At 43.5% G+C, this 974,127-nt stretch overlaps 2 protein-coding genes across 6 annotated transcripts in view; one reads left to right on the top strand and one right to left on the bottom strand.

Moving 5' to 3' along the window:
- Positions 1–43,337: 43,337 nt before the first annotated feature.
- Positions 43,338–827,268, bottom strand: LOC137370623 (protein unc-13 homolog B-like). Its single transcript, XM_068032730.1, has 38 exons — positions 827,068–827,268; positions 738,949–738,978; positions 615,361–615,460; positions 501,837–501,954; positions 453,664–453,787; positions 400,939–401,012; positions 389,562–389,619; positions 351,851–352,073; positions 331,873–332,205; positions 320,294–320,384; positions 274,290–274,342; positions 261,825–261,903; positions 257,719–257,793; positions 255,932–256,151; positions 253,781–254,008; positions 243,677–243,818; positions 239,885–240,054; positions 229,824–229,939; positions 221,889–222,052; positions 219,709–219,859; positions 218,743–218,811; positions 216,435–216,524; positions 211,982–212,116; positions 208,155–208,288; positions 187,091–187,176; positions 167,228–167,354; positions 166,909–167,005; positions 156,192–156,335; positions 154,715–154,792; positions 151,174–151,251; positions 134,523–134,611; positions 129,781–129,933; positions 128,657–128,780; positions 82,726–82,806; positions 78,152–78,299; positions 64,133–64,225; positions 51,824–51,983; positions 43,338–45,056 (listed from the first exon to the last, which is right to left on the bottom strand). Exons 1-38 carry the CDS (start codon positions 827,087–827,089, stop codon positions 44,771–44,773), a joined length of 4,743 nt encoding a protein of 1,580 aa, XP_067888831.1. The 5' UTR covers positions 827,090–827,268; the 3' UTR covers positions 43,338–44,770.
- Positions 827,269–929,823: 102,555 nt separating this feature from the next.
- Positions 929,824–974,127, top strand: part of LOC137370556 (atos homolog protein B) — a 172,057-nt gene continuing 127,753 nt past the window's right edge. For 2 of the 5 annotated variants that reach the window (XM_068032728.1, XM_068032724.1), the window contains exon 1: positions 929,827–929,934. The gene's annotated coding sequence lies outside the window, so the exon portion shown is untranslated. Of the gene's footprint in view, positions 929,935–930,002; positions 930,129–947,295; positions 947,349–974,127 lie in introns of those variants that run through there. The other 3 variants (XM_068032729.1, XM_068032725.1, XM_068032726.1) reach the window with 3 other exon arrangements.

The following is a 974,127-nucleotide window of genomic DNA, read 5'->3' as shown; positions in this document are numbered from 1 at the left end:
GGAATCTCTATGGGTGGAGCTAAGAAACACCAAGGGGCAGAAAACGTTGGTGGGAGTTGTCTATAGGCCCCCAAACAGTAGTGGATATGTAAGGGATGGCATTAAACAGGAAATTAGAGATGCATGCAATAAGGGAACAACTGTAATCATGGGTGACTTTAATTTACAGATAGATTGGTCAAACCAAATTAGCAATAATACCGTGGAGGAGGATTTCCTGGAATGTGTACGTGACGGTATTTTAGACCAATAGGTTGAGGAACCAATCAGAACAGGCTATCAGAGACTGGGTATTGTGCAATGAGAAAGGATTAATTAACAATCTTGTTGTGCTGATCGCTTGGGGAGGAGCGACCATAACATGATAGAATTCTTCATTAAGACGGAGAGTGAAGTAGTTGAATCAGAAACTAGGGTCCTGAATCTAAATAAAGAAAACTATGAAGGTATGAGGCACAAGTTGGCCATGGTAGATTGGGGAATTTTAAAACATAAACATAGAAACATAGAAAACAGGAGCAGGAGTAGGCCATTTGGCCCTTTGAGCCTGCTCCACCATTCATTATGATCATGGCTGATCATCCAACTCAGTAACCTGTTCCCGCTTTCGCCCCATACCCTTTGATCCCTTTAGGCCCAAGAGCTATATCTAACTTCTTCTTGAAAACATACAATGTTTTGGCCTCAACTGCTTTCTGTGGTAGCGAATTCCACAGGCTCACCACTCTCTGGGTGAAGTAATTTCTCCTCATCTCAGTCCTGAAAGGTTTACCCCGTATTCTTAGACCAGTTCTGGACTCCCCCACAATCAGGAACATCCTTCCTGCATCTACCCTGTCAAGGCCTGTTAGAATTTTATAACTTTCTATTAGATCCCCCCCTCACTCTTCTGAACTCCAGCAAATATAATCTTAACCGACTCAATCTCTCTTCATACGTCAGTCCCGCCATCCCAGGAATCAGTCTAGTAAACCTTTGCTGCACTCCCTCTATAGCAAGTACATCCTTCCTCAGATAAGGAGACCAAAACTGCACAAAACAATATTCTAGGTGTGGCCTCACCAAGGCCCTGTATAATTGCAGCAAGACATTCCTACCCCTGTACTCTAATCCTCTCGCTATGAAGGCCAACATACCATTTGCCTTTTTTACCGCCTGTTGGATCTGCATGCTTACCTTCAGCGACTGGTGTACGAGAACACCCAGGTCTCGCTGCATACTCTCCTCTCTCAATTTATAGCCAGATAATAATCTGCCTTCCTGTTTTTGCTACCAAAGTGCTTAACCTCACATTTATCCACATTATACTGCATCTGCCTTGCATTTGCCCACTCCCTTGACTTGTCCAAATCACCCTGAAGCCTCTCTGTATCCTCCTCACAACTCACCTTCCCACCCAGTTTTGTGTCATCTGCAAATCCGGAGATATTACATTTAGTTCCCTCATCTAAATCATTGATATATATTGTGAATAGCTGGGGTCCTAGCACTGATCCCTGCGGTACCCCACTAGTCACTGCCTGCCATTTGGAAAAAGACCCATTTAACTCTACTCTTTGTTTCCTGTCTACCAACCAATTTTCTATCCATTGCAATACACTACCCCCAATCCCATGAGCATTAATTTTACATGCTAATCTCTTATGTGGGACTTTGTCGAAAGCCTTCTGAAAACCAAAAAAATCACATCCACTGGCTCCTCCTCATCAACTCTACTGGTTACATCCTCTAAGAATTCTCGTAGGTTTGTCAAGCATGATTTCCCTTTCATAAATCCATGTTGACTCTGCCCGATTCTACCACTGTTCTCCAAGTGCTGTGCTATAAAATCTTTGATAATGGACTCTAGAATTTTCCCCACTACCGATGTCAGGCTGACTGGTCTATAATTCCCTGCTTTCTCTCTACCTCCCTTTTTAAATAGTGGGGTTACATTAGCTGCCCTCCAATCTGTAGGAACTGTTCCAGAGTCCATAGAATCTTGGAAGATGACCACCAATGCATCCACTATTTCTAGGGCCACTTCCTTCAGTACTCTGGGATGCATACCATCAGGCCCTAGGGATTTATCGACCTTCAATCCCATCAATTTCCCCAACACCATTTCTCTACTGATTTCTTTCAATTCCTCTCTCTCACTAAGCCCTGTGTTCCCCAACATTTCTGATATTTGTGTCCTCCTTTGTGAAGACAGAACCAAAGTATGCATTTAGTTGGTCAGCCATTTCTTTGTTCCCCATAATAAATTCCCCTGTTTCTGATTGTAAGGGACCTACATTTGTCTTCACCAATCCTTTGCTCTTCACATTCCTATAGAAACTTTTAGTCAGTATTTATGTTCCCCGCAAGCTTGCTCTCATACTCTATTTTCCCCTTCTTAATCAATCCCTTGGTCCTTCTTTGCTGAATTCTAAACACTCCCAATCCTCAGGTCTGTTGTTTTTTCTGGCAAACTTGTATGCCTCTTCCTTGGATCTAATGCTATCTCTAATTTCCCTTGTAAGCCAGGGTTTGGCTACCTTTCCCGTCAGACAGGAATAAACAATTGTTGCAGTTCATCCATGTGCTCTTTAAATGTTTGCCATTGCCCATCTACCCTCATCCCTTTAAGTAACGTTTCCCAATCCGTCATAGCCAACTCATGCCTCATACCTTCGTAGTTTCCTGTACTAAGATTCAGGACCCTAGTCTCAGATTCAACTACGTCACTCTCCAACTTGATGAAGAATTCTCTCATATTATGGTCACTCATCCCCAAGGGGTCTTGCACCACTAGATTGTCAATTATTCTTCTCTCATTACACAATACCCAGTTTAGGATGGCCTGCTCTCTAGTTGGTTCCTCAATGTATTGGTGCAGAAAACCATTGTATATATGCTCCAAGAGTTCCTCCTCTACGGTATTATGACCAATTTGATTTGCCCAATCTATATGCAGATTAAAGTCACCCATAATTAGATGTTCCTTTATCGCATGCATCTCTAATTTCCTGTTTAATGCCATTCCCATCACCACTACATTTTGGGGGTCTATATACAACCCCCACGAATGTTTTTTTTCCCCTTAATGTTTCTCAGCTCTACCCATACAGATTCCACATTGTCAGAGCTAATATCTTTCCTCACTATTGCGTTAGTTTCCTCTTTAGCAATGCAACTCCACCGCCTTTTGCTTTTTGTCTGTCCTTCCTAAATACTGAATACCCCTGGATGTTCATTTCCCATCCCTGGACACCTTGCAGCCATGTCTCCCTAATCCCGACTAGATCATACCCGTTTACACCTATTTGCGCGATTAATTCATCCACTTTATTGAGAATGCACCGCGCATTAAGGCACAAAGCCTTAAGGCTTGTCTCTTCAACATTACTTGTCCCCATCCCACTATTTTTCAATGTGGCCCTGTTTGATTCTGGCCCTTGATTTCTCTGCCTATCACTTTTCTTGTTCCCCTTGCTGTCTTTTGTTCTGGTCTTTGATCCCCCCTCCTCTGACTCATAGAGTCAGTGAGATACAGCACCGAAACAGGCCCTTCGGCCCAACAAGTCCGCACCAAACATCAACCACCTATTTATACTAATCCGACATTAATCCCATTTTTTTTAGCCTCTCACATCGCCACCTTCCCTCAATTCCCCTACCACCTACCTACACTAGGGGCAAGTCTTTGGCATGTGGGAGGAAACTGGAGCACCTGGAGGAAACCCACGCAGAGACTTGCAAACTCTGCGCAAGCAGTACCCAGAACCGAACCCGGGTCGCTGGAGCTGTGAGGCTGCGGTGCTAGTCACTGCGCCGCCCAAAAAGCAGCAAGTCTGAGGATTGGGAGCAATTCAGAATTCAGCAAAGGAGGCCAAAGAGGTTGATTAAGCGGGGGAAAATAGAGTATGAGAGTCAACTTGCAGGGAACATAAAAACTGACTGTAAAAGCTTCCATAAATATGTGAAGAGAAAAAGATTAGTGAATACAAATGTAGGTCTCTTACAGTCAGAAACAGGGGGAAATTATAATGGGGAACAAAGTAATGGCAGAACAACTAAACATATACCTTGGTTCTGTCTTCACAAGGGAGGACACAAATAACCTCCCAGAAATGTTAGGGAACCAAGGGTCTCATGAGAGGGAGGAACTGAAGGAAAAAAATAGTGCTTGGGAAATTAATGGGGTTAAAGGCTGACAAATCCCCAGGGCCTGATAATCTACATCCCAGAGTACTAAAGGAAGAGGCCCTGGAAATAGTGGATGCATTAGTGGTCATCTTCCAAAATTCTATAGACTCTGGAGGAGTTCCTACAGATTGGAGGGTGGCAAATGTAACCCCACTATTAAAAAAAGGAGGGAGAGAAAAAACAGGGAACTACAAACCAGTTAGCCTTACATCAGTAGTGGGGAAAATTCTAGAGTCTGTTATAAAGAATGTGATAGCAGAACACCTGGAAAGCATAAACAGGATTGGGCAAAGTCAGCATGGGTTTACGAAAGGGAAATCATGCTTAACAAATCTACTGGAGTTTTTTGAGGATGTAACTAGTAGAATAGATAAGGGAGAACCAGTGGATGTGGTGTATTTGGATTTTCAGAAAGCTTTTGATAAGGTCCCACATAAGAGGTTAGTGCGCAAAATTAAAGCACATGGGATTGGGGGTAATATACTGGCATGGATTGAGAATTGGCTGACAGGAAACAGAGTAGGCAGTGACTAGTGGGGTACAGCAGGGATCAGTGCTTGGGCCCCAGTTATTCACAATATATATTAATGACTTGGGTGAGGGAACGAAATGTAATATTTCCAAGTTTGCAGACGACACAAAGCTGGGGGGGGTGGGGGGAAGTGAGGAGGATGCAAAGAGGCTCCAATGTGATTTGGACAAGTTGGGTGAGTGGGCAAATGCATGGCAGATGCAGTATAATGTGGATAAATGCGAGGTTATCCACTTTGGTTGTAAAAACAGAAAGGCAAATTATTTTCTGAATGGTGATAGATTGGGAAAGGGGAGGTGCAGCGAGACCTGGGTGTCTTTGTCCACCAGTCAATGAAAGCAAGCATTCAGGTACAGCAAGCAATTAGGAAGTTAGGAAGGCAAATGGAATGTTGGCCTTCATTGCAGGAGGATTTGAGTGCAGGAGCCAGGATGTCTTACTGCATTTATACAGGGCCTTGGTGAGACCACATCTGGAATATTGTGTGCAGATTTGGTCTCCTTATCTGAGGAAGGATGTTCTTGCCATGGAGGGAGTGCAAAGATGATTTACTAGGCTGATTCCTGGGATGGTAGGATTGACGTATGAGGAGAAATTGGGTCGACTAGGCTTATATTCACTAGAGTTTAGAAGAATGAGAGGGGATCTTATAGAAACGTATAAAATTCTAACACGACTAGACAGGCTAGATGCAGGAAGGATGTTCCCGATGGCTGGGGAATACAGAACCAGGGGTCACAGTCTCACCATACGGGGTATGCCATTTAGAATCGTGATGAGGAGAAATTTCTTCACTGAGAGGGTGGTGAACCTGTGGAATTCTCTACCTCAGAAAGCAGTGGAGACCAAATCATTAAATATATTCAAGAAGGAGATAGATATATTTCTTAATGCCAAAGGGATCAAGGGATATGGGGAAAAAGCAGGAACAGGGTACTGAATTGACAATCAGCTAAGATCTTTTTTGAATAACGGAGCAGACATAAATGGCCTACTCCTGTTCCTATTTTCTATGTTTCTAAAGTGGGACCATCTACACCTGAACCGTGCTGGGACCAGTGTTCTGGCGAGTCATATAACTAGGGCAGTAGAGAGGGCTTTAAACTAAACAGTGGTGGCGAGGGATCAAGTGAGGGAAGATGTGATAGTTTAAATAGAGAGAAGGCAAAAGAGCAAGATAGCAGTAAGGGTGTAACAGGAAGGGACAGTGCGCAGAAACTCAAGAGTGAGCCAGCAGATAAGATTAGAGGTTGTGAATTAACAGAATGGAGGGAGGGTTCGGGAGAGGTGAGATTTAGAAATCCAAAGAGAATGGCCAAGGCATCAGAACGGTATAGCGTTGTGAGTAAAGACAAGCAGAATGGGACAGGAAAGGACAGAGAATTTAACAGAAATTGTAAATCAGAAAATAAGGTCATTGAAGGGAATAGAAGCAAAAAAAATGAAATTAAAGGTTTGATATCTGAATGCGTGAAATGTCTGCAGTAAGGTAAATGAACTACTGGCACAAATAGAGGTGCATGATTTAGATCTAATCACCATCACAGAGACATGGTGATCAAGGTTAGGAAATAAATATTCCTGGATACACAATATTTCAGAAAGACAGACAGAATAACAAAGGAAGAAGGGTAGCACTGATGGTAAAGGATGACATAAGGGCATTAGTGAGAAAGGATCTGGCCTCAGAAGATCATGAAATAGAATCAGTATGGGTGGAAATAAGGAATAGCAAGAATCAAGAAAACACTGGTGGGACTAGTTTATAGGCCCCCTAACAGTAGTTATACCGTTGGACAGAGCATTAAAGAAGAAATTTTTGGAGCTTGTAACAAGAGCAATGTAATAATTGTGGTAGACTTTAATCTTCATATAGATTGGGACAGTGAAATTGGCAGGAGTGATCTAGAAGGTGAGTTTGTAGAATGTTTTCAGGACAGTTTCTTAGAGCAATATGTTGTGGAGCCAACTAGGGATAAAGCTATCATAGATCTAGTATTGTGTAATGAAGCAGGCTCAATAAGCAATGTCATAGTAAAAGATCCACTGGGAAACAGTGAACATAACACCATTGAATTGCATGTTAAGTTGGAAAGTGATATGCTCCAAACACAAACAAGAATCTTAAACTTAACAAAGCCAATTACGTAGGCATGAGGAGAGAACTGGCTAAGGCAAATTGGGTAAATAGACTAAAAAGTATGGTGGTAAATGAATAGTGGTGAACCTTTAAATAAACAATTCAAAATGTTCAACTAAAATACATTCCTTCGAAAAACAAAAATTCAGCCAGGAAGACCCATCCATGGCTCACTCAGGAAGTTAACGATAATATTAGATTAAAAGAAAAGGCTTACAATGTGCAAAAAAGTGTACCAAGTCTGAGGATTGCGAGTGGTTTAGCAACCAAAGGGCCACCAAAAACTTGATAAAGGAAAAAAATAGAATGAGAGTAAACTAGCCAATAACATAAAAACAGATTGTAAGATCTTCTACAGGTATATCAAAAGAAAGAGATGAGCTAAAGTAAACACTGGTCCCTTGGAAGCAGAGACAGGAGAAATTATCATTGGGAATGAGGAAACGGCAGAGATATTGAACAAATATTTTGTGTTTGTTGTGTCTATTATCACAGTGGAAGACACAAGTTTAACACCAGAAATAGGCAGTAACCTAGGGGCTAAAAAGAGTGAGAAAGTTAAGGAAATCTGAATCAGCATACAAAAAAAATATTGGGACTTAAGGGACTTAAATCAGACAAATCTCCAGGACCCGATGGCCTACATCCTAGGGTTCTTAAAGAGATAACTGCAGATATAGTGGATGCGCTACCCACGATTTTCCAAAATTCCTCAGATTTGGGAACGGTCCCATCAGATTGGAAGTTGGCAAATGTTACATTACTTTTCAAAAAAGGAGGGAGAGAGAAACCAGGGAACTACAGACCAGTTAGCCTAAAATCAGTCATTGGGAAAATGCTTGAATCTATTATTAAGGAAGTTTTAATAATGCACTGAGAAAAACACAGTATGATTAGAACAAGTCAACATGGTTTTACTAAAGGGAAATCCTGTTTGACAAATTTATTAGAGTTTTTGAGAATACAACTAGTAGGGTAGATAAAGGAGATGTAGTATACCTGGATTTCTGAAAGGCATTTGATAAGGTACCACACAAAAGGTTAATTGGCAAGATAAGGGCTCATGGAATGCTGCAAGGATCAGTGCTGGGGCCTCAGTTATTTACAATCTATATTAATGGCTTAGATGATGAGACAGAGAGTAAAATATGTAAGTTTGGTCATGATACAAAGATAGATGGAAAGGTAAGCTGTGGGAAGGACACAGAGAGGCTGCAAAGAGATATAGACAGGTTAAGCGAGTGGGCAACAAGATGGCAAATGAAGTATATTGTAGGGAAGTGTGAAGTTACACACTTTGGTCTTAAGAATAGAAAAGCAGAAATTTATTAGAGTTTTTGAGAATACTTGTAAATGTTGATGTTCAAAGAGACATGGGTATGCTTGTACAAGGAATGCAGAAAGTTAACATGTAGGTACAACAAGCAATTAGGAAGGCAAATGGCAAGAGGATTGGAATATTGCTACAAATGTACAGGGTTTTGGTGAGACCACATCTGGGATACTGTGTGCAGTTTTGGTCTCCACATTTAAGAAAGGATATACTTGCATTGGAGGCAGTGCAGCGAAGGTTCACTAGATTGGCCCCTGGAATGAGGGGGTTATCCTATGATGAGCGACTAAGTAAATTGGGCCTGTATTCTCTTGAGTTTAGGAGGATGAGGGATGTTCTCATTGAAACATATAATATTCTAAAGGGGCCAGATAGGGTAGACACAGAGATTATTTCTGCTGAGCAAGGAATCTAAAACATGTCTCAGGATAAGGGGCTGATCATTTAGGACTGAGATGAGCAGAAATTACTCCACTCAAAGGGTTGTGAATCTTCGGAATTCTCTACCCCAGAGGGTTGTGGATGCTCCATCGTTGAATATATTTTAGGCTGGGATAGGCAGGTTTTTGGTCACTCAGGGAATCAAGGGGTATGACAAGTGGGCGGGAAAGTGGAGTTGAATCCTAAGATCAGCCATGATCATATTGAATGGCAGAGCAGGCTTGATGGGCCATATGGTCCACTCCTGCTCCTATTTCTTGTGTTCTTGCATTCCATGTTAATTTTAGCAGCCCGTTTCTCCATTTTGTTGACTTGGTATATTTTTAAAGTTTAAATGTCACTAGTGTTATTTTGTGCATCAACACACTGTACAGGTTTGTACTTCCGATAACATCTTATCTAATAACAACTTTATGCCATACCTGCCAGGAGATTTAAAAGAATGGTTGAGATGTCATGTCTGCGTCAATCGCAGTATATCCAACACCATGCGGAAAGAGAAAAAGCTTCAGTTTTTCACTTCTGACTATGTTTATACTTTTGGCATAAGCCGAAGCTTCAGTTGCACAACTTACGCCTGACAGTCTCACAGCCAACGTCGTCCCTCACAGACACACCTTTCAGCTCACAACCATGTTTTCTTGGGATGATGCCGTGCAAAAGCCAGATTTCCAATCTCTCTCTCTCTCTCACCCGTGTCAGGAAATCAATGGGACTCAAGGAGAAGCTCCCCGCCCCCTTTTATCTTTGCGATTCTAAATGATTAAGTCTAACACTCTCACCAGGTGGCAGGAATGTCAATGTCCACACTAGCCTTTGGTCCTCGCGTGGCCTCAGCAAACCGACTCCCGGGACCCAAAGTTTGAAAACCTGGCCCCGCCCCTTCACCTGCCTGCTCGCGCCTGGCCCCGCCCCTTCACCCACCCACTGGCGCCTGGCCCCGCCCCTTCCCACGCGGAACCCGCGCGAGGGCCGGCACGTGTTCTCCGCTTCATTGGTCACAAATATCGACTAGCGCCAAGCGTAACCAAGACGCAGGAAGTGATACTGTTGCGAACTAGTTTGACAAAAAGTTTGCATTTATTTTGGGTAAAGTTTGTGAAATCGAAAAACCACCCAAATTAAAATGTTGAACGGGGGGGTTATTGTTCAAAATGTACACCGTTTTTGCTTGGGAAATAAGTCCTTAATCCAACCAGCCGGGACCTTGCTTCAAAAATTAGGAATTTGAAGCGATTGTTGCAGCAGAAATAGGAGTGACATTTTATGTATTCTCAATCGGAATTTATCAATTTGAGGATTAGAATCCTTGCTGTGAGCGTGTATTGGTGGTAAATCACTCATGAGACATATACGTGACCCTGTTCTCATTGGCTATGAACAGATATCCTAAACCCCCTAATATAAAAGCAAAATACTGCGGATGCTGGAAATCTGAAACAAAAACAAGAAATGCTGGATTCACTCAGCAGGTTTGGCAGCATCTGTGGAAAGAGAAGCAGAGTTAACGTTTCGGGTCAGTAACCCTATCCTAAACCCCCTTATTGAAAACCATTTCAAGTAAAATATTAACTGCATTTATGATATAACACACCGAGTGAGCAATACAGCCAATGTTCAGGATACAAGCTATATTCAGTTTAATAGTTTTTAGTCGGCAAGGAACGGCCTGCAAGAATTGGCCATGAGATATTTGCAACGTATGAAACTTACATTTCCTCTGTAAAAATTGTGTTAAAGAAACAAACGAAACAGTGCATGTTGTGAAGTATAATGATTACCAGCAGGGTAAAATAAGTGGAAGAAACCAAAGTAACAATTGATTTTTTGTTTCAGTTCAAAAAAGCACTACACAATTATTAGTATCTCTCGAAGCTATTTGTCACAGGAAATAATCATTCTGAAAAAAATACAGCACAATTTTACACAGTTGATTATACACAAAATACAGCATAACTCTTGATTTAGTTTCGTATTAGTGCGTTCAAGTCTTCAGAAGAAGGAATTTTCCTCCACACAAGATCAGGGGGCAGGTTGTTCAACCTTGCCCGTCTAAGAGCGAAGTCCAAAGTAATGAAAATCCTCATCAGGGAACTCCTCTTTGCTGCCGATGCTGCTGTAACATCTCACACTGAAGAGTGTCTGCAGAGTCTCATCGACAGGTTTGCGGCTGCCTGCAACGAATTTGGCCTAACCATCAGCCTCAAGAAAACGAACATCATGGGGCAGGATGTCAGAAATGCTCCATCCATCAATATTGGCGACCACGCTCTGGAAGTGGTTCAAGAGTTCACCTACCTAGGCACAACTATCACCAGCAACCTGTCTCTCGATGCAGAAATCAACAAGCACATGGGAAAGGCTTCCACTGCTATGTCCAGACTGGCCAAGAGAGTGTGGGAAAATGGCGTACTGACACGGAACACAAAAGTCCGAGTGTATCAAGCCTGTGTCCTCAGTACCTTGCTCTATGGCAGCGAGGCCTGGACAACATATGTCAGCCAAGAGCGACGTCTCAATTTATTCCATCTTCGCTGCCTCTGGAGAATACTTGGCATCAGGTGGCAGGACCGTATCTCCAACACAGAAGTCCTCGAGGCGGCCAACATCCCCAGCTTATACACACTACTGAGTCAACGGCGCTTGAGATGGCTTGGCCATGTGAGCCACATGGAAGATGGCAGGATCCCCAAAGACACATTGTACAGCGAGCTCGCTGTATCAGACCCACCGGCCGTCCATGTCTCCGCTTTAAAGACGTCTGCAAACGCGACGTGAAGTCCTGTGACATTGATCACAAGTCGTGGGAGTCAGTTGCCAGCGTTCGCCAGAGCTGGCGGGCAGCCATAAAGGCGGGGCTAAAGTGTGGCGAGTCGAAGAGACTTAGCAGTTGGCAGGAAAAAAGACAAGCGCAAGGGGAGAGCCAACTGTGTAACAGCCCCGACAAACAAATTGTTCTGCAGCACCTGTGGAAGAGCCTGTCACTCTAGAATTGGCCTTTATAGCCACTCCAGGCGCTGCTCCACACACCACTGACCACCTCCAGGCGCTTACCCATTGTCTCTCGAGACAAGGAGGCCAAAGAAGTGCCTCTAGAAATTCCTAAAGCAAATTGTGATTTCAAGAAAAGTGGTAATCCTACAGTAGCTGTATGAGTACAATTTACTTACGTAACAAAGACAGAAATATATTTTTCACAACATTCAAATCTACATTTAACATTTTCCACAGGATTTAGATGTAACTATTACCGATCATGCCATTGGATGAAAAAGATGACAGAGGGCCAGAAACACTAGGTGGAGGCCACTCATGAATCACAGAATTGTTTTGGTGCAGAAGGAGGCCGTTCAGCCCATCCTATCCGCACTAGCTCTCCGAAAGAGCAATTTACTCAGTTCCATTCCCCCGCCTTCTCTCCGTAACCCTGCACATGCTTTTTCTCATATAACAGTCTAATTCCCTTTTGAATGCTTCAATTGAACCTGCCTCCACCACACTGTCAGGCAGTGCATTCCAGAGCTTAACCACTCGCTGTGTAAAAAATTTTTTACTCGTGTCACTTTTGTTTCTTTTACCAATTACTTAAAATCTGTGCCCTCTTGTTCTCAATCCTTTCCCTCTATCTACTTTGTCCAGACCCCTCATGTTTTTGAATACCTCTATCAAAACAACTCCTCTAAGGAAAACAGTCCTAACTTCTCCAATCTGTCTGCATAACTGAAGTGCCCCATCCCTGGAACCATTCATGTGAACCTTTTCTGTACTCTCTCCAAGGCCCTCACATTTTTCCTAAAGAACTGGACGCAATACTCCAGCTGAGGCCAAACTAGTGTCTTATACAACTTCAACAAAACCTCCTTGCTCTTGTACTCTATTAATAAAGCCCAGGATACTGTCTGCTTTATTAACTGCTGTCTCAACCTGTCATGCCACCTTCAATGACTTATGCCCATATACACCCAGGTCCCCCTGCTCCTGCATCCCCTTTAGAATTGTACCCTTTATTTTATATGGTCTCTCGATGTTCTCCCTACCAAAATGAATTACTTCACATTTCTCTGCATTGAACTTCATTTGCCACCTATCCACCCATTCTATGTCCTTTTGAAGTTCTACACCATTCTCACAGTTCACAATGCTTCCAAATTTAGTATCATCTGTAGACTTTGAAATTGTGCCCTGTACACCAAGGTCTAGATCATTAATATATATCAGGAAAAGCAAGGGTCCCAACACTGACCCCTGGGGAACTCCAATACAAACCTTCCTCCAGCCCGAAAAACATCCACTACTCTTTGTTTCCTGTCGCTCAGCCAATTCCGTATCCATGTTGCTACTGTTCCTTTTATTCCATGAGTTATAACTTTGCTCACATGTCTGTTGTGTGGCACTGTATCAAACGCCTTTTGAAAGTCCATGTACTTCACATCAACAGCATTGCCCTCATCAACCCTCTCTGTTAGCTCCTCAAAAAACTCCAGCAAGTTATTTAAACATGATTTTTCCTTAAGAAATCCATGCTGGTTGTCTTTAATTAACCCGCATTTGTCCATGTGACTCTTCATTTTGTCCTGAATTATTCTTTCTCGAAATTTCGCCACCACCAAAGTTAAACTGACTGGCCTGTAGTTTCTGGGCTTATCTTTACACCCTTTTATTAACAAGGGTGTAATTTTTGCAATTCTCTAGTCCTCTAGCACCACCCCCGAGTCTAAAGAAGACTGAAAAATTATGGCCAGTGCCTCCGCGATTTTCACCCTCACTTCCCTCAGTATCCTTGGATGCATCTCATCTAGCCCTGGTGTTTTATCCACCTTAAGTACAGACAACCTATCTAATACATCCTCTTTATCTATTTTAAACCCTTCTTGTGTCTGAATTACCTCCTCTTTCACCATTGCTTGGTTTGCATCTCCTTCCTTGGTAAAGAATAAGTCCAGTGGCACATGCAATGGTGTATCAACAGGCCGCAGAATGGCAGAAGGTGGGTTTAAGACTGTGGTTCTTCGTGTTTGGGGGAGTGAGAATGGAACAGGGCTGAGGACAGAGCACAAGGGGAGACCTGGTCTGTGGGACGAGCAGCAGAGAGGGTAGCTGGCATGCGAGTGAAAGTAGTGATGAGCCCAGTTGGTGTCGGGTGGTGGGCCCTGCTATCTCCAGGGAATTGGCGGCAGTGGTGAGTTCTCAACCCCAGAGAGGGAAGGGTGTTCTTGATGGTGCACCTCATGGGTGGGAAAGGGGAGCTGCTGGAAGCAGGTATGGGGGGATCTGCAGGGGGAGGAGGGCTGGAGAGTAAAGGGGATGGCAGCTGGGGCCTCTCTTGAGAGCATAGGACTCAGGTGGCAAAAATTCAGGGGAGGGAAAGGGCGAGGACTAAGGTCCTGTTTTAAGAAGTCTAGAGGAGGCTTGGAGGATGGGTGGGGGCGGGTTAGGTTGGGTACATGTAGACGGAGGGTACTGCAGGGGGGAGGGAAACGTGGGGAGACATAAATAACCTTTGTCATCATGAACACATGTGCACTTGCGTATGACCATGCACAGACTGTGTTAATGTCTCACAGCAGAGCCTGGCCGCCAATCATCTTGGTACCCCCTTGCCATTGGACTGAGACCCCGATCTGCCAAGGCCTTGTGGTGGCCAGCCTGCAATGACCACCCCACGTTAAAAAATCCATGGACAGGCGACTTCCAATCACCAAAATAATGTTTTGGACCTGGTATGTGAGAGCCCTCATGGACAACCCCAACAGCGACAGACCTGAGTGCCACACTGCATCTTAGCTCAGGAACCCAGGCGCCTTGACATTGACATTGCTACCTGAAGTGAGACACGATGTGCCAGAGAGGGACAACTAAAGGAGCAAAGCACAGATACACCTTTTTCTGGAAGGGTCTCCCGGAAGAGGAATGACGCCTCCAAAGGGTGGGCTTTGCCATCAAAAACAAGCTTGTCTGGCGCCTCAGCGACTCCCCCTGTGGAATAAGCGATCCCTCATGACTGCCCGGCTCATCCTAACAAGAAACCGGCATGTCACTGTCATCAGTGCATACGCTCCTACTCTTGAAGCAACAGATGAGGTAAAGGATGGATTCTACACCGACCTTGAGCAATCCCTAGCCCGAGTCCCAGTAGACGACAAACTGATCCTCCTCGAAGACTTCAACGCTAGAGTCGGGAAGGACAGGAATCTCTGGAAGGGAGTGATTGGCAAGGAAGGAGTTGGAAAAGCAAACTCCAATGGAGTCCTCCTCCTGATGAAGTGCCTTAAGCATGACCTCCTCATAACTAACACCCTGTTCCACCAGTGAGACAAACTCAAGATCTCATGGCAGTACCAGCGGTCCAAACACTGGCACCTACTCGACTACTTCATTGCTCGAGCAAGGGACCACAGAGATGTCCACATCACCGAGACAGATACCGACTACTGTTGGACCGACCACCATATCATCCAATCTACTATCTCCATCAGTCTAGCCCCTAAGCAGCAGAAGCAACAAAAACAGTGCTGCCAGAAAATTAACATTGAAGGCCTCAAAGATCCCACTAAAGCGGTCCTTCTCAGGCAACGCCTTACCACCAACCTCCAACCAGCAGGAGCTGCTGTATGCCATTAGAGCCTGGTCAACCCTAAAGGCTACCATAACATGCACCTGTAAAGAGGTCCTTGGCTTCTCCACCAGGAAACATTATGACTGGTTTGATGAGAACAACCAAGAAATCCAGGACCTAATCGAGCAGAAATGCAAAGCCTTAGCAAACTGGAAACTTCACCACACATCCAAGGTAATGCAGCAATCCTACAGGCTCCTGAAGGCAGTAGTGCAGCATAAACCCAAGACATTAAAAACAAATGGTGGGCAGAAAGAGCGCGAGAGATTCAGCAACTTGTGGACACCAGCAACACGCGTGGTTTCTTCAGCACTGTCATGGCAATCTATAGCCCAAGCACTGAAGGGCCCACCCTGCAGAGAGCTAAGCATGGAGGAAAACTCATCAAGGAAAGGGAGGCAGTCAGTGCTTGCTGGAGGGAACATTTTGACAAACTCCTCAACCGAGACACTGTCTTTGACTTGAATGTCCTCAACTCCATCCCTCAACTCCCTGTCCAGCTCAGTCTCAGTGCTACCCCAGTCCAGAGTGAGGTTGAAAAAGCCATTCAAGAACTGTAGAACAACAAGGCCTCTGGAGCAGACGGAAACCCTGCCAAAATCCTGAAGCATGGCAGATGTACACTCCTGGCACGACTGCACAACCTCATATCCATCATCTGAGATGAAGAGTGTTTGCCAAGGGACTTTAGGGAAACTGTGATCGTGACTGTATTCAAGAAGGGAGACAAGACCGAAGACCGATTGCAGCAACATCCGAGGAATCTCCTTGCTGTCTGCCACAGGGAAGATTATTGCAAGGATCTTCCTCAATTGTCTCCTCCCAGTGGCTGAAGATCTCCTTCCGGAGTCAGAGTGTATCTTTCGCCAATTGAGAGGCACCACAGACATGATCTTCCCTGCACGGTAAATCAAAAAAAAATGCAGGGACCAATGCCAACCGCTGTACATGGCTTTTTTCAACTTCAAAAAGCCTTTGACTCTGTCAACTGCGAAGGCTTATGGAGCATCCTGCTCAAATTTGGCTGCCCCCAGAGGTTTGTCAAAATCCTTCATCTACTCCACAATGACGTGCAAGCCATGACCCTCACCAACGAAACCACCACAGACCCTATCTCAGTCAAGACCAGAGTTAAGGAAGGCTGTGTCATCACATCTACCCTCTTCTCTATTTTCCTCACTACAATGCTACACCTCACCTCCAGCAAACTACCTGCAGGTGTGGAGATAATCTACAGGCCAGACAGAAAACTGTTCAACTTATGCTGCCTTCAATCCAAAACCAAAATCACTCCAACTTCAATCGTCAAGCTTCTGTATGCAGATGATGCTTGTGTGTGTGCTCACTCTGAAACTGAGCTCCAGTTCATAGTCGACTCCTTCTTCGAAGCATATGAGAAAATGGGTCTTTCACTAAACACTCAGAAAATGAAAGTCTTCTTCCAACCAGCTCCCACAGTACAACGTCTGCTCCCATCAATCAAGATCAGTGGCGAGATCCTGGAAAAAGTGGACAATTTTCCATATCTTGGGAGCCTCTTCTCAGCGATGGCAGTCATAGACAATGAGGTTCAGCATCATGTCCAATGTGCCAGCTGAGGAAGAGAGTATTTGAGGATCAGGATTTTTTAAAAATTCTTTCATGGAATGTCAGTGCTGCTGGCAAAGCCAGCGTTTGTTGCCAATCCCTAATTGCCCTTGACAACTGAGTGGCTTACTAGGCCATTGCAGAGGGCAGTTAAGAGTCAACCACATTGCTGTAGGTCTGGAGTCACATGTAGGCCAGACCAGGTAAGGACAGCAGATTTCCTTCCCTAAAGGACAGCAGTGAACCAGATGGGTTTTAACAACAATCAATGATTGTTTCATGGCACCATTACTGAGACTAACTTTCAATTGTAGACTTGTATTAATCAATTGAATTTATTAACTAAATGAACTTAAACTCCAGCAGCTGCTCTAATGGGATGATGGGATATGATTTGAATTCGTCCTTGGGGCATTAGCCTGGACCTCTGGATTACTAGTCCAGTGACACTACCACTAGGCTACTATCTCCCCTTTTTTTCTGTGGTTAGGGAGGGATTTCCAGTATTTTGATATAGCGACAGTGAACAAACGGAGATATATTTCCAAGTCAGGATGGTGTGTGGCTTGGAGGGGAACTTTCAGATGGTGATGTTCCCATGCATCTGTTGCCCTTGTCCTTCCAGGTGGAACAGGTCGCGGGTTTGGAAAGTGCTGTCGAAGGAGGCGTGGTGAGTTGCTGCAGTGCATCTTGATTGATGGTACATGCAACTACCACTGTGCATTGGTGGTGGAGGGACTGAATGTCGAAGGTGATAGATGGGGTGCTGATCAAGTGGTCAGCTTTGTCCTGGATGGTGTCATGCTTCCTGAGTGGAGCCGCACTCATCCAGGCATTCTGAGAGTAGGATCATGGTTTACTGGGCAGCATTGATCTCTGTGGTCCTATATGCATCAGAAACTTGGACAACCTATAGCAGGTACCTCAAAAACACTGGAGAAGAACCATCAGAGCTGCCTCCACAAGATCCTCCAGATCCGGTGGCAAGAAAGGCTGTCCAACAGCAGCACTCTCCCCCAAGCCACCCTACCCAGTGACGGGGCACTAATCACCCAAAACCAGCTCCGCTGGGTGGGACATGTCGTTCGCATGCCTGACACCAAATCCCAAATCAGCTGTTCTACTCAGAACTTGGTTACAGCAAGAGACTCCAAGGAGGACAGTGGAAACGCTTTAGAGATGTCCTCAAAGGATCCTTAAGAGATCAAACATCCCCGTCTACTTGGAGTCCCTGGCTAGTGACTATCCTAGATGGAGAAAGCACATTCGGGAAGGCATTGTACACTTCAAGGGACTTGGTTGGGAATGTGCGGAGGCGAAGTCAAGGTGTTAGAGGGAGCGCATAAACCTCCAAACTACTCATCTACCTGACCCTTCAAGCACTACTTGCCCCTCGTGTGGCAGAGTCTGCAGATCATGCATTGGACTTAACAGTTTCTCTTGCTGCCTCTCTTGTTGGCACTGCTGAGGCTGCAGAGCTGCTGGTCCTCCGATTGGGCCGGCAGCATGGCAAACCTATCTGCCTTCCTTAATTGGCCACCTTCCTCTCCTGCCGGCTCTTGATTACCTCCTGGCAATATTACGGGCAGGTCCCTCCTCCCACTCAAGTGTGCTGGAAAACCCCTCGACGTTGGGACCTCCACCCTTTTGGGAAGATTCCATCCAGCTTCTTGCCTAATCCTAATTGGAGTTCACTTTAAAAAAAATTAACTTTGCAAACTGAAAGCCTTTATTTTGTTGACAGAAAATGTAAACATTATAATTACTGACATCTCTGAAGTAGAGATAGAGACTACAGATAAAGGGATAGACCAAATGCCTTTCCTCATCCTAGTTTGAGTAGTTCTTCATTTTAAAATGGTTGAATTTTGAAAGTGAACAAACTATCTTTGAGAGAAACAGTAAGGGGAAACAGGTTGAGGGTGTCTCTGGCTTCTGTCCACCCCATTTGGCAGGGAACAAGAAGTAGGGGAGGAGTGGATGGAGAGGGGTTTAACACTCAGGTAAGTGACAGGGGAGCAAAAGGAAGCAGAGGATACAAGAATTGAGTAAGTATTTCAAAGGGAAGAGGTATGAGAAACTATTAGACTTGAGTATAGAATTCCATGGAATATACAGCACAAAAATAACCCATTCATCCCAAACAGTCCATGCCAGGTAATGCTGCACTCGAGCCTGCTCCCTTCATTCCTCATTTAACTCTACAACAGTAACCTTATATTCCTTTGTCCTTCATATGGTTATCCAGCTTCCCTGCAATTCATCGATACGATTTGCCTTAACTACTCTGTGGTATTTTCTTCTGCATTCCCTATTTGATTTCTTGGTGACTGTCTAAAATTGATGGCCTCTAGTTTTTGCTCTTCCTTAAAAATGGAAACACTCTCTCTCTGTCTACTCCATCAAAACGTTTCATAATTTTAAAGACCTCTATTAGAACTCCTCAGTGTAATTTTTTCAAGAGAAATGAGACCCTCTTTACAAATCCTTGTAAATCTTTTGTGCACTCTCTCCAATGCCTCTGTATCGTTTTTAGAATAATGTGACCAGAACTGTGCACAGTACTCTTAAGGGTGGTTTAACCAAAGTTTGATACAAATTTAGCATAACTTCTCTGCTTTTCAAGTCTACCCCTTTGAAATAAACTCGAGTGCATGGTCTGATCTTGTTATGGCCTTATTGACCTGTATCACAACTTTTAGTGATTTGTGTATTTGTACTTCCAGATCCCTTGCTCCTCTCATAGAGTCATAGAGCTATACAGCACAGAAACAGGCCCTTCAGCCCATCGTGTCTGTGCCGGCCATCAAGCACCTAACTATCCCAATCCCATTTCCAGCACTTGGCTCGTAGCTTTGTATGCTATGGCCTTTCAAGTGCTCATCTAAATACCTCTTAAATGTTGTGAGGGTTCCTGCCCCTACCACCTCTTCAGGCAGTGCGTTCCAGATTCCAACCACCCTCTGGGTGAAATTTTTTCCCCTCAAATCCCTTCTAAACCTCCTGCACCTTACCTTAAATCTATGCCCCCTGGTTATTGACCCCTCTGCTAAGGGAAAAAGTTTCTTCCTATCTAACCTATCAATGCCCCTCATAATTTTGTATACCTCAATCATATCTCCCCTCAGCCTTCTCTGTTCTAAGGAAAACAACCCCAGCCTTTTCAGTTTCTCTTCGTAGCTGAAATGCTCCAGCCCAGGCAACGTCCTGGTGAATCTTCTCTGCACCCTCTCCGGTGCAATCACATCTTCCTATAGTGTGGTGCCCAGAACGGCACACAGTACTCCAGCTGTGGCCGAACTAGCATTTTATACAGCTCCATCATAACTTCCCTGCTTTTATATTCTGTGCCTCGGCTAATAAGGGCAAGTATCCCATATGCTTTCCTAACCACCTTCTCTACCTGTGCTGCTGCCTTCAGTGATCTGTGGACAAGTACACCAAGGTCCCTCTGACCTGTACTTCCTAGGGTCCTACTATCTATTGTATATTCTCTTGCCTTGTTAGTCGTCACAAAATACACCACCTCACACTTCTTAGGATTAAATTCCATTTGCCACAGCTCCACCCGTCTTACCAGCCCATCCATATCGTCTTGTAATCTAAGGCTTTCCTCCTCACTATTTACGACACCACCAATTTTCATGTCATCTGCGAACTTACTGATCATACCTCCTATATTCACGTCTAAATCATTAATGTACACTACAAACAGCAAGGGTCCCAGCACTGATCCCTACGTTACATCACCGGTCACAGACTTCCTCTCGCAAAGACAACCCTCGACCATTACCCTCTGCCTCTTACCACTAAGCCGATTTTGGATCCAATTTGCCAAATTGCCCTGGATCCCATGGACTTTTACCTTCTTAACCAATCTCCCATGCGTAACCTTATCAAAAGCCTTACTGAAGTCCAAATAGACTACATCAACTGCTTTACCCTCATCCACACATTTCGTCACCGCCTCTAAAATTTCAATCTAGTCAGACATGATCTCCCCCTGACAAAGCCATGCTGACTATCCATGATTAATCCCTGCCTCTCCAAGTGGAGATTAATCCTGTCCCTCCAGAATTCTTTCCAATATTTTCCTTACCACTGATGTTAGACTCACGGGCCTGTAATTACCTGGTTTATCCCTGCTCCCTTCTTAAATAATGGTACCACATTCGCTGTCCTCCAATTCTCTGGTACCTCTCCTGTGGCCAAAGAGGATTTGAAAATTTGTGTCAGAGGCCCTGCAATCTCCTCCCTTGCCTCACATAACAGCCTGGGATACATCTCATCCGGGCCTGGGGATTTATCCACTTTTAAACCCGCTAAAACAGATAATACTTCCTCCCTTTCACTGCTGATATGTTCAAGTATATCACAATCCCCCTCCCTGATCTCTACCTACATTGTCCTTCTCCATAGTGAACACAGATGAAAAGTAATCATTTAAAACCTCACCTATGTCCTCTGGCTCCACACACAGATTGCCACTTTGGTCCCCAATGGGCCCTACTCTTTCCCTGGTTATCCTCTTGCCCTTAATATACTTATAAAACGCCTTAGAATTCCTTTATCTTGCCCACCAGTGTTTTTCATGTCCCCTCTTTGCTCTCCTAATTACTTTTTTAAGTACCCCCCTACACTTTCTATACTCCTCCAGTGCCACCACTGTTTTCAGCACTCTGTATCTGTCATAAGCCTCGTTTTTTTTACTGATCCAATCCTCTATATCCCTTGACATCCAGGGTTCCCTGGACCTGTTGGTCCTACCCTCTGCTCCATTTACATTTAGATTTTTCAAGTAAAATGTAACTTGCTTAATTTTTCTTACCTAAATGTATGATCTCACACTTATCTACGTTGAAATTAATTTGCAAATTATATGCCCATTCTGCAAGTATATTAAGGTGGTCTTGTAATTTTTTGCAGTCCTCCTCAGTGTTGACGAATGCTCCCAATTTGGTATTGTTCGCAAATTTGGAAATTGTGTTTTTGATTCCAAAGTCTAAATCATTAATATAAATTGTGAACAGTGGTTCCAGTGCTGATCCTTGTGGGATCCCTCGTCCCACCTTCTGCCACTCTGAATAGTTACCCTTTCCCCCTACTCTCTGCTTTCTGCCTTGCAGTCACCATTCTCTGCTTGTGCCCTGATTCTGCATACTCTGACGTTATTCATTAGTCTATTATTTGGTACTTTATCAAAGACCTTTTGGAACTCTAGGGCTGGATTTTGTCCTCCCCCAGGCATTGGGGTCCATGGCGGTAGGGTCAGGGGGGCCTGAAGATGCCTCTGGGACAGGGCCGCCACGCACAATGCGCTGTGAGGGATCGGCCCGATATTACCGGCAGCAGCAAGGCCTCAAGGTGGCCCCCCGCCGCTCGGTGACATGACTCCCATTTGAATATGTAAATAAATTAAATGAATGAATAAATGATACTTACGCGGCCACCTTCTGTCTCGCTGCGATCTTCAGGCCACTGGCCAGCACTCTCGCTCCTTTGGATCCCCGTCCAGGGAAATGAGGTGCCACACTGGTGAGGAGGGGGGAGAAGCTAAGTTTATCAGTGGGAGAGGGGGGGAATGGGGTCAAAGTAACATCATACGTGTAGGGGATGGTGGGAAGGGTTGGAGGCTAAAGTGTATGCAGTTTGGGGGGCGGGGGGAAGGTCAGATGGACAAGGTAAGTATTTTGAGGGGGGAAGGCCAAATAATTAATTTAATTTTTATTGGGGGTTGGGATAGGGGCAGAAGAAATGTTAAAGATTTAAAGACTTTAACTTTAAATATTTAAATTTCCCGGTCAGTCTGAAAGCCTGTTAAAAATGGCGTCAGCGCCTGCGCACAGGCAGCTGATGCCATTGCCGTAAATGGACAGCCAGCCCTTTTTATGTGCCTGGGTGTTTAAATGAGCCGCTTCACGAAAGATTGTGGCTGCGGGCCGCCATTTTTTCGCCCACCACTGACATCAGCAGGATCACACAGGAGATTCAGCCCCTAGATATATTACATCATCTGCATTACCCATGTTTACTCTCTCTTCAATGAATTCAATGAGGTTGGTCAAGCAAGATTTTCCCTTTTGAAATCCATGTTGACTATTTATTATCGTATTTTTGGTTTCTAGCTGTTTTTCTATTTTCTTTGTTGGTAAGAATAACATTATTTTTCCTACTACCATTGTTAAGCTGATTGGTCTATAGTTTCCTGAACATATTCTGCCTCCATTCGTAAATATAGGATTAACATTAGCTATCTACCTCTAATGAATTATTAAATATGTGTAAAAGTGCCTCTGATTTCTCTAGGCTTTTTAAAATGCACTGAAGAAATCGCTCCAGACCAAAGGCTGTTTGAGCTTGATTATTCTATTTAATATTTCTCATCTTTTTATTTCAAAAGTGGTTATATCATTTCTAATCTCGTCTTCCAATGTCATGCCCACCTGATCTGTCTCCCTGCTAAAACAGAAGCAAAATAACTATCTAATATTTCTGCCATTTTGCTATTGTTGCCTGTAATTTTTGATTAACTCTCTCTTATTTCTATCCCAACTTTCATTTTTTAAGTTTATTTTAGGATCCTTGATAATTTAATTTCATTGTTTCACTTTGACTTTCTAACTTTATTTTTGACTTCTCTCCTAGTCTGTTCATATTCTTCCTTGTCATGCTCTCCCCTGCTGTCCATGTACTTAATGCATATCTCTTACCCTTCATTTTTCCCTTATGTCTTTATTCATGGTATCTCATTAGTGATAAGTTTGTTCTTGTTTATTGTTGAATTAATTTTTTGTGGACATCATTGAACCCTGTTTGAAATGCTTCCCAATGCTATTCTACATCATTGTTTGCCAATATCGTCCATTTTATTTTCCCAAGTTCTGTTCTAAGCCCCTCAAAATCAGCTTTTCTCAAATCTATTAGCCTGGTCTTTGCCATGTTTTTGCCCTTCTCAATTATTTTCCTAAATTATTATCCTAAACTGTATTATGGTATGGTCACTGTTATCTAGATGTACCCCTACTTTTACTTCTCTAATCAACTCTGGTTCATTCTCCATTACTAGATCCAGAAGCGAATCCTCCCTTGTTGGGTGTCTTACAAACTGTGGAAGCAGCGATCTCTCTCCATTGTGGGTGAGATCCTGGTCATCAGGTGCGAGACGCTCGCGTTGTTGCTGTATGTGGCGCAGGTCTGGCCCATACCCCACTCCTGCGCCTTGGTGGTTACCCGAGCCATTTTCCGCTTCATCTGGGGATCCAAAATGGACTGGGTCTGGAGGGACACGATGTTGAAACCTCTGGATAAGGGCGGGAAAAATATACCTAATGTCGCCCTCATCCTGATGACCACCATCGTGTGTGGCTGCATCAAGCTGTGCGTAGAGCTCCAGTACGCAAACAGCAAGTGTCACTACGTGCTGAGGTTCTATCTGTCCCCGGTATTGCGAAGGATGGGTCTGGTCACATTGCCGTGGAACGCTCCATCCAGTTGGACTGTGCCGTACCACCTATCCTTCGTGGAAAAGTTTCTGCGGAAAAACACCTTTGACCACCAATCCATCAGGTCTGCATGGTATGTCCTCAAGGCCCTACGGGAAAAGGAGATGGTGGATCCTGTCGGATGGTTCCCCGAGCAGACTGCCAAAGTCATTTGACAGAATGCCTCATCACCAGAACTTTCAAACAAGCACCAAGATGTAGCTTGGCTGGTGGTGAGAACAGCCCTCCCCGTCAAATCCTTCCTGAACGCCCGGAGTCTCACCCCCTCTGCACACTGCCCTCGAGGTGGCTGTGGTGGGCAAGAGACTGTTGCCCACCTCCTTCTGGAATATGTCTTTGCAAAGCAGGTGTGGAAAGAGATGCAGTGGTTTTTGTCGAGGTTCATCCCAAGCAGCTCTGTAACACAGGAGTCTGTGCTCTACGGGCTGTTCCCAGGGACGCACACCGAGATAAACATCAACTGCTGCTGGAGGACCATCAATTCGGTGAAAGACGCTCTTTGGTCTGCCCAAAACCTGCTGGTCTTCCAGCGCAAAGAGTTGTCCACGACCGAGTGTTGCAGACTTGCACATTCCAATGTCCAGGACTATGTGCTGAGGGACGCACTAAAGCTTGGGGCAGCTGTGGCAAAGGCTCAATGGGGAAAGATCACTGTGTAAAGTCCCCCCACCAAAGTGAACTGAGGGGCTGGATCCATGGGAAACCCCTCGGGCTGTATCCAGAAAATATGGGTTTGCTGCAAAATGCACATGGCATGTAAAATGAAATGGAAGGGTTGTGAGGCAACTCACTCCTGTATTGAAGGAAACTGATCTCCTGTGCACTGTTTGTATTGTCAACTTGGTGCTGTTTTGAACTGTTTTGTAATATATTTTTTACAGATTTTTATGAATAAAGTGTATTTTGGAAAAAAAGTGCCTTACAAACTGGGTTAGAAAAGAGTCCTGTGAGCATTGAGCGAACTCCATTCCCTTATTCCCTTTTTTCTGGCCAATTAATTTCTGGGTAGTTGAAATTCCCTATTTTTATTATTCTATGTTTTTAATTCATTTCCCTAATTTGTTTGCATTTTTCTTCCTCCATCTCCCTTCCACGATTAGGTGGTCGTTAGACTACCCCTATTAGTGTGATTGATCCCTTTTTTAATCATTTATCTGTATCCACATGGATCTTATTCCTGTCTAACTGATGGCTGTATTACTTTATTCTACTGCCAATATGTTATTTCTAGTAAGTACATTTTTTCTATCTTGCAATGTTTAATTCTCACTGCTGACTTTTCTAAAAGCATTTCTCAGTAATCCTTATAACTGGTTTCTCACAATGTATTATTGCCTCCAGTTCCCTTGTTTTATTACGGACACTATGCGCATTGCTGTACAGACAATTTAACTCAGTTTTTTAATAGCAGTTTTCATTTTATTTTTAGACATCTTTTTACGTTCATGTTCTATAAATCTATTTATTCCCTGGCCATTTATGTCCTCCTCTAGTTTATTCTGTTCCATGCTCTCCTGTTTCGTTTATATTTAAGTTTGTTTAATTTCATGTAGTTGCCTTTCTCCCCCCGCCCTCATCCCCAGCACCATCTTACAAGTTTAAAGCCTCTGCCACCTCCCTATTTACCTTTTCGGCTAGTAAACTGCTTACATTCTGGTTCAGGTGAAGCCTGTCCATCTGTACAGCTTTTTCTGTTACAAGTCTGATACCAGTGCCCCATGAAAAGGGATCCCTAGTAAGAGTAGTAATGGGTATGAGATGGTGCTAGAAAAAGAAGGGTTAGTGAGAAGCCAAAGGGGAAGAGCACAATGGGAGTCAGGGATGTTGGAGAAGTGAGTCATAAATGATGATGGGAGGTAATGGGAAAAAGCCATGTCGGGCTACAGGCCACATTTTCTGTGCACACGCCCCTGAAAAATGGCATCTGCAGTTGTCAGTGGTTTCTTTCCCTGCCAAACAATCTCGCTGTCCAAAAGGGAAACAGAAAAGAAGGAAAAGACAGAATTGAAAAAGAAGTATTATAGATAGAGAAGCAGAAGCAAAAGAAGGCAGAAGCAGAGAGGAGAGAAGAGTGAAAAACAGCAACATAAAGACAACAGAGCTACTGAATTACCCTACGCAATAGCATGGAAGCTCTAGCAGTAGTATAGTAAATTCCTTGCATATAGCATGCACTTTCTGTTACACTTAGCTCTCATAATGCCTACCTGTTATAACACATTGGGGACAAATTGTGATCCAGGTTTCAAAATGAGGCAGCAGAGTTGAATATCACAACCCTTTTGGGGAGGCAGTGGCAGAGTGGTAATGTCACTGGACTAGTAATCCAGTGCCCAGGCTAATGCTCAGGGGACAAGAGTTCAGATCCCACCACAGCAGATGGTGAAATTTGAATTCAATTAATAAATATTGAATTAAAAGCTAGTCTAATGGTGACCATGAAACCATTGTCGATTGTTGTAAAAAACCCAACTGGTTCTAATGTCCATTAGGGAAGGAAATCTACTGTCCTTACCTGCTCTGGCCTGCGTGTGACTCCAGACCCATAGCGATGTTACTGACTCTTAAATGTCCTCTGAAATGGCCTAGCTAGCCATTCAGTTCAAGGGCAATTAGGGATGGGCAATAAATGCTGGCCTAGCCAGCGACGCCGACATCCCACAAACGAATAAAAAAAAAATCCCTGTGCCGAAAGTGTGCTTGACACCAGATTGGTGCAGGAGCTCGATAGGTGTCTACACCTGTTGCCTGCAACAAGTGCAGACCTCATGTAAATATGATAATTAGGGTGCTGTGCCTAAATCATGGACCTTTTGCTAAACTGGTATCCATACAGTTCTAAAACATCACTTCCTTAACATGCCCAGCAAGCGTTTTTCTGTTTAATACTTTTGCATTTGTGAATGGCAATAACTGTTTCCCAGAATTTGCTTGTTCCAAATTATTTAACATGGGCTTACTGTTAAGGCTCCCAAATCAGCAGATGAGCAGTAAAGAAGATAGCAAGACCTCCATAGGCTGCAAGAAGAGGAAGAAGGAGGCAAGGTCACAGGAGGCAAGACAGCCTGCAGGTATTCAGAAACAGAACATTATACTTGAACAGAGCAGTAAGACAGAGTAAGTAGAGTAAGTTTTGAACAGGAGGCAGTCACACACCTGTGACTTGTTGCAGCAAGAAAGAAAGAAAAAAAGACTTGCATTTGGATAATAAAGTATTTTGGTATTCATGATTTGAATACCTGTGATCTTCTGCCACACATCAAGTGGCAGATGAATTTTCTTAAAAATAAATTACAAGACAAAGATATCAGCAAAAGTTTAGAACCTGCCATGGTAAATTTGGCCATAGTACACTTGCTGGTGCAAGTCAGAAGGAGCTGCCTGATTAGATTACTGATAGGTATTGCAAAATGTTTAGGATTGTGTTGCTTAAAAAATGCGTTGAGATTAATACAGAAATCAAGATGGAAATACAACATATACAATGTGTTCACATCGTACAGTTTGAAATTAACAAATGTTAGATGTGAAAATGTAGATAAATCTGTTTGGCATGGCATAGTAGTATACTGGACTAGTTATATATGGGTCTGGAATAATAGTCCAGAGAATGTAAGTAAAATGCCCCATGGAGTGTAATCAGACAGAAATTAACACTGAGCCATAGAGGAAGATATTAGCATGTGTGACTAAAAGCTTGGTGAAAGAGGTAGGTTTTACGAGTGTTTAAAGGAGGGGACAGAGCTGTAGACGATATGGCAGGAAATTCCAGAGTTTAGGACCTAAATGGCTGAAAACATGGTCACCAGTGGTGGGTGAAGGGAATGAGGGATGCCCAAGGCCAGAATTGGAGGAATGCAGAGTTCTTCATGGGTTGTAGGGCTGGAAGAATTTACAGAGTTAGAGAGCATTGAGGCCATTGAACATGAGCATGAGAGTGAGAGATTTAAAATCCAGCTGTTGGTGAACCGAGAGCCAATGTTGTTCAGAGAACACAGAGGTGATGAGTAAACGAGTAAAGTCCTGCAGCCTCGCAGCAAGAAACATTGATTAGTTTCCCATCGCTTGTCCTACCAGGACCACATCACTTATTAGGCTATTGGATTGCAGAATTATTTGGAGCAGAATGGGAAGTATCCAACCCAAGTGACAAATTTACCTATCTATGTTCCACTAGTGAGGCAGGTTTGATGGCTACTCATTAACAGTGGTCTGGAGTACTGCAGACCTGTCTGGCTCTGACATTGGATTACTTAATCTGACATGGAAAGTTGATTTAGTTCTGAACTTTCATCATCAGATGTGTTACCTTGCAGCCAACTTGGCCTCAAAAATCTCCTATTCACTACACATCCAGGATAATCAGTAATTGATCGGCCACAACAAGGGCAGATGAGCACTCAATAGATGAACACGAGCTACCAAAATTCCCTCACTAGGGCATGACGAGCAACATGGTTCATGAAAAAGGTATGCATATGCATTGCTATCATCCTGGACAAAATACAATGGCTTCAACTATTGGAGGTGCATCAGCAATCCCATTATGGTGTGCACTTGGATGTGTGAGAATGGTTGGGAATTTCCTTGGAGTTGCTCTCACTCTACTGCCGTAAATTCACCAGGGTTTCCAACACACTTATGGCAGAGTTACAGTAGCGGAGAGGTGGAGTGGAAGCAGCACTGGGGATATTTTCAGCTAACGCGTTCTCACATATGACCTTCAGTAACACTATTGAAGTCAGAGTTTCCACATTTGTTTTATGATGCCTTCAGTGTGTTGGAATGTCCTACACAGGACAGCTTGCAACATGCCAGCCCTCTGAATGCTCAAGATGTCCAACTGTAATGCTGCATAGCAGGCTTGCTAGTCACTGACTGCTTAATCTAGGTCCTGCTTTGTAGGGCTTTGACAAAGAGGCGTACCTTCAGCACATGCAGTGACACAGGCCAGGCCTCTTCCTCCCTATGACCATTTCAAACTTTTGTCACAAATCCACCTCATATCTTAGTCCTGGACCTTGTATATGGACTGGAGGAAGCCCATCTTTGCATGCCAAAGAGATCTTGATGGTCTTCTATAATAGAAAATTTGCAATGTTTAACTCAAGTTGGGAATTTAATGTCGTTGAAGAAGAACTTAAAGGCTGTGTCTAGGCTGAAGTTGGAATCCATCAGGTCCCCAAACTACTGGCATGAATCAACAATTGGGCAGATGGCCTAATATCTTCCAATCAATACCTTTAAACCATGCATTTGGAGACACCCAACAGCGTGTTCCATCGGTAGTTGAAAGGGATCCAAACCTTTTTGTTTCAGGGCAACATTGGTTATACAATGGGGCCCCTTTAACAAATATCCATGTTCCATTTGCATTAAGTTGCTGATACTAACACATCTTTATGTTCTAATTTAGGAATTACCCATCAATAACGCAACAGTGCTTAGAACATACCCTCCCACACCTGCAAACTCACAAAATTCAAAAAGGACAAAACAGTGAATAGAAAATATTAGTGCTAATAGGGCTGATTTGGCTGCCTTTTGAGGGCCAGAATCCCATGGTGTGGTGAAGTATGATGCATGACCGTGGATTTGAGGTGACTTGTGAATTCAATGCGTATGCTTTTATTGTCTGTCACTCAATGCAAATATGCCATTTAGCTGCTTTTGTGTGAAGAGTAGAAAATTAAGGTTAGTGCTTTTTAACAATATATATATATATCTGGAATGTACTGCCTGAGAGTGTACTGGAGGCAGTTTCAGTCGAGGCATTCAAGAGGGAATTGGATGTATTTGGAAAGGAAGAAGCAAGACTACCGGGAGAAGGCAGAGGAGTGACACTAGGTAAATTGCTCCTTCGGAGAGCCAGCACAGACATGATGGGCCAAATGGCCTCCTTCTGTGCTGTAACAATTCTGTGATCTGCGAATCTGTGATATATCTATTGTTAAAACCAGGTGAGAAAGGGTCCCTTTAAGCCTTCACTTGGTCTTACTGTAACAGGATTTAATTTTTAACACATTGTATTTTGAACTCCCCCTTGGTGAATCCATGTTCACCGCTTTCCAATTATAAGGCAAAGAAATTAGCACAAACAGGCTTTCTTAGGTTTAAAGAAGAAAAGTGAAATTTATGAAAAACTTAAACTCTAATTCGGTAAATGCCTACAGATACATGCCGCGCCCCACGCTAGCATGCAAACGCAATACGCACAGGCAAATAGAGACAGAAAAGAGCAGAAGAAAAATAAAGTAGAGAGGTTTAAGGCAATATCTGAAGAGTTTCTTGTTACTGTGCTTTGAGCTCACTGTAGAATCCTTGCTTGTAGGTAATTCTTGCTTTTCGTTGGGGCCCAGTATTCTTCTTAAACCTTGTTCACTGTAGAAGACTTTTCTCTCTTCGGGTTCATGTGTCTTCAATGAATTCCAAAGCTGGTGAGACGAGATGAAAGCAGACAGGAGAGAGATGTTCTCAGTCCAAGAGCCAGGAGCTTTTTCATTTCAAATTCTCTGTGGCCAATTTAAAACTCTCAGTTCAAAACTTTGCAACAGCCAGTTAGTCATGTGACTAAACTGGTCTGACGACGTCTTCTGTGTATTGGGGAACAGGGACTGGTTCCTCTGTTCCAACACTGTCTGCTAGTATGCAAAAATGTTTTTCGGGCGAGGGGCCTGGCAATTCCTTATGATAGGCCCTCTTTTCTTCCCAGCAACAATTTTAACTTTAATATCCATGTGGAGAAACTAATGTGCCTCACTGTTGGCAGGTGGGGGCCTGCATGACATCTCCACACCCAAGGGAATGAAATGCAATTTGAAAAAAACAGGCGCATTTCATTAAAAGGTTTGAGAGAAATATAACATACAGAAAGAAAAAACATGCATTTCTCTCGTTCATTTCCATTCATTCATAAATCTTAAAGCCTATTAAAATTGTTTTTTCTGGGTGCCAGTGCTGCTTTAATTTCCGCTTTTTGGCATCCCAGTAACCATGTGGTTCTTTGGGGAAGCTTTTCTTCAGTTTGCCCATTGCCATGACTGCCTAGAGTCTGGGTTCCTGCTGGGGTAATTTTTTTTCAGGAGGGTTAGTAGTAGGTGGGTCTATCTTGAACTCTCAGTGCTTTGCTGAGTCATGCAAAGGCTTTTGACTTCAGCGGATGGGTGGTTCCCTTTTTCTCTGATTGTGTGGGAGGATTCTTTGTTAATCTCCGCTTTGTTCCCTACCTGTAGGTATTTGCGCAGACTAGACTGCATGCTCCTGTGGCACTTCGCCTAGGTGAGGCATCACCCTCACGGTTTCTGTGCCCCCTAGAGGGTCTCTCTTTGCCTCTGCAGGTTCCTGTAAATGCTATTGGCAACTCTGGTGAGGTGCTTTTAGAGCCTGCATTTACGTAGGGGGATGTGGGGTCTAACTTTTCAAATTTTTTGGCATTGGCTGACTGGAGGGTTTTCATCCAGGATTCCTCCTGGACTTCCTTTAACCTGCCTTCTTGGTCATTTTTTCCCCTTCTCTTTCTAAACTTTTGCCAGCCGTGTGCCTGCTTGTCCCCTTTTTGTTCTTGGCAGCAGTCCTTTACAGTTCACCAACCCTCTGCTGGAGGGTGCATCCGAACACGGGTACAGGACTTAGGGGTGCAGGTTTCACTGTAGGTTGGGGTTTCCCCTCAACCTGGCACATGTGGCAACTCTTGCAGTACTCCACCACATCTTTGTGGAGGTTTGGCCAGTCAAACTGCTGTCTTATGCGGGCTTTGGTCTTTCACATACCGGCATGTACAGCTACTGTAGTTTCGTGAGCCCTTCATAATATTTTTCCCCGGTACCTCTGCGGCACCACTAACTGGTGAACAACTGTCCACTCCTTGCTGTCAGGTCTGTGAGGAGAAATCCATTTCCTCACCAGTACCTCATTCTTTAAATAGTTAGCAGTCAGGGACTCCCTCTGCTTCACTTTCAGACTGGGCAGCCTATGCTAACTCTCGCAATACTGGGTCGGCTCGCTAGGTAAAATCCATTTAATTCATTCCCTGAGTCTCCTAATTTTCCAAAGAAAGTCTCAGACAGGCAGACTTCATGGTCATCTACCTGCAATGCCAATTCAGTCTCCTCTGAGGAACTGGTTTGATGGCCTGATCCACTACACATTCAGGGAAACTGCAGGGGACCATCTCCTGCCACTGCCTTGTCGCTCTGACCTCCTGTGGTCTCTCTTTCACTACTTGGGGGGCTACCACCTTCACCCCTGCTAGATTATTACCCAGGAGCAGGTCAACCCCGTCCACAGGCAAACTAGGGACAATCCCGACGATCACTGGTCCCGAAACAAGGTTGCATTCCAGATGCACACGGTGTACAGGTACAGGCATACACTACCCTCCAATATCATTCACCACCATTTTAGTGTTCACTGCACTGTCTAGGGAAAAGGTCAGGCCTTTTCCCAGTAAAAGGGATCTAGTGGCCCCTGTGTCCCTGAGAATCACTATGGGCTTGCTTGCCTCACTCGAGGGATATGGGGTTACTTTCCCTTCAAAAACAAAACCCTGATAACCTTCAGGAATCTCATTACATTTTCCAGCCCTTGCAGGCGTAAGCTTCCTGGGTCTCATTCTTACTGCAGTTAAAGCCACAGCTTGTTCTGCTGGGCTTTCCATCAGGTCCCCATCTTCACTGAGCGGGTGTGCCCTGATTAACCCTACCAGTTTTCCCTTTAGTTTCCAGCAGTCAGCTCTTAAATGTCCTGCTTCATTACAATGGAAACACACAGGTCTCCGGGTCTCAATCTTGCTCACAGCACCTTCCTTTTTGGCTGGAGGAGAGCCCCCTGTGTCTCCTGCTTTCCTTTTTCTCCCAGGACTGTGTCAGTGGAGATCACCTTCCCACCCTTTGTCTTTTTCAGATTTGTGGGGGTGATTAGGAAAAGATCTCCCCTGGCAAACCAACTTATAAATTAAAGCTAACTCATCGGCCAGAATGGCCGCTTGCTGGGCTCTCTGACCCTGATGCTCCTCTCCAGCGGGAGGTAGAGGAGCAGCTATGTAGACAGATTTTGGAAAGATGTAAAGGTAACAGGGTTGTAGTGGTGGGTGATTTTAACTTCCCCAATATTGACTGGGACTCACTTAGTGCTAGGGGCATGGATGGGGCAGAATTAGCTATGAGGAGAGGTTGGATAAACTTGGATTGTTTTCACTGGAACGACGGAGGTGGAGGGGCAACATGATAGAGGTTTACAAAGTTATGAGCGGCATGGACTGAGTGGATAGTCAGAAGCTTTTTCCCAGGGTGGAAGAGTCAGTTACTAGGGGACATAGGTTTAAGGTGTGAGGGGCAAAGTTTAGAGGGGATGTGCAAGGCAAGTTTTTTTACAGAGGGTGGTGAGTGCCTGGAACTTGCTGCCGGGGGAGGTGGTGGAAGCAGATATGATAGCGACGTTTAAGAGACATCTTGACAAATATATGAATATGAAGGGAATAGAGGGATATGGGCCCCGGAAGTGCAGAAGGTGTTAGTTTAGGCAGGCATCAAGATCGGCGCAGGCTTGGAGGGCCGAATGGCCTGTTCCTGTGCTGTACTGTTCTTTGTTCTTTGTTCTATGTGGGTCTTTATTAAGAGTGGGAGAGAGTTTTTAAATTCCTCTAACAGAACTACTTCCCTGAAATTCTCATAGATGAGCTGCATTTTAGAGCCCTCAGTCACTGGTCAAAAGACAGCTGCTTACTTCTTTCAACCTCCAGATAAGTTTGATTAGCTTGTTTTTTGAGGGTTCTAAACCTTTGGCGACAGGCTTCAAGTACTAATTCATATGCCCCGAGGATAGCATTTTTTTGTCATTTCATAACTTGATGAACTCTCACCTGGCAACAGGGGATAAATCTCATGGGCTTTTCCAGTGAGCTTGCTTTGAAGTAAAAGAGACCAGGTCTAAGATGGCCATTTTAGCTGCCTTGCCAGTTTCTCAAAAGACACAAAAAATACTTCCACATCTTCCTCATTGAATTTTGGAATTAATTGAACAAGTTTTAGCAATTTTATACCCAGCCCTGAATTATATTCCTCCATATTGGCTATGCTTTCACAGGGGTTACTCTGTCAACACCCACGCCCCCCCTCCCCCCCCCCCCCCCACCAGTTAACTCAAGCCCCTTCAACTGTTTCTTTGGATTCTTTCTAGAATATTCTTTCTCTCTCTCTCTCTCTCTCCATGTGCCTTCTAGAAGGTTGTCTCTTTCTGCCTGTCCTCTCTCTCTCTTTCCCTGTCTTCTAATTCAAGTTTCCTTTTTCCCAGTTGTATCTTTGCTAGCAGTACCCTGTCTTTGTCTACTTCTAACACTGCTTCTGCTTCTTGACATTCAAGAGAAAAATGGTTGGCCACTAGCCTTAGGAGTTCAGACTTCCTAGCCTTGCCACGTACAGTAATCCCACACTGCTCAGCCATTTTCCTCAACTCCTCCATAGACAGTGCTTTTAACTTATCCCAGGTTACTTCAGCCTGGCTTGGAGAGCTACTTGCTTCAGTTGCAGACATGTTAGTATTCAATCACACACAACCACAAGAAAACCTGTATTAATCTTACTCTTTTTTGATAGGGAACAATTTGGCTTCCCACTTCCAATTCCTCTCGTTTGTGGGTAAAATTCCAGATGTTAGCACCCAAATTTCTTACAACCAGGTGAGAAAGGTGTCTATGGAGTCCCTTTCAGCCTTCACCTGTCTTACTGTAACAGGGTTTTATTTTTAAACACATTGTATTTTGAGCTCCCCCTTGGTGAATTCTTGTTCACCGCTTTCCAATTATAAGGCAAAGAAATGAGCACAAACAGGCTTTCTTCGGTTTAAAGAAGAAAAGTTAAATTTATTAAAAGCTAAACTGAACTCTAATTTGGTTAACGCCGACGGATACATGCCGCACTCCAAGCTAGCATAGTGATATGTACATGCAAATAGAGGCAGAAAAGAGAAGAAAAATGAAGTTTAAAAAAAATTTATTCAGGGATGTGGGCATCGCTGGCCAGGCCAGCATTTATTGCCCATCCCTAATTGCCCTTGAGAAGGTGGTGGTGAGCTGCCTTCTTGAACCGCTGCAGTCCATTTGGGGTAGGTATACCCACAGTGCTGTTAGGAAGGGAGTTCCAGGATTTTGACCCAGCGACAGTGAAGGAACGGTGATATAGTTCCAAGTCAGGATGGTGTGTGACTTGGAGGGGAACTTGCAGGTGGTGGTGTTCCCATACATTTGCTGCCCTTGTCCTTCTATTTGGTAGAAGTCGTGGGTTTGGAAGGTGCTGTCTAAGGAACCTTGGTGCATTGCTGCAGTGCATCTTGTAGATGGTACACACTACTGCCACTGTGCATCGGTGGTCGAGGGAGTGAATGTTTGTAGATGGAGTGCCAATCAAGCGGCCTGCTTTGTCCTGGATGGTGTCGAGCTTCTTGATTATTGTTGGAGCTGCATCCATCCAGGCAAGTGGACAGTATTCCATCACACTCCTGACTTGTGCCTTGTAGATGGTGGACAGGCTTTGGGGAGTCAGGAAGTGAGTTACTCGCCTCAGGATTCCTAGCCTCTGACCTGCTTTTGTAGCCACGGTATTTATATGGCTACTGCAGTTCAGTTTCTGGTCAATGGTAGCTCCTAGGATGTTGATAGTGGGGGATTCAGCGATGGTAATGCCGTTGAATGTCAAGGGGAGATGGTTAAATTCTCTCTTGTTGGAGATGGTCATTGCCTGGCACTTGTGTGGCGTGAATGTTACTTGCCACTTATCAGCCCAAGCCTGGATATTGTGGAGAGATTTGAGACAATATCGAAAGAGTTTCTTGTTTCTGTGCTTCGAGCTCACTGTAGAGTCCTTGCTTGTAGGTAATTCACGCTTTTCGTTGGGGCCCAGTATTCTTCTTAAACCTTGTTCACTGTAGGAGACTTTTCTCTCTTGGGGTTCATGTGTCTTCAATGGATTCCAAAGCTGGTGAGAACGAGATGAAAGCAGACAGGAGAGAGATTTTCTCAATCAGGAGCCAGGAGCTTTTTCAGTTCAAATTCTCTGTGGCCAATTTAAAACTCTCAGTTCAAAATTTTGCAACAGCCAGTTAGTCATGTGACTAAACAGGTCTGACCATGTCTTCCGTGATTGAGGAGCAGGGAGTGGTTCCTTTGTTGCAACCATGTCTGCTAGTATGCAAAAAATGTCTTTCCGGTGAGGGGCCTGGCAATTACTTGTGATAGGGCCTCTTTTCTTCCCAGCAACAATTTTAACTTTAATGTCCATGTGGCAAAATTAATGTGCCTCATTCTTGGCAGGTGGGGGCCTGCATGACACTATACAATTAATTAATTACCAAAAATTAGGAGCACTGTGAATCGGTTATGCTGATCTCAATGTACAATTCCCCAATTTCAATTTTGTTGAATAAAACCCTGCTCTGGAAGCTCACGTCACGACACAAACCTTCCCAATATTGCAAACATCTATCACAAACAAAACGGGGAAAATTGAATTGAGCATACTTTGGTCAAATCAGCACCCTGATCCTGAAAATTGATCCCCAGTAATTGGCTTTTGCCATCATGATCTGGCTAATTGCAACCGAGTATTATTCAATCTGGAAATTATAGATCTACGGTCATTATCCCGATTGTCACTTCATTCCCAGTGAAAATATGCCAGTGTAAACATAACATTGCTGCCCACAGGAAATTCCAACAGATATAAAGAATCAGAGAAATTTTGTATCAACAATACCTATTGGCACATCATGCCTGTGCTGGTACTAACTCTCCCATCAGATGTTGGATGCATACAGGTCTTCTGGCAAATATCCACCTCCGTTGGGAATAATTTTTCTCAGGTAACATTCTGATAAATATTAGGGTCTGTGACCCTTCATCAGAAACCTGAAACGTTAACTCTGTTTCTGCACGGACATTGCCAGATCTCCTGAGTATTTCCGGCACTCCTGTTCTTAGTTCAGAGTTCCAGCATCCCCAGTATTTTGCTCTTATCATTCTAATACTTTATCATCTATCTTATGCAACATGTGAATCAGTATGTTGTGTGGAACTCTGTCAAAAAGCTTCCTGAAACCTAACTAAACATCGACTGCCTCAGATCTCTAGGAACAAGAAATAGTAAGGTATTAGGTGGGGTCAGAGTAAGAGGGCATGCAATAAGGTCTAAAATCAGTTGAGAGTGCATGTATGTAAATACACAAAGCATGGTAAATAAGGTTACTGAGTTGCAGGTGCAGATAGCCACATAAGAATATGATGTTGTGGCAATAATGGAGACCCGGATCAAAAAAGGGCAGGACTGGGTACTAAATATTTCTGGATACAAGGTGTTCAGGAAAGGTAGAAAAGGAAATAAAGGAGGAGGGGTGGCAGTATTGATTAAAGAAACTATTACAGTGCTGGAGAGAGATGTCCTAGAGGGTCAATGACAGAATCTATTACACTATTGGGTGTATTTTCTAGGCTACCAACTAGTGAGAAAGATGTAGAGCAGCAAATTTTCAGGGCAATTACAGAGAGGTACAGAAACTATAGAGTAGTGAGAATGGGGGACTTTAATTAATCTAACATAGACTGGGATGGTAATAGTGGAAGGGACAGAAAGGGGGAAGAGTTTCTGAAGTGTGTTTAGGAGAATTTTCTTGATCAGTATGTTTCCAGCCCAATGAGGAAGGAGGCATTGCTGAATCTGGTTCTGGGGAATAAGGTGGGTCAAGTAGATCAAGTGTAAGTAGGGGAGCATTTAGGGACAGTGATCATTGTATCATAAGGTTTAGGTTAGTTATGGAAAAGGACAAGGAGCAATCCATTGTAAAAATTCTTAATTGGAGGAGGAACAATATCTGAGGGGTGAGAACGGATCTGGCCCAGGTAAATTGGAATCAAAGATTGGCAGGCAAAATGTTCATGGAATAATGGGCTGCCTTTAAAGATGAGATAGTGCAGGTACAATTGAGGTACATTCCCACAAGGGGGGGAAGGTAGGACAACCAAAACTGGAGCTCCCTGGATGATGAAAAAGTTATAGAATAAGATGAAGCAGAAAAAGGTTGTGTATGACAGACATCAGGTTCATAATACAAGTGAGAACCAGGCTGAATATAGAAAGTTCAGAGGGGAAGTGAAAAAGGAAATAAGAGAGGCAAAGAGAGACTATGAGAAGTGACTGGCATCCAACATAAAAAGGAATCCAAATGTCTTCTCTAGGCATACAAATAGTAAAACAGTACTAATTGGAGGAGTGAGGCTTTAAAAAAAATATTTCATGGGATATAGGCGTCACTGGCAAGGCTGGCGTTCGTTGCTCATCCCTAATTGCCCTTGACAACTGAGTGGCTTGCTCGGTCATTTTAGAGGGCAGTTAAGAGCTATTGCTATGAGTCTGGAGTCACATGTAGGTCAAACCAGGTAAGGATGACAGATTTTCTTCCCCAAATGACATTAGTGAACCAGATGATAATCAATGATTGCTTCATGGCTTCATTACTGAGACTAGCTTTCAATTCCAGATTTTAAAAAAAATTAATTGAATATAAATTCCATGAGCTGCCATAGTGGGATTTGAACCCATGTCCCCGGGGCATTAGTCTGGGCCACTGGATTACCAGTTCAGTGGCATTATCACCACACAATCGCCTCTCTCTATATAACTGATTAGGGACCAAAAAAAGGAATCTCGGTATGGAGACAGAGGGCTTGGCTGAGGTATTAAATGAATACTTCGCATCTGTCTTTAACAAGGAAAAAGATGCTGATGAAGTCATCGTGAAAGAGGAGGTAGTTGACTTACTGGATGGGCTAAAATTTGATAAAGAGAAGATATTAGAAAGGCTGACTTCCCTCAGTATACTTGAATGCAGCCTATCCAGGCCTGGTGACGGACCAACTTGTCAGAAATACCAAAGGTAGTGAGGAAACTGATGTTTAGCTAAAAAGAAAAAAAAAGACTTGTATTTATATAGCGCTTTTCATGACCACCAGACATCTCAACGTGCTTTACAGCCAATGAAGTACTTTTGAAGCGTAGTCACTGTGGTAATATAGGAAACACGGCAGCCAATATGTGCACAGCAAGCTCCCACAAACAGCAATGTGATAATTACCAGATAATCTTTTTGTGATGTTGATTGAGGGATAAGTATTGGCCAGGACACCAGGGATAACTGCCCTGCTCTTCTTTGAAACAGTGCTATGGGATCTTTTACATCCACCCAAGCAGGTAAATGAGGCCTCGGTTTAATGTCTCATCCGTAAGACGGCACTTCCGACAGTGCAGCACTCCCTCATAACTGCACTGGAGTATCAGTGTAGTTTTTTTGTGCTCAAGCAGTGTGCAGTAATGACGTAAAAGCTAAAGACAGTGAGGAAGTTCATTGCCAAAGGGTCTGTTTATGGTCATCTGAACCAGGGATCCATAAAGGAAACACACCTCAATCACTAAAATTAGTTCAATTAAAGCTTTGATTATATTTTCACCTCCACAAAGGTTATGCTGAGTTTGGAACAAAAACAGAAAATGCTGGAATACTCAGCAGGTCAGGCAGCATCTATGGAGAGAAAAGCAGAGTTAATGGCCAGAATTTTACGCTGGGCGGACGGGAGCTGGACTCCAACGTAAATGTTGGTGCCGATCCCACTCCCGCCAGCCTGGGGATCCGTCCCGTATTTTACGGATCCCCAGGCTTTAATTGGCCCGAGACGGGACTTCCACCCACTTGAGGGAGGAGGTCCCGCCTCAGTGAGCTGCCGGCCAATCAGCGGGCCGGAACCTCTTAGTCTCAGCAGCGCCACCGGGAGCGGTGGCCACTGCTGAGACTGCAGCCCAGCCAACCGAGGAGGACGCAATGGAACTGGGACAGAAGGTAAGTTCGGGCAGCCTCACCAGAGGAATCGGTCGTGCCCTGGTGAGGCTAGGGTGGTCGTTTGGGGGGCATCTTGAATCCCGGTGTTGGGTTGGGGGGCGGGGGCAGCCCTCAATCGGGCACCCCACCGCCCCCCCCCCCCCCCCCCGGTGCGGAAAGGCCGGCAGCTATAGCTGGGCGGCCTTTCACGTCCCCGGCACACCCGTTTGCCATGGGTAAAATACCCGTGGAGGCGGGCGAGGGCCCTCAAGTGTCCGTTGAGTGGCCACTTAAGGGTCTTGATTGGCCTCTGGCGGGTGGGCCGCTTCTTACCCCCCTGCCCCCCCGACGAACCTCCGTAAACATGGTTGGAGGCGGAATCGGGGCGGTTACGCCTCCCGGAGTCTGCCGCTCAATTTTACGCCACCCCCCACGCCACCATCCGACACGCTGGGGCAGCATAAAATTCCGGCCAATGTTTCAGGTCGTTGATCTTTCATCAGATGTATGTAATCTTATCTAATTTATATCAAAGACTGCCTAGTGTCAGTTCAATTACTTGAGCATGTAACATATGCAGCATTTTTACTCAGGTTTCATTTACAGCTCAAAAACCGAAGAATGGATTTTACCAACAAATGGACCTCCTTCCTCACAATCAAATCCCTCTAGCAGATACGTATTAACAATCTGTATACCTATATCTTTTTATGTCAGTTTTTGTCTGATAAAGCTTCTGTGAAGCCTTTGGATGTGTTACTATATTAAATGCACTATATAAATGCAAGTTGTTATTACAAGTATTACAGTTGTGCATATTTCCTGGCTGCGCACTTGATTTCTTCTTGTCACATTTTTGTTCGACTTTTTGTGCCAACTTTTTTGCATCATAAATTCCTATGTTGACATTTATAATGGGTTTCATCTGTGTAAAGCAATCAGTGCCCGCATTCAGCAAGACCCAGACAACATTCAGGCTTGGGCTGATAGGTGGCAAGTAACAATTGTGCCACACAAGTATCAGGTAATAATCACCTCCAACAAGAAAGATTCTAAGCACCTCCCCTTGAGATTCAATGGAATTGCAATTGCTGAGTTCACCACCATCAACATCCTGGGGGCTGACCATTAAAGAAAGAAAAAAAAGCTTGCATTTATATAGCGCCTTTCACGACTACCGAATGCCTCAAAGCGCTTTACAGCCAATCAAGTACTTTTGGAAGTGTAGTCGCTGATGTAATGCAGGAAATGCAGCAGCCAGTATGCGCACAGAAAACTCCCACAGACTGCAATGTAAGAATGACCAGATAATCTGTTTTTGTGATGTTGATTGAGGGATAAACATTGGCCAGGATACTGGGGATAACTGCCCTGCTCTTCTTTGAAATAGTGCCATGGGATCTTGTACATCCACCCAAGCAAGCAGATGGAGCCTTGGTTTAACGTCTCATCCGAAAGACGGCACACCTCAATAGTGCAGTACTCCCTCAGTACTGCACTTGGAGTGTCAGCCTTGATTGACCAGAAACTTAACTGAATGAGCCACATAAATACTGTGGCTACAAGAGTATCTCAGAGTCTGGGTATTGTGCAGCGAGAAACTCACTTCCTGATTCCCCAAAGTCTGTCCACCACAAGTCAGGAGTGTGATGGAATATTCCTCACTTGCCTGGATGGGTGCAGCTCCAACACCACTCAAGAAGCTCGACACCAACCAGGACAAAGCAGCCTGCTTGATCAGCACCCCATCCACCATCATAAGCATTCAGTCCTTCCACCACTGGCACAACCTGGCTGCAGTGTGTACCACGTACAAGATGCACTGCAACAACTTACCTATGTTCCTTCAGCACCTTCTAAACCCCTGACCTCTACCACTTAGAAGAACAAGGGAAGTAGGCACAGGAACATCACCACCTCCAAATTCCCCTCCAAGTCACACACCATCCTGACTTGAAAATATATCGCCATTCCTTCACAGTTGCTGGGTCAAAATCCTGGAACTCACGCCCTAACACTATGATGGGTGTACCTACACCACAGGGACAGCAGCGGTTCAAGGCGGTGGTTCACCACCACCCTCTCAAGGGCAATAAATACTAGCCTTGCCAGCAAAGCTGACATACCATGAACAACTTAAAAAAAAAATTACTCTGATTGCACAATTTGGTCAATGGGTTTCAACAACTTGCACAGAATGTCTTCTGAAAATCTTAAAACTGCAATTTTTTTTCCTCTAACTGAATTTTCTTATATTCAAAGTAAGGCTTATCACCGCCTTCTCAAGGGCAATTAGGGATGGGCAAACAAACACTGTCCTTGCCAGCAACAGCCACACCCCACAACCAAATTAAAAATTCCCTATTTTACAATGACATCATGGACGGGATCTTCAGTTGGTCATGGGATTGGGATCAGAGGCGGGTGGGCCTGCAATCTCACACCACCAGCTGTCATGCTGGTTCAGCACCACAATTCCGACCCTGAGCCATTTTTGGAGAGGTGGGTAGTCAATTGTTGGCATTTAAAGGGCCTTACCCCTTTCTCACACTGACTGGGATTTCCAATCGGCATGTGGGCTTTGCAAACGAGGCTGAAACGCAGCTAGTGCATGAAGGTGGCCATACGGCAGGAAAAGGGAGGCCGCGATTTATCCTAAGGGACCAGCCCCACTTGCACCTGTCATGGCTGCTGGGCACAGCTGCGGCTGCTGGCCATCCAGTGCAGGAGTTTCCCCTTCACAATCATGGCCAGACAGCTGTGGCCATTTTAAAGTTTAAAAAATCTGACCTTTTCTTCAGAGGGCACCTCTATGTTGAGCCACCCTCTCTCTCGCTCTCCATTATGAATTGGCAGCTCCCATCTCGGCCAGATGTGTCAGTGCTGGAGGGCCTCCCATTGGCCCTCCAGTCTCAGGAGCCCATCCGGAATCCTTAACTGGACAGAGAGCCTGCTTCCTGGCCATTAATTAGCTGACACTAAAAATTGAGATGTGCATGTCAGGAACACACTATGCAGTGTCAGGACCCGCAACTGGTCCCCATATCAGGTTTCTGACAACAGAAAGGAAATCTTGCCCCATAAAATTTATTCATTAAATTATATTTTTTGTCTTAAAGGACTGCTAGGTAACCTATAGTAACAAACATTTCTGTGCTTTGTCACGGGACTTTATTGTTTTAATTACAATACCTTGTTTTGTAGAAATGGCATGTTACATGGCTATGTCAAAATGGCATAAATGGTTTCCAAAGTGAGCAATGCACAGGTTTCAGATCCAAGACATTAAAGTGTGGAATTTCCTTGTTGGGGGAGGGGTGGGGTTGGGGGGTTCTCTCGATTGTCTGCTATAACTTTGGTGAAATATCCTCACAGACCCCGGAGAAACAGCGTAACATTTACGCAGATTTTCCAGAGTTTCTGTGGATCCTATGTCAAAGTTACAATGGATGATTGGGTGAACTCTGAGAAATTCAATGCCTTGATATATATTGATTTTACCATATGAAACAATACTAGATACATGGATGTGAATTACAGAGATCATTTTGTACAGAAGTTGTTTAAAATATTATTAGAAATGCAAGCAAAGCATTTCACACACTTCTGAATGGAGCTCAACAAATATCACCAGTGCACAGTCATTTGTAATAATTTTCAAAATGTTCAGTATCTAAGGATCAAATCTTCAGATTGCTAAGAAATTACAGAAATAAAAATAAATTCAGGGTAACTTTCACACAATTTATCAAAAACCTAATCAAGAAAAAAATAGTGGAATAAACATTTGGTCAACCTTTCTTCCACAACATTATTCACTTATTGCAGGATTAAATTGTTTTATTCTTCCTAAAAACTATTGCATATTATAACAAAGTGACACTTGTTTTAAAAAAAATCAAAAATGTAACTTTCATAGTTAAACTACACTGATTTGTTTCACAAAGCATCAATGCAACTATTGGAAGTTTCAAGCTTGACATCAGTGTGGCCAAAAGACTGTAAAGCACAAATTATTCCTGTACAGGAATCTTGCTGCACACAGCACTGCATTTTCATGGAAATAGCTTAAGTGTCTTAGAATCTATAGTCCTATAAATGGAATGTATGATTTTTATCTACAACAGTGTAAAGACATCCTTTGGCAATCCTATGGGAGGGAGACAAAAAACTGAGGCACTAGGCATGAGCATAGGATATTTTTACCATTTCTCAGTTGTACATCTCACTCTGAAGGATGGTATCACAGTGCTCAATTAAAGTGAAAAAATATTCTGGGACTCTCAGCCTCAAGTCCAGTTCATAAAATTATTTACATAAATGTAAGCATCCTATTTTTTAAGCAATAACCTTTTATTCTAAACATGATTTAAATTTCTGATTACTGTAAATAAATAAAATTCACAAAGATCTATACTTTGATTGGTATACAACACATGCTTATTAACAAAGACAAAGTAGTGCACAGGGTCCCATTTACAAAAGAGAATTTGTTGAACACTTGCACATATTGGCACAAGGTATAAATTAGAAACAAAAACTGCAGTGACCAATGCCACTGAAATAAAGAAACAACGCTCGAATAATCCAAGATTCAACTGCCTTCTTCAGCAGACCGTGATTCAGATTTCAGTTTGACAAATTCTTTTGCTACTTCATCATTGGTTCTTTGTGACAGTATACGAAGGACAGTTAGTCCTGTCTCATCCATGTGAATTCTGCGGCCTAGTGGACACCAGCAAGCACAGCTGCCTTTATCTGCAATATCTCCAAGCTGCATTAAAGCAATCCCAATAATACGATCTTCTCTGGCAAAGCAGTAATCCTTCACACAGACTTGAAGTTCATATGAATCTGGACCATCTTCATTACCCAATATACTGTAAAAGGAGGAAAAGAAAAAAGCTTTATTTCTCATTGAGAACAGTTTACTGATTTTGACGTGAGGTTATTGACTCAACATTGTTTTAAAGCATCAAAAATATTTGAAAACAATCAATGCATGGCGTATCAGATTTATGTCCTATTCTTAAACATTGCATACTACAGGTCCTGAAATTTCTTGGGGGCTCCACAACAATCTCACTGTAACTGGGGTGGAACATATCAAGAAATGACAGGTACCCAGCTGTGCTGAGTCTGCCATTTCCATATTTTCTGGGCAGCCTTCAAAGGGACAGAAATTCTGCCTGCCCATTAAAGGGGAAATATGATCAAGGGGCAGTCCTGTTGATAAGAATTCCCTACACAGGGTATTTCTGCTTCTCAGGCACTGATGGGATCCCGGTGCACTGAATGAGATAAGGTATAGTGGCATCCGACTGAGTGGAAGTGGGCCCTACCAGGGAAGTCTGAATCAGATCTGCACACCTTAAAATGGAGATATTTAACCAAAAATAATATTGACCACATGGAGTAGTTGATGCAAATAGCACAGATGAATTTCAAGAAACTGGATAAGTACATAAGGGAGAAAGGAATAGAAGGATATACAGATAGGGTTAGATAAAGTAGGGTGGGAGGAGGTTTCAGTGGAACATAAACAGCAGCATAGGCCAGTTGGGCCAAATGGCTTGGTTCTGTGCTGTAACTTTTACATAATCTAACACAGTAAGCTGGCAGTACACTGTACGGGGTCTGGGGCCTCGGCAAAACCCTTCAAAAAACTGCATGGTTAGGTGTGGCGTGAGTGCCTGCTGGCCCTATACAAGTTAGATCTCCTCCCACTGACCCTGCAAACTCTGCAGGGGTCAGTGCCGATGATACTGGTAAGTCCAATTCTTTGTATTTCCATTTCTCTTCTCAGTCTTTGAGGTTTTCTTCATATCTCCAAAGTACCTAACCTTGTAGCTTTTTCTATTACAAAATAGCATAGGAATTTTCATATATCAATGGAGGTCTCCCATTTCCTGCCAGCATAATGATGGGGGCTTTGGGATAAATTTTTGCTTTGTGGGTGGGAAACATGACCGAGGGCTGTTTCTGAGTTCTGAACCCACACCCAGGGGGAAACAGCCACTCGTTGGGATTTTGACTGGGACACCCTCTTAATTGGCATGGAGACAGATTCCCTGTCCAGTTAAGGGCTACGGCAGGCTTTCAAAGCTGGAGGGCCAATCAGAGCCCTTCCATCTTCAGAGGAGCAGATGGCTGCAGTAAAGGTTAAGTAACTGAGAGGGCGCTTCAACATGAAGGTGCCCTCTCACCAAATCTTTAAAAGTTTAATTATAAAACAGAAAAAGCAGTCAGGCCACCACTTTTGGGGGAGGGGGGGGGGAGGGTGGGTGTGGTTAGAATCCCTCTAAGGGTGGCCTGTGCCTGCACATGCACCCAGGGAGGCATGGAGGGCCTGTAGGCCTGCTTGGAGCCACTGGCACCCTAGCCTGCCACTGGGTTCCCGCCTCCAGGCAGTTGAACTATCCCCCCTCACATCGGGAAACTGGAGGCTGAGTGGAAAATCCCAGTCAGCCTCCTTTAACTATTAACAAGGCTCTTAATGAGCCTAATTGGTTGCCTGCCTCGTGGGGCAGGCGGCCTTGCTGGGCCCTAAAGCACCTCCCCCAAAGTGCCAAAGCCAGGAACGATGTTGGAAAACTGGCATGCCAGCCAGCACTGGTATTTTTAGGCCCCATCTGCCTCTGTTCCTGACTTTCCTGGGCCAGAAAATCCTGCCCTTTGTTTTCACACAGAAATTCTTGTGGATAAAAGTATCAGTAACTTGTCCACACCCTCAGCTGACACGTAATGGAAAGCGTGCAGAAAGCCTCAATGGGAAGAGAAAATAACAAAGGAAGAAGATAATTTGAATATATGGCAATTTATTTAGAACATTTATTTTTTTAATAAATATTATGCTTTGTATATTCCTGTGACAGTTTTCTTGCATATTGCACCAGGAAGGTATTTTCTCTCCAGTAAGACACCAATGAAAGAAAGAACTCATAACATACCTTTCATGTTCTCATGGTATCTTTTGAAGTGTTTCAAAGCTAATTGAGTATTTTTGAAGTGCAGTCACATGTTATGAGGCAAACATCGCATGCAATTTGTGCACAAAATGATCCCATAAATAACAAATGAGATGAATGAGTAGTTAATCTACATTTGGTCATGTTGCTTGAGGGAGGCATGTTAGCCAGAACATCAGGGAAACTTCCTGTCCTTGTTTGAATAATGCCACCTGACAAGCAGACGTAGCCTCTATGTAATGTCTCAACCAAAAGGCAACACCTCTGACAATTCAGAATACCCTCAGTATTTAACTGAACTGTCAGCCTAGATTATATGCTCAAGTCTTAGAAGGTGGCTTAAACACACAACCTTCTACTCAGAGGCCAAATTGAGTGAAGCTGTGCTAACCACTTTTACTGACGCTTGTTTAATTCATATTCCAGATGATCAGTGCCCATGTATGCAATATCCTTGCATTTAAAGTACTAAATCAGGCCCCTTAATCTTGGTAACATAATTGTAAATACAGCATTTTTAAAAGTGGAATGAGAAGTGGAGAGCAGGGCCGACTCAACCAATTCACCATATATACATGAAGGGTGGGTTCAGCATACCAGTGGCAAAGGGTGCAAAAGCTATACCGCCTTGAAACTAAGCAAAAAAGGTGTATCCTGCCAGTGGCTTTGCCTCCAGTAACACAGGTAAAATCAACCACCTTAGTGCAGGTCTGCATGCTATCAGGAGACACGATAACTTTCACAGTTAAGAATAACAGCACTGCTATGAGATAAAAAGTGTGTAATAAGGAGCAACATGAGGAAAAATTGCAAACAGTGGTACAAAGGAATAGGTGAAGCAAATAGCTGAAGTAGAACTGAAAAGTAAGATCTATATAATCAATTTTCTAAAAGAGTTTTTATTAAAATAAATACCAAGGATTCCTTACAAATTCAGCACTGATTTGAACAGAGAGGTAGCTGATAAAGACTAATATCAGATTGTCAAAATTAACTGGCACACTGGTGATTTACTAATGAAACAATATTTTTGAGGAATATAAAAGACAACTACAGCTGGAATATCAAGAATATTCACTGAAAAACCATTGCGATCAAGAAAATTTCATGTCAGGCCAATGTTTAATTTATATTTAACTTGCTGCTTTGTGGTGATGGGTATTAAATTGCTAAGGGATCTGAAAAGGGTGAAGCCAAATGAATTCGTAGAAGAGTAGAATTTGCACAAAGCTTCTATATCATATTCTTCGGCTGTATCTGAATCTTCTAATGAGCTGTGCTGCTTCTTAATTATTTGTTTCCTTTATTACCCATTTTCAATTAGAGATGTTTGCTTCAATCAATTCCCAGTCACTGATCAAAGCTTTATTTGACTATTTAAAAATGGACTGCAATGGGAACCATTTTGTTGTAAAGTTCAATACTGATCCTTACATAACTCCACAATGTGTGCTAGAGTAAACACAAGAGATTTAATGAACAAAGTCAGGACTGGGCTATGCTGTTTGGGATACAAAGCCCAGAAATATCCAGGTAGACACAAGCCGGGGATGGGCCTGTTTCCAGGTTTCAAACTTGGCCCTGGAAAGGAAACAGTTACTTACCGGGATTTTCTTGGAGGCGCCCCCTTAATTGGCATGGAGACAGGTTCCCAATCCAATTAAGAGGGTGGGCAGGCTCTCAATGCTGGAGGGACAATTAGAGGCCTTTCAGCTTGAGAGGAGCAGCAGGCTGTGATAGCAGGTAAGTAACAGAGAGGGTGCTTCAACATGGAGGCGCCATTCACCAACTTTTTAAAAACTAATTAAAAAACGGTTCTTGCAGCCAGGCTAAAACTGTGGGGTGGGGGGGGGGGGTGGGGAGGGGAAACTCCCTCTACAGGGTGACCTATGGCTGTTCTTGCACCCAGGCTGGCAGGGAGATCACTAATAGGCTTGCCCAGAACGCTGGTCCCCCATAGCCTGCCACCGGATGCCCTCCTCGAGTCACCTAAACTGCCCCCCATCATTATGGGAAATAGGAGGCTGACTGGAAAATCTGTCAGCCTCCTTTAATTGGCTTTAATGAAGGCCTTAATGAGCCTAACTGGCTACTGGCAAGTTGCCCTGTCAGCCCCAAACCCGTCTCCGTATAAATTGCCGCACTTGAAACAATGTCATAAAACTGCACGCCAGCCAGTGCCAATATTTCCGGGCCCTGTCCACCTCCATTCCCGTCCCTAGTGTGGCCCGAAAATTTAGCCCATAGACTATTTGAGCTGATCTTTGTCCCACTACCAACCATGACTCATTTTCTCAGCTGTCAACACTAGAAAAATGTTACTAGTATTTATGATCAAACAGTAGGCCCAATTGGGAGCCCAGTTAAACAATTGAACTGTCTGGATTGGATTTTTCTCCAACACTGCCATAACCCCAATCCATTTTCCGGGATCACCATTATTACCCATGCATGCAGGCTCCCAGTGGAATTCTCACCACAGGGGATGCTGTTGCAGCAGCACAAGAGGCAGCAGGGGACAATGAAGAGGCAGTAGAGCCCTGAAACCAACAGAACCTGCAGCCTTGTAGGCCTTGGCAACAACTGTTTAAGTGATTAGAGGCCAAATTGGAAGAAGAGGCCTCTGCTAGGTCCTCTCTTGCCACTGCTGCAATTCTGTGGCAACTCCAGCTGAGCCTACTGCCAGCTTTCACTAGGTAGCCTGGAGTGGATGGGAGAGAAATGAGTTGGAAGGCTGTGCTCCACTGTGGAGCATGGTGGACGAGGAAAGGGAAATTAGTAGCGGTCCGAGCAGGAGCAGGAGAGAAATATTGAGATTGGAGTATGAAGGGAGTAGTAGGTCTCAATACTCCATTTTATCACCACTTCTGCCCTGGATGGGATAGCAGAGGAAAACTTAGCCCTTTAACTTTAGAATTAAATAGGTCAAAATAGGCCACTGTTTTAAATGAGCAATAGTGAATCTCTCAAACAAGTGACCCTCAACACCTCACCTCACATCTTGCTTCTATGGGACCAGCCTAGACTGATTTGTTCAGTTAGCGTATGGTGAACGGATTGGTAACACTAGAAGACTCATATTCCTGGTGTGAATATGCATTTACTTGCATGTACACACAAATTAATGTTAGAGAAATCCTAATACACACAAGCTTTGCTACTCCAACTAATACGCTGTCAGAACCAGAAATTGAAAGAGATTAATTTATTTTTCAACAAATACTTCATTTGATTTAGATTATCTTCATATTTATAGATGGTTGGATTAAACAAACTGTCAAAATCGTCCTATAGAATCATAGAATGCTTACGGCACAGAAAGAGGCCACTTGACCCATCGTGTCTGTGCCGGTAGATTTAAAAAACTCAATTCACTTGCCATATGAATCCACGCAAAGTTTGAAGTTACCACTAAGACAGGAACTGTGCAACTTTGTGAGAATGTATCACACAGGTGGCTAGTACCAGTTTGAAGTCAGGAATCTGGTTCTTTGGACAATGGGCTTCAAGTCTGAGTAGCACCAAATGCTTGCAGATATTTGGAATGTTAGTATTGATTCCACTGTGCCTGATTAACTTGCCTCTCTAAATTACATTAATTTCACCCCATGTTATGGAATTTAGAATACATACAACTGAATTTATCTAACTTGCCTATAATCTTACAGCTTACTCTTTTCCCCTTGCTTGAATAGGTATGTAACTTCTGCCATCCTTTCATACAATTCCAGTTTCCAAAGAATATTTAAAAATGATGGACAGTTTTCCTGTTATCTTTTCCTCAATTCTTTCAGCATCTGGGCCTGGTGAACTTTCAAAATTTTTCTCTCAATTTTTTAAATACACAGTGTTCTTTCGAATATTTGGAGGAACAAAGGAAGAGGAGTAGCCATTCAGTTCATCAAGCCAATTCAGCTATTCAATTAGATCATGGCTGATCTATACCTCAACACCATTCCAGCCAAATCACCCTCAATCTGCTCATGGACATCCATGTCCAAGACAAGGTCACTTCATTTGATTAAGGCCGGTGGAGGGCTGATAGAACACAAGCTGCCAGTTTCTACTGCGAATCCAGGCCAGGATCTTCAGGTGGGTCCCAGTTTTGCTGCTCAACCGATTTAAATGCTATGCTCATCCCAGCATCCAAATTGCTTGGTGGTACAACGGCTAGCGCTGGGGTAATTCCCAGCATAGGAATTCTCTCTTGGCCCCATCCTTTTGCAATCAGGGGCCATGTTTGGGGTGGATGGATGTTCTGCCCACCCCAGGCTCCTGTGCAAATTGCAACCTGGTTGGATTCTAAGGGGAGACCCAATAGTCCTGGGTCCTTGCTTCTGTAGGTTTTCCTGTGCCTAAATTCTGCCACAGGAGCAAGTTAATTAGAAGAAATTTAGCCCCTATATCTTCAGTAGTAGGTTATTTCACCCTTCTCTGTAAAAATGAGCCAAAGTGTTCTCTGTCATTCCCACACTTTCAAGTATAGCATGGCCTCTTTTGTCTTTAAAATGATTCCAACCCTTCTAGGACTACCCTTTTATTCTTCAAGCACTTATTTTTTTAAAAGTTGCTATTTCCACAAGTTTATGTTTCTCCCTGTTTGTATCATATTTTGTACAAATTTTGATAATGCTTATCTAAAAATACAATTATTGCATCTAAAACAAACATTTACTCACAAGTGAAATGTCTCGTTGTATTTTGGAGCCCAGTTGTTGCTCTTTGATTTTGTGGTAAATTTTCTTTTCTTGTCACTAAGATGTGGTCCAATCATAGTGACCTCAACAAATGGCCGAAACATACCATTTGTCTGCCATTTTAGATCATTAGCCGCTACCACTGTAAAATATAAATCATGTCAAACTGAATCAACTGTTTCAACAAACCTCTAACCAAATTCCAGAAAAAGTGTTGAGCTCTTTGTAAAATCATACCATTTACTACTTGCAGACTGAATAATTTTTAAAACCAAAGTAGACACCTATTTCTTGAAGTTTGAATCTGTCCACCCAAAAGCACCAAAAAGAAAAACAAAATGAACACAAAATTTGACGGTAATTACCAGCAATGAAATATTCCTATGTTTACCTTAACTGCAATATGCAAAATCACCAAAGAATTCTGCCAACCACAATTAATAGCCTGTGAGAAATGAAAAGAGCTTTTGAATTTAACTAAAAGGGCCTGACAAAATAATTATTTTCTAAAGAAATGTTAGATTTGTTTAACTGTAGATTCATGGTGAAATAATGGGTAAAGGGTAATGGTCAATGGGCGTTTTTATGACTGGAAGGCTGTTTCCAGTGGGATTCCACAGCAGTCAATACTGCGCCCCTTGCTTTTCGTGATTTAGACTTAAAAGTACAGGTTATGATTAGAATTCTGCAGATGATACAAAAATTAGCCATGTTGTTGATAGTGTGAAAGAAAGCTGTAGACTGCAGGAAGATATCGATGGACTGGTCAGGTGGGCAGAAAAGTGCAAATGGAATTCAATCCAGAGAAGTGTCAGGTAATGCATTTGAGGAGGAAAAACAAGGCAAGGGAATACACAATGTGTAGAAGAACGGAGGAACACTGGAGTGCACAGTGAGACTACTTTGTACAGTTCTGGTCACTGCATTACAGGAAGGATGTGATCACACTAGAGAGGCTACAGTGGAGATTTACAAGGATAAAAACAAGAAATGCTGGAAATACTCAGCAGGTCTGGCAGCATCTGTGAAGAGAGAAGCAGAGTTAACGTTTCAGGTCAGTGACCCTTCTTCAGTTCTGTGTTTAGTTTATTTCTACTGTGCTTACCCACTGAATCTGTTTTTTTTAATGTTTGTGCTTGGAGTGCTTTGTGCTTTATAGTCTATTCACAACCTCTCTACACTAATGCTTTGTCTTTCAGCACATCATTAACATACCGTTTGCCTTTGTTCCATGACCTTCTGGTCAGTTATTCTCTGTGACCCTCTTTCCTATCAACACCTTCTCTTTTCTTATCTCTTGCCCCACCCCCCGCTTTACTTGCATAAAACCTTTTACATTTCTAATATCTGCCAGTTCTGATGAAGGGTCACTGACCTGAAACGTTAACTCTGCTTCTCTCTCCACAAATGCTGCCAGACCTGCTGAGTATTTCCAGCATTTCTTGTTTTTATTTCAGAAAATCACTCGCCTGTGGTGTGTTTACTCCTAAGTGACCTACAGTCATCTCAGACTGACCCCCTGAGGGTGTAGTAGCTGGAGGGTTCAGAGGATAGAGGTAGCAACCTGGAGGTGGGGAGCAGCGATCTGTAGCTGCTCCCTTCGCACACCAGGAGAACAAGATCACCCCTATTTTTGTGCCGATCTTGGGCCCTGCCGGTTGGTGCTTTCAACATTAACAACAACATCAACAGCTAAGGGAGTAAACCCGACAAAACCTGGAGTGGAGTCCCAGTATGCGGTTGGTGTTTCCCTCAAGTTAGTACCTTTTGGCAACTTCTGCAGGCATGTAGGCTTTTGTCTTTCCTCTGGACACCAGCCTATGAGGCCAAGAGCGGGGTGCAGATGCTGGGCAAGTCTGCACCTCCGAAAACCATGCCTAGGCTACGCAGCAAACAAAGAAAAGTAACCTTTCAGCTTGGAAGCTGGAATGTGAGGACTATGTGCCCTGGAATGAACAGCGAGGCACATTCCACAGCAAGTGTATGCAAGGCAGCCTTGATTGACCATGGGCTACACAAGCTTGGTGTTGACATTGCTGCTCTACAAGAAACCAGATTAGCTGACACAGGCTGTATTCAAGAGACTAATTACACCTTCTCTGGCATGGAAAGAGCACTGAAGATTGCCATGAGCATAGTGTAAGCTTTGCAGTGAGAAATAGTCTGACAGTCAATTGAGCCACCAGTAGCAACCTCAGAGCGCCTCATCTTCCTGCGGTTATCATCCAACGGAGGCACAGTCAACATCATAACTCTGAAGGCCAGCATTTCAGATAAAGAACATTTCTATGATTCCTAGGTGATGTTCCGAGGAACATTCCAAGTGGCGAGAAGCGATTCATCCTGGGTGATTTCAGTGCATGTGTTGGGGCAGACAGTGATTCATGGCCAACATACCTTGGTTGTCATGGGGTGGGCAAGATCAATGATAATGGACAATGCCTTCTTGAGCTTTGTGCTCTGAATGAACTCTGCATCACCAACAACTTCTTCCAGGGCAGACATCGCCACAAGGTATCATGGTCACCCAAGGTCTGGACATTGGCATTACGCAGGCCTTGAGGTCTGCATTGTCTCTGACTGGTGCACAAATGGCATCCTCCATTGAGAGATTAGTGGCTCTAATGGAGCGCCACATTCAGCAGACCACTCAGTGACTGCAGGACATTCGTGCATACCTGCATACCCTCATCCTGACCATGGGCGCAAAGCACCAATGGCAATGCGAGAGGGGGACAGGGGACCTGTTTGTGCTTGGAGTGCTTTGTGCTTTACAGTCTATTCACACCCTCTCTGCACTAATGCTTTGTCTTTCAGCACAACCTTGATGGCCGCATGCGTACAGTCAATGACATCCTGCACCTGGGGGAATCCAGCGATGGCCCGAATCCGATGGACTGCTCAGCTTGAGAGTTGCGTACGTAGTTACCAGCCCTCCTGAAAAGGGCGCTGATGCCCTCCTTGATGTACTGAAGGAATGATCCAGTAACGTAGAGGTTCAGTGCCACGGTGACCTTCAGCGCCACTGGCATTGGATTTCCACCAAGTCCCTTGGGGTACAGCTCATCCTGCATCACAGTGCAGAAGTCAGTGACGGCCTCCATGGAGAGGTGGAGTCTTTGCTGGAACTGCCTCTTGAACATCAGTAGGTAGTTGAGCCTCGATCTGTAGACCCTTTCTGGAGGCTACTTTCTTCGTGTGTGGGGGAGATCCCTCTCTTCTCTGCGCCCTTCTCCACTGTCTGGAGGCCAGTGCTGACCCTCCTGGTGCGGTGCAGCTGCAGGTACCTGGCCCTCCCTCCCACTCTGCTACACCTCCTCTTCAATGTGTTCCTGAAGCCTAGAGGAATGAGGCCCATGATAGGTTGCCCATCCCTAAATGCTAGTCCTTCACTGCAACCGGATCGCCCCTCTTCCCCCCAACTTGTGAGCTTTGCTGAACTGGCATGCCCATTGCCCTCTTGCAATGGTCACCCCACCCTGCAGTTCGGATACTCTTTCCCTCACTCCTGACACAATGCGCGATGCCCTCCCTTTGCCACCTGCCTGGCAATCGATGATTGCCATCCCAATGGTCTCCCCGAGCAGCCAGCCATGCTCTCCCGCCTCTATGCCCCATGAAACCCGTGCGCCATTTATAAAATTCAATCCCGACCATATAATTGCTTTCAACTTGCCTCTTAACTATCTTAATTATCTGCTCGCCATGTCGCCATTAGAACTCTGTGCTCCATGTTTTCATCATCGATCGGGATGGGACATCTATTACGACGTTGGACTTCCTGTCCAGTGTCCCATCCGATTTTATGGCCCCATCCCCAATCCCGCCTCCATTCCCGTCCCCTAGGTCCACTTAAAATTCGACCCACTTTTTAGCTCCACTCATTCCTCTCTCTCTAGGCACCTCCTCACATCCCCATCCAAACAGCCAACACTCACACTCACTGTCATCTTTCTGCCATCTCACATCCATGCCTCACGGTCACCCTTCACACATATGTCCTTCGCTCCTCTCCACACTCATAATTCTGTTTCCTCACCTTACAGAAGACAGCACAGAACTCCAGGGAGAGGCAGAGAAACAGAGAACTGGAGTGGGTGGTGGGGGGGCGAGCCTTGAGTGATAGCCACCTTGATAACCACTGCAATGAGTGCTCACCAGGACCACTGCAAAGGAGTTCCAGGAGGCTGTAGATGTCAGCAATCACCTGCCATGAAAGCCTGAGCCTCATGGGGCACTGGTGTTCACACGTGTCAAGAGAACTGATCCTCTGCCTGTAGATGAGGTCTTGTCTCTTTTGAGCTGGATCTCCATATCCATCCTATCTGGCCTGTGGAGCGGCATGGGGCTGATGAGAAGGCAGCTGGTGCTGGTGTTGCTGCTGCTGCTCCTGGTGCTATTGGTGCTGCTTTTGCTGAAATTGTTTCTCAACAGGGGTCCAAGGTACAGCCGCATAAGCTCAAGGGTAATCTGTGGATTACCACCTGAGCCACATGGAAATTGGCATAGGGTCATGCGGATTAGAGAATTAAATGCGTCATTCAAAGCGTGGTGGGGGAAGAAGTGGTTTCGATTTATAGGGGCACTGGCACCACTACTGGGGAAAGAGGGAGCTGTTCCGTTGGAATGGGGTCCACTAAAACTGAATAGGGGGCAGCGTCCTGGCGAATCAAATACCTAGGGCTGTGAAATGGCTCTAAAACTAAAAGGTGGGAGAAAAATTTAGAAATCTAAAGAGAAAAGTTGAGGCAATAGAGCAGTGTAATGATTTGGGTAAAGACAAGCAGAGTGGGACAGGAAGGGATAGAGAGCTTAATGGTAATTGTGCATCAGTGAATAAGGTTTATGCAAAGAATAGTGGTTAAAAAAGAAAATTAAATGCATGAAGCATTCATAATAAGACACATGAACTAGCGGCACACAGAGAAAAATGGTTTAGATCTAATCACCATTACACACAGACAAGGTGACCAGGGTTGGGAAATAAATATTCCAGAATAACCTTTCAAAAAGACAGGCAGAATTGACAAGTAGCATGAGTAGCCCTGATAGTAAAGGATGACATAAGGATAGTAGCAAGAAAGAGCCTTGTCTCAGAAGATCAGGAAGTTGAATCAGTATCGGTGGAGATTAGGAATAACAAGGGTCAGAAGGTGCTGGTGGGAGTAGTTTATAAGCCCCATAACAGTAGTTGTAGCATTTGACATAGCATTAAGCAAGAAATAGTTGGAGGTTGTAACAAAGGCAATGTAATAATCATGGGGGAAACCTTAATCTTACATAGACTGGACAAATCAAATTGGCAAAGGTAGTCTGGAAGATGAGTTTGTAGAATGATTTTATGACAGTTTCCTGGAACAATACATTGTAGAACCAACCAGGGATAAAGCTATTTTGGATCTTGTATAGTGAAGCAGAGTTAATTAGTAATCTCATAGCAAAATATCCTCTGGGAAAAAGTGATCACAATAAAATTGAATTTCATATGAACTTTGTGAGCAACATATTCAATTCCAAAACAAGAATCTAAAACTCAAACAAAGCCAATTGCATATATATGAGGGGAAAGCTGGCTAAGGTTGAATGGGGTAACTGGACTAAAAGGTAGGGCAGTAAACAAACAGGGGGAAACATTTAAAGAAATTATATAAAATGCTCACAAAAATATATTTTATTACAAAACAAAAATACGGTGAGAAAGATCCACCCATGGCTTACTAGGGAGGTTAAGGATAGCATCAGATTAAAAGAAAAGGTTTATAATGATGTGAAGAATAGTTGTTTAGAAACCAGAAAAGGGCCACCGAAAACTTGATAAAAAGGGGAGAAATAGAGCGAGAGTAAACTATTCAGGAACATAAAAATGGATTGTAAGAGCATTTATAAGGAGGAGCATACCTAAAGTAAATGTTGGTCACTTAGAAGCAGAGGCAGGAGAAATATCATGGGGAATGAGGAAATGGCAGATGTTGAATGAATGTTTTGTGTTTGTCTTCACAATAGAAGAGACAAATTACATACCAGTAATAGAGGTTACGAAGGGGCAAATAAGAGTGAAGAATTTATAGTAATTAATATCAGCAGAGAAAAAGTACAAGAGAAACATAAGACTAAAAGCCAACAAATCCCCAGGACCTGATGGCCTATATCCTCGGGTGCTAAAAGAGGTAGCTGCAGAGATAGTGGATGCACTGGTTATAATTTTCCAAAATTCCCTAGATTCTAGAACAGTACTAATGGATTTGAAGTTTGAATGGATAATACCGCTATTCAAGAAAGGAGGGAGAGAGAAAACAGGAAACTACAGTCCAATTAGCTTGATATCAGGAGTCAGGAAAATGCTTGGATCTATTATTAAGGAAATCTTAACAATGCACTTAGAAAATCACAGTATGATCAAACAAAGTCAACATGGTTTTACAAAAGGGAAATTGTGTTTGACAAATTTATTAGAGTTTTTTGAGGATGTAACAAGTAGGGCACACTACCACCTGCACGTTCCCCTTCAAGCCACACACCATCCTGACTTGGAACTAGATCACTGTTCCTTCTGTCGCTGGGTCAAAAACCTGGAAATCCCTTCCTGACAGCATTGTGGGTGTACCTACACCACATGGACTGCAGTGCTTCAAGAAGGCAGCTCACCACCACCTTCTCAAGGCCATTAGGGATAAGCAATAAATACTGGCCTTATCAGCGATACTCACATTCCATGAGCAAATAGAAAAAAGATAAAGTGGAGCCAGTAGGCGTAGTATATTTGGATTTCCAAAAGGCTTTCGATAAGGTGCCACACAAAAGGTTAATAGAGCAAATAAGGGCTCATAGAATTGGGGGTAATGTAATAACATGGATAGAGGATTGGTTAACAGACAGGAAGCAGAGGGCAGGGATAAACAGGGCATTTTCAAGTTGGCAGGCTGTAAATAATGGAGTGCCATAAGGATCAGCACTAGGGCCTCAGCTATTTATAATCTATATTAATAACTTTGTCAAAGACTGAGAGTAATGTATCCAATTTTGTTGACAATACAAAGCTAGGTGGGAATATAAGCTGTGAGTAGGACACAAAGAGGCTGCAAAGAGATATAGATAGGTGAAGTGAGTGGGCAACAAGGTGGCAGATGGAGTATAATGCTGGGACTGTGTGAAGTTATTCACTTTGGTTGTAAGAATAGAAAAGCAGAACACTTTTTTTAAAAAAAGGTATGAAACTCAAATGTCGATGTTCAGAGAGACATGGGTGTACTCATACAATGAAGAAAGTTAGTTAGCATGCAGGTACAGCAAGCAATTAGGAAGGCAAATGGCATGTTACTCTTCATTGCAAGGGGTTTGGAGTACATGAATAAAGAAGGCTTGCTACAATTATATAGGGCTTTGGTGAGACTACACCTGGAGTACTGTGTGCATTTTGGTCTCCATTTCTAAGGGAGTATATACTTGCATTGGCAGCAGTACAGTGAAGGTTCACTAGATTGGTTCATGGGTTGATGTTACGACCAGGTGAGAAAGCTGTCTGGGGTCCCTTTCAGCCTTCACCTGGTCTTACTGTAACAGGATTTAATTTTAAACATACAAAATTTTTAATTTTGAGCTCCCCCTTGGTGAATCCTTGTTCACTGCTTTCCAATTATAAGGCAAAGAGATGAGCACAAACAGGCTTTCTTAGGTTTAAAGAAAATAGGTGAAATTTATTAAAACTTAAACTCTGATTCAGTTAACACTGACGGATACACGCCGCGCCCCATGCTAGCATGCGTACGTGATACGCACATGCAAATAGAAACAGAAAAGAGAAGAAAAATAAAGTGGAGAGATTTGAGGCAATATCTGAAGAGTTTCTTGTTACTGTGCTTCGAGCTCACTGTAGAGTCCTTGCTTGTAGGTAATTCTTGCTTTTTGTTGGGGCCCAGTACCTTGTTCACTGTAGGAGACTTTTTTCTCTTGGGGTCCATGTGTTTTCAATGGATTCCAAAGCTGGTGAGAAAGAGATCAGAGCAGACAGGAGAGGCTGTGGCATGCCAGCCACGAGAGGTCTTTTCAGTCCAGGAGCAAACAACTTTCTGTCAGTTCAAAATTCTGTGGCAAGTTCAAATTCCTGCAATAGCCAGTTAGTCATGTGACTAAACTGGTCTGACCATGTCTTCTGTGTGTTCGGCCATCTTAGCAGTTAACCCGGAATGTGAGCTCCTCCACCCTCAATGTCTGGTAATCAAAAGTGCAGTGTGGATTAAATTGGAGAAGGGAGTATCCCCTTTGTCCTTTCCAAGTACTGTCTATTAATATGCAAAAATTTCTCTCCAGCCAAGGATCCATTGTGGTTTTTTTTAACCAGTTCTTTCTTCACTCCAGTGACAGTTTAAAATTAATGTTCATGTGGCGAAATTAATATTCCTCATTCTTGGCAGGTGGGGACCTGCATGACAGTTGATCTATGACGAGGGGCTGAGTAAACTGGGTCTGTACTCTCTGGAGTTTAGAAGAATGAGAGGTGATCTCATTGAAACTTAGAAGATTCTGAAGGGGCTTGACAGGATAGACAGTGCGAGGTTGTTTCCCTTGGCTGGGGAATCGAGAACATGGGGGCACAGTCTCAGGGATAAGGAGTTGATCATTTAGGATGTTGGTGGAGAGACTTTTTCACTCAAAGGGTTGTGAATCTTTGGAATTCTCTACTCCAGATGCTCCATCATTGAATATATTTAAGGCTGAGACAGAAGATTAACCAAGTTTGTAATGAATGGTGGAGCAAGCTTGAGGGTTTGAATGCTCTACACCTGTTCCTATTCTTTTATGTTCATCTGTTCTTAAGCTACTCCCATGCTGCAGTGAAGGCTGACAACAGCGAAGTTCAGATCAAGGTGAGCGAAGTTCCAGACAGGTGAACTTACTTCCAAGAAGTTGGACAGCATCTGTCCAGCAGAAAGAGCACAGTCTCAGAAGAAGTGCTGTGAAAAGCAGCCTTTTAGATGGGCACACTGCAGCTAGTCAGTTTCACTGTTTGAAGGCTTCCCAGCCTGTCAGTTTCACTGAAGCACTCTTCACTGTACCCTCACCTAGTTGACGTTGATGAGTTGCAGACAGCTCCAATAACCCGTGCACTGGCTGTTAAAGCCAGAATGCCGGGTTAAATCTTGAGATAATTGACTCTTTGAATATTTTAATTACTTAACATGGAGGTTCCCACTCCCCTGCAAACCCGCTCGGGTTAATCCCGGAAATGGGGAGGGGGGTGGGTGGTGGGATGGGAATCATGTCAGATTCCCGATCCAACGTAATTTTTCGTGACTTTAACCCCCAGTCTACATCTGAACCTTCCACCCCATGGCAATTAAAATTCTGCCTGATGGGTCGAATTGCCTCCTTCTTGTCATAAATTTGTATGATTCTATGATTACCTTTCACGAGAAACTCAAGTATTGTTCACTTGAAAAAGTGGCGTTCTACCAATTATTCACTGTAATTCTGATGCAAGATCCACAGAGATCTGAGAGAAACAACTCACCTGACTCTGGCCTTTGAAAAAAATGTGGTCACTACCAAATACCTTCTACTGATTTAGTTCTTGTAATTAATTTGGACTATTTAAGATGTTGCACTCATGCAGTAAATGCTTAAGTAGACTGATACATACTTTGCATTATCATCTTGCTTCAAAACTGTGCTTCAGTCAATGTCTTACATCAGAATTTTATTATAAATGCTCAATGCACTTTATTCTAAATTGTGCTTTTAGGATTCTCAGTTTATAGCACTGAGCAGTAGCTGGATGATGCATTAACCTCTTATGACACAACATTAGCCTTTTTGTTGCCTTTATACTTGAAAAGTCAAGCAGCAGTTATGACAAATTACTTTTGCTCCTGAGCAGCAGGGTCATTAACATGACCACTCAGATACGTTCACCTACCACCTAAAGGACTGCCCTAGGTGGGAAACAGAGACAAGAATGAAAACATTAAAAAAATGAAAAAGACAAATGTAGAAGAAAAAATAAATTTCTGTAAAGTTTTGTGCCTAGAACATATATTTCATAGTTCAGATATAACATGATTACAGATGCAAAATAATCTACAATACATCAAAAATGCTGCATGGGGGCAACTTTCCAAAGGTACTACATCATAGACAGCACTGTCAGCATAACAATTAACTGCCAGGGCACTTAAAGACAAAAATTGGAAATGGACTGGTCTGTAATTGATCCTGTCTATTTACAGCAATTAGATCTTTTGGCATTAAAAGGGCACACACGTCATATACATCCACCTTAGCAGCAGTATAATACATTGGCCAGGATTTCACAGTCAGCAGCAAAGCAACTATGCTTGCCATTGACCTCCCATTTCCCAAAATCATTTTGAATCTGGTGCCAAGACAAGGCGATTTCCAGAGTTCCAGCAACACAATTGATGTCATCAAGCAGGGTAAGCAGGCAATCATCAAGCAGGGTAAGCTGGCAATCACACTGAAGTATTCCCACAGACAGCAAAACAGGAAGCAAAATGCACTGAATTTTTCACTTTTAATTACATTTTACAGAATGTGTAATAAATGATTGGGACATAGACATCGGATGATGGTAGAAGCTGAACTATCAAATAAACCTTTTAAAAAGAAATTCAAAAATGTGATTTTTTAAAATCATAATGGGGAAATGTGACATTCCACAAATATAAAATTATTTTTTCAGGGGCAGTGAGGCTGTTCAACATTAATTACAGACTTAGTATGCCTTTAAAAACCTAGTCACACCTCATTCAACAAGTTGCAACTTTTTCAAGGGTTTTTACAGTGAGACTAATAATGTAAAGGCTGTGTTTGCTGACAACGCAACCACTAGGTGGCGCAGTGCTTGCACATGCGCAAATGCAAGCTCTTCAACTGGAACGTCAGTGTCTACGACGTTCAGGCAGCTGCAAGGATTAAAAATGGCGCTGCTCAATTTATCACAGGAAATGCTTATGGCTAGATCATTCCAGCAAACTAACCTTACATTAAGTTGGGTGGAAGCCCAGTAATATGCTACTATGTAGTTATAGGATACTAACTGTAATCCTCAGATGCATTTAGTATTCCAGTAATCCTATTAAATACAAAAGGAATTTCCATTGGAAGATAGTGAATTAGCACCACGATAGATGGAAAAGAAAATCGGGCAGAGTATAAAATGTGCTGCCAATTCGTTATTGTGATTCGTTTATATGACTGATTTCAGCCAGACACAGCTACTAGCTCCCGCTCCACTGGCCGCTCTACCCCCTCGCCAACTCGCTTTCTTCCCCTCCTCCCCACCGGCTGCTTTCTACCCCCAGCCACTCGCTCCAGACCTCGCTGCTTCCCCCTCGCCACTTCCCTTCCTGATTTTTCCCCACTCATGCCACACTGCTCTCCAGCAGCTCACACACCTGGCCCCACCCGTCCCCGAGCTTTGGGCAGCGCTGCATCCCTCCTGTCGGCCATTCGCTCCCATGTTTCATCAGCCTCCAGGCGCTGCCTGAACAAGCAAGGGGTGACAGGTCGATGTCATCCCGCGCATGCGCCACTAAGTCCTGGCAAGATGTAGCTGCGCATGTGCGCAGCTTGGCGCACTCTGATGACATCAGTGGGCCACTGTGTTGTCAGGAATCACTTGGTAATGTAAAAAGGCAAGTTCACATCAGTTTTGTGATTTCTACATGACTTCAACAGAGCACTCTGTGAGGTTGCGTAGAATGACCGACAGCAACGTCTGGACTTTTGCGTTTAACTGTGCCTGTGTGGACTTCAGAAGTTGCTGTCAGTTTCAAAGGAGTAATGACAACAGTGACAGTTTCCTGGCATTACTACCACAAAATCCAGGTCAAAGTGCATTACATGGTCTAATATTCCTGCTCTTAAAAAAAAAGTATTCTCCAGTTTATTATGAGCAATGCCACAGGAGATGCACTAGTTTTTTTTAAATCCCACAAATTGGAAAGTTAAAAACGGATACTAAGAAAATAAATAAAAACAAGAATTAGACAGATTAGAAAGAAATGAACCACTAATTAATTTAAACTGTAAAATTGCAAGATCAACAAATGACAACAAAAGTAGAAAACTGAGATGTATTTCATAATTTCCCATTTTTGAATATGAATTTAGTGGGAGACAGCTTCTTTGAAGTTTAAAGGGCAGAAAAATTGTGACCTCAAACTATGTAGATCGGTGTGGTTTTCCAGATTGCTGTGTTGGAGTTTGGATTCTTGTATTTTGGGGACCTAATGCCCTTTCTATTTGAATATCTGTTGATGATACTATTCTTACCTTTCACTGTTATTTTGTGTTCTCCTGTTCCTGGATGGGTGAAAAGATCTATTTGTATGGAGACTTCACCCACTGGGTCATCCACACCAGAGCCTGATTAACAATTAAAACAAAAAGGTAAACAATAGAAATTACAGGCTCATCCTCTAAATGCAACACGTTAAGTGCAGGCATGTCACTGCCACATCCATATCAGACTACTGTGTAACATATTTAAAAGGAGTGTGACATTAAAATACATGGCTTTCATGCTTAAAATCATTCTGATGTGATGTCATCCATGCATAACATTTCCACATATCATTCATGCATACATACTGATCAGAACTAAGAATTAAAGATTGTCTCAAGGACAGGAGGAAAGAAGCCACTGGCAGAGGAAGCTATTGCTTCAGTTGAGTTTGTGTGACTTTCAACAATGTGTAGTTAGCATCTAATGATGTATGTATTCCCTCTTTAAACTGTTAGATTCAGTAGGTTCCCACTTCAAAGACTTTTGCACGGGGTTGTGCTTTAATTTTATTTTAGAGATACAGCACTGAAACAGGCCCTTCGGCCCACCAAGTCTGTGCCGACCAACAACCACCCATTTATACTAACCCTACAGTAATCCCATATTCCCTACCACCTACCTACACTAGGGGCAATTTACAACGGCCAATTTACCTATCACCTGCAAGAAGGCATGAAAAAAATTGTTAAATGTGAAGACTGGCGATAACTAAAAAAAGTCAAGTGCTAAGACTCGCTGCTACTGGAGATCTAAATTACAAATGCAGACCATCCTGCACATACAGGTGTAGACTCCAGGTAGTGCAACACTGGCCAGAATTTAATGCCTCCTCCCACCCCCGGAAGCAGGCTGGGGGTGGGGGTGCGTAAAATCGTGTGGGAGGCTGTTACCTACCCGTCCCCTTTGCTATTTTACCAGTGGCAGGAGAGGTGGCAAACAGCCCACCCTGCACGCCCATTGAGACCCTTAAGTGGATAATTAATTGCCACTTAAGAGCCTCTTCACGCTGCCATTTGTATTTTACCAGAGGTGGATGGGCACTTCAACACCTGAGGTGGCTGCCCAGTAACAGCTGGCAGTCTCCTTGCATGCGGGGAGCGGCTCTCCTGATCAGGAACCCTGTGCCCCCATGGAGGGCCCCACAGCGGCAGCCCCCTGCCCTGCCCTCTGACCCACCATCCTATGAATTCTTGAGCGAGGCCAATTAAGAGTTTGGGCCACGCAAAAATAGCAGCATGGCTGCCAGGCCGAGGCAGAAGTGGGCTCTCCCTCAAATTTCCAGTTGGGGGGTGGGGCCATTGCCTCAACGTTAAATTCTGGCCATTGACATTGTTTTCATTACTACAGTAATGTAGAAATGTCTGCTTTTCCATTTAGCAAATACTATATTTGCACTTCAGTGGCAACAGACCCAAAACTAATTACTTTAGAGTGTCAGGTTACATTATTAAAGTTGATGGGCATTTCTTAAAATAGAACTGATAACTCTGCTAACTGGAGATCGGTGGTGTAGTGGTAATGCCACAGAACTAGTAATCCAGAGGCCCAAGCTAATGGGACCATGGCATCTGTTGGAATTTAAATTCAACTAATTAATAAAAATCTGGAATTGAAAGACAGTTGCATGACACCATTACTGAGACTAGCATTGATTGTTGTAAAAACTCATCTGGATCACTAATGTCCTTTAGGGAAGGAAATCTGCCGTCCTTACCTGGTCTGGCCTACATTTGACTCCAGACCCACAGCAATGTGGCTGACTCTTAACTACCCTCTGAAATGGCCTAGCAAGCCACTCAGTTGTCGAAGGCGATTAGGGAAGGGCAACAAATGCTGGCTTTGCCAGCGACGCCCACATCCATGAAAGAATAAACAAAAAATGCCATTATTCACTGTATGCTGGTTACAGTCAGCTCTATACAGGCGTAATCCTCCTGTCACTGCTAGAAATGACATGGAGTTGTTTTTGCCAGTCAGTAGCTACTCCATTATGACTCCTGTAAACTGTCAGCCAGAAGTTTTAGCTCTTCACAGAAACATAGAAAATAGGAGCAGGAATAGGCCATTCGGCCCTTCGGGCCTGCTCCGCCATTCAAAAAAGATCAAGGCTGATCGTCTAATTCAGTACCCTGTTCCCGCTTTCTCCCCATATCCCTTGATCCCTTTGGCATTGATATATCTATCTCTTTCTTGAATATATTTACTGACGGCCTCCACTACCTTCTGCGGTAGAGAATTCAACAGGTTCACCGCCTTTGAGTGAAGAAATTTCTCCTCATCTCAGTTCTAAATTGCACACCCCATTTCCTGAGACTGTAACCCCTGGTTCGGGACTCCCCAGCCAGTGTGAACATCCTCCCTGCATCTAGCCTGTCTAGTCCTGCTAGAATTTTATAGGTTTCTATGAGATCCCCTCTCATTCTTCTAAACTCTAGTGAATATAGGCCTAGTCGATCCAATCTCTCCTCATACGTCAATCCTGCCATCCCAGGAATCAGCCTAGTAAATCTTCTTTACACTCCCTCCACAGGCCAAATCATGAAATAAACTCTGTGGGTGTTCTGTTTGCAGGAACAACCTGTACCAGTTTGAGAAACTTAAGATTGGAATGCATAATTTGACCACATTGGATTCAATAAATGTGGGAAAGTAACAAAATCCAGCCAAATCTAACTGTTTTTTCTTTCCATTTTCAGTGTTAAATATTAAAGGATACAATGATGATGCCAATTGCAATTTGCACAGCTGCCACGACTTCTTTCTGAATTAGTTATATTACAAAATGTAAGGAAAGGAAATTCAGACAGGGAAAATTTGCATCAGATTAATAATTGTAACAGATTTGCAAATGAAATTACTCTATTTGCCATATATGGCATTATATTGCATGACAACAATGACTATGTATTTTTCTTTCCCCTCTCCCCACTCTCTATTTATTCCTCTTCTCTTACTGAGGGTGAGAAAATGACCTAATCTAGACAAATCTTTTGGCAATCATTGGGAGTGTATATAAATATCACAGGTAATTTCTGTGGCAGCTTGCTCCCTTACGGTGACTCATTTCTCAAATTGACCCTCCTTCCTTACAGGAACACGTAGTTAAAAAGTTCAGGCCAGAACTTTCAAACAAGCACCAAGATGTTGCTTGGCTGGTGGTGAGAAGGGCCCTCCCCATCAGATCCTTCCTGCACGCCCAGAGTCTCAACCCCTCCGCACGCTGCCCTCGAGGTGGCTGTGGTGGGGAAGATACTATTGCCCACCTCCTTCTAGAATGTGCCTTTGCAAAGCAGGTGTGCAAAGAGACACAGTGGTTTTTGTTGAGGTTCATCCCGAGCAGCTCTGTAACACAGGACTCTGTGCTCCACAGGCTGTTCCCAGGGACGTACACCAAGATAAACACCAACTGTTACTGGAGAACCATCAACTCAGTGAAGGATGCACTTTGGTCTGCCCGAAACCTGCTGGACTTCCAGAGCAAAGAGCTGTCCATGACCAAGTGCTGCAGACTGGCGCATTCCAAGGTCCACAACTATGTGCTGAGGGACGCACTAAAGCTTGGGGCAGCCGCTGTAAAGTCCCAATGGGAAAAGACCATTGTGTAAGGTCCTCCTGCCATAGTATACTGAGGGTCTAGAACCCATGTAAAACCCCATGGGCTGTATGTACCAAAATGTTTTTTGCTATGTAATGCCAATGTACATTGCATTTAAAATAGAATGGAAAGAACTGTGAGGCACTTAAGTTTTCTGTACCAAAGAAATCTGATCTCCATTGTACTTCCCAAAATGGGATTTTTTTTAAATTCATTCATGGGATGTAGGCGTCACTGGCCAGGCCAGCATTTATTGCCCATCCCAAATTGCCCTTGAGAAGGTGGCGGTGAGCTGCCTTCTTGAACCGCTGCAGTCCATGTGGGGTAGGTACACCCACAGTGCTGTTAGGAAGGGAGTTCCAGGATTTTGACCCAGCGACAGTGAAGGAACGGCGATATAGTTCCAAGTCAGGATGGTGTGTGAATTGGAGGGGAACTTGCAGGTGGTGGTGTTCCCATGTATTTGCTGCCCTTGTCCTTCTAGTTGGTAGAGGTCGCGGGTTTGGAAGTTGCTGTCTAAGGAGCCTTGGTGCATTGCTGCAATGCATCTTGTAGATGGTACACACTGCTGCCACTGTGCGTTGGTGGTGGAGGGAGTGAATGTTTGCGGATGGGGTGCCAATCAAGCGGGCTGCTTTGTCCTGGATGGTGTTGAGCTTCTTGAGTGTTGTTGGAGCTGCACCCATCCAGGCAAGTGGAGCGAATTCCATCACACTCCTGACTTGTGCCTTGTAGAAGGTGGACAGGCTTTGGGGAGTCAGGAGGTGAGCTACTCGCCACAGGATTCCTATCCTCTGACCTGCTCTTGTAGCCACGGTATTTATATGGCTACTCCAGTTCAGTTTCTGGTCAATGGTAGCCCCTAGGATGTTGATAGTGGGGGATTCAGCGATGGTAATGCCGTTGAATGTCAAGGGGAGATAGTTAGATTCTCTCTTGTTGGAGATGGTCATTGCCTGGCACTTGTGTGGCTCGAATGTTACTTGCCACTTAGCCCAAGCCTGGATATTGTCCAGATCTTGCTGCATTGCTACACGGACTGCTTCAGTATCTGAGGAGTCACAAATGGTGCTGAATATTGTGCAATCATCAGCGAACATCCCCACTTCTGACCTAATGATTGAAAGGTCATTGATGAAGCAGCTGAAGATGGTTGGGCCTAGGACACTACCCTGAGGAACTCCTGCAGTGATGTCCTGGAGCTCAGATGATTGACCTCCAACAACCACAACCATCTTTCTTTGTGCTAGGTATGACTCCAGCCAGCGGAGGGTTTTCCCCGATTCCCATTGACCTCAGTTTTGCTAGGGCTCTTTGATGCCATACTCGGTCAAATGCTGCCTTGATGTCAAGGGCAGTCACTCTCACCTCACCTCTTGAGTTCAGCTCTTTTGTCCAATATTGAACCAAGGCTGTAATGAGGTCAGGAGCTGCGTGGCCCTGGCGGAACCCAAACTGAGCGTCACTGAGCAGGTTATTGCTAAGCAAGTGCTGCTTGATGGCACTGTTGATGACACCTTCCATCACTTTACTGATGATTGAGAGTAGGCTGATGGGGTGGTAATTGGCCTGGTTGGACTTGTCCTGCTTTTTGTGTACAGGACATACCTGGGCAATTTTCCATATTGCAGGGTAGATGCCAGTGTTGTAGCTGTACTGGAACAGCTTGGCCAGGGGCGCAGCAAATTCTGCAGCATAGGACTTCAGTTCTATTGCCTGAATATTGTCAGGGCCCATAGCCTTTGCAGTATCCAGTGCCTTCAGTCGTTTCTTGATATCACGTGGAGTGAATCGAATTGGCTGAAGTCTGGCATCTGTGATGCTGGGAACTTCAGGAGGAGGCCGAGAAGGATCATCAACTCGGCACTTCTGGCTGAAGATTGTTGCAAATGCTTCAGCCTTGTCTTTCGCACTGATGTGCTGGGCTCCCCCATCATTGAGGATGGGGATATTTGTGGAGCCACCTCCTCCAGTTAGTTGTTTAATTGTCCACCACCATTCACGGCTGGATGTGGCAGGACTGCAGAGCGTAGATCTGATCCGTTGGTTATGGGATCGCTTAGCTCTGTCTAACGCATGCTGCTTACGCAGTTTGGCATGCAAGTAGTCCTGGGTTGTAGCTTCACCAGGTTGACACCTCATTTTGAGGTATGCCTGGTGCTGCTCCTGGCATGCCACCCTGCACTCTTCATTGAACCAGGGTTGGTCTCCTGGCTTGATGGTAATGGTAGAGTGGGGGATATGCTGGGCCATGAGGTTACAGATTGTGGTTGAATACAATTCTGCTGCTGCTGATGGCCCACAGCGCCTCATGGATGCCCAGTTTTGCATTGCTAGATCTGTTCGAAATCTATCCCATTTAGCACGGTGATCGTGCCACACAACACGATGGACGGTATCCTCAATGTGAAGTTGGGACTTCGTCTCCACAGAGCTAAGCGATCCCATAACCAACGGATCAGATCTACGCTCTGCAGTCCTGCCACATCCAGCCATGAATGGCGGTGGTCACTCCTACCAATACAGTCATGGACACAGAAGCATCTGCGGCAGGCAGATTGGTGAGGATGAGGTCAAGTATGTTTTTCCCTCGTGTTGGTTCCCCCATCACCTGCCGCAGACCCAGTCTAGCAGCTATGTCCTTTAGGACTCGGCCAGCTCGGTCAGTAGTGGTGCTACCGAGCCACTCTTGGTGATGGACATTGAAGTCCCCCACCCAGAGTACATTTTGTGCCCTTGCCACCCTCAGTGCTTCCTCCAAGTGGTGTTCAACATGGAGTACTGAGTCATCAGCTGAGGGAGGGCGGTAGGTGATAATCAGTAGGAAGTTACCTTGCCCATGTTTGACCTGATGACATGAGAATTCATGGGGTCCAGAGTCGATGTTAAGGACTCCCAGGGCAACTCCCTCCCTACTGAAGACCACTGTGCCACCACCTCTGGTGGGTCTGTCCTGCCAGTGGGACAGGACATACCCGGGGATGGTGATGGCAGTGTCTGGGACATTGTCTGTAAGGTACGATTCCGTGAGTATGACTATGTCAGGCTGTTGCTTGACTAGTCTGTGGGACAGCTCTCCCAACTTTGGCACAAGCCCCCAGATGTTTGTAAGGAGGACTTTGCAGGGTCGACAGGGCTGGGTTTGCCGTTGTAGTTTCCGGTGCCTAGGTCGATGCCGGGTGGTCCGTCCGGTTTCCTTCCTTTTTATTGACTTTGTAGCGGTTAGGTACAACTGAGTGGCTTGCTAGGCCATTTCAGAGGGCCTGTAAGAGTTAACCACATTGCTGTGGGTCTGGAGTCACATGTAGGCCAGACCAGGTAAGGACAGCAGATTTCCTTCCCTAAAGGACATCAGTGAACCAGATGGGTTTTTGCAACAATCGACAATGGTTTCATGGCCATCATTAGACTAGCTTTTAATTCCGGATTTATTAATTAAATTCAAATTCCACCTTCTGCTGTGGTGGGATTCGAACCCATGTCCCCAGAGAAATAAAAGCAAAATACTGCAGATGCTGGAAATCTGAAATAAAAACAAGAAATGCTGGAACCACTCAGCAGGTCTGGCAGCATCTGTGGAAAGAGAAGCAGAGTTAACGTTTCGGGTCAGTGACCCTTCTTCGGAAGGGAAGAAGGGTCACTGACCCGAAACGTTAACTCTGTTTCTCTTTCCACAGATGCTGCCAGACCAGCTGAGTGGTTCCAGCATTTTTTGTTTTTATCCCCAGAGAAATACCATGGTCTCTGGGTTACTAGTCCAGTGATAATACCACTACGCCACCGCCTACCCCAATTTGAACTGTTTTGTAATGTATTGTTGCAAATCTTTATGAATAAAGTATATTTTGGGGAAAAAAAGTTAAAGTTCAGGCACTCCATCAGGGGCAGAACTTAGATTGGAGCTGCAATGCATTGAAACTTTGGTGAGGAACAGTCTTGTCCTCCAAAAAATAATCTCTCAATTTATGTTATAGTACTGAACCAGGCAAGGTGCAAATCTAGTGCTAAGCAGTAAAAGTCAGGTCAACAAGACTTCCCTATGTAAAGTCAGATTAGTTCATAATAAAGGCTTCAGAAGCTGTTGGCAAGGCTCAAGTGAAAGTTCATGAATGTAATAATATCTGAAAAACATTCCAATGGGGAGTTCAAATTAGATTGTCTTTTCTTGTCTTTCACGGCAGAGGCCTGTGCTAGCAATTGTTACGTAATGACTTTGCTCACATCGCCATTTTTCATGTTAGTCTGCTGTTTGATGAAGAGAACATCACATTCCTGTCCTTCCCTCGAAACCACACATTATTTTCCTCCGAGGATGCTGAAACCTGTCTGATTTTTCCCTTCCCAGCCCAGAGATACTGAGACCAACTGTACATCCCTGACTCCCACCTTGCAGATCCACCCATCTTGGATTGGCTAGTTTAGCAGACAAGGGATTGAACCTTCCTGGATTATATAACTCAATATTATTCTTTGAGGTGCATTTAAAAATAGCCCTTCATAGGTTTACAGTTTAATTCAGGAATTTGAAACACAATAGGATAAATATGTAGGTTGTCAATGATCTCACAGCATATCAAGAAATAGAAATGATCATCACACAATAAGTGTGCGTGAGTTTCAAATCTCAATGCTCAGTGGCATGTTTGCTGACAATGTTGAGTGCTGAGAAATAACAAATGAGGTGGTTAGATCATTTGTTTAATAAAGACTTTTGTATAAAGCCCCTTCTCAGAACAGCATAAACCAGTCAGTTCTTTGTTGCTAGTGCTTTCCAATTTTGTATAGTTTGATATAGCCTGTAAACCTAGGTTTTAAGTTGCAGTGATCTTAACAAGCTGACGGGCTACATGCATTAACTCATAAAAGCCATGCAAGCAGCATATCAAATGAGAATTGTATTTATGGTATTACAGAGAGTGTAGAAATAGGCAATCTTCAATCAAAAATGCAGGCATTTAAATCCAGGACATTATCTGATACTCAATAAGGCTCAGTTGGTCAGGAGTCAAGAGGCTTTGAGGTTTACCTTGAGCAGTTATTGTTTTAATAGGTTTTCACATTTCCCCTCAAATCCCTCCCTACACCCACCTGCCTCTCTACCTCACTTTCTCCTTTTTAAGACACCTCTTTGACCAAACTTTTGGTCATCTGACTGAATATCCCCTTAAGTGGCTCGGTGTCATATTTTGTTTCATAATGCTCCTGTGAGGCGCCTTGGGTCATTTTATTACATTAAAAGGCACTACTTCAATATAAGCTGTTAAGATGCCTTACTTAAAAAAAAAGTTAATATGAAACTATTAACAGCACAAAAGCAAAACTACAGATCTGAGGTTTGCCTAATATAATGAACAAATGGCCAAATTCAAATTACTTTCTGGTAATTTGTTATATAGAGTTACAATAATTACACTGAGTTGTAGAAAAATTAAGCGGATAATCAATTCAAATTGAAAGAACCTGTCCAGTTATCTTTTACTGAATGGAGTTCCAGTTCACTTAGCACAGTAAGCACTGGAAGTGGAATACTCTTTAATGTGTTATGAAACCTTTAATATCCACCTGAACCACAAAAACATGCAGCTTGGCTTCATGCCTTAACTGAAGGAGGCATGACACGATAACTTGATATCAATATTACTGAGGCTCATGGCCAATCGAACCAATGAAAACAGACAAAGTATCTTTAGGGAAAACACAAAATGGGTACAACACAAGTACAGCTGTGCTACCACATCACCAGTTGTTTGTTTTTACAGAGACTCGGCCTTTGGAACAATAAATCATGTGACTTGTACGTCAACATATCATAAACCTGCTGGGTATGCTATAACTGAAAAATATTATACCCAACTGGACTCAGTAGGGTTTTTTTATAGCACGCAGTATGAACAAATAAAGTTATACTGGGAAGAAAAGATTACAGATATTAAATAAAAGTGAACAGAATAACTCTGAAAGTGATGTGAAATATATCTCAAGGTATCATAAAAGACATTAATACAAAAGCAAAATACTGCGGATGCTGGAACTCTGAAACAAAAACAGAAAATACTGGTAATACTCAGCAGGTCAAACATCATCTGTGGAGAGATAAACAGGGCTGGATTTTGTTTCCAGCCCAACGTTCGGTGCTGTGGCATGCAGAGCTGGAGAATCAGAGCAGCAGCGACCGCCACAGAAAGCAATGGGATTGCTGGGCCCGATTTCCTGGCGACGGGGAGGCTCCGTGGTGGACCCTCTGCCACTTGACGACGGGACCAGAGTTAGCATATTTAAATTACATATGTGCATGAATCAAAGTGCAAACCACAGCGATTTTACCTTCAGTTCCCAATCCAAGGCGTGATGAGCAGCACCCACGCCTTCACTTTCCTGTGCAGAGAAAGCTGGTGCCACCGAGGTGGGGAAGGGATGAGCTCTGCATTTGGATGGGTGGGGGGAGGGAAAGGAGTGAAGTCTGCACTCTGATGAGTATGGGGTAAAGCTTGGCTACCCAACCCGAACCCGACTACATGTGTGGGGTTTGGGTCGGATCGGTTCGAAATTCCGACTCCAGCATTCGGGCTCGGATCGGTTTGGGCTGGACAGTACTGCTTCCGGGAACTCATGGGATCAAGCTTACCCATGCAGGAATAGCCTGCCGCCGGAACAGATGAAGGAGATTCATGTTGGGTCGAGCGCGAAAAAAATTAAAGGGCTCTGGCTCAGGTCGGGTTCAGGTTGTGCTTTAATTTTATACCTGAGCTAGGCTTTAGTTTTGGGGGGGGGGGGCGGTGCAGGGATGAACTCTGCACTCTGGTGGTTGGGTGGGGTGAACTCTGCACTCTGATGGGTACGGGAGGGGGGAAGGGGTGAACTCTGCACTCTGATGGGTGGAGGGGGGGGGAAGGGGTGAACTCCGCACTCTGATGGGTGGAGGGGGGGGGGAAGGGGTGAACTCCGCACTCTGATGGGTTGGGGGGGGGGGAGTGGCAAGGGGTGAACTCTGCACTCTGATGGGTGCGGGGGTGGGAAGGGGTGAACTCTGCACTCTGATGGGTGGGGGTGGGGGTGGAAGGGGTGAACTCTGCACTCTGATGGGTGGGGGGGAGGAAGGGGTGAACTCTGCACTCTGATGGGTGGGGGGGAGGAAGGGGTAAACTCTGCACTCTGATGGGTGGGGGGTTGGCAAGGGGTGAACTCTGCACTCTGATGGGTCGGGTGGGGGGGAAGGGGTGAACTCCGCACTCTGATGGGTGGGGGGGGTAAGGGGTGAACTCCGCACTCTGATGGGTGAGGGGGGGAGGGGGAAGGTGTGAACTCCGCACTCTGATGGGTGGGGGGGGGGGAGGGGGAAGGTGTGAACTCCGCACTCTGATGGGTGGGGGGGGGGTGGTGAATGGGTGAACTCCCCACTGATGGGTTGGGGGGGTGGGGGAAGGTGTGAACTCCGCACTCTGATGGGTGGGGGGGGGTGGGGTGGTGAAAGGGTGAACTCCCCACTGATGGGTTGGGGGGGTGGGGGAAGGTGTGAACTCCCCACTCTGATGGGTGGGGGGAGGGAAGGTGTGAGCTCCGCACTCTGATGGGTGGGGGGGGGGTGAATGGGTGAACTCTGCACACTGATGGGTGGGGGGGGGGGGTGAATGGGTGAACTCCCCACTCTGATGGGTTTGGGGGGGGGTGGAAAGGCGTGAACTCTGCACTATGATGGGTGTGGGGGGGGGAGGGGTGAACTCTGCACTCTGATGGGTGGGGGATGGAAGGGGTGAACTCTGCACTCTGATGGGTGGGAGAAGGGGTGAACTCCGTACTCTGATGGGTGGGGGGGGGCGTGGGGGAAGGGGTGAACTCCGCACTCTGATGGATGGGGGGAAGGGGAGATCTCTGCGTTATGGTGTGTTGTTTGCAGGGCTGGCGGCCTTTTAAAAATGGTGGCAGCACCTGCTCCTTCAACAGGTGACGTTGTGAATGGCGTTGTGAGGCCGCCTCCGCCACGTGATCAGTGGGGGTTGGGGGTGTGGGTGCTGGCTGTCATTAATATGCAATGTGGCCGCCCGCCGCATAATCATGGCACGCGGGTCCCACGGGGGACGTCCGCCAATATCCGGGCCCCTGGAGCGGCAAGACTACAAGCCCACAGAGCCGACAAATCCTGATGAAAGGTCACAGACCTGAAACGTTAACTCTGTCTCTCTCTCCACAGATGCTGCCTGACCTGCTGAGTATTTCCAGCACTTTGTTTTTATTTTATCTTATTACTATTGTTCTTCTCCTATAGCACTGCCTGTTACAGCTCCAGATGTTTGAAATGTATTGTTAACATTTAAATAGTTCTGTGAAAAATGTACCTTGTGGACTTAGGGCAATGGTATAAAATGTATATTGAGTACTGAGCTGTATATCAGCTCGGCATCATTCTGGTTACATGGACAGATAATCTGGAGCTAGAAGTTGTTTTTGAATACAAAGTCCAATTAATTTTGCCGAAGTATACTTTCTCCTGATAAACTGAACCTCATGCATCCAGTGCCCTTTGTACATAAGCACAATTAATTGGTTTATGACATTGCAATTTTAGTTTAACAAAAGAACACATGTATTAATGCAAAATGTCCCAACTATTTTTAAAAACAGTAAAGCAAAGGCAAATCAAATTTGCACTTTTTAACCTTTACTTTCTACATCGCACCCATTTCTTTAACTACTTCAACCTACTCAATATCTAAAGTAAACATACTTTGTGTCATTGTGCATATCAGTACAAGTAATTGCTTTAGATTTACTTTCTGAATCTATAAAACTTTTGCAAGCTATAAAAAAAATGTTACTCTATTATGAGGCTAGTTTTCTATGTTACAATCGTCAGCAGCATTAACAAGGACTGATATTACAACAAGGAACCACAGCTCTCTGAAGCATTCCAGTGATAATGGGAATATGTTTTGTTTTATCAAGCCTCTATTTGGCTAATGTTGTCACAGTTGGGCAACATTAGGTTCAGACATACCCTTGTCAGGAAGAGTGTCTTCATTAGCGGTAACCCTAATACCCTTTCCACCATGCACTGATTCATGTTATCAAAGCCAGCAAGCAGGACAAAAAGGAGAAAAAAAATGGAGTGAGATTATAGTTACACCATCAAATTCTGTAGCAGTGGAAGATGAGAAAACCATAAATCAATTGTCAGGGCAACATGCCTCTTTGGCTGAATGTTTCTGAACAAGTACATATTTTTAAATGTATATTGTGGAAGCTATCCATATCTGGCTGTTTTTGGGCAATTAAATCTTCATTAATTGTCCATGCATGAAGCAATAAACAACACCAGCTCTTCTGGACACACCAGATCTCGGCCTTCCTCAGGAGCTGATATCTGATTTTTACGGAGCAGAGTATCTGTTCACTCCAAAGGGGATGTGGCTGAGGGCAGTTTGTGACTATGGAAAAGTATTGGGCCGGGGCACTAGATTGGGCCAGGGCACTAGATGGGACCTGGTTCACCAGCCCGTCCAATAGCAGAAGTGGGGAACAGGCCCGGATCCTTGAAGTTCTCTACAACTTGTCTTTTTAGGCCCCCCTTAGAAAGTGGGCCAAGGGGAACCTTCTGTTTTCTTCTTGGGAAGATGGGACTAGTGTCTCAGCCGTTCCCCCCCGCCCCCGCCGCCACCTTCTGTAGGACTACAATCAGGAATTATTACCTGTCCAAATAAAACAGCTAAATACACAAAATAAAAATTAATTTTTCAATTCTTTTGTTACTTAAATGCTGTTTTCAATTGTTTATACTTTGCATATTCAAGCTACCCACCTCCACATCCTTTCTTCTGGAAAAGCAGGCACACAGGCTGCTAATTTCTCTTTCATTTCACGATCCAGTTCAATCCCATAGCTTAGTTGACAGAAATCCTACTGCAGCTGGGTCGTAATCATCATCTTCCTCTTAGTGTGGTACTCCTCCTACTGGCCTGGCTGATAACTAACAAATTCCCTCCCAACAGATTGAGATCATGGTGCAACTTATTTGGTCACAAACTATTTTTCAAAATCACCTTTGAGAATTGATTCAATTATGACAAAACTGAACCCTCAAAGCTGCTGATCATAATCCTTTGAATGGACCAGTACAATTTTCTTCTTGGAGTCCACAGTTGACAGAAAAATAAAACAAAAATAAAATTTAAGTCCTGTTCTCATTTTTCAGTAGTTCCATAGCATGATCATGGAGCTTTCCAGAAAGCCTCAATCATTTAGAGTTGAAGATGACTAACTGTTATGCAAACAAAAACATCTGCATCTGACAGCCATTTAACAGATGGGGAACCTTGAATAAGATACAGTGTCTTTTTTCGCTACTCTAAATAGGAGTGCATAGATTGCAGTAACTACGATAGCTAGGTGCTGAAGAAGTGTCCTTTGAAAAACTTACCCTGAGTGGTTTGAGATTGGACAAATGTTTTGATGAGGGTATCTGTGGTCTGAGTGTAGAGCGAGAGTGCATAACGCAAGGACTGAAGGTCTGGACTCTTCTCCAGGAAAGTTTTTTTCAGACCATTTCCACCAGCATGGAAGTATTGCTGTAATGTCAAAGTTTGAACATAAACGCTCAGCTCATGAATCACAAACACATATGTACCTATGGTTCGGTTTTCAGTTATTATTTCAGATATCTTTCTATCAATGCTATCGAAGAAATTATCACTGAAGTTTAGTTTGTAAAAATATCTCTTATGGTAAACACAAAATCTAATGATGCAAAAGATATCTAAAAACATTGTTCAGTTGGGAAATCATGCATTTACATTGTTTGCTATTTGTCAATGTGGGGGGGAGGTGGGGTCCCTTTTAACAGTACTTACTTGTAGATATAACTTTTCCTTTAACAATTACCCTTCAAAAATGCAATCAAATCACTAAGTTTAAAAACTATTTTCTGAATTTTGATCCAGAAGGAAACGTCATTGATTTTTTTATATGCTGAGTTACACATCATTGTTTGCCAGCACAGGAAATGACATTTTAAAGGATGTAAATGAGAAACTAAATAACAGCAGCACATGTGCTTGTTTGATTCTAGTGAGTAGACGGAAAATGTGCAACTATATTTTAACCCATTTAAAATGTCCACTGATTAAAACATTCTCCATTCAAGTAATTGCCCTATAATGGTTATTGCAGCTATGGTGTAATTCAATTGTATTACATGCAAAAAACAAGCTAGAAGAGCAACTGATCTGCACTAACCAGGTTGGAACCCTCATCCTAGCATTAATGGCTGGATAGGCTCACAGTTTCTTGACTGGATTATCACAACTACAGTGATGACAGTTTTTGCTTTAAGTTTGAAACAAACTGCTGAACTTTCCAAATTGTTAAAGAACATGACTCGAGTTTATTTAGTGGCATTTTCAGCCCAATGCTGTTCTGCCTAGCAAGCTAAAAATAAATTATCCATTAAGGATTACAGATATTTTAAATATGAATAAATGTAGCCACAGAGAGTTCAATACATGTTTATAGCACTCAGTTACTTATAACTGAAATTTTCTCAGATACCATTCTGTTTCTTACTGAATTGAAACTGGTTACAACATGCACCTTCAATAATCCGAAATGGTATAGCATTTTACATTTGTAAGACAAAATTTATTCACAACCTAGCACATCAGTACCTGATTCAAATGCCATGGTAGCAAAAGGCAAATTATGCAAATTTTTATTTTAGGTAACTTCAATAAAGATAGGAACAGGTCTATAACATTAAAACAAAACCTTAGTTCTGATGAGGGTCACACCCAAACATTAGTCAATCTTTCTTTTAGATTGAATTGATGTGCATTTCAAACAATTTTTGTATTTTGCGATTGGAAGCCTGTGACCCGTGGTATACCGCAGGGATCGGTGCTGGGACCCTTGCTGTTTGTAGTGTACATTAATGATTTAGATGTGCATATAGAAGGTATGATCAGTAAGTTCACAGATGACACGAAAATTGATGGTGTCGTAAATAGCGAGGAGGAAAGCCTTAGATTACAGGACGATATAGATGGGCTGGTAAGATGGGCGGAGCTGTGGCAAATAGAATTTAATCCTGAGAAGTGTGAGGTGATGTATTTTGGGAGGACTAACAAGGCAAAGGAATATACAATGGATGGTAGGACCCTAGAAGTACAGAGGGTCAGAGGGACCTTGGTGTACTTGTCCATAGATCACTGAAGGCAGCAGCACAGGTAGAGAAGGTGGTTAGGAAGGCATATGGGATGTTTGCCTTTATTAGCCGAGGCACAGAATATAAGAGCAGAGAGGTTATGATGGAGCTGTATAAAACGCTAGTTAGGCCACAGCTGGAGTACTGTGTCCAGTTCTGGGCACCACATTATAGAAAGGATGTGATTGCACTGGAGAGGGTGCAGAGGAGATTCACCAGGATGTTGCCTGGGCTGGAGCATTTCAGCTATGAAGAGAGACTGGATAGGCTAGGGTTGTTTTCCTTCAAGCAGAGAAGGCTGAGGGCGGACCTGATTGAGGTGTACAAGATTATGAGGGGCATAGATAGGGTAGATAGGAAGAAACTTTTTCCCTTAGTGGAGGTGTCAATAACCATAGATTTAAGGTAAAGGGCAGGAGATTTCGAGGGGATTTGAGGAAAAACCTTTTCACCCAGAGGGTGGTTGGAATCTGGAACACACTGCTTGGGGCGGAGGGGGTGGGGGGTGGGTGGTGTTGTTAGAGGCAGCAACCCTCACAACATTTCAGAAGTATTTAGATGAGCCCTTGAAACACCAAAGCATCCCAGGCTGTGGGCCAAGGCCTGGAAAATAGGATTAGAATAGATAGGTGCTTGATGGCTGGCACGGACACAATGGGCCCGAAGGGTCCTGTTTCTGTGCTGTATAACTTTCTGACTCTATCACTCTAAAACCTCAAAATACATGAGGCTAGAAATTACAGTGGCAATAATAGCAGACAAATGCTTTCATATGACAACTCCTTATTTTCCAGAACTGTTAATGGATGTAAAAGAGAAGAAACACTTCTACTAAAACAGAGGATTGTCATACAATGTACTAAATAGCCATTTACTATTGCACTGTGATTCCTGACAATGCAGAGCACACACAGAGCGATCGCGGACGTCATCAGTGCATGTGAACATTTGCCAGCTTGCCAGTAAGAATGCACACATGCGTGTGCTGACGTCACCACTCAATGACCCTTCAATAGCTGTGATCGCTACCTCCATCCGGTACACCGCTCCCTCCCACCATATCTGCTTCAATCGCTGCTGCACCACCCAGCTGCTAGCTCCACCTCACCGCTTCCCCCCCTCAGTCACTCGCTTCCCCCAGTCAGTCATTCGCTTCTGCCCTCGCCGCTTCCCCCCTTGGCCGCTTGCTCCAGGCCTCACCGCTTCCCTCCTTCGGCGGGGAGCGAGTGGCTGAGGGAAGGCAGCGGCAAGGCGGGGAGCAAACAGGCATGGGAGGGAGTGGCAAAGAAAAGCGCGATGGCAGGGGGAAGCGGGGTTCTGTTGGGGGTGGGATGGAGGTGGCTATCACGGCCATTGAGGGGATTTGGGTTTAATTTGTTTTTTGTGATAAATTGAGCAGCACCATATTTATTACTGGCAGCTGCCTTGACGTCGCAGACAGCGAGTGTATTTGCGCATGTGCCAGTACTGCGCCACCTAGTGGGTGCGTTGTCAGCAAATGCAGCCTATTATTGGCAATGGTAATTCCTAACTTATATTTCTTCTTTTCTTCCCAGTCAAAAAGTTTCTTTTTTAAATTAGAAATAAAAATCATACACTGCAACCCTTAAAAAACATGCATAAAACTGTGCTTTGCAGCAATTCTTTTGGCCAATGGGTAGACCTAACCACTGCCTCCAGCCTGGGATTTACAATCTACCGGCAACAAATTAACATCCACCACATAAACAAATTGAAAATAGCATTCAAAATTACAGAACAGAACTACAACTCACCCACAGAAAGGCAAAAACCTATATCACACATCACAGTAGTAAAATTCAAGTGCTGGCAATTCTGCAGTGTAACCTTTGGTATGCTCAAATCAAGGAAGTAAATACACCAATACTAGGAAACATACATCCTATCTCAAAAAAGCAGCCTGAGCCAGTCTTGAAGAAAATAAATGCAAAATACTATGGATGCTCGAATCTGAAATAAGAACAGAAAGTGCTGGAAATACTCAGCAGGTCTGGCAGCATCTGTGGAGAGAGAAACAGAGTTAACATTTCAGTCTGTGACTTTTCATCAGAAACGTTAAGTCTGTTTCTCTCTCCACAGATGCTGCCAGACCTGCTGAGTATTTCCAGCACTTTCTGTTTTTATTATTGAAGAAAATAAACTTTTACGTAAACCAACAGCTGGGCATGTCCCATAAAGCTGAATTTTAGCAGCTTATTTGTTTTATGTATATTGGGGACAAATGCTTGACAAACATGCCTGTAACTGTGACACTCAGAAACCATCAACTCATTTTAAAACTTTACTACCTGAAATTTGGATGTAAACATATTGAGAGAAAGTAGCGTCTGATTGATTACTTTGACAAGCTCCATTACCAACTTCCAACCAACGAGATCAGTTCTGACATCTTTGTGTCTGATCCTTCAATCAATCGGAATGCTCTGACAAATTCTAATTGGGCCATTCAATTGATCTGATAGGTTAATATTCTCAATTCTAGTGAATAAGATGATTTTTTCTTCTGAAATGGGAACAAGCTGGCTATGTGTTGAAATACAAACAGTTTAAGAAAGCTGGTGGTTGACACTTATGCAGTCAGAATAATATCGACAGATATGTAAAAAAAAACTTTGTGGGAAAAGCATGATCATACATATCCAAATCACCAGAAGTCCCTAGTAATTGTTTGTCTTCAGGCTTGGTCGTTTACAAAAGATAGGAATGATTCAGAATTTTTCTTATCGCAGCTAAATAGATTAATTTATAAATTAAGCTGCATTTCTCTCCCTTACCTTAATTGTGTCCAGTGCCAAATCCATAATCGCACATTGTTTTGGTGTAAGGCTTCTGGCTTCTTCCCGAACCATATGATCCTGGAAAATCAAACCTTGCACAGTCAGAAATTTCATAACGATGAGAATAATGCTTATTCGTACACACTGCATGAAAAGGTGAATTTTTCTGCTTGTTTTGACAAAGAGACCAAAACATCAAAATGAACTTTTTTTTATCTACTGGTAAATAAGTTGCTAGAAGTCGAATGACTTCCTCAAATTTTTATGTGGAGAACCTTGTGACGGCTTGAGAGCTGGCAACATAACCCAAACGCTTGCCATGCAGCAAGAGAGTACCTTTATCATAATTGTACTCAAATAACACAAGAGTTTTTTGCTTCAGCAAGAAAAAGACTATGGCTGATGAAATCTGTTAATAGAGATGTGTTGGGTACTTACTTGGCTGCTTATTTTGTTTTAGAAGAGCCAATGTTACTGGAAATGTAATAATTATAACAGTTTAAATGCAGTTGAAACAATGCTTATGGGTATTATCCCCATTTTAGTTTGCTTCCTTCTCATGTTACTTTGAAATGGATATTTTTCCTCCAGTTCCATTCCAGAGAAAAGAAGAATGTGTTTTAATTATGCTTTTCAAATTTACAATGTTAAGTACAGAAGGCAGAAAATGCACCTGAGTGTACATTTTTGCTTTACTGAGCCATTCTATCTGAGCTCAAGTTTACTTACAACCATTGGTATTAGTGACAAAAACAAGAATTTTTATGTTTTGATTTCTCATCTTTCTGTTGCTACAATTGGCTTCAAGGCAATATCACACAGCACACACTGGAAAAGCACTTTTTTTGGAAAGAGAACCAAAAATCATTTATTGCTTTTTAATTGCTTACAGAAAAGAAATAAATTTTTAAAAAACACACCAAGTTTTCTTTCTTTTGAACACAAGGCATGCATTTTTCTATATAGCACGCAAATTTACTGCTCATGCGACAAAATGCAATGATACCTTCAGCTTTGATAACTGCCCCAGTTCTTTAGCAGCAGTAAAAATCAGCTGTGTACCCTGTGATTGCATGCATTAAAAGGAAGAAAAACAATTAAAAGTTGAAAATTGTACAATATCTTGAAAAGCAATTTAATAAATTAAGTGGACTGCAAGTTGTATACACATACACACATACATTTTATGGTCCGGATTTCATGGTCAGCGGCAGTGCAACAGCATTCACCGCTGACCTCAAAGCAAGCTGCCCACAAAGATCTAGCAATCTCTGTGGTGTGGGTTTTGCCTTTTCCAATATTTGTTTGATTCTGGTGCCAAGTCCAGGGGATCTCCAGGCATTCAGCAACAGTGATGTCATCAAGCAGGCTAAGCAGCCAATCACACTGAAGGAGTCTCACAGACAGCAAACTGCACAGATTATTCAATTTTTATAAATCTTACAGAGAGTGAAATAAAGATTGGGAGCTACAGATGGAAATAAGATAGAAGTTGAAATATCATAAGCAAATGTTTTTAAAAAAGATAATTTTTCTTATATTAAAAACCTATAGAATTATTATAGTGTAGAAATACAAATATAAAATTAGTCTTTGAGGGCTAGAGAGGTTGTTCAGCAGCAGTTATGACTTACTACGCAGTTAAAAACCCAGTCACACTTCACTAACGAGACGTAACTTCCTTGTTTTTTTTAACAGCAATATTACAGTGTAAAAAGGAAAGTTCTTGTAGTTCAATGATTTCTAATGATTGCCGTCTGCATGGACTTCAACAACGCACCCTGTGGAGGAGCAGGGGATAATCAACGACAAATTCTGGATTTCTATGTTTAACGGTACATGTGCAGATTCCAGAGGTTGCTATCAGTTTCACAGCTGTAATGATGGGGAACACTGACAGTTTTGCTGCCACAACTACCACAAAATCTGGACCTAAATATCTCACACAGTCAAGGCATACAGAACTTCAAATCAGAAAACATCTAATTATATCAATTAAATTATTGTATGAATTAGGTCATTATCTTTCAAATGAGGCAATCTCCAGTGCCTCTTAGATTATCTTACTTATGAATTAATCTGCTACATAATGCTTGAGGTAATAATTCATCCATCAGTGAGCCAGTATGTTCCCAGGGTTAAAAGAAACTGCCATGACTGAATCAAAGATTTTTATAATTCACATCCATTAGATAATTAAATGTCTTGCACTTCATTATAGCTTCGCACCTCTCAAAGGCATCATGCCTCTACGGAGCTAAAATAATCATGATGGGTTCAAAAGAACCCTACCTGTTAACTTAATCTGTTGATAAGCCGTATATCCCGTTGACTGAATGGAAATCATTTAGTAGACAGTTTGGAAAAGTACCAATCAAAACCAGCAATCACCATAAAATACGGCAAAGGAGAAGGGGGCCTTTTTGCCTTGGTGCAATAATGCAAGACAGGCTGCCGATTTACAAACGCCCGTTTTACACTATCGCATAAAGTCAAAGTTACCTTCAAGGACTACAGGGTACCCATGGGAGGAACCTCAGTAAAATGTCTTGAGTCTCATGTGGACCAAAGTGGCTGTAGCAACCTCTCATACCCAGAATTACAGACCAGTGCTGAGAAAAGGGGAACGGTAGCATTGTGGTTATTATGGACAAGTAATTCTATGGCTTGGACTGATGATCCAGAGACAATGGGCTGGATTTTCCTTCTGGGGTCAGGAAACTGACTGGGAATCATTTCCAGGTCCCGAAGTAGTCACAGCCCACGATATTTGGGGAGGCGGGCTGCTAATTAGATGGATGGCAGGTTGGATGGCCAATTAGTGGCCACGGGGGTAGAAATCGAGATGGAACTGAGGAAATGTGGGCCCGATTTAAACACACCATGCAGCCATTACTCTGGCTGCCGTTTGACTGAAAGAATGGGTGAACTGGGAACAGAGGCAGAGGGCTGGTACATAGGGCAAGGCCTCCCCTCGATTCTCTGACACCGACCTGGGAGGTTCTCCCTGGAGGCAGTGAGGGAGAGGAGGAAGGTCCTCTTTCCGGAGGGTGGAAGGAGAAGGTGTGAATGTATCCCTGCACACTTTCTGCAAGAGCAACTCATCTATGCCCACTCCCCTGTAGCCTTGAAAATTCTTCTTCAGATAAATATCCAATTCTCTTTTGAAAATTTCAATCGAATCTGCCTCCACCGCACTCTCAGGCAGTGCATTCCAGATCCTAACCACTTGCTGCGTAAAAAAGTTCTTCCTCATGTTTGCCATTGCTTCTTTTGCCAATCACCTAAAATTGATATCCTCTGGTTCTTTACCCTTCTGCCAAAAGGAACAGTTTCTATCCACTTTGCCCAGATCCCTCATGATTTTGAATACCTTCATTAAATTTCCTCTTAAATTTTTCTTCTCCAAGGAGAGCAGCCTCAGTTTTTCCAATCTATCCATGTAATTGAAGTTCTCATTCCTGGAACCATTCTCGTGAATCTTTTCTGCACCCTCTCTAATGCCTTCACATCCTTCCTAAAGTGTGGTGCCCAGAATTGGACACAATACTCCAGTTGAGGGTGAACCAGTGTTTTATACAGGTTCATCATAACTTCCTTGTTTTTGTACTCTATGACCCTATTTATAAAGCCCAGGATCCATCCAAGTTTCATCTGTCATTTTTCCACCCATTCCACCGGCCTATGTCTTCTTGAAGTTTATCACATCTTCTTCACAGTTCACAATACTTCCAAGTTTTGTGTCATCCGCAAATTTTGAAATTGCGTCCTGTACACTCAAGTCTAAGTCATTAACAAATATCACGAAAAGCAGTGGTCCTAACACTGACACCTGTGAACACCTTCCTCCAGTCTGAAAAACAACCGTTCACCACTGCTCTCAGTTTCCTGACACTCAGCCAACTTCGTATCCGTGCTACTACTGTACCTTTTATTCCATGGGCTTTGACTTTGTTGACAAGCCTATGATGTGGCACTTTATCAAATGCCTTTTGGAAGGTAACATACACCACATCAAATGTATTACCCTCATTAACCCTCCTATTACTTAATCAAAAAATGAACCAAGTAAGTTAATCACAAATTATCCTTAACAAATTCATGCTGGTTTTCCTTAATTACTAATCCAAGTGATTGTTAATTTTGTCCCGAATTATCATTTCTAAAAGGTTTCCCACCACCGAGGTTATACTGACGCCTGAAGTTGCTGGGCTTATCCTTGTACCCTTTTTGAACAAGGGTGTAACATTTCCAATTCTCTAGTCCTCTGGCATCACCCCTGTATCGAAGGAGGATTGGAAGATTATAGCCAGTGCTTCCTCAATTTCTACAATTACTTCCCTCAGTATCCTCGGACGTACTTCATCAGGGTCTAGTGATTTAGCAACTTTAAGTACAGCCAGCCGTTCCAGTACCTCCTCTTTATTAATTTTTAGCCCATCCAGTGTTTCAATTACTTCCTCTTTCATTGGATTTGTTTGTCCTACCTTTCCCTCTCGTGGGAATGTACCTCAACTGTACCCAAACTATCTCCTCTTTAAAAGCAGCCCATTGTTCCATTACAGTTTGGCCTATCAATCTCTGTTTCAATCTACCTGGGCCAGATCTGTTCTTACCCCATTGAAGTCGGCTCCACCCAAATTAATTATCTTTACTCGGGATTGCTCCTTGTACTTTTCCATAACCAATCTAAATCTTATGATCCAATGATCACTGTCCCCTAAATATTTCCCTACTGACACTCGATCCACTTGACCCACCTCAATTGCCCAGAACCAGATCCAGCACTGCCTTCTTCCTCGTTTGGCCAGAAACATACTGTTCCAGAAAATTCTCCTGAAAACACACCATAATCTCTACCCTCGCTCTGTCCTTTATACTATTACTATTCCAGTCTATATTAAGATAATTAAAGTCCCCCCACGGAGTAGTTTCTATAATTCTTGCACCTCTCTGTAATTTCCTTGCAAATTTGTTCCGCTATATCTTTCCCACTAGTTGGTAGCCTATTGAATACACCCAGTAGTGTAATGGCACCTCTACTGTTTCTTAGCGCTAACCAAATAAGTTCTGTCCTTGACCCCTCAAGGACATCCTCTCCCTCCAGCACTGTAATGTTCTCCTTAATCAATACTATTACCCCTCCTCTTTTCTTTCCTTCCCTATCTTTGCTGAACACTTTGCATCCAGGAATATTTAGCACCCAGTCCTGTCCTTTTTTTAAGCTAGGTCTCCGTTATCGCCACATCATCACATTCCCCCATGTCTATCTGCGCCTGCAGCTCACCAACCTTTTTTTTAACCACATTCTGTGCATTCACATAAATGCACAGTAAACCTAATTCAGACCTTATTATTCCCTCTTACTCTGACCCCACCTAATATCTTACTATTTCTTACTCTAGTGTTACCTGTTTCTCCCAATTCTTTGTGCATCTTGTTTTTCCTCTCTAATGTCATCTCCTGGTTCCCACACCCATGCCAAGTTAGTTTAAACCCTCCCCAAAAGCACTAGCAAATCGCCCCGCAAGGTCATTGGTCCCAGCTTTGTTCAGGTGTACAGGTCCCATCTCCCCCAGAACTGGTCCCAATATCCCAGGAATCTAAAGCCTTCCCTCCTGCACCATCTCTCCAGCCACGCACTCATCTGCTCTGGGTGTCCTAGTGCATGAATCACAAAAGGTTAGTATGCAGGTATAGCACATAATTAGGAAAGCTAACAGAATGTTATCATTTATCACGAGGGGAATTGAATACAAAAGTAGGGAGGTTATGCTTCAACTTTACAGGGCATTGGTGAGACCATATCTGGAGTACTGTGTACAGTACTGGTCTCCTTATTTAAGGAAGGATGTAAATGTGTTGCAGGCAGTACAGAGAAGGTTTACTAGACTAATACCTGGAATGGGTGGGCTGTCTTATGAGGAAAGATTGGACAGGCTAGGCTTGTATCCACTGGAATTTAGAAGAGTAAGAGGCGACTTGATTGAAACAAATAAGATCATGAGGGGTCGTGACAAAGTGGATGTGGAAAGGATGTTTCCCCTTGTGGGAGAATCTAGAACTAGGAGGTCACTATTTAAAAATAAGGAGTCGCCCATTTAAGACAGAGATGAGGAGAAATTTTTTTTCTGAGGGTCGTGCGTCATGGAACTCTCTTCCTCAAAACGGCACAGTGGCGCAGTGGTTAGCACCGCAGCCTCACAGCTCCAGGGACCCGGGTTCGATTCCGGGTACTGCCTGTGTGGAGTTTGCAAGTTCTCCCTGTGTCTGCGTGGGTTTTCTCCGGGTGCTCCGGTTTCCTCCCACAAGCCAAAAAAAAGACTTGCAGGTTGATAGGTAAATTGGCCATTATAAATTGTCACTAGTATAGGTAGGTGGTAGGGAAATAGAGGGACAGGTGGGGATGTTTGGTAGGAATATGGGATTAGTGTAGGATTAGTATAAATGGGTGGTTGATGTTCGGCACAGACTCGGTGGGCCGAAGGGCCTGTTTCAGTGCTGTATCTCTAATCTAATCTAAAAGGCGGTGGAAGTTTGTTGGATCCCATTAGTTGCACAAAGAGAGACGAAGTCCGACTGTAGCTTTAAGAAACTTTATTGCAGTACTTAATTGTTACATCTTCAGAAGTCTTAACAATGAACTGAACTAAAACTAAAAGCAACACACACACTGAACTAACACTGAACTAACCCCCCCCCCCCCCCGAACTAACTCTTCACGCCAAATCAAGCCTTATTATAGTTATTCATACAAATCAGTAACACCTACTCTTTGTTCCCAATTGGTCTATAAACTTCTGCAGTTTCTTGGTGTCGGGGCCTGATTGGGGTACTGCCTTGTCACCTTCTCCTCAAGCAGTTTCTCATCCCCCTATCTCCTTGGAACGTTGGGCTGATTGTTGTACAATAGGCTACTATTCGGCAAGCTGCAGCTGTCCTGTTAGTTTTTGCTTGTTAGTCTATTTCTACTGATAAGCTGCCTTTGCAGCCCTGAAGTTATGAAGTCATTTCTGATAAGCTGTCTCTGCAGCTCCGAGGTTATTTTGTTAGTAGGCTATACTTAATTGATTAGTTCACTTTAAATGTCCCCAATAGTTCTGTTCCCACAAAGTCTTTGAATATGTTAAGGCAGAGGTAGATAGATTCTTCATAAGCAAGGGGGTGAAAGGTTATCAGAGGGAGATGGAAATGTTGAGTAATCAGTTCAGCCATGAACTTATTGAATGGCGGAGCAGGCTCGAAGGGCCGAGTGGCCTACTCCAGCTCCTAATTCGTATGTTCCAATGTACTCACCAAACAGCTGCTTCTCCTATGCTGATGCCACTTTATTTTATAGGGAAGTTAATTAAAATGTTTTTATTTAACTCTTATTATCTAAAACCCTTCCTTTTTACATTACTGGAAAATTTTAATTCATTTAATGTTATCCCATGTTTAATTCCAACTTTATTCCCTAGATCTGATTGATTAATTGAGCTCAGATTTTAATTACATAATAAATCAAACTGGCTTCAGCTTTTGTACTAATTAATTACTCAAGTCTTACTCTATAGTTGACTAATTTAAATTAAAGTAAAAGCTTACCAGTGTACTCACCCCACATAAAATAAAAGCAAAATACTGCAGATGCTGGAAATCTGAAATAAAAACAAGAAATGCTGGAAACACTCAGCAGGTATGGCAGCATCTGTTCCGAAGAAGGGTCACTGACCCGAAACGTTAACTCTGCTTCTCTTTCCACAGATGCTGCCAGACCTGCTGAGTGGTTCCAGCATTTCTTGTTTTTATTACTCATGCCACATGACTACTTGTCCTGTGAGGTCATTGTGTGATTTTTTTTCCCCTCCCATTTGTTTCAGACTTACAGCCCGATCCACTCCTGGCCTGCTTGACACTGCTCTGCTCCCGGCCTGCTTCACACTGTTCTGCTCTGCTCCCAGCCTGCTTCACACTGCTCTGCTCTGCTCCCAGCCTGCTTCACACTGCTCTGCTCTGCTCCCAGCCTGCTTCACACTGCTCTGCTCTGCTCCCAGCCTGCTTCACACTGCTCTGCTCCCAGCCTGCTTCACACTGCTGCACACCGCTCCGCTCCCGGCCTGCTGCACACTGCTCTGCTCCTGGCCTGATGCACACTGCTCCGCTCCCGGCCTGATGCACACTGCTACGCACATGAACACAAAAAATAGGAACACAAGTAGACCAGATGGCCCATCGAGCCTGCTCCGCCATTCAATACGATCATGGCTGATCTTGGGCTTCAATTCCACTTTCCTTCCCGTTCCCCATATCCCTTGATTCCCTGCAAGACCAAAAATTTATCTTTCCCAGCCTTAAATGTATTCAATGATGGAGCATCTACAACCCTCTGAGGTAGAAAATTCCAAAGATTCACAACCCTTTGAGTGAAATAATTTCTTCTCAGCTCAGTCCTGAATGATTGACCCTTTATCCTGAGACTGTGTCCCTGTGTTATAGATTCCCTGACCAGTGGGAACAATCTCTCAGATTCTACCCTATCATGCCCTTTCAGAATCTTGTATGTCTCAATTCGATCGCCTCTCATTCTTCTAAATTCCAGAGAATATAGGCCCAATTTATTCAGCCTCTCATCATAGGACAACCCCATCATCCCAGGGACCAATTTAGTAAACCTTCGCTGCACTGCCTCCAGTGAAAGTATACCCTTTCTCAAATGTGGAGACCAAAACTGCACACAGTATTCCAGCGCGGTCTCACCAGAGCCCTGTACAATTTTAGTAAGACTTCTTTATTCCTATACTCCAATCCCCTTGCAATAAAGGCCAACATGTCATTTGTCTTCCTAACAGCCTGCTGCACCTGCATGTTCCTTGTACGAGTACCCCCAAGTCTCTCTGAACATCAACACTTACCAGTTTTACACCTTTTAAAAGATATTCTGCTTTTCTATTTTTAGGACCAAAGTGAACAACTTCACACTTCCCTACATGATATTCCATTTGCCATCTTGTTGCCGACTCACTTACCCTGTCGATAACTCTTTGCAACCTCTCAACATCCTCCCCGCAGTTTACCTTTCCACCGAGCTTTGTATCATCAGCAAACCTAGATACATTACTCTCTGTCTCTTCATCCAAGTCATTAATATAGAGTGTAAATAGCTGAGGCCCCAGCTACTGATCCTTGCAGCACCCCACTATTCACTGCCTGCCAACTTGAAAATGCCCCATTTATGCCCACTCTCTGCTTCCTGTATGTTGACCAATCCTCTATCCATGCGAATATATTACCCCCAACACCATGAGCCCTTATCTTGCCCATTAATCTTTTATGTGGTACCTTATCGAATGCCTTTTGAAAATCCAAGTTTACTACATCTACTGGTTCCCCTTTATCTACCCTACTAGTTACATCCTCAAAAAACTCTAATAAATTTGTCCAACAGGATCTCCCTTTAGTAAAACCATGCTGACTTGTTCTAATCATACTATGCTTTTCCAAGTGCAATGTTTAGTAATAGTTTTCAGCATCTTCTTTAGTAATAGTTTTCAGCATCTTCCCAATGACTGATGTTAGGCTAACTGGCCTGTAGTTCCCTGTTTTCTCTTTACCTCCTTTCTTGAAAAGCGGTCTAACATTTGCCAACTTGCAATCTGACGGGACCATTCATGAATCTAAGGAATTCTGGAAAATCATAGCCAGTGCATCCATTATCTCTGCAGCTATCTCTTTTACAACCCGAGGATGTAGGCCATCTGGTCCCAGGGACTTGTCAGATTTTAGTCCCTCAAGTTTCTCCAATACTTTTTCTTGGCTGATATCAATATCCTTAATTTCCTCACTCTTTTTAGCCTTTAGGTTACTGCCTATTTCTGGTATGGAACTTGTGTCTTCTACTGTGAAGACAGACACAAAATATTTGTTCAATGCCTCTGCCATTTCCTCATTCCCCATGATGATTTCTCCTGTCTCTACCTCCAAGGGACCAATGTCTACTTTAGCTACTCTCTTTCTTTTTATGTATTTATAAAAGCTCTTACAGTCTGTTTTTATATTGCTGGCTAGTTTACTCTCATATTCTATTTTTTCCCCTATCAACTTTTTGGTGGCCCTTTGCTGGCTCTAAAACACTCCCAATCCTCAGATTTGCTACTATTTTTTGCAACATTGTAAGCCTCCTCTTTTAATCTAATACTCTCCTTAACTTTCTGAGTGAGCCGCAGATGGATCTTTCTTGACGCGTTTTTGTTTTTGAATGGAATGCACTTCTGTTGAAACCATTGAATTGTTTCTTTAAATGTTTCCCACTGTTCATTTACCGCCATACCTTCCAGTCTATTTACCCAATTAACCTTAGCCAGTTCTCCCACTTCGTAATTGGCTTTGTTTAAGATTCTTGTTTGTGATTGAAATGTGTCACTTTCAAACTTAACATGAAATTCAAAGTATTAGGATCACTATTTCCCAGTGAATCTTTTACTATGACATTGCTCATTAACCCTGCTTCAGTACACAATACGAGATCTAAGATAGCTTTATCCCTAGTCGGTTCTGCAACATATTGCTCCAAGAAACTATCACAAAAGCATTCTACAAATTCATCTTCTAGACCACTGTTGCCAATTTGATTGTCCCAGTCTATATGCAGATTAAAATCCCCCACAATTAATACATTACCTTTTTTACATGCCCCAATAATTTCCTGTTTAATGTTCTGTCCAATAATATAACTACTGTTAGGGGGCCTGTAAACTACTCACACCAGTGTTTTCTGACTCCTGCTATTCCCAGTTTCCACTCAAATTGATTCTACTTCATGATCTTCTGAGGCCAGATCCCTTCTCATTAATGTTCTTATGCCATCCTTTACTGTCAGGGCTACCCCTCCTCCTTTGCCATTCTGTCTGTCTGTCCGAAATAATGTGTACCCTGGAATATTTATTTCCCAATCTTGATCTCCTTGTAACCATGTCTTGGTAATGGCAATTAGATCTAAATCATTTACCTCTATTTGTGCCACTAGTTCATCTAGCTTATTACAGATGCTTCATGCATTCAAATAAAGGAACTTTAATTTATTTATTTTTACCTCTATTCCCTGCAATGACCTTATTTGCCAATGTACAATTTTTGTTAAACTCTCTGTCCCATCCTGTCCAATTCTGTTAGGAGTTACCCACATTACTATCTTGCTCCGATGCCCTGACCTCTCTCTTTGGATTTCTAAATTTCCCTTTACCCAAACCCTCCCCCGCCGTTAGTTTAAAGCCCTGTCCACAGTTATGCGATTAGTCAGGACAGCAGTCCCAGCCCAGTTCAAGTGAAGCCCATCCCAATGGAATTGCTCCCTCTTCCCTTATTATTGATGCCAGTTCCCCACTTCCCACACCATTCTTTGAGCCAAGCATTTAGTTCTCTAATCTACTTGACCCTGTGCCAATTTGCACATTGCTCAGGTAACAATCCGGAGATGATTACCTTTGATGTTCTGCGTTTTAATTTGGACTCAAACTCCTCAAATTCTCTAAGCAGAACATCATTTCTGGTTTACCTATGTCATTGGTTCCCACATGGACCATGACTACTGGATCCTCCCCCTCCCACTCCAGGTTCCTCTCCAGCTGCGAGGAGATGTCCTTAACCCTGGCAACGGGCAGCAACGCAGCCAGTCGCGGCTGCAGAGAACAGTATCTATCCCCCTGACCATACTGTCTCCTATTACCACTACAATCCTCTTCACTCCCCCGACTGAAATGACATCTTTCACCATGGTGCCATGGTCAGTCCACTCATCCACCTTGCAGTCCTTCTCTTCATCCACACAAGTAGCAAGGACCTCGTACCTGTTGGACAAGGTCAGGGGCTGAGGTTCCTCAATCACTAGATGCTGATTCCCTCTACTTGCCTGCACTGCTTCAATCCTGGCCTGCTTCACACTGCTCCAATCCTGACCTGCTTCACACTGCTCTGCACTGCTCCAATCCCGGCCTGCTTCACACTGCTCTGAACAGCTCCAATTCAGGCCTGCTGCACACTGCTCTGAACAGCTCCAATTCAGGCCTGCTTCACACTGCTCTGCACTGCTCCAATCCCGGCTTGCTTCACACTGCTCTGAACAGCTCCAATTCAGGCCTGCTGCACACTGCTCTGCACTGCTCCCAACCTCCCAAAGGTTCAGTTGCATTGGAAAGGCTCAGCACCTTTAAAGGGTGACATGTCTTTCTATTAAGAAAGTTAAGGAAGTTCACATAACTCCAGAAGGCTATGTGTGCGCCATTTGCTGTGCCCTGCAATTTGGTGAACCCAGCAACATGATGAAACTGTATGACATATTCATGCCTTACTGTCCTGTCAAACTGGATCAATTTCCCAGTTCTTAAAAATTGTGTTATCTGATGAATACTTGTCCAAATTTAAAACCCAGCTGTTTCACTAATGTCCCTTATGAAAGGAAACCTGCTGCCTTAACCTGGTCTGGCCAGTAATTCCAGTTGACTCTCAACTGCTCTCTGAAGTGGCCTTACAAGTCATTCAGGTGCACCAGGGCAATTAAGGATGGGCAATAAATGTTGGCCTTCTCGGCATTACCCACATCGAGATCAAATTTTTAAAACAATTACACGTTATGCCTTGCTGCTTGAAAGGAGCCTGTAGCATAAAAGTTGATTGCAGCCATCATGCACAGCTCCTCATGCAAGATCGGGGAGTCCTACAAATTCTTTGGGTGGTACTATTTTACAATGTGCATTCTGTTCAAATACTGCCTCATTCCCCTTTCCTCCATCCTGTACTTCTCCTCTGTTAAATAGAGACTGAGGAAAATGCCCATTGGGTTTACATGACATTAACTCAGAGCCTCTTACTGTGAGTGGGGCTATAAATTTCATGTCATCTCACTGGCCTTTTGGATGCCAGAGGTAAGTACAACTTAATCCAGGTGTAAGTAACCACCTAGCTGCAAGTTACAAAGTAAACAACTTGCACAGTACCAGCTGAGGACTCTGTGCACAGCTCTCCTTATAAAGGTTGAGGACAGATTTGATAGAGGTATTGACTGGAATTTTACCAGCCCTTTGGAGACTGGCTGGGAGGGGGAGGATTCATAAAAAATGGCATCTAGCTAAATTGTGAATGTGGGTCTAGCTAAATTGCTCTTGCAGAGAGCCGGCATGGACTTGAAGGCTGAATGGCCTCCTTCTGTGCTGTAGCCATTCTATGATTGCAACAGGTTTGTCTCATTTGTTTTGTTACCCATTGTGCACTGGCATCACACATTTGAGAGCTCCAATTCTGCCACTCTTTGTTTCAAATAAATGATAATGTGCTGCCTGCAGCATTGAGTGGACACACAAAAGCAGCCAGATCCTGATGGAAACTACAGGTCAGTCATTACAGGGCAGACACCTGGTATATGAGTCCTATCCCAGAATCCATTTCTAAAAGTGCTGTGTTGTTCATTTTCAGCTACAAACTTGCCAAAAATGGTGAGTAAATTCAAGGCAATAATATATTTGCTTCTGTAAACTTGCAGCAATTTTATCTTCAATCACCAGAGGGAGATGTACACCACAACTAGCAATTCATTGTTTTAGTTTCACTTATTAAATTATTTCACCTTTTTAACAACTCATATGAGTAAAGTTATAAGTTCCTATAATAGTAACTGATCAAAAATAACAGCCAAACAACATAAAATCCAATTTTGATATTTCAGATACATTCTTCTTTGGCCTCCTTATCTCGAGAGACAATGGGTAAGCATCCTGGAGGTGGTCAGTGGTGTGTGGAGCAGCGCCTGGAGTGGCTATAAAGGCCAATTCTAGAGTGACAGGCTCTTCCACAGGTGCTGCAGAAAAATTTGATTGTCGGGGCTGTTACACAGTTGGCTCTTCCCTTGCGCCTCTGTCTTTTTTCCTGCCAACTGCTAAGTCTCTTCAACTCGCCACACTTTAGCCCCGCCTTTATGGCTGTCCGCCAGCTCTGGTGAATGCTGGCAACTGACTCCCACGACTTGTGATCAATGTCAAAGGATTTCATGTCGTGTTTGCAGACGTCTTTAAAGCGGAGACATGGACAGCCGATGGGTCTGATACCAGTGGCGAGCTCGCTGTACAATGTGTCTTTGCGGATCCTGCCATCTTCCATGCGGCTCACATGGCCAAGCCATCTCAAGCACCGCTGGCTCAGTAGGGTGTATAAGCTGGGGATGTTGGCCGCCTTGAGGACTTCTGTGTTGGAGATATGGTCCTGCCACCTGATGCCAAGTATTTTCCGGAGGCAGCGAAGATGGAAATAATTGAGACGTCGCTCTTGGCTGACATACGTTGTCCAGGCCTCGCTTCCATAGAGCAAGGTACTGAGGACACAGGCTTGATACACTCGGACTTTTGTGTTCCGTGTCAGTGCGCCATTTTCCCACACTCTCTTAGCCAGTCTGGACATAGCAGTGGAAGCCTTTCCCATGCGTTTGGTCCCGATATTTACCAGGTGGCGGGGAGGGATTGGGGGTGCCCGTTTAAATATTCCTTTCAGTGTTCGTTGTTTATATTTATATCATTCCAGTTTCTGATCTCAAAGTGGAGAGATGCTAAGCACAGACATGTATACCACAGGGTAGGGAAGGTAATTCGGAAGGATAGTCGACCAAAGTCATACTTTATGTACAAAAATTAAATAAAATTGGTGGAGGATCACCATGAACTTTGTGCTGCCTGCTCATTTCAATGATTTCAGCATCTAGTCAGCACTACCTGCACTGTTCATTGGCTGAATGCAACAGCAGGGGTCAAATACTGTGAATGGTTAGCACCAATGTCCCCTAATATATTTTTGTTTTGTGCGATGTCTGAGGCTCATGGTGCAGTTGGTAGGATATGGGATTTGAAGGTGCATTCACTGACTGATCACTCATAACTCATCCACCAACAATCTACAACAATCAGGACTCATACCTGACATTCATGTGCTTCACCACACCCTCATACACTTAGCACTGCTGCAACCCTCACACTCACATCTCACAGGCTGCCCACACTGCCAACTTTTCAAGCATGACAGCCACAACACCAAACAGATTATGACACTCACGGACACACTTCCCTCTATCTTGCAGGATGAGGTAGTGCACAACTAGCTGCAACTTACCATAGCTTCTTCAACAGCACCTTCTAAACCCGCAACCTCTACCACCTAGAAGGACAAGGGCAGCAGATGCATGTTACACCGCCACCTGCAAGTTCCTCTCCAAACCACACACCATTCTGTCTTGGAACTATATTGCCATTTCTTCACTGTCGCTAGGTCAAAATCATGGAACTCCCTAACAGCCCTGTGGATGTAACTACACCCCAAGGACTGCAGCAGTTCAAGAAGGCACACCTTCTCAAGGGCAATTAGGGATTGGCAATAAATGCTGGCATTGCCAGCAATGCCCACATCCTCCAAACAAATGAAAAAAAAGCAGTATCTAACCGGAGGGGTCAAGTGTGTCTGCATGTCCTAACCCCCATGGAGGAGATGGTGCTGGCCATTATTGGGAGGCCATGGCCAGTGGTGTGGCTGAAACTAAAGATGACATAATTCTCATACCTAAACCTACTCCTCACATCCCACCTCCTCTCTTCTGATTTACAAACTACAGATGGTGTAAGCATGCACCTCATACTGCCCCCCGGCCCCACTGCCTTCCTGCAGCCAACCTTACCCTTGTGCTTTTCTTCTTTCAAACATCCAACAAGTGCAATATGGCCTGGCAGTGAAAGAACAGGAACAAGACAATGATAAGGAAGACACACTGTCACTCGATTGCACACTCACCAGCTCAGATACTGACACTGCGTGTAATTTAGTGGATAGCATAGAGGTCTGCATGTGGTGAGGCATCAGGCATGAGTGGCCTGCAACCAGGGCAGGGGTCAAGGACAGCACAGGTACCAGCTCAATGGAAAGTGAGGTCACATACGAGTTCTGCTGCAGGAGACTCAGGTGAGCACTTTGATGGGACAGAATACAACACTGGTGGATATGCACAATGAAATTGTTGGTGTATTGGAAAGACTGCCAGAAAGCTTGCAGTCAATGGCAAGGAGCATAGATGAGTCAGGCACCAAATTGGCAGAGGAATTTGTGCACAGCTTAGTGCCTATCCTTGTGGATGCAGCATCTGATGGCTGATATCACAGCTTCCATTACAGCACAAGCAGAAGCCACCCAATATCTTTTTAACTCCACAGTGTGGGTGTGATATAATCAATTGGTTCCCTGTCTGGAAGCCAAACTGATCAACAGACTAATATTTAAATGCACCAACCTGCCTCCTTGGAGCGTGTTAGCTACGCACCGACCTTTCAGATTCAGGTAAAGCTGGAAGTGAGCAGATTGGAGGGAAAGAGGGAATCTGATTTTTTTAGACCTTAACCCACACTCGACGCAAACCTGCCCTTTTGTTTTAGGTTAAAATTCCCCCCATGATGTTTTAATGTGAATTCAAACACATTCACAAGGTTTAACCGCTCTGAAAAAGTACACTAATGTAAACCTTGCTCATAAACGGACAATTTTATTTGGTTGCAAATGTAGGGCTCAATCTTGTGCAGGTGGTGAGGTCCAGATAGGTGAGGGGAACCCCTCCTTAACCTTTCTGTGGGACCCCGGCTGCATTTTAGGGCACTCAGGTAGTTAACTGCCCAGCGCCAGAGACCTCGTCCCTTTAAAGGACAGGGATCCCACTTCCAAGAGCTGCTGGCCAATCAGAGGGCCAGCAACTTGGCAGTGCCGAGAATGCTGGCGACTGCTGGTACTTTGGTAGGCCCAGGACCAAGAGCAGTGCTGGAGGTCTGGAGTGAAGGTAAGTGGGGCGAGCCTGCTGGGGGGCCAGTTAGGCAGGCCCCGGCGAGGGGCGGAGAAGGTGGTGGTTTTTGACGGTAGGGATTGTTGGCGCCGGGGTGGCCTTTGCTGTGGGGGGCCCTCCATGGGCCACAAATTGCCCAAGCAGCGGAGCCCACCCCTAGCCCGTAGGAGGGCTGCCTGGTTCCGCTGGGCAGTCTCCCCTCTTGGCGTGGCACCCACCGGTTAAATACCAGTGGGGGCAGGAAGAAACCCTTAAGTAGGCATTAATTGACCACTTAAGGGCCTCAACTGGCCGTTGGGCAGAAAGGTCTCCTCAGCATTCCCTGCCCCTGACACAATTGAATGACGTCGGAAAGACAACCAGCACTCCACGCCTCTCTGTCTTTCCCTCGAGGGCTGATAAAAATCAGCCCTTAGCTGCCATTGAGTATTTAGGAATAAAGTAACACTAAGGGAGTATTCTAAATGCTATTGGACACTTCTTTTGGGCCTCCTTATCTCGAGAGACAATGGATACTACATAAGTAAATAAATGCTCATGCTGCTACAGACAGAATAACTCAAAAATTTGCGCATTTGCAGCTCTAATAAAGGAAAACACCCATCACAAAGAAACACAGGCTAGTTACAAAATTCTGTGACGCCGCAACTGAGCCTTAATTAGTTTTGGGTGATTTCATTTATTTTTGCCCTTCATGCCTATTTTAATAACAATTGCTTTTCTACATTTAGAAGCAACATAACTGACATTCGAACACCACAAATTTACTGAGATTTTAAAAATGAGCCTAGCTTTTACAATTTAATAACAAAATGTTAACACTTATCTTTACATGAAGAATGTTTTTCTGAAACCCACTCTCCATGCTTTAGAATTGCAATATATTCAGGTATTTGGAAGGAAATTGAGGAGGCACATCCCTCAGGCAGAGTTAAGGTCGACTCAGTGCTACTGTAACTTATTTTTCAAATTGATCTGGAATGGAAGGAGGTGGACCAAGGGAACTGAACACTGTCTAATTAAATGGAAAAGCACATCTCTTCATTAAGTATATCCTCAGAGGTAGAGCAGGCACAACTACTCAAAGATTACACAGGGAATTATTTTATACATAGTCAATCATTTATATATTTAAGATCAATATATGGAATTGTATAAAAGTGTAAGTTTTAACTTTTAGGAAAAAATTTAAAAGCTATTTGAATCTCCTTTCTCGCTCCTTCTTTGTCTCAAATCTGCCAGGAGTATGGGCAGGCGATCTAAGCGTCTGCCACTGCTAATCTTTAATTAGCTGTTAGGCGGTACATCTTCATAATGTCTTGGCTAGGATCAGTAACACACTAAGATAGCCCTGAATGCACATCACATCATACGGTGATGCATCATATTGGACTCCATGCATGCACTGCCAAAGTATTATTGAAAGGTATTATTTACAATCCATAAACAGAAATAACTTTTATTGACAATTAAATCATAGAGTATGTGGTAAGCAAATGCCACTCCAAGCATTTATATGCAGATCAGCAGTCTAATTAAGAAACAGCTATTAAATCGCAGACCGAAAATTATTCCAATATAATTTCTTTAGTAAACAGTAACAATTTGTTCATACAATATTTTATTCCGCTAAATCAATACTTCAAATATATTCAGAGTGGCAGCACTCAACACCACTGCTCATTAACACCATATCGGCTTGCATTGTTAATGTTATGTTACAGCATCATATTAAGGATGCATGATAAATGTGTCAAAGGATAGTATTAACAGTGCTAAGACATTTTCATTTAAAAAAAGTCTTCATTAGCACAAGCTTTAAGCTTCAATTGTGGAGGGTTAAAAGGAGGTAACACAAAACTGAGCTTGCGCTAACCATCACAGTGGACAATCTGTTCTATTGAAAGTTGCCTCATTCTTCCTGCCTAAATTGTGTGGCTGCTTGACAGCTAAAGTAATAAACAGCTGGTTATAGTGCCATGCACGGAAATTAATCTTTCAGCATGAACAAGTCTCATAATCAGGAGATCATGATAACAATGTGAAATTGTGAAAGCATGTGTGATAGTTGTCAGCTTTCTGTTGCACGCATTTATGGTACACAGATTGGAAAATATTTCATAGATTTAAACATATGGAGGTGAATAAACAATAAAATCAATCTTCATTAGCACAGTATTATGACTTGCATAACAGTTAACAAAAGCACTGGCTATACCATTGGAACAGATAGATTTATAGTTGATGCATTTACAAGTATCCTGTCTTAACAGTACATCAGTATAGTTCATAACTTTTCTATAGATACTAATCTGAAATAATTGTTTTTCATTTTGTTTGACCACTTTTGTTTATTAATGACAAAAATAACAGATGGGAAAAGAGGTTAAGTGACTACAAAACTGAAACCATCCTCTCCGGCTCCTGCAAACACACACTTGGCTCTATTCTTAACATCACCAACATCCTTACCTCCAGCTCAGGTTAAGGCAAGAGGCGTGCAACCTTGATGTTCTGCCCAACCTTGAGCTCAGCTTCCTCCTCCAATATGACACGTAACAAAGACTGCTTCTTTCACCTTTGAAACATTGTCCATTTCTGCCACTAACTCTCCTCCTCTGGTGCCTAAACACTAATCCATGTCTTTGTCCCAGAGGATTAATTTATCTTTATATTTATTCTCAGGATGTGGGTGTTGCTGTACTCAACATGTATTGCTGATCCCTAGTTTACATTAGTTTAGTTTAGTTTAGAGATACAGCACTGAAACAGGCCCTTCGGCCCACCGAGTCTGTGCCGACCATCAACCACCCATTTATACTAATCCTACACTTATCCCATATTCCTACCACATCCCCACCTGTCCCTATATTTCCCTACCACCTACCTATACTAGGGGCAATTTATAATGGCCAATTAACCTATCAACCTGCAAGTCTTTGGCATGTGGGAGGAAACCGGAGCACCCGGAGGAAACCCACGCAGACACAGGGAGAACTTGCAAACTCCACACAGGCAGTAGCCAGAATTGAACCCGGGTCGCTGGAGCTGTGAGACTGCGGTGCTAACCACTGCGCCGCCCCTAAATTCAAATTCCACCTTCTGCTCTGGTGGGATTCGAACCCATGTCCACAGAGAAATACCCTGGGTCTCTGGGTTACTAATCCAGTGATAATACCACTACACCACCGCCTACCCCTTGTTTCCATACTTTTCTTGGTTTTACTTTCATGGACTCAAAATGAAGAGTTTGGCAGATCCATTGACAAACTACAGAAAATTGCATAATAACTGGAAAGGTCTGAATCCGGGAACTCACACAAAAAAAACTGCAATGTGTTATTTCAATGCAGGAATCAGAAAATTAAAGAAATGGCATCAAAATCAATGTTGTAACATTCTGTTACGACCAGGTGAGAAAGGTGTCTAGAGGTCGTTTTTAGCCTTCGCCTGGTCTTACTATAACAGGATTTTGTGTTAAACACACTGTGTTTTAGCTCCTCGGTGAATCCTTGTTCACCGCTTTCCAATTATAAGGCAAAGAAATGAGCACAAACAGACTTTCTTAGGTTTAAAGAAGAAAAGTGAAATTTATTAAAACTTAAACTCTAATTCGGTTACCGCCTATGGATACACACCACGCCCCACTCTAGCATGCATATGCGATACGCACATGCAAATAGAGACAGATAGAAGAAAAATAAAGTAGAGAGGTTTGAGGCAATCTCTGAAGAGGGGTTTTTGTTACTGTGCTTCGAGCTCACTGTAGAGTCCTTGCTTGTAGGTAGATCTTGCTTTTCGTTGGGGCCCAGTATTCTTCTTAAACCTTGTTCACTGTAGGAGACTTTTCTCTCTTGGGGTTCATGTGTCTTCAATGGTTTCCGAAACTGGTGAGAACAAGATGAGAGCAGACAGAAGAGGCGGCAGCAAGCTAGCCACGAGAGGTCTTGTCGGTTCAGGAACAAGCAGCTTTCTCTCCAAACACTCTGTGACAAGTTCAAATTCAAAAAACTCAGGTTGCCCAGCAAGTTAGTCATGTGACTAGGGGTGTGTGACCACATCCGTTTGTGTATTCGGCCATCTTAGCAGTCAACCTGGAATGCGAGCTCCTCCACCCTCAACGTCTGGTAATCAAAAGGCCATTGTGGATTGAATGTGTCAGGAAATGGTCTTTTGTCTCCTTTAAGCACTGTCTGTAAATATGCAAATGTCTTTCCAGTCAAGGGCCTGGTGTTGCTTTCTTTTAAAATGCAAGTTCTTTTTTTACTCCAGTAACAGTTTAAAAATCAATGTTCATGTGGTGAAATTAATGTGCCTCATTCTTGGTAGGTGGGGGCCTGCATGACAATTCATAAATATTATGAAGCAGTTTTGAATAACTGCTTTGTAATTCCGTGATTAAGAAGTAGGGAGAACAAGAAAATAAAATCTAAGGTCAGGCTTTCATAAAAGAAAATATCAGTTGTGGAGAAGTCAAAGTTGACCACAAAGGATATGAAAAAAGTTGAAAAGAGAGAGGGGGTACTTTTTATATATATTGTACATATTTATTCTGTCAAACTTATAAAGGTCATTATCATGCTAGGCCCCCATATGCCAAGAATGAGGCACATTAATTTTTTCATGAACGTTGATTTTAAACTGTTGCTGGAGCGAGGAAATGACTTGTTAAACAGATCAGCCATGGCTAGAAAGGTAATTTGCATATTAATAGATGGTGATTAGAAGGACAAAGGACCATTCCCTGACACATTCAACCCACAATGGTCCTTGATCACCAGGTATTGTGTGTAAGAGGAGCATTCCAGAGACTGCGAAGGTGATACAATCCAGGAATGGTTAGACCAGCTGGTCATATGACTAACTGGCCATTCCAGGTTTTTTTTGAACTAACTACAAAGAGTTTGACCTCAGAAAGACTGTTTGCTCCTGGACTGAGAAGATCTCTCCTGCCTGCTCCGATCCCTTTCTCATAAGTCTAAATCCACTGAAGACACATGAACCCCAAGAGAGAAAAGTCTCTTACAGTGAACAAGTTTTAAGAAAAATACTGGACCCCAATGAAAATCAAGATCTACCTACAATCAAGGACTCTACAGTGAGCCCGAAGAACCGTAACAGAAACGCTTCAGATATTGCCTCAAACTTTTCCACTTTATTTTTCTTCTGCTCTTTTCTGTCTCAATCTGCATGTGTGTATTGCGTATGCATGCTAGCATGGGCATTTTGTTTATCCATAGGCATTAACTGAATTAGAAATTAAGTTTAATAAATTTCAACCTTTCTTCTTTAAACCCAAGACAACCTGTTTGTGCTGGTTTCTTTGCCTTATAATTGGAAAGCAGTGAACAAGGATTCACTAAGGGGGAGCTAAACAAACAGTGTGTTTAAAATTAAACCCTGTTACTGTAAGACCAGGTGAAGACTAAGAGGGAACCCTAGACCCCTTTCTCACCAGGTCGTAACAGTCATCTACAACATTCCACCAAGGTAGTTCATTAAACAATACCGTTTTTCGGAAACTCCCAACTCTTTCTCTAAAATAGAAATGTCACAGAAACTGAATTTGATCTATTTTCAAAACTTCTTTCAGTAATTTACTGGAGGGTACATTTTAAGAATGTGTCATTTCTTCCACAGCAAAGTTGCACAGCTAATGGCACTTGTCACTGAGAAAGTGTTTAATTTTCCTCAGTGTAGAAATTGGAGGCCATTCCAATACTTAACTACCGTGCTGCCAAATCTCTTGTGGTTTTTACATTGATCACGTAGTCAAGACACAAAGGTTAAATGATGCTGTGATCAAATAATTTGGTGAATCAAAAGTACATACTCCAACACAGATAACAACATATTTGGTTGTAGGAAGCTTATGAGAACAACTTTATTCATTGAAGGTGGGTAATATATTAAAAAGTTGTTTTTCACACTTCCTTTTCCTAGTCAAGACATTTAGAAATGTTCACAAATGTTAGTGTTGTTCATCACTGAATCCTGGGAGCTCTTTTTTAACAGTTAACATGCAGCAGTGATAGTTTGCACTACCAAAATAAAAGCAAAATACTGTGGATGTTGGAAATCTAAAATAAAAACGGAAAGTGCTGGAAATACTCACTAGCTCTGGCAGCATCTGTGGAGAAATGATAAAAGGTCACAGACCTGACACATTAACATTGCTTCTCTCTTCACGTATGCTGCCAGACCTGCTGAGTATTTCCAGCACTCTGCTTTTATTATAGTTTATAGCACATCTGATAACAGTGGTAAGTGGTTTAGTTTCAGTGCTTAGTTTCTAGCATAAGTTATTCCCAGGATTATTTTCAGATATTCACATGTTCATCTTAATTTTCCACTTTAAAAAAAAACAGTGCTCGAGTTACTGCCAAGCAATCTTTTATTGCAGGCATGGTGGAGCAATAGGAGCAGTCTAATTGCAGGTGCCACTGAAGACATGTACAAGAGCATGTCAATTACCTTAACCTTTTCTTTCTTTTAGTGAAGTCTGTACAGGGATAGAAATATTAGGTATGCCGATAGAAACAAAAGCTTCTATTCTGTTCACAACCTATTTCTTTGCTTTTCATTCTCAAATCTTAATTTTTCTATTTTACTCCTTCTCCTACTCATCAAGCAACAATGCTCAAGTGAAGGCTAATCTTCTGCACAAAGCTATCTGACCTCCATCTCACATTTCATTTTCTTACTATATGCCTAATCCTATTTCTATTTAGATTTACTCAAAATAATAATGTTCCAATTGGAAACTAAACTTTCTTGCAGTTGAACAACAGCACAGTAGGTAGAACATATTTAAGTGCAGATTTAATCCAATTATAGTGACAATCTATACAACCTGCTTACCTTTCTGGGTGAATATGGTGTAACAAGTCTTTGTTGTTTTGTCCTACAGGTTCATTTAAGTATATAAATGTTGTGATACAATACACAATGATCATTGAGAAGAATAGCTGTAAGTATCATGCTAAACATCCAAGCAGCAATTTCTTCGGATACAGTTAAGCACAGACAATGCAAAAGTGAAAATAGTAGACAACTTCACGTACACTCCGCAAACCAATGAAATCCATCATCTTTTACCAACAAGGAAGACAATTCATTTTTTTGCAAGTAGCGTGCCATCTAGTGCTACTGCAGTGACAGGCTGCGGAACTTCATGTGAATAAACACAAATCACAAGGCAGAACATGTAAAATAGGACAAACACTACAACACTAGATGAACACCAAGTAATGAAACTAGCTGCACTTCAAAATGACAACTCCGTTAACAGGTAGAGAGTGCTAACAAACACCTAGACACGGACACATTAGCAACATCATACTTACAATCATCTGTAAAAACCGGCATGCACAGCAATTAAAGAAACAGTCATCAGTCAATGTAACACCATGTTCTAGTATTTTCTAATTATACACCATAACAGACAAGGTCGACAGCATTTACATTAAAAATTCATTTTAAAACATCCTTATTTTGTCTTGCTACCCCATGGAAAGACCTAGTTCAATCACTGCTCTGTGCTGAATAAGCAGCAGCAGTAGGGAAGATATAACTTGTCTCATAGGGTTCCTGCCTGATACAGGGAAGACCCTGTTGGAGGATTTCCATAGTGGCAATAAAATTAATGCTTCTAAAAACAAAATGTCAAGTGCACATGGTGGCGGGGGAAGACCAAGATAAGGCTTGTCTGTGGTTAGATAGCCACTTGATACTCATATAAGGCTCACACATAAATAATGGCCAGTTTATTGAGGTGCTGCAAGGGACAACTGGCAACAAAGAACTCATTCCCCTGTGATGAGTCAATGGCTTCAGAGCAGGAGGGGAAAAAATTAAGAAAAGAGAAAGAAATATAATTATTTGAATATGTTTTTAAATATCTTTAGAAAAGTGTACATTCTTTGAAAGAACAGCGAAAAACATTGAGTGGTTGCAAGAAAGAAGTTAGACATAGCTTTAAAAATCGCAATTCATTAATTATGGCACAAAACAATGCTCACTTATTCAGTGAACGATGAACTTATTTCAGGAAAGAACAAAGTGAAATCAGGTTTCTTGGAAGCTGTAGAAAACTGCAATCAAATAATGAGTCACAGTTGTTCCAAGTGTAAGAAAACAGGGCATCAGTTAGTACTGTATCAGTAACACACCAATACATTGTGGCAGCGACTGAGCTTTAGCAAACATGATGTTAGTGCTAACAGTCCTCTAAGCACTGTTACGACCGAGGTGGGAGGAGTGCACTGTCTTTTCTAATTCTACTTCTCCACAGGTCACAACATATATTTAGATATTTACCCAGTTACTGATGCGGTCAATCATATACTCTACTCTTTATCCCAGAATAAAATACACCAACCAGGTTTCTTCAATGAACAACAAAACTATCAGTTTATTATAAAACAAGACTTATCCAGTAATGAAGCAAAGCATCAACACATAGATTGAAATATGAAAATTCCCTTTTTAAATACCCCCCCCTCCCCCACTCGACACACACTGAAAAAATACAGAAATTCTCACTGCAGAGGTCTGTTAGAAAAAAAAGAATACTTTGGCCAAATAGCTGCTAATATTTGAAGAATAAAAGATGATATGGAAGGAAGTCAGTTGTCCCTTTTGGTCTGGTGTCTGGGTGTATGGAGATGGGTCACTGGGACCCCCTCTAAAGCAGTTCCTTTAAGGCGGCATTGAGAATTAATCTGGCAGGTTTTCCCAGCTTCTCAGGACAGATGCAACGCCAGGGATTTTAGCTCCCCCACATTGATCTTTACAGGGTTTCTTCAAAGAGGTAGAGAAAGAGGGGAGCTGGGTGATTTTTCCTTGGCAAGTTGATCTCCAACTGTCTTCAAAACAGTTCACACCCCAACTGAACTGAAAACAATATCCAAACCCCAAACAGAAAGTCAACGTCTTGACCTCCATAAACCTTGACATGTTGTTTCTCTGTAAACATCTTCCCCAGGTCACCAAGATTTCTGTTGTTTATTGAGCTTAAAGCACATGATTTCCAGCAGAGGTTGTTTTCAAACAACATCTCAGTGTACTTTCAGTGAACTGTCAACAACAAAGCAAAATCCAGCATTTATGAAATCTTCAACCTTCCAATGAATCCAACTCCATAATTTAAATATGAGTCTTCAAAAAAATACTTCAAAATATGGAAGCAACTTCATAATTCCTCTATCTTTGGAGGAATGAAATGCCATTTTAAAATACATTTCATTACAAAGTGAAAAAGAACAGAAGATGAAAAATATTAAAACACATTTACACATTCATTCTCATTCACTCTTTACCTGTAGCTAATACAGTTCTGCTTTGTACCATCTTTGCACTCAGATAACTCAAAGCAATGTTAGATCCGAGACAAAGCATCTGCAATTACATTATTTTTTCTCGCAATGTGGATAATTTTTAAGTGATAAAGTTGCAACAGTAAACTCCAGCTGAATAGTCTGGCATTCTAGTTTTAAGATTTTCCACAAAGGGCTAGGGGGTTATGGACCAGTATATACCAGTGTCTCTAGTTGTGGTAGACATAGACTTCAAATGCTTAACAGCCAGTAATAAGCCCAGGGTTTCTTTTCCCACTGTTGAACATCATTTTTGGTGTCGATTTAGCTTTTTGGAAAAGTATCCCACTAGCCTTTCTATGCCTGATTCATCATCTTGTAACATGACTGCACCGACCCCCAGGTCACTAGCAGCAATTGCTACCTTGAAGGGCTGAGTGAATTTTGGAGCAGCCAACACTAGTTCATTAATCAAAATGGCTTTCAGCCTCTAAAATGATGCTTGGCACTCCCCTGACCACACTACCTTGTTTTTTTTTGAAGTAAATCTGTCAGTGGAGCAGCTATAGTACTAAAGTTTGGTACAAACTTGCAGTAGAAACCGCACATCCCCAAAAAACCTCCTGATTTCTCGCTAAGTCTGAGGGGTGGGGAACTTCACCAATACTTGTACTTTTGCTGTTCTTGGCAACACTTGACCCTACTATATGCCCGAGGTAGATCACTCTTGCTTCTGCAAATTCACTTTTGGCAAGGTTCATCACTAAATCAGCCGATTGTAATTTTCTAAACAGAGCTTCTAGTTGTTCCAAGTGTCATGGTATACCAGCACACGATAAACCACATAGTTATGAACACTGGCTACCACTTGGTTCATTAGTCTCTGAAAAGTGGCTGAGGCATTTTTTTTTAGACCGAATAGAATCACTTGGCATTGGAAAAGACCGTCTGGTGTGACAAAGGCCAATATTTCTTTAGCTTGGGGCATTAAAGGAACCTGCCAGTATCCCTTTAACAAATCTATTTTTGTAAAAAGCGTGGCACTGCCTACTCTGTCAATACAGTCTTCCAAGTGAGGTATTGGGTAGGAATCTGCCTTTATTACTGCATTAACCTTTCTGTAGTCTATGCAGAACCTAGTTGACCAGTCAGGTTTCGGCTTTAATACCACTGGGGAACTCGAGCTGCTTTGACTGGGTTCAATGAGGTGGTTTTCCAGCATGTATTGGATTTCTGCTTTTACCTGGGCCTGTTTCTCTGGACTTAAGCAACAAGGATCCTGTTTTATAGGAAAGGATTCCCCTACTTCCACATCATGTGTGGCTAAGGTTGTACATCCTGGCTTGTCCCTACAGACTCCTTTAAATGCTGTGAGTAGCCTTATTAGGTCTTCTCGTTGTTCTGCATCTAAATATGAAAGCAGAGTGTCCAATCTCCCTAACAATTCAGTATTAGCTAACCAGATAGTAGGAGGTTCAATTTGAGAATTGTCTAGGTCTCCTTCTGCCTCATCCTCACTATCCCTTTCATCCTTCACTGTCCCTACTACCCGACATACCTGTGCTGGCTTATCCTCCACTTGGTGATGATATTGTTTCAACATATTGATATGACACAGCTGTTTCTTTTTCTGGCGATCTGGGGTGTCAAATAATTTAATTCAATTCTTTTGACCACTTTATATGAACCACTGTCAGCGGTTCACCCTGCAAAGGCAGTAATACTAACTCCTCATCCCCTTGTTGAAATGTTCGGATCTTAGCATGCTTGTCTGCCCATTTCTTCGAGGTTGTTTGGGAAGCTTTAATGTGTTCCTGAGGCACTTTGCAGGCTCTCGTGAGCCGCATCCAGAACACGGATACATAATCTAGTACAGAACATTTGTCTCTCAGTTCTAAAAACTTTTCTTTGATTAGTTTTATAGGACCTCTTATCTCATGTCCATAAACTAATTCAATAGGACTAAAACCGGTAGAATTATTAGGTGAATCCCTAGTTGCAAACAAAAGCAATTTTAGCCCTTTATCCCAATTATGTGGATATTCATGACAGTATGTCCTGATCATCGTTTTGAGGGACTGATGGTACCGTTCTAAAGCCCCTTGTTTCTGTGGGTGGTATGCTAAAGATGTTAACTGTGAGATACCCAAATTACCTATAACTCCCTGGAAAATTTTAGACATAAAATGGGAACCTTGAGCCAACTGAATCTCAATCGGTAATCCATATCCAGTGAAGAACTGGGTTAATTTGTCTACCACTACCTTAGCAGAAATTGTTCTCAAGGGAATGGCCTCTGGGAACCAAGTAGCCATAGCCATGATAGTGAGTATATATTAGTGTCCCGCTTATGTATTTGGTAGGAGGTCCTACACAGTCTACCAACACCCTACTAAATGGTTCGCAAAAACTGGTATGGGAATTAGAGGTGCCAGTTTTATGGCAGGTTGCAGTTTCCCATAATCTGGCATGTCTTACAAAACTGCACCACGTCCTTGGAAAGACCTGGCCGGTAAAAATGTCACCCTATATGTGATTGGGTCTTACACATCCCCACATAGCCCATCCTTAATATTTCCTGGCAATACTTTGACAGTACCACTATCTGATGAACAACCGTCCATTCTTTGTCCACAGGTCATAGAGTCAGAGTTATACAGCGCAGAAACAGACCCTTCAGCCCATCGTGTCTGTGCCGGCCATCAAAGCACCTAATTCTAATCCCATTTTCCAGCACTTGGCCCGTAGCCTTATATGCTATGGCATTTCATTTGCTCATCCAAATACTTCCTAAATGTTGTGAGGTTTCCTGCCGCTACCACCTCTTCAGGCAGTGCATTCCAGATTCCAACCACCCTCTGGGTGAAAACATTTTTCCTCAAATCCCCTCTAAACCTCCTGCACCTTACCTTATATCTATGCCCCCTGGTTAGTGACACCTCCATTAAGGGGAAAAATTTCTTCCTAACCTATCAATGCCCCTCATAATTTTGTATACCTCAATCATATCTCCCCTCAGCCTTCTCTGCTCGAAGAAAAACAACCCCAGCCTTTTCAGTCTCTCTTCATAGCTGAAATGCTCCAGCCCAGGCAACATCCTGGTGAATCTCCTCTGCACCCTCTCCAGTGCAATCACATCCTTCCCATAGTGTGGTGCCCAGAACTGTATACAGTACTCCAGCTGTGGCCTAACTAGCGTTTAATACAGCTCCATCATAACCTACCTGCTCTTATATTCTATGCTCGGCTAATAAAGGCAAGTATCCCATATGCCTTCCTAACCACCTTATCTACCTGTGCTGCTGCCTTCAGTGATCTATGGACAGGTACACCAAGGTCCCTCTGACCCTCTGTACTTCCTAGGGTCCTATCATCCATTTTATATTCCCTTGCCTTTTTAGTCCTCCCAAAATGCATCACCTCACACTTCTCAGGATTAAATTCCATTTGCCACAGCTCCGCCCAATTGACCAGCCCATCACGACACCAATTTTCATGTCATCTGCGAACCTACTGATCATTCCTCCTATATTCACGTCTAGATCATTAATGTACACTACAAACAGCAAGGGTCCCAGCACCGACCCCTGTGGTACACCACTGGTCACAGGCTTCCACTCGCAAAAACAACTCTCGAGCATTACCCTCTGCCTCCTGCCACTAAGCCAATTTTGGATCCAATTTGCCAAATTGCCCTGGATCCCATGGACTTTTACCTTCTTAACTAATCTCCCATGTAGGACCTTATTAGAAGCCTTACTGAAGTCCACATAGACTACATCAACTGCTTTACCCTCATCTATACATTTCGTCACCGCCTCAAAAAATTCAATCAAGTTAGTCAGACATGATCTCACCCTGACAAAGCCATGCTGACTATCCCTGATTAATCCCTGCCTCTCCAAGTGGAGATTAATCCTGTCCCTCAGAATTTTTTCCAATAGTTTCCCTACCACTGATGTTAGACTCACCGGCCTGTAATTACCTGGTTTATCCCTGCAACCCTTCTGAAATAATGGTACCACATTCACTGTCCTTCAGTCCTCTGGTACCTCACCTGTGGCCAGAGAGGATTTAAAAATTTGTGTCAGAGGCCCCGCAATCTCCTCCCTTGCCTCACATTACAGCCTGGGATACATCTCATCTGGGCTGGGGATTTATCCACTTTTAAGCCCGCTAAAACAGATAATACTCCCTTTCATTGCTAATATGTTCAAGTATATCACAATCCCCCTCCCTGATCTCTACACCTACATCGTCCTTCTCCATTGTGAACACAAATGAAAAGTAATCATTTAAAACCTCACCTATGTCCTCCGGCTCCACACACAGATTGCCACTTTGGTCCCTTATGAGCCCGACTCTTTCCCTGGTTATCCTCTTGCCCTTAATATACTTAGGATAATAGGCCTTAGGATTTACCTTTATCTTGCCTGCCTGTGTTTTTTCATGTCCCCTCTTCGCTCTCCTAATTACTTTTTTAAGTGCCCCCCTACACTTTTTCAGCACTCTGAATCTGCCATAAGCCCATTTTTTTCCTGATCCAATCCTCTATATCCCTTGACATCCAGGGTTCCTTGGACTTGTTGGTCCTACCCTTCACCTTAATGGGTACATGTTGGCTCTGAACTCTCTCAATTTCCTCTTTGTATGACTCCTACTGATCTGATGTCAACTTTCCTACAAGTAGCTGCGCCCAGTCCACTTTGGCCAGATCCTGTTTTATCATTTTGAAATCAGCCTTCCCCCAATTCAGTACTTTTATTTTTGGTCCATCTTTGTCCTTTTCAATAGCTAGGGTGGCACAGTGGCGCAGTGGTTAGCACTGCAGCCTCACAGCTCCAGGGACCCGGGTTCGATTCCGGGTACTGCCTGTGTGGAGTTTGCAAGTTCTCCTTGTGTCTGCGTGGGTTTTCTCCGGGTGCTCCGGTTTCCTCCCACAAGCCAAAAGACTTGCAGGATGGTAGGTAAATTGGCCATTATAAATTGTCACTAGTATAGGTAGGTGGTAGGGAAATATAGGGACAGGTGGGGATGTTTGGTAGGAATATGGGATTAGTGTAGGATTAGTATAAATGGGTGGTTGATGGTCGGCACAGACTCGGTGGGCTGAAGGGCCTGTTTCAGTGCTGTATCTCTAATCTAATCTAATTCTTAGAGTTATGGTCACTATCCCAGCAATGTTCCCCCACTGACACTTCTGCCACTTGTCCGGCTTCATTCCCTCGGATTAGGTCCAGTACTGCCCCTTCTCTTTTAGGATTATCTACGTACTGGCTCAAAAAGCTCTCCTGTATGCATTTTAAGAATTCCGCCCCCTTTAAGCCTTTTGCACTAAGACTATCACAGTTGATATTAGGGAAGTTGAAATCCCCTACTATTATTACCCTATTATTTTTACATCTCTCTGAGATTTGCCTACATATCTGCTCCTCTATCTCTCCCTGACTGTTTGGCAGCCTGTAGTACATTCCCAGCCAAGTGATTACCTCCTTTTTGTTTTTAAGTTCTACCCATATGGCCTCATTTGAGGAACCTTCTAAGATATAATTCCTCCTTATTGCAGTAATTGACTCCTTGATCAACAGTGCAATGCCACCTCCTCTTTTACCCCCTCCCCTGTCATGCCTGAAGACTCTATACCCTGGAATACTGAGCTGCCAGTCCTGCCCTTGCCTCAACCATGTCTCTGTGATAGCAATAATATCATAATGCCATGTGCTAATCAATGCCCTCAATTCATCTGTCTTACGAGTAAGACTCCTTGCATTAAAATAGATGCAATCCAGCATTGTATTTTTCACTTGTGCCTTAACAGGTTTGCTCTGCCTTTCAGACTGACTCATTTTCTCTTCTATATTTGACTGCGCATCACCCCCTACTGTACCTCCACTCTGTATCCCATCCCCCTGCCAAATTAGTTTAAACCCCCTGCAACAGCACCAGCAACTCTCCCAGCAAGGATGTTGGTCCCATTCCAGTTCAGGTGAAATCCATCCAACTTGTACAGGTCCCACCTTTGCCAGAAACAGACCCAGTGATCCAGGAAACTAAAGCCTTCCCTCCTGTACCATCTCCTCTGCCATGCATTCATCTGCTCTATCCTCCTATTCCTATACTCACTAGCACGTGGCACTGGGACTAATCCAGAGATTACAACCTTTGAGGTCCTGCTTTTTAATCTGCTACCTAGCTCCCTAAGTTCTTGTTGCAGGACCTCATCCCTCTTTCTACCTATGTTGTTGCTACCAATGTGTACCATGACCTCTGACTGTTCACCCTCTCCCTTCAGAATGTCCTGCAGCCACTCCAAGACATCCTTGACCCTAGCACCAGGGAGGCAACATACCATCCTGGAGTCTCGTTTGTGGCCACAGAAACGCCTGTCTGTTCCCCTTACGATTGAATCCCCCATCAGTATGGCTCTCCCACTCTTTTTTACCCCCTCCTGAGCAGCAGAACCATCCGTGATGCCACGAACTTGGCTGTTGCTGCTTTCCCCCCCACAGTATCCAAAGCTGTATACCTGTTTGAGAGAGGGATGGTCACAGGGGACCCCTGCACTACCTTTCTGTGCCTACAACTCCTCCTGGTGGTCACCCATCCCTTTTCTATCTCTGCAGCCATTACCTGTGGTGTGACCACCTCACTAAACGTATTATTCACGATGTCCTCAGCATCGCGGATGCTCCACAGTGAGTCCATCCACAGCTCCAGCTGCGCAATGCGGTCAGCTAGTAGCTGCAGCTGGACATACTTACTGCACATATGTTCGCCAGGGACACTGGAAGTGTCCCTGATTTCCCACATAGCACAGGAGGAGCATGCCACCGGGCTGAGCTCTCCTGCCATGACCTAGCCTTAGATTAAGCTCCTTAGTTACTCCCTTTAATTTAGAGTACTAATTACGATAGGGACCTTATTCTACTCCAAACATCACAATCTAAATTCCCTACCTTTACTTTTACTTCAGCTATTGAGAGTAGTAAAAAAGGGTAGAAATACTCATCTGTTCCTACTCACGGATCAGCTGCCTCCCCTTGCAACGCGTCACTTTCTGAACTGTGACGTCAGTCCTGAAGCTCTCTCGCTGTCCCTGTGAGAATCTGAGAGAGAGTGCCTCTTTTAAACTGCTGGAACTCCCGCTCGCTGGTGCCTGTCTCCTCGCAGGTCCGCTAGGTCTGTGCGTAGGTCTCCACTTCCTCATCAGAAGCTCATTTTTAATATAGACGACTTCTGGAACTCCTTTTACCTCAGCTTCAGTTAGAACAGATCGTGCCACTTTACTTCACTCTGGATTGGTTTGCTGATCCTTGATCAGAGAAGACTTACTGAGCATTTCCTTCAGATTATCCAAATCCCCAAAGATAATTTCAGATATTCGGCTATCTGTCTGAGGTGCTAATCTGACCTCTGACAATGAAACTTGTTTAGCCATTGCTCGGGTCACTACACATGAAGGAAAAATTCCTGGAAACTTTTCCTGCAATTGTTCTGTCTCTTTGACTTCACTTGGTGTTTCTGTGACTACTGGAGAAGCTACTAACTTTGCTCCGGCCAAATCATTGCGCAGGAGTAGGTCAACTCCATCTACAGGCAAACTATGGACAACTCTAACAGTTACCGTTTCAGACATTAGGTCACACTCTAGGTGCATCTGATACAATGGTATAGGTATATACTCCCTGCTGATGGCATTCAGTGCGCTCTCTGGCAGAAAAATTATGCCTTTCCCATCTAAACATTGTTACGATCGAGGTGGGAGGAATGCCTTGTCTTTTCTAGTTCCACTTCTCCACAGGTCACAACATATATTTAAATGTTTACTCAGTTACCCTTGTGGTCAATCATATATTCTACTATTTATCCCAGAATAAAATACATCAACCAGGTTTCTTTAATAAACAACAAAATTATCAGTTTATCAAACAAGACTTATCCAGTAATGAAGCAAAGCATTAACACAGATTGAAATATGAAAGCTCCCTTTTAAAATTCCCCACACATACTGAAAAATACAGGAATTTTCTCTGCTGAGGTCTGTTACAAAAAAAAATACTTTGGCCAAATACTTGCTAATTCTTAAAGAATAAAAGAGAAGATATGGAAGGAAGTCAGTTGTCCCTTTTGGTCTGGTGTCTGGGTATATGGAGACGGGTCACTGGGACTCCCCTCTAATGCAGCTCCTTTCAGGCAGCGTTGAAAATTAACCTGGCAGGTTTTCCCAGCTTCTCAGGAGATGCAGCACCAGGGACTTTAGCTCTCCCATATGGGAACTTTGTAGGGCTTCTTCAAAGAGGTAGAGAAAGAGGGGAGCTGGGTGGTTTTTTCTTGGCAAGTTGATCTCCAACTGTCTTCAAAACAGTTCACACCCCAACTGAACTGAAAACAATATCCAAACCCCAAACAGAAAGTCAACCTCTTGACCTCCATAAACCTTGGCATGTTGCTTCTCTGTAAACAACTTCCCCAGGTCACCAAGATTTCTGTTGTTTATTGAGCTTAAAGCATACGATTTCTAGCAGAGGTTGTTTTCAAACAACATCTCAGTGTCCTTTCAGTAAACTGTCAACAAGGCAAAGTCCAGCATTTATGAAATCTTCAGTCTTCCAATGAACTTTAAAAATATAAAAGCATCTTCATAACAGCACCCATCTGAGATTACATTAAGTATCAACAAAAAATGGTTATAGAAGTATATAAATCTAGGTGCTGTGCACAGGTTTAAAGAGATGGCATGCATCATTTGCTAAGGCTAATCCAACACTACTGAATTTGGGACATTTTCTGGAGTATCAAGCACCCTGCAATTGCTCCTCGTGATTGTCACACAATGTAAAACTCAATTTTCTTTTGTAAAACTGTGCTAAGCTGTGCAAACATAGAATGGAATTTAATATTACTGTCTTCTTTTTTCAAAATAAGGTATTTATCAAATTTACTTGAGTCTTCTCTCAGAGTCTATTTCAGACCTACCCAACAGTTGACCCATGGTTTATCTCTCCTCCCTGACAGTAGTTGCCTCCCTACAGTTGTAGAACCGAGATAAGAAATTCATGTAATGGGGAACCTTGGGTGCAAAACCACATCCTGCCCACTCTGTGCAACAGCATGGTGGAACTCCAAGGGGTAATCCAGCCTATATAGTACAATTTATAAAAGACACTTCAGATTTCTCTTGAACTGAATGCTGCAGAATAATTTATTTGCAGTCCGATTAAAGTATAAGGTCATTTTTGATGTATTATCACCTTTGTTTACTAAATTCCATTAAGTAACATCTTTTAAAAATATTTATTAAAAATCGCATGCAACTGCTCTGATTTTAAGGCTGTAAAATTAAACTTGTTGGGGTACTGGGGCCATTTTCGGGCCTGAATTCGATACTATGGAAGTAGCGGTGCCCAAACCGAGAGACCCAAGGATCCTCAGACTTCATCTACTCGCTCAGGATAAGACATCGGTGCAGTTGGGTCTCTAGAGGCAGCTTGCCCTATAAGAAAAATCAATTAGAGACCAACTGCCTCTTTTTTTGTTTGCACTGGAGTGCTGACTTGGATTGCAATAGAGTGCTACAGTGGAAGTTTGGTAAGTGAGGATAATTAAGGGTTAATTTTATCTTAAATCTAATCTGTCTTTTATTTAGCAGATCAACTTAACAGTTGCTGTTAGGGTTGGGGAAGGTGAGTTTAGACCAGCTTTAAACAGGGTTCACTCAGGCTCTGCTTGCAGCTGCACCTTGTTAATTAGAGAATTGGTTTAAACCAGTTTTCAGGGGGCTAGAGTGAGTCAGTATAAAAGTGAGCCATCTTACAATGCTGACTTGGGTTGCAATAGAGTACTACAGTGGAAGTTTGGTAAGTGAGGAAGTTTGGGAGTGAGGAGCTCCTTTCATTTCCTACCTGTCCTCAGTGAGGGGAGCCCAGAGCTTCCAAAGAGCACAGCTGACTGGGAGAAGATTTGGAGGGCAAAGTTCTGGACTGGTAAGTATAAAAAAAAACTTACCTCTGGTTAAAAAAAAACTGAAAGTGATGTCACAGGAAAGCTGTGACCTACCTGGCTGGGAGGGAATTTTTTTTAACTGATTTTGAAAATAAAACATTGATAAAAATTGATTAAAACCCTAATTAATAAGTAGAGTAACTAAACCAGAGGGAGGAGATTACTGTATTTAGTTAGCATTCAATATTTATAGTAGGAATCTAGCACTAGGGACCATTTAGTTAGAACAATTTAGTAAGGATTTAATAAGTATTTATTTATCTTAAATTAATTTATTAATTAGTGCTAGAAATGACAGAGGGGTGAAGTGCTTCACCTGTGAGATGTGGGAAGTCTGTGACGCTTCCAGTGTTCCGGATGACTACACCTGCAGGAAGTGTACCCAGTTGTAGCTCCTCACAGACCGCATGGATCGGTTGGAGTAGCAACTGGATGCACTTAGGAGCATGCAGGTGGCAGAGAGCGTCATAGACAGGAGTTTTAGAGAAGTGGTTACACCCAAGGTACAGGCAAATAGATGGGTGACTGCTAGAAGGGGCAGGCTGTCAGTGCAGGAATCCCCTGTGGCTATCCCCCTCTAACAAGTATACCGTTTTGGATACTGTTGGCTTATCAGGGGAAAACAGCAGCAGCCAGAACAGTGGCACTGTTGTTCAGCAGGGAGGGACAAAGCGCAGAAGACCAATAGTTATAGGGGGACTCTATAGTCAGGGGCACAGATAGGCGCTTCTGTGGATGTGAAAGAGACTCCAGGATGGTATGTTGCCTTCCTGGTGCCAGGGTCAAGGATGTCTCTGAATGGACAGGGGGAATTCTGAAGGGGGAGGGTGAACAGCCAGACGCTGTGGTACACATCGGTACCAATGACATAGGCAGGAAGAGTGACGAGGTCCTGCAGGGGGTTAGGTAGTAAGTTAAAAGACACGACCTCTAGGGTTGTAATCTCGGGATTACTCCCTGTGCCATGTGCCAGTGAGGCTAGAAATGGGAAGATAGTGCAGCTGAACACGTGGCTGAACAGCTGGTGTAGAAGGGAGGGTTTCAGATATCTGGACCATTGGGATCTCTTCAGGGACAGATGGGACCTGTACAAGAAGGTCGGGTTGCATCTAAATTGGAGGGACACTAATATCCTGGCTGCGAGGTTTGCTAGCGTCACTCGGGAGGGTTTAAACTAGTGTGGCAGGGGGGTGGGAACCAGAGCAGTAGGACAGCAAGTGAAATAAATGAGGGGGAACTAGTAAATAAGGCCAGTAAGACGAAGACGAAGAGGAAGAGCAGGCAGGGAGATGTTGCGGAGCACAGCGAGACTGGTGGTCTGTTTCAATGCGAGAAGTATAACCGGTAAGGCAGATGAACTTAGAGCTTGGATTAGTACTTGGAACTATGATGTTGCTATTACAGAGACTTGGTTGAGGGAAGGACAGGATTGGCAGCCAAATGTTCCAGGATTTAGAAGCTTCAGGCGGGATAGAGGGGGCTGTAAAAGGGGTGGGGGAGTTGCATTACTTGTTAAGGAGAATATCACAGCTGTACTGTGGGAGGACACCTCGGAGGGGTCGTGCAGTGAGGCAATATGGGTGGAGCTCAGGAATAGGAAGGATGCAGTCACGATGTTGGGGGTTTTCTACAGGCCTCCCAACAGCCAGCAGGAGGTAGAGGAGCAGATATGTGGACAGATTTTGGAAAGATGTAAAGGTAACAGGGTTGTAGTGGTGGGTGATTTTAACTTCCCCTATATTGACTGGGACTCACTTAGTGCTAGGGGCTTGGATGGGGCAGAATTTGTAAGGAGCAACCAGAAGGGCTTCTTGAAACAATATGTTGATAGTCCAACTAGGGATGGGGCTGGTATTGGGGAATGAGCCCGGCCAGGTGGTCGAAGTTTCAGTAGGGGAGCATTTCAGGAACAGTGACCATAATTCCATAAGTTTTAAGGTACTTGGGGATAAGGATAAGAGTAGTCCTCAGGTGAAGGTGCTAAATTGGGGGAAGGCTAATTATAACAATATTAGGCAGGAACTGAAGAATTTAGATTGGGGGCGGCTGTTTGAGGGTAAATCAACATCTGACATGTGGGAGTCTTTCAAATGTCAGTTGATTAGAATCCAGGACCAGCACGTTCCTGTGAGGAAGAAGGATAAGTTTGGCAAGTTTTGGGAACCTTGGATAATGCGGAATATTGTGAGCCTAGTCAAAAAGAAAAAGGAAGCCTTCGTAAGGGCTGGAAGGCTAGGAACAGACGAATCCCTTGAGGAATATAAACACAGTAGAAAGGAACTTGAGCAAGGAGTCAGGAGGGCTAAAAGGGGTCATGAAAAGTCATTGGAAAACAGGATTAAGGATAATCCCAAGGCTTTTTATGCATATATAAAGAGCAAGAGGGTAACTAGGGAAAGGGCTGGCCCGCTCAAGGACAGAGAAGGGAATCTATGTGTGGAGCCAGAGGAAATGGACGAGGTACTAAATGAGTACTTTGCATCAGTATTCACCAACGAGGAGGACTTGGTGGATGATGAGCCTAGGGAAGGGAGTGCAGATAGTCTCAGTTTGTTTATTATCAAAAAGGAGGTGGTGTTGGGTGTCCTGCAAAGCATTAAAGTAGATAAGTCCCCAGGGCCTAACGGGATCTACCCCAGAATACTGAGGGAGGCAAGGGAAGAAATCGCTGGGGCCTTGACAGAAATCTTTGCATCCTCATTGGCTACAGGTGAGGTCCCAGAGGACTGGAGAATAGCCAACGTTGTTCCTTTGTTTAAGAAGGGTAGCAAGGATAATCCAGGAAATTATAGGCCGGTGAGCCTTACATCAGTGGTAGGGAAATTATTAGAGAGGATTCTTCGGAACAGGATTTACTCCCATTTGGAAACAAACAAACTTATTAGCGAGAGGCAGCATGGTTTTGTGAAGGGGAGGTAGTGTATCACTAATTTGAGTTTTTTGAGGAAGTGACAAAGATGATTGATGAAGGAAGGGCAGTGGATGTTATTTATATGGACTTCAGTAAAGCCTTTGACAAGGTCCCTCATGGCAGACTGGTACAAAAGGTGAAGTCACATGGGATCAGAGGTGAGCTGGCAAGATGGATACAGAACTGGCTCTGTCATAGAAGACAGAGGGTAGTAGTGGAAGGGTGTTTTTCTGAATGGAGGGATGCGACTAGTGGTGTTCCGCAGGGATCAGTGCTGGGACCTTTGCTTTTTGTAGTATATATAAATGATTTGGAGGAAAATGTAGCTGGTCTGATTAGTAAGTTTGCGGACGACACAAAGGCTGGTGGAGTTGCGGATAGTGATGAGGATTGTCAGAGGATACAGCAGGATATAGATCGGTTGGAGACTTGGGCGGAGAAATGGCAGATGGAGTTTAATCCAGACAAATGTGAGGTAATGCATTTTGGAAGATCTAATACAGGTGGGAAGTATACAGTAAATGGCAGAACCCTTAGGAGTATTGACAGGCAGAGAGATCTGGGCGTACAGGTCCACAGGTTCACTTGAAGTGGCAACGCAGGTGGATAAGGTAGTCAAGAAGGCATACGGCATGCTTGCCTTCATCGGTCGGGGCATAGAGTATAAAAATTGGCAAGTCATGCTGCAGCTGTCCAGAACTTTAGTTAGGCCATACTTAGAATATTGCATGCAATTCTGGTCGCCACAATACCAGAAGGACGTGGAGGCTTTGGAGAGGGTTTAGAAGAGGTTTACCAGGATGTTGCCTGGTCTGGAGGGTATTAACTATGAGGAGAGGTTGGATAAACCCGGATTGTTTTCACTGGAACGACGGAGGTGGAGGGGCGACATGATAGAGGTTTACAAAGTTATGAGTGACATGGACAGAGTGGATAGTCAGAAGCTTTTTCCCAGGGTGGAAGAGTCAGTTACCAGGGGACATAGATTTAAGGTGCGAGGAGTAAAGTTTAGAGGGGATGTGCGAGGCAAGTTCTTTACACAGAGGGTGGTGAGTGCCTGGAACTTGCTGCCGGGGGAGGTGGTGGAAGCAGGTACGATAGCGACGTTTAAGAGGCATCTTGACAAATACATGAATAGGATGGGAATAGAGGGATACGGTCCCCGGAAGTGCAGAAGGTTTTATTTTAGGCAGGCATCAAGATCGGCGCAGGCTTGGAGGGCCGAATAGCCTGTTCCTGTGCTGTACTGTTCTTTGTCCTTTGTTCACCAGCAGCCCTCAGATAAGTTCCAAAATGTAGTTGCAGCAGGCAACAGTGGGGAGAGCAGGGGTGGGGGATGGTCGTGTTTGAGGGGTTGTCAAGGCTGTGGAACATTCCAGAGAAATGTATTTTGTTTAAAAAAGAAAAAAAAACATATGTTTTGTTGGTGGCTGAAGGGACTTTGAAGGATCCTGAGCAATGTGGGCCTGATGCCTGCCCTGTTCATCGATGGCTAATTTTATACAAGGGTCCTTTCAACAAGCATTAGGCCCCTAATTAACATATGCAAGGGTCCAATGCCAGTTTCAGATAGCTGTTTTGGACCCACCTAAAATATGGACAGATGAATTTAGCAGAGGGTCCAAGACCTGCGCAGGCAGGCTGCAGGCTGTCCCATTGTTAAATTGGTATGCTTTGCACTGGTTTTGCATCTGAAAAACAGACACAAAGCATATCATTTCCAACGTCCTGTACTTAAATCTTAAATAATTTTGAAATGATAGCACTCGGCCTTTTAAATTATTACCAATTTGTTACGAATGGATTCTTGGGTTGAGATTTTAAGATGTTACTAGATAATGTGAATTCTAAACATTGAATTCCTGTCTACCAATTAATTGCCACCATGGGGACAATATTTCAATAAACCTCATTTGCAATTCCGTTCATCCCAAAGATGTTATAGCTACAGAGGGACCATTTCTTGATTGATAGGAGAGCAGATAAAGGAAGAATGTGCACAAGAGCAATCACCATTTTTTTCTGAATGATGCCTTCTCGGTATCTACTCACTGGAGTATACCAGATCAGTGAGAAACTGAACAGCAGTTCAAACAGTCTAATGCAGGGGTCAGCAACCTTTTTTTTTAACCTAAAATAAATACTATTGGGAAGTACAAGATGAGAAAAATTCAAGCATGGAGTACAGGCATAAGCATATCTTTAAGAGGAAGAAATTGTTTCAGCATCTCAGGAACATTATGCACTTATTTGATGCTGTAAAAAGTAATTTGCTTCAACTTCTCTGTAATGCTTGAAAGCATAACTGCAGTTACCACTGAATTTCATGTAATTTCAATCTTGTATGTAGATCGCGCAAAAATCCAATTTCTACATCCCAGGAATAGATGAAGTTGAATCTTGATGCTATCCACATCTTAAATTTACCTTCGGTTTTATCAACGTTTTCCTGGAGAATCATAACTGCACATTTTCTTTCACTTCTAGCTATTGTTTATCAAAGGTTTTGAGCTTCGCTAACAAATCCTCTGTGCGTGACATTTCTCTTAATTTCATCTATATAATTTAGTAAATTCTAGCAGTAAATAATTGTGAATGCTAAATTCTTTAACATCTATGAATTGAATCATGAAATAAACTGTCAATGACTAGGCACTGTTAAGGGCAGTTCGAACTTTTAATTTATCTTATAGACCAAAATTACCATTTATTTTCTGAAATAATTCTGAAAGATGCTATATTGAAGCTCGAGATCATAGAAATTAAATTACTGATTCCGTAAATGAATAACTCAATGAGGAAAATTGTGTTGTCTAGTTCTTCTGATTTGTCATTTTCTTGACTGAATTTTTTTAGACTTTTTTCGTGAATATGCGATCCAACTGGAAAAGTTTGGGAGCCGCAAATGAAAAGTTAGAGCTGCATACGGCTTTGGCGCAGCAGGTTGCGGACCCCTGGTCCAGTGTATGACATTAAACAATGTACAAAGTACTAATAGGTGAAATGGTGATGAAGCAAGTTGATATTGTAATAGTCTTCTTCACAGACTAGTAGAGTGCAAGTTTTCTTCTCAAAATTCCACCTGTTTATACTGAGGGAATAGGTTAGAAACAAACTAAAGTTATTTTTAGAATAATGTTTCCTGTGTTCGAAATAATCTCCAGTCTGACTGGCTTCCACATTCCTCTAACTGAATCTATTTCCCATTGTGTTAGGGTTTCAAATTGATAAGTTATCTCCCATTTCTGTCAATTGAGAACAGATACTGATCCCATCTCCTATCTTAACCCATGATTAAGCTGTAGGCACCATTCTCCATTGGAGCTCAGCACCAGGTGGTGGCCACCTACAATCTCATACTGCAGGTGATGATTGGGAAGGGGCAGCTGAGGGTCTAACCCCGGAGCCAATGTAGGTCAGCAAGCACTGGAGTGATTGGTGAATGGGACTTGGTGCAAGTTAAGACAGGGGCAGCGAAGTTTGTTATGACCTCAAGTTTACAGAGTAGAATGTGGGAGATCAGCCAGGAGTGTGTTGGAATAATCAAGTCTAGAGTTAACATAGGCATGAATGAAGGTTTCAACAGCAGATGAGCTGAGACTGGCCGAAGTTGGGCATGTTACGGAGGTGGAAATAAGTGATCTTAGCGATGGCATGAAGATGTGGTCGGAAGCTCAACCTGGGCTCAAAACACCAAGGTTGTGAATTGAATGGTTTAAACTCAGACTGTTGCCAGAGAGAGGGGTAGAGTTGGTAGCTAGGAACGGAGTTTGGTGCAGGGACCGAATGACTTCAGTCTTTCCAATATTTAATTGGAGGAAATTTCTGCTATCCAGTACTTGATGTCGGATGAGCAGTCTGATAATTCAGCAACAGTGGAGTCGTCGAGAGCGGTGGTGGTGAGGTAGAGCTAGGGGGTGGTGGAAATGTGGAGTAATCAGTTTAGCCATGAACTTATTGAATGGCGGAGCAGGCTAGAAGGGCTAAGTGGCCTACTCCTGCTCCTTGTTTGTATGTTTTTTCATATAAGCTGGGTGTTGTCAGTATACGTGTGAAAATTAACACTGCTTTCGGATGATGTCACCGAGGGGCAGCATGTAGATGAGAAGTAGGAGGGGGACAAGGATAGATTCTTGGGGGACACCAGAATAACAGTGTAGGTGTGGGAAGATAAGCCATTGCAAGTGATACTCTGGATACAACTAAGACAGATAAGAATGGAATCAGGTGAGAGCAGTCCCACCCAGCTGCACGACAGTGGAGGGGCGTTGAAGGAGAATGGTGTCAATGGCTGAAGACGGGTGGAGTAGGATGAGGACGGAAAGTTCACCCTTGTCACAGTCACATAGGACGTGATTTGTGATTTTAATAAGGGCTTTCTCGGCACTGTGGAAACTTGATTGGAGGGATTCAAACATGGAGGTCCAGGAAAGATGGGCACAGATTTGGGAGGCGACAACATGTTCAAGGACTTTGGAAAGGAAAGAGGTTGGAGATGGGGCAGTAGTTTGCAAGGATGGTGGGGTCAAGGGTTGATTTTTTTTTTTTGAGGAGAGGGGTGATGGCGGTAAATTTAAAGGAGTGGGACAACACATGAAAAGAGAGAACCGTTAACAATATCGCCAACAGACACCAGCAGGGGAAGTTGGGTGGTCAGCAGGTTAGTGGGAATAGGGTTGAGGGAGCAGCAGGTAGATCTCATTGTCAAGATGAGCTCAGATAGGGCAGCGGGGAGCTTTAGAGTAAGTTTGGCCAGGTGGTCTAGTGGAAGGGAGGAAAGTAGCAGAAGCAGCTGATCAGTTAGTGACAAAGCAGTCCATGAGCTCCTCACACTTATTGTTGGAGATGAGGGTGGAGGGGACATGGAAGATGGTTTGAAGTACAGAAAAGAAGGCAAAGATTATCTTTGCAATCCAAAATGATCCTGGAATAGTGAGCAGTTTAGCAGATGAGAGCAGGACCTGATAGTGTTTTATGTGGTCCAGCCAGATCTGGCGATGAATAGCTAAAACAGTTGTCCGCCAGATCCTTTCAAGTCTGCGTCCCATGGACTTAAGGGAGCAGAGATGGTGGCCATACTAGGGGAAACAGCCAGGGTGAGAGAAAGTAATGGTTTTATTGGGGACTAGGGCATCAAAGGTGATAGGTAAATTTGCAAACAGGGATATTACATTAGGCCCAGTCAGTAAAATACAAAGCATGAAAAGAGTGCATATTACTGAAATGTTTTGACTTATACTCCACTAACTATTTATTTATGCAAGGAGGGTTCCATGGTTTGACTATACAGGCTACACACATACATGTACATAATTAAGAACTAGAACTATATGTATAGTCTTGCACACTGCTTAATAAACTATAAATATTAAACATGATCAGGCTCTAATCCAGCACTGTTCCCTATTTAGCAAATGGAAGCAGTTGCCAAGAGTATTGTCATATAACACATACTGTGATGAATATGATATTCTCAGCCTTTAGGAACTTCAGTGCATTATTAATAAACAAATTCATTAAAAATAGATTGATTGGACCTGTCAAAGCTCTGAGTTAGCAGATATAAACAGTGCAAAGGCTGGTATGGCATTGACTTAAACTGCTCAACACCTCTGTTATCTATTTTAGAGTTATAGGGTGGAATTTTCTGCTCTCCCCTGCGTAAGGTTTGGAGGCATGGCGGGCATAAAATCGGGTGGGATGTAGGCTGCGGGTGCGGGATCCCACATGCTTTGCTAACCACTCTCTCAATATGTCCTGCCAACTTCAAAGACGGTGCACATGCACCCAAGGTTCCTCTATTCCTGCACACTCTTTAGAACTGTGCCATTCAGTATATATTGCCTCTCTATTTGTTCTGCCAAAATGTATCACCTCATACTTGTCAGTATTAAATTCCATCTACAACCTCTCTGCCCAATCTGCTAGCCTATCTATGTCCTGTTTCAGGCGATTCATATCCTCACCGTTTGCCACACCTCCAAGTTTGATGTCATCAGCAAATTCTGGGATTCTACTCCATATTACAAGATCTGTCATTTATATACAGCAACAAAAGCAGTGGTCCCAGCACAGACCCTTGGGGAACACCACTGTCCACCATCCTCCAAGCAGTCCCAATGGTTGTTGTTCCATTGCCCAGGACCAAAATACCAGCATGAACCACACTGGCTACACTCTATATAATATTCTTGTATTCAAAACTGTACCAACTAACACAAGTTTGTAAATTATTCAATCAAGCATTAGATGCGAGAATGTGGAACTCTCTACCACACGGAGTGGTTGAGGCGAATAATATAGCAATGCACCAAGGCTCCTTTGACAGCACCTTCCAAACCCGTGATTCTACCACCTAGAAGGACAAGGGCAGCAGATGCATGGAAACACCACCACCAAGATCCCCTCAAGCCACACACCATCCTGACTTGGAACTATATCGCCGTTCCTTCAAATGTCACCGGGTCAAAATCCTGGAGCTCCCTTCCTAACAGCACTGTTGGTGTACCTATATCCCAAGGACTGCAGTTCACCACCTTCTTAAGGGCAATTAGAGATGGGCGATAAATGCTGGCCTAGCCAGTGATGACCACATCCCACGAACGAATAAAAAAAAATATATAAGGGCAGGCTAGATAGGCATGAGAGTGAAGGGAATAGAGGGTTATGTTGATAACGTTAAATGAGGAAGGATGGGAGTAGGCTTGAGTGGGGCATAATCGCTAGCATGGACTGGTTGGGCCAAATGACCTGTTTATGTGCAGTATATTTTATGTAATTCTATGTCATCCTAAATGTGTATAATGCAGATATTTCAAATTGAATGTATTATGACTGTGAAAAATCACCAGTACATTAGCTACTCACCGACTGATCAGTTAGGGGAGGCAGCACAATAGTCCTTTCTATTGTGTTTACTACAATTTTCCACAGTTCCTTGAGAACTCGTTTCAGCACTGTCTTTTCACAGACTTTGGCAAACAATGTTAGACTGCAAAAAAAAAAAGATACTTTATTTAATAAAGCAAAATAACCTAATTTCAGTTGGTTACTTCTTGCAGACTGAAATGTTGTTCAAATCAGGCAGCTTACCATAGCTGAAGATGAAATATCTATTGAAAGATTGTTACTTTTCATATTATTCCTTTTTATTGGCTTCCCACCAGAATGATTAGGTGGCACTGTCTACAGTTTGTCAACTACAACAATCCTACTCTACATAAGGCTATGGCCGGCATGTCTTGTGGTGCAGCATAATTCTTCCTGCTGTCTTTCCATCCCAGATATGAAACAAATGGCCAATATTTTTTGTGGCTACTTTGTGAAAAGGAAGTGGATAAGTATCTGTCTGAAAATGGGACTGAGGTTTATAAGGATACACATAGATGCAAGTGAACAAATATACAAGATATTATCGTTTCAGCCCTTTTTGGTTATGGGTACACTATCTTTGCAAAGCACAAGTTGAATAATCTTAAATCGGTATTGTGACATATCTTTGTTCAAATACCTTTAGAAATCAGGGGCAATTTATTTTGAAAAATTATTTTGAAGGTTTTGTGGTTAATCAGTTCCCAAGAGATTAAATAAGTTGAGCAGTGTCCACGCAAAACAATATTAACAATTGTCTTTTGGAACCAGCAAAAATCAGTGGACAGAACGGTCAGTTCTTATTCTATATTTATGTCTTAAGATAGAAATGCATTGCATGTAGTGGTACAACAAGCAGCAAACAAAAACTTGATAAGGAAGAACAACTGAGTTTAAATAACAGGGAGCAGAGCTGGTGGAGGGGATTTACTATTACATCAGGTTAATTTTCCACCAATAGCGAGGGAATAACATCTGTAGAAATTAATAGCTACAACAACCATTTCCTAAGATCACAATCAGGAATTTGCAATGTGCACTTAAGGAGATATGTCGTCACTGTTCTGAATTGCCTCATACATTCTATTATATCTCACCAGCTTTTCTTCCTTATTACTCACTTGCCATCCAAGAAGTCCATTAACGGCCCAAGCACATTATCTGCGTCCTGTGCCACACTATTGCGAGCAGTAGCAGGCACGTTCCCAGTCCCTTTGACCTGGCTTAGGATATCTCCCATCTGTTTTACGCATTCGTCAAGACGAGGCTGGAAACTACATCGTAGCATAGGTTAAAATTAGCACAATCTCACAACAAAGTCTACATGTAACATAAGTAAAAGTTTTAAAAGGATGGTGTTTCAGATTAAAAGATGCTTTAATGGAGTCCTTAAAGCCATTGTTCACTGTACATTAGCTTCAAGGGTATCTTAACAATTATGAACAAACTTTATATATTTTTCTCTATGTATAAATGTTGCACAAAAGATGAACATTGAAATTCATTTCACATGTAAAGTGAAATAAAGTATGCATTGTGAATTTGAAAAAAAATTGCTCTATAAAGTATGCTGGAACTCGGCCATATCTTACAAACTAAAAAATAACATAGATAAATTGTTGATGCTCACAGCCGCTGCTGCCTCTGTCATTTCCACTCCTTCAAATTCAACTTCTCCATCCTACTCTCCACCCAAAGCACCCTCCTAAATCCTGTTGTGGCGTTTACCCCCTGTTCTCCTTCATCCATCTCATATATGAAACTACTGACCTGCTCCCTTGACCCTTTTCTGCCCTACCTCCAGACCATCCATCAGAATCCATCCTTAGCTTCTACAATCTACCATGCTATCTCCAACCTTTCTTATCTCCACAAAGTCCTGGAATATGTGGTGCCTCGCCATTGCACTCCCATCACCCCATGGTAGGTTGATGGAGAAAGTGAAGTCGCATGGGGTCCAGGGTGTACTAGCTAGATGGATAAAGAACTGGCTGGGCAACAGGAGACAGAGAGTAGCAGTGGAAGGGAGTTTCTCAAAATGGAGACGTGTGACCAGTGGTGTTCCACAGGGATCCGTGCTGGGACCACTGTTGTTTGTGATATACATAAATGATTTGGAGGAAAGTATAGGTGGTCTGATTAGCAAGTTTGCAGATGACACGAAGATTGGTGGAGTAGCAGATAGTGAAGGGGACTGTCAGAGAATACAGCAGAATATAGATAGATTGGAGAGTTGGGCAGAGAAATGGCAGATGGAGTTCAATCTGGGCAAATGCGAGGTGATGCATTTTGGAAGATCCAATTCAAGAGTGGACTATACAGTAAATGGAAAAGTCCTGGGGAAAATTGATGTACAGAGAGATTTGGGTGTTCAGGTCCATTGTTCCCTGAAGGTGGCAACGCAGGTCAATAGAGTGGTCAAGAAGGCATACGGCATGCTTTCCTTCATCGGACGGGGTATTGAGTACAAGAGTTGGCAGGTCATGTTACAGTTGTATAAGACTTTGGTTCGGCCACATTTGGAATACTGCGTGCAGTTCTGGTCGCCACATTACCAAAAGGATGTGGATGCTTTGGAGAGGGTGCAGAGGAGGTTCACCAGGATGTTGCCTGGTATGGAGGGCGCTAGCTATGAAGAGAGGTTGAGTAGATTAGGATTATTTTCATTAGAAAGACGGAGGTTGAGGGGGGACCTGATTGAGGTGTACAAAATCATGAGAGGTATAGACAGGGTGGATAGCAAGAAGCTTTTTCCCCAGAGTGGGGGATTCAATTACAAGGGGTCACGAGTTCAAAGTGAGAGGGGAAAAGTTTAGGGGGGATATGCGTGGAAAGTTCTTTACGCAGAGGGTGGTGGGTGCCTGGAATGCGTTGCCAGCGGAGGTGGTAGACGCGGGCACGATGGCGTCTTTTAAGATGTATCTAGACAGATACATGAATGGGCAGGAAGCAAAGAGATACAGACCCTTAGAAAATAGGCGACAGGTGTAGAGGATCTGGATCGGCGCAGGCTTGGAGGGCCGAAGGGCCTGTTCCTGTGCTGTAATTTTCTTTGTTCAAATCTGTGCTTCCGTCCTGTACATGGTACTGAGGCTGCATTAATCAAAATTACAAATGGCATCTTACTTGACAAACTGTGGTTTTTGGTCTCTCCTCACCCCCTCATTATCAGTTGACCATTCTATTCTGATTTCACTCATAACTGTCACAACACAAGCACTATATTGTTTTCAATGTCTTGTCTTGCTCTAAAGACATGGTTACCTGCAATATACTCTGGAACTCCATTCTTGGTCTTCTTCCTCTTCACCCAGCTAGAACCAGCTCTAGCACTTTAACTAATCAGAAGACTATTGCTGCAGTCTCCAACTACCTGGTCGACATTAATACCTGGATGATTGAAAATTTCCTCCGACTCAATGTCAACCAAAGGCATATTTTTTCACTTCCACCAGAATCCACTTGCCTCTTCCCTTTATTCAGTCAACTTCCTTGGCTGCCAACTCAGATTGAGTCAAGAGGTATCTTGATGTACTGCTTGATCCTGAGCCTAGTTTTCTTCCACGTATCCATTCTGTTACCAAGACTGCTTACACCCACCTCCGCAACATTTCCTGCCTCTCTCAACTCATTCATCTTCTCCTTTTCTCCCACCTTCTAACACACAGAACCCTAGTTCAGCTCAAGGCTCGATTTCTCTAAAACTCTCCTAGATGGCCTTTCTGCTTCAAAGCCACAAGCCTCAGCTCATTCAAAACAATAGAACTGGTCTTTGTTTGACAAAATCCCACACTTTCATTATTTCCATCTTCTCCAAAAACCTTTGACACCATTGCCCAGCTGAATTCAGAATTTGTATTTTGATGTTCACATCATTCTATGGCTCACTTCACCTGGCCCAACTTAGTGATTTCCTTCTGCCTTACTTCCCAATATAGCCTTTTGAGCACTGGGCTTCTCTTTATTCCCTGCTGGAAGCTCATTCAGCCAATTGCTATGAAAGTGTTTTTAAAAAATATTTGAGAATTATAGACATTGGTTTATTTCGGAAAACTGAAAAGACTCCATGGATTTTCTTTTTTTACAAGGGTCACTGAGAGGTCTTGTTTGAAAACAAACCTTTACTGGCTGTCACAGGCCTTCAGCTCAATGAACAGAAACCTTGGTGACCTGGGGGAGATGTTTACAGAGAAGTGACAAATCACAATTTATGATGGTCAGGAGGTCACTTTTGAGATATTTTGGTTCAGGTGGGGTGTGGACTGTGTTGAAAAGCAGTTGGAGATCAACCTACTGAAGGAGAAACACCCAGCTCATCTTTCTTGCACCTCTCTAAGAGACCCAGAGAAATCCAGTGTGTCAGCTCCTCTTTCTCTATGAAAAACCTGCGAATCCAGAGTGGGATAACTGAAACCCTGATGCCACATTTCTCCTAGAAAGCCTACCAGACTACTTCAACATCTCTAGAATGAACTGCTCCAGAAAAGGTCCCACTGACCCATCTATGTGTTCTCAAACGCCAGACCAAAAGGGGCAACTGACATCCTTCCATATCTTTCCTTTTTTCTTCAAGAGTTAACATGTATTTAGCCAAAGTATTCCTTTTTTTGTTTGTGAAAGAGCTCTGCAAAGAAAATCTCTTTTTCAGTTACCTTGTGTGTGTGGGGGGGGGGGGGTATTTAAAAAGGGAATTTTCATATGTCAATCTGTGTGTTGATGCTTTGCTTCATTACTGGATAAGTCTTGTTTTATAATAAACTGATAGTTCTGTTGCTCATTGAACAAACCTGGTTGGTGTATTTTATTCTGGGATAAAGAGTGAGTATATGATTGACTGTTTCGGTAACTGGGTAAACATTTAAATATGTGTTGTGATCTGTGGAGAAGTGGAACTAGAAAACATAGTGCACTTCTCCTGCCTCGGTCATAACATACTGACCTTTGGAACTCTGGCCAGTTTGCTCTGCCTTGCCAACTCTGCCTCTGCTTTTAAAACAACCTCCTCAAATCTTCCCTTTTCACCTCCTCCTTGGTATCTAATGTTCTCTCCTCTTAATCTTAAGTGCTTTGAAATGTCTTGCAGCACATGATGAGCAACACAGAAATGCAAGTTGATGTTGTGGTTGTAATAGACTTATGTCCTGCAAATTTTGATGTGCATTTGAAACATGACATTTATTCTATCGCTAATCTGTTTAATTGAATCTGTTGATGAATAATATTCTTATCAAAAAGGTATTAAGACTTGCAATTTGTAACTTGTTCCTCCCATCTGAACAAAACTACATACAATTAAAAATGTAAAAAAAGGTGAAAATCCATATTTTTTGTTAGTAATTTAAAATAATTTACCATTTTATTTGCTTTCTCTTTCCTTTTTCCTAATTGTTTATTTTCTCCCCTATTGAAGCCATTGACTTCTTGCCAGGTTGCAATCCAAGAGTTTTAATCATTAGCACGCTAAAGCTCAAGTAGAAACCTTATCAGTGAGTGGTGCTGGGCTATTTTATTGCACAGCTCGGTCTGATCCTGTCCTCACCTGAGGTTGACATTTCCAGTGAGGATTGTACAATCAAGAGCAAGAAGCAAACTTGATTTTCCCCTTGCTAATGTGGATTGCTGAGGCCATTTGTAATGCCCAGTTGCAGGCAGATAATTGAATAGAATCTCGAGATTGGACCTGAGACCTGCAAGTTGTGTAGCAGTCAGACACTCAATTATTTTAAGAAGCCCCTCCCAAGTCATCAGGGAGTTCTGTTTTTCAATTTGAGCTAAAATCTGTTCAGTTAACTTTTGCAATTGTCATAATGTGAAGGACTTTATTTTATAAAACAAATAAAGGTAAAAGGTTTTAATTACTTACCTAACACCAAACACATCACTGAGATCATCTAGAACATTGTTTAGTTTCACCTGTAGATCCTTCAAACAGTCACTTGCCTCAGAATCCAGCTGTGATTAAAGATACATCTTGCATCAGTTTCAACAGTTCTAACAATACGTTCCTAAATATTCCACAGTGTTTCCATCTAAATCAGGGGTGTAGAACCTTTTCGTGTGAGGGGCCACATTATAACTTTTGTCCTACATAGAGGGCCGGTGAGCAAATTTCGGAAAGGTGCGGTATTACAAACTTATTTTACTATTAATCAGAACAACAAAAAATGTGCATTTTTGTGAACAAGCTTTAAATGAGAAGACTAATTTATGAACTTACTTTCTCATCACTATGTTGAACACTGATTCAGTGAGATACCTGGCATTGTTTTTGCTTGCAGAAGTAGACAATGTCTGCCCGCGCGCTTGATGTAGCGATCTGGAGTATACGGGTAGATGTCCGTCTGTCAGGAATGATTTTGATCGCTCTCTCTCTCCCACTCTGCCTCTTTTTCTGTGTGTGTTTTTCACTGTGTCTTTGTCTCTTCCTTCCCTCTGTGACCGCTTCCCCCACCCCGCACCCCCCACTCCCCACTCTCAAGGCCCGGTTACCCCAGCACTCTGTCCCAGGTCCTGGGCCTGGGATCTGCCGCCTCTTCAGGTGGTTCCTCCTTGGTGACGGCGGCAGGGATGAAGAGCCCGGGACCCGAGGTCCAGGCCGGGTCTGAACGCAGGCACAGCCAGTGCTGGGCCTGGGGCCTGACTCAAGGCTGGGAAGGCCGCATGGAGAATGAGGGTTGGGCGGGAAGCTCTGGCAGACAGGCAGCTCAGCCTGGGCAATGCTATGTTAAAGGAGCCAGAAAAGCATCTGCCATCTTGTAAAGGACATGCATAGTGAGGTGTCTCCACCATGTCAGTAAAGGAGTTGCAGCCGTTGTCAGTCACAGAAGGTTTTGGCGGGCCAGAAGAAGCCAATAGCAGATTTCAGCAGAAGTTTTTCATTCATGGTGGGCCAGATTCTGGCCTGCTGGTTGTATATTCAGATCAGGCTTGTCAAATGATATCAACCATAGATCCCAAATGTGGAGAAGGGGCAAGTAGCATATTACAATGGATAAGGAAGAGGAAAATGAGAGAGGGAGAAAATATGAGAGTGAGAGAGAAAATTAGAGAGTAAGTGAAAGGGTGAGGGTGAGCATGAGGGCAGGAGAGTGATGTTCTCCTTACAGCCTGTGGACTTCCAGAACTTGCCTCAGACCCTGGACAGACCATTGCATTGGTTACTTCCACTCATCAGCTCTTATGATGCCTAAATCTCCACCTCTTGTACATGAAATCAAATGTTTTTCCATGTCTGAGAAATAACTCCATGGCCTTCGCCCAGACTCACACTTTCCCATCACATTCTTCACAGCCATGTGCAACTTTCTTCCTATCACACATAAGAACAGAAGAAATAGGAGGAGTAGGCCATTTGGTCCCTCAAGCCAGCTCATGGCGGATCTGATCATGGCCTCAACTCCAATTTCCTGCTTGCCCCCATAATCCTTTACTCCCTTGTAGAACAAAAATCTGTCTAAGTCAGCCTTAAATATATTCAATGACCCAGCCTCCACTGCTCTCTAGGGCAGAGAATTCTAAAGATTAATCACCCTCAGAGAAGAAATTCCTCCATCTCCGTCTTAAACGAGAGACCCCTTATTGTGAAACTGTGCCCCCTAGTTCTAGATGACCCCTTGGGAGGAAACATTCTCTCAGCATCTGTCAAGCCCCCTCAATATGTATCAATAAGATTACCTCTTAATCTTCTCAACTCCAATGAGTATAGGCCCAACCTGCTCAGCCTTTCCTCATAAGACAACCCCTTCAGCCCAAGAATCGACCTAGTGAACCTTTACTGAACAGCCTCCAATGCAGTTCTCTCCCTCCTTAAAAAACGAGACCAAAACTGTTCGCAGTATTCTAGGCGTGGTCTCTCCAATGTCCTGGGGAAGGCCCACCGCTGTCCACTTGCGTGCCTAATTGGCACTTGATCCAGCGGCCCTTCCCCAGAGGAGGCAATGTGGGGCTCTGCCAAATTTTTGTCCACTCACTTAACCTACCTATAGCCCTTTGCAGACTCTCTGACTGGGACTTTATCCGGGCGATGGTAATCTCGACCACCGGCAAAGGTGCCAGCGAGACCCCCACGTTGCCTCCTCTGGGGAAGGGCCGCTGGATCAAGTGCCAATTAGGCATGCAAGTGGACAGCGGTGGGCCTTCCCCAGGATCAAGGACCCTGGTGGCGGGAGTCCTGCTCGCTGAGGCTGGCAGCTCTTTAACTGAGCAGAACCATGGAGGCGGTGGCTGCTGCCGGTAATGGACCCACCGGTATCTGTGGAACGCTGAGGGACCCAAGCCACAGGTATGTCAGGGTGGGAGGGGTTTCGCAGAGTGTGGATCACAGGGGAGGTGGGTGTTGGGATGTTGGCAGCAATGGCAGGGGGATGGCTCTGTGGACCCCCCCTTCACGACGACGGGTCCCTCGTTCACACACTAGGTGCCTTTTAACGAGGGATCCCACCGCGCCCCCACCCCCCCCAACTCCCAGAGACGGCAAGCAACCCGCAAGGGTTTGCTTGGCATGCTCCCTATGCGGCGACAGGCCCACCCGCCACTGGGCTAATTTCAGCAGCAGCGGTTGGAAGAGGCCCTTAATTGGCCACTTAAGGGCCTCCGATTGGCAGCAGGGCAGGAAGCCGTTCACAGGCCTTCCCACCACGGACTTAATTTGGGTGGAGGCAGGAAGGTCCCCCCTCCATCACCATCCCATCCGATTATATACTTTCCCCGCCTCTAAACCGAACGCAGGGAAGAGCATAAAATTACCCCCTATGTGTCCTCCTTACAACTTGTTTTCTCACCTTTGTATTGTCAGAAAATTTGGCTACAATACACTCGGTCCCTTCAGCCAAGTCATTAATCTTGATTGTAAATAATTGAGGCTCCAGCACTGATCCCTGTGGTACTCCACAAGTTACAGTTTGCCAACCTGAAAACAACCCATTCATCCCAACTCTGTTTCCTGTTAGTTAGCCAATCCATGCTAATATATTACCCCCAACACCATGAGCTCTTATTCTGTGCAGTATCCTTTCACGTGGCACCTTATCGAATGTCTTCCGGAAATCCAAATACACTACATCTACTGTTCCCCTTTATCCACCTGGCTTGATACATTGTCAAAAAACTCTAATAAATTTGTCAAACACAATTTTCCTTTCATAAAACTATGTTGACGCCACTAGATTGTATTATGATTTTTTTTTTAAATGTCCTGCTACAGCTTCTTTAATGACGGATTCCAGCATTTTCCCAATGACAGATATTCGGCTAAATGGCCCAGAGTTTCCTGCTTTCTGTCTCCCTCCTTTCTTGAATAGAGGTGTTATATTTGCGGTTTTCCAATCTACTGGGATCTTTCCAGAACCTGGGGAATTTTGGAAGGTTACAATCAATGTATTTACTATCTCTGCAGCCACGTCTTTTAAGACCCTAGGATGCAGGCCATCAGGTCCAGGGGACCTGTCAACCTTTAGACCCATTAGTTTTCCTTGTATTTTTTCTCTAGTGATAGGAATTGTTTTAAGTCCCTCCCTCCCTTTTGCCACTTGATTTTGTACTATTATTGGGATGCTTTCAGTGTCTTCTAAAGTGAAGACAAATACAAAATATTTGACATCCTCGCGCCTCTATCTTATGCTACCCTTTTCATTTTCTCTTTTCTTTTCTCTCTAGCTTCTTATCCATCTCCTCCATTCCCCAATACCCTCTGCAAGCTTATCTGAAACAAACCTCCTATCTACTTTGTTATGACCCCACCTAACCCCTGACCACTTAACTACCTTTGCTGGCTCTAATCCTTGCCAACATTGTTAATTAATTCCCTGCTCAGTTCAGCTTTCATCTCTCACCCCTTCAAAATTACCATCATCACTCCTGCTCAAAAAGCCTTGACCTATCCATCCTCTCTTATGATCACCGCCTCTCTACCTCTCCTTGTCATCTGATATCCCTGAACATGTCATTTCTCAGCACACATACAACTCTCAGTCTGAATTGCTTCAGTGCCATTTAATCACTTCACTGCTGTCCCACAATGCACGGTTGACTTTTACCATCACTCTTGAAGTAGCCTTGCAAGCAATATAATTGTAAAAGATAATAATTACAAGGTGGCCCAACCACCACTTCCTCAGGTAAACTAAGGATCAACAATAAATGTAGGTCTGGATTTTACATTCAGCAGTGGCCATAAATTATGGCACCCTGCACGTGCAGGCTTTATTCCATGGAGTCGCCTCGATATTAAACATGGCAGCTCATTTAAATGGCCAGGGCAGACTGATCCCCCCAATGACATGGAGGGGGTGGGCGCTCCGTCCCCGGCAATGGCGTCTGGCGCCACTGTGCAGCTGCCGACACCATTTTTAAAGAGCTTCCAGCCCTTACATTTAATTTAAAATTTTAAAGGAATAGGCACTTTATATTTAATTAAAAAAATTAAAGAAATGTTTCTATCCCCTCTCCCACCCCCCCCCATATCCATTTAGTTCACTGAAATACTTACTTGCTCCACTCTCCCCACCAGTGTCCCACAGCGGATCTACAAATGGAGATCCGAAGGTGCGGGAGTGCCAGCCACCGACTACAATATCGGAGCAGTGCGGATGGTGGGAGCAGTTAAGTATTTTATTTATTTTAATAAATGTAAATATTTAGATTGGCCTCCCGTCGGCAAGCAGCAGGAGGGCGACCACAAGGCCTTGCCGCTACCAGTAATATGGGGCCGGGGCCCCCGCCACGACCCCCAACGTAAAATCCAGCCTGTAGACTTGTCTTCATTACCACTCCCAAAACAAAAAATGGAATACTGTTGATAATAAACATCAAACATTATAATCTTTTCTGCATATGACTGAAAATACACCAAGAAAACTACTGTTATATTGATTTAATTATTTACACATTTCTCTGGTATGCTCACATTCAGATGTATACAAGAAAATGAGCAAGAAAAAACAGTGCAAATAAATCACGGAAGGAAAAGTCTGATCATGATAATACTGATAATACAATGAACAAAATTCAGGAGCTTCTTTCACATTACATATAGTAGCAATCAGTCAGTTTGAATGAAACAAGGAAACGCTTGCTTATTGATCATACTGAGAGCAAGAGCAGAAGCAGCAGTTTTTACTGTGGAGGCAGACAGTGAAAAGCAAAACCTCTGCATGATATGTAACAGGAGGTTGTTTTCATATACGAGCATTTATTTAATAGGGACGTTGACAATGGTGTTAATTCAACATAAACTTGATCAAGTAAAAGAGGCATATGGCCTTGTAATAGCTTAGCCGAGTAATATACGCAAAGAAGGTTATCAGCGTTCGTATATACATTAATCCTATTTTCACCATGTCTGTGCACCATGGTGTGGAATAAAATGTCACATAAATGGTGGCTGTGGACCAAATGAGACAGTTTTCAAGTATGTGATCCCTGAAATTTAAAGAGAAAAGCGTACGGAGACATGAACATGTCGGGGAGCCAGCCCGAGGTGAATCGATCATATTTTTCCTACCCCACCAACCTTCAACTCCAAGGGGCTGGGAAAATTCAGCCCAATGAGTTTATTACCAACACCACTGGCAACAACACCTTCCAATGATATAGAATACAGAAAAACATCCCATGGTGCTTCACAGAGACATAATCATATAAAAATGGATGCCCAACCAAAGAATGAGATAGTAGGAGGGGTGACCGAAAGCTTGGTCAGAGGTAGGATTTAAGGAGAGTGTTAAAAGGGGAGGGGTGGAGGGAGTGTAGGTTTTATGAAAAGGAAATCATGTTTGACTAATTTATTGGAGTTCTTTGAGGAGGTAACAAACAATCTGGATAAAGGGGAACCCGTGGCTGCGTTGTATTTAGATTTCCATAAGGCATTTGACAAGGCGCCACAAAGGTTCCCAAGCAAATTAAGAGCTACTGGTGTTAGGAGTAACATTAGCATGGACAGAGGATTGGTTAGCTAACAGGAAACAGAAAGTAGGCATAAATGGGTCATTTTCAGGTTGGCAAGATGTAACGAGTGGAGTGCCACAGGGATCAGTGCTGGGACCGCAACTATTTACAGTTTATATCAATGACTTAGATGAAGGGACCGAATATATGGTTGCTAAATTTTCTGATGACACAAAGATAGGTATGAAAGTAAGTTCTAAATAGGACATAAGGAGTCTGCAAAGGAATATAGGTAAGTTAAGTGAGTGGGCAAAAATTTGGCGAATGGAGTATAATGTGGAAAAATGTGAACTTATCCACTTTGCCAGGAAGAATAGTAAAGCAGTATATCACAGAATAATACAGTGCAGAAGAGGCCCTTCGGCCCATCGAGTCTGCACCGATGCATTAAAACACTTGACCTGTCTACCTAATACCATTTGCCAGCACTTGCCCCATAGCCTTGAATGTTATGACGTGCCAAGTGCTCATCCAGGTACTTTTTAAAGGATGTGAGACAACCTGCATCTACCACCCTCCCAGGCAGGGCATTCTAGAGCATCACCACCCTCTGGGTAAAAAAGTTCTTCCTCAAATCCCCCTTAAACCTCCCGCCCCTCACCTTAAACTTGTGACCCCTCATAACTGACCCTTCAACTAAGGGGAACAGCTGCTCCCTATCCACCCTGTCCATGCCCCTCATAATCTTGTACACCTCGATCAGGTCACCCCTCAGTCTTCTCTGCTCCAGCGAAAACAACCCAAGCCTATCCAACCTCTCTTCATAGCTTAAATGTTCCATCCCAGGCAACATCCTGGTGAATCGCCTCTGCACCCCCTCCAATGCAATCACATCCTTCCTATAATGTGGCGACCAGAATTGCACACAGTACTCCAGCTGTGGCCTTACCAAAGTTCTGTACAACTCCAACATGACCTCCCTGCTTTTGTAATCTATGCCTCGATTGGTAAAGGCAAGTGTCCCATATGCCTTTTTCACCACCCTATTAACCTGCCCTTCTGCCTTCAAAGATCTATGGACAAACACGCCAAGGACCCTTTGTTCCTCGGAACTTCCCAGTGTCAGGCCATTCATTGAATACTCCCGTCTCACATTACTCCTTCCAAAGTGTATCACCTCACACTTTTCAGGGTTAAATTCCATCTGCCACTTTTCTGCCCATTTGACCATCCCGTCTATATCTTCCTGTAACCTAAGACACTCCACCTCACTGTTAACCACTCGGCCAATCTTTGTGTCATCCGCGAACTTACTGATCCTACCCCCCACATAGTCATCTATGTCGTTTATATAAATGACAAACAATAGGGGACCCAGCACAGATCCCTGTGGTACGCCACTGGACACTGGCTTCCAGTCACTAAAACAGCCATCTGTCATCACTCTCTGTCTCCTACAGCTAAGCCAATTTTGAATCCACCTTATCAAGTTACCTTGTATCCCATGTGCATTTGCTTTCTTGAGAAGTCTCCCATATGGGACCTTGTCAAAGGCTTTGCTGAAATCCATGTGAACTACATCAACTGCACTACCCTCATCTACACACCTGTCACATGCTCAAAAAGTTCAATCAAATTTGTTAGGCATGACCTCCCTCTGACAAAGCCATGCTGACTATTCCTAATCAAATTTCTCCAAGTGGTGATAGATTCTCTCCTTCAGAATTTTCTCCAATAGTTTCCCTACCACTGACATGAAACTCACTGGTCTGTAGTTCCCTGGCTTATCTCTACAACCTTTCTTAAATAGTGGGACCACATTAGCTGTTCTCCAGTCCTCTGGCACCTCCCCCGTGGCCAGAGAGGAATTAGAAATTTGGGTCAGAGCCCCTGCAATCTCCACCCTCGTCTCCCACAGCATCCTGGGACACAAATCATCTGGACCTGGAGATTTGTCCACTTTTAAGCCTTCCAAAACCTCCAATACCTTGTCACTCCCTATGACAATTTGCTCAAGAACCTCACAGTCTCTCTCTCTAAGTTCCATATCTACATCCTCATTCTCTTGGGTGAAGACAGATGTGAAGTATTCATTCAACACCCTACCAATGTCCTCTGGCTCCACCCACAAATTTCCCCCTTGGTCCCTAATGGGTCCTACTCTTTCCCTGGTTATCCTCTTCCCATTGATATACTTAGACAATATCTTGGGATTTTCCCTACTTTTACCAGCCAGAGCTTTCTCATATACCCTCTTTGCTCTCCTAATTGCTTTCTTGAGCTCCATCCTACACTTTGTATTCCACTAATGCTTCCATTGATTTGCTCTGCTTGTATTTGCTAAAAACCTCTCTTTTCCTTCTCATCATACCCTGAATGTTTCTGGTCATCCATGGTTCTTTGGGCTTGTTGCTCCTACCTATTACCCTCGAGGGAACATGTTGGGCCTGTACCCTCCCCATTTCCTTTTTGAATGCCCCCCACTGCTCTTCTGTAGATTTCCCAACAAGTAACTCTTTCCAGTCTACCTTGGCCAGATCCTGCCTTATTTTACTAAAATTCGCTCTCCCCCAATCCAAAACCTTTTTTTCCAACTTGTCTATTTCTTTCTCCATAATAAGATTAAATTGTACCATGTTGTGGTCGCTATCCCCAAAACGCTCCCCCACCAACACATCAACCACCTGTCCGGCTTCATTCCCCAGAATTAGGTCCAGCACTGCACCTTCCCTTGTTGGATCCTCTACATATTGAGCTAAAAAGTTCTCCTGTATACATTTTAAGAACTCCACTCCATCTAAGCCCTTAACACGATGACTATCCCAATTAATGTTGGAAAAGTTGAAATCATCTAATATAATTACCCTATTATTTTGACACACCTCTGCAAATTGCGCACATATTTGCTCCTCAATTTCCTGCTGACTATCTGGAGGTCTATAATAAACACCTGGCAATGTGGCTGTCCCTTTTTTATTCCTAAACTCTACCCGTAAAGCTTCATTTGATGCCCCCTCCAAGAAATCATCTCTCCTTACTGCAGTAACTGACTCCTTAACTAATATTGCAATGCCCCCTCCTCTTTTATCCCCTCCTCTGTCTCGCCTGAAGATTCTATATCCCGGGATATTGAGCTGCCAATCCTGCCCCTCCCTCAACCATGTCTCTGTGATGGCTACTATATCACAATTCCACGTGTCAATCATTGCCCTTAACTCATCCGTTTTACCTGCAATACTCCTGGCATTAAAGTAGAGGCCTTCCATCCTGGTCTTAACTCCCTTGAAACATACCTCCGCTGTACTCCCTCTGACTTGTTCGCTTTCCTGTGTTTAGCTGTGTCCCTATTCTGCCAGGAGTCTGCATCCCCTTCCCCTGCCAAATTAGTTTAAACTCCTCCCAACAGCACTGGCAAACCCGCCAGCAAGGATGTTAGTCCCCCTCTGGTTCAGATGTAGACCGTCCCGCTTGTACAGGTCCCACCTTCCCCAGAAACGGTCCCAGTGGTCCAGGAATCTAAAACCCTCCCTCCTGCCCCAACTCTTAAGCCACGCATTCATCTGTGCTATTCTCCTATTTCTATACTCGCTAGCTCGTGGCACTGGGAGTAATCCGGAGATTACAACCCGAGAGGTCCTGCTTTTTAGTCTACTGCCTAACTCCCTGAATTCTTGATGCAAGACCTCATCCCTCTTTCTACCTTTGTCATTGGTACCAACATGTACCATGACCTCTGCCTTATCACCCTCCCCCTTCAGGATGCACTGCAGCCGTTCAGTGACATCCTGGACCCTGGCACCAGGGATGCAACACACCATCCTGGAGTCACGTTGACGGCCACAGTAGCGCCTATCTGTTCCCCTGACTATAGAATCCCTTATTACTATTGCTCTTCCTCTCTTTCCCCCTTCCTGTGCAGACAGGCTGCTAGCGGTGCCAGAAGCTTGGCTCTGTCTGCACTCCCTGGAAGAACCAGCCTCATCAGCCTCCAAAATGGATTACCGATTTGCAAGCGGGACCCGAGGGGACTCCTGAACTACCTGCCTGATTCTCTTGGACTGCCTGGTGGTACCCATTCCCTTCCTTCCTCAAGTCCCTTCAGCTACGGTGTGACCACCTCTCTATACGTGCTATCCACAATGCTCTCAGAATCGCGGATGCTCCACAGTGTTTCCAGCCGCCGTTCCAGCTCTGAAACCCGAGCTGCCAGGAGCTGCAGCTGGACACACTTCCTGCACACATGCTGGTCCCAGGGACTGGAAATGTTCCCGGATTCCCACATGCAGCAAGAGGAACAAACCACGGCTTTAAGCTCTCCTGCCATGAATAAACCCTTTAAATTTAAAATTTTAGAAGATTATAATTTAAAAAAAACAACTAAGTCTTGCTAAAACAATGACTTACAATTCAATTCACTTTGAAAAATACCCATCAGGACTTACTCAGCAGGCAGCTGTGCTCTTTGGAAACTCTCGGTTCCCCTCACTCTGAGGACAGGTAGGAAATGAAAGGAGCTCCTCACCGAACTTCCTCAGTCACCAAACTTCCACTTTAACACTCTAATGCAACCCAAGTCAGCACTCCAGTGCAAAATATTATTTAAATGGAGAGAGATTGCAAGGCTCTGAGATACAGAGGGATCTGGGTGTCCTGGCACATGAATCACAAAAGGTTAGTATGCAGGTACAGCAAGTGATTAGGAAGGCAAATGGAATGTTGTCGTTTATTGCAAGAGGAATGGAATATAAAAGTTGGGATGATTGGCTACAGTTGTATAGGGTATTGGTGAGGCTACATCTGGAGTACTGTGTACAATTCTGGTCTCAATTTTAGAAAGGATATAAATGCGTTAGAGGCAGTTCAGAGAAAGTTCACTCGACTGATATCTGGGATGGGGGGTTTATCTTATGAAGAAAGGTTGGACAGGTTGGGTCTGTATCCATTTGAGTTTAGAAGAATGAGAGATGATCTTATTGAAACATGTAAGATCCTGAGGGGACTTGACAGGGTGGATGTTGAAAGGATGACTCCCCTTGTGGGAGAGACTAGAACTAGGGGACACAGTTATAAAATAAAGGATTGCCCATTTAAGATGGAGATGAAGATAAATTTTTTCTCTTAGAGGGTTATGAGTCCTTGGAACTTTCTTCCACAGAGACCAGTGGAGGCAGGGTCATTGAATATTAGATAAATTTTTGACTAACAAGGGAGTCAAAGGGTATTGGCAGAAGATGGGAAAGTGGAGTTGAGGCCACAATCTTATCAGCCATGATCTTATTAAATGGCGGAATAGGCTTAAAGGGGCCAAATGGCCTACTCCTGCTCCTAATTCATATGTTTGTATGTTGGAAGGGAATTCTGGAGCATAGGGTCTAGACAGCTGAAGGTATGCTTACCAATAACAGAGAGAAGGATGCACAAGGCTAGAGTCAGAGGAAGCTCTGGGGAGGTTATTGGAAGGTGGTGGTAACAGAGATCGGAGGGGCGAGGTCATGAACGGATTTAAACAAGAGGGAGAAAATTTTAAATTGGAGGCATTGGAGGATCGGCAGCCATTGTAACTCAGTAAAGACAGGAGTAATGGGTGAGAAGGACTTGGCATGGGATCGGTTGAGGGAGCAATGTTTTGGATGAGCTGAATTACAGGGCATGTAAGAAAGGAAGCTGACCAGAAGTGCACTGGAATAACTGAGTCTGGAAGTGACAAAAGGCATGGATGAAAATTTCAGCTGTAGGAAGGGCTGAGATAGGGCAATGCAAAACATTTCATCATTGTGTGTGATACTACCCTTTTGACAAACTAATGCTGGCACAAAAGCCTTAAATTTTTTTCAGGGTTGCATTTTAACTGGCCAATTAGAACTACAGTTACTTCTACTATGATGGCTAAATATATGTCATATTGACCTAATTAAATCTCCAGCATCACCAAAGCTGTGCAAAGTTGCAGATTAATAGCCAAATGCAACATTACAAATCTAAGTCATTGATAGCAGGCTGGGGATTAACAGTGACTGAAGCTTAACAACCTGCTGCTAATCTCAGCTAAATATGACAAGCATAGTTCCCCTGTACAGAGTTACTCAGCACAGCTTCAAGTATACAAATTTCACTTGAATTTTACTTTAACAAAAATGACATGGAAATCTAAGTACAATACATCCACCGGTTCCCCTTTATCCACAACACATGTCACTTCTTCAAAGAACTCCATTTCATAATTTCCCTTTCACAAAACCATGTTGACTCTGCCTGATTACCTTGAATTTTTCTAAATGCCCTGCTTTCACATCTTTAATAATAGCTTCTAACATTTTCCCTAAGACAGATGTTAAGCTAACTGACCTGTAGTTTCTTGCTTCCTGTCTCCCTCCCTTTTTGAATAAAGGAGTTACATTTTCTATTTTCCAATCTAATGGAACCTTCCACAAATCTAGAGAATTTTGGAAAATTATAACCAATGCATCAACTATCTCACTAGCCACTTCTTTTAAGACTCTAGGATGAAGTCCATCGGGACCCAGGGACTGGTCAGCCCACAGCTCCAACAATTTGCTCAGTACCACTTCCCTGGTGATTGTAATTTTCTTGAGTTACTCCATCCCTTCCTTTTCCTGATTTACAACATTTCTGGGATGTTACTTGTATCCTCTGTAGTGAAGACTAATGCAAAATACCTGTTCAATTCATCTGCCATCTCCTTATTTTCCATTATTAATTTCCGGGACTCACTTTCTCTCAGACCAAGGTTCACTTTGTTAACTCTTTTCTGCTGTCTTTACTTGTGTGGCCTACGTGTGACTTCAGACCCACAGCAATGTGGTTGACTCTTAACTGCCCTCTGAAATGGCCTAGTAAGCCATTCAGTTCAAGGGCAATTGGAGATGCGTAAGAAATGCTAGCCTTACCAGTGATGCCCACATCCCATGAAAGAATCAAAAAAAAATATTAAGGCTTGTAAATGGTGCAGAGGATGGTCACTTGAGTAATTCCAAATTTAAAGCATCTTATTTATCAAGATAGGCTAAAAATGCTGGGACGCTACACTTTAGAAAAGAGTAGACATATTGGTGATCTGATTGAAGGTTGTAAGATATAATGATTGCGATAATTAAATAGATTAGGGTGAACCAGGGGGTCACAATTTGAAGCTGTATCAGGACAGATCCGATATTAGATAAATAAATGAGTTCTGATGAAATGTCACAGACTTGAATCATTAACTGTTTCTCTCTCCACAGATGCTGCCAGATCTGCTGAGTATTTCCAGCACTTTCTGTTTTTGTTTCAGATTTCCTGCATCTGCAGTATTTTGCGTTTATCCTATATTAGATGTCTTCCTTTGCCAGAGAATAGTGAAACTCTGGAATAAACTGCTCATGTGATGGATGCTGATTTGCTGAAATCCTTCAAGCAAGAGCTGGACCTGTTTCTGGCTGGGGTACAGATCACCTTTTACCAAAAGTAGCTACGACAAGGAATTTAGGGCCAGAGAGACCTCCTGGACTGGTTTTGATTGCCTTGGTGGTCAGAGAGGAATTTCTCAGATTTTCATTCCCCAAATTGGCCTGGTTTTTATCTGTCTTTCACCACACCCAGGAGATCACATGGAATTTGGGTAGGGTGGAGAGTGTATATATTGTGATATTTATAAATGGAGGTTTAGTGGTAAAATTGCTGAGCTAGTAATCCAGTAGGCGTTGGCTTAATGCCCTGGCGACATGGGTTCAAATCCCACCATGGTAGCTGGTGGAATTTAAATTCAGTAAATTAATTAAAATCTGGAATTGAAAGCTATTCTCAGTGATAGTGCTACAAAAGTATCATTAATTGTTGTAAAAAACAATCTTTGTGGGTGGCACAGTGACGAAGTGGTTACCACCACAGCCTCACAGCTCCAGCGACCCAGATTCGGTTCTGGGTACTGCTTGTGAGAGTTTGCAAGTTCTCCCTGTGACCGCGTGGGTTTCTGCCGGGTGCTCCAGTTTCCTCCCACAGCCAAAGTCTTGCAGGTTGATAGGTAAATTGACCATTGTAAATTGCCCCGAGTGTAGGTAGGTGGTAGGAGAATTGAGGGAAGGTGGGAATATGGGATTAATGTAGGATTAGTATAAATGGGTGGTTGATGGTTGGCACAGACTCGGTGGGCCGAAGGGCCTGTTTCAGTGCTGCATCTTTCTCTATGACATAGCTTCAGCCACACAAATTAGCTACAAACCCACAGTAATCATATATTTACTTCATAAAATATCGGCAGATATATTTATGTTTGCAATACATTTGCTATAAATATCAACTCAAGATATGAAGTACACATTTCCAATTTTAAAGAATGAGCAGCTTGACATCTGTAGTGGTCTGGATGAGGTAGTGTCAGGGCTGTATGTTGTCTGCAACAAAACTACAGCCAACTTCCAAAACAAAGTTCAAAAAGAACTTCGGCAGGTGCTATATGGATTTTAAATTTCTGACATATGAGAAAGCTTGGTCTTACAGAAGTTTAACTGTGGATTAAAGGCTGGTGAGCAGCAGACAATGCATGCACTGAAGTACACAGGTATAGAAATATGCACATGTGGGAAGGAGGTGGCATAGTGGTAATGTCACTGAACTAGTAATCCAGAGGCCCAGGCTAATGCCATGGGCACATGGGTTCAAATCCGACCGCTGCAGCTTGCTGAATTTAAAGTCAATTAATAAAAATCTGGAATTTTAAGCTAGTCTCAGTAATGGTGCCATGAATATATCATTGATTGACACAAAAAACCATCTGGTTCGCTAATGTCCTTTAGGAAATCTGTTGTCTTTACCTGGTCTGGTCTACATGTGACTCCTAGGCCTAAACATCTTCAGCTGCTTCATCACTGACTTTCCCTCCATCATCACAAGAGGGGATGTTTGCTGATGATTGCACAATGTTCAGCAACATTTGCCACTCCTCAGATACTGAAGCAGCCCACGTCCAGATGCATCAAGACCTGGACAACATGCAGGCTTGGGCTGATAAGTGGCAAGTAACATTTGTGCCACACAAGTGCCAGGCATTGACCATCTCAAACAAAAGAGAATCTAACCATCTCTCCTTGATGTTCAATGGCATTACCATTGCTGAATCCCCCATTATCAACTTCTTGGGGGTCACCATTGACCAGAAACTGAACTGGACCAGCCACATAAATACTGTGGCTACAAGAGCAGGTCAGAGGCTCGGAATTCTATGGAAAATGGGCGGCGCAGTGGCTAGCACCGCAGCCTCACAGCTCCAGCGACCTGGGTTCGATTCTGGGTACTGCCTGTGTGGAGTTTGCAAGTTCTCCCTGTGACCACGTGGGTTTCCGCCAGGTGCTCAGGTTTCCTCCCACAGCCAAAGACTTGCAGGTTGATAGGTAAATTGGCCATTGTAAATTGCCCCTAGTGTAGGTAGGTGGTAGGAGAATTGTGGGGATGTGGTAGGGAATATGGGATTAGTGCAGGATTAGTATAAAATGGGTGGTTGATGGTCGGCACAGACTTGATGTGCCGAAGGGCCTGTTTCAGTGCTGTATCTCTAAATAAATAAGTAACTCACCTCCTGACTCCCAATGCCTGTCCACCATCTACAAGTCAGGAGTGTGATGGAATACTCTCCACCTGCCTAGATGAGTGGAGCTCCAACTACACTCAAGAAGCTTGACACCATCCAGGACAAAGCAGCCCACTTGATTGCTACCCCATTCACTCCCTTCATCACTGATGCACAGTGGCAGCAAGATGCACTGTATCACCTCACCAAGGCTCCTTCGACAGCACCTTCCAAACCCACAACTACTACCACCTACAAGGACGAGGGCAGCAGATGCATGGCAACACCACCACCTGCAAGTTCCCTCCAAGCCACAGACCATCCTGACTTGGAACTATATCACCGTTCCTTCACTGTTGCTGGGTCGAAATCCTGGAACTCCCTTCCTAACAGCACTGTGGGTGTACCTACACCCCAAGGACTGCAGCAGTTCAAGAAGGTGGCTCACCACCACCTTCTCAAGGGCAATTAGGGATGGGCAATAAATGCTGGCGTTGCCAGCAACACCCACATCCCATGAAAGAATATTTTTAAAAATCTGTTCCCTAGTTCAAGTATAAGTGAGCTTTGGAACTGCAGTTTACTTATTCTTCGTTTTGAAATGCTCCCACTCTCCATTGCTTCATGCAGTCCAACTAGGGTTAAAATTTCAGTAGACAATGTCATACTTGGCAATGAAATCATATTGAAAACTTGCCATTCTAAATTTATTGCAATTTCAGAAGATCTACTGATATTGGAGACAGAATGGATAGAGATTTCGCAATGTGTTAACAGGAAAAGAATTTCTTGAAAGTAGTTTTCAAAGTATTTTAAAACGGGCTACCTGTACATGATACGGAAATATATTTATGGTTCAGTATTTGAACTCCCATACATTAGCTAAGCTAATTTGTCTCTATTTGATGGACGAGTGTTGATTTGAAATCTTGCCACTTGTGTTACAGCAAAGCGGTATGTGCTTTTATTTGTGAGCTCTGAAATGATGCTGTGTGATTCAGAGGCAACTCTTTGCTACATTATTAAAACTCTGCCTGTACAGAATGGATCTGCAGGTTCAGTCTCTTACCTCTTTTCCACCCATAGCTTCAAACATCTTTTCCAGCTGAACTCTCAGTTGTTGTACATTGTTCATCAGAATGCAAGGCTGGCAGATAGAAATGTAAAATTGTTCAATTAAATAACTTTATTTTTTAAGGTCAACTCTGCATTCACTTTTATGCAATAGCACGAGATAGCTGGGCTTGGATTTTCGCTTTGGGGGTGGGAAACAGGAGCCGGGACTGTCACTGGGTCCCGAACCCCCTCCCACAGAGGGGGAAATAGTCACTCATTGGAATTTTGACTGGAGCCCTCCCTGAACTGGCATTGAGACTGGTTCCCTGTCGGTGAGTGGACGAGCCCTTGAAGCTTCAGAGCCAATCAGAGGCCTTCCAGCTTCAGAGGAGCACCTGGCTGCAATGAATGGTAAATAACAGAGGGCACTTCAACATGAAGGTGACCTCTCAGCCAATTTTTTAAGACTTTAATTAAAAAATGCAAAAAGCAGCCAAGCCACCACTGTGGGGGGTGGGATAAATCCCTTTACAGGGTAGCCTTTGGCTGCATTCTCACCCAGGCAAGCAGGCAGGTGGGGGGGCCTGTAGGCCTGCCTGGAGCGTTGGCACCTGGGCCTGCTGCTGTGTGCCCACCTCCAGGCAGTCGATCTTTCACCCATTGTGTCTGGACACTGGCGGCCCATTGGGATTTTCCAGTTGGCCTCCTTATCTTACCTTTAACAAGGTTTTTAAATGAGCCTAATTGGCTGCCTGCCAAAATGGCTGACGTCAGGGACGGGGGTGGGGAAGCCGGCACGCCAGCTGGTTCAGCTATTTTCTGGCCCAGTCCACCTCCGTTCACTAACTCGGTGGGGCCGAATAATCTTGCCCCTATATTCAGTTTCAGTAATGAGGAGGAAACTGTTCAACTTTGCAAATCTCTGAGTTAACTAATATTTTCCTCAGTTCTGTTCAGGGAATGCAACAGCATGGAGAAGTTGATAAAAGACAGAAAACCAAGAATCATGGTTAATAGATACTTTTCAGACTGGAGAAATGTAAAGTGTAAAATTCCATGAGTCAGATTGGGACTATTGCTCTTCTCAATATCTGTATATGCGATTTGAACTTGGGTAGATGTAGGAGAGTAAATTGCAGGGATATGGTGAGGAATCGGGGAGTGAGACTAATTGGATGGCTCTTCAAAAGACTGGATAGGCTGAATAGCTCCTTCTGTGCTGTTCTATTCTATGATTCTGTAGCCCTGATCTTATCTTTGAGGCATGTTGTGTGTGGAGGCAGGGGTGGTGAAGTTAGGAGCAGGGAACCCAGAAGTACAGAATTCATGAATGTCCTGCAGTTTTTAACATTTGTTTTTTCTGCAGGTTTCCCACCCACAGCCAGCCTGACTGATAGGCCGGTTGCCTGTTGGGTGCGAAGGCCTACAGTACAAGGTAGCAGCCAAGCTGAAAATAGGTAGGAGGAGTGGGGGGGGGGGGGGGGGGGGAAGGGGGTGGCGGAGTGGGGGGGGGGTGGTCAGGGGAGCAGATGGTGGCTGTGGGGAGTCTCTGATCGCAGGGAAGGTGTGTCCAATCACTGGGGTTGGGGGGTGGGCAGGCAGTGAACAGATTGCAGGTGGAGGAGTTTTACTGGTAAGCTTTTTGGGCCTGAAGGAAACACTCCTGCTCCTCCTGACCCATAAGCAGTGCTGTAAAGGCACTTACCTCACAGATTCAGCCCTTCACGCCTCCTTTCACCTGTCATGTTTCCCTAAGTCAGGGAAACCCACCCAACTGCAGTTAAACATAGATTCATTGTTCCTCAAAATGCAGATTCAAAATTTTTAAATAACTGACCCACCTCCAGTGAGTAGACTGGTTGTTCACCTTTTGTCCTGCCTCCTTTAAAACCATAGGTGGGCAGGTTGGGTTCCTGTTTGATTTTTAGCTTTTACACCTCCCACCTCAAACCCACCAGTTTTTGGGAGTTAATATTACCCCCAATGGTTCTACTACACGATATCAGAATTAGCAGATATCACCAAAATGGGAATTTGTGTAACTGCAAAGATGTCTAAGCAACTTCAACAATATCATCTTATATCTACATTGTGCATTTTAATGCAGTAAAACGTGAAAAGGCACTTAAGAGTAATATCAACAAAAACATTTTTGACATTTTTTCAACAGAAGAAGAAATCAGGAAAGATTACGAAAAGCATGGTAAAAGAGGTAGGTTTTTATGCAGTATCTCAAAAGAGGAGAAATAGAAAGGAGGAGAGGTTTAGGTACAGAATTCCAGAGCTTAGAGCCAAGGCAGCTGAAAGACGGCTGCCCATGGTGGAGCAATTAAAATCACAAATGTGCAGGAGAATAGAGGAACTCAAGAGATCTCGAAGGCTTGTAGGGTTGGAGGAGGCTACACACATAGGGCAGGGAGAGGCCATGGAGAGATTTTGAAATCAAGGACAAGGATTTTAAAATTGAGCAATTGTCAGATGGATAGCTAGTCAGGGTCAGCAAGCACAGGGGTGATGGATGAAAGAGATTTGGGCAGCGGAGTTTTGGACGAACACAAGTTTATATAGGGTGGAAGATGGGAGTCTGGCCATGACAGCATTGAAAGAGTCAAGTTTACAGGTAACAAAGGCATGGATGAGGGTTTCAGCAGCAGATCAGCTGAGGGAGGATCAGAGTTGAGCAATGTTATGGAGGTGGAAACAGGCAGTCTTAGTGATGATACGGATATGTGGTCGGATTCTCAATTCGAGGTCAAACACAACACCAAAGTTGTGAATGATCTTGCTCATCTTAAAACAGTTATCACAGATGGAAATGGTGGCCAGGGAACAGAGTTTGTGGCGTGGACCAAAGAGAATGATTAGATTAGATTAGAGATACAGCACTGAAACAGGCCCTTCGGCCCACCGAGTCTGTGCCGAACATCAACCACCCATTTATACTAATCCTACACTAATCCCATATTCCTACCAAACATCCCCACCTGTCCCTATATTTCCCTACCTATACTAGTGACAATTTATAATGGCCAATTTACCTATCAACCTGCAAGTCTTTTGGCTTGTGGGAGGAAACCGGAGCACCCGGAGAAAACCCACGCAGACACAGGGAGAACTTGCAAACTCCACACAGGCAGTACCCGGAATCGAACCCGGGTCCCTGGAGCTGTGAGGCTGTGGTGCTAACCACTGCACCACTGTGCCGCCCTAATAATTAGTTGGTGGAAATTTCTCCTCATCCAATATTGGATGTTGGACAACTTTAAGAAGACAGTGATTAATAGATCAGAAAGAATGATGCCAGATCAAATTCTTGCAGAGAAATATGATTTCATACATTTGGGAAGAATAATGATTGGCCAAACATATTAAACGGTGGTTCAAATACACAATTTGTTAAAAATGGGAGGGCATTGATAATAGTGTACAAAATCATGGGATCCCAGAGTTTATAAATAGAAACATAGATATCTTCCTTCTCCCTCCTGTAAAAAGAAAATGTTAAATCTGAAACTATACTGACATAACAATTAGAATTCAGAAAATACACTTACTAATGTCTCCTTGGAACAGTAGGACTTAAAGTTCTTCAGAAGAATATCTGCATACTGTAGCAGCACTTTGCTGATTGTCTGGCAAAGAGAAAGAAAACACACTCATGAACTCATTTTTTCCACGACTGTTCACGAGCAATATACAACCTGCTAATGATTACTAGCAAGAAACAGAGATGGTACAAATTCTAAACAAAAGTTTGATTTTTCACCTTGCAAGGACAAAACTGCAAAATAGAGTTTATCAGAAAGAATTATGTAGCACTTGCCACGCTTACTCCAAAACTGGTCTCAGAAAATGTCATTACTTTGCAATATACGTAGGTACTAAGCATCACCAAATAGCATCATTTGAACTATGAATTGCAGCACAGTCAGAGACAACAGCAAAACTTAACTATTGGCTTAACAAGAAAAATACAGAAAACATTTAAGCCCTGCTATTAATTCCCTGGCTGGAGTTGTGCAGTTGAGGTCCTGAGGTGGCTGTAATGTCATCTAGCTCTCCACAGCATGAGGTATGGGAGATTTTAACTCCCAGATCTCACCAGTGTAGGCCTACCAGTATCTTGCCTGAACCCGGTGGGAAATTATGTTTGATTTCAGGCAGCAGGAGGACACCTGAAGGAACGGTCCCTGGATACTCAAGTAAGTGGTAGGCAGAGGGGATCAGGAGGACATTATGGTCTGAGGCAGGAAATCCTCATAGGGATGAGAGGAGGACTCTTGCCCCTCCTAGACCACAGGGAAACAATTTTTTTTATATTAATCTACCTTTTCTGGGCCACCTCCAGCCCTGCTCCTCTTGCCATCAGGTTAGCCTGGTGAGGAAGCCACAATAGCATCTCCACACAGACATCAGGTTAAAATTTCGGTCAGGCCCCAATGATATCTTTGGAGCATATTTAAAGGAGGACCCTGCTGTCCTCGGATGGGTGTTGCTTTCACCTGCTCTCAACCAACTGGAAGGCAGCGGGATTGAAGGGAGTATGTCAATGTGACCATTTTAACTGACAGCCTGCCCGATTTCCACTGGGTGGGAAGGGTTAAAATCAACCCTTTGGTCACAAAGCATTCAGACTAGCTGGGAATCATTGGTTTACTCAAGAGCACTCCATGATAATATATTTAAGTGTTAACGTGTCTGAACTGAAATTCTACTGAATGAAAATAAGCTTGTTTCAGACAGGCTCCTGGACACAAAAAGGGAGGAGTTCTGTACACTTAAAATTCTCAGACAACATATCCCAGTCACCCTCCCTTTTCACCATAATAAGTATCTGTAAAAACACTTTTCCTATCATGTGCTTTTCAGCTCCCCTGCATTCATACCTTAAAAGAATGTGCTCTATGAAATACTCATTGAAAAAAAATGTGATTATAGTTGTCGGTAACAAAATACAACAGGAGTCACCACCAAAGTTCAAATATTTTAGTCAAATCTTTTCAGCTGATATCTTGAAAAAAAAGTCCTTACTTTTGCAAATCTCCTCATGTAATGAGCAACAATCACTGGATCAGGACACTCGAGTTTCTTGATAATCTCAAAGCTCTGATTTAATTGTGTGAACACATCCACCACCGAGCAGGAGAACAAAGCATGTTCAGATGTTTGCTGGAACTGATGTACAACATATAAATTCAGTTTTGAAATCAAAGCATTTCGCACCTGCTACAATAAGACAATACAAACTACGAGAACACATTTAATTTTTCTAACCCAAAAAATACACATTTTTCCCTTGGAATCACTTGGCATTCCCTTGATTAAAATTGGATTCATGTTTATAGTTCAGGAGATTCAGGAATGCTTACTTTCCTTTTACTTTTCTCTTTACTTTTTAAGGTTGTGTCATAGTTAAGGTAATGGCAATGGTAACACTTTTCTACTTTCATTTACACAAAAGGGACCAGAACACCACTAATCTCAAAACGCATTTGAGACTCGTTATAATTTTCACAAGAATACCATTTGTGAAAGGGAATAAATGCAGTTTGTGTCTTAGTGATTGATTTTCAAGATTTTGATTATCACTATTTGCTGGTCCCCAGAAACAAGCAAAATACCATGTGAAAATTAATAGAATTTACAGCACAGAAACAGGTTATTTGGCTCAACAGGTCTATGGCAGTGTTTCTACGCCATATGAGCCTCCTCCTGCCTTACTTTATCTTACCTTATTAACATATCTTTCGATCTATTAATTTTTCTCCTGCTGGGATTACATTCCCAAAAAAGATATTCCTGTAGGGGGAATTCCTGAGTGAGATATTCCAGAACTCATTGTTGAGATCACAACTATTTCTAATCTAATGATTTGGATTCAGAAACTCAAATGAAGGTTGGTCAGATTTGCAGATGATACCAAACTAGGAAGGGCTTGAAAAGGAAGGGCATGAAAATCAGCCCAGAATTTACAGAATCAGTTGGATAAAATATATATATGGGTAGAACAATGACGGGCATAATTAGTAAATATGGGCAATTCACATGCTTCATAAATGGTATTGAAATACTCAAGGATGAATTTGAAAGAAACCAAGGCGTCTTAGGCTTGACATTCAATACTAATGTGGAACAATCAAAGTCAATCGAGTATTGAAATATAAATGCTGAACAAACAGAATTATACTCTGAATCAGAGGAAGTAATAATCCATCAGCACAGGGCTGTGGCTGAATCAGACCTTGAGGACTGTGTCTTGATCTGGTCACCGAAATATTTCAACACTGAAGGCAGGGTAGAGAAAAGTCACAATATTGATCACTATTGCCAAAGATTTGAATTATGAGAAAGACTGGAAGAACTGGGATTTAAAGCCTAGAACATTGATCTCAGGAGGTATATAAAGTTACAACTCCAGAAAGTTTGTTACGGAAGGATAATGCTGGAGCCTATCTTTAATCAGTTTCACATTTATTACACAGAGTAAAAGGATTACAAACATGTAGCTCCGCACTCAAACCTTCCACCAGTCTCAGTAAGTGTCTGCTTATAAGTGCTCAAGTAAGACCCCAATTAACACTCTCCACCTGCATGTAATCAAACAATTGATATACAATTAACAGATTCCCTTCTTTCTTTTATAATATGACATGGATTAACATGCTGAAACAACAATTCAAAATAAATTCCAGATTGGGTACAAAGTATTACATTGTGAAATGCCCCTCCTCTAGCACTGCTAACAATTTCTTTGCACTAGCATTTGTTTTAGGGATACAATCGGATAGCTGATGACATGCATCTACCCGCTTAAGTTTTGAGATTTCCTTTCTCTTCCGCATTTGTTTCACTCCAGCAAGGTCAATACGTAGTCTTTTATCACTCAGTATTTGTAGAGTATACATTGAATCTTATATGGATAATTGTTCTTTGTGGGAACATGGGTATCCTATCTTCAATATGCTCCTTGGTCAGAATTTCACCCAAAATATTTGACAAATAGAACCCCATATCCACTGCCTCCACAAGATCCAGTGTTTCTGCAGCTAATGTGCTTTTAACGACCTGTTTTATTTTCTTAGCTTCCTAAAGGACATTTCCCATTTTTACCCATCAGAAATATTATGAAACTAGCTGCACTCGAATACCCATCAGCAAGGTTAGTGTGTGAAGCATCACTATAAATTAGCAGCTTTGTGTTCTTTGGGTCACCTAAGGATGGGAACATCAGTATACATTTCTCCAGATTTATTTTTTTTAATGTTTTATTCGCCCTGAAAACATTCTCAACTTTCAGATGTTTCATTGTCATGCTTAACTGCAGCACATCAAACTAGCATCAGGCCTAGCCTGAGAGCACCACCAGTTTAATTGACCAATCAAACTTTGCAATTTCTCAGTCTCTGCTTTAGATATATCATCATCTTTCTGTAATGACCTAACACGATTAACCGGGATGGGAGTAACACTCTCTAAATGGGATTGTTGATGTAAAGTTATTCCAGACTTAGTCTGCTTAATATCAAAACCAATATATTTAAAGGCCTCACAAGTCTGACTCCCAATCTTAAATTCTGCCCTAATCTTAATAACATATTTCTCAAAATCCGCAGTACCACCCCATAAGAAATCATCAATGTGCACCATGAAGATGCCTGAAAAAGTTTCCCTTTATGATACCAACGGCAGGATCTGCTTTTAGTTGAGCACAACCAATTTTCAACAGAACAGATCTCACCGAGAAACACCACATCCTGGAAGCATCATTAAAGCCATAGATGCATTTGTGCAGTTTCCATAGTTTTCCTTCTGCATCTGCTGCCTCTTTGGGTGGTTTCAGAAACACTTCTCTCTGAAAGGTATCACCCTGCAGAAATGCAGCTTTTATGTCAGAACACTCCCATGAATATGTGGCCAAATGAGTTAAAAAGATTTTCAAGATTACTTTTCCAGCTGTAGGAGAGTCCACTCTAACATCGATATCACCCAGTCGCTCTTCAAAACTGCTTGCAACTAGCCTTGCTTTAGCCTCATAAAGTTTCATCGGGAAGGAAGTTTTTTTAGTACAAATCCATTTATGTGACAAGGCTGGCTGTCCCCTATCTGGTACCTCAGAATAAACTCCAAACTCTCTGCAACTCTCTAATTCCTTACGTTTTGCTTCTCTTATTAGTTTATCCTCAAGTTTATTGGCGGCCACTAAAACTACACGGTCATGAGGACTTCTGCTTCTAGTTCTATTCCGAGACTGCTCTCTAGCCTTCATTTCATTGTGGAATCTGCTCAAACCACAGCCTCTATCAGCACTTTGATGTCTTTAGGGCCTGTTGCTAGACGATCTCCCTCACAAATTAGTGGAGGCTCTTTCCCCAGTACGTGATCACTTCCTTACACAAGAGTCACTTCCAGACCGACTATTAGGACTTGCACTGCACTGTCTTACCCTCCACTCTTTCATCCCATTCTGCCTATCCATGGACCTTGCTTCTTGGCCATCATCTTGAACATTTAACCAATATTTAAACTTGCGTGTAGATTTTCCTGCACATCCCACAATTGTTGCATCCCTCCATCTATTAGACCCCTCTGGAATATATGTTACCCAAGTACCTACTCGGGGCAATTGTCCTTTAGATGCGATAGCTCTTTCTTGAGCGTCATGATCCCTGACAGTACTATACAACCCTTGATCTACCTCAATCTGTTCCTCAGGACCTTCATCACAAAACACATGAGTATTTGAGGTACAAGGTGCATCGTGTCCCTCTATCAACTGCTCAGATTCTGAGATTTTGTAATCAACCCCGATCAATTGCGAGGAATGAACCTTAACAGTTTGATTTCCATGCTTGATAACTACAGTCTTACCAACATGACTGATTACCTTACCATGGCCCTTCCATTTACTATGACCCTCTCTTTTATAATAGACCAACTCTCCTGAATTAAATTCTGCCTCAGATGGCCTTATACAATGTCTTAGAGCTTTCCGAATTTTCTCAGAGCTCAATCTTCATAAAAGCCTTCATATAAAGCATTCAAATACGCAGAAAAAAATGGAACTAACTGTAGTACTTTCTAGAGCAGGAGGAACGTCGCACAGTACAGAAGGCAATTTGGGATTCCACCCATAGACCAATTGATAGAGGCTATATCCTCCAACCATCTGAAGCGAATTCTTTACATGAACTGCCCAATCCAGGGCAGTAGTCAACTTGCAGCTGGTCAGCTAAGATTTTATGCAGCATTTCATCAGCCACTGTGTGATTCCTTTTACAAAGCCCACTGTTGAAAGGACTTTCAGCTGCAGTATTCATAACCATAATGTTCATGTTTTCACACTGTCTCTGAACTGGTCACTGGCAAATTCCCCTCCGTTATCAGTCAGAAACTTAGCTGCTGCCCCAAGTCCAGTCCCTATCCATTTCTCCATAATTGTTTATAATCACCCTATTGTCCTTGGTATTTATTATTGTAGAAAGACTAAATCTAGTTGCTAGGTCTATAAAATGTAGAATGAAAATATTCTTGTCTTTGTCCCACACCTTTAAATCCATGGCAACTACCTCATTATAGTCACGTGCCAATGGAAGACTGACAATGTAGTGGTGTCCTCTGATACTTTTTACAGATGTCACACTTTTCACTAATCTCTTCTATTATCCTCATATACTCATCAATCACACGGTCATCCTTTAGCAGGGTTTTAAATCTCTGACAAGGGTGAGCAAATTGTCTGCATAACTTTAAGAAAATTTCCTTTTTATCTTTGATTTTAAACACCTGATGCCATTAATACTTCTCTAACATTCTGACGAGAAACATCAGGTTTTGTTAAGGGTATACAATAATGCCCTGACTAGCAAATTCACTGACTTTTCAAAAACAATTGCCTTATCATGCTCAAGTTTAATTTGTGCTTTTTTCATTGAAGGCTTATTCAACAGTAAAGGTATCTCACCAGAGACTACATCAGTACTGATAAAGTGGCTTACTCCAGCTATTTTACATAGAATTACTACGCTCTTCAGTAACTTCAATGTGTTGTCATCACCAAACCTAAAGCTGGTAGTACGTTTATACTCCTTAACCTTGCATCGATCCTCACTACAAAGTGAATCCAGATAACACTGTAACCAATCAGTTCCACATACTGTTGACGTGCAAGCATAATCCAATACAGCACAGTTGAATGAATCCGCAACTAACACATTCAGCACAGGACTAAAGAGCCTTGTGACTAGTACAATTCGTTCAGCTTCATCAATATCTTCCTCTTCTGCCTCAGAATTCTCCGCGTCGTGTGTTATTTCGAGGACTCTGCCCCTCGGCTTAGGGCAGTTCATTGCATAATGATACTTTTAGTCACATCTGAAGTACCTATTAACTGTTCCTTGGGCATTCATGAGATTCATTCGCCTATGATTGCTGTTCCAATTCTGTCTTCTCCTGTAATAGTCAGACTTGCTCAAAGTGCTTTCGTCCTCATTCCTCCTGTCTTTAACTCTTTCATTGTACTTATGCCTGCTGTCTTTAACTCTTTCATTGTACTTATGCCTGCTTCCAGAATCTGGACCATTTCGAAATCTAGTAAATATTGAGTCCTCCATTCTTTGTGTCACTGCAGAATGCCCAGTTTGTTCTACCAGGGCTGCTGGAAATGACTGATTCCCCAGGAATTTCTTTAACGTTGCAGGCATTTAATCCGACAGGGAGTCTTTGTCCTAGAACCGAACCCCAGATAGAACCAGGAGCCTGTCCATGAGCGACACCCGAACACAATCTAGCAATTTAAATGCTAGCACTGAATCAGAGATCTCTAAATTGAATTTCCTCAATCTTCTGTACAGTCTGTTAAATCCCAAGATATATTCCTCCATTGAATAACCATCTGCTTTCTGAATTCTATCCAAGTCTGACCACGCCTCATACGCATTCAATAGGTCATCTTTTTTATAAATTTCATCCAAGAATTCGAACAGAAGATCAGTACCCAACTGCCGAGCCATCCAGTTCACAAAACACTTCACTTCTGATTTTACTTTTGGTAGGAAGTGACAACACCAAGGCCATACCCTGTTTCGTCTTTGGAAGAGTTGTAACCCGTGTCCACATATCCACTTCATTCTTCCACTGGTCATATGGTTCAGACTCAGAGAACATCAGAGGGTAATCATACCCTGACAACTGACACTTGCTTTCTGCCATATTTTCCTCAATAGCCCTTGAGATTTTAGGTTTCTATGTAAAAAGAATTTCCTAGTTTCCAACCTTCAGCTTTTGGCGACCATCCTCTGCCACCATGTTAAACTCCAGAAAGCTTGTTATGGAAGGATAATGCTGGAGTCTATCTTTACTCAGTTTTATATTTATTGTACAGAGTAAAAGGATTACAAACATGTTGCTCCTCACTCAAACCCTCCACCACTTGCAGTACGTATCTGCTTATAAGTGGTCAAGTAAGACCCCCAATTAAAACCCTCCACCTGCATGTAATCCAACAATTGATACACAATTAGCAGATTAACATACAAGATAGATGATAGTGTAGAAAAGGTAAATCTGGATAATTACTTAAGAACAAATTGTGAGAGTGGAACAGTAGAAACGAGTAAAAGGCAAAAAGAATCTTCACAAAGAGTGATCAATGCATGAAATGAACCTCCAGGTAGAGTAGTGGAGACAATACTCCTGGAATACTTTAATAAACACTTGGATGATGCAATGGGATGACTTTAGGGTCTTTAAAATTGGACAAATGGCTCTCCTCATTTGCAATAACTTGTGATTATTTTCTTTTTAAAATGCTTTTAAACTCAATAATTCTTCAACTGGTTCCCACACTGTGCCCAAAGACAGCTGTGTAAAGTGCAAACTGACTGTAGATAGGTAGCAGCTTTCTTTGCTAGTTGGCTAAAAAAACACTCAGTTTAAGTGGGTGAGTTTTCTAAACCAGCAGAGACATGCTGCATGTTATTATGGCGATGGGGGTCCCAGTGGCAGGCCGCAAGGTGGAGCAGACCACACCTCAGCCCTCCAACAGACCCCCGATGCTATTTAACGGCAGGCAGGCAATTAACTGTCCACTATCGGGACGCCATCCCTTTAAGGGACAAGTTCCTGCCTCCAGACCTGCCAGCCAATCGGAAGGCCAGCAGCTGTGCAGTGGCCACTGCCAGTACAGTAGGAAACCCTGCAGTCCGAAGATGTCCAAAGACCCCAGGACAGACATGTGGGGTCGGAGCCACCGGCAGGCCCCGGCGAGAGGTTGAGGGGGTGGGGTTGGTGAGGGTGGGGGAGGTGTCTTCCTGGTAGCGCGGTGATCACCAAAACGGGGGCTCTCCACGGCCATGGATTTCCCAAGAGGAGGGACTCCCCCCTGCCCCCTGAATCTGCTAGGAGGCCGCCAGGCTTTACCTGTCGCCATCTCCCCGCTGTGACGGTGGAGGCAGGAGGAGGCGGAGGCGGGAGGAGCACACTTAGGGGCCTCGATTGGCCTGGGGCAGGAAGGCCTTCCCCATCACGGACAAAATGACAGGGGACCTGGGCAACATCGGGAACAGCGAAAATAGATTCAACTAAACAATTTACATTTAACTACTGCACATATAGTAACATGGTAATTTAGGTTTTAAATATCATTGGTTCATCTAGTTTACCCTTTTGAACCATTAGTTTCATTGCAGATTCTAGATCTAATATCCCTGTATTGCCTTTCCTGATGCGTCCTTTTTCAAATCTTGCCATTGTTTGCAGTTCGATCATCGTCGCTGGTGATGTTGCACAGTTCTATCACTTTACTAAAAAAAAGTGTTGCCTATATTTCTCATTTCCCTTTGATGCTCTTAGATTTTAAACTCTACACCTTAATCTTCAACTTCTGTGCTTGACAAAAGACCTTCCCTGGATCTAGTTTTCCCATACCGGTAAACATCTTAAAGACTTACATTAGGCCCTGCTATTCCCCTTTTCTCAAGTGAGTAAAGCCCCAGGATAAATAATATTTCCTCCAAACTCATCTCCTTAGTTCATAAATCCATCTCATTATCTAATGAGGAGATTAAGCTGAGCACAGTATTCCAAATGCTGGCTTAGCAAGGCCAGATATAACTTTAACATTGCTTCCTTGGACTTACACCCACCAGAGAGTTGGACCCTGATGTCAACTGACTTTCAGATATGACATTCACACCCTAGCTACACATTGCAATGTTTTATTTGCTTCCTGGACTATCTACTGTCTTTGAATCAATGGATTTTAAAACTTATCCACAAAACACCCACATTCTTTTCTCAACCTTTTATGTCAAGCATATTACCATATAGTATGTACTCTACTTGCTTCTTTGCCATAATCCCATCACTTTACACTTATCTGTCTGGAATCCCAGCTGCCTTCTGTCCGCCAATTAATCTGGGCTGTCTGGGTGGGCTGTATTTTACCTCCCCCTCTGGGGACAGGCTGGGATGCTGGAGGGGGGTGGGGCGTAAATGGCTAAGGAAGGTGGGGCTGGAATGCCTGTTGTCCTCCCACCTCCATGCCATTTTACTAGCAGGGGGGGAAGGTGGAGAACAGCCCTCCCACCCAGAGGCAAATTGAGCCACTTAAGTGACCAATTAAGTGCCTCTTTTCATCACGGTTGGCATTTTACCAGCAGTGGATGGTCCCTCTGCCATGTGAAGAGACTGCCCGATGAACCCTGGTGGCCTCCCTGTGAGCTTGGGGTGGGGGTTGGCCCTCCCATTCGGGCACCCTGTGATCATCAGTGCTCAACTGTGATACTTTCATTCTTCCTCCTGCAATGTTCAAACAGCCTGATGGCATTCACCATCTGTGCTCCTAAGTGAAGAAATAGCTGCTTGGACAAAATACTGATGCAACTCATGAACAGTAACCCACCTAAGACACCATATTCAGAAGAGGCTAAATGAGGAGAAAATTGGGGGGGGGGCGGTGTCAGAAGAGGAAAAAAATAATGCTGCTTTTCAACCAACCAGCAGAAGATGCATAAGAGTGCCTGGAAAAACTTTCTCTTTGCTTTTGCTAATCATTTAGAACTGAGATGAGGAGAAATTTCTTCACTCAAAGAGTTGAATATATTTAAGGCCAAAATAGACAGACTTTTGGTCACTCAGGGAATCAAGGGATATGGGAGCAAGCGGAAAAGTGGAGTTGAAGCAGATGATCACCCATGATAGTATTAAATGGTGGATCAGGCTTGGGGAGCTGTATGGTCTACTCCTGCCCCTATGTCAGATGTTCATATGAGTCTTCAATTTGCTTCCATGCACAAGAAAAATTGTGCATCATCTGTCAAAGGCCATCCACTAGTGATGGACAGAAATGTGCACAGAAAGGAAAGACGACACGTTTGGTTAAATTACCAGGCTGCACCAACATTAGGAATTCATTCCTTATTCTACTCTGGTCCCACTGGCATGAAATACATGCATCCATGTGTGGGTGAGTGTTTGTAAATTGCATGCAAATCAAGCAGATACAACCTCCACCATTTACATTGTTCAAACGCTGGATGCAAGAGATGCCTGTTTGACCCAGGCACCCAGTGCTCAATGGTCGACAAAGCGAGAGGAACAATGGGCTGGATTTTCCCAGCTGGGTAACAATCCGGACATCGGCCTCAATTCTGAGTCGAGAACTTGGAAGTGGCCATGGTGGGATCTCAGTCATGGTCCTCCTGGAGGCTGTCAGTTAAGAAGCCGTCTCTGGCAGCCCCACCCAATTAAGCACTGCGGGCAGACAGGTGAAGCGGGAGGCCAAATCAGAGGGCCCATTGCGGTGTCCACCTGGTCTCTCACGTCTTTTGCCAATGTCATATTGAAAAGGCCTACAGCAAATAGGCCATCGGCGTGGAGGGGGAACCGCTTCACAGGATGGATTTTGTCTGCAGCGGCGGCCTTTTGTCTTGGGGGTGTCTTTATTGAGGCATGGAGCCTCTGGCTCCAATAGCGTCCTCGGCCTGCTGCTGGGAGACCACCTCTAGAAAGTTGGTGGGCTCTGCACACAGTGGTGGGCTTCTCCAATGATGGGAAGATCCCATCTCCATCGGAAAATGGCCCCAATTGGGCCATTAAGGAGCCGAATTAGCTGCTTGCCCCATTGGAACGGACTGCTGACTTTCTTTCCCTTCCACCCTGGGAAATTCACCAGGAGGTGGGAATGCTTTGGGGAGCTGTCCCGACATAACTCTCCCCTAATTTCCTGGTCCACCCGCCTCCAACCCCGTCTCCATGGGGCTGGGAAAAATTCAGCTCAATCTTTCTTGCAGCCAAGACTGATGCAAATGCACAGACGCAACAAGGGAAATCAAAGTAGTTTTCAAAGTGATTTTGTTTTTTAGGCAACATGGAGACTGCCTGCACTCTGATGAAATGGCAGGCTCCTTAGGTCTGCCATGTCAGAAATATATCTCCTTTCTAAGGAACTTCCTGACAGAGGCTTGGAAGCAGTATGCAACTGACTCTAAAGCTGAAAGGTCAGCTGAGGTCAAGATAGCATCCGTCTGGTGGGTCTAAGCTCTGCACCCCATACCAAACATGCAGCACAAACAATTAGTCAGGGGGTGGGGGAGGACAGTAGAAGACAGACCGGTTTACAACAGCTGAAACAAATATCTGCAGTGTACTTGAGGTTTCTGTGTATTTAAGTCAGGTTCCTCATCAAATGCTTAACTCTCTATTTTCCAAATAGGCATAATTTAAAAATGTATAGCTCCTGGATACATACCCCATCCTTTTTATCTCTCTCAAGAGCACCATGTAGGAATTCCAATGAAACTTCCTCATTCTCATCCAACCACTGCATTGCAAATTGTTCAAACCACCTACAGTATGCAAGACCACAGGTGTCAAGATGCAAATAAACTTCTAATAAAGTCATAAATGAGTCAGCGTTAGAACTCTTTTGATGACATGCATTATGAATTCAGATTTAATATACAGATACATATTTCTATTATATATTATACAGCCTTCAAATCAATTTGTCAGTGGAGTATGTTTCAACCCTTGTAATGATAGCGGTCTTAATGACTCTACAGACTCACGCTGGATATTCAGGTACAGTCCCTTTGATAGCTGGAAGATCTCGGACATATTCATTATACAGCCATTTCACTTTGAAGTGCAAATTCATGTAGTCTGCACTTTTACAGAGCCTGTGCTTCTCATGCTCTGAAGAATAAAAGCATTAAAATTGTATTAATAGTAAGTACATAATATAAAAACTGTCCCTTAATCTGTTTAATTCTTCATATAACATTATTCAATATCAAAACCAAGGGAGGACATCTTTTATCATTATAGTTAAACCCATACTGACAATGAATCTTCATACCATGTTGTTCAATGTCAAAATCATGACAGAATATGACACAACAATCTGAGGCTCATTCAAAAGTTTGAAAAGCAAGTAAAAGATCTCAATTCATTGCTTTTTATAAAGATCAACCAACGTGATGATAGCAGCAAGTAAAGGCGAGGATACCAGAGCAGCAATTATGAAATATTATCCAGGGGAATAATTTTCCAAAAAAGACTATTTGAAAAATATTTCCTTATTTTGTTTATTTACTTCTGAAAATATTTTCCATTTACGGTGTCAAGATGCGCCATATATAGCATTCAATGCAAAAATAGCTTAATACTGTACATGTATTTCATAAAACCCAGGAATTTGCCTTAAGTAGTAACTTAAAAAAAGCTTCAATTTGCAAGTCAAACACAATAAGACAATACGACTTAAATAACTGATTATACTTCTTAAGCAACTACACTTTTAACAAATCCCTGCAAAATCAGCTATCCTTATTGGAGTCAGCCTCTAAAGATCATTGCACCATGAAATGGTTAAACAATCTTAGGACTTTAGACATAAATTGTAATGGAATAAGGAAAACTGTTACTATCATTAATCAATGACCTGGTAAATGATTTGGTCTCACTTTTTGAATTGTATTGAATTATATCATTTTAGCAACAGAAACTAGGGCAAACAGTAGATCTGCTGAAATATTTAATGTCAGCTTACCCTCTTATATTTCAAACATAATACAGTTACTGTCATGATGCTGGTCATCTATAGGAGCTGCTTATATCCACAATAAAACTAATTGTAGCCAAAGAATCGACAGTGTCACTTCATTAAGTCATAGCCATTATAAACACCGAACGTGATTTTTAAAATTAGGCAAAGTAATGCTGTAAAGTAGTAAATGCTGATCTGCATGTCATGTTATGATGATTATGTATTTTGTCTAATGCATGTACATACATATTCAGAGTTCAACAATTCTAAACAAACAAATGAATTACAATCCTTCTTGTTTTGCTATAGAAGAGAAAAACCATTATTGAATTAGGTGAAAACAGACCAATGGAACTGTCAGTATTCAAAGTGCAGCTTGGAATTCCTATTGATGTAGAGTATTTGTTGAGATTTTCACCTGTGCCAACATATGTAAGAAGCTCATAGAAACAATGAGAACAGTTGCCTCTGCCGTATCTCCCCTCCCCTTTACCCAGCATGTTAAACAACCCCCAAGGCTCCTGCTCTAGCCCAGAACCCATATCTTTCTACAGATTCTTTTATCCTTCCCTGCCTTGTTCAAGCTCATCTTTTCTATGAAATTCACCCTGTGCTTCCTTGACCCCATTGCTACTAAACTGCTGACCACCCACCTAACCGTCATGGTCCTTAGGTTAACTGACATTGTAAATGGTTCTCTCTACTCATCACCCCAATCACTCTTCAAAAGCCCGCCTCTGTTCTTGCAAGCTTCTGCCCCATCTCCAACTTACCTTTCATCTCTAAAGTTCTTAAACCCGTTTTATTGCCTCCCAAATCCATAACAGTCTTTGCCACAACTCCAAGTTTGAATCTCTCCAATCAGCTTTCCACCACTGCCACAGTATTGAAACAGCCCTAATCAAAGTCACAAATGACATCTTCTGCAACTGTGACCATAGTGCACTATCCCCCTTGTCCTTTTCAACCTCTGCAGCCTTTGATGTGGTCAATGATGCTATTCTCCTCCAATGCCTCTCCTCCACTGTCCCGTTCAGTGGGGCTTCCCTAGTCTAATTCCAATCCATTGAACTGTAACCAGAGCATCTCCAGAAATGGTTTATCTTCCCATTATTACATTGCAACCTCTGGAGTCCCAAATGATCTATCCTCGGCCCCCTCCTCTTAGTGATTCTTTCCAAAGGCCATGCAGATGTGTGCTGGCAAAACCTAGCTACACCTCTCTCTCGACCTCCCCCTTCAGACTACTTGTCAGACAGCTAATCCATTTTATCCAGTTAAACATTAAGATGCAAGCCATTATCTTCAGCCCTTGCCCCAAGCTCCGCACACTCGCCACCAATTCCATCCCCCTTTACAGTCACTTCATTTACCCAGAATTGAGATTCTGACCCCATGTCCTCTCCATTATAAAGACTTTCACCCATTACATCACACACTCCTGTACACCTCAGCCTATCAGCTTTTGAAAGCGGCATCAATGCTTTAATCACCTCTAGACTTGACTATTCCAATGATCTCTTGGCTGACCTCCCACCTTTCACCATCCATAAACTTCAACAAGTCTAAAACCCTTCCGCCCATATCCTAACTCACTCCACATTCTGTTCATCCTTCACACTTGTGCTCACTGACCTGCATTGGATCCTGGTCCACCAATGCCTTAAAATGCTTTTCTACATTAAAGGCACTATGAAAATGTAAATTTTTGCTGAGAAAAAAATGACTGTGCACACTGTATCACAATCAAGATTTCCCCATGCATTTATTTAGCCTGTTTCTTAATGAATTTATTTTTGCAGTTTTCTGTCAGTTACTTTTATGAAAATTTATCTTTGGCAACTGTATGCTGAATCAGAACATGCAAATTATTTTTCTTAATTTAGCACCTATGTTAAACACCTAACAAGGAGTTACAAACACTACACTATACACCCACACAGTCCCACACCTTTTCTCTCTGTCAACTTCTTCCCTTATTCTTCATCTGTTCAAGGTATGATTCACACTGGAATAAAGTTGCACGGACATTAGCAGTCATGTAGCACTTTGCGCGACTGTTCATTTTTCAAGTGTGAACCTTACTTCTGCTTTGCTAATTTTTCCTTTCTAGAAAGTACTGACTTCTTGGCGGGATAGATATTGGGTGCCCTCTAATACCTTGCCATTAATCATGTGTGAGTTTAGGCATTAACCCCTACAAGATGTGTATGAAAGGGTTGGGTGAGGGGTTAAAGACTTAATTAAAAAGTATTGGAAATATGTCCCCAATACGCCACGCAATCGTGGTGGCGGAGTGTCCTACCATCCCAATAATGATAGTCTATTCTGAGTTAGTTTGCAGTTCTTCCTGGTTTATCTACGCAGTAGATACACTCACTGAGCCATCAGAGAAATACTTCCAATATCAGGCTTGCCACTCGGAGCAGGACAATTGCTGTGTCTCTACCTAGTCCTGGATGACAATACAAACCTTTCAACCCCACAGTACATATGGCTCAAAAGGTACACAGTATACATATTGTGTAAGTTAATTTATATAAAATAATAACACTTTGGTAGGTTTTGGAGATGTATGTGCTCAACTTGGGAAACATATGCATCTGTAGTCTGCTCCTGTCACCTACTGCAGTTATTTAATGAGTGTGTGTATATTCAATACTTGCATTCTGTTCTCTTATCTGTAGTTTTGAGCTAAACAGATATTTTGGAAGTTGCACTGCATTCTGCTATATTACAGCTTAACAAGATGAATTTTACAACATTTGTTTGGTTTGAGAGTACTGCATACTGTGGGTGACAAGGATTGTACGTGTTTACTAAAAGATGCGATAAGGTTCTTTGCATTTAAGTGGTCATTGGATAGACATATGGATGAAAATGGAATAGTGTAGGTCAGATGGTCGGCGCAACATCGAGGGCCGAAGGGCCTGTACTGCACTGTAATGTTCTAATTCTAATTCTAATTAATTTAATGGGTAAAATGTGGCGTTTTTATTTTTACATAAAAGCAAGAAAAGTTTAAAAAGGTATAATTTTGTTGCTTCCTCTCTTATTTTCTACATTATTACACTTCATAGCTAAGTATTCTTGGGCAGCAGAGTTTTGGATGACTTCAAGTTTACAGAGGGTAGAACATGGGAGGCTGGCAAGGAGTGCATTGGAATATTTAAGTCTAGAGGTAACAAAGACATGGATGAGGGTTTCAATAGCAGATCGGCTGAGGTATGGACAGAGTTGGGTAATGTTACGGAGGTGGAAATAGGTGGTCTTAACGATGGTATGGATATATGGTCAGAAGCTCATGGGGTCAAATATGACACCAAGGTTGTGAACAGTCTGCTTCACCCTCATTCAGTTGCCAGGGGAGGGATGGAGTCAGTAGCTAGGGAACGGAGTTTGTAATGGGAACCAAGGGCTATGGCTTTAATCTTCCAAATATTTAATTAGAGGAAATTTCTGCTGATCAAATACTGGATGTTGGACAAGCAGTCTGACAATTTAGAGACAGTGGAGCCACAGGCAACAATCATATTCGACGAGTCTGATCTTGACTCCTCTTTTGGTACATTATATTTGTAGAATTATGCATATCTGAACAGTATTCAAGTAATAACATTAGAACAAACAATAACCTATAGGAGTGCAGTCAGTCCCAGGCACATCACTCAAGGACCTAAAGCACCTTCTGCACAGATAGTTCGACGTTTGCAATTAGAGTCTTTCACTGGTTTTAGTACATTACTTGATTCATACGGTTCACAGTTGTGCACACATCATCTATAAATGTTTCCTGTTTGGTTTTAAAAAGCAGTGATGCCCAGGAACTAGCATGATGCCCTATATCCGCTAACAGCCGAGGTGCACTCTTCAATGCCATTAATTTTCAAATTTAGAAAATAACTGCTGGAGAATAGCTATTCTGGAGACGTAGTGCTGAATATAGATGGGCTAAAACAATCAGTAGCAACAAGATACCAGATAATTAGTAGGCTACAAGAAGATTTGGGCATCCTGATTTCAGTTTTTTATTGGCTAAATTTAATTTGATTTCTGCACTAGATGAGTTTTGATTTCCTTTGTGATCAGGTCCATTGTAGCTCTGATGTTAAAGCAGCATCTGACGCTGCTCAATTATTTCTCTGTAGAGATGCACTAAACCATTGTCTTCTGTACTTAACTTCACACTAAAATTTTATTTGAGGTGGGAATTATGAAAGTAGCAATAATGGATTAATTAAAACACTAATCAGTGGAGATGCATTCCTTTTGTTCCAATGCCAATGTACCAGACCAGACTCCCAATAGGAAGCCAAAGTTTCAATCCCAGTCCTGTCTGACAATCATTTCTGAGAGTCCCCTGAGACTGAGTTTTACTTCTCTAATGGCTTATCAATAACAACCAAAAGAAATGGTCCATTGCCCTTTCCCATTCATGTTACTTTCTGACAGATATGGAAATGTCCATAACTTGGACCATGCTCCCACTCAAAGATGCCATAAATATAGTGACAATATTAAGTTAGAAAAAATAAGGATTAAAAAAACAAACAACTGGTTTTGCTGTGCTTTTTGACAGATTAGATTAGCTGAAAGTCACACCTCTGAACCTGAAAGCTATGGATTTAGCCTGGCCCAGAGAACTAAACTTATTCTCAACAGATATAAAAGCAAAATACTGCGGATGCTGGAAATCTGAAACAAAAACAAGAAATGCTGGAATCACTCAGCAGGTCTGGCAGCATCTGTGGAAAGAGAAGCAGAGTTAACGTTTCGGGTCAGTGACCATTCTTTGGAACCGAAGAAGGGTCACTGACCCGAAACGTTAACTCTGCTTCTCTTTCCACAGATGCTGCCAGACCTGCTCAGTGATTCCAGCATTTCTTGTGTTTATTCTCAACAGACACAGGTTAAGTAGGCTTGCACGGGATCGGGGGGGTTTGTGTTTCTGACGTCCGGGTTTCCCAGCAGGCCATGGAGTTTTACGCTTTACAGGTTGCCCGCCTGGAAGTCAACCTTATTGACAGGTTTGGCTTCCAGTTGGGCAGGGAGCACTCTGGACCAGACCGCAGGCGCAGTTAAATCCGATCCCTGATCCTGGGGTGACTGAGCAGGGGGTGTCTGATTATCTGCTCCCCAACACCGGAGTGGGTGGTTACTGACCCCTGCAGCGCAGTGGGGTGATGTCCAATTCCAGGGGGCAGGAGCCCCTCCTGACCTGGGGCACTTTGTGTAGGGGAGTAGTCTGAGAGGGGGAGCTTGGGGGCGGCAGGGGGGAGCATTTCTGCTCCTCTTGATCCACAAGGAGTGCTGAAAAGGCACTTAATTTCTCCCCAAAGCTATCCTCACCTCCTTGAACTTCTGGGTTTCCCCAGGTCTATAAAAACCAGCAAGCCACAGTTACTCCTGTAAAACAGGTTAAATCAGAGGTTGCTCGCATCATTAGAAAATTTAAATTGTCAACCTGCCTCCTGGAAGTGGTTTGGCTGTCTGACCTTTAAACCCATAAGTGGCCAGGTTGGAGGTGGGTTAAGGTAGAGCTTGAGATTTTAAACATTGTATACTATGGACATAAGAAATAGCAGCTGGAGAAGGCCATATGGCCCTTCAAGCCTGCTCTGCCATTCAACAAGATCATGGTTGATCTTCTACATCAATTCCACCTTCCGCCTCCATCTCCATATCCCATAATTCACGTAGCACCCAAAAATCTATCAACCTCTGTCTTGAATATACTCAATGACTGAACATCCACAGCTCTCTGTGATAGAGAATTCCAAGGATTCACAACCCTTGAATTAAGAAATTTCTCCTCATTTCATTTCTAAATGGCTGACCCCTTATTCTGAGACTGAGACCCCGTGTTCGAGATTCCCCATCCAGGGGAAACATTTTCTCAGTATCTACCCTGTCAAGCCCCTTAAGAATTTTATATGTTTCAATTAGATCAACTCTCATTCTTCAAAACTCCAGGAAAATAGGCCCAGTTTACTCAATCTCTCCTGATAGGACAGTCCCCTCTTTGTTGCACTCCCTCTCGGGCAAGTCTGTCCTTCCTTAGGTAAGGAGACCAAAACTGCACACAGTACTCCAGATGTGGCCTCACCAATGTCCTGTATAGCTGGAGCAAGACTTCTTTACTCTTATACTCCAATCCTTTGTAACAAATTCTAACATACCATTTGCCTTCCTAATTGCTTGTTCCACCGATATGTTAACTTTCTGTGATTCATGATCAAGGACACCCAGGTCCTTCTGAATGCAAACATTTCCCAGTCTATCCCCGTTAAAAAATATTCTGCTTTTTATTTTTCCTTCAAAAGTGAATAACTTCACACTTCGCCATATTGTATTCCATCTGCCATGTTCTTGACCATTCACCCAACCTGTACATATCCCTCTTCAGCCTCTTTGCATCCTTCTTACTGCATAATTTCCCACCTAACTTTACATTTTGATAAATTGCACTCAGTCCTATCATCTAATCATTAACACAGGTTCTAAATAGCTGAAGCCTAAGTACTGATGCTTACGATACCCCGCTAGTTCTCATTTATTCCTAGTCTCGGTTTTCTATCCATAAACCAATACTCAATCCATACAATTATATTACTCCCAATCCCATAACATCTTGTGTGGTACCTTATCGAATGCTTTTTGAATATCCAAATGCACTACTTCCACTGGTCCCTCCTTATCCATTCTACTAGTTACATCTTCAAAAAACTCAACAGATTTGTCAAACATGATTTCCCTTTCATAAATTTGCGCTGATTCTGCTTTATCATAATATGATTTTCTAAGTGCTCTGTTACCATGTCGCTAATAATGGATTCCAGCATTTTGCCTACTACTGATGTTAGGTGATTGTTCCATATTTTCTCTCTCCCTCCTTTCTTAAATAGTGTGGTTATGTTTGCTACCTTCCAATCCTTGGGGACTGTTCTAAAATTTGAGGAATTGTAGAAGATCAAAATCAATGCATTTACTATCTCTGCAGGTACCTCTTTAAAAATTCAAGGATGCTGATCGTCAGGTCATGTATTTGTTTAATGTCTCAGCCATTTCCTTACTCCCCATTATAATTTCACCTGTCTCTGTCTCTAATGGGACCAAGTTTACTTTCACTAATCGATTCCTATTTACATACATATAGGGTAGAATTTTATGCTGTTCCCCGTGGTGGGTTTGGAAGTGAAGACAGCATAAAATTGGGAGGGTTGGTGGTGGGGTTCCCCCACCATCCTGCCTCTGCCTAAATTTAGTCCAGGGCAAGATGACCTGTGAATGGCCTTCCCGCCCTGCCACCCATTGAGGCCCTTAACTGGGTAGTTAACCCCAATTAATGGTGTCTTTCTGTCGCAACGCACTTAACCGTGCGGCAGGCAGCCCTGTTGCCACATGGGAAGCATGGCATGGAAAACCATGTGGGCTGCTTCCCGGCTCTTGGGGGGGTGGGGTGGGGTCCTTGTTAAAAGGCACTTAGTACCTGAATGAGGGACCCAGCATTGGGAAGGGGGGCTCTGTGATACCCCTCCCGCCCTGACCTACCTGAAGCCTGGGTCTAGCGACAATCCTCGGCTTCCAGGACGGTCATCTCCAGCAGCAGCCACGACCTCCACAGTGGCACTGCAGCTGCCAGCCTCTGATTGGCAGGCAGCTCTCCAAGGACGGGACTTCCAGTGACGGGGTCCTAAATCCTATAGAAGGCCCGCCGCTGTCTACTTAAGTCCTAATTGGCACTGAATTCGGCGGGTCTTCTGAAAAAGTGGCGACGCTGGGCTCTTGGCGTAGTTTCCCCTGACGTTGAGACCTCCACCGCGAGCATAAATTCCTCCCATTGAAGCATTTACAATCTACTTTTATGTCTATTGCTGGTCTACTCTCATATTCAAGCACAACCCACCCATTTTTGGGTGTGAAAGTCAAGCCAATTGAATGTAGTACAACAGTAAAATTGGATGGTATACCAAATATTCTCTATTTGTCCTGCTGAATTATAGAGGGAGAGAAAGAAAGAAGGAAAGGGAGATATAGACAATAAAAAAGAAAGAAAAAGAGAATTAATATAGTGGGTCATTCCCCTCATTCTCCCCAATGCACCAGCAATACCATCCCAGGAATACTCCAAAGCATCAGCATGTTCTCCGTTTAAAGTAAGTAGCTATCAAACTGGGCTTTCCTGTTACAATGCCTTTGAATTAAATCAATTTAATCTTAAATTATTCGACAAGCTGAAATTTAAGCACCCTGAATTCCATACAGACCATTGTACTCTGTGATCCAATATATATTACTAATTTCTATTATCCTACAAGCTCACTAGATGGTCAAGAAGTCACATTATATCTTCCAATTAAGATCACTAATTAAAGGAGATTATGACTGTAGCACTTTAGTTGTTAACTTCTCTTTTTACAAGTAGCTAAGCGGACTGCAACACCACAACAAACAGCATGACAAAAAAAGGAAAGAAGGTACCAGCCCTTCGTTTTGCAAGCTGGAACGTCAGAACTATGTGTCCTGGCCTGTCGGATGACCTTACACAAACCAACGACTCTGAGAAGACCGCCATCATTAACAACGAGCTCAGTAGACTCAATGTGGACACTGCAGCACTTCAGGAAACACGTCTCCCTGCGAGCGGATCTCTAAGAGAGCAAGACTACACCTTCTTCTGGCAGGGTAGGGATCCTGAAGAACCAAGACAGCATGCAGTGGGCTTTGCCAACAGAAACTCTTTGCTCAGCATGAAAGAGCCACCTTCAAATGGCTCAGAACGTATACTGTCCATCCGACTGCTCACCGCCTCTGGTCCAGTATATCTACTCAACATCAATGCTCCAACACTCTGCTCCCCACCTGAAGCTAAAGACCAGTTTTACGAGGAACTCCATAATATCATTAGTAGCATCCCCAATATCGAACACCTGTTCCTGCTGAGGGACTTTAATGCCAGGGTTGGGGCCGACCATGACTCATGGCCCTCCTGCCTTGGGCGCTATGGCATTGGAAGGATGAATGAGAATGGACAGAGACTGCTTGAGTTGTGTACCTATCATAACCTCTGCATCACCAACTCGTTCTTTCACACTAAACCCTGTCACCAGGTTTCTTGGAGGCACCCAAGATCACGTCATTGGCACCAGCTGGACCTCATCGTCACAAGGCGAGCCTCCTTAAACAGCGTTCAAATCACACGCAGCTTCCACAGTGCAGACTGCGACACCGACCAATCCCTGGTGTGCAGCAAGGTTAGACTCAAACCAAAGAAGCTGCATCACTCCAAGCAGAAGGGCCACCCGCGCATCAACACGAGCAGAATTTCTTATCCACAGCTGTTAAATAAATTTCTAAATTCACTTGAAAAAGCCCTTCAAAATACTCCCACAGGGAATGCAGAGACCAAGTGGGCCCACATCAGAGATGCCATCTATGACTCAGCAATGACCACCTATGGCAAATGTGAGAAGTAGAATGCAGACTGCTTTCAATCTCACTTTGAAGAGCTGGAACCTGTCATAGCCGCTAAGCGCATTGCACTGTTGAACAAGAAAGCCCCCAGCGAGTTAACATCCGTAGCACTTAAAGCAGCCAGAAGCGCTGCACAAAGAACAGCCAGTTACTGCGCAAATGACTACTGGCAACACCTATGCAGCCATATTCAGCTGGCCTCAGACACCGGAAACATCAGAGGAATGCATGATGGCATTAAGAGAGCTTTTGGGCCAACCATCTAGAAGATCGCCCCCCTCAAATCTAAATCAGGGGACACAATCACTGACCAACGCAAACAAATGGACCGCTGGGTGGAGCACGACTTAGAACAGTCCTCCAGGGAAAATGTTGTCACTGAGACCGCCCTCAATGCAGCCCAGTCTCTGCCAGTCATGGATGAGCTGGACGTACAGCCAACAAAATCGGAACTCAGTAATGCCATTGATTCTCTAGCCAGCGGAAAAGCCCCTGGGAAGGACGGCATTACCCCTGAAATAATCAACAGTGGTAAGCCTGCTGTACTCTCAGCACTCTACGAACTGCTTTGCCTGTGCTGGGATGAGGGAGCAGTACCACAGGACATGCGCGATGCCAGTATCATCACCCTCTATAAGAACAAAGATGACCGCGGTGACTGCAAAAACTACCGTGGAATCTCCCTGCTCAGCATATTGGGGAAAGTATTCGCTTGAGTCGCTTTCAACAGGCTCCAGAAGCTGGCCGAGCGTGTCTACCCTGAGGCACAGTGTGGCTTTCGTGCAGAGAGATCGACCGTTGACATGCTGTTCTCCCTTCGTCAGCTACAGGAGAAATGCCGCAAACAACAGATGCCCCTCGACATTGCTTTCATTGACCTCAACAAAGCCTATGACCTCGTCAGCAGACGTGGTCTCTTCAGACTACTAGAAAAGATCGGATGTCCACCAAAGCTACTAAGTATCATCACCTCATTCCATGACAATATGAAAGGCACAATTCAGCATAGTCTCCTCAGACTCCTTTCCTATCCTGAGCGGCGTGAAACAGGGCAGTGTTCTCGCACCCACACTGTTTGGGATCTTCTTCTCCCTGCTGCACTCACATGCGTTCAAGTCTTCAGAAGAAGGAATTTTCCTCCACACAAGATCAGGTGGCAGGTTGTTCAACCATGCCTGTCTAAGAGCGAAGACCAAAGTACGGAAAGTCCTCATCAGGGAACTCCTCTTTGCTGACGATGCTGCTTTAACATCTCACACTGAAGAGTGCCTGCAGAGTCTCATTGACAGGTTTGCGGCTGCCAGCAATGAATTTGGCCTAACCATCAGCCTCAAGAAAACGAACATCATGGGACAGGACGTCAGAAATGCTCCATCCATCAATATTGGTGACCATGCTCTGGAAGTGGTTCAAGAGTTCACCTACCTAGGCTCAACTATCACCAGTAACCTGTCTCTCGATGCAGAAATCAACAAGCGCATGGGAAAGGCTTCCATTGCTATGTCCAGACTGGCCAAGAGAGTGTGGGAAAATGGCACACTGACACGGAACACAAAAATCCGAGCGTATCAAGCCTGTGTCCTCAGTACCTTGCTCTACGGGAGCGAGGCCTGGACAACGTATGTCAGCCAAGAGCGACATCTCAAATCATTCCAGCTTCGCTGCCTCCGGAGAATCCTTGGCATCAGGTGGCAGGACCATATCTCCAACACAGAAGTCCTCGAGACGGCCAACATCCCCAGCTTATACACCCTACTGAACCAGCGGCGCTGGCTTGGCCATGTGAGCCGCATGGAAGATGGCAGGATCCCCAAGGACACATTTTACAGCAAGCTCGCCACTGGTATCAGACCCACCGGCCGTCCATTTCTCCGCTTTAAAGACGTCTGCAAACGCGACATGAAGTCCTGTGACATTGATCACAAGTCGTGGGAGTCAGTTGCCAGTGATCGTCAGAGCTGGCGGGCAGCCATAAAGGCGGGGCTAAAGTGTGGCGAGTCGAAGAGACTTAGCAGTTAGCAGGAAAAAAGACAGAAGAGCAAGGGGAGAGCCAACTGTGTAACAGCCCCGACAACCAATTTTATCTGCAGCACCTGTGGAAGAGTCTGTCACTCTAGAATTGGCCTTTATAGCCACTCCAGGCGCTGCTTCACAACCACTGACCACCTCCAGGCACTTACCCATCGTCTCTCGAGACAAGGAGGCCAAAGAAGAAGTACAAATTATAGATCGATTATGAAATGTATAAGCAACATCTATAAACTGTTCAGAAAAATGTACACATCTTACCACCATGGGTGGAATTTTGAGAATGTGAAGTACACCTGAGGTTTAAAGATTGAATGGAGACATATCCATGGAACAGAATTTTGAATATGAATAAAGATAAATATGCAAGAACAGAAGAATACAATATGCGCAGCAAGAATCTTCAGGTGTCATATTAAAATTTTAAAAGGCTGAAACTTGTTCAGATCAATGACGATACATATTCACATCTAGAATTTCTGTGGGGGCTCTTCCAATCTCCCACCATAACTTTGGTGAAAAATCAGAGAAAACCCCAGTAAAATTCTCCATGGTTTCTGCCGATCTTCCACTGAAGTTACAAGGAGATCAGAGAACCCTTGCAGCAATTCTACTCCCAAAAGTCAATACTTCAGAGAATTTCTATTCTGTTTTTAACAACTTAAATATTTTGAAAAGATTCTAGTTGCGCAGGGTATATTCCCTGCCTGAAAATAGTGAGGTCTGAGGCTTCTCAGATATTGGGCCTCAGGCCTCATTATAATGGAGCTGCTGTGGTGAACAGTTGTGAAAAATCAGGCTTCAGCTAAGCACCTCAGTGGTGAGTAGGTTGGTTCGCGGATTGGCCAGAAGATGTGGAGCTAGTGGTTTCAGAATCGCGGGTAGGGTTGTTGGGAGTGGAGTGGTGAGTGAGCGGAGGGGTTCGGGTCAGGGAATCAGAGCCTGGGTCAAAGATCGGGATAGGGACACATGTCGGGGGTTAGGGAATGGACCAGGAACAGAGGGAAGATTTGGGCCATGGTGGTAATGTGATATGGGGCTGGGGGTGGGGGGGTAGGGGGAGGGTTGGAAAGATGGCTTTGGGGATTTGGAGGAGCACTCCCACTCCTCCTCACTTCATATTCAGGTAAGTTACTTACCTTCTTAGTTGCAGGTGATCCCTTGGGCTGCTTTCCCCAAATACAGCATGTCGTGGTGCTGGTTACCTCAGGGTAAACCAATCTCAGAGAGTGGCCTTGGACATTGTTAGGCCCCGTAGTTGCACATAAAAGGAGCCTAATGGCTGCTCCAGGATACCTCCCGTTTGTTGTTACCCAATATGAGTGGAGCTCTGGCTGCAAAAACGGGCTGAGCAGACTAATTTCTAGGCTATAGTCTCTAGTTCAGCCCAGTTAAGCTCACAATGAGGTATAATTTGACAGACTTCAGCCAAATACTGAAAAATTCTACACCCTGTAATGAAAGCGCTTTTTAAAAATTTATTTTGAGGATCATATTTTCAAATTATGGATATTGGTTCATTTGGAAAGCTGAAAAGATTCCGTGGATGTGTTTTTTTTTACAAGAGTCACTGAAAGGTCTTGTTTGAAAACAAATCTTTACTAGATGTCACATGCCTTAAGCTCAATAAACAAGAGAAACGTTGGTGACTTGGGGGAGCTGTTTACAGAGAAGTGTCACGAATAGATGGGAACCAACTGTAAATTGTGTTTTGTGCATTTGAGTATTAATGTCAACCGCCATTTTATCCATCATGTTTAAGTTTTTACTTCTATGCTACAATTGTTAAAATGGAGGAGAGAGGTCAGGTGGGACAGCAACTTGATGGGGCCCAAGTCACAGGACCTCAGCTGCATACACTTCTCCCTGAGACCTCCCTGCAAGAGGCCACAGCTGCCTGGAGCTGTTCTCCACACTACTCTCTAAGACACAGTCTGCAAGAATCAGAACTGTCTTCAATCTGCATTGATTCTCTCTAAGGCCTTTTCAACAAGAAAATTAAAAAGAAGCCACACTTTGAAAAATCAAGCAAGAAAAATCAAGAAGACGACAAGTTGCAAAAACAGCGGCAAAGTCTGATTTCTACCAGTTTCCTCTCTGTCTAAAAGAAGGTGACTTCAGCTATTAAGCTGCCTCCATTTATATCCGAGAGTGCCAGAAGAAGAAGAAATTGTAAGAGAAGAGGTATTCTCAGTGACTCTTTCCCCTACCCAGCATTTCTAGTCGGTGTTCTCCATTTTGGACTATTTTTGATATTTTTAGAGAACTCTAGTTTTAACTGAAATCCATGTTAGCTAGTAGTTACGATAACTTTCTATTTAGTAAATGTCCTTGCCTTTTTTATGCCTTTAACCTTTCCTTGTATGTTTGTATGCATGCCTTGCGAAGTTAATCCCCTTCCTGAGTTTATGAGTGTATGTTAATAAACCCTACTTCTTTGTTTTAACTTTAACAACTGCGTTGTTGTTGCCGTCATTTACTATTCAAGGTTTAAGGGTCGAAAAAATTCAATCACTAATCTTGTTTACGGACAGTTGGTTAAAAAAAAGAGAAATTGTTTTTTTAGAAAAAAAGATCTACTACTTGATCATAACACAGAAATGACATGTCAAGATTTATGGTGGTCAGGAGGTTTTGCTTTTGGGATATTGTTTTGGTTCAGCTGGGGTGTGAACTGTGTTGAAGGCAGTTGGGTTTGTAGCCTGATGAAAAACACCCATCTCCTCTTTCTCTACCTCTTTGAAAAAAACCTGTGAATCCAGTGTGTGAGAGCTAAAACCCCTGATGCCGCATTTCTCCTGAGATGCTCCTGGAACTCTTGCCAGATTAATTCTTAATGCCGCCTGAGAAGAACTGCTCCAGAAAAGATCCCAGTGACCCGTTTAAATGTACTTGGACGCCAGACTGTATACCATTTGGGAACACAACATATCTCATCCGTTTTCTTCAAGAATTAACAAGTATTTGACCAAAGTATTCTTTTTGTCTTTTTTTTGTAAAAGACCTCTGCAGAGAAAATATCTTTATTTCTTTTCCTTTAATCAGTGTGTATATATGTTTGTGTGTGTGTTGGGTATTTCAAAAGGGAACTTTCACATTTCAATTTGTGTGTGAATGCTTTGTTTCTTTACTGGATAAGTCTTGTTTCAGAATAAACTGAGAATTTTGTTGTTTATTAAAGAAACCTGGTTGGTGTATTTTATTCTGTATTTTTATATAAAGAGTAGGGTATATGATTGACCGTATTGGTAACTGGGTAAACATTTAAATATATGTTGTGATCTGTGGAGAAGTGGAACTAGAAAAGACAGTGCATTCCTCCCACTTCGGTTGTAACAACCCACAGCTTATTGCTATTCCAAAGTAGAACAAAATAAATTAATTAAACTAGTCTTGTAAAGGTGTGAGGTTTAATCCTTGCACAATTGTTTGGTAAGATTCCAGAATACATTCATAATTAATAAGAAATCATTCAAAACTATGTTCTTGATTACACCAAATTTAAAGAAAAATATGATAAAACTATTTTTTGAATTTTAGACAGCCTTTTAACTCATCACATTGCTTATTGCAAAAACTAAACGGAAAAGGAAAATACAATGGTTGCAACTTAAGATGACAATTTTGATGCCCACTGACGCAGCAGGAAAAGCAAATTGCCAATTATCTAACAGCTCAGCTACCGCTAATTTTTTTTTCTTCTCCATTCAGCATTCCCAAATAGTTGTTCATATTTTTGTACTGCTTTTTAAATAGCATTGTGGATTCCAGAGATAATATTATTGGTTCATAGAACTATTTTATTCCCTTCAAAGCTGCATAAGTTAGTCAATTTAAGAAACTGAACAAAAATCTTACATATTTAATCTTGTTTGCTAACTTTACTAAGTAAGCCTTATTATACACTTTAATAAATTAGGAACCACTAAATAATCAAAGTCTGTGATATAAAGGCTGAAAGTGAATGACTTTTTGAGACTAAATCACATACTTCAGTGTGTTCACTAAGAAGCACTTTAACAGTCAAATACCCTGCAGTTCTAGTGTCCTATCCAAAATTCTGTCATCTGTTCATAAATTAAAAATATGCTCAGTTTTATTCATCCAATTCACAAGGTCTTTGATCACATTGGTCCGCATTTTGTGGTCAGCGGCAAAAGAACAGCACTTGCTGTTCACCTTGCTGACTGCTGCCCACAAAGTTTTACCCTGTTTCAAAGCGGAGACTTCCAGATATCAGGTGTCTGTTCCAGCGCGGCACCCTCGATAGGGGATTTGTGGTGTCAGGGGACAGGGCAGAAAACAGCAAGTTTCTTCAATCAATCAGATTAAAGAATCCTTGCTGAGATACGCAGAGTCCAAAACAGGAAGTATAAAGCAGGGAATATAAATTAGGTTTAACTCATGTAGAGAAAGCAAAATAAAGATTGGGAAATATAGATGGAATTAAGGGGGAGAGAGATGAAAGGGACAAACAGAAAAAGTAAAAAAGTTTCAAAATATGCAAGATTAATTTTCTTCTGAGTGAATGAAACTGCACATTTGTAAAATAATTATTTTCAAGGACAGAGAGGTTGTTCAGCAGTAATTATCACTTAATATGCTCTTAAAAACGAATTCACTCCTGAACGTACCAGCCTTAACCTTTTCAGCTATCTGAGTGGGTAAGTGCCCCAGGTTTGCTCCATTACTGTGAATTCAATGTCAAGTCGATCAGCGAGGATGGTTACAGCGCATCCTGTGGAGGAGCAGGGTAACTCTGACAGCAACTTCTAGATTTCAGCATTTAGCTGTGTATGGGTGCATGCCAAAAGTTGCTGTCAAATTTACCCTGTAATAACAGCGAGCACTGATAGACAATATATTTGAAATTTCACCAAAAATTAAAAATGGTGTAAAATGTAGATCAGTGCATAATAAAACCCGTTGACTACTATACTGACAATTAAACTGCAACGTGGAATTCTTTGGAGTAAAGCATGCTTATGAGCAAACAAGCTGATTTCAGTAAAAAGGAAAAATAATGGAAGTTCCAGTAGGGAAAGAAACTTACAGCAGTGCAGAGACATGAGAATGGCACTATTCTGTAAAAACTAAAAACACTGAGGTCGATTTTTAATTTGCTACATGGAAATAAATTTGGTGTAAATCAATGGAAATGAAATTCAGACTGTTTCTATAGCAGCTGACTGATTTGCTTCGGACTGTTCCAAAGAAGGGTCACTCACCTGAAACGTTAACTCTGCTTCTCTTTCCACAGATGCAGCCAGACCTGCTGAGTGGTTCCAGCATTTCTTGTTTTTATTATGACTGATTCGCTATGCTGGCTTTATGCTCTGACAACAATCTACTCCAGGCATTAGATTGTGTCAACTGTACATGTGCTTAAGTCCATCTTGAGTTAATCACATCAACATCTTGCACATTAATTAAACATCATTGAGTTTCCCTGCTTCAGGTAATTACAATATAGGTGAATTACCTTCAAGAAGCAAGAAGTCCCATGTTGTCACAAATGGAGCCATAAGCATTTTAACTGTTTTTGTTTTTAAGAGCCACTAATCAGAAATTAGCTTCAAACATTACTACCAAAATTCTATTAAGACCACTCAAGAAGTTTTATTAAATCTAATTACTGGTAAAAGACACCATTATTTCTGAAAATGCAGAATGTGAATTAAATTTTACATCATACTATCTAAAGTAGGGAGCAAGAAAACAAGCTTTTGTCAAAGAAATATAAAGAAAATATACTAACTTATGCAGGGATGATAAACATTATACCCCAGCGTTTTTTAAAAATGACTTAAAATGACTTAGAATTTTATTTATACAATAATTTTCTTGTCAGATTAGCAATGGTTATGGCTAACACGTTCTGAATACGCTTAAAAATACTCATGGACAAAATGAATATAAATTATGTATCAGTCTTAAACGAGTTAATAAAACAGTACACATTATCACACAGTAAAATAACATTAAAAGCTTCAAATCCTTCCACCTATCTTGGCTTTATTTAAATACAGTGAAGCAGAAAAATTAATTACAAGAACACAAACTAGTTGCCTAGCAGCTGAGTAATTAGGTGACCCAAATTCAAATCCCAGTCTTGAATAGAATTTACACTATCTATTGCCTGCAGGGATATGTTTGCCAGACTTGGCTCAGTTGCCTGAAAGACCAAGGGCACAATTTTCCACTTCAGAACCATGCCATCGGGCTAAAATGGGGGTCAGAAGCCTGCACTGTGTGGGGAACAGTCACTCATCTGTGGTTTGCCCCAAATTGGCCAATTGGTAGCTAGAGGGTGGGTTCACCCTCCAATTAAGGACGGCGGGCGGGCTCTTGAAGCTGGAGGGCCATTAAGGGGCCCTCCAGCTCCGAAGCAGCAGCAGAATGCCTTTCAAGGTAAATACATCTTGGGGCACCCTCTCCCTAACTTTTTTAACTTTTGCATCCGGGCACCACTGTGGAGTTGGAGGGGGGGTCCCCTTCCCAGGGTGGCCTGTGGCTGCAGCTGAAGCCAGGCAGGCAGGGAATACCTCAGCCTGCTTGGAGCACTGATCCCCTGTTCAGCCACTAGGGACCTAGAGGCTGACTGGAAAATTGCAGTCAGCTTCTGATAATAGGCCTTAATAGGCCATGAATTAGGTGAATCGGCTACCCGCTGCTTGTTGGCGGGTAGCCCTGCCGCCCTGCTACACCTCCCATCCCTCCTCCCAGACAATTGCCTGGGGTCAGGATGATGCCGTGCAATTGGCATGCTGGCCGGCAGCTCAAAATTCCGTGCCTGCCCGCCTCTGTGCCCGCCCCTATCAGGGCCTAAAAATTCAGTTCCAAGAGTGAGCATAGAACGAGATCCTTTCCTGCACTGCTGTAGCAGGTTGAACACGCTGTATCGATGGCTTTCTGGAGATGTTTGCAGGCTAGGTTTTTTTATCCTAAGCTAAGGATAGAATGGATGTAAGTAGAGGAGTTGGACGAGGGAAACAGACAATTGGAAATGTCATAAATTTGAAAAGAAAATTAGTAGAAAATAACCTGAAAAACTATTAAGATTTTATTTTTTCACTGTACCATATCATGGAACCACCCACGATTTGTCAGTTGCATATTTTTTCAAAAATGAGAAACTCACATACAGAAAATGTGGATATGGTGACAATATAATTGCCAAACTTTATCAATTAGAACTAGCACAACAGTGACATGACGTACATTCCATGCTCCAGATATCCCAGCATAGTTATCGCAGAGGCTAACTAATGCAGACTGAATAATTCTGACTGTTGCTCCTTTATAAAATTGAAAAAGTAGAAAAAGTGGTTCCTTACTGTATCGCTGATCTAATAAAATGAGAGTTTCACTTAACATGTACCTTCCATGGCATATTTCATGTCCTGTGCAAAGAGGTTCCACATTACTTCTGCACTTATCTTTCCAACATTTAGCTCCTGAGGAAATCTGAAATTAAAGAAATATAACTTGAGAGAAATAGAATGTGGGGACAAAACTGGTCAGGTGCAGAAATCAGTTCCATAGCCAATACATCTATGGGGAATAACTGGATAAGTCCCGAAAACAGGCGCAGGGATCACAATGCACGATTAACCCACGCCTATTCATTCAGATGCAGGCAGCACGCAAACTTCATACTGCCTGCTAATTTAAATGATAGCAGCGTGCAGCCGAGTATTAAACGTACTGCTGAGTGGCTGCATGCTGAGCAGGGGTCCCATGTGCATGCAAGACTAGCACCACTTAAAGCTAGCCTGCACATCTTAAAGCCAGCCTGTACCTCTTAAAGGGGAGGTGCCTTCTGGCTGCAGCAGGTGCTGGAACCGGTTGCAGAAGACATTCAGAGAAGGAAGAAGAGTGAAAATGGTGCAAAAGGGAGAAAACATGCTCCAAGGTTCTCTGGTGCAGGAGGTGGGTAGGAAGAGAAAGGTCTTCTACCCACAGCAGGCCAGGAGGCCCTCCAGAAAAACACTGAGAAGACAGTGGGATCAGGTAGTCATCCCGGTCAATGCAAGTAGTCTAGTCCACAGAACCTGGATACAGTGCAGGAAAAAGTTTAATGGCCACATGAGTGGCCAAGGTCAGTGAATACATCATCAAATGCCACATTCTTACAAATGAACCACTAGCCTCAAACACTGCTCAATTCATAACACATCCTTCTCTATCAAGCACGATTCACACCTACCACTGATAGCTTCACCTCACCCTCATACACTGAGCACTGCTGCAAGCCTCATACCCACATCTCTCAGCTGGCACACACTGTCAGCTACTAAACTATAACAGGTACATTACCCAAAGACAGTGCACCACACTCACTAACACACTTCCCTCTCTCTTGCAAAACAAAGTGGCACATAACCACAGGCAGCAACATCTATCAATGGGGGAAAGACAAGGCTACATGCCCTCACCTCCGTGGAGGAGACAGTGCTGGCCATCATTGGTGCAGCTCTGACTAAGGCTGTGTCCAGCAGTGGAAATAAAAACATACAAGATGACAGCTGGGATTGTATGCTGGCGACGGGGGTCTCGGGTTTCGGAAAAAGCAATGCCGTTAATCAGGTGTTGCTTCTTCTGTGGGAGGCCCGCTGAATCCAGTGGCAATTAGGGTACTTAAGTGGACAACAGCAGGCCTTTCACGGAAGTCCCGCCTTTGGAGAGCTGCTGGCCACTCAGAGGCTGGCAGCTCTTTCACTGAGCAGTGCCACCACAGAAGGGGTGGCTGCTGCCAGTGGAGCCCCTATCTGAAGCCCAGGAGCATCGCTGGATCCAGGCTACAGGTAGGTTAGGGCGGCAGGGATCTCGCAGGGGAGGGTGGATGGTAGCAAGGGCAGGGGGGGGGGGTGGCTCTCAGCTGGCGCCCCCTTCTCGATGCCAGGTCCCTTCTTCAGACACTGTCCTCCCACCACCCACCCCCACCCCAGAGCCGGGAAACAGCCCGCACGGTTTTTCATGCTGTGCTTCCCTTGCGGCGACAGGGCTGCCTGCCACATGACTAATTGTGGCAGTGGCGGGATGATGCCCTTAATTGGGCATTAATTGCCAACTTAAGGGCCTCAATTGGCAGTGTGGCGGGAATGCCGTTCACAGTCAACCCCTCCCTGGACTTAATTTTGGCAGAGGCAGTAAGGTGGCGGGGCTCCCCCCCCTCCATCTCCAACCACCATCCACCTGATTTTATGCTCTCCCTGCCTCCAAACCTGCTGCGGGGGAGAGCATAACATTACTCCCCGGTATGTTCCCACCTAATTTTCCTTCTCACATCCTACTTCCCCCTCATCCCACAATCTCTTCTGATTTACAAGCTGCAGGTCCTCAAAGCATGCACCTCTTGCTTTCTTCACCTTCCCTCCCCTCAACTCCACCCTTGTGCCTTTCTCCTTTCAGATACCCAACAATTGCCACCTGGTTAGGCAGTGACCCGGTAATGTGAAGTCTGACAGGAGGAGACTGATGTTGATAAAACACCATCACTCAATCGCACAATCACATTCATTAGCTCAGCTGATGTCACGACATGTTTTTTTTTAGAGGGTAGCATAGCTGCAGAACCTGCATATAGTGGGCTGAATTTTACTTAGGTGGACAGGAATTCGCTACCCACGTGAAAGTCTCCGTGAGATGCCGGCCAATCAGCAGGCCGGCAGCTCTTAGTCCCAGCAGCGCCACTGGGAGCTGTGGCCACTGCTGGGACTGCAGCCCAGCTGACGCCAAGGAGCCTGGAAGGAAGGTAAGTTAAGGTAGCCTCACCAGGAGGATCGGCCCTTCGCTGGTGAGGCTGGAGTGGTCGTTTGGGGGAAGGGGGGGGCTTCGGGTTGGGAGGCGGGTGCGGCCCTCAATCGGGCACCCTATGCCTGACTGCCATGGCAGCCCCCGGGGCGCGGAAAGGCCGGCAGCTATTGCACGCCCACTTAAGGGCCTTTACTGGCCTCGGGCGGGCCGTTTCCCAACCCCGCCCGACGCCGTAAACTTGGTCGAAGGCGGAAGCGGAGCGAGTAGGCCTCCCAGAGCCTCCTGCTCAATTTTACGCCACCCCCACGCCACCATCCGACCTGCTGGGGCAGCGTAAAATTCAGCCCAGTGAGTCACTAGGCACGAGAGGCCTGTAGCCATAGCTAGGGAAAGGGTCGGCAGGTGTCAGGTCCCAGGGCATACAACTTATGTTGCAGAGGAGTTAGATTAGAACTTCGATGTGGCAGTGTACAGAAAAAAGACTGATGGGCATGCACAATTAAATGTTGGGTGCATTATCAGGCTTGTCAGAAAGGTTGCTATCGCTTTCAAGGAGACTGGAGGTGTCTGGCACCAATCTGGCACAGGGATTTGCGCAATTGTTGAGTCGATCCTTTCCAGAATGAACGTGGTGGCCATCTCCAGGAGCAGACCCAACCAGAATCAGAATCACAGAATAATACAGTGCAGAAGAGGCCCTTTGGCCCATCGAGTCTGCACCGATGCTTTAAAACACCTGACCTGTCTACCTAATACCATTTGCCAGCACTTGGCCCATAGCCTTGAATGTTATGACATGCCAAGTGCTCATCCAGGTACTTTTTAAAGGATGTGATACAACCTGCCTCTACCACCCTCCCAAGCAGGGCATTCCAGACCGTCACCACCCTCTGGGTAAAAAAGTTCTTCCTCAAATCCCCCTTAAACCTCCCGCCCCACACCTTAAACTTGTGACCCCTCGTAACTGACCCTTCAACTAAAGGGAATAGCTGCTCCCTATCCATCCTGTCCATGCCCCTCATAATCTTGTACACCTCGATCAGATCACCCCTTAGTCTTCTCTGCTCCAGTGAAAACAACCCAAGTCTATCCAATCTCTCTTCATAGCTTAAATGTTCCATCCCAGGCAACATCCTGGTGAATCACCTCTGAACCCTCTCCAGTGCAATCACATCCTTCCTATAATGTGGCGACCAGAATTGCACACAGTACTTCAGCTGTGGCCTTACCAAAGTTCTGTACAACTCCAACATGACCTCCCTGCTTTTGTAATCTATGTCTCGATTGATAAAGGCAAGTGTTCCATATGCCTTTTTCACCACCCTATTAACCTGCCCTTCTGCCTTCAGAGATCTGTGGACAAACACGCCAAGGTCCCTTTGTTCCTCGGAACTTCCCCATGTCAGGCCATTCATTGAATACTTCCATCTCACATTACTCCTTCCAAAGTGACAGCCGTCTGTCATCACTCTCTGTCTCCTACAGCTAAGCCAATTTTGAATCCACCTGATCAAGTTACCTTGTATTCCATGTGCATTTGCTTTCTTGATAAGTCTCCCATGTGGGACCTTGTCAAAGGCTTTGCTGAAATCCATGTAAACTACATAAACTGCACTACCCTCATCTACAGCTAATGCGTGTCCTTGATAAGTATGTACCTGTCAGGCAGGGAGGAAGTTGTCGAGCAAGGGAGCCGTGGTTTACTCAAGAAGTTGAAGCGCTTGTCAAGAGGAAGAGGGCGGCTTATGTTAGGATGAGACGTGAAGGCTCAGTTAGGGCGCTTGAGAGTTACAAGCTAGCCAGGAAGGATCTAAAGGGAGGGCTAAGAAGAGCAAGGAGAGGACACGAGAAGTCATTGGCGGATAGGATCAAAGAAAACCTTTCTATAGGTATATCAGGAATAAACGAATGATAAGAGTTAGAACAGGGCCAATCAAGGATAGTAGTGGGAAGTTGTGTGCGGAATCAGAGGAGATAGGGGAAGCGTTAAATGAATATTTTTCGTCAGTATTTACAGTAGAGAAAGAAAATGTTGCCGAGGAGATTACTGAGATACAGCCTACTAGGCTAGATGGGATTGAGATTCACAAGGAGGAGGTGTTAGCAATTTTGGAAAGAGTGAAAATAGATAAGTCCCCTGGGCCAGATGGGATTTATCCTAGGATTCTCTGGGAAGCCAGGGAGGAGATTGCAGAGCCGTTGTTGTTGATCTTTAAGTCGTCATTGTCGACAGGAGTAGTGCCGGAGGACTGGAGGATAGCAAATGTTGTCCCCTTGTTCAAGAAGGGGAGTAGAGACAGCCCTGGTAATTATAGACCTGTGAGCCTTACTTCGGTTGTGGGTAAAATGTTGGAAAAGGTTATAAGAGACAGGATTTATAATCATCTTGAAAAGAATAAGTTCATTTGCGATAGTCAGCACGGTTTTGTGAAAGGTAGGTCGTGCCTCACAAACCTTATTGAGTTTTTCGAGAAGGTGACCAAACAGGTGGATGAGGGTAAAGCCGTGGATGTGGTGTATATGGATTTCAGTAAGGCGTTTGATAAGGTTCCCCACGGTAGGCTATTGCAGAAAATACGCAAGTATGGGGTTGAAGGTGATTTAGAGCTTTGGATCAGAAATTGGCTAGCTGAAAGAAGACAGAGGGTGGTGGTTGATGGCAAATGTTCATCCTGGAGTTTAGTTACTAGTGGTGTACCGCAAGGTTCTGTTTTGGGGCCACTGCTGTTTGTCATTTTTATAAACGACCTGGATGAGGGTGTAGAAGGGTGGGTTAGTAAATTTGCGGATGACACGAAGGTCGGTGGAGTTGTGGATAGTGTCGAAGGGTGTTGTAGGGTACAGAGGGACATAGATAGGCTGCAGAGCTGGGCTGAGAGATGGCAAATGGAGTTTAATGCGGAGAAGTGTGAGGTGATTCACTTTGGAAGGAGTAACAGCAATGCAGAGTACTGGGCTAATGGGAAGATTCTTGGTAGTGTAGATGAGCAGAGAGATCTTGGTATCCAGGTACATAAATCCCTGAAAGTTGCTACCCAGGTTAATAGGGCTGTTAAGAAGGCATATGGTGTGTTAGCCTTTATTAGTAGGGGGATCGAGTTTCAGAGCCACGGGGTCATGATGCAGCTGTACAAAACTCTGGTGAGGCCGCACCTGGAGTATTGCGTGCAGTTCTGGTCACCGCATTATAGGAAGGATGTCGAAGCTTTGGAAAGGGTGCAGAGGAGATTTACTAGGATGTTGCCTGGTATGGAAGGAAGGTCTTACGAGGAAAGGCTGAGGGACTTGGGGTTGTTTTCGTTAGAGAGAAGGAGGAGGAGAGGTGACTTAATAGAGACATACAAGATAATCAGAGGGTTAGATAGGGTGGATAGTGAGAGTCTTTTTCCTCGGATGAGGATGGCAAACACGAGGGGACATAGCTTTAAGTTGAGGGGTGAAAGATATAGGACAGATGTCAGAGGTAGTTTCTTTACGCAGAGAGTAGTAGGGGCGTGGAACGCCCTGCCTGCAACAGTAGTAGACTCGCCAACTTTAAGGGCATTTAAGTGGTCATTGGATAGACATATGGATGTAAATGGAATAGTGTAGGTCAGATGATCGGCGCAACATCGAGGGCCGAAGGGCCTGTACTGCGCTGTAATATTCTAATTCTAATTCTAATTCTTACACACCTGGTCACATGCTCAAAAAATTCAATCAAATTTGTTCGGCATGACCTCCCTCTGACAAAGCCATGCTGACTATTCCTAATCAAATTTTGCCTCTCCAAGTGGTGATAGATTCTCTCCAATAGTTTCCCTACCACTGACGTGAGACTCACTGGTCTGTAGTTCCCTGGCTTATCTCTACAACATGAAGAAAAACAGTGGGTAAGCAAACTGAACAAACTCAGATGAAATTAAATAAAACAAACACAAAAAAAATAGAAAAAAGGAAAAAGAAAAAAATAACTAAAATTAAAGTAAAATGGGGGGGCCATTTCTTTTTTATATTTTTTTGTGTTTGTTTTATTTTATTTCATCCTAGTTTGTTCAGTTTGCTAACCCACTGTTTTCATGTTTGTACTTGCGGCTGTTCAATTTTCAGTCCGTTAACACCCTATCTGTACTAATGCTTTATCTTTCAACACACCATTAACACATTGTTTGCCTTTGCTCCATGACCTTCTGGTCAGCTATTCTGTGACCTTGTCCTATCTATACCTTCTCCTTTGTTATCTCTTGCCCCACCCCCGCTTTACTTGCTTATAACCTTTTACATTTCTAATATTTGCCAGTTCTGAAGAAGGGTCACTGACCTGAAACATTAACTCTGCTTCTCTCTCCACAGATGCTGCCAGACCTGCTGAGTATTTCCCACATTTCTTATGTGTTGATTACCTACTTTCTTCCTCCTGCTCTTCTTCCTCCTCAGCTGCTCACTGTATCCGTGATGGCAAGGGCTGTGCCCTCATGATGGTGAGGTTATGCAGCACACAGCAGACCATGCCGAACTGATGATGTTTCATGTGGTAGCATGGGTCTCATTATACACATGCTGACCAGATGAGGTTGGGTTACACACTGGAGTCATGAGCCAGATGGTCAGCGGGTAGCCCTTGTCACCCAGCAGCCACCCTCAGGTTTGATGTGTTGTCCCAAATACCAAATAAAGGCAGATTAAAGGCATCATTGCTGCATTCACCTGCATGATGTGCTGAGCATGGTTGCACACCAAATGCACATTCCGGGAGTGGAGCCCTTTGCGGTTGCAGTATGTCTCTGCATTTAGATGCAGCATCAGCAAAGCCACACGCGTGTAGTTGACGGCTCCCTGCACTCTGAGGCTATCCTGGCATTCTCCGCCTACTTCCCTCTGGTCAGAGAGAGCACACTTTACTCTTCTCTCCTGGCAGAAAGAGTATCTATCACTTCCCTTACGCAGCAGCGGTCGGTGAACTGTGAGATAAGAACGTAAAAAATAGAAGCAGCAGTGGACTATACAGCCCCTTGAGATTGCTCCAACATTCAATATGCTCATGGCTGATCTTCTGCCTCACTTTCCCACCCACTCCCCATATGCCTTGATTCCCTGAGAGACCAAAAGTCTGTCTATCTCAGACTTAAATATACTCAATGATGGAGCATCCACAATCCTCTGGGGTAGACAATTCCAAAGATTCACAACCCCTGAGTGAAGACATTTCTCCTAAATGATCGACCCCTTATTCTGAGACTGTGCCCCCATGTTCTAGATTCCCCAGCCAGGGGAAACAACCTCTCAGTGTCTACCCTGTCAAGCCTCGTCAGAATCTTGTGTTTCAATGAGATCACCTCTCATTCTGCTAAACTCTAGAGAGTATAGGCCCAATTTACTCAGCCTCTCATTATCGGGCCACCCTCTCATCTCAGGAATCAATGCAGTGAACCTTTGCTGTACTGCCTACAATGCAAGTATATCCTGTCTGAACATTAACATTTCGAAGTTTCACACCTTTTAAAAAATATATTGCTTTTCTATCCTTAAGACCAAAGCAAGTAACCTCACACTTCCCTGCATTATACTCCATCTGCCATCTTGGTGCCCACTCACTTAACCTGTCTGTACCTTTTTGCAGCCTCTTTGTGTCTTCCTCACAACTCACATTCCCACCTAGCTTTGTATCATTAAAAAATTTGGATACACTAGTCTTGGTCTCTTAATCTAAATCATTAATATAGATTGTAAATAGCTGAGGCTTCAACACTGATCCTTGCGGCACTCCACTAGTTACAGCCTGCCAACTTGAAAATGTCCTATTTATCCCGACTCTCTCTGCTTCCTGTCTGCTAATCAATGCTCCATCCATGTTAATATATTACCCCAAACTCCATGAGCACATTTTGTGTGGCATCTTACTGAATGCCTTCTGGAAATCCAAGTATACTACATTTACTGATTCCTCTTTATTGACCCTACTAGTTACATCCTCAAAGAACGCTAATAAATTTATCAAATACAATTTCCCTTTCATAAAACCATGTTGACTCTGTCTGATCATACTATGATTTTCTAAGTACATTGTTAAGACTTCCTTAATAATAGATTCCAGCATTTTTTTGATGACTGATATCAGGCTAACTGGCCTGTTGTTCCCTGGTTTGTCTCTCCCTTCTTTCTTGAATAGCAGTGTTACTTTCTTTATTTTTATTTATTTATTTAGAGATACAGCACTGAAACAGGCCCTTCGGCCCACTGAGTCTGTGCCGACCATCAACCACCCATTTATACTAATCCCATATTTCTACCACATCCCCACCTGTCCCTATATTCCCCTACCACCTACCTATACTAGGGGCAATTTACAATGGCCAATTTACCTATCAACCTGCAAGTCTTTGGTTGTGGGAGGAAACCGGAGCACCCGGTGAAAACCCACGCGGTCACAGGGAGAACTTGCAAACTCCACACAGGCAGTACCCAGAATTGAACCCGGGTCCCTGGAGCTTAATTACTTTAAGTTCCGCACTCATATTAGCCCCTTGGTTACCCTCTATTTCTGCTCTGTAATTTGTGTCTTCTGTGAAAACAGTCATAAAATATTTGTTCAATGTCTCTACCATCTCCTCAAGCCCTGTAATTTCTCCTGTCTCTGCCTTTAAGACACCAATGCTTAGTCCAGCTACTCTTTTTTTATACACTTGTAAAATCTCTTACAACTTGTTTTTATATTCCTGGCAAGTTTACTGTCATTCTATTTTTTTTTTCCTTTTTTAATCAATATTTTAGTCTCCCAATCCCCGGGATTACTACTATTCTTCACAACATTATAAACCTCATCTTTTAAACTAATACTATCCTTAACTTCCCAAGTAAGCCTCAGATGGATCTTTCTTGCTGAGTTTTTGTTTCTTTCATGGAATCTTTTTGGAACATTTGGAATTGTTTCTTTAAAAGTTTCCCATTGGTTATTTACCATCATACCTTTTAGTCTATTTACTCAATTGCCCTTAGCCAGCTCTCCCCTCATACCTATATAATTGGCTTTATTCATGTTTTAAGATTCCGGTTTGGAACTCGAGTATGTCGCTCTCAAACTTAATAAGGAATTCAATTGTATTACGATCAACTTACCCAGAGAATTTTCGACTATGAAGTTACTAATTAAACCTGCCTCATTACACAATACTAGATCTTAACTAGCTTTATCCTTAGTTAATTCCACAATATCATTGGAAATGTTGAGCCATGATCAATGATGTGAGCTTTCATTCTTTAATAGAAAGACTGGAAAAGAGAGACGACATGGTGAAGGAAAGCAATGGTCTTTGAACAGGAACACTGAGACCCCTGGAAAGATGTGTTCTATGCATTGTCTGTAAGAATGGAACTATTTAAGGTTGTGTGTTTAATGCATTTGTTCTCACAGGCAGACTGAAGTGAGTGCCAAAGCACGCACTCCTGTTGGTGAATAGTGCTCAGGTGTAGCGTGTCTGATCAGCTATGCCCTGGCGTTCACTCCATCCTGATGAGAGCTTTGAGTCCTAAGATGGCCCCGCCACCTTCCTGCACAGCATAGGCACCGTTTTGATCTGCATCTTCCTCCTCCCTCCCCCTGCTCTTCCAATGAACTGTCAATCTAGCACTTCACCCTCTTCAAGGTCCACAAAGTTCTGCAGAGACATGTTATGGAGGGCAAAACAGACCATCCAATGCACAAGACCCTTGCAGGAGTATACTGCAGTACACCACCAACTCAGTTCAGGCACAGGAACTGCATCTTCAGAAGCTCGATGGCCTACTCAATGGTGGTCCTTATGAGCAGATAGTTTCGGTTATAGCGCCTCTGTACCTCTGTTTCAAGGTCACATAAAGGGGTGAGTTGCTATCTCTTCAAGGGATTTCCCTTGTCCCCATTGAGTTTCAGCAGTGACATGAATAGCTACGGTACCTTGGACTGCCAGAGGATCAAGGCGTCAAGGCAGCACCAGGATAGTAAACGCACAGATGCATAAAACTCCTGTAGTGGTTGCATACCAGCTGAACGTTTAGGAAGTGGAAGTCCTTAGTGTTGATCAATCTCACTGGCTGCTCACTCGGCACCTTGATGGCCACATGGGTGCAATCAATGATGTCCAGTATCTGCAAGAATCCAGTGATGGAGGCAAAACTCTCTGCCCTTTGTGCCTGAAAGGCCCCATCTGTTTTAAATTGTATGTGCTGCCCATCTTTAGCAAAAAGGGTATCATTAACCTGTGAGATGCAATGGCATCACCAAGGTACGCAGCTGATCCTTTAAAGGACCCAGAAGTTCAAGGCCACAGCAACTTAAACAGCTACTGGAAGAGCATGGCGAGCAGTATTGTGAGGTCTGAGGTCTTCCTCAATGAGGGCAAAAATCTCAGTTACCATCTGCCTAGACAGGCACAGTTTTCTGCAGCACTGATTTGCTGACGTCACTTAGTAGCTTCTTGGTGGGCAATGCACTTGATGCTGGCCCTCGTTGCCATCCTGTTCGGTGTTCTTCTCTTCTGTCCTCCTCATGCCCAGGGCTCTGCATCGACTCCTGAGGATACTGCTCCTCATCACTACTCATCCCTGTCACTGAGTACCTTCATCCCATGTTCAGCTGTTACCTTGCTTGCAGTCAGCTGCACGCACAATGCTTTCCGGACCTCTCTCCACCCCCCCTCCCTTATGATCCCATGATTCCAGAAGGCTCATGACCCCTTCCACTAACCGAGCATGCACAGACCACTTGCTCCACTAACTCTGCTCATCCGACGGCAACTGTGAGCCAATGGATGAGTGCCCCCTCACCCTTTTATTAGCCCACCTAATTGAATAGCAGAGCTATGACTGGATTCCTGATGTGTTGCCACCCCCGACTGTTCCAGATCCATCGTATAATCTGTGCCTTCCCACAAAAAATGCAAACTGGCCCTTAACAAGCTTACAAGTCCATTAACAAGCTGAATTAGCCATTGCTCTGAATTGGATGGGTTGTTAGGTCCCACTTTACATCCTCCTTAGCAAAGTCACTGACCGTCAGAATGGTGTCAAGAAACTGGCACGATATTGGGGGAAAATCCTGTCTCTGGCAATTAGATCGAAACCATTTATCTCTATTTGTGCCGCTAGTTCATCTATCTTAATGGGAATACTTTGCGCATTCAGATAGAGACTTTTTTTTTACTACTATTCTTTCATGGACCTTATTCGCTGATGCACCATTAATGTTAAACTCTTTGTCCCTTCTTGTCCCGCTCTGCTTGTCTTTACCCAAATCACTACACTGATCTGGCTTTGAACAAGAATTTTGTATCTGTCTTCAAGGTGGAAGACACTTAAGGCACCCCAAGAATAGGAGAAAGTCAAGCGGAAAAAGGGAGGGAGGGAATTAAAACAATTCCTATCACTAGAGAAAAAGTACTAGGAAAACTAATGGGGCTAAAGGCAGACAAGTCCCCTGGACCTGATGGCCTGAATCCTAGGGTCTTAAAAGAACTGGCTGCAGAGATAGTGGATGTATTGGTTCTAACTTTCCAAAATTCCCTCGATTCTGGAAAGGTCCCAACGGATTGGAAAACCACAAATGTAATGTGCTGATTCAAGAAATGAGGGAGACAGAAAGCAGAAAACGACAGGCCAGTTAACCTAACGTCTGTCATTGCAAAAATAATGGAACCCATTATGAAGGAAATAGCAGAAAGAAATTTAGAAAATTATAATACATTCAAGCAGAGTCCATCTGGTTTTATGAAAGGGAAATCTTGTTTTACAAATTTATTAGAGTTCTTTGAGGGTGTAACAAGCAAGGTGGATAAAGGGGAACCAGTAGTTGTAGTGTATTTGGATTTCCAAAAAGGATTCGATAAGGTGCCATATAAAAGGTTACTGCACAAAATATGAGCTCATGGTGTTGGGGATAATATATTAACATGGATAGAGAATTAGCTAACTAACAGGAAACAGAGAGTTGGTATAAATGTCGAATTTTAAGGTTGGCAAACTGTAACTAGTGAGGTGCCACAGCGATCAATGCTGGGGCCCCAACTGTTTACAATCTATATTAATGACTTGGATGAAGGGACAGAATGTATTGTTGCCAAATTTGTTGACGATACAAAGATAGGTGAGAAAGCAATTTGTGAGGAGGACACAAAGAATTTTCCAAGGGATGCGATAGGTTGAGTGCATAGGCAAAAATTTGGCAGATGGAGTATAATGTGGGAAAATGTGAGGTTAACCACTTTTCTAGGAAGAATAGAAAAGCAGAATTTTTTGAATGCTTTCTTTGATGTGAGCATTGCTGGTAAGGCCAGCATTTGTTACCCATCCCTAATTACCTTTGAGAAGGTGATGGTGAGCAACTTTTATGAACTGCTGCAGTTCATGTGGTGTAGGTACACCCGCAGTGCTGTTAGGAAGGGAGTTTGAGGTTTTTGACCCAGCGACAGTGAAGGAACAGCAATATAGCTCCAAGTCAGGATGGCACCTGGCTTGGAGGGGAACGTGCAGGTGGTGGTGTTTACATGCATCTGCTGCCCTTGTCCTTCTAGGTGGTAGAGGTCGTGGGTTTGGAAGGTACAGTCGAAGCAGGCTTGGCGATTGCTGTAGTGCATCTTGAAAATGGTACACACTGCTGCCACTGTACACTGGTGGTGGAGAGAGTGAGCATTTAAGTCGGTGGAAGGGTGCCGATCAAATGGGCTGCTTTGTCCTGGGTGGTGTCGAGCCTCTTGAGTGTTGTTGGAGCTGCACTCATCCAGGCAAGTGGAGAGTATTCCATCACACTCCTGACTTGTGCCTTTTTGTGCCTTGTAGGTGGTGGACACGTTTTGGGGAGTCAGGAGGTGAGTTACTCACTGCAAAATTCCTAGCCTCTGAACCACTCTTGTATTTATGTGGCTGCTCCAGTTAAGTTTCTGGTCACTGGTAACCCCCAGGATGTTGATGGTGGTGGATTCAGCGATGGTAATGCCAAGGGGAGATGGTTAGATTCTGTCTTGTTGGAGATGGTCATTGCCTGACACTTGTGTGGTGTAAGTGTTACTTGCTACTTATCAGCCGAAGTCTGAATGTTGTCCAGGTCTTGCGGCATATGGACACGGGCTGCTTCAGTATCTGAGGAGTCTGCAATGGTACTGAACACTGTCAATCATCAGCAAATATCCCCTCTTCTGCCCTTATGTTGGAGGGAAGGCAACTGATGAAGCAGCTGAAGATGGTTGGGCCTAGGACACTACCCTGAGTTAGAACCATAGAAAAATTACAGCACAGAAGCAGGTCATTCAGCCCATCATGTCTGTGCCAGCCGAGAAAGGTAGCCTCCCAATCTAATCCCATCTTGCGGCACCTAAAAAGTGAGAGACTCGTAAATGTTGGTTTCAGAGGGATTTAGAGGACCTTGTACATGAATTACAGAAGGTTAACATGCAGGTACAGAAAGCAAATCACAAGGCAAATGGTATGTTAGGGTTTACTGCAGGGGGGTTTCAGTATAAGAGTAGGAAGTCTTGCTGCATTTATACACTGCTTTGCTGAGACCACATCTGGCATACTGTGTACATTTTTTTTCTCCTTATCTAAGGAAGGATACAATTGCCCTAGAGAAAGTGCAACATATGTTTACTACAACAACAACTTACATTTATGCAGCACCTTTAATGTAATAAAACTTCTAAGAATCACAGAATTGTTACAGTGCAGAAGGAGGCCATTCGACCCATCATTTCCACACTAGCCCTCAGTTCCATTCCCCTGTCTTCTCCCTGCACATTCTTCCTTTTCAAATACCTGTCTAATTCCCTTTTGAATGCTTCAATTGAACCTACCTCCACCATGTTCTCAGGCAACGCATTCCAGACCTCAACCACTCGCTGTGTAAAAAATGTTTTCTTCATGTCACTTTTGCTTCTCTTACCAAATACTTTAAATCTGTGCCCTCGCTCTCAATCCTTTCATGAGTGGGAACAGTTTCTCTCTATCTACTCTGTCCAGACCCCTCATGATTTTGAATACCTCTATCAAATCACCTCTCAGCCTTCTCTTCTCAAAGGAAAACAGTCCTAACTTCTCCAATCTATCTTCATAACTGAAATTCCTCATCCCTGGAATCATTCTCGTGAATCTTTTCTGTACTCTCTCTAATGCCCTCACGTCTTTCTTCAAGTGCAGTGCCCAGAATTGGACGCAATATTCCAGCTGAGGCCGAACTAGTGTCTTATACAAGTTCAACATAACTTCCTTGCTCTTGTACTGTATGCCCGTATTAATAAAGCCCAGGATACTGTATGCTTTATTAACCGCTCTCTCAACATGTCTGACCACCTTCAATGACTTATGCACATATACACCTTGGTCCCTCTGCTCCTGCACCCCCTTTAGAATTGTACCCTTTATTCTATATTGTCTCTCCATGCTCTTGCTACCAAAATGAATCACTTCACAGTTCTCTGCATTGAACATCATCTGCCACCTGTCTGCCCATTCCACCAACTTGTCCATGTCCTTTTGAAGTTCTACACTATCCTCCTCACAGTTCACAATGTTTCCAAGTTTTGTATATCTGCAAACTTTGTGCCCTGTACACCAAGGTCTAGGTCATTAAAATATATCAGGAACAGCAAGGGTCCCAACACTGACCCAAAGAACAAAGAACAAAGAACAAAGATAATTACAGCACAGGAACAGGCCCTTTGGCCCTCCAAGCCTGCGCCGATCCAGATCCTCTCTCTAAACATGTCGCCTATTTTCTAAGGTTCTGTATCTCTTTTCTTCCTGCCCATTCATGTATCTGTCTAGATACATCTTAAAAGACTCCATCGTGCCCGCATCTACCACCTCCGCTGGCAATGCGTTCCAGGTGCCCACCACCCTCTGCGTAAAGAACTTTCCACGCATATCCCCCCTAAACTTTTCCCCTTTCACTTTGAACTCGTGTCCTCTAGTAATTGAAACCCCCACTCTGGGAAAAAGCCTCTTGCTATCCACCCTGTCTATACCTCTCATGATTTTGTACACCTCAATCAGGTCCCCCCTCAACATCCGTCTTTCTAATGAAAATAATCCTAATCTGCTCAACCTCTCTTCATAGCTAGCGCCCTCCATACCAGGCAACATCCTGGTGAACCTCCTCTGCACCCTCTCCAAAGCATCCACATCCTTTTGATAATGTGGCGACCAGAACTGTACGCAGTATTCCAAATGTGGCCGAACCAAAGTCCTATACAACTGTAACATGACCTGCCAACTCTTGTACTCAATGCCCCGTCCGATGAAGGAAAGCATGCCGTATGCCTTCTTGACCACTCTATTTACCTGCGTTGCCACCTTCAGGGAACAGTGGACCTGAACACCCAAATCTCTCTGGACATCAATTTTCCCCAGGACTTTTCCATTTACCCCATGGGGAACTCCACTACAAACCTTTCTCCAGCCCGACAAACATTCATTAACCCCTACTCTTTGTTTCCTGTCACTCATCCAATTTCATATCCATGTTGCTACCATCCCTTTTATTCCATGAGCTACAAGATTGCTCACAAGTCTGTTGTGTGGCACTGTATCAAATGCCTTTGAAAGTCCATGTACACCACATCAACTGCATTGCCCTCATCAACCCTCTCTGTTAGCTCCTCAAAAAAACTCCAGCAAGTTAGTTAAACATGATTTTCCCTTAAGAAATCCATGCTGGCTTTCCTTAATTAACTCACATTTGTCCATGTGACTGTTGATTTTGTCCCGAATTATTTTTTCTAGAAGTCATGGGGATTAGATGTTTGGCCTCAAACAACTTCCTTTGTGCTAGGTATGTCTCCAACCAGTGGAGAGTTTTCCCCGATTCCCATTGACTTCAATTTTTCTAGGGCTCCTTGATGCCACACTCGGTCAAATACTGCCTAGATGTCAGGGACAGTTACTCTCACCTCACCTCTGGAATTCAGCTCTTTTGTCCATATTTGGACCAAGACTGTAATGAGGTCAGGAGCTGAGTGGCTCTGGCGGAACCCAAACTGAGCGTCAGTGAGCAAGTTATTGCTGTGTGAGTACTGTCGACGACACTTTCCATCACTTTGCTGATGATCGAGAGTTGACTGATAGGGCGGTAATTGCCCGCATTGGATTTGTCCTGCGTTTTATGGACAGGACATAGCTGGGTAATTATCCACACATTGTCGGGTATGTGCCAGTGTTGTGGCAGTACTGGAACAGCATGGCTAGTTCTGGAGCACAAGTCTTCAATCCTACTGCCGAGATGTTGCCAGGGCCCAGCCTCTTTGCTGTATCCAGTGCCTTGATCCATTTCTCGCTATTTCGTGGATGAATCAAATTGGTTGAAGACTGGCATCTGTGATGCTGGGGACCTCAGGAGGAGGCCAAAATGGATCATCCACTTGGGACTTCTAGCTGAAGGTGGTTGCAAATGTCTTAGTCTTGTCTTTTGCACGGACGTTCTGGACTCCCCTATCATCGAGGATGGGGATGTTTTTGCAGCCTCCACCTCCCCTTAGTTATCTAGTTGTCCACCACCATTCGTGACTGGATATGGTAGGGCTGCAGAGATTTGATCTGATCCATTGGTTCTGGGACTGCTTAGCTCTATCGCATGATGCTTCCGCTGTTAAGCATGCATGTAGTTCTGTGCTGTAGCTTCACCAGGTTGGCACCTCATTTTTAGGTATGCCTGGTGCTGCTCCTGGCATGTTCTCCTGCACTCTTCATGGAACCAGGGTTGCTCCCCTGGCTTGATGATAATAGCAGAGTGAGGGGTATAAGGTTACTGATTGTGGTTGAATATAATTCTGCTACTGCTAATGGTCACAGCACCTCATGGATGCCCAGTTTTGAGCTGTTAGATCTGTTCTGAATCTATCCTATTTAGCACTGTGGTAGTGCTAACACGATGGATGGTATCCGCAGTGTCAAATCGGACTTCATCTCCACAAGGACTGTGCGCAGGTCACTCCTATCGATAGTGGCATGGACAGATGCATCTGTGGCAGGTAGATTGGTGAGGGTGAGGCCAAGTAGATTTTTTCCTCATGTTGGTTCCCTCACCATCTGCCACATGCCCGGTCTGCCAGATATGTCCTTCAGGTCTCGGCAAGCTCGGTCAGTCACGGTGCTACCAAGCCACTCTGGGCGATGGGCACTGAAGTCCCCACCCAGAGTACATTCTGTGCCCTTGCTACCCTCAGTGCTTGTTCCAAGTGGTGTTCAACATGGAGGAGTACTGATTCATCAGCTGAGGGAGAGGAGTCGGTGGTAATTAGTAGGTGGTTTCCTTGCCCATGTTTGACCTGATTCCATGAGACTTCATGGGGTCCAGATTCAATGTTAAGGACTCCCAGGGCAACTCCCTCCCAACTGTATATCGCTGTGTCGCCATCTCTCGTGCCAGCAGGACAGATGCAGGGATGGTGATGGAGGAGTCGGGGACATTGACCGTAAAGTATGATTCAGTGAGTATGACTATGTCAGGATGTTGCTTGACTAATATGTGGGACAGCTCTCCTAATTTTGGCACAAGTCCCCAGATGTTGGGCGGCACAGTGGTGCAGTGGCTAGCACTGCAGCCGCATAGCTTCAGTGACCCGGGTTCAGTTCTGGGTACTGCCTGTGTGGAGTTTGCAGGTTCTCCCTGTAACCGCGTAGGTTTCCACCGGGTGCTCCGGTTTCCTCCCACAGCCAAAGATTTGCAGGTTGACAGGCAAATTGGCCATTGTAAATTGCCCCTAGTGTAGGAAGGTGGTAGGAGAATTGAGGGAAGGTGGGGATGTGGTAGGGAATATGGGATTAATGTAGGATGAGTTTAAATGGGTGGTTGATGGTCGGCACAGACTCGGTGGGCTGAAGGGGCTGTTTCAGTGCTGTATCACTCTATGTTAGTAAGGAGGACTTTGCAGGGTCAAGTGCGCATGGTGTGCCATTGTTATTTCCGGTGCCAGCTGGTCTGTCAGTTTTATTCTTTTTTGACTTTTCTGTCGTGATTTGGTACAGCTGAGTGGTTCGCTAGGCTATTCCAGGGGGCAATTAAAAGTCAACCACATTGCTTTAGGTCTGGAGTCACATATAGGCCAAACCAGATAAGGACAGCAGATTTCCTTCCCTAAAGGGCATTAGTGCACCAGATGAGATTTTACGACAATCCAACAGTTTCATGGTCACCATTACTGTAGCTTTTTATTCTAGATTTATTAAATAATTGAATTTAAAATCCACCAGCAGCCATGGTGGGATTTGAACTCGTGCCCCCACAGCATTAATCAGGGCCCAGTATCATCAGCCCAGTTACATTACCACTATGCCACCATCCCCTTCCTCCTGTAAATGGAGACTACAGAATGCTGCCGTAAAGAGGGATCTGGGTGTTCTCGTACATGAATCACAAGAAGTTGGAATGCAGGTACAGCAAGTAATTAGGAAGGCAAATGGAATGTTGGCCTTTATTGCAAGGGGGATGGAGTATAAAAGTAGGAAAGTCTTGCTACAATTGTACAGGGTGTTGGTGAGACCACACCTAGAGAGAGGACTGCATATAGTTTTGGTCTCCTTATTTAAGGAGGGATATACTTGCATTGGAAGCAGTTCAGAGAAGGTTCACTAGGCTGATTCCTGGGATGAAGGGGTTGTCTTATGAGGAAAGGTTGAGCAGGTTGGGCCTATACTCTTGGAGTTTAGAAGAATGAGAGGTAATGTTATTGAAATATTTAAGATTTTGATGGGGCTTGACAGGGTAGATGCTGAGAGGATGTTTCCCCTCTTGGGGGAAATCTAGAACTAGGGGGCACAGTTTCAGAATAAGGGATCTCCCATTTAAGACGGAGATGAGGAGGAATTTCCTCTTTCAGAGGGTGGTTAATCTTTGGGATCTCTACCTCAGAAAGCAGTGAAGGCTGGGACATTGAATATATTCAAAGCTGAGTCAGACAAATTTATGGTCTACAAGAAAGTCAGGGTTAATGGGGGAGGCAGGAAAGTGGAGTTGAGACCACAACAGATCAGCCATGATCTTACTGAATGGCAGAGCAGGTTTGAGGGGCCGATTAGCCTACTCCTGCTTCTATTTCTTATGTTTGCCTATTCACCCTGTAGCCCTTGTTCTCATCCACACGGCTAGCAAGTACCTTATATCTGTTGGTCAAAGTCAAGGGCTGAGGCACACCACAATATTTTAAAAACAAAATGGCACCCGACTATCAAAACTATGGGCGCTACAGAGCCGAATTTTGCGACCCTAGTATGTACAACACATCTAGTACTTTATGAGCTGATACCAAAAAGATAACCAGGAAAGCTGTCAGATTTGCATAAAAACTTGATTCAGCAATGTCCTTCAGCAAAGGGAGCTTTCCATCTCTGCCTACACATGACTTCAATCTGACAAACACTATGTGCTCGATTCTTCATGTCTTCTGAAGTGGGCTAATAAGCTACTCCACTGTAAAAAAAACCTACAAAGTTCAAAAATAGGAAAAATAAATTAGACAACGCTAATGATCACGAGCAAAAAGACTTCCATTCATTCAGCACCTTTCAAGACCTCAGGACGTTCAAAAGTACTTCATTGGCTGTAAATCGCTTTGGAAGTGTAGTCACTATTGTAAAGTGGGAATAATCTTATCGGGGCATGATTTAAGCAATCTCAACCCAGCTGACCCTACAAAGTCCTGATACATCGCGCAAGCTTGTTAACCTCCTCAGCAATTGGACCGCTCATGCCTTCCTGATGTCATTCACAGCCCCCTCTGGGCCCCCTCCCATTTAGGGTCCCCCCTCTGATCTCTCCGGGCCCCCTATCAATGCCCTCCCAATCCACAATTTCTGTGGGACCCCACTGGTGTCCCAATCCCTGATCTCTCTGGCCTCACCATGGATGCTTCCCCCGATCCATGATCTCTCTCTCTCCATCTTCTCTGCTTTCAGCTATGGCCAGGTGCTGCAGGCTAACTGCCAACCAGCCAGGCAGCCTGTCAATCTGGCTAGCTGCAGCTGAGAAATGGAGTCAAAAAATGGTAAACAGATCCTGGCGTTAAATTCGGCAGAACCTGAAGGGAAACTGTTCTTCTGGGTTTCCTGACTGCAAAACTGCACCCCACCCACCCCATTTCCTCCCCATTAATATCGGGGTCAAAGTTTCCACAGATTAGTCTTTAATTTTCCTTCCTTCAAGCTCAGGTTCATTTAGTTCTACTGTTCTGGACAAGATGAAACAGCTTGTCATTGTCCACAATATTTAATTCTTAAATTCTTAATTCTTAAAATAGCAATCATATCACTTCTCGGCCTTCTCTTTTCCAGTGAGAACATGCCCAAGCTCCATTATCTTTCCTCACAATACAATCCCTAATTCAATTATTTTGCTTGCTCGCTTCTGTACTATTTCAATAGCTACCATATCCTTGAACTATACTGACCAGAACTGAATCCTAATTCTGCATTCTAAGAGTGGTCACACCAATGATTTACAATGTGACAGGATTACCCCAGTATTTCATCTCAATATTGACCTTTTAATATATCTCAACATCTAATTTGCTTTACTCACTGTCACTGTGCATTGTTGCGATAGCTTCAATTTATTGTCAATTTGGATCCCCAGATCTCTTTAATTTTTCATGCAATGCTCAAAATGTACTTGATCCATTAGTGTGCCAGCTCAGGAGATTAAACTGTTTTCATTGTACGGTACAGGAATTATTATGGCGAGTCCTGCTTACTGATTAAGGACTGGAGTGTATGAATTCTTATCCTCTTCAATAATGGAGACTATAAGAGTGATGAGTTTAGGCCAGAAATCCAAATTCTTTATACTGGGTCCCTGCTCCTCAGGAGGCAGTTCTTGCTTTTTGTTCTATGAAAGAAGAAACATGCACAGTATTTAAAACATTGAAAACCTGGCAAAAAGATGGAGCTGAAGAAATGCATAGCTGAAACTTGCCAACTCATCAGTTGTACTTTGGCATCCTATTACCCAGTACCAACATCCTGCACCTTGACGAGCACAGAAGTTTTTTGTTACATACTACCAATTTTCTGCCCTTTACCCCTACTCGGTGAAGTACAGTTCCCCAGGTGTTCACTACATAAATGGCCATTCTACATATGCAAACCAAGACGCTATTGATAGTCCACTCCACTACAACTAATCCTGTCATAACTTGGGCTTTTCTATTGAGGGTGGTTACCAGGAACATGAGCACTGGGTGACTTTCTGTTTCCAAATGCCAGTGAGCTGAGGCCAACTTCCACATCCCTTTTACCATTCTGACTAAATTGAACAACTTGCACAGAGCAGGCATTGCACCAGGACTTAAAAAAAATTCTTGCAATGTGTACAACATTGGCATCTACCTAACTGTGGAAAATTGCCCAAATATGTCCTGTACACAAAAAGCATGACAAATCCAACCTGGCCAATTACCGCCTTATCAGTCTACTCTCAATTATCAGCAGAGTGATGGAAGGGGTCGTTGACAGTGCTAAAGTGGCAGTTGCTCAGCAATAACCTGCTCAGTGATGCTCAGTTTGGGTTCCACCAGGGCCACTCCGCTCCTGACCTCATTACAAACAAACATGTCCAAACATGGACAAAAGAGCTGAACTCGAGGTCAGGCGAGAGGGACTGTCCTTGACATCAAGGCAGCATTTGATCGAGTATGGCATCAAGGAGCCCTAACAAAACTGGAGTCAATGGGAATCGGGGGGAAAACTCTCCACTGGTTGGAGTCATACCCAGCACAAAGGTTGTGGTTGTTGAAGGTCAATCATCTCAGTCCCAGGACATCACTGCAGGAGTTCCTCAGGGTAGTGTCCTAGGCCCAACCATCTTCAGCTGATTCATCAATGACCTTCCCTCCATCAGAAGGTCAGGAGTGGGGATGTTCGCTGATGATTGCACAATGCTCAGCACCATTTGCGATTCCTCAGATAATGAAGCAGCCCGTGTCCAGATGCAGCAAGAACTGGACAACATCCAGGCTTGGGCTGATAAGTGGCAAGTAACATTCGCGTTACACAAGTGCCAGGCAACGACCATCTCAAACAAGAGAAAATCTAACCATCTCCCTGGATGCTCAATGGCATTACCATCACTGAATCCCCCAATATCAACATCCTGGGGGTTACCATCGACCAGGAACTGAACAGGACTGGACAAGCCACATAAATACTGTGGCTATGAGAGCAGGTCAGAGGCTGGGAATTCTGCGGCGAGTAACTCACCTCCCGTCTCCCCAAAGCCTGTCCATCATCTACAAGGCACAAGCTAGGAGTGTGATAGAATACTCTCCACTTGCCTGGATGGATGCAGTTCCAACAACACTCAAGAAGCACAACACCATCCAGGACAAAGCAACCTGCTTGATTGGCGCCCCATCCACCACTTTCAACATTCACTCCCTTCACCACCGACACACAGTGGCAGCAGTGTGTACCATCTACAAGATGCACTGCAGCAACTCATCAAGATTCCTTTGACAGCACCTTCCAAACACGCAACCTCTATCACCTAGAAGGACAAGGGCAGCAGATGCATGGGAACACCACAACCTGCAATATTCCCTCCAAACCACACACCATCCTGACTTGGAACTATATCGCCGTTCCTTCACTGTCGCTGGGTTGAAATGCTGGAACTCCCTTCTTAACAGCACTATTGGTGTACCTACCCCATATGGAATTGCAATGATTCCAGAGGGCAGCTCATCACCACCTTCTCAAAGACAATCAGGGATGAGCAATAAATGCTGGCCTTGCTAGCGATGCCCACATCCCATGAACAAATAAAAATGAAACTTAGTTATTACTCTGTGCAACATTTCCCTAATAATATGGTCAAGAGAATTAAATACCAGCAAATCACAATTATACCATATTGTTTCTCTATTTTATTTGGTCAGAAAAGTTTGGTAAGATCAAAGAAAATAAATGAATTTCACAGTTACATGTTATATATATTTGCACTCCTGCTTGCCGACCATTTCTCCTCTGTGAAGCACCTTGGAATGTTTAATATATTAAAGGACTATATAATAAAAGTGGTTGTTCTTCCTATTGTGGCCAAATTGAGGCAATGCTGGGATTTTAAGTCCCATTGTCGGGACCAAATACGGGTGGGCAGCGGGACCGCGGCAGCAATTATCCCACCGGCGGCCTCAATTGGCTGCTGCTGGGCCCGCCATCCAATTAAGGATGGCAGGCCAACTCTCTACACTGCTGGCCCAATCAGAGGACTAGCAGCTCTGCAGACTTGGCAGCGCCAACAAGAGAATAGCCGCTGCTGAGTCTGCAAGGAAAACGGGAGGGCACCTCCAGTTTGAGGCTCCCTCACAGGGAAGAAAGACAAATCACTTCTCTGCCACCAGGCATGTAGGCCCCGGCACCAGGGGGACAGGGGGAGGTGGTGGCGTAGTGATAATGTCACTGGACTAGTAATCCAGAGCCCAGGCTAATGCTCTGGGTACATTGGTTCGAATCCAACCATGGCAAATGATGAAATTTGAATTCAATTAATAAATCTGGAATTAAAAAGCTCGTCTAATGATGACCATGAAACCAAAACCATTGTCGATTATTGTAAAAACCCATCTGGTTGAGTAATGTCCTTTAGGAAAGGAAATCTGCAGTTCTTACCTGGTCTGGCCAACATGTGACTCCAGACTCACAGCAATGTGGTAGACTCTTAACTGCCCTCTGAAATGGCCTAGCAAGCCATTCAGTTCTAGGGCAATTATGGATGGGCAATAAATGCTGGTCTAGCTAGCAATGCCCACATCCCACAAACAAATAAAAATGATCAGAGGGGTAATGCTGTGGGGGGGCGGGGGGGGGGGGTGCCTTGATTGGGCCTTTGATTATTCAAAATTGGCCACGTGCCTTCGGTCGGCCGAGCCGCAGCTGTTCTCACCACTGATAAATGCCCTGGCAGCAGGACTGCGTCAGGGAGCCCTCCCAACGCAACTCCCAGCATTTTACCAGCCCCCCACCTCCCAGCCCACCACTCAGGGGCCAGTATAAGCTCACCCAATATGTCATTGAGGAGCCTCATTAATAGAAGGATCAGTTTGGGTTCTGTGGAATTTAACAGGAAATTTGTCTGGTTTAAGGGCTCTACTTGATTACAAGTTTTTGATACTTCGAATTTTACTTGATCGATTGGGGCGTCACGTCCCTGTGAGCTTTTCTTCGGAAGGAAATGAGCAGCTAGCTGGTAATCATTTTGTTTTCAGCCCTAATCTCCAAGCTATAGAGGGAGGTATCGTAGCTGACAAATTCTCTATTACTTCCAGCTGGGCCACTGGTATTTTGCCATCTGTTTTGCAAGCTCAAGGAATGGCTTCACTCTGCTTGTTAATGCATGATGTACATATTAAAAAATCCCCAACTTTCCTCCACTGCCACAATGCCTTGGTGCAGCAGCATATCCTCTATCAGTGCTGTGAGGTTAGAATTGTAGCCTAAATAATGAATGCTTCACACATCCTTAAACTTTAAAACTTGAAATATTTTGTGAGCTTGCAAAGTGATTATTAAATTTGTCACTTACTGGATCAGTCTGATATTCTCGACTGTACAGTTCATGACAATTGTTGAAAATATATTCATAGGTGGAATTGAGGCAAGCTTTCACACAGTCCTTCACCACTTGACTGGCTCGAGGTGGGCTCTGCAATTCTTGCACCTAAACAAAAAAAAATTATGGATGTTTCACTTTTTTTTTATGTGTTCTAGTACTTAACACTGGAAATGAATATCTGTAAAAGGTTCAAACAAAATTAGAGGGAAAAGCAAATAAAAGACATTGATATTTTAATATTTTTAATTAAATTCAGTTCAACTAAAAAAACAGCAGCAATGTTATAACAAAATATAAATCAAATGACTACAGGGATCACTCCAAGTGGTGCAGGGCACAGTTGTAGCTGTCACATTACTGTACTATAAAGTCATACTTGTCAAAATACTCATATTGTGACATTAAAAACTGGCTGAGTACACCCTGCAGTGAGGACCAATAAAGACTTCTTTCTCAAAAAAAATAGTCCATAGGTGGTTTGATGTGTTGTCAACTGGAAATTAGACAGGATGCTATCATACAGCTCTCCACAGCACACAATAAATCTGCCAAGAAGCAGAAAGAAACAGCCTTAGTTACATACTGTTATATATCTGAGCCCTGAAATTCCTTATTGTGCACAACTCAGATCAGGATGATGAACATTGGGTGAGACCCAGATCAGGCGAGCATTGTCCCTTTTAGTGGTCACAGTGTGGCTCTCAAAGGAGGAGAAGGTGCCAGAGGAGTAAGGAGAAAGACAAAGGTGAGATTTGGTGAGAACAGCCACTGCAGCAGTGGCTTAGCTGGGATAGATGGTGGAAAATATAGCCAGACAGGGAAGCTCAGTGAAGGGCAAGGTTTTGCCACCTGTGAGACAAGATTCAGTCAAAACCATAATGCCATAGCAATTGTCCACAATAAGCTGGCAGATGGCAAAGACCTTGCTCGAGAATGAATGGAATTCTTGAGAGAAATGTGGTAAGAGGCGGTTTTGTTGACCTAAAAGCAGAGTCTGAAGAGGGGGTGGGTGAATGGGATAGGAAGGTTGGTGACACGTGTCCCGAGTGGGTATGCTGGGTGGGAAGATCAGCAAGACAGAATGGGGCAATCAGGATTGCTGTTCATAAAGAAATAGCCATAAATGCTTTGAAGCACCCTTTGAAGAATACGAAGAGGCACAGAGGATAGCTATGAGCTTATCCAGGGGGATTTAAGCCTGAAAAAGCAGCAGAAGTGTAGTTATTAGCAGAATTGGGGATTAGGAGAGTGGAAAGTACCTTACAGGAGAGAAATTGAAGGTGAATTGGCTGGGAGACAGAAAAGAGCCTCAGTCAGGCCAAAAGAAAAAAAGGGGAGCTACAAGTAATGGGCTTGGAAGCAGAGCAGCAGCCATAATACGTACAAAAATAAATACGAAGGGAATTCAAGTTGCAGAGGCATGGCAAGGGTTAGGACAGACTTGTCTTGGTCATAATAAAAACAAGAAATGCTGGAAATACTCAGCAGGTCTAGCAGCATCTGTGGAGACAGAAGCAGAGTTAAAGTTTCAGGTCAGTGACCCTTCTTCAGAACTGGCAAATATTAGAAATGCCAAAGGTTATAAGCAAGTAAAGCGGGGGTGGGGCAAGAGATAACAAAGGAGAAGGTGTAGATAGGACAAGGTCACAGAATAGCTGACCAGAAGGTCGTGGAGCAAAGGCAAACAATATGTTAATGGTGTGTTGAAAGACAAAGCATTAGTACAGAGAGAGTGTTAACGGACTGAAAATTGAACAGCCGCAAGTACAAACATCAACAAAAACAGTGGGTAAGCAAATTGAACAAATTAAGATGAAATAAAATAAACACAAAAAATACATATATGAAAAAAAGGAAAAAGAAAAAAATAACTAAAAATAAAGGTAAAATGGGAGACCCATCATGCTCTGAAATTATTGAACTCAATGTTCAGTCCGGCAGGCTGTAGTGTGCCTAATCGGTAAATCTTGGTCATAAACTGGGGACAGGGAGAAAATTATATGAGAGAATCCACAGTTAAAGTCTGAGATCTAGTGTTGTGATGAAGTTTGACTTGTAGACAGCAGTCAGCTTGGAGCATTGATGGCCCAATGCCCAAGGTTTGCGTCATAGGGCTGAACTTTATTTGCGCGTCGCACCTCGCGGTGGCGCGCTTTGAAGTCAGCGGCCTTCTGACACAGAAGCGCTGCCACTGAGCCCCCACGATATTCTGTGCGGCGGCTCATTTAAATTGAGGGGACAGAACGGCTGCCCCCGATGACGTAGAGGGGGTGACCGCTGCGTCCCTGGCAATGGCATCTGGTGCCACCGTGCAGGTGCCAGCGCCATTTTTAAAGGGTTTCAAGCCCTTAGATGAAATTGTCATAATTAAAGGGAAATTTGTGTCCATTTGTTATTAAAATGTTATTACAACCTGGAGGCCCTTTCAACCCCCCTCCCCATCTCTGTTCTAAGGCCACCGACACTGAATAAACTCTATTGCCATCGCGACCTTCCCCCCCCCCCACCTTAACCTCGTAACATTTGCTCCTCAACCCCTTCCCACCATACCCACAACCAATAGAAAGCGTTTTCTCCGCTCCCCCACCTCTTCTGCCAAGAAATCTGCACACCTCCCTGCTCCCCACCAGTGTCTTGCCTCGTAACTCCATTTGGAGTGCCGCAGGCGTGCGAGTTGCGGCCGGCACCCATAATATCGCTGTGAGATGGCCGCCAGGTCCAGGTAAGTTCGTTAACATTTATTTAATGTATTTCAATATTGAAATGAAGGCCGCGCCGCTTGGCGATGGGGGGCCGCACTGAGGCCGCGCCGCCACCGGTAATATGCAGCAGGGCTGTCTCAGTGCGCGAGTCGTGATGGGCCACTCCCGCAAGTATTTTACGGCCACCTCCCCCTCCCCCGCTACAACCCCCGTTGTCGAGGGGACACACCTCCAAGTTTGGTGTCATTGGCAAATTTTGAGATTCTACTCTGTATTCCAAGACCTAAGTCATTTATTTATAGCAAAAAAAGCAGTGGTCCCAGCACTGACCCTTGGGGAACACCACTGTCTACCATCCTCCAGTCTGAAAAAATAACCATTTACTATGACTCGCTGTTTTCTGTCCTTAAGCCAATTTTTTTATCCAATTGGATACTGACCCTCCTCTTCCATGAGCTTCCATTTTTGTAACCAGCCTTTTATGTGATACCTTATCAAACGCTTTCTTAAAATCTATATAAACCACATCCACTGCATTTCCTTCATCAGCCTTCTCTGTTACTTAATCAAAAATTTCAATTAGATTGGTCAAGCATGATCTGCCTTTTACAAATCCATGCTGGCTATCCTTAATTAACTCTCCAAGTACCTGCTGATTTTTTCTCTGATTATTGTTTCTAAAACCTTACCCACCATTGATGTTAAACTAACTGGCCTGTAGAAGGTGAGAAGGGACAAGAGGATGGAGGGAACAAGAAGTGGAAGAGGAGGCAGAGGAAGGGGAAAGCGTCATTATTGTAATAAACACATTATATACAAAAATAAAATTACAAAATCAGCTCCAGCTCAATCTGAAAAAATAGTGCAGTGTACTTTTAAAATTCTGCTGTGTTGTCTAGCTCCTGTGTCAGATTAACTATCCTTGGGAGCAAAGTTCTGCACATTCTCTGGTGATTTTAATTTCAAGTGTGCCAGAGTGCCAGTCCACATTGGGGTGGCTGACTGAAGGCAAAGGCATGGGGGAGAGAGTGAGGGGGAAAGCAGTCACACATTCAGCTAGCAGGGGCAGGGAGAATGGGTCTGGAGACAAACAACACTGTGAAGCAGTGCTGGATCTGAATTGGCAGTTAGAAACCTTCGAGCAGCAACGGAGAACCAGACTGTGGCGGCTGGTTGGCAGTATGAGAAGCCAAGTCGGCCCAGAACTGGAGGCAACATATATGAGGAGGAAAGCCACAGTAAGTAGTGGGTTTAAGGAAGAGGGCAGTATCCTGGGGCTCTCTTAGGTATAACTGGGATGGTTGGAGGCACAGAGTGAGGCAGGTGGCCAGGCCCAGTGGTAGGCAATAATGAGGAGATAGGTAGAGATGGGAAAAGGTAGGAGGGAAACAAAACACTGATCTTTTACAGCAAAGCATTGGAGCAGGAATCCCACAAAGATATCTCAAAAAATTACACAGAGATGGGGCCAGAGGGGTTGGTAACATTTTTTTAATATCTAAATTTTGGGTGGCCGAGTTGGCAGGTGATAAGAAAACTGCAGAAGGAAGGCCTAAAAGGGGAGATAAATGTAAAAAAATGAAACCTCTTAGTAAAAACAGAGAGAACCTTACCTTCAAGCAGACTTATTTTCCTCCTTTATGAATTTGAAACTATTGCACTTTGTTAATTGTTTAAATTTTACAAAAATGCAGAATATAATGACAGTAGAAAGAGATTACCTTCATTCTAAAGAAGGTTATACTGGTCAGGAGATCAACTGTCGATTTCAGATCTTGCAATCGTTCAGGGCTACTTGCCGGGAAATTGTTCTGTTAAATAAAACAGGCTTTAAAATTCTTCAGATTATCATTTTTCTTTGACATCAGATTGAAGCTAATAAAACATGAATTTGAAATTATACTTTTTAAAATGCTTGTTAAATCTTTGGGTAACTATATTCTTTTCAGCTTTAAACACACAAACCAGGACTCATTCTAGCATGTTTCATCTTCTGCTGAACAATTTACTATAAATACATCTTCAGACTGAACAAAATAAAATGTCCAATTTTATATCAGTAATAATGATTCCAAGTATACTGGGGCTGAATAAGGAATAAATGATAGAAAAACCATTGCATCACATTGAAATCAACTGCTGAACCTTAATATGTTATGAGTAAGAGCTCAAGATGACATGCAATAGAGTTCTTGTATTAGTGTTTAACTGACATGCAATAAGAGTTCTGATCCAAAACAGTCCAAAGAAAATTAAACCACATTATCCTATCTAATATTTAATTTTCTTCTAAAATCTACTCCATTAACTTCTTTTGGGCCTCCTTATCTCGAGAGACAATGGATACGCGCCAGGAGGTGGTCAGTGGTTTGTGAAGCAGCGCCTGGAGTGGCTAAAGAGGTAGGAACTACCACATTAAAAATATTTTTTGTCTTCGTACCACTTGACTGAAAATAAATCACTAGTACTCATTTAAATTTCACCATAATATTACATAACACTAAGCTAATTCAAAGCAACATAGGGCTGGATTTTCTTCCCCAAATTGGCCGGGGTAGCCGTGGAAACAGCAAGATGATGGGCCGATGAGGTCTGTTGCTGCCTCTCTGGATTTTCTTCTCCCAATGCTAGGACTGCCACTGGCCGGCCCTTCCCCGGCCACTGCACGTAAATTTAGGTCAGAAGGCGGATTCTGCCATTTGGGCCCATTTTCCTCTTGCCTGCTCTTCTTACTGGTGTTCCCCTGGATTGCTTGGTGGAAGGCAGGGAAGACACAATACTGGCAATAATGGCCCCAAAGGCTACTGATGGACAGAGTGGCTTAGACGAAGCCTTCTCTCCCTTCATTTCAGTCACAAAGATACATGCTCTTAGGCCTTTTCCACTTAGGGGGCTCTTCTATCTCTTTAAATACCCGACTGTTTCTTCAAATGCTACGGTCACAGGGCAGCAACTCCACAATTTTGCTGATTGCCAATGGCAAGTTCCACCTTGGTGCCAGGGATCCTGCTAGGAGCCTGACCTACATGGCAAATGACCCCTGACCTAGGAAAATCGATCGGAGTCATGGCAAGGGCAGAATGTAAGTCAGAAAGCAATCAAAGACATGTTTCCAACAAATTAAACTTTCTATATGGAAGAACCACAGTGAACAGACCTTAACCAAACTTAACTACTCTGCCTCGACAGATCTAAATTGACAGCCCACACTGGGAAATACAATGACAGTAACCTGGAATGGTAGTGAACATTAATAAATACAACTAAGTGCAATCTTCAATAATGCAAATTAATGAATACCTCTAGATAAATTGTTCCCCACTACCATGTTTTCTCCCTGTGTATTCAATAATGCTAGCTTTCCTAATATTAGCAGCTTTTTGCACATTTTGCCTTACTACAACTTACAATATTCCAGAGTAATTGAGAAAAGTTGTATAAATGACAGTCAATTACCCACTTTCCAACCTGTTAATGATGCAGGCACCAAAAGTCTCTTTTTAAATCTAATTATTTTCCACTTAATGGTGTAGCTCTGCTGCATTTCCATTTAATCCATCCGGTGATAGCTGAGCTGACCCATTGGTAGGAAATAACTATATGTTAAAAAAACTTTTCATGAATGTGAAATGTGAGTGTCTCTTAAATAGAATAAAGAGAAGCAAGCAATGACAGTAACTCAAGAAGAGGTTCCGATGGCATTAGAAATCATAACTGTACAGCTTGAATGGTTGGCGAACACAAGCAGGATCACAACATAAATACTCCTGTGAATCATGCTTCCATTTTCTTTTACTATTACTATAAACTATAAATTGCATGATCAATTCAACGTAAGTGTTATGATCAATAATGACGTAGGCAATGATGGTATGCAGTATCACGCTATGTCTCATGCTTTGCGGTCCTCTGTCACAATTTAGAATTGCAGTGGATTACTGAGAAAAGGTACAGGATTTATGGAGAAAAATATTATCCAGTATTTTACAGTTTTATATAAATTAGACAGGTAACACAATTTATACTCACCCTATACATGGACAGGTCAATGCGAAGTGAATTGTGTAGTTGATCAAGCAGTTTCACAAACCTTTCTTTCTAATTTGTTAAAATAAAATGAAATAATTAGAATCACCACTGTACAAAAACGAAAAGTTTTCCTATTAATAGCCATCATCTGCAATAGGCAGAGCATGTTGGAAGTATTCTTAAGTTATTGTGTGGCAACATATTTTGGAATCCAATGAGTTTTTAATTACTTTACTTATCTTCTTTACACTTTTTAAAAGTACTATTTCCTGTTTTTCCTTTCAAACACAAGAGCCAGTAGGTAAATGTTTTCCACTTTCTTTGATTTGCTTTACACCTATTTTGAGCAAATATATAAAACTTAGGTTGTGTTTCAGTCCTTCTCAGCACTTGGTTATTGTTAAAGTTTTTAATAATATGAATTAGTGTATCTAACAGTTGCTAAATGGCAGTTAATGAATCATTAGCATAATATAAAATACACCGTTTTATGCAGCATTGCAACATAATGCAGCCTACAGCAGCAAAAACAAATAATGTTCTAAAAATAACTTTGATATCAAGTTATACAACATACACAAGCTGCTGAGTTATTCTTAAAGTTAAAACATATATATTTATTTAGTACACAGATAGCAAACTAAGGCACAAGTGGCAGATAATGATACTCCATGATGCCACACACGGTAGGTTCTCAATCTCACCCAGACTGTTTCAGAGAAGCTCTGTGTGGAAATCAGGAGAGGAACAAATAGCAAAAGGCAAGTCACCTTATACTGCTCTCACAGACCTGTAACTGGCCAACTCTAAGAGCATCTTGGAGCAAGTTGCCTGCATGATCGCCCTCCTGATTATTAAACCATGTACAACATGGGAGAGAGAACATAGACTGGGAGGAAAACAGCTTATGAAAATGTAAATAAAAACAAACACAAACATCTAAGGCAACTGTATGCAAGAACATACCCCAAAATTTGAAGCAGCGAAGCGATCAGAGGCAGATACATTGGTAGAGGCAGTGGTGTGTGCATAGTATGCATTGATATTAGCTAACAAGGTACTCATTACTGCTGGTACTCCAGGGCACATGTATTTAGAAGACAGACAAGCAAAATGCCTGCAATGGCAGAAGCATAGAATTAGGTATTTATTTTATAGTACTCACTTAAAATGGAAAAGGGTTTTGAGTTTACTGGTACATCTTTCAAATATTTCTAGCAAAGCCTAATTTTGCAACAGAACCCGTGGTAATAAAAGAAATCCCATATTGAGTTTTAATATAAAACAAAATGATATTGTAAATAACACAAGGTCAGCTGGCATCTCAGAAAACAGGTTAACATTTCGGGTAAAGACACTTCTTCAGAACATCAGTTCTGATGGAAGATGTCTATGTGACACATTAATGTATCTTCTCTCTTTACGCACGTTTTTATTTCAGATTACCAATATTTGCAGTTTTTTTTCCATCTCACTGCTCACTCTGATGTTTGTAGCCTTCTTTCAGCTATTTCAATTTGAAGTATCTGCTTTGTATATCTTTTCTGTGTTTTTAGTCAATTAACAAGTCCTTGATATTAACTTCACTCCCACCCACAAAAAACTTGAACATTACAAAAAAAAATTCAATTAATTATATTTGTTGTTTTTTCATCTTTATTAAGCCAAAATATTAAGGATCGTTTTAACCCTGTCAACCTGGTGAAAACCAGGTGGGCGGGCAGATACAATTGCCTGAAAGACTTACCTGCTGACATCACATGCCTTTCTGCAGTCTTCCATTTTAAACTGCTCTCCTGAGCAGGTGGAAGGCCACCCACTGGAAACCAGTAGAGTCCTTCTTTAAATGTGCAGATTATCATTAGATTTCAACTGCTATCCTTATTAGTGGCTTGGATGCAGAAGCGTTTAAGGCCTGCCAGGTTAAACTAGTGGGAAGAAGAGATGGGGCCAGAAGGGGACCAAGTAGATGTCTTCTAACTTTCCTTTCCTTCTGGGTCAAGGAGGAGCAGGAATGCTTCTTTGTGTCCACAAGGAATGTTTAGTCCTCCTTGTCTCAAGCTCTTGAAGTGGGACCATTGGTGAATGGAGGATGTCGGGAATGTCCCGCCTGGGTCAGATGGTGCGCCTGACCAGGGGTCCAAAAGGAGGGACTGAAGTGGGAGCAGTAGGGCAACATTAGTAGATTATTTAGCATTAGGTTACCTTAACAATCTTAGAGGGAATATGAATACACTGTAGTTGTGGGGAACCAGGGCATGATGGGATACATGGCCATGGTTCTGGAAAAGCTGTACAACCCAGTGCCTAATTGCCTCAACCTCTGTGTAAACATGCTGTCCTTGCTTCACTAATCAAAGAGATAAGGGTGCGATTGAAGATGGGACAGGATGCCATCAACTATGGGAACTGCCAGCTTCAAGGCTGGGGAGGGGAAGGCAGGAGTCTGTTAGTGGGGCAATACAATCCAGTTTATTGATCAAGCTGCAGACCTGGAATATGTCGGGGTAGCGTGAACAAACGAGTAATGGTGATTGTATCCTATAGATGTGTGTTTCAAATTCTGTTTCACTGAGAAAACCTCTGGATGAACACCAGATATTTCTCCCTTGCACTATGCTTGATTAAAACCTTTATTTACTTTAATCCCATGGACTCGAGAGTGGCTATTTGCTCCACAATAATTTGACATAGTAACACTCTTCACCACCCATTAGTAAGGCCCTCCCAATTGCCCTCCCTATGTCTTTGATCCCTAGAACCAGCCCCCAGCCACACATTCTATTCATTGGCCAGCTGCCATTTCCTGCTGCTTTCAGGCACACTACTAACTTGGCACTTGCTTATAGGGCTTGAGATTTCAGACTGCCTGGCCTCATGCTGCTGAGTCCAGGATAATTTGCCTCATCACCTGGCTGCCTGATTGCTGCCCTGCGGAAAGTTTGGGACTAATCTCAGTTCTGAGGCTATAGTGCTTATGAAGAGACACACCATAACATGATTGACAAACCACTAGATCTCATTTGAACTGTATTACATTGTAATCCTATTCCAATTATTGCACTGTTTACTCATAAGCAGAAATGCACAGGTTTTATTTCTCCTATAAGTTGTCACTAGCCTTCCTAAAAATGTTTGAAACTTACGTCATCGCCTGGTAAATGGATTCAATTCCATAACGCATTGCAAACTCATCTACTATTTCTTGTGCAGTCTCATCAAAGTAAACCTTCCATGCATCATCACCTTTTGCATCTGGTATTTTGACAACACCACTACTCTGAAGGTCTGTGAGAGAGTGGAAAAGGTTCTGCAAAAGAGTAATGATTAGAGGCTTAGCATTAAGCAACATTCAATACCACTGCAAGTAACCTAGAGCACCATACCTTCTCCATTTATACCCAACTGATGAGAAGCGCAGTGTTTAAAAAAAAGTAGCTGCAGCACCCATGACATTTAGTGAAGTTCTGTGAAGCCATTCTCGAGTTGTTATGGTTACATTAGTTTGCCACAAATAGTTGAAGTGGATACCACAATATTCCCGTCTATGGAGGCGGATAAAAAAGAAATGGCTCAGTGCTATGTAAAATATTTGTCACAATCTTAGCAACTGGATTCTTACACATTCTGAATCTCATCGCCAGCAGCCAACTGCATGAGATAAAGTGTAACTGGTTTTAAAAGAAATGTTTGCCTGGTAGCTTATTGATCTGCATCACTGTCTGCCTCTGCTCTTCTGCTGCAGAAGGTCTCATCCATTACTTCATCAAATCAAGATTTACCTTTGCTAATATAATATATTCGGTCTGCTGCCAGACCTGCTGAGTATTTCCAGCATTTCATGTTTTTATTTCAGATTTCCAGCAACTGCAGTATTTTGCTTTTAACTTATCTTCTCTAATGCCTTTCCAGCAAGTGTCACACATAAACTCTTCTGAAGTGCCAAAGATCAAGTCCCCATAGATACTTTGTTCCACATTCTTATCATCCCCATCCTTTCAAAACTCTTCTGGTCCTCTGTCACCCATGATTTCAAAGTTCTTGTCCTGGTGTTTGAATCTCTCCATGGCCTTGCCTTACTTTACCTCCTCCTGCCTTACATTTCTGCATGGAACCTACACTGTTCTAAAACTGGACTTCTCCTCTCTCCTTGCTCCTTCTGCTTTACCATCAGTGGCTATGCATTATACCATTATGCTCCTGCCCTGTGAAATTCTCCATGTAGCTCCCTCCACCTTGCCATCTCTCTCACACAAACAAAAGCAAAATACTTTGGATGCTGGGAATCTGAAATAAAAATAGAAAACATTCAAAAACATTCAGCAGGTCAGGCAGCATCTCTGGCGAGGGAAACAGAGTTAATGATTCAGGTCGATGACCTGTAATCAGAACAACTCTCTCACTACTTTCAAAGACATCATCTTAAACCACAGAGTTGAATCCTCATTTTAACATCTTTATTCTCCTCCCATTTCCCCATGCTGCTGTCTGCTGTACTTTCATTCTTATTGTTAAGTGCACCAAGATGTTTTCCTGCACAAGAGAAGCCCTTTAAAAATGCAAGTTGTTTTAATTTGTTTGTGTTCCTTAATAGAATGTGCTTTTGTCACTACCTAGTTCTTCGACAGGCATATAAATATTAAAGGGGTGGTAAGAGGAGGAGTGGGGCTAATTAGGGACCTAAAAGTGGATTTATGCATGGAGGCAGAGGGCATGGCTGAAGTACTAAATGAGTACTTTGCATCTGTCTTTATCAAGGAAGAAGATTCTGCCCAAGTCATGGTGAAAGAAGAGGTAATTCAGACACTGGATAGGATAAAAATTGATAAAGAGGAAGTATTAAATAGGCTAGCTGTACTTAAAGTAGATAAGTTACCAGGATCGGATAGGCTGCAGCTGAGGATACTGAAGGAAGTAAGTGTGCAAATTGTTGAGACACTGGCCATAATCTTGCAATCCTGCTTAGATGCAATGGTGGTGCCAGAGATCTGGAGAATTGCAAATGTTATACACTTGTTCAAAAAAGGGTGTAAGGATAAGCTCAGCAACCTATCAGTTTAACCTTGGTGGTGGGAAAGCTTTTAGAAACAATAATTTAGGACAAAATTAACAGTCACTTGGACAAATGTAGATTAATTAAGGAAAGCCAGCAAGGATTTCTTAAGGGCAAATCATGTTTAACTAACTTGCTGAAATTTGTTGAAGAGGTAACAGAGAGGGTTGATGAGGGTCATGTGGTTAATATGGCATACATGGACTTCCAAAAGGCATTTGATAAAAGTATCACGTAACAGGCTTGCCAGAAAAGTTAGAGCCCATGGAAGAAACAGGATAGTAGCAACATGGATACGAAATTGGCTGAATGACAGGAAACAGAGAGTAGTTGCGAATGGTTGTTTTTCAGACTTTAGCAAGGCATAAAGTGGGGTTCCCCAGGGGTCAGTGTTGGGACCCCTGCTTTTCTTGATATATATGAATCACATAGACTTGAATGTATAGGGCACAATTTTGAAATTTGCAGATGACACAAAACTTGGAAGAATTGTGAACTGTGAGGAGGATACTGATAAACTTCAAGAGGACATAGACAGACTGGTGGAATGGGCAGACAACTGGCAGATGAAATTTAATGAAGAAGAGTATGAAGTGATTCATTTTAGTAGGAAGACCAAGAAGAGGAAATATAAAATTAAAGGGTACAATTCTAAAGGGGATACACAAGCAGAGGGACCTGGGAGTATATGTGCACAAAGAATTGAAGGTTGCAGTGCAGGTTGAAAAAACAGTTAATGAAGCATATGGGATCCTGGGCGATAGGGGCAAAGAGTACAAGAACAAGGAAGCTTTAAAACCTCTATAAAACACTGGTTCGGTCTCAACTAGCGTATTATGTCCAATTCTGGGCACCACACAATAGGAAGGATGCGAAGGCATTAAAGAGGGTGCAGAAAAGATTCAGGAGAATGGTTCGAGGGATGAGGAACTTCAGTTACAGGGATAGGTTGGAGAAGCTGGGGCTGTTCTCCCTGGAGAAGAGAAGGTTAAGAGGAGATTTGATAGAAGTTTTCAAAATGATGAGGGGTCTGGACAAAGTAGATAGGGAGAAATTGTTCCCATTGTTAGAATGATCCAGAACCAGAGGACACCAATTTAAGGTGATTGGCAAAAGAAGCAACAGTGACATGAGGAAAAGCATTTTTACGCAGCATGTGGTTAGGAACTAGAAAGCACTGCCTGAGGGGGTGGAGGAGGCAGGGTCAATTGAGGCTTTTAAAAGAGATTTGGATCATAATTTGTTCAGAAAAAAATTGCAGGGTTATGGGGAAAAGACATGGGAGTGGCACTGGGTGAGTTGCTCTTGCAGGACAGACCCAGCAGAGGTGGTGGCACAGTGGTATACAGTCAGGAGGGAGTTGCCCTGGGAGTCCTCAACATCAACTCTGGACCCCATGAAGTCTCATGGCATCAGGTCAAACATGGGCAAGGTAACCTCCTACTGATTACCACCTACTGCCCTCCCTCAGCTGCTGAGTCAGTACTCCACCATGTTGAACACCACTTGGAGTAAGCACTGAGGGTGGCAAGCGCACATACTGTACTCTGGGTGGGGGACTTAAATGTCCATCACCAAGAGTGGCTCGGTAGCATCACTACTGACCGAGCTGGCCGAGTCCTAAAGGACATAGCTGCTAGACTGGGTCTGCGGCAGGTGGTGGGGGAACCAACACGAGGGAAAAACATACTTGACCTCGTCCTCACCAATCTGCCTGCTGCAGATGCTTCTGTCCATGACTATTGGTAGGAGTGACCACTACACAGTCCTTGTGGAGACGAAGTCCCACCTTCACATTGAGGATACCGTCCATCGTGTTGTGTGGCACTATCACCGTGCTAAATGGGATAGATTTCGAACAGATCTAGCAATGCAAAAATGGGCATCCATGAGGCGCTGTGGGCTATCAGCAGTAGCAGAATTGTACTCAACCACAATCTGTAACTTCATGGCCCGGCATATCCCCCACTCTACCATTACCATCAAGCCAGGAGACCAACCCTGGTTCAATGAAGAGTGCAGGAGGGCATGCCAGGAGCAGCACCAGGCATACCTCAAAATGAGGTGTCAACCTGGTGAAGCTACAACACAGGACTATCTGCATGCCAAACTGCGTAAGCAGCACGCGATAGACAGAGCTAAGCGATCCCATAACCAACGGATCAGATCTAAGCTCTGCAGTCCTGCCACATTCAGCTGTGAATGGTGGTGGACAATTAAACAACTAACTGGAGGAGGTGGCTCCACAAATATCCCCATCCTCAATGATGGGGGAGCCCAGCACATCAGTGCGAAAGATAAGGCTGAAGCATTTGCAATAATCTTCAGCCAGAAGTGCCGGGTTAATGATCCATCTCGGCCTCCTCCTGAAGTCCCCAACATCACAGATGCCAGACTTCAGCCAATCCGATTCACTCCGCGTGATATCAACAAACGACTGAAGGCACTGGATACTGCAAAAGCTATGGGCCCTGACAATATTCCGGCAATAGTACTGAAGACCTGTGCTCCAGAGCTTGCCTCGCCCCTAGCCAAGCTGTTCCAGTACAGCTACAACACTGGCATCTACCCTGCAATGTGGAAAATTGCCCAGGTATGTCCTGTACAAAAAAAGCAGGACAAATCCAACTCGGCCAATTACCGTCCCATCAGCCTACTCTCTATCATCAGTAAAGTGATGGAAGGTGTCATCAACAGTGCCATCAAACAGCACTTGCTTAGCAATAACCTGCTCAGTGACACTCAGTTTGGGTTCCGCCAGGGCCACTCAGCACCTGACCTCATTACAGCCTTGGTTCAAACATGGACAAAAGAGCTGAACTCAAGAGGTGACGTGAGAGTGACTGCCCTTGACATCAAGGCAGCATTTGACCGAGTATGGCATCAAGGAGCCCTCGCAAAACTGAGGTCAATGGGAATCAGGGGGAAAACCCTCTGCTGGCTGGAGTCATACCTAGCGCAGAGGAAGATGGTTGTGGTTGTTGGAGGTCAATCATCTGAGCTCCAGGACATCACTGCAGGAGTTCGTCAGGGTAGTTTGCTAGGCCCATCCATCTTCAGCTGCTTCATCAATGACCTTCCTTCAATCATAAGGTCAGAAGTTGGGATGTTTGCTGATGATTGCACAATGTTCAGCACCATGTGTGACTCCTCAGATACTGAAGCAATCTGTGTAGAAATGCAGCAAGACCTGGACAATATCCAGGCTTGGGCTGATAAGTGGCAAGTAACATTCATGCCACACAAGTGCCAGGCAATGACCATCTCCGACAAGAGAGAATCTAACCACCTCCCCATGACATTCAACGACATTACCATCGCTGAATCCCCCACTATCAACATCCTAGGGACTACCATTGACCAGAAACTGAACTGGAGTAGCCATATAAATACCGTGGCTACAAGAGCAGGTCAGAGGTTAGGAATCCTGAGGTGAGTAACTCACCTCCTGACTCCCCAAAACCTGTCCACCATCTACAAGGCACAAGTCAGGAGTGTGATGGAATACTCTCCACTTGCCTGGATGGGTGCAGCTCCAACAACACTCAAGAAGTTCGACACCATCCAGGACAAAGCAGCCCGCTTGATTGGCACCCCATCTACAAACATTCACTCCCTCCACCACCGACGCACAGTGGCAGCAGTGTGTACTATCTACAAGATGCACTGCAGCAATGCACCAAGGCTCCTTAGACAGCACCTTCCAAACCCACGACCTCTACGAACTAGAAGGACAAGGGCAGCAAATACATGGGAACACCACCACCTGCAAGTTCCCCTCCAAGTCACACACCATCCTGACTTGGAACTATATCGCCGTTCCTTCACTGTCGCTGGGTCAAAATCCTGGAACTCCCTTCCGAACAGCACTGTGGGTATACCTACCCCAAATGGACTGCAGCGGTTCAAGGCGGCAGCTCACCACCACCTTCTCAAGGGCAATTAGCGATGGGCAATAAATGCTGGCCTGGCCAGCGTCGCCCACATCCCATGAATGAATAAAAAGAGAGCTGGCACAAACACAAAGGGCCGAATGGCCTCTTTCTGTGTTGTAACCATTCTATGATTCTTCTTTTCAGGGGGGCTATATCTTATCTTCAAACTGACATTGTGCTTGAGACACAAGGACTGACCAGTCATGTAAAAGAGACAATTGAAAACTGTGTCTGAACCTGCCAGCTCTCATTTTGCTATCTATGTCACATCATTGCTGAGACAAACATGGAAAACTGATATACTGCCAGGAAAGGTATCTCCAAAATCCTCCACTGAGTACAGTTTGGAATACTGTGATGATGCTGATGAATTTCAGACGTTATGGTAGATTCAGCCAGACCATCAGGGGTAGGATTGCATTGACAGTCAAGATCTAGTCACTTTAAAAAGATAATACATGTTATCGACATTCACTGAATCACGGAATCACTGAAAGATGTAAAAACTGGGTGTCAGCACTTTTCCTTGATAAATCTCAATTTAATGGTCTTTACCTAAAATGCTATAAATGCAACTTGTTGTTGTAGGGGCACTGATGTTGGTTGTACTACCCCCTCCTGCCCACACAACTACAATCAGCTAACTGAACACAGGCAGGGGATTCAACCTGCAAATTTCTGATCCATAGGACTCCATCACTCCCATGATAAAGTGACTGAGCCAGTGGGGCAACTGCTAATTTTACTTCTAATCCACTAAACATTATTTGGAAAATCAAAGGAGTTTCAAATAAGAACAATAGCAGGGAGTACCTGCCACCTCATGTTTATATATATTGCATAAGAACACCATCTGCCAAATGAATTAATATAATTTTGCTACAAGGTTTCAAATATGAAAGCATTTTTTGAAAAATCTAATCCCTATGTGCCAGCCATTGTTCTCATATTCCTTTATTCTTTCCTTCAACCTCAATTACTAACTCCACAGCCTCACAATTCTTAACACAAAGGTTTTCCTCAAATGTTGGGCTGAAAGTCTGAGGAAGTTAAACTCACCATTCACCATACAGCAAAATTCAAACAGAAAAAAGGATATCATAGAAAGAAACAATTCCAATAAAACCAGTGTACAGTTCTATGTTTGGAAAAGCTTAAATATTGCTTTAGGTGCACCACATCACAGAGGGATTCAATCAATCTTTTAAGTCAGTTCAGTGTTCTCACTGAATTTATACTGTTTGATGAATTGTGTGCTCATTGAAGTAAAGAAGACCATGAGAACATGTTTCCAATTTGGGCATCTGGTGTCAGGAACTAACAGTCCCACATCAGGTACAACATGGCCCAATGCAGAATAAAGCTTTCCTTCTTTGTTCCTTAACACCAAATAAAACCTGTGTGCATCTGGTATTACATTTCTCATTTCCCACACTAGCTCTGTTTATGGTTTCTCTGCGTGAGAATGGCAAATTAGGAGCAGATATGAGCTGTGAACCTACAGGCATTGGGGGAAGGGGAGAGACAGACAGAGAAGCACACACATACTTTCTATCCCATCAATCCAGGCTGGATGTGAATTCAGATCCCAGATATAGAAGAACAATGTTCTAATGCACTTTTTTGCTCATGTTTTGACTTGGAGAATTAGACATGACCTTCAAAATAACTTGCTGACCGGCCTTCAATTACACATGTCACAACACAATGACATTAGGCACATTATTGTGTCGTTTTCTTTAATTCGCTATTAAAAAATAACCCGGTATCCTGTGATTATAAATAACATGGAACACAATCAATACAACATTAAACTTACAGTTGTTTCCAAAAAAATTACCAACCTTCACATTTTATAAACAATATTATAGGTCCAATTGATAATCAAATTGGTTGTGCTTGACTCTTTCAGTTAATTAAACCTTAAGCTCTGGACTGGACTATTGCCGTTTAATATGCTAACAAGCATCCAGTACTCACTAACACACGTTCATATGGACACAAATCATTAATCGTTTCCCAAAATTAGCATTTGGTAACAGTTTGTTTCTATTATCATTCAATCACCCATACTTCTTATGTTCTGCACTTACTTCATGCAGACAGGTATACTGGATGTGATAGGGAGCGACTTTTTCTTCACCTTTGATTTCAACACTGATCTGCAGCCGAATAGCACCTGACACTGCAGATTTATCTGTTCTTTTCTCTGGAAAAAGAAACAATTTAACTCAGGATATCCGTTTCTCACAGACCGTCGCACTAATGGATATCTCAGCAACAATGCACAGTTCAACTGGAAAAGATAATAACCCTCAAATCCTCCAAACTGTGAAAAAAACTAAAATATCAAACGACAACTAGATTTTGGCCATATATAGTACAAAACTAAATGGATTATAGATTGCAGCTTGCAAGGGATTTAAATCCTGTTTGATCTGAGGCTCTAACTGCTTAACAGCAAGTAGATGTTGTGAACTTAAAGGCACACAGCCCAATTTAACAGCAGAATAATACATTATGCATAATACAATTATACATAACACTTCCCGTCTTCATAATTGATGGATTGAAAATTGGGCAGACTGCATCATGGGTGTATTATCCTCTGCACCTAGTTTTCCCCTATTCACTCTGACCAGACGATTATTTAAATTGAATTGCAAGACAGGAAAATCTGCCCTGTCATTTTCAGACTGGCTCTGCTGGAGCTCATTAAAATTTGCAACATAACTTCAATGTGCTCACCAAATAGTTCATTCATCTGCCAGGGTAATTTTAAGACCATATCAAAGAGGTCTGCAAAAAAAAAACCCTGAAACTCTCGACCATATACATTCACAGACAATGGCTATAACAACCTAGCTGTCTGACTAATGTTATCCATGGATGTGCAATCGCAGAACCTGTCCAAATAATTTGTTTGTCTGTAAAAATTTAATGAGACTATCATCATCCAAATGACAAAGTACAATTTCTTCCACAGACATGCAGACTGGAATTTTCATGGTGGGGTCAGGGACTTAGAACATTTTTAATGGCACAGAAGGAGACCCTTCGGCCCATCATGTCCATGCCGGCTGAAAAAGAGCTATCCAGCCTAATCCTACCTACCAGCTCTTGGTCCTTAACTCTGTAGGTTTGACACTCCAAGTGCATATCCAAATGTTTTTTAAATGCGATGAGTGTTTCTCTCTCTACCACCCTTTTAGGCAGTGAGTCCCAGACCCCTACCACTCTGGGTGAAAAGATTACTCCTCAACTCCCCTCTAATCCTTCTACCAATTACTTTAAATTTATGCCCCTGGTTATTGACCTCTGCCAAGGGAAATAGGTCCTTTCTATCCACTCTATCCAGGCCACTCATAATTTTATACACTTCAATTAAGTCTCCCCTCAGCCGCCTCTGTGCTAAAGAAAACAATTCCTTATAGCAAAAATTCTCCATTCCTGGAAACATCTTCATAAATCTCTTTTGAAATCTCTCTCGTGCAATCACATCCTTCCTGTAATGTGGACTAGTGTTTTATACAGTTCTTACATAACCTCCCTACATTTATACTCTAGGCCTCAGCCAATAAAGGAAAGTATCCCCTATGCCTGACACCTGCTCAGCATCTCTATGGAATCACTGCTTAGAAAAAGAATTAAGCATGTGGAATATCACAATAAAAAACCATGTTTTGCGATGCCATGAATGGAATATTGTGGTTACAATAAACTAACACAAAGCACTGAACTATTGCACTGGCTCTTCCACATATATTCTTCTGTCATCATATTTCATTACAATAGTTATGTTTGCTTTGTCTGGATCAGGGACAGAAATAACACTTGAATGAGTGATCTGACGATTCTGTAGGTTAAAATCATGATCTCACTTAGATGTATCATCAGGGTATCACCTAGTGACACAATATCAGATTCTCTTATTGGCTAATAATGCACTAATATAAAGCTGTAAGCATGTACAGTTGAATAAATTAGAGATTTATCTTGTGCAATTACTGACAGTGAAATACACTGATAAAATAACATGAAAGCAATGAACAATTAAACCTTTCCACCACTAGAGTCAGTTTTTGGATATTTATAAACATCATTTACCCTTTTCTATTCATTCTCCATTAATACACACACAAGAGTAAACCTCCGTCCAAGTACTGTGTCACCGTTTGACACAAAACATGCTACTTTGGCATAACAATTATTTTAGGTAGTAATAATGATTCAAAAATGGCACATGTGATGCATTCTTGTAGAGACACTCAATGTTAAATTAAACCTACTATACATATTTAAAATACATTTAAAAAAGAAAGAGAAAATAGATGGATAAATTGTTAGGAATGTGGCTCAATTAGACAGGATGCAAAAATGAGGGGCAGTAGGGAATTGCAGACTAACATTCTACAATGTTTGGATTCTTTACATGCTATATCACACGTCACGTATGTGTTTATGTACATGAGGTGGTTCTGCATGTTTTGCAGGAACCCTGTGTATATGGCCCATATAACGTGGCTGCATATTATAACTAACTACCGACGCACTTTCTCCTGCTTGAGGCATGAGACATATGCCAAGTAGGCTCCAATGCACACTATGACATCTCACACTTGTAGCAATGGTATTCTTAATCCGACTGAAGCAGCTGGGATAGCAGCACGGGTGACTTTCCTGTTTTTCTTCCCTTCTGCTCCTGCAGGAAGAACATCGCTTTTGATGGTCATCAATTACATTATTTACAGACTGTTCTTGTGACTAGAATGAGAATCTTCGTTAATTTTCTATTGTCCATGCACAAGTGTATGGAAGAACATTAAAAGAAAATTAGTACCTCATATGGATTGTATTTGAAATTGTTGTGAGCAAGTACCATAACAGTTAAGTTTGCAACCAAAATAAGGGAATTCATGGAGCACTAGATTTCAACATGTTAAATAATGGGCTGAATTTTCTCGGTGATGGTGAAGTTCCACTGCCGGGGCTGAAGGCAGCAGCAGACTCCACTTTGGCGGGCAGCAGGACCCTGGAGTGGCATATTGCCAGTGGCGGCCAATTAAGAGGCCGCAATCCAATAGAGGTTGGTGGCCCCCCTCCCTCCACCCACCCTGGAGCTGCCAGCCAGCCCAATCAGAGGGTGCATCAACAGCGAGAGGGCATCTCAATGGCGGGGTGCCCTCAAAGAGAGGTGAGTTAGGTTGGGGGAAGTCAGGGCCAGGCAAGCCCTGGAGATCGGGGATGTGGAGGGGTTGTGGTGCACCAATGGCGTTGTTGCAGCAGGATGGGCATTGCCACCGGGGACTCCTCCATGGGCCATGGATTGTCTATCAAGGAGGGACCCCCTACCCCAGAACTCACTGGGAGGTCGCTAGGGTTTACCTGACTGTCTCCTTATGCAGTGGTGGGCCCTCCTGATGCAGCGTGACCGTTAACTGGCCACTTAAGTGGCTCAGTTGGCCGTCCAATGGGTGACCGTGTTGTAAAGGTTCCCGCTGCTGGCAATATGCTATGGCGGCGGGAAGACTTCTTCGGGCTTCTGTCCTGACACCTTCCCCTGCCATATTGTCGGCCCTCCCACCTCCCAGCCCGTCTTGAATGGGCCAGGAAAATTCAGCCCAATGTTTTCACTTACCTTCGCGATGAGAATAAGGTAAGATAGAATGAACTTTCATTTATATAGCGCCTTTCACAACCTCAGAACATCCCAAAGTGCTTCACAGTCAATTAATTACTCTTGAAATGTGGTTACTGGTGTAATGTAGGGAAGCACGAGAATGGTTCCAGGGATGAGGAATTTCAGTTATGAAGAGAGATTGGAGAAGTTAGGACTGTGTTCCTTGGAGAACAGACGGCTACGAGGTGATTTGATAGAGGTATTCAAAATCATGAGGGGTCTGGACAGAGTAGACAGAGAGAAACTGTTCCCACTTGTGAAAGGATCGAGAATGAGAGGGCACAGATTTAAAGCAATGGGTAAGAGAAGCAAAAGCGACATGAGGAAAAACATTTTCATGTAGAGTGGTTAAGGTCTGGAACGTGCTGCCTGCGAGTGCAGTAGAGGCAGATTCAATTGAAGCATTCAAAACTGTTATATGGAAAGGAAAAATGTGCAGAGTTATGGGACGAAGGCGGGGCACGAAGCCAATTGCTCTTTCAGAGAGCCAGTGCAGACGCAATGAGCCTAATGGCCTCCTTCTGCACTGTAACAACTCTGTGATTCTGTGAGGTGGAATTATAATGGGGAGTAAGGAAATGGAAGGGTCAATAAATAAATACTTTGTAGCTGCCTTCACTGTAGAAGACACAAAAAGCATTCTGGAAATAACTGGGAACAAAGGGGCTAGTGAGAATGAGGAACTTAAAGAAATCCATATAAATAAATAAACAGTACTGGAAAAATTAATGCGATTAATTGGTGACAAATCCCCTGGAACTCATAAACTGCACCCTAGGGTTTTAAAAGAGGTTGATGCAAAGATAGTGGGCGGAATTTTCTGCCGATGGCGGGGCTCCTGACACCGGGCTGAAAAAGGCCGGGGGGAACCCTGCCTTGGCCAGCTGGAGCACCCCCAGGACTGATTTTACGGCGTCTGGCCAATTAACAGCCCGGAGACGGGATTCTCTTCCCTTTAAAGACGGGATCCCGCCTGTAAGAGCTGCCGGCCAATTACAGGGCCACTGCCAGTACTGCCGAGGCGTTGCACCCAGGCCCAGCGCTGGAGACCCGGATCTCAGGTAAGTGAGGCGGGATTGCCAGGGCCAGTCTGGAAGACCCCAGCTATTGGAAGGGGGGTGGGGAGAATGGGCATTGAGTACAGTGGGAGGAGTGGGGATACAGCGAAGTGGTTTGCTTACTGGCGGGGGCCATCCGTGGGCCACAGATTGCCCACAGAAGAGGGAACCACCCCCCACTTCAAGACCACAGGGACATCGCCTTGTTTTACTGGCCTAATGCCAGCACCAGGGGGGGAAGAGGCCCTTAAGTGACTGTTAATAGGCCTCTTAGGGGCCTTAATTGGCCTCTGGGTGGGAAGGCTGTCGTTGGGGCATTGTGACAGGGAGGCAATGGGCCCTCAAGGGAGGGCACATAAAATTCAGCCCAGTGGATGCATTGATTTTGATCTTTCACAATTCCTTCGATTCTAGAACAGTTCCCAAGGATTGGAAGGCAGCAAACATAACCGTTCTATTTGAGAAAGGAACAAGAAAGAAAATGGCGAATTATAGATCAGTTAGCCTAGCATCAGTAGTAGGCAAAATGCTAGAATCTATGATTAGGGACATGGTAACAGGGTACTTAGAAAATCATAACGTGATTAAGTAGAGTCAACGTGGATTTATGAAAGGGAAATTGTGTTTGACAAATCTGTTTGCAATTTTTGAGGATGTATCTAGCAAGATGGATAAGGGACGAAACCAGTGGATGTAGTGTATTTGGATTTTCAAAAAGCATTTGCTAAGGTGCCACACAAGAGGTTATTACACAAAAGTAGGACACATGGGATTGGGAGTAATATATTAGTATGGATTGAGCATTGGCTAATGGACAGAAAACAGAATAGGAATAGATGGGACATTTCCAGTTCGTAAGCTGTAACTAGTTGGGGACCACAACTATCAGAACTTGAGCCTCAGCTATTTACAATCTATATTCATGACTTAGATTACGGGTTTAAGCGTAATGCATCCAAGTTTGCTGATGATACAAAGTTAGGCGGGAAAGTAAGGTGAGGAGGATGCAAAGAGGCTGCAGAAGGATATAGACAGGTTGGGTGATTGGGCAAGAACATGGCAGACAGAATACAATGAGGTGAAGTGTGAAGTTATTCACTTTGGTAGAATTTTTTTTTTTAAAGAATATTTTCTAATGGTGAGAGACTGGGAAATGTTTGCATTCAGAAAGACCTGGGTGTTCTTGTACATGAATCACAGAAAGTTAACATGTAGGTACAGCAAGCAATTAGGAAAGCAAATGATGTGTTAGCTTTTGTTACAAAGGGATTGGAGTATAAGAGTAAAGAAGTCTTACTGGAAATATTCAAGGCATTGGTGAGGCCATACCTGGAATACTGTGTGCAGAAGGACATATTTGCTCTCGGCAGAGTGCGAGGAAGGTTCACTAAACTTGTTCCTGGGATGAGGGGATTGTCCTCTGAGGAGAAATTGAGTGGACTAGGCCTATATTCTCTGGAGTTCAGAAGAACGAGAGGTCATCCCATTCCAAATGTATAACATTCTTAAGGGGCTTGACAGGGTAGATGCTGAGAAAATGTTTCCTCTGGGTGAGGAATCAAGAACACGGGGCCACAGCCTCAGAATAAGGAGTCAGCCGTTTAGGACTGAGGTGAGGAGAAATTTCTTCCCTCAAAGGTCTATGATACCTTGGAATTCTCTACCCCAGAGAGCTGTGGATGCTCAGTCGATGAGTATATTCAAGCCTGTCCCACATAATTGTGACATCTTGTGTGTCGCAATATATACACTCCTCCACCCCACCCAGAATATACTTGGAGGCACAATGTGATTACACAGCAGGCAGATCCACAGTAGACATGATTTTCTCCCTACAGCAGCTTCAAGAGAAGTGCAGACACCAGCAAACACCACTCTACCTTGCTTTTGTGGATCTTACAAAAGCATTTGACACCATAAGCAGGACGGGCCTCTAGCAGATACTAGAGAAAATTGGCTGTTGTTACAGCCAGGTGAGAAAGAGGTCTAGGGTTCCTTTTCAGCCTTCACCTGGTCTTAACGTAAAACGGTTTAATTTTAAACACACCATGTTTTTAGCTCCCCCTTGATGGATCCTTGTTCACCGCTTTCCAATTATAAGGCAAAGAAACAATCACAAACAGGCTTTCTTAGGTTTAAAGAAGAAAAGTTGACATTTATTAAACTTAAACTCTAATTCGGTTAACGCCTACGGATACACAATGCACCCATGCTGGCATGCATACGCGATGCATGCAAATAGAGACAGAAAAGAGCAGAAGAAAAATAAAGTGGAAAAGTTTGAGACAATATCTGAAGAGTTTTTGTTACAGTTCTTCGAGCTCACTGTAGAGACCTTGATTGTAAGTAGATCTCACTTTTCTATGGAGCCCAGTATTCTTCTTAAACCTTGTTGGCTGTAGGAGACTTTTCTCTCTTCATGTGTCTTCAGTGGATTCAGAGGCTTGTGAAAAAGAGATGGGAGCAGACAGGAGAGAGATCTTCTCAGTCCAGGAGCAAAAAATCTCTCTGTGGCCAGTTCAAAAGAAAACCCTGGAACAGCCAGGTAGTCACCACCAGCTCTAACCAGTCCTGACCCTTGTGGATTGTATCCTCCTTAGCAGGCCCTGGATTGCGCTTCCTCACCTTCGATGTCTGTTAGTATGCAAATGTTTGTTTTCAAGCCATGGCTGATCTTTTTAACAAGTCATTTCCTCGCTCTAACAACAGTTAAAAATCAATGCTAATAACAAAATTGATGTGCCTCATTCTTGGCAGGTAGGGGCTTACCATGACACTGTCCTCCCAAACTGCTCAGTCTCATACGGCTCTTCCATAATAACATGCACAGCAACTTTCAGTTCAACAGCTCCACCTCTGACAGTTTTGAGATCAGTAATGGGGTGAAACAGGGCTGCGTCTTAGCCCCTACTCTGTTTTGTATCTTTTTCTCTGTCCTCCTGACCTATGCTCTCCCTGCCGACATGGAAGGAGTTTACCTCCACACACAATCAGATGGGAAACCCCTCAACCTATCAACCCTGAAAATCAAGCCAAAAGTGTGGCATGTTCTGATCGGAGAAGTTCTATAAGTTGATGATGCTGCACTAGTTGCCCAGACAGAAGACGAGCTCCAAAGGCTCATGGATTGTATGTCCCGTGTCTGTGTCATGTTCCCCCTCACCATCAGCGTCAAGAAAACTGGAGTTATGGGCCAGGGTGTTGTGTCTTTGCCTGTGATAAAACTCAATCACACACCACTGGAAGCAGTCAGCCAATTCTGCTACCTTGGATCTAGAGTGACAGACAACCTGTCTCTTGATGAAGAGCTCTGCACATGTATTGGAAAGGCAGCGACCAACACTGGCTGACTAACAAAACACATGGAAAAACAATAACGTGACCCACAGGACCCAGATGCTTATCACGAGGCCTGTATTCTCAGCACATTGCTGTATGGCAGCAAAGCCTGGACAACTTACACTTCCCAAGCAGAAAGGCTCAATAACTTCCATGTGCTGTGTCTACAATGCATCCTTGGCATCACATGGAAAGACAAAGTCACCAATGAAGCAGTCCTTTCTAGGGCAAACATGCCAAGCATGTTCGCTCTAATCAAGCAAAGAAAGCTTTGCTGGCTTGGGCATGTGCGCAGGATGGAAGATGGCCACATCCCCAAGGATATGCTGAATTGGGAGGTAGCCTGTCCCAAGAGACCAGCAGGGTGCCCAAAACACCAATTCAAGGACGCTGTCAAAAGAGACATGAAAACCCTCAACATCAATCACGACAACTGGGAAACTCTAGCTGACGACTGATGCAAATGGCGACACCAGCTATGGGATGGAATTCACTACCACGATGACATGTGGTTTCAGAAGCTCCAAAGTAGACACCAGCCCTGCAAACAATGTGTCAGCAGAGATTATCCGCACCACCGGCAAGGGACAACTTCATGTGTGGCACTTGTAGCAGACTTTGCCTTTCCAGAATTGGCTTGTTCAGCCATCAAGAGGTGCAGAAAATAATGTCATCTGACTTCACCAAACCTTTGAGGCTGGATTCACATCATCTTTCGCAGAGAGAAGGTCAATCACCCCACCCAAAACCATATGATCTCCTAGGAGAGGCAAAAAATACAGATAAAAATACAGATAAAAACCCAGAACAATTTGGCAAATAAAAATCTTGGAATTTATCTCTGACCCATCTAGGTGATCAAAAGTAGTCCAGTAAATCACTCTGGCCCTCAATTCTCTGAAGTAACTATTTTTTGTAAGAGGTGATGTCCATGCACCAGCCTCTCCCCCTGCCCCCACACAAACCAGAAATGGGTCCAGTTGTTGCTGGAAGGAACTCTAGCGAATCAGGGTCCATTACACTAGCCAGCAGCCTGTTTCAGAGGTCCACTATTCTCTGGGAAAATAACCACCTCCTGACATCTAACCTTGATCTGGCCTTATACAATTTAAAATTGTGACCCCTGGTCCTCTCTAACCTATTTAACTGGAACAAACTGTCAACCGAAACAAAATCTATCCCCTTCATTATCTTCTAAACCTCCATCAGATTACCCCAAGTCTACACTTCTCCAAAATGTACAGTCCCAACTCTGTCTTGATAATTAACATGCTTTCTATTGAGAATCAGTCTAGGGGTCCACCTCTGCACCCTTTCCAAAGCCTCAGTATCACCAGCCTTTGAGGAGACAGTATTTCAAGTGAGGCCTGATCAAGGTCTTAAAGCATGTTATTTTGTCCTTGTTTGTCTTATACTTAATTGTCCTATGAATGCATCCCAACACCTTATTCGCTCTAGCTATCACTTCACAACATTTCTCATGTACCTTTAAAGATGTCTGTAGAAATCGCTCTTTCTCCACCTTCTTTAATGCTTTTCCCTGAAGGGTGTATGAATGTTGTACATTCACATGCATAACAGTGTATTTATCCAGGTTATATATACATCATTTGCCCAATCTCTCAACACATCAGATAGTTTCATTTTCCAACTGGGCCGTATGCCACCTATGTCAACAAGGGCAGGCAGGTAACCTGATCCCTGGCCTCTGACAATTTTTCTCTAAGCAGACATGTGACAGCAGCCTAATGATTCCCCTGGCTTATGCTTCCGCCATGAGCAGCACTGAGTTTCCACTTAACACCTCTCTACAGCAGTTCAGTGGCACGGGTTTTATTTCCGTTTCTCTCATTCCTGCAGCATTCTAATTGGTACTTCATGCCGCTGCATCACTTTGTCATCCTGTTCACATTGTTCCAATATTTCTATGTGGCATCAAGATACTGGGAGGTGGTATTAAAATTCCCATGCCAACTGCAAATATTTAGCATTTTGATAGGGTGATTGAAATTTTGGGAGTTGGTGTGCGAAAATTAGTACCATTTCTGAAATTGACCAAAACTCTTCTTTCACTCACCTAGATTATACCAGACATCCATTTCACCACTTAGTGTCCGGACCTCAATAATAGTTTGTCCCAAGAAATCATCAGATTCTCGTTTCAGCCTCTGTTTAACACGTGATTTAATGTCATCATCCTCATCCCACACTCTTACTTTGATTCGATCAGAGGAATTGTGACATTCACTGTGGGGAAAAAAAAACAGATTTACATTTGTGATTCATTTGCAGTGAGGCCAAAAGACGGTGCAAAAAAATCTTTCTGGCTCTTCAGTGACTCAGTGAGTTTATTCCGTGGACAGCTAAGATATACAGCCAACAGAAGTCCCATGTTTCATACCCAGTCAGAGCTGACTGAGCTGATGTCAACTAAGATTCTGCTATAATTGGCGAAAACCTCTTGGATAACGAAAGAGAAAATCAAACCCAATCGCTAACCAGTTGCCCCTGCTGGAAATGCATGTGAATGTCAGGAAAGAGAGAATTGGGCTTTTTTGTAATGTCTTCCATGGCCATTTATAGTAATATAGAATCATAGCGTGGTAACAGCACAGAAGGCCATTCGGCCCGTTGTGTCCGTGCCAGCTCTCTGCATGAACAACTCACCTGGTCCCACTCTCTCGTCTTTTCCCTGTAGCCCTGCAAAATTTTTCTCTTCAGCTAATTATTCAGTTCTCTTTTGAAGGCCATGATTGAATCTGCCTCCACCACACTCTCAATCGGTGTATTCCAAATCCTAAACACTCACTGCGTAAAAAGGTTTTTCCTCATGTCGTCTTTGCTTCTTTTGTCAATCACTTTAAATCGGTATCCTCGAGTTCTGGATCTTTCTGCCAATGGGAACAGTTTCTCCCTATCTGATCTGTACAGATCCCTCATGATTTTGAACAGCTCTATCAAATCTCCTCTTAATCTTCTCTTCTCCAAGGAGAACAGATGCAGCTTCTCCAACCTAAAATCCCTGAAAGCATTTTTGTTAATCTTTTCTGCACCCTCCCCAATGCCTTTGTATCCTTCCTAAAGTGTGGTGCCCAGAATTGGACACAATACTCCAGATGAGGCCGAACCATGTTTTATACAGATTCATCATAAGTTCCTTGCTATTGTACTCTATGACCCTATTTATAAAGCCAGGATCCCATACGCTTTATTAACCGCTTTCTCACCTTCAATGATTTGTACACATATACCCTCCGGTCCCTTGGCTCTTGCACCCCCTTTAGAATTGTAGCCCTTAATTTGTATTGCCTCTCCTCATTCTTCCTACCAAAATGAATCACTTCACACTTTTCTGAATTAAATTTCATCTGCTACTTGTCCGCCCATTCCACCATCCTATGTCCTCTTGAAGTGCATCACTATCCTCCTCAAAGTTCTAAATATTTCCAAGTTTTGTGTCATCCGTAAATTTTGCAATTATGCCCTGCACACCCAAGTCTAAGTCATTAATATATATATCAAGAAAAGCAGTGGTCATAACACTGATCCCTGGGAAACCCCAATACATATCTTCCCCCAGTCCAAAAAACATTCACCACTACTCTCTGTTTCCTGTCACTCAGCCAATTTTGTATCCATGCTGCTACTGTCCAGTTTATTCCATGGGCTCTGACTTTGCTTAAAAGCCTGTTATGCGGCACTTTATCAAATGCATTTTTGAAATCTATGTACACCACATCAACCACGTTACCCTCATCAGTCCTCTCTGCTTCCTCAGCAAAAAACTCAAGCAAATTAGTTGAATATCATTTACCCTTAACAAATCCGTGCTGGCTTTTCTTAATTAATCCATTTGGGGGGAAATAGAGGTGCGTTCAAGAGAATAGGTGAAGGTAGAAAGCTGGTGAGGAAAAAGTGATCAAAACTTAAAATGTCCCCTATGTTTGACAGAGAATTGTCACAACTTTTGATGAGATGTAAAAAAAAAGCTCTAAATTTGAAGCGTTAAAACAGATTTATGGGAAAAAGTAGTTAGCTATATTAAAATTGACTTGACTGAAGATTATTGGATATTTACTTGAAAAGGAAAAAAATTGCAGGGCTATGGGGAAAGAGTTGGGGAGTGGAGCTAATTGGATAGCTCTTTCAAAGAGTCAGCACAGGTACGATGGGCTAAATGGCCACCTTCTGTATCTATCATTGTATGGTTCTAATTAGTGCCATATTATATTTGGTTGAGAGACCTGGAAGAGCAACAAGGAGGCACAGCCGTGCAAGTAACCCAGGATTTGCAACATTATTGAGATTTTAGCATTATAACAGCTGCGAGAGTCAAACCATAGATAATTAAAGGAAAAGAACATCATTCATCATTGTGTTTGTGCACCTCTGAGCAGCTAGTTACAAAACAGTATTGACAGAGGCTTCTATATTGGCTCTGACAATGTGATGTGAAAAATAATTTAAAAAGTAGAAAAATTACACTAAAGTATTTTTAAAAATTAAATTGTGTATGATATGAGGCAACCAGTTTGACCAAAGAACGCCAAGGTGTTTGGAGTTGGAATTATACTGCTCCCTCAGACTTTGGTATCTTCGCACTAGACTCAGGACATCCAAATGATTATAACTTTGATCTTAAATCAGAGTGCTTTTAATAAGTCCAAGGGTAAATGTGCAATTTAGTGAGAAAGCTAATCACATTTCTCCCAAAAGAAAGAACAGCATTAATATTAGAGTGCATGATCTAACAGTGACTATCAACATGATGCCACACAATGTGACAATTATTACAGAGTGAAAACAGGCTGAATGAATCATGCAAATTAAATGCATTATACCAGGCTATTTTTAAGTGCAAGATTATCAAAACACGAACAGTCTTCTTTGTAGCAAGCTGCAAGCATCAAACTAAATGGGAGCTGACAAATAATATAGCTGTGCAGAAATAGAGAGAACAGAAAGTGAAAGCCTAATGTGAATGATACAATTTGCAGAGTCAGAATTCAAAAACTACTTTCAAACCCACAGAAAATGTAGGTGTTATCACTGTGGTTCAATAATATGTTCATTTGCCAGTTTCCAAAGCTTCAGGGCTTGGTATAACATATTCAGAGCTGAAAATAGAGACATGTTGTCGATACTTTTCATCTTGCACTCATCAGGACAATCACAGAGCCTTTATATGAACTGCAAATTTATTTTCAAATCTCTTCAATTTTATTTCCTTACTTTTTAATTCTTCGGTTAAGAAACCTAAACTAGGTTGAGATGAGGATGATCAGTTAAAAGACCCGGATTGAGAGGTTAACTGAAATTCAGAACGAGTGGGTTCTGGGATCAGAAACAAAAACAAAATTGGACCAGGAAGAATGTCCAAGTTCTGAAGATTTATTGCACAGCACTGTAAATGCATATCCTGTAATATCAAGCAATTTTCTATACTTTTATAAGATGACATCAAATCATGGAGGTAATTTTAACTTTCAACAATGGTGTAGAAAAGTCGATATTGAATTGGCTGACCGTTATACACCCTGTCCAATTTTCCTTTCCAATCGGGGCTTATAATGAATGACCAATCTGATATTATGGAATTAAGATACAGATCACTAATCTCGAATATGGGCACTGACTGCCAAAATCTTCCATGAAAGCCCATAGCAACCCCGATAATTATGGAATTGGTGTGTGTCGAGGAAACAAATGTAAAAAAACAAAGTTATGTCACATATATTACTTCTTACTTACACATTCCAAAGCCTGAAGTGTAGACTTATTTAAATTTAGATATAAACTCAAATTATAATGAACAAAAACAATCTTGACTTCCAATTTATTTTTAAAAATTCTAAAGCAGAAAACTTACAAATAAAACTTCTCCTCCCATACAGGATTCAGATTTCCATAGATAGTCTTTGTTCTCTTCTTGGTTTTGCCAACCTGAACAGTGACATATGGGTCACTAGAGCCAGTTTTATCCTTTGCTTGAAGTCCCTGAGCACACACCACTGCAAAGAGTTGGAAATCAAGCTTTAGTACTGTCTACATAGATTTGTGAGTCCTTTTTAATGTTCTTAAAATTAAGAAATAAAGGACCAGACTGCAGGGACCGCCAAGGTTACAGGAGTTCTCAATGATTTCTATTACACCACATTTGTATCAGCTGCCTATTGTAAGCAGAATAATACATCTTAACCACATAAATCAAAAGTCAGACTAGTAAATGCTGAAAAATGAATTAAAATGAAATAATTAGTTTTGTCATTTGATGGATTTTAGAGGAAAATGAAAACTGTCAACCAGCTTAAGTACACCAGAGTTGTAACGAATGATATCTGAACTTCTAAATAATTAAGAAAATAGAGACATTCTATTTAGTGTGAAAAATATTGATTCAAAAACTTATCTGCTTTTCAACAACTGAATCAGTACTATGGGCCTTTTGCCAAGCATATCATGCTCAGAACCCTTGGGAGAATCATTGGGAAATCTCCACCATTGGGTCCTGGATTAATCCCATGAAACAAGAGTACATCGTAGAAAAACACATTAAAAATAATTGATTTGAGAAGGTATTGCAATGACTGTATTTAGAAAGAAAAAAGGTTGAACAAATGAAGGAACTTAAAGTGTCTTATTTAAGTCCTCGGGACATTTTAAAGTGCCTTACAGGAAAATAATAATTATTTTGGAAGTACATCGCTGTTGTTATTTAGAGAAATAAGGAAATATTTATGAAATAAATAGGAAATAAGGAAATATGCTCAGCAAGATCCCACAAACAGCAAATGAATGAATTATGAATTATCTACTTTTAGTGCTAGTGGATGACAAAAGACTAAACGCAAATATGAAAAAGGCCAGCTGATGCATGAAGCCTATCCCATATTCATAATACAACTAAACATTGGGGAGGCGGTGGAGTAATGGTATTGTCACTGGACTAGTAACCCAGACGCCCAAAGTATTCCTTTGGGGACATGGATTCAAATCCCACCCTGGCAGAAAGTAGAATTTGAATTCAATTAATAAAAATCTGAAATTAAAAGCTAGTCGAATGATGGCCATGAAACCATTGTCGATTGTAAAAACTCATCTCATTCACTAATGTCCTGTAGGGAAGGAAATCTTCTGGTCTGGCCTACATGTGACTCCAGACCCACAACAATGTGGTTGACTCTTACGTGCCCTCTGAAATAGCCTAGCAAGCCACTCAATTATAGCTAGCTGCTCCGAAGTCAATTAAAAAGAATGAAACCGAAAGGACCACTTGGCATTGACCTAGGCAAAAGGAACAAATATGGCAAACCCTGCAAAGTCCTCCTTACTAATATTTGGGGGCTTTTGCCAAAGTTGGGAGAGCTTTCCCACAGACTAGTCAAGCAACAGCCTGACACAGTCATACTCAAAGAATCATACCTTACAAAGTCCCAGACACTGCCATCACCATCCCCGGGTACGTCCTTCCCAACGGCAGGACATACCCAGCAAAGGTAGCAGCACAGTGGGAGACATTTAGGAGGGAGTTGCCCTGGGAGTCCGCAACGACGACTCCAGAACCCATTAAATCTCACGGCATCAAGTCAAACATGGGCAAGGAATAAAAACAGGAAATGCTGGAACCAGTCAGCAGGTCTGGCAGCATCTGTGGAAAGAGAAGCAGAGTTAATGTTTTGGGTCAGTGACCCTTCTTCAGCACTAGCAAATATTAGAAATGTCAAAGGTTATAAGCAAGTGAGGCGGGGGTGGGGCACGAGATAACAAAGGAGAAGGTGTAGAAGGAGAACAAGGCCACATAGCTGACCAAAAGGTCATGGAGCATGTCATGGTCATGGGCAAGGAATCCTCCTGTTGATTACCACCAACTGCCCTCCCTCAGCTGATGAGTCAATACTCCTCCATGATGAACACCACTTGGAGGAAGCACTGAGGGTGGCAAGGGTGCAGAATGTACTCTGGGTGAGGGACTTAAATGTCCATCACCAAGAGTGGCTCAGTAGGACCACTACTGGCTGAGTTGGTCGTGTCCTAAAGGACATAGCTGCAAGACTGGGTATGTGGCAGGTGGTGAGGGAAAAACATACTTGACCACATCCTCACCAATCTGCCTGCCGCTGATGCATCTGTCCATGACAGTAGTGGTAGGAGTGACCATTGCACAGTCCTTGTGGAGACAAAGTCCCACCTTCACATTGAGGATATCCTCCATCATGTTGTGTGGCACTACCATTGTGCTAAATGGGATAGATTTTGAACAGATCTAGCAATGCAAAACTGGGCATCCATGAGGCGCTGTGGGCCATCAGCAGCAGCAGAATTGTACTCAACCACAATCTGTAACCGCATGACCCGGCATATCTCCCACTCTACCATTACCAACTGCCAGCAGACCAACCCTAGTTCAATGAAGAGTGCAGGAGGGCATGCCAGGAGCAGCACCAGGCATACTTCAAAATGAGGTGTCAGCCTGGTGAAGCTACAACACAGGACTACTTGCGTTCCAAGCTGCATAAGCAGCATGCGATAGACAGAGCTAAGCGACCCTATAACCAACAGATCCGATCTAAGCTCTGCAGTCCTGCCACATTCAGCCGTGAATGATGGTGGATAATTAAACAACTAACTGGAGGAGGTGGCTCCACAAATATCCCCATCCTCAATGATGGGGGAGCCCAGCACATCACTGGGGCGGCACAGTGGCACAGTGGTTAGCACTGCAGCCTCACAGCTCCAGGGACCCGGGTTCGATTCTGGGTACTGCCTGTGTGGAGTTTGCAAGTTCTCCCTGTATCTGCGTGGGTTTTCTCCGGGTGCTCCGGTTTCCTCCCACAAGCCAAAAGACTTGCAGGTTGGTAGGTAAATTGGCCATTATAAATTGTCACTAGTATAGGTAGGTGGTAGGGAAATACAGGTGGGGATGTTTGGTAGGAATATGGGATTAGTGTAGGATTAGTATAAATGGGTGGTTGATGGTCGGCACTGACTCGGTGGGCCGAAGGGCCTGTTTCAGTGCTGTATCTCTAATCTAATCTAAATCTAAAATCTAATCAGTGCGAAAGATAAGGCTGAAGCATTTGCAATATTCTTCAGCCAGAAGCGCTGAGTTGATGATCCATCTCGGCCTCCTCCTGAAGTCCCCAACATCACAGATGCCAGACTTCAGCCAATTCGATTCACTCCGCGTGATATCAACAAACGACTGAAGGCACAGGATACTGCAAAGGCTGTGGGTCCTGACAATATTCCGGCAATAGTACTGAAGACCTGTGCTCCAGAACTTGCCGCGCCCCGAGCCAAGCTTTTCCAATACAGCTACAACACTGGCATCTATCCGGCAATGTGGAAAATTGCCCAGGTACAACCTGTACACACAAAGCAGAAAAAGTCCAACCCATCCAAATACCGTCCCATCAGTCAACTCTCAATCATCAGTAAAGTGATGGAAGGTGTCATCAACAGTGCCATCAACTGGCACTTGCTCAGCAATAACCTGTTCAGTGACGCACAATTTGGGTTCCGCCAGGGTTACTCAGCTCCTGACCTCATTACAGCCTTGGCTCAAACATGGACAAAGGAGCTGAACTCAAGAGGTGAGGTGAGAGTGACTGCCCTTGACATCAAGGCAGCATTTGACCGAGTATGACATCAAGGAGCCCTAGCAAAACTGGTGTCAATGTGAATCAGGAAGAAAACTCTCCGCGGGTTGGAATTGTGCCTAGTGCAAAGGAAGATGGTTGTGGTTGTTAGAAGTCAATTATCGCAGCTCCAGGACATCACTGCAGGAGTTCCTCAGGATAGTGTCCTAAGCCCAACCACATTCAGCTGCTTCATCAATGACCTTCCTTCAATCATAAGATCAGAAGTGGGGATGTTCTCTGATGATTGCACAATGTTCAGCACCATTCGCGACTCCTCAGATACTGAAGCAGTCCATGCAGAAATGCAGCAAGACCTGGACAATTTCCAGGCTGGGGCTGATAAGTGGCAAGTAACATTTGTGCCACACAGGTGCCAGGCAATGACCATCACCAACAAGAGAGAATTTAACAATCTCCCCTTGACATTCAATGGCATTACGACTGCTGTATCCCCTACTATCAACATCCTGGGGGTTACCATTGACCAGAAACTGAACTGGACTAGCCATATAAATACCATGGCAGGTCAGAGGTTAGGAATCCTGCGGCGAGTAACTCACATCCTGACTCCCAAAGCCTGTCCACCATCTACAAGGCACAAGTCAGTAGTGTGATGGAATACTCTCCACTTGCCTGGATGGGTGCAGCTCCAACAACACTCAAGAAGCTCGACACCATCCAGCACAAAACAGCCCACTTGATTGGCAGCCCATTCACAAACATTCAATCCCTCCACCATGACACACAGTGGCAGCAGTGTGTAACATCTACAAGATGCACTTCAGCAACGCACCAAGGTTACTCAGGCAGCACCTTCCAAACCAGCAACCTGTACCACCTAGAAGGACAAGGGCAGCGGATGCATGGGAACACCACCACCTGCAAGTTCCCCTCCAAGCCACACACAATCCTGACTTGGCACTATATCACCGTTCCTTCACTGTCACTGGGTAAAAATCCTGGAACTCCCTTCCCGCATACCTACCCACATGGACTGCAGCGGTTCAGGAAGGCAGCTCACCACCACCTTCTCTTGGGCAATTAGGGATGAGCAATAATGCTGGCCTGGCTAGTGACACCCACATCCCATGAAAACAAATAAATTAAAAAAAAAATCACCACTGCCCCCTCACCCAACCACAGTCACGTAATATCCTGGGAGAGACAGAAAAAAGGATGAAAAACCTTGGGCCAATTCAGGGGGAAAAACTGGGAAATTCCTCTCTGACCCTTAAATGCAATAAAAACAAGTTCCAAAAGACCACACTAACAATGAGGCACATGATGCAACACCTCATCTACCTTTTTATACAGAATCAGCCACATCCAGAAATTCATCTACTTCCTTTTTGAAGACTTGCAGCAAATCTGCACTTATTGCACAAGCTGGCACTTGTTTCAAAGGTCGATGACCCTTTGCAGAAAACAAAATTCTAACATCTAACATAGTTCTATGCTTCTACAATTTATACTTATAGAGTCATCATCATAGAATCATAGAGTTATACAGCACAGAAACAGACCCTTCGGCCCATTGTGTCTGTGCCGGCCATCAAGCACCTAACTAATCCCATTTTCTCACACTTGACCTTGTATGTTATGGCTTTTCAAGTGCTCATCTAAACACTTCTTAAATGTTGTGAGTGTTCCTGCCTCTACCACCTCTTCAGGCAGTGCATTCCAGATTCCAACCTCTGGGTGAAAAAAAGTTTTCCTCAAATCCCCTCTAAACCTCCTGCACCTTACCTTAATTCTATGTCCCTGGTTATTGACCCCTCCGCTAAGGGAAAAAGTTTCTTCCCATCTAACCTATCAATGCCCCTCATAATTTGTATACCTCAATCATATCTCCCCTCAGCCTTCTCTGTTCTAAGGAAAACAACCCTAGCCTTTTCAGTCTCTCTTCATAGCTGAAATGCTCCAGCCCAGGCAACATCCGGGTGAAACTCCTCTGCACCCTCTTCAGTGCAATTCCCTGGTCCTTCCTAACCAATCTAATTCAACTAGTATATCCACATGGGCACAGAGTAGTCCATTCATTATTTTACAGACCTGAATCAAATCTCCCTGAAGGCTCTGTTTGCCAAGAGTAAAATGATCCAGCTGTCAAAACCCATCACGATGACCGTGGACTTTTAATCTGGTTATCAATCCATCAAGCCTCCTCTGAACCTCCATATCACCCATCATGTGAGAAGATCAAAACTAGAATTTTACAAGGACTATATATGCTTTTTAGTTTATGTTGGATTGTCTGAGCAATACGCCCTAATAATCTATTTAATTTTGCTATATCCTCATGCCACTGGTCATGAACCTTCAGAGACTAATGCATTATAACACCTCTGTCTCTTTCCTTCTCTTTCCCTTTAAGACCTCTGCATGGTATACACATGGTTGGCACTGACCTTTCCCACATGCAAAACATTACATTTAGGCTGCATTTGCTGACAGTGCAACCACATGGTGGCGCTGTACTGGAACATGCACAAATGCAGAGAGCGGGCGGGGGAGGGAAGAGAGCTGGTCAGGGAGGGAAGAGAGCGGGCGGGGGGAGGGAAGAGAGCGGGCGGGGGGAGGGAAGAGAGCGGGCGGGGGGCGGGAAGAGAGCGGGCGGGGGGCGGGAAGAGAGCGGGCGGGGGGCGGGAAGAGAGCGGGCGGGGGGCGGGAAGAGAGCGGGCGGGGGGCGGGAAGAGAGCGGGCGGGGGGCGGGGTGGGGGAAGAGAGCGGGCGGGGGGGCGGGGTGGGGGAAGAGAGCGGGCGGGGGGCGGGGTGGGGGAAGAGAGCGGGCGGGGGGCGGGGTGGGGGAAGAGAGCGGGCGGGGGGCGGGGTGGGGGAAGAGAGCGGGCGGGGGGCGGGGTGGGGGAAGAGAGCGGGCGGGGGGCGGGGTGGGGGAAGAGAGCGGGCGGGGGGGCGGGGTGGGGGAAGAGAGCGGGCGGGGGGGCGGGGTGGGGGAAGAGAGCGGGCGGGGGGGCGGGGTGGGGGAAGAGAGCGGGCGGGGGGGCGGGGTGGGGGAAGAGAGCGGGCGGGGGGGCGGGGTGGGGGAAGAGAGCGGGCGGGGTGGGGGGGGGGAAAGTGAGTGGCCAGAGAGAGTGGGTGGGGGGTGTGGAGACAGCAGGCGGGGTGGGGGGGGGCGGGGAGAACGGGCGTGGGGGAGAAAGCGGGTGGGGGGGTGTGAGTGGGACGGGGGGGGTGGGGAGAAGAGAGCAGGTGGGGGGGAAGCGAGTGGCTGGAGAGAGCGGGTGGGTGGCTGGAGAGAGCGGGTGGGGTTCAGGGAAGCGAGTGGCCAGAGAGAACGGGCGGGGGGGAGAGAATGGACGGGGGGCGGGGGAGAAAGCGGGCGGGGGGGAGAAAGCGGGCGGGGGGAAGAGAGCGAGCTGGGTGGGGAAGAGAATGCAAGCGGGGGGGGGGGGGAAGAGAGCTGGGGGGGTGAAAGCGGGGAGTCAGTGGGCGGGGGGCGGGGAGGAGGAGAGCACAACTGCCGTCACCAAAGTCTTTGGCCGCTCTCTCCTCAGCTCCTTGTTAAAAGCTTTTTGAGAATCCAAGGATGTTATGTCAATCGAGCTACCGTCATCCACCAACCTGGAAACCTGCTTAAAAAAGCCAACCAGATTGGTACAACATGACCTTTTCCACAATTCATGTTGAGAGACTCGAATAACCCCTTCTCTGTCTAGGTTCCTCCTAGCAACATGCCTAGAACAGAAGCCAAGCAAATGAGGTTTCCTCCAGTCCACGGGAGCATTCCCTGACTCTTATGAGTTGTTCAGTATATAAGCAAGGGGCTCAGTGTGCACAGTTCCCAATTTCTTTTTAAAGACTACCTTGGGTGATTTATGTTGTAACCTCTTATTCTTTCCAGGTTATATCTGCAACCACTTGACACTTTCTACATTACTTTCAACTATACACTGCATCAGTGGTAACTGAACATCGTCTACCAGAGGGAAGATTAATGCAAATTAGTCATGTAAAGCCTCAACTAACTAGCAGACTGGGAGGATTCCCTTGCTCTTCAAATAGTGGCATGTGGTCTTTTAAGGTCATTTGAGCAGGCAGAAGGAGCCTTTTTTGGTCGAAAAATTGGAGGGGATATGAGGAAAAGCTTTTTCACCCAGAGGGTGTTGGGGGTCTGGAACTCACTGCCTGAAAGGGTAGTCGAGGCAGAAACCCTCAACTCAATTAAAAGGAATCTGGATATGCACCTCAAGTGCCGTAATGTGCAGGGCTACGGACCAAATGCTGGAAGGTGAGATTAGTATAGTGGATCGTTTTTCGGCCGGCACAGACACGATGGGCCATGTGGCTTCTTTCTGTGCCTTAAACTTTCTGCAATTCCATATCTCACCTGAAAAGTCTAACAATGCAGCACGTCCTCAGTACTGCACTAAAGTGTCAGCATTGATTATGGGCTCAAGTCTGTAGTGGGGGTTGAACAATGAAAATCAAAATCCAATCTGAATGACAAAAGTGTAAGTGAACTACTTTCAGCATTTGATGAGGATGAGGCAGGTTCCTCTTCTATGTTTATGCATTAAATAATAGTTTGATGCATAAAGGAAGTGCAAGGATAAAAATGAGATAGAAAGTAATGAAGACCATCTGATTTTTCATCCACTAATTTAAATGGATGGAAAATAAAATGTGCTCACTATGGGCTTCTGATCATCCACATTAGATTTTCTTCTATGTATTTGCTTAAGTAATTTAATGGCCAAGAGCAAAAAGGGCTTTCTGCCCCTTCAGAAAAGAACAAATAACAACTACAATCTTATCAGAAACAGAGCCAATGATCTACAGTTGAGATCCCAGTGAGCAGGTTGGGAGAGTAACAAAATTAACAGTCACTTGGACAAATGTGGATTAATTAAGGAAAGCCAGCATTGATTTGTTAATGGCAAATTGTGTTTAACTAGTTTGATTGAGATTTTTGATGAGGTAACAGATAGGGCTAATGAGGGTAATGCAGTTGATGTGGTGTACATGATCTTCCAAAAGGCATTTGATAAAGTGCCTCATAACAGAGTTGTAAGCAAAGTTGAAGCCCGTGGAATAAAAGGGACAGGAGCAGCATGGATACAAAGTTGGCTGAGTGATAGGAAACAGACAGTTGTGGTGAACAGTTGTTTTTTGGACTGGAGGAAGGTTTATAGTGGGGTTTCCCGGGGTCGGTGTTAGGACCATTGCTCTTCTTGATCTATATTAATGACCTTGACTTGGGTTTTCTGGGCACAATTTCAAAATTTGCAGACGACATAAAACTTGGAAGTACTGTGAACTGTGTGGAGGAGAGTGATAGGCGGTTGGAATGGCGGACATGTGACAGATAAAATTTGATGCAGAGAAGTGTGAAGTGATTCATTTTGGTAGGAAGAACAAGGAGAGCCAATACAAAATAAAAGATGCAAATTCTAGAGGGGTGCAGGACCTGGGGTACATGCGCACAGATCGCTGAAGGTGGCAGGGAAGATTGAGAATGTGGTTAATAAGATATATGGGATCCTGAACTTTATAAATAGAGGCACAATAAATAAAAGCAAAGAGGCTATAGTGAACCTTTATAAACACTGGTTTGGCCTTAACTGGAGTATTGTGTCCAATTCTGGGCATCACACTTTAGGAAGGATGTGAAGGCATTGGAGAGGGTACAGAAAAGATTTAAGAGAATGATTCCAGGGATGAGGGACTTCAGTTACATGGACAGACTGGAGAAGCTGAGACTGTTCTTAGAGAAAAGTTGACAGGAAATTGATAGAGGTGTTCAAAATCATGAGGGGTCTGGACAGAGTAGATGGGGAGAAACTGTTCCCAATGGTGGAAAGGTCGAGAATCAGAGGGCACCGATTTAAGATGGAATTATAAAAAACCAAAGGCAACATGTGGAAAAAACGTTTTTATGTAGCAAGTGGTTAGGATCTGGAATGCACTGCCTGAGAGTGAGGTGGAGGCAAATTCAACGGTGGCTTTCAGAAGAGAATTGGAAAACTGAGCTTTAAAGGAAAAGGCAGGGGAGTGGGACTAGTTGAGTTGCTCTTGCAGAGAGCCGGCATTCATACAATGGGCTGAATGACCTCCTTCTGTGCTGTAACCGTTCTACGATTTTATGAAGTGAGAGCTAGTTACTGTCACTGGCATGTAGCCATTGTGGGAAATTTCTGTCCACATTATTGCTGGGAATCTTGGCAGTGGAGATTCAAACCTAAATCTCCAGAATCTTTTGGAACTTCTAGCCTTTATTTGAAATCACTGGAAAAATGCATCATGGATAACATATTTATGTTTACAGATCCTGGTCCATCAAGTATAAGGTATTGATAACTTTGACACTGTACCGGTTATAGTAATCTTTGCTGACCACTTAGATGTTCCATCAAGTACACTTTGTTTGATAGTTTTCATTTGCTGTGCATGTGCAACTTTTATCACTCCGAAGACATCTCGAATCAGCTCAAAGATTTCTGGCTTGTTCCGCTCTCGGATCTTCATCCTGTCTTTCATTGCCATGATAATATTTTGTGTTCTGTCTTCCGCGCCATGTTTGGAGCTTTTCTCAGCTGCACCTGTTTATAGGAAGCATTTAAACACCGTTTAAATTAATACGGTAAAATGGCTGTGAAAAAATTTTACTAAATTTCCTATACTGTGACGATTGACCAGCTGGAAAAGCTTGATGCATTGTATATGCTAAGCTAGGATAACCACGTTAGAGTAGTTTCTTTTTATAGATTTCACACTATTGTATCAGAAAGTAACTCAATTCTCATATCTTTCCCCTGTGTATCAAAGATTTCCCTTTCTACCTCTATTTTCTTTTTCCTTTTGTTGTTCTTTTAGAACATTAGTCCAAGTGCTTTTGGCTGGTACATACAAGGACAGATTGAACTGAGAACAGCAATATGCTTCTAACTAGTACCTTTAACAAAGGAAAATGTCTCAAATTGCATTGTAGAGGTGTAATCAGCAATAGATCGTAAAGCAAAGGATGAGCTATTATGTGAGACTAATAATTTGGTTAGAAGTGGACTCTGAGGAGTGTCTTGGAGGAGCAGAGGGAGGTGGAAGCCAAGGAGTTCAGGGAGGGAATTATACACACAACACATACACACACTTGATCTTAGCCAAAAGGGCGAGAAGTGACGCTGAGCAATTGCAGAGGTGGCCTGGCAGCTAAAGACACAGCCATTCATGGTGGGTGTAGGGGCAGTAGGGATGCACAAGAGGCCAATGTCAGAGAAGTAGACAGTTTGAGTTGGGGTGGGGGTGGAGATTGTAGGGCTGGGGAAAGTGACAAAAGGGAAAAGCCATAAGGAAATTTAAATACAAGCAGGAGAATCTTAAATTTGGAGGCATTGGGGGATCAAGAGCCAATGTTGGTCTAGGCCAGTATGGACAGGAATGATGGATGAATGGGGGATCAAGAGCCAATGTTGGTCTAGGTCAGGATGGACAGGCATGATGGGCGAGTGAGGAATCAAGAGCCAATGTAGGTTTAGGTTAGTATGGACAGGCATGATGGGCGAATGGGGGATCAGGAGCCAATGTAGGTTTAGGTTAGTATGGACAGGAATGATGGGCGAGTGAGACTTGGTTGGATGAGCTGAAGTTTACAGAATGTACACTATATATCAAGTTGGCCAGGAGAGCATTAGAATTGTCTAGTCTGGAGTGACAGACGCATGAATTGGAGTTTCAGCAGCAGATGGCTGAGGAAGGAATGGAGGCACACAATCTTACTGAGGTGAAAGTAGGAAGTTTTTGAATGAAGATGGTTTGGGCTCAGAAGCTGAGCTCAGCATCAAATAGGATGCCGAGGTTGTGAACTGTCTGGCTCAGCCTGAGACAGTGGCTAGGGAGGAGGGTGAAATCAGTGGCAAGGTTAGGAAATTTGTGGTTGGTGAAGACGATGGTTTTGGTCTTTCCAATGGTTAAATGGAAGAAATTGCAGCTCATCTAAGACCAGATATTGGACAAACAGTCTGACAACACAGATGCAGTAAAGGGGTAGAAATGAATAGTGGAGAGGTTGAGCTGGGTGTCATCAGCTCCCAAGTTGACCCCAGGTTCTTTGAATGATGTTGCTAAGGGGCAACATGTAGCTGATGAAGGGGAGAGGGCAAAGGATAGATACCTGGGGAACTTCGGAGAGAATGGTATGAGGGCAGAAAAAGAAACCAATGCAGCAGGTGTTTTGGCTAGAATCAGTTAGGTAAATTGCAGCACCAAGCAAGGACAATTCCACCAAGCTGAACAATGGAAGAGGGATGTGGTGTGGTCAACTAAAGGCTGCAGGGATGTCAAGAAGGACAAGGGGATAATGTGTCATGGTCACAGTCACAGAGAACTGTCAAAAGAAGATTTATAGATTCAGCAGAGGTCTGATTGTGGATAGTGCTTGACTGCAAATGAAAGGTTAACATTTGAAGTGAATGAAAATGAATGGAAACATGTTACAAAATAAGTAAACACACAGCGGACAGACTTACGTTGTAAACAGTCTGCATTTAGTAAGTCTTGGCACTTTTCATGACATTTCACACCGCACTCAGTGCACCGCATTCCCTGACGAGCAATGCCCCATAGTAAGCCCTCACATTCATAGCAGTATGTAGGCGTTGTGGCGGTCCAGACCTCAAAATTGTGGGGTGTGGTACACGAGATAGGGTAGATTAAGGCTTGGAGGGTCTTTTTATAAACATGATTTTTCTGCAGAGACAAATGTAAACATTACTAAAAATCTGCATGATATATTACAAATCTGCATGATCCTCCCAGCAGGTTTCTCAGTTATTCCGATACCCAGATTTGTAATGCAAACTGTTTATGCGTACTTGTCATGTTGTAATTGTACTCTCGCTCTATTGAAAGTGCTGCAGAGGCATCACTGGTAATAGGGTGTTTGTCCTCTAAAGGAACAATGCCAGGAAATACTCTTTGGTTGAATGGCAGCAATAATACATTTATGTTGTATAAATCTGTAAAAAAAAAAATTCTTTTATTTTTAAATCATATCCATCTTTTACCTTCCCCATTCCCATTTAAGTTATTTTACTCCACTGTATTCCCAGGAATTTGACATGTGGTGCATGCAAACAAGAAGCTATGGAGACATAACGGCACAGGTGGAGGCCATTCGGCCCATTGCGTCCATGCCACATTCACTTGACAAATCACAGAGTCAGAGAAAACAAATAACCGCCAGGGTACACAACCTTTGGCAGGTAGCCAGCAAGTGTTCTATTTTTTCCTTCCTATGCATAGTACTTTACACTTGTCTGGAATATATTTCTCCTGCAAGAAACCTGCATGTGGGGGATAGGATCACTCCTCGTCATTCCAGAGGGGAATGGGTTTTCTGACTTGCCACACCACCACATTTATTTTTAACAGCGAACAAAACAGCAAGCAATGTTTTAAAAATTAAATACCTAAACTATGTGATCTACTGATGAATTTTACATTATTAAAGCATAAAATGTGCGCAGCCGTGTAGAAATACTGGCTGCGATATTCTTCCTAAGTCACGTTTGGTGTGAGTGGAGTTTTGGATGGGAAACCCAGAAATATGTGTTTCCCATATGTCCTGGCAGTGGGGAGTGGGGGGAGAGCAGATGGTAGTAGGAGGGAGCAGATGTTGGGGGGAGCATAAAAGATTACGCAGGGGGAATGCAGATGGTGGCTAGAGGCTGGGGGAGCAGATAGATCATGGGGGTGGGGGGGACAGTGCTTATAGGTAAGCTTGCCGGGCCTGGAGGAAACACTCCTGCTCCTCATGACTCACAAGCAGTGTCGTGAAGGCACTTATCCTATGGATCCTGCTCTTCTTTCTTCCTTTTACCTGCATGTTTCCCGAAACCTGGCTGACTCTGGTTAAAAGTAGGAACACAGTTAAAATGGAGGCACACAGCCTCCTTAAAAGGTTTCAATACCTCACCCACCTCCTGTGTGTGGACTGGTCGCCCGAACCTTATCCCACCTCCATTAAAACTGCAATTGGGCAGATTTGAGGTGAGCGGGTTCCTGTTTCAGATTTTTAAGCACACACCCAAACAATAACCACCTGTTTTTGGAAGGTAAAATTACCCCCACTGTGTTCAAACAGATAACAAAGTGAAAGTAGAAATGAAAATGGTTCTGGTGAAAGGTCAAAGACCTGAAATGTTAACTCTATTTCTCTCTCCACAGGTGCTGCCAGACCTGCTGAGTATTTCCAGCATTTTCTGTTTTTATTAATGAAAAATACTAACATATTTTTCGCCTACACCGTTCTTACCAGCTCTTCGTCTTTTAGGGAGGTGCGAGTAGCCATTGCAGAGGTAATGCCAGCTTTCCTTGACTGCACAAGTGACTGTAATATGAAACCAGGTATAATATTATAGATTTAAGTTTAATGCAGCTCTTCAACATAGTAAAAAACATGAAGCAGAAGGAACTCACTAAATTAAATGTGGATTTGCATAATATAAACCAATAACCACATACATGTAAAGTAAAAATAGTGAATTTGTTTAAGGTAAAATAAAATCCACAGACATGTTTGACCTGTACTATTAAAAGAGTGAACCTTATAGTTGCATGATTATTGTAAAGGATATTCTTTGAATACAAAAGTGCCTGAGAAAATAATAGTATTATTGGTGTAATTAAGGACATTATCTCTTTTTTGGTTGGTAAATTCCCTTTAAGTGTTTGCTCTAAGTCACAGAATCGACAATGTTTGCTGATCCCAGCTAATGTGTAGAAGGGTGCTACGCCTGGCTTTGATGCTAAGTGGTGGGAAAAATATCACAGCGTAGGTTCTCACTCCTGAATGCTACCCAGTAGCTACTGCTAGAAACTGCTCATGAAGAAGTCACGGGAGCTCAGTAGAAATTCTCTCCCACTCCAGCTCCCTTGTTGCATAAAAAAGAAAAAGTTGGTACCCCCAATTTTAAATCTCCAATGCCTTGAATTTGCTTCATGGGCACATCTTTGAAGTTAGTCCTAAAAATGCAGCCATTCCCACGACCATTTTCCCAATCTCAAATTATGCCATAATGCTCTGCCACTGTAATTAGAATATGCCCAAACGTAAAATGTAAAAATGGGGGTACCTCAGTGGGGTCCAAGGAAAGGGCCAAACTCACTCTTCCTTCTTTAAGTATAAAAATTAAAGTTTTAACTAATTCAACCATCAATCATACACATTAGCCAACCATGGTCAAGAATCTGCAAGTGGGGAAGTTTTTCAATTTTTATGGTGATTTATACTTATGCCAGAAAAATGGATTAAGAGAAACAGAAAATACAGTGCAGGTCTCATTGAAGAAAAGTTTTAAACATAGCAATACAACTAGAAAAATGAGTTTTCTACTGCACCTGTAATATTAAGAGTCTCTGAGCTAGCGCAATTGTAGGAAATTGAAAATGAGGCTCTGTAATTTGGGACTGTGACCAGTTTTATCAGCAGAGATGCGTTCCAGTCGAAAGATCAATAGATGGCCATAAAAGATTGTGGAGGTTTGGGCATTTTGTAGTTACATGTGAACTCATTTATACTCAAAATTCCGTGATCTTTTAAGCTACATAATTGAATTTACCCATGCTCCATGCATCGGAGTGTAAATATGGTAATTCATGGCCCACATGGTAAACATACAGCTTTGCTAATGAAGGATGGGATGAAACTACTGCTTTGTTGAAGAAGAACTAGCAGTACATATACTGACACTATGATTTATCACCAGCAATAAAATTCTACTCCATGAATCCTTTACAGAAATCAGCTTTGTATATAAGGTTCAATTGTCTTAAATGTTTTAAAATAATCATTTGCAGGAGCGGAAGCTATCATGGAAATGCTGTAAAGTATGATGAAACAAAGAAGTGGAAGGTTGAGAGTCAACAAGCATAAAGCTCCTTTTTTGTTTATTGGGGAGATTATAGTACCACTTACCATGGCCTGGACAAAAGGAATGTTTGCATACAAAAAAATTACAATATGTTATTGCAGAGTTCAGCTCTTCTAATGCTAACAGCAATCATGTTATATTTTTACCACTTCAATACTAGAATGTACCCATTTCAGAAACTATAGCCCCGATTTTAACCTGATCCGCTCTGACAGAACGGGTGGGTTTGGGTTGGATGCTTGATTTACGACCTGCTCAATTTTACAATCTATTAAATCATGTTCCTAATTTAGGTGAATATTTCTTATTGAATTAGAATCATTCCTTTTTAAAAAAAATCACCTTCACAAGAAACTGAAAAGGTCAAATAATTGACTTTTATATTTCTGAAATCACAAGATGGAAAAACTATTTCTTCTTGCGACCAGCAACATTTCAATTCTTTAACTGGCAAAAACTTCTTGCAAAGGTTTAAAAAAATACAGAATCAACAGAACAAAGTATGAATTATTAAATCAATATAATCTGTTAAACAGTTTCAGACTATTAGGAGTCTGCTTTAAAAATGCAAGTAAGCAATATTCAGCTCAGCATAACATTGCTTTTTTATTCATTCATGGAATGTGGGCGTCACTAGCAAGGGCAGCCTTTATAGCCCATCCCTAATTGCCCTTGAGAAGGTGGTAGTGAGCCCTTTTTTTTTAATACAACTGAGTGGCTTTCTGGGCCATTTCAGAAAACAGTTAAGCGTCAACCACAGTGCTGTAGGTCTGGAGTCACATGTAGGTCAGACTGGGTAAAGGCAGCAGATTTCCTTCCCTAAAGAAGATTAGTAAACCAGATGGGTTTTTACAACAATCCGGTAACCATTACTGATGCTAGCTTTTTATTCCAGAGTTATTTAACTAAATTTAAATTCCCCAGTTGCCATGGTGTGATTTGAACTCATGTCTCTTGATCATTAATCCAGGCCTCTGGATTATTAGTCCAGTAACATAACTGCTACGCTACTATACCGCCTTAATGTTTCAAGTGTCCGACCTAAAAAGTTAATCTAATTTTGTCTTGGATGTTGCTTGATCTACTGTGAACTTCCAGCATTTTTACCTTTCATTTCAGATTTTTAGCATTCACAATGTTTCTTTTTGTATCAGCCTTTTACTTCTTTGCTTTTTAAAAAGTTAGCAGTTTCTTTTTATAGTTTTTAAAATATTCTTTTGTTTAACCCACTTCCTTTTAAATCTTGGCCTTTATTCCCTCTAATTTTTATACTGGAAGAAAGCAGTAAATTAGAATTAGACAAGTGACAATCTTTACAATTAACATTTTGGGATCCAAAAGATAAAATTCTTCATCCGTTTTATTAGATAAGGACGTTCTTCAGTAAGCAAGTGTACTTGTCATCTTCCTGTTATATAGTTATGTCACTGCAGTTATTTGCAATATATCCTTCTGCGAACTGTTTGTGCACTTGATATTAGCCAATTTCCCTAACAAGTTAAACTTATGAGGCTTTGGAATAGAATCTGCAACATGCATATATTTATTTTTCTACCAATCATCAGAACATGTTCCAAAGTTACAGAAAAAATTATTATTTAATCTTTATTGAGGGGAAAGATATTAAAATTGTGACTAAGCACAACTAACTTGGGTATTGGACATTCCATTGCAGATCCATGGAAACACAATGATAGTTTGTTAGTATTTTCACATCAATTTTGTCCTCATTGTTTTCCTAAAATTACCTGAAATCACCTAGTTTTTTCTCATTACTGATACTATTAATTTGAAGATTAAAACTATATATATTAATTTGAAAACAGTTTTAAAGCCTGTAGTACTAGCTACAGAGCTGTATGAGCAGTCGTACACAAATCATTGTGTGGGACTATAGCAAACTAAACAAGTTGATTTTTATTTATTTGACAGATTTTGTAAATAAGTGTGGTAATAAGTACAAGGACATATATTAAAATAGGCCACAAAGAAAGGACACCAAGCCCACAGGTACTGAAGAGGATGCCAAATCTAGACTTTTGTACCAGAGCTGGTGTACAGACATAAACAAAACAGCTTCAGGTAGCTGAAAGAATAATAAATGATTCTGTCACAAAAAAGGGAAAGAAGTCACTGCTGTAAAATTACAGCAGTGTTAAACAAGTGACATCATGAACAGAAACCGGTAAGGTACTGCCAGATACTCAAGCACACTATCTACCTATGTAGCAATTCCTGCACAAGCAATCTCCTGTCAGGTACAAGGTGTCCCTTAAGCTGCCCACAAGCGCATAGAGAAAAATCTTAGCTTAATGTCAAGCAAATTATTCCTGTTATCTCAGAATCCTGACCCCACCTACAGTTAAGCAACAAAGAAAAACAAAGCAGAGAGTATCAGCAATGGCAGTAAAAAAAAATCTAACAAAAGTGCACCTAACACATCCTGCAACATATTGACGATTATCTGGGAGAGAAAAAAGTGACTTACCAGATCGCTAACAAGGGGGATGGGTTTTTTCTTTCGCAGGTCTGGCATACTGTCAATACCGTACAGCCCGCCTCCAGTTCTAGAAAAGACACCAACAGGATACAGACTTATAACTTTGGTTCTGGAAAGTCAGTTATGAATATGTGATAATGTAGTTAAGTGGCTATGTTACTGGACTAATAATTAGGAGACCTGAACTAATAATATCGAGAAAGAGAGTTCAAATCCTACCACATAGCTTGGGAATTAGATTGAATTACATGTAATTTACAGCACAGAGTCATGGGGGGCATTTTATGCACTCTTATGCGGTGGGTTTGGAGGTGGGGAGAGCATGAAAATCGGGTGGGATGGTGATGGGGGGACACCGCCACCTTCCTGCTTCTGCTGAAATTAGGTCCGCTGAAATTGGCCTCGCCAATTGAGGCCCTTAAGTGGGTAATAATGCCCAATTAAGAGCCTCATGCTGCCACTGTCACAATTAGCCAAGCAGTGGGCAGGCCTGTCACCACATGGGGAGTATAGCAAGAAAGAAAGTAAAGGTTGCTTGCTAGCTCCAGGTGGGGTGGGAGGGGGGTGCTATCATTAAAAGGCATGAATGAGGGACTTGGCAGCGGGAAGGAGCGCCACCCCTTGTCCTCCTCGCCCGCAACCCACACCCCGCAAGACCCCTCCTGCCTTGACCTACCTGTGGCCTGGGTCCAGTGCCACTCCTCAGCCTCGGGTGGGTGCACTGGTAGCAGCCATCACCTCCACAGTGGTGCTGCTTATTAAAAGAGCTGCCGGCCTCTGATTGACTGGCAGCTGTCAAAGGGCGGGACTTCTGTCACCAGGTCCTTGATCCTGTGGAAGGCCTGTCGTTGGCCAGTTAATTGCTTAATTGGCACTTGATTTGGCAGGCCTCCCACAGAAGGGGCGTTCTTAGCGACGCTTTTGCCAAGCTCAAGACCCTGTCTCCCAGATAAAATTCCGGCCATTCAGTCATAACGACACAGAAGGAGACCATTTGGCATATCAAGTCTATGCTGGCTCTTTGTAGAGCAGCAATTCAATCAGTCCCATTCCGCCGCTCAATCCCCTCAGGTGCCCATCCCTTTGAAATCATTCATCGTCTGCTTCCACGACCCTCATAGGCAGTGAGTTCCAGGTCATCACCATTCGCTATGTAAAAAGTTCTTCCTCACATCCCCCCTGTATTTTTTGCCCAAAACCTTAAATCTGTGTCCCCTCCTCCTTTTACCATCAGCTAATGGAAACAACTTTTATTTGCCTACCTTATCTAAACTTGTCATAATCCTGTACACTATCAAATCTCCCCTCAATCCCCTTTGCTCCAGGGAGAAAACCCCCAGCTTCTCCAACCTAAACTTGTAGCTATTCCTGTAGTTACTCATTCCTGGAGCCAAATATCCTCTGCACCCTCTCAAAGACCCGCAGCCCTAACAGGTCTCTGAGGGTATTTATGCTCCACATGAGCCTCCTTACCTTACTTCATCTCACTCTATCAATAGATCCTTCTATTCCTTTTTCCGTCATATTGTTATAAAGGCTGGACCTTATAACATGATTATGTCTTAAAAATTATGATTTTTAATAGTTCAAGATGGAGTCCAGGAGGTCAGCTGGCCTCAACTCCACTCTGCAGAAGATTACCAGGGCAACAGAGGGAACAGAACAAAGGCTGTTTTCTAAATAACAGAGACTATAGCACTAATACCTGAAGAACAATGGGCTTCATCCTCCCAAATGTTTGGGTTGTAAAACAAGGAGTCAGCCACTGAGAACATACAAATGGACCCAGCAGGTGGTAAGACCTGGGGACAATGGAAAGGCCAAGTAGCTTTGGGAAACCAGACTTCTGGTCTTTGCCATTTGGAGAAGGACAATAAAGTATTGAATTTTAGGACCAAATACATTTACCACACTTTCTGGAGGAAAACAGGCTGTAAGGAATGAACCATCACATTGTAGCCTCTAGGAGGCTGTGAAAAGAGAACCCATCAGGCTGAGGCTGTAAAGAAGGTTCCCAGCAAGGGCAGCTGGAGAGAGAAAGGGAGTGTGAATGCCTGCTGTCTGAAGAAATACAGCGAAAGGCTGTGGAGATATGAACCTGTTTTGAGATTCGAAACCTGCGGAGGAGCGAAAGGGCCACAGAATCACCAGAAATCACATTACCTATGGACATCCAGGGTGAAAGGGACCGAAGAAATATTGATTTTTGAAAAGTCTGGGAGATCCAACCTATTGCAACTGGCAGAAGTTTGGGACTTTTAACTGCAAAAGATTTCATCATCAGAAAGTATTTTCAAATTGTAGTGTTAAGTTAGTCGTGTTTTGCTTTGTTTAACTCTTGTACAGTAAAGTTTTTTTTGTTTAAAACATGGAATCTTGTGATGTAATTCTTTCAGTAATAACTGGGAATTCGACTTTTTTTTAAAACAAGGTCCCTAACGGGATCGTAACAATATACATATCTAGCTTCCCTGTAATACATCTATGCTAGTTGCCTCAACCACTCCTTGTAGGTTTTTTTTATTTGTTCACAGGGTGTGAGCATTGCTGGGAAGGCCCCCATTGTTATACATCCCTAATGGTCCTCGAGAAGGTGATAGCAAGTTCCACATTTTCACCACACTCAACTGAATTGCAATTAAATAAATCTGGAAATATAAAGTTAGTATCAATATAAATGTGACCATGAAGCTACTGCTTTGTCTTAAAAATTCAAATGGTTCTTTAGGAAAGGAAACCTGGCCTCTTAACCAGTCTGGCCTATCTAGTCCCATACATCTGGTTCACTCTTTACTGCCCTATGAAGTGGGCTAACAAAGCCATTCAGGTGTATCCAGGTACAAGTAGGAATGGGCAATAAATGCTAGGGACACCCACATTGTGAGAATGAATAAAAAATTATAGGGTTGCATTTCCAGCACATATAAATGCAAATGTATCCTACAAAAGAGGTCAGATTCTGACGCTGAATCTTAGGATTCAAATAAAAAAGTTACTTACATATTCAGAACAGTGCACTATTTGCATTTATTAATGATATGTGTATTCTAACCAAAAAAATTAAGGTGAAAAATCCTTTTTTTTTACCAACAGGCCTAGAACTCTAGCTGAGAGAGTAGAATAATTTGGAGAGTAAAGTTATCCATGCTTCATGAGAAAGATAATGTAGTGTCAGCAACACTGGTGTCAGGGGCTGGATCATCTGGTAAGAGCAACTCTAAATGTCACCCTTAAAGCTGTCCTTAACTGCAAGGGAACAAAGGCTGGGAGCAGACTAGAGGCGAGAACTACCCTTTCAATGCCACTGCTTTGAAGGTACTGCTAAAGGAGGTTCTGCAGAAAAAGACAGGGCAGTGGGACTAGCTGAGTTGCTCTTGCAGAGAACCAGCATGGACAGGATGGGCCAAATGGCCTCTTTCTGTGCTGTAATCATTCTGCTGGTTTTTTTTTTAATGCGATGCCTGAGGAAACATGGATAGAGGTTACACAGCATTTATGCACAGCCCAGCAAATTTCGTCCTCACATGGGAACAGATCTTGGCTGGGTGGTATTGAAGCATCTCCCTCATTTTGCCCAAGTATCTGAATTACTTCTTCCTGTGAATCCAATGGTGTATTTGAGTCACACCTTTCCCCAGCATGTGGCACATTGTATTTCTCCTCAGGTTTTGCCTTTCCATTAAAAAGTGGTGTCATCAACCATGGTTGCATTGCATATCTTTGGTCCCACAGCTGCTGTCCCTCCAGTCTCTGTGTCTCTGCAAATAATTCTGACACTACTGGCTGCCATAAGATGAAGGAATGACGGGAACTTCAAATGGGAATTCTGCTCCTGTACTCACAGACCTATAGATTACCTCACAGAGCTATATAGTCATGGAGTGGTAGGATTTTCTGTTCACAAATGCATTGGAAATAGGGGCACATATGACCATGTGAAACAATACTCTGGGGGATACTGCCCCGTGGTAGAGGTGGAGTGCTCTTTTATGATGCTGGCTCCTTTCCAAAGGGAAACTAATGAATTCACTGGCCTTGGGAAAGAATGCCTCGATGACATGGACATCTCAGAGGAGAGCCGACTTCAATGCTTCTGTTTCACAAGACGGGCAACATAAACCCCTGAATGTAATATCTGGATCAGGGATGGTTTTCCATAGAAGTGCAGATTACCAAAACATCAACATTTCTTGCTATTGGATGTTTCCACCCCAAGAAAAAAACCCTTCCTGGCTGACAAGTGGCAGATGGAATTTAATACAGAGAAGGGTGAAGTGATGCACCTTAGCAGAAGGGATAGAGAGAGGCAATAAAAACAGAAAGTGCTGGAAATACTCAGCAGGTCTGGCAGCATCAGTGGAGGGAGAAACAGAGTTAACAGTCTGGATTTTCTTCTCCCGGCGGCGGGCGAAAAGAATGGCAGCCTACATATGCGGGCCGTGTGCTTCGTGATGGCCCAGGATAATGAGCCAGTTGGGCTGCCCACCCACCCCCGCCACTCCAAATCATGTGGAGGGAGTGGGCTCTCCGACGTCAGTAATGGCATCAGCTGCCTGTGCACAAGCGCCAGTGCAGCCAGACCTACTGGGTCATTTAAATTATTAAAGGGCTACCCTCCATAACGTACAGCTGATAATTCTATCGCCCCATCTCCCCCAATAACAATTAAATTCAACATCCCCCCCCACAGAACATTTACCTTCAATACTTGACCATTCCCCCTGAAAACTGATCAAAGTGCAGAAGTCTGCCCTTCCCACCCTCCCCTCCACTCCACTAGTAATTTGCATTAGAGCCCTCTCCCTCCTCACCACTACACTAAAACTCATAAGTACCCCCCTTCTCCACCATGGTCGCAACTGCTTTCCCTGGACGGGAACGTGAAGACGCCTGAGTGCCAGCCACCACTTGGAAGATCGCGGCCCGAAAGTAAGATTGCTGATGATTTGATTTAATGTATTCATTTCATTAATTTAAATACATTAATCCGGGTTCTGTTGCCTAGCGGTGGGTGGGTGTGGCTGCCACAGTGTCTCACCGCCGCCAGGTAGATTGGGCCCAGCACTCTTGGAGTCGGGCTCCGTGACGGGCCGGGGCCAGAACGATCTTCCAGCACGCCCCCCGCGCCATGGAGCCCGATGTCGGGAGCTCGGTAAAATCCCGGCTACGTTTCAGGTCCGTAACCTGTTGATGATGTTTCATGGCACCATTACTGAGACTAGCTTTCAATTCCAGATTTTTATTAATTAATTAAATTTAAATTCCACCAGCTGCTATTTGAACCCATTAGCTTCGGGATTACTAGTTCGGTGATGTTACCATTACGCCACCATCTCCTCTGAAGTAAACTACAGTATTGCATCCAGTTCTGGTCACCACACTTTAGGAAGGATGCATGGGCCCTTGAGAGGGTGCAGCGGAGATTCACCAGAATGGTTCCAGGGATGAGGAATTTTAGTTCCAAGGTTGGGTTGTAGAAGCTGGGGTTCTTCTCGTTGGAGCAAAGTTGATTGTGGGGAGATTTAACAGAGGTACAAGATTATGAAAGGTTTAGAAAAGGTAGACAAAGAAAAGCTGTTCCCATTAGCTGATCACACAAAGACAGGGGGATGTGAGGAAGAACTGTTTAATGCAACGATTGGTAATGTCCTGGAACTTGCTGCCTACAAGGGTGATGGAAGTGGAGATGATGAATGATTTCAAAAGGAAACTAGATGGGCATTTGATGAAAATAAATTTGCAAGACTACAGGGATAAAGCGGTCAATGGGACTGACTGGATTGCTTTAGAGTGCCTGCATTAACTTGATGGGCTGAATGGCCTCCTTCTGTGCCAGAATGACTCTATGACATTTCCTGTAGAAAGGAAAAATTGCCTGCATCAGGTTTGCAAATTCCACCAGGTGCCAGGGTTCATTTGAGTGCAGGAAGTTACACATGGGACCCATATTGTCATCAAGACTCTTCATATCAAAGCTATGACCTTCATGAAGATAAAAGGACTGTGCTCAGTTTGTGTTCAGATGTTATCTTGCCATAAAAAGGTCATTGGCTATTATCGAGGAAGTAGACGTGATGCTTTCACTGTACAGCATTTCATTGTACCCGCATTATTGTAGGGCATACAGCACTGCGTGGATGATTTATGGGAGAACAGAGCTGTCTCTGTAACCGTGGCTGTTATCCCCACTAATTCACTAAGTGCAACTTACGGGAGTCATATTGGAATACACTGCATATCTAATGAATGTGATTATTCTGGTTTAAAAAGATTGTGTCAATTTATTAATTTTCAGAAATTCAGTCAGTAGTGAGAGCAAGTATTCACAGTCATTAGATCTTCTTCCATTAATAAATTTTCATTAGTCTAAACCAAACGGCAATATTGAGGACTCAATGTAAAATGCCAATCTCTCTGTATCTCTTCATATAGAAATTACACCAATAATAAACTTTAAACAGGCAAAACAGGAACAGTAGCCAAGTGGAAATTAAGGAAAACACTACTGTAATATCAACAGGTGATCTGAAATGAAGTTTAAATTAAATTTTTATATTTTAGTAATACTGAGGAAACCTGAAATAGCAAATGAAATAATTTAAAAGAGTGGTTGGGTGATACTGTAGGTGATGTCAGCAAGTTAGGAGTAGTGTCGCTTGTGAGGTTGCAGCACATATAACTTTAGCTCTGATTTTGTGATCCCAGTTAAACCAGTGCTGCCCACTACCCTTTCCTCCCACCACTGATATGGTATAATGGCAGCTATAATGCAGAGATGGGGTGGGGAAGGCTGTAGAAGAAACAATAAAGCTCCTTTTAAAGTTGAAAAATGTTTCACTGAAAGCACAAATGTCAGCTAAATGGAAGTAAGTTCACAGCTGAGTGAATATGAGGAGGTGGTGGAGGCAGGAACAGTAACGACATTTAAGAGGCATCTGGACAGGTACTTGAATGAGCAAGGCATAGAGGGATATGGAATTAATGCAGGCAGGTGGGATTAGTATAGATAGGCATTATGGTCAGCATGGACGCGCTGTACGACTCTATGACTCTAATATAGTTACCCAGCTCCCTTATTCTGAGTCAAAAATGAGAAAAAAGTGTGTTGGTAGCAGGAAAACGACAAAGATGAATCTGCCCATTCCTTATGAGACCCATCAAGTGTGTCACAAACCTGTGCCACATCTTCCTGGACATGCTATTTCAAGTTCTTTGCACAACCCATAGTCTCTTCCTTTCATACAAAGTGCTACTGCAGAAACAGGTCATTCGGCCCAACAGGTCCATGCTGGTGTTTATGCTTCACACAAGCCTCCTCCCACCTGTCTTCAGTTAACATATTGCTTTCTCCCTCAGGTGTTTATCTTTTTTATATCTTTCACAGGACATGGGCATCACTGGCAAAGCAATTTATTGCCCATCCCTAACTGCCTTTCAGAATGTGATGGTGAGCACCTACTTGAACCGCTGCAGTCTGTGTGGTGTAGGTACACCCACAGTGCTGTTATGTAGGGATTTTCAGGATTTTGACTCAGTGACAGTGAAGGAATGGTGATACATTTCCAACTCAGGATGACGTGTAACTTGGAGGAGAACTTTCATCTATCTTCGCCTTGAATGCATCAATGCTTTTCGCTTCAAATAGTCCCTATGGTAGAGAGTTCCAGTTTCTAACAACTTACTGGGTAAAGAGGTTTCACCTAAATTCTCTACTGGATTTATTAGTGGCTAACTTGTAATTATGGCTCTTAGTTTTGGTCTCATTTGCAAATGGAAACATCGGGATGGATCTTGTTCTCCCACTGCCGGGAGCGGTGGCAGGTGAAGAAAATGGCGGCCACCATGCACAGGCCCCGCGCTGATGCACCACCGCAAGCTTGCGTCCGGTGGCTTCTTAGCATATGCACGGCGGCCGCTACCCCTAATCACGTGGTGGGGCGGTCTTGGCAACGCCATTCACGGCGTCACCTGATGAAGAAGCAGCTGCTGGCACCATTTTTAAAAGCTACCAGCCCTGCAAACAGCACAACATAGTGCAGAGTTGACCCCTTACCCCGCCACCACCATATGCAACAGAATGCAGAGTTGATCCTTTCCCCCCCAAACGCAACAGAATGCAGAGTTGATCCTTCCCCCCGCAAATGCAACAGAATGCAGAATTGATCCTTCCCCCCCAAACGCAACAGAATGCAGAGTTGATCCTTCCCCCCCCAAACCCAACAGAATGCAGAGTTGATCCTTCCCCCCCCAAATGCAACAGAATGCAGAGTTGATCCTTCCCCCCCCAAATGCAACAGAATGCAGAATTGGTCCTTCCCCCCCCCAAACGCAACAGAATGCAGAGTTGTTCCCTTCCCCTCCATGTGCAACATAATGCAGAGTTGACCCCTTCCCCCCCCATAAACAATAGAATTCAGAGTTGACCCCTTCCCCACCTTGGTGGTGCCAGCTTTCCCTGGACTGGAAACTGAAGGCGCATGAGTGACGCACGTTGCGTTGAAGATCGGGAACTGAAGGTAAGATCGCTGCGGATTACATCTTAATTAAAGCAAAGATGTAATTTAAATATGCAAACTCGGGTCCCGTCGCACAGCAGCGGAGGGGCCGCCACGGAGCTTCCCTATTGCCAGGACGATTAGGCCTGGCAATGCCAGCGTCAGGTTCCATGAATGGCTCCTGCCGCCTCCATTTTCCAGCTCCCACCTCCCCCACCTCTTTGCCACAGAACCCTTCATGGTTCTGCTTTTTAAGTTAGCCCTGAGCTGCTCATAGTCACTCAGCAGAACCTCTTTCTTAGTCCTACCTATGTCGTTGGTACCTACGTGGACCACAGCAACTGGATCCTTTCCCTCCCACTCCAAGTTCCTCTCCAGCCCAGAAGAGATGTCCTTAACCTTGACACCAGGTATGCAACACAGCCTTCAGGACTCTCTAACTTTGCTGCAGAGAACAGTATTTATTCCCCTAACAATGCTATCCCCTATTACTACTACATTTCTCTTTTCTCCCCCCACTTCAATGGTTTATATCCTCAATATATTTGGTTAGCTTATCAGTTATCTCCTCTCTGTCTCTCCTAAGTGCTTTTATATCTTTTTTGACCTCTTCTTCTAATGTCATGTCCAACATATTAGTTTCCCTGATCACTGTCATTTCTTGTGAGTTTATCGTGTGTATTCCATCGTGGGCCAATTCTTATTCTGATTTTTCTTTGTTATTTAAGTGCCTGTACTATCCTATACTATTCCTTTTTATATTCCTTGATAATTTAATTTTATAATTTCGCTTTGCCTTTATTTTCTTTCCTACCCTTTTTATATTCCCTTTTGTTATCCTCTCCTTTGTTGTTTTAGTGTATGCCTATTTCTTTAGTGTCAATTTTGCCCTTATTTCTTCATTCTTCTATGGTGTGGCATTACTTCCTCCTGTTCTTACTTTCAAGTGGAATATATTTGTTCTAGACTCTACTGATCACTGTTTTAAATGTTTCCCAATGTTGCGACAGTAGTTTATTTGTCAGCAAATGTTTCCAGTTTATTTTCCCTAGTTCCATTCGCATCCCCTTAAAATCAGCCTTTTTTCTAATTTAATGCAACATGGTTTTGTGCAGGGAAGGTCATGTCTTACCAACTTAATAGAATTCTTTGAGGAAGTGACAAAGTTGATTGATGAGGGAAGGGCTGTCGATGTCATATACATGGACTTCAGTAAGGCGTTTGATAAGGTTCCCCATGGTAGGCTGATGGAGAAAGTGAAGGCGCATGGGGTCCAAGGTGTACTAGCTAGATGGATAAAGAACTGGCTGGGCAACAGGAGACAGAGAGTAGCAGTGGAAGGGAGTTTCTCAAAATGGAGTCGTGTGACCAGTGGTGTTCCACAGGGATCCGTACTGGGACCACTGTTGTTTGTGTTAAACATAAATGATTTGGAGGAAAGTATAGGTGGTCTGATTAGCAAATTTGCAGACGACACTAAGATTGGTGGAGTAGCAGATACTGAAGGGGACTGTCAGAGAATACAGCAGAATATAGATAGATTGGAGAGTTGGGCAGAGAAATGGCAGATGGAGTTCAATCAGGGTAAATGCGAGGTGATGCATTTTGGAAGATCCAATTCAAGAGTGAACTATACAGTAAATGGAAAAGTCCTGTGGAAAATTGATGTACAGAGAGATTTGGGTGTTCAGGTCCATTGTTCCCTGAAGGTGGCAACGCAGGTCAATAGAGTGGTCAAGAAGGCATACGGCATGCTTTCCTTCATCGGACGGGGTATTGAGTACAAGAGTTGGCAGGTCATGCTACAGTTGTATAGGACTTTGGTTCGGCCACATTTGGAATACTGCGTGCAGTTCTGGTCGCCACATTACCAAAAGGATGTGGATGCTTTGGAGAGGGTGCAGAGGAGGTTCACCAGGATGTTGCCTGGTATGGAGGGCGCTAGCTATGAAGAGAGGTTGAGTAGATTAGGATTATTTTCATTAGAAAGACGGAGGTTGAGGGGGGACCTGATTGAGGTGTACAAAATCATGAGAGGTATAGACAGGTTGGATAGCAAGAAGCTTTTTCCCAGAGTGGGGGATTCAATTACTAGGGGTCACGAGTTCAAAGTGAGAGGGGAAAAGTTTCGGGGGGATATGCGTGGAAAATTCTTTACACAGAGGGTGGTGGGTGCCTGGAACGCGTTGCCAGTGGAGGTGGTAGACGCGGGCACGATAGCGCCTTTTAAGATGTATCTAGACAGATACATGAATGGGCAGGAAGCAAAGAGATACAGACCCTTAGAAAATAGGCGACATGTTTAGATAGAGGATCTGGATCGGCGCAGGCTTGGAGGGCCGAAGGGCCTGTTCCTGTGCTGTAATTTTCTTTGTTCTTTTGTTCTTAATATTTTGGTCTTTGTCATCTTTGTTCCTCCTGAATCTTCATCTGAAACGTTATTACAGTGTAATTGCCATTGCCTCGATGTTTCCCTACACTTACTTCTCTTATCTTGTCAGGTTCAATTCCCATTATTAGCTCTAGTACTGCTCTCTTTCTTGTTGGATTTTTTACATACAGGGTAAGAAAGGAATCCTGTACTTATTATAAAATCTTCATTCCTCGTACCCCTTTTGTTGACTCTTTTTGCCAGTTTATATGGGGGTAGTTAAAATTTCCCATGATTATTAATCTGTTATTTATTCATGTCACATATTTGCTTACAAATTTCATTCACCACCTCCTTTCTGGCATTAGGTTGTCCATATGTATGTCCTTATTAATGTGATCGATCCCTGCTTGTCTTTTATACCAATTCTGTTTCTAAACTTCTTTTAGTTATGTCCCTTTTTCGTATTGTTCTTACGTTAGTTCTACTTAGTAAAGCTACTCCATCCCGCCCCCTTCTCCTTTCCCGACCCTTTTTGATTATGTTATAATCTGTAATATTTAGATGCCCATCCTGTTCTTTGTTTCGGTTATTCCTACTCCATCTGGTTCCACACTATCAATTCTTGCTTCCAATTCCCCTATATTATTTTGGATGTTGTTGTGCAGGCAGTTTAATTCGTCTTTAGTAGTTGTTCATTTTTAAAAGTCCTTTTATACTTCTGTTTTCTAACTGTATTTGATCCTTGACCGTTTATGCTACTCTTGCTATTTTTCACCCGATGCCTCCCCCTGCTTACCTGTCCTATCAGCAGCCCTATTTAACCTTTCCGCCAAGATACTGTCGCGTTCAGGTGGAGCCCTTCCCAGCGCTACAACTCCTTTCTGTCCCAGTACTGGTGCCAAGTACTATGTCTTTCAGCAACGCATTCACCTTCCTGATTTACTTATCCCTCTGCCAATTAACATGTGGCTCGGGTAGTAATCTTGAAAAGACCACCCATGAGGTTCTGCTTTGTTAATTTATTTCATAACTTTTATTATTCCCTTAGCAAAACCTTCTCTCTTATCTTCTCTATGCCACTGGTCACAACATGGACCATGACAACTGGATCTTGCCCCTCCCTCTCCAAGTTCCTCTCCAGTTGTTCCCAGACATTCCTTCATTGTGCTTAAGGGGGCTTGGGAGGATCTGATAGCATGAAAGTTCCATGCTGTGGTAACCTACATTTCTATGGAAAATCATACCTATTCTATGTGTTATATGTAACTCATTATAAAGTATTAAGCATTGAAGAAAGCTCTCCTCTGACATGTACAAGTACAGTTCACAAGATGTGGCCATTGATGTGGGATCATTCATTTGTGAAAGGTCATTTCTAAATTTTAGAAACTTTATTGCATACTATGAGTTAGCAAAATGTGTTTATAATTATATTTCAGTAGATCTTGAATTTTATCTGGAAAGAATCAATAATAGGACTAGAGAACCATAAAGGATCACTTCAACAGCTTTGACATTTTTCTATTGGTTAACAGATGCTTCCATACTACATTACTTACTGTGGACAACAGAGGAATTACTTACCCTCCTTTAAACCAAGGCGGCTTTGATGGATCGCCATCACCTCCGAGTTGCGTCTAGTGTTTGTTTGTTAGAGAGGAACAAACATTTAAGAAATGCATATTAGGTCACAAATTATTCAGACAAATATATTTACTAAACAGATCAGCTCATGTTACTATTGTACCGTCCTGTTTCCAAATGCACAAAAATACAAATGTCTGTGATGAAACAAAAATAATCAAAAAAGACAAGAGAATGGTAGTAAAGTTTCCTTAGTACACTGGAAATTAAAGGATCTGTTCAATGAAGATTGAACATGTTTCAACAAGATATACTTTTATCAAACACAAAACCTCAATAATATTCCAAATCTAGATAGTTACATGACAGAAAGTAAATTGTAAAGAACAAAGTGTTCAATTTTTTGTATGTCCAGTATGAGATTAGTAAAGGATGAACAGCCTGACTGTATAAACAGGTTATGGCCGTTCCCAACTGCTCTGCAGCTCAAAGGGTTAATTTTATTAATTGCTGCATTGTGATCAAAAAGTGCAGTTGTGCACATGTAAATTGAGGTTTGCATGCACCCTCAGCAAGCATACACACTGGCATCCCCATTCTCTGTCTGGGTCACTGGGTAGAACCAAAACCGTTTGGACTAGTTCGACTGTTCTCCCTTTGATTCCCAGAAATTGTAAGCTATTTATTTTAAAAAAAGATTCCATTTTAAATAGGTATGATTTTGAAGCTCAATCCGTTACGTAAAGCACAAATTAGCAATCTCTGCGCCATGCCTTCTTTTCACAGAATCATGGAATGGTTACACACAGGAGGCTATTCGGCCTGTCGTGTCTGTGCCAGCTCTCTGCAAAAGCAACTCAGCTAGTCCCACTCCTTCGCCTTTTCCCCAGCCCTGCAAATTTTTTCTCTTCAGATAATTATCCAATTCCCTTTTGAATGCCACGATTGAATCTGCTGCCACCACACTCTCAGGCAGTGCATTCCAGATCCTAACCATTGAATGTGGAAAAAGTATTTTCCTCATGTCGCCTTTGTTCTTTTGCCACACACCTTATATCAGTGTCCACTGGTTCTCGACCCTTTCGCCAATGGGAACAGTTTCTCCCTAGCTACTTCGTCCAGACCCCTCATGATTTTGAACATCTCTAGTTAGGCCACACGTAGAATATTGTGTGCAATTCTGGTCGCCACACTACCAGAAGGACGTGGAGGCTTTGGAGAGGGCACAGAAGAGGTTTACCAGGAGGTTGCCTGGTCTGGAGGGCATTAGCTATGAGGAGAGATTGGATAAACTCGGATTGTTTTCACTGGAACGACGGAGGTGGAGGGGCGACATGATAGAGGTTTACAAAGTTATGAGCGGCATGGACAGAGTGGATATTCAGAAGCTTTTTCCCAGGGTGGAAGAGTCAGTTATTAGGGGACATAGGTTTAAGGTGAGAGGGGCAAAGTTTAGAGTGGATGTGCGAGGCAAGTTCTTTACACAGAGGGTGGTGAGTGCCTGGAACTTGCTGCCGGGGGAGGTGGTGGAAGCAGGTACGATAGCGTCATTTAAGAGGCATCTTGACAAATACATGAATAGGATGGGAATAGAGGGGTACGGTCCCCGGAAGTGCAGAAGGTTTTAGTTTAGGCAGGCATCGAGATTGGCGCAGGCTTGGAGGGCCGAATGGCCTGTTGCTGTACTGTTCTTTGTTCTATCAAATCTCCTCTCAACCTTCTCTTCTATTCTCTAAGCAGAATAGCCTCAGCTTCTCCAATCCATCCATGTAACTGAAGTTTCTGATCGCTGGAACCATTCTCATAAATCTTTTCTGCACCCTGCAAAATTGGACACAATACTCTAGTTGAGGCTGAACCAGTGTTATAAAGGTTCACCATAAACTCCTTATTTTTGTACTCTATGCCTCTATTTATAAAGTCAGGATTCCGTATGCCTTATTAACCGTTTTCTCAACCTGGCCTGCCACCTTTAATGATTTGCGCATATATACCCCAGGTCCCTCTGCCCCTGCACCCGCTTTAGAACAGATTTTCAGACTCATCTGCACCAAAAGACTGAGATGCCATTTGTGGGTCCAGATTTTGTGATTGTAAACTGTTGTTCCTATCCCCCTTGTATAACACTTAAATTCTTCTGTAATAACTGGTGCAGAGAGAACACATTTTTCTGGCTGATGGAAGTAAAGAATTCTCACGACATACCATGCGTGACGAACACATTGAGCTTCATCAGTAAAATTAGGTAGTGGCTTATATGAAAAACAGTTTTAACTTAGAGTGTTCATAGGTATTACTCACTTACCTAAGTGTTTGCAGAATGAACAAAACCAGCATTTTCTAAGAGTTCAATCAGCATTGAGTGGACTTTTCATAACTCTGAATTATGCAATTTTAAAAAAACCTACTTTTCCATGTTTTGAAGTGATGTTAACTAGTAATGCGGTGACAAAAAACATGCAGTTGTAGTCAGAACAAAATAATTATGTAGAATATATAAATGTTATGTTATGTTAGATATATTATGTATAATATATCAATATCCTTGTTGCGATATTGCTTTAATTCTGATTAACATACTACTGAATATGTAAATAGCTCAGTATACATCATCACAGGAAGTGATGCAAGTTAATATGTGATACAGTAGTTGGAGTGGTGTTAGTTAGCAGGTAGCACGTGTATTGAGGAGCTCTCCTAGAATCCTGTTAATCTTCAATAAAGAACCCTTCGTTTAGTTTACCAATCATTGTTATAGTATTTGGTACGTTTGTGTTTAGAGCCAATAACACAACAATTCATTCTATAGATATTATGTATAATATCTGGATCCTTAGTTGCAGAAATTCAATAATTAGAAATATTTTAACCTGCAGCACTGCTGTACACCCTTCTGCAAAATAAAAACAAGGAAAATATTGTTAGTGTGCACAGACAAAATGGTGAAAAATTCAGAAAATTGCTATGCAAGAAACATTTTATCCTTTTTTTTGGATTTGTTTTGTCCTGTCTTTCTTTCACACAGCAAGACAAACCAGTTTGACGTTTCTGCTATCAATGCTGGCCTGAATTCAGCCAGTCTGATGTGTAACCTGGTATGACTCACCTTTCGAACTTCTCATCCTCTCAGTAAGTAACAGCCCACTTTATTGGCTCAGGCCTCCCTCTTAAAAGACTATCCACTACGGGAGGAATAAGGAATCAAAACGCATGTTGACCTGCTCCATGACAGAGCATTGGAACATTGGAAAATATATGTATTTTCAAAGCTTTTGTTAGGAATGAAGTATTGATATTTATGTTAATTGCTCCATTGAATTAATTGAAGCTTTTTTTCTAGTTTTGACCAGTAGGAAATAATAGCACTATTTTAAAATACATTTACCAGCTTGCTATTACCCTATCACATGGTACTGAGAATGCTGTTTAGCCTGACACAGCAAGATAAGATCTGTTATATTAAATCAAAATACGATTGTCTGTCCTCACATTCCAAAACTTGACAAAGCTAAAGCTCAAATATTAGGTGGCAAATTGAGGAAACATGTGTGCTGCCATTCTATGCTCACTCGTGACGATATTAGTTCAATATTCAATCTCTTTAGTCATTCATAGGAGAAGTTTAATTTGTTTTCCCACATCCCACATTTACAATCCAAAGTGTTGCTTCCTTTGTTCTGAATAACTGGACAGAATGGCTGTGATGATTGGATTATCAAATCAGCAATTTTTCAATCGAAGTAGGGAAATGCGCAATTATGTAGTTAAATTGCTTTGAAGACTAATCGAGCAACATAGGAATTGAGAGATGAGAAAAGGCATAGGTCCATTTAGTTCACCTTCAACCATCATGGTTGTTGCATGAAACAACAATAATGGAATCGTTGGCTAATCATGGCAATCATTCTCTATCGATTAGTCTACAACAAAAACAAAGTGAGGAAAACTCCCCAGTGGTGGAAGCTTTAGGTCCAAAGTCACATGTTCTATCCAAGCATGCTACATTTGCCATGTCATTTTTCAAATTATTCATATACTTTATCCCAAAATGTTATTTTTATGAAAGAAATCTACTTAATTTGCTTTTGAATGAATTAATACTATCTGCTTCCACTGTCTCCCCAGGGATCCTATTCCATAAATTTACCACTCCCCGACTGCAGATTAGTTTGAATTTATTTCCCTTCAAGTGAAGGCCAGGTTCTCTGGTTCTACTATTCTGGACAAGGTGAAAACGCTCGTGATGGTCTACATTATCTAGTCCTTTTAGAATCCTAAATATAGCAACAGCACCTCTGAACTTTCTCTTTTTCTACTGAGAATATACCCAATTTATGTACTTGCTGATCATAATCCAATCCCTTCATACATAGAATCATAGAATTCAGCACAAAAGGGGGCCATTTGGCCCATCATGCCTGTGACAGCTCTTTCAAAGAGCTAGCCAATTATTCCCATTCCTCTCAATCTTTCTGGAAATAGACTTGCAAAAAGATTTCTGCATCTTCACAGGGTTTTCCTTCGTAACAAAAAACTTAACAAGGAACCACTGCAAATGGCAATTTGCTACAAGCAATAAAAAATTATGTTAATGAAAGCTCTTTCAGCTGGACAAATTTTATAACCAATATATGCCAATGAGTGCCGAAGTTAACATGCGCACACTGCTTCACAATCGTAGTCAGTGATACAACCATTCATACCATTGATAGATTTAGAATGGCACAACATGTTGGGAGTTTCAATAATCTGTGACAAGACATGAAGCAAAAGGCTACAGATTTACAACCACAAGGTTCCGATTTCATCAATGCCATAATACGGAGCTAGAAGAACGCAAAGTACTTCCGCAGAAGTAGAAAAGGAAATAAAATGCCTATTATGCAGCTGCTAACCTGCAGTCATGGACCAGCAAAGAACTGGAAATAAATCGCGTGGGCTGCTGTTTTGCCAGAGATAGCATAGTGAAGCTACAACCCAGGACTACTTGCATGCCAAACTGCGTAAGCAGCATGCGATAGACAGAGCTAAGCGATCCCATAACGAATGGATCAAATCTAAGCTCTGCAGTCCTGCCACATCCAGCCGAGAATGGTGGTGGATAATTAAACAACTAACTGGAGGAGGTGGCTCCACAAATATCCCCATCCTCAATGATGGGGGAGCCCAGCACATCAGTGCGAAAGATAAGGCTGAAGCATTTGCAACAATCTTCAGCCAGAAGTGCCGAGTTGATGATCCATCTCGGCCTCCTCCTGAAGTCCCCAGCATCACAGATACCAGACTTCAGCCATTTCGATTCACTCCACGTGATATCAAGATACGACTGAAGACACTGGATACTGCAAAAGCTATGGGCCCTGACAATATTCCGGCAATAGTACTGAAGACCTGTGCTCCAGAACTTGCCGCGCCCCTAGCCCATTTGTTCCAGTACAGCTACAACACTGGCATCTACCCTGCAATGTGGAAAATTGCTCAGGTATGTCCTGTACACAAAAAGCAGGACAAATCCAACCCGGCCAACGACCGCCCCATTAGCCTACTCTCAATCATCACTAAAGTGATGGAAGGTGTCATCAACAGTGCCATCAAGCGGCACTTGCTTAGCAACAACCTGCTCAGTGACGCTCAGTTTGGGTTCCGCCAGGGCCACTCAGCTCCTGACCTCATTACAGCCTTGGTTCAAACATGGACAAAAGAGCTGAACTCAAGAGGTGAGGTAAGAGTGACTACCCTTGACATCAAGGCAGCATTTGACCGAGTATGGCATCAAGGAGCCCTAGAAAAACTGAGGTCAATGGAAATCAGGGGGAAAACCCTCCGCTGGCTGGAGTCATACCGAGCACAAAGAAAGATGGTTGTGGTTGTTGGAGGTCAATCATCTGAGCTCCAGGACATCACTGCAGGAGTTCCTCAGGGTAGTGTCCTAGGCCCAACCATCTTCAGCTGCTTCATCAATGACCTTCTTTCAATCATAAGGTCAGAAGTGGGGATGTTCGCTGATGATTGCACAATGTTCAGCACCATTCGAGGCTCCTCAGATACTGAACCAGTCCATGTAGAAATGCTGCAAGGCCTGGACAATATCCAGGCCTGGGCTGATAAGTGGCAAGTAACATTCGCGCCACACAAGTGCCAGGCAATGACCATCTCCAACAAGAGAGAATCCAACCATCTCCCCTTGACATTCAAAGAACAAAGAACAAAGAAAATTACAGCACAGGAACAGGCCCTTCGGCCCTCCAAGCCTACGCCGATCCAAATCCTCTATCTAAACATGTCGCCTATTTTCTAAGGGTCTGTATCTCTTTACTTCCTGCCCATTCATGTATCTGTCTAGATACATCTTAAAAGGCGCTATCGTGCCCGCTTCTACCACCTCCGCTGGCAAAGCGTTCCATGCACCCACCACCCTCTGCGTAAAGAAATTTCCACGCATATCCCCCCTAAACTTTTCCCCTCTCACTTTGAACTCGTGTCCCCTTGTAATTGAATCCCCCACTCTGGGAAAACGCTTCTTGCTATCCACCCTGTCTATACCTCTCATGATTTTGTACACCTCAATCAGGTCCCCCCTCAACCTCCGTCTTTCTAATGAAAATAATCCTAATCTACTCAACCTCTCTTCATAGCTAGCGCCCTCCATTCCAGGCAACATCCTGGTGAACCTCCTCTGCACCCTCTCCAAAGCATCCACATCCTTTTGGTAATGTGGCGACCAGAACTGCACGCAGTATTCCAAATGTGGCTGAACCAAAGTCCTATACAACTGTAACATGACCTGCCAACTCTTGTACTCAATACCCCGTCCGATGAAGGAAAGCATGCCGTATGCCTTCTTGACCACTTTATTGACCTGCGTTGCCACCTTCAGGGAACAATGGACCTGAACACCCAAATCTCTCTGTACATCAATTTTCCCCAGGACTTTTCCATTTACTGCATAGTTCACTCTTGAATTGGATCTTCCAAAATGCATCACCTCGCATTTGCCCGGATTGAACTCCATCTGCCATTTCTCTGCCCAAATCTCCAGTCTATCTATATTCTGCTGTATTCTCTGACAGTCCCCTTCACTATCTGCTACTCCACCAATCTTAGTGTCGTCTGCAAACTTGCTAATCAGACCACCTATACTTTCCTCCAAATCATTTATGTATATCACAAACAACAGTGGTCCCAGCACGGATCCCTGTGGAACACCACTGGTCACACGTCTCCATTTTGAGAAACTCCCTTCCACTGCTACTCTCTGTCTCCTGTTGCCCAGCCAGTTCTTTATCCATCTAGCTAGTACACCTTGGACTCCATGCGCCTTCACTTTCTCCATCAGCCTACCATGGGGAACCTTATCAAACGCCTTACTGAAGTCCATGTATATGACATCTACAGCCCTTCCCTCATCAATCAACTTTGTCACTTCCTCAAAGAATTCTATTAAGTTGGTAAGACATGACCTTCCCTGCACAAAACCATGTTGTCTATCACTGATAAGCCCATTTTCTTCCAGATGGGAATAGATCCTATCCCTCAGTATCTTCTCCAGCAGCTTCCCTACCACTGACGTCAGGCTCACCGGTCTATAATTACCTGGATTATCCCTGCTACCCTTCTTAAACAAGGGGACAACATTAGCAATTCTCCAGCCCTCCGGGACCTCACCCGTGTTTAAGGATGTTGCAAAGATATCTGTTAAGGCCCCAACTATTTCCTCTCTCGCTTCCCACAGTAACCTGGGATAGATTCCATCCGGACCTGGGGACTTGTCCACCTTAATGCCCTTTAGAATACCCAACACTTCCTCCCTCCTTATGCCGACTTGACCTAGAGTAATCAAACATCTGTCCCTAACCTCAACATCCATCATGTCCCTCTCCTCGGTGAATACCAATGCAAAGTACTCGTTTAGAATCTCACCCATTTTCTCTGACTCCACGCATAACTTTCCTCCTTTGTCCTTGAGTGGGCCAATCCTTTCTCTAGTTACCCTCTTGCTCCTTATATATGAATAAAAGGCTTTGGGATTTTCCTTAACCCTGTTTGCTAAAGATATTTCATGACCCCTTTTAGCCCTCTTAATTCCTCGTTTCAGATTGTGCCTACAATCCCGATATTCTTTCAAAGCTTCGTCTTTCTTCAGCCGCCTAGACCTTATGTATGCTTCCTTTTTCCTCTTAGCTAGTCTCACAATTTCACCTGTCATCCATGGTTCCCTAATCTTGCCATTTCTACCCCTCATTTTCACAGGAACATGTCTCTCCTGCACGCTAATCAACCTCTCTTTAAAGGCCTCCCACATATCAAATGTGGATTTACCTTCAAACAGCTGCTCCCAATCTACATTCCCCAGCTCCTGCCGAATTTTGGTATAGTTGGCCTTCCCCCAATTTAGCACTCTTCCTTTAGGACCACTCTCGTCTTTGTCCATGAGTATTCTAAAACTTACGGAATTGTGATCACTATTCCCAAAGTAGTCCCCTCCTGAAACGTCAACCACCTGGCCCGGCTCATTTCCCAACACCAGGTCCAGTATGGCCCCTTCCCAAGTTGGACTATTTACATACTGCTCTAGAAAACCCTCCTGGATGCTCCTTACAAATTCTGCTCCATCTAGACCTCTAACATTAAGTGAATCCCAATCAATGTTGGGAAAATTAAAATCTCCTATCACACCACCCTGTTGCTCCTACAGCTTTCCATAATCTGTTTACATATTTGTACCTCTATCTCACGCTCGCTGTTGGGAGGCCTGTCGTACAGCCCCAACATTGTTACCGCACCCTTCCTATTTCTGAGTTCTGCACATATTGCCTCACAGCTCGAGTCCTCCATAGTGCCTTCCTTCAGCACAGCTGTGATATCCTCTTTGACCAGTTATGCAACTCCTCCACCCCTTTTACCTCCCTCTCTATCCCGCCTGAAGCATCGGTATCCTGGGATATTTAGTTGCCAATCATGCCCTTCCCTTAACCAAGTCTCAGTAATAGCAATAACATCATACTCCCAGGTACTAATCCAAGCCCTAAGTTCATCTGCCTTACCTACTACACTTCTTGCATTAAAACAAATACACCTCAGACCACCAGTCCCTTTGCTTTCATCATCTGCTCCCTGCCTACTCTTTCCCTTAGTCACGCTGACTTCATTATCTAGTTCCTTACAGGCTTTCGTTACTACATCCTTACTCTCTACTGACCTCATTTGGTTCCCATCCCCCTGCCACATCAGTTTAAACCCTCCCCAACAGCGGTAGCAAAAGCACCCCCAAGGTCATTGGTTCCAGTCCGGCCCAGGTATAGACTGTCCAATTTGTAATAGTCCCACCTCCCCCAGAACCGGTCCCAATGTCCCAAAAATCTGAACCCCTCCCTCCTGCACCATCTCTCAACCCACGCATTCATCCTGACTATTCTTTCATTTCTACTCTGACTATCACGTGGCACTGGCAGCAATCCGGAGATTACTACCTCTGAGGTCCTACTTTTTAACTTGGCTCCTAACTCCCTAAATTCTGCTTGTAGGACCTCATCCCGTTTTTTACCTATATCATTGGTGCCTATGTGCACAACGACAACTGGCTGTTCACCCTCCCCCTTCAGAATGTTCTGCAGCCGATCTGAGACATCCCTGACCCGTGCACCTGGGAGGCAACATACCATTCGGGAGTCTCGCTTTCGACCACAGAACCGCCTATCTACTCCCCTTACAATCGAATCCCCTATGACTATAGCCCTTCCACTCTTTTTCCCGCCCTTCTGAACAGCAGAGCCAGCCACGGTGCCATGAACCTGGCTACTGCTGCCTTCCCCTGGTGAGCCATCTCCCTCAACAGTATCCAAAACGGTATACCTGTTGTGGAGGGAGATGACCGCAGGGGACACCTGCGCTGCCTTCCTGCTCTTTAGCATTCAGCATTACCATCGCTGAATCCCCCACTATCAACATCCTAGGGGCTACCATTGACCAGAAACTGAACTGGAGTAGCCATATAAATACCGTGGCTACAAGAGCAGGTCAGAGGCTTGGAATCCTGCGGCGAGTAACTCACCTCCTGACTCCCCAAAGCCTGTCCACCATCTACAAGGCACAAGTCAGGAGTGTGATGGAATACTCTCCACTTGCCTGGATGGGTGCAGCTCCAACAACACTCAAGAAGCTCGACACCATCCAGGACAAAGCAGCCTGCTTGATTGGCACCCCATCTACAAATATTCACTCCCTCCACACCGACGCACTGTGGCAGCAGTGTGCATCATCTACAAAATCCACTGCAGCAATGCACCAAGGCTCCTTAGACAGCACCTTCCAAATCCGCGACCTCTACCAACTAGAAGGACAGGGGCAGCACATACATGGGAACACCACCACCTGCAAGTTCCCCCCCAAGTCACACACCATCCTGACTTGGAACTATATCGCCGTTCCTTCACTGTCGCTGGGTCAAAATCCCAGAACTCCCTCCCTAACAGCACTGTGGGTGTACCTACCCCACATGGACTGCAGCGGTTCAAGAAGGCAGCTCACCACCACCTTCTCAAGGGCAATTAGGGATGGGCAATAAATGCTGGCCTGGCCAGTGACACCCACATCCCATGAATGAATAAAAAAAAACATGTGGCACCAAGGAGTACTGTAGCATAGTGGTTATATTACTGGACTAGTAATCCAGAGGTCTGGACTAATGATCTGGATACAGTTATGTGACTGTTCCTATTTTTCTTTGCAAAAAGTGCTCTAAGAGCCAATATTTGAATTGTGGACCGAGTAAAGTGTGCACCGACTGCGAGGCACCTGTTTCCAAGCAGCTCAACAGGGAAATGACAAGAAGATTTATGACTGTCACATGACTTGATTGTGGGTTTTAGTTTCATTTTGCATTGTGAAAGAAGTGTGGGCTGGACCAGCAGTAAGCTGGCTGGGACCTGTTTGCAGACTAGAGAAAAAGGCCTACTCTCTGATAAAGAATAGGTGCCTCTCTTGGGAAAATAAAATCTACATTTGAGGTGGTCTGCCTGGAGAGAGGAAAAGACCCCCAGAGAGAGGAAAAAACTCCACGAAAAGAGGAGTCACAACTCTGTGAAGGAAAACTGCTTTGCAGAGAGAAATCCCCTGCAATTTGAAAGGTAACAAACTCCTACTCCTCCAGTCTCTGACAAATCCCTGCCTCAAGAGTGATTCCTGTTGCCCCTTGTGTTTTGGTCGATCCTGAAAGTTCAAGAAAGCTTCTGTTGGTAGACTGCTACTTCAAAATCCAAGTAGACCTGTTGCTGCACCTTTTAGTGAAAGATCTGTGCAACGCCTGCCGCAGATGAATTGCCTTGAACGCCTACCCATCACAGGCTGTTCATCAACCTCACCTGGAGAGACATCGAGTGGCATCCGACTCTGGGAAACCTCACCTACCCGGAAATATCCTACCAGAAAGTGACAACCTAATTACTTTATTATTCCTAAGAAACAGTTGTAAACTGAAAAAGCCTTTTTCTCCGGTTAACTTTATTTTTTAGTATTTGTGTGTGTGTGTGTGTATGAGGGTTAGGAAGACTAAGAAGTTTAAAAAGAATCTTATTTCACAAATAGAGTTGTCTGACTATTGTTTTAAGACTTAGTTTATTAATAAATATTTGATTTTGTTGTTGTTTAAAGAAACCTGGTTTGGGGGACAAATAGTGTGTTTAATTTGGCTACTTTCCGGTAGGTGGGAAAGTTTACTAATATGCTATGACCTGTGGAGTAATGGGACTGAATTAACAGTGCATTACTCCCGCCTAGGTCGTAACAATACATGAGTTTAAATCCGACCATGGCAGCTGGGGAATGTAAATTAAATAGATTTGGTATAAAAAATGTGCATCAATAATGGTGAATATTAAACCACAAGATTGTTGTTAAAACCCATATGATTTACTGATGTCCTTTACCTGGTCTGGCTATCCTCAACATTGAAGTCTTGTGGCATCAAGTTAAACATAGGAAAGAAAATCTCCTGCTCATTACCCACCTACTCTCCCTCAGCTGATTAATCAGTACTCCTCCATGTTGAAGCACTGAGAGCAGCAAAGACACAGAATGGACTGTGGGTGGAGGCCTTCAATGTCCATCACTAAGAATAGCTCACTAGGACCGATACTGACCAAGCTGGGCAAGTCCTGAAGGACATAACTACCAGACTGAGCCTGTGGCAAGTGATGAGAGAACCAACATGAGAGAAAAACCCATTTGACCTTGTCCTTAATGATCTAACTACTGGAGATGCATCTATCCATGACAGTATTGGTAGGAGTGACCACTGCAGACACGAAGTTCTGTCTTCACACTGAGGACTCCCATCGTGTTATGTGGCATTACCACTGTAAAAATAGGACCGATTCAGAACAGATCTAGCAGCTCAAAACTGACATCCATGAGATGCTATGGGCCATCAGCAGCAGCAGAATTGTTTTCCATCACAATCTGGATTCTGATGGCATGGCATATCCCTCACTTCACCATCATCATCAAGCCAGGAAACAGAAGAAGGTGATTCCATCAACATCCTCATTCTCAATGATGGGGGAGCCCAGCACTTGACTGTAAAAGAAAAGGCTGAGGCAAGTGCGACCATCTTCAGCCAGAAGTGCTGAGTGCATAATCCATCTCAGCCTCCTCCAGAGGTCCCCAGCATCACAGATGCCAATCTTCAGCCAATTTGATTCATTCCATTTGATATTAAGAAATGGATGAGTGCACTGGATGCAGCAAAGGGTCTGGGCCCCAACAGCAAAGAATCACAGGTATAATCAAGAGGTACAGCTATTGCTGAAGCTGTAAATTTTGGATAATTAATACAAGGAGATGAACCTATAGCACAGGAGGCGGCCATTTGGCCCATCGAGTCTGCACTGACTCATAAAGCAATCCAGTTAGTTCCACTACCCTGCTCTTTCCCCTACATTTCCACAGTGGCGCAGTAGTTAGCACCGCAGCCTCACAGCTCCAGCGACCCGGGTTCAATTCTGGATACTGCCTGTGTGGAGTTTGCAAGTTCTCCCTGTGTCTGCGTGGGTTTCTTCCGGGTGCTCCAGTTTCCTCCCACAGCCAAAAGACTTTCAGGTTGATAGGTAAATTGGCCATTATAAATTGCCCCTAGTATAGGTAGGTGGTAGGGGAATGTAGGGACAGGTGAGGATGTGGTAGGGATATGGGATTAGGATTAGTATAAATGGGTGGTTAATGATCGGCACAGACTCGGTGGGCCGAAGGGCTTGTTTCAGTGCTGTATCTCTAAATCAAAATCTAAAAATTTTTTTTGACTCTTTTAAGTATTACCCTGCATGTAGTGCTAAAGACTTGTGCTCCAGAACTAGTTGTGCCTCTATTCAAGCTAACCAGTACAGTTACAACACAGACATTTAACTGACAAAGGGAAATTTTTCCCAAGTGTGCCCTGTCCACAAGAAGCAGAACTAATCTAATCCATCCAATTACTACCCCATCGATCTACACTCAATCATCAGCAAAGTGTTGGAAGGTGTTATCTAACCACCTCCCCTTGCCATTCAATGGCATTACTGTCACTGCATTTCCCCAGCATCAGCATCCTGGGAGTCATCATTGACCAGGAACTTAATTGGACCAGCCACATTAATACTGTGGCTACAAGAGCAGGTCAGAGGCTGGGAATTCTGCAGTGAGCAACTCAAATCCTGACTCCCCAAAGCCATTCCACCATCTACAAGGCACAAGCCAGAAGTATGATAGAATACTCCCCACTTGCCTGGGTGAGTGCAGCTCCAGCAACATTCAAGAAACTCAACATATTCCAAGACAAAGAAGCCCACTTGATTGGCACCCCATTCATACTGAAACATTCACTCCCTCCTCCACCAGTGCAGTGTGATAGCAGTGTGTACCATTTACAAGATGCACTGCAGCAACTCATCAAGGCTTCTACGACAGCACCTTTCAAACCTGCAACCTCTACCACCTTGAAGAACAACGGCATCAGGCAAATGGGAACACCATCACCTGCAAGTTCCCTTCCAAGTCACACACTATCCTAACTCCGTTCCTTCATTGTTGCTGGGTCAATATCCTGAAACTCCCTACCTAACAGCACTGTGGGAGTACCTACACCACACAGACAGCAGTAGTTCAAGAAGGTGGCAAATAGGGACAGACAACAAATGCTGGCCTTGTCAGCAATGCCCACATTCCAAGGACAAATAAAAACAAATCAAAGAGAAAAAATATATAGTCTTTTAAACTATTAAGAATTAAGAATATTTTCAGTTAGGTGATTCGTGTGATACCAACTTCACTCATTCTTTGACAAAAACTTTAACAGAAAGAAAAGTAAAATTTTGTTTGTGCAGGTTTTGTTGGAAATCCAGAGCTGTTGACTTGCTTAGTATTTCAGGTACCAATACATTGGAGGTAAATGTTACAATGAAGCCAGTGTTTTGCAGTTGTGCATTACACTCCATTACATTCCATATGTTAATTCATTCCTTCAGTTACCCCAACCACCCCAAATCTTCACGCTAGTGTTATATAGCTCAAAATGTTCTATTCAAATAAAACCCAAGTCTGGACAGGCAAAATATATGATGTGCTCAAGTAGATATGGTGCAACAATGTCACCTGCCGACCATTATATTATGTTGAAATTTTAGTGATAAACACTGCAATGATAAAGAAGATGATTCACCTTTTTAGATAATAAAAAAATTACACTCTCCATACTAGTTACTAGCATTGTAAAATTGCTGAAATGAAATGGATTTTGTACAAATCTTGGAGCAAATATTTATTAATCAATGATGCCTGGAGTAAAGATGCCATAACTATTGGCCATCTTTACCTGAGTCTTAAAGACATTTTAGTTAATACTTTGTAAAACATTAATTTAGGTCTCTAAGATCCATCCCTTTTGACAATAAATCCTTTCATCATCCTTATGTCAGAATCATTACAGAACAGTCGCCAACAAAAACTACCATTTTAACTCAGTAGTGTGAAACTGATTGGCTGAGTTATGGTCAATGAACAAATTTAGCTATTCTCTTATTTGCATATCAAAACCACTTAATATTTTCTGAATTACACATGTTGCATTTATATGAAATGGCTCCAGCTAGTCCGTATCCTGTTCACACTAACTAATTGCAGCTTTAGTGCCCAACAGATAACTTCAAGCATCTATAGTTACAGGCATGTGCAGTTTCTCCATAAACAGTGCACTGGTGGGAGTGTCTGCAATTTGTAAATAATTTTGTAACTTCAGCCAGGTTTAAAGAATGCCCAGAGTGTCGAGTGGTCACCCTGTGCACTTTTTGAACCTGACTTGATGCTACATTGAAGTTAACAAAAATATAAGTCTGCTTCCTCTGAGGAATTTTGCAATGCCTGTTGCCAGTCAGATTAGATCGTGGCTCTGGAAAGCATTTTGCAGTGTTTCTAAAGTTGTAGTGGGAGGAGAAAGATCCAGTTGTCATGGTCCATGTGGTTTCCAACCACATAGGTAGGACTAAGAAAGAGGATCTGCTGAGGGATTATGAGCAGCTAGGGGCTAAATTAAAAAGCAGAAGCGCAAAGGTCATAAACTCTGGATTACCAGCTGAGCCTTAAGCAAATTGACGTAGGGTAAATAAGATCAGAGAGTTTAATGCGTGGGTCAAAGATCGGTGTGGAAGAAATGGGTTCAATTCAAAGGGCATTGGCACCAGTACCAGGGAAAGAGGGAGCTGTATTGTTGCGATAGCCTTCACCTGAACCGTGCTAGGACCAGTGTCCTGGCAAATCGTAAGACTAAGGCTGCAAAGAGGGCCTATTTTTATTCGTTCATGGGATCTGGGCGTCGCTGGCTAGGCCAGCATTTATTGCCCATCCCTAATTGCCCTTGAGGAGGTGGTGGTGAGCTGCCTCTTGAACCGCTGCAGTTCATGTGGGGTAGGTACACCCAGAGTGCTTTTTGGAATGCTGTTTGAGGTTTTTGACCCAGCGACAGTGAAGGAACAGCGATATATTTCCAACTCAGGATGGTGTGTGGCTTGGAGGGGAACGTGCAGATGGTGGTATTCCCATGCATCTGCTGCCCTCATCCTTCTAGGTGGTGGAGGTCACAGGTTTGGAAGGTGCTGTCAAAGGAGCCTTTGTGAGTTGCTGTAGTGCATCTTGTAGACTGTACACACTGTAGCCATTGTGCATCAGTGGTGGAGGGAGTGAATGTTGAAGGTGGTGGATGGTGCCAATCAGTTTGCTTCATCCTGGATGGTGTCGAGCCTCTTGAGTGTTGTTGGAGCTGCACTTATCCAGGCAAGTGGAGAGTATTCCATCACAATCCTGACTTGTGCCTTGTAGATGGTGGACAGACATTGAGGAGTCAGGAGGTGAGTTACTCACCACAGAATTCCTAGCCTCTGACCTGCTCTTGTAGCTCCGGTCCAGTTCGGTTTTCTGGTCAATGGTAACCCTCAGGATGTTGATGGGGGTGGGAGAGGGGGCGGAATTCAGCGATGGAAATGCCATTGAAAATCAAGGGAGATGGTTAGATTCTATCTTGTTTGAGATTGTCATTACCTGGCACTTGTGTGATGCGAATGTTACTTGCCACTTATTAGCCCAAGCCTGGATGTTGTACTGGTCTTGCTGCATGTGGACATGGGCTGCTTCAGTATCTGAGGGGTCGCGAATTGTGCTGAACATTGTGCAATCATCAGTGAACATCTCACTTCTGTCTTTGTGATTGAGGGAAGGTCATTGATGAAGCCACAGTGGCGCAGTGGTTAGCACCGCAGCCTCACAGCTCCAGCGACCCGGGTTCAATTCTGGGTACTGCCTGTGTGGAGTTTGTAAGTTCTCCCTGTGTCTGCGTGGGTTTCCTCCGGGTGCTCCGGTTTCCTCCCACATGCTAAAGACTTGCTGGTTGATAGGTTAATTGGCCATTATAAATTGCCACTAGTATAGGTAGGTGGTAGGGAAATATAGGGACAGGTGGGGATGTGGTAGAAATATGGGATTAGTGTAGGATTAGTATAAATGGGTGGTTGATGGTCGGCACAGACTCGGTGGGCCAAAGGGCCTGTTTCAGTGCTGCATCTCTAGACTAAACTAAACTAAAAAACTGATGATGGTTGGGCCGAGGACACTACCCTGTGGAACTCCTGCAGTGATGTCCTGTGACTGAGATGATTGACCTCCAACAACCACAACTATCTTCCTTTGAGCTAGGTTTGACTCCATCAAGTGGAGAGTATCCTGACTCCCTGTTTTGCTGGGGCTCCTTGATGCCATACTCAGTCAAATGCTGCCTTGATGTCAAGGGCAGTCACTCTCACCTCACCTCTGAAGTTCAGCTCTTTTGTCCATGTTTGGACCAAGGCTGTAATGAGGTCAGGAGCTAAGTGGCCCTGGTGGAACCCAAACTGAGCATCAGTAAGCAGGTTATTGCTGAGCAAGTGCCACTTGGTAGCACTGTTGACGACTCCTTCCATCACTTTGTTGATGAAACTAAACTGCTGAGGACATCGTGGATAGCATGTTTAGTGAGGTGGTCACATCACAGGTTATAGCTCCAGAGGCAGTAAAGGGATGGGTAACCACCAGGAGGAATAGTAGGCACAGGCAGGTAGTGCAGGAGTCCCCTGTGGCCATCCCCCTCTCAAACAGATGTATCACTTTGAATACTGTTGGGGGGGGGGGGAATGGCCTCCCAGGGGAAAGCAGCAACAGCCAAGCTTGTGGCACCACGGATGGCTCTGCTGCACAGGAGGGGATGAAAAAGAGTGGGAGAGCCATACTGATAGAAGATTTAATTGTAAGGGAAACAGACAGGTGTTTGAGACTCCAGGATGGTATGTTGTCTCCCTGGTGCTAGGGTCAAGGATGTCTTGGAGTGGCTGCAGGACATTCTAAAGGGGGAGAGTGAACAGTCAGAGGTCGTGGTACACATTGGTACCAACAACATAGATAGAAAGAAGGATGAGGTCCTGCAACAAGAATTTAGGGAGCTAGGTAGCAGATTAAAAAGCAAGACCTCAAAGGTTGTAATCTCTGGATTACTCCTGGTGCCACGTGCTAGTAAGTATAGGAATAGGAGGATAGAGCAGATGAATGTGTGGCTGAGGAGGTGGTGCAGGAGGGAGGGATTTAGTTTCCTGGGTCACTGGGTCTGTTTCTTGCAAAGATGGGACCTGTACGAGTTGATCGGTTGCGCCTGAACTGGAGCGGGACCAACATCCTTGCTGAGAGGTTTGCTAGTGCTGTTGCAGGGGGTTAAAACGAATTTGTCAGGGGGATGGGATACAGAGTGGAGGTACAGTAGCGAGTGATGCACAGTCAAATATAGAAGAGAAATTGAGTCAGTCTGAAAGGCAGAGCAAATATAGACCTGTTAAGACACAAGTGAAAAATGCAAGGCTGGATTGCATCTATTTTAATGCAAGGAGTCTTACTAGTAAGAATTGAGGGTGTTGATTAGCACATGGCATTATGATATTATTGCGATCATAGAGACATGGTTGAGGGAGGGGCAGGACTGGCAGCTCAATATTCTAGGGTATAGAATCTTCAGGCGTGACAGGGGAGGGGGTAAAAGAGGAGGTGGCATTGCACTGTTGATCAAGGAGTCAATTACTGCAGTAAGGAGAAATTATATCTCAGAAGATTCCTCAAATAAAGCCATACGGGTAGAACTTAAAAACAAAAAGGGGTTAATCATTTGGCTGGGAGTGTACTACAGACCTCCAAACAGTCAGGGAGAGATAGAGGAGCAGATATGTAGGCAAATCTCAGAGAGGTTTAAAAATAATAGGGTAATAATAGTAGGGGATTTCAACTTCCCCAATATCAACTGGGATCGTCTTAGTGCAAAAGGGTTAAAGCAGGCAGAATTCTTAAAATGCATACAGGAGAGCTTTTTGAGTCAGTATGTAGAAAGTCCTACAAGAGAAGGGGCAGTACTGGACCTAATCCTAGGGAATGAAGCCGGACAAGTGGTAGAAGTGTCAGTGGGGGAGCATTTCGGGGATAGTGACCATAACTCTAAGATTTAAGGTAGTTATGGAAAAGGACAGAGATGGACCGGAAATAAAGGTACTGAATTGGGCAAAGGCCGATTTTAAGATGATAAAACAGGATCTGGCCAAAGTGGACTGGGAGCAGCTACTTCTCAGAAAGTCGACATCAGACCAGTGGGAGTCATTCAAAGAGGAAATAGTGAGAGTTCAGAGCCAACATGTACCCATTAAGGTGAAGGGTAGGACCAACAAGTCCAGTGAACCCTGGATGTCAAGGGATATATAGGATTGGATCAGGAAAAAAAAGGAGGCTTATGGCAGATTCAGAGTGCTGAAAACAGTGGAGACACTAGAGAAGTATAGAATGTGCAGGGGAGGGTACTTAAAAAAGTAATTAGGAGAGCAAAGAGGGGACATGAAAAAACACTGGTGGGCCTGATGAAGGAAAATCCTAAGGCGTTTTAAGTATATTAAGGGCAAGAGGATAACCAGGGAAAGAGTAGGGCCCATGAGGGACCAAAGTGGCAATCTGTGTGTGGAGCCGGAGGACATATGTGAGTTTTTAAATGATTACTTTTCATTTGTGTTCACTATGGAGAAGGACGATGTAGGTGTAGAGATTAGGGAGGGGGATTGTGATATACTCGAACATATTAGCATTGAAAGGGTGGAAGTATGAGCTGTTTTAGCGGGCTTAAAAGTGGATAAATCCCCAGGCCCAGATGAGAGGCATCCCAGGCTATTATGTGAGGCAAGGGAGGAGATTGCAGGGCCTCTGACACAAAGTTTCAAATCCTCTCTGGCCACAGGAGAGGTACCAGAGGACTGAAGGACAGCGAATGTGGTGCCATTATTCATGAAGGGTAGCAGGTATAAACCAAGTAATTACAGGCCAGTGATTCTAACATCAGTAGCTGGGAAACTATTGGAAAAAATTCTGAGGGACAGGATTAATCTCCACTTGGAGAGGCAGGGATTAATCAAGGATAGTCAGCATGGCTTTGTCAGGGGGAGTTCGTGTCTAACTAACGATTGAATTTTTCAAGGAGGCAACCAGATGTGTAGATGAGGGCAAAGCAGTTGATGTAGTCTACATGGACTTCAGTAAGGTTTTTGATAAGGTCCCACATGGGAGATTGGTTAAGAAGGTAAGAGCCCATAGGAGCCAGGGCAATTTGGCAAATTGGATCCAAAATTGGCTTCGTGGCAGGAGGCAGAGGGTTGTTTTTGCAAGTGGAAGCCTGTGACCAGTGGTGTACCACAGGGATCGGTGCTGAGACCCTTGCTGTTTGTAGTGTACATTAATGATTTAGACATGAATACAAAGAACAAAGAACAGTACAGCACAGGAACAGGCCATTCGGCCCTCCAAGCCTGCGCCGATCTTGATGCCTGCCTAAACTAACACCTTCTGCACTTCCGGGGCCCATATCCCTCTATTCCCTTCCTATTCATATATTTGTCAAGATGTCTCTTAAACGTCGCTATCGTATCTGCTTCCACCACCTCCCCTGGCAGCAAGTTCCAGGCACTCACCACCCTCTGTGTAAAAAACGTGCCTCGCACATCTCCTCTAAACTTTGCCCCTCGCACCTTAAACCTATGTCCCCTAGTAACTGACTCTTCCACCCTGGGAAAAAGCTTCTGACGATCCACTCTGTCCATGCCGCTCATAACTTTGTAAACCTCTATCATGTTGCCCCTCCACCTCGGTCGTTCCAGTGAAAACAATCCGAGTTTTTCCAACCTCTCCTCATAGCTAATGCCCTCCAGACCAGACAACATGCTGGTAAACCTCCTCTGTACCCTCTCCAAAGCCTCCACATCCTTCTGGTAGTGTGGCGACCAGAATTGCACGCAATATTCTAAGTGTGGCCTAACTAAGGTTCTGTACAGCTGCAACATGACTTGCCAATTTTTATACTCTATGCCCTGACCGATGAAGGCAAGCATGCCGTATGCCTTCTTGACTAACTTATCCACCTGCATTGCCACTTTCAGTGACCTGTGGACCTGTACGCCCAGATCTCTCTGCCTGTCAATACTCCTAAGGGTTCTGCCATTTACTGTATACCTCCCACCTGCATTAGACCTTCCAAAATGCTTTACCTCACATTTGTCCGGATTAAACTCCATCTGCCATTTCTCCGCCCAAGTCTCCAACCGATCTATATCCTGCTGTATCCTCTGACAATCCTCATCATTATCCGCAACTCCACCAACCTTTGTGTCGTCTGCAAACTTACTAATCAGACCAGCTACATTTTCCTCCAAATCATTTATATATATTACAAACAGCAAAGGTCCCAGCACTGATCCCTGCGGAACACCACTAGTCACATCCGTCCATTCAGAAAAACACCCATCCACTGTTACCCTCTGTCTTCTGTGACTGAGCCAGTTCTGTATCCATCTTGCCAGCTCACCTCTGATCCCGTGTGACTTCACCTTTTGCACCAGTCTGTCATGCGGGACCTTGTCAAAGGCTTTACTAAAGTCCATATAGACAACATCCACTGCCCTTCCTTCATCAATCATCTTCGTCACTTCCTCAAAAAACTCAATCAAATTAGTAAGACATGACCTCCCCTTCACAAAACCATGCTGTCTCTCGCTAATAAACAGGAGGTATGATCAGTCAGTTCGCTGATGACACGAAAATTGGTGGTGTCATAAATAGTGAGGAGGAAAGCCTTAGATTACAGGACGATATAGATGGGCTGGTAAGATGGGCGGAGCAGTGGCAAATGGAATTTAATCCTGAGAAGTGTGAGGTGATGCATTTTGGGAGGACTAACAAGGCAAGGGAATATACAATGGATGGTAGGACCCTAGAAAGTACAGAGGGTCAAAAGGACCTTGGTGTACTTGTCCATAAATCACTGAAGGCAGCACAGGTAGATAAGGTGGTTAGGAAGGCATATGGGATACTTGCCTTTATTAGCCGAGGCATAGAATATAAGAGTAGGGAAGTTATGATGGAGCTGTATAAAACGCTAGTTAGGCCACAGCTGGAGTACTGCGTACTCCACACTATAGGAAGGATGTGATTGCACTGGAGAGGGTGCAGAGGAGATTCACCAGGATGTTGCCTGGGCTGGAGCATCTCAGCTATGAAGAGAGACTGAAAAGGCAAGGGTTGTTTTCCATAAAGCAGAGAAGGCGGAGGCAAGATATGATTGAGGTATATAAAATTATGAGGGGCACTGATAGGTTCGATAGGAAGAAACCTTTTTCCTTAGCGGAGGGGTCAGGGGCAAGAGGTTTAGAGGGGATTTCAGGAAAAAGAATTTCACCCAGAGGGTGGCTGGAATCTGGAACGCAGTGCCTGAAGAGGTGGTGGAAGGAGGAATCCTCACAACATTTAAGAAGTATTTAGATGAGCACTTGAAATTTCATAGCATACAAGGCTACAGGCCAAGTGCTGGAAAATGGAATTAGAATAATTAGGTGCTTGATGGCTGGCACAGACATGATGGGCTGAAAGGCCTGTTTCTGTACTGTATAACTCTATGACTCTACAAGTCTAAACTAAATAGTTGGGGGGAGGGTTCACTTGAGGGGAAATTTAGAAAGTTAACGAGAAAGAGCATATGATAACCATTACAGGGACGTAGTTGCAAGGTGACCAAGGTGGGAACTATATCTTCAAGGCGATTTGACATTTTGGAAGCATAGGAGGAAAGGAAAAGGTGGGTAGCTCTGTTAATAAAGGATAAAATTAGTACAATAGTGAGAAATGACTTGACTCAGAAGATCAAGATGTAGAATCAGTTTTGCTGGAGATAAGAAATAGCAAAGGAAAGAAGTCACTGCTGGGTGTAGTTTCTAGGCCCCCTAACAGGAACTATTCTGTAGGACAGAATATAAATCAAGAAATAATGGGAGCTTGGAGGAAAGGTACTGCAATAATCGTGGGCAATTTTAATCTTCATATAGATTGGACTAATCAAATTGGCAAAGGTACATACGAACATATGAAATAGGAGCAGGAGTAGGCCACTTGGGCCCTCGAGCCTGCTCCGCCATGCAATATGTTCATGGCTGAACTGATTTCTCCACATTACCACCTAACCCCAATAACTTTTCACCCCCTTGCTTATCAAGAATCTATCAACCTCTGCCTTAAACATATTCAAAGACTCTGCTTCACCGCCTTTTGAGGGAGAGAGTCCCAAAGACTCACGACCCTCAGAGGAAATATTTCTCCTCATCTCTGTCTTAAATGGGCGACCCCTTATTTTTAAACAGTGACCTCTAGTTCTAGATTCTCCGACAAAGGGAAACATCCTTTCCACATCCACCCTGTCAAGACCCCTCAGGATCTTATATGTTTCAATCAAGTTGCCTCTTACTCTTCTAAATTCCAGTCGATATAAGCCGAGCCTGTCCAATCTTTCCTCTTAAGATAGCTCGCCCATTCCAGGTATCAGTCTAGTAAACGTTCTTTGAACAGCTTCCAAAGCATTTACATCCTTCCTTAAATAAGGAGACCAATACTGTACAGAGTGCTCCAGATGTGGTCTCACCAATGCCCTGTATTGCTGAAGCATAACCTCCCTACTTTTGTATTCAATTCCCCTGGCGTTAAACAATAACATTCTATTAGCTTTCCTAATTACATGCTGTACCTGCATACTAACCTTTTGCAATTCAAGCACTAGGACACCCAGATCCCTCGGCATCTCAGAGCTCCGCAATCTCACACCATTTAGATAATATGCTTCTTTGTTACTCTTTCTGCCAAAATGGACAACTTTGCATTTTCCCACACTATACTCCCATCTGCCAGATTTTTGCCCAGTCATTGAACCTATCTATATCCCTTTTGTAGCCTCATGTCCTCTTCACAACTTACTTTCCTACCTATCTTTGTGTCATCAGCAAATTTAGTAACCATATCTTTGGTCCTTTCATCTAAGTCATTTATATAAATTGTAAAATGTTGAGGCCCCAGCACAGATCCCTGTGGCATACCACTCATTACATCTTGCCGACTGGAAAATGACCCAGTTATGCCTACTCTCTGTTTCCTGTTCGCTAGCCAATCTTCTATCCATGCCAATATGTTACCCCCTACACCATGAGCTTTTATTTTTTGCAATAACCTTTGATGTGGCACCTTATCAAATGCCTTCTGGAAATCTAAGTACAATTCATCCACCAGTTCCCCTTCATCCACAGCACATGTAACTCCCTCAAACAACTCCAATAAATTGGTTAAACATGATTTCCCTTTAGAGTCATAGAGTTATAGAGCACAGAAACGGGCCCTTCAGCCCATTGTGCCGACCTATCTATTCTAAACCCATTTTCCAGCACTTGGCCTGTAGCCTTGTATGCTATGGCGTTTCAAGTGCTCATCTAAATACTTCTTCGATGTTGTGAGGGTACCTGCCTCTACCACCCCTTCAGGTAGTGTGTTCCAGATTCCAACCACCCTCTGGATGAAAACATGTTTCCTCAAATCCCCTCTAAACATCCTTCCCCTTACTTTAAATCTATGCCCTATGTTCAGCTAACTGGCCTGTAGTTTCCTGCTTTCTGTCTCCCTCCTTTTTTGAATAAAGGAGTTACATTCACTATTTTCCAGTCTAGTGGAATCTTCACAGAATCTAGGGAATTTTGGAAAATTAAAACTAATGCATCAACTATCTCACTAGCCATTTCTTTTAAGACCCTAGGATGAAGTCTATCAAGACCCGGGCCCTTGTCAGCCTAGAGTGTATTCGAGACAGTTTCTTAGAACAATACATTCCAGAAGCAATATGGTAACGTGCAATGAGACAGGATGAATAAATGACCTCATAGTAAAGGATCCTCTCGGCAAGAGTGATCATAACATGATAGAATTTCACATTCAGTCTGAGGGTCAGAAGTTTGGGTCTGAAACTAGCATCAAATTTAAATAAAGGCAATTACAAGGGTATGAAGATAGAGTTGGCTAAAGTGGAATGGGAAAATAAGTTAAAAGGTAAGACAGTAGAGAAAGAGTGGCAGACATTTCAGGAGCTATTTTATAACTCTCAACAAAGATATATTCAATTGAGAAAGGAGAACTCTCTGAGAAGGTTGCAACATTTGTGGTTAACTAAGGAAGTTAAGGATAGTGTCAAATTGAAAGAAAAGGCATACAATGCTGCAAAAATTAGTGGTAGGCCAGAAGATTGGGAAAATTTTAGAAACCAGCAGATGACTAAAAAAAGGGAGAAATTACAGTATGAGAGTAAACTAGCAAGAAAGATAAAAACAGACAGTAAAAGCTCCTACAAATATATAAAAAGGAAGAATGTAGCTAATTATTAAGGAAGTAGCAGCAGGACATTTAGAAAATCATAATGCAATCCGGCAGAGTCACATTGTTTTATGAAAGGGAAATCATGTTTGACAAATTTATTAGAGCTCTTTGAGGATGTAACAAGCAGAGTGGATAAAGGGGAACCAGTAGATGTAGTGTATTTGCATTTCCAAAAGGTATTCGATTAGGTGCCACATAAAAGGTTACTACACAAGATAAGAGCTCATGGTGTTGGGAGTGATGTATTAGCATGGATAGAGGATTGGCTAACAGGAAACAGAGAGTCGGGATAAATGGGGCATTTCAGGTTGGCAAACTGTAACTAGTGCAGTAGGTAATCAGTGCTGGAACCTCAACTATTTCTGATTTATATTAATGACTTGGATGAAGGGGCCGAGTGCATTGTAGCCAAATTTGTGGATGATACAATGATAGGTCAGAAAGCAAGCTGTGAGGACACAAGGTGTCTGCAAAGAGATAGATAGGTTAAGTGATTGGGCAGAAATTTGGCAGATGAAGTATAATGTGGGAAAATGTGAGGTTGCCATTTTGACAGGGAGACTACAAAAGCAGAATATTATTTAGGTGGAGAGAGACTGCAGAATGCTGTGGTGCAGAGGGATCTGCGTGTACTTGTACATGAATCACAAAAAGTTAGCATGCAGGTACAGCAAAAAATCAGGAAGGCAAATGGAATGTTGGCACTTATTGCAAAGGGGATGGAGTATAAAAGTAGGGAAGTCTTGCTACAACTGTACAGGGCACTGGTGAAACAACACCTTGAGTACTGTGTACAGTTTTGGTTTCCTTACTTAAGGAGGATTTACTTGCATTGGAAGCAGTTGAGAGAAGGTTCACTAGGCTGATTCCTGGGATGAGGGGTTTGTCATATGAGGAAAGGTTGAGCAGGTTGGGCCTATAACTCACTGGAGTTTAGAAGAATGAAAGATTCTGAAGGGGCTGATAGTGTAGATGCTGAGAAGATGTTTCCCCTCGTGGGGGAATCTCGAAGTAGAGGGCAGTTTCAAAATAAGGGGTCTCCCTTTTAAGACGACAATGAGGAGGAACTTCTTCTCTCAGTGGTTCGTTAGTCTTGGAATTCTCTTCCCTAGAGAGCAGTGGAGGCTGGGTCATTGAATATATTCAAGGTTGAGTTAGACATATTTTTTATCTACAAAGGAGTCAGAGGTTATGAGGGCAGCACGAAAGTGGAGTTAAGGCCACAATCAGATCAGCCATGAACTTATTAAATGGCAAAGCAAGCTCAATGGACAATATGGCCTACCCCTGCTCCTATATGGTAAGATAAGGTCAGAAGTGGGGATGTTCGCTGACGATTGCACAATGTTCAGCACCATTCGTGACTCCTCAGATACTGAAGCAGTCTGTGTAGAAATGCTGCAAGACCTGGACAATATCCAGGCTTGGGCTGATAAGTGGCAAGTAACATTCACGCCATACAAGTGACAGGCAATGACCATCTCCAACAAAAGAGAATCTAACCATCTCCCCATGACATTCAATGGCATTACGATTGCTGAAACCCCTACTATCAACATCCTGGGGGTCACCATTGACCTGAAACTGAACTGGAGTAGCCATATAAATACTGTGGCTAAAAGAGCTGGTCAGAGGCTAGGAATCCTGTGGCAAATAACTCATTTCCTGACTCCCCAAAGCCTGTCCATAATCTACAAGGCACAAGTCAGGAGTGTGGTGGAATACTCTCCACTTTCCTGGATGGGTGCAGCTCCAACAACACTCAAGAAGCTTGACACCATCCAGGACAAAACAGCCTGCTTGATTGGCACCCCATCTACAAACATTCATCCCTCCACCACCAATGTACAGTGGCAGCAGTGTGTACCATCTACAAGATGCACTGCAGCAATGCATCAAGGCTCCTTAGACAGCACCTTCCAAACCCGCAACCTCTACCACCTAGAAGGACAAGAGCGGTAGATGCATGGGAACACCACCACCTGCGTTCCACTCCAAGCCACACACCATCCCAACTTGGAAATATATCGCCGTTCCTTCATTGTTGCTGGGGCAAAATCCTGGAACGCCCTTCCTAACAGCACTGTGGGTGTACCTACCCCACATGGACTGCAGCGGTTCAAGAAGGCAGCTCACCACCACTTTCGCAAGAACAATTAGGATGGGCAATAAATGCTGGCCTAGTCAGTGATGCCCACATCCCATGAAATTAAAAAAAATTGATTGTGTAGGTGTAAATTAGTGTATTTTTAGCCACTGGTCTCAGCTATACATCAATTAAAATCTCTAATTAGTAATCCCTTCATATTTATTTGTAAAGTTCCAACTGCTAGCTAAAAAACTCATCAAATTAAGTATCATACTGAACACAAATTGATAATATTCGGTGCTGGTATGTACATTCTTAACATATACCTGGTTCTCGAGCTTTTTGTTGATCAGCATACCTCTGGTTGGCATTATGTTCCATCGTTTTTAAGGCTCTTTGTTGTCTCTCCTCAAGAACACTTCTGAAATTATGCAGGCATTTATTCAAGTGTTTTTCATCCCTGCACACTGTCTGCTGCACACTGGTTCTGCCTTCAAAAGTATGTGCTGGTAAAACTATCTTCTCTTGGTTGCCGTTTATTTCTGCTGCTCCACAAAATGACAGCAGCACTTGATCTTCAGAAAAATTTCTAGTCTTACAAGTTAACAAGTTCTGTGGTGAACAGTTGAGTACTTCAGGTTGGTTACAAGTAAAGGAACAAAGTAAAGGTAACTTTAGATCCGCACTGGCCTCATCAATCAATCTGTTAGGTTCTTCTTCTGCAGAGTCCTTGAGTGGATCTTTACTGTCATTTCCATTTTCTCTTTCCATACTTTTCTTTCTGTAGGATATTATGCTATTATTATTTTCTGCTGGATTCCAATTGTTAAAACCAGGTAAGTTGAAATCCAGCAAATCCTCACGATTCTGTAAATTTGTATTGTCTAATCCTGTAAACGCTTCCTTCAGGACAGATTTAAAATCCAAAATTCTTCTCCCTAACCTCTTCCAGTTAAAACTCACATCTGTTGAATTCGTGTTTTCTTGGTCATGATCTCCAACTGTCCCTATGTTATCAAAACTTTGCTCTGAAAAATCACTCCATTCCTGATAACCAATGTTCTGATCATTTTCAAACATCCTGTCATTCAAGCTGCTCACCAAATCAATCCCTCCACCAAATGACAATGGTATGATATTACTCAAGTTTTTCTCTTTCATATACACTGTGCACGATAAATTTATATCTGCATCACTTTGCGAAGTTTCAATGTAGCTATTCCCCTCACCATCGGGCAATTCTGGTATTTGGTTGGTAGATACAAGAAATGTATCCAAGAAAGATGCCATTGTTTGATTTTCAGGGCTCATTTTAAAATAATGTTCTTTCTTCTGACATATGTAATAGTCCTGCTCTGTGCAATGTTGGCACTTAAAAGGACAGCTTTGCTCTAAGAGAGCCAAATCTTCTGAAGATATTTCATCATATTCTATAAAGTCAGCAAAGCATCCAGATGTCCCTGATGCATCTATCCCAGGTATGTTGTTCGTATCTACAATCTGATCTGTCACACAAGTATCAGAAAACCTATCAACTTCTGCTGCGAGTCTCAAATCATATTCTTCAACTGGCTTGCCAGGATAATTTTTTTCTCCATTGGCCAAGTTTTTTATCGTTGTAACTTCTTCAGCTTTTCTAAGTGAGAAAGATAACTCAACTTCTGAGCTACTTTCTATTCCATTAAGTGCATCTTCACAAATGCAGGTTTCGCTCACATATTCTTTCAAATCTGTCTCTTCTGAAAGTTTCATTGAAGTCAGTGAATTAGGACAATATTTTGTAGAAGGTGCGTAAGTAGAAATTTCAATCCCCATGCTTTGCAACTGATGACATTTTGCACAGATAATATCCCAGTATTCAGGGCTAGCACAAGCTACCACGATAGGTCTTGGCTCTCCTCTCACATTTCTCATTAGATCTAATCGATAAACCTTCTTGATATGCAGCAGCTGTTTAATACCATCAAAATAATAATTATTTAATAGATGACTATTAATTGTATCTTCTGGGTTTTCATCTGCTTCTTCAGGGATATTATAGAAGTACAACAGCAAGTCATCTTGGATGTTTGTGTTTCTGTCTAGTTCACACAAACCACTTGATGTCTGCAATCCATTCCTCAGCCACTCTATTTTATTGAATACTGCATCTAAACAACTGTACACTTCATCTACAGATCCTTTTAATGAAGTCAAATGTCTCTGTAAATCTGCAATTTCTTCTTGTATTTGATTAATTCCCTGTAACTCCTTAAATATAAGTTCAACAATACCCTCTGGTTGGTGTGAAGCATATTCGTTCTGTAAGGGACAGCTATAAGCAGCACCAGGTTTATATTCACTTTCATGAACCATAACACAAGTTAACATATTGTCATTCCTTAGACTTTCAACCAGATCTTTATTGCAAAGACTTTGAAAACTATTCACCCATGAGAGATCATCTGTCAATTCATTCTTCTGAAGGTCAGTCCCATTTTGTTTGCCTGTATCTTGGTCTTTCGGACAATCATTTCCATTCATTGTCTGCTCCTTCCTGCACCAATCTATTGCAGTCACATCACTTTCTCTGGGAAGTAAATTGGAATCAGCTCTTTCACAGGTGGAATCCATAGCATTTGGATTGTCTGACTTGAGGCGACACATAAACATATCTGTTTCAATTTCAACAGAATGAGGTTGGCAGTTTCTGGACAGATGAAAAACTCTACCATAAAGTAACATTTTCAGCTATTGTCTCTCAGATCAAATAAGTGGATGTTTTTGGGTTTTTTTCTTTTTTGGGGGCCATAGTCTTACATTTGTATTTAATAGCAATCACAACATACTTTTCTCCTGATAATCTTTATATTTCTTTTCCAGAAAATACTGTACACTATGTTGATAAGTAGAATGTGGTGTCCATTATTCCATAATGTGTCTGGTTACCAATTACAGTTACCAATAAATGTGGATTGGTTTCAAGTGAATTGTACTCATTTAGGACGCGAAATTCAATCACCCCGATTTTTGGTGCAGGGTCGCGTGTCCAGGCCAGTCGGAAATGAGTTGGGTAAGACATAAAATTCATCTACCCACCTCACTTCCATGACCGTGGTGTGAAAAGGTATGGCCCATGTGCAGCCCCGTCTCCATTTCTGTGCGAGCGCCCTCTACACACCCAGGGAGCTGAGTAGCATTCTGAAGGAAGTATTCCCTTCCCAATTTAAAGGGACAGTCCCTATAAAAGGGAAGTTGCATTGATGCACTGCAATTTGCTGGATTTAGCCACTGACAGAGAAGCCATTTCACAGCAAGGGAAGGAGAGAGGTCCCAGAATTAGTGACACCGCTCTGGACGCAGTCTACCAAGATGTTGAAGGAGACAATCCTTCCAGCAGGAGGCAAGAAGTCCTCAACGTAACCCTGAGAAGGGCATGGGAGCATCTAAAAGATGCATTGTAGCAACTCGCCAAGGCTCCTTCGACAGCATCTTCCAAACTAGCCAACTCTACCACCTCGAGGGACAAGGGCAGCAGATGAATGGGAACACCAAGTTCCCCTACCTTTGAAGCTAGTTTAGAATCGGGATCTGCACATGGTGAGTCACCAGGCAGCAGCCACAACAGGGGGAAAGGTCAGCTCATGTGCAAACTCCCCAAATGGCGAGTTCACAAACCATTTCTGCTGCAGGAGACTCAAATGAGGACCTCATTGGGGCAGATTACATACAGGAAAACAGTGATGAACATGAACACTGGTGCACTGACAGGCCTGCCAGATAGCCTCCAGTCACATGCTAAGGGCACAGCTCCAACATAAGAACATAAGAAAAAGGAGCAGGAGTAAGCCATTTGGCCCCTCAAGCCTGTTCCGCCATTCAATAAGATCATGGTTGCTCTGATTGTAGCCTCAACTCCAATTTCCTGTCTATCCTCATAACCCTTTACTCCCTTGTAGATCAAAAATCTGTCGAACTCAGCCTTGAATATATTCAATGACCCAGCCTCCACTGCTCTCTGGGGTAGAGAATTCCAAAAATTAACGACCCTCTGATTGAGAAAAGAAATCCCCCATCATCTCCATCTTAAATGGAAGATGCCTTATTTTGAAACTGTGTCCCCTGATTCCAGGTTCTCCAATGAGGGGAAACATCCTCTCAGCATCTACCCTGTCAAACCCCCTCAGAGTCAATAACATCACCTCTCATTCTTCTAAATTCCATGAGTACAGGCCCAGGGCACCAGGCATCGCACAAAGCTTGGGGCTCATCATTTCCACCAGGGAAATGGTGCACACCTTCATGGTCACAGTAGCATTGCCAGACCAACCCATGATGGAGCGTCTGCTGGGCGCTGTCTCAGCTTCCACTGCAACACAGGAGGAGTCTTGCTGATTTATCAGTGTTGCAATGGAAGTTCCAACAAAGATCATGAGATCCCCAGCTGCTGGCATGCAAGCTGTCGCCATCCAGTCTGTGACTGCTGTCATTCAGGCAGCCATAATGGATGTGGGTGTATGTGCTGTATAGGGCATGGAGGCTCTCACAGCAGTCCAGCGATCTGTGCTCTAGCTGATTACAAGGATTGCTGAGGTGCTGGAGTGGTAGTGAAACCATGGAGCATGAACCTGCTGTCCTCTTTCAGGATGACAGTGTTCGTGCTTTCACTGCTGCCACCTCACCAGTGCCCTTGCTGTTGTCTCTCAGCCAGCTAGCCAGGACTGTTGCCACTTATGCAAAGTCCAAAGCAAGGCCCAGAGCTACTCAAGCCCATCCTCCAAGGACATCTGCACTTTCCAACAGCCATGTTACAGCAACTGGGGTAGCACTGCATTGGAGTTCTAGGCCTGGCAAAGGCACCTGCAAGACAGACACTATAGGGATGTATAAGGGTGATTATTTCTGGGTTTGTTTTGTATTATTGCTATATTGGGCAGCACAGTGCCACAGTGGTTAGCACCACAGCCTCACAGCTCCAGCGACCCCGGTTCAGTTCTGGGTATTGCCTGTGCGGAGTTTGCAAGTTCTCCCTGTGTCTGCGTGGTGCTCCAGTTTCCTCCCACAGCCAAAGACTTGCAGGTTGATAGGTAAATTTGTCATTGTAAATTGCCCCCAGTATAGGTAGGTGGTAGGAGAATGGTGGGGATGTAGTAGGGAATATGAGGTTAATGAAGGATTAGTATAAATGGGTGGTTGTTGGTCGGCACAGACTCGGTGGGCCGAAGGGCCTGTTTCAGTGCTGTATCTCTAAATAAATAAGTAAATTGCTGGATAAAGTTGTCTGAAGGTTATTGCTATTTGCCTTTACTGAGTGATGTAGGCCGAGGGAACTTTGTCATGGGGAGTCTGAAATGGATGTATTTTAAGGGGATGGTCAGTCCATGTTGGGGGTGGGGAAGTTCCTTTCAACTGGTGAAGCCTCATTCTGCTGTCCCTCTCACTCTGTCTAGTTGCAGTTGATGCATGTGATCGCCTCCTTCTCCAAGGTAGCCTCTGGATCCCAGGAGAGAATGGCTGGGGCCCTCATAACTGCAAGGTTGTGGAGGATGCAGTGCACTACCAGAAACATGGAGATCCTTTTGGGTGCTTACTGCAGAGATTCCCCCAGCATGAGTTAGGCAACGAAATCCTAGCAGACCGATGGCTTGCTCCACAGCATTATATGTGGCTCCATGGCTCTTGTTGATGGCCTTCTGACCTCACATGGTGGGATGGTGGAAGGGGGTCATGAGTCACATAGGGGTATCCCTTCTCTCCCAGGCTATCCTGTTGTCTGTCTTCGAAGCCCGGAATGGTGGGTATTGCAGACAATAAAAGGATGAAAGCATCGTGGGTGCATTCACCGGGTGAATTTCTTAGTGTGGTCGCAGACCCAACTGCACATTGACTAAGCGGTAGCCCTTGCAGTTGTAGTATTGCTCCCCATTGACACTGGTGGCCCACAGAGCCACATTGTGCAGTTGATAGTGTCCTGCACCATCAGGAAACCCGCTATCCTGCTTGCTGATGCTTGGTGTTTCAGGAATGAATAAGGAAGGCATTTCCTGCACATTCCTTAGAGAATGTTAGTATTCGTGCATTGCATCAGCCCGTTGGCTTCTGTGACATCATGAACTCACCCTTAAATTCATTTTGGGTGCATGCGGGAGACACAATGCATGCGGTATTCCATTCGCCTGATGCTGTACAGAAAGCGGCCAGCGACACCTGCCCCAGTTCTACGTTGGAGGTATGTCTGCATAGCGCTGCTAGAAGTGGCGCTATGCAATTGAATTTTGTGCCCTTAACATCCCCAACCTTTTCCTTTAATTGCATCTGTTGGAGAATGGTTGAAAATACAATGTACACTTCCACATTGGCATAAAGCAACACTATAGAAACAGCAAAGTCATATATTAAACAACTGATAGAAGATGGAGACAAAATTATAAACAAGTTGAGTACATTGTGTCCTGGCTTATAAACAAGTATCTTATAGACTTGCCAACTTCCTGAAATGTAAATATATTTACTATTCCTTAGAGGAACTAATTCTGCTGACAAAAGCACAATTAAAGAAAACTTGCCATTTGGGGAAGAGTGTGCAAAATGGGTGTAATTCTAAATACAGCAATATTCTTGCTACCCTGCCATATTGTAAAATGGGCAAAGTGAGCCAAGTCAAATTGGAGCCTGATCCCACTCCTTAAATAACAACTGGGACCACAACTGATGTGTTTGTGTCTGTCACTGCAATTAAGTGGAATCAGCTAATTTAGGGTTGTGATGGTACAGCAGTTACCCAAACGGTTTTAAAAGTGGAGTAATGAGAGGGAAATAATTTTTAAAAGGAATACCATTTTGTTGATTTGGGATATTTCCACTAAAAAGTACACATTTATACAGTTAGATTATAGAAGGGAATACATTCTCATCCAAAGTAATGCTGCTTCATTCTTACAAGTTTATTCAGTCTGATTTAATGCACAATTTCTGTCTGCCTGCACTTTTCTGATTCGTCGATGGGTTGATTTGCTGAGTGGAGCCACCACCCAGCACACAGCAGGAGGTTTATTGGCCAAATTTTACATTGCAAGGGAAGTGAGTTGTGTAAATGAAAATTTGGTTTGGCGTTTAGATTTGGCTCCGAATGAGAGATCACGTTGACAGTGGATGTGCTCAAGATGTTGACACAAAGTGAAAAGTGAGGTTAGCGCGTGCTCGTGAGACTATAATTTAAAACTGAGAGACTGAGGTAAAATTTAATCAATGTAATATCAAAGAGAGACTGAGGTTAAATATAGCTAATATAATATAGAAGAGAGACACTGCGGTAAAATATAATACAACATCGAGATTGAGGTAAAGGGTAATCGATGTAATATAGGGATCACAGAGGGAGACCTATTTTTAAAATAGGCCAATTTCTGTTGGGTTTGTAGGTCTTGGTTTGTGGAGTGTTTTGTAAGGTCCAGTGAAGTTTTGCATCTTTGGGTTGACAGTTGATTAGGATATTGCAATATTTTGTTGTAACATTAAAGTACAGTGTGTGTTGTGTGACAGTTTTTTGATCTTTCCAACACTAGATACCTGGTGAATGGGAAGACATAACTTTGGTGGATGGTGCCTCATGCACACAGGTGCATGGGGAGGAGACTATGGCAAATGGTACTGGAAAGATCTGAAGGCAGTTTGGGATAAAAGAGTTTTGATATCGCAGAATTTAAAGAAGGAATAGGGAGAGACTGAGGTAAAATATAATCAATATGACATGAACTTGAGATAAAATCTTTTATAATAGTACACAGTTTCTGACTGTTTGCATTTTCTGATTGGCTGGTGGGTTGAATTGGTGGGCGGAGCCTGATGCACTCATCTTGTTTTCTATCCCCCGGTTCTCATTGCTCCCCAGCCTCGGTTACTGGGCTGACACCCTAAGAGGAAGGTTGAAGGAATGAACCTCAGAGGCATATAAAGTATAAAATGGCATAGGTAAGGGCAGCCCAGAATGCTAATCTAATGTTAGTAAGACAGAAGACAAGGATGCAAATTTTGGCCTTGGTTACTGGGCTCCAGCCCCCAGTTTTCACCAATCTCCGGCCCCAGTTACTGGCCCCCGGCGCCCACTGCTCCATGGCTTCACTTAATTGCCCCTGACCATGCTGCTCCCCAGCCTCACTTACTGGCCGCCAGTTCTCCCTGCTTCTTGGCCTTGCTTACTGGACCCCAGCCCTCGCCATTCCCTGGCCTTGCTTACAGGCTCCACGGTCCCATTACTCTTCAACCTCCCTGACTGGCTCTCACCGCTCTCTGGCCTCGCTTACTGGTCTATGGCCCCCCTGCTCTCGCCGCTGCCTGGCATTGCTTAATGGCTTCCTGCTCTCGCCATGCCCCAGCCTCACTGGGCTCTGGCCCCTGCTCTCACCGCTCCCCAGCCTCGCTTACTGGCCCCCGGCCCTCGCCACTCCCAACCCTCACTTAATGACTCCCAGTTCTCGCTACTCCCTGGCCTCAGTTACCGGGCTCTGGCCCCCCCTGCTCTCACCATTCCCTTGCCTTGCTTAATGGCTCCCAGCCCTCGTCATACCCTGGCCTTGATTACTGGGCTCTCGGCGAAGACTGGGAGAATGAATGTCATGGGAGAGGGTGCGACATGGGGGAGGGGGAAAACATGGAGGGATCACGCAGGACAGCATGGCAGGTGGGGGGCAGCATCGGGGGCGTGGTGGGGATGAAATTGGAGGGGGGGCAGTATTTGGGAGGGGGAAAATGGCATGGAAGGGAGAGGGTGCAGACGGCATGGGATGGAGGGACGGAGGGAGGGAGGGGTGGAATGGGGACAGAATGGGAAGGGAGGGGGAACAGCATGGGAGGGGAGAGGGGGATGGTATGGGAGGGAGGAGGTGGAAGAGGACATGGAAGGGAGGAGGGGAAGATGCCATGGGAGGGTGGGGGGGAGGAGTGCTGACATGGGAGGGGAAGGGGTAGGGAGGATGGCATGGGGGAGGTGTGAAAAGGGGGGATGGGATGACATGGGAGGAATGGAAAGGGGGCTGGAGATGGCATAGGATGAAGGGGTGGGATAGGGGATGGGATTCGGGTGCTATGAGAGGGACGAAAGGAATCGGATGGGTATGGCACGAGAGGGATCACATTGGAAGGATGAAAAGGCATAGGAAGGGGATCGTTGCAATAAAGATACTAATTTCACTGTAAATGTTTTGCGGGTTTCTACTAGTTCCGTCATAATACAGCACTAAACATTAACTCAGTTTCCTTCAAATAATCCTATTCATAATCATTTAATTGAAAAATGTTAAACAATGTACTAATAAGTAAACAGATGCCATCCACAGAAAAAATCTATTCATTTATTTTAAACACATTAAATATAGCTTCTGGTAAACAAGGATGATGGGTGTTAAAGTGCATTGAGCATTTATTATGGCTGATTGTTGGAAAAATCAGAAGAAATTTACCTTCCAAGTCCTTATTTCTAATTCGCACAGTCTAAGTCTCTATTAATGACCTAGGTTACCAACTTTCAAAGGAGAAATGATTTCGACTCCAAGCGTGTACTGATGAAGCACCAGCAGCGCAGACTAATACTGAATCGAGCCATGTGTCTGACTAGCAGCCAGCTCTCTGCCTTTCTCACATCATATTAAAAACAAATATTCAAAATGTTAATTTTGTCGACCATCTGTTCTCCTGTAGCACACCAAATTTCTCGCTTTTTGAATTTAATTTCATTTAGAAGATCCTGTGGAGATCAAGTGCACACAATATATAGAACTTGCACACTACTTAGGAAATCAGAAAAATAGATCAAATATATAAATTAAATATTTTTAAAATTCATTTTTAAATATTTTGTGACAGGTGATTACATTAGTTGTGGATTCAAAATGTTATTTTAATTTATACTTAAATTTATAAACTGTCTAAAGTCTGAATATATTCTACAGTATAAATCAAATTTGTGTGTTTTGAAGCATTTACATGGAGTTTGCAGAAGATAATATAGAGCACAAATACTGGGAGTGGTAAATATTTAGATCCTTAAACACGGTCCAGTGTATGATTCATTTTACAATATAATTATGAAGTAAAGTAGCATAGGCTAGTGGTATTTATACTATGGCCAACCTCCCCTTACTGTTGTCTTGAGCAGATATATTGTTCCTAAGCCACTAGTCATAGTCAGCAACTGCAGAAATAAATTTTATGATGGATTGGTGGGGTTGGATATCATAAGCTCACTCTAGGAGAAATCTTAATGAGTAAATCTGATTGACCAAAAAAATTTCCTCTGTGTATTGCTGGAAATATGATTGGTCTGTAACAGATCAATCACAGGCCATCAGTCCCCAGCCTATGTATTTCCCAAAACTGATTAAATCCTGGCAGTGCTCCATAATTCTGTATAGTTGCTTCTTTGATGGTAACAATTCTATAAGCTAAAATTACTAAGAGCATCTGGTATATCCGCAGTGAAATAATGAAGGAGAGAGAATAATAGAGACAGATGAAAGAGAGCAAGAAAAGAAAGAGGTGGAGGGAGAATACTGACAAAGAAGGCAAAAGAAGAGAGAAAGGAGGAAAGACGGGGAGAAGACGTAAGGAGTGCCTACGCAAGAGAAGAGAGCATGCAGGCAGGTGAGTGAGTGGAGGGAATGGGGAGCGGAGGTGAAGGGGAAGAGAAAGAAAAAGGTGGTATGAGAAAGAAATGGAAGAAAGAGAAAAGGCCAGGAGGGGAAAAGAAGGGAAGCGAAGAGAGTGGGGAAGGAAGAGAGAAAAGAAAGGGAAAAGGCAGGAAGGAGTGAAAGAGAGAATAAAAAGAAATTAAGCAGTAATGCAATAATTTTGAATGTAGCAAACAAAATCATTTGTTATTATGAATTTCCACCTGCAACCAACATGGTTCGGTAGGCTATTAAACTTAGCCTGCTTTGAAACTAACAATATTACAACTCCTTCTGTGGTTAGTTACCTTGCACTAAATTATACAGTGTAGTGATTTTGGGAGTAGACTAGTAACTTAAGTAGCAAATTCAAACTTCACCAATAATTTAATAATTGTTATCATTTGTGGGCTAGTGCCAGAAAAAAAAATTATATCCATCACTGTTTTAAAAAATCCAACAGGTTCACTATGTCATTCAATGCCCTTTGAGGTGACCTGCCAATTGCTAAGAAGGTGGCAATAATAACTTTTCAGGGCAACTAAGTTTGGGCAATAAACAAAGGATGGCCTTGCCAGCATGTTAATTATATATTAATTGTGTTCAATTATAGGCAGGTGGCAGGCATTAACTGGGGATTTAGTTGTGCCACTAGAAATAAACACAGCCTGAAACTGTGGTTGTTGGATTAGGAGGTGCTTGCTTGTATTCTGTAACTGTATAAATAACTGCTTATAAAGATTGTCTCCAGTTATATCCTTCACCTACTGGCTTTCTGGATTTTAATGCAGCATCCCCCAAATTCTGAAAACAATTTTTTTCAATAATATTAAGAGCCATTTTAAATATCGAGCTTCGTCGTTTAAACTTTTGTCCCTCTTTTAAGCACCCTATACCACAACAACAACTTGCATTTATATAGCACCTTTAACATAGTAAAATGCCCCAAGGTGCTTCACAGGAGTGTTATCAATTGACACTGAGCCACATAAAGCGATATTAGGGCAGTGATCAAAAACTGGGTCAAAGAGGTAGGTTTTAAGGAGCCTCTTAAATGAAGAGACAAAAGTAGAGTGGTCAAGAAGGCATACGGCATGCTTTCCTTCATCGGACGGGGTATTGAGTACAAGAGTTGGCAGGTCATGTTACAGTTGTATAGGACTTTGGTTCGGCCACATTTGGAATACTGCGTGCAGTTCTGGTCGCCACATTACCAAAAGGATGTAGACGCTTTGGAGAGGGTGCAGAGGAGGTTCACCAGGATGTTGCCTGGTATGGAGGGCGCTAGCTATGAAGAGAGGTTGAGCAGATTAGGATTATTTTCATTAGAAAGACGGAGGTTGAGGGGGGACCTGATTGAGGTGTACAAAATCATGAGAGGTATAGACAGGGTGGATAGCAAGAAGCTTTTTCCCCCCAGAGTGGGGGATTCAATTACTAGGGGTCACGAGTTCAAAGTGAGAGGGGAAAAGTTTAGGGGGGATATGCGTGGAAAATTCTTTACGCAGAGGGTGGTGGGTGCCTGGAACGCGTTGCCAGCGGAGGTGGTAGACGCGGGCACGATAGCGTCTTTTAAGATGTATCTAGACAGATACATGAATGGGCAGGAAGCAAAGATACACAGACCCTTAGAAAATAGACGACATGTTTAGATAGAGGATCTGGATTGGCGCAGGCTTGGAGGGCCGAAGGGCCTGTTCCTGTGCTGTAATTTTCTTTGTTCTTTGTAGAGGGGTTTAGGAAGGGAATTTCAGAGCTTAGAACCCAGGCTGAAGGTACGGCTGCCATTAGTTGAACAATGAAAATCAGGGAGGCCAGAATTCGAGGAGAACAGCGACCTTAGTGCGTCGTTGGGCTGGAGGATATGATAGGGAGAGACGAAAGCATGGAGGGATTTGAAAACACAGCAAGTGATGAAACACTGTAACCAGCTTCCAGGAGTTGTTGATTTATCATTCATTTTCTCTCCTTAGGAATCATCTTGCCATTCTTGTCAGTTCCCACTGACAATCTTGGTAAGTTCATGACTCGACTTTGTGGAAAATCACAATGCCTGTTTTCTCAAAATGCATCCTTACTATAGGAACAATGTCATTCACAATGTCAGTTCTCTTTAAAGTAATCAATGGCAGAGGACAAATACAATAGAAAAAATTTGGTTAGGCATGATCTGTTTAAAAGAAAAGACAAGGAACATTGGAGCTGCCAGTGTTATTTTGCTTCATTAAACTGGATCGATGCAGGGTACTCCCATGGATTTCTGGGAATAATATTTTTTGACCGTTTAACTTTCTCCCCTGCTTCCTGAAAGTGCTGACTATTGTTGGAGTACAGTTCACAGGCACGAGTCAACTTCTGTTAACTCACCCAACTGGCTGCTATTCACACACAGGTCAAGAGTGAGTTTCAGTCGGCTTTCAACTGTCAAGGTGTCATGTATTGCCTTTTGTCATGTATTGTTTATAGACTTGCACTTTCCAGCAAAGGAGGTGGGGGAAGGGGGTCATATTCAGTCACAGGGAGCTTGGCTGATTTTTCTTTCTCTAACCCTAGAGCGCTGAGATAGATTACAGCACCCCAAACGATATGCCAGTTGAAATCTATATCCTCAGCATAAACTGAGATTTGAATCTGGACCCTTTCTAATATCTATACTTCAAACTCAGTAGGCATTATGATCACTAACTGAGGCATCAGACAGCCCTCGAAATGCATTTTTATATTCCACAAGGCTAAAGAAGAGGAAACCATACATCATTCCCAAAACTGAAGTTACTTTTTGATATATTAATGCAAAACCATTCTTTAATTATTTAAAGGATTGTGACGAAAAGGCACTGAGCTTTCAAAATTTGAGATACCCTGGGATAGAATTTAAAGTGATAGCGCAAAATGGGCAGGATGGCATCAGCTGGCTGCTGCATGCCCCACCCAGTACTCAGCTCCAGTGAAGTTGATACCACCTATGCTGCGCTGTTGCCCAAGATGAATTTCTGCCCCTCTGACTCCTAAGTTTGTACACTACAGCCGGAATCTTACACCCCCCCCACGAGAGTGAGCTGGAGGCAGGCGTCAAATTGAGTGGGAGGCGGGGGTGCGGTTTCTATCACCTGCCCCCGCTGCAATTTTAGGAGTGGCGGGGGAGGTGACAAATGGCCTCCCTGCTCCAGGCCAATTAAGGCCCTCAAGTGGCCAATTACTTACCACTTAAGGGCCTCCTCCTGCCGTTGCTGGAACTTTACCAGCAGCGGTGGGCCCTCCGCCACATGAGACTGCCAGGTAAACACTGGAGGCCCCTTTGTGGGTGGGCCCCCCACTGTTTGGGCACCTTGTGCTGATGGAGTAAAGAGCTGCTGGCCCACTCATTGGCCGGCAGTTCTTGGAGGCGGAACTTCTTGCCTCGTGGCGCAAATCTCGACTGAGGCCAATTAAGGGCCTGGGCCACGTAAAATCATGGCGTGGCTTCCAGGCTCAGTGGAGGTGGGCTCATCCCTGACTTTCTGGCCGGTGGACAGAGCCTCCACCCCCACTTAAAATTCCGGGCTATGTCTGTATATACTGAATATTGATGCTAACTTCTCCCCAATTCGTGAAATTTTCTTCAAAAGAAAGGCTGTGTTCAGATGAATTCAAACATTCATCTATTTTCCTCAAAATGTTTTCCCTCTACCAATAGGATGGTGATAAAATATTTTCCTGTATATGATAGGATAAGTAACGCCACATTTATAATTACTGCAATGGCAGTGAAAGTGTAGAGTAATAGTACAGTACAGTTATACATGATATACAGAGCGTTCTGGGTTTAGTGTTACTTAAAAACTCATTTGACCTGATTTTGTGTTTTCCAGATGCTAAGCTATTTGATAGCTTCTCTATACCTACATTTTAGAAACTACTTCCTTATAATCATTCATATAATTTTTGAAAATTAATATATAAAATTAGATAAAGACCTAGAAATTACTATTGGCAATATTAGCAGCCAAATACTTAATGTATCCATAAGGCATCGCTTTGTCTACTATTTTGTTGTAATTGTGAGCCCACTTAAAATAATACAGCTTAACGTCAGCATTCAATCCCAGAACAAAGGCATGTAATATGAATACATTAAATGGCTGCTGACTTATTTTTAGGCTAAAGTTATCAATTCACCACCAGATATGTATTACCATGTTTGTTTTATTGCAACCATTTTCCTTAATGATTTGAATAACACCACCCTGAATGATTCAACATTTTTAAGGATCAGTGCAAAATAAATGCTTTCCACTTTTTTTTTTAAAAGACTTTCTGAACTGTAATCAACTTCAGTCTAAAAATATAACTGAATGGTGTAATCCAAATAGCAATTAATTCACCAGCTATGACTAATTAAAATAAAAATGAAAAGCATGCTGTTTGTTTACATAAAAAAGACTTGTGTACTGAAAACAGGGACATACCTGTCACTTTCTTCTTTATTCACAATTAAACAAGAATTGCCTACATCCAGAACTCCTTCAAAGTTTGTCTCATCTCCAATGTAAGCTCCTGAAAAATCTTTCAATTGCTATTGAAGCTAATCCATCTGTTGGAATTACACTCACATACAGTCTTTACATCTGCAATATCTCTGTGAACTCGGTGAATGCTGTCCAATTCCATAAGTCACTCAGCAGGATGCATTTTGGGCTACTTTCTTCCCTCCCCAACTTGGAGCTCATACAATAGCTGGCTCATTTCTACCTCATTATCCATGGTCAACTAGATTGTGCCTGATCATGCGATGGATGGTGTCAATTCTTCTCTTAAGATCAGCCTCCTGCCCAAAGCATTACACTTTATCTGAAAGCACTGATTGTGCTGGGCAACTGCTATCGGAAATTCAAAGGGCTGTACAATTAAGCTGTCAGGACTGAATTGCTTCAGGAAGAGGAGTACATAGAAAATTGTACAATAGAACTTTGAATAATAAACCATCATTTCTTCTTGCATCAATGTCAATTTGGTTATACTGCTTAAAATGTAATTATAACGTACACAGAAATACTTAAACAATATGCTTATTATCTTTTTGTTACAATTACAGGGTGGCAGATTTCAATAGGCTGGAATTTTGGATCTAACATACAGAAACAGAACTGCAAATAAAATGGCCATAATAGGCCAGAAGGAAAAGGTGAAGAAAATTCTATCTGCTCTCTGATCTCACTCTGTAACATCATGTTAAGTGAGATCCTTTTCCTCTTGTTCACATGCAAAAATATCAGAACCCAACAGGCATTAATACTCTAGTAAATGCATCATGAAGGGTAAAGAAAAGAAAATAAGAAATACAAGTGGCACAAGATATACACACTTCCCTTGCAGCATTCCGCTTTTCCGACTCTAGCCTTTCGTTCACATTCCCTTCCTTTTGGCCCACCATTAACAGTCATACATTCAGCTGTCTAAAACCTCTGCCATTTCCCACCTCATCCCAAACCCACCAGTCTCCCCACCTTAAGGAGCTCCTCAAACCCATCTCTTTGACCAAGCCTTTGGTCACCCTTCCTAATATCTCATGATTTTTATCTGCTGCCATTTTTATCTGATCATATCTCTGTGAAGCGCTTTGGAATGATTTTCTATGTTAAAAGGTGATATATATAAATGCCAATTGTAATTTTCGTTTGCCTATTTCCAGTCATAGAAACTCCAAGCAGCTTCAGTGGTGATGAATGACTGAACTACCTATAAATTATCTGAAAAAGAAAATGGCACAAAAGGCAATTACAGCTTCATGTATTTTACTAAATCTGGATCATTATAAATTGGTAAAGACATTACACTAGGGGTAGCTGCCATACTTCCTGTCCACCACCGTTACAACAAAATAACCCAGACAACTGAATAAATGTACTTAGTGGCTAGGATTTTGTGTGGCCTCCTGAGACAGGGTCGGAGGTAAGGAAGCATGGAGCATTGTGACGGGTGGAGGGAGGCGCAGGGCCCGTCGCCTTGTGATCTTCCCAGGGGCTGGATAGGCCGATGCTAGCCTTCCCGCTCAGAGGCCAACTGAGGCCCTTAAGTGGTCTATTAATGACCAATAAAGGGTCTCTTCCTGCCACCACATCGTACTTGTAAAGGAAGTGTCCTCTCTGCAAGCTTGTTGACAGGGGGGGGGGAGGGGGGGGGGGCGGGGCGGTTGGGGGGAGCGGTGCTGCTGGTGGTGGTGTCCCTCCTTCGTGGGCAATTGTGGCCCACAGAGGACTCCCTCCGGGAACCACTTTAACCCCCAGGACCCACATTCCCCTGAATTGCACGACCGCCCCCCCTATCCCACCTTGCCAGGATCTTCCCAATTAGCTCTGGCAACCCCGCCTCACCTACCTCTGTTCTGGGGTTCTATCCCTGGGGCTGGGTCCAAGGACTCTGCAGTATTGGCAGTGGCCACTGCTCCTGGTGGCGCCGCCGATACTGTTGAGCTCCCAGCCCTCTGATTGGCTGGCAGCTCTTGTAGGTGGGATCCCCATCTTTAAAGGGCCAAGGATCTTGGCATCTGAAACTTTGATTTAAAAAGACCAAAGGATCTCTCTGAGGGGTGGTTGGGGGGGGGGGGGGGGGGTGGGGGCATGATTTTCAGCCTGGTGCCGGGAGCCCTGCCTCCAACACAAAATCCAGCGCGCTGTTTGTACCCTTGGAAGTTTGTGTGTGTGTATAGACATTTTCAGTCTGTTATATTTTATAAACTAAGCAAAAAATTGAGCAGGCTTCTCTCTGAGTATATACTGCTATTATGTCATTTGAAGGAGAAACAAAGGGAATAAAATCTCATTCTTGCCATTCTGTTCATTTGACCACAAATACACTATAATAATTGATGAAGATGTAAATTAGTGGTATTAGTAAGATATTGAGAACTGAAAGCATTTCTTTTAACTACATCAAAAAAAAATGTAGGTTTAACTTGCTTCTCAATTAATTAGCATCTAGATAGTCAGAGAGCAGTATAATCAGTTATTCCACATTGTTTTAATGACCATGGTATTCTGCAGTGATCAATTCTGCTCAGTTTTGACCTGCATCACATATCTAAAGCTTCTCTGACATCACAGATGAAAAATGTGAAACTTAGACTGAAAATGTCTGTTTTTCCTTAAATGTCCTGTCACACTGGATTATCTTCCACTCCAGCTGGTCTTTTACCTCCCTGTCATTATGGATCATTGCCAGTACGTGAGCTTTTAACTATCCTGCCATTATCTTTGAATATAAAACCCATAAAATGAAAACTGAAACTGTATTTCAGAAAAACTCACTTTAATCTGCATTTGTTTAGAAGAAAAATCTGAAAGTTTTCCAACTATTATGTTATAATTTGAATGCAATGAATTGACCTTTAAAATTTAGTCATCAGTGCTATTGGTGAAGACCTTATTTAAAACAGTGCTTTTATGACAAATGGTTTTATAATTCCCCCCAAAATTATCATCTTTATTTTCACCTGAACAATTATCTCTGGCTCTTGTAATTAATAGCTATTTAAATGATTATATGTCTGCTTAAAGATGATCAATAATTTCCACTAATAAGTATGTTTTCAACTAGTAATAAATTAATACTGAACTTTCATATTTTTAATTCTCTGCTACCCACAGTTAAGTTTTTACGGAGAATCTGTACATAATTTTGATATTAACGCTGTTCTCTGAATTAAAGACTGAGAGGTACACATGTTGCTAGGCAAGTATACAGAGGAGTATATTCCCTCAGTTTTATCTTTGGTAGATGATTCGAACCTGGACTTTAATTAAACCTGAGTTGTCTAGTTCCCACATCTACACATCATGCACACATCATCGTTATCTATAAGTCATTCATTTAGCAATACAATCAGAATGCGTGTATGATAGTCACAGATATGGAGCAAGAAACAATTCAAATTTGTAATTTATACATTTGGAAACAGGATCAATCAAAACATAACCCGTAAACTGTTGTGCTACCTCTTGGATCTGTATTCGAACTTTGTTGATGGCTCGAATCCAGCGTGCTCTAGCAGGAGAAAATGGAGGCGTACCATCTTCATCATTATAACTGAAAAAAAGTGAATTTTCAGTGATTAATTCTATATGAAAGAACTAATAAACAACTTGGTCTTGTTCAAAGATATACAAGATCATAAAGCATAAAATGAGAAAAGGTGACCAAGCCCACTTCTCTCTATGTTGAACCATAAAGCTCCTCAAAGCCGATTAGTTACTTTTGATGTGTAGTCCCTGTTGCTTAGTCGTGAATGCAGCAATCTATATACACATAGCAAAATCCCACAAAAAAGCAATGAGATAAATGGCCAGTTAATCTGTTTTGTTTGATTTGGTTTTTGCATTCAATGTGTGGGCCAGGACACAAGGAGAACTTCTGTTCTTCTTCTGTGATCTTTTACCACACCTGCCCCCTTTACTCTCAGCTTTAACAAGTGTGCACAGCTCATGGATCTCTGTCAGCAAGACAGAGATCATCCATTCAACTGACTCTGATGCTTCTCCCCCTCTTCTTGCCTGTCAAGACAAGATTCCTCTCTGGTGTCCGCTGACCATAAATCTGAACCCTCCAATTCTCTAGTTTTTCTCCTATCATGAGCGAGCCTCTTAAAGCTCATCTCATCCTTGAGACCCAACTCCTGCTCCCTTGAGTCCATTCGCTGAAATACTGACTTGCCCAATTTCCTTTTTTGGGCCCCATACTATTCGACATTGTAAATGGTTCCCTCCTCTCAGGCACTGTCCCCTCCCTTTTAAATGAAATATTGCTGAGTATTTTAAATGATACAGGTTTTCCAAGGTCAATGCTGGGAAAAAAAATCGTTTAAGTAATCCCCCTCTAACAGCACTGCTTCCCTCGACCGAACCCCTCTCAATGAAAAGCTCTCTATAAATGGAAGTTATTTCTATTCTTTTTTTCTGCCCTGTGCCTGGAATCTAAGCCAGTTTTGAGGTGGGAACAAGGGATTAAAGTGTAATTGTGGAAGGGCAGGGGAAATTTTTCCAAAAAAGGTTATCCCAAGGGTGGACAGGTTAAGTAATAAAGTATTTTAATTATGCAAGGTATTTTTAAATATATAGTGTTGTTGAAATTATATACCACTCGTTAGTTATCTTAAATTAAAGGTCTGCTACCCAACCCGAACCCGACTGGACCCGACGACATGTGTCGGGTTCGGGTCGGGTCCAATCGCTCTTCCGGGTCCGGCTTTCAGGCTCTGGTTGGGTCGGGCCTGGTCCGGGTCGGACACACACGGCAAGAAGTGTTAGAAGTAAAAAACCTACCTGAGCTGGGAGTCTGGGACGTCAAGGAAGGAAACTCTGAGTTTGCGCAGTGAGCAAGTGAGCGTCTCTATGACGTCATCACACTCATGCTGCAGCTTCCTGCAGATTGGGAGTCACAAGGTAGGTAAAGGGAACATTCCGGTGGTTGGGTCCAGCTCGGGTTGGGCGCAGGACAAAATGGAGGGACTTGGGCCGGGTCGGGCTCGGATCCGATGTGGTTCTGTCGGATTGGGGTCGGGTTTTTTTGTGACCTGAGAAGGTCTTTATCTTAAATAACCTACGTTGCCCAGGCCACTGCTGGGGTACTGAAACGAATAATGAATAAATTCGTCAGGGATAATGCAGGAATGAAGAACTATAGTTTGAAAGGCATGAGACACAGGGACTATTTCCACTGGAGCAGAGAAGTTGAAGTGGTAATTTAAGAAAGGCTTTTAAAATTTGAAAGACTTTGATAAGGTGAACAGGAAAAGGCTAAATAAATCCTGTGGTTGGAGAGTCAGTATCAAGAGGTCTTCAATTTAAAACAGTCACTGAGATTGAGAAGAGAGGATAAGAGAAATATCTTTATGCAGACAGCTTCAGCATGGAATGTTTTGCCGTAGGAGCAGTTGAGGCAGAGACATCCTTGTTTAAGAAGCGAGAATAAATAGCTGAAAAAGTATTAGCAAGATACCATGCGATGGAGTGTACGCCCTGACAGCAGTGATAGAACATAAAACAAAGGCTCAAAGTGCTGACATGCCTGGGCTAGTCCTAAACATATTGCCCTGGATTTTGCCAGATCAGAAACAAGCTGACTAATGAGTCTCTACCGTCATTACTCTCTTTGAAATGAAATGACAAGCTTCCTTAAGTCTCCACATCAATCCTTCTTACTAAGGACAGCACACTACTCGGTGGGGTGGGAGGGGGGTGATGATTATTCACTGCAGGAGTCAGCTGGCTTCCTTCACCCAGGTGACCGACCTAGGTTCCAATTTCTGATTCCGCACACTCTGCTACAGGTGGGGCAGGTGGTGTTTGATGAGTGAATGGGATGCTCGAAATTCCGACACTACTTCCTCTGTTTGCACTTGGTCACTGCCCGGGCATGTCGACGTTGTTTGAAATGGCTGGCATCTTCGCGGATGCTTCTTCTCCATTTTGGGCGGCCTTGGGCAAGAGAGTGCCATGAATCAATACAGTTCTGGTCACTGCAGAAAGGATATGACTGCACTAGAGAGGGTAGAGGAGATTTATTAGGGCGTTGCCAGGAATGGAGAATTTTAGCTGTGAAGAAAGAATAGATAGGCTGGGGCTGATAAAATTATGAGGGGACTGATTTCCCTTAGCAGAGAGGTCAATAACCTGGGGGCATAGATTTAAAGTAGTTTGTGGAAGGGGTAGAGGGGAGTTGAGAAGTAGCTTTTCTCCCCTAGTGCATGGTTGTAGTCTAGAACTCACTTCCTGAAAGTGTGGCAGAGGCAGAAATCCTCATCGCATTTAAAAAATACTTGGATATGCACCTGAGGTGTTAAAACCTACAGGGCTAAGAGCTGGAATAGCTTTTTTCGACCAGCACAGGGAGGGCTTTGCCCTGGGAGTCCTCAACATCGACTCTGGCCCCATGAAGTCTCATGGCATCAGGTTAAACATGGGCAGAATGATCTCTTTCTGTGCTGTAAATTTCCTATGTTTCTACATTTTCAGTTAAACTCAGAAATCCAGGGATTGCACTCAGTGATTCTTGATTTCTCCATGGGTTGTGCTGTGGAAGTCCCGCCAATCAGCAATCACGTAGAAATCCCTGAACCCACCAAAACTTGTCCTTTTACCCTATTAGTCCCACAGACAGGGCAAAACCAGCTCTGTCAACCCTGCAAAGTACTCCTTACTAACATTTGGGGCCTTGTGCCAAAGTTGGGAGAGCTGTCCCACAGACTAGTCAAGCAACAGCCTGACAGTCATACTCAGGGAATCATACCTTACAATGTCCCAGACACTGCCAACACCATCTCCGGGTATGTCCTGTCCCACAGCCAGGACACACCCAGCACAGATGGCGGCACTGTGGTATACAATTGGGAAGGAGTTGCTCTGGGAGTCCTCAACATCGACTCTGGGCCCCATGAAGTCTCATGGTATCAGGTCAAACATGGGCAAGGAGACGAAGTCTCGCCTTCACACTGAGAATACCCTCCATCGTGTTGTGTGGCACTACCACCGTGCTAAATGGGATAGATTTTGAACAGATCTAGCAATGCAAACTGGGCATCTGGGAGGTGCTGTGGGTCATCAGCAGCAGCAGAATTGTACTCAACCACAATCTGTAACCTCATCTCGCAGCATATCCCCCACTCTACCATTACCATCAAGCCAGGAGAACAACCCTGGTTCAATGAATAGTGCAGGAGGGCATGCCAGGAGCAGCACCAATCATACTTCAAAATGAGGTGTCAACCTGGTGAAGCTCCAACACAGGACGATCTGTGTGCTAAACTGCATAAGCAGCATGTGATAGACAGAGCTAAGCAATCCCATAACCAACGGATCAGATCTAAGCTCTGCAGTCCTGCCACATTCAGCCGTGAATGGTGGTGGTGGACAATTAAACAACAAACTGGAGGAGGTGGCTCCACAAATATCCCCATCCTCAATGATGGGGGAGCCCAGCACATCAGTGCAAAAGATATAGCTGAAGCATTTGTAACAATCTTCAGCCAGAAGTGCCGAGTTGATGATCCATCTCGACCTCCTCTTGAAGTCCCCAGCATCACAGATGCCAGACTTCAGCCAATTTGATACGCTCCACATGATATCAAGAAACGACTGAAAGCACTGGATACTGCAAAGGCTATGGGCCCTGACAACATTCCGGCCATAGTACTGAAGACCTGTGCTCCAGAACTTGCCGTGCCCCTAGCCAATGTTCCAGTACAGCTACAGCACTGGCATCTACCTGGCCAATTATCGCCCCATCAATCTACTCTCAATCAGTAAAGTGATGGAAGATGTCATTGACAATGCTATCAAGCGGCTCTTGCAAAGCAATAACCTGCTCAGCGATGCTCAGTTTGGGTTCCGCCAGGGCCACTCAGCTCCTGACCTCATTACAGCCATGGCTCAAACATGAACAAAAGAGCTGAACTCAAGAGGTACGGTGAGAGTGACTGCCCTTGACATCAAGGCAGCATTTGACTGAGTATGGCATCAAGGAACACTAGCAAAACTGGAGTCAATGGGAATCAGGAAGAAAACCCTCCACTGGTTGGAGTCATACCTAGTGCAAAGGAAGATGATTATGGTTGTTGGAGGTCAATCATCTCAGTCACAGGACATCACTGCAGGCGTTCATGAGGGTACTATCCTGGGCCTAACCATATTCAGCTGCTTCATCAATGAACTTCCTTCAATCATAAGGTCAGAAGTGGGGATGTTCACTGATGATTGCACAATGTTCAGCACGGTTCACGACTCCTCAGATACTGAAGCAGTCCATGTAGAAATGCAGCAAGACCTGGACAATAACCAGGCTTGGGCTGATAAGTGGCAAGTAACTTTCATGTCACAAAAGTGCCAGACAATGATTATCTCAAACAAGAGAGAATCTAATCATCTCCCCCCTTGACATTCAATAGCATTACGATCGCTGAATCCCCCACTATCAACATCCTGCGGATTACCATTGACCAGAAACTGAACTGGAGTAGCCACATAAGTACCATGGCTACATTAGCAGGTCAGAGGCTGGGAATCCTGCGGTGAGTAACTCACCTCCTGACTGCCAAAAGCCTGTTCACCATCTACAAGGCACAAATCAGGAGCGTGTTAGAATACTCTCAACTTGTCTGGATGGATGCAGCTCCAACAACACTCAAAAAGCTCAACACCATCCAGGACAAAGTGGCCCGCTTGATTGGCAATCCAACACCTTAAACATTCACTCCCTCCACCACCGACACACAGTGGCAGCAGTGTGTACCATCTACAAGATGCACTGCAGCAATTCACCAAGGCTCCTTCGACAGCAGCTTCCAAACACACGACCTCTACCACCTAGAAGGACCAAGGACAGTAGATGCATGGGAGCACCACCACCTGCAAGTTCCCTTCCAAGCCACACACTATCCTGACTTGGCACTATATTGCCGTTCCTTCACTGTTGCTGGGTCAAAATCCTGGAACTCCCTTCCTAACAGCACTGTGGGTATATATACACCGCAAGGACTGCAGCGGTTCAAGAAGGCAGCTCACCACCACCTTTTCAAGGGCAATTAGGGCTGGGGAATAAGTGCTGTTCTAGCCAGCGATGCCCACATTCCATGAAGGAATAAAAAAAAAATTGGCAGTTGCATTTCCTACAGTACAACAGTGACTGCACTTCAAGAGTACTTCTTTGGCTGGAAAATGCTTTGGGATGTCCTGAAGTCATGAAAGGCGCTATAAAAATGCAAGTTTTTCTTTCATCTCAACCGGCAATGTGAAACATTATGAATTACACATCAAAAGGCAGCAAAAAATTCACTTCGTTTTTTAAAAATTTACTTTACATTGAAGAGCTATTTATTCACAAGAAAAAGATGAAGGAAAGATAATAAACTGTTGATAAGCTTTGGGAGATTCACACCACCTGTAAGAATCATAGAATGATACAGCACAGGAGGCTGCCAGTTGGTCCATTTGCTTGTGATGGTTTTTGAAAGAGCTTTTCTATCCCATTCTCCTGCTCTTTACTTATAGCCTTGCAAATTTTTCCCCTTCTAGTATTTACCCAATTCCCTTTTGAAAGTTATTATTGAATCCATTTCCACCACCCTTTCACGCAATCATTCCGGATCATAACAATTGTTGTCTAAAAGAAAAAGTCTCCTCATGTCGCCTCTGGTTCTTTTGTCAATCACAAATCTGTGTCCCCTGGTTACTGATTTTTGTGCCATTGGAAATAATTTCTACTTATTTACTCTATGAAAACAATTCATGATTTTAAAGCCTCTATCAAATCTGCCTGAACCTTCTCTGCTCTAAGGAGTGTAACCCCAGCTGCTCCAATCTCTCATAACTGAAATCTTTCATCCCCGATAACATTCTATTAAATGTCCTCTCTAAGGCCTTGACATCCTTCCTAAAGTTTGTTTCCCAGAAATCGCCATAATACCCCACCTGGAGCCTAACAAATATCATATAAAGGTTCAACATAACGTTCTTATTTTTCTACTGTATGTCTTTATTTATTAAGCTAAAGATTTCATATGCCTCTTTAACCTACAAAGACTTCTGTAAATACACCCCAAGGTCTCTCTTGCCTGCAGACTCTTTAAAATTGTACCATTTAGTTTATATTGCCTCTCCTCATTCTTCCTATCAAATGAGTCACTTTGCACTTCTCTGTGTTCAAACTGATCTGCCACATGTCTCTGCATTTCATCAGTCTATGTCCTCCTGAAGTCTTGTACTATCCTCCGCACTGTTTACTACATTTCTGAGCTTCATGTGAACTGCAAAATTTGAAATTATACCCGGTACACCAAAGTTTAAATCATTAATATATATCAAGAAGAGCAGTGGCCCCAACACCGACCTCTATGGGACACCACAGCACACTTCCCTCCAGTCTGAAAGACAACCATTCACTCACTGCTCTCTGCTTTCTGTCCCTGAGCCAATATTGTATCCAGGCAGCCACTACCCCTTTAATCCCATGAGCTTCAATTGGCCAGAGCATGCAACTATTTAGTTTAGTTTAGAGATTCAGCACTGAAACAGGCCCTTCGGCCCACCGAGTCTGTGCCGACCATCAACCACCCATTTATATTAATCCTACACTAATCCCATATTCCTACCACATCCCCACCTGTCCCTACCACCTACCTATACTAGGGGCAATTTATAATGGCCAATTTACCTACCAACCTGCAAGTCTTTTGGCTTGTGGGAGGAAACCGGAGCACCCGGAGAAAACCCACGCAGACACAGGGAGAACTTGCAAACTCCACACAGGCAGTACCCAGAATTGAACCCGGGTCGCTGGAGCTGTGAGGCTGCGGTGCTAACCACTGCGCCACCCTATATTGTGACCAGAAAGTTTTACAATATATATGTTGACATTATTCAAAATGTCACGACAATAATTAAGTTTTCTGGGTAGGAGTTATGAGCAGATGCAAGGCATTTATACATATAAAAAAGATGTGTGCTATATTGTAAAGAAGCTCCTTTTTAATCCCTTATTAATAAAGCTATTCCATAGCTCTCAAATTACAAATCTGTTTCTGTGAACTTAGCTGTCAGTATCTGGTAAGAACTGGGCCATTGAGCCTTCTGCAGTTTATTGCACAGTAGACTTGTATCCCAAGGAAATATCAATCAACGAATTATTACGGGACTGTGTTTGTGCAATGAGCTACAATGGCATTCTGTGCTCCACTCAGCCTTAAGCTAGTGACAGCAGCAGGCTTTGAACCTGCACTGAAGAAATTAGAACAAGTAGAATCATCATTATCCATCCTTATTTTAGTACGGTACGTGGAATGTCACATCATCATCGTGGATGGGAGATTTCCTCTGTGACTAAGACAACGCAACTGAAATCAGCAATAAATGAAGTAATAATTCTTAAATTGTGAAATTGATTGCCACTTCAATGCCCCAGCAGGTTACAGTTATCTGTTCCTATTGCACTCAACATGGAGAGCTTCATAAAAATAATAAATCATTTTTTCAAAGCACCTTTGACACATAAAAAGCAATAATGGACAGAACTGCAGGGGGTTGCATGCCATGTTCACTAGTATAAAAATAATGTGCTTTGTAAATCTCCCATTTGACATTTTCAGTCCAGTCTTGTATTCTAGAATATCTAATCACTTTGTTTATATACTTCCTATAAAAACACAAGACTCAGGTTATCATTTAAGGAAATTATCAGCAATTTTATAATGTAATGTCTTACTTGCCCAATTATGGTTTGCAATACTAGTATAAGTGATACATCCTCTTCAGTAAAGTTCCATATAAAAGGTTACTTAAACAGCTTAAGGCTGTGGGAATCCAAGGTAAAACTTGGTGATGGATAAGGAATTGACAGAAAGGACGCAGCAGGATATATTTAGTTGAGTAATGTTGGACAGGGCAGATGGAATGAGTACTCAAGAAACTGATGTTGGGTGGACCTGATATTTCTGATCCACATCAAGGATTCAGATTTGGAAATGCAAATAAGCTGGTCAAATTTACAGATGATGCCAAACTAGGGGTAGGTGCAGTAGGGTCTGACAAGGCAGTAGTAGGGCCTAGATGATGGGCCGGATCTTGTGGTCAGCGGTGAACGAACAGTGCCAGCCATTCATTACACTTACCCACAGACTTTCTATGTGCTTTTGCATTAGAAACTGCAGTGATTAGAAATTCAAAACAGCACGGTGCCCTCTACTGGGGATCTGGGACCTGTGTGAGCAGGGCAAGCAACTGTGCATTTCCGAACCAGTCAGATTGAAGAATCCATCTGTGCTGGAGCACAGATTGCTGGATTGCTGTGAGACCCAGCCAGCCCCTTTGAGCACTGCTATCTGCAGCCATAATGGCAGCAGTCTGAATCTGCGTGGTAGCATGTGCTTGCATGGCAACAAGCTGAGATTTCATGACCTCATTCTGAACTTCCACTGCAGCACTCAGACGTTGGGTGGCTTCTGCTTGTGGTGCAATGAAAGCTGAAATATTGGCTATCAGATGTTGCATCATGGTCAGGTGCAAAAGTCTGCCACCACTTCCACACTTGAAAGAATGAGCTTCAAGCTCTGCGCAAAGCCCTGTGCCAAGCTGGTGCTGGGCTCCTTTATGCTTCTTGATAGTGACAGCAGACTTTCTGGCAGACTTTCTGTGTGCATGTCAGTCAGCCTTCTTTTATAATCTTTCCCATCGAAATCCGCATCCGAGTCCCCTGCAGCAGAATTCATGTGCGACCTCACCCTCTGGCGAGCTAGCACCTGTGCCACCATTTCCTCCCTGCCTGGTTGCAGGTCATCCGTGCCCGGTGACTCAACAGGTGCAGTTCCTGCCTCTACGCTACCCTCTATAGATCACGGAGTGCTAGTATCTGAGCTGGTGGTTGCAAGTGTAAGATTGAGTGATGGTGTTTCTTCATCAGTATCCTGCACCTCTTGCACGTCACGCTCCTGCATTAATGCTTGACCAGGTGGCAGTTCTTTGGTATCAGAAAGGAGAAAGGCACAAGGGTAGCGTTGCAGTGAGAGAAGGGGAGGAAAGCAAGAGGTGCATTATTACACAACCTACAGCATGTATATCAGAAGAGATTGTGAGATGGGGGAAGTCGGATGGTGGATTAGGTAGGAACATACTGTCATCTTTGGTTCAGCCTCAGTCATGACCACACCAATGATTGCCAGCACCATCTCCTTCAAGGGGGTAGGGCACGCAGCCATGTCTGTCCCCACTCGGTTAGGCGGTTAGGTGTTGCTGCCTATGGTTATGACCCACATTGTCCTGCAAGAGAGAGGAAAGTGGGTCAGTGAGTGTGGTGAATTGTGTTTGAGTGATGTGCCTGTCATCTTGAATAGCTGGCAGTGTGTGCAAACTGAGAAATGTGGGTGTGAGGCATGCAGCAGTGTTAAGTATGTGAGGGTGGAATGAGGCTATGAATGGTAGGTGTGAGTCATGCTTGATAGAGGATGTTGGTAGAAAAGTGAAGGGGTGGCAGTGAATCAAGCACTGTCTGAGGCTAGTGGTTCATTTTTAATAATAAGGCATCTGAAGATACAATCACTGACCTTTACCACTCATGTAAGATCATAAAAACTCTTCCTGCACTGCATCCAGATCCTCGAGGCTAGGCTTGTCGCATTGACAGCGATGGCTATCTGTTCCCACTGCTTTTTCAGTGTCTGTCTGGAGGCCTTCCTGGCCCCCTGTGGAAAAGGGTCTTTCTCCACTTGTCCACATCCTGTACCATGGCCTTCAGTGCTGCACCAGAGAAGCTTGGAGAATGCTGTCTGTCCTTTTGTGCCATTTTCACTCGTCTTCCTGCTCAAAGACTCTTCCACAAACAGTTCATTACCTGCTTCAGCTAAAATGCACCTTCCCTTTAAGTAGTTCAGGCTGGCTTTAAGTGGTGCTAGCTTTGCACGGATTTTGGCCCCCTGCTGAGGCATGGAGCCATTCAGCAGCGCATTCAGCGGCACGCTATCATTTAAATTAGCTGGCAGGGGATGGTAGCGCAGCAGTAATGTTATTGGACAAGTAATCCCCCAGAGGCCTGGACTAATACTCCAGAGACATGAGTTCAAATCTGACCACGGCAGCTTGGAGAATTTAAATTCAATGAATTAATCAATATGGAATAAAATGCCAGTCATTAATAATGCTCATGAAACTACTGAATTGTCATAAAAACCCATCTCGTTTACCAATCCCCTTCAAGGGAGGAAATCTGCCATCCTTACCTGGTCTAGCTTACATGTGAGTCTAGATCTACACCAATGTGGTTGACTCGTAACTGCCCTCTGAAATGGCCTAGCAAGCCACTCAGTTGTAGGTGGCTCACCAGCACCTGCTCAGGGCAATTAGGGATGAGCAATAAATGCTGGCCTTGTCAGTTATGCTCACATCCCAAGAACACATTTTTAAAAGTGCTTTTTCAGTCGCGTAGTGAGGAAAACATCTCTGGAATCAGTCAAGAGGGAATTAGATGCTTTGAAAGGCGGCTCATAGATTCCTATGGAAAGCTGAACGAGAAGGACTGAACGATCTCCCTCATTTGTAGTTCGCTATGCGATCTTTGTTTGTGATCCTAGTGTAATTGATATCTCGCCTTCAATAAGGTTCCAAATCAAAGGCTGCTATAAAAGCATATGGAAGTAAGTAGCCTAGATAAATCCTGGACATATATAAGAAAGCGAGTAATAAGTTATTTTCATGGAGATTTTAACCTGTTTATTTTAAACAGATTAATGTATATATTAAAATAGCATAGAAAGGAATATTACCTGAATGTATTAATTGTTAGGTGACTAACAACTAACTAAATTCTAGACTTGTACTTGTTACTGGGTTGAAAGATAAATTTTCGAAATTATTAAATGCAGTGTTTGTCGATCACAGATTACAGATTACAATTTTCAGTGCTGTAGCTAGAGCATCTACCCCAAACTGACTGCTTTTTAAGAGATGACACTGATTTTTCAGAGGTTTCTGTCACAATCTAACTGAAATGAAACAAAGGCATTGATAGAAGTATAATCTAATATAATTGCAGTACTCACGTGTCATGTGGTTTTATAATCACCTCGAGTGGTGGGGAGATACTGTTGAGGAAAATCTCAGGTGCAGTTTCATCAATTTTTCCAGAACCATCACAATGCTCAACTTTCTTGGGTTCATTCAAATGTTCCTGTTGTCCATTATCTTCATTGTACCATTCCTGTGTGTCTGGTCTTAGACTCCCTGAGCTGTGATGAGAGTGATATGACTGTTGATCTTGCCTGTCATCCATTCCAGACCCATGGATGCTTTCATTATCATGGTCAAGTTCACTAAGTTGAGAACTGCCTTGGCTGAGGTTTCCTGATGAGCCATATCTGCTACTTCCTGTAGGACTATAGAACATGAATAGAAAGTTCAGCAACTAACTCAGAGTAATTGCAGCAAAGCTGGTATGTATATTGCATAACAGACACCATGAATGTGGAATTTAATACTTGCTTACTTTGACACCTTGCACAATCTCTACTTAATTCTGAAGTTTTTTTTTTAATTTACACTGACTTTCATGAGAAGTAATTTCCCTCCCCTCATAATTCCATGTATGAAAAGGAAGAGAATTTTGAATTGGTTTCTATATTATAAGTAAAATCCATCATCTGTTCTCCACCAGAAAAATATATTTTTCTACATCAGTTCTGATTGAAGGATTATTGACCAAAAAGTAGTGAATTAACTGTTGGTTTATTTTGTTTAGTTTTAGAATTGATCAGTTTAACAACGCCGACTGTTATGCATACACATGATCTTTAATTTGTCAGTTTTTATGTATCAGAGTTTCTTTAAAAAGTACATTTTACTGAGTAATTATAATGGCATATGCCAAAGAGCAATGACAACACACAGTACCAGAAGCAGCAGGTGCTATTACACTTAGCAGACTAAAGACAAAACTGCCGCATAGTCACCTCCACATAAAGCAAACTAAAACTGAGAACTTCCACAAAACACCTAGAATATATATATATATATATATATATATATATACGTATTAAGATACTATACATAAAATACATTATTTTTCCTACGAACTTTTCCGTTGTGTTAAATTATAATTAAAACAATGATCTGTAACTGAAAATAAATGGTAGTCAGGACTTATATAATGTTATTGTGGTATAAAATAAGTGATAAGCAAATAATACTCAGGGCTCCAACATTCAGAAAGGTCACAAACATGAATGGACCCATCACTATCCCATACTTTGCTAGTCACTATATTTCAAAATTTCAAGAATCAAGATGCAATCGAACCACATATTTAGATAATTTAGTTAAGCATTATGCATTGGCTAACCTGGGGAATATTCAGCTGTGCAGTTGTAAGTTTTAGCACTTGAGCCACATATGTAAGTTCATTTAAAAGTAAACTATGTGCAATTTATTTGTGCCAATTACTCTTATCAAACAGGTGAAACTGCAACTCTTCAGTTCCACCTGATTTAGTTCACATAAGTTAAGCTAAAATTGGTACAGCACAGTGGCGCAGTGGTTAGCACCGCAGCCTCACAGCTCCAATGACCCGGGTTCAATTCTGGGCACTGCCTGTGCAGAGTTTGCAAGTTATCCCTATGTCTGCGTGGGTTTCCTCCCACAGCCAAAGACTTGCAGGTTGATAGGTAAATTGGCCATTATAAATTGCCCCTAGTAGGTGGTAGGGGAATATGGGAAAGGTGGGGATGTGGTAGGAATATGGGATTAGTGTAGGATTAGTATAAATGGGTGGTTGATGGTTGGCACAGACTCGGTGGGCCGAAGGACCTGTTTCAGTGCTGTATCTCTAAATAAATAAATAAACCTGACTGCCAAAAAGTAACTAGTGAAAGACATGTTTGTTATGAAATTATTATAATGGTAATTTTCAAATTGATTTCATTTGTTTTCAGGTATATTAAGAAGGGACCAACTATTAGCCTTGAAGAAAAGACCACTCGTCCTGACAGACTATATAACATGTCTAATTTGTCAGTGTGCTGAAAAGGAGGATTTTCTACACCAGTTATGCAGTTGAATAGCTGCACATCTAAATACCAAATAAAAGTAATTTCTCTTTAGATTGGAAGTTCATATGAACACAAAGGATGAGATTTTGCCAAAAAATTGTGTATGTCTGCAAAATACAGTTATATGAATCACAAGATTATAGAACAAAAGAATCACCTAAAATGTAAAATACAATGATGATTCCCAAGCAGTCATGTCAAGCAGGCATCCAAAAACAACAGCTGTTAGACTGCTGTCACTACTTGACACACCTGTGTTTCACAATGGGGAGATGGTGGTGTAGTGGTAATGTCAGTGAACTAATAATTCAGAGGCCCAAGCTAATTCACTGGGGACATAGGTTCGAATCCCACCACAGCAGCTGGTGGAATTTAAATTCAATTAATAAAAAGAAATCTGAAATTGTTGCAAAAACCCATGTCCTTTAGGGAAGGAATTTTTCTTTCCTTACCTGGTCCGGCCTACATGCCTCCAGACCCACAGCCATATGGTTGACCCTTAACTGGCCTCCTAAATGGCCCAGCAAGCCATTCAGGGGCAATTAGGGATGGGCAACAAATGCTGGCCTTGCCAGTGACAGCCACATCCCATGAAAGAAAAAAAATTATCTGTGGGAGAAGCTATGATTAAAAAGGTAACAACCCACCTTTACTGAATTCCTTTTTGGACAGGTGGAATCCAATGTGACAAAAAGCCAAGGAACTTGATGGCGATTAAATGCTACCCAAAATACAAGGTTACAGAGATCAATTTATTAATATGGTTGCTAATGCTTTCTTTTATTAATGTTTATGAACAGGTTCTTATGAGTTCAAACAAAAAGAATGCACAAAGCAATAGGCTGTGTTTTCAAGGGTGGGTTTCCATAAATGAGCCACTCTTCAACAGCTTGAAGAATAATCTATGCCTCAATATTGTAATCTGTTGTAGACTACATTACCTCAACAAAACCTACAGCCTCATAAGGTGGCCTCTAAGTTATCCAGAAGATTGACGAGTAATATAAAGACAGAAAGAGACATCAAGATTTATTTTCTGTTTTGACCTTCATGTTGGTCATTTGTGTTCAGAAGTTCTGAACAAAGAATGTCACTGTAATGAGAAAATGCCCATAGTCTTTTAAAAAATACACAAAAGTATGGCAAATGATCCTTTGTATGGGAAAGTTTTACTTCATGGATTCCAACTGATATCCTATGAAGTCCACAGCAGTTGAAGATAGCCTTCTGGAAGCTGGAAATCGGCGAGACACCCTTTTTTTGGTCTGGTGAGTAGGATGGGGAAAGAGTTCTGCCACTTACTAATTATTGTGAAATCATAAATGCACTTGTTATATGTACACTCACAATTTCCTTGTCAGTAATAAAAACTGAAATCTTCCCTCAAGATTATCCAAGTTAGACAAATATATAATGCTGAAGGCTCACAGTTGGATTCATATGTTTGAATTATCAGCCTTTGTGGGTGTTACGCAGAGAGTAACCACTGACCACCTCCAGGCGCTTATCCATTGTCTCTCGAGATAAGGAGGCCAAACAAGAAAGAAGAAGTTAAATACATATTACTTTGTATGTATCCTGGGAGTAGGTATAAAAATCCACAAAAACACCAGAAACATGTATAAAAACACCATAACCATGGGAGAGAGAAAAAAAAAAGATTTTGATAAGTGAAATTGAACAGGACGTACATTACTAACCAGTCAACTCTGACTGTACATCAAAATAACGATTATACTGAAGCAATATATAAACATGTTGCTGTCTGGTAGGAACCTGTATCTAAAGTCAGGAAAATGCTTCCAAATCTTACACTTGTGGGGCAATGAATTAGCAAAACAAATGTAAAGTTTTTTTTTCTCTCTGTAACATCACAGTCCAATTCAATCAAAGTTCAAATGGGTGGGAACAGTTCTTTGAGTTTAATTTGCTGAAACCGGTGGTAATTCCATAATTCCATTTTTTCATGGATAATCAGTGGCATCCATTCCTTGCAGATCATGCTGCTTGTGTGTGCAATTGCAAGATACCCATAAACCTACAGTCAGCTGCCCTCCTCTATTGGAAAAGCACGCAAACAAAATCCAAAAAGGGATCCTTCATGGACTCATAAAGCAAAAAAGAGCATGAATACTATGCTGTTCTTCAAAATTTGTTGACGGTCAATGCAGAGATGGAAAGTGGAACACATTTATCTATGAATGGCAAGTATTTTCTGCATCTTGGTTTGAACCTGAACCCAATATCGGACAAGATTATACAATGATAAAAGATTGGTCTGAAAATGTAGCAGGATGATTGTTCCTAAGAAAATATTGTCTTTCATACAATATTATCAGCAACACGGGAGCAAAATGTCCAAGACAAATTGCTTTGCGTTAAACACAAAGCATGTTTCTGTGCCAGCATGGTGATAATACATCAGATAGTCTGAAAAGCAAGTAGAAGAAAAATTACAGAAAGCAACCATTAAAAAGATAAAGCGTGTGAACATCATTGAATTACTTGTAATTCCAGAAGGAAGATATTTATTTAGAATCCTAAGAACAAAGTAAAGCTGCTCAACTGCACAAGAGAGATATTGTGAAGATATCATACAAAATATCTCATGGAACATAATAAATATTATCAAAGGAGCATTTAAGAAACCTGTATCAACACTTCAGATCTCTTGTGTTCTTAAGAAGTTACTATAACTGTTGTGTGAGAAACACATGATGCCATTCACAAGGATCTTAGCTCAGATTGCATATTTGTTCAAAAGCTTGAACTAATGAGATATATCTTTCTAATGAGGGGCTTCTATAGTCTTCTCATTAGTAGTTTGAAAGAGTTGTTGGTGCAGAACAGCAATACATTTATATCTAATCATAATGCAGTCATGTCTCTATCACATTTGTGATTCGATTCCTTAGAAGTTCTTGCATCTAAATTGGCTAGAATACCAATTATTCAAGATGAGAAACAATCTCTGACAATATTTCTGACAAAGCTGATGAATGATTCCTTAGATGTAACTGAACAGGTCATCACAATTGCAACATATATCATTTTTGGACTGTATAGAAGACCAGATCTTGACAGCAACCTGGCTAATCTTCAAGTACACTTTCTTACAACCACAACATTGGAAAAGTGATGTCTTTCATCGACAGGAGATAAATGTGCCAGCACATTCTTCACCACCTCCATCAGATGGCTGCCAGCAAAACTGCTCATGATATAGTGCTATTTTATTCGAAAGTAATGTCCTTCGTAAGAAAAGTGAATGTAAGTCAATATCCATAATGATAAAAAGGTCAAAGCCAAAGGATGTCTAACAACTTAGGTACCACAATTGCTGAAAAGGACCAATGCTTAATATCTACACGAATGCCAAAGCCAACAGTCAATGTATTACAATGTAGCAAGAAAATGTGGTGGACATGGTCAGCAAATTGCTACAAGGGAGTGACAATAGACTGGATAACCCTGGTTAACTATTTCACTTTATAATTTATATGGCTTCCAATCCATTTGCTGTATTTTAGTTTGTGATTTGTAAGGTAAAAGAATGCCCATTTTGTTTGCTCTCATTCTATTGCAATTATTTAATAATGATATCTTTCTTTAAATAGATTGTGCGTTAGAAAAAGATTGGTAGATGTATGTGGTCTATGGTAGGAAGTATGTTCCTACAACAAATATGAAAGGCAAGAACTCAGGCAGATGTGGTTTCTTGATTCTTTCAGTTAAGCCAACAAACCATTACAAATGGTGACCTGCAAATTATGGGGTGTGGTTTTAGGTGTCTGGCCTAAAAGAGCTGGAGCCCTGACTGTAACATAAATTAAACTCCAGAATGTAAAGGGACAAATTAAAAAATAAAATCACAAGACTATTTCAATACATGTACTTTACTACTACATTACTAATGCATTATAAATGGTTAACCTTTTGGTGCCATTTATCATGCTTAAACTTAAACTGGCCTTTTCACATTCAAAAGATCCAAACTGTGTAACGTTTGCTCCTGTGATCCAATCACCACCTCTGGAGATGAGCAGGCCGCAGTGGAAATACTACTTTCATTCTCAGGTATCTTCTCCCATTTAACACACAGTCGTTCAGGTGATTCTTCTGAAGGTATTACATCTGGACTACCTTGCAAAAAATCTGTATTTTCTGCTGTAAGAAATGACTGTTCTTTCCAGGTATTGGTATGACTTTCATTTTCAGCAATGTTACCTATAACTTCTGATGTTTGCTCTGACTGTCCCATTCTGACCTCATCTATTAACAGGCCACTCTGGCTTTTGTAAGCTATACTATGACCTAACAAATCAGATCTTGAAATGTCTTGGATATGTATTTTATCTCTTTCTAAAGGCTGCTTTGTGATTACAGTATTAACTTGATTAGTCATCCCCTTTTTTTGAAACGCGGTATCGTCCAGTTTTCCAAAAACAGAACTTTGTGTATTTTCCTCCCCTCTCACTATTTGATCAGCATCCCCTTCAAAAAATGTCTTGGAAAACTTTTTGAAACTTGATAACAACCCAGTGTCTCTGCATAAGCTAATTTTAGGAGATGGCTGCTGTGAAAACAAAGAACTAAAGGCCCTGCCACCGTCTCCAGAAGATAGAAAATTGAATTTAAGTGCTCTTACATTAGGAACTTCAAAAACTGGTTTGGGTGTCTCACAATCAATCTTTCGTGAAGATGTGCTGGCTGGTGAACCACCAGAAAGTGGCCCATCACATGTACTGACATTGGTCTGTGAAACAGTTGTACCTTTATCTTGAAACTCAATATTGGTGATGGCATCATCTAGTTCTATAATGTTATTTTCCAAAGGTGGAAGGTCTACATTTGCTGCATCAGCACTAAAGGGAGTGTCATTCGTAGAAACTACAATTGTCAACTCTTCCTTTTCTTGGGCATCTGAAGAGAGCATATTTTCATCTGTTTTAAGAATTTCTCGGGGTTTTGGCTCAAATGTGCTGTCAGATGCTATTTCACTTACAGCTTCCGTATCCTCCATATTGTTATCTACCTCCCTGCCTTTAGTGTTTTCATGGACAAACAGGGCATTGTTTTCAGTGCAGCTCTTATATTCCTGTTCTGGTAAAGTATGAGCACTATTATTACTATGAATATTCACATTACATTCAGAGACATCAACGGACATTTTTTCAGAATCCTTCACTGTTTGCAAATATTTTCCTTCTTTAACTTCACCAATTTCTTCTTGTAACGAAGCAGTTTCCAAATTTGCATCCGGTTTTGTTTCTTCAGGAGGTAATTTAAACATATTGAACAGATCAGTTTTGGCAGATAGAGTCTGACTACCTTGTGACAAATTTAAAAATGAGCTTCTCTGCTGAGTGCTTGATACTGAGCTTGAGTTTGTAAATACTGACTGCAGTGATGAAATTGAACTATTTGAACTTTTATTAGATTCACTTGTAGAAAACAGCTTCAATTTTGACATAAAACCAGAAAACATTTCTACTGATGAGTCTATCAAAGACTTTTCATTTGCAGGCAGCTTCACATTTTCACTAGAATCTGCCAGTCCAGGAACTGTACAGGCTGTTAGAGGCTCTTGGTTTTTATTTATCAGGTTTTTTAAGTCATTTGTTTGGGAACTTTGTAATTCCCAATTCATCATTCTCCCTACACCCATCTTGCCTGAATCATTTGTCATCTCAGAACACAAGTCCTCAAAAGCATTTTTATGTGATTCTTCAACCATAGAAACTGAACTGCTTATGAGATCAGTTTGCAGTTCACCTTTATCTGCAACATTAACATGCACAACATTCTCACCCCCAATACAATTATCAATGTTGACACAATCTGGTTTAAGACTATTAACAAAATTAGAGTTGGATATGGTGACACAATCACCTGTCACGACTATATGAGCATCATAATCTTTAAAATGGCATGTTACATCAAGTGCATCTTGGCTTTCATTCTGATCTGAAAAACGCAAGTCCTCAGCAGCATAAGTGTTTCCATCACAAACATCATTATCTACTACAAGTTTATTGTTTTCATTGTTTGTTGCTGAGCATTCCAAGGATGATAAATTACTATGATTATCATTTGCAGTACTGTTTTGCTGCAGAACCGCTGCTATTATGTCCAACTGCTCCATTTCTGTGATACCTCCTGCATGACTTACAGTTGTTTTATCATTCTGCTTTACATATTTTTCAATTTGTTCCTCAAAACTTGGTTTAGAAAGCTCTGGTTTTGCCTTTTTCTCATCAATGAGTCCCACATCAAAGAAACTAAAAATCGAGCTGTTTTTGTTTGCTTTTTTCTCAACCAAGGGAGTTGATGAGAAGAAAGTTGGTAATTTGAAGAATCCTTCTGAATTGCCTGCTTGTTTGGCACCAGATGAGAACAGATCACTATTCGGGACCTGGGTAGGATTTGACGTTTCGTCTGCTGAACTGAAGAAAGAAAATATGCCCTTATTTGTTCCTTGCTGTTTGGAGCTTGAAATGTTCAGAAGTTTCCAATCACCTCCTCCAAAGGATAAATTAAAGAGACCTATTTTGGGTTTTTGCTCTACTTTTTCTTTATCTCGTGGTGAAGCAGCTGCATGACACTTAACTTGATCCTGGTCCATTTTTTGTAGTTTTGTAACGATTTGAGAACTGGGCTTTTCCATATCAAATTGGTTATTCAAAATTGTAACAGCAGATTTATTTATAATATTTGAAAGTTCTTTTGCATCAGAAAGCTCGACTTTCAAAATATGCTGTTCAGATTTAACTTCAGCAAGAGAGGCATATTCCATACATAGTGCAGATGATTCACCGATCAATGATCTATCATTATTTGGGATGGTTTCATTAGCAGGCATCAGAGGAGGTGAAACATTTTTATTTTCTGTCCCACTGACAGCATTTTTCACATTTACAGGTTTCTCAGTAATGCCATGCAATGGTTTTACTTTCATTGTACCAGCTTCATAATCAGTATTCCATTCCATTAACGTTTGCTGCTTTTGCAAGCCTCTTGGCCTTGAACGTAACGCCTCACATTTTGAGAATTCCAAAGGCACATTCTCCTGTTGGTTGTTCTGGATTTTATTTTGCATGCTGTTCTGATCTAAAAATGAGGTTTTATTTTTATTTTTAGTTGAACTCAAAACATCTGGTTGTTGAACTGGACCTGTCTCCATTTTAAAGAAGCCACCAACTGAGCCTAAAAGAGATGAAATGCTAGAAGGCTGTCTTTCTGCAGTACTAGGAATAGTCATCACTCGATCGTTCTCCTTCTTGAGTGCTTTCGTTTTGTCCTCTGTTCCTCCTGGCAAATTCAAGCTTGAAGAGATATGCTCTTCCTTTGATCTGACTGTTCTAAAAAAATCAAAAACATTTCGAGTTCCCTCATCGCTTTTGACTTCAGACTGACTTTCTGAAAGGTTAAAAAGTTTTAAAGGGTTTTTAAAGAATGAGTCCTGTGCAGTCATCGTGGAAGTTTCAGCAGAAACTTGGTGTGACTGAGACTGTATCTCAGTTGATACAACTTTGACAATAGGTATTGCAGTAGCTGAATTCTGGTTTATCTTGGAGTTTCTCTCAAATATTGGCTGCAAGTGAGTCTTGGTTGTGCCTTGCCATAAGGCACTGTGTTCATCATATGGCAACTGATCATATTTGGGCACCAGTTTTGGCAAATCTTGATTTGTTAGATTGTAGTTCTCATTAACAAAAGTTGGCTGTTCTGCGGCTACACTTGTGTGTACTTTCCAGTTAGTGGAAATAGATTTTAAGCTTCTTATCCCAGAAGCAAATATATTATTTGATGTATAATCTTCTTGAGTAACTGAAGGTTGTACATCTCCAATATTTTGCTGTGCTTTACTCACAATATCATTCAATAGAGGAGTTCCAGCCCTGTCCATTTCAAATGCCTTCTTTGCCAGAGTGTCAGATGTTGCATCTGCTAAAGCAGAATCAGAATGATCAGAATTTCCCACACTTTGTTTTGCAACTAAACCACCCAATGCAGAGAAAAAATGTGCTATCTTTCTAAAAGGTTGTTTGTGTTCTTCTTCAGATAGCTCTTTGAGTTTTTGTTCAGAATACGAAGCATCTGATAATTTAGCAGAAGAATGAATTTGACTTAATAGCCCTGCTGAGGTAGACTGTGTCAAGGATTTAGACTGTGATTTTTTAAATGCATGATCAGAAATTTCATTTGCTAATGCTGCATCAATTATAGATTTCTTATGAGTCAAATGACCACTTTGGACTATTCTAAGATCAAAAGCCGTAGTTTGAAGTTCTTCATGCAGATGAACTAGCTGCTGTTCAGACATGAAATCCATCTTAAGCTTTTCCAACCTGCATGTTTTGTGCTTTGAAGAAAAGTCTAACGGCTCTTCTCTGTCCCATTCTATTGACTCCTTAAATACTTGTGAGAAAGTACCCAGATGTTTACTTATTACCTGTTTATTTTTCTCAAGAACCACAGAAAGATCAAGAGGTATGTCATCAATTTCTGATTCAATTTGTTGTTCTTCATTGTACCAGAATAAATCCAAATCGCTTGAAATTGGCACCTTAAAACCACATTCAAAAACCATGTTATTACTGAGTCCTATATCATAATCACCATTCAACTGTTGATAATGTTCCCATTCTTCTTGCTCTTCATCTGTGTCTGGCCTCCACACATACACATATTGGCCACTGCCATCAGTAAGCAAAGAATATATGTACTGATTATCACTATAAATGTAGTAACCATATTCAGCATCATCCGAAAGCCACCATGCTCCCTGTTCAAGTAAGGTTACCCAGTCTTGGTATTCTTGACAATTGCTAATGCAAAATAAGTTTTCATTCTTACTCAATTCTTGCTGTTCTGTAAAAAGCCAAGTAACTGCACTGCCAGAAGAGCTTAAATCCATAGGCACTTCCACAAACGAATTCCTTTCATTAGTTTCATCACATTCTAATGAATTCCAATATCTCTCCAAATTTCTGCTCACACATTCATCACTTCTTTGGGCAAGATCATGATATGAAAATGGCACATTGGCATCACCTGATTTTACATTAAGATCTAAAAAATCAAGTTCCATGCTACTTTCCGTCTTATCTGTAAGGAAACACCTGCACTGTTCAATACTGGTGTCTTTCTCATTTATCGATAACTTTATGACATCATAATATTCACCTGTTCCATTGTTCCATTTTCCAAACTGAGTCTGGAAAGCATTTTGATTTGTTGTAAAATCATCTAGCCAGTAAATACTGGCATCTTCATGTGAGTAATTTTCAGTAGAGTCATTAGTTATTAATTCCCATTCAAGATTAAAACTGCTTAAATCGGTATGACTTTTTAATGAAGGTGACAATTCTATTGATTTTCCATTATTTATTGGTGACAAATCGTATACTATACTGTCTCCATATGAATCGTGCCAGGTAACCTCATATTCTAGTGATCCAGTTGTATCTTGCTTCAATTCTTGCAAATCTTGGGGAACACTTTTATAGTGCTTTGCTAAAGATTGAGCCTGGCAAGTGTTTGGTATTTCAGGGAAATCATGTTCATTCAGGTACTGTTGTACTTTATTCTTACCTTTATCAACAGTACTCTCTGATGTAGGTAAAGGTTGTCTAAAGGGCCAAAATGATCTTGTCTGTTTATCACAGTACTCCTTAGATTTTGATTTTGTGTCTTCATCCCTATTCTCCTTTGGTTTAGAAGAAAACTGTTCAAACAAATTGAAAGATGATTTTTCATCAGTCTTTTTTTCTGCCATATTAACAACATTTGTGAAGAGCGAATATACCTGACCACCTTCATCCTGGTTCTCCGTTTTGCCTTTACCAGACCCAGCTTTATTCATGAATTTTAAAAAACCTAAAGGACCCTCACATTTTGAATTTATGCCCTCTTGTTTCTTTGTTGACAAATTAAAGAAGCTCGATAAAAAACCTAACTGGTTATTGTTGTCTTCCTCTTTTTCAGCTGCATGGTTTGCTTTTACAGTCTCATTTCCATCTTTAACCAATTTGACAGTTTGATCTGATGGATTTAATGACATATTCAAAGAAGTGTCTTCATTAAATTCTCTTTGTCCTTTTCTCACTATTTTGTCAAAATAATCTTTGCTACTAACTTCCTGCTTTAATGTAGATAAATTCTCATTTGAAGTACATTTTAAAAAGCCTGAAAAATATCTGTGCTCACTGTGAGTTAGTTTATCTGTTTCAGGTGTGTTCTCCTTTGATGTCGCATACTCACATTCCAAAGTAGGTTTAGCTCCTGCGAGACTTTGATCAGAAGAAGATATTGCTGCATCTGAAAATGTTACTTGTTTATTTAGATCTATTTGTTCAGATCTTGTTCCCATAATTTTGTCTGTACCCCCTTTATCATTCAATTCTGACTTTGATGTAGATGCATTTTCACCTGAGGAAAATTTAAACAAGCCTGAAAAAAATCCTTGTTGGCTACTGTTCTGTTTTTCTTTCTCAACAGCATCAGTCCCTTGTTTTGAATTTGATGAGAATTTAAAAATATCTAAAAACATACCTTGTTTACTCTCTTTGTCATCACCAGATGTTCTAATTGTATCTGACTCTGGTTTATCGTTTATTTCTTGTTTTGATATTGATGTTCTGTCATTCACAGGAAATTTTACAGAAAACAGTCTGCTCTCACACTTTGCTTCTTTTTGATTTTCAGAAGAGATGTTGTCAGAAGAAAAGAAGGGAAGTTTTAACTTTCCAACAAGCGAGAAAGTCTGATCATCTTTCGTTCTCTCTTTCTCATCTCGAACATCCTCTGCAGATCTGTAAAAAGGAAATCTGGATGTGCTCCCAGAAGCGATCTGTGTTTCATTGTCCAATGAAGAAAAGAGAACCTGACTTAGTGATTTTTTAAGAGGGTTAAAAAATCCCAAGTTAATTCCAGAGCTGTTTGTTGTGTCAGACTTGGAATGTGAAGAAGATTCCTTTTTCTGAGAAACTTTTGCTTCTTTCTCCATATCGTTATTTTGATTATGTGGTCCCAGAATTTCAGGAGTACGCTCATCTTTGTTTTCCTGAATCAAGGGGATTGACGGCTGTATAGTTTCTGTCATGTTATACAACTCAACCACATGACCTGTACATTTATCTGGAGAACTCCGTTTCTGCTGTTCATCAACATTACTTAAATAGCTATTCTGCTGATGTAAATTACCATCAAAATTATTTTGTGAGCTATTCCTGATTTCATCAAAGTGAAGACATTTTTTAAATATTTGTGAAGCATTTTTTTCTTCACCATATGAGTTTATATTTTTATTAGTAACATCATTTCTGTTCTCAGGTTCAAAAGTTTGATGTTTTTTACTCTTCCCATTATCCTTCTGAGAATCATTTGACAAATCCTTTTCCACAAAGAACTTTAAGGGATTCAGTTTTTCCAGCAATGAGTCAATGACAGTGTTCTGCAATAATGATGATTCGTTTGTCGCAGAAATAGTTTCTTCCTGTGCCTTGTGCTGTATAAATGTAAGTACAGGCTTGTCCTCTGCTGTATTAAATGCATTAGAGGAAAATGATTCTTTGCTATCAGAAGTCTGGAATGGAAATTTGGATAGCAAAGTAACAGTTCTTTCTGGTTCAACATTCATGGGAGCATGTGCTGTTGAACTATTGGTTGTAGGCTTCAGGGAAAATAAGTTTGGAAGACCAGTTTCTTCCTTATTCTTTTTGTCTAGACTTCCTGAAGTAACAGAAACTATTTTTTCCACAGATGACTGCTGCTGTTTACCCACTCCTACTTTCTCACCTATTGAGCTGAACAGAGACTGCATGGTATTCTTCACTCCAGTCAGATCTGGAATGGAGTCCAGTTTTTGATTGTTATTCTCAGTACTACTTTTTATAGCAGATTGCATCAGCCTTTTTTGTTCCTCTTGTCCTTGTGTATGGCAACATCCAGCTTTATCTTCACTAAAACTTATACTGAGGCCCACTCTCTCTCCTTGAGACTTTGTTTTGTTCCAGGTCTTTGGAAGTGACCCAAACTTACTAATTTCCTCTTCTTTCTTTGCTAAGTACTCAGACACAGATGCTACCAGGCATTGCAGTTCATCCATTGCATCAACAAAATCTTCATTCGTTTCCTCACTTTGAGATGAATACATTCTTGTTTGGATGAATCTGTCATCAACTTCATCATCATGGCTGAGTTTTATTTGGTATTCGTTCTGTAGGACATGTGGAACATGTTCCCTGTAGCTAACAGAAGTGTTGCCATTTTTATGCCATGACTGCGCAAGCAACAACGCCTCTTTCTCGTCATCAGATCCAAGCAAGCAACAAAGTTCATCAGAATCACTGCTGTCATACACACCACAAATGTAAGGTAACATCCTTTTCTCCAACATTTTTTCATCATATATTCCTTCCAGGCATTCTTCTACGTCGCTTATGTCTTCAGGGTCATTACTGAATGACTCACTCTCTCTGCACATGCTACTTTTTGCCATCGGTTGCCATTTATACTGTTTGTCTGCTGCTGCCATGTCATAGCCATAAAGCAAAGGATCACTCTGATTCCAATTCAACTTTTTAGATTTTATTTCTGACATTGTGCTAGAAAGATCACTAATAATTCCTCCTGCAGTGATATAATTATCTAAACTATTTGAATAGTTTGGCCTTTCTACATCACTATCTTCCAAACTGCTATGTCTGCATTTCTTTTTCCTTCTCCTATCTATTGTGTTATATTTTTTTGGATAACTAGTATAGGGCAGGTTTGATTCTCTATTCAGAAGTTGATTATGCCTTAATATTGTTTGGTGTGCCCTATCTGTATATTCTCTGCAATCATGGCTTTTTCTCACTGTGAGGTTCTCCTTTGGGGTTTCTTCTTGCCAGATTTTCTGTCTTTCTATCAAAAACGTGTCATTGAGCTGTTGCCCTAACTTCTCATCTTTACTTTCCCAGTCGTCTTCTCCAACACCAGAATCCACTGGTATGATCCTGACTTTTCCTTTACGTGGTAAAGAGCGCCGGCTTGTTAAAGAACAAGGCATGTATAATTGGATAACAAAAAGGTTTGGAAACAAGTAATAGGGGATAGGATAAAAAAAAAAGAGAATCATATTGAAAACAGATCAAGTCAAAGGAATACTGAGAAAAAAATAAGACAAAGCATAAAATAAACTAAATTTAAAACCTCAAAAAAAGAAATAAAGGTTATGTTTTGTTTATATTCATTAATGCAGTTGTGCTAGCTTTATTTATCACAATAATTTTTTTAATTAGTTTTATCCCAAACATTGACATGACACATATGGAAACATTAAAACATGCAAACAGTTGTGCCAATGCCTTCTTCATAGCACCACAGCACACCATCACATGGCAACATCAAGGCTGTAAAGGAGAACAGAACCCACCTATCCGACAGATCTAGAGACTGCCTACTTTCGAGGGAGTACTGACGGCTGGTTAGCTGACTAGACTCTGAAGCAGACTCTAGATCACTACGACCATTTGCAGCAGAATCTATGCTATCATATCGTCTGGTAGGGAAAATGAATGACAGAATGGGAAACAGGAGGATACATAATTATTTACTGTGCACTGCATTTCAGTCCCCACATTGGTTAATGTTCATGTCAACTACATTCCAATTAAACAAAAGCCCCACTAGTATTGCTACTGAAATGCATTTTTCAAATGCTACCTCAAGATCACATAAATCTAGGAGCATATTGCACCTCGGGTGATTTCTTCTTTCTAAACTTTACATTTCATTGCTTACCATAAACGTACTTATAAAAATTTTGCAGCCTGTTAATAAACAATATTAACATTATAAATCCATTTAAAAAGATGTAAAACATTGCAGTTACGAAAAACACCTGAAATTAATTTACTTTGAAATTGCATGGAGTGATTCCCTAGTAAGTATATAAATCCTTTCTTCACTTTCTTTTCCTTCAGATAGTTTGATTTTAACGTATTATCTCAAAAATCATCACGATTCTACAGCTGCATTACTCAGGGATAACTGAAATGTTTTGGCATCCAATCCAAAATGGAATTTCACATCAGCCTACAAGTGACAATACTTATAATGCTTATTTAACATGTGTCTCACACTAGTTAAAAACAGGAACCATATACATACACACAAACAGAATTTATATTAGTAGGTTTCTGCAACAAAACTTTGTATTTATTGGAAAAAAATGTCTAATGCTATCCCAGAATTTTGAAGTTGATTTGTACTCCTCCTTCAGGTCTTTCCTCTTTTAGTTACAGATTTTGATTTTTAAAAAATAGAATACTTTCTCTTCATCTTCATCATCTGTTGCTGGCCAGAAGTTGACAGAACATACTTACAAATGATTGAGCAATTAAAACAAAAGAAGAAAAAGTAGGAGTAAGAGGCATTTTCAAAAATGCTATTTTGGGATCAAAAAATAATTTTTTTTTAAAGTCACGGTCGAAGATTCATTTTTCCCTTTTCAGAAAATTCAAATCTTAGGTCCCCTCAAATATTCAGTGATTAAATGTAGCATCTAGAAGTTAATGAAAAAGTTCAATCTCTGGCATTCTCTGGCAGGCTAACTGATCTCATTCTGAGCAACAGATGTGACAGCACAATCGACCTGGGTGTCCCCGGAGTAAGAATGGGGAAAAATGATCCAAGGTTCCTTCTCTTTATTGTTTATCTGATGTCTTCTGCAAGAAAGTTCTTGTGTGGATATCCGAGTGAGGTTAGGAATGTAGGTTTTTTGTCAGGACCATTGCATCATAGAAACTCACAGCACAGAAGGAGGCCATAGTGATTAATGAGTTAAAGAATGGATTCATTCCATGACTACTTTCATTCGTAGTTTCTGGTCTTATCTATGATCTCTTCAAACCCTACCATTCTACCAAGTCCTGACACTGCTTGCACAGGTTTACAATGGGGCAGATTTTGGTCAAAGGACCAGAGATTGTCGATACCTGCGTCAATACGAGACAAGAAGAAGAAAAGTATTTCTCAACTCAAGTACATGAAAATTATTGTAAAATTCACTATGATAAAAGTGACAAGTTGCACTTATACATCTTCTTTAACATGGCAAAAGTCTCAAAGTGCTTCAGGGAAGCATAAAGCAAAATGGACAGCAAGTCAAAAGAGGAGCTATTACAAGAGGTGACCAAAAGCTTGGCCAAAGAGGTGATATGTATGGAGGTTCTTAAAAAGGAGAGATAAAGAAATAGAGGTTTAGGGAGGGAATTCCAGAATAAGGGGCCTAAATAGCTAAGGCCACAGCTGACAATGGTTTGATGAAGGGAAAGGCAAATGCACAAGAGGTCAAAGCCAGATAAATGTGTTGTGGAGCGGAAGGTTGTAGCACTGGAGGAGGCTACATATGCAAGGATTTAAACACAAAGATAACAGTTTTAAACTTGAAACATAAGGACTGGTCAGTAGATCAGTAAGGACTGGGATGATGGGTGAGCAAGACCTGGTGCATGATAGGAACAGAGTTAACATATCAGAGCAATGACCTCTCATCTGACGAGAGGTCATCAACCTGAAACGTTAACTCTGTTTCTCTCTCCACAGATGCTGCCTGACCTGCTGCGTATTTCCAGCATTTTCTGCTTTTATTTCAAATTTTCAGCATCTGCAGTATTTTGCTCTTGTACTGTTGCACGATAGGATAGGGGCAGTGGAACTTTGGATGACCAATTAGGCGAGCATTAGAATAAATGAGTATGAGGATGACATAACAAGTTGTATTTTTATAGTGCCAGTAATGTAGTAAAACTTCCCAAGGCACTTCACAGGAACATTGTAAAATAAAACTTAACACCATGCCACATAGGGAGATATTAGGACAGATGACCAAAAGTTTGGTCAAAGAGGTGGGTTTTAAGGAATGTTTTAAAGGAGGAAAGACAGGAAGAAAGGCAGAGAAGTTTAGAGTGGGAATTCCAGAGCTTAAGGCCTTGGCAGCTGAAAGCACAGCCACCAATAGTGAAGTAATTAAAATTGGGGATGCTCAAAAGGCCAGAACTGGAGGAGCACAGATATCTCAGAGGGTTGTAGGGCTGGAGAAAATTACAGAGATAGGGAGGGGGCAAGGTCATGAATGGATTTGAAAACAAAGATGAGAATTTTAAAATCAAGGTGCTGTTTAAGCAGGAGCCAATGTAGCTCAGCAGGGGTGATAGGTGGATGGGACTTGGTACGGGTTAGGACACGGGCAGCAGAGTTTTGGATGACCTCAAGTTTACAGAGCATAGAATGTGGGAGGCTGGCCAAGAGTTCATTGGAATAGTCAAGTCTATAGGTAGCAAAGGCATGGATGTGGTTTTCAGCAGCAGATATGCTCAAGTGGGGGGAGAGGTAGACATTGCTACCGAGATGGAAATGGGGTGGACGCTCAGCTTGAGGTTAAATCGGGCATTGAATTTGCAAATAGTCTGGTTCAATCTGAGACAGTGGTGTGGGTGAAGTTAGTTGCATAAGAAAGGAGATTGTGCTGAGAGCTGAAGACAATGGCTTTATTCTTCCCAATGTTTAGCTTGAGGAAACTGTGGCTCTCCCAACACTGGGTGGCAGACAAGCAATCTGAAAGCACTGATTGAGGGAAGGGGATGAAAGCAATAGTGGAAAGATAGAACTGGGTGTCCTCAACATCATGTGCAAGATGACCCCTTGTCTGCAGAGGATGTTGCCAAGAGATAGCGTGTAGATATAGAAGAGGAGGTAGTGAAGGATAGATTCCCAAAGTGATATTATAAACCAAACGTATTTTGAACAAAACAATAAAGGCACTGTCTACAAGAGTGAAACTAAACAAGGGGTAGTCTACTATGCTGGACCATGGAGGAGAAGCTTTGGAGAAGGATGGCATGGTCAACCATGTCATAGGCTATAAAAGGATCAAGGAGAAAAAATAGTGTTCGTGACTTTGGTCAGGGCTATTTTGCTGTTGCAGAATGGATGGAAACTTGTTTGCAAGGATTCAATCAGGGAGTTGTGGGAGAGATGGGCACGGATCTGGTAAAAAGGTTGGTTAGAGATGGGGCAGTAGGACATAGTAGTCGAGGATGATTGGGGGCGGGAGAGAAAGGTGAAGACAGCAATTTTGGATGGGTGTCAGAAGAGAAGAAACAGTTTACAATTTCTGCTAGCATGTGGGTCAATGAAGGAAATTGGTTGGTCAGCAGTTTAGTTTGAATGGGGTTAAGGAAACAAGAGGTGAATTTTATGGATGAGATGAACTTGATAGGGTAATAGGAAAGAAACTAGGAAGAGACAGGGTTTCAGGACTGTGGTAAGAAGAACCTGGGGAGGTTTGACTTGGTGGGCAAGAGGAAAAGAACCAGAGACCACTGAAAAGGATGACCCTGGTCTTGGTGACAGAGTAATCTATGAGCTTCTCACACTTGGTTAATGAGATGGAGGTCAGGAACGTAAGGAGAAGGTTGGTTGTGCAGAAAAAAAGTTGGGGGTTATCTTTGCTCTCCAGGGTAATCCTAGAACAGTGGATGGTTTTCTCAGGAGAGTGAAGGCCGCTAGAACTCAATGTGGTCCATCCAGAACTGGCAATGTACGACTAAACCAGGCATGCATCCCTTGGACTTGATGGAGTGCCCAGGATGAAAGTCAGTGAAGACCTTGCTGAAGACAAGGAAATCAGAGGTGGAAGTGAGAGAATAGTTGAGTGAATTAACAGTTGCAAAGGTAGTGTGGCAAATGGTGGGGAGTGGGGAGGTCTGTAGCTAAATGATAAGGAATTGGTCATTTGAAAGTTCAATGGTATGGGACTTGAGGAAATCAGTGCAGTTTAAGTACAATGAAAAGTTAATTTAATAAAAGGATTTTCTATACAAGCATAACAGGTCTGATTGCTGGCCGCATAGTGTACTCATTTCAAAACTCAACATAAATGTCACAGACAGAAATGCTACCTTTCCAAAAATAGACTACATACCTCATTCCTTTTTTCTCCCGGTAATCTAATTCATAGCTTTGGATTGAATCAGCATAGGAGTCCCGTGAACCTCCTTGGAGCTGCAGACGTGATTGAACTGGGAACTGATGAACAGACGCATTGGGCTGGGAAGTGGTATGGTAGGGAGGTGGAATGCTGTTACTGGTCTCACTACGATAATCACTGTCTCTATCATCAACAGCACTATCTGGATCTTCAAATGCTGAAACGAGAAAGAAAGGAAAATATTCACACCTATTGCCTATGATATCCTCTGCTAGATTAGGGTGCAATACTTCAGGTTTTGCTTTGAAAAATTATTTTTGTCTACTCCACAAGGCAAGTAGAATCAAACAGGCAACATGAAAAATATCCTTAGACCAAAGTACTATCTTCAGCCTAGTGGATTTAAAAAAAAAGTTAAACTGAACAAAAAAAAATTCTCTCTTTTAAAGTTAATATTCTGTACTCTGCACATCAGGAGAAAGAGGTGAAGCATTTCAATTTTTGTTTACACTAAGGTGTTTAATTATATAGAAAGCAGGCCTATCAGTCTAAATTTCCAACTACCGCTCTTTCTGGCAGTATGATGTGCAGATATCAAAGCAAAACTGTATCTTTGAGAGGGTTCATGCATGCTCTGTTCGATAAATATTCATGCATACAGTGGTCATTTTTTTGTTTTCATTCTTATAATGCAATACAAATAAAAGGAAAACAAATATATTATGATTGCACATCACAGGCATGACAAAAAGAAAGAAAGCAAGCTATGCAGACAAAGACTACATGAGGAAAAAATAACACTAACGTAATCATACAATGAGGGATGTATGTATCCCCTATATGCATGAATACTCCAGGTCTCTCCGGTTAGAACATGCTAATGTAGGAGCCAAGGTACTTGTGAGTAATAAATCATTACATACTTTGTTGCTCTCCCCATCCGAAATAACTCCAATTGCCTGGTGGATGCAAATGTTGGCAAAGAAGGGGAAAAAGAAGACTTCAGCAAAACAAGGGGAATAACTGATGTGTCTTTGTTCTAGATAGAAATCTCAATATTTTTACTCCTTGCTTTTAATAGTGATGCAAAACAGTATAACAATAAGAAAATAAAGCTTTTGCTGGCTCACTACAGCCTGGAAATTATGAGCGACATTATCCATGTTTGAATCCCTCCAATCAGGTTTCTACTCCTGCCACAGTACCGAAACATCTCTTATCAAAGTCACAAATGACATCCTACGTGACTGTGACAAAGGTAAACTTTCGCTCCTTGTCCTTCTCGACCAGTCTACAGCCTTTGACACAGTTGACCACACCATCCTCCTCCAATGCTGTCCAGCTGGTTGAGACTGCTCTCAGCTGGTTCAATTCTTATTTAATCATAGCCACAGAATCACTTGCAATGGCTTCACTTCTTGCTCCTGCACCATTACCTCTGGTGTCCTCAAGGATCTATCCCTGACCCGCTCCTATTTTTCATCTACAAGCTGCTGCTCGGTGACATCATTGGAAAGCACAGTGTTAGTTTTCACATGTATGCTGACTACACCCAGCTCTACCTCACCACCACTTCTCTCAACGACTCCACTATTGCTAAATTATCAGACTGCTTATCCGACATCCAGTACCGGTGAGGAGAAATTTCCACCCAATTAATTACTGGGAAGACTGAAGCCATTGTTTACAGTCACTGCTCCAAACTCCGTTCCCTAGTTACCGACTCCATTCCTCCCCTGGCAACATCCAATTAAGTTAGTCTGTTCACAAACTTGCTGTCACATTTGACACCAAGATAAGCTTCCGACCTCATATCCGTGCCATCACTAAGACTGCCTATATCTGTAATATTGCCTGAGCTCACCCCTGTCTCAGCTCATCTGCTGCTGAAACCCTCATTCATGCCTTCCTTACCTCTAGATGTGACTATTCCAATGCAATCCTGGCTGGATTCCCCGCACATTCTATTCTCTGTAAACCTGAGGTCATCCAAAACTCTGCTGCCCGTGTCTGAACTCGTATCAAGTCCTGTTCCCGTATCACCCCTGTGCTCATTGACCTACATTGACTCCTGTTCAAGCAACGTCTTGATTTTAAAATTCTCATCCTTATTTTCAATTCCTTCCATGGCCTCGTCCCTCCCAACTCTGTAATTTCCTTCAGCCCCACAACCCTCTAAGATATCTGTGCTCCTCTAATTCTGGCCACTTGTGCATCCCTGATTTTAATTGCTCCACCATTGGTGGCCGTGTCTTCAGTTTCCTCAGGCCCAAGCTCTGGAATACCCTTCCTACAACTCTCTGCCTCTCCACCTCACTTTCCTTCTTTCAGACATTCCTTAAAACTTCTTTGACCAAGCTTTTGGTCATCTGACCTAATAACTCCTTTTGTGGTTCATTGTCATACTCTGTTTTATAATTCTCCTGCGAAACGCCTTTACGTTATGTTAAACGTGTGATATAAGTTGTAGTTGTCATCATCCAAGCACTTAATGCATTTGTATCAAACGTCCTTCTCCACTATGTTAACAGAGATGCTACCAGTTTACTTTAAGTGGGTTATTAACTCTGTTAAAATGATGGAGAAAACCATTTATAAGGTAACAATCATTCACAGTAATTTCTAGGCTTATGTTCTTGTATGCATGTGCATTGATTATATATATAAAAAAAACTACATTGCTCTGCATTAAACTTCTTTCCAGAGCAAAATTGTTATGCATAGACCTAAAATAATACATTATCCTAATCTTATTTTTAAATTTCACTCAGAACCATTGTTCAATATATGATTTATAAGAGTCAGGTGACAATGAATTGCTGCATCAAAGTTTTGCTCTGTGTGGTGGTAGAATATGCATTTCTGCCTTAAGTGTCACAAAATTTCAAGTTCCTCATGCTTCCTCATAGAGTGCAAGACATTCCCACAGGACAGAAGTAAAAAAACAAATGAAAGATTCACTCTGCGCCATCCTTACACGGCCTATTGTGGTTGGTTCTGAAGTATCAGGAGCAGAACCCTAGCAACAGGTTGTACATGGTATTTATTGCACAGTGGCTTAAAGAAAGGGGAAATAACAAGATAAAATCTCTCATTTTTAGAGATGAAGCTTTGCTCTAAATGAATCTGTGAACATCTTGAAGTGCCAGCTATAATCAGATATTTCGTTCAACTGAGAAAAGTAGGTGGAGGGCCAATGGCACTGAGTTTGGGCTTTAAAACCCTGTAGCTGATAGGTAGCAACAGGAAGCTGAGGTCTGAGGTATTTCATAGTTTTAAAGATTGGCAAAAGATTATTGGAGAAGATGATGTTGCAAAAAGTATTTTTTATTTAAACACAATGAGGATGCAGGGAGGAGGAAAATTCAATGGAATTATTGGGCTAGATTTTATTTGGGTGACAGGGGTCCCGCCAACAGGCTGGAAGGTGGGTGGGGGAGGGAGTAGTGGCCCCACCTCAGCTCTTTATCTGACCCCTGGCCGAATTCAACGACTGCCAGGCAATTAACTGCCGTCCCCTTTAAGGAACAAGATCCCATCCCAAGAGCTGCCAGCAAATCAGAGGGACAGCAGCTCAGCAGTACTAGCAGCACCACCAGGAGCAGTGGCCACCGATGGTAGTGCAGGCAGCCCGGGACCAGGAGCAGCCACGGAGCCCCAGATTGTAGGTAAGTGAGGCAGGCTCACCAGGGCCTGTCAGGCCCTGTACCTACACAGCCACAGACTGCAGTGGTTCAAGAAGATAGCTCGCCACCAACTGCTCAAGGACAATTTGGTATTGGTAATAAATAGTGGCCATAGCCTGTGAACGAATTTTAAAAAAGTTTAGCAGAGAAAGAGGCCATTTGACCCATTGAGTCTGCACTGGCACTTTCACAGAACAATCCAATTAGTCCAACTATCCTGCCCTTTCCCGTTATCTCTGCAATTTTGTCTCCTTCAAGTATTTATAAGGACATAAGAATGTAACAAATAAAAGCAGGAGTAGGCCATTCGGCCCCTCAAGCCTGCTCTGCCACTCAATAAGACCATGGTTAATCTGATTGTGGCCGTAACTCCACTTTCCTGCCTGCCCTATAACCCTCGACTCCCTTGTAGATCAAAAATCTGTCTAACTCAGCATTGAATATATTCAATAACCCAGCCTCCATTTCTCTCTGGGGAAAAGAATTCCAAAGATTAATGACCCTCTGAGAGAGGAAATTCCTCCTCATTGCTATGTTAAATAGGAAACCCCATAATTTGAAACTGTGCCCCCCTCTAAAATGAGAACAGAAAGTGCTGGAAATACTCAGCAGTTCTGGCAGCACAGTCATCAAATGGCAGACAGTTATCACAGTCCTTCCTTCTTGTTCTTCTTCCCCACTCCCACTTGCTCAAAGACTGTTACATTTCTAACTTTTGCCAGTTCTGATGAAGGGTCACAGACCTGAAACATTAACTCTGTTTCTCTCTACACAGATGCTGCCAGACCTGCTGAGTATTTCCAGCACTTTCTGTTCTCACCCCCTAGTTCTAGATTCCCCCACAAGGGGAAACATCCTCTCTGCATCTACCCTGTCAAGCCCACTCAGAATCTAATATGTTTCAATAAGATAACCTCTTAATCATCTAAACTCCAATGAGTATAGGTCCAACCTGCTCAACCTTTCCTCAGGAGACAAACCCCTCATCCCAGGAATCAGCCTAGTGAACCTTCTCTCAACTGCTTCAAATGCACATATGTCCCTCCTTAAATAAGGTGACCAAAGTGTACACAGTACTCTAGGTGTAGCCACACCAATACCCTGTACAGTTGTAGCAAGACTTCCCTACTTCTATATTCCATCCCCTTGCAATAAATGCAAACATTCCATTTGCCTTCCTAATTACTTGCTGTATCTGCATGCTAACTTTGTGATTCATGTACAAGGACACCCAGATCCCTCTGTACCGCAGCATTCTGCAGTCTCTCTCTACGTAAATAATATTCTGCATTTCTATTCTTCCTGCCAAAATGGACAGCCTTACATTCTCCCACATTATATTCCATCTGCCAATTTTTGATCACTCATTTAACCTATCTATAACCCTTTGCAGCCTCTTTGTATCCTCCTCACAACTTGCTTTCCGACGTATCTTCGCATCATCAGCAAATTTAGCTACAATAGTCGGTCCCTTCATCCAAGTCAATAATATAGATTGTAAATAGTTGAGGCCTCAGCACTGATCCCTGTGGCACTCCACTTGTTACAGTTTGCCATCCTGAAAATTACCTATTTAGCCTGACTCTCTATTTCCTGTTAGTTAGCCAGTCCTCTATCCATGCTAATATATAACCCCCAACACCACGAGTTCTTATCTTGTGTACAGTCATAGAGTTATACAGCAGGCGGCACAGTGGCACAGTGGTTAGCACCGCAGCCTCACAGCTCCAGTGACCCATGTTCATATCTGGGTGCTGCCTGTGTGGAGTTTGCAAGTTCCCCCTGTGTCTGCGTGGGTTTTCGCCGGGTGCTCCGGTTTCCTCCCACAGCCAAAGACTTGCAGGTTGATAGGTAAATTGGCCATTATAAATTGCCCCTAGTATAGGTAGGTGGTAGGGGAATATAGGGACAGGTGGGGATGTGGGATTAGTGTAGAATTAGTATAAATGGGTGGTTGATGGTCGGCACAGACTCGGTGGGCCAAAGGGCCTGTTTCAGTGCTGTATCTCTAAATAAATAAAAATAAACAGGCCCAATGCATCTGCACCAACCATCAAGCACCCATCCAATCTAATCCCATTTTCCCGCACTTGGCCCATAGCCTTGTATGTTATGGCATTTCAAGTGCTCATCTAAATACTTCTTAAATGTTGTGATGGTTCCTGCCTCTACCACCCCTTCAGACAATGCGTTCCAGATTCCAACCACTCTCTGGGTGAAATTTTTTTTCCTCAAATCCCCTCTAAACCTCCTGCTCATTACCTTAAATCTATGCCCCCTGGTTATTGACCCCTCTGCTAAGGGAAAAAAGTTTCTTTCTTTCTATCCTATCAATGCCCCTCATAATTTTGTATACCTCAATCAGGTCCCCCCTCAGCCTTCTCTGCTCCAAGGAAAACAACCCTAGCCTATCCAGTCTCTCTTCATAGCTGAAATGCTCCAGCCCAGGCAACATTCTGGTGAATCTCCTCTGCGCCCTCTCCAGTGCCATCACATCCTTCCTATAATATGGTGACCAGAACTGTACACAGTACTACAGCTGTGGCCTAACCAGCGTTTTATGCAGCTCCAACATAACCTCCCTGCTCTTATATTCTATGCCTCGGCTAATAAAGGCAAGTATCCCATATGCCTTCGTAACCACCTTGTCTACCTGTGCTGCTGCCTTCAGTGATCTATGGACAAGTACACCAAGGTCCTTCTGACCCTCTGTACTTCCTAGGGTCATACCATCCATTGTATGTTCCCTTGCCTGGTTAGTCCTCCCAAAATGCATCACCTCACACTTCTCAGGATTAAATTCCATTTGCCACTGCACCACCCATCTTACCAGCCCATCTATATCGTCCTGTAATCTAAGGCTTTTCTCCTCACTCTTTACGACACCACCAATTTTTGTGTCATCTGCGAATTTACTGATCATACCTCCTGTATTCACGTCTAAATCATGAATGTACATTACAAACACCAATCCCTGCAGTACACCATTGGCCACAGGCCTCCATTTGCAAAAACAACCCTCAACCATCACCCTATCCTTTATGTGGCACCTTACTGAAAGTCTTTTGGAAATCCAAATACACTACATGTCCTGGTTCCCCCTTATCCACCCTGCTTGATACATCCTCAAAGAACTCTAATAAATTTGTCAAACACAATTTCCCTTTCACAAAACTATGTTGACTCCGCCTGATTGTATTGTGATTTTCTAGATGTCCTGCTACTTACCTCTTTAATAATGGATTCTAGCATTTTCCCCACTGACAGACATTAAGTTAACTGGCCTATAGTTTCCTGCTTTCTGTCTCCCTCCTTTCTTGAACACAGGTATTACATTGGTGGTTTTCCAATCTGCTGGGACCTTTCCAGAACCTAGGGAATTTTGGAAGATTACAACTAATGCATCCGCTATCTGTGCAGCCACTTCCTTTTAAGACCCTCGGATGAAGGCCATCAGACTTTAGTCCCATTAGTATTCCCATTACTTTTTTTGTAGTGATGGTGATTGTTTTAAGTTCCTCCCTCCCTTTTGCCTCCTGATTTTCTACTATTCTTGGGATGCTTTTTGTATCTTTTACTGTGAAAACAGATACAAAATACTTCTTCAAAGCCTCTGCCATTTCCTAATTTCCCATTATTAATTCTCCAGTCTCACTCTCTAAGGGACTAATGCTCACTTTAACAACTCTTTTCCTTTTTATATATTTGTAGAAGCTTTTACTGTCTGTTTTTATATTTCTTGGTAGTTTTCTCTCATACACCAATTTCTCCCTCTTTATTATTTGCTTAGTCATCCTTTGCTTGTTTCTAAAATTTCCAAATCTTCTGGCCTACCACTAATCTTTGCAACAATTTGGGTCTTTTCTTTCAATTTTATACCATCCTCAACTTCCCTTAGTTAGGCACGGATGGTGCATCCTTCTGGTAGAGTCTTTCTTCCTCAACGGAATATATCTTTGTTGAGAGTTATGAAATATCTCCTTCAATGTTTGCCACGGCTTCTCTACCGTCTTACCTTTTAACCTATTTTCCCAGTCCACCAGTCAACTCTGTCTTCATACCCTTGTAATTGCCTTTACTTAAAGTTTAAGACACTAGTTTCGGACCCACATTTCTTATCCTCAACCTGAATGTGAAATTTTATCATGTTACGATCACTCTTGCCTAGAGAATCCTTTACTATGAGGTCTTTAATTAGAGTAATTTACAGGCACTGAAGAAGGCCCTTTGGCCCATCCAGTTCATGCCAACTCTCCACAGAGCTATTCAGTCAGTTCCACTCCCCCAGTCGATCCCTGTAGCCCTGCAAGTCTGTTTCCTTCAAGTGGTCATCCAATTTCCTTTTGAAGGCATTGATTGTCTCCACTCCACCACCCTTGTGGGCAGCGAGTTCCAGCTGTGTAAAACAGTTCTTCCTCATATCCCCCTGCATCTCTTGTCCAAAACCTTAAATTTGTGTCCCCTAGTCCTTGTACCATTAGTTAATGGGAACAGTTTTTCCATGTTTAACTTATCCAAGGCTGTCATAATCTTGTACACTTCTATTAAATCTCCCCTCAATCTCCTTTGCTCCAAGTAGAACAACCCCAGTTTTTGCCAACCTTGCAGCTTTGCAATGAAAATCCACCATCCCTGGAATAATTCTAGTAAATCTCCTCTGCACCTTTGAAGGGCCCTCACATCCGTCCTGAAATGTGGTGACCAGACTGAATGCAATACTCCATTTCGGGCCTAACCAGAGCTTTATAAAGGTTCAGCATAACTTCCCTGCTTTTGTACTTAATGCCTGCATTTATGAAGCCGAAGATCCCATATGCTTTACTCACCAATCTCTCAATATGTCCTGCCACCTTCAAAGATCAATGCACATGCAACCCCAGGTCCCTCTGTTCCTCCACACTTTTTAGAACTGTGCCATTAAGTATATATTGCCTCTCCCTACTCATCCTGTCTCATTACAAATTACCAGGTCCAAAATAGCCTGGTTTCTGGTAGGTTCTAGAATGTATTGTTCTAAGAAACTGCCCCGAATACACTCCATGAATTCATCCTCCAGGCTATCTTTGCCAATTTGATTTGTCCAATTGATGCAAAGATTAAAATCACCCACAATTATTGCCGTTCCTTTCTCGCAAGCCCCCATTATTTCCTGACGTATACTCTGTCCAATTTTTAGCTACTGTTTGGGGGCTAATAAGCCTCCCACCAGTGATTTCTTTCCTTTGCTATTTCTTATCTCCACCCAAACTGATTCGACATCTTGATCTTCTAAACTAAGATCCTTTCTCACTATTGTACTGATCTCATCCTTTATTAACAGAGCTACCCCACCTCCTTTTCCTTTCTTCCTATCGCTCCCAAATGTCAAATACCTTTGAATATTCAGGTTCCAGCCTTGGACACCATGCAACCATGTCTCTGTAATGGCTATCATCATATCCATTTATTTCTATTTGTACGAACATACAAACTAGGAGTAGGAGTAGACTATTCGACCCCTTGAGCCTGCTCTGCCATTCTATAAGATCATGGCTGATCTGTTGTGGACCCAAATCCACTTTCCTGCCTACCCCCGATTTGAGCTATAAATTCATCCATCTTGTTATGAATGCTGTGTGCATTCATATAAAGAGCCTTTAATTCTGTCTTCTTGCCCTTTTTGCCTACTCTGACCATATTTGCTAGTGCATTCTTATGTTTGTACACGCTATCCCTTCCTGTCACACTGTGGTTCTCATTATCTGTATCATAACCCTGCACTGAAACGGAGACGGCCTGAGACAGACCCATCAAGGACAATGACCTGGGCAATCTGACTGAACCACCTATCCTGTTCCTATTAGCAAGGCATCAAGGCTATTACCTGAATATTCAACTGGTAGAGATGAACCACTCAAACCTAATCATTTGAACAATGGGACCCTAGCTGTGAGAAGGAAATTCCTTAGACATGGACTGATTAAGTTGCAAGAGGGAATACACACTAGTAAGCACCATGCTTGAATCACTGGGTGGTGGTCATGTGACAGGCCCACCCTTCGTGTGCTTAAGCTAGTGCTTTCTCTGCAGTAGAAAGACAAGCAGCTGGACACTGAAGAGAGAAGACCCAAGTGGAGTCCCTCCTTCCTTTCTCTCTCTCCAGTCCACTATGCAGGCTTCGAACAATGTCTGCTTACCGTGACCACCCAGGCATACCCCTGCTGCAGACTCGTTGAAGGAAATCAGCCGCATTGGTGTCTCCAGGAAAACTACCAAATCAGCTGTCCACATATTCAAATCAGAAACCTCAGAACCACCAAAGGAAAGTCACATGACCATCGGATTCAGCCTGAACCCAGCAGAGTAACCAACCTCCACAGACTTCAGCCTGAAGCCAGCTGAGTCAGCAACCTCCACAAACTGTATACCCCTTTTATTTCTCTGGACTCTAATTTGACCAAACTATCCTTCCCCATTCAGTAACCTATTTGTGTGTGCGTGAACTTTGAGTTTGTATGTGTGAAAGTTGGAGCGCATTTTATTATTTTACTTAGATTGGTTTAAGTACAGTAAAGCTAACCTCTTTCTCTATTAAACTCAAGAAAACCTGTCCGATTGGTTCTATTTATGATCACAGCGCACAGTGGCGCAGTGGTTAGCACCGCAGCCTCACAGCTCCAGGGACCCGGGTTCGATTCCGGGTACTGCCTGTGTGGAGTTTGCAAGTTCTCCCTGTGTCTGCGTGGGTTTTCTCCGGGTGCTCTGGTTTCCTCCCACAAGCCAAAAGACTTGCAGGTTGATAGGTAAATTGGCCATTATAAATTGTCACTAGTATAGGTAGGTGGTAGGGAAATATAGGGACAGGTGGGGATGTTTGGTAGGAATATGGGATTAGTGTAGGATTAGTATAAATGGGTGGTTGATGTTCGGCACAGACTCGGTGGGCCGAAGGGCCTGTTTCAGTGCTGTATCTCTAATCTAAAAAAAAAAAATCTAATCTAAACATTCACTGAATTGGCAAGTATATCCACTTAAGAAAAAAGAAATAAACCTGTTGTGGTCAAATCAGGAGAGGGAAAAGAGGGGAGCCCTTCGACCCCTCGTCAACTGATTCTAACAATAGACAGCTCCGAACTAAGGGGAGGCAAACAAAGTGAAAAAAACGTATGGCCAACTTGAAAACAACCTTGGGGAAATTCCTTTCTGTTTTCTACAGACATTCAACCAAGCTTGTGAGGCCTTGGTTACCAATGAAGGATCAGGATATACACCCACCCCTACGTTTAACAAATTTGCTAACTTGAACAGCTTAACTTGCTCTCATTAGTACAATAAGCAAATATTAAACACAGATTCAAAGAATTTTTCTTCATAGATGGGACAGAAGACCAGTACTGCTCTCCAAATGATTTTCCAGTGAACTAAAATCCATCACAGGACTCCTTGAAATTAGAAAAGGGAGTCCAAATGATCTCCTACTTTCAGAACTGTACATGTAATTATTCAGAAAAGTAAATGAACATGAGAATGATGTAGCCTTATAAAAAAGGGTAGGATGGGAATGTTTACAGCAGAGGTTGTACTTCCTTTTTAAAATGGAGGTTTAATTTTTCTCAGAAACAGTGCAATAAAGCGTGACAAGTGTTTGGTACAAGACCGGTAACTCATGTACAGCTTATGGGAAAATTGCAATGCCACTGCACTACCTTTCAACCTTGTTTATTTAAGAGTAAACATGCCTTTTCCCTTCAGCCATACTGTATCTGCAGCTTGCTTGCTTTCAAACTTCTGTCTATATAATTTGCACGATATGAAATACATAAGTACAACCGAATTAAAATGTGACTTCCAGTCTTTCAATTAAGGTGGAACAACTGAAATCTGGAATAGCAGCACAAAAAGGGCAAGGGTCAATACTGCAATTCACCATTCCACCTACAGGACCTTCGTGTCCAGTAGCTCGCATCACCCCACCTCTGAGAAGATGGTTAATCAGTATCCCCAATTCTGTCAGAAGCTATGCCTAAGCAAAGTTCACTTATACTTTACATAACAGATACATGCTGTTTGTAATTAATTGAATTTAAATCTCAATTTCACAAATTGAAATAGTCAGAAGGATAATTATTATGCTAATTGTTCTCACCTCTTTTTCATATACAAAATTATGAGAATGGGGCATTTTGTCCATGCTGCTTTTTTGTTCTACCTGTTTTTTTACAATTTTTTTTTAGTGTTCAAAATGAGATTTCTTAGAGAAATAACCCAGTCTGACAGCACATCTTCATTATTCCAGTGTATACATTCCTAGAGACAAACCAACTGGGATGTTACGAGATGGATCTTATATCTTATTATTGGTTAACTTAAACTATTTGCACTGAAATAACCAAAGGTACTCTGTGATAGCTACTGCCTTGTTCCTTTTTTTAAAATTTGTTCTTTGGATGACACCTCATTTTTAGGTATGCCTGTGCTTTAAACCAGGATTGGTCCTCCAGCTTGATGGTAATGGTAGAGTGGGGGATATGCCGGGCCATGAGGTTACAGATTGTAGTTGAATACAATTCTGCTGCTGCTGATGGCCCACAGTACCTCATGGACGCCCAGTTTTGAGGTGCTAGATCTGTTTGAAATCTATCCCATTTAGCACGGTGGTAGTGCCACACAAAACGATGGAGGGAATCCTCAACATGACGGGACTTTGTCTCCGCAAGGGCTGTGCGGTGGTTGCTCCTACCAATACTGTCATGGACAGATGCATCTGCGACAGGTAGATTGGTGAGAACGAGGTCAAGTGGATTTTTCCCTCTTGTTGGTTCCCTCATCACCTGCTGCAGACCTGTGTAGCAGCTATGTCCTTTAGGACTCGGCCAGCTCAGTCAGTAGTGGTGCTACCAAGCCACTCTTGGTGATGGACATTGAAGTCCCTCACCCAAAGTACATTCTGTGCCCTTGCTACCCTCATTGCTTCCTCCAAAATGGTGTTCCATGGAGAAGCACTGATTCATCAGCTGAGTGGGGGCGGTAGGTGGTAATCAGCAGGAGGTTTCCTTGCCCATGTTTGACCTGATGTCATGAGACTTCATGGGGTCCAAAGTCATATTGAGGACTCCCAGGAGTTGCCTGACTCCCCACTGTATACCACTGTGCTGCCACCCCTACTGTATACCACTGTGCTGCCACCTCTGGTGGGTCTGTCCTCCCAGGGATGGTGATGGTGGTGTCTGGGACATTGTCTGTAAGGTATTATTCCATGAGTAAGACTATGTCAGGCTGTTGTTTGATTAGTATGTGGGATAGCGCTCCCAATTTTGGCACAAGCCCATAAATATTAGTAAGGAGGACTTGACAGAGTTGACCGGGCTGGGTTTGCCTTCGTCATTTCCAGTGTCTGAGTCGATGCCGGGTGGTCCATCCAGTTTCATTCCTTTTCTTAGACTTTGCAGCGGTTTGATCCAACTGAGTGGCTTGCTAGGCCATTTCAGAGGGCAGTTTAAGAGTCAACCACATTGCTGTGAGTCTGGAGTCACATGGAGGCTAGACCAGGTAAGGACGGCAGATTTCCTTCCCTAAAGGACATTAATGAACCAGATGGGTTTTTACAACAATCGACAATGGTTTCTCTTGAAAACAAACAGAATTTACAGTCAGGTGACAAATCGACTTCGTCTGGCACTTATTCGATGAACACAATAGCATTCCAGGGGTAATTCCTGGAACTCCAGACAAACTGTGTCTCCAATTGTATACATGATTTGCACTTTTATTTGATCTTAAAGATGCAATTTTGATTTCACATGGATTTGCATATCAAAGACTGTCAATTAAATTAAGTTTAAATCTTAATATTCTGAGACCAACACAAACGAATGTAGCTAAAAGAGAAGTATTCCAGTTAATGGCTAATCTTTACCTTATGTTACAAGGAACTGGAAGACATTCAGAATACAATTATACTACTACTTCTGAATTGACAAAAAATGTTTCAACTGTGTAGCTTCGCATAAATGGAGTAGGTTTCGACATTAAACCCCAAGTGAGTTTTAGGTAGGCAATCAGCAGGATGAGTGCAAAATGGGGCGGAAAGTGAAAACTGGCCAGCGAGCGGTCAAACTAGTACAGGCGAACGGAGCCTGCTGAATAGCACTGTGAAGGCTCACTGACAAGCAGGTGAATCATAGAAAGTTTAAGGCACTGAAAGAGGCCACTTGGCCCATCATGTCTGTGCCAGCTGAAAACTGATCCACCTATTCTTATCCTACCTTCCAGCATTTGGTCCGTAGCCTTGCAGATTACAGCACTTGTGTTGCATATCCAGACTCCTTTTGAATGAGTTGAGGGTCTCTGCCTCAACTACCCTTTCAGGCAGTGAGTTCCAGACCCACCCCCCCACCCCCCACCCCACCATCTGGGTGAAAAGGTTTTTCCTCATCTCCCCTATAAATTTTCTACCAATCACTTTAAATCTATGCCCCCAAGTCACTGACTAAAACCTTAGCAGAGAGGTCAAACACAACAGTGACTCTTTCCTGGCGGCTTTTAACATTTTTGTGTCTGGGGCTGCTATTATGGACCCTGGGTCATTGTTGTGAATCAAGCTGTTTGCAACCAATGGCGTGGCTTTATGGATTAGAAACTGGACTGAAATAATGACATTCGAGATGTTGTACAAATTTTAAGATGTTCTTTGCACTTTTTAAATTTGCACTATGGGTAAGTAGAGGTTTTTGATCACCATTCTCCTTCACCTCCACTCTATCCAGGCCCCTCAAAATTGTGTACATTTCAATCAGATCTCCCCTCAGCCTTCTCTGGTCCAAAGAGAACAACCCCATCCTAGCCAATCATTCCTTATAGCTAGAATTTTTCCAGTCCTGGCAACATCCTCGTAAATCTCCTCTGTACTCTCTCCAGTGCAATTACATCCTTTCTGTAATGAGGTGAGCGGAACAGCACACAGTACTCAAGTTGTGGCCTAACTAATGAGCTATACAGTTCCAGCATAACCTCCCTGCTCTTATATTCTATACCTCGGCTAATGAAGGAAAGGATTCCTTCATAACCACCTTATCGACTTGTCCTGCTACCTTCAGGGATCTGTGGACATTCACTCCAAGGTCCCTCACTTCCTCTACACTTCTCAGTTTTTTCCCATTAATCATGTATACCGTTGCCTTGTTTGACCTCCCCAAATGCATCAACTCACACTTCTCTGGGGGGTTGAATTCCATTTGCCACTTTTCTGCCCATCTGACCAAACCATCAATATCTTCCTGCAGCCTACAGCTCCCCTCCTCGCTATCTACCACATGGCCAATCTCTGTGTCATCTGCAAACTTCTTGATCATGCCCCCTACATTTATGACCAATTCGTTAATATATACCACAAAAAGCAGGGGACTCAGTACTGAGCCTTGCGGAACACCACTGGAAACAGCCCTCCAGTCGCTAAAGCAGCTGTCAACAATTACCCTTTGTTATCTGCCACTGAGCCAATTTTGTATCTACCTTGCAGCATTTCCCTGGATCCCATGGGATTTTTTTTTAACCTGTCTGCCATGTGGGACCTTGTCAAAAGCCTTGCTAAAATCCATATAGACCACATCAACTGCACTATCCTCATCAATCTTCCTTGTTACTTCAAAAAATTCGATCAAGTTGGCCAAAGAAGATCTTTCCTTAACAAATCCATGCTGACTATCTTTGACTAACCTGTGCCTTTCCAAATGACAGTTTATCCTGTCTCTCAGAATAGATTACAATAATTTGCCCTATCCCCCTGCCAAACTAGTTTAAACCCTCTCCAACAGCACTAGCAAAACATCCTGCAAGGAACTCAGTCACAGCTCTGTTCAGGTGTAACTCGTCCGGACTGTACAGGTCCCATCTCCCCCAGAGCCGGTCCCAATGACCCAGAAATCTAAAGCTCTGCCTCCTGCACCATCTTTCCAGCAACGCATTCATCTGTTTTATCCTTCTATTTTTATACTTACTTGCGCGTGGCACTGGGAGTAATCTGGAGATGACTACTTTTGAGGTCCTGCTTGCTAATCTTTTACCTCGCTCCCTAAATTTTGACTGCAGGACCACATCCTTCTTTCTACCTATGTCGTTGGTTCCAATATAGACTATGACTGCTGGCTGTTCACCCTTCCCCTTTAGGATGCTCTGCAGCCACTCAGTGACACCCTTGACCCTGGCAATAGGGAGGCAACACACCATCCTGGATTCATGTCTGCGGCCACAGAAACGCCTGTCTGTTCCCCTGACTACTGAATCACCTATCACTATGATTCTTCCAATCTTCCCTGTCACCCCGTGTGCAGCTGAGCCACCCTTGGTGCCATAAACTTGGCTCTGGCTGCACTCCCCAGGTGAAGCATCACTTTCCTCAGTATTCAGAACTGAATAACTGTTGGAGAGTGAGATGTACTCAGGGGTCTCCTGCACTACCTGCCTGATTCTTTTTTACAGCCTGGTGGTTACCCATTCCCTCTCTCCCTGCATACTCTTAAACTGTAGGGTGACCACATCTATAAATGTGCTATCCACTTGGCTCTCATCCTCATGAATGCACAACAGTGTCGCCAGATGCCGCTCAAGTTCCAAAACCCAGAGCTCAAGCTGCTGCAATTGACAACACTTCCTGCACAAATGGTTGTCTAGGATATGGCAAGCCTCCTGGAGCTCCCACATAGCACAGGAGGTGCACTCTTGAGGTTGAAGCACCCCTGCCATTCCTTTATTTATTAGTTGACCCATTGCTACTGCTAAAAAAAATCTTACCAATGCTAGAACAGATTAGAATTATTAATAAAACCTTACTAATACTGATAAATCCTACTAATAATCAATGCAGTTCACTAGTTAAAATAAACCTAACTCAAAATAAAAGATAATACTCACCAGCTACTCACTTGTTCATTATTATTAATACTTAATTTTTTTACTCAATTTTAGTCTGCCAGTTGTTGAGACGCAACTGTTTACACAGGCACCCTAACAGTATGTACTAATCCAGCTATTTACAGACACTCCCTAACAGCAGTTACTCACCAACCAATCACCTTGCAGCTTTCCCGTGATATCACTGTTCACATTTTTTTCAAATTCAGGCACTCCAGGACTCACGTCCGCTGTTCTCTCGGAAGTTAGTTGCTATAGGCCATGATCCTCGGGCTGTATTTAACTGCTCCCCACTCAGTGTTCCTCCCGCAGGTCCGCTCCTGTCCCAGATGATAAATGCTGTAGGCCTCAATCCTTGGGCTGTTTTTACCTGCTGTCCACTCCATGTTCCTCCTGCAGGTCCGCTCCTCTATGCTGCTCTCCCGGAAGGTAAGTGAATCATACAGAGTTGGTTTTGGGACGGTCTTGTGGAAAGGGGAGAACAGGCCGCAACTTTATTTGCGAGACCCAGAGGAGCAATCCTGTTCCTCCTGGTCTCACAGAACAAAGTTTATACTTACCTTGAAGAGTTTCTTCTGTCTGCAGAATAGCTGCAGAACTATATTAGCCTGGTGAGAAAACTGCAGAGGTTTCCCTGCTCAGGCCCTAATTAAAATGCCATTGGGATTCTTTTGACATAATAGGACACCAATTTGCATAAATTCATGAGGCCCCTTCCTGCTTTAAGCAGGTGCTACATCTGGCTGCAAGACCCCGAAGGTTAAATTGTGAAATGGCACAAAAGGGTTGCGTGCTGAGCATGTAAGTAACCTGCTTGATTTTAACTACCCACCCACTCGGTTTTGTGCCATGTGGGTCGGATTAAATCTATTCTAAGCGTATAATTAAGCAGTCTGATTCTTAACACATTAAAGGTTTGATAGCCACACCAGTTTGAGTCTGCATCAGGCGCTGCATATATCCAACCCAGTGCAAAGCCGCATTTCAAAAGTGCCCATTTGGTCCATCGCACTTCTGAAACCCTTTATGGACTTATTTTCCAAATAGCAAGATTTATTTAACATCACAAAGTAGAAATTTGTAGTTTCTATAAGGAAATTACAGGAATAGTAGGATCAGGTAGGCAATCATCAAGGCTGAAGTAAGGATTAACATAAGGCTGCATTTGCTGACAACGCAACCACTAGGTGGCACTGCAATGGGTGGGCCAGGGAGGGGAGGGAGCGGGCGGGCGGGCAGTGAACGAGCGGGCGGGTGGGTGAGCCAGTGGTCGGGGGTGTGGCGAGCAGGCGGGAGGCGGTGAGCGAGTGGCGGGGGTCGGGAGCGGGCGGCGGGGGTCGGGAGCGGGCGGCAGGGGGAAAGAGGAGAGCGCATCCGCCACCAGCAAGGTCTTTGGCAGCGCTCTCCCCGCACCCCCCAGCCCCATTCTCTCCACGCTCCCCAGATCCCCCCTCCCCCAACCCCTGCTGTCTCTGGCCCGGATCCTCCACCATCTGCCCGCGTTACACGATGACATCTTCTGCACATGCGCCAACCAGTCCTGGCACTACGGAACGCAGCGTCTGCGCAGAGGGTAGGAACCAATTTGCGCATGTGCGCATATTGGCGCAGTCGGATGATGTCAGCTGCCGGCTGCATTGTCAATAATCACTGTGTTAACATAATTCAATGCTTTACAATCTTACAATAGCTCAGAACACAAGAAAAACAATAATGAGGTACACCTATGCACTAAACTCAGCACATAGCCATCTTGACATTTATAGTGCCTTCAACACAATAAACTGTCCCAAAGTGTTTTACATTTAATCGTAAAACATACGAATATAAGAAATAGAACAGGAGTAGCCCTTCAAGCCTATTCCCCCATTCAATAAGATTATGGCTGATCATTTAGCGGCACAGTGGCGCAGTGGTTAGCACCGCAGCCTCACAGCTCCAGCGACGCGGGTTCAATTCCGGGCACTGCCTGTGTGGAGTTTGCAAGTTCTCCCTGTGTCTGCGTGGGTTTCTTCCGGGTGCTCCAGTTTCCTCCCACAGCCAAAAGACTTTCAGGTTGATAGGTAAATTGGCCATTAGCAATTGCCCCTAGTATAGGTAGGTGGTAGGGAAAATATAGGGACAGGTGGGGATGTGGTAGGAATATGGAATTAGTGTAGGATTAGTATAAATGGGTGGTTGATGGTCGGCACAGACTCGGTGGGCCGAAGGGCCTGTTTCAGTGCTGTATCTCTAAACTAAACTAAACTCCACCTTCTTGCACCATTCCAATATCCCTTAATTCCTTTAGTACCCAAAAATCAATCAATCTCTGTCTTGAATATACTCAACGACTGAGCATCCACAGCTCTTTCAGGTAGAGAATTTTAAAGATTCACAACCCTTTGAGAAGTCAATTTCTCTCACCTCAGATCTGAACAGCTGACCGACCCCTTATTCTGAGATCGTGGCTCCTAGTTCTAGATACCCCAACCAAGGGAAACATCCACCCAGCATCTTCCCTGTCAAGCCCCTAAAAAATTTTATGTTTCAATTAGATCACCTCTAATTCTTCTAAATTCTAGGGATTAAAGGCCTAATCTACTCAATCTCTCCTTTTACGACCATCCCCTCACCCCATGAATCAGTCTAGTGAATTTGATGAAAGACAGAGTGATAGCAAAAGAATGAGAAGAGTTGGTTAAAACTTTCCCCTTGACCGTTCATTCAAAGTCAGTAAAGAAGGCAGCAAGGGGAAGAGTTCCATAAGTTGAACTGAAAGCTGTGGCACTGAATGAGGAGTGCCAGGAGGGGCAAGGATTCACAGGAGGGCAGAGGCAGAGGACCATAGTGATTGGGCTGCAACACGTGAGTGGGCTAGAACAAAGGATGGCAGGAAGTTGTGGAGATGAAAGTTTATGAATCCTTTTTCATGTCCCTTCCTTTTTCAACTTTTCCCATCTTCTTGAAGTCTTGAAAATGCTTCAGTTAAACTCAGAATTTGAATTAGCCTGTACCTCTACCACAGTCCATCAGCCGTTTAAACACTTATCCATGTCATTGTCATCACCAGATTCAATGCTCTCTTGGTCAGCCTTCCACCTTCCATCCTTCGTAACTTCAGCTGATCCTAAACTCTGTTGCCTGCGTCTTCTCCCACACCAAGTCCTGCTCACTCATTACCACTACCTTCACTGATTTACAGTGGCTCCCAGTCCCCCATTGGCTCAAGGTTCAAATTCTCATCCTCATGGTTAAATCCTATCATAGCCTTGCTCCTCCCTGTCTCTGTAACCGCCTCCAGTCCTACAAACTCTGCCCCCCAAATTCTCCCAATTCTTTGACTCTGGCCTTTTTCTCCCTTCCTCCTCTCTTTGTCACACGAGTGGCAACTGTGCCTTCAGCCTTCTGCTGAACCCTAAACCCCTTGCCTCTCCACTTCATTTACCTTCTAAGACCCTCCTTAAATCTCAGCTCACTAAGCTTTGGGTGACCCCTCCTAATATCTTTCCGTGACTCCAGGTTGTTGAAGATATTTTAAATGACATCTTTATGAAACACCTTGGGATATTTGTCTACGATAAAGACACAAAATGTATGCATGTTTTCAATACAATAACATTAGACCAGCCATAATAACGAACTCAAGACAAAAGTGGTGAAGATAGTTAATTGTATATATTAACTGTGTTAACTTGTATGCAGGTAGTGGGCATTAACTGAGCATTTACTTGAGCCCCCTATAATTACACACAGAATAAAACTGTGGCTGTTGGATTAGGAGGTATATGCTTGTAATGAGCAACTCTAAATAAATAAAAATGTGTTTAAAAATTAGTTCCAGTTGCTTTCTTCACCAACTAGTTTTCTGGAATAGAACACAGATCTGCTAAATAAATTTGAAACAAAATTTTCCAGTTCCTAGAGCCCATTCTGTTTCTACCTTACTGGCATTAATGAATGGAAAATATACTTTGCAGTCGTGAAGAGGTGCTTTCTGAGATCAATCTTGAACTAGCCTTGTATCAGTTGTATCCGTATTCCCTTATTCTGTTTAACCTGAAATTTTGGTTTAACCTGGAACAGTGCTTTGGCTTTACCTTTTCTATTTTACTGAATACCTTAGGTATATCTCATTCACCTGGTTTAATGGCCGAACAGTCAAGAATTTTTCTAACTCGGTACTCTGACATTATAGATCAGAATGATGGCCCTCATCATGATGCAGTTTAGGCATTATATAGATTTAACATATTGACATCAGGCTAATTTACTTGATTTAGCAATACAGCTCAACATGGGTAAATGTTGAGTCTATGATCTCTCCCAGATCTTTCAGCCTTCCCTGGCTAGCTCAACACCATTGATCAAGTATATTTTTCACAAGCCCCATTCAGAGTTTCACAACAGAATATTCTCCCTCACCTTCACTGAGAAACTCCTCATCTTCAGTGATTTCAATCTTCATCTCACTACCCTTGGCCTTCCCTCCTCTGAATTTATTGCTATCCTGTTCTCCCTGAACCTCTCTCTCCTTGACCATGCCATCCCCTATGGCCTCTCAATTTCCATGAGGTCATCTCTGACTACTTCCTTGTATCATACACCACTCACATTCTTCTACCCTTTTTCAACATCGTTTTTTTTCCATTCATACTGGAAAATGCTCTTCCCAAGTCACTTACAACTATCCTGTCAAATTCCCAACTACCTAGCCTATTGCCTTTCATTTGCCACAATATTCTGCAGCCATAATGTGCTCAATCACTCCTTCATCATCACCTTCGATGCCCTTGTCTCTACAAAAATCTTTATGGTCTTGCATCCTGGTCATTTCCTCCGATATGGCCCAGTCTTTGATCCCTTATGTCCAAGTTGTGCAGACTTGTGTATTTGATGCACAAATGATTTTGTCAGACAACACATCAGGCTCTGCTGCCAAAGCCATCCACTACTCCAGAATCATCCTGGAGAGTGAATATAATTCCTAGTTTCCTTTCTCCACGACCACCCAACTTCTTAAACTGCTTTCACCCTGCTCAATTCATCCTCACCTCCAACAAGAATGAAAAGTTTATAGAACTCTTCATCCATTCAGTTAGCTCTTCTGCTTGCCCTCCTTCCCTGTGCCCATCAAGCAAAATCTCCCCCAGGGTTCTCCCTGCCCTAGCCCTAACACATACTGCTACTTTCTCTTCTATCTCTCATGCTCTCTTTAATCTCATCAAAGAGACCTACTTCCTGTTCCTTTACCCTTTTTCCCAGTAAACTGCTGACCACCCAATGTGCTTTCCTGGCTTTTGTACAGCTGATATTGTAAAAGGCTCCCTGTCCTCCAGTACTCTCCCTTTTGAAATTGCAGGCATCAACCCCCACCTCAATCCATCACCCGCCCACTCTAACCTCTTCAAACTACTATCCCATCCTTAATTTCCCTTTGTTCCCCAGGGTCCTCGAACATGTTGCTACATTCAAATCTGTATCAACTTTCCCACAACTCGCTGTTTGAATCAGACCAATCAGGGATATGCCACTGCCACAGCACACTGACCATAGTCAAAAAGATAACCTATGTGATTGTGCTGCATAATCTCTCCTCATCCTCTCTATAGTCTTTGACATGGCCGACCTCAACATCCTCCACCAATGCTTCTTTTCTGTTGTCCAGCTTCAAGGGACTGTCGTGCTTAGTTCTACCCAATCATAAACAAAGCATTTCCAGCAATGGTTTCCTTTCCGGCCCCCACACCACTACCTTCAGAGTCCCCCAAGCATTTATCCTTTGTTTTTACCTTTTCCTCATCTAAATGTACTGCCCATGGCAATATTATTGGCAGGCATGGAGTCAGCTTCCAGATGTACAAACTATGTGCAATTGCTACCGATTCCATACCCCAATTTGACTTCAAGCTGAACTTGCGAGCCCATAGCCTCTCATCACAAAACCGCCTATTTTCACCTACATGGTATTGCTTGCCTCCAACCCTACACCTCTGCTCATCTGCTGTTGAATCCCTCATTCATGCCTTTGTCATCTCCAGACTTGACTCTAGGCCAGCCTTCAATCCTTCACGCCCTGTAAACATTATAGCTGCTTCCACCCTGCACCAAGGCTCGCTCACCCATCAGCCCTGTCCTCGCTAGCTTCAAATCTCTTGAATGGAAAAACCTCTCATCCTCGGGGGCCTATTTTGATTTTTGGGTGGCCAACCAGTGGAGTGCGCTGGTCGGCCACACATACCGGTGGAAAAGTAGCCCCTGTGATTTGAGGATCCAGCCTCATTTACACTTGCAAGATGAGTGTAGGGCTGTAACAGGCAGCTCGCCGGATTTGGCAACGGAAAACAGGCCCTCACTACCACCCAGAAGGTAAGCTGTTAAGTTGCAGGTAGGTGGTGGTGGGTGGGGTAGGGGGGAGGTTGGTGGGGATATGTGGTCATGATCGTTAAGGCTGTTGTCCCAGGGTGCCATCAGCCCAGGTTTTTTTTTGTGGTCCTCTGAAGTGCACTCTGGCTCTTCCAAGGCCCACAAAAATAATTCAAATTGTATTTTGGGCACTGCTTAGGCTCTGACCAGTTCCTACCTAAAATGGCAAGAAATATAAATAGGAATAAAAGCAGAAAATGCTGGAAATATTCAGCAGGAATGGCATCTGGAGAGAGTTAACATGTCAGGTCTGTGACCTTTCATCATAACAGGGAAAAGTTAGAAATGTAATAGGTTTTGAGCAAGTGAAGGGGGAAAAGGCCAAGAAAGAACAAAAGGGAAAGTTTATGATAGGTGGGGGTAGGAGAAATTAAATGACAAAAGGTTTCATGGTGCAAGGCCAAAGGGAGTGGTAGTGGGACAAGTAAAGAAACAAAAGATGTGTCTGGAGGAGGTGTGAATGGCAGGATCCTGAATACTGTCATCAGAAAGCGAAGGAAAGTAAATTAGAGAGAAAAAAGCAAACCAGCAAAGAAATAGGAAACAAAGTGATCACAGGTTGTGATCTAAAATTGTTGAACTCAATATTGATTCCAGAAGGTTGTAAAGTACCCAGTCGAAAGATGAGGTGCTGTTCCTCATTTCTAACTTTTCTGTTTTTATTTCAGAGTTCCAGCATCTGCACGTTTTGCTTTTGAAATATTAATGTTAAAAGGGGTCTATTTGTCTGAAACAGGCAGCCCTTTGGTCACCTAGAGATAGGGCCTTTTTAATGGTACGGCCATATCACCAGTGCTATGGAAGTGGGGTTTGAAGAGCACAGCAGAGAGCGAGACCACTTCGAGAGAAGCGGGAAGGAGTGAGAGCAGAGACGGATATAAAGAGTGCAGGAGAGAGCAGAGTGAGACTTTACTTTGAGAGTGGCGGGAAGGGGTGAAAGCAGAGTGGGGTATAAAAAGCGCAGGTGAGACCAAGATTTCACTGCGAGTACGGCAAGAAGAAGCGAGAGCAAAGTGTGCCATCAGGAGCGCAGGTGAGTGCGAGTCTTCACTTCGAGAGCAGTGGCAAGCAGCGAGAGTGCTGTGGGGTATAAATATCCCAGGAGAGAGCGAGAGTTCACTTCGAAAGCAGAGTGGAACAAACCAGAAGCCAGGCTGTAAGCTCAGAGCCTGCGTTTAAAAAGAAAAGTCAAGGTGTGACATCAAAGGGAAGCAGGTAGGTGATTGGCTGGTAAGTATTTCCTATTTATCTTATCAGCGCTAAGGAATTTCTATCTGGGCAAGGAGAACATAAATTGAAATAATAAGAATATAAGGACAAGCAAGACTAAAGACATTAATTAAAATTTAATTAAGAAAATAATTAAATAATTAGTTATTTAAAACACAATAAAGATGGCTGAGCAGGTGATGTGTTGCAACTGCAGTATGTGGAAGCTGGTGGACGCCAGAGTCATCCAAAGCAAACACATCTGCATTAAGTGTCTGCGGCTCAAAGTCAATGAGCTGAAGGCCGAGTTACGGACACTGCGTTGCATCAGGGAGGGGGAAAGTTACCTGGACACTTAGTTCGAGAAGACAGTCATACCCCATAGGCTAGGGTCTTCTGATTTGGTCAGTGGTCAGGGACAGGAGGATGTGACTGCGAGTGAGGCAGGTAATGGGATCGAGAACGTAGAAGTGACAAAGCCTCAGCCCTTGCAATTGTCCAACAGGTTCAAGGTTCTTGCAGCTTGTATGAATGAGAGCGGGTGGTTTTTTTAATTCAGTCATGGGATGTGGGCATCGCTGGCTAGGCCAGCATTTATTTCCTTTCCCTAATTGCCCTTGAGAAGGTGGTGGTGAGCTGCCTTCTTGAACCACTGCAGTCCATGTGGGGTAGGTACACCCACAGTGCTGGAGGAAGGGAGTTCCAGGATTTTGACCCAGCAACAGTGAAGGAACAGCGGTATAGTTCCAAGTCAGGATGATGTGTGACTTGGAGGGGAACGTCCAGGTGGTGGTGTTCCCATGCAACTGCTGCCCTTGTCCTTCTAGGTGGCAGAGGTCATGGGTTTGGAAGGTGTTGCCTAAGCAGCCTTGGTGCTTTGCTGCAGTACATCTTGTAGAGGGTACACACTGCTGCCACTGTGCATAGGTGGTGGAAGGAGTGAATGTTAGTAAATGGGGTGCTAATCAAGCGGGCTGCTTTGTCCTGGATGCTGTCAAGCTTCTTGAGTGTTCTTTCAGCTGCACCCAACCAGGCAAGCGGAGAGTATTCCACCGCTCCTGACTTGTGCCTTGTAGATGGTGGACAGGTTTTGAGAGTCAGGAGGTGAGTTACTCGCCGCAGGATTCCTACCCTCTGACCTGCTTTTGTAGCCATGGTATTTATATGGCTACTCCAGTTCCGTTTCTGGTCAATGGTAACCCCCAGGAAGTTGAAAGTGGGGGATTCAGCAATCGTAATGCCATTGAATGTCAAGGGGAGATGGTTAGATTCTCTCTTGTTGGAGATGGTCACTGCCTGGCACTTGTGTGGCATGAATGTTACTTGCCACTTATCAGCCCAAGCCTGGATATTGTCCAGGTCTTGCTGCATTTCTACACGGACTACTTCAGTATCTGAGGAGTCTCGAATGATGCTGAACATTGTGCAATCATCAGCGAACATCCCCACTTTTGACCTTATGATTGAAGGAAGGTCATTGAAGAAGCAGCTGAAGATGGTTGGGCTTAGGCACTACCCTGAGGAACAGGGTCCAGGGTGGATGAGTGAACTGATCTAATCTCTGGACTATTACCTGAGCCACAAGCAAATTCATGCAGGGTAAATAAGATTTGCGAGTTAAATGCGTGAGTTAAAGGTTGTTGTGGGAGAAATGGATTTCAATTCATGGGGCACTGGCACCAGTGCTGGGGAAAGTGGGAGTTGTGCCATAGGAACAGTCTTCACCTGAACTGTGCTGGGACCAGTATTCTGGCAGCAGAGAGGGCTTTAAACGAAATAGAGGGGGCGAGGGATCACATGAGAAGATGTGGTAAATTAAAGGGAAAGGACAAGGCAAGTGAGCAAGGCAGCAATAAAGGTAATGATAAGCAGAGCGTGGCAGAAAGGGACAAAGCATACAAACTGAAGAGTGTGCCAACAGATAAGGCCAGAGTTTGCAAAAATAGTAAAAAGACAGAACTAAAGGCTCTGCATCTGAATGCCCATAGCATTTGTAACATTACAGAATCACAGAATAATACAGTGCAGAAGAGGCTCTTCGGCCCATCAAGTCTGCACCGATGCATTAAACACCTGACCTGTCTACCTAATCCCATTTGCCAGCACTTGGCCCACAGCCTTGAATGTTATGACGTGCCAAGTGCTCATCCAGGTACTTTTTATAGGATGTGAGGCAACCTGCATCTACCACCCTCCCAGGCAGGGCATTCCAGACCGTCACCACCCTCTGGGTAAAAAAGTTCTTCCTCAAGTCCCCCTTAAACCTCCCGTCCCTCACCTTAAACTTGTGACCCCTCGTAACTGACCCTTCAACTAAGGGGAACAGCTGCTCCCTATCCACCCTGTCCATGCCCCTCATAATCTTGTACACCTCGATCAGGTCACCCCTCAGTCTTCTCTGCTCCAGTGAAAACAACCCAAGCCTATCCAACCTCTCTTCATAGCTTAAATGTTCCATCTCAGGCAACATCCTGGTGAATCGCCTCTGCACCCCCCTCCAATGCAATCACATCCTTCCTAAAATGTGGCAACCAGAATTGCACACAGTACTCCAGCTGTGGCCTTACCAAAGTTCTATACAACTCCAACATATCCTCCCTGCTTTTGTAATCTATGCCTCGATTGATAAAGGCAAGTGTCCCATATGCCTTTTTCACCACCCTATTAACCTGCCCTTCTGCCTTCAGAGATCTATGGACAAACACACCAAGGTTCCTTTGTTCCTCGGAACTTCCCAGTGTCAGGCCATTCATTGAATACTTCCATCTCACATTACTCCTTCCAAAGTGTATCACCTCACACTTTTCAATGTTAAATTCCATCAGCCACTTTTCTGCCCATTTGACCATCCCGTCTATATCTTCCTCTCCACCTCACTGTTAACCACTCGGCCAATCTTTGTGTCATCCGCGAACTTACTGATCCTACCCCCCACATAGTCATCTATGTCGTTTATATAAATGACAAACAATAGGGGACCCAGCACGGATCCCTGTGGTACGCCACTGGACACTGGCTTCCAGTCACTAAAACAGCCGTCTGTCATCACTCTCTGTCTCCTACAGCTAAGCCAATTTTGAATCCACCTTATCAAGTTACCTTGTATCCCATGTGCATTTGCTTTCTTGAGAAGTCTCCCATGTGGGACCTTGTCAAAGGCTTTGCTGAAATCCATGTAAACTACATCAACTGCACTACCCTCATCTGCACACCTGGTCACATGCTCAAAAAATTCAATCAAATTTGTTAGACATGACCTCCTTCTGACAAAGCCATGCTGACTATTCCTAATCAAATTTTGCCTCTCCAAGTGGAGATAGATTCTCTCCTTCAGAATTTTCTCCAATCGTTTCCCTACCACTGACGTGAGACTCACTGGTCTATAGTTCCCTGGCTTATCTCGACAACCTTTCTTAAATAGTGGGACCACATTAGCTGTTCTCCAGTCCTCTGGCACCTCCCCCGTGGCCATAGAGGAATTAAAAATTTGGGTCAGAGCCCCTGCAATCTCCACCCTCGCCTCCCACAGCATCCTGGGACACAAATCATCTGGACCTGGAGATTTGTCCACTTTTAAGCCTTCCAAAACGTCCAATCCCTTGTCACTCCCTATGACAATTTGCTCAAGAACCTCACAGTCTCTCTCTCTAAGTTCCATATCTACATCCTCATTCTCTTGGGTGAAGACAGATGTGAAGTATTCATTCAACACCCTACCAATGTCCTCTGGCTCCACCCACAAAGTTCCCCCTTGGTCCCTAATGGGTCCTACTCTTTCTATGGTTATGCACTTCCCATTGATATACTTATAGAATATCTTGGGATTTTCCCTACTTTTACCAGCCAGAGCTTTCTCATATCCCCTCTTTGCTGTCCTAATTGCTTTCTTAAGCTCCATCCTACACTTTCTGTATTCCACTAATGCTTCCATTGATTTGCCCTCCTTGTATTTGCTAAAAGCCTCTCTTTTCCTTCTCATCATACCCTGAATGTTTCTGGTCATCCATGGTTCTCTGGGCTTGTTGCTCCTACCTATTACCCTCGAGGGAACATGTTGGGCCTGTACCCTCCCCATTTCCTTTTTGAATGTCCCCCACTGCTCTTCTGTAGATTTCCCAACAAGTAACTCTTTCCAGTCTACCTTGGCCAGATCCTGCCTTATTTTACTAAAATTCACTCTCCCCCAATCCAAAACCTTTTTTTGCAACTTGTCTGTTTCTTTCTCCATAACAAGATTAAATTGTACCATGTTATGGTCGCTATCACCAAAATGCACCCCCACCAACACATCAACCACCTGTCCGGCTTCATTCCCCAGAATTAGGTCCAGCACTGCACCCTTCCTGGTTGGATCCTCTACATATTGAGCTAAAAGGTTCTCCTGTATACATTTTAAGAACTCCACTCCATCTAAGCCCTTAACACGATGACTATCCCAATTAATGTTGGGAAAGTTGATATCACCTAATATAATTACCTTATTATTTTTACACACCTCTGCAAATTGCGCACATATTTGCTCCTCAATTTCCCGCTGACTATCTGGGGGTCTATAATAAACACCTAGCAATGTGGCTGTCCCTTTTTTATTCCTAAACTCTACCCATAAAGCTTCATTTGATGCCCCCTCCAAGATATCATCTCTCCTTACTGCAGTAACTGACTCAAAGAACAACAAAGAACAAAGAAGAGTACAGCACAGGAACAGGCCATTCGGCATTCCAAGCCTGCGCCGATCTTGATGCCTGCCTAAACTAAAACCTTCTGCACTTCCGGGGTCCGTATCGCTCTATTCCCATCCTATTCATGTATTTGTCAAGATGCCTCTTAAACGTCTCTATGGTACCTGCTTCCACCACCTCACCCGGCAACAAGTTCCAGGCACTCACCACCCTCTGTGTAAAGAGCTTGCCTCGCACATCCCCTCTAAACTTTGCCCCTCTCACCTTAAACCTATGTCCCCTAGTAACTGACTCTTCCACCTTGGGAAAAAGCTTCTGACTATCCACTGTGTCCATGCCGCTTATAACTTTGTAAACCTCTATATCGTCGTTCCAGTGAAAACAATCCGAGTTTATCCAACCTCTCCTCATAGCTAATGCCCTCCAGACCAGGCAACATCCTGGTAAACCTCTTCTATACCCTCTCCAAAGCCTCCACGTCCTTCTGGTAGTGTGGCGACCAGAATTGCACGCAATATTCTAAGTCTGGCCTAACTAAAGTTCTGTACAGCTGCAGCATGACTTACCTATTTTTATACTCTGTGCCCCGACCGATGAAGGCAAGCATGACTCCTTAACTGACATTGCAATGTCCCCTCCTCTGTCTCGCCTGAAGATTCTATATCCCGCGATATTGAGCTGCCAATCCTGCCCCTCCCACAACCATGTCTCCGTGATGGCTGCTATATCACAATTCCACGTGTCAATCATTGCCCTTAACTCATCCGTTTTACCTGCAATACACCTGGCATTAAAGTAGAGGCCTTCCATCTTGGTCTTACTCCCTTGAAACTTACTTCCGCTGTATTCCCTCTGACTTGTTAGCTTTCCCGTGCTTAGCTGTGTCCCTTCCCCCTGCCAAATTAGTTTAAACTCCTCCCAACAGCACTAGCAAACCCACCAGCAAGGATGTTAGTCCCCCTCTGGTTCAGATGCAGACCGTCCCGCTTGTACAGGTCCCACCTTCCCCACAAACGGTTCCAGTGGTCCAGGAATCTAAAACCCTCCCTCCTGCACCAACTCTTAAGCCATGCATTCATCTGTGCTATTCTCCTATTTCTATACTCACTACCACGTGGCACTGGGAGTAATCCAGAGATTACAACCCGAGCAGTCCTGCGTTTTAGTCTACTGCCTAACATGGATGAATTGTCAGCTCAAATAGAAATAAATATGTATGACCTGATAGACATACAGAGACGTGGCTACAAGATGCGACCTAAATAATCAAGGGTACTTGACATTTTGGAATGACAGGAAGCTAGGAAAAGCTGGAGGCGTAGCTCTGTTAATTAAGGATGGCATTAGGACCTTAGTTCTAAAGATCAAGATGTAGAATCAGTTTGGGTAGAGATAAGAAATAGTGAAGGTAAGAAGTCACTTGTGGGAGTAGTTTATAGGCCACTTAACAGTAATACATGTCGGACGGGGTATTCAGGAAGAAATAACGGGGGCTTATAAGAAAAGTATGGCAATAATCATGGGTGATTTTAATCTAAACATAGATTGGGGGTAAATTAGATTGGCAAAAGTAGCTTGCAAGATGAGTTCATAGAGTGTTTTTGGGACAATATGTTAGAGCAGCACATTCTACAGCCAACCAGAGAGCAGCCTATTCTAGACTGGTAGTGTGCAATGAGGCAGGATTAATTAATGACCAGATTGTAAAGGAGCCTCTTGGTAGCAGTGATCAGAACATGTCTGAATTTCGCATTCAAGTTTGAGGGAGAGAAGAGTGGGTCTAAGACTAGTGTTTTAAACTTAAATTTAAATTTAAAGTGAGCTGGGAAATTAGGTTAAGGGGTAGGTCAGTAGAGATGCAGTGGCAGACAATTAAGGAGATATATCATAACACTCAGTAAAGATACATTCCAGTGAGAAAGAAAGACTCTAGGGGAAGGACGCACTATCCGTGGCCAACTAAGAAAATTAAAGATACTATCAAATTGAAAGAAAAGGCATGCAATTCTGCAAATATTAGTAGTAGGTCAGAAGATTGGACAGAATTTAAAAACTAGCGAAGAATGACGACAAAAATAATAAGAGGGGAGAAATTAGACCATGAGAGAAAGCTAGCAAGAAATATAGAAATGGATAGTAAAAGTTTCTACAAGTATTTAAAAAGGAAAAGAGTAACAAAAGTGAGCATGGGTCCTCTAGAGAAGGAAATAAGGAAACGGCAGAAGCATTGAGCAGATATTTTGGGCTGAATTTTACCGACCCACCGACATCGGGGTGTGGGGGGTGGGGTGGGCCTGGAAAATGCCTCCAGGAGAGGCCCACCACGGGCCTCGACACCGGGAAGGCCCGGCCCCATACTGCTGGCGGCGGTGAGGTCCCATGGTGTCCCCCTGCCGCTCGGCGATGGGAGCAGGATTTAAATATGGTAATGAATGTAAATTAATGACTTATCTGCTCCCATCAGCCATCCCACTCAGATATGGTGGTCAGTTGCCAGAAATCCTGTGCCTTCGGGTCTCTGTCCAGAGATCCAATGCGGGACACTGGTGGGCAGGAGGTCAAGTTTTCAGGGTGGGTGCGGGGAGCGGGATCAAACATTTGATAGGTCTCGGGGGTGGTGGGAAGGGGTAAAGTTCATAGTTTATGAACTTTGGGGGGTGGGGGGGGGAAGGTCGGGACTACAAAGGACCTTTTTTTGGGGAGAGAGGGCAAGTAATAAATTTGATGGTCACTGAAGGGGGTGGAGGGAAGAACTTCAAACAATTACTATCACCAGGGAGCAGGTACTGAGAAAACTATTCAAACTAAAAGCTGACAAGTCCCCAGGACCTGATGGACTCCATCCCAGGGACTTAAAAGAAGTAGCTGCGGAGATAGTAGATGCGTTGGTTGTAATTTTCCAAAATCCTCTAGATTCTGGAAAGGTCCCATCAGATTGGAAAACAGTGAATGTAACTCCTCTATTCAAGAAAGGAGCAGACAGGATTCCGGAAACTACAGGGTAATGAAATATAAAAGTAAGGAAGTTTTGCTACAGTTGTGCAAGGTGTATAGTTTTGGTCTCCTTATTTAAGGATATAATTGCACTCAACTGATTTCTGGGATGAAGGGTTATCTTATGAGGAAGGATTGGACAGATTTGGCCTGTATCCATTGGAGCTAAGAAGAATGAGAGGTGATCTTATTGAAACATATAAGAGCTTGGGGGGACTTGACAGGGTGGATGCTGAGAGGATGTTTCCCCTTAGGAGAGAAACTAGAACCAGGGGACACAGTTTAAAAATAAGGGATCTCCCATTTAAGATGGAGATGAGGAGAATTTTTTTCTCTCACGGGTAGCTCGGCTGTGGAATTCTCTTCCCAAGAGAGCAGTGGAGGCAGGGTCATTGAATATTTTTAAGGCTGAGTTAGATAAATTCTTTCTTGAAAAGGAGTCAAAGCTAGACAGGAAAGTAGAGTTGAGGCCACAATCAGATCAGCCATGATCTTATCTAATGGTGGAGCAGACCTGAGGAGCCAAATGGCGTACTCCTGCTCCTAATTCCTATGTTCATACGTCCCTATTTTGAGGGGATTCAATTGTAAGGGGAGTAGATAGGCGTTTCTGTGGTCGAAAACGAGACTCCCGAATGGTATGTTGCCTCCCAGGTGCACGGGTCAGGGATGTCTCAGATCGGCTGCAGAACATTCTGAAGGGGGAGGGTAAACAGCCAGTTGTCATTGGGAACATAGGCACCAATGATATAGGTAAAAAATGGGATGAGGTCCTGCAAGCAGAATTTAGGGAGTTAGGAGCCAAGTTAAAAAGTAGGACCTCAGAGGTAGTAATCTCAGGATTGCTACCAGTGCCACGTGCTAGTCAGAGTAGAAATGAAAGAATAGTCAGGATGAATGCGTGGCTTGAGAGATGGTGCAGGAGGAAGGGGTTCAGATTTTTGGGACATTGGGACCGGTTCTGGGGGAGGTGGGACTATTACAAATTGGACGGTCTACACCTGGGCCGGACTGGAACCAATGTCCTTGGGGGTGCTTTTGCTACCGCTGTTGGGGAGGGTTTAAACTAATGTGGCAGGGGGATGGGAATCAAATGAGGAGGTCAGTGGACAGTAAGGAGGTAGTAACTAAAGCCTGTAAGGAACTAGATAATGAAGTCAGCGTGACGAAGGGGAAGAGTAGGCAGGGAGCAGATGATGAACGCAAAGGGACTGGTGGTCTGAGGTGCATTTGTTTTAATGCGAGAAGTGTAGCAGGTAAGGCAGATGAACTTAGGGCTTGGATTAGTACCTGGGAGTATGATGTTATTGCTATTACTGAGACTTGGTTGAGGGAAGGGCACGATTGGCAACTAAATATCCCAGGATATCGATGCTTCAGCCTGGATAGAGAGGGAGGTAAAAGGGGTGGAGGAGTTGCATTACTGGTCAAAGGGGATATCACAGCTGTGCTGAAGGAGGGCATGATGGAGGACTCGAGCAGTGAGGCAATATGGGCAGAACTCAGAAATAGGAAGGGTGCGGTAACAATGTTGGGGCTGTACTACAGGCCTCCCAACAGCGAGCGTGAGATAGAGGTACAAATATGTAAACAGATTATGGAAAGATGTAGGAGCAACAGGGTGGTGGTGATAGGAGATTTTAATTTTCCCAACATTGACTGGGATTCACTTAGTATTAGAGGTCTAGATGGAGCAGAATTTCTATGGAGCATCCAGGAGGGTTTTCTAGAGCAGTTTGTAAATAGTCCAACTCAGGAAGGGGCCATACTGGACCTGGTGTTGGGGAATGAGCCCGGTCAGGTGGTTGAAGTTTCAGTAGGGGACTATTTTGGGAATAGTGATCACAATTCCATAAGTTTTAGAATACTCATGGACAAAGACGAGAGTGGTCCTAAAGGAAGAGTGCTAAATTGGGGGAAGGCCAACTATACCAAAATTCGGCAGGAGCTGGGAAATGTAGATTGGGAGCAGCTGTTTGAAGATAAATCCACATTTGATATGTGGGAGGCTTTTAAAGAGAGGTTGATTAGCGTGCAGGAGAGACATGTTCCTGTGAAAATGAGGGATAGAAATGGCAAGATTAGGGAACCATGGATGACAGGTGAAATTGTGAAACTTTGGCGACCACGCTCTGGAAGTTGTTCAAGAGTTCACCTACCTAGGCTCAACTATCACCAGTAACCTGTCTCTAGATGCAGAAATCAACAAGCGCATGGGTAAGGCTTCCACTGCTATGTCCAGACTGGCCAAGAGAGTGTGGGAAAATGGCGCACTGACACGGAACACAAAAGTCCGAGTGTATCAGGCCTGTGTCCTCAGTACCTTGCTCTACGGCAGCGAGGCCTGGACAACGTATGCCAGCCAAGAGCGACGTCTCAATTCATTCCATCTTCGCTGCCTTCGGAGAATAATTGGCATCAGGTGGCAGGACTATATCTCCAACACAGAAGTCCTTGAAGCGGCCAACACCCCCAGCTTATACACACTACTGAGTCAGCGGCGCTTGAGATGGCTTGGCCATGTGAGCCGCATGGAAGATGGCAGGATCCCCAAAGACACATTGTACAGCGAGCTCGCCACTGGTATCAGACCCACCGGCCGTCCATGTCTCCGTTATAAAGACGTCTGCAAACGCGACATGAAATCGTGTGACATTGATCACAAGTCGTGGGAGTCAGTTGCCAGCATTCGCCAGAGCTGGCGGGCAGCCATAAAGACAGGGCTAAATTGTGGCGAGTCGAAGAGACTTAGTAGTTGGCAGGAAAAAAGACAGAGGCGCAAGGGGAGAGCCAACTGTGCAACAGCCCCAACAAACAAATTTCTCTGCAGCACCTGTGGAAGAGCCTGTCACTCCAGAATTGGCCTTTATAGCCACTCCAGGCGCTGCTTCACAAACCACTGACCACCTCCAGGCGCGTATCCATTGTCTCTCGAGATAAGGAGGCCCAAAAGAAGAACATAAGGTCTAGGCGGCTGAAGAAAGACGAAGCTTTGGAAGAATATCGGGAATGTAGGACCAATCTGAAATGAGGAATTAAGAGGGCTAAAAGGGGTCATGAAATATCTTTAGCAAACAGGGTTAAGGAAAATCCCAAAGCCTTTTATTCATATATAAGGAGCAAGAGGGAATCTAGAGAAAGGATTGGCCCACTCAAGGACAAAGGAGGAAAATTATGCGTGGAGTCAGAGAAAATGGGTGAGATTCTAAACGAGTACTTTGCATCGGTATTCATCGAGGAGAGGGACATGACGGATGTTGAGGTTAGGGATAGATGTTTGATTACTCTAGGTCAAGTCGGCATAAGGAGGGTAGAAGTGTTGGGTATTCTAAAAGGCATTAAGGTGGACAAGTCCCCAGGTCCGGATGGGATCTATCCCAGGTTACTGAGGGAAGCGAGAGAGAAAATAGCTGGGGCCTTAACAGATATCTTTGCAGCATCCTTAAACACGGGTGAGGTCCCGGAGGACTGGAGAATTGCTAATGTTGTCCCCTTGTTTAAGAAGGGTAGCAGGGATAATCCAGGTAATTATAGACCGGTGAGCCTGACGTCAGTGGTAGGGAAGCTGCTGGAGAAGATACTGAGGGATAGGATCTATTCCCATTTGGAAGAAAATGGGCTTATCAGTGATAGGCAACATGGTTTTGTGCAGGGAAGGTCATGTCTTACCAACTTAATAGAATTCTTTGAGGAAGTGACAAAGTTGATTGATGAGGGAAGGGCTGTCGATGTCATATACATGGACTTCAGTAAGGCGTTTGATAAGGTTCCCCATGGTAGGTTGATAGAGAAAGTGAAGTCGCATGGGGTCCAGGGTGTACTAGCTAGATGGATAAAGAACTGGCTGGGCAACAGGAGACAGAGAGTAGCAGTGGAAAGGAGTTTCTGAAAATGGAGACGTGTGACCAGTGGTGTTCCACAGGGATCCGTGCTGGGACCACTGTTGTTTGTGATATACATAAATGATTTGGAGGAAAGTATAGGTGGTCTGATTAGCAAGTTTGCAGACGACACTAAGATTGGTGGAGTAGCAGATAGTGAAGGGGACTGTCAGAGAATACAGCAGAATATAGATAGATTGGAGAGTTGGGCAGAGAAATGGCAGATGGAGAGATTTGGGTGTTCAGGTCCATTGTTCCCTGAAGGTGGCAACGCAGGTCAATGGAGTGGTCAAGAAGGCATACGGCATGCTTTCCTTCATCGGACGAGGTATTGAGTACAAGAGTTGGCAGGTCATGTTACAGTTGTATAAGACTTTGGTTCGGCCACATTTGGAATACTGCGTGCAGTTCTGGTCGCCACATTACCAAAAGGATGTAGATGCTTTGGAGAGGGTGCAAAGGAGGTTCACCAGGATGTTGCCTGGTATGGAGGGCGCTAGCTATGAAGAGAGGTTGAGTAGATTAGGATTATTTTCATTAGAAAGACGGAGGTTGAGGGGGGACCTGATTGAGGTGTACAAAATCATGAGAGGTATAGACAGGGTGGATAGCAAGAAGCTTTTTCCCCAGAGTGGGGGATTCAATTACTAGGGGTCACGAGTTCAAAGTGAGAGGGGAAAAGTTTAGGGGGGATATGCGTGGAAAGTTCTTTACGCAGAGGGTGGTGGGTGCCTGGAACGCGTTGCCAGCGGAGGTGGTAGACGTGGGCACGATAGCGACTTTTAAGATGTATCTAGACAGATACACGAATGGGCAGGAAGCAAAGAGATACAGACCCTTAGAAAATAGGCAACAGGTTTAGATAGAGGATCTGGATTGGCGCAGGCTTGGAGGGCCGAAGGGCCTGTTCCTGTGCTGTAATTTTCTTTGTTCTTTGTTCTCATTATTGCCTTGCTAATGCCAGGTGAAAGGGGTGAAAATTGACCTCCTGTTTAAATACATTCATGACCTGACCTTCTTTATCTTGATGTCATCCTCCAGCCTTAAAACCCCTCTGAATTGTCTATTCCTCTCACTCCAGCCTTTTGTGCACCTTTCCATCGCCTTCACCACAGCATTGGCACTGTGCCTTCAGCTACCTCGGCCCCATGCTCTCAATTCCTTGCCTAATACCCTTCATTTCTCCAACTCCCTCTGCTTCTTCAAATCTCCTTAAAATCCTCTTTGACCAAGTTTTTGGTCACACCTCCCAAATCTCCATGCTTGAGATTCTTTTTTCTTAATGTTAAAAGGAGCTGTATAAATGCCAATTCGTGTTATTGTGCATCTCTGCTTCTGTGGTGTTTTAGGGGAATTAAATGGTTCCAGTAAATTCTACTTACATTTATTTTGAACAAATGCAAAACCCATTTACACCCAAATTCTCAAACTTGATACTTTAATTATTTGGCATTCCACTTGTGTGGTATTAGTTTTCTGACAAACTGAAGTAAATTCTGTCTCTAAAATTGAAATAGCATTCACAATAGTAAAGTACAAGTTGGCTTGCATTGAGAACTATCAATATTCTGCAAGTGTGCGTGCTTGATGAAATGAACAGTACTGTGCATATTCATGCATCAACAATTTCCCCCTCTTTCAACACACAAAGGAAACATTTGCCTGTAAAAACAAAGCAGCACATGTCTGCCTAGTGGAATTCTAGTTTTTTTAAAATCGTAGCTATCACAAAGGTACACTCGGTATAAAATTATTAAATATCTCCTGTTGTTGGTGAATTTTCCAACTATGATTTTCAAATAAAAGGCTGTAGGGTGAATATTAGAAAGAAACAAAAAATAATATGCATTTTAGATATGAGAATGAAAAATACAACAAACAAATCTCCCTAAGCAAGGCACTGAACATGATTCAAGCTGCAGAAAACTTGACGGTAATCACGTTTTAAAGAAAAACTTACAACACTGTGAGGGAGCAGTGGGCAAAGGCTTCTTCTGAACTTCTTCACCGATTGAGTACTAGGTAACACATAGGAAAGTAAAGTGTTAATCAGACATATTGACATATTACATTTTATTAAAAGTACCACTGGAGGAACAGTGGCAATGATATTGATATACCAACATTATAAAAATAAAATCCAGATATATTTACTGAGAACGTAGTTAGAATTTATTGACATGCAAAGAATCTAAATAAAAGCTTCTGATGGAGCTACTCAATCCCAGGAAAACATGCTACTAGAAAAATACAGAGTACTCAGCTGGTAGTGTGTTTATCCTGGTCACAGAGCTCTGCATTGCTGGTCTGAAGTTAAGATTTTGACTTTGTGAGCTAGTGTAAAACAGCTGATTTAGAGTTGGATGCCTGTTTTACATTGCTCCTGATTTTAATATCCATTAATTTCAAAGTTTGAGTCTACCCAAGATATTCATTGAAACAAATAAAGCTGCTCTAATTCATTGACAACTGCTCCCTCCCAGAGAAGTTACTGGAACAGCCTTAGAGAAAAATTGAAATGATAGGTCTCTATTAGGACAGGAGTTAAAAATTAGTAAATATTTTTAAAACTTATTTTTAAATGTACATATGCTAATAATTTCTGCAGAGGTTCTTTTCCCACCATTATCTTCAGTGGAAAATCTGTCGAAACATGGAGACTCTGGGGGTGGAAACATAGGTGTGCCGCAGTGTTCCTAACGATGGGACTGGAAGTTGTCATAACTTCCGCTTCCAACACAAATCCCGTTTTCTACGCGATTTTAAATTTAAATTCGCCATGTGGCAACAGGCATGGGGGACACATGGGATCATGCAGTGGGGGCAGCCTTTCATTGATGGAACCTGCCGTCACTGCCACGAGCACCATGATACCACAGATATAAAACATTCTGTGCTTGCAGTCTCAAGGATCAGCAGGCTTCCTTTCATGTAAGTATCGTTAAAATAACTTAGTTGAAGCTTTCACTTAAATCAAAATGTTTTTGCCTCCCTTATTTTGTGAAAGTCACCACCAACTTCATATCATTTATTTTCCCTCATCCAAAGTGAATGACATGGCAGCAAGCAGGCAGTGTCCTGCCCCATGGTTCAGTGATGTCTCCCTGCAGGTTCTCCTCCAAGTCGTCAGGGAATGGCGGGAGGTCCTCTTCCCTGCAAATGGAGTGTGAAGACTCTCCCGCCTCACCAACCTGGCCTGGATGGAGGTAGCAGAGGAGGTCTCGAACCGTGGGGTCACTTGTAGACCGTGGGTGCAGTGTCACAAGTGCATCAATGACATGCTCAGATCAGTGAGGGTAACTGGTCCTGGCAAAGCTGCTCCACTGTTTTCTTCCATGGCTCTGTGACTTTAAGCCAGAGGGTACACAAGGAATGTCGTGGAATGCATGAGCAGCCTTGGTGCCATTCACAAAATGATGTTGAACCAAGATGAAGATTGGCATTGTTATGTGATTGGATGTGTTGTGCGAAAGTCAAGGCAGAATGAGTGATGTTGATGTATATATGCAATGTTTGTAACGTATCATTTGCCATGTTATTAAATTTGTACTGCCAGCTGCAGGATAAACAAAGCCACAACCAGTGCAAGCATGCTAAGACGGGAGGAAGGGTCCCTGACATCAGGCTGATGACCAGCGGCAATGGCTGAGGAGGAGAATTCAGAGATCGCGAGACAGGAGGGAGGCAGGGTGGGTGGAGATCGTGAGGCAGGATCCACAAGGTGTAAGGATAAGGTGTCATCTCTGCTCTTGCAGCCATAAGTGGAAACTGAAGAAAACTGTGTGAACTCATGTGAAGCACATGTTTAAAGTGCCTCTGTTTGTGTCTCCACTGCAGGTGCCCGCACGTGAATAGCAGAATGCCATGTGGCCCAAGAATCCTCCTTTGCAGAGGATGAAGAAGTCAATGCAGCAGAGGATGCACCGTCACTGTCTCTTATTCCACCTCTGCCAGCACAGATACATCCACACAGCCCACAGGGAGTTTTAGATTAGAATCTGGGTCACAAGTTGGTGTGCACAACACAGACATGTTCCAGCAGCTGAGGGAGCATGTTCCAGCTGGGACACCTGACAATCGGAGGGCTGCTGGGCACCAGGCCCCTGCTCAGCCCCACACTCATGATGATCCTCTGTTTGTTGCTATGAGAAGTCTGCTGGATGTGTAGCAAAGCCATGTGGGAAATATGTCGGAGATACCCGAAGTCATGCGTGGCTTTGCACGTGTCATGGAGGAGTCCATGCAAGCCATGATGTCTGCCATGTCCCAGGCATTTGAGGGTATGGCTTCCTCAGTCAAGAGTTTGGCGAGCTCCGTGGTGAGTCTGGTTGAGTACTCGAGCCATATGAGATCTGACCTGCATTCCATCACTGTTGCTGTGGGCTCCAAGCAGCAAAGTCTAAATGAGAGGCGGAAGAGGAACCTGGACCTCCCTCCAGGTGACCCTTTCCCTCAGGGTGACAGGCAGGTGCCATCGTGCACAAAGATGGAGGAGAAGCGCCTGCCAGCTGAACCAAGGCCTTCCTCTCAGGACGCCCCCAGGGAAAACAGCGTCTCGTCTTCCACCCCCCCCAACATTGACCCCCTTACCTCCAGCAGGCGAGCACATGGGGAATATTCTCGCACCATGGCTGCAGACCTCCAGTAGGATGGAGCCGTCAAGGCCCTGTTCCTCCAGAGGACACCTGCCATGGTCATCCACAGCAATGGGGCAGCGCATTGAGCAGACTGCCTCCAGCTCAGCTGCTAAGGTTGGGGTAGCACCTAGACATAGTGGGAGAAAAAGGAAATTGAAACAGTTTTGATCACGAAGGTGGCACCGGTGCTGTACAAATTGTGACGATTGAAAAGATTTATGAATACATTTTTATTTCATGCAAAATTTGATCCACTCTCGGTAATGTTTTGCTTGGTTACAGATGGATACAAAGAGGTTTTTTGGAGGCCTATGGCAGGAATGCAATGTTGTTTGCAAAGCAGCTCAAGAAATGTCCAGTGTCCATATCTCATTGGAATTTTAGCCTTCAATCTTCAATAATGGCTGCTTTCCCATTGATGACTCATAACTTTTTCCAATATCATCATGCCTTACATTGTTTTCTACGGTCAAAACTTAACGCTGCTTGCAATAGTTTACAGTCGTTTTCATCGAAGTCCATGGATGATTTCAAATGCCAATCCCATGAAAGTGCAGCAATGCTTTGTTAAGATTGCAGAACTGATTAAGACCTTATGCAAAAGGGAATTGCTATGGGGAATTGTTATGTTTCTCCCCTCAATGTTCCTTAATGATGTCACTTATTGTTGGCTGCAACATGCATAAGTAAGGTTCTCCCTAATGTCTCTTGCATGTCTCTCCATGGCCCTCATATCAATGACAGCATCGTTGACATTGTTGTCCTCCTCCTCACCCTCTTCATCGTCATCCTCACCTGAGGATGACTGGTGTTCCTCCTGTTCCTCCACCTGCAGAATGTTGCCATGTCTAATTGCAAAACTGTGCAAGACACAGCAGACAACAACTATTTGTGTCACCCTCTGGCGTGTACTGAAGACCCCCTCCAGACTGATCATGGCAACAGAAGTGCACTTTCAGCATGCGAGTGGTGTGCTCAATGATGGCTCTGGTGAATGCGTGAGCAGCATTGTACCTCTCTTCAGCAGCGCTTTGCGGATGTCACACTGGTGTCATCAAACATGTACAAAGTGGGTAACTCTCGTCACCCAGGATCCAGCAGACCCCTTTGGCTGATTCCACGAAAACTGCTGGCAGCTGGGAGTTACTCAAAATGTAAGACTCTTAACAGCTCCCTGGGAAACATGATTCTTTTGTTGTGGTCACAAACCACAAGTCTAAATCAGGGGAAACAATCACTGACCAACACAAGCAAATGGACTGCTGTGTGGAGCACCACCTTGAACTGTGTTCCAGGGAAAATGATGTCACTGATATCACCCTCAATGCAGCCTAGTCTCTGCCAGTCATGGACGAGCTGGACGAACTGCCAACAAAATCGGAGCTCAGTAACGCCATCAATTCGCGAGCCAGCGAAAAAGCCCCTGGAAAGGACGGCATTACCTCTGAAATAATCAAGTGTGCCAAGCCTGCTATACTCTCAGCACTCCATGAATTGCTTTGTTTGTGCTGGGACGAGGGAGCAGTACCACAGGACATGCGCGATGCCAATATCATCACCCTCTATAAGAACAAGGGTGACAGCGGTGACTGCAACAACTACTGTGGAATCTCCCTGCTCAGCATAGCGGGGAAAGCCTTTGCTCGAGTAGTTTCAAACAGACTCCAGAAGCTGGCTGAGCGTGTCTACCCTGAGGCACAGTGAGGCTTTCGAGCAGAGAGATCCACTATTGATAGCTGTTCTCCCTTTGCCAGCTACAGGAGAAATGCCGCAAACAGAAGCCCCTCTATGTTGCCTTCATAGATCTCACCAAAGCCTTTGACCTCGCCAGCAGCCGTGGTCTCTTCAGACTACTAGCAAAGATCGGACGTCCACCAAAGCTACTAAGCATCATCACCTCATTCCATGACAATATGAAACGCACAATTCAGCATAACAGTGCCTCATCAGACTCCTTTCCTATCCTGAGTGGCGTGAAACAGGGCTGTGTTCTCGCACCTACACTGTTTGGGATCTTTTTCTCACTGCTGCTCTCTCACGCATTTAAGTCTTCAGAAGAAGGAATTTTCCTCCACACAAGATCAGATGACAGGTTGTTCAACCTTGCCCGTCTTAGAGCGAAGACCAAAGTACGGGAAGTCCTCATCAGGGAACTCCTCTTTGCTGATGATGCTGCATTAACATCCCACACGGAAGAGTGTCTGCAGAGACTCATCGACAGGCTTGCAGCTGCCTGCAATGAATTTGGCCTAATCATCAGTTTCAAGAAAACGCACATCATGGGACAAGACGTCAGAAATGCTCCTTCCAACAATATCGGCGACCACACTCTGGAAGTGGTTCAAGAGATAACCTACCTGGGCTCAACCATCACCAGCAACTTGTCTCTCAATGCGGAAATCAACAAGTGCATGGGAAAGGCGTCCGCTGCTATGTCCAGACTGGCCAAGAGGGTGTGGGAAAATGGCGCACTGACACGGAACACAAAAGTCCGAGTGTTTCAAGGCTGTCTCCTCAATACTTTGCTCTATGGCAGCGAGGCTGGACAATGTATATCAGCCAAGAGCGATGTCTCAACGCATTCCATCTTCGCTGTCTACGGAGAATCCTTGGCATCAGGTGGCAGGACCGTATCCCCAATGCAGAAGTCCTCGAGGCAGCTAACATCCCCAGCATATACGCCCTACTGAGCCAGCGGCGCTTGAGATGGCTTGGCCATGTGAGCCGCATGGAAGATGGCAGGATCCCCAAGGACGTATTGTACAGCGAGCTTTTCACTGGTATCAGACCCACCGGCCGTCCATGTCTCCGCTTTAAAGACGTTTGCAAACGCTACACAAGTCTTGCGACATTGACCACAAGTCGTGGGAGCCAGTTGCCAGCGATTGCCAGAGCTGGTGGACAGCTATAAAGGCGGGACGGAAGAGAGGCGGGACGGAAGAGAGGCAAGTCGAAGAGCCTCAGCAGTTGGCAGGAAAAGAGACAGCAGTGTAAGGAGAGAGTCAACTGTGTAACAGCCCCAACAATCAACTTTACCTGCAGCGCCTGTGGAAGAGTCTGTCACTCTAGAATTGGCCTTTATAACCACTCCAGGCGTTGCTCCACAAACCACTGACCGCCTCTAGGCGCTTACCCATTGTCTCTCGAGACAAGGAGGCCAAAAAGGAAAGGAAAGGTCACAAAGCAGATATACATTTAAAGAGTGCAAGTCTTTGTGATTGTCAAGACAGCAGGCTGGTCTAACGGAGCTCTAACGGCCACATCAGTACAGTTAATCAGGCCTTGCACTCTAGGGAATCCAGTGATGGTGCCACAGGTCGCAGACATTGCTGCCTGGCTGTCCTCATCTACAGGTAAGTAGATGAAATCATTGTTACGACCAGGTGAGGGGAGGGTCTCAGGCTTCCCTTTCGCACCTTCTCTGGTTTGACCGCAACAGGGTTTATCCTTTTTTAACACAGTGATTGAAGTTACCACCTCAGTGGGTCCTTGATCTGTTCCTCTAATATAATTGCAAATGAACCGATCAGACAGTTTTTCTTGAGTGTAAACAAGAAAGATGTAAGTTTATTATCCTTAACACACTAAACCGGTTAAAATGTAATAAAATATGCTACACACACACACGCACACATTACAGAGGGAAACAGAGTTGGGTGGTTGGAGTAGAGTCTGAAATAAATGGAATTTAAATACAGTTCAGCAGTCCCAGAGTCCTTAGTTGAAACTGTCGTGCTGAAGTCCTCGCTTGGCCACATGCAGTTGCCGGCTTGCTTCTCAGGCACCGGAAGGCAGAAGAGGGTGTTTAATTCTTGTCCCCTAGATGCTGGTTGTGCTGGTCTGTAGGTTTTGGCTTTACCAGCTGCAGCTGAGGCTTCTCTGGATCTTTACTGGAGAGAGGGAGAGAGAGAGAACTGCTCTGTGGATGGCTTCTCAGTTACTGCCTGCTTTATGAGTCACAATTCACAATCCCCCAGAGCTGCACAAGCAGTCACATGACATGACCACCGCTTTGTGTTTTAACGAGGTTCTTCTGGAATTTTCTCTGAAAATCAAGGCTCTCTCCTCTGTCCAGACATACTTGGTGCGGGTTGGCTCTTTCAAAGTCAATGGGTGTCGATGGCTCTTGACGACCGCACTGATAAGACAATTTCAGGTAATTAAATCAGAGAGCACCCCATTGTTCTGGTTCTTCTTTGGCCTCCTTATCTCGAGAGACAATGGATACGCGCCTGGAGGTGGTCAGTGGTTTGTGAAGCAGCACCTGGAGTGGCTATAAAGGCCAATTCTTGAGTGACAGGCTCTTCCACAGGTGCTGCAGAGAAATTTGTTTGTCGGGGCTGTTGCACAGTTGGCTCTCCCCTTGCGCCTCTGTCTTTTTTCCTGCCAACTACTAAGTCTCTTCGACTCGCCACATTTTAGCCCCGTCTTTATGGCTGCCCGCCAGCTCTGGCGAACGCTGGCAACTGACTCCCACAACTTGTGATCAATGTCACAGGATTTCAGGTCGCGTTTGCAGACGTCTTTAAAGCGGAGACATGGACGGCCGGTGGGTCTGATACCAGTGGTGAGCTCACTGTACAATGTGTCTTTGGGGATCCTGCCATCTTCCATGCGGCTCACATGGCCAAGCCATCTCAAGCGCCGCTGACTCAGCAGTGTGTACAAGCTGGGGATGTTGGCCGCCTCAAGGACTTCTGTGTTGGAGATACGGTCCTGCCACCTGATGCCAAGTATTCTCCGGAGGCAGTGAAGATGGAATGAGTTGAGACATCGCTCTTGGCTGACATACGTTGTCCAGGCCTCGCTGCCATAGAGCAAGGTACTGAGGACACAGGCCTGATACACTCGGACTTTTGTGTTCCGTGTCAGTGCGCCATTTTCCCACACTCTCTTGGCCAGTCTGGACATAGCAGTGGAAGTCTTTCCCATGCACTTGTTGATTTCTGCATCTAGAGACAGGTTACTGGTGATAGTTGAGCCTAGGTAGGTGAACTCTTGAACCACTTCCAGAGCGTGGTCGCCAATATTGATGGAGCATCCCATTGTTCTGGTTAGGTGGAGTCAATCATATTTGTCTCCCGTCTAATCCTTTGGTGTTTCAAATGCAAATTTCTGCGGCCATCTTGGCTTCCAGGTTACTTTTTTAAAAATAAGTTATTTGTAAGAATTTCCAGTAAAAGTGTCAGGCAAAGTTCCAATCGATTAAATTAATATTTCCCATTTAGCATATGGGGTTTTCATAACCATTGGTACGTCGAGAAAGAGCATTGGTCACCTCTTTGGTATACCTGTGGGTCACAGAATGCAAGATGCCACATCAATCGCCAGTGGATCCCTGGAAGGAACTGCTGGAGAAAAAACTGAGTGCAGCAGTCACCTTGAGGGCCACTGGCATGGGATTCCCAATGAAGCTGAGTGGCTGCAGGCCATGCTGCAGGATCCTACAAATTTCAGTGACCATTTCACGTGACATTCTTAGGCATCCCTGCCATTGCATCTCTGACATTTGAAGGTAGTTTGTGCTTATCCTGAGGATGTGATGACGTGCTAGTGCCCGTCTTTGATAAGGACGTTCCTGGATGTTTATCATTAGGCGCACCCTCACTTTTCTGTTCTGCCTGTTGCTGCCGCTCAGGCATCATGAGTTGAGGAAATAGAGCCCTCCTTAGTCTCTCACTTTGTTCTTCCTGTGGTTTTAGACAAATTGGGTGCATAAGACCCATGTCACGTTGGCTTTTCTGAACAATAAATAAGCAGAGCGTGGAGATTCAGCCCTCTGTTGCTAGTGAGCTGAAACATCGAGGCAATGAACAGCTCCCTTATGTCTGCCTTTAAATTGCAGCCAGGTAGAAGATACACCCATGGTCATTTGCCCCCTCCCACTCTCCATTCAATTTCCATTATCATTGGAGAAAATGATACGCATGGAATTCAGGGCAAGTTTCTTGACCTTCCAACCTCCTCCTGAAATCCTCCAGCTTGAACCCATCACCCTTGACCCACCCAATGTTACTGTTATCCCTTCCCTCTTACCATTGAGCCTTCCCCCATTACCATGCACAGTGCAATCATCAATGTATTCATGCCATCCCTTCCCCCCCATTCCTAATCCCGTTACTATCGACATGCCGACTCTTATCCTTGAACGTCCTCATGTCGTACTGACTATTGTTGCCGAGTCCCGTTCCCCTCCATATGAAGCTGTTGAATACCCACCCATTAGTCTTAACCTTGCCCCCTACAGAATCCATTTGCCCCCAGTGACTGTGACCATTCCCTCTGCTAGCCAGTACCCTCAATTTGCCCCACAGCTCCCCAACGACAACTGCACTCTCCCTCCCTTTAGACCCTTGCTAAATATCTTCACACAGTACTGATCTAATCCACCTACAACCCCCGTAGTCGACAAAATGCATCTTCACCATCAACATGAACCATTCAACAACCTGGATGCTCCACTCTACCCTGTACTACTCCTCCATGCACCTTATCAACACCATCCATCCCTCCCCAACTACCCTCCCCTGATCCTCCATGCACCCAATCAACTCCACCCTTCCCTCTCCGACTACCGTCACCTGTACCTACATGCACCTGATCAACCCCATCCTTTCCTCCCCAACTCCTCCATGTAGCCCCCGCCCATGCCGTCGCCATCATCCCCTGAGATGATTCACCCTTGCTCATGCCGAGCCTGCAGGCAAACATCCAGTCCAATGCTGTTGTGGAGGCAAACATTCAATCTAATGCTGGCGTGGAGGTAAACATCCAGTGCAATACTGGCGTTTGTTTAATGGATGAATTAAAGAGAGAACAGCACAGTCCTGGGAGTCAACTGCACAAATCCAACTGTTGCACACCACGTTGAAACTTTCATGAACCGGGTGGCAGGGGAATATCACTTGCCGTTCACTTAATCTGGCAATAGGACTAAATTGTAACTATGCATAGGGTAATGAGTATTCATGTTATTTAAATGAATGCAAAGCTGCAAACTGCTACCACGCTGGGGGAACCCCAGAATGCTGGAAACTCGCCACCGACTTAATTCCTCTAAAATATCCTGCCATCGGGAATCTCAAAAATCATCTCCCACCTAATTATATCACCCCACACGCCACCAAATCTGCCATGGCAGACAGCATAAGATTTCCTGCTATGACTTTATGAAACGGCGTAAGTGACCATTTATGGCATTTCTCCAGAGTTTCCATCGAAGCAAGTTACATAGGCAATCAGGGAACCCCTGTGGAAATTCTACCCCATACACTTAAGCAGATAATTTCGAACAAAAACCACTGCGACTAGATTATCCTCCACAAAGGTGCATAATTTGCTGGAGGGGGGCATCTCAGTTTGTTAATTAGACTTTTTCCTCACCCTTCAGCTTGAAAATGTTCTGCGCAACTATTTGCTGGAAGTGCAAGCTAATAAGGGCGTGTCAAGGGCAAAGAGGCATCTGGGACCTTGGTGAACAACTGCACCAGCAGTCTATCTTGTTAATCAATGAAATTTAAGGATTGGCAAAGAACCAGAACAACAAGAGGGAAATATTGTTAATTAGAATTGGAATTAGATACAGAACGAAAAAAGGCGGGAAAGCAAGATTGGATTAAAAGAGGAAAAAAAAGGCAGAAAGGAAAAGAACAAAAAGAACAAAAAATAAATTTTAAGTTTGCAAATCTTGAGCAACAATTTACAGGAATGAAACTCCACAGTTTCAGCTGACCTCTTTCGGGGCCAGCTAGGTTCAGTGGCATTGCCGGAGCAGAAATCTCTATATTAAAAAGATACTTAAGCTGTTAAGTAAAAGTCCTAACTTTCTGTGCTGAGTTTAATTGGCAATTTATATGCAAATGCAGCAATTTCTTGAAAATTACAGGGAGGTTGCTGTTCTTGTGAGGTCAAAGGGGAGTGGCACAAATAGTCCAGCAATTTGTGGTAATCCGTAATTCATGGGACATCTTTTCCTCAGCTCAGCTTGCCAAATGATTTGCACGTTAGTGACAGTGTGCATATTAAATTTGTGTCATTTTGGTAGCAAATTCTGGCTTACTATGTTTTCCACTATTGTGGTGTTGACAGCCAAATTTAAATATTCAAATGGACGCCTAGACCTCTTTATATCAAAAATGGATCTACTGGTGTTGGTTGTGAAAGTTGAAAGGTCCAAATCATTGGTGAATGAGAAGTGGTTTTCTGTTTATTCATTCTCTTCCCACCGCAAGATTGCTGTTTGAAAACACAGCATTTCTCTTTTAAAAAACATGGAAAATCAGGAGAAGGGCTGAAAATTAATTGCTCTCTGTACCAGTTATCCTATTCCTTGCCTTTGACGGTGAATTATCACTCCCAACCTTTATGGCAATTGAGAAAAATGTAGCCATAAATAAAATGAAAGTGTTTGGTTTAATAAGGCTGTGCCATTTATAGTTGGACTAAGTTTGCATTACTAAAATATACATGCATTTTTAATTTTCATTTTCTAAAGAGACTATCATATTTACAGTTTTGGGGTATCTTTTTTCAAGAGCTCTTCAAAAACTCACTCTCACTGATAATTAAATGATTGTTTCAACAAGTTCTTAATATTACTGTCATGATTTCACAATTGTACAACTGCTGAGCTCCACTTCAGCTGCATTTTTTCCATTGGAACATCATTGTACAGTTGATTGCTCAATTTCTTTTACCCACCTCATCATGGTCCCTTAGTGCATTCAACTGCTCTAGTTTCTGAGTCCAATATTTTGCCTCTTCTTCTGGGATATCTGTAAATGAAACATTGCTGCAGATATTAAGTTTTCAGATAATTAACCTAGATCTTACTGTCAATCTAATTTTCATGACTGAGAGAAAACACAGCAAACAATAAAAGCATACAAAATAAATGCACTAAGTAGTAGAACTAAATAGTTCTACATAATTTATCATAGTCTCCTTTCCCCCACTCTAAATAGTCAATTTCCCTATTCCAGGTCTTAATCTTTGATGTCCTGTAACCTGTATTTAGAAGGAAACAACCAAGGTGGCTAGTTTTCTGATTTTCTGAAGTATCAAGCCTCTGCTTTGTCTCACAGACACATGGAGAGAAAAACTATAGGCATGATCTTGGGGTCTATCACTTCTGAGTGCAACCCCAACATGCATTTGATTTCTCCAATTCTTTTAATTAAATATTGTTCTCCCCTTAACTTTTTAGGCTCATCCTGATTACATCATTATTTCTGTGTTCAGTCAACAGTCTCTTTGCATACTTCTACCAATATCACCTGACTATTGCACAGCGAAAATTCCTTTTGCCTTTAGACAAACTAGATAGTGCTCTGTGGAGCAAGCTGCACTAGATGAGATGGAAGAGGGTCTATAAAGCTGGAAGAATGACTTCTGTCCAAGGAGGCCACCCCTCTAGTTATCTCACACCAGCTAATCACAAAGTGACTTATGAACATACAAAATAGGAGCAGGAGTAGGCCACTCGGTCCCTCGAGCCTGCTCCGCCATTTAACAAGATCATGGCAGGTCTGACTGTAACCTCAACTCCACATTTCCACCTACCCCCGATAAACTTTCATCCCCTTGCTTATCAAGAATCTATCTATCTTTGCTTAAAAATATTCAAAAACTCTGCTTCCACCGCCTTTTGAGGAAGAGAGTTCCAAAGACTCACGACCCTCTGAGAGAAAAAATTTCTCAACTCTGTCTTAAATGGACAACCCCTTAGTTTTAAACAGTGACCCCTAGTTCTAGATTCTCCCATAAGATGAAACATCCTTTCCACATCCACCCTGTCAAGACCCTTCACGATCTTATATGTTTCAATCAAATTGTCTCTTACTCTTCTAAACTCCAGCGGATACAAGCCTAGTGATATTTATAATGAAATATTGTTTTCTATTGTTGAAGATTATTTCAATGTATAACTTTCAAATTCACTCTGCAAGAACACATTCTGTCTTCGAACAAGAAACACTACAAAAGGAAAATCACACTCCACTTAAAATCACACAATCTTACGGAGCACGTCCAACATCTTCTTTGTTGCTTTCTGTAGGTGAAGAGAGTTTCTGAATAAATTGTTTTACAAAGTACAGAGCAAGGCAATTTTTTTTAAAGGCTTTTGGACTGTTGTTTCATCCCAAGTAACAGCAGTAAACAGCCAGCACACAACAGAAAATATAAAAATTTATATCCCAGGAGATCATGCTGAAGAAAGTTTTAAATAGCAAATATTTGCCAAATTTTTAGCATCTTCTTACAAAGATGTACACTACCAGTTAAGGGCAAAACACATGCTACAACAGTACAGTTAATAAAAGTTAACAGAACAGCACATGAAGTGTTTAATAAAAAAATTACTGCAAAACCCAATCATGACTTTACAGAAGTAATAGTGCAGATGCTGGAAATCAGAAATAAAAACAGAAAATGCCAGAAATGCTTAGCAGGTCTGGCAGCATTAGCGGAGAGAGAAACAAAGTTAACGTTTCAGATAGAGGACCAGAAGTCCTCAAACTGAAATGTTAACACTTGTTTCTTTCTCCATAGATGTTGCCAGATCTGCTGAGCATTTCCAGCATTTTCTGTGTTTAATTCATTCATGACTTTATTGAGTACAAGTCTAAGTTAAGAATGGTGGGGGGAAAAGACTATTCAGCCACTTTAGGAACAAGTGATACTTTTTCATTTACCCTCCGACACAAAGCTCAAATCCCTCTACCACATGAAGATCAGGAATGAAGAACCTCTCCAAAATCCTAATGAATGCTTCAGCTGTGTTCACATTTACTACCCAACTAACATTATTTAATCCCGTACAGTACTAATTCGGAAGATTAAACAGACGTTCCTTGAACACATAAATCTTATTTGTTTGGTATTGATGGGCAAAAAGTAATTAACCCCAAAATATGAAAAAGTTACTGCGACTCTTAAAAGCTAAAAGTTTCAACCACAAACTGGAACCAAAAGATAGCAATCACTGGCACAGAAGTTACAATTTGTAATAATGACAATATTATTCTTTAAACCAATGCCTTCACAGCTATTATTCAAGACCTGTGCTAATCGACAATAGGACAAATTTTACTAGCCCTCTGGCGTCGGGGATTGTGGCGGGGGGGGCCCGGAAAATTCTTCCGGGAGAGGCCCGATGCCGAGAAGGTCCCACAACATTTTACTGACAGCGACGAGGCCTCGTTACGGCCTCCCACCACTTGACGGCGTGGCCTTCATTTCAATATGTTAATAAAGATTAATGAATGAAAATGAATTCACCTTGCCCGGCGGCCGTCCCATGCTGATATTCCGGTCATTGGCCTTTGGAACACCATTTGGCGTTCCGATGTGAGACACTGGTGGAGAAAGGGGAGGAGTGAAATTATCAGGGGGTAGTGGGAAAAAGACTTTGTACTGGCTGTGGGGATGAAGGGGCTAAAGGGCAAATGTGATGAGGTTGGGTGGGGGCGTAGTTCAGGGTGGGAATAAAGTAAATTTCTGTGATACAGGCCAAAAACAAAACATGGGGTGGGGGGTGCGGTGGAGGATTGTGTCAGGGCCTCCACCTTTTAATTTTTTTCAAGAAAATGCGCAATAATGTAAATTTAAAAATTAAATTTTTTTCTACAGCTTGAAGCTCTTTAAAAATGGCGCCGTCGTTTGCGCGGTGGCACTTAATGCCATTGCTGGGGATGGAGCGGCCGCCCCCTCTACGTCATCGGGAGAGGCCATTCCACCCCCTTCATTTAAATGAGCCCCTGTACAAAATATTGCAAATCGCGCCTTCTTTTAAACTCACTGCCAAGGATGGTGGCGGGCTTACAAAATTCAGCCCAATACATTTTTATTGGTTATTCTCAGATGGAGAGGGTTGGGACCTCTGGAGCAGGTTCTCATTCTACCTTTTTATCCCATCTGCAAGCACTCCATATATTTTCCTTCCCTTAAATATTCTTGAATTAAAAAAGAGCTAAATAAATTGAACTTCAGTTGTGAATTTTAAGTCAGAATAGTTTCTTTTAAAGTGACTTGTACAACTCATTATTTAAATATATGGTTTTATATTTTATTTTTGCATCATACATGGAAGTTTAAAAAACTCCTAATCATGTTCCCCCAATTCACGTCATCATTAGTTGCTTTCCTTATTGTTACGGCCAAGGCAGCAGTAATGCACTGTTAATTCAGTCCCACTACTCCACAGGTCACAGTATATTAAAAAAAGGTTTCCCACCTACCGAAGAATAGCCAAATTAATCACTGTATTTTCCCCCCAGAATAAAGCACACCAAAACAGGTTTATTTAAACAACAAAAACATAAACTGATTATTAGAAAAGAAATAATAGGTCTTAACTACTAATGAGATAAATCTATACATGAAAAAAACTTATTCCCTTAACTCTCATGCACACACATACATTCAAATAGTAACGATTAACCAGTTTCAAAAGGGGTTTTTGGATTACAACTGTTTCTTAGGAATAGAAGTAATAATAAAAAATAATTGCAGTTCATGTACTGGTAGGATGTTTTCAGTACGGTTAGATGTCCCAGAGTCGAATAGTCGGATACCACGCCAGGTCTCTCCAGGTGAGGTTGATGAACAGTCTGTGATGGGTTGGTATTCATGGCAATTTAACTGCAGCAGGCGTCACATAGGTCTTCCATCAGGGTGTAGCAATTGGTCTGCTTCTATTTTGAAGCAGCAGTCTAGCAGTAGAAGAATTTTTCTGATTTCATGATTTTCTTAAAGCACTGGATGCAGCAGGAATCTCACTGGATGCAGAAATCTTTCAGAGACCAAAGGCAACAGGAATCTGCTACCTTTCAAATGCAAAATTCCTTTTCAAGAGATGTGAGTCTCCTTTACAGAGAGAGAGGGAGCACTTTTCTATGTCTTTTCTCTCTGGCTACAGGCAGGTCAAGCAAAGATTTCAACTGTCTGCTCTTTGTCCAATTCACAGGCTTTTAAAAGGTCCAAAGTGAAAAAAGCACCTTCCTGAACATGGTCACATGCCCAGGCACAGTGTCTCCCCCTTGTCACTTACGCTGCTCTGAAGAAAGATCAAACCCCTGTGATTTCCTTGAAACTGCTGACCATCCTGTCCTTTTACAAGCTTAACTTCCTTTCAAAACACCCATAAAGTTCAACTCTTCGTTCTGAACTTCCTTTCAAAACATTGCTGGAATTCCAATTATTTTTGCAGGTGTCCTTTTCTGAGAAACATCTTTTTTTTTGAAACACATAGAAGTCCAAGGTTTTAGTACAAAAAATAAAACCTATTGTAACATTATAAAAATTAATATTCTGCTCAACTTACTTTTCTCAATAGAAGCTTGTTTAACTTTCTAAAGGTATTCATTAGACATTCACATTGACCTAACATTTAGGCCCAAGAATGACAAGGTAGGGTTTGGTGAGCAGAGGAGCGGATTTTCAGATGGAGTGTGGGGTTTTAATTACACAACGTACGACTGTTTTAAAAGCAGGGTCCCCGTCTGGCAGTCAGCCTGATTGACAGGCTTGGTTTCAGTCGGGCAGGGAACACTCCAGAGCAGGGCACAGCCACTTGTAAAGAGCCTGCAGTTGCTAGTGGGAGAATTGGCGGGGGATGGGGGGACCCGATCCCTGACCTGGGGTTGGTGTGGGGGGTGGTCCAATCCAAGGGAACAAAGTAAGCTTGGAGGACTGGGAGGAAGCACTCCTGCTCTTCCTGGTTCACAAACGGTGCTGCAAAGGCACTTTCCTTCTCCTCAATGCTGTCCTCGTCTCCCTTGAACCACTGGATTTCCAGAGGTTTGGGAAAGCTGGCCGAAAACTGTTAAATCTATAAAAAGCTTACATTTGAGGCTGCCAGCCTCATTAAAATACTTGAACGTCCAACCCGCCTCCTGGGAGCAGGCTGACTGCCTGTCCCTTGTCCCACCTCCGTTATACCTATAAGTGGGTAGGTTGGACGAGGGTTTGAGATTTTAAAAGAAACTGACATCTTAACTGATTCCTAAACCACCCATTATTGGGGGGGTTAAAATTCACCCCTTGTTTCTTTTCTTTCAAACATTTTCAACGCCTCTATAATTTTCTTTCTTGTGGGCAGGAAGCTTTCAAAAATGAATCTGAGCCCACAGAGATGACAACAAAAAGAAACATAATCAAGAGTAAAAAAAAAATCCTTTTCAAAGCTGATGAAAAACTCTTGAAAGGCGCAGCCTAGCAACACTAGCCATGTAATTTACGATTGCATAGTGGTTATATTGCAGGATTAGTGATCCAGTAGCCTGAACTAATGATCCAGGGACACAAGTTCAAATCCCAGAATAGCAGCTGGGGAATTTAAATTCAATTTTTCAAATAAAATCTGGAATTAAAATGGTGGTATCAGTGATGGTGATTGATGTAAAAAACCCATCTGGTTCAATAATGTCCTTTAGGGAAGGAAATCTGTCATCCTTAGCTGCTTTGGTCTATATGTGACACCAGACACACATGGTTGTTCACCACAACCATTAACACTCACTTTGCCTTTGTCCCATGACATCTTTGTCATTTAATCTCTCCTACCCTCTGCCCTATCAAGCACCTTCCCTTTTGGTCTCTTCCCCCCTGCACCTTCACTTGCTTAAAACCTAATACATTGCTAATCTTTGCCAGTTCTGATGAAAGGTTACAGACCTGAAACATAAACTCTGTTTCTCTCTCCACAGATGCTGCCTGACCAGCTGAGTATTTCCAGCACTTTCTGTTTTTATTGCGGGCAGACATTGACTATTTGTCTTGTTCTTTGAGGGAGTTCAATGTGCTGTGCATAAAGGGGAACTGGTGGATGTACTGTACTTAGATTTCCAGAAGGCATTTGATAAGGTGCCACATCAAAGGTTATTACAGAAAATAAAGGTTCCTGGTGTAGGGGGTAACAAATGGATAGAAGATTGGCTAGCTAACAGGAAACAGAGATTTGGCATAAATGGGACATTTTCTGGTTGGCAAGATGTAACGAGTGGTGTGCCACAGGGATCTGTGCTGGGGCCTCAACTCTTTACAATTTATATAATTGACTTACATGAAGGGACCGAAGGTATGGTTGCTAAATTTGCTGATGACACAAAGATAGGTAGCAAAGTAACTTGTGAAGAGGACATGAGGGGACTACAAAGGGATATAGATAGGTTAAGTGAGTGGGCAAAGGCCTGGCAAATGGAGTATAATGTGGGAAAGTGGGAAATTGTCCACTTTGGCAGGAAGAATACAAAGGAAGCATATTATCTAAATGGTGAGAGATTGTGGAGCTCTGAGATGCAGAGGGATCTGGGTGTCCTAGTGCATGAATTGCAAAAGGCTGGTATGCAGGGACAGCACGTAATTAGGAAAGCTAATAGAATGTTATTGTTTATTGAGAGGAGAACTGAGTGATTGGACAGGCTAGGCTTGTATCCGCTGGAATTTATAAGAGTAAGAGGCGACTTGATTGAAACATATAAAATCCTTAGGGGTCTTGACAGGGTGGATGTGGAAAGGATGTTTCCCCTTGTAGGAGAAGCTAAAAGTAGGGGTCACTGTTTAAAAATAAGGGGTCGCCCATTTAAGACAGAGATGAGGAGAATTTTATTCTCTCAGAGGGTTGAGAGTCCTTGGAATTCTCTTCCTCAAAAGGCGGTGGAAGCAGAGTCTTTGAATATTTTTAAGGCAGAGGTAAATAGATTCTTGATAAGCAAGGGGGTGGTAGGTTATTGGGGGTAGGTGGAAATGTGGAGTAATCAGTTCAGTCATGAACTTACTGAATGGCAGAGCAGGCTCGAAGGGCCAAGTGGTCTACTCCAGCTCCTAATTTATATGTTCGTATATTGTGCGAGCAAAATAAAAACGCTAGGTATCTCACTCACTCAGTGTCCAACATAGTGATTTTTTTATTCATTCATGGGATGTGAGCATAGCTGGCTCAACCAGCATTTATTGCCCATCCCTAATTGCCCTTGAGAAGCTGGTGGTGAGCCACATTCTTGAACTGCTGCAGTCCAAGTGGGGTAGGTACACCTACAGTGCTGTAAGGAAGGGAGTTCCAGGATTTTAACCCAGTGACAGTGAAGGAACGGCGATATAGTTCCAAGTCCAGATGGTGTGTGGCTTGGAGGGGAGCTTGCAGGTGGTGGTGTTCCCATGCATCTGCTGCTCTCGTCCTTCTAGGTGGTAGAGGTCATTGGTTTGGAAGATGCTGTCTAAGAATCCTTGGTGCGTTGCCGCAGTGCATCTTGTAGATGGTACACATTGCTGCCACTGGGCGTCGGTTGTCCAGGGAGTGAATGTTTTTCTGCAAGGTATGATTCTGTGAGCATGATTATGTCAGGCTGTTGCTTGAATAGTCTGTGGGACAGCTCTCCCAATTTTGGCACAAGCCCCCTGATTTTAGTAAGGAGGACTTTGCAGGGTCAACAGGGCTGGATTTGCTGTTGTCGTTTCTGGTGCCTAGGTTGATGCCAGGTGGTCCGTCCAATTTCATTCCTCATTGACTTTGTAGCAGTTTGATACAACTGAGTGACTTGCTAGGTCAGTTCAGAGGGCATTTAAGAGTCAACTACATTGCTGTGGGTCTGGAGTCACATGTCAGCCAGACCAGGTAAGGACAGCAGATTTCCTCCCCTAAACGACATTAATGAACCAGATGGGTTTTTATAACAATCGATAATGACCATCATTAGATTTATTAATTGAATTCAAATTGCACCATTTGCCATGGTGGGTTTCGAACCCATGTCCCCAGAGCAATACCCTGGGTCCAGTGACAATACCACTATGCCACTGTCTCCCTGTGAGAAAGTAAATCAATAAATTTGTCTTCTCATTTAAAACTTCTTCACAAAAATGCACATTTTTTGCTGTTTTGATTAAAAGAAAGATAAATTTTTAATGCCTTACTCTTTTCGAAATTGTCTCAACGGCCCCCTATGTAAGACAACATTTTTTATGTGGCCCCTCCCAAGAAAAGGTTGGACACCTCTGCTCCAAGCCTTTAACCTTGAGTTTTAAAATAACCTAGCGGTTAGGTTATTTTAAAACACAAGTTTAAAGGCTTATGTTATGTAAATTCATTTTAGAATGGCAAAAGTCACTTAGGGAATGTCGCAATTTCTACGCTCTGGCACACATTACTTTCACTTGGGACACAAGCTCAGTGACATGTTGAAAGCTGCTGGACCTTTACATCAATATAAATGTCCACTGCTATCCTTTTGGAATTGCATTGTTCCAGAACTTGTATTGAGGGGAAAACAGGCAAGAAAATTCAAGAAATCTCGAAGTCAGCACTGTAAGTTCCTCATGAATACAAGAGTACGGTGTAATGGGGCTGAGTGATATTGGCGAAAATAGGATGCTGCTGACCCATATACAATGGTTAGTAAATACAATGTAACGGATAATTTTAATAAACCTTAATCTATGAAGAATTATTTATGATTCCTTCACAAAATCCATGCTGCATTTGCAGTTTTAAAAAGTAGTAAAAATGTATTCTGTTTCAATGACCATGTTAGAAACAGTCATTAACTGATCATTTTTGTTGCGAATTGAATTTAAGGACAAGTTTTACCAGCCAAGCATGTCAAAGATCAGTAACTGCAATGTGCATCATTTGCTATCCAGTTTGAGGGCAGATAACTTGAGTGGCCAATGTCATTTGAAAGTTATCTGTATCATATATTTACATTACATTAAAAGTGCACCTTTGCTAACAGGTAAGAGATTTTCCTTGGACATAAACTGGTTAGTATTATGTACAATCTTACAGATAGTGACTGAATATTTTATAACTGAATAATACATGCAGTAACAACCACTCTACTTTTGCAGAAAAATATTTTGTTAATAATTATCTTGTCGGAGACGGTGATAGACTGAGATATAGTGAATTTAAGAGAATTGCTTTATTGGAGGACCTGAAGGGCGCTCTTAATTTGTAATTGTGTTTATCTAATTTTATCACGAGCTTTGGTGAGAAAATAACATTTTGTCCATGAGAGATTCTGTTGTTTCTGTATTTTAGAATCCAGGACCTAGTTTAACAGCCTGCCAAGATGAATAAACTAGCCTTGGCTACCTATCAGTAATCTTTCTGTCCCTTCCTGTCCCAGTCTGCTTTTCTGTTTCACATGGCTCTTCTGAAGTATTATTACCTCCATCCTATAAAATTCTCCTGATTTGGAAATCACTACCCTTTTGTTGGATTCCCTGTCTTCAGGCACATATTATAAGCAGGTGGAGAAATTGCACAAACATTGACCATCACGGGTTAAATTGTCTTGTGACAACAGTAGTATGATAAATGGTTTGTCTTCCTATTGCTGATCTTTCTACTGTCTCACCTCAACAACCATAATAACAATCCTCTCCTTGAGTTTCATGGGTTATTGGATGAATCTGCACTTGACACACGGTGAATCCACAGAGGTCATCCGATAAGTTCCATCTACCACCTTTGACATGGTGTCGGCTAGCTCTATTCTGTCAACAAAAGTAATTCGCATTAGCATTGCATACTATTTTGCTTGCTAGCTAGCTAATCCAGTTTGGCTGCTCTCCATTTATATTCGTACACTTAGCTACTTTATCTATAGGGAGAAATATGTTTTAAATCAGACTGTATTTTGATAAGATTAGATCGGCTATACACTTTATATACAGATTAATTGCCCCCATATCCGTGGCTGAGTCAATAAATTTGTTAAATGTCCATGGTGCAACATGTTGGTGACTATCTCTGCTCATGGGGCTCTGGCTGCATCTTTCCTCTGCATCAGTAGGAGGGTTCCTCACAGGTATTATCAGCCAGGTCCTTGGAGGGTAGCCCTGGTCTCCAAGGAGCCACCTGCTGACTCTGCTTGGAGGTACAAAGACCTGTGGGTGATGTGACTGGTAGAGAGTAATGGCACCATGGCAGCTTCCAGGATATCTGACATAGACATGCAGGAAACCTTCAGACAGTGGGGAATCCCTTCCAACTGACAAAGGCGGCTGGTTGATCTGAGGGCACCTTGATTGCCATGTGTGTAGTTTATGACTCTCTGTACCTGGTGGAATCCGGCCACGGCAATAAAAGTGACAAACCAGACTGGCCTCATCAGTAGCAAAGCAGACATTACTGGTGGCCCTGGTAAACATGGCACTGGTGGCAGAGACACGATGGGCCAAGTGGCCTCTTTCTGTGTCGTAAACCTCCTATGATTCTATGGTGACCCTTGTGGGCTGCAGATTGTGAAATTCTGAAGATGTCACCAGCAGATCCCTGAAAGGAGTCGGAGACAAAGAAATTCAGGGCTGTAGTGACCTTGACAATCACTGGCAATGCATCCCAACTGTCCACTGGGAAGGGAGTCTTGTTCCAGGAGGCTAGAGATGTCAGCAATGACCTGCCGTGAAAGCTTAAGCCTCCTGAGGCACGGTTGCTCAGTTACGTAAGAAAGCTGATCCTCTGCCTGCATACCCTGAGCTGGGGGCATTGCGTCCTTCGAGCTGGAGCTCTGTGCCCATCCCTTCTATCCTGTGGAGCGACAGGTAGCTGAGGAGAAGTTAGTTGCTGCTGTTGCTCATGCTGCTCCTCCTGTCCTCATCAGAAGTCCAAGGTACAGCCTGCATCAGCTGAAATAAGGGTAATTATGAGGGTTTGAAGACGGAGCTGACTAAAGTAAATTGTGAAATTTGTTAAGGGATAGGTCAGTAGAGCAATGACAGACACTTGAGGCAATATTTCATAACACTCAGCAAAGATACATTCCAGTGAGAAACAAAGACTCTAAGGGAAGGACGCACCACCCGTAGATAACTAAGGAAGTTAAAGATAGTATCAAATTGAAAGAAAAAGCGTACAATTCAGCGAAGAGTACTGGTAGGTCAGACGATTGGACAGAATATTAAAAATAGCAAAGAACGCCGAAAAGAACAATGAGAGAGAAATTAGAGTACAAGAGAAAGCTAGCTAGAAATATAAAAATAGTAAGAGTTTCTACAGGTATTTAAAAAGGAAAAGATTAAGTAAAGTGAGTGCTGGTCCGCTGGAGTGAGTCTAGGGAAATTAATAATGGAAAATAAGGAAATGGTGGAGGAATTGAACAATTTTTATCCATCTGTCTTCACAGTAGAGGATACAAATAGCATCCCAGAAATAATTGTGAATCAAGAGTTGAAATGGAGGGAAGAACTTAAAACAGTTACCATCACCAGGGAGGGGGCACTGAGAAAATTATTAGAACTAAAAGCTGACAAGTCCCCAGGTCCTGATGGACTTCATCCCAGGGTCTTAAAAGAAGTGGATGCTGTGATAGTGGATGCATTGGTTTTAATTTTCCTAAATTCCCTGGATTCTGGAAAGGTCCCATCAGATTGGAAAATAGTGAATGTAACTCCACTATTCAAGAAAGGAGACAGACAGAAAATAGGAAACTACAGGTCAGTTAGCTTAACATCTGTCAGAGGGAAAATGCTGGAATCTATTATTAAGGAGGTTATGACAGGACATTTAGAAAATCTCAATGCAATAAGGCAGAGTCAACATGGTTTTGTGAAAGGGAAATAGTGTTATTTATGCCTGTGAGTAGGTATAAATGGGTCATTTTCAAGTTGGCAAGCTGTAACTCATGGAGTGCCACAAGGATCATTGCTGGGGCCTCAACTATTTACAATCTATATCAATGACTTGGATGAAGGGACAGAATGTAAGGTTGCACAATTTTCCGATGACACAAGATAGAAGAGGAAGTTGTGAAGAGGACATAAGGAGTCTGCAAAGGGATATAGATAGGTTAAGTGAATGGGCAAAGATTTGGCAGATGGAGTATAATGTGGGAAAGTGTGAACTTGTCCACTTTGGCTGGAAAAATAGAAAAGCAACATATTATTTAAATGGAGAGAGATTGCAGAACTCTGAGATGCAGACGGATCTGGGTGTCCTAGTACACAAAACACAAAAAGTTAGTATGCAGGTACAGCAAGTGATTAAGGCGGCAAATGCAATGTTGTTGTTTATTGCAAAGAGAATGGAATATAAAAGTAGAGATGTTCTGCTGCAATTGCTAAGACCACATCTAGAGTATTGTGTACAGTTTTGGTCTCCAACTTAAGAAAGGATATAATTGCATTGGAAGCAGTTCAGAGAAAGTTCACTTGACTGATTCCTGGGATGAGAGGGTTGTCTTATGAGGAAAGGTTGGACAGGTTGGGTCCGTATTCATTGGAGTTTAGAAGGATGAGAGGTGATCTTATTGAAACATATAAGTTCCTGAGGGGACTTGACAGGGTGAATGTTGAACGGATGTGGGAAAAACTAAAACTAGGGGGCACTATTTAAAAATAAGGGGTCTCCCATTTAAGACAGAGATGAAGAGAAACTTTTTCTCTCAAAGGGTTGTGAGTCTGTGGAACTCTCTTCCCAGACAGCAGTGGAGGTAGGATCATTGAATGTTTTTAAGGTAGAGGTAGACAGATTCTTGACAAACGAGGGAGTCAAAGAGTATCAGGGGTAGGCAGGAAAGTGGAGTTGAGTTCACAAACAGATCGGCCATGATCTGAAAGAATGGTGGAGCAGGCTCGAGTGGCCAAATAGCCTACTCCTGCTCCTAGTTCGTATGTTCACCTGCTGCAGTGAAGGTTAACAACAGGGAAGTGCCGATCAAGCTAAGTAAACTGCAAGATTGCATAAATGACTTCCATAATGTTAAAAATCACCCATAAAGCAGTGAAAGCACACATTCACAAAAAGTTCAGTGAGCACAAGCCTTTCACATAGGCAGGGAAACAGCTTTGCAGTTTCATCTTTAAAGGCTTTCCAGCCTGTCAATTTCACCGTCATCAATCCCTGCTGTGCTCTAGCCTTTGTTGACCCCGGCAGTTATTTCTGGGATCAAGATAGATATGTTGGACTTAATCGGGAGCTTGGAATTCTTCTGTGCAACTTCAGAAGGAATAACTAGCCAGCCAAATTAATAGCCCAAAAAAACCTCAGTTGCACAACAGTCTTGCATTTGCTGGAGCAAAATGCTATTATGAGAAGTTTCACCTAATTTTGTCCCACACACGAAAAAATTAACTTCAGCACCTACCCCAAGTAGGCTCTCCATCTCTGCCAGACTACCCCTGTAAGAAAATGTTTCAAGTCACTTAAAAAAAGCGCTATCAATAAAAACATATTGGCACTGAGCCACAGATGGCAATATTAGGGCAGATGCCCAAATACTTGGTTAAAAAGACATGTTTTAAGGACTCTCTTAAAGGAGAAGAGAGAGGTAGAGAGGTGGGGAGGTTTAGGGAGGGAATTCCAGGCTCAAGGCAGCTGAAGGCACAGTTGCAAATAGTGTAGCAATTAAAATTGGGGCTGTGCAAGAGGCCATAATTGAAGGATTGTAGATACCTTGAAGGCTTCTGGGGCTGGAGGAGGTTACAGAGCTAGGGAGAGGCGAGGCCATGGAGAGACTTGAAGACATGGGTGTGGATTTTAAAATTGAGGCATTATCAGGCTAGGAGTCAGTGTAGGTCAGCAAACACAGGCGTGATTGGTGAACAAGACTTGGAGTGAGTTTAGATATGGGCTGCAGAGTTTTGGATGAGCTTAATTTTATACAGGGTGGAAGATGGGAGGTCGGCCAGGAGAGCATTGGAAGAGTCAAGTCTGGAGATAACAAAGGCATAGATGAGGGTTTCAGCAGCAGATGAGTTAAGACAGCAATATCCCTGAGTTGGAAGTAGGCAATTTTAGTGAGAGAGCAGATGTGTGGTCAGAAGCTCATCTCAGGGTCAAACAGAAAGTTGTGAACAGGCTGGTTCAGCTTCAGACAGTTGCCAGGGATGGAAATGGTGGCCTTCAATTACAGATAGCAGTCCAGAGTAGCTCCACTGCAGTCCATCACGCTGGGGTTAGTATTTGGACCACCGTTCTTTTTGATATATCTTAATGGTCTGGACTTGGGTATACTGAGCAAAATTTCAAAGTTCGCAGATGACATGAAACTTGGAAATGTAGTAAACAGTGAAGAGGCTAGTAACAGACTTTGGGAGGACACAGACTGCTGATGTGGGCAGGCACATGGCAAATGAAATTCAATGCTGCAAAGTGTGAAGTTATTCATTTTGGAAGAATGAGAAGAGACAATATAAACTATATGGTACAATATTAAAGGGGATGCAGGAACAGAGAGAACTGGGGGTGTACAGACAGAAGTCTTTGAAGGTGGCAGGACAAGTTGAAAAGGCTGTTAAAAAGACACATGGGATTCTTGGCTTTATAAATGCAGGTAGAGATAAAAGCAAGGAAGTATTTTAAAATGCGTGCCTGAAGACAGAGCCCCAAGACTTGCTTCAAATTGGGCCTTGGGCCTTGTCTCTATACCATAAGCTATGCACATATAACATATAAGATCCTAAGAGGTCTTGACAGGGTGGATGTGGAAAGGATGTTTCCCTTTATGGGACAATCTCGAACTAGGGTCACTATTTAAAAATAAGGGGTCGCCCATTTAAGACAGAGATGAGGAGAAATGTTTTCTCAGAGGATTGTGAGTCTTTGGAACTTTCTTCCTCAAAAGGCAGTGGAAGCAGAGTCTCTGTATATTTTTAAGGCAGAGGTAGATAGATTCTTGATAAGCAAGGCAGTGAAAGTTCATCAGAGATAGGCGGGAATGTGCAGTCGAGGTTACAATCAGATGAGCCATGATCTTATTGAATGGTGGAGCAGGCTTGAGGGGCCGAGTGGCCTGCTCCTGCTCCTAATTTGTATGTTCGCATTGTCATGGCCCTGTAGTTTTTTTTCCAGGAAGATGCGGTTTGCCTTTATGGCTTGCAAATTATCAGTATTGCTTTAAAAACCAGCAAGCCTCAGGAGTTATAGGGAGGCGCATTCTCGTTACCCTAGATACAGCCACTGGGAATGAGTATTAAGCGATACATTTATTACAATTCAATTTTGAACTGGCTTTTTAGTTGAAGACAGTTTGTTCTAACAGGAGAGACAGAGAGCATACACAGACAGCTGTGATGACAGCACCTGGAAAAAGAGCTCTCAACCATTTAAACGGAAGGAAGAGGATTTTAGTCTGTTTATTATTATCTCTCAAAATTCTAAAAAAGTCAAGCCTAAACAGAGATATCTGGTAATTTAAACTGAAAGGAAGTTAGACTGTGACAATCTTTTATCCCTCAAAAACTCTAAAGTCAGATTGATTCTATTGAAAGTGTTTGCATGTCGTTAATTGTTGAAATTCACTGGAGAAGAAAAGCATCGCCGACTGTTGGAGTTAGACTACATATTGTTCTACTGTGGAAGAACCTTTTTTTCGCATCGGATGGCTGTGAGGACTTCAAGCAACATCTGTGAGGATTTCTAGCAACATTGGGCTGTAAATTTGCAAGGACTCTAATTTTTTCTATTTTTAGTGTTGTTTATATCTTCAGAGTGTTTAAGAATTTAGTTCTTCTAATTAGTTAACTTGTTGATTTAAAGACACCTGGTTTGGTTAGCCTCATTCGGGGGTTAATAGATGGTACAATTTGGCTGTGTCTTTCTTTAATTTGGAAAGTTTAAATGATATATTAGGCAATCTGTGGAGTTATGGGATTGAATTGTCAGTATGTTTCTCTCACCACAATCAGAATCGTATATTTGATTGGGTGTTTTGGCTGGAGCGGTCGGTCGTAACAGTATGAATGTACATCAATTAGCCCTTTACAAAATCAGCCAGCTTAGATGGTGAGCCAGCCTGCAGCAATGTCCTGCATAAGTTGCGGGGAGGGCACAGGGGGTTGCAGGGGTGAGTGCTGCCCAGAGCTAGATTCACTAGATTTGGCTACTGGCTGAGTAAAACATATTTTTTGGGAACCTGCAGCACAAATATTCCATATGCATAAATACGAAAGCAGTGCATTCCTGCAGATGGAAGACATCTATATGGAAATATTAGAGGTGCTGTAAGGGTAGGTTATAAAAGATTATTAAATAGAATAAGCGAATTGGCATTATACAGAATACACTATTGAGAATTTAAACCACATTAGACAGAGACACATATGGAGTGATTTCAGCCAAGCTTTTTATCACAGGAAGGGGTGTGTGGCAAAGCCAGTGTCGATAAAAGAATACATTTGCTCTGCAATAAAAAATTTAAAAGATCAGATATCAAAAGCAGACAGCAGCTGTGCCAACAGGAAGTCCATAACGGTTAGTGATGACATAAAGGTTTGTCCTACGTATTGAAGACATTAGACAAAGACAGATGGGAGGAGGCTTCTATGGAGCATAAACTCTAATATGTATCAGTTGGGCTGAATAGCCTGTTTCTGTACTGTGAATTCTAAGTAATGAAACTTGCTCTGAACTTGCTGCACTCCCTTCTCTCAGGTCTCATGTCTAATCCCGACATTGTGCTCAAACCTGCAGATAAGGGTGATGCTGTTGCTGTCTGGCGTACTGCTGTCTGGCGTACTGACCACTACCTTGCAGAGGCTGAGCGCCAACTCTCAGACACTTCTTCCTACCTCCCCCGGACCATGACTCCACCATCGAACGTCAAGCTACTGTCCACAGGACTGTCACTGACCTCATCCCCTTTGGAGATCTTCCCTCTACAGCTTCCAACTTCATAGTCCTGTAACCCCAGACAGCCCGCTTCTACCTCCTTCCTAAAATCCACAAACAGGTCTGTCCTGGAAGACCCATTATTTCAACCTGTTCCTGCCCCACTGAACTTATTTCTTCCTATCATAACTCTACCTTTCCTCCCCTGGTCCAGTTTCTTACCACCTACATCTGTGACTCTTCTGACGCCCTACGTCATTTTGACAATTTCCAGTTTCCTGGCCCCAAACCCTTCCTCTTCACTATGGACGTCCAATCTCTCTACACCTCCATCCCCCACCAGGATGGTTTGAGGACTCTCTGCTTCTTCCTTGGACAGAGGCCCAACCAGTGCCCAACCATCACCCTCCTCTGCCTGGCTGAAATTGTTCTCACACTGAACAACTTCTCCTTCAACTCCACTCACTTCCTTCAAGTAAAAGGTGTTGCTATGGGTACCCACATGGTTCCTAGTTATGCCTGTCTTTTTGTGGGATATGTTGAACATTCCTTGTTCCAGTCCTCCCCCAACTCATTTTCCGGTATATTGATGACTGTATTGGTGTTGTTTCCTGCTCCCGCCCGGAACTGGAAAACGTTATCAACTTTGCTTCCAAATTCCACCCTTCTCACCTTTACAAGGTCCATCTCCGACACGTCCCTTCCTTTCCTTGACTTCTCTGTCTCCATCTCTGGGGATAGGCTGTCTACTAATATTCAGGATAAGCCCACCGACTCCCACAGCTACCTTGACTACACTTCTTCACACCCTGCATCCTGTAAAGGACTCCATTCCATTCTCCCATTTTTTCCGTCTCCGACACATCTGCTCTGATGATGCTACCTTCCATGACAGCGCTTCTGATATGTCTTCCTTTTCCCTGAACCGAGGATTCCCCCCCAATGTAGTTGACAGGGCCCTCAACCGTGTCCAACCCATTTCCCGCACCTCTACTCTCACCCCTTCCCCTCCCTCCCAGAACCGCGACAGGGTTCCCCTTGTCCTCACCTTCCATCCCACCAGCCTCCAGATCCAAAGGATCATACTGCGCCACCTCCAGCGTGACGCCACTACCAAAAGCATCCTCCCCTCCCCTCCCCTCCCCTGTTAGCACTCGGAAGGGATCGTTCCCTCCGTGACACCCTGGTCCACTCCTCCATTATCCCCGACACCACTTCCCCTTCCCACAGCACCTTCCCGTGCAGTCATAGGAGGTGTAATACCTGCCCCTTTGACTCCTTCCTCCTCACTATCCAAAACCCCAAACGCTCGTTTCAGGTGAAACAGTGATTTACTTGTACTTCTTTCAATTTAGTATATTGTATTTGCTGCTCACAATGCGGTTTCCTCTACATTGGAGAGACCAAACGCAGATTGGGTGACCGCTTTGAGGAACACCCTCGTTCAGTCCGAGAACATGATCCCAAGCTTCCTGTCGCTTGCCATTTCAACACAGCGCCCTGCTCTCATGCCCACATCTCTGTCCTGGGCTTGCTGCAGTGTTCCAGCGAACATCAATGCAACGCAACAGCATCTCATTTAGCAATTAGGAATGCTACAGCCTACATCGAACATTGAGTTCAATAGTTTCAGAGCATGACTGGAACCCCCTTTTTATTTTTAGTTTTTTTTTCTCTTTTTCTTTTATTTTAGTTTGTTTCATCATTCATTTTTTTTTACCATGTTTGTGCTTTTGGGCAGGGGTGTTCATTATTCTATCATTTAACACCCCTCTCTGCAATAACGCTTTGACTTTCACCAAACCATTAACAAACCCTTTGCCTTTGCTCTGTGATCTTCTGGTCAGTTATTCTCTGTGACCCTCTGTCCTATCAACACCTTCTCTTGTGTTATCTTTTGCCCCACCCTGGCTTTATTTGCTTAAAACCTATTACATTTCTAACCTTTGCCAGTTCTGATGAAAGGTCATTGACCTGAAACGTTAACTCTGCTTCTCTCTCCGCAGATGCTGCCAGATCTGCTGAGTATTTCCAGCATTTTTTGTTTTTGTAAAAGATTATATACTGAATCTCAGAGTAAAGAAAAAGAAAAGGGGAACTCTTCAATCTCTTTCTCTGAGGCTAGAGTAATGAGCAGAAAACACATTTGAGGTATCTGAGTATTAAATCTCAAATACTCTGCTTTATTTATTATCTCATTGGCTTGATTTAATAAAGAGCACATTGAACCCTATAAATTAGGGACACCTGAGGGAATATCAGGTGTCCTTTATTTGCAGTTGTCCTTATTTACAAAACGGACATTGTATGTGCAGTAAGCTAGATGAGTCAAATATCCCGGGATTGGCTACATTTCCTGCCGTGCTCCTTCTTTCCCGCGGATTCACTTGGGATTGTGCCTAATTATGGAGCCCTGCCAGAAGGGCATGATTTCAGTTCTATTTTCTGTTTGTTAACTTTCTCATTCATGCCATCTCTGGGTCCTTTTCCATTGAGGTAATGATTTTTGGATCTGCTGTGTTGGCAGCCTGGACAGGGCAGGGTGGCTACTGTAGAAACTGAGTGCCTGCAGGATCCCAGCCAAATTGGCGGGGCGGGAGGAGAACCCCCTCCATCTGTGTGCTTCAGTTGCTAATGTTTGAAGTCCTGAAGTTGGGTAGGGAACTGTTAACAGCTCATCAGTACCTGCCATACTGGCACAGAGAGATATGATCCTCCAATTGCAGCTTTATTTCTACCCGCTCTCTCCAGCTGCCTGCTTGTATTCGTTTGGGTTTTTGAGTGCTCAGCTTGCGCGTCATGCCCACTGCTTGCAGTCTGACTGGAGCCTTCCTTTTGTGCGACTGCTTTCACATTCTGCACCCATGCCCCACTGTTCTGCAGTTAACACCATTTTAACTTAAAAATAGCTGGTAACAGTTGACAGGAATGGAAAAATATAGATTCTGCCAGCTGAAGTTGGATGGCAAGCTGGTTGACAGATTGATGTTTGAAGGACTGCCCAGTTAGGGTTGCCAACTCTGGTTGAAGGCGTTCCTGGAGTTTGATCACATGATGTTCTGATCACGTTATGTTCTGACTACATGACATCTGACCATGCAATGTATGATCATGTGACATCTGATCACATAATTATTATAAATAGTATTGCATTCACCTTATAAAGATTGGGTTCCCTGTACTTGAGTATCTTTGCTTGTGGTTTTGTATCAGCAGTTGTTGTGTGAGAAATTCCAAGAACCAGGAGGCCACCTATGAGCAGGTGAAGAGAGGAAAGCGAGAAATTACAGCACAAGAGGAGGCTTTCAGCCTCCTTTGCTGGAGCTCTCTTCTGTAATCCCCAGATCCTTTTAGATTTTATATTTCGGCTTTCCAGATGGTTATCCCCTTCCCTTTAATATTAACTATTAGTTTCTATCTCAATAGCCACGCATGATGAAGTATCCCATGGTCTAACGGCCCTCACTTTAAGAAAATTCTTCCTCCCTTGGTTCTTCCATTTCACTGGTTGCTCCATTCTCAGTGCTGCTCTCATTCCAGGTTGTTGCTGTTGCTCCCACCTCTGCAAATAATATTGTTTTAGGGGTGTCTGTACTGGTGTCACTGTATTGATCAGACTTTTTTCAGTGTTTCCCTACTCCTCAAACTTGTATTAAAAAGGTAAAGGAAATATGATTATATCCAATAAAACCTCACAAAGGCAATAGAAATATATGACAATGTCCGATATAAACCCAATTCTCCAGGAGAAGATTTCTAAAGCTATCTTGAAACTTTTGGACAGGAGGATCCCAGAGGAGACAGACTGTGTGTGAAATTATATCATGATCCACTTACTTGACTGCCAGAGCTCATCATAAATACTTGAGCTAACTCCCAGGAAGTAGTAACAAGACAATGATCTCAGCAATGAACAGCTTAATTTTAAAGTAGATTTGAAAGAGATTAATGAACCCACATTCATCATTCTAGGTTCAATCAATCGTTAAGATCATGTGAATTGCACAGGATAAAGAAGCCTTCACCCATCGAGTGAAAATACTAGATCCCCTCACAGGCCTTAGCATTATATGGGAGGTGAATTTAAAAAGAGGAATGAACGGTGGTAACACATGTATCCAAATTAAAAGCTTGCAAAAGTCAAAGAGGTGCGCTTCTTTGAAAAGTTACAGGGCCTGCATCCAGAAATTGGCAATAAAGAATTAATTATTGAAACTTCAATCATGTTCCCTAAGTATATCTGTTGGATCAACTGTTAGTCAAACTCCTTTCCTCTATGATTCATAACATCATGCTTCGAGCAAGCATAAGGCACTCGATGGTGGAGTATATAAACAGACCACATTCATATAAAGCACAAGCGATCAAACTACAGAGCGAGCACCTATTCAGTTTCTCTAACTTTTAAGCCTTCCAACTAACTGTTGAACACTATGATGCTCCCTTTATACGCCTTAGTTCACCTATATCAAAGGTACATGTCACAGATAAGACCACATGATGCATCTGTTCCTGAATCCTTTGAAAACAGTCTATTCACATAAACAGTCTTGGCTGTTTACTTCAAAGATACTTCTCTTGAACAAGACTTGGCATCCTGCTGCTATCCTGTTTATCTTAGAAAGCCTATTGCACCAAGATACAAGGACGTTTGATTATTAAATCTGAACTCTCCAAGATGTTCAATGTACAACTCCCCAAGATGACCATATCATTCACCCCAGAGTGCTGAGTGGCCTGTCTCATGCTTCTGACCTTCCTACGATTGGTAGGCAAGGCGAAATACTGATTGTTATTGTAAGATGGCTTATCTCAGCTCCCAATACAAAATATTGGATTTACTATTTGCACTGCAGAACACAATTACAAATGCATTTCTGCAACTCAAACTCATTTATATCATGCTGTCATTTTATTTGTCCTTGTTGTCAAAACATCATTTTAATTACATCAATATAATAATTTTATGGACACATTCTTTTGGGCCTCCTTATCTCGAGAGACAATGGATACGCGCCTGGAGGTGGTCAGTGGTTTGTGAAGCAGCGCCTGGAGTGGCTATAAAGGCCAATTCTGGAGTGACAGGCTCTTCCACAGGTGCTGCAGAGAAATTTGTTTGTCGGGCTGTTGCACAGTTGGCTCTCCCCTTGCGCCTCTGTCTTTTTTCCTGCCAACTACTAAGTCTCTTCGACTCGCCACAATTTAGCCCTGTCTTTATGGCTGCCCGCCAGCTCTGGCGAATGCTGGCAACTGACTCCCATGACTTGTGATCAATGTCACACGATTTCATGTCGCGTTTGCAGATGTCTTTATAGCGGAGACATGGACGGCCGGTGGGTCTGATACCAGTGGCGAGCTCGCTGTACAATGTGTCTTTGGGGATCCTGCCATCTTCCATGCGGCTCACATGGCCAAGCCATCTCAAGCGCCGCTGACTCAGTAGTGTGTATAAGCTGGGGGTGTTGGCCGCTTCAAGGACTTCTGTGTTGGAGATATAGTCCTGCCACCTGATGCCAAGTATTCTCCGAAGGCAGCGAAGATGGAATGAATTGAGACGTCGCTCTTGGCTGGCATACGTTGTCCAGGCCTCGCTGCCATAGAGCAAGGGACTGAGAACACAGGCCTGATACACTCGGACTTTTGTGTTCCGTGTCAGTGCGCCATTTTCCCACACTCTCTTGGCCAGTCTGGACATAGCAGTGGAAGCCTTACCCATGCGCTTGTTGATTTCTGCATCTAGAGACAGGTTACTGGTGATAGTTGAGCCTAGGTAGGTGAACTCTTGAACCACTTCCAGAGCGTGGTCGCCAATATTGATGGATGGAGCATTTCTGACGTCCTGCCCCATGATGTTCGTTTTCTTGAGGCTGATGGTTAGGCCAAATTCATTGCAGGCAGCTGCAAACCTGTCGATGAGACTCTGCAGGCACTCTTCAGTGTGAGATGTTAAAGCAGCATCGTCAGCAAAGAGGAGTTCTCTGATGAGGACTTTCCGTACTTTGGACTTCGCTCTTAGACGGGCAAGGTTGAACAACCTGCCCCCTGATCTTGTGTGGAGGAAAATTCCTTCTTCTGAAGACTTGAACGCATGTGAAAGCAGCAGGGAGAAGAAAATCCCAAAAAGTGTGGGTGCGAGAACACAGCCCTGTTTCACACCACTCCGGATAGGAAAGGGCTCTGATGAGGAGCCACCATGTTGAATTGTGCCTTTCATATTGTCATGGAATGAGGTGATGATACTTAGTAGCTTTGGTGGACATCCGATCTTTTCTAGTAGTCTGAAGAGACCACGTCTGCTGACGAGGTCAAAGGCTTTGGTGAGATCAATGAAAGCAATGTAGAGGGGCATCTGTTGTTCACGGCATTTCTCCTGTATCTGACGAAGGGAGAACAGCATGTCAATGGTCGATCTCTCTGCACGAAAGCCACACTGTGCCTCAGGGTAGACGCGCTCGGCCAGCTTCTGGAGCCTGTTCAGAGCGACTCGAGCAAAGACTTTCCCCACTATGCCGAGCAGGGAGATTCCACGGTAGTTGTTGCAGTCACCGCGGTCACCTTTGTTTTTATAGGGGGTGATGATATTGGCATCGCGCATGTCCTGGGGTACTGCTCCCTCGTCCCAGCACAGGCATAGCAGTTCATGTAGTGCTGAGAGTATAGCAGGCTTGGCACTCTTGATTATTTCAGGGGTAATGCTGTCCTTCCCAGGGGCTTTTCCGCTGGCGAGAGAATCAATGGCATCACTGAGTTCCGATTTGGTTGGCTGTATGTCCAGCTCATCCATGACTGGTAGAGGCTGGGCTGCATTGAGGGCAGTCTCAGTGACAGCATTCTCCCTGGAGTACAGTTCTAGGTAGTGCTCAACCCAGCGGTCCATCTGTTTGCGTTGGTCAGTGACACATACAATATCTAAATTAGCTCTGTTCAAACTATGGATGATCATTATGATGCAGATGTTATAGTAAAAATCTGGTCTGCACAACCCAAAATTATAATTTATCTCTGGAAAAGAGTCCTATATTTCTGGGGACAGTTCAGATTTTTGATTTTTCCTTTAAGCACAGTAACAATATAGATTCAGGAAACCATTTCAACTCATACAGTTGCCACTATCATATCTTTAGACTTCCCTAACGTTGTTGGATGGGTGTTTAAATCTCTTTAAATACTTTGAACATACTACCTTCAACAACTTTGTTAAATCAATCTCAATTAGGAGCTTTCTGCAAAAATTACTCTTCAATTAATTACACAACCTTCACTTTTTACAGTATAGTTGAAAATGCTGTAAATTCAAATGGAGAACCAGCTACAACTTATTTGGGCCTGCTCATGTTAGACTTTCTGATACTCATCATCTAAAATTGCAATTACCTGGCCTCCCAATCACTCAACAACAAACTGGTCGTGCATAAGAGATATGTCTTGTGTTAAATCATGCAAGACGGCTCTATACTTCTATGTTTCAATATTTCTCCATGGGATCTGTTATCCAAGCCAACATTGCAGTCACTTCAATTTAGTTTGCATTCTGCTTGAGATTCTTTTAACAGTCTGTTGATCAGTACTGAAGGGAATGCACCACCCTGACTCATGTGCAATGTGACTTCAAAGGGTGCGTGAATAATCTCTCCCGAGATGGGAACTAGCACTTGTCAAGTGATCTAAGTCCACCATAGGTGACAGAAACATGTAATATTCAGCACCTGGCTACAAAAGAGAGGCAGAGCTAAACCTTCCTGATTACGTGTCCCATCGAGGGGCCATACAACCAAGGCTCATGCACCTTGGCTTTGTCCTAAAAGGAATGTGTAGCTAGAGAAAGGTTTAGGGCACTCCACAATCTTGTACTTGGATGTCATTATTCTATAATGGCAGGAGGGGCATGAGCTTGGCAAATTTCTGCTTTCATCATCTGTTAATTCACATAGGCTATTTCTCTCAGGTTTCGAAATCTGCTTATACGTATTAAATAATTTACCAGATGTTTTACATATTGAGGTTTGATGCCTTTGAACTCTAATGTGATTGACAGTTGTATTTAATCGTGAACGATACTGGCTGCGAACTTCAGCTCCTTAGCGCCTGTTTTTCAGTGCAACTAGTGTATTTTGCCTCCAAAATGGGTTCGCGACACATGTGCACATTGCTGATGTGAGCTGCGCCGGACGCCATTTTGGTGAGGCTTTAGTGCATGTGCACATGGGGTGCCTGCCGGAATGCACAGTCGGCAGATCATGATGTCAATCAGTATGTAATGCTAATTTGATGCCAGCGCTGCCATTTTGGAGCTCAATGTTCCAACTAATATCCTCTCAACTTCACACAACTGAAGACACATTCAACAGCAGAAAGGACTCCCAATCAGTACTATTTAAATGGGATCATCAACTACTTTCAGCTTAATAGTTGATTAATTTCCAGTATAATAAATGCAAAATACTGTGGAAGCTAGAAATCCGAAATAAAAACAAGAAATACTGGAAATACTCAGCAGGTCTGGCAGCATCTGTGGAGAGAGAAGCAGAGTTAACGTTTCAGGTCAGTGACCCTTCTTCAGAACTAGCAGATATTAGTGTAAACTGTGGCGCGGAGTCAACTCCCTCTTGGCCCCTTTTATTCCCTTCACCCACTTGATCCTGGCCGTCACGTGGGACTAAGTCCTCTTAATTCAGGCTCAGGCTGGGTGTTTGGGATATCGGGGTTACAGGAGAGCCACCCTCCACTTAATCCACCGGCTACGGTTAATGGCTTAGTACAAAGAGGAGGAAACTCAGTCCTTTCTTTAACTATCAATTTACTTTATTCACGTTGTCGTACAATGTACGAATAAGGCTTATACACTCGGTTAGACAAAAGCATGCAACTCAAACTGGGTTATACAGTTAAATACAAAGCTCGCTAGAATCGATAAGCACACCCACTGACCTAGTCACAGAAAACAAAGGATAATACCCGAAAAAGGGGAGAGCTGACACTGGCCAGGCATTCCATTCTCTCTCTCTACGTCGTCGCCGCATTGCTCACGCAGGGTCTTCCACGATGGTTGGTCTCCGGAATTTCTCGCTGGCTCTATGCCCGAGATTCTCCATACGTATTCTCTTTCTTATCTCTTCAAAACTGTGCTGTTTCTTTCCGGTTGGTTTAGGCTTGCTCACCTCGTTTGTATCTCTCCTTATTGTCCCAGGCCCAAAGACCCCGGTATCACACAGTGTCCAAATAAGGCTCTATTCCTGTGATCTCTCTCCTTGTCTTGTCACATCAATTAATTCGTTCAAACTGTTTTTTAACAGCACAGGCCAGTATCTGAGCTCCGGTTACTTTAGTTCATGAACTATCCAGCAGTTTGTAACAGATTCTGTACTTCTTGCAGCCCCTGGCCAACATTAGAAATGTGAAAGGTTTTAAACAAGTAAAGCGGGGGTGGGGCAAGAGAAAACAAACGAGGTGTAGATAGGACAAGGTCACAGAGAATAACTGACCAGGAGGTCATGGAGCAAAGGTAAACAATATATTAATGGTGTGCTGAAAGACAAAGCATTAGTACAGATAGGATGTTAATGGACTGAAAACTGAACAGCCACAAGTACCTACATGAAAAATAAGTGGGTAGGCAAACTGAACAAACTAAGATAAAATAAAATAAAATAAACACAAAAAAATTTAAGAAAAAAGAACTAAAAATAAAAGTAAAATGGGGGGCCCTGTCATGCTCTGAAATTATTGAACTCAATGTTCAGTCCGGCAGGCTGTAATGTGCCTAATCGGTAAAAGAGATGCTGTTCCACGAGTTTGCGTTGACATTCACTGGAACACTGCAGCAATCTCACGACAGAGATGTGTGCGTGAGAGCACGGGGAAATGTTGAAATTGCAAGCAACCGGACGCTCAGGGTCATGCTTTTGGACTGAGTGGAGGTGTTCCGCAAAGCAGTCACCCAGTCTGCATTTGGTCTCCCCAATGTAGAGGAGACCACATTGTGAGCAGCGAATACAGTATACTACATTGAAAGTAGTACAAGTAAATCGCTGCTTCACCTGAAAGGAGTGTTTGGGCCCTGGGATAGTGAGGAAAGAGGAGGTAAATGGGCAAGTATTACACCTCCTGTGATTGCAGGGGAAGGTGCTGTGGGAAAGGGACGAGGTGGTGGGGGTAATGGAGGAGTGGACTCGGGTGTCGCGGAGCGAACGATCCTTTTGGAATGCTGACAGGATTAATTTCCAGTGGCTGTTGCTGCAATTGTAGAAGAGTTTGGTGGTTTCCTGAGTTCATTAAAGTTGCTAAAGTATAGAGGGAGTGGTGTGGCATGTGATGAAAAATATTGTCCTGACTTCAAGAATTCTGCACAAACCAGTTGCTCCTGGACATAGGTGCATTGGACTGCAGCCTGACAGGAAGAATAAGCAGAGGTGACATAGAGCAGGACAAGCTGCTGGAAGAGGGAGGATGAGGAAGGGGGAAAAAGGGCTCCCCAGCAGGAGGCCATATCCACCCAGGATGTTCAGAGATCAAATCTCCAATGTGAACCACAGCAAGGAACCGTTTGTCGGACGCCCACGATTCAGTAAGGACGTCCTCACTGAAATCTGCCACCTGCTGCAGCCACAACTGCAACCTCAGAGCAGATGAGAACGGCACTGCCAATGGCTCTGAAGATGACTGTAGCCATGAACTTTTATGTGACAGGCTCCTTCCAGGCTGGTGAAGGTGATATTAGCAACAACCCCCAGTTTGCCATCCACTGTTACACTGTTACTAAGGTTCTGCGTTCCAAGAGAGCTGATTATATTTCATTCTCACTTGTCAGAGCGATGCAGCCAAAAGGAGCACACAGCTTTGTGAGAATTGCAGGCTTCCCCATGGTACAGGTGCCTTTGACTGAATGCACACTGCTTTGCAGGCACTCCATGTCAATTCTGACATGTACCAGAACTGAAAGGGATTCCACTCCCTCAGTGTCCAACAAGTGTGTGATTATATGCAGTGTATCATGCAGATGCTTGGTATCCTAACAGCAGTCATGACGCCTTTATTCTGCAGCAGTTCACTCTGCCATTTGTATTTGAGCCGCCATGACAATCCAGAAGGTGGCTACTGGGCAACGAGGTCTATCCTTCGACAACATGGCTCATGACTTGGGTGCGCAAGTCACACACACTTGGAAAACATACATTCAATAAAAGCCATGCTGCCAGATGAATCTGTAGAGCAGACCATTGGGGTGCTTAACAACACTTCCGTTGCCTGAACTGCTCTACAGGAGCCCTGCAGTATTCGAAAGAGCGCGTGCCAAGATTCGTGTTAGTTTGCTGTGTGCTGCACAACCTCGCCATGATTAGATCACAGCCCATGCCACCAGTTCTATGATGACCAGCTGAGGAGCAGGAGAAGAAAGAGTAGGAGAAAGAAGAGAAAGAGGCCCTTTCTTGACGGGCTATCCATGATCAACTCATCCGACCGTGATACCAGCAAACGCAACCCCAATTCCCTATTGACCAGCAGTCCCACATCTTATCTTCCCTCTGTTACTGACCATCACAGCATCCATTTGGCCACAATGCTAAAATAAAAACCACAAAATAAGCATTTCAAACCAAATTTATAAATCAAACCATGCCATATTGCATACAGACATCACCTAATCACCCTTGTGCATTCCCTTACTGCCTGTCTTGCATGTGCCTTTGCATGTCCTAGTGCTCCAATGTGGTGCTGCCCCAGGGCTGTTTAACAAGGGAGGCAGAGCAGCAATGGCTGGAGTCACCGAGGTTCAGTGATGCTTCCCTGGAGGTGCTCCTGCAGGCGGTGAGGTGCTCTTCCCAGTGGACAGGAGGAGGTAGCCAGCAAGTGCCATGAAGAGGGCATGGCTAGAGGCGGCTGAAGAATCAGCAGCCGTGGAGAGCTCGCACGAGCATGGATACAATGCCACAAGCGTTTCAATGACTTGGTAAACTCTGGCAAGGTGAGCAGCATTCATAATAGCATGCTTGCAGGCCTGCATGTCCTAAATGGCACCCATGAGATGCAATGGGAGGTGGCAGACCCATGCAACGGGAATGACCAGGGATCAGTGTCCACAGTGAGGAACAGAATTGACTCACACTGCCTGCATTGCCAAGACTAAATGGCGGCTTGCAGCAGGCCTCTAAATGGAGTGATGATCAAGAGTTCAGAGCTCTACAGAGTTCCTGAACATTATTACTGGCCTCTCAGTTTAGAAGTCACATGTTTTGTTAATATAAACCTTGTAAAGTGCAAAGTGGCACAGACGAATGAGCACAACTGGGCTATGAGAGAAGAGTGATATTGTGTATGCACGTGTTTTGCAGGAGAAGCACACTCTCAATGCAAGGAAGGGGAGAAGAACAGGAGGTGGTGTGCCATTCATAGCTGTAGTGACTCCAATGGAGGAGAAGGCAATGGAAATAGGATGGGTTGGGAGTAGGGCAGCCTGTCGATGAGGGTGAGGCAGGTGTTACAGAGATACAACACTGAAACAGGCCCTTCGGCCCACCGAGTCTGTGCCGACCATCAACCACCCATTGATACTAATCCTACACTAATTCCATATTCTTACCACATCCCCACCTGTCCCTATATTTCCCTACCACCTACCTATACTAGGGGCAATTTATAATGGCCAATTTACCTATCAACCAGCAAGTCTTTGGCTTGTGGGAGGAAACCGGAGCACCCGGAGGAAACCCACGCAGACACAGGGAGAACTTGCAAACTCCACACAGGCAGTACCCAGAATTGAACCCGGGTTGCTGGAGCTGTGAGGCTGCAGTGCTAACCACTGCGCCACTGTGCCGCCCCTGTGAAGCCCAAAGAAAGTGAATAACACGATGGATGTGGATGGATCTTACGAGTACTAGCTAGGAGCTGTGAGGAGGATGTAGAGAAGCTCCAGTCTGAGTGAGTGGGCAAATACATGGCAGATGCAGTATAATGTGGATAAATGTGAGGTTATCCACTTTGGTGGCAAAAACAGAAAGGCAGATTATCTGAACAATGATCGATTGGGTAAGGGGGAGGTGCAGCGAGACCTGGGTGTCCTTGTGCACCAGTCGCTGAAAGTAAGCATGCAGGTGCAGCAGGCAGTTGAGAAGACAAATGACATGTTGGCCTTCATAGCGAGAGAATTCGAGTACAGGAACAAGGATGTTCTTGCTGCAATTATACAAAGCCTTGGTGAGAGCACATCGAGAGTATTGTGTGCAGCTTTAGTCTCCTTATCTGAGGAAGGATGTTCTTGCTATGGAGGGAGTGCAGCAAAGGTTCACCAGACTGATTCCTGAGATGGCAGGACTGACGTATGAAGAGAGATTGGGTCGATTTGGCTTGTATCCGCTAGAGTTTGGAAGAACGAGAGGGGATCTCATAGAAACCTACAAAATTCTAACAGGACTGGACAGACTAGAAGCAGGATGGATGTTCCTGATGGTGGGGGAGTCCAGGACCAGGGGTCACAGTTTAAGGATAAGGGGTAAACCATTTAGGACTGAGATGAGGAGGGATTTCTTTACCCAGAGAGTGGTGAACCCGTGGAATTCTCTACCACAGAAAGCAGTTGAGGCGCAATCATTAAATATATTCAAGAGTTAAATATAGTGCTTAGGGCTAAAGGGATCAAGGGATACGGGGAGAAAGCGGGAACAGGATACTGAGTTTGGATGATCAGCCATGATCGTATTGAATGGCGGTGCAGGCTCAAAGGCCTACTCCTGCTCCTATTTTTTTAAGTTTCTATGGCACCTCTGTGGGCCTTGATGAATACACGAAGCTCCAGATCAAGGACAGACAGCAGGAATTGGTTGAAAGTGCAACTCGTTAACATAACTCGTTACTCCTGTAGGTCCAGTAGTGGATAAGGGACTGACGACAGCTACGGGACCACGAGATCTCTGAGGAAATTGTGTCACAACAGTTTAGTACACCCGACACCAGTGCAAATACTCTCACCTTGGTGGGCATTGATGCATGATTAGAAAGGGTGCACCAGTTGGTGAGCATGGCACAGACACACAGGAGCAGGAAACAGAGGCAGTGACAGCTGTGGCCATTCCCCATTGGAGGATTATGGAAGGGCCCAGCAATGCTCAGCTTCACACAAATGACAAGCCTCAGGAGTCATCAGCAACACGGCAGATGCTGGAGCAGCAAGGTGAAATGTCTCTGAGTTCCCAGATGCTGTGCTCACCCGTGCACATACAATGGAGGAGTCCATCCATGCCATGAGAGGCACCACGTCTCTGGCATGTGAACGCATGACCTCCTCCATTGAGAGAACGATGACCCTCCCGGAGATTCAGCAAACCAGCCAATGGATGCAGGAGATGCACGCCAGCCTCCACAGTATGGCCTCTTCCTTGAGCTGTGTTGAGCAATACATAGGCCAGATGGGTCTGAGATGCCTGGACCCATTGCCAGGTCTTCAACCACTCCAGGTAAGCAGGAAAGAGCAGGTGGACCTTGAAGAGGGTCAAGGAGCGAGTGCCTGAAGTCGATGGACTGCATTTAGCTCTACCCCCCCTTACAAGGCATCATATTTAAATAAATTTAAATACCTGACTTAATTGCAAGCCTGCCGCCGCCTCCTGTCCCGGTGCAATCTTAGTGCCATTGGCCAGCACGCCCATGCCTTCTGATCCCCGTCCGGGGAATCGAGGCACCTAATTGGTCGAGAGGGGCGAGCAGGTAATTTTTCCTGTGCAGTGGTGGGGGTGGGGAGGTGGTGTAGCAGCAATAATGGGCTTTTATTGGTGGAGGGGATGGTGGGTAAGGGTAAAGTTGATAATTTATGCACTTTGGTTGTGGGTGGAGGGGGTGGGGGGGGGGGGAAAAGGTCAGTTGGAAAACGTAATTGTTTTGGGGTAGAGAGGGAAAGCATTTAATATTGTGGATTGTGGTTGTTGGTGGTGGTAGAGGTCCAAAAATACCACATTCAGTTTTTTTCAAAACTGTTTCCGGATATCTTTAAAAATCCTGGAAGTGCTCCAAGCCCTTTAAAAATGGCGCTAGCACTTGCGCACAGGCAGCTTAAGTCATTGCCAGTGACAGACAGGCCACCCTGTCCATTCAAATAAGCTGCTGCACTGAAGATTGCAGCGGCTCACTGACATGGGGCCGGCACAGGCCGGGGCCGCTTCCTTCGCCCACCGCCGACCTCGGCGGCAGCAGATGATGATTCCGGCCTATACGGGCTCTTCTCCAGGCACTTCTGGCATTGACAGCAGACCCTCGGCCCCTTTGACAGTGACATGAACACTGCATGAAGCCCCAATGACAGAGGTGTTCCCCCCACAGATGCAGGTGGCCTCCCATCTCCGGGCCCCTGTGGGGCTTAGGCACCCAGAGGGTGCCCAGTGCAGACATGTCACGCACTGGAGCATAAAAGACAGCAGTCTGCCTTCACATCAACTGCAGGTGCTGGGAGAGCACATTGTCAGAGCACCTGGAAGCATTCAGGTCAATTCACTTAGTAGCACCTGATGTCTCACTGGGTGATAGTTTTCTGCTGAATGCCAAAGCGTTAAATGTGTGGAAAACCTAAGGTCTTGTAACGCATTACATGACGATACATCAGCTCATTTCTGCACCAGTAGGCCGTCACCGGTTGGTGAGCACTTAAGATAGAGTCCAAAGGTGTGCACAGAATGAGGGCAATGGTCAATATTGTTGGCCAGGGGCTGCAAGAAGTACAGAATCTGTTACAAACTGCTGGGATTGTTTGACCTGTAGTAACCTGGAGCTCGGATACTGGCCTGTGCTGGTAAAAAACCAGTTTGAAATAATTACTTTATGAGACAAGACAAAGAACAGGGCACAGGAAAAGGGCCTTATTTGGACACGGTGTGATACCGGGGTCTTTGGGCCTGGGCCAATTAAGAGAAGCTGTGAACGAGGTGAGCAAACTTAAATCAACCGGAAAGACACAGCTCAGACTTGGAGAGATAAGCAACAGGATAAGAATAGAGCTTTTTGGGCATAGAGCCAGCGAAAACTCCGGAGGTCAACCATTGTGGAAGCGGAAGACCCTGCGTGAGCGACGCGGCGACGACGTAGAAGAGAGAGAGAGAACGGAACGCCTGGCCAGCGTTAACTCTCCCTTTTTCGGGTAATATCCTTTGTATTCTGTGACTAGGACAGGGAAAGGTCAGAGGAACCTAGTGGGTGTGCTTATGAATTCCAGCTAGTTTTGTTATTAACAGTATAACTCAGTGGTAGTTGTATGTTTTTGTCTAACTAAGTGTATAAGCTTTATTCTTACATTGTACAACAACGTGAATAAAATAAATTGATAGTTAAAGAAAGGACTGAGTTCCTCCTCTTTGTACTAAGCCAGTGACTGTAGCTGTGGATTAAGCTGGAGGGTGGCTCTCTTGAAATCCGATATCCCAAATACTCAACCTGAGCCTGACGGCCAGGATCAACTGGGTATAGGGAATAAAGGGGATAAGGGGGAGTTGACTCCGCGCCACGGTTAACAATATAGTTCTTGGAGTAATGTAATGCCGAGCCAGAGATGGTAAGGGCACTTAATGAAAGGCCACCAAGGCTACCTCAGGGAGAAGACTGAGTCATGTCCAGGTGAAAAGCACGCTTATAGAGTCATAACAGCACAGAAAGAGACCATTCAGCCCATCGAATCCATGTTGGTTCTCTGTAGAGCAATCCATCAGACCCACTCCCCCGCTCTATTCCCGTAGCCCTGCAAGTTTATTTCCCTCAAGTGTCTATCTAATTTCCTTTTGAAATCATTTATTATCTCCACTTCCACCACCCTCATAGGCAGCGAGTTCCAGGTCATTACCACAGATTTGACCTGGTTCTCGCATGAAGAATTCACCTGACATGCATCATATACCTTCTGTTTTTGTTCCATCATCTTCTCTCTCTCCCTCGTCATTCAAGGAGCCCTGGCTTTGGTTCCGTTAGCTTTCAGCCTTGTTGGAATGTACTTAGCCTGGACCTTAAACATTTACTCCCTAAAAATCACCCACTGTTCCAATACAGATTTTTTTTTTAATACAGGCGAGATCCCCTCTCACTTTGGAGCACTTTAATCTGCATATAGACTGGGACAATCAAATTGGCAACAGTGGTCCAGAAGATAAATTTGTAGAATGCTTTTGTGACAGTTTCTTGGAGCAATACGTTGTAGCACCATCTAGGGATAAAGCTATCTTAGATCTCATATTGTGTAATGAAGCAGGGTTAATAAGCAATGACATAGCAAAAGATCCACTGGGAAATAGTGATCATAATACCATTGAATTTCATGTTAAGTTTGAAAGTGACACATTTAAATCACAAACAAGAATCTTAAACTTAAACAAAGCCATTAGGAAGGTATGAGGGGAGCACTGGCTAAAGTTAATTGGGTAAATAAACTGGAAGGTATGGTAGTAAATGAACAGTGGGAAACAGTTAAAGAAACAATTCAAAGGGTTCAACAAAAGTGCATTCTGTTCAAAAACAAAATCTTGTCAAGAAAGACCCATCCACGGCTCACTCAGGAAGTTAAGGAGAGTATCAGACTAAAATAAGAGGCTTGCAATGCAGCAAAAGATAGTGGCAAGTCTGAAGATTGGGAGTGTTTCAGAAACCAGCAAAGGGCCACCAAAAAGTTGAAAAAAGGGAAAAAATAGAATGAGAGTAAACTAGTCAGCAATATAAAAACAGAATGCAGAGCTTTTGTAAGTACATAAAAAGGAAGAGAGTAGCTTATAAAAACAAGAAATTCTGGAAATACTCAGCAGGTCTGGCAGCATCTGTGGAGAGAGAAGCAGAGTTAATGTTTCAGGTCAGTGATGCTTCTTCAGAACTGGCAAATATTAGAAATGTAAAAGGTTATAAGCAAGTAAAGCAGGGGTGGGGCAAGAGATAACAAAGGAGAAGGTGTAGATAGGACAAGGTCACATAATAGCTGACCAGAAGGTCGTGGAGCAAAGGCAAAAAATATGTTAATGATGTGTTGAAAGACAAAGCATTATTACAGATAGGGTGTTAACAGACTGAAGATTGAACAGTCGCAAATACAAACCTGAAAAAAAAATGGGTAAGCAAACAGAACAAATTAAGATGAAATACAATAAAATAAACAAAAAAAATATTAAAAAAAGGAAAAGAAAAAAAAACTAAAAATAAAAGTAAAATGGGGGGCCCGTCATGCTCTGAAATTATTGAACTCAATGTTCAGTCAGGCAGGCCGTAGTGTGCCTAATCGGTAAATGAGATGCTGTTCCTCGAGCTTGCGTTGATGTTCACTGGTACACTGCAGCAATCCCAAGACAGAGATGTGAGCATGAGAGCAGGGGGAACATTGAAATGGCAAGCAACCGGAAGCTCGGGGTCCTGCTTGCGGACTGAGGTCTTCCGTAAAGCGGTCACCCAGTCTGCATTTGGTCTCCCCAATGTAGAGGAGACCACATTGTGAGCAGCGAATACAGTATACTAAATGGGCGGCACAGTGGCGCAGTGGTTAGCACCGCAGCCTCACAGCTCCAGGGACCCGGGTTTGATTCTGGGTACTGCCTGTGCGGAGTTTGTAAGTTCTCCCTGTGACTGCGTGGGTTTACGCCAGGTGCTCCGGTTTCCTCCCACAAAGACTTGCAGGTTGATAGTTAAATTGGCCATTGTAAATTGCCCCTAGTGTCGGTAGGTGGTAGGGAATATGGGATTACTGTAGGGTTAGTATAAATGGGCGGTTGTTGGTCGGCACAGACTCGGTGGGCCGAAGGGCCTGTTTCAGTGCTGTATCTCTAAATTAAAAATTTTTTTAAAAGTACAAGTAAATCGCTGCTTCACCGGAAAGGAGTGTTTGGGGTCTTGGATAGTGAGGAGAGAGGAGGTAAATGGGCAGGTATTAGACCTCCTGCGATTGCAGGGGAAGGAGACGAGGTGGTGGGCAAATGGAGGAGTGGACCAGGGTGTCGCTGAGGGAATGATCCCTTCGGAATGCTGACAGGGGAAGGGAGGGCAAGATGCGTTTGGTAGCGGCATCACGCTGGAGGTGGCGGAAATGGCAGAGGATGATCCTTTGGATGTGGAGACTGGTGGGGTGGAAAGTGAGGACAAGGGGAACCCTGTCACGGTTCTGGGAGGGAGGGGAAGGGGTGAGGGTAGAGGTGCGGGAAATGGGCCGGTTGAAGGCCCTGTCAACTACAGTGGGGCGGAATCCTCGGTTCAGGAAAAAAGGAAGACATATCAAAGCGCTGTCATGGAATGTAGCATCATCAGAGCAGATGCGCCAGAGACGGAGAAACTGGGAGAATGAAATGGAGTCCTTACAGGAGGTAGGGTGTGAAGAAGTGTAGTCGAGGTAGCTGTGGGAGTCGGTGGGTTTATAATATTAGTAGATAACCTACCCCCAGAGATGGAGACAGAGAGGTTGAAGAAGGGAAGGGAAGTGTCAGAGATGGACCACGTAAAGGTGGGAGAAGGGTGGAAATTAGAAGCAGAGTTGATAAAGTTTTCCAGTTCTGGGCGGGAGCAGGAAACTGCACCAATAGAGTCATCAATGTACTGGAAAAAGAGTTGGAGGAGGGGGCCTGAGTAGGAATGGAACAAGGAATGTTCGACATATCCCACAAAAAGACAGGCATAACTAGGACCCATGCGGGTACCCATAGCAACACCTTTTACTTGGAGGAAGTGAGTGGAGTTGAAGGAGAAGTTGTTCAATGTGAGAACAAGTACAGCCAGGCAGAGGAGGGTGGGGGTGGATGGGGACTGGTTGGGCCTCTGCTCAACCTCATGGGGACCATGATCCCACCACCGAACATCAAGCGACTGTCCACAGGACTGTCACTGACCTCATCTCCTCTGGAGATCTTCCCTCTACAGCTTCTAACCTCATCGCCCCGCCAACCCGGACAGCCCGCTTCTACCTCCTTCCTAAAATCCACAAACAAAACGGTCCCGGCTGACCCATTGTTTCAGCCTGTTCCTGCCCCACTGAACTTATTTCTTCCTATCACGACTCTATCTTTTCTCCCCTGGTCCAGTCTCTTCCCACCTACATCCGTGACTCTTCTGACGCCCTACGTCATTTTGACAATTTCCAGTTTCCTGGCTCCAACCTCCTCCTCTTCACTATGGATGTCCAATCTCTCTACACCTCCAACCCCCACCAGGACAGTTTGAGGGCTCTCTGCTTCATCCTTGAGCAGAGGCCCAACCAGTCCCCATCCACCACCACTCCCCTCCACCTGGCTGAAGTTGTTCTCACATTGAACAACTTCTCCTTCAACTCTACTCACTGCCTTCAAGTAAAAGGTGTTGCTATGGGTACCCACATGGGTCCCAGTTATGCCTGTCTTTTTGTGGGATATGGCGAACATTCCTTGTTCCAGTCGTACTCAGGCCCCCTCCCGCAACTCTTATTCCAGTACATTGAGGACTGTATCGGTGCCGTTTCCTACTCCCGCCCAGAACTGGAAAACTTTATCAACTCTGCTTCTAATTTCCACCCTTCTCTCACCTTTACATGGTCATCTGGACCCAGCTACCACACCATACAGAAGATCCTTGGATATGCAACCGTCTTCCATCCTGCGGACGTGTCCGATCCACTGAAGCCGCCTCTGTTTGATCAGTGCCGACATACTTGGAAGCTCTCCTTTGAGAGGACTGCCATACGTGATTTTTGTCCTGCCAGAATATACCCAGAATGCACCACAGACAGCGAAGATGGAAGTTATTGAAATAAAAACAAAAAGTGCTGGAAATACTCAGCAGGTCTGGCAGCATCTGTGGAGAGAGAAACAGAGTTAACATTTCAGGTCAGTAACCTTTCATAAGGTCACTGACCTGAAACGTTAACTGTGCTTCTCTCACCATAGATGCCGTCAGACTTACTGAGTATTTCCAGCACTTTTTGTTTTTATTTCAGATTTACCCCATCTGTAGTATTTTGCTTTTATTATGGAAATTATTGAGCTTCTTTTCCTGGAAGCTGTAAGTCGCCCATGTTTCACAGCTATGCAGCAAGGAGCTAAGAACACAGGCATATGTACAGAATTTCAACTGGCGACTGTTGCTGAGAGCTGCAAAGAATATACATCATTGTCTAGTATACCTATTACTGTATGTGTACAATTTGTTCTTGAGTACAAGTGAGCAGTATATACTGTATACTGAGGGCACAACTATAAGCGTCATTCTATCTAATAGTATATTTGACAGTTGTCTAGACAAGTGGTAATTTCTGGCAATCGCAGATCAATCCCAGGTAATGTTAAACTTTTAGAAAACAGTAGTTTGGTCCCAGCTGATATATTGTGTTCAATTCTGGGCAGTGCACTTTAGGAAGGATGCCAAGGCCTTGTAGAGGGTGCATGAGATTTACTATAATGATAAGGGTCCACAGCTCCTAGACCTTATAATAGAACTGTTCCCTCATGCAATACTAAATGAGTTACATCAAGTTTACATCACAGAAACAGACAATTCAGCCCATCTGCTCGATGCAGATATTTATGCTCCATATGAGCCTCCCCCAATAATAATAATTCAGATAACTATTCGAGCAAAGCTTTTTTTAAAAAGACTGATGAGTTACAAAATTACAAAGAAAAAGTAATAATGGATACCTAATCACTGAAGAGTCTACAATAGGGGACAAGTAGCTTGACTGTTGTCTCATTCTGTCTGACCTTAATTACAACACATTGTACTGCTGTGCCTATTATGCCTCAGTTCAAATTACAGCAGGTGTACATCTGTTCCCTGTTGTCAGTTCTTTTTTTAAAACTGATTATTCATTTAAAGAATTGATTACTTCAAGTCTGTCAGATTCCTCCACTATTGACTGATTTTCCATCACTTGATGCAGGGTGCACTTTAATCTCTTAAAGCAGAGCAAGAAATTACTATATGTCAAATGAAACCGTCTCTCATGAAATTTCTTGCAGCGTAGCATCGACATTTGCCTGTGGGGACATCATCTAAGCTATGTGGTTTTAGAGGATTGCTAGACTGCGGAAGGTGCAACACGCACTGCAACAACTCACCAAGGCTCCTTAGACAGCACCTTCAAACCCACGACCCCTACTACCTAGAAGAACAAGAGCAGCAGATGCATGGGAACACCACCACCTGCAAGTTCCCCTTCAAGTTATACACCATCCAGACTTGGAATATATCGCCATTTTTCACTGTCACTAGATCAAAATCCTGGAACTCCCTTCCTAACAGCTCTGTGGGTGTACCTACACCACTGGATTGCAGCGGTTCAAGAAGGCAGCTCACCACCACCTTCTCAAGGGCATTTAAGGATGGACAACAAGTGCTGGCCTTGCCAGCGACGCGCAGGTAGAAACATAGAAAATAGGAGCAGGTGTAGGCCATTCGAGCCTGCTCCGCCATTCATTATGATCATGGCTGATCATCCAACTCAGTAGCCTGTTCCCGCTTTTGCCCCATATCCTTTGATCCCTTTCGCCCCAAGAGCTATACCTAACTCTTTCTTGAAAACATACAATGTTTTGGCCTCTGTGGTAGCGAATTCCACAGGCTCACCACTCTCTGGGTGAAGAAATTTCTCCTCATCTCAGTCCTGAAAGGTTTACCCCGTATCCTTAGACTATGACCCCTGGTTCTGGACTCCCCCACCATCGGGAACATCCTTCCTGCATCTACCCTGTCAAGTCCTGTTGGAATTTTATAGGTTTCTATGAGACCCCCCTCACTCTGAACTCCAGCAAATATAATCCTAACCGACTCAATCTCTCCTCATACGTCAGTCCCGCCATCCCAGGAAGCAGTCTGGTAAATCTTCGCTGCAGTCCCTCTTTGGCAAGAACATCCTTCCTCAGATAAGGAGACCAAAACTGCACACAATATTCCACCAAGGCCCTGTATAATTGCAGCAAGACATCACTGTTCCTGTTCTCGAATCCTCTGGCTATGAAGACCAACATACCATTTGCCTTTTTTACCGTCTTTTGGGCCTGCATGCTTACCTTCAGCGACTGGTGTACGAGAACACCCAGGTCTCGCTGCATATTCCCCTCTTTCAGTTTATAGCCAGATAATAATTTGCCTTCTTGTTTTTGCCACCAAAGTGGATAACCTCACATTCATCCACATTATACTGCATCTGCCATGCATTTGCCCAAATCAGCCTGAAGCCTCTCTGCATCCTCCTCACAACTCACCCTCCCACCCAGTTTTGTGCCATCTGCAAATTTGGAGATATTGCATTTAATTCCCTCATCTAAATCATTAATATATATATTGTGAATAGCTGGGGTCCTAGCACCGATCCCTGCGGTACCCCACAGGCCACTGCCTGCCATTCTGAAAAAGACCCGTTTATTCCTAATCTTTGTTTCCTATCTGCCAACCAATTTTCTATCCATCTCAATACACTACCCCCAATCCCATGCGCTTTAATTTTACACACTAACCTCTTATGTGGGACTTTTTCGAAAGCCTTCTGAAAGTCCAAATAACCACATCCACTGGCTCCCCCTCATCAACTCTACTCGTTGCATCCTCGAAGAATTCTAGTAGATTTGTCAAGCATGATTTCCCTTTCATAAATCCATGCTGACTCTGTCCGATTCTACCACTGTTCCCCAAGTGCTCTGCTATAAAATCTTTGATAATGGACTCTAGCATTTTCCCCACTACCGACGACAGGCTGACTGGCCTATAATTCCCTGTTTTCTCTCTACCTCCCTTTTTAAATAGTGGGTTTACATTAGCTACCCTCCAATCTGTAGGAACTGTTCTAGAGTCTATAGAATCTTGGAAGATGACCACCAATGCATCCACTATTTCTAGGGCCACTTCCTTAAGTACTCTGGGATGTAGATTATCGGGCTCTGGGGATTTATCGGCCTTCAATCCCATCAATTTCCACAACACTATTTCTCTACGAATACTGATTTCCTCCAGTTCCTCCCTCTCACTAAACCCTGTGTTCCCCAACATTTCTGGTATGTCACATCGCATGAATTTTCTTTTCCGGCGGGTGCAGGGATGGTCAGTGAAAAGGGAAAAATAAGTATCAATATAAAGACAAGTAAAAGAAACATACTTTGTTTTTCTTGCATTCGGTGTAATCCTTTAATTGGCACCCCAGTATATTGAACAAATACACAATTACACAAATGATTAGTTGTGCTTATAATGTAACAGAGCATAAAAGTTGAAAGAATAGAAGAATTTTCACTGATATGTCGTCTTTCATGTCCTCAGAATATCCAACGGACTTCACAATCAATGAATTACTTCAAAGTAGAAATTATGTCAAAAATCACAGCAGCCTATTTTGACACAACAAGGTCCCACAAACAATGGACTTGATGTTACTGGTTGAGGGATAAATGTTGGTCAGACAGTGGAAGAATGCCCAGGTCTTCTTTGAATAGGGCATCCAATTCCCTTCTGAAAGTTACTACTGAATCTGTTTCCATCACCTTTTCAGACAGTGCACTCCAGATCATAACTTGCTGCATAAAAAAATTTCTCCTCACTCTCTCCCCACCATAGCACATTTTCCTATTATCATAAATCTTTAACCTCTGGTTACTGGCCCACTACCAGCAGAAACAATTTCTTCGTATTTACTCTATCGATGCATGTCATAAATTTGAACTTTTTTTTTTATACGCAGGGAGTTATGATGATCTGGAATGCACTGCCTGCCTGAGCTGGCAGTAGTGTCTGGGAGGTGTCCCAATCCGCGAGACCCTTGGGAAATCCAGGAGGGTTGACAGCAACTGGTCGGTCAAAGTTGTTTCAAAATTCTTTGCAAGTTAACCTTTATAATTTTCTGTAAGTACAGCAGGACCTTAGAGTATCAGACTCCAGTCTACTGATTTACCCTCTTGCAGGTTGCTTCTAAGAACATAAGTGATAGGAACAGGAGTAGACCATTAGGCCCTCAAGGCTGCTCTGCCATTCAATACTGGCTGATCTTCTGCCTACTCCCCATATCCCTTGATTCCCTGAGAGATCAAAAATCTATCGATCTCAGTCTTGAATATACTCAATGATGCAGCATCCACAACCCTCTGGGGTAGACAATTCCAAAGATTCACAACCCTTTGAATGAAGACATTTCTCTTCACCTCAATTCTAAATGATCCTTCTCTTATCCTGAAGCTGTGCCCCCATGTTCTCGATTCCCCAGCCAGGGGAAAGGACTTCTCGGTGTCTACCTTGTCCAGCCCTTCAGAATCTTGTATGTTTCAATGAGATCACTTTTCATTCTTCTAAACTCCAGAGAGTATAGGTCCAATTTAATCAACCTCTCATTATAAGACAACCCTCTCATTTCAGGAACCAATCAAGAGAACCATCACTGTACCACCGCCAATGAAAGTATATCCTTCCTTAGATATGGAGACGAAACCTGTGCACAGTACTTCAGGTGTGGTCTCACCAAAGTCATATATAATTGTCGCAAGAGTTCCTTATTCCTGTACTCCAATCCCCTTGCAACAAAGGCCAAAATGCCATTTTACTTCCTAATTGCTTGCTGTACCTGCATGCTAACTTTGTGTTCCTTGTACAAGCACACCCAAATCTCTCTGAATATCAACATTTAAATGTTACAGCCTTTTAAAAAACATTCTGCTTTTCTATTCTTTTGACCAAAGTGAATAACCTCACACTTCCCTCCATTATACTCCACCTGCCACCTTGTTGTCCACTCACTTAACCTGTCTATATCTCTCTGCAGTTTGTGATCTCCCTAAAACTTACATTTCCATCTAACTTTGTAAACCTCGATACATTAATCTCAGTCTCTTCATCTCAGTCATTAATATAGATCATAAATAGCTGAGGCCCCAGCACTGCTTCTTGCAGCACTCCACTAGTTACAGCCTGCCAACCTGAAAATGCCCAATTTATCCCTACTCTCTGCTTCCTGTCTGTTAACCAATCGTCCATCCCCCAATTCCATGAGCCCTTATCTTACACATTATCCTTTTGTGTGACACCTTACTGAATGTCTTTTGGAAATCCAAGCATACTACATCTACTGGTACCCCTTCATCTACCCAACTACTTACATCTTCAAAAAACCCTAATAAATTTATCAAACACAATTTCACTTTAGTAAAACTATGCTAACTCTGACTGATCATACTATGATTTTCTAAGTGCATTCTTAAGACTTCCTTAATAATAGATTCCAGCATTTCCCGATGACTGATGTCAGGCTAACCAGCCTCCAGTTCTCTGCTTTCTCTCACTCCTTTCTTGAATAGCGGCATTATATTTGCTAACTCCCAATCTGCTGGGACCATTATAGAATTTAGGGAATTTTGGAAAATCATAACCAGTGCATCCACTATCTTTGTAGCTACTTCTTTTAGAACCCTTGGATGTAGGCCATCAGGTCCAAGGAAATGTCAGCTTTTAGTCCATTAAGTTTCACAAATGTTTTTTCTCTGTTGATATTAATTAACTTAGGTTCCTCACTCTTATTAGCCCCATGGTTACCTTCTATTTCTGGTATGTAATTTGTGTCTATCGTGTGAAATATATATATATATATAATTTGTTCAACATCTCTGCCACTTCCTCAATCCCTATGATAATTTCTCCTGTCTCTGCCTCTAAGGGACCAATGTTTACTTGAGCTACTCTTCTCTTTTTTATATACTTGCAAAACCATTTACAAACTGTTTTTGCAGTCTTGGCTAATTTACTAACATTCTATTTTTTTCCCTTTTGATCAACTTATTGGTTTGTAAACCGTGGAGCGGAGTCAACTCCCTCTTGGCCCCTTTATTCCCTTCACCCACTTTACCCTGCCCATCACGTGAGACTAAGTCCTCTTAATTCAGGCTCAGGCTGGGTGTTTGTGGTATCAGCTTACAGGAGAGCCACACTCCACTTAATCCACCGGCTACAGTTAATGGCTTAGTACAAAGAGGAGGAAACTCAGTCCTTTCTTTAACTATCAATTTACTTTATTCATGTTGCTGTACAATGCAAGAATAAGGCTTATACACTTAGTTAGACAAAAGCATGCAACTCAAACTGAGTTATACAGTTAATAACAAAGCTAGCTAGAATTGATAAGCACACCCACTAGGTTCCTCTGACCTTTCCCTGACCTAGTCACAGAAAACAAAGGATAATACCCGAACAAATGGAGAGCTGACGCTGGCCAGGCATTCCGTTCTCTCTCTCTTTTAAGTCGTCGCCGCGTTGCTCAAGCAGGGCCTTCCACTTGCACGGTGGTTGTTCTCTGGAGTTTCTCGCTGGCTCTATGCCCAAAATTCTCTATTCTTATTCTCCTTCTTATCTCTCCAAAACTGAGCTGTTTCTTTCCAGTTGGTTTAAGCCTGCTCACTTCGTTCGTATCTTCTCCTAATTGGCCCAGGCCCAAAGACCCCGGTATCACAACGTGTCGAAATAAGGCTCTTTTCCTGTGATCGTTCCTTTGTCTTATCACATAAATTAATTAGTTTAAACTGGTTTTTACCAGCACAGGCCAGTGTCTGAGCTCCAGGTTACTACAGGTCACAAACAATCCAGCGGTTTGTAACTGATTCTCTATTTCTTGCAGCCCCTGGCCAACAGGTTACTCTTTGCTGGTGCCTAAACCCTCCCAATCCTCAGGCTTACTGCTATTCTTTGCAACATTATAAGCCTCTTCTTTTAATGTAATATTATCTTTAACTTCCCTAATAATCCACATATGAATCTTTCTTACTGAGTTTTTGTTTTTTTAATGGGATTTTTTTTGTAGAAATTTTGAATTGTTTCTTTTAAGTGTTTCCCAGCCAGATGTGCCGAGTGGATGATCCATCTCGGCCTCTGCCTGAGGCCCTCAGCATCGCAGATGCCAGGCTGCAGCCAATCTGATTCACTCCATGTGATATCAAGAAATGACTGGATACTGCAAAGGCTATGGGCCCTGACGACATTCCGGCAATACTACTGAAGACTTGCATTCCAGAACTAGCCGCGCTCCTAGCCAAGCTGTTCCAGTACAGCTACAACACTGGCATCTACCTGGCAATGTGGAAAATTGCCCAAGTATGTCCTGTTCACAAATAGCTGGACAAATCCAACCCGGCCAAATACCGCCCAAAAAGTCTACTCTCGATCATCAGCAAAGTGACGGAAGGGGTCGTCGATAGTGCTATCAAGCAGCACTTGCTCAGCAATAACATGTGCTGTGGATAAAGGGAAACCAGTGGACGTACTGTACTTAGATTTCCAGAAGGCATTATAGAAGGTGCCACATCAAAGGTTATTACGGAAAATAAAAGCTCATGGTGTAGGGGGTAACATATTTGCATGGATAGAAGATTGGCTAACTAAAACGAAACAGAGAGTCGGCCTAAATGGTTGACAAGAGTTAACAAGTGGTGTGCTGAAGGAATCACTGCTGGGGCCTCAACGCTTTACAATTTATATAAATGACTTGGATAAAGGGTCCGAAGGTATGGTTGCTAAATTTGCTGATGACAAAGATATGTAGGAAAGTAACTTGTGAAAAGGATATAAGGAGGCTCCAAAGGGGTATAGATAGGTTAAATGAGTGGGCAAAGATCTGGCAAATGGAGTATAATGTGAGAAAATGTGAAATTGTCCATTTTGGCAGGAAGATTAAAAAAGATGCATATTATCTAAATGGTGAGAGATTGCGGAGCTCTAACATGCAGAGGGATGTGGGTGTCCTGGTGCATGAATCACAAAAGGTTCATATGCAGTACAGCAAGTAATTAGGAAAGCTAATAGAATGTTATTGTTTATTGCGAGGGGAATTGAATACAAAAGGGAGGTTATGCTTCAGTTATACAGGGCATTGGTGAGACCACATCTGGAGTACTGTGTACAGTATTGGTCTCCTTATTTAAGGAAGGATGTAAATGCATTGGAAGCAGTACAGAGAAGGTTTACTAGAAATACATGGAATGAGCGGGTTGTCTTAAGAAAAGCTGGACAGGCTAGGCTTGTATCCACTGGTGATTAGGAGAGTAAGAGGCGACTTGATTGAAACATATAAGATCCTGACAGGTCTTGACAGGGTGGATGTTGAAAAGATGTTTCTCCTTTTGGGAGAATTTAGAACTAGGGGTCACTGTTTAAAAATAAGGGGTCGCCCATTTAAGACAGAGATCAGGAGAATATTTTTCTCTGAGGCAGTGGAAGCAGAGCCTTTAAATATTTTTAAGGCAGAGATGGATAGATTCTTGATAAACAAGTGGGGAGAGGGTGAAAAGTTATCAGGGGTAGGCAGGAATGTGGCGTTGAGATTACAATCGGATCAGCCATGACCTTATTGAATGGCGGAGCAGGCTCGAGGGGCCAAGTGGCCTACTCCTGCTCTTAATTCGTATGTTCATATGTTTGTATGTAATAACCTGCTCACTGACGCTCAGTTTGGATTCAACTCAGGCCACTCAACTCCTGACTGCATTACAGCCTTTGTCCAAACATGACAAAAGAGCTGAACTCCAGAGGTGACTGCCCTTAACACCAATGCAGCATTTTATCGAGTATGGCATCAAGGAGCCCTAGCAAAATTGGAGTCAATGGGAATCAGGGGGAAAACTCTCTGTTGGTTGGAGGCATACCTAGCACAAAGGAAGATGGCTGTGGTTGTTGGAGATCAATCATTTCAGTCCCAGGACATCACTGCAGAAGTTCCTCAGTGTAGTGTCCTAGGCTCAACCATCTTCAGCTGCTTCATCAATGACCTTCCCTCCATCATAAGGTCAGAAGTGGGAAGTCTGTTGATGATAGCACAATGTTCAGCACCATTCACAACTCCTCAGATACTGAAGCAGTCCGTGTAGAAATGCAGCAAGACCTGGATAAAATCCAGGATTGGGATGGAAAGTGGCAAGTAACATTTGCACCACACAGGTGGCAGGCAATTACCATCTCAAACAAGCGAGAATCAAACCATCTCCCCTTTACATTTAATGGCATTACCATTGCTGAATCCCCCACTATCAACATCCTGGGGGTTACCATTGACCAGAAACTGAAGTGGAGCAACCACATAAATACCGTGGCTATAACAGCAGGTCAGAGGCTAGGAATCCTGCGGCGAGTAATCAGCTCCTGACTCCCCAAAGCCTGTCCACCACAGGTCAGGAGTGTGATGGAATACTTTCCACTTGCCTGGATGGGTGCAGCTCCAACAACACTCAAGAAGCTCAACACCATCCAGGATAAAGCTGCCGTTTGATTGGCACCCCATCAACAAACATTCACTCCCTCTACCACCTCCACAGTGCGTGTACCACTACAATGACGCAACAAGGCTCCTTAGACACCACCTTCCAAACCCACGACCTCTACCACCTAGAAGGACAAGGACAGCAGATGCATGGGAACACCACCACCTGCAAGTTCCCTTCCAAGCCACACACCATCCTGACTTGGAACTATATCGCCGTTCCTTCACCATCTCTGGGTCAAAATCCTGGATCTCCCTTCCTAACAGCACTATTGGTGTTACAACCCCACATGGACTGCAGCGGTTCAAGAAGGCGGATCACCACCACCTTCTCAAGGGCAATTTGGGATGAGCAATAATTACTGTCCTCGGCAGCAATGCCAACCTCCCAGGAACGAATAAAAAAAAGGCCTTAGAGAGGGTGCAGAAGAAATTTACTAGAATAATACCAGGGATGCTAGACCTCAGTTATGTGGAGAGACTGGAGAAGCTGGGGCTATTCTCCTTAGAGCAGAGAAGTTAAGAGGAGATCTTATAGAAGGATTCAAAATAATAATTTGGTTTTAATAGAATAAATAAGGAGAAATAATGAGAAGCTGTTTCCTGTAGCAGAAGGATTACTAATCAGAGGACACAGATTTGAGGTGATTGGCAAAAGAATTTGACACAGTACAAGGAAAAATATTTTAACATGGTGAGTTGGAATGCATTGCCTGAAAGGGTGGAGGAAGCAGATTCAACAGTAATTTTCAAAAAGGAATTGGAGAAATACTTGAAGCGAAAACACTTAACAGAGTTAAGGGGAAAGAGCAGAGCAGTGGGACTAGTTGGATATCTCTACCAAGTGCGAGCACAGGCATAATGGGCCAACTGGCCTCCCTCTGATTCTGTGGAAGCCACTTCATACTGGTTCAGCTATGATTAGAACAACTCATTTTCAGTTAGATGAAATGAAATAAACATTGATGGCTGTTAATAATACAGTGGGTCTTTAAATAATAACCACACAAAAACAAGTCCATTAATTAAGATCTAAGTAGTACAGATATTGTAATTCATCACCACAGTTAGATCAAAACCTTGTACCTGTGTAAGTAAAAACACTGCAATTACTTCAAAGAAGCTTATGTAGCCAACACAATTATAAATTTGCAAAATAATTAAACAATTCTTAAGTCTTGATTTAAGTATTACATGCCATACAATTTTATGCAAATACCTGTTAGCCACAGATGACTGTCTGCTAAACGACACAAACAACCTGGTAAGTAAAAAATTGAAGCAGTGCAACCAAATTTTATATTATAGACCTGGGGGTAGCAGGGTAATGGAAGGCGTAAAAAAGCTAAGACATAACTGTTTGTGACAGATTTTATTTCTCAAGTTTTAAAAAGCTAGTCTCACTAATATAAAATTCAAGAGTGAACTTTTCACGCTAGCCCGCTAAAATTGTACGAGGGAACTGGGGCTTCACATCTCATCAAAGCAAGCCCTCCCAACCCCTGAACAACAAACAGCACACACACCTGCAGTAAAGGCCTGCTCGGGTCTGGAAAAAAAAACCCGACCCGAGCCCAAAGGAACCACATCGGACCCGAGCCCGACCCGGCCCGAGTCCTTCCATGTTTTCCCGCGCCCGACCTGACCCCGACCCGACCCCAGCCCAACCCAACCATAGTTCACTCACTGTACTTACCACTTTTGGATGGATGGAATAGAAGGAAGCTGCACTGCTGCAGCATGAGCGCGATGACGTCACAGAGACGCTCACACGCTCACTGCGCAGACTTAGAGTCTGTGGAGTACTGTGGGTGTCCGACCCGGCACGACCAGAGCCCGAAAGCCGGACCTGGAACAGCGACCCAAACCAGACACTTGTCGTCGGGTCCCATCGGGTTCGGGTTGGGTAGCAGGCCTTTAAACTGCAGTGCCCTCACTTTTTTTTTGGTGGGGGGTGGGGGGAGGTTCCTGTATTGTATACAATTTACGAACAGAACATAGATACACCAATTATCGCCTATGAGTGATGACTGCTGTGGGTCTTCCAGCACAACAGGGGACTATAGAAATAGCTTTTATTTTATCATGCATTTTTTTTAATCTCTTGAAGTTTTAAATGTCGACTTGGGTAAGGAGAAAAACAAGTAGAGATAAAGGATAAAAGGAATAAAATCAAGATCATGAAGTGGGAAAAAACAGGAAGCACATAATTAAATAGGTGAAGTAGACAAAACAAAAAGATAACACACAAGAAAAGTGTGTGGGCAAAAGATAGAAAATGAATGAGCAGAAAAGCAAGATGCAGGGAAAGCAGAGTATAAGGAAAAACAGAAAGGTAAGGATACCGAGAACTAAAGAATATGATTATGGGAGCATTGCCACAAATCACATAATAGAAGGAAAAATGCTTTGGCTCAAAACTACTTCAAAGTATAACATCTACAACACCATTACTATAGGTACTGCAGTGTTGATGGTACAGCTACGATGACAATGATGATGATGACAACTTATATTTACATAGCGCCTTTAATGTAATAAAACATCCCAAGGCGCTTCACAGGAGCATCATCACAAAATCATTACAGCACAGAAGGAAGCCATTCGGCCCATCGTGTCTGTGCTGGCTCTCCAAAAGAGCAATTTACCTAATGCCACTCCCCCACCTTCTCCCCATAGCCCTGCACATTCTTCCACTTCGGATAACAAAATTCCCTCTTGAATGCCTCGATTGCACCTGCCTCCATCACACTCTCAGGCAGTACATTCCAGATCCTAACCACTCGCTGAGTAAAAAGAATTTTCCTCATGTTGCCATTGCTTCTTTTGCCAATTACCTTAAATCCCTCTTGCTCTCAATCCCTCCACCAATGGGAACAGTTTTTTCCCATCTACCCCGTCTAGACGTCTCATGATTCTGAATACCTCTATCAAATCTCCTCTTAACTTTCTCTTCTCCAAAGCAAACAGCCCCAACTTCTCCAATCTATCCACGTAACTGAAGTTCCTCATCCCTGGAACCATTCTCGTGAACCCTTCCTGCACTCTCTCCAATGCCGTCACATCTTTCCTAAAGTGTGGCACCCAGAAAGGAACATAATACTCCAGTTGAGGCCGAACCAGTTCTATCCAAGTTTAACATAACTTCTTTGCTTTTGTACTCTATGCCCCTATTAATGAAGCCAAGGATGTTGTATGCTTTATTAACCGCGCTCTCTTCATAGCTTAAATGTTCCATCCCAGGCAACATCCTGGTGAATCGCCTCTGCACCCCCTCCAATGCAATCACATCCTTCCTCCAATGTGGCGACCAGAATTGCACACAGTACTCCAGCTGTGGCCTTACCAAAGTTCTGTACTACTCCAACATGACCTCCCTGCTTTTGTAATCTAAAGGCAAGTGTCCCATATGCCTTTTTCACCACCCTATTAACCTGCCCTTCTGCCTTCAGAGATCTATGGACAAACACGCCAAGGTCCCTTTGTTCCTCGCAACTTCCCAGTGTCAAGCCATTCATTGAATACTTCCATGTCACATTACTCCTTCCAAAGTGTATCACCTCACACTTTTCAGGGTTAAATTCCATCTGCCACTTTTCTGCCCATTTGACCATCCCGTCTATATCTTCCTGTAACCTGAGACACTCCACCTCACTGTTAACCACTCGGCCAATCTTTGGGTCATCCGTGAACTTACTGATCCTACCCCCCACATAGTCATCTATGTCGTTTATATAAATGACAAACAATAGGGGACCCAGCACAGATCCCTGTGGTACGCCACTGGACACTGGCTTCCAGTCACTAAAACAGCCATCTGTCATCGCTCTCTGTCTCCTACAGCTAAGCCAATTTTGAATCCACCTTATCAAGTTACCTTGTATCCCATGTGCATTTGCTTTCTTGATAAGTCTTCCATGTGGGACCTTGTCAAAGGCTTTGCTGAAATCCATGTAAACTACATCAACTGCACTACCCTCATCTACACACCTGGTCACATGCTCAAAAAATTCAATCAAATTTGTTAGACATGACCTCCCTCTGACAAAGCCATGCTGACTATTCCTAATCAAATTTTGCCTCTCCAAGTGGAGATAGATTCTCTCCTTCAGAATTTTCTCCAATAGTTTCCCTACCACTGATGTGAGACTCACTGGTCTATAGTTCCCTGGCTTATCTCTACAACCTTTCTTAAATAGTGGGACCACATAAGCTGTTCTCCAGTCCTCTGGCACCTCCCCCATGGCCAGAGAGGAATTAAAAATTAGGGTCAGAGCCCCTGCAATCTCCACCCTCGCCTCCCACAGCATCCTGGGACACAAATTGTCCGGACCTGGAGATTTGTCCACTTTTAAGCCTTCCAAATCCTCCAATATCTTGTCACTCCCGATGACAATTTGCTCAAGAACCTCACAGTCTCTCTCTCCAAGTTCCATATCAATATCCTCATTCTCTTGGGTGAAGACAGATGTGAAGTATTCATTCAACACCCTACCAATGTCCTCTGGCTCCACCCACAAATTTCCCCCTTGGTCCCTAATGGGTCCTACTCTTTCTCTGCTTATCCTCTTCCCATTGATATAGAATATCTTGGGATTTTCCCTACTTTTATCAGCCAGAGCTGGTAAAGGTTAGTAGTATAAATGTGAAGTAGATGCCCTTTCCATAATTGAATTACCACCTGAAGAAAGCTAATTTTTGAGTATGAAACCTTGTACACTTTATCCACGAGAAACATTGTGGGACATTGCTAGTTAAGCAACTGTATTTAAATTATCTTATTTCTAAAAAGGGACAGTTAATTATCAGAACATTCCCTCTACTATATTAATATTTAAAATATCATCTGTTATTCATTCACACAACACTGAAACTTTTCTTTCCCAATGGGAATGAACATGACATGGGTAAACTGCAATATTTTATTACATGTATACCAAAAATGTGTTACATTTTTCATGGTGATAAACACAGAATGCGTCAAACAATAACAACAAAGAGGCAATGCTTACTTTCTTATGCAAGCTTTATTTCCATTCATTTAATAAATACAGATTCAAGCAATATAATCTGTCTATTACTCATTATAAGATTTGCAACAAAAGACTTAACTCATCACCACACAGTTATATGGTCTACCTAACTATTGACAAAAGGCACTGTGCTAATGGTGTTCTGTGCAAGCCAATGCGGAAAACACTCAGCATCTACAGAAAGGAAACTGAGCATTTCCAGCATTTTCTGTTTTTAATTACAGATTTCCAGCATCTGGAGCATTTTACTTCACAATCTAATGCAATGCTCAAGCCTCTGTACGGACTAAATAAAATCAGAAAATATTAGAAATGCAAAGTAGATCAGTCAGCATCTAAAACATAACTAAAGCTCGTGTTGCAAGTGGGAACCCTCATCAGAACTGGCATAGACCAAAGGATGACACAGAAGTGGTGCGAAATAAAATGACAGAAGGGCAAAAGTTCAAATGTATAAATTACTCGGAAAGAGGCAACCAATGGATTTATAGTATAAACATGTTTTCATGCGCTGTAAAAAGGTAGAGTTATGTGTAAAAGATATTTCCAACAATTTCTGTTCTAATTTCAGACTTTAGCATTTTTAAAGTTCACTATGGTATGGAGCTGATTCAGTTTTGAAACTATACTCCCTCCCCATCCAAATATGGTTCAAAGGTACTTACCAAAAGGCAATTCAAAACGGGTGTCTAACAGGATTTTATGTGGTGTTGGACTTTTGGTTCCACATATCTCATCTTCCTTCATCAAAACCTCTGCATCCAGAGTTGACCAATCCCCTGGTCCTTCCTGTTAAAACATATATCACAAAAATTACCAAGAAGAACTGAACAAACAAGAGAATTACAAAATAACCTGTAAGCTAACATGTAGTGACGTTGGACAATCTTTAAATAAAGCTTCTGTTAGAGACACCAAGCATGGAACTCTCAACTTTGGCAGAGGCATAAGGCGGGCAGTAGTTGATCTGCTGCTGTTATACACCTCTCCTGATTTTCCTATGAATTAACTCAATGAAAAGGAATATGAGATGGACTATATAATGAGCGACCAATCCCCCACAACCAAAGTGGAATGTTGCATCCCATGTAAAACTATTTACAACACATTCAGTGGCTAATGACACTGTAAAAATCGTTTATTTTTTAATATATAACCTCTGACTTCTAACCTACATAAAGTTATTAAATGATTTTTGCCAAGCACTTTTGTTGATAATTGTGGAGAATGGCACTGCTAGGTTGTGATGCATTTACATGCTTTGACTCCCAGTGTCAGCATTAATTGCAACAAAGTCAAGTCAAACACAAACAGCTGCAGAATAAATCTGTCTCTACTCTTCCGAAACAACGGCCTTATTCTCAGTCACTAAAACCATTTCCTCCTGCAACAATGTGAGAATATTTAAATTTTCTACTTGATCCCTACAGTCTTCTGCTTGTCACTGGTAATTTTGTGTTGTGAACTGCATGAATTAGGAGATAGTGATCACCACATATTTCATTAAGTACCCGTAAGGTGGGGAAGCATTCTTCCTGTCAGTCTGCGCTGGATTCAAACTCAGGTCCTAGAGGTGAAAGGGCAATACTAACTCCATCCTCTCCCCTTACTCTACTTGTAACTTTCCTTTAAAAATTTTAACTTAACCTAAAACCACATCTTTTCCATTTATAAATCAATAAAGGCAATCTAGTGAACTCTGACTTAAAAGATTTGAGAGATATTTCTGACAGACCAACGCTGCAAAACAAATCAAAACAGAAAATAAAAAGGTATTTATCACCACTTCTCAAAAAATTATGTAATTGTCATCATTGATTTTAAACTGCAATTAATAGGGCTCATGTACTGAAGTTATTGATCATCTTTAGAAATAAGAAGCGCTGATTGTTGGACTGTATAAAAATACATCAAACATGCTACAAGGAAACAACTGAAAGAAGGCAACTAATGTGGTATTGATCTAAATCCACACTCTTGAGCTTTGCCACATATTAAATGCTTTTTCCTGAATAGCTCAGCGTAGATTGCAGTGATTTATTCTGCAGGGGAAAAGCGTCCAAATTAAAACCTACAGCCTTGCAGCAGTTGATCGAGAATGACAACGACCAGTATTTAGAAAGTAAATTAAATTCTGAAAGAAAGACTTGCATTTATATAGCCCTTTTCATGACCAGAGGGTGCCCCAAAGTGCTTTACAGCCAAAGAAGTACTTTTGAAGTGTAGTCACTGCTGTTATGAAAGAAACAGAGCAGTCAATTTGTACACAGCAAGTTCCCACAAACAGAAATGTGATTAAAGATCAGATTATCTGTTTTGGTGATGCTGATAGAGGGATAAATACTGGCCAGGAAATTGGGATAACTTCCCTGCTCGTCTTCAAAATAGTGCCATGGGAACTTTTACCACCAGAGACAGCATTTGAAGTCTCCATTTTAACATCTCAATCAAAGACGGTACTTCCAACAGTGCAGCGCTCACTCAGTACTGAACTGGAGTGTCAGAACAGACTTTTGAAAAAAAGAGACTTGCATTTTTCTGATGCCTTTCATGACCACTGGATGTCCCAAAGTGTTTTACAGCCAATGAAGTACTTTAGAAGTATAGTCACTATTGTGATACCTTTATTTAATAATGGAGATAAATAAAATAAGGATGTAAAAAAATCCTCAATGCTCCGAGGTTCAGAAAACACAAAATGTTTTATATCTAGTACACTTATGATCACCTTCCTCACTTAGCTTATGAAAAATACAAAATATGTCAATTGCTGCTCCAAATATTAGTTGCAAGATGGATGGATTCAAGTAACAGTCATTCCAGAAATATCAAATACATGCTGGTTGAATATCTTTCAATCCTCCAGGTAGGTACAAGACAGAACAAGTGATGTATGCCTATCTTCAACTGCACTCAACATTATGCAATGAAATTTTTCATTTAATGATTATATTTAAGTTACAAAATCATTAACATAGTTATGAATTACACATGAAGTACACTGTACTGAGGAAGACATACCCATGCCCTGTGCAAGTATAAATGTTCTACAATTTGTTTGCAGTTTGAGAACTGTACCGTAGAAGCATAGAATTTCACAGTTCAGAAGGAAGCTAGTTGCTTCATTGTGCCTGTGCCAGCGGTCTGAAAGAGCTATCATTTAGCCCCATGTCCCTGCTTTTTCCCTAAACAATTAAATTTCTAACCTCAGGCTAAGAAAAGGGAAAAAGTAGATCTTCCTGATTGGCATTTAGCGTCCTTTGTAGGAAAATACTTCTGTGGTAATTTTAGCATCCGGAATGAAAAATCTTAATGGACGGGTTGCAGTTGGCTTCAGCAACTTTTCTGGACTAACAGGAGAAAAAGTATATATGTGCCATTTGGATGCAGGCAGAATCAAATCTAATTTTAATGGTCCTGACAGTCAAATAGCCTTGAAATACTCACTGTTCAGGTTAGCACTTCTTTCAACAGACTTCCTCCTCATCACCTGCAATTGATGTGCTGGATCAAAGCTTCACCAAACTGCCTGTGACACACCACAGAGCTGAGGTAGTTCATTTTAAAACACCACAGAGCTGAGGTAGTTCATTTTAAAAATCGCATAATTTGTCTTGGTTTAGATTATCATTGGCCCCTCCCCAACATTGAGAAGGGTAGTGCAGCAAGTAGTGTGCTCAACCCCAGTCCACAATCAGTCAGCAACTATACTGAGATCAGCATTAGTCATCCTGTTATGATCTGAACTAAGATAAATCTTAAAGTCAAATTACTGTAATATATACAAGTCTTTGAAAATGACCCACCTTTGACCCGTGGCAATTGTATTAGTATGGTCCAAACAGGCATATAAGTTGATTTTGCTGTGAAATCACCCAATAGTGAGCAGCCACTTAATGTTAAATACCATCATTAAAGCAGATGCCAATGTATATGGCTTCAAGTATGACCTAAGACAATCTCTGAACAGATTGCCTAGTTAAGGGCCTCAATTGGCTGCGTGACAGGAAGGACATTCACAGGCCTTCCGGCCCCAGATGTAATTTTGGCAGAGGCAGGAAGGTACTGCCACCATCCCTCACGATTTTATGCCCTCTCCACCTCCAAACCCGCCACAGGGGAGAGCATAAAATTCCCCCTTCTGCCTGTGTGCACTGCACTCATTTTAACAATATTTTTGTAGTTAATAGAGTACAGCTGATCTCCCACAGCATCCCATGGCAAATTCAAGAGTTTAGACTCTCTTTGTATTTGTTTTTCCTCTTCTACTTCTCCTCCTTTGCTTCCGTCTCTCTCTTCCACTTGTCGATCTTTCTTTCTTATCTGCTTTCAGGTGGTTACTTGTGGGTCGTATGGCAGAAAAAGGAGACATTGAAGGCTCCAGGCTGCATTTCTTGGTGGGCCTGCAGAGCAAACATGGCCATGAGCAGCTCCCTTTCCACTCACTTGCTCCCATCATATCCACTACTCCTTGTCCCCCCTTCCTACTACACCCCCAGCCCCATTGTTGCACCAACCTCATCTACTTTAAGCGGTTTTCCCCATCCGTCATTCATCTTATTCTTAACCTTCCATCCTCTTATCTTTTACTCACTCTTGTAAGAATGCGTGGTCAGAGATTAGAGGCTCTTTCAATCAATTTTCCTCTTTCCTTCCTTCTCCAATCCCATGCATTTCCCTCAGAGACGGAGCTGAATTTTACCAGCCCTTTGGAGGCGAGTTGTGAGGGGGGAAGGTTGTCAAAATGGAGTGGGAAGGCGGTGGGCCCATTGTCTTCCCATCTCTATGCCATCTTGCGAGCAGCGGGAAAGGTGGCAGGTGGCCCACCTGCCCAGAGCCCAACTGAGCCACTTAAGTGGCCAATTTATGAGCCTTTTCCCACCTCCAATGAAATATGCTTGGGGGGCGGGGGGGCTCTGCCTCACGGGGAGACGGCCAGGTAAACCCAGGCAGCCTTCCAGTAGGCTCCCAGGAAAGGGGTTTGCGGAGCCTGCTTTTCAGGCACTTTTGGCCCACAGAGGGCCCCCCCCAGCAATAGTCACCCCGCAACAACGGCACCATCTGCCCTCAGCAACCCCCATCCAGGGCCTGCCTGGCCCCGGCGCCCCCAGATCCCATTCACCTGTCTTTGAGGGGGTAGAGCCATCCTGCAGGTGCAGCCGCAGCAGTGGCCACCACTAATGGTGGCACTGCTGAGCAACTGGCACTCTGGACTCTCAGCTCTTGGGGGCAGGATGCCATTCTTAATAGGGACAGAAGCTATGGTGGCAGCCATTTAATTGGCTGCCGTGGGCAAAATGTAGCCCTGGGTACCCCCCACCCACCACCGCTTTCGGCCCAGGTGGTGAGACCCCTGCCGCCATAAAATTCAATCCTTAGTTTCCTATCAAGATACAACATAATTTTTGTTTAAGAAAGAAAATTTATGACAATTTTTTTGAGAAAGCTTTTAATAATCTGGCATTATAGGTAATCCTTAGATATCGGCAAAAGCATTTAGTATTAGAATTTCCAGTAGAATGCCTCCTTGCATTGTGACAGGCCAGTGTTGTCATTTAACACTGGCATTCCCATTAGAGCACCAACTTGTAGCATGACTGGTAATAATTAAAGGTGTCACAGCAAGTGTCGACATTTTAACATTGGCATCCCCATTAAAATGTTCACATAGTGTGGTTTAAATCCAGCTATTTTCTCAGCTGAAAATGTTATTATTGTTAAATAATTAACAAACTTGCTTCTAACTCATGGTATGCTTAGTTCTTCCCAGCTGAAAAATGTACTGCTTCCATGAAAAAATGTATATAATAGTGACATAATATGTGTTGCTATTTGTACAGCCAAATAGACAAACCATATAAAACACAATTGCAACTTGCATTTATATAGCACCTTTACCACAATTAAAAATCAAAAGGTATTTCACAGAGGATCTGGATCGGCGTAGGCTTGGAGGGCCAAAGGGCCTGTTCCTGTGCTGTAATTTTCTTTGTTCTTTGTAAGCATTATAAGAAAAAATATGACACCAAGTCACATAAGCAGATATCACAGCAGATGAACAAAAGCTTGGTGAAAGAGGGAGGTTTTGAGGAGTGCCTTAAAGGAAGAAATAGAAAAACAGAGAGGTTTAGGGAGGGAATTCAAGAATAGAATACCCAGGCAGCTGAAGCCATGGCCATCAATAGTGCAGTGATTAAAATTGGGGATGCTCAAGAGGCCAGAATGGGAGGACTGCAGATATATCAGAGTGTTGTGAGGCTGCAAGATATTACAGAGATAAGGAGGGATGAGGCTATTGAGGGATTCGAAAACAAGGATGAGCATTTTAAAATCTGCTTAACTGGCAGCCAAAGTCGGTTGGCGAGCACCGGTGTGATGGACGAAGGGAACTTGGTGCGGGTAAAGACATAGGAACATAGGAACGCAGGAGTAGGCCATTCAGCCCATCGAGCCTGCTCCGCTGATCATGGCTGATCACCCACTGCAATGCCTTTTCCCCAAACTATCCTCATTACCCCTTATTTCATTGATATTTAGAAATCCGTCAATCTCTGCTTTAAACATACTCAATGACATAGCCCCCTGGGGTAGAGAATTCCAAAGATTCACAACCCTCTGAGTAAAGAAATTTCTCCTCATCTGTCAAAAGTGGCTTCCCCCTTATTTTGAAATTGTATCCCCTGGTTCGAGACTCCCCAACCAGGAGAAACAGCATACCTGCATCTACCCTGTCTATCCCTTTAAGTATTTTGTAGGTTTCAATGAGATCACCTCTCATTCTTCGAAACTCCAGAGAATACAGGCCCAGTTTCCCCAATCTCTCTTCATAGGAGAGTCCCGTCATCCCGGGAACAAGTCTGATAAACCTTCGTTGCACTCCCTCTATGGCAATAATATTCTTCCCAAGGTAAGGGGACCAAAACTGCACAAAGTACTCCAGGTGCGGTCTAACCAAGGTTCTATATAATTGAAGCAAGACTTCACTGCTCCTTTATTCAAATCCTCGTGCGATAAAGGCTAACATACACATGGGCAGCAGAGTTTTGGTCTACCTTAAATTTATGGAGGAACACAGGATGCCAGCGATAAGTGCGTTGGAATAGTCAAGTCAAGAGTTAACAAAGGCATGGATGAGTCTCAGCAGCAGATGACCTGAGGAAGGGGTGGAGTTGGGCCATGTTATGGAAGTGGAAATAGGCGGTCTTAGTGATGGCATGGATATGTCATCGGAAGCTCCTTTCAGAATCAAATATGATACCAAGGTTGCGAATAGTCTGGTTCAGCCTGAGACAGTTGTCAGGAAGATGGATGGAGTTGGTAATGAGGAAGCAGATATTGTGGCAGGGACTGAAGACAATAGCTTCTGTCTCCACAATATTTAATTGGAGGAAATTTCTGTTCAGCCAGTATTGGATGTCAGACAAGCATTCTGGCAATTTAGAGACAGTGGAGGGGTCAAAGATGTCATGAAGTGGAGCTGAGTGTCGTCAGCGCACACGTGGAAACTAGCATTGTGTTTTCCGATGATATTGTTAGAGGAAGCATATAGATCAGAAATAGGAGGGAGCCATGGATAGTTTCTTGGGGACATCAGAGGTAACATTTTGGGAGCAGGAACAGCAGGTGATTCCCTGGCTAAAATTAGGCAGAAAAGAATGGAATCAGGTGAATGCAGTCCCAGCCAGATGGATGACAGTGCGGAAAGGCACTGGAGCAGGATGATGCGGTCAACCACGTCAAAGGCTGCAGACAGGGCAAGAAGGACGAAGATCGATAGTTTACCTTTGTCACATTCACATAGGATGTCATTTGTGACTATGGCAAGAGCTGGGAGGTTGGAGCTGGGAAGGTAGTTTGCAAGAACGGAGGGGTCAATCGTTATTTTTTTGAGAAGAAAGATCCTGATAGCAGATTTGAAGGAGAGGGGGCTCAGAACATGAGGAGAGAGAACTGTTAAAAACATCAGCTAATGTGGGAACCAGGAAAGGAAGGTGGGTGGTCAGCAGTGGAAATAGAGTCAAGAAAGCAGGAGGTAGGACTCATGGACAAGATGAGCTCAGAGAGAGGATGAGGGGAGTTATGAGAGAAACTAAAGAAACGAGTTTACGGCTGTGGGGGGAGCATTAGAGGAAGTTTGGCTTGGTGAGTTAGAGGAAGGGAAAAAGGCGGCAGAGGCAGCTGATCAGATGGTCTGAATCTTAGTGACAAAGAAGTCCATGAGCTTTTGGCTTGTAGTGAGCCCATGTAAGATGGCAAGGTCAAGGGGGTGGCTGTGAATATGGAACTCAGAGGAGCAAGAACATAATGAATTGAGATGGAGGTTGATATCACTTAGGGTGAAAAGTCTCTTGATGCAGAGGCTAAGGGAGGAAAAAAGTGGTTCGCTCGGGGAGAAAATTGGCTTGGTACTTTGGCAGGTGGTAGAGAATGAGGGTTTAAATGAGAGGTGAGAGGGATGGAACAAGGTGAGATGCTCAAAGGAGGAGCAAGTGCCAGAGGATTAAGGGGACAGTCCAAATTGTGATTGGTGATAACAGCCACACCACCACTGTGACAGTCCAGACGAGGCAAGTGGCATAGCCAGGCAGGGAGGTTTCAGTTAGGGAGAAAGTGGTCATGACCCCTCAGCCAGGTTTCTGTCAAGAACATGGTATGGTTACAATCTATAAGCTTATAAAACATAGAAAATAGGAACAGGAGTAGGCCATTCGGCCCTTCGAGCCTGCTCCGCCATTCATTATGATCATGGCTGATCTTCTAACTCAGTAGCCTGTTCCTGCTTTCGCCCCATACCCTTTGATCCCTTTAGATAAGGCTGAAGCATTTGCAACAATCTTTAGCCAGAAGTGCCGAGTTGATGATCCATCTCAGCCTCCTCCTGAAGTCCCCAGCATCACAGATACCAGACTTCAGCCAATTCGATTCACTCCGCGTGATATCAAGAAACGACTGAAAGCACTGGATACTGCAAAAGCTATGGGCCCTGACAATATTCCGGCAATAGTACTGAAGACCTGTGCTCCAGAACTTGCCGCGCCTCGAGCCAATCTGTTCCTGTACAGCTACAATACTGGCATCTACCCTGCAATGTGGAAAGTTGCCCAAGTATGTCCTGCACACAAAAAGCAGGACAAGTCCAACCCGGCCAATTAACACCCCATCAGCCAACTCTCAATCATCACTAAAGTGATGGAAGGTGTCATCAACAGTGCCATCAAGCGGCACTTGCTTAGCAATAACCTGCTCAGTGATGCTCAGTTTGGGTTCCGCCAGGGCCTCTCAGCTCCTGACCTCATTACAGCCTTGGTTCAAACATGGACAAAAGAGCTGAACTCAAGAGGTGAGGTGAGAGTGACTGCCCTTGACATCAAGGCAGCATTTGACCGAGTATGGCATAAAGGAGCCCAAGCAAAACTGAGGTCAATGGGAATCAGGGGGAAAACCCTCCGCTGGCTGGAGTCATACCTAGCGCAAAGGAAATTGGTTGTGGTTGTTGGAGGTCAATCATCTGAGCTCCAGGACATCACTGCAGGAGTTCCTCAGGGTAGTGTCCTAGGCACAACCATCTTCAGCTGCTTCATCAATGACCTTCCTTCAATCATAAGGTCAGAAGTGGGGATGTTCACTGATGATTGCACAATGTTCAGCACCATTCGTGACTCCTCAGATACTGAAGCAGTCCGTGTAGAAATGCAGCAAGACCTGGACAATATCCAGGCTTGGGCTGATAAGTAGCAAGTAACATTCACGCCACACACAAGTGCCAGGCAATGACGAGAATCTAACCATCTCCCCTTGACATTCAACGGCATTACCATCGCTGAATCCCCCACTATCAACATCTTAGGGGCTACCATTGACCAGAAACTGAACTGGAGTAGCCATATGAATACCGTGGCTACAAGAGCAGGTCAGAGGCTAGGAATCCTGAGGCGAGTAACTCACCTCCTGACTCCCAAAGCCTGTCCACCATCTACTAGGCACAAGTCAGGAGTGTGATGGAATACTCTCTACTTGCCTGGATGGGTGCAGCTCCAACAACACTCAAGAAGCTCGACACTATCCAGGACAAAGCAGCCCGCTTGATTGGCACACCATTCACAAACATTCACTCCCTCCACCACCGACGCACAGTGGCAGCAGTGTGTACCATCTACAAGATGCACTGCAGCAACGCACCAAGGCTCCTTAGACAGCACCTTCCAAACCCACGACCTCTACCAACTGGAGGGACAAGGGCAGCAGATGCATGGGAACACCACCACCTGCAAATTCCCCTCCAAGTCACACACCATCCTGACTTGGAACTATATCGCCGTTCCTTCATTGTCGCTGGGTCAAAATCCTGGAACTTCCTTCCTAAGTAGCAAGTTGGGTGTTCAGGTCCACTGTTCCCTGAAGGTGGCAACGCAGGTAAATAGAGTGGTCAAGAAGGCATACGGCATGCTTTCCTTCATCGGACGGGGCATTGAGTACAAGAGTTGGCAGGTCATGTTACAGTTGTATAGGACTTTGGTTCGGCCACATTTGGAATACTGCGTACAGTTCTGGTCGCCACATTATCAAAAGGATGTAGATGCTTTGGAGAGGGTGCAGAGGAGGTTCACCAGGATGTTGCCTGGTATGGAGGGCGCTAGCTATGAAGAGAGGTTGAGCAGATTAGGATTATTTTCATTAGAAAGACGGAGGTTGAGGGGGGACCTGATTGAGGTGTACAAAATCATGAGAGGTATAGACAGGGTGGATAGCAAGAGGCTTTTTCCCAGAGTGGGGGTTTCAATTACTAGAGGACACGAGTTCAAAGTGAAAGGGGAAAAGTTTAGGGGGGATATGCGTGGAAAGTTCTTTACGCAGAGGGTGGTGGGCACCTGGAACGCATTGCCAGCGGAGGTGGTAGATGCGGGCACGATGGAGTCTTTTAAGATGTATCTAGACAGATACATGAATGGGCAGGAAGAAAAGAGATACAGAACCTTAGAAAATAGGCGACATGTTTAGAGAGAGGATCTGGATCGGCGCAGGCTTGGAGGGCCGAAGGGCCTGTTCCTGTGCTGTAATTATCTTTGTTCTTTGTTCTTTGTTCTAACAGCACTGTGGGTATACCTACCCCAAATGGACTGCAGCGGTTCAAGAAGGCAGCTCACCACCACCTTCTCAAGTGCAATTAGGGATGGGCAATAAATGCTGGCCTGGCCAGTGACGCCCACATCCCATGAAAGAATTTTTAAAAAACCAAGAGCTATATCTAACTCCTTCTTGAAAACATACAATGTTTTGGCCTCAACTGCTTTCTGTGGTAGCGAATTCCACAGGCTCACTACTCACTGGGTGAAGAAATTTCTCGTAATCTCAGTCCTGAAAGGTTTACCCTGTTTCCTTGGACTATGACCCCTGGTTCTGGACTCCCCCACCATCAGGAACATCCTTCCTGCATCTACCCTGTCAAGTCCTGTTAGAATTTTGTAGATTTCTATGAGATCTCTCCTCACTCATCTTAACTCCAGCGAATATAATCCTAGCCGACTCAATCTCTCCTCATACGTCAGTCCTACCACCCCAGGAATCAGTCTGGTAAATCATCGCTGCGCTCCCTCTATAGTAAGAACATCCTTCCTCAGATAAGGAGACCAAAACTGCACACAATATTCCAGGTGTGGCCTCACCCAAGGCCCTGTATAATTGCAGCAAGATATCACTGTTCCTGTTCTCGAATCCTCTGGCTATGAAGACCAACATACCATTTGCCTTTTTTTAACCGTCTTTTGGGCCTGCATGCTTACCTTCAGCGACTGGTGTACGAGAACACCCAGGTCTCGCTGCATAGTCGCCTCTCTCAGTTTATAGCCGTTCAGATAATAATCTGCCTTCTTGTTTTTGCTACCAAAGTGGATAACCTCACATTTATCCACATTATACTGCATCTGCCATGCATTAGCCCACTCACTCAACTTGTCCAAATCACTCTGAAGCCTCTCTGCATCCTCCTCACAACTCACCCTCCCACCCAGTTTTGTGTCATCTGCAAATTTGGAGATATTACATTTAATTCCCTCATCTAAATCATTAATATATATATTGTGAATAGCTGGGGTCCTAGCACCGATCCCTGCGGTACCCCATTAGTCACTGCCTGCCATTTGGAAAAAGACCCATTCTTTGTTTCCTGTCTGCCAACTAATTTTCTATCCATGGCAATACACTACCCCCAATCCCATGCGCTTTAATTTTACACGCTAATCTCTTAGGTGGGACTTCGTCGAAAGCCTTCTGAAAGTCCAAACAAACCACATCCACTGGCTCCCCCTCATCAACTCTACTAGTTACATCCTCGAAGAATTCTAGTAGATTTGTCAAGCATGATTTCCCTTTCGTGAATCCATGCTGACTCTGTCCGATTCTACAACTGTTCTCTAAGTGCTCTGCTATAAAATCTCTGATAGTGGACTCTAGAATTTTCCCCACTTCCGATGTCAGGCTGACTGGTCTATAACTCCCTACTTTCTCTCTAACTCCCTTTTTAAATAGTGGGGTTACATTAGCTACCCTCCAATCTGTAGGAACTGTTCCAGAGTCCATAGAATCTTGGAAGATGAATCAATGCATCCACTATTTCTAGGGCCACTTCCTTAAGTACTCTGTGATGCATATTGTGGATGATTGCAAACATTATGTTTGCACACAAGTGAACAAATATTCTGGAAGGAGATGCGGAGATGGGCAATGATGGCTGATCCGCTGGTAGAGTCCGCAAGGTTACATCAGGGAGGGGTGGGTTGGACAGGGAGGAGATTGGGAAGATTAACCCCCAGCCGGCATGCTGGGTAGGAAGGCAGGTGAGAGAGTAGGATGGGCAGTTTAGGTTGCTGCTCAATAGGAGACAGCAACAAGTGCCTCGATTGGCTGTTCGGACAAGACCAAGAAAGGCACAAAGGGAAGCTGTTGATTTATCTAATACAGAGTCAAGCCCGGACGACAGCACAAAAGGAGGAAGGTTGAGGAGTACTGAAGGCTTGAAGTTCAAATTTGGAAGGACTGAGTACCCGACAAGGGAGAAATGAAAGGACGTAGGACGACAGGAGAGAAGTGTCTAGGAGGGATAAAGAGAAAAGTAAAAAAGGGGAGAAAAAAGTGGAAATGGAAGTGCTGGGCTCAGGTCCAGAGCAGCAGCCAAAATGCTCATGCGAACAGACACAGGGAAACCTTAAGTTACTTGGGCCTGGATACACAGCAATTACTAGGATGCATATATCCTGGTCGTAAAGGGATAATAGATAAGAGACAATAGGAAGAAGACCAGAGTTTAATTCAGAAGTTCCATGGTGGGATAAAGTTGACCTAGGTCAGGTGGAGTCAGCAAGGAGCATCGACAAACTGTTACATACGAACATACGAATTAGGAGCAGGAGTAGGAGTAGGCCACTCAGCCCTCGAACCTGCTCCACCATTCAATAAGATCATGGTTGATCGGATTACAATCTTGATTCCACATTCCCGCCTACCCCATATAACCTTTCACCCTCTTGCTCATCTATCTGCCTTAAAAATATTTAAAGACTCTGTTTGCACTGCCTTTTAAGAGAGTTCCAAAGACTCATGACCCTGAGAAAAACATTTCACCTCATCTCTGTCTTAAATGGGCGATCACTTATTTTTAATTAGTGACCCCTAGCTCTAGATTCCTCCACAAGGGTACACATCCTTTCCACATCTATCCTGTCAAGACCCCTCAGGATCTTATGTGTTTCAAACAAGTCGCCTCTTACTCTTCTAAATTCCAGCGGATACAAGCCTAGTCTATCCAACCTTTCCTCATAAGACAATCTGCCCATTCCAGATATTAGTCTCGCAAACCTTCTCTGAACTACTTCCAATGCATTTATATCCTTCCTTAAATAAGGAGACCAATACTGTACACAGTACTCCAGATGTGGTCTCACCAATGCTCTGTTTCACTGAAGCATAAACTTGCTACTTTTGTACTCAATTCCCCTCACAATAAATGATAACATTCAATTAGCTTTCCTAATTACATGCTGTACCTGCATACTAACCATTTGCAATTTATGCAATAGGACACCCAGATCCCTCTGCATCTCAGAGCTCTGCAAACTCTCACCATTTAGATAATATGCTTCTTTTTTGTTCTTCCTGCCAAAGTGGACAATTTCACACTTTCCCACATTATACTCCATTTGCCAGGTCTTTGCCCACTCACTTAACCTATCTATATACCTTTGTAAACTCATGTCCTCCCCACAACTTACTTTGCGACCTATCTTTGTGTCATCAGCAAATTTAGCAACCATACCTTCGGTCCCTTCATCCAAGTCATTTATATAAATTGTAAAAAGTTGACGCCCAAGCATTGATCCCTGCGGCACACCACTCGTTACATCTTGCCAACCAGAAAATGACCCCTTTATGTCTACTCTCTGCTTCCTGTTTGTTAGCCAATCTTCTATCCATGCCAATATGTTACCCCCTACACCATGAGCTTTTATTTTCCGCGAAAACCTTTGATGTGACACCTTATCAAACACCTGTTGTCAAAGTTTGGAGACAGGTGTGGCACGTGAGTGAATACACAGTATTTGAAATGGGATTCAAATTACCAGCAAGTACACGTTAGCAATTTTTTTTTTTAACATGATAAAAAGAAATGGAATTTCTCTGCACAGCATTATTTGGTGTGTGTAGTTGCTCTGGGCTGTTATTTTGATTGTTGCCAGCAGAGGGTACACCAGCCTGATTCCTTAATCCCTAAAATAATCAGCTGATCTACTAATGTTACCTCATGAACTAATTATAACTTAATCAGACAGTTGCGACACACGAGTGCCCGATTTATTTCAAATGAAGTGAAATTCTAGCATAAAATATCATTTAAATAAAACTTTCTCCTCAGATGCTTGGAACCTATTTCTCCTCTTTTTCCTGCCAAATGGAGAAATGCAACCAAACTCTCTTTAAAAGTTAAGCAAATACCCTGCAGCTGTTTCAGGGAACCATCAGTGTGAAGTGCATTGGTGCCACATGCAAGTGGAGCAACACACCTCTTTATAATTAGTGTGACTCATGCATTGTTTAAACTCCACACAGCAAGGTTTTTCAAATTACTAAAACCGTGCCAAATAAAATATGAACAAATTTAATACCTCCTATACATCAAGATTTTCATGCCATATTTATGCTGCAAAGATAGTAAATATAGCAGGAAAATACCACGATAAAGCTACCAGCCCCTTCCTAACCATACTGAAAGATTTCAACTGTTAGCTCTGATTGAAGAGTCAGAAGCCAATTCACACACATGCTTACAGTATCAGTAGTGAGAACAGACAGCAGAAATCTTTCCACATGTCACTTTCAGCAAGTGGAAAATGATGATTACCAATAAAATTGAGCACCACCAAGAGAATCTGGGTCCCAAAAAGCCTATTTTCTGGCCCCTTTTCAATGGTTCCACCATAGGTCTGTAAGAGGGGTACAGTAGCATAGTGGGAGGTGGGAGATGGTAGTGTCATGGTAATGTCACTGGACAAATATCACTGTCAGCTTGTGGAACTTAAATTCAATTAACTAATAAATTCAATTAATTAATTTAAAAATCTGGAATTGAAAGTAGTCTCAGTAATGGTGCCATGAATTTACCATTGATTGTTGTAAAAACACATCTGGTTCACCAACATCCTTTAGGGAAGAAAATCTGCTGTCTTCACCTGGTCTGGCCTACATGTGACTCCAAACCCACTGCGATGCGGTTGACTCTTAACTGCCCTCTGAAAAGGCCGAGCAAGTCACTCAGTTCAAGAGCAATTAGGGATGGGCAATAAATGCTGGCCTGCCAGCGATGCCCACATCCCATGAAAGAGTAAAAAAAAAGTGCCAAATTACATTCGCATCACACAAGGACCATCTCCAAGATGAGAGTCTAACCATCTCCCCTTCACATTCAACAATATTACCATCGCCAAATCCCCCACCATTAACATCTTGGGTGTTACTATTGACCATGTGCCATACACATACTGTGGCTACAACTGCAGGTCAAAGACTGGCCATTCTGCGGCTAGTTGCTCACCTCCGGACTCCCCAAAGCCTATCTACTGTCTACAAGGCACAAGTAAGGAGTGTAATAGAATGTTCTCCACTTGCCTGGATAGGTGCAGGTCCAACAAGACTCGAGAAGCTCGACATCATCCAGGACAAAGCAGCTCACCACATTGGCACCCCATCCATGGAACTTAAACATTTCCCACCTCTACCACCAGTGCATTGTGACAGCATGTGGGCCAGCTACAAGACGCACTGCTGCAACTCGCCAAGGCGTCTTTGACAATACCTTCCAAACATGTGACCTCTACCCCCTAGCAGGACAAAGACAGCAAGCACATGGAAAACCACCACTTGCCAGTTCCCTTGAAACTCACACACCATCCTGACTTGGAAATGAATGCTCTCCATCATGGCTGGGTCAAAATCCTGGAATTCATTACCTAACAGCACTGAACAAAGAACAAAGAACAGTACAGCACAGGAACAGGCCATTCGGCCCTCCAAGCCTGCGCCGATCTTGATGCCTGCCTAAACTAAAACCTTCTGCACTTCCAGGGACCATATCCCTCTATTCCCATCCTATTCAAGTATTTGTCAAGATGCCTCTTAAACGTCATTATCGTACCTGCTTCCACCACCTTTGGGCGGCACAGTGGCGCAGTGGTTAGCACCACAGCCTCACAGCTCCAGCGACCCGGGTTCAATTCTGGATATTGCCTGTGTGGAGTTTGCAAGTTCTCCCTGTGTCTGCGTGGGTTTCCTCCGGGTGCTCCGGTTTCCTCCCACAGCCAAAAGACTTGCAGGTTGATAGGTAAATTGGCCATTATAAATTGCCCCTAGTATAGGTAGGTGGTAGGGAAATATAGGGACAGGTGAGGATGTGGTAGGAATATGGGATTAGGGTAGGATTAGTATAAATGGGTGGTTAATGGTCGGCACAGACTCGGTGGGCGGAAGGGCCTGTTTCAGTGCTGTATCTCTAAAAATCTTTAAAAAAAAACCTCCCCCAGCAGCAAGTTCCAGGCACTCACCACCCTCTGTGTAAAGAACTTGCCTCGCACATCCCCTCTAAACTTTGCCCCTCGCACCTTAAACCTATGTCCCCTAGTAACTGACTCGTCCACCCTGGGAAAAAGCTTCTGACTATCCACTCTGTCCATGCCGCTCATAACTTTGTAAACCTCTATCATGTCACCTCTCCACCTCGGTCGTTCCAGTGAAAACAATCCGAGTTTATCCAACCTCTCCTCATAGCTAATGCCCTCCAGACCAGGCAACATCCTGGTAAACCTCTTCTGTACCCTCTCCAAAGCCTCCACGTCCTTCTGGTCGTCAAGTGACCAGAATTGCACACAATATTCTAAGTGTGGCCTAACTAAAGTTCTGTACAGCTGCAGCATGACTTGCCAATTTTTATACTCTATGCCCCGACCGATGAAGGCAAGCATGCCGTATGCCTTCTTGACTACCTTATCCACCTGCGTTGCCACCTGTGGACCTGTACGCCCAGATCTCTCTGCCTGTCAATACTCCTAAGGGTTCTGCCATTTACTGTATACTTCCCACCTGCATTCGATCTTCCAAAATGCATTACCTCACATTTGTCCGGATTAAACTCCATCTGCCATTTCTCCACCCAAGTCTCCAACCGATCTATATCCTGCTGTATCCTCTGACAATCCTCATCACTATCTGCAACTCCACCAACCTTTGTGTCGTCCGCAAACTTACTAATCAGACCAGCTACATTTTCCTCCAAATCATTTATATATACTACAAACAGCAAAGGTCCCAGCACCGATCCCTGCGGAACACCACTAGTCACATCCCTCCATTCAGAAAAGCACCCTTCCACTGCTACCCTCTGTCTTCTATGACAGAGCCAGTTCTGTATCCATCTTGCCAGCTCACCTCTGATCCCGTGTGACTTCACCTTTTGTACCAGTCTGCCATGAGGGATCTTGTCAAAGACTTTACTGAAGTCCATATAGATAACATCCACTGCCCTTCCTTCATCAATCATCTTTGTCACTTCCTCAAAAAACGCAATCAAATTAGTGAGACACGACCTCCCCTTCACAAAACCATGCTGCCTCTCGCTAATAAGTTTCTTTGTTTCCAAATGGGAGTAAATCCTGTCCCGAAGAATCCTCTCTAATAATTTCCCTACCACTGATGTAAGGCTCACCGGCCTATAATTTCCTGGATTATCCTCGCTACCCTTCTTAAACAAAGGAACAACATTGGCTATTCTCATGTCCTCTGGGACCTCACCTGTAGCTGATGAAGATGCACAGATTTCTGTCAAGGCCCCAGCAATTTCTTTCCTTGCCTCCCTCATTATTCTGGGGTAGATCCCATCAGGCCCTGGGGACTTATCTACCTTAATGCCTTGCAAGACACCCAACACCTCCTCCTTTTTGATAATGAGATGACTGAGACTATCTACACTCCCTTCCCTCGGCTCATCATCCACCAAGTCCTTCTCTTTGGTGAATACTGATGCAAAGTACTCATTTAGTACCTCGCCCATTTCCTCTGGCTCCACACATAGATTCCCTTCTCTGTCCTTGAGTGGGCCAACCCTACACCAAGAAGGTGTAGGTGAAGAGTATTCCATCAAACTCCTGACTTGTGCCTTGCAGATGGTGGACAGGCTTTGGGGAGTTAGGTGAGTTACTCATCTCAGAATTCCCAGCCTCTGATCTGCTCTTGTACCCACGGTACTTATATGGCTGGTCCAGTTCAGTTTCTGGTCAACGGTAACCCCCAGGATGCTGATAGTGGGCATTCAATGATGGCAATGCCATTGAATGTCAAGGGGAGATGGTTGGATTCTCTCTTGTTGGAGATGGTCATTGCCTGGCACTTGTACAGCACGAATGTAACTTGCCACTTATTTGCCCAAGCCTGAATGTTGTCCAGGTCTTGCACCATATGGACATGGACTGCTTCAGTATCTGAGGAATCGCGAATGGTGCTGAACATTATGCAACCATCAGCCAACATCCCCACTCTGACCTTATGATGGAAGCAAAGCCATTGATGAAGTAGCTGAAGATGGTTGGGCCTGAGACTCTAACCTGAGGAACACCTGCAGTGATGTCCTGGAATGGAGATGATTAACATCCAACAACCACAACCATTATCCTTTGTGCTAGCTATGACTCGAACCAGTGGAGAGTTATCCACCGATTCCCATTAACTCCAGTTTTGCTGGGGCTCCTTGTTGCCACAGTCAATCAAATGCTGATTTGATGTCAAGGGCAGTCACTCTCACCTCACATCTTGAGTAAAGCTCTTTTGTCCATGTTTGTACCAAGGCTGTAATGAGCTGAGTGGCCTTGGCGGAACACAAACTGAGTGTCAGTGAGCAGGTAATTGCTGAGTAAGTGCCACTAGCGAGCACTGTCGACGACACTTTCCATTACTTTGCTGATGATCAAAAGTAGATTGATGGGGCGGTAATTGGCCAGGTTGGAATTATCCTGCTTTGTGTGTACAGGACATACCTAGGCAATTTTTCACATTTTCAGGAAAATGCCAGTGTTGTAGCTGTACTGGAACAGCTTGACGAGGGGCACGGGTCTTCAAGTACTATTGCCGGAATATTGTCAGGGCCCATTGCCTTTGCAGTATCCAGTGCCTTCAGCTGTTTCTTGACATCACGTGGAGTGAATCGAATTGGCTGAAGACAGACATCTATGATGCAGGAGACCTCAGGAGGAGGCCGAGATGGATCATCCACTTGGCACTTCTGGCTGAAGATGGTTGGAAATCACAGAATTACAGAATTGTTACAGTGTAGAAGGAGGCCATTTGGCCCATCGTGTCCACACCGGCTCTCCGAAAGAGCAATTCAATTAGTGCCATTCCCCCGCCTTCTCCCCGTAACCCTGCATATTCTTCCTTTTCATATAACAGTCTACTTCCCTTTTGAACGCTTCAATTGAACCTGCCTTCACCACATTCTCAGGCAGCGCATTCCACACCTTGACCACTCTCTGCGTTAAAAAGTTTTTCCTCATGTCGTGTTTGCTTCTCTTACCTATTACTTTAAATCTGTGCCCTCATTCTCGATCCTTATAAGAGTGGAAACAATTTCTCCCTATCTACTCTGTCCAGACCCCTCATGATTTTGAGTACCTCTATCAAATCACCTCTCAGCCTTGTCTTTTGCATTGATGTGCTAGGCTCCACCATCATTGAGGATGGGGATATTTGTGAAGCCTCCTCCAACTGCCAGTTGTTTAATTTTCCACCACCATTCACGATGGGATGTGGCAGGACTGCAGAGCTTAGATCTGATCCGTTGGTTGAGGGATCGCTGAGCCCTGTTGATTGCATACTGCTTCCGCTGTTTGGCATGCATGTAGTCCTGTGTTGCAGCTTCACCAGTTTGACACCTAATTTTTAGTTATGCTTGGTGCCGCTCCTGGCATGCCCTCCTGCACTTTTCATTGAACCAGGTTTGATCGTCCAGATTGATGGTAATCACAGGAGTGGGAGATATGCCAGGCCATGAGGTAACAGATTGTGGTTGAATGGAATTCTGCTGCTGCTAATGGCCCACAGCGACTCATGGATGCCCAGTTTAGAGTTGCTAGATCTATTTGAAATCTATCCCATTTAGCACAGTGGTAGTGCCACACAACAAGATGGAGGGTATCCTCAATGTGAAGAGGGGATTGTGTCTCCACAATGGGGACAGTGCAGTGGTCACTCCTACAAATACTGTCATGGACAGATGCATCTGCAACAGCTAGATTGCTGAAGACGAGGTCATGTAGGTTTTTCCCTCTTGTTGGCTCCCTCCCCACCTGCTGCAGACCCAGTGGCCATTTAAGGGCCTTGATTGGCCTCGGCTGAGCGGGCACAATTTTGGCACAAGTCCCCAGATGTAAGTAAGGAGGACTTTGCAGGGTCAACAGAGCTGCCATTGTTGTTTCCAGTGCCTCGGTCAATGCCAGATGGTCCATCTGGCTTCATTCCTTTTAAACTTTCCTGTCACATCCAGTTGTGAATATTGGTGCACAATTAAACAACTAACCAGAGGAGGAGGCTTCACAAACATCCCCAACCTCAATAAAAAAAAACACTGCGGATGCTGGAAATCTGAAATAAAAACAGAAATTGTTGGAAATAGTCAGCAGGTCAGGCAGCATCTATGGACAGAGTAACAAAGTTAACTTTGCAGGTCAATATCTTTTATCAGAATTGGGAAAAGTTAGAAATGTAATAGTTTTAAGCAGGTGAAATGGGGGAGGGTGGAAAAAGAACAAAAGGGAAGGTCTGTGACAGATGCACTCCAGCAACTTGCCAAGGGTCCTTGGACAGCACCTTTCAAACCCGTGACCTCTACCATCTAGAAGGACAAGGGCAGCAAACGCAAGGGAACACCACCACTAACAAGTTCCCCTCCAAGCCACACACCATTCTGACTTGAACTATATCGCCATTCCTTCACTGTCGCTAGATCAAAAACCTGGAACTCCCTTCCTAACAGCACTGTGGATGTACCTACACACATGGACTGCAGCGGTTCAAGAAGGTAGCTCACCACCACCTTCCCAAGGGCAATCAGGAATGGATAATAAAAGCTGGCCTTACCAACGACCCTCACATCCCATGAACAAATAAAATAAAAGAAAGAAGTTATTTCCAAAGTATATTTAATGCTATCTGCGTAACAATAATAAACAATTGAGTCCAAGCAAAAGTCTGAGGAAGCAACCACATTTGACTCTATTTCATTTACTGCATGGGCATTCTTGGAGTGATAAATAAGAGTCGCACTGTTTTCAGTGACAATGCAAAGAAGTTTGCCGCAGCGCCTCTTGCAGCCAAGTGGTTGACTCTCAATCTGAGGGACATGAGTTTCAGTTACAGGTTTATCTGTTGCCAAAACTGACTTGCCTAACTTGAATAGGACCAGTTAGTTTTATGTTCCATCTTAAATGAGGAGAAAGAAAACCAGGGCAGAAAAAATACAAACACTGGGTAAATCAAAAAGAGAAAAACAGCAAGTTATAAAACAGCAGGGGAGGAAAAGTAGCAAGAAGCAAAAATGTCCGTGGGATGGAATATTGCTACGAATACCTCAGGTAATGAAGCCTTTTTCTAACAGATACACAGTATACAAATGGTTATATAAGTTGTTGGTGCAAGATAAAATGATGCTGCAAAGCTAAAATCTAAACTTATCCATTGTTCAAACCGACTTACCTCAATAGCATGGGACAAGATCAAGGTTGATCTATTACCTCAACTCCACCTGAACACACTGTCCCTACATTCCTTGCTAAAATGTGGGGCGGCGCAGTGGTTAGCACCGCAGCCTCACAGCTCCAGCGACCCGGGTTCAATTCTGGGTACTGCCTGTGTGGAGTTTGCAAGTTCTCCCTGTGTCTGCATGGGTTTCCTCCGGGTGCTCCAGTTTCCTCCCACAAGCCAAAAGACTTGCAGGTTGATAGGTAAATTGGCCATTATAAATTGCCCCTAGTATAGGTAGGTGGTAGGGGAATATTAGGGACAGGTGAGGATGTAGTAGGAATATGGGATTAGTGTAGGATTAGTATAAATGGGTGGTTAATGGTCGGCACAGACTCGGTGGGCCGAAGGGCCTGTTTCAGTGCTGTATCTCTAAATCTAAAAAAAAAATCTAAAATCCAGGTAGACTACAGCAAACGCACTACCATCATCACCCCTCCTCGTTATCTCCTCAAAAATTCAATCAAGTTAGTCAGACAAGAACTTTCCTTCAGAAATCCACGCTGGCTGTCCTTGATTAATCCATTCCTTTATAACTGACGATTAATACTATTGCTCAGAATTTCTTCCAATAATTTGCCCATCATGAAGATCAGGCTGACAAGCCTGTAATTACTCAATCTATCCCTTTCTCCTTTTTAAACAATGTTATGTTAGCAGTCCCCTAGTCTTCTGGCACTATGCATGCAGCCAAGGTGGGTTGGAAAATTATGATCAGAACTTCTGCTATTTCCTCCTTTGCTTCTCTTAACAGCCTGGGATCCAGGCCTGGTAAATTATCCACTTTCAAAGATGCCAAACTCCTTAATATTTCCTCTCGCACTATGTTTAAGCCATGTAATATTTCACATTCCTTACCCATAACTACTCACCCTCTTTTCCGGAGACACACATAAAAAACTATGCCCACAACTTCCACCTCCATACACACATCACAATTTTGATCTCTAATAGACCCTACTCTTTCCTTAGTTAGCTTCTTGATCTTTATGATTACTTTTCATCTGTGTTCACTAATGGAGAAGGACGATGTAGGTGTAGAGATCAGGGAAGAGGATTGTGATATACTCGAACAAATTACATTGAAAGGGAAGAGGTATTAGCGATATTAGTGGGCTTAAAAGTGGATAAATCCTCAGGCCCAGATGAGATATATCCCAGGCTGTTATGTAAGGCAAGGGAGGAAATAGCAAGGGCTCTGACACAAATTTTCAAATCCTCTCTGGCCACAGGAGAGGTACCAGAGGACTGGAGGACAGCGAATGTGGTGCCATTATTTGAAAAAGGGTAGCAGGGATAAATCAGGTAATCACAGGCCAGTGAGTCTAACATCAGTGGTTGGGAAACTATTGGAAAAAATTCTGAAGGACAGGATTAATCTCCAGTTGGAGAGGCAGGGATTAATCAGGGATAGTCAGCATGGCTTTGGCAGGGGGAGATCGTGTCTAACTAACTTGATTGAATTTTTCGAGGTGGTGACTAGATGTGTAGATGAGGGTAAAGCAGTTGATGTAGTCTGCATGGACTTCAGTAAGGCTTTTGATAATGTCCCGCATGGGAGACTGGTTAAGAAGCTAAGAGCCCATGGGATCCAGGGCAATTTGGCAAATTGGATCCAAAATTGGCTTAGCAGGAAGCAGAGGGTGATGGTCGAGGGTTGCTTTTGCGAGTGGAAGCCTGTGACCAGTGATGTACCGCAGGGATCGGTGCTGGGACCCTTGCTGTTTGTAGTGTGCATTAATGATTTAGATGTGAATATAGGAGGTATGATCAGTAAGTTCGCAGATGACATGAAAATTGGTGTTGTCGTAATTGGTGTTGGGCGGCATTTTCCACAGCGGCACAGTGGCGCAGTGGTTAGCACCGCAGCCTCACAGCTCCAGGGACCCGGGTTCAATTCCGGGTACTGCCTGTGTGGAGTTTGCAAGTTCTCCCTGCGTTTGCGTGGGTTTCCTCCGGGTGCTCCGGTTTCCTCCCACATGCCAAAGACTTGCAGGTTGAAAGGTTAATTGGCCATTATAAAATTGCCCCTAGTATAGGTAGGTGGTAGGGAAATATAGGGACAGGTGGGGATGTGTTAGGAATATGGAATTAGTGTAGGAATAGTATAAATGGATGGTTGATGGTCGGCACAGACTCGGTGGGCTGAAGGGCCTGTTTCAGTGCTGTATCTCTAAACTAAACTAAATAGTGAGGAGGAAAGCCTTAGATTACAGGATTATATAGATGGGCTGGTAAGATGGGTGGAGCAGTGGCAAATGGAATTTAATCCTGAGAAGTGTGAGGTGATGCATTTTGGGAGGACTAACAAGGCAAGGGAATATACAATGTACAGTATACAAAATTATAAGGGGCATTGATAGGTTAGATAGTAAGAAACTTTTTCCCTTAGCAGAGGGGTCAATAACCAGGGGGCATAGATTTAAGGTAAGGGGCAGGAGGTTAAGAGGGGATTTGAGGAACATTTTTTCACCCAGAGGGTGGTTGGAATCTGGAACGCACTGCCTGAAGAGGTGGTAGAGGCAGGAACCCTCACAACATTTGAAAAGTATTTAGATGAGCACTTGAAACGCCATAGCATACAAGGCTATGGGCCAAGTGCTGGAAAATGGGATTAGCATTGTTAGGTGATTGATGGTCGGCACAGACACGATGAGCCGAAGGGCCTGCTTTGTGCTGTTTAACTCTATGACTCTATGACAATGGATGGTAGGACCCTAGGAAGTACAGAGGGACCTTGGTGTACTTGTCCATAGATCACTAAAGGCAGCAGCACAGGTAGATAAGGTGATTAGGAAGGCATATGGGATACTTGCCTTTATTAGCCGAGGCATAGAATATAAGAGCAGGGAGGTTATGATGGAGCTGCATAAAACACTAGTTAGGCCACAGCTGGAGTACTGTGTACAGTTCTGGTCACCGCAATATAGGAAGGATTTGACTGCACAGGAGAGGGTGCAGAGGAGATTCACCAGAATGTTGCCTGGGCTGGAGCATTTCAGCTATGAAGAGAGACTGGATAGGCTAAGGTTGCTTCCCTTCGAGCAGAGAAGGCTGAGGGGGGACATGATTGAGGTATACAAAATTATGAGGGGCATTGATAGGATAGATAGGAAGAAACTTTTTCCCTTAGTGGAGGGATCAATCACCAGAGGGCACAGATTTAAGTTAAGGGGAAGGAGGTTTAGCGAGGATTTGAGGAAAAATGTTTCCACCCAGAGGGTGGTTGGAATCTGGAATGCACTACCTGAAGGGGTGGTAGAGGCAGGAACCCCCACAACATTTAAGAAGTATTTAGATGAGCACTTGAAACGCCATAGCATACAAGGCTATGGGCCAAGTGCTGAAAAATGGGATTAGAATTGATAGGTGCTTGATGGCCGGCACAGACACGATGGGCTGAAGGGCCTGTTTCTGTGTTGTATAACTCTATGACTCTGTGTATTTATAAAACAACTTTGGGTTTTCCTTGATTTTACTTGCCAATATTTTCTCATGCCCTCTCTTTGCTTTTCTAATTTCACCCCGACACTTTCTAAACTCCTCTAGGCTTTCTGCAGTAATGAGCTTGGTATTTGAAATAAGCTTTCTTTTTGTTGCTTTCTCATACCCTTGTATTTGCATGGTAGATACGACCCACACAGCTGCCTGGTCTGCCATGCTGCAATGTTATCAGCTCACAATTTCAGCAATTTGCCACACTCGAAATGTAAAAATGTAAATGCGCAAGTGCAATGTGCTCTGAAGAGGACTCAGACCTTCACTGTTGTCTTCTGTAGTTCTTGAACTTCATATGACAAATTAACCTCATGAAGCTCCCTTAAGCGCTCAACTCATATTGAAGCACAGCAAAATAAGAATCTGAAGATTATAGGACACCAGCCTGGTAATATGTCTTGATGATTTGATGTTCAAACTATCATGAAGGATGTTTCAAATAAAAGGTATTCCTTACAATTAATCAAAGCTTATCTACGTTGAATTACTTCCTCGAATGGTAGCGCAGAGACAAAAGGGAATTCTACAAGTCTAAACAACTTTAATCAGCACTGATCCTCATTCGATTTGACTTAATTAGATTCAGTTTGCTGTATCCCTTGAAGAGAGAAGCAGAGTTAACGTTTCAGGTCTGTGACTGGAAACGTTAACTCTGCTTCTCTCTCCGCAGGTGCTGCCTGACCTGCTGAGTATTTCCAGCATTTTCTCTTTTTATTTCAGATTTCCAGCCTCCGCAGTATTTGGCTTTTATTGCTATATTCCTTCCTTTTCAATCTAAGTCATTCAGAAAGTAATCCTTCTTAACATTGTTAACAGGGCATTGTAATTAATATAGAATGTTCCCAGGCATAATTGTTTATTGTGCTTTTCCTGCCTACTCTCAAGCTAAGTCAAAGAAAATCTAAATTACCAAAAATGTGGAAATGAAGTACAGCAAATACTGATGTGAATAAGAGAACAAAATAGTGATGGCACAATAGTTAGATTCAATGTAAGAACAAAGAAAAGACAACGAAGACTCAAAATTAAGAATGCTGCAATGAAAAAAGGCAAAATCAGGTCAGATAGCTGGACAGAAAGAAGTTAGCACTAGAAAATTTGCAGTTACAATTTGAATAGAATGCAAAACAAATATATTTGTATAAGGCAAAAAGAATGTGAAACAAAGGGAAGAGAGTTCTGTCAACAGAGAGATTAAAACCAAAAAGAAAGCATATAATAAAGTTGTGCAACAGCACTAAACATAACCGCTAAAAAAAGTAGCAGGGAGGTGACGAGGGAGATTAGAAGGGCTAAATGAGAATATGAATTAAATGAGGAGATAATATGAAAGGAAATAGTAAGGGCTAACATTTATAAGCTTGTAAAAATAATAGTCGAGAGGGTAAAGAGAGCCAGGGATTCATGGGGAGTCCAGTTGTAGAGGGTGAAAATATGGCATGATATATTATTAAATAAATATTTAGCATTATTTTTCTACAAATAGTGGCAGAAATGATTATCTAACTTGTACTACAGGACGACATGGAACAATTGTTAGAGCTACCTGCAACAAATGAATTGGTTCGGGAAAAAAAATTACAGAATTCATGTCGGATAAGTCACTGGACTTAGTTGGCATGCACCCTAAGCTGTTGAAAGAACATGAGATAGTCAAGACAATGGGCAGAATTTTTACATCTCCCTTCAAAATGTCCTATGGCCCTGATTTTGCAGTCAGCAGTGAAGTGACAGTGCTCAATGCTGACCTCAAATAAAGCTGCCCACAAAGATCTAGCAATCTCTGTGGTGTGGATTTCACCTTCCCCATGTTAATTTCATTCTGGTGCCAGATATAGCCAATCTATGGCATTCAGCAGCAGTGATGTTATCAAGCAAGCTAAACAGCCAGTCACATTGAAGAATTCACACAAACGTCAATAAAAAAGTAACAAAGCAGGTTTATCATTCACTTTTTATACTTGAACAGAAAATATTAGGGCACATGTGGAATTAATGTAGAAGCTGAAACATAAACATACTTTTTTTTTTTTAAATCTATGGAATTTTATCATGGAATGGAGAAATTTGCCATCCCACAAATAAAAAATTAGTTTTTCAGTACCAGAGAGATGGTTCATCAGTAATTATGACTTAGTACACCGTTAAAAAGCTAGTTACACCTCATTCAATAAGGCATAACCTTTTTACAGGGACAATAGCATAAAAAATGAGAGTTCACGACAATTCACTGATTTCTAATTATTTCCATCTGTGAGGATTTCAACAGCGCACCCTGTGGAGGAATGGGGAATCACTGACATCAAGTTCTGGATTTTCGCATTTAGCTGCGCACGTGTGGACGCCAGTAGTTTCTGTAAGTTTTACAGAGTAATGACAGCGAAAGCTGACAATTTCACTGTCATCACAACCACAAAATCATTGTGCTGTGGGACTGAAATCCTCATTCATGTCTTTGTTACCTCTAGACTATTCCAACATGCTCCCGGCCAGTCTCCCATATTTATTGGATTCAACGTAACACTTTTGTTCATGACAGAGAAGGCTGAACAGGTAATTATAAACCAATGAGTGTCTCATCAGTCGATGGCAAACCCATAGAATCAATATTTTAAGATAAAATGAGTGAACATTTAGTAACACATGTATTGTTAAAGGCAAGTCATATCTGACAAAGTGAATCGAGTTTTTTGAAGAATTAATCAATTGAATAAAGAAATGCAGCAGATGCAGTATATATGGATTTTAGAAGATATACAAAAAGATGACTCAAAGACGTTTGTTAGAAATCTATCTAATCGACAGGCAATAAAGGGTAAATTCTGTTGCTTATTTGGAAGTGGTGCAACACAAGTAAGTGCCAGCGCAGGGCACTTTGTTATTTGCACATGTAGATGATTTAAATCTGAGCATTGAGGACACAATTTTGAAATTTGTTGGCAAAACAGAAGAAGGAATTTGGCAAACTGAAGACATCCATGAAAGATGTCAGGAAGAAATAACAACTTCTATTTATATAGCGTCTTTAATGTAATAAAACGTCCCAAGGCGCTTCACAGGAGAATTATAAAACAAAATACGACACCGAGCCACATAAGGAGATATTAGGTCAGATGGCCAAAAGCTTGGTCAAAATGGTAGGTTTTAAGGAGTGTCTTAAAGGAGGAAAGCAAGGTGGAGAGGTGGAGAGGTGGAGAGGTGGAGAGGTGGAGAGGTGGAGATTCCAGAGCGCAGAACCTTGGCAGCTGAAGGCACAGCCACCAATGGTGGAGCGATTAATATCAGGGATGCTCAAGAGGCTGGAATTAGATGAGCATAGATATCTCGAAGGGTTGTGGGGCTGGAGGAGATTAGGACAGTAGAGCTAGGGAGGGACAAGACCAAGGAGGGATTTGAAAGCAAGGATGAGAATTTTAAAATCAAGACATTGCTTGACTGGGAGTCAATGTAAGTCAGCAAGCACAGGGATGATAGGTAAATGGGACTTGGTATGAATTAAGTCACAGGCAGCAGAGTTTTGAATGGCCTCAAGTTTACGGAGGGTGGAATGTGGGAGACCAGCCAGAAGTGTGTTGGAATAGTCCAGAGGTAACAAAAGAATGAATGGGGGTTTGAGCAGCAGATTAGCGGAGACAGGGCAAAGTCAGGTAATGTTACTGAGGTGAAAATAAGCAGTCTTGGTGATGGTGTGAATGTGGTCAGAAGCTCATCTCAGGGTCAAGTATGACACCAAGATTGAGAACAGGCTTGTTTAGTCTCAGACTGTTGCCGGGGAAAGGGACAGAGTTGATAGCTGGGAAATAAAGAATGGAGTTGAGACTGAAAACATTGGCTTCAGTCTTCCCATGATTTAACTGTAGGAAATTTCAGCTCATCCAGTAATGGATGTCAGATAAGCAGTCTGATAATTTAGCAACAGTGGAGGAGTCGAGAGAAATGGTGGTGAGGTAGAGCTGGGTGTTGTCAGTGTGCATGTGAAAACTAACGTTGTGCTTTTGGATGATGTCACTGAGGGGCAGTGTAAGGATGAGAAATAGCAGAGGGCCAAGGATAGATCCTTGGGGGACACCAGAGGTAAAGGTGTGGGAACAGGAAAACAAGCCATTGCAGGTGATTCTCTGGCTAAGATTTGATAGCTAAAACTGGAACCAGCTGAGAGCAGTCCCACCCAACTAGATGACAGGTGAGAGGCGTTAAAGGAGGCTAATAGTGTCAACAAGGATGACAAGGGTAGTTTACCTTGTCAAAGTCACATTGGATGTCATTTGTGACTTTGATAAGAACTGCTTCAGTACTATGGCAGGGGCAAAAACCTTATTGGAGGGATTCAAACATGGAGTTTCTGGAAAGATGGGCACAGAATTGAGAGGAGACAACAAATTCAAGGACTTTGGAGAGGAAAGGGAGGTTGGAGATAGGGCGGTAGTTTGTAAGGACTGTGGAGTCAAGAGTTGGTTTTTTGAGGTGGGGGGTGATGGCAGCAGATTTAAAAGGAGAGACGGTCAACATCTGAAGAGAGAAAGCCATTAACAATATCGGCTAACATGGGGGCCTGGAGGGGAAATTGGGTGGTCAGCGGTTTAGTGGGAACAGGGTTGAATAGACATATTAATGGAAGTGATGTAATTTAATGTTGATAAATTGGAACAAAGATGATTGAGAAGATTTAATACAGCTTTTTACAATTATAAAAGGGGGTTTATAGGGTGAATAAGGAAATACAATTTCCTCTAGTTGGCAATTCAATTACAAGGGGTCATCAATTTAAAACAGCCATTAAAAGAATGAGAAGAGTGATGTGAAATTTCTTTATGGAATGGTTTTTTGGTGCATGGAGAAGGGTCCGAGGCAGAGATGATTACTTCTTTTAAGGAAAAATTAGATAATTATTTGAAGTAGAGGAAGGTACAATGGGGAGATAGTGTGGCAGTTGGATCAGTGTTGTGTGCTTTAACAAAGGAATGGCAGAAAGAATGGGAAAAATAGCCTCTTTTCTGTGCTGTAAATATCAATGTTTCTACATCTGCTGTGGCTTCCACCCTAAACTTTCCAATGCCTGAGCCATTCTTATATAAAATACAGTCTGATAAATTAAAACTGAACGTGTCCTAGAATTTGTCATACTAGTCATTACTGTGTTATTGTGAATCAAACCAAATTATTGAAAATGCTGAACAATTATCTCAATAACCAGATTATTTTTGATTTAAGAAAAAAGTCCTTTGAGATACAACTTTTAGTTACCATTTATTCAATTAAACACACAAATTGTTTTTAGCAGAATTTTTTTGTTACATATGATCATTAAAAAGGATTGAGAAAAGACTGTTCATTAGAGGTGAGAGTGACTGCCCTTGACATCAAGGCAGCATTTGACCGAGTATGGCATCAAGGAGCCCTAGCAAAACTAGAGTCAATGGGAATCAGGGGGAAAACACTGTTGGTTTGAGTCATACCTAGCACAAAGGAAGATGGCTGTGGTTGTTGCAGGTCAATCATCTGAGCTCCAGGACATCACTGCAGGAGTTCCTCAGGGTAGTGTCCTAGGCCCAACCATCTTCAGCTGTTTCAATGACCTTCCTTCAATCATAAGGTCAGAAGTGGGGATGTTCACTGATGATTGCACAATGTTCAGCACCATTCGTGACTCCTCAAATACTGAAGCAGTCCGTGTAGAAATGCAGCAAGACCTGGACAATATCCAGGCTTGGGCTGATGTGTGGCGCAAATGTTACTTGCCACTTAAGTGCCAGACAATTACCATCTCCAACAAGAGAGAATCAAACCATCTCCCCTTGACATTCAATGGCATTACCATCGCTGAATCCCCCACTATCAACATCCTAGGGGCTACCATTGACCAGAAACTGAACTGGAGTAGTCATATAAATACCGTGGCTACAAGAGCAAGTCAGAGACTAGGAATCCTGCAGCGAGTAACTCACCTCCTGACTCCCCAATGCCTGCCCACCATCTACAAGGCACAAGTCAGGAGTGTGATGGAATACTGTCCACTTGCCTGGATGGGTGCAGCTCCAACAGCTCGGCACCATCCAGGACAAAGCAGCCCGCTTGATTGGCACACCATCCACAAACATTCACTCCCTCCACCACCGACGCACAGTGGCAGCAGTGTGTACCATCTACAAGATGCACTGCAGCAACGCACCAAGACTCCTTAGACAGCACCTTCCAAACCCGTGACCTCTACCACCTAGAAGGACAAGAGCAGCAGATGCATGGGAACATCACCACCTGCAGGTTCCCCTCCAAGCCACACACCATCCTGACTTGGAACTATATCGCCATTCCTTCATTGTCGTTGGGTCAAAATCCTGGAACTCCCTTCCTAACAGCACTGTGGGTGTACCTACCTCACATGGACTGCAGCGGTTCAAGAAGGCAGCTCACCACCACCTTCTCAAGGGCAATTAGGGATGGGCAGTAAATGCTGGCAAAAGCCAGTGACGCCCACATCCCATGAATGAATAAAAAAAAAATTAGACAATGCATTACCCTCCCTGATCACTAGTAATGCTAATTCAACAAGGCAATCAAACAAGCTCTAGAAAATCGAGTTTACCCATTACTCATCTATTAGTTCTTAAACCTTGTACTCTATGCCTTAAACTGTACATCTCAAGATCCTGCTTTTCTTTTTCTCCATAGCTGCACATTATGCTGATGGTTTAAAGGTGTTTGTCACTAAATTCCCCAGATCCCTCTTCTGTGTCACATTGAGTGTACAACACAGAAACATGCAGGCCAGCTATCCCCAATGGATCTATGCCGGCATTTATGCTGCACACGAACCTCCTCCCATCCTACTTCATCTAACCCTATCAGCATATCCTTCTATTCCTTTCTCCCTCATGTGTTTATCTAGCTTCCCCTTAAATAGCATCTCTGCTATTCGCCTCAACTACTTCTTGTAGTAGTGCATTCTTACTGCTATTTGGAATTTCCCACAATGAAAGCACTTTCTCTACATCTACCCTATCTTGCCCCTTCATTATCTTTAAGAACTCAATCAGGTCAGCCCTCAGTCTTTCGACAGAAAAGAACCACAGTTTGTTCAGCCTTTTGTTATAAGTATATTCTCTCAGTTTAGGTACCACCCTTGTGAATCTTTTTCGCACCCACTCCAATATCTCTATCCATTTTATAATATTGAGACCAGACTGTGCACAGTACTCCAAGTGTGGTCTAATCAAGTTTTGATACAAGTTTAACACCTGTGTTTACTTTGCTTTTTTATTGCCTCATTAACCTGCATCACTACTTTTATTGATTTGTTTATCTGCACCCCGAGATCCCTCTGCTACTTTACCCCATTCAGATTCTTATTATCCAAGCAGTACGGGGCCTACTTATTCTTCCTACCAAAATGCAGAACTGCATACATCTCTATATTGAAATTCAATTGCCAATTACACACCCATTTTGCAAACCTATTAATATCTTCCTGTATTTTGTTCCGTCCCTCCTCTGTATTAACTTCTTCACAATTTGATGTCATCCACAAATTCTGAGATTGTACTTCTGATACCAGAGTCCAAATCATTAATATAAATTCCAAACAATAGTGATCCCAGCACAGAGTCCTGTGAAACACCACTTCCCACCTTTAGCCTGTCTGAGTAGCAATCCTTAATCCCTACTTTATGTCTTCTATTTTGTAGCCAGCTGCTACCTGCCCCCTGACTCCACATTCTCTGACCTTAGTTAGCTTAGTGAACTTCTTTTGTTGTTTTCTGTAGACTGTTTCCAATTACTTTGGACTGCCGTTTTTTGTTTACCCCTCCCAGCTTCAAGGGACTTTCCATTTCAATACAAGAAATTAATTTTTATTAATTCTTTGGTGTGACTGCTGCTTTAAGTCCAGCAATTATTGCCCATCCCTAGTTGCCTTGGATGGTATATGTCAGACTGGGTAAGGAAGGCAGGTTTCTTTTCCTAAAGGACATGAGAAACCAGTTGCATTTTTATGTGAAGCTGACAAATTCACTTGTATTGATCTCAACTTTTTATTTGCAAATATAAACTGAATTCAAATTCTCTGAACTGTCATTGTGGAATTTGAATGCATATCCTCTGGATTACTAGCCGAGTAACATCGCCTCGATGCTGCTGTACCCAAAAACATGCATTTTTATAGAACCTTTCATGAACTCCAGATGTCAAAAAGTACTTTGCAGCCAATGAAGTACTTTTGAAGTCAAGGTGCTCTGGTAATGTAGGGAAATGTGATAGCCAGCTTACACAAAACAAGGTACTACAATCAGCAATGAATAACTAACCAGATAATCTATTTTGATGGTGCTGGTTGAGGGATAAGTTAATGTCCTGGCCAAAACAGAAACAATTTGCACTTACACAATGGCTTTAAGGTAGTAAAATATCCCAAGGGACTTAAAGGAGCAAAACAACAACTTGTATTTATATAGGGCCTGTAATGTAATAAAATGTCTCAAGGTGCTTCAAGGAATGTTATCTGAAGCAAAACAACAACTTGTATTTATATAGGGCCTGTAATGTAATAAAATGTCTCAAGGTGCTTCAAGGAATGTTATCTGAAGCAAAACAACAACTTGTATTTATATAGGGCCTGTAATGTAATAAAATGTCTCAAGGTGCTTCAAGGAATGTTATCTGAAGCAAAATTTGACACTGAGCTACATCAGGAGATATTAGGGTGGATGACCAAAGGTTTGGTCAAAGAGGTAGTTTGTAAGGAGGGTCTAAAAGAAAGAAAGAGAGGTATAAAGTCGGAGAGATGTAGGGAGGAAATTCCAGAGCTTAGAGCCTTGGCAACTGAAGACATGCCCACCAATGGTGAAGCAATTCAAGTTGGGGATGCTCAAGAGACCACAATTAGAGGAGAACAGACATCTTGGAGGGTTGTGGGGCTGGAGAAGGTTGCAGAGACAGAGAAGGGTTAGGCCATGAGGGGATTTGAAAACGAGGATGAGAATTTTAAAATCAAGGTGTTATTTAACTGGGAGCCAATATAGGTCAGCAAGAACAGGGGTGATGGGTGAACAGGAGGTGGTGCGAGAAAGCACATGGGCAGCAGAGTTTTGAGTGTCCACAGGTTTACAGAAGGTACAATGTCAGAGGCCAGCCAGGAATGTGTTGAAATAGTCAAGTCTAGAGGCAACAAAGGCATGGATGAGGGTTTCAGCAGCAGGTGAGCTGAGGTGGGGCAGAGTTGGGAGATACGGCAGACGTGGAAATAGGTGGTCTTAGTGGTGACATGGATGTGCAGGTGCAGCTGGTAATAAGGAAGGCAAATGGAATTTTTGCATTTATTGCTAAAGGAATAGAGTATAAAAGTAGGGAAGTGTTGCTGCAACTGTACAAGACATTAGTGAGACCGCACCTGGAGTATTGCGTACAGTTTTGGTCCCCTTACTTGAGGAATGTAGTTGCATTGGAGGCAGTTCAGAGGAGGTTCACTAGATTGATTGCAGAGATGAGGGGTATATCTTATGAAGACAGATTGAGCAGTTTAGGCCTTTACTCTCTAGAGTTTAGAAGAATGGGAGGAGATCTAATTGAGGTATAGAAGATGATGAAGGGGATTGACAAAGTAGACGTAGAGAGGATATTTCCTCTGGTGGGGCAATCTAGAATGAGGGGTCATAGTTTTAGGATAACAGGCAACAGATTTAAAACAGAGATGAGGAGAAATTACTTCTCTCAAAGGGTCACGAGTCTGTGGAATTCACTACCCCAGAGTGCGGTGGATGCCGGGACATTGAGTAAATTTGAGGAGATAGACAGATTTTTAATTAGTAAAGGGTTGAAAAGTTATGGAAAATGGAGTTGAGGCCGAGATGAGATCAGCCATGATCATATTGAATGGCAGAGCAGGCTCAAGGGGCTGAATTGCCTACTCCTGCTCCTAGTTCTTATGTGGTTGGAATTTCATCTTGGGGTCAAATATAACACCAAGATTGCAAACAATCTGGTTCAGCCTCACACAGTTGTCAGGGAGAGGGCTGGTAACAGTGTCTAGGGAATGGAATTTGTAGCAGGGAATGTAGACAATAGCTTCAGTCTTCCCAATATTTAAGAGAGAAAATTTCTGCTCATTCAATATTGGACATCAGATAAGCAGTCTGATAATTTAGAAATTGTAGAGGAGTCGAGAGAGCTGGTGGTGAGGCAGAGCTGGGTGTCAGCAGCATACATGGGAAAACTGATGCTGTGTTCTCGGATGATGTTGCAGAGAGGTGGCATGTAGATTTTTTTTTAAAATTTGTTTCATGGGATGTGGACATCACTGACCAGGCCAGGATTTATTGCCCATCCCTAATTGCCCATGAGAAGGTGGTGGTGAGCTGCCTTCTTGAACTGCTGCAGTCCATGTGGTGAAGGTCCACCCACAGGGCTACTAGGAAGGGAGTTCCAGGATTTTGACCCAGTGACAGTGAAGGAACAGCAATATAATTCCAAGTCAGGATGGTGTGGCTTGGAGGGGAACTAGCAGGTGGTGGTGTTCCAGTGCATCAGCTGCCCCTGTCCTTCTAGGTGGTAGAGGTCACGAGTTTGGAAGGTGCTGTTTAAGGAGCCGTGGTGCGCTGCTGCAATGCATCTTGTAGATGGTACACACTGCTGCCACTGTACGTAGGTGGTGGAGGGAGTGAATGTTTGTGGGCGGGATGCCAATCAAGCGGGCTGCTTTGTCCTGGATGGTGCCGAGCTTCCTGAGTGTAGTTGGAGCTGCACCCATCCAGGCAAGTAGAGAGTATTCCATCACACTCCTGACTTGTGCCTTGTAGATGGTGGACAGGCTTTGGGGGAGTCAGGAGGTGAGTTACTCGCCGCAGGATTCCTAGCCTCTAACCTGCTCTTGTAGCCACGGTATTTATATGGCTACTCCAATTCAGTTTCTGGTCATTGGTAACCCCCAGGATGTTGACAGTGGGGGGATTCAGCGATGGTAATGCCGTTGGATGTCAAGGGGAGATGGCTAGATTCTCTCTTCTTGGAGATCGCCATTGCCTGGCATTTGTGTGGCGCGAATATTACTTGCCACCTATCAGCCCAAGCCTGGATAGTGTCCAAATACTGTGCATTTCTACACAGACTGCTTCAGTATCTGAGGAGTTGTGAATGGTGCTGAACATTGTGCAATCATCAGCGAACACCCTCAACTATGACCTTATGACTGAAGAAGGTCTTTGATGAAGCAACTGAAGATGATTGGGCCTAGGACACTACCCTGAGGAACTCCTGCAGTGATGTCCTGGAGCTGAGATGATTGACCTCCAACAACCACTACTATCTACCTTTGCGCTAGGCACGATTCCAACCAGCAGAGTTTCCCCCCGATTCCCATTGACTCCTGTTTTGCTCGGGCTCCTTGATGCCATACTCAGTCAAATGCTGCCTTGATGTCAAGGGCAGTCGCTCTCACCTCACCTCTTGAGTAAAGCTCTTTTGTCCATCTTTGAACCAAGGCTGTAATGAGGTCAGGAGCTCAGTGGCCCTGGCGGAACCCAAACTGAGCATCACTGAGCAGGTTACTTGCCTAAGCAAGTGCCGCTTGATAGCACTGTTGATGCCACCTTCCATCACTTTACTGATGATTGGGGCAGTAATTGGCCCAGTTGGATTCGTCCTGCTGTGTGTCCAGGACATACCTGGGCAATTTTCCACATTGCAGGGTAGATGGCAGTGTTGTAGCTGTACTGGAACAGTTTGGCTAGGGGCGTGGCAAGTTCTGGAGCACAGGTCTTCAGTACTATTGCCGGAATTTTGTCAGGCCCCAAAGTCTTTGCAGTATCCAGTGCCTTCAGTAGTTTCTTGATATTACATGGAGTGAATCGAATTGGCTGAAGACAGCCTTCTGTGATGATGGGGAGTTCAGGAGGAGGCCGAGATGGATCATTGACTCGGCACTTCTGGCTGAAGACTGTTGCAAATGCTTCAGCCTTATCTTTTGCACTGATGTGCTGGGCTCCCCCATCATTGAGGATAGGGATATTTATGGAGCCACCTCTTCTAGTTAGTTGTTTAATTGTCTACCACCATTCACGACTGGATGTGGCAGGACTGCAGAGCTTAGACCTGATCTGTTGGTTTTGGGATCCCTTAACTCTATCGTATGCTGCTTACGCTATTTGGCATGCAGGTAGTCCTGAGTTGTAGCTTCACCGAGTTGTCATCTCATTTTGAGGTATGCCTGGTGCTGCTCCTGGCATGCCCTCCCACACTCTTCATTGGACTAGGGTTGATCCCCAGCTTGATAGGCTATGAGGTTACAAATTGTGGTTGAGTACAATTCTGCTGCTGCTCATGGCCCACAGTGCCTTATGGATGCCCAGTTTTGCGTTGCTAGATCTGTTCAAAATTTAGCATGGTGGTAGTGCCACACAACACGATGGAGGGTATCCTCAATGTGAAGACGAGACTTCGTCTCCACAAGGATTGTGCGGTGGTCACTCCTACCAATACAGTCATGGACAGATGCATCCATGGCAGGCAGATTGGTGAGGACGAAGTCAAGTAGGTTTTTCCTTCATTCGTTCCCTCACCACCTGCCGCAGACCCAGTCCAGCAGCTATGTCCTTTAGGACTCGGACAGCTCAGTCAGTAGTGGTGCTACTGAGCCACTCTTGGTGATGGACATTGACGTCCCCCACCCAGAGTACATTCTGCGCCCTTGACACCCTCAGTACTTCCTCCAAGTGGTGGTCAACATGGAAGAGTACTGATTCATAGGCTGAGGGAGGGGCAGTAGGTGGAGGTTTCCTTGCCCATGTTTGATCTGATGCAATGAGACTTCATGGTGTCTGGAGTCGACTTTGATGACTCCCAGAGCAACTCCCTCCCGACTGTATACCACTGTGCCTCAGGACATACCCAGGGATGGTGATGGTCAGCTCTGGGACATTGTCTGTAAGGTACGATTCGGTAAGTATGACTATGTCAGGCTGTTGCTTGACTAGTCTGTAGGACAGCTCTCCCAACTTTGGCACAAGCCCTTAGATATTAGTAAGGAGGACTTTTCAGGGTCGACAGGACTGGGTTTGCCATTGTCATTTCCGGTGCATAGGGTGATGCTGGGTGATCCATCCAGCTTCATTCCTTATCCACTTTTTAGTGGTTTGATACAACTGAGTGGCTTGCTGGGCCATTTCAGAGGGCATTTTCAGAGTCAACCACATTGCTGTGGGTCTGGAGTCACATGTAGGACAGACCAGCCAAGGACAGCAGATTTCCTCCCCTAAAGGACTTTAGAGAACCAGATGGGTTTTTGCGACAATCAGCAATGGTGAGAAATAGGAGGGGGCCATGAATAGATCCTTCAGGGACACCAGAGATAATGATGTGGGAGTGGGAAGAGAATCAATTGCAGTTGCTTCTCTGGCTACAATTAGATAGATAAGAATGAAATCAGGCAAGTGCAGCCCCAGCCAGGTGAATGATGGAGGAGTGGCATTGGAGGAGGATGATGTGGTCAATGATGTCAGATGCAGCAGACAGGACGAGGAGGGATATCATCCTATGTGACTGTGATAAAGGTGTCATTTGTGACTTTGGTAAGAGCTGTTTCAATACTGTGGCAGGGGCAGAAACCTGATTGGAGAGATTCAAACATGGTGTTCTGGGAAAGAAGGGTGATTTGGGAAGTGACAACACATTCAAGGTCGTGGGAGAGTAAATTGAGGTTGGAGATGGAGCGGTAGTTTGCAAGGACAGTGGGGTCAAAGGTTGTGGGTTTTTTTTTTGAGGAGAGGGGTGATGATGGCAGATTTGAAGGAGAGGGGCAGTTCCTGAGGAGAGAGAATAATATCAGATAACTTGGGTGCCAGAAAAGAGAGATGGGTGATCAACAATTTAGCAGGAATAAGATCAAGGAAACAGGAGCTCGGGGAAGGCATGAGTGGAGATAGGAGAGAAACTAGAGAACGATGTGAGTTGAGGGCTAGGCAGTGAGGAGCATTAGAGGAAGTCTAGCCCAGTGGGCAAAGGGCAGGGAGGGAAGTTGCAGAGGTAGCTGACTAATCAGACAAAAGCTGACATCAAGCCAAAGGAGATATTAGGACAGGTAAAAGCTTTGTCAAAACATCTTAAAGGAGGAGAGAGTTGTAGAGGAAGTGAATTTCTGAGCTCAGGACTTAAACAAGCGGCATGATCGCCAATGAAGGAGCAGAAACAGGCATACCTGAAAATGAGGTGCTAACATGATGCAGCTACAACACAGTATTACATGCAAGCTGTACAGAAAAAGGAGCATGCTCTAGAGAGCGCTAAGTGATCTCACAATGAATGGATCAGGTCAAAGTTCCTCAATCCTGTCATGTCATGGTGGTGGATAATTAAACAGGCAGAATACTCCCCATTTGCTTGGATTGGTGTAGCTGCAACAGCAGTCAGAAACCTCAACACTCTCCAGGACAAAGCTGTCCATGTGATCAGCACCCATGTATCTTAAAGCTACAATCCCTCCACCATCAGTGCTGTGTGTACCTGGATGAGTGCAGCTCCAACAACACTCAAGAAGCTCGACACCAACCAGGACAAAGCAGCCCGCTTGATGAGTTCCCCATCCACCACCCTCAACATTCATTCCCTTCACAGTGGCAGGAGTGTGTACTGCATCAACTCACGAAGGCTCCTTCGATAGCACCTTCCAAACCCAGAGACACACCCACAGACAACACACACACACATACACACCCAAACACAGACACACGCACATAAGCACAAGCTTGACAAGTGGAAGGTGATGCCTTTTGGCAGGAAGAATAGGCCTACTTCTGCTCCAAATTCATATGTTCATATGTTCGTTGTGAATACTATTTACAGGATGCTTTGCAGCAAACACTTCTTCGGCAGCACTTCCCATACCTGCAACCTCCGCCACCTAGAAGGACAAGGGTAGCAGCTGCGTCAGAAACACCATCATCTCCAAGTCACACATCATCCTTAGTTGGACATAGATCACCAGTCCTTCATTGTGACTGGGTCAAAATCCCAACAGCATTGTGGGAGAGCAGCTTCTCAGGACAATCAGGGATAGACAATAAAGACTACCCTTGCCAGTGAATGAGAAATTTAAAGAAAAAGCATTAGAATTTGAAATTTGAGGCATTGGAGGACTAGTAGCCAATGTCGGTCAGTGAATACAGGGATGATAGGAATGTAGGTTCTGGTTATGATACAGGGAGCCGAGCTTTGACTGAGCTTAGATTTATGGAGAATGATGGATCAGAAGATAATCCACCATGAAATGTAGAAGCTTTGTTCAGTGGTGGGTATGAAGTCGTACAAACATTTTTGGCAAATTTTACCAGGGACTCAGAGGCAGGTTTGGAGGCAGGGGAAATAGCGGAGAAAGTTTCCCGATGTCTTTCTGCCTCCTCCCACTTTTCCTGGAGGCGGCTTTTGTGCAGTGACAGCAACCCACCTGGCTGCAGCGGGAAGCCAATAAGCTTGTTAAATGAGTAATTAGCAGCAAATTTCCAAGGGCAATGCAATTTTGATAGCGTCGCACAGGCCCCATGCTGTGTCAGAACCTCAGCTAATCAGAGGAAGCGGCTGCACAGTGCGAGGTTAGAGTGGCATGAAAATACGATGCAATCTGTCCGTTTAATGGTACAAACGGCAAGCCTGAAGGGATCCGCAGGCAGAGGCTTGCCACTGCAAGAGCAGCTCATGGACATTGCTCAGACAGTGCTTGCGTTGCATTGATGGCTGCCGGTTTCCTCAGGCTTTCCTCGCAGCCATTTTGCTCTGCCCTCCTTTGAGGCTTTTGCCTCAGCAGCACACTGACATTCAAGCTGCGTGAATCCTGTCGGAGGGCTGATAGGCCATCCCTTCTCCTCAACCCACCCACTGTCCCTAACTGGATGGAGAACCCAGAAGTGCCTTATAATTGGTCGCCTTCCAGAAAACTGACCCAGAAGGCAACTTTCTCTAATGTCTGGGTTACGACCCATAAATGGTCCTGATGGAAGAAAATATTCTATGTCTGGAAAATTCAGCTCTTTATCAACGATACCTGTCGCTTATAGGATCAGAATGTTATGTGATATATTTAGTTTGCATTAGTGCTATAATATTTTGCTTCAGTAAACTTACTGTTTCATGAACATTCGTGCCACACAAATGCCAGGCAATGACCATCTCAAACAAGAAAGAATCTAACCATCTCCGCTTGGCATTCAATGGCATTACCATCCCTGAATCCGCCACTATTAACATCCTGGGGGTTACCACTGACCAGAAACTGAACTGGACCAGCCACATAAATGCTGTGGCTACAAGAACAGGTCAGAGGCTGGGAATTCTGTGGCAAGTATCTCACCTCCTCACTCCCGATGCCTGTCCACCATTTACAAGGCACAAGTGAGGAGTGTGATGGAATACTCTCCACTTATTTGGATAGGTGCAGATCCACTAACACTCAAGAAGCCCGACACCATCCAGGACAAATCAGCCCGTTTGATTGTCACTCCATCCACCACCCTCAACAATCACTCCCATCATCACCGACGCACAGAGGCAGCAGTGTGTAGCATATACAAGATGCATTGCAGCAATTCACAAGGGCTCCTTCGATAGCAACTTCCAAACCCACAACCTCTACCACTTAGAAGGACAAGGGCAGCAGATGCATGGCAACACCACTTGCAACTTGCCCTCCAAGCCATACACAATCCAGACTTGAAATTATATCGCTGTTCCTTCACTGTTGCTGGGTCAAAATCCTGGAAGTCCCTTCCTAACAGCGCTGTGGGTCTAACTACACCCCAGGGACTGCAGCAATTCAAGACGGCAGCTCACCTCCACCTTCTCAAGGGCAATTAGTGATGGGCAATAAATGTTGGCCGAGCTTGCGATGCCCACATTCCATGAACGAATAAAAAAAAAAGAAAATCATTCTAAGGCTGCAGTGGAATGATGGTGAACCTTAGAAATGGTTTTCGGGTTTTCCAGTTATCCATGTCCTGGGTTATCCATGCTCAACGCCTACTAGTTACATGACAGAGATTCTTTATACAGCTATATATTTAACTGGGCTAAAAATATAAAAAACTAAAACCAGCTTGAAATGCAATCAATTCAGTGAGGTAATTGTTTGAACTTGCTGTTTTACCAAAAAGGCGTTAAATTCTGTGAAATTAAGTGATACAGCCTCAATGATGGAGGGGCCCAGCACATCAGTGTGAAAGATAAGGCTGAAGCATTTGCAACAATCTTCAGCCAGAAATGCAGAGTTGATGATCCATCTCGGCCTCCTCCTGAAGTCCCCAGCATCACAGATGCCAGACTTCAGCCAATTCCATTCACTCCGCGTGATATCAAGAAACGACTGAAGGCACTGGATACTGCAAAGGCTATGGGCCCCGACAATATTCTTGCAATAGTATTGAAGATCTGTGCTCCAGAACTTGAAGCGCCCCTAGCCAAGCTGTTCTAGTACAGCTACAACACTGGCAACTACCCTGCAATGTGGAAAATTGCCCAGGTATGTCCTGTACACAAAAAGCAGGACAAGTCCAACCCGGCCAATTACCAACCCATCAGCCTACTCTCAATCATCAGTAAAGATCAACAGTGCTATCAAGCAGCACTTGCTTAGCAATAACCTGTTCAGTGATGCTCAGTTTGGGTTCCGCCAGGGCCTCAGCTCCTGACCTCATTACAGCCTTGGTTCAAACATGGAGGTGAAGTGAGAGTGACTGCCCTTGACATCAAGGCAGCATTTGACCAAGTATGGCATCAAGGAGCCCTAGCTAAACTGAGGTCAATGGGAATCAGGGGGAAAACCCTCCGCTGGTTAGAGTCATACTTAGCACAAAGGAAGATGGTTGTGGGGATGTTTGCTGATGATTGCACAATGTTCAGCACCATTCACAACTCCTCAGATACTGAAGCAGTCAGTGTAGAAATGCAGCAAGACTTGGACAATATCCAGGCTTGGGCTGATAAGTGGCAAGTAACATTTGTGCCACACAAGTGCCAGACAATGACCATCTCCAACAAGAGAGAATCTAACCATCTCTCCTTGACATTCAATGGCATTACCATCGCTGAATCCCCCACTATCAACATCCTAGGGGCTACCATTGACCAGAAACTGAATTGGAGTAACCATATAAATACCGTGGCTACAAGAGCAGGTCAGAGGCTAGGAATCCTGCGGCAAGTAACTCACCTCCTGACTCCCCAAAGCCTGTCCACCATCTACAAGGCACAAGTCAGGAGTGTGATGGAATACTCTCCACTTGCCTGGATGGTTGCAGCTCCAACAACACTCAATAAGCTCGACAATATCCATGACAAAGCAGCCTGCTTGATTGGCACCCCATCTACAAACATTCACTCCCTCCACCACCTACGCACAGTGGCAGCAGTGTGTCCCATCTACAACATGCACTGCAGCAATGCACCAAGGCTCCTTAGATAGCACCTTCCAAACCCACGACCTCTACCAACTAGAAGGACAAGGGCAGCAAATGCATGGGACCACCACCACCTGCTAGTTCCCCTCCAAGTCACACACCATCCTGACTTGGAACTATATGGCCGTTCTTCACCGTCACTGGGTCAAAATCCTGGAACTTCCTTCCTAACAGCACAGTGGGTGTACCTACCCCACATGGAATGCAATGGTTCAAGAAGGCAGTGCACCACCATCTTCTCCAGGGCAATTAGGGATGGGCAATAAATGCTGGCCTGGCCAGCAATGCCCACATCCCATGAATGAATTAAAAAAAAAAGGAGAGAGAGAGAAGCACGGTTTATTTTTCTGCTATGGACAGAGTTAATTCACCACATAAAATATTAATGCACAACAGACTACATACAAACCTTTTAAAAAGCAACTTATATTTATATCACACATTTAAATAATAAAACAATCCAAGGCGCTTCACAGGAGTATTATAAAACTAAATAGGACAGAGTGACACAAGGCGATATTAGGTCAGATGACCAAAAGCTTGGTCAATGAGGTAGGTTATAAGGAGTGTCTTAAAGGAACGTGAGATGGAGGGGCAGAGAGGTGTAAGGAGGGAACTCCAGAGCTCAGGGCTTAGGCAACTAAAGGCACGGCCACCAATGGTGGTGCAATTAAAATTGGGGACGCTCAAGATGCTGGAATTAGATGAACGCAGACATCTCAAAGTTTTTTTTTAATGCTTTCATGGGACGAGGGCATCGCTGCCACGGCCAACATTTGTTGCCCATAACTAATTGCCCTTGACAACTGAGTGGCTTGCCAGGTTATTTCAGAGGGCAGTTAAGAGTGAACCACATTGCTGTGGGTCTGGAGTCACATGTAGGCCAGAGCAGCTAAAGATGGCAGATTTCCTTCCCTTAAGGACATTAGTGAACCAGATGGGTTGTTACAACAATCGATGATAGTTTCATGGCATCATTACTGAGACTAGCTTTCATATTTTTTTAATTAATTAATTGAATTTAAATTCCACTAACTGCCATGGTGGAATTTAAACCCTTATCCCCCAGGACATTAGCCTGGACCTCTGGATTACTAGTTCAGTGACATGACCACGTCTTTCCCTGGGGCTGTAAGAGATTACAGAGATAGGGAGGGGCAAGGCCCTAGTGGGATTTGAAAACAAGGATGAGAATTTTAAAGTCAAAACATTGGTTAATAATATGATTGAATTTTACATTCAGTTTGAGGGAGAGAAGAGTGGGTCCACAACTAGTATTTTAAACTTAAATAAGGGCAATTATGAAGGCATGAAAGCAGAGCTAGCTAAAGTGAACTGGCAAATCAGGTTAAGGGATAGGTCAATAGAGATGCAGTGGCAGACATTTAAGAATACATAGAACAGATACATTTCAACGAGAAAGAAAAATTCCAAGGGTGGGACCCACCATCCTTGGTTAACTAAAACAGTTAAAAATACTATCAAACTTAAAGAAAATGCCTATAATTGCGCAAAGATGGGAGGCAGGTCAGAAGATTGGACAGAATATAAAAAACAGCAAAGAATGATGAAAAGATTGATAAGGAAGGTAGAATTAGAGTACGAGAGAAAGTTAGCTAGAAATATAGAGACAGATAGAGTTTCTATAGATATTTTAAAAAGAAAAGAGAGTTAACAAAGTGAACGTTGCTCCTATAGAAAGTGAGTCTGGGGAATTAATAATGGGTAATAAGGAGATGGCAGATGAATTGAACAGATATTTTGCATCGGTCTTCACTATGGAGAATACAAGTAACATTCCAGTATTAGCTGTAAGAGAGGAAATGGAAGGGAGGAACTCAAGGAAATTACAATCACCAGGGAAGTGGTACTTAACAAATTGTTGGAGCTGCGGGCTGACAAGTCTCCGGGTCCTGATGGACTTCATCCTAGGGTCTTAAAAGAAGTGGCTAGAGAGATAGTTGATGCGTTACTTTTAATTTTCCAAAATTCCCTAGATTCGGGGAAAGTTCCGTTAGATTGAAAAATGGTGAATGAGACTTCTTTATTCAAAAAGGGAGGGACATAGAAAGCAGGAAACTACAGACCAGTTAGCTGAACATCTGTCATAGGGGAAATATTAGAAGCTATTATTAAAGACGTTATAGTAAGGCACTTAGAAAAATTCACGGTAATCAGGCAGAGTGAACATGGTTCTGTGAAAGGGAAGTCATGTTTAACCAATATATTGGAGTTCTTTGAGGGAGTTACATGTGCTGTGGATCAAGGTACTTAGATTTCCAGAAGGCATTTGATAAGGTGCCACATCAAAGATTATTGCAGAAAATAAAAGCTCATGGTGTAGGGGGTAAAATATTGGAATGGATAGAAGATTGGTTAGCGAACAGGAAACAGAGAGTAGGCATAAATGGGTCACTTTCTGGTTGGCAAGATGTAACAGGTGGTGTGCCACAGGGATCTGTGCTGGGGCCTCAACTTTTTACAATTTATATAAATGACTTGGGTGAAGGGACCGAAAGTATGGTTGCTAAATTTGCTGATGACACAAAGATAGGTAGCAAAGTAACTTGTGAAGAGGACATAAGGAGGCTATACAAGAATATAGATAGGTTAAGTGAGTGGGCAAAGATTTGGCAAATGGAGTATAATGTGGGAAACTGTGAAATTGTCCACTTTGGCAGGAAGAATAAAAAAGCATATTATCTTAATGGTGAGAGATTGCAGAGCTCTGAAATGCAGAGGGATCTGGGTGTCCTAGTGCATGAGTCGCAAAAGGTTAGTATGCAGGGAAGCACATAATTGGGAAAGCTAATTGAATGTTAACGTTTATCGCGAGGGGAACTGAATACGAAAGTAGGGAGGTTATGCTTCAGCTATACAGGGCATTAGTGGGGCCACATCTGGAGTACTGTGTACAGTACTGTTCTCCTTATTTAAGGAAGGATGTAAGTGCATTGGAGGCAGTGCAGAGAAAGTTTACTAGACTAATACCTGGAACAGGCAGGCTGTCTTACAAGGGAAGATTGGACAGGCTTGGCTTGTATCTACTGGAATTTAGAAGAGTAAGAGGTGACTTGATTGAAACAGATGAGATTCTGAGGGGTCTTGACAGGGTGGATGTGGAAAGGATGTGTCCCCTTGCGGGAGAATCTAGAACTAGGGATCACTGTTTAAAAATAAGGGGTCGCTCATTTAAGACAGAGATGAGGAGAATTTCTTTCTCTCAGAGGGGCGAGTGTCTTTGGAATTCTCTTCCTCAAAAGGCAGTGGAAACAGAGTCTTTGAATATTTTTAAGGCAGAGCGAGATAGGTTCTTGATAAGCAAGGGGGTGGAAGTTTATGGGGAGGTAGGTGGAAATTTGGAGTAATCAGTTCAGCCATGAACTTATCGAATGGCAGAGCAGGCTCAAAGGGCCGAGTGGCCCACTCCTGCTCCTAATTCGTATGTTCGCATGTTAACTGGGAGACAAAGTAGGTAGGCGAGAAGAGAGTTGAAAGGTGAATGGGACTTGGTGAGAGTTAAGACACAGGCATCAGAATTTTGGATGACAAGTTCACTGAGGGTAGAATGTGGGAGACCAGCCAGGGGTGTGTTGGAATAGTCCAGTCTATCAGTAACAAAGGCACAAATGAGGGTTTTAGCAGCTTTTGAGCTGAGGCAGGGGTGAGGCCAAGCGATGTTATTGAGGTGAAAATAAGCGGTCTTAGTGATGGTGCGAATATGTGGTCAGAAGCTCATCTCGCGGTCAAATATGACACCAAGATTGCAAAGAGCCTGATTTTGTCTCATCCAGTAATGGATGTCAGATAAGCAGTCTGATAATTTAGCGACAGTGAAGGAGTCGAGAGAGGTGGTAGTTAGTTAGAGCTGTTGTCAGCGTATGTGTGAAAACACTGCTTTCAGATGAGGTCACCGAAGCGCAGCAGGTAGATAAGAAATAGGAGGGAGCCAGAGGCAACGGTGAGGGAGCAGAAAGAAAAGTCATTGCAAGTGATACTCTGGCTGCAAATAGGTAGCTAAGAATGGAACCAGGTGAGAGCAGTCCCACCCAGCTGCATGACAGTGGAGAAGTGTCGGAGGAGGATGGTGTGGTCAACTGTGCCAAATTCTGCAGACAGGTCGAGAAGGACGAGGAAGATAGGTTTACCTTTGTTAAAGTCACATAGGATGTCATTTGTGATGTCATTTTATTTATATGAATTATTGGCATGGACAAAGCTATAATAGAAAAAAATTGCAGATGATACAAACAGAAGCAAATCCATGAAGAAGGAAAATTACAACCTGATTTATAAATGTTTACATCTTTCAGGCCGAAGAGGTACCAGATGCAATGCACTGCAGATACATTGAAACAATTGGTACGGGAACAAGTAACCAACAGGGATTGTGTGTTAAATGAAACATATTCTGGTCATGGGTTGCGCTTACTAGAGGTGTTAGTAAGTTGCTAAGAAAAGCCACTGAAAGAGACATCATACGTGGGTTAAAATACCACGGAATCAGTTTGCAGAAAGAACCTTTTTCAATGTATTTGTCTAAACTGCTAGCTAAAAAGGTATTTTGAATCACTTTCAAACCCCCTTACCTCATCAGATTGCCGAATGCATTTCAGTGGTATCCACACATTGCCCACCATTGTATCCCAGATTAGCCCTTTGTTCCACACCTCAACGATCAAACCAAGTTCCAACCGGCTGATTTCACTATGGAAAAAAAGATAGTGCATCGTGAAGTCACAAATGCAATGACACATGTTTTTAAGTAGGGACATCATGCAATGTTTGTACAAAGAGAAACAAACGACAGTCAGAAGCCAGTTACACCTTTCAGTGCACAAGGAACATTTTTATCTGCATGAGGCAGTTTTGTTGAAGTTGAGCGCTAACCAACAGCTTCACTAAATTACAGTCAGTCTCAGAAAAGCTGATATTTGGAAATTGACCCTGAATATACATGTCATGATTCATAAAAATGAACAGTGCACTGGAATATGGACAGGTCATAACTTATATTACAGGTATACATATCATCACATTTAGTGCAGTCAAAAAAAACTAAACAGTCTGCAGGAATGTTGAATTTAAGAATTACTGAAGCAGAATGCGAGTACTCAAAGTGAGATTTATTTTCACAGGGAAATGGGGCCAAGCCTTTTCCATCAAAGGTTTTCATTTCTCACGCTTTCTTTATGGCATTTCCAACATTTTGGACCCTATGATAATAAACCGTTTAAAGCCAGAACTAGTTTTTCCTGGAAAGGTTAAAAATATATCTGAAGTATGAAAATAAAAGCAGTTAGAGAGACGACAGTGCAATTTGCAATTCACAATTCACCACCCCAGACTGGAGGTAATCTATTGGATGTTTTTTGCTTGTCAATCCATGCACTTCCATCTCAGATTTGACAGTTCCAATATAGTGGTTTGGACTGTCTTTCCACTTTATTTTTCTCAGACTTGGGTGAAAAGCTGACTGCTGACATGGGTGCACAATGAATTATTTTGAAGTTCATTGCCGACAGAGCAACTGTCAAAGAAGGTAGCCATCTTGTGATTAGCAAGATCCGAAATCTGCAACGTGATGAATGACTTTTGTTTTTGGTTGAGTGATGCCTGTTGGCCAGGGCACCTACAATATCCTCCTGTTCTTAAATCGTGCCATGTGATCTTTCAACATCTTCCAGAACCACTTGAACAGACACGATTAATTTAATATTCCATTTAAAGCATGGCAATACTAAAAATGGAGCACCCCCTCAATGTTGTACTGTAATGTTCAAGATGCAAGCTTGTGGTGTTTGATCTTCTATCTCAGAGTTGAATGTGCAACCAATTGAGCCAAGCTGACACACTGGTTTCATATAGCATCAGCTGTGGCTCAATTGGCAGCACTCTCACCTAATTATCAGAAGGGTGTGGTTTCAAGCCCCAATTCTGGAGCACAAAAATCTAAGCTGACACTAAGGGAATGCTGTGCTGTCTTTCAGAGCAAATGTTATACTGAGGCCCCACCTACACTCAGGTGGATGTAAGCGATCCTATAGCACTATTTTTGAAGAGCAGGGTAATTATCTCCGGTGTCCTGGCCAATATTTATCCCTCAATCAACATCACCAAAACAGACCATTTGGTCATTATCACAATGCTGTTTGTGGGGCCTGACAGTCGCAAATTGGCTGCCGCCCTTCCTACATTACAACAGTGACTACACTTCAAATGTACTTTTCTGGCTGTAAAGCACTTTGGGACATCCGGAATTTGTGAAAGGATCTATGTAAATGCAGAACTTTTTTAAAATAATAACTGTTAACTACACTGGGGCTATTGGAGGGAGCAGACTTTCATCCCACTAGACACTTAGAATCAAATTTTGACATTTACAAAACGTCATCACCATATTTAAGAGTCGCCAAATGACTGATAAATTTATGTAATTAGAGCTTCCATTTGCCTGATATGTAACATATGCACATCCTTTTTCCACAGGGACACAAGCAATTTACCTCAGTTAAGGAGAATCTAGAAGCTGCTTAGCAAGAGTCAAGCTGGAGATAACGACTAAAACCATACAGTTTACCAGCACTGGTGAAATTCATGGTGCACAATCAGCTGGGACTATTCTACCAGTAGAGCACTGCTCAATGGAAGCATTCAAGAATCCAGTAACAGGAAAACCCCCTCAAGGTCCCATTAATGATCCAAGCTGAATAGTGCAAAGGAAGAACAAATTTAATTTTCTGTAGAAGTACCACAATTCTTTCATAAATGTCTACAACAGGCACTCTGAAATTACTGTCTGGAAAGTCATAAGATATATTCATGAAAACATCTAACAAATTGGGGAACAGTGGATATTACTTTATTCTTCGAGAGAAATAGACTCAGTGGGTAAAATTAATGAAATGGATAGACAAGCGGAAGACAGGCTTAGGTCAGAGTTTTCATGACTTAAATGGGACTATTCAATCTGCGCTCACCAGAACTCGAGCCCACTGAATCTGTGCCCAGCTCTCACAGGGGTTACAATAATTGCAGATGTTGCTACTTCTCATGACAGTAGCAATGCACTGCATCAATGCCACCCCCTTTCCAAAGCCAGCACAGCAAGATACAGAACAGCTGCGAGTCTGAGCCAGGTAGGCATTGGTATTGCAAGCAACGTGATACTGGAATCAGGACCCATGAGGACATCGGCTACAGTGATACAAGTGCCACTTCAGTCCTTGAAGACTGCACTAGTACTGACCCCAGTCACAAACTGAAGTAGCACCATGTAGGAATAAAAGGTTGTGATCATGCATGAAGACCATCTTAGGCACAAGGGTGAGTGATAGTGATAAGAGGTAAAGGTACAGCAGAATGAAAGGGCAAAGATGGTAGTAAATATGTATGTTTCTGGCAATTCGGTATGTTTATATATTTTTTCCAGGGACGCCTCCCGTTATCCCTCGTATAAACATGATTAATGTTTGTTAATGGTCTTCTCCCAGAAAGGAGATTAGAGGTGTTACAGATCAGATGAATGGTTATCTGAGAGCAAACTAAGAGATATGAATGGATTTCTTGTGGCATGCAGATGGAGAACACTCTCTTTATTGAGAGATGTTGGTGACTGATGCCATGTGCTGCTGGAAGCAGAGATTTTTCAAAAAATCATCATAATAGAAGATTGGTCACCAGCATCTGCACTCCTCTAGTTCTGGCCTCTTCAGCATCCCTGATTTTAATCACTTCACCATTAGTGACCATGCCTTCAGGTGCCAAGGCCCTGAAGGGCAATTAGGGATGGGCAATAAATGCTGGCATAGCCAGTGACGCCCACATCCCATGAATGAATAAAAAAAACTCTGAAATTCCCTCCTGAAATCTCGTTGCCTCTCAACCTCTTTTTCCACCTTTAAGATGCTCCTTAAAACCACTCTTTCTAACCAAGCTTTTGATCATCTGTCCTAATATCTCAGGTGGTTCAGTATCAAATATTCTTTTATAACACTTCCGTGAAGCGCCATGGGACACTTTACTATGTTAAAGATGCGATATAAATACAAATTTTTCACCTTCCATGCTTGGAAGGCCCAATACCTTTGTAATAACCCAACTATAGAGGATAGAAAATCACTACAATTCTGGGCACCCTTATAGGGCTCCCCATGACCTACACAAACACTAGAAATAGCACTTGTAGATTCCACATGGCTGGCATTAATGGAATCCTGCTCTCCTGGAATCCAGTCATTCGGAACCAGTTGATGGCTTTCTCTCTCTCTGCTTTGTTGAGTCTTTGTGGAACCAAATGACATGCATCTGAACAAAGCATCCATAACATATCTAATGTAGCAACAAACTCGTCTAACCAATATCACCAGAGACTGGAAACATAAGGCTACATGAAAGTTAAGAACTGTTGTCATATTCGCAGACACCGACAAAGCAGCACCCCTGGTAGAAAGAGGCTGCAAATCAGATTCCAAAAGGTGGCATATCTCAATGGTGGCATATTGGGGAAAACACAGCCTTCTCAAACAGTGCACATCAGAACCATAGAATCAGAGAAAAGTTACGGCACAGAAGGAGGCCATTCAGCCCATCGTGTCTGCTCTGGCGATAAAAACTAGCCGCCCAATCTAATCCCACCTTCCAGCACCTGGTCCATAGCCTTGCAGGTTACAGCACTTCAGGTGCAGGTCCAGGTACCTTTTAAAAAAGAGTTGAGGATTCTGTCTCCACCACTGATCTGGACAGCGAATTCCAGACACCCACCACCCTCTGGGTGAAAAGGTTTTTCCTCATGTCCCCTCTAGTCCTTCGAGCAATCACCTTAAATCTGTGTCCCCTGGTAATTATCCTCTCTGCTAGGAGAAACAGATCCTGTCTACTCTATCTAGGCCCCTCATAATTTTGTACACCTCAAATAAGTCACCCCTCAGCCTCCTCTGTTCTAAGGAAAACAACCCTAGCCAATCCAATCATTTCTCTTAGCTGCAACTTTGAAGCCCTGGCAACATTCTTGTAAATCTCCAGAGCAGTTATGTCCTTCCTGGACATGAGTTCTGATGAAGGGTCACTGACTTGAAACATTAACTCTGCTTCTGTCCACAGATGCTGCCAGACCTGCTGAGCATTTCTTGTTTTTATGTCCTTCCTGTAATGTGGTGACCAGAACTATACGCAATACTCCAGCTGTGGCCTAACCAGCATTACATCCCTGCTTTTGCATTCTATATCTGTGGCAATAAAGGAAAGCATTCCATATGCCTTCTTCACCACTCTATCTACCCGTCCTGCCACTTTCAGGGACCTATGGACATGCACTCCAAGGCCTCTCACTTCTTCTACCCCTCTCAATATCCTCCCATTTATTGTGTAAATAAACACAGCACAGATCCGGCCAAATGGGATAGATACAAAGACCAGCAAAGGGTCACAAAGCAGCTTATGAGAGCTACTAAAAGGGATTATGAAAGACACTTTCAAGGGACATCAATATCAATAAGATGATATTTTATAGTTACATAAAGGGAAAGCAGGTGGTCAAGAGCAATGTAGGCCCACTAAAAACTGAATTTGGAGATACTGTCATTGATAATGGGGAAATAGCAGACATGTTGAACAATTACTTTGCCTCAGTATTTGCAGTTAAAAAGGAGGATAACTTGCCAGAAGTCCCGAAAAAATTAAAAGCCGATAGGGGACAGGGACTTAATACAATTAACGTAAGTAAAATGTCAGTAACTATGAAATTAATGGAACTAAAGAGTGAGAAATCCCCAGGACCTGACAGTTTCCATCCGAGGGTGCTAAAAGGAAGTAGGGGAGCACATTGTAGATGCCCTAACTATAGTCTTTCAGAATTCCTTAGATTCAGAAGTGGTCCCTCTGGATTGGAAAGTTGCACATGTCACTCCACTTTTTAAGAAGGATGAAAGGGGGAACCAAGGAAATTACAGCCTGACGTCTGTGGTGGGCAAGTTGCTGGAGTCTATAATCAAGGATAGGGTGTCTGAACACTTAGAAAAATTTCAGTTAATCAGGGACAGCCAGCATGGATTCATGATGGGAAGGTTATGCCTGACAAATCTCATTGAATTTTTTGAAGAGGTGACCAAGGTAATGGACAGGGGAATGTCTATGGAGGTTATTTATATGGACTTCCAGAAGGCATTTGATAAAAGTCCCACATAAGAGACTGTTAACTAAGGTAGAAGCCCATGGAGTTGAGGGCAAATTACTGACATGGTTAGGAAGTTGGTTGAGTGGTAGGTGACAGAGTGGGGATAATGGGCAAGTACTCTGATTGGCAGGACTAGTGGTGTCCCACAGCGATCTGTGTTGGGGCCTCAATTATTCACATTATTCATTAATGACTTGGATGATGGCATAGTAAGTCATATATCCAAATTTGCTGATGATACAAAGTTAGACGGCATTGTAGACAGTCTAGATGATAGCATAAAATTGAAAGGAGACATTGACAGCCTAGGTGAATCAACAAAACTATGGCAGATGGATTTCAATGCTGGCAAGTGTGAGGTTATCCATTTTGGACCAAAAAAAGGATAGAGCAGGGTACTTTCTAAATGGGAAGAGGTTAAGTACAGTGGATGTCCAAAGAGACTTGGGGGTTCAGGTCCATAGATCTTTCAAATGCCACGAGCAAGTGCAGAAAATAATCAAGAAGGCTAATGGAATGCTAGCCTTTATATCTAGAGGATTGGAGTATAAAGATAGAGGTTATGCTGCAGCTGTACAAAACCCTGGTTAGACCCCACTTGGAGTACTGTGAGCAGTTCTGGGCACCACACCTTAGGAAGGATATATTGGCCTTGGAGGGAGTGCAACGTAGGTTTACAAGAATGATACCTGGACTACAGGGGTTAAGTTACGAGGAGAGATTACACAAATTAGGCCTGTTTTCACTAGAATTTAGAAGGTTAAGGGTGATCTGATCGAAGTCTTCAAGATAAAAACAGGAAAAGACAGGCTAGATAAAGATAAACTATTTCCACTGGTTGGAGATTCTAAAACTAGGGGGCATAGTCTAAAAATTAGGGCCAGACCATTCAGGAGAGATGTTAGGAAGTACTTCTTCATGCAAAGGGTGGTAGAGGTTTGGAACTCTCTCCCACAAACAGCAGTTGAAGCTAGAACAGTTGTTAATTTTAAATCAGAGATAGATAGATAGATTTTTGATAAGCAAAGATATTAAGGGATATGGGCCAAAGGCAGGTATATGGAGTTAGGCCACGGATCAGCCATAATCTCATTGAATGGCGGGATAGGTTCGAAGGGCTGAATGGCCTACTCCTGTTCCCATCTTCCTATGTTCCTATGCGTATTCCCTAGCTTTGTTTGCCCTCCCCAAATGCTTCACCCACACTTCTCCAGAATTCTATTTGCCACTTTTTCACCCACTCAACCAAACTATTGATATCATTCTGGAGTCTACAGCTATCCTCTTCACTATCAACTCCAGGGCAAATTTTTGCGTCATCTGCAAATTTCCCAATCATGTTTCCCACATTTAAGTCCAAATCATTAATATATACACCACAAACAGCAAGGGACCCAACACTGAGCCCTTTGGAACACCACTGGAAACTGCTTTCCATTTGCAAAAACATCTGTCAAACATTACCCTTTGTTTCCTGTCACAGCCAATTTTGGACCAAACTTGCCACTTTCCCCTGTATCCCAAGGGCTTTTATTTTTCTGACCAGTCTGCTATGTGGGACCTTGGCAAATACCTTACTAAAATCCTTGGAGACAACATCCACTGCACTACCCTCATCAATCCTCCTTGTTACTTGCTCAAAAAATTCAATCAAGTTAGTAAGACACAACCTTCCCTTAACAAATCCATGCTGACTATCCCTGATTAATACTTGCCTTTCTAAGTGGCCGTTTATCCGGTCTCAGAATTGATTCTAACAATTTACACACCACGGAGGTCAGACTGACTGGCCTTTAATTATTTGGCCTTTCCCTCACACCCTTTTTAAACAATGGTACAACGTTCACAGACCTCCAATCCTCTGGTACCTCACCTGTATCTAGTGAGGATTTGAAGATGATCCTCAGAGCATCCGCTATTTCCTCCCTAGCTTCCTTTAATAACCTGGGATACAATCCATCTGGCGCTGGTGATTTATCCACTTTAAAGATGTCAGACCCTAGAGTACTTCCTCTCTCATTATGCTTATTGTATCTAATATTTCACACTCCTCTTTAACTAGAAAGTCTGTATCATCCCTCTCCTTTGTGAAGACAGAGACAAAAAACTCAGTAAGAACCCTGCCCACATAGAGTCGTAGAGTTGTACAGCATAGAAACAGGCCCTTCGGCCCACCGCGTCCATGCCAGCCATTATGCCTATCTATACTAATCCCACCTGCCTGCATTAATTCCATATCCCTCTATGCCTTGCTCAAGTACCTGTCCAGATGCCACTTAAATGTTGCTACTGTTCCTGCCTCCACCACCTCCTCAGGCAGCTCATTCCAGATACCCACTATTCTTTGTGTGAAAAATTTACCCCTTTGATCCCTTTAAACCTCCTCCCTCTCACCTTAAATCTATGCCCTCTAGTTTTAGTCACCATCACCATGGTAAACAGACTCTGGCTATCTACCCTATCTATGCCTCTCATAATTTTGGGGAGACATAGTGGCGCAGCCTCACAGCTCCAGCGACCCGGGTTCGATTCTGGGTACTGCCTGTGCGGAGTTTGCAAGTTCTCCGTGACCCCGTGGGTTTTCGCCTGGTGCTCTGGTTTCCTCCCACGGCCAAAGACTTGCAGGTTGGTAGGTAAATTGGCCATTATAAATTGCACCTAGTATAGGTAGGTGGTAGGGGAATTGAGGGAAGGTGGGGATGTGAGAGGGTAATGGGATTAACGTAGGATTAATATAAATGGGTGGTTGTTGGTCGGCACAGACTCGATGGTCTGAAGGGCCTGTTTCAGTGCTGTATCTCTTTGAAAAAAAAATTTTTATATACCTCGATCATGTCCCCTCTCAGCCTCCTTCGCTCCAGGGAAAACAGACCCAGCCTATTCAATCTCTCTTTATAACTCAAGCCCTCCAAACCAGGCAACATTCTTGTGAATCTTTTCTGCACCCTCTCCAGCTTAATCACATCTTTCCTGTAGTGCGGCGACCAGAACTGCACATAGTACTCCAAATGCGGCCTAACCAATGTTATGTACAACTGTAACATGACGTCCCAACTCTTGTACTCAATGTCTCGGCCGATGAAGGCAAGCATGCCATATGCCTTCTTCACCACCCTATCTACCTGTGTTACCACTTTCAGGGAACTATGTACTTGCACCCCAAGGTCTCTCTGCTCAAGAGCAACTTCTGTTTCCACACAAAAAACCCTTGCACATTTCTGATCGGCCCTACCTTTTCCTTAGTTATCCTCTTGCTCTTAATGTACTGATAAAACATCTTTGGCTTTTCCTTGATTCTTTGTGGTCTGTACATCCTGAAGGTTGGGCATTGCCTGTGTTCATGCTTCTGCACTCAGTTGGCTTCCATTCTTTCTTCTACCATGTCCTTCTCGTCTTGTTTCTCAAAGTACACAAACAATGGAATCCACAGAAGATAATCCATTATTTCACTATGCAGAGATCCCTTTAAATTCTCAGCAAGTTTTACTTTAATTGCTCAGAAACTGCAGCTTCAAAGTCAAGGAAATCACTCTCAGCTGAAAGAGCTTTGCAGAATCACATTCCTGCATGACAATTCAATTTTCCAATTTCTTCCCTAGTGTGGGCCACTATTCATGCTCAGCACTGCCATTTTTTTAGTAGAAGTGATGTTTTAGGGGTGGTAAATGGGTGGAAATGTAAGAAAATCTTGTGGCACACTCTCCACTCCATTTAAGTGCAAAATGAGCTTCTATTTAGTGTTCGCAGGAAGGAAACTGTAGTGGCCATTTTGAGATCTGAAGTTTCAGTATCAGGCTTCTCTGCCTCATTTTGTTTACCAGACCACTCAAAAACTGGCAGTTTTCTTAAGAAAAATACAGACCAGTGAATCTGCCTTTGATCTTTAGACAGACCTTGAAGCTTGGGGAACAATTTAAACAGAGTCCCAGCATCAAGCCTTTAATAAGGATAAATGGTTGATTAACGGACTGTATTTTATGATCTGTTCATTTTGCCACATGTTAATAACAATCAAAGCTCAGTCCTTTAAGAAAACCTGGCATTTCCTACCCAATAAGCTGTGGCCAAACAACAATTTGCATTTATATAGTGCCTTTAAAATAATAAAATGTCCCAAGGCACTTTACAAGTATTATCAAACAAAATCTGACACAGGAGATATTAGGCCAGATAACCAAAAACTTGGTCAAAGAGTAGCATCTAAAGGAGGAAAGAGAGATAGCGAGGCAGAGAGATTTAGGGATGAGCTTGATAATTAATTAATTAAACCAGCTAAATAACTAAAAAACAAACAGGAAGAGAAATATAGATGTTGGAAATCTGAAATACAAACAGATAATACTGGAAGCATTCAGCAGCTGAGCAGCATCGGTGAAGAGAACAGGTCAGTTAATATGGACACTTCGGGGTGAATTTTATGTTGGCGGCGGGCGTCTTGACATCGGGGGGAGATTGACGCCAAGATTCCTGCGTTGCCTCTTTTCTGAAAGACCCGTTGAATTTAGCGTCAATCAGGCACTTAAGTGGACAGCAGCGGCCTCCCATAGGATTTAGGATCCCGTCTCTGGAAGTTCTGCCCTTGGAGAGCTGCCGGATAATCAGAGGTCGTAGCTGCAACACCACCATGGAGGCAGGGCTGCTGCCGAAGTTGACCATCCTGGAGGCTAAGGATCACTGCTGGACCCAGGCCTGAGGTAGGTCAGGGCAGGAGTGGTCCCGTGGAGTGGGGGATGGGCTCGGCAACAAGGGCAGGGGGTGGCCCTAAGTGCCTGAATGGAGGAGCAGCCCGCAAGGTTTTTCATGCCATGCTTCCCGTGTGCGACAAGGCCGTCCGCCACACAGGTAATTACGGCTGTGGCGGGAAGAGGCCCTTAATTGGGGGTTAACTACCCAGTTATGGGACTCAATTTGCAGTGGGGCGGGAAGGCCGTTAACCCAATTTTATGCTCTCCCCACCTCCAAACCCGCCGGTTGGGGCGGGGCAGGGGCAGGGGCAGGGGCAGGGGCAGGGTGGGGGGGAGAGCATAAAATGTCACCCTTCGTCGAAACACTTCTATAGCCAAATGGTTAAATCTCCGCAGATATTGCCTGACCCGGATTGTTTTCAGCAGTTTTTGTTTTTGTTTCTGTTGCATAAACATCTGTCCTTACTAATAGTTACTCATACCAATAATAATATTGGTTACTGAAAATTTTAAGTCGAAAGAATAATGCAAAGGGGAGGTATTTGACGAGAAAAGTTGAACAAAATAAACGTTAATTGACTCTATGCCCGGTCTGGTTTTTGATTGGGTGAATAGCAAACTTAAAATAGCCTCCTGAACAAATTTCACTTTAACCAGTGGATAAAAGGCAAATTTTGTTCTGATCTATTGACTTTTTATGTTGCTGGAGATGCCCTTTTACTATTTAAAAGTTCAATCTACGGTGATGAACAAAAACTCAACTTAATTCAGCTTCTAATTTTGCTTGTACTAATGGAGCATAAGGTATAGGTGGGTCATCTCTCACCACAACATTACTAAAAAAAAGCTTAGAGTCAATTCAAGAACAAAATGGTAGGATGAAGATTCTCTCAAAGTAACAGGTGATTTTGCTGAAACAAGGCTTTCTGAGAAATAAGTCGAAATAGTTGAGGGCCCATGGCAACATGAAAAATAAGAGAATTTGATGAAACAAGGAAAAATGGTTGGAAAGTAAATTAAAATTGCTTTCCTGTAGAAACAGATCGAGGGAATTTAATATATTTGGACATATAAAGCAAGGATATGCGCAATGAAACAGGAGACACATATAAGAGGAAGAGGTTCCATTTAAAAACTCCATTAGCAGAGATAGAAAAGAAAGGGATAGATGCAATTAATGGTAATCACTAAAAGAAGCTGGGCACTGTGGAACTACTCTCAATCATCAAGTACTGAAATGCATCAACTGTTGCAGCATTTGATTGCAGGCTGAAACCTTGTGTTGATCTTTAGTGAGACCAAATTGCAAATATGTTGTAGATTTTGATCTAATATTCAAAAAGGCATTGCTGCACTGAACAAGATTCAGTGGATAATGAGACTGATTTTTCCAGTTAGGATTTTAAGTTAAGAGGAACTCACACAACTAAAAATGATTCTAGTTGGAGAACAGAGTTGCATGATGCAGATATCTAATATGATAAAAGGAATAGATAAACATAGAATGATACAGAACAGAATGAGTTTTGTTTTATTAGTTCTTGGGATGTAAATGTCACTGGCTAGTCCAGCATTTACTGCCCATCCCTAATTGCCCTTGAGAAGGTGGTGGTGAGCTGCCTTCTTGAATCGCTACAGTCCATCTGGTGTAGGTACACAGACAATGCCGTTCAGGAGGGACTTCCACGATTTTGACACAGTGACAGTGAAGGAATGGTGATATTGTTCCAAATCAGGATGACTTGGAGAGGAATTTGCAGGTGGTGGTAATCCCATGCCACTGTGTACCAGTGGTGGAGGGAATGAATGTTTAAGGTGGTGGATGGGATGCCGATTAAGCGGGTTGCTTTGTCTAGGATGGTGTTGAGCTTTCTGAATGTTGTTGGAGCTGTACCCATCCAGGCAAGTAGAGAGTTATTCATCACACTCCTACCATGTGCCTTGTAGATGGTGGACAGGCTTTGAGGAGTCAGGAGGTGAGTTACTCACTGCAGAATTCCCAGCCTCTGACTTGCTCTTGTAGCCACAGTATTTATATGGCTGGTCCAGTTCAGTTTCTGGTCAGTGGTAACCCTCAAGATGCTGAAGGTGATGGATTCAGCGATGGTAATGTCGTCGAATGTCAAGCGGAGATGGTTAGATTCTCTCTTATTGGAGATGGTCATTGCCTGGCACTTGTGTTGCGCAAATGTTACTTGCCACTTATCAGCCCAAGCCTGGATGTTGTCCAGACCTTGCTGCATATGACATGGGCTGCTTCAGTATCTGAGGAGTTGTGAATGGAACTAAACAATGTTCAATCATCAGCAAACATTTCCATTTCTGACCTTATGATGGTCAATGTTGAAGCAGCTGACGATGTTTGGGCCTAGGACGCTACCCTGAGGAACTCCTGCAGTGATGTCCTGGGCCTGAGATGATTGACCTCCAACAACCACAACCATCTTCCATTGCGCTAGGTATGACTCCAACCAGTGAAGACTTTTCCCCGATTCCTATTGGTTTCAATTTTTCTAAGGCCTCTTGATGTCACGCTCATTCAAATGCTGCCTTGATGTCAAGGGCAGTCACGCTCACCTCACCTCTGAAATTCAGCTTCTGTCCATGTTTGGACGAAGGCTATAATGAGGTCTGGAGCCAAGTGGCCCTGGCAGAACCCAAACTGAGCATTGGTGAGCAGGTTATTGCTGAGTAAATGCCGTTTAGTTTCACTGTTACCGACATCTATCATCACTTTGCTAATGATTAAGAGTAGACTGATGGGGTGGTAATTGACAGGATTGGATTTGTCCTGATTTTTTTGTGGACAGGAGATAACTGGACAAATTTCCACATCATCAGGTAGATGCTGGTGTTGTAGCTGTACTGGAACATCTCTGCTAAGGCAAGGTTAGTTCTGGTGTACAAGTCTTCAATACTACAGCTGGGATGTTGTGAGGGCCCATAGCCTTTGCTGTGTCCAGTCCTTCAGCCATTTCTTAATATCAAGTGGAGTGAATTGAATTGTCGGAAGGTGGGGATCTCAGAAGAAGGTTGAAATGGATCATCCACTCAGCATTTCTGGTTGAAGATGGTTGCAAATGCTTCAGCCTTGTCTTTTGCAGCAACGTGCTCAGCTCCCCCATCATTGAGCACAAGGATGCTTGTGGAGCCGGCTCCTCTGGTTAGTTGTCTAATTGCCCACCACCATTCACGACTCGATGTGACAGGACTGCAAAGCTTTGATCTGATCCGTTGTTGTGGGATTGCTTAGCTCTGTCTACAGCATGCTGCTTCTGCTGATTAACATGCATGTACTCCTGTGTTGTAGCTTCACCAGGTTGGCATCTCATTTTTATGTATGTTTGCTGCTGCTCCTGGCATGGTCTCCTACACTCCTCATTGAACCAGGATTGGTGCCTGGCTTGATGGTAATGGTAGAAAGAGGGATATGCCGGGCCATGGGATTAAAGATGCCCAGTTCTGAGCTGCTAGATCTGTTCTGATTCTATCCCATTACGCACAGTGGTAGTGCCACACAACACAGTGGCGGATGTCTTCAGTGAGAAGATGGGACTTTGTCTTCACAAGGTCACTCCTACCAATACTGTCATGGACAGATGCATCTGCGACAGGTAGATTGGTGAGGACGAGGTCAAGTAGGTTTTTCCCTCTTGTTGGTTCGCTCTCCATCTGCCACAAGCCCAGTCTGGCAGATATGTCCATCAGGACTCAGCCAGCTCGGTCAGTAGTGGTGCTTCCTAGCCACTCTGTGATGGACATTGAAGTCCCCAGCCGGATTACATTCTGTGCCCTTGCTACCCTTAGTGCTTCTTCCGTGGCGTTCAACATGGAGGAGCACTGATTCATCAGCTGAGGTATGGTGGTAGTTGGCAACCAGTAGGATGTTTCCTTGGCCGTGTTTGATCGGAAGCCATGAGATTTCATCGGGTCCGGGGTCAATATTGAGGACACCCAGGATCACTCCCTTCCAACTGTATATCACGGTGCTGCCACCTCTTGCAGTGGGACAGGACATTCCCAGGGATGGTGATGGAGGAGTCTGCTGCATTAGCTGTAAGGAATGATGAGGTGAGTATGACTATGTCAGGCTGTTGCTTGACTAGTCTGTAGGACAGCTCTCCCACTTTTGATACAAGTCCCCAAATGTTAGTGAGGAGAACTTTGCCCCATTGACTAGCCTTTTGTTGTTTCCAGTGCCTAGGCTAATGCCGTATAGTCCATCTGCTTTTATTCTTATTCAACATTTCTGTTGTAGTTTTTTTTTGATTCTTTCATGGGATGTGGGTGTCGCTGGCAAGGCCAGCATTTGTTGCCCATCCCTAATTGCCCTTGACAAATGAGTGGCTTGCTGGATATTTCAGAGGGCAGTTAAGAGTCAACCACAAACTTTGAAATTCTCTCTGACCACAGGAGAGGTACCAGAGAACTGGAGGACAGCGAATGTGGTACCATTATTTGAAAAAGGGTAGCAGGGATAAATCAGGTAATCACAGGCCAGTGAGTCTAACATCAGTGGTTGGGAAACTATTGGAAAAAATTCTGAGGGACAGGATTAATCTCTACTTGGAGAGGCAGGGATTAATCAGGGTTGGTCAGCATGGCTTTGTCAAGGGGAGATCGTGTCTAACTAACTTGATTGAATTTTTCAAGGCGGTGACTAGATGTGTAGATGAGGATAATGTAGTTGATGTAGTCGACATGGAATTCAGTAAGGCTTTTGATAAGGTCCCGCATGGGAGATTGGTTAAGAAGGTAATAGCCCATGGGATCCAGGGCAATTTGGCAAATTGGATCCAAAATTGGCTTAGTGGCAGGAGGCGGAGGGTGCTGGCCGAGGGTTGTTTTTGCGAGTGGAAGCCTGTGACCAGTGGCGTACCGCAGGGATCGGTGCTGGGATCTTTGCTGTTTGTAGTGGACATTAATGATTTAGACGTGAATACAGGAGGTATGATAAGTAAGTTCGCAGATGGCACAAAAATTGGTGATGTCGTAAATAGTGAGGAGGAAGGCGTATGGTGTGCTGGCTTTCATTAACAGGGGGATTGAGTTTAAGAGCCGCGAGGTTATGCTGCAGCTCTATAAGGCCCTGGTTAGACCACACTTGGAATATTGTGTTCAGTTCTTGTCGCCTCATTATAGGAAGGACGTGGAAGCTTTAGAGAGGGTGCAGAGGAGATTTACCAGGATGCTGCCTGGACTGGAGGGCATGTCCTACGAAGAAAGATTGAGGGAGCTAGGGCTTTTCTCATTGGAGCGAAGAAGGATGAGAGGTGACTTGATAGAGGGGTACAAGATGATGAGAGGCATAGATAGAGTGGATAGTCAGAGACTTTTTCCCAGGGTGGAAAGGGCTATCACCAGGGGGCATAATTTTAAGGTGACTGGAGGAAGGTTTCGGGGAGATGTCAGAGGTAGGTTCTTTACACAGAGAGCGGTGGGTGCGTGGAATGCGCTGCCAGCGGTGGTAGTAGAAGCAGATACATCAGGGGCATTTAAGCGACTCTTGGATAGGTATATGGATGATAGTAGAATGAAGGGTAGGTAGTTACTTAGATCTTAGAGTAGGTAAAAGGTTCGGCACAACATCGTGGACCGAAGGGCCTGTACTGTGCTGTACTGTTCTATGTTCTATGAAGGCCTTAGATTACAGGATATAGATGGGCTGGTAAGATGCGCGGAGCTGTGGCAAATGGAATTTAACCCTGAGAAGTGTGAGGTGATGCATTTTGGGATGACTAACAAGGCATGGGAATATACAATGGATGGTAGGACCCCAGAAAGTACAGAAGGTCAGAGGGACCTTGGTGTACTTGTCCGTAGATCACTGAAGGCAGCAGCACAGGTAGATAAGGTGGATAGGAAGGCATATGGGTTACTTGCATTTATTAGCCGAGGCATAGAATATAAGAGCAAGGATGGAGCTGTATAAAATGCTAGTTAGGCCACAGCTGGAGTACTGTGTACAGTTCTGGGCACCACACTATGGGAAGGATGTGACTGCACTGGAGAGGGTGCAGAGGAGATTCACCAGATTGTTGCCTGGGCTGGAGCATTTCAGCTATGAAGAGAGACTGAAAAGGCTAGGGTTGTTTTCCTTAGAGCAGAGAAGGCTGAGGGGAGATATGATTGAAGTATACAAAATTATGAGGGGCATTGATAGGGTAGATAGGAAGAAACTTTTTCCCTTAGCAGAGGGGTTCAATAACCAGGGGGCACAGATTTAAGGTAAGGGGCAGGAAGTTTAGAGGGGATTTGAGGAAAGCATTTTTGACCCAGAGGGTGGTTGGAATCTGGAATGCACTGCCTGAAGCGGTGGTAGAGGCAGGAACCCTCACAGCATTTAAGAAGTGTTTAGATGAGCACTTGAAAAGCCATAGCATACAAGGCTACAGGCCAAGTGCTGGAAAATGGGATTAGAATAGTTAGGTGTTTGATGCCTGGCACGGACACGATGGGCCGAAGGGCCTGTTTCTGTGCTGCATAACTCTATGACACGTTGCTGTGGGTCTGGAGTCACATGTAGGCCTGACTGGGTAAGGACGTAAGATTTCCTCCCTGAAGGACATATTGGTGAACCAGATGGGTTTTTATGAAAATTGAGTAGTTTGATGATCATTATTAATGAGACTAGCATTTTATTCTAGATTTATTATTTGTTAATTGCCGTGGTGGGATTTGAACTTGTGTCTGTGGAGCATTAGTCCAATCCTCTGGATTACTATAATAAAAGCAAAATACTGCAGATGCTGTAAATCTAAAATAAGAACATGAAATGCTGGAAATACTCAGCAGGTCTGGCAGCATCTGTGGAGAGAGAAGCAGAGTTAACTTTACGGTCAGCGACTCTTCATGAGAACTGGCAGATGCTAGAAATGTAAGAGATTTTAAGCAGTTAAAGCAGGGTGGGGCAAGAAATAACCAAAGAGAAGGTGTTGATAGGACAAGGTCACAGAGAATAGCTCACCAGAAGGTCATGGAGCAAAGGCAAATGGTATGTTAATGGTGTCCTGAAAGACAAAGCATTAGTGCAGAGAGGCCCAAAGCACAAACATGACAAAAAAAAGCAGTGGGTACGCACGTGGTAAAAAAATGAATGATGAAACAGAATGAAATAAAATAAACAAATAAAAAAGAAAAGAATAGCTAAAAATAAAAGGGGGGTGCACCATCATGCTCTGAAATTATTGAACTCAATGTTCAGTCTGGCAAGCTGTAGAATGCCTAATCGGTAAATGAGATGCTTTTTTTTTATTCATTCATGGGATGTGGGCGACGCAGGCCAGGCCAGCATTTATTGCTCATCCCCAATTGCCCTTGAGAAGGTGGTGGTGAGCTGCCTTCTTGAACCGCTGCAATCCATTTGGGGTAGGTAGACCCACAGTGCTGTTAGGAAGGGAGTTCCAGGATTTTGACCCAGCGACAGTGAAGGAACGGCAATATAGTTCCAAGTCAGGATGGTGTGTGACTTGGAGGGGAACTTGCAGGTGGTGGTGTTCCCATGTATGTGCTGCCCTTGTCCTTCTAGTTGGTAGAGGTCGCGGGTTTGGAAGGTGCTGTCTGAGGAGCCTTGGTGCATTGCTGTAGTACTTCTTGTAGATGGTACACACCGCTGCCACTGTGCGTCGGTGGTGCAGGGAGTGAATATTTGTAGATGGGGTGCCAATCAAGTGGGCTGCTTTGTCCTGGATGGTGTCGAGCTTCTTGAGTGTTGTTGGAGCTGCACCCATCCAGGCAAGTGGAGAGTATTCCATCACACTCCTGACTTGTGCCTTGTAGATGGTGGACAGGCTTTGGGGAGTCAGGAGGTGAGTTACTCGCTTCAGGATTCCTAGCCTCTGACCTGCTCTTGTAGCCACAGTATTTATATGGCTACTCCAGTTCAGTTTCTGGTCAATTGTAGCCCCTAGGATGTTGACAGTGGGGGATTCAGCGATGGTAATGCTGTTGAATGTCAAGGGGAGATGGTTAGATTCTCTCTTGTTGGAGAAGGACATTGTCTGGCACTTGTGTGGCGCGAATGTTACTTGCCACTTATCAGCCCAAGCCTGGTCTTGCTGCATTTCTACACGGACTGCTTCAGTATCTGAGGAGTCACAAATGGTACTGAACATTGTGCAAACATCAGCGATCATCCCCACTTCTGACCTTATGATTGAAGGAAGGTCATTGATGAAGCAGCTGAAGACGTTTGGGCCCAGGTCAATACCCTGAGGAACTCCTGCAGTGATGTCCTGGAGCTCAGATGATTGACCTCCAACAACCACAACCATCTTCCTTTGCGCTAGGTATGACTCCAGCCAGCGGAGGGTTTTCCCCCTGATTCCCATTGACTTCAGTTTTGCTAGGGCTCCTTGATGCCATACTCGGTCAAATCCTGCTTTGATGTCAAGGGCAGTCACTCTCACCTCACCGCTTGAGTTCAGCTCTTTTGTCCACATTTGAACCAAGGCTGTAATAAGGTCAGGAGCTGAGTGGCCCTGGCGGAACCCAAACTGAGCATCACTGAGCAGGTTGTTGCTAAGCAAGTGCCGCTTGATGGCACTGTTGATGACACCTTCCATCACTTTACTGATGATCGAGAGTAGGCTGATGGGGTGGTAATTGGCCTGGTTGGACTTGTCCTGCTTTTTGTTTACAGGACATACCTGGGCAATTTTCCACATTGCAGGGTAGATGCCAGTGATGTAGCTGTACTGGAACAGCTTGGCTAGGGGTGCGGCAAGTTCTGGAGCACAGGTCTTCAGTACTATTGCCGGAATATTGTCAGGGCCCATAGCCTTTGCAGTATCCAGTGCCTTCAGTTGTTTCTTGATATCATGTGGAGTGAATCGAATTGGCTGAAGTCTGACATCTGTGATGCTGGGGACTTCAGGAGGAGGCCGAGATGGATCATCAACTCGGCACTTCTGGCTGAAGATTGTTGCAAATGCTTCAGCCTTATCTTTCGCACTTGATGTGCTGGTCTCCCCCATCATTGAGGATGGGGATATTTGTGGAGCCACCTCCTCCAGTTAGTTGTTTAATTGTCCACCACCATTCACGGCTGGATGTGGCAGGACAGCAGAGCTTAGATCTGATCCGTTGGTTATGGGATCGCTTAGCTCTGTCTATCGCATGCTGCTTACGCAGTTTGGCACGCAGATAGTCCTGTGTTGTAGCTTCACCAGGTTGAAACCTCATTTTGAGGTATGCCTGGTGCTGTTCCTGGCATGCCCTCCTGCACTCTTCATTGAACCAGGGTGGTCTCCTGGCTTGATGGTAATGGTAGAGTGGGGGATATGCCGGGCCATGAGTTTACTGATTGTGGTTGAGTACAATTCTGCTGCTGCTGATGGCCCACAGTGCCTCATGGATGCCCAGTTTTGCATTGCTCGATCTGTTTGAAATCTATCCCATTTAGCACGGTGATCGTGCCACACAACACGACGGACGGTATCTTCAACGTGAAGGCGGGACATTGTCTCCACAAGGACTGTGCGGTGGTCACTCCTACCAATACAGTCATGGACAGAAGCATCTGCAGCAGGCATATTGGTGAGGACGAGGTCAAGTATGTTTTTCCCTCGAGTTGGTTCCCCCACCACCTGTCGCAGACCCAGTCTAGCAGCTATGTCCTTTAGGACCTGGCCAGCACAGTCAGTAGTGGTGCTACCGAGCCACTCTTGGTGATGGACAATGAAGTCCCCCACCCAGAGTACATTTTGTGCCCTGCCACCCTCAGTGCTTCCTCCAAGTGATGTTCAACATGGTGGAGTACTGAGTCATCAGCTGAGGGAGGGCGGTAGATGGTAATCAGTAGGAGGTTACCTTGCCCATGTTTGACCTGATGCCATGAGACTTCATGGGGTCTGGAGTCGATGTTGAGGACTCCCAGGGCAATTCCCTCCCTACTGTATACCACTGTCCCGCCACCTCTGGTGGGTCTGTCCTGCCGGTGGGACAGGACATACCCGGGGATAGTGATGGCAGTGTCTGGGACATTGTCTGTTAGGTATGATTCCGTGAGTATGACTGTCAGGCTGTTGCTTGACTAGTCTGTGGGACAGCTCTCCCAACTTTGGCACACGCCCCCAGATGTTCGTAAGGAGGACTTTGCAGGGTCGACAGGGCTGGATTTGCCGTTGTCGTTTCCGGTGCCTCGGTCGATGCCGGGTGGTCCATCCGGTTTCATTCCTTTTTATTGACTTCGTAGTGGTTAGGTACAACTGAGTGGCTTGCTAGGCCATTTCAGAGGGCATGTAAGAGTTAACCACATTACTGTGGGTCTGGAGTCACATGTAGGCCAGACCAGGTAAGGACAGCAGATTACCTTCCCTAAAGGACATTAGTGAACCAGATGGGTTTTTACAACAATCGACAATGGTTTCATGGCCATGATTAGACTAGCTTTTAATTCCAGATTTATTAATTAAATTCAAATTCCACCTTCTGCTGTGGTGGGATTCGAACCCATGTCCCCAGAGAAATACCCTGGGTCTCTGGGTTACTAGTCCAGTGATAATACCACTATGCCACCGCCTACCCGCTGTTCCTCGAGCTTGCGTTGATATTCACTGGAACACTGCAGCTCAGATATGTGGGAATGAGAGCAGGGAGTTGTGTTGTTTCCCTCTGGATTACCAGCCCAGTAACATTACGACTATGATAGCGTCCCCTTGGCTAATCAGCCCACCAAGCCTGCACTACCATCCTATCAGCAAATCAGCCCACCAAGACTGCCATACCAACCTCTCGACCAATCAGCCCACCATGCCTGTGCTACCATCCTCTCGACCAATCAGCCCACCACGCCTGCGCTACCATCCTCTTGACCAATCAGCCCACCATGCCTGTGCTACCATCCTCTCGACCAATCAGCCCACCAAGACTGCCATACCAACCTCTCGACCAATCAGCCCACCATGCCTGTGCTACCATCCTCTCGACCAATCAGCCCACCAAGCCTCCACCACTTTGGTAGAGCTATGCAATTAATCTCACTCCTGTGCTCTTTCCCCAAAGCCTTATTATTTTGTTCCCTTCAAGTATTTATCCCATTCTCTAATGTAATAATGTAAGCAAGCTACTTATAAGAGGACAAAATTGATGACTGTCAAACAAGACTGAGGAACAACCATGTTCCTTCTATAAGCTAGTGGATATATTTCCTTGCAGGGGGACACATTTCCTTGCAGTGCAATTTGCTAGTGCTATTGGGGAAGGTTTAAATTAACTTGGCAGGGGTGTGAGAAACAGGAGGAAATATCCGAGAGGAATACCAAGGTGCACAGAATACTGGGAGAGAGATATAGTACTCGAGTAGAGAATAGTAAGTTATTAGGTGGGGAGAAAGTAGTAAAGTATAAATCAGGGTTAATGTGCATGTATGTGAATGCACAGAATATTGTTAATAAGATTGGTGAGTTACAGGCACAGATTAACATGTAGAAATATGATGTTGTGGCAATTACAGAGACCTGGCTCAAAGAACGGCAAGACTGAGTATTGAATATTACTGGATAAAAGATGCTCAGGAAAGATAGGAAAGGGAAAAAAGGGGAAGGGATGGCAGTATTGATTAAGGAGAGCATTGCAGTGCTAGAGAAAAAGGATATCCCAGAGGGGTCAAGGGCACAATCAATTTGGCTAGAGCTAAGGAACAAAAAAGGAACACTTTGCTCGGTGTTGTCTATAAGCCAACAACTACTGGGAAGGATGTGGAGGAACAAATCTGCAAGGAAATTACAGAGAGATACAATAAGTTTCAGTTAGTTACAATGGGGGACTTTAATTATCCAAACAAAGACTGGGATAGTAGTAGTGTGAAGGGCAGTGAGGGTCAAGAGTTCCTAGCGTGTGTTCAGGAAAATTTTCTGCAGCAGTATGTTTCTAGTCCAACAGGAAAGGAGGCACTGCTGGACCTTGTTCTTGGGAATGAGGAGGGCCAAGTGGATCAAGGGGACAGTGATCTAAACTTTGTTCACTGTAGGAGACTTTTTTCTCTTGGGGTTCATGTGTCTTCAGTCAGTTTTTGGGGTTGCTTGAGAAAGAGATGGGAGCAGATAGGCAGGCTGTGGCGAGCCAGCCAAGAGAGGTCTTTTCAATCCAGGATCAAAGAGCTTTCTGCCAGTTCAAACACTGTCTCTACAATTTAAAACTCCTCATGTTGGCCAGCAGGGTAGTCACGTAACTGACTGGTATAACCACTTCTGGTTTTGTGTATTGCGTGTGTCAGGGAATGGTCCTTCGTCTACAAACTCTGTCTGTTAATATGCAAAAACGTCTTTCCAGCCAGGGGCCTGGCAACCCCTTGTAACAGGCCTTCTCTTCTTCCCAGCAACAATTTGAAATTTAATATCGATGTGATGAAATTAATGTACCTGATTCTTGGCAGGTGGGGGCCTGCATGACAATGGAAAATGACAAAGAACAATCCAGAGTAAGAATAATTAACTGGAAGAAAGCCAACTTCAATGGAGTAATACTGGAACTGGGGGAATAAATTGGAGTTAAAGATTTGCAGGAAAAACGGTAGCTGAAAAGAAGAGATATTTCGGGCAGAGTCAAGGTATGTTCCCTCAAAGGGGAAACATAGGGTAAACAAATCCAGAGCTCCCTGGATGACAAAAGAGGTAGAGATTAAGATAAAGAAGAAAAAGTGTGCTTATGACAGATGCTAGATAGAAAATACTACTGAAAACCAGGCTGAATATAGAAGGTCCAGAGGGGAAGTGAAAAAGTAAAGAAGAGAAGCAAAGAGAGGGCATGAAAAGAAACTGGCAGCTAACATTAAAGGGAATCCGAAATTTTTCTATAGACATGTAGATAGTTAAAGGATGGTAAAAGGAGGAGTTGGGCTGATTAGGGATCGTAAATAGAATTTACGCTTGGAGGAAAAGGACATAGCTGAGGTATTAAATGAATACTTTAAGTGAGGGTGAAAATTACGGAGGCTCTGGCCATAATTTTTCAGTCTTCCACAGACTCAGGGGTGGTGCCAGAGGGCTGGAGAATTGCAAACGTTATATCCTTGTTCAAAAAAGAGTGTAAAGATAAGCCCAGCAACTACAGTCCAGTCAGTTTAACTTCGATGGGAGGGAAACTTCTAGAAAGAATAATTCAGGACAAGACTAATAGTCACATGGACAAATAGGGGTGAATTAAAGAAAGCCAGCATGGACTTCTTAAGGGAAAATCATGTTTAACTAACTTGCTGGAGTTTTTTGAGGAAGTAACAGAAAGGGTCGATGAGGGCAATGTTGTTAATGCGGTGTACATGGGCTTTCAAAAGGCATTTGATACAGTGCCGCAGAAAAGATTTGTGAGCAGATTTTTAGCCCATAGAATAAAAGTGACGGTAGCAACATGGATAGGGAATTGGCTGAGTGACAGGAAACAAAGGGTAGTGGTTAATGGATGTTTTTCGGGCTGGAGGAAGGTTTGTAGTGGAGTTCCCCAGGGGTCAGTGTTGGGATCCTTGCTTTTCCTGATATATATTAATAGAAGCATAGAACCATAGAAAAAGTACGGCCCAGAAGGAGGCCATTCAGCCCATTGTGTCTACGCTAAAAAACTAGCTGCCCAATCTATTTCCCCCTTCCAGCACCTGATCCGTAGCCTTGCAGGTTACAGCACTTCAGGTGCATATACAGGTACCTAAAAAAAGAGTTGAGGGTTTCTGCCTCCACCACTGATCCAGGCAGTGAATTCCAGACATCCACCACCTTCTGGGTGAAAAAGTTTTTCCTCATGTCCCCTCTAATCCTTCTACCAATCAACTTAAATCTGTGCCCCCGGTAATTGACCTCTCTGCTAGGGGAACAGGTTCTTCCAGTCTACTCTATCTAGGCCCCTCATAATTTTGTACATCTCAATTAAGTCACCCCTCAGCCTCCTCTGTTCTAAGGAAAACAACCCGAGCCGATCCAATCATTTCTCATAGCTGCAACTTTCAAGTCCTGACAACATTCTTGTAAATCTCCTCTGTACTCTCTCCAGAGCAATTGGCTGGAATTTTACGGTGGGCGGACGGGAGCCGGTCTCCGACGTAAATGTCGGTGACAAACCTGCTTCCACCTAGCCTGGGGATCCGTCCCGTATTTTACGGGTCCCCAGGCTTTAATTGTCCCGAGGCGGGACTTCCACCCACTAGAGGGAGAAGGTCCCACCTCAGTGAGCTGCCGGCCAATCAGCGGGCCGGCAGTTCAGTCTCAGCAGCGCCACCGGGAGCAGTGGCCACTGCTGGGACTGCAGCCCAACCGACGCCATGGACCCGAGAGGTGTTTAGATTGCCTTACCAGGGGGATCGGTCGAACCACGGTGAGGCTAGGGTGGTCGTTTGGGGGGAGGGGGGGCGTCTTGGAACCTGGGGGTGGGTTGGGAAGCCGGGGCGGCCCTCAATTGGGCACCCTGTGCCCGACTGCCATGCACCCCCCCAACCGGGGCGCGGAAAGGCCGACAGCTATCGCTGGGCGGCTTTCATGTCCCCAGCAGACCCACTTGCCATGGGTAAAATACCCGTGGAGGTGAGCGAGGGCCCTTAAGTGGCCACTTAAGGGTCTTGATTGGCCTCGGGCGGGTGGGCCGTTTCCCCCCCCTCCCACCTGACCTCCGTAAACTTGTCCGGAGGCGGAATCGGGGCGGGTAGGTCTCCTGGAGGCTGCCGCTCAATTTTACTCCGCCCCCACACCACTATCCGACCCACTGGGGCGGCGTAAAATTCCGGCCATTATATCCTTCCTGTAATATGGTGACCAGAACTGTACACAATACTCCAGCTCTGGCCTAACCGGCATTTTATACAGTTCCAGCATTACATCCCTGCTTTTGTATTCTATACTTCGGCCAATAAAGGAAAGCATTCCATATGCCTTCTTCACCACTGTATCTACCTGTCCTGCCACCTTCAGGGACCTGTGGACAGGCATTCCAAGGTCACTCACTTCTTATATCCCTCTCAATATCCTCCCATTTATTGTGTATTCCATCGCTTTGTTTGCCCTCCCCAAATCCATTACCTCACTCTTCTCTGGATTGAATTCCATTTGCCACTTTTCTGCCCACTCAACCAAACCATTGATATCATTCTGGAGTCTACAGCTATCCTCTTCACTATCAACTAATAGGCCATTTTTTGTGTCATCAGCAAATTTCCCAGTCATGCCTACCACATTTAAGTCCAAATCATTAATATATATCATAAATAGCAACAGACCCAACAATGAGCCCTGTGTAATGCCACTGGAAACCGTTTTCCATTGGCAAAAACATCCATCGACTACTACCCTTTGTTTCCTGTCACTGAGCCAATTTTGGATCTAACCTGCCACATTCCCCTGTATCCCATGGGTTTTAATTTTTCTAACCAGTCTGCCATGTGGGACCTTGTCAAAAGCCTTACAAAAATCCTTGGAGACAACATCCACTGCACTACCCTCATCAATCCTTCTTGTTAATTCCTCAAAAAATTCAATCAAGTTAGTAAGACACGACCTTCCCTTAACAAAGCCATGTTGACTATCCCTGATTAATTTGGGTCTTTCTAAGTGGCAGGTTATCCTGTCTCTTAAGATTGATTCTAATAATTTACCCACCACCGAGGTCAGACTGACCAGCCGATAATCATTTGACCTATCCCTCGCACCCTTTTTAAACAATGGTACAATGTTCACAGACCTCCAATCCTCTGGCGCCTCTCCCATATCCAATGAGGATTTGAAGATGATCCTCAGCACATCTGCTATTTCCTCCCTGGCTTCCTTTAGCAACCTGGGATGCAATCTATCAGGCCCTGGCAATTTATCCACTTTCAAGGATGTCAGACCCTCTACTACTTCCTCTGTCATTATGCTTATCATATCTAACATTTCACGCTCCTCCTCTTTCAATACAATGTCTGCATCATACCTTTCCTTTATGCAGACCTTGAATGATCACAACCTTGGTGTGTAGGGCACAATTTCAAGGTTTGCGGATGACAACGAACTTGGAAGCATTGTGAACTGTGAGAAGGATAGTGTAGAACTGCAAAAGGACACAGACAAGTTGGTGGAATGGGTGGATAGATGGCAGATGAAATTCAATGCAGAGAAATGTGAAGTGGTTCATTTTGGTAGGAGGAACACGAGGAGACAATATAAAATGAAGGGTACAATTCTAAAAGAGGTGCAGGAACAGAGGGACCTGGGTGTATATGTGCATAAGTCATTGACTGTGGCAGGACAGGTTGAGAGCGCAGTTCATAAAGCATACAGTATCCTGGGCTTTATTAATAGGGGCATAGAGTACAAAAGAAAGGAAATTATGCTGAACTTGTATAAGACCCAAGTTCGGCCTCAGCTGGAATATTGTGTCCAGTTCTGCGCACCACACTTTTAAAAAGATGTGAGGGCATTGGAGGGAGCGCAGTAAAGTTTCACGAGAATGGTTCCAGGAAAGAAGAACTTCAGTTATGAAGATAGTTGGGACTGTTTTCCTTTGAGAAGAGAAGATTGAGAGGTGATTTGATAGAGGTATTCAAGATCATGAAGGATCTAGACAGAGTAGATAGAGAGTTGCTCTTTCAGAGAGCTGATACAGACATGATGGGACGAATGGCCTCCTTCTGCACTGCAACAATTTGGTAATTCTGTGATATGAAAAAATCATTGCAATCATTGTAGTTTGCAGATTAAGTGAATTGAGTATAGGCCATAATAAAATAAAATGTGTACAGAAACAAACTTGAGGTGCAAAGTGGCCTTATATTGTTATACATTTTATTTGAATTTTTTCTATCAGTTAATGTCCAGACTGCAATAGACCTGGACAGAGAAAAAACAGCTTATTTGGATCACCATTTTCTGAATGGAGCATGTTTGCATGAGCTAGAAGATGGAAAAGTAGATTCCTTACCATGGTAGAGGAGGTCATGCTTTGTGGGGAATTAACCAGGAGTTGTCATACTTAATCAGCCATAACAAGTTATGTCATAATGCTATAGTCAGTATTCAATTGAGATATTTTGACAGCTTAGCACTGTAGTGTGCATGAATATTTTATACGTAGCTTCTCAATGAGTACTAGCTGTTCTAAATCCCTGAAACCAGTTGTCATCGTAACACCCCAGGTTTCTGTACATCTGAGGAGCTTTGTCTGCTTAGCACTGTGGTGGATGAGAATATTTTAGACACGGTGTTTAACCACTAGCTGTGCATTGCTCCCTAGAACAAGATAGGTCACCATAACATTGGTTGGTATACTGGCGAGTTCTAATCTTCTGAAAAATATAATTGTGTATCAAAAGGAAATATGTGCCTTTTGATTATAAAATATTTATTAAAATTAGTACAGGTAGGTTGACAAACCTAAAACAGCCATTTAAAACAATAGCCCAGAAATTCCTAGAAAGGTTTGCAAGGGGGTGTTGTCGGATTTGGGGAGGCCAAGGAGGGATTTAAATACAAGGACCGAAATTTGAGGCATTAAGAAATTGGGAGCCAATGTATATTTGTGAGGATGTGTGATGGGTGAGTGGGATTTGGTGTTGAACAGGATACATGTACCAAGGTTTTGCAGGATTGAAGTTTATGGAGGATTGAGAATAGGTGGCCAGCCAGAAAAACATTAAAGTAATTGTGGTGATAAAGGCACAGATAAAAGTTTCAGGGGCAGATGGCTGAGGAAGAAGTGGAGGCAGATGATATGAAGAAGCTGGAAGTAAATGATCTTTATCATGTAGAGGAAATATGGTCAGAAGCTAGTTGAGACAGAGAGGATGCTAAGATTGCAAAGTGTCTGGTTCAGCTTATGGTAGTGGTCAGGTAGGGGCATGGATTCAACAGTGAGGTTATGGAGTTTGTTCAGAGATTGAAAACAATGGCTTTCGTCTTTGCAATGCTCATTTGGATGATGTTTCGGCTTATCCATGGCTGGATGTCAGTATTGGGGTGAAAAGAAAAGCCATTGATAGAGATGCTCTTACTACATCAGATAGGCAAGAGAGGAACCAAACAAGGCCAGTTCAACTGAGCAAAATAACAGAGGATAGGCAGTCGAGAAGGATGGCACAATCATGGGAACATAGGAGCAGGAGTAGGTCATTCAGCCCATCAAGTCTGCTCTGCTATTCAATTAGATTGTGGATCATTACCTCACCGTCACTTTCCCACGCTATCCCCATATCTCTTGATGTCATTAGTATCCAGATATCTCTCCATTTCTGTCTTGAACATGCTCAATGATTGAGCTACCACATCCCTCTGGGGTAGAGAATTCCTCATCTCAGTCTTAAATAGCCTGCTCCTTATTCTGAAACTACGTCCCCTGGTTCTAGACTCACCAGCCAGGGGAAGCATCTGACCTACATCCACTCTGTCACGCCTCATAAGAATTTTGTAAGTTTCAATGAGATCACCTCTCATTCTTCTAAACTCTAGAGAATACAGGCCCAGTTTCCTCAATCTCTCCTCATAAGGCAATCCTGCCATTCAGGAATTAGTCTGGTGAACCTCTGTTGTACTCCCTCTATGACAAGCATATCCTTCCTTAGATGAGGAGACCAAAACTGAACTCAGTACTCCAGGTGCGGTCTCACCAAGGCTCTATCCAACTGCAGCAAGACCTCTTTACTCATGTACTCAAAACCCCTTGTGATGAAGACCAACATATCATTTGCCTTCCTGATTGCTTGCTGCACCTGCATGCTAGCTTTTAGTGACTCATGAACAAGGTCCCTTTGGACACCAACACTTCCCAACCTCTCACCATTTAAGAAATACTCTGTCTTTCTGTATTTTCTACCAAAGTGGATAACTTCACACTTATTCACATTATCTTCCATGTTCTTGCCCATTCACTTAGCCTATCCAAGTAAAGCCTGGCTACCTGACTTGAACCCGACCAAACCCTACTACGTGTGTCGGGTTCAGGTCGGGTTGCATCTATATTCTCTGTCCAGCATTCGGGCTCGGGTCAGGTTGGGTCGGGTCAGGCTGGACTGTACTTTTTTGTTTTGTATTGTTTTCTTCTTAATCTACGATTTTTTAATGTTTCAATAATATGTTTGACATTTTCGGGTCGGGTCGGGCATGAGAAAAATTAAAGGACTCAGGCCCGGGTCGGGTTTGGGTTGGCTGTTGTCGGGTTGGGCCGGGTTGGGTTTTAATTTTATACCCGAGCCAGGCTTTATGTCCAAGTCCCCTTGAAATCTCCTTGCATCCTCCTCACAACTTAAATTCCCACCTAATTTTGTGTCATCAGCAAATTTGGAAATATTACATTCAGTCCCCATATCCAAATCATTTACATATACACCACATCCACTGGTTCTCCTACTACTGACGTCAAACTAACAGGTCTGTAGTTCCCCGTTTTCTCTCTCCCTCTTTTCTTAAATAGTGGGGTTATATTTGCTACTATTCAGTCTGCAGGAACCGTTCCACAATCAACTGAGTCAAAAGGTACAGACAGGGTAAGAAATGATAATGGTCCAAGGTCTTGGCTACAGAACATCATTTATGACTTTGCTTTGGGCTATTTTGGTGATGTTGGCGGGGTGGAACCCTGATTAGTGGGAGTTAAACATGGAATTGCAGGAGATAAGCACACGGATATAGGAAGCAACATTTTCAAGGACTTTGCAGATAAAAGCGGGGGAGGTTGGGTAGTTGAGGATGAGGTGGTAGCTAGCAAGGTTGGAGGGATTGAGGATAGGCTTTTTGAAGTTGTGATAATAGCACTTTTAAAATCGAACTGCAACTGTGTGGGGACAGTAACTACATCAGCTTATATGGAGGCCAGAAAGGGAAGGTGGCTGATAATGTAACTACAGTCACAGACAATGTAATTTATGACATCAGATTCAGAAGGTGAAGAGAAATTTGACAGAGATGGAGTTCAAAGCTAGAGTGGAAAGGGAAGAGAGAGAGATTTAGAATAGTGAGCAAAGGGAAAAGACATTCAGCAGAGACAGCTGATCGAAAGAGATCTATCTTGGTGCCAAAGAAGTCTGTGAGCTCCTTCTACTTGTTAATGGCGAGAGTAGCGATATCCAGAGAAAGGGATTTAAAGAAGTGATTGGCAATAGAGAACAGGAGCATGCGATTATTTTGATCTCCAGGATCCAGAATCTTATAGCACAGAAGGAGGCCACTCGTGCTATTGTGCCTGTGCCAGACTTTTGAAGGAGCTGTCCAATTTAATCCCACATCTCAGCCTTTTCCCAACAACCTGCAAATTAGTGCATGTCCAATTGCCTTTTGAAAGTCCCTAAGGACTCTGATGACATCACCTTTTTTTGACCGAGTGTGACATCAAGGGGCCCTAGCCAAACTGAAGTCAATGGGAATCAAGGGGAAATCTCTTCATTGATTGGAGTCAAACCTAGCACAAAAGAAGATGGCAGTGCTTGTTCGAGGCCAATCATCTCAGCCCAAGACCATTGCTGCAGGAGTTCCCCAGGGTATGTCCTAGGCCCAATCATCTTCAGCTGTGCCATCAATGACCTTCCCTCCATCATAAGGTCAGAAGTGGGGCTGTTTGCTGATGATTGTACGATGTTCAGTACCATCGCAACTCTTCAGATACTGAAGTCTGTGTCCATATGCAGCAAGACCTGGACAATATTCAGGCTTGGGCTGATAAGTGGCAAGTAACATTCGTGCCACACAAGTGCCAGGCAATGACCACCTCCAATAAGAGAGAATCTAACCATCTCTCCTTGACATTCAACAGCATTACCATTGCTGAATCCCCCACCATCAACATCCTGGGGGTTACCATTGCCCAGAAACTGAACTGGACCAGCCATATAAATACTGTGACTACAAGAGCAAATCAGAGGCTGGGAATTCTGCAGTGAGTAACTCACCTCCTGACTTCCCAAAGTCTGTCCATCATCTACAAAGAACAAGTCAGGAGTGTGATGAATAAGTGCACTTGCCTGGATAAGTACAGCTCCAACAACATTCAGAAAGCTTGACACCATCCAAGACAAAGCAACCTGCTTGATCGGGACCCCATCTACCACTTTAAACGTTCACTCCCTCCAACACCGATGCACAGTAGCAGGAGTGCATACCATCTACAAGATGCACTGCAGCAACTCACCATGCCTTCTTCGACAGCACCTTCCAAATCTGCGACCTGTTTCACCTAGAAGGACAAACACAGCAGAGGCATGGGAACACCACCACCTGCAAGTTCCCCTCCAAGTTACACACCATCCTGACTTGGAAATATACTGCTGTTTCTTCACTGTCGCTGGTCAAAATCTTGGAGCTCCCTCCCTAACAACACTGTGGGTGTACCCGCACCAGAAGGACTGCAGCAGTTCAAGAAGGCAGCTCACCACCACCTTCTCGAGGGCAATTGGGGATGGGCAATGAATGCTGGCCTTGCCAGTGAGGCCCACATCCCATGAAAAAATAAAAATCTTTTCAAGTGATGCGTTGCAGATCATAACAAGCCTCTGTGTGAAAATAAATTCTCCTCATTTTCCCTCTAGTTCTTTTGTCAATTATTTTGAATCTATGAGCTCTGGTTACTGACCAATTTGCGAAAGGAAACTCTTTCTCACTAGTAGCTCCATCAAACCCTTCATACTTTTGAATATCTCCATTAAATCTCCCCTTAACTTTCTCTGCTCCAAGGAGAACAATCCCAGCTTCTCCAATCTCTCCCAGAACTGAAATCCCTCAGCTCTGGTATCATTCTGGTAAACGTCCTCTGCATCCTTTCCAAGGCTTGACATCCTTCCTAAAGTGTGGCACCCAAAACAGTACACAACACTCCAGCTGAGGCCTAACCAGTAATTTGTAAAGGTTTAGCAATGACATCCTTGTGTTTGCACTCCCTGTCTTTATTTAAAAAGCCAAGTGTCCCATATGCTTTCTTATCCGCCTTATCAATTTGCCCTGTCATCTTCAAAGATTTGTGAATATGTACCCCCAGGTCCCTAAGCTCTTGAACGCCCTTCAAAATAGTACCATTTAGATCAGACTGACTCACCATGCTGTTCCTCCCAAAGTGCATCATTTCATACTTAACCACATTAAATTACATTTGCCATCTGTCTGCCCATTTCCCCAGCCTGTCCATGTACTCCTCACCATTTATTAAGTTGCAACTTTCTGTATCATCTGCAAATTTGGAAATTGTACTCCCTATATGCAAGTTCAGCTATAACAAGAAAAGCAATTATTTTATTACTGACCCCAGAGGAATCCAATTGCAAACTTTTCTCCAGTCAGAAAAACATCCATGCACCATTGCTCTGCTTCATATCTTTTCACAAATTATGTACACAAGTTACCACCATTACTTTAATCCTACATGCTTCTATTTTCTGAATAAATTGGTTATGTGGTACTTTATCAAATGTCTTTTGTAAGTCCATATATTCATCATGGAGCACATTACCTTCATCAACCCTCTCTGTTGTTTCATCAAGTTAGTCATACACGCTTTGCCTTTAACAAATCTATGCAGGCTGCCCCTTATCATAGCATCATAGAACAGTTACAGCACAGAAGGGGGTAATTCAGCCTGTCATGTCCATGCTGGCTCTGTGTAAAAGCAAATCAGCTAGTCCCACTCCCCAGCCCTTTCTCCATAGCCCAGCAATTTATTTTCTCTTCAGACACTTATCCAATTCCATTTTGAAGCCACACATGAATCTGCCTCCACCACACCCTCAGGCACTGCTTTCTATATACTAACCACGCGCTGTGTAGAAGAGATTTTCCTCATATCCTTGTTGCTTATTTTGCCAAACACCTTAAATCGGCGTCCTCTGGTTCTAACCCCTTCAGCCAATGGGAACAGTTTCACCCTATCTACTCTGTCTAGACCCCTCATGATTTTGAACTGCTCTATCTAATCTCCTCTCAACCTTCTCTTCTATCCTTGTAACTGAAGCCTCTTTTGATGTGATTTAGACATGAATATAGGAGGTATGATCAATACATTCGCAGATGACACGAAAATTGGTGGTGTAAATAGTGAGGAGGAAAGCCTTAGATTACAGGACGATACAGATGGGCTGGTAAGATGGGTGGAGCAGTGGTAAATGGAATTTAATCCTGAGAAGTGTGAGGTGATGCATTTTGGGAGGACTAACAAGGCAAGGAAATATACAATGGATGGTAGGACCGTAGGAAGTACAGAAGGTCAGAAGGTGTACTTGTCCATAGATCACTGAAGGCAGCAGCACAGGTAGATAAGGTGGTTAGGAAAGTATATGGGATACTTGCCTTTATTAGCCGAGGCATAGAATATAAGAGCAGGGAGGTTATGATGGAGCTGCATAAAAAGCTAGTTAGGCCACTGCTGGAGTACTGTGTACAGTTCTGGGCACCGCACTATAGGAAGGATGTGATTGCACTGGAGAGGGTGCAGAGGTGATTCACCAGGACGTTGCCTGGGCTGGAGCATTTCAGCTACGAAGAGAGACTAAAAATGGTTAGGGTTGTTTTCCTTAGAGCAGAGACGGCTGAGGGGGGACATGATTGAGGTATACAAAATTATGATGGGCATTGATAGATCAGATAGGAAGAAACTTTTTCCCTTAGTGGAGGGGGTCAATAACCAGGGGGCATAGATTTAAGGTAAGGTGCAGGAGGTTTAGAGGGGATTTGAGGAAAAAAAATTTCACTCAGAGGGTGGCTGGAATCTGGAATGCACTGCCTGCATGGTGGTAGAGGCAGGAACCATCACAACATTTAAGAAGTATTTAGATGAGCACTTGAAATGTAGAGGCAGGAACCATCACAACATTTAAGAAGTATTTAGATGAGCACTTGAAACACCATAGCATACAAGGCTACGGTCCAAGTGCTGGAAAATGGGATTAGAATAGGTAGGTGCTTGATAGCCAGCACAGACACGATGGGCCGAAGGGCCTGTTTCTGTGCTGTATGACTCTATGACTCTGTTCCCTGAAACCATTCTCATAAACCCATGCTTCTCCAAGGGAGGATTACTTTTGTTCTTGACAATGGTCTCTAGCACAAAAATAAAATACTGAGGATGCTGGAAACCTGAAATAAAAACAGAAAATGCTGGAAATACTCAGCAGGTCTGGCAGATTGTGTGGAGAGAGAAAAACAGAGGTAGCGTTTCAGGTCTGTAACCTGTCATCAGAACTGGGAAGTTTGAAATGTAACATATTTTGAGCAAGTGAAAGGAGAAAGGGTGGGAAAAAGAACCAAAGGGAAGGTTTAAGTGATTGGGTGGAGGGCAGGAAAGACAGGAGAGATTAAATGACAAAAGGTTTCATGGTGCAAGGCCAAATGGAGTGATAATGGGACTAGCAAAGAAACAAAAGATGTGTCTATAGGATCCCGAATAGCTGCTGTCAGAAAGCAAAAAAAGGAACTCGATGGGCCGAAGGGCCTCTTCTGCACTGTATTATTCTGTGATTCTGTGAAATAAGAGAGAAACATGAGAGAGAAAAAAACAAAGCTGCAAAATAAAAATGAGGGGAGAGGTTACAACCTGAAACTAATGTTGATTCCAGAAGGCTGTAAAGTGCCCCGTTGAAAGATGAGGAGCTGTTCCTTGAGAATTCACTGGAACGCTGTTGCAAATCAAGGACAGAATGGTCAGAGCGGAAGCAAGGTGAAGAATTAAAATGATAGGCGACTGGAAGCTCAGCGTCACACTTGAGGTCTGAACAGAGGTGTTCCGCAAAGCGGTCACTCAGTCTGTGTTTGGTCTCCCCCAATATAGGGGAGACGATATAATGAGCAGTGAATAAAGTATACTAAATTGAAAGAAATACAAGTAAATTGTTGTTTCACCTGGAGGAAGTGTTTGGGGCCTTGGATGGTGAGAAGGGAGGAAGGAGAGCGAGCAGAAGTGAGTGAAATAGAACCGACACAGTTGAAGGCCCTGTTAGCCAGGGTGGGGTGGAATCCTCGGTTGAAGAAAAAGAAGACATATCGGAAGCACTAGCATGGAAGGTGGCATCGCCTAAACAGATGCGACAGTGACGGAAAAATTAAAATAATGGAATAGTGTCCTTACAGGAACTGGCGTATAAGGAAGTTTAATCAAGGTAGCTGTGGGGTCAGTGAGCTTATCGTGAATATTCTTTGACAGCTAATCCCCAGAAATGGAGACAGAGAAGTCAAGGAAAGGGAGGGAAGAGTCAGTGATAGACCACGAGAAGGGTGGAAATTGGAAGCAAGATTGATGAAATTTTCCAGTTCAGGACGAGGGCAGGAAATGGCATCAATACAGTCAGCAATATACGGGGAAAAGAGGAGGAGAGGACCTGGGTAGGGTTGGAACAAAGAATGCTCAACATATCCCACTAAATAGCTATCATAGCTAGGACTCATGCGGATACTCACAGCCATATGTTTTATTTGGAGGAAGTGAGCAGGGTGATGGTGGATATGGACTGGATGGGCCTCCATTCAAGGAAGAAGCGAAGAGGCCTCAGACAATCCTAATGGATGATAGAGTTTTAGAGGGATTGGACATCCATGATGAAAAGGAGATGGTAAGGGACAGGAAACTGTTAAAGTGCTCTCTAGTAGTTTCCCAACATTGACATTAGATGAACTTACTGGCCTGTAGTTACCACGTTTATCCCTAACCCCATTTTTGATCAGGGGTGTAAGATTTGCAATCTTCCAGTCCTCTGACACTGGTCCCATATCCAAGGAGGATTGCGTTATGGACAGATTGGGAAACGGTGCGTGTGGCAGTTGCTTTTCACCTCCCAACTGACCGTACACAGTATTTTTTTTAAATGGTGTTTAGCCCGAGTGTTTTGTGTGCCAAATAAACAGACCGCAACAGGTTTTCTCGTAAGTTTAAAAAAAGGAAGGTTAAATTTTTCTTTAAACAGCAAAACCCGAATTGATTGCAACCTTCACCGACTCATGCATTCACACACACAGCTTTTAGATCTGGCTCAGAAACTGATGGACTACAGGCATATTTGGAGTGAAACCAATCCTGATAGTCTGCAGTGGTATGGTTTACTTCCTATCACACCACAAGCTTAACAAAAAGTGAAGTATACCTACAACAGTGTTGTCCAATATGTTAGCCGCATGTAGCTAATTGGGAATCCAGACATGGTTAATTGCATTCTGATTAGTAATTACAAAATGAGTAACAGACACAGTCATTGGACATGTGATCTCAATACTTATATTTGCATGGTGTATACATAGGTGCACTTTTTTTGGTAAAATGCAAGATGAAATGCAGAGTGATGGTAGTGTTTTGTGATTGTTGAGAGTGCCTTACTTCCTTGGTTACTAAACGGTGGTAGATGTTGGTTAAGTAAACATACACACGGGAAGTACATTTACCCATTGGGTGAGTGTGCATAAAGCGTTTTCTTCCATAATGGTGTAATCATCTCAGCATAGCCACACGAATGGCTAGTCAGCAATTTCTACTGGACAACATTGATCTACAGTGTTATAGTATATTTCGCAAATTATAAATATAAAAAGGTATTTCACAGTGTGAAATGGCAATTGGATATATTGAATGCACAATATTTACTCTCAGATTAATGATCTCAATATCTGAATGTTCAGAATACAACAAATTAGAGACAAGCAATCGATCTTTAAATAATCACATTTTATTGCACAATAAAAATGTTACAGAAAGTCTGGACCAACCCAATGACATGAATCAAAAGTAGGTCACCTCAAGGATATTAGTTACACACAAATTTATGAAATGAATTTGGATATACCTGTAATTAAACTGTCAAATGAACAATAAGGGTTTTGTAGAACTGAATGATCAAAGAAAAACTAGTCTGAAAACAATTATTGATGACTATTAGGTAACTGAGGATATTTTATTTTTAGAAATTGCCTTCCATCCAAAATAAAACTGTACTGAAATGAATTAATTAAATTCAAATAACTAGTTGTGCTGCAATTCTGAAGGCAGTAGGTCTAACTCTCAGGGGAATTGCATTAGCATTTGCACACCAAATACAAAAATAGAACAAGATTGTAGATTATTTGAACGAGTGAAAACCGAACATCGTCATTCTGCAATTATACATAAATTTATGTTTTGAAAATGTTTATGTATTTTTCCAACATCTTACAGAAAATACACATTTTTGATAAACTGTGAAAGTCTTTATTAGCCAAGAGTTAAATAAACCCAACAGAGCTATTCCGCTGTAAAAGACTGCTGAGGTGCAATGGCAATTAAGTAAAACGTGTTTGGATATGATGAACGGATACTGCCTTAAAGCTAGCAGTTATTTCCACCAGTTAAACTCATGAACACCATAGATGTAGCTATTATGGCAGCAGATGTGGCAGGGATTGACAGGAGAGTTGGGGGGGTGGTGGTCGGGAGAGAGGATAGGGGAAGAGAGAGAGGACGGGGGAAGAGAGAGGGGAGGGGGGAAGAGAGAGGGGAGGGGGGAAGAGAGAGGGGAGGGGGGAAGAGAGAGGGGAGGAGGGAAGAGAAAGGGGAGGAGGGAAGAGAAAGGGGAGGGGGAGAGCGAGAGGAGGGGGAGAACAAGAGGAGGAAATAGAGCAAGAGGAGGGGGTAGAGTGAGGGGAGGAGAGCAAGCAGGGAGTAGAGGATGGGGGAGAGAGGGGCTGGAGAGAGAAGGGGCGTGGGCAGAGAGAGGGCGTGGGCAGAGAAGAGGCGGGGAGGAGATGTGTTAAAGAAAATCTTCCTCTACGCTTTCAAATCAAACCCCAAAAATTCATCCCAAATTTTTCTGCCTTAAAATCAGTACCAAGTGTCACAGCATAACAAGGACAAACAAAAAAAATCTGTTCCACAGGACTACATCTGTCATCTGATCACTGAGTGGCAATGACAGCAACCTAAGTCTCGTCAACCCAATCTTAGTTAAAGGAGCAATGATGGTGGCACGAACCTAAATTCAAGGACATTTGGATGGGGAAATCATGAAAGAAACAATAAACACTTCTGGAGCGTTATGAAAAAAAGTCTTATAAAAGCCTAAACCCCTTCATTCTCCTGTTACGAACAGGTGAGAGAGGTCTAGGGGTCCCTCTCAGCCTTCACCTGGTCTTCCCGTAACAGTGTTTAATTTTAAACACACTGTTTTTAACTCCCCCTTGGTGAATCCTTTGTTCACCGCTTTCCAATTATAAGGCAAAGAAACCAGCACAAACAGGTTTCCTTAGGTTTAAAGAAGAAAGGTTGAAATTTATTAAACTTAAACTCTAATTCGCTTAATGCTTTCGGATACACGACGCGCCCACGCTAGCATGCATACACGATACACACATGCAGATAGAGACAGAACAGAGCAGAAGAAATAAAGTGTAACAGTCTGAGGCAATCTCTAAAGAGGGTTTTTGTTATGGATCTTTGAGCTCACTGTAGAGTCCTTGATTGTAGCTAAATCTTGCTTTTTGTTGGGGCCCAGTATTGTTCTTAAACCTTGTTTGCTGTAAGAGACTTTTCTCTCTGGGGGTTCATGTGTCTTCAGTGGATTTGGAGTTCCGTAAGAAAGAGATGGGAGCAGAGAAAAGAGGCTATGGCGAGTCAGCCAGGAGAGGTCTTTTCAGTCCAGGAGCCAACAGACACTCTCAGTTCAAAATCTCCGTGACTAGTTCAAAAAACCTTAGAACAGCCAGTTAGTCATGTGACTGCTGGTCTAACCAGTCCTGGATCGTGTCACCTGTGCAGTCTCTGGAATGCTCCTCCTACACACAATACTTGGTGATCAAGGTCCATTGCGGATTGAATGTGTCAGGGAATGGTCCTTTGTCCTTCCAAGCACTGTCTGTTAATGTGCAAATGTCTTTTCCAGCCACGGCTGATCTGTTTAACAATTCATTTCCTTACTCCAGCAACAGTTTAAAATCAAAGTTCATGAGAAAATTAATGTGCCTCATTCTTGGCAGGTGGGGGCCTAGCATGACACTCCAAAAATATTCACATATTCTTAAGCAGAAGCATTAAAGATTGTGATTTCAAAATGAACATTATCACTCTCTGACCCACATATTATGACAGTCCTCAGAAAAGATCCCAAAGTTTCTGCTTTCAGCACAATTGGCAATCTGGGCCCAAGCTGCGCTTAAAATTGCACTAGTTTTCTCAAATGAAGTTATATTTCAAGTTTTCACTCAAACTCATTTGTTTAGTCATAAATATAAAATCTTCCATGAACCAGCACAATGAGGCAGCATTTTAGAAGGTAGTTGTCCATTTTTCTTCTCGCATTAAAAACATTCTTTGATTATATTTAAGAGTGATAACCTAGTGTAGTTTTATTAATGCAGCTGAAAGTTGGTTTATCACACAAAAGTAATCTGCTTTTAATATCACTGAAAATTACTTTAAAAGCTATACAGAACGATTTACCAGTTTCATTGGTATATACTAGTAAGTTTCTTAAAATTAAGCTTTTTTTAGGTGCAAGGGCACTAATAGGCACTTTTTAAATAGTAAGAAGTATTTAATTTATTAAGAGCCTCGTCAAAGGGACACAAACGGGCGCAATTAGTGGAAACTAACAATGATGATTAGTTCGATCTGGGAGCGTGATTAGTTTTGCTTGAGCCAAGTTCCAGTGCAATATTTTTTAAACCAGCACAAAATATCACGGAAACTCTATTTGCACTGGATGTAATCTAGTGCTTGAAATTTCTCGACCCGTTGCACTGGCTTGGCTGTTTTGGGCGAATTGCACGACAAACCAGCACAACTTAGAGGGATCTTTACCCACACTACTGTTACATTATCTTATTTCACAAAACCAAACATTTCCCCAATTGCCTACTACTGGACGTGAGTTTTATCAAAAAGATTATGTGCTACAGATACAGCTCAGGAAACAGACTGCAATGGAAGCTCAATTATCCGCCTCAATTGGAGCATCCCCCTCAACCCCCATCATAGAAGTTGGCATTCCAAAATCCCTGAGGGGCCCACTGAGGTGCCTGCCACTGTATTCTTACAAGCAACATCCAAACAGCCCATCCTTCTCTCTCTGACCTTTTTGCCCAGTGCACCTGCTAAAGACTAACTTCACCTTCTTCCTGTCTTACTACTACACCCATGACTGCCACCTTAGCCTCTGCCAGTGGTCCAATATCACTACGCCATTACATTTCACTGCACAAACAAGGCCCTTGTGATTGTATTTTACATTTATATGATTACATTTGCATTCTGGCTTTGAAAATCTTGGCTTATTGCCTTAGTGAAGCCTTCCTGTCTGACTACACTTTCTACCATTTACCCTGCCTAAATTGCCATTGTGGTGCTGTCACCAAATTCTTCCTTGGTTTCTCCCCATAGACCTTTGGTAATTTGTACTCCTTCAAGCATCTCATCTTGTTCCACCTCCTGGCATCTCCTTTCAAATCCTCAGAGTCCTCCACCCTTCCAGGCCTCACCCAGAGTTTCTCACCAAGATATTCTTCATCCTTTGTCCTCCCATCCTCAATGATTTCACTCATAATCTCAGTTCCTTTGTCCCTCTCCTCTGAATTTACTGATCCTCTTTCCTCTCTAAACCTTTCCCGCTATACATACTCTCCTACCCATATTCATGGCCACCTCCTCGATCTCTCAAATCCTCTTTTATGCCTTCATCATCACCTGACTCACTATTCCAATTTTCTCCTGGCCGGCTTCCCATCTGTAAACTTCACTTCATGCAACGATTTGCTGCCCACACCAAGATCTGCTCACCCACTGCCCTGTCCTTGCTGTTCTCTATTGGTGCCTGGTCTCCCATCACCTCTAATTAATATTCTCATCCTCGTGTTCAAATCCTTTCAGATCCCTGAGTACTGAAAAATAATCTGAAGGAATGGGTTGTTTGAAATAATACTTATTAGCTTCTGTTTGAACATCAGTGATCATGAACTTGTTTCTGCATGTATTCACATAAACATGCTGACTCGACTATGGAAACACATTGAGGAAACACAATTTTATAGACCCCCCGACATCAGGGGTCATGGCGGGGGGGACTGGAAAATGCCTCCAAGAGAGGCCCCCCACCAAGTTTGACACCGGGAAGGCCTGGCCCAATATTACCAGCAGTGGCAAGGCCTCGTGGGAGCCCCCCTGCTGCTTGGTGACGGGAGAAAAATTTAAATATGTTAATTTATTAAAATTAATGAATTTGTTACTTACACGCTCCTGCTGTCCATCCCGGTGCGATATTGGTGTCATGGAACACTGGTGTGGAGCAGGGAGCTGGTAAGCTTTCAGTGTGGGGTGGGAGGGGGGGAGCAGCATCAAACTAATCTGATTGGTGCAGGACATGGTGGGAAGGGGTGAAGTTAAAAGTTTATTAACTTTGCTGTGGAGATTGTCAGGTGCACAAAGTAAGTATTTTTTTCGGGGGGGGAGGGCAAGGAATGAATTCTGTGGTTATTGGGGGGTGGGAGAGGGGCTAGAAACATATATTTAATTTTTTCAAAACAATCTCAATTTACTATATCTTTAAATATTAAAATTAAATGGAAGGGCTCGAAGCCCTTTAAAAATAGCGTCAGCGCCTGCATAAAGGCTGCTGATGCCATAACCGGAGACGGACTGCTAGCCCCCTCTTCGTCATGGGTGTGGGGGTGGGGGAGGTGGTCCGCCCTGGCCATTTGAATGAGCCGCTGCGTTTAATATCGCAGCGGTTCCGCAATGTGTGGTCCGCGCGGGCGGACCGCCATTGTTTATACTGGAGACAATGTACTGCATGCACCAGAAGCAAAAGGCATACCATATTGATCCCAGCCCAGCTGGAATGCATTATGCTGAATGTAAAATTCCAATTTGTATCCAAGTTCCCTATACATTAATGCTCTTGTTCATAGAATCATAGAATGTTTACGGCACAGAAAAGGCCACTTGGCCCATCATGTCTGTGCCGGCCGGAAAAAAAAAGAGCCACCCAGCCTAATCCCACCTTCCAGCATTTGGTCCATAACCCTGCAGGTTACAGTACTTCAGGTGCACGTCCAGGCACCTTTTAAATGAGTTGATGGTTTTCTGCCTCTACCACCCTTTCAGGCAGTGAATTCCAGACCCCCACCACCCTCTGGGTGACGAACCTTTTCCTCATCTTCCCTCTAATCCTTCCACCAATCACTTTAAATCTATGCTCCCTAGTCACCGACCCCTCTGCTAAGGTAAATAGGCCCTTCCGGGTACTGCCTGTGTGGAGTTTGCAAGTTCTCCCTGTGTCTGCGTGGGTTTTCTCCGGGTGCTCCGGTTTCCTCCCACAAGCCAAAGGACTTGCAGGTTGATAGGTAAATTGGCCATTATAAAATTGTCACTAGTATAGGTAGGTGGTAGGGAAATATAGGGACAGGTGGGGATGTTTAGTCGGAATATGGGATTAGTGTAGGATTAGTATAAATGGGTGGTTAATGTTCGGCACAGACTCGGTGGGCTGAAGGGCCTGTTTCAGTGCTGTATCTCTAATCTAATCTAAACTCCACTCTATCCAGGCCCCTCACAATTTTGTACATCTCAATCAGATTTCCCCTCAGCCTCCTCTGTTCCAAGAATAACAACCTCAACCTATCCAATCTTTCCTCATAGCTGCAATTTTTCAGTCCTGGCAACATCCTTGTAAATCTCCTTTGTACCCTCACCAACCACAAGTTTAGACTCAAACCAAAGAAGCTGCATCACTCCAAGCAGAAGGGCCACCCGCGCATCAACACGAGCAGAATTTCTTATCCACAGCTGTTACAAAAATTTCTAAATTCACTTGTAAAAGCCCTTCAAAACACTCCCACAGGGGATGCTGAGACCAAGTGGGCCCACATCAGAGACGCCATCTATGAGTCAGCAATGACCACCTATGGCAAACGTGTGAAGAGAAATGCAGACTGGTTTCAATCTCATTTTGAAGAGCTGGAACCTGTCATAGCCGCTAAGCGCATTGCACTGTTGAACTACAAGAAAGCCACCAGCGAGTTAACATCCGTAGCACTTAAAGCAGCCAGAAGCACTGCACAAAGAACAGCCAGGCGCTGCGCAAATGACTACTGGCAACACCTATGCAGTTATATTCAGCTGGCCTCAGACACCGGAAACATCAGAGGAATGTATGATGGCATTAAGAGAGCTTTTGGGCCAACCATCAAGAAGATCGCCCCCCTCAAATCTGAATCAGGGGACACAATCACTGACCAATGCAAGCAAATGGACCGCTGGGTTGAGCACTATCTAGAACTGTACTCCAGGGAGAATGTTGTCACTGAGACCGCCCTCAATGCAGCCCAGCCTCTACCAGTCATGGATGAGCTGGACGTACAGCCAACAAAATCGGAACTCAGTGATGCCATTGATTCTCTGGCCAGCGGAAAAGCCCCTGGGAAGGACGGCATTACCCCTGAAATAATCAAGAGTGCCAAGCCTGCTATACTCTCAGCACTGCATGAACTGCTTTGCCTGTGCTGGTACGAGGGAGCAGTACCTCACGACATGCGCGATGCCAATATCATCACCCGCTATAAAAACAAAGGTGACCGCGGTGACTGCAACAACTACCGTGGAATCTCCCTGCTCGGCATAGTGGGGAAAGTCTTTGCTCGAGTCGCTTGAAACAGGCTCCAGAAGCTGGCCGAGCGCATATACCCTGAGGCACAGTGCGGCTTTCGTGCAGAGAGATCGACCATTGACATGCTGTTCTCCCTTCGTCAGATACAGGAGAAATGCCGCGAACAACAGATGCCCTCAACGTTGCTTTCATTGATCTCACCAAAGCCTTTGACCTCGTCAGCAGACGTGGTCTCTTCAGACTACTAGAAAAGATCGGACGTCCACCAAAGCTACGAAGTATCATCACCTCATTCCATGACAATATGAAAGGCACAATTCAGCATAGCGGCACCTCATCAGACCACTTTCCTATCCTGAGTGGCGTGAAACAGGGCTGTGTTCTCGCACCCACACTGTTTAGGATTTTCTTCTCCCTGCTGCTCTCACATGCGTTCAAGTCTTCAGAAGAAGGAATTTTCCTCCACACAAGATCAGGGGGCAGGTTGTTCAACCTTGCCCGTCTAAGAGCGAAGAACAAAGCACGGAAAGTCCTCATCAGGGAACTCCTCTTTGCTGACGATGCTGCTTTAACATCTCACACTGAAGAGTGTCTGCAGAGTCTCATCGACAGGTTTGCAGCTGCCTGCAACAAATTTGGCCTAACCATCAGCCTCAAGAAAACGAACATCATGGGACAGGACGTCAGAAATGCTCCATCCATCAATATCGGCGACCACGCTCTGGAAGTGGTTCAAGAGTTCACCTACCTAGGCTCAACTATCACCAGTAACCTGTCTCTCGATGCAGAAATCAACAAGCGCATGGGAAAGGCTTCCACTGCTATGTCCAGACTGGCCAAGAAAGTGTGGGAAAATGGCGCACTGACACGGAACACAAAAGTCCGAGTGTATCAAGCCTGTGTCCTCAGTACCTTGCTCTATGGCAGCGAGGCCTGGACAACGTATGTCAGCCAAGAGCGACGTCTCAATTCATTCCATCTTCGCTGCCTCCGGACAATACTTGGCATCAGGTGGCAGGACCGTATCTCCAACACAGAAGTCCTCGAGGCGGCCAACATCCCCAGCTTATACACACTACTGAGTCAGCGGCGCTTGAGATGGCTTGGCCATGTGAGCCGCCTGGAGGATGGCAGGATCCCCAAAGACACATTGTACAGCGAGCTCGCCACTGGTATCAGACCCACCGGCCGTCCATGTCTCCGCTTTAAAGACGTCTGCAAACGCGACATGAAATCCTGTGACATTGATCACAAGTCATGGGAGTCAGTTGCCAGCGTCCGCCAGAGCTGGCGGGCAGCCATAAAGGCGGGGCTAAAGTGCAGCGAGTCGAAGAGACTTAGCAGTTGGCAGGAAAAAAGACAGAAGCGCAAGGTGAGAGCCAACTGTGTAACAGCCCCGACAAACAATTTCATCTGCAGCATCTGTGGAAGAGTCTGTCACTCTAATATTGGCCTTTATAGCCACTCCAGGCGCTGCTCCACAAACCACTGACCACCTCCAGGCGCTTACCCATTATCTCTCGAGACAAGGAGGCCAAAGGAGAAGAAGAACCCTCTCCAGTGCAATTACATCTTTTCTGTAATGAGGTGACTAGAACTGCACACAGTACTCAAGTTGTGGCCTAATGTTTTATACATTTCCAACATTACCTCCCTACTCTTACATTCTATGCCTCAGCTAATAAAGGAAAGGATTCCATGTGCCTTCTTAACCACCTTATAACCTGTCCTGCCACCTTCAGAGATCTGTAGACATACGCTCCAAGGTCCCTCACTTCCTCTGCACTTCTCAGTATCCTCCCGTTTATTGTGTATTCCTTTGCCTTGTTTGACCTCCCCAAATGCATCACCTCACACTTCTCAGGGTTAATTCCATTTGCCACTTTCCTGCCCATCCTGGGGACCAGTAACACTCAAACCATACTGGGGGTTAATCACATTGTACTACATACACAGGCATTTTATGTTAAGTCGAGTACACACTATTTTGGCAGAACTGCCGGACAGGCCAACTGTTTTACAATCTTCTGGCCAATTTCCATCTTAGCAAAAACGCTGCTGGATTTTTCTTATTTGAGGAATATTTATGGGATAAATTGATGTTCTGTATTTTTGTATTTACTATCATAAATACTTTCACAAACATCATTGTCCTAACATGAAACACATGCATTTGACATATAGCTGTCATTTTTTCCACTCCAGTTAAAGATTTTTTACTCATCGGAATAGTGTGCTTTATTTAGGTGCTGTACATTCTATGCTATGAATTAGAATGTGGACTATCAATTGTTAATAATACTCAGCGTAACTTTCAACGAGCTAAATTATATTCTCAATTCAATAATGCAGCTCGAATAAAGGGCTTTTAATTATAACTGTCATTAAGTTGTTAAATACATTAAATGAGGAAAGGTACCAACATTTCTTTTTAAATGATCAATCAAAATATTTACTCAAAGAAAAATCTTTCTGAACCATACACTGATTTACTATGGAAACAATTTGGCTCATATCATTGAATTAATTCACCACTGGAGCCTGCCATTGCCCCTCCATGCTCTACATTGTTGGAGCTGTCATTTTTGGGATAAGACATTGGCCTGGATTTTGCGGTCAGCAGCCAAGTGAGAATAGGTTAGATAGGTGGTTGAAGGAAAACAGAATTAAGCGACATAGCTACAGCGGACACATGGATTAGGATTACAACAACAAAATTTATATAGTAACTTTAACAAAACAAAACATCCTAAGGCAGTTCAAAGATGCGTAGTCAGAGATCAAGCCAAAGAAGCAGATATTAGGAGGGGTGACACTATCAGCAGCTTGCTCATCAGGCCAGATGGATGAGGATAAGATGGAAACTGAGAAGGGTGTTACGATCACAGTGAGACCTTTAACGTTATTACAGGAGATATGAACTCACCAGACCAATTTAAAGAATTACACAAGATTTGACATTTTAAGACTTTCATTATAATAACTAAACTAAAAATCACAATTAAATAAATAGTACTTTGTAAATAGTTAATCCTCCAAACTACAGAGAAAGGTATTTTCTTCACTTTTTAAAACACTTGAAAACCTCACACAACATTTATACGTTACACAGTCCTCCTTGAAGCAAAATCTTTGTAGTCCCAAACTCCTCCCAGTTGCAATGGGTTGCATCTCCCAGACCTTCTTAAAGTCAATATCCTCTTTGCTCACTTCTTCTGAGCACTTTCGACCTGGGCTTCCATGAATAAAGCGATCTCTGGTGACCCTGTTGGTCTTTTCCTTCTCTGCAAACCTCAACTTTCAAATCAGGGTCAAGTGTTCGCAACCTTTTGCTGTATCAGTGTTCTAAGAGCAGGGGTTCCCTCATTCTCCCTCCTGAGGTTGCCACTGCTGGTCATTGTCTTCCAGTCTTTCTTACAGTCTGCAGATTTCTCAAAGTCTGTAGAATTTATCCAGAATCAGAAGGTCAATAGTCATTTGCTTTTTTAATATGCAGAGCCCTCAAGTCTGGCCAGAACAGAACCACCTGGGCCTTCCTTTGTTTCCAGGTGTTAGCAATTGCAATTCACATCTGCATTTTCAGAGCCACTGGCTCTTTGTTTATGATCCAAGAGTCTGGGAAAACAAAACTCATTGTCCTTCAGGTGTTATAACCTTACATTTTCAAAAGGGTCTTTGATCTGGGTTGCTTGTTGTCCTGGTAACCAAGATTCCTGTCTTGTCTTTAAGCAGAGGTGATGTGAGGTCACCTGTCTTCTCAGATTCCAGTTTTACACTACATTAAAAATCAAGTTTTTTAAAAAACATAATCATGCTATAAAGTCCTGCTTTCATAACAAGGGGCATAAGGGAGGAACCTAGAATCATCCTCAATGTTCTCAGCGACACCCATGTGGATGACATGGGCTCTGTCACAGCCAGCCCCATGACACAGAGAACCATCTCCTCCACAGGGCTCAGGTGATGCAGGTGTCCTTGTCTCCCACTGGTTCTGCTCTGTCCCTACTATTGTGTGCCACCTACTCCAGCACAAGACAGGGCAGAATGTCAGTGACTGTATCTTACTGTGTTGGTGTGATATGCCCGGCATAGCTGAGTAGCTGGAAGAATGTGGAGGCAGCGGAAGATGGGTGTGAAGCTGGCAGCATTGCTGGTGTATGAGGGTGAGATGGAGTATCTGGATGTTAGGCACGCGTGGTGCTGGGTGTGGTGCATTGAGTGTGTGAAGTCATTAGACTTCTTGTGGCATTGCTGCCAGGTCCTCGGGGCCAGACACTGGGGGTTGACCTTCCTGGCCACATGCTCCATTCCCTTCTGATCCAATGCCCCACCTCATGAAAACATGGCATCCCTCCTCCTGTTTACCTCCACCACTACGACCTCCAGTGCCACATCCATGAATCTGAAACCCTCACTCTGCCCTGGTGTTCCACTTTCCTTGTTTACAATTGCAGCAATAGTATTCAGCAGCCTCCTGTAATTCAGCACAGTTTCCCTTTAAGAGCAGCAAACTATCTTTAAGAAAACGATGCAGGCTGTACCAGTGCAATCAGCACATGCTGCTCGGCTCCCTGCTGAGTGCTGAAGTGGCCAACAGCACAGGAGATGCTTGGCCCTATGCTATAATCAGGTAAGTGAGGTGGCAGTACAAAAAATGGGTGCTGCCTACCTCCTCCTCAACAGGCTCTGTAAGATCGAGAATCATGATCCCCGCGCCTAAAAAAACAGTGCTAATCAATTTTTACCCTTAGATTCTAAACCTAAGACAATTATAAGTCAACTAACATATTTTAAAAATCTGTACGTTTTAATGGATAATCTTCTGGTAAGAAGAACCAACTAGGGAACAGGCTATTTTAAATCTAGTGCAATAGGAAAGGGTTAATTAATAACCTTGTAATGAAGGAGCCTCTGGGGAAGAATGATCATAATATGATAGAATTTTACCCTGAGTTTAAAGATTTAGTTAAGGCCAAACTAGGTAATCCAGTTGGCTGAAGTAAATTCAGAAACGAGATTAAAAGCTATGACAGTAAATAAGCAATGGCAAACATTTAAAGACTTAATTCATAATTTGCAATAAATATACACTCCCTTAAGAAATAAAAACCCCACAGGAAAAGTGGCCCAACCACAGTGAACAACAGACGTTAAATTAGCATTAGATTAAAGGAAGAGGCTTATAACGTTGTGAAAAAGAGTAGGAAGCCTGAGGATGGGAAGATTTTAGAATTCAGTTAAGGATGACCAAGAATTCCTGGAACAAAGAGAATATGTGAGTAAACTTGCAAGCGACATAATATAAGATTATAAAAGCTTCTATAGGTTTTTAAAAAGGGAAAGATTAGGAAAAGTAAACATGGGTCCCGTAGAGGCAGATAGGGAGAAATTATAATGGGGAATAAGGACATGACAGAGACATTAAACATACACTTTCTATCTGTCTTCATTGTAGAAGACACAAATACATTCTGGAAATAGTGGGGAACCAAGGGTCCAGTGAGAATGAGAAACGTAAAAGAAATTAGTATTAGTCAAGAAATAGTACTGGAAAAATGAATGGGACTAAAAGCCAACAAATCCCCTGATCGTACGGCCTACATTCTAGGATTTTAAAAGAGGTGGCTTGAGATGTAGTGGATGCACTGATTTTGTTCTTCCAGAATTCCCTAGATTCTCGAACAGTCCCAGTGAATAGGAAGATAGCAAAAACAAACATGCTATTCAAGAAAGGAGGGAGAAAAAACAGGGATCTATAGGCCTGTTAGCTAGACATCAGGAGTAGGGAAATTGCTGGATCTATTATTAAAGATGTGGAAACAGGGTACTTAGAGAATTGTAATATGATTAGACTGTCTCAACTTGGATTTATGAAATGGAAACCATGTCTGACAAATTTGTTAAGAGTTTATTTTGAGGGTATAACTAGCAGGATAGAATCATCGAATGGTTACAGCACAGAAAGAGCCCATTCGGCTCGTCCTGTCTTGGCCAGCTCTCTGCAACAGCAACTTACCTAGTCCCACTCTCCTGCTTTTTTCCTGTAGCCGTGATAAGGGGGAACAAGGTCGATATATCTATTTGGATTTTCGAAAAGCATTCGATAAGGTGCCATACAAGAGGTTATTGTACAAATCAGGGCTCCAGCATTTTGCCCTAGCAACAGGGAAGGAATAGCCATATAGTTCCAAGTCAGGATGGTGTGTGGCTTGGAGAGAAACTTGCAGATGGTGGTGTTCCCACGTGTCTACTGCCCTTATTCTTCTAGGTGGTAGAAGTTGCAGCCTTGAATGGTGCTGTCGAAGGAGGCTTGGCGAGTTGCCGCAGTGCATCTTGCAGATGGTAGACACTGCAGCTGCAGTGCGCCAGTGGTGGAGGGATTGATTGTTTAAAGGTAGTGAATGGAGTGTCAATCAAGTGGATTGCTTTGTCCTGGATGGTGTTCACTTCTTGAGTGTTGTTGGAGTTGCACTGATCCAGGCAAGAAGAGAGTATTCGATCACACTCCTGACTTGTGCTTTCTAGATGGTGGACGGGCTTTGGGGAGTCAGGAGGTGAGCTACCCACCGCAGGCTTCCCAGCCTCTGACCTGCTCTTGCAGCTACAGTATTTATATAGCTGGTCCAGTTCAGTTTCTGTTCAATGATAACCAGACCCAGGATGTTGATGGTGACTGATTCAGTGATGGTAATGTCATTGAATGCCAAGGTGAGTTGGTTAGATTCCCTCTTGTTGGAGTTGGTCATTGCCTGGCATTTATGTGGCACGAGTGTTACTTGCCACTTACCAGCCCAAGCCTGAATGTTGTCTAAGTCTTGCTGCATGCGGGCATGGACTGGTTCAGTATCTGAGGAGTTGCGAATGGTATTGAAGACTGTGCAATCGTCAACAAACATCTCTACTAAGACCTTAGGATGGAGGGAAGGTCATTGATGAAGAAGCTGAAGACAGCTGAGCCTAGGACAGTACCCCGAGGACCTCCTGTAGCGATGTCCTGGGGATGAGTTGATTGGCCTCCAACAACCAGAACCATTTTCCATTGTGCTCAGTGTGACTCCAACCAGTGGAGAGTTTACCACCGATTCCCATTGACTTCAATTTTGATTGGGCTCCTTGATGCCACATTCAGTCAAATATTAGCCAGTAGTTTCAAGTTTTGACAATATCCCTGCAGAAGTACTGAAACACAGAGGAAACATAGAAACATAGAAAATAGGAGCAGGAGTAGGCCATTAGGCCCTGCTCTGCCATTCATTATGATCATGGCTGATTATCCAACTCAGTAGCCTGTTCCCGCTTTCGCCTCATACCCTTTCATCCCTTTAGACCCAAGAGCTATATCTAACTCCTTCTGAAAATATACAATGTTTTGGCCTCAACTGCTTTCTGTGGTAGCGAATTCCACAGGCTCACCACTCTCTGGGTGAAGAAGTTTCTCCTCATCTCAGTCCTGAAAGGTTTACCCCGTATCCTTAGACTATGACCCCTGGTTCTGGACTCCCCCACCATCGGGAACATCCTTCCTGCATCTACCCTGTCAAGTCTTGTTAGAATTTTGTAGATTTCTATGAGATCTCCCCTCTCTCTTCTGAACTCCAGCGAATATAATCCTAACCAACTCAATCTCTCCTCATACGTCAGTCCCGCCATCCCAGTAATCAGTCTGATAAACCTTCGCTGCACTCCCTCTATAGCAAGAACATCCTTCCTCAGATAAGGAGACCAAAACTACACACAATATTCCACGTGTGGCCTCACCAAGGCCCTGTATAATTGCAGCAAGACATCCCTGCTCCTGTACTCAAATCCTCTTACTATGAAGGCCAACATACCATTTGCCTTTTGTACAGCCTGTTGTACCTGCATGCTTACCTTCAGCGACTGGTGTATGAGAACACCCAGGTCTCGCTGCATATTCCCCTCTCTCGATTTCTTGCCGTTCAGATAATAATCTGCCTTCCTGTTTTTGCTACCAAAGTGGATAACATCACATTTATCCACATTATATTGCATCTGCCATGCATGAGCCCACTCACTCAACTTGTCCAAATCACCCTGAAGCCTCTCTGCATCCTCCTCACAACTCACCCTCCCACCCAGTTTTGTATCATCTGAAAATTTGGAGATATTACATTTAGTTCCCTCATCTAAATCATTAATGTATATTGTGAATAGCTGGGGTCCTAGCACCAATCCCTGGGTACCCCACTAGTCACTGCCTGCCATTCGGAAAAAGACCCATTTATCCCTACTCTTTGTTTCCTGTCCGCCAACCAATTTTCTATCCATCGCAATACACTACCCCCAATCCCATGCGATTTAATTTTACATGCTAATCTCTAATGTGGGCCTTTGTCGAAAGCCTTATGAAAGTCCAAATAAACCACATCCAATGGCTCCCCCTCATCAACTCTACTAGTTACATCCTTGAAGAATTCTAGTAGATTTGTCCAGCATGATTTCCCTTTCGTAAATCCATGCTGACTCTGCCCAATTCTACCACTGTTCTCCAAGTGCTCTGCTATAAAATCTTTGATAATGGACTCTAGAATTTTCCCCACTACCGACGTCAGGCTGACTGGTCTATAATTCCCTGCTTTCTCTCTACCTCCCTTTTTAAATAGTGGGGTTACATTAGCTACCCTCCAATCTGTAGGAGACATTCTCATCTCTTGGATACATGCCCTATTTGTGAAGCTCTGGCAGAATGAGGAAATTCCAAGTGCCCTTGGAGATGCTATGATGATCACAATCTTCAAGAAAGGAAACAAGTAGAGCTGCAGCAACAAAAGGGGCGGAGCACTGCTCTCAACTGTTGGCAAAGTCCTAGCTCGGATACTTATTAATCGCCTCTCACTAATTGCAGAGGTGGTCCTCCCAGAGTCCCAGTGCAGCTTCCGACCACCAGAGGAGCAACTGGCATGATCTTCCCAACTTCAGGAAAAGTGCAAAGAGCAGAGTTGAACATCCATTTGTACATGGCTGTCTTTGATCTCACAAAAGCCTTTGACTCAGTGAATCGAACAGCCTTTTGGCAGTGATATCGCTACCCAGCTAAGTTCACAAACTCCATCTGTCTCCTACATGACGATATGCAATGGCTCCACTACGGACCTCTTCCCTGTCAAAACAGGCATCAAACAGGGGTGTGTCATTGCACCAACACTATTCTCAATCTTTCTTGCTACAACACTGCAGCTTGCAAATGACAGACTCTCCCCAGGTACAGTTTTAACTTATCGCACTGATGGTAAACTCTTTAGCCTCAACCAGCTGAAGGCCAAAACCAGAATGGTTTCAGGGATGAGGGATTTTAGTTACAAGGTTAGGTTGGAGAAACTGGGGTTGTTCTCTTTGGAGCAAAGGAGATTGTGGGGAGATTTGATAAGAGGTATTCAAGGTTATGACAGGTTTGTATAAGGTAGACCAAAGAAAAACAGTTCCCATTAGCTAACGGTATAAGGACGAGGGGACACAGATTTAAGGTTTTGGGCAAGAGATGCAAGGGGGATGAGAGTTACGCAGTGACTGGTAATGACCTGGAACTTGCTGCCTGCGAGGGTGATGGAAGCAGACAATCAATGATTTCAAAAGTAAATTGGATGGGCACTTGAAGGAAATAAACTTGCAGGGCTACAGGGATGGAGCAGGGGAATGGGACTGACTGGATTGCTCTACGGAGAGCTGGCATAGACTCAATGGGCCAAATGGCCTCCTTCTGTGCCTTAAGTGACTCTGTGACCAAGACAACTTCTGTAATAGAACTACAGTATGCTGACGACGCACAAATTAGTGCTCACTCTGAAGAACTACAGCAGATAGTTGACGTATTCACCGAAGCTTACGAGAGCCTGGGAGTTGCCCTAAACACCAGAAAGTTCAAAGTCCTCTACCAACCCACAGCAAATATATCAAATCCAATGCCATCAATTGAGATTTATGGTGAAGTGTTGGAAAATGTTCCTTATTTCCCATATCTTGGAAGCTATCTATGCTAAAAAGCTGACATTAATGAAAAGGTACACCACCGAATCCAATGTGCTAGCTCAGCCTATGGTAAATTACGTACTAGGGTTTTCGAGAATCACGATATCTGACCCGACACTAAATTCAAAAGCTATCAGGCAGCGGTTCTCCCCACATTTCTCTACGCTGCTGAAGCTTGGACACTTATAGATGCCATATCAAGGCCCTAGAACAACATCCCAATGCTCTCTTGGAAGGATCTTGTGAATCAAGTGGGAAGACAAAAGAACAAACATGAGCATCCTCCAAGACACAGATATGCCAAGTATAAATGCCATGATAATCTCTCATCAGCTGAGATGGACAGGACATGTCATCATAATGCTTGACTCATGATGGCCCAAACAGGTGCTCTACTCAGAGCTACCCCAGGGAGCCCATTCACACGGGAGCCATAAAAGACATTTCAAAGACAATCTCAAAGTCTCCTTGAAGGTCTGCTCTATTAACACCGACACATGGGAAGCAGCGGCCCAATCGTGACCAAAATGGTGATCCATCATTGAAAATGGTTTCAAGACCTTCCAATCAACAAGAACAGCCACTGAGAGAGAACGATGACAGAGACAGAAAGAGAGGGCAGTTGCTCGAGCCAACAATCCACCACCACCTCTACTGGTAGACCATTGATGTCCTCACTGTGGGAGAGCCTAGCAAGACTAAGATATGGCTCATAAGCCATCTGTGAACCCACAGCCAATACTGAATCTCACTTCCACCCAACCATCCACAAGGAAGAATCATCTTCAACACGACAGCTTGCCGATGATAAGTTTCAGGTTCACCATTATTTATACTAGCTTTTTTTTGAATTCCAGATTTATTTAATCAATTGAATTTAAATTCACCAGCTGCCATGGTGGGATTTGGCTCAGGCCTCCAGATTATTAGTCCAGGCCTCTGGATTAAAAGCCTTTACTACAAAACTGCTCTCTCTCTCTCACTGCATCTTTTCCACTTGTAGGCATAGCAAGGATTTCCGGATCTAGCGTAAATATACGCATGAGCAATACAAGTGTAAGTGCAATGTTATAAATTAATATCAGCACTTAAGGCATTATAGTAAACACTTGAATTAGCTTTTCAAAACAATCTAACATGGTAACACTATCCTTTACCTGGATTACTATCTACATAGTAAAACATTTAAATAGTCTAGGGGCAACAGTGGCTGTCATGAGCTCTGCATGATGACAATGATAAAAAATGCAATCCAAAGTACTCTGCAGTAGCAGCAATCTTCCTGCTGGCCTTCATTAACTGAACCATCTGCACTGATATTTTAGAACACCTACACTGGCAACTGATTTCAACTGATTTGTGCAAGTGCATTTAAACAAGCTGCTCTCAGTTTCATGAAGTTTCTCTGAATAAACACAGGAAGCTGTTAAATAAGAACATTAGTCTGTAAATCAGCACTGAATCTGAGTTCTGCCTTTCTATTCATGAATGACTATCAATAACCAGCATGATAGGCAATAGGTACAGATATACAGATGCTTCATAACAGATCACATTTCCCAAGATATACGATCAATTTATTTTACTGTCACTTGAAAGGAGTAATTTCACAAAAGGTTTTAAATTATACAGAATGCGCAACATTTTACCAACAGGAAAATACTATTCAGCCCAACCAATGCATCCTTTTTGCAAAGATCAATCCCAGTATATCCCTAAATCCCTTCTTACTTCAGAAAGGTATTCATTCATTCATTCATTCATTCACACAATCAATTCATACAGTCCATTTCAAACATCTTCACTGGGAATGTATTTTAAGCTCATCATCCTTTGGGTAAAAACGGTGCCTCTGACTTCCCTTTATCCTAACTTTCTAATTTGTAATTTTAATTTCCTGATATGACAGAACTTCATTTTAATAAACAGTTTGACAATATAAGTCTTACCAATTCCCTTTAAAATACTGAAAACTTGAACTGATTCAACTTAATGTTGAATGCATGAAACTTACATTCAACAAAATGCAATTTGGAAAACTTTTAAAGATGGTATTTTGTGTCACTCCTCTATATATTGTAATTTATTTGCTATATAATGTATTAGAGCACAACCAAATACTTCGATGATTGAATCATAGAATCACAGAAATATACAGCACAGAAGGAGGCCATTTGGCCCACTGTGTCTTTGACAGCTGAAAAAATTATTTTCATATTCTGTATATTATTCATCAGAACACCTTTTCCCTAAAAGATGTGGATAAAAAGCACACCTTTACAGCTTATTACAACAAATCATTATCCTTGCATTTCAGAGATAAATTATATTTGATACAGCTTTAGACTTAAACAGCTATTTGTTAAAAGCAATGTTGAGGTATTAAAAGATGTATGGCACATAACAATTTTGTAAGCCTGTTCTCAGATTTAAGTCTCAGCGTGAAGGATTGGGCAGACAAACTGGCATGGATTTTAGAGGCAACATTCCATTTATCATCTTAACTGCCTTGCACCCCCCCCCCCAACTCAGAAAAAATACTGCATGTGTGGTCCGTCGCAAATTACATTACCTGTAGCAAAAAATGAGTATTCACTAGAACCATTTTCTCATTCAACAATTATTCAGCCATTTCATAAAGAGGTCTTGTGACTTGTAATCCTAAAGCTGTATTTTTTCTGTAATTTCCCTTGCAGAGTTGCGTGATTTCAAGGATTAAAAATTACACTACTTGAAGTAATCTGCTTACTGGATTAAACCTAGTTTCATTTTACATGGAACACAATCTTTCATAAACTGGAACTGGAACAGAAGAAGGCTATTCAACCCCTCATACAGTTCCGAAGAAGGGTCACTGACCCGAAACGTTAACTCTGCTTCTCTTTCCACAGATGCTGCCAGACCTGCTGAGTGGTTCCAGCATTTCTTGTTTTTATGCCTGTTCCATGATTCATTTGGATCACAGCTGATCTGTAACTCAACCTTATTTACCTGTCTTTGCTCCATATTCCTCGATGTCCTTATGTAGTAAAAAATGTGTTGATCTCAATTTTGCAACTATCAATTGATCCAGCATCTACATCCTTTTTTGGGGCAGAATTCCAGATTTCTACTTCCCTTTGTATTTTTTTTATTCTTTCATGGGATGTGGGCGTCGCTGGCAAAGCCAGCATTTGTTGCCCATCCTAATTTCCCTTGACAACTGAGTAGCTTGCTAGGTCATTTCAGAGGGCAGTTAAGAGTCAACCACATTGCAGTGGGTCTGGAGTCACATGTATGCCAGACCAGGTAATGACAGCAGACTTCCTTCCCTAAAGACAATTGATGATAGTTTCATGGCACCATTACTGAGAGCAGCTTTCAATTCCAGGCTTTTTAGTTAGTTAATTGAATTTAAATTCCACCAGCTGCTGTAGTGGGATTTGAACCAATGTCCCCAGGGCATTAGCCTGGGCTTCTGGATTACTAGTTCAGTGACATTACCACTATGCCACATCCCCCACTTATGAAAAAGTGCTTCCTAATTTCACTTCTGAGTAGCTTAACATTGTACCCGTTAGTCTGGATTCGCCCACCAAAGGAAATAATTTCTCTGTATTGAACCCATTAAATCCTTTCATCATTTTAAACATTTCAATTACCGGGAGCACAGATTTAAGGTGATTGGTAAAAGGATCAGAGGGGACATGAGAAAAAACTTTTTCACCCAAGGATGGTGGGTGTCTGGAATTCGCTGCCCAAATCGGTGGTGGAGGCAAAAACCCTCAACTCATTTAAAAGGTACCTGGACCTGCACCTGAAACACTGTACCCTGCAAGGCTATGGACCAGGGGCTGGAAGATGGGATTAGAATGGGCGGCTAGTTTTTTCAGCCGGCGCAGACACGATGGGCTGAATGGCTTCTTTCTGTGCCATAACGTTTCTATGGTTCTAGATCACCCACATACCTTCTAAACTTGAGGACATAAAACCACATGTTTGGAACCTGCCCTTATAATTTAATTTTTGAAGCCCTGTTATCAGTAAGGTTAATCTGCATTGTAACTCCTCAAGGCCAATATACCCTACTTGAGGTATAGTGCCCAAAACTGAACACACTACTCCAGGTTGGGTCTGACCACGGCTCTGCACAACTGAAGCATAATGTCCTCTGCTTTGAATTCCAGTTTCCTTGAGATAAAAGTCAACGTTCCTTTAACTGATTTGATTACTTAGAGCACTTTGAGTACCTGGTTGCCCATATATTATCTCCTTAATAAGAACTAAAGTTTTTGGCTAGTGCAACGAATAAAACTCTTTACAGTACACAATAACTATCAAAAAAACACAACAACTTGCATTTATTTAACACCTTTAACATGATAAAATATCCCAAGGTGCTTCACAGGAGCATTATAAAACAAAACTTGACATTGAACTATGTAAGGTGATATTCGGGAGAACGGCAAACAGCTTGGTCAAAAAGGTAGGTTTTAAGAAGCATCTTAAAAGAGGAAAGAGAAGTAGAGAGACAGAGAGGTTTAGGGAGGGAATTCCAGTGCTTAGACAGTAGCTGAAGACATAGCCACCAATGGTAGCCTGATGAAAATCAGAGATAATCAAGAGGCAGAATTAGAGGAGTGGAGGTATCTCAGAGGGTTGTGGGGCTGGAATGCAATACAGAGATAGGGAGGGGGGAAGCCCTTGAGGGATTTGAAAACGAGGATAAGGACTTCAAAATTTAGCCAATGTGTAATTGGGAGCCAATGTGGGTCAGCAAGCACAAAGGTAATGGGGGAAACAGGATTTGGTGGAGGAAGGACATGGGCAGCAGAGATTTGGATGGGGTTAAGTTTATGGAGGGTGCAGGATAGGAAGTCGGCCATGAGTCCATTGGAATAGTCCAGTCTAGAGGTAACAAAAGTATGGATGAGGCTTTCAGCAGCAGATGAGCTGAGGCAGGTGCACAGTTGGGCAGTGCTTTGGAGGTGGAAATAGGCGGTCTTAATGATGTACGGATATGTTGTTAGAAGCTCATCTTGGCGTCAAATATGACACCAAATTTGCAAACAGTCTGGTTCTGCCTCAGAGAAGGGGATGGAGTCAGTGGCTGGGAAACAAATTTTGACAGGGACACAAGGCAATGACTTCAGTCTTCCCAATACATAGTTAAAGAAATTTCTGCTCATCCAGTACTGGATGTCCGACAAGCAGTCTGACAATTTAAAGACAGTGGAGGGGTTCAGAGAGGTGGTGAAGGTAGAGCTGGGTGTTGTAAGCATACATATGGAAACTGACATTGTGTTTTCAGATGATGCTACTGATGGGAAGCATGTAGGTGAGAAATAGGAGGGGCCAAGGCTACATCCTTGGGGGACACCAGGGGTAATGGTACAGGAGCATGAAGAGAAGCCATTGCCAGTGATTCTCTGGCTACGATTAGGTAGCTAAGAATGGAGACAGGTGGGTTCAGTCCCACCCAGTTCAACAATGGTGGAGAGGCATTGGAAGAGGATAGTGTGGTCAACCATGTCAAATGGTGCAGACAGGTCAAGGACAGGGAGGGATAGTTTACCTTTGTCACAGTCAAATAGGATGTTACTTGTGACTTTGATAGGAGCCGTTTTGGTACTGCAGCAAGGACGGAAACCTGATTGTCGGGATTCAAACATAGAGTTCTTGGGAAAATGGGCATGGATTTGGAAGATGACAACAAAGAAGAAAATAATTCAACAATACAGTTCAGTACTATTCCAAATATAGCAACAGGAGTAGGTAACTTAGCCCCCGAGCCCATTCTGCCATTCAATGAGATCATGGCTGATCTGCAACCTAACTTCAAATACCCGTCTTTGTCCCATATCCCTTAATACTTTTGGTTAACAAGAATCTGTTAATCTCAGATTTAAAGCTAACAACTGATCTAGCATCAACTGCCATTTGCTGAAGAGAGTTCCAAACGTCTACGACTCTTTGTGTGTAGAAGTGTTTCCTCATTTCGCTCCTCAGAAGTCTGGCTCTAATTTTTGCCCCTAAACTCCACAGCCAGCAGAAATAGTTTTCCTCTAGAAACCTTCATATCTTAAAAACATCGATCAAATTACCCCTTAATGTTCTAAATTCCAGGGAATAATCCTTCTTCTTCTTTGGCCTCCTTGTTTCGAGAGACAAAGGGTAAGCGCCTGGAGGTGGTCAGTGGTTTGTGAAGCAGCACCTGGAGTAGCTATAAAGGCCAATTCTAGAGTGACAGACTCTTCCACAGGTGCTTCAGATAAAATTGGTTGTCGGGACTGTTACACAGTTGGCTCTCCCCTTGCGCATCTGTCTTTTTTCCTGCCAACTGCTAAGGCTCTTGGACTCGCCACACTCCCCGCCTTTATGGCTGTCCGCCAGCACAGGCGATCACTGGCAACTAACTCCCATGACTTGTGGTCAATGTCACAGGACTTCATGTCGCGTCTGCAGACATCTTTAAAGCGGGGACATGGACGGCCGGTGGGTCTGATACCAGTGACGAACTCGCTGTACAATGCGTCCTTGGGAATCATGCCATCTTCCATGCGGCTCACATGGCCAAGCCATCTCAAGCACCGCTGGTTCAGTAGGGTGTATATGCTGGGGATGTTGGCTGCCTCGAGGACTTCTGCGTTGGAGATATGGTCCTGCCACCTGATGCCAAGGATTCTCCGGAGGCAGCGAAGATGGAATGAGTTGAGACGTCGCTCTTGGCTGACATACGTTGTCCAGGCCTCACTGCCGTACATCAAGGTACTGAGGACCCAGGCTTGATACACTCGGACTTTTGTGTTCCATGTCAGTGCGCCATTTTCCCACACCCTCTTGGCCAGTCTGGACATAGCAGCAGACGCCTTTCCCATGCGCTTGTTGATTTCTGCATCGAGAGACAGGTTACTGGTGATAGTTGAGCCTAGGTAGGTGAACTATTGAACCACTTCCAAAGCGTGGTCGCCGATATTGATGGATGGAGCATTTCTGACGTCCTGTTCCATGACATTTGTTTTCTTGAGGCTGATGGTTAGGCCAAATTTGTTGCAGGCAGCCACAAACCTGTCGATGAGTCTCTGCAGACACCCTTCAGTGTGGGATGTTACTGCAGCATCGTCAGCAAAGAGGAGTTCCCTGATGAGGACCTTCAGTACTTTGCTCTTCGCTCTAAGATGGGCAAGGTTGAACAACCTGCCATCTGATCTTGTGAGGAGGAGAATTCCTTCTTCTGAAGACTTGAACGTATGTGAGAGCAGCAGTGAGAAGAAGATCCCAAACAGTGTAGGTGCAAGAACACAGCCCTGTTTCACGCCACTCAGGATAGGAAAGGGGTCTGATGAGGCACTGCTTTGCTGAATTGTGCCTTGCATATTGTCACGGAATGAGGTAATGATACTTAGTAGCTTTGGTGGACATCCGATCTTTGCTAGTAGTCTGAAGAGACCACGTCTGCTGACGAGATCAAAGGCTTTGGTGAGATCTATGAAAGTTCAAACAGTTCAAATTTGGCTTTTCGGAAAGTGCAATAGAGATCAGATTCCTTCGATACAGAACATGAGGTGCCTCATAACTCCTGCCATTCCATTTTGTATACAATATACATTGGCGTTACATAGCAAAAAAACAATTTTGGTGCATACAGCTTGAGGGGTTTTACATGGTTTCCAGCCCTCAGTATATTATGGCCTTTCTCCATTGAGCCTTTGTGGCGGCTACCCCAAACATCAGTGCATCCCTCGGAACCTGGTCCTGGACCTTGGAACATATCAGTCTGCAGCACTCGGTCGTGGTCAACTCTTTGCACTGGAAGGCATGCAGGTTTCGGGCAGACCAAAGAGCGTCTTTCACCGATGGTCCTCCAGCAGCAGTTGATGTTTATCTTGGTGTGCGTCCCTGGGAACAGCCCGTTGAGCACTGAATCCCGCAGTACGGAGCTGCTCGGGATGAATCTCAACAAAAAACACTGCATCTCTTTCCACACCTGCTTTGCAAAGGCACATTCCAGAAGGGGGTGGACAACGGTCTCTTCCCCTCCGCAGCCGCCTCGTGGGCAGTGTGTGGAGGCGGTGAGATTCAGGACATGCAGAAAGGATCTGACAGGGAGAGCCCTTCTCACCACCAGCCAAGCTATCTCTTGGTGCTTGTTTGAAAGTTCTGGAGATGAGGCATTCTGCCAAATGAATTTGACAGTCTGCTCGGGGAAACATCCAACAGGATCCACCATCTCCTTTTCCCGCAGGGCCTTGAGAATGTCATGTGCGGATCACTGCCTGATGGACTTGTGGTCAAAAGGTGTGTTTCTGCATAAACATTTCCATGAAGGATAGGTGGTACAGCACGATCCAACTGAATGGAGCATTCTGCAGCAAAGTGGCCAGACCCGCCTTCGCAACACCGGGGACAGATAGAACCTCAGCACACAGTGACACTTGGTATTTGCATACCGGGGGTCTACGCACAGCATGATGCTGCCACAGACAAAGGTGGCTATCAGGATGAGGGCGACATTGGGGACGTTTTATCCACCTTTGTCTAGAGGTCTGAACATCACGTCCCTGTGGACACAGTCCATTTAGGATCTCCAGACAAAGCGGAAGATGGCTTGGTTGACCGCCACAGCGCAGGAGTGGGTATGGGCCAGACCTGCGCCACATATAGCAACACCGACAGCACCTCACATCTGATGACCAGTTTCTTATCCGCAATGGAGAGGGAGCATCGCTCCCACATGACCAGTTTCTGTTTCACCATGTCTGCTCGTTCCTTCCAGTTTTTGCCACACGACCTGACCCCTCCAAACTATATCCCCAGCAGCTTCAGGTGGTCTGATCTGACGGTGAAGGGGACAAGGGATCGGTCAGCCTAGTTCCCAAAGAACATGGACTCTCTCTTGCTGCGATTTACTTTGGCTCCCGAGGCCAGTTTCAACTTGGGTCGCAGATGCCCATCAGCCTGCGAACTGACAGCGGATCTGAGCAGAAGACGATGACATCTTCCATGTACAGGGAGGATTTGAGCTGAGCGCCTCCGCTGTATGGGATTGTCACCCCTCACATGCCCGCATCCTTCCTCATGGAGTCAGCAAAAAGTTCGATACAGCAAACAAACAAGACAAGGGAGAGAGGACAGCCCTGTCTGACTCCAGATTTGATCAGAAAATCTTCTGATTCCCACGCATTGATTGAGACTGCGCTACTGATGTTTGTGTAGAGCAGTTGGATCAATTACGCCTCTGTATTGGAAAAGTTTGCTCACTTATGACCTTTCGTCTCCTTTGGAATTGAATTGTAATGTAAGCCTCACATTAAAGAGTTACCGATTCACCAAATCTCAGAATGGAATCCTGGCAGCTTTGAACCTGTTGGAGTGACAGAGCCAAATTTCCTAGGAAACCTCCATTTCCTGTCTCAGCAAGAGCAAAATATGTTTAAAATACAGGATGCTTTTGGATGCTTGTAGGTAGGATCGTGGGAAGACAATGTTTACCAATATTATGCTTTAAACTAACAGAAGCTTTCTAAGAAATTGAATTGAACACATGCCCTGCATAAATTAAGATAAATCGGCATCTGACAGCTCGAGTCCAGTTACACACAACTAAGTGCAGCAGACCATTTCCCACATAAGCTCACTGAAGAATTGAACTTGCCTGGATGGGTGCAGCTCCAACAACACTCAAGATGTCCATCCAGGACAAAGCAACCAGCTTGATTGGCACCCCATCCACCACTGTCAACATTCACTCCCTCCACTACCGATGCACAGTGGCAGCAGTGTGTACCATCTACAAGATGCACTGCAGAAACTTACCAAGGCTCCTTCGACTGCACCTTCCAACCCGTGACCTCTACCACCTAGAAGGACAAGGGCAGCAGATGCATGGGAACACCACCACCTGCAGGTTCCCCTCAAACCCACACATAATCCTGACTTGGAACTATATCGCCGTTCCTTCACTGTCGCTGGGTCAAAATCGTGGAACTCCCTTCCTAACAGGACTGTGGGCATACCTATACCACATGGACTGCAGCAGTTCAAGAAGGCAGCTCATCACCACCTTCTCAAGGGCAATTAGGGATAGGCAATAAATGCTGGCTTAGCCAGCGATGCCCACATCCCATGAATGAATAAAAAAAAGGGCAACCTGAGTATTTCCAGCATTTTTTGTTTTTATTGCAGCTCTGAAGTTGCTTGAAGGTGCAGGTGAAGGGGAGTCCTCAGGCGTGCCAACATGTTTGTGCATGACAGTGGGAAACCAAAACAAGACTTCTTGCCATGTTTAGGCCCCATGCTATTGATTGCAAAATAATGGCATTTTGGGGGGAGTTAGCCAAGTGGCTTCTGTGCAGAAACTCACCATTATATTTTAGAGTCGCTGGACCAAGATATTGGAAACCATCTGTACTGTTAGGATTGATTGCCTAATACAGAGTATAAACTCTCCATCATCAGGAAACATCTCACTTGGAATTATAAATCATACAGCACAAAAAGGTCTTTGAAAGAGCTATTCAATTAGTCCCACTCCCATGCTCTTTCTCCATAGCTTTACAAATGTTTCTCCTTTAAGTATATATCTAATTGCTTTTTGAAACTTACGACTGATTCTGCTTTCACCACTCTTTTAGGCAGTGCCTTCCAGATCATAACAACTCAAAGAAAGAATCTCATCTCCCTCGTTTCAATTGTCTTCAATCTGTGTCTTCCAACCATTGAGCCACTGGAAATAGTTTCTCCCTATTCACACTATCAAAACCCCTCTTAATTTTGAACATCTCCATCAAATCTCTCCTTAGCTTTCTCTGCTCTAAAGAGAACAATCCCAGCTTCTCCTGTCTCTCCACATACCTGAAGACCCTCATCCCTGGTAACATTCCAATAAATTGCCTCTGCACCATTTCTAAAGCCTTGACACGCTCCCTAAAGTGTGGTGCCCAAAATTGGCAACAATACTCCAACTGGGGCCTAATCAACAATTTATAAAGGTTTAGCACAATTTCCTGCTTTTCTAATCTATGCCTTTCTTTATAAAACCATGGATCCCTTATGCTTCTGTTTTTTTTAAATGAGCACCGTATCAGCTTGCTCTGCCATTTTCAAAGATTTGTATATGTGAAACCCCAGATGTCTCTGTTCCTGACTCCCTTTAAATTTGTACCATTTAACTTTTATTGCCTCTAATTTTTCATTCCAAAAAGCATCAATTACCCAATGTTTTGGATCAGGTTAGCAAAACAAAGTGTTTTAAGGATCCCCAGGGTGTGTTGCAGTACTACTGCTCGATTTACCAGAACATAACATTTTAAAACTTTCACAAACTACCCAGCTAGGAACATCTGCCAGGACATCGCCTTGCTGGATAATTTGGAACCAAATGTGAGGTCTGCCAGCCCAAGTGACAGTACCTAGAGAAACAAAACAAAGCCAATAAACAACAGTGCCAAAGAATACTGCAGAGTTTGTTTGGTTCAGGTTTCAAATTAACAAGACTACCAGAGAGGTGACTTTGTACCTATTTTCCACTGCCATCTTGGAGTCACTTTGCCAATGGAGACCTTTTCTCCAAGGAGGATTATCAGTAATTATCTATTAGATAGGTGCAGGACTTGAGGCCTTGCTAGATGAACAGCAGACACCTGGTAGCCTTAGTAAGCATTGCAACTAACCATCACGCAACACAACTGATCAAAAGTATGCAATTCATGGACACTATCGCCCTCAGCACAGCATCATGTTCCATGGAATGGTGTTTTCACCAGTTCGAACTGTAAAGCTTCAGAAACTGCTGCTTCCCTCTCTGCAATCCAACCATGCTAAGTTCATGAACATATATGCACATGTTTCTATACATACTGTCATGCAAACCCCCACCTGCCAAGACTGAGGCACACACTATTTCGCCACATGAACATAAAAACTTTAAAAATTGCAATGTCTGATTGATGGTAACAGACAATGTTGAAACAATGGAGACTCTTCAGTTGCTCACCAATACACAGAAGTGGTCAGTCTGGTTTTAGTCACATGGCTAGGTGGCTGGGGCAGAGAAATTTGAGCCTTCAACAAGGGATGTGAAGAGACTGTTCCATATAAGGAACAAGTCACATGACTAACCTGCTGAGCACCCTGTTAGCATTTTGAATTTGAACTCCCAAACAAAGGTATTGCCAGGCAGAATACCGTGTGCTCTCCTGGAACTAAGAACACCTCTTGCCTGTCTATCTCTCAGGGAACTGAAACCATTGAAGATACGTGAAACTCAAAGAGGGAAAGGTTTGCCACGTGAACAAAGTTTTAAGAAGATTACTGGATCCCAACAAAGCACAAGGATATAACTTCAATTAAGGACTACAGTGAGCTCGAGACACATTAACAAGATATTGCCTCAAACTGTTCTCCTTATCTGTTCTTCTGCTCTTTTCTGTCCCTATCTTGCATGTTTATATCATGTGTACATGCTAGCGTGAGCGATCATATATCCGCAGGCGTGATCCGTATTAGAATTAAGGTTAAGGTTTAATAAATTTCATCTTTCTGCTTTAAACCAAAGAAAGCCCGATTGTGCTCAGTTATTTGCCTGATAATTGGAAACTGTGAACACGGATTCATAAAAAGGGAGCTCAAAACAGTGTGAGTAAAATTAAAACCTGTTACAATAAGACCAGGTGAAGACAGCAAGAGACCCCCAAAATACATTGCTTACCTGGTCGTAACAACAGCTTCAAGAAAGTCCTGCCAGCAGCAACTGTGACAGGTTTCAAGAGTTTCCTTATCAAGTGTAGTAAAGATGTCTGCCATCAGCATGGTGGATGGACATGCACAACTGGGTCTGTAGGTATTCCCACTATATTCCAAAAATAGGCCTTAGCAGACATGCTCCATGATTTGCACCCTACCAACAAAAATGTTAGTTTGGCAACCATTGTAGGTGGCTGCTTTTCTAAAATGATTTTTTGGTATAGAACTATTTCAGAGAAGCAGGGGGGAGTTTTATCATGGCAGCAGGAGTCTTGATGTTGCGAGAAACCAACACCGAGATCCTCGCGTCGCCTCCTTTCCGGAAGGCGCACCGAATTTAGTGCCAATCTGGCCTTCCATAGACTTTAGGACCACGTCGCCGGAAGTCCCACCCTGGGAGAGCTGACGGCCAATTAGAGGCCGGCAGCTGCACTGCCACTCCGGAGGCAGTGGCTGCTGCTGGAGGTGACCATGCTGAAAGCGGAGGAGCGTCATTGGAGCCAGGCCTTAGGTAGGTCAAAAATGGAGGGTCTCGTGGGGTGGTGGTCAGAGGGGGAGAGGATTCGGCAGCAAGGTCAGGGGTTGGCCCTCAGTGGGCCGTCCCCCCTTCCTGATGCCAGATCCCTTGTTCAGGCACTTTTAGTTCAGTGCCTTTTAATGAGGATCCCCCGCGACCCCAGAGCCGGGAAGCAGCCCACAAGGTTTTTCCTACCGTGCTTCCCGTGCAGCAACAGGGCCACCCGCTGCACGGGTAATTGCAGTTGCAGCGGGAAGAGGCCCTTAATTGGGAGTTAATTGCCCAGTTAAGGGCCTCAATTAGCTGCAGGGTGGGAAGGCTGTTCACAAGCCTTCCTGCCCCGGACTAAATTTTGGTGGAGGCAGGATGGTGGCGATAACACCCCCCACCATCCCAACCGATTTTATGCTCTCCCCGCCACCAAACCCACCGCGGGCGAGAGCATAAAATTCTACCCACAAAATCTAAGAGGAATATTTGCTGTTCAATATACTCCCTCATTATTTATTTTAAGATATATATTTCACCTTGACTTGTTATTAAATGCAGTAGACTCACATAGTGATCTTTTCTGGCATTAAGTGTGTTGGAAAGTTTTGATGCATTAAAGGCACCATCTTAAGTACAATTTAAAGTTGAGCATGTGCAAATAGTCCTTCAGACAAGCGACAATTCTTACCAGTGAATTGTGCCAGTTCAGAAAGCTCCACCCATCAGTGCTATCACCAGGGGAACTTAAATGCAACACATCCAACATGGCAGTTTTCAATTTTAGTATTTTTAAACTATAAATTTCCCTATTAGTTATATTTTTATCTTCCCCTTGACAGAACTGTATAGACAGTACTTTTCTTGGAGAATGTCTCCTCTGTAATGGTTTACAGACCAATACCTGATGTCCTCAACGAAAACAGTGGTGTAAAGAGTCTATGATTTGAGTAGTGAAAAAGCCCACTAACCTCCAGGAGTACTGTGTAGAATTACAAAGGCGTCAGTGTCAAACTTAGTATTTTTGTGAACATCGGAAAATGTGTGGGGTGCAAATTGTGCTGAATGTTGGTTGGTTAAAGGATACTTGATCCAACAAAAAAACTTCAGGGGAATTTTAACTTTTTGACCTGGAGTGGTAACCCAGAAATTGGGGTTTCCTGCAGACTGTGGAGTTCTAACTCCACTGGCTGCATGTGGCGCCACTGACAGAATCACTACTCATAAGTCAATCTGATTGACAGGTTTGGCTTCCGATCGGGTGGGGAGCATTGCAGATAGGATGCAGGACCAGGTTTGCAGGGGATAGTGGTGAGAGATCGGAGTCCTCGATGGGAGATCAGAGGCCCTGGGAGGGAGGCAGATTGGAGGCCTGGTCGGGGGGGGTGGGGGGCTGGGGGGAGCTCAAAAGAGTCGGTAGGTATCCGATTGGTGTGGGGGGAGGGGTTGTTGGTGATGCAGGTATGCTGGATCGAGCAGGTTAGGTGGAAAGCACTTATCTCCTGGATCCAACAGTCCTTGCCTTCTTTTAGCTTCCGGCTTTCCAGGCGGCCGAGAAACCTGGCCAACCACAGTTAAATTTGAAATGTTGGACAAATGTGAGACATGCAGCCCCGTTATAATATTTGAATTGCCAACCTGCCTCTGGGAGCGGGCTGATAACCCACCCCTGTTTAAACCTGGAAGTGGGTGGGTTGAGGCTGGGACTCAGATTGTTAACACTTTAAGCTCCCACCCAGCTCAATCCACCCATTTTGGGGTTTAAATTGCCCCCTTTGTGAGGTGGGGCAAAAGGAGAAGAGATCACTAAATATGTTTAAAACTTCCCACTCACAGAAAAGCAAACTACAAATAACCAGCAACCATCAGAAAAGCAATCCCTGGAAAAAAGTTCCAAATCTTTTGAACCACAATTTTGGTTCCCAACCAAACTATATTCTCTTAAAAATTCAATTTAAATGTACTAAAAATCAAATTCTGGAAGAAAGGGTCAGCTCTTGATTATGATTCCCTACAACAGCTTTCTCTTGAACCTTGGGTTAGGCTTCTCTGTTCCTGGTTCTCAGAACACTTGTGGCACTCTAATAGGATATCCAGTATTAATCTGCTTCCTATAACACCACAAAATCACTCATAAATGCTCTGAATTTTCAGGATGCAATTGCAGGTCTCCTACCACTAGTTGCACTGTTAACAGTTAGCACCCAGCTTCAGCTATTTGTTTCAATCGTTCGCTGCTCGATCTTTCTTCCTTCAGAAACTACTGGAGGTTTTCTAATTTCCCCCATCCCCAGCCTTAAATCCACATGTGCCTCACAGATTCCACCACCTTAGGCCCATCCTCCACAAATAGATGTTTTGGTGGATCCCATCACCATTTTCCTTAATTCTTGAGCCTGTCTTTTCTGTTCTCAATAATCTCCCCTTGTTCAAATCCTCATTAACTGTACCAGTCTCAGGCCTGCAATCCTTGTCTTGATCCCAGATATTGTGGTTGCCTCATTCTTTGCCTGCTTGCAATACTACGGCATCCGCTACCAGCCCACCAGCTGCTGTTGCTATTTTAGGGCCTTAGGTCACATCCTCTGCTCATCCCAACATCTCTGTCATCACCTGTGCATGAGCCTCAGGCTGCTGTTCCACTTGCTGCCCTGGTGACTTCCCATCAACATACTCCTTTTTGTGTTTGTCTATGTATGGCTCTCAGGCCATTGTCCTGCTTCCAACACCTGTGGTCTCTTAATTGTTCACCTCAGGTTGCCAGAACTTTGTTATTCCAAAGCGTCCATTGCACTATATAGAATATAACTCAACAGGTGCTACAAACAACAAACGAATCAGAGTTTTAGTAGGGGAAGCCATTAGGAGACAGAGAAAGGAGATTAGGACTGAGTTGAGCAGAAGAGAATTGGAAATGAAGGGAAAGTGTATTGGAAAAGAAGAAAATACTTGCATTTATATAATGCCTTTCATAACCACAGGACATCTCAAAGCCCTTTACAGCCAATGCAGTACTTTTGAAGTGTAGTCACTGTCATAACGTAAGAAACGCGACAGCCAATTTGTGCCCAACAAGTTTCCACAAACAGCAATGTGATAATGACCAGATCATTTGTTTCTGTGATGTTGATTGAGGGATAAATATTGGCCAAGGCAACAGGGATAACTCTCCTGCTCTTCTTCAAAATAGTATCAGGAGATCTTTTATGTCCATCTGAGGGGGCAGACAGGGCTTCGATTTAAAGACTCATCTGAAAAACGGTGCCTCTGACAGTGCAGCATTCCCTCAGTACTGCACTAGAGCGTTAGCTTTGATTTTTGGGCTTGGGTCCTGGAGTGGGACTTGAACCGACAACTTTCTGACTCAGAGGCAATGGTGCTACCAACTGAGCCATGGCTGACACAACAAGTGGGGCAAGTATAGGGAAGTAAATAGGAGGGTGAGGGAGTTTGGAACTCAAGGCAAGGTTAAGAGACGAGGGGGATGAAATAGGTGGAAACAGAAATTTGGGTGAGTAAAAGGACAGAGGTTTAATCAGAGGGAGGAGAACAGGACACAGAAATCATTACTAAAAAAGGGTAACAAGAGGACATACACCCACACAGACAAATAAAAGAGCAAAGATTAACAATGAGCACCATGAGCATCGTGATACCTAAAACAAGGATCGCATCCTGCAATCTTCTAACATTTGAAAAGCAATTCCCCCACTTCAATTCCTTTCCTGTCCTACCACAATCTCAAATACATCTCTTCCAATCACCATCGCTGCTTCTTCCCCACCATACCCTTCAACTTATCATGAACAGTGAGAGTTCAGAACTTTCTGCCAACTTACCCTGAATCCCATTTTCAACGCCCTTCATGTAATTATGATTTCCAAGAAGAAACAGATTGAAAAATATGACCTAAAAAGTATAACCTTTCTTTCTATGATATTCTATACCTATCCTCTGGGATGCTTTTAACCTTAATTGGTACCTCCTCAGAAGTCCCAAATGAGACTAGAAACAACTAATGTCCTATCTCTTCATTGTACAGCACATTGATATACTAAAAGGCTGACTAACTGAGAAAGTCACTAAAAATCAAGCATCACAGTGCTTTTAGCAACTTTATTTTTAGCCATTAATTCTTCTTACTTTCTAACATCTTACAGATACTTAAAAAGATTATATTATTGTAATTGCTCCTTTGGAAATTTAGTTACTGAAGCATCAGACACTCCACATCAAAGAAGTAAAAGTCAAAATCAAAATGCAAATATGCAGAGTCTTTGTAATCCCATCACGAACACCTTCTCACAAGTAATGTGATCTTTGCTCAACCTACTGTGATGGGTCAACTGGGAATTTAATGAACCACTTTGCTACAATTAATATTTGAGATGAATTTTATTTTTTCTTGTAGTAACAAGTGACAAATCAGTTTTGTTTCTAACATAATCGCAGTATAAAGTGACTTTTAAATTACTGTCAATTATTAATGTGGAACCCAATTATACTGATTTGAGCAGCAGCCCAAATTATCACCAGAGCCAACTAATTACTAACAGAAGTTTACAATCTGATTGGCTAATGGTAAATATTAAACCCAAGGAAGACCCCATTTATTTTATTGTAGTAAAAATATTTATTACTCAAATTTTTATAAGTTGATAAATGGAAATTAGCTAGTCAGGTATTATATTATTGTTTTCCAGCTTCCACAAAACCTAGTACAAGAGATTTCAAGGTCAGGGAGTTCTTCAATATCCTGAACAATATTCTTCCCTCATCCAACACCAACAATTTACCTTTACCTCATTATTGTTTGATGGACATTGCTAGGTGCAAAACTGGCCACTGCATTTAACAAAAATAACAATAATTGTATTTCAAAAACAGTTAATTGATTGTAAAGCACTTTCGGACATCAGGGGTTGTGACAGGGACTATACAAATACAAATTCTTTCTTCCTAAATGGTAAAATTAACTCCAGATGGTTAACTTCGATGGTTGGTTTTTTGTCTATTCATGTTCTTCAGAAGGGGTTCTCAATGTTGACTGAAAGTGGTTCAAGTGTGGAGCAAAATGCTACACATCTTTTGGGATATTGTCACCATCTCATGCAAAATCTGCATTATCTCGATAAATAATACAACTAAATACTTGCTATGCTGAACACAGAACAGGGCTTGTGAGCATAGGAACAATAGCCCATTTGCATTGCCACCTTGGAGTACCAGCTCTGGTCAATTATGCATCATGGGGATTATGAGATGCAAATGATCTATGATTTTTTCTCACGCACTGAATAATGGACGGTCAAGTACACAATTATCAATATGACTGATTTAGACCAGTCAGTACAAATGGTGAAAAAGCAAAGATAATGCTATTGGGTCTTAGTAAGCACAATTTGAGCACCATGTCCACATCATCACAACCACTTAAAAGCAAAATTAAACAATTTTCATTTTTTTACTTCAGGAGGAGTCATTCAAATAATGAAATTCCAAAATAATAAAGGTTTGAAGATGGAAAACATAAAAATAAAAGATCATGTTTCATTTATGATCTCATTCAATTGTGTCTGCTGTGCCCACAAGTATAAACCTATATTTCACATGACTCAGAGACCAAAATCTGACTCAACCGATTTCTACTTTGTTCCTTCTGTGACAGATATTGGACAGCCAACTGGTTTTCAATATGGGTAACTGGCCATGGTCAGTTTGCCACTTGACAATTAATTCCCAGATAAACAATTATGGTTCTTTATCAGTGACATCGGCATATTATATGCAGAGTGGTAACACTGCTGCCTGCTGCCAATTTCCCCCTTTAAAATCTAGTGCAATGATAAGGTCCAAACAAAGCACATTAACCTTCTCTGCAGCACTCAACAAAATATTATTTTAAACTAATTTTCTCCATTAAACAGATGTACTTGCGTTCTTACCATAGCAGGATTTCAATTGTAAGCACTGACAGCAATCAGACAAAGGAATTTATTTTTAAGTTCATTCAGTCCCTATGCACTGCTCTGTATGTATCCTCCTCCTCTGACATCTTCAAGTATTCTCAACCATGAATAGAACATAAGAAATAGGAGCAGGTGTAGGACATATGGCCCATTAAGACTGCTCGGACATTCAATAAGATCATGGCTCAACCTCTACATCAATTCCACTGTCCCGTCCTATTCCCACACTGCTTTAGTGCCCAAAAATCGATTGATCTCAGTAATGAAGATACTCACTGACTGAGCATACACAGCCTTCTTGGGTAGAGCATTCCAAAGATTCACAACACTCTTGACGAATACATTTCTCCTCATCTCACTTCTAAATGGCCAACCCCTAATGCTGAGACAATGACCCTTAATTCTAGGCCCTCCAGCCAGGAGAAATAGCCTCTCAGCATCGACCCTGTCAAGCCCTCTAAGAATTTTATACGTTTCAATGAGATCACCTCTCATTTTTCTAAACTCCAGAGAATATAGGCCCATTCTATTCAATCTCTCCTCATAGGACAACCCTCTCATCCCAGGAATTAATCTAGTGAACCTTTGTTGTACCCCTTCTAAGGCAAGTATCCTTCCTTATTAACAGAACCAAAACTGTACATAATAGTCCAAGTGTGATCTCACCAAAGTTCTGTATAATAGCAGAAAGACTTCCCTACTCTTATACTCCAACTCCCTTACAATAAAGGCGAACATACTATTTGCCTTCCTACTTGCTTGTTGAACCTGCATGTTAGTTTTCTGTGATTCATGTACAAGGACATCCAAATCCTTCTGAATACCAACATCCACTAGTACCTCACCTTTGAAAAAATATTCTGCTTTTCCATTCTTCCTACCAAAGTGAATAATATCACACTTCCCCACATTATACTCCATCTGCCACCATCTGGCCCACTTGTCTATATCTCTTTGCAGCCTCTTTGTGTCCTCCTCACAGGTTACCTTCCTACCTTGTTTTGTATCAGCAACAAACTTGGATATATTACACTTGGTTCCCTCATCTAAATAATTTAAATAGATTGTAAATAGCTGAGGCCCAAGCACTGATCCTTGTGCCACTCCACTAGTAACACCCTTCCATGCCAAAAATAGCACCAATGGCAAATTGATATAGTGAGTTATCTTATAAATGACAGTGAAAGATAGCAGGTATGAAGACATGGGCTAATGAGTGCACAAACGGAAAAAGAAACCTTTGTCTTTTCAACAAGATTTCCTACATTAGATAAATTTGAGCATTCTTATGTTTGACCAGGAAAACCAGTCAGTTCATTCATAAAAATATGGTTATGTTTTATCAACTTAAAACTACATTGAAGTTTTGTGCTATTTCTTTTTAAGTTTTAGATTAAGTTTTCAATTCCTGGGATGTGGGCGTCAGTGCAAGGCCAGCCAGTATTTAGTGGTCATCCATAGTTGCCCTTACAAGGTGGTGGCAGGTCTTTTTCTGGGTTTGATGCAACTCAGTGGCTATTTAGGACATTTCAGAGCCAGTTAGGAGTCAACTATATTGGTGTGGGTTTAAAATAACATAGGCCAAGCCGGGTAAGGATAGCAGGTTTCCTTCCCTGAAGGACATTAAGAAACCAGTTACATTTTTATAACAATCCAGCAGCTTCGTGGCCACTTTTACTGCTAGCAGCTTTTTATTTTCTCATTGTTTAAACTGAATTCAAATTCTCAAACTATTTTGAACTCATTTTCGATGGATTATTAGTCTGGGTCCCTGGATTGCTAATCCAATAACCTTTAAATAGGTGAACCCAAAACATAAAAAATGTTTGAGTTATGAAGTTACTAATTCAAAAATATAGGATCAAAACTTCCTAGGCTCAGGGGATAGCCATAATGCAGCGCAATTGGGACGGCCAGAATTTGGAAATGTGAGATCCCTTTCTGCTTGGTCTCCATTCCATTTTTTTTTGTGATGTTAAAATTCCACTGGGTGGGGTAGGCAACTGCCTTCCTGCAGCCAACACCTCCATTCAATGCAGACAACCAAAGTGGCAGGTCTGGCAGACTGACGCTGCTCGCTTGCAATTCAGTTAATGGTGAGCATGATACAGTGTACTATCTTACCAGGATCACAGCGTGGCAGAAGTGGGAGCCCAAGACTGCTTCAAATGCAAACCGATCGAATATCTTTGGGAAAGCGACAACTTCATATTTTTAAACATTGAAACTTTCTGGCCATCTTCAGCTGAAATGGTCAGCTTCCTCACAATATGGCCAAGTGTTGCTCAAAATTCCTGTCCTTTGTTGAGGGGCATGCCCCAGAAAATGCCCCATCACATTGCTCCCACATGCATATGACCCTGCTCCCAAGATTTAGAACAGTGTCAGTGCAGCTTAGAACTCAGCAAAGACCCTCGAACCTATTCCACTTGTCAATTAGATTCTGATTGATCTGTATCTTGACTCCATCTTTTCGCTTTGGCTCGGTAACCCTTAATAATCTGCCTAACAAAAATTTATCAATCTCAGTTTTGAAATTTTCAAATGACCAAGCTTCAACAGCTTTTTGAGAGTGAAAGTTCCAGATTTCCATTATTGCTTTTGTGAACTCTTGCTCCGTCACACTTCTGGTGACAAAGCGAGGTTCTAGTAAATGTCAAGCCCATGATGTTACAGAATATACTATATTATATTGCTCCAGCTTTTTTGAATTCAATTAGAGAACCTTATATGCTTTCATGCAGGTTAAGTAAGCATTTCAGATTTGGCACTGGGATTATCTCCAGGGATCCACAAGAGGCAGAAATTGGTTAAAACACACTTTTTGATGTATGAACAACAGAATGCATAAGTACAAATCAGAACATGTTTGGTAATGAGCAACCATACAATGCCAACATTTTCTTAAATATCTTCCCAAATAAGGAAGGCCCTCCTGTTAGTTTAGTGTCTTTCTATGATGATCATTGGTATTTGATCTCACTGATAATAGTGCAGCTGCAGCCATGAGATTCTGTTGAGTGCATACTATGAGACAGCAAGTTCTTCAACATGGTTGAATAGGTTAAGAAGGTAACTATGAATTGCAAACAGTTCCAGCTTAGTAATTGTGGACGGGTTTCTACTTTATATGTCTTGAATAATAAACTGATTGGTACATTAGTCTCTCCTAACTGCAGAATAAAGTATATTGGTGAGGAGAATTGGGGCACATAAAGGAGCTTGGACAAAAGGAGGAGGAAAAGCTGATACCATTTCACTTATAATACTTTAAACTAATGCAACCAGCACTCTTTGGTCTGATAGCTACAATGAAACTGGTCTACTGAATAACAGGATGACCTAATGCATGAAGGAACGTTGATTTTGGTCTTTGGCATTTACTTTGGAAAGTAGCAGGTGGAGAAATTGCAAAATTGCGCAGGAACATTAGCATAGTGGTTATGTTATGGGTCTAGTAATCAAGAGGCCTGAACTTAATGATCCAGAGACATGGACTGGAATTTTACAACAGCCCAACCACCTGCCCACCCTAGTAGCGGGCTGGGAGGTGGCAGGGGGGACATAAAACTGGGGGGATGGTAGGGGGTGCAATTCCCATTGCCTACCCGCCCCTACTGGTATATTACCAGTGGATTGGGCACTTTACCACATGGGGAGGTTACCCAGTAATAACTGGCAGCTTCCTTGCGGGCTGAGGGGTGGGGCCTGGCATATTGGCCCCAGCGAGCTGCGACCCCAGTTACCTTTCTCTCCGGCTCCATCACTGGCTGGTTTCAGGGCCTGCTGAAGTCCTGGCAGTGGCCACCGCTCCCAGTGCTGCTGCTTGGACTGAACAGCTGCCGGTCCTCTGATTGTCCTGGCTCCAGGAGCTGTCGGCCCTTCTGGGACATGGGATAAGAAGTCACAACTGCACGCAACTGATTGCCTGAGACACGCAAAATGCAGTCGTGGCTTCCAGGGCTGGCACAGGCGGGCTCACCCCTGGCTTTCCAGTTGGTAGGCAGGGCCACTGCCTCCTCATAAAATTCTTGCAATGAGTTCAAATGTCTTTTTACTTGCTTCATGGGATGTGGGTGTCACTAGCAAAGCCAACATTTATTGCCCATCCCTAATTGCCCTTGAGAAGGTGGTGGTGAGCCACCTCCTTGAACCGCTGCAGTTCATTTGGTTCGGGTACACCCTCAGCGCTGTTTGAAAGGTAGTTCCAGGATTTTGATCCAGTGACAGTGAAGGAACTGCAGTATATTTCCAAGTCAGGATGGTGTGTGGCTTGGATGGGAACGCAGGTGGTGGTGTTCCCATGCGTCTGTTGCCCCTGTCCTTCTGGGTGGAAGAGGGTTTGGAAGGTGCTGTCGGAAGGAGGTGTGGTGAGTTGCTGCAGTGCATCTTCCATATGGTACACACTGCTGCCAATGTGTGAGGATGGTGGAGGGAGTGAATGTTCATGGTCAGACCTTATTTAAATGCTGGTGTTGAGATTCAATGGTGACAGGAAGCTCCCCAGTTTGGGAGTGCGGGAAATCCAGCGGGGCAATCACTTAAAGTGAAAGAGGGTTAGGTGAGGGTGGGCAACAGAGCACAATTTACAGAGAAAAGGATTTAGCAGAAGGAGCAATTCAGGTAATCCAGAAGGCTCAAAACTGCCAAATGAATAAAAATATTCCCAGGCCTGCTTCCAGCAATCCCTTTTACTTACACTGGACCTTGCTGTTTCCCCATCATGTACTTCCCATGAACAGTTGGTAGGTTCACCACTGCGTCACTGGCAATAGCAAAAATGGCAATATGGTCCTTTGGCTGTCAAAGGACCCTGATTTGCATGCAGTAATATGGCTCTCAGCTGTTTCCGCTGGGAACACTAGCTGCCTATATTGAGGCCCATTGACAGGCGTCAGGCAGGAAATCAGCGGTCAGTTTATATTTCTGTGTTACTACTGTCCCATTTGTCCTGAATGACAAGCTGAGACATGAAAATTGCTCTCCTAGTGTATGACAAAACTGCAAAAAACACGCATGATATAAAATAAAGAGGACTTGTCAGGAGGATTTGGGCTTGCAAGAGAGTAATCAAATCTGAATGGAGGGCTTAAAGCACTGAATTTCCCATCTGTCTCGGATGGCTAAAGCAGTCTGATTCTGAGTTAGAGTGAATTGAAGTGTTCAATAGAATAGGGCGGCACAGTGGCGCAGTGGTTAGCACCGCAGCCTCACATCTCCAGGGACCCGGGTTCGATTCCAGGTACTGCCTGTGTGGAGTTTGCAAGTTCTCCCTGTGTCTGCGTGGGTTTTCTCCGGGTGCTCCGGTTTCCTCCCACAAGCCAAAAGACTTGCAGGTTGATAGGTAAATTGGCCATTATAAATTGTCACTAGTGTAGGTAGGTGGTAGGGAAATATAGGGAAAGGTGGGGATGTTTGGTAGCAATATGGGATTAGTGTAGGATTAGTATAAATGGGTGGTTGATGTTCGGCACAGACTCGGTGGGCCGAAGGGCCTGTTTCAGTGCTGTATCTCTAATCTAATCTAATCTAAATCTAATCATTAAACAAGAGTGGACTGTCACAAACCAGTGGGCGATCAGTGAACCATCTAAGCACCTCAAAGTTGTCTGTCTAATTGTTTTTTTCAAGCCTCAAGATGAGACTGTTGTACATTCCCATCAAAAATGGATATTCTGTCCTCACTGATAGGTGCTAATCAAATGTCAGCAAATAACAATCATTTTGAATTCATAATTTACCTTTGGATTTGTTTAACATTTACTAAAAGAATCATCATCCTTTGGGCATGGAATATATCCAGAAGGCAAATGCCTCACTTTACTTGTTACAATCCATTAACAGAGCAATATGTTTCACACACAAATCACACTATTATACTGTTCACTTATCAACAACATTCCAAAAGTTTCTAACTGACATATCAGGGGTAATGATTACCCTTTGCAAACACTAAAAGTTTGTTCCGTCAAGTCCACAGCACAGAAAGAGGCTATTCTGCCCAACTAGTGTTCTTCTTAGGCAGTGACCGAAGATGACTTGCTTTCATTCCAGTTCAATGGCTTCTGAAATTGCTGATACACCAACTGGTGTATGCTGGTATTTATGCTTCACACAAGCCTCTTCCCAACCCTTGACATTTAATCCTATCAACATAAACTTCTATTCATTTCTCCCTCATGTCGTTAGCCCCTTAAATGTATCTATGCATTTGCCTCAACTACTCCCTGTGGTAGTGCATTCTACATTCTTACCACTCTTCGGAAGTTTCTCCTGAATTCCTTTTCGCATTCATTAGTAATTAACTGATATGGCCTATAGTTCCAGGCAGTACCTGGAATCGAACCCGGGTCCCTGGAGATGTGAGGCTAGTCACCCCCAGAAGTAGAAACATTGGCTGCAAAATTCGGCTACGTATGCCATTTTTGGTATACAATGGTGCCCACAGCATGTACACTTCTGGTGCGAGCCGCAACAGATGCCATTTTGATGAGGGTGTAGGCATGTGTGCAGGGAGCACACACCAGATATACGCAGAGTAGGCAGATCATGATGTCAGTCAGCGTGTAAAACTGACCTTACACCAGCGCTGCCATTTTGCAGCTGAATGGTCCAGCTAATGCTTTCTCCCGACTCCAGTGCTATTTAGACTGATCTTCAACTACTTACAGGTTAGTTGCCAATTGATTTTTACTCATTATTTCTGCAATGATAGAAGTGTTTGGTGCTTTATAGAGTTTATTTTTTAAGTTGCTAAAGTCTACAGGGATTGGTGTGGCATGTGCTGAACGACTTTGTCCTAACTTCAAGAATTCGGCAAAAAACACTTGTTCCCAGACATAAGTGCAGTAGTATGCATTCCCCTTGGACTACAGCATGACAGAGAGAATGAAAACAGGACACGCTGCTGGAAGAGGGAGGAGGTAGTGGGGAGGGTAGATCCGCCCACGGTGTTAAAAGAGCAATTCTCCTACCTGGACCTCAACGAGGTACAGTGCATCAGACATCTGCGCTTCAGTGAGAACATCCTCACTGAAATCTGCCAACTGCAACAGCAAAGCAGGGTGAGGACAGCATTGCTAGTGGCTCTGAAGGTGACTTTGGCTAAAAACATTTATGCTTTGGACTTCTTCCAGGCTGGCGCAGGCAATATTTGCAACATCTCCCAGTTTGGGGGAGGCTGCTGAGGCTCTGTATTCCAACAGAACCGAATACCTTTTATTCTCTCTGGCCAGAGAAAAGCAGATGGAGTGAGCATGTGACTTTGCAAAGATTGCAGACCTCGCTGTGATATAGGGTGTCCCTGACAGCATGCACATCGTTTGTCATATTTTCACAGTAGAAGACATAAAAAGAATCCCAAGAATAGCAGAAAATCAAGAGGCAAAAGGGAGAGAGGAACTTAACATCATCACAACGACTAGAGAAAAAGTACAAGGAAAATAAATGGGACTAAAGGTTGACAAGTCCCCTGGACCTGATGGCCTGCGTCCTAGGGTCTGAAAAGAAGTGGTTGAATTGATTGTAATCTTCCAAAATTCCCTAGTTTCTGGAAAGGTCCCAGCCTAACAGCTGTCATTCAAAAAGTGCTAGAATCCATTATTAAGGAAGTAGTAGCAGGATATTTAGAAAATCATAATGCAAACAGGCAGAATCAACATGGTTTTATGAAAGGGAAATCAGGTTTGACAAATTTATTAGAGTTCTTAGAGGATGTAACAAGTAGGGTGGATAAAGGGGAACCAGTAGATGTAGTGTATTTGCATTTCCAAAAGGCATTCAAAAAGGTGCTACATAAAAGGTTACTGTACAAGATAAGAGCTCATCGTGTTGGGGTAATATATTAGCATGGACAGAGGATTGGCTAACAGAGAGTCGGGATAAATGGGGCATCTTCAGGTTGGCAAACTGTAACTAGTGGGGTGCCACAGAGATCAGTGCTGGGGCCTCAACTATTTAGGATCAATACTAATGACTTGGATGAAGGGACCAAGTGTATTGTAGCCAAATTTGTGGACGATACAAAGATAGGTGGGAAAGCAAGTTGTGAGGAGGACACAAAGTATCTGCAAAGAAATATAGATAGGTTAAGTGACTGGGCAAAAATTTGGCAGATGGAGTATAATGTGGGAAAATATCAGGTTGTCTACTTTGGCAGGAAGAATAGAGAAGCAGAATATTATTTCCATGGAGAGAGACTGCAGAATGCTGTGGTACAGAGGAACCTGGGTGTTCTTGAACTTACATCACATTGCATGCAGGTACAGCAAGGAATTAGGAAGGCAAATGGAATGTTGGCCGTTATTGCAAAGGGGATGGAATATAAAAGTAGGGAAGTCTTGCCACAACTGTACAGGGCATTGGTGAGACTGCACCTGGAGTATTGTGTATAGTTTTGGTCTCCTTACGTAAAAAGGGATATACTTGCATTGAAAGCAGTTCAGTGAAGGTTCCCTAGATTGTCACGGAACTGTATTTTTTTCTCCTCTGTCTGAAACAGTGTTCCTTTAAGACAGAGAGAGAAGTTTTGGATTTCTGACGACAGTGTGCCATAGCTGTGCGTGTTACCTAGGCAACAGCAGGAGAGTGAGGAGGTCACATGGTATAATATTTCAATTTAACTGTGTGTAAAAACCAGCTAAAACCTAGAGCGACATCAGCGAAGCTTGCTTACCGGAGGAAGGAGCTGTCTATTTCTCTCAGCAGAAATTCTACCAATGAGCTACAGACCCTGTTATTTGCCTAAGGAGGAAAAAATCCTTTGAAGAGGCCATTTGTATTGCTGGAGGTAGCAAATTTTCTTTACTTCCAATCCAAGAAGTCTATGCTTCAAGATTGAATCTCTCTTAACTGATTGTGTTTTCTGGGACTCGCAATAAAATTTCTACTGAGAGACTGTCAGTTTTAAAATCCGAGTGGACCCGCTGCTATACTCCTTGTTTAAAGAACTGACTGACGCCTGCTACATCCGAAGTGCTTTGAATGCCTATCTATTGAAGGACTGTTTCATCAGATCCGCGTGGAGACTTTGAGTGGTATTTGATTATTTTTACACTACGATACCTCACCCAGCAGGAATGTATCCCACAAAGATTAACAACCCAGTTATTTATTTATTTTTTAGAAACAGCTAATTTTTTAAAACACCTTTTTGAAAACAGGTTAACCATTGATTTTTGAGTGTGTGTGTGTGTGTGTGTGTGTGTGTGTGTGTGTGTGTGTGTGTGTGTGAGAGAATGGGGGATTTAAGTTAAAATAGGACGTTATAAGGTCTTTAGACATAGGTTTATCTTAATAGTGTTTAAGATTTAGTTTTAATAAATAGTTAATTTGTTGTTGTCTAAAGATACCTGGTTTGGTCTGTTTTATTCTGGGGGTTACTGGAGTGTTTAATTTGGCTGTTTTCTGGTTGGGTTGGAAAAACTTAAATAATATGCTGCAACCTGTGGAGTGATGGACTGAATTGACAGTGCATTGCTCCCGCCTCAGTTGTAACAAGGTTGATTCCTGGATTGAAGAAGGAGTTGTCTTATGAGGAAAGGTTGAGCAGGTTGGGCCTATACTCATGGAATTTAGAATAATGAAAGGTGATCTTGTTGAAACATATAAGATTCTGAGGGGTTTGATAGGGCAACTGTTGAGAGGATGTTTCCCTTTATGGGGGAATCTAGAACTAGGGGGCACAGTTTCAAAATAAGGGGCCTGCCTTTTAAGACTGAGATGAGGAGGAATTTCTTCTCTCACAGGTTAGTTAAACTTTGGAATTCTCTCCCTCAGAGAGCATTGGAGGCTGCGTCATTGAATATATTCAAGGCTGACTTAGACAGATTTTTGATATACAAGGAAGTCAAGGGTTATTGGGGGGGGGGGGGGGGTCGGGGGGGCAGGCAGGAAAGTGGAGTTAAGGCCACAATCAGAACAGCCACGATCTTATTAAATGGCGCAGCAAGCTCAAGGGGCTGAATGGCCTATTCCTGCTCCCATTTCTTATGTTGTTATTGTCAACTCTGAGATGTACCAAAAGGAATCCCACTCCCTCAACGTGGAGCTGTACAGATCAATGCCAAGTATCCTGGCAGCAGTTATGATGCCTTCTTCATTCTACGGCAGTCCACTGTGCCATCTGCATTTGGCCCACTATGACCAATCAGAGCATGGCTACTGGATGACAAGGGCTATTCTTTGATGATGTGGCTCATGACCCTACTGCATAACCTACACACGTGGGCAGCATTCATATAATGAAAGCCATGCTACCACAAGAAATGTGATTGAGAAGACCACTGGCTTCTACTGCCTGGATCATTCTGGACGAGCCCTGCAGTTCTCAGCAGAGTGTGTGCCAAAATTTGTGGAGGTCTGCTGCATCCTGCACAGCGTTGCCGTGGTGTGGGGACACCCCTTGCCATAAGCTATAAGAAGACCAGCTGAGATGGAACAGGAAGGGGAGGAGACAAGCTAGACAGCCCTTTTTTGGCCAGGCTGTCCATGAATGACTCATCCGACTGCAACTCAACCCCAATTCTCCATTCACCAACAATCCCACACCTCACCATCACAGTGTCCACTTGGCCACAATGCAAAAATAAAAGCCAACACCAGATAAACATTCCAAACCAAATTTATAAGTCAAAGCATGCCATGTTGCATACGAGCACCAACGAATTACCCTTATGCATTCCCTTAATGCCAGCCTTCACCTGTCCTATTGCTCCAACGCAGTGCTACCCCAGTGGCTGCAGCATGGCTGGTGGAAGGCTACTGACTTTAACTGGGGGCAACTACAGATGGTCTTGGAGAACAACCCTGAGAAGCTCTAGACTGAGAAGGCCCAGCTTTGGACTGCACCATCTCTGCATGGGCAGCAGCAACCTGGTCTGATTGGTAAGGGCACTGACTGACTGGCAGGGGCGAGCGGACGAACGCTGTCAACCTAAGAGGGGACAGGAGATTCCTGCTCTACGTCACCACTGCCAATCCCACAGGGTGGCCCCTCAGCAATCCTAGTAATCACTTGGAGGACCGATTGCTCGACTTCTGTGACACCTTGCAAGCCCCTTTGAACACTGGTATCTGCAGCCATGATGATGGCAGTCTGAGCTTGTGTTTCATCAAGCTCAGCTTGCATGAGAGCAGTCTGAGCTTGCATTACACAAGTCTGAGCTTCCACTGCAGCACCCAGACATTGGGTGCCTTCTGCCCATGCTGCAATGGAAGCTGAGGCACTGCATGATGCTGGGTCCGCACGTTTGCTCTTGGAGTTGGCCACCACTTTCACACTGGACGGTTGGGTTCCAAACTCTGCATAAAGCTCTTTGCCAGGTTGGTGCCGGACTCCTCCATGCTCCTTGAGGTGGGGGAAAAGTAAGAGGTAGAGCATGGCTATCCAACCCAAACCCAATGGGACCCGACGACTTGCGTCGCGTTCGGGTCGAGTCGCTCTTCGAGGTCCGGCATTCGGGCTCAGGTCAGGTCGGGCAAGGTCGGACACATTCTCTCACCACCTCCGGTATGTGGCTCCAATCTTAATGTACTTTTTAAACAACCTTTCAAGTCCAGTTACAGTTTTTGTTGCTGATCTGCACAAGCTTAAAAAGTGTAAAATGGAAGCTAGGTTAACTGAACCGGTGGTCAGGTCAGGTTGGGTCAGGTCGGGCACGTGAAAAAGTTAAAGGACTCGGGCCAGGTCGGGCTCAGGTCAGATGCAGTTGTGTCGGGCTTAGGTCAGGTTTCATTTGCAGACCCGAGCCGGCCTTTAGTAAGAGGTGCATGCTTACACCATCTGTAGCTTGGAACTCAGAATAAATTGTCGGATGAGGGGCAAGTGGGATGTCAGAAGGTGGATTACGTCTGAAGATACCATCATTTTCACTGACATTAGCTCCGCCACTGGTCATGGTCTTACAATGGCTGCTCCAATTATGACTACCACTATCCTCTCCATCAGGGTAAAGGTGATGTGCCTGTCATGGTTGAATAGCTGGTAGGGTGTGCAATCTGTGGAATGTGGCTGGTGAAGCTATGAATGTGAGATATGAGTTGTGATTGATTGAGATTGTTGATAGGTGGGTGACAGGGTTGGTGCAGTGAGCAATGTCTAAGGCTAGTGGTGCAGTTGGTGGGATATGCCATTTGAAGGTGAATTCACTGTCCTTGACCATTCACATGAGATCATTAAACATCTTGCGGTTCTGCATCCAGGTTCTCGAGACTTGACTGCCTGCATTGATTGCCACAGTGAACAGCTCTCACTGCCTTCACACAGTTTGTCTGGAGGGCCTCCTGACCTCTGTCATTACAGGACCTTGATTTTCTTCTCCACCTCCTCCAACAACGTGTCCAGTGCAGCGACTGAGACCTTGGAGCACACTCACTCCCTTGTTGTACTATAATTCACTCTTCTTCCTGCTCAGACTCTCTTCCACAAACAGCTCCAGCACCTGCTCCAGCAAGAATGCACCTTCCCTTTAAGAGGTGCAGGCTGGCTTTAAATAATGCAGTAATATAAAAGCAAAATACTGAGGATGCTGGAAATCTTAAACAATGCAGACTAGCTTTAAGTGGTTCTAGCCTTAAATAAAGTTGGGCCCAGGCTAAACTGGCAGCCACTCAACAGCGCATTTAGTGCTGGCTGCACATAACAATCATGCAAGTTAGCAGGCAGCATGAAGTTGGCATGCTATCTGCACTGGAAGCAACGGGCACAGGTTAATACTGCATCACAATCCTCACACTTGTTTCTGGCGGCTATCAAATTTTTCCCCATTTTGTCCAGGTCTAGCATTTCAAACCCTTTCATTATCTTAATGACCTCTTAACAGGTCACTGCTCAGCCTTCTCTTTTCTCGAGAAAGAGAAAACAGCTCCAGCCTGTACAATCTTTCCTGATTGTTATAACCTCTCAGATCTGGTATCGTCCTTGTGAATCTTTATTTGCACATTCACCAATGTGTCTATATCTTTTTTACAATATGGAGACCAGAAAAGTGCACAGTACTCCAAATGCAGTCTAACCAAGATTCTGTACAAGTTTAACATGACTTCCCTGCCTTTCAATTCTATTCCTCTAGAAATGAGCCCCAGTGCTTGGTTTTCTTTTTATAGTGGCCTTATTAACCTGTGTTGCTACTTTATCTTACTCCTAGATCTCTTTGCATCACTACCCCATTTAGACTCTTATTATCCAAGCAATATGTCGCCTTCCTACAAAAAAGCACCAACTCAGGCTTATCTATATTGAAATTCATTTGCTAATTACACTCCCATTTTGGAAGTTATTAATGTCTTCTTGTATTTTGTCGTATTCCTCCTGTGTGTATTAACTACATCCCCCAGATTTGGTGTCATCCACAAATTAAGAAATTGTATTTGATTCCTGAAGTGGAAATTGCAGAGGTACTGGCCATAATCTTAGATACAGGGATAATGCCAGAGAACTGGAGAATTGCAAATGTAACACCCTTGTTCAAAAAAAGGGTGTAAGGATAGATCCAGCAAGTAAAGGCCAGTCAGTTTAACCTAAGTGGTGGGAAAGCTTTTAGAAACAATAATACTGGACAAAATTAACAGTCACTTGGACAAGTGTGGATTAATTAAAGAAAGCTGGCGCAGATTTGTTAAAGGCAAATCATGTTTAACTAACTTGATTGAGTTTTTTGATGAAGTCACTGAGAGTTGATGAGGATAATGCGGTTGATGTGATGTACATGAACTTCCAAAAAGCATTTGACAAAGTGCCATATAATAGGCTTGTCAGCAACGGTGAAGCCATGGAATAAAAGGGAAAGTGGCAGCATGGATACAAAGTTAACTTAGTGACAGAAAACAGAGGGGACAGGTGAACGGCTTTTTTCGGTTGTATGCCTTAAAAGAGGCTAGCAGTAATACTATGCAAGTACATGGATTAATTAGGACAAGTAGAAGAAAACGTGTAGAAACTGATAACAGCATCCTTTGAGGAAACAACAGTTTTTTTGAGTATTGCTGAAACAGATTAGCAACATTTTGGCCTTAAATAGTCACTCTGGGAGTGAAATTTACTTTTATCACATTCAAATCATTTTCAAAATCTTCTCAAAAATGTTGAAAATTTTGAGTATAAAAGAAGTGCAGTGGAATTATTTTGAGATTTCTAGTTTATAAACAGCTACAGAAGCAAACAGATTATGCTAAAATTATGCAAGTCATGGCTTAGGCCACAATTACAGTACTGTTGTAGAAATTTGGCTGAGCCCATTTTCAGATGCACAGTGGGAGTTGGAGCGAGGGGACAGGTTACAATTCCTGCACCAAAATGCTGAGACGCAAGGCGGCCTCAATATCTGGTCTCAGGCCTCAGGCCTCATTTCCATGATGCAGGCGAGGTGGAGAGCTTAAGAGGCAAAAATGTAAAGTGTTTGAAGATCAGCCTGCCATGACATCAGCTGCAGTTCTCAGTTAATTGAGGAAGGTTGGCGGAGCAAGGCAGAGGGACGACCAGGTCAGAAGATGGTTGCGGCCAGCATTAAAACAGTGGCCACAACGGCAGTGGTTCACATTCTTTTAATGTGCCATTGGTAGACCACTCCTGCCCCTCCTGGATCCACATTCAGGCAAGTACATTTTACAAACTTACACTGTTGGTTATGCCTATCAGCTGGTCCCTTTAATGGCAACCCAATCTTGCAGTGCAGGGTGGCTCTCAATTATATCAAATTAAATTGAACTTAATTCCAGCAATATGCTCTAAATGCCAACAAACACAGTTTCCTCCACCAAACCAGTAGCGTATCCTGTACTAAAATCAATCACTGCAAACAACAATGTCCCATTCTTATAGAAGCCATGTTATCACAGCAAATAAAAGCAAAATGCTGCCAATGCTAGAAATCGGAAATAAAAACAGAAAATGCCAGAAATGCTCAGCCAGTCAGGCAGCATCTGTGGAGAGAGGGACAGAGTTAACGTTTCAGGGCAATGATCCTTCATCAGAATTCAAGGTCATCAACCTGAAACATTATGCTTATCAGATAGAAAGTTCAATATAAATATATGAATATATATATAATATATTGAAGTTCAATATAAATCTGGTGCTGCTGCATAGTTAAATTAAAACAGTTTACTGTGAGAATCAATAATACATTCTTGATCCTTTAGCATACAGCTGACAATCACTGCACAAATATCCCCTTGTAACTGACATTAAAGGTCATGAGGCTTTGATGCTCCAAGTCCCAGTTAGTTTAGTTATCTTCATTATTTATGTGCCTCTCTCCTATGATGAGGATTTGAAACAAGTTTTTCATTTAAACTATATTTCTTGGAATAAATTTGATCGCAGTAGTCAATAGAAATATGAGTTATGTGATGCAATGCACCAACATGTTCCATGACCATATATAATCCCCTCAGTTGTTCTTCTTTATTCATACAATAGTGATTTTAAAGATGATGGTCACTGACATCTGGATAGAGAAGAGACATAACTCACTTAATGTCCAAATGCAGCAAATTGAGCTCAGTTCTAATCAAAGCATTCATTGGATAGAGATGGGTGAAAAATATTAAATGGACAACATTGAAGAGGTTAGCACTTACATAGAAAGATTTACAGCACAGGAGGAAGCCATTTGGCCAATCGTAAAGCACTTACAGAGAGCTGAAGGGGTCATGAAATATCTTTAGCAAACAGGGTTAAGGAAAATCCCAAAGCCTTTTATTCATAAAAAAGGAGCAAGAGGGTAACTAGAGAAAGGATTGGCCCACTCAAGGACAAAGGAGGAAAATTATGCGTGGAGTCAGAGAAAATGGGTGAGATTCTAAACGAGTACTTTGCATCGGTATTCACCGAGGAGAGGGACATGACGGATGTTGAGGTTAGGGACAGATGTTTGATTACTCTAGGTCAAGTCGGCATAAGGAGGGAGGAAGTGTTGGGTATTCTAAAAGGCATTAAGGAGGACAAGTCCCCAGGTCCGGATGGGATCTATCCCAGCTTACTGCGGGAAGCGAGAGAGGAAATAGCTGGGGCCTTAACAGATATCTTTGCAGCATCCTTAAACACGGGTGAGGTCCCGGAGGACTGGAGAATTGCTAATGTTGTCCCCTTGTTTAAGAAGGGTAGCAGGGATAATCCAGGTAATTATAGACCGGTGAGCCTGACGTCAGTGGTAGGGAAGCTGCTGGAGAAGATACTGAGGGATAGGATCTATTCCCATTTGGAAGAAAATGGGCTTATCAGTGATAGGCAACATGGTTTTGTGCAGGGAAGGTCATGTCTTACCAACTTAATAGAATTCTTTGAGGAAGTGGCAAAGTTGATTGATGAGGGAAGGGCTGTAGATGTCATATACATGGACTTCAGTAAGGCGTTTGATAAGGTTCCCCATGGTAGGTTGATGGAGAAAGTGAAGTCGCATGGGGTCCAGGGTGTACTAGCTAGATGGATAAAGAACTGGCTGGGCAACAGGAGACAGAGAGTAGCAGTGGAAGGGAGTTTCTCAAAATGGAGACGTGTGACCAGTGGTGTTCCACAGGGATCAGTGCTGGGACCACTGTTGTTTGTGATATACATAAATGATTTGGAGGAAGGTACAGGTGGTCTGATTAGCAAGTTTGCAGACGACACTAAGATTGGTGGAGTAGCAGATAGTGAAGGGGACTGTCAGAGAATACAGCATGAATATAGATAGATTGGAGAGTTGGGCAGAGAAATGGCAGATGGAGTTCAATCCGGGCAAATGCGAGGTGATGCATTTTGGAAGATCCAATTCAAGAGTGAACTATACAATAAATGGAAAAGTCCTGGGGAAAATTGATGTACAGAGAGATTTGGGTGTTCAGGTCCATTGTTCCCTGAAGGTGGCAACGCAGGTCAATAGAGTGGTCAAGAAGGCATACGGCATGCTTTCATTCATCGGATGGGGTATTGAGTACAAGAGTTGGCAGGTCATGTTACTGTTGTATAAGACTTTGGTTCGGCCACATTTGGAATACTGCGTGCAGTTCTGGTCGCCACATTACCAAAAGGATGTAGATGCTTTGGAGAGGATGCAGAGGAGGTTCACCAGGATGTTGCCTGGTATGGAGGGCGCTAGCTATGAAGAGAGGTTGAGTAGATTAGGATTATTTTCATTAGAAAGACGGAGGTTGAGGGGGGACCTGATTGAGGTGTACAAAATCATGAGAGGTATAGACAGGGTGGATAGCAAGAAGCTTTTTCCCAGAGTGGGGGATTCAATTACTAGGGGTCACGAGTTCAAAGTGAGAGGGGAAAAGTTTAGGGTGGATATGCGTGGAAAGTTCTTTACGCAGAGGGTGGTGGGTGCATGGAACGCGTTGCCAGCGGAGGTGGTAGACGCGGGTACGATAGCGTCTTTTAAGATGTATCTACACAGATACATGAATGGGCAGGAAGCAAAGAGATACAGACCCTTAGAAAATAGGCGACAGGTTTAGATAGAGGATCTGGATCGGCGCAGGCTTGGAGGGCCGAAGGGCCTGTTCCTGTGCTGTAATTTTCTTTGTTCTTTGTTCCTTCTGTGCTGTAACCATCCATGATTCTACATGATTCTACAAGTCCATGATGGCCAAAAAAGAGCTATCCAGTCTAATCCCACCTTCTAGCTCTTGATCTGTAGCCCTGAGGTTACCTCAAGAGCATATCCAAGTGTTTTTTTTAAACATTGTCATGCAGGCCCCCACCTGCCAAGAATGAGGCACACATTATTTCACCACATGAACATTAAAGCTTAAAATTGCTGCTGGGAAGAAAATAGGGCCTATCACAAGGAATTGCCAAACCACTGACTGGAAAGACATTTGCATAGTAACAGACAGTACTTGGAACGGACAAAGGGACCTGCTCCAATTTAATCCACAATGGACTTTTGATTGCCAGATGTTGAAGGTGGAGAGGCTAGCATTCCGGTTTAACAGCTAAGATGGCCGAATACACAAACAGATGTGGTCAGACCAGTTTAGTCACATGACTAACTGACTGTTGGAGCTTTTGAATTTGAACTCACCACAGAGTATTTGAACTCAGAAAGCTGTTTGCTCCTGGACTGAAAACATCTCTCTCCGGTCTGCTCCCATCTCTTTCTCATGGAACTGAAGACCCATTGAAGACACATGAACCCCAAGAGAGAAAAGTCTCCTGCAGTGAACAAGGTTTAAGAAGAATACTAGGCCCCAACGAAAAGCAAGACTACTTACAAAAGGACTACAGTGAACTCGAAACAGAGTAACAAGAAACTATTCTGACATTGCCTCAAACTGCTCCATTTTATTTTTCGCCTGCTTTTTTCTGTCTCTATTTGTATGTGTGTATCGCGTATGCATGCTAGCGTGGGCGCGGCGTGTATCCGTAGGCGTTGACCGAAATAGAGTTTCTGTTTAAGTTTTAATAAACTTCACTTTTCTTCTTTAAACCTGAGAAGGCCTGTTCGTGCTCATTTCTTTACCTTATAATTGGAAAGTGGCGAACAAGGATTCACCAAGGGGGATTCACCAAGTGTTTAAAAATTAAACCCTGTTACAATAAGACCAGGTGAAGACTAAAAGGGACCCCAAGACACCTTTCTCACCTGGTCCTAACAATGTGATGAGGGTTTCTGCCTCTACCACTCTTTCAGGCAGTGAGTGCCAGACTTCCACCACCCTCTGGGTGAAAAAGTTATGCCTCAATTCCCCTCTAATTCTTTTACCAATTACTTTAAATCTATATCCGCTGGTTACCAAACTTTTTGCGAAGGGAAATCATCATTGTCGGCAATCCCTCGGGTCAAGGATGATTATTTCTTGCAATGGCTGGCTGTAAGTGAGATGTCAGTGTTGGCTGTGGGATCACAGATGGCTCATGAGCCCTATCTTGAAGGCTAAGATCATGTGACGGGGGCTCCCTGTGTAGCTCTGAGAAGAGCACCTGTTTGGGCAGTCTTGAGTCGGACATTCTGATGACATGTCCAGTCTATCTCAGCTGATGTAAGATTATCATGGCCTCTATATTTGGCAGATCTGTGTCTTGCAGGACACTCACGTTTGTTCTTTTCTCCTCCCACTTGATTCGCAAGATCCCTCTAAGACAGCGGGTTGATGATGTTGTTCTAGGTTTTTGACATGGCGTCTCTAACTTGTTCCAGCTTCAGCACCGTAGAGAAGCAGGGCTTGATAGACTTTGAGTTTAGTGTAGGGTCTGATATCATGATTCTTGAAAACACGAATATGAAAGTTATCATAGACTGAGGAAGCACATTGGATTCGATGGTGTACCTCTCCAACAATGTCAGCTTTTTGAAATAGCTTCCAAGATATGGGAAGTGAGGAACATTTTCTGACACTTCACCATCAATTTCAATTGAAGGCTTTGGGTTAGATACATTTTACTGTAGGTTGGTAGAGGTCTTGTCTTTCTGGTGTTCAGGGCAACTCCCAGGCTCTCGTAGGCTTCGGTGAATACGTTAACTATCTGTTGTAGTTCTTCTTCAGAGTGAGCACCAACTTGCGTCTTGTCAGCATACCGTAGTTCTATTACAGAAGTCTTTATTGACTTGGTTTTGGCCTTGGTTGAGGTTGAAGAGTTGACCATCAGTGTGATAAGTTACAATAACACATAGGGGCAGCCTGTCAATAGTAAGCTGCAGTACTGCTGCAATAAAGAAAGATTGAGAATAGTGTTAGTGCAATGACACCCCCCCGTTTGACGCCTGTCTTGACAGGGAAGGGGTCTGTGGTGAAACCGTTGCAAAGGACTGTTAATTTCATATTGTCATGTAGGAGACAGATGATGTTTGTGAACTTAGCTGGGCACCCATATTGTTGTTGCACCTTCCAAAGGTCAGTTCGATTCACCGGTTCGAAGACTTTTGAGAAATCAAAGAAAGCCATGTGCAAACGGATGTTCTACTCTCTGCACTTTTCCTGAAGTTGCTGTGCTCAATTAAACCTCCCCTCTGTGTCCTCTGTTCCAAAGAAAACAAACACAGCCTATCCAATTTTTCCTCATAGCTAAAATTCTTCATTCCTTTGGAGAGAAAGAGAGAGATTGGAGAGAAACAAATCTCACTCCTCTACTCTGTACCTTGGCGAGCTGTGCCGTTGCAATGTAATCAGTACTAAATCTTTAAATTGTTTTGGAGTTACACAATCAGCATTCCAGCCACGGAAATGTTAATGTCTGCAGTTCACCACTGAGTTTTAAAATCGATGTGTTGCTTGACCAGGAGCCAACGTAGCTCAACAAGAATAGGGGTGATAGGTAAAAGGGAAGGTGCGAGTAAGGACTTGGGCAACAGATTTTGGATGACCTTAAGTTTACAGAGGATAGAATGCAGGAGGCTGGCCGGGAATGCATTGGAATAATCAAGTCTAGAGCTTACAAAGGCATAGATGATGGTTTCAGCAGCAGATGAGCTCAGGCAGGGGCAAAGTCAGACAATGTTACAGAGATGGAAATAGGCGGTTTTAGTGATGGTGAGGCTATGTGATTGGAGGCTCATCTTAGGATCAAATATGACACCAAGGTTGCGGACAGTCTGGTTTAGTCTCAGATTGTTGTCAGGAAGAGGGATGGAGTCAGTAGCTCGGGAATGGAATTTGGAGTGGGAACAGAAGACAACTGCACCAGCCTTCCTGAGATTTAATCGGAGCAAATTTCTGCTCCTCCAGTACTGGATGTTGGATAAGGAGTCTGATAATTTTGTAACAGTGGAGGAGTCGAGAGAGGTGGTGGCGAGGTAGAGCTGTGTTTTGTCTGTGTACATCTGAAATCTAATGCTGTGCTTTCAGATGATTTCGCTGTGGGGCAGCATGTAGATGAGAAACAGGAGGGGGGCCAAGGATAGATCCTTGGGAACACCAGAGGTAACAGTGCAGGAGCACGAAAAGAAGGCACTGCAGATAATGTTCTGGCTGCAATTAGTTAGATAAGAATGTAACTATGCTAGAGCAGTCCCACCCAGCTAGATAACAGTGGAGAGGCTTTGGAGAAGGATGATGTGGTCAACCATGTCAAAGACTGCAAAAAGGTCGAGAAGGACAAGGAGGGATAGTTTACCTTTGTCGGGGTCACATAAGGTGTCATTTGTAACTCTGATCAGAGTTGTTTTGGTATTGTGGCAGGGGCAGAAACCTGATTGAAGGGATTCAAACATGGAGTTCTGGGAAAGACGGGCACGGATTTGAGAGGCAGCATAAAATCATAGAGTGTTTACAGCACATGTTCAAGGACTTTGGAGAGGAAGGGAAGGGGGTGGGGGGGGGGTGGTTGGAGATGGGGTTGGTAGTTTGCATGGACAGTGGGATCAAGGGTTCTTTATTTTTGAGGAACAGGGTGTTCACAGCAGATTTAAAGGAGAGATGGACAGTACCTGGAGAGAAAGAACCATTAACAATATCAGCCAACAGGGGATCCAGAAAGGCAAGTTGGGTGGTCCGCAGTTTAGTGGAAATACTTATGGAAGTGTTAGTCAGCGCCCATGCCCACTGACTAGGTTAACTACCAAATGTTGCATCTGTGCAGGACCCTCATTCTGCTGAATGTCATGTAGGAATATGATTCAAACTTGCAGAACCTTCATGAAAAGTGCAAATTTCAATCCAGCTAAAAACAGGCAGAGTATTTACAAACATCTGAAATACTCCCTACAGCCTCTGATAATTTCATTTTAGTAGTACTTCTAGACATTAATCTCTTTCTTCCCTGTATCTTGATCTTCCCTTTTTCATTTCCTTACATCAATGGTAATATACTATGCACACTTCTTATGCAGCTACTATCCTTCAATGACAAGGTGACCATTTTGATTCTTCAGAATGCAGGAATAGAATTTGTTTTTTTCCCATCCCTTCACTAATTTAATTCCTGCATCAACAGCATGTGTGTGTAAATATATAAATTGCCATTGCGCCTTCACACAAAAGTCTCTGCACTGAGTTCCTTCTCACTCAAAATGGATTTGCAAGTGACAAAACACATCCTATTGCTTCCGTTTACCATTAAATTTCCACTATCAGAAGGCCCTCTGTAGCTGAGTGTGAAATCTTCCCCATGCTGCTGAGTTATATTTACAACTGATTTGCATTTAGAAGGAACATCCAGCTCTCCAGTAAAGGGAAAGTAGTTGAACTCATCTTTCATCCACCTCTGCAATCGAGAGGAGGGAAGAACTGCAGGCTCATTATCATTTGAAGATATTAATAGCAACACAGAAAACAGAATCATCTGACAAAATGAGAAGCTTTTAATGTTGGCTGATGCAACATAAATGAGATGCGTGGAGTTCAGTTGATTGAAGATCTCAAACAGCTAACAAGTATATACAGTGCAGAGCTAACTATTTACAGAACTTGCCTTTTGGTGTTACAGTTACACAGTGAGTCTAGCAAGTAGTCACATGACTGTGTCCTGGTGCTTAACTCATTAGCATACTACGATTTTAAAGGGACATCACCCTTAAAGGCAATCACACAACATTCCCCTTCTTTCCAAAGATAGGTCTCATTTGCTAATAGTAAAAATACATTAAAGTAGATATCAAAATTATTTACATACATATAGAGATTATGAACTTTACAAATATAGTGGCTCAAAAGTCCATATTGTCTCAGAGGTTTGACAACTCTTGCTTGGGGAATTTATGTGGCGGCACAGTGGCGCAGTGGTTAGCACCGCAGCCTCACAGCTCCAGGGACCCGGGTTCGATTCCGGGTACTGCCTGTGTGGAGTTTGCAAGTTCTCCCTGTGTCTGCGTGGGTTTTCTCCGGGTGCTCCGGTTTCCTCCCACAAGCCAAAAAGACTTGCAGGTTGATAGGTAAATTGGCCATTATAAATTGTCACTAGTATAGGTAGGTGGTAGGGAAATATAGGGACAGGTGGGGATGTTTGGTAGGAATTATGGGATCAGTGTAGGATTAGTATAAATGGGTGGTTGATGTTCGGCACAGACTCGGTGGGCCGAAGGGCCTGTTTCAGTGCTGTATCTCTAATCTAATCTAATCTGTTGCTGTTTTTTCTGAAGTTTCTCCCTTTCTGCATTCATTTTCTGTTGCTCTGCCTTCAGCCTGCCAATATATTCTGTTGCTTTTTTCAAGAAGACCACTTTTGGGGCCTTGTCATTCTTGGAAAATTCCAGCCCTTCATCTCGAAGAGCCAATGGACAATGCTTCAACTCATTCCTCCTCTTCCTCTTCAGGACATTGCGTGTCCTTTGCCTCTTGTGATCCTCCGCATCTGAAGGCTGGGGGCTCAAGGTTGAGGACTTGTTGGGGAAGGATTACTTGGTCTCATGGAGATACCTGTCCGTTCTGCTCATTGTGGTGCTGGTGTTTCTCTAAACATCAAAAGTGAAGATGCGGCATAGTTATGCTGTTGCTGGGTTTCCAGACTGCACCATTTGATGGTGGTCAGAGTCTGCAGTTCCGGTCCTTGGAGATTTCCCCTTAGCAATGCTCCTGTGGATAGTTATGATGTTGAGGTCCTTACATGCTGGTAGTCCTGCCACAACTGGTCCGTTCATGTCTACTAGGTAGAATGTTTGCGATTTCCAAGCTGACTTGCCATAGCTACATTGCATTGTTAATGTGCGACTGCGCGGGATGGGTGACATTGTGTGCAGATAATTTGGCCGTTGTCAGTTGTATCATTGATTTCCAAAGACTGTGGTACATATCTTGGAGGATTTGGACTGGTAGGATATTTGCACTAGCTCCAGTGTCAATCTTGACCCTGAGTGTATGTTTGCCAGCTTTCATTGTGCACATGATGTTAATAGTGGTGAAAGCTTCCAGTTGCTTGACTTCATCAATGTGATGTGTCAGGTTCACAATGTGGAATGCCAGTTCATCTTCCGTCTGAGAACTACTTCTCTCCGAGTGTTGTCCCAGGTCTGTTTCACTGTGGAGCTCATGCATCGGCTTGCGTTTACGCAGTTCTCTGGTGCGTTCTCTGCTACTGTTGCCCTGTTTTCTGTTTGCCTGTGTCCTGCCGTGACTTCTGGCCACGTCTTTGAGCCAGAATTTCTTCATAGGTGGCCCCAGTGTCCTTTTGCACCACACGCCTTGCACAGGTCATGAAATGCAGGACAGCTTCGCCCTGACTGGGACCAACCACACTTACCACACAGCTTGCTTTCTCTTTTCGACCTGGTTATGGTGCCAATACTTTTGGCTGCACCTAGTGCTTGCAGGTGCTGTTGTCCAGCTACAATGGCTTCATATTTTCTGCCATCTTCCAGCAGTGCATCAATGCTGTAACCTTTCTTTTTCCCCAAGAGTTCTTTCTGAAACATTTCAATGGGTGCTGATAAGATCACCAGCTCCATTATCCGATCTAACATATTAACTTCTGAAAAATCGCACTCGTTGCCCTTGCTGTGGCATCTACTGATGAACTGGTCTATTGATTCCTGTGGCTGTTGCCTGTAGGACATTAATTCTAGGCAGTGAATTCTAAAATTCATTCTTAATCTGAGTTGATCTTCCAGCACTTTCCAGATCATTGCGGGATCTTTCTGGTCCTTGTCAGATAACCCTGAGTTATTGATTCTGTACAATCTCTGATTTCAAATTGCTATTAGTATTTTTACAGTCTTTTTTTACTTGATCTGTAAAGTATAACTACATTCTCTGTTGAAACCGTTTGAACTCTGATAGGATATCCAAAGCTTTCTAGTTCATGCTAGGAAATTTGGTATTCATTTTCCTGCTGTTCTTTTACTGTGAAACTTGTTTTAAGAACTCGCTTCTGTGACTCTGTACTACTTTCCCTTTAAAAAATTCTCTACTTTAGACTGGCTGGTTTGATTGACATGAGCAGCTTGTCTGTTTATCTAGCTTCCAGCACTCTGGTCTGTCTGCTTATACAGCTGTGTAATAGGCATTTCTACTGTTTTTTTTGGCTAAAGTTTGTTTATACAGCCGTTCAATAGGCAATTCTTCACACTTGAGTGGTTTTATGTTTTGTTAAAACTCCACCTGAGTGAATGAAAGCTCTTCACACTGGAGTGAGTTAATGGGGTTTCTTCTTATAGTTTCAGCTGCGAACTGCGTGAATGGAGGATTCCCGTGCTTTTTGCTGTCGGCTGCCTCCTGTAATGGCGCGGACCTGATCAGCCTGGGAGAGAAATCGGGTCTTCCCCGCTTTTTTTCTCCCACTGAGCCTTTGAAAAGAATCGATTTTTTTCAAGCACCTCAAGGCTTGCTTGAATTTTTTTTAATAGGGATTCTTCTACAGATGGCACAATGACTCACCCGATCACAGTGACTGATTTGCAGCTTGTCATTCAGCTCTGTCTTCTACACTTTGAGTTAAGTGTTTTCTTCTTTCCCTGTTTGGGCCAGTATTTTTCTTTAACTTTCTCTCTTCCAGCTGTAGGGAAGTCATTTACAAAGCTGTGTTCCTCATGGTCTTCAATCTTGGATTCTGTCTTCTCACCACAGCTGCCATCATGTCTGATGCAACAGAAATGGGATCTGTGGAGCTCAGTTGATTGAAGATCTTAAACAGGTTTAACAACAGCTAACAAGTACATACAGTGCAGATCTAACTATTTACAAGACTTGCCTATTGGCATTACAGTTACAGAGTGAGTCTGGCAATTAGTCATTCACATACTAAGATCTTAAAGTGACATCACTCTTAAAGGTAATCACACAACACCTATAAGAAAAAGAATCCCACTAATGAATAAAAATTACTGTAAAGGCTGTAATTAAATCAAAATGTTACAGATGAGAGATCACAAATTTCACTGTTCCCTTCCAATAATACCTCTGAACAGTAAATGAAAGGCTTAGCGTATCAACAATGTCATAGGAGTAGATAGAGAAATGGTGCTAATAAACATCTGTCTGGACCTTGGTGCTCATTACAGAATTCTAGCTTTTACTGTTAATGATTAGAAATAATGAAGATGATAATAAAAATGCACCTTCCAAACCATACAGAAATTTTATAAAACTTTCCTTGTACACTTGCAATGTGGGGTACATATAGTATAATTAGAGTGAAAATCTTGCATGTTAATTTAGCTTGCAGTACATTGTAAAGATGTTGAACTTGCTATGAACAGCCTCTGACATAAAAGGACAATGGTTATTTAGAATCTTTCAACTGCAGGACTTTAGATCAGATGTATCAATGTTTATACTTATTAAAAAAAACTTTATTTTTGTAAAACAAAAATTTAAATCCCTAAATTAGTAGTGAAGAGAACAATTTGGAATAACAAGCAGATTTCCCATGCCATTGACCACTGCAAGCCAGAACACTGGAAAGTAGATATAGAAGACCTGGAATTCACATCGTGGTGAAAGTGGAAAAATGAATGATTTCAAAAGGAAATTGGATGGGCACTTGAAGGAAGTCAACTTGTAGGGCTACAGGGATTGAGCGTGGGAGTGGGACTGACTGGATGATTCTGTGGCAAGCCGACATGGACTAGATGGGTCGAATGGTCCCCTTTTGTGCCATAAATGACTCTATGACTAATAGAGAGCACACAGAAAGGTCACACAAATAGCAATGAGATAAGTGACCAGATCATCCCTTGATTGAGGGAGAACTGTTTCCCATGACTCCAGGAGAGTTCCCTTGTTCTTATTCACGTAGTGTGATGGGATTTTTTTTACATCCACTTGAGGCTGATGAGGCCCTGGGAGGATGCAAATAACCAGTGAAAAGATTTGGAAAGAAATTCAAAGGAGATTCTCCCCAGAAACTGGGACGCAAGCATTTTTTGATTGGTTCCTGGAAAAAGAAATCAGTTTTCTTTATCACCTGTTCCCTGCATAAAACATAATCTAAATAAATCACTGCATGTAACATGAGGAATCAGCATTTGTTTAGAATCTGGTGGTTTAATCTTGAAAGCCAAGAAATAAAGGATTTTTGTTTCATTTCTACCTTTGCTTCCTTACCAAATAGCTCTACAGCAGTACTTAGTATATTGAAGCACGATGTTTAATAAAACATTTTAAATTCAGCACTTTTATTCAGAACTTTCTTTCAAACATGAATAGAATAGTCCTTCCAAAGCCTGAAACCTTTTTGTATGAACTATCATTGCTTTTATTTTCAGTTTAAACATGAATAGATGAGCACTTAGAATACATTATAACAGATTCTACTGGTTTGAAATTGTTGAAAACTTTCTCACATATGCAACCTTCTTAGGTAATTTTCCTGTAAAAAAAACAAAAATGTATTTCATGGGATCCTGCTTTACTTCATTTTTGACACAAAAATCCAGTTGTTTTCATTGCTTTAAACATGGCTGCCACATCTCAGGCTGAAAGAATCACTTTTGAAGTCACGATTTAACTTTAACAAATATTTTACAAGCTTTAACAAAGACTTCTCTTCACTGCTGCAGCATATGCCTATATGAACTTACAAAAACCCCCCACGTCAGGTGTTTGCCCCAAAACACAAAGCTACTTTCAGTTTCTCTTCCAAGTATCATATAGTCTCTCATACTCAAGCCAACACATACAATCATGACGTACCTCCCTTATCAGACCAAAACATGTCCATGATTTTCCTGCTTAGCATACGTAGCTTAAATTCCATTTCTTACTAAAAATACTGTAATAAATTTTGTAACCAAACTTAACAAATCATTATTTTCCTAACTCACTGAGTAAATGAATTTCTTCAATTACATTTGCTTTCAAGGGAAGTGTTTGGCATACACCCTTTTTGTTTTGAACATATTATGACACAAAATCTTCATATCACTTTGGTGGTCTCCTCTCGCATCGTGGTCTGCCTGTTGTCTCAGGAACTCTGGTCACCACATCAGGATAGGAAATGTCGTCGGCCTCTTTGGAACCAATGTTTCTCCCTCTGGATAGCAAACTGTCTGCCTGCCAACAGCATCACTGGCTTGAATCTCTGCATTGCTGGATGTTAGTTCGCCTCAGCTCCAACATCTGGTTTATCTGCTACTGTCTCTGTCACCATGATACTTTTTGACGCATGAAGAATTTGTGTCATACTATACTCCTTCTGGCGACTGCAGACACACGATTTCCCTTCTTGTCATAACCATGTACGCCTTGGGATAATATGGTGCAGCCATCTTACTTGAACTCTCCCAACTCAGCCCTGGTATCTTGGTGTGTATTTTGTGTCCAACTAACAATTCAGCTGGGCTCTTTCCCGTCGTAGAGTGTGTAGTTGCTCTATACATGGCCACTTATGACAACAACACCTCCTTCCAGTCATTACCCTCAGTCTGAGCAATCCTCATCCATTTCTCTAATGATTGGTTTTGTCTTTCCACTTTCCCTTTTGCCTGTGGCTATTTAGGGTTATTCTGTGATGGTGAATGCCTGCAACTTGCATGTAATCTGCAAAGGTCTGTGAAATGAATTGTGGCTCATTGTATGAATACAAAGTGACTGGTAGACCATTGTTATGAGGATTTCCATTTTTTGTATTAAAACTTGGGATTGTATATTTTAAAAACTGAAAAGAATTTCAGTTCCATTGAATCATCTGCAGATGACTGAACATTGTGGGGTTTTTTTTAGAAGAAAAAAGGTTTGGGACTGAGTTTGACCTTGGAGTGGAATGTAAACAGTTACTGGAAAACACCTGTTTACAAAGAACCCAACAGGGGAGTTGTTTTCTGACCTAAAGGGACAGATGTTTACAAGCAAATGACAAAAGAGTGATTTATAGTGGCCATGTCACTTGTTTCTGGAAAAGTTTAGTTTCAGTTTGAACTTTTGAAAGAGTCAATTGTTGGTTATGCCTGGAGAGAAGAAGGCCTGCCCACCATTCTCTTTGAAAAGGAATCCTGCATCTCTTGAGAAGAAACACAGTATTTCAATTGTGGCAGATTCCTATTTCCTCCTGTCTCTGAAGAATCCCTGCATCAAGCTATACTTACTGTTGCCTCCTGTGTTTTTAGAAATCCTGAATGTTTGCAGGAACTTTGCATCTTTAAAAGATTTCAACTGAATGTGTAAGAATTGACACCTGTTGCTGCACACCTGATGGAAAACCTATGTGAAGTTTCTGCAGTTGACTTCCTTTGAACACCTACCCAAAATAGACTATTTATCAACCTCGCCTGGAAAGACTCCAAGTGGCATCCAACTATTCAACTTTGGGACACCTCGCCAAACCAAAGGATATCCAACTCTTCGCTTCAGTATACATTTTTGTCTTATTCCTTTGAAACAGCTGTAAACAAAAATCCCTTTATTCCGGTTAACCGGTTTTTGGATGTATGTGGGGTCTGTGAGGGCTATGGAAAAAAAAGGAGCTTTAATATCTCAATTCAAATACAAAAATACTCCATTATTGGTTAAGACTTGGTTTTATAATAAATGGATAATTTTGTTGTTTCTGAAAGAAACCTAGTTGGTGTGATTTATTTTAGGGATAAATAGAATATCTAATTGGCTGTTTTGGTAAGTGGAAAAATTTATTGATATGTTTTTTATGTGGAGGCAGTGGCATTGTGCTAATGTCACTAGACGAGCAATTCAGAGCCCAAGCTAATGCTCTGGGGACATGGGTTTGAATCCCATCATGGCAGATGGTGAAATTTGAACTCAATTAATAAATCTGGAATTAAAAGCTAGTTTAATGGTGACCATGAAACCATTGTCAATTGTTGTAAAAACCCAACTGGTTCACTAATGTCCTTTAGGGAAGGAAATCTGCTGTCCTTACCTGGTCTGGCCTACATGTGACTCCAGACCCACAGCAATGTGACTGAGTCTTAAAATGTCATTTGAAATGGCCTAGCAAACCACTCAGTTCAAGGGCAGTTAGGGATGTGACTGACTCTTAAAATGTCATTTGAAATGGCCCAGCAAACCACTCAGTTCAAGGGCAGTTAGGGATGGGAAATAATTGCTGGCCTAGCCTAGCAACGCCCACATCCCACAAATGAATTTAAAAAAATGTTCTGACCTGTGGAGAAGTGGGACCGAATTAACAGTACACTCCTCCCGCCTCGGCCGTGACACCATGTCTTGCAAATATTTCAGTCAATGCAAACACCGTTTTCTCTGCTGCTGTAGACTTCATTACCGCATGTTCATAGTAACAGCTCTAATAGTCAATCACCACTAGCATGGACTCTCCTGAGAAATCGGCCTAAGAAGTCAACTGCTACACCCTCCCATGGTCCATTTGGTAACAGTGTACTGTGTACTGGTTTAGTTTAGTTTAGAGATACAGCACTGAAACAGGCCCTTCGGCCCACCGAGTCTGTGCCGACCATCAACCACCCATTTATACTAATCCTACATTAATCCCATATTCCTACCACATCCCCACCTGTCCCTATATTTCCCTACCACCTACCTATACTAGGGGCAAATTATAATGGCCAATTAACCTATCAACCTGCAAGTCTTTGGCATGTGGGAGGAAACCGGAGCACCCGGAGGAAACCCACGCAGACACAGGGAGAACTTGCAAACTCCACACAGGCAGTACCCAGGATTGAACCCGGGTCGCTGGCGCTGTGAGGCTGCGGTGCTAACCACTGCGCCACTGTGCCACTGTGTTGGATTGGGTCTGCTGACATGTTGTTATCCATGACATGTTTTGACAAACTGCTCCAGATCTTTCTCCAACCTTGGCCGCCATACTTTATTTCGTAAGTTTTGCTTAGTACCAACCGCTCCCAAGTGACACTCATGAGCTAGCATCACTAGTCTAGGCCTAAGTTCTTGTGGCACTGCAAGTCTGTTACCTCTGAGAACACACTTCCCAATTATACACAGTTCATCTTGCATAGCAATGTTTGTTCTGAATGGGCAATTCTCCCAATTTCCAGCTTGGATTCTCTGCCTGATATCATTCCTTTCTGCATCTTTGTCTGACTCTCGTTAAATCTCTCTAGTTGTGATTGCTCTCGGTGTAGCATGAACTGCCACAAACCGCATGAATGATTCAGCTTCCTCCTCTAATGAAAATCTGTGTGTTGGTCCTTCAACTGGCTCTATGATGTCTTGGTCAACCAGTTCCTTGATCTTTGCTTCAACCTTCCCTCTCAGACCAAAAGGTATTCTACGTACAGGCTGAGCTACAGGCTTCACGTTCTCGTCAATTATTAATCTCACTTGGCGATTGTGCAACTTCCCAATTCCTTGAAACACTGATCCAAACTGCTTTCGAAGCTCCACATAGGATTTCACAGAATTCACTTTCAATCCAATATGAGCACCCCAAGGCATGCCCAGTTTCTCTACTCTAAAGAGGCTCACCATCCTCCTCAATCACTATGAATTCTGCCTCTACACTCCAACCCCCGGCTCTCACACTCGCAGTGAAATATCCAAAAGTTTGAAGTGGTATTTTAGGTGTGTAAGGATAAAGATTTTTGACATATTTTCACAATGTGCACTTGATTCTCTTTACCTTCAGTTCCTCCCACAGAGCTCTGCTGATAAAATTACTATCACTGCCTGAATCTACAATAATGCTCACTTCAACACCCCCAACAATCACTGGAACTTTCTCATGGTTGCTTCCATTGACAGGAAACATGCATCCACGATTGCTATTCATGTCCTCACTCAATGCATCTTCTTCAACTCGTCTCACGGTTGTACTACTTCCATCTCTCTTTCCTTTACATTGTTTGGTCAGGCTTCCCATTGTGTTCAGCTTTGCTTCTGCACTTTTTAGCAAAATGGTCTCGACCCCCACATTTTCTGCATATCTTTCCCTTGGTAGGGCAGCAATCATCTCTTCCATAGAGCCCCAAGTTGCCGCAGCTGGAACAACTTGGACTTTTGCTGTTTACATTGACACAGACCTGGATCTCTGTCCTGGGATTGCTGCAGTGTTCCAGTGAACATCAATGCAAGCACCAGGAACAACACCTCATTTACTAATTAGGCACGTTACAGCCTACAGGACTGAACACTGAGTTCAATAATTTCACAGCATGACTGGCCCCCCTTTTTATTTTTATTTTGTTTTAATTTGTTTCATCATTCATTTTTTTTTTACCGTGTGCCTGCCAACTGTTTTTGCATTTTTTTTCATGTTTGTGCTTTTGGCTAGGGCTTTCATTATTCTGTCATTTAACACCCTCTCTGCACTAACGCTTTGTCTTTCACTACACCCTATTAACACACTAGAACAAAGAACAAAGAGAACAAAGAAAATTACAGCACAGGAACAGGCCCTTCGGCCCTCCAAGCCTACGCCGCTCAAGATCCTCTATCTAAACCTGTCGCCTATTTTCGAAGGGTCTGTATCTCTTTACTTCCTGCCCATTCATGTATCTGTCTAAATACATCTTAAAAGACGCTATCGTGCCCGCGTCTACCACCTCCGCTGGCAATGCGTTCCATGCACCCACCACCCTCTGCGTTAAGATCTTTCCACGCATATCCCCCCTAAACTTTTCCCCTTTCACTTTGAACTCGTGTCCCCTTGTAATTGAATCCCCCACTCTGGGAAAAAGCTTCTTGCTAGCCACCCTGTCTATACCTCTCATGATTTTGTACACCTCAATCAGGTCCCCCCTCAACCTCCGTCTTTCTAATGAAAATAATCCTAATCTACTCAACCTCTCTTCATAGCTAGCGCCCTCCATACCAGGCAACATCCTGGTGAATCTCCTCTGCACCCTCTCCAAAGCATCCACATCCTTTTGGTAATGTGGCGACCAGAACTGCACGCAGTATTCCAAATGTGGCCGAACCAAAGTCCTATACAACTGTAACATGACCTGCCAACTCTTGTACTCAATACCCCGTCCGATGAAGGAAAGCATGCCGTATGCCTTCTTGACCACACTATTGACCTGCCTTGCCACCTTCAGGGAACAAGGGACCTGAACACCCAAATCTCTCTGTACATCAATTTTCCCCAGGACTTTTCCATTTATTGTATAGTTCACTCTTGAATTGGATCTTCCAAAATGCATCACCTCGCATTTGCCCTGATGGAACTCCATCTGCCATTTCTCTGCCCAACTCTCCAGTCTATTCTCTGACAGTCCCCGTCAGTATCTGCTACTCCACCAATCTTAGTGTCGTCTGCAAACTTGCTAATCAGACCACCTATACTTTCCTCCAAATCATTTATGTATATCACAAACAACAGTGGTCCCAGCACGGATCCCTGTGGAACACCACTGGTCACACGTCTCCATTTTGAGAAACTCCCTTCCACTGCTACTCTCTGTCTCCTGTTGCCCAGCCAGTTCTTTATCCATCTAGCTAGTACACTTTGGACCCCATGCGCCTTCACTTTCTCCATCAGCCTACCATGGGGAACCTTATCAAACGCCTTACTGAAGTCCATGTACACGACATCTACAGCCCTTCCCTCATCAATCAACTTTGTCACTTCCTCAAAGAATTCTATTAAGTTGGTAAGACATGACCTTCCCTGCACAAAACCATGTTGTCTATCACTGATAAGCCCATTTTCTTCCAGATGGGAATAGATCCTATCCCTCAGTATCTTCTCCAGCAGCTTCCCTACCACTGACGTCAGGCTCACCGGTCTATAATTACCTGGATTATCCCTGCTACCCTTCTTAAACAAGGGGACAACATTAGCAATTCTCCAGTCCTCCGGGACCTCACCCGTGTTTAAGGATGTTGCAAAGACACTCTTTGCCTTTGCCCCATGACATCCTTGTCAGTTATTCTCTGTGACCCTCTGTCCTATCAACACCTTGCCTTTTGTTCTCTCTTGCCCTACCCCCACTTTATTTGCGTAAAACCTATAACATTTCTAACCTTTGCCAGTTCTGATGAAAGGTCACTGACCTGAAACGTTAACTCTGCTTCTCTCTCCACAGATGCTGCCAGACCTGCTATGATTAACTTTCTCTTTAATTGAAATAAATCACCTCCAGCACTTCAATATTTATTTGAGTGAAGCATGGCCTAGCATACCGTAGCATTATGTGGCAGCCACAGTGCTCAGCTGGTTTGAGGACATGCTGGGTTTCAGTAACAGGAGCAGGGAGGAGAACCACACCAAATCTGATGCCAGAGATGCAGGTTGGTGGGGAGTGATGCATCATTTCAAGAGGTTCCTAAATGCTACTATAAATGATTAGCATATAGGGACAGATTGAAATTATTGGCAGAGACATTGTACCATGTAATCCATCCAAGGCTTATTCATACCATTTCCAAATGTTGCTCTGATGGAATGTTATGAAGCTAATGTTAGAATTTAGGATCCACCACTCTTCAAAGAGCCAGAAAAACAGTGTGCTATATTGTCAGCTGAATGTTTAAACTGCCTTTTAATTCACAGTAAATTGAAACATGTGCTGTGCCTCAAAGGTGAGTTCTGGCTTTTGAAGTGTTCCACTGAGGTTACAGCAAGGATGCATCAAAAGATTAAGCACTCTCCTGGACGGTGAGTTATTTTATGGAATGTGCTACCATGGCTTCATAATTAATACCAGATGGAATACAGATTGAATCATATTTTGGACTTGTGGCGAAAAAGGAAAGTCATTAAACTACCATTTTTTAAAATTATTGTAAGTATTTCTCCTAAAGGAAATTGCATTGATACATGATAGGAATAAAGGAATCAGTGCTACCTGATAAAGCAAACTGAAAAGGGAGGGAACACCTCCCTCTGAAGCCATTCTGAACCCATTACAGGTTAGGCATCCGCTGTAGATTTTACTCCTTTTAAAAATGACACACTTGGCTTCCACTGAAAAATAAAAAAAATGTCAATGGGAGGAAAAAAAGACTAGGAGGAGCAATCGTACCAGGGAGGGAGCTCAGAAATTACAAAATGAGTTGGACATAATACGCATATGTTCAGAAAAATGGCAGATCAAACTTAATGTCGACAAGTGTAAAGTGCTGCACAAAGGAAGTTCCATGAATGCAACAGAATCATAGAATACAACACAGAAGGAAGCCATTTGGCCCATCATGCCTGTGCTGACTCTTTGAAAGAGTAGACGTGTTTAGTTCCACATCCTATCTTTTTTTCCCAAACCCTGTATGTTCCTCATCCTCAAATACCCATCCAATACCCTTTTAAAATTATTTATGGAATAAGCTTTCTACCACCTTTTTCAGGTCGAGTGTTCCAGATTCCAACAAAATTGAGTGAAAAGTTTCTCCTCATATCTCCATTTGATCTTTTGCTAATGCTTTTAGATCTATAATCTCTAAATATTGTCACACTCGCCAGTGGAAATAGTTTTTCTTATTTATTCTATCAAAACCGCTCATCATCTTTAAAACCTCTTATTAGGTTGCCTCTTAACATTCCCTATTCTAAGAACAGTGCTATCTTTTCCAACCTCTCCTCATAACTTTAAAAAAAAAAATAACTGAAGTCACTCATTTCTGGTAATATCCTGGCAAACCTTCTCTGTATCCTTTCTGAGGCCTTTACATCTTTCCTGAAGTGTGTTGCATAGCATTGTCCACAATACTCCAGCTGAGGCCAAACTAGTGGTTTATAAAACTCTAGCGTGATCTCTTTGCATTTATATTCTATTTCTCTATTTATAAACACAAATAACCCATATGCTTTTTGAACCACCTTCTCAATTTGCTTTGCCCCCTTAAAGGATTTGTGTATTTAGAGACCAAGGTCTCTCTGCTCCAACAGACTTTTCATATCCATATTACCACTTTCCCCTTAATTCCATGGGCTTCCATCTTTTTAATAAGCTTCCTGTGTGGCACTTTGTCAAATGCCTTCCAGAAATTCATATATACTGCACTACCTTGATCAACTTTCTCTGTTACCACGTCAAAGAATTCAATCAAGTTAGTCAGGCAAGATTTGTTTTTAACAAATCCATGCTTCTCTCCTTGATTAATAAATGCCTTTCCAAATGATTATTTTTTGTCCCTATTAATGGTTTCCAATAACTTTCCCATCACTGATGTCAGGCTGACTGGCCTGTAGTTTCCTGGTTTATCCATCTCCACTTTCTTGAATAGTGGTACAACATTAGCAACCCTCCAGTCCTCCGGCACGACTCCTGTATCCAACGAGGATTGTGAACAATGCCTCTGCTAGTTTTACCTTTGCTTCTTTCAACAACCTAGGATGCATTTCATCCAAACTAGGTAACTTATCAACTTTCAGTAAGGCTAGTCATTTAGTATAAAATAAAAACAAGAAATGCTGGAATCACTCAGCAGGTCTGGCAGCATCTGTGGAAAGAGAAGCAGAGTTAACGTTTCGGGTCAGTGACCCTTCTTTGGAACTGACAAATATTAGAAAAGTCACAGATTATAAGCAAGTGAGGTGGGGGTGGGGCAAGAGATAACAAAGGAGAAGGTGTAGATTGGACCAGGCCACATAGCTGACCAAAAGGTCACGGAGCAAAGGCAAACAATATGGTAATGGTGTGTTGAAAGACAAAGCATTAGTACAGATTAGGTGTAAATACACTGAATATTGAACAGCAGCAAGTGCAAACCTGAAAAAAAACAGTGGGTAAGCAAACTGAACGAACTAAGATGAAATGAAATAAATGCAAAAAAAAGATTGTAAAAAATGTAAAAAAGAATGTAGAAAAAAGGAAGAAAAAATAACTAAAAATGAAAGTAAAATGGGGGGCTGTCATGCTCTGAAATTATTGAACTCAATGTTCAGTCCGGCAGGCTGTAGTGTGCCTAATCGGTAGATGAGATCCTGTTCCTCGAGCTTGCGTTGATGTTCACTGGAACACTGCAGCAATCCCAGGACAGAGATGTGAGCATGAGAGCAGGGGGGAGTGTTGAAATGGCAAGCAACCGGAAGCTCAGGGTCCTGCTTGCGGACTGAGCGGAGATGTTCCGCAAAGCAGTCACCCAGTCTGCGCTTGGTCTCCCCAATGTAGAGGAGACCACACTGTGAGCAGCGAATACAGTATACTACATTGAAAGAAGTACAAGTAAATCGCTGCTTCACCTGAAAGGAGTGTTTGGGGCCTGGGATAGTGAGGAGAGAGGAGGTAAATGGGGAGGTATTACACCTCCTGCGATTGGAGGGGAAGGTGCCCTGGGACGGGGACGAGGTGGTGGGGGTAATGGAGGAGTGGACCAGGGTGTCGTGGAGGGAACGATCCCTTTGGAATGCTGACAGGGGAAGGGAGGGGAAGATGCGACTGGTAGTGGCATCACGCTGGAGGTGGCGAAAATGGCGGAGGATGATCCTTTGGATATGGAGGCTGGTGGGATGAAAAGTGAGGACAAGGGGAACCCTGTCACGGTTCTGGGAGGGAGGGGAAGGGGTGAGGGTAGAGGTGCGGGGAATGGGTCGGACACGGTTGAGGGCCCTGTCAACCACAGTGGAGGGGAAATCCTCGGTTGAGGAAAAAGGAGGTCATATCAGAAGCACCGTCATGGAAGGTAGCATCATCAGAGCAGATGCGTCGGAGACGGAGAAACTAGGAGAATGGAATGGAGTCCTTACAGGAGGTAGGGTGTGAAGAAGTGTAGTCGAGGCAGCTGTGGGAGTCGGTGGGCTTATAATGGATATTGGTAGACAACCTATCCCCAGAGATGGAGACAGAGAAGTCGAGGAAGGGAAGGGAAGTGTCAGAGATGGACCATGTAAAGGTGAGAGAAGGGTGGAAATTGGAAGCAAAGTTGATAAAGTTTTCTAGTTCGGGGCGGGAGCAGGAAACGGCACCGATACAGTCATTTAGTATGTCTTTTCTACCTATTATTAACCTGTTCATAACATCCCTCTTTTTTAGCGTAACCTTCACACCATCTGCTTCCTTTGTGAACTCAGATGCAAACTCATTTAACACTTTACTCATGTCCTCTGCCTCAACAGGAAGATTTTCCTTTAAGGTCCTTAACAGGCCCAACTTTTTCCCCAGCTAACCACTTACAACTTACATTTATAAAATGTTTTAGGGTTGAATTTCATGTTGCCTGCTAATTTTTTTCATAACCTCACTTTGCCTCCCATATGAACTTCTTCAATTCCCTTCTGTACTTTATCTTGCTGGTTATTAACTGAATCTTGCTCCTGACATTTGTCATAAACCTCTTTTTCCTGTTTTTATTTCAACTTTCATTTCCTTTGTCATCCAAATGAAAATACTTTCTTTGTACCTGAACTATTTCTTCCCTGAAGGCCCTCTATTGTTCCATTACTGCTTTATCCTGCAATCACCTTTTCCAATCTACCTATGCTAGGTCCCTTCTTAAATCACTGAAATTAGCTCTTCTCCAGTTGAACATTTGTACTTTGTGTTTTCTAGTTTCTTTTGGTTACTGCTTTCTACCTGAAAAAAGCTGAAAATTAAGTTGAAAGAGTCTTTGTAGACTCAATATTAAACATGTTCAACCAATGCAGAGTAGAATTCAATAAAGCTTGTTGAATGCTAAACAAACAGTAGAACGTAAGTCAAAGAAGGTAATGATTAACTGTATAGCTATCTGGACAGACTGCATCTTGAATATTGTGTCCAGTTCCGGTTACCAAGAAACAAGAGAGAGAAATTTGAGTGCTGGAGGTAGTGTAAAGAAGAGACATATGGTTGAACCCCAGTGTCACAGGTCCAAATTATGAGGAAAGATTTGGCGTTTACAGCCAGGAGAGACATCTATGGAGTGATCTTATGGAGGAATATAAGGTTTCTATGGGTTTGTAAAAAGACAACTCTTTAAATTGCAGGAGTAGAAATAAGATTCAAACTGTAAAAGATTACTTTCGGATGGATAACAGGAAAGTATTCTTCATAGAAATGGTGATGATCAAGTAAAATTAATTTCCATAGTGGATGCAAAAACCCTGGTATCATTTAAGAAACAATTGGATGCGACAGTGGGTAGGGGTAGAATGTCTCTTGATGGATGAATTAAGAACAACTTTCCTCATCTGTAATTATTTTACGATCTTTAAAGAATATATTGTGATTCTGGGCAAGTCTAGTTCCAGCATAAGCAATCCATTTTAATATTTTTCAAGAGTTAAACATGGACTCGATACAGCAATATTTTTTCGACAAATGCAAAAATAATGCCTTTTTAAGTTCCCTGTGAAATCCATAAACCTCAATTTGTAAGTTAAGACCTTACTCCTTGTTTTCTCAGCAGCAAATATAAACTTACTTATCTCTCACACTTCAGCCAATTCTTACTGTATTATGAAAACAGCAACCATGAAGATCAGCAGTTATCAGCAGTTATTGCTCTTATTCTATGCTTTCATTCACTGATCTCCAAAGTGACCCTGTAATGTCAATAGCGGTACAGTCGAAAAATGTCAGGAAAGCATGGCTGGGGTAAAAAAGCTTACACAACTGAGCCTAACAACTGTTGCTCAATGATTAATTACAAGCTCAATTCCACTCATTAGGAAGAAAACACTTTTACTGCAGCAATTGTACCTTCAAAGTTAGCAGGCTTAATTATTCTATGCATTCTAATAGGAGCAAAGGAAAAAGAAATCCTCTTCATGTTGATGGAACTAAATCAGCCCGCCCATCTTACAAACCAATTCATTTTCAATGCACAGATGATTCTAAAGAAACTAAAATTGTTTGAATGAGCTAACTTTCAAACCCCCAATGTTTTTTTTTTGATTTGTAGAAAACAACAGATACTTTCTGGTATTTTCCAACTTAAATCATGTGACTTATAAACTATTTTTTCCCATGTTTCACATTGAGGATTAATTAGCAGTGGTGTAAATCTAATTTTAAAGTATCCAAGCAACTTATCAAGAGTACCCCAACACATTGCACCATCGTATCAAGATTTTGATGGCATGATCGCATTTCTTCACAGACCAAGTTCCCAATCTCAACCGTGCCATCAAAGCAAGAGAAAGAAAAACTGGATGGAAAATGGCCACCATTGTAATGCACAGCCCAGCAGTGAGTTAAGAGATCTTATCCAGCAAGTTAGATAAAGCATCCAACTCAGGTTCTAAGAGAGATATAATTGGAGATCAGGCATAAATCAGTATGGTTGCTGGTAAAATCTCTATTATTTCAATTTTCATCAGAAACAATCAATCAAATAAGACCAAATCATTAAAAAGAAATGTATTCAATGACAACTAAAGCAACAATCCTGCTGCCAGAAAGGGCATGCTGCTTTGCGGGTGGGAGGGCTCAGCAGTATGTAACTTTATGATTTCCCAACCTCGTTTCCAAAGCAACACATGACACTGTGACAGATGTAATAGGCTCACTGCCACATCTGTCACTTCATGGTACTGCACCCACTCTGGTGCAATTAATGTATCAAAAATTGTAAGAAATAGGAATATTGTTAATTTTTTTTTTAAATAAAGGCACACTTATAAAAACGTAACCATTAGCCTGACACTCTCAAATTAACTTTTATAGAAAAATGTTGATTGTTCCTGTCAGAATTCAGAACGTGATCCTCAGTTTATAAAACCAAGCACCAGATTACTCAGCAAAGTAATCTTCGAAGTCTACCATCTGGCAAGCAATTATGAGGATCTAAATTTGTCAGTGACATACATTTCAAGGCAATTTTTACACAAAGAAAACTTCTTGAAGAATCCTAGAAACAATTTGTCACACTGGTCTTCACAAGTTATTTTTATTATGCTTTTACTTATCAAGTAAATTGTAGAGGATACACAAGAAACTCCTCTCTGTGTACCCTATTCTGGAACATCTGTTTGTTAAATCAGTACTTACAACATGAAGTCTTGCTCCCAACAAGGTTGATCCCCTCGCACTGCTATTGTGGTGCTTTTTACATTCTGTACTTTCAGCGTCACATAAGTGTTAAATTTATCTGTCAAAGAAGAAAAATGCCTTTTAATCCAAGTGGCAGTTAGGTATATGTTACACAAGTTCCTTTTTAACTTAAAGGTCCAGCAGTGGCCTTTGCAAAGGTTAGCAACAACAAAAACTTGCATTTATATAGCACCCTTAATATAGTATCATGTCCAAAGGCGCTTCACAGAAGTGTTGTCAGCCAAAATGTTGACACCAAGCCACGTGTCAAACATGATTTCCCTTTCATAAAACCATGTTGACTCTGTTTGATTGCATTATGTTTTTCTAAATGTCCTGCTATTTCTTCCTTAATAATGGACTCTAGCATTTTCCCAATGACTGATGTTAAGCTAACTGGTCTGTTTAACTCAAATATTTAGTTGGAAAACTTATTATGTACCAATGGGTCTATTCCTGTAATTCCCAGGCATTCCTGACATATTGATCTACCTGATTGTTATACTGGGTTAATCATGTTTGAGTTCTCTATTAGAACATAGTCTCCAACTGCCATGGCAGCTTCAACGTTAGTCATTTTGTTGTGAATACTTGTTGCATTTATACATAAGCACTTTAATAGGTTAAGGCTATTCTCTGAAATTCATGCTGGAATAAAGTTCCACAGGTGCTCTTATCCCAAGAGGTCATTCTTCACAAATGAAACTAGATCATGAATCTAGCCATTTTCTCACAACATGGTGCCATTTATTTTCTTCTATCACGCTCCTGAAGGTGGTAGCACATGCTGGGATAAAGTTCCACAGGTGTTGGCATTTGAAGGATTTTCCCCAAGTAGGCATTCTTAATTTATGAAACTAAACTGTGAATGCAAGTCAATGGAAAGTAACATTGGGAGTGGAGGGGAGGGGAGGACGTATTGTGGGCACCATGCTTGGAAGTATTGTGAACTATGTGGAGGATAGTGACAGACTTCAAGAAGACATATCACAGTCTGGTGGAATGGGCGGACAAGAGGCAGATGAAATTTAATGCAGAGAAGTGTGAAGTGATTCATTTTGAGAGGAAGAACAAGGAGAGGCAATATAAAATAGAGGATACAATTCTACAGTGAGTTCGACTGCAGTGGGACCTGGGGGTTTATGTGTACAAATCATTGAAGGTGGCAACGAAGGTTGAGAAAGTGGTTTAAAAGGCATACGGGATCCTGGACTTTATAAATAGAGGCACAGAGTACAAAAGCAAGGAAGTTATGGTGAAACTTTAAAAAGACTGGTTCAGCCTCAACTGGAGAATTGTATTCAATTCTGGGCACCTGACTTTAGGAAAGATGTGAAGGCATTAGAGAGGGTGCAGAAAAGATTCATGAAAATGGTTCCAGGGATGAGGTATGTGGACAGACTGGAGAAGCTGGGGCTGTTTTCTTTAGAGAAGGGAAGGTTGAGAGAAGATTTGTCAGAGGTGTTCAAAATCATAAGGGGTCTGGACACAGTAGGTCGAAAGAAACAGTTCCTATTGGCGGAAGGGTCAAGAACTAGAGGTCACCAATTTAAGGTGAATGGCAAAAGATGACTTGAGGAAAAACTATTTTACGCAGCAAGTAGTTAGGATCTGGAATGCACTGCCTGAAAGTGTGGTGGAGGCAGATTCAATCGTGGCTTTCAAAAATGAATTGGATAATTATCTGAAGAGAAAAAAATTTGCAGAGCTACAGGGAAAAGGCAGGTGAGTGGGATTAACTGAGTTGCTCTTATAGAGAGCCGGCATGGACATGATGGGCCAAATGGCCTCTTTCTGTGCTCGAGGCATTCTATGATTCTATGAGGTACAACATGTTTTACACCTCTGCTGACGTTTGAATGTCAGCCCCCATTCCTCTCCCATGTCTGTCGTATGATCCTGTTTTCAATTGCAGGCATTAGTCATAATGAGCTTCACTCAGAGATGCCGCTGACTAAAACCAATTATTAAGTCATACTTATCCTGTCCATTGAAAGTCAGATAAAAGTATAATCCAGAAATCCTCCAGTTGGTTACATCCTAAATATGTATTTACATAAATAAAATACTGTAGAAGTGTTTTTGAGCATCACAATGTATCCAATACAAAGTATCTGCTCAAAAGAATTGAGCATAATTGAAATGTGAGCACACTGAGGTTCATTAAACAAGTAGTTACAGAACAGTGAAGACCATGTGTGATGGAAACCACAAATGCCAAAATGAGAAATATTAATTTCGTTATATGGAACATTATTTTTGAACTGTTACTGGACTTGAAATAACTTGTTTCAAAAGACCACAGCAGTGGCTGAAAACATGGCAGCACATTTACATCCTAAAAGACAGTTGCATGAAGTAAACAATGGGATCACTCCCTGATTCAATGCCAGATGGGTTTTTGTCAATAAAGATGATCAAGAGACATTGAGAGTCATTGAGCCAGCATCCTGCCCCTTCACCACCCCCCACCCCCTCACCACCCCCACCACCCCCACCGCAAGACTGTCTGGTGAGCTTGAAGGAATCCACAAACCTCGCAGGAGAGGCTGTTTTTTAAACAGGGAGCTAGTCAAATGACTAACCTGCTGGCCAACCTGGAATTAATTGGATTGTGCTCACAGAACAGTTTTTGGGAGCGACTGCAACTGAACTTCAAGACGAGAGCACCTCTCTCTCGCTCTCTCCCTCACGCAAAGTTCCAGGGACCCATGGAAGTAACTTAAGCCTCAAGACAAAAGTCCAGCAAAACAAGTTTGAAAGTGCGCACTGAACCTCAACGAGAACTGCAAGAGTTTTAAGGTTAATAAACTTACATATTTCCTGGTTAAATCGGAGAAAACCTGTCTGGTTGATTTCTTTGCAATCACAGTTAGAGAGCAGTGAGCAAGGAGTCAGTGAGGGAAGCTAGAAACACAATATTTTAAATATTAAACCCTCTAACGGCCAAGCCAGGAAAAGGCTGAGAGCGGAGCCCTAGACCCCTGCCTCACTCGGTGGTAATGCCATGTCTCGTGAATACAATTGCTGGGAGCCAACAAATTTCAAAGTCACTATTATTACTACTTGTGCATAAAGAAGATTGATTGATTGATTAATTTGCTGCTTCTGGAAAACAGCAGGTTTAGAGCTTCATGGGATTTTTATTCAGAGTTGCTTCCATGAGATTGCTCTCAGCTTTTAATGTCTGTTGCGGTAAAATCCAACATACCACCAATACTGCAAATTAGAAACAACAACAGATTATGCTGTAGACACACAGCAGATCAACCAGCATCTACAAAGAACTCACAGCCTACATTTTGGACATGTACCTTTTTTCACAACTGAGAAAAATAAGAGCTGGATCAGCACATTGATATAAATAGAAATGTGGGGATGGAGGTATGTAACCTATCAATAAAGAAAAAATCAGAAACATTGAAGAAATAAAAGGTATTAGATAAACAATGAACTCTGAATAGTTAAGGAAGTAAGAAGTTTGAAGAGAATGTGTAAAAATGTAAATGGAAAAGATAGAAAGTATGGAAAAACTGGTTATATGACATCTAACTAGGTTGAAATTGTGCATATGTAGCTAAGCGCAGGAATTAATAGTCACTGCAGTTTGGAAACTGCTTCACTGATACCATGGAGTCGCTTCACACAAAAAACAAAAACATGGTGATGAAGTAAAAAAACACAGCCTTTATGAGCCTCATGTCTCACACCTTTGTCCTAACCATTCTGTTATATATGTATGTACATATATATTCAGTCGTGGGACGTGGATGTCACCAGCAAGGCTGGCATCTATTGCCCATACCTGCGGCAGGTGGTGAGGGAGCCAACGAGAAAGAAAAACCTACTTGATCTTGCCCACACCAATCTACCTGTCGCAGATGTATCTGTCCAAAACGGTATTAGTAAGAGTGACCATCGCACAGTCCTTGTGGAGATGAAGTCCCATCTTCACATGAAGGATACGCTCCATCGTGTTGTGAGGCACAACCACCGTGCTAAATGGGATAGATTTCGAACAGATCTAGCAACTCAAAACTGGGCACCCATCAGGCACTGTGGGCAATCAGCAGCAGAATTATATTCAACCACAATCTGTAACCTTACAGCCCGGCATATCCCCCACTCTACCATGACCATCAAGTCAGGAGACCAACCCTGGTTCAAAGAAGAGTGCAGAAGGGCATGCCAGGAGCAGCACCAAGCATACCTCAAAATGAGGTGTCAACCTGGTGAAGCTACAACACAGGACTACTTGCATGCCAAACAGTGGAAGCAGCATGCGATAGACCGGGCTAAGCGATCCCACAACCTACGGGTCGGTTCTAAGCTCTACAGTCCTGCACATCCAGTCGTGAATGGTGGTGGACAATGAAACAACTAACAGGAGCAGGTGGCACCACAAATATCCCCATCCTCAACAATGGGAGAGCCCAACACATCAGTGCAAAAGACAAGGCTAAAGCATTTGCATTCATCTTCAGCCAGAAGTGCCGAGTGGATGATCCATCTCGGCCTCCTCCTGTGGTCCCCAACATCACAGATGCCAGTCTTCAACCAATTCAATTCAGTCCGCATGATATCAAGAAACAGCTGATGGCACTGGACACAGCAAAGGCTATGGGCCCTGACAACATTCCGGCAATAGTACTGAAGACTTGTGCTCCAGGACTGGCCGCGCTTCTCGCCAAGCTGTTCCAGTACAGATACAACACTGGAATCTACCTGACGATGAGAAAAATTGCCCAGATATGTCCTGTACACAAAATGCAAGACAAATCCAACCAGCCAATTAGAATTAGAATTTTTTTTTAGAATTAGAACATTACAGCGCAGTACAGGCCCTTCGGCCCTCAATGTTGCGCCGACCTGTGAAACCATCTGACCTACACTATTCCATTTTCATCCATATGTCTATCCAATGACCACTTAAATGCCCTTAAAGTTGGCGAGTCTACTACTGTTGCAGGCAGGGCGTTCCACGCCCCTACTACTCTCTGTGTAAAGAAACTACCTCTAACATCTGTCCTGTATCTATCACCCCTCAACTTAAAGCTATGTCCCCTCGTGTTTGCCATCACCATCCGAGGAAAAATACTCTCACTATCCACCCTATCTAACCCTCTGATTATCTTATATGTCTCTATTAAGTCACCTCTCCTCCTCCTTCTCTCTAACGAAAACAACCTCAAGTCCCTCAGCCTTTCCTCGTAAGACCTTCCCTCCATACCAGGCAATATCCTAGTAAATCTCCTCTGCACCCTTTCCAAAGCTTCCACATCCTTCCTATAATGCGGTGACCAGAACTGCACGCAATACTCCAGGTGCGGTCTCACCAGAGTTTTGTACAGCTGCAGCATGACCTCGTGGCTCTGAAACTCGATCCCCCTACTAATAAAAGCTAACATACCATATGCCTTCTTAACAGCCCTATTAACCTGGGTAGCAACTTTCAGGGATTTATGTACCTGGACACCAAGATCTCTCTGCTCATCTACACTACCAAGAATCTTCCCATTAGCCCAGTACTCTGCATTCCTGTTACTCCTTCCAAAGTGAATCACCTCACACTTTTCCGCATTAAACTCCATTTGCCATCTCTCAGCCCAGCTCTGCAGCCTATCTACGTCCCTCTGTACCCTACAACATCCTTCGGCACTATCCACAACTCCACCGACCTTCGTGTCATCCGCAAATTTACTAACCCACCCTTCTACACCCTCTTCCAGGTCATTTATAAAAATGACAAACAGCAGTGGCCCCAAAACAGATCCTTGCGGTACACCACTAGTAACTAAACTCCAGGATGAATATTTGCCATCAACCACCACCCTCTGTCTTCTTTCAGCTAGCCAATTTCTGATCCAAAGCTCTAAATCACCTTCAACCCCATACTTCCGTATTTTCTGCAATAGCCTACCGTGGGGAACCTTATCAAACGCCTTACTGAAATCCATATACACCACATCCACTGCTTTACCCTCATCCACCTGTTTGGTCACCTTCTCGAAAAACTCAATAAGGTTTGTGAGGCACGACCTACCCTTCACAAAACCGTGCTGACTATCGCTAATGAACTTATTCTTTTCAAGATGATTATAAATCCTGTCTCTTATAACCTTTTCCAACATTTTACCCACAACCCACAATTTTACCCACAATTACAGCCCCATCTGTATATTTACGATCATCAGCAAAGGTGATGGAAGAAGTCATCGACAGTGCTATCAAGCACCATTTCCTCAGCAATAAACTGCTCACTGACACTCAGTTTGAGTTCTGCCAGGGCCACAGCTCCTGATCTCATTACAGCCTTGGTTCAAACATGGACAAAAGAGCTGAACTCCAGAGGTGAGGAGAGAGTGACTGCACTTGACATCAAGGCAGCATTTGACCGAGTATGGCATCAAGAAGCCCTGGCAAAACTGGAGTCAATGGGAATCAGGGGAAAAACTCTCCGCTGCTTGGAGTCATACCTAGCACAAAGGAAGATGGTTGTGGTTGTCAGAGACCAACCAACTCAGTCCCAGGACATCACTGCAGGAGTTCGTCAGGGAAGAGTCCTCAGCCCAACCATCTTCAGCTGCTTCATCAATGACCTTCCTTCAATCATACGGTCAGAAGTGGGGATGTTTGCTGCTGATTGCACAATGTTCAGCACTATTCGCGACTCCTCAGATACTGAAGCAGTCCGTGCAGAAATACAGCAAGATCTGGACAAAATCCAGGCTTGGGGTGATAAGTGGCAAGTTACATTTGCACCACACAAGTGCCAGACAATGACCACCTCAAACAAGAGAAAATCTAATCATCTCCCCTTGACGTTCAATGGCATTACCATCACTCACTTCCCCAATATCAACATCCTGCGGGTTACCATTGGCCAGAAACTGAACTGGACCAGGCACATAAGTGCTGTGGCTACAAGAGCAGATCACAGGCAGGGAATTCTGTAGCAAGTAACTCACCTCCTGACTCCACAACGCCTGTCCACAATCTACAAGGCATAAGTCAGGAGTGTGATGGAATATTCTCCACTTGCCTGAATGAGTGCAGCTCTAACAACACTCAAGAAGCTCAACACCATCCAGAATAAAGCAACCCACTTGACTGGCACCCCATCCACCACCTTCAACATTCACTCCCTCCACCACCGATGCACAATGGTAGCAGTGCGTACCTCCTACAAGATGCAGCAACGCACCAGGCCTCCTTCGACAGCACCTTCCAAACCCGCGGCCTCTACCACCTAGAAGGACGAGGGCAGCAGATGCAATGGGAACACCATCATTTGCAAATTCCCCTCCAATCCACACACCATCCTGACTTGGAACTATATCATTTTTCCATCACTGTTCCTTCACTGTCACCTGATCAAAATCCTGGAACTCCCTTCCTAACAGCACTGTGGGTGTACTTGCACCAGATGGACTGCAGCGGTTCAAGTAGGTGGCTTACCACCACCTTCTCAAGGGCAATTAGGTATGGCCAATAAATGCTGGCCTAGCCAGCAATGCCCATATCCCATAAAAGAATAAAAAAAATTTAACTGCTCTGAGAAGGTGGTACTGGGCCATCTTCTTGAACTGCTGCAGACTACATGGTGATGGTATTGCCACAGTGTTATTAGATATGGCGTTCCAAGATGCTGACCCAGTGACAATGAAGGAGTAGCGATACATGATCAAGTACCTACTGCCCTTGTCCTTCTCGGTGGTGAAGGTTACAGGTTTGGGAGGTGGTTCTGAAAAAAAATGGAAAGTTACTATAGTGTATCCTGTAGATCGGACACACTGCAGCCATGGTATGTCGATGGTGGAAGGGATGGATTAGACGAGTGTGATCAGATGCTGGTAAAGTGGACCACTTTGTCTTAAATGGCAGTGAGTTTCTTGAGCATTGTTGCAACTGCGATCATCTAAGCTATTGGAGAGTATTCCAGCACAATCCTGACTTCTGCCCTATAGGTGCCTTTGAGGAATCAAGAAGTGAATCACTCGGTGCAGTAATCCCAACTTCTTACTTGCTCTAGTAGTCATGGCATTTATGTTGCTGGTCCAGTTGAGTTTCTGATCAATGGTGATCACCCACATCACCACCACAACAACAACTGAGTGCCTTTAATGTAATAAAACGTCCTAAGGCGCTTTGTAGGAGCATTATTAAAAAAAGTATGACATTCAGCCACAAAAGGAGATATTAGGCCTGATGACCAAAAGCTTGGTCAATCAGCTAGGTTTTAAGGAGTGTCTTAAAGGAGGAAAGCGAGGTGGAGAGGCATACATGTGGATGGAGGGTATTCCAGAGCTTGGGGCTGAGGCAACTGAAGGCACGGCCACCAACGGTGGAGTGATTAAAATCAGGGATGCACAAGAGGCCATAATTAGAGGAGTGCAGATATCTTGGAGGGTTGTGAGACTGGACGAGATTACAGAGATAGGGAGGGCCAAGGCCATGGAGGGATTTGAAAACAAGGACAAGAATTTTAAAATCAAAACATTGCTTGACCAGGAGCCAATGTAGGCCAGTGATCACAGGGCCATAGGGGAACGGGACTTGGTGTGAGTTATGACACGAGAAGCAGAGTTTTGGATGACCTTAAGTTTACGGAGAGTAGAATGTAGGATATTAGCCAGGCATGCATTGGAATAGTCAAGTCTAGAGGTAATGAAGGCATGGATGAGGGTTTCAGCAGCCGATGAGCTGAGGTGGGGCAAAGCGCAGCAATGTTCTGGAGGTGGAAATAGACGATCTTAGTGATGGCACGAGCATGAAGTCAGAAGCTCATCTCAGGGCAACTGTGACACCAAGGTTGCAAACAGACTGGCTTAATCTCAGGCTATTGCCAGCAAGAGGAATGGAGTCAGTAGTTAGGGAACGGAGTTTGAACCGGGCCTGCAAACAACAGTTTTAGTCTTCCTATTAAATTGGAAGAAATCTCTGCTCATCCTGTACAGGATGTCAGATAAGCAGTCTGATAATTTAGCAACAAGGAGTCGAAAGAAGTGGCAGTGAGGTAAAGGTGCCTGTCGTCAGCATTCATGTGAAATCTAACGCCATACTTTCAGATTATGTCACCGAGGGGCAGCATGTAAATGAGAAATAGGAGGCGGATAAGGATAGATCCTTGGATACACCAGTGGTAATGGTGCAGGAGCAGGACGAGAAAGCATTGCAAATGATTCTATGGCTATGATTTTTTAAAATATTCTTTCATGGGATGTGGGCATTGCTGGCAAAGCCAGAATTTATTGTCCATTCCTAAATGCCCTTGACAACTGAGTAGCTTGGTAGGCTATTTCAGAGAGCAGTTAAGAGTCAACCACATTGCTGTGGGTCTGAAGTCACATGTAGGCCAGACCAGAAATGAATGGCAGATTCCCTTCCCTAAAGGACATTCGTGAATCAGATGGGCTTTTACAACAACTGATGATGTTAATCGATGAAACCAGCTTTCAATTACAGATTTTTATCAATTAATTGATTTTTTTTATAAGTTCATTGAATTTAACATCCACCAGCTGCCATGGTGGGATTGGAACCTGTGTCCCCAGGGCATTAGCCTGGGCCTTTGAATTACTAATTCAGTGACATTACCACTACACCTCCATCTCCTCTTGAGATAGGTTCTATTGATAAGAATGGAACCATTGGATATATTGATGATGGGGGACTCAGCTCTTGTTATAGATGGTCATTGCCTGGCAGTTGTGTGATGCAAACATTATTTTCACATTATTTTAAAATACTTCTCAGTCCAAGTCTGGATGCTGTCCAATTCTAGCTGCATATGGACATGCTTCATTATCTGAGAATTGCAAATGGAGTTGAATTTCGTAATTGTCAGTGAACAACCCACTTTTAACTTTATGATGTAGCTGAAGATAATTAGGCCTAGGATGCTGCCCTGAGGAACTCCCACAGAGATGTCCTAATGCCAAGATGATGGGCCTCCAACAACTACAGCTTTCTTCCTTTGTGTCAGGAATGACTCCAGCCCATAGAGTGTTCCCCCACCCCCCCACCAGATACCCATTTACTTTAGGGATCCTTGGTACCATACTCGGTGGAATGCTGTTTCGACATCGTGAACAGTCACACTCACACTTTTGGATTTCAGGTTGTGTCCATGTTTGGAACAAGACTGTAATCAAGCTTGGAGCCAAATGGTTTAGCCAGAACCCAAACTGAGCATCGGTGATTGGGCTATTGATGATTAAGTGTTGTTCGATAGCGCTGTTGACACTTTCCATCACTTTGCTGATGACTAGTAGTAGGCGAACAGGACGCTAATTGGCCAGGCTGAATTTGTCATTTTATTTGTGGACAGGATAGAGCTGGGCAATTTTCCACACAGTCAGGCAGATATCATTGTTGCAACTAAACTGGAACAGCTTCACTAAGCACCTGGTTAGCTTTAGAGCGCACGTCTTCTGCACTACAGCCAGGATGTTGTTGTGATGCATAGCCTTTTCTGTGTCCAGTCCACTCAGCTATTTGTTGAATATCACGTACAGTGAATCGATTTGGCTAAAGACTGTGTTGGTGCGGGCCTCAGAAGGAGACTGAGAAGGCATTTCCAGCTGAAGATAATTGCAAACCCTTCAGCCTTGTTTTATGCGCTCACGTTCTGGGCTCACTATCAGTGAGGATGGAGATTCCCCCCCCCCACCCCCTTCAATGTTTGGCATGCATGTAGTCCTGTATTGCAGCCTTACCAGATTGGCGCCTTATGTTCAGATACATTTGGAGCTCCTTTCAGCATGCATATTTTCACACCTAATTAAACCAGCTATTGGTCATATAATTTGAAGTATTCTTTCACAATTTCAAAATGGAGCTCTGTGTAAGTCTACAAGAACACTTTACCTTCACAGACAAACATCACCCCATTTAAATTGTCTCAATGGGAATCGACGGACGATCAGATAGGAGTGAGGCAGTTGGCCTGTGCCAAATATGACACGTTGGTGGGAACTCAACAAATTACTATTTTAATGGACGTAGCTTCCATTCCTCATTATAAACAAGGTTTAGGGGTTTTACAGCGATGTCTGTGAGAGGAGGCTAGAGAGAATCCAGCCATTTAATGTGAAATTACATTTTTTGTCTCCTAAGTTCGCATTCCCTGAACATTTCTTTCCACTCCTCTTTTCCAGACCACATACAGAGTTTGGCTGATTTTAAATGACCTGTTCAGTGTCACATGTCAATCCAATCCAAATTGATTTGAAGCTGGGAGAGGGGGAGGACAAAGAACAGCTAAGATATTGTAGCAAGAAAAGCTGCCTTTGGAATTAAAAATGTATTTTCTGAAAAGACAGTTAATTAACGATCCAAGACCAGTTGTAAGCCACTTTTACTACTCGGGAAGAACAATAAACGTCAGTCTCAAAAATTCAAACCTCACTGCTGCCTGTCCCATTCATTCACCCACCAAGAATCGCTGTTACCTTGGCAATGGATCATGCAGTATTGTATGGCAACTTCTCTCTCTAAGATAGAACATCCTCCTTGACCTACATATACAAACACGTGCATCTACCCATCCCTTTCATCTAGATACCAATCTGTTCATCTGAAACCCCAAGTTACACTGCCCACAGCACCTCAAAACTTTCCCAGCCAAGAGAAAGCTCTGTGTCTGCACGACTGCATAACTGATTTTTAACATCACAACATCAGAGTTCTCCACTGGTGCAAAATCTAAGCGACATAAGACCATCTACTAGAGTGGGTTTCACAAGTCTTGCTTTACTGGATTCCGGAGAGAAATGACAACAGCAAGCACACTATTTATTGACTAATGTGCTGTAATCCCTAGACTGCAGAACTGGTTGATAACCTTTTACATGGCCAAAGATGAGCTTCGGTTGATTAAGCAAAATGCTGAAAAGGGGCAAGCACAAATCCCTCTGGGAACATTACATCACATGTCCTTATCATCTTCCAAAAATGAGCTGCGGCCATTCACCTCCCAGTGGTCAATTTCAAAGTAGCCTCAAAAGAGAGCTCTGAGGAGCTCATTTGCTTGATTTCTCAGGTGGGAATTAGGGCTGAATCTATAGGGTATCACTATAGTAAACTCACATCCTACAGCTCCATTGTATTGTGACTTGCTGTCCACCTGGGAAAACATTATTTTTACACACACACTTGAAAAATTTGCAACTTACTGCTGCAGCAATACTGAACAGATGAGCAAAACAAAATTACATACAATATACACCACTGAAGAAAAGCATAACCAATTTAAAAAGGATTGCCACAACATACTGCACAGCAGGTTGATAGGACAGTTTCTTATCTCAGCTAGAAATAAAAAATCTATCAAATGGAGGTGAGCAGCTTCAATAAAAGGAGAAAAGTGGGACTCAGAGCGAGACAACTCTCTTACACACCTAATGTTCAGCTTGGAGTAGCACTGCCTGCTCAAATGGCAGCAATGAAGCAGATATAAAAGAAAAGAAAATCAAAATTAAAACTTAAAAAGAGGGATGTTTATACACAATAAAAAAAGCTCCTTTGAATAGATATTAGCTTTTTTTGATAAAATTAAAAGCATTACCATTACATCTGAAGCTATAATTTCTTATTTGAATTAGAGCATATCCCAGAAACATGCTTCTCTCTAACATCCCAAGGACAAATTTAACTTGTTTGGGATTTGGGAGGGTGGAGGATGGGACATGGAGCAAACAGCAACCTCTCCCACATCCACAGCACAAGGGTCTTTTTAACTCCCTGACCTCATCTATATTCCACTCGCAGCTGCCCGCTTGAAATGGGCACAAAGCAACAGCTGGCCAGCCGGGTATCGAAGTTTGGGTTCTTGGAGGCTGCCGGCTGGAACCAAAGGGAGGGGCCCCAGCAAGAAGGTAAGTTGCAGTGAAGCAATTATGCAATTGTTGGGGAGGGAAGCCCAGGGCTGCTCCTACTGGCATCACAAGGCAAGCACAAAAAAAACTTCTCAAATGGCCTCTTGTGGTCCCAGATCCTCTACTCACCATCCTTACTTGGTAAAGAAGCAGCATCAATTTCCTTGCTCAAGCCAATGACATCGCTTGCATACTTTCAGAAGGACCTGTCATTTTCTGACGGATGCCTTTGCCGTCTGTTCTGAAGAGTAGGTTAAAATGGAAGGCACAGGGATCCAGTTGGGGCACAGCCAGGTAAGTCGCCTGGCCAATTTATACTGCTCATGCGGCCAGTTTCTGGCAGGTGTGTGCAGTTAAAAAGCAACAATTGTCAATAAATGGGGTGAGGCAACATTAATCTAATAGAAAAGGCTTGCACAAATAGAAGCAAAAATGGAAATCCAGTGGACTGGGAAAGCTATAAAAAGCAACAAAGGAGTACAGAGAAAGTAACAAGCAGTGCAAAATGGGAATATGCAAAAATAATTCCAAGGGATATCAAAACTAACAGCAAACATTCTTACAAATATTCTTATAAAGGGGTACGTGAGCCCATTAAAGACAGATATAGACACTGAAATGCAGTTGTCCTCAAACTGTTACGTTTGTGGAGCAAAAGACCCTGCGAATCACACATTGCTCCTACTCCACCCACTTTCGGTTGTCACCACAAAAAAACTCAGTATTAATGGGAAGATTGGCGCTGCTTTGGATGAGACACCAAGGATGTAATGTCTGGTTCCAAGCTGGAGAGCTTCAGTCTCACGTAGGGCTCCATGTTCAGCCGGTCCCTTTTTGTTTTCAGCCCCATAAGTGTTGAAAATCCAATCTCAAGGTTATCTGATCTAACAGTAACATAAATCTTGCTTACAAAACTACATTGTTGTTGCGCACTCTTATGACGAATCGTGCCGCACACACAGGGGCCAGTCTGGTTGTGTGATGTCACGTGAGTGGGCGGAATGAGGGTTCTGGCCTGTTCTCTAGTATGGCCTCAGCCATTGCGTTGCGCATCACTGACTTGCATTTTGGGCCAGCCCGCAGACCACCTGGAGGACCTTCGAAGACCACCAGTGATCCGTGGATCATACTTTGAGAACCACTACTACAGGATGTATACCCTTGGCCACTGCTCCTGGTGGTGTTGCTGGTACTGCTGAGCTGCCAGCCCTCCAATTAGCTGGTAGCTCTTGGGGCAGGATTGTGTCAGTTAATTATCTGCCCGCTGTTGAATTCGGCCAGGGGCCCAACAAAGGTATGATACGGGGTCACCCATCCCGCCCCACCACCATCTTATAGCCAGTCACAAGGACCCCTGTCGACAAAATAAAATCCAGCCCTTTCTGTCCTCCTCACTACTTGCTTTCCCACTTATCATTGTAATGTCAGCAAATTTGGCTACAATACACTGTCTCTTCATCCAAGTCATTAATATAGATTATAAACAGTTGAGGTCCCAGCACTGATCCCTGTGGCACCCTACTGATTACAGTTTGCAATTCTGAAAATGCTCCATTTATCCTGACTCTGTTTCCTGTTAGCCAATCCTCTATCTATGCTAATGTATCATCCTCAACACCATGAGCTCTTATCTTGTGCAGTAACCTTTTATGTGGTACCTTATCGAATGCCTTTTGTAAATCCAAATACACTACATTTACTGGTTCCCCTTTTTCCACCCTACTTGTTACATCCTCAAAGAAGTCTAATAAATTTGTCAAACATGATTTTCCTTTCATAAAACCATGTTGACTCTGCCTGATTATGTTGTGATTTTCTAGATGTCCTGCTACTACCTCATTAGTAATGGATTCCAGCATTTTCCCAATGACAGATGTTAGGCTAACTGGCCTATAGTTTCAACTTTCTGTTTCCCTCCTTTCTTGAATGGGGCCATTACATATGCGGTTTTTCAATCTGTTGAAACCTTTCCAGAATCTAGGGAATTTTGGAAGATTATAACCAATGCATCGACTATCTTTACAACCACTTCCTTTAAGACCCTAGGATACTGGCTATTAGGTCCAGGGTGGCCCATTAGGTTTCCTAATATTTTTTCCCATGTGATAATGATTGTTTCATGTTCCTCCCTCCCTTTTGTCCCCTGATTTTCTACTTTGCTTTTAGTGTCTTCCACCATGAAGACAGATACAAAATAATTGTTCAAAGTCTCTGCCATTTCCTTGTTTCCCATTATTAATTCCCAAGTCTCATCCTTTACTTACTTTAGCTACTCACTTCCTTTTTATATACTTGGAGAAGCTCTTATTATCTATTTTTATATTTGTTAGTTTACTCCTGTATTGAATTTCTCCCTCTTTTTTAAGTCATCCTTTGCTGGTTTCTAAAATTCTCCCAATCTTCTGGCCTACCACTAATTTTTCCAGCATTGTATGCCTTGTCTTTCAATTTTATACCATCCTTAGTTAGCCACATATGGTTCATCCTTCTCGTACAGTCGTTCTTTCTCAATGGAATATATCTCTGTTGAGAGTTATGACATAACTCCTTAAATGTCTGCCACTGCTCATCTACCGTCTTATCCTTTAACCTATTTTCCCAGTCTACTTTGGCTAACTCTGTCTTCATACTTTTGTAATTGCCTTTACTTTTAATTTTAAAACACTAGGTTCAGACCCAAATTTCTCACCCTCAAATTGAATGTGAAATTCTATCATGTTATGATCACTCATCCCTAGAGGATCCTTTACTACAAGATTATTAATTAACCGTGTCTCTTTACATACATTACCAGTACTAAAATAGCCTGTTCTCTGGTTGGTTCCACAACATATTGTTCTAAGGAACTGTACCAAATACACTCTATGAACTCGTCCTCAAGGCTACCTTTGCCAATTCGATTTGTCCAATCTATATGAAGATTAAAATCGCCCCAGATTATTACAGTACCTTTCTTACAAGCCCTGCATTATTTCTTGATTTATACTCTGTCCTGCTCTGTAGCTACTGTTAGGGGGCCTACAAACTACACTGTAGACCCAGTAAAAACACATACAGTAAAAACACATACGAACTTAGTTAAAACAAAGGGGCTAGTCACACAACAATGAACAGTGTGTTAAAGAATAGGGGGGGCTGGGTAGAAAGGGGCCACAGCACACAGATGGCTGAGGAATTGTACACAGTATAGAAAAGATATACTGAGGATCCCAGACACTGTCCTTGCACGTACCAGATAAAGGTATAGCTATGGACACCAGATATAATTAGACTCATAGTAGACAATGGGAAACTGTAAAATGTTGAACAGGTTCTCACTGAGCCAAATAAGGAATTATCATTATGTCATTATACCAGACCCCTATGAGTAAGAGGGGAGGGTCTTGGAAACAAGATTTAACCCCTGACTGAAACTAGGGAAGGTATGAGAACCCTGGGGAAGAACAGAAGAGCAGCCGCAAGTCTGAGACTAATCACCTCGTGCCTTTACGGGTAGTATACTGTGCAAGTAGTGAGAGCTTGTACTTCATGCCTCTTGATACTGTGCAAGTTAGTGAGAGCTTGTATTTGATGATTTAGTGTGTGAATAAAATATTGATATACCTTTCACCAATCGGATTCCGTTGATTCTTTAAGAGTAAGTGCGTATTAGGCACAACAACTCCCACCAGTGACTTCATTCCTTTGCTATTTCTTATCTCCGCGCAAACTGATTCTACATCTTGATCATCCGAGCCAAGATCATTTCTCACTAATGTACTGATCTCATCCTTTATTTATAGAGCTACCCCACCTCCTTTCCCTTTCTTCCTGTCCTTTTAAAATTACAAATACTCATATTCAGAATATTCAGTTCTCAGCCTTGGTCACCTTACAGCCACGTCTCTGTAATTGCTATTAGATCATACCCATTTATTTCTATTTGTGCCATCAATTCATCTATGTTGTTACTAATGCTGTGCGCATTCAGATAAACAGTTTTTACCATTTTTCACTAGTCTGACCCTATTTGTTGGTGCATTAATATGTTTTGGTGCTCTGTCCCTTCCCGTCTTACTCTGGTTATCATTACCCATGTCGCTACCCTGTACTTTTTAATATTTGTTTTGTGGGATGTAGGCAACGCTGGCTAGGCCAGCATTTATTGCCCATCCCTAATTGTTCTTGAGAAGGTGGTGGTGAGATGCCATTTTGAACCACTGCAGTCCATGTGGGGTAGGTATCCCGACAGTACCGTTAGGAAGGGAGTTCCAGGATTTTGACCCAGCGACAGTGAAGGAATGGCGATATAGTTCCAAGTCAGGATGGTGTGTGGCTTGGAAGGGAACTTGCAGGTGATGATGTTCCCATGAATCTACTGCCCTTGTCCATCTAGGTGGTAGTGGTCACGGGTTTGGAAGGAGCTGTCGAAACAGCCTTGGTGAGTTGCTGCAGTGCTTCTTATAGATGGTACACACTGCTGCCACTGTGTATTGGTAGTGGAGGGAGTGAATATTGAAGGTGGTGAATGGGTGTCAATCAAGCGAGTTGCTTTGTTCTGGATGGTGACGAGCTTCTTGAGTGTTATTGGAGCTGCACCCATCCAGGAAAGTGGAGAGTATTCCATCACACTCCTGACTTGTGCTTTGCCTGGTGGACAGTCATTGGGGAGTGTGAGATTACTTGCTGCAGAATTCTCAGCCTGTGACCTGCTCTTGTAGCCACGGCATTTAGGTGTTTATCAGTTTCAGGTCAATGGTAACCCCCAGGATGTTGACAGTGGGGGATTCAGCAATGGTAATGCCATTGAATGTCATGGGGAGATGGTTTGATTCTCTGTTGTTTGAGATGGTCATTACCAGACACTTGTGCAGCACGAATGTTACTTGCCACTTATCAGCCCAAGCCTGGATGTTGTCCAGGTCTTGCTGCATCTGGACATCGGGTGCTTCAGTATCTGAGGAGACGTGAATGGTGCTGAACATTGTGCAATCATCAGTGAACATCCCCACTTCTGACCTTATTATGGAGGGAAGGTCATTGATGAAGCAGCTGAAGCTGGTTGGGCCTAGGACACGACCCTGAGGAATTCCTGCAGTGATGTCTCGGGACTGAGATAATAGACCCCTGACAACCACAACCATCTTCCTTTGTGCTAGGTATGACTCCAACCAGTGGAAAGATTTTCCCCTGATTCCCATTGACTCCAGTTTTGCTTGGGCTCCATACACGGTCAAATGCTGCCTTGATATCAAGGGCAGTCACTCTCACCTCACCTCTGGAACTCAGCTCTTTTGTCCATGTTTGGACCAAGGCTGTAATGAGGTCAGGAGCTGAGTGGCCCTGGTGGAACCCAAAATGAGCGTCAGAGAACTGAGCAAGTACCACTTGACAGCACTTTCAACGACCCCTTCCATCACTTTGCTGATGATTGGGAGTTGACTGATAGGGCGGTAATTGACCAGTTTGGATTTGTCCTACTTTTTGTGGACAGGACATACCTCGGCAATTTTCCACATTGCCGGGTAGATGCCAGTGTTGTAGCTGTACTGGAACCGCTTGACCAGGGGCGCAGCTAGTTCTGGAGCACAAGTCTTGAGCACTACTGCCACAATGTTGTCAGGGACCATAGCCTTTGCAGTAGCCAGTGCCTTCAGCCATTTCTTGATATCATGTGGAGTGAATTGGATTGGCTGAAGACTGGCATCTGTGATGCTGGGGAACTCAGCAGGAGGCTGAGGTGGATCATCCACTCGGCACTTCTGGCTGAAGATTACTGCAAATGCTTCAGCCTTGTCTTTTGCACTGATGTGCTGGGCTCCCCCATCATTGAGGATGGGGATATTTGTGGAGCTTCCTCCTCGTGTCAGTTGTTTAATTGTCCACCACCATTCATGACTGGATGCGGCAGCACTGCAGAGCTTAGATCTGATCCGTTGGTTGTGAGATCGCTTACTTCTGCTGTTTGGCATTCAAGTAATGCTGGTTGTAGCTTCACCAGGCTGATACCTCATTTTGAGGTATGCCTGCTGCTGCTCCTGGAATGCCCTCCTGCACTCTTCATTGAACCAGGGTTGGTCCCCTGGGTTGATGTTAACGGTAGAGTTGGGATATACCGGGCCATGAGGTTACAGATTGTGGTTAATTACAATTCTGCTGCTGCTGGTGGCCCACAGCGCCTGATGGATGCCCAGATCTGTTTAAAATCTATCCCATTTAGCACAGTGGTAGTGCCACACAACACAATGGAGCGTATCCTAAGTGTGAAGACAGGACTTGATCGCCACAACGACTGTGCGGTGGTCACTCCTACCAATACTGTCATGGACAGATGCATCTGCGACAAGTAGATTGGTGAGGACGAGGTCAAGTCGGTTTTTCCCTCTTGTTGGCTACCTCATGACCTGCTGCAGACCCAGTCTAGCAACTACGTCCTTGAGGACTCGGCCAGCTGTCAGTAGTGGTGCTACCATGCCACTCTTGGTGATGGACATTGAAGTCACTAACCCAGAGTACATTTTGTTATCCCTTGCTATCCTCAGTGTTTCTTCCAATTGGCGTTCAACATGGAGAAGCATTGATTCAACAGCTGAGGGTGGGTGGTAGGTGGTAATCAGCAGGAGGTTTTCTTGCGTATGTTTGACCAGATGCCTTGAGACTTGGCATAAGCCCCCAAATGTTAGTAAGAAGGAATTTGCAGGATTGATAGGGCTGGGTTTGCTGTTGTCGTTTCCGGTGCCTAAGTCGATTGCGGGTGGTCTGTCCAGTTTCATTCCTTTTCTTAGACTTTGTAGCAGTTTGATACAATTGAGTGGCTTGCTAGGCCATTTCAGAGGATATTTTAATAGTCAGCAACATTGATGTGGGTCTGCAGTCACATGTAGGCCAAACCAGGTAAGGATCAAGTTGTGGGGTGATGTAATTGAAATGTTTAAAATGATAAAAAGATCAATGGGGTAGACACGGAAAAGCTATTTCCTCTAGTTGCGGGGGTTGGGAGGGGGGGGGAATCCAGATCAAGGGGCCACAATCTTAAAATTAGAGCAGGGTCTTTCAGGAGTGAAATGAGGAATCGCTTTTTCACACAAAGAGTAACGGAAATCTGGAACTCTCTCCTAAAAGGCTGCGGATGCTGGCTCAATTGAAATTTTCAAGATTGAAATTGACAGATTTTTATTCGCTAAAGGATCAAGGGACATGAATCGAATGCTGGCAAAATTGAGTAGTTGTACAGATCAGTCATGATCTGAATGAATGGTGGAACTGCACCAGATATACTAAAGAAATATAGTTAATAAAAATGCTACACTACTTACTTTTCCCCCCAAGGCGCCAGCATGAGGGCTTGGTATGAAGTGAGCTATATGAAAAAAGCATGAAGTAACTGGCAGATCCAGGCAATTTGCACCATGGCATCACCAAGTTGCCAAAGCCCTGCAACTACACCTTCACAAACACAGCATGACTCAGTTGCTAAGTCTGCAACAGTGTCGCAGGGAAATGGTGAGAACACAGTTTTTCTATTGTAAATATGGACTAAAAAAGTTATTTAAAAATCAAAACAGAAATAGAGTACATGGACAGGAAGTGTACTCCAAGATTGTGCATGTAAAAACCAGTGTGCAGAGGTGCCAACAGAGGAACAGAGGGAACTTCGCTTGTGGATATATAGAGCTAAGTAAATACTGACATAGAACGCTTAAGCTGTCAATACAAGCTGCAGGAACACGGCAGCAACCAAATCCAATAGGTTGAAAAGTGAGGCATTCCTTTGCGGCACAAGTTGTTGCATTTGTAATTTCAAGGAGTAAACTGAAGTCACTTTTTTTCCAGTACATCACGCTTCATTAAATTTAATTGTTAGGGGTTTAAAGTGGGGTGGATGAGGAATCCACCAATATGCTTGATTTTTTTCCCCCATCAATTTATTTACTCCAGCATTAGTTACAGGATCACAGGAAATAGGAGCTGGTGCAGGCCATTCGGCCCATCGAGCCTGCTCCACCATGCAAATAGATCATGGCTGATCATCTACCTCACCATTTTCCCCACTATCCCCATATCCCTTGATGTCGTTAATATTCAGAAATCTATCGATTTCTGTCTTGAACATGCTCAATGATTGAGCTTCCACAGCCCTCTGGGGTAGAGAATTCCATAGATTCACCACCCTGTGAGTAAAGAAATTCCTCTTCTTCTAAGTCTTAAATGGCCTGCCACTTATTCTGAGACTGTGTCTCCTTATTGTAGACTCACCAGCCAGAGGAAACATCCTATCCACATCCACCCTGTCATGCCCTGTAAGAACTTTGTAAGTTTCAATGAGATCACCTCTCATTCTTCGAAATGCTAGAGAATACAGGCCTAGTTTCTGCAATCTCTCCTCATAAGACAATCCCGCCATCCCAGGGTTTAGTCTGGTGAACCTCCATTGCACTCCCTCTATGGCAAGTATATCCTTCGTTAGATAAGGAGATCAAAACTGTACACAATACTCCAGGTGCGGTCTCACCAATGCTTTATACAATTGAAGCAATACATCTTTACTCTTGTACTCAAATCCCCTTGCAATGAAGGTTAACATACCATTTATTTGCCTTCTTAATTGCTTGCTGCACCTGCATATTAGCTTTTAGTGACTCATGAACAAGGACACCCAGGTCTCTTTGGACATCAACACTTCCCAACCTCTCACTATTTAAGAAATACTCTGCCTTTTTGTTTTTCTACCAAAGTGGATCACTGCAGACTTATTCACATTATATTCCATCTGCCATGTTCTTGCCCATTCCCTTAGCCTCTCCAAGTCCCCTTGCATCCTCCTAACAACTTACTTTCCTTCCTAGTTTTGTGTCATCCACAAATTTGGAAATATTACAATCAGTCCCTATATCCAAGTCATTTATATAGATTGTAAACAGCTGTGGCCCAAGCACTGATCCTTGCGGTACCCCAATCATAACAGCCTGCCATCCTGAGAATGAACCATTTATTCCTACTCCCTGCTTTCTGTCTGTTAACCAATTCTCAATCCATTGGAGTATATAACCCCCAATCCCATGTGCTTTAATTTTGTTTACTAACCTCCTGTGTGGGATCTTATCAAAAGCCTTCTGAAAAGCCAAATGCACCACATCCACTGGTTCTCCTTTATCTATGCTACAAGTAACATCCTCAAAAAACTCTAAGAGGTTTGTCAAACATGATTTTCCTTTCACAAATGCATGTTGACTCAGCCTAATCATATCATTATTTTCCAAGTGTCCAGTTATCTCATCCTTTATAATAGACTCCAACATTTTCCCTACTACTGACGTCAAACTAACAGGTCTGTAGTTCTCTGTTTTCTCTCTCGCTCCCTTCTTAAATAGTGGTTACATTTGCTACTTTCCAGTCTGCTGGAAGCCTTCCAGAATGTATAGAATTTTGAAAGATAACCACCAATGCAATACTATCTCTATAGCCACCTCCTTTAATCCTCTGGGATGTAGCTCATCTGGTCCAGGGGATTTATCAACTTTCAATCCAATTAATTTTTTGAGTACTACCTCTTTATTGATACTAATTACTCTCAGTTCCTCATTTTTACAATCCCTTGATTCCCTAGTATTTCTGGAAGATTTTCTGTGTCTTCCTCCATGAAGACAGACACAAAGTAATTGTTTAGTCTCGCCTCCATTTCTTCATTCTCCCGTCTCCCCCTGCAATTGACCCACATTCATCCTTGCTAATCGTTTCCTTTTCACACATCTAAAGAAGCTTTTACAGTACGCCAGTTGCCATTGTCTGTGCTTTAATCCATGGAAAATGAGAGAGGTAGATGAGAAAAGAGGTTCACAGATAGTATGATAAAAGCAAAATACTGCAGATGCTTATTATCATAGATAGTATGGGTCTTTTTAAGTGAAATGGAGATAAAACAAATCAGAATGCTTTTGCCTTTCCAATCCCAGGATATTTTCCCACATCCTGTGGATGCACACCTCATGTAAGACTTTTAAATTATATAGCTCCTGTAGTGGGGAGCTGGTAGGAGACAATGTTTATTTTCACAACCATAGCAGAAGTAGCGTTGCTATCAGACTAGATGCCCCTTCTGCATTTCAAACTAAGACAGGCTCAGTCACAATAAGGGATAGACTTGGTAGGCCTCACGAAGGATGATAATGCATTAAAGATATTCAGAGACCATTTAAGACTTGACTTGACAGCAAACATTCCCCATTGTGTGAGAATGACTGGGCCATCAAGCTGTCTACAGAGACAATGTGCAGAGGGTAGGGTCATATCTGCTGTAATCTGATTCCCATTAACTAATCAAGAAGAGACAATGTACAGAAGGTGAGGTTATATTAGACCAAAGGGTTAAGGTGGACTATAACCTAATATGGAAGGAAGGAACCCTCGGAGGGGGCCAGAAATGACAGGTGCTGGGACAATTCGGGTAGCAATGATTCAAGAAGAAACCAACCTACATTGAATAGAACACCTCAGAACAAAAGCAGCAGCTTGGAAGGCAAGGACCCTATATCCTGCTGTATAACTACTGCCGTTGGTTAAGTATTGCTTGTACATTCTTGCTGTACTTAATGAACTCTCTATCTTGATTAAGAAGCCAGAGTTACATCTTGTGGGTCAAAAGCTAGTCAACATCCCACCTAAACAAGAAACCCAGTTTGGTATGTTTTATGCTGGAGGACAAATAAAGTGTTTAATTTGGCTATTCTTCGGTAGGTGGGAAACTTTATTTGATATGCTATGACCTGGGGAGTAGTGGGACTGAATTAACAGTGCATTACTTCTGTTTTGGTCGTAACAACACCTATCTCGGAAGTAAAAGGAAAAAGGAAGGTAACATATCCTGAAGTGAACCATACTTGTGAAAATCACAAGAAAACTATAAGTGAAGTCAGCATGGATCTACCCACTGAAGAATCACACTATCAGGTTCCAAACCCAAAACTAACCAAACCCAACAATTTAGAGTCAGAACTCAGCAAGAGCAAGGGGCAGGAAGGAATTCCAGATGCCTCGTAGGGGCTAAAAAAGAATGTATCACCCACTATCACCCTAGAAGTAAGAACTCTCAATCTGCCATAACCTGAATGGTTACTGTCATGTATTGTGGAAGCAGTAGTTAAGGGGATAAAGCTTGTACAAACAGAGAACCTTCCTCAAGCAGTAACAGAAATTTGCATACTCCAAGCTTTATGAACAATCACACGGTCCTGGAGATTAACATTCCTAAAGTAGTACAAAGTGGTGTGAGAGAAACTGCAACCCCATTTGACAACACGTAACCAAAAGAAATGCAATTTTTTGATGGTATCTCATCCAAAGAAAGGATGATAAAAAAACATAAATTTGAACCCCAAATGGTTGTTACAAACAATGCCAGCTGTAGCAGTTGTAAAATGGAGGACTAAATGAAATGAATGTGTACAGTAGTGGAACCCTAAACATTCTTACTGTTTCTTTTTTCCCTCTTCCTAAACCCAAAAAAGAAACAACATAAAAATGAAATCCAAGGAATTTCATTTTTCCCTTTTGGGGTAGGTGTCATGCACACCAGAAGTGCAGTGATATAACAATCATGGACTAACTCAGAAGAGTTATAAAAAACAGATGTTGTCTATAAAAAAAATGAACCTTTATTTTTAAAAGTGAACAATGTTCCAAAATGGCCAGCAAAGAAAAAGGAGATTAGCCTTTTATGTATTCAAACAGTCTGACAAAAACAAAAGACAAATCTTCAAAGCCAAAAGATGTTAATGGCACCCATCTTCCACCTATCCTAAAAACATTCCAGAATTGAAAGTCTTCTTCTGAAACAAAAGAGATGAGAAGTAGCCACGTCCTGGGCCATTGTGCAATCACCATGGGGAAGAGATGAGAATGTGTCCTACCAGGAGTCATAGAGTCATAGAGTCGTACAGCATAGAAACAGGCCCTTTGGCCCACCGTGTCCATGCCGACCATAATGCCTATCTATACTAATCCCACCTGCCTGCATTAATTCCATATCCCTCTATGCCTTGCTCATTTAAGTACCTGTCCAGATGCCTCTTAAATGTTGCTACTCTTCCTGCCTCCACCACCTCCTCTGGCAGCTCATTCCAGATACCCACTATACTTTGTGTGAAAGATTTACCCCTATGATACTCTTTAAACCTCCTCCCTCTCACCTTAAATCTATGCCCTCTAATTTTAGTCACCCCTATCATGGGAAACAGACTCTGGCTATCTACCCTATCTATGCCAGAACTGCACACAGTACTCCAAAGGCAGCCTAACCAACATTATGTACAACTGTAACATGACGTCCCAACTCTTGTACTCAATGCCTGGGCCGATGAAGGCAAGCATGCCATACACCTTCTTCACCACCCTGTCTACCTGTGTTGCCACTTTCAGGGAACTATGTACTTGCACCCCAAGGTCTCTGCTCAAGAACACTCCCCAGGGCCCTGCCATTCACTGTATATGTCCTGCCCTGGTTTAACTTCCCAAAATGCATCACTTTGCACTTGTCTGTATTAAATTCCATTTGCCAATCCCTTGCCCACTTTCCCAGTTGATCTATATCCTGTTGTAACCTTAGACAACCTTCTTCACTGTCCACTATACCACCAATTTTGGTGTCATCTGCAAACTTACTAATCATGCCCCCTGCATTCACATCCAAGTCATTAATATATATGACAAACAACAGAGGACCCAGCACCGATCCCTGCGGCACAGTGCACAGGAGGTGGGAGGTGACACAGTTTTACCTTACAAAAGACAGCCAGAGAGAATGACCCAGAAGGTGAAGCTACTTGTAACAGCTCAAGTTCCAGCCAAACTAGGAAGCACAGTGCCCTGCTGAAAAAAATCCGACGTCTACAGAATCCAGCAGTGAGAGCTGGACGTAACCCAGCATTTTCAACAGAACCTTCAATCAAAAGTGAAATCTACAATCATCCCAGGCCTACATACATCTAGAACTTGATTCCCAACAGAATTCAACAGGTTTATCGTAACCTCCTCCCCCCGCAACTAAAAACCACCTTCCTCTTTCCCTTCGCTATCTGTTTCTTCTTGTGTATGTGTGTGCGTGCATGACTATGTGTGTGTATACAAGTATGTGTGTGTGCGAGTGTGTGTGTGTGTGTTAGCGAATGCGTGAGTGGATGCGGTTGCGACAATTTCGGGATATGGCATTTTAAAAACCTACAAGAAAACCTGTCGCTGTCTGATTATTTGAAAAATAAACCGCCAAGGGGCTAAACTCTAATACAAATACATTTGCTGCAGTCAGGTGGGGAGTTGAACAGTAGGAACCACTCATGTCACACCAAGTGGCCATAACAATAAGCCTCTTCCCAACCTCTTCTTCTAATCCTATCCGCATATCCTTTGTCCCTTGTGCTTATCTAGCTTCCTGTTAAATGCATCTATGCCAAATACTCCTTGTAGTAATGAGTTCCACATTCTTACCACTCTGGGCAAGGAAGTTTGCCTAAATTCCCTACTAGATTTATTCATGACTATCTTCTGTTTATGACCCCTAGTTTTTGTCTCCCCAACAAATGGAAGCAGCTTCTCTATGTCTACCTTATCAAATCCCTTCATAACTTTAGAAGATCTCTATCAGGTGCCCCCACAGCCTTTTCTCTCCTTGATCAAAGAGCCCCAGACTATTAAGCCCTTCTTGATATGTATATCCTCTCAGTTCTGATATCATGCATATGAATCTTTTTCACACCTTTTCCAGTGCCTTATATACATTAATAATATGAAGGCCAGGACTGTGCACAGTAACTAAGTGCGGACTAGCCAAGATTCCATACAAGTTCAATTCTGCTCTGTTTCACAATATCATGCCTCTAGAAATGAACCCCAGTGCTTGGTTTGCTTTTTCAGATGGTCTGATTAACCTGCACACTACTTTTAGTGATTTGTGCAAATGTACCCCTATATCCCTTTGCTATTCCACCTAATTTAGACTCTTATTAAACAAACAGATGACAAGAAAACATTTTTAATGCAGTGAGTTATGATGATCTGATATGCACTGCATGAAAGGGTGATGAAAACAAAGTCAATAGTAACTTTCAAAAGGGAACTGGATAAATACTTGAAGGAGAAAATTTTACTGGGCTATGGGGAAAGGAAGGTGCAGGTGAGTGGGACTAATTCAATAGCTCGATCAAAAAACCATCACAGGCTCCACGGGCTGAATGGTCTCCTTTGTGCTATATGATTCTATGATTCCCAGCATCAGGGGCCATCCTTAGTTAAAAACATCAAGTCACAATTACAAAATGCTTAGCTGCTTCTAAAGTCCGAGTCACAATTTTAAACAGGAACTCAAAAAAAAAGTTGCTTCTCAGTGGCCACAACTGTCATGTGTTCATCCTATACTGTACACGGTGTAATTCAAAACACCAGGATCGAACACAAATACAAAACACCCTGTTGGCCTCTGTGGATGTCCTTAAGCATTCAGAAAGAAATAAAACTCACAATTTGCTGCTGTTTTCTAATCTACTCCATAACCTAAAAGGTGGTTCTATAATATACTGGCTCACTTCCTGCTTACTTCAAGGGCACCAACCTTGCAACAAATCTCAACTGCATCTAACTATTTTATTGACCATTTTATTCCCTGGTATTGAAATCGTTACCAGCATCATATTAAATGATGATTAATCAACAACAACTTGAATTTATATAGTGCCTTTAACATAGGAAAAAATCTCAAGGTTCTTCACAGGAGCATTAGCAAACAAAATTTGACACATAAGGAGATGTAAGGGCAAAGGACCAAAAGCTTGGTCAAAGAGGTAGATTTTAAGGCATGTCTTAAAGGAGGAAAGAGAAGAAGACAGGTGGAGAGGTTTAGGGAGGAAATTCCAGAGCTTAGGGCCTTGGCAAAAAAAGGCACGGCTGCCAATGGTGGCGGTATTAAAATCAGGAATGCGCAAAAGGCCAGAATCGGAGGAGCCCAGATCTCGAAAGATTATCAGGTTGGAGGAGTTTACGGAGATAGGGAATTTTAAAATTGAGGAGTTGCTTCACTGGGAGCCAACTTAGATCAACGAGCACAGGGGTGATGGGTGTACGTGAATTGGTGCAAGTTAGAATACAGGCAACTGAATTTTGGATGAGCTCAAGCTAATACCATCCTGCACATAGTTAGAAAAAGCAGACTGACTGGCAAATTTAATCTCTTAATACACAGTATCAGCTCTCATAACATTAGGAGCTTTGAAAATACCAAACAGCAGAAAACATGGTCAGTAATTTTTTATACATAGGTTTTCTTGTCCCCATGGCCAGTTCACACTCCGTACATATCTTGGCTATAATCAGCTGCAGAAAACGGAAGTATTTTTTAAAAATCACTATAGATGTGAACAACTTTCTTCAGCTGCTTCTGTAGAATGGTCAACATTAGTAAGTAAAAAACAAAATGCAAGAATGAGAACTGCCTACTGACAGTACAAGTAAGGAAGACAGCTGCCATGTATTTGCATGTTCAGAATAGAATGAAACCTTTGAACAATCACACTCAGCTTGGTTTCAGAGTCGGACAAACAACTAAGGCTGATTTCAAACAATTTGTGAGGTCATGCGCACCAGCTGAGATTAGACGTATTTGAGGAAATTCTGCATTATGATATATATTAGTACTTGGAGCACCAGAAGGATGGAAAAACTGTTCCATGTCCAGTTGTTTAAAAGTCACAATTGCAATGGTTATTACCTCAATCCATCTCCAACAGCTGGGAAAGTTCAACAATTTTCAACAGAGTTCAACAATTGCAGACTGTAATCTTTGCCTCCTTTTTTCCCCTTTTCTTTGCATGTTTTGGTCTTAATCTTGTTCTCGTTTTGCTTTCAGATGGCAGCTGTTCTGCCATTCACACCTCCTCTGGACATCTTTTGTTTCTTTACTTGTCCCATTACTACTCCCTTTGGCTCTGCCCCACCAACTCTTTTGTCATTTTTATTTATTTATTTATTTAGAGATACAGCACTGAAACAGGCCCTTCGGCCCACCGAGTCTGTGCCGACCAATAACCACCCATTTATACTAACCCTACACTAACCCCATATTCTCTACTACATCTCCAACATTCTCCTACCACCTACCTACACTAGGGGCAATTTACAATGGCCAATTTACCTATCAACCTGCAAGTCTTTTGGAGGTGGGAGGAAACCGGAGCACCCGGCGGAAACCCACGCAGACACAGGGAGAACTTGCAAACTCCGCACAGGCAGGACCCAGAATCGAACCCGGGTCTCTGGAGCTGTGAGGCTGCGGTGCTAACCACTGCGCCACTGTGCCGCTGTGTCTCTCGTCTTTCACCCTTTTGTTCTTTCCAGCATTTTCTGTTTTTATGTCAGATTTCCAGCATCTGCAGTATTTTGCTTTTATACCAGTTAACACCTGTCTAAGGGAGCTTTGGAAAGCTATCTCCTGCGATGATTCTCTGTTCTTAGCATTAGCAGCACTGCTGATGAAACTGGGCTGCTGTAAGTGACAGTGCTGCAATGCGCAAAAGAACGTTAATGATCTTCCCAAAGTATTTCGAGGTCAGATTCAGTATTTTCCTAGCCTTGTACGCCAGTTGAGTGGTCAATAACAAATTTATTTGGCACAGGTAAAACTTCTACAATATTTACACATTAGAACATGCATGATGTGGAGCACCTCATAAAACAGAAATTGTTGTTCCAGTGTAAATAAAGACCAATAGCTGCAAGGGCATTAATAAATCAACAACCTTGAGCAACTATTCCTTTAAATTAATTTTAAACCTAAATGGTTCATATTTATTTTTTGAAGGATGATCTCATAATTAAGGTTAAAGTTAAAACAGATTATTGAAGACCAAATTGGTCCTTTAATGGATATAAGATCATACAAACCTGGTTAAATGTGTTCTTTACGGTGATCTTCATAATTGAAGAGAAGGCATGTTTTGGATCCTCTGGAATATATAACTAATAGAGGCAAATTATGCCCGAGTTGTTATGAAACTTGAGGTAGCATAAGAGTGAAATTGGTCTCAGGCCAGTAGCGCTTAATGGCCACATAGCTGATTTGCACACCGTATTACACTGCGTCCTATTCCACACCCACCCCCAGCCCCCACCACCTTTTACTTCAATTGCACTCCCTAAATGTTTAAGCAGCACCTTGATGAAATGGAATATACCTTAAGGTAATTATTGAGTAAGCAAATTAATATTTTAGTTAATATCTTCAAAAGTTTGAATGAAGTGATTATAGCCCAGACATTTAAACGGAAAATGTCATAGGTGGAGCGGGGAGAGGATGAGAGAGACAGGGAAGGTGAGAAAGAGGGAGCATGAGAATGAGAGAGGGCTGATAGAGGGGAGAGGAAGGGAAGAGAAAAAAAGGCAGCGAGGGAGACAGAGGGGGTGAGGGAAGAAAGTGAGCATGAGAGAGAGGGGGAAAGACAGAGAGCGAGAGATCTCTAACAATGTGCAGATGATATGCTGTGTTGTCATAAATTGCATAATGGATGAAACTAGGTTCCTTTAAGGCCATATAATTTAATTAATGTTAAGTAAATAATGCTTTCTTTCAAAGTTTAATTGTTATTCAGGCTGTAGTACACAACCCTGTATCCCTAGATTTTGGAAAGAAAAGGTAATTGGCAATGTCAATTAAGAAGCTGCAGACAATCTAACTTTGATATCTTCTTTTGTTGCAGCATTTAACCGTACATTCCAAATGACTGTTTTTCTTGCTTTATAGCTTTTCCCCACAAGTGTGGCACAGAAGTTTGAATTCAATGAAATCTGAGACAAAAAAGTCACACGAGACATATTATATAGAATTACAGAATTTGCAGCACAGAAATAGGCCATCTCATAGAATAGAATCATAGAATGGTTACAGCACAGAAGGAGGCCATTCAGTCCATTGAGCCTGTGTCAGCTCTGTGCAAGAGCAATTCAGCTTGTCCCACAACCCCGACCTTTCCCCGTAGCTCTGCAATTTCTTTCCTTTCATGTACTTAACTAATTCCCTTTTGAAAGCCTCAATTGAATCAGCCTTCACCACACTCTCAGGCAGTGCATTCCAGATCCTAACCACCCACTGTGTAAAAAAAATAAATTGTCCTCATATCACCTTTCACTCATTTGCTATTCACTTTAAATCTGCATCCTCTGGCTCTCAAACCACCTCTTTCAAATCTCCTCTCAACCTTCTCTGTTTAAAGGATAACAATCCCAGCTTTGCTAATGTATCCACGTAACTGAAATCCCTCAGTCATTGAATCATTCTCGTAAATCTCTCCTGCACCCTCTCCAAGACCTTCACATCCTTCCTCAAATATGGTGCCCAGAATTGGACACAATACTCCAGTTGAGGACAAATCAGTGTTTTATACAGGCTCATTAAAACTTGCTTGCTTTTGTACTCTATGCATCTATTTTATAAAGCCCAGGATCCCGTACGCTTTTTAATCACTTCCTCAACCTGCCATGTTCAACAATTTGTGCACATATACCCCCAGGTCTCCCTGTTCCTGCATCCGATTTAGAGTTGTACCTTTTAGTTTATATTGCCTCTCCTTATTCTACTTCTGCTCCTAATTCGTATGTTCTTCCTACTAAAAATGTATCACATCACATTTCTCAGTGTTAAACTTCATCTGCCACGTGTCCGCCCATTCCATCAGTCTGTCTATGTCTTCTTGAAGTCTATCACCATTCTCCTCACTGTTCATTACACTCCTAAGTTTTAAAATTGTAGCCTGTGCACCAAATTCCAAGTCATTAATAATATATTTTAATTATTGTAATTTTAGGGGAGGCAGTGACATTGTCACTGGACCAGGAGCCCAGAGACCCAGCGGATTGCTTTGGGGACATGGGTTTGAATTCCACCACGGCAGAAGGTGGAATTTGAATTCAATTAATAAATCTGGAATTAAAAAGCTAGTATAATGATGGCAATGAAACCATTGTCGAGTGTCGTAAAAACCCATCTGGTTCACTATTGCCCTTTGGGAAAGGAAATCTGCTGTCCTTACCTGGTCTGGCCTAGATGTGATTCCAGACCCACAACAATGTAGTTGACTCTTAAATTCCCTCTGAAATGGCCTAGCAAGCCATCAGTTGTTTCAAACTGCCACAAAGTCAAAAAGGAATGAAACCAGACAGACCACCCGACATCGACCTAGGCACCGGAAACAAAGACAGCAAACCCGGCCCTGTCGACCCTGCAAAGTCCTCTTTACTAACATCTGGGGGTTTGTGCCAAAGTTGGGAGAGCTGTCCCACAGACTAGTCAAGCAACTGCCTGACATAGTCATACTCATGGAATCATACATGACAATGTCCCTGACACCACCATCATCATCCCCAGATATGATCCATCCCACCAGCAGGACAAACCCACCAAAGGTGGCAGCACAGTCGTATACAGTTAAGAGGGAATTGCCCTGGGAGTCCTCAAGACCCATTCCGGACCCCATGAAGTCTCATGGTCAAAAATGGGCAAGGAAACCTCCGGCTGATTACTACCTACTGCCCTCCCTCAGCTGATGAACCAGTGCTCCTATATGTTGACCACCACTTGGAGGAAGCACTGAGGGTGACAAGGGCGCAGAATGCACTCTAGATGGGGGACTTCAATGTCCATCATCGAGTGGCTCGGTAGCACCACTGCTGACTGACTCCTAAAGGACATAGCTGCTAGACTGGGTCTGCGGCAGGCGATAAGGAAACCAACGAGAGGAAAAAACATACTTGACCTCGTCCTCACCAATCTGCCTGTCGCAGATGCATCTGTCCATGACGGTATTGGTAGGAGTACCCACCACACAGTCCTTGTGGAGACGAAGTCCCGTCTTCACGTTGAGGATACCCTCCATCATCTTGTGTGGGACTACCACCATGATAAATGGGATAGATTTCGAACAGATCTAGCAACGCAAAACTGGGCATCCATGAGGCGCTGTGGGTCATCATCAGCAGCAGAATTGTACATAACAACAATCTGTAACCTCATCGTCCAGCATACTCCCCACTCTACTATTACCATCAAGCCAGGAGATCCACCCTGGTTCAATGAAGAGTGCAGGAGGGCATGCCAGGAGCTGCACCAAGCATACCTCAAAATGAGGTGTCAACCTGTTGAAGCTACAACCCAGGACGACTTGTGTGCCAAACTGTGTAAGCAGCATGCGACAGACAGAGCTAAGTGATCTCACAACCAGCGGATCAGATCTAAGCTCTGTAGTCCTGCCACATCTAGTCATGAATGGTAATGGATAATTAAACAACTAACTGGAGGAATAAAAACAAGAAATGCTGGAACCATTCAGCAGGTCTGGCAGCATCTGTGGAAAGAGAAGCAGAGTTAAGGTTTCGGGTCAGTGACCCTTCTTCGGATGCCCAGTTTTGAGTTCCGAAGAAGGGTCACTGACCCGAAACGTTAACTCTGCTTCTCTTTCCACAGATGCTGCCAGACCTGCTGAATGGTTCCAGCATTTCTTGTTTTTATTTCAGATTTCCAGCATCCGCAGTATTTTGCTTTTAACTAACTGGAGGAGGTGGCTCCACAAATATCCCCATCCTCAATGATGGGGGAGCCCAGCACATCAGTCCAAAAGATAAGGCTGAAGCATTTGCAATAATCTTCAGCCAGAAGTGCTGACTGGATGATCTATCTCGGCCTCCTCCTGAAGTCCCCAACATCACAGATGCCAGTCTTCAGCCAATCCAATTCACTCCACGTGATATCAAGAAACGACTGAAAGCACTGGATATAGCAAAGGCTACGGGTCTTGACAACATTCTGGCAACAGTGCTGAAAACTTGTGCTCCAGAACTTGCTGCATCCCTAGCCAAGTTGTTCCACTACAGCTACAACAATGGCATTTACCCGGCAATGTGGAAAATTGCCCAGGTATGTCCTGTACACTAAAAGCAGGACAAATCCAACCTGGCCAATTACTGCCCCATCAGACTACTCTCGATCATCTGTAAAGTGATGGAAGGTGTTATCGACAGTGCTGTTAAGCAGCACTTGCTCAGCAATAACCTGCTCACTGACGCCCAGTTTGGGTTCCGCCAGAGCCACTCAGCTCATTACAGCCTTGGTTCAAAGGTGGTCAAAACAGCTGAACTCAAGAGATGAGGTGCGAGTGACTGCCCGTGACATCAAGGTAGCATCTGATCGAGTATGACCAAGGAGCCCTAGCAAAACTGGAGTCAATGAGAATCAGGGGGAAAACTCTCCGCTGGTTGGAGTCATACTTAGCACAAAGGAAGATGGTTGTGGTTGTTAGAGGTCAATCATCTCAGCTCCAGGACATCACCGCAGGAGTTCCTCAGGGCAGTGTCCTAGGCCCAAACATGTTCAGCTGCTTCATCAATGACCTTCCTTTAATTATAACCTGAGAATTGAGGATGTTCGCTGATGATTACACAATGTTCAGCACCATTCACGACTCCTCAGATACTGAAGCAGTCCGCGTGGAAATGCAGAAAGACCTGGACAATATCCAGGCTTGGGCTGATAAGTGGCAAGTAACATTCACGCCACACAAGTGCCAGGCAATGATTATCTCAAACAAGTGAGAATCTAACCATCTGCCCTTGACATTCAATAGCACTACGATCACTGAATCACTCACTATCAACATCCTGGAGGTTATCATTGACCAGAAACTGAACTGCAATAGCCATATAAATACCATGGCTACAGGAGCAGGTCAGAGGCTAGGAATCCTGCGGTGATTAACTCACCTCCTGACTCCCCAAAGCCTGTCCACCATCTGCAAGGCACAAGTCAGGAGTGTGATTCAATACTCTCCACTTGCCTGAATCTTTGCAGCTCCAACAATACTCAGAAGCTGAACACCATCCATGCCCGCTTGATTGGTACACCATCCACAAACATTCACTCCCTCCACCACCGACACACAGTGGCAGAGGTATGTACCATCTACAAGTTGCATTGCAGCAACTCGCCAAGGCTCCTTAGACAGCACCTTGCAAACCCGTGACCTCTACCACCTAAAAGGACAAGAGCAGCAGATGCATGGGAACACCACCACCTGGAATTTTCCCTCCAAACCACACACCATCCTGACTTGGAACTATATCGCCATTCCTTCATTGTCACTGGGTCAAAATCCTGCAACTGTCTTCCTGACAGCACTGACTGTAGCAGTTCAAGAAAGCGGCTCACCACCACCTTCTCAAGGGCAATTAGGGATGGGCAATAAATACTGGCCTGGCCTGTGACGCCCACATCCCATGAATGAATAAAAAAGAATCACGTAAAGCAGTGGCCCTAGTACCAGTCCCTGATGTACACCATTATATACCTTCCCCCAGTCCAACAACCAACCCAGTCACCATTACTCTGTTTCCTGTCCCTTCGCCAATATCATATCCATGCTGCCTTTTACTCCATAGGCTTCAAATTTGCTGACAAGTCGATTATGTGACACTTTATCAAACGCCTTTTGGAAGTCCAAACTGGTCCAACAATCTTTGCTAGTGTTTAAGCTCCGCAGGAGGCCCCTCCCTACACCATCTAACCCTATCTCTATATCCTTCTATTCTTTTCTCCCTCATTTACTTATCAAGTTTCCCCTTAAAGGCACATGTGCTATTTACCTCAACTACTCCTTGTGGTATCAAGTTCCATTTTTAACCACTTTCTGGATGAAGAAGTTTCTCTTGAAGTGACAATCTTATATTTATGGCCCTTAGTTTTGAGCTACCCCACAAATGTAAACATCTTCTCCACGTCTACCCAATCAAACCCCACCATGATTTTAAAAACCGGGTCACTATTCAGCTTTCTCTTTTCTAGAGCATATAGTATTTTGGAAAATTAAAAAAACTTGCATTTGATGTTAGCCAGTCACACTTTCAATCATCAATGTTTAGAGCAGAAGAGTTAGTTACTTTGTTCTAGTTTTCTTGATCTTCATAAATTGGCTTCTTCCCGAAGCAGGAGCTGGGATTTACAAGCAGCTGCCAATCTAAAGAAATCAACAATGAGCTTCTAATTCACCAAAGCTATATCTATTTAAACCACTTGCCAACAGGAAATACCTGAACAGTGATATTAAAAGGAAAGGTCGGGTGATGATCACAACAGAGTCCCAGACCCATATCACCATAGATGTTACAACACAGAAATAGAATGTTCTGCCCAATCGTCCACATTGTTTGTCTTCCACGTGAGCAGTCGTCCTAAACCTATGTGTCTCCCTGTTCTGATATCCCTTTATTTTATTTTCCTTCAACCATCAACCCAACCTATTTTTAAATGTTGACATCTGCTTCAATTACTAACTTCTAGAGCACTCCACAGCCTCACAACCCACTGTGTGATAACGTTTCTCCTGCTCTCTGTCCTAAATCTTCTACATTTAATCATACATCCATGCGCCTTTGTTCCAGATTTCCTCAGCCACTGGAAATTTTCAAACTGTATTTGATAAGGCTCCACATTTAAGACATTTAAAAAGATAAAAGAACATAGAATTACTGGTAAACCAGCCAGATGGATGGAATATTAAACTAAGCAATACAAGGCAGGTGGTGATGAAAAATGCCAAGTCGCAAGGAAAAGGTGCTACCTTTTAATGTCCTGTGAATCTGAACCCTCAATTCCCTCTGCTCTTCCATAGCACCAAGCCTACTTCTATTCAGAGTACAATTACTGCTGTTATTTTTGGTACCAAAATGTATCACCTCACACTTACTGCTCCCTTTTTCAACTTGCCCCCAGTGTTTTTCCAGGAGTTCAATGTTTTTGATCTCAAAATTACCCTAGACAAAGTTAAGAATTCATGTTTTTGTATATTTTGGATGTGCGAAATGAAAAAATTCAAATGACCTTCACTGCTTCCAAATGATTTCCATGGGAATTTTGATTTGCAGTACTTTTCCATCGATAAGATATTTGGAAGGGTTGGGGAATTTACAAACAGGAAGATTTGGCATGTTCTGGGAATAGCCTTGCTCTCAATGATAAAAAAAAACACTGCAGGTTGTGCGTATGCAGGCACTGTGTCCGCTAGATTGAGTATCATCATCTCATAGGCATGAGTTTGGGAACCTGCAAGAACCAAAGGCTCAGGTTTCTCAACAGGGACATCTCCCAATGGAAAACGTTATTACTGGGCCCTACCAAATTCACGGCCGTGAAAAATGCGTCACGGACCATGAAATCTCGGGTCCTCCGTGAATTCAGTCATTTTGTAAACATCGCGTGTTTTATTTATTGACACAAAGCTCATCTTGCTGATTGCTGGGCATGTTGCGAACATCGCCCATTTCAGTGATTGACACAAGGCTCACCTTGTTGATTGGTAGATGAGGGAAGGCTTCCAGTGCAGATTTGAGAGAAGCAGTCTCAAATATTAGCAGACAAGTGAGAATGCAAGAATGAGCCAATCAAAAACGGCCACAACCATTACTGCAACACATCAAATGAAAGAATTTGGAAGCAAAATTCTGCATACCGATGATGGAATACTGTTTTTGGACAAGCTGCAATGTTTCGTTGAATCACACAAGGCGGGCAACAGTTCAGCGACACTTAGAATCCGAAAGCCATCGCAGCAGAAAGAGAGCATCCACTGCTGGAAAACGAACACACAAAAAACAAGCAACAATTTCATATCTTTTTAAGAAGTCGAAAGAGAGCTCAGAAAATCATTAGTTGGGTACAATGAAACTTGTGGATGCTTTTGCAAGTGCCAACATACCACTGGAAAAAGTTAGAGTCATAGAGTCATACAGCACAGAAACAGGCCCTTCGGCCCATCATGTCTGTGCTGGCCATCAAGCACCTACCTACTCTAATCCCATTTTCCAGCACTTGGCCCGTAGCCTTGTATGCTATGGCGTTTCAACTGCTCATTTAAATACTTCTTAAATGTTGTGATGGCTCTACCACCTCTTCAGACAGTATGTTCCAGATTCCAAACACCCTCTGGGTGAAATAATTTTTCCTCAAATCCCCTCTAAACCTCTGGCCCCTTACCTTAAATCTATGCCCCCTGGTTATTGACCCCTCTGCTAAGGGAAAACGTTTCTTCCTATCTAATCTATCAATGCCCCTCATAATTTTGCATACCTTAATCATGTCCCCCTTCAGCCTTCTCTGTTCTAAGGAAAACAACCCTAGCTTTTTCAGTTTCTCTTCATAGCTGAAATGCTCCAGCTCAGGCAACATCCTGGTGAATCTCCACTGCACCCTCTCTCGTGCAATCACATCCTTCCTATAGTGTGGTGCCCAGAACTGTACCCAGTACTCCAGCTGTGGCCTAACTAGCGTTTTATACAGCTCCATCATAACCTCCCTGCTCTTATATTCTATGCCTCGGCTAATAAAGGCAAGTATCCCATATGCCTTCCTAACCACCTTATCTACCTGTGTTGCTGCCTTCAGTGACCTATGGGCAAGTAGACCAAGGTCCCTCTGACCTTCTGTACTTCCTAGGGTCCTACCATCCATTGTATATTTCCTTGCCTTGTTAGTCCTCCCAAAATGCATCACCTCACACTTCTCAAGATTAAATTCAATTTGCCACTGCTCCGCCCATCTTACCAGCCCATCTATATCGTCCTGTACTCTAAGGCTTTCCGCCTCACTATTAACAACACCACCAATTTTCGTGTCATCCGCGAACTTACTGATCATACCTCCTATATTCACGTCTAAATCATTAATGTATGCTACAAACAGTAAGGGTCCCGGCACCGATCCCTGCGGTACACCACTGGTCACAGGCTTCCATTCGCAAAAATAACCCTTGACCATCACCCTCTGCCTCCTGCCACTAAGACAATTTTGGATCCAATTTGCCTAATTGCCTGGATCCCTTCTTAACCAATCTCCCATGCGGGACCTTATCAAAAGCCTTACTGAAGTCCATGTAGGCTACATCAACTGCTTTACCCTCATCTACACATCTAGTCACCTCCTCGAAAAATTCAATCAAGTTAGTTAGACATGATCTCCCGCTGACAAAGCCATGCTGACTATCCTTCATTAATCCCTGCCTCTCCAAGTGGAGATTAATCCTGTCCCTCAGAATTTTTTCCAATAGTTTCCCAACCACTGATGTTAGACTCACCGGCCTGTAATTACCTGGTTTATCCTTGCTACCCTTTTTGAATAATGGTACTACATTCGCTGTCCTCCCATCTGGTGTCTCTCCTGTGGCCAGAGAGGATTTGAAAATTTGTGTCAGAGCCCCTGCTATCTCCTCCCTTGCCTCACGTAACAGCCTGGGATACATCTCATCTGGGCCTGGAGATTTATCCACTATTAAGCCCGCTAAAACCGCTAATACTTCCTCCCTTTCAATACTAATATGTTCAAGTATATCACAATCCCCCTCCCTGATCTCTACACCTACATCGTCCTTCTCCATAGTGAACACAAATGAAAAGTAATCATTTAAAACCTCACCTATGTCCTCCGGCTCCACACACAGATTGCCACTTTGGTCCCTAATGGGCCCAACTCTTTCCCTGATCATCCTCGTGCCCTTAATATACTTATAAAATGCCTTAGGATTTTCCTTTATCTTGCCTGCCAGTGTTTTTTCATGTCCCCTCTTCGCTCTCCTAATTACTTTTTTAAGTACCCCCCTACACTTTCTATACTCCTCTCGGGCCTCCGCTGTTTTCAGCACTCTGAATCTGCCATAAGCCTCCTTTTTCTTCCTGATCCAATCCTCTATATCCTTTGAAATCCAGAGTTCCCTGAACTTGTTGGTCCTACCCTTCACCTTAACGGGTACATGTTGGCTCTGAACTCTCAGTATTTCCTCTTTGAATGACTCCCACTGATCTGATGTCGACGTTCCTACAAGTAGCTACTCCCAGTCCACTTTGGCCAGATCCAGTTTTATCATCCTGAAATCGGCCTTTCCCCAATTCAGTACCTTTATTTCCAGTCCGTCTTTGTCCTTTTCCATAACTCCCTTAAATCTTAGAGTTATGGCCACTATCCCTGAAATGCTCCCCCACTGACACTTCTACTTGTCCAGCTTCATTCCCTAGGATTAGGTCCAGTACTGCCCCTTCTCTTGTAGGACTTTCTACGTACTGGCTCAAAAAGCTCTCCTGTATGCATTTTAAGAATTCCGCCCCCTTTAAGCCTTTTGCACTAAGACTATCCCAGTTGATATTAGGGAAGTTGAAATCCCCTACTATTATGACTCTATTATTTTTACACATCTCTGAGATTTGCCTACATATCTGCTTCTCTATCTCTCCCTGACTGTTTGGAGGCCTGTAGTACACTCCCAGCCAAGTGCTTGCCCCCTTTTTGTTTTTACGTTCTACCCATATGTCCTCATTTGAGGAACCTTCTAAGATATCATCCCTCCTTACTGCTTAAGTTGATCACCAAAAGCTACAGGCATTCATTCAATGTAATGTGCAAAATGGTGGTTGTTTGCCAAGTGAAAATAAACTACGACAGGACTACCTACCAAAGGTTTTTGCTACACATTGTGAGGAGATAAAGTCTCAGATTAACCCATGTTAGCGTTTTGCAATTATTTGTGATAAGTCCACCGATGAGCAAGACAAATATGTGCTGCCTGTTTTGTTTGATTTTATGTCTGGTAAGGCCGAAGATGTACGGTCAAGAAAGCTAAAAACAGTGCTTGCAGACTGTGTCTACTTAGAAGTTGTTAATTACCCCACAGTTTCCCAAGTAATAATCAAAATTGTTTCAAAATATAATGTAGCTTTTGTTACGTGAGGTGTGAGGTGGGTGGTTCCCATGTTCAACTCCCCAGCTAACCACAGAAAGTGTACTTATATTAAGAGTTTAGCCCCTCTGTGTTTTATTTTTCAAATAAACAGACGGCGACAGGCTTTCTTGCAGATTTTTAAAAACAGAAAGCCAATTGTTTATTAATTAATGCGCCTTATCCCGAAATTCTCGCAACCGCATTCACTCACGTGTTCGCTCGTGCACACACACAAGAAATGGATAGAAAAGGAAAGAGGTAGGTGGATTTTAGCGGGGAGAGAAGGATTACGATAAACCTGTTGAAGTCTTTTGAAACTCAAGTTATAAAGAGTTGCAGGCCTGTGATAATTGTTGATTTCTCCTGATTGAAAGTTCTGTTGAAGATGGTGGGTCACTTCTAGTTCTCTCTCTCTGCTGTGCGATGTGGATGTCAGACTTTTTCCAGCTGGGCATGTGCTTTCTGTCACTTCTCACCACCTGTTCGGAGACATTCTGATTTCTTTCCCATGGTGAATGCACAATGGCCCAAGGCATGGCTACTTCACACCTCCTTTGTTTTAGAAGAAGACATTCAATTCTGGAATGTTTCTATGATAGGTGTGAGAGGGGTTTCATTATCACCTTTTGGCTTTGAAGATTTGTCCTTTGTCTTTGTCAGGCTATTTAAATATATATCTTAGGTGGCCATTTTGGACCATTGTCCACTTTTTAAAAACAAAGGTTCATTTTTTAAAGACAAAGACCATTCGTAACTCTTCAGAGTTACTCCGTGAATGTTGTATAATTGCAGCTCCAATGTGCTGGACAATTTCAACAAAATGTTTGTTTTCCTTAACGACAATGCAACTTACATGACAAAATCTTTCAAACCTGTGCTCCAAGGTTTAATGCCTAATGCAATGCACATATAATTTTTCTTGTCAGTGAGCTGTGGAAAAGTGAGTTTGATAAAGTCGACAAACTGGTCAGCTATATTAAAAAGATCTTCAAACACTGCCCTTGCCACAAGTTTCAATACAAGTAACACATCGTAAATGCGGCTGAAATGGCTGGAATTGGGGAACAAAACATCGCCTTTCCACCAGAGCCATTAATTACAGTGTCATGCAGCTCACCTGAAATACTACTCAGACTTCGTCTCAGAAGAGCTCACACCGACACCTAAAACACAGGCTTTAACAGACATTGTAACCCTTCTAAATGATGCTCAGCTTAATGAGGAGGTTCAATTTGTTGCCAAGAATGCTACATGACTGATGGATTTAATCACTTGGTTTGAATCTTGACATGTCACAATCCACAAAGCTTACAATAAAGTGATGGATGTATCGTTCTGGGCTGAAGCACAGTAAAACAAATAACACTCTAATGACACTGAATTAAATGCCTGTACTGAACAGTTGTTTTCTTGTTTGGCAAAGAAACTCAAACAATATTATTGCTAGAGGAAGAGTCAATCTGTGAAGAAAAAGCGGCTCAGAGGTTTCAACAACCTTCTGTGGCTTTCCTGAAAACTGAAAATATCTTTGGCCCTGCGCAAATGCACCTGTTGATCGTGGATTTGAACTCGTTTGATGCAATTCTGGCTTTGACAATAACTGTAAATTGGAGATTACTGCTTTTCAAAGCATTGCAAAAGAAGCTTATTGTACTTTGCCTGTGCTGCAGTTGTGGAACTCTGCGGAATGCAGAATCCCCCACCTTGCAAGGCTAGCATGGCTAGAGAGCAAGCTCTGTCTAAATACGGACAGGTGTTCACATTGCAGAGACAGGGAATGAAGAGACAGTTGCAGGTTGCTCCATGCTCATTTTCAACCACTGTTGAGTAAAGAATGTGACCTGCTTATAGTCAGATTTTTACAATAGTTTTTGAGTATACAATAAACGACATTTAAAACCAGAAACCTCCCTTGTCTTTTGTTTCAAATAGATCATTTTCATTGTTGGTTGCGACACCATGAAATTTATGATTTAAATACGTGAAATTCACGATTCTTACAATGCTGTGACAATGAAATTTGTTAAATTTGACTGTGAATTTGGTAGGGCCCTAGTTATTACACGTGCAACTTAAACCACTTTTTTCTGGATTTTATATTTTTATGTCTTTCTTGCACTATAAGGCCAAGTGGAGAATACAATGGCTGAAAGAGTTTTCAAGAAACTTGATACTATTAGATTCATTCTACTTGTGCTTTGTTTTATTGGTTGATGTTGCTCACTGTATATGTTGGATTCGTTATTTCCATATATCCTGTTGACTGTTTTTCCTGATTTCATTCTCATGCTTCTTATCTCTTGCTGCTATTTTATGAATACAAACTTTGACCTAATCAACTGCAAGAAATTTGCATGGGGTAAATTTAACAATAGTGTAAACAGAGTGCTAACTGATTGGCTGCCCAATATACATCTCTCCTGATTTTGATGAAAATCGGGATGTGTATAACAGACGGCTGAGCCAATATCACCCATTTACTCTTAACAACAAAAGAGTGATTAATAGAATCAGAAATTACGGGACTAAAGGAGTGACCTTGCTAATTGTACCTATGTCTGTGCTATATCTCTTCAACTAAAATTATTTACTCTAATGTTCTTTCAAATGTTCAAAGGGGCGGCACAGTGGCACAGTGGTTAGCACCGCAGCCTCACAGCTCCAGCGACCCGGGTTCAATTCTGGGTACTGCCTGTGCGGAGTTTGCAAGTTCTCCCTGTGACCGCGTGGGTTTCCGCCGGGTGCTCCGGTTTCCTCCCACAGCCAAAGACTTGCAGGTTGATAGGTAAATTGGCCATTGTAAATTGCCCCTAGTGTAGGTAGGTGGTAGGAGAATGGTGGGGATGTGGTAGGGAATATGGGATTAATGTAGGATTAGTATAAATGGGTGGTTGTTGGTCAGCACAGACTCGGTGGGCCGAAGGGCCTGTTTCAGTGCTGTATCTCTAAATAAATAAATAAAAGTATGTGACACCTTGTTCTGTACTGTGTATATGCAACTCTCTTGCTATTGATTAGATATTCTTGGATCATTCAAGAGGAAATTGGATGCACTGGTGGCAGGGCATAAGACTTTTAAGAAAGGATGAAGTAGGTGTCCAAATGGTTTCCCCATCTGTATTTGCGTTTGTGATATTATGTTTAAATTCTGTTCAGTGTGTGCAATTTTCAGTTTTATCCAGTATGAGCATTTTTATTTTAATCCTTCAGATAGTTTGCTCAGTAATTACATTCATCATCGACATGCAGTTGACGTGTTCCTACTCTAAAATTAACTGCAGAAATCTGGAGATGGTCCTCTTTCTCATTCTCTCTTACTCTCTCTGAGAAGATACAAACCCACTTTGATATTCCAGTTTATTATTGCCAAGCTTATGTCTCAAATCACAAAATGTCAGGCTCCAATCTCAATTAGGTCACCTGGAGGAAGGTCAAGGAATTTTATGGCACTCTTTAGCAACTCCCAGCTGATGGCTACAAAATAAAGTTGTCTGATTGCTAACAGGTCGTGAGGAACCTTCACTAATTATAAAGAAAGCACTCACAATATTCACAACAACACAATAAACTGAAATCCATGTTTAATTATGATCTATATAGCTGGTCTGCTCAGTCAGTAGAGCATGAATATTTAATGGTTGCTTCTTTCGGGATGCATATGTCAAACATTTCATGTTTTTCTTGTTTTATGGGCTGTCATACAGGGTTATATTGTGGAGTGCTCACATGACCATTCTGAACTAAATAGAGCAACTCAGCTCATTAGAGAGTTGTAATGGAATGCACCTTTACTTTTTCTCAGATTAACAGGATTTCCGTCACTGAATGGCTACTGGAAGTTCGCAGTCATTAGCTGAGCTGTCAGTATTTAAACAATCATTCAAACTCTTACAAATGCAGGAAAAGCTTTCACATAATAGAACAGTGGGTCCCAATAAGTGGTGAAGGAAAATCAATCACTTAGATTCACTGAAGGGTCACTGACCTGAAAGGTTAACTCTGCTTCTCTCTCCTCAGATGCTGCCAGACCTGCTGAGTATTTCCAGCATTTCTTGTTTTTATTTCAGATTTCCAGCATCTGCAGTATTTTGCTTTTATTTAGATTCACTGCTTTTTCTGACCACAATTTCCAATCAACAAATCATGACCACATCAGTAAATTTGTAGCCTGTTCAGTAAACGCTGAACTGAATACTTCATTTTATTTCGTCATGCTAAATTTTCTTTGCACTAATTATTTGCATTTTTACAACTCAATTTGCATTCCCCGATCCAAACACAGAAAATATGCTTCGGATAACAGTTTCAAGTAAGTTGCCTGGAATGCAAACAAGTTAATACCACAGGGTCCAACAGCTCTAGCATGAATAGAGTCATTTAACCATTTTGGAGGTGTTGTGAAAGGAATCATCAACCATACTAAAGTTATTGTAAGAGAGTTAAAAGTGATAACTTAAGGCAATTGGGCCATTTAGCTACGTATTGCCAGACCCTAGGAGGTGTGGCTAGATTGGAGGCAGGAAAAAAGAAAAAAAGCTCCAGATCATAGGAAGCAACAGAAAACAAAAATCCAACATCCGTTATGTTGATTCCGACAAGGAATCTGAAGAATAAAAGATACCACAAGGGCCCTAGCCCCACTCTCCTCTTCCCCAATGATCAATAGGCCCACTATCCCCACTTTCCTTTTGCTGGTGGGCAGTCACTGTAAATTAGTTCAAAGCTCATTAAAACTTTTACAGAACCTGTGGAAATGAAATGATCACCAAAACTGCACAGATAAAAATGAAGAAAACACAAAAATGAAGAAAACACAAGAATAGACATGTTTCTGCATCAAAGTTCAACACTTACTACTACATAAACACTGCATCTATGCCAGCAGGTCTGTGCATTGCAAAGGTTTTACAAAAGGCTTGTAAAGCGACGATCTGAAAAGCTGGGTTGGTGGATGGAACAGTGAGACCTAAAAATAGATCGCAGATGCAAGTGGGAGGGCCAGAGGATGCTGGATAGATCAAGGATGGAAATGAGGCGAGGTGAAAGAGGCAGACCTGCATCATGGAAGCCTCAGCAAACATGAGTGTGCAAATGGTGGTCCTGGAATTGTGGGAGTTTATATAGGGGGGCAACAAACAAAGCATCGTAAGTGAATGAAACAGCTTGCAAATATTGCATGAGTTTGTAAGAGAGAAAATAAAAAGTCTGCTTTAGAAAACAAAAAATACAAAATAAAATTTTCAAAAACACTGAAGTGTTTACCTGAAAAGGGAAAACCAATATTAATGACAGTGTGCAGCAGGGTCTTGTGACATAAGTCATCCAGTCTTCCAAATGCTGACGTCCCACATACGGGTACCATAGATCATCACGGACACAATTTTTTTTTATTTGTTCATGGGATGTAGGTGTCGCATTTATTGCCCATCCCTAGTTGCCCATGAGAAGGTGGTGGTGAGCCGCTTTCTTGAACCAGTGCAGTTCATGTGAGGTAGGTATACCCACAGTGCTGTTAGGAAGAGAGTTCCAGGATTTTGACCCAACAACAGTGAAAGAACAGTGATATAATTCAAAGTCAGGATGGTGTGTGGCTTTGAGGGGAACTTGCAGGTGGTGGAGTTCCCATGCATGTCCTGCCTTTGTCCTTCTAGGTGGCCGAGGTTGCGGGTTTGGAAGGTGCTGTCTAAGGAGCCTTGGTGCGTTGCCGCAGTGCATCTTGTCGATGGTACACACTGCTGCCACCGTGCGTCGGTGGTGGAGGGAGTGAATGTTTATGGACGGGGTGCCTATCTAGTGGGCTGCTTTGTCCTGGATAGTTTCGAGCTTCTTGAGTGTTGTTGGGGCTACACCCATCCAGGCAAGTGGAGAGTATTCCATCACACTCCTGACTTGTGCCTTGTAGATGGTGGACAGGCTTTGGGGTGTCAGGAGGTGAGTTACTCGGCGCAGCATTCCTAGCCTCTGAACTGCTCTTGTAACCACGGTATTTATATGGCTACTCCAGTTCAGTTTCTGGACAATGGTGACCCCCAGGATGTTGATAGTGGGGGATTCAGCGATTGGAACGCCATTGAATGTCAAGGCGAGATGGTTAGATTCTCTCTTGTTGGAGATGGTCATTGCCTGGCACTTCTGTGGCGCAAATGTTACTTGCCACTTATCAGCCCAAGCCTGGATATTGTCCAGGTCTTGCTGCATTTCTACACGGACTGCTTCAGTATCTGAGGAGTCGCAAATGGTGCTGAACATTGTGCAATCATCAGCGAACATCCCCACTTCTGACCTTATGATTGAAGGAAGGTCATTGATGAAGCAGCTGAAGATGGTTGGGCCGAGGACACTACCCTGAGGAACTCCTGCAGTGATGTCCTGGAGCTCAGATGATTGACCTCCAACAACCACCACCATCTTCCTTTGTGCGAGGTACGACTCCAACCAGCTGTGAGTTTTCCCCCTGATTTCCATTGACTTCAGTTTTGCTGGGGCTCGTTGATACCACACTTGGTCAAATGCTGCCTTGATGTCAAGGGCAGTCAATCTCACCTCATATCTTGAATTCAACTCTATTGTCCATCTTTGAACCAAGGCTGCATTGAGGTCAGGAGCTGAGTGGCCCTGGCAGAACTCAAACTGGGCGTCACTGAGCAGGTTATTGCTAAGTAGGTGCCACTTGATAGCACTGTCGACGACACCTTTCTTCACTTTACTGATGATAGAGAGTAGACTGATGGGGAGGTAATTGGCCAGGTTGGACTTGTCCTGTTTTTTGTCTCCACAAGGTCTGTGCCATGGTCACTCCTAGTTTGAAAATCCCATAGAAAATGTCTACATGGGACTTTTGAATGAAGAAGTGGTATGACCTATTATTTATAACACTATACAGATTTTTGGCTTTAAAGACAAATTGACAGTCAGCTCCAAAGTGCACAAAATACATGTCACGGTGCGTGGGAAGACAATATAGCTCATGCCTTCAGCACACAAATCTTCCTCCTGTAATTTATTAAATCTGCCAGCCCTGAGTACTGTTTTTGTGTATTTTTCAGTTTTCTTGCCATAATAGATGGGGTATCTCTGTAGCTCAAGATCTAACAAGACTGCATCCTGCTGCACTCTCCATGTAACTCCGTGTCTGCCTATGCCACAAGCAGTATATTCATATGAACTCGTGCTGTGTGTTCAGTGATGCCTGAACTGGGCATGACTGAATTTCTTAGGCTTACTGTGCTTGTCTATCTTATTTTCAATAATCATGAGTGCTTTCATTATAATTTTAGACTTAAATGTAGAGGGCATGATTAAGAAGTTTGCAAATGACATAAAAATTGGCCATGTGGTTGAAAGTGAGGAAGAAAGCTGTAGACTGTAGCTTGTCAATGGACTTGTTAGTTTGCCAGAAAAGTGACGTTTGGAGTTCATTCTGGAGATGTGTGAGGTAATGCATTTGGGGAGGGCAAACAAGGGAATATATAATAAATGGCAGGATACTGTGAAGTGTAGAGGAAAAGAGAGAACTTGGGAGTGTACATCCACAGATCCCTGAAGGTAGCAGGACAGGAAGATAAGGTGGCTAAGAAGGCATGGGGGATTCTTTCCTTTATTAGCCGCAGCATAGATTAAGGGTGGAATCTTGACCGCTTTAAAAGTAGTCAAGGGGCAGGACCATTTCCACGTCCCCACACCTGCTGTCAACGTGCCTGCTCAGGGAATCTTCAGGGAAATGGTCTCCTAATTGGAACCCCATGGTGGGTTCCTGAGACTGCAAGCCCAATCAGAGGGCCTGCTGCGTTGGAAGGATGGCAGTCCCACCGGCAGAGGTAGGCGCTGCTGGTGAAGAATGGGGACCGCAGGGCGCCTCCATCTTGAGGTCAACTCTGAAGAGTTTTGAATTTTTAAAAAATAAACTCTGGCCACAGCTGCCAGGCCACCCTTGTGGAAGGGGAAACTGTGGCCCACTAATCAATGCTGCTCCAATGCAGGGTGTAAGAACAGAAGGCCTCGTGGAACCCCACCTTCACCCAGTCAGCTGCTGGCAAGCTGCCTCCAGGCACCTGCCAGGCTTTGGCCTCACTGGTGGCCCATCCCCCACTGGGAAGATCCCATCAGTGTCCCCAATCAACCCACAAATGGGCAGTTAATTATTCATATTGGCTATTCGCTGCTGCCGGGGGGGGGGGGTTAGTTTCTGGTGATGACCTGCCTCCAGCAAGATTGCCCAGAGGTGGGAATGCATCGAGCCACTGACCGATGCCCAGTTCTGTGAATTTCCTCCTGGTCCTGCCTTTAAGCCCGCCTCCAGGGGTCCAGGTAGATTCTGCCTATAAGAGCAGGGTGTTTATGCTAGAACTGTATAAAACACTGGTTAAGCCACAGCTAGAGTATTGCGTCCAATGCTGGTCACCTCATTGCAAGAAGGATTTCATCGCACTGGAGAGGATACAGAGGACATTTACGAGGATGTTGTCAGGATGCAGAATTTTAGCTATGAGGCAAGATTAAATAGACTGGAGTTTTTTTCATTGGAAAAGAGGAAGCTGAGAGGAGATTTAATTGAGGTATATAAAATTATGAAGGGCCTCAATAGATTGGATAGGAAGGACCTATTTCCTTTAGCAGAGCAGTCAATACTGGGAGCATAGATTTAAAGTAATTGACAGAAGGATTAGAAGGAAGCTCAGGAGAAATATTTTCATCCAGAAGGTGGTGGAGTTACTGCCTGAAAGGGTGGTAGAGGCAGAAACCCTCATAATATCTTAAAAATACTTGGGTATGCACTTGAAGTGCCATAACCTACAGGGTTATAGAACTTGATCTGGAAAGTGGGATTAGTCTAGATAGCTCTTTTTTGGCTGTCAAAGACACAATGGGCCAAAAGGCCTCTTGCTGTGCTGTAAATTGTCTGCAGTTCTATGTTTTTAATTGTGACCTCAATCAGTAAAGTGCTGTCTTTTGGATGTGATATTAAACAGGGGCACCAACTGGTCCCTTCTGTGGACACAAATAATCCAATGGCTCTATACAAGCAAGAGCAGTTTGAGTTCTCCAATGTCCTGTTCAACATTTATCCTCAACCAACACCTCAATAACAGATTATCTGCATATTTATCTTGTTGTCTGTGAATGTTGCTGGCACAAATTGGCCGCTGCATATTCTTACATTACAACCGAGACGCAAGTTCAAAGTACACCTATGGCTGTGAAGTGCTTTGGAGCATCCTGGGGTTGTTAAGAGATGCTATATAAATGCAAGTTCTTCTTTCTGCTTCAACTGTTCCAGCAGTTCTGTTATAATACAATATACATGGACATCATGGTTGTTCTGCTCATCTATTCTTCTCAAAATCATGCCAGTTGGAGTATCACGTATTAGTCCTCCCAAAGTGCATCACTTCACACTTCTCTGCATTGAACTCAACCTGCCATGCTTCTGCCCATTTCACCATCCTTTTTATGTCATCATGAAGTATACAATTATTCTCATCAATATCTATTATGTTGACAAGTTTTGTATCATCTGCAGACTTTATAATGTTGCTCGCTATGCCCGAGTCTAGGTCATTTATAAAAACTGGAACAAGCATACTGGACCCGAAAATGACTCTTGGGGAATACCACTGCAAACCAGCTTCCTGTCACTGAACCAATTTTGTATTTATGCCATCAGTTTCCACTTAATTCCATGGGTTTCCACCTTAACAAGCCTCTGGTGTGGCACTCAGTCAAATGTTTTCCAAAATATACAACGCATATATATTGACAAGGTAGATGCTGAGAGGCTGTTGCCCTGGCTGAAGAGTCTCGAACTGGGAGTCACAACCTCAGGGTAAGAGGCAATTTATTTAGGGCTGAGAGGAGAAGAACTCTCTTCAATCAGAGGTGCAAATCTTATAAATTCTCCAACCCATTCAAGAGAGAGACTGATAGATTTTTGAACACTAAGGGAATCAAGGGATATAGAACTAGGACGGGAAAATGGAGTTAAGATAGAAGATCAGCTATGGTCTCACTGAGTGGCTCGAGGGGCGATATGACCTATTCCTGCTCCTAGTTCTTGTCTTAATATCTACAGCACCACCTTGATTAAACTTCTCTGTTACCTCAAAGAATTCAATCAAGTTAGTCAAACAAGATTTGTTTTTAACAAATCCATGCTAGCTCTAAAATAAAAGCAAAATACTGCGGATGCTGGAAATCTGAAATAAAAACAAGAAATGCTGGAACCACTCAGCAGGTCTGGCAGCATCTGTGAGAAGAGAAGCAGAGTTAACGTTTCGGGTCAGTGACCCTTCTTCGGAACTGACAAATATTAGAAAAGTCACAGGTTATAAGCAAGTGAGGTGGGGGTGGGGCAAGAGATAACAAAGGAGGTCCAGATTGGACCAGGCCACATAGCTGACCAAAAGGTCACGGAGCAAAGGCAAACAATATGTTAATGGTGTGTTGAAAGACAAAGCATTAGTACAGATTAGGTGTTAATATACTGAATATTGAACAGCAGCAAGTGCAAACCTGAAAAAAACAGTGAGTAAGCAAACTGAACAGACTAAGATGAAATGAAATAAATGCAAATAAAAAATTGTAAAAAATGTAAAAAAGAATGTAAAAAAAAAGGAAGAAAAAATGCCTAAAAATGAAAGTAAAATGGGGGGCTGTCATGCTCTGAAATTATTGAACTCAATGTTCAGTCCGGCAGGCTGTAGTGTGCCTAATCGGTAAATGAGATGCTGTTCCTCGAGCTTGCGTTGATGTTCACTGGAACACTGCAGCAATCCCAGGACAGAGATGTGAGCATGAGAGCAGGGGGGAGTGTTGAAATGGCAAGCAACCGGAAGCTCAGGGTCCTGCTTGCGGACTGAACGGAGATGTTCCGCAAAGCGGTCACCCAGTCTGCGCTTGGTCTCCCCAATGTAGAGGAGACCACACTGTGAGCAGCGAATACAGTATACTACATTGAAAGAAGTACAAGTAAATCGCTGCTTCACCTGAAAGGAGTGTTTGGGGCCTGGGATAGTGAGGAGAGAGGAGGTAAATGGGCAGGTATTACACCTCCTGTGATTGCAGGGGAAGGTGCCATGGGACGGGGACGAGGTGGTGGGGGTAATGGAGGAGTGGACCAGGGTGTCGCGGAGGGAACGATCCCTTCGGAATGCTGACAAGGGAAGGGAGGGGAAGATGCGACTGGTAGTGGTATCACGCTGGAGGTGGCGGAAATAGCGGAGGATGATCCTTTGGATATGGAGGCTGATGGGGTGAAAAGTGAGGACAAGGGGAACCCTGTCACGGTTCTGGGAGGGAGGGGAAGGGGTGAGGGTAGAGGTGCGGGGAATGGGCCGGACACGGTTGAGGGCCCTGTCAACCACAGTGGGGGGAAATCCTCGGTTGAGGAAAAAGGAGGTCATATCAGAAGCACCGTCATGGAAGGTAGCATCATCAGAGCAGATGCGTCGGAGACGGAGAAACTGGGAGAATGGAATAGAGTCCTTACAGGAGGTAGGGTGTGAAGAAGTGTAGTCGAGGTAGCTGTGGGAGTCGGTGGGCTTATAATGGATATTGGTAGACAACCTATCCCCAGAGATGGAGACAGAGAAGTCGAGGAAGGGAAGGGAAGTGTCAGAGATGGACCATGTAAAGGTGAGAGAAGGGTGGAAATTGGAAGCAAAGTTGATAAAGTTTTCCAGTTCGGGGCGGGAGCAGGAAACGGCACCGATACAGTCATCAATGTACCGGAAAAAGAGTTGGGGGAGGGGGCCTGAGTAGGACTGGAACAAAGAATGCTCGACATATCCCACAAAAAGACAGGCATAACTAGGACCCATGCGGGTGCCCATAGCGACACCTTTTACCTGAAGGAAATGCGTGGAGTTGAAGGAGAAGTTGTTCAATGTGAGAACAAGTTCAGCCAGGCGGAACTCTTTTTCCGGTACATTGATGACTGTATCGGTGCCGTTTCCTGCTCCCGCCCCGAACTGGAAAACTTTATCAACTTTGCTTCCAATTTCCACCCTTCTCTCACCTTTACATGGTCCATCTCTGACACTTCCCTTCCTTTCCTCGACTTCTCTGTCTCCATCTCTGGGGATAGGTTGTCTACCAATATCCATTATAAGCCCACCGACTCCCACAACTACCTCGACTACACTTCTTCACACCCTACCTCCTGTAAGGACTCTATTCCATTCTCCCAGTTTCTCCGTCTCCGACGCATCTGTTCTGATGATGCTACCTTCCATGACGGTGCTTCTGATATGACCTCCTTTTTCCTCAACCGAGGATTTCCCCCCACTGTGGTTGACAGGGCCCTCAACCGTGTCCGGCCCATTCCCCGCACCTCTACCCTCATCCCTTCCCCTCCCTCCCAGAACCGTGACAGGGTTCCCCTTGTCCTCACTTTTCACCCCATCAGCCTCCATATCCAAAGGATCATCCTCCGCCATTTCCGCCACCTCCAGCGTGATACCACTACCAGTCGCATCTTCCCCTCCCTTCCCCTGTCAGCATTCCGAAGGGATCATTCCCTCCGCGACACCCTGGTCCACTCCTCCATTACCCCCACCACCTCGTCCCCATCCCATGGCACCTTCCCCTGCAATCGCAGGAGGTGTAATACCTGCCCATTTACCTCCTCTCTCCTCACTATCCCAGGCCCCAAACACTCCTTTCAGGTGAAGCAGCGATTTACTTGTACTTCTTTCAATGTAGTATACTGTATTCGCTGCTCACAGTGTGGTCTCCTCTACATTGGGGAGACCAAGCGCAGACTAGGTGACTGCTTTGCGGAACATCTCCGCTCAGTCCGCAAGCAGGACCGAGCTTCCGGTTGCTTGCCATTTCAACACTCCCCCCTGCTCTCATGCTCACATCTCTGTCCTGGGATTGCTGCAGTGTTCCAGTGAACATCAACGCAAGCTCGAGGAACAGCATTTCATTTACCGATTAGGCACACTACAGCCTGCCGGACTGAACATTGAGTTCAATAATTTCAGAGCATGACAGCCCCCATTTTACTTTCATTTTTAGTCATTTTTTCTTCCTTTTTTTTTTACATTTTGTTTGCATTTTTTACAATCTTTTTTTTTGCATTTATTTCATTTCATCTTAGTCTGTGCAGTTTGCTTACCCACTGTTTTTTTTTCAGGTTTGCACTTGCTGCTGTTCAATATTCAGTGTATTAACACCTAATCTGTACTAATGCTTTGTCTTTCAACACACTATTAACATATTGTTTGCCTTTGCTCCGTGACCTTTCGGTCAGCTATGTGGCCTGGTCCAATCTAGACCTCCTTTGTTATCTCTTGCCCCACCCCCACCTCACTTGCTTATAACCTGTGACTTTTCTAATATTTGTCAGTTCCGAAGAAGGGTCACTGACCCGAAACGTTAACTCTGCTTCTCTTTTCACAGATGCTGCCAGACCTGCTGAGTGGTTCCAGCATTTCTTGTTTTTATTCCATGCTAGCTCTACTTGGTTAATCCTTGCTTTTCAAAATAAAAGTTTTTTTGTCGTTGATAATGGTTTCCAATAACATTCCCACCACTGATGTTAGACTGACAGGCCTGTAGTTTCCTTATTTATCTGTCTCCACTTTCATGAATAGTAATAATAATGAACATTAGCAACTCTCCAGTCCTCCAGCACTACTCATGTATCCAATGAGGATTGAAAGATTGTGACCAATTCCTATTCTCTTTCTACCTTTGCTTCTTTCAGAAACCTAGGGTGCATTCCATCTGAATCAGGTGAGTTATCAGCTTTTAGTAACACAATCTTCTTTACATATATCTTTTCTATTTCTATGCTGTACATAATTTCCCTCTGCTCTTTTAGTGTGACCTGCACATCACTGCTTCCTTTGTGAAGAGTGATGCAAAATACTAATTTAATATTCTAGCCACTAGAGAAGACTCTAGTCTTCTACCTCTACATGAAGATTTCCCTTTGGGTCCTTCGTGGGCCCAATATTTTTTTTAACCGCTTACACTTTATATGTTGACAAAATGTTTAATGTTTCAATTTAATACACACATACTTTTGTATGAACTAGGAGCAGGAATAGGATATTTGGCCCCTCAAGCCTGCTCCACCATTCTGTAAGATCATGGTTGATCTGTTGGTGAACTCAACTTCACTTTCCTGCCTACCCCCGATACCCTTTGAGTCCCTTGTTGGTCAAGAATTTGTCAACCTCAGCCATAAAAACATTCAATGACCCTGCCTCCACTGCTCTCCGGGAAAGAGAGAGCAAAAAATAAAAGTTCATGGTGTAGGGGGTAACATATTGGCATGGATAGAAGATTGGCTAGCTAACAGAAAACAGACAGTAGGCATAAATGGGTCATTTTCTGGTTGTCAAGATCTAACGAGTGGTATGCTGGGACCTCAACGTTTTACAATTTATATAAATGACTTGGATGAAGGGACCGAAGATACGGTTGCTAAATTTGCTGATGACACAAAGATAGGAGAGGAAGTTGTGAAGAGGACATAAGGAGGCTACAAAGGGATATAGATTGGTTAAGTGAGTGGGCAAAGATCTGGCAAATGGAGTATAATGTGAGAAAATGTGAAATTGTCCATTTCGGCAGGAAGAATAAAAAATCATACTATCTAAATGGTGAGAGATTGCAGAGCTCTGAGATACAGAGGGATCTGAGTTAGAGGCCTGCTTTAGGTCGGGAAAAAGATCCCAACCTGAACCACAGCGGACCCGAGCCTGACCTGGCCCGAGTTCCTCCGATTTTGCCCTGAGCCCGACCCAACCCAACCACGCCACTACTTGGCCCGACCCAAGCCCGACCCGACCATCCTTTTACTTACCATCCTGACACCGAACCTGCAAGAAGCTGCAGCGCATGTGAGATGACGTCATAGCGACATCACTCGCTCACTGCGCAGACTCTGTTTCGTCCCAGACTCCCAGCTCAGATAAGTTTTTTTATTTTTTAATACTTACCAGCAGGGCACATATCCTGTGTGTCCGGCCCAACCCGACCTGACTTGACCTGGACTTGGCCCGACCCGAACCGAGCCCGAAAGCCGGCCCCAGAAGATGGGCCCGACCCGACCCGAACCCGACACATGTCATTGGGTCCCGTTGGGTTCGGGCCGGGTAGCAGGCCTCTAATCTCGGTGTCCTAGTGCTTGAATCGCAAAAGGCTAGTATGCAGGTACAGCAAGTAATTAGGAAAGCTAATAGAATGTTATCGTTGATTGCGAGGGGAATTGAATACAAAAGTATGGTTATGTTTCAGCTATCCAGGTCATTGGTGAGACCACATCTGGAGTACTGTGTACAGTATTGGTCTCCTTTTTTAAGGAAGGATGTAAGTACATTGGAAGCAGTTCAGAGAAGGTTTACTAGACTAATACCTGGAATGGGCGGGTTGTCTTATAGGGAAAGGTTGGACAGGCTAGGCTTGTTTCTGCTAGAGTTTAGAACCTTCAGAGACAACTTGATTGAAACATTTTAAGATTCTGAGGGGTCTTGACAGTGTGGATGTGGAAAGGATGTTTCCTCTTGTGGGAGAATCTAGAACTGGGGTCATCATTTAAAAATAAAGGGTCGTCCATTTAAGACTGAGATGAAGAGAATTTTTTTTTCTCAGAGGGTGTGTCTTTGGAACTTTCTCCCTCAAAACACGGTGGAAGCAGAGTCTTTGAATATTTTTAAGGCCGAGGTAGATAGATTCTTGATAACCAATGGTGTGAAAGGTTATTGGGGGTAGGCGGGAATGTGGAGTAATCAGTTCAGCCATGAATTTATTGAATGGTGGAGCAGGCTCGAGGGGCTGAGTGGACTATTCCTGCTCCTAATTCAAATGATCGTATGTTCGTATGACTCACGATCCTCAGAGAAAAAATTTCTCCTCATCTGTCTTATTTTTAATCTGTGCCCCTTATTTCTAGTCTCTCCCACAAGGAGAAACATCCTTTTAACATACACCCTGTCAAGTCCCCTAAGGATCTTATATGTTTCATTAAGATAACTCATCCTTTTAAACTCCAATGAACGCAGACCCAACCTGTCTTTCTTCATCCCAGGAATCAGTCGAGTGAACCTTCTCTGAACTGCTTCCAATGCAATTATATCCCTTCTTAAGTCAGGAGATCAAAACTGTACACAATACTCTCGATGTGGTCTTATCAATGCCCTGTACAACTGTAGCAAAACATCTCAAACATCTCTACTTTTATATTCCATTCCCCTTGCAATTAACGACAACATTGCATTTGCCACCTTAATCACTTGCTGTACCTGCATCCTAACTTTTTATAATAAAAACAAGAAATGCTGGAACCACTCAGCAGGTCTGGCAGCATCTGTGGAAAGAGAAGCAGAGTTAACGTTTCAGGTCAGTGACCCTTCTTCGGACCCGAAATGTTAACTCTGCTTCTCTTTCCACAGATGCTGCCAGACTTGCTGAGTGGTTCCAGCATTTCTTGTTTTTATTTCAGATTTCCAGCATCTGCAGTATTTTGCTTTTATACTAACTTTTTATGTTGTGTAATGTTGCCTGCTAATCTTTTCTCACAAGCTTTCTTTTCCTCTTGTATTAACTTTTTCAATTCTCTCTTCGACTTTCCACGATCATCCTGGTTATTAAATTTGTCATAAGCCTCCATTTTCTGTTTTTATTTTAACTCTGTCATCCAGGGTGCATTAGCTTTGGAGGCTCTGCATTTCCCTTCAAAGAAATTGTATATCAGATCAAATACAGTGGCTTCTTTTCTAGAAAGCAGTCGGGGGATTTGCCTTTCAGCAACAAGAAGGCAGCACAGTGGTGCAGTGGTCAGCACCGCAGCCTCACAGCTCCAGCGACCCTAGTTCGGTTCTGGGCACTGCCTGTGTGGAGTTTGCAAGTTCTACCTGTGACCACGTGGGTTTCCACCGGGTGCTCTGGTTTCCTCCCACAGCCAAAGACTTGCAGGTTGATAGGTAAATTGGCCATTGTAAATTGCCCCTAGTGTAGATAGGTGGTCGGAGAATTGACGGAAGGTGGGGATGTTGTAGGGAATATGGGGTTAATGTAGTATTAGTATAAATGGGTGGTTGTTGGTCGGCACAGACTCAGTGGACGAAAGGGCCTGTTTCAGTGCTGTATCTCTCTTTAAAAAAAAAGATTTGACGGAATATTTAAAACAGTCTTAATAATGGATTTTAAAGCATTGAACAGTCTTCCAAGAACTAATCCCTGACAACTTCCCATTCTACACAGAAAGCAGAACAAGTTTCCATAAATAAAAACAAAAAGTGCTGGAAAGGTCAGTGACCTTTCATTAGTTCTGAAACGTTAACTCTGCTTCTCCCTCCACAGACGCTGCCAGACCTGTTGAGTATTTCCAGCACTTTTTGTTTTCATTTCAGATTTCCAGCATCTGCAGTATTTTGCTTTTATTATTAAGTTTCCATAAATATTTAGGCTAGCTGCTTTAAATCTTTTAAAATTAGTTACACATGTAATTAAAGATATTGATTTTCAGTATTTAAAAACATCTTATTTTTTGACAGGACGGTAATTGCTTGTCAGACTGTTTCAGCAGTCCTTATAATAGAATATCTATTCCCTCTATCATTAAAATGCTTTTGATTCCAACATTCATGAATAGATTTTAGTAATACCTTCTCTTTTAAAGCTCTTCTCAAACTAATAAGTATCGTTCCTAAAAATTGCAAATACCAAAATTGAAGTCAAGGGAATCAGAGGGAAAGCTCTCCATTGATTTGAGTAATACCTAGCACAAAGGAAGATGGTTATGGTTGTTACAGCCAATCATCTAAGCTATAGGACACTGCTGCAGGAGTACCTCAGGGTAGTGTCCAAGGCCTAGCCATTTCAGCTGCTTCATCAATGGCCTCCCTCCATCATAAGGTCAAAAATGGAGATGTTCGCTGATGATTGCACATTGTTCAGTACCATTCACAACTCATCAGATATTGAAGCATGCCGTGCCTGAGTGCCTAGACAATATTCAGGCTTGGCAAGTAACTGAAATATCCATCATGTGCAGGAAACTCTTGCATTTCTTATTCAACTTCAGAATAACTTGTACAAACTGATCATACAACAGGCAATTACAGGAGTCATGACTGTTTAGTCGGCCTTAACCCAACTCATGTGAATCATAAGAGCAAAGGAAACTAACAAGTATTTGCAAGAAGGCATAAGCAAGACAGTGAGGCAACAGCCTCATACTTATGCCTGCAAACCAATTACAGTTATATTTGCATATTTTGATGGCCAGCAATCAAATAATAAAACCAGTTATACTGAATTCAATTCAATTTTACATTTGATAAACAGCCTGCTTGGTTCTTTTAGAACACATCTAAAACAGAATGAGTTTTAAGAGCTAAGAATCTACAATACAAATACAACCACGTCTGTTGTATTACATCTGTTTCAGGAAATGCGCATTTAGAAAAGAAATCTTATTTCACTTGGCCAACTAGAAAAGATTCTTTTCAAACATGTATCAAATCTTTGATTTACAATTTCAATGCAGTACGTGAGTGAAATCCAAATACAAATCACTGAATACCAAATGTATATCACAGTGGCACCGTTGCCTCATAGCTCCAGCGACCCGGGTTCAATTCTGGGTACTGCCTGTGTGGAGTTTGCAAGTTCTCCCTCTGTCTGCATGGGTTTCCTCCGGGTGCTCCGGTTTCCTCCCACGTGCCAAAAGACTTGCTGGTTGATAGGTTAATTGGCCATTATAAATTGCCCCTAGTATAGGTAGGTGGTAGGGAAATATAGAGACAGCTGGGGATGTGGTAGGAATATGGAATTAGTGTAGGGTTAGTATAAATGGGTGGCTGATGGTCGGCACAGACTCGGTGGGCTGAAGGGCATGTTTCAGTACTGTATCTCTAAACAAAACTAAAACTAAACTTGTATACAAAATAAATATTCATCCAACATAGTGGTTTGTGCTTACCTCCAGCAGCTGGTCACAGAAAGATACTGGCAGTTGAGTTGCCTAGGAGAAGATTAGTGCGTGTAATGGAGGGAATGTAAAGAAGGGAAGAAATGTTCTTTAAAAATTGCAACAAACAAGTAGGCAATGGGTTCTGCTGGCTGCATGTGTTGAGTAGTGAAAGGCTTGACTCCAAGTATCCATACTCAAATACATGTAATGCACCTTGATTCTGACTGCCTATGAGATTTCCAATAATGAGGATGAACTGGAATGAACAGAATGATACGACCTTAGACAACTTTTGTTTAAAAAAAAATTGACGTCCAGGCTATGCAGCACTTAAGGTGGATTTTTTTCCACGTGATGTCTCAACTGATGATGGCTTCGCACTTAATTATGGACAGAGTGACAAAAGCACTCGGACAAGCATGAACTTATCAGAGAGCTGGCATGGATTTGTAAAGGGAAAGTCATGTTGATTGCTTTGAGGAAGTAACTAAAATGGTAGATAAGGGAGTATCTATATGGATGTCATTAAAAGAACTTCCAGAAAGCATTTAATAACAATCTACACAGTAGACAGTTAACAAAAATGACAGAACATGAAATTGGAGGCAGCCTATTGATACGAGAAGGGAATTGGTTAGGAGGTAGGAGTCAGAGAGTAGAGATAATGGATATGTACTCCAATTGGCAGGAAATGACTAGTGATGTTCCTCAAGGATCTGTACTGGGGTCTCAGCTTTTCACTATATTTATACATAAATTAGATGAAGGTATAGAGAGCCAAATATTCATGTTTGCTGATGACACCAAGTTAAGGTCAATCATGTAAACAGGCACAGAAGTTGCAAAAAGACATCAATAGGTTACAACACTGGCATCTACCCAACAACATGGAAAACTGCCCAGCTATGTCCTGTCCAAAGCAGGACAAATCCTATCCAGCCAATTACCGCCCATCAGTCTACTCTTGATCATCAGCAAAGTGATAGAAGGTGAGGGTAATAGTGCTATCAAGCACCACTTTCTCACCAATAACCTGTTCAGCGAGGCTCAGTTTGGGTTCTGCCAGGACCACTCCACTTCAGACCTTCATTACAGCCTTGATCTAAACATGGACAAAAGAAGCGAATTCCAGTGCTGAGGTGAGAGTGACTGCCCTTGAAATCAAGACAGCATCTGAACGTGTGTGGCATCAAGGAGCCCTAGTAAAATTGAAGTCAACTGGAATTGGGGGAGGGGGAACACTCCACCATCTGGAGTCATACGTAGCACAAAGGAAGATGATGGTGGTTGTTGGAGGTCAATCATCTCAGCCCTAGACCATTGTTTAAGGAGAGCCCTAGAACACAGTTTATGGAGTTAAGAAAGAAATTAAAAAGCAGGACCTCAAAAACAGTAATCTCAGGATTACTCCCAGTGCCACATGCTAGTGAGCAAAGGAATAGGAAGGTTAAGTGATTTACGTGGCTGGAGAATTGATGCAGGAGGGAGGGCATCAGATTTCTGAGGCATTGGGATCTGTTCTGGGGTAGGTGGGACCTGTACAAGATGGACGGGTTGCACCTTAGCAGGATCAGGACTAACATCCTCATAGGGAGATTTGCTAGTGCTGTTGTGGAGGGTTTAAACTAAATTGTCAGCGGTTTGGGAACGTAAGAGGGAGCTCAGATTGAAGGGAAGCAAAACTGGTAACTGGAAATAGAGAAGTAGTAAGCAAAATTGGAAGGCAGATGATACGAAGGCAAACATCAAATAGGATTACAATGAGGAATAATGTTAAGACAAAGTTAAGGGCACTCTTTCTGAATGCACGCAGCATTCACAACAAAGTAGAAGATTTGAAAGCACAAATAGAGGTAAATAGATATGATTTAATTGCCATTACGGAGACGTGGTTACTGGGTGACCAGGACTGGGAACTGAATATTTAGGGATATTCGTCATTTAGGAAGGGTAGGTGGAGGGGAAAAGGAGGTGGGGTAACACTGTTAATAAGGGATGACAGCAGTACTTTACTGAGAGAGGATCTTAGATCGAAGGAGCAAGATGTAGAATCAGTTTGGGTGGAGCTAAGAAACAGCAAGAGGCAGCAAACATTAGTGGGAATTGTTTATAGGCCACTAAACTGTAGTGGGAATTGTTTATAGGCCACCAAACTGTAGTGGTAATGTTGGGCACAGTATAAATCAGGAAATTAGAGCTGCAGGTAGCATGGGCAATATAGTAATAATGGACAACTTCAATTTACATATAGATTGGGTAAACCTAATGAGCACTAATGCTGTGGAGGATGAATTCCTGGTATGTGTACGAGATGGGTTACTGGAGCAGTATGTTGAAGAACCAACCAGGGATTGGGGCTGTTTTAGATTTAGTATTATGCAATGAGAAAGGGCTAATTAATAACCTTGTTGTAAAGGAGCCATTAGGAAATAGTGACCACAATATGATAGAATTTTATATCAAGTTTGAAAGAGCTGTAGTTCATTCTGAAACTAGGGACTTAAATCTGAACAAAGGGAACTATGAAGGTATAAGGGACAAGTTGGCTATCATGGATTGGGAAAATACATTAAAAGATTTGATAGCTAGTATTTAAAGAGGTATTATGCAGTTTACAGCAAATAAACATTCCTCTAAGACACAAAAACCCAATACGAAAGGTGAATCAACTGTGCTAACAAAAGAAGCTATGGACTGCATTTGGTCAAAGGAAGTGGCTTATAAGGTCGCCAGAAAAAGTGGTAAGCCCGAGGACTGGGAGCAATTTAGAGTCCAACAAAGGAGGACCAAGAAACTGATAAAGAAAGGGAAAAGAGATTATGAATGTAAGCCAGCTAGAAACATTAGGACGGACTGTAAAAGCTTCTTTAGGTATGTGAAAAGGAAATGATTAGCAAGGATGAATATGGGTCCATTGCAGGTGGAGACAGGAGAGTTTTTGGTGAAGAATGAGGAAATGGGGGAGAGACTAAACAATTACTTTGCGTCTGTCTTCACGGAGGAAGACACAGAAAAGAAATACTCGGAACCAAGGGACTTGTAAAAATGAGTAACTGAAAGTAATTAGTGTCAATAAAGAGGTAGTACTCGAAAAATAAATCAAAGTGATTCCTGACAACGCAGCTGCTCGCTGACGTCATAACAGTGCGCCAAGCTGTACACATGCGCAGCTACATCTTGCCAGGACTAAGTGGCACCTGCGCGGAATGACAGCATCGCGCATGCGGCAACGTCATCGCGTATCCACGCCTGGTCCATCTTCGCGCATGCACGCTAAAGCGTCATTGGGTATCCAGCCCCTCACTCGGCTGGAGGAAGCGGCTGAATGGGAGACTTTAAGACTGGAGCTCGATCCCCGTCACTCACTCCCGCTCCACTGGCTGCTCTCACCCCTCGGCAACTCGCTCCAGGCCTCGCTGCTCCCCCCTCCCCCCCACTCCCCTGTTCCCTGCTTGCTCTACCCTGCTCTCCAGCCGCTCACTCCCTGCCACCCCTCCTCCTCTCCAGCCACTAGTTCTAGTCCGCGCTGCTTCCCTCCTCTCGGCCACTTGCTCCTATGTCGCCCCTTGCAGCCCACCTTGCTTATTCGGGCGGCGTGTGGTGACTGATCAAATGTGGCAGCGAGTGGCCGAGAAGAGGGAAGCGGTGCCGCCTAGAGCTAGCGGTAGGAGAGGAGGAGTGGGCAGCGGGGAGCGAGCGGCCGGAGAGCAGGCTGGTGCGAGCAGGGTACAATCGGCCAGGGGAGTGTGGAGGAGCAGGGCCTCGGAAAAGGAAAAGTAACCAAAGCTGGAGCTCCCTAAATAGCTAAAAAAAACTGAGATTAAAATGAAGTAGAATAAAAGATGCTTATAATAAATATTTGGTTCGTAATACAGCAGAGAGTCAAGTAGAAAATAGAAAATACAGCCAATTCGGAACAAAAAATGAAATCTTCTTGTAGAGACAAAGGGCACATCTGGGGTACTAAATGAGTACTTTGCATCTGTCTTCACTAAAAAAGAGAATGGTCCCAATGTCACATCAAGCAAGGAGGTAGTAGGGAAACTGGATAGGATAAAAAGTGATAAAGAGGAGGCACTTCAAAGGTTGGCAGTGCTTGAAGTAGAACGTCACCTGGTCCAAATGGGATGCATCCTAGGTTGCTGAAGGAAGCAAGGGTGCCTCTCCTCATATTTTCTTCCAAAATGCATTATTTCACACTTCTCTGCATTAAATACCATCTGCCTGTTTCACCAGTCTGTCTGTGACCTGATGAAGTCTGTTATTAGCCTCCTCACTGTTTATTACATTTCCCAGTTTTGTGTCATCCACAAGCTTAAGTGAATTGTATATTTACTTAAAAAGGAAAGTTCTGCAGGGCTATGGGGAAAGAGCCCGGAAGGTGGGCTAACTGGATAGCTCTAGAACTGACACCGGCACAATGAGCCAATTATTATTTGCAAGATTTTGGTAGATTAAATTCTAAGGATACTGAATAAAAACCTTGTGCTATGCAATATTTTTGTGCGTGGGATTTAAAACACGTATGGTCCCAAGAAACAAAAAGGTATAAAGTTAACTTACTGCCAAATGATTTGTGTAAATCTCAGTAAAAAGGTCACTATTTCAAAGAATATGCAATGCATTTTACTAATTTGAAGCCTTAAGGGACAAAGTCTGGGCAATCAATTGATTAAATCATCCAGAATGTATGTAAATTAATTCACATCAACAGAAGCACAGTAATTGTAGGAGAAGAACATTTTATGAAAAATATAGATTGATACAGTTCTTACAACTGTCCAATTTAGAATTGGCATAATATGGCATGACAAAATTATAGTATTAAAACCATGAGTGGGATGTGTTGCCAAAAGGTAAATTACTCACTTTTTAAGGCAAAGCACAATTTCAAACAATCTTCCATGTGCAATTGGCAAGTTAGACAATCTTATGTGAAAAGTCAGTGTAAAAGACAGACATTCTGCACTTCAGATTCTGTCCTCATGGTCAATAAACTTTAACTTCGCTCGAGAAATCAGAATCAGTACTCTTCATAGTAACCAAAATCCAGTAGCGAGAATCTTGTGCAGGACAGCTTCATTTCAAAAAGAAGGGAATCTTCCTTTCGTTTTGTTCATCCCTCCATTTCCACAGTAAACGTGGGAAAATTCATTTTTTCTCTCAATTTTTCTTGCTGACCCTCTTCTTTGGGCATGAACTCCTTGTTTGGATGCAGATCCATGCCTGCTATTGATCCATTATTGACTTAACAACTTTTACCGCGAGTGTCAGAATGCTATTCAGCAGGAGAGACATCACCTTCTCTCCTAATCCTGTTGTCACCCAACATCCCACAATGGTTAGCAATGAGCAGAAGCAAAGCTGACCAATTCTTATAGAAAATGCTGGAAATATTCAGTAGGTCTGGCAGAATCTGTGCAGAGAGAAAGAGTTAACATTTCAGGTCCATGACCTTGCATCAGAAATGGAAAATGTTAAGAGATCTAACATGTTTGAAGCAAGTACAGAGACAGTGAAAGCGGGTGGGAGGCGGGGAAGAACAAAAGGGAAAGTCTGTGGTCGAGTGGAAAGCAGGAGAGATCAGATGACAAAAGGGGTGATGTGGAAGGTGAATGGAGGGCAATGGGACAAGTAAGAAATGAAAGATGGGTCTAGAGGAGGTGTAAATTGTAATAGCAGAACCATCACCAACTGGGAGCAGAGGTTATGATTTTGTTTCATGATCTCGATTATGATGCTGTTTTTCAGATGGCAGCTGTGGTGATGATTCTTCTATTCCCATTTACACCTCCTCTAGAATCATCTTTTGGTTCTTCACTTGTCCTGTTACCATCTCCTGTTGCCTTGCACCATCATCCCTTCAGTCATTTAATCTCTCCTGCTTTCCACCCTATCAAAGACATTCCCTATTGCTCTTTCCCTGCCTCTGTATTTGCTTGTTACATCTCTGGCTTTTACCAGTTCTGATGAAATGTCATCAATCTGAAATGTTAACTGTTTCTCACTCTACAGCTGCTTACTGAGCTGCTGAGTATTCTCAGCTTTCTCCACTTTTATTTCAGATTTCCAGCATCTTCAATATTTTGCTTGTGACCATTTTTTAATATCCCTTACCCAAGAGCATACGGGTGAAATGTAGCTGAGATCAACTAACAGCAAAGTCTGTGAGACATTCCTTGCTTGTATGGATCAGCTACTCACTGGATAAATGCAACAAGCAATTCAGGGAATGAACTGTACACCTGCTTACATTATCCTCAATTACAGCCAATCACAAATAAAAGGATTACTCCATGTGTTAGCTTGGTAGCACTCTCATCTCTGAATCTAAAGGTCATAGGTTCAAACCTCATTGCAGAACTCAGGGACATAATCTAGGTTGATATTCCAGTTACATTATTGAATTTACCATCTTCCAGATGAGACGTTAAACCAGGGGTGGGCAATTATTTAGGCTGAAGGGCCACCTACGTTTTGGTGAACTGTTGAAGACCGCACGCACAAAATGAATTGTGTTAAATATTTAGAAATCCATTCTTTGTTTAATATTTAGCATTCAACATCTACCTTTCTCTTGTTTGATGAGGTCATTCCCCAGTTTGGGTGAGGGTTCAAGGGTATTTTTCTGGTCAGACCTGGCAACACTAATGCAGTCACATTAAAATCAACGAACCCCAAGGCCAGTGGTTCTCAAAAGTTTTTGTTGAAGGACCGCTTTCAAATGGATTAGTAATCATGGACCCGCCCATCTAAATTATAATACAGTACAATAATAACATGGACTGCCTGCATTAAAACTTGAAGTATTTCAATTATGCTTTGAAGAAAACAGGTGCTTACTATCAGATAAATAGATTTTCCCCCAATATTGTTTTTGTGTTACGGATTAGGATGAAATAATTATTGATCAATATCACTGAAATCAGAAAAGCATAAATGTTGTTGTCAGATCAAAGAAAATATTTGATAGGCACAATAACATATCCTACGCTCACTGGCACTTTAAAACACTTCAGTTAAATCAGTTCCAATACTCAACACCAGACAATCAGAGGGTTACTCACATTGTCAATCTTTGTGCTGTTCTCAGTGTTCCTCCATGTACGCCCCCCTCTTCACACATGGCAGCCACACTCAGTTCCCAACTCACAAAATATCCGCCTCCAGCCACCGCTCATTGGCTTACCTTGCACCATTTCCTGTGGTCATTCATAATGCAATGCAGCTCGAGGGCCGGATAAAAAGCTCCACGGGCCAGATGTAGCCTGTAGATCATTGTTTAATGCAGGGCTTGGTAAACTGAGGTCCCACCTGCCTACCTTCAGATGGACATAAAATATCCCATGACACTGTTTGAACTAGAGCACTGGAATTCTCCAAGTGTCCTGGCCAACATTTATGCCGTAACCAACACCACCAAATCAAATTATCTGGTCAAGCATCACATTGCTATTTGTGGGACCTTTCTATATGCAAATTGGCTGCCTAAATTACAACAGTTCAAAATACCAGCAGCAGAAAATATAGTATCCACTTCTTGTATTTATATTTGATTTGAAGTTCACAGGAAACATTGAAGAAACAGAATTGTCTTTTCTTGAGTCAGATGAAATTCAGTTATATAGGCAGAAAGTTCAATGGGATCTGAACATCGCTTAGTCTTTGTGCCAAATGGTGGGAGGGACTAACTTACATAATTCTTTCATCCTACTACCAAAACTGCCAGAATAGGCATCAAGAACTTCATCCTACAGGAAGGCATTGACTCAGAAGGAGGATAATTAGGATTTGATTCTGCCTTTGCATAGCTGAGAGGCCAGTGCCTTGAAATTACACTGCGGGCTATCAACACTTTGCATGTTCCTCTGAAATTCCTCTCTCTCCTCTTTCATTAGAGACATTAACTCAATTACTTTTAATGTAAAACAAGGCACAGTAATATTTCAGTATTGTTTAAGTTAAGAGGCAAGTTAGGTTTCTTCCAGTTTTAAACAGTATATTCAAGCTCTCGGAGAGTAGTTGTAGCTAGTTAGTTAGGTAACTAGCTTAAACTGGTTTCTGAGCTCTGGCAGAGTGCTAGCGAAGCTGACTCATCATTGTTTCTCAGAGAGTATAAATTCAGGGGTCTCTGAGTGCTGTTTCAGCGCACAGTGTGTTGATGGGAGTTTGGTAAGTGAGGGAGTTTGCTGAAGAGGGGAACTATAAATAAATTAAGAAAAATAAATTTAATTTAATTAACACAATAAAGATTGCAGGACAAGTGGTGTCATGACTGCTCCTGGAAGCCACAGCAATCCATGGCAACCACGTCTGTAGTAAGTGTCAGCGGCTTGAGGAGCTTTGGCTCAGAGTAGATTCTTCTGTTCTTCCTTGGAACTCTCTCCTTTTTCTGTCCTTTTTTGACACTTTAGCAGCACTTGAATTTTGTCTCCTTCCAGAAGGTATCACACACACGCACTGACTCACAACCAAACAGCTTGGCAGTTCTCTGCCCACCCAGATGTTCTCTCTTGCTACTGGGTTTGTCCAATCAATAGAGCGCTTGTCAATTACTGCCCTTGTTGCCATGACTTCTGCTCTAAACTTAGCCTGAACCAGGTGACAAACAGCAACACTGTTGAGATCCAGCCCTCACTGTCCCCTTGATAAAAAAACATTTATTTAGCTGAACTATAAATTTATTTTTTGAAAAAATATTTTTCACAAAACAGAGTCACTTTCATAACAATATAGACTGGGTAAACTTTATTAGTACTAATGTTGTGGAGGACAAATTCTTGGGATGTATGCAAGATGGTTTTCTAGAGCAGTACTTTGAGGAACCAACTGGCTATTTTATATCTAGTATTGTGCAATTAAAAAGGGCTGATTAATAATCTTGTTGTAAAGGAGCCTTTCGGAAAGGGTGACCGTAATATGATAGAATTTTACATTAAGTTTGAAACTGATGTATCAATCAGAAATAAGGGTCTTAAATCTAAGCAAAGAAAACTATGAAGATATGAGGGACAAATTGGATATGGTGGATTGGGAAACGACACTAAAAAGTATGAAGATAGACCGGCAATGACTAACATTTAAAGAACTAATACATAGTTTACAACAAAAATACATTCCTTTAATGCACAAAAACCGAGCAAGGAAAGTGTTCCAATCGTGGCTAACAAAAGAAATCAAGGAATGTATGAGCAAAGGAAGGGGGGGTATAAAGTTGCCCAAAAAAATGGTAACCCTGAGGATTGGGAGCACCTTAGAATTCTGCAAAAGAGGACCAAGAAAAAGATTAAGAAAGGGAAAATAGGATACGAGAGTAAACTAGCAAGAAACATAAAAACAGACTGTAAAAGCTTCTATAGGTATGTAAAAAGGAAAAGATTAGTAAAGACAAATGTGGGGGTCCATTACAAGCAGAGGCATGACTATTGTGAGTGGAAAATAAGGAAATGGCAAAGAAACAAAACAAATATTTAAAAAAAAAAAAATACTTTGTGTCTGTCTTCACAGAGGAAAATACTGGAGAATAATGGAGAATCAAGGGACTAGTGTAAGCAAAGAACTGCAAGATATTAATATCAGTAAAAAAAAAAGTACTAGAGAAATTAATGGGGTTTAGTGGACCAGATGATCTACATCCAGGAGTGTTGAAAGAGGTGGCGAGAGAGATAGTAGATGCATTGGTAGTTACCTTTCAATATTCTATAGACTCTGGAATGGTTCCTGCAGATTGGAAGATGGCAAATGATGTAACCCCACTATTTAAGAAAGGAAGGTGTGAGAAAACAGGGAACTACAAACCTGTTCACCTAACATTAGTAGAAGGGAAAATGCTAGAATCAATAACAAAGGATGTTATAACAGGACACTTAGAAAATAATGGTAGGATTGGGCAGTGTCAACATGGATTTATGAAAGGGAAATCATGTTTTACAAACTTCTTGGGAGTTTTTTGAGGATGTAACTAGCAGAATAGATAAGGGGGAACCAGTGGATGTGGTATATTTAGATTTTCAGAAAGCTTTTGATAAGGTCCCACACAAAAGGTTGGTAAACAAAATTAGAGCACATGGAATTTGGGGGAATATACTGGCATAGACTGAGAAGTGGTTAATGCACAGACAACAGAGAGTAGGAATAAATGGGTAATTTTCTGATTGACAGGCTGTGACGAGTGGGGTACTGCAAGGATCAGTGCTTGGGCCCTAGCTATTCACAATCGCTATCAATGATTTGGATGTGGGGACTAAATGTAATATTTCCAAGTTTGCAGATGACACAAAACTAGATGGAAGTGTGAGTTGTGAGGAGGATGCAAATTTGGTGAGGCTAAACGAGTGGGCAAAAATTGACAGTTGGAATACAGTGTGGAGAAATGTGAGGTTATCAACTTGGATAGCAAAAACAGAAATACAAAGTATTTCTTAAATGGTGAGTGGCTGGAAGTGTTGAACTTCAAAGGGACTTGGGTGTCCTTGTTCACGAGTCACTGAAAGCTAACATGTAGGTACAATAAACAATTAAGAAGGCAAATGGTATGCTGGCCTTAATTACAAGAGGATTTGAGTATAGGAGTAAAGATGTCTGACTGCAATGATATATTGCCTTGGTGAGACTGCACCCGTGTGAGCCGTTTTGGTCTCCTTACCCAAGGAAAGATATACTTGCCAGAGAGGGGGTACAACAAAGGTTCACTAAACTAATCCTGGGATGGAGGGATTGTCCTATGAGGAAAGATTAAATAGACTGGGCCTTTATTCTCTGGAGTTTCGAAGAATGAGGGGGGATCTCATTTAAACATACAAAATTCTTACAGAGCTCAACAGAGTTGATGCAGGAAGGATGTTTCCCTGGCTGGGGAGTCCAGAACCAGGGGACACAGTCTCAGAATAATGGGTAGGTCATTTAGGACTGAGATGAGGAGGAATTTCTTCCCTCAGAGGGTGTTGAATCTTTGGAATTTTCTGCCCCAGAGGGCTGTGGAGGTTCAGTCGTTGAGTTTGTTCAAGACTTAGATCGACAGGTTTGTACATATTAAAAAAATCAAGGGTTTCAGAGATAGTGCAGGAAAATGGTGTTGAAGTAGAAGATCAGCCATGACCTCACTGAATGGCAGAGCGAAGGGCTGAATGGCCTACTCCTGCTCCTACTCCTACTTCTCATGTTCTTATCCTACAGCAAAAGTTTCAAGGCTACCTTCCTGAATTTGGATTTTTTTATTCATTTTGCTCTTCAAAAAAATCAAAGATGACTGTTTTTCATCCTATTCAAACTTTTTTTGTTGTGGGATTTTTGGAAGCTGTACTTATGTCAACTATTCATAATTTTATTTTAACATATTTGACAAGTGGGCTATCGGCGCAGGGCACAAAAAATGTATTATTTATTTATAAAATTGCTAGTACAGAAAATGGAGAAGATATGTTTGGAAAACCATCAATTTCCTATAATCCTAACAGACAAACAAACACATTTTGTTGGCACCAAATGGCAGCATGAAGCATTCCCATTTTGGAAGCCACCTCTTAATCAGAAACTATTCTACAAACGCATCCTCTGGTACTTTGTCCAACTTGTTATTATTCACGTGTAAACCTTCAGAGTTTAGCACTAGGGATCATTGCTGCAGGAGGAATAGAGTAGTTATTTAGGGCTGAGATGAGGAGACATTTCTTCACTCAGAAGGTTGTGAATCTTTGGAATTTTTTGCCCCAGGGCTGTGGATGCTCAGTTATTCTGTATATTCAAGATGGAGATCGATAGATATTTGGACAGTTGGACAGTAAGGGAATCAAAAGATATGGGGAAAGGGCAGGAACGTGGAGTTAAGGTAGACCAGCTGTGACCTTATTGAATGGCTTGAAGGGCCATATGGCCGACTCCTTGTTCTATTTGTTATGTTCTTACATATCAGCAAGCAAGTACTGAAGGATATCACCGTCCAATTGTGTCACAACCCGGTCTCCACGGAAACTTAGTTGCAGCAGAAACATTATATTTTTATCATAGATGGTCAACAATATAAACAGTTTCAACTTCTACAATGACTACATTTGATTTTTTAAATGTATTTTAATTTTAATACAGCAAAACAGCCTAACGACAGATGTTTAAAAATCATGCCTAATGCTTGGAGATCATTCATCATCACTGCACAACATTGTTCTGAAATTGACAAATTGGTTTAGATGCACAGGATATTGGATTTTAAAAAAATTTATTTATTCATTCATGGGATGTGGGCATCACTGGCCAGGCCAGCATTTATTGCCCATCCCTAATTGCTCTTGAGAAGGTGGCGGTGAGCTGCCTTCTTGAACCGCTGCAGTCCATGTGGGGTAGGTACACCCACAGTGCTAGCGGTTAGATACAACTGAGTGGCTTGCTAGGCCATTTCAGAGGGCATGTAAGAGTCAACCACATTGCTGTGGGTCTGGAGTCACATGTAGGCCAGACCAGGTAAGGACAGCAGATTTCCTGCCCTAAAGGACATTAGTGAATCAGATGGGTTTTTATAACAACCGACAATGGTTTCATGGCCATCATTAGACTGGCTTTTTAATTCCAGATTTATTAATTGAATTTAAATTCCACCTTCTGCTGTGGTGGGATTTGAACCCATATCCCCAGAGCAATACCGTGGGTCTCTGGGTTACTAGTTCAGTGACAATACCACTACGCCACCGCCTCCCCGGATCTGCAACATGGCATTCTTAAGGGTGGTAAAGTGTGAGCTGGCAACCACAATTTCCCACATGATTAGTTCACTCTCAAACACTTTCCCAGAAAGGGATGGGAGCACAAATGACACAGTCCCACTAAGTAGCTGCTTACAAACTGGCAATGGCGTCTCAACAAGTTGGCTGCTCAACTTCTTAACTGAGGAAGGTAAAGGAGAAATAACCAGCTTTTTAAAAAAGTATGTCATAAAATTAAAAGAATACTATTCTTTGAAATATTCATTTGAGAATTTCAAAATGTCAAACTCAATATGCAACACCTGCCACAAATAGCATTTTCAATTCTAGTTGTCGCAGATTTTTTTGTCCTATTAGATACTACATGTATTGTGTAAACGCATAAGCCCACATTAGCTGGATTCTCCAGAGAAATACTTTCGTAATACTTCAATTACTTACTTAAACATGAATAATTGATAGCATATCTTCACACTTCCTGCATTTCTCCCAAATGACACATGCATTTTATGATTTTTGTTGCTTAGTGTTGCTGGCCACGTTCCTGTAACAAATGTTTCATGTTTGCCAATAACCCAATTATCATTGAAGTACACTATGTACAGTAACTTCCTTTGTTATAAGTGCTTGGAAAGCCTGGAACATTCTATAAATTATTTAAAAAGGTCTTAATGGCCCAGATTTTGCAGTCAGTGGCGAAGGAATGGTGCTCTCTATTCAAAACACTGACATATTCTCTAAGAATTTTTGAAGGTTTTTGAGCGTAAATGTACTTTCATCGGGCAGCTGGCCCACTGTAACACCTTCTACAGGGGATCTGTGAGTAGGGCAAGAACGGAGAGGCTGACCGCAGTTAACCTCACTGTTATTCTCAAAGCAAAATCCAGGCCATTAAATGCAAAAGAACCAACACAGAATTATCATTCACAAAATTAAGTACAGAAGTTCGAAGGGAATAACAAAGCAAGAGTGGTGACTTATTGTGGTGACAAAATTTAAATATTCCGAGATGTTTATTTCAAATTATAGGAGTATGGTGTTGGGTCATGGGCTGAATATCAGAGTTACCAAGTCAATTTCATGCACTGAGTAATGACAGCTACAAAGCAGCATCATTGGAGGCTCTTAATGCACTTTTCTGTATGACCAGATAATAATGCACACAGGACAAACATCTAAAAAGAGAAGGAACTACTTTTCTCCGCTGTTCCCCGTATGGAGAAAATATAACATCTCAGCTTCTTTCAATGGGGAAGGGGTCCAGCAATAATACAAATGACCAGCTATTTTGAGGGAGGAGTTTCTCAGGACACTTAAGAACTTTCAACTCCGTAAAATAATGTCAAGGGATTAATGTCTATCTGGACAAGCAAACATAGCTTCTTTTTAATGTCTTATCCCAAGGACAACACTGACAATGCAGCATTCCCCTCAAAACCACACCGAAAGCCAAATTACATTATGCACTTCAATCTTGGTGTGAACTCAAATCTACAACATTCTAATCTAGAAGCAAATTTTCGACCAGCAGAAACAAACTGAGATAATTACAAGACTGGGAGGGAGAGCAGACAAATACACAGCAGGAGAAAATAATATATGTGGGATGGGAAAAGAAATGTAACCAATTGGTGAAGTAACCAACTAGAGGCAAGAGATCAGTCAAATGTTCAGGTTACAAATCACCACAGCAAATTCAACCACTTAATGCTGGAATATGCAAATTTATGACTGTAGATAAATGGAAAGTTGTTGAGGCCTCATTTAAACTAGGTCTGAATGTGGCAAGAGATGCCCCCAGTGCTATGCTGCGAAGTATGCAAAGAACTTATGGCAACAGAGAATTTCAGGTACCTTTCTCGACTTCACATTGATCCCATAATCACAGGTTTAAATAACAATTTTGAGACACAAAATTAACTTGTGTAGTTGGGAAGTAAAGTAAAAAGTTGCAGTTCTTTCTAACTCGTTATAAAATATTTGAGGCAGACAATTTCTACCTACTTTATGGCTTGCTAGACATGTTCTTTAAAAGTTATATGTATATTCCATCTTTTATTAATCTTCTTTCAGTGCACATGTGCAAGTTAAACTGACCCAGAAACATAATGCCCTCTGTGAGAGCCTCATAAATTATCCTTTCACTGAAGGAAAACATAATCAGGGCAGTTTTGAAATTCTACAGAAAAACAAATTAGAATCAAGAAATTCTGCCTATTGCAAAAGAAAACTGAATCAAGACAACGTTGTCATTTTAACACCATTCACCATTTCATCCTTCAGTGACAATTTTACAATTGATGCATCACATTTGAAAGTACTTCCTGTCACCATGCATAAGTGTTGCTCACCCCAAACAGTGCAATGCTGCCCAAAATAAACTTTTAGGTTTCATGAATGTTTCCTTGCTTGAGCATTCTGAAGCCACTGTTTTCGATTCCCGCTCCAAACTGTTCCCTTGCTACCAACTCTATCCCTCTCCTTGGCAACAGTCTGAGATAAAGCCAGTCTGTTCGCAACCTTGGTGTTACATTTGACCCCGAAATGAGCATCTGGCCTCATACTTGTGCCATCACCAGGACCGTCTATTTCCAACTCCCCAACATTGCACAACTTGGCTTCATCTCAGCTCATCATTTTTTTTATTCGTTTATGGGATGTGGACCTCACTGGTTAGGCCAGCATTTATGGCCCATCCCTAATTCCCTTGAGAAGGTGGTGGTAAGCTGCCTTCTTGAACTGCTGCAGTCCATGTGGGGTAGGTACACCCACAGTGCTGTTAGGAAGGGAGGTCCAGGATTTTGACCCAGCGACAGTGAAGGAACGGTAATATAGTTCTAAGTCAGGATAGTGTGTGGCTTGGAAGGGAACTTCCAGGTGGTCGTGTTCCCATGTATCTGCAGCCCTTGTCCATCTAGGTGATAGAGGTCACAGGTTTGGAAGGTGCTGTCTAAGCAGCTTTGGTGCACTGCTGCAGTGCATCTTGTAGACGGTACACACTGCGTTGCTGGTGGAGGAAGTGAATGTTTGTAGATGGGGTGCCAGTCAAGCGGGCTGCTTTTCCTGGATGGTGTCGAGCTTCTTGAGTGTTGTTGGAGCTGAACCCATCCAGGCAAGTGGACAGTATTCCATCACACTCCTGACTTGTGCCTTGTACATGGTGCACAGGCTTTGGGGAATCAGGAGGTGAGTTACTCGCCACAGGATTCCTAGCCTCTGACCTTCTCTTGTAGCCACGGTATTTATATGGCTACTCCAGTTCAGTTTCTGGTCAATGATAACTCCCAGGATGTTGATAGTGGAGATTCAGAGATCGTAACGCAATTGAAAGTCAAGGGGAGATGGTTAGATTCTTTCTTGTTGGAGATGGTCATTACCTGGCACTTGTGTGGTGTGAATGTTACTTGCCACTTATCAGCCCAAGCCTGGTTATTGTCCAGCTGTTGCTGCATTTCTACATAGAGTCATAGAGTCGTACAGCATAGAAACGGGCCCTTCGGCCCACCGCGTCCATGCCGACCATAATGCCTATCTATACTAATCCCACCTGCCTGTATTAATTCCATATCCCTCTATGCCTTGCTCATTCAAGTACCTGTCCAGATGCCTCTTAAATGTTGCTACTGTTCCTGCTTCCACCACCTCCTCAGGCAGCTCATTCCAGATACCCACTATACTTTGTGTGAAAGATTTACCCCTATGATACTCTTTAAACCTCCTCCCTCTCACATTAAATCTATACCCTCTAGTTTTAGTCACCCCTACCATGGGAAACAGACTCTGGCTATCTACCCTATCGATGCCTCTCATAATTTTATATAACTCTATCATGTCCCCTCTCAGCCCCCTTCGCTCCAGGGAAAACAGACCCAGCCTATCCAATCTCTCTTTATAACTCAAGCCCTCCAAACCAGGCAACATCCTTGTGAATCTTTTCTGCACCCTCTCTAGCTTAATCACATCTTTCCTGTAATGCGGCGATCAGAACTGCACTCAGTACTCCAAATGCGGCCTAACCAACGTTATCTACAACCATAACATGACATCCCAACTCTTGTACTCAATGCCTCGGCCGATGAAGGCAAGCATGCCACACGCCTTCAACCTGTCTACCTGTGTTGCCACTTTCAGGGAACTATGTACTTACACCCCAAGGTCTCTCTGCTCAACAACACTCCCCAGGGCCCTGCCATTCATTGCATATGTCCTGCCCTGGTTTAACTTCCCAAAATGCATCACTTCACACTTGTCTGCGTTAAATTCCATTTGCCAATCCCTTGCCCACTTTCTCAGTTTATCTATATCCTGTTGTAACCTTAGACAACCTTCTTCACTGTCCACTATACCACCAATTTTGGTGTCATCTGCAAACTTACTAATCATGCCCCCTACATTCACATCCAAGTCATTAATATATATGACAAACAACAGAGGGCCCAGCACCGATCCCTGCGGCACACCACTGGTCGGTCTCCAATCAGAAAAACAACCCTCCAATACCACCCTCTGCCTCCTATCACCAAGCCAATTTTGTATCCAATTTGCTAGCTCACCCTGGATCCCATGTGTTCGAACCTTCTGGACCAGCCTACCATGCGGGACCTTGTCAAATGCCTTGTTAAAGTCTATGTCGACAACGTCCATCGCCCTGCCCTGGTAAAACCTCTTGGTCACCACCTCGAAAAACTCAATCAAATTCGTGAGACATGATTTCCCACGCACAAAGCCTTGCTGATTATCCCTAATCAGACCATGCCTTTCCAAATGCATATAAATATTGTCTCTCAGAATCCCTTCCAATAACTTTCCCACCACTGATGTAAGGCTCACCGGCCTGTAGTTCCCTGGCTTATCCCTGCTGCCCTTCTTAAATAAAGGCACAACATTAGCCATCCTCCAGTCTTCCGGTACCTCACCTGTGGCTAACGATGATACAAAAATCTCTGCCAGGGCCCCAGCAATCTCCTCCCTTGCTTCCCATAGCATCCTAGGATACACCTGGTCAGGCCCTGCGGATTTATCCACCTTAATGCGCTTCAAAATCTCCAACACCTCCTCCTTTGTAATGTTGATATGCTCCAGGATATCGGTGTTCCCTCCCTTGAACTCACTAGCTTCCATGACCTTCTCCACGGTAAATACGGATGAGAAATATTCATTTAAGACCTCGCCCATTTCCCGTGGCTCCACACATAGATTGCCACACTGATCCTTAAGGAGACCTGCTCTTTCCCTAGCTTCCCTTTTACTCTTAATATACTTATCGAATCTTTTAGGATTCTCCTTTATCTTATCTACCAAGGAAATCTCATGGTCCCTTTACACCCTCCTAATTTCCTTAAGTGTCGTCCTACATCCCCTATACTCCTCGAGGGACTGGCTTGATCCCAGCTGCCTATACCTGACATATGCCTCCTTCTTTGTCCTGTCCAGACCCTCAATATCCCTCGTCAGCCAAGGTTCCCTAAACTTGCCAGCCTTGCCCTTCCATCTAACAGGAACATACTGTCCCTGAACTTTTCCTATCTCACTTTTCAAAGCCTCCCACTTGCCAGACGTCCCTTTACCTGTAAACAGCCTCTCCTATTCAACTTTTGAGAGTTCCTGTCTGATGCCATCAAAATTAGCCTTCCCCCAATTTAGGAATTCAACCTGAGAGCCAGTCCTATCCTTTTCCATAACTATCTTGAAGCTAATAGAGTTATGGTCACTGGTCCCAAAGTGCTCCCCACTGACACATCAACCACCTGCCCATCCTCATTTCCTAAGAGGAGGTCGAGTGTAGGCCTTTCTCTAGTAGGGCCATCCACATACTGCTTCAGAAAACTATCCTGGACACACTTAACAAACTCTTCCCCATCTGATCCCTTAGCACTAAGGCAGTCCCAGTCAATATTAGGGAAGTTAAAATCACTTACAACCCTAGAATTCCTACACATTTCTGTGATTTCCCTACATATATGCTCCTCCACTTCTCTCTGACCATTGGGGGCCTATAGTATAATCCCATCAAAGTGATCACCCCTTTCTTATTCCCCCCAGGTTATCCTCTCTAAGTACTGCCGTGATGTCCTCCCTAATCATTAGTGCAACTCCCCCTCCTCTCTTACCTTCACCTCTTTCACGCTGGAAGCATCGATACCCCGGAACATTGAGCTGTCAGTCCTGCCCATCCCTCAACCACGTTTCCCTAATAGCTATAATATCACAATCCCATGTGTCGATCCATGCTCGAGTTCATCTGCCTTACCTGTAAGGCTTCTTGCATTAAAGTAAATGCAGTTTAGCCTATCAGACCTTCCACGCTCCCTGTCCTGCCCCTGCCCGGCCTGCCTACTGGACTTGCTTGCTTTAACCTCTACATTTGCCTCAACTATCTCATCGGAGAGACTACTACTTTGGGTCCCACCCCACTGCAAGACTAGTTTAAACCCTCCTGAGTAGTACTAGCAAACCTCCCCGCAAGGATATTGGTCCTCTTCCAGTTTAGATGCAACCCGTCCTTCTTGTCCAGGCCACCTCTGCATGAGAAGAGATCCCAATGACCCAAGTAGCTGAAGCCCTCCCGCCTATACCAGCTCTTCAGCCACGCATTCATTTGCCTTATCCTCCTATTCCTACCCTCACTAGCACGTGGCACAGGGACTAATCCTGAGATTACAACCCTAGAGGTCCTGCTTTTTAACCTTCTGCCTAACTCCCTATATTCACTTTGCAGGACCTCATCTCTCTTCCTGCCTATGTCATTAGTACCAATATGGACCATGACCTCTGGCTGCTCACTCTCCCCTTTCAGAATGTCCTGCAGCTGCTCCAAGATATCCTTGACCCTAACACTAGGATGGTATGTTGCCTCCCTGGAGTCTCATTTGCAGCCACAGAAACGCCTATCTGCACCCCTTACAATAGAATCCCCTATCACTATAGCTCTTCCACCCCTTTCCTCCCCTGCTGTGCAGCAGAGCACTCCATAGTGCCACGAAGTTGGCTGTTGCTGCTTTCCCCTGGGGAGTCATCCCCCCACAACAGTATCCAAAGCGGTATATCTGTTTGACAAGGGGCTCCTGCACTACCTGCCTGCGTCTACTACTCCGTCTGGTGGTCAGCCATCTCTTTTCTGCCTGTGCAGCCATTACTTGCGGTATGACCACCTCACTAAACGTGCTATCCACAATGTCCTCATCATCGCGGATGCTCTACAGTGAATCCACCCGCAGCTCCAGCTCCGTAATGCATTTGCGGAGATCAAACAAGGCAAAGGAATACACAATTAATGGGAGAATACTGAGAGGTGTAGAGGAAGTGAGGGACCTTGGAGTGAATGTCCACAGATCCCTGAGGACAGGTCGATAAGGCGGTTAAGAAGGCATAAGGAATCATTTCCTTAATTAGCTCAGGCATGGACTACAGAAGCAGGGAGATTCTGCTGGAACTGTATAAATCATTGGTTAGGCCACAACTTGAGTACTGTGTGCAGTTCTGGTCACCGCATTACAGAAAGGATGTAATTGCACTGGACAGGATACAGAGGAGATTTACGAGGATGTTGCTGGGACTGGAAAAATGTAGCCACGAGGAAAGATTGGATAGGCTGGGGTTGTTCTCCTTGGAACACAGAAGGCTGAGGAGAGATTATATTGAAATTTACAAAATTGTGAGGTGCCTGGATAGAGTAGATTATGAAGGGCCTAGTTACCTTAGCAGAGGTCAGTGACGAGGGGACATAGATTTAAAGTGATTGGTAGAAAGATTAGAGGGGAGATGAGGAAAAGTTTTTTCACCCAGAGAGTGGTGGTGGTCTGGAATTGACTGCCTGAAAGGGTTCTTTCTTTTGGGCCTCCTTATCTCGAGAGACAATGGATACGCGCCTGGAGGTGGTAGAAGCAGAAACCCTCAACTCATTTCAAAGGTTTCTGGATATGCACCTCGAGTGCTGTAACCTGCTGGAAGGTGGAATTAGGCTGGGTGGCTCGTTTTTCAGCTGGCGCAGACACGATGGGCCAAGTGGTCTCTTTCTGTCCTGTAAATATTCTATGACTCTATGTCAAGGACATTCACTCTCACCAAACCTCTGGAATGCAGCTCCGTTGTCCATGTTTGGACCAAGTCTGTATGAGGTTTGGAGCCAAGTGGCCCTGGCAAAACCCAAACTGAGCATTGGTGAGCAGGTTATTGCTGAGTAAGTGCCACTTGGTAGCACTATCAAGGCCAACTTCCATCACTTTGCTGATGTTTGAGGGTAGACTGATGGGGTGGTAATTAGCCAGACTGGATTTGTCCTGCTTTTTGTGGACAGGACATACCTGGGCAATTTTCCACTTTGTCAGGTAGATGCCAGTGTAGTAGTTGTACAGGAACAGCTTGTCTAAAGGCCCGGCGAGTTTTGGATACAAGTCTTCCACACCACAGTCAGGATGTTAATACATCGTTTGTTTTATTCCAGAAAGTCAAGCAGTGAAAGATAGAACTGAAGCCTAATCTTTACACATTTTATAAGCTTTCATTTTCAGAGATACACATCACAAACATGCATCTCCTCACCCCAACACCACAGTTTCAGTCTGATCCTTTTTATAGGATCATAAGTAAATCGCTAGTTAATGCGCACCATCTGCATACAATTACACACACAGCTAATATATAATTAATAATGATAATAAAGTTATTGACTAATCATAGCAATCAACCTCTATCAATTAGTATACAACAGACCCGGAAGTTAGAGGCCTGCTCAGGTCGGGGAAAAAGAACCCGACCCGACCAAACCACAGCGGACCCGAGCCCGACCCAACCCGAGTCCCTCTGATTTTGCCCTGAGCCCGACCCGACCATCTTCCTGACTTACCTTCCTGACACCGAACCTGCAAGAAGCTGCAGCATATGCGTGATGACATTATAGTGACATCAGTCGCTCCCTGCGCAGACTTGCACCGTCACCCTCAACAATTTGTGTACACCACGAGGTCTCTCTCTTCCTCCACCCCTTTAAAATTGTACCATGTAATTCATATTGCCATTCCTCATTCTTACCATCAAAATGAATCACTTCACATTTGTCTGCGTTAAATTTCACTGTCTTTGTCCTCCTGAAGTCTGTTACTATCCTCCTCACTGTTTACCACATTTCCGAGTTTCATATCATCTGCAAACTTTTAAATTATGCTCTGTATACCAAAGTCTAATGTGTATTTAAGACCTGGAAAGAGCAGTGGGATACCACTGCACACTTCCCTCCAGTTGGAAAAACAATCGTTCACCACTAATCCAAAAGCAAGATACTTTGGATGCTGGAAATCTGAAATAAAAACAGAAAATGCTGGAAATAGTCATCAGGTAAGGCAGCATCTGTGGAGAGAGAAACAGAGTTAACGTTTCAGGTCAATGGCCTTTTGTCTGAACTCACCACTAATCTCTGCTTTCTGTCTCTTAGCCAATTTTGTATCTTCAGAGCCACTGTCCTTTAATCCCATAAGCTTCAATTTTGCTAACAAGTCTATATGTGGTACATTATCAAACACCTTTTGGAAGTCCATATTCTACCAGGGCCACTCAGCTCCTGACCTCATTACAGCCTTGGTCCAAGCATGGACAAAAGAGCTGAACTCAAGAGGGGAGGAGAGAGTGATTGCCCTGGCTATCAAGGCAGCATTTGACTGAGTGTGGCATCAAGGCGCCCTGGCCAAAATGAAGTCAATGGGAATCAAGGGAAAAACTCTCCACTGGTTGGAGTCACACCTAGCACAAAGGAAGATGGCTGTGCTTGTTGAAGACCAATCATCTCAGCCCCAGGACATTGCTGCAGGAGTTCCTCAGGGTAGTGTCCCAGGCCCAACCATCTTCAGCTACTTTATCAATGACCTTCCCTCCATAAGAAGATCAGAAGTGGGAATGTTTGCTGGTGATTGCACAATATTCAGTTACATTTGCAACTCCTCAGGTAATGAAGCAGTCCTTGCCCGCATTTGGCAAGTCCTGGACAACGTTCAGGCTTGGGCTAATAAGTGGCAACTAATATGTGTGTCACACAAGTGCCAGGCAATGACGATCTCCAAAAGGAGAGGCTCCAACCATCTCTCCCTGACATTCAACAGCATTACCATCGCTGAATTTCTCACCATCCACATCCTGGGGATCACCACTGACCAGAAACTGAACTGGACCAGCCACATAAATATTGAGGCTACCAGAGTAGGTCAGAGACTGGGAATTCTGTGGCGAGTAACTCACCTCCCGATTCCCCAATGTCGGTCCACCATCTACAAGGCACAACTCAGGAGTGTGATGGAATTCTCTCCACTTGCCTGGATGAGTGCAGCTCCAACAACACTCAAGAAGCTCCACACCATCCAGGACATAGCAACCCGCTTGATTGGCATCCCATCCATCACCTTAAACCTTCGCTCACTCCACCATCGACACACAATAGCAGCAGTGTGTACCATCTACAAGATCCACCGCAGCAAATTGCCATGCCTCCTTCAACAGCACCTTCCAAACTTGTGACCTCTTTCACCTAGAAGGACAAGAGCAGCAGACACGTGGAAACATCACCATCTACAAGTTCCCCTCCAAGTTGCACACCATCCTGACTTGGAAATATATTGCTGTTCCTTCACTGTCACTGGTTCAAAATCCTGGAACCCCCTCCCTAACAGCACTGTGGGTGTACCAGCACTGGTTGAACTGTAGCAGTTCAATAAGTCAGTTCTCCACCACCTTCTCAAGGGCAATTAGGGATGGGCAATAAATCCTGGCCTAGCCAACGATGCTCACATCCCTTGAAAGAATATTTTTAAAAATGCACAACAACTGCATTACCCTCATCAACCTGCTCCCTTAACTCATCAAAGGACTCAATCAAATTAGTCGAACTCGATTTACCTTGACCGGGTCTGTGCTGACTTTCATTTATTAGCCAATACATTTCTGATTGCCAATCAATTTTGTCCCAGATTGTCGTCTCTAAAGGTTTCCCATCATTTCCCATTATGCTGACTGACCTGTAGTTGCTGGGTTTAATCCTCTCCCTTTTCTGAACAGAAGTTTAAAATTTGCAATTCTCCAATCCTCTGGTACAATCCCCATTTCCAAGGTGGACTGGAAGATTGGGCAACAGCCTCTGAAATTTCTACCCTGTAGTACGTCTCTCAGTAAACTAAGTGCATCCTATCCGGATCAGATGACTTTTCAACTTTTAGTCCCTTCTCTTTATCCATTTTTGTCCTATCCAATAATCATTACTGCCTCCTCTTCTCCATTGAAAACAGATGGAAAGTACTCATTTAGAATGTCATCCATGCCTTCTGCCTGCACAAGAAGATTTCCATTTTAGTCCCTAATTAGCCCCACTCTTCCTTTGACTACCCTTTTTCGATTTAAGTTTACAAAAGACTTTTTGTTTCCTTTTTTGCAAGCCACTAGTCTATTCTCATCCTCTCTTTGCCCCTCTTATTCCCTCTAGATCTTCTCTGTACTTTCAATATTCAGCTTACTTCTCTACCTTACATTTGCATTAAGCCTCCTTGTTAAACTCGTTAACCTCTACATCTTTAGTCATCCAAGAAGCTCTACCTTTGAATGCCCTTCCTTTCCCCCTCATGGGAATGTGTCTATTCTGTCCCTGAAATATCTCCTCCTTGAAGGCTTCCCAGTATTCAATTCTTATTTTGCTTACAGATTTTTGATTCCAATCCACCTGGACCAGATCCCTTTTCAGCTCAATGAAGATAACCTTCTCCAGTTAAGTATTTTTACACGTGATTGTTCCTTGTCCTTTTCCACACATATTCTAAATCTGATGCTATTATGATCACTGTTCCCTGAATTCTCACCCACTGTAATATGTTCCAATTGCCCCACTTCAATTCCAGAATTCGATCTCGCATTCCTTCTTTCCTCATTGGGCTGGAAACACAGTGATCAAGAAAGTTATCTTGTATATATTTGTACACGGTTGGACATTTGGTCCAACTGTGGCTAACAAGAGGAGTTAAAGATAGTATTAGATCAAAGCAAAAGGCTTATGATGTTGCCAAAAAGAGTGCAAGCCTGAGGATTGGGAGGATTTTAGAATTCAGCAAAGGAGCACCAAGAAATGGACAAGGAGAGAGAAAAGAGAATATGAGAGTAGACTAGCAAGAGACATAAAAACAGATTGTAAACATTTTTATAGATATTTAAATAGGAAGATATGAGTGAAAGTAACTGTGGGCCCATTAGAGGCAGAAAGCTGTGGATGCTCATTGAGTATATTCAAGACTGAGGTCGAAAGAATTTTGGCTACTAAGAGAACTAAGGAACATGGGGATAGTGCGGGAAGGTGGACTTGAGGTAGAAAGTCAGCCATGATCTTGATGAATGGCAGAGCAGGCTCAAAGGGCCAAATGGTCTACTCCATCTCCTATTTCTTATGTTAAGAACTCCTCCCTCACTTTGCCCTTTGCACTGTTACTATCCCAGTTGTTCAAGGTTTCCATTTTTTGTTAAAACTTGAGAATCTATATTATAAAAAACTGAAAAGGATTTCATGGACATTGAATCATCTGGAAATTACTGAACTTTGTGGGGGGGATTTTAAAGCAAGGTCAACAAAAGGCTGACCAGTAAACAAGTTTTTAACTGGAAAGCACATGATTTCAAGTAAACAGAGCAGAGGGATTGTGTTGTAACAAGACAGGATTTATGATTATCATGGGACTTGCCTGGAAAAAGTTTAATTTCATTTTGAACTGTTAAAAGCCAGTGGTTTTTGGTCTTAAAAATGGCAGTTGGAGTTTGTTTATGGACCAGCCAGAAGATCAGAAGAAAATCCAAACCACTGTTACCTCTCTTTGAGGAATCCTTGCTCTTGAAAAGAAAAATCGTGTAACAAGTTGTACTGTTGCCTCCTGTATTTTGAAGAAATCCAGAATGTTTGCAGAATCCTCAAAAGAACTGCACATCGAATGTGTGAGAACTTAAACCTTTGCTACTGCACACCTGCTGTAAGACCTATGTGAAACTTTCTGTAGTTGAATTTCTTTGAACGCCTACCCAAACAGACTGTTCATCAACATCGCCTGGAAAGATTCGACTTTGGGACACCTCGCCAAGTATAAGTTATCTTCAGTATAAGTTATTTTTCTTTTATTCCTTCTATTTCTTTCTAACGGCTGGAAACGAAAATTCTTTTTTTTTCGCAGTTAACCGGTTGTGGATGCAAGGAGATGTGAGGGCTTGGTTAGAAAATAAGGGGCTTTCATTTTTCAATTTATGTATATATTTACTTCATTATTGGATAAGACTTGGTTTATAATAAACGGATAAATGATTTGTTTATTAAAAAAAACCTGGTTGGTGTGCTTTATTCTGGGGACAAATAGAGTATCTAATTGACTGTTTCGGTAAGTGGGAAAATTTATTGACATGCTGTGACCTGTGGAGAAGTGGGACTGAATTAACAGTGCACTCCTTCTGCCTCAGTCATAACAGAGTCTATATTAGGATCATTGAAGACCCCCATTATCACTATTCTATCATTCTTGCATCATTCTGTAACTTGCCTGCAAATTTGCTCCTCCATTTCCCACTATTTGATGGCCTACACTATATGCCTAATAGCATAATGGCTCCTCCATTGTTCCTTAATTCCACCCAAATAGATTCTGTCTTTGACTCCTCAACTACTTCCCAGTGCTATAATAGTTTCTATGATCTATACTACCAGCCCCTCCTTATTTTCCCTCCCTATCATTGTGACATGAATTACCAGCCCTAAAAAGCTGCAATGAGATTAATTCACATTCAGGTCATAAATCCAGCAATTTCATGACACGCAATAAACTTCAATTCGGAGACTCACAGTGAGATGGTAATTTTTTCAGTTTTGTCGAGTCTAACTGTGGAGTGCTGCAAATGATCCAGCAATTTGTTGAGAATCAGAACTCATGGCAGATCTATTCTTCACCACAAAATGCTGGATATTTCTTTTTTACAAACTAATAATGCTGAGTATCATTAATGTGTCATTATTTTTCTTGCAATTTCTGGTCCATTAACTCTGGTGCATAGATAACACCGATCTCTAGTGTTTAGATTTAAGCATTGAACTCATTTGTTCTGAGATTGCAAATGGATTCAATAGTTCTGGTACAGTATCTAATTCCTTCTCCAAACTATCTAAAAAATCTGCACCTTTGCGTCTCCCACATCAACACCCTTAAACCACACTGAACATTTTTTTTAAACTTCAGTAGAAGGACTGCCACATCAATCAATTTTATGTAATAAAATTCAAAACATGCAAATCTCAATAACAGATCTGACATGCAGGTACAGCTATTTTCTTCTTTGTATGCCTATATATATCTGCATAGCATAGAAGTGTTTGCACAATCTTGTTTCATGAGGTAGCTGGCACATGCAGGTCTTCAAAACTACAGTGTTGCAGTGTCAGAGGTACTAATGTTCATAAAGCATATTAAATGGAGACCTGCCTTGCTCTCCAGTGCTTCACATGGATTCTAAAAGATCCCATGATAACATTCAAAAAAATATGGACTTCTTGCAGTGCCCTAGCCAACATTCTTCCCTTAAATAGCACACCAAAGGTAAACTTATCAACTCGTCAATCAACTCACTGTTTATGGAATATTATGTACACAGAATGGTTGTCATGTTTGCTTAGGAACAGTAGTCATTCCATTTCAAAGTACTTCAGCATTTGGAACTACTGTAAATTCTAAAAAGATTGTAGATAAAAGATAATCTTTAGAGCTGCTTTTATCAAATTAAACCACATCAATCCGGCACAGCAAAGCCTGACAAGAAACTGCTGATAAGGAGTAATTAGAGAAAGAAAGAAAGAAAACAACTTGCATTTATATAATGCCTTTCACAACCTCAGGACATCCAAAGTTAAATAATATTTCTGTTATGAAGCATTAATACAGAAGGCAAATTGTAAACTATTTCCTGTTGAATACACTACATGGCCCCAATATTTACATGGAGGTGGGGAGGGGCTCATAGTGGCCAGGAAACCCATAATGCCAGGTAACTCAGAGGTCCTGCCAAATTTAATGGCGGGATGACATTTGAATTTTTTTCTCCATTTCCCGGCCAACAGCCAGCTCGAAAGTCTGGCTAGCTGCTGAACAGGAAAGCCTGTGCTGGAAGGTCATAGCTGGGGAACTGAGAGGAGGGAGGGAAAGACAAGGGGTCATTGCTGGGGGGTTGGAGTTCATAGCATGGGTCAGGATGGGGGGGCGGGAGGAGGGAGATTGCAGCCTTGGTCGGGTGCTAGGGGAAATCAAGGCATGGGTCATGGTGGAGGTGCAGGGAGATCATGGAGAGCACTCTTAATCCTCCTGGTCCATCAGCAGTGCTGGAAACACACTGATCTGATGGATCCAGTGCCTTAAACCTCTGGGTTCCCTGAGCCCTGGGAAATCTTGCCCACAGCCATTAAATCTAAATGACTGCTAACAACTGAGGCACACAGCCTCATTAACATATTTCAATAATGGGCCCCCCTTTTAAGAGCAGGATAGTCCCCTGCCTGCCCCCACCCCACCACAGGTTGGAGGCTATGGTACCAAGCAGTCAATATTCAAGCTGACACCAACTTTATGAGTCGATAAATCGATCCATCGGAGTCAAGAAATTAGATGACCCCTCGCCACCTCCAAGTAAATATTGGGGCCAGGTAGTGTATTCAACGGGAAATAGTTTACAATTTGCCTTCTGTATTAATGCTTCATAACAGAAATATTATTTAACTTTGAATGTCCTGAGGTTGTGAAAGGCATTATATAAATGCAAGTTGTTTTCTTTCTTTCTTTCTCTAATTACTCCTTATCAGCATTTTCTTGTCAGGCTTTGCTGTGCCGGGTTTATGTGGTTTAATTTGATAAAAGCAGCTCTAAAGATTATCTTTTATCTACAATCTTTTTAGAATTGTCATTCCAAATGCTGAAGTACTTTGAAATGGAATGACTACTGTTCGTTAAGCAAACATGACAACCATTCTGTATACATAATATTCCATAAACAGTGAGTTGATTGACGAGTTGATAAGTTTACCTTTGGTGTGCTATTTAAGGGAAGAATGTTGGCTAGGGCACTGCAAGAAGTCCATATTTTTTTGAATGTTATCATGGGATCTTTTAGAATCCATGTGAAGCACTGGAGAGCAAGACAGGTCTCCATGATATCCAAAATCGTCATTTGCAATTGTGCTTTGCTACCACAGACCGATAATTGTAAAGTAACAATATCTGAATTATATTGTTGGTTATACATCGCTGACAAATTGCACACTGGCTAGAAAGTGCTACATATATGTATGCTTACTCAAAGTTCCACTCTAACATTAAAAATTAGCTGCTGGTAGAGTAGACAGCAATATCTGCTTCATCATCAAAGACTCCAAATAAGTTTACAGAATGCCCAGGGATCCAGACTGCCTGTGTACCTTTTCAATGTGGCTTTATGCCACAATGAAATTACATGATGGCAAGCCCACGAGGTGTGAGACAGGCTGACATCACTTAATATTAATGTGTTATAGGGGTAAATCACAACCCGACACCGAAATTCTGCTGCCACCTGCACAGCAGTGCACACCCAAAATCAATCTCCATTGACACTAAGATGGTAGTATAATTGCAGTTTAAGATGTAGAAGACAGACTGGCGCTCTGTTAATCAATTTAAACTTGATTCATGAACGCAGTAATATTTTATACGACATGCCAATGTTACTACAAGCAATGCTAGGATTATTATTGGTTCATTGTTACACTGAGGGCTTGTCATGTTTGGTTTTGATTCATTTATCGGATGTGGGCGTCTCTGGCTAAGCCAGCATTTATTGCCCATCCCTAAGTGCCCTTGAGAAGGTGGTGGTGAGCTGCCTTTCTGAACCGCTGCAGTCCATCTGGAGTAGGTACACCCACAGTGCTGTTAGGAAGGGAGATCCAGGATTTTGACCCAGCAACAATGAAGGAACAGCGATATGGTTCCAAGTCAGGATGTTGTGTGACTTGGAGGGGAACTTGCAGGTGGTGGTGTTCCATGCATCTGTTGCCCTTGTCCTTCTAGGCGGTAGGGGTCGCGGGTTTGGAAGGTGCCGAAGGAGACGTGGTAAGCTGCTTCAGTGCATCTTGTAGATGGTACACACTGCTGCCACTGTGCGTCAGTGATGAAGGGAGTGAATGTTTGTGGATGGGGTGCCAATCAAGCAGGCTGCTTTGTCCTGGATGGTGTCGAGCTTCTTGAGTGTTGTTGGAGCTGCATCCATCCAAGCAAGTGGAGAGTATTCTATCACATTCCTGACTTGTGCCTTGTAGATGGTGGACAGGCTTTGGGTAGCCAGGAGATGAGTTACCCGCTGCAGGATTCCTAGCCTCTGACCTGCTCTGGTAGCCACGGTATTTATATGCCTACTCCAGTTCAGTTTCTGGTCAATGGTAACTCTCAGGATGTTGATAGTGGGGGAGTCAGCAATGGTAATGCCATTGAACGTCAAAGGGAGATGGTTAGATTCTCTCTTGTTTGAGATGGTCATTGCCTGGCATTTATGTGGCACGAATGTTACTTGCCACTTATCAGCCCAAGCCTGGATGTTGTCCAGGTCTTGCTGCATCTGGTCATCGACTGCTTCAGTATCTGAGGAGTCGCAAATTTACTGAACATTGTGCAATCATCAGCGAACATCCACTTCTGACCTTATGATGGTCATTGATGAAGCAGCTGAACATGGTTGGGCCTAGGACACTACTCTGAGGAATGCCTGCAGTGATGTCCTGGGACTGAGATGATTGACCCAACAACCACAACCATCTTCCTTTGTGCTAGGTATGACTCCAACCAGTGGAGAGTTTTCCCCCTGATTCCCATTGACTCCAGTTTTGCTAAGGCTCCTTGATGCCATACTTGGTCAAATGCTACCTTGATATCAATGGCAGTCACTCTCACCTCACCTCTAGAGTTCAGCTCTTTTGTCCATGTTTGGACAAAGGCTGTAATGACATCAGGAGCTGAGTAGCCCTGGTGGAACCCAAACTGAGCATCAGTGAGCAGGTTATTGCTGAACAAATGCCACTTGATAGCACTGTCGACAACCCCTTCCATCACTTTACTGATGATTGAGAGTAGACTGATAGGGCAGTAATTGGCCAGGTTGGATTTGTCCTGCTTTTCTTTTTGCACAGGACATACCTGGGCAATTTTCCACATTGCCGGGTAGATGCCAGTGTTGTAGCTGGAGTGGAACAGCTTGGCTAGAGGCGCGGCTGGTTCTGGAGCGCAATTCTTCAGTACAATTGGTGGAATGTTGTCAGGGCCCATAGCCTTTGCAGTATCCAGTGCCTTCAGCCTTTCTTGATATCGCGTGGAGTGAATCAGATTGGCTGAAGACTGGCATCTGTGATGTTGGGGATCTCAAGAGGAGGCCAAGATGGATCATCCAATCGGCACATCTGGCTGAAGAATATTGCAAATGCTTCAGCCTTGTCTTTTGCACTGATGTGTTGGGCTCTCCCATCATTGAGGATGGAGATATTTGTGGAGCCTCCTCCGCCTGTTAGTTGTTTAATTGTCCACCCCATTCACGACTGCGTGTGGCAGGACTGAAGAGTTTAGATCTGATCCGTTGGTCGTGGGATCGCTTAGCCCTGTCTATAGCATGCTGCTTACGCTGTTTGCACACAGTTAGTCCTGTGTTGTAGCTTCACAAGGCTGACACCTCATTTTTAGATATGCCTGTTTCAAGCCTGTGGCCTTAGTACCTTGCTCTACGGCAGCGAGCCAAGAGCGACATCTCAACTCATTCTATCTTCACTGCCTGCGGAGAATCCTTGGCATCAGGTGGCAGGACCGTATCTTCAATGCAAAAGTCCTCAAGGCAGCCAACATCCCCAGCATATACACCCTACTGAGCCAGTGGCACTTGAGATGGCTTGGCCATGTGAGCCGCATGGAAGATGGCAGGATCCCCAAAGACACATTGTACAGCGAGCTTGTCACTGGTATCAGACCCACCAGCCGTCCATGTCTCCGCTTTAAGGATGTCTGCAAATGTGACATGAAGTCCTGTGACATTGACCACAAGTCGTGGGAGTCAGTTGCCAATGATCGCCAGTGCTGGCGGGCAGCCATAAAGGCAGGGCTAAAGAGTGGCGAGTCGAAGAGCCTTAGCAGTTGGCAGGAAAAAAGACAGAAGTGCAAGGAGAGAGCCAACTGTGTAACAGCCCCGACAACCAATTTTATCTGCAGCACCTGTGGAAGAGTCTGTCACTCTAGAATTGGCCTTTATAATTTCCAGGCGCTGCTCCACAAACCACTGGCCACCTCTAGGCGCTTACCCGTTGTCTCTCGATACAAGGAGGCCAAAGAAAGAAAGTTGCTGCTCCTGGCATGCTCTCCTGCACTCTTCATTGAACTAGGGTTGGTCCCCTGGCTTGATGGTAATGGTAGAGTGGGGGATATGCCGGGCCATGAGATTACATTTTGAGGTTGAGTATAATTCTGCTGCTGCTGATGGCCCATAGCGCTCATGGACGCCCAGTTTTTGAGTTGCTAGATCTGTTCGAAATCTATCCCATTTAGCATGATGGCGGGTATGCTCAATGTGAAGACGGGACTTAGTCTCCACAAGGACTGTGCGGTCGTCACTCCTACCAATACTGTCATGGACAGATGCATCTGTGACGGGTAGATTGGTGAGGACAAGGTCAAGTATGTTTGCCCTCTTGCTGGTTCCCTCACCACCTGCCGCAGACCCAATCTCACAGCTATGTCCTTTAGGATTCTGCCAGCTCTATCAGTTGTGCTTTTACTGAGCTACTCTTGGTGATGGACATTGCAGTCCCCCACCCAGAGTATATTCTGTGCCCTTGGTACCCTTAGTGCTTCTTCCAATTGGTGTTCAACATGGAGAAGCACTGATTCATCAGCTGAGGGGGGGCTGTAGGTGGTAACCAACAGGAGGTTTCCTTGCCAACGTTTGGTCCGGAGTCAATGATGAGGACTCCCAGGGCAACTCCCTCCCGACTGTATACCACTGTGCCACCACTTCAGGGATGGTGATAATTCAGTGACAATGTCAGGCTGTTGCTTGACTAGTATGTGGGACAATTTGTGCACAATTTTGGAACAAGCTCCCAGATGTTAGTAAGGAGGACAATGCAGGGTCGACAAGCTGGGTATGCCACTGTCGTTTCTACTGCCTTGGTCAATCCTGTATCTTTACTTTTATTAGACTTTGTAATACAAACTGAGGTTTAATACAACTGAGTGGCTTGCTGGGCCATTTCAGAATCAACCACATTGCTGTGGGTCTGAAGTCACATGTGGGGCAGACCCGAAAGGACATTAGTGAACCAGATGGATTTTTACAACAACCATTAGACTAGTTTTTTTAAAACCAGTTTTTTATTAATTGAATTCAAATTTCACCATTGCCATGGTGGGATTCGAACCCATTTCCCCAGAGCATTAGCCTAGGCCTCTGCTTACTCATCCACTGACATTACCAATACGCCACCGCCTCCCCTAATGTTAGACTGTGAATAACATTTTTGTCACCGTGAAATGGATTCAAACCTAGGAACAAAAAAAACTGATAAGCATGATCTCATTGCTGCCCATTGAAAAAATTACCAATGTTGCAAATACTAAACAATGCCTGGAACTTTAGGTATTTTGCTATGGACATTTCTGGAGTGGCAGTAGACAGGAAGACATATTACTTTCTTCTGAGTCTGCAAAGGAACAGACCTAATTTTAACAAAATTGCAAGAGGTCAAGAATAAACCATCCATTGCTGTGAAGTGAATTATGGTGTCATTTGTTATTGATTCCCTTCAAATGACAACATCTGTTCTGCATGAAACACATGAACATTAATGAACCAACACTTTCTCCCTCCAACAGCATTAACAGTGGATAGGAATTATCTCATATATTAAAATAGGTTTTCAAAGATATTTCCATAACAAAGTGATTAGAACTGCAGAATAAATCCAGTTTGCACATCCACCTCCATAATTACTACAATTTGCAACTTCTTGTCATAGATTAAATTGGTGCATGCAAAATCTTCCAGACAAAGAATCCTTCAGGGTTCACACTTGTGGCTGCCGTCAGGTCCAAGTAAAACTCTTCACATTTATTCAACCTGTTTTAATATTCACATATGTAAAAATAATCATGTCTCATTTATATTGTTATTCTACAGTCTCTGCTCAGAATAGTAAATGCATCAATTTCCAAATCACTATGCTTCCATAAACCATAACAATTGTGTTTGGCAAATGTGGTCAATAGTGAATAGCAGATACAGTGCAAACATTCTTCACAACCCACCATCGCCTTTTATCTTTAATTCCTTTTTCTTCTTTATCTCAATGATCGAAACCTCCCTGTATCTTCATGATCTAAAACCTGGATTCATCGAACCTTAAACTTAAACAAAGCCAATTTCATAGGTTTGCAGAGAGAGCTGGCTGAAGTTGATTGGGTAAATAAACTAAAAGTAAATGAACAGTGGGAAACAACCTTTAAAGAAACAATTCAAATGTTCAACAAAAATACATTCCATTGAAAAATAAAAACTCAGCAAGGAAGATCCATCTGTGGCTTACTTAGGGTGTTAAGGATAGTATTAGATTAAAAGAAGAGGCTGAGAAAGTTGCAAAGAACAGTAGCAAGTCTGAGGTTTGGAAGTGTTTTAGAATCCAGCAAAGGGCCACCAAAAAGTTAATAAATTGGGAAAAAAAATATAATACAACAGTAAACTAGCTAGGAATATGAAAACAGATTGTAAGAGTTTTTATAAGTATATAAAAAAGAGAGTAGCTAAAGTAAACACTGGTCTTTTGGAAGCAGAGACAGGAGAAATTATCATGGGCAATGAGGAAACGGCAGAGACATTGAACAAGTATTTTATGTCTGTCTCCACAATAGAACACTCAAGTTGCATACCAGAAATAGAGGGTAACCTAGGGGCTAAAAAGAGTGAGTAAATTAAGGTAATTCATATCAGTAGAGAAAAAGTATTGGAGAAAGCTAAGGGACTAAAATCTGACAAATCCCTAGGACCTAATGGCCTACATCCTAGGGTTCTAAAAGAGATACTGCAGAAATAGTGGATGTGCTGGCGATGATTTTCCAAAATGCCCTGGATGCTGAAACAGTCCCAGCAGATTGGAAGTTAGCAAATGTAACACTGCTATTCAAAAAAGGGGGGAGAGAGAAAACAGGGAATGACAGGCCAGTTATTCTGGCATCAATTGTCGGGAAAGTGCTGGAATCTATTATTAAGGAAGTCAACAATGCACTTGGAAAATCAGTACGATCAAGCAAAATCAACATGGTTTTACAAAAGGAAAATCATGTTTGACAGATTTATTTGAGTTATTTGTATCTAGTAGGATATATAAAAGAGAACCAGTATATGTTGTACAACTGGATTTCCAAAAGACATTTGATAAGGTACCGCACTAAAGGTTAATAGGCAAGTATCAGGCTCATGGAGTTGGGGGTAATATATGAGCATGGATAGAGGATTGATTAACGGATAGGAAGCAAAGAGTAGGCATAAATGAGGCATTTTCAAGTTGGCAGGCTTTGGCTAGTGGAGTGCGACAAGGATCAGTGCTGGGGCCTCAGCTATTTACAATCTAAATTAATGACTTAGATGAGGAGACAGAGAGTAATGTATCTACGTTTGCGTTTGCTGATGATACAAAGGTAGGTGGAAATGCAAGCTGTAAACAGGACAGAGAGGCTGCAAAAAGACATAGACAGGTTACCTGAGTGGGCAACAAGGCAGCAGATGGAATAATAATGTGGGAGGTTATTTACTTTGGTCGTAAGAAAAGAAGAGCAAAATATTTTTTAAAAGGAGTGAAACTTGTAAATTGTTGATGTTCAGAGAGACTTGGGTGCGCTCTTACAAGGAACACAGGAAGTTAGCATGCAGGTACAGCAAACAATTAGAAAAACAAATGACACACTCGCCTTTACTGCAAGGGGTTTGGAGTACAAAAATACAGGGCTTTGGTGAGATCATGCCTGGAATACTGTGTGGAGTTCTGGTCTCCATATTTAAGGAAGGATGTACTTGCATTGGTGGCAGTACAACAAAGGTTGATCCCTGGAATGAAAGGGTTGTTCTATGATGAGAGGCTGAGTAAATTGGGTCTATATTCTCTGGAAGAAGAAGGAGAGGTGATTTTCAATGAAACTTACAAGATTCTGAAGGGGCGTGACAGGGTAGACACTGGAAGGTTGTTTCCGCTGGCTGGGGAATCTAGAACACGGGGGCACAGTCTCAGGTTAAGGGGACGATCATTTCGGACTGAAATGAGGAGAGATTTCTTCATTCGAACATTTGTGAATCTTTGGAATGCTTTACCCCAGTAGGCTATGGATGCTTCATCGTTGAATATATTAAAGGCTCAGATAAGACAGATTTTTGGTCTCTCAGGGAATCAAAGGATGTGGGGAGCGGGCTGGAAAGTGGAGTTGAAGCCCAGCATCTGCCATGATCATACCGATTGGTGGGACAGGCTCGATGGGTCGTGTGGTCTACCCCTGCTCCTATTTCTTATGTTCGTATGTTTTCAAATCCTTTCCACTGCCTCTAATCTGGGGTTGTCCAGGCAACAGCCCATGACCATATGTGGTCTGCTAACCCTGACAACCTGGCCCATGTTAAGAGGCAACTCAGCATTACCTACTGTTACTTTTCTTACTCACAGTTTGAAATTCATAATCCTGGAAGCTTGGAAAGATCTATTAGCGAGCTGCCACATTGGTCAATAAATTCTAAATCAGAGCACCATGATCTCTTAGTCTACAAACATCTTGAATTACAAATACTAACAGGAACATTGATTTCAACTTGATATGTAGCCAAGATTCATCGGTAGACATCAAAGCGGCCAAGAAGACAATAAGATTAAATGCTCCTGATCTAGATTTTCAAGTGTGACTCACCAGGATGTTTCTTACAACTTTGTCCAAAGTTATTTGCTGCTCCAAGATTAAATAAATAAGGTGTGAATACATTGAATGGAGCCTTACTAATGTTTTATATCAATATCTTTTTCTTGGAGTTATGCATCTCAATATGTAACTAGACTTTACCACTACTGCTCAGCACTGGTATCACAATGTTCGTCAACTTGTCATTCAGTTGTTATATTTTTCATATTAACACCTATTTTACTCTACATTTCCCAGTATTAAATGTTATTTGCAAATTAACTTTGAAGTTGCCAAGTCCCTGTCGATGTCTGACTTTTTTTTCACTTTCCTCTGAACATCATTCTTTCTCACTCAACTTAATATCATCTTTAATGTAGGTACCCCAATGATCAAAGGTGTCCAACTATAATGTATACTGTTAATACTACTTGTTTTCTATTGAATCAACAAATTAACCAATTTACAATTAAACCCTAAAATAAAAGCAAACTACTGCAGATGCTGGAAATTTGAAACACAAACAAGAAATGCTGGAAATACTCAGCAGGTCTGACAGCATCTGTGGAAAGAGAAGCAGAGTTAACGTTTCAGGGTCTTGATGAAGGGTCACTGACCTGAAACATTAACTCTACTTCTCTCTCCACTGATGCTGCCAGACCCGCTGAGTATTTCCAGCATTTCTTGTTTGTGTTCCAATTAAACCCCCTTCCCCTCCAGCAAAAGAACTGTCACATTGAATACAGATGTCAAAGAAAAGAAATTGAAAGAATGATGAAACATAGCAACTGATCTATACTGCACAATGGCAGGAACGTGCAGGCTGCATAATGAAAATTGAGTATCCCTTGTGATTGCTAACAATGAAAATTACAAGCACCAGGCTATGTGGAAAGTGAATGCCAGTCACTGGTATTTATATTCAGTAATGTAAGTATCAGAGTAGTGAGCAGTAATTATTTCTTATGCTTTCTACAGTTTCTTGCACTTGATACCTTTCCAGGTTATGCCAAGATTTGGAAATAGATTTTCTGCAAAACAATTGGAATATAACAGGCAATATTCTCTGCACAACTGGGCTTTCTCCTATTATTTTTAGAGATTCTTCCAATTAAATCCTTCGTGGTCGCATTTGCTCAGAAAATGTCTCACTTTAAGTTCGGCTTCCCAACTCTGCTGATAGACTCGGCATTTGCTCTTCTAAAATCTTTTACTTTTATAGTTAACTCTGGGCTTAGAGGCCAAGTTCTAGTTTACATCAACAACTTGCATTAATATAACACCTTTAAACAGAAAAATATTTCAAATATTCACCGGGAAAAAAAGGAATCTGTTTTCAGGTTGGTGAGATCTCTTGGTGCACTAAATATCTTTTATAATATAGCACTTTCGCTTGTACTCTTTACTGCAATTAAAAGAACTGATTAAGCCTTATAAGAAGCATGATTACTGACCTAGATTTGAATTTGAATTCATCCAAGCTGCAGTCGTAAACCATGCCAGAATAAAGTGGATGCAGAAAAAAAAAGGAAAGTGGTTGTGCCAAATGGGCTTTTTAAGTAAAAAGATAGGCATGCAGAACAGTGCACCGAACAAACATTTTTATACATCTTTGGTGCAGTACTAAGGGTCTGCTGCACTGTTGGAGGTGTCATTTTTCCAATGAGATATTAAACCGAGATCTTATATGCCCTCCAGAGAGGGAAGATCCCATGGTACTATTTGAAAAAGAGCAGGCAAAATCTCCGGGCCAAAATTTATCCCTCAACCATCAACACTAAAACAGATTATCTGATAATTTAGTTTATTACAGTCGGATCTTGCTATGAGCAAATTTACCATTGCGTGAATACATTCAGAAGTACTTCATATGGCTGTCAAGTATGTGGGACATCCTATGGTCATGAAAGGCACAATGGGCAGGATCTCATCCGGCCCTTGGAGAGGGGCTGGGAGGTGGGGATGCAGAGAAAATGGTGTGTGGTGGCATGCCCGGCGTTGCCCTGACCCCATGCCATTTGATCCACGCCGGGCACCGTGGAGGCCAATTAAGCTGGCACTTAGCCAATGTCAAAGGGCCCCGCTACCACATGGAGACACTGACAGGTAAGGCCTGGTGGCCTCTTAGCAAGATCGGGGGGCTCCTCCTCTATAAAAATACTGAAACTAATAGATATAGAGTATGGACAGGATATCTGACTAGTGATCTAGCCTCAGACCAGCCGTTTTCTCAATCTCAATCTTTCTCTTTTAAATCAGTTGTACTGAGGTCATTACCCTTTCATATCTCCTCAGCCCCAAATATACCATCCTACAAACTCTTCTTCCCGTATCGCCATTCATCGTATTAGGTCCAAGGTCATGCATTTACAGAAAATAAATGGATGCAATCATGGAAATAGATCCCTAAAAATACAAGTAAAAATCTGGATTTTCACGCAATAAAAACAGAATACGAGATAAATTGAGACAACAGAGTTCATGTACAAAAATGTTGATAAAACTGTTACGGAAGACGACTTCCTAGGCTTTTTAAAATTAGTGTAACACCATACAAATCAAAGAGGTTAATTTTAGTCTACGCAAATAATTGTGTAGGCTGCAGTTAGAACATTGTGTCCAGCTTTGGATACAGAAGAGAGTCACCAAGATAGAGAGGGATGAAATGGCTTAGTTATAAGAAGAGATTCAAGAAATTGGGACTTCCCTCATTAGAAAGGAGAAAGTTATGCGAAGATCTGCTAAGTGTTCAAATTTATAAGGCATTTTTCATAAGGTAAATAATCAAAAATGTTCTTGCTGGTCAGTGCTTTGGTAATTAAAGGGCATAAATTTATGACCACCAAAGAATAAAAGGAAAGGTTAAGACATTTAAAAAAATATTGGAACGTTGAATATTTGACAAGAAGAAGTGGTGATAGCAGAATCCCTATTAGTTTCTTTGAGGAAAGCAGATATATTCTTGAATATTAAAAAAGAAAGGAATATGGGAAAAGGTCAGTGAAGAGGGGCTAAGTGCTCCTTCAGAGCTGGAGCAGGTACAATGAACCAAATGTTCTCCTTTTGTGCTATAAGTTCTATAATTCCGTAATTGAACTAATTTTTGATCCAGCATCATTACAGTCACCAATAAGGGAAGAACTGAGAAGTCCTGCACATCAGGTTGCATGACAGATGCTCGATGCCCACTCAGCAACATCTACTACCCACATTTACAAACATAAGTTGGCATAACTCATCAAGATGATTAGCGTACTTGGAGTTTCATACTTGCAATGGAACAGAAAACCTAAGTTGTTAAGATATGCGAATACCTAACTGACAAATAGTGGATGCTTTCTCAGAAGTATCCTGGTTAATAGGAGGCTGTTTTTGAAGTGTTACTACATTAAAGAAGGCATGCAACAGCCATTGTTCCCTCTAAATTTTCTTTGTACATGGTGAGTTACAAATACCTCTAAGCACTAATTTCCTGTCCATGGGCAGCTTGCATTTTAAAAGTCATTGAACTTTCATGAAGTTGTGAGCCGCCTGTTTATTTCAATGCGCAGTACATTACAGATTGCTGCACAGCCGCGCATACATGCACCTTAGAGGGAACATTGCTCTCCTCCCACCGGTCCTATTCCCCCTCTCCTCACAGGTCACAATCCACTCTCCTCGAACAGATCACATTATACTTCTCCTCTTGCACGTCCCAGCTTCCCTCTCTGCATACACTACATACCTGGACTGTTATTCCCTCTTCTCTGACACATGAGCTCATACTTTCAGGAAAGTAGATGAATTGCGAAAGGATTAGGGAGGATGCACACAGCTTGAAAGTCTGGGCTTAGATCATTACAACCTTAAAAATCTATTCATCTCCCCAGCGGTGAAATGAAACTCTCATAATCTGGTCTCTCCTCCATTATCCATTAACCTAGACAACTTCAATTAACCTTCGGTTTCCAGGGTGGTAGATGTGGCTCAATCAATGCTAAAGATAGGTGCTCATTGACTATGCTCCATATATGATCAATAACTTAACCCGCTGCCAGAAAGTGCTCATTGAGACTAAATCCAACTTCACTTCAGACTGTGCGTTTTTCTGGTTATGATGGGCCATGCCCACAGGATTTGTGGCCTTTAGTCATTCAGCTCCAGGTTGAGTCCTGGGACATTGAGAGCTGCCAAATGGGGTCTTGCTCAAATCCAGGGCTTGCAACCAGACACACCATGAGTCCCATCACTTTCACCCAGCTCAGCCCATCCCCTCACAGGTCGACTGGCTGCCAGAGAATTTTCCCGGAGTCCCTCCCTCTCCCACAACCCTTGGCTGATTAATCTGGAGCACTCTGCTCTGCCTCTCCTGGAGCTCTGATACCTCGTCTGATTCCTCGCCTCCCAGCATTCTCCCCACACGCTGCTCACTTCCGGACTCACCTCCCACATTTTTCACCCCCTCTTCCCCCCCCACACCCCATCCCACACTCGGGCTCATTGCTCCTCAAATCACAGATTCCCACTCTTCTGCGCTCGCTGCCCCTCCAATCACAGCTGCACTTTTTCCCGCTCTCTCTCCAGCCACTCACACTTCTGTGTTTGGGGTTTGGTGCCCTGCTCCACCCCGCCTTGAGCTGACAGTTTATTTCAATGTGTGGTACTTTCCCGATTGCTTCATGGCCACAAACATGGGCACCATAGAGGGAACACTGACACATAGGAACATAAGAGCGGGAGTAGGCCATTCAGCCCGCTAAGCCTTTTCCACCATTCAATTAGATCATGGCTGATTGTCTACCTCAATGCCACTTTCCTGCATTATCCCCATATCCCTTGATGCACCAGCCACATCTGCAGGAACTGTCACATCGCCCTGTTAACAACTGTGAAGAACTGCCCTCATGTGTTGTGAGTAAAAAGAGAACCAGGTGTAGAGCTGTAGTATGTGCTGTAGAGAGACCTACAGCTGAAGTGCACAGGGCACATCCAGTAAGAGTTACCATCAGCTGCAACCTGAAAACTCACTACTTCATGACAGGCATTGTACAATGGCTAACCAAAGGAGGATGGTGCCATGAAGTAGCACAGACAAAGACCTCTCAGAAGTATTTCATGCACCACTACCTCCAAATTACCAGCTATCCAACAGTGAGTTGAGTGCTGACCTGCTCCATCATTTGCCTGCATCATGAGTTGCCTTTCTGGCATTTTTGATCATTTTTAGTCTCCTTCTCTTTGGCAAAAGCTACTTTTGAATTAAGATGCCTGTTGAGCCTTTGCAAGGGTTTTAAAAATTGAGTGTCCTATTGTGACACTCCCCTGAATTAACATTCCAATACACCTCAGTTACCCACAATACCACTATGCTCCCAGTGCATGTTCAAATCTGCACATGGCGCAGCGCATAAGATACTGAGTTGACGTCAGAAAATAGGGTTCAAATAGTATACTTGAAATTTTGCAAAACCTAGTATTAACTATGAATGTAAACTGCACCCGTACTCAGAAAATCTAGACTATTCAGTCATGAAAACCAGGTTGCTTAGCACAATTTAGCTGGTAAATGGAGAATCAGGCACACTAGTTCCAGCTCACAGGAGACAGTCCGCTAATGGAAAATGACATTAAGCTGTTCACAAAGCACAACAGCATTTTAATGTGTTTGACTAGTATTGCAAAGCCAATAGTTAATACACTATCAGCAGTATATTACGATTGGGTTTGATATTAATATTCCTTGTAGGTAGCCATTACAAATAATCAAAAGAAAAATCAACACTGAATAAATTTATTTCGTCCTGATGCTCAGACATTTTTCTTTGACAAGTATTAATTTATATAAAAATGAACTTTTGGTACCTGTGACATTGAAAAATCTCTGAGAAAAGTTACTTATCCTTACAGTTAACATACCTACCTGATCTCGATCTCCAGTTGATGGATTATCAACCTTGCATAAGTTATGTATTTTTCAATTCTGCAAAACTGCATTCTTGGTTTAAGAAGAATGCTCTGACTATTTCCATGTGTTACCATGCAGACTGGAATTTCCAAATTTTTTTCCAGTAATTTGTTCATGGAAAGTGAGCCAGCATTTATTGCTCATCCCTAATTGCCCTTGAGAAGGTGGTGATGAGCTGCCTTCTTGAACTGCTGCAGTCCATGTAGTGTGGGTATACCCACAATGTTATTAGGGAGTTCCAGGATTTTGACCCACTAACAGTGAAGTAACGGTGATATAGTTCCAAATCAGGATGGTGTATGACTTGGAGGGAAACTTGCAGGTGGTGGTGTTCCCATGCATTTGCTGCCCTTATCCTTCTAGGTGGGAGAGGTCACGGGTTTGGAAGGGGCTGTTGAAGGAGCCTTGGCCAGCAGCTGCTACCACCGTGCACCAGTGGTGGAGGAAGTGAATGTTTAAGGTGGTGGATGGGGTGTCGATCAAAGGGGCTGCTTTGTCCTGGATGGTGTCGAGCTTCTTGAGTGCTACTGGAGCTGCACTCATCCAGGCAAGTGAAGAGTATTCTATCACATCTGACTAGCGCCTTGCAAATGGTGGCAGGTTTTGCACAGTCAAGAGGTGACTACCCAGCCTTTGACCTGTTCTTGTAGCCATAGTATTTATATGGCTAGTCCAGTAAAGTTTCTTGTCAATGGTAACTCCCAGAATGTTCATGGTGGGGGATTCAGCAATGGTAATGCTATTGAATGTCAAGAGGAGATGGTTACATTCTCTCTTGTTGGTGATGGTTATTGCTGGCACTTGTGTGGTGCAAATGATACTTGCCAGTTCAATTTCAAATAAACGCCAACAAGTTAAAAAAGACAGCTGTTATCCAAAACTTAAGCATTTTATGACAAATATCAAAAACAAACATAAAAATTGTTTTCCTTTTACTAATTCTTTTCCAAGAATACATTTCTGAGATGGTTAAGGATGAATATTGGAATGTCATTTGATTATTGCAATTTTGTTCTGTAATCTGTAATTCTGCAATAGCTGACAAAATATAAATTTGTTTAAGACCGGGAATGCTGGCCTCAGGCTTTAAAACAAATCATATTAATGCTTTGATAATCTGGTATTATCACTGCATCCCAACACCGAACACCTATTCCTGCTGGGGGACTTTAATGCCAGGGTTGGGGCCGACCATGACTCATGGCCCTCCTGCCTTGGGCGCTATGGCGTTGGAAGGATGAATGAGAACGGGCAGAGACTGCTTGAGTTGTGTACCTATCATAACCTCTGCATCACCAACTCGTTCTTTCACACTAAACCCTGTCACCAGGTTTCATGGAGGCACCCAAGATCACGTCGTTGGCACCAGCTAGACCTCATTGTCACAAGGCGAGCCGCCTTAAACAGTGTTCAAATCACACGCAGCTTCCACAGTGCGGACTGCGACACCGACCACTCCCTGGTGTGCAGCAAGGTTAAACTCAGACCAAAGAAGTTGCATCATTCCAAGCAGAAGGGCCACCCGCGCATCAACACGAGCAGAATTTCTCACCCACAGCTGTTACAAAAATTTCTAAATTCACTTGTAACAGCCCTTCAAAACACTCCCACAGGGGATGCTGAGACCAAGTGGGCCCACATCAGAGACGGCATCTATGAGTCAGCTTTGACCACCTACGGCAAAAGTGCGAAGAGAAATGCAGACTGGTTTCAATCTCATAATGAAGAGCTGGAACCTGTCATAGCCGCTAAGCGCATTGCACTTTTGAACTACAAGAAAGCCCCCAGCGATTTAACATCCGCAGCACTTAAAGCAGCCAGAAGTACTGCACAAAGAACAGCTAGGCGTTGCGCAAACGACTACTGGCAACACCTATGCAGTCATATTCAGCTGGCCTCAGACACCGGAAACATCAGAGGAATGTATGATGGCATGAAGAGAGCTCTTGGGCCAACCATCAAGAAGATCACCCCCCTCAAATCTAAATCGGGGGACATAATCACTGACCAACGCAAACAGATGGACCGCTGGGTTGAGCACTACCTAGAACTGTACTCCAGGGAGAATGCTGTCACTGAGACTGCCCTCAATGCAGCCCAGCCTCTACCAGTCATGGATGAGCTGGACATACAGCCAACCAAATCGGAACTCAGTGATGCCATTGATTCCCTAGCCAGCGGAAAAGCCCCTGGGAAGGACAGCATTACCCCTGAAATAATCAAGAGTGCCAAGCCTGCTATACTCTCAGCACTACATGAACTGCTATGCCTGTGCTGGGACGAGGGAGCAGTACCCCAGGACATGCGCGATGCCAACATCATCACCCTCTATAAAAACAAAGGTGACCGCGGTGACTGCAACAACTACCGTGGAATCTCCCTGCTCAGCATAGTGGGGAAAGTCTTTGCTCGAGTCGCTCTGAACAGGCTCCAGAAGCTGGCCGAGCGCGTCTACCCTGAGGCACAGTGTGGCTTTCGTGCAGAGAGATCGACTATTGACATGCTGTTCTCCCTTCGTCAGATACAGGAGAAATGCCGTGAACAACAGATGCCCCTCTACATTGCTTTCATTGATCTCACCAAAGCCTTTGACCTCGTCAGCAGACGTGGTCTCTTCAGACTACTAGAAAAGATCGGATGTCCACCAAAGCTACTAAGTATCATCACCTCATTCCATGACAATATGAAAGGCACAATTCAACATGGTGGCTCCTCATCAGAGCCCTTTCCTATCCTGAGTGGTGTGAAACAGGGCTGTGTTCTCGCACCCACACTTTTTGGGATTTTCTTCTCCCTGCTGCTTTCACATGCGTTCAAATCCTCTGAAGAAGGAATTTTCCTCCACACAAGATCAGGGGGCAGGTTGTTCAACCTTGCCCGTCTAAGAGCGAAGTCCAAAGTACGGAAAGTCCTCATCAGAGAACTCCTCTTTGCTGACGATGCTGCTTTAACATCTCACACTGAAGAATGCCTGCAGAGTCTCATCGACAGGTTTGCGTCTGCCTGCAATGAATTTGGCCTAACCATCAGCCTCAAGAAAACGAACATCATGGGGCAGGATGTCAGAAATGCTCCATCCATCAATATTGGCGACCACGCTCTGGAAGTGGTTCAAGAGTTCACCTACCTAGGCTCAACTATCACCAGTAACCTGTCTCTAGATGCAGAAATCAACAAGCGCATGGGTAAGGCTTCCACTGCTATGTCCAGACTGGCCAAGAGAGTGTGGGAAAATGGCGCACTGACACGGAACACAAAAGTCCGAGTGTATCAGGCCTGTGTCCTCAGTACCTTGCTCTACGGCAGCGAGGCCTGGACAACGTATGCCAGCCAAGAGCGACGTCTCAATTCATTCCATCTTCGCTGCCTTCGGAGAATACTTGGCATCAGGTGGCAGGACTATATCTCCAACACAGAAGTCCTTGAAGCGGCCAACATCCCCAGCTTATACACACTACTGAGTCAGCGGCGCTTGAGATGGCTTGGCCATGTGAGCCGCATGGAAGATGGCAGGATCCCCAAAGACACATTGTACAGTGAGCTCGCCACTGGTATCAGACCCACCGGCCGTCCATGTCTCCGTTATAAAGACGTCTGCAAACGCGACATGAAATCGTGTGACATTGATCACAAGTCGTGGGAGTCAGTTGCCAGCATTCGCCAGAGCTGGCGGGCAGTCATAAAGACAGGGCTAAATTGTGGCGAGTCGAAGAGACTTAGTAGTTGGCAGGAAAAAAGACAGAGGCGCAAGGGGAGAGCCAACTGTGCAACAGCCCCAACAAACAAATTTCTCTGCAGCACCTGTGGAAGAGCCTGTCACTCCAGAATTGGCCTTTATAGCCACTCCAGGCGCTGCTTCACAAACCACTGACCACCTCCAGGCGCGTATCCATTGTCTCTCGAGATAAGGAGGCCCAAAAGAAGAATCACTGCATCTTAGGCACTTATTATGATGTAATGCAAAGTTTACTTTCTAATCAACGAAAACTTTCCTGTTAATGTGGCGAATACCTGCAAAGTGGGGGGGAGGGGTTGGGGTGGGGCACATCAAAGTGTAGAAATGCAGTGGTCATAGGGAGTTCAATAGTCAGAGGAATAAAAAGGCAGTTCTACAACTGCTAACCTGAGTCTCTCATAGTGTGTTGACACCCTGGCGTCAGGGTATCACAAAATGAACGCAAACCATTCTGCGAGGGAAGGGAACTTCCAGAAGTCATGGTCCACATTGAAATCAACAAAACAGAAGAGCTGAGGTCCAACAGCGAAAATTTCAGTAGGGAGGTCATTGAAGAGTAGGATCTCAAGAGGTGGTAACATCTAGATTACTTTCAGTGCCACGTGCCAATGAGCAAAGGGTCACCAACATAAAGCAGGTTAAAGTAGGGCTGGAGAAATGGTGCAGGAGGGAGGCCTCATATTCCTAGAGCATTGGGACTAGTTATGGGGCAGAGGGACCTGTACAAGATCGATGTGTTGCACCTAATAGAGCTGGGACTTTTGTCCTTTTGGGAGTGTAACTAGTGCTGTGTGGAAAGGTTTAAGCAGATTTGGCAGCAGTTTAGTTTAGTTTAGTTTAGAGATACAGCACTGAAACAGGCCCTTCGGCCCACCGAGTCTGTGCCGACCATCAACCACCCATTTATACTAATGCTACACTAATCCCATATTCCTACCACATCCCCACCTGTCGCTATATTTCCCTACCACCTACCTATACTAGGGGCAATTGCTAATGGCCAATTTACCTATCAACCTGCAAGTCTTTGGCATGTGGGAGGAAACCGGAGCACCCGGAGGAAACCCATGCAAACACAGGGAGAACTTGCAAACTCCACACAGGCAGTACCCGGAATTGAACCCGGGTCACTGGAGCTGTGAGGCTGCGGTGCTAACCACTGCGCCACTGTGCCGCCCAGTGTTGGGGGCTGGGGAGCAGTGGGATGAAGCAGTTTTATAGACGCCTTCAGCACTGAAGGAGGCCATTCGGGCCATCATGTCTATGCTTTGGTACAGCTATGCAATTAGTCCCATTCCCCTTTTCTTTCCCCATACCAATAGAAATTTTTTCTTCAAGTATTTATATAATTCCCTTTTGAATGTTACATCTGAATCTGCTTCCACCACCCTTTCAGGCAGTGCATTCCAGATCACAACTCGCTGTGTAAAAAAAATGCTTCCTCATGTTGCCCCTGGTTCTTCTGCCAATTGCCTTAAATTTATGCCTTCTGATAATCGACCATTCTGCCACTGGAAACAGTTCCTCCTTATTTACACTATCAAAACCATTCATGGTTTTGAACATCTCTATCAAATCTCCTCTGAACATTCTAACCTCTAAGGTGATATTTCCTGTAGCGATCATGTAGGATTCCTGTATGCGACATACAGCTGCTGCATTATTCAAATACCTTACAGTAACTTTTATGCCACGTGTAATAAATAATATCACATCATTTAAGTTACAAATGATACTCTTTTCCCCAATTCAGCATTACCAAAGCAGTTACTTCAGAATGTTTGGCTAATAGTTGAACTTTCACTAGCTGAGTAGAATAAATTATTGACCAAAAATATAGGTTGCTATGTGGTAGTGTTCAATGTTACACACACCACAGTACAACAATTCTATAAACCAAAAGGCAACAGTTTACACACAAAACCAAAAGCCTGAGTTAGTATTAGTTTATATTACAATCAATAAAAGTCATTAAAAAAAACTCAAAACATTGTGTTCTTTCACACATAAAATTACTTTTGTCTTCATAGCCACACTTGAATTGGCAATGTAGTAGAGGCAATGGCCGGAATTTTACAGTGGGCAGATGGGAGCCGGACTCCGACGTAAATGTCAGTGACGACCCCGCTTCCGCCCAGCCTGGGGATCCGTCCCGTATTTTACAGATCCCCAGGCTTTAATTGGCCCAAGGCGGGACTTCCACCCACTTGAGGGAGGAGATCCTGCCTCAGTGAGCTGCCGGCCAATCAGCGGGCCAGCAGTTCAGTCTCGGCAGCACCACCGGGAGCGGTGACCACTGCTGGGACTGCAGCCCAGCCGACCTGATGGAGCTGAGAGAGTGGGTCAGTAGGGGCATGTCTCACCAGGGGGGTCGGTCGTGCCCTGGTGAGGCTAGAGTGGTCGTTTGGGGGAAGGGGGGCGTCTTGGATCCCGGGGGTGGGTTGGGAGGTGGGGGCGACCCTCAATCGGGCACCCTGTGCCCGACTGCCATGCAACACCCCCCCCCCCCCGCACACCCCACCCCCCCCCCCCCCCGGGCGCGGAAAGTCCAGCAGCTATCGCTGGGCGGCCTTTCACGTCCCTGGCACACCTTCTTGCCACGGGTAAAATACCCATGGAGGCAGGTGAGGGCCCTTAAGTGGCCGTTAAGTGGCCACTTAAGGGTCTTGATTGGCTTTAGGCGGGCGGGCCGTTTCCCGCCCCCCGCCGGACCTCCGCAAACTCATTCGGAGGCGGAATCGGGGCGGGTAGGCCTCCCGGAGCCTGCCGCTCAATTTTACACCGCCCCCACGCCACCATCCGACCTGCTGGGGCAGCGTAAAATTCCGGCCAATGAATTTACCAGTCACATACAACAATGCTATCAGATAAATCAAAAGGTGTAACTTAAGGAGGCAATGTGTACTATGCCAGTTTCTAATCACATGACATGCCACATTTCATATCTAATAAGATTCCAAACAATAACTGCTTAATCCAATCAAATCAAAGAAAGCAGATCAAATTGACATGAGACCCTCGGGCTCTCAGGTGGGAGACATTAGCTTTGGCATTTCGACTGGTAAACTTGATCTTAATTTGGTGTAATAAAATAAGACAGAGCTCAAGCTGGATTAGTCAATCCTGAAATATTACTTCTTGGCTTTAAGAACCAGAAGTTCACTTATCCTGAAATAGAAAATATCTAGATATTCCAGAAAATAGATATCCTAGAAATTTTTAAGTGTTTAAAATATTAATAGTAACTTTGCTTTTTTTTTGTTTTACGCATTTTAATTCCCAGCAGTTTTTGGCTTTTGTACAAGGGGCTGTTTTCATCACCCAGGATTAAAAAGATGAATTACTGATGGTAACATTATTTTCATACAATGGAGTTTATACTATGAAAATCGGAAGGTTTTTTTTAATTAAACTCGAAACAAGGTAGGTAACTTGAAAAAAAACACACCTTTTTAAAAAAAAAATCACACAGCCTTAAATGCAAGTTGCTGTTATTTCATCAAAAACTAGGTTATCCCATTGACTTCAAAGTCTGCAGTTCGGATACAGCTGTCTCTACTTTGTATTCAAACCATTCTTAAAAGTCCACAAGGGAGACCATGTGCTCAGGTCTGCAAAATTATCTTAAATAAGGAACAAATTGTTCTAATCAATATTCAGTGAATCTGGAAGAAAACTTTAAAGCCTGCAAAAAGTTACTCAATTTCAGGATGGAAGCAATAATCTCAATTGAATCTACTGGTAAAATTTCTGATCTATTTTCAAGCCTGCAGTGCAATTAGGAGCTGCACTTCACCACAACCACTTCAATTCTCCATCATTCTGCACCCTTCAAACATTGTTAGAACTCAAAACGTCTTGATCGAGTCTGAGGAAACCATGTGCAGAACACAGCCATAAAAAATTGCAAAAATCAAAATACTGCAGATGCTAAAAATATGGAAATAAACACAGTAAAAGCTGGATATACTCAACAGATTAGGTAGTATCCATGGAAAAGCAGCGGCAGCTGTTGCTTTATTTTCATCGATGCTGCTATACCTCATGAGCATTTCCAGCTTTTCTTGTTTTTATTTTCATAAAAATGACATTATGGTGGGTGGAAACACATATGTCCAGGATTTCCTTCATCATGGATGTGGTATTTATTAGTGACAAACTAGAAAAAGACTGGAGAGCTTCAAAACCTATTTATTGTATTCGCTAGCAGCTGCAGCTGACAATCCATGAGTATTATTAGATCAGAGGGAAAAATAAAAGGAATTTCCTCAAATGAACAAGATACAAAGCAATACCACTTTTGATACAACAGAAACCAGTTCATTTCCAGTCCTTCCTTCCACCCAACCAACACTTCCTGCTGCTATTGCAATCCAACCATTCTGCCATTGGGAAGTTTACATTGGTTGAGTACAGTTTCAATGCCCTTTACTAATTTCTATTCTTTTCAGATGCATTTTGGAAGGGAGAATGAGGAGGGACAATATAGAGTCATAGAGAGATACAGCACTGAAACAGGCCCTTCGGCCCACCAAGTCTGTGCCGACCATCAACCACCCATTTATACTAATCCTACATTAATCCCATATTCCCAACCACATCCCCACCTACATTAATCCCATATTCCCTACCTACACTTGGGGCAATTTACAATGGCCAATTTACCTATCAACCTGCAAATCTTTGGCGGTGGGAGGAAACCGGAGCACCTGGCGGAAACCCACGCAGTCACAGGGAGAAGTTGCAAACTCCACACAGGCAGTATCCAGAACTGAACCTGGGAGCTGTGAGGCTGCGGTGCTAAACACCGCGCCACCATGCCAGATTAAATGGTACAATTTTATACAACAGCAACAACAGCTTGAAATTATATATCAGCTTTACAGGAGCATTACAAAACAAAATATGACACCAAACCACATCAGGAGAAATTAGGGTAAATGACCAAAAGCTTGGTCAAAGACGTAGGCTTTAAATACCATTAAAAAGGAGGAAAAAGAGGAAGGTGGCAGAGGGGTTCAGGGAAGGAAATACAAAGTTTAGGGCTTAGGCAGCTGAAGGCATGGCCACCAATAGTGTATCGATTAAAACTGGGGATTCTCAAGAGGCCAGAATTAGAGGAGTGCAGATATCTCAAAGGGTTGTGGACTGGAGATTGCCGGGGAGGGGGAGGCGAAGTCTTGGAGGGAGTTGAAAACAAAGATGAGAATTTTAAAATTAAGGCGTTGCTTAAACGGAAGCCAGTTTAGGTCAGCGAGGGTGAATGGGACTTGGTACAAGTTAGAACATGGATTCATTCAAAATTCAATAGTTTACAAAGGGTAGAACATGAGAAGCCAGCCAGTAACAAAGGTATGTATGACGGTTTCAGTAGCAGAGGAGCTGAGGCAGGGGGCAATGTTACTGAAGGGGAAACAGACTGCCTTAGTGACGGCGTGGATATGTGGTTGGAAGCTCAACTCCGAGTCAAATATGACACCAAGGTTGCAAACAATCTGGTTCAGCCTCAGACAATTGCCAGGGAGACGGATGGAATCAGTGGCTAGGGAACGAACTTGTTACATGGACCGAAAACAATGGCTTCAGTCTTCTCAATACTTAATTGGAGGAAATTAAGAAGGGTTTAAGAAGACAGTCTGCAGTAGACAAAAGGGGCAGGGGTTATCTTTGCATCACAGGATGATCATGGAATAGTGAGCGGTTTTGGAGATCTGGTAGAGAATAGATAAACCAGTTGTCCGCTATATCTGTTCAGGCCTGAATCCCTTGCATTTAAGGAATATGTGGACTGGAGATTGCCGGGGGGGGGGGGGTGGGGGGGGGGGGGAGGCGAAGTCTTGGAGGGAGTTGAAAACAAAGATGAGAATTTTAAAATTCAGGGGGCAATGTCCCCTTTTTCCCCAGTTTTAATCGAAACACTATTGGTGGCCATGCCTTCAGCTGCCTAAGCCCTAAACTTTGTATTTCCTTCCCTGAACCCCTCTGCCACCTTCCTCTTTTTCCTCCTTTTTAATGGTATTTAAAGCCTATGTCTTTGACCAAGCTTTTGGTCATTTACCCTAATTTATCCTGATGTGGTTTGGTGTTATATAAGAGAGGATAATGATTTTAATGGGAACTAGGGCATCAAAGGTGGAGGTGAGGGTATGATTGAGCAGATCAGTAGCAACAGAAATGTCATCATGAATGGAGGACTAAAGGCTAGATAGTTGAGATTTTGAAAATGCAGTTGTAATTGAATTAGAAGAGAGTTTTTTCCAAGGTCGAACACAGAAGGAATAGGGTTGGGAGGGGGAAGGAGGGTGTGAGTGGAGAGCATTACAAGGAAGTGATCACAGATGGCCATATATGTGATTGATATGATAGGAGTAATGAGGCCATGTGAGATGGCAAGGTCAAGTGGGCAGCCATGAATCTGAGCTGGGGAGTTACACAGAGGGAGAGATTAACGGGAGGATAGGACTGCAGTAAACTCAGAGGAGAGAGAACATGATGAATTAAGATGAAGGATGAAATCAATGAGGATGAGAAATCATGTGGCGGAGAAGCTGAGGAAGGAAAACAGTAAAAATATCTTGAGAAAATGTTTTTGGTACTTGGATTAGTGGTAGAGAACGAGGATTTTAAATGACAGGTGAGGGGTGAAACAAGATGAGATGCTCAAAGGAGGAGAAAGTGCCAGAGGATTAAGGGGACAGACCAAGATGTGATTTGGTGATAAGAACCACACTGCCACTGACATTCTGGGTGGGGGCAAGTGGTGGAAGGTATAGGAGGCTTAATTTAGGAAGAATGGGGGAACAGAGAGACCTGATGGTTCACTTTACATACTTGAAGGTAACAGGACAGTTAAGTCTAAAAAATGCAAATAGGATTTTTGGCTTTACAGAGGCACAGAGTGCAAAAGCAAGAAAGTTATGCTAAATGTTTACAAATCACTGGTTAGGCCCCAGCTGGGGTGTCGTGCTCAATTCTGGGCACCACACTTTAGGAAGGAGGTTGAGGCTTCGGACAGGGTGCAGAGGAGATTTACTAAAATGATACCAAGGAACACCAGTTATGTGGAGATATTAGAGAAGCTGGGATTGATCTTCTTAGAGCAGAGATGGTTATGGGAGACAATAGAGATGTTCAAAATTTTGAATAGCGTTTGATAGCGTCAAGAAGGAGAAACTGTTTCCACTGGCATGAAGGTCAGTAACTAGAGGGCTCAGATTTTAAGATAACTTGTAAAACAGCCAGAGGGCAGATGAAGTGAATTTTTTTTCATGTAGCAAGCTATGATCTGGAATATATTCCTAAAACAGTGGTGGAAGCAGATTCAACAGTAACTTACAAATACAATTTGGATATATACTTGGGAAAGAAAATTTGCAGGGATATGAGAAAAGAGCCAGGAAACGGAACTAATTGAATAGCTTTTTCAAAGAACTTGCACATGTACAATGGGCTGCATGGCCTCCTTCTGTGATATATGATTCAATAATTTTATTTTCATTACATTCCTCTTTCAGCTCTAAGCTTCTCAAATGCAACTTGCATTCTTGCAAAACTAGAGAGCTAACAATAGCTGGTCAATAGCTTATAAAAAGCTGACAAGCCCCAAAAAGCCAAGTCAAAAACAGCCTCGAATAAAAGCCTCTGTGTGTGAAAGCAAGTTATTAATGCAGCAAGTGCAGTGGGGTACTTATATCTCCAGCTACAAGTATCTGGTCCTTAACTTTAAGTAGATGACAACCAGAAAGGGATAATTAGTGTTGAAGGAACCTTCTCAGGAGATAGAGGGGCTGTACTCACTCCTCAATTCCTCCTTCCGCCCCACTGTGCAACAATTGGCTTTTCCTCTCCCTCACTTGCCATCTCCTCTTTCACCCTTGCAAAGCGCTGTTCCTATCTATTGGCATTCCTGCTGTGATTACAGCACTGGTTAGTGAGCAAAAATTCTTGATCTCAAGAATTCCCACTGGAATTGGCAGCACAACGCTGCCAAAGAAAGATAGCAGCAACATAGAACTCAGTGGTGCTTGGGCAAGGTGCCTATTCTTGGTGCGCCGAGAACTCGTCACATTATATGTGGACACTCAGCTTTTACAAACATGGCAAGTCAACTTCATGTCACAGGACATTAAGAATCACGCACTTATTGTAGGGTAATCACATGCAGGACAGGCCAAGTAAGGGTACCAGGTTGCCTATGCTGAAGGATATTAGTGAACCACCTGAATTTTTATAACCACAGCAGCTGGGAAACCTAAATTCAGTTAATGAAATAAATCTGGAATAAATAGTATTATTAACGTGACTAAAAACAGAAAATACTGGAAATACTCAGCAGGTCTGGCAGCATTGGTGGAAAGATCTTTTGTCATCAACACGAAACATTAACTCTATTTCCCTCTCCACAGATGCTGCCAGACCTGCTGAGTATTTCTAGCATTTTCTGTTTCTATTTCAGATTTCCAGCATCTACAGTATTTTGCTCTTGTATCAGTAACGAAATTACCGGATTGTCATAAAAACCCATCTGGTTCAATAATGCCCTTTCAAGGAGAAAATCTAGCCTGTGTGTGATTCCAGCAATATGGTTGACTCTTAACTGCCCTCTGAAATGGCCTAGCAAGCCACTCAGTTATACCAAACCGCTACGAAAATCTATAGGAAGAATAAGACTGGATGGACCACCCAGCATTGACCGAGCACTGGATACGACAAAGGTGCACCGGAGGCAGTGGCGTAATGGTAATGTCACTGGACTAGCAATCCAGAGGCCCAGGCTAGTGTTCATGTCCTAGATGTGATTACCCCACAATAAATGCTTGATTCTTCATGTCCTGTGACATGAAGTTGACTGTTGGCATGTTTGTAAAAGCTGAGTGTCCACGTATAACATGACAAGTTCTCAACACACCAAGAATAAGCACCTTGCCCAAGCATCACTGAGTTCAATGTTGCTGCTATCTTTCTTTGGCAGCGTTGTGCATTGTCAGTTTCACCACAGCTGACGGTGAAATTTGAATTCAGTTAATAAACCTGGAACTTAAAAAAAAACACTAGTCTAAAATGACCATGAAACCACTATCGATTGTTGTAAAAACCCATCTGGTTCACTAATGGAAGGAAATCTGCTGTCCTTACCTGGTCTGGCCTACATGTGACTCCAGACTCTAGAATCTGGGGACTTGTGCCAAAATTGTGACAGCTGTCCCACAGACAAGTCAAGCAACAGCTTAACATAATCATACCTTTCAGCCAATGTCTCAGACTCCCCCATCATCAGCAGATGTGGCAGCACAGTGGTACAGTCAGGAGGTAGCGGTCCTCAGAGTACTCAACACTGACTCCAGACACCATGAAGCCTCATGGCATCAGGTCAAACAAGGTGAAGGAAACCTCCTGCTGATTACCATCTACCACTGATGAATCACTACCCCTCCATGTTGAATACCACTTCGAAGCAGCACTGAGGGCAGCAAGGGCACAGAATGTACTCTGGATGGGGCACTTTACTGTCCGTCACCAAGACTGGCTCAGTAGCACCAGTACTGACTGAGCTCGTTGAGTTCTGTAGGACATATCTACCAGACCGGGTCTATAGCAGGTGGTGAGTGAATCAACGATGGAAAATCTTAACATGGCTTCGACCTCACCTATCGAGCTGTCACGGATCTGCCCATGACAGTATTGGTAGGAGTGACCACCACAGTATTCTTGTAGAAACTAAGTCCATCTTCACACATTAGGAGACCCTCCACATTGTGTTGTGTGGCAATACCATCGTGCTAAATGGGATAGATTCAGAACAAATTTAGCACTCAAAACTGAATATCCATGATGCGCTGTGGGCCATTATCAGCAGCAGATTGTATTCAGCCACACTCTGTAACCTCATGACTCCACATATCCCTCACTCTACCATAACCATCAAGCCAGGGGACCAAACCTGGTTCAGTGAGGAGTGTAGGAGCAGCACCAGGTGCACCTAAAAATGAAAGTACATGCATGCTAAACAGCAGAAGCAGGATACTTTAGACAGAATTAAGTGATCCCACAACCAATGGATCAGATCAAAGCTCTACAGTCCTGCCACATTCAGTAGTGAATGGTGGTGGGCAATTAAAAACTAACAAGAGGAAGAAGTTCCATGAAAACTCCCATCTTGAATAATGACAAGACTCAAGATGTGAACACAAAAGACAAGGCTGAAGCATTTGCAACCATCTTCAGCTAGAAGTGCCAAGTGGGTGAACCATCTCAGTCTCCTCCAGAGGTCCCCAGCATCATGGAAGCCAGCCTTCAGCCAATTCAATTCACTCCACATGGCAGCAAGAAACAGCTGAATGCACTGGATACAGCAAGGGCAATGGACCCCAACATCATACCGGTTGTAGTACTGAAGATTTGTGTTCCAGTGGTACAAAAAGTAGGAGAAATCCAACCCGGCCAATTACTGACTCATCAGTCTTTTCTCAATCATCAGGAAAATGATAGAAGCTCTCATGCACAGTGCTATCAACCAGCATTTACTCACCAATCACCTGCTCACCAATACTGTTTGCGTTCTGCCAGGGCCATTTGGCATTACAGCATTGTTCCAAACATGGACAAAAAGGGCTGAATTCCAGAGGTGAGGAGACAGTGACTGCCCTTGACATCAAGGCAGCATTTGACCAAGAATGACATCAAAGAGCCCTTGTAAAATTGAAGTTATTAGGAATGGCGAGGAGGGGGCTGTTGTTGGGGGAGGTGATGGAAAGCTCTCTACTGACTTGAATTTTATATTCAGTTTGAAGGAGAGAAGAGTGGGTCTAAGACTAGTATTTTAAACTTAAATAAGGGCAATTATGAGGGTACGAAAATGGAGTTAGCTAAAGTGAACTAGCAAATTAGGTTAAGGGATAGGTCAATAGAGATGCAGTGGCACTCATTTAAGGGGATATTTCAGAATGCACAGAATAGATACATTCCAAGAGAAAGAAAACTTCCAAGGGGAGGACCCACCATCTGTGGTTGATAAAAAAAGTTAAAGTATCAAACTTTAAAAAAAGCATATAATTGCGCAAAGATGGGTGGCAAGTCAGAAGATTGGACAGAATATGAAGAACAGCAGAGAATGACTAGAGAATTAATGAGAGAAAAATTAGAGAATGAGAAAATGCTAGATAAAATATAAAAACAGATAGCAAGAGTTTCTATAGATATTTAAAAATGAAAAAAGTTAACAAAGTGAGCATTGGTCCTATACAAAGTGAGTCGGGGAAATTAATAATGGAAAATAAGGAAATGGCAGATGAACTAAACAGGTATTTTGCATCGGTCTTCACTATAGAGGATACAAGGAAAGTCCCAGAGATAGCTGTAAATCAGGAAATGGAAATGAGAGAGGAACTAAAGGAAATTACAAACACCAGGGAAGTAGTACTGAGCAAATTGTTGGAACTGCGGGCTATCAAGTCCCCGGGTCCTGATGGACTTCATCCTAGAGTCTGAAAAGAAGTGGCTAGTAAGATAGTTAATGTGTTGGTTATAATTTTCCAAAATTCCCTAGATTCAGGGAAGGTTCCATTAGATTGGAAAATAGCCAATGTAACTCCTGTATTCAAAAAGGGAGGGAGGCAGAAAGCAGGAAACTACAGGCCAGTTAGCTTAACATTTGTCTCAGGGAAAATGTTAGAAGCTATTATTAAAGACGTTATAGCAGGGCACCTAGAAAACCTCAAAGTAATCAGGCAGAGTCAACAAAGTTTTTGGAAAGGAAAATCATGTTTAACAAAGTTATTGGCGTTCTTTGAAGAAGTAACATGTGCTGTGGATAAAGGGGAACCGGTAGGTGCACTGTACTTAGATTTCCAGAAGGCATTTAATAAGGTGTCACATCAAAGGTTATTGCGGAAAATAAAACCTCATGGTGTAGGGGGTAACATATAGGCATGGATAGAAGATTGGCTAGCTAAAAGGAAACAGAAAGTAGGCATAAATGGGTCATTTTCTGGTTGGCAAGATCTAACGAGTGGTGTGCCACAGGGATCAGTGCTGGGGTCTCAATGTTTTACAATTTACATAAATGACCTGAATGAAGGGTCCGAAGGTATAGTTGCTAAATTTGCTGAAGACACAAAGATAGCCAGTAAAGTAAGTTGCGAAGAGGACTTAAGGAGGCTACAAAGGAAAATAGATAGGTTAAGTGATTGGCAAATGAGTTTAATGTGGGAAAATGTGAAATTGTCCATTTTGGCAAGAAGAATAAAAAAAGAAGCATATCTAAATGGTGAGAGATTGCAGAACTCTGAGATGTAGAGTGATCTGGGTTCCTAGTGATTGAATCGCAAAAGGTTGGTATGCAGATAAGCAAGCAATTAGGAAAGCTCATAGAATGTTAATCATTTATTGCGAGGGAAATTGAATACAAAAATAGGGAGGTTATGCTTCAGTTATACAGGGCATTGGTGAGAACACATCTGGAGTACTGTGTACGGTATTGGTCTCCTTAATTAAGGAAGGATGTAAATGTGTTGGAAGTGATTCGGAGACGGTTTACGAGACAATACCTGGAATGGATGGGTTGGACAGGCTAAGCTTGTTTCTGCTGCGAGTTCCCCTCCAAGTCACATACCATCCTGACTTGGAACTATATCACCATTCTTTCAAAGTCGCTGGGTCAAATTCCTGGAACTCCCTTCCGAACAGCACTGTGGGCGTACCTACCTCACATGGGCTGCAGTGGTTCAAGAAGGCAGCTCATCACCACCTTCTCATGGACAATTAAGGATGGGCAATAAATGCTGGCCTAGCCAGCAACATCTACATCCCGTGAATGAATAAAAAAAAGTTGACTTGATTGAAACATACAAGATCCCTGAGGGGTCTTGACAGGGTGGATGTGGAAAGAATGTTTCCTCTTGTGGGAGAATCTAGAACTAGGGGGGTCACTGTTTAAAAATAAGTCAGAGATGAGGAGAAATCTTTTCTCTCCGAGGGTCCTGAGTCTTTGGCACTCTCTTCCTCAAAAGGCGGTGGAAGCAGAGTCTTTGAATACTTCTAAGGCAGAGGTAGATAGATTCTTGATAAGCAAGGGGGTGAAAGGTTATCAGGGGAAGGCAGGAATGTGCAGCCGAGGTTACAATCAGATCAGCCATGATCTTGTTGAATAGTGGAGCAGGATTGAGGGGCCAAGCGGCCCATTCTTGCTCCTAATTCCTACGTTTGTATGAATCATGCCTCACACAAAGGAACATGGTTATGGTTGTAGGAGGCTAATCATCTTGGCCCCAGAATATTGTTGCAGAAGTTCCTCAGGGCAGTGTCCTGAAGTGCACCATCTTCAGCTTCTTCATCAATGACCATCCACTGATCATAATTTCAGAAGTAGGTATAGTCACTGATGATTGTAGTGCCCAGTTCCGTTGGCAACACCTCACATAATGAAGCAGTCCGTGCCCACATGCAGCAAAACTTGGACAACATTCAGGCATGGGTTGCTAAGAGGCAAGTAGCATTCATGCCACATTAGTGCCATGCAATACCATCTCCAACAAGAGTCCAACCATCTCCTCTTGACATTCAATGGCATTGTCATCACTGATTCCCCCATCATCAACATCCTGGAGGGTCTTAGTTATTGATCTGAAACCCAGCTGGACCAGGCGCATAAATACTGTGGCTACAAGAGCAGATGAGAGGCTGGGTATTCTGCAGTGAGTAACTCATGTCCTGACTCTCCAAAGCCTTTCCACCATCTCCAAGGCATAAGTCAGGAGTGTGATGGAATACTCTCCACTTGGCTGGATAAGTGCAGCTCCAATACCACTCAAGAAGCTCAACACCATTCAGGACAAAGTAGCTTACTTGATCAGCACCCAATCCATTACCTCAAACATTCACTCCCTCCATCACCAGCGCACCTTAGCTGCAGCTGTACCATCTACAACATGCACTGCAGCAACTCGCCAAGCCTTCTTCAATAGCACCTTCCAACCCGCGATCTCTACCACCTGGAAGGACAAGAGCAACAGGTACATGGGAACACCATCACCTGCAATTTCCCCTCCAAGATATATACCATCCTGACTTGGAAATATATTGCCTTTACTTCATCTTTGCCTGATGAAAATCTTGGCACTCCCTATCTATCAGCACTGTGGGAGTACCTACATCACAAGGACTGCAGCAGTTTGAGACAGAGGCTCACCACTACCTTCTCAAGGGCAATTGGGAATGGGTAATAAATGCTGGCCTTGCCAGCGACGCTGATATCCTATGAACGAATTTTAAAAATTGAAAAAGAAAACTATATTCATATTTGTGCAGAATTAATTTTGCACATCAACTGTTCAGTGCACCGCAAGTTTAAAAACCAGTCCTGGCTACTCTCCAAGGCATTAGCTTCTTACTAAAGACCTTCTTCGAAGCAGAAAGGGATTTGATGCAAATTGATTTTACCATATTTATTAGATAATAAATGCACACTCTACTGAGTGCTGGTTAAACCAGAGGACTGTATTCGTAATAACAACACTAACAAATCTGCAAGATTTTAGTGGCTAAAGTTAGAATTTCAATAACTTAGTGATTTAATCTTACCTTTTAATAAGTGAATGTCTGAGAAAGTAATTCTTACAGTTGGACAGAACAACATGTAGCAGAAGAAGACAATTTACTCTCAATATTTGTTCTGCCAGATTAACAATAAAATTTATATGAAAATTATTAACGCTGGAGTCACTTTTCAAAGTCCCTTTCTCTAAAAAAAAAAATTCAATCTCACATGTCATTTTCTGTAAACCTTACTGAAATTATTCACAGTAGGCCTGCCTCAGACTATTATTCAGCAGTCATTCACTTGTACATGAATACAACAGGAGCCATTTGCTGATGTCTATTTGGACTGACTTGAAATAGGACAGCATGGACATCTATATGACAAGCTGTCCTGGAAATTCCATCAGTCCAATCCCAAATGAATAGTGTCAGGTAGCTTTTTTCACTAACAATTGAAGAGTTTTGTTTACATTTTTACTTTTCCTGATACTTTTAGAAATAATCAAATTAATTTAATAATCAAATTAATTAAAAGAGTATGCCATTATCAGAGGCCTCAGTTCTGTCCAGATCAATCATGGCAATTAGCAGTTTTTTAAAATTCATTCATGGGATGTGGGCGACGCTGGCCAGGCCAGCATTTATTGCCCATCCCTAATTGCCCTTGAGAAGTTGGTGGTGAGCTGCCTTCTTGAACCGCTGCAGTTCATTTGGGGTAGGGATACCCACAGTGCTGTTAGGAAGGGAGTTCCAGGATTTTGACCAAGCGACAGTGAAGGAACGGCGATATAGTTCCAAGTCAAGATGGTGTGTGAATTGGAGGGGAACTTGCAGGTGGTGGTGTTCCCATGTATTTGCTGCTCTTGTCCTTCTAGTTGGTAGAGGTCGCTGGTTTGGAAGGTGCTGTCTGAGGAGCGTTGGTGCATTGCTGCAGTGCATCTTGTAGATGGTACACACTGCTGCCACTGTGCGTCGGTGGGGTAGGGAGTGAATGTTTGTAGATGGGGTGCCAATTAAGCGGAATACTTTGTCCTGGATGGTGTCGAGCTTCTTGAGTGTTGTTGGAGCTGCACCCATCCAGGCAAGTGGAGAGTATTCCATCACACTCCTGACTTGTGCCTTGTAGATGGGAGTCAGGAGGTGAGTTACTCGCCTCAGGATTCCTAGCCTCTGACCTGCTCTTGTAGCCACAAATAAAACAAATAAAAGATCATACTGAAGAGGGGTATTTCACTTGCAGAATTTTAATTTTCCTTGCAGAAATCATCCAATCATCCAAGGGCACTCTCTTTTCAAAAGCAGTCCCTTTCACAGGTGGCGTAACTTTTCCCAACTCACTATGTGTCGTTTATTGCAAGGGGAATGGAATATAAAAGTAGAGATGTTTTGCTACAGTTGTACACGGCATTGGTGAGATCACATCTAGAGTACTGTGTACATTTTTGGTCTCTTTGCGTAAGAAAGGATATAATTACATTGGAAGCAGTTCAGAGAAAGTTCACTCAACTTATTCCTAGGATCAGAGGGTTATCTCATGAGGACAGGTTGGACAGGTTGGGTCTGTATTCATTGGAGTTTAGGAGGATGAGAGATGATCTTATTGAAACATCTAAGATCCTGAGGGGACTTGACAGGATACACATTGAAAGGATGTTTCTCCTTGTGGGAGAGATTAAAATTAGGGGGCACAGTTTAAAAATAAGGGGTCTCCCATTTAAGACAGAGATGAGGAGAATTGTTTTCTCCGAGGGTCATAGGTCTGTGGAATTTTCTTTCCTGGAGAGCGATGCAGGCAGGGCCATTGAATGTTTTTAAGGCAGAGGTAGACAGATTCTTGACAAAGGAGTCAAAGGGTATCAGTGGGGTAGGCAGGAAAGTGGAGTTGAGTCCACAAACAGATCAGCTATGATCTTATCGAGTGGTGGAGCAGGCTCAAAGGGCCGAACAGCCTACTCCTGCTCCGAGTTCGTATGTTTACACAAATACTACCTCTGGGATAAGAACTGAAGGTGAGTTTCTGACAATGGATGAGGCACGAGACTTAAAATTGGTTGAAAGATACAGGAGGTGAAAGCCTTTGTGAATGAAGATTAAACTTCAGCTGAAGAACATGACAAAAAGGCAGGTAAACTATTCTTCATTTTTCTTTTTCAAGGACATATTTAGGCCAGCTTGGATCTTTACCATGCCTTAGTATAATGGTCTACATCAAGTAAGCAAGATTTGTTAAAAGCTTGTGTTTGGCTTTGCGCCTATTTTATTTGAGATTTATCAATGCGATTCAAAATGAAACAAAAGGGGAAAGCACTGCTATAAATCTCTGACAATGATTACCTCTTGTAAACCTACTCAGTTGTCAATCATAGTAATCAGAGCTCAGCAATTGGAACACAGTATATATTGCAGATTCAAAGGATTGCTCAAGGCTACCTGAAACATCTACTCACTTTGTACAGTAAGAGATAAACGAGGAGGAAGTTGGCAACAGACAACTTTTTTTAACACATTTTTAAAAATTAGAATCAGACAAGAAATTTATGTACATTCTAGTTCAGATCCTCAAGTTAACTTTACTTCATGCTGGGGTACAGTTCCAAATGCTAATAGCCCTATGGTATCTCACCCAAGCAAATATCTGGGTGCCAGCCTATACACTTTGTCTTGGTATTCTATTTGATTCATGCCCTAACTATTTGACCAGAGGTGAAGGGCATGGAAACACAGCATTTCCGTTATTGTTACTATGATGATTAAAAACATCCCTTCATGTTCTACAGGCACCCAAATATTTGGGCATCCATAGTACCAACATCAAACACTCTCGTGTAATTCCACAAATATAATATTGCACCAAAACACAACAACATAGCAAGAAATGATGTTCTTATAAAAACAAATTGTATTTATTTCGCACCTTTCACATAATGAAACATCCCAAGGTGCTTTACTGCAGCATTATAAAACAAACTCTGGCATAGAGCCAAAAAGGAAATATTAGGTCAGATGACCAAAAGCTTGGTCAAAGAGGTCGGTTTTAAGGAGTGTCTTAAAGGAGGAAAGCGAGGTGGAGAGATTAATCCAATACGAGTCTTACCTGGAGATCCGCTGAGGCTGGCTTTCTTAACTACATAAGAGGGGCAGAGGGAAGAAAGAAAAAGAAAAACATTAACTTCAAAGAATAATTATTTCACTGTATTTGTAATATAGATGTAAATAAACAAACAAAGCAGGTTGTGCAATTAATCATCGCCTCTTGAGATTGGTCCACTGAGCTTCTCCCAAGAAAAGCTGAACAACTGCATAGTCAGCACAAGATTATGTGGAAATAACCAGCCAAATTGTAATTGCAACACTAACTAGCTGGACCTGTTGGCAACTTGAAAGTCACAACATTGCTGCAGAAACTCTCAGTTGATAGAAATGGCATTAAAGCTATTCTACTCTTAATTCAGGATCACTTAATTCAAGTTGTCTGATAATTCCAATTTTTCAACCACTATAATTCCTACGTGTTATTCATACTGCTTATTTCAAATTATTGGATAATCCAAATATTTTTTCAGCACAAAACAAAACTTCTAAATTATCATCAGGAGTAGACTGCAGTACCCTGGAATTGAACAGGTCTTCATAGCCCTCTGTCATTCTTTGACAGTTCATAGAACCATTCTTTTCAATCTCTCTTCCAAGATTATAGGGTAGTTGTATAACTAACTGGTAGGGATCCAGGCTTTGAGAAATTTGGAGCTCATTATAAAGCTCAATTACAAAGAAAAAATTATTTTTTTTCAGGAGCAATGCTGGGCCAATTTATATTGAGCAGTTAGGCATGTTCAACGAGCACCCAAATATTTGGGCATCCAAAGTACCAACTATCTACAAAAAACACACACACTCCATAAAATGATGCGTTTGTCTGCATTTAAGTGCAATGTAGCACATAACCAGTCATCCTGTTGAAACCCAGAATAAAGAATGTTCAGCATATAAATTTACATCCAAAACATTGCTAGGCTAAAAATTGCAAAAAATCAACAATTCCATTTTGTTAAACGTTCAGCATTCATGAAAACATGTATTTGCCATTTTCTTAGTTTAAAATTCTCCATAACACAAATCCTGCTGAAAGGAAAACACTTGCATGTAGGATCATGTTAAAAATCACACAAAATACTTGTGTATCACCTTATTCCTTAATGACATAATCTTTGCCAAAAACATAGACCAAGCTTCTAATACCTTACATATACATAGCACAGCTAATGGCGACCTCATAAAAGGCACAGTCTTAAATCTATTAACAGCAACAATTCCTGTACCAACTGTTTTCGCTGTTGAATTAATTGTTCCCATTTGACCCTCATGGCATAACATCAACTGCAGTTTTTTTTGCAAGTATGTGGTTAAGTGCTTGGTGCACTATAACAAGATTTACTGCATGACTGATTTACTTTTATGTCTTTCTACCATCAGTTTCACAGCTCCCCAGGGTTAAAATTATATTGAACTGCTCACTGCAGAACTGTTTATATCCCTTATAAAGTTGACCTGCTTCATTATCACCTCAATTGTGCCACAATTGCCTTTTATTTGCCTATTACTCCAGATGTCCTGTTATTATTATATATGCCCTATACAAACCATCAGCTGTTAGGATACTATTAAAGTACCTGATCCTTTTTGAATGAATCTCAGTATATCATACCTATCAACTACTTGTTTTGATAAATGATTGAAGCATTTTTCATACACTAAGTTTGTTCTATACAAACCTCAGGAGATTTTCAATTAACAATAAAAGCTGTTAAAGAAATAAAATTCACCAAATGGGACTTGCTGAGATTAACTTCTGTGGCTGTTCATTTACCACAACTACAATTTTGAGAGCAGTACCTAGTCTGCTGTGAACAGGGCAATTTTAACTCCACATTGTTCTCAAGCCAGGGAAAAAGGAACTGTACTTCCTGGTATTCAGTTAAATTTTCATCTTGAATAGTGGTAGTGACAGTTCAAAACTAACAATTTAAAGTTTGCTTTGCACCAGTTCAGTAGTATTACAATTACTGTAAAGCTAAAGTTGTGCAAGGCTAACTCCACCAGGTGATCTATAACTGGTCTTTGCTGCCTATACTCAGTATTCAGTATAAATAGAATTGTCAATACAGACCACGTTAGTCTGCAACAGTAACGCAATAGAATCACAGCAGTAGCACACACATTTGAACTGACTGTGATAGTGAGGTGAAGGGGTGGGGGAGTGGGTGAGACATGCCCACTTATTTTTGAACCGTAACAATATGTCGCTTTTTAACAATGACACCATAAGTGACAGATGCCATCTATTTCCTCCTCCACTTTTTCCATAGCGGTTGTCTACAATTTGCCACATGTCATTTGGTTATCAGCAAATTTTATTTGATCCCTCAATTTCAAAATCCAGATCTAGATCTCTTGTGCATATGGTAAATAACCATATGAACCAGATATTGCATTTCCTTTATCCTGCTTATTATATTTTCCAATAAATTTTGTGAGGTTCATCAAGCAACACTTGTCATTTAAAAATCTGTGCTAATTGGAACTGATTAATTCAGGTTTCTCCAAATGCTTAGCTTTAGAACTTTAGCTTCAGCATTTCAAGCTAAGTGTATTGAAGAAAGAATGGAGGAGATAAGGTTAATATTGGATATCTACAAAATGGATCAACGAACCAATATCAACAGGAGGGAGAATGCATTTGTGTTAGTTCTAAAAATAATACTATTGTTTGGGCTGGATGTACAATGTGCCTATGTACACATTATAGAAAATCGGAACACTTTATACATTGTTCGACAGGATCTAAGTGGAACCGATATAATCCAGTATTTAACCACCGATATGGTACTCAACAGTTAAAAATTATACATACATGGTTGGTCCCCCAAAAACATAATTGTTGTGTGAGAAATCAGAAAGTAGACCACAGTTATTTGCAAGAGCTATTATTTTAATTTTTCATTGATGACATTTCAGCAGCATCCACAAACCCTGAAAGCACAGAAATTCAATTGTGCTCAAAAAGGGCACAGAGGGGGTAGATCTTGCACTCCCAATGATTTTTAGTGCTGTCCTCAGCAGTACATAATACTTGTGCGGCCTGCTTATTATCATGAGTCAGGCATGCGTCCACTGCTACCCACCCTATTCATTGGGCACTCTTCTGTTTGGGTGGCCAGATAGCTGGCACATCCGATGACACTTAAAGGCAACCAGCACCTCTTAAAGGAGAAGTACATTCTGGCTGCAGGCAATAGAGAAAGCTTGTAAGTACAGAAATGGCTGCAAGACCTGCAGATTGGACCCCAGTTTCTCTGATGCTGTCTTGAAGGCTCTGGTGCCTCTCCAGGGCATAAAAAGCCCTCCAAGCAAAACGCACACGACCAATGGGAAGAGTTTGATGAGGAGATCAATGCCAGAAAGTCAGCTCTAAGGACATGGCTGCAATGCCGCAACAAGTTCAGTGACCTCAACCTCCTCAAACAAAATATACTGGCTCTCACGAGCAGGGGCAGAGTCAGGGCAGTGGCAATGCTGGAAGAGTTGTCACTTCACACCATATCATCTTTTTCCCTCACTACTTCGATCTCACCCTACACACATTATGACAAACTGCAGATGCTTTCACCAGCCACTTCCCACTCTCTTTATTCTCCCTTTACACTAAAATCTAACTCTTATCCCCCTCTTTCTTTTCAGACGCTGCAGATGTGGATACACACGTGCCGCATGAGGAAGAGGAGGCCAGTCTTTGTAATGATGCAGCATCACTCAATCGCACCCTCACAAGTACCAGATCAGATAATGGCACATGTACTTTAGAGACTAGGCTAGAGAACAGTTTCTCAATGAAAGCACAGCTCTTCCACCTGCTAAACTGGAGCCACTGGGGAAACAATGGGGGAAGCAAAAGGATAGGTATACAAGCACACAAGGATACTTGCAAACTCAGGCTGTGCACAAGGATGATTCATAATTATTTATGCAGCAGGTGATAATGACCTGGAACTCACTGCCCACAAGGGTGGTGAAAACGGAGATGATCAATGACTTCAAGAGGAAGTTGGATGGCCACCTGAGAGAAATAGACTTGCAGGGCTACGGGGATCCAGTGGGGGAGTGGAACTCCTCTGGAATAGTCCCAACAATGCAACCTCCATGATACAGTGGGGGACTGATATGTTGCTGATGTCACTTGTTGTAACCTGGGAGGAGACCACGTCATAGAAGTTAAGAGCCAGTTACAATCAGGTGAGGAGAGGTCGAAGGGCTCTCCTCTTGTCCCTCTCCTTGTTCGACTTCAACCGGTTTATTTCTTTTTTTTTTCCAAGTGGCTATGCTTGCCAAGTCAGTGAGTGTTTAACTATTTACATGCTCTGATCATAAAAGAACCAATCGGAAAGCTCTACCTGAGTTTAACAAAGAGGTAGGCTTTATTGTACTTAAGTAAAATAATAAACTACGCTCCAACTTTCTCTCTCTTACACACACACACACATATGCAAACACACAAATAGGTTTCAGAGTAGGGAAGGATAAATTGGTTGGATTAGAGTCCAGAGCAATAAAAAGAGATATACAGTCAGTGGAGTTTGGTGACTTCCGGTTTGCTGCCAGCTGCGGCGGGCTGATTCGGTGTTCCTGTTGGACAGCAATGCAGATGATTTCCTTCACAGTGTCTCTGTCTGCAGCAGTGATAGGCCTAGGTGGTTGCAGCCAGCAGGCAGGGTTCGAAGCTTGTAAGGTGGACTGTGGAGAGAGAGAGAGAGAGAGAAAGAAGAGAGGACAGGCACCCCACTTGGGTCTTCTCTTGCTGGTGTCTAGTTGCCTGTTTCTGTTGCTACAGAGAAAACACCAGCTTAAACACACAGATGATGGGCCTGTCACATGACCGTCACCCAATGATTCAACATGATGAGTGTTTATTCCCTCTTGCAACTTACATCAGTCCATGTCTAGGAATTCCCTTCTCTCAAACAGGGTCCCATTGATCCAGTGATTAGGTTTGAGTGGTTCTTCTCCACCAGTTTAATGTCCCAAGTGATTGTCTTAATGTCTTATTAATGGGAGCAGGTTAGGTAGTTCACTCAAAATTCCCCAGGTCATGGTTCTGGAGGGGACTAGGCAAACAACTCATCTCCAACTTGAAGCACTGGAATGTAGGGTATAGTGAAGCAAATTGCAGTGGCCATGTTAGCTGCCAGCGGTCACCTTATATCTGTTACTTTTCACCTTTCTTAAAATTTAATTCAAATTTCCAGCCAGTGGATTAAAAAATATCATCATTCATAATAGCGACAGGTAGTGCTACCCATGCTTTGGTATATGCTTGAGTTGTTGCTGCAGCTTGTAGCATGGATTGATGACAGCCTCCTTTGAGAAGTGAAGACACCTTACATGTTGCTCCTCAGTGAATTTAATGTAAGGCAAGTACTCCCTGAAGACTCACTGTGGGTATGACTTCTTGCGCAGCACCCTCATTCTCCTCTTCCCTCTTGTTGCAGCAGTTCCTGCTCCCTCCTGTCTTCTTTGCTGCTATCAACAACAACTTATATTTATATATCCCCTTTCACATATTAAAATGTCCCAAGGCACTTCGCAGGAGGCATTATAAGAAGTTAAAATTTGACACCGAGCCACATCAGGAGATTATTAGATCAGATGAACAAAAGGTGCTCAAAGGGGTAGACCAAGTTGTATCTTAAAGGAAGAAAGAGAAGTAGAGGGGCAGAGAGGTTTAGGAAGGGAATTCCAGATCTTAGGACCTTGGCAGCTGAAGGTACTGCCCCAATGGTGGAGCAATTATCATCAGGGGTGCTCAAGAGGCCAAAATTAGAAAAGCACAGACATCTTGGAGTGCAGTGGGACTGGAGGAGATTACAGAAGGGATGAGGCATGGAGGGATTTGAAAGCAAGGATGAGAATTTTAAAATCGAGGTGTTGCTTAACCGGAAGCCAATGTAGGTCAATGAGCATAGGGGTGATGGGTGAACAGGGCTTGGTACGAGTTAGCACATGGGCAGTAGAGTTTTGGATGACCTCAAGTTTACACAGAGTAGAATGTGGGTGGCCAGTCAAGAGTGCATTGAAATAAGTCAATTCTAGCCATGGATAAGGGTTTTAGCAGCAGATGAGCTGAGGCAGGGACACAATCGGGTAATGGTACTTACAACAGTGGAAATAGACAGTCTTTCTAATGGCAGGAATACATGGTTGGGAGCTCACCTCAGGGTCAAATATGACACCAAGGTTGCAAACATTCAGGTTCAGCCTCAGAGAGTTGCCAGGAAGAGAGATGGAGTCAGTGGCTAGGGAACGGAGTTTGTAACGGGGGCCGAAGATAATGGCTTTGATCTTCCCAATATTTAATTCGATGAAATTTTTGCTCATCCAATACTAGATATATGACAAGCAGTCTGACAATTTATACACAATGGAGGGGTCAAGAGACGTGGTGGTGAAGCAGAATTGAGTGTTGCCAGCCTGCAGGCAGAAGCTGACCTATTTTTGGATGATGTTGTCGAGGAGCAATGTTTATGAGAAATAGGAGGAGGCCAAGGATAGATCCTAGGGGTACCTTAGGTAATGGTGCAGAAGTGGGAAGAGAAGCCATTGCTAGTGATTCTCTGGCTATGATTAGATAAGAATGGAACCAGACGAGTGCAGTCCCAATCAGCTGAATGACAGTGGAGGGGCATTTGAGGAGCATGATGGAGTCAACTGTGTCAAAGGCTGCAGACAGGTCAAAAAAGACGAGGAGGGATAGTTTACCTATGTCACAGTCACATAGGATGTCATTTGTGACTTTGATAAGAGTCGTTTCGGTACTGTGGCAGGGTTGAACTGCAAACCGAAGAGCATCTCAACCAGACTGCCATAAATCCCTTTATAAGGCAGCTATAAACAGTGCAACATCAGCAAATCTTTCTGCTCAGCAGTCAGAATTAATTTTCCAGAGTCAGAAAACAGGCAAAAATACACCTTGAGTTAGCCAGCAGCCTGAAATGACAAACCAACAACTAAACTGTACAATCCCTACAAATAGTACCAGTGAAGGGTCCTTCCTAACTGTTAGTGCTATATATTGCTGGAAGAGTTCGGCAAAGGTTGAGTCAGGCACTGGGAGGTAGAGAAGAAGAAAAAAAAATTAGAAAAGAATCTTCCAATAAGCTCAGAACCCTTATTTACATAAGTGATTCATTGATTTAAATAGTTCTTGCTTGTGGTTCAGCAATGCCCTTTAGGGAAGGAAATCTGCTGTCCTTACCTGGTCTGGCCTGCATGTGACTCCAGATCCAAGGCAATGTGGTTAACTCTTAAATGCCCTCTGAAATTGGGCAACAAATGCTGACCTTACCAGTGATGCTCACATCCCATGAAAGAATTTAAAAAAGGTGCTTTGCAGGTACAACAGAGAAGCCTGCAGGTGGCACACTTCCCGCCCACCATTTTGGAGGTTTATGCACCCATTTAGTGGCCAAAAATTAGTGTGGCTTTACTAAATTTCTAGGCCGAAGTCCTTTTAATAAGTGTGACAATTAAACAAGCAGTTACGCATAGATTTCTTTTACTGTTTAACCACAAAGTTGCGTACGTGTTTGTTCCCTATTATCCACTATAAAGAAAAAAAGGGGGCTAAATTGAATAGCCCCCAAAAACTGACATGGGGATCTTTATCATAGAATCATTTATGGCATAGAAGGAGACCATTTGGCCCATCTGAGTCCATGCCAGCTCTCCATGGAGCAATCCAGTCAGTCCCACTTCCCTGCTCGAGCCCCATAGCCCTGCAAGTTTATTTCCTTCAAGTGCCCATCCAATTTCCTTTTAAAATCATTAATCGCCTCCACTTCCACCACTCTCGTAGGCAGCGAGTTCCAGGTCATTACCACTCACTGCATAAAAAAGTTCTTCCTCACATTCCCCTGCATCTCTTCTCCAAAACCTTCAATCTGTTTCCCTTGGTCCTTGTACCATCAGTTATTGGGAACAGTTTTTCTTTGTCTAACTGATCTAAGCATGTCATCAAATCAAACATTTTTATTCAACCAGATTTCTGTCAGATACTGTTCCAGAAATTCCATGATTCTGTATTTTTATTTCATACTTGGAATCTTGATGTGCAATTACCCCATGCCCATTTGATGCAATTCAGGCAGCACGACCTCTTCATGCTACCCACTTATTTACATGAATTCCACATACAGCCAAGTACTAAATTCCTGATTGGGTCCCTGGCTGATGTATGCAGCCAATGTCGATACTTGCTAGCGCTATTTCAAGCTAGCCTGCAACTCTTAAAGGGAGTTGTGTTGTGGCTGGAGCAGGTCCTGGGAGTCTAACCCAGGAATCTAACCCAGGAAAAGAAAGAATGGCTGAACATAGGAGCAAGTGGACACCCACGTTTTCCAACGCTGCACTGGAGGCCTTGGTAGATGAGATTTTTTTTTTATTCATTCATGGGATGTGGGCAACGCTGGCCAGGCCAACATTTATTGCCCATCCCTAATTGCCCTTGAGAAGGTGGTGGTGAGCTGCCTTCTTGAACCGCTGCAGTCCATTTGGGGTAGGTATACCCACAGTGCTGATAGGAAGGGAGTTCCAGGCTTTTGACCCAGCGACAGTGAAGGAATGGCGCTATAGTTCCAAATCAGGATGGTGTGTGACTTGGAGGGGAACTTGCAGGTGGTGGTGCTCCCATGTATTTGCTGCCCTTGTCCATCTAGTTGGTAGAGGTCACGGGTTTGGAAGGTGCTGTCTAAGGAGCCTTGGTGCATTGCTGCAGTGCATCTTGTAGATGGTACACACTGCTGCCACTGTGCGTCGGAGGTGGAGGGAGTGAATGTTTGTAGATGGGGTGTCAATCAAGCGGGCTGCTTTGTTCTGGATGGTGCTGCAAGAAGTTTAATGTCCTCATACAAGTGTTCAAGGTCAAATGCCATATCCTACCAAATGCACAAGCCTCAGCCACTGCTCAATTTACCACACCCTATCACTCACCTACCAACAAATCTCTATAAATCAGAACTCATAACTAACATGCATATACTTCACCTCATCCTCACACACTTAGTACTGTTACAAGCCCCACACCCACATCTCAGCTTGCACACACTGCCAGCTATTCAATCGTGACAGCCACATCACCGAAACAAATTGCACCACACTCATTGACACATTTCCATCAGTCCTGCAGAAGGTGGCACATGACTGACGGCAGCGTGAATTAACAGGAGGGGAAGAGGCACACCTACATGTTCTAACCCCCATGAAGGGGGCAGTGCTGTCCATTATCACAAGGGCCATTGTTGAGGCAGTGGCCATCAGTGGCTTTGAAACTGTTGAAGATGAAGTTATCCTTATACCTAATTCTCCTTCTCACATCCCACTTCCTCTTCTGATTTACAAGCTGTAAATGGTGCAAGTATGCACATCCTCTTCTCCCCATCACCACAACCTTACCCTTGTGTCTTTTTCCTTTCAGGTACCCAAGAGCAGCAACCTGGCAAAGCAATCGAGGAACACTAAGAAGAGAGTGATGATGAAAACACTCACACTACCAATTCAGATTCTGATATTGCACATCTCAAGAGGACAGATTAGAGGCAGGATCTGCACATGCTGAGACACCAAGCACAAGTGTGCTGCAGCCAGGGCAGCGGACAAGGATAGCACAGATGCCAGCTCACTGGAGGGTGAGGTCGCACTCGAACTTTGCTGCAGAGGACTCAAATGAGCACTTTGACGGGGCAGTCTACAGAAGAAGGCTGATGGGTGCACACAACAAAATTCTGCTGTATTGGGAAGCCTGCCAGAAAGCTTGCACTCAGTGTCAAGAAGCATGGAGGAGCATCAGGCTTTGGTCAGAGCATGCAGCCCATTCTTTTCAGCATGGAAGCAGTGGCCAACTCAATTACCACTCTTGTGGACCCAACCATGATGCATCATCTAATGGCTGATGACTCAGCTTCCAATGCAGTACAAGAGGCTTCCACCAAACATCTGATGCTGCAGTAGAACCTCAGATCAAAGTAATGAAAGCTCAGCTTACTCCTATCATGGCTGCAGATTGCAGTTTGTAAAGTGGCTTGTACAGTGTCACAGTAGTCCAGCTATCTGTCCCCCAATAGATCATTAGGACTGCTAAGGCACCATCTGAAGGCAGTGGCAATGGCACCATAGAGCATAAGCCTGCTGTCTTCTCTCAGGATGACAGCATTTGTCCTCCCAACCCTGCCACTCTGCGAGTGCCCTTGCTGTTATTATCAGCCAGTCAGCCCAGGCGGACATGGTGCAGCCTGAAGCCAGGCCTTCTAGGCCCAGAGCTGCTCAAGGTTGTCCTCCAAGGCCATCTGCAGTCTCCTCCACCAGCCATGCTGCAGCCACTCAGGTAGCACTGCTTAGGGGCAACGAGGACAAGCAAAGACACAGGTCTGACAGGTACAAAGGCCTCCACAGCAGTCCAGGCAGCAGAACCACTCATCACATCTCGTGTGGCAGCATGGCTTCATTGTACACATGCTGCCCATGGTTCATGAGTCGTAACTGGTGCCATGAGTGGTGTCATCGGTGGATAGCTCTCGGTGCCTGATAGTCACCTTTGCTTTGCCATGATGGCTGAAATACAGCTGCACATAAGACTGTATCATGACTGCTGCCAGGATACCAGGCTTTGACCTGTATGATGAGCTACCTCTGGTCACAGAACAGCTGCACGTAGAGGAAGTGGAATCCCTTTTGGATCAGATACATGGCAGAGTTGACATGAGATGCACGCAAAGCCATGTGCATGCAGTCAATGGCACCCTGCTTCTTTCTGGCAAGAGGGAATGAATTTAACTGCCTCTGAATAGAGAGTCTCAGTGACCTTCTTTATGGAACAGTGCACTGCAAACTGCGAGATGTTGCTAATATCTCCAGCAGCCAGGCGCATAAAAGTTCATAGGCATGGTCTCCTTCACAGCCATTGGCAAATCAGTCCTTGCCCTGCTCTGAGGTTGCAGTTGGCAGATTTCAGTGAAAATGTTCTTAGTGAAGTGCAGACACCTCACACATTAGGCTGGATTTTGTCAACCTCAAGGGTAAGGCTGGGAGGCAGGGGGTGGTACATAAAATGATGAGGGAAGGCAGGGGGTGAAGTGCCCATCGAGTTCGGCCTTTTCTGCCCGGAGGCCAGCTGAGACCCATAAGTGGCCAATTAAGGGTCTCTTCCTGCCATCACTGGTAAAACGACCCTCCACCACGCAGAAAGGCCACCCAGCAAAAGCTGTTGGCCTCCCTGCAGGCTTGGCGGGTGCTGAGTGAGGAGTGGGCATCCTGATCAGCAAATCTGTGCTCTGTGGTTCACAGAGGGCTGCCCAGGCAGCATGGGCCACCACCACTGAAGGACCCTCCACCCACCCTCACTAACAAACACCCACAAACCCTCGTTGGGGCCTGCCTGACCTCACTTACAATTCCACGGCCTCCATGGCTGCTGCTCCAGGCATCCTGCAGTGCCAGTAATGGCCATTACTCCCAATGGCGCTGCTGGTACCGACAAGCTGCCGTCTCTCTGATTGGTTGACAGCTCTTGGAGGTGGGCTCTTCGCCTTTAAAGGCATGGAAGCCCTGTTGGCAGGCAATTAACTGCCTGATTGACACAATTCCATTGGCGCTTCTCAAAATGGATGCAGTGGGGGTGCCTCCGACTTTCTGGCAAGTGGATGGGGCCACTGCTACGGCGATTAAATTCAGCTCATTGTTCCTCACTGAGGTTCAGGTAGCCTGAACATCCTGAACAGATATGCCCTCCTGCGGAGAGCCCTTCTCCTCCTCCTCCCTCTTCTAGCAGCTTGTCCTGCTCCATGTGGTCTTGACTCAGTCTCCCAGTCATGCACTTTTCCAAAAGGAAGGCTTACTAGTGCACCCATGTCTGGAGCAACTGATTTGCGCAGAAACCTTGAAGTCAGCAAAATCTCCTTCTGCAACTGCCATACCACTCCTGTAGACTTTTGAAACTTGAACCAACTGTGGAAAGCACCAAAAATTTGTTGAATTGTAGCAACATTCAGAAGAAACTGAGTGGCAACTACCATGTATGTATTTAAGTAGCACTGGTGAAGAGTCCTTCCTGCTGCTTAATGTGTGTGTGCTTAAGAGAGGGCGTTGGCTAGACCGTTGAGCTGCAAAATGGCAGTGTTGGTGTCAAATCAGCACTTCACACTGATCGTCATCACAATCTGCCTTCTCTGCATACGTCAGGGGATGCTCACCACACACGACGATGGCATCTAGTGTACTTCACGTCACGCTCTAATAGCCTCCAAAAAACGTGCACTAACGAGCCCAATTTCTTGCCCAAGATAACTAAAACAAACCTGCTTGAATATGAGTTTGGAGTTTCTTATGTCACTTTTATTTGCCCTCCTCTACAACCTGAACAGCAAGCTGAATGGTTATTTGCCACAATTAATGATACATTAAATATCATTGGCATTATGTGCATGCCAGATAAGAACAAGATGAGGATTTGATGTCGTGCCAGCACCTTCCATTAGTACAATAGGCTGTGAAGACTCATAACACTGACAGTTATTTCGGTAATGTACCAGAGAGCATCTAAAATCCAAGGAAACAAACTCCCACTTTAAGTTAGTGCTTTTAAGATGAGGTGGGGGGGGGGGGGGGGGAATTGGGGAGATTAATTTTTTTAAAAAATGGAATATGCAAATTTATGTTTTGTAAAATAGTTTTTTTTTAACAATGGTGATATTTCAATGAGCTATTTCATTGCATTCACATTTACAAGACTCAAGAAAATCTCACCTAACTAAACCCTAGTGGTAACAATTCCCTTTAAATGATAATTAAAATGTACTTCATTTCAACATTAAAGGATTCATTGTCATTGGAATTAGAATAAAAAACCATAGACACCTACTGCACATAAATTTAGCATAACTTAATTTAGTCTTGATCGCCAGGAGAGCTATTTTGCTTGAGAGGGTTGGGGGGCGGGGGAGGGGAATTATTAAGGCATCAATTCCCTAACCAGCTGGATTGCATTTCCAGGACTGTTGGAATGACAGACAGTTTAGTGAACCTACTGTATTTGGCACTGTGCCATGCTGCAGGTAGACTGAAACAGATAGGTGCAGTTTGCTAAATTCATCCTCACTATCCTGGCAGTAGAACAGGAATTCTTCTCTTGTTTTTCAAACAGATTTTTAGTTGGCAGGTTGCAATAACTGATTTGCCCGCCAATAATATTATACAGCTCAGTCAAATAAATTACTGAACAACAATCTGTATGAACATGACAGTGTAACTTGATTTAAAATCCGAGCAATTCTCTGCAATAAATTAAATCAGCTGCATATTTGTTTCATGAAACAATTATAATCTCCAGTTAATATACAATAAAATATTTAAATTGCCCAAGAAACACAAGAAAATAAATTAGTGAATTAGAGGGGGTGGGGGTGGGTAGGAAAGGATAAAAGTACCTTTCAAACCAACCATCACAGTTTAGATTACATATAGATGTCAGTGAAGGCCTAAGGGACAGGAAACTGCCACACACAACTTAGATCTCTTCCTGTTAAGTAGCACAACTGGAGATAGCTCAATCCAGGGCCCCAATCAATATATGAAATGAAATAGTTATTCTGAATAATGCTTAACCAAATTGACAGCTGCAGTTTATCTAGAATGAGGATTATTTTGTATTATCAGCAGCAAGAGCTAACAGCACAATTATGTTGCAAACTGCAATTTCATAACCATTAGTCAGGGCTTACAGTAATGGTATAAACCTCAATCACATGGACATTCAGAGATATAAATTTCTGCAGCAATTCTAAAACCAATTCACAGGCTCTGCACATGAGTGTAGTTATAGACATCAGATGATGAAGCAGGCCTGTTGACATGAGCATCAAATCAAATGCAACCATTAGTGAAACTCAACATTAGACATTTTTGCTCAACCCACAACTGCTCAGCAGCACTCCTTTTAGTGCTAACAATCTGTCTGCAGCACATTTCTCCAATATCCTGCTATAAATCTGAACTCTGGAGCACCTTGCTTTCATAGCCACTTGGAATTTGTGTATTCAGTAGGATTCCCTCAATAGCCAGAGTTTCATTATTCCTACTACAGTGTCACAAAGTCATACTGCTGAATCGCCTCTGGATTCATACTGCACTTTAGAGTCACAACAACACAGAAGGACGCCATTTGGCCCATCGAGTACATGCCAGCTCTCTGCCGAGAAATCCATCAGCCCATGGCCCTGCTCGATCTCCGTAGCCCTGTAAGTTTATTTCCCTCAAGTGCCCATCCAATTTCCTTTTGAAATCATTAATCGTCTCCACTTCCACCAGCCTCATAGGCAATGAGTTCCAGGTCATTACCACCTGTTGTGTAAAAATGTTCTTACTCACATTTCCCCTGCATCTCTTGCCCAAAACCTTAAATCTGTGCACCCTAGTCCTTGTACCACAAGCTAATGGGAATAGCTTATCTCTGTCTAACTGATCTAAACCTGTCATAATCTTGTACAATAATAAAAAAAGTGCTGAAAATACTCCTTGTATACCTGTATCAAATTTCTGCTCAATCTCCTTTGCTCCATGGAGAACAATCCCAGCTTCTCCAACCTAACCTCATAGCTAAAATCCCTCATCCCTCGAACGATTCTGGTGAATTTCCTCTGCATCCTCAGATCCTTCCTAAAGTGTGGTAACCAGAACTGGATGCAATTCTCTAGTTATGCCCTAACCAGAGTTTTATAAAGATTCAGCATAACTTCCCTGCTTTTGTACTTTATACCGCTATTTATGAAGCCCAAGATCCCATATGCTTTGCTAAATACTCTCTCAAAATGCCCTACCACCTTCAAAGCTCTATGCACGTGAACCCCAGGTCCCTCTATCCCTGCAAACTCTTTAGAACTGCACCATTAAGTATATATTGCCTTTCCCTTCAAAATGCATCTCTTCACACTTCTCTGTATTAAAATCCATCTGCCTCTTGTCTGCCCATTCTGCTAGTCTATCTATGTCCCGTTGCAGTCAACTGGTATCATCTTCACTGTTTGCCACACCTCAAGTTTGGTATCATTGGCAAATTTTGAAATTTTACTCTACATTCCTGTATCTGCTATTACATTAAAATTAGGGTGTTTGGAAACAGCAAGTAGTACTATAAATAACTGCAAAAAGTCAGAGAGACATGAAGGCAGAGGAGTTAGTAGAATGGGTGTATAGGTTGAATAATTCACGTTTCCAAAGATTTTTTGGGGAAATTACAGTGAAAGCCTCCACAACAACTTGCATTTATATCGCACCTTTAACATAGTAAAATGTCCCAAGATTCTTCACAGGAGAAGATATGAACTAGAAGCTGGAGTAAGGGCCTGCAACCTGACCCGAACCCGACGGGACCCGACAACATGTGTTGGGTTCGGGTCGGGTTGCACTTCTGGGTCTGGCATTTGGGCTCAGGTCAGGTCGGGCCGGATTGGACACGCTCTATCACCACCTCAGATAAGTGACTCTAATGTTAATTTACTTTTTGGTCTTTAAAGGTGGTTTTGTTACAGTTATTTTAAGGTTGTACAGGTAAGGAACAAAGTGAAAAACGGAAGGTAGGTTAACTGATGGACAGGTTGGGTCGGGTGCAGGAAAAAATGGAAGGACTCTGGCCGGGTCAGGCTCGGATGGGGTTCTGTCGGGCTCAGGTTGGTCCCATTTGCAGAGCCGACCAGGTCTTTAAGCTGGAGAAATAGCAATGATATAAAAGAATGAATGTGTGATACTGCCTGACTTCAGTGAGTTTTCTTAATTAAAACTGAAAAACCTCTTTGCATTTGTCCTCCACTTTAGGACAGAACATCTTTTCCCTGTAGCTTCATGTCTTTCATACTCTTTCGTAGCCTGATTGCCTATGAAGCATTGTCTTTTCACCTTTGTCGTGACTTTGTCTCTCTTAACTTCCGGTTTACAGACAGACTGAGAACTAAGGATTTTTCAATACAATGCGAAAGAAGAATTTTTCCAAATAGGCAGTTGAACTAACTGATTATTTAGACTCAGGGACAAAACAATTTTAACCACTCTCTGTCCAGGTGATCTTTCACAAAAAAACAGGAGAATACATATTACTTTTGCTTGGCATCCTTCCATCTTTGAAAGATGATGGTGTCATGGTCCTGTAGTTTTTTTTTTCGGGAATATGCAGTTTGCCTTTAAGGCTTCAGAAGATCAATATTGCTTTAAGAACTGGCAAGCCTCAGGAGTTATAGAAGGGTGCATTTTCAGTTGCTGTTAGAAACAGCCATTTGGAGACTGCGATTCAAAGGGTGCATTCTCATTACCATAGATACAGCCACTGGGAGTGGGTCTCATGCGATACATTTGCGACAATTCAGTTTTGAACTGGCTTTTAGTTGAAGACAGTTTGTTCTAACATACAGATGTACTGTTTAGCACCGGAAAAAGAGCTCTCGGCCATCTAAACTGAAGGAATAGGAATTTAGTATGTTTAATTATTAAGTCTCAAAATTCTAAAAATAAGTCAAGCCAAAACAGAGATCTCTGCTAATTTAAACTGAAGGGAGGGAAGTTAGACTGTTACAATCTTTTATCCCTCAAAAACTCTAAAGTCAGATTGATTCTGTTGAAAGTGTTTGCAAGTCGTTAATTGATGAAATTCACTGGAGAAGGAAAGCAACATTCTACGAGGACTTCAAGCAACATTGGACTGTAAATTTGCAAGGACTCTAATTTTTTCTATTTTAAATGTTGTTTATATCTTCATAGTGTTTAAGAATTTAGTTCGTCTAATTAAAGAGTTAATTTGTTGATTTAAAGACACCTGATTTGGTTAGCCTCATTCGGGGGTTAATAGATGGTACAATTTGGCTGGGTCTTTCTTTAATTTGGAAAGTTTTAAATGATATGTTAATCGATCTGTGGAGCGACGGGATTGAATTAACAGTGCATTGGTCCCACCACAATCCGAATCGTATATTTTGATCGGGGGCTTTGACTGGAGCGGTCGGTCAAAACAATGGACATGCAGCAAACAATCCATTTGCGGGGGTATCTTCTCTTGGTGCACTTTTGTTGATGCCTGTGAAGGCCAATCCTCGAGAGGCACAAATTCTGCACGTGAAGCTGCCAAGTGACGCTGTGAGTTGTTGTTTTTGACGCTGGCGCCAGTTGCCACGTTTCTGTAGCAACTGGTCATCATGGAAGTGAACACCTGTCCACAGGATGTGTCACCAATTCCCCCTTCATCAGCTAGTGACTCCCAAGTGCAATAGTTGACATTTATGGCCTTCATGTCACACTTGCAAGCATCCTTGAAGCAGGGCTTTGGGCACCCCACTGTTTGTCTGGCCCCGGCTACCTCACCACACAGAAGGTCCTTGGGTACGCGACCATCTTCCATCCTGTGGACATGTCCGATTCACCGAAGCCACCTCTGTTTGATTAGTGCCAACACACTTGGGAGCTATGCCTTTGAGAGAACTGCCACATTACTTTTAAAACACTAACATGAAAACAATTTTTCTCCTCAAATTCCTTCTGTGGAATAATAATCAAATAGTTATGGCATCCAGAAATTTTAAAACAACTTGACACTTATGAAGGGCAACAAAGAGGCAACTGGCTGGAGGTCTGCAGCCTTGACTGAAGAATACCTTCTACATTGCTGGCCTATAGTATGCAATGAGAAAAAACCCTTACAGCAAAACAAAATATTGAAAAAAAAGTTGGAATATTCCCAAATAATTTAACACAAAATGGTAATCACTCACAAACAGAGGACAGAAGAACATAAGAAATAGTAGCAAGAGTAGTCTGTTCAACCCCTCAAGCCTGCTCCGCCATTCAAAACTATCATGGCTGATCTTCTACCTCAAATCCACTTTCCTGCCTGCTCCCAATATCCCTTGATTCCCTGAGAGATCAAAAATCTATTGATCTCAGTCTTAAGGTGAGGTGAGAGTGACTGCCCTTGACATCAAGACAGCATTTGACCGAGTATGGCATCAAGGAGCCCTAGCAAAACTGAGGTCAATGGGAATCAGGGGGCAAACTCTCCGTTGGCTGGAGTCATACCTAGCGCAAAGGAAGATGGTTGTGGTTGTTGGAGGTCAATCATCTGAGCTCCAGGACATCACTGCAGGAGTTCCTCAGGGTAGTTTGCGAGGCCCAACCATCTTCAGCTGCTTCATCAATGACCTTCCTTCAATCATAAGGTCAGAAGTGGGGATGTTCGCTGATGATTGTGCAATGTTCAGCACCATTCATTAGAACATTACAGCGCAGTACAGGCCCTTCGGCCCTCGATGTTGCGCCGACCTGTGAAACCATCTGACCTACACTATTCCATTTTCATCCATATGTCTATCCAATGACCACTTAAATGCCCTTAAAGTTGGCGAGTCTACTACTGTTTCAGGCAGGGCGTTCCATGCCCCTACTACTCTCTGAGTAAAGAAACTACCTCGAACATCTGTCCTATATCTATCACCCCTCAACCTAAAGCTATGTCCCCTCGTGTTTGCCATCACCATCCGAGGAAAAAGACTCTCACTATCCACCCTATCTAACCCTCTGATTATCTTATATGTCTCTATTAAGTCACCTCTCCTCCTCCTTCTCTCCAACGAAAACAACCTCAAGTCCCTCAACCTTTCCTCGTAAGACCTTCCCTCCATACCAGGCAACATCCTAGTAAATCTCCTCTGCACCCTTTCCAAAGTTTCCACGTCCTTCCTATAATGCGGTGACCAGAACTGCACGCAATACTCCAGGTGCGGCCTCACCAGAGTTTTGTACAGCTGCAGCATGACCTCGTGGCTCCGAAACTCGATCCCCCTACTAATAAAAGCTAACACACCATATGCCTTCTTAACAGCCCTATTAACCTGGGTAGCAACTTTCAGGGATTTATGTACCTGGACACCAAGATCCCTCTGCTCATCTACACTACCAAGAATCCTCCCATTAGCCCAGTACTCTGCATTCCTGTTACCCCTTCCAAAGCGAATCACCTCACACTTTTCCGCATTAAACTCCATTTGCCATTGCTCAGCCCAGCTCTGCAGCCTATCTATGTCCCTCTGTACCCTACAACATCCTTCGGCACTATCCACAACTCCACCGACCTTCGTGTCATCCGCAAATTTACTAACCCACCCTTCTACACCCTCATCCAGGTCATTTATAAAAATGACAAACAGCAGTGGCCCCAAAACTGATCCTTGCGGTACACCACTAGTAACTAAACTCCTGGATGAACATTTGCCATCAACCACCACCCTCTGTCTTCTATCAGCTAGCCAATTTCTGATCCAAAGCTCTAAATCACCTTCAACCCCATACTTCCGTATTTTCTGCAATAGCCTACCGTGGGGAACCTTATCAAACGCCTTACTGAAATCCATATACACCACATCCACTGCTTTACCCACATCCACCTGTTTGGTCACCTTCTCGAAAAACTCAATAAGGTTTGTGAGGCACGACCTACCCTTCACAAAACCGTGCTGACTATCGCTAATGAACTTATTCTTTTCAAGATGATTATAAATCCTATCTCTTATAACCTTTTCCAACATTTTACCCACAACCGAAGTAAGGCTCACAGGTCTATAATTACCAGGGCTGTCTCTACTCCCCTTCTTGAACAAGGGGACAACATTTGCTATCCTCCAGTCTTCCGGCACTATTCCTGTCGACAATGACGACATGAAGATCAAGGACAAAGGCTCTGCAATCTCCTCCCTGGCTTCCCAGAGAATCCTGGGATAAATCCCATCTGGCCCAGGGGACTTATCTATTTTCACACTTTCCAAAATTGCTAACACCTCCTCCTTGTGAACCTCAATCCCATCTAGCCTAGTAGTCTGAATCTCAGTATTCTCCTCGACAACATTTTCTTTCTCTACTGTAAATACTGACGGAAAATATTCATTTAACGCTTCCCCTCTCTCCTCTGATTCCACACAAAACTTCCCACTACTATCCTTGATTGGCCCTAATCTAACTCTAGTCATTCTTTTATTCCTGATATACCTATAGAAAGCCTTAGGGTTTTCCTTGATCCTATCCGCCAATGACTTCTCGTGTCCTCTCCTTGCTCTTCTTAGCTCTCCCTTTAGATCCTTCCTGGTTGGCTTGTAACTCTCAAGCGCCCTAACTGAGCCTTCACGTCTCATCCTAACATAAGCCTTCTTCTTCCTCTTGACAAGCGCTTCAACTTCTTTAGTAAACCACGGCTCCCTCGCTCGACAACTTCCTCCCTGCCTGACAGGTACATACTTATCAAGGACACGCAGTAGCTGCTCCTTGAATAAGCTCCACATTTCGATTGTGCCCATCCCCTGCAGTTTCCTTCCCCATCCTACGCATCCTAAATCTTTTGCCTAATCGCATCATAATTTCCTTTCCCCCAGCTATAATTCTGGCCCTGCGGTATATACCTGTCCCTGCCCATCGCTAAGGTAAACCTAACCGAATTGTGATCACTATCACCAAAGTGCTCACCTACATCTAAATCTAACACCTGGCCGGGTTCATTACCCAGTACCAAATCCAATGTGGCATCGCCCCTGGTTGGCCTGTCTACATACTGTGTCAGAAAACCCTCCTGCACACACTGGACAAAAACTGACCCATCTAAAGTACTCAAACTATTGTATTTCCAGTCAATATTTGGAAAGTTAAAGTCCCCCATAACAACTGCCCTGTTACTCTTGCTCCTGTCGAGAATCATCTTCGCTATCCTTTCCTCTACATCTCTGGAACTATTCAGAGGTCTATAGAAAACTCCCAACAGGGTGACCTCTCCTCTCCTGTTTCTAACCTCGGCCCATACTACCTCAGTAGACGAGTCCTCAAACGTCCTTTCTGCCGCTGTAATACTCTCCTTGATTAACAATGCCACACCCCCCCCCCCCCTTTTACCATCTTCTCTGTTCTTACTGAAACATCTAAATCCCGGAACCTGCAACATCCATTCCTGCCCCTGCTCTACCCATGTCTCCGAAATGGCCACAACATCGAGATCCCAGGTACCAACCCATGCTGCAAGCTCACCCACCTTATTCTGGATGCTCCTGGCGTTGAAGTAGACACACTTTAAACCAAGTTCTTGCTTGCCAGTGCCCTCTTGCGTCCTTGTAACCTTATCCCTGACCTCACTGCTCTCAACATCCTGTACACTGGAACTACAATTTAGGTTCCCATCCCCCTGCTGAATTAGTTTAAACCCCCCCGAAGAGCACTAGCAAATCTCCCCCCCAGGATATTGGTACCCCTCTGGTTCAGGTGAAGACCATCCTGTTTGTAGAGGTCCCACCTGCCCCAGAAAGAGCCCCAATTATCCAGGAAACCAAAACCCTCCCTCCTACACCATCCCTGCAGCCACGTGTTCAACTCCTCTCTCTCCCTATTCCCCGTTTCGCTAGCACGTGGCACGGGCAACAACCCAGAGATAACAACTCTGTTTGTTCTCGCTCTAAGCTTCCACCATGGCTCCCTGAATTTCTGCCTTAAATCCCCATCTCTCTTCCTACCTATGTCGTTGGTGCCTATGTGGACCACGACTTGGGGCTGCTCCCCCTCCCCCTCCCCCTTAAGGATCCCAAAAACACGATCTGAGACATCACGAACCCTGGCACCTGGGAGGCAACACACCAACCGTGAGTCTCTCTCGTTCCCACAGAACCTCCTATCTGTTCCCCTAACTATGGAGTCCCCAATGACTAATGCTCTGCTCCTCTTCCCCCTTCCCTTCTGAGCAACAGGGACAGACTCTGTGCCAGAGACCTGTACCCCATTGCTTACCCCTGGTAAGTCGTCCCCCGCAACAGTAGCCAAAACAGTATACCTGTTGTTGAGGGAAACGGCCACAGGGGATCCCTGCACTGCCTGCTGGTTCCCTCTCCTTCCCCTGACGGTAACCCATCTACCTACTTCTTTTACCTGAGGTGTGACTGCCTCCCTATAACTCCTCTCAATTCGTGACTCTTCAGATACTGAAGCAGTCCATGTAGAAATGCAACAAGACCTGGACAAGATCCAGGCTTGGGCTGATGTGGCAAGTAACATTCACACCACAAGTGCCAGGCAATGACCATCTCCAACAAGAGAGAGTCTAATCATCTTCCCTTGACATTCGATGGCATTACAATGTGCAATCATCAGCAAACAGCCCCACTTGCCTGGATGCAGCTCGAACAACACTCAAAAAGCTCAACACCATCCAGGCTTTGCTTCATTACTGGTTATGTCTTGTTTCATAATAAATTGAAATTTGGTTGTTTATTAAAGAAACCTGGTTGCTGTATTTTTTTCTGGGATAAAAACAGAGTCTATGATTGACCGTATTGGTACCTGGGAAAAATTTAAATATATGTTGTGACCTGTGGAGAAGTGGAACTAGAAAAACAGTACACTCATCTCGGTCGGAACAATGCAAAAAAGATGTTTGGACAGTATAACGTTTCTGCCCAACCAAACATTTTGCTGAATTGTAAAGTTGAGTTGAGGCCAATCAAGAGATCTTGTCATAAACGGATACTCTGCAGCCAATATTCTGTCAACATTTAATCAAATCATTTTCCTTTCCAGAGAAATATGGTCTTCAGAAATGGCAAGACAAGCACAAACCCACAACTACTGGTGATTGAGTGCATGCAAACAAATAGCAGTTTTCCAATAATTAGTTGTACGTATTTACAATAGACAGTGGGATACCATTAAAAAAACTGATTCATACAAAACAAAATTTACTGGGTGTGATGTATTCAGTTGTTTTAAATGCAGTATAAAGGTGTGTAAAAACTACAGCAAGCTCCTTCATTTAAAGCTCAGCATAGTAGGAATCAATGTAATAAGTCTAAGGGGATAAAAGTTCATTTGAGATAATGCAAGGTGACAAAAATGGCATTCACATAATTATTTAATTACCTCCATGAAGAAACTCACATTCCATCTATATATGCACAGGTTTTAATCAAAAACAAGCAAAGAATTTGGCAGTGTGATGTGCACTAACCATCCTGATAGTCCAGTGAATAAAAAGAGATTGCATGGGTTTCCAATTATTCATACAAACCAGAAGGTTCCTGGCTTGAGGACCACCCCACGCTGAATGAGCTGATCTTAGCCAGAGGGGCAGTCGGGGTAAAACTGGCCTCAGCATCCCCAGGGGTTGGTTTGGGGGGGCGTTGGTGTGAAGATAGACAGGTTACTTGCTCCTGATCGCTACCCTGCTTGAGAGTGTACAAGTGGGTCTCGAATGCAACAGAACCAAGCTTCAGCTGCAGTTCTCTCTATGGTTAAAACTGCCTGCTTCAATCAACAATGGGGAGGTACCAGCACCCAGCAAGGAGCCAGTGGTTTAAAGAGAAAACATAAAGAGGAAAAAGCTGTATTTCTCCTTTTTCATTGCAGAAACAAAACTACAGCAAGTCATCAGTTTGAGGTCCCTGAAAAATTCATTTAAATCAAATTCATTTGAAGTTAGAACAAATTAGAATTTCAATCCCCAGAAAAGAGACAGTTTTACCATCTGTTTAAATTGGCAAGCACAACATTATCAACCTTATCTGAAGAAAACGAATGGCTGGGAATGGTTTACTGTGCTCTGATCTGACTCAGGGGACTAGAAACAAGACTCCAGGGAAACTGGACAACAAAATTTTTATTAAATGGAAGGAATGTACAAAACAGTTTTGCAACCAGACACAATCAAGATATTTTCATCAAATGTGAAGAGGGAGACTCACCACCAGTAGCAGCAAACATGGATGGAGACTGAGTACAGCGACTGAAGAGTTAAAGTATGGAGAGAGCCTCCAGAACAATCTCTAACACCAAAGGCAACATCTGCAAAACAGCTATAGAATGGTATGTCGCCTTCCTGGTGCCACTGAGAGACTGCAGGACATTCTGAGGGGGGAGGATAAACAGTCAGAGGCCGTGGTCCATATCAGCACCAATGACATAGGCAGACTGAGAGATGAGGTCCTGAAAGTAGAGTTTAGGGAGCTAGGAGAGAAACTATAAAGCAGGACCAAAAAGGTAGCAATGTCCAGATTTTCCCAGTGCCATGTACTAATGAGTGCAGAAATAAGAAGATAGAGCTGATGAATAAGTGGCAAGAGAGATGGTGTAGGAGGGAGGGTGATTGTTGTAAAAACCCATCTGGTTCACGAATGTCCTTTAAGGAAGGAAATCTGCTGCCCTTACCTGGCCTGGCCTACGTGTGACTCCAGGCCCACAGCAATGTGGTTCACTCTTAAATGCCCTCCGAAATGGCCCAGCAAGCCACTCAATTCAAGGGCAATTAGGGATGGGCAATAAATGCTGACTTAGTCAGCGACACCCACATCCCATGAACGAATAAAAAAAAGATTCCTCAGGCATTGGGAATGCTTCTGAGGGAGGTGGGACCTGTACAAACCTGACAGGTTGCACCTCAACAGCACCAGGATCAATATCACAGTGGGGTTTGCTAGTGCTGTTGAGGAGGGTTTAAACTAGCTTGGCATGGGGGTGGGAACCCGAAAGGAGATTCTGAAGGGAGAAGAGAAAAGTTGGAAATGGAAGGAAGGAAATTAGTATGCGTGTTTGGAAGGCAGAGGAAACAAAGGTTAGAAAATAGCCAACAAGGGAGTTTGGAAGTGCAAAATGGTATGTACTACAATACAAAAAGTCTTGGGAATAAGGTAGATGAGCTGAGAGCAGATTGACATGCAGGAATATGATATTATAGCTATTACTGACACATGGCTGAAATAAGGGGAGAAACAGCAGCTCAACATTCCTGGTTACAGAGTTTTTAGATGAGATAGAGAAGGGTATAAACAAGGAGGGAGGATTGCAATATTGATTAATGTCATACAGGCTCCCACCTGCCAAGCATGAGGCATATTAATTTTGACACATGGACATTAAATTTCAAACTGTTGTTGAAGTGAAGAAAAGATTAGATTTAAAAAATTGCCAGATCTTGGCTGGAAAGACATTTGCATATTAACAGACTGTGTTTGGAAGGATAAAGCAGCCATTCCCTGACACATTCAACCCACAATGGACCCTTGGCTGGAAAAACATTTGCATATCAACAGACAGTGCTTGGAAAGGACAAAGGGCTATTCCCTGACACATTCAACCCACAATGGACTTTTGATCACCAGACGTTGAAGGTGGGGGAGCTTGTATTCCAGGTTGACTGCTAAGATGGCTGAATACAGACATGGTTAAACCAGCTAGTCACATGATGAACCTGCTGGGCAACCTGAGTTTTTTGAGTTTGTACAGTTTGGGAAGAAAGCAAAACGTTCCTGGACTGAGAAGATCTCTCCTAGATGGCTCGCCATAGCCTCTCCTGAGTGCCTGCTCCCATCTCTTTCTCAGAGAACTCCAAATCCATTGAAGACACATGAACCACAAGAGAGAAAAGCCTCCTACAGATAACAAGGTTTAAGAAGAATACTGGGCTCCAACGAAAAGCAAGATCTACCGACAATAAAGGACTCTACAGTGAGCTCAAAGAACCGTAACACAAAATATCGCCTCAGATATTGCCCCAAACTGTGACACTTTATTTCTTCTGTTTTCTTTCTGTCTCAAGTTTTGGGAACCTTGGATAACGCGGGATATTGTGAGCCTAGTCAAAAAGAAAAAGGAAGCATTAGTAAGGGCTGGAAGGCTAGGAACAGACGAATCCCTTGAGGAATATAAAGACAGTAGGAAGGAACTTAAGCAAGGAGTCAGGAGGGCTAAAAGGGGTCATGAAAAGTCATTGGCAAATAGGATTAAGGGAAAGGGTTGGCCCACTCAAGGACAGAGGAGGGAATCTATGTGTGGAGCCAGAGGAAATGGGCGAGGTACAAAATGAGTACTTTGCATCAGTATTCACCAAAGAGAAGGACTTGGGGGATGATGAGCCTAGGGAAGGGAGTGTAGATAGTCTCAGTCATCTCAAGATGATTGATGAAGGAAGGGCAGTGGATGTTATCTGCATGGACTTCAGTAAAGCCTTTGACAAGGTCCCTCATGGCAGACTGGTACAAAAGGTGAAGTCACACGGGATCAGAGGTGAGCTGGCAAGATGTATACAGAACTGGCTCAGTCATAGAAGACAGAGGGTAGCAGTGGAAGGGTGCTTTTCTGAATGGAGGGATGTGACTAGTGGTGTTCCGCAGGGATCAGTGCTGGGACCTTTGCTCTTTCTAGTATATATAAATGATTTGGAGGAAAATGTAGCTGGTCTGATTAGTAAGTTTGCGGACGACACAAAAGGTTGGTGGAGTTGCGGATAGTGGTGACGATTGTCAGAGGATACAGCAGGATATAGATCGCTTGGAGACTTGGGCGGAGAAATGGCAGATGGAGTTTAATCCGGACAAATGTGAGGTAATGCATTTTGGAAGGTCTAATGCAGGTGGGAAGTATACAGTAAATGGCAGAACCCTTAGGAGTATTGACAGGCAGAGAGATCTGGGCGTACAGGTCCACAGGTCACTGAAAGTGGCAACGCAGGTGGATAAGGTAGTCAAGAAGGCATACGGCATGCTTGCCTTCATCGGTCGGGGCATAGAGTATAAAAATTGGCAAGTCATGCTGCAGCTGTACAGAACTTTAGTTAGGCCACACTTAGAATATTGCGTGCAATTCTGGTCGCCACACTACCAGAAGGACGTGGAGGGTTTGGAGAGGGTACAGAAGAGGTTTACGAGGATGTTGCCTGGTCTGCAGGGCATTAGCTATGAGGAGAGGTTGGATAAACTCGGATTGTTTTCACTGGAACGACGGAGGTGAAGGAGCGACATGATAGAGGTTTACAAAGTTATGAGCGGCATGGACAGAGTGGATAGTCAGAAGCTTTTTCCCAGGATGGAAGAGTCAGTTACTAGGGGGCATAAGTTTAAGGTGCGAGGGGCAAAGTTTAGACGGGATGTGCGAGGCAAGTTTTTTACACAGAGGGTGATGAGTGCCTGGAACCTGCTGCCGGGGAAGGTGGTGGAAGCAGGTACGATAGCGACGTTTAAGAGGCATCTTGACAAATACATGAATAGGATGGGAATAGAGAGATACGGTCCCCAGAAGTGCAGAAGGTTTTAGTTTAGGCAGGCATCAAGATCGGCGCAGGCTTGGAGGGCCGAATGGCCTGTTCCTGTGCTGTACTGTTCTTTGTTCTATCTGCATGTGTGTGTCGCGTGTGCATGCTAGCATGGGCGTGTCATGTATCTGTAGGCATTAACCGAATTAGAGTTTAAGTTAAATAAAATGTCACTTTTCTTCTTTAAACCTAAGAAAACCTATTGTGCTGGTTTCTTTGCCTTACAATGGGAAAGCGGTGAACAAGGATTCACCAAGGGGGAGCTAAAAAACAGTGTGTTTAAAAATTAAACCCTGTTATGGTAAGATCAGGTGAAGGCTGAGATGGACCCCGAGACACCTTTCTCATCTGGTCGTAACATTAAAGAAACAATTATAGTTGTGAGGAGGGATGATATGGTAGAAAGATCATCAAATGTAGGTTGAAATGAATTACAAAAAAAAGGGCAATCACATTACTGAGAGTGTACTATAGATCCCAAACAGTCAGAGGAAGGCAAAACAGCAAATATGTTGGTAAATTTCTGAAAAGTGCAAAAACAATAGGGCAGATGGGGGATTTCAACTAACCTAATATAAACTGGGATACAACTGGTATGAAAGGCACAGCGGGAGCAGAATTCTTAAAATGCATTCAGGAGAAATTGTTTAGCCAGTACAAAGCAGGCCCAACATGAGAGAGGGCGGTTCTGGCCTTAACTTAGGGAATGAAGCCATGCAAGTGGAAGGATATCAGTTGGGGAGCACTTTGGCAGAATTGATCATTATTCAGTTAGATTTAGGGTAGGTATGGAAAAGGACATGATAGACCAGGAATAAAAGTTCCCAATTGGGGAAAAGCTAATTTTACTAATCTAAAATGTGATTTAGTTGAAGTCGACTGGAAACATCAGTGGGAAGCATTCAAGGAAGAGGTAATGAGAGTTCAGAGCAAGTATGGTCCCTGAAAGAAAAAGGGGGGACTAACAAATCCAGAGCCCCCTGGATGTCAGAGGGCTTAAAGGTAAGGATAAGGAAAAAAGGGAAACTTATGACAGATACCAGGGGCTCAATACTGCAGAAAACCTAGAGGAGTATACAACATGTAGAGATGAAATTAAAAAGAAAATTAGGAAAGCAAACATAGGGCATGAAAAATATTGGCAAGTAAAATCAAGGAAAACTCAAAGATTTTTTTATCAAATACATTAAGAGCAAGAGGGTAACTAAAGAAAGAGTAGAGCCTATTAGGGATCATAAGGGTAACCTGTCTGTGGAGGCAGACGACATTAGTATGGTTCTTAATGAACATCTGGTGTCTGTTTTCACAAAAGAAAGGGATATTTCAGACGTTGCAATCAGGGAGGTGTGTGAAATATTCGATGCAATTAACATAGTGACAGAGGAAGTACTGAGCAGTTTAATTATCCACTTTGAAAGTGGATAATTCCCCAGACCGGAACAAAATGTATCCTCGGCTGTTAAGGAAAGCTCGAGAAGAAATAGCAGCGGCTCTGACCCTAATTTTCCAATCCACTCTGGATGGAACCAGACACAGGTCTGGTGCCAAAGTACTGGAGGACAGCTAACGTTGTACCATTGTTTAAAAACAGAGAAAGGGATAGACCAAGAAATTACAGGCCTGTCAGCCTAACCTCAGTGGTGGGAAAATTATTGGAAAAAATTCTGAGGGGCAGGATAAATCTTCATTTAGAAAAAACACAGATTAATCAAAACCAGTCAGCATCGATATGTTAAGGGAAGGTCGTGTCTGACTAACATGACTGAATTTTTTGAGGCGGTAACAAGGAGGGTCGATATGGGTAGTACATTTGATATAGTCCATATGGATTTCTAGAAAGGCTTTTAATAAGGTCTCACACGGCAGACTGGTCACGGAAGTAAAAGCCCATGGGATCCAAGGTGAAGTGGCAAGTTGGATCCAAAATTGGCTCAAAGGCAAGAAGCAAAGGGTAATGGTCGATGGGTGTTTTTGTGACAGGAAGGCTGTTTCCAGTGGGGTGCCATAGGGTTCAGTACTAGGTCCCTTGCTTTTTGTGGTATATATCGATGATCTGGATTTGAATGTAGGGGTCATGAGTAAGAAGGTTGCAGATGATACAAAAATTGGCCATGTGGTTGAAAATGAAGAAAAAAACTGTAGACTGCAGGAAGATATCAATGGACTAGTTAGGTGGGCAGAACAGTGGCAAATGGAGTTCAATCCAGAGAAGTGTAAGGTAATGCATTTGGGGAAGGCTAACAAGGCAAGGGAATACACAATAAATGATAGGATACTGAGAAGTGTAGAGGAACAGAGGGACCTTGGAGTGCATGTTCACAGATTCCTGAAGGTGGCTGGACAGGTAGATAAGGTGGTCAAGAAGGCACGGGGATATTTGCCTTTATTAGCCAAGGCAAAGAATATAAGAGCTGCAAGGTTATGCTGGAACTGTATAAAACACTGCGTAGGCCACAGTTGGAGTACAGTGCGCAGTTCTGGTCATCACACTTTAGGAAAGATGTGATTGCAGTAGAGGGGGTACAGAGGAGTTTTTTTTATTCTTTCATGGGATGTGGGCATTGCTGGCCAGGCCAGAATTTATTGCCCATTCTAATTGCCCTAGAAAAGGTGGTGGTGAGCTGCCTTCTTAAACCTGCAATCCTTGGGGCGTAGGTACACCCACAGTGCTGTTAGGAAGGGAGTTCCAGGATTTTGACCCAGCAAAAGTGAAGGAACGGCGATATATTTCCAAGTCAGGATGGTGTGTGACTTGGAGGGGACCTTGCAGGTGGTGGTGTTCCCATGTATCTGCTGCCCTTGTCCTTCTAGCTGGTAGAGGTCACAGGTTTGGAAAGTGCTATCAAAGGAGCCTTGGTAAGTTGCTGCAATGCATCTTGAAAATGGTACACACTGCTGCCACTGTGTGTTGGTGGTGAAGTGAGTGAATGTTGAAGGTGGTGGATGGGGTGCCAATCAAGTGGGCTGCTTTGTCCTGGATTGTGTCGAGCTTCTTATGTGTTGTTGAAGCTGCACCCATCCAGGCAAGTGGAGGGTATTCCATCATATTCCTGACTTGTGCCTAGTAGATGGTGGACAGGCACTCGGGAGTCAGGAGGTGAGTTACCCATCACAGAGTTCCCAGCTTCTGACCTGTGTGGCTGGTCCAGTTCGGTTTCTAGTCAATGGTAACCCCCAAGATGTTGATAGTGGGGGATCTAGCAATGGTAATGCCATTGAACATCAAGGGGAGACGGTTAGATTCTCTCTTGCTTGAGTTGGTCATTGCCTGGCACGTGTGGCGCGAATGTTTCTTGCCACTTATCAGCCCAAGCCTGGATATTGTCCAGGTCTTGAACTGGACATGGGCTGCTTCAGTTTCTGAGGAGTCACAAATGGTACTGAACATTGTGCAGTCATCAGCCAACATCCCCACTTCTGACCTTATGATTGAAGCAGCTGAAGATGGTTGGGCCTAGCACACTACCCTGAGGAACTCCTGCAGTGATGTCCTGGAGCTGAAATGATTGACCTCCAACAACCACAGCCATCTTCCTTTGATCAAGGAATGACTCCAACCAGTGGAGAGTTTTCCCCCTGATTCCCATTGACTTCAGTTTTGCCAGGGCTCCTTGATGTCACACTTGGTCAAATGCTGCCTTGATGTCAAGGGCAGTTACTTTCACCTCACATCTGGCATTCAGTTCTTTTGTCCATGTTTGAACCAATGCTGTATGAGGTCTGAAGTCAAGTGGCCCTGGCAGAACCCAAACTGAGCATCAGTGAGCAGGTTATTGCTGATTAAGTGACGCTTGATAGCACTGTCAACGACACCTTCCATCACTTTACTGATGGTCGAGAGTAGACTGATGGGGGCCGTAATTGGCCGGATTGGATTTATCCTGCTTTTTGTGGACAGGACCTACCTGAGCAATTTTCCACATTGTCAGGTAGATGCCAGTGTTGTAGCTGTACAGGAACAGCTTGGCTAGGGCCGCAGTTAATTCTGGAGCGCAAGTCTTCAGTACTACAGTGGGATTTTATCAGCGCCCTTAGCCTTTGCTGTATCCAGTGCCTTCAGCTGTTACTTGATCTCACGTGGTGTGAATCAAATTGGTTGAAGGGCATCTGCGATGCTGGGGACCTCCGCAGGAGGTAGAGATGGATCACACTCACAACACTTCTGGCTGAATATGGTTGCAAATGCTTCAGCCTTGTCTTTTGCACTGATGTGTTGGGCTGCACCATCATTGAGGATGGGGATGTTTATGGAGCTTCCTCCTCTAGTTAGTTGTTTAATTGTCAACCACCATTCATGACTGAATATGGCAGGACTACAGATAATTGATCTGATCCATTGTTTGTTGGATCACGAGGTCTCCCATACCAGAGCCAATACCATTCCTGAATCCTCAGATCAAATAAGGTAGTTGACTAACCATATGATTTCTCTTTCCCTCTCTTGACAGCCCAAAAAGGAGACTGAGATTTGGAAAAATGAGAGGAAATTCTAAGGTCACGTGTAGATTAGCTAACTGTGCAACTAACCACCTTTCACTTTGCCTTTCAAAACCAAGTGTCAGATATGGCTCAGTGGTAGCGCTTTTGTCTCTGAGTCAGAAGGTTGTGGGCTCAAGTCCCAGTCCAGGAGTGCTGCACTGTAGGAGGTCTTTTGGAGGAGACACTAACCTAAGTCGCTGTCTGATTTTTCAAGCGGACCTAAACGATCCCACAGCACTATTTTGAAGAGTAAGTGTGTTCTCGCCATGGCCCGGCCAATATTTATCCCTCAACTATCATCACTAAAACAGATCATCTGGTCATTATCACATTGCTGTTTGTGGGAGCTTGTTGCCGTGCTTTCTACATTACAACTATAACTACACTTCAATAGTACTTCATTGGCTGTAATGCACATTGGGACATCCAGAGGCTGTGAGAGGCAAGTCTTTTTTTTTAAACACCTAATGTTAACCCTGCTCCAGTGCAAATTTTTCTATTTTCTTCAAGAGTCACATTACTATCTTTTCTGGGTGAAATACTTATGTTTAGACCAATTTGTGTGCTTGGACCCGTGAACAAATAGATTGAAGACTGCATAAACGCATTTCAAATAGTTGCCTAAGAGTCAGCAGCCAGCCAGCACTTCAATCTCATTAATCTGGCTGTATTTGGATCCAGGTCCCAGAGGATTATCCACTGTATGCATCATCCACACAATGTATGAAATAACTTCATGCACATTTATAATAAACATCTCCAATGGGAATTTTTGTTCTATTAAAATTGGAACAGTTAGCCATTGTCACAATCCACAGTCATGTTTGCTGGTTGCACTAATACAATTTCTAGGAGCAGAGGCCATCACAAGAGAGAGCAGCAGAGAACATGTAGGAGCTTGAGGCTGGGACACAGAGCAGTAAAGAAATGTGGAGGGCACAGAGACTGGCTGGGGCAGAGAAAATACAGGACCAGTTTCCCAGTACTGCAAAACCAGCAAAGATAATTAAGCAGCTCACGCAGGCCTACATATTTGAAACAAACAGCCCAATTCTCTTCGCTATCTCTCCATCACCTCTTACAGCCTGTTGCCACTCTCCCATCTTTCACCACAGCTTGTGGACATTCACTTTGTATGCCCACTGATCCTTGCATTTTCCAGATCAATCACCCATTCCTCTCAGCTACCTCCAGTAGCCTGGCTACTCTTCACCAACTCTTGTGCCTTGCACTAACTCACAGCATCACTCCTCCTCACCCCAGATTTCCTTTTCCTATCAATGCACATGTTTTCTTCACTAGCTCCTCCTAGACCTCGACCACCAAGCTTGTCAAATCACTGCTCTCCATAAACTAAATATCGCCACTTCCGAGATTCTCAGCATCCAAGCACAAAGAAAAAGCATCCCCCACCCCCCTCCATCCAGCACTACCCAACCACTATCCCATTTCAACTCCTACAAAACTCCTCCCAAACAAATACCTTTTCCTTCACCTGTCGTCTCTATTGTGAGTCTTCTTTGGCCTCCTTGTCTCGAGAGACAATGGGTGAGCGCCTAGAGGTGGTCAGTGGTTTGTGAAGCAGCGCCTGGAGTGGCTATAAAGGCCAATTCTAGAGTGACAGACTCTTCTACAGGCACTGCAGATAAAATTGGGTGTCGGGGCTGTTATACAGTTGGCTCTCGCCTTGCACTTCTGTCTTTTTTCCTGCCAACTGCTAAGGCTCTTTGACTCGCCACACTTTAGCCCCGCCTTTATGGCTGTCCGCCAGCTCTGGCGATCACTGGCAACTGACTCCCACGACTTGTGATCAATGTCACAGGACTTCATGTCGCGTTTGCAATCGTCTTTAAAGCGGAGACATGGACAGCCGGTGGGTCTGATACCAGTGACGAGCTCGCTGTACAATGTGTCCTTGGGGATCCTGCCATCTTCCATGTGGCTCACATGGCCAAGCCATCTCAAGCGCCGCTGGCTCAGTAGGGTGTATGTGCTGGGGATGTTGGCCGCCTCGAGGACTTCTGTGTTGGAGATACGGTCCTGCCACCTGATGCCAAGGATTCTCCGGAGGCAGCGAAGATGGAATGAATTGAGACATCGCTCTTGGTTGACATACGTTGTCCAGGCCTCGCTGCCATAGAGTAAGGTACTGAGGACACAGGCTTGATACACTCGGACCTTTGCGTTCCATGTCAGTGCGCCATTTTCCCACACTCTCTTGGCCAGTCTGGACATAGCAGCGGAAGCCTTTCCCCTGCGCTTGTTGATTTCTGCATCGAGAGACAGGTTACTGGTGATATTTGAGCCTAGGTAGGTGAACTCTTGAACCACTTCCAGAGCGTGGTCGCCGATATTAATGGATGGAGCATTTCTGACGTCCTGTCCCATGATGTTCGTTTTCTTGAGGCGGACGGTTCGGCCAAATTCGTTGCAGGCAGCCTGTCGATGAATCTCTGCAGACACTCTTCAGTGTGGGATGTTATTGCAGCATTGTCAGCAAAGAGGGGTTCCCTGATGAGGACCTTCCGTACTTTGGACTTCGCTCTTAGACGGGCAAGTTTGAACAACCTGCCATCTGATCTTGTTTGGAGGAAAATTCCTTCTTCTGAAGACTTGAACGCATGTGAGAGCAGCAGTGAGAAGAAGATCCCAAACAGTGTAGGTACGAGAACACAGCCCTGTTTCACGCCACTCAGGATAGGAAAGGGGTCTGATGAAGCACCGCAATGCTGAATTGTGCCTTTCATATTGTCATGGAATGAGGTGATGATACTTCGTAGCTTTGGTCGACATCCGATCTTTGCTAGTAGTCTGAAGAGACCACGTCTACTGACGAGGTCACCATGGCTATACTACGAGTTTAACAAAAAAGCACAAGCAAATCACAGGAAGATAAGCTGCAGTCAGGGAAATAAAACACTGGCATTTCAAAACAATAAATGTTTTGGACTTGTTCTCCGTTCAACTGATCATGAAAGAAATATGGCCATCATATTTTCTCACGCTATTTAAACTAATATGTTGTGTAAATAAATTACTTTCCTTCAAATGCAAACGGATATCACTTGTGGTGGAATGATTACGTTGATTTAAAAGCATACTAATCTGTCCAATTAAACTAGCTACAAAAGCTTTATGTTTGGCGGGAGGAGGGAAATAGAAACAAAGACAGACAGAGAGACAGAGAGAGAGAGAGACAGAAAGAGAGACAGACAGAGAGACAGAGAGAGAGAGACAGAGACAGAGACAGAGAGATAGACAGAGAGGGAGAGACAGAGACAGACAGAGACAGAGAGAGAGACAGATAGACAGTGAGAGACAGAGAGACAGAGAGAGACAGACAGAGAGGGAGACAGAGAGGGAGATAGAGAGGGAGAGACAGAGAGGGAGAGACATAGAGACAAAGACATAGAGGGAGAGACAGAGAGGGAGAGGGAGAGACATACACAGAGACAGAGAGAGAGAGACAGAGAGGGAGAGACAGAGACAGAGAGACAGAGACAGAGAGGGAGAGACACACACAGAGACAGAGCGAGATAGATAGAGACCGAGACAGAGAGGGAGAGACAAAGTCAGAGAGACAGAGACAGAGAGGGAGAGACACACACAGAGACAGAGAGATAGAGACAGAGACAGAGAGGGAGAGACACACACACAGACAGAGCGAGATAGATAGAGACCGAGACAGAGAGGGAGAGAGAGAGTCAGAGAGACAGAGACAGAGAGGGAGAGACACACACAGAGACAGAGAGAGAGGGACAGAGACAGAGACAGAAAAAGATTAAAGTGAAAAAAAATTGGAACAATTAGGTCCAATTAAGTTATAAACAGCATCCCATATACTCATTACATATAAAGTATAGCACAAAGGCATTAGACACTGTCTGCCAAAGAGAGCTAAACAACTCAGTTAAAGATTTAAGTTTATTTTAATTACTAAAAACAAACCATTTTGCTGAATTACACTGAGCTACTTGAATACATGCGCCACAGCCTGCACAGATACCAATACATTTGATGTACATGAGATCCTGGTTTATTTTCAGAGGTATATTAGCTCATTAAATCAGAGTAACAACATTGACAATCTCAGAAATTACAACACAGGGGGCTGCCATACAGCCTATTATCCCTGTGCCAGTACTAGTTTTCAACTGAAGCTGTCTACCCTAATTCAATTTCCCTGCCCTTGCCTTTATATTCTTTTTCAAATCCTTATTAAATATCAGAAGCTGAGTAAATTGGGTCTATATTCTCTGGAGTTTAGATGAATGAGAGGTGAAGTCACTGAAACATACAAGATTCTGAACGAGCTTGACAGGGTAGACACTGAGGTTGTTTCTCTGGGCTGGGGAATCCAGAACACTGGCACACAGCATCAGGATAAGAGGTCAACCATTTAGGAGTGAGATGAGGAGAAATTTCTTCACTCAAAGGGTGTGAATCTTTGGATTTCTCTATCCCAGAGGGCTGTGGAGGCTCCATCGTTGAGTATATTTAAGACAGGGATAGACAGATTTTTGGTCTCTCAGGGAATCAAGGGATGTGGGGAGCAGGTGGGAAAGTGGAATTGATGCAAGAGATCAGCCATGATCATACTGAATGGCAGAGCAGGCCTGAAGGGCCATATGGTCTATTCCTGCTCCTATTTCTTATGTTATCACATTCCCTGCATCAATTGCCATTTGTGGTAAAGTATTCCACGTATTGATAAGCCTCTGAAAAAATATTTTGACAATTTTGTTCTACTAGTGATAATCCTGAGTATATGCTCCCACAGTTAGGGAGAGAGTTCCAGGATTTTGATCCAGTGACAGCGAAGGAACGGCAATATAGTTCCAAGTCAGGATGGTGTGTGGCTTGGAGGGGAACTTGCAGGTGGTGGTGTTTCCATGCACCTGCTGCCCTTGTCCTTCAAGGTGTTAGAGTTTGTGGCAGCCAATTTGCGCATAGCAAGCTCCCACAAACTGTAATGTAATAATGACCAGATAATATATTTTTTAGTCATGTTGACTGAGGGATAAATAATGACCAGGATTCCATCAGAATTCCCCTGGTCTTGTCAAAGGAGGCATTGATGAGTTGCTGCAGCGCATCTGTGTGAATTCAGTTCAAAAAAAATCTGGAAATAAAAAGCTGGTACTACTAAAAGAGATCATGAAGTTATTGAATTGTCATAATAATCCCACGGTTACACTAATTCGGGAAAAAAACCTGCCTCCTTACCTGGTCTGGCCGATAAAAGGACTTGCATTTTACAGTACATTTAATGACCTCAGAATGTCCCAAAGCACTTTTCAGATAATTACTTTTGAAGTGTAGTCACTGTTGTAATGTAGGAAACGTGGCAGCTAATTTACGCATAGCAAGCTCTCACAAACTGTAATACAATAATGACCAGATAATATATTTTTCAGTCATGTTGACTGAGAGATAAATAATGACCAGGATTCCAGCAGAATTCCCCTGCTCTTCTTTGAAATAGCACCATGTGGTCTTTTACTTCCATCTGAGTCAGTAGACAGGGATCTCAGTTTAATGTCTCATCCGAAAGATAGCACCTCCAACAGTGTAGCACTCCCTCAGTACTGCCCTGGAGTATTAGCATAGATTTTATTAAACTCTTCTTTCTGTTCTTAGCATCTCCCTTTTTCTCAATTTCTCACTCTCATGTGAATCCCAAGGCTATCAGCTTTGATCAGGAGTACAATTCTCATCAGCCTCCTCCAATAATTTACATGATAATAAGTACAGTTTAAATTCACTGAGCTGCCAGGTATTTTGCTATACAACATACATACACTCACACACAGTTCTGACTTGGCAGCTTCTTCAGTAATTATCTTCATCACATCTGCTGCTGCCCTAGGGAGCTGAAGAGTTCAACAAAGCTTATGTTTTGATCAAGCAATTGTTTGATGCCATTATGGTTAATATAATGTAGATCATTTTCATTACTAAACTGCTGAAAGTAATCACTGTTCATTTGCACTGTTCACCACAGATTGTACAGAGAACTGATCATTTTCACTGATAAGGGGTCTTAAGCACTGTTTCATAGTTTTAGGGTTCAGTTATCAATTACCAAAACAGCCCATCAAGCAACTGCTCTGATGAAATCAGTGTTTTGTCACCAGTAATAAATCAGTTTTGCTTAACGCAAAATGACCATTTGGAAAAAAAGTGAATTAATAGTCAACTGAAAATATATTCCTAATCTGAAAGGCAGATGAGATATAGTAATATTTCAGCTGATTGTTTCAAAAACTCACATGTGTACTGCTGAGAAAAGGGGAAAAATCCAGTTGAATCAAAAATTTCTAAATCCAAATTAAAATTTGTTTTCAAGTAAACTACATCTCACCAATTAAGCCATGTTGCTGTTCTGATACCGGAAATGAATTCCAAAATGTTGTTGGTTTAAAAGAGGCATGATATTAAAGAAAGTGTTGAATAATTTAAAAACACAAAATCCCATAAAGTTGCATGCAACATTATTACTGTGATGAAAATGACAAGCATCTTCCGGCAACTCTCTTTTCTCAAATATCATTTCATAACGATTGCCACGTTCATTTTGATTAACAGAAATACTGTATCGTACATTGCAACATGTCACTGGATAACTGTTTTTCCACCAAATAACCGGAAAAGACAAGGCTCTAATCTCAAAATCAGAATTTCTAAGGAATATCTGCAGATGATTCACCAGGATGATGCCAAGAATGAGGAACTAAACCTATGAGGAAGACTTGAGATACTGGAACTATTTTCACAGAAGCAGAGAAGAAAAAGAGCAAATTAGATAGAGATTATTTAAATTATGTAAGTGCGAATAAGGAAATACAAAATAAGGGATGTTAGGAGAAATTTGTTTAGCCAGTTGTTAGAGCATATAATACCGAGTCATTGGAAGTAGTTGAAAAAGAGACTATTCATTCTTTTAAGAGTAGATAAATATTTGAAACAAAGGGATGAACAGAGCAAAAGATAAAGAGCAGGACAGATGATTAGTTTTGGATTGCTCTACCATGAAGCCAGCACGGACATGGCAGAACAAATAGTGCGCTGTAAAACCATAGTTCAATGCGACAATTGTCAAAGTGAATCATTTCCAATTTCATTCCTGTCACAGTAGAACAGAAATATAGAAGAGGGAACCAGAATGTGGAGGATGGAGGGGCAGTGTTATGAAGAGCAACTACTCAGCTGGGCTTGTTCTCCCTGGAGAAGAGATGTGCTGTGAAGCACTTTGGGACATTGAGGTTATGAAAGGCACTTTATAAATGAAAGTTTTCTTTTAGAAAATTTTTAAGGCAAAACCCGTTACTTCTAAACATGGTGCTGGTTCCTCCTAAAAGATCAGTAATCTTTAGATGTTCATTTGAAGCATCTCGAGGAATCCTCCCAATAGGTTTCCGACTATGGTAGTTCAGCTAATTGATGTATAATGATTATGATGGGCATTATTTCTTTTTAAATCTTGGAACTAATGTCCTCAGGTGCTACTCTAGCATTTAAATGGAGCTCTGAAAAGTATGGAATCAACTTCAAACTGGCTTCAGACTGCCCAAACTCACTCAAATGAAGTATTTTTCAAGTTAACAGAGAGATTTTTATTCAATTATCTCAAGCTAGATTAGAACCCAAGCCCCATTTTTTTCTATTCTTTCATGGCATGTAGGAGTTGTTGGCAAGGCCAGCATTTGTTGCCCATTCCTAATTTACCTTGACCACAGACTGGCTTGCTAGGCCATTGCAAAGGGCAGCGAAGAGTCAACCACATTGCTGTGGGTCTGGAGTCACATGTAAGCCAGACCAGGTAAGGAGAGCAGAATTTCTTCCCTGAAGGACATTACTGAACAAGATGGTTTTTGCAACAATCGATAATAGTTTCATGACACCATTACTGAGACTAGCTTTCAATTCTAGTTTTTTTTTTATTAATTGAATTTAAATTCCGCCTGCTGTCGTAGTGGGATTTAAACCTGTATCCCCATTAACCTGTGCCTCTGGATTACTAGTCCAGTGACATTACCACCTTGCCATTGTCTCCCCAAAAGTGAAAACATTATTAATCCAGCCTGTCCCACTAAAACCCTCTCATCAATATTAAAATCAAATCAGTGAAAATCTGCTCATCATTGTGTTTCTCCTAACTAAACACAATAATTTCCTCTCTTCAGTTAATTTGCTGTAAAGATAATTCTAGACCCTTTTTCTACAACAACAACAACTTGTATTTACACAGTTCCTCCAACATAAAAAAGTCCCAGGATACTTCTTCACAGGGCATTCATTAAAAAACAAAAGTATGGTACTCGGCTATATAAGGTGATATTAGGGCAAATGACCAAAAGCTTGGTCAATTACATACATTTTAAGGAATGTCTTAAAAGGAGGAAAGCGAGGTAGAGAGGCAGAGAGGTTTCGGGAAGGAATTCCAGAGATTAAGGCCCAGGGAGCTGAAGGCACAGCCACCAAATGGTAGTGCAATCAAAATTGGGGATGCTCAAGAGGCCAGAATTAGAGGAGCATAGATATTTCAGAGGGTCATAGGGCTGGAGAGAGATTACAGAGGCCATGGATGAAAATTTTGATATCAAAGAATTGCTTAATTGGGAGTCAATGCAGGTCAGCAAACAGAGAGGTGATGGGTGAACAGGACTTGGTACTTCATACACGGACAGCAGAGTTTTGGATAATTTTAAGTTTATGGAGGGTAGAACATGGGAACCAGCTAGGAGTGCATTGGAACTGTCAAATCTGGAGGTAACGAGGGCATGGATGAGCGTTTCAGCAGCAGCTGAGCTGAGGCAGTGACAGAGTTACATAGGTGGGAATAGGCAGTTTTAGTGATGGTGCGGATATGTGGTCAGAAGCTCATCCTGGGCCAAATGTGACAGCAATCCACTAACAGCCTGGTTCAGCCTTAGTCAGTTATGAGGGAGGGGTGCTCCTGTGAAGCACCTTGGAATGTTTTATTATGTTAAAGAGTCATAGAGTCATTTACAGCACAGAAGAAGGCCACTTGGCACAGCACGTCCATGTCGGCTCTTCACAGAGCTATGGAGTCAGTCCCATTCCCCAGCTCAATAACTGTAGCCATGCAAGTCTATTTCTCTCCAGCAACCAACCAACTTCCTCTTGAAGTCAGTAATCATCTTCGCTTCCACCATTCTTATGGACAGCGAGTTCCAGGTCATTACCACCCGCTGTGTAAAAAAAAAAGCACTTCCTCATATTCCCCCTGCATCTTTTTCCCAAAACTTTCAATTTGTATCCCCTCGTCCTTGTAACATTTATTAATGGGAACAGTTTTTCCTTGTCTAACTTATCTATGCCTGTCATAATCTTGTACACTTCTTTTAAATCTCTCCTCAATCTCCCTTTTTCTAAGGCGAGCAAACCCAGCTTTTCCAACGTAACCTTGTAACCAAAATTCCCCATCCCAGGAACCATTCTAGTAAATCTCCTCTGTACCCTGTTACAACGGACGCAGGAGGAGTGCACTGTTTTTCTAGTTTCACTTCTCCACAGATCACAACATATATTTAAATCTTTTCCCCAGTTACCAATATGGTCAATCAGAGACTATTTTTATCCCAGAATAAAACACACCTACCAGGTTCCTTTAATAAACAACAAAATTATCAGTTTATTATAAACAAGACATAACCAGTAATGAAGCAAAGCATCAACACACAGATTGAAATATAAAAGTTCCCTTTTAACCTTAACCCCTCACAGACACACACACCAAAAAAATAGAGATTTACTCTTTAGAGCTCTATTGCAAAAAAAAACAGACAAAAAGAATACTTTGGCCAGATACTTGCTAATTCTTGCACAGTGGCGCAGTGGTTAGCACCACAGCCTCACAGCTCCAGTGACCCGGGTTCAATTCTGGGTACTGCCTGTGTGAAGTTTGCAAGTTCTCCCTGTGTCTGCGTGGGTTTCCTCCGGGTGCTCCGGTTTCCTCCCACATGCCAAAGACTTGCAGGTTGATAGGTTAATTGGCCATTATAAATTGCCCCTAATATAGGTAGGTGGTAGGGAAATATAGGGACAGGTGGGGATGTGGTAGGAATATAGAATTAGTATAAATGGGTGGTTGATGGTCGGCACAGACTCGGTGGGCCGAAGGGCCTGTTTCAGTGCTGTATCTCTATAACTATAACATATGGAAAGATGCCCTTTGTTTTGGTTTGGAGTCCCAAGTACGCGTAGACGGCTGTCAATGGGATCTTCCTAGAACAGTTCTTGTCTGGCAACGTTGAAGATCAGTTCGGGCAGGCTTTCCAGGAAAAATGCAGCAACAGGGGCTTCAGGAAGTTTCTTACACTTGCATCTCAGAGCTTCTCAAAGAGATGGAAAACTGGTAGGCTTTTCAAAGAGTCAGAACAGACTGAGTTGGGTCTTGTCCTTGGCAGGTTGATTCTTTAACTCCTTTTCAAACCATTGTCCATATCCCAACTGCCTGTCCAAAGCGAAACCAAAACATCTCAGGAGTCAAGTCTCCAGACCCCTATAAATCTTGACCTGTCACTTCTTGGTAAACATCTTTCCCCAAGTTTAAAAAAAACCCTGCCGGGTTATTACCTGAAGACAGGTGCCTTCCAATAAGGCCTTGCTATTTCTTCTTGAAATAGACTCCAAATGTCAGTTCAACAGCTGTAGTCATGATATATTACATGGATGATGCCACATTCACTGACCAAGAAAGTAAATAACTGGAAATGAAGACAAAGATTGTCTACCAGTGAGGAAACATCACACAACTGACAGCATTTCACAACAAACTCTAGCACTGATTCAGACAGTTTCAAAGCATAAACCGCTCATCAAAAACTGCAAGACACTGAACAGGGCGCAAAATGTCATCACTTCAACAGCACAGGCATGGAAGAGGCAATAATCAAATAACATGATAAAAAATACGACTGCTCAAAGACATTGGGCAGAATTTTGTGCTGCCCTTGGAGGTGGGCACAGAGGCGGGGGAGGAAGAGCGACAATGCCTGGGCCCCCTGCTATTTTGTCCAGGGCACTAACTGCCCCATGCCAATTGTGGCCCTTAAGTGGGGGGAGAGAGAGATGGGGGGGGGGGGGAGAGGGTTTGCGGGGGAGGGGGAGAGATGGGTGGGAAGAGATGTGGGGGAGAGAGATGTGGGTTGAGAGAGAGACGGGGGGGGGGTGCGGGAGAAAGACAGGGGGGAGAAAGAGACGGGGAAGAGAGAGATGTGGGGGGGGAGAGAGAGATGTGGGAGGAGAGAGAGAGATGTGGGGGGAGAGAGAGAGATGTGGGGGGAGAGAGAGAGATGTGGGGGGGGGAGAGAGATGTGGTGGGAGAGAGAGATGTGGGGGGAGAGAGAGGGGAGAGAGAGATGTGGGGGGAGAGATGGATGTGGGGGGAGAGAGAGATGTGGGGGGGAGAGAGAGATGTGGGGGGAGAGAGAGATGTGGGGGGAGAGAGAGATGTGGGGGGGAGAGAGAGATGTGGGGGGAGAGAGAGATGTGGGGGGAGAGAGAGATGTGGGGGGAGAGAGAGATGTGGGGGGAGAGAGAGATGTGGGGGGAGAGAGAGAGATGTGGGGGAGAGAGAGAGATGTGGGGGAGAGAGAGAGAGATGTGGGGGAGAGAGAGATGTGGGGGAGAGAGAGATGTGGGGGAGAAAGATGTTGGGGGAGAGATGGATGTGGGGGGAGAGAGAGATGTGGGGGGAGAGAGAGATGTGGGGGGAGAGAGAGATGTGGGGGGAGAGAAAGATGTGGGGGGGGAGAAAGATGTGGGGGGGGAGAAAGATGTGGGGAGAGAGAAAGATGTGGGGGGAGAGAGAGAGATGTGGGGGGAGAGAGAGATGTGGGGGGAGAGAGAGATGTGGGGGAGAAAGATGTGGGGGAGAAAGATGTGGGGGAGAAAGATGTGGGGGAGAGGTGTGGGGGCGAGAGAGGTGTGGGGGAGAGAGAGGTGTGGGGGAGAGAGAGGTCTGGGGGGAGGGAGAGATGCGGGGGGAGAGAGAGATGCGGGTGGAGAGAGAGATGCGGGTGGAGAGAGAGATGCGGGGGGGGGAGAGAGATGCGGGGGGAGAGAGAGATGTTGGGGGAGAGAGAGATGTGGGGGGAGAAAGATGTGGGGGGAGAGAGAGATGTGGGGGGAGAGAGAGATGTGGGGGAGAAAGATGTGGGGGAGAGAGAGGTGTGGGGGCGAGAGAGGTGTGGGGGGAGAGAGAGGTGTGGGGGGGAGAGAGAGGTGTGGGGGGAGAGAGAGGTGTGGGGGGAGAGAGAGGTGTGGGGGGGAGAGAGAGGTGTGGGGGGAGAGAGAGGTGTGGGGGAGAGAGAGGTGTGGGGGAGAGAGAGGTGTGGGGGAGAGAGAGGTGTGGGGGGAGGGAGAGATGCGGGGGGAGAGAGAGATGCGGGGGGAGAGAGAGATGCGGGGGGAGAGAGAGATGGGGGGAGAAAGATGTGGGGAGAAAGATGTGGGGGGAGAGAGAGATGTGTGGGGGGAGAGAGAGATGCGGGGGGAGAGAGAGATGCGGGGGGAGAGAGAGATGCGGGGGGAGAGAGAGATGTGGGGGGAGAGAGAGAGATGTGGGGGGAGAGAGAGATGTGGTGGGAGAGAGAGATGTGGGGGGAGAGAGAGGTGTAGGGGAGAGACAGATGTGGGGGGAGAGAGAGATGTGGGGGGAGAGAGAGAGATGTGGGGGGGAGAGAGAGATGTGGGGGGAGAGAGAGATGGAGGGGAGAGAGATGGGGGTTGAGAGATGGGGGTTGAGAGATGGGGGTTGAGAGATGGGGGAAGAGAGATGGGGGAAGAGAGATGGGGGAGAGAGATGCGGGGAGAGAGATGGGGGGAGAGAGATGGGGGTTGAGAGATGCAGAGGAGAGAGAGATGGGGGGGAGAGAGAGATGGTGGGGGAGAGAGAGATGGGGGGGTGAGAGAGATGGGGGGGGAGAGAGAGATGGGGGGGAGAGAGAGATGGGGGGGGAGAGAGAGATGGGGGGAGAGAGAGAGATGGGGGGGGAGAGAGAGATGGGGGGAGAGAGAGATGGGGGGGGGAGAGAGAGATGGGGGGGGAGAGAGAGATGGGGGGGAGAGAGAGATGGGGGGGAGAGCGAGATGGGGGGGAGAGCGAGATGGGGGGGAGAGCGAGATGGGGGGGAGAGAGAGATGGGGGGGAGAGAGAGATGGGGGGGAGAGAGATGGGGGGAGAGAGATGGGGGGAGAGAGATGGGGGGAGAGAGATGGGGGGAGAGAGATGGGGGAGAGAGATGGGGGGAGAGAGATGGGGGGAGAGAGATGGGGGGAGAGAGATGGGGGGAGAGAGATGGGGGGAGAGAGAGATGCAGAGGAGAGAGAGAGATGGGGGGGAGAGAGAGATGTGGGGGGGAGAGAGAGATGTGGGGGGGAGAGAGAGATGTGGGGGGAGAGAGAGATGGAGGGGCAGTGAGAGATGGGGGGGAGAGAGAGATGGGGGGGAGAGAGAGATGGTGGGGGAGAGAGAGATGGGGGGAGAGAGAGAGATGGGGGGAGAGAGAGATGGGGGGGAGAGAGAGATGGGCGGGAGAGAGAGATGGGGGGGGAGAGAGAGATGGGGGGGAGAGAGGGATGGGGGGGAGAGAGAGATGGGGGGAGAGAAAGAGATGGGGGGGAGAGAGAGATGTAGGGGAGAGAGAGATGTAGGGGAGAGAGAGATGTAGGGGAGAGAGATGGGAGGAGAGATAGGAAAGAGTAATGGGAGAGACAGGCAGACAGACAGATGGACAGACAGGGAGGGAGAGGAGAGAGGGGAGGGAGGAAGAGAGGGCACAGGCACTAGGGCTGGGGAAAGTGGGGCTGTACCGTTGGGACGGTCTACATCTGAACTGTGCTGGGGCTGGTGTTCCAGCGAACCACATAACGAGGGAAGTAGACAGGGTTTTAGACTAAATTGTGGGGGCAAGATGTGGTAAATCAAAGAGTAGAGTCAAGGCAAGAGAGAAAGGCATTAAAGATGGGAAATGATAAAGAGGCCGTGACAGGAAGGGACAGAGAGTACAAATCAAAGAGTCAATTAGCAGCCAAGCCTAGAAGTTACAAAAATAATAAAAAGGGACAAAACCAAAGGCTCTGTATCTGAATGCACGTAGCATTCGAAACAAAACAGATGAACTGATCGCGCAAATAGAAATAAATAAGTACAATACATATGAACATAAGCATTAGAAGCAGGAGTAGGCCACTCAGACCCTCGAGCATGCTCCGCCATTCAATAAGATCATGGCTGAACTGATTACTCCTCATTCCTGCCTACCCCGATAACCTTTCACCCTCTTGCTTATCAAGAATCTCTCTACCTCTGCCTTAAAAATATTCAAATACTCGGCTTCCACCGCCTTTTGAGGAAGAGAGCTCCATGACTCACAACCCTCATAGAAAAAATTTCTCCTCCTCTCTGTCTGATAGCCATTACAGAGACATGGCTGCAGGATGACACAGGACCTGAATATTGAAGGGTACATAACATTTAGGAAGGACAGGAAGCTAGGAAAAGGTGGAGGGGTGGCTCTGTTAATAAATGATGGTATTAGCACAATAGAGAGGGATGACCTAAGTTCAGGAAACCATAATGTAGAAGTGGTTTGGGTAGGGATGAGAAATGATAAAGGCAAGAAGTCACTCGTGGAGTGTTGTACAGGCCTCCTAACAGTAACCACACAGTAGGACAGAAGATAAAGGAAGAAATAATGAGAGCTTGTCAGAAAGGTACGGCAATAATTATAAAGGGATTTTAATCTACATATAGACTGGAAAGGTAGCCTACATGGGGAGTTCATAGAAAGTTTTTGGGGATAGTTTCTTAGAACAGCACGTTCGGGAGCCAACCAGAGAGCAGGCTAATATGAGACCTGGTATCGTGCAACGAGATAGGATTAATTAATGACCTCATAGTGAAGGAGCCGAGCCCCTAGGTAGCATCAATCACAATATGATTAAATTTTACATTCAGTTTGAGGGAGAGCAGAGTGGGTCCAAGGCTAGTATTTTAAACTTAAATAAGGGCAATTATGAGTGCATGAAAGCTGAGCTAGCTAAAGTGAACTGGCATATTAGGTTAAGGGACAGTTCATTGGAGATGCAGTGGCAGACATTTAAGGAGATATTTCAGAATACACAGAATACATTCCAACAAGAAAGAAAAACTCCAAGGGGAGGACCCACCATCTGTGGTGAACTAAAAAAGTTAAAGATAGTATCAAACTTAAAGAAAAAACATATAATTGCGCAAAGATGGATGGCAGGTCAGAAGATTGAACAGAATATAAAAAACAGCAAAGAATGACTAAAATGACTGTGAATGTCTAGACTGGAAATGACTAGAATGACTGTGGGGCGGCACAGTGGTTAGCACTGCAGCCTCACAGCTCCAGCGACCCGGGTTCAATTCTGGGTACTGCCTGTGTGGAGTTTGCAAGTTCTCCCTGTGTCTGCATGGGTTTTCTCCGGGTACTCCGGTTTCCTCCCACAAGCCAAAAGACTTGCAGGTTGGTAGGTAAATTGGCCATTATAAATTGCCCCTAGTATAGGTAGGTGGTAGGGAAATATAGGGACAGGTGGGGATGTGGTAGGAATATGGGATTAGTGTAGGATTAGTATAAATGGGTGGTTGATGGTCGGCACAGACTCGGTGGGCCGAAGGGCCTGTTTCAGTGCTGTATCTCTAAACTAAACTAAAAGATTGATAAGCAGGGAAAAATTAGAGTATGAGAGAAAGCTAGCTAGAAATATAAAAACAGATAGTAAGAGTTTCTATAGATAATTTTTTTAAAAAGAGTTAACAAATTGAGTATTGGTCCTATAGAAAATGAGCCTAGTGAATTAATAAGGGAAAATAAGGAGATGGCAGATGAATTGCACAGGTATTTTGCATCGGTCTTCACTATAGAGGATACAAATAACATCCCAGAAGTAGCGGATACAAATAACATCCCAGAAATAGCTGTAAATCAGGAAATGGAAGGGAGGGAGGAACTCAAGGAAATTACAATCACCAGGTAGGTAGTACTGAGCAAATTGTTGGAGTTGCGAGCAGACAAATCCCTGGGTCGTTATGGACTTCATCCCAGGGTCCTAAAAGAAGTGGCGAGTGAGATAGTTGATGCATTTGTTGTAATTTTCCAAAATTCCCTGGATTTGTGGAAAGTTCGATTAGATTCGAAAATAGCGACTGTAACTGCTTTATTCAAAAAGCGAGAGAGACAGAAAGCAGGAAACTACAGGCCAGTTAGCTTAACATCTATCTTAGGGAAAATGTTAGAAGCCACTGCCTGGGAGGGTGGTAGAGGCAGGTTGCCTTCCATCCTTTAAAAAGTACCTGGATGAGCACTTGGCACGTCATAACATTCAAGGCTATGGGCTAAATGCTGGCAAATGGGATTAGGTAGACAGGCCAGGTGTCTTTAATGTATCGGTGCAGATTCACTGGGCCGAAGGGCCTCTTCTGCACTGTATTATTCTGTGATTCTATTATTAAAGACGTTATAGCCGGGCACTTCGAAAAATTGAAGGTAAACAGGCACAGCCAACATGGTTTTGTGAAAGGGAAATCATGTTTAACCAAGGTATTGAAGTTCTTTGAAGAAGTCACATGTGCTATGGATAAAGGGGAACCAGTAGATATACTGCACTTCGATTTCCAGAAAGCATTTGATAAGGTGCCACATCAAAGGTTACTGCGGAAAATAAAAGCTCATGGTCTAGGGGGTAACATATTGGAATGGATAGAAGATTGGTTAGCGAACAGGAAACAGAGAGTAGGCAAAATGAGTCATTTTCTGGTGGGCAAATCGTAATGAGTGGTGTGCCACAGGGGTCAGTGCTGGGGCCTCAACTTTTTACAATATATATAAATGACTTGGATGAAGGAACCAAAGATATGGTTGCTAATTTTGCTGATGACACAAAGATAGGTAGAAAAATAAGTTTTGAAGAGGACATAAGGAAGCTACAATGGGATATAGATAAGTTAAGTGACTGGGCAAGGATCTAGCAAATGGACTATGATGTGGGATAATGTGAAATTTTCCATTTTGGCAGGAAGAATAAAATTACCTAATTACCTAAATGGTGAGAGACTGCAAAACGTTAAGATGTAGAGGGATCTGGGTGTCCTCGTGCATGAATCGCAGAAGGTTAGTATGCAGGTTCAGCAAGTAATTAGGAAAGCTAAAAGAAAGTTAATAATTTACTGCAAGGGAAATTGAATACAAAAGTAGGGACATTATGCTTCAGTGATGCAGGCATTGGTGAGACCACATCTAGAGTACTGTGTGCAGTATTGGTCTCCTTATTTAAGGAAGGATGTAAATGCACTGGAAGCAGTTCAGAGAAGGTTTACTGGACTAATACCTGGAATGGGTGGGTTGTCTTATGAGGAAAGGTTGGACAGACTAGGCTTGTATCCGCTGTAGTTTAGAAGAGTAAGAGATGACTTGATTGAAACATATAAGATCCTGAGGGGTCTTGACAGGGTGGATGCAGAAAGGATGTTTCCCTTTGGGGGAGAATATAGAACTAGGGGTCACTATTTAAAAATAAGGGGTCGCCCATTTAAGACAGAGATCAGGAGAAATTTTTTCTCTCTGAGGGTAGTGAGCCTTTGGAACTCTCTTCCTCAAAAGGCGGTGGAAGCAGAGTCTTGAAATATTTTTAAGGCATAGGTAGATAGATTCTTGATAAGCAAGGGGGTGAAAGGTTATCGGGGGTAGGCAGGAATATGGAGTCGAGGTTACAGTCAGATCAGCCATGATCTTATTGAATGGCAGAGCAGACTCAGGGGCCGAGTGGCCTCCTCCTGCTCCTAATCGAATGTTCATATGAATGTGGTGTGGAATCTTCAAGTATTTCGATAAGTTAAAGGGAAATACTTTTCTCTGTAATTTAGTGTATCAGCTACTTACCATGTACCGTTTAGTTGATGTTGCTTTTTTTGTTTAGTTGTTATAGTAAAAGTCTTAAAGTGTGAAATTGTGAAATCTTTAAGCTGGTCTGGGGAGTTCATATCTCTTGTTTTAATGTTAACAGTCTCACTGAAGTTGTAACACTTGACAACATCCTCTGTATCCTGAGAAGCCTTTACAGATTTCCTGAAGAGTGGTTCCAGAATTTGTCACTCCAGATGAGGCCTAACCAGTGATTTATACAGTTTTACCATGATCTTTTTGCCTTTATATTCTTGTCCACTTTCTAAGTCCAAATAACCCAATGTTTTTTTAACCACCTTATCAACTTGCCATGCCACCTTTCAGGATTGGTGTATATGGACACCAAAGTCGACTGGTTCATCTACATTTTTCAAAATAGTATATTAAAAATGGCACTGTCTTTCCATATTAGTCCTCTCAAAGTGCCTCACTTCACCCTTCTCTGCATTGAACTCCATCTGTCATGTTCTGCCCATTTCACCATCCTGTCTATGTCATCCTGAAACCTACAACCATCCTCATCATTCTATAACTTTGCCAGTAGATTTGGTTTCCTTGATTTACTTTACAAAGGATTGCTGTTTTTGAGTTTGTATCTAGGTAATTTAGCTGCAACCAACTTCTCTCTCCCAAGTTATTCCAAGCTTGTGGACTTAAAATTCAATCCTGACCCGTAACCAAAAGGAGCCCAATTTTAACAGACAGTGACTCAGAATGTAGGTTTATTTGGAAAAAACAATTTAAAAATAGATTTCCTTATTATACCAAGAGTAATAATTCAAAAAGAAACACTAAATACAGGCAGAAAAAAATTGTTGTAACTATGGTCAACGAAGCTCACTGCAAATTTGCATTGCCTTTCATATAGTTTGATTCTACAGTTTTACAAAGATATTCTGATCAAACTTGCATAAAAAAAGAGAAAAAAATTAAAGGCCATTTAACAGACTCCTCCTTTCCAGTTTTTTGGAGGTCAAAAAAGTTTTTCAAACGTTCTGGAGTCCATCTGCATGATAGCTCAATGCATCTTACACTTTGTGGTGGTACATTTTTGTTCTCATCAATCCTTTTAGCATAATACCTCTTTCTTTCACTGGCCTCACATCCTCACTCCAAAAAAACTCCAAAAAAATGCCTTCTCTTCTCTCTTTGTGTAACTGCGGCTCAGTTGGAAGCACACTCGTCTGAATCGGAAGATTGTGGGTTGAAGTCCCTCCAGAGACTTGAGCTTTAAATGTAGGTTGGCATTCCCGGTGCAGCAGGGCAGTGCTGCAATGTTGGAGGTGCCATCTTTCAGATGAATCATTTGTTATGCCACTGTGTTTTGATGAATGATAATTTTCTTTAATCCACTGACTGGCGATCTGAATTTATGTCTTCTTAAAAGACGTTTTAAAAAGGCAAGCTGCCAGCAAAGTCGTCCTTTCAGTTTAAGATGATCACCTAGTTTATTACACAGTATCCTACATTGCAAAGGACTGAGAGGAGGGAGACGAAATGGGTTCATTTCCCAGCAAGAACCAAGACCCAGGAAGTTTAAACGACCTACCCGTTCTTTCAGCAAGTACAGAAATACTGCTAACTACTATCTTTGAATGACTAAGTGGCTGTCGTGTGACAGGCCCCTTCCCATCTGTGGTTTCAAGCTGGTGTTTGTCTCCGCAGCAGAGGAGAAGCAACTGGACTCTGACATGAGCAGACCCTAAATGGGGGTCCCTCTCTCTCCATTCCAGCTTGAAAGCTTTCAAATCCCGCTTGTTGACGGACCACTTTTGCAAATTCCTGCTACAATCCAAAACCCTGCTGGAGGAAATCATCACTGTCTCCAAGAGACTCACTGAACCAGTCATCTACCTCTTCAAACTAAAAGCCTCAGGACTACTGAATTCAGCTAGAAGCCAGCCGAATCACCAAACTCCACTCCCTCTCTGCACTAACGCTTTGTCTTTCACCACACCATTATCATACCGTTTGCCTTTGCTCCATGACCTGTGAACTTGTCCTATCAACACTTTCTCTTTCGTTATCTATTGCCCCACCCCTGCTTTGTTTGCTTAAAACCTATTACATTTCTAATATTTGCCAGTTCTGATGAAGGGTCACTGACCTGAAACAATAACTCTGCTTCTCTCTCCACAGATGCTGCCAGACCTGCTGAGCATTTCCAGCATTTCTTGTTTTTATTTCAGATTTCAAACATCTGCAGTATTTTTCTTTTATCCACAGACTGTAGACCTTTTTTTATGGACTCTAACTCAACCAATCTACCTTTCTTCACTCTGTAACCTATTTGCATGTATGTAAACCTCCAGAGTGTGTGTGTGACAGAGTGAAAGTTGGTGCGTTGTTTATTATTTTTATTAGTTCTGTTTAGGTACAATAAAGTTAACCTCTTTCTTTGTTAACTCAAGAAAACCTGTCCAATTAGTTCTTGTTATTATCATAGCAAGTAAGTAATCAAACACCTACTAAATTGGTCAGTACATCCACTTTAAAAACGAATTAAACCTGTTATGGTCAAACAAGGAGAGGGAAAAGAGGGAAGCCCTTTGACCCCTCCTCACTTGACCATAACACATTAAACCGATGCCTTCTCTGCCCTCTCAAGTTGATGCAAAAGTGCACATGGGACAATTCAAAGAAGAGCAAGGAAATTAAAAACCTGTTAAAAGCAAGGGCCAGAATGAAAATGAGGTGGAATGCTGAGTTAAAGTGAGTTCAAGTGAATTTAACTATAAAATAAGAAGATATACAGCAAAATGATCACCTAACCCATATTTGTTCTCTCTAAAACAGAGATGACTTCAAGGTGAGCACTGAATACAGGTACGAGCAAACTGCAGTCACTTAAGAAAAGGTATCGTGAAATGTAAATCAAGAGACAGATGTTGTAATGGTCTCTTTGTTTCACAGTGCAGTACGTTGTGGATTGCTGCGTGGCCACGCAGCTTAGAGAGAACATCAACTCCTACTATGTCAAACAGACAGTCTTCTTGCACTACAATAGTGTGCATTGGGGAAAGGTGGGGTGGGGTGGGGGGGGCGCGGTTGTTACGTTATTATTGGATGTCCTACTGCAGCTGGCCAAAGGAAGCATTAAATTGTGGTCCAAAATATATACTTCAGTTAAAACAATACAGATTTGATGCAGAGAAGGAAATGAGAAAAATAGAACTTTTCCTTAAAATTAGCAATATAAACACTGGAATATTATCATCATCATTTTGTGTAAGTTCTCTAATGACAGTGGTTGAATAAGTTCTGCTAGCACAAAAGGAAAAACAAGGAAAACATCAAACAAATAGTAACACAAACTTAACAGAATACATTAAAATCCACTGGATTCTCATGGGAACAAGTCATTCAGAAGACTACAGCTTTGCTCACACATTTCAAAAGATCAGATGAGCCTCAAGAATTTTCTTATTATTTTCTCTATTGTTTAAATATTTATATTCTGTTGAAATTATCTTTCATATTATCCTAAATTAGTCAATGTTGCTGAGAAATCAACTCATCACAGTGAGCCCTTTGTATTAAGTTCATATTTGTACACATTTATCATTACACACAATAAAGATGTCTCCACTGGCAAGTGTTACAATAGCCTCAGCATCTTGGGCCAAGGAGAAATTAAAAAAAACAAGCTGGCAAATTAGAATTCCCACCACTGATCACTATCTAATGATTCCTGCTAGAAAGCGTACATGTGTGGCATAAGCTAGATTTCAATGCAATCTCTCAATTCCATCCCCTCCTCACCTGTTAAAACCAATGTTGCTGTTCGGTGCACAGCATAAAGAAAATTCTCAAGGGCAAGCTATTGGGTCTTGCAGAACTCTGTCCCAACGGAACTCACCAGTTTGAAAGAGAGAAAAGGGTAGAAAGAGTGCACATGCAAGAAAGTGTGAAAGAGAGAAAAACAGTGAGGGGGAAAGAGAGAGACACACACAAACTGATATACAAACACACAGAGAAAAAGCGAGAGAGAAAAATAAGGAAAGAAAATAAGAAGCACCTGTGGAAGAAGCACCTTAGCACCTGTCAAAACCCTAACATGAACCTTCACCCTGCCATTCTATAGCAATATAATTAATTATTTGGTGAAGGAATGGCAGCTACACTACCTGAGACCTCAATGTTGTCGGCAGTCTGTGGGATCAGTGCACCATGTTAAAACAGCTAAGTATAGGATTGTAAGCTGTGTATTACGAACATACGAATTAGGAGCAGGAGTAGGCCACTCGGCCCTTCGAGCCTGCTCCGCCATTCAATAAGTTCATGGCTGAACCGATTACTCCATATTTCCACCTAACCCCGATAACCTTCCACCCCCTTGCTTATCAAGAATCTATCTACCTCTGCCTTAAAAATATTCAAAGACTCTGCTTCCACCACCTTTTGAGGAAGAGAATTCCAAAGACTCACGACCCTCTGAGGGTCCTCCTTATCTCTGGGATGGGGTTAGAATAGTCAGGTGATTGTTGGCCAGCACAGACACGATGGGCCGAAGGGCCTATTTCTGTGCTGTATAACTCTATGACTGTCTTAAATGGGCGACCTTTTATTTTTAAACAGTGACCCCTAGTTCTAGATTCTCCCACAAGGAAGAAACATCCTTTCCACATCCAACCTGTCAAGACCCCTCACGATCTTATATGTTTCAATCAAGCCGCCTCTTACTCTTCTAAATTCCAGCAGAGCCTGTTCAATCTTTCCTCGTAAGACAGCCTGCCCATTCCAGGTATTAGTCTATTAAACCTTCTCTGTACTGCTTCCAACGCATTTATATCCTTCCTGAAATAAGGAGACCAGTACGGTACACAGAACTCCAGATGTGGTCTCACCAATGCCCTGTATAGCTGCAGCATAATCTAATACTTTTGTATTCGATTCCCCTCGCAAGAAACAAGAACATTCTATTAGCTTTCCGAATTAAATGCTATACCTGCATACTAACCTTTTGCGATTCATGCACTAGGACACCTAGATCCCTCTGCATCTCAGAGCTCTGCAATCTCTCACCATTTAGATAATATGCTTCTTTTTTATTCTTCCTGCCAAAGTGGACAATTTCACACTTTCCCACATTCTACTCCATTTGCCAGGTCTCTGTCCACTCACTTAACCTATCTATATCCCTTTGCAGCCCCCTTATGTCCTCTTCACAAGTTACTTTCCTATCTATCTTTGTGTCATCAGCAAATTTAGCAACCATACCTTTGGTCCCTTCACCTATGCCATTTATATAAATTGTAAAAGTTGAGGCCCCAGCACATATCCCTGTGGCACACCACTCGTTACATCTTGCCCACCAGAAAATGACTAATTTATGCCAAATCTCTGCTTCCTGTTAGCTAGCCAATCTCTATCCCTGCCAATATGTTACCCCCTACACCATGAGCTTTTATTTTCCGCAATAACCTTTGATGTGGCAACTTGTCAAATGCCTTCTGGAAATCTAAGTACAATGCATCCACCGCTTCCCCTTTATCCACAGCACATGTAACTCCCTCAAAGAACTCCAATAAATTGGTTAAACATGATTTTCCTTTCACAAACCCATGTTGACTCTGCCTGATTACCTTCAATTTTTCTAAATGCCCTGCTAAACGTCTTTAATAATAGCTTCTAACATTTTCCCTAAGACAGATGTTAAGCTAACTGGCCTGTAGTTTCCTGCTTTCTGCCTCCTTCCCTTTCTGAATAAAGTGGTTACATTCGCTATTTTCCAATCTAACGGAACCTTCCCCGAATCTAGGGAATTTTGGAAAATTAAAAGTAACGCATCAACTATCTCACTAGCCACTTCTTTTAAGACCCTAGGATGAAGTCCATCAGGACCCGGAGACTTGTCAGCCCGCAGCTCCAACAATTTGTTAAGTACCACTTCCTGGGTGATTGTAATTTTCTTGAGTTCCTCCCTCCCTTCTATTTCCTGACTTACAGCTAATACTGGGATGTTACTTGTATCCTCAGTAGTGAAGACTGATGCAAAATATCTGTTCAACTCATCTGCCATCTCCTAATTATCCATTAGTAATTCCCCAGACTCACTTTCTATAGGACCAATGCCCATTTTATTTACTCTTTTCTTTTTAAAATATCCATAGAAACTCTTACTATCTGTCTTTATATTTCTAGCCAGCTTTCTCTCATACTCTAATTTTATCTTAATTATCAATCTTTTAGTCATTCTTTGGTGTTTTTTATATTCTGACCTGCCTCCCATCTTTGCGCAATTATTGGCTTTTTCTTTATTGTGTAAGGGGGCTTAAAGCAAGGGTATCTCCGCAGATAAGGAGGGTGATGGAATGTGTGAAAGTCATTCAGCCATACCTGCGATGATCTGCAACAAGTTAGTTTGGTCATTTGTGTTTATGGTGAATGGAATTGAGGACGAGTAAGTAGTCCAACACTAGGCATCTACAAAAGCATGTTAAAAGCAATTTTAGCAATGATGTAACCTAAAATTTAGATTCAACTATTTATCTAAACTACACAACTATATTGGTTGTGAGAGACACAAGAAAGCTATGACACAAAGCTAGTGAAGGTGTTAAAACAGAAACAAACCATTTATCAGCAACAGTGGAGCAGAGATTGGAATTTGATCAAAGTAACTGCGCTCGTTTCAAGTTGCAGAGAACAATCACTTAACTCAAATGCACCTGAAATTGTGTCCAATACACAACATATTTACATAAGAACATCATAGGAGCAGGAGTAGGTCATTCGGTCCCTCAAGCCTGCCCCGCCATTCAATAAGATCATGGCTGATCTGCCCCAGACCTCAATTCCTCTTTCGTGCCAGCTCCCCATAGCCCTCAACTCCCCAATATTTCAAAAATCTATCTACCTCCTCTTTAAATACTTTCAGTGATCTAGCCTCCAAAACTCTCTGGGGTAGAGAATTCCAGATATTTACTACCCTCAGAGAGAAGAAATTCCTCCGCATTTCAGTTTTAAATGAGTGTCCCCCTTATTCTGTAACTATGTCCCCTAGTTCGAGATTCCCCCACTAGTGGAAACATCTTCTGAACATCTACCCTGTCAAGCCCCCTCAGAATCTTGTACATTTCAATAAGATCACCCCTCATTCTTCTAAACTCTAATGAATAAAGGCCTAACCTATTTAGCTGTTCTTGATAAGTCAATCCCTTCATCCCAGGAATCAGCCTAGTAAATCTCTTTTGAACAGCCTCCAATGCCAGTATATCCCTTCTTAAATACAATCACATGAATTTAGATTACAATAGTGAGTACAGATTCTGGGACTCTGCCACCTTAAAAGTGGAACATAAATCTTCTGCCTGTACAACATGTGACAGGCAATAATGATTCTTAGCTTGTAGAACATTTGATTTTTCAATCACTGGCAGCACATATAATGTTGGTGAACAAATAAACAAATATGGCAGCCATTTTAACAGCAGTAAGTATAATTCAAATTATTAATTGTTTGTAAACTTTATTGAGACATAAAAGTGCTACATAAAAGCAAGCTCTTATTTTACATTGTATAGAAGATTATAAACAGTAAAATAGCAGGCATTTTATGCACTAATATAGAGATGTGACAATATACTTCTGTTTTCCATCCATTTTAAAAGGAACTTTTACAACAGCATTGTGCACGTTGTTACGACCAACCGCTCCAGTCAAAGCCCCCAATCAAAATATACGATTCTGATTGTGGTGGGACCAACATACTGTTAATTCAATCCCGTCGTTCCACAGATCGGCTAACATATCATTTAAAACTTGCCAAATTAAAGAGAGACCCAGCCAAATTGTACCATCTATTAACCCCCGAATGAGGCTAACCAAACCAACAAATGAACTCTTTAAATTAGACGAACTAACTTCTTAAACACTATGAAGACACAAACAACATTTAAAATAGAAAAAATTAGAGTCCTTGCAAATGTACAGTCCAATGTTGCTCTAAGTCCTCAGAGGATGCTGCTTTGCTTCTCCAGTGAATTTCAACAATTAACGACTTGCAGCCACTTTCAATAGAATCAATCTAACTTTCGAGTTTTTGAGGGATAAAAGACGGTCACAGTCTAACTTCCCTTTCTTCAATTTAAATTACCAGAGATCTCTGTTCTGGCTTGACTTTTTTTTAGAATTTTGAGAGATTAAAATAAACAGACTAAAATCCTCTTCCTTCAGTTTAAATGGTTGAGAGCTCTTTTCCAGGTGTGCTCATCACAGCTGTCTGTGTCTTCTGCCTGTGTGTGTGTTTTGTTAGGACAAACTATCTTCAACTAATGCCAGTTCAAAACCTGAATTGTAACAAATGTATCGCATCAGGCTCACTCCCAGTGGCTATATCTATGGTAACGAGAATGCACCCTTTGAATCACAGTCTCCAAATGGCTGTTTTGAAGGCAACGAAAATGCACCTTCCTATAACTCCTAAGGCTTGCTGGTTCTTAAAGCAATACTGATCCCTTGCAAGCCTTAAAGGCAAACCACATATTCTGAAAAAACTACAGGACCATGACAATATATAAAGCACCTTTAATGTAAGAAAACATTCAACGCACTTCACAGAGGTGTTATTAAATAAATGGAGGCTGAGTCAAAGAAGGAGCAGTTAGGAGGGTGACGACCAAAAGCTCAGTCAAAGAGGAGTTTCAAAAGGAGAAGAAGTGGTGGAAGATGGAGAGAGATTTAAGAAAAAAAAGACATTGCTGAAAATAATGATATGGAGAAATGCACAAAATGACAAAGACAGAGAAATAGCGAGTTTGGGTAGAATTGTCAGGCCAAGGGAGATGTGAGATAGAGGAAAGTGTTTGGAGGATGAGAGGCCTGGGTGAAGGTTTCAACAGCTGAAGTAGCAGAGCAGCCAAATGATGATACGAAGGTTAAAATAGGTAATCTTTATAATGGAGAAAATATTAGGTCAGAAATTCAGCTCAGGGTTGAAAAGAACACCGAGGTTGCAAACAACAGTGGGCAGACAGTGGGATGGAGTCAATGGTAATAGTACAGAGTTTGTGGCAGGGGTTTTGGTCTTCCCAATGTTTAATCGGAATAAACTATGATTTCTCTAAAACCTGATATCATACAAGCAGTCTAACAGATTAATGGCAGTGAAAAGATTAAGAGGTGATAGAGAGGTAGAGCTGGGTGTCATCAACATACTGACCCCAATTACTGCAAATGATGCCACCAAGGAGCACCATGCAAATGAGGAAGTGGAGGGTGCCATGGAAAGATACTTGGGGGAAATTCGAGGTAACAGGACAGGAAGAGAAACCATTGTTGGTGATGCTCTGGCTACAATCAATCATTAAAAGTGGAACCAAGTAACAGTAGTTTCACCAAGCTGGATAACAGAGGATGTTAAAGGAGAATGTTGTGATCGAAGGCTACAGAGAGTTTGAGGAGGGACAATGCAATATAGTCACAGAGAATGTTGGGCGGCACAGTGGCGCAGTGGTTAGCACCGCAGCCTCACAGCTCCAGGGACCCGGGTTCGATTCCGGGTACTGCCTGTGTGGAGTTTGCAAGTTCTCCCTGTGTCTGCGTGGGTTTTCTCCGGGTGCTCCGGTTTCCTCCCACAAGCCAAAAGACTTGCAGGTTGATAGGTAAATTGGTCATTATAAATTGTCACTAGTATAGGTAGGTGGTAGGGAAATATAGGGACAGGTGGGGATGTTTGGTAGGAATATGGAATTAGTGTAGGACTAGTATAAATGGGTGGTTGATGTTCGGCACAGACTCGGTGGGCCGAAGGGCCTGTTTCAGTGCTGTATCTCTAATCATCATAATCAATGTCGTTTGTAACTTTACTTTGGGCCATTTCAGTGCTGTGGCAAAGGCAGAAACTTGGAGAGATTCAGCCAGGGAAAGATAAGCACATAGTTGGGAGGTGACAACACGTTCAAGGCCTTTGAAAATGGGGTGGTAGTTTGCAGGAACAGAGGAGTTGATGATGGTTTTTGTGAGCAGGTGGATCATGGTGACAGTGGATTTGAAAGGGAGGAGGACAGTAACTGAGGAGATGGAACAATTTACAATATCAGCTTGAATGAGGGCCAAGTGACAGTGAGGGAAGAAGAGTAGGACCAAGAGAAACAAAAAAAAAATGGAATGATGGGTTTGAGTCCAGAGTAACAACCAAAATACACACAATTGGGCACAGAGGGAATTCAGGTTACATAGGAGATTAGGAAATACACATCCTGGATGTAAATATAGAGTGGGGAAGATATAAAAAAGACTCCAAGTTAATGTCTGAGACCCTGGAAGCAGGTTGGGGCTTGGGGGGGGGGACGGACGGGGGGGTGGGGGGGTGGTGAGGTGGGGTTTGGAGCATCCATGAACCCAAGTCAAAATTCAGAGTCAGTGACATGTTGCTCAGTAGAACCAAGAGGGCTGAGGCAATGTGGAGAACGTACCATGAGATAGCACAGGTTGATTCTGGAGTCCAGCAGAGCTACGAAGTGACCTCAGTAGTTAACACTGTGCACCAGTGGATCCAGTGGACAAAGAGAGCACTGAGGAGTAGTGGGAGCAAACCCAGAAGACAAGGAGCAGTGAAGGTTGCAGTGCAGATGAGGGAGCTGGTCTGAGGAGCAATTGTAGGAAGGTGAGAAGCACACAAGATCCAGCAACAGGAGCTTGAAAAACTACATCAACCTCAAGCCACCAAAGATGTTGAAAGAGTTCTAAAGGGTAAATGAAGCAGAGTCAGTGGCCACAGGAGGGAAGAGGACAACAATAAAGCAGAGATCATTCAGCAGCATCGAAGTACAATCCAGAACAGGATGGGAATCAGCAGGACTGGAAAGCAGGAATCAACATGGAGTAGAACTCCAGGGTTGCCTTTTTACAGTCCTCCATCTCACAGTTATGATTTATGCTTAGCTTCTTGCCACACAAAGTGAGAGATTTCTTCTCATTATATTGCTATTCTCACAGTGCACCATCTACCAAGATGTCAGAAAATGATCTGATTATCTTCTCAATGTCTAGGTACATTTGATGCTTTGCTCAACTGTGTCAAAAATTGCCATTTCAAGTACAATTCAGCTTTTCTTCTCATTTCAGCAGAACTGATTTAAAGGCAAGGGCATTTAATATTGCCAGCTTCATCAACTTATAAAAGTGGGATGGCACATACACAATAATAAAAAGAGAAGCAAGTTTGTTTTTTATTTAAGCCATTTTATCTACTTAATTATTGTCCTTTTTCTGTGTACTAATATAGAAATATAGAAAATGTACAACACAAAAGGAGGCCATTCGGTCCATTGTGTCTGTGCTGACTGAAAGAGAGCTATATCGCCTAATCCCACTTTTTAGCTCTTGGTCCATAGCCCTGTAGGTTACAGCATTTCAAGTACATATCCAAGTTCTTTTTAAATGCGATGAGGGTTTCTGCCTCTATCACCTTTCAGGCAGTTGAGTTCCAGACCCCCACCACCCGTTGGGTGAAAAAAGTACTCCTCAGCTCCACTCTAATCTTTCTGCCAATTACTTTTATTCTATGCCCACAGGTTATTAAACGCTCTATGAAGGGAAATAGGTCCTTCCTATCCCACCTATCTAGGCTCCTCATAATTTTATACATCTCAACTAAATCTCCCCTCAGCCTCCTCTGTTACAAAGAAACTTTCTTCATAGCTAAAATTCTCCATTCCTGGCAACATCCTCATAAATCTCCTCTGTACCCTCTTGAGTGTGACCACATTTTTCCTGCACGCAGTTCTCTAGTTGTGGCCTAACTCGTGTTTTATACAGTTCTAGCATAACCTACTTGCTCTCACATTCTATGCCTTGGCTAATAAAGGAAAGTATCCCGTATGTCTTCTTGACCACCTTATCTACCTGTCCTGTTACCTCCAGAGATCAGTGGACATCCCTCTGTTTCTCTACACTTCTCCGTATCCTACCATTTATTGTGTATTCCCTTGCCTTGCTTGTTTTCCCTAAATGCCCTCACACTTCTCTGGATTCATTTCTACTTGCCAGTTTTCTGCCCACCTGCCAAACATTGATATCTTTCTGCAGTCTACAACTTTCTTCTTCATTATCAACCACACAACCAATTTTTGTATCATCTGCAAACTCTTTAATCATGGCCCCTACATTTAATCTAAATCATTGATACATACTATGAAAAGCAAGGAACCTAGTACTGAGTATTGTGGAATCCCACTGGAAACCGCCTTCCAGTCACAAAACAATGACATAAGGGGATATCAGGATAGTGTGGAAAAAGGCATTGAAGTGGATGATCAGCCATGATCGTATTGAATGGCGGGGCAGGCTTGATGGGCTGAATGGCCTACTCCTGCTTCTATGTTCCTATGTTTCTAAAACTACCTGTCAACTATTACCCTCTGCTTCCTACTACTCAGCCAATTTTGGATCCAACTTGCCACTTTCCCTTAGATCTGATGGGCTTTTACTTTTCTGACCAGTCTATCATGTGGAACCTTGTCAAAAGGATGGCTAAAATCCATATAGACTACATCAAACACACTATCTGCATTGGCCCTCCTGTTACCTCCTCAAAATATTCAATCAAGTTAGTCAGACACAAGCTTCCCTTAACAAATCCATGCTGAGTGTCCTTAATTAATCCGTGCCGAAGTGGTGATTTATAGTGCCCCTCAGAATATTTTCCAATACTTTGCCCACCACCAAAGTTAGGCTAACTGGCCTGTAATTACTAGGACTATTCCTTCCTCCTCTTTAAACAACAATACAATGTTAACAGTCCTCCAATACCTCAGCCTGTAGCCAGACAGGATTAGAAAATGATGGTCAAAGCCACAGCTATTTCCTTCCTTGCTTCTGGGATACATTTTATCCAGGCTTGGCAAATTGTCCACTTTTAAAAATGCTAAACCCCTAATAATATTTCCTCTCTCATTATTTGATACACACTGCCAGAATATATTTAACTTAAATACAACAGAATCACAAAATTGTTACAGCGCAGAAGGAGGCCATTCAGCCCATCGTGTCTGCACCAGCTCTCCGAATGGGCAATTGACCTAATGACATTCCCTCGCCTTCTCCCCGTAACCTTGCACATTCTTCCTTTTCAGATAACAGTCTAATTCCCTTTTGAATGCCTCAATTGAATCTGCCTCCACAAAACTCTCAGGCCATTCCAGATCCTAACCACTCGCTGCATGAAAAAGTTTTTCCTCATGTCGCTTTTGCTTCTTTTGCCAATCACTTTAAATCTGTGCCCACTCGTTCTCGATCCTTTCATAAGTGGGAACAGTTTTTCCCTATCCACTCTGTCCAGACCCCTCATGATTTTCCCTATCCACTCTGTCCAGACCCCTCATGATTTTCCCTATCCACTCTGTCCAGACCCCTCATGATTTTGAATACCTCTATCAAATTTCCTCTCAACCTTCTCTTCTCCAAGGAAAACAGTCCCAACTTCTTCAATCTATCTTCAGAACTGACGTTCCTCATCCCTGGAACCATTATCGTGAATCTTTTCTGTACTCTCTCCAATGCCTTCATATCTTTCCTAAAATTCGGCGTCCAGAACTGGACGCAATATTTCAGCTGAGGCCGACCTAAGTCTTATACAAGTTTAACATAAACTCCTTGCTCTTCGTGAGTCAATCTCTCTTTCACTATAAAGTAATGAAGTTACACTATTTGTTGCCCATTTAACACTTTCCTTCTTTCACAATCTCTTTTTTGCACATAGTATAGGAAAACAGAGATTCTACAAGAATAAAAAGGATACCACAATAAGTGGGGAGGGCATTCCAGCAGGGGCAGCCCATGCTGCGAGGCCAGCCCGTGCTGCTGGGGGTTCCCTCTGTGGGGCACAAGTTGCCCTTTAATTAGCCACTTAAGGGCCTCAATTAGCCCAAGGGTGGAAGCTAGCTAATGCCAGAAACAACACTTGTCCTTTTCTCTGCATATTTGGGACATAGACTCAGTTTCACAATTAGCCTCTGGCCAATTCCAATTTACTGGATACCACCGATAGCAAATGATTCGGAACAGCCTCAAGAACCATGGTACCATTTATGACTGATTACAGTATCTATGGAAAGCTTTTCTACTATACTGCTACTTTCCTGGAGGGAAAAGGAAGCCTCCATAGATTTACTCAAAAGCTGCGTGGTCAGTAATTACTGAAGTTGGATTATAGCTTCTAATGCTCAATTTATCACTATTGTGACCAGCATTAATTTTTTTAAAAACCTTTTCTTCCGAACACAAATTTAGCTCAGCTTCTGATAATACCAAAGGAAAATAAAAATCTAAGGTTGGCTGCTACTTCTCTCAGAAATCCTTACCTAAAAGATAAAATTAACTAATTAAGTTTTCACAACACAGATAATATTGTGCAATTAGTCATTATGATTATCCCCTACTCTCAGTCATACTAATGCTGTCCCCTCCCCCACCAACCCCCACCCTCACTATCAACTTTTCAATATTCTGAAAACCAGAAAGCACCACAAAAACAGATGACTAAAAGGTTCTTAAAACACATTATTTGTTTATGCAAAGACTGGCTTCTACAAATACCTTTCATTTACAGTTCAAAGCTTATAGCTCAAACAATGTAACCAACTCATTTAAATCCAACACTGACTCAAAACAATTATATCAATACTGCACAATGCCATTTGGAGACCATGGTAACCTTTCAAAACATAGATCAAAAATGCTCAGCTTTCAAAAAGAACATATCCTGCAAACAAAATAATTGCTTTAAAATTTTCTTTTAAATAGAAAATTCTAACAGTGAGCTTTATATAAAAAATGCATTTAGTTAAAAGCGATTCAAGGATTTCCCCAACTATACATCCTTAGAATAAACCATTACAATTAGAATCTTGTAACACTTATTTTAGTGCAGAAATATTATTACATTTCTCAAAGGGATAAAGTTTCAGTGTTATCAGCAAGTCTTATTAAAGTCATACTGACTTACATACAGCAAATTCGAGAAACAACAGTCCTGAAAAATTAAGTGTTGAGTTTTGGCATTTTGTCAGATCACTTCTTACTGTTGTACAACTTTTATATCATTTGTTCGGGGAAACAGGACCAAGGTGCACTTTTATTCAATTCTCAACAAGGAATTGCTGTCACCACTCAAGCTTCTAAAAACATGGTCTTTCTGAGCGTCTGCAGCCGGGCTGGTAATTTGTTTTGGTTTAAGTGGAGGAATAAGTGTACAATTTATTCATGAAAACAGCAACAAAAATAAATTCTCCCTCTTCTGAATATGATCTGCCAGCAAGCTCAATTAAGGAGGACCAATGTCACTTTCTCTTTGACTCCTTTGCTTTTAATTATCAATCTTCATTTTGGTTCATCCTTTAACTCTTCAGTTTATTATTTAATTGTATCTGCTATTTATGTTCAAGATTATTTTCTCTGACATTATAGCCCAGAACATCATTCATTAGCAGATCACCCAAAGAGCATGAAATGTGTCCCTAAAGGGAAACATCCAAACTGGATTATTGACTTAGGGGAGAAAACATTTGTCAGTGGTAGCATTTAAATCTTAGTGCCTTTACTCTGAGCTCAATGCATCCTGCAGATGATATATATTCAGTAATTAACAAAACTTGTTCACAATTTATAGACAGGGGCTTAGAGTATAAAAGCCAAGAAGTTACGCTAAACTCACATAAAACACTAGCTCGGCCCCAACTAGAGTGCATGTCCAATTCTGGGCACCACACTTTAGAAAGGATGTGAAGGCTTTGGAGAGGATACAGAAGAGATTTACTAAACTGCTTCCAGGGATGAAGGATTACAGTTGCATGAATAGACTGGAGAAACTGAAGTTGTTTGCCTGAGAGCAGAGAAAGCTAAGTGAAGACTTGATAGAGTAAAGAAACTGCTTCCAATGGCTAAAGGGTCAATAACCAGAGGGCACAGATTGAAGGTGATTGGCAAAAGAACCAGAGGTGACAAGAGGAAAAGCTTTTTTTTATGCCAATGAGTGGTTAGGATTTGGAATGCATTGCCTGATGGGAGGGAGTCTTCTTCTTCTTCTTTGGCCTCCTTATCTCGAGAGACAATGGATACGTGCCTGGAGGTGGTCAGTGGTTTGTGAAGCAGCGCCTGGAGTGGCTATAAAGGCCAATTCTAGAGTGACAGGCTCTTCCACAGGTGCTGCAGAGAAATTTGTTTGTCGGCGCTGTTGCACAGTTGGCTCTCCCCTTGCGCCTCTGTCTTTTTTCCTGCCAACTACTAAGCCTCTTCGACTCGCCACATTTTAGCCCCGTCTTTAAGGCTGCCCGCCAGCTCTGGCGAACGCTGGCAACTGACTCCCACAACTTGTGATCAATGTCACAGGATTTCAAGTCGCGTTTGCTAATGTCTTTAAAGCGGAGACATGGACGGCCGGTGGGTCTGATACCAGTGGCGAGCTCGCTGTACAATGTGTCTTTGGGGATCCTGCCATCTTCCATGCGGCTCACATGGCCAAGCCATCTCAAGCGCCGCTGACTCAGTAGTGTGTACAAGCTGGGGATGTTGGCCGCCTCGAGGACTTCTGTGTTGGAGATACGGTCCTGCCACCTGATGCCAAGTATTCTCCGGAGGCAGCGAAGATGGAATGAATTGAGACGTCGCTCTTGGCTGACATACGTTGTCCAGGCCTCGCTGCCATAGAGCAAGGTACTGAGGACACAGGCCTGATATACTCGGACTTTTGTGTTCCGTGTCAGTGAGCCATTTTCCCACACTCTCTTGGCCAGTCTGGACATAGCAGTGGAAGCCTTTCCCATGCGCTTGTTGATTTCTGCATCTAGAGACAGGTTACTGGTGATAGTTGAGCCTAGGTAGGTGAACTCTTGAACCACTTCCAGAGCGTGGTCGCCAATATTGATGGATATAGATTTAATAATAGCCTTCAACAAGGGAATTGGATACATACTTGAAGGAGAAACAACATTGCAGGGATGTGGGGAAAAAGCAGGGGAGCAGAACTAACTGGATTACTATAAAAGAGCCAGCACAGACTCAATGGGCGGAATCGCCTCCTTCTGTGCTGTACTATTCTACGATTCTAAATGAAGGGGGGCACTGTGGTCAAATGAGGCAACTCAGAAATTGGAATGAGTTGGACACAGTTTCCATATAGGTGGAAAAATAGCATGGGAGCTTAATGAAGAAAAATGTGTCGTACTCCATAAATAAAAGATAAAATGCATAAACACAGCTACTCCATGACTGGCATTAGAATAACTAAGAATGGAGGTTGAAACCTAGGAGTCTAATTAGACTCAATGTTTAACTTGTCCAACCATTGCAGACCAGCAATCAACAAAGCCAACAGAATGCTCAACTCAACAAACAATAGAACCCAAATCAGAGGAGTTCATGATTAAGCTGCTTAGTTCTCTGTTCAGACCACACTGTGTACTGTGTTCACTTATGATTGCCTTATACAAGGATGGTTTCAGGCACAGGAAGCTGCAGAGAAGAGGCCTGATACCGTTAAAGACTGGAGAAACTTAAATTAAAAACTGAGAGGCACACAAAATCATTAATAGCATGGAAAAGTAAATCCAGAATATTCAATGAAATTAAATAAGATAGTAAATCAAGGAGACACAGATCCAAACCAGTAAAAAACAAATTAAGGAGTAATATCAGGAATTCCTTCCTCAGACAAAATGACTAACATGCAGGGGAGGCAAAAACCCTGCAATCATTTAAGAAACAATTAGATGCTGCACCGGGGAGAAATCTATGGTCTTGCTGTATGAATGACTGATAGGCCAAATGGTCCTCGTTATTTGTAATTATCTGATGGCCCTGAGAATTCATAGAAGAACTGCAATACCTAAAAACACTTCTTTCACTACTCTACCTTCTCATCCTACATCTTAGAGTTGTAATTCTGTAGCTACAAACTACTCTGAAATGTAAATAATACATGAAATAGAGCAAAGATGTGTGTGCATATTGCAAAACCACAATCAATTCAGATCAAGTTATCCTGGGCAAATACTGCCTGCAACTTTTGAGACTGGCATTATGCAATTGGGACTCATGGGACCATCAAATTTGGGGAAGATGCTTAAAGTATAGTGATATAATTTTGGAAATTCTCAGCTAGGGATGGAACATTCTTCCTGTGCATTTATTCAGGACCCATTCCTTTCAAGGTGAGGGAACTTCCAGCAGCTGTGATGATTCCCAAAGCAAAACATTGCATTGCACTTTACTGTTTATTGGATTACATGAAAGGGTAGATACAGGAATATAATACAACCGTCTTCCATCCTGTGGACGTGTCTGATCCACTGAAGCCGCCTCTGTTTGATTCGTGCCAACATGCTTGGGAGCTCTGCCTTTGAGAGGACTGCCACATTTGTGATTTTGTCTTGACAGGATATACCGATAATGTGCCGCAGACAGCAAAGATGGAAATTATTGAGCTTCTTTTCCTGGTCGCTGTAAGTTGCCCATGTTTCACAGCCATACAGCAAGATACTGAGAACACAGGCCTTATAAACCACCAGCTTGGTCCGAAGGGTCAGCTTGTTGTTATACCATGCGCATTTCACGAGTTGGCCAAATGTGGCAGCTGCTTTCCCTATGCGTACATCGAGTTCTGCATCAAGGGTCATACTGCCCGTCACTGTGGACCTAAGGAAGCAGAATTTTCCAGTGGGGTGTTATTTAGTGATCACCGACAGAGATGCAACACCTTGTCCCATGACCACGGTCTTCTTGACGCTAAATAGTCTAGGAGAACAAGTTACAGGCACGGGAGAGAAAGTCCATGAGTCACTGTAGCTGAGTTTCCATGTGAGCGACTAGCGCAGCATCATCAGCGTAGAGTTCTCCGATCAGGACGCGGTGTGTTTTTAGCTTCGCTTTCAGCCTTGATAGATTGTAGAGCTTGCCATCTGATCTAGTGTGCAAATAGACTCCTTCCATATCTATAGGGAAGGTGAAGGGCAGCAGCATGGAGAAGAAGATGCCAAACAGAGTGAGGGCTAGGACACAACCGTGTTTCATTCCATTCTTCACTCCGAAACTGTTGGAAGCTGTCATGCCAGGCCCCCACCTGCCAAGAATGAGGCACATTAATTTTTCCATGAACATTGATTTTAAAGAGGAGAACTTGTTGACTAGATCAGCCGTGGCTGGAAAAAACATTTGTATATTAACAGATGGTGTTTGGAAAGACAAAGCAGCCATTCCCTAACATTCAATGCACAATGGACTTTTGATCACCAGACGTTGAAGGTGGGGGAGCTCGCATTCCAGATTGACTGCTAAGATGGCCGAATACACAAATGGTCATGGTCAAACCAGCCAGTCACATGACTAACCTGCTGGGCAACCTGAGTTTTTAAAATTTGTACAAACAGTTTGGAAGAAAGCTGTTTGCTCCTGGACTGAGAAGATCTCTCTCCTGTCTGTTCCCATTTCCTTCTCACAAGCCTCTGAATCCACTGAAAACACATGAACCCCAAGCGAGAAAAGTCTCCTACAGCGAACAAGGTTTAAGAAAAATAATGGGCCCCAAAGAAAAGCAATATCTACCGACAATCAAAGACTCTACAGTGAGCTCGAAGAACTGTAACAACAACTCTTCAACCTTTCCACTTTATTTTTCTTCTGCTCTTTTCTGTCTCTATTTGCATGTGTGTATCACGTATGCATGCTAGCGTGGGACGCAGCGTGTATCCTTAGGGGTTAACCGAAGTAGAGTTTAAGTTTAAGTTGAATAAATTTCAACTATTCTTTAAACCTAAGAAAGCCTGTTTGTGCTGGTTTCTTTGCCTTATAAATTGGAAAGTGGTGAACAAGGATTCATCAAGGGGTAGCTAAAAACACGGTGTGTTTAAAATTAAACCCTGTTACAGTAAGACCAGGTGAAGGCTGAAAGGGAACCCTTGACCTCTTTCTCATCTGGTTGTAACAAAGTGGAGCAAACAAACTGTACAGTGCAGTGCATGTTGTCACGGAAGGAGTGGATGAGACTGAGGAGCTTCGGTGGACAGCCAATTTTTGCATAATCTTGTAGAGCCCTGCTCTGCTGATGGTGGTGAATGACTTAGTGAGATCTACAAAAGTAAGGTAAAGGAGTATACTGTTCCATGACATCTTTGTCATTTAATCTCTCTCCCCTCCATCCTATCACAGTCCTTTCTTCTTGTTCTTCTTCCCTCCTGCCCCCTTTCACTTGCTCAAAGACTGTTAACAGTTCTAACTTTTGCCAGTTCTGATGAAGGGTCACAGACCTGAAACGTTAACTCTGTTTCTCTCGACATAGATGCTGCCAGAGCTGCTGAGTATTTCTGGCACTTTCTGTTCTCATTTCAGAGTTCCAGCATCCGCAGTATTTTGCTTTTATTAAAGGGGTATACTCTGTTCCCTACACTACTCTTGTAGCTGGCATATGGAGAAGATCATATCCACAGTAGATCTGCTAGTGGAAACCGCACCGTGCTTCTACATGCAGTCTACAATAAATGGAGTCTTTTAAATATGATCCTAGAAAAGGCCTTCCCCGTGACACTAAGGAATGAGATACCCCTATAGTTGCTGTAGTCTCCTCTGTTGCCTTTGTTTTTGTATAGCATGATGATTTTGGCGTCACGCATGTCCTGTAGAACAGAGCCCACTTTCCAGCAGAGAAAGAGGTCATAAAGGTGCGCCAATGGTTATAACATAATTATCTAAGTATACAACACTTTATGGCACTGTTGTTACCCACATATTGAGTTGCATATCACATTTGAAATGTCTCTTTTAAATTGACATGAAACTATTCATAAAAAGATAAGGTTATCCTTAATAAATGTAATTTGGCAATAGTATATGCAGCTGTAAAGGCATTACAGAGCAGAACCTACACTACAATACCATATTATTTGAGCAGTATGCAGAATGGAAGACAGTCGCATACCCAAGGACTTTCTGTATGGTAAGATAGTCGGGAACAGATAACCAGTGGGGTGCCCAAAGCTGTGCTTCAAGGATGTTTGAAGGCCCTAAATGTCAACTAGCACACCTGGGAGTCACTAGCTGGTGAAAAAGGGAAATGGCGATACATCCTCTGGACTGGCGTGCACTACCACAATGACCAGTGGTTACAGCAGCTTGGCAACAGGCACCAAAACCAAAAACAATGACTCACAGCATCATGTGGCAGCTTCACGTGCGGCACTTGTGGCAGAACCTGCCTCTCAAGGTTTGGTCTAAAAAGCCATCAGCAAAGGTGCACCAAGAAAAGATACCCCACCTAAATGGATTGTTTGCTGTGTGTCCATCATCTTTCATAAGTTGAAGGATGGCACCAACCAACATGAAAACTGAAAAAAGACTGGGGAGCAGAATCTGGAACACCATTTATACTGTCGTTACAAATACTCAAAAATAATGAATGTTCAGTCAGTATTGGCCAGAATCTCATCAATAAATACTCGTGTGAAAAATTCATCTTTTGCCTTACTGCACACCATGTACTGCTGATTTTATCACAAGCTGCATTTGCATCAAACCAGAAACAAAAAGCTTAAGCGCTTTTACTGTTAATCAAAATTAAGCACGTGTCAGACAGGCAATTTAGCATCTTGAACCTTGCAAACCTAATCAAAGCAGCCCTCTGCACAAAGCCAGCAGGAAACAGCTTTTAGCTTTGGTCATCCTGACCTAAACCCAAAGTGATTTCTAAAGGGCTGGGCTGAGCTATAAACTGCTCACAGTGAAACACAGCAAAGCCATTGTGACTGAGAATAATAAGGCTATAAAGGACTGGCTGCAGCACTGCAATGCAATTTACACGACTCAAACAAAGCTCCTTGATACAGGACTAAGGAACTGTATAACCAAAGAAATAAACAAACATACAGCAGGATATAGATCGGTTGGAGACTTGGGCGGAGAAATGGCAGATGGAGTTTAATCCGGACAAATGTGAAGTAATGCATTTTGGAAGGTCTAATGCAGGTGGGAAGTATACAGTAAATGGCAGAACCCTTAGGAGTATTGACAGGCAGAAAGATCTGGGCGTACAGGTCCACAGGTCACTGAAAGTGGCAACGCAGGTGGATAAGGTAGTCAAGAAGGCATATGGCATGCTTGCCTTCATCGGTCAGGGCATCGAGTATAAAAATTGGCAAGTCATGCTGCAGCTGTACAGAACTTTAGTTAGGCCACACTTAGAATATGGCGTGCAATTCTGGTCGCCACACTACCAGAAAGACGTGGAGGCTTTGGAGAAGGTACAGAAGAGGTTTACCAGGATGTTGCCTGGTCTGGAGGGCATTAGCTATGAGGAGAGGTTGGATAAACTCGGATTGTTTTCACTGGAACGACGGAGAGGTGGAGGGGTGACATGATCGAGGTTTACAAAGTTATGAGCGGCATGGACAGAGTGGATAGTCAGAAGCTTTTTCCCAGGGTGGAAGAGTCAGTTACTAGGGGACATAGGTTTAAGGTGAGAGGGGAAAAGTTTAGAGGGGATGCGTGAGGCAAGTTTTTTTACACAGAGGGTGGTGAGTGCCTGGAACTTGCTGCCAGGGGAGGTGGTGGAAGCAAATACGATAGCGATGTTTAAGAGACATCTTGACAAATATATGAATAGGAAGGGAAGTCCCCGGAAGTGCAGAAGGTTTTAGTTTAGGCAGACATCAAGATTGGCGCAGGCTTGGAGGGCCGAATGGCTTGTTCCTGTGCTGTACTGTTCTTTGTTATTCTAATTTGGAAACTGACATTTTAAGCACTATTTAAGTCAAGGAGCTAAACTGTTTTCACTTAGTTCTCCCATTAGTGAACCATCCTTCTCTTCTCAGGCAGTACTGCAGGACTGAGGATGATTTGCTTTCACTTCAGTTCTGTGCGTTTTAACGTGGCTAACGAGTCCAATGTGCGATCCGCATATTCTACCACGTAAGGCAGGTGGCGTTTGAAGTGGCGGGTAAATGAGCTACTGGGGAAGGGGGTGAGATGCCTCTTCCACTGCCTGAAATGGCCTCCGCATGCTCCTGTCGAAGTCTCTCAAGGTGCTCGGTGCCTTCCCGAATGCTCCTTCTCCATTTTGGGCGGTTGCCGGGGATTCCCACGAATCGGTGGGGATGTTGGATCTCTCTCTTCAGGAAGACTTTGAGAGCATCTCTGAAGCATTTCTCTACCCTCCTGGGAGTCTCTTGCTGTGACGAAGTTCGGAGCAGAGTGCTTGTTGCGGGAGCCTGGTGTCAGGCATGTGAACATGGCCCACCCAGCGAAGCTGATTTTGGGTGATTAGTGCCTTGATGCTGGGAATGTTATCCTATCCTATCCTGCCAACAAATTTGAAGGATTTTGTTCGGTTCTCCAAATCTCTGAAGCATATAGGAGTGCATGGATCACTGCCGCCCGGTAAACTATGACCTTAATCCCAGGTTTGAGGTCCCAGTCCTCAAATACTCTTTTCCTCAGTCGGTCAAATGCTTGAGCTGGCACATTGAAAGCAGTGGTGGATTTCATCATCTGTGCCTGTCTTCATTGAGAGGAGACTCCCAAGATATGGAAAGTGGTCCAGGGTCTCACCGAGGATCTTGATTGACAGGGAGTGATGTTATGCCACGGGAGCAGGTTGAAAGAGGACCTTAGCTTTCCGGGTGTTTAACGTATGGCCCATCCTCTCATATGCTTCAGTGGGGGAGTCAGCGATGATTTGGAGCTCAGCCCCCAAGTGAGCATAAACACAAACATCCTCTGTGTACTGAAGCTCAATGACTGTGGTTGAAGCAACCTTGGTTTTGGAGTGGAGGTGACGAATATTGGAAATTATTCAATCTGTCCTGTAAATTATCTCCACTCCTGCGGGAAGCTTGCTGGAGGTGAGAGACAAGTACAAGACCTCATGGCAACACCCACGATTCAAGCACTTGACTACATCACCACCCAAGCGACAGATTGTAGGGATCTCTGCGTCACTCTTGCCATGACAGGTGCTGATGACTACCTAATCCAATCTACTATCTCCATCAACTTGGCCCCTAAACAGCAGCAGCAACAACAGAAACACTGCCACAAGAAAATTAGCATTGAAGGTTTCAAGGACTCTGCAAAGGCAGCTCCTCTCAGCCAGTGCCTCACAGGAAACCTCTCTACTCCCAGCTAATAGCAGCTGCAGTGTGTCCACAGTACCTGGTCCACTCTAAAGTCCACAATAATGAGCACCTGTGAAGAGGTTCGGCTTCTCTACCAGGAAACACAGAGACTGGTTTAACGAGAATGACCAAGAGTTACAGGAGCTAATTGAGCATAAGCACAAAGCGCTCATAGACTTCAAGAGAAGATCAGCAGAACCATAGGTATCTGAAGGTAGCTATAGAACAAAAAAACCTGAGACATAAAGAATAAATGGTGGGTGGAAACAGGACGAAAGATCCTAGAGTTTGCCGACAACCAGTGCTATTAAGACCCTCTATGGCCCAAACACTCTAGGGCCCACCCTACTGAGAACCAAGAATGGAGGAGACCTCATCATGGACAGAGATGCAGTCAGTGCGCACTGGAGGAAACATTTCGAAGAGCTCCTCCACCAAGACACTGAATTTGACCAGAGTGTCCTCAACTCCATCCCTCAGTACACTACCAGGCCCAGAATGAAGTTGAAAAAGCCATTTATCAGCTGAAAGACAACTAGGCCTCAGGAGCAGACAGAATCCCTGACGAAATCTGAAAACACAGTGGAGATACACTCCTGGTGTGATTGCACAACCTGATATCCCTCATCTGGGAAGAGGAGCACATGCCAGGGATCTCAGGAACGTTGTAATTATGACCATCTTCAAGAAAGGAGACAAGTCCGGTTGCAGTAATTACAGGCAAATCTTCCTGTTGTCTGCCACAGGAAAGATCATTGTAAGGATCTGTTGTATTATCTGGGGCTTTAGAATAATACAAACACAGTCGAAAGGCTGGCATGGAAGTTGAACACAGAGCTTTATTGGGATGCTTCTTCTTGCTTCTATGTACATGTGCTACTCACTGAGCAATATGGCTGTAACATGTGACATTACATCACTTCCTGTGATGACATAAATTTGCTTAAACATATATTCAAAATATTCAAAAGATGATACTCATTCTATCAAACATATTATCTTAACATAATAACAAATGTACTATCACAACAGGATCCTCCTCATCCACCTCTCCCAGTGGCCAAAGAGCTCTTCCCAGAGTCGTAATGTGGATTTCTCCCACTGAGAAGCACTCCAGATATGATCTTCACTGCACGGCAAATCCAGAATAAATTGGGTGGGAGAACAGCACCAACCTCGGTACATGACCTTATTCAACCTCACAAAAGCCTTTGACTCCATCAATCATAAGGGTTTATGAAGAGTCCTCCTCAAATTTGGCTGCCCTCAGAAATTTGTCATCATCCTTCATCTACCACATGACGACATGCAAGCTGTAATCCTTACTAACGGGACCACCACAGACCCTATCTCAGTGAAGACTGGAGTCAACAAGGTTGTGTCTTCGCACCAACCCTCTTCTCCATCTTTCTTGCTGCTATTCTGCACCTCAGTGAATCATACAAGGAAGGAGGAAGAAAAAAGATTAAAGAAGCAACAGTCAGTACTCGCACACCAGCTAACGGCCTAGTTACAGGGTTCCTGCTGGTCAGCTCAGCCTCTGAATTGCATGACATGGGAAGATTTAAACCAAATGCTCAGAAATCAAAGTCCTAAATCTACTGCTTTTACGATGTTCCCATATCTTTGCTACCATTTTCTTATGGACAGAAAAAATTCTTTACACCATTATGTGGCACTGTTCTTAACCCAGAAAACACAGTACTAACAGTTTCCACTTGTTCTATGGTTATAGTTCAAGTATGTTTACTGCAGTCGACAGCTTTTTGCCCATTATTGTAATATTTTAAGATTACTATAATGCTTTCTCACAAATATATTTGACAAACTAATGTAAGAGTGCTTAGCAGCATAGGAATTGATAGATGGAAAAAAAAAGCCAAGGTCCATATTGTTTGTCTTCTACCATCCTGGTAGTCAGTTGATACACGTTAATGGAGTTTTGAATAATCCTGCGAATCAATCTCTATCAATTAATCCACAACAGACCTAGACAAAAGGTGAGGAAACCCCAACGATGGAAAGCTTTAAGAATCATATGTCCAAAGTCACCTGTTCCTCCCAAGCATGCTGCATTTACCATATATCATAGCTCAAATTGCTTATATACCATCACAAAATATTATCTTCTGGAAAAAATCCAATTCTAATTTGAATGAAACTATACTACCCACTTCCACCATATCCATATGATGCCTGTCATAGTTTTACACTTACTTCCATAAACATTCCTCTTTTGCTCAAACGCTTCTCTCACCTCTGGTCCTAAAACTTCAGGTTAAGTCATAATATTCCAGTCAACAAAACAGAACTTTAAGTATCTCAAATATCCTGTACATTAATTAATTTACAACACAATTGTAATAATGAGCTAAATTTGGAGTTTTGAGAATAAAATAAATTTTAAGAGAAAGACAGTACTTTTCAAGTCAGATGATTTCTGCATAATCCATCTACATTTCAAATACTCATAATTATTACAAAACATTTTATTGATAAGATGCCTAAAACTAGAATATAGTGTGGTGACATCTGCTTTAGAACTACACAGTGCTTAAATTATCACCATTCTCATTCTCCAAGATATTGTAAAACTAACAAAATTAGTACACTAGGGTCCATGAACACTTCACACGTACATGGAAGAAGGCAGATAGGAGTTATTGATACAAATTTCTCACATTTGTAACATTATAACTTCAATCCTTCCACATATTAAGTCTGGACGATCCAAATTTGTTGTGCCGAATGCTGTAAATATACTGAAAAACAATGCATTCCAAACCATTTCCATTATCAGATTGTTACAACAGTACTACTTGTCTTGTACTCAGTTCATTAAAATTTCTCATCCAACTGGCTATTCTTCATGCTCTGGTCGAGGCAAGAAGTAACAGCAGGCTTTTCAGTAACCAAGCAGGGAGATGAACAGACAAGCCCTGCTCCTAACCTCATTTGGCATCCAAAGAAACAAACTTTCTGAAGAAGGGTCACTGACCCGAAACGTTAACTCTGCTTCTCTTTCCACAGATGCTGCCAGACCTGCTGAGTGAATCCAGCATTTCTTGTTTTTGTTCCGTCACTAGAGTCTGATTACTACCATAAACCACAAAATAGATAGTTTAATTTTCTAGCCCAGATAGGGACACAGGGTTTAATACCCCGACTGTCGTCCTGGTTTAGATCAGGCTAACTTTTTAAATTAGATGTCTACACAATATAATCCAAACCAGTGAATCTAGCCCCAATGTGCACTAAAGTTTTAAAGAAGATTACCTTAACTTCAAAAAACTTTCAATTTTTACTGTTCTAAAGCTACAGGGATTTAAATGACAGTTTTTGAAGAAGTTGCTTTATTTTGGTGCAGAGTTAGAGGCTCCAGTGAGATGAACAGATGATGACAAACATCCCCATAGTCTTTACTAGTGGTGCTCTGGGATCAGCTGGTATGAAGGGTGCTGAATCACAACCCTGAGGTGTGCAACCTGCCACTTTTCTCTCCATTCTAACAGCTAAGCACTTCAACAGCCACCTGGGGCAGCATCTGACAGCCTGGACAAGATTGAAAACTTGCAGCTCGAGGAAACCCAACTGTGAATATCAGCCACAGCTGTGATTCCAATCTGGTCTATGCTGAATTATGCAGTGTTAAAAGGAAGAACCAATTGCTAAATTTCCATAACTGTGAGCTGAAAGAGACGGAATCCTTTAAGTGAACCTTCTTGAAATATGACGCACAGACCTTCAAATCTGTTAGAAACTGATAGCATGTATGTTGTTCCTGAATCAACTGTAAAATATAGTTTTGCTTACTCTATTCAATATAGTTAGTCTATCAAGAGATATCATTTACATGTTAATGCTAAATGCACAACAGGGCAAGCTGAAAATGTTACTATGTTAGAGCCACAGAAACTCAACACACAAAATTATACCATTGACTCTAAAGTTCTTAGCTAAATGAATTGATCTACATTGCATATTCATTCCATCTTCGCTGCCTCCGGAGAATACTTGGCATCAGGTGGCAGGACCGTATCTCCAACACAGAAGTCCTTGAAGCGGCCAACATCCCCAGCTTGTACACGCTACTGAGTCAGTGGCGCTTGAGATGGCTTGGCCATGTGAGCCGCATGGAAGATGGCAGGATCCCCAAAGACACATTGTACAGCGAGCTCGCCGTGGTATCAGACCCACCGGCCGTCCACGTCTCTGCTTTAAAGACGTCTGCAAACGCGACATGAAATCCTGTGACATTGATCACAAGTCATGGGAGTCAGTTGCCAGCGTTCGCCAGAGCTGGCGGGCAGCCATAAAGACAGGGCTAAAATGTGGCGAGTCGAAGAGACTTAGTAGTTGGCAGGAAAAAAGACAGAGGCGCAAGGGGAGAGCCAACTGTGCAACAGCCCCGACAAACAAATTTCTCTGCAGCACCTGTGGAAGAGCCTGTCACTCTAGAATTGGCCTTTATATCCAATCCAGGTGCTGCTTCACAAACCACTGACCACGTCCAGGCGCGTATCCATTGTCTCTCGAGATAAGGAGGCCCAAAAGAAGAAAGAAGACATTGCATATTATTCTATATCAATGAATAAATTGAATAATGAACAAAATATTTTAAAGGATATCCATTACAATAGATACTGCAATTATCTGCATTCCTAGATGAAAGCTAACATTGATAACTGGTGGACATATTTTAATATCAATTCCATAACCCAACATAAATACCTGGTCTGCATCTTTTAACAATACCAGTTCCACCTCCTGAATTTATATTCTCTTAGCACTATGACTTCAATTTTGAAACAGTGTCTAAAGGCTATAAGTGTTTTATTGGTCTGTACCACACAATCAGGAAAATATATAAAATCGTAGAATGATACAACACAGGAGGCCATTCAGCTCACTGTGCCTGCTCTTTGAAAGAACTATTAAATTAGTTTTGCTCCCCTGCTCATTCTTTCTCCATAGCCCTGCAAATATTTCCAATTAAAGTATACATCCGATCCCCTATTTGAAAGTCATTAATGAATCTGTTTCCAAACCTGTTCAGGCAGTGAATTCCAGATCACAACAACTTCCCTCCCGTTGCCTTTGGTTCTTTTGCTAATTACCTTCAATCTGTATCCTCTGGTTACCACCCTTTTCCCATTTGAACATAGTTTCTCCTTACTTACTCTAATCAAAACCACTCATAATCTTGAACACCTCTCTTAAATCCCTCCTTAACCTTCTCGGCTCGAAGCAGAGTGACCCTAGACGGGTCACTGATCTGAAACGTTAACTCTGCTTCTCTCTCCACAGATGCTGCCAGACCTGCTGAGTATTTTCAGCATTTCTTGTTTTTATTTCAGATTTCCAGCATCTGCAGTATTTTGTTTTTATTTTACTCTAGATTCTCCAGTCTGACCACGTAACTGAAGTCTTTCATTCCTGGTACCTTTCTCGTGAATCTCCACTGCACAGTCCCCATCCCTCTTATTGTAATTTTGTATTCAGCTTTGTCCTCTCTTAAGCCTCCTTTTTCTGTTTCATTTTAATCTCTATGGCCAGAATTTTACGGTAGGCAGACGGGAGCCGGCCATCGACTGAAAAGTCGGTGGCGAACCCGCTTCCCCCTCACCTGGGGATCCAACCCCTATTTTGCGGGTCCCCGCGCTTCAATTAGTGTGAGGTGGGACTTCCACCCCCTTGAGGTAGGAAGTCTCACCTAATAGAGCTGCCAGCCAATCAGCGGGACAGCAGCTCTTAGTCCCAGCAGCGCCACCGGGAGCGGTGACACTGCTGGGACTGCAGCCCAGTATGAAGACAAGATGCCTGGGAGCCAGGAGGGAAGGTAGGTTTTGGTTGATTCGCCGGGAGTAATTTGTCGGGCCTTGGCGAGACAAGGGTGGTCGATTGTGGGGGGGAAGGGGGGCGTGTTGGGTCTTGGGGGTGGTTGGGGTAGCCGGGGAGGCCCTCCATCAGGCACCTAATGATACTGTGATCACTGTTTCCTAAATAGTCTCCCATTGAAACATGCTCTACTTGTGCTGCTTCATTCCTCATTGGACTGAAAACATACTGATCAAGAATGTTCTCGTGTACACATTTCAGGGATTCCTCCCCCTCTTTGGCCTTTTCACTGTTATTTTCACAGTCTATGTTAAGACAATTGAAGTCCCTGATTATCACTACTGTCAAAGTTCTTGCATCTTCCTGCAATGTGCCCACTATCTCCATCCCACTATATGTTGGCCTATAGCAGTGGTTCTCAAACTAGTATCCATCGACCCTTGGGGTCCCCAGAGACCTTCCAGGGTGTCCACATTACGTGGTTGGACTATGGGTGAGCGCTGTAGTCAAGTAAGCAGCAGCCAGAGACATGCTCATCACCCATCAACACCACCCCCCCACCCCACCCCGTGCTCCTCTAGTGCTCCCTCAGTGCTCCTGCTCTTCTAGTACTTTCTCTGTGCTCTGCTCTCTGTGCTCCTGGCAAGCACAGACAGACTCTGCAGTGAGAAGTAGACACCACAAAAATCAAGGCTGACACTCCAGTGCAGTACTGACAGAGGGCTGCACTGTCATGGGTGCAGTCTTTTGGATGACCTCAAACTGAGACCTCATCTTCCCTCTCCAGTGTCCTGGCCAATATTTATCCCTCAATCAACATCACAAAAACAGATGATCTGGCTGTTATCACATTGCTGTTTGTGGAAGCTTGCTGTGCATATACTGACTGCCATGTTTCCTACCTTACAACAGTGACTACACTTCAAAAGTACTTCATAAGCTATAAAGCACTTTGAGATGATCCAAGGCCATGGAAAGTGCTATATAAATGAAAGTCTTTTTCTGAACTCTATAAACAAATACCTGTTTTCTTAAAAGCATTGTTAAAACACTTGACACACAGCACTTTCATATTATGAGTATTATATTGTATCACAATTTAGATGGGTTCCGTGATTACTAAATCATTTGAAAACCAAAATAGTTTCAGAGTCCACTGGCTTTTGCATATACACAGCAATGTAACAGCTCCTCTATTGTTCCTTTATTCTAACCAAATAGATTTTGTCTTTGACCCCTCAAATACATCATCCCTCTCTTGTGCTGTAACAATATATCTGATCAATGCTGTCATCCCCCTCATCTATCTGTCCTGAATACATTGTAGCCAAGAATATTAAGTGGCTAGGAAATATATTGCTGATCTTTCATCGTCCCTGGGTCAAAATCATAGAACTCCCTCCCTAACAGCACTGTGGGTGTACCTGCACCACACAGACTGCAATGTTTCCAGACAGCAATTCAGCACCACCTTCCCAAGAGCAATTAGGAATGGGCAACAAATGCTGGCCTTGCCAGCGACACCCACATCCCATGAATGAGAAAAAAGAGTCCTCCCCCACTGCACTAGTTAACCATCCTGCGAAGACAGTAGTCCCAGATCTGGGTGCCAGGGTCTGTTCGCACACAAATGTTCCAGATGACAAATCTAGATTTATAGGTTGTGTGTGTTTAGATGACAAGTTGCAAATCTTCTTGTGCAATTTGTCCACACAATGGTTTTAGTTGCATCTTTGAGTCATGTTTCCTCCTTTTTAAAAAAAATATATATACCCCCCCTCCCCCCACCCACCAGACCATTCATCTACCACGGCTGAGGAGGTGGATAAGCAAAATTATTCCAAACTCTGCTCTTCAAGTTGGCGAACAGTAGGTCCCCAGAGCAACCCTCTAACTCCTCTTCTAGTTTTACTTCTCTACAGCAACACACCTCAGATGTGTATGCAAAGGAGAGAAAAAAAACTTTCATAGAGTCATAGTCATAGAGTGATACAGCACTGAAACAGGCCCTTCGGCCCACCGAGTCTATGCCGACCATCAACCACCCATTTATACTAATCCTACATTAATCCCATATTCCCTACCACATCCCCACCTTCCCTCAAATCTCCGACCACCTACCTACACTAGGGGCAATTTACAATGGCCAATTTACCTATCAACCTGCAAGTCTTTGGCTGTGGGAGGAAACCGGAGCACCCAGCAGAAACCCACGCGGTCACAGGGAGAACTTGCAAACTCCGCACAGGCAGTACCCATAACCAAACCTGGGTCACTGGAGCTGTGAGGCTGCGGTGCTAATCACTGTGCCACCCCCAAAATGGCAACCGAGAAAAAATGGCAACCGAGAACTAACATCTAACTACTCTTTGATACACTACACTGGTGCTACAACATGCCTGACTAGTATGGTAGAGTATTATTAATTATAATTTTCTTTATCAGAGCAGTACAATATCATAGAATCAGAGAATGGTTACAGCACTGGAGGAGGCCATTGGACCCTTTGTGTCCATGTTTGCTCTCTGTAAGACTAAGTCAACTAGTCCCATCCCCTGCCTTTTCCCCACAGCCCTGTAAATGTTTTCTCTTCACATAATTATCCAATTCCCTTTTGAAAGCCACAACTGAATCTGCCTCCACCACACTCTCAGGCAGTGCATTCAGATCCTAACCACTTGCTGCGCAAAAAAGATTTTCATGATGCTGTTGGTTCTTTTGCCAATCACCTTAAATTGCTGTCATCTGGTTCTTGACCTTCCACCAATAGGAACAGTTTCGTCCTATCTATTTTGTCCAGACCCCTCATGACTTTGAACACCTACCAAATCTCCTCTCAACCTTCTCTTCTCTAAAGAGAACAGCCCCAGTTTCTTCAATCTGTCCACGTAACTGGAGTCCGTCATCACTGGAGCCATTCTCGTAAATCCTTTCTGCACCCTCACATCCTTCCTAAAGTGCGGTGCCCAGAATTGGCCACAGCCATATAAGGTTCACTATAACTTCCTTGCTTTTGTACTCTATGCCTCTCTTTATAAATCCAGGATCCCATATGCCTCATTAAGCAATTTCTCAACCTGCTCTGCCACCTTCAATGATTTGTGCACATACATCACAAGGTCCCTCTGCTAGAATTGTACCCTTTATTTTATATTGCTTCTCCTCAGTCTTCCTACCAAAATATATCATTTCACACTTCTCTGCATTAAATTTCATCTGCCACGTGTCTGCCCATTCCAGCAGCCTGTTCATGTCCTCTTGAAGTCTAGCACTATTCTCCTCACAGTTCACAATACTTCCAAGCTTTGTGTCATATAAATTCATGAACACAACTGTCCACACAGCAAGTCTCAATCTTGGCCATGTGAACACAGAATTTAGATGAAAGGTCACTGACCTGAAACGTTAACTCTGCTTCTCTCGCCACAGATGCTGCCAGACCTGCTGAGTATTTCCAGCACTTTTTGTTTTTATTACAGAATTTAAATACTTCATTTGCGGCCAAGAGATTACCAACAGTGGTTAGGGTACGCAAGTTGCACTCGCTAAGTTCCTGAAATATTATATGTCGCTCTTCATTTCTATTCCGATGTGTAGTGCTTTTCATTTCTACTAACTTTTATTTGTCAACTTCTCTCATTACAATGGACAACATTAGCATGAAGTGCAATTTCAATCACCTGTCTCATATCTGAACATTTCTCTTCAAGCCGCTGTACCATTATCTCAGGAGTACCCCAAGGATGTATCCTTGGCCCTCTCGAGTTCTTCATGTATATGCTGATTTTGGGCAACATCATCCGCAGACAAGAGGTCAGTTTCCATATATAAATGTTACAACCAGGTGAGAAAGGTGTCTAGGGGTCTTTTGCTGTCTTCACCTGGTCTTATTGTAACAGAGTTTAATTTTTAAACACACTGTGTTTTGAGCTTCCCCTTGGTGAATCCTTGGTCACAGCTTTCCAATTATAAGGCAAAGAAATGAGCACACCAGGTTTTCTTAGGTTTAAAGAAGAAAAGTGAAATTTATTAAATTTACTTAAACTCTAATTCAGTTAACGCCTACGGAAATACGACGCACCCACGCTAGCATGCACACGTAATACGCACATGCAAATAGGAACAGAAAAGAGAAGAAAAATAAAATGGAATGGTTTGAGGCAATATCAGAAGAGTTTCTTGTTTACTGTGCTTCGAGCTCACCGTAGTCCTTTTGTAAGTACTCTTTCTTTATGTTGGGGCCCAGTATTCTTCTTAAACCTTATTTATTGTAGGAGACTTTTCTCTCTTGGGGTTCATATGTCTTCAATGGTTTCCGAAGCTGGTGAGAGCAAGATGAGAGCAGACAGGAGGGAGGTCTTTTCAGTCCTGGAGCTAACAGCCTTCTGAGTTCAAAATTCTGTGGTGTCAGGCAAACACCCACCTGCCAAGACTGAGGCATAAATTATTTTCCCATATGAACATTAAAACTTTAAAAATTGCAATTTCTGACGGGAAAGATATTTCCATAGTAACAGACAATGTTCAAACAATGGGGATCCAGCAGTGTTCCTCCAATACACAGAAGTGGTCAGACCAGTTTTAGTCATATGGCTGACTGACTGTGACAGAGAAATTTGAATCGCTAACCAAGGATATGAAGAGACTGTTCCATACAAGGAACTAGTCACATGACTAACCTGCAGGGCAACCTGGGTTTTTTTTATAATTTGAACTCCCAAATAAAGGAATTGCCAGACAAAGCTGTGTGCTCATGAAGTAAAGACCTTCTCCTGGGACTGAGAACATCCCCTCTCCTGCCTGTCTGCCTGCCCTTTCATTTCTCAGGGAACTGAAACCACTGAAGACACATGAAACTCAAAGAGAGGAAGGTTTGCCATGTGAACAAAGTTTTAAGAAGATTACTGGGCCCCAACGAAACTCCAGACTATAACTTCAATTAAGAACTACAGCGAGCTCAAGAAACAGTAACAAGATATTGCCTCAAACTGTTCTACTTATATTTTCTTCTACTCTTTTCTGTCCCTATTTTGCATGTTTATATCGCATGGCCATGCTAGTGTGAGCGTATCGTATATTCATAGGCATGCATCGTATTAAAGTTTGAGGTTAAAGTTTTAATAAATTTCCTCTTTCGGCTTTAAACCAAAGAAAGCCTGTTTGTGCTCAGTTATTTGCCTAATAATTGGAAACTGTGAACAAGAATTCACAAAAAGGGGAGTTCAAAACACAGTATGTTTAAAAATAAAATTCTGTTACAGTAAGACCAGGTAAAGATAGCAAAAAACCCCTAAACATTGCTCACCTGGTCTTAACAGTGGCCCGTTCAAATTCAAAAAACCAACAGCCAGCCAATCATGTGACTAAACTGGTCTGACCACTTCTTCTGTGTATTGGGGAAGCAAGGGCTGGGTCCCTTGTTCCAACATTGTCTGCTAGCATGCAAATGTCTTCCCAGTCAGGGGCTTGGCAATTCCTTGTGATAGGCCCTCTTTTCTTCCCACACACAATTTTAAGTTTTAATGTTCAAGTGGCGAAATAATGTTTGCCTCAGTCTTGGCAGGTGGGAGCTTGCCTGACAACAGTGATAACACTTCTCCACTGCCTCTATTTCCAGATTGCTTGTCTGACATTTATTCTTGAATGAGCCCAAATTTCATCTGGTTAAAAATTAGGAATACCAAGCTCATTGTCATTGGCCCCTGCCACAAACTCCATGCTCTTGCCACTGATTCCATCCCTTCATGAGTCACTGTCTCAAATTGAACCAGACCGGTTACATCCTATTTTATTCTGAGCTGAGCTTCTTATTCTATATCTTCTCAATCACAAAGATTGCCTACCTTCACATCTGTAACATTATCCAACTCTGCTCTTACCTGAGCCCACTTGTCACTGAAACCCTCGTCCATGTCTTTGTTTCCTCCAGGTTTGAGTATTCCAATGTTCTCCAAGTCAGCCTCCCATTCTGCACCCTCTGAAAAACTGAGCTCACTTAAAACTCTACTGTCAATGTCCTTTCCTGTATCTTTCTGCTTGCCCATCATCCCTGTCATCACTGACTCTGCTGGCACCCAAATTTAAAATTCTCATCTTCATGTTTAAAGTTTCATCTTCCACATCTCTACAACCTCCTCCAGCTTTACAATTACCTCCATCCAAGCTCTCCATTTTCTTCCTTTGCTCCACCATTAACAATCATGCCTTCAGCTTGCCTCGGTCCCAAATTCCAGAATTCCCTCCCTAAACCCCTGTGTTTCTCCGCCTCTTTTACAACCCTCCTATATCTATACCTATATCTTCAACCAAGCTTTTGGTCACCCCTCCTCTTTGGTTCACTGTCTTTTTTGATTATATCCCAGAATCCTTTTGGGACTTTTTTCCTTCATGAAAGACTCCATAGAAATGCAAATTGCTGTTGTCACAATTTATTTCAACTGAGAAATTTGTGAAGCAATAGAAGGAAAATGTTATTTTGGAGTGTGTGTAACAATCCCACCAAGATGGTATGAAAGTATACTCTGGCAACTTATTGCATTATACCAGTTACAGCCTCCAGCAACAATCTGCCGACATTTTCACATAAGTTGGCAAGCGCCATAGCATTATCATTTAGCGCTGAAGACACTCTCTAACAAGATAGAGAAATTTTGCATAATTGCACATGCAGAGCTCTGCTTCCCAGCCTGTCACTCCAAGAGCCAGCCACATCTTTCCTCGCAGTAGATTTTAGATAAGCCTTATTAAAACTTCAAAATTTAACTGCAACAAGTGCAAAGCTGAGGGAATGCAAGACCACATCTTCTAGGTTGTTTCACACCCGATGAAAAATGCCGAACTAACAGCAGTTCAGCTGTAGTTATACCGATCTTGCACTGCTACAACACTGAAACTTCTCATTATACTATCTCTTAGGCCGTAAGGATAGCTAATGCCAGAAGTGAAAAATTCACAGCGTGTAGCAATGCTCCTCTTCAGCTGGGCACCAGAGTGAAAAATCTCTTGACAACTCCCATTAATGATCAAAGGCACACTGAAGTAAATTCTTGAGAACACCTTACAGAAAAACAATATTTCACACTATAAAATTATGTTGGTTAAAACATCATAATTCCTGCAGCTTAGGAATTGTTTCTTAACAGCTTCGTCAAAATTAGAATTTCTTGTTAAGGCTAAACGGCAAATTCCGGACTCAATTCGAATTCTTGCCAATGCGATATGGTCACTAACATCCGGAAAGTGAAGCATCATCCACAGCCCACGGTGGGAATCAGCTGGGCATATTTTCCTCCTCATTCATTTTTAGGCGCCTAACTTGCCTTGCAATACTACTAAATAGTTCAGACATGTAAAACCAAAGTCTTACGACTTTAAATTCCTGTAAAATCCTATTATTAAATCAAGATAATACTGGGATCTTTGCAGATTGTGAAGTTAACAAATGGAATGGTATTTCAATTATAGTACTGAAAAAAGTGCTACAGTAAAATATGCCATTTAATATGTTACAGAGCGATCGCTTCTGAAAGCTTTGGGTGCACCGATTAGATTTTCGTGTTTATCGTTTTGAGCATATTAAATTTTGTATAAGGGGGCAAAATGCAAAACAAGCCCGATTACACCCAATCATTCGAGTCTTAAAAGATTAAAACGATAGTGAGTTTCTATATTCCAAGTTATCTTCATACTTTCAATGTTTATAAATGACCAAAGCAAAGCGAGCAGAAGCTATTACAGCAAACTGAATACCAAGCGGGCAGGTAACGATGTGCACGCTGTAACATTTTAAATACAATAAAAGTTTCCACTAATGCCAAAAGTATCGTAAACCAGAGTAAATGCCTAAAGAAATATACTGATTTAAAATCTGTTCAACCGGTAGCATTTAAGCGAGGCTCTCCGCGCACACTTATAGGCTCGGTTCCACCGACAAGTTTCTCTCTAGAAATGCTCATCTGCATCACCAAACCGGAGAAACCATGTTGATGGCTTACTGCATCCGTTTATCTGCTGCAATAGCCGCCCTGAGGAGGCTTTAGATCAACTACCATGTCGGAGAAAAACGGACTTGGTTATAACCTCATCCTGATTCAAAGATACGTGATAATGTTCTATCATATCTCAGATGAAATCCAAAGACCGTCATTCAAGTCCAAAACTGATTTTGATAGCTGAAGGATTTCGACTCAAAACATACTAAACACACAATCCACTAAACGAAAAGTTTCACCGAGTTGCACAGGTTAGAACATGCACCAGCAGTTTTGTGTGAATAATTCTCAATATAGTATTAACAGCCGAAACGGGGTGGAGGATGAGATTGGAGAACAGGCAAACGCACTCAGAAACTGCAAACAAGTCAGGTTCATAAAACTGTTTAATGCCACAGCTACAGCTTATGACAAATCTATTGGATCTATTAAATGTAATTTACAAATAAAGTAAAGTGATGGATGCCACAGAGCTTCTTGAAACCAGCAACAAGTCTGCTTACTTATTCAAAAAGAGAGGCTCCCAACACTTATTTTCAGTCCGATTACTGATGTGGGATACGTGGAGCTGACGAGCCGATGACTTTGAATGAAGTGCAGGCAAGGTGGGCACCAATCTGTGCCCCAGGCCTCCTCACCCCCAACACACCCCTTAGCAACACTCACCTCTCACACAAAGTAGAGACATAGTGCACCAAAGTCCGCCTCGACGCCTAACACCGATGCTGAGAATATCAAATATGGTTTTATTGGCCGAGGGGAAGTGCTCGCTCTCTGCCCAGCGTCGCCACTGACATCTCAAAACAACTCTGACTCGCTCGTCGCTGCCACTGACAGCCCATCGCCATGTTGATTAGTCTCTTTATTCCATAGGCGGAAGTGCTGTGTCTGCGGGGGGGGGGGGGTGTGGGGGGGGGTGAGGGGGCTGGAGGAATGACTAGTTTCAACCAATGGTGCAGTGCAAAGCAATGATCGACGAAAGTCGACCACGCCCCATCCGACCGCAGAGCCAATGGGAGAGGAGCGTGGGTGGGGCGGGGAAGAGGCGGGGCTTAGGGAGCCGCTCAGCGGGTGATTGTGCTGTCAGGTGAGTGACGTCAATAGAACTCTGAGCCTCTCTCGTTATGAACATTCTGAGCTCCAGGTAAGCGTTCGCCCCGCTTCATTTCCGGACACCATATCCTCCAACCTTGGCTCAAGTTGTTACAGATTGCAGCAACACGAAGTAAACTGCACAATGCACCTAAATTTGACTTGGCCTTGTTTTGGTTTGTGGGATTAATTGCACAGTGAGCCCTCTAGGGATTTTAAATCTACACAACTTGTGAATGTGTATACGTAAATATATATTTGGCACATTCTGTAATTTTTAAGGAGGCAGCGTATTGCTACCTTTCGATAATTGGACTAAGTTGGAATTCCTGCATGTATTTTGCGAAACCAAACTAAATAAATCCGAACAACCGCATCGATAGCTCTTCGGAGTAGACACACGCCAGTCAATAGTGTTATTCATTAGTTTTTTTAAACTATAGTTACAACAAAATCGCGCTTAAACATGAGTTCTCCATACATTGTAAAGTTTATATTGATAAAGTAGTTACAATAATTAAAGTACCTTTGAGTTACCGATATAATTTCTCGTGAACAGCCTTCCTCCAAGACTCACTGAAATCTTAAGACCCTAATACGACAACGTTACATATGTAAACAGTTCTTCCCCGTTTTTAAATACAATATGATGTTCCAGTTATACATTACAGCACTACCAAAAATCGTTTGATTTGATACCTTTCTAAATGCAATACAAATAAATGTCACTGTTTTCACTCAAGTTTTTTTTTAAATTCTCGCTTTGAGCAATTTTCTATGAATATTTAAAATTCTTCCACATTTCAGTTGTCTGTTAATGAATTGGAGGTTCAGCTTCGGGATTAAAAGCCATAGACACATTGTGATGAAAGGTCATCGACCTGAAAGTTAACTCTGGTTCTCTCTCCACAGATGCTGCCTGACCTGCTGATTATTTCCAGCATTCTCATTTTTACTTCTGATTTCCACCATTCGCAGTATTTTACTGTTTTTGTAACCGGAGACACGACTGCAATGAGTCATTAAGAAAGCGACGCACCAGATGATACCAGAAATTGAGTTATACATTTGTTAATACTATTATATTCATAAATTACCCACAGAATTAGTTGAACTGCGGTGAAAATGTACGTGTATGACGAATGTAGATCTCGATATGCTTCTTAGTTTTTGACTGATCATAGGTGTTATACCAAAAGGCTACTTCTGATTGCTCCTTTATTGCTGCAGGTGAGGTTCGCTGTCGAATGTTCATAGAAGTCTTGATGGTTCCTTACACTTCAGCTGTTTTTTTTAGGTTTCAGACTATTCCCTGCTGAATAGCTAAAGCTATTAAAGTTAATAAGGCCTAATTGGCAGGTGCTAAGTATTCATATCTAGTCATTTTATGATCGTACTGAAGAACTGTAGTTATTACCCACATACATATTAATACTCCGATACATAGATTTGATAATCTGTCTTTTTTGTAATTTAACGGTTCCAGCAGTTAAAGAACGAGCTGATATATTTACAATCTCAGGGCCATGGGCATATAGTGTTAATCATTCAAATAATCCTTCTGTATGGCTATCGTGGGTTGTAGGGCGGACATCTGTAATTATAGAGTTAAGATAATCAAACTTTTCTATCAATTATATACATGTATGTGCGCGTTGTATTGCGAATTTTATATTCTCTGGCTGCCAGTTATGGTTAGCGCAATTTGAAGAAACAGAAATGTAACAAAACTCATGTTAATATTGTGAATATGCATTTCTCCTGCAGCAAGACTGAAAAAAGGAGTATGATTTCTCCAAGTATCTCCCTATTTTTCTCACTGTTCCACATATACTCAGAATTGATTATCTGTAATGTGTAAGCTACGATTGGTTTCTTGTTAGATTAAACAAGTAAAATAGGAAAAATAAAATGTTTAATATATCTTCAGAAATATATAAATATAATTGAAAAATCTAAAAATCTATGTCAGCTCGAAATTCGGGCAGCTATGATATTAATTAGTCCCGTTAATCACATTTTACTCTTAATATAGAACCAAGGCTGTGCCGCACAGTTATGCATCAACCTGGATCCTAACTAAAACGTGCATTTTTCAAGAGGCGGTTTTAACAAAAAGTCTGCTACGTTACATTCATAGCGGAGGACCAATTGCAGTTGTAGTTATTCATTTTAAAATCGCTTACAGCAAATTTCAAAGATACCAGTTGAAAGCTGACCCGATTACTACCGTGTACACTGAAGTTTGTGTGCACATTAGACGGAGAACAGTGCCACCTGCTGCATGGAAGAGTTGCGTTTCTCAAAGCCTAGGAATTTGTTTTCCAAAATTTACGACCCCCAGAGTCTCTCCACCACCAAAAAGCCGCAAGTCGAGAGCGTGATGGGATATATCATTTTTTTTGTGACCACCACACGTGTGCGCAATTTCCCACATTGTCATAGCTCTACTGGAACAGCTTGACTCGGGGAAAAGCTAGCTCTGATGCACAGGGTCTTCAGCTCTACAGCTGGCATGTTGTCAGGGTGGATAGCCTTTGCTGTGTGTCTTCAGTGTAATTAGCTGCTTCTTAATATTCGATTAAATGAACTGAATTGGTTGGACACTGACATCTATAAAGGTGGAGACCTCGTGGGGAGGCATTTTTGGGTGATAACACTTGCAAACTCTTCCGACTTGCCTCGCACTCATATATTGGGCTTCACCATGGTTGAGGATGATAATGTTCATGGAGCCTCCTCCTGTTAGCTATCTGGTTGTCCACCACTATTCTTGACTGGGTGTGGTAGGGTTATATAGAGTTTTATTCTTTGAATTTAGAGATAAGTAATGATGTATCTGCATCAGAGTCTGCTTTCCCAAAAAGGAACTTTAACTATAGCAGCAGGTGGAGTAAGAAAATGGAAGTAAAGCCATTGCTAAAGGAGTAAGGTTGTTGAAAAAACTCAGAAGCCAGAAGAGCAGGAAAAATTCCTCTCAAGGTGCTTTACAAGGCAGAGGGAAACCCCAGGTAGCTCCAGTAAAGACTGCAGATGCTGTGGGTAACATAGGCTAAAGTTGTCCAATAGGCCCACTGATCCAAAGTTAAGGTTGCAGCAGAATTCAAGGGTCAACCCTAAGAAGTAGGCAAAATGCCTGATTAAAAGGACATTATGTAGGACTGGATCCCATCTAGGAAAACGGGGAGTTTGAGGTTGTGTGGATTAGGGGAATAGCTGCTTATATCTATTCTAAATGAAAGATAATAGTCCTAATTTTCTTCCCTCTATGTGGGTATCTGTAAAGCAGTGCACACTTTCATATTTGAAGATTCAGACCGTTTCAAATAGTTTAGCATGCTCCAAATACAGCTTTGCCCTTTTGTGGGTCTTGTGCCTGTAAATAAGAACAGAAAGGCCTCGAGCCTTTTCCATCCTATTGGAAAATGTTTCATTCTAGCTGACCTGCTGGCGGCACAGAGACCCTACTCAGATCACCTGCTTCTTCTGAATTCTCCTCCAAATGGATGTCCAACTGGCTTTTAGAGAGGAAAATTGGGGATTTTCATTCTGCACCTGCTCCCCCTCCTCTGCCTCTGGGGAAATCTCAGAAATCCCAGAGGAATGGAAAGCTGATGGAAAATGAGTACTATAGGTCTCTGCTGCTAATTGTATATTAATTTTATTTAAGTGTATGCAGGCGGCGAGCATTAACTGAGGATTGACTTGTGACCCTAGAAATAGGAACAGAGTGAAACTGGCATTGTTGGGTTAGGAGGTGCATGTTTGTAACTGTGTAAATATATGCTTATAAAGGTGTGTAAAGATTGGCTCCAGGTCTATCCTTCACCACCTGGCTTTCTGGAATATATCATGGACTTTAACAGATTAAAGAATGACAAAATTCAATTTGGGGATCCCTGGATCAGTACTAGCATTTAAATGATTGGAGTTTGCTCAAATATTTCATATGGACAGGCAACTGGTTCTAACTGGTGTGCGATTGTCAGAGAAGGAGACCCTGTTAGATCAGATGTTTGCTATCTTCCTGTAACAAATGAGACATTCTGCAGTGACACAAAGAATAGAAGACTCAGTGATTGCCAGATTTCGAAATAGTCCAGATACCGGTCGTGGGCATCAAGAACACACAAGAACACAAGAAATAGCAGAAGTAGACCATATGGCCCATCGAGCCTGCTCTGCCATTCAATACGATCATGGCTGATCTTAGGCTTCAATTCCACTTTCCAGCCCGCTCCCTATTTCCCTTGATTCCCTGCAAGACCAAAAATCTATCTATCCCAGCCTTAAATGTATTCAACGATGGAGCTTCCACCGTAGAGAATTCCAAAGATTCTAACGCCTTTGAGTGTAGTAATTTCTCCTCATCTTAGTCCTGAATGATCGGCCCCTTATCCTGAGACTGTGCCCCCATGTTCTAGATTCCCCAACCAGCAGAAACAATCTCTCAGCTTCAACCCTATCAAGCCCTTTCAGAATCTTCTATGTCTCCATTCAATCAACAATGAAAGGATTAAAGACAGGCAGAGTGAGGATGAAAGGATCTTTAGCAGATCTGACTATTATAGCAGAAGACAAAATTGGAACAAAAATAATGGGTGAATGAATCCCAGAATGGCTAAGAAATAACAAATAGGTGCTTCACATGTGATTCAAAGCGAAGAGGTAGGATCGTTGCGATGACACATGCCAAAGAGAATTCTGAGGAAGAGGATAAAGATAATGATCAATCTGAACAAATTATACTGGTCACAAGGAGCTTTAGTTCTATGATGTATATGTTAGTCATGGACTCCTTAAACTGTGCAGTACTAGATAGTGCTTGTGTTTAACAGCATGTGGGGCAGATTGGTTCCAATATTATCTTGATTCGCTAAGTAGTGAGGATCAATGCAAGGTTAAGGAATACAAAAGGACTACTTTATTTAGGTTTGGCAATGACAACACAGTAAGGTCACGAAAGAGAGTAAAATAGCTGGAGTAAACTATTGAATAAGTACTGATATAGCCTCTAGTGATATACCTATGCTGTTGAGTAAACCTTCGATGAAAAAGGCACAAATGAAACTTGACATGGAACATGATAAGACAATTATTTTTGGAAAGTCAGTTGATCTGCAGTTTATCCAGTCGGGACATTTATTGTATCCCTTTAATAAAATCTGATGTTTCTCATCAGAGTGTTAGACAAGTACTAATGGCATCAAGTGATAAGAAACAGAGAGAAAAAATAATTGTCTTAAAGTTACATAGACAAATTGCTCACCCTACTTGTCAAAGGTTAAAAATCCTGCTAAAAGAGGTGGGTGTGGTTGATGAAGAGTCCACGTGGCTAATAGAAGATATTAGTGAGAATTGTGAAATCTTTAGAAAGTATTGGATATTTCAGGCACATCCTATTGTAAACATTCCATAGGTTCATGGCTTTAATGAGGTAGTTGCCAGAGATTGAAAGGTATGGGTCAAAGACAGAAATATTTTCATTCTACATTTTATAGACCCTGTAACCAGATTGTGTCTTGCTATAATAATACTTGGAAGGAACAAAAGGGTTATTATAGAGAAAATCATGGAGAAGTGGATAGAGATTGGACTTGGGACATCAACGAAGTTACTGATTGATAATGGAGGGGAATTTGGCAATGACGAGTTCAAAAACGCGTGCAAACAGGAACGTCATGGTCAATAATACTGCAGCTGAAGGTCCTTTTAGCAATGGACTTTGTGAAAGGAATCGTGCGGTAATCAATGAAATGCTGCTTAAAATTTTAGCTGATCAAACAGACAGCAAGTTGACAGCTATCAATTCAGATGGTGGGAGGGTATACTGAATGAAATCCAAAATTGCCTTCTGTTCTATGTGATAGTCCTCCTGCGCTAGAAGGTACTACAAATAGTTTCATTTTTCTGCACATTTGAATGTTTTGCATGCAGAGAAACAGGCTTTCATCAAGAACTGGCAAAGGTTAGAAATGTAACCGTCTTTGAGCAAGTGTAAAGGGGAAGGGGAAGAAGAACAAAAGGGAAGGTGTGTGATAGGCAGAGGGCAGGGGTGATTAAATGACAAAGATGTCATGGAACAAAGGCAAAGGGATTGATAAATATTGTGTTAGAAGACAAATCTCTCATGCCCTCTGCCCTCCCACACAGCTTCCCTTTTGTTCTTCTTCCCCCCTCACTCTTTTCACTTGCTCAAAGACTGTTACATTTGCCTGTTCTGATGAAAGGTCACAGATCTGAAAGGTTAACTCTGTTTCTGTCTCCACAGATGCTGCCAGACCTGTTGAGTATTTCCAGCACTTTCTGTTTTTATTTCAGATTTCCAGCATCCACAGTATTTTGCTTTTATTTTAGGCTTTCATCAAGGCTGATGTCTCAGATAAAATTCAGAGAGCGCTCGGCATCCTATAAGACCATCTAAGATATACTTCAATTTAGGAGATTTAGTATACTATAAAAGAGAGGGTCACAGGGAATGGAAAGGCTCTGGTAAGGTAATAGGTCATGATGGTAAGACAGCACTTATCAAACATGGCAGTCAAACTGTTAAAGTTCGTTCCTCACGATTAATCAGAATTAATTACAAAATCTCAAACTCTGAGCAGCTGATAGAAGTAAATGAGGCACCTTGTACCTCAAATGCTCATTTGTTTTGTGATGAAGGTCCTGAGGAACGGAATTCTGTAGATCAACGGCTGTATAGTGGTAATTTGAGTGATCATGACACACATGACAGAGCTATTACAGCCACAGGCCAATTGCCCAGAATGGATACTCAGGTGACATATATTCCAGAGAGGTCTAGTGAATACAAGGATGCAGCAATTGAGGGATGTGCAGGAAAAGCTACTGGCAAGTTCAAATATTGGTTGAATGTTCAGGATGATGGCCAAGAAGTGAGGTCCATGGACTGGCAGAATGGGGTGAAAGGAGAGCAAGAAAGTGTAGTGCAAGTACTGATTGTGAGTCTGGAAGTGACTCTTGTGTCTGAAAATGATCACATAGTGGAGAAAGAGTCTTCAATGGTGCAAGAGGGAGATCTCGCAGTAGTATTAGTCCCAGCAGATAGAAAGGTGTAAATAACATTAACAATATTCTACTGTTCCTCGACTCTCCACATGAGCAACTGGGTGACACAGATGTTCAAATTTATTCTCCAGCTGGAAAAGTAATCTTAAAAATCTTTTTAGTCCTTTTTGCCACATATTCATAAGAGTGTAGGTCAATTGGAATAAAAGCCATATTTCTGTCGGGCGATACTTTTCAGAGAGAAGTGTTTCTGAAACCACCCAAAGAGGCAGCAGGTGCAGATGGAAAGCTAAGGAAAGTAAACAAATGCATCTATGGCTTGAGTGATGATTCCAAGGTATGGTATTTTTCAGTGAGATCTGTTTTGCTGAAAATAAATTGTGTTCAATTAAATGTTTTATTGGTACCATAAAGGAAAACTTTCAGGCATCTTCATGATGCATGTTGATGATTTCTTAGAGGGTGGTACTGTGGAATTTGAGAAATGTGTTATTAACAAGATTAGGATGGAGTTTAAAATTGGGGGCTGGAAGTTATTCACACGCCGCTCTCTGTGGCTCATGCGGGGGCTCATTTAAACGGAGGGGGTGGAGCAGCCGCCCCTGATGACATAGAGGGGGTGGCTGCCGCGTCCGGTGCCACTGCGCAGGCGCTGCCGCTGTTTTTAAAGGGCTTCAAGCCCTTCACTTACATTTCCATGTTTAAAGTGGCAGGTTTTGAAATATTTTTCAATAAAATATTATGTACACTTCAAATCCCCTCTCCCACCCACTCAATAAATAATCAGAGTCTTATTTGTCCTACCCACCACCCCCCCACCAAAAACACTAAAGTTGCCATAACAACCTTTCCCCCCGAACTTTCTTTCCTTTAACCTTCCATCCCTTCCCACCATCCCCTTACCCAAACACGTTCATTTTTGCCGCTCCCCCTCCTCCCACCCTGAAAATTTTATTCCTCCCCCTCCCCACCAGGTTCTCGCCTCGGAGATCCAAAGGTGCGCGAAGTACAAACAGCGGCTGTAAAATCGGTGTGGGATGGCTGCCGCCTGCAAGTAAGTTTATTTGCATGTCATTAAGGTTCATTTTACTATGCAGATGATGGGTCCACCGCCAGGCGGCGGGGGGCTGCACCGAGGTCCCCCCACTGCCAGTAATATGTGGAGGGCCTTTCTCGACGTCGCGGGCCGAGGCAGACCTCTCCTTCCAGAATTTTATGGACCTTCCCGCCGCAACCCATGGCGTTGAGGGGCTCGTAAAATTCAGTCCTGGGAGTCAGACTTGTGGGTTGTTTAAATATATTGGTTGAGGTTTAGATCTACAATCCTATTTAGAGAGTGTTACTCCCAGCTCCTGTAATCGCACTAGGTCATCACAGAAACATTTATATCTAAAGATTTTGATTCGTGTGGTTTGGTTTTTACATAGTGGAGCTATTTACTAGCTGAAAGCTGACCCTATTGCTACAGTGTATCAGACAACACTGATGTTTGTATGTGCACATTAAATTAGCGGAGCTGTATAAACCAGGAATTTATAATCAGTGAAAATAAATTTTCTGGTTGGATCCTTAGAAATGTGCATTTGGAAATATTAAAATTTTGGTCAGCACTGGCAGCTGCTTTCATGCTTTAATGATTGGTAATTCTGAATGCACTTCAGGCCTTTCTGACTTATGCCTGTTTCCAGTCACTTTTATTCCATTTCAAAGAGATTTGCAGTTCAGTTTTGCATATAAGAAAAACTTCAACAATTCTCAATGTTTCATTGATCAGCAGTCAACAACAATTTGGGGAAAAAAAGATAATTTACCACATTTTAGAAACATGATGGATATTTGGTTGTTAATAGGCACAAGACAGTAATAGAAGTTACACTACATAACTTATAACTAAGGCAGCAACCAATCAACAAGTGACCCCCCTGAGAATTTCAGAGAGTGTTTACTTTTATATTTAGTTGACTAATGCAAAAAATACTAAATAAACAATCTCATTCTCTTGCAAGCAGCATCTCAATGGTTACACAATGGTGGTTTGGCCATAATGCAGTACGTGATTGGTAAAACTGCTAATAAAACACATCAACCCTATGCTCTCATCCAGTTTTAGAGTTAACAATAGATGATAACCCTATACTTAATTCCCCTACATAATGAAACAACAAAACCACTCTGGTGTCAAACTGTCATAATGTAGAAAAGAAAAATACAGTAATAATCTTGTTCAAAATGGAAAAGATTTGTTAATATTTGACATTTGGAATTACAGATGGTTTGGAATGAGTAATGTAGCCATAATATTGTAAACAAATCTAATCCAATGCTCATGACCAGGAAATAATACAATTTATATAAATAATTATTTTACAGTTCGAAAACAGGGATAAAGAGCAGTGTAAATAACTTAAGCACAATTTTTTATGGGGGTTGCGAAATATGAAGAATACTTTCGTTTGTGTCATTCAGAATTGATCAGGTTAGTCAGTGATTAAAATATTCTTGATACATCACACCTTCTAATATATTCTGTGCAAATTCTTCAGAACCCTACCTATCGCCCAACATTTTTAACTTCACAACTACTATTGTGTTGTCTGTGCTTATCTGATAAAAAGTAATATATGAAGATATTGTTGTAAGATACAGGTTGTTTCTAATGTTTCAGAGTTTAGACAGAGTTGTTGGCAGAGGTACAGAATCAAGATTGAATGCTTGCAAATAAAGGAAAAATAAGGTAGTGGACAAAATATATCAGCAAAGGCAAAGGCCTGGGAACTGGTGGCTTGCAACATTGTATAGGATCATAATATTTAATCATAGGAACAGCAGTAGGTCATTTAGCCCTAGAGCCTGTCCCGCCATTCAGTAAGATAATGGCTGATTTATGACCTAACTTCTTTTAACTGCCTTTGCCCTGTATCCCTTATTAGCTTTGGTTCATAAAAATGTACCAATCCCAGTTTTAAAATTAACAATTGATCTAGCATCAATTGTCATTTGTGGAAGGGAGTTCCAAACTTCTTCTAACCTTTGGTTGGGATTTAGTGTGCAGTCGGTGGCTCTGCCCACTGGCTGGAAAGTTGGGGATGAGCCTGCCTCCGCTGGCTCAGGAAGCCACGATGACATTTTGCAATTAGTTGCCTGAGGGCGTGGCTTCTACCCCCATGAGGCAGAATGTCCTACCTCCAAGAGCTGCCAGCCAATCAGAGCAGTGCAGCTCTTCAGTCCCAGCAACACCATTGGACGCAGTGGCCACGGCTGGGACTGCACCCAGCCCCGGACTCAGCCTCCAATTGAAGCCTGGAGTTCAGGTAAGTGGGGTGGGCTCACCGGGGACATTCAGGCAAGCCCCATGAGGGGTGGGGATGCGGGGTGGCGATTGGGAGGCTGGCAGGGGGATCAAGCTGGGGCAGCCCCTTCCACTGGGGGAACCCTCTGTGGGACACAGGGTGCATTTGTAGGAGTGGTCCCTCACCCCTCCCCCCCCCCCCTGGCCGGCCAAGCATGTAGTCAGGCTGTCAGGGTATGCGTGGTGGCCTCATCACATGACTCAGACACCCCCGACCACTGGTAAAATACCAGCAGCGACGGCGGGAAGAAATTGGCCCAAGGGCAGGCAGGCCCCTTGACACCTACCCCACCGATTACCCCCTGGCGAGGCAACCCAAACTTACCTGCAGTCTTGGCTCCATGTCCTCGGCTGGGCTGCAGTCCCAGCAGTGGCCACCGCTCCCACTGATTGACCAGCAGCTCAATGAGGTGGGACTTCCTCCCTCAAGCGGGTGGAAGTCCCACCTCAGAACAGTTAAAACCCGGGGAACCATAAAATGCGGGATGGATCACCGGGCTAGGCGGAAGCGGGTTCGCCACCCCCGTGCCACCATCTGGCTCGCTGGGGTGGCGTAAAATTCCAGCCAGTGTTTGAACTGGGAGAAATCTCTTTGCTCCTGGATTGAAAAGATCTCTCCTGGCTGGCTCACCACAACCTCTGCTGTCTGCTCCCATCACTTTCTCACAGAACTCCAAAAACCCACTGAAGACACATGAACCCCAAGAGAGAAAAGTCTGCGACAGTGAACAAGGTTTAAGAAGAATACTGGGCCCCAACGAAAAGCAAGATCCACCTACAAACAAGGGCTCTACAGTGGGCTCGAAGAACCATAACAACAATTCTTCAGATATTGCCTCAAACCTTTCCACTTTAATTTTTCTTCTGCTCTTTTCTGTCTCTATTTGCATATGTGTATCGCGTATGCATGCTAGCATGGGCGCGTCATGTATCCGTAGGCGTCAACTGAATTAGAGTTTAAGTTTAACTTTAACAAAATTTCACCTTTCTTCTTTAAACCTAAGAAAGCCTGTTTGTGCTCGTTTCTTTGCCTTATAATTGGAAAGTGGTGAACAAGGATTCACCATGGGGGAGCTAAAAACACGGTGTGTTTAAAATTAAACCCTGTTACTGTAAGACCAGGTGAAGGCTGAAAGAGAACCCTGGACCTCTTTCTCACCTGGTCGTAACAATATAAAGGCCAGCATTCCATTAGGTTTTTAAATTATTTTCTTTACCTGTTCATGACATTTTAATGACCTATGTACCTGGACCCCCAAATTTCTTTGGATCTCCACTGTTTCTAGTTTTTCACCTTTAAGAAAAAATGTTGGAACTTAAAAGGGGAAAGAAAAAAATAAGAAAAGAAAAGTGAAGAGAATACGACTAACTAATATGTTCATCTCTGAAGCGATCTCCTGAATGCAAAGCAAATACTCTTGCAGGTGACACCAACTGGAATTCAACGAATGGTTGTTTATGAAAATTGTAAACTTGTAACTAAAACCTTGTATTTTTGGGAAGGACTAAACTCTGACAAATTATGCTATTTCTCTTGATTGCATTGATAGCTGTTGGTAATGTATGCTGGATTCATTTTCTTAAGCATAAAATGTGGGAAATAGCTGTTCATTTATATTGTAGCACCCTCTATTGGACACTTAAAATGAATGCTTTGCAAAATGGATTCAAAGATTATAGAGCTAAAGCTTCAGTTTATAAATTCTGTTGGATTATAAGCACACTAAACACTGTCTGGTTATCTCTACAGAACACAGCACCAATACCTTTTTTCTTTGGGGTATATGAATGAGGTTATTTCTTGATGGTATTTCAACTTTTTCATCTTTCATGTTTTCACAGTGCATGTTATTCATAAATTAACAGTGCTGAGTGACCTGATGACAAGGTTCCACCAGTCATTCCCTAATGCCAGCCACAAGCAGGTGCATAATGTTACTCTTGATGATTCTCCCTTCAGCTTTCCCTCCCTAGATACGGGAAAATGTCTGGTATCTACCTAATGTAACCCACAGATGAGATTAACACCTTAACATGTAGGATATTCCAGAAGCAAATCCATGGTCTGACCTTCTGTGTTATTTTATATGTTGAAGCTGTTACACCCAGTGTCATCCTTGATAAAATAGTTCCAGTTTCAGGGTTCCCATGCCCTACATATTATTTAAATGGAGTAGATATCCTGTGACAAAATTCTTAATCAATGTCAAATTAATGCTTTTGCCTCATTAAACTGCTCATACACTATTTCTCTCATGGAGCTTTATAGTTGCAATTATATTAAACTAAAATAAACAAAAAAATGGCAAAGGATTGGCATTCAACTCTGTCCGCCCTCAGCTCATCTGCTGCTGAAATTCTCATCCATGCCTTTGTTATCTCTTGACTTGACTATTCCAAAGTACCCTGGCTGGCCTCCCATCTTTCAACCTTTGTAAAGTTGAGGCCATCCAAAACTCTGCTGCTTGTCTCCTAACTCAAACCAATTTACCTATCACCCCTGTGCTCACTGACCTACATTGGCTCCTGTTAAGCAACACCTCAATTTTAAAATTCTTATCCTTGTTTTCAAATCCCTCCATGGTCTGAACCCTCCCTATCTCTGTAATTTCCTCCAGTCCCACAGCCCTCCAAGATATCTGCACTCCCCCAGTTCTGATCTCTTGTGCATTCTTGATATTAATTGCTTCATCATTGGTGGGTGTGCCTTCAGCTCCCAAGGCTCTAAGTTCTGCAAATCCTTCCCTAAACCTCTCCATCTTTCGACCTCTCTTTCCTCCTTTAAGATGTTCCTAAAAACCTACCTCTTTGACCAAGCTTTTGGTCATCTTCCGAATATCTCATGTGGCATGGTGCCAAATTTTGATTGGTAATGCTCCTTTGAAACAACTTGGGACATTTTACTACATTAAAGGCACAATTTAAGTTTTTTTAAATTTGTTTCTGGGATGTGGGCATCGCTGGCTAGGCCAGCATTTATTGCCCATCCCTAACTGCCCTTGAGAAGGTGGTAGTGAGATGCCTTCTTGAACTGCTGCAGTCCTTGGGGTGCAGGTACACCAACAATGCTGTTAGGAAGGGAGTTCAGGATTTCCACCCAGTGACAATGAAGGAACGGCAACATAGTTCCAAGTCAGGATGGTGTGCGGCTTGGAGGGGAACTTGCAGGTACTGGAATTCCCTCCCTAAACCTCTCTACCTCTTTACCCCCCTTTCCTCCTTTCAGACCCTCCTTAAAATTTACCTCTTTTGATCAAGCTTTTGGTCATCTGTCCTAATATCTCCTTACCACGCTCAGTGTCTAATTTTGCTTTATAATGCACCTGTGAAGCGCCTTGCAACATTTTATTATGTTAAAGGTGCTATTAAATACAAGTTGTTAAAATTACAGAAGGACCTGATAAAGTAGATACAGAAAAATTATTTTCTCTGGTGTGGGAATCCAGAGCAAGGAGACACCATCATAAAGCTAAGCTTTTCAGAAGTGAAACCAGGAAGTACGTATTCATACAAAGGGTAGTAGGAATCCAGATCTCTGTCCATCAAAATGCTGTGGATGTTGGGTCAATTGAAATTGATAGACTTTTTTTTAGGTAAGTATGGATCAAAGGTGGATAACTGGAGTTGTACAGATCGTCCATGATCTAACTAAATGGTGGGACAGACTTGAGTCTGAATGGCCACACCTATACCTATGTACCTTGTAGGGAGGAGTCCACTATTTGTACCAGAGCATTCTTCTTGTAGTGCTTCGTAGACCTGCAGACCATGCAGGAGAGTGTGGCAGCTACCAAGGCATCTACAGCATTAATCTCCTCCTGCACCCACAATCAAGATGGAGAGGAGTGATCCAGGATAAAACCAGGCCCAAGAGCAGACCTTTGGGAAAGTGAGAGGAGCAGTGGTAGATAAAGGAGGCCCGAGAGCGGACCTGCAGGTCAGCAAGAGCAGTGGTAGATAAAGGAGGCCCGAGAGCAGACCTGTGGGAGAGGGAGAGGAGCAGTGGTAGAAAACGAAGGCCCGAGAGCAGACCTGCCAGACAGCGAGAGGAGCAGTGGTAGATAAAGGAGGCCTGAGAGTGGACCTGTGGGAGAGGGAGAGGAGCAGTGGTAGATAAAGGAGGCCGAAGAGCAGACCTGTGGGAGAGGGAGAGGAGCAGTGGTAGATAACAGAGGCCCGAGAGCAGACCTGCGGGATAGCGAGAGGAGCAGTGGTAGATAACGGAGGCCCAAGAGCGGACCTACAGGTCAGCAAGAGCAGTGGTAGATAAAGGAGGCCCAAGAGCTGACCTGCGGGAGAGGGAGAGGAGCAGTGGTAGATAAAGGAGGCCCAAGAGCGGATCTACAGGTCAGCAAGAGCAGTGGTAGATAAAGGAGGCCCAAGAGCAGACCTGTGGGAGAGGGAGAGGAGCAGTGGTAGATAACGGAGGCCCGAGAGCAGACCTGCGGGATAGCGAGAGGAGCAGTGGTAGATAAAGGAGGCCTGAGAGTGGACCTGCGGGAGAGGGAGAGGAGCAGTGGTAGATAAAGGAGGCCCAAGAGCGGACCTGCAGGTCAGCAAGAGCAGTGGTAGATAAAGGAGGCCCGAGAGCAGACCTGTGGGAGAGGGAGAGGAGCAGTGGTAGATAAAGGAGGCGCGAGAGTGGACCTGTGGGAGAGGGAGAGGAGCAGTGGTAGAAAAAGGAGGCCCGAGAGCAGACCTGCGGGATAGCGAGAGAAGCAGTGGTAAATAAAGGAGGCTCGAGAGTGGACCTGTGGGTCAGCAAGAGAAGTGGTAGATAAAGGAGGCCTGAGAGCAGACCTGCGGGACAGCAAGAGGAGCAGTGGTAGATAAAGGAGACCCAAGAGCTGACCTGCGGGAGAGGGAGAGGAGCAGTGGTAGATAAAGGAGGCCTGAGAGCAGACCTGTGGGATAGTGAGAGGAGTAGTGGTAGATAAAGGAGGCCCGAGAGTGGACCTGTGGGTCAGCAAAAGCAGTGGTAGATAAAGGAGGACTGAGAGCAGACCTGTGGGAGAGGGAGAGGAGCAGTGGTAGATAACGGAGGCCCGAGAGCAGACCTGCGGGACAGCGAGAGGAGCAGTGGTAGATAAAGGAGACCCGAGAGCGGACGTGTGAGTAAGAGGAGCAGTGGTAGATAAAGGAGACCCAAGAGCTGACCTGTGGGAGAGGGACTGGAGCAGTGGTAGATAAATGAGGCCCGAGAGTGGACCTGCGGGACAGCGAGAAGAGCAGTAGTAGATAAAGGAGACCCATGAGCGGACCTACGGGAGAGGGAAAGGAGCAGTGGTAGATAAAGGAGACCCGAGAACGGACCTGCAGATCAGCGAGCAGTGGTAGATAAAGGAGGCCAGAGAGCAGACCTGTGGGATAGCGAGAGGAGTAGTGGTAGATAAAGGAGGCCCGAGAGTGGACCTGCGGGTCAGCAAGAGCAGTGGTAGATAAAGGAGGCCCGAGAGCAGACCTGTGGGATAGCGAGAGGAGTAGTGGTAGATAAAGGAGGCCCGAGAGTGGACCTGCGGGTCAGCAAGAGCAGTGGTAGATAACGGAGGCCCGAGAGCAGATCTGCGGGACAGTGAGAGGAGCAGTGGTAGATAAAGGAGACCCAAGAGCTGACCTGTGGGAGAGGGACTGGAGCAGTGGTAGATAAATGAGGCCCGAGAGTGGACCTGCGGGACAGCGAGAAGAGCAGTAGTAGATAAAGGAGACCCATGAGCGGACCTACTGGAGATGGAGAGGAGCAGTGGTAGATAAAGGAGACCCGAGAATGGACCTGCAGGTCAGCGAGCAGTGGTAGATAAAGGAGGCCCGAGAGCAGACCCGTGGGAGAGGGAGAGGAGCAGTGGTAGATAAAGGAGACCCGAGAGCAGACCTGCGGGACAGCAAGAGGAGCAGTGGTAGATAAAGGAGGCCCGAGAGTGGACCTGCGGGTCAGCAAGAGCAGCGGTAGATAAAGGAGGCCCGAGAGCAGACCTGTGGGAGAGGGAGAGGAGCAGTGGTAGATAACGGAGGCACGAGAGCAGACCTGCGGGACAGCAAGAGGAGCAGTGGTAGATAAAGGAGACCCGAGAGCGGACCTGTGGGAGAGGGAGAGGAGCAGTGGTAGATAAAGGAGACCCAAGAGTGGAGCTACGGGACTGCGAGAGAAGCAGTGGTAGAAAAAGAGGGCCTGAGAGCGGACCTGCGGGACAGCGAGAGGAGCAGTGGTAGATAAAGGAGGTCAGAGAGTGGACCTGCGGGTCAGCAAGAGCAGTGGTAGATAAAGGAGGCCCGAGAGCAGACCTGTGGGAGAGGGAGAGGAGCAGTGGTAGATAACGGAGGCCCGAGAGCAGACCTGTGGAACAGCGAGAGGAGCAGTGGTAGATAAAGGAGACCCAAGAGCGGACCTGTGGGAGAGGGAGAGGAGCAGTGGTAGATAAAGGAGGCCCGAGAGTAGACCTGCGGGACAGCGAGAAGAGCAGTAGTAGATAAAGGAGACCCAATAGTGGACCTACGGGACTGCGAGAGAAGCAGTGGTAGAAAAAGAGGGCCTGAGAGCGGACCTGCGGGACAGCGAGAGGAGCAGTGGTAGATAAAGGAGGCCAGAGAGTGGCCCTGCGGGACAGCAAGAGGAGCAGTGGTAGAAAAAGAGGGCCTGAGAGTGGCCCTACGGGACAACGAGAGAAGCAGTTGTAGATAAAGGAGGCCTCAGAGCAGACCTGTGGGGGAGCAAGAGGAGCAGTGGTAGATAAAGGAGGCCAGAGTGCGGACCTGTGGGAGAGCGTTAGGAGCAGTGGAAATAAAGGAGGCCAGAGAGTGGACCTGCGGGACAGCAAGAGGAGCAGTGGTAGAAAAAGAGGGCCTGAGAGTGGCCCTGCGGGACAGCGAGAGAAGCCGTTGTAAATAAAGGAGGCCTCAGAGCAGACCTGTGGGGGAGCAAGAGGAGCAGTGGTAGATAAAGGAGGCCAGAGTGCGGACCTGTGGGAGAGCGTTAGGAGCAGTGGAAATAAAGGAGGCCAGAGAGTGGACCTGCGGGACAGCAAGAGAAGCAGTGGTAGATACAGGAGGCCAGAGTGCGGACCTGTGGGAGAGTGACAGGAGCAGTGGAAATAAAGGAGGCCAGAGAGTGGACCTGCGGGACAGCAAGAGGAGCAGTGGTAGATAAAGGAGGCCAGAGAGTGGACCTGCAGGACAGCGAGAGGAGCAATCATAGATAAAGGACGCCAGAGAAATGATCTGCATGACAGTGAGAGGTGCAGTGGTAGATAAAGGAGACCCGAGAGCGGACCTGCAGGAGAGTGAGAGGAGCAGTGCATCGGGTGTCAAGAGTTTCAAAATCAACAACAAAAAGTCAAAGAGTGATGTCACTTGGACAGCAGGTAGGTGATTGGTTAGTGAGTATTACAGTTTTATTATTGTTCTTTAAGCTAGTGAGGTGTGTCAAATTCAGAGCTACATATCTATAGCTTACAGTTACTTTATTAAATTAATAAACGAGATAAACTAATTAATCTATAGAGCTAAAATGATTGACTGAAATATAATTTTAACTAATTAAATAAGTAAACAGTTTAGATCGACATGGCAGGGAAGGTGGTGTGCTGTAACTGCAGCATGTGAGAGTTTGTGCTCAGCATTGCGATCCTGGACAACCACATCTGTAGTAAGTGTCTGCAGCTCGAGGAACTTCAGCTCAGAGTTGTGGGGCTGGAGTCCGAGCTGCAGACATTACGGGGAATCTGGGAGGGGGAGAGTTACCTGGACTCACTGTTCCGGGAGGCAGTCGCACCCCTTAGGTTAAGTAGTACTTTAGAGTTGGTCAATGGTCAGGGACAGAGGGTGTGACTGTGAGTCAGATGGGTATCGGGATCCAGAATATAGTGGAGGAGCCTTGGCCCTTGTCTTTGTCCAACAAGTACGAGGTACTTGCTACTTGTGTGGATCAGAACAAGGACTGCAGAGTGGATGGTCAAACTGACCATAGCACCATGGTGGAGGAGGCCATTCAGTGAGGAGTGTGAAAGGAATGTGTTAGTGATAGGGAACAGTATAGTCAGGGGAATAGATAATATTCTCTGCAGCTGTGACTAGGAGTTCCGGCAGTTATGCTGCTTGCCCGGTGCCAGGTTTTGGGACATCTCCACATGGCTGGAGAAGATCTTTGGAGTGGGACGGGGAGGACCCAATTGTCGTGGTCCATGTAGGAAGTAATAATATAGGGAGAACTACGAATGAGGTACTGTTGAAGGAGTTTGAGGGACTGGGTTCTAAATTAATAAGGAGTAGCTCAAGGATAATAATCTCTTGATTAGTACCTGAGCCACATGCATATTGGCAAAGGGTCGAGCAGGTTACAGAATTAAACTCATGGCTCAGAGAGTGGTGTGGGAAGAAGAGGTTTTGATTCATGGGGAACTGGCACCGGTACTGGAGAAAGAGAGAAAGAGGACCTGTTCTGTTGGGATGGGATCCACTTAAACCTGGCTGGGATCAGCATCCAGGTGAATCATATAACTAGGGCTGTGGAGAGAGCTTTAAACTAAAAGGTGAGGCAAAAAGTTGGGGGTGGGGAGACAGGGATCAGTCAGGTGAAGGGAAACTTACAAATCTAACAAGAAAGGTCAAGCCAATAGAGCAGTGCAGTGATTTGGGTAAAGACAAGCAGAGTGGGACAGGAAGGGATCGAGAGTTTAATGGTAATAATGCATCAGTATATAAGGTCCATGCAAGGAATGGCAGTAAAAAGTAAAATTAAATGCTCTTTATCTAAATGCACAAAACATTCATAACATGGTCGGTAGGTTGGCATCCTTCCATCTATGAAAGATGATGGACACACAGAAAACAATCCATTTCGGTGGGGTGTCTTCTCTTGGTGCACCTTTGCTGATGGCTGTGTAGGCCAATTCTTGAGAGGCAGATTCTGCCACAATTTCTGCATGTGAAGCTGCCAAGTGATGCTGTTGAGTTGTTGTTTTTGGCATTGGTGCCTGTTGCGAAGTGTCATGCAGGCCCCCACCTGCCAAGACTGAGGCACACATTATTTTGCCACATGAACATTAAAACTTAAAATTGTGGCTGGGAAGAAAAGAGCACCTATCACAAGGAATTGCCAAGCCCCTGACTGGAAAGACATTTGCATGCTGGCAGACAGTGTTGGAACAAAGGATCCAGTCCCTGCTTCTCCGATACACAGAAAACCTGGTCAGTTTGAATTTGAACTTGCTGAGAAAAAGAAACTCAGAAAGCTGTCTGCTCCTGGCCTGACAACACCTCTCTCCTGTCTGCTCCCATCTTTTTCTCATGGAACGGAAGACCCTTTGAAGACACATGAACTGAAAGAAAGAAAAGTCTCCTCTGTGAACAAGGTTTAAGAAGAATACTGGGCCCCAACGAAAAGTAAGAGCTATCTACAATGAAAGACTCGATGGCGAGCTGGAAACACAGAAACAATAACAAGAAACCCCCTTCAGAGACCGCCTCAAACCTCTCCACTTTATTTTTCTTCTGCTCTTTTCTGTCCCTATTTGCATGTGTACGTACGGAAAGTCCTCATCAGGGAACTCCTGTTTGCTGACGATGCTGCATTAACTTCTCACACTGAAGAGTGTCTGCAGAGACTCATCGACAGGATTGCGGATGCCTGCAACGAATTTGGCCTAACCGTCAGCCTCAAGAAAACGAACATCATGGGACAGGATGTCAGAAATGCTCCATCCATCAATATCAGCGACCACGCTCTGGAAGTGGTTCAAGAGTTCACCTGCCAAGGCTCAACTATCACCAGTAACCTGTCTCTTGATGCAGAAATCAACAGGCACATGGGAAAGGCTTCCACTGCTATGTCCAGACTGGCCAAGAGAGTGTGGGAAAATGGCTCACTGACACGGAACACAAAAGTCCAAGTGTATCAAGCCTGTGTCCTCAGTACCTTGCTCTACGGTAGCCAGGCCTGGACAATGTATGTCTGCCAAGAGCGACGTCTCAATTCATTCCATCTTCGCTGCCTCTGGAGAATCCTTGGCATCAGGTGGCAGGACCGTACCTCCAACACAGAAGTCCTTGAGGCAGCCAACATCCCCAGCATATACACCCTACTGAGCCAGTGGCGCTTGAGATGGCTTGGCCATGTGAGCTGCATAGAAAATGGCAGGATCCCCAAAGACACATTGTACAGCGAGTTCGTCACTGGTATTAGACCCACCGGCCGTCCATGTCTCCGCTTTAAAGACGTCTGCAAACGCGACATGAAGTCCTGTGACATTGATCACAAGTAATGGGAGTCAGTTGCCAGTGATCACCAGCCATAAAGGCGGGGATAAAGTGTGGCGAGTTGAAGAGACTTAGCAGTTGGCAGGAAAACAGACAGAAGCGCAAGGGGAGAGCCAACTGTGTAACAGCCCCGACAACCAATTTTATCTGCAGCACCTGTGGAAGAGTCTGTCACTCTAGAATTGGCCTTTATAGCCACTCCAGGCGCTGCTTCACAAACCACTGACCACCTCCAGATGCTTAACCATTGTCTCTCTAGACAAGGAGGCCAAAGAAGAAGATCGCGTGTGCATACTAACATGGGCGTGTCGTATATCCGTAGGCGTTAACCGAATTAGAGTTTAAGTAAGTTTAATAAATTCACTTTTCTTCTTTAAACCTAAGAAAACCTGGTGTGCTCATTTCTTTGCCTTATAATTGGAACGTGGTGAACAAGGATTCACCAAGGAGGAGCTCAAAACACAACCCTGTTGCAATAAGACCAGGTGAAGACTGTAAAAGACACCTTTCTCACCTGGTCGTAACACAAGCAACTTGTTGTGGTGGTCGTACACACCATTCCACAGGATGTGCCGCCATTTCCCTCTTTCACCAGCTAGTGACTCCCAGGTGCAATAGTTGACATTTAGGGTCTTTATGTCACGCTTGCAAGCACCCTTAAAGTGGAGCTTTGGGCATCCCACTGGTCGTCTGGGCCTGACGACCACACCATACAGGTATGCGACCGGCTTCCACCCTGCGGACGTGTCCGATCCACCGAAGCCACTTCTGTTCGATTAGTGTCAGCACACTTGTGATTTTGTCCTGCCAGGATATACCCAAAATGTGCTGCAGACAGTGAAGATGGAAATTATTGAGTTTTTTTTTCCTGCTAGCTGTAAGTCGCCCATGTTTCACATCCATATAGCAAGGTGCTGCGAACAAAGGCCCTATAAACCATCAGCTAAGATAGATGTAATAACATCACAAGTAGAGATAAATAGTTGAGAGTTAGTCGCTATTACAGAGACATGGGGCTGAATTCTCCCAGCCTATTGGAGATGGACTGGGAGGTGGAAGGGCTGGCAATATGGCAGGGAAAGGCGTCGAGAGGGGAGCCCGAAAACTTCCCGCCGCCATCTGGTGGGAAATGTGGTGGTGCAGCTGCCTGCCTGGCAGCCAATTGAGTCACTTAAGTTGTTTTCCTTGGAGCAGAGAAGGCTGAGGGGGACATGATTGAGGTATACAAAATTATGTGGGGCATTGATAGGTTATATAGGAAGAACCTTTTTCCCTTAGCAGAGCGGTCAATAACCAGGGGACACAGATTTAAGGTAAGGGGCAGGAGGTTTAGAGGGGATTTGAGGAACAATTTTTTTACCCAGAGGGTGGTTGGAATCTGGAACGCACTGCCTGAAGAGGTGGTAGAGGCAGGAACCATCGCAACATTTAAGAAGTATTTAGATGAGCACTTGAAACATACAAGGTAACAGGCCAAGTGCTGGAAAATGGGATTAGAATAGGTAGGTGCTTGATGGCTGGCACAGACACAATGGGCCGAAGGGCCTGTTTCTGTGCTGTATGACTCTAACCAACCTCCCCCCGCCCCCTCCACCACTAACAGTACCTACACAACTGGACAGAGCATTTGGCAAGAAATAATTGGAGCTTTTAATAAAGGCAATATAATAATCATGGGGGAGTTTAATCCTCATATAGACTGGACAAGTCAAATTGACAGGTAGTTTGGAGCATGAGTTTGTCGAAGGCTTTCACAAAAGTTTCCTGGAACAATATGTTGTGGAGCCAACTAGGGACAAAACTATTTGAAATCTAGTATTGTGTAATGAGGCAGGTTAATTATTAATCTCCTCGTAAAAGATTCTTTGGGAAAAGATTATCATAATACAATTGAATTCCATATTCAGTTAGAGCATGATATAATCCAGCCCAAAACAAGAATTCTAAGCTTAAACAAAGCCAGTTACAGAGGTCTGAGGGGAGAGCTGGCTAAAGTTATTTGGATAAATAGACTTAAAGGTATGGTGATAAATAAACAGTAGGGAAACATTTAAAGAAATGATTCAAGTCTGCAACAAAAATATGTTCCATTAAAAAAAAACTCAGTGAGTAAGATCCATCAATGACTTACTAAGGAAGTTAAGGATAACATTAGATTAAAGAAGAGTCTTGTAATGTTGTGAAGAATAATGGTAAGCCTGAGTGTTGGGAAAGTTTTAGAAACCAGCAAAGGGCAACCAAAAAGTTAATAAAAAGACATAAATAGAACATGAGAGTTAACTAGCCAGGAATATAAAAACAAATTGTCAAAGCTTTTACAAGTAAATAAAAAGGAGAGTAGCTAAAGTAAACAGTTCCCTTCAAGGTAGAGGCAGGAGAAATTATTATGGGGAATGAGGAAATGGCAGAGGCATTGAACAAATATTTTGTGTCTGTCTTCTCAGTAGAAAACACAAATTTCATAACAGAAATACAGAGTAACCAAGGGGCTAACACGAGTGAGGAACTTAAAGTAATTAATATCAGCAGAGAAAAAGTATTGGAGAAACTTAAGGGACTGCAAACTGACAAATGCCCAGGACCTGATGGCCTACATCCTAGGGTTCTAAAAGAGATAGCTGCAGAGATAGTGGATGCACTGGTTATGAGTTTCTAAAATTCCCTAGATTTTAGATTGTGAGTTAACAAATGTAACACTATATTCAAGAAAGGAGGGAGAGAGAAAATAGGCCAGTTAACCTGACATGAGTCATTGGGAAAATGCTGGAATCTATTATTAAGGAGTTCTTAATGTACTTGGGAAATCATACTATGATCAGACAGAGTCAACATGGTTTTACGAAAGGGAAATCTTGTTTGACAAATTTAGAGTTTTTTGAGAATGTAACTGGTAGGGTTGATAAAGGGGAGCCAGTAAATGTAGTGTACTTGGATTTTGAAAAGGCATTCAATAAGGTGTCACACAAAAGGTTAATATACCAGATAAGGGCTCATGGAAGATGACTCTCTCTTGCACCTGCTGTTTGGTGACTCCTCTACTAACATAATTATGGAGCATACAACATACTATACTCATGTTGGAGACCTTTTCAAGGCAGTACACCAAGACCTACCAACATATCTTTATTTCAGAATGACTATTGTACACCATCATTTGTATTCTCATAACGGCATGTGCCTTATTGTATTTTCTTTTTGGTGCAGTTTGTGGAATTCTAACTGGTGTCATCAGCCACTGCTTCAGAAGGTAGCCTTGATCACCCAAGATTAATCCATGTAGGATGTAAATACCTTCATATATTGGTAGGACTGTTGACTGGTGTAGAATAAATATATTGAGGCAGCTTCCACAATACTTTGTGCTCACCTGCATCATGCAGTTTTCATGGGTACATACAACATGTACATTGATGGAACAGAAGTGCTTCCTATTGTAAATGCTATTACATTGATGAAAGGGGCCTGCCTGACCACATGGACTCCATCAATGAGATCTTGAACACTTGGGAAAGCAGCTAGTCTGAAGAAGTACTCTCTTGCTGCCTGATCTCCTGAAAGTGATGAAATCTTTTGCCCTGGCCATGGACGGGTATCATAGTGGTTATGTTACTGGACCAGTAATCCAGAGGCTTGGACTAATGATCCGGAGACATGAGTTCAAATCCCACCACTGGGGCATTTATATTCACTTGATTAAATAAAAATCTGGAATAAGAAGCTAGTATCAGTAATGATGGCCATGAAACCAGGTTGTTTTAAAAACCCATTTGGATCACCAATGCCCTTTAGGGAAGGAAATCTGCCATCCTTACTGGTCTGGCCTATCTGTGTCTCCAGACCCATAACACTGTGGTTGACTCTTAACTGCTTACTGAAGTGGCCTAGCAAGCCACTCAGTTGCATCAAACTGCTACAAGAAATAATAAAACTGGACAGAGCACCCGGCATCGACCTAGGCACTGGACACAACAAAGGCACGTCCAGCCCAGTCAACCCGAAAAGACTTCCTCACGAACATCTGAGGACTTGTGCCAAAATTGAGGCCGCTGTCCCACAAACTAGTCAAAAACATTCCAACAAGTTTCCTTTGCACACCTTTAATGGGAGTCAAAACATTCAACAAACTTCAAGATTGCCCCGTTCTCTGCAAACCAGGGAATATGAAAGTTTTTCCTTACAACAGTGAAAAATCACTGAAAATTCTTGGGACTTTTGAAATGCCAGTCTTATTCAAAGACACTAGAACAAATGCTCTATTCCATGTCATATTTGGAGGATGTAATGCGCTTATCAGTTTTCACACAGCAACAGATCTGCACATGATTGCAATCTCATACACATAGCGAAAACATTCTCAAACTGTATGCTGACTGTTTCACTGGTATCAGCAAGCTGAAAGGTGACGAATACCATTTCATGTCAGGAAACAGACAGAGAAAGAACTTCCGAAGAAGGGTCACTGACCCGAAACGTTAACTCTGCTTCTCTTTCTACAGATGCTGCCAGACCTGCTGAGTGAATCCAGCATTTCTTGTTTTTGTTTCAGATTTCCAGCATCCGCAGTATTTTGCTTTTATATTAGAGAAAGAACTTCAATGCCTGATTGACCTTGACATCATTGAGAAAGTTGGTGATGAGCTTGCCCCTTGGGTCTCACCCATATAAGTCGTCAAGAAATCCAAGAGCGAGAACCAGATTAGAATCTGCGTTGATATGCGATCACCAAACCAAACCATGCAACAAGAAAGACACTTGACACTGACAATCGATGATAACGTAGAGAAAATTAATGGTGCTGAACACTTTGCTAAACTTGACCTCAATGTAGGCTGCCATCAAATTAAGCTTGCAGAAGAATTGATATATCTTTCTGTATTCGCTACTCATATCAGACTTTTCCAATAAAAGAGGCTCAGCTTTGGAGTCAATTCAGCAGCAGAGGTATTTCAGCATTTGAATCAGTCTGCACTTCAAGGATTTGAAGGCATGCTAAACATCAGTGATGACATTCACATCCACTGTCGTACTGAAAAGGAACTTGAGACATGCCCACATACATGCCTACAACGTCTCAGAGAATGTGACCTCACCTTGAACAAAGACAAGTGTTTGTTTAATGAAAGCAGAATTGAAATCTTCAGTCATGTGTTCAGTGGTATCACCTGATCCACGGAACTTTGAAGCCATTGCAAATGCTGTGGATCCTATAAATGAACAAGAAGTCTGGAGTCTGCTAGGACTCGTCACGTACTGTAGTCATTTCATTCATGACCTCTCTACGCTATTGCCCCCCTATGTGATCTGACAAAAGAACGCAAGTGGGATTGGACTAAATCACACAAACAGGCAGTACACCAGATCAAACGATGTTTGTCTGCAAGTTGCACAAATGCCTATTTCAGCCCTGAGAAAACCACACAGCTAGTCGTGGATGCAAGCCCGGTTAGCTTAGGTGCAGTTCTCATACAGAAAGACAAGGCAGATAACCCATCAATCACTGTGATGGCAAGCACACCGTTAACATCTGTAGAGCAACATTATTCGCAAACCGAGAGAGAAGCGCTCCCAATCAATACTCTATTTGTATGGAAGCGAGTTTAAAGTAATAACCAATCATAGACCACTAGTGAGCTTGTTCAACAATTCACGGAGCAAGCACTTGAATAGAACAGTGGATACACAAACTACAAGAGTACGAGTTCCATATTGAGTATCAGCCAGTATTTGGTTCTTGCTTCGGTGCAGTGGAAGGAGCTGTTTGGTGAGTACCTGGTAAGCTATTCTACTCATAATAAATAGTCTGTAAAATTAAGGTATGGCAGAGCAGCTCTGCCAAGTGGAATGTACAGCCTGTGGCATGTGGGAAGTCATGGACGCACCAGGTGTCCAAGACAGACACATCTGCAGGAAGTATCACCGGCTGCAGAAGCTTGAGCTCTGGGTTTCAGAACTCGAACGGCAGCTGGAGTCACTGTTGTGCATCCATGAGACGGAGGACTACGTGGATAGCATGTTTAGGGAGCTGGTCACTCAGCAGGTTAGGAGCATGCAGGCAGATAGGGAATGGGTGACCGCCAGGCAGACTAAGAGAACCAGGCAGGTAGTGCAGGAGTTCCCTGCTATGATCTCACTCGCTAATCGGTTTTCCATTTCGGATACTGGTGAGGATGATAGTTCCTCAGAGGAGTGCAGTTAGAGCCAAGTTTGTGGCACTACAGTTGGCTCAGCTGCACAGGAGGGGAGGAGGAAGAGTGGAAGAGCAGTAGCGATAGATGATTTGTAAGGGTAACAGACAGATGTTTCTGCGGCAGTAAACGTGACTCCAGGATGGTGTGTTGCCTCCCTGGTGCCAGGGTCATGGATGCCATGGAGCAGCTGCAGGACAATCTTCTGGGGGAGAGTGAACAGCCAGAGGTCGTGGTCCACATTGGTGCCAATGGCATAGGTAAGAAGGGGGTTGATGCCCTGAAAGCAGATTTAAGGGAGCTAGGAAGGAGATTCAAAAGCAGGACCTCAAAAGCAGTAATCTCAGGATTACTCCCAGTCCCACATGCAAGCTAGTTTAGGAATAGGAGAATTGAGCAATTGAACACATGGCTGGAGAACTGGTGTAGATTAGATTAGATTAGAGATACAGCACTGAAACAGGCCCTTCGGCCCACCGAGTCTGTGCCGACCATCAACCACCCATTTATACTAATCCTACACTAATCCCATATTCCTACCAAACATCCCCACCTGTCCCTATATTTCCCTACCACCTACCTATACTAGTGACAATTTATAATGGCCAATTTACCTATCAACCTGCAAGTCTTTTGGCTTGTGGGAGGAAACCGGAGCACCCGGAGAAAACCCACGCAGACACAGGGAGAACTTGCAAACTCCACACAGGCAGTACCCAGAATCGAACCCGGGTCCCTGGAGCTGTGAGGCTGCAGTGCTAACCACTGCGCCACTGTGTAGGAGGGAGGGCATCAGATTTCTGGGGCAGGTGGGATCTGTATGAGTTGGACTGGTTGTTTCTTAGCAGGACTGGGATGAATATCCTCACAGGGAGATTTTCTAGTGCTGTTGGGGAGGGTTTAAACTAAATTGTCAGGGGGATAGGATGCTGAGAGGGAGCTCAGTTTGGAGGGAAGCAAAACTGGTAACTTGTCAGGGGTGTGGAAACCAGGAGCAAGTATCAGAGAGAAATACACAGAATACTGGGGGAGACAGATAGCATGAGAGTAGGGAATAGTAAGTTATTAGGTGAGGTCAGAGTAAGGGAGAAAGTAATAAAGTCTGAATCAGGGTTAATGTGCATGTATGTGAATGCATGGAGTGTGGTTCCTAGGACTGGTGAGGTACAGGCGCAGATTGTCATTTGGAAATATGATGTGGCTTAACAGAGAACTGGCTCAAAGAAGGGCAGGACTGGGTGTTAAATATTCCTGGATACAAATTGTTCAGGAAAGATAGGAAAGGGAAAAAAGGGGGAGGGGTGGTGGTATTAAGGAGAGCATGGCACTGCTGGAGAAAAAGGATGTCCCAGAGGGGTCAAGGACAGAAAAAATTTGGCTAGAGCTAAGGAACAAAAAGGTGCGGTTACATTGCTCGGTGTTGTCTATAGGCCACCAGCTAGTGGGAAGGATGTGAAGGAACAAATTTGCAAGGAAATTACAGACAGGTGCAAAAATTATAAGGTAGTTATAATGGGGGACTTTAATTATCCAAACATAGACTGGGTTAATAGTAGTGTCAAGGGCAGTGAGGGGCAAGTGTTCCTAGAGTGTGTTCAGGAAAATTTTCTACAACAGTATGTTGCTAGTCCAACGAGAAAGGAGGCACTGCTAGACCTGGTTCTTGGGAATGAGGTGGGCCAAGTGGATCAAGTATCAGTAGGAGAGCATTTAGGGGATAGTGAACATTGCATCATAAGTTTTAGACTGACTATGGAAAAGGACAAATAGCAATCCAGAGTAAAAATAATTAACTGGGGGAAGGACAACTTCAATGGAGTAAGAATGGAGCTTGGGCGAATAAATTGGAGTCAAAAGCTGTCAGGAAAACCGGTAGATGAACAATGGGCTAGCTTCAAAGAAGAGGTAGTTCGGGCACAGTCGAGGTATGTTCCCTCGAAGGGGAAAAGTAAGACAAACAAATCCTGAGCTCCCTGGATGACAAGAGAGGTAGCGATTAAGATAAAGAGGAAAAAGTGTACTTATGACAGATGCCAGGTAGAAAATACTTTTGAGAACCAGGCTGAATATAGAAGGTCCAGAGGTGAAGTGATAAAACAAATAAGAGAAGCAAAGAGAGAGCATGAAAAGAGACTGGCAGCTAGCATTAAAGAAAATCCCAAAGTTTTTTCAAGGCATATAAATAGTAAAAGGAGGAGTGGGGCTGACTATGGACCAGAAAGGCGATTTACACATGGAGGCAGAGGGCATAGCTGAGGTAGTAAATGAATACTTTGCATCTGTCTTTACCAAGGAAGAAGATGCAACCCAGGCAATGTTATAAGAGGAGGTAAGTCAGACACTAGAGGGATTTAAAATTGATAAAGAGGAAGTATTAGATAGGCTGTCTGTACTTAAAGTGGATAAAGCACCAGGACCAGATGAGATGCATACTGAGGGAGTTTGAAGGTAGAAATCGCAGAGGCATTGGTCATAATTTTTAAGTCTTCCTTAGACTCGGGGGTGGTGCCAGAGGACTGGAGAATTGCAAACGTTACACCCTTGTTCAAAAAAGGGTGTAAAGGTAAGTCCAGCAATTACAGGCCAGTCAGTTTAACTTCGGTGGTGAGAAAACTTCTAGAAAAAATAATTCAGGACAAAATTAATAGTACATGGACAAATGCGAGTTAATTAAGGAAAGTCAGCATGGATTTCAGAAGGGAAATTCATGTTTAACTAGCTTGCTGGAGTTTTTTGAGGAGATAACAGAAAGGGTTGATGAGGGCAATGCTATTGATGTGGTGTACATGGACTTTCAAAAGGCATTTGACACAGTACCATACAACAGACTGGTGAGCAAACATGTAGCTCATGGAATAAAAGGGACAGTAGCAACATGGATATGAAATTGGCTGAGTGATGGGAAACAAAGAGTAGTGGTTTATGGATGTTTTTCAGGCTGGAGGAAGGTTTGTAGTGGAGTTCCCCAGGGATCAGTGTTGGGACCCTTGCTTTTCCTGATATATGTTAACGACCTAGACCTTGGTGTACAGGGCACAATTTCAAAGTTTGCAAATGATATGAAACTTGGAGGCATTGTGAACCGTGAGGAAGATAGTGTAGAACTTCAAAATGACATAGACAAGTTGGTTGAATGGGCACATGAAGTTCAATGCAGAGAAATGTGAAGTGATTCATTTTGGCAGGAAGATCATGGAGAGACACTATAGAATAAAGGATACAATTCCAAAGGAGATGCAGGAGCAGAGGGACCTGGGTGTATATGTGCATAAGTCATTGAAAGTGACAGGACAGGTTGAGAGAGCGGTCAATGAAGCATACAGTGTCCTGGGCTTTATTAATAGGGGCATAACATACAAGAGTAAGGAAGTTATGTTGAACTAGTACAAGACACTAGTTCGGCCTCAGCTGGAGTATTGCGTCCAGTTTTGGGCACCGCACTTTAGGAAAGACGTGAGGGCATTGGAGAGAGTACAGAAAAGATTCACGAGAATGGTTCCAGGGATGAGGAATTTCATTTATGAAGATAGATTGGAGAAGTTAGGACTGTTTTCCTTGGAGAAGTGAAGGCTGAGAAGTGATTTGATGAGGTATTCAAAATCATGAGGGGTCTGGACAGAGTAGATAGAGAGAAACTGATCCCACTCGTGAAAGGATTGAGAACGAGAGGGCACAGATTTAAAGTATTTGGTAAGAGAAGCAGAAGTGACATGAGGAAAAACTTTTTCACGCAGCAAGTGGTTAAGGTCTGGAAGGTGCTGCCTGAGAACATGGTGGAGGCAGGGTCAATTGAAGCATTCAAAAGGGAATTAGACAGTTATATGAAAAGGAAAAATGTGCAGGGTTATGAGGAGAAGGCAGGGGAATGGAACTGAGGGAATTGCTCTTTTGGAGAGCCACTGCGGACATGATGGGCCAAATGGCCTCCTTCTGCACTGTAACGATTCTGTGATTCAGGCAAGCTCAACCCAGCAGACTACCTTTCGCCACATCTGTTGCCGACAGTCGATCTTACTAGTCGTGAGGAAAAGGTTGCCGAACAGCATCTTAACTACATAAGCATAATTGTGGTGTCAAAGTTGCTAAAACTAGCTGACATCAAAGCAGCAATAAAACAAGATTAGGCTTTGCAATTATGTATGAAGGCTATGGAATCATGAAACTGGAAAGGCATGATCGAGAGTGTATATACAAACAAAATCACTCACACACTACAAGGTCTTCACCATGTTTGAAATGAGATTACCGTTACAGTCACATCTGATCTCGTATTATGCAACAACTGTATTGTCATTCCACACTCATTGAGGGAATGTGTTCACAGAATCACAGATACATCACACGAAGGACACCAGGGAATTATCAAAACCAAACCACTCCTTAGAGGAAAGGTACGGTTTCCAGGAATTGACCATATGGTAGAACACAAAATTAATCACTGTTTACCATGTCAAGCAACCAACACAAAAGGATCAATGATCGCTGTGAAGCACGGTTCGCAAATCATCACACAAAACGCGTCATTCTTCAAAGCCCTTGTAAGCATTGAATCCGATTCCAACATCAACATCTCAGATGAACGACATGAGTCAAATGAGACTACACCTGATGTCAGACGATATCCTATTCATGAGAGAAACATTCGCCATACTTGTGACTATGTTACAAAGTGAACTATTTATGTTTAAGTTTATTCTTTACATTTTTGAAAGCAAACCATTGAAAACATGCTATGTCTCTCATTTACTAAGAAGGGGAGGGATGTAGTGTTTTGTTGCATTGCATTGTTTTGTTGCATTGCATTGTGTTTTGTTCACTTAAGGCTACACACACAAGCCAGCAGAGAGGCTGAAAAAATGAAAGTAAAAAAAATAATCCATTGTTTCCAACAGCATGCTGTCTTATGTCTCTTACTAACTCTGGCTAAATCTGAGTCCCAAGAACATCACAGTGAGTAGCGATGATATGCTAGAAGGATCATCAAATTAGATCATATGGCTTGAACTGAGAAACAAAAAGGGGCACTCACATGCTTGGGAGTATTCCATCGATCCCCAAACATCCAGAAGGAGAAAGAAGAACAACTATGTAAGCAAATTGCTGAGAAGTGCAGAAACAATAGGGCAGAAATAATCAGGGATTTCAAATACCCTAACATTAACTGGGATAAAATCAGTGTAAAAGGTATAGAGGGTGCAGAGTTTTTTAACCTTTTTATGCAGTATGTAGCAAGCTCAACAAGAGAAGGGGCAGTTTTGGACTTAGTTTTAGGGAATGAACCTGGGCAGGTAGAAGGAGTATCAGTGGGAAAACATTTTATATTCCAGAAAGCCAATTGATGAATGATAAAACTGGAGCCAATCTTTACACTCTTTTATAAGGATTTATTTACAGAATTACACATTACAAGCATATATCTCCTAACCCAACATACAGTCTGTCTCTATTTATAGGGGCACAAGTGAATCCCCAGTTAATGCCCACCACCTGCATACAATTAAACACAGTTAATATACAATTAACAGAGCATTTTGGTGGTAGAGATCAGAATTCAGTTAGATTGAGCATAGTTAAGGAAAAGAACAAAGATAGACCAAGAACAAAAGTTTTAAATTGGGAAAAGGCCAATTTTACTGAGCAGAAATGTGATTTGGCAAAAAGTGGATTGGAAACAGTTACTTGAAGGTAAATCACTGTCAGAGCAATGTGGAAGGCATTCATAAAGAAGATAGAGGGGGTAAAGAACAATTATGTCCCACAAAGTAAAAAGGTGGGAGTCCCAAATTTAGACTTTCCTGGATGTCAAAAAGCATTTAGGGTAGGATAATGCAAAAAAGAGAAGCTCATATCAAATACCAAAGCTCAACCACAGAAAGTTTACAGGGATATTGAAAGTGCAGGGGTGAAATTAAAAAGGCAATAAGGAAAGAAAAGAGAGGGCATGAAGAAATATTGGCGAGTAAAATCAAGGAAAACCCAACAAAGTTTTATAAATGCATAAAAATCAAGAAGATAACTAAGGGAAAAATAGCGCCTTTAGAGACAGGAAAGGTAACTTGTGGGTGGAGTCGTCGACATGGTCCTTAATGGATCATCTGTCTTCACAAAAAAGGGCGAGAAGGCAGACATTGTTGTTAAAGGGGAGGATCTGAAATATTGGAAGGCACAATTAGATATGCACTTGAAGTGCCATAACCTACAGGGTTATTGACCAAGAGCTGTAAAGTGGGATTAGGCTGGATAGTTCTTCTTCAGCCAGCACAAACATGATGGGCCCAATGACCACTTCTGTGCTGTAAATTTTCTCTGTTTCTATGTCATCCACCTCACCCTCCTCCTACAATCCTCACCATCACAGAAGCCAATTCAAATCACTCCACATGATACCAAGAAACAGCTGAGGGCACTGGGATATGGTAAAGGCTATTGACCCCAACAGCATCCCGGCTAGAGTGCTGAAGATCTATGCTCCAGAATTAGCTGCGCCCCTAGCCAAGCTGTTCCAGTTACAATGTGGAACATTGCCCAGGTATGTCTTGTCCACAAAAAACAGGACAAATCCAATATAGCAAATTAGTGCCCCATCAGTCGACACTCAATCATCAGTAAAGTGATGGAAGGTGTTGTCTTCAGTGTTATCAAGTGGCACTTACTCACCAATAACCTACTCACCCACCGATGCTCAGTGTGGATGCCACCAGGACCACTTGGCTCCAGACCTCATTACAGCTTCGGTCCAAACACAGATAAAGGAGCTTGACATCAAGGCAGCATTTGACCGAGTGTGGCACCAAGGACCCCTTGTAAAATTGAAGGATATGGGAATCGGGGGAAAACTCTCCCCTGGCTGGAGTCATACCTAGCACAAAGAAAGATGGTTATGGTTGTTGGAGGTCAATCATCTCAGGGCAGTGTCCTAGGCCCAACCATTTTGCCAATGCTTCATCAATGACTATCCCTCCATAAAAAGTGGAGATGTTCACTGATGATTGCAATTTTAAGTTCCATTTTCATCATCTCAGATAATGAAGCAGCACATACTCACATGCAGCAAGACCCAGGCAACATTCAGAGTTGGGCTGATAAGTGGCAAGTAACAGTCACACCACATAAGTGCCAGGCAATATACATCTCCACAAGAGAGGATGTAACAATCTCCCTTTGATGTTCAATGGCATCACCATGGCCGAAATTTCCACCATCAACTTCTGGGGATCACCATTAACCAGAAACTTAACTGGACCAACCATATAAATACTGTGTCTACAAGAGCAGGTCAGAAACTGGGTATTCTGCACAGAGTGACTCACCTCGTGACTTCCCAAAGCCTATCCCCCACCGACAAGGCAACTGTGATGGAATACTCTCCACTCGCCTAGGTGAATGCAGCTCCAACAATACTCAAGAAGCTCAACACCATTCAGGACAAAGCATCTCGATTGGCACGCCATCAACCACCTTAAACATATGAATATATAAACATACGAATTAGGAGCAGAAGTAGGCTATTCGGCCCCTCAAGCCTGCTCTGCCATTCAATAAGATCATGGCTGATCTGTTTGTGTTTCGAATTCCACACTCCCATTTACCCTTGATTCCCTTGCCTAAAAAGAATCTATTTACCTCCACCTTAAAAATATTCAATCACCCCGCCTCCACCACATTCTGAGGCAGAGTTCCAAAGTCGCACAACTCTCTGACAAAAAAAATTTCTTCACATCTCTGTCCTAAAATTTTAAAACAGTGCTCCCTAGTTCTAGACTCACCCACAAGAGGAAACATCCTTTCCACATCCACCTTGTCAAGACCATTCAGGGTCTTATAGTCTTCAGTCAAGTCTCCCCTCACTGTTCTAAACTCCAGTGAAAACAAGCCCAGTCTGTCCAACCTTTCCTCATAACTTGTCAGCCCGCAGCTCCATCAGTTTGCTCAGTACCACTTTCCTAGTGATTGTAATTTCCCCAAGTTCCTCTCCTCCTTTCACCTCCTGATTTACAGCTATTACTGAAATGTTTTTTGTATCCTCTATAGTGAAGACAGAAGCAAAATATTTGTTCATTTCATCTGCCATTTCCTTATTATCTACTATTAACTCCCCATTCTCACTCTCTAGAGGACCAACACTCACTTTACTTACTCTTTTCATTTTTAAATACCTGTAGAAACTCTTGCTATCCATTTTTACATTTCTAGCTAGCATTCACTCCCTCCACCACTGGCGCACCATGGCTGCAGTGTATAACATCTAAGAGATGCACTGTAGCAACTTGTCAAAGATCCTTTGACAGCATCTTCCAAACTCGTAATCTCTACCACCTAAAAGGACAAAGGCAGCAGGCAGATTGGAACACCACCACCTGCAAGTTCTCCTCCAAGTCACACTCCATCCTGACTTGGAACTATATCGCTGTTCTTGCATTGTTGCTGGGTCAAAATCCTGGAACTACCTACCTAACAGCTCCATACCTACACCACATGGACTGCAGCGGTTCAAGAAGGCAGCTCACCACCACCTTCTTAAGGGCAATTAGGGATGGACAATAAATGCTGGCCTTGCCAGTGATGCCCACATCCCATGAATGAATTAAAAAATGCATGAACGATCTGAAGTATGCAGTGGTGCACTGCAGACTGGCTGATCTGATAGATGTCACCTGAGGCAGCTTCAAAGGAGTCAATGGCATAAAAGTTGAAGGCACTTTCAGTGTCTTGATCAGAGCCATCCAGGTCTGAAAAAGGTAAGCAGCTAAGACAGAGCTTGTCAGACATGCCCAAGTAACAGTGGCATTTTCTGTACACCCAGCCCTTTGGGCAGGAGTGGATCCACTGAGTCATCCTCTGATGCATGTGCAGCTGCTTCTTACATACTTGTAGAATTATTCCCCATTCTCTGACTCCCTGAGAGCAAATGGATTTCCAAAGTAATGCCCATTTTATGCTGCAGAAATGTTTCCAGGTAGAGGGCAACTCCCCTAAATGGTAGATGAAGGCACACACAAACAAAAAGCCCACAGTAGACTTGAGAACTGGCCTAACAAACAACAAAACCTACCAAAAGGCATCAATAATTTATATTAAAATCATAACAAATACTACTTCCCAGTCACACCCAAAAGAAAAGGCATGACAGCTTTAAAACCTCCTTCTGCAGACCAAGTCAGTTTCCAAATGCATCTGTTTCAGGCAGGCACTTAACAAAAATAAGCAGGACAAGTCCAATCCAGCCAATTACCGCCCCATCAGTCTACTGTCAATCGTCAGTAAAGTGATGGAAGGTGTTGTCGACAGTGCTATGATGCGGCATTTGCTTAGCAATAACCTGCTTACTGACGCTCAGTTTGGGTTCCGTCAGAACACTCAGCTCCTGGCCTCGTTACAGCCTTGGTTCAAAAGAGCTGAACTCAAGAGGTGAGGTGAGAGTGACTGCCCTTGACATCAAGGCAGCATCTGACCAAGTATGGCATCAAGGAGCCCTAGCAAAACTGGAATCAATGGGAATCAGGGGGAAAACTCTCCGCTGGTTGGAGTCATACCCAGTGCAAAGGCAGATGGTTTTGGTTGTTGGAGGTCAATCATCTGAGCTCCAGGACATTACTGCAGGAGTTCCTCAGGGTAGTGTCCTAGGCCCAACCATCTTCAGCTGCTTCATCAATGACCTTCTTTCAATCATAAGGTCAGAAGTGGGGATGTTCACTGATGATTGCACAATGTTCAGCACCATTCGCGACTCCTCAGATACTGAAGCAGTCCGTGTAGAAGTGCAGCAAGACCTGAATAATATCCAGGCTTGGACTGATAAGTGGCGAGTAACATTCGCACCACACAAGTGCCAGGCAATGACTATGTCCAACAAGAGAGAATCTAATCATCTCCCCTTGACATTCAATGGCATTACGATCACTGAATCCCACACTATCAACATTCTGAGGGTTACCATTGACTGGAAACTGAACTGGAGTAGCCATATAAATACTGTGGCTACAAGAGCAGGTCAGAGGCTAGGAATCCTGTGGTGATTAACTCACCTCCTGACTCTCTAAAGCCTGTCCCCCATCTACAAGGCACAAGTCAGGAGTATGATGGAATACTCTCCACTTGCCTGGATGGGTGCAGCTCCAACAACACTCAAGAAGCTCGACACCATCCAGGACAAAACAGCCCGCTTGAATAGCACCCCATACACGAACAATCACTCCCTCCACCACCGACGCACAGTGGCAGCGGGGTGTACCATCTGCAAGATGCACTGCAGCAACGCACCAAGACCCCTTAGACAGCACCTTCCAAACTCACAAACTCTATCGGCTAGAAGGACAAGGACAGCAAATGCATGGGAACACCACCACCTGCAAGTTCCCCTTCAAGCCACACATCATCCTGACTTGGAACTATATCACTGTTCCTTCACTGTCACTGTGTCAAAATCCTGGAACTCCCTTCCTCAATCAAGATCACAAAATAACAGATTATGTGGTCATTATCACATTGCTGTTTGTGGGAGCTTGCTGTACGCAAATTGGCTGCTGAATTTCCTACATTACACTGTGACTACACTTCAAAAGTACTTAATTGGCTGTAAAGCACTTTGAGACATCCGGTGGTCGTTATAATCGCTACATAAATTAATTTTTTTTAACCATGGGATCTGAGGTGTCTTAATTATAATAAGCAACACAGCTTTGGGACAAGAATATCTTGCCCATAAGTCCCATTCCAGGCACGTGACACAAAATGTAAGCTGACAGTCTATTGCAATAGAGGGAGTGCTGCACTGTCAGAGATATTATCTTTTGGATGAGATGTTAAACGGAGGCCCTGTTTTCCCTCACAGGTAGATGTAAAGGATCCCATGGCACTATTTTGAAGAAGAGCAGGAAGTTCTCCCCAGTGGGGTTGGTTTAAACTAAATTGGCAGGGGGATGGGTACCAGTAGAAAAGAGGAATAAGGAGCATGAAGGGAGTGTTGGATAGTACTAGACAAGGAGGTAGTACCATATTAGATAGGAGCAAACTAAGAAGGACTACAAGGAATGCAAAGACAGGTTTAGAATGCATGTATGTAAATGCACAAAGTGGGGGATATAAGGTTGGTGAGTCGCAAGCACAAATAGCCATGTGGGACTATTATGTAGCGGCAATAATGGAAACATGGCTTGAAAATGGTGTGGACTGGCACTTAATATTCAGAAAAGATAGTGATGGAAAAAAGGGAGGTGGGGTGGCAGTACTGATCAAGGAAGTCATTGTAGTGTTGGAAAGAGAGGATACCCTTGAGGGGGCCAAAGACAGAATCCATTTGGGTAGATTTGAAAAGCAAGGGATATGATTAAGCTCCTGGGGGTATTCTATAGACCTCCAAATAGTGAGAGAGAAATAGAGGAGTTAATCTGTAGTGAAATCACAAAGATGTGCAAGAACTATAGAGAGGTGATATTGCTCAAATATCAATTGGAATAATGTTAGATTTAAGTGAAAGAAAGGGGAGAAATGTATGTAATGTGTTCAGGAGAACTGCTTGAACAGTATGTTCACGGTCCCACTGGGAAGGAGGCATTGCTGGATCTGGTGCTGGGGACTGAGGTGGGCCAAGTGGAGATAAAAACAAGGAGCAGGAGTAGGCCATTCAGCCCTTTGAGCCCACTCCGCCATTCAATGAGATCATGGCTGAACTTCTACTTCAACACTATTTTCTTGCACTATCCCTATAACCCTTGATGGTTTTAATATGTCGAAATCTATCGATCTGTCTTGATCATACTCAACGACTGAGCCTCCACAACCCTCTGGGGCAGAGAATTCCAAAGATTCACCACTTTCTGAGTGAAGAAATTCCTCCTCATCTCAGTCCTAAATGGCCTGCCCCTCATTCTGAGGTTATGTCCTCTGGTTCTGGACTCCCCAGCCAGCGGAAACATCCTTCCTGCATCAACCTTGTTGACCCCGTAAGAATTTTGTATGTTTGAATGAGATCACCTCTTATTCTTCTAAACTCCAGAGAATAAAGGCCCATTCTATTTAATCTTTCCTCATGGGACAATCCCTCCATCCCAGGAAATAGTTTGGTGAACCTTCGTTGCACTCCCTTTATGGCAAATATATCTTCCTTAGGTAAGGAGACAAAACTGCACATAATACTCCAGGTGCAGTCTCAGCAAGGCTCCATATAATTGCAGTAAGACTTCTTTACTCCTATTCTCAAATCCTCTTGTAATGAAGGCCAACATACCATTTGCTTGCTGTACCTATTTTCTGGTTGGCAAGATGTAACGAGTGGTGTGCCACAGGGATATGTACTGGGGCATCAACTTTTTACAATTTATATAAATGACTTAGTTGAAGGGACGGAAGGTATGGTTGCTAAATTTGCTGATGACACAAAGACAGGTAGGAAAGTAAGTTGTGAAGAGGACATAAGAAGGCTACAAAGGGATATAGATAGGTTAAGTGAGTGGGCAAAGACCTGGCAAATGGAGTATAATGTGGGAAAGTGGGAAAGTGGGAAATTGTCCACTTTGGCAGGAAGAATAAAAAAGAAACATATTATCTAAATGGTGAGAGATTGCAGAACTCTGAGATGCAGAGGGATCTGGGTGTCCTCGTGTATGAATTGCAAAAGGTTATTTTTTATTTATTTATTTAGAGATACAGCACTGAAACAGGCCCTTCAGCCCACCGAGTCTGTGCCGACCATTAACCACCCATTTATACTAATCCTACACTAATCCCATATTCCTACCACATCCTCACCTGTCCCTATATTCCCCTCCCACCGACCTATACTAGGGGCAATTTATAATGGCCAATTTACCTATCAACCTGCAAGTCTTTTGGCTGTGGGAGGAAACCGGAGCACCCGGAGGAAACCCACGCAGACACTACCCAGAATTGAACCCGGGTCGCTGGAGCTGTGAGGCTGCGGTGCTAACCACTGCGCCACTGTGCCGCCCAAATATTATGAAGGTACAGCATGTAATTAGGAAAGCTAATAGAATGTTATCATTTGTCACGAAGGGAATTGAATACAAAAGTAGAGAGGTTATGTTTCAGCTATACAGGGCATTGGTGAGACCACATCTGGAGTACTGTGTACAGTACTGTTCTCCTTATTTAAGGAAGGATGTAAGTGCATTGGAGGCAGTACAGAGAAGGTTTACTGGACTAATACCTGGAATGGGCAGGCTGTTTTATGAGGAAAGATTGGACAGGCTTGGCTTGTATCCACTGGAATTTAGATGAGTAAGAGGCGACTTGATTGAAACATATAAGATTGTGAGGGGTCTTGACAGGGTGGATGTGGAAAGGATGTTTCCCCTTGTGGGAGAATCTAGAACTAGGGGTCATGGTTTAAAAATAAGGGGCCGTCTATTTAAGACAGAGATGAGGAGAATTTCTTTCCCTTAGAGGGTCATGAGTCTTTGGAATTCTCTTCCTCAAAAGATGGTGGAAGCAGAGTCTTTGAATATTTTTAAGGCAGAGGTAGACAGATTCTTGATAAGCAAGGGGGTGGAAGGTTATCAGGGTAGGTGGAAAAGTGGTGTAATCATTTCAGCCATGAACTTATTGAATGGTGGAGCAGGCCCGAGGGGTCAAGTGGCCTACTCCTGCTCCTAATTCGTATGTTCGTAGGTACCTGCATATTAGCTTTCAGTGACTCACGGACAAGGACACCCAAGCACCCAAGTCCCTTGGAAATTCAACACTTCCCAGCCTGTGACCATTTAAGAAATACTCTGTATTTCTGTTTTTCCTACCAAAGTGGATAACCTCACATTTCTCCACATTGTGTTCCATCTGCCAAATTTTTGCCCACTCGCTTAGCCTCTGCAAATCCCCTTGAAGAGTCTTTGCATCCTCCTCACAGCTCACACTTTCACCTAGTTTTGTATTATCTGAAAACTTGGAAATATTACATTTAATCCCCACATCCAAATCATTGATATAGATTGTGAAAAGCTGGGGCCCAAGCACTGATCCTTGTGGTTCCCACTAGTCACAGCCTGCCAATCTGAAAATGACGCATTTATTTCTATTCTCTGTTTTCTGTCTGTTAACCAGCTCGCAATCCATGCCAATATATTCCCCCCAATCCCATGTGTTCTAATTTTTTTTACTAACCTCTTGTGTGGGACCTTATCAAAAGCTTTCTGAAAATCTAAATATACCACATCCAACGGTTCCCCCTTATCTATTCTGTTAGTTCTATCCTCAAAAAACTCCAACAGTTTTCCCTTTCATAAATCCATGTTGACTCTGCCCGATCCCAGCATTATTTTCTAAGTGTCCTGTTATCACATCCTTTATTATAGATTCTAGCATTTTCCCTATGACTGATGTTAGACTAACAGGTCTGTCGTTCCTTGTTTTCTTTCTCCCTCCTTTCTTAAATAGTGGGGTTACAATTGCCACCTTCCAATCAATAAAATTCCTTTATTTGGCCGAGGTATAGAATACAAAAACAGGGATGTAATGCTGGAACTTTATAAAACGCTGGTTAGGCCACATCTGGAGTATTGCGTACAGTTCTGGCTACCACATTACAGGCAGGACATTATTACTCCAGAGAGAGTACAGAGGAGATTTACAAGAACGTTGCAAGGGCTTGAAAATTGCAGCTATGAGGAAAGATTGGATAGGCTAGTGTTGCTTTCCTCAGAACAGAGGAGGCTGAGGGGTGACTTAATTGAGGTGTAAAAAATTATGAGAGGTCTTGATACAGGAAACAGAAAGGACATGTTTCCCCTAGCAGAGAAGTCAATTACCAGGGGGCACAGATTTAAGGTGATTGGTAGATGAATTAGAGGGAACATGAGGAAAACCATTTCCACCCAGAGGGTGGTGGGTGTCTGAAATTCACTGCCCAGATTGGTGGTGGAGGCAGAAACCCTCAACTCATTTAAAAGGTACCTGGACCTGCACCTGAAGTGCTGTAATCTGCAAGGCTACAGGCCACATGCTGGAAGGTGGGATTAGATTGGGTGGCTAGTTTTTTCAGCTGGCGCAGACACGATGAGCTGACTGGTCTATCCCCTCATACTCACTATGCAGAATGTCTTTCCTAGTCCTAAATATGTAATTGGTACCTATGTGGACCACGATCACTGGATCATTCCCCTCTCACTGCAACTTCCTCTCCAGCCCTCAGCAGAAGTCCCAAACCCTGGCATCGGGCTTGCTCTTGGCTGCAGAGAACAGTGTTTATCCACCTGACTATACTATCCCCTCCTCCACTACATTCCTTTTCAAACCCCCCACTTGGATGGCTTCCTGTACCATGGTCAGTTAGCTCATCCACACTACAGCCCTCGCTCTTGTCCATACAAGCTGTCTGTGGTGAACACTTGGGTAAGAATGATGATTGTATCATAAGGTTTAGATTAGTAATGGAGAAGAGCAAGGAACAATATGAAGTAGAACTTCTAAATTAGAAGGGCGCTAACTTCAATGGAATGAGAGGAGATCGAATCAGGTTAAAGTGGAACCAAAGAGTGACAGGAAAAACATTAACAGAATAATGGGTGATCTTTAAGGAAGAGACATTTCAGATATAGACTAGGTACATTCCAACAAGGGCAAAAGGTAAGGGAACCAAAACCAGGGATCCTTGGATGAACAAGGAGATATAGATTATGATGAAACAAAAAAAGAGGGTTATGATGCATGTCAGATGAATCCTTCAAGTGAGAACCAGGCCAAATACAATAAGTTAAGAGGGAATGTGAAGAGAAAAACAAGACTGGCAAAGCAAGAATACGAGAATAGAATGGCAGTTAACAAAAAAGGGAACCCTAAAATTTTTACCCACATGTAAATAGTAAGCGGGTAGTAAGAGGTGGGGTGGGTCCTATTAGGGACAAAGAGGGTGATATATACTTGGAGGTGCAGGGCAAGGCTAGAAGATTTAATGAGTACTTTGTATCAGTGCTTACTAAGGAACAGGATGCTGACAAAATATCAGTAGAAGCGGAGATGGTAGAAGTAATGGATGGGGTGAAAATTGATAGGAAGGATGTACTGGAAAAGGTGGCTATGCTTAGAGTGGATAAGTCACCTGGTCCAGATGGCTTGCATCCCAGGTTGCTAAAGGAAGTGGGGATGGAGATAGTGGAAGGGCTTGCCATAATCTTTTAATCTTCCCTAGATACAGGGGAGGTGCCAGAGGATTGGAGAATGGCAAATGTGACAGCCTTATTGAAACAAGGGTGTAAGGACATTCCAAGTAACTACAGGACAGGCAGTTTAACATTTGTGATGGGTAAGATTTTAGAAACAATAATCAGCAAAAAAAAATGCACATGGAGAGATTTGAGTTCATTAAGAAGAGCCATCATAGATATGTAAAAGACAGATCATGCTTTACTAATCTAATTGAATTTTTTTGATGAAGTAACAGAGAAGGTTGACGAAGGGAATGCAATGGAGGTTGTTTATATGGATTTTAAGAATGCGTTTGATAAAGCACTATTAAAGGATGGTTAAGAAAATTGAGGCTTGTGGAATAGGAGGGGCAGTGTCAGTTTGGATAAAAAATTCACTGAAGGATACATAGCAGCAAGTCATGGTAAATGGTTGTTTTTCAGACTGGAGGATGGTAGACAGTGGTGTTCCTCAAGGGTCAGTGCTAGGACCCCACACACAAACACACACACGCACACACAAACACACACAAACAGACGCACGCACGCGCACACACACACACATATATATGTATGTATAAAGACTTGGATATTGGAATTCAGTTAAATTTCAAAATTTGCCGATGATATTAAACTTGGATTTGTGACAACAATGAGGATGATACCAACTGACTGCAACAGGACATAGATAGGCCAGTGGAATGGGCAGAAAGTGGCAGATGGAATTTAATACAGGGAAGAGTGAGGTGATGCAATGTGACAGAAGGGATAGGGAGAGGCAATATAGACTCAATGGCACAGTTCTGAAATGTGCAGGGACAGTGGGACCTGGGGGTCATGTGCATAGATCTTTGAAGGTGGCAGTACATATTGAGAGAATAGTTAGTAAAGCGTATGGGACATTGGGCTTCATAAATAGAGGCATAGAGTACAAAACCAGAGAAGTTACGCTGAATTCTTATAAAGATCACAACTAGATTATTGCATCCAATTCTGGTCACCACACTTTAAGAAGGATGTGAGGATCCTTGAGAAGGTGCAGAGGAGATTTATCAGAATGGTTCTAGGAATGAGGAATTTTAGCTACAAGGTTAGGTTGGAGGAGCTGGAGTTGTTCTCCTTGGAGCAAAGGAGATTGAGGGGAGATTTAATAGAGGTGTACAAAGTTATGACAGGTTTAGATAAGGTAGACAAAGAAAAGCTGTTCCCATTTTTTTTATTTGTTTGTGGGATGTGGGCGTTGCTGGCTAGGACAGCATTTATTGCCCATACCTAATTGCCCTTGAGAAGGTGGTGGTGATCTGCCTTCTTGAACCACTGCAGTCCTTGGGGGGTAGGTACACCAACAGTGCTGTTAGGCAGGGAGTTCCATGATTTTGACTCATGACACTGAAGGAACAATGACATAGTTCCAAGTCAGGATGGTATTTGGCATGAAGGGTAACTTGCAAGTGGTGGAGTTCCAAAATATATGCTGCCCTTGTTCTTCTAGGTGGTAGAGGTCACAGGTTTGGAAGGAGCCTTGGTGAGATGCTGCAGTGCATCTTACATATGGTATACACTGCTGCCACTGTGCATCAGTCATGGAGGGAGTGAGTGTTGAAGGTGGCAGATGGGGTGCCAAAGAAGTGGGCTGCCTTGTCCAGGATGGTGTCGAGCTTCTTGAATGTTGTTGGAGTTGCACCCATCCAGGCAAGTGAAGGGTATTCCATCACACTTCTGACTTGACAGGCATTGGAGACTCAGGAGGTGAGTTAATTGCCATGGAATTCCCAACCTCTGATTTGCTCTTGTAGCCACAGTATTTATGTGGCTGATACAGTTCAGTTTCTGGTCAATGGTGACCACCTCCCCACCCCCCCCCCCCCCCCCCCCCGCACCCCAGGAGGTTGATAGTGGGAAATTCAGTGATGGTAATGCCATTGAACAGCATGGGGAGATGGTTAGATTCTCTCTTGATTGAGATAGTCATTGCTTGGCACTTGTGTGGCTTGCCACTTATCGGTTCAAGCCTGGACCTTATCCAGGTCCTGCTGTATATGGACACGGGCTGCTTCAGTATCTGAGGAGTTGCGAATGGTGCTGAACATTGTGCAATCATCAGCAAACATCCCCACTTCTGACCTTATGATGGGTCATTGATGAAGCAACTGAAGATGGTTGGGCCTAGTATACCACCCAGAGGAACTACTGCAGTAATGTCCTGGGACTGCGATGATTGACCTCCAACAACCACAACCAAATCTGCAGATGACACAAAACTGCTTGGGAGGGTGAGTAGTGAGGAGGATGCAGAGAGGCTTCAGGGTGATTTGGACAAGCTAAGTGAGTGGGCAAATGCAGTATAATGTGGATAATTGTGAGGTTATCCACTTTGGTAGCAAAAATAGGAAGGCAGATTATTATCTGAATGGCTATAAACTGAGAGAGGGGAATATGCAACGAAACCTGGGTGTTCTCATACACAAGTCACTGAAGGTAAGCATGCAGGTGCAACAGGCGGTAAAAAAGGCAAATGGTACGTTGGCCTTCATAGTGAGAGGATTCAAGTATAGGAGCAGGGATGTCTTGCTGTAGTTATGGCCTTGGTGAGGCCACACCTGGAATATTGTGTGCAGTTTTGGTTTCCTGATCTGAGGAAAGATGTTCTTGCTGTAGAGGGAGTGCAGCGAAGGTGTACCAGACTAATTCCTGGGATGGCAGGACTGACGTATGAGGAGAGTTTGAGCTGTTTATGATTATATTCGCTGGAGTTCAGAAGAGTGAGGGGGGATCTCATAGAAACCTATAAAATTCTAACAGGACTTGACAGGGTAGATGCAGGAAGGATGTTCCCAATGGTGGGGGAGGCCAGAACCAGGGGTTATAGTCTAAGGATACGGGGTAAACCTTTCAGGACTGAGATGAGGAGAAATTTCTTCACCCAGAGAGTGGTGAGCCTGTGGAATTCGCTACCACAGAAAGCGGTTGAGGCCAAAACATTGTATGTTTTCAAGAAAGAGTTAGATATAGCTCTTGGGACGAAAGGGATCAAAGGATATAGGGGGAAAGCGGGAACAGGCTACTGAGTTGGATGATCAGCCATGATCATAATGAATGGCAGAGCAGGCTCAAAGGGCCGAGTGGCCTACTCCTGCTCCTATTTTCTATGTTTCTATGTAACCATCTTCCTTTGTGCTAGGTACGACTCCAATGAGCAGAGTGTTTTCCCCGATTCCCATTGACTCTAGTTTTGCAAGGCCTCCTTGATGCCATACTCAGTCAAATGCTGCCTTGATGTCAAGGGCAGTCACTCTCACCTGACCTCTTGAATTCAGCTCTTTTGTCCATGTTTGGACCAAGGAATGAGGTCAGGAGCTGAGTGACCCTGGCGGAACCCAAACTGAGCGTCATAGAGCAGGTTATTGCTGAGTGAGTGCCACTTGATAGCACTGTCGACGGCCCCTTCCATCACTTTGCTGATGATCGGGAATAGACTGATAGGGCAGTAATTAGGCGGGTCGTATTTGTCCTGCTTCTTGTGCACAGGGCATACTTGGTCAATTTTCCACATTGCCGAGTAGATGCCAGTGTTGTAGCTGTACTGGAACAGCTTGGCAAGGGACACAGCTACTTCTGGAGCACAGGTCTTCAGGACTATTGCCAGAATATTGTCAAGGCCCATCGCCTTTGCAGTATCCAGTGCCTTTCGCCGCTTCTTGATATCACGTGGAGTGAATAGGATTGGCTGAAGACTGACATCTGTGATGCTGGGGATCTCAGAAGCAAGTCACTTGGCACTTCTGGCTGAAGATAGTTGCAAATACTTCAGCCTTGTCTTTTGCACTGATGTGCTAGGCTCCCCCATCATTGCAGATGGGGATGTTTGTGGAGCCTCCTCCTCCTGTCAGTTGTTTAATTGTCCACCACAATTCACGACTGGATGTGGCAGGACTGCAGAGGTTATATCTGATCCGCTGGTTATGGGATTGCTTAGCCTTGTCTATTGCATGCGGTTTCTGCTGTTTGGCACACAAGTAGTCCTGTATTGTAGCTCACCAGGCGGACACCTCATTTTGAGGTATGCCTAGTGCTGCTCCTGGAATGCCCTCCTGCACTCTTCATTGAATCAGGGTTGAGCCCCTGGCTTGATGGTAATGGTAGAGTGGGGGATATGCCAGGACATGAGGTTACACATTGTGGTTTTATACAATTTTGCTGCTGCTGATGAATCACAGTGTCTCATGGATGCCCAGTTTTGAATTGTTAGATCTGTTCGAAATCTATCCCATTTAGCGCAGTGGTAGTGCCACACAACACAATGGTGTGTACCCTCAGTTTGAAGATGGGACTTCGTCTCCACAAGGACTGTGTGGTTATCACTCCTACCAACACTGTCATGGACAGATGCATCGGCGACAGGTAGGTTGGTGAGGACGAGGTCAAATATATTTTTCCCTCTTGTTGGCTCCCTCACCACCTGCCACAGACCCTGCCTAGCAGCTATGTCCTTTAAGACTCATCCAGCTCTATCAGTAGTGATGCTCGCGAGCCACTGTTGGTGATGGACATTAAAGTCCCCAACCCAGAGTACATTTTGTGCCCTTGCTACCCTTAGTGCTTCTTCCAATTGGTGTTCAACATGGAGGAGCACTGATTCATCAGCTGAGCGGGGGTGGTAGGTGGTAATCAGCAGGAGGTATCCTTGCTCATGTTTGACCCGATGCCATGAGACTTCATGGGGTCCACGTCAATTTTGAGCACTCCCAAGGCAATTCCCTCCTGACTATATACCACTGTGTTGCCACCTCTGGTGAGTCTGTCCTGCCAGTGGGACAGGACATACCCAGGGATGGTGATGGCGGGATCTGGGACATTGTCTGCAAGGAATGATTCTGTTGAGTACGACTATGTCAGGCTGTTGCTTGAACAGTCTGTGGGACAGCTCTCCCAATTTTGGCACAAGTCCCCAGATGTTAGTAAGGAGGACTTTGCAGGGTCAACATGACTGGATTTGCCATTGTCACTGCCGGTGCCTAGGTCGATGCCGGGTCGTCTGTCCCATTTCATTCCTTTACTTAGACTTTGTAGCAGTTAGATACAACTGAGTGGCTTGCTAGGCCATTTCAGAGGGTATTTAAGAGTTAAGCACATTGCTGTGGGTCTGGAGTCACATATCGCCCAGATCAGGTAAGGATAGCAGATTTCCTTCCCTAAAGGACATTTGCTGTTGGTACAAGGACTAGAGGACACAGATTTAAGGTTTTGGTCAAGAGATGCAGGAGGGATATGAGGAAGAACTTTTTTATGCAGTGAGTGGTAATGACCTGGAACTCACTGCCTGTAAGGGTGGTGGAAGTGGAGACGATGAATGGCTTCAAAAGGAATTTGGATGCGCACTTAAGGGAAATAAATTTGCAGGGCTATGAGGATAGAACAAAGAACAAAGAACAGTACAGCACAGGAACAGGCCATTCGGCCCTCCAAGCCTGCGCCGATCTTGATGCCTGCCTAAACTAACACCTTCTGCACTTCCGGGGCCCATATCCCTCTGTTCCCTTCCTATTCATATATTTGTCAAGATGTCTCTTAAACATCGATATCGTATCTGCTTCCACCACCTCCCCTGGCAGCAAGTTCCAGGCACTCACCACCCTCTGTGTAAAAAACTTGCCTCGCACATCCCCTCTAAACTTTGCCCCTCGCACCTTAAACTTATGTCCCCTAGTAACTGACTCTTCCACCCTGGGAAAAAGCTTCTGACTATCCACTCTGTCCATGCCGCTCATAACTTTGTAAACCTCTATCATGTCGCCCCTCCACCTCCGTCGTTCCAGTGAAAACAATCCGAGTTTTTCCAACCTCTCCTCATAGCTAATGCCCTCCAGACCAGGCAACATCCTGGTAAACCTCCTCTGTACCCTCTCCAAAGCCTCCACGTCCTTCTGGTAGTGCGACGGCCAGAATTGCACGCAATATTCTAAGTCTGGCCTAACTAAGGTTCTGTACAGCTGCAACATGACTTGCCAATTTTTATACTCTATGCCCCGACCGATGAAGGCAAGCATGCCGTATGCCTTCTTGACTATCTTATCCACCTGTGTTGCCACTTTCAGTGACCTGTGGTCCTGTACACCCAGATCTCTCTGCCTGTCAATACTCCTAAGGGTTCTGCCATTTACTGTATACCTCCCACCTGCATTAGACCTTCCAAAATGCATTACCTCACATTTGTCCGGATTAAACTCCATCTGCCATTTCTCCGCCCAAGTCTCCAACCGATCTATATCCTGCTGTATCCTCTGACAATCCTTATCATTATCCGCAACTCCACTAACCTTTGTGTCGTCAGCAAACTTACTCATCAGACCAGCTACATTTTCCTCCAAATCATTTATATATACTACAAACAGCAAAGGTCCCAGCACTGATCCCTGTGGAACACCACTAGTCACATCCCTCCATTCAGAAAAACACCCATCCACTGTTACCCTCTGTCTTCTATGACCGAGCCAGTTCTGTATCCATCTTGCCAGCTCACCTCTGATCCCGTGTGACTTCACCTTTTGCACCAGTCTGCCATGCGGGACCTTGTCAAAGGCTTTACCAAAGTCCATATAGATAACATCCACTGCCCTTCCTTCATCAATCATCTTCGTCACTTCCTCAAAAGACTCAATCAAATTAGTGAGACACGACCTCCCCTTCACAAAACCATGCTGTCTCTCACTAATAAGTTTGTTTGTTTCCAAATGGGAGTAAATCCTGTCCCGAATAATCCTCTCTAATAGTTTCCCTACCACTGACGTAAGGCTCACCGGCCTATAATTTCCTGGATTATAATTGCCAGCCTTCTTAAACAAAGGCACAACATTTGCTAGATTGGGGGAATGGAACTGATGGATTGCTCTACAGAGAGTCAGCATAGACTTGATGGCCCAAATGGCCTCCTTCTGTGCCGTAATGACGCTATGACTCTATGACAGTGCCTTGGCCAATAATTATCCCTCAACTGACATTACAAAAACAGATTACCTGATCATTAGCTCATTAAGGTTTGTGGGAGTTTGCTCTGCACAAATTGGATGCCACATTGCTTACATTATAGCAGTGGTTACACTTAAAAAAATTCATTGGCTGTAAAGCACTTTCGGATGCCCTGAGGTTTGAAAGAGCCATATAAATGCAAGTCTTTCTTCTTTCATTGTTCTCCAAACAGGAGATCGTACACACTGTCAGTGAAACTCTCCAGAGGGATCCCATGCTCTGACATGTGTACAGTCTGTTAAATAGTTATTGTGTTAGTCCTCCAAAGAATTCAAAATAAATTTAAGAAGATAACTGAAAAAGCATAAATAATATAGTGTGCTCCAAAGATATAGTGACCTGTGGATTTTACAAAATGTAAAGAAAATGATACAAATGATTTAAATTTGTTTACTACTAAAGCTGTGCCAAAAAAAATTAACCATGTTGTTACCAGCCTCTTATTACTATTAAACCTATATTGACTGATTTTCTTAGTTATCATCTTGCATATTCAGAATTCTCTAGTGGCCTATTGAAATATAGTTCTAATTGGCTATCCACTTGTTGGGGCATGTGACTTCTCCCTGGAGAGTACTATTGACAGTTACCATTTCTAGCCAGATATTTATCTGGCTCTTTTTGAAAGAGTTAATTAACACAGTGTCAATTGCTTCAGCTAGGATTGTTAGAAATGTGTTCTTATTTCCTTATATAGACAAAGACTGCAATCCTGTGCCAGTATTAATGAGTTCAAACACAAAGTCAAAGACATTTGCAGGTTTATTAAACAATAGGTATTACAAATACTCATGGCCAACACCTGCATAGAAGAATAATTCATTAAAGCCAGCTGAGCTCAATTTGCTGCTTCTGGACTCCTGCTTTCTTCCTCTCCCAACCTATGGCTATGACATTATCACATTTATACAGTTTGTAGCTGCATTACTAAATCAAAGTGATTCCTGACAACGTAGCCGGCCATTGAAGTCATCAGACTGCGCCAAGGTGCGCACATGTGCAGACGGTCTCCTGCTCTCTGCGCGTGCGCTGCGTTCCGACTTGCCAGGCCTGGTTTGCGCATGCGCCGATGACATCATCGCGTGACGTGTATATCTTCGGGCAACGCGGCCGGTTGGCCTCTGCGCATGCGCTTTACGCGTACAGCAATGCAGCGCTAACCCACGCGTCAAGCTCCGCTCCCCACCCACCGCCCCCCCCCCCTCCGCTCTCTCGGGCTGCTCCGCTCCCCCCCTCGCTACTCTCTCTGGCTGCTCTGCTGTTTCGGCCACTCCGCTCCCCCCCCCTCGCTGCTCTCTCCGGTCGTTCTGCTCTTTCGGACGCTCCGCTCACCCCCCCCCCCGCCCCACCCCGGCTGCTCTCTCCGGCCGCTCCACTCTCTCGGCCGCTCTGCTCCACCCCTCGCTGCTCTCTCCGGTCGCTCTGCTCTTTCCGGCCGCTCCGCTCCCCCCCAACCCGCTCCGCTCTCCCCCCCACCCCAGCTCACTCGCCTCCGCCCCCACCAACCCCGGCCCGCTCCCCTCACCTCCCCCCCACCCCTGGCCGCGGCCCGCTTGCTTGCTCACTCGCTCTCTCCCTCCTGCCATTGTGTGCTGCCATGTGATTAGGTTAGGTTGCCTTCATGTGATTATTTGAGCAGCGCATTCTTTTGTCCTGGCAGCTGCCTGAAGTCGCAAACTGTGACGTTTTAGTGGCACCTGCTGCATTTGCACATGTGCCACTGCAGCGCCACCTAGTGGTAGTGTTGTCAGCAAACGCAGCCTGACGACATAGGTACCCACATTCCATAATCCCTTACCCACTTTCAGTGCTAGTCTCTATCAATATGCCTGTTGGCCTGCCAGATATGATCCTGAAGCTGCACATAAAGCATTGATGTTTGGCTTAACAAGTCATCAATTGGGACTGAGTCTCTAAATAGAATGATGCAGCAAATCTGAAATGGAATGTAGCCGAAGTATATAAGCAAATATTTCATGTAAAATTGATTTCTTAACTATTTTTCAATCTTAATTTTTAATAGGAATCTGTTCCACATAACTACTACTGTGTGGAAAATCTTTTTTCACATTATTCCTTGATGCTTCTTAATTTTAAATCCATGTTTGCTTCTGTCAAATCACAATCCAAGCCAAACAGCTAATTTGTGATCATCTGTGTTTTTCAGCTTTTAAAGACTTGGGGCTGAATTTTAATGTAACGGCATGGGTCATAAGAGATTAGCGTGTAAAATTAAAGCTCATGGATTGGGGGTAGTGTATTGTAATGGATAGAAAATTGGTTGGCAGACAGGAAACAAAGAGTAAGAATATCTTTTTCCGAAAGGCAGGCAGTGACTAGTGGGGTACTGCAGGGATCGGTGCCAGGACCCCAGCTATTCACAATATATATTAATGATTTAGATGAGAGAACTAAATGTAATATCTCCAAATTTGCAGATGACACAAAACTGGGTGGGTGGGTGAGTAGTGAGGAGGATGCAGAGAGGCTTCAGGGTGATTTGAACAAGTTGAGTGAGTGGGCTAATGCATGGCAGATGCAGTATAATGTGGATAAATGTGAGGTTATCCACTTTGGTAGCAAAAACAGGAAGGCAGATTATTATCTGAATGGCTGTAAACTGAGAGAGGAGAATATGCAACAAGACCTGGGTGTTCTCGTACACCAATCGCTGAAAGTCAGCATGCAGGTGCAACAGGTGGTAAAAAAGGCAAATGGTATGTTGGCCTTCATAGACAGAGGATTCGAGTATAGGAGCAGGGATGTCTTGCTGCAATTATGCAGGGCCTTGGTGAGGCCACACCTGGAATATTGTGTGCAGTTTTGGTCTCCTTACCTGAGGAATGATGTTCTTGCTGTAGAGGAGTGCAGCGAAGGTTTACCAGACTGATTCCTGGGATGGCGGGACTGACGTATAAGGAGACATTGAGCCAGTTCGGATTATATTTGCTGGAGTTCAGAAGACTGAGGGGGGATTTCATAGAAACCTATAAAATTCTAACAGGACTTGACAGGGTAGGTGCAGGAAGGAAGTTCCCAATGGTGGGGGAGTCCAGATCTAGGGGTCATAATCTAAGGATACAGGGTAAACCTTTCAGGACTGAGATGAGGACAAATTTCTTCACCCAGAGAATGGTGAGCCTGTGGAATTCGCTACCACAGAAAGCAGGTGAGGCCAAAACATTGTATGTTTTCAAAAAGGAGTTAGATACAGCTCTTGGGGCGAAAGGGGTCAAAGGATATGTGGGGAAAGCGGGAACAGGTTACTGAGTTGAATGATCAGCCATGATCATAATGAATGATGGAACGGGCTCAAAAGGCCGAGTGGCCTACTTCTGCTCCTATTTTCTATGTTTCTATGGGTCTCAGTGGTGACACCGAAAGCGCATTTTTTATATTTGTGAACATCGCTAGCAAGGCCAACATTTATTGCCCATCCCTAATTGCCTTTGAGAAGGTGGTGGTGAGCTGCCTTCTTGAACCGTTTCAGTCCATCTGGTGTGGGTACACCCACAGTGCTGTTAGGAAGGGAGTTCCAGGATTTTGATCCAGTGACCGTGAAGGAATCAGGATGCTGTGTGGCTTGAAGGGGAACTCGCAGGTGGTGGTGTTCCCATGCGCCTGCTAACCTTGCCCTTCTAGGTAGAAGAGGTTGCGGGTTTGGAAGGTGCTGTTGAAGGAGGCGTGGTGAGTCGCTGCAGTGCATCTTCTATTGGGTACACACTGCTGCCATTGTGCATCGGTGGTGGAGGGAGTGAATGTTTGAGGTAATGGATGGGGTGCCAATCAAGCATCCATCACACTCCTGACTTGTGCCTTGTAGATTGTGGACAAACTTTGGGGAGTCAGGAGGTGAGTTACTCGCTGCAGAATTCCCAGCCTCTGACCTGCTCTTGTAGCCACATTATTTATGTGGCTGCTCCAGCAGTTTATGGTCATTGGTAGCCCCCAGGATGTCGATAGTGGGGGATTCAGCGATGGTAATGCTGCTGTTGAATGTCAAGTGGAGATAGTTAGATTCTCTCTTGTTGGAGATCATAATTGCCTGACACTTGTATGGTGTGAATGTTACTTGCTACATATCAGCCCAAGCCTCAATGTTGTTCAGTTCTTGCTGCATGTGGACACAGAGTGCTTCAGTAGCTGAGGAGTTGTGAATGGTGCTGAACAATGTACAATCATCAGCAGACATCCCTACTGCTGACCTTATGATAGAGGGGAGGTCATTGATGAAGCAGCTGAAGATGGTTGGGCCTAGGACACTACTCTGAGGAACTCCTGCAGAAATGTCCTGGGACTGAGATGATTGACCTCCAGCTGGGATGTTGTCAGGACCCATAATGTTTGCAGTATCCAGTGCCTTCAGTTGTTTCTTGAGACCACATGGAGTGAATCGAATTGGCTGAAGACTGGCATCTGTGATGCTGGGGACCTCAGCAGGAGGCCGAGATGGATCAAGCACTCAGCACTTATGATTGAAGGTGGTCGCAAATGCTTCAGCTTTTCTTTTGCAGTGATTAGTTTAGGTTAGAGATACAGCACTGAAACAGGCCCTTCGGCCCACTGAGTCTGTGCCGACCATCAACCACCCATTTATACTAATCCTGCACTAATCCCATATTACTACCACATCCCCACCTGTCCCTATATTCCCCTACCACCTACCTATACTAGGGGCAATTTTATAATGGCCAATTAACCTATCAACCTGCAAGTCTTTGGCATGTGGGAGGAAACCGGAGCACCCGGAGAAAACCCACGCAGACACAGGGAGAACTTGCAAACTCCACACAGGCAGTACCCAGAATTGAACCTGGGTCGCTGGAGCTGTGAGGCTGCGGTGATAACCACTGCGCCACTGTGCCGCCACTGTGATCTGCTGGGCTCCTCCATCATTGAGGATGGGGATATTTGTGGAACCTCCTCTTCCTGTTAGTTGTTTAATTGTCAACTACCATTCATGACAGGATGTGGCAGGACTGCAGAGCTTTGATCTGATCCATTGTTTGTGGGATCGCATATCTCTATCTATTTCATGCTGCTTTTGCTGTTTAGCATGCAAGTAGTCCTGTGTTGTAGCTTCACCAGGTTGACACCTCATTTTTAGGTATGCCTGGTGCTGCTCCTGGCATGCTCTCCCGCACTCTTTATTGAACCAGGATTGATCCCTTGGCTTGGTGTTAATGGTAGAGTGAGGGATATGTCTGGTCATGAGGTTACAGATTGAGTTTGACTACAATTCTGCTGCTGCTGATGGTCCACAGTGCCTCATAGATGCCCAGTTTTGGTTGTCTGGGACATAGGATGTAAAGTATGTTTTCATGAGTATGACTGTGTCAGGCTGTTGCTTGACGAGTCTTTGGGAAGACCCTCCCAATTTTGGCACAAGCCCCCAGATGTTAATAAGGAGGACTTTACAGGGTCAACAGTGCTGGGTTTGCCATTGTCGTTGCTGGTGCCTAGGTTGATGCCAGTTCTGTTCTGAATCTATTCCATTTAGCACAGTGGTAGTGCCACACAACACAATGGAGGGCGTAGTCAATGTGAAGATAGGACTTTGTTTTCACAAGGATTGTGCGGTAGTCACTCCTACAAAACTATCATGGACAAATGCAGCTGCAACAGGTAGATTGGTGAAGACAAGGTCTAGTCGGTTTTTCCATCTTGTTGGTTCCCTCACCACCTGCTCCAGGCCCATCTGCAGATATGTCCTTCAGGACTCAGCCAGCTCTGTCAGTCATAGTGTTAGCGAGCCACTCTTGGTGATGGACATTGAAGTCCCTCACCCAGGGTACATTCTGTGCCCTTGCTACCCTCAGTGCTTCTTCCATGGAGGAGCACTGGTTCATCAGCTGCGGGAGGTGGTAGGTAGTAATCAGCAGGAGGTTTCCTTGCCCATCTTTGACCTGATGCCATGAGACTTCATGGGGTCCGGAGTAAATGTTGAGGACTCCCAGGGCAACTCCTTCCTGACTATATACCACTGTACCTCTGGTGAGTCAGACTTGTTGCTGGGACAGGATGTACCCAGCAACGTTGATGGTGGTGTCTGGGACATAGGATGTAAGGTATGTTTTCGTGAGTATGACTGTTGCTTGACGAGCCTGTGGGACAGCCCTCCCAATTTTGGCACAGGCCCCCAGATATTAGTAAGGAGGACTTTGCAGGGCTTGCCATTGTCATTGTCAATGCCTAGGTTGATGCCAGGTATTCCATCCAGTTTTATTCCTTTTCAACTTGTGTGTAGCAGTTTTGTACAACTGAATGGCTTGCTAAGCTATTTCAGAGGACATTCAAGAGTCAACCATATTGCTGTGGGTCTGGAGTCACATTTAGACCAGACCAGGTAAGGATGGCAGATTTCCTTTCCTAAAGGACATTAGTGAACCAGATGGGTTGTACGACAATTGATGGTCATCATTATTGGGACTTGCTTTCAATTCCAGATTTTTATTAATTAAAGCCTGCCTACCATCTACAAGGCACAAGTCAGGAGTGTGATGGAATACTCTCCACTTGCCTGGATGGGTGCAGCTCCAACAACACTCAAGAAGCTCAACACCATCCAGGACAAAGCAACCACTTGATTGGTACCCCATCCACGAACATTCACTCCCTCCACCACCGCCGCACAGTGGCAGCAGTGTGTACCATCTGCAAGATGCACTGCAGCAACACTCCTTCCACAGCATCTTCCAAACCCGTGACCTCTACCAGGTCAAGGGCAGCAGATGTATGGGAACACCACCACCTGTAAGTTACCTCCAAGCCACAAACCATCCTCACTTGGAACTATATCACCGTTCCTTCACTGTCGCTGGATCAAAATCCTGGAACTCCCTAACAGCACTGTGGGTCTACCTACCCAACATGGACAGCAGCGGTTCAAGAAGGCATCTCACCACCACCTTCTCGTGGGCAATTAGGGATGGGCCATAAATGCTGGCCTGTCCAGCAACGCCCACATCCCCATAAAATGAATTTAAAAACTGTGCCGTGTTAGATTGTGCTTGCACATCAACAGTACGTGGAACAAATTGGAAATGTTACCTGGATTCATTTAGTAGTGATGATCGATGCAAGGTTAAGGAGTATAAAAGTACTACCTGCTTTAGGTTTGGTGATGACAACACACTGAAGTCACTAAAGAGCGTTGTAATTCCATGTAAAATAGCTGGAGTAAGCCACTTTAGCAGTACTGATGTAGTCTCTAGTAAGATAGTTTTCATACCTTCTATGAAAAAGGCACAATTTGATATGGAACATGATAAGACAACTGATGTTGGAATGTCGGTTGCAGTTAACCCAGTCAGGGCATTATCATATCCCGTTAACAAAATCTGATGTTTCTAGTCAGGGGCCAGACTTTTACCCAGTAGCAGAGGCCCCACCTCCACCGGCTTAAAAGCCTCCTCTGCCGGGCTTAGAAGCCACGCAACAATTTTACGTGCTTCAGGCTCTTAATTGACCTCAGGCAGGGCTTCATGGCCACTGCTGGGACTGCACCCAGTCTAGATCAGTATCATGGATTCTGGCCCTGAAAAAGGTAAGTGGGGTTTCGGGCCTCACTGGGAACATTCAACTGGGCCCCAATGAGGGGTTTGGGGAGATGCTGCATCGAGGGCAGCTTGTGCTGCTGTGGGGGGCCCCTATGTGGGGCACATGGTGCCTGATCAAGAGGCCCCACCCCCTGCCCCAGGCCCGCCAGGAGGCTGGCTGGCATTACTGGGCGGCCTCCTCAGGTGCTGAAGTTCCTGGCCGCCGCTGGTAAAATCCAGGCCCTTAAGTGGCAAGTAATTGGCCATTTACAAGATCCTTTGCTACCATGCTGTATTCCAGAAAGCTTGCTGGAGCCAATCTTTACTCAGTCTTACATATACTTTGCAGTGTAAAAGGACTACAAACATGTAGCTCCTTACTCAAACCTCCACCAGTCTCAGCAACTGTCTCCTTATATGCACTCAAGTAAGATCCCAATTGAGTGTTGTTGGAGCTGCACTCATCCAGGCAAGTGGAGAGTATTCCATCACACTCCTGACTTGTGCCTGGTAGATGGTGGACAGGCATTGGGGAGTCAGGAGGTGAGTTACACGCCACAGAATTCCCAGCTTCTGACCTTCTTTTGTAGCCACAATATTTCTGTGGCTGGTCCAGTTCAGTTTCTGGTCAATGGTAACCCCCAGGATGTTGATAGTTGGGGATTTAGCAATGGTAATGCCATTGAACAGATGGTTAGATTCTGTCTTGTTTGATGGTCATTGTCTGGCACTTATGTGGCATAAATGTGACTTGCCACTTATCAACCTAAGTCTGAATGTTGTCCAGGTCTTGCTGCATCTGGACATGGGTTGCTTCATTATCTGAGTCATGTATGGTGCTGAACACTGTGTAAACATCAGCGAATATCCCCACTTCTGACCTTATGATGGAGGGATGGTCATTGATGAAGCAGATAGGGCTCCTTGATGCCATACACAGTCAAATGCTGCCTTGATGTCACCTCACCTCACCTCTGGAGTTCAGCTCTTTTGTCCATATTTGGACCAAAGCTGTAATGAGGTTAGGAGCTGAGTGGCTCTGGCAGAACCCAAACTGAGCATCAGTGAACAGGTTATTGCTGAGTAAGTGCCGCTTGATAGCACTGTCATCCCTGGAACCATTCTCGTGAATCTTTTTGCAACCCTCTCTAACGCTTTCACATCATTCCTAAAGTGTGTTGCCCAGAACTGGACGCAATACTCCAGTTGAGCCGAATCAGTGCTTTATACAAGTTGAACATAACTTCCTTGCTTTTGCACTCTGTGCCCCTATTGATAAAGCCTAGGATGCTGTATGCTTTATTAACTGCTCTCTCAACTCTTCCTGCCCCCTACAATGATCTATGCACATATACACCCAGGTCCCTCTGCTCCTGCACCCCCTTTAGAGTTGTACACTTTATTTTATATTGTCTCTCTGTGTTCTTTCAATCAAAATGAATCACTTCACATTTCTCTGCATTAAATTTCATCTGCCACATGCCCACCCATTCCATCAAACAATCTATGTCCTTTTGAAGTTCTACACTATCCTCTTCACAGTTCACAATAGTTCGAAGTTGTGTACCATCTGCAAATTTTGAAATTGTGTCCTGTGCACCGAGGTCTAGGTCATTAATACATATGAGGAACAGCAAGGGTCCTAAAACAGACCCTTGGGGAGCTCCACTATAAACCTTCCTCCACAATAACACAAGAAATAGAAGCAGGAGTAAACCATTTGGCCCATCGGGCCTGCTCCGCCATTGATCACGATCATGGCTGATCTTAGGCTTCAACTGCACTTTCCAGCCCACTTGCCATATCCCTTGATTCCCTGAGAGACCAAAAATCTGTCTATCCCGACCTTAAAAACAATGAGCATCCACAACCCTCTGGGGTAGAGAATTCCAAAGATTTACAACCCTTTGAGTGAAATAATTTCTCCTCATCTCAGTCCTAAATGATCGGCCCATTATCCTGAGACTGTGCCCGTGATTTAGATTCCCCGACCAGTGGAAACAATCCCTCAGTGTCTACCCTATCAAGCCCCTTCAGAATCTTGTATTTTTCAATGAAATCCCCTCTCTTTCTTCTAAACTCCAGAGAGTATCGGCCCAATTTAATCAGCTTCTCATCATAGGAGAACCCCCTCATTTGAGGAACCAATTTAGTGAACCTTCACTGTACTGCCTCCAATGCAAGTATATCCTTTCTTATATATGGAGACCAAAACTGCACACAGTACTCCAGTTGTGGTCTCACCAAAACCCTGCACAATTGTAGCAAGACTTCATTATTCCTCTACTCCACTCCCCTTGCAATAAAGGCCAACATTGCTATTTGCCTTCCTAATTGCTTGCTGTACCTACATGCTAACTTACTGCGTTCCTTGTACAAGCACATCCAAGTCTCTTTGAACATCAACACTTACAAGTTTCACACCTTTTAAAAAATATTGTTTTTCTATTTATACGACCAAAGTGAATAAATTCACACTTCCCTACATTATACACCATCTGCCATTTTGTTGCCCACTCACTTAACCTGTCTACATCTCTTTGCAGCCTCTCTGGGTTCTCCCCACAGCTTATCTTTCCACTTACCCTTGTATCATCAGCAAACTTAGATACATTACTCTGTCTCTTCATCTAAGTCATTAATATAGATTGTAAATAGCTGAGCCCCAGCACTAATCCTTCCGGCACTCCACTTATTCACTGCCTGCCAAATTGAAAATTCCCCAGTTATTCCCACTCTTCACTTCCTGTCTGTTAACCAACACTCTATTCATGCTAATATATTACCCCAACTCCATGAGCCCTTATCTTGCCTATTAACCTTTTGTGTGGCACCTTATCGAATCTCTTTTGCAAATCAAGATGTACTACATCTACCGGTTTCCAGGTGTGGTCTAACCAGGACTTTGTATAGCTGAAGCTTAACTTCTACCCCCTTGTATGCTAATCCTCCAGATTTAAAGTCCAGAATTCCATTACCCTTTTTGATTATTTTCTGCACCTGTTTATGACATTTTAATAATCTACGTACTTAGATCCCCGGTGCAATATAAATGCAAGTTGTTTTTATTATACAAGTCAGGAAGTACTTCTAACAAAAGAATTCCACTAGACTTCCCTTTGCTTCTGAGGATAATTTGAATCTTAAACTGGGATTCTGAGTGTCATCTTGGTTATGCCTGTTCTATGTCGTTGAGCAGTTTTATTTTGTTTTTGGGATTCTAAACAAATGATTTGCATTCTGGAAGTGGAAATGATTTAACTACTTTTTTTTTTCTTCTTCATGACCTCTTTCTCTCATTTTTCATTGCTATTCAGATTCTGATGTACTATGAATTATCTATAGCAACCATGCTACAGAAAGAAGGTTTAGGTTTGATATGAAGCAGCTTATTTGATAGTTTTCAACAACCAGCAGTTAATTGCTCTTAAAGTGGAAGATTTATTTTTCATTCCAGAGATTACAGGTAAGTTTACAAATATTGTAGAATCATCGAATGGTTACAGCACAGAAGGAGGTCATTCAGCCCATCATGTCTATGCCAGCTCTCTGGAAGAGCAACTACTTAGTCCCACTCCCCCACCTTTTCCTTGTAGCCCTGCAAATTTTTCCACCAGATAATTATCCAATTCTCTTTTGAAGGCCTCGATTGAATGTGTCTCCATCACACTCTCAGGCAGAGCATCCACATCCTAACCATATGCTGCTTAAAACATTTTTTTCCTAATGTTTCCATTGCTTCTTTTGCCAATCATCTTAAAGCGGTGTCCTCTGGTTCTCCACCCTTCTGCCAACCGGAACAGTTTCTCTCCATCTACTCTGTCCAGACCCCTCATGATTTTGAAAACCATTATCAAATCTTTTCTTAATCTTCTCTTCTCCAAGGAGAACAGGTCCAGCTTCTTCAATCTATCCACATAAATGAAGCTTCTCATCCCTGGAACCATTCTTGTGAATATTTTCTGCACCGTCACCAATGACTTCATATTCGCGCCAACATTGTGGTGCCATAATTGGGCACAATACACCAGTTGAAGCCGAACCAGGGTTTTATACAGGTTCACCATAACTTCCTTGCTTTTGTACTCTGTGACCCTATTTATAAAGCCCAGAATCCCGTATGCTTTATTAACTGCTTTCTCAACCTGCCTTGCCACCATCAATGATTTGCATACATATACCCACAGATCTCACTGCTCCTGCACCCCTTTAGAATTGCACCCTTTATTGTATATTGCCTCTCGTTTTTTTACCAAAATGAGTCACGTCTCTGCATTAAATTTCATCTGTCACTTCTCCGCCATTCCTCCACCCTAAGTCCTCTTGAAGTTTATCACTATCCTCCTCACAGTTCATAATACTTCCAAGTTTTGTGTCATCTGCAAATTTTGTAATTGTCCCCTGTACATCAAAGTCTAGGTCAGTAATATATATTAGGAAAATTAGGGAACCAGGAGTTAATATTAGCGAGGAAAAACAAGGTGCACAGAGAATTGGGAGAGACAGATAGCACTAGAGTCGGAAATACGTGGGGTCTGAGTAAGAGGGAATGTAATAAGATCTAAATTAGGCTGATTGTGCATCTTTTCCTCTTGGATTTTTGGGTCTTGCGATGCCTTGGTGCTCGGTGAATGTTCATCACCAATCGAATAAGTTGATGATTTGTCGTTCCCTTCATGGATCAAGTGATACAGACATCACTTGCATCTTTGACTTGAACAATGACATAATCCAGGAGGTACCAGTGCTTTGATCTAGGATGTATTTGTCTTTCTGGTGTAAGAGGATATTTGTTATAATGAGGCCACGCTGAGTACACTTTCTAAGCAAGAGGACACCATTTGCATTGGCTTTTCCCACCCCATTTTTCCCAATGATTCCTCTCCAGACATCACAGCTAACTCTGGCATTAAAGTCCTCCAGAAGAATGATTTTCTCTTTTTTGGGATGGCAGTGAGGACTTCATCAAGGTCAGGATAGAACTTTTCCTTAACATCTTCATCGGAGTCAAGGGTCGGGGCATAAGCACCGATGACGGTGGCATATTGATTACAGATGAGCTGTAAGTGAAGTGTCATGAGTCCTTCATTTATGCAGTTGGTGAGTTCTGGCAGTGCCTCCAAGATCCTATTCTGGATGGCAAAACCAACTCCGTGAACACGAGTGTCACTGTCAGCCTTTCCTTTCCAGTAGAAGGTGTATCCCTCTGCTTGTTCCTTCAGCTGTCCCTTCCCAGGAAGGCAGATCTCACTGAGGGCCACAATGTCAATTTGGAGTCTTGATAGCTCATGTGATACGATTGCTGTTCTTCTTTCTGGACCATCACTCTTGAGATTATCCACGAGTGTTCTGACATTCCAAATTGCAAAATGTAAAGTTTGGTTTCTTTGACCAAGAAGATGGTGATCCTGCAGGCTTTGGTTACCCAGCCAGGAGAAAGTGGGACAGCCTATTTTTAGGCCACCTTTTCTAGCCCCCTCTTCATTTGGGGTGAGCAGAGGGTATCTGAAGAGGACTGCTCAGTCCAAGATGAAGAAGATCAATATCTCAGCCCTAAATCAGCCCGACCAAAGACAGGAAGTCCAAGTGCAGCTCACAACCAATCTGGAAAACCTTCACGCATCCAACTCTATACAACTAAAGTCAGCTGTACCAGACTCCTGTGTCCAGACCATTGGGTTTGAGCATCGTCATCACCAGGACTGATTCGATGAAAACGATGCTGAAATATGTGACCTCCTAGAACAAAAGCGAGCAGCCTTCATTGCCTGGCAGAACAACCCAAGGTCTCAAGTCAAGAAGGCAGCATTCCAACTGCTCAAGGCTGACACCCAAAGACAAATGCAGAAGATAAAGGACAAGTGGTGGGAAGAAAAAGCCTGAGAGATCCAACAATATGCTGACCATCATGACATGTGAAGCTTTGTTGAAGCCACCATTGTCGTCTATAGACCAAGATCAAACGAACAAAATCCCCTTTGCTCACAGGATGGTGTCTCTCTCTTAAGGATGGCAATGCCATCCGTCAACGCTGGAAAGAACATTTTCAACAACTCCTCAATGGTGAATCCACAGTGGCAGCTGATACTCTTCAGGCTATCCCCCAGTATCCTGTGGTAGAGTCCATGGGTGAACCACCATCGATGGGAGAGCTGCAACAAGCAATCAAATGGATGAAAAACAACAAAGTCTGTGGTCCCGATGGTATTCCAGCTGAGGTCTTCAAAGCTGGAGGGCTTTTGCTCACTTCAAGACTCCATGCACTCATCTTACGGATTTGGGAAGAAAATGAAGTAACCCCCCCCCCCGCCACCAACCAACTTCAGGAATGAGACAATTGTAACTATCTTCAAGAAGGGAGATAAATCATGATGTGGGAACTATCGAAGCATTTCCCTCTTGTCCATAGCAGGGAAAATCCTGACATGCATTCTCCTGAATCGCCTACTTCATTTGTCTGAGGAAATCCTCCCAGAGACACAATGTGACTTTAGATCTTCCAGAGGAACCTCTGACATGGTGTTTGTTGCCCGACAAATTTAGGAAAAATGTCGAGAACAACACCAGGAACTCTTCATTGCATTCATCGACCTGACCAAAGCATTCGAGTCAGTAAATTGCGAGGCTCGATGGATTGTGCTCCAAAGATTTGGACGTCCAAGAAACTACATCACAATCCTGCAATTGCTCCATGATGATATGATTGCAACTGTCTTGAGTGGAAGATCTAAAACAGATGCCTTCAAAATCCAGACTGCGGTCAAGCAAGTCTTGTGATAGCCCCCATACTATTTACAATCTACCTGACAGTGGCTATTCATCTCGTGAAAGATCAGCTGCCCTCTGGTGTGAGTATTAAATACCACCTAGATGGAAAACTCTTTAACTTCAGTTGCCTCCATGCCAAAATAAACTGACCACCATAGACGTACATGATCTACAGTTTACGGATGACTGCAGTGTTGTTGCCCACACTGCACCAGATTTGCAAGCCGCTCTCGATCTCTTCAATTCTGCATATAAGAGGCTTGGCCTGTCCTTGAATGTTGCCAAAACAAAACTCATATATCAACCCACCCCTGGTCAGCCAAATATTACAACTCCCATATATGTTGAAGGAGAGACTTTGGAATATGTTGAACACTTCCCATACCTTGACAGCCACCTCACCCAAAAAGCCACCATTGACAAGGAGATCCAACACCGGATCAGCTGCACCAGCTAGGCCTTCTGCAAACTACGGCAGCAAGTGTTTGACAACAAAGACCTCTGCAAGTCAACAAAAGTCCTAGTGTACAGAGCAGTTGTTATCACCACAATCCTGTCCTGCAGTGAGATCTGGACTGTGCATCAGTGACACACAAGAGTGCTAGAGAAATTCCATCAGCAATGCTTCTGCCGCATCCTCTGGATTCAATGGGAGGACCGTCGAACAAACACTGGTGTCCTTCTTGAATCCAGATCCACAGGCATTCAGGCAAAACCCCTGCAAAACCAACTTCGATGGACTGGACACTGTATCCGGATGGCCGAAAACCATCTCCCCTGCCAGGTCCTGTTTTCTCAACTCTCAAATGGCTAGTAGTCCGGGGAGGACAAAGAAAATGCTTCAAAGACACTCTGAAGCTCTCTTTGAAGCACGACAGCATTGATATTGATGACTAGGAGGAGCTTGCTAACAATCTTTCAAAATGGCGACAACTTGTCCATCAAGCTGCATCATGCTTTGAGTCTAAACGCCTTAATGATGAGGCAGAGCAGTGGCAGAGAAGGAAAGAAAAGGAAGCAAATCCTGCACTCCGAATCTCACGACCTTGTGGGACGTCCTGCCCCATTTGCCCAAAGGTCAGCGGGTCAAGAATCGGCTTGTCAGTCACTTGAAGACCCATGGCAGAAACTAGTGACTTTGAGTAGACGTCATCCTCGAATTGAGGGACAGTCGATGACTGTGCATGTACGTGAATGTACGTGAATGTGAGAAGTGTGGTAAATAAGGTTGGTGAGCTGCAGGTGCGGTAGCCATGTTGGAATATGATGTTGTGGTGATAAAGGAAACCTGGCTCAAAAACGGGCAGGATTGGGTAGCAAATATTCCTGGAGACAGGTGCTCAGGAAAGCTAGGGAAGGAAAGAAAGAAAGAAGGTGGGGTAACATTACAGTGCTGGAGACAGAGGATGTTCTAGAGGGGTCAAGGAGAGAATCTATTTGGTTAGAGCTAAAAAAAAATAGAGGTACCATTATATGAAATTAACTCTGTTTCTCTTTCCATAGATGCTGCCAGACCTGCTGTGTATTTCCAGCATTTTCTGTTTTTATTTCAGATTTCCAGCTTCCTCAGTATTTTGCTTTTATTTTAGAGGTAGCATTATGCTGTGAAATGACTTAGTACTAAATGTAAGTGAGAATACTGTTGAATACATATAGTTTATACAGACATCATCACAAGAAGTGATGTAGTTTATCAGGTGATTCAGTTGTTGTAGTGTTGGTGTTAGTCAGTCGATAGCACACGTGAAGAGCTCTCCTGAATAAAGAACCCCGTTTGTTATTTGTCAACTTGTTTGGTAGCGTTTGTGTTAAGAAACGAAGAGAAAAAACACAATATAGTGGCAGTGGTGGAGGACAAGGAACTGCTGTAGAAGTACGGAACAGCATTTTGAAAAATGGCAAGAAGCAGCTATAAAGAAGATTTGGTGCCAATCACCACTCTCAGGGTCAGAACTCTTGCAGGGTGAGTACTGTAAAGGATGGGTGTGTTTGTGTAGTTTGCTGTCCAGAAGAGCAGTTTTCCAGCAGCAATCTGTGCTGAGGAGTCATTCCCATGTGCAGCTGTGAGTCTACAAGCCGCTGAGCTGTCACTGAGTTCTCCCACCAAAGCGGATTCTCGGGGAGGAGTGTCCAGGTAAATGGTAAATGTGAATATGTGTGAAGCGCTCTGAGTGAAGTTATAGTAAACTGGTGTATGTTAAAAGAAGAAGCTCTGATAAAGATACGTGTTTAAGTTATTAGAAAGCATTGCTTTTTAACTTGCTTTGTTTGGTGGTTGGGGTGGGTGGGGGGGGGGGGCAGTAGTAAAATTTATAGGGTGGGTCTGGATTGTCCAAATTTCAGATGACCCTGTCAGTAAGGCAGAGCAGTAGATGCTGGGGTCCACATTGTTATGCAGGCCCCCACCTGCCAAGAATGAGACACATTAATTTCACCACATGAATATTGATTTTTAAACTGTTACTGGAGTAAAGAAAGAACTTGTTTTTTTTTTAAAACAGACCCTTAACTGGAAAGACATTTGCATATTTACATACAGTGCTGAAAAGGGACAAAAAACACATTCAATCCACAATGGACTTCTGATTACCAGATGTTGAGGGTGGAGGAGCTCGTATTCCAGGTTGACTGCTAAGATGGTTGAATACACAAACAGACATGGTCAGACCAGTTTAGTCTCATCTACCGATTAGGCACACTACAGCCTGCCGGACTGAACATTGAGTTCAATAATTTCAGAGCATGACAGCCCCTCATTTTACTTTCATTTTTAGTTATTTTTTCTTTTTTTTTACATTCCTTTTTACATTTTTTACAATCTTTTTTTGCATTTATTTCATTTCATCTTAGTTTGTTCAGTTTGCTTACCCACTGTTTTTCTTCAGGTTTGCACTTGCTGCTGTTCAATATTCAGTGTATTCACACCTAATCTGTACTAATGCTTTGTCTTTCAACACACCATTAACATATTGTTTGCCTTTGCTCCGTGACCTTTTGGTCAGCTATGTGGCCTGGTCCAATCTGCACCTTCTCCTTTGTTATCTCTTGCCCCACCCCCACCTCACTTGTTTATAATCTGTGACTTTTCTAATATTTGTCAGTTCCGAAGAAGGGTCACTGACCCGAAACGTTAACTCTGCTTCTCTTTCCACAGATGCTGCCAGACCTGCTGAGTGATTCCAGCATTTCTTGTTTTTGTTTCAGATTTCCAGCATCCGCAGTATTTTGCTTTTAGTTTAGTCATATGACTAGCTGTTGGAGGTTTTTTTTGAACTTGCCATAGAGAATTTGAACTCAGAAAGCTGTTTGCTGCTGGACTGAAAAGACCTCTCGTGGCTGGCTCCTCTCTCTCACCAGCTTCAGAATCCATTGACGACATATGAACCCCAAGTGAGAAAAGTCTCCTACAGTAAACAAGGGTTAAGAAGAATACTGGGCCCCAACGAAAAGAAACATCTACCTACAAGCAACGACTACAGCGAGCTTGAAGCACAGTAACAAAAGCCCCTCTTCAGAGATTGCCACAAACCTCTCCATTTTTCTTCTGCTCTTTTCTGTCTCTATTTGCATGTGCATATCGCGTATGCATGGTAGTGTGGGGTGCGGCGTGTATCCGTAGGTGTTAACTGAATTAGAGTTTAAGTTTAAGTTTTAATAAATTTCACTTTTCTTCTTTAAACCTAACAAAGCCTGTTTGTGCTCATTTCTTTGCCTTATAATTGGAAAGTGGTGAACAAGGATTCACCAAGGGGGAGCTCACAACACGTGTTTAAAATTAAATCCTGTTACAGTAAAACCAGGTGAAGGCTAAAAGGGAAACCTAGGCCTTTTTCTCACCTGGTCGTAACAACATGTAAAGACAGACAAATGAAAGCAGTCTGGCTGTTGGCGTAGGGAAAGTGTAGAAGGAGGATAGGTGTGCCCTAGTTGACAGGACAAAGAGTCAATTATAGAAAGAAAGGGATAAACGAGGGAAGGAACAACCCAGACATGTAGAAGAGACAGGTCGGTGGGCTGGAAAAGTGGAGTTCCTGAAGGCATATTGTGCGGATATATCAAGTGAAAGGGAAAAGAGGGTGGTGGACGAGAGATTGTTGAAGCAGAGGTGTAGCGAAGCCGAGCTGCAGCAAAGCTGAGCTGTAGCGAGACGATGTTAAGGCCACCTACTGGATTTTGCAGTCAGAGTGCGAGAACAGGATAGACCATGCATTAAGCTCAGGGATTTACTCAGTCCTACCAGAGGAAGGGAGAATGGCTCAAGGCACCTGGGACAAAATGAAGACTTGGGTAACTAGGGCTATGGGTCTCAGAAAAGGGGACGCATATGAGCTAGTTCAGAATACTCGTCAAGGAATGACTGTGAAAAGCTGCTGAATAACCTCTTGGGAGTTTGTCTACTTTGTGGGAGTTTATCTTATTTCTTTAGTTTCTAATTATAGTTATTGCAAGACATTTGAAGAAAGGAGAATTGGCGTAATTGATTTATTTCTGTTTCCCTTCCTTTAAACGCACGTGCTACTCTTTTCTGTCTGTCTGTGTGGGGTGAATTTATTTATTTTATTTGGGTGCATGATGCTTTTGTGCTTGAATTTGTGATTTTCAATGCGATTTTAAAACTAAGACATACTGGCACAAACAACTGGCTACTGGGGATGAAGATCCAATTTGTTTTCCAAAATAGAAAGATAAGTCCGGATCCTTGCAAAAGTCTCAGAAACCCAGTTTTAATCGATCAGTCATGATCTTTTTTGAATAGCGGAGCAGACCTGACTGGCCGAATAGCCTACTCCTGCTCCTATTTTATATGTTACTATGTTTCTACTTTTCAAACTTTTGCAGCAAGTTAAAGAAGACGCAATTCAAATGTGGTTAAGTAGGGAACATCAGAACTTGGAAGTTATTCTAAAAGACAGGGAAAAGTTGCCAGGAGTAGGGGATCAAGTGATTGTTCGGGTCCTACTTGCAAAACCAGGCTTAGCATCTCGCTGGCAAGGACCTTACGAGATCCCGATGACTAGCAACACCTGTACGTGTGGATGTGGAAGGACAAGGCTGGTGGAAACACTGGGCACAGATCAAGGAGTATGGAAACGCAAAGAATAATAAGGACTAACTGGCATCCATTATGTTCTCCCTTTACAGGACCATGGAAACCACAGTACTGCTGATATGTCTGGCAACCATGATCATGGAAGGAACCAAGTCGGTTCTAGGGGACCCAACAAAGCCTGTTCTATAAGAATGTGAGTGAGGCCAATAGCGATCGGGCACATGGAACAGTAAATGTCACGGTTAACAAACTAGTATGCCGAAGCAGTAGCTCAGGGCAGTTGGGAATGGGGGACAGCAGTGCCTGAAGTTGCAAAGCGTGGCAATGAAGGTTCCCTTTATACTTAAAGCAGTCATGCATAAAACTAGCATCAGTATCATCCACAGTAGTTCTAACTTTATAACCCCTATTCTATCTGTATGTAGTTACTTGTTGGATTAAGTTCTATTATTTGTTATTAAATTGTCTAACCAACGTGAATGTTGATTGCAGGGTCCTATTTTGGGTAATCTGTTCATTATTTGTGTCCTGAACGAGAGAGGTTGTTAGACTCCATTAAGTGTACATGAGCACATTGGCTAGCTTCGTGGCCAAACTTCACTGATTCAAGTGTAACTCTTAATTTAAAAAAAATGGAATTGCTAGAATAATTGTGTAGAGCCAGTCAGTATATATTAATGAATTACAGCTGTTAGCTATAATGAGCTTGCTGACTTCGAATTAATATTGAGCAAAGCAATGTTTAAATGGAATTTTAAGTTAGATTTGAATTTAACCAATATGCTAGCAAAAGACTAAAGAACCAGGGGCATCCAAACCCTTCTGGGGGTAGAGAATACAGGGATCATGGGAGATAGCAATTGGCCAAAGTACTACCTCATACCCAAATACACGACCCAGAGATTCCCTCCTTACAGGATCTCGCTGGCTGGGTGTAGGGAATAATAAAAGCAAAATACTGCGGATGCTGGAAATCTGAAACAAAAACAAGAAATGCTGGATTCACTCAGCAGGTCTGGCAGCATCTGTGGAAAGAGAAGCAGAGTTAACGTTTCGGATCAGTGACCCTTCTTCGGAATAATGTTGTCTGTCCACATTCCATAGGAATAGGGACAAGAGTCGGCATGGTTTTAATACCACCCTAAACTGTACCTTGAAATTTCCAGCACCTGCCAGGTGACACACCGTGGAGAAGCAGAATACTGCGTGACCACCAGCGAACCTCAATACCAGTATGGTAACATCCACTGCCCAGTAATCAACTGGAGTTTCTGCTTCCACCCCCGGGCCCCAACAACAATCGGACATTCGGCAATAACTCACATCCAGCCTCCCCATAGGGAATGGATGAACATAACCGACGATCTAAAGGAAGACGTGTTGAGATACCTGTTTCCTGAGGGAAAGTAAATCCCTAAACTGCTGGAACATCTACTGAAGGTGAGGGAAGAGGCCTGGACAGCAATAAAGCATTATCACCGAATCCATTAGTAGGTCAAACAACTGGGAGAGGATGTGGAAGCCAAACTGGAGGACGCATCGTGGTGAGAGACCGTTTGGGACGGTGTTTTAAGATGGATGTTTACCCCTGGATTAGAATTGATTCCCATGTACTGGTGGCGGTGCAGCTGCTAATTGTTATGGACATATGAGTCACAGAGTCACAGAGTTATACAGCACAGAAACAGGCCCTTCAGCCCATCGTGTCTGTGCCGGTCATCAAGCACCTTTTTTTTATTCATTAATGGAAGTGGGCGTCGCTAGCTATGCCAGCATTTATTGCCCATCCCTAATTGCCCTTGAGAAGGTGGTGGTGAGCTGCCTTCTTGAACCGCTGCAGTCCATGTGATGCAGATACACCCACAGTACTGTAAGGAAGGGAGTTCCAGGATTTTGACCCAGTGACAGTGAAGGAACAGCGATATAGTTCCAAGTCAGGATGCTGTGTAACTTGGACGGGAGCTTGCAGGTGGTGATGTTCCCATGAAGCTGCTGCTCTTGTCCTTCGAGGTGGTAGAGGCCGCGGGTTTGGAAGGTGCTGTCTAAGGAGCCTTGGTGCGTTGCTGCAGTGCACCTTGTAGATGGTACACACTGCTGCCACTGTGTTGTTGGAGCTGCACCCATCCAGGCAAGTGGAGCGTATTCCATCTCACTCCTGACTTGTGCGTTGTGGACAGGCTTTGAGGAGTCAGGAGGTGAGTTACTCGCTGCAGGATTCCTAGCCTCTGACCTACTCTTGTAGCCACAGTATTTATATGGCTACTCCAGTTCAGGTTTTGGTCAATGGTAGCCCCGAGGATGTTGATAGTGGGGGATTCAGTGATGGTAATGCCATTGAATGTCAAGGGGAGATGGTTAGATTTTCTCTTGTTGGAGATGGTTATTGCCTGGCACTTGTGTGGCGCAAATGTTACTTGCCACTTATCAGCCCAAGCCTGGATATTGTCCAGGTCTTGCTGCATTTCTACACGGACTACTTCAGTATTTGAGGAGTCACGAATGGTGCTGCACATTGTGCAATCATCAGCGAATATCCCCACTTCTGACCTTATAATTGAAGGAAGGTCATTGATGAAGCAGCTGAAGATGGTTGGGCCCAGGACACTACCCTGAGGAACTCCTGCAGTGATGTCCTGGAGCTCAGATGATTGAGCTCCAACAAACCACATGCATTTTCCTTTGTGCTAGGTATGACTCCAGCCAGCAGAGAGTTTTCCCTGATTCCCATTGACTCCAGTTTTGCTAGGGCTCCTTGATGCCATACTTGGTCAAATGCTGCCTTGATGTCAAGGGCAGTCACTCTCACCTCACCTCTTGAGTTCAGCTCTTTTGTCCATGTTTGAACCAAGGCTGTAATGAGGTCAGGTGCTGAGTGGCCCTGTCGAAACCCAAACTGGGTATCACTGAGCAGGCTATTGCGAAGCAAGTGCTGCTTGATGGCAGTGTTGATGACACCTTCCATCACTTTGCTGATGATTGAGAGCAGACTGATGGGGCGGTAATTGGCCGGACTTGTCCTGCTTTTTGTGTACACGATATACCTGGGCAATTTTCCACATTGCCGGGTAGATGCCAGTGTTGTAGCTATACTCGAACAGCTTGGCTAGGTGTGCAGCAAGTTCTGGAGCACAGGTCTTCAGTACTATTGCCAGAATATTGTCAGGACCCATAGCCTTTGCAGTATCAAGTGCCTTCAGTCGTTTCTTGATATCACGCGGAGTGAATCGAATTGGCTGAAGTCTGGCATCTGTAATGCTGGGGACTTCAGGAGGGGGCCGAAATGGATCATCAACTCGGCATTTCTGGCTGAAGATTGTTGCAAATACTTCAGCCTTATCTTTCGCACTGATGTGCTGGGCTCCCCCAGCATTGAGGATGGGGATATTTGTGGAGCCACCTCCTCCAGTTAGTTGTTTAATTGTCCACCACCATTTACAGCTGGATGTGTGAGGACTGCAGAGCTTAGAACTGATCCGTTGATTATGGGATCGCTTAGCTCTGTCTATCGCATGCTGCTTATGCAGTTTGGCATACAAGTAGTCCTGATTTGTAGCTTCACCAGCTTGACACCTCCATTTTGAGGTATGCCTGGTGCTGCTCCTGGCATGCCCTCCTGCATTGAACCAGGGTTGGTCTCCTGGCTTGATGGTAATGGTAGAGCGGGGGATATGCCGGGCCGTGAGGTTACAGATTGTGGTTGAGTACAGTTCTGCTGCTGCTGATGGCCCACAGTGCCTCATGGATGCCCAGTTTTGCATTGCTAGATCTGTTCGAAATCTATCCCATTTTGCACAGTGATCGTGCCACACAATCCGATGGGCGGTATCCTCAATGTGAAGGCGGGACTTCGTCTCCACAAGGACTGTGCGGTGGTCACTCCTAACAATATGGTCATGGACAGATGCATCTGTGGCAGGCAGATTGGTGAGAACAAGGTCAAGTATGTTTTTCCCTCTTGTTGGTTCTGACTCATCACTGATGAGGAGGGTGGTAGGTGGTAATCAGTAGGAGGTTAGCTTGCCCATGTTTGACCTGATGGCATGAGACTTCATGGGGTCCAGAGTCGATGTTGAGGACTCCCAGGGCAACTCCCTCCCTACTGTAGACCACTGTCCCGCCACCTCTGCTAGGTCTGTCCTGCCAGTGGGACAGGACATACCCAGGGGTAGTAATTGCAGTGTCTGGGACATTGTCTGTAAGGTATGATTCCGTGAGTATGACCATGTCAGGCTGTTGCTTGACTAGTCTGTGGGATAGCTCTCCCAACTTTGGCACAAGCACCCAGATGTTAGGAAGGAGGACTTTGCAGGGCCGACAGGGCTGGGTTTGCCGTTGTCGTTTCCGGTGCCTAGGTTGATGCCAGGTGGTCCGTCCGGTTTCATTCCTTTTTATTGACTTCGTACCGGTTAGGTACAACTGAGTGGCTTTTAGAATTAGAATTAGAATTAGAACATTACAGCGCAGTACAGGCCCTTCGGCCCTCGATGTTGCGCCGACCTGTGAAACCATCTGACCTACACTATTCCATTTTCATCCATATGTCTATCCAATGACCACTTAAATGCCCTTAAAGTTGGCGAGTCTACTACTGTTGCAGGCAGGGCGTTCCACGCCCCTACTACTCTCTGAGTAAAGAAACTACCTCTAAATCTGTCCTATATCTATCACCCCTCAACTTAAAGCTATGTCCCCTCGTGTTTGCCATCACCATCCGAGGAAAAAGACTCTCACTATCCACCCTATCTAACCCTCTGATTATCTTATATGTCTCTATTAAGTCACCTCTCCTCCTCCTTCTCTCCAACGAAAACAACCTCAAGTCCCTCAGCCTTTCCTCGTAAGACCTTCCCTCCATACCAGGCAACATCCTAGTAAATCTCCTCTGCACCCTTTCCAAAGCTTCCACATCCTTCCTATAATGCGGTGACCAGAACTGCACGCAATACTCCAGGTGCGGCCTCATCAGAGTTTTGTACAGCTGCAGCATGACCTCGTGGCTCCGAAACTCGATATCCCTACTAATAAAAGCTAACACACCATATGCCTTCTTAACAGCCCTATTAACCTGGGTAGCAACTTTCAGGGATTTATGTACCTGGACACCAAGATCTCTCTGTTCATCTACACTACCAAGAATCTTCCCATTAGCCCAGTACTCTGCATTCCTGTTACTCCTTCCAAAGTGAATCACCTCACACTTTTCCGCATTAAACTCCATTTGCCATCTCTCAGCCCAGCTCTGCAGCCTATCTATGTCCCTCTGTACCCTACAACATCCTTCGGCACTATCCACAACTCCACCGACCTTCGTGTCATCCGCAAATTTACTAACCCACCCTTCTACACCCTCATCCAGGTCATTTATAAAAATGACAAACAGCAGTGGCTCCAAAACAGATCCTTGCGGTACACCACTAGTAACTAAACTCCAGGATGAACATTTGCCATCAACCACCACCCTCTGTCTTCTTTCAGCTAGCCAATTTTTGATCCAAAGCTCGAAATCACCTTCAACCCCATACTTCCGTATTTTCTGCAATAGCCTACCGTGGGGAACCTTATCAAACGCCTTACTGAAATCCATATACACCACATCCACTGCTTTACCCTCATCCACCTGTTTGGTCACCTTCTCGAAAAATTCAATAAGGTTTGTGAGGCACCACCTACCCTTCACAAAACCGTGCTGACTATCGCTAATGAACTTATTCTTTTCAAGATGATTATAAATCCTGTCTCTTATAACCTTTTCCAACATTTTACCCACAACCGAAGTAAGGCTCACAGGTCTATAATTACCAGGGCTGTCTCTACTCCCCTTCTTGAACAAGGGGACAACATTTGCTATCCTCCAGTCTTCCGGCACTATTCCTGTCGACAATGACGACATAAAGATCAAGGACAAAGGCTCTGCAATCTCCTCCCTGGCTTCCCAGAGAATCCTAGGATAAATCCCATCTGGCCCAGGGGACTTATCTATTTTCACACTTTCCAAAATTGATAACACCTCCTCCTTGTGAACCTCAATCCCATCTAGCCTAGTAGTCTGAATCTCAGTATTCTCCTCGACAACATTTTCTTTCTCTACTGTAAATACTGACGGAAAATATTCATTTAACGCTTCCCCTATCTCCTCTGATTCCACACACAACTTCCCACTACTATCCTTGATTGGCCCTAATCTAGTCATTCTTTTATTCCTGATATACCTATAGAAAGCCTTCGGGTTTTCCCTGATCCTATCCGCCAATGACTTCTCGTGTCCTCTCCTTGCTCTTCTTAGCTCTCCCTTTAGATCCTTCCTGGCTAGCTTGTAACTCTCAAGCGCCCTAACTGAGCCTTCACGTCTCATCCTAACATAAGCCTTCTTCTTCCTCTTGACAAGCGCTTCAACTTCTTTAGTAAACCACCCTCATCCCCAACCACCTTGTCCCTCGCTCGACAACTTCCTCCCTGCCTGACAGGTACATACTTATCAAGGACACGCAGTAGCTGCTCCTTGAATAAGCTCCACATTTCGATTGTTCCCATCCCCTGCAGTTTCCTTCCCCATCCTATACATCCTAAATCTTGCTTAATCGCATCATAATTTCCTTTCCCCCAGCTATAATTCTTGCCCTGCGGTATATACCTGTCCCTGCCCATCACTCTGGTAAACCTAACCGAATTGTGATCACTATCAACAAAGTGCTCACCTACATCTAAATCTAACACCTGGCCGGGTTCATTACCCAGTACCAAATCCAATGTGGCATCGCCCCTGGTTGACCTGTCTACATACTGTGTCAGAAAACCCTCCTGCACACACTGGACAAAAACTGACCCATCTAAAGAACTCGAACTATAGTATTTCCAGTCAATATTTGGAAAGTTAAAGTCCCCCATAACAACTACCCTGTTACTCTCGCCCCTGTCGAGAATCATCTTCGCTATCCTTTCCTCTACATCTCTGGAACTATTTGGAGGTCTATAGAAGACTCCCAACAGGGTGACCTCTCCTCTCCTGTTTCTAACCTCGGCCCATACTACCTCAGTAGATGAGTCCTCAAACGTCCTTTCTGCCGCTGTAATACTCTCCTTGATTAACAATGCCACACCCCCCCCCTCTTTTACCATCTTCTCTGTTCTTACTGAAACATCTAAATCCCGGAACATGCAACATCCATTCCTGCCCCTGCTCTACCCATGTCTCCGAAATGGCCACTACATCGAGATCCCAGGTACCAACGCATGCTGCAAGCTCACCCACCTTATTCCGGATGCTCCTGGCGTTGAAGTAGACACACTTTAAACCAAGTTCTTGCTTGCCAGTGCCCTCTTGCGTCCTTGTAACCTTATCCCTGACCTCACTACTCTCAACATCCTGTACACTGGAACTACAATTTAGGTTCCCATTCCCCTGCTGAATCAGTTTAAACCCCCCCGAAGAGCACGAGCAAATCTCCCCCCCAGGATATTGGTACCCCTCTGGTTCAGGTGAAGACCATCTTGTTTGTAGAGGTCCCACCTACCCCAGAAAGAGCCCCAATTATCCAGTAAACCAAAACCCTCCCTCCTACACCATCCCTGCAGCCATGTGTTCAACTCCTCTCTCTCCCTATTCCTCGCTTCGCTATCACGTGGCACGGGCAACAACCCAGAAATAACAACTCTGTTTGTTCTCGCTCTAAGCTTCCACCCTAGCTCCCTGAATTTCTGTCTTAAGTCCCCATCTCTCTTCCTACCTATGTCATTGGTGCCTATGTGGACCACGACTTGGGGCTGCTCCCCCTCCCCCTTAAGGATCCCAAAAACACGATCCGAGACATCACGAACCCTGGCACCTGGGAGGCAACACACCAACCGTGACTCTCTCTCGTTCCCACAGAACCTCCTATCTGTTCCCCTAACTATGGAGTCCCCAATGACTAATGCTCTGCTCCTCTTCCCCCTTCCCTTCTGAGCAACAGGGACAGACTCTGTGCCAGATACCTGTACCCCATTGCTTACCCCTGGTAAGTCGTCCCCCACAACAGTAGCCAAAACAGTATACCTGTTGTTGAGGGAAACGGCCACAGGGGATCCCTGCACTGCCTGCTGGTTCCCTCTCCTTCCTCTGACGGTAACCCATCTACCTACTTCTTTTACCTGAGGTGTGACTACCTCCCCATAACTCCTCTCAATCACCCCCTCCACCTCCCGAATGATCCGAAGTTCATCCAGCTCCAGCTCCAGTTCCCTAACGCGGTTCTCGAGGAGCTGGAGTTGGGTGCACTTCCCGCAGATGCAGTCAGCAGGGACACTCTTGGCGACCCTTACCTCCCACATTCTGCAGGTGGAACATTCAACTGCCTTAACCTCCATTCCCACTATTCTAAATTCCCAACAAATCTACTGAAAAACCAAAAAAAAAAGTCAAAACTTGTTAGCTTAGCAATCCGACGGACAGAACTTTTTAAATAAAAAGCTTATCTTATCAACACACCAGAGTCCTTTTTTTTTGGTTAGAGGAGGAGGGTGGGTGGGAGACACTACACGTGTAGTGTCTCGGGTACAGCCACCGCCCAAATATATAGTTTTTACTTACCCAGCAGTCCCCTGGTCCTCCGTAAACAAATGGGAATTAACTTACACTGAAACTGACCTCCCAGCTGCAAGTTCGCTCCGCACCTCCGCTTCTGTCAAAGCTGACTGAAACTGACCTCCCAGCTGCAAGTTCGCTCCGCACCTCTGCTTCTGTCAAAGCTGCTGCAACCAAAACCAAAAGCTTGCGAGGCCATTTCAGAGGGCATGCAAGAGTTAACCACATTGCTGTGGGTCTGGAGTCACATGTAGGCCAGACCAGGTAAGGACAGCAGATTTCCTTCACTAAAGTACATTAGCGAACCAGATGGGTTTTTACAACAATCGACAATGGTTTCATGGCCAACATTAGACTAGATTTTAATTCCAGATTTATTAATTAAGTTCAAACTCCACCTTCTGCTGTGGTGGAATTCGAACCCATGTCCCCAGAGAAATACTCTGGGTCTCTGGGTTACTAGTCCAGTGATAATACCACTACGCCACCGTCTCCCCTACTTATTCTAAGCCCATTTTCCAGCACTTGGCCCGTAGCCTTGGATGCTATGGCATTTCAAGTGCTCATCTAAATACTTCTTAAATGATGTGAGGGTTCCTGCCTCTACCACTTTTTCAGGCAGTGCGTTCCAGATTCCAACCACTGGGTGAAAATTGTTTTCCTCAAATCCCCTGTAAACCTCCTGCACCTTACCTTAAATCTATGCCCCCTGGTTATTGACACCTCCACTAAGGGAAAAAGTATCTTCCTTTCTAACCTATCAATGCCCTTCATAATTTTGTATACTTCAATCATATCCCCTCTCAGCCTTCTCTGGTCTAAGGAAAATAACCCCAGCCTTTTCAGTCTCTCTTCACAGCTGAAATGCTCCAGCCCAGGCAACATCCTGGAGAATCTCCTCTGCACCCTCTCCAGTGCAATCACATCCTTCCTATAGTGTGGTGCCCAGAACTTTACACAGTACTCCAGCTGTGGCCTAACTAGTGTTTTATACAGCTGCATCATGACCTCCCTGCTCTTATATTCTATGCCTTGGCTAATAAAGGCAAGTATCCCATATGCTTTCCTAACCACCTTCTCGACCTGTACTGCTGCCTTCAGTGATCTGTGGACAAGTACACCAAGGTCCCTCTGACCCTCTGTACTTTCTAGGGTCCTACCATCCATTGTATATTCCCTTGCCTTGTTAGTCCTCCCAAAATGCATCACCTCACACTTCTCAGAATTAAATTCCATTTGCCACAGCTCTGCCCATCTTACCAGCTCATCTATATTGTCCTGTAATCTCAGGCTTTCCTCCTCACTATTTACAACACCACCAATTTTCGTGTCATCTGCGAACTTACTGATCATACCTCCTATTGTTCTTTGGCCTCTTTGTCTCGGGAGACAATGGGTAAGCGCCTGGAGGTGGTCAGTGGTTTGTGGAGCAGCGCCTGGAGTGGCTATAAAGGCCAATTCTAGAGTGACAGGCTCTTCCACAGGTGCTGCAGAAAAATTTGATTGTCGGGGCTGTTACACAGTTGGCTCTCCCCTTGCGCCTCTGTCTTTTTTCCTGCCAACTGCTAAGTCTCTTCGACTCGCCACACTTTAGCCCCGCTTTAATGACTGCCCGCCAGCTCTGGCGAACGCTGGCAACTGACTCCCACGACTTGTGATCAATGTCACAGGACTTCATGTCGCGTTTGCAGACGTCTTTGAAGCGGAGACATGGACGGCCAGTGGGTCTGATACCAGTGGCGAGCTCGCTGTACAATGTATCTTTGGGGATCCTGCCATCTTCCATGCGGCTCACATGGCCAAGCCATCTCAAGCGCCGCTGACTCAGTAGTGTGTATAAGCTGGGGATGTTGGCCACCTCGAGGACTTCTATGTTGGAGATACGGTCCTGCCACCTGATGCCAAGTATTCTCCGGAGGCAGATGGAATGAATTGAGACGTCGCTCTTGGCTGACATACGTTGACCAGGCCTCGCTGCCATAGAGCAAGGTACTGAGGACACAGGCTTGATACACTCGGACCTTTGTGTTCCGTGTCAGTGCGCCATTTTCCCACACTCTCTTGGCCAGTCTGGACATAGCAGTGGAAGCCTTTCCCATGCGCTTGTTGATTTCTGTATCTAGAGACTGGTTACTGGTGATAGTTGAGCCTAGGTAGGTGAACTCTTGAACCACTTCCAGAGCGTGGTCGCCAATATTGATGGATGGAGCATTTCTGACGTCCTGCCCCATGATGTTCGTTTTCTTGAGGCTGATGGTTCGGCCAAATTCATTGCAGGCAGCCGCAAACCTGTCGATGAGACTCTGCAGGCACTCTTCAGTGTGAGATGTTAAGGCAGCATCGTCAGCAAAGAGGAGTTCCCTGATGAGGACTTTCCGTACTTTGGACTTCGCTCTTAGACGGGCAAGGTTGAACAACCTGCCCCCAGATCTTGTGTGGAGGAACACTCCTTCTTCAGAAGATTTGAACGCATGTGAAAGCAGCAGGGAGAAGAAAATCCCAAAAAGTGTGGGTGCGAGAACACAGCCCTGTTTCACGCCACTCAGGATAGGAAAGGGGTCTGATGAGGTGCCGCCATGTTGAATTGTGCCTTTCATATTGTCATGGAATGAGGTGATGATACTTAGTAGCTTTGGTGGACATCCAACCTTTTCTAGTAGACTGAAGAGACCACGTCTGCTGACGAGGTCAAAGGCTTTGGTGAGGTCAATGAAAGCAATGTAAAGGGGCATCTGTTGTTCGCGGCATTTCTCCTGTATCTGATGAAGGGAGAACAGCATGTCAACGGTCGATCTCTCTGCACGGAAACCACAGTGTGCCTCAGGGTAGACGCGCTCGGCCAGCTTCTGGAGCCTGTTTAGAGCGACTCGAGCAAAGACTTTCCCCACTATGCTGAGCAGGGAGATTCCACGGTAGTTGTTGCAGTCACCGCGGTCACCATTGTTTTTATAGACGGTGATGATATTGGCATCGCGCATGTCCTGAGGTACTGCTCCCTCATCCCAGCACAGGCATAGCAGTTCATGTAGTGCTGAGAGTATAGCAGGCTTGGCACTCTTGATTATTTCAGGGGTAATGCTGTCCTTCGCAGGGGCTTTTCCGCATGCTCGAGAATCGATGGCATCACTGAGTTCCGATTTTGTTGGCTGTATGTCCAGCTCATCCATGACTGGTAGAGGCTGGGCTGCATTGAGGGCAGTCTCAGTGACAACATTCTCCCTGGAGTACAGTTCTAGGTAGTGCTCAACCCAGCAGTCCATTTGTTTGCGTTGGTCAGTGATTATGTCCCCTGATTTAGATTTGAGGGGGGCGATCTTCTTGATGGTTGGCCCAAAAGCTCTCTTAATGCCATCATAGATTCCTCTGATGTTTCCGGTGTCTGAGGCCAGCTGAATATGACTGCATAGGTGTTGCCAGTAGTCGTTTGCGCAGCGCCTGGCTGTTCTTTGTGCAGTGCTTCTGACTGCTTTAAGTGCTACGGATGTTAACTCGCTGGGGGCTTTCTTGTACTTCAACAGTGCAGTGCGCTTAGCGGCTATGACAGGTTCTAGCTCTTCAAACTGAGATTGAAACCAGTCTGCATTTCTCTTCGCACGTTTGCCATAGGTGGTCAAAGCTGACTGATCGATGGCATCTCTGATGTGGGCCCACTTGGTCTCAGCATCCCCTGTGGGATTGTTTTGAAGGGCTGTTACAAGTGAATTTAGAAATTTTTGTAACAGCTGTGGATAAGAAATTCTGCTCGTGTTGATGCACGGGTGGCCCTTCTGCTTGGAATGATGCATATTCTATATTCACGTCTAAATCATTAATGTACACTACAAACAGCAGGGGTCCCAGTACCGATCCCTGCGGTACACCACTGGTCACAGGCTTCCACTCGCAAAACAACCCTCGACCATTACCCTCTGCCTCCTGCCACTAAGCCAATTTCGGATCCAATTTGCCAAATTGCCCTGGATCCCATGGGCTCTTACCTTCTTCACCATGTGGGACCTTATCAAAAGCCTTACTGAAGTCCATACAGACTACATCAACTGCTTTACCCTCATCTGCACATATAGTCACCGCCTCAAAAAATTTAATCAAGTTAGTCAGACACGATCTCCCCCTGACAAAGCTATGCTGACTATCCCAGATTAATCCCTGCCTCTCCAAGTGGAGATTAATCCTGTCCCTCAGAATGTTCTCCAATAGTTTCCCAACCACTGATGTTAGACTCACCGGCCTGTAATTACCTGGTTTATCCCTGCTACCCTTCTTAAATAATGGTACCACATTCGCTGTCCTCCAGTCCTCTGGTACCTCTCCTGTGCCCAGAGAGGATTTAAAATTTGCGTCAGAGGCCCCGCAATCTGCTCCCTTGCCTCACATAACAGCCTGGGATACATATCATCAGGGCCTGGGGATTTATCCACTTTTAAGCCTGCTGAAACAGCTAATACTTTCTCCCTTTCAATATGAATATGTTCAAGTATATCACAATCCCCTTCCCTGATCTCTACTTCTACATTGTCCTTCTCCATCGTGAACAGAGATAAAAAGTAATCATTTAAAACCTCACCTATGTCCTCTGGCTCCACACACAGATTGCCACTTTGGTCCCTAATGGGCCCTACTCTTTCCCTGGTTATCTTTTTGCCCTTAATATACTTCTAAAATGCCTTATGATTTTCCTTTATCTTGCCTGCCAGTGATTTTTCATGTCCCCTCTTCGCTCTCCTAATTACCAGGACCAGATGTAATGTATCCTAGGCTGTTAAAAGAAGCAAGAGAGGAAATAGCAGAGGGTCCGACCATCATTTTCCAGTCCTCACTGGATACAGGTGTGGTGCTAGAGGTTTGGAGAATTGCTAACGTTGTACCTCTGTTTAAATAGGGATTGAAGGAAAGACCGAATAATTACAGGCCAGTCAGTTTAACCTCAGTAGTGGGCAAATTATTGGAATCTATTCTAAGAGACAGGATAAACTGTCACTTAGAAAGGCACAGCTTAATCAAGGATACTCAGCATGGATTTGTTAAGGGAAGATCTTGTTTGACCAACTTGATCAAATTTTTTGAAGAAGCAACAAAGAAGATAGATGAGGGTAGTGCAATTGATGTGGTCTACATAGATTTTAGTCAGGCTTTTCACAAGGTCCCACATGGCAGACTGGTTACAAAAAAAATCCCACAGGATCCAGGGAAATGCAGCAAGGTGGATACAAAATTGGCTCAGTGGCAGGAAACAAAGGCTAATTGTTGACGGCTGTTTTAGCGACAGGAGGGCTGTTTCCAGTGGCATTCCAGAGGGCTCAGTACTGGGTCCCCTGCTTTTTGTGGTGTATATTAACGATTTGGACGTAAATGTAGGGTGCATGATCAAGAAGTTTGTGAATGACACAAAGATTGGTCGTGTGGTAGATCGTGAGGAGGATAGCTGTAGGCTGCAGGAAGATATTGATGGTCTGGTCTGATGGGCAGAAAAGTGGCAAATGGAATTTCAACTTGGAGAAGTGTGAGGTGATGCAATTGGGGAGGTCAAACAAGGCAGAGGAATACATGATTAATGGGAAAATACTGAGAGGTGTCGAGGAAGTAAGGGACCTTGGAGTGAATGTCCACAGATCCCTGAAGGTAGCAGGACAGGTCGATAAGATAGTTATGAAGGCATATGGAACCCTTTCCTTTATTAGCTGAGGTATAGAATATAAGAGCAGGGAGGTTATGCTGGAACTGCATAACTCATTGGTTAGGCCACAACTTGAGTACTGTTGGGTACTTGCAGTTCTGGTCACCAGAAAGGATGTAATTGCACTGGAGAAGGTACAGAGGAGATTTACGAGGATGTTGCTGGGACTGGAAAAATGCAGCTATGAGGAAAGATTGGATAGGCTGGGGTTGTTCTCCTTGGAACAGAGAAGGCTCAGGGGAGATCTGATTGCAATATACAAAATTTTGAAGGGCCTGGATAGGGTGGAGGTGAAGGGTCTATTCACCTTAGCAGAGAGGTCAGTGACGAGGGGGCATAGATTTGAAGTGATTGGTAGAAAAATTAGAGGGGAGATGAGGAAAAATCTTTTAACCCAGAGGGTGGTGATGGTCTGGAACTCACTGCCTGAAAGGATAGTTGAGGCAGAGACCCTCAACTCATTCACAAAGTGTCTGGATATGCATCTCAAGTGCCTTAATCTGCAGGGCTACGGACCAAATGCTGGATGGTGGGATTAGAATAGGTGGATTGTTTTTCGGCTGGCACAGACACATTGGGCCAAGTGGCCTCTTTCTGTGCCTTAACTTTCTATGATTCTAAATTGCAGGGATGAAGACTCCATCTGGTCACCACAAACTTTTTCGGTTGTAGACATTGCAGGCCCAGCAGTAACAGGACTGCCAGTGTGCAGCAAGCTTTGTATTGCTACAATTCATGAGATAAACTGGTTGAAGTAAGTGCACTCCTATTGAGTCCATCAAAGACCTACAAAGGAGCTATCGTGACAGATTTGACACTGTGGGCAATTTTGTTGGAGATGCAGTTCTTCACCTTAAGGAAAACACAACACCATCCATAGATCCACCATGAAAGTGCAATGCCCACATATCAGACAAGCTGAAAGCAGAGCTTGACAACATGGAGAGTCAAGGAATAATCCGTCGTGTATAGCATCAAATGGATTGGTACAATTTAATCACCACCGTAGTCAAGCAAGAGTTTATCACCTGTCCAGGCAAACTATTTGAATATTGAGCTCAAAACTTTGGCACTGGTGTTCAAGATCACCAGATTTCATATGTATCTGTTTGGCAATGAGTTTGCTGTCAGGACTGATCACAAATCACTTGAGATAATTTGGAGGAAACCAGATACCAGCACGCCACGTCGACTCTAAAGATTGCTGATAAAGATACAGGGGTACAATTGCGAAGTCAACTACAGACTGGGCAATCTCATGGTCATATCTGATGCATTGAACAGACTACCCAAGCCTGGGAAAACACAGGATGTTCCACTAGCTGTACAGGTGGACGAGATAGATCCTGACTTGGAAGACATGCACAACATTGATCTGATGTGTTCTGATCACAACAAACATGAGGAGCTCCAGAGAAAGACTTCCAGAGACCCTGTCCTATTATGGCAGATCGTTGTCAGCAGGTGCTTGGGTACCATACAAGGGTTCCTACGGACCTCAGAACGCTTTGACCATATTGTGATGAGCTTAGCAGGTCGAGCGGTAAAGGCCTGCTACCCTACCCGAACCCGATGGGTCCCGACATGTGTCGGGTTGGGGTTGGGTCGCTCCTCGTGGTCCGGCTTTCGGGCTCACACAGGAAGTCTTGTATTTTGCTCTGCTGGAGTGGAGAGTGTAAAAGTTGAAAAACCTACTGAGCTGGAGTCCGGGACGTCAAGGAGGGAAACTCGAGTCTGCGCAGCGAGCGTCTCAATGACATCATCATGCTCCTGCCGCAGCTTCCTTAATCCAAAAGTGGTACAGTGAGTATGTGCACTATGGAATCAAGGTCGGTAACCATTCCAGTGGTCGGGTCGGGTCGGGCGCGGGAAAAAGTGGAGGGACTCGGGCTCGGGTCCGATGTGGTTCTGTCGGCTGTGGGTCGGGATTTTATTTCCTTACCTGAGCAGGCCTTTATCAAGCAGTGTGTTTTCAAGGGTCGCCAGTTGTTGACTCCCACAACACTTCAATTAGATATCCTTGGCTGACTGCACCAGGGCCATATGGGCATTGAAAGGGTCAGACATCGAGCACAAGAGATGGTATTCTGGCCAGGAATTAGTAAGGCTATCGATCAGTTTGTAAAAATGTGTAATGTGTGCCAAGAACATCAGCAGAAGGAGCCACTTCAGCCGCACAACATCCCATTGTATCCATGGTCAAAGAGCAAAAACCGATCTTTTCAGTGTCAAAGGTGCAGACTACTTGCTTGTCACTGATTATTTCTCATAGTTCCCAATTATCCGAAGACTTAGGGAGACATCAGGCACCATGGTGGCCAACATCGTAAGTGCCATTTTTAGCTTACTTGGTGACCCGGAGGAGATAGTGTCGGATAATGGTCCACAGAATGGTGGAAAGCCATTCCAGGACAAGTGTTTGAAATGAATCATATAACCTCATCCCCACATTAGCCACATTCAAATCGATTAGCAGAACGAATGATAAGAACTGTGAAATGGTTAATACAGAAATGCAAATAAATAGGTCAAGACATCCAGGTAGCAATGTTACATCTCTGTGCAACACCATTGGATTCTGGGCTACCGACTTCAGCGAAAGTCATATTTGGACGACATACTCCTGAGCCTTCACTTCACAAGGACATCATTGATCCATGAAATGTTGTTGGCAAGACAAGTTGAAGATCATTCATGATAGACATGTAGGTGCAGAGTTGCCTCCACTACATGTTGGTCAAAAAGTAAGAGTTATACACCTGCAGGAGAAAATGCGGTTTCCAGCAGAAGTGTTGAAGCCATTTCCGCCACCTCCAGCGTGATGCCACTACCAAATGCATCCTCTCCTCCCTTTCCCTGTCAGCATTCCGAAGGGATCGGTCCCTCCGCGCCACCCTGGTCCATTACCCCCACCACCTCGTCCCCTTCCCACAGCACCTTCCCCTGCAATCGCAGGTGGTGCAATACCTGCCCATTTACCTCCTTTCCCCTCACTATCCAAGGCCCCAAACATTCTTTTCAGGTGAAGCAGCAATTTACTTGTACTTCTTTCAATTTAGTTTACTTGTATTTACCTCTCATAATGTGGTCTCCTCTACCTTGGGGAGACCAAACGCAGACTGGGTGACGCTTTGTGGAACACCTCTGCTCAGTCTGAAAGCATGACCCCAAGCTTTCGGTAGCTGGCCATTTCAACACTTCCCCCTGCTCTCATCTCTGTCCTGGGATTGCTGCAGTGTTCCAATGAACATCAACGCAAGCTTGAGGAACAGCACTTCATTTACCGATTAGGCACGCTACAGCCTGCTGGACTGAACATTGAGTTCAATAATTTCAGAGCATGATGGGCCCCCCTTTTTATTTTTAGTTATTCTTTCTTTTTTGTGTTCATTTTAGTTTGTTTCTACGTGCCTACCCACTGTTGTTTTTCATGTTTGTGCTTGGGGTCAGGCTGCTCAGTTTTCTGTCCATGAACACCCTCTCTGTACTAATGCTTTGTCTTTCAGCACAGCATTAACATACCGTTTGCCTTTGCTCTATGACCTTCTGGTCAGTTATTCTCTGTGACCTTGTCCTATCAACACCTTCTCTTTTGTTATCTCTTGCCCCACCCCCACTTTACTTGCTTAAAACCTTTTACATTTCTTATATCTGCCAGTTCTGATGAAGGGTCACTGACCTGAAATATTAACTCTGCTTCTCTCTCCACAGATGCTGAGTATTTCCAGCATTTCTTGTTTGAGAAGTGTTGAAGGTTTGTGAAGAGCCACGATCCTATGAGGTGACAATGCTGAATGTGCTACGTTGAGAAGGAACAGATCACATCTAAGAGAGCTATCGAATGGGAATACACAAGGTACACCTATAGCACCATGTACACAAGTATACACACGTCTTGATGACGAAGCAACAAAAGGAACCGAGTCCAACACTCCAATACAGGACAACTGTTGTTCCACACCAAGCAGTCAAGACAGCTGACAACTCAAGGTCACAATGGAATATAACGTACCAGGTCCGGTCGAGTCAGCAGACCACTGGCGCATTTCCGAGATTTAGGACACCTGGAAAAGCTAAACGTTTATGTAAATCGTGTTTAGAATTATCATATTTCATACTTTTCTGGAGTAACTGTTTGATGCATGTAGAGTGTAAACTGTGATAACTTTTTATTTTAGGAAAGGGGTATGTTGTGATATGACTTTGTACTGAATGTAAGTGTTGAATATGTAAACAGATTAGACAGACATCATCACAGGAAGTGATGTAGATTATTGGGTGAGTCAGTTGTTGTAGTATTGGGGTTAGTTGACAGCACATGTGAAGAGCTCTCCTGAAGAAAGAACTCCGTTTCTTATTTACCAACTCAGTGGTTCACCAATGTCCTTTAGTGAAGGAAATCTGCTGTCCTTACCCGGTCTGGCCTACATGTTACTCCAGACCCACAGCAATGTGGTTGACTCTTAAAGGCCCTTTGAAATGGCCTGGCAAGCCACTCAGTTGTATCTAACCGCTACGAAGTCAATAAAAAGGAATTAAACTAGACGGACCACCCGGCATCGACCTAGACACCAGAAACAATAACGGCAAACCCAGCCCTGTCAACCCTGCAAAGTCCTCCTTACTAACATCTGGGGGCTTGTGCCAAAGTTGAGAAAGCAGTCCCACAGACTAGTCAAGCAACAGCCTGACATAGTCATACTCACGAAATCATACCTGACAATGTCCCAGACACTGCCATCACCATCCCTGGGTATGTCCTGTCCCACCAGCAGGACAGACCCAGCAGAGGTGGCAGCACAGTGGTATACAGTAGGGAGGGAGTTGCCCTGGGAGTCTTCAACATCGACTCTGGACCCCATGAAGTCTCATGGCATCAGGTCAAACACGGACAAGGAAACTTCCTGCTGATTACCACCTACCGCCCTCCCTCAGTTGATGAGTCAGTACTCCTCCATGTTGAACAGCACTTGGAGGAAGCATTGAGGGTGGCAAGGGCACAGAATGTACTCTGGGTGGGGGACTTCAATGTCCATCACCAAGAGTGGCTCGGTAGCACCACTACTGACCGAGCTGGCCGAGTCCTAAAGGGCATAACTGCTAAACTGGGTATGTGGCAGGTGGTGAGGTAACCAACAAGAGGAGAAAACATACTTGACCTCATCCTCACCAATCTGCCTGCCGCAGATGCATCTGTCCATGACCGTATTGGTAGGAGTGACCACCGCACAGTCATTGTGGAAACGAAGTCCCACCTTGACATTGAGGATACCCTCCTTCGTGTTGTGTAGCACCACCACCGTGATAAATGGGATAGATTTCAAACAGATCTAGCAATGCAAAACTGGGCATCCATGAGGCACTGTGGGCTATCAGCAGCAGCAGAACTGTACTCAACCACAATCTGTAACCTCATGGCCCGGCATATCTCCCATTCTACCATTACCATCAAGCCAGGAGACCAACCCTGGTTCAATGAAGAGTGCAGGAGGGCATGCCAGGAGCAGCACCAGGCATACCTCAAAATGAGGTGTCAACCTGGTGAAGCTACAACACAGGACTATCTGCATGCCAAACTGCGTAAGCAGCATGTGATAGACACAGCCATGTGATCCCATAACCAACGGATCAGATCTAAGCTCTGCTGTCCAGCCGTGAATGGCGGTGGACAATTAAATAACTGGAGGAGGTGGCTCCACAAATATCCCCATCCTCAATGATGGGGGAGCCCAGCACATCAGTGCGAAGGATAAGGCTGAAGCATTTGCAACAATCTTCAGCCAGAAGTGCCGAGTTGATGATCCATCCTGAAGCCCCCAGCATCACAGATGCCAGACGTCAGCCAATTCGATTCACTCCACGTGATATCAAGAAATGACTGAAGGCACGTGATACTGCAAAAGCTATGGGCCCTGACAATATTCCGGCAATAGTACTGAAGACCTGTACTCCAGAACTTGCCGCGCCTCGAGCCAAGCTGTTCCAGTACAGCTACAACATTGGCATCTACCCTGCAATGTGGAAAATTGCCCAGGTATATCCTGTACACAAAAAGCAGGACAAGTCTAATCTGGCCAATTACCGCCCCATCAGCCTACTCTCAATCATCAGCAAAGTAATGGAACGTGTCATCAACACTGCCATCAAGCGGCACTAGCTCAGCAATAATCTGCTCAGTGATGCTCAGTTTGGGTTCCGCCAGGGCCACTCAGCTCCTGACCTCATTACAACCTTGGTTCAAACATGGACAAAAGAGCTGAACTCATGAGGTGAGGTGAGAGTGATTGCCCTTGACATCAAGGCAGCATTTGACCGGCTGTGGCATCAAGGTGCCCTAGCAAAACTGAGGTGAATGGGAATCGGGGAAAACCCTCCACTGGCTGGAGTCATACCTAGCGCAAAGGAAGATGCATGTGGTTGTTGGAGGTCAATCATCTGAGCTCCAGGACATCACTGCAGGAGTTTCTCAGGGTAGTGTCTTAGCCCCAACCATCTTCAGCTGCTTCATCAATGACCTTCCTTCAATCATAAGGTCAGAAGTGGGGATGTTCGCTGATGATTGCACAATGTTCAGCACCATTTGTGACTCCTCAGATACTGAAGCAGTCCGTGTAGAAATGCAGCAAGACATGGACAATATCCAGGCTTGGGTTGATAAGTGGCAAGTAATATTCGCGCCACACAAGTGCCAGGCAATGACCATCTCCAACAAGAGAGAATCTAACCATCTCCCCTTGACATTCAATGGCATTACCATTGCTGAATCCCCCACTATCAACATCCTAGGGGCTACCATTGACCAGAAACTGGAGTAGCCATATAAATATCGTGGCTACAAGAGCAGGTCAGAGGATAGGAATCCTGCGGCGAGTAACTCACCTCCTGACTCCCCAAAGCCTGTCCGCCATCTACAAGGCACAAGTCAGGAGTGTGATGGAATACTCTCCACTTGCTTGGATGGGTGCTGCTCCAACAACACTCAAGAAGCTCGACACCATTCAGGACAAAGCAACCAGCTTGATTGGCACCCCATCTACAAACATTCACTCCCTCCACCACCGACGCACAGTGGCAGCAGTGTGTACCATCTACAAGATGCACTGCAGCAACGCACAAAGGCTCCTTCGACAGCACCTTCCAAACCCGCCACCTCTACCAACTAGAAGGACAAGGGCAGCAAATGCATGGGAACACCACCACCTGCAAGTTCCCCTCCAAGTCACACACCATCCTGACTTGGAACTATATCACTGTTCCTTCACTGTCGCTGAGTCAAAATCCTGGAACTCCCTTCCTAACAGCACTGTCGGTCTACCTACCCCAAATGGACTGCAGCGGTTCAAGAAGGCAGCTCACCACCACCTTCTCAAGGACAATTAGGGATGGGCAATAAATGCTGGCCTAGCCAGTGACGCCCACATCCCATGAATGAATAACTAAAAAAAAACCTGTTTGGTAGTGTTTGAGTTATGAAACAGAGAAAAAACACAACACATTACACTATTGGGCACATTCTGTAGGCCACTGTCTCATGGGAAAGATATGGAGGAACATATTTGCAAGGAAATTACAGAGAGGTGCAAGAACTCTTGAGTCGTTATACCTTTTTTGATAACGCATAGTTACTTACAACGAGGGACTAAGTGCCCTATTGAAGGGGCACCACTAATGTATGGTACCAAAATAAAATTAAATATAAAAGAAAAACTTTGAAGGAGGCTTAAGTAAAATTAAAATGACTCAAATTACAATAACATTCTCGGGACTGATAATGCACTCTAGTCCCCTCAGTGCCCAGCAGTCGTGGAATATAGAATGGTTATAATGGGGGACTTTAATTACCCTAATAGTAGACTGGGATATTAATAGCGTAAAGGTCAGAGATGGGGAAGAGTTTATGAAGTATGTGCAGGAGAATTTTCTGGATCAGTATATTTCTGGTCCAATGAGGAAGGAAGAATTGCTGGATCTGGTTCTGGGAAATAGGTGGCACATGTGGATCAAGTGTAAGTAGGGGAACATCTAGGGGATAGTGGTCATATTATCATAGGGTTTAGATTAGCTATGAAAAAGGACAAGGAGCAATCCAGAGTAAAAATAATTAATTGGGGGAGGGCCGACTTCAATAGGGTGAGAACAGATCTGGCCCAGGTAAATTGGAATCAAAGAATGGATGGCAAAACTGTAACAGAACAATGGACTGTCTTCAAAGAGGAGATAGTTTGGGTGCAGTCAAGGTACATTCTCATGAGGGGAAAAGGTAGGACAACCAAATCTAGAGCTCCCTGGATGACGAGTGATAGAGCGTAAGATAAAGCAGAAAAAGGCTGCAAATGACAGATGTCAGGTGAATAATACAATTGAGAACCAGGTTGAATATAGAAAGTTCAGAGGGGAAGTGGAAAAACAAATAAGAAAAGCAAAGAGAGAGTATCAGAGACTGGCAGCTACCATAAAAGGGAATCCAAGTCTTCTATCGGCATATAAATAGTAAAAGGGTAGCAAAAGGATGAGTTGGGTCAATTAGGAACCAGAAAGGGGGTTTATGCATGGAGGCAGGGGTCATGGCTGAGGTACTAAATTAATCAGCCTTGTTGCCTTTCTGCAGAATGTAACATTGTGCAGGGCTAGAATCAATTTTAAACAAAGGTGAAGGTGAGTCTGCCTATTCATTGTCAGGTCTTGTATTTTGATTTTTTTTAGGCTAGCAAAAAAGTAGTTTTAATGAAGATTGCACTCCCCTCTTGGCATTTCCTTTCCTTTGAGTCAATGAGGAACCATTTAGGCTTTGTTCCAAATGCTCATACATTTAACATTAGTGAGTTACTCATTTCTAGCATTTCCAGCATTTTCTGTTCTTGACTCATTTCTTCAATTGCTTTCAAAAGCCTTTTTCAGAGTCTTACTAGCTCTTTGGATGCACTCTTCTTTCAAGGAAGAAATATTCAGAACATCCATAATGTGAGTGATGGGGTTGCTCAGTTTTGATTCAGATTAAGTCTTCAATGCTCTTGATTTGTTCACGTTCTTTCATTGCAATTTTTATACAAGTTTCACGAGCATTCTGTCATACTGCTCATGGCAAGTCCAAAATTATAGTTGGATGCAGGAGAGAGGGAGGGAACACATCAGTATAGAAAAGATTTGCAGAGAAGTTTTGAGATATTTATGGTTTCACATGGAGGGGCATATTTGTTCAGTGTTTTTTTTAAATATAGCAAGGGCCAAGAAATATAAATCGGAAGCAGACTAATTTGCATTCAGCTTCCTCTACTAAAAACATGCCTTAGTAGTTAGTATTATTAAAAATCACTTATTCAGAACACCTTTCACACTTAAAGCAACATTCCTTAAAGAGTTTGCTTATCTTAACAATTTTCTTCTCATTTTTTTTTACTTTCACACTCTGGACTGGATTCTATGAGCTCACCGCCAAAAAAATGGCAGCCTGTCTGTGTGGGCCGCATGCCAAAGAGCCACCACAATCTCAAGCGCGGCACATTTAAATAGCCAGGGTGACCCGCCCCCCAAATCACGTGGAGGGGGTGGGCTGTCCATCCCCAGCAATGGCGTCAGCTGTCTGTGCGCAGGTGCTACGCCATTTTTAAAGGGCAGTCAGCCCTGCCAGGAAATTTAAATATTTAAAGACACATACAATAAAATTAAATGAATATATTTCATTTTCCCCCCTCCCACCCCCAATGACATTTAACTATTTGCCCTTTCCCCCCCAAAACCTTCAACATAAAAGCAAAATACTGCAGATGCTGGAAATCTGAAATAAAACCAAGAAATGCTGGAAATACTCAGCAGGTCTGACAACATCTGTGGAGAGAGAAGCAGAGTTAACGTTTCAGGTCAGTGACCCTTCATCAGAATTTTAACATCTGACTTGCCCCCCGCAAACTGCACAAAGTTTAAAGTGCAACCCTTCCCACCATCCCCTACACCCATGATGTTTCTTTGACACCGTCCCCCTCCATCCCCCACCACCCTCGCACTGATAAACTTACCTCCTCCCTCCTCCCCACCAGTGTCATGCCTCGTTTCCCCTGACAGGGCTATGAAGGCGCAGGATTGCCGGCTGCCACGCCGCAGATCACGGCGGTCCCTCAAAAGCGTGGGTATATGTAAGTGTATTAATTTTATTAATTTGAATATGCTGATTGTAGTCCCATCACCCAGTGGCAGGGAGGCTGCCATGGAGCGTCGCTGCAAGTGGGAGGATTGGGCCGGGCCCTGCTGGCCTTGAGGTCTGTGGTGGGCCTCATCCAGAGCCATCTTCAGGCACTCCTCTCCTGCCATGGATCTCGACATCAAGGGCAGCTTAAAATCAAGCCCAGCGTGTTGTGGAAGTGCTTCCGTTTTTTGTTAAATATTTTTTTGAGGATTCATATTTTGTGAAAATTGATTCATTTTTTGGAAGGTTGAAGATTTCATAGATGCTGGACTTTGTTTGAAAAAACTCAATGGACATTTTTTTTTTTACAAGGGTTACTGAAAGGTCTTGTTTGAAAACAACCTTTTACTTCAAGTCACATCCCTTAAGCTCAATAAAGAACAGAAACCTTAGTGACCGGGGAAGATGTTTACAGAAAAGTGACATGTTAAGATTTCTGAGGGTCAGGAAGGTTCTGACTGGCTGTTTGTGGTTTTACTTCTGGGATATTGTTTTGGTTCAGTTGGGATGTGGACTGTGTTTGAAAAGCAGTTGAAGATCGATCGACCAAGAAAGAAACCCCAGCTCATTTTTTCTGCACCTCTCTAAAAGACCCTGAGAGGTTCAGTGTGTCAGTTCCTCTTTCTTCCTGGCTTTGAAAAACCCCTGCAAAACCAGATTGTGATAGCGGAAGCCCCTGATGCCGATTTCTCCTGGAAAGCAGTGGGAGGCATTCAAAATTCTACAGGCACAGTGTAGACATGTCCCCACTAAGGTAAAGAGTGGTATGGCCAAATCTAGAGCCCTGTTTATCTAGAAGCTTACAGGGTAAGTTAAAGCAGAAAAAGAAAGCTTATGACGATCAAACAAATCTTAATACTTTAGAAAGCTGAGAGGAGTAAAGAAAGCGCAGGGGTGAAGTAAAAAAGGAAATTAGGAAAACAAAGAGAGGGCATGAAAAATTATTGGCAAGTAAAATCAAGGAAGACCTGAAGATGTTTTATCGGTACATTAAGAGCAAGAGGATAACTAAGGAAAGGGTAGGGCCTATTAGAGATGTACAAGGGAACTTATGCATGGGTGCAGAAGATGTGGGCAGGTTTCAAAGTGAGTTTTTTGTCTCTGTCTTCACAAAGGAGGGTTGATGTAGATATTGTAGTTAAAGAGGAAGAGTGTGAAATATTAGATATGATAAGCATAATGAGAGAGGAAGTACTAGAGGGTCTGACATCCTTGAAAGTGGATAAATCACCAGGGCTAGATGGATTGCATCCCAGATTGTTATAGGAAGCCAGAGAGGAAATAGCAGATGCGCTGAGAATCATCTTCAAATCCTCACTAGATACAGGAGAGGTACCAAACGTTTGGAGATCTGCAAATGTTGTACCATTGTTTAAAAAGGGTGTGAGGGATAGGCCAAATAATTATAGACTGGTCAGTCTGACCTCAGTGGTGGGTAAATTGTTAGAATCTATTCTGAGGGACAGGATAAACTGCCACTTAGAAAGACATGGATTAATCAGGGATAGTCAGCATGGATTTGTTAAAGTAAAGTCACGTCTTACTAACTTAATTGAGTTTTTTGAGGAAGTAACAAGGAGGATTGATGAGGGTAGTGCAGTGGATGTGGTCTACATGGACGTTAGTAAGGCATTTGACAAGGTCCCACATGGCAGACTGGTCAGTAAAATGAAAGCCCATTGGATACAAGGCAAGGTGGCAGTTTGGATCCAAAATTGGCTCAGGGACAGGAAACAAACAGTAGTAGGTGACAGACGTTTTTGTGAATGGAAAGCTGTTTCCAGTGGCAATCCATAGGGCTGTATTGGGTCCCTTGCTGTTTGTGGTATATATTAATGATTTGGACTTAAATATGGGAGGAATGATTGGGAAATTTGCTGATGACACCAAGATTGGTTGCGTAGTTGATAGTGAAGAGGATAGCTGTAGACTCCAGAATGATATTAATGGTTTGGTTGAATGGGCGGAAAAGTGGCAAATGGAATTCAATCCAGATAAGTGTGAGGTAATGCATTTGGGGAAGGCAAATAAAGTGAGGGAATGCACAATAAACAGGAGGATATTGAGAGGGGTAGAAGTGAGAGACCTTGGAGTGTATGTCCACAGATCCCTGAAGGTGGCAGGACAGGTAGATAGAGTGGTGAAGAAGGCATATGGAATGCTTCCTTTTATTGGCCGAGGTATAGAATTCAAAAGCAGGGATGTAATGCTGGAACTGTATAAAACGCTGGTTAGGCCACAGTTGCGCCACTGTGCTGCCCTCGGTTTTAGGTTCCTCCCTCCCTTTTGTCTCTTGATTTTCTGTTATTTTTGTAATGCTTTTTGTGTCTTCTACTGTGAAGACAGATACAATAGTGGCACAGTGGTTAGCACTGCAGCCTCACAGCTCCAGCGACCTGGGTTCCGTCTGCGGCGTTTGCAAGTTCTCTTTGTGACTGCGTGGGTTTCCGCTGGGTGCTCCGGTTTCCTCCCACAGCCAAAGACTTGCAGGTTGATAGGTAAATTGGCTATTATAAATTGCCCCTAGTGTAGGTAGGTGGTAGGAGAATTGAGGGTAGGTGGGGATGTGGTAGGGAATATGAGATTAATGTTGGATTAATATAATATAAATGGGTGGTTGATGGTCGGCACAGACTCGGTGGGCCAAAGGGCCCGTTTCAGTGCTGTATCTCTCTATGACAATAGATTTGTTCAAAGTCTCTACCATTTCCTTGTTTCCCATTAATTCCCCAGTCTCATTCTCTAAGGGACCAACACTTACTTAAGCTACTCTCTTCCTTTTCATATATTTGTAGAAGCTTTTACTGTCTGTTTTTATATTTCGTGTTAGTTCACTCTCATACTCTAATTTCTCCCTTTTTTTTTTAAGTCATTCTCTGCTAGTTTCTAAAATGTCCCCAATCTTTTTCATTTGTTTCATGGGACGTAGGCATTGCTGGCAATGCAATTGGTTTCCTATCCCCAAGATGATGGTGAGTTGCCTTCCTGAACTGCCGCAGTCCATCTGCTGCAGGTACGCCCACGGTGCTATTCGGGAGGGAGGTCCAAGATCTTGATCCAGCGACAGCGAAGGAACAGCGATTATATTTCCAAGTCAGGATGATGTGTGACTTGGAGCATTGTACACCTGTCTTTCCATTTGATACCATACTTAACATCCTTGCTGTTGTTCCACACTCTCTCCCTCAGCTTGCACATAATAGCTGCATTTTTTGCAATGCACGTGTTGATTTCAGCATCAAGTGGCAAGTTGCTGGTGATTGTGGAGTTTAGATATGTGAATCCATCAACAGCCTCCAACGTCACATTGTCAATGCTGATTGATGGCAGTAAAGCAACTTCTTGAACCATGATTATGACTCCACTATTATGTGGTTCAGTTGGATCCCGAGTGGCGTGAAACAGCTGTGTTCTCGCACCTACACTGTTTGGGATCTTCTTCTCCCTGCAGCTCTCACATGGGTTCAAGTCTTCAGAAGAAGGAATTTTCCTCCAAACAAGATCAGATGGCAGGTTGTTCAACCTTGCCCGTCTAAGAGCAAGACCAAAGTACGGAAGGTCCTCATCAGGGAACTCCTCTTTGCTGACGATGCTGCAGTAACATCCCACACTGAAGAGTGTCTGCAGAGACTCATTGATAGTATTGCGGCTGCCTGCAACGAATCTGGCCTAACCATCAGCCTCAAGAAAACGAACATCATGGGACAGGACGTCAGAAATGCTCCATCAATATCAACATCCTAAGGTCATGAAAGGTACAATATAAATGCAATTATTTTGAATCAATTTAAGGGGAAATGTGTATACCTACACAAATTACCAAGTCTATGTGGCTTCTTGCTCACACATTATCACAGACTTACAAAAAAAGGGCTATTGGTAAGTTGGCGTTAGTATCAGCTTTAAAAATTATTGGTCAGTTTTTTCATATTTTCTCGATGAGCTTGCAATCTCCGTCCCTACTTTTTACCTCCCCACCTACAGCAAATAAAACAGACAAGAGTGATATAATTAGGCAACTTCATCAATATCTGCCCCATGTGTTTAAATATTGAAATTCCTTCAGATGTTTTCTCAACAGCAACACTCCATCTTATGTTAGCCGTGGCTCAGTTGGAAGCATTCTCGCCTCTGAGTCAGAGGGTTCGGGGTTTAAGTCCCAATGTAGGACTTGAGCACAAAAATCAAAGCTAACATTCCAATTCAATACTGAGGGAGTGCTGCACTGTCAGAAGTGCCATCTCTCGGATGAGATGTGAAAATGAGGCCCTGTCTGCTCTCTGCGGAGATCATAAAACATCCTGTGGCATTATTTCAAAGAACAGCAGTGGGTATTATCTTCAATACTAAAGCAAAATACTCCAGATGCTGAAAATAGAAACAGAAAATGCTGGAAATACTCAGCAGGTCTGGCAGCATCTGTGGAGAGCGAAACAGAGTTAACGTTTCAGGTCGGAGACCTTTCATCAGAACTGGGAGTTATCCCCAATGTCCTGGCTAAATAGTTATCACTCAATCAACATCACCAAAATATTATCTTGTCATTATCTCATTTCTGTTGTGTGGGATCTTGCTGTGTGCACATTAGCTTCTCAGGAAACATAGGGACTAGTAGAGAATGACCAAGAGATTCAAGAGCTACTCAAATGCAAGCACAAAGCGTTCATAGATTAGAAGCACAACCACGTTTCAAGAGAAAAGCAGCTGACCTTTAGGCGTCCGAAGGCAGTGGTATAACAAAAAACCGATGGCATAAAGAGTAAATGGTGGAAAGAGCACAGGATATTCAGCAGCTTGTGGACAACCAGGACGTGCATGGATTCTTCAGCGCTGTCGTCACCAGAATCAGCACATTAGCAGTAGGTACACTTCAAAAGTACTTAATTAGCTATAAAGCACTTTGAGATGTCCAGTAGTTGTGAAAGGCGGGACATAAATGCAAAGAACCAGCTTGTCTGCGGGATGAATGCGCGCCTCATGATCCTCCAGCTCTCTCTAATGAGGAGCCAGTACTCCACTGTCATCAGCGCTTATGCTCCCATCCTAGATGCAACAGTCGAAGCCAAAAAGGGATTCCACTCTGATCTCGAGCAATCACTAGCTCGAGTCCTAGCAGGGGACAAGCTGATTCTCCCTGGTGACTTCAATGCCAGAGTCAAGAAGGACTCGAATCTCTGAAAGGGTGTGATTGGCAAGGAAGGAATAGGGAAAGCAAACTCCAGTGAAGTCCTTGTCTTGATGAAATGCTTAAAACATGACCTTGTCATAACCAACACCCTGTTTCATCAGAGGGACAAGTTCAAGACCTCATAGCAACACCCACGATCCAAGCACCTACTTGACTCCATGTTCGAGCAAGAGATCACAGGGATGTCTGTATCGCTTGCACCATGACAGGTGCCAACGACTGCTAAACCGATTATCATCTTATCTGGTCTATTATCTCCATTAACCTGGCCTCTAAACAGCAGTGGCAACAGAAATCCCACAAAAGTAGCTCTCCTGAGCCAGCACCTCACAAACAACCTCTCGACTTCCAGTCAATGTTAGCCACATGTGGCCAAAATGCCTTGTCCACTCTAAAGTTCACCTGCAAAGACGTTCTTGGCTTCTCAGGAAACATCGGGACCAGTTCGACGAGAATGACCAAGAGATTCAAGAGCTAATCGAATGCAAGCACAAAGCGTTCATAGACTAGAAGCACAACCGCGTTTCAAGAGTCACAGTTATACAGCACAGAAACAGGCCCTTCGGCCCATCATGTCTGTGCTGGCCATCAAGCACCTAACTATTCTAATCCCATTTTCCAGCACTTGGCCCATAGTCTTGTATGCTATGGCGTTTCAAGTGTTCATCTAAATACTTCCTAAATGTTGTGAGGGATCCTGCCTCTACCATCTCTTCAGGCAGTGCGTTCCAGATTTCCAACCACCCTCAGTGAAAAATTTTTTCCTCAATCCCCCCTAAACCTCCTGCCCCTTACCTTAAATCTATGCCCCCTGGTTAGTGTCCCCTCAGAGAAAACCAGCTGATCTTTAGGTGGCGGAAGGCAGCAGTACAACAAAAAAACCATGACATAAAAAGTAAATGGTGGAAAGAGCACGGGACATTCAACAGCTTGTGGACAACCAGGACATGCGTGGATTCTTCAGCGCTGTCAAGTCCGTCTATGGCCCAAATTCTCAAGGGTCTACCCCGCTGAGAGCTAAGAATAGAGGAGAGCTCATCAAGGACAGAAAGGCAGTCAGCGTCCACTGGAGGGAGCATTTTGAGGAGCTCCTCAATCAAGACTCTGTCTTTGATCCAAACGTCCTTGATTCCATCCCTCGGTACACTACCAGGCTCAGCCCTAGCATGACCCCGACCCAGAATGAAGTTGGATAAGTCATCCTTCAGCTGAAAAACAAGGCCTCTGGAGTAGATGGAATTTCTGCCCAAATCCTGAAACACGGCGGTGATGGAATCGCTCTAGGAGTGTACCACCTCATATCCCTTATCTGGGAAGAGGAATACATGTCAGGGGATCACAGGAACACTGTGGTTGTGACCATTTTCAAGAAAGGAGACAAATGTGATTGTGGTAATTACAGGAGAGTCTCCCTGCTGTCTGCCACAGGGAAGATGATTGCAAGGATTCTTCTCAACTGCCGCCTTCCAGTGGCCGAAGAATTCCTCCCAGAGTCGCAGTGTGGATTTTTCCCACTGAGAGCCCCTACAGATATGATCTTCACTGCGGCAAAGCCAAGAAAAAATTAAGGGAACAGCAACAACCGCTGTACATGGCCTTTTTTGACCCTCACAAAAGCCTTTGACTCTGTCAATTGTGAGGGTTTATGGGGAGTCCTCCTCAAGGTTGTCTGCCCTCAGAAATTTGTCACCATCTTTCGCCTACTACGTGATGACATTCAAGGCGTAATCCTCACCACTGGGACTACCACAGACTCTGTCTTAGTCAAGACTAGCATCAAACAAGGCTGTGTCATCGTACCAATCCTCTTCTCCATCTTCCTTGCCACAATTTTGTGCTTCACCTCCAGTAAGCTCCCCACAGGAGTGGAGATAACCTATGGGATGGACGAGAAATTATTTAACCATCATTTCCACTCCAAAATCAAGTTCACTCCAACTTAAGTCATTGAGCTTCAGTATATGGACGACACTCGTGTATGTGTTCACCCGGAGAGTGAGCTCCAAGTCATCATTGGCTCTTTCACTGAAGTATACAAGAGGATGGGCCTTAAACATCCAGAAAACTAAATCCCCTTCCAACCCACTCTTGCAGCACATCATCATCCTCTGGCGATCAGGATCCACAGTGAGAACCATTTCATATATCTCGTGAATCTCCTATCATAAAGGCACACGTATATGATGAAATCCACCACCGGCTTCAATGTGCCATCTCTGCCTTCGGCTGACTGAGGAAGAGAATATACCAGGACCTTAAACCTGGGGCTGTCATGGTGTACTGGGCAGCAGTGATCTCTGCGTTCCTTTATGCCTTGGACAATCTACATCTGGCACCTCAAGGCACAGGAAAAATACCACAAAGGCTGCCTCTGCAAAAATCTTTCAAATTCGTTGGCGCGATAGGCAGTCTAATATCAGCCAACATTCCCAGCATCGAGGTGCTAATCACCCAAAAGCAGCTTCACTGGGTGGGCCACATCACTGGCATGCTTGACACCAGGCCCCCAAAGCAACTGCTACTCTGAGCTTTGCTGTGGCAAAAGAATACCAGGAGAACATAGGGAACGTTTTAGGGACCTTCTCAAGGAATCCCTAAAGAAATCCAACATACCACTGACGCATGGGAGCCCCTGCCTCTTGACCACTCAAAGTGGAGAAGGTGCATTCGAGATTGTACCAAGCACCTTGTGCAGGAGAACGCAGATGCCAAGTCCAGGCAGCGCAAGGAGTGCACAGCCTCCCAAATAACTCCCCTATCCAACTCTTCAAACACTACCTGCCCCACATGCGGTAGAGCCTGTGGTTCGCGCACGGACTCGTTAGCCATGTCAGAACGCATCGAATTAGAGTAGAAGAAAGTCATCCTCGGCGTCTAAGGACTGCATAAAGAGGATATAAATGCAAGTCTCTCTTTCCAACAGACTGAGCAGAGCTGCACAATAGGACCTGCTCCAGCCTCCCTTATTCACTTCACTTCTCACAGAAGGTCAGCCGGTCTTCCATTCAAATCTACCTCCGTCCCGGCACAACCGTAAAGGCGTCAAAAAATGGGCGGGAGCTCCGCCATGGTGAGATTGGTCATCATAACGGTGAGAGGTCTTGGTTCTCCCCCTCCTTCCCCTGTGCTCTCTCGCTCCCAGCTGACCGACTGCCCTGGGAAGCCGGTCTCCAACGGCTTCACCTCCCCCCACGCGCTCCGCAGCAACACCCCGAGATATCGCACGTGCACTGGGTTTCGCCGATCTGTGACATCGAATGATTGACACCCATCTCACCCATTAGCAGAACCGACTGACGTCTCATTCATTCGCGTAGAAATGCAAATAAGGGTCTAAGTGTCCAATCACCCTTCAGCTCAGGAGGGGGCGGGAGTTAGCGAAGCACGGTCGCCTGACAACAGGCCGGAAGGAATGCATGTGTACGGAAGCCAGTGTGGGTCAAGCGGCGTCTTGAGATGGGTTTGTTGTACCGAAGTGGAAGGGAGAGGAATAGAGTGTTTGAGTGAAAGGTAAGGCGGGTGGAATGGTCTTGAGGTCATTTTTATGCCGGATGGGGAGGAGAGGCAGACAGGGGCGGGTGTTCATCTACCTTGTTTTCCAGCTGCTTGAACCGACTGTTAGTGGTTAGTTTCAGGAAGGAGTTAAACTCCCGACTTGCCGCAACAGATCAGCTGTGAGCATTGACTGTTCCTGCTCGGTAAAGGTATGAACAGCTTTTTGTCTGTCAGCTCGGCTGTGTTCTGAAGGTATTCAGTGGACTGACGGGCATCGCCTTTTCGATTTGTGGGGGAAAATGTTGTATGTTGTCTTTGTGTTAATTTGTGCCATCGTAAAACTTGCAGGTTTCTAGTTTAAATTTCGGCGATTAATTTTCTTAATGTAATTCATGATTTTTGAGGTGATGGTCGAAGGAAAAGGAGCTCCAGGAATGTACATTGGTATTTATAATCTATTGACATACAAATATCAGCGCATAACGCGTATGATCTGGGAACGTGAAGGGTGGTTCGTGTCAGTGACGGTTTTAATCTGTCAACTTGTTTGTCAGTCGATGCATTAATAATAAGGAAAAAGAGTGACTCTGGAGAACTTGTCAAATGATCTTTTTGATGAGACAATTGCAAATACATGTATTCTTGTGGATGCATTTCTTGGATTTTTTGATTATCTTGAAAGACTGGATTCCCATGTTGACTATAGGAACGTCCTTATAAAGGTTTTACAAAAAGTATTGGCATCTACTGGTTAACCCACTGAGTTCTGGATTTTAGTTTATTGGGCCTACTCTCCAAGGCACACTCGTTTTTCAGCACCAAATCACTGAAATTATAGAACATGAAACTGTAAATGAAGAGCATTAATATTTTCAAAAGCAAAAGACTAAGGATGCTGGAAATCTGAAATAAGGAGACAAACTGCTGGAATACTCAGCAGGTCTGAGTAACTGTGGGGAGAGAAACAAAGTTCATGTTTCAGCTCTGTGACCTTTTATCAGAACATTACTATTTTTATTTTTGAAAAGAACAAAGTACTTGCACCACTGATAAACATCCTTGAAGTTAATTTCTGCATCCAATGATTGTGGGGATATGTAATGTTAGTGTCTGAATTATTTTCTAACTTTTATAACCTTATGATATTTGCTGAACTGCTGTTTGGGTTCACTACTTTTTTTGAAGTCCACTCACAGCCACAGCAATAAAGTTTGTTTATATCATCTAAGCCCTGATTGTCTAATAATCATATTTTCTAACAGAATTGGGAGACCATTCAATAAGATTTTGCAAAAGTACTATTTCTTTTAGAGCATCTGAAAACTCTTAGTGGGTATTTTATAAAAACGTTAGACAAATTCATGGTACAAAGGACAGTACTGCAGTATCAAAGTACTGAATCTAATGGTTGCCAGGGAATCACTTACAGTGGCTTTTCTTGCTGCTTCCACACCGTTATCTCTGGTGTCACCCAAGGCCCCCTCCTATTTCTCAAATACGTGCTGCCCCTCAGCAACATCATCCAAAAGCAAGGTATTAGTTTTTAATAGTCTTCACATGTCTGCTGACAACACTCAGCTCCACCTCACCACCACTTCTCTCGACTCCTCCACTGTTGCCAAATTATCAGCCTGCTAACCTGACATCCAGTACTGGATGGGCAGAAATTTCTTCTACTTAAATATTGGGAAGCCATTGTTTTTGGTCCCTGCTCAAACTTTTTTCTTAGCTACTGACTCCATTCCGCTCCCTGGCAACAGTCTGGGAATAAACCAGTCTGTTCCTAACCTTTGTATCACATTTGACCCCAAGATGAGCTTCCAACCTCGTATTCGTGCCATCACTAAGATCGCCTATTTCCACCTCCGTAACATTGCCTGTCTTCACCCTGTCTCAGGTCATCTGCTACTGAAACCTTCATTCATGCCTTTATTACCTCTGGACTTCACTATTCCAACACACTCGTGGCTGGTTTCCCACATTCTCCATAAACTTGAGGACTTCTGCCCGTGTCTTAACTCGCACCAAGTCTCATTCCCCTTTCACTCCTGTGCTCGCTGACCTACATAGGCTCCCAGTCAAGCAACATCTTGATTTCAAAATTCTCATCCTTGTTCTCAAATCCCTCCATGGCCTCTCTCCTCTCTATCTCTGTAGCCTCCTCAAGTCGCACACTTTACAAGATATTTGTGCTCCTCTAATTCTGGCCCCATGTGCATTAAAGGCCTGCTACCCGACCCGATGACATATGTTGGGGTTGGGTCGGGTTGCACTTCCGGGTCTGGCATTCGGGCTCGGGTCGGGTCAGACATGCTCTATCACAGGTAAGTGGCTCTACTGTTAATTTAATTTTTGGACTAGAAAGGTAGTTTTGTTATAGTTATTTTAAGCTTGTGCAGATCAGCAAGAAACTGAAAAACAGAAGGTAAGTTAACTGATGGTCGGGTCGGGCGCGGAGAAAATGGAAGTACTCGGGCTGGGTAGGGCTTGGGTTGGATATGGTTCTGTCGGGCTTGGGTCGGGTTTTTTTTTGCAGACCCGAGCAGGCCTTTAATGTGCATCCCTGATTTTAATTGCTCCACAGTTGGTGGCTGTGCCTTCAGTTGCCTAGGCCCCAAGCTCTGGTATACTCTCCCTACACTTCTCTGCCTCTCCACCTCACTTTGCTCCTGTAAAGACACTCCTTAAAACCTACCTCTTTGACCAAGCTTTTGGTCATTGTTATGACCAGGTGAGAAGGGGTCTGGGGTTCCCTTTCCACCTTTGCCTGGTTTAACTGTAACAGGGTTTAATTTTAGAAACACTATGTTTTTAGCTCCCCCTCAGTGAATCCTTGTTCACTGCTCCAATTGTCAGGCAAAGAAATCAGACAGGTTTCCTTAGATTTAAACAAGAAAGGTGGAAGTTTATTCATCTTAAAATCTAATCTGGTTAATGATTACAAATATGTGATGCGACCACGCTAGCATGCGTACGCGATAAACGCACACGCAGATAGAGGCAGAAAAAGGCAGTAGTTTTAGAAAAGAATAAAGGGGAAAAGTTTGAGGCAATATTGGGATTATAATTATAGTCCTTTGAGTTCAATGTGGAGGCTTTGGTTGCCGGTAAATCCTGCTGTTCGTTGGGGCCAGTTCACGCTTCAACTTGTTTTGTTGTCGGAGTCTTTTCTCTCTTGAGGTATACTTGTCTTCTGTGGGTCCGGTGGCCTGGGAGAGAGCGAGAGAGAGACAGCCAGGAGAGAGGCTTCCTTGTTCCAGCTTCAGTTGCAAACTGCCTTCTGAATTCAAACTGTCCTCTGTCTCATTCAAAGCCTGGACCATCCGGTTAGTCATGCGACCAGCTGGTTTAACCAGTCCTGTCTTTTGTGGATTGTATCATCTTAGCAGTCCCTGAAATGCGCTTCCTTACACCTTCAATGTCTGGTGATCAAAATCTATTAGGCTTAATTGGATCAGGGAGTAGTGCTTTGTCTCCACAAGCATCGTCGCTTAGGATGCAAGTGTCTTCCAGTCAAAGGTCTGGTGATCTTCAAACAAGTCATCTCTTCACTCCAGCAACAGTTTTAAAATTAATGTTTATATGGCAAAATTAATATGCCTCATTCTTGGCAGGTGGGGGGTGGTGGGGTGTCTGCATGAAATCAGCTTATCTAATAACTCCTTTTGTGGCTCGGTGTCATATTCTACTCACGTGAAGCGCCTTGGGACGTTTTATTATGTTACAGGTGCTATATAAATATAAATTGTTTTTTGAAAGAAATATCACGAAATGCGTGCATGGTGTGCAAGTTTTTTGTTATTTCTGCGTGGTTTCCTGTTGGATGCTCAGAATTTGATGGATGCAAATCTAACATCAAGATGTTCTCTGAAGTATAGAACGTCAGAGGGATCTTGGTGTATTTGTCCATAGATCACTGAAGGCAGCAGCACAGGTAGATAAGATGGTTAGGAAGGCATATGGAATACTTGCCTTTATCAGCCGAGGCATAGAATATAAGAGCAGGGAGGTTATGATGGAGCTGTATAAAACGCTAGTTAGGTCACAGCTGGAGTACTGTGTAAAGTTCTGGTCACCAAACTATAGGAAGGATGTGATTGCACTGGAGAGGGTGCAGAGGAGATGCACCAGGATGTTGCCTGGACTGGAGCATTTCAGCTATGAAGAGATACTGAAAAGGCTAGAATTGTTTTCCTCAGAGCAGAGAAGGCTGAGGGGGGACATGATTGAGGTATACAAAATTAGGAGGGACATTTATAGGTTGGATAGGAAGAAACTTTTCCCCTTTAGCGGAGCGGTCAATAACCAGGGGGCATAGATTTAAGGTGAGGGGCAGGAGGTTTAGAGGGGATTTGAGGAAAAAAAATTTCACCCAGAGGGTGGTTAAAATCTGGAATGCACTGCCTGAAGAGATGGTAGAGGCAGGAACCCTCACAACATTTAAGAAGTATTCAGATGAGCACTTGAAATGCCATGGCATACAAGGCTACGGGCCAAGTGCTGGAAAATGCAATTAGAGTAGTTAGGTGCTTGATGGCTGGCACAGACACGATGGGCCGAAGGGCTTGTTTCTGTGCTGTATAACTCTATGATTGTAATTCTGGACAGAGCTGCAAAAGGTTACCAAGTCTTATACTTTTGCCTATACCATCTGAGGAAACTGAAATGTTTCTAGTTTAGAACACATTGGTCAAAAGTGGTGCTGGAGAAATTTGTTTATTGAAACATTTCCAGTTTCATTACGTTAAATGGAGATAATAAATTCTAGAAAATGTGAAGCAAGCCTTGAGTCAGAAAGTGCGAGGCTCTGGCAAGTGAAGCCTGGATATTCAAATTTGAATTCTGGGTTGACACGCAGTGGGGATGAGGTTCTGGGTAGACCCCCTAATTCTATGCTTTTTGGGAATCCATAGAAGCTTTCTGCTGTACAGGACTAGCAATCCACCTTTTCGGCTGGTATAAGTATGGTTGCGTGCATAGAGGATCATCCACATTCCTACTTATCAGACAGTTAATCAACCTGTGAATTCTTCCACTACTTATATTCTCAAAGGTGAAGAGTATGAAGATACATAATTGGAGATAATAGATTTGATTGATTACAGATGCTGTATATTGAAAAAAAAATCATTTGAGTTCTACCTATTAGTGTTGTGATACAGGATGGCTAAAAATGTCACCAGAAGTAGAAATGATGAGAAGAAATTCAGAAAACAGACATTGCTGAAGTTGGTTTTGAATTGTCTGCTTGAAATCATTTCAATAGAAAATCCAAGTTGTTAAAAGCAGCCATTTTACAATGAATTAGCCTGAATTTGAATGATATAATTCAATTACATTTTTAAAGAAGAGTCTCTATCCCTTCACCCTAACAGAGTAAAAATAACAGGAGTGCTTTATTTTGTTCCTAGACCTGCTCAGCTGGTTGGGAAGTAATGAACAATATAATTGCAATTTTCTCTGCCATCCCCCAAACCCAGTCCACAGCAGTTCAAGTTGGGAGCTGGGGGAAGAAAAAGAGCAATTCCTACTTCTACTCCCTTCCTCGGTAGCTCTAAGGTGAAAATTATGTACTTACTACAAAATATTTATACCTGGAAAAAGGAGTTATGGAACTTACAGGGACTTCTTCTGATGTGGGCTGTGCTGTTGCAAGGGCTATCTTTTTAGATTTCTAGATTTTACATGTCATCAATAACCTGCTACTTAAAGTTAGAACTTTTTTTCTTTTCTCCTGAAGGCAATGACTGACTGACTGAAACTGGGGTATGGTTTCATTCCAACACTTTGCCCAAGTAGTAATTATTTTTGTGATTGCTGGCTGGAAGTGTAAGAGGGTGATTGAATTGGGTCTCTGTACCATAGTACTGCATAGGTTAAATCCATTCAGTCTGTGAACCAGTGTGAAATAAATGTGAGGCTTTTGATGGGGCCCTTTTGTGCCTGAAGATTCAATGGTTTTATAATCTCTTATACAATATAATAAAAATCTAGTGTCTGAGGATGCTTCCTGTTTGCGGCACTTGACTTTCAGTTGTCATACTTCTGTCATACTTCTTGTGTCAAATTTTTCCATTCAAAGTTACTATATATTTATAATGGAAAATAGCTGCGTAAACACATCATTTTGATGCCATAATTTGGCTGTTGAGTTCCTACAATTCATTCAATTTTCTAGAAAATAAATGTCATCCATACTTTTCCCCTCAATAATTGAAATTTCTAATTTCCAAGTAAGGATTGAATCAACTTTCAAAAATCAAATATATATCAAAACGCAATTTAAATGGAGCCACTGAAATATCTTTTCATGCCATTAATCAAGTTTTTACTTCAAGGCCATCGCCACTTGCAGAGGCCTGGGCCTGAAGTAGATATATTTGTAGTGGCTATAACCCTCAACTAAATTTGTATTGTGCAGTCTGAGCAGATATACTTAATTTCCCACAATGCATCAGTACTGTCCAATCATCTCTGTTGATAGGATAATTTTCTTGAGCTCCTGAGACTTTCTGCCCAGCAACTTTTCCTTCCAATAACTTTGAAACACAAAATGATATATTTCAAAAGCTTTTCTGAAGTACAATTTACATTTGAGTGAACTTTAAAAAGAATATCATGAGGAAAAAATGACAGTGGTTTTGATGACACACCTGATCTAGCTTTTGTGCTTCACAAACCTTAAAAATTGTCTTAAACTAAGGGGTTGGGGGCAGGGGGGGTTGTGTTGTGGGGAAGCACAAGAGTCTTCAAGTTACTTCATGTTACTTCAAGAATTAAAAAACTTCCATTTAATTTTGAAGCCAACTCATAATTGCCACTTATGTTTTGTTACAGACAAGCTCAATGGTAATCATATACACCAGTGAGACAGATTTTAACTTCTAATATCTGAGATGTTGGTGGGGGCAGAAAAGGTCAAGGACAACTGCAATTTCTTGCTCACTTTCAAAATTCAACTTGAAAACAAAGATTCTTTTGAGGGTAAATGATAAGGAAGGAAGCTAATGCTTGGGGGAGGGGTGGTTACTGGTTGAAGATAAGGAACCTCTTGACACCTATCCAAGTGGGAGAGAATGGGTGGAGGGTTGAGTGAGGTGAGTGATTACAGTACAACCAAGAGGGAAGGATACAGAGACTAAGTGAGTAATTCAAAGGGGAAGAACTAAGGCACATGATAGGCAAGTGATAAAAGATGAAAGGATAAGAAAATGTGATGGGCCAAGGGTGTGAGGAAAGTGTGCGTGATTGGAAAGGAAGTTTCTGAGGTCCATATTTTCCCTGAAATTCCCAGCAGAAATGCAGTTTAGAGCCATTTGTGCCTCCTTTCCTCACGTATAATGTCATACCACCCAAAAAAAGAAAACAGAGAAGCACTGAGGAGAGAGAAAGAAAAGCAAAGAGATTGACGGGAAGGTAAAGAGAGACAGAGCTAGAGAGGCAGAAACTGCAACATGAAAACAGCAAAGATAGGAAAGAGACAGAAGGTATGGTGGCGTAGTAGCTATGTTACTGAACTAGTAATTCAGACTAATGATCGAGACATGAGTTAACATTCCAACATGGCAGCTCGAGAATTTAAATTCAATTAATAAAAATAAGTCTGGAATCGAAACATAGTATCAGTAAGGGTGACCATGAAACTACAGGATTGTTGCAAAAATCCATCTGGCTGACTATTGTCCTTTCTGAAAGAAAATCTGCTGTCCTTTATCCAGTCTGACCTATATGTGACTTTAGGGGCTGGATTTTACGATGGGTGGATGTAAAAATTGGTGGTGAACCCACTTCAGCCTAGCCTGGGGATCTGTCCTGCATTTTACAGGTTCCCAGGCTTTAATTGTTCTGAGGCGGGACTTCCACCCGTTTGAGGAAGTACCGCTTCATTGAGTTGCCAGCCAATCAGCGGGCCTGCAGCTCTTAGTCCCGGGACTGCAGCCCAGCCGAGAACATGGAGCCAGGAGTCCAGGTACGTGTGGGTTGCCTCGCCGGGGGTAATTGGTCAGGCCCCGGCGAGGCAAGGGTGGTCGTTTGGGGGAAAGGGGGGGTGGGGCGTCTGAGTAGTGGTTGGGGAAGTGGGGGTGGCCCTGAATCGGGCACCCTGTGCCCGATTGTCAGGGTCCAGTCCTGGAGTGCTGAGGCCGCCAGCTTTCACCGGGTGGCCTTTCCCGCCTCCAGGACGCCCACTTGCCATGCGTAAAATCTGTGGGGAGGTGGGTGAAGGCCCTTAAGTAGCTGTTAATTGGCCACTTAAGGGCCTTGATTGGCCTGGGGCGGGCAGCCCATTTTTTGCCCCCTTCCCCCTCCCCCGCCCCTCCCGAGCCTACGTAAAGTGGGACGGGAGCGGGTCAGGAAGGCCACCCGGAGCCTCCCACTCCATTTTACCCCACCCCCCGCCACCATTCGGCTCATTGGGGTGGTGTAAAACTCCGGCCTAGATCTCCAGTCATGTGGTTGATTCTTAATTGCCCTCTGAAATGGCCTAGCAAGTTACTAAATTGTATTCAAGAAGGCACCATTGGCAAAAATGCTGGCTTTGCCAGCAATGCCCACATTCCATGAATGAATGAAAAAAAGTTGCTGATTCACTGTGCAAAGGTATGACAAATCAACTGGTAAAATATAGAAAATCTTTCATCTGAATGCTCATCCTGTTAATTTTTTTCCTCCCTTATAAATTTGTATGCAAAGTGTCTTTGGTAAATAGTGTAGTGGCTAAATAACTGGTTTAGTAATCCAGGAAACATGAGTTCAAATTCAGTTTTTAAAAAAATATTCACTGGGAGAAGAAAAGCTGGTTCCAGTAAACGTGACCATGAAACTCTAATTGTGAAAACACGACTAGTTTAGTCATGTCCTTTGAAGAAGAAAATCCGCTATCCTTACCCAGTCTGGCCTACATGTGATTTTAGTCTCATACCAACATGGTTGACTCTTAACTGTCTTCTGAATTGGCCCAACAATTCACTCAGTTGCATCAAAATACTATGAAGAAGAACATGGACGTGAAATTTCAAATTGTTGCTGGGAAGAAGAGAAGGGCTGTTACAAGGGGTTGCCAGGCCCTTGGCTGGAAAGACATTTATTTGCATATTAACAGACCGTATTTGTAGACAAAGGACCATTCCCTGACACACAGAATACACAAAGCCAGAAGTGATTAGTTCAGTCGGTCATGTGACTACCCTGCTGGTCAACGTGGGGAGTATTAAATTGTAGAAACAGTGTTTGAACTGGGAGAAAGCTCTTTGCTCGAAAAGACCTCTCCTGGCTGGCTCACCACAGCCTCTCCTGTCTGTCTGCTCCCATCTCTTTCTTACGGAACTCCAAAAACTGACAGAAGACACATGAACCCCAAGAGAGAAACGTCTCCTAAAGTGAACAAGGTTTAAGAAGAATACTGGGCCCCAGTGAAAAACAAGATCTACCTACAAAAGGACTCTATAGTGAGCTCGAAGAACCGTAGCAACAACTCTTCAGATATTGCCTCAAACCTTTCTACTTTAATTTTTCTTCTCTTTTCTGACTCTATTTGCATGCGTGTACTGCGTATGCATGCTAGCGTGGGCAGGTCTTGTATCCATAGGCGTCAACCGAATTACAGTTTTAAGTTTAATAAAATTTCACCTATCTTTTTTTAAACCTAAGAAATCCTGTTTGTGCTTGTTTCTTGCCTTATAATTGGAAAGTCGTGAACAAGGATTTCACCAAGGGTGGGCTAAAAATACACGGTGTGTTCAAATTTAAACCCTGTTACAGTAAGACCAGGTGAAGGCTAAAAGGGAACCCTAGACCTCTTTCTCACCTGGTCATAACACTAGTATTTTGAACTTAAATTAGGGCAACTATGTGGGCATGAAAGCTGAGCTTGCTGAAGTGAACTAGGTTACTAGGCTAGGAGATAGATCAATAGAGAAGCAGTGGCAGACGTTTAAGGGGATATTTCAGAATACTCAGGATAAGTATATTCCTATTATAAAGAAAAATTCTACGGGGAGGACCCACCATCCGTGGTTAACTAAAGAAATTAAGAGAAGCATCAAACTTAAGGAAAAAGCATATAATTGCACAAATATGAGTGGCAGGTCAGATGATTGGTCAGAATATAAAGGGCAGCAGAGAATGACTAAAAGGTTAATCAGGAGAAAGAAATTAGAGTATGAAAGGAAGCGAGCTAGAAATGTAAAAACAGTTATCAAGAATTTCTACAGGTGTTTAAAAAGGAAAAGAGTAAGTAAAGTGAGTGTTGGACCTCCAGAGAATGAGAATGGGGAGTTAATAGTAGATAATAAGGAAATGGCGGATGAAATGAAAAATATTTTGCTTCTGTCTTCACTATAGAGGAGACAAAAAACATTCCAGTAATAGCTGTAAATCAGGAGGTGGAAGGAAGAGAGGAACTTGCTGAAATTACAATCACCAGGAAGGCAGTAGTGAGCAAACTGATGGAGCTATGGGCTGACAAGTCCCTGGGTCCTGATGGGTTTCATCCTAGGGTCTGAAAATAGGTGGCTAATGATGTATTAGGTGCATTGGTGTTAATTTTTCAAAATTTGCTAGATTCTGGAAAGGTTCCATCAATCTGGAAAATAGCAAATATAACCCCTCTATTCAAGAAGCGAGGGATGCAGAAAATGGGTAACTATAGGCCAGTTAGCTTGAGGTCTGTCGATGAGAAGGTGTTGGAATCGATCATTAAGGAGGCTATAGCTAGGCACTTAGAAAAACTCAAGGTAATTGGGAATAGTCAGCATGTCTTTGTGTTAGGGAGATCGTGTTTAACCAATTTATTGGGGTTCTTTGAAGGAGTAACATGTGCCATGGATAAAGGGGAGCCCGTTGACGTACTGACTTGGATTTACAGAGGCATTTGACAAGGTGCCACATAAAAGGTTATTGTGCAAAGTAGGAGGCCATACTGTAGTGGGTAACATTAGTATGAATATAAGACTGGCTGGCTGGCAGAAAACAGAGTATGCATAAATGGGTCCTTTTCTGAATGGCAGGATGTGACGAGTGGAGTCCCACAGGGGTCTGTGCTGGGGCCTCAACTTTTTACAATTTATATCAATGACTTAGATGAGGGGAGCAATGGCATGGTAGCTAAATTTGCAGATGACACAAAGATAGGTAGCAAAGAATATTGTGAAGAAGACATAAGGAGCTTGCAGACCAGTATAGATAGGTTGAGTGAGTGGGCAAAAATCGGGCAGATGGAGTATAATGTGGGAAAATGTGAAGTTGTTCACTTTTTGGCAGGAAGAATAAAAAAGCAGAGTATTACTTAAACAGAAAACTACTGCAGAACTCCGAGGTGCAGAGGGATGAAGGTGTTCTAGTGCATGAGTCACAAAAAGTTAGTATGCAGGTACAGCAAGTAATAAAGAAGGCTAATGGAATGTTATCCTTTTATTACGAGAGGAATTGAAAATAAAAGTAAGGATATGCTTCAATTATTCAGGGCATTGGTGAGACCAGATCTCGAATACTTTGGACAGTTTTGGTCTCCTTATTTAAGGAAGGATGTGAATGTGTTGGAGGTGGTTCAGAGGAGGTTTACTAGATTGATTCCTGGAATGAGCGAGTTGTCTTGAGGAAAGGTTGGACAGACTGGGCTTGTTTTCACAGGAGTTTAGAAGAGTGAGGGGAGACTTGATTGAAGTATATAAGATCCTGAATGGTCTTGACAAGAAGAATGTTTCCTCTTGTGGGGGAGTCCAGAACTAGGGGGCACTGTTTTAAAATTAGGGGTTGCTTTTTTTAAGACAGAACTGAGGATAAATTATTTTTCTCTGAGGGTTGTGCGACTTTGGAACTCTGCCTCAGAAGGTGATGGAGGCAGGGTCATTGAACAATTTTAAGGGGGGGGGGTAGATAGATTTTGTTAGGCGAGCGAATCAAAGGTTATCAAGAGTAGTTGGGAGTGTGGAATTCGAGGCACAAACCGATCAGCCGTAATCTTATTGGATGGCGGAGCAGGCTAGAGGGGTGGAATGGCCTACTTCTGCTCCTGGTTCGTATGTGGCCTAATCATCAAATGAGGACACAAAAGGGCACACAGCCAGTCAACTTTCCAAAGGTCTTGCTGATATTTGGAGACTGATACCAAAGTTGGGAGAATTATGCCACAGACTAGTCAAGCAACATCCAGACGTAGTCATACCCACAGAATCATATTTATGCCAATGTGCCAGAGTCCTCCATCATCATCATCTCTCTGTATGTCTTGTCCCAGGAGCAGGACTGATCCACCAGAGGCAAGGGCACAGTGGAGGGGGCAGTGACCTTTGGAGTCCTCCAACATTGACTCTGGATCCCGTGAAGTCTCATGGCTTCGGGCCAAACATGGGCAAGGGAACATCCTGCTAATGAATCAGTACTCTTCCACATTTCCCATCACTTGGAGGAAGCACTGAGGGTCGCAAGGACACAGGATTTACTCAAGGCCCAGGGGAGAGGTGAAGAAAAGAAGGAGTAATCAGATGCATTAGTAACACTGACATCTGGAATCTTTCAGTATTCAGGGTGATCTTGGGGACCAGGAGCATTGGAAGACAGACTAAGAGTTGAAAGTAATGGTGACAGATTCTGGTAGCATTGAGGGGAATAGGTTCTCAGAAAAATTGAATCAATCTGCCCCTGGCCCATTTTGGACTTTTGGAGCCCCCACCGCCATCCCCCACCAGGATGGTTTGAGGGCTCTCCGCTTCTTCCTGGAACAGAGGCCCAACCAGTCCCCATCCACCACCACCCTCCTCCGCCTGGCTGAACTTGTTCTCACATTGAACAACTTCTCCTTCAACTACATGCACTTCCTTCAAGTAAAAGGTGTCGCTATGGGTACCCGCATGGGTCCTAGTTATGCCTGTCTTTTTGTGGGATATGTCGAGAATTCTTTGTTCCAGTCCTACTCAGGCCCCCTCCCCCAACTCTTTTTCTGGTACACTGATGACTGTATCAGTGCCGTTTCCTGCTCCCGCCCTGAACTGGAAAACTTGATCAACTTTGCTTCCAATTTCCACCCTTCTCTCACCTTTACATGGTCCATCTCTGACACTTCCCTTCCCTTCCTCGACTTCTCTGTCTCCATCTCTGGGGATAGGTTGTCCACTAATATCCATTAAAAGCCCACCGACTCCCACAGCTACCTCGACTACACTTCTTCACACCCTACCTCCTGTAAGGACTCCGTTCCATTCTCCCAGTTTCTCCGTCTCCGACGCATCTGCTCTGATGATGCTACCTTCCGTGACGGTGCTTCTGGTATGACCTTTTTCCTCAACCGAGGATTCCCCCCCACTGTTGTTGACAAGGCCCTCAACCGTGTCCGGCCCATTTCCCGTACCTCTGCCCTCAACCCTTCCCCTCCCTCCCAGAACTGTGACAGGGTTCCCCTTGTCCTCACTTTCCACCCCAACAGCCTCCATATCCAAAGGATCATCCTCCGCCATTTCCGCCACCTCCAGTGTGATGCCACTACCAAATGCATCTTCACCTCCCTTCCCCTGTCAGCATTCTGAAGGGATCGTTCCCTTCGCGACACCCTGGTCCACTCCTCCATTACCCCCACCACCTCGTCCACGTCCCATAGCACATTCCCCTGCAATCGCAGGAGGTGTAATACCTGCCCATTTACCTCCTCTCTCCTCACTATCCCAGGCCCCAAACACTCCTTCCAGGCGAAGCAGCGGTTTACTTGTACTTCTTTCAATGTAGTATACTGTATTCGCTGCTCACAATGTGGTCTCCTCTACACTGGGGAGACCAAGCGCAGACTGGGTGACCGCTTTGCGGAACACCTCTGCTCAGTCCGCAAGCAGGACCCTGAGCTTCCGGTTGCTTGCCATTTCAACACTCTCCCCCCCCCCCCCACCCCCCCCCACTGCTCTCATGCTCACATCTCTGTCCTGGGATTGCTGCAGTGTTCCAGTGAACATCAATGCAAGCTCGAGGAACAGCATCTCATTTACCGATTAGGCACACTACAACCTGCCGGACTGAACATTGAGTTCAATAATTTCAGAGCATGACAGCCCCCCATTTTACTTTTATTTTTAGTTGTTTTTTCTTTTTTACATTTTTTACAACCCCCTTTTTTTGCATTTATTTCATTTCATCTTAGTTTGTTCAGTTTGCTTACCCACTTTTTTTTTTCATGTTTGCACTTGCTGCTGTTCAATATTCAGTCCGTTAACACCTTTTCTGTACTAATGCTTTGTCTTTCAACACACCATTAACATATTGTTTGCCTTTGCTCCATGACCTTTTGGTCAGCTGTGTGGCCTTGTCCAATCTACACCTTCTCCTTTGTTATCTCTTGCCCCACCCCCACCTCACTTGCTTATAACCTTTGACATTTCTAATATTTGCTAGTTCCGAAGAAGGGTCACTGACCCGAAACGTTAACTCTGCTTCTCTTTCCACAGATGCTGCCAGACCTGCTGAGTGGTTCCAGCATTTCTTGTTTTTATTTCAGATTTCCAGCATCCGCAGTATTTTGCTTTTCTTGGACTTTTGGGGACTTGTGCATTTCACCTCTTGGTTGGAAGTCTAATTCCTTGCCTCCTATCAGTTTTAAGTGCAAAATATGCTTCAATGTTGCTGACTCTGTTGTTCTACAACTAATATAGCTGCAACTAATTAGACTGTTCACAATTGGATAACACAGGCTAGCTTCTGAAACCAAGATGAAAGCACTGGTAATGCTGGTTTGCTTAACTGGAAACTTTTCAAAATTCATTTTTTAAGAACTCGCATGATCTTTCAATGATAAGTACGAGAAAAACATAATTTCCTAATTACGATTAAATCTGTTTTTTGCTCTAATTACGCACTTGTTCTCTCTGTCTACTTCTCTTTCTGACTTGAGCTCAATTAAACATTTGGTAATAGTTGAAAGGTGAAATTTTATCTGGTTTTAGTGCTCCTGCTGCAAATATAGAAATGCAGTCACAGAATGTAAAGATAAATCTTGTGCTTGGGGAAACCCAGGGAAAAACCTCCTGATGGATGTTGGAAAACTCTGCAAACCACACATTCTGAGATTGTAGAGATGTGGTTCATAACTCACATCAACTGTTTTGGGGCAAATATTCAATCGAAATCCAGGATTTTGGGAGAGCCTGATGCCTTTTAAAGTTTAAAAACTTGAATTAAACCAAGCAATATAGGAGAAGAAATCATGCAGGAGGTCTGCATTCCAATTTTCCGACCTTCTGCTACTGCCACTGCCAACCCTGGACATAACAGGGAGAGGGGCAGTGGTTCCAGGGACAGTTGCAGAAGATCCAATAATATCCTTTTTTGAAGAGCGAGTATGTTGTAGTGGGCACCTCTTCCTCTTTTAGCCTTTTGTTTTTTGGCCTCACTTGCCCTGAAATTATGGTAATCTGCTTCCTTTGTGGCCTCCTCATATCTGGTGTTGCACTGGGTTTCCTGCTTCAACACCACTCACATTTCTGTTGTTGGTATTGGAAAACTTTCTCTCTCTTACTGGTAGCGATCCCATCAGAAGTCTACTCTGTTGAGAGAATTACTTCCAACCCAAAAATCTGAGTTGCAGTCAGGTCAGTAGTCTGATGTCCTGCTTCTGCCCTCCTCCAGCAGGACGAGGGAAATCCTGCCCTAGAAATTTCAGTTACAGTGGGGGAGGGGTAATTACAGATGAAATGACTTGAATTTTTTAAAGTCATTAATTTCTGTTTTATTTGTAGGTTTTCATAACTAGTCACTCAAGATTGGGTGCTTTAATAAATCTTTTAGCTTCTTATTTGGTAATTGTCTCGTTGTTTTCCATTCCTTTGAGTCGTACACTCGCTCTCGTCAATTCTGATTTGGTGCTATTAAATTCAGAGTGACAATGTCACACTATATGCAAGACTTCACTAACTATAATATTGTGTTTGCACTTCCTGTCAAGTAACACTTATTTTGTAACACTTTATGTTCACACCTTTTCCTGTTGCTACTTCTGTCTCTCTTGTCCGTCATGATTAAGCTTACCTCTTCATTTTATTTATCTTCTGAATCCTTTCAGTCAGTGTCTGTTGAATTATTAACTTATATTTTCTATTGCTAGAAAAAGCTTGCAAGTGGTTTAAAAACTAAGATTGCAGAAAACATTTCTCAACAGGAAAGCCATCAGCTCATTCAGGATAGGCTGCTGCAAGGTGAGGTGAGAGTGACTGTCCTTGACAGCAAGGCAGCATTTGACTGAGTGTGGCATTAAGGAGCGCTAGCAAACTTGAAGTCAATGGGAATCGGGGAAAACTCTCCACTGGTTAGAGTCAGACCTAGCACAGAGGAAGACAGTTGTGGTTGTTGGGTGCCAATCATCTTGGCCCCAGGACATCACTGTAGGAGTTCCTCAGGGTAGTCATAACAACACAAAAGCAGGCCATTTGGCCCATCCAGTCCATGTCCAGTGTCCCAGGCCCAACCATCATCAACTGCTTCATCAATGACCTTCTCTCCATTATAAGGTCAGAAGTGGGGATGTTTGCTGCTGATTGCAGTGTTCAGTGCCATTCGCAACTCCTCAGGTACCAAAATAGTTTGTGCCCACGTGCAACAAGACCTGCACAACATTCAGGCTCGGGTTCATAAGTGGCAAGAAACATTTGTGCCACACAAGTGCCAGGCAATGTCCTTCTCCAAGAAGAGAGACTCTAACCATCTCCCCTTGATGTTCAATGGCATTACCATTGCTGAATTCCTCCCACCATCAATATCTTCGAGATTACCATTGACTAGATACTTAACTGGACCAACCAAATAAATACAGTGGCGACAAGAGAAGTCAGAGACTGGGAATTCTGCAGCGAATAACTCACCTCCTGACTCCCTGAAGCCTGTCCATTATCGACAAGGCACAAGTCAGGAGTGTGATGGATTGCTTTCCACTTATCTGGAAGCTTGATGCCAAACAAGACAAAGCAGCCCACCTGAGCAGCACCCCTTAAACATTCACTTCCTCACCACTGGCGCAGTGTGTACCATCTACAAGATGTACTGCAGCAACTCACCAAGCCTCCTTCAACAGCTCCTTCCAAACCCGTGATCTCTAGCACCTAGAAGGAAAGGGCAGCAGATGCATGGGAACACCACCACTGCAAGATCCCCGCCAAACCACACACCATCCTGACTTGGAACTATATTGCTGTTCCTTCACTGTCGCTGGGTCAAAATCCTGGAACTCCCTTCTTAACAGCACTTTGGGTGTACCTACATCACATGGATTACAGCGGTTCAAGAAGGCGGCTCATCGCCACCTTCTCAAGGGCAATTAGGGATGGGTAACAAATGCTGGTTTTGCCAGGGACACTCACATGCTTTTTGCATATTTGTTTGGGTTTTGCAGCTGGAGCTCTGTTTCTTGCCTTTTCTACCAACTCACCTGCAGGGCACCTACACCAGATTGAAGAGTAAAGGTATTTGGGGGCAGGAGTTTATATTGGGAAAAAAAATTATCTTTATTATTTTATTTATCTAAGTGAGTAGTGCAGTCTATTTTTAGCTTGAATTATCCATTGTTTACAGTTCGCCTGGGTTTCTGTATATAAATTCATTTGTTAGTTCAGAGCCTAAGGGGGAAATTTTAACTCCTGGGCAATTGACTGGTGGAACATGCATGCCTGCTGCCCGGGAGCTGCTATGAAAGGACCAGTCCATTTTAATGACCAGTCTTCATTGACATGGATGTGGTAAACTGCCTGTCTGAAACGGGCCACAAATGGTAGCATACCTGGTTCTGGCCAGCAACCATTGGACTGCCCTGTGGCACTTGTATAAGTCGTGGTGTGTGGGGGTATTTGGGAGGTTTCTGGGGAAGGTGAGGGGAGGGCCCTGGGACTACAGCAACCTACACATACTTTTTGGGGCCTTAAGGAGCTTTCCTGTTCCTCTTGACCCCATAAAAATTATTTTTACATTTGCCTCCCCTTCTTGCCCGCCAGGTTTTACTAAGCTAAACCTCCATGGCGGGCGCTTCCCATAAAGCATTAAACTAGCTTTGGGTCCTACGTAAATCATAGGACCCCGATTTGGATGCATTCATGAGGCTCCTGTCTAAGTCTGACAGACAGGTGCCTCAACTGCCCAAGAAAACAGCGTGTTAAAATAGCCATGTGGCAAAGAATTAGCAGTGTGCACCACTTGGATTTTAAGGCTCAGACAGTTATCTGTGCATATTCAGTCTGCCTTTTGGAGAGGAGAATCATGTGGTAGCAAGTGAAACATTCCAGTACCAGGTGTAGAGTAAGGGATTCTCTGTTAGGATCCCTGGATCTTGCTGTTGTTTACCTAAATATTAGAGTCATAGAGTCGTACAGCATAGAAACAGGCCCTTCGGCCCACTGCGTCCATGCCGACCATAATGCCTTTCTCTACTAATCCCACCTGCCTGCATTAATTCCATATCCTTCTATGCCTTGCTCATTCAAGTACCTGTCCAGATGCCTCTTAAATGTTGCTACTGTTCCTGCCTCCACCACCTCCTCAGGCAGCTCATTCCAGATACCCACTATTCTTCGTGTGAAAAATTTACCCCTTTGATCCCCTTTACACCTCCTCCCTCTCACCTTAAATCTATGCCCTCTAGTTTTAGTCACCCCTACCACGGGAAACAGGCTCTGGCGATATACCCTATCTATGCCTCATAATTTTACATACCTCCATCATGTCCCCTCTCACCCTCCTTCGCTCCAGGGAAAACCGACCCAGCCTATCCAATCTTTCTTTATAACTCAAGCCCTCCAAACAGGCAACATCCTTGTGAATCTTTTCTGCACCCTCTCTAGCTTAATCACATCTTTCCTGTAGTGCGGCGACCAGAACTGCACACACTACTCCAAAGGCAGCCTAACCAACGTTATCTACAACTAACCTGACGTCCCAACTCTTGTACTCAATGCCTTGGCCGATGAAGGCAAGCATGCCACACGCCTTCTTCACCACTCTGTCTATCTCTGTTGCCACTTTCAGGGAACTATGTACTTGCACCCCAAGGTCTCTCTGCTCAACAACACTCCCCAGGGCCCTGCCATTCACTGCATATGTCCTGCCCTGGTTTAACTTCCCAAAATGCATCACTTCGCACTTGTCTGTGTTAAATTCCATTTGCCAATCCCTTGCCCACTTTCCCAGTTGATCTATATCCTGTTGTAACCTTAGACAACCTTCTTCACTGTCCACTATACCACCAATTTTGGTGTCATCTGCAAACTTACTAATCATGCCCCCTACATTCACATCCAAGTCATTAATATATATGACAAACAACAGAGGACCCAGCACTGATCCGGCAGCACACCACTAGTCACCGGCCTCCAATCTGAAAAACAACCCTCCACTGCCACCCTCTGCCTCCTATCACCAAGCCAGTTTTGTATCCAATTGGCTAGCTTACCCTGGATCCCATTATTATTGGCCAATAAAAGGTGTATTCCAGAGTTTAGGGAACATGAGATTCACTTGGAGAACTGACCAGGGATGTTGAATCCAAGAAAAATATCTGACATTAAAAAAACTAGAAACTGACTGTGTGGAGCTGTTGCTAACATACCTTCTGAAACTTTCCAGCTGCGTATCCAAGATAGGTGACATTGTATTCCTCTGGGCCACCCACCTTTTGAGCTCTAAATATTGGCCTACTGTCTGCCTTTTACTCGTTGCTACTACTCATGACTGCTACTTTCTCACTGTACAACCTCCTTCCATTCGATGATTCTCAGCCCAACCTTGAGCCACCTCTGCTGCAGCCTCTTCCCCTCAACCCTGCCTAGCTCCCCCAACTGATTTGAGGGTGTAACCTTTCAAAAACTCTGAAAGTGCTCATGTGTTTATGGCTGTCACTGATTGGGAGGCTTGGGGATCAAGACAATGTTGGACTGGATTGCAAAGAGGAAAAGCATGGCTTCTGGTTGGTAAGATTTTCAGTTATGGCCTTCAGTTATGGGGTATGAGGAATTGTTGAAAAATGTTTCCCAGGATAGAAAATCTGTTATTAAAATCAATGCTGTACAGTATATATTTACTTTAAAATCATCACCATTTATATTTAAATAGTTTCTCCACTAACAGCTGGGGGCACACTTATGAGAAATCAATCTCCCTGTTGTAATTGAACCAAAGGGTCCTGACACCAGACCTCTAAGCCAATCTGATAGAGTGGTGGTGGAAGGAAAGTTTTTTTTTGTAAAAAAAATAATGACCTGGTGAACTATGTTGTATTAAAAATAATCACTTAGCTGTGTTTTTGAAAACTTCCCCAGTCAAGACAGGGCAAAGTTGCAGCCAGTATGATGGGTTGAAGTGTGTCTATTTTAACGCAAGGTCAAGAATAAGGGTGATGAACTTAGAGCATGGATCAGTACTTGGAGCTACGACGTTATGGCCATTACGGAGACGTGGATATCACAGGGGCAGGAATGGATGTTGGATGTTCTGGGGTTTAGATGTTTCAAAAGGAATAGGGAGGGAGGTAAAAGAGGTGGGGGAGTGGGATTGTTAATCAGGGATAGTATCACAGCTGCAGAAAGGGAGGTCGTCGAGGAGGGTTTGTCTACTGAGTCATTATGTGTGGAAGTCAGAAACAGGAAAGGAGCAGTCACTTTGTTGGGAGTTTTCTATAGACCCCCCAATAGCAACAGAGACATGGAGGAACAGATTGGGAGGCAGATTTTGGAAAGGTGCAGAAGTAACAGGGTTGTTGTCATGGGTGACTTCAACTTCCCTAATATTGATTGGAACCTCCTTAGTGCAAATAGTTTGGATGGAGCAGTTTTTGTCAGGTGTGTCCAGGAAGGTTTCCTGACTCAATATGTAGATAGGCCGACTAGAAGGGAGACTATGTTGGACGGTGCTTTCAACGAACCAGGCCAGGTGGCAGATCTCTCAGTGGGAGAGCATTTCGGTGATAGTGATCACAACCTTTACTATAGTCATGGAGAGGGACAGGAGCAGACGGGATGGGAAAATATTTAATTGGGGGAGGGGGAATTACAATGCTATTAGGCAGGAACTGGGGAGCATAAATTGGGAACAGATGTTCTCACGGAAATGCACAACAGAAATGTGGAGGTTGTTTAGGGAGCACTTGCTGCGACTGCTGGATAGGTTTGTCCCGATGAGGCAAGGAAGGGATGGTAGGGTGAAGGAACCTTGGATGACAAGAGATGTGGAACAGCTAGTCAAGAGGAAGAAGGAAGCTTACTTAAGGTTGAGGAAGCAAGGATCAGACAGGGCTCTAGAGGGTTACAAGGTAGCCAGGAAGGAACTGAAGAATGGACTTGGGAGAGCTAGAAGGGGACATGAAAAAGTCTTGGCGGGTAGGATTAAGGAAAATCCCAAGGCGTTCTACACTTATGTGAGGAACAAGAGGATAGCCAGAGTGAGGGTAGGGCCGATCAGGGATAGTGGAGGGAACTTGTGCGTGGAGTCGGAGGAGGTAGGGGAGGTCCTAAATGAATACTTTGCTTCAGTATTCACTAGTAAGAGGGACCTGGTCGTTTGTGAGGACAGCGTGGAACAAGCTGATATGCTTCAACAGGTTGAGGTTAAGAGGAAGGATGTGCTGGAAATTTTGAATGATATGAGGACAGATAAGTCCCCGGGGCCAGATGGGATATACCCAAGGATATTACGGGAAGCGAGGGAAGAGATTGCTGCGCCTTTGGCGATGATCTTTGCGTCTTCACTGTCCACTGGAGTAGTACCGGATGATTGGAGGGTGGCAAATGTTGTTCCCTTGTTCAAGAAAGGGAATAGGGATAACCCTGGGAATTATAGACCAGTCAGTCTTACATCAGTAGTGGGCAAATTATTGGAGAGGATTCTGAGAGACAGGATTTATGATTATTTGGAAAAGCATGGTTTGATTAGAGACAGTCAGCATGGCTTTGTGAGGGGCAGGTCATGCCTCACAAGCCTTATTGAATTCTTTGAAGATGTGACAAAACACATTGATGAAGGAAGAGCAGTGGATGTGGTGTATGTGGATTTTAGCAAGGCGTTTGATAAGGTTCCCCATGGTAGGCTCATTCAGAAAGTAAGAAGGCATGGGATTCAGGGAAAGTTGGCTGTCTGGATACAAAATTGGCTGGCCCATAGAAGTCAAAGGGTGGTAGTAGATGGAAAGTATTCAGCATGGAGCTCGGTGACCAGTGGTGTTCCACAAGGATCTGTTCTGGGACCTCTGCTCTTTGTGATTTTTATAAATGACTTGGATGAGGACGTGGAAGGCTGGGTTAGCAAGTTTGCCAATGACACGAGGGTTGCTGGAGGTGTGAATAGTGTGGAAGGCTGTTGTAGGTTGCAACGGGACATTGACAGGATGCAGAGCTGGGCTGAGAAGTGGCAGATGGAGTTCAACCTGGAAAAGTGTGAAGTGATTCATTTTGGAAGGTCCAATTCGAATGCGGAATACAGGCTTAAAGACAGGATTCTTGGCAGTGTGGAGGAACAGAGGGATCTTGGGGTCCATGTCCATAGATCGCTCAAAGTTGCCACCCAAGTTGATAGGGTTGTTAAGAAGGTGTATGGCGTGTTGGCTTTCATTAACAGGGGGATTGAGTTTAAGAGCCGCGAGGTTATGCTGCAGCTCTATAAGGCCCTGGTTCGACCACACTTGGAATATTGTGTTCAGTTCTGGTCGCCTCATTATAGGAAGGATGTGGAAGCTTTAGAGAAGGTGCAGAGGAGATTGACCAGGATGCTGCCTGGACTGGAGGGCATGTCCTACGAAGAAAGATTGAGGGAGCTAGGGCTTTTCTCATTGGAACGAAGAAAGATGAGAGGTGACTTGATAGAGGGGTACAAGATGATGAGAGGCATAGATAGAGTGGATAGCCAGAGACTTTTTCCCAGGGTGGAAAGGGCTATCACCAGGGGGCATAATTTTTAGGTGATTGGAGGAAGGTTTAGGGGAGATGTCAGAGGTAGGTTCTTTACACAGAGAGTGGTGGGTGCATGGAATGTGCTGCCAGCGGTGGTAGTAGAAGCTGATACATTAGGGGCATTTAAGCAACTCTTGGATAGGTACATGGATGATAGTAGAATGAAGGGTAGGTAGTTAGTTTGATCTTAGAGTAGGTTAAAGGTTCGGCACAACATCGTGGGCCGAAAGGCCTGTACTGTGTTATACTGTTCTATGTTCTAAGACTGGACCAATTGTCCCAGTCCCCACTCCCACTCTGAGCACTTGTCCCCCTTCCTTCCTCTCTCCTGCTAACTTCCCCTTTTATTGCCAACCTGCTTTTGTCAGCAACACTCTTCTACTCTCACCATGTTCCCACACCCTGCCACCGTCCCAAAGCTGCTTTCTCCCATGTCTGTCCCTACGAAAGCTAGCATCTTCCATCCTTCCAGTGTTTTCAGACCTCTCTCACTCCTCCAACACTCCAGGATACTATTCCACTCTTCTCCCCTTCTCTCCACAGTACTGATATATCACCACACCCATCTCCCACTCCTACCAGACACTGGTACCCTCGCCAGGTGCTCCAAAACACATCTGCTCTTTCCCATTGCTTCCACATGCAGTATCTCTATCCCAGTGTTCCCATTCCTAATGACCCACCTCCCAAACTCCCAACTCGAACTTTATGCATAATTCCCTCTCCCCTCCGCCCACATGCCGTACTATTATATGCAGTTCCTATAAGCCTACTTACAACTAGGAAGACCTTCCTTGTCATCTTTCTTTGTATCCTGGGCTTTTAAAAAAAAAATGCAGAAATACAGGATAAAATTAACTGCAGAGTTAAACCATTAATAGTAATCCCAGTCATTAATTTACAATTTCATGGAAAAAATGTTCAAAATCATAATGATGCTTTTCAACAGTCCTACAATGTAATGGACCACAATGTGGTTTATTCAATGTCATAAAAAGTGGCACTGACAATACATTATAACTGCAAGCAGAAAACAATACTACTGTTTCACTCTGAGCATTGCTACTGTAAATCTGCCAGCACTCTACATCGGAGAAACCTGGAAAAAATGAAGGGAGTAACTGTGTACATCCCTTTTTTTTTGTATTTTTCTTCCTGTTTTTATCTACCATCTCACTGATGTTTCTCTACCCACCACCATTTTGCAGTTCTCTACTTCTTCAACTGAGGCAGTTATACTAAAAAAACAATAGGCAAGGCACCCTAAGCTTTCATACAGTTGTTGGTAATATATCTCAAATATACTACCTCTAAGGAGCCTATTATAAAATTTCATAGCTACATTCATGGTCAGGCCATGGGTGGCTGTGCTGGTTAGGGGTGAGAAGAGCTTTGGTCCCATTGAAATTCCTCCATTGATGACTCAGAAATTTCTCTTCCTTGTGGATTTGCTTTTGTTATTAGAAGTTCAACACATACTCTCTTCACATCACCATGATAGGAAATCTTGGGAGGATCAACAGAGCAGCATGTTATAAGTGTCGTGGATGCTATGGAATACTTGAATGTTTGGGACATGTTTAAAAGTGTCTTAACCTACAAATTCCCATCTGTTGCTCAATGGAGCTAGCTGATTTCAATGTTTGATTTGTACTATGAACTAAGAACAGGGCAGTTCTTCATGTGAAATCTCCAGGAAAGAGGTTGTACAGTGTGATGTCAAAATCAGATGTTGGAAATGACAGTCATAGCTGATGTGGAAAGCTCACACCACAAGTTCTGTGATTTTAAGTGAAGAGTTTCATAACAAGCAATGGAATGCTTATTTATTCTGTATATTTTTGTTAGGCTAACAAGGAACAAAATTTGATAGTTCATCAAAATTAATTCAATTTCATTGTTAGTGTGGCTAGATACTTTTTGCTCTACTGTACTTTTCATATTTTTCAACATATTTATTAATGGTAATCTTTTTTCTGATCACTGCATTTCATCAATTCCAGATAGGAAAAATGTAGTTAAGCAGGTTTCTAATTTAAAAAAATTTTGCAGCTTGTATTTCTGGGCTACCGTGAGTTTTGATTCCTGCTTTAGGCAGTGTTCACTTGAACCATAGAAATTTACAGCACAGAAGCAGGTCAATTAGTCCATTTGGTTAACAGAAAATGCTGGAAATACTCCGGTCTAGTAGCATCCATGGAGAGAGAAACAGAGCGTTTCAGGTCAATGACCTTTCTAATGAAAGGTCATCAACCTGAAACATTAACTGTTTCTCTCTCCACAGATGCTGCCAGACCTGCTGAGTATTTCCAGCATTTTCTGTTTTTCTTTCAGATTTCCAGCATCCGCAGTATTTTGCTTTCGTATTTGGTTCTTTGCTAGGCCTACCCAAAATAGGTGGATGAAGAAAAATCTGTCTCGCTGTCTCTTGCTCTCATTGGTGCTCTCTCCATCTTGCTGACTTAACCGTTTTACATTGATGACTCCTTGTTGATGACTGATCTACCAGTGGATTGTCTTTCCATATTCACTCTACCACAATATGTCATAATTTAAGTCATCTCATAACTATCATTTTCCTTTCCTGGTGTCATTCCTGGTTGATCTATGTTGTTCACTTCCTATGCCTTTAATGTCCCTTTTTATAATAGAGTATCATAGGAACAGGAATAGGCCAGTTATCCCCTTGAGCCTATTCCATAATTCGATGAGAACATGGCTGATCTGTAACCTTACTTCATATATCCGCCTTTGCCCCACCTCCTTGAATACCTTTGGTTAACAGAAATCTATCAATCTCAGTTTTAAAATTAACAATTGACCCAGCATCAACTGCCATTTGCAGAAGAAAGTTGCAATCTTCTATTACCCTTTGTGTGTAGAACTGTTTTCTAACTTCAGTCATGAAAAGCCTGATTGTAATTTTTAGGCTATGTCCCCTAGTTCTAGATTCCCCAACTTGTGAAAATAGTTTCTGTCTAACTACCCTCTATCTACTTTATCGGTTCTGCTTAATACCTTAAACATCAATCAAATCACTACTAAATATAAATTCCAGTGAGTACAACCCTAGTTTGTGTAAGCTTTCCTCGTAATTTAACCCTTGAGTCCAGGCATCATTCTAGTAAATCATGCTGCACTCACTCCCTCCAAGGCCAATATATCCTTCCTGAGGTGTGATGCCCAGAACTGAACACAGTACTTCAGGGGTAGTCCAAACAGGGCTTTATGTAGCTGTAGCAAGAATCTAATCCCTTGTATTCTAGTCCTCCGAGATAGAAAGGCCAGCATTCCATTAGCCTTTTGATAATTTCTTCTGTATTTGCCCATGACATATGTCCATGGACTCCTTTGGACCTCCACTTCTTCTAGCTTTTCACCATTTAGGAAGTACTTTGTTCTATCTGTTTTAGGTCCAAGGTGGATGAGCTCACACTTGCCTATATTGAAATCCATTTGCCATAGTTTTGCCCATTCACTTAATCTATTAATATCTCTTTGTAATGTTATGCTTCCATCTACACTGCTTACAATGCCACCTATCTTTGTGCCATTGGAAAAATTGGATACGTGGCGCTCTCTCCTGTCATGTTAGTCATAAATGCAGTGAATAGTTGAGGCACCAATATGGATGGGCGGCACGAGACACATCCTGTCAGTTAGAGTACCTGACCATTATCCCTACTCTCTGGCTGAGCAGCAGGATACAATCTCCAAACCAGGTCTCTGATGAGGGACTTTATCGAATGTCTTTTAGGTCCATATAAATAATACCCTTGGACATTCTGGGGGAAATTTGATGCTCTTCCCCCATGTCGGGTTTGGAGGCAGGGAGAGCATTTAATTGGGTGGGATGGTAGCGGGATCCCCACATTCCTGCCACCTTCCCACCTCCACCCAAATTAAGTTCAGGACTGTGAACAGCCTTCCTGCCCCGCCACCAATTAAGGCCCTTGCGTGGGCAATTAGTGCCCAGTTAAGGGCCTCATCCCACCAGCAGTGGGCTGTCACTGCAAGGGGAGCACGCTGAGCAAACCGATGTGGGTTGCTTGCTGGCTCTGGGGGGTGGGGGGCTCCCTCTTTCATAGGCACTCAGTGCTTGTTCAAGGGACTGGGAATTGGTAAGGGGGTGCTCAGAGCCAACCCCCTGCCCTTGTTGCTGACCCTGCAAAACCCGTCCTGTCCTGACGTGGCTGTGTCCTGGGTCCAGTGCCTCCGGTGTATCCGGCTCAGTTCAAGAGCTACCGGCCTCTGATTGGCCAACATTTCTCAGCAGGCAGGACTTTTGTCGTCGGGGTCCTTAATCCCAGGGAAGGCCTGCAGCTGTCAACTTTAGTGCCAAATTGGCAGGTAATCTGGCGGGCCTTCCCCAGAGTAGGCGGTGTGGGGTGCTCTTTTTCGCGCTTTAGCCAGTGGTCAAGTCCCCTGTCGCCAAGATAAAATCCTGGTCTCCAATACTGCATACAAAACTCTAATGTGACCAAACCAGTGGTTCAGACAAATTTATCATTATTTCTATACACTTTACTGTATGTTCCTGTTTCGAAAAACCCAAAATTCTAAAGGCCTTTTTTAAAAATGGGTTTATCGATCTGCATTTCTAGGGATTCAAGTACATAACACCCCAAGTGTCTCTATGCATCTATATCCTTTAGTGTCTTTCTACTGAGTGTATGCTCGCATTCCTTTTATCCCCTCTCAAAATGAACAAAGCATCCTGACCTCTTGCACTTATCCACATTGAATTACATCTGCCACATGTATGTCTGGCTTAATTTTTTTTCCAAAGTCCTCCTCACTGTTTGCTGTATTCCCTAACTTGTTGAAATAAGGTTGGAATGTGCATTCTATAACGACTTTAATGGACATAACAATTATTGTTTGGTGTGTGCAAGTACAGAAAAGTGATTAATTATACTAAAGTAATACAAGATATATTTGACTTAGACTTTGAACAAGCTTTTCTTCCATGAAATATGATGTCACAGGAGGGAATAGATGAATTATCAAATGTGTCCTTTTCCCAAATTCTCACTACCTTACTCCCCAAAACCTGCCCACCATCTATAAGGCACAAGTCAGGAGTGTGATGGAATACTCTCCACTTGCCTGGATGGGTGCAGCTCCAACAACACTCAAGAAGCTCGACACCATCCAGGACAAAGCAGCCCGCTTGATTGGCACCCCATCTGGCTAGTTTAGAATATGACAGTAAACTAGCCAGCAATATAAATGCAGATTGTAAGAGCTTTTATAAGTGCATAAAAAGGAAGAGAGTAGCTAAAGTAGACGTTAGTCCCTTGGGGGCAGAGACAGGAGACAACATCATGGGAAATGAGGACCTGGCAGTGGCGTTGAACAAATATTTTGTGTCTGTCTTCACAGTAGAAGACACGAGTTCCATAACAGAAATAGGCAGTAACCTAGGGGTTAAAAAGAGTGAGGAAATTAAGGATATTGGCATCAGCCGAGAAAAAGTATCCGAGTAACTGGAGGGACTAAAATCTAACAAGTGCCTGGGACCAGATGGCCTGCATCCTCGGGTTCTGAAAGAGATAGCTGCAGAGATAGTATATGTGCTAACTGATTTTACAGAATTCCTTAGATTCAGGAATGGTCCCGTCAGATTGGAAGTTGGCAAATGTTACACTGCTTTTCAAGAAAGGAGGTAGAGGGAAAACAGGGAACTACAGGCCAGTTAGCCTATCATCAGTCATTGGGAAGATGCTGGAAACTATTATTAAAGAAGTCTTAACATTGCACTTGGAAAAGCATAATATGATTAGAACAAGTCAGCATGGTTTTACTAAAGGGAGATCCTATTTGACAAATTTCAAGCCAAAAAGACGTTCTGCCCATTACACAAATGAGTAATGTGATATATGAATTTCAGTGCCAGTGTGATGCTCGGTGTATAGGCCGTACGTCCCAAGGACTGGCGGATTGCATCAAATAATATGCCCCTTCCGCTGTTCCCAACCAGCCAGTGCTTGCAAAACTCAAAACACAGTGTCCAACATTAGATGTGATTCTGTGATTGGACAGTATTTACTAAATAATCCTCAGTAAAAATTACGTTGACAACCAATTTAAGATTGTCAGTCAGGCTCGCAGTTTGCCACATTTGGGTATACTGGAAGCTACGTATATTAATACACAGGGCCCTGTTCTTTGCAGACAGAAAGAATATGTATGCACATTGTGCCTGTTTCAGCTAATCAAAATAAGTGACAGCCAATTGCTGGTTCATTCCTCAGGGCAATGCCTTGACCAATCGGAGTCAAGCTGTCTGGTTTAAATTTCAAACAAAGCTTGTTAACTGTCAATCACCGTAAACTGGTGCATTCTCCGTAGCAACTCCTCTACCAATCATAGTCCACCTGCCAACCAATCAGCACTCTCTTGTCGTGTAGTGTAAATTTGTTGCTTCCCTAACATTGGCATTCTTGCGAGTTGTTCTGATGAGTGCAAGACGAAAGCTTCGACAAAATGTTTCTGTTTTCAGCAATACTCAAGTTCTGTACTACCAAACGACTAAATGTATTTTTTGTTTGTGAGATTGATTTTAATAGCTTGAGGACTTTTTGAAAGTTGTTTGACTAAAATCGTGGTTATGAAGGAAATTGTTATTTCAATTTTGTGTATGATTTCTGTTTTATTGGGCATTCTTATGCCTGTGTTCTACATAACCAATTGCTGTCTACCAGTGTAACTTTCGTGGTGAAATGTACGATATTAATACTGTTCTGCATGGCAGACACTGATATAAACTCATGCACAGGAAAATAGCAACTGCTGTGTCATATCCCTTACAGTCATATGGAAACTAAGCATCCTGATCCCCATGTACTAGCAGCCATGTAACTCTTCAAAGAGGCCAAACAGCTTTTTTTTAAAAAAACAAAACCCGAGGTCAAGTCAGGGAAAAAAGAATTCTGGGAAATCCCTCTCTGACGACATGATCCCCTCTCGAAGGCGATCAAAACAAGTTCCAGGAAACCACAGTGACCATGAGGCATATCGCCCAACATCCGATGTATCTTTTTGCACACATGAATGTCAACCACAGCCATGAATTCACTCAATCACAAGCTGGCAGCTTGTTCCAACGGTTGACGATCCACTGCAAAAAGAAAACTTTCCTGATGTCAAACCTACTTCTATGCTTACATAATTTATACTCATGTCCTTTGTTCTCCCTAATCTACCTAATTCTTAATTATTCGTTTATGGGATGTACGCATTGCTAGCTAGGCCAGCATTTATTGCCCATCCCTAATTGCCCTTGAGAAGGTGGTGGTGAGCTGCCTTCTTGAACTGCTGCAGTCCTTGCAGTGTAGGTTCCCACAGTGCCCTTAGGAAGGGAGTTCCAGGATTTTGACCCAGCGATGGTGAAGGAACCACGATATAGTTCTAAGTCAGGATGATGTGTGGCTTAGAGAGGAGCTTGCAGGTGATGGTGTTCCCATGTGTCTGCTGCCCTTGTCCTTCTCGGTGGTAGAGATCGCAGATTTGGAAGGTGCTGTCCAAGGAGCCTTGGTGTGTTGCTGCAGTGCATCTTGTAAATGGTATATACTGCTGCCACTGTGCATCTGTGGTGAAGGGAGTGAATGTTGAATGTGGTGCATGGGGTGCCAATCAAGTGGGCTGCTTTGTCCTGGATGGTGTCAAGCTTCTTGAGTTTTGGAGCTGCACCCATCCAGGCAAATGGAGAATATTCTATTACATTATGAAAGGGAAATCATGTTTGACAAATCTGTTAGAGTTCTTTGAGGATATAAAAAGCAGAGTGGATAAGGGGGAACCGGTAGATCTAGTGTATTTGGATTTTCAGAAGGCGTTTGATAAGGTGACACATAAAAGGTTATTGCACAACATAAGAGCTCAGGGTATTGGGGGTAATGTGTTGGCATGGATTGAGGACTGGCTAACACTCAGAAGGCAGAGAGTTGGGGTCAATGGGTCTTTTTCAGGTTGGAAAGCTGTAACTAGTGGGGTGCCACAAGCATCGGTCCTAGGGCCTCAACTATTTACTATCTATATTAATGACTTGGAAGAAGGGACAGAGTGTTGTGTATCCAAATTTGCTGACGATACAAAAACAGATGGGAAGGCATGTTGTGATGAGGACACAAAGAATCTGCAAAGGGATATAGATAGGTTAAGTGAGTGGGCAAAAACTTGGCAAGTGGTGTTCAATGTGGGAAAGTGTGAGGTAATCCACTTTGGTAGGAAGAAAAAATAGACAGATTATTATTTAGATGGAGAAAGACTACAAAATACTGCAGTACAGAGGGATCTGGGTGTTCTTGTGCATGAAACACAAAAGGTTAGCATGCAGGTACAGCAAGTAATTAAGAAGGCAATTGGAATTTCGGCCTTTATTGTTAAGGGTTAGAGTTTAAAAATAGGGAAGTCTTGTTACAACTGTACAGGGTGTTGGTGAGGCCACACCTGGAGTACTGCATACAGTTTTGGTCCCCGTATTTAAAGAAGGATATATTAGCATTGGAGGCAGTTCAGAAAATGTTCACTAGGCTGATTCCTGGGATGAAGGGGTTGTCTTATCAAGAACGGCTAAACAGGTTAGGCCTTTATTCATCGGCGTTGAGAAGAATGAGAGGTGATCTTATTGAAACATATAAGATTTTAAGGGAGCTTGACAGGGTAGATGTTGAGAATATGTTTCCACTAGTGGGGGAATCTCGAACAAGGGGACATAGTTACAGAATAAGGGGGCACACATTTAAAACTGAGATGTGAAGGAATTTCCTCTGAGTGGTGAATCTCTGGAATTCTCTGCCTCAGAGGGGTGTGGAGGCGAGATCACTAAATGTATTTAAGGAGGAGATAGATAGATTTTTGAAATCTCAGGGCATCAAGGGTTAGGCAGAGCAGGCCCAAAAGAGGAGTTGAGGCCTGGGACAGATCAGCCATGATCTTATTGAATGGTGGGGCAGGCTTTAGGAGCTGAATGTCCTACTTCTGCTCCTATTTCTTATGTTCTTATGACTTGTGCCTTGTAGATGGTGGACAGGCATTGGACAGGAGATGAGTTACTCACCGTAGAATTCCCAGTTTGTGACATGTTGTAGTCACCACAGTATTTATGTGGCTGGTCCAGGATGTTAATAGTGGGGGATTCAGTGATGGTAATGCCATTGAACATCAAGGGAGTGATGGTTAGATTCTCTCTTGTTTGAGATGGTCATTGCGTGGCACAAATGTTACTTGCCACTTATCAGCCCAAGCCTGGACCTTGTCCAGGTCTTGCTACATCTGGACAGGAGCTGCTTCAGTATCTGAGGAGTTGCGAATGGTGCGGAACATTGTGCAATCATCAGCAAACATCCCCACTTCTGACTTTATGGTGGAGGGAAGGTCATTGATGAAGCAGCTGAAGATGGTTGGGCCTAGGACATTATCTGAGGAACTCCTGCAGTGACGTCCTGGGACTGAGATGATTGACCTCCAACAACCACAACCATCTTCCTTTGTGTTAGGTATGACTCCAACTAGCAGACGCTGTTCCCCTTGATTCCCATTGACTTCAGTTTTGCTAGGCCTTGTTGATGTCATACTCCGTCAAATGCTGCCTTGATGTCAAGGGCAATCGCTCTCACCTCACCTCTGGAGTTCAGCTCTTTTGTCCATGTTTGGTCCAGGGCTGTAATGAGGTCAGGAGCTGAGTGGCCCTGGCAGAACCCAAACTGAGCGTCAGTGTGCAGGTTATTGTTGAGGAAGTGCCGCTTGATAGCCCTGTCGACAACACCTTTCATCACTTTGATGATTGAGAGTAGACTGATTGGGCAGTAGCCTTGTCTTTTGTCTACTCTCAATTGGGAGACAGGAGATGAGTTACTCGCCATAGAATTCCCAGTTTGTGACATGCTGTAGTCGCCACAGTATTTATGTGGCTGGTCCAGGATGTTAATAGTGGGGGATTCAGTGATGGTAATGCCATTGAACATCAAGGGGGGATGGTTAGATTCTCTCTTGTTGGAGATGGTTATTGCCTGGCACTTGTGTGGCGCGAATGTTACTTGCCACTTATCAGCCCAAGCCTGGACCTTGTCCCGGTCTTGCTACATCTGGACATAAGCTGCATTGTGCAATCAGAGCCTTGATCTGATCTACTTATCGCGTGCTGCTTCTACTGTTTGGCATGCATATAGTCCTGTGTTGTAGCTTCATCAGGCTGCCACCTCATTTTTAAGTATGCTTGGTGCTGCTCCTGACATGCCCTCCTGCACTCTTCTTTGATTGGCATGATGGTAATGGTAGAGTGGGGGATATGCCGGTCCATGAGGTTACAGATTGTGATTGAATATAATTCTGCTGCTGCTGATGACCCACAGTGCCTCATGGATGCCCAGTTTTGAGTTGCTGGATCTGTTTGAAATCTATCCCATTCGGCACAGTGGTAGTGCCATACAACACAATGGTGGGTATCCTCAATGTGAAGACAGGACTTCGTCTCCACAAGGACTGAGCAATGGTCACTCCTACCAATACTGTCACTGACCGATGCATCTGCGATAGGTAGGTTGGTGAAGACGAGGTCAAGTAGGTTTTTCCCTATTGTTGCTTCCCTCACCACCTGCCACAGACCCAGTCTAGCAGCCATGTCCTTTAGGACTCGACCAGCTCGGTCAGCAGTGGTGCTGATGGACATTAAAGTCTCCACCCAGAGTACATTCAGCACCCTTGCTGCCCTCTGTGTTTCTTCCAGATGGTGTTCAACAGCCAGGGTGGTAGGTTTCCTTGCCCATGTTTGACCTGATGCCGTGAGACTTCATGGGATCCGGAGTCAATGTTGAGGACTCCCAGGGCAACTCCCTCCCGACTGTATACCACTGTGCCACCATCTCTGCTGGGTCTGTCCTGCAGGTGGGACAGGACATACCCAAGGATGATGATGGTGGTGTCAAGGACATTGTCTGCAAGATATGCTTCTGTGAGTATGACTATGCTTGACTTGTCTGTGGCACAGCTTTCTCAATTTTGGCACAAGGCCCCCAGATGTTAGTAAGAAGGAATTTGCAGGGTTGACGGGGCTGGGTTTGTCGTTGTCGTTTCCGGTACCTAGGTTGATGCTGGATGGTTCGTCCGGTTTCATTCCTTTTCTTCGACTTCGTAGTGATTTGATACAACTGAGTAGCTTGCTAGGCATTTAAGAGTCAACCACATTGCTGTGGTTTTGGAGTCACATGTAGGCCAGATTGGGTAAGGATGGCAGATTTCCTTCCCTCAAGGGCATTAGTGAACCAGATGGGTCTACATGACCACAGTCCAGTCTCTTTATTATTGTAAAAAAATTTAATCAAAGCTTCCCAAAATCTGTGCTTTTTTTAGACTTGACTAAAAAGATCCAGTTCTCTAAACCTATCATCATAAAGCCACATATAAACTTACTGGATAACTCTGAACCATTTTCACAGCATCCATGTCACCAACCACTTAATGCAACTAAAACTGGACACCGCATTCTAAAAAGAGGCCTAAGTAATCTCAATGCCCTGACTAAGAGTATCAGTATCTGAAAGTGAAGTTGAAAATGCGCAAAAAGGTAATTCAAAGAGGAAATAGTGAGGAGTTCCGAAGAAGGGTCACTGACTCGAAACGTTAACTCTGCTCCTCTTTTCACAGATGCTACCAGACCTGCTGAGTGGTTCCAGCATTTCTTGTTTTTATTTTAGGAAATAGTGAGGGTTCAGAGCCAACATGTACCCGTTAAGGTGAAGGGTAGGACCAACAAGTCCAGGGAACCCAGGATGTTAAGGGATATAGAGGATTGGATCAGGGGAGAAAAGGAGGCTTATGGCAGATTTGGAGCGCTGAAAACAGCAGAGGCACTAGAGGAGTTTAGGAAGAGTAGGGGGGTACTAAGAAAAAGTAATTAGGAGAGCGAAGAAGGGACATGAAAAACACTGGCAGGCAAAATAAAGGAAAATCCTAAGGCGTTTTATAAGTATATTAAGGGTACGAGGATAACCAGCAAAAGAGTAGGGCCCATTAGAGACCAAAGTGGCAATATGTTTGTGGAGCCGGAGGACATGGGTGAGGTTTTAAATGATTACTTTTCATCTGTGTTCACTATGGAGAAGGATGATGCAGGTGTAGAGATCAGGGAGGGAGATTGTGATATACTTGAACATATGAGCATTGAAAGGAAGGAAGTATTAGCTGTTTTAGCGTGCTTAAAAGTGGATAAATCCCTAGGCCCAGATGAGATGTATCCTAGGCTGTTATGTGAGGGAAGGGAGCAGATAGCAGGTGCTCTGACACAAATTTTCAAATCCTCTCTGGGCACAGGAGAGGTACCAGAGGACTGGAGGACAGCAAATGTGGTGCCATTATTCAATGAAGGGTAGCAGGGTTAAAGCAGGTAGTTACAGGCCAGTGAGTCTAACATCAGTGGTTGGGAAAATATTGGAAACATTTCTGAGGGACAGGATTAATCTCCACTTGGAGAGGCCGGGATTAATCAGGAATAGTCAGCATAGCTTTGTCAGTGGGAGATCGTGTCTAACTAACTTGATTGAATCTTTCGAGGTGGTGACTAGATGTGTAGATGAGGGTAAAGCAGTTGATGTAGTCTACATGGACTTCAGTAAGGCTTTTGATAAGGTCCCGCATCAGAAATTGGTTCAGAAGGTAAGAGCCCATGGGATCCAGGGTAATTTGGCAAATTGGATCCAAAATTGGCTTAGTGGCAGGAGGCAGAGGGTGATGGTCGAGGGTTGTTTTTGCGAGTGGAAGCCTGTGACCAGTGGTGTACCACAGGGATCGGTGCTGGGAATCTTGTTGTTTGTAGTATACATTAATGATTTGCACGTGAATATAGGAGGTATGATCAGTAGGTTTGCAGATGACATGAAAATTGGTGGTGTCGTAAATAGTGAGGAGGAAAGCCTTAGATTACAGGACGATGTAGATGGGCTGGTAAGATGGGCGGAGCAGTGGCAAATAGAATTTAATCCTGAGAAGTGTGAGGTGATGCATTTTGGGAGGACTAACGAGGCAAGGGAATATACAATGGATGGTAGGACCCTAGGAAGTACAGGAGGTCAGAGGGACCTTGGTGTACTTGTCCATAGGTCACTGAAAGCAGCAGCACAGGTAGATAAGGTGGTTAGGAAGGCATGCTGGATACTTGCCTTTATCAGCCAAGGCATAGAATATAAGAGCAGGGAGGTTATGATGGAGCTGTATAAAATGCTAGTTAGGCTACAGCTGGAGTACTGTGTACAGTTCTGGGCACCACACGATAGGAAGGATGTGATTTCACTGGAGAGTGTGCAGAGGAGATTCACCAGGATGTTGCCCGGGCTGGAGCATTTCAGCTATGAAGAGAGACTGAAAAGGCGAGGGTTATTTTCCTTAGAACAGAGAAGGCTGAGGGGGGACATGATTGAGGTGTACAAAATTATGAGGGGCATTGATAGGTTAGATAGGAAGAAACTTTTTCCCTTGGCGGAGGTGTCAATAACTAGGGGCTGTAGATTTAAGGTAAGGTGCAGGAGGTTTGGAGGGGATTTGAGGAAACAAATTTCACCCAGAGGGTGGTTGGAATCTGGAATGCACTGCCTGAAGAGGTGTTAGAGGCAGGAACCCTCAACATTTAAGAAGTATTTAGATAAGCACTTGAAACGCCATAGCATACAAGGCTACGGGCCAAGTGCTGGAAAATGGGATTAGAATAGTTTGGTCCTTGATGGCCGGCATGGACACAGTGGGCCGAAGGGCCTGTTTCTGTGCTGTATAGGGTAGGCGGTGGCGTAGTGGTATTATCACTGGATTAGTAACCCAGAGACACAGGGTATTCCTCTGGGGACATGGGTTCGAATCCCACCACAGCAGAAGGTGGAATTTGAATTTAGTTAATAAATCTGGAATTAAAACTAATCTAATGATGGCCATGAAACCATTGTCGATTGTTGTAAAAACCTATGTGGTTCTCTAATGTCCTTTAGGGAAGAAAATCTGCTGTCCTTAGCTGGTCTGGCCTACATGTGACTCCAGACCCACGGCAATGTGGTTAACTCTTACATGCCTTCTGAAATGGCCTAGCAAGCCACTCAGTTGTACCTAACCGCTACAAAGTCTATAAAAAGGAATGAAACCGGACGGACCACCCGGCAACGACCTAGGCACCGGAAACGACAACGGCAAACCCAGCCCTGTCGACCCTGCAAAGTCCTCCTTACTAACATCTGGGAGCTTGTGCCAAAGTTGGGAGAGCTATCCCACAGACGAGTCAAGCAACAGCCTGACATCGTCATACTCACGCAATCATACCTTACAGACAATGTCCCAGACACTGCCATCACCATCCCCGGGTACGTCCTGTCCCACCTGCAGGACAGACCCCACAGAGGTGGTGGCACAGTGGTATACAGCAGGGAGGGAGTTGCCCTGGGAGTCCTCAACATCGACTCCGGACCCCATGAAGTCTCATGGCATCAGGTCAAACATGGGCAAGGTAACCTCCTACTGATTACCACCTACCACCCTCCCTCAGCTGATGAGTCAGTACTCCTCCATGTTGAACACCACTTGGAGGAAGCACTGAGGGTGGCAAGGGCACAAAATGTACTCTGGGTGGGGGACTTCAATGTCCATCACCAAGAGTGGCTCGGTAGCACCACTACTGAACGAGCTGGCCGAGTCCTAAAGGACATGGCTGCTTGACTGGGTCTGTGGCAGGTGGTGAGGGAACCAACACGAGGGAAGAACATACTCGACCTCGTCCTCACCAATCTGCCTGCCGCAGATTCATCTGTCCATGACCGTATTGGTAGGAGTGACCACCGCACAGTCCTTGTGGAGACGAAGTCGCGCCTTCACATGGAGGATACCGTCCATCGTGTTGTGTGGCACTATCACCGTGCTGAATGGGATAGGTTTCGAACAGATCTAGCAATGCAAAACTGGGCATCCATGAGGCGCTGTGGGCCATCAGCAGCAGCAGATTTGTACTCAACCACAATCTGTAACCTCATGGCCCGGCATATCCCCCACTCTACCATTACCATCAAGCCAGCAGACCAACCCTGGGTCATTGAAGAGTGCAGGAGGGCATGCCAGGAGCAGCACCAGGCATACCTCAAAATGAGGTGTCAACCTGGTGAAGCTACAACCCAGGACTACTTGCATGCCAAACTGCATAAGCAGCATGCGATAGACAGAGCTAAGCGATCCCATAACCAACGGATCAGATCTACGCTCTGCAGCCCTGCCACATCCAGCCGAGAATGGTGGTGGACAGTTAAACAACTAACTGGAGGAGGTGGCTCCACAAATATCCCCATCCTCAATGGTGGGGGAGCCCAGCACATCAGTGCGAAAGAGAAGGCTGAAGCATTTGCAACAATCTTCAGCCAGAAATGCAGAGTTGATGATCCATCTCGGCCTCCTCCTGAAGTCCCCAGCATCACAGATGCCAGACTTCAGCCAATTTGATTCACTCCACATGATATTAAGAAATGACTGAAGGCACTGGATACTGCAAAAGCTCTGGGCCCTGACAATATTCCGGCAATGATACTGAAGACCTGTGCTCCAGAACTTGCCGCGCCCCTAGCCAAGCTGTTCCAGTACTGCTACAACACTGGCATCTACCCTGCAGTGTGGAAAGTTTAGTTTAGTTTAGAGATACAGCACTGAAACAGGCCCTTCAGCCCACCGAGTCTGTGCCGACCATCAACCACCCATTTATACTAATCATACACTAATTCCATATTCCTACCACATCCCCACCTGGCCCTATATTTCCCTACCACCTACCTATACTAGGGGCAATTGCTAATGGCCAATTTACCTATCAACCTGCAAGTCTTTGGCATGTGGGAGGAAACCGGAGCACCCGGAGGAAACCCACGCAGACACAGGGAGAACTTGCAAACTCCACACAGGCAGTACCCAGAATTGAACCTGGGTCGCTGGAGCTGTGAGGCTGCAGTGCTAACCACTGCGCCACTGTGCCGCCCAAGGTTGCCAAGGTATATCCTGTACACAAAAAGCAGGACAAATCCAACCCGGCCAACTACCGCCCCATTAGCCTACTCTCAATCATCAGTAACGTGATGGAAGGTGTCATCAACAGTGCCATCAAGCGGCACTTGCTGAGCAACAACCTTCTCAGTGACGCTCAGTTTGGGTTCCGCCGGGGCACTCAGCTCCTGACCTCATTACAGCCTTGGTTCAAACATGGACAAAAGAGCTGAACTCGAGGTGAGGTGAGAGTGACTGCGCTTGACATCAAAGCAGCATTTGACCGAGTATGGCATCAAGGAGCCCGAGCAAAACTGAGGTCAATTGGAATCAGGGGGAAAACCCTCCGCTGGCTGGAGTCATACCTAGCACAAAGGAAGATGGTTGTGGTTGTTGGAGGTCAATCATCTGAGCTCCAGGATATCACTGCAGGAGTTCGTCAGGGTAGTTTGCTAGGCCCATCCATCTTCAGCTGCTTCATCAATGACCTTCCTTCAATCATAAGGTCAGAAGTGGGGATGTTCGCTGATGATTGCACAATGTTCAGCACCATTCGTGACTCCTCAGATACTGAAGCAGTCCATGTAGAAATGCAGCAAGACCTGGACAATATCCAGGCTTGGGCTGATAAGTGGCAAGTAACATTCGCGCCACAAATGCCAGGCAATGACCATCTCCAACAAGAGAGAATCTAACCATCTCCCCTTGACATTCAACGGCATTACCATTGCTGAATCCCCCACTATCAACATCCTAGGGGCTACCATTGACCAGAAACAGAACTGGAGTAGCCATATAAATACCGTGGCTACAAGAGCAGGTCAGAGACTAGGAATCCTGAGACTAGTAACTCACCTCCTGACTCCCCAAAGCCTGTCCACCATCTACAAGGCACAAGTCAGGAGTGTGATGGAATACTCTCCACTTGCCTGGATGGGTGCAGCTCCAACAACACTCAAGAAGCTCGACACCATCCAGGACAAAGCAGCCCGCTTGATTGGCACCCCATCTGCAAACATTCACTCCCTCCACCACCGACGCACAGTGACAGCAGTGTGTACCATCTACAAGATGCACTGCAGCAATGCACCAAGGTTCCTTCGACAGCACTTTCCAAACCCGTGACCTCTACCAACTAGAAGGACAAGGGCAGCACATATATGGGAACACCATCACCTGCAAGTTCCCCTCCAAGTCACACACCATCCTGACTTGGAACTATATCGGCGTTCCTTCACTGTTGCTGGGTCAAAATCCTGGAACTCCCTTCCTAACAGCACTGTGGGTGTACCTATCCCAGATGGACTGCAGCTGTTCAAGAAGGCAGCTCACCATCACCTTCTCAAGGGCAATTAGTGATGGGCAATAAATGCTGGCCTGGCCAGCGACGCCCACATCCCATGAAAGAAAAAAAAAAATAACTCTATGACTTTATCACTGGTTGCAGCAGCATAAAATGGCAGAGGTGCTGAAAATAAGGTATTGCACTAATCTTTTTCAAATGCCACTTTATTTTTGCTTCTATTTTTATATGGAACATAAGTTTAAAAAGATAACTTATTTTCTGGAGAATAATCAGATTTAACATTGTTTAATACTGATGTTTAGTATTCGACAGATGTCGGGTCTAATTCGAGGTGTGCCATCCTTAGCTAGTCTGGCCTTTGTGTTTCTAGACCCACAGCAATGCCCTTTGAACTGGCCTAGCAAGCCACTCTGATGTATTCAAGAAGCCAGTTCACCACCATCTTTTCAAGGGCATTTAAGGATGGGCAATAACTGCTGGCCTTAACAACGATATCAACATCTCATGAATGAACAAAAGAAAGTGATTTTGCAACTCCAGCTTTGTGCTTATCTCTTATTGGTGCTTAACTGAATCCCTTTCATCTGTTTTTTGCCCTGCACATGGCATTGATGTCTTAGTTCAGGGGTGTCCAGCCTTCTTGCATGAGGGGGCCACATTACAATTTTTATCCTACATAGGGGACCAGGGAGAAAAATTTTGAATGCCTTTGTCTTCCCAAAATTATCTTGCTATTGATCAGACAACAACAAAAGTGCATTTTTGTGAAAATGCTTTAAAATAGAAGACTAATTTTATTGACTTACTTTCTCGTCACTATGTTGAACAATGATTTAGTAATAGGCCTGGCATTCGCTTTGCTTGCATTGTCAATTTCTGCCTGCACACTTGATGTAGCGATGTCGAGGATTTCGGATAGATGTTCATCAATCAGGAGTGATGTTGATCTCTTTCTTTCTCACCTCCCTGCGTCTGTCTCTCCTCCCCTGCCCCCCCCACCCCCATTCCTCTGTGTCGCTCACCCCCTCACTCTCTCTGTGGCCCATGCCCTTCCCCTCACCCTGCACAATTTACATCCGTGGGTCAGATCCTGGCCCTCTGGCCATATGTTGGACAACGCTGCTACCAGTTCGTACAACTAGCAAGATCCTGTGACTGCGACCATGGCATCGTATTCATCCTTTTCTATGATGTTTTACAAACCTGACCGTTCCATCCTGCTCTGCTGTGTCTGCTCTGCAGTGCAACTCCATGGTACTGCCTTTGCTTGGCTCCACTCTTATCTATCAGTACATCTGCAAAATCTTCTCTTCCAATAAATTGCTCTATACTTGAGAATGCCTTGATTTATTCTAAATCCCTGGGCTTCATCCTATTTGTTGATTGCATGCACCCAGATGGTGACGTCATCTGTAAATCTGAGATTAGCTTCTTTCTGTCTGTGGATGACAAGGAGCTCTATATCTGTACCACTAGTACAGACTGGTGACTGGATGGAGGTCCATATAACAAGTGATCCTGCTTCACATTTTTAGGATTCAGATATCATGGGTCCAAATGAATGTGCACACCACTCACTTGTCTCAGTGCGTCATAACGGTGGAGGGTGCCCTGACTAAACTGTCTAGATTTATTCCATCATCTCCAATTTGAGTGTTGCCGTAACAACACAGATGCTTACAATACACTGAGATTCAGCACGTCATATTGCAAGACAACATTTCTGGGATGCAAATGATGAGCAGAACAGGAACATCTCTTGTGTATCTTCCACATTGCTGTCAAGATGCTGGATCTTAGTCAGAACAGGATTAGGCCATTCATCCCTTTGAGCCTATTCTTCCATTCAGTTAGATCATGGCTGATCTGTAACTTCACTTCATCTATTCACCTTGATTCTGTAGGTCTTAAATTTTTGTTAGATAAGGTTATTATCAATTTCAGTTTTGAAGTTTTCTACTGACCGAGCCTCAACAGCATTTTTGAGGGCGTGTTCAAGTTCCACTACCCTTTTGTATGGAAAAAGTGCTTTCTGACATCACTTCTGGATGCTCTGAATTTAAGACAAGACCCTCCACCCACCGACCCCGACCCCCGTAACCTTTTTCCCACACTAGAGGAAATAATTTCCCTCTATCTACAGTATCGACTTCTTTTAATCATTAACACCTCCTGTAACTCTGCTAATCCAGAGTTCCAAACTTCAAGCCATTTATAATGTGCAGCATAATATAATTCTGTCAACAACAACAACTTGCCTTTATATAGCATCTTTAACATAGTAAAAGACCTCAAAGTGTTTCATAGGAACGTTAGTAAACAAATATTTGACTCTGAGCCATCTAAGATATTAGGGCAGGAGAAAGAGGTTTTAAGGAGCATCTTAGGTTTAAGTGAAGGAATTCCAGAGCTTAGCGGCTTGGCAGCTGAAGGCACACCTGCCAATGGCAGAGCAATTAAAATCAGGGATGCTCAAGAGGCTGGAATTAGAGGGGTGCAGATATCCTCTGAGGAATGTAGGGCTGGAGATTTGAAATGGGAGGGGCAAGACCATGGAAGGATTTTTAGAATTAGAATATTTGAAAACAAAGACAATAATTTTAAAATTCAGGCACTGCTTAATCAGGATCCAGTGTAGGTTTGGCGAGCACGGGGTGATGGGTGGACAGGACTTGGTGTGAGTAAGGCAGCAAGGTTTCAGATGACTTCAAGTTTATGGAGGGTAGAATGTGGGAGGCTGGCCAGGAATGCATTGGGATAGTCCAGTCTCGAGGTAATAAAGGTATGAATGAGGGTTTCAGCAGCAGACGAGCTGAGGCAGGGGCAGAGCTGGGCGATGTTACGGCTGCAGAAACAGGGAGTCTTCGTGATGGTGTGGATATATGGTTGGAAACTGATCTCTGGGTCAAGTATGACACCAAGGTTGCGAACGGCCTGGTTCAGCCTCAGACAGTTGCTAGGGAGAGGGATAAAGTCTGTGGCTAGGGAACAGAGTTTGTACTAGGGACACAAGACAGTGGCTTTAGATTTACCAATATTTAGTTGGAGGAAATTTTGAAGGAAATCTAATACTGGACACTGAACAATCATTCTGACAATTTAGAGATGGTGGGGTCTAGAGAGGTGGTGGTGAGGTAGAGCTGGGTGTCGTTTGCGTACATGTGGAAACTGAGGCTGTATTTTCAGATGTAGGTAGAAAAAGAAGGGGGCCAAGGATAGATCCTTGGGGGACACCAGAGGTAACCGTGCAGGAGCAAGAACAGAAGCCATTGCAGGTGATTCACTGGCGACAATTAGATAAGAATAGAAATAGGCAAGTGCAGTCTCACAAGATTGAACAACAGTGGAGAAGTGTTGGAGGAGGATGGCTGCAGGCAGGATGAGGAGGGATGGTATAGCTTTCTCACAGTTATGTAGGATGTCATTTGTGACTTTGATAACCGTTTAAATACTATGACTGGGGTGGAAACCTTGGCTGACAGTTTTATCCTACAAATGGAGCTAAAACCACTGGTTTGCTCTCTTTTTGAAAATAATTCAATACCTGTAATAAAATTTGAAGAATGAAAGGGTTAAATTTAACTGCATTCTTCAAAGCAATTCCAAATTCCTGTGCATAAGTATAAATAAAAAATGGCAAATGGAATTTAAATAGACAGCTAGATAAATATTGTCTAAATATACTATTATAAAGATACTGGAGAAAATTAAGGGTATTTTATTTGAGTTCAGGCAGTTTATGCTTTGGGTAATTTCATAGATAACTTTCCTCAAACAAAAATTCTGCAGCTCTTCTATCAGTTGCATGAGATGTTGTGGTCTATTCGTCGCAGCAAAGGTATTAGTTTGTGTTGAATGAAACAAACAGCTGTGAATAAGTCCCAGCATTTATTGCAGTGGGTTAAATAACTTTCTAAATTTAAAGATCGAGTACAAGTAGCACTGTTTTTGGAGCAAATGTTAACTTGCCAGATGTTAATATCTTGAATTGCCAGATACTACAGTGTATACTGG

This window comes from Heterodontus francisci, chromosome 1 (assembly GCF_036365525.1).
Source record: "Heterodontus francisci isolate sHetFra1 chromosome 1, sHetFra1.hap1, whole genome shotgun sequence".
In the NCBI taxonomy this organism is placed as follows: Eukaryota; Metazoa; Chordata; class Chondrichthyes; order Heterodontiformes; family Heterodontidae; genus Heterodontus; species Heterodontus francisci.
Note: the sequence above shows the minus strand (reverse complement) of the source record. Positions and strands in the feature narration are given on the sequence as shown.

Bases quoted from the DNA above. Each gene is read 5' to 3' on its own strand.
- LOC137370623 (XM_068032730.1), bottom strand. From the start codon at position 827,089: ATGTCTCTACTTTGTGTGAGAG. The intron at 501,955-615,360 runs GTAAGTACTGAT...TTTTTTCCATAG, and splicing joins TGGGAGCAAGACTTCATGTT to TGAAATCAGCCGGTTGGAAC. The intron at 222,053-229,823 runs GTAAGTGCAGAA...ACTCTTTTGCAG, and splicing joins AGTATACCTGTCTGCATGAA to AACCTTTTCCACTCTCTCAC.